Genomic DNA, 1,146,664 nt, shown 5'->3' on the forward strand with positions numbered 1-1,146,664 from the left:
ACAGGACTCTCTACTGTCCGGGTGGAGCCTGCTTCAGATCCTCGGTCTCCCTCTCTCTGCCCCTACCTCTTATGCGTGCTCTCTTGCTCTCTTTCTCTAAAAATCAAATAAACATTAAAAAAAAAGAGCTCATATGATTTGTTCAGTGAAGTGGATGCCTCAATCACTGGAGATTATGGAGGATATACCCTAAGTGAGAAATATATTCCCTAACATTATCTTTGCCATTATGAATACCCCAACCCATCCAGAAGACACACATACAACAAGAGCATATTGATAGCCCATACTAAGTAGCAGCTGAATGAAGGCCAGCTGCAGATGTTCAGAGTCCAGAGGGAGGAGGTCGGAGGCTACTGGAAATAAAAATAGCTTTTCCAGGATTATGGGTCTGACTGATCAGACATTGCAGGCTCTTGCAATGAAGACTAGAAGTCTCCCCACCAATGTCTATTCATAATTTGAGTCATCTTAAATATATTGTAGTGGGTGAAGGAATGCAAAAACTGTAAAATGGGGTTTGTCGGGTAGCTGGGAAGAACCATCTTGGGCTCTCCATTACCCCCAACTGTTTAATTTACAGCCCCTGTTTACCCACCACAAGCTCTCTGATTCAGGAGCAGACTGTCACCATGATACAGGGACATCAGGATGGCTAAATGACTGCCATAAAATAGATACAATAATACAAAAGAGTTGTAAGTTAGATTTAAGCTTGTTTTCTGGCAGATGGAATAGATTAAGTTGACTGTCCAGATGGGTCAAACTTTATAAAATATTTGTGGAAAAGACACTTAAAGGTTTGTACTTGTCCTTGACAAGTCAAGTTCCAAATAACCCCCCCTCCCTGCTGCACCCTTTTTTCTTTTGATAAGAATTACCCACCTCCAGGGGTGCCTGGTGGCTCAGTCATTTAAGCATCCAACTTCAGCTCAGGTCATGATCTCACAGGTTTGTGGGTTTGAGCCCCGCATCAGGCTCTGTGCTGACAGCTCAGAGCCTGGAGCCTACTTCAGATTCTGTGTTTCCCTCTCTGCCCCTCCCCTGATGACACCCTCTCTTTCTCTCTCACTCAAAACTAAATTAAAAAACGTTTTTAAAAAAACATTAAATTTTTTTAAAAAAAAAGAATTACCCCCCCTTAAAGTTTGCATATCAAAGAGATGGTTTAGATAAGAGTTCTGGAAGACTCTGGGTACAACATTTATTTATTTATTTTGTGGAGAGTGCAAGCAGGGGTTGGGGGCAGTGAGAGGGGGACAGAGGATGTGAAGCCGGCTCTGCACTGTCAGGCTGACAACAGCAAGCCCGATGTGGGGCTCGAGCTCACAAACCTCAAGATCATGACCTGAGCTAAAGTCGGATGCTCAAACAACTGATCCCCCCAGGTGCCCCTGGGTACAACATTTATATCTCAAAGGCACTAGGCGGGATGGTGGTGGTAAGCAAACTCTTCCTAAGACATTTTACCCTTAAAGCCAGAGTTTTTATAATACTTACAATCCTTTTGAAATAAATAGGGGAAATTTGGGGATTAGTAAAAAAGATTGGTGAACTTCCAGTTGTCTTTGGAAACACACCTCTGGTCCTGCAAAGACTAGATGTGTAACGTAAGGACAGCTGTTCGTGATTCTGCAAAGAATTGGGTTGCCACCTAAATGACATCAAGGACACACACACACACACACACACACACACACACACTCACACTCACCTCTGGTACCATACTTTCATTTCCCTCTGGGTACATTTAGCTTAGGGTTGAAGGCCTAAAGAAATTCCTGTCAGGATTCAGCCAGGAAAAACCGTAAATATTTCTTGTAGTATTAAATAACTTCAGGGCCCCAAGAGTTGTCCTCAAAGAGGGTGCAAAAGATACTCTTGTCCCACGATCTGGAGTCACTCCCAAATAGAGCCAGAGAAAGGACCAACAACCTGCATGTCCCAGGCAGACAGAAAACCAAGTCAAGTCCTTAGGATGTAAAGTGAGACAAACAAGAAGGCAATTGCTATCAGTGAGGAGAAAGAATCAATAACCAATTAGGTTGGATTTGAAAAGGATAGGATGACATGAAATTTTCTTTTCCTCTCTCTCTACCGGGTTCAGAAGGTAATCTATTTACAAAAACTTGCGAGGATCTTCCCCGGATTTAAGAAATTCTTTTGGCCTGTGACCAAGGAGTGAAAGAAAGATACCTGAAAAGGATTGCCTGTAGCCTCAGGTGGCCTTATTTTATTTTTATTTTTTTTTTTAATATATGAAATTTACTGTCAAATTGGTTTCCATACAACACCCAGTGCTCATCCCAAAAGGTGCCCTCCTCAATACCCATCATCCACCCTGCCCTCCCTCCCACCCTGCCCTCCCTCCCACCCCCCATCAACCCTCAGTTTGTTCTCAGTTTTTAACAGTCTCTAATGCTTTGGCTCTCTCCCACTCTAACCTCTTTTTTTTTTTTTTTTTTTTTTTTTCCTTCCCCTCCCCCATGGGTTTCTGTTATGTTTCTCAGGATCCACATAAGAGTGAAACCATATGGTATCTGTCTTTCTCTGTATGGCTTATTTCACTTAGCATCACACTCTCCAGTTCCATCCATGTTGCTACAAAAGGCCATATTTCATTTTTTCTCATTGCCACGTAGTATTCCATTGTGTATATAAACCACAATTTCTTTATCCATTCATCAGTTGATGGACATTTAGGCTCTTTCCATAATTTGGCTATTGTTGAGAGTGCCGCTATAAACATTGGGGTACAGGTGCCCCTATGCATCAGTACTCCTGTATCCCTTGGATAAATTCCTAGCAGTGCTATTGCTGGGTCATAGGGTAGGTCTATTTTTAATTTTCTGAGGAACCTCCACACTGCTTTCCAGAGCGGCTGCACCAATTTGCATTCCCACCAACAGTGCAAGAGGGTTCCTGTTTCTCCACATCCTCTCCAGCATCTATAGTCTCCTGATTTCTTCATTTTGGCCACTCTGACTGGCGTGAGGTGGTATCTGAGTGTGGTTTTGATTTGTATTTCCCTGATAAGGAGCGACGTTGAACATCTTTTCATGTGCCTGTTGGCCATCCGGATGTCTTCTTTAGAGAAGTGTCTATTCATGTTTTCTGCCCATTTCTTCACTGGGTTATTTGTTTTTCGGGTGTGGAGTTTGATGAGCTCTTTATAGATTTTGGATACTAGCCCTTTGTCCGATGTGTCATTTGCAAATATCTTTTCCCATTCCGTTGGTTGCCTTTTAGTTTTGTTGGTTGTTTCCTTTGCTGTGCAGAAGCTTTTTATCTTCATAAGGTCCCAGTAATTCACTTTTGCTTTTAATTCCCTTGCCTTTGGGGATGTGTCAAGTAAGACATTGCTACGGCTGAGGTCACAGAGGTCTTTTCCTGCTTTCTCCTCTAAGGTTTTGATGGTTTCCTGTCTCACATTCAGGTCCTTTATCCATTTTGAGTTTATTTTTGTGAATGGTGTGAGAAAGTGGTCTAGTTTCAACCTTCTGCATGTTGCTGTCCAGTTCTCCCAGCACCATTTGTTAAAGAGACTGTCTTTTTTCCATTGGATGTTCTTTCCTGCTTTGTCAAAGATGAGTTGGCCATACGTTTGTGGGTCTAGTTCTGGGGTTTCTATTCTATTCCATTGGTCTATGTGTCTGTTTTTATGCCAATACCATGCTGTCTTGATGATGACAGCTTTGTAGTAGAGGCTAAAGTCTGGGATTGTGATGCCTCCTGCTTTGGTCTTCTTCTTCAAAATTACTTTGGCTATTCGGGGCCTTTTGTGGTTCCATATGAATTTTAGGATTGCTTGTTCTAGTTTCGAGAAGAATGCTGGTGCAATTTTGATTGGGATTGCATTGAATGTGTAGATAGCTTTGGGTAGTATTGACATTTTGACAATATTTATTCTTCCAATCCATGAGCAGGGAATGTCTTTCCATTTCTTTATATCTTCTTCAATTATCTGCATAAGCTTTCTATAGTTTTCAGCATACAGATCTTTTACATCTTTGGTTAGATTTATTCCTAGGTATTTTATGCTTCTTGGTGCAATTGTGAATGGGATCAGTTTCTTCATTTGTCTTTCTGTTGCTTCATTGTTAGTGTATAAGAATGCAACTGATTTCTGCACGTTGATTTTGTATCCTGCAACTTTGCTGAATTCATGTATCAGTTCTAGCAGACTTTTGGTGGAGTCTATCGGATTTTCCATGTATAATATCATGTCATCTGCAAAAAGCGAAAGCTTGACTTCATCTTTGCCAATTTTGATGCCTTTGATTTCCTTTTGTTGTCTGATTGCTGATGCTAGAACTTCCAGCACTATATTAAACAGCAGCGGTGACAGTGGGCATCCCTGTCGTGTTCCTGATCTCAGGGAAAAAGCTCTCAGTTTTTCCCCGTTGAGGATGATGTTAGCTGTGGGCTTTTCATAAATGGCCTTTATGATCTTTAAGTATGTTCCTTCTATCCCGACTTTCTCAAGGGTTTTTATTAAGAAAGGGTGCTGGATTTTGTCAAAGGCCTTTTCTGCATCGATTGACAGGATCATATGGTTCTTCTCTTTTTTTTTGTTAATGTGATGTATCACGTTGATCGATTTGCGAATGTTGAACCAGCCCTGCATCCCAGGAATGAATCCCACTTGATCATGGTGAATAATTCTTTTTATATGCTGTTGAATTCGATTTGCTAGTATCTTATTAAGAATTTTTGCATCCATATTCATCAGGGATATTGGCCTGTAGTTCTCTTTTTTTACTGGGTCTCTGTCTGGTTTAGGAATCAAAGTAATACTGGCTTCATAGAATGAGTCTGGAAGTTTTCCTTCCCTTTCTATTTCTTGGAATAGCTTGAGAAGGATAGGTATTATCTCTGCTTTAAATGTCTGGTAGAACTCCCCTGGGAAGCCATCTGGTCCTGGACTCTTATTTGTTGGGAGATTTTTGATAACCGATTCAATTTCTTCGCTGGTTATGGGTCTGTTCAAGCTTTCTATTTCCTCCTGATTGAGTTTTGGAAGAGTGTGGGTGTTTAGAAATTTGTCCATTTCTTCCAGGTTGTCCAATTTGCTGGCATATAATTTTTCATAGTATTCCCTGATAATTGTTTGTATCTCTGAGGGATTGGTTGTAATCATTCCATTTTCATTCATGATTTTATCTATTTGGGTCATCTCCCTTTTCTTTTTGAGAAGCCTGGCTAGAGGTTTGTCAATTTTGTTTATTTTTTCAAAAAACCAACTCTTGGTTTCGTTGATCTGCTCTACAGTTTTTTTAGATTCTATATTGTTTATTTCTGCTCTGATCTTTATTATTTCTCTTCTTCTGCTGGGTTTAGGCTGCCTTTGCTGTTCTGCTTCTATTTCCTTTAGGTGTGCTGTTAGGTTTTGTATTTGGGATTTTTCTTGTTTCTTGAGATAGGCCTGGATTGCAATGTATTTTCCTCTCAGGACTGCCTTCGCTGCATCCCAAAGCGTTTGGATTGTTGTATTTTCATTTTCGTTTGTTTCCATATATGTTTTAATTTCTTCTCTAATTGCCTGGTTGACCCACTCATTCGTTAGTAGGGTGTTCTTTAACCTCCATGCTTTCGGAGGTTTTCCAGACTTTTTCCTGTGGTTGATTTCAAGCTTCATAGCATTGTGGTCTGAAAGTATGCATGGTATAATTTCAATTCTTGTAAACTTATGAAGGGCTGTTTTGTGACCCAGTATATGATCTATCTTGGAGAATGTTCCATGTGCACTCGAGAAGAAAGTATATTCTGTTGCTTTGGGATGCAGAGTTCTAAATATATCTGTCAAGTCCATCTGATCCAATGTATCATTCAGGGCCCTTGTTTCTTTATTGACTGTGTGTCTAGATGATCTATCCATTTCTGTAAGTGGGGTGTTAAAGTCCCCTGCAATGACCACATTCTTATCAATAAGGTTGCTTATGTTTATGAGTAATTGTTTTATATATCTGGGGGCTCGGGTATTTGGCGCATAGACATTTATAATAGTTAGCTCTTCCTGGTGGATAGACCCTGTGATTATTATATAATGCCCTTCTTCATCTCTTGTTACGGCCTTTAATTTAAAGTCTAGTTTGTCTGATATAAGTATGGCTACTCCAGCTTTCTTTTGGCTTCCAGGAGCATGATAAATAGTTCTCCATCCCCTCACTCTCAATCTAAAGGTGTCCTCAGATCTAAAATGAGTCTCTTGTAGACAGCAAATAGATGGGTCTTGTTTTTTTATCCATTCTGATACCCTATGTCTTTTGGTTGGCGCATTTAATCCATTTACATTCAGTGTTATTATAGAAAGATATGGGTTTAGAGTCATTGTGATGTCTGTATGTTTTATGCTTGTAGTGATGTCTCTGGTACTTTGTCTCACAGGATCCCCCTTAGGATCTCTTGTAGGGCTGGTTTCGTGGTGACAAATTCCTTCAGTTTTTGTTTGTTTGGGAAGACCTTTATCTCTCCTTCTATTCTAAATGACAGACTTGCTGGATAAAGGATTCTCGGCTGCATATTTTTTCTGTTTAGCACACTGTAGATATCGTGCCAAGCCTTTCTGGCCTGCCAAGTTTCAAAGGAGAGATCAGTCACGAGTCTTATAGGTCTCCCTTTATATGTGAGGGCACGTTTATCCCTTGCTGCTTTCAGAATTTTCTCTTTATCCTTGTATTTTGCCAGTTTCACTATGATATGTCGTGCAGAAGATCGATTCAAGTTACGTCTGAAGGGAGTTCTCTGTGCCTCTTGGATTTCAATGCCTTTTTCCTTCCCCAGTTCAGGGAAGTTCTCAGCTATAATTTGTTCAAGTACCCCTTCAGCACCCTTCCCTCTCTCTTCCTCCTCTGGGATACCAATTATGCGTATATTATTTTTTTTTAGTGTATCACTTAGTTCTCTAATTTTCCCCTCATACTCCTGGATTTTTTTATCTCTCTTTCTTTCAGCTTCCTCTTTCTCCATAACTTTATCTTCTAGTTCACCTATTCTCTCCTCTGCCTCTTCAAGCCGAGCCATCGTGGATTCCATTTTGTTTTGCAATTCGTTTAAAGCGTTTTTCAACTCCTCGTGACTGTTCCTTAGTCCCTCGATCTTTGTGGCAAGAGATTCTCTGCTGTCCTGTATACTGTTTTCAAGCCCAGCGATTAATTTTATGACTATTATTCTAAATTCACTTTCTGTTATATTATTTAAATCCTTTTTGATCAGTTCATTAGCTGTTGTTATTTCCTGGAGATTCTTCTGAGGGGAATTCTTCCGTTTGGTCATTTTGGAGAGTCCCTGGCGTGGTGAGGACCTGCAGTGCACTTCCCCTGTGCTGTGGTGTATAACTGGAGTTAGTGGGCGGGGCCGCAGTCCGACCCGATGTCTGCCCCCAGCCCACTGCTGGGGCCACAGTCAGACTGGTGTGTGCCTTCTCTTCCCCTCTCCTAGGGGCGGGATTCACTGTGGGGTGGCGTGTCCCGTCTGGGCTACTTGCACACTGCCAGGCTTGTGTTGCTGGGGATCTGGCGTATTAGCTGGGGTGGGTAGGCAAGGTGCACGGGGGCTGGAGGGGCAGGCTTAGCTCGCTTCTCCTTAGGTGATCCACTTCAGGAGGGGCCCTGTGGCAGCGGGAGGGAGTCAGATCCGCTGCCAGAGGTTTGGCTCCGCAGAAGCACAGAGTTGGGTGTTTGTGCGGAGCGAGCAAGTTCCCTGGCAGGAACTGGTTCCCTTTGGGATTTTGGCTGGGGGATGGGCGGGGGAGATGACGCTGGCGCCTTTGTTCCCCGCCAAGCTGAGCTCTGCCGTCCGGGGGCTCAGCAGCTCTCCCTCCCTTTGTCCTCCAGCCTTCCCGCTTTCCGCGCAGAGCTGTTAACTTATGACCTCCCAGACGCTAAGTCGCGCTTGCTGTCGGAACACAGTCTGTCCGGCCCTCCGCTTTTGCCAGCCAGACTCGGGGGCTCTGCTTGGCCGGCGAGCCGCCCCTCCGCCCCGGCTCCCTCCCGCCAGTCCGTGGAGCGCGCACCGCCTCGCCGCCCTTCCTACCCTCTTCCGTGGGCCTCTAGTCTGCGCTTGACTCCGGAGACTCCCTTCTGCTAATCCTCTGGCGGTTTTCTGGGTTCTTTAGGCAGGTGTAGGTGGAATCTAAGTGATCGGCAGGACGCGCTGTGAGCCCCGCGTCCTCCTACGCCGCCATCTTCCGGAACCCCAGGTGGCCTTATTTTAAAAGGTAATGGTTTTAATAAGTGTCTTCAAGTAGAAAGGCAATTCAGAGGATTACTAGAATGAGCACTCCAGTAAAGGATAGAAGGGAGCAGGGAGGAATTATATCAGTCTTATATGTCAGTCTCATAGGCCCCACTTCTTGGTACCTTTCCTCTCCTTAATTTGTCATCATCCTTTTGCAAGGAATCTCTCAATGAAGCTATTTTGGATATTTGAAACCTCCTGGAGGCTTCTGTATGCAATTAGTTCCCATTGTGTTTAACTTGGGAACGCTTGCTTTCAAGTACACAAATGATCTTATCTAATTGGACCAGTCCCCATCATGGTCATTATAATTGTAGGTTGATTTAGTAAGACATTGCCATTTCACTAGATATTTGCAACTCCTGAGACTATAGTTCTTAGAAAATGGGCAAGTGTGCCCGAAGGTGGCAGGCTCACCTCTCTGGATTTAAAGAATCCCACTTCTTTTGGCTAGGCCTTTTGTTTTCTCTGAGCCACACTAATAATCTGAGAAGTGTGGAAAGAACTGAACCCGCAAGCCCCAGGAACGAGGGCTGAAGACCGATTCCAAACAAATGGAGAACTTGCAAGTGCCACCAGCAATTTCTGACTTGGAATATGGGAATCTGGAGATGAAACCTAAGGCCTGGGGTTCTTTTTTGGCTTCTGAGACACCACTTAGCTATTGCCTTTGTTACACAAAACAAGGCAGAAAAACCTGTGCGCCTTAACTTACCAGCAGTAACCTAGAGATGTTACTGCATCCTGGCCACCAAGATGGTTCTGTAGGTACTGCCACTAATTCCCATAGGACCTGGCATTGGACTTCCTTTACATTTTTAAAAATATGTATTTATTTTGAGAGAGAGACAGAGAGAGATCAAAGGGGGGAGAGTCAGGGAGAGAGGGAGGGAAAATCCCAAACAGGCTCCACACTCAGCATAAGCCCTACTGAAGGCTTGATCTCACAACTGTGAGATCATGACCTGAGCCAAAATCAAGAGTCAGACACTTCACTGACTGACTGAGCCACCCAGGCGCCCAAGAAAGGATTGGACTTCCAAAGTCTCCTGTATCCATTTGCTAGGGCAACCATACAAAGTAGCACAGACTGGGGAGCTTACATACCAGAAACTGATTTTCTTATACTTCTAGAGACTGGAAGACTGACATCGATGTGTCGGCAGGCAAGGCCAGTGATTTCTGAGGCCTTTCTCCTTGGTTTGTAAATGGCATTCTTCTCCCTTGTCTTCACCTGGTGGTGATGGTGTGTGTCTGTGTGTGTGTGTGTGTGTGTGTGTGTGTGTGTGTGTGTGTGTCCTAATTTCCTTCTATAAGGACATGTATCAGATTGGATTAGGCCCCACTCTCATGACCTCATTTTAACTTTATTACCTCTTTACCGACCCTCTCTCCAAACACAGTTGTCAGTGATTCCTCTTGCTCAATTATAGACCCCAGCAATTAAAACCATAAATGGACAAGACCTCTTAACTCACGCTCTAACTAAAACCTATTGTGCTTATTTCTTACAATTTTTTTTGAGAGAGAGAGTGTGTGTGCAAGCTATGTGTCAACAGGGGAGGGGCAGAGGGCGAGAGAGAGAGAGAGAGAGAGAGAGAAAGAGAAAGAGAGACAGAGAAAGAGAGGGAGAGAGAATCTTAAGCAGGTTCCACACCCAGCTTGGAGCCCCCACACCCAAGGAGGGGCTGGATCTCATGACCGAGAGATCATATCTGAGCCGAAATCAAGAGTCGGACACAACAGACTGAGCCATGCAGGCATCCCCTTATAGCACTTTCTTGAGGCATTGACAAAGATGTTTTACAATGACCAGATTATTCCAGCCATAATTCCCAATGACCAGATTATTCCAGGCCATAAAAGCCCTGATAGTAATGGAATGCTTAGAGGATCACATTCCATCCCCTTCCCTGCCCATAATCAGGCACTGAACACATACTGCCCCTCACTCATGATCATGTGCTCCCTACCTGCTGTCTTGCATGTATCCCTGAAACCTCTTCCTATCAAACTTTAGGTGTCCATCTTATAGGTGAAGAGGTTGGTTGTTAAGGCTTGAGCCTTCCACCTCCCCCTGCTGCTAATACCCAAAATAAATTTCTCCTTTTTTTTTTTTTAAAGTAATCTCTACACCCAGTGTGGGGCTTGAACTCACAACCCTGAGATCAAGAGTTGCATGCTTTACCGACTGAGCCAGCCAGGTGTCCCAAATTCTTCTTTTCTCTTTTCCAAACCCTCATCTTCAGAGCTACAGGCTTCTCTTGCAATGAGTTTATCTGAGTTGTGTTAGGCAACAGTGTTGGAAAACCCAGCCAGGAGCTGAACTGTGCTTTTTTTTTTTTTTTTTTTTTTGTCCAGCCCCCGTGGGATTCTCCAGGACGGAGTAGTTGGCCAAGGGTTCCCCCTTTTGTTTCCTGAGTTAGTGGCTATGGTCAATGGATAGGTAACTGGAGAGGCTGCTTTTAGACAACAGGCTTCAGCAACGGAAACTTGATCAAGGCAAAAAGGCCCACAGCAACCACCAGGCTGAATACACACAGGCCCATCAGGGGACCCAACTCAAAATATCCATAGGCCTTAACTGACCAATGGGTTACTTACAACCAGGTACAGTTACCACAAAAGGTAAAATCCCATACATTCTCATACTTTCTCACCTTCTCCCTTTAAATACAGCCCCCCCACTGACCCACTGCCTCATTGCAGACTCTCCTCTGCTGTCCTGCCCACCACTCCCTTGTGTTATATTCGATAAACTTCTATCACCTTTGTTCTGCCTGTGGTGAACTCTCACCTCCTGCATCACCTGTCCCCACCCGCATTCAGGGGCCCTATCCCATCTGAGAGATGCCGTAGTAACACAGTCACATTCTGAGGCATTAAGGGTTAAGATTTTGACATGAACTGGGGGCAATGCAATTCAGCCCATAACACCCCCTTTGGAAGACAAAAACTTATACTCTTCCACTACTTATCCAAACCCTCTAGTGGCTTCCATTGTGCTTAGAATAAAATTTAAAATGCTGGCTCTGATTTAGAAATTCCTATATGCTTCACTTTTGCCAATTTCTCCACTTGGCTCACACCCAATCCCTCTCTTTTCTGTTTTCAGATACATTTAGCTCCTACCTCAGGTCATTTGCATTGGATACCTCTCTGCTTTGAACCTTACTATTCATTCAATTAGGAAACAGTTTTTGGGCAATGCCCTGTGACAAGCACCACTCCAGAAGAAGGGTCTTTCAAAATGGGCAATATGCGCCTTGAGGTGCATTCCAAGGAAGACATTCCAAGGGGCCTGTGGACCTGTATACATCAAGGAAATCCATCTAAAGATCTTGAATTTTCATATTGTCTTTCCTAAAACTGATTTGCCTACAAATTCAGTTACCCAACTTTTTTTTGTATACTCTCCTGTCCACAAGAAAAGGCATAATACCTCTCCCATTGCTCTTGGTGTAAAATAACAGGAGCTGAACAGGGCACACTTCCAGAATGTATTTCTCCTGAAGGCAAAGCCTTAAGCACCAAGCAAAAGATGCTCCATTAAAAGATAGCCCTTACTTTCTGCTTTATATTGAAGGTGGAGATCTGTTCATCCATTTGTCAATCCACCAACTCATCCCTCCATGAGTTCATCTTCCCCTCTTAGAATTTAGAAACAAGATGTCATGAGAACACGTATTCACTTTTATTTGGTTTAAAAGAAAATAGGGGTGGCTGGGTGGCTCAGTCGGTTGAGCATCCAACTTCAGCTCAGGTCATGATCTACATTCTGTGGATTCGAGTCCCACATTGGGTTCTGCACTGACAGCACAAAGCCTGCTTCAGATCCTGTCTCCCTCTCTCTCTGCCCCCATGCTCTTTCTCTCTCTCTCTCTCTCTCTCAAAAATAAATAAACATTTAAAAATGCTTTTAAAAAATAAAAGTAAAGGTAAACTTTTAAGTTAAAAACATTAAGTAAATATTGATGAGGGATTGTGAGGCAGGCTGAGGGCAAAACACAAGCTAGCACACCACCCCCCCCCCCCCCAGGTGGGACATGTGTGATATTCCCTGAACACTTTGGCTACCCCAAAACAAGAAAGGACAAAAAACAAATGGTTAAACTGATAAGTCTCCACCAGTTTACCAGAAAAAGGCAATCCCATCAACAGCCTCCAGTCCAGGAACTCCCTACTGTCTCAATGTTAATGCCTTGCTTGAGGGAAAAAAACAACCATAGCTTGACAATAGCCTAGGCTTCCAGTAAGTCTTGGGCATGTGAAATCTCTTTGGAAACTCCCTCTTGACTTTATCTCCCCTCTAGACTTTATCTCCCCTGACTCCATAAAATGCTCACCCCCCACAACCCCAGTGCAGTTCTTTCTGCCCGCGGGTTCTGTCCCTGTGGTTTAATAAAATCCTTTATGCACCAAAGACGTCTTCAAGAATTCTTTCTTGGCCATTGGCTCCACAAACCCCCCATCGCCCCAGAACTTCACCTGATATGATTTGAATTATTTGATTTGACAGAGGACTGGCTTTGCCAATTAATATGGTAACATTCTGGACGGGCTAAATATGCAGCTCTACAGGTTTGATGACAATACATTGAGAACACTTATACAGGAAACATCATGCCAGAAAATACGCCATTACCACTATTGAAAGTTGTGACAGGAGCACCTGGATGGTTCAGTTGGTAAGGCATGTGACTCTTGATCTTGGCGTTGTGAGTTCAAACCCTATGTTGGGTGCAGAGATTACTTTCTTAAAAAGAAAATAAAGTGTGACAAGCGTTTTCAGATGTCAACTTTAAAAAATCTTTATTGGAGGGGAACCTGGGTGGCTCAGTCAGTTGAGCATCCAACTTCGGCTCAGGTCATGATCTCACGGTTTGTGAGTTCGAGCCCCGTGTCAGGCTCTGTGCTGACAGCTCAGTGCCTGAAGCCTGCTTTGGATTCTATGTCTCCTTCTCTCTCTGCCCCTCTCCTGCTCACACTATGTCTCTCTCTCCAAAATAAATAAACATTAAAATTTTTTTTAATCTTTATTGGAGAATGAATTTTTAAACACCTTTTATGAGACACAGAAGCAAAAAGTTTAGAGACTGCTGCTCTAAATACTGGGGCCATAGGGAAGAATGAACATTCCCATTCACGTCCCTGTCCTCTCAGCATTTAAGTCCCAGGTTAGCTGTTTAAAATTTTAACTCAAATGAGAGGTCTTTCCTGCCCTGAGTAACTCTATCACATTATCTTTGCTTAAAAAAAAAAAAAAAAAAAAACAAGCCACAGGCCCCAAATGGTGTCACTTAGGACAAATCACCAAACCAGAGCTAAATACCTAACCTAATTGCACTTTCAACTTCTAGCAGAAATATATTCTTAACTGCTTAAAAATGTTCTGGTCAGAACCAATAAGGTAATCAATCTGTCACATGGGTCCTCTCCATCTCCCAAAGGCAGATGATGTAACCCACCTACTAAGACCCTTTCATCTCCAAAGGAAGGTGACCTCACCCCAAATAATCATTTTTCCTGTTTATGACTTCTTTGTCCTATATTTAAAAACTTTTCTTTTTCTGTAGCCCTTTGGATCTCTCCTTCATTTTAGATGGGACCTGTCTCATTCGTGCATCACTTAATAAAGTCAATTAGATCTTCAGACTTTCTTGAATTTTGTCTTTTAACACCTTCCTGGCAATTAAAACTATCTGAGGGTATTTACTTTTTTGTCTAGCATATCTCTTGAGGACCTTGTCTTATTTCCAGCTTGTGTTCTAGTGCCTGGAATAGTGTCCCCCATGTTAAAGTGCAAAATAAATACTTGTTGAATAAATGAATGGATTGTGTTCATTATGTTCCCATTTCACAGAAGGGAAAACTGATGCCCTTGAGAGACAGAGGAACGTGTCTTTCTCTAAATTAATCGAAGCACAGAGCAGCTCTTGCCCAGGTCCTCTCAATTTCTCTGCCCCTGCACTAACATAGGAATCCAAAGGCAACAGCCAGCATTTCTCCGCTTGTTGTTCCCGCAGTGTCGCCTGCATCCCACCAGGTGGCAGCAGAGGTGGCGGCACACAGTCAACAGCAAAGCGTGGCGCGGGAAGGAGGGTTTCCGCTTCCGGGAGGAACTGTTCGTTTCCGCTTCCGGCCACTTGGAGTGATTGTAGCTGACGGGAGGATGGAAGGTTTGGTGGCTCAGTGCTCCGCGAGACTGCTGCAGCAGGTAGGACCACATAGGACTAGTAGAAAGGCCTGGAGGGGAAGGACTAGCTCCTGCCCGAACAGCGTCGGGACAGCGGCGGTGATGCGGGACCACTCTGGTCCCCTCAGACGTGGGCAAGGGTGTCCGGACATCCGGGCCTGTGCTAGATCCGAAGCAAACACCTTCCCAGAGATGTTTCTCGGGCGCGGGAGAGGAAGAACCCATCTTCTAAGGCCCTTATGACAGTGGCCTCCCGAACCAGCACCTCCGGTGTAGAGGTCCTTGCCCTCTCCTAGAGCCCCCCAAACCAGCGTCTTTGGTGTGCTGGAGCTTAGCGTGTTCAGTACAAGTGCTCCTACTTTCCCACTGTGCCCCTCCTTTCCCTCACACACACGTGCTCTCTCGGGATGCGGGGTGGGGGGAGGGTCAGGCAGAGGGGGTAAGTGGAATAAGAGCAGCAGCCCTTGATCCTGGTTCGCAACTCAGCCGCCGTTCTCTCTATGATACTGAGCGAGAGGATTCCTAAAATGCCCAAAGAGTGGTTAATTTGGTCTCAGCCTTCGGTATTCCTGGGGGAAAAACAGTTACAGCTTATAAAAGTGAAAGTAAGATATTTCCATAACCTTTTATGCTCAGGTAGGGAAGGGTAGTAAGAAAGTGGTTTAAGTACTTTCATCAGATCTCAGGAACTGTTTTATGCTAAACCAGCGATCACAGAATACAAGTTCGTGGAGCAAAATGTCAGGTTCTTTCTGGTTCTGAGCCATGTATTCTTTGTCAATGTGGGGGTATAAGTACCTTACCTTTGGGTTGGTATAAAGAATTATACAGATGATTTGTTTGTTTGTTTTAGACAGAGAGTGCGAGTGGGGCAGAGAATTTTTTTTGATGTTTATTTTTGAGAGAGTGGGAGAAAGTGGGGGAAGGGCAAAGAGAGGGAGACAGAATCTGAAGCAGGCTCTGAGCTACCATATCAGCGAAGAGCCCAATGTGGGGCTTGAACTCATGAACCGTGAGATCATAACCTGAGCCAGAGTCCCACACTCAACCAACTGAGCTACCCAGGCACCTGGAGAGAATCTTCAGCAGGCCCAGTGCAGCGCCCTGCGCAGAGCTCCATCCCACAAACCTGGGATGAGGACCTCAGCCAGAGTCAAGAGTCAGATGCTTAACCAACTGAGACACCCAGGTGCCCCAGAGATAGTTTCTGAAAAATGTTTAGCTCAGTGCATGAAACATAGTATATGCTCATTATGGCAATTTGTTTTGCTGTAGTTATCTTCTGGTAAACATTATCACATTTCAGGTAAGGAATCTCCTCCTTAGTAATTCTGTTAGGTTGGAAGCTTTATTTATTTCCTTCTGAATTTGCATGTTTTTAGGTTTAGGTATTAGAGTAAAAAGCCTGATCTAGGACATAAGACAAGGGAAATTAAGGGAAAAATTAGGAAGTTACTTTGTCTAAGAAAGGACAGAAGGCAGACACTGGAGCTATTTTAAATGTGACAAAAAGTTTATTTTTAAAGGAGCCCTAAAGTCCTAAGATTTGGGAATAAAGTCAATTTGGCCACCCTTGAACTTAACTGGTACTGTCACTAAATCAGAGTGGTTTATTGAGACCAAAGACACAGACAGGATGTAAGACTTATCCCATTATATGCTTAACACTCCTGTTCCTCTTCTCCAACATACACACTTGATTCTTTCATATACAGGATAATGTGCTAATGTAATCAAAAGCATCAAGGAGGAAAAATCACAACTTATCAAAGGGAAGGCCCTTCATTCCCATCACCTCTACCATGCCCTGCTGAAGAGAGGAAAAGAAATAAGTTTAGGGACAGTCCATCACATTATGGATGTCATCAATCATACTGGACTGAATGAACTGCCTTTTCCTTCATAGGAAAAAGAGATTAAGTCTCTGACTGCTGAAATTGATCGGTTAAAAAACTGTGGCGGTTTAGAAGCTTCTCCAAATTTGGAGCAGTTGCGAGAAGAAAATTTAAAATTAAAGTATCGACTAAATATCCTTCGAAGGGTAAGTATTCTGGGTTGTTTTTCATTCTACGGTTTGAGTTATTATACCTTTAAAAAAAAAACTATTATCAAAGATTCAGAAAGTATGCCATGAGGAATTTGGAGATGTGAGGAAAGAAATCCTGTCTTTTTCCCTGCATTAGACCAGTTAGGACTAAGTTGTTGGTGCAAGTAATGAAGAAGTTGGTGTAGCCTTGTCCTTCCAGGGCCTCTGAAATGTTTCATCCTAAATATTTGGCCAGCTTGACATAGGCTTTGAGCAGAGTTGAGACATTTTTTAAACAATTTATGGTGTTACCTTTTTAAAAAAATCATCTTTTTAAATAATTCTCTATCAAAAGAAAATATAGAATATATCCATAGTCCTTCTCTGCCCTAAGTTGGTTGTTTTACAATTTTATTTTTATATTTTACAGTGCCATATTTGGTTTCTTTCCACTGATCTAGTAGTGTTTCTCAGTTTTGTCAAAAAACTGAGCTTGCTTTAGTTGAGGTTTAAATTTCTTGGCCTGACTCTCAGGTCTGCTGATGACACATCCTGGAGGATGATCTCACCACTATAATTGTTCTCCTGTGTGTGTATACTATTCCAGCCAGACTACACTGGCATTAGATTCTTTTCATTTATCTTAGACTCTGCCCACCTGACTCCTATGAAGTGTTTTTATCACCGGCTTGTGATCTGTTCTGCTTGAAATCACTTTGCTTGGAGTCTTCTCAGATCATGTTTCTTTTCCATGAAGTCTTTCCCCCAGATACTTCACCTTTCTAATTACCTCATTCATTCTGATGTGTACTCATTTCTGTATTCATTTCAATTCAAAAGTATTAAATGTCTAATATGTGGCAGAAGATATGAGGAAAAACATACAAAAGAAGTAAAGTCTATTCCTTTTTTTTTTTTTTTTTTTAAGATTTTATTTTTAATCTCTACACCCAACATGGAGCTCAAACTTACAACCTGGAGATCAGGAGTCACATGCTCCACCAACTGAGCAAGCCAGGCACCCCAAGTACAGTGTATTCTAATACACATTTCCATCATGCACATTAACTCTAATGTGTAAATAATAGAATGCTCTCAGTGTAATGGGAGGAAGGGCACATTAGTTCTTTCGCAAATACTTTACCCTACTAAGTAATGGCAACTGAACACAAGGTACACAAAGAAAAGAAAAGAACAAGCCATAGATGAATAAAGTACTGTGTGGACACCCATGCACCTTACCTTCTTTCCCTGGGTCACTTTGGTCACATGCTCTGACTTAGAAACACTGCATGGTTGTCCTATTAACGTTTTTCAGCATGTCCCAGATATGAGAGCATTGCAAAGTGTCTGTTACCTTCTCAGGACATCTGAAGGCTTCTTAAAATACTTGGGAACATTTTGTATGATGATTTGATATTTTCATTCTTTTCTTACAGAGTCTTCAAGCAGAAAGAACCAGACCAACTAAAAATATGATTAACATCAATAGCCGACTGCAAGAGGTCTTTGGTTGCGCCATTAAGGCTGCATATCCAGATCTGGAAAATCCTCCTCTGATAGTGACACCAAGTCAACAGCCCAAGTTTGGGGACTATCAGTGTAATAGTGCCATGGGTATCTCACAGGTGATTGTGTTATTACAAAGCATTCTTGGTGATTTGATTTTCTTAAGCATTAATTGGCATCATTATTATTTACATAAATAATAGCAAATTATATTCTCAGTGAAAAGAACATTTTCCACAGTTCAGAAAAACTTGAGAATAGGGGAAGTATGTTTTTAATTTTAAAACCACAAATTTGAATATTCAGTTAAATTTTATGTGTAGTTTCAATATTTAAGGCTAGTAGTTGATACTCTTGCATTGGTACTTCCTTCCTGTTGTGTCCAGGATTGCTGTGTGTTACTAATGAGTGTTGAAAGGTGAAGGATTAAAAGTTATATTCACCAACCAGTGTTCCCATCAAATAATTTGATGCAGCTCTGGTGTCTTTGAGATGGGCTTACATATTTCATTTTCAGTTAGAGGAATTCCCTATTTTTAATAGCTGTATTGTCTGATGTATTTGTGGTTAATTGCCCCTGGTTTGAGACTTTTTGTTTTCCTTTCTTTGTTAAGTAGGAAGGGTTTTTAAAATCCAGATTTTTTTTTCTAAATAATTTTTATATGTCTACATTGGGGTTAAGTTTATAAGGGTACTATTTTATTTTCCAGGTTTGATTATTGCACACTTTCCTGATTTGAAAATTCAAAATGTAAATATCCTGGAAACAGGCATCATAACTAAAGACTTTGTTATGTCTTCATAAAAGAGTTCTAGATGTCTGTGGCAGCTCATTTTGAAATGGAGATCATGTGGTTTGGGCACTTTTGTATTCCTCTTGGCACTATTGATGGCTTGATGCTTTAATCTGTCTGTGTTCAAGATTATATACAAGTCATTGGACTTCTTTGCTTCTGCCTTTTGATGGGTCTTAATGTCATGCATCTCATGCTTTATCAGTTGTGTATTTCTGAGTAAATTTCTGGAACTTGTGTAATGAATCATTTTATATTGTGTTATAGATGCTCAAAACCAAGGAACAGAAAGTTAATCCAAGAGAAATTGCCGAAAACATTACCAAACACCTCCCAGACAATGAATGTGTTGAAAAAGTTGAAATTGCTGGTCCTGGTATGACAGTGTTACCCTTCTTAAGTGGTTGTACTGATGTTGGGTCTTTTTTGAAATAAAGAACCATTTTAAACCTAATAAAGTGGTAAGAACACCTTGGACTGAGAGTTAGGAAACTGATGTTTTAGTCTCGACTTAGCTGCTGGATCTTGGATGAGTTATTTTACCTCCCTGTGACTTAGTGTTTCATTAGCAAAAAGGAGATGGATAATGGCAGATAAGTCTGGGACGAAAGGGCCCTCAATTTTCTGTTAATAGATGAACAAATCATGTACTGAGAATAAAGGGGCCCAGGAGTAAGTAGGAAGCTTTCAGGAGAGTGGTAATGTTTGAAATAGATACTGAAACAGGGAGCTTCCAAGAGGGCCTCAGGTGGTGTTGGAATTCTTAAAAGAGTTTTGCCAGAGCCAGATCAGCACTTTGGAGCCAGCATAAATGAAATTGACACAGTCTTTGGGAGTGAACAATCATTCAAGACAGGAAAACGATCTGATTTTTTTTTTTTTCTCTCTTACCGTTCATTAGGTTTTATTAATGTCCACTTAAGGAAGGACTATGTATCACAACAGTTAACCAATCTCCTGGTGAATGGGGTTCAACTACCTCCCCTTGGAGAGAATAAAAAGGTATATATAGTTTTCAGTTGATATGTTAATACGTTAAAGTGAATGCGAAGTGCTGTGACCAGCTTCCACTTTTTCTATTGAGATTTAATCATTAATATTTGAGATTATGAACATAATGGAAATAGCCTTTCTCCTGGGTCTTGTTTATTATGTGGTTTTTCTTTTCACGTTATTCCACAAGGCATTTGGGGTAGCCAGCTGAGGTTTGGCTGAAATAAGGGATGGATTATCTATATAAATAAATTTTATTCCTTTTCAATTAAAAATGGACAAGTAGATTCACCAGATAACCTAACACCCTTGAGTTACAACCCAAGCTACTATTTATGTCTGAGTTTACAATTAAATGTTATTAATAAATGTTAGAATAAAATGTCTTGTACCCCTTTAAAATTTTTAATTGAAGTATTTGTCATGATGTGAAAATTTAAGATGTATGAGGTATTACTTTGATACACGTATGTGTTTTAACGTAATTGCCTTTGTATCTGTATTTATCACATTACATAATAATAGTACAATATTATTGTCTAAGAAATCTATTTTATTGTCTGTTTCAGGTTATAGTTGATTTCTCCTCTCCCAACATAGCTAAAGAGATGCATGTAGGCCATCTCAGGTCAACTATCATAGGAGAGAGTATGTCCCGCCTCTTTGAATTTGCAGGATATGATGTGCTAAGGTATGAAAAATGTTGCTTGAGAAAGAATCTTTGACTAAATGACTGATTTATAAGTGTGATTCTTTTTTTTTCTTTTCTTTTTTTTTAAATTTATTTTGAGAGAAAGAGAACCAGGAGGGGAGGGGCAGAGAGAGAATCCCAAGCAGGCTCCATGTTTTTAGCATAGAGCCCAATACAGGGCTTATTCCCACCAACTGTGAGATCGTGACCTGAGCCAGTATCAAGAGTTGGACGCTTAACCAACTGAACCACCCAGGCGCCCCAGTTCTGCTTCTAATCACCCAGTGGCCTTTTTAAATAAATTGTGTCTTGGGACCCTCTGAACGGATAACTTTTAGACTCTGGGAGTGGAACCAAGGAAAAAGTTCCCCCATTCATTCCACCTCCTCCTCTTGATCTTCTTGAGTACCTCCTGTGTCCAAGGGGTTATAGTCTAGTAGGGGGAGAGGTAGGCAAGAAAGAGATCCTGGGCCTGTGGGCCATGGTAAGAAATTAGGATTTTATTAAGTATATAATGGGAAGCTCTTGAGAGTCATAATTAGGAGAGCAGTGTAATCCAAATAAAGATTAGTCTGACTTCTGTGAAGAAGCTAGGCAAAGAAGGCAGAAATGTAGGTTAAAAAACTATTTAAAAAAAATTTTTTTTAATAATGGTTATTTGTTTTTGAGAGAGACAGAGTGTGAGTGGGGGAGGGGCAGAGAGAAAGGGAGACAGAATCGGGAACAGGCTCCAGGCTCTGAGCTGTCAGCACAGAGCCTGGCGCAGGGCTTGAACTCACAAACCACGAGATCATGACCTGAACCAAAGTCAGACGCTTAACCAACTGAGCCACCCAGGCGCCCCAGAAGACTATTTTTATAATCCATTTATGAGATTATCTGGTGATTTGAGATTAGTGAAAAACAGTGAGGGATGTAAAATGGTTGGATTGACACATTTTGAAGAATTTTGTCCACTGACATTTGAGAACCACCAATCTAAATTACACTAAGATAATTGGTTGAGAAATTAAATGTTCACAAAATTGTAATGATCAGCAGTTGGCTCACCTGTCTGTGTCTCAGTTAATTACACAACGGATCATAATCCATCAGTAGGGACTTCATTTACCAAATCCTAGAGGCCTGCTATGTGCAGCCTCCCCTGGAGCTTGCAGACCAGTTGAGACAACTGAGTAAACAAGATGTTGCTAAATGTGATGTACTGGCACTTCAATGGTAGTGGTTCCTAATGGAATATAGTTTGTCTAATTTAAGCATGGTTTTCATTTTCAAATGATTTTGTATTCTGACTGATACTAGGTTAAACCATGTGGGAGACTGGGGGACCCAGTTTGGCATGCTCATCGCTCACCTTCAAGATAAATTTCCAGATTACCTAACAATTTCACCTCCAATTGGGGATCTACAAGCCTTTTATAAGGTTAGATATCATTTATTGTTAAAATATTTGCATGTTTACCATTAATAATAATTACTTTTCTTTAGGGAGTTCAGAACAGTATTTGAAGCTACCGTGGGGTTAAAAGTAAACTCCCTGCCCCTTCACACACCATCTTTGCTTTTTGAATCAGTGTATGTTAAAAATTGAATTCTTGGAGCACCTGGGTGGCTCAGTCCGTTGGGCGTCTGACTTCGGCTCAAGTCACGTTCTCACAGTTCATGGTTTGAGCCCTGCGTCAGGCTCTGTGCTGACAGCTCAGAGCCTGGAGCCTGCTTCGGATTCTGTGTCCCCCTGTCTCTGGCCCTCCCCAACCCATGGTCTGTCTCACTCTGTCTCAAAAATAAACATTAAAAAAAAATTTTTTTTTTTTAAAGTTGAATTCAACCACATAACCCACATTACCCTGCCTTTTTCTTAATGTTTATTTTTGAGAGAGTGTGCGTGCATGCGCACAGGCAGAGGAAAGGCAGAGAGTGAAGGAGACAGAATCCCAAGCAAGCTCTGTGCTGTCAGTGCAGAGCCCGATGTGGGACTTAAACTCAAACTGTGAGGTCATGACCTGAGCTGAGATCAAGAGTCAGACACGTAACCAACTGAGCCCCCCAAGCACCCCAGTATTTGAAGTTTTCTTGATGCTTTTCTCAATTTGGTATGTTGAAAATGTTAAAGTGTAGGTAAAAATAGTTTTTAGAAGACAATTAGGTTTTTATTAACCATAATTTTAAATTAATCACTGTAGTCAACTTTCTTTGACTTTGTGATGTCCATATACAGACATTTATTACACCATTTGTGAATGTAATACAATTTTTGTATTAATGTTTAGCATTTCACTATCAGCTCTTTTGTGTTACTATATGGTTTGGCTGCACATTGTTTTGTTGGATTGATGTGCTAAAGTTTATGTTAATCCCCATTGTTGGGGTGTTTTTGGAGTACCTTTATCCATTCAGTAAACAACTTTTGAACATGGAAGTTTTTTCTCTTTTTAAAATTATTTTCTTACGATAGACAACTTCCCAAGAACAGGATTACTATGACAAAAAATAAACATTAAAAGTAAAACCAAAATATTGGTGTGTTTTTGTTTTGTTTTATAGGATGTGTCTCAGTATTTTCTAATGAAAAAATTGAAAACAAAATATTTACCGATGTGAGACTGGTAAATTACATAACTAATGTTATAATCTATTGGAATTTTGTGTTCTGAGTATAATGAGGCTAAATTCAAAAGGCATAGTAAAAGAAAAGCCATATATAGTCAGGCTTTGTTAAAACACATAGGCATGTATTTGCAAAGAAATGTCTAGAGTTATGCACCAAAGCATTATCCCTGGTTAGGTTGGGGTGGGATAGACAATTTTTTTTTTTTTTAATAGTAAATGTGTTTCTTTCAAAATAGAAATAGAACTATGACAGCAATTTTATTTTTAATTACAAAAAAAGTAATTACTCATTCAGAACCACATCCAGGATGGAAAATGGAGCACAGAAAATTCAGCCCACCTGTTAGCTATTCTTTATTACTCTTAAACCATTGCTGTGAAGAATGATTTTATGACTTGGAAAAGTGGAGGTAGCACTGTGGTGAGAATTTTGTATTTTCAAGAAAAATTATTTCAAAGAAATAATAGGGCTCTTTGGCACATTGATTTGTAACTGTACTGTTGGCTGTTGAGAGAGAGCATCTGTTCTGTTTGTGTCCTGGTGTTGTAAATTTTCACTTCCTCGCTTTTGGTGTTTTTGTTTTAGAAACACTCTGTATCTAGAAATACAAAGCTGGCTCTTTTAACATTACTTTTTTTTTTTTTTTTTTTTTTAAACATAGGAATCCAAGAAAAGATTTGATACCGAGGAGGAATTTAAGAAGCGAGCATACCAATGTGTAGTTCTGCTCCAGAGTAAAAATCCAGATATTATAAAAGCTTGGAAGCTTATCTGTGATGTCTCCCGCCAAGGTGAATTCTCAGCTTGTTCATTTCATCCAAAAGATATATTGTATATAGTTTTCTTGAGTCTTTTACTCAATTGACCTTTAATGACGTGTTAAACTTTCAAAGACTGCCAAATGGATTTTTTTCTTCAAATATTTTCTGACACTGAAACAGCTATTAAGAAAGTATATTAAGATAGGCAACTGCAGATTTTAACTTTCTTAGGAGAAAAAATTAATTGGGAAAACTTCGCAAACAATTTCAGGTTTTCAAGCTTGACAAAGTAATTCTAAGGTCACTTTGAAGAATATACGGATGAGAATAGCCAATAAAAGAATGGTAGTGATAGCTATTTTCCAGCACTAGTTTGTAAAATGTTTTATAATGCTGCCATAGGTAGTATTTGCATCACTGATGCATGGCTAGACAGATAGGTAAATGGAACAATTTAGGAAAAACTATAAGAAAATTCAGTAAATATTAGATCTCCAAAGAGGAAAGTTCTTTTTCTTTGCATTTACATTTTATAAAGGTAGAGTTTTAAAAGTTACACAAGAAGTACATGTTTCTTGCAGAACAAAATGTGGGCAAGGAAAAAGAAAATAAAAATTATAGTTCCACCGACTATTATTTTGATGAGTGTCTTTCCATATTCTTTCCACGTTTTCAAAATGGCAGTATATATATAATGTTCTATATCATACATTTTTAATGTGATTAAATTTAACCTTCCAGATGTTGTAGTTAAATAATATATTTTAATGTTAAATGCATGTCTCCTGTTTGTTTAAATTCTTAGACATTTTATTTGGTGAAATTTTTTTCCTAGAGTTTAATAAAATCTATGATGCATTGGACATCTCTTTAATAGAGAGGGGGGAGTCCTTCTATCAAGATAGGATGAATGATATTGTAAAGGAATTCGAAGATAGAGGTAGGCACTTTACTTTTTTTTAACTTCATTATGGAAATTTTCAAATAGGTCAAAGTGGACACAACATTCTCTTTTTCAATCAATAGCTTTTTTTTCAGTCTGCACATTATGTTTGTTTAATATATATCTTACATTCTGTATAGCCAAAGGGCCTCCCACCCTCCATTTTTCTCTTTTGTTATTGAAGAAACTGGGCCATTTGTCTAAGAGAATTTCCCATATAATATTTAACAGTTCCTGCATCTATATCTTCTAAAGAGGCTTGATTAAATTGTTTGTTTGTTTGTTTGTTTCTTTTAAGTTTATTTATTTTGTGAGAGAGAGAGAGAGAGGGAATCCCAAGCAGGCTCTGCACTGTCAGTGCGGATATGGGCCCAAACTCCCAAAACACAAGAACATGTCCAAAACCAAGAGTCGACGCTTAGCCAACTGAGCCAATCAAGGCGCCCCATGGCTTGATTAAATTCTGGTTTAGGTTTTCTTTTTTTGTTTTTTGTTTTTTTGTTTTGTTTATTTGCAAGCATTCCAATAATGTCAGGTTGGCTCTCTTTAGGTTAAGATGGATTAGTGGGCTCAGGTGTTGTCAGCCTGATCTAGCCACAGATTTCCCTGTTAGCCTCTTACCTGTTGTTTTTAGCAGCTATTTTGATGCATTACTTCATTACAGGTTGAAAAATGGTAGTATTCTGTTGTTCCTTCTCTGTTACCTTGAATTCTCCTTTGTAGAATGATGCCTCATAATTATTTTGGTTATCCCGAAGTACAGTTCAAGATAAGCAGTGTAAATGCTTGATTCTTTTTAATTATCAATTTCAGAATAATAAATTAGTTTCTTAGCATGTTCCAGATACAACTGAGTTGTTTTTAGCATTATTATAAATGGGGTTTATTCCATTCTACATTTTGAAATCATTTGCCTTTATTATACTTTTTAATAATCACTGTCTCATTTTTTGGCTAATGGTAGCTTCCTCAAATTGGCTTGCCTATTTTTCGTCTTTTTCTTGAGCCCTACGGTCTCTCTAGTCTTTGCTAGTTTACTTGCTTTTAGGTACACAACATTCTAGGATTATTGTACATTTCCTGCCTTAGGTCTAGAATCAGCTGACCTCGTATCTCCAAGAAAGCCTGGCTCCTTGAGTGGGAAATGGTATTTATTAATCACAATCTGTGGCCTAGGGATTATACTTTTAAGGTAATAAAATTTTAGGGACGTTTTTAGGAGCCAAATGTAGTGTGAATCCAGAAAACTGCCAGGTATCTCACCTCTGCCCTGAGGAAATCATGTGCTGCCCAGACAATAGCTATTTTCCCGGACTCCTAGTAGGTCATAAAAAATAAAATGTGATTTCTTGAGCTCTCTGGTAAATATCTTATAATGGCTCATCCTTTATATTCCTTCAGGGTTCTTTTAACATTATTAATGAAGATTTCTTTCCTAGGATTTGTGCAAGTGGATGATGGCAGAAAGATTGTGTTTGTCCCAGGATGTTCTGTACCATTAACCATAGTAAAATCAGATGGAGGTTACACTTATGATACATCTGACCTGGCTGCTATTAAACAAAGACTATTTGAGGAAAAAGCAGATATGATTATCTATGTAGTGGACAGTGGACAAGTGAGTTTGCAGATTTGTTTATGTTCTTACATGGTCTGATTGGAACTGAGACAGTATGGCGAGGTTTGTGGCATTTAGCACATAGAAGTCTTCCAAAGACTAAAGATCAGAACTTTGCTGTAACAGAGAAAAAACCGGGTTTGGATTTGACCACATCAGGATATATTTCCCAGCTTTTCTGCTTTTCTCCATCAACTGGTGATTACTTTCCTGGACATCAGTGACCATTCCTATCTGAAAGGGGGTTGTGAGACCTAAAATATAACTGAAATTTTTGCACAATGAACCTATTATTAATTCAGCCACTTGAAAAGCCTTTGAACATAGAAAGTGTAACAGTCCTGCTCTACCTGTTTCTCATATATTGGGAATAAAGATGACCTTATTTATAATTATAATTATGCTTGCCTTCTAAGATTTGTGAGATTTAAACTTTACAAATCTTTATCACTACATACAGAGCTTTAAGTCACTTTTTTGTTATTAGAAAGTTTAGCAGATAACTGTCTATTTGTTTCTTTGTAGTCTGTGCACTTCCAGACAATATTTGGTGCTGCTCAAATGATTGGTTGGTATGACCCTAAAGTAACTCGAGTGTTTCATGCTGGATTTGGTGTGGTGCTGGGTGAAGACAAGTAAGTCTGGAAAGTCTGAGTATTAATAACATACACAACCCCCAGATTTATTTGCAAAAGGCTGTGTTTCATTAGATATTAAATTAGAATTAAAGTGCATAATTTTTCTCAGTCTGCAGATGCTGCCAGCTGAGCTTTTTTGTACTTATGTCTTATCACTAATAGAGAATGTAGCCTTTTAGGGAGATTTGTAAAGAGTTAAATGAAAACCACACTAGATTTAACAGATTTTAAGAGGGTTTCCATTTGCACAGATCTAAATTGTAAAGTCGATCACAGTACTTCCTCAGATTTCAAGAAAATACTCAACAGTATATTTCAAGCATTTTGTAATTGTCTTTTTCTTTCAAACACCTAGTCAATAGGTATATGTTTATTGAGATTCCAATTGAGTTTTAAAATTGAGCTTTCATTTTTATGTTTATCTCAAAAATAATAAGTTTGAGACCTACATGTTAATATTCATACATCCAGTTTTTGTTTTCCAGTCTTTTCCCCACATTCTATACAATGTTTATGAAATAAAAGATAAATACAAGCAAATATAGATAATAATCACCAACTCAAAGGCATAAAATTTTTTAGCATCTTGTATTCAGTAGTATCTTAGGGTCACTAAGCTATTTAACATCATGTCTTTTAAAATCTGTGACATTTTAGCCACCTGGGTGGCTCAGTCAGTTAAACGTCCCAACTTCACCTCAGGTCATGATCTTGCGGTTCGTGGGTTCGAGCCCCGCATCAGGCTCTGTGCTGACAGCTCAGAGCCTGGAGCCTGCTTCAGATTCCATGTCTCCCTCTCTCTGCCCCTTACCCGCTCACACTCTTTCTCTCTCAAAAATAAACAAACATTAAAAAATAAAAAAATTGTTTTAAAAATCTGTGGCATTTTAGATTTAGTGATCCAGCCCAAATGTGGTAATGCTTTTAAAATCCACATGAAGTAGCTCAAGATGCTTGGCTAGCCAATGTACAAAAGCCTTAATGAAGTTTACAACAATCAGGCTAGATGTGTGAAGGTATTTTAGCTAGAGTACGTGGAAATCATCACTTTTTAAATTTTTTTAATGTTTTATTTTTGAGAGGGAGCATGAGCAGAGAGGGGCAGAGAGAGAGAGAGAGGAGACTTAGAATCTGATGCAGACTCTGAGCTGTCAGCACAGAGACAGATGTGGGGCTCAAACTCATGAACCATGAGATGACCCAAACTGAAGTCATATGTTCATTGATTGAGCCAGCCAGGACCCCCAGCATCAAACATTTTTAAATTATAATTTAAATTACACTCTTGTATAGAGCTGCACTTTTTTGGAATCAAAAGACAATAGGTCCTCATTTTGGTGTCGTGGTCCTAAAAAAGTGCTTGAAAATCAGCCGATGAGTTGAGTATTGCTTATAGTATCTTAGTTTATTAACTGTTGGTTTTTTGGACTTGTATTTATTTATTTTTTATTTTTATTTTTTAAATGTTTTTATTTATTTTTGACACAGAGAGAGACAGCATGAGCAGGGGAGGGGTAGAGAAAGAGGGAGACACAGAATCTGAAGCAGGCTCCAGGCTCTGAGCTGTCAGCACAGAGCCCGACGCGGGGCTCAAACTCACAGACTGTGAGATCATGACCCGAGCTGAAGTCGGATGCTTAACCGGCTGAGCCACCCAGGCGCCCCTGGACTGATATTTAGGTGATTTTTCTTACAGTTGGGTGAAATTATCAAATTTACTTTTATACCTATATTTCTCACAAGTACTCATATTTTGGCAATTAACTTGATCACATAATGGCTAAGAGGTTTTTTCCATGATTTTTTTGTTGTTTCATATTTGTGCACTCTCACCATTATGTAATTATGGCATCCTGCACCATTAAAGAGAAAAATAATTTTAATGATAGTTAACCAGTGGCAGCGTACCATATTTTAAATATTTACATTGAAATGCTCACAGATTCTGCCATCTGCTTTTTAGTGGAATTTTCTGTTTTAAAGCTTTTTGCAATAGTTTGTCCTTTTATTTAAACATCTTCCTCTTATTTTTTGGACACTTGTTTATTGAGCACATATGAATGGCATTGTCTGGATGCTCCAGTGTGTACACAAAGATAATAGAATGTGGACTTTTCCCTAAGGAGCCTGTCTTGTGAAGCAGAGCAGTTCCCTGGGAAGACTGTTAAACTATACATGCCAGCCCCACTAGGGAAGTTATTGACTTACTACGTACTAAAGTAGGTATTAGGCATTTTTTAAAAACTCTTGATATTCAGGTATGGATTCCTTCTATTAGAACCACTAGTCTGAGCAGTAAACCAGCACCAAAAAAATGCAGAAAAATTCAAGGCAGATGTATATAGGCAGTAAAGGAAAAGACCAGTTATTGTAGAGATGTTATAGGAAGTCCTCCCTTAGCATTTTGGCATCTCTTTTGATGGCTATCATTTCATCAGACAGAAGATTTGGAAGTTGCTGAATAGTCAAGCAGTAGGGGATGGCATAAGGAAAGCCACAGAAGTATTTAATGTATTTGTAGGGTAGTAAGTTTTAATACTATAATCAAGAAGAAGATCCTTTCTAAGGTAATGCTGAAAATACAACTTTAATGGGAAATACCATGATTATTTTGGTAGGCTTTGTGTTGACTAGAAAAGCATGCTTCATTTGTACCATTTCTGCATTTGAAGAATTTTTTTAATGATTTTATTTTTGATAATGTGGAGTTCAGACAACCCCAAGATCAAGAGTCGCATGTTCAACTGAATGAGCCAGCCAAGGTGATCACAAAGAATTTTTATTTTTATTTAATGTTTATTTATTTTTGAGAGAGCACGAGCAGGGGAGGAGCAGAGAGAGAGGAAGAGAGAGAATCCCAAGCAGGCTCCCCACTGTCAGCATGGAGTCCAACATAGGCCTTGAGCCCATGAACTGTGAGATCATGATCTGAGCCAAAGTCAGATGCTCAGTCAGCTGAGCCAGCCAGGCACCCTACCCAAAGAATTTTTTAAAAAGAGAAAATTAGAGGTGCCTGGCTGGCTCAGTTGGTGGAGCATACAACTCTTGATCTCAGAGTCATGAGTTTGAGCCCCACATTAGATATGAAGATAACTTAATAAAAAAGAAAATTATATACTCAGTGTTGTACAAACTTCTGTTTAATAGGTATAATCCAATTTTTGTTGAAGTAAGCCCAACGTGGGGCTTGAACTCATGACCTGAGATCAAGTCCCATGCTCTACCAACTGAGCCAGCCAATTGTCCCAGTAAAATCCAGTTTTTGTGAAATGCTTTTAATAGTACCATTGCCCAGGACAGTGTCTGTCAAAGCTTTTGTCACATTCTCAGGGATTCTGATTTCAGTGGTATGAATGGAGCCCTGACATCCTGTGTTTAAGCTCTTCAGCTGATTTGTACATCCAGAGTTGGTCGCTACTCAACAGGTTGGGGTTATTATCTAGAGAAATAAAAATGAGATTCCAATTAAGAATTTGCTCAGAAATGAACTACTGGGACCTCATCAAAATAAAAAGCTTCTGCACAGCAAAGGAAACAGTCAGCAAAACTAAAAGGCAAGCAACGGAATGGGAGAAGATATTTGCAAATGACATATCAGATAAAGGGTTAGTATCCAAAATCTATAAAGAACTTATCAAACTCAACACCTAAAAAACAAATAATCCAGTGAAGAAATGGGCAAAAGACATCAATAAGACATTTCTCCAAAGAAGACATCCAGATGGCCAACTGATACATGAAAAAAAATGCTCAATATCACTCATCATCCGGGAAATACAAACCAAAACCACAATAAGATACCACCTCACACCTCTCAGAATGGCTAACATTAACAACTCAGGCAACAACAGATGTTGGCAGGGATGCGGAGAAAGAGGATCTCTTTTGCATTGTTGGTGGGAACGCAAGCTGGTGCAGCCACTCTGGAAAACAGTATGGAGGTTCCTCAAAAAATAAAAATAGAGCTACCCTATGACCCAGCAATTGCACTACTAGGTATTTATCTAAAGGGCATAGGAGTGCTGTTTCAAAGGGACGCATGCACCCCAATGTTTATAGCAGCTCTCTCGACAATAGCCAAAGTATGGAAAGAGTCCAAATGTCTATTGATGGATGAATGGATAAAGATGTGGTGTGTGTGTATATGTGTATATATATATGTGTGTATATATATATATACACACACATACACAATGGAATATTACTCAGCAATCAAAAGGAATGAGATCTTGCCATTTGCAACTGGATGGAACTAGAGGGTATTATGCTAAGTGAAATTAGAGAAGAAAAATATATGACTTCACTCATGAGGACTTTAAGAGACAAAACAGATGAACATAAGGGAAGGGAAGCAAAAATAATACAAAAACAGGGAGGGGGACAAAAACATAAGAGACTCAAATACGGAGAACAGAGGGTTACTGGAGGGGTTGTGGGAGGGTGAGCTAAATGGGTAAGGGGCATTAAGGAATCTCCTGGAATCATTGTTGCATTATATGCTAATTAACTGATATAAATTTTAAAAATAAATAAAAGTTAAAAAAATAAAAGAATTTGCTTAGTTCCCAGACAGTTCTAGAATCAAACATGTATCTTATTAATTTTTCTGAGAAGGCAAAATAACTAAGCCAAATTTGATGTTGAGGAAAATGAACAAATGTCTTCTCTATTTCCCTTTTAGGGAATGTATTATAGGTCAACATGTAGAGAATGCTATGGGGAGCCTAAAGCATAGAATGCTTTGATTTGAGGACTATAAGATGAAAGATAATTGAAAGTACCACTCTTTCTTTCAGCATTCTCCCTGGTTGCCAGGTGGAATGAGACATTGTCAAAACGTCATTTTCAAAGATTTCTAAGCTGTAAATTCTGTTTCAAAATCTACTTAATTGGGACTCTTACATTTTTTTAGGAAGAAGTTTAAAACACGTTCAGGTGAAACAGTGCGTCTCATAGACCTTCTAGAAGAAGGACTAAAACGATCCATGGACAAATTGAAGGAAAAAGAAAGAGACAAGGTAATCTAAAGCCTTGTTTGCATATTGTGTACCATGTGCTGTGTTGTGATTTTTAAATTTTTTTTTGAGAGAGAACTGGGGAGGTTTAGAAAATCCACGTAAGCTTATATTACTCAGATTTTATTGCACAGTAAGTTTGTTTCATTATTGAGTTTGAAAATACAGTTCTTGGCTACTACAAAAGGCTATGACCTTTTCCTGCTGTTACTGTGGTGTAGTATCTCTGCTTCTTGGCATTTCTCCTGTCACAACTTTGAATGAATGATTGGAAAATATTGCAAACTAAAGGGTTAGATTCTGCAGCCTACATTAGGAAGGTCAAGGATTGAGATTCAAAGGGTCTTGTGTCTTTTACTCTTCAGTAAGTCAAGTGATATAAGGGAATGGATGGAACTACTATAAACAGAAGAGTACAATTACAGAAGAAGTAGAATAAGATGTTAGTCCTGGCCTAGGCAGGATGTAGATGTACCATTACTGCATTGTAAGGTTAGGGTTGGCTTTGCCTAACTTTATTAAAAATTGCCAGAGAGAGTATTGTAACCATTATATACTCCCACCACTAATATTTGATTGTTCCAGTTGCCCCATATCTTTACCAACACTTGATTTGTCAGTCTTTTATCCTTTCTGTTGAATTCAGTGGCATCTCACTGTGGTTAATATTTGCATTTCCCTGATGAGTAGTAATGTTGATTGCCTTTTTTAATGCTTATTGACTATTTATATATCTTTCATGAGGGGTCTTTTCAAGTCCTTTACCCATTGTTTGTTGTATTTATATCTATTCACATATTTACTCTTTCCTGTGCACTTCTTCCTTGAGGATCTCCTTTTAATACTTTTTTTGTAGTGCAAGTTTGCCGGTGATGAATTCTGTTGGCATTTGTCTGAGAACATCTTTATATTGCCTGTAGTTTTGAACGATCTGTTTTTTTAAATGTTCATTTTTGGAAGAGAGTGTGAGTTGGGGAGGGGCAGAGAGAGGGGGAGACAGAGGATCTGAAGCTGACTCTGCACTGCCAACAGAGAGCCCGATGAGGGACTTGAACTCACAAACTGAGATTGTGACCTGAGCCGAAGTCAGCCGCTTAACCACTGAGCCACCCAGGCACCCCTGAACAGTATTTTGATTGAGTGTAGAATTGTAGTCCCATAGCTCTTTCAGCATTTTATTTTATTTATTTTATTTTATTTTAATTTTTTTTTAATGTTTATTTATTTTTGAGACAGAGAGAGAGCATGAATGGGGGAGGGGCAGAGAGAGAGGGAGACACAGAATCTGAAGCAGGCTCCAGGCTCTGAGCCATCAGCCCCGAGCCTGACGCGGGGCTCGAACTCACGAACCGCGAGATCGTGACCTGAGCTGAAGTCGGACGCTCAACCGACTGAGCCACCCAGGCGCCCCTCTTTCAGCATTTTAAAGGTGGCATTCCATTGTCTTTTAGCTTCTTTAGTTTCTTTTCAATATCACTTGTCTCATTGCTCCTTTGAAGATAATGTATCTTTTTTTCAGACTACTTTTACTGTTTTTTTTAGGCTTTGTTTTGGTACTTAGACTAAATAAATGCCTAAGTATGGTTTGAGGGTTTTTGCAGGTGAGGCGTGTGGAGTGTACTTATCCTGCTTGGGAGGTGCTGAGCTTCCTAAATCTGTAGGTTGTGTTCTTTCATCAGTTTAGAATTTTCAGCCCTATCTCTGAAATTACTTCATCTTTGCTCCATTCTGTACTCCCCAGAATTCTAAGTACTTATATAATATGTTAGAATTTTTGACTGTGTGTCCTACATGTCTCTTACACCTGCTTTTTAAAAACTATTTAAGTAATCACCCCCAGTGTGGAGCTCAGACTTCAAACTCCAAGATCAAGAGTCATATGCTTTACTGACTGAGCCAGCCAGGTGCCCCTCTGCTTTTTCTTCCCCATGCTTTTTTTCCCTCTGCTTCATTTTGCATCTTTCCTACATTGTTTTGCCCCTTTCGTCTAATTTTTTGAGTATTTCGATTGTAGTTTTCTTTAAGGTTTTCATTTTTTTTTAATTTTAATAATGTATTTTATTTAACCCAACATATCTAAAATATTACCAACATACAATCTACCTCTACTTATTTTAGACTATTTCCATTTTTTTTTTTTTTATTTTTTAAAATTTACATCCAAATTAGCATATAGTGAAACAATGATTTCAGGAGTAGATTCCTTAATGCCCCTTACCCATTTAGCCCATCCCCCCCTCCCACAACCCCTCCAGTAACCCTCAGTTTGTTCTCCATATTTATGAGTCTCTTCTGTTTTGTCCCCCTCCCTGTTTTTATATTATTTTTATTTCCCTTCCCTTATGTTCATCTGTTTTGTCTCTTAAAGTCCTCATATGAGTGAAGTCGTATGATTTTTGTCTTTCTTTGACTAATTTCACTTAGCATAATACCCTCCAGTTCCATCCACGTAGTTGCAAATGGCAAGATTTCATTCTTTTTGATTGCCGAGTAATACTCCGTGTGTGTGTGTGTGTGTGTGTGTGTGTGTGTGTGTGTGTGTGTGTGTATACATACCACATCTTCTTTATCCATTCATCCATTGATGGACATTTGGGCTCCTTCCGTGCTTTGGCTATTGTTCATAGTGCTTCTATAAACATTGGAGGGCATGTGTCCCTTCAGCACAGCATACCTGTATCCCTTGGATAAATACCTAGTAGTGCAGTTGCTAGGTCATAGGGCAGTTCTATTTTTAGTTTTTTGAGGAACCTCCATACTGTTTTCCAGAGTGGCTGCACCAGCTTGCATTCCCATTTTAGCTTTTCATTTTTGAAATAATATTAGGCATATAAAAATTACAAAATAGTACAAAGAATTGCTGTGTTAGCTTCCCCAAATAACAATACTTTATGTATCCATAATATAATTATGGAATCAGGATACTAACTAGTGATATAACACTAGTTAATAGTCTACAGATTATTTAAATTTACCGTTTGTCTCATGCATGTTGTTTTTCTAGTCTGGGGTCCAGTTCGGGATCACCTATTATAGTTGGTTGTCATGTCTTTTTAATGTCTTCATTTTTATTTATTACTTTTTTTCAAATTTATTTTAGAGAGGGAGGGTGTGAGCAGGGGAGAGGGGCAGAAGGAGAGAAAGAGAATCCCAAGCAGGCTCCACACCCAGCATGGAGCCTGACACGGGGCTGGATCCCACGACCCTGGGATCATGACCTGAGCCCAACTCAAGAGTCAGATGCTTAACCAAGCCACCCAGGTGCTCCTGTAATTAGTATTTTTAAATATCTTTTTATTTTAAGCAGTTCCAGATTTTAAAGTTGCTTTGTCTTTTTTGTTTCTGTTGTCTTGTCGGTCCTCTTCCCACCCATTGGTTTTCAATCATATCAACTGGCTTTTTTATTAAGCTGCCTTCCCGCGCCCCCCCCCCCCCCCCCCAAACTGGATACTGGATGTTGTGAATGCAAAATTATAAAGGTTTTGGATAATGTCATCTTCCTCCAACAACCAATTAAGTTTTTTTCTGGCAGATTGCATACCAGCTGGTGATCTTAATTCTGTCGGTCTTGGTCTGGAGCTTTGTTAGGGTTGAATGAAGCATTTCAGTTTTATCTTTACTATTAGGGTACGGTTCTTTTTGGTAAAATATGGCCCTTCTAGTTTCACCAGGTAATTCACTAGTGCCCTTCTCCCTTGCTCCTTATGGGACTCCCCAGCCTCACACAGCTGCTGAAATCTCTGCTCAGTTCTTCACCTACCAGTTTGCTCTTTCCTGCTGGGTTTTTTGGGGGTCCTGCCTTGTTAATGCCAGCCATTGGATAGTTTGAAAGAAGGTGTTTTTCACTCCTCTGTGTTATCTTGGTGATTTTCTCCTCACTCTTTTGGAAGACCCAAACTCTGAATTCCCTCTTCTTACCCCAGTAAGACCACTTCTTTCTGCTTGGCTTTTGTTCCCTTCTGTCACTACCACATGGTGATTTAGACAGTGCCCTAGGGGAAAAGGTCAGGTAAATGTGGGACTTAACTTCCTGTGTTTTCCTTCTCCCAAAAATTATATATAGCCCCTCAAACTTTGCTTATATTGATGTTCTCTAGTGACTTCATATAGTTGCTTCCTATGATTTATCCAACTTTTTTTTTTTTTTATTTTTTTTTAACGTTTATTTATTTTTGAGACAGAGAGAGACAGAGCATGAACGGGGGAGGGTCAGAGAGAGGGAGACACAGAATCTGAAATAGGCTTCAGGCTCTGAGCTGTCAGCACAGAGCCCGACGCGGGGCTCGAACTCACGGACCGTGAGATCATGACCTGAGCCGAAGTCGGCCACTTAACTGACTGAGCCACCCAGGCGCCCCATATCCAACTTTTAAATAGTTGCTTTTGGTAGAAGGGTTAGTCTACTATAGACAACTCCATTGTGTCTAGAAAAGAACCTTAATCACTTGTGGCCTAATAGTGCTTTAGAATGCATGGCTAAATATTAACAATACAATAATGCACGAGTTCTTCCTCCTACTCCTGACACCCTGTTTTTTTAATTCCAGTGTAATTAACATACAGTGTTACATTAGTTTCTGGCATATAGCCTAGTGACTCAGCAGTTACTCAGTGCTCATCAGGATAAGTGTACTCTTAATCCCCTTCACCTGTTTCACCCATCTCCCTACCCACCTCCCCTCTGGTAATCACCAGTTTGTTCTGTATATTTAAGGGTCTGTTTTTTTGTCTTCTTTTTCTCTGATCATTTGTTTCTCAAATCCTATGAGTGAAATTACATACTATTTGTCTTTCTCTGACTTGTTTCACTTAGCGTTATTCCCTCTAGATCCATCCATGTTATTTCATTCTTTTCAATGGCTGAGTAATTCCATTATCTATATATGCCATATCTTATTTATCCATTCTATTGTGACACCCTGTTTTAATTTCAATTAATTTCCCGACCCTAAGTTTTTTTCTAGTTTGCTATGTTACTTTATTTTCTATAAGCTACTTCAGAATCTTTATGGAATGAAGTGGATATAAACTAAATATTGGTGCTTTCTATTTCGTATCTACTGAATACATTGGGGGGAAAGTATTCAAGCAGACACTTCATATTTTGTAAATCTCATAGAAAAACATTTTGTTATGCAGAGCTGATGAGTTATATTTTCATTATTCCCTTTATAGATTGGCCCATGTTTCCTCAGTGTCGATATTTATTAAAGTTTACTTTTTCTGCCTTAGCACCAGGACAAAGGCAACGTTCAGTAAGCTATGAAGTTTTTGTTTGTTTGTTTTCCAAAAGGTCTTAACTGCAGAGGAATTAAAGGCTGCTCAGACATCCGTTGCTTATGGTTGTATCAAATATGCAGATCTTTCTCATAACCGGTTGAATGACTACATATTCTCCTTTGACAAAATGTTGGATGACAGAGGAAACACAGCTGCTTACTTGTTGTATGCCTTCACTAGAATCCGGTATTTGTACAACATTGTTCTATTTTGAATCAGTTGATAGGATTTTTAATTTACATCAGTCATTTCTTATTACATATTTCTGAGTGGAGAAGGATGTGCCTAACAAAAGAAAATGATGGCTGTTTCCTGATTTTTCAGGTCTATTGCACGTCTGGCCAATATTGATGAAGAGATGCTCCAGAAAGCAGCTCAAGAGACCAAGATCATTTTGGACCATGAAAAGGAATGGAAACTAGGCCGGTGTATTTTACGATTCCCTGAGATTCTCCAGAAGATTTTAGATGACTTACTTCTTCACACTCTTTGTGATTATATCTATGAGCTGGCAACTACTTTCACAGAATTCTATGATAGCTGCTATTGTGTGGAAAAGGATCGACAAACTGGTAAGTGTGTATTAAGTGGTCATATTGGGGACGGGGCACTAGCAAGGCATTTATTTGAATTGGGTGTGGATGGATGGTTTTCAACTTGTTTTATTTATGGAACACCCCCTCCCCCCCCCCCACCCCTCCTAGATTTTCTTCCCAACTATACACTGGTCGTTGTCATATATAACAGACAAAATTCAACTAGATCTAATAAAAGCATAAATGGAATTCTCATTCCACACAAAGTAGTTTTCCCCACCCTCAGGCACATGCATGGAACCAACCATAGAACTCCAAAGAAAACAATTGGAAGACCAGTAGGAATAGGACATTTCCAATGAAAGCAATGTTACCGAGGGTCCCAGAATGAGTCTTTGGGAGTTTTTGACAATGGAAACTGCCTTTGGGAGAAAAGTGGTATCTTTTCTTACCTTAGGCTTTCTGCTAGCTTCTATTACAGTTACTGAAGTAGACTGAAGTAATTTGTTACAGGGCAAGTAGGTGTTTTTGAGAGTCATGCCTGAGAATTGAAATTTCATTAGGAAAAATAATCTCACCATTATCCTGAAATTAAAGTTTATAGTTATTTCAAACTATGAAGCCTCAGATAAAACTCTGAAAGAATTTTAGAAGAAAGATAAAATTTATCATTCTAATCATTGTAGAACTTGTATCCCCTTATCAGAAACAGATTTCTTGAACAGAAACATCTTTCTTGAATTGTCTATATTTTAACCTTGGATTGTCTGTATTTTAATCTTGGATTGTCTGTATTTTAATGTGAAGGTAATTCTAGTTAAAGTCCCAAAACATGGATTAGGCTATTCACCTTTCAGTAAAATACAGAAGTAATACAGATTCTCTAGTAATGGTTTTCAAGAAGACAAATTAATCTTTTTTTTTTTTCTTTCTATTTTCTCAGGACAAGTGTTGAAAGTAAACATGTGGCGTATGCTGCTGTGTGAAGCAGTAGCTGCTGTTATGGCCAAGGCATTCGATATCCTGGGAATAAAACCTGTCCAAAGAATGTAATCCTTCTTAGGTTTGAACACTGTGTGTTTTTACCAGAAATAGCCATTTAACACTGTTTGCTTTTTTACAATCATGGGGATACAAAAATAAGTAAAGGAAATTTGTCAGCTGTCTACATAACTTGTGCTTTTTTTCTAACAACTGGGCCTCTGAAAAGAAAAACATAACTTTCATAAATACGTTTATTTCTGCTGACCATTAAACCAAAATTACTTAGTGGGGCCATGGAGAAGAGGGTTTATTGTGTGGCTTAGGGAGTGTTTATTGGTTTGGCTGGGATGTGTTTTCATTCATTTTAATTTGATAAGCAGTCCCATTTATTGAGCTCTACTATAATCCCCAGGAACTAAATTTACACACCTTTATTGCCCCATTTATTATTTATTCTGTTGTTTTGTCGTAACATTTTCCCTGTTTAGCAAGTGACAAAACTGAGGCTTCACAGAAATAAGTATCTTCCCCTGTATTGCTCAGGAAGAAAACCAAGATTCATATCTATGTGTGTCTGACTCCTAAATTTAACTTCTTTTCTGTTTTAGTAAAAGATGACATTGGCAATATAACAAACCTGGATTCAGGGAAAGGTCAGGAAACTTAACAGCCTGGTATTTTTTCAGAAGCTTACTCTTCACATCTTGTTAGTTATGTGCCAATTATAGTCGCAAAGGAAGCTGGAAAACTTGAATATCTAAGCAAAGGAGAACACTTGCCATGATTTCCTTAAATGAGTCAAGATTCATCTCCTAGTCATGTTGTATTGTTTCACTTCAAGAAATTGGAGTTGTAAAAAGATAAGGTGGAGATTTCTCCCGGCACTAAGGGTAGTCAGGGAAGGTGCGTGGGGGAGGGGGGTAGTAATAGTGATTATTGGGTCAGCAGTTAATGTAATTTGCCAGCACAAAGATTAGATTAAAATTCATGTAAAGAACTTAACGTAATATTTGGGAAAACAAATGCTTAATGAACATGAACTGTACCATGCTGTTTCCAAAGGTCTCCAAAGGAAACCAAGAGATGATTTTAATGAGTTATAACAATAACTACAATTTACAAACAAATGGGTATGTAAAAGTTTGAGGTGTTCACATTAGATCACTACTATTTCCTCTAGCAAACATGGAAGCTAAACAGTTTCCTCTTAGCCTGGTATCTGCAAAGAGAAAAACTACTGTAGTATTGAGTCCATTGGTTAGAAGATCCAGGAGTTTTATGGGTGCAAAACAGGATTTAGTGAGATAGGAGGAACTAATGAAAGACTGGGGAATGTGTTAAATTAACCAGAGGTCATGATTAGTTCATATCCTGGCAAGTCAGTTTTCTGCTTCCTGAGATAGTAACTATGTGGTTATTTCATCTTGAAAACATTGTCTTACCAGAAATTATAAATATCATTAGGTGATAGATAATATCAGAAACTTCTCCTGGGGCACCTAGGTGAGTCAGGTCATGCATGATCTCACGGCTCTTGAGTGAGCATAGAGCCCTGCTTCAGACCCTCTGTCACCCCCTCTCTCTGCCCCTTCCTGGCTCTTGCTCACCCTCTCTCAAAAATAAACATTAAAAAATTTTTTAAAAACAGTAAGAAACTTATTTAGAAAATAATAGAGCTCTGATTAGCTTGTTTTTAATATGCTGGTCTTTGGGAGAAAATGGGACTATCAGGAAACAAAGCTAAAATTCCCAGTGGGGAGATGGGTTTGCGGAGGGAGAGAATGGACTACTGGCAGACCAGACCTCTGGATGAGGGAAGGTATGAGGCAGCCCTGTGTCAGAGCATTGAAAAGAACGTGACGTCTGCAGTTTGTTGGATATACTATCCTATATAGTTCTTTAAATCTTTCATATCCAGACTTCTGCGAAATTGGTGGAGTAAGGAACTTGAAAAGTATGCCTTCACTAAAAGGAATGTAAAGCTGGCAAAAAAAAAAAAGAAGAAAAAACTTTTTCAGAACGCCAGGAACTATCTAGAGGCTTACAGTAGCCAGGGCAACACAATCAAGAAGAGAAAGCTGAATCTTGATAAGGACAGCTTTGTGGCATTTTAACTTACCCTGGTCTCCTCCCCCTCTTCCTAGCTTAGCAGTGGCCTTGAAGAGAACAGTCACATTCCCTGTAAGTATATCAGTACCACAGTGAGTATAATAGAACTAATTTGTACCCAAAAAAAAGCAAACATTTGTTTCTTTGTTTTGAACTGTCCGGCTTGGAGTACCATTTTAAAGGATTTGCCTTTGTCTTACCTAACTCAGAACTCTCTGGTATGGAGATAGTTACCTAAGGGCATTTTTCAAGAACATTTACAGGTGAATATATTAGTTGTTGCTGGCTCAGGGAATAGTTAGCAGTTGGGAAAACAATAGATTAACCAAAGAGCTTGCTAAGAGGCTGAGGAATGAGATGCTTTGGTGAGTAAGAAGTTTGAAAGGCTCTGACATATTCCTGGGTGTCTAGAAAGCCATGCACCTGCCCAGGGCTGTGCACATGCTCAGCAAAAATTTTAAAAAGTCCATCTCTAGCTTATTTTAAGGCTTTGTGCAAGCGGGATTAACTACGAAGGCAGAGTTGTGAACTTCCTGGTTGAGTGTTGAAGGTTGTACCAGTATGCACAGAGCCCATCTGCAAGACTGGGAGATATTTTAGATTACAAGCTTTTAAGGAAACCTCTGTCCAATCACTAGCTAACCTTAAGCTAATAGAACAGAGATTTCAGTGGCTACACACAACAAAGAATACACACTTTACAAAATAAGAAAAGTTAACAAGCATCACTAACAAACCCTGGGGTGGGAACGGGAGTACCTGATTACAGGGTTGCCACATTAAAATATCCAAAATGTCCAGTATTCAACAACAAAAATGTTACAGGGCATATAAAGAAACAAGAAAATATGGCCCATACCTAAGGAAATAATAGAAATAGTCCCACAGGAAACCCTGACATTAGACATAAGGATGATTCAATCAACTGTGAAATATCTTTAGGGAGCTAAAGGAAACCATAAGAATATCTCCCCAAATAGAGAATAGGAATGAAGGGATAGAAATTATAAAAAGAAGCCAAGTAGAATTGTGGAGCTGAAAAGCATAACTGGAATGAAAGATTCAGTAGAGGAGCTCAACAGAGTTGAGCAGACAGAAGGAAGAACCAGTGAACTTGAAGATAAACCAACTGAAAAAGAATGAACAGAGCCTAAGAGGCGTATGGGACACCATCAAGAAGACCAATATATGTATAATGAGAGTTCCAGATGAGAGAAAGGCAGAAGGTATTTGAGGAAATAATAGCTAAAAACTTCTTAAATTTGATGAAAAACACAAATCTACACATACCAGTTCAGTGAACTCTAGGATAAACTCAGACCTATTCTTAGACACATGATCAAACAGTTTAAAGACACAGACAAATAGAGAATCTTGAGAACAAGAGGATCTACTCGTGTGCAGGGGATCAAATGTGATAGGATAGGATGTGATAGGGTATCAAATACCATGAGAACCAGAAGACAATGGAATGACATATTTGAAGAGGTGAAAGAAAAAAACCCTGTTAACCAAGACTTCAATGTCTGGAAAAACTACAAAAATGAAGTTATACAATGGAACATTATTTAGCCACAAAAAATGAAATCTTGCCATTTGCAATGACATGGTTGGAACTAGAGAGTATAATGCTAAGTGAAATAAGTCACGAATACACAAATACCACGTGATTTCACTTGTGGAATTTAAGAAACAAGAAAAGTAAAAGAGACAAACCAAGAAACAGACCCAGCTGTAGAGAGCAAACTGATGGTTATCAGAGGGGAGGTAGGTAGGGGAATGGGTTAAATAGGTAATGGAGACTAAAGGCACATGTCTTGATGAGCACTGGGTGATGTAAGGAAGTATTGGATCACTATATTGTACACCTGAAACAAATACACTATGTTAACTATACTGGAATTTAAAATAATTTTATAAACAGTCCCTCCCAAATGAAGATGAAAATGGCATTCTCAAAAACTGAGTTTGTCACTAGTAGACAGACATTCCCTACAATATAATAGTAGATAGTAATGCAAATCCACACAAGTAATGAATGCCAGTAAAGGTAGCTATATAGATAAGTATAAACGGCAATACTTATGTATTTTTTGTCTGTAACATTTTTTTCTTATTTAGAAGACAACTGAATAACTAAATCTGTTCATGGGCACATAATGTATAAAGGTTTGACAAAAAGTTGGAGGCAGACATAGCGAAGATTTTTTACACTATTGATAGTAAATTGTTACATTAATTAAATCATAAAGAATGAAATCTTGCCATTTGCAGCAGCAGGGATGAACCTCAAGGGCATGATGCTAAGTGAAATAAGTCAGAGAAAGACAAATACCATGTGGTCTCCCATACGTGTGGGATCAAAACAAAAGCAAACAAAAACCCTCATACAGAGAACAGATTGGTGGTTGCCAGAGACGAGTGGAGGATGGGAGAAATGGGTGAAGGGAGTCAAGAGGTAAATAGAAAAAATAAATATGGTGCATTATTGAACAACACCAGCAAATAACTTACTGTTATCTAGTAATTTGTGATCAAAAACAAAACTCATTAAAACCCCAAATTGGATGTAAACTGTTTATAAACTAAACCATGGCAACAAAGCCACACTCCAAATTCTGAAGGTTATCTGCTAGATAATATACAATCTATACCTAGATGGAATACTCCACAATTCAGCAAATATTATCTATAACCCTAAATGTGACAGTTTAGAAGGTGGAGGTGGGGGAGAAGCCTATTCCCATCAAAAAAGATTTTTCATGTGTCCCTACTCTGAAGTGTTTCTCTATCTCAGTAGCTGGAATTAGATGGGTCATATGGCGATTTCTAGCTGAAATCTGAAGAGAAAGCAACATTTAGCTGGGCATATTGCCCTTCCCTCCCTGGGCAGAGGGGAGGAATGAGGTTCTCATAGTAATAAAGAGGGGGAAACATTGGGCAGACAGTCAACAGAGTTTTTCACATAAAATTTTTTCTCAAAGAAACAAACTGGCATAAGCACTAAGGAAACAGTCCAGTTGTAGAGATTGCAGATTGAGTTGATTCATTATGGTATCATTTGGATATGGTTGTTTCCATGTTTTTTCTGCTCTTAGCATTGACATCAGTCTCAAGCTGATAGCAAGATGGCTGCCACAATTTCAGGTGTTTTGCATTTCTATATATTTGCAATAAACAATACAAAATGAAATTGAGAAAATAATTCCATTTATAATAGCATCAAAAAGAATAAAATACTTAGGAATACACTTAGCCAACAAGTATAAGACTTGTGCACTAAAAACTACAAAACAGTGTTGAAAGAAAAGAAAACCTCAATAATGAAATGACATTCTGTGTTCATGGATTGGAGGACTTAACATTGTTAAGATGGCAATACTCCCCAAATTAATCTACAAACTATACCTTTCAGTAGAATCCTACCTGGCTTTGCAGAACAAACTGATTCTAAAATTCATATGGAATTGCAAGAGACCCCAATTAGAGAATATCTAAAAAAGAACAAAGTGGAAAGATTCAAAATTCCCAATTTCAAAACAATAGAAAGTGATAGTAATCAAAACAGTATGGAACTGGCATTTTTTTTTTAAGTTTACTTATTTTGAGAGAGCACAAATGGGGGAGGGGAAGAGAGAGGGATAGAGAGAGAATCCCAAGCAAGGGTTCTGGAACTGGTATTAAGGATAGAGATTGGGATGCCTGGGTGGCTCAGTCAATTGAATGTCTGACTCTTGATTTCTGCTCAGGTCATGATCCCAGTGTTTTGGGATTGAGCCCTGCATTGGGCTCCACGCTGAGCATGGAGACTACTTGAGATTCTCTCTCTCCCCCGTCCCTCTCCCCTGCTCACTCACTCACTCTCTCTCTAAAATAAAAATAAATTAAAAAGGATAGGCAGAGTAATGGAATAGAATTGAGAGTCCAGAAATAAACCCATAACTGATTTTCAATAAGGGTACCAACATTACTCAACAAAGTAAAGAGTAGTCTTTTCAACAAATGGTGCTGGAATGACTAGATATCCACACGCAAAGGAGTGAATTTGGACCCCTACTACATACTATATGCCAAAATTGACAAAATGGATCCAAGACCCAAATGTAAGAGATAAAACTATAAAATTTGGAAGGAAATATAGGTGTCAATCTTCATGACCTAGGATTAGGCAATTGTTTATTAAATTTGACAGCCAAAAGCACAAACAAAAATAAATTGCACTTCATCAAAATTAAGAACTATTATACATCAAAGGAACACTATCAAGCCGGTCAAAAGACAAGCCACATAATGGGAGAAAATATTTGCAAATCATAAATCTGATTAGTGAATTGTCCAGAATATATAAATATCTCTTACGCTATATGTTCTCTTATAGGATATATAAAGAACTCAACAAAAATACAAACAACCCAATTTTAAAATGAGCAAAAAACTCTGCAGAGACATTTTTCCAAAGAAGGTATATAATGACCAATAAATACATGAACAGATATTCAACATCATTAGCCATTAGGCAAATACAAATCAAAACCACAACGTGTTACCCCTTTACAACCACTGGTATGTCAATAAAAATGCCAGAAATACTAATGAGGTTGTGGAGAAATTAGAACCCTTATACACAGCTGGTGGGAATGTCAAATGGTGCAGCTGCTGTGGAAAACAGTCTGGTTAAACAGTCTGGAAAAGAGTTCCTTGAGTGGTCAGACACAGAGCTACCACTTGACCCTTCAATAACAGTCCTAGATATACCCAAGAGAATCACTTGAGAACTTGTATACAGTGTTAATAGCATTATACATAAAAGATAAAAGTAGAAATAACCCAAATTTCCATCAATTGATGAAGGAATAAGCAAAAGTTGGTAATCCATACAATGAAATACTATTTGCCCATAAAAAGGAATGAAGTACTGATACACACTGCAACATAGATAAACTTTGAAAACATACTAAGTGAAAGAAACCAGACATAAATTGCAGGATTCCATGTATATGAAATATCCAGAATAGGCAAATCCAAAAGTGTATTAGTGGTTTCCAGGGGCTAGAATTAAAGGGGAATAGGAAGTGACTGCTTAATGGACATAGAGTTTATAATTTATAGGACAATAAAAATGTTTTGAAACTATGTAGTGGTGATGGTTGCATAATACTGTGAATGTACTAAAAACCAATAGATTTTATACTTTTAAATGGTTAAATTGAGAAATTCTGTGTTATGTGATTTTGTTTCAGTTTAAAAATCTTCTACGTTTTGATGGTTTTTTCATCTGATATTCAATCAGTTGGTGAAAGAAGTTTGTTAAACTTTCCCACTGTTTTTAAAAAGATTTGTCTATTTCTTCTTTTAATTTGGTCAAATTCTGCCTTGTATATGTTAACATTATATTATTTGATCTATAACAACTTAGAACAACTTTGAAGTCAATTCTTATTATTTGTGGTAGTTATGTTCTATAAAGTTGTTGTAAACACTGAACTAGTGAATAGTTAGCCATTACTCCTTGGAAAAATAACAGGATTAGATTCCTAGAGCCTCTGGCCACATTTTCATTAACTGATCAGTACATAACTTTATGTGTGTTTCTGTTTAAAGACATAATTTAAGTTGATTCATTAACATTGAACTCACAGGCAACAGCCCTATATAACTCACACTTGAACAAAACTTATGTAACACACATTTTCTCTGTAAGGCACATCACAACCTTCTTGCACTTAGGAACACCTAAGCACTATGGTTGGGGACCATTTTAAACAGTGAAATTACCATCAAAAAGCACAATAATGTGAAAATGTGACACTAAATAGGCCATGAAAAGGACAAATGTTTGAGGCCTAAAACAAGATGGCAGAACATTGCCTTGTAATTCAGCTGGGAACGTGTTCTTTGGATGACCCAAATCTCTCACTACTCTGAGCACATCCATGAATGACTGAAAAAGCTCTTCACTCTTCAGGTATCAGTTTTAGGATTACAAATAAATGTTATTGTGATGGCAGATTCACAAATATGGAATCCAAGATAAGGAGGACTGTATCTTGCTGGTGACTTGATTTTCTATCCTTTTGTTATGTCCCTTTGGACTATATTATCTCTGGTGAACCTGTGTAGTTCTAAAATTCCTATACACACACACAGGCACTCACTGCTTATAAAAAGCGAATTGAAAATGCTGAAAAACTCAGCAGCTCAGAGTTTCTGTCCTATGAAGCAAACACTCCTTTTATGGTGGTTAGGCCCCCATATTCTAAATGTATTAATTTCCTATCACTGTTGTAATAAATTACTACTAACTGGATGGCTTAAGATAATAAGAATTTATCCCTTCACAATTATGGAGGCCAGAAGTCCAAAATCAGTATCATTGGGACAGAATCAAGACATCAGGGCTATACTTTCTCCAGAAGCTCTGGGAGAAATTTTGTTCCTTGCGTCTTCCAGCTTCTGGCCGCTGCCAGCATTCTTTGACTTGTGGCCACATCTGTACAATCTCTGTCTCTGTCAAATCACCTTTCCTTTTGTGGGTGAAAGCTCCCATTGCCTTTCTCTGATAAAGTTATATGTGACTGCCTTTAGAGCCTACACAGATAATTCAGGACAATCTCTCCATCTCAAGATCCTTACTTATATCTGCAGAGACCCTTTTTCCATTTAATATTTGCAGTTTCCAGGAATTAGGTGTCTTTTAGGAACATTTTTCAGCCTACCACACCTAATCCTGTCTGTCTATGTGCTCTGTGGGCAAGAAGGCCATCGAACTTTCAAGCTTTCTCCCTGACAGTTCACAATCCAGCTGAGCCTGAGAGGCTGCATCCATTTCTGAGGCAGAGTAACCACACACTTCAGGGGTTATAGCAGGGACCAGGAGCCAAGAAACTGGTCCATTTCCCGCTCTACTGTGTAACCTTTGGCAAAGGGTCCAAACTCACAAAGCTTTGGTTTTCTTATTTCTAAAATGGGTGTAGTGGTATCTGCTCTCCTTCGCCGGGAGATCCCAGAGCTGCTGCAGATAGACTTAACTGCAACCCCCTCTTTAGTAAAAGGCAGTCTACAGGAAGGATGTTGCCTCATTTAACTGTTTTGGATGAATCTACTTAGGCATGGCAAACAAACATGAACAGAGCACACACACTAGCCGTACCAGGCTCCCGACTGGGCCCCAGGAAAACTCTACCTCAGACATTAAGGAGCTCTCAGCTGACATGGGGCAGCACGCCATGAGTAAAGGGTACCAGAGAGCCCTAGTGTGGGAAGCCTCAATTATATCTCAAATATTCAGATCCACTTGTTACCTTTATAAGGAATGTTTTCAAACTTCTGTAAGTGCTTTTGAAAACCAGCATGGATACAAATAGGTTAAAATAGTGAGCTGAATTATTTGAAAAGGTCTAAGGCTCCAATGGTGAGGTCTAGGGTGTGGCTGAAGGACTCTCTGCCAACCCACTTCCTTTGGAATAGATCAGAGCAAGAAGAATTCTTCACTTTAGAAAGGAATAAAAAGCCTCCAGCATGGTGGTATAAAGTGGGACAGAGCAGGAAGAGGCTGCATCCTTGGAGATTGCAGGCTTGAAGAGTGATATATAGGACAAAGTCTATACAGTTAACCTGGCAGAGAACAAAAAGCAACCAGAAACAAACATTTCCATAATTTTCATAAAAATTGAGTTGTTTCTAGTTTGGCAAGGAAAGGAGGTTTAATGCGTAAGGAAGGCCATCTAGGATTGCTCCCTGTATTCTTTAAGGGAAAGGGAAGGGCAAGTCCCATCCTCAGGTAATTCTTAACTGAACATAGAGCTTAGATGTGCAATAGGGGCCTCAGTGCACTGAAAGGCCACTGTGCCACAAAGAATGCCAGGCTGAGTCTACTGTTGGTGCCTGAGACAGGAGTCCAGAAATCCCATGTAAGTGTGTTTTGCAGACTGGATCCAGAGGGGGTAGAGCCTGTTGTAGACCACTCTCTGGGAGACTTCTGCTTTGTTAGGATCACCACCCTTTGCCACATTCCTTAGGTAGGAAGGAATGGTGACAATAATGTAGTTTTTCCCTTCACTCCAATTGGCTCTTTCAACATTGTTCCTACCTTCCCCAGTAAGCACTAGTTGTAATTATAAAACTAATTTTAATAGAATTAGTTCTTTAAGTAAAAGAAACTAGGTTTGTTAAGATCCATGGAATATATAACACTAAGAGTAAGCCCAAATGTAAACTATGGATTTTGGTTGATAATGTTGTATCAGTGTAAGTTCACTGATGGGAACAATGTACACTCTGGCACAGGATGTTGTGGGGGAGCCTGTGCGTGTGTGAGGTCAGGGTTATACGGGAATTCTGTACTTTGTACTCAAATATGCTGTGAACCTAAATCTACTCTAAAAATAGTCTATTTAAATTAAAAGGTGGCGAGATTGTGTAAAGGCTCTCTGCTAACCTTGACCTTCTTGAGCTTCTAGACCAGCATACTTCCCTTGCTTTGTTTTATATAAAGAATTTGCCAAATATCAAGGGCAAATTCAGTAGAGAGTTGAAGTCAACTATTCAATAAACTCCTAATTTTAAAAAGTGAGTTCTTTTTTCAAAATAAGTATTAGCTCATGATTAGAAAAGCAGGATCTGAGCATTGTATCCTAGTTGAACCTTATGTATTTCCTCTCTAGACCACTCCCTTAGACAGTGTATTACAGAAGAAGAAATGCAACCTTTTCTGAAGCTAGAATATTAAGTTTTTATTATTGTCCTTTTTACATTTTCTTTGTTTCTAAAGATACTCGAATACTTTTATAAAGAGAGCCTTTTTTATTTTTTAGGTTTATTTATTTATTTACATAGAGAGTGAGCAGGGGGAGAGGCACAGAGAGAGGGTAAGAGAGAATTCCAAGCAGGCTCTGCACTGTCAGCATGGAGCCCAATGTGGGGCTTGAACTCAGGAACTGTGAGATCATGACCTGACCTGAAACCAAGAGTCATATGCTAAACCAACTGAGCCAGGCAGGTGCCCCAGAGTCTTTTTTTTTTTTTTTTTTTTTTTGATGTTTATTTATTTATTTTGAGAGAGAGAGAGAGAGAGAGAGAGCTGGAGAAAGAGAGAGAGGAAGACAGAGAGTCCCAAGCGGGCTCTGCACTAGTAGTGGGACTCAGTCTCACAAACCATGAGATCATGACTCAGCCAAAATCAAGAGTCAAGAGGCTTACCTGACTGAGCCACCCAGATGCCCCATACTCAAATTGTTTTAATCAAAATTCAGTTCAGATGTAATATTATAGTTATTCTTTTAAACAACAATGTTTTTTCCCTTGCCACAAAACTAATTTTAGAGACTATAGATGAACAAGAAAAAGAGAACAAAAGTTACCAATAATTCTATTCTATTTATAAACGTTGTATGTTGTTTGTTCTGTGTGCAAACATGCATATATTTACATTTATAATTGAAAAGAGTCATATTTTAACCATTTTGTTTTCAGTTAATATAGCATGGGTATTGTTCCATGGCTTTGCATGTTCTTCCAAAACATCAATTTTAGCTGAATTTTTATTCCATTTTATGGATATACTACAATTTATGTTAATCCTTTCTTGTTGAGCACAGAGCTTATTTCCTAACTTCTGCTTTTTCAGATAAGAATGCAGTGAAGATTCTCGGAGCTAAATTTTTGCACATATCCATGATGATCTTCTAACACATAGCAAAGAAGTGGAATTGTTGATTCAGAGGATGCACTCATATTATAGGATTCAGCACATATTACCAAATGGCTCCCAGAGTGAGGGTACCATGTCACAGTGTCAGCAACAATGCATGAAAATTACATGTCTCTGTACCTTGTCAGTACTGGCCATTGAATTTGACAGATTTGGTAATGCAAGGTTAGTAGAAAAATTAATAAGCTTAAAATCATGCCCTAACTCTTTGTTAAAGTACAGGAGAAGTACATATTCTTTCTCTGAAGAAGTTTACAGGATATGGGCTGGGTTTTTACACAGTTCAAACACTTACTGCCCTGCTGTTTGGCTCTGGAAGAGTTACTTAATTTCTCCTTGCCTTAACCTTGCCTACCAACTATGAAGATGGTGAGTTTATGGACTAAACTGTGTCCCCTCCTCCCTCCCGAATTGATATGTTGAAGCCTAACCCTCAATGTGACTGTATTTGGAGATGGGGCATTTAAGGAGGTGATTAGGGTTAAATGAAGTCATAAGAATGGGGTCCTAATTTGATAGGACTGGTGTCCTTATAAGAAGAGGAAGAGACACCAGAGATATTTCTCTTTCTCCCACATCACACATGCATAGAGGAAAGGCCATGTAAAGACACATTAAGAAGGCAGCTACCCATAAGCCGAGGAGCGAATTCTCATCAGGAACCAACTCTTCTGGTATCTTGATCTTGGACTTTTGAGTCTCTAGAATGGTGAGAAAATAAATCTCTGGTTTTTAAGCCACCCACAGTCTGTGGTATTTTGTTGTGGCTGCCCTAGCAGACTAATACAATGGGGATGTGGCCATGTAGGACTGCAATTAAGAGCAGAATGTATAAAGTTGGATATGGTTTAAAATTTTTTTTAATGTTTATTTATTTTTTACAGAGAGAGATAGACAGAGTGCAAGCAGGGCAGGAGCAGAGACAGAGAGGGAGACACAGATCCAAAACAGGTTCCAGGCTCTGAGCTGTCAGCACAGAGCCCAACACAGGGCTTGAACTCATGAGCGGTGAGATCATGACCTGAGCCAAAGTTGGATGCCCAACCAACTGAGCCACCCAGGCACCACTGGATATGGTTTTAAACCCTGGTTCCACTAGTTATTAGCTGTGTGACTCTGGACATGTTAAATAATTTGTGTATCTAGTTGAGGAGGACAAATGAGTATATATGTATGTGAGTGTGTGTGTGTGTATTCTTATTTACTCTTTCCAACTAGACAGAATTATAGAATTATATATTATACATAATAGCTAACAATTATATGGTAGTGTCTATCATTTTTGATAGTCATATATACATATATATCATCTATATACTATAAGCACAGTGTTAAAATATATATTTTTGTATCAACCCCAAACACTAGCATATATGTGTGTGTGTGTGTGTGAGAGGGAGAGAGAGAGAGAGAGAGTGAGTGTATGTGTGTGTGTGTGTGTGTATGTATATTTGCAAAATTTTGATGGCTCAGTCTGTTAAGCATCCAACTCCTGATTTCAGCTCAGGTCATGATTTCACGGTTTGTCTGATCAAGCCCTGCATCGGGCTCTGCACTGACAGCACAAAGCCTGCTTGAGATTCTCTCTTTCCCTCTCTCTCTGCCTCTTCCCTGCTCATGCACCTGTGCACTCTTTCTCTCTCAAAATATACATATAATATATATATATATAAATATATATATGTAGTGTTACAAAATGGTAGTCAACTACCATTGCTTCTACTACCACCACCACCATCACCACCACCAGTAATAATAACTGAGATAGCTCTTGGTAGACACTCAACAAATGTTAGTTACTGCTTACAAGCTATGTACCTTGGCTTGGGAAAGTCACTTCCTCTCTCAGTCATTAGCTTCCCCATCTGTTAATGGAAGCAATAATACCTTCTCTCCAAGGTTCCTGTGAGGATTATAGGAGATGAAACATTTAGCTCAGTACTAGGAACGTAGGAGGAATTTTTCTTCTCTTAGGAATGCTTTAGAAAGTGATGTCAGAAAAATAATGTGTAAGGGGGCACCTGGGTGGCTCATTTGGTTAAGCGTCCAGTTCTTGATTTCAGCTTAGGTCATGATCTCATGGTTCATGGGTTTAAGCCCCACGTTGGGCTTAAAGAATGTATAGGGATGCCTGGCTGGCTCAGTTGGAAGAATGTGCAACTCTTAATTTGGGGGTTGTGGGTTTGAGCCCCATGTTGGGAGTAGAGATTACTAAAAATAAATAAATAACTTTAAAAAGGTATTTAGAAAAGTAATGTTTAATGCCTGACAAATTAGCAACCCAAAGAGTTTGTTTTGTGAAGAACACTAAAGTCAGGGTTGAATCAGTGAGACTTGGTCAAATTAAGTCTTTATTCTTGTCAAGAGTCTTTCCCCTTTCCCTTGGAAAAATAATCCTTTTAATTCCTTTGGGCTGATGTTCAGTTGCCTGTCACTGGGTTTGCATGACTGAATGCAAAAATCATAAGAAGGCTGAAGCACCAATCTAGGAGGAAACTGAAATAAGAATAAGGACTGGATAGGAAAGAAAGAAGTTCTTTCTTCCTATGATTTTGCTTAGTAAATACCTATTTGCTTCTTAAGAGATGTCAAGCATAATTAAATAAAAATGTGTCCATATCTAGCAGTAAAGAAATTCTGCCAACATCATAAGACCCTCTGTACCTGCTCTGGCTTAATAGCTTTAGTAAGAACTACTCATTCAAGCACCTACTGTTAGACTCTATACTCCTTATAACCTGATTATTCCATTGAAGACACAGTTGACAACTCAAAGAGCCAGGCTGGGGACCCATGTCTCTTAGCTTTAAAGGGTATGTTTTTCCTCCTCCACTTTCTCTTTCTCTCCTCTTTTTCCTCTACTACTTCTCAGATTCCTTCCTTTTCCTTCTAGTCTATCCAGATTTCAGGCCTACCTGTGCCCACATACCAGGAGTATCACCTATCCCTGTAGCTTCAAGATCATCTGTTCCCATGACCCTGTATCTGGTGGACTGAGAGGAATGCCAGCTACCCTTTCTTTGTAAGGCACAGAGCCCTGAGTAGGACACCAAGATGCACAGGGGCCTGGGAGCTGAGGACCTCTGAGAACTCTGAGTTACTGAAGACAATGCAGGCATTTCAGTGAAAAGGTCTCAGCCTTTCCAGGATGAATAAAGAATTTATTGGAGGTGCTGGTTTTAAAAATAGCATGTTTTGGGACGCCTGGGTGGCTCGGTTGGGCATCTAACTTCGGCTCAGGTCATGATCTCATGGTTCACGAGTTCGAGTCCTATGTCGGGCTCTGTGCTGACAGCTCAGAGCCTGGAGCCTGATTCAGATTCTGTGTCCCCCTCGCTTTCTGCCCCTCCCCTGCTCACACTCTCTCTCTCTCTCTCTCTCTCTCTCTCTCTCAATCAAAAATAAACATTTTTTTAAAATTTTTAATAAAAAAATAAAAATAGCATGTTTTGACTGAGCATGGGTGGCTCAGTCAGTAAAGTGTCTGACTTTGGCTCAGGTCATGATCTCACGGTTTGTGACTTCAGACCCCACGTCAGGTTCTGTTGTGGACAGCTTGGAGCCTGGAGCCTGCTTTGGATTCTGTGTCTCCCTCTGTTTGACCCTCCCCTGCTTGTACTCTGTCTCTCTCAAAAATAAATTAAAAAAAAAGAAACATTAAAAAAATAGCATGTTTGGAGAACTTGAATATTTTTAACAATAACAATTTCATATTGTGACCAAGGGAACTGAATAAATGAGTTCAATTAAGGTACTATGTGAGGGCAGTATCACTGCATTTCAACATACCTGTGTTCTAAATGTTAAAATTTTATCTTTGACAAATGAGCCAGGAATACTTAATGGGGAAAAGATAATCTCTTCAATAAATCATATTGAGAAATCTGGATATTCACATGAAAAAGAATGAAACTGGACTCCTGTATTACACCACTCACAAAAATTAACTGGAAATGGATTAGAGACTTAAACGTAAGACCTGAAACCATAAAATTCCTAAAAGAAAACATAGGGGGAAAGTTCCTTGTCATTGGTCTTGGCAATGACTTTTTAGATATGACACCAAAAGCACAGGCAACAAAGGCAAAAATAAACAAGTAAGACCACATCAAACTAAAAAACTTGTGTACAGCAAAGAAACAATCAACAAAATGAAAAGACAGCCTACACAATGGGAGAAAATATTTGCAAGCCATATATCTGATAAGGGGTTAATGTCTAAAGTGTGTAAGTAACTCATATAACTCAATAGCAAAAAGAAAATAAAAACAAAAAATCTGAGCAAATAATAACCCAATTTAAAAATGGACAAAAGATCTGAACAGGCATTTTTCCAAAGAAGTCATACAGATGGCCATGACAGCATCACTAATTATCAGGAAAATGCAAAACAAAACCAAAATGAGTAATCACCTCACACCTGTTGTAATGGCTATTACCAAAAAGACAAGAAGTAGCAAGTGTTGGTGGGGATGCGGAGAAAAGGAAACACTTGTTCACTGTTGTGGGAATGTAAATTGGTGTAGCCACTGTGGACAAAAGCATGGAGATTCCTCAAAAAATTAAAAATAGGGCTAATATAATATATATACTCTATATATACTGTATAAACCAACAATTCTACTTCTGGATATATACCTGAAGGAATGAAATCACTCTCTCAAAGAGATCTGCACCTCCATATTTATTGCAGCATTGTTTGCAATAGCCAAGATATGGAAACAATGTAAATGTCCACTGCTGGGTAAATAGACAAATAAATTGTGGTATATATTTACAATGAAAAGTTATTCAGTCATAAAAAAGAAGGAAATTCTGCCATTTATGATAATATGGTGAAACTAGAGATCCTATGCTAAGCGAAATAATTCAGACAAAGAAAGACAAATGCTACATGACCTCACTTAGGTGAAATCTATGTGGATTCACTATGTGGAATCTAAAAAAACAAAACTCCTAGAAACAGAATAGATTGGTGGTAGCCAGGGAGAGAAAATGAGTGAAGGTGGTCAGAGGGTGCCAACTTCCAATTATAAGATGAGTAAGTACTGGGGATGTAATATATACCATGGCGATTACAGTAAATAATACCGTATACTTGAAAGTTGCTGTGGAACCAGAAAAGAACCTGAATAGCTAAAGCAATCTTGAAAAAGAAAACCAAAGCAGGAGGCATTACAATCCCAGACTTTAAGATGTATTACAAAGCTATAATCATCAAGACAGTATGGTACTGGCACAAGAACAAACACTCAGATCAATGGAACAGAATAGAGAACCCAGAAATGGACCCACAAACATATGGCCAACTAATCTTTGACAAAGCAGGAAAGAATGTCCAATGGAATAAAGACAGTCTCTTCAGCAAGTGGTGCTGGAAAAACTGGACAGCGACATGCAGAAGAATGAACCTGGACCACTTTCTTACACTGTACACAAAAATAAACTCAAAATGGATGAAAGACCTCAATGTAAGACAGGAAGCCATCAAAATCCTCGAGGAGAAAGCAGGCAAAAACCTCTTTGCTCTTGCCTGCAGCAACTCTTACTCAACATATCTCCAGAGGCAAGGGAAACAAAAGCAAAAATGAACTACTGGGACCTCATCTGCACAGCAAAGGAAACAATCAGCAAAACTAAAAGGCAAGCAGCGGAATGGGAGAAGATATTTGCAAATGACATATCAGATAAAGGGTTAGTATCCAAAATCTATAAAGAACTTCTCAAACTCAACACCCAAGAAATGAACAATCCAGTGAAGAAATGGGCAAAAGACAAGAATAGACACTTCTCCAAGGAAGACATCCAGATGGCCAACTGACACATGAAAAAATGCTCAACATCACTCATCATTCTGGAAATACAAATCAAAACCACAATGAGATACCACCTCACACCTGTCAGAACGGCTAACATTAACCACTCAGGCAACAACAGATGTTGGCAGGGATGCAGAGAAAGAGGATCTCTTTTGTGCTGCTGGTGGGAATGCAAACTGGTGCAGCCACTCTGGAAAACAGTATGGAGGTTCCTCAAAAAACTAAAAATAGAACTACCCTATAACCCAGCAATTGCACTACTAGGTATTTATCCAAGGGATATGGGTGTGCTATTTTGAAGGGATGCATGCACCCCAATGTTTATAGCAGCACTATCAACAATAGCCAAAGTATGGAAAGAGCCCAAATGTCCATCGACGGATGAGTGGATAAAGAAAATGTGGTATATATATATATGGAGTTATACTCAGCACACAATGGAGTATTATTCAGCCATCAAAAGGAGTGAAATCTTGCCATTTGCAACTATGTAGATGGAACTAGAGCTAAGTAGATGTAGAGCTAAGTGAAATTAGTCAGAGAAAGACAAAACTCATATGACTTCACTCATATGAATACTTTAAGATAGAAAAAAGATGAACATAGGGAAAGGAAGCAAAAATAATATAAAAACAGGGAGGGGGACAAAAACATAAGAGACTTTTAAATATGGAGAACAAACAGAGGCTTACTGGAGGGTTTTTTTTGGGGGGGTGGGCTAAATGGGTAAGGGGCACTAAGGAATCTACTCCTGAAATCATTGTTGCACTATATGCTAACTAACTTGGATGTAAATTTAAAAAAATAAATAAAATTGTTAAGGGAGTAGATATTAAAAGTTCTTATCACATACAAAAAAAAATGTAACTAGGGGGCACCTGGGTGGCTCAGTCTGTTAAGCATGTGACTCTTGGCTTTGGTTCAGGTCATTCATGCTATCACAATTTCATGAGTTGGAACACCGAGCTGGGCAGAAGCACAGAGCCTGCTTGGGATTCTCTCTCCCTCTCTCTTGCCCCTCCTCTACTGTGATCTCTCTGTCTCTCTTAAAATAAATAAACAACAACAACAACAACAACAACAACAACAAAAGGAATGATGTAAGGTGATAGATGTATTAAATAACCTTATTGTGGTAATCATTTCATAATACATACATATATCAAATCATGTTGTATACCTTAAACTTCCACAATGTTTTATGTCAGTTATATCTCAGTAAATCTGGGGAAAAATCATTAAAACTCATTAAACTCACTTTTTATCATCTGACATCAGGGAGAACTTCCAAAGGCAAACTGGAATCATCAAGGAATCAGTAGTACAGGAGGTGTCAACTTTAGTCTAATTATTTCTTTCTGGAAGTCTTGAATTTCTCCATCTCCCTAGAAATTCTTAAAGAGCAGAGAAGCCAAAATGAAGTTAAAAATCATTGACAAAGAAACTAAACTGTAGTCAGAGTTACTCTGGGTTAACAAGGAATTGTGGGGTTGCTTATGTTTTCTGTCAGGCTCTGATTTGGCCCCAATGACAAAGAATTCCTAGAGAAATGAGGGAATCCATACAGGCAAGAATGAAACCACACACAGGTCATTTAGAGTTGACTGGTGTCAAAGAGGAGCCATGAGAGCAACTGAAGTTCAAAAGTGTTTTAATTTTTATGGCTATATTTGTGGTTTCCCTACTAGCTATCAAATTCTTAGAAAGCAGAGCAAACTAATAGTCCAAATGGGGTCTCAGAGAAATTATTCTTAATATATTGAGGTAAATGATGAGTCATCTGCAGCCTTGATTTTTTTCCTCCATTGAACAATTAATTCTTATGGAGAATTTAAACGAGGGCATGATGTGATTTAATGCAATTTTTTGTTAATTTTCCCTGTCATTCTTTGATTTTCCTTCATGGCCAGTATCGGCTCAAGTGGCCAGCATTAACTGTCCTAGAAAATTGGTTAAATAATGTTTGGTTGGATCATAGAAATTTTATTGAGGTTAATGAAAGTACATGTGGTTGGCCAGTTGAGGTAAAACATTTTTGCTTTGTTTTGTTGTTTGGTGCTTTGAGTTTCCAATTGGCCAAGAGTTTCATGAAATAAATTTATAAAATTCTTGTAAAGGTAAAATGTAATGGATTGATGAAAGCTCAATTAGACCCACTGTATTTTTGTGGGGATGTTAGGTAATTTGTAAAAATATGTAGATTGTAGGATTTGTAATATGGACAAGCCAGCTAACCTCTGAATCTCAATTTCCTATTCTGAAAAAAAGAGGAATTACTTATGATTTCTAAGATTTCTTCTAGAAAGAAAACCTTTGGAAAAGTAGTTCCTTATTTCTAGACTGAATTGTGTCTCTCCAAAATTCAGATGTTGAAGCTCTCAATGTCTATATTGAGAATAAGGAAGTAAATAAGATTAATTAAGGTCCTAGGGTATGACACTAATAGGATTAATGTCTTTATAAGAAGAGACACCAGAGAGCTCACTCTCTCTCTTTCTCTCCATCAGGTGAGGACACAGAGAGAAGCCATCTACAGGCCAGAGAGAGCTTTCACCAGAAACCCAACATGCTTGCATTCTGAGCTTGGACTTCCAGTCTCCAGAGCTGTGAAAAAATAAATTTTTGTTTCTTTGGAGAACCCTGACTAATATACCCACCAAAGCTTTCTAAGCATTAACTGAGCCCCAGTCACTAATTTTATAGAGGGAAATAGAGAGTCTGATCCACCCTAGACATAAAGTGCCACAACTAGTGATGGAATGGCCAAATGTTAATGGAATCCCATTTAAGGAACGTGAGCTGTTCTCTAAGGCCCAGAGACTAGGAAAGGAGAGACAGTTCTCTTTTTCTGCTTTAGTTAACAAGCTATATTAGATATGTGCCACAAATTTGATTATGATTCTAGGTTTCAGTCATGTGTTAGTAAAAAGGTAATATATTTTCCCTCAATGAGTAAATTTAAATATATGCACATTGAACAGTAAATTTCATTTGTGATGTTTGTGTTGGATACACTGATCCAGGTGTGCTAGCCTGGCATTATGCAATAGATACTTATGGCAAAAAACATTTACTGTTCACTGATTATCTCACTCCTGTTTCCAGGCTGCCTTCCAATTAGACAAGGCATGTAACTAGTTCCAGTCAATGAGTTGTAAGTAGAAATGACTATATCAAACCCTAGGCCAACACACAGAAAAAGGAATGTGAGCTCTCTATGCACTCTTTTCCCTAGTGGTAATAATGGAAGCCCTCTTGTTTCTCATATTACAGCCACAAGATGTTGATACTTGAGCCCTTCAGTAACTATGTGGAGCATAACTCCAATGGACCTTCAATGGACATGAAAAGTAGGCAAGAAGTATACATAGTTATATTAATCCATTGAGATTTGAAGGTTACATTGCTGCACCATAGCTCACCCCATCTTGATTAGATACAGCTGTGACTCACTGGGGATGGAGATACAAATCCCTGGAGTCACCTTTGGAAGTGAACCAAGGTTTTTAGAAACCAGGTTGGAGAAGCCATTTCATGCAGGACTGTTTAAATACTAATGATACCGGGGATGAGGTTACACAGCTTCCAGCTGGTTTTACCTAAATCACTGCTGGTCATCCTCAAGCAATTTTCTAGAATGGTGTATGAGAGAAATATAGCAAAGTTTCTTATATATCTTTTTAAGTCTGTGAGTAAGACTGGTGTACTCCATGTTAACTATTAAGGCCCAGTCACAGATATAATTATGAACATCACTATAGGCCATATTTTATGGAATAACAAGTCAATTGTAAATAAATTTTAACTGGCTATATTTGTTCTTATTCTCTGTCAGAGAAAATTGTCTGGGTCATAATGCCAAATTAGCACTTGAAGAAATATCTTGAGTAGATAGGACCCACCGTGAATAAACCTTTGGGAATGAGACAGATTTCAATGTTATCAGTGGCCCCAGATGAAAAGTTTAATGGAAGAGCGTTTTGACACCTTAGGATGCCAATACCTGGTATAAATCCTTGCTTTGGTAGCATTCTGGAGTCATGCACAGGATAGGTGGAACATGTCCAACCGGACTGAAAGTCTTGCTGGCTGATGGGTGCCCCCAGGCTGTAGCATCTCAACAGACAGGCTGTAAGAAATGGATATGCCAGGTAGGAACCAAAGCCAGGAGACAGAAAAGTTCTCTGGGAGTCATCAAACACTGCTCTGGGTAAGGATGCTTCTGGTTAAAAGCAAGATTTGAAAACTTGGTTTTTATCAGTTCCAAAGCTGCCACCAGCAATGAGGCAGTGGGAAGAGGCCTGAGAAAGCTGCTGAGGTTTGCATACCATAAGGGAGGGTGGTTCTGGAACTCTAAGCCACAATCTTGTTGAAAATGACAGCAGTAATGTGATGAGACTGATGGAGGATGAGGGTGGGGAAAAGATACCTGGAGAAATTGTCACTTGTAGAGTGTGGTAGAGGCTGCTTCAAGCCCTGGCATGAAATCTAGTGAGTAGGGTGGGCCTTACCACCAGTGAGGTAGCCCACTGCTATTGCCAGTTTACAGTAGTTACTCCCAAAACTCTAAATTCATGAAGATGTTGCTCATTAGATTTAGAATTTTAAATCACTAGCCACCCCTCTCAGTGGATTCCATTTAATGGATCACATGGGAATGCATGACATTCTTGAGAATGTCAGTTCTGAAATGAACGGCAAGTACACTAGAAAGTCTACCTCAGTCCATTTAAAACAGAGGCTAGGAATAGAGACCTGGGAGATACTTGTTTGTATTGTGGTAAAGGAGCATTAATAACAGCATAACAGAAAGTGATAAGACAAAGTTCAGAATAAGTCAGTTGATATGCCCTCAAAAGCTTATACCTGGAATATTGTACAGAATTATCTAAACTGTCTTAGGTAAAAGTTGGACAGATTGTTGGTGTTGGATATGGATCCTCTACAGTGGTCTGGAGGTATAATGGAGAGGGTTCATTGTGAAGGATTGTGCTCTAGTACCCTGAATAAAAGCAAAGAAGGAATAAACTTCTCAAATACAATTGCATAGTTGCATGATACTGTGTACTAGAGTAAAAAATATTGATGATAGTTTGGTACTGCTAAGTTGAGTAACTTTATTACAGAGAGTGCTGATGCAATTATAGTAGGACTTTCTTTCCTGAGGTAATAAGCTTTATGAGCTCATGCACATTTTCTAAGTTACAAAGTTCTGGTTGTACAGGAGATGTAGTAGCCAAGTGAAGCGGGCACTGTTGGCGCCTTACCCAATATCCCCTAGGCCCAGCTCTGAGTTCATCTGCAGCTGTGGTAAACAGTTTCTACCATGATAGCAGCTCCCCACCCAAGCGCCTGCCTCTCTGTCTGATGGCTCTCTGCAGCATCATAGGAGTTTGCTTAACCACACACAGGAGCAACTCAAAAGGCAGGGGAGTTAATTCCCCAGAAACAACTCCCAACAATAGTGAAAGGGAGAATGGTGAATTAATGCCCTAGCTTCCCAGCCTGCAGTAGAACAATTATGAGATGCCCTCCACACAATTTCTCAGAGATTGCTCAACACAACTGAGCCCTCATCTCCCACTGCAGTAATCTGCTAATTAATGTGTCCTGTCTTAGCCTTTCTATCTTCCTGTCTCATTTTCCCATCCCCTATATGTGATTCCTGGGATTACCTCTTAAAAAAACACCTGAAAAAAAAAAACAAAAACCTGGATCCATGTTCTTGCCTCAGGGTCTGTCCTCCAGAGAAATAGAACCAACAGTATAGACAGATTGATCTATATCTGTACCTAGATCTATATCCACATCTACATCTATATATAGATATTACAAAGAAGTGGTTCACACAATTAGAGAGACTGACACATTCAAAATCTGCAGAGCTAATGTGGGAGTTCAAATCTGAAGGCAGGCAGGCTGCTATAAAACCAGGAAGAGTCAATATGCCAGTTCAAAGGCTGTCAGGCAAGAGAATTCTCTCTTACTCTGGGATGGGTGAGCCTTTTATTCTATTTGGGCCTCTAATGGATTGAATGAGTCCCATTCACATTATGAAGGGCACATTGTTCTATGTAGTTAGGCTACTGGTTTAAATGTTAATTTCATCCCCAAACACCCTCACAGAAACACCAGAATAAGTTTGACCAAACATCTGGGCATTCCATGGTCCAGTCAAATTTATCCATAAAATAAACCATTATAAGGTCTGATTTGGGGGAAATCTTACCAAGGCAGCAAGCATAGCTCATCATTTTGGAGAACACTCCTCAATTTATAATGATAACGAAGCCTCTAAGGAGAATGTTTTGTAACAATCATCCACCTCAGGAACTGTACATTGCACTCTTTGACTGCTTGTCCACATTCCAACACATAAACTTATGGCCCCTATTAAGGAGGCACTCTAGCCCTCTGAGAAAACCAGACCTGGTGTTGCTGTCCATGAATTTGAAAGAGAAAGAGTCCAGGATGAAATAAAAGCTTTATTTGGCATGTGCACATTCAGTACACCCTGCCTGACATTTGCCCCGATCTTCAGGTACGTTTTGTCTTTCTCTGGAGCAGGCACTTAATTCCACTAATAGGGAGGTCCACGGGTTGCTTATTTCACCTACCCACACCACCCTTATCCTGCCCTTGGACAAGTCCCAAGTAGGTCCTCGGTTGGCGTCGCTGTCCGTGGTGCTGACTGAAAGTTCAGGCCTTCACGTTACACCTGTTTTCTACTCTTTGTGATGCCCACCGTGTTTTGGTTTTGTTTTTAATGCTCAAAATGATGATGCAGACTGAACGAGTGGATTTTTGAAGAATAAACTATAATTCAGGAATAAACATGAGATTTTTCCTGCTTGAGGTGTGTTACAGGATTTAGGGCTTGGGTTTTTGTGTCCCCATTCACATTGAAGAAACAATTTCTTGCTGCCCCATAATCCCAGAATGAGTTCTGGGATTTAGTGCAGTTGATGGAAAAGAGCAGAGTTAAAGAGAGAGAAACCAGGGCTGCAGCTTGTAGATTATTAACCATTAAAGAGGAGTCAATCTCTGGCTTGGAATTTTCCCCTTTCTGACCTACATACATTCCATCAGAAAGTCCTATGACTTCTGTCTTCTAAATATTTCTCTTGGATTAGTTTACTTCATCTGACCTCTGCAACTTCTTTGACAACAATGATCATTATCACAACCGCCATTACCACCCTCACTCTAGCAGTTCTAATTAGTATCATTGGTAATTGTTGGGATCATCCCTTTAGGATAAAATTTTTAAAGTAGAATAAGTCAAAGTATAGATATATTGTTTAAGTGTACCAATTTGCATTCTCATAAACGTTGTATAAGTGTGCAAGAGCCATTTTTACAAGGGTGGCAAAAACTCTAAGAGGCATTTACTTAAAAAATTAGTGCATTTATTGTATGTAAACTATATGTCAATAAAAAGACTAAAAGAAATACAAGAAAGAAAGAAAGAAAGAAAGAAAGAAAGAAAGAAAGAAAAGAAAAGAAAAGAAAAGAAAAGAAAAGAAAAGAAAAGAAAAGAAAGGCTAACAGAGTACTTATCATGTGCCATGTCTGGGATAAGTGTATGTAGCACTTTAAAAAAACTTTTGAGGGCGCTTGCGTGGCTCAGTCAGTTAAGCGGCCAACTTTTGATCTCAGCTCAGGTCTTGATCTCAAGTGCCGAACCTGAGATCACGAATTCACCACCCAAGTCGGGGTTTTATTAAGCCCAGCGTTGGGCTCCAAGTTGGGCGAGAAGCCTACTTAAAAATCAATCAATCAAACTTTTGAGATAGGTTCTGTTTTACAGGTGGGATGTTGAGACTCAGTTCCAGAAACTTGTCAAGTTGAAACAAGAATCTCAGAGAGGGTCAGGGAAGCTTCCTGAGACCACACAGCAAGTGGCACAGCAAGAACTAAAGCCGATGCTGTCTTCTTCACCTCTCGCAGCGGAGAGGCTTCCTTCCCTGCACCCCAGGAGAAGTGCAAAGGGTGTCTGAAAGAGCAGGAGACGAGCAAGGAGGAAGGGGAAGATTTATAAGGCAGCAGGCTGCAGCTGCAAGAGGGTTAGGAAGGGGGGCTTCCGGGGCTGCAGGGTCGCCAAAGCGGGTGTGATGCAATCACGCCAGCCCCTGCGTCAAAGGGCGGCTCCAAGGATGGGGGGACTGCGGTAGAGCTGTTCCCGACTGCCGCACACCTTGCCCCGGCCTCCCACTGTGGCCAGCCTACCTAGCCAGCAACCGCTGCTAGCAATCTTTGTCCCACGCCAGGACCACCATCCAGAACCACCGGTGACCCCTGACAACGGCTCCAAGCCACTGGTAACCCCTAACAACCACCGCCAGTTATCTGCGACACCTTACAATCCCTGCTAGCCACCCGGGGGCCCGGGGAGCGCCATGAAGTCTGCCTCAAGTTCCCGCGGCGGTGGGTCCGGTGGGCGTGGTGGTGGCGGCTGGGGTGGTGGCTGGGGCGGGGGTCGAGGCGGAGGAGGCAAAGGAGGAGGAGGGGATGGCGGCCCCGGAGGCAAAGGCGGTTTCGGGGCGCGGTCGCGTGGCTTCGGGGGCGGAGGCCGGGGGCGGGGGCGCGGAGGCGGGGACAGCAGGGACCGTGGTGGCAGCGGGCAGCGGCGTGGCGGCGTGGCCAGGAGCAAAAACCGCCGGCGGAAGGGCGCCAATGCCGTGACGGTGGAGCCACACAGGCATGAGGGTGTCTTCATCTACCGCGGAGCGGAGGACGCGCTGGTAACGCTGAATATGGTGCCGGGCCACTCGGTGTACGGCGAACGGCGCATCACAGTGACTGAGGGCGGCGTGAAGCAGGAATACCGCACATGGAACCCCTTCCGCTCCAAGCTGGCAGCCGCAATCCTGGGCGGGGTCGACCAGATCCACATCAAGCCCAAGTCCAAAGTGCTGTACCTGGGTGCTGCCTCGGGGACCACGGTGTCTCACGTCTCTGACATCATCGGCCCCGATGGCCTTGTGTATGCGGTTGAGTTCTCCCACCGCGCTGGCCGCGATCTGGTTAATGTGGCCAAGCAGCGAACCAACATCATCCCAGTTCTCGAAGATGCCCGGCACCCACTCAAGTACCGCATGCTCATAGGAATGGTGGATGTGATCTTTGCCGATGTGGCCCAGCCTGACCAGTCCCGCATAGTGGCTCTGAATGCCCACACCTTCCTGCGCAACGGGGGCCACTTCCTTATTTCCATTAAGGCCAATTGCATTGACTCCACTGCATCTGCTGAGGCGGTGTTTGCTTCAGAGGTGAGGAAGTTGCAGCAGGAGAACTTAAAGCCTCAAGAGCAACTGACCCTGGAGCCCTATGAGAGGGACCACGCTGTAGTCGTCGGGGTCTACCGGCCCCTTCCCAAGGGCAGCAGCAAGTAGCACTCAGCAAGGGCTGTCCTTGAGATCTCCCCAAGACTGTGCTGTGTTCAGTATATGTGTTTTCTTTGTGTGTTGTTTTTCTTTCTTCTATTAAATGGTCTAAAGAAACAGTACCCAGGTGTATCAGGAGGTCAGACGGTTTTGCTGCAGTAACAATCAATCCCCAAATCCCCAAAAAGCTGAAGTAGCTCTTGATAGGAACCCATCAAGGGACAGCATGGGAGCTGTGCTTACTCTAATCACCTAGGGCCCTGCAGGCCCCTCAGCTTCTCTTCACACATGCTTTCTCATCACAGGGGCAGGGAGTAGAGAGCTGGGGAATTGCTATTAAGCCTGTAAAGTCCTCATTGGAATTGAGGGGGCACTTCGGTTTACATTGGCAAAGTTACACAATCAAGCCTTACTCCAGGGAGTGGCACTGGATATTGATGGAAAATAGTATAGTGTAACACACTTAATTTGTCTGACTCGAAGCCAAAGTTCCAGTACAATATATATTTAGTACTTTACTCCTCAACTAAGACCATTTGCATTCCCTATAGGGTTCATTAACTCATCATACCAGCTCTGAGATGGCTTTGTTAAACATTTTCCTTTTGCATGGAAAACAACAGAGCTTCTGAAGGTACATTAGTTGCCCAAGTTTGTATAACTAGTTAGGAGATAGAATCTAAATCCTAATGTTTGGGCTCTAAATTCACTGCTATTTCCTCTATGCCAGTGGGATCTTAACTCTCCTCTGCATGGCCCACACTGGACAGATCGCAAGTCCCAACATGTGGACACACACAGAACGGAGTTCTGTGGTTTCATTGTATTCTTTCTTCCACTTCCCTGTGTTACCTTTAGATTTCAAAAGAGCAAAACAGGGCAGGGAGGTAGGAGATGGATCTACTTCACAGAGTGTTCCTACTGCGAGGCATAATATGCCCAAAGTGGTATCAACAAGTGTCTGAGAAACAACCATATAAAGGACTTCAGAAAGTACCTGTCTCTGAAAGCCATTTCCTACAGATCTTGAGTTGCTGGACTCATTACATTCAATTCTGGCTCTCTAAACTAGCCCAAAGGGAGTGGGAGAATAAGCAATCCCAGGAGAGCTGGGAATGTTCCAAAACCAGTCCTTTAAAAGACATTTTATTTATTCATTTACTCATACATTAAAGAAAATCCCCATTGCCAATTGCCAAGGTCATTGATATTGAGTCTGGGAATTATTACTCAGGAATGCATTATTAGGAGAATGGTTCTGCCTTCCTAAAGATGTGCTGGGGCAGAGACTGAAGTTAGTCTGCATTTTCTGAGAGGATATTTCCTGAACAAAATGAGATAAATTAGATTTTTAAAAAGGCATCCATCCATCCCTCCTCGCCTCCCTTCATTCCCCCACCACATGCACACCAAAGCTATACTGCAAGCCAAGAGCTACAGTTCAGATTTGTTGTCCGGAGTGACACAGGTGAAATAGGGTGAATGGAATAAATGTCTACAAAAACCCAACTAGTCATTTCCAAAAAAGAATGTGAAATCTTCATTACAATCCTGAAAGGCAAGGATTGTTTTTCCCATTTAGTGAGAAAACTACAGTTCAGAGAGATGACATGGCTTGCTTAAGTTCTTCCCATAGGGCTTTCAGCCATAAATCAAATACACAGGAACCTGACTCAGAAATCTGTAGCCCTTCCATGGAAATCTATGCTGGCTCTTTTGCTTTGAAAAGCCCTCTTTTCAGTCCTAGGCTTATCAATTTGATGCTGGGATGAACCCCTGAGGCTGGGGATAGACTTGCAAGAAACTTCCAGAGCATTACAGGATCCAGCCTCTGTCAAAGTGAGCTCAGCCTCAAGAAGATACACTTGGTTCTTCTTTACAGGGTGTCTGTTCCCCAGGGTGGGAGACAGAACAAGGAAAACTCAGCCTCTTTCCTTGGCAGGAGAACCCTCACATGCATACACAGGGACAATTTATACTTCATGTCTGAACCTGCTTGAGATGAGACTATCAATGGAGAAATGGCATGAAAACAGCCTCCTAAAGATTGTCTCTGAGTTGCAGATGCGTTCCTGGGCCAATGGAACAACATGGTAAGTACCAAGAGAAATATGGGAATTAGAACTAAGGGAAAATAGGAAGGAAGCTAGAACCTGATTTGGAGAATAAAGGCAGGGAAAAGTATGGGACTATAACTCCAGGGGGCAGTGAGGCCCAGGAAATGGGCAGCAGTGAATGCTCAGGGTCACCTGAGATGCTCAGGGCCAAGAATGTTTGAGTTCCCAGAAGGTATTAAACTGTGATTTCTAGGTGTCTTAGACTGCTTGGGCCATCATTGCAAAATACCACAGTCTGGATGCCTAATTTTCTCACGTGTCTGGTGGCTGGAAGTCCAAGGGCAGGGTGCCAGCACAGTTGGTTTCCAGTGACCCTCTCCCCTTCACTTGTTGATGGCTGCCATCTCCCTGTGTCCTTACATGGCCTTTCTCTGTATGCATGGTAGGGGGCAGAAGGGGAGAGGAGAAGGGGATAGGGAAAGCTATCTTTTGTGTCTCTTCCTCTTTTTTTTTTCAATTTTTAATGTTTTATTTATTTTTGAGAGAGACAGAGACAGAATGCAAGCAGGGGAGGGGCAGAGAGAGAGAGAGAGAGAAAGAGAGAGAGAGAGAGAGAGAGAGACAAAGAATCTGAAGCAGGTTCTGAGCTGTCAGCATACAGCCTGACACGGGGCTTGAACCCACAAACCATGAGATCATGACCTGAGCCAAAGTCGGACTCTCAACCTACTGAGCCACCCAGGTGCCCCTCTTCCTTTTCTTATAAGGACACCAGTCCTATCAAATTAGGGCCCCACCTTAATGACCTCATTTAACCTTAATTACCTCTTAAAGGCCCCATCTCCAAATACAGTCACATTGAGGGTTAAGGCTTCAACACTTGAATTTAGAGGAACACAGCTCAGCCTATAACACTAGGGAGGGACAGGAATCTTCAGCTAAAATGCCTCTCTTACTGGCTTGTGAAGATTGACTGAGGAAACCCACGTGCAATGCGAAATACCTGCACAGAGCTCTGCATGTTGTTCCTCCCTCCCAGCTTTCCTCTTATTGGCAATATAAGATGACAAGTTAGCTGAGAATTAGGAATTAGCATAAAAGCCAAAGGTTGCATTGGAATAGGGGTTGGCAAACTTAGTAGGGTTTCAGTTGGGCCCGATATTCAAGCTGAAAGCTGGATAGAAGTTGTTGCTGAGTTTCAGAGAATCAACGGCCTAGCAAGAGCCACAGCAGAGCCTGGCCCAAGCATTTAGTGCATGGCCTCCTGCAGTCACCTCTGCAGCAGGTGCATGAAGGTAAAAAGCTGATACTTGAGGATCAGGAGTGATGATCTCTGTGCCAAAGTAAGTCAGCACAAGCTGGTGCGGGGGAGCGGAGAACACACAGATCCAATTTCACCTACCCTCATCATCACCATGATGTCTGTCAGCCTCCCCCTGCCCAGATGCCTTCTGGGATAAAGGGAGGAAGAATAGAGAGGGTGAAGACCTGTGAGAACGGACCTTTATCCAAAAAAGACTGTTTTAAACTGGAAGAAACCAACTTCCTTTAAATTGGCAGTTTCCTCCTGAGCTGCAATCCTACTACAAAGCAAGATGCACATCTGAGCTGCAGTGAGTATGTTTGGATTCTGCTTCACTCGTATTTTTCAAGCACTTATGAGGTCTCAGGCATGGAGCTAAGCATTATTTGATTTTAAAAATATTATTTTACATCTCATTATGAGAAAAAATGTACCAGAAAAATACTGAAATGTAAATGTTCAGCTTAATGAATTGCTATAAAATGAACAGTGCTGTTGGAGCTACTTCTAATATTTGTGTGGTCTGGATAAAGAGAATATATGAAAGCCCCTGCCTGGCCCATGGCCTGCCCTTCCTCTTTCCACCCCTCATCTCCTGCATACCCTGAAAGGCCTCATGCACATGTCTGTAGTATCCCAGCCTTCAAATCCAAGTTCTGTCCCCATGCCCTTTAAATAGCCTTCTTTAAGGCACTCTATGGGACTAGAGTTGCAAACTGGAAGTGTTATCTCCCAGGAGAACTGGCCTGGGGAATACAATAGAAGCAGGTCCAGGCTGCCCAGGCTGGGTTCTGGTGTCTGATCCACGATCTAGAAGATGGGGACATGGGCTCCTGGGGTGCATGGCACTTGTTTCCTATGGCCTCCTTGCCCTGTGGGACAAGGTGCTGACAGAGGAAGGCCAGAGCAAAGTCCTGTAAAGTATGGGGCCCAGAGAAGGTGTTCTCATTGCTTATGTCTTAGAGTGGCCCCTTTGTCTCTCTACCCACACAAATGTCAACATTCCTTCTTAAGGAGGCAAATCTAACTCTTTGAAGTAGTCTTCCAGGCCTTTGGGCCCAGAGGAAATCCCTCTTCTGAAAGCTCTTGATTCATGTTCTGAGACAATATCTAACTATGCACATACTATGTGTCAGGTGCTTCAAGACAACTTGTTTAACTTAACCACCCCCTTGGAGGCAAGGGTTATTGCCCCCATATGACAGATCAGGAAACTGAGGCTCAGGAAAGTGATATGAATCACCCAATGTGGTTTGGTTAGAAAGTGGGAGATCTGGGATGTTCTAGAACAGGATTATGTTGTTTCTTTAAGTTAGTGAAATTAAAATCAAATACTCTAGGGAAAGACTTGGCTTCGGTGTTTTATTTTTTTAATCAGTCCCCCAGGTGATTCTAATGTGCACCTAGGGCTGATACCCACTATTTAAAATCCCATACCATTCTTGTCTTTGATTGGGAAAGGCAAATTTAGGACAGTATTTTGAATAACTGAAAGACAAACTGAACTTTTCTCCAGTACCTGCTGGTACTTGGGGCCTCTATGACAGGCCAGGATATTCCCTAAGATTCCAAAGATGAGGAGGATTAAAGTGTATGCTTGAAAACAAAGTTAGCGATGTTGCTGTCCATTTCGGCCCTGAGGGCTGCATGCAGATCATGTTTGTCAAAAGTTCAGCTGAGCTGGGAGAGCACTGAGCTGTCAGGTGTCAGAATTAAGTTTTAATTACTGCCATGGAATGAGCAAGAACCTAAAACTAGAGAAAGTGCTGACTCCCCTATTCCATCCGCCCTGCTTGAGGGTCAGGGAGATAAGAGCTCCATGATGGGGGTGGGCAGTCATCTCACACTTTCCAGCATCTGGAACAAAAGGCTTCAGCAATTTTACGGACCCTAAGGTAGGTGGTGGCGGGGATGATGGGAAAGGCTAGGACTGGAGAAGTTCTGAGTACTAAGTCAGAGAGGGGAAAAGCGTCTTCAATTTTTCCTGCTGCCTCCAGAAGGTGGCAGAGGTGCCTGAAGGAGATCTCTAAGGCTTCAGATAGAGACCTATATATGGAGGGGACGGGGTAGAAGTGTAAATTTACCTGCCGGGGGCCCAGAGTCCTTCAGAGACCTCATGTGCAGGCTGTGCACCAAATCTGGCATGGAGAGGCGGCTTCCCCCTGTGCACCCCCCGGCACCCTATCTGCCGAGTAAAGCCTTTGTGATCACCTCTGATCAGACATGAGAGATTACACATCTATATTTAATCAGGGGCCAGACTCTGTGATGTTTATTTCCTTATCCAGACTCTAAGTAGTACTCAATACTTAAGTTGTCTTGTATGGGCTTTTCTGGCTCTTGAGCAAAAACATTTATAGATTTCTTTCCAAAATGTTGCCTTTGCATTTTCCTTCTATTTCTCATGCTTGCCATTCCCACTCCCTGGTGGCCACCAAGTCTCCAATCAGATATGGCTCTATGTCCACTGTCCATTAAACACTTTTCCACCTACTGCCTCCAGCCAAACCTCTGCCTGGAGGACCTGGTTGCCTGAAAACATCACACAAGAATTCTGAATTCTGGGGAGCCTCTGATTTATAGCTGGTCAGTCAGAAGCACAGGTAATAACCAGGGCTTACTGTTGGCATCTGACGTTGGGAGTGTGGAATCTTGGGGGACTGAGCCCTCAGCCTGTGGGATCTGAGGCTATCTCCAGGTAGGGAATGTCAGAGTTCAGTTGAATTGTAGGACAGCTAGATGGTGTTGGAGAATTGGTGGTGGTATGGGGGGAAAATTGTCTCCACATTTTGGAATTGGGGCACAGAACCGACTTAGGAGGTGGGGACTTTGAAAAGTGATTAGGTCATGAAGGCAGAGTCCTCTCCAATGGGATCCGTGCCTTACAAAAGAGGCCCCCAGAGGAACCTGGGTGGCTCAGTCGGTTGAGCATCTGACTTCGGCTCAGGTTATGATCTCCCGGTTTGTGAGTTCGAGCCCCGCGTTTGGCTCTATGTTGACATCTCAGAGCCTGGAGCCTGCTTCGGATTCTGTGTCTCCCTCTCTCTCTGCCCCTCCTGCACTCATGCTCTGTCTCTCTCTCTCTCTCTCTCAATAACATAATAAGTGTTAAAAAAATTTAAAAAAAAGAGGCCCCAACAGGTCTCTTCCCCTTCTGCCACATGAGGGCACAGCAAGAAGCTGGCACTGTACAAGCTGGAAGAGCACCTTTACCAGAATCCAACCATGCTGGCTCCCTGACCTCAGACTTCAGACTCCAGCACTGCGAGGAGTAGGTTCCTGTTGTCTATAAACTACCTTGTCTGTGGTGTTTTGTTACAGTAGCCTAAATGACTAAAACGGCATCTGGCATTCAAAGCCCTCCAGGGGCCAACTTCTGACAACTTCAATCTTGTTTCATACTGCTTTGAACTTTGTTTCAGAACCTCTAAATTGCCTGTATGGCCTTGTGTTTCATACTTGTGGGCCTTGCTCATGATCATTTCTTCCTGTAGTTTCTTCTCCACATCCCCTATTTGACTTACTCCTTCCTCATGCTTTCAAGACTTGGCTCAGACATGTCCTGTAGGTAGTCTTCCCTGTCCCCTCTTCCCATGTCTCCTGTTTCTTCTATCTGTCCTCTCCTCTGCTTAGGCTAGAATAGGGGCTCCCGGGTGGCTCCATTGGTTAAATGATTGACTCTTGATTTCGGCTCAGGCCATGATCTCATGGGTCTTGAGTTTGAGCCCTTCATCGGGCTCTGTGCTGACAGCGCAGAACCTGCTTGGGATTCTCTCTCTCTCCCTCTCTTTCTGCCCTTCCTGTGTCTTTCTCTCTCTCAAATAAATAACTTAAAAAAAAATGCTAGAATAACCCTGTTGTTCTGCATTTCTTTTGGTCAGAGAACTTACTACATCTTGTTAAAATTGTTGTTTATGGTAAAAAAAAAAAATTCTGGCTACATGCAGCAGCCATTGTGTGTGGCAGAGTGCTCTATCTCTGCCAAACAAGAAGGCTTTCAGAAACACTGGACAAAAAAAGCTGAGGGGGAAACCAGAAGTTGTTTTTATGGAAAACAGTATCTTTCTCTTCTCCATGCTGAGCTTGGAGACTGCTTGAGATTCTTTCCTTCTCCGCCTCCCTCTCTTTCTCTCCTCCTCTGCCCCTCCCCTACTTGTGCAACCTTTCTTTCTCTCTCTCAAAAAAAAAAGGTAGATCCAGCCCCCATGAACCCCATGAAGGCCCCCAACACTCTGATCCACCATCTTTTACCACTCCTTCAACTCCCTGCTTCCTTACCTGGCTAAGATCTCATGGTCCACTATAGTTACTTCCTTGCTGAATTCCTTGTCCAATTCTTTCCTGAACCCATCTGTTTCTTGGAGTACATGATCAAATGGAAACAAAGCTGCCAATATATGCTACTAACACTCTTTTTCGACTTCTCTTAAGGCCCCAAGTTCACTGGCACATTTCCTACCTTCCAAGTTATCAGGTGACCAAAGCTTCACTTCTTCATAACATGAATCACCATCCTTTTGTCCCTTCATAGTGGTTTCTTCATCACCTGCCACTGGCCCCTAAACCAGTGCCACGTATTTTAGGTTTTTGGTATTCAGTGGCATTCCTATTTGATCCAATTTCTGTATCAGTTGGGATAGATATATCAAATGGATCATGCTATGGTAACCAATGCCCAAGTCTATGCCTAAATGAACAGTTTATTTTCTCCCTTACACCACAGCACCTTCATTATTTGGTGGGTGAATGAGGAGACAGGACCTCTGTTAATTTTCATCACTTAGAGATCAAGCTGTCAGAGCAGCCACTATCTTGAATGCTGCTGGTTGTCAAACTAAAGGGAAAAGATGATTCTGAAAGCTCTCAGGTGATTAAGTGATCTAGCTGAGAAGTAGTGCATATCATTTCCAATCACAATTCACTCAACAAGTTGGCCAGGACTAGTCATATGAACGTATCCAATCAAAAAGGAGCTGGGAAGTACAATCCCACTATGTGTCTGAAAGATGAAATAGTAAAAATTTCTGCTGAACAACATTAATGAGAGCCACAAGAAGGTACAATTATTAGCCTCATCTTGCATGTGGTGAAGTACACAGAGTTGAGAAATCTGCCTGACATCATGTGTCTAGTAAGTCAGAGCAGGATTAAACCCATGCTCCAAAATACTAGCTTTTAACCAGTACTCTATACTGCCTCTCAAGTCATCAGCAAATACCTAGCTTTTATCTTCTTGTTATCATCATGTAATAACATCACATAATTTAATTGTGATGCGCTCAGAGAATGTGGTCTTATTTTTTGAAATTTATTGAGACTTACTCTATGGTCTTGTATATGATCAATGTTTACAAATGTTCTATGTATGCTTGAAAAGAATGTGTATTCTTTTACAGCTGGATGCATAATTCAGTGTGTGGCCTTACTGATTTTTTGTTTACCTGAGCTGTCAATGATTGAAAGAGGTGTTGAAATGTCCAACTGTGATGGCGGTTTTATGCCTTAACATTTCATCAATTTTAGCTTTATTTTGTGGATATTTTATTGGTTGCATATATATATTTAATAGTTATGTCTTCTGATTAGTAATGATTATGTAATGGCCCTATTCCTAATGATGGCCTTTGTCTTCACGTTTATTTTCTTGCCTGAATATCACTGCATAAGCTTTTTGTAAATGTTTGCCTGATCTATTAATGATTACCTGATATGTTTTTATTGTATTTATTTCAAAATTGAAGTACAGTTGACATACAATATCATATTAATTTCAGGTATACAGCATAATGACTCTCTTTCTCTCTACATACATAAATACACACACACATTACAAAATGCTCACCATCATAAGTGTAGTTGCTATATGTCACCATACAAATTTGTTAAAATATTGACTATATTCCCTATGCCATGCTTTATATTACTATGACTTATTTTTTTAATTTTTTATTTTTTAAAATTTACATCCAGATTAGTTAGCATATAGTGAAACAATGATTTCATTGTTCCTTAATGCCCCTTACCCATTTAGCCCATCACCCCTCCCACAACCCCTCCGTAACCCTCAGTTTGTTCTCCATATGAGTGTCTTCTGTTTTGTCCCCCTCCCTGTTTTTATATTCTTTTTGTTTCCCTTCCCCTATGTTCATCTGTTTTGTCTCTTAAAGTCCTCATATGAGTGAAGTCATATGATTTTTGTCTTTCACTGACTAATTTCACTTAGCTTAATACCCTCCAGTTCCATCCACGTAGTTGCAAATAGCAAGATTTCATTCTTTTTGATTGCCAAGTAATACTCCATTGTGTGTACATATACACCACATCTTCTTTATCCATTCATCCATCGAGGGACATTTGGGTTCTTTCCATACTTTGGCTATTGTTGGTAGTGCTGCTATAAACATTGGGGTGCATATGTCTCTTCAAAACAGCACACCTGTATCCCATGGATAAATGCCTAGCAGTGCAATTGCTGGGTCATAGGGTAGTTCTATTTTTAGTTTTTGTGGAACCTCCATACTGTTTTCCAGAGTGGCTGCACCAGCTTGCATTCCCACCAACAATGCAAAAGCGATCCTCTTTCTCCGCATCCTCGCCAGCATCTGTTGTTGCCTGAGTGGTTAATGTTAGCCATTCTGACAGGTGTGAGGTGCTATCTCATTGTGGTTTTGATTCGTATGTACCTGATGATGAGTGATGTTGAGCATTTTTTCATGTATCAGTTGACCATCTGGATGTCTTCCTTGGAGAAGTGTCTATTCATGTCTTTTGCCGATTTCTTCACTGGATTATTTGTTTTTTGGGTGTTGAGTTTGAGAAGTTCTTTATAGATTTTGGATACTAACCCTTTATCTGATATGTCATTTGCAAATATCTTCTCCCATTCTGCTGCTTGCCTTTTAGTTTTGCTGATTGTTTCCTTTGCTGTGCAGAAGCTTTTTATTTTGATGAGGTCCCAGTAGTTCATTTTTTGCTTTTGTTTCCCTTGCCTCTGGAGACGTGTTGAGTAAGAAGTTGCTGCAGGCAAGAGCAAAGAGGTTTTTGCCTGCTTTCTCCTTGAGGATTTTGATGGATTCCTGTCTTACATTGAGGTCTTTCATCCATTTTGAGTTTATTTTTGTGTATGGTGTAAGAAAGTGGTCCAGGTTCATTCTTCTGCATGTCGCTGTCCAGTTTTCCCAGCACCACTTGCTGAAGAGACTGTCTTTATTCCATTGGATATTCTTTCCTGCTTTGTCAAAGATTAGTTGGCCATACGTTTGTGGGTCCATTTTTGGGTTCTCTATTCTGTTCCATTGATCTGAGTGTCTGTTCTTGTGCCATATGACTTATTTTATAACAGGAATTTTGTACTTCTAATTTCCCTTCACTTATTTTGCCTATTTCCCCATTCACCTCCCCCTAACAACTACAGTTTCTTCTTTAAATTTATGAGTCTGTTTCTGTTTTGTCCATTCATTTGTTTTGCTTTTTATATTCCACATATAAGTGAAATCATACAGTATTTGTCTTTCTTTGTATGAGTTTTCTCACTTAACATGATGCCCTCTGGGTCCATCCATATCATTGTAAATGGCAAGATTTCATTCTTTTTTGTGGCTGAATATTCAGTTGTATGTATATGCATATACATATATATACATATCACATATGTGTGATATATATATCACATGTGTGTGATATATATATCTTAATCTGTTTATCAATTGATGGACACTTGGGCTGCTTTCATATCTTTGGTATTGTAAATAATGCTGCTATAAACAGGGGTTCATGTATCCCTTTGAATTAGTGTTCTTGTATTCCTTGAATAAATACCCAGTAGTCTGATTTCTGGATCATAAGGTAGTTATATTTTTAACTTTTAAAGAACCTCCATACTGTTTACTACAGTGGCCGTACCAGTTTGCATTCCCACCAACTGTGCAAGAGGGTTCCTTTTTCTCCACATCCTTGCCAACACCTGTTGTTTCTTTTTTTTTTTTTAAGTTTATTTATTTAAAAAGAGAGCGTGAGTAGGGGAGAGGCATAGAGAGAGGAAGAATCCCAAGCAAACTCTGTCCTGTCAGTGCAGAACCCAACACCAGACTCAATCCCACAAACTGTGCGATCATGACCTCAACTGAAATCAACAGTTGGATGCTTAACTGACTGAGCCACGTTGGTGCCCCAACACCTGTTGTTTCTTGTGTTGTTCATTTTAGCCATTCTGACAGGTGTGAGGTAGTATCTCATTGTAATTTTTGATTTGCATTTCCCTTCTGATAAGTGATGATGAGCATCTTTTCATGTTGCCATCTGGTATCTGTTGACCATCTGTTTCTTCGGAGAAATGTCTGTTTATGTCTTCTGCCCATTTTTAAACTGGATTATTTGGTTTTTTTGGTGTGAGTTGTATAAGCTCTTTATGTATGTTGGATATTAACCCCTTTTCAGATAGAGCATTTTCAAATATCTTCTCCCATTCAGTAAGTTGCCTTTTAGTTGATTTTTTCCTTCATTATGCAGAAGCTTTCCATTTTGATGTAGTCTCAATAGTTCATTTTTGCTTTTATTTCCCTTGCCTCAAGAGTCTTATCTAGAAGGCGGTTGCTATGGCCAATGTCAAAGAAGTTACTGCCTGTGTTCTCTTTTAGGATTTTTATAGGTTCAGGTCTCACATTTAGGTCTTTAATCAGTTTTGAATTAATTTTTTTGTGGTATAAGAAAGTGGTCCAGTTTCATCCCCTCACTTTCAATCTGCAGATGTCTTTAGGTATAAAATGAGTCTCCTGTAGGTAGTATGTAGATGAGTCTTTTTTTTTAATTCATTCTGATACCCTATGTCTTTTGATTGGAGCATTTAGTCCATCTACATTCAGAATGATTATTGAAAGATATGAATTTAGTGCAGTTGTGTTACCTGTAAAGTTTCTGGTGATGTTCTTTGTTCCTTTCTAGTCTTTATTGCTTTGAGTCCTTTTTTCCCCACTCAAAGGATCCCCTTAATATTTCTTGCAAGGCTGGTTAGTGGTCACGTTTTTGTTTGTCTGGGAAATTCTTTCTCTCTCCTTCTATTCTGAATGACCACCATGCTGGATAAAGAATTCTTGGCTGTCGCTCTGGAAAGCAGTGTGGAGGTTCCTCAGAAAATTAAAAATAGACCTACCCTATGACCCAGCAATAGCACTGCTAGGAATTTATCCAAGGGATACAGGAGTACTGATGCATAGGGGCACCTGTACCCCAATGTTTATAGCGGCACTCTCAACAATAGCCAAATTATGGAAAGAGCCTAAATGTCCATCAACTGATGAATGGATAAAGAAATTGTGGTTTATATACACAATGGAATACTACGTGGCAATGAGAAAAAATGAAATATGGCCTTTTGTAGCAACATGGATGGAACTGGAGAGTGTGATGCTAAGTGAAATAAGCCATACAGAGAAAGACAGATACCATATGGTTTCACTCTTATGTGGATCCTGAGAAACATAACAGAAACCCATGGGGGAGGGGAAGGAAAAAAAAAAAAAAAAAAAAAAAAAAAGAGGTTAGAGTGGGAGAGAGCCAAAGCATTAGAGACTGTTAAAAACTGAGAACAAACTGAGGGTTGATGGGGGGTGGGAGGGAGGGCAGGGTGGGAGGGAGGGCAGGGTGGGTGATGGGTATTGAGGAGGGCACCTTTTGGGATGAGCACTGGGTGTTGTATGGAAACCAATTTGACAGTAAATTTCATATATTAAAAAATAAAATAAAAAAAAATAATTAAAAAAAAAAAAAAGAGGAACCAAAACAGTAAAAAAAAAAAATGCCCAAAGTGGTTAAGGTTGTGAAAGGGAGTATTGTTTTGTTTTGCTTCTTTGATTTACAGAAATAAAGAATAAGTAAAATATCAAAAAAAAAAAAAAAAAAAAAAGAATTCTTGGCTGCATATTTTTCCCATCCCACACATTGAATATGTCCTGACATTCCTTTCTGGCTTTCTAAGTTTCTGTGGACAGATCTGCATTGAACTTGATCTGCCCTCCCTTGTAAATTAGGGAATTTTTTCCACCTTGCTGCTTTCAGGATTCTTTCCTTGTCTGTGTATTTTGTGAATTTGACTATGATATGCCTCGGCGATGGCCAGCCTTTGCTGAATTTAATGGGAGTTCTCTGTGCTTCTTGGATTTTGATATCTGGGTCCTTCCCCAGAGGGGAACTAGAGAAGTTCCCCTGAACTAGAGAAGTTTTCAGCTGCAATTAACTCAAATAAACCTTCTGCCCTTTTTTTTTCTCTTCATCTTCTGGGGGTTCCTATCATACAAATGTTATTCCATTTTAATAAGTTGCTGAGTTTCCTAAGTCTACCTTCATGATCCATTACCTTTGTTTCCCTCTTCTTTTCAGCTTCATTATTTTCCATAATTTTATTTTCTGTATCACTGATTCATTCCTCTGCTCTGTCCATCCTCATTGTTATGACAGCCTTTTGAGTTTACATCTTGTTAATAGCATTTTAAATTTCACCTTGACTAGATTTTAGTTCTTTCATCTCTGCAGTAAGGGAGTCTCTAGAGTCTTCTATGCCTTTTACAAGTTCAGCTAGTATTCTTATAATTGTTTTAAATTCTAGTTCAGACATTTTACTTATATCTGTATTGATTAAATCTCTGGCCCTCATTTCTTCTTCTTTTTTTTTTCTTTTGGGGTGAATTCCTCTGTTTTGTCATTTTGGAGGTTAAAAAAAAAAGAAAAAAGAAAAAGAAAAAAATTTTTAATTAAATGAAGATAGATTCTACGTATGTTTTGGTATTCTTGTTAAGAGAAGCTTGACAGAAAAAGGTAGAAAGAAACATAAAAAAATTTAAAAATAATAAAAAATGAAATGAAATTAAAAAATAAAGTAATTAAAAAGTTGCTCTTTCTGTATCCAGAAACAAAAACAAAGGCAAAAATAAACAAAGCAAACAAACAAAACCCAAAGGAAGTTAGATCCTATTTCCCATAGAGCTGAAGCTTTACAGCACTCTGTGATCAGTAGACTTGGTGTGGGTGAGGGGGGGTTTGTGCTGCTCTTTCTGGGGGAGGGTTCTGCTGCTGTGATGCTCAGGTGGATTTGCCCTAGTGGAGATGCCTTTGCAGGGCACAGGGGGGCGGGGCTTGGGTTAGTGGATCTCTTCTCCATTTGGTGGCACTGTTTAGCTTGCTGAGGTGGATCAGGTTGGTGGGCATGGGGTAAATATGGTTTACCACTCTGGAGAGAGCTGGGAGATACATGCCCACCCTTCTTCGGGATGCCCTTACATACGTGCAGTTACCCCTTCTGTGTCCCCTGCTTTTGTCAGATTCCCACTTTCCCCCTGTTTGTGTCCCAGCTGTCTGCCTTCCAGGCAGCACTGCCCTTCTAGGTTTTAGGGGGCACAACTGTGTTTTAAAACCCCACACTTCAGAGACCCCTGCAGCTTGGACCTGTGCTGATCCTCTGGGCATGGGTCTTGCCATGCCATGACTGGTACTGGCTTGTCCCAGAAAATGGTTGCGTGACTGCACAGTGGCAGCCCCTTTGAATTTATGTATGGTAAGTTGCAACACACAGCCACCACCAGGGATTGCTGCCCTCAGGGGTCTTTGTTCCTATATTAGTAAAGCGAGGCAGCTCTATGGTGTCTGCTGGGTCTTTTGCTCACAGAGAGGCTGTATCACCTTTACAAAATGCATGCCAAGCTGGGGAACCACTTCTCCCTGTGAAACACAGGAGACACCCAGACCAGGCTCTGCCTGCTCCCTGGGCTCTCCCCTGCCTCCTCAGGGCATGACCAGGGCTGACCCCCCAAACTTCAGACTCTGCTCTCAGCTGTTAAAAAACTGGTGGTATTGTAACCCTCTCTTTTTTCCTAGTCAGTGGTTTTGGAGAACAGTTTTTTTTGTGCAGTCCCTTTTGTGTGTTTTCACTTTCCTCCCCCTTCCCCCACTCTTTCCTTCTCTTTTTCCTCCTCTCTTGCTACTCCTCCACAATCAGGGCTCCCTCTCCTGGGCAGTGCCTGAGCTCTTTTCTCCCACGAATCAACTTTCCGCAGTTCCTCCCTTCCAGAGGTCATATTTTGTTGTTGTTGTTTGTAGATGAGCAGCTTTGTTCTCTAAGACTTCTGATCAATTTCTTGCATCTTCAGAATGATTTGATATTTATCTAGCTGTGTTTGAGGGAGGAAGCAAGCTTAGGGTTGCCCTACTCCTCCACCATCTTCCCTGAGCTCTAGCAAAGTGGTCCAGTTTCATTCATTTGCATGTTGCTGTCCGGATATTCCAACACCATTTATTGAAGAGACATTCTTTTTCCCGTTGGGTATTCTTTCCTGCTTTATCAAAGATTAATTGAGCATGTAATAGTGGGTTTATTTTTGGGCTTTCTATTCTGTTCCATTGATCCATGTGTCTATTTTTGTGCCAGTACCATACTGTTTTGGTTACTACAGCTTGGTAATATAACTTGAAGTCTGTAATTGTGATGCTTCCAGCTTTGCTTTTCTTTTTCAAGATTGCTGATTGGTTATTCAGGGTCTTTTGTGGCTCCATACAAACTTTAGGACTGTTCGTTCTAGTTCTGTGAAAAGTATGTTGGTATTTTGATGGGGATTGCATTAAGTGTGTAGATTGCTTTAGGTAATATAAACATTTTAACATTATTTGTTCTTCTAATCCATGAGCATAGAATGTCCTTCCATTTCTTTGTGTTATCTTTAATTTCTTTCATCAGTGTTTTATAGTTTCCAGGTACAAGTCTTTCACCTCCTTGGTTAGGTTTATTCCTAGGTATCTTATTATTTTGGTTGCAATTGTAAATAGGATTGTTTCTTAATTTATCTTTCAGCTGCTTCATTGTTGGTGTATAAAAATGCAGCAGATTTCTGTAAATTGATTTTGTATCATGTGACAACTGAGTTTGTTTATAAGTTCTAGCAGGTTTTTTTTTTTTTTTTTGGTGAAGTCTTTGGGGTTTTCTATATAGAGTATTATATCATCTGCAAAGAGTGAAAGTTTTACTTCTTTACCACTTTGGATGCCTTTTTATTTCTTTTTGTTTTCTGACTGTTGTGGCTATGACTTCAAGTACTTTATTAAATAAAAGTGCTATGAATGTGCATCCTTTTCTTATTCCTGATCTTTGAAGAAGAGATTTCAGTTTTTCATTATTGAATATGGAATTAGCTGTGGGTTTGTCATAGTTAGCCTTATTATGTTGAGATATGTTCCTTCTACACCCACTTTACTGAGAATTTTTATCATAAATGGAAGTTTAATTTTGTCAAATGCTTTTTGCATCTATTGAGATGACCATATGATTTTCATCTTTCATTTTTTTAATGTGGTGTATCACGATTGACTTGTGGATATTGAACCATTTTTGCATCTTTAGAATAAATCCCACTTTATTATGGTGATAATCCTTTTAATGTATTATTGAATTTGATCTGCTAATATTTTGTTGATAACATCTACATATATGCTCCTCAGGGACATTGGTCTGTAATTTTCTTTTTTTGTAATGTCTTTGTCTGGTTTTGGTATCAGGCTAATGCTGATGTTGTGGAATAAATTTGGACTTGTTCCTTTCCTCTTCAATTTATTGGAATAGTTTGAGAAGGATAGGTATTAACTTTTCTTTAAAAGTTTGATAGAATTCACCTTTGAAACTGTCTGATCCTAGACTTTGTTGGTAGTTTTAAAATTAGTGATTCAGTTTCATTACTAATAATCTGTTTTTTCAGATTTTCTATTTCTTCTTGATTCAGTCTTGAAGATTGTGTTTCTAGGAATTTATCCATTTCTTCCAGGTTGTCCAATTTGTTGGCACATAATTTTTCTTAGTACTCTCTCGTAATCTTTTGTATTTCTGTGGTGTCAGTTGTAATTTCTTTCATTTGTGATTCTGAGTCCTTTCTATTTTTTTAAAGATAAATCTGGCTAAAAGTTTTCCAATTTTGTTTATATTTTCAAAGAACCAGCTCTGAGTTTCATTGATTTTTCTATTGTTTTTGATGTCTCTATTTCATTTATTTCCACTCTGGTCTTTATTTCTTTTTCTATTAAATTTGGATGTTGTTCTTCTTTTTCTAGTTCTTTAGGTGTGAGATGGTTTATTTGGGATTTTTCTTGTTTCTTGAAGTAGACCTGTATAGATTTCCTCCTTAGAACTCCTTTTGCTGTGTCCCAAAGATCTTGGGACATCGTTTTTCCATTTTCATTTGTCTCAGGGTATTTTCTTAAATTTTCTCTTTGATTCTTCATTGACTTTGGTTGTTTAATAGCATGTTGTTTAGCCTCCATGTGTTTATGTTTCCAGTTTTTTTCTTGGAATTAATTTCTGGTTTAATACTATTGTGGTCAGAAAATATCCTTGATATATGTTTTAATCTTCTTAAATTTATTGAGAGTTATTTTGTGGCCTAACATGTTATCTGCTCTAGATTATATTGCATGTACACTTGAGAAAAATGTGTATTCTGTTTGGGGATGTAATGTTTTTGTTTATGTATGTGTGTGTGTGTTGTAATATACATGTAATCTGTTGAGTCCATCTGGTCTAATATGTCCTTCAAAGATACTTTCCTTATTGATTTTCTGTCTGGATAATCTATCCTTTGATGTACATGGAGTGGAGTCCCCTATTATTATTATCATACTATTTCTCCCATATGTTTCTTACTGTGAGATTTTATGTATTTAGGTGCTCCAATGTTGGGTGCACAGATATTTACAGTGTTCATGTTCTCCTGTTGGACTTATCCGTTTATTATTAGGTAATGCCCTTTGTTTCTTGTTATAGTCTTTGTTTTAAAGTCTATTTTGTCTGATATAACTAATGGTACCATAGTGTTCTTGTTTTGTGTTTTTTTTTTTTATTTCTATTTTCATGGAATATCTTTTACCATCCATTCAGTTTCAGTATGTATGTAACATTAGGTCTGACATGAGTCTCTTGTAGGCAGTATATAGATGGATCTTTTTGTCCATTCAATTACCCTATGTCTTTTTTTTACAAAATTTTTGATGTTTATTATTTATTTTTGACAGGGAGAGAGACAGAGTGTGAGTAGGGAAGGGGCAGAAAGAGAGAGGTAGACACAGAATCAGAAGAAGGCTCTAGGCTCTGAGCTGTCAGCACAGAGCCCGACGCAGGGCTTGAACTCACAAACTGCTAGATCATGACCTGAGATGAAGTCGGATACTTAATCCGACTGAGTCACCCAGTCTCCCCTACTTACCCTATGTCTTTTGACTGGACCTTTTTATTCCATTTACATTTAAAGTAAGTATTGGTAGATATTTACTTATTGCCATTTTGGTTTCTGGTTCTTTCTGTAATTCTCTGATCCTTTCTTCTCTTGCTCTCTTCCCTTGTGATCTGTTGACTTTCTCTAGTGTTATGCTTGGATTTCTTTCTTTTTGTTTTTTGTGCATCTACCTGAAGTTTTTGGTTTGGTTACTTTGAGGTTCATACATAACACCCCATGTGTATAGCAGTCTATTTTAAGTTGATGGTCACTTAACTTTGAACACATTCTAAATTATTTTTTCTTTGTCTCTGGAATTCTTCATCTCTCCTTCAATTCTGAATGATCACCTTACTATGTAGAATATTCTTCATTGTAGGTTTTTTTCATTTCAGCACTTTATTTATATATATACATAATATGCCATTCCCTTTTGGCCTGAAAAATGTCTGCTGAAAACTCAGTTGATGGTCCTATGGGTATTCCCATGTATGTTACATTTCTTTTCTCTTGTTGCTTTTAAGATTCTCTATGTTTACTTTTTGACATTTTAATTACTGTGTCTTAGTAACCCTCTTTGGGTTTATCTTGTTGGGCTCTCTGTGCTTTCTGGATCTGGATGTCTGTTTCCTTCCCCAGGTTAGAGAAGTTTTTAGCTATTATTTCTTTAAATAAACTTCCTGCCCCTTTCTCTCTTTCTCTTCTAGGACATCTATAATGTGAATGTTAGTACACCTGATGTTTTGCTAAAGGGCTCTTAGCCTATCATCATTTTAAAAAAAATTCTAGGGGAGCCTATGTAGCTCAGTTGGTTAAGCGTCCGACTTTGGCTCAGGTCATGATCTCACAGTTCATTGAGTTTAAACCTTGTGTCAGTTTCTATGCTGACAGCTCGGAGCCTGGAGCCTGCTTTGGATCCTGTGTCTCCCTTTCTGCCTCTCTCCCGCTCATGCTCTCTCTCCATCTCAAAAATAATCATTTAAAAAATTTTTAAATTTCCTTTTGCTGTTCAGCTTGGATGATTTCTACTACCTAATCTTCCAGAACACTGATCCATTCTCATTCTCTAATCTGTTTATTCCCTCTAGGGTATTTTTCATTTCCATTATTGTATTCTTCAGCTTGGTTTTTATATTTTCTATCTCTTTGTTGAAGTTCTGAGTTTTATTCTTCAAATTCACTGACCATCTTTATGACCACCACTATGAACTCTCAGATGGGTAGATTATTTCCATTGTTTCTTTTTCAAAGATTTTGTCTTATTTCATTTAAAATATACTCCTTTGTCTCCTCATTTTGTCTGATTCTGTGTTTCTATGTATTAGTAGGTCAACTTCATCTCCTGAAGGTAGTGGTCTTATGTGTGGGCCTTTGGTTCCCAGAAGTACAATTTCTGGTTACCAGAACCAGGTGCTCCTGCGGTGTCCCCTGTGTGGGCTTTGTGTATCCTCCTGTTATGATTGGGAGGTGACTGCTGTGGGGGTGCTGGCTGAGGGGACTGGCAACGACTGTTATATGCATGTTGGTGGGCAGGTTGGTTGTCTCCCTTCCTCCTGAGGACAGGAGTTGCTTTGGAGGGCTGCTGATTCCAAAGAAGTCTGCCTATTAGGTGTAGTATGGCAGGAACTGCTTTGGAAGGACACCTGTCTGGGTTGGCTCATTGGGTGTGGTAGGTCCACAAGGGACACCAGGCTGAGTGGTACTAGCAATGTAGCTAGCTGGAGAGTGTCAGAACTGTTGCCCACAAGCATAGATCCAGCTGGACTGAAAAAGGTCAAGAAAAATGGTGCCCAACAGCACTTCTATTCCCAGAGTTCTTACAAATCCCTGCCCCTCTGGCATATACCTTAAAATTAGTCAATAGCTCTCCTACACTCATGGCCCAGGTGCTTTTCAAACTGCTGTCTCTGTTCTATGCCTCAGAGTGAATGAGATTGTGTATGGGACCTTTAAAAGCAGGATTTTGGTAACCTTATATAGCCCTGGGCTCTCCTGTAGTTAAACCCAACTGATTTTCAAAGCCCCTGGAGCTAAGCCCTGCCAATTTTCAAAATCAGGTCGTCCCAGTGTAGATCTCCAGAGCAGCGGATCCCCAATTTGGGGCTTGAACCCCTCACTCCTGAGGAAGGACCCCTGAACCTATGGTATTCATTTATGGGTTGCTGCCAGGCACTTCCCCAACTTTTTTGGCTTTTGGCCGTCTTGTGTTTAGTGAGACTGTGTATGAACCCCCCCCCCCCCCACCCCCCGCAAGAGAGGAATCTATTTCCTATAGCACTTTGGGATCCCTAGACATCAGCTCTTTTGCTTTTTAAGCCAGATGTTATGGGAGCTTGTCTCTCTGGTACAGATCCCAGGGGCTGGAGTACCTGATAGGGGGCACAAATCCTTCACGTCTAGAAGTATCTGTGGTGAGATCCTTCCCTATTGTGTTGCTGCATTGGGAATGGGTTTTTTTGTAAAATGGTGTCTTGACCTCTCTCACACTTTAGTCAACATTCTATTTTATAAAAAGCTTATGGATGTTTCTCCCTTTAAACCCAAATTACTTCTTCAATTGGCAAATTTATACTTAATTTTATTGTGTTTATGAAGATATTTACCTTTTCTGATTTTTCTTGTGTACTTATAGTTGTTCTAATTTTTCTATTTTGATTGTTCTATCTTACTTGGATGTTATCACCTAATTATTTTTAAATTTATTTGAATAACATTCTGTTCCTATATGCTACCTGCCCAACAGGAAGAGGGTTAAAACAACAACAGTGGAATGGGCTGAGAAAAACTAGTTTAGTTTCGGTTCTGCTAATAATCAGCTGTGTGACCTGGCACAGTACAGTTGACTTTTCTGAGCTTTGTAATTCCCTGTAAAATCCTAGGTTTGATTCGGCAGTCCGTGAGCGCCCAAACTTGACTGGTCACTGGCTACTGGTGTGTGAGAGATACCAGGGCACCTCTAATTTGAAGTTTACTCTTAGATGAAATGTTTAATATTTTACCCAGTGTCATTAAGACTCTCATCTGTGAATAACTAACTGTACTTTCTAATGATGGGAAGAAGGTGGGGAAAAACTAACAATTACTTCTTACATGACAGATAAGACACTTTCTGTACAATTGTTTATTGAACGCCTTCTCTGTGCCAACTACTCAGGATAAAGGTAAGACTTTGCCAAGTCTTTGTTCTCAGAGTTTACATTCTACTATAGGTAATTTCAGCTACAACTTTAATCAGTGAAAACGTGGGAGTACAATATATAAAATGAAATAATAAAAACATACACATAGGAAACAACTTAGAGAATTTATTTGGAAAGTAGGAAATAAAAAGTATGATTTTAACATTTATTTAGAATATGAAGAAAACTAGAAAAAGTTAAACTACAGAAAAGAAGGCAGAAAGTACTGAAGTTGGCCTAATTGCCAGCCAATATAAACAAGCAAAACCTAAGCTTCCTTCATGCAAATAAGGATTAAGGAGAAGAGTACAAGAATGTTTATAGAACAGGCCACAACAAATATTTTAAAATTTACATAAGAAAATGTACATAAATGAAAAAATAAATTAGACGATTTACAAGCAATGTTTTATAGGTTACAATAGGCTATAACTTAGTTTATTATGAATAAAATTTGTAGCACATCATACATTTTTACATCACAGATTCATTGTTAGAAGAATTCCAACATGACAAAGCTCAGACCTGACAAGAACGATGTGACAGAATAAGGCAACTTAAACTGAAATGGCTTGTGTAAGTAAAATTCAAACATACAAACATCTAGATAGGATTTGGTCAATCACTGGGCAGAAGTAAGACAAGTGCCATTCAACTTATTTAAAAAGCTGAACTCTCAATGTAGTTCAAATAAAAAGCTCAAATAAAGACATGATAAAACTGTCTTAATATGACTTATATCCTAATTCCATTAATTATATTTGGGATCAAGAGACTAAGATATTGATGTTAGATGTATAAAGTTACCCTTTGCTTCTAAATGTTGTAAACTAAAAAGGGCCCCTCAGGAAAAAAGTGGTAAATTTCAAAATGGCTTGGTTATCTGTAATCACTACTGACTGTGACAGGTATGATGTCCATGATTCAGAGATACAATGTAAAGCCAAAATTATCTCAAACTATTTGCATTACTTATATATGCTTTACAAATTATGTAAAAATTGAAATGTTCTTTGAAAGCTATTGAAACTGTAAGTACTGCAACGAATGAAAGATGTTAAGAAATAGCAAAAAAACCCAAAAAAACAAAAAAACAAAAAACCCCCAAAAACAAAACCAGCAATATCTCAGAATTGAAATTTAGTTGCATATTTTATATAATTCAAAACCTTGAATTTTAACTTCTTTCACTCCTTTGAAAAATACATTCCACCTTAGTTCTTTTAAACACAGAATTAGTGGCTGCTGCAGCAAAATGACTAACAATACAAAAGAAAAATATTCTCTTCACTATACAAAAAGCCAGAATGTAAAGATTTCTAGATTTTTTTTAAGGGGGGGAAAATTCCCCTCAAACACATCATTCAGCACGAACTCATGTACTTGAAGTCCCAGATCAACTCACTGCTACATTATTTTGTCACACACATGTACAATTTGATTATCCTCAGATAATTCTAAGGATAAAAGTGTTTTAGGCCTTCATCATATTGGATGTAGATGACTAGAATACATGACATTTCAACTCACCTGGAGGTAATTAAAACGGTTTTATACATTTTGCTACAAACTGTGTTTGACAAAAGCAGTAAGTAATTCTTGGAGGGGTTAATCTCACATCTGTTCCCACTCACAATGACCAGAAAGAAAGAACTTGAAGACAATGGCCACTGAAGAATCTCAAATATATCTAATATTCATACATACATGAATTTAGTGGGATGTTTCTTTTTGTACAACGGAAAAGTTCTAATAATGTCCACATAATTTTAGAGTTAACTCAATAAAAATTTCTGATACTTCCACAGATTAAAGCACACACATACACAGTTTTAATATACAGATATAAAACCTCTTATATTACTTTAAGATAGATCTACTTGGCCATTACAGGCAATAACATAACATTATGAGAGAAACCTAATATCATTCTATTGGTTTGGTGAGAATCCAGAATCTAGTACCTATCAACATATACAAATCAAATTAACTCCAAAACATTGACACCAAATATCTAAACATAATGAGTTTAGTCTCCAAATGCTGCCATGAATGGAGCAACCAACTGTCTTTCAGGATCTTGATGATAACAGTGTCCTTTCCCATTGTAACAAATCAATTTCCTCATTTTACAATGAAAGAAAATAATATTCAAAGAATTTAGAAGAGTGGCTGGCACTATTTCCAATGTAATACCAAATCGTGATCCCCACATCCACTGAATACACAAGAGATAACACAAGCAATAGAGACTGCTTTTAGAAGACATCTGAACTTTTTAGAAGTGGAAATTACTCAGAACTTAGATATGGTCAAAAAGCTGGGGTAATTTACTTTTCAAGCCACCATTATTTTTATCAGGCTATTAAAAATACCTTAAAGGAAGAAAAAAATTACTTCTTTTGGTCTTTGCTGATTATTACTAGGCTCAGTAGAAAATATAAGACAACTACTGTCTCAGATATTGAAAATAGGCAGTAATACAGATAAAGCACATTATTTTTTGAGGTTATCTGACAATATAAACAAAGTTGGCTGAATTCCTTCAGTATTAGAATAAAACACACTAAAATAAACTTACTAGGAAAACAGGACATCAATGATATTTCTTGGCAAATCATCTTAAATAAGGTCAAAGAGTATTACAAAAAGGCAATATATTTCTAATATTTTGTTTATACATACCACAAACCAGTAAGTTAAATGCAAAATAATGCACACTCATTTTTTCTGGTGATTAGCCTTTAACAGTTTTTACATGGCTTTAAATAAGAAAGGATTTCTAAACTACATTCTCAAATGCAATAGACTAAAAAGCATAAAGTGCTCAACAGAAAAAAAAAAAAGATACACCAAACAAAATATAAAATTTTTGCATATAACAAGCAAAGTGGTTATAAAGGATATCTGGGAACTATTACCTTGCTAATAAGCTTTCCACCCAAGAATGCAACCTTAGAAATCAAGGCAAGACTGCTCTCAAAGGTAAGAGTCCCATAGGACATAGAGGAAAACCTTTCCCTTCAGCTGCATCATTTTTCTTATAGAAACGGACTTTCAGGAACTGGTACTTAGAATACAGTAATCACATTTGCATGTAAAAGTAAAAACTCAGGAATTTTACAGAGTCTAATATTTGGCAAAGGAATCTGAACCTTTTGAAAGACTATCAATTGCCGTGTATATGTTATTGGCAATGGCCATTTATTTAAACTAAGAGCCCACCTATTTAAATTAGAGCAGCCGAACAAGGAATAAATACCCCTGTTGACAGTCAAGCAAGTCTAATACTAGTTCTATGGAGAAACTGGTTATAGAACTGAAGGCCATTAGTTCTAAGAGTCTCTAGTTAAAAGGCAATCTTTTTTGGGGGGAGAAGGGGGTTGGTGGTGGAAAGTTCTAGACCTTGTGTTCTTTACCAAGCCCCCAAACAAACTGATAGTGCTCTTTGCATCTGAAAATATTATCAGTTTTTAAGAATGAAAATTAAATCCAAAAGTTATAAAGAAAATTCTCTCATGTATATACAACTCAATGAAAAATTAAAAGGGTCTCTTTTTTGTCCTTTAAAATTGTCTTCTCTAAATTCAAGTAGATGAGGTTGGGGGTGGGAAGGGGATTTAAGTCACTGGAATCCTCAAATTTGCTTCAGTGAAGGAAATAGACATTTTGGAGACTGTTGAGACCAGTCAGGATGGGTCTTGAGCAACTTTATCCAGTGTATCACTGGAAAAATGATACACAGTATGATGAAATGGCAGGATCCAATGTAAGCTATTTTTTGGAACAGTCAGAAATACAGCTTGTCTTTGTAAAATAAACTAGCCCAAACAAGGTACTTCTTAATCTGTATTTTTTTAAAAAGTTCCATATTTTTCCCATAAAAAATAACATTTCCCATATCCCCTTCTCAAGTATTCTTTTAAAAGCCCTTATCCATAAAATTTTCATGGATACTTGATAGTGGTCATTTTTAAGAGCTGGTTCTGGAACTGAACTGTCTAGTACAGTAGCTACTACTCAAATGTGGCTACTGAGAACCTGGAATGTGGTTAGCCTAAACTGACATGTGCTATTAAGTGTAAATACACACTGGTTTTGAAGGCAAAGTAAAAAAAAAAAAAAAAAAAAAAGAAAAGAAAAGGTACAGTATCTCCTAAATAACATTTTATATTGATTATACGTTGAAATAGTAACATACCAGATATACTGGGTCAAGAAGAAATATATAATCAAAATGATTTTCACCGGTTTCTTTTTACTTTTTAAATATGCCTGCTAGAAAATATAAAATTACATACTGCTCACACTTTATGTTCTTAAACAGTATAGCCTAGTAGAAATAGAGCTCTGAGGCATTATGCTGTTTGGGCTTAGAACCAAACCTATTTACCACTGTATGCTTACAAAGAATTTCATGAGATTATGTTTAAAAAAACATAATCTTGGCAGTCTTGATCACAACTCTGTGTTCATTCTTATTACTCAAGTAATTCTTGACTGTACATGAGAATGGCCAAGAGCAACAGTGCTGAAATGGTTGTTCACTTTATATGCATTTTAATAGGAAATTTCAGTTTCAAAGGACACAAAGTATGAACCACATTCTCAGATTAACCAGAACATTGATCAAATTAACTTACATGGACCCTGACCATTCCATTTTCTTTTCTTTCTTTTTTAAGTTTTTATTTATTTCGAGAGAGAGAGAGAGAGAGAATGTGAGTGGTGGAGAGGCAGAGAGAAAATCCCAAGCAGGCTCTATGCTAGCAGTGCATAGCCTGACACAGGGTTCAAAATCACAAACTGTGAGAACATGACCTGAGCTGAAACCAAGAGTCAGACACTCAATCGACTAAGCCAGCAAGGCGCCCCTCCATTTCTTTCTTAAACACAGTCCTAAATCTACAGCTGGTAAGGTAGTTTGCCACAAGATACAACGTGAAATTATCATTTAAAAATAAAAACTTTTTGTACAAATGTCCAAATCACAAAATTTTAAAATAAACTGAACATGTAGCTTTTTGTAGTGACAGAAAGATCTAACCACAACAACGGAAACAGTAAAGTCACAGATGTTTAGTCACTGTCGGGTTTCAGAGTGGCTTACTGACCGAACATGAATGCCAAGTTCCAAATATTCTAAATCCAAAACATTACCTTGCATGCTTTTTCCTCTAAGTATTCACTCCTATTGTTCATATGTTCATCTCTTTAGATAAATAAAAATGAATTTTAAATATTTGAGCACAAAATTTGAAAACTATAAGGAGAAATGTCCAGCACCTCTACTGCAAATTGTTCTTTATGGAGCAAAATTATGTTCTATAAAAACATACTAATACTTCTTTCTTCCTGTAATATACACAATTTTTAAACTCTTCCAAGTACATCCAGATTTACTGGTAATTTAAGGAGGTGAATATTTTCTCCAAGTCTACTTTGTAAACCATTAAGTAATGGTCTTGAATATTTGCTGAACTACAGGACCTCCAAAATGTTGCTGCCAAAGTAAAAATCTGAAAAGATTTGTAACATTATAAAAAATGACTTCAACAAAGAGAACAAATTCCAAGGCAAAAGGACTTACAAATTTTGAAACTATAATGCCTCTATTACCAAAATGGTAAAACACTGATCTTTTTAGAATTCTGTAATACTGCCTCAGACTCCTACAGCTTCAAAACCATTCATATTTCAGATTTCCATCACATCTGTTTAGAATAAATATGATTTGGTTGCTGTTCATAATAGATTAAAGTCTGTAGTTTTGATGGTCAGACCTAATTAAACAGAAATGACTCAGTTTGGGCCCAAGATAAATGTGGTACAGAAAGATCACAGACTTTTATCAATGCACGCAAAACATATTCTACTAGAAGAGTCCTGGGACTTCATTAAATGGACTTTCAAATAAGTAATTGAGCCTCCAATTAAAAAATATGAAACATTTTAAAATAATTTTCTAGGATTCATTTTAAAATTCAGGCTAAGATTTAACAATAGTATTTTAATTAAATTATACCATTTGAAAAAGCTTGTATGTCTGGGAAAAGATCACATAAACGTGCTTTTTTGGCCGGGGGAAATGCTGACAAAACTACAATAATGAAAAATTAATATTGCCTTAACATTTCTAAAATCACATAAAAATGATCATCTTTGATAGCCATTTCAATAAGTTTGATACAGAGTATGTTACTGTCCACTTACTAGTAACCAAAACACATAGAACACACTTATTCAGATTCAATTATTTTCAGGAGCTAAACATTTCTGAGACTTTAAGATTTGTGTTTGAGCATACAGTACTGCAATGTTGGCTACATAAAATAAATAGAAAATCTTCTCAGAGGAAGCTCAAGAATCAGAGGCTGTATTGCATTTAAGGATTTAACACTGGTTATATACAGAAGGGAAAGCATTTCAATTAGAAATACTTCACATGTTACCAAGCTCTCTTTTAATATGGCAACTTTCAGCAGCTTACCATTCTGACATTTAAAAATCAACAGCAGTAGTGCTACTCTGTTATCCTTTGGTTCCCAGTAATGATGCCTCTGGTTTTCAGTTCCTCTTGGATGACATTTATTAGCAGAGAGAAACCGGATGCTTTTTAGCTGAAATTTGGCAGCCCAAGAAGTGCACCAACTGCTCCAAAGTATCCCTGTATAATTTAAAAACAATTATTAATGCAGTCTAGCTTTTAAATTAGCATACAATATTCATTATTAGGAACAGATATTTATTATAATCTATTTAAGAACATCTATTTGGAAATCTACCAATCTGTGTTATCAGTTAATATCTGAAAATATGAAATACGTGCTTTTGAGAGAGAGAGAGCGAGCGCGCACAGGGAAAGAACAGAGACAGAGAATTTTAAGCAGGCTCCATGCCCCCAACTGGGGCTTGATCTCATGACAGTGAGATCATGATCTGAGCCATAATCAAGAGGCAGATGCTTAACCAACTGAGCCACCCAGGTACCCCTGAAATACCTATTTTTAAAGTATTGCTCTTAGACATTAAAAAGCTTCTAAGGTTATTGCTGCAACTCTGTACCCCTCTTGCCCCTTTTCCTCAAACACAATTCCTTTTGTTCATGTGTCATCCTCACAGCATACAGCATGCCATGCGGAGCCTGCACAGCAGGACACCATTCTCAACTACAGGGTAAGAGTAGGGACAATGAAACAGACACTTATAAGGGAAAACTCTGAATATGTGTTATTAAAATTATTAATATGTCCACTTGACCAGAAACAAAATAATTCAAGGTTAATTTACTTAACCCAAAATATTACATGAACTGATATTTTCAGATCAGAATAAATGGATGTAGTGAAAGAATAGGAAAAAAATCTTGAATAAACTCCAAAATTTTAACAGTGGTCACCTCTGGAGGTGGAAGTGAGGTTGTGATGGGAGGATTAAGAATTTTAAAAATTTTCACTGCTAAATTATATATTTTTGTGTTGTTCACATTTAATATTTCAAGGGAGGAAAAAAAAACAAAAAACAATTTAACAAAACAAATCCACTAAGTACACAAGCAATCCCAATATTTAAGGAGTTAATAAGATCTAATACTGCTCTCTCTTGGTCAGACGAAGTGGGAAACTCCCTCTTAATGGGGCGCCTGCATTAATGGGCCATGTAACCTTTATGGGGGTTATAGTAACCCCTATCTCCCCAATTCAAACTGAAGTGTGGGACTCAATATAGTATTTAGTAAATCGCAGTTTTATACTTCTAAGTACACAGCAAGAAGCAATATAAAACTTGCATATAAAAAAGCATACTATTGAAATTCACAAAACATAATTTTCCTATCATACCTCATGTTCTAGAAACAATGCTTTCAGTTGACCTTTTGACCAATAATCCAGTGCATATGCCAAAAGTTTCATTGAGAGAGTATTGACACGTAAAAAGTTTCCGACAAAGACAACTCTGTTTATTTTCTAAAAGAAAAGAACAAATAAAATGACCTGAAATAAGAGCTATCAAGTACATTTTATAATACAGTAGGGTTTAGAAAATCTCCACTTAAAAATATAATTAGCCACTACCTTTTTTTAGTGTCTATTACATTCCTGGTACATATACCTCCATAATCCTGAATATATAAAATTTAGTTCAGGATATATCACTACATATTTGTCACAATCCATAGAATATATACCAAGAGTAAGCCAAAATGTAAACTATGGGCTTTGGGTGATAGTGGAGTTCAAGAGTATATGTGGGAACTCTGTATTTTCCACTCAATTTTGTTGTGAACTTAAAACTTGTCTAAAAAATACAATCTATTTTAAAAAAGAAAAGTTCTCGAAAGACCTAGTAAATGATTTTAGATGAGACTTGTTTTTGAAAATGGCCAATAAATAACCTATTAAGAAAGTAATTTGGAGAAATATTATTGAGATTAAAGGAGAGAAACCAAGGAAGAGTATTTTAAATGTGTTTAGAATTAAAACACTGTAAACTTGAGGCTTCCAGCATCTCCGGCCCTGCCTAACCCATCAAGTTACTCTCTGCTAAGATGCAACTCACTAATTTAGTTCCCTAGATACCTTGAAGGAAATCTTAGATGGAGGAACTAGTGTTTCAATCTCCAAAATGCTTTTCTATTCTCACAATATATTGACTTCTGAGTATACATTTTTGCACACTGAGTTTGGATAGTGTAAGCTATGGCCTTAATTACTATTAAGTGGCCAGTGAAAATCTAGATAGATCTACAGGGCTAAGAAAAAAGGTCCCAGAATATTGTCTGCCCCCAAAAGTGAAATATTCCCCAAACCTGGGTTAAAACACCTGTTAGTGGCTCTTTCCACCAACTTACTAAACTGTTATTGAGACACTTAGAACTCTGGATTTTAACACAGAATAATATGCATGATTATCTTACCTCCTCTAAATATTTATCCAAGGGTCACATTTTCAATAAAGCCTTCCTTTAACAAGCAAACTACGCAGCAATCTGTCTTCTGCCATTCTCTTTATCTTGTTTGGTTTTCTTTTTGTAAAAAGTAGCATTTATTACCTAACATATACTAAAAAATTTACTCTATCACTAGAATAGATGGAAGCTCCACAAAGTCAGGGGTCTTTGTTTTTTTCACTAATATATCCCTAGTGCCTAGAAAAATACCTGGTACAAGGTACTCCACAATGAATAAATGAATGAACAAATGAAGGATTCCCTCAGAAAGCAAAATTTCCAATTCACTTAAAGTATTTGATTATTTACAAAAATTAAATGGGCAAATACATCTATTACATGAAGGCAGAACTGTGTATTTACTCTCCTTCATATAAAAATAACCCAATAGTGAGGCAAATCTACGAGGTAAATCTATGCTTTTCATAAGTACGTATCATTCAAATTGCATGTGAAGAACAAGTCTCAATGCCTTCATAGCCCTGTACAATGCTGCTTGATCCATATGCAACAAGGCAGCACTGTAAAGAAGCCAAAGGCAATAAGAAAACTTCCAAGCACTTTGCTAATCAAATGCAACATTAACAGCAAAAAAAAAACCAACCAAAAAAACCCAAAAAACAAAACCAAACCCTCTTTCAGTAGTTACCTCAAAAATGTCCTATGTTTGAAAAAAGAATTTTCTATCTTCAAGAGATTTAGGTGGTATATTTGTGGAAAAGCTTCTAGACAAATTTGAAATATAAATATCTATTTGTCCTCCTTCCAATTTGAATTATCTGCTATTTTCTTTACAAATAACAATAAGTGGGTACACATGATATTTAGTTAATGAGCCTTGGGATTTAACAGAGATGAGTAACCTCAATCCTAGAGACCTCCTTAAGGAACATAAAGAAGCCCTGCTGTACATAAATAAAATTTCAATCCACATTCTCCATACAGTTAATTTTTTTACCTCATTAACAGCACACATTCGTGCCACAGACCCAATGTTATTGGTGATAGTAACTAAAGTTGCTCTTGCTAGATCTTCTTTACTAACAGATTCTCGCTTCTCCTTATAAATCATATTCCCAAAACTGCAAAGAAATGAAAGACAAAATCAGTTCTGCTGATAATCAACATTTTTGGGAATTTATCTTACAGATAAATGTGGTATGTACAAAATAATGCATGTTAACAAGGTTACTGACTGACCCATGAACTATACACAGCAAAATACTGGAAACCACCAAAACATCCAACAAACTTTGATAAACCCACACAATAAAATACCAAGAAGCTGTTAATAAGCGGGGGGGGGGAGAGGGAGAGGAAAAGGGAAGGGGGAGAAAAGGTGAGAAAGAGAGAGAAATGAAGGTAGGGTGGGAGGCCAGCAGATAGACTAGGATATCTTGCCTACTGAAGAGTATATACAGTATGCTGTATAGTAGTATACAAATATTACCTTTTGAAAGTTACCTTCTAAATAAGGGGAGGATAAGGATATGTATTTACATTTGCATCAAGAAAAACTGAAAGGATGCACAAGAATAAAAATGGTTTCCTATAGGGTATATACCTGGGAGACTTCTTAATGTGTATCTAATTTTTAAACTACATGAATGTTCAAAACTTGGAACCTAAACTGGGTTAAGAGTAAGTAAGCCTCCTTACAACTTCCTAATATATATTGCTTTCTAAAAACTAAATAAGCAACTTTCATTACAACATAAATATTAAAGTTACCTAGATGCTACCGCCCAACCTGGCAGACGAAATCTTTCATAATCTCCTCCGTAAATATCACGGACCAGCTTGTCGGCTTGGGTGCTGTCACCTTTGGATGCCATTTCAAGAGCCTCTTCAAAACTTTCACAGCCAGTCAACAGACAGCATAAACCCAGAAAGGTACCTCCACCAAGGCTAAAGAAAATAAAACTGGGTAAGTTACATTTATACACTGTATTCTTCTTCCAGAGTAAAAATAAGAGTATTCATATATTCAACAAACACGAAGAAAGAACATATTGCTAATGCCAAGTGCTGAAATATCAACATAATGAAGGTAAGAAAAATGCCTAGCAAAACTAAATTTGTCAGATGAAATAAACCACAGGGAAAGATAATCACTTGGTGGAAGCATCATGAGGATGGAAGAGATATTTTATATCTTCTATCATCTTTACCAATTCCTTACACTTTGTAATTGCCAAAAAATAAATGCTTTTATGTGTGTGAAAAAGCAGTTTAAATGTTAAAAATTGCTATATGAATTAAAAGGAGAAAATTTGTAACTCTAAATGGTTTCCAGGAAATGATTTAGTGAAAGATCTATTTACTTGGTCTGACAAGGCTGAAATCAATTCACTGTGATACATAAGCATTTAACGTGACCCAGAAATGAATATGGTGAGAAAATTTTTGTCAGTCTGGTCAATATGTTAATGCCAGAAATTTACTTGTTCTGTTATTCTTTTGGATATGCTGATAAAATGAAATGTCTCTCTAACCCCTAAAATCAAAACCTTTGTTCCTCAGTTTCACCTCAATTTCTAACAGACTCTATTCCTGGTCACTGCTGGAATTTAGTTAACCAGACTTAATTTCTTTTAGAATTGACTGCAGTAGGTAATACTTCCCTGTAATTCTCTGGCATAGAGCATCACAATAGAGGTAGATTTTTAGCTACCATAGAGATAAAATACTAATTTAAGGATCACTTAGGGGCGCCTGGCTGGCTCAGTCAGTAGAACATGTGACCCTCAGAGTTGTGAGTCTGAGCTCCATGAGGGGGGCAGTTTAGTTAAAATGAACAAAAATATTAAGTATCACTTTAGTAAGAGCACTACTTTAAAATGGAAATGAGTATTTTTCATAAACCCCAAAATCTTTCTTCCTCAAGTATATATCAGAATCATAAGGACAATTTAAAAATTTCATTTCACAATACTTCAGGCATTATAGAAAACACTATGGGATATTTGGAACATTAATGTTATTCCATAAAGAGCTTATGTTCAATTCATCCTATAAGAATTATCATAATGTTGTCTAACACAACACTTAAATATGAATCTAATCCAATCAGCATGCAAGCTAACCAGTGTCAAGCATTAGGCTTAAATATATCTATAAAATAGTGAAAGGAGAGAAGAATGCTTTGGAAAATAAAAAAGTCACTGGAATCATTCCAGATAAAAATTCCCTCTTACAATTGTGGAAAGTTTAGTGCCAACTGTTGCTAAGCAAATATAAATAATGATTTCAGTTTGAGTCTTTACACACATACCTTATGAAACAAAATTATCTGTAACACTTTAACTTCTACTTACACATCTACCTTTTTTTTCATAAATACATGTTAAAGGCTGGCATTAATATGAGTTCACAACTTCTGTGTATAAAACAACATGAATGCTGCAATAAGAACAAAAAGGTTACTACCTTGTCCCGGTTACTCGTTTATAGTTGTCTTTGGAATGGACTGCTAAAATACTGACTCCTGAACCAATGTTCACTATCAGCAGTGGATAGGGATCATCCAAGTTAAAAGGCATCTTTTGGCATCGCTCAGGTTCTGAGGCATTAGCAAAATAATAGCACTCTGCTTGTCCATTGAAACTGACAGAATCTATATACAGCAAGCCCTTTACAAGGCAGTCAAGTTCATCCAGTTTGTGCAGGTGGAGGTTTCCAATCTGTAAAAAACAAAAACAAAAACCACACAAAAACACCAAAAAAGTTGTACAAAGTGAACAAGGGACAGTATTAAAAATATTTGACTCAAATGCACTGTATAATTTTCACATACTTTATAAAACTTCAAAATCATCTATACATTTCCACTTGTTTTGTGTCAATATCTCTTAGTCCTATGATTCTTGGTGATGGTGGTATTACCTCTGGAGGTATTTGTGGGGATTATTTCAGTTTTCACAAAGAGAGGAGAAAAGAACCAAACTAACATTTAATGGGCAGGGACTTGTGATGTCAGATGAGTGGGGCAGTTGTGCAAATGAGTGGGGCACAACTCCAGTGAGTGGGGCAGTTGTGCAAAACAAAGAAATATCCCATTCCTGCTCTATCTTTCACTGTTCTGACAGACATTTTTGTAGGTAGCAGTATGAAAATTTGTTTATAATTATCCATGCCTGTGTAAACATAAAGTATTCTTTATATGGTTTTAATATATATACACTAAATTTGCTAGGAATGCAACCATTATATAAACTGAGGGAATACTGGACTTCCATATCAATCTGTTACCATTTGTGGCTTTAGAATTTACGGTGAATTTATATCTAAGTGCCAGCATCTAACTATTTCATTATGCCCCTTTTATGTGATCCTACTAGAGAAATCTACCAATATATAAATAACTTCATTTCCTGTCTCTATATTATACTTTGAGTACTAGTTTGAAATTATTAAACTCATTTCAGGTTAGTAAAGAATGTTATAAAGTATTTGTAATAAAATCTCAGCTTAGAGATCACTTCCTCTGGGAAGCTTTCGTTCTCCAGAACTTGTTAGGTACCACACTACTCTGGTGTTCCCGTGGCACTGTTTTTCACAGCAATAGCATTAATTATCAGACACGGTACTTTTACTTTTAAATCATTTGTGTGGTCTAGACTACTACATTCTTTCGGGGCTAAGACTGTGTCTTATTTCCAGCTGAGCTGTGTCTAGCATAATACCTGACATATACTACATGCTCAATTATTAGCTTAATAAATGATGGAGCATCAACAGGAAAGTTATTACAGAACTTCATCACTAGAAAATATTGATAGTGGCCAGGTGAAATGAAAGCTGGCATCAAGGACACTGCTTTTGGTAAGAATACTAAACATCAAATATCTCATGTCCAAGCAAACTGGTCTCAAATTCATGAAATTTATGTTCAAATTATTCAATAAATTGAAAACAAATCAGTATTATCCATCAAAATAAAAGAATTAAAAAAAATTTAGATTTTTAAACTATCCCAAAGTTTAAGGGGCTTATGTTATATGAGCCATGTAAGTGATCACTTATGTTCTATTAAGACTTTCCCTATATAAATTTAAGAAATTAAACGGTCCACTTGCATATTTTCACAGAAAACAAATTTCAGTAGCCCCAAATGCCAACTTTCTAATCTTTACTCTAATGGAAAGAACTAGAAGCTTGGCAAACCCCCACTAGCACATAAATCAATGCTTACATTTGCCATTTCCAAATGGCACTCTTTGAGACAAGACCATGGTAATGTTGACAGATAAAATCAGGAAAAGGAGGTAATAGGGACTTTCATTCGGATGTCTACTAGTCAAAAGACACTGGCTTCAGCTGTTTTTCTTTGGGGGAGGGGGATGGCCCTAGGAGAGAGGGCTATATGAGTAATAACAAAGAGCAATGCAAACACAGGACAATAATAGTGAAAATAATTCAAACCCCACTTATATCTGGCTTTGTACACTACCTAATTCACTGAAATTTCTTCTTATTGTAGCTTTGTAACAGTCCCTAAACCTAGCAGGTTTTACCAAACATTATGTACAATAAGGCCAAATCTGGGTGATTTTTTACTCAGTCTATAAAGGTGTTTAAGTGCCCCAAAAGAAGGGTGCCTAGGTTGCTCAGTTGGTTAAATGTCTTACTCTTGATTTTGGCTCAGGTCATGGTCTCAAGGTTATGAGATGGAGCCCCATGTTGGGCTCTACATTGAGAGTGGAGCCTGCTTGAGACTGTCTCCCTCTGCCCCCTCCCACCCCACCCCCCACCGCCAAAAACATGTCCCAGATGAAAAGCTTGTCATGAATATAAACTTCCTCTGTATCCAAGCAGGGGCAACTAATCTAAGAAACATGTAAGATGGAAGGAAACCTAGACTCATGTTTTAAAAATTAAAGAGAATGGGTATCAATGTTTGGCTTTAAGTAACAGATACCTACTGTGCGGAAATCTTCTTCAAACTTGTAAGCACCACCTCCTGTAGCACATAGCACCGTGTGTAATGTTGAGAAGTTTTTATCTCTTCCCATTTGGATAAAAGTAGGCAGGTCATGGGTTGGAAATCTGATAAAGTGCAAGTTCCCTCTTCGGCCAAAAAGTGTTAAATCCTTCAGTTCAAGGTGTACATCCCGAATACCAGTGGATCCATATGCTACATTAGAAGTCAAATATTTCCGGATACTTTTTAAGCTCTCAACCTCTTCTTGTTCTTCCTCTGCTGTGATATCAATAGGTTCAAAATAGGAGAGCTTTACTAGAGTCCCCCCAATGTCCATGCCAAACCATGGGAAAGCTGTGGATTAAAAAAAGTAATAACTTTATCTACACTGGTTTTAGAAACACAAATTAGTTAGAAACTAGTTAATTAGCCACAAATTTCGCTTACTCTGAATCATGCAGTCAGTAATATTTTGGGGGTAAGATGTATCTTCTATGTGCAACTCAACTTTTTCCATTTGAAGCATTACTTTGTGTATTTTCTAAAACTCTGTAACATAGGATGCTTAGAGCTGGTCCAGGGCCTTTTAATTCCTGGTCAGGTAGGCATTCCTTTTCATTTATTAAATACTTATCATATGCCGCAGGGGATCAGGAAAAATTTGGAACAATTCTGTTTTAATAAATAGGTCACCACCTAGGACTTGATGATGTTTCTAGTAACATTGTAACATAGTAAAATTGGCCTATAATTACTTCAAGTAACCCAAGGTAAAAGTACCTCCTTAAAAAGAAATCTTATTCTTTCTCATTAAGCATTAGGTTTCTTTGGTACATCTGGTTAATAAAATTAGCTGTTAATAATATTGAAGATAAGTCTACCTGGGGCATATGTGGGCAGCCAGTTCTATCATTTGGGTAGATAAGTTGGGACTTGGTGCTCTTTCACTAACTGGACTATATGACTTTAGAAGAGCCATTAACTTCTCTGAATCCAAGTTTCTTTAAGGTTTCTATTCTCTGGGATCTTAAACAAGATGATACTCAAAATAATTTAATACTTAAATACATACATTACAAAATGCCTCAGAATAAAATATATAACAGGTTTTTATGTAGAAGTTGTCAAAGACGACTAGTTCCCTCTAAAATTCTGTTTCTTAAATATTAGTGTTTTTGTTATGTGTGACTATTAGAAACCAGGAACATACAATTCAGCAAGATAGGATTCTATATATTTCTCCATTACAGAATTTTACATTTACTGAAATTAATATTAAATATGAGGAAGTGTAATTCTTTTCCTGGAGAAAGAGCTCACTTTTCTTTCTTTCCTTTTCTTTCTTTCTAGCCTGTTTTTGTATTGGAAACCCAAGTTGCAGATACAGGTCTATAATAAAGACAATCTTAAAATAGAAACTTCTTTAAAAAAATAGTAAAATGATATAAGACCATAATCTGGGTGGCAGTAAGACCCCAAAGAGGCATTATGCTTTTATGCCTATGTTTTTATAAATAACTAAGATGTAGTAAAAGAAACAGGCTAAAGTTTCTCAATTTTTCAATCCCTACTAGGAAGTAGCAATACTAACAGCTACAAAGGAGATATTCACAGCAACTGTTGGTCTTAAAAGAAAACAATACAGAGTAGCTTTACTGATCCAATAAATCAGAGATGCCTTCAAAATTTTCCCAAACTGTTGAACAGATATGCAGTTAGGACACTTTTCAATGTATATTAGATAAAACATAGGAATGCTTCTGATATTATATAACCAAAATGATTTATTTGATTGATACTTGATTCTAGATTTCATGGGGGTGGGTGTGCAAATCATTGCTGATATGTAAAGTATATTTTGGGATAGAAAAGTTTCTACAAGGTGAGTTTTATTGAGCTAAAAACTTTTATTTTCCAAAGTTCAAAATACTTTAAAAATTGTTTAAGTTTATAGTTTTTCTTTCTATGCCTTTGTCAGGTGTCAAAATATACAAATAAAAATGTTACTTCCACGCAAACTATTAACGCTGAAACATTACCAAGTTCAAAGTTCATTTTATTTTTATTTTTAGTCAGAAGTCCCTGCCTACTCCCAGGCTTATAAATAAGTGAACACTGCCATTCTTGAAAGAAAAAAAAAAAAACAAAACCAATTAACACTTATGTGAAGAACTTTTAATTCTTACATGAAACCATAATTTTTAAAAGAATCTTACTTACTGCCTAGGAAGATATCTTAAGTTTACAGATAAAAATACTGGGGAGGAAGAAACTTTCTACTTTTCTAAACCTGTGTGGTTAGCACTAAGGTTTTTGACCCCAAAGGGCAATGGCCAATTCCAAAACACGGAACTGTGGAGTAGGCAACAGAAAGGCTCACAGAATGAAATCCTGTTTGTGAATGAAACAGGATTGGGTGCAAGAAAGTGTTAACTAGTTCTTTCTCAGAGACAGAAAATGACTGTTTAGGTGTAATTATCATTAAAATGATAAAGAAAAACAAAAACCTTTCACTTCTTTTAAAAGGCTTTTCTTGATCTATTTGCATGAAACAACCAAACTTGTCCTATCTGAAAAGGAAAACTCCACACAGAAAGTAAAAAACATTTGTAAACAAAGCTGTTTTATTATTACAGTATACCAAATCCCTCATTTCTTTTAAATTACATTAATTGCTGAAGAATATAAAATACGTATGACCTAACAACCATCAACAACGACAAACTTATGAAACAGAGTACTACCATTCAATTTTATCTTTTTTAAGTAGGCTTCAAGCCCAGCACGGAGCCGAGGGAGATCAAGACATGAGCTGAGGTCAAAAGTCAGAAGCTTAGCTAACTGAGCTTTCCAGGCACACCTACCATTCAATTTTAAATCTTTGTGTAGCCACTTTTGTACACTAAAGAAACAGAAGGTTCTTCCAAATACCTCAGATTAAGTTGGAAGAACTATGTAATTTCTTTAAGGGTTATTGCCTAGAGGTAGGCTTTTAAAATTATGAATGCAAAAAGCTCAAGATTCATCTCACATCTAGCCTAGAAGATGTCTGTTCTTAAAGGAAGGGTAACTAGATTGTAAATGATGAGTTTCTCACTCATCATCATGTGCAATCTAGATCATAACATGTTCCCTCTATTTCTTAGTAAATCTCATTTATGGTAATTCTCTTCTTAAAATCAGGAAGGTAGATACTGAAAGAGAACTCAGCCTTGCCACTGACAAAAAAAAAAAAACAACACAAAAACTGGTAACAGCCACCTTTGGTATTAGTGAGCCTTTCAACTCAGCAGAATTCTGGAATTCATTTCCTTATGTGGGCAGGTGGGGAGGACCACATTCAAAAAGTATGGAGAAGGCAATAAGAACACAGAAAACACAAGTTCTTCTTCTTCTTCTTCTTCTTTTTTTTTTTTTAAGATTTTATTTTTTAAGTAATCTCTACACCTAACATGGGGTTGGAACTCACAACCCAGAGATCAAGAACTGCATGCTCTAACAACTGATCCAGCCAGGCGTGCACCACAGAAAACACAAATCCTTAATTATGACCCACTCCCTATCATTTAGTAAGTGGTCAAATAACCGATCTTTACATTGTTCAGTACATAAAAAAAAAAAAAACAACAAAAAAAACCCCCATTTTCTCACTGACCAAAATAGGAGGGGAAAGGATCATGGAGCTCAAACTTTATTTGCAATGAAAGCATGAAGCAAATATAAGGTTATTAAGTACAACCACAGGTCCACTAATAGCTTATGAGGTAATAAAAACATCAGTTTTCTAAAAAGTCAGGCAAGTATCTATACCTATAGCTTTGTTGCTTTTAGCCAAGGGATAGGTTAAAAGTAGGTCACCAGTGCATGAGCAGCCTACTTACTGCATATAAGCTAAATATTTTTTTATTCTTTGAGAATTAAACTCTCCACTGCCAAGGTAAAAAAAGAAAATGAACCAAAACACACATTTAAAAAACAAAGCACACACTCCATAAATACAAATACGTACTTTGATGATGGCAAATATGCATTGCCTTCCCCAGACTTTCCTAGAATCTCCTGTGATTTACTTGGACTTCAAAAAAATAATAGTTCCTAGTCTATTTCTCAGCCGAGCCTAAAAGAGCTGCCATTAGTTCCCTGCAAGTAACAAAAATATCCAGGACTACCATAAGCATAAAGTGCTACCAAGAATTATCTTCCTTACCAGGGTGGATCATGAATGAAGAAACCTGCATGTCCAGTCACCTTTGGAAATGATTAAACAGCAGGAGATACCTAGCCACAGGGCAAACTGTTAATTTCTAATAAGTTGTGTTATGTGAGTTTGGTGTCTTGCTAGGCATTGTAAAGGGGTGGGGGAGAAGCATTATCAAACCATTTAATTGCTATTGGCCCCATGCAGATTTCAGCCCAAAGGGATCCTATGCCAAATTAGGATTTAATTATTCTTTAGCAGAAAGAGAAACCAAATGATGAAAATGTTCAAGACATTATTTTAAGAAACAAAATTCTAAAATGGGCATGTGCACTGGTAAACTCCAAGTATGCTTCAACTTCTTGGATAAAAAAGACATTTTGCTCTTCCCAATAATCACTCCAAATAAAAATGCTAGTGTTTCAAAATAGACTAAGAAAATAATCACCTTCACACCTTCAGTGTCACAATTCCTTAGAAAAGCATCACGTAAGATTTTTTTTCCTTTGGTAAATTAGGTACATCTAAGGGAATGTTAGAAACTATCATATTAAATTGTACCTTATTATCTACTGGAAGTGATAATTGTTAAACAATGATTCAATTTACAAACAGGCCAAACTACACATATATGCCATATACTTCTCTTTGGTCTTGACAAAAGCTTCAGGTTGGGTTAGCAAAGCAGAGATTCAAAAACCTTTATCTCATCAAATTAAAAAAATTTATCTTTTACTGTCCCCTTGTTAATCAGGCTTCATGTCACAAAGGTAAGCAAAACAAAGACTGAATATATCTTAAGATATCAGTCCAGGTCAGTCCAGGTAGAGAGGAACCCGTGATTGGCTTTTTAACATCTAATACTTAAGCAGTGTGAAAAACATAAGGCAAAGCAAGCCAACATTGTCATTTTTCAGGTTTTCATAGAAAACTAGAAAAATTTTCACTAGAAAAATTTGTCATGAGGTTCATGTTTGACTTCATCCTTCCCTTGGAGTTGAATTAACGCTAACCTTATACAACTAGAGGACGAAACGGATTCTTTTTCTCACTTTCTGGTTAAATACATGCATTTGGTTTCTAACCCTGTAATATATTAGTGTTGTATCTAAAAGCAATGTTTTCTAACCCTTAGGTGAATGTAAGAGTGTGAAGCTAAAGCCACTTGTTTAATGCTGCAAAGCACGTAAAAAGTGCCTTACACATAGGAAGTGCTCACTTAGTTTATAATTATAAAAAAAAAAACCCTATACAAGTACTCAAAAACAACACAAATACATCTTTCCCTAATCGGAGTGGTTTGAAACGTCAGAAATGACACTTTCTGGTTCTATATATTTATAGCTCATAATTGAAATACTTCCCCCACACAAAAACAAGATGTTCTTTACTTTCCCAGTGAAGAACTGAGGAAGCAGCAAAGTCACCTTTTACATATAAGAAACGGGAAATGTCACTTTAGACTTCTAAATCCGATTAACTGACTAGTGTTTCAGCATGACTCCTTCAACACTGTGCCCTAAGCAGTAATAAGCAACTTCTAAAAAACAGGTGCTCCTTTCTCAACTTAGTTTATTTTATAAACCTTTACGTATTATCTTTGCTGAAGCACCTTTGACAGAGGCAGCATTCATACCTGATTACAAGTGTGCCCAAATCTAACAAATCACATCAGCATCATGGCAAAAAGAAAATACCCTAAGAGTTAGAATATGAGCTTGTCAAAGTTCAACTCATTTTACCAAATGGAACTTCTAAGACAAGCAGGGAAAATGTATGTGTTAAAGGAACATGTCCAAGTGTTCGACGTTACTGCATCTGTTCAAGGTTAGTTTAATTCAGCAAATGTAAAGAAAATTAAAACTGGTTCTCTATTAACTGTCATTTAAACCTTCCCATCACTATTCTATAGACCCCTTGAGTAAGTACTCTTTAAAGATCACAAGAAATCATCGTTAAAATACACATTTTCTTCAGCAGGCAGATAAAATCACCACGTCAGAAAGGTTTGTGTTTAAGTATTTAGACTAAACTATGCCCTGTGGGTGCAGAAAAAAGAACACTGGACTAGGAGTTCACTTAGGGCCCTGAGCCTCATTAGCAGAGTTGGTTGGCATAGCCTTGGAAAAGTTACTCTGGGGCTAAATAAATTCAATTTCCTCACCAGTAACATTAAGAATGAATTATCTCACGTTTAAATAACAATCCATAGTTTTCAGAGTGCTGCAGTAAGTTGCCTCTCCCTTGAGGTAACAAGAACCCTGATGGGCCAGAAGGGAAGGTGTCAGTGCTCCGTTTTATCACTTGAGACACTAAAAACTGTGAACTATCAACACAACTCTAAGAAATAAGCATGCATCCCCACATTCCTAGTTGCTCTGGGAGAATGTACTTAGTATGAAATCACAATGAATGACTAAATAAGCTATTTACAGGAGTAAAGGTTTTTAAAAGGCTAAAAATAAAAGGAAGCAAATGAAAGTTGATACGCTCGTTTAAAACATGGGAAAGAATGTTTCATTAAAAAGTTCGCACATATATACTGGCGTAGAAAAATCTGAGTATTCACCAAAATATTAATAGTGGTTAGCCCTGAGCGGCGGGAATACCTATGATTTTCATCCTTTTATGTCTCTTTTTCCAAGCAAACACGATCTAGCTGTTATTCTAAACAAAAACAAGCCAAAGCAATTACCCGCTGGTAGGTTACAGGCGTGTTTTAAAAAGGCTTTAATTGTAACAGCAGTGACAACTCCCAGGAACACACCAGGATTTCAAGGACACATGCTGGAAGCTCAGAAATCAGTAAAAAAAAAAAAAAAAAAAAAAGGGGGGGGGGGCGGTAAATGCCCCTGCGCAAATGACACCCATTTTCAACCTCACTTCAGAGCCAGCTGGGGGAGCGGACTGATAGCTCCCGTCTGGTCTGGCAAAACCCGAATCAAAAATTCCCCCAAGTGCCTTCCAGATCTCGAGAAGGAAGTGGGAGGAAAGGGCCAGGAGGCGGCAGGCGTTCGTCACGCGCTCACAGGGGAATGAAGAGCGAGCCTCGACCCCGATGCTGAAATGGTCCTTCCGCCCCCCCCCCCCCCCCCCATCCCGTGCCGGGCGCCTGCGAGGGCCGACGGGCCGGGAACAACGCCGCTCCGCTAAGGCGCTTCTACACGGGGCCCAAAGTGCTCTCCCAACCCGGGGGGCCCAAGACCCCATCTTACAGGGTTTCTTGGCATCCTTGATCTTCATGGCGTCTGCCTAAGGAACCAAAGGCAGCCTCGGGTCCGGAGCACGGGGGGTAGTGGAGTCGACTCCGGAGGTGTCTCGGCCGCGCGGGAAGGCCCGGCCGGTTCCTCCCCTCAGGCCGGGCGGGGCGGGCCTGGGGCGGGGCGGCGGCGCCTAAGGCGAGGCCCGGCCCAGGGGGCGGCCTCCCCACCCCCTCGAGGGTGTGCCGGGACCGAGCGAGCTGGGGAAGGCCTCCGGCCTCGCCGCTCCGGGGCCCCCCCGCAGCCGCTCCAAACAAAAGGCCCCGGTCCCCCGAGCCGCCGCCGCCGCCGCCGCACTGAGAAATAGCCCGCCCAGGCCGAGCGCCCACGTGACGCCAGCCCCTCCTCTCTCCGCCGGCTGCTGGGGATGGTAGTTCTCTGGGTCGCGATGCCCCGGTCTCTGGCTGCAGCTTTCCAGTCGGACTACGAAGCCCAGGCTGCATCGCAGTCCCTCCTCTGAGGCCCCTCCGCTTCCGGGGGTCGCCTCAGCGTGGTCCCAGAGAGAAGGGGCGGGGCCTTAATCACGCCAGCGAGGAGGCGACCAATGGTGGCTGAGTTGGGCGGGCTGCGGAAGTCTGGGGCTCAGGCTTCACCCCGCGGCTGGAAAAGAAGGGGAAGGGTACTATGTCTGTGCAGGTACTGTCATGGCTGTTCTGTAAGTCGCAGCCTTCCCCTGGAGGTAGAAAACCTGGTCATTGGGCGGTGGAAAGCACTAAACACAGGGCTGTAGAGCCGCTCTTTAGGCAGACCGTTGAATGCATTTGTAAATTAAAGTCATTCACAACGGGACCCTCTGGCTTAAGAGACACCTCAAATGTTATGGGGTTGGAATACTAATAATAGCAATAAAAATAATAATATTTATGGAATGCGTACCATGTCCTAGGCACTCTGCTAAGCACTTTTTGTGGAATTATTTAGTTCGATTGAGCAACCTTGTAAACTGCCTACAATTATTTTATTATCTACCATTTTGAAGATGGGGTGGGACCTGAGGAGTTAAATAAATTGGGAAACACGTGCTCTTTGCCACAGTTCCGTGGTCCCTTCAGGGGCCCTGCAGTCCAGCTTCCTCTTTCCAAAGGGGGAAATTTCCAGAGAAGAAAATTAGATTTTCCAGTTCTCACAGCAAAGCCAGAGACCCCTTTCTCAATGCCCCCTATTTCCTGAGTCTTCTAGCTGGAACAGGAAGGGATGGCATTGAGCATCTTTTCCTGGCCTCCCCTCCACCTCTGTCCGCCAGTAAGCTGACCAGGAATTCAGTGACTTTGGCAACAGATGGTCTGAGAGTTGGCAATGGATGATTGAGCTTTATTGCCCCTCTCTTATGGAGGATGAGACAAGGATCGTAAATATGGACAGGAAGGGACACAAACTACCAGGGAGCAAGTACTGAGAGCTTACTTTTAAAATTTTAATTTAGGGGTGCCTGGGTGGCTCAGTTGGTTGAGCATCCCACTCTCGATTTCAGCTCAGGTCATGTTCCCTGGGTCCTGGAATCAGGCCCTCGTGTCGCTTTGCTATGGAGCCTGCTTATGATTCTCTCTCTCTCTCTGTCTCTCCCCGCCCCCCCCCCCACTCGTGCCTTTTCTCTCTCTCAAATAAGAATAAATACATTAATTAATTTAATTTAATTTAATTTAAATGTAATCCTCACAACCACCCTTTGAAATATAATGATTAAGAACTGCAGACTTGAATGTACATCTTGGTCCTATACCTTGGCAATAAATTTGGGCAAATTACTTCATCTGTCTGAGTCTCATTGGAAATAATGATGTCTATGTTCCTTGGGGTTGGATTAGATGAGGGTTAGATGAAAGAAGGGATATAAAGTAGTTAACTCACTGCCTGTCATATGGGTAGTGATCTGTAAGCGATGACTACATCTATGATTGCTGTTGTTATCCTTATTGTAAAGAAGAAAGATTATCTACACTGTTTGCCTAAAGTAATTATTTGGGATTGGACTTCAAGTTGGTACTTTGTGGTTCCTTATTTTTTGTTTTTTTGACCCCAGTTTTCACATTTGTCGTTTAGAAATATAATTTTATTTATATTTTTTATAGAAACATTTTTCTGAGCTCCCCGATATCTGACCTGATCTCTGAACCATGAGTGGTAGACTTAACCTTCTTTTCCTCTTTTTTTCCCTCTTGTCATTCCATCCCATATGGAGCTGTAGATATTCTTAAATGGTCCTGTTTGCCCACAATTTTATTGGGTGAGAATCATGATTTCTGATCAGACATGGCTTCAAAGAGTGTTCAGTATCTAATATGATTCACCCGCTGGTTTTGTAAAAACGTACATACCCTGTTCTCTACCAGCATATATCTTTCAGTTATTTCCTGCTTTTTTTTGACAGCATCAGCTTGGGAGTCAGAAGGGAAGTGATATGTGTGTCTTGTGATAGGCTGGCCAAGGACCAAGAGGAAGGAGAGCTAAAATGAGAAGCCATAAGAATTTGGGTGAGTTTTGGACACAAGCTTTTGCTAGTTTCCGTGGCCACAGAGACGAGTGTACATGTGGATGACTTAGTTCAATTTAGCTAAGTTAGGCTTACACTGGTGATACTGTGTCCCAGAAAACTACTGAACTTTGAACAGTGAGAATTCTAGTCTCAGCTCAGCCATGGAATTTCTTCTTCTTTTTAAAAAAAAATTTTTTTAACATTTATTCATTTTTTGAGAGAGAAAGAGACACAGCATTAGTGGGGGAGGGGCAGAGAGAGAGGGAGACATAGAATCTGATTTTTTAACGATTATTCATTTTTTGAGAGAGAAAGAGACAAAGCATGAGTGGGGGAGGGGCAGAGAGAGAGGGAGACATAGAATCTGATGCAAGCTCCAGGCTCTGAACTAACAGCACAGAGCCCAACGTGTGGCTCGAACTCACGGACTGTGAGATCATGACCTGAGCCGAAGTCGGATGATCAACCAACTGAGCCACCCAAGCACCCCGATCAGCCACTGAATTTCAGTATGGTCCTGGGAAAGTCCTGTTTCCTCTCTAGGTTTCAGATTACCCATCTTTAAAATGAAACAATTGAGGTTTCTTCTGTCTCTGATTTTTGAGGTTCACTAAAATATGTCTCTTTTTCAGGAACATTATGAGATGTGTTCAACTGCATTTTCCTTTAAGTTTTGTTCCAGTGGTATTGAAACTGACAGGTTATCCTGCTTCGGTTTTTGGCCAGAAACTTTCTTCTGCATCCCCTATTGACTATCAGCCCCATCCCTCCCTCCAGTACTGTTTGGTTAACTGCATTTTCTCTCTTCTCTATCATGTCGTAAAAACCCCTCCCAGCAGGGTGAGTGTGAGAGTTGGGGAGAGTATCTAAAGGGGCCAAGAGACTGTGTTCCTGTTTCAATATTTATAGCTTATCACACACAATAAATTCACCCTATCTTGCAGAGGAATAGAGGAGAATGGACACATCCTCATTTTGCTTTTGCTGAGTGTGTGTCAATGGAGATAGGTGGTAGATCATACCTAATGATGCTGATGAGGTCTCCTGGCATAAAGTAAACACACACACATACACCTTGGCTTCAAAGCCCAGACCAAGCTTGTAACAGTGGATTCTATCTCTAATTAGATGGTCAAGAACATGCTCCAGTCAGACCTTGGCTCCACAAACTCAAACCAGCATCTCACTGTGGGAGGGCATCATTACTATAAGCATCACCATCATGACAATGGAAACACAATTTTATCCAGCAAATGTTAACTGAGATTTAACTATGTTCTAGGCACTGGAATACATGCTAGGAGAAGAGAGAAGTGAAAAAGAGAGAAATAATAATCAAGTTAACAAATCAGTGAACAAGAATAGGCTGTGGTGAGTGATGTGAAGGAAATCAGGTGGATGTGTGAGGGCAGAGAAGGAGGGCTCTATTTTAGTTTGGATGGTCAGGGAAGGCTTCTCCAAGGAGGTAGTGTATGAACTGGAATCCTTGCAGATTTCTGGGGAAGACAGAGGTGTGACTGGCACTGGAGGTAGGTTTGGCTTGAGGAACAGAGCAGAGTATGGGCAGTAAAGAGTAAAGTGGAGTAAAGTGATTGGAGGTACAGTTGGAGAGGTGAGCATGCTGGACCTTGAGGACCCCTGGAAATTTTCAAGTGGGAGATTGACATGATCTGTGATTTTAGAAAGCCACTCTGGCTACAATGTGGAGAATGGATAGATTGGAGAGGTTCCATGACTTGGAAATGGAAAGGCTCCTCCCTCGCCCTCCTGGCCCACATGCAAGCAGTCAACATGTCTAAGGGGCTCCAGGAACACTCTGGGAAGTGTGTGAGAACTTGAATCAGTGTGGTGGCAGCAGAGAGGGAGAGAAGTTCTGGGATGAGAACTTCATTTAACAACTGCTTACTGAGCTCCTATAGTGTGCCAGTTAACATTCTAGGTTTTGGGGGTATGGTTAAGAACAGGACAAAGTCCTGCCCTCCTGGAGTCTACATTTCAAAGGGGACCTAGATAGTAAACAAGTAGACTCTTGTCTCATTGGTTAACCATAATATTTTAGAAAGTATAAATGCTATGAAGATAAAGTGGGACAGAGATCAGGAGTGATAGGGCTGTTTGAGATACAGAGCTAGTGAAGTGGATTAGGGGAAGGAAAGGGAGGTAAGAGGACAGGTTTTAGGGTGTGGTAGTGTCACTTGCCAAGGAGCATGGGGAATAAGTAAATGGGAAGTCAAGGGTTCTGCCTTGGCCTTGTTGGTCCTCCAGGACCTTCCTCTCCTGAAATTGGGGATGCAGTCCATGTTTTGTCATAGTGGTCAGCATGTTTGAACACTTGGTGGTTTGTATCATAGAGGCTCCCAGCTGGGGTGTCACATACCTCTGCCCTGCCCGGGGATGAGTTCCCTTGGACATTCCTTGTGGGGACAGGGAAGATCCTCTGGAGCTCCACTCGGACCACTGAGCCCTGCTTTCTGGCACTTTAACCTAACAAGTCCAGATATGATCTCATCATCCTCCTCCCCCTCTTCTCCTGCCTTCTCACTTTCCTAAAGGCCCTGTCTCAGCTGGTGGTGCCAGCATCCACCCACTTGCCAACACAGAAATCTGGGAGTCATCCTGGACTCTTCTCGCCCCTTCCCAGCCCACATCTGACCAGTCACTAAGTCCTCTCGCTGCTGTCTTCATGTCTGTTACTTCTATCCAACCTCACCACTCTCATCTGAGCACCAGCGTCCACATCTCCCATGTCTACTCTTAAAGGCTCTTTCTGCCTCTTGACTGGCTTTTTTCCATCTACCTTCCTTACTGATGCCAGAGTGAGTTTTCTCAAAAGCGAACTGGACCGTACCATTTCCAGGGCTTAGAACCATGGCTCTCCCCCAGTGTTGTCTTCAGGATGAAATCCAGCCCCTTAGCCTGAGATATAAGACACATTATGATTGGCTGGTGTAAACTTCTTTAGCTGCTTCCCTTGTATTTGTGCACCCTCATTATATATGCTTTGATAAGATAAAAGCTGCTTCTAGCAAATGGAGTACATTGTACTGCCTGATGCTCTCACCCCTTTTGCATGTGGAAGACTCTCTTCTTGAGTTCCCATTGAGCACCTATTCATACTTTAAAACCCAGCCCAGAAATCCCCACCTCCTCTGGAAAGACTTCTTTTCCTTCATGCTACTTCTGGTCCCAGCACAAGCTTCTCCTTGCCATTCTTTGCATAGTAATATAATGATGCCTTTACTTACCAAATGAACTCTTTCAAGTCTAGGACCGTGACTTATTCTTTTTGGTATCCCCAAGCTTAGCATGGGGGCTAACCCAGAATAGTGGCTCACAAATAAATAAATTGGATGAGTTTGGGTCCAAGACCTTCAAATGCAACCTGGAAACTCTCAGCCTTCTAGAAACTTCTAAGAACCAGTAAGTATTGGCAACGAAGGCAGTTTAGCAGGAGTGAATCATTGTCCTTTATGGGGTTAATACTGAAGAGAGTATGACCTGGGAGCCATCCTGTACTTCCTAACATTGTGTTTAATCAAGGGCACCTCTAATTACAGCTGGGCCTCTTCCTGGGCCTAGGACACCTGTAAGACTGTATTTATCAAGGCTTTGACCAGGTTAGAGTAGAGTTTAATGGTAAAAGCTAGGCATCACAATTAGGCAGAATTAGGTTTTGATCTTTGGTTGGTTGTGCAACTTTGGAGTGGTAATTTTACTTCTTTATGTCTTGGTCTCCTCATCTATAAAATGAGGATAAAAAAGGCTCCCGTGCCTTTGTAAAGATGAAATGACTTCCTGCATCTGAAGTGCTTAACATAGTACCTATCATATGGGAGCAAAAGTGTGGCCTTACTGGGAACTATTAGAGAAACAAAGCATTCATGCTTATATTTGAGCCTCAGTGTAAATGTCCCTTCTTCTCTTACTAGCGCACTCAAGCTGACTGCATTAGGGTGTCTGTTGACCTTGTAAAACGTGAGTACTTTGTTCATAGCATTCATCATGAGACTATTTATGTCACATTTAGTCTGATGTCCTCATTCAGCTTAGAAAGCTCCTAGAAGGCAAGGACTCTGGTCTTTAATCCTCAACTCTTAACACAGTTACTGGCCCATAGAAAGCTCTCACTGACTATTTGAATGAATGTAAAAGCCTTCCCTACTGGCATGCTATGTTGGCATGGGGTATTTGTGTGTGTGTGTGTGTGTGTGTAGGGGGTGTTATTTGGTGAGATTAGCATGGTAGAAAGCCCATACTGATGGAGAATGGGGGCAGACTCTGGTTAGCAAGCTCTGTACCAATGAAACAAGACACTAAGAGCACATAAGGACAGGCCCTTCATCATAGGATTTTTAAGGCTGTCACTGCCTTAGGCTATGAGGCCAGTGTGTATGATAAGAATAGTTTGCATAGTTGTACTTTGGAAATCAGGGCTCTGACAGAGTTTAACCAACTACCCGTTAAGAATAGCTAGCTTGTAGGAACTTAGAACCTTAAGAACATTCCAAAACTGGGAATAATCCACAAAAAATTATTTTTTTACTTACTTTGAAAAGCAGGATTAAGAAAACCCCACCCACCTTTTCACTATTCTCTGTATCTACAAGACAAATTATCAGACCCTTCCTGTGCACAAGCCCACAGATGGGAGGATAAAGGAGTCAGGAACAAACCGTGTGCTTCACACAAAGTCACTGCACGAGGGATAAGGAAGAGTGAAGAGTATAATGTGGTGGCCAGGCTAGATGCCATTCAAACTGTGGCCCGCGGGGCAGTGCTGACCCCTGCCTGGGATTAGCTCCCAGTGGGGTAGGGAGCTTGCAGCAAAATGTACATCAATTGCCTCACTGACTGACACACTGTTTTTAGTTCAGTTGGTACTCTTTTCCTAGCAAGATATACTCCATGAAGGTGGCATTTCACTGTTTTACATGTTGACCCAGTTTGTCACTATCTTAGGCTTGGACCAGTAACAAGTAGTTCACAGGCCTAGAGCATGGACTTTGAAGTCGGTCAGACTTGGCTGTACTACTTAAGCAAGTCCTCTAAGTTGTCTGAGCTTTAGATTCCAAATCTGGAAAATGGAGATTTATTCTTGACCAACAACATTTTGAGCACATACTAGATTCTAGGAACTATTCTGCAAGCTGAGGCTATTGCAGTGACCTTGGCTGATAGGATTCCTGCTTTCAAGGGGCCTGCAGATAAAGAAGTGAGATAATTCCAGTTTACAATACATGCTATGAGAAAGTCAACTAACTCTTTAATGTGTAAAAGATTGGTTGATTAGGGAATGGTTGACTTCCATTTAAGTGTGAGAAGGAGCCAGTCAAGCAAAGAACTTAAGGATGAGTGTTCCAGGCAGAGAGAAGAGTATGTGCAAAGGCTCTGAGGCACATTGGTGAAACAAGATGACTAGTGTCTGGAGTGGAGTAAAGGAGGTGAGGTGAGAGAGAATCCAGTTCATGCAGGTCTAGTAGAACACAGAGAAGGGTTTGGATTCCAGTCTTAAAGCAATGCAAAACCATTGGAGGGTTTTAAACCGGATTATAAAGTTTCTTGGAAACCATGTTAAAGAGTTTGGACTTAATCCAAAGCACAACAGAGACCCATCAAAGATTTAAAAGCAGGGGAGTGTCAGGATTAGAACTAGGTTTTAGAAAGTTTACTCAGGCCTGGTAAAGGTAAGGTGGTGGCTTAGGTGGGGCTCAGGCGAAGATTCCAGCAGTGGGAATGAATAAATAAGTGTTAAGATTGATTGGATTAACATCATTAATTAGACCACAAGTTTCCTTATGTCATGAGCCTTACCAACTCTTGCTTTGGATGTTTTATAGCATAAACAGATTTTTGTCAAAGTCAATTTTTAATTAATATCCAATTAGTTGAATTGACTAGCTAACAGAAAAACAGCTTAACTTCTCCATTTACTCTACAGAAGCTGAGTCCTTAAGCACAAGGCTGATCTTGTCCATGCTGTGGATGTCTGTCCTTTTATCTTGTTCATTTCTCGTTTGTTTACATTGATGCTTAAGGCTAGAAGGTGAGTTGGTTTTCAGTAGCAACTGAACTGGAGCCATTTTCATCTGGAACCACATAAATGCTTAAGCCCTGTTTGGAATGTCTGCTTCCACAGTCATCCAGCCACAGAGCCCATGGCACAAGGCAAGCTGGTAGGTACTTGGCCAGCCTGCTTAATAGAATTGTCAATGCTCCCACGTGAGAAAAGACGTATTCATTACCAGAGGCTTTGCTAGCCAACACTGGCTCAACCAATATCAAGTAACAGTGATGAGAAATGTTTATGGAATAGCTACTATGTACCAGGTACTGGGCTAAGGATTTACATTTATCCTCTGATTTTAAACCTCACAACAATCTTAAACAACAGATGTTCTCAATTAACTCCATTTGATTAATTTGTTAATTTTTAAATGTGTGGGGTTTTTATTATTTATTTATTTATTTATTTTTACTTTCATTTTTTAAAATTTACATCCAAGTTAGTTAGCATATAGTGCAATAATGATTTCAGGAGTAGAATCCAGTGATTCTTCCCATACATATAACATCCAGTGCTCATCCCAACAAGTGTCCCCCTAATGCCCTTGCCAATTTAGCTCATCCCTCCACCCACACCTCCTCCAGTAACCCTCAGTTCTCTATATTTAAGATTCTTTTATGGTTTGTCCCCCTCCCTGTTTTTTATATTATTTTTGCTTCTCTTCCCATCTGTTCATCTGTTTTGTATCTTAAATTCCACATGTGAGTGAAGTCATATGGTATTTGTCTTTCTCTGACTAATTTTGCTTAACATAATACACTCTGGTTCCATCCACGTTGTTACAAATGGCAAGATTTCATTCTTTTTCATCACCAAGTAGTATTCCGTTGTGTGTGTGTGTGTGTGTGTGTGTGTGTGTGTGTGTGTGTGTGTATACACCACATCTTCTTTATCCATTCATCCATCAATGGACATTTGGGCTCTTTCCATACTTTGGCTATTGTTGATAGCACTGCTTTAGCATTGGGGTGCATGTGTCCCTTTAAAATAGCACACCTGTATCTTTTGTATAAATACGTAGTAGTGCAATTGCTGGGTCATATGGAAGTTCTATTTTTAATTTTTTGAGGAACCTCCATACTGTTTTCCAGAGTGGTTGCACTGGTTTGCATGCCACCAACAATGCAAAAGAGATCCTCTTTCTGCGCATCCTCGCCAGCATCTGTCATTGTCTGAGCTGTTAATTTGAGCCATTCTGACAGGTGTGAGGTGGTATCTTATTGTGGCTTTGATTTGTATGTACCTGATGATGGGTCATGTTGAGCATTTTTTCATGTGTCTGTTAGCCATCTGGATGTGTTCTTTGGAAAAGTGTCTTTTCATGTCTTTTGCCCATTTCTTCACTGGATTGTTTTTTGGGGTGTTAAGTTTGATAAGTTCTTTGTAGATTTTGGATACCAGCCCTTTATTTGATATGTCATTTGCAAATATTTTCTCCCATTCTATTGGTTGCCTTTTAGTTTTGCTGATTGTTTCCTTCACCATGCAGAAGATTTTTATCTTGATGAGGTCTCAGTAGTTCATTTTTGCTTTTGTTTCCCTTGCCTCTGGAGACGTGTTGAGTAAGAAGTTTCTGCCTGAGTAAGAGGTTTTTGCCTGCTTACTCCTCTAGGGTTTTGATGGTTTCCTGTCTTATGTTTAGGTCTTTCATCCATTTTGAGTTTATTTTTGTGTATGGTGTAAGAAAGTGGTCCAGGTTCATTCTTCTGCATGTTGCTGTCCAGGTTTTCCAACACCATTCACTGAAGAGATTGTCTTTATTCCATTGGATATTCTTTCCTTCTTTGTCAAAGATTAGTAGGCCATACGTTTGTGAGTCCATTTCTGGGTTCTCTATTCTGCTCCATTGATCTAAGTGTCTGTTTTTATGCCAGTACCATACTGTCTTGATGATTATAGCTTTGTGATACAGCTTGAAGTCCAGGATTGTGATGCCTCCTGCTTTGGTTTTCTTTTTCTGGATTGCTTTGGCTATTCAGGGTCTTTACTGGTTCCATACAAATTTTAAGATTGTTTGTTCTAGCTCTGTGAAGAATGCTGGTGTAATTTTGATAGGGATTGCATTGAATATGTAGATTGCTTTGGGTAGTATTGACACTTTAACAGTATTTATTCTTCCAATCCATGAGCATGGAATATTTTTCCGTTTTTTTGTGTGTCTTCTTCAGTTTCTTTCATAAGCGCTCTATAGTTTTTAGTGTATAGGTTTTTCACCTCTTTGATTAGGTTTATTCCGAGGTATTTTATGGGTTTTGGTGCAATTATAAATGGGATCGATTCCTTGATTTCCCTTTCTGCTGCTTCATTTTTGGTGTATAGAGATGCAACCAATATCTGTGAATTGATTTTGTATTCTGTGACTTTGCTGAATTCATGAATAAGTTCTAAGAGGTTTTTTGGTGGAATCTTTTGGGTTTTCCATATACAGTATCATGTCATCTGTGACGAGTGAAAGTTTGACCTCCTCCTTGCCAATTTGGATGACTTTTATCCCTTTGTGTTGTCTGATTGCTGAGGCCAGGACTACCAATCCGCTGTTGAATAACAGTGGAGAGAGTGGACATCCCTGTCGTGTTCCTGACATATGTTCCTGAAACTGAGAGCTTTCCCCATTGAGTATGATATTAGTGGTGGGTCTTTCATATATGGCTTTTATGATCTTGAGGTATGATCCTTCTATCCCTACTTTCTTGAGGATTTTTATCAAGAAAGGATGCTTTATTTTGTCAAGTGCTTTCTCTGCATCTATTGAGAAGATCATGTGGTTCTTGTCCTTTCTTTTATTAATGTAATATATTGCATTGATTGATTTGTGGATATTGAACCAGCCTTGCATCCCAGGTATAAATCCCACTTGATCATGGTGAATAATTCTTTTCAATTTTTTTTTAATGTTTATTTATTTTTGAGAGACAGAGAAAATGAGTGAGTGGGGGAGAGACAGAAGAGAAGGAGACACAGAATCTGAAGCAGGCTCCAGGCTCTGGGCTGTCAGCACAGAGCCCAGTGCAGGGCTCAAACTCACAAACTGCAAGATCGTGACGTAAGCCAAAGTCAGACACTTAACCGACTGAGCTACCCCAGTGCCCCTGTTATTTCTTTTAATGCATTGTTGGATCCCATTGGCTAGTATCTTGTTGACAATTCTTGTATCCATCTTCATGAGGGAAATTGGTCTATAGTTCTATTTTTTTTAGTGGAGTCTTTGTGTGGTTTTGGGATCAAGGTAATTCTCATAGAATGGGTTTGGAAATTTTCTTCTATTTCTATTTTTTGGAACAGCTTTAAAAGAATTGGAGTTAACTCTTCTTTGAATGTTTGGTAGAATTCCCCTGGAAAGTCATCTGACCCTGAACTCTTGTTTTTTGGGAGGTTTTTGATTACTAATTCAATTTCTTTACTGGTTATGGGTCTGTTCAAATTTTCTATATCTTCCTGTTTCAGTTTTGGTAGTTTATATGTTTCTATGAATTTGTCCATTTTTTACAAATTGCCCAATTTATTAGCATATAATTGCTCATAATATTCTCTTAGTGTTTTTATTTCTGCAGTGTTGTTTGTGACCTCTCCTCGTTCATTTATTATTTTATTTATGTGGGTCTTTTCCTTTTTCTTTTTGATCAAACCAGCTAGGGGCTTATCAATTTTGTTAATTCTTTCAAAGAACCAGCTCCTAGTTTCATTGATTTGTTTTTTTGGTTTTTTTTTTACTTTGATAGCATTGATTTCCACTCCAATCTTTATTATTTCCTGTCTTCTGCTGGTTTGGGGTTTTATTTGCTGTTCTTTTGCCAGCTGTTTAAGGTGTAAGGTAAGGTTGTGTATCTGAGGCCTTTCTTCCTTTTTAAGGAAGGCTGTATTGACACATTAAATGTGTGGGTTTTTTTAAAAAAGATTTTATGTTTTTTCATTTGAGAGAAAAAGAGTGTGAGTGGGGGAGGGGCAGAGAGAGAGAAAGTGAGAGAAAGAATCCCAATCAGGCTCCTTACTGTCAACCCAGAGTGTGACATGGGGCTTTAACTCACAAACCATGAGATCATGACCCGAGCCAAAACCAAGAGTTAGATGCTTAACTAATTGAGCCACCCAGGTGTCCCTAAAAGATTTTATTTTTAAATAATCTCTATACCTAACATGAGGCTCGAACTTAAACCTCGACATCAAGAGTTGCATGTTCCATCAACTAAGCCAGCCAGGTGTCCCTTAACTCCATTAAAAACATTTTTTTAAAAATGTTTATTTATATATTTTGAGAGAAAGAGCACACCCACATAAAGTGGGGGAGGGGCAGAGATAAGGGGAGAGAGAGAGAATCCCAAGCAGGCTGCTTCTGTCAGCACAGAGCCTGACCTGGGGCTCAGTCTCATAGTGCATGAGCCTGTGGCACAGTTCATCATGACCTGATCCAAAATCAAGAGTTGGATGCTTAACCGACTGAGCCATCCAGGTACCCTCCACTTTACTCCATTTTAAAGAGAAAGAAACTGGCAATCAGAGAGGCTAAGTAACTTATCAAATGTCATACAACTAATAGGATGCTGACCAGGATTTGTACCTAGTTCTCTTTGATCCCAAAGTCTTGTGTCATTTTAATAGTAATATTTTAATAGTAACTTTTAATTCATTTTATATGTTAGTGATTCTTTATTAAGGTTTTGTATATATATATTAAGGTTATTGTTTTAATTCAAGCAATTTAAGATTACATAAAGTAACTACAGCAAATATTTGTCCTGGTTATCTATTGCTGTGTAAAAAATCACTCCAAAGCTTAGTGACTTTAAAGAAACAGCAATAATTTAATTATCTCTCATGGTTCTGAGGTCTGCCTGGGTTTAGCTAATACTATCTCACTCACTGTCTTCTGTGCAGTTACAGTTGGTTATTGGCTGGGGCTGGCTGGAATCTTCTTAAAGCTTTCTTACTCCCGTGTGGCTATAGACTGGGACCTTAGTGGGGCTGTCTGCTGGAACACAATCCCTTGGCCTCTCCCTGTGGCCTGGACTCCTTACAGCATGATGGGTGGGATCCAAAAGCAAGAATTTCAAGAAAGAGGAAATAGAAGCTGCTCATTTCTTAAGGACTGGGCGAGAAACTGGCACAGTACCACTTCTCCTGTTTTCTGTTGATCAAGCAGTCATTGAGAGAAAGAGACCATTCTTCCATAGTAGGAATGTCAAAAAGTTGCAAGGTCAGATTTTCAAACTATCACAGTCTGCCTCTGATCACAAATTACGTTCTTCCTTCACTCAAAAGGCAGTTGGCCCATCCCAAGACTCTCCCAAACAGTTAATGGCATCATGGACAGACATGAAGTCCAGAATCTCATCTTCTCTATTACTTCCAGGTGTAGATGAGGTACCTTGAGTGTTGATCCTTAGTTACAGCTTTTCAAGAATGCTTTGAGTATCTTTGAACTAAAAAAGACAGGTTATTCATCTTCCACACCCAATGTACAATATTGGAATCGGCATCGGAAAACTGTAGCAAGCATTATAGTTTCCTTGGTTAGGACCAATTCTCTGTAGTGATCTCTGCAGCTCTTCCTCCCATGCTCTTGGTTCTACCTTCTGAATTTAACCTTCCTTTTCCATGGAACATAAACTGTGTTTTCCTGGAGTAGTTTCTGAACCTGCTTCCTGCCCGTAGAAGTTCTGGAATACAAAGCCCTTTTTTTCCACCTTACACTATCTCCTCCTTTTTAGTTCAACCTCATTCTAATACGTACCTATTTTTTTTTTTTAACGTTTATTTATTTTTGAGACAGAGAGAGACAGAGCATGAATGGGGGAGGGTCAGAGAGAGGGAGACACAGAATCTGAAACAGGCTCCAGGCTCTGAGCTGTCAGCCCAGAGCCCGACGCGGGGCTCGAACTCACGGACCGTGAGATCATGACCTGAGCTGAAGTCGGCCGCTTAACCGACTGAGCCACCCAGGCGCCCCAGTTCAACCTCATTCTAAAAAAATGTTGAGTTTTTAAATGATTCTTCCTGGAGTTCCTTCCATTGGGGAAAAAGCCATGACCACAAATCCCTTTGGCTTACATAAGTCCTTTCTATTTTGGGGGCCTTTTTAGGAAATCCTGTTGTTTAATTAAGACAGCCAGGCACAGTCTAAAGTTTTTTAGAAGGATTTTGTCTGTTTGAATTGGTCTATGAAGTACCTTCTGAAACCTTTCTGAGTGCCTAACAAAAGATGCTGTACCCACCCTTTGCTGAAAGTCATTTCAATTTGAGAAAAGTTTGCCCTCTGGAGAGGTTGGGCATGAGAAGTTGTTTTATTTTCAAACTCAGAAAACCCTGGCACTTTTTACGTAGCATCTAAATTTTGCTCAAACCAAAAAAGTTTCTTCTTTTAGATGCTCTCTCTCCTTTGCATTGTACTGTAATCAGGTTGGCCAGATGATCATATTCATTATGGAACAATTCCTTCTTTTCCACATTACAGCAGATGACAGTGTCACCAAACCTTCCACCAGCTACAAGTGTCCCCTTTCCTCCAGCTTTCAGTAGCATTTTCCTCACTTTCGTTTAAGTCATCATCAAGACCCTTTAGACTTTCACTAACATACTCTCCAAGGCCCTTCTAGTTCTGCCTGCTGGTCAAACACAAGGGTAATTATGATATTGTGATGTTTAGTAAGAAATATATATTTGGTCTTCAAACTTTGGAACTGGGAGCAGAATTATAATTTGAGACACTTTTAAGTTTTTGTTGTAGCAGCAACCCACTTTCTATACCAAAATCTGTTTCTGGTACCTGCTGGATAATAAACGTCCCAAAACATAGTTGCTGAAAACAACAATCATTTTTACAGTTCATGGTCCTCAGGCTTGAAGGTGCTAATTTAGCCATTCTTGCTCAGAGTGTGTCGTGAAGTTGCAATTGTCTGGCTGGGGCCAGGGGCATCTTGAAGGTTAGCCCAGGCTATGCCGATCTCATCCCTCCTCAGGGAATGTATAATAACTGGGATATGGATAGACTAAGCTACTTAACTAAGGAGAGCCAAGCTGAAAGGCCATGGGGACTTTCAGAGTCAAAATGTTGCTGAGGCTGGTACATAGGACCATCTGCAAGATGGCTACACAGTGCAAGTCTTCTGTTGGAAAAGAAAACCAAGATGTAGACATTATAGAGAACATGAGGCACTCTGATTCCTGGTGGCTTTCCAAGCCTTTAGTCCTGGCGATGCTTTGTTTCCATAATACCTTTGCATTTTTCCATAAACTTCCATTTTTACTTGTGCTGGCCTAGGGAGATTTCTGACTCTGACATGCAACATATTGACTTGACAGGAACCCTAGAGGGATATCGTGAGGATCTTCATTATTCTAAGGAGTGGTGGGAAGAAACAATCATGTACTTTAGGTCCACTGACTCAGATACTTATTAATTCAAAGAAGTCTTTATTATATTTCCATTAAGTATAAATTCTGCTAGGCACTAGGTATGAGGAAGTAAACAAGGTTGCCAAGGTCCCCGTCCTCATGGAGCTCACAGTTTAGTGAGAACCACCCAGAGTCAGGTTCAAATTCCTCCTGTGAAGTTGCTAACTGTGCCAGTTACTAACTGGGTGAAGTCCGCATTCTATTTTTTTCATCTGGGAAATGGGCATCACTTTGTGGACTTGGTGTAGAGACTAAATGACATATATGTATGTGCAGGTATATGTGTATATCATTTGGTACATGGAAGGCCCTTAAATATTTGAGTTTATTTTTCCTTGTCCTGTTTTCTTAAATCAGAGTTGACATTTTGGACTGGATGAGACTTTGTTGTGGAAGGCTTCCCTGTGCACGGTAGGATGTTTAGCAATATCCCTGGCCTCTACCCACAAGATGATGGTAGCACTCCCTCTGACCCCAAGTGTGATAACCAAAAATGTTTCCACATATTGCGAGAAGGGCCAGGGGGATACAGATTAGGTGGGCAAGTTTGCTGCCAATTGCAAACCATTTCTTCAGATAAAAGGCAGACATTTATGCCTAAAGCTATGTCCACCTCTGAATTTGATTTCCCAATCCACCTGACTCCTCTTCCCTGTTTTGTTTTTGTTTTTGCTTCAAAAGTAAATGTCACCAGGAGGAAAGTAGATAACAATGCCAATTTTGTAGTGCTGGCTGGCATTGAAGAAAGGAAAATCTACATAGCCCCCTCCCTCCTTCCTTCTCTGAGGCCAAGCCCAGTTTTGCTGTTTAGTTACCTCCAGGGATTTCAGCATTAACCAGGTCTGTTGATCTACCTTGGCAGGAAAAATAACAGGCTTGGCCAGATCTGATAGCATAGAGAAATTGGAGCCTTTCCCTAGCACTGTTCACACGGGCCCCATCTAGGGGTTGAGGGTCATAGCTTTGGTGGCTTAGAGCTGGAATACACTTGTCACTGCCTGAGGGAGAGGGAAAGGGTTCTGTTTCCAGGGGTTAACACAGAATTTCACAGTAGGGGGCCATGTCTGATTTGCATAGAAGCTAAATTTGCATGGCAAGAATATTTTTGATCTATAGACTGTGTTATAGAACTATAGTATCTTAGTTTTCTAAAAGGCCCTTATTTACCCTTTACCTAAGTTTGGGAAAAAGTCAGTTGTTCATTTTAAATATTATGGTGCTGATAATAATGATTTTGTTTGGAGTGAGAGCTTGCTTTTGGTACGGTACTGTTAGAGCCTATGGGTAGGACTGGTGTGGCTCTCTGACCCTCTGTCTTGCCACTTTTTGTCTTGTTCATTTACTGGCCTTCTGCTGTTCCTGAAAACCAGGCTCCTTTAGGGCCTTTGCACTTGATGTTCCCTTTTCCTAGAACATGCCCTGTCTTTTTTGGCTCGGTCTGCCGTAGCAAAATGCCATAACAGACTGGGTGGCTTAAACAACACAAACTTATTTCTCATGGTTCTGGAGGCTAGAAGTCCAAAGTGAAGGTGCTGACAAGGTAAGTTCATTCCTGAGGCCTCCTCTCTTGGCTTATACATGGCCTTCATTTCCCTGTGTGCTCACATGGTCTTTCCTAGATGCACGTGCAGAAACTGATGGGAAGAGTAGGCTCTCCGATGTCTCCTCTGTAAGGACACTAACTCTGTTGGATCAGAGCCCCATCCTTATGACTTCATTTAACCTTAGCGGCCCCATCTCCAAATACAGCCACACTGAGGGGTAGGGCTTTACCATTGAGTTTGGCGGGGTGGGGGGCAGGGGAAAACAAATGTTCAGTCCATAACACTCCCTGTTAGGTCTAAATTGGTTTAGTTCTTGGCTATCTACAACACATGTTCCCCCCACCCCACCCTTTTTTTTCTGTCACTCATTATTCTTCTCTGCTTTGTTTTTCTTCCTGCCCTTAACACTGCTTAAAATTATTATATGTTAAACAAGTTGTGTTTGTTTATTTTCTGTCCCTACTTTTTGGATTAGTTAAGGATTAAATGATCTAGCTTAAATAAAGTATTCATTTAACAAATGTTTATTGAATGCCTACAGCATGCAAAGCACCGGACGAGGTTCTAAGGTTGAGTGAACCTTAGAGTGAAGAAAAGTTGAGTGAAGAAAAGTTCACACACTCCCTGCCCTCATATTGCTTATAGTCTTGTAGGAGCATTCATTGAATACTTACGAGGTTAGGGTTAGGGTTAGGGGTTAGGGGTTAGGGTTTGAGTTAGGGTATGGTGCTGAGAATTTAACTTATATTATTTAATTTGATCTTTGTAAAACTTATATGGCATAGGTCCTATTGTTGCATTAATTTTATGATGGGGACCACTAAGGTGGTCTTTCAGGGCCATTCACCTAGTTGGAGCGAAGTCTTGACAGTCTGATGCCATAGATCTTGCTCTTGACCACCATGCTAAACTGCATATGGAAGGCACAGTACAGGACAGAGCACATTTGAGTGGATGAATAAATATGCTTATATGTCTGCAACCTCGTTGTCAAAAAGCATTTGATACTGATTATTCTCATAAACCATCAGAATAACTCATAGGTACACTGTACTATAAACAAGTCTGGATATAAAAATCTACATGCACAAAATTGACATTCTGCGGCATTATCAAGAATATTATAAAAATCACTGCTGTGGGGTTCCTTTCCTTTAATGTGTGTGATAGAAAACATAATAGGGGCTTTGGAGGCAAACAGGCCTAGATTCAAATCCTTGCTTTGTCATTTACTGCCCTTGGAATCTTGGGCAGTTTCTGAGACTCAGTTTTCTCAGCTGCGAAATGGTGATGATAATACCCAGTTCATAAAATTTTAAAATATCCCCGCAAATAGAGGATACTTAATTAATGGTAGGTAGCTTTTATTATATTATTTTCACAGTGTATTTATTTTATTTTATTTTTTAAACGTTTATTCTTTTTTTAAGAGACAGAGAGAGACAGTGCGCGAGAGAGGGGGAGACGCAGATCCTAAGCAGTCTCCAGGCTCTGAGCTGTCAGCACAGAGCCCAACTTGGTGCTAGAACTCAAACCATGAGATCATGACCTGAGTGGAAGTCGGATGCTTAACCGACTGAGCCACCCAGGCGCCCCTCACAGTACATTTAAACTATAATTTGATATTTAAAAAATTACCAACCTGTACAGAATCATGTATGTTATGTAAAGTGAGGCCTACCTGGAAGAGTGACTTGTGTAACCTGATCACTTGGAAGGAGCTATTTCTCCATCAGTTCCCCTGAGTGCCTCAAGATAATCCCACTAGTCCTGGGTTGTCTTTCCCCTGGAAGGAGTGTCTTTGGGATTGGTAGTCTTCTCAGGTTCTGGGAGGCCAAAGGAATCCAGGTCCCTTAGTATACCATGTGTCTTTCTCTCTGCCTCTGGATTCAACAGGAAGGAGTCTGGGTCTGTGTTAGTGGGTTGGATAAAGAAGAAATGAAAAGAGGGGAAAAAGGAAAAAAATTGAACATGAGTCCAAGTCACAGTTCCCATTGGAGGCCCAGAAACCATCTTTCTCCCTTGGGCAGGACAGAAAGAATTAGAATCTTGCCATCACGGGGCTTGTCAGACCACATGGTGTCATGCTTTTGGCTGTGGGTGTTTGGAAGGCATCTGTGGGTTGTGCCTGCTGAATATTCATTCTCATGTCTTATAAAAGTAACTTGACTTTTTTTTTTTCCTTTGGGAAACTAACCTTCTCCCACTCTTATCCCTGTTCCAGGTCCAGGTAAGCCTCTAGGTAAGCCTAGCAATTAGCATGTTCCATTCCTCTGGCCACAGTGATTGGTTCAAGGTTGGCAATACAATCCAAAGCTGGACCAGTGAGGCTCAACCTTAGTGCTTTTATTGGCCTTCTTTCCCCTCAGGGATGCTAAGCTCTGGGGATGTAAGCCTGCTTCTTCTGCTTCAACCCTCTAGAGAGAGCTTACCGCAGAGTGGAGTACACAAGGCAAGAGACTCCATGCTCATATATCATTCCAGTTCCTCCATCTTGTCAGCTTCCATTTTCAGTTACTTGAGCCAATAAATGCAGTTCTTCCAGTTTCTTTGTTTTTTTAATCAGGTTGATTTTACTTTTTGACACTTGGAATCAAGAGAGTCTGCCTTTATGGAACTGGAGTGAGTGGACAAGGCAGCCAAGATGTGAGGGGGGTTGGGAAACCATATCCTATAGAAGTCATAGGGAGACCAGCAGTGTTTACCCCTGTGTGAGGGGCTGTTGCTGGTTGGGGCTGTTGCTTGTCTTTTCTAGTTTGTGCTCTCAGGAGTAGAGCTAGACCAAAGAGAAGTAGTTACAAAGGAATAGATGGTAAGTATGTTCTTTCCAATGGTGATTACTGGAGAAAATAGGTGGAAATTTCCAGTGTGGGAGTGAGCATCCCATCACTAGAGCTGTCTGATTCCAGGAGGCCATACTAACCCTCCTGGGAAGGCTAGCTGACTAGTGAAGGGGAGACATATTTAGACTTACTTTGAGCCCCCTTTCTATTTTGGGACTTTCTGATTAGATGCAAATTGTTTGTAAATATCATTAAGCCTGCAATATGTATAAATAAGCCAATATTTCACTAACAAGATGTGCTTTTGTAAGGACTGTGTCTTGCTCACCTCTCTAGCTCCAGTACTAGCATAGGGCAGACAGAGGATAAGTAATCTGGTGATGAAAAGCAGATGCCCTGCAGTCTAATCCTGAGTCTGCCACTTGTTTGATGAGTGATCTTGGGCAAGTGACCCTATGCCAGTGAGGTTGTATCCTGTTTCTAACATGGGGATCCTATTACCTGCTGGCTAGAGTTGACCTGTGGATTGGCCACAAGGCATGGTAAGCACTTGTCTGATAGCTGTTATTATTAGGTGCTCAACCCCTGCCTGTGGAGTAAATGAACAAAGGTGCTGGGGGAATCCCAGAGATAACCCTGTCTACTGGTTTTAGAGAGGAACTCAGGGTTAGTTTGGGAGGAAGAGAAAGTGTGACAGTTGAGGAGAACTCAGTTCTGCTCTTGCTGACAGGACACAATGGCTATTTCTTACTGCTCCCATGTTTTTTGGCGGAATTCTATTTTCTTCTTTTCTGGATAAATTGCCATGTATCTTATGTTAGGTTTTCTAATAGCTGGGTGGGAGAAGGATAGGGATCCTGTTCAAGTGATTTATGGGGGGCAGTGCTCTCAGGAGATGGGGAGTGAGCAGGACTGGTTACATAATTTTTTAGGTCCAGATACTAACATATATTTAGTATGAGCCTAGGTAGCTCAGTCGGTTGAGCATCTGACTCTTGATTTTGACTCAAGTCATGTTCCCCAGGGTCATGGGATTAAGCCCCACGTCAAGCTCCATGCTGAGCATGTATCCTGCTTAAGATTCTGTCTTTCTCTCCCTCTGCCCCTCTCCACTGCTTGTGCACACTCTCTCAAAAAAAAAAAAAAAAAAAAAAAAAACAAAACAGAGAGATAATAACATATAAAACCTTTTTCTTCTTTCTACCATTTTTATTCAACTTGCCATGGTATTTTTATTTGCTATTTAATGTGGTTTTAAGTAAAGGAAAATGAAAAATTTTAACTATTAGCATGAATTTTACCATTTATCTTCATTTTGTGCAATGCCAGTTTGAAAGGCAAATATCACCAAAATTACGTTAATTTGTATTTCTGTGGTTCATCCCCAGAAGGTGCCTCGTCAGAAGACACAAACACAAGCCAGACCCAGGAAGATTGGAAGGGAGGGTGTGCAAGGCAGAAAGATACACCAGCACCTGCCATGATGCATCTTGGCTGAGAAATTTGAGCCAGGAACCTCCCCTTCCCACAGGCTACCCACTGCAGCCCACAGTGGAAGGAGACCCTAAGCTTATTTCAACCTCCATTCTGGGACATACAGTTACCTGCATGGGGGATAGGTGAGAGGCTTGTTCTTGCCACAATGCTTGCCAAATGTGCCATGGCATTGCCAACCAGAAGAAGGGACAGCTACCATTTTGCCCAACCCCACTTTTCCTAATGTCTGCACTCAGGCCCCTGCCAAGGGCAGAGGGCTTTTACCATCACTGGACAGGGCAGGGAGGGAGAGGTGGGGGAGAATGAAGGGTGTTAGGAAGTAGAGGAGGCAGAGAGGTGCTGGGAAGTGGCACTACCTGTGAACCAAGACTCCAAGTCTCTGTTCATCTTTACTGTCTTAATTTAATAGGACTTCCCCTACAAAGCAGATTCAAAGATAAAATTATTAAGAAGTTCAAGATGGCAAGTGCAGAGCATTAAACTCCAAGCAAGAGGCCCTTCTGAGCATTGGACCCTGTGTGATTGCCTTGATCTTATACTTGTGAGTATCTCTGATCTCATTCTGTGCTCCTTCCATTCTTGATCTCTTCTGATTGTGTATACCCTAGTTAACTATCTTAATTTGCTCCCAACATTACTATATTCGATGAACCAGCTATCTAGATGCCTGCAGGTCCAGGAGCCCTGGCCACTATTCCACCCTTGTTGCCTTTTATGGTAATTGTACCCATCTTGTGTCATATGGTTGAGTGCTTCCATTTGTCTTTGCTATTCTGGAATTTCACTTTTTTATTTTTCCTGGGGAACACAGTTCTGTTGCAGCATCTCCTATAAAGGACAGCCATGATGGAGCTTCTTGGGGTACTGTTGCCAAACTCACTCATACTTTCTTATCTCATTGGTAAAGGGGGAGTCCTCCAGGACTTCCCAAGGAGCATGGTTGGCTGGTGGGTTTTCCTGTCTCATATGGTAGACCCATTCTAGCATGCCCACTTCTCTGAGCTCATCAGACCTCCCCTCTAGTTTGCAATGGCAGCTGTGGCATCTCTGCATTGTTCAGTTTGGCTCATTGCTTTTCCTCGTCTTTCAAGAGCCTCCCACCAGCATATTAGAACCAACCCCTCGGGCCATCCTGTGGCACTGGAGAGAGGACCCCTTCACATCAACAAACTACCTTATCGAGCTTATATCTTACCTGCTTTGATCTATCACCCTTGGAATCCTCCACAGACATTCTCCCTCAGTTTGGTTTATGCACATTGGCCAGATCTGATATATAATCCCTTTCTTTCCTCAGTAGGCCTAGCATTTTCTGAGTTGGTCCATGCTAAGGTTTTACCCCCATGATCAGTCTGGTGGCCAGGAGTGGAGGTGGGACAAATCTATAGGAGGGAAGATATTGTTTTATAAAGCACCTGACTCATTTTTAAGCAAGGTAGAGTGTTTATCTTCCAGTAAGGGAACAGGGACACTTCAGCAGGTCCACAGGATTCAGGACTCTCTTGGTTTATCTCTACAGATAGCCTCTCCCAAGGATCAGTGTCCCCTCTTTCCCTGTCAGGGCCTTGTCTTTGGTGTAAAGGGATGCACTTGGCATTCTTTGAAGTTCTGCCATTCTTACAGTGCAGTCCTGTGCCTGCTCTTCAGCTCTGGTAGCCCGCAAGCTGTGGGAGGTAAGTATCTCTTTAAATTATTGCCAAATAGGCCCTCTGGAATTGTTTATCAATGAATCTGTCATCTTCTTTCTTCAACACATTGGAAGAACTTAGCAAGAACCACCTAATCCATGGTCTGTTTGGTTAGCATTTGCCCCAGACCTTTCAGATGCCAGAGGGACTGTACTATCTGGTGTTCCCTTCAACTTCACCACTGCCTCTTCTTTGTAGGTGGAAGTCTTAGCAATGGCATTGCTGTGGCATGCATTTTGTTTCTTAGGACTCTTTCTGGTACCCACTGTTTTGGACTGGTTTCCTTACAAGCAGAACCTGAGATGGGGTTTATTGTTTAAACAATTTTTTCATCTCAAAAATAAATAAACATTAAAAAAAATTAAAAAAAAAAAAGGGGGTGCCTGGGTGGCTCAGTCGGTTAAGCGTCTGACTTCGGCTCAGGTCATGATCTCACAGTTCGTGGGTTCGAGCCCCGCATCGGGCTCTGTGCTGACAGTTCAGAGCCTGGAGCCTGCTTCGGATTCTGTGTCTCCCTCTCTCTCTGCCCCTCCCCAGCTCACACTCTGTCGTCTCTCCCTCTCTCAAAAATAAATAAACATTAAAAAAATAATAATAATAATTAAAAAATAATAATAATTTTTTGAGGGAGCAAAAAAGGTAGAGGGGAATGAGGAAGCAAGACAAGGTGACAAAAAGCTAAGTAAGAATATGGTCTCAATAGGAGTCCTATTGTGGCCTGATGTCCCCAGGGCATTCTGGAGCCCTCACAGGATCATAGAGTTGACCCCACCCTGGCAACCTGTCTGTTACATCCTCCCCTGTCAGTCCTTGGCCTCTTCTTTGATCAAGGAGCAGAGTCTGTTGTTGTTTTCAGAAAACTGTCTCAGGGGAATCAGATCCTCAGCCTCAGGAGAGAGAAGATCGAAGTTTGGCCTTTGGCCCAATTTCTTTGGAAAACAGTTTCAGGCTTGAAGATATTTTAATTCATTGTAATGCTTGATATTGTCTCTACTGGGATGGCTTTTGGCACAGGGACAATGAAGAGACCTGGCAAAGTGTGACCATGGAGCCGGGTTTGCTTTCTGGGATCTCATAGTTGGATAATGATGGACACAACAGGAATCCTGTTACAAAGGACTTTGTCTTTGTCTCCCCTTGGTTCCTAGTATGTTCACTCCATGTTCGCTAATTACGAACTGAGTTAGAGAATCAATATGAAGAACTTGGGGTATAAGAATTGATTTCCTTTTTTTCAACCAGATGTTATGAGTGGGCAAGAGAGGGAAGGATGACAGGGAAGGAGGAGGGTGTGGTGGTTCAGAGCCTGCTCCCAGGAGTCACATGGACCTGGGTTGGAGTCCCAGCAATGACTCTTCATAGCATCATGGCCTCAAGCATGTGGCTTCAGTTCTCTGAGCCTCACTTTTCCTCTTCAAGGATGATACCTGCTTTTACTTCATGGTGCCAACATAAGGCTTAAATGAGATCCTGCATGAAATAGATTGAGCACTGGGCATCTAGTGACTGCCTAGTAAGTATCAACTATTAATGATGGTGGAGTGTTTTCTGAACCTTTTTGGGCAGTGCACATTCTAGAGGTGGCATGATAGTGTGGAAAATGCCAGATCTTTGAAATCTGAGAGAATTCGCTCCCATTTCTAAATCTGCCACTTCCTAGCTCTGTGACTGTGGGCAATTTGCTTTCCCTCTCTGATCTGCCAAGAAGGAGTAAAATACCTGCACTGCAGAATTTTGGTGGAAAAAGCATACAGCCCAGGTTATGGTTCACTCAGAACTTACTCAGTTCTCTTTCTTCTTTTCATTTTACAACAAAGAATGTTTAGCCCGTACGTTTATTTTCTCACATGTGGCTTGCGGCCAAAGTTGGCAGTTAGATTTTTAACATTTCTCAAGGATAAGAGGGTAAGGCACAGAATGGGTGAAAGCATTAATTAAACGCTGGCTTTGGAAGGCAAAATGCTACAGCATTCCAAAAGGAAACTAAGTATTAATTGGAACAGAAATATTCAGGATCAAATAAGCAAAGACAACAAGCTCTGAGATGCTATTTTAACTGCAGGAGATGGAACCAAGCTTTAGGAGTGTCTGCTTGTCTTAACCCTTAATTAGGATGATGATGGAAGGGAAGAGACTGATGGCAGTTGGTATTCATTGGGTCCTTACTCTTTTCTAGGTGTGGTGCTAAGCACTTGACATGCCATATTTCTTTTAATCTTTCTAATAACTCTGAGGGAGATATCATTATCCCCATTTTACAGATAAGGAAACTTCCAAGGTCATTGGCTAGTAAGAGGCACACTAGTATTAGAATCAAAGCCTGAGTGTGGAGCCCCAGGTGGTAAAGCCTCACCCCAGTGTATCACATGGACTTCCTCCCACGGACCAGCACTTTGAGGAAATATTCTGTTCCCTTACCATTTTTATAAAAAGGGGTTTTCCTAGCAGCTAAAATGCTCTTTTAAGGGCGATAAGTTTGAAACAATCTTTCATATTGCTTATAGGTTTGTTTTTAATGATTGGAGAAATGCTTATTTCCGATGGTTAATAAACTAAGCATGAAAATATTTACAATAGTAAAATCTGAATGTCAAGAAGAAAAAAAAGGGGCTCAGAAAAAAAATGTTTAATAGTGTTATCTCTGGTTATTTGAAAGGATTACCTCTTCCCCCTACCTCAAGTTTTTATTTAAATTCCATTTAGTTACATACAGTGTATGGAAGGATTACTTCTTTACATTATTTTTACTTTAATTTTACTTCTTTTTCTTCTTCCAAGGTTTCTGCAATCTTTATTTATTATGTTGATAATCAGAGGGAACAAGGATAAACATTGGGAAAAATTATGTTGTATGTTGTTAGTGATCAGAGATCTACAATTGTGTAGAAAATAAACACTTGTAGAACCAAACCATGCAGATTGGGGGGGAAGGGGCAGAATCCATCAGAAACTTTTCTTGTCTGTTAACATAGGCTAAATTCATTTGGAACAACAAATTTGCCCCACCAAGAGTGACTGACATACCTTCAGATCCAATGTATCAGTCTAATGGGTGCAGCATGAGCACAGTGTGACCACCAGCTGTGAATATCCAGGGCTGGGACACCAAGATGGGACACTGATGAGTGGGGACGGTCTGTGAGAACATGTTTTTATATGGATGAGGTGCCTGGGAGAATGGCAGACTTCACACCACCAGCTAGTTTTCTGTATGGCCTCAGGAAGTCTCGCATTAGAGATCTTTAAAACAAAACAAAACAAAGCGAAACAAAGCGAAACAAAAAACAAAACTCTGTTAGCCTTCACTTAAAATTTTGAGCTCTAAATACTATCATTAAAAAACAAGATACATCATTTAAACATTTCCAATGTACCAAACACTGTCCTAAATACTAGGATGTAATAGTGACTAGGATGAGGTTTCAGTTCTTTTTTCCTTTTTTTTTTTAAGATTTTATTTTTAAGTAATCTCTACACACAACATGGGGCTCGAAAAGCCCCAAGATCAAGAGTCGCATGCTCCACTGACTGAGGTGGAGCCTCAGGCACCCGGGTTTCAGTTCTCATAAAGCTTACATTCTACTTCTACATGAGTTTTTAAGTCAATAGGCAGAGTTTGTATTATTCTGTATAAATACTGTTCTTTGTTCAGCCAAAAGTTATGCTCTGATACTTTTTTGTTTCTTGTTTTTTATACAACTGTTTTTTTTCTAGTTGATGCGGTCCTTCAGTATTTGTCATTTGCTTAGTTTTCAAGGTACTTATTGCTCTTTATTCCCATTGCTACTAAAATCTGTTAAATGCCTATCAATAATATTTCTAAATGTTCAGAGACATCAGGTACTTCATTCAATACTTTGTTTCTCCTCTCCCCTCTCCCCCTACCAGAGACATCTCTTCTGCTTCCTTACATCTTTCTTCTCTCATCTGGACAGCTGATTCTTGCCCACACTTGTGGGTTGGGCCCTCTGTTTCCTGGATTCGGCATCTTCCCTTGTGTTACTGTGTTCCTTATATATTCTTCACTACCTCCATAAGAAAGATTGCTTGGGAGATCTTGCATAACTGATTATGTAGCTGGGCTTCCCTCATACTTGGTTCATAGTTTATCTTTGTACATAAATGTTGACTGAAAATGATTTTCCATCAGAATTTTGAAGCTTATTGAAAAATCTGGTGCAATTACAACTTTCTTTGCTTTGTAGGTGAATATTGTTTTTTTCCTCTCTGGATTCTTTTAGGGTTTTCTCCTTATTTCAGCACAGTGACATTTCTCAATGATGGATTAAATTTATTTTTCTGGGTGCTTGGTGGGATTTTTCAATCTGAAAACTCATGTCTGTCCATTTGGGAGGTTTAATTTCTAGCAAAAGCTCTGTTAACTGACTTCTACTTAATTGCATTACTAGATTAACCCACACTATCCATTCTGCCTGAAAAATATATTGATAGATGCTTACAGCATTCTAAATGCTCATACATAGGAGTAAATAAAACCCCTAGTTTTTATTTCCATCAGTTGACTTGTGTGCTAATTACCACTATCAGTCAGTTGCATTTGTTCCCAAACCTGCTTATGCCAGTTGCACTTGTTATTAGAATTATATAAATTAGTTAAAAATTGTACCTACCAATGAACTTAATATGAAAAGAGAATTGTTACCAGGAAAACCAGGTTGAAAACTTTGGGAAAAAATAGATGAAGTCAATTTGCTTAAGTAAAAGACTGGGAAGGGGTGCCTGGGTGGCTCAGTCCGTTAAGCGGCTGACTTCAGCTCAGGTCATGATCTCGTGGTCCATGGGTTCGAGCCCCGCGTCGGCTACTTAACCGACTGAGCCACCCAGCACAGCTGAGCTGTCAGCACAGAGCCTGGAGCCTGTTTCAGATTCTGTGTTGCCCTCTCTCTGACCGTCCCCTGTTCATGCTCTGTCTCTCCCTGTCTCAAAAATAAATAAAACATTAAAAAAAAAAGTAAAAGACTGGGAAAATACAAACTCTAGAATAATTCAGCACTCAGATTGCTTTGACAGTGGCTTTAAGTTCTTGTTCTTTTTTTTTTTTTAAGTTTATTTATTTTGAGAGAGAGAGAGATTGAGAAATTGTAGAGGAGGGGCAGAGAGAGGGGGGGAGAGAGAGAATCACAAGAAGGCTCCGTGCTGTCAGTGCAGAGCCCACCTCGGGGCTCAAACTCATGAACCATGAGATCATGACCTGAGCCTAAATCAAGAGTCAGACACTTAACTGACTGAGCCACCCAGACACCCCAGTTATTGCTCTTCTTTAAAGAAATTGAAATCGGAAGTTTTAGACAATGCATTCTAGGAAATGCATTGGAAATGGCTTAAAGATCCAGTTAGCAGACCGATACTCAAAGAAAAATCCTTGGCCTGAATGAAAAGATTGGTGAATGAGTGCATATTTATGTTTAAAGCAAAAATAAAATGGCTAAAAACTTACTTTAAAGTGTAGAGACCTGACAGTTGTCACTTAATCAAATGATAAAGTTGACATCACCAATACTGGATCAAACTGTACCTCCTGATAGGATGCACTGAGAAGGGATACCATGTCCCTGCAGTGGTATTTTGCCAAAAATATAAAATGCCAATCTCTTCATAAGGAAACACAAGATAAACACAAGTTGGGGGATGTTCTACAAAATAACTGGCCTGAACAATTCAAACACGTCAAAGTCAAGAAAGACAATAAAAGGCTGAGTAAAGGTGATCAAAGAGACCTAAGAACTAGATGTGTGGCTCTGGATTGGGTTCCAAACAGGCAAAACGTTAAGATGTTTTTAGGACAGGGCACCTGGGTGGCTCAGTCCTTAGGCATCGACTTCAGCTCAGGTCATGATCTCATGGTTTGTGAGTTTGAGCCCCACATCCAGCTCTCTGCTGTCGGCACAGAGCCTGCTTTGGATCCTCTATCCCCTGCCCCTCTCTCCCCTCCCTGGCTCACACTCTCTCTCAAAAATAAATACACATTTTTTTTTTTAAGATGTTTTTAGGACAATTGATAAAATTTGAAAATGGACTATAGATCTATAGATTAGATAATAGTATGGTATCAATATTAAATTTCCTGATTTTGATAACCGTACATGATTGTGTAAGATGATGTCCTTATTAGAAAATATACTCTGAGATATGTAGGGATAAAGGGCCATGATGTCTCCAACATACGTACTTTCAAATAGTTCAGAAAAAATGACATGAAAAAAATACAGAGAGAATTATGAAGACAAAGCAAATGGGGCTAAATATAAATAACTGATAAATCTGGGTAAAGGGTATGCAGTTCTTTGTATTGTTCATGCAAATTTTCTCTAAGATTGTAATGATATAAAAATACAAAGTTACAAAAATATATACAGTAAAAAATAGACATTTATTTTGATAATCTATTATAATTACTTCTATAATCAAATTTCCTTGTAATTGGCCAATCCTGGAGCTTCCCAGGCAAGAACAGAGTATGGTGTCACCAGGTTGGTGTTTCAGGGTCATGGGTTGAATGTGGAAGAGCGGAGAGCATTGAGGCTGGAGAGAGGCAGAAGGCAGATGGTGAAGATGTGCTTTACAGCTTAAAGGACTTGAACTTTGGGAAACTGGTGAAGGACTGTTAAGGAGAGAGTTCTGTGAACCCATTTATATTTTAGAACGGTCACTCTAGCTGCTGGTATGCACTGTGAATAGAAGAGGAAAGGGGAAGATGCAAGACTGAGGCTACTTTAGTTACTTAAAAGGGGAGTAACCAGATTTTATATTACGTTTGTGGCAGTAAGGATGGACACAAATGGAGGGATTCAAGACCACTTTAGAGGTGGAATCATCAAATGGGAGAACTGACCAAAGTCACAGGGAGTGGGAACAGTACAAGTTGACTCAAGTTACCTTCTTTAGGTGACTAAGTAGATGGTGATAATATTAACCTGGCAGGGACTTTAATGCAAGAAACGGAGGAGGAGTGGAGTGAGAGGGTAGAGCAAGATGATGAGTTACATTAGATCATGATGAATTTAAGCCTCAATGGGAATCAGATAGATAGACGTATGGCTATGTGCAATCACCTCCCCCTCAGTTCATAGCACACAAAAAACATGTATCTTGAATTGGTCAAGTATGAAAACTCTGGCAGATTGCTTTCCAGTTTAGCTGTTCTGTTATTCTCTCCCATCAGCAGTGCAAGAGGATTGGTTGGTGTTTTCCCATATCCTTGCCAACACTTGGTATTTCCTGACTTTTTAATTTTTACTAATTTGATGGGATATCTAATGACAGTTTGTAATTCGCTTTTTACTAGTAAATTTAGGCTTTTTCTTAACTTTTTCTTTTTTTAAAACTTTTTTTTCACGTTTATTTTTTTTGAGAGGGAGAGAGCTCTTGTGGGGGGGGCGGGGAAGAGGCAGAGAGAGAGAGAGAGGGAGAGAGAGAATCCCAAGTAGGCTCTGTGCTGACAGCACATGAAGTGGGATACCATCTCACAGACCATGAGATCACGACCTGAGCAGAAACCAAAAATTTTGAAACGCTTAACCCACTGAGCCACCCAGGAGCTCCTAGGCCTTTATCCTTTTCTTTTTTTGCTTATTAGCCACTCAAGTTTCCTCCTCGGTAAATTTAAGTGTATATCATTTGCTCATTCTTCTACTGGGTTTCCAGTTCTTTTCTTGTTGATTTTGAAGGAATTTTTAAGTGTTGTAGATATTAATCTCTTACCAACTTTAAATATTGCAGGTATCTTTTCCCAATTTTTCATCTGTATTTTGTTTATGAAATCTCTAATTAAAAAAATTTTTTTAAATATTTATTTATTTTTGAGAGAGAGAGAGAGAGAGACAGAGCACGAATGGGGGAGGGGCAGAGAGAGAGGGAGACACAGAATCTGAAGCAGGCTCCAGGCTCTGAACTGTCAGCACAGAGCCCAACATGGCCTCAAACCCAAGAACCGTGAGATCATAACCTGAGCTGAGGTTAGATGCTCAGGTGCCACCCAGGTGCCCCTGAAATCTCTAATTTTGGTGTAGTCAAATGTAATATTTTCCTCTGTGTAATGTCTGCTTTTAGAGTGTTAACAGGTTCTTTCTCACAGGTCACACAGATAGGAGTTTCTATTAACTTTATAATTTTACTTTTTATATTTATGCCTTTACTTTTTTGTAATTCACCATTGTGTATGGTCTGAAGTAGAGATCCAACTTTATTTTTCACATATGGTAAACTGGTTTTCCCAACATCATCTCCAAGAAAATCCATCCATGTCCATTTATTATTATCTAACAAATTGCTATGTATACCTGGGTCTATTTCTGAGCTCTTAATTCTGTCCATTGGTTTATTTGCTCCTTTATATCAATGCATTGATGACTTATTGCGGTTTAAAATATGCCTTAACAACTAGTAATGTGGATAGTCTTTCTTGGTTCTTCTTTTTCAAAATTTGCTTAGCTGTTTGTAGACATAAATTCTACCAGTAACTTATAAGAAATATATTTGATATAGATATTTCAAAAATAGAATCTAATAGTCTCTTGAGCAGTGAGTTTACTTTTGTTGAAACTAAGATTCATATTATATATGAATTATTCTTATTTTATGTTTACTACACTTTATATTTTATTCTTTTTTTTCTTTTCCTTCCTTTCATTAAATTGAATTTTGTTCTGTTGGCTTGAAATACATGCATTCTATTTTTATTTTATTTTTTTAAATTTTTTTTTTAACGTTTATTTATTTTTGAGACAGAGAGAGACAGAGCATGAATGGGGGAGGGTCAGAGAGAGAGGGAGACACAGAATCTGAAACAGGCTCCAGGCTCTGAGCTGTCAGCACAGAGCCCGACGCGGGGCTCGAACTCACGGACCGCGAGATCATGACTTGAGCCGATGTCGGACGCTTAACCGACTGAGCCACCCAGGTGCCCCATGCATTCTATTTTTAATGAATTAAGATAAATATTTGTAGTTATCCTCCCTAATAATGTCTTAAACATAATACTGTCACTATTTTCCTCCTGAACAAGACAAAAATATTAGCATGTTTTCACATCCCTTATTTTTTCTCTTTTGTCTCCACTCGACAACTCTTTTCTCTTTTGTCTCCACTCTTTTGTCTCTAGACTTTGTCTAGAATTTTCATTTTGAATTGTTAGAGATTGCTATGGTCAATTTTATGTGTCAACTTAGCCAGACTTCAGTACCCAGATATTTGGTCAAAAGCCAGTCTAAATGTTTCTGTGAAGGCATTTTTTACAGGTTAGCATTTAAATCAATAAGCTTTGAGTAAAGCAGATTAGACTATATAGTGTGGGTGTGTCTCATCCAATCAGCTGAATGCCTTAGGAGAAAAATGTCAGAGGTCCTCTGAAGGAGAGGGAATTCTGCCTCTAGACTACCTTCAGACTTGAGCCCAAACATTATCTCTTCCCTCAGTCTCCAGCCTGCTGGCCTTCCCTGCAGAGTTTGGACTTGGCAGCCCCTGACAACTGCAGGAGCCAATTTCTTAAACAAAAAATTGCTCTCTCCCTCTTTCTGTCTCTCCAAACACATCCTATTGTTGTTCCTCAGAGAACCCTGACTAACATAGGGATATACTTAGATTTTTTCTTCAATCATTCTCGAGAATGGTGTAACCTTGAATCTAGAATTGAGATTTAGGATTCATTCTCTTAAATCTGACTGGCTGGGTTTGAATCCTGTCTGAATCACTTACTGCATGATTTTTTGAAATTTTTAATTGAAATATTATATGCATATACAAAGGCAAACATATAATTAAGGTACAGCTCAATGAATTTTCAGAAAATGAACACACTGGTGTAACTAGCGAAATAAAAAACCAAAACATTACTAACACTCAAATTTTCCTTATGCCTATCACCAATCACTCCTCATACCCTTACTAAGGTAAATCACAATTCTTACTTCTAAAAGAGTAAATATTTTTTTATTTACTCTTTTTTGTCCTATCAATTTTTGCATTTTATATACAAGGAATCATACAGCATGTATGTTTTTGTATCTAATTATGCTTACCCCTTTTTTTGGTATGATTAATTTCGGTGGCTGTATGTAATTGTAGTCTGATCATTGTTGTGTAGTATCTTGCATAGTGTTTCATGATATGACATACTACAATTTATTGATTGATTTTACTTTTTATGAGCATTTGGTATTTTCCAGTTTTCTGTTCGTTTGTTTGTTTTTCCTATTATGAATAGAATTACTGTAAACATTCTAGTGCATGGCTTTTGGTGAGCAGAGGTAGGCATTCCTGTTGAGTATATCACTGGGGGTGGAACTGCTGGTTCGTCAGGTATGTATAGTTCAGCTTTGGTCAATACTGGTAACCAAATCTCCAAAGTAGGTGTGTCAGTTTAGACCCCCATCACCAATGTCACCCGCACATGATATTTTTCTGTTTCTTTTTGTCCTGGTTCTGGTTGGTTTGTATTACCTTGTGGTTTTTTGCATTTTCCTAATGACTAGCAGAGCTGAGTACCTTTTATCAGACATTTGGTTATCTTCTTTTGCAAAGAGATCTTTTGTACCTTTTCCTAAGATGTTGTTGGCCTTGTTCTAGTTTATTAGGGTGGAAGATTAAGTTATTGATTGAAGTCTTTCCTCTTTTCTGATATAGGTATTTGAAGGTATGCATTTCCCTCTAAGCATTGTTTTAGCTACCTCCCATAATTTTTTAAAAATATTTTTAACACATTAATTTTTGAGAGAGAGAGACAGAGACAGAGACAGAGCACAAGCAGGGGAGGGGCAGAGAGAGAAGGAGACACAGAATCTGAAGCAGGCTCAAGCTCCAGGCTCTGAGCTGTCAGCACAGAGCCCAACACAGGACTTGAACCCATGAACTATAAGATCATGATCTGAGCGAAAGTTGGATGCTTAACCGACTGAGCCACCCAGGCACCCCTACCACATCCCATACATTTTGACATTATGGTTGTGTTTTCATTCAGTTCAAGATGGTTTTTAATTTCTCTTGGGAATTCTTCTTTGACCCACGGATTATTTAGAGATATGTTGTTTAATTTCCAGATATTTGAGCAATTCTGAGATTTCTTTCTGCTAATAATTTCTAACTTAATTCCATTGTGGTTGGAGAACACACTTTGTATAATTTCAGTCCTGTTACATTTATTAAGACTTGTTTTATGGATTAGCATATGCATCAGATTTTTTTTTTTTTAATTTTTTTTAACGTTTATTTATTTTTGAGACAGAGAGAGACAGAGCATGAATGAGGGAGGAGCAGAGAGAGAGGGAGACACAGAATCAGAAGCAGGCTCCAGGCTCTGAGCCATCAGCCCAGAGCCTGACGCGGGGCTCGAACTCACGGACCGTGAGATCGTGACCTGAGCCGAAGTTGGACGCTTAACCGACTGAGCCACCCAGGTGCCCCTGCATCAGATTTTATTTGACTTTCAGAAGCTTTTAGCCCAGCTCATTTAGCCTCCTGCCCTCCTGCTTTGGAGTCCACAAACCTGTGGTCAGGAAAATCAAGTGTGTCTGAAGGCTCCTCATTTCTGTTTTTTCCACTCTAGCCACCAGCAATAGAAGAAAGCTTTGATGGTTTCCCTTTCCCCCAGTAGTGGCTGTCTGCCTGGGCCAAGTCCCAGTCCTCCACCCATGTCCCGATGTGGCAAATGCCACCAGGGGAGTGTATCAGCTGCTGATCTGATAGCTCTCCAGTGAACTGTTCTCTCCTCTGTGGAGTGTTTAGTCCTTTCAGTCCTTATTCCAAAGTCCTTGACATCTGGAAAATGTGATTTTTTTTTTTTTTTTTTTTTGGGTAATCTGTCTAGGTTTTAATAGTTGTTAGTGTCAGGGTTGGCCTGTTTCAACCTCCTACATTCTACCCAGAAGTGGAAGTTGTTTTTCCTATTTTAGATAACAGCATACTTTGCTATGCTGTTTACTCACCTTCATTTTACATATAGCTTGTAGCATTCATATAGATTTGTTTCTCCTCTCTTTCTTCTCCTCCTCCTCCTCCTCCTTTTCCTCCTCTTCCTCTTATTCCTCCTCCTCCTTTTTTGAGAGAGAGAGAGCAAGAGCAAGAGCAAGAGAGCGTACGAGTAGGGAAGGAGCAGAGAGAGAATCCAAAGCAGACTCCATGTTGTCAGCACAGAGCCAAATGTGGGGTTTGATATTGCAAACTATGAGATCATGACCTGAGCTGACATTAAGAGTCGGATGCTTCACTGACTGAGTCACCCAGGTGCCCCTTGTTTCTCTTCTTGCTGGAATACTAACTACAAAAGAATTTTCAAAGAATATTTCCAAAGAGAATATTGTTTTGAGTGATAAAACTGGCACTTTTTATATAGATTAAAATTCTGAGGGGTTCCTGGCTGGCTCAGTTGGAAGAACATGTGATTCTTGATCATAGGGTTGTGAGTTTGAGCCTCATGCTGGGTGTGGAGATTACTAAAATAAATAGGTGGATGGATGGATGGATGGATGGACGGATGGACGGATGGACAGACAGACATAAACTTAAAAAATCCAGTTTTGATGCTCTTTTCCTTTAAAACTTTTGAAAATACTGCTTTTCTTCATAATAGTATTATTCATAATAGTCCCAAATTAGAAAACAACCTAAATGTCTATCAACAGTAGTACAGATAAATAAACTTTTCCTATATTTCTACAATACAGCAATGTTTCTAACTGGAAACGATGTTGCCTCCCAGGAGACATTTGGCAATGTCTGGAGATATTTTTTTGGTTCTCATAACTTGTTGGGAGAGGGAAGAGGATTGCTATTGGCATCTACTGGGTGGAGACTGAGGACGCTGCTAAATATCTTGCATTGCATAGGACAGTCATCCCATAAAAGAATTATCTGGCCCAAAATATAAGCACTGCTGAGGTTGAGAAACTCTGCTCTATTATCAGTGAGAATAGATGAACAATTGCTACATGGATGCAAACACATAACTCCCATAAACATATGTTGAGCTAAAGAAGCCAGATACAAATTAGTATATACAGTGTGCATATATTTATGTAAAATTCAAAAATAGAAAAAAACTAATTCATGGTGTTAGCAGTTAGGATGGAGTTGTCTGTGGGGTACAAATGGTGACTGGTAAGGGCCAATTAAAAGAGCCTTTTAATATGAGGGTTAGTTACACAGATGTATTCACATTGTGAAAATCAAGCTGTGCTTTATAAATGGTGAGATACAAATATATAATTATTTACATATATAATTATACATTATGTGATATATAAATTTTATATATGTATATGTATATATACATACTTACATTGGAATAAATGTTTTTCAGAATTCCATTGTCTGCTTTTAAGAGATGATCTGTTCTTCCTCTTTGGAAGCATTTTCTCTTTGTTTTTGATATCCTAAGCTATCATTTTAACATGACTAAGAGTGGGTTTATTTATACATATCTGTTTGTCACTCTACGAGATGTTTTTTGTAAATTTTTTAATGTTTATTTATTTTTGAGAGAGAGACAGAGTGTGAGCAGGGGAGGGGCAGAGAGAGAGGGAGACACAGAATCCAAAGAAGGCTCCAGGCTCTGAGCTGTCAGCACAGAGCCCAACGTGGGGCCCAAACTCACGAACCATAAGATCATGACCTGAGCCAAAGTTGGACACTTAGCTGACTGAGCTACCCAGCCACCCCACTGTGAGATCTTTTAATCTAAAGTCTATTCTTTCTTTCTAATCTTGGGAAAAAATTTTAGTTATTGTTTCTTCAAATATTTTCTTACCTATGCTTATTTTTTACCCCTTCTGGGATTTTTATTATCTAAATGCTGACAGGTCTGCTTCTCTCTTCCATATATGTCTCGTAGCTTCTCTTCTATAGTTTATGATTTTTTCATCTCTTCCCAGTTATTCCTCTGGATGATTGTCTTGACTGGAATTTCCAGTCTCACTAATTCATTCTTCAAGTTTATTCAGGCCACTGAATGGGTAGGAACAACCGTTGAGTGGTCTTGAGCTATTTTCCCATAAAGGCAAACAAAATGGAAATAAGGTTGACAGGAAATAAACAGTTTCTTAAAAAAAAAAAAGAAGTAAAAATAAATAAAATAAGTTTCTGCATTCTGTTATTCAACTAATCTATAAAGTTCCTTTTTAAAAAAAACAGCATTGGTTTTTAATTTAATATTTTAATATTTAATTGATATTAAAACAGTTAATATTTTGCAAACCAGCTTTGCTAATTTTTTTTAATTATTTTTCAACATGAGTATTTGTTCTTGAGTCATTTTACAAGCTCTTCTATATTTTTGAAGATATTTGTTGTGCTTATTTGAATTGTCTGTTCTGGCCCTTCAGCTGGGCTTTATCTGATATTCATTGGCTACCCTTTTGACTTTCTTTTGTGGTGTTGCTCACCTTGGTTATTCTAATTTGTGATCACACACACCAGCTTTCCCCTTGGGGGCTCATCGCCTTGGTTGGGAATGTGTGTCCAGGCGGAGGGCTGAAAGGATTGGCCCCTGTTGTGTTCTGCAAAGTTTTAAGAATGTGAGTATGTGTGCTCGGGTGTACACCTCAAGATGAGTGCCCTGGCCTTCCAGCCTGGAACTAACCACTGCTTCTTTCCCTGTCCCTGAGGAGCCTGGCCGTACTTACCCTTGGGCACTGCTCTTTCCAAGAGCTGTCTTCTTTGGCTGACATCCCCTTGTCCTCAGGCTGTGGGGCAGGGAGGAGTGTCCTGAGCCAGGCCATTTGGGTGCACCTGCTGTTCTCGGTTCACAGCCCAGCCAGTGCCCTGCTGCTGCTCTGTCTCCAGGCACTGGCTGGCAGGCAGTCCTACCCTCAGCCCCCATGGAAATGCAGGAAAGAGCAGCTCTAAGGCCCTCTTCAGAATCTGTCACCTGGTTGGCACTTGGGTGTCCTCCTATTCCCTACGCTACTGTTTTCCATCTCCATTGGGACCCAACCATCTTCTGGCTTTCCAGAGGGATTCCTCACAGTTTTGACAGGACCTCAGACTCATCCAGCTCCTTATCACTTTCATTTTTCCTCCAGGGTCGGACTGTGGTGAGGGAGCCAGCAGCCCTTTGTTAGTTTATCATGTTGCTGGAAACCAGAAACAGCAGTGAGAATGGACTTTAAAAGCAGCCTCTTGAAGACTCTTAAATATGGAGAACAAACAGAGGGTTACTGGAGGGGTTGTGGGAGGGGGGCGGGCTAAATGGGGAAGGGGCATTAAGGAATCTACTCCTGAAGTCATTGTTGCACTATATGCTAACTAATTTGAATGTAAATTTAAAAAATAAAATTAAAAAAAAAAAACAGCCTCTTGATAACCATGTGACCTCAGGCTAGTTATTTAAGTTTGGACATCTGTGAAATATGGCTGATAATGGGTTGCTTCAGAGGGTTATTGTGGGTTGGCACAGCACTGGCACATAGTATCAGTTAATCATATGAGCTATTGTTATTATGACAGGGTGTAGGCCATCATCAGTGGGGAGCTGAGGCTGGTGGTTAGAATTGTGGATTTGAATGTCACATCCCTGTGGTAATGAAGAGTGAGGAATTAATATGATGTAGGGAGGGGTCCTGACATTTAGGGGTTAGTGGACAAAGAAAGAAAAGGAGAGGGAGAGGGAGGATGTATCTCAGGAAGAGATAGGGCCACAGAGCCAGGGGAAAGGAAAGTCTCAAGAAAAGGAAGGGGGTCATCTGCAGAACCAGAGGCTCTGGAGAAAACAAATTTTTGTTTTTAATTTTTTTTTTTAGCAGTCAGATACTCCTTGGTGAATTTAGATTAGTTTTAGTGGAGAGGAGGGGACAGAAGCCAGATTATAGCCAGTTGGGAAAGAAAGAGGAAGTAAAGAAGTAGAGACATGTATAGACCTTTCTTCCCAAATATTTGGCTGTGAAAAGAAGGAAAGAGATTAAGGCGATGGCTGGGAGAAGTGTCCAGTCAGAAGAAACACAAGTGGGTTTGTTTCATGTAGGTAGAGAGCCAACTCCATCTCTCCCATCTCTTTCCCCTTCCTTCTTCCCTTCTCCTTCACCCCTTTCCTCTTCCTTCCTCTAGTTCTCTTCTCTAAGCTTAACTTTGGATCATTCTGCAAATGAAGCACGTGACTAGGAAGCTCTGGGAGAGAGTGCAGCCAACTTGAGGAAGGCAGGGTGAACGGGGAACCGCACTTGCCCTGAGGAGCAGAGCAATGGGGTCCCAAGCCCAGGTGTGCCTTGGATCCTTGCCCGTTGTTGCAGGTGGGGAGAAGCCGTATCAGTGTAGGTAGGTTTGCGATGGGGAGAAATGGGGTAGGGGAGGAAAGTAATCAGGGTTTCTGCCAATGTATTTAGTTTGGTTTATTAAGAACCTCAGGAGTCTTGAAATGGGCATCTTCATCTTTCCCAGAGACGGGTAATATTCTCTTCTCACAGAGCTCTGCACAAGACTGGGATAAAGTGATGTGTGTGGAAGGCCCTTGTGAGCTGTGAGCTGTGCATTGCTGGCAGAGGAAAGGCATTCACTGAAAATATCTAATTTTGCCTGGTTATTGGCTCAGATGATGCCAGGACTCAATTACACAGTGATGACCCCTGGGGGGATGCAGGCACAGGGTCCATGGTGTGACCCATCCTTTTTGGAGTCATTTTAAGTATCAGCAGACTATTATGAGGTTCCCCCTGATTACTTAGATATGAGGGAATCAGACTGCCTCCTACAGTCCAATACTGAAATGAACACACATTGAAGTGCAGCTGGAGGGCCTGCATAGATCCCAGCCTCAAAACCTTTCACACCCACCAGATGTCTTCACAGGTTGACGCGTGACAGGTATTTTGGGCCCAGATGCTATTTGTGGAGATAACATCTCTACCACTTGGGTCTCAGATTCTGTTTTCAGCTACTTGTTGTATTTGTGTGTGTATGGGAGATGCGTGTGTGTGTGTGTGTATGCATCTGTGCAGATGTGCACATGTATTTAGGGGGTGAGATCTATCCGCTATATGCAGAAGTGCCAAAAAGAAGGAATGGTAGGTGGAGGGTGTACAGCATTCTTGATCTTCTAATATTCTGATTGAAAATACCCATAAAGCTGAGAACAAAAGGCATTAAGAGCCCTCGATTTCTAAAGGGAGGAGCTAGACCAGTTATGCAGAACATGCCAAATGGGGATCAAAAAATCTGGTTCCATTGCTGCTTTGGGAGTATAAAGAGGCATGTAAATGATGGAGAGAGAGTGACCAAGAGCAGGAATCCCTGCCCACACATACCTCAAAGGAAGGGCAGGAGGCTCCCTGAGAACCACTGAGAGAATGTGGTATCACCTTGAGTTCAGAGGGCAATCTGGAACAGATGCCTATTCCTTCCTAAAACTGAAAGCAAGAGGTCGTCTAGGGGCGCCTGGGTGGCTCAGTTGATTAAGCATCTGACTCTTGATTTTGGCTCAGGTCATAATCTTGTGGTTTGTGAGTTCAAGCCCCGCACTGGGCTGCGCGCTGATAGCATGGAGCCTGCTTGGGATTCTGTCTCTCCGTCTCTCTCTGCCCCTTCCCTGCTCTCTCTCTCTCTCTCAAAATAAATAAACTTAAAGAAAAAAGAGGTTGGCTAGAGCCTGCCTGAGGAATCAGAGCTACCATGGGTGTGTGGTGGGCTTCCAGCAAGGACCCTGAAAAGGAAACCCAAAGGATACTGTCCTTGGGATTGGGTCTCAGGGCACAAGACAGAGACAGCAGTGATTAGGTTGGCTGGTGTGTGTGTGTGTGAGTGTGTGTGTGTGTGCATGTACACATGCATGCTTGTGTGTGAACTGGAAATTTATTCTCCCTAGGCACTGTTGGGAGATACTCATTATGCTCAGTTTCTCATTCAGAGAGGTGCATCTTGCAGTGGCCTCAACGCTTCCCACTAGAATCGTCTTCTGCCTCCAGAATTCTCTGGAGGTGACTAGACTAGAAGGAAACCTGGTTCTTCAGAGCCTAGGCATTTCAGCAGCTTCTCCTTGTCTTGCAATCCTCATATAGAAATAGAGGCAGGGTTGTTGGGCCTGTCTGGGCCTGGTAGCCAGGGATATGGCCCTTCCTGACCTCCACTCTCCTCAAAGCTCCAGACGTCCTACTCTTGCTCACCAGTTTTCTAACCTGCTATCCCAGGCTAGAGAAATGAGGTAACACAGCTGCCACCAGTGCTGCCCAGTGCTGAGTGCAGGAGCTGTGAGGTCGGGGCTGCCAGCAGAAGTGCTGGCCCAGCTGAAACAAGGACCAAAGAGTGGGAAGGGTCACCATGTACCACACTTTGGACAGAGAGTGTGAAGTCCCAGTACTACACAGAGAGGGCTGCTTCCTCGAGATTTCTCAGCCCTCTTTGGAAGCTCTCAAAGAGCCCAGGAGTGCTGGCACATGCTATGACTCGGGCTCCCCTTCTGTAGCCTGCATCTCAGATCGAGTGGGACACACTCACATTATTAGGCCTTTTGTTCAGAAAGTGTTGCACCTTTCATCAGCCTACAGGATTCTAAGCCTGGCTTTATCACTTAACAGTTGTGCGACTCTGCTTACATGTGTGGGTGTCACTTCCCCTCTCTGAGCCTCGCTTTCTTCATCCTTGATCAGATCTATTCTAAACGGTTGCTGGAGGAATAAAATGAGATAACACACATAAAGTGACTTGCATAATGTCTGGGAAAGAGTAGGACATACAAATTGCTTTCTTTCCTCATCAGCTTTACCTGAAGCCTGGTCCCTAATGTGGTAGGGTCCCTTCCCTAAGGAAAGAAAAAACAAAAGACCTCAAGGTAATCTATGTGCATATGTGACAACATCCCTCATGACCTTGTAACAACGTGAGACCACTTAATCAGACTGCATGTTTGTATGTGTTACCATATATGGGAGACAAAGAAGAAAATATATAAAAAACCATGCCATGTGGCATTCAGGGCTCAGTTCTTCGGGTATGAAGCCAACTGAGTGGTGCCGGCAGGAATAAAGTTGCTTCCTGGAAAGAAAAGCTTTGGTGTCATGACTCTGTGTGAGAATCCTGCTACATTACTTGGGGGCTCGTCCAGGATTTGGAGACAGTGCATTTCCACCTCCTTTGCTGCAGGAGATATGAATCCCGGAGGGCCGGGAGAGGCAGCCTTACCTGGAGCCAGCAGATGGCTTGATCCACAGGAGACTAGCCCTCCCAGTACCAGGGTGAGGACCCTGTGTGCGCCAATGGAACCCATAAGGCCCAGGAATCAGCTCAGGGAGCGCTGCCCATCAGACTGGTAAGAACCAGGGTTCATTTTGGCAGGCCTGCCCCTAAGAGGCAGAAGGGGAGCCTGATCACCTCCCAGAGTTGCCCTAGTAGTTCCACAAGGGATGAGGAACAAAGCCGCAACTCTAAGGCACTGAATGTAGGGAGATAGATGGGTTGGAGTTGCTGTGTGACTGTGTGTGGGGACTTGTCTCTCATTCATTTCCTGGGTCAATGACTATGATAATTAGAGCCAACTGTCTTTGGATAGTCTACCTAAGAATGGGGACTTTAAGGACTATTCCCAAATAGCTGCTGAAACACTCTTCATTTTGGGGAAATTCCCTGTCTTCTCTCAACTGACATTGACTGCCTAATTCCACTAATGGAAAACAAAACAAAACAAAAGAAACCTGGAGTCTGCTCCTCTGTCTGATCTGACAAGATTTAAAACTGGGAATTCTTTCTCTGCCTTTTGCTGGCACCTGGCCTCTTCTGCTTTCCCTCCCCCCCACCCCCCATTCTGCACCACCTGGGGGGCAGCCTGCATAACTGCTCTTTAATGCCTCAGACACCATCAGCTCCTCCTCCCACCCTAGAGGCCTTGGAGCAAAGACCACCCATTTCAGATTTCCCCACCAGTGCTCTAGGTAAAAATTAATCATGGGGAGGGGGGCCTGGGTGGCTCAGTCGGTTGGGTGTCCGACTTCAGCCCAGGTCACGATCTTGTGGTCCATGAGTTTGAGCCCCGCGTTGGGCTCTGGGCTGATGGCTCGGAGCCTGGAGCCTGCTTTGGATTCTGTGTCTCCCTCTCTCTCTGCCCCTCCCCCGTTCATGCTCTGTCTCTCTCCATCTCAAAAATAAATAAACGTTAAAAAAAAAAATTAAAAAAAAAAATTAACCATGGGGAGCAAATTGTCTTAAATGGATCCAAGTAAAATGTATTCAGTGTTTAAGCTAATTTAAGTTTGTTGGTATGAAACAGACAATGTTTATCAACAACAACAAAAACTTTTATTCAACAACAACAACAACAAAAACTTTTATTCTACCTAGATTTGCTGAAGGTCAAATATGCCTATGTTATCTCTGTTCAAATTTGTTAGCAAAAGGAGGACTTAAAGTAATGGTTAACTTCGTCTGTCTCATAGTTTTCATGGGTAATTGTTAAGATAGCTTTCAAAGTCTTTGGTAAACTAAAATGTTAAAGTTTAAATTGGGATTAAATTCATTGGAGATCTAACAAGATAAGAGGCTAAAGCACTAATTACTAGATGTAGGTGTGTGCTTTTGACTTGTTGCAGAGAAACTAAAGATATTTGGACCTGTTGGAAAACATGCTTTGTGCTTAATTGATTCATAAGTTTGCTGTCTAAAAAATTCTGATGTAACAGTTCACAATTGGTTACTACTTAGTTTTCACTGGAGACTAAGGTTTGTAAGAGTTAAAAATCTGCCAAATATAGTTAAGACTAATGAAAATAAGAAAAGCAACTCTGCATGTAAAAGAGTAGATACATAAATATATATATATAAGAAATGATAATGCATTTTTTGTTAAAGTTAAAAAAGAGTAATTTTGTCCTAAATGAGACTGGTTGTTTATATATATATATATATATATATATATATATATATATATATATATATATATATAAAGGCTTAGGTCAAAATCTAAAAGCAAAGTTATAAAAGGTTTGTAAAGAAAAATCTTAAAAAAATTTTTATATATGGTCAGGAGATCTAAGGTTATGCTAAATTAGCCACTATCTTACAGACACAAAATAAAACCCCGGTGGCCTTCCTGGAAAGGTTAAGGGAGGCTCTCATTAAATATATGGCTATCTCCCCTAACACCCTTGAGGCTGAGACGATTCCAAAAGACAAATTTGTCATTCAGTCGGCCCCGGATATTTAGAGAAAACTGCAAAAACTGGCTGTTGGTCCAGAAGTGACCCTGGAGGAGCTCTTACAAGCTGCCAATTGGGTAATTACAACCAAGATCAAGAAGAGAATTTAAAAAAAAAAAAAAAAAAGCAAGAAACAAAAAACAAAAAAACAGAAAAAGAGGCCTAAAAAAAAAAAATCTGAGGCCTTAGTTGTAGCCTTACATAATATGTCAGACCGGACTTCCGAGGTTCCTGGCACCAAGTGCCATCTGTATGGCCGTTCAGAGCACTAAAAGTAAGAAGGTCCTCAGAGAGGACAACCAAAATGAAAACCCCTTAAGCCATGCCCCTTATGTGGAGACAATCACTGGGGATCTGAATGCCCTTGGGGACATCTGTCTGTGAGGGCTCAGATTACCAGTGTCCCTGGAAGGGACTGACCGGGCCTGGGGCTCTTCATGGTGGCTCCCCTAAACCAACTATCTATCAGAAACCCAGAGCCTCAGGCAACTCTAACTATAGAAGGAAAACTGGTTGATTTCCTTCTCTTTTTTTTTTTTTAAGTTTTAATGTTTATTTTTGAGAGAGAGAGAGACAGACAGACAGAACAGACAGTGGGGGGCGGGGCAGAGAGAGAGATGGAGACACAGAATCTGAAGCAGGCTCCAGGCTCTGAGCTGTCAACACAGAGCCCAGCGAGGGTCTTGAACTCAGAAACCGCAAGATCATGACCTGAGCTGAAGTCGGACACTCAACCTATTGAGCCACCCAGGCACCCCAGTTGATTTCCTTCTTGACACCAGAGCTACATTTTCTGTCCTCCTTTACACTCCAGGCCAACTATCCAAACTCAGCATGACGATTAGAGGCATCTCCAGAAAACTTATAACTAAATTTTTCTCTCAGCTCCTGGGATACATATGGGAAAAACTAATTTTTTTCTCATTCTTTCTTGATAATACCAGAGAGCCTTACTCCCTTGCTGGGAAGGGACATTATAACTAAATTAGAGACTATAGTACTACTAACTCCAGAACAAATAAACAATTGTGTAAGTTTTTGGGAATTACTGGATTTTGTAGGCTGTAAATACCAGGGTTCAGGAAAATATTTTGCCTGTTATATCAATTATTAAAGGAGACTCAGTCCCACCTATCCCCCGCCCCCCCCCCCCCCCCCCCACACACACACATATAAATAAACTAGGGTCTGTCTCCTAGACACTGTCTCCAGCCCTTGGAATGGTTACAAACAGAGCAGGGCAATTACTATTACCAAGCTCACAAAGCTAAAAGATCATTAAAACACAGCATCAGGCCTTTCATTTAGGGGGGGACAAAACTTATCAAATGGCCCAAAGGATATTTACTGGAAAAAATTTGTCAAGGACAGTTCTACAAGTAGTATCAGCCTGTGAAGTATGTCTTAGAAACAATCCTCTCAACCACAAACTTGCTCTCCCAGGCAGTCAAGAAACTGGAGGCCATCCAGGAAAGACTGACAATTAGGTTTCCCTCCTATGCCAAGGTCAAAGGAATTCCAACATCTGTTGGTATGGATTGATACTTCTACTAATCGAGTAAAGGCCTTCCCCTACAAGACAGAAACGGCACAAAAAGTAATAACAGTTCTGCTCTATAAAATAATACCTAGGTTTGGCTTACCTAAAGATTTGCAAATTAATAATGGTAAATGGCTACCTTAACTCTTTCTCTAGTAGAACTCCTGGCTCTTGAAAAAGTTTTACACCTCAAAATAAAGCAAACTGCCTGCTTATACTCAGCAAAACTCTAAATAACACCTCACAGGTATTAGATGCTTAAAATTTTTTTTTTTTAAATTAAGTTAGGGCCAAACTCTTGGCAATAGAGCCACCATTGATTACTTACTGTTCCTCCTCCTCCATCACCTGGGTTATGAGAGGTTCCCTGACACATGTTGTTTACAAAGTCAGGGTCTCTCCTAGATTGTTTGACAGGTTTGGGAACTGGGGACATTATCTTAAATGCCATCTTGTTGGTCAATATAATCTTTACTTTGTGTCTTTCTCCTTGTGTCTGCTAATGTTTATGCCACCTCATGCCTGCCAGCCTTCCTGTAGAACCATACTGTGGGCCACTTGACCGACCCTTGGGTAGACTCAAACTGCTGTACCTCTATATCGTCCCTTATCAGCTTGAAGAAGCCAGAACAGTCGTAATCCCTGTACCCTAATGGGAGTTAGGGGCCCTATTCCAGGGGGAGAAATGAATAGGGAAAGGGTTAACATTAGGCAGGGAGAGATAGGAACCTTCAGGGAGGCAGCTGCAAGTGGGATGCTAAAGAACAGATGGGGTTCTCTCTTTATAAAATCCTTTATGGGCACCCTCCCCCCCATTATTAAGGGCCTAAGGGAGTATCTAAATGAGATAGGCAATAAGACAACAGATGTGGGCCCTTGGCTTTTACCCTAACCACCTTATGCCCCTGGGTCAGGGAGCAATTACCTGTGAGTCTGACCACAGACACTCACCCCTTTAAACCAGGGGATGCAATATAAATAAAGGAATGAAATGTCCAACCCCTGAAACCCCATTGGAGGGGCCTGTTCACTGTCATTTTGGCCACCCCTACTGCAGTTTAGCCGAAGTGGGTCCCTGGATTCATTACATCAGAGTGAAGCTAGCATCTCGAAACTGGGAGTGCATTCCTGATCCATCAACACCATGTAAGCTGACCATACCGAAGAAGCAATCTGCAACTCCAGAGTCTCTGGAAGACTGCAGGCCTGCTTTAGTCATTCCAGAAGCTGACTAATCTTCATGTGGCAGAAGCTTGAAGAATCGACAGTCCGGCAAAACAAAAGACAGTCCTTGTTCTCTATATCTGTTTCCTTACTGTGATGCACTGTCACACCTTGTTTCTCACTATTATGATTCTTGCTCTGCTCTTTGCCATAGGATTGGCTGAGGCTGCCCAGGCCTGCTAGAAAAGTGGTGAGAGGTTTCTGTGAGCACTCACCTTCCTTTTGTGGATAGGATACTTCGTTGGTACCAACATGGGGAAACAATGGCCATAAGAGATTAGAAAATTAGATCCCCACAAATTTTCTAGTAAAACAAAATACCCCAGTCCTACTACTGGGGTTTGGGTTCTCAAAAGCTCAATTATTGGGAAAAACTGTCTTGTCTGGTGGGGTAAAAGTTCATCATCATCTCTATTAAAAACTTAACATGCCTAGGCCAAAGATTTTATAACTGAACTGCTCAGAAAACCCAATGGTGGGGGACCCCAAATTACCTTGAGCCAGGTCCCTACCCCTTTTCTAACTTCTCTCATCTCTGAGAGGCCTGGGACAATGTCAACACAGCCATGAAATGGTGGGCCCCAGGTGGACTATACTAGATATGTGGAAGGACAGCCTATATGGTACTTCCCTCAGTCTGGTCAGGGTCATATGTGCTGGAAACCATTCGTCCATCTTTCTTCCTGCTCCCACTTGCCAGAGGGAAACATTTCGGAGTCCAAATGTATGGGAACAGGGAGACTTAAAGGAAACAGTGTGCCTTACAAATTGGCAATTAAAAAGACGATAAATGGCCTCCCAAGCGTATAATCCAATACTATGGCCCTGCCACCTGGGCAGAGGATGGGTCCTGGGGCTACCACACTCCCATTTACATGCTAAACCACATAATCAGACTACAAGCAGTTATAAAAATTATAACTGCCAATAAAACTGCCAGAGCTCTTAACTTACTAGCCAAGCAGCAAACCAAAATGTGCAATACTATCTATGAAAATCTCTTGGCCTTATATTATCTGCTTACTTCTGGAAAAAAAAAAAAAAAGGTTTATAAAAAGTTTAACCTAAGCAACTGCTGTTTTCAGATAAAGGGGGGAAAAAGTCATAAAAGAGATCACAAATCAAATAAAAAGGATTGTTCATGTCCCCATCCAGACCTGGAACAGTTGAAACCTGGGGAGTTATTTGGAGGATGGTTTTCAACTTTTGGGGGATTCAAACTCTCATAAAATTATCCTCCTAATTCTGGGAGGTTGCTTAATCCTCCCTTGCTTGGCTCCCTTGGTCTGTCTCCAGTCTCATTGAGGCCATGATTTAAAAAAAAAGGATGGCCATTCATGTAATTATGTTACAGAAATATAAACCTCTAAACCAAGATGATGCTCTTTGATCCAAAATAGAGGGGTCCGAGCATCAATGGGGTAGGGTCCCCTCTCTAAGGAAAGGAAAAAAAAACAACAACAAAAAACCATTCAAGGTAACCTGGCTATGTGCGTACGTGACAACATCCCTCATGACCTTATAACATGAGACCATTTAATCAGACTGCATGTTTGTGTGTTAACATACATGGAAGACAAAGAAGTAGAAAATATATAAAAAACTACACCATGTGGCATTTGGGGCTCAGTTCTTCGGTACAAACCCAACAGAGTGGTGCCGGCAGGAATAAAGTTGCTTCCTGCAAAGAAAAGCCTCGGTGTCACGACTATGCACGAGAACCCTACTACACTAATAGTGCACATAGGGCGAGCATTGCTTGCTGGGAAGAGGGAGGGCAGGTTCTGTCCACACCCTTGTATGCTGGCTGTAATGGTGGGGAGACTGGGCCTGTTCCTCTTAGCCACCCACTCCCTGGGGGGATGCCACCTGCAGGACAGGGCGGGAAGGAGGTCAACTCTGTGAACACTGGGGCCAGGTGATGCAGGGTGAGAGGTCTGTGCAGAGTGCAGACAAAACTCCACAACCTGAAAGAAAGACCCAGTTCAACAATGCTCTTTTCAAGTGCCCATCCTCAAACCTAACGGGCCTTCACCTGGCCCTGCAGCTCCAGTCTCACACCTTGAACCCACCTTCCACCTTACACCAGAGGGCACTTCCTGAAACGCTAGCTCATTTGCATCCCTCCTCTTCTCAAAATCCTCAGTGGCTCCCTCGTGGTTAAATCTGTGCTTTTCAAATAATGAAAAAAGGACCTTTAGTGAGTTCTGAAATCAATTTAGTGAATTGCAATCAGCATTAAAAAAATTGAACGGATTAAATGTAAGCCTCAGTCATATATAAGTATTGTTTTGTGAAACATTTATTTCAGATTATTTTAAATGTAAGCATTTACATTTAAATGGTAGCTCCTCTTGGGAGCTGAGTATAATCTGAACCTCTCAGCCTCCATGCTTGAAGGACAGGGAGGACCAAAGAAATGCAGGCTTTTCCAGGTGGGTAGGTGGCACTTTTAACAAGCAAAGGGATCTTATATAACGAGGCTTCTCTTGGGCAGCTGCAAGATGAATGGACCCCCATATCCACCCCTTAAATCTTAAAAGCATATAGAGAGGACTTAACTGGGCTCAGTCACATGTACGGTACAGATGTTATCAACTGTCTCACCATCTTAAGGCTATGCCCTAGGAGCAGCCTCCAGGAGGGAAAAAGCAAGTGGAACCCACATTCCCAGGGCAGGGGAGCAGGTGAGGAGCCTCCAAGTGCCCAGGTCCAGCTCATGGGCCAACTGGCAGTCATATCTTTTTGATGACATTCCCCAACAGCTATAACATATTCAGTGAAGTGCACAAGTATTGAGTGTGCAGCTTGATGGATTTTTATATGTGCATACTCTCATTTAGCCACCACCTAGACCAAGGCATAAAACACATCTGGTATTTCAGAAGGCTCCCTCATGCCCCTTCCCAATCCAAACTAACCCCCCTCACTCCCTGAGAGTTCATCACTGTTCTGACTGATATAATCATCAATTAGTTTTGCTGGTTCTTGAACTGAATGGGGTTTTGGGGGTTGGCTTCTTTTAGCTCAGTATGTCTGAGATACATTCGTGATGTTGTGTGTAGCAGTAGTTTGTCTGCTTTCATTATTCTGTTGTGTGAATGCACCACAATTTCATTATCCATTTCTTCTGTTGATGGACATTTGGGTTGTTTCCACTTTTTGGCTATTATGAACAAAGCTCCTGGGAATAATCTTATACCTGTCTTTTCATTTCTACTCATTTCTTTTAGCCATGCTAATCGGAGTAAAATTTGTGAGCCTCGGGGTAGATGTATGATAACTATTAAAACTTCCAGGCATTTTTTTAAATGTTTATTTTTTTTTTGAGAGGGAGAGAGACAGATCGTGATTGGGGAGGGGCAGAGAGAGAGAGAGGGAGACACAGAATCCGAAGCAGGCTCCAGGCTCTGTACTCCCAGCACAAAGGCCGATGCAGGGCTCGAACTCACAAACCGTGAGATCATGACCTGAGCCAAAGTTGGATGCTCAGCCTACTGAGCCACCCAGGAGCCCCTAAAACTTCCATTTTTTTAGAATAGTTACATTTGAGATTTATACGTGCATATGTTCACATACACATACAATGTCTATTGCTATGGTTCAGGTGGCCATGTAAAATGATTTTATTATTGTGGATCTTGGTATAACATACACACACATACACAATACACACAATGAAAGCCACTCATTAGAGGAGAAAGTCAAATTCCTTAGCATGGCTCACAAAGCAGGACCCAACCCGCTTCTGTCTCTACTGCCTCAACTCCCACCGTCTCTTCAAGGTCTTGGCTTGCCTTAAAAATCTTCTTCCTCTTTTTTGGTTGTGGACTCCTACTTTTCCCTGAATATTCATTTCAAATGAATAGCTTTTTTAAGAAGACTTCCCTGATCACCCCTTTCTCCTCTCCCTTTTTGCCCCTTTAGAACCCGTGCATCCCTCTATCACAATGCTTAGTGCCTTGTATTCTGTCTCCTACTGAATTATTTCCTTATACGCGAGCTCTTTGAGGGAAAACTGTGACCCACCTTTAGCCTCTAGGGTAAACATTTGTTCTTTACCTTCCACCTCCATCATCCATTTTTTTAGTGACAGCCCCTAGTATTAATCCAGGGAATTACCATTCCTGCTCTCAGTCCTGGTAGCTCACTTGTGGTCCCATTCATTGAGGTGCTTGTGACCACAGTCTGGGCCCTCATCATATCCAATATCCTTAGCCATAGAGCTCAGTTGCCTAGTTGGTTGGAAAGGACTTTGGGAGTCTTGGACCCCATTGTCTACGTTTTCTCCATCCCCAGTCGCCCTGTGGTCTATAGCCCATTATATACTGGGCGTTGTACTAAGTGCTTTACATTTACAACTTTATTTAATTTTCACAGCAGCTCTATGAGCTGAAGGTACTATTATCATCGCCATTTACATATGAGAACTCTGGGTCAAAAAGGTTAGATAGCACTTACCTAGTATACTTCCAGGACTGGGCCTTAGAGTAAAAATTCAGGGCTGCCTTTGTATCAATGATAAAACATTCAACTTTAACTCTATTGAGAGCAGATGCTTACAGAAAATAATTTTCACGTGTAAGTAGGTTTTTCACAGGTGTTGCAGAGGTGACCCACTTTTCTCTAAGCATTTTAAAGATGTCATCCCATTGTCATCTGGCCTCCATCATTTCTGATAAGTAGTAAGCTGTATTTCTATTTGTTCTTGTGTTTATTTCATTTGTCTATATGTATTTTTTTCCTTCTGGATATATTAAAGACTTTCTCCTTATCTTTAGTCATTATTAATGTGATTATGATGTGCCTACGCATGGTTTTGTGTGGATGTGGGTGTGTATTTATCATGGTCGTGGTTTTCTGAATTTCTTAAATCTGTAGATTGCAGTTTCTTCTATTGAATTTGCAAAATTTTCAGCCATTATTGCTTGCTATATTTGTTTTCTTCCTAGTTTTCTGTTTTTGTTCTGGGATTCCAATGACACAGATGTCAGATTATTTAATGTTTCTTATTGAGACTCTGTTCATGTTTGAAAAATATTTCTTTATTTTGTAGTTGTTTGGATAATTTCTGCTGATGTGTCTTTACTTTTACCTCTACTTTTAAAGTGTTCAGTATTTAGTATGCTGTTATCTAGTGTTTTTTTTTTTTTTAATTTCAAATATTGTATTTTTTGTTTGTGAGGTTTCATTTGTCTTTTTAGAATTTTCTTATCTATCTTGAAATTCACCAGCTCTTTAGCTGTTACATTCATCTTTTCCTATAAAATATACGTTTAAAATGTTTATTTTGAGAGAGCGTGTGAGCAGGGGAGGGAGCAGAGAGAGAGAGAGAGAGAGAGAGAGAATCCTAAGCAGGCTTCGTGCTAAGCATGGTAACACTATGCTGAGTGAGTGAAATGGCTCTAAGAATAGAAGACTGTCTTTCGATTCTGTGGTCTTTCTCTGAAAAGTATTAAGTTTTGTCCTAGTGAATGATTCAGTTGCTAACAGATCACCTTAATCCTGTGGAAGTGTAGTTTCAGCCTTTATTAGAGTTGTCCCTTCCAGTTCTATCCTATTCCTAGGGTGTAGACCTTAGTCCTAGGATGTGGTCCTTACTCTTAACCTATGGGTAATTTACAGTCTCACCCTATGTATGAACTGTAAGCAGTCAGACAGGTATTGGAGGAGAATCAGCACACAGATTTTAGGGAAACTCTTCTGTGCTTCCATCATTTGCTGGATTTCATGCCTCAATTTCCAGTCACTCAAGCCCTCTGCACATTGTAAAAAAGGGATGTGCCTTTAGGGGAATATCTCACTCAATGTGTTTCCTTTATTTCAAGGATTGGATCCCTTTAGGTTCCGCCTGCTTTGGCTGCCGTCTAGTGCCTTAAGGCAATTGTTTTTTAAAAAATTTTATCCGGAGTATATAAAAGTTATGTGGGAGGGTTAGTTTTATACAGGCTATTCTGTTCTTACCAGAACCAGAATCTTTTCCTCACTTTTCTTTCTGCTAATCTCAACATGAGTGAATATGGAAGAACTAAGAAGTCAGGGAAGCAATGACACAAAGCGCTGAGGTACACTCAACAGGGCTAATAGGAAACGGGCTGTATGATATAATGATTAAGAGCATAGACTGTGGAGACAATCTTGGGTTTAATCTCAACCCTGCCACTTATCATCTGTATGAGATTACACAAAATGCTCCACTGATTGGGTCCCTATATTCTTACCTGCAAAATCAGAATGATAGTGTTGTTTTCATAGTTTTTGAGGGAGTGAGGGCACCATATCTGGCATATAATCATAACCAAAGGTGGTCACTACTGTTAAGAGAACAATGTGTTCTTTCACAGAGGGCTTGAAAGAGAGGGGACAAAGCTAGAGGAATCTCTCTTCCAGACAGTACGTGGATGACTTCTATTGGGGCTTTTCAGACTAGAAGTCTATGCCTCCAACTGTAGACATTCACAGTTGTTTGGAAATAAGCAAAGTCCCAAACATTAGAACATTTTTGCATTCCAGGTAAAGCTATCAAGACTGGGGAGGGGGGGTCTGAAATAAATCTATCAAGAATTTTAAAGGGAAATTTAAAGAGATGATGGAGTTAAACAAGAAGCTGGTGGAAATGCATATCAAGGGCAGAGGCTAGGAGATGATGCCTTCCCCCAAACCCTATTCCAATATAGGTCTTTTTCCTGAGCACTCCAACCAGCATAAAGTAGTCTTTTTTTTTCTTAATTTTTAAAATGTCTATTATACATTTTTAAAAGAGAGAGAGAGAGCACAAGCAGAGGAAGGCAGAGAGAGAGACACACAGAATGTGAAGCAGGCTTCAGGCTCTGAGCTGTCAGCACAGAGCCCAATGCGGGGCTTGAACTCACAAACAATGAGATCATGACCTGAGCTGAAGTCGGATGCTTAACTGACTGAGCCACCCAGGCCCTCCAAGCATAAAGTAGTCTTAATGACCAAATCCAAGTATGTCTGGGAAGATTTTTTTATTGATGTAAAATTAACAGAAAATTCCCAATTAAACCATTTTAAAGTGTATAAGTCAATGATTTCCCATACATTTATGATGTTATACAACCTTCATCAGTGTCTAATTCCAGAACATTTTCATCACCCCAGAAGGAAAACCCATTCCTGTTAATAGTCTGCATTCCCTCTTCCTCTCAGCCCCTGCCAACCACCAGTCTACTTTCTGTTTCTATGAATTCATCTCCCTGGACATTTCATGTAAATGGAATCATACAATATGTGACTCCTTGTGTTTGGCTTCTTTCACTTGGCATAATGTCTTCAAGTTTCGCCCATTGCCGGGAATTTTTTAGACATTCATTTTTGAATAAACTCCTTTGTCTCTCGACTTTTTCAAGTTAACTCCATGAGGGTTTCCTGTAGGGAACAGGGAACCTTGAAGTGTAGCAGGTTCTCGACAGAGGCTTTTCTTTCCAGGAAGCAACTTTATTTGTGCCGGCACTGTTCAGTTGGGTTCGTACCTAAAAAACTGAGCCCCGAACGCCATGTGGCCTAGGTTTTTAAATTTATTTTCTACTTCTTTGTCTCCCATATATGGTAACACACTGATTAAGTGGTCTCATGTTACAAGGTCATGACGGATGTTGTCACATAAGCTTATAGCCAGGTTACCTTGAGGGTTTTTTTTTTTTTTTTTTTTTTTTTGGTTTTGTTTTTTGTTTTTCTTTCTTTCTTTAGGGAGGGGACCCTACCACAGTGGGGCACATTGACCCATTGCCAAGTTTCTGTTTCTACACCCCATTGACAGTGCTTTGAGGCTCTTCTGTAGGAGTACCTAATTCAGTTTTTCTTCCTGAAAGTCCTTTCATCTTGACTACAGTCAAAAGATTGATGTCTTTCTAAGGCACCTGGTTAAATGCTACAAGGTAGTGTTGTGTAGGAGGAAGTAGGTGTGTTTTAAAGTCAAATTGGATTTGAATTCCACCTCAGAGACTGCATATAGGTTTGGGGAATCCCAGAGTAGAGAAGACCTGTGTCCATTTAGGAGGCAGAGCCCGGGAAAAGGGCACATCCCTAGGGATATTGCATATGCCATAACATGCTGCAAAAGGAAGTAGAGTAGAAATAGCTGCTGGTCACCATGACTGAGTCAGCCTTGAAGAGTTCCCAAACCTCTGTGCAGTGGGGGAGCAATGAAACGACTCTTCTGTGTGGCTAAGAGTAGAAAGCAAGTAGGTGAACAGTCTTAGCTCCACCTAACTTCTTATACTGGCAAATTCCCAGACATTCGTGGGGAACAGACAGGTGGCATAGAGAAGTGGCATAGAGAACCTGCAAACTTGGAGGAGACCTGCCAGACAGATTGAACAAAAGTAGTCAGGACAGTTGTCCAGAGGTCCAGAGTATGGGCACATTTTGGCACCTCACAGGAATACATGAAGACAGCAACGGCCAGATGCTAAACCGAGATTAAGTTTTTGCAAGTGAGATAAAGTTTTTGCAGTGCTACAGGATGGGGGCTCAAAACAGCAATTCCGTTCAATTTAGAGAAGGCAGTGTGCATTTTAGGCACTTCTGAGTAGGGAAGCAGAGAATCCTAAACTTAAAAAAAAAAAAAAAAATTCCCCCCCCATTGCGTGTCTTTCCGCTTAATTTCATTTTAAGCTCCTGAAATAGGTAGGGTCCCTCCTCTTTCTCTTTCAAAACATTACCTATTAGAGAAAAGAGCCTGTGATTGAGCTGAAGCATTGAAGAGGCAGAACCTTTTAGCTTTAAGGGGCTGACCAGCTGGCTCAGGGCAGTTTCTCAGCTGAAGCTTCTGGGGAAACTGCAGCAGGCACTCAGCTAGCAGCTTTGTCCTGGAAAGGGAGGGGTTAACTTAGACTTGGCCCCTGGCTGTTCTTGAGGCTAGCTCTTCTCAGCTGCAGGGCTTCCTTCCTCCTCCTCCTCCTCCCACCCTTCTACCCTTCCTCTTTTAATGTTTTTTAAAATTGAGGTGAAATTCACAAAACAGAAATGTAACCATTTACAAGTAAACAACTCAGTGTCCTTTAGTACATTCACACTGTTGTGCAACTGTCACCTCTATCTAGTTCCAAAACATTTTCATCATCCTCAAAAGGGACTCCCCAACTCAAGAAGTCACTCCCCATGCCTCCTCCCAAAAGACACTGGCAACCACCAATCTGCTTCTGGTCTGTTTGAATTTACCTATTCTGCACATTTCGTACAAATGAAATCACGCAATATGTGACCTTTCGTGTCTGGCTTCTTTCCTTATCCCTCTGGTAACTTTCAGTCCTATCTCTTCTCCCTGAAGATTTGGGGCCCACCCAAGAAATCCCCCAGGCATTTCCAAACTCTATTTTCCAGGATTTAGGCCAGAGAAAGGAAAGAAGGTCAGAGGGCAGGGGTGGGCGGTGGGAATGAAATTAGGTTAGGAAAAAAGCCACCAGCAATTTCTGATCAGGTCCCAGCCGCTGAATTTGTTTTGGAGGCCAATTATCTCGGGGCACTTAGGGTTTAAGTACCATGGCTGGGGCTTCTAAGCCATGCCACGTGTGAGACAGGCTTGCCCTGGCTTCTGACTTGAAACAGATGCTCTGTGCCCTTGAAGGCAAGTTGGGTTTTGGAAAAAATGCAGCCCTATTGAAACTGTGGTGTGGCTGGATTTTCACCAAGCTGTATTTATAATCAGACAGAAAAACATGGGGAAACAGCTACGGTTCAAGTTGCTCCTTAACATTCCACGTGGCTGCACCTGGCCATAAGAACCACGGATGCCATGGAGACGCACATCATAAACTTGTGGGCCAGGTCCGTCACTTCTCTGATTAATATTATGGTGGAGTTTTGAAACTTTAAGTGGAGGAAATTGTAGAGGAGGAAATGGGAGGTGGTGGTTTCTCTCTTTGTGTCTGGTAAGAGAGCTGGCTGGTGGCTGGTTCTGTGGTTTCTCTCTCTGGCTTCAATGGTTTTTCTGTGGAGTGAGATGCCTACTTCTGTTTCCTAGGAGGGGAAGATATGGGTTGAAATTATAGACCATGTTTTGAGTAGACTCCCTCTGGTTGTCTTCATGTAGGATGGGCTTATTTATCTTGACCTATGAAGGGCTGTCCACTTATGAAAATCATAGTGCCCATGCCTCTCCTCCCTCCAACATCTGTTACACATGTGAAGCTGTATGGCCATGGGTTAGTCATTTCCCTTTAAAAAACTTCAGGTTTCTCAGCTGTAAATCAATGTATTAGATTGTGTAGTGGGTTGAATAGTGTCTCCCATCAAATTCATCATATCTACCCAGAACTTTAGAATGTGACTGTATTTGGAATTGGAGTCATTGCAGATGTAACTAAGGTAAGGATTGACATGAGATCCTACTGGATAGGATGGGTCCTAAATCCAAAGGAGAGTCTCCTTATTATGTAGTTGGGGTGCACCTGGCAGTGGGGGTCCCAAACAGACCAGGTTCGGCCAGTTGCCGCTGACAAAATCCAAAAGAGAGAGGCGAATGGTGGGGAAACAAAGATTTATTTCAGTGAGGTCGACACCAGGAAGACAGTCTCCAAAGTGCTGAAAATGTTTCTAGGCTTATGTAAGGAAATTGTGGGACAAAGGTCCGTGGGTACATGCAGGCGGGCAGTACAGGTCAGGTCCATTGTTGTCTTGGGGTCATCACTGGCTGGGCCTTGCTGGCTCAGGAGGGTTCCTACTGCATGATGGGGTAGTATCTGTTCCCTCATGACATGCTTTGCCCACAGGGCTCTTTTGCCTGAGTTAAGACATGAGCTGCAAATAACTTAATCAATTAGAAAGTTTGAGGTCAAAATGAAGGTAGTTGAAGGCCTCTTTCACTAAGATACAGAAAAGGGCATACAGCCACACAGGAAAGGCCTTGTGAAGGTGAGGTAGGCAGAGATTGGAGGGATAAGTCTGCAGGCCAAGGCATATCAAGGATTGCCAGCAAGCACCAGAAGTTAGGTGAGAGGCAGGGAATTTCTCTCAGCCTCCAGTAGGAATCCGTTTTTCTGACACCTTTATTTTGCACTTCTGGCCTCTTGAAGTGTGGAGAGAATAGATTTCTGTTGTTTTAAGTGAGTATGTGGTACTTTGTTATGGTAGTCCTAGGAAATTGATACAGATTGGGTACTGTTTCTAGGATTAATCCATATCTTCATGGTGTTTGTAGTTTTTACAAAGTGTAGGCACATAATTTTTTTCTCATGGTAAATGTTTTGCCGGGTGTGATACTGTGATTTACGGTAAGAATTACACATTTGGTTTTCTTGTTCCTGGCACAAAGCTCCTAAAACCTTTGAAATTCCCTGTAGTGAAAGCCATAAAGGTGGTTTTTGTTATGCTAATGAGGCGACTTTCAGAGAGCTTGGAAGGATGAGGTCTGGTTGCCTGTGGAGCCAATCAAGTGATTAGAGGGTTGGAACTTTCTGTTTCACCACCTGACCCTCCACAGAGAGGAGAGGGGCTGGAGATTGAGTTCAATTACCAAAGGCCAATGACGTAATCAGTCACACCTAAGTGATGAGGCCACCATAAAAACCCAGAAGGCCTGGGTTTGGAGTGCGTCTGGGTTGGTTGAACGCATGGAGATTTGGAGAGAGTGGTATATTCGGAGGAAGCATGGTGATTCCATGTCCTTTCCCATACCTTGCCCTCAGCATCTCTTCCATCTGGTTGTTCCTGAGCTACACCCTTTCATAGTAAACTGATATTCTAGTAAGTAAAACGTATTTCTGAGTTCTGTGAGCCACTATAGCAAACTTATTGAGCTTGAGGAGGAGGTCGTTAGAACTTTCAGTCGATAGCCTATTGGTAACAACCTGGACTTAAAAGTAGCTTTAGAAAACAGTGGTTGGGGGGCAGTCTTGGAGGACTGAACTCTTGTGGAATCTGATGCTATTGCAGGGTAGAGTCACAACTGACTTGGACACACAGCTGATGTCCAAGACTTTTTGGTGTATGTGGGCAAATCCCCCTCTTCCCACATTGGAAATTGGGTTAATGAAGAACGTATTAACCAGGTAACTTTTCTGGGCTTCGGGTAGCTTTTACCAACCCATTCCCCTGTTTGCAGGTGCTCAGAAAGATGACCTATTTACTGAAGTGACCTAGCAAGTCAGTGGTGGCCCTCGGGCTCCAGTTTGTGTGCTTTTCTCTAGTGCAGTAGTCCCCCTCAGCTGAAAAGTTCTGAGTCCACGAGAATGAATGTGGAAATGCCTCTCATAGGCCTAAGCTGAAAGCTCTTTGGGGGAAGGACCAGCCTTACCAGCTACACCTGGGTTACTATGGCTGAGGCCTGCCAGTGAGACTCAGGACTCAGCTTCCAGGGACTCACAGCTTCCTTGGACTCATGGCTTCCTCCTATCTTCAGAAACACTTCCTGCAGTCCCTTCCCCCACCCCTGGTAAATAGAGATCTCTGTTCTTTAGGCCAAAGGTGGGATAGCATGGTGGAGTGAAAAAGCATAGCAGGCCCAGGTTTGAATCCCAGCTCTGCAGTTTATTATCTGTGGAACCCCTGGGTAATGACCTCACTTCTCCAAGATTCAGGTTCTTCAGCTACGACACGGAGATAACAATCCCTACCATGTAGAGTTTTTGTGAGAATTGGGGATAAATGTGTAAAACCTCTGGCCCACAGCCGCCGCTCTATAAAAACTGTTCCCATTATTTCCTCCTAATAGTTGCATTGGCTTTACTCCAACACTTACACAAGGTCTGGTTTCAGTCTTGGATTAATTAGCTCTGCAGCTTTCCTTAATCCCATGAGCTCCAGCATCTTGCACAAGACCCCCTGTATGTGGGAAGGCATCCAACAAGAGACATTTACCAAGGGCGTGCAAATCATGGTGTAATAGTGGAAAGGACATGGGCATTGTTCTTAGTCAAACCTGATTCAAATCACCCCCCTCCCACTTCCTACGTGTGGGATTCAAGTCTTGCTCATTCATTGGTGAAGTGGGGAGAACAGAACCTGCAGGCAGCATTGCTTGGGGCTTACACAAAAGGATGTGTATAAATGTGTGATAAAGGGCATGTGCTGCCTGAATGTCAGTTTTGTCACCTCATTCTGTGAATCTACCTTCTCACCTGTGACTAGGCAATCTTCAAACACTGCTCCTACAGCCTATTAGCTGCCATCACAAGGAGACGAAAGATGAGGTCATTTTCAAAACAAGGTCACTGGAGAAGTGGTCAGCCTGAGCCTCCCTCTTCAGCTAATTATATTTTATTCTAGGACTCGGAGCAGGGGTCAGTGGCTGTTCTGTCACCACCACCCCCACTCCAGTGTAAGGAAAGATGGATTTTTAGGCTGCATTTTTAAATTTAATTTTTAAGTCTACATGAAAATAGCACCCTGAGTCCAATGATGAAACTTAGAGACGTTCAAAAATCTTAGTAAGAAACTTCATGTTATTTTTTAGCTTCTAAATGTTGGCCTCTGCCATATATTTGCCTGGTGAGCTGGAATTCACAAAGTGGATTCCTAACCTTAGCTTATCACATCGATATTTTATCATATTTGTTATTGAGGTAATTGACATATAGCATTACATAAGTTTTAGATGTACAACATAATGATTTGATATTTGCATATACTGCAAAATGATCACCCCAACAAGTCTAGTTAACAGCTATCACCATACACGGTTAACACACTTTTTCTTGTAATAAGAGTTATTTAAGAATTAGCAACTTTCAGTATTATTTTCAACTTCAGATAAACAATGCAGTCCTATAGTCGCCGTGCTGTGCAATGCATTCCTAGATTTATTTATTTTATAACTGAAAATTTGTTCCTTTTGACCACCTTCTCCCTTTTCACCCACCCCCATCTCAGTAGCCTAAAAATGTATCTTATCCTACCTTGGAGGGGGGATGGTGGTGACAGGATAGCTGCTAATCCCTGCTCTGAACCACCAGTCTGTTCCCTAGTTCGGTTTTTTTCCTTAGATTCTACATGTATGACCATATGTTATTTATCTTTTCTGTCTGCTTCTTTCAGTTAGCATAATGCCCACAAGGTCTATATGTGTTGTTGCAATGGTGAGATTGCCTTCTTTTTAATGGCCATATAATATTCCATTGTGTGTGTATATACATATATATACATATACACACAAAGGAATATTATATATTTATAATAGTAATTACTAATTACTAGTCATTATATTAGTAATTATATATTAATGATACTCTTTTTCACGTGTTCTTTATCCATTCATCCATTGATTGACGTTTACGTTATTTCTGTGTCTTGACTATTACAAGTCATGCTGCAGTGACCATGGGATAGTGCATATATCTCTTTAATATAGTGTTTTTATTTTGTTTTGATAAATCCCCGGAAGCAGAATTGCTGGATCTTAGGGGAGTTCTACTTTTAATTTTTTTTTTATTAAAAATTTAAAAAAGTTTATTTGAGAGAGAGTGAGAGCAGGGGAGAGGCAGAGAGAGAGAGGGAGAGAGAGAATTCCAAGCAGGCTCTGCATTGCCAGTGCAGAGCCTGATGCAGGGCTCAAACCTATGAACCATGAGTTCACGACCTGAGCTGAAACTAAGAGTCTGAGGCTTAACTGACCAAGCCACCCAGGTGTCTCTTTCTAATTTTTTGAGGCACCCCCATTTTGTTTTCCATAGTGGTCGCACCAATTTATATTCTCACCAATGGCACACAAGGGTCCCTTTTTTTCCACATCCTAACACTTGTTATTTCTTGTCTTTTTGATAATAGCCATTCTGACTGGTATGAGGGGATACCTTGTGGTTTTAATTTGCAGTTCCCGGATGATTAGTGATGTTGAGCATCTTTTTATGAGCCTGTTGGCCATCTGTATGTTGTCTTTGGGTAAATGTTTATTCATATCCTCTGCCCATTTTTATGAGCCTGTTGGCCATCTGTATGTTGTCTTTGGAAAAATGTTCAGATCCTCTGACCATTTTTTTTTTTTTTTAGTATATATTTTTTTAACGTTTATTTATTTTTGAGACAGAGACAGAGCATGAATGGGGGAGGGTCAGAGAGAGAGGGAGACGCAGAATCTGAAACAGGCTCCAGGCTCTGAGCAGTCAGCACAGAGCCTGACGCGGGGCTTGAACTCACGAACCGCGAGATCATGACCTGAGCCGAAGTCGGACGCTCAACCGACTGAGCCACCCAGGCGCCCCATCCTCTGACCATTTTTTAATCAGATTGTTTTATTACTGTTGAGTTGTTGTGAGTTCTTTATATATTTTGGATATTAACCCCATATATATGTGACTTACAAATATTTTCCCTCATTCAGCAGGTTGCCTTTTCACTTTATTGATGATTTCCCTTGCTGTGCAGAAGTGTTTTGATGTAGTCTCCCTTGTTTTTTTGTTTGTTGTTGCTGCTGCCTTTGATTCGGGTGTCAAATCCAAAAAATGATTAAGATCAACATCAAGGCATTTATAATCCATGTTTTCTTCTAGTTTTATGGTATCCTGTTTTACATTCAAGTCTTTAATCCATTTAGAGCTAATTTTTGTGTGTGGCATAGAATAGTAATCTAGTTTCATTCTTTTGCATGTCCAGTTTTCCCAACACCATTTATTAAAGAGATTGTCCTTTCCCCATTGTATACTTTTAGCTCCTTTGCTAAAATTGACCATATATGCCTGCATTTCTTTCTGGGCTCTCAATTCTGTTCCATTGACCTTTGTTTTTAATGCTAATCTCATTGTTTTGATTACTATAACTTTATAATAGTTTGAAATCAGGAAGTGTGATGCCTCCAGCTCTGTGCTTAAGATTGCTTTGGCTATTTGGGGTCTTTTGTGGTTTATGCCAATTTTAGGACTCTTCTATTTCTGTGAAAAATGCCATTGGAATTTGGATAGAGCTTGCATTGAATGTGTGGATTGCTTTGGATACTATGGACATTTTAAGAATATTCTTCCAATCTAAAAGTATGGAATATCTTTCCACTCCTTTGTGTCTTCAGTTTCTTTAATCAGTGTCTTATAGTTTTGAGTGTACAGACTTTCACTTCCTTGGTTAAATTTATTCCTACATATTATTTTTGATATAGTTGTAAACAAGATTATTTCTCTTTCTAATAGTTCATTTTTAGTGTGTACAAACACAACTGATTTTTGTATGTTCATTTTGTATCTTGAAACTTTACTGAATTTATTGATTGGATCTTTCTTTCTTTCTTTTTGGTGGAGTCTTCAGGGTTTCCTACATATGATGTCACTTGCAAAGTGACAGTTTTATTTCTTCCTTTCCAATTTGGAGGGCTTTTTTTTTTTTTTTCTTGCCTAATTGCTCTAGCTAAGATTTCTAGTATTGTGCTGAACTAAAGGGGAGAGTGAACATCTTTGTTTTGTTCCTGATCTTGGAAGAAAACCTCTCAGCTTTTCAGCTTTGAGTATGATGTTAATTGTAGATATGTATGTGATGTTTATTATGTTGAGATATGTTACCTTTATACCCACTTTGTTGGGAGTTTTATCATAAATGGACATTAAATGTTGTCAAATGCTTTTTCTGCATCTATTGAGATGATCATATGATTTTCATCCTTCATTTTGTTAATGTGGATAATCACATCAATTGATAAGAGATTGAGCCAAGCTTTTATCTCTGGCATAAATCCCACTTGATTATAATGATCCTCCCGTCCCTCCCGTCCCTCCCGTCCCTCCCGTCCCTCCCGTCCCTCCCGTCCCTCCCGTCCCTCCCGTCCCTCCAAGTTGAGATATAACTGGGGCACCTGGGTGGCTCAGTCAGTTAAGCGTCCGACTTCGGCTCAGGTCATGATCTCGCGGTCCGTGAGTTCGAGCCCCGTGTTGGGCTCTGTGCTGACAGCTCAGAGCCTGGAGCCTGTTTCAGATTCTGTGTCTCCCTCTCTCTGACCCTCCCCTGTTCATGCTCTGTCTCTCTCTGTCTCAAAAATAAATAAACGTTAAAAAAAAATTGAGATATAATTGATAATAGCACTATATAACTTTAAGGTGTACAGAACAATGATTTGACTTACGTATATTGTAAAATGATCATCACTGAAAGCTTAGTTAAAATCCATTATCTTGTAAAGACTTACAATCATGAACATTATTTTTCCTTGTGATGAAAATCCTTAGGATTTATACTTTCGTAAATACCATAGAGCTATGTTAACTATAATCATCAGGTTGTACATTACCTTCCTAATATTTATCTTAGAATGGAGTTTGTACCTTTTGACAGCCTTTATCCAATCCCCCATCCACCCACCTGCTGCCTCTGGTAAACACAAATATGATCTTTTTTTGTAAATTTGATTTGTTTTTAGTATGAAACAATATTCAATTATCCACTTAATCAAAGTAACAATAAAAGATATCAAAGACAAATGCATCAGACCATATTTCTATGAGCAAAATTTAGCTTTTTTAGAATATTAAGACTTTTTTTTTTTTTTTTTTTGTAAAGTAAATCAAAGACCTGATAAACACAGGTAATTATTTTGGGAAAATACAGAATCCTTGTTTTCTGGGCAGATAATGTTAAAGATAAAAATATTTATAATATCTTACTAAAACCAGATCAATAGTTAAAAAAAAAAAAACTTTAAAAAATTTAATCCTAATTTGGTTAACATAGTGTTCTATTAGCTTCAGGTGTACAATAATGATTCAGCAATTCCATGTATTACTCACTGCTTATTGTGATAAGTGTACTCTTAATTTCCTTCACCTGTTTCATCCATTACACATCCCACCGCCCGTCCTCCACACCTCCCTTCTGATGATCATCTGTTTGTTCTCTGTGGTTAAGAGTCTCTCTCTCTTTCTCTTTTTTTTCTTCTTTATTTTGTTTTTTATTCTACATATGAGTGAAGTCATATGGTATTTGTCTTTCTCTGGCTTATTTCACTTAGCATAATACTCTAGATCTATTCGTGTTGTTGCAAATGGCAGAATTTCATTCTTTATGGTTGAATGATATTCTATTGTATGTATATACCAAATCTTATCCATTCATTTGTCTGTGGATACTTGGACTGCTTTGATAATTTGGCTATTGTAAATGATGCTGCCATAAATATAGGGATGCATATATCCCTTCAAAATAGTGTTTTTTTGTTGGTATTCTTTGGTTAAGTACCCATTAGTGCAATGACTGGATCATATTGTAATTCTATTTTTAATTTTTTGAAGAACCTCCGTACTATCTTCTACAGTGGCTGTGCCAGTTTGCTTTCCCACCAACAGTGTACAAGGGTTCCTTTTTCTCCACATTCTCACCAACATTTGTTTCTTGTGTTTTTGACTTTAGCCATTCTGACAGATGTGAGGTGATATCTCATTGTGGTTTTGATTTGCATTTTCCTGATGATAAATCATGTTGACCATCTTTTCATATGTCTGTTGGCCATATGTGTCTTCTTTGGAGAAATGTCTGTTCATGTCTTCTGCCCATTTTTAAAAAGTAATGATTCTTTTTTTTTTTTTTTTTTTTTTTTTTAATTTGAGAGACGGGGGAGTGTGTGAGCAGGGGAGAGGGGCCCAGGGAGAGAGGGAATCTTAAGCCGGCTCAACACTCAGTGCAGAGCCTGCTGTGGGGTTTGATTCTATTACTTGGGGTCATGACCTGAGCTGAAATCAAAGTGGACAATCAATCAACTGAGCCACCCAGGATCTCCCTGCCCTCTTTTAAATTGGATCATTTGTTTTTTGCTTTTGAATTGTATAAGTTCTGTATATATTTTGGATACCAACCCTTTGGTTGTCATTAGCAAATATCCTCTAATGTCAGATATGTCATTAGCAAATATCCTCTCCCATTCAGTATGTTATCTTTTAGTTTTATTGATTCCTTTGCTGTTCAGAAGCTTTTTATTCTGATGTAGTACCAATAGTTCATTTTTGTTTTTGTTTCTTTGCCTCAGGAGACCTATCTAGAGAGGTGTCATTATGTCCAGGGTCAGAGAAATTACTGCCTATGCTGTCTTCTAGGATTTCTATGGTTTCAGGTATCACATTTAGATCCTTCAGCCATTTTGAATTTTATTTTTGTATATCATGTAAGAAAGTGGTTGACTTTCATTCTTTTCAATGTAGCTGTCCAGTTTCTCCAACACCATTTGTTACGGAGAAACTTTTTCCCATTGTGTATTCTTTTCTGCTTTGTCAAAGATTAATTGACCATATAATTGTGGATTTATTTCTAAGCTTTCTATCCTATTCCACTGATCTATGTGTTTATTTTTGTGCCAGTACCATACCGTTTTGATTAGTACAGCTATGTAATATAACTTGAAATACGGAGTTCTGATACCTCCAGCTTTGTTTTTCTTTTCCAAGATTGCTTTGGCTACTTGGGGTCTTTTGTGGTTCTATACAAATTTTAGGATTGTTTGTTTTAGTTCTGTGAAAAATGCTGTTGGTATTTTCACAGGGATTACATTAAATGTGTAGATCGCTTTGGGTAGTATAGACATTGTAACATTATTCTTCCAGGGTGCCTGGGTGGCTCAGTCAGTTAAGCATCTGACTTTGCCTCAAGTCATGGCAGTTTGTGAGTTTGAGCCCCATGTCTGGCTCTGTGCTGACAGCTCAGAGCTCGGAGCCTGCTTCAGATTCTGTGTCTCCCTCTCTCTCTCTACCCCTCCCCTGCTTGCACTCTGTTTCTCAAAAATAAATAAATGTTTAAAAAAATTTGTTTTTTAATTTGAAAAAGAAACCGTATTCTTCCAATCCATGAGCACGGAATGTCTTTCCATTTCTTTGTGTCATGTTCATCAATGAATATCAATTGATATTCCATCAATGTTTTATAGTTTTAAGAGTATAGGTCTTTGACTTCCTTGGTTAAGTTTATTCCTAAGTATTTTATTATTTTTGGTGCAATTGTAAGTGGGATTTTTTTCTTAATTTCTCTTTCTGCTGCTTCATTATTAGTGTATAGAAATGCCACAGATTTCTGTACATTGATTTTGTATCCTGAGAATTTACTTAATTCATTCATCAGTTCTGCCAGTTTTTTGCTGCTAGTTTTTTGCTTTAGGGCTTTCTATATAGGATGTCATGTCCTCTGCAAATAATGAAAGTTTTACTTATTTACCAATTTGGAAGCCTTTTACTGTTTGATTACTATAACTAGGACTTCCAGTATGATGTTGATTAAAAGTCTGTTCAAATTTTCTGTCTCTCTCCCTGATTCAGTTTTGGTAGGTTTTTGTTTCTAAGAATTTATCCATTTCTTGTAGGTTGTTCAATTTGTTGACATATAATTTTATATAGTATTCTCTTATTATCTTTTGTATTTTTGTGCTATTGGTGGCTATTTATCCATTTCTGATTTTGTTTATTTGGGTTTTTTTTTGTTTTTTTTTTTTTTTTTTTTATGTTTCTGGCTAGCGGTTTATCAATTTTGTTGATCTTTTCAAAGAACCAGCTCCTGATTTCATTGATCTATTTTATTTTTCAGTTTCTGTATCCTTTATTTCTGCTCTAATGTTTCTTATTTCTTTCCTTTTTGCTGGTTTTGGGTTTTATTCTCTTTTTTTTTTTTTTTTTTTCCAAGCTCCTTGAGATATAGTTAGATTTTTTGACATTTTTCTTGCTTCTGAAGTTAGGCCTATATTGCTATAAATTTCCCTCCTAGAACTGCTTTTGCTGCATTCCAAAGATTTTGGACCATTGTATTTTTTATTTTCATTGGTCTCCATATATTTTTTGATGTCTTTGGTTTCTTGGTTGACCCATTCGTTGTTCAGTAGCATGTTACTTAAACTTCATGTATTTGTGCTCTTTCCAGATTTTTTTCTGATGGTTGATTTCAAGTCTTACTGCATTGTGGTCAGAAAATATGCATGGTATGACTTTGATTTTTTGAATTTGTTGAGACTTGTTTTGTAGCCTGTTATGTGATTTATTCTGGAGAATGTACATGTGCACTTGCAAATAATGTGTATTCTGCCATTTTAGTGTGGAATGTTCTGAACATAACTATGAAATCCAGCTGGTCCAATGTGTCATTGAAAGCCACTGCTTCCTTGTAGATACATTGTGCCTTGTTTTTTTTATCTGCCTGTATTGTTTCTGTTGTGATATCTTTTGGTATCCATATGCTTTGACTTCATTTTCTTTTGTGTAATTACCACAGGTTTTCTTCTCTTGTGGTTACCATGAGGCTTACAGAAAATCTTAAAACTATAACTCCAACTTTAAACTTATAACTTCAATAGAATTCCTAAACTTTATGCTTTTTACTTCTCTCCCTCACATTTTAGACTTGATATTAGAATTTACATATTTCTCATATTGTGTAACTAATATAGTTTAATGTAGTTATGGATATTTTTACTACATCTGTTAAACTTCTAAGTTAGACTTGTAAATTATGCCCCACCATTACTGTATTATAGAATCTAACTTTGAGTATATATTTACCATTACCAATAAACTTTACACTCCTTTCTTAGGGTTTTACCTTTCATTTCTGGTCAGAGAACTACTTTTAGCACTTCTTCTAGGGCAGATCTTGTCATAAATTCCCTCAGCTTCTGTTTGTTTGGGAAAGTCTTTATCTCATTTATTTCTGAAGGATAGCTTTGGTGGGTATAGAATTCTTGGTTCACAACTTTTTTTCAATATTTTCAATATATCATCCCATTCTTTTTTGGATTGCAACATTTTTGTTAGGAATCTGCTTATAGTGTTATAAAGTTCCTTTTATCTAATTTCTCTTTTGCTGCTTTTAAAATTCTTTGTTTTTGACTTTTGACTGATTTTGATTAATTATAATGAATCTTGGTTTAGCCCTATTTGGATTCAACCTACTTGAGATTTTTTTGGGCCTCATGGATCTGGATGTTCACTCCCTCAGGTTTAAGCAATTTTCAGTCACTATTGCTTTTATTTTCTTTATTTTTTTTATTTTTAATTTTTTAAATGTTTATTTTTGAGAGGGAGAGACAAAATGCAAGCAGGGGAGGGGCCGAGAGAGAGGAATACACCACAGAGTCAGAAGCAGGCTCCAGGCTCCGAGCTGTCAGCACAAAGCCCAATGTAGCGTTCAACTCATGAACTGTGAGATCATGACCTGAACCAAAGTGGGAAGTTTAACCAATGGAGCCACCCAGGTGCCCCAATTATTACTTTTAAATATACTTTATGTCCCTTTCTTTCTTTTTCTCCTGGTATTCCCATAATATGGATTTTATTTATTTTGATTATGTCCCATAAATCCCATAGGCTTTCATCACTCTTTTTCTTTCTTTTTTTTCTTTCTTACCCTTTCGTCACTCTTTCATTCTTACCTACTGACTGGATAATGTCAAATATTTTTTTCTTCTAGATCATGGATTCTTCTCTGTGTTCAGTTCTGAGCTTTTGAAGCTCTCTATTGAATTCTACATTTCAGTCATTGTATTTTTCAGCTTAAGAATTTATCTTTCGTTCTTTTATTTTGTTTTCTATTTCTTGAACTACTCGTTTTTATTCACACACAGTTTTCCTAATTTCATTTGGTTGTGTGTTCTTGTAGTTCACTAGACTTTTTTTTTTTTTGGTAGACTTCTTTAAGTGAACTATTCTGAATTATCTGATAGTTCATACATTTCTATTTAGGGTTAGTTATTGGAGCTTTACTAGTTTCCTTTGATGGCTTCATGTTTGTTAGAGTTTTCTAGGCTCTTTGATTTCTTCTATTGGTATATGTATATTTTTTTAAAATTTAAATTCAAGATAGATAACTTATAGTGTAGTCTCGGCTTCAGGAGTAGAACCCAGTGATTCATCTCTTATATACAACACCCAGTGCTTATCCTGAAAAGTGCCCTCCTTAATACCCATCACACATTTAACCCATCTCCCGCACCTCTAGGAACCCTCAGTTTGTTCTCTGTGTTTAAGTCTCTTATGGTTTGCCTCCCTCTATTTTTATCTTATTTTTCCTTCCCTTCTCCTATGTTCATCTGTTGAGTTTCTCAAATTCCACATATGAGTGAAATCATAGGATATCAGTCTTTCTCTGACTGATTTTGCTTAGCATAATATTATCTAGTTCCATCCACGTTGTTGCAAATGGCAAGATTTCATTCTTTTTCATCACTGAGTAGTATCCTATTGTGTGTATGTATGTATATATATGTACACACCACATCTTCTTTATGCATTAGTCAATGGACATTTGGACTCTTTACATAATTTGGCTATTGTTGATAGTGCTGCTATAAACATTGGGGTGCATGTGCTTCTTTGAAACACCTGTATCCCTTAGATAAACATCTGGTAGTGCAATTGCTGGGTCATAGGGTAGTTCTATTTTTTAATTTTTTGAGGAAGCTCCATACTATTTTCCAGAGTGGCCACACAAGTTTGAATTCCCACCAACAGTGCAAAAGGGTTCCTCTTCACATCAGTGTCAACATCGGTTGTTGCCGGAGTTGTTAATTTTAGCCAGGTATGAGGTGGTGTGTCATTGTGATTTTAATTTGTATTTCCCTGATGAGTGATGTTGAGTATCTTTTCATGTACACTTCTTTTTAAAGACTTTATTTTAAAGTAATTTCTATACCCATTGTGGGGCTTGAACTCACAATCCTAAAATCAATAATCACACATTCCACCATCCGAGCCAGCCATGAACCCTGGTATGTGCACATCTGAGTAGGTAGTCTCCATTTCCAGATTTTACAGGTTTGTTTTGGCAGAGACCCTTTTTCACCAGTCAGATATGTTTGGGTTTCTGGACATGTCTGCTGGTAATGTCTTTGGATATGTGAGGCTTTCAGTCAGGGTCTGTTTTTGGGCAAGGCCACTGCCCAAGCTCAAAAGTCAGGGGGTGGGTGTGTTGTTGGTTGAGAACAGTTGGCTAGCATTGCTGTCTTGTTTCCCTGCCTAAGTGAGACTGTAGGATGTTAATCTGCTGTTGACTGGGTTCTCTACTCAGGCTTAATAGATGGTTGGGATGGGGTAATATACTCAGTAGTGGTTGGGGCTATGAATTTGCTTCTCTGCCCTGCTGGGGCAGTAGGATGGGTCTGAGGGCCTGCATGGCTTATTTTGGGGGGACCCAAATCAGACAAGACTGTGCACTGAATTGCTTGATCAGACAGAGCCCCTGGTTTGCTTAGCAGACAGTGAAAGCCATGGGCTATGTTCTGTGTTCAAAGCCTCTGTAAACAGTGCTGTTGGGTGGGCTATGTAGTTTCCTGTGTATGTGGGTTAGGTTCTCTGTTCAGGTTGCTGTATTCAGCAAATAATGGGGCTACAGATTAGTTTCCCTGCCCACACACAGCAAGAAAACTAGTTTCAAGCTTGGAAAGACTCTTTATGGTCTTGACTCTAGGCAAGCTGCACCCTAATTTCCCTGGCCTAACTAGGCCACTGGCTTTGCTCTAGAGACCATTAGTCCTGCCTGGTAGACTCCCTGCTTCAGCATTGCTGGGCTACATGGCTTTCCAGGTGTTCTGGTCAGTCTTTCTGTTTGGGTGGGTCTGGAAGCTTCACTCAGCTGTGGACAGGGCTATGACTTAGCTACCCTGCTTTGGCAGGTTGGGAGGGCCAGATCCAAGAAGTTTTCAAGGAGATCCATATGTCAAGCTTTGTGGTTGGGAGGGATTAGGAGCTATACTCAAATAGTGGGCAAGGTTTTGAATTAGCTCACCTATCTTGTCTGAGCAGGATAGGTGGCTTCAAGTCCAGCAAAGCCCTTTCTGCTTGAGCATGGCCAGGAGCTACACTTAGTAGCAGGTGGGGATATGACTTTACTCCTCTGCCTGCAGGGGCTTGCAGGGGTGGGGATTGGTGGGGCCAGTATATGAGGCTGCATGGCTCTTCATTTAAGGTGCCAAGTCAGGAGGACCTGTGCTCTGCTGAGGTGCCTGATCAGACTTTGCTACTGTCCTGGCTTTTCCGATCAGCAAAGGTGCTGGTTGGGACATCTGTTTGCGCACTGCAGGTGGGAAATTGGTCTGCAAGCATTTGAGTGCTGTTGTTGCAAGCCCCTTCCACTTTCTTCTTCACAATCAGGTTACCAGTGGTTAGTGCTTGCAAATTCCCCTGAAATCCCCATGGTGTGAGACTAAAATGGGAGTTCCCAAGAAGCAGACTACAATGTTAAGGGAGCTAGATCTTTATGCTGTGTTCCCTTTTCCTACTGGAGGAATTGTAGGCTCTGGGGAGACCTCTTAATGGATGTTGCAGTGGCCTGGGGAAGTGGCAATGCAGTCAACATGTAACCACTTTTCCTACCCTTCTAATGCTGTCTTGGTTTCTGTGGTGGAGGAAGATGCATTAGCTTCACCCCCATGTTTTACATGGTGTCTCAGTAGTATCTTGTTCATGAATAGTTGTTGGTTGATTTTCTTGTGATGAGGAGTGAAGTCAGGAATGACCTATGTCTCTACATTGATGACATTCTTGTATGATCCTTTTAATGTATATGTGAATTTGGTTTGCTACTATTTTATTAAGGATTTTTGTATGTTCATCTAAAATAATGGCCTATAATTTTCTTATAGTGTTCTTGTCTGGTTTCAGTATCGGGGTAATGCTGGCTTTGTAAAATGAGTTTGGAAGTGTTCCATTCTCTTCTAGTTTTTAGGAAGAATTTGAGGAAGATTGCTGCTGTTTTTTAAATGTTTGGTAGAATTTACCAGTGAAATTATTTTGTCCTGGACTTTTGTCTGTTGGGATGTTTTTGATTACTGATTCAATCTCTTTATTAGTAATTCTTGGTCTGTTCAAATTTTATATTATTTCTTCTTGATGCACTCTTTTGTAGGCTGTATGTTTCCAGGAATTTAACCATTTCTTTTTTAGGTTGCTCAATTTGTTGGCTTATGATCGTTCATAGTAGCTAGACTCTTATGATCCTTTGTATTTCCGTGGTGTCAGTTGTAATGTGCCCACTTTCATTTCTCATTTCTCATTTCATTTCTCATTTCATTTTGAGTCCACTCTTTTTCTCTTGGTGAATCTAGCTAAAGGTAGCCTATTTTGTTGATCTTTTTTTTTAAAAACCAGCTCTTAGTTTAATATATTCTGTTGTTTTAGTTTTTGTATCATTTATTTTTGCTCTGGACTTATTTTCTGTTTTCTATTATCAGGTTTGATTTATTCTTTTTTTTTTTTTTTTCTAGTTCTCTGTGGTGGAAAGTTAGATTGTTTGAGATCTAGTTTTTAAAATTTTAATTTTTAATTTTTAAATTTGCATACAAGTTAGCATATAGTACAACAATGATTTCAGGAGTAGATTCCTTAATGCCCCTTACCCATTTAGCCCATCCCCCCTCCCACAACCCCTCCAGCAACCCTCTATTTGTTCTCTATATTTGAGTCTTTTATGTTTTGTCCCTTCCCTTATGTTCATCTGTTTTGTCTCTTAAAGTCCTCATATGAGTGAAGTCATATGATATTTTTCTTTTCTAATTTTACTTAGCATAATACCCTCTAGTTCCATCCACATAGTTGCAAATGGCAAGATTTCATTCTTTTTGCTTGCTGAGTAATACTCCAGTGTGTGTGTGTGTGTGTGTGTGTGTGTGTGTGTTTTGTATACATATGTATATATACACACAAACGCGTGCGATGCGCCCCACACACATGCGCATGTATACACATATATACACATATATACACACACACGCACATACACGTGCACCCGCACGCAGGCGCGCACACGCACGCAGGCCCACATGTAGACACGCACATAATGCGTACCACGCGCATGTGCATATACACATGTACACATGTACGTACACATGTACACATACACACACGTACACTAGGTATATAATATATATATTACACATATATTATATATTTTTATACACACACACACACACACACACACACACCACATCTTCTTTATCCATTCATCCATCGATGGACATTTGGGCTCTTTCCATACTTTGGTTCTTGTTGATAGCGCACTATACACATTGGGGTGCATTTGTCCCTTTGAAACAGCACTCCTGTGCCCTTTAGATAAATACCTAGTAGTGCAATTGCTGGGTCATAGGGTAGCTCTATTTTTATTTTTTGAGGAATCTCCATACTGTTTTCCAGAGTGGCTGCACCAGCTTGCATTCCCACCAACAATGCAACAGAGATTCTCTTTCTCCGCATCCTCGCCGGCATCTGTTGTTGCCCGAGTTGTTAATGTGAGCCATTCTGACAGGTGTGAGGTGGTATCTCATTGTGGTTTTGATTTTGTATGTACCTGATGATGAGTGATGTTGAGCATTTTCCATGTGTCGGTTGGCTATCTGGATGTCTTCCTTGGAAAAGTGTCTATTCATGTCTTTTGCTCATTTCTTCACTGGATTATTTGTTTTTTGGGTGTTTATTTTGATAAGTTCTTTATAGATTTTGGATATTAGTCCTTTATCTGATATGTCATTTGCAAATATCTTCTCCCATTCCGTTGGCTGCCCTTTAGTTTTGCTGATTGTTTCCTTTGCTGTGCAGAAGTTTTATTTTGATGAGGTCCCAATAGCTCAATTTTGTTTTTGTTTCCCTTGCCTCTGGAGATGTGTTAAGAAGTTTCTGCCTGAGTAAGAGGTTTTTGCCTTCTTTCTCCTCTAGGATTTTGATGGTTTCCTGTCTTATGTTCAGGTCTTTTGTCCATTTTGAGTTTATTTTTGTGTATGGAGTAAGAAAGTGGTCCAGGTTCATTCCTCTGCAAGTTGCTGTCCAGTTTTCCCAACACCATTCACTGAAGAGACTGTCTTCATTCCATTGGATATTTTTTCCTGCTTTGCCAAAGATTAGTTGGCCATACGTTTGTGGGTCCATTTCTGGGGTTCTCTATTCTGTTCCATTGATCTGAGTGTCTGTTTTTGTGCCAGTACCATACTGTCTTGATTAAATTTTTGTAATACATCTTAAAGAGTGGGATTGTAATGCTTCCAGCTTTGGTTTTCTCTTTCAAGATTGCTTTGGCTATTCGAGGTCTTTTCTGGTTCCATACAAATTTTAAGATTGTTCTAGCTCTGTGAAGAATGCTGGTGTTATTTTATTAGGCATTATGCTGAATGTGTAGATAGCTTTGGGTAGTATTGACATTTTTAACGATATTCCTCCCATCCAGGAGCATGGAATATCTTTCCATTTTTTGTGTGTGTCATCGTCAATTTCTTTCATGAGTTTTTATAGTTTTCAGTGTGTAGATTTTTCATCTCTTTGGTTAGATTTATTCCTAGGTATTTTATGGTTTTGGGTGCAATTGTAAATGGGATCGATTCCTTAATTTCTCTTCTGTTTCATTATTGGTGTATAGGAATGCAACCGGTATTTGTGCATTGATTTTATATCTTGTGACTTTGCTGTATTCATGGATGAGTTCTAGCAGTTTTTTGGTGGAATCTTTTGGGTTTTCCATATAAAGTATCATGTCATCTGCGAAGAGTGAAAGTTTGACCTACTCCTGGCCAATTTGGTTGCATTTTATTCCTTTTGTGTTGTCTGATTGCTGAGGCTAGGACTTCCGATACTATGTAAAATAACAGTGGTGAGAGTAGACATCCCTCTTGTGTTCCTGACCTTAGGGGAAAGCTCTCACTTTTTCCCCATTGAGGATGATATTAGTGGTGGGTCTTTCATATGTGGCTTTTATGATCTTGAGGTATGATCCTTCTATCCCTACTTTCTTGAGGGTTTTTATCGAGAAAGGATGCTGTGTTTTGTCAAATGCTTTCTCTGCATCTATTGAGAGGCTCATGTGGTTCTTAATCCTTTCTTTTATTGATGTGATGTATCACATTGATTGTTTTTCAGACATTGAACCAGACCTGTATCCCAGGTCTAAATCCCACTGGTCATGGTGAATAATTCTTTTAATGTATTGTTGGATCCAGTTAGCTAGTATCTTGTTGAAGATTTTTGTATCCATGTTCATCAGGGAAATTGGTCTGTAGTTCTCCTTTTTATTGGGGTCTTTGTCTGGTTTTGGAATCAAGGTAATGCTGGCTTCATAGAATGAGTTTGGGAGTTTTCCTTCCATTTATATTTTTTGGAACAGCTTCAAGAGAATAGGTGTTAACTCTTCCTTAAATGTTTGATAGAATTCCCCTGGAAAGTCATCTGGCCCTGGACTCCTGTATTTTTGGGAGATTTTTGATTACTAATTCAATTTCTTTACTGGTTATGGGTCTGTTCAAATTTTCTATTTCTTCCTGTTAATTTTGGGTACTTTATGTTTCTAGGAATTTGCCCATTTTATTGGTGTAGCGTTGCTCATAATATTCTCTTATTGTTTGTATTTCTGCTGTGTTGGTTGTGATCTCTGCTCTTTCATTCTTGATTTTATTTATTTGGGTCATTTCCTTTTTCTTTTTGATCAAACTGGCTAGTGGTTTATCAGTTTTGTTAATTCTTTCAGAGAACCAGCTTCTGGTTTCATTGATATGTTCTACTGTTTTTTTTGTTTGTTTTTGGGGTGGGTTGTTTTTTTTTGTTTTTTTTTTTTTTTTGTTTTTGATAGCATTGATTTATGTTCTAACCTTTATTATTTCTGCCTTCTTCTCGTTTTAGGTTTTATCTGCTGTTCTTTTGCCATCTCCTTAAGGCATAAGGTTAGGTTGTGTATCTGAAATCTTTCTTCCTTCTTCAGGAAAGCCTGGATTGCTATATACTTCCCTCTTATGAGTGTCTTTGCTGTGTCCCAGAGGTTTTGGGCTGTGGTGTTATCATTTTCATTGGCTTCCATGTACTTCTTAATTTCTTCTTTAACTTCTTGGTTAGCTCATTCATTCTTTAGTAGGATGTTCTTTAGTTTCTAAGTATTTGTTATCTTTCCAAATTTTTTCTTGTGGTTCATAGCACTGTGGTCTGAAAACATGCATGGTATGATCTCTATCTTTTTGTACTTGTTGAGGGCTGATTTGTGTCCCAGTATGTGATCTAATCTGGAGAAGGTTCCATGTGCATTGAAGAAGAATGTGTATTCCACTGCTTTAGGATGAAATGTTCTGTGTATATCTGTTAAGTTTATCCAGTCCAATGTGTCATTCAAAGCCATTGTTTCCTTGTTGATTTTCTGTTTAGAAGATCTGTCCATTGCTGTAAGTGGGGTGTTCAAGTCCCCTACTATTATAGTAGTATTATCAATGAGTTTATATTTGTGATTAACTGATTTATAAATTTGGGTGTATCACATTTGGAGCATAAATGTTTACAATTGTTAAATCTTCTTGGTGGATAGACCCCTTAATTATGACATAATGCCCTTATTAATCTCTTGTTACAGTCTTTATTTTAAAATCTGGATTGTCTGATATAAGTATGGCTGCTATGGCTTTCTTTTGGTAATCATTAGCCAGATAGATGGTTCTCCATCCCCTTTTCAATCTGAAGGTGTCTTTAGGTCTAAAATGGGTCTCTTGTAAACAGCATATAGATAGATCTTGTTTTTTTTATCCATTCTGTTACTCTTTTGATTGGAGTGTTTAGTCCATTGACATTTAGAGTGAGTACTGAAAGCTATGAATTTATTGCCATTATGTTGCCTGTAGAGTTGGAGTTTCTGGTGGTGTTGTCTGGTCCTTTCTAGTCTTTGTTGCTTTTGGTCTTTTTGTTTTTATTTCTGTTTTGTTTTTTTTTTCCTCCCCTCAGAGAGTCCCCCTTAAAATTTCTTGTAGGGCTGGTTTGGTAGTCACAAAATCCTTTAATTTAATTTTTGTCTATCTCAGAAACTTTATATCTCTCTTTCTGTTTTGAATGACAGCCTTGCTGGATAAAGAATTCTCGGCTGTATATTTTCCCAATTCAGAACATTGAATATATTTTGCCACTCCTTTCTGGCCTGCCAAGTTTTTGTGGATAGGTATGCTGCAAACATGATTTGTCTTCCCTTGTAGGCTAAGGACTTTTTTCCTTTGCGGCTTTTATGATTCTTTCCTTGCCTGAGTGTTTCATGAATTTGACTATGATACGCCTTATTGATGGTTGTTTTTTGTTGAATCTAATGGAAGTTCTTTGTGCTTCCTGGATTTTGATGACTGTGTCTTTCCCCAGGTTAGGAAAGTTTCCCACCATGATTTGCTCACATAAACCTTCTACCCCTTTTTTTCTCTTTTCATCTTGTGGGATCCCTGTGATTCTGATGTCATTCCTTTTTAATGAGTCACTGAATTCTCTAATTCTTATATCATTCTCTTTTTGCCTTAGTCTCCCTCTTTGTTTTTTTCCTGTTTCATTGTTCTCCATAAGTTTTTCCTCTATATTGCTGATTTGCTGCTCTGCCTTATCCGTCTTTGCTGCTGTGGCATCCAATCAAGACTGTAGCTCAACTATAGCATTTCTTATTTCACCCTGATTAGCTTTTACTTCTTTTATCTCCGCAGAAAGGGATTGTAATCTATTTTTAATCCCAGCTAGTATTCTTATTATCATTATTCTAAATTCTGGTTAAAACATCTTGCTTGTATCTGTGTTAAGTCCCTGGCTGTCATTTATTCCTGTTCTTTCTTTTGGGGTGAATCCCTTCATTTTTGTCATTTTGAAGGAAGAAAAGGAATTAATAAAGTTAAAAAAAAGTTAAACAAAAACAACACAAAAAATCAAATAAAGGATGCTAGATCCTAGGTGTGTTTTGGTCTGGTTGTTGAAAGAAACTTGATAGATTAGAGAAAAAAGGGCAAGATAAGAAAAGGAAAAAAGGAAAACGTTTGAAAATTTGAAAAAATGAGTAGAATAAAATAGAATAAATGAAATGGAAATAAAATAGAATATAAAAAATTTACAAACAATAAAAAATATAGTAGATAAAAATTTTTAATAAAAATGGAAAATAAAAATTTTTTCTCTTTCTGTATTCAAGAATAAGAAAAGAAAAAAACAGATGGACCAGCAAACAGAGTCAAATATGATTGAAATTACATCTGGTTTCCCCTTCATAGTCAAACTATGAAGCACTTTATAGTCCATAAACTAAGCAGGCAGAGAGACTTGTGTTCCTCAAGATCGCGGTTGACCCAGTTGGGTGGGACTTAGTGTAACAGCTCCGTTCTCCAGTAGGTGGCGCTGCTTAACTTACTGGGGTGGATTGTTGTGGTGCCTGTAGGCATGTATGCTTATGTGCCGGAGGTTTGAAAATTGTCAACCAGCTACCCAGTCTCTAGTATGGACTCTATGCTCTTCCCGACAGGCAATTAATCACCCCTCCTTTGTCTCCAGCTTCCATCCACTCCCCTCTTCTACACTGTAACCAAGCCCTCAGGCTGCCAGGGGGCACCTCCCTCCTGATTTTTATCTCAGATGAGGCTGCGTTTCCCAACACCTCACTTCTGAGGGACTGTGACCTGTTCTGACCCTCTGGGGGAGGGTCTTACTGAGAAATGGCCAGGTGCGGGCCCGCCCCCAGGAACATTTGGGAGACTGTGCTGCTGCTGATGCCCAGAGACTGTGGCCAGGCACCATCCTGCCCCAGAAAATGTTCATGTGATTGTGTAGCAGCAGTGTTTCAGGGACTACGGCAAATCACAACACTCATCTGGTGCCAGGCTTCACCCTTAATGTCCTCACTCCAACACCAGTGAATGTGGCCATTCTCTGGGGTCCACTGGGACTTTTGCCTTTGGGAGGCTGCACTGCCTCTACCAAATGTCTTCCCAGCAGGGGAACCGCCTCTCCCCATGTGGCTCGAGGACCTCTCGGATCTCACACTTTGCTTTCAGGGATTTGTTCTTCCTACCAGAGCGCTGCCAGGTATTGAGCTGTGGAGTTCCAGGTTCTGCACTTCCCCTGTTTATAGAGTCTTCGTGGAATTTAAACCCTCTCCTTTCTCCTCCTTTCTCCCTTTTTTGTTCAGCCCCTGCCTTGTGGCTGTTTCCACTCTTACTTTTTCTCTCTAGCTGGTTTTGGGGGGAGGTGCTGCTTTTCCTGTACTTTCCCCCATCTCCCTCCTCTCTCCGCAAGCAAAATCCACTCCTTGCGCTCTGTGGCTTCTCTCTCTCCCAGTTCATGGTGTTGCGTTCCTGCCGAGTTCTGTGGTTCAGGTTGTGCAGATTGTTGTGTTAATCCTCAAATCAGTTTTCTAGGTGTGCAAGATGGTTTAGTGTTGATCTGGCTGCAAGTCAGAGATGAGAGATGCAAAAAAGACTTCCATCTTGTTTCACCATCATGGCCCCTCCCCCTCTTGTTTCTTAATGTAGACATTTATTGTCATGAGCTTCCCTCTTAGAACTGCTTTTGCTGCATCCCTAAGTCTTGGCATGTTGTATTTCTAATTTCATTTGTTTGAAGGTCTTCTATTTTCTCCATTGATTGTATAATGTGGCCTGTGGGTTGTTCAGTGGCATGTTGCTTAATGTCCACATTTGTGAATTTTCTAATTTTCTTCTTGTAATTGATTTCTAGTTTTGTACCATTGTGGTTAGAAAAGATGGTTGATATGCTTTCAGTATTTTAAACTTATTAAGACTTGATTTGTGGCCTAAACTGTGACCTGTCCTGAAGAATGTTTCATAAGTCCTTTAGTAGAATGTATAGTCTGTTGCTTTTGGATGGAATATTCTGTATATGTCTGTCAGATCCATCTAGTCTAATGTGTGATTTAAGGCCAATGTTATTGATTTTTCTCTCTGGATGATCCATCCATTGATGAAGGTGAAGTATTAAATCCCCCAACCATTATTGTATTGCTGACTTTTTATCCCACTAAGTCTGTTAATGTTCACCTTATATGTTTAAATCTCCTGTGTTTTGTGCAGAATATTTATAAATGTTCTACCTTGTCTGATTTACCCTTTTCATTATATGTAATGACCTTCTTTGTGTCTTATTACAATCTTTGCATTAAAGTCTAATTTGTCTGATAAAAGTGTAGCTACTCTAACCCTTGGTTTTCATTTGTACGGAATATCTTTTTCTATTCCCTGCACTGTGTGTGTGCTCTGTATAGATAGACAGAGTGGCTTAATGAATAAAAAAAATTCTTTTGATCAGATAATTTAGTCCATTTATATGTAAAGTAATTATTGATGCCTATTGGCATTTTTGTTTTCTGGCTGTTGTGTAGTTCCTTTCTTCTCTTGCTCCCTTCCTTTGTGATTTGATGATTTTCTATAGTGTTATACTTAGATTCCTTTATTTTGTCTGTCTACTATAGGTTTTGCTTTGTGGTTACCATGGGATTTATATAAAGTGATTTATAATCTAAACTGAAAAATTTTGAATGTATTCTAAAGTTGTACATTTTTACTCCCCCTGCTCCCATCTTTATCACTTTGATATCACAATTTACATTTTTTATCTTGGGTATCCATTAATTATTGTAGTTATAGGTTTTCTATTACTTTTGTCTTTTAACCTTCATGCTGGGTTTATAAGTGATTGACCCACCATCTTTACAACATCACATTATTTGGAATTCCATATATTTATCCTTCCCATGAAATTTATACTTTCATATGTTTTCTTGTAGCTAATTAGTACCCTTTCATTCCCACTTGGAGAATCTCTTTAACATTTTTTGTAAAGTCAGTCTAGTGATAATGAATTCCTTTTAGCTTTTGCTTGTCTGGAAAACTTTATTTCTCCAATTTTGAAGAACAACTTTGCCAGGTAGAATATTCTCGGTTGGCAGATTGTTACTTTCAGCACTGATAGAACTGCAAATGTAAGCCCTGCTGTCCACCAGAGTCAGGTGATCGAGGATCATCCCCTGGGTGGTAGCCACAAAAAAAACAGGGCACCAGACATGTGCACCAGCTCCTTTCTGGGAGACAATGGTGGTCTGGAGCACCTGCCCTCCAATGTCTCTGTAGAAGGACTATAGTCAGCCCTTAGATGTGTGTTTAATTAGAAGCTTGCCCTTGAGACTAAAGCTATGAAGATAAGCTAATTGGTCTCTTTCATAGAAAGATTGGGAGCCTCAGTCTATTGCCTCCCACTGTGCCCTAGTGTGTAGCCAGTTAAGAACTCTTTCTCCATTTGTTACAGTCCTGTGGGACCCATGAGTGAAAGCCCCACTGGCCAGCAGAGTCAGGTGATCAAGTTGTTCCCTGGGCAATAGCCGCAGAACTGGGGTACCAGATGGGTGCATAAACTCCTTTCCAGTAGATACTGGTGACTTGGAGGCAAGCAGAGGGAGAGTGCAAAGATGGTACTTACTGGCCTCTGTCTTTGGAGAATATATTAGTAGGTCCCTTACATGTGTTAAATCAGATGTCTGCCCTTCAGGCTGATGCTTTAACATAAGTCTCTTACACAGAAAAACTGGTCACTTTTCTGCCTCTGTGCTGGGCTCTGGGGTGGGTGGGTCTACAGGCATGAGCCCTTTAAGAACTATTTCTTAGTTTGCTATAGCTTCGTGGGTCTTGTAGATGTGAGCCCTGATGCTTTTCAAAGCTAGATGTTTTGGGGACTCACCCCTCAAGTGCAGGTCTTCAAAATTGGGGTGCCAGATGTGGATTTCAAACCCTTCACGCCTCAGTGAGAAGCTCAAGGTTGTTACTTTCCTCCTGATTGTGGGTCTCTGTGCCAAGGGGTAGAATTTATGGTAAGATTGTGTCTCAGCCTCTTCTACTTGTTTGGATATGGGTTTTTTTCATGTTCACCTAATGTGAAGGAGTGGGTCAAGTAATTTTTGGGTTTCTCTCAGTGGAAATTGTTCCGTATGTAGTTGTAGATTTATTATGTCTGTGGGAAGAGATGAGTTCAGGATCCTTCTGTGTTGCCATCTTGAACTGGAAACTTGTCATAGTTTCTAACTAATTCCTTGTGAGTAATTATTATCTGCAATTTTTGCCCACCTAGCATCTATTACTTCTTTTCTTTGGGGGAAACACCTGTCCTCACCTTCAACTACTTGTTTTTGGCTCCAGGCATGATCATGTGATACAGGCTTGGCCAATCAAGAAGTCTTATTGTTTTGCCCATAATGTCTGGTTCAGTGATGGACATTTACCTGAATCCAGGCCAGTCAGTGGCAGTGACTTTGCTGAGATGTCTCTTGGGATTATTGGAAAAGAGAAGCCCTTTTCTTCTCGACTTGAAATTAGTAGTTTGTACTGCTTTCATTGTGCAGTGGTTGAGAGTCACTTTGCCTACTCTCTAGGGAGACCTTCATGGGAATGAAGCCAATACAGAAGAAAGCCAAGCATGCATGAGAGACCGGAGCCCTTATGAGATTGTATTGAGCTCCAGGATACATACATCTCTGTCTGATTCAGTGAGAATGATCTTAGATTTTCCAATGACATGAGCCTACATATTCCTTTTGTGGCTTAAGTTAATTTGAATTGCTTTTTGCCACTTGTAATCTACAGAGCCTTGATTATGTCAAGTATTGCCATCTTTGTTTTTTTAGGACAAACTGAATCTCACACTGATACTGCTAAAATCAAACAGCAAGATAGGGGAGAAGATGTGGAGCTTTCTAGGGCCATGAGCTGGAGTTGGACAGAGGTCTGCTCTTATCACCTAGACCCTACTCCAATCTCTGCTCTCAAGGATTGCCTCTCCTCCTCTCTTCCTGCAAATGTGGATATTTACAGGGTCCATTTATAGAGCTCTGGTTGGACGGAGAGCCTGTCCTATCCCTGTAGCAATTTATAAGATTACTCTGAGTGAGCAAGGTTACTCTGACAACCAGTTAATCCTATCATCCTTACTGGGAGTTGGCCCAACATCCCCTGCCCCATCTTGAAGTTGGGCTGCTTAAGCCTTTTGACCCACACTTTCTTTGCTCACCTTTGACATTCCACAGACATATCCATGGTCCTCATGTCTTTATTTGATAACCTTTGCTGTTCTTCCTGCTGGGACTCAGCTGAGGAATAGAGTTCCAAGAAATAGAAAAAACATTTTTATTAATCCTATTCATTTTTCTGCCTATAGCAGGTCCAAAGGTGCATGTCCCCTGCTCTGCCATATTTTATGTGTCACCTAAGCATAATAAATCCATAATCCACTGTTCACCCATTTGCAGTGACTGAGTGGTAAGGACAGAGTGGCAAAGGAAGGATGATGGTGGTACCTCATTGCCAGGAATGTTTTGGTCCCACATCAATAACTGTGTTTTAAATACGAGTATACATCACTAGCTTGCTATGTATTCTCACCAACAGACCATGTTCCCCTGAGGAGGCCTATTTGTTACCTATTTAGCATTTTTGCCCCTTTCTTCCCCCCCCCCTTTTTTTTTACCCCCTTCTTCCTTTGTAAACAATTCCATTCAGGTGTTACAGGAAGGAGCTGATTAGTCCAAGCCAGAGTTTCTCAGTCTTAAGACTGTTGATATGTTGGCAGGATAATTCTTTGTTATGGAGGCCATTCTGGGCATCATAGGGTGTTTAGTGGCACCTGTGGCCTCCCACTAGATGCTAGTAGCTCCCCTGTCCTAGTCCTACAATATAAAATGTCTCTAGACATTACCAAATGTCTCCTTGGGGGCAATATCTCTCTCAGTTGAGAAGCTCTGCAATTGACACAAAAGGGAAATATGACAGATCAGTAGAACTATAGGTCCCAAACCTGGGAGGAGGGGCTGTTTTGTCTAAGCTTGGAGAGTGGAAGCTGTAGGTTCCTGGCCAGCAGCTTCTTCTGGCAGAGATGCCCAGGCAGCCTGACATAATATGTGTCAGCACAAAATCTCCCCGCTTTCATTTCAGATTCTTTCAAGCCGAAAGCTTTGAAGCTAATATCAAGGGCATCTTGGTAGACACTCAGGGCCTCCAGACTGTATGGCCCTGCTTGCTATGGCCCAGGAACAACAGGCCTGGGTCTTTTCCTATATTTGGTGCATCTGCTGCCCACCAGCGTCTTGCTTCCTAATTATGTTTTTCATGGAGATATAGGTCTATCTTCTAGGGAAGCAGAAATGGTCCTCAGTCAGTTGGTAGTGGCCTCTAGATCCATGACATTCTTTATTTAGAAAGGCCATTGGCTCCCAAGGTTGTCCCAGGGCTGGGAGGCTGAAGGGTGAGTTCTGTCTCCACCCTCACCCCTGAAAGCCCTCTCATAGTGCTGTCTCACTCATGTCATCACCTCTGGCCTACTAAGATGCTCAAGCTCTCTACCTCCCTTGGATACACCTGTGTGAGGGCAGATTATCTAGTGAGCACTATGGGGTCAGGCTTCCTCCTTCCATTTCTTGGTACTTCATCCACCCCCTGTCTCAATTTGTCACAGAGGCTTTCCTTGACTTCACTGTGGAAAGTACCCACCAGTACATCTCTACTTTTTAATATTATCTGATATTATCTTTACTTATTTGTTGATTGACACTCAGTTAAGCTCCAGGAGAACAAGGACTTTGTCTTGATCATCTTTTGTGTAGTCTTCAGTGCCTAGACCAGTACTGGGCACATAGATGTTCAGAAAATGCTTGAGAAAGAATGAATAAAGGAGGGGATTTAATTAGGCATTGGAGTGCCCAGGACAAATCTTCCTCCACATCTTAATAAGTGTTCTCTGCACTGGAGTGGCATCTTTCCCCATGACCCTTGGCAGTCTGTGACCATACAAATCACATGCCCTGCAGACTTTAAGCCATGTGTTGGGCCTTCTCTCCCATGTCTCTTGGGAACTCTGGATCTCTTTTTCCCCACTTCATGCTTCAAGAAACCAACTGTTTTCACTAACTCCACACCAGACTTGCCCAAACCCCATGAATTACAGTAATCTTTGCCCCAGGGAGTGAAGGTCAGCAGTAAAAATAAAACACACACCAGGGAGTAGGGCTGAACTTCTGGTATTCACAAGAGCATCTGAAGGCTCTCCTGTGACTCATCCATTTATTTTAATGACATCAGAATATGACAGTCTGTTGCATAAAAAATGTACATTATTTATCCCATAGCGGTGAAGTGGCACTATAGCATTGTTTTTAAAAACATCTTAAAAAATTTTCCTCTTAGAATCTATTGTTGGGTTAGAGAAATAAGCTTTGCCAAATGCCCAATTCTGTCTTTGCTTCTCTGGTAGCTGGCATCTTTCACCAACTTTCCCCAAGCATTTCCTTTGGCACTAATCCAGACTAGAATATATGGGTAAGTGTCACCAAACCATGCCATGCCCCAGCTTCCCAGACATCTGAGTGCACTGTCTGGGAAGGGTTTGGGGGGGGGGGTACTTTCCTGGCCACCTAGAAGGTATTACAGGGTCTTTCTCAAATTTCAGTCTTCCTGGATGCCCATGGTGGAGTAGCAAGAAGAATGATGGCCTGGGTAGACACCAGGGTCTCTTCTTGTTTCTGGTGTTAACTTGTTCGATGACCTTGGTCTCTGGTTTAGACCTTCCATTTCTCTGATTCTCAGGTTTATCACTCATCAGGGATTCCCTCAGGTTCCTTCAGCTTTAATACTGAGACCCTGTGAATTTTGAGGGGCAAGCCCATTTATGCTAGGGGCTTCTTACAGCAAAGTCAATGGGTGGCTGCTTGGCCTTAGGGTTCAAAGTAGCTTTGTATATGGTGGAAGGCAAGGTTAGCTCCAGCCCCATCCTGGCCACTCCTGGGTTCCTAAGGGTCATTCTGGGGGATTACCTCTCATTCTCTGGCTTTAGGTAATCTCTTTCCCCTTCCTTGCCCCCTCTTCCTTGTCCTCTTTCTGAAGTGTCAGACTCCGGTTCCTTTCTGAAATTGAAAAGGCAAAGCCATCTTCTACATGGAGCCTGTTGGCATGTGAATAGCAGCAACAACAATGGTAATAACATCTTACATTAAAGGTTTTTAGTTTACACTTTACAAATAACTTTTAAATACATCATTTCATCAGCCATTTTAGGATCTCTTGGTTGAGTCAAAGGGATTCTCCCTTTTCCTTTGCCTGATTCCTGCTCAGGGCGAAACAGAGCCTAACCCCCCTTTTCACATGTGTACGTATCCACACACAAACACTGAACCATACTTTTAAGCATGCAAATTACCTCACTAAATGTTTCTTGCCCTCTGGGACTTTGTTTCTAGAATTTGGCCATTGAAATAAGAGTTTTAATCTCTATTTGTTAGAAAAACTTCCTTTTGGGGACAATTTTCTTAATGATATTGTTTAGGCATTTAATAAAGTCAGGGTTTCCAAAACTAAGGGGAAGACTCAAAATCCCCTCAAGCTACACTAAGAACCTGGTCCTTTGTGGCTGACTGCTGCTGGATTCAGGATTGGGCCCGGGGCATGATTGACAGAGGCAGGACTTGGGTTCATTGGGGGAGCCAGAGGGAAAGCTTGCAGCCTGGTGAGTCCTCCCGGAGAAGTCAGTGACCCTGGGGTGGGCTCTCAAGATGGCAGGCTGAGTGGGCTTTATGTCATGTGGAGAGAGGCCAGCTAGGAGTATTGGTGGTAGAATAAGCCTAGGGTTTACCTGCCTGGGTGGGGTGGGCTGGCAGAGCATGAGGGATAGGGAGGGGTGTTGGGCAGATCTCAGGACAGAACTTTTGAGCTACCGCGAAGACTCTGGGGACCCACCTGGAAATCAGCATTGTTTAGCCACAAGAAACTGAACAACTGGGAGCCCCCAAGCCGTTCTGGGTGGTGGAGCCCTGTCTCTCCCAAGCCTGTCTTGACTTTGCCCCCAGTTCTCTTCCTAAAACACAGCATGTCTTACCTTCCCCCTGCTCAAAAACCCGGCTGGGTCCCTGCATTCTAGCTCGCCACACGTGGCTCTTAGTGGTTGAACCTCTGCCTTTACATCTTCCCCACTGACTCCTATTCCCCAGTGAGCATCCCACCCTCCTGCTCCCCCCCCCCCCCCCCCCGACCTCTGACTGTTCCCGACATACCGGGTCTTTTCCTGTTTCACTGCTTTTTAACAGGCTATGCCCTGGGCGATTAACTCCCTTTCTCAACCCCCTGGCAAACTCCTATTCATCCTTAAAGATCCAGAATTGGAGACTTCCAACTCTGGACATCCACTTCCCTTGTTCATATTGCCATCAGGGAACTCCTATAATAAAGCAGTTGTCCCATGATTGTTTTTGCCCTGGATTGTAGGATTCTTAAAGGCAGATGTTTCTTTCCCGTGAGGAGTAAGTTCTGGAGTTAGGCTACCTGGGCCTAAATACTGGCTCTACAGTTTATTAGGTGCCTGCTCTTGTGAAAGTTCCTGAACTTCTCTGTGCCTCAACTTATTCAACTGGAAAATGGGTTAGTAATGTCTTTGCAGGGTTGTTTTGAAAATTAAATGAATATTATATACATATACACACATATACCTATATATGTGTGTGTGTGTGTATATATATAATATAGAATGGTATCTGATGTATAATGTAGTAAATACTAAGTGAATCTATTACTATTTGAAACAAATCCATCATGAGGTACACTAAGTACCTGGAATATAATCTAAGTATGCATATTTTTAAGTAAGTTCTTCCATTTAATTTCTCCCTCTCTTCCTTCCTTCCCTCCCTCCCCCCCCCTTCTCTCTTCCTCCTTCCCTCCTTATTTGCCACTTGCCTTGTGCTCTTCCATCTTTTCTTTTTCCCTCCTGATTTTTGGAGCCTTTGGCCCACTGTTGGTACTCACAGAACCACTAGGCTCCTCTGAGGACACTCAGTGCTGGAAGGTCCTTTGAGCCCCACACTCTCCTCCCTGACACTTCTGCAAGGGAGGCTCCCAGGGGAAAGGAGGGATGAGTGAGAGATGGGCAGCTGAGCCCTGGAGCCCTCTGCACTAGACTGAGTAGGGAGAGAGGCCAGGGCAAGTCTCCATCAGGAGGTATGCCTTTGCTCTCCTAGAACTCTGTTTAGAAACTTGGGATACTGGGGGAACAGAACAAGGAATGGACATGAGCAGGAAAAATAGCAGTAGAGAATATCTACTTTCTTCTCCTGGTAGGGCTTGTCTCATGAACTTAAACTACCTGAATTTCTCCTGTTTACACCATTCTGGAGAAGGAATCTAGAACTTTTGAGTCTGGCTCTTCTACTTATCAGATATGTGGCTTAAGACAAGACACAGAGTTTGAGAGAGGCTTTGGTTTCCTTGTCTGTGAAATGGGGCTAAATGGCTTTACCCTTCTCATATGGATAAAATATGGTGCGGTATGGATATGTGTTGGGAAGTGTTGCAGATGGGCAAGGACTTGTCATCAATATGACGGTGGTCTGGAGGATCTGGTGGCAGAGGCTTGTGCTTCCCATAGGAAGATCCCCCAAGAACTTTCCAGAGTCGGACTTGTACCCAGGCTGTGGGCAGGCTGGGCTCCTGGCTGCCTGCTCTCCCAGTACTGCATTCTAATGTGAAATTCGTGGGACGTTGGAGGGAAGAGGACGGTGCACAACTTTCCAAAGGAAGGACCAGTGGTTGGGGCCTGAGGAGACGGCATAATCCCTTCTTCCCTTGACTCACCTGGAGAGGGTCAGGAAAAGAGGCGGTGTTTTAAAATTTGGCAAAACAGGCTCAGATGAAGGCTGTGGCAGAGTTTCGGATAGCCCTGTGGTGGAAGCCAGGGCCAGCCTGGAGGGAGAAGAGGGCCCAGACCCCGCTGGTGGCCTGGGGCAGATGGGGGCGGCAACCGCGAGTCTGATGTGGCCGGGGTACAAAAGCTTGTCCTGGAAGGATGGGCCTCAGCAAACAGGACTTAAAAGCTGGGTGCTTTTAGGGAAGAGAAAACAGTCATTAAAGATAAGAAGAAACAAAGAAAAATCTTTTCCTTCTCTTCCTCTTATCATTCCTTTTCCTGAGCTCAGTAAGCAGGTCTTGGTATCTCTGCTGCCATGATACTGTTTCATCACATTAAAAACTTCCTTCTTCCTCGGACAGGCTATCACTTCTTTATTCTTATCCTTTTGTTTTAAAACATTTTTATTAGTCTTATTTTTCTTAAAATTTTTAACAGCGGTTTATAAAAACACGACAAATACACAACACAAGACTTGGTAAAAATAACTCACTATATGGTACATATACTCAGACGGTGTGATATATTTATATAATAAAAGATGAAAATAGTCACTTTCCATAATAAAAATAAGTTCTATTTTTTGTTTATTTTACAATATACTTAATATTCTCTTCTTCTGCTTCCTCTCCAGCATCCACTTCTTCACCTCGAGTCTCGAGGGGGTCCCACGTGGCTGTCGCAGCCCCACGAAGCTGAAGTCTGAGAGGTGGGGGGGCAGAGGGCCTTAGGAACATGCGCGGCAGCCACACTCCAAGTGTCTCTCCACCTCTTCCACAAACGAGGAGCCGTCTGTGCACTGGAAGACGTATTTCCGCCGCTTGCTGCGGGTGGGCCGGCAGCACTGCAGCCCACAGCCCCCACGACACTCCATCACGGGCACTTTGGAGGCTGTGGCGCAAGACGCATAGCCTTTCTGGCGGCGGATCACCTCTCGGACTACCTCCCCCAGGCACAGGCTCTCTGCAGAGGGTAGAAAAGGTAAGGTCAGGGCATTGGTGGCATCGACGACAGGCCAGGGCCAGTTCCTGGGTAGGCTGTTTGAGGTGTAAAGACCATTTGAACGTCTTCACTCATCCCTCTGTCTCCCACCTGTTAGCTGCCCAATGATTCCACAACTATGAAGGCCTTTCCTGGGCCAGGCTCTCTACTGGATTTATGACTAAGCCCTGAGGATCTAATGGTGACAAAAACAAGCCCCATCCTTTCCTTCAAGGAACTCCAAGACCAAACTCGATGTGGCAAAGTAGTAGATGGTGGGCTAACTCCTGTGCCTCAGTTTTGATGTGCCACCTAGACTTAGAAACTGAGCTAAATGTCACCATTAAAAACCCCAGGAGATTAAATATTGGGATTTCTGGCTTCACAGAAAACCAGGAAGTGTCTGGTTTGCCCCAGTCCCCACTGGTGCAGCATCTAGGTCTGTTCACTTCAGCGATGACCGAATAAGTAATGATAAACAGAGGTGGATGCTCTATAGGAACAGAACGTGGCAAACAGCCTGCTGCAGCCCAGGGATGTGGCTCTGGAAAGTGCTGCTGGAGGTGAGATCTGCTTGGATTTTCATCTTCTGACTGCACTGTCCCTACGACATTGGGAGGAGGGCTGCAGCAAGGCACTGAGGAAGACCGTACTGAGCTTAGAGTTTGGCTTTGGCCATCAGCCAGACCCTCACTATCCCTGAGCCTGTCTCCTTGTCTGGAAATGGTGATATATTTCCCTGTCCTTCCTATGCCTCACAGCTTATGAGCCTCAGAGGAGACTGTGAGTGAGTAAGGGCTTTATGCATTTTAATGAATTTTGTTAAGCTTGATATAATTCTTCTAAATTATGAGATTGTTACAAGATAACGAGTGTACGAGTGTATGAATGTGGTTGGCGAGAGACCACATGTGGCAACATGTTAATTGGGCAATCTGGTGAAGGGAAGGTGGGAGCTCTTCATATTCTGGCAATTTTTCTGTAAATCATGTTTCAAAATATTTAATAAAAATTATAAAAACATCAGTTTTGGTTGAATAGTATTTCAACTAGATATAAATGTGAGCGTCCCTTAGAGACAAGGTGGTCTGCCTAGGAATCCAGTGGCAGGGAGGAAGACTTCAGTTTCCACGCAGGAAAATAACCCCCTGTGGGGAGGTGGATTTGAATTCTAATACAATCTAGTCTTAATTTTCCTGTTTACTTCAATATTAGCACACTACAGGGGTGCCTGGGTGGCTCAGTTGTTTAACCATCCAACTTTGGCTCAGGTCATCATCTCACGATTGGTGGGTTTGAGCCTACCTCAGGCTCTGTGCTGAAAGCTCAGGGCTTGGGGCCTGCTTCGGATTCTGTGTGTCCCTCTCTCTCTGCCCCTCCCCCACTTGCATTCTGTTTCTCCCTCTTTTTTTTTTTTTAAGTTTTTTTTTTTTTAACGTTTATTTATTTTTGAGACAGAGAGAGATAGAGCATGAACGGGGGAGGGTCACAGAGAGAGGGAGGCACAGAATCTGAAACAGGCTCCAGGCTCTGAGCAGTCAGCACAGAGCCCGACGCGGGGCTCGAACTCACATACCGCGAGATCATGACCTGAGCCAAAGTCGGACGCTTAACCGACTGAGCCACCCAGGTGCCCCTGTTTCTCCCTCTTAAACATTAAAAAAAAATTTTAAATGCACTACAGGGGCTGGGGGAGGGGAAGAGAGTAAGGAGGGTTTGAACTGCTGTGTTGGGGGGCTAATTTGTTACAGAGCAATAGACAACTGCTGCAGCAATGTAGGATATTGCCCCCATTTTCAAAATGAAAGAACAGAGGCTTTTCTAGAAAGCAGCTGACAAAGGTCATGCAGCCTCCAGGTGGCACAGCCAGAATTCAAACTTCAGTCTGGCTCTGGGGTCCAGTTCTGACCCCTGCACCCTTCTCAGGTTCCCCCTCCTGGGCACAAAGTAGACCCACCTTGCTCGCAGTGCTCCCCACTAAAGCCAGACTGGCACAGACAGTAGGGCTCCCCTCGATCTGAGATGTGGCACTGCCCCTGGTGACACTTGAAGGCCAAGCAGGCGTTGGTGGAGTCGTTCTTGTGGTCACACGTGGGCCCCCCGTAGCCCTCTGCACACTTGCACACATACGAGGTCCCGGTTGCCACACATTTCCCATGGCTGCAACTGTTGGCAGAGGAGAGAATGAGAAGGGGCAGAGACGGTGCTGCTGGAGGCTTTCTCTGTCCAGCCCAGCCAGGGACCAGGCTCTGACCAGCAGGCCCAGAGCTGTGGAACCTTAGGTCTTCTCCATCCCATGGTCTGTCCTCTGCTAGCCCAGCGGCTGAGCAGCAGTCTTGTCTTACTCTGCCACAGCTGGAGGCTCACATCACCCAAACTCCACTGCCAGCTGTGACCATGAGGCTGGCTTGCTGTTCTCTAGGCATTAGAACTCACATATCCAAGCGGCAAGTCACAGCTCAGAACATTTTAATTGCCATATCTTAACTGATAGCAATGGAACTATTACCAACACCATCATCAACGGTGCCAGGCATGGGACTAAGTGCTGTATACCTGGCATCATTCTTATTTTCTACAATCACCTCTCTTCTGCTGCTTCTATGTAGAAGACAGTCTTATCCACATCTCCTAGATGGAGAAGTTGAGGCTGAAATTCACCCTCATTCCACTTGCCAAGCCAAATGCTCATGGGGCTGCATCTGCCCAGAGTCATGTAGGTATGTGCTGTGGCTCTGGACAGGTTCTAAAGGGTCACTTGCCAGAGACTGGTGTTCTCAGCAAGGTCCTCACACACCGAGGTCTCTAAGTGGGACCTGCTGTTTGGCTGTGTAAGCTCCTGACCTCTTAAGCAGGACCTGTGGACAGTCTGACAATTCCTCCAGCTTTTATCGGTGCCGCTTCTTGGGTGGGGAAGGGGTGGGGGGAGGGACTGAATCCAGGCAGGGAGTCTAGGCTCTCAGGACACTGACCTGTGGCCCAGGCAGGGGTCGCGGGCCTCCTGGTCGCACAGCGGGCCGGTCCAGCCCGAGTGGCACTCGCACACCACGCTGTCCTTCTCCACGGAGCGACACAGGCCGTGCTTGCACACAGTGCAGGACTTGCAGCCTGGTGAGACCCCCAGGGACTGCGGTGGGAGGGCCTTGAAGTCTTGCAACTCGTTGTTGATGCGCACCTCGTGGATGCAGCCATGGAAGCCGCCCAGCGGCCGGTCCGTGCCCTGGCGCAGGGCTGAGAGGCCCGTAGAGGTGGGGATGCCTGGGGGAGGGGCGCCAGCACAGCCGCCTGAAGACCCTCCCTTGCCCACCAGCCCAGACTTCCCCTCAGAGCAAGGAGGAGGTCTCTACATGCTCACAGTTAAGTGCTCACAGCTCTGGGCCTCCGATGTTCAGATGGAGGGAATGGACCCAAAACCTGGGACCTTGTCCACAGAAGGACTTGTGTCCTTTTTCCTACACTTTGACTCTTAAAAATGTGAATTTGTTGCCAACCTTTTAAATATAGAAAATTTCTAAAATCTCTATTTTGGGCTTGTCTAGAAAAAAAGATGAGCTGGCTAGTCACAGGGCCACAACTAGCTGGATGGAGGAGGCCCACCCTCTAGGCAGGGAAGGGATGGTGCCTCCCATTCCTCTACTGTTCCCACCAGGTCCTCCTGTCCCCATCCCTTGTCCTAGCCCTGCACAGCACCAGGCTGGAGAGCTAGAGTTTGGGAGAGAAGGGGTTTGGGCAAGCAGCCTTGATCTGTGGAACCTTGGGGGTCTTCACAGGGGGACAAACTGTGTCCCTTCTGGGACTGCCCTTGACTGAAGGCTTTCCCTGGACCCCTGGCACCTGGACTGGCTGTTAATACAGATTCCTGGGCTCCTTGGCAGGGATGTCTTGGGAATCTCTGTGCTGAACAAGCTGCTCTGGTGACTTTTTTTTTTTTTTTTTGCACATAACCCTTTGACATCTACAGGTCCTGGGCTGCACTTCAGGTCTAGGCTCTGCCAGACAGGTGGCTACTTCTTTTTGGCCTTTATATGACTTTAATCTCAAACATGTTCTACATGCATCACCTGAGCCTCCCAGTGTCTGACATGGTGGCAGAACAGAGGGAACATGACCCCTGCAGATCATGGGGCTTGGACTCTGTCTCTATTTCCTCCCTCCCCATTCCATCTTTGCCTCTTCCCACCATCATTCCTGAACCACTTGTGCTTCCCAGAAGGAGCCCTGTCTTCTCTCCTCTCCTCCTCCCCATGATCTGGCTTACTTGCCACTTCCTCCAAGAAGCCTTATGTCATTTGTTTTGGCAGTGGATGCTGAGAGCAGGGGAACCCCAGCCAGTGGGCCTGGGTGTGGGTACCTGAGCATAGGTGGGGGGTGTAGGTGGTGGGGATGGGAGGGGAGAAAAGCCTTACCTCCGAGGTAGAGGGGGCTGTTGATGCCTACTGCCGGCTGCTTCTGGAGCTTTCCCAGGCTCTTCGGGGCTCCTTTATCCACCACCAAGTTCAGGGTCTGATTTAGCATCACCAGCTCCACACTGTGAAACTGTCCGTCATTCACTGTCTCCACACTGGGCAAGAGAAAAGGGGTGAGAATCAGAGGGTTTGCTTTATGCTTTCTGTAGCCAGGCCCTGGGCTGTGAACGTGGCCAGCATTTGAACTTGGCCAACCATGAAGCACAAGTGGTTCATGGTTATCATTATTGGTTTGCATTCCTTTCCAGTGTTTTACAGAGGTAAGCAAACTCCATCCTCCGACCACCTTCTCAATTTTTGCTCTACTGCATGCCACTGGAACCATTATTTCATTAAATTTTTCTTCAGTTGCTCCATTTCCCCCTTAAACACCAGTAAGGATATAATAAGGCCAACATTCTGGGAAGGAATACTGTCCACGAAAAGACTATTTCAGTATGATGTATATATTTTTCCTAGTACATATGAAAAGAGTGATCTCTCAGTTAAAATGTCACCAGTGTCTTCGTCCCACCTAAATTCGTCTCATGCACCATCAGAAGTATGCACGCCATATTTGGATTAATATTACCACACAACACTGCTTCACGTGTTTACAGAATTATAGAAACGAGGAAACAGAAATTCAGGGAGGTTAAATAATGTTCCTAAGTCCCCACAACTAATAAGCCATAGGCTAGGGATGTACACTGAGGTGCATCTAGCATCAAAGCCCACATGCATGCCCGTTTCCCATCGCCTCCCTCAGTACCAGCAGGCAGTCACCAAGGGCTTATGAGACACAAGAGCTAGGTACAGGGCTAAATGGTTCTCTGCTATTATTTGAGCCTCACCATCATTCTATGAAGTGGTGTCAGATATCCCATTTCACAGCTAAGATGACTGAGGCCCAGAGAGGTTAAGGGGTTTGTCTGAGGTCATCCAGCTAGTATGTTCCAGAGACAGAATTCATAGGCAAAACATTTGACTCCATAAAGTTCTGCTCTTTCCACTACTTGATCCTCGGCTGGGCCTGGGAGAGAGAAGTGAGCGCAGGTGATAGGTATTGGGGGATATGGTACTCCTTCCCTGAAAATGGCTCTCTGAGAAGGACGCTGAACTCTGTCTTAACCATTCAAATGTGGGTGGTGAATATGGAGGCTCCTTCTCCCCTTGAGTTCTCCCTGGCAAATCCCCAGTAAGTTGGATCCAACAAGAGGATCCTATGCCAGAGATGGCACCGATTACCTGGGAGGCAGGGACAGCTTCAACGACTGACCTGGAGTTAGAAATCTCAGCCAAGAGGTGAGAGAAATGCTTGGGAGAAGAGAGGATAAATTGGGGTGGGGTGGAGAAAGCATGGAGTCTGTCCTAGCCCCTTTTTCAGTGGGTGTGGCCACTCAGCGAGTGTGGCCACTCAGAAACAGAACCCCTCTGGGTTTCCGGTCTTCTCATCTGTAAAAGGGGGAGAACAACCTGACAGAATTACTGCAATGATCAAATCAGAGGAGGTACTTGAAAGTCCTTTCAAGACTTTGTAATTTACACTGTAAATTATTGAGAAAATGTGACCCATTATCACTAGTGTCAGAGTATTAACGACGATAAGAACCGACCATTGCCTGCAAACCTCCTGACTCCTGCTCTTGTGCTGATCTCTGGGAGAAAGTGCTGGTAGAAGGGGGCATGCAGGAGCCCAAGACCTTCCCAAACCCATCATGAACTTTCTTACTCTCCCATCTACCTATCATCCAACCATCATCTATCCTTCCAATCACTTGTCTCTCATCCATCCACCTACTCGCCCACCGAGACCAGTGGCAAACAGTACAGACATGTACCATCACGAGCCCACATTTCCTTAGCCTTTCCTTTAAATCAAACCACCAACATAGTAGTGTCAGGTCAGGTCAAGAAATAGGGCAGTGGGGGGTGGAGTGATAGCTAAGAGTCCATTGGAGGATGTCATTTGTGATGGGGAGCCAAGAAGCCATAGAAGATGGAGCTGTTCTATTTCAGTAGCTTCCAGCTACTCTAAGTAGTGAGCTGAGGATAAGGCAGAGACCTGTGTTCCTGCAGATGAGTTGATGATGGTGTCAGTGGGGGAATGAGGGCTGGTGTGCAGAGACCACAAACTCTGACCTTGAGCCCTAACACAGTTTTTTAAACATACATGCAAGAACATGCAGCTGTATCCCTAAACCATTTGGTAAATTGATGCTGTCCTGAAAGAGCTCCCCTTCCCCTGAAGTGTGTAACTAATGCTGAGCAGCCACCTGTTAGAGAGGAGTTGTAGAGAGGCTGCAGCTCTGGGTGGGTGGTCTTGGCATTCCCTTCCAATATTAAAATTCAGGGAGTCTGAGGCAGCCGCTATCCCATTATAAACACCCACAGACACAGTGAGCAAACACATACCACTAACCCCTTCCTGGCCACTTGCTCCAAGTCTGTTCCTTTTTTCCTTCCTGCACTCCATGCGCTGGTCCAGGCCCTGGTGCTCCTCCATGGAGGGTCCCAGCCTGGAGACAGTGGTTTGGCAGGAGCCGCAGGAGCAGAGAGGACTGTGAGACCACCCTTCCTGCCCCCAGTTAAGTGCTAGGCTCCTCAGTGCCCTAGCCACTTGGCTGTGTGGAGAGCCTCTCTTGATTCCCATAAGGCAGGTCCCTTCCTCCAGCTATACCCTTCAGCTAGTTCGTGCTCAGGAGTTGGAGAGATCTGGTATCACACTGGGTCCTCCAGCTGAGGGACTCTTGGCAAGCCCACTTACATGCTATGGGGTTGGTGATGATGTTGACCTGAGTTCTGATTGACAACACAGGGCCCCTGACACCTGGCAAGCACTCAAAGGTGGAATGATGATTTCTTCCACCCTGATCCTAGGCTTGGAGGAGCTGGGTGTGGCAGGAGAGACGAAGTTGGGGAGCAGGTTACTGGACCTGGAGGAACTCTTCTACTGATTCTCAACCTTCCAGATGCCCAGGCCTTTGGGTTTCTGTCTGCTTCCACTGGCTCATAACCATCTCTGAGGAAGGCACTCATGAGAGCCACATTTTACAGAGAGGGAACCTAAGTAACTTGACCAAGGCCACATTGCTAGAAGTGGCGGAACTGAGGTTCAAAGTCAGTATGGATTCCAAATCTAAACCTCCCATAACCCACGCCAGTAGGTGCTCATGGGTTGACAGGTTGCCTTCCTGGCACATCTTTATTAGGGTCTCCTGGAAATGATGCTAAAGCCAATGGTTTTCACACTGTAGGTCCCTGGAGGGGACTGCAGGCTGTGATTTCTCACCGCCATCTAACAAATCAGGATGGCTCCATTTCTACCTACTTCCCCGCCTCCCCCCACCTTTTAAATCTTGGCCTTTGAAGTATATAACGAGAAAAATGACTCTGCTGCTATAAGAAAAAAGATTGGGGTAAAAAAACAAAACAAAACAAAAAACTCCAACCCAAACCACCTGCTGTTAACTCTAAAAGAAATGATCCCACTGTGGTTCCAAGCCTCCTAATTTGTCTCCTGGAGAGAGATTTGGGGATTACAGGGAAGACTCAGTGGGGCTCTGAGAGTCTTTCCCAGTATGCACTGGGCCACATGAACCAGCATCCAGTGGGAGGTAGAGAGCACTGGAGGTGTCAGAGCTAGCTGGGTGGCTTCTGTGTGGGATCGGCATGAGGACATGTGGAGTTCTATTCTGCTTTTAATATCAACAGTGGGAGTATGTTGGGTGCTACAGGACTATGCACTGTGCTACTCTGTGCTAAGCACTTGACCTGCATTCTCTCATTTAACCCTAACAAGCCCCTAAACGAGACATACAATTTTTTTGCCATTTTAGAGATAAGAGGCCTAAGGCTTGGAGACTTAAGGTGTCCAGCTCAAAGACTTAAAGTGGAAGTGGTGGAGGCAGACTGAAACGCAAGCTCCTAAACCAGGGACTGTACTTCCCCGGGGAGTGAACGGTTGGTGGGCCATTCCTCCAGGTGCTGTTGGGCCTGCTCACCTGGGTGCTGAGTTGTGGCCACTAGGTGGCAATAGAGCCTCGCAGGATCAAATAGTCCCTGGGATTTCAGTTAAGCCGAAGTCAGAGACTTCAAAGTCAGAGACTTCAAAGACTGCAGGGCAGCAACTCCCCAACTCCTGGACCACCATGGCCCCAACTCTCTCTTGCTCTGGCCTTCATGCCCCAGCACAGTGGGAACATGGGTTCTGGTGGGAGCCTGACCTGGGTTTGAATCTCAGCTCCGCCATTTACTGGTTTGTGTGCTTTAGGGCCAAAAACTTCACCTGAGCATCATGTTTCTCATCCCTAGAACAGGAGTGATGACGCTTACCCTAGGGCTTGTGGTGAGGAGCAAGTGAGACAAAGACCTTGGCAATGGATGGGACTATGGTAAATAAGACTCAGGGAGCATGTGTGATGGTCCAAAGAGAGCTCTCTTGTGGTGTTTGGCCAACCTTTGAACATTGAGCTATTTCACATAGAAACCCCGAGTTTCTAGTGCTCCTTGATGATCTGCATTCCCACGGGGCAGCATCTCCTGGGGCAGAGGTCAGCTGTCCCTTCGGACAAGGCCTGTGCTCCCCAGGCTACCACACTCTTCACACTCCCACGGAGACCTCAGTCCGCTTTCCCCAGGTTCGTTCCCTTACTTGGCCCCTTGGCCTCTCTGGTAGGAAATAGTGCCTGAAGTTCCTCTGACAAGTCTCAGAACTACAGAACAGTGCAGCCTGTTCCCATTCTGGGGCAGGCAGGCAGGGGCAAAGACAGGCTTTTCTGTGTATTTGCCCTGGAACCTGGGGTCAGACCTTGAAGCGCCAGCACTCCCCTGTGGCTATAGTTAGGCAGATGAATCAAACCAGGCTCCCACATAGAGGAGGCTCAGAATCCTGCTGCTCCAGACCTGTGGTTCCCTGCTGGGGGGCACCGGTGGTTCATTCTCACTCTGGGGCTGTCCATGGGGCCTCAGTGGGCAGAATTTTGCAAGCTGCCAACTCCCCTGATTATTACCTTTGGTTTGGCACCCTGGCCCTGAGGCTAAGGAGGCCTTCCTAGGTGGCCAGGGGTCACCACAGTGATCCTGTGCCCTCTATTAACCCCAGTCCCACACAGTATGGCTTCTGTGCATACTGATGGGCCTCCCCCAGCCCAGTGCCTTCTGGAAAGGCAACCTGTGGAAATGCTTGTCAGCCACCGCTGAAGCCTCAGCTCAACATTACCACTTCCTCCAGGGAGCCTTCCCTAGTCCTCCAAGCAGAAATGTCTGCTCCCATAGCATGCACCCGTATCTTCTGCAAGACCTATTTTATTCTGCCCATGTGACTATCGCTTGTTTACACACCTGCCTTCTTCCCTGGACTGTGTTTTGCTTAACTCTGGGTCCCCCACACTTAGTCCAGGATCTGGTCCATGCAAGGTGCCTGGGAGAGGTTTGCTGAGTGAAAGAGTGCACAACTGGGGCAAAGCCAGTGCTGCCACACAGAAGACTGGAAGAAACCCATTTTAAATAATGGGATTTCTGGAGACTTGGGCCCTTCGGGATTGTGAGCTGAAGGGCACTAAGAGTCTGTCACTAGGCTTCGCCTGTGGGCATGGGCATACTTCACTGGGTTCCTCCTGTGGATAAAAGGAAGAGCCTGGGGTCTCCCCAGGGCCCCCTATTAACCCTCAGCCGACTGACCCCCTGACAAGGAGAGAGAGTAGTTCTATAGGGGAAAGTAGTTCTCTGGGTTCCTATTTCACAACCTGGTTCAGACAGCAGAAAAGCATTCCAACATTCTTACCAACAACATCACGCTTTTACCAACCCCCCCTCCCCCCAGCAGCTAACATCAGTGTGAGGGAAGGGCTAGGCTCTGCTGGGATGGGCTCTGGACAGGGCTCTGGACAGAGCTCTGGACAGAACCCAGCCCCCTCCCCAAGCCTGGCTGCCACCTTCTGTCCTTGACATGCTCATGTAAAGGTTCAATTTGCCAAGCACTTTCTCATCTGCCAACCCTCAATATCCAAACGCCCCCCCCCCCCCCACCCATCCTGCCCTCCTCTTGCAAAAGTATGTCCTGTTATCCACAGTACACAGGGAAGGAGACTGAGGCAAGAGGTCGAATACCTTGTTCAAACCTGGATGTGTCTGATACCACAGGCTGTGTGACAGGCTGCCCCAGGCCCTGCACCCAGGCTCTCTGTCCACTTGGCCCATGACCAGCGGCTCCAGAAACACAGATGTTGGGAGGCCCTGACTCCAGGGAACTCGTGAAGCCACTGGTGACAGCTCCTTCTCCTGGCATCTATTGTACCCAACTGTCCTAGCCTGGTCAGTGATCCCTCCACCCACCCCTGCTGTGAACCTCTGCTCTGGTCGAACCCCCTGTGTTGTCCCCTAGGCTTGCCAGTGATGTCCCCTCAGCCTGCTTGCCCACCTGTTCTGCTCATATAAATTCTCCCTCTCATCAAGACCTAGCATAAATGGTTCCTTCTCCAGGAAGGTTTCCTGCGTGAGCTGACAGTTCTCAGGCTCGTGCAAAGAATCACCTGGAAGCTCCCTGAAACAGATGGCTGGGCCCTACCCCAGTGCTTCTGTCAGTAGGTGTGGGGTGGGGTCTGAAAATGTGCCCATCTCACAAGTTCCTGGGTGCGTTGCTGCTGCAGCCCTGGCACCACACTTTGAGAACCACTGGTTTAAACCAATGGTTCTCGACTGGGTTTGTAGGTGCTGTTTTGGGGGTTTTCATGAGAGGAAGTGTGAAGGAAGAAGCTTGGCTCTCTCCAGCCCCTGCAGGACAGTTTTGCTTCTGTGTATTTAATATTCTTGAGTTCAATAGAAAAGTTTTGATTGAATAAATGATTTAGTCTGAAAACTGCTGCTCTTCCCCAATCCTAACCAATGTGCTCCTGCTTGCAGAGGGGAAAGGCTGGCCTTGGGATGCGGGCCCTTCTCACGCATGGTGCTCTCCCCCCAAGGAATGGCTCTCCTGCCTCGGGCAGTTTTATGTGATTTTTAGGTGTAACACAAACATTTCTCATCTCAATGGTTATTTTTATAATTATTACAAAATATTTATGACTAAAATGATTTTTTGTGTTTAGTACTTATTCCGCTGAGAAGTAGAAACAAATCTAACGTTGAGCTAGCATATCTGTGATTTCACAGACGATATTCCTTGAGATGAAGCTCAGGGTAGAGAGTGAGCACATTTAAAGGCCATGTAAGGTAACCTGCTAAGTAACAGTATAGCTGACATACCATATTTTTACAAGCTTTTTGTAAAAATCAGGGCGATTGTTGGAAAGACTGAAGTTTAGGAAAAACCATCCTTCAGAACAGTTTGAAAGTCACTTAAGGAATAGTCCTGCTCCCTCGGTGCTCTGGAATTTCTTCCCCTTGAGTTGCATGCTAATCTCCCCCTGTTTTCTTTCTTAAACTAATAAAAGATGAGGATGACATTTTGAAAAGGGCACCTCATTAAGCAGCCTCATCCCCATTGGCACACACAGCTCTGCACGGTAGCCAGCTGGCCATTTATCTTATGGTAATGAGGTGTCATCTCCCTGTGGGGTCAGCCTTCATCTCCTGCCTCTTCCTCCAGCACCGCCCCTCTCCCTCCCACCAGCCACTCTGAGTGTGTGTGCTTGGAGGGCAGCAGGGAGAAGAGGCATCAGAGTGGCCCTGGCATCTTCTCTCAGGGCAGGAAGCAGGAGGGAAGACGCAGGACCTGTGAGCATTGGCGGGAGGGGCTGTGGTCCTTACCTGTACACTGTGGTTGGTGGGGAGCTCAGACTGTCATAGACGAGCCTCACGTGGCCCTGGTACAGCTCCAGCGCGAGGGGGTCATTGTCTCCCTTGTACAGAAGGATGCCGTTGTCCTTGTCAGTGGCCACCTGGAGAGGCATGTGGGTTAGGGCTCCCCTGAGGACTAGCCTCCCAACCCCCCCTCACAGAGACCTCTTCCGGGAGGCATCTGAATGGACCCCAGATCTGAGTTCATTTCCCTATTTTTTCCTTTGTCTGGTCTGGAAATTGCTAGAGGGCATATACTTCTACTCCAGCAAATGCTGATGGTGCAATTCAATTCAATAACTATTTAATGAGCACTCACTGTGAGCCACTTTGTTTATGTATACACTTATAAGATAAATATAACACACACTATTTTAGTGTGTGTGTGTGTGTGTGTGTGTGTGTGTGTGTGTGTGTGTGTGTGAGGAACCCCAAGCTCTACTCTAGCCTCTCCCACCGGCATACAATGTAATCCCACTCAAATCCTTGCCCCTCTCAAGGCCTCCGTCTCTCTGTATAATCTCAATCATAAACAAAATGCTAACAATTACCGTTTCATTCGGTGTTTACTATGAACTAGGCGCTGTGTTAAGAGTCATCTGGGGAATTTTAAAAAAAAATCATTGTCTAGGCTTCACCCCAAACCAACTACATATGACTCTCAAGGTCGGGGAGGGGGCAGGCAAAGACAATTTTAGGCATTCTCCAGATGATTCTAATGTGTTGCCAAGGCCGAGAGACACTGGTTTCAGAAGTTGCTGCCCAGAGGGCACACCCCGCTGCAGGGCTGGGGTTGTCTGACTAGCCTGTCCACTCCCATCGCCCAGCACAAGTGCAGCTTAAAGGAATGGATGTGGAGCAGGTGGTCTGATGGACCCTCTGGATGTCTGGGGCACAGGTGCTGCTCTGGTTAGCTGGGACCCAACATTCAGGTCCCTGGGTGGGTGGGATGCAGGGAGGAAGGCAGGAGGGCAATGAGGAGGACCCAGGAGGGGCTGACACACCCAGAGCTTCCTTCGTGTGTGTGTGTGTGTGTGTGTGTGTGTGTGTGTGTTCAGGGTCAACCCTCATCTCAGACGCCTGCCCACTGGACTGGAGGCTCCACAAGGTGAGGCAGTTTGAGCTTTCTGTGCATTTCTGCAGCCCCAGTACCTGCAATGGTGCCTGGCATGCAGAGGCATGCAACAGATCTGTGTTGAACAAGTATTTTCACCATAAGCTTAAAGCTAGAGTGTCCATGAGCAGAAGGAGAGCAGGGCCATAGTTAGTGCCATGTGGCAGGGGCCACTCACTGGGCTGCATCCTCTAGCTGTGTCTCTGGGGTCTTCCTCCCCAGAATGCCTAGGGGCCAGAGCCTGCTCTTTCTCAGCCATATACCATCCTTGCTCCACCCTTCCCAGTTGCATTTGGGTCACCCAGAAATGCATTTTGGAATAAATTTGCTCAGGTCCACAGGTAAGGAACCTGAAAGAAGTTAGCTGGAAAAGAATTTGGTTCCTACTAAGTGGTTTTTCATTCCCTGAAAAAGGCCCTGCTTGTTTGTGCCTCTGGGCCTTTGTACATGCTGATGTCTCAGGCTAGATGGCATCCCCTCTTCATCCTGCTCTGCCAGCCCCTCATTCTTCTATCCTTCTCCAGGCAAACTCCTACTCATCCTTGAGATCTCAGTTTAGTTACCACTGCCTCTGGGGAGCCTATCCTATTCTTTTCAGCGGGCGAGGGAGCTCTGTCCCACCTATGTGCTCCCACAACACCCAGAGTTACCACTGGTCCCTCTGCTTGTCAATTTCCCCTGGGCAAGGGGCTCTGTCTTGTCCATCACTGAATCCCCATTGTTAGCACAGTGTCTGACATATAATATTTGAGTGAATATTTTCTAGATAAATGAATGGAAAAGGCTGCACGTGGGGACTGCTATTAGCAGTGAAAGCCAGTCAAGAGTTGTCTGTAGAACAACAGCTGTTCTCAGAACAACTGGAGCTTGGGGGGCACATAGGGGCGGGGCGCACCTGCAGGGAGATGTTGGCCTGGGGCCGGACCTTGGCGGAGGCTAGTTCCACGTAGGAGTCTTTGCCCACAAAGTTGACAGTGATGAGTTTCTCGCACCTCGGGCCGGCGAAGCCTGGGGGGCAGCGACAGGTCGGCTCCTGCTGTACCACGATGCACTGGGCCCCGTTCTGGCACTCATACTGGTCACAGGGACTGGTCTGAAGCAGGACCATGGGTGGGGGGTGCTCACAGAGGAGCCCGCTGTGGGGAGGGGAGAGGAGGGACGGAGGAGGGATGAGGAAAGAACAGTGTGGGGAGACAATCATAGTTATTTGGGCCAAAGAGCCACCAGCAGAGAGAGGGAAGAAAGATGGTAACTGGGACTTGTTCCAGTCCTACCACCAACTGGGGCAAGCCTTTTCCTTCTCTAAGACCCAGTTTCCCCATTTTTAAAATAATAGGGTTGCATGAGAGTGCTGGCCCCCAAGTTTCAGTGTCATCAGAAACATCTGGATGAATTTGTTAAAAGCCCAGATTCTCATCCATCCATAGATGAGTGGATACACAAAATGTGGCACATGCATACGATGGGATATTATTCAGCCTTAAAAAGGGAGGACATTCTGACACCTGTTACGACATGGATGAACCCTGAGGACATTATGCCAAGTGAAATAAAGCAGTCACAAAAACACAAATACTGTGTGGCTCCACTTTTATGAGGCACTTAGAGCGGTCAAATTTATAGGGTCAGAAAGTAGAATGGTGGCTGCCAGGGGCCATAGGGAGGGGGAATGGGGAGTTAGTGTTTAATGGAGACAGAGTTTCAGTTTTGCAAGATTAAAAAAGTTCTGGAGATGGATGGTGGTATTGGCTGCACAATAATGGAAGTGCACTTAATGCCTCTGAACCGTACATGGAAAAATGGTTAAGATGGTAAATCTCATGTTATGTATATCTTACCACAATTTGAAAACATTAAAAAAAAAGTGCAGATTTCTAGCCCCTTCTTTCCGCCCCCATTCTAATTTAGTAGCTCTGGGGTGGGCCTCAGGAATTTATATGTTCCCAAGCCTCAACATGGTCTCAATCAGGCTTTGGAAAAACTGGCCTTTGCAGAGTGGTTCCTTCTCAGAGTCCATGACCAAGGCTCATTTGCATAGTTGGATTTATGTCATGCAGCAAGTACTGATGTACATGGAATTGTCCCCAGGCCGCCCCCTCCCCCGCCACTTCAGGTCTGGTCCTTGCCTCCCCCTCCAGTGCCCCCTACACCCTTCCCTTCCAGGCAGTGTAGGTGTGAGGGCTGAAACCCAGTTTCTCCTTGTATATACCCCATGGACCTCTCCTGACCCCCTGGCCAGTGCTTCCCATCCCCTCCTTCTCTTCTGGCTTCAGTGATTCCAGTGACTAACCCCAAGCTCTCCTATTTGCCTCCATTTTTTACCATTAGGGCACAAGGTTTTTGTTCTCCAGCCTAAAAATAAGATTCCTGCCAGTGTGGCCATGTGGCTACCCCTATCCTGTAAGCTGAGCTCCAAGATGGTAGCATCTTCCATTAGAAGGAATCATGCCCAAGCTTGACATTTTGTGAGCTGGACCCTAAGTCCAACTTCCACATGGGTGCCCTGGATGGCTCTTCTGTCTATAACACGGGGTTGACAACATCTGGTCTTTGACAAGGAAGGACTGACCTTCCAAGGAAACTCAGGAGGCCCAGGGCTAGGGCTACCTGGGCATGGGTGAGCCTGCCTTAGCTCACCAGTCCCCAGCCTGCAGGCCCCTTCCCGAGGGGCCCCTCCACCATACCTGAAGCCCTGGGGGCAGATGCATGTGTAGCTGTTGACTGCATCCACGCACTGGGCCCCGTGGCGGCACCTATGGTTCACGCAGTCATCATTGTCCACCTCGCAGAGCTTCCCGCTGTAGCCAGGGGGACAGTCACACCTGGAACACAGCAGAGCAAGGCTGTCCATGTGCCAGGCTGGCTTCTAGGTGGCCCTGTGTCGTCTCTGTCTACCCATGTTCCTAAGTCCCTCTCAACTCTTGAGGACTCCCCAAAACCTGGCCCACAGTTGGTTTCACTGGCCATCCATGGGCTCTGGGTCCCTGCAAGTTGACGTTTGCTTGCTTCATGTGGTGACTCCTGTTTTCAGGAGTGGGTGGTGGGGCTGCTGATGTGCTGCTCCTCAGGGAAGAGGATGGGAGCTGCAGCACCCTCTCTCTGCCCCCACCGGCCCTGCTGGCCCAGGTGCACACCTGAGAGGTGCACCTCACGTGGGGACTCCCTGAGCATGAGCCCGGAATACGCATTCCTGGGCTCCTCCACCTGGGTGACACTGTGCCAAAGTTCCAGCAAGAAACAGACCTGAAGGCACCGTGTTACCTATGGGCACAGGTGGACACAAACACTTCCTGGCTCTTCTGCCTCCTGCAGGCTGGAGCCTGCGCACCTCTCTGGGCCCACCCACTGAATTCTACTGGCCAGAATAGAAATAATAACTACAGCAGAGGCAGAGGAGGAAGGTGGGACAGGTGGCCAAGATGGAGAGGGATGAAGACCTCTGAATACACATGGGACAGAGAGGAGACTGACAGGGGAGGCATCGGGACAAAGGGATGGTCCTCCCTCCCCCCTCTCCTTGCTCCTCCCCCGCCTTGCTCCTCTCCCTGCAGTTGTGGATAGAGTGGAATCATAAGTGGATCCTGGCATTGCTGGGGTTGGTTGGCAGAGCATAGTTTGTGCTGTGGATTCATGGCTAGGTAGACACTTGGGGGGTGGGGTATCCCTGGAGAAGGACAAGTTCTAGAATCAGAGGACTTACTGAGCCTGCATTCAGAACTGATACCTGCTAAGATCTGACCTGTTCACCTTTACTTATTTTTTTTAATGTTTACTTTTTTTTTTTGAAAGAGAGAGAGAAAGAGAGACAGTACAAGCGGGGGGGGGGGGGGGGGGCGCAGAGAGAGAGGGAGACACAGAATCCGAAGCAGGCTCCAGGCTCTGAGCTGTCAGCAAGCTCAGAGCAAGCATGGGGCTTGAACTCATGAACCGCGAGATTGTGACCTGAGTTGAGGTCGGACGCTTAACCGACTGAGCCACCCAGGCGCCCCTCACCTTTACTTATTTGAAGGGTAAATTTGAAATACGTGACCTACTGCTGCACCAGAAGGTGTGAACTTTCATGTCAGAGCCCACACTCCACCCTAGTCTTTTTTTTATTTATTTATTTATTTATTTATTTATTTATTTATTAACGTTTATTTATTTTTGAGACAGAGAGAGACAGAGCATGAACGGGGCAGGGTCAGAGAGAGAGGGAGACAGAGAATCTGAAACAGGCTCCAGGCTCTGAGCCATCAGCACAGAGCCCGACGCGGGGCTGGAACTCACGGACCATGAGATCATGACCTGAGCCGAAGTCAGACGCTCAACCGACTGAGCCACCCAGGCGCCCCTCCACCCTAGTCTTTTAAAGAAACAGATTGGGGGCACCTGGGTGACTCAGTCGGTTAAGCGTCCAACTTCGGCTTAGGTCATGATCTCGCAGTTTGAGAGCTGGAGCCCCGCATCAGGCTCCGTGCTGATAGCTCAGAGCCTGGAGCCTGCTTCAGATTCTGTGTCTCCTTCTCCCTCTCTCGCTGCTCCCCTGCTCACGCTCTCTGATTTTCAACAATAAATAAACATTAAAAAAAATTAAAGAAACAGATTGGGCAAGGCTTTGTCAGGGCATGTGGTCAATACACTCTGCTAGTGGTAAGCCTGGCCCCTGTAGGCATTTGTCTTTGTGTCTCCTGAATTCTAGGTACCTGCAGAGCAACTCAAGCCTTATGAGCCTCTCCAAGGCAACAATTGCCGCTCAATGCTTGCAGGGTAAAATCTAGCCTGTTAGGCATGGAGTCAAGGTGGCTGAGGAGGTCTTCATGAGGAATCAGGGAAGACCTGGTTCCTCGCAGACACAGATATGCAGAAGGAGCAATGGAGGTGTGGAGACTGTCAATGCTATAGCCCTCTTCACACCCTTGCTTTTCAAACAAAGCCCCTGGGCATTCTGTGAACTTACAGCTTCTGATCTGGGAGTTTGGGTGGGGTCTGGGAATTAGCACTCCCAACAAGCTGCCCTGTGATGCTGCTGGTTCCTGCACCTCCCTCCCAAAGCAAGGATCTACCCTACATTTCTTCATCTGCTAAAGAGAAGCGTCTGCTGGTACAACCTGCCTTCCCTGGTGTTCTCAAATGTTTTCCCCTTACCTTTCCTCGAAAGTATAAGGCTTATACGATTTTGTTATATATATGACCTATTGATTCTGGACAAGGGGGTGTAACCAAGTGATGTGCTTGGTTCCAGGACTTTGGGAGTCTCCAGAGTCAGGTCGGGATTGGCTTGCAGCCCCAGCTGTTTCTGTGTGTGCGTGCACAGGGAGCTTGCTTCACCTCGCCGTGCCTCAGCCCCTATCCAGAAAGCAGACCGCTGTTTCTACAGCCTAAGATTGTGGAGCATTACAGGAGATAGGCCCGTGTGCCTGACACAGAGTAAGTCTTCAGTGCATGTTAATCATCGTGATCTGTGTTTTTGTCATTGTCACTTTCAGTGTTCATGGGAGTGTTCTTCATTATTGTCAGGGTTTTGGTATATTATGATTTCAGTGTTTATATCATGGATAGTTATACAGTTTTATGTTATGTCGCGTTGCAGCCTCATTAAAACATACATAAGGAAATCTTCAAGGATAAACATCTTCAAACTTGGGCAAAGGTTGCACCAACTGACTGTCTCTTGTTACTGTCCCTGCAGCCTGCCTTGGGATGTAGGTGATGAGAGGGGAGGGGAGACGAGGGGGATAAAATCAGGAAATGTTTCATTGGGAGAAGGAATTTTTTTACCTAAATGTATTTTAATAAAACAAAATTCACATTATTGAGCTGGCCTGTAGACCTCTTCAGGATTCTAGGAGACACTGTGCATAAATACATTCTCTCAAGAATATGAAAGCAAGACTGGTTTCCTTCTACATTCTATATTCTTTCTATTCTGTATCCTTTTCTGTATTCCCCTAGAACTCAAGTAGAGTGAGGTTTCTAGGGAGAAGTACCAGAGGATCATGATCTCTGGCCCTGCTTATGTCTCTGGTCCCAAGCTCCTCGCACCCCGACCCCAGACCTATACCCTGGACCACTTCTGACCAGTTTTCATGCTCACTGTGCTCTGTCAGGCCAGCATCCTCTGAGCTTGAACAATGTCACTGATCACCTTTCCAGCTATGGATACTCTACCACTTCTTCACAGCTCAGATGCCTGGTCACTATTGTTGCCCCTCGTAGGCACGCCCAAAGCATGCTGCTGGTCAGTGCAGCCTGCTGTGCTTTGGGTTCAAGTTTGTGTTCCATGCATCTCTTCTCCCCCTCTTCGCCTCTTCCTTCAGTTAAAGAGCAGCCCTGAGTTGAAGTCAAATCTGGGAGTGGGAAAATGGGGTTGGGAGGCATCCCTCACCCTTACTTATACTCTAGTAGCTCAACTGCCTAAGAGCCCACCTAACCCCTCTCAGAGGGGACCAGGGCAGATAAGGGAGATTTGAATGATGGTTCATGCATGGAAACACTGAAGTTTCCTTTGTTCTCAGCAAAACCAGAGCCCCTAACATGCCTCTTGCATTTTCCCTGGTGATGAACTCCAGACTTGAGATGTCAAAATAGGAAAGGAAAACACCAGACAAGACATGCTCATGTCCCCCTCTCACCTGCACCTACTCTAGATTCTTCTCCCACTGGTGGGGCCCTCCCTCCCTTTCTCAGCTCATTCAAATCTCACCCATCCTTTGATGTTAATGTCACAGCTCACCTTCTAAAGTATGTGGAGGGCTTCTCTTTGCTTCAGCAGGTTCTTCCCTCCCCTCCTCAACACCCCGGCAGCACTCAGAGCCAGAGTTGAGGGCTCCAGAAATTTCTAAACATTTGTTTTGTGTCAAATCCCACCCCCCCCCCCCCGCCACCCCCAAGTCCATGTCAAGGGCCTTGAAAGGGAGGGAATCAAAAACCTCTTATAGTACCCACTACACTCACCACAATGAGAATTTGAGGACTGAAGCGTTGGCTCACCAGGGGACAACAACTAGGACCCATCATTCTTAGATTCTAGGATCCCAAGAGTTCTCAAGTTCAAGTCTTAGAGATTTATGAATCTAAGAGTCCTAAGATTCTGTGACTTTATGATGTCATTAGTCTCAGGCTTTCTAAAATCCTTGTTTTCCATAAAGTGCTAAGTTTTGCAGTATAGCATCACAGTCTCAAAAACCCCGGAATCTGGGAACTCTCTGCCTTATGACTGAAAGCTAGACAGACTCAAACTGATGACAGATCCTGGAGACATTTTAGACCCAGACCATGAGCTTCATTCCTCAGAGGCTGAAGAGGCTACTGGATGAAATGCTGGTCAGGATTCTCATTAAAGACTTCTCAGCATAGGCATCGAGCTTCAGACCCACATCCCTCATCTTTAGGGTGACTCTGTAGAGTCACTTCAGGTATCTTTGCTGAAGGCTCATCTGGGGTTTCCCCAGCTGCTCTGGTCTTTGCCTGCTCCCCCAAACTCTCTGGTGCTAGAAGCTTCCACCCACCCTTCAGTGTTGGACTGAGCCTGTTGGAGATGAGGGGAAGCAACTGTGTGTGCAAAGCAGCTTTGGGAGAGTGTTTAGGGGAGACTATTTTGGCTCCCTGGGATGTCCCTACTGATATCAGAAAATCCCAGGACTCAAGGGTCTCAGGGTTTTCTCTAGAAGAGGCAATGGCACATGCTTTCATGAAGGAGAATGGAGGGAAGAAGTAGGAGTGATTTCACAGGGCCCAGGAGTGATTTCCCAGGGGTGTTGTTTGAGTCTCAGGCTCTGGAACTGGTGCCTTCTCCTGAGGCAAATTCTTTTTCCACCCTTAGAATTGTTCCTAGAATCCCCTAGCTGCTACAGGCTCTGCTGCTTACCACAGAGACAGCTCCACAAATGGCTATGGCTGCTGAACTGAGTCAGTGCTCACTCTCCCCGACCCCCTAACATACACAGATGCATAAACTGGCAAACCTGCTGGAGCCACAGAGGGCACAACACTGGGAAGGATGCACACAAGGAAGGTGACCAACTAACCTTTGGACTCAGCTTCATCAGTGGGATTGTTCTACCATATTAGCTCTGGAAAGGAAAGCTATGCTGGTGTGTGGGGGTAGGGGCAGAAGTGGGGAGAGTAGGAAGGAGAGGTATAAAGGAAAGAGGGATATCTTTATTTCTATGTATCTATCAACACACAGAGAGAGATAGAGACTTACAAAGAGAGATAATCACAAAGAGACAGAGGCACGTGCATAGAGACAGTGATACAGAGAATTAGACTATGACTAGCCAGAGACACAGAGAAGCACATGGTAATGTACAAGTAATAGAGAGATCGGGAGAGGGAAGGAGGAGAATGGAAAGGGACCAATTTGAGGCAGAGTCCTCAGGAGCCTGTGCTGCTGGGGACACAAAGCCAAGCCTCACCTGAATCCTTTGTCCAGGGAGATGCACTTGGCCTCATGCTGACAGAGGTTCATCCCAGGCACGCAGTGGTCAATCACCTCGTCGCACAGCTCACCTGGTGGGGGTGGGTAGAAAGCTCAGGCATCTGGGAGGACCTGGGGGATACCCTGACTAGAAGGTCAGGTCCAACCAGCCCCCTGTCGGGAGGTCATGGATCTCAGGCACCCTGGATTTGCTCTCTCGATGTATCCTTTCTGCTGTACCTCTTTTTCAGTCTCCCTAGTGGTAACAATGGGAAGGTTCTGGGATTTTCCCTGGGCACTGTCATAGCACCATCATTGGGTTGTTTCACCTGACCATTAAGGGGCTGCTGCAGCTAAAACTGTAGGACATCAGCCCCTGACTTTGGGCTGTGTTTAGTTGTTTTTTTCATTCCCCATCAATTTACTAAGCACCTCTTGTGTCGTAGACACTGTGATGGGTACTAGGGACACAACAGTGACCAGGTCTTGTCTTCCCCCTAGCCTAGTGGGGGAGATCTATAAATCAGTAGGTGACTGCAACATAGAGATGTGTGACCACAGGGATAAACTCTGTGGAAGCCCAGAGGCTTCCTGGAGGAATGGACATGGCTTAGCAGCACAGTGCACCTGCTGTAGATAAGTAAGCACCCTGGATTTTCTCAAAGAAGAAAATATGAAAGGAATTTAATGTTTAGGTCTCTGAATACACTCCCTTTGAAATTCATCGTGCCAAGAAATGAAGAACGGGTCGTATATATCCAGGGAGGTCCTTGCATGTCCAAGCTCCCCAAAGCTCACGCCATCGGAGATGTGTTTTGGGAATGTGGAGGGAAGTGAGACAGGATGGCAGGGGTGAGGGCAGTGGCAGATGCACCCCTGAGCTTTGGGTTCCCTTAAATTCCACCTGGCCAGGTGGACAGTGATATAAAGGAGGAAAGCTTCACCCACGGAATTCCTCTCAGAGGTTGGGGTGGGAATAGGGGCAGAGAAGGCTGCAGGGACAGGGCAGAGGAAGGTCCTGAGGGTGGCTGGGGAGGAGATGAATGACATCCACAGCCCCAGAGTCTGTTCTCTGCTGTGGTGGGGACAAGCCCACCCCAACCCTGTCCTCATTTTGCCAGCCTCTCAAGACCACAGAGGGCACTGTGTTCTTTATAAGCCTTTTCCTCTTCCTTACTTCCTGGAGACACCCAGAGAGGCACACAGGTGTTTGTGTGGGACTGGCAACGTTTTCTGGGACAGAGAAAACCATGACAACCCATTCTTGGGCAGAGGTGCACTTCAGTCACCTGCAGACACAGGCTAGGCTATTCCACTGGGGCAGGAAACCACCTCAACAAGTGTGTCCTCAGTCCCCCTTCCACTGCCCATTTGCCCCAAAGCCTATTTTGATTCCCTTTGTCTTCTTTTTTTAACTGCTGGGGTTTTTACTGTCTCTCTTCTGGCAGTGAGCAGATTCTTCCGGACCAATGATTTGGCCCTACATGACCCCTCCTCTCATCTTAGGTAGACCAGATGCCCTTTGTGGCCGGAGGGTATACTTTAGACTTCTTGGTATCCCTGTTAGTTAATTCAGTGCTCTGTATACAGTAGGAGCATAATAAGTGTTGCCTCTTGCTACTTTAACTCTTGGCTACAACTCTTCTCTGCAAAGATGGAAGATATAAGGGGTAAGGGAAGTAGACCTTCAGCAGATTTCCCTGCACTTTCCCCAAGCGTAAAGCCTTCTCTGGGACCCCAAGAGGCGAGGAGTAAGCAGAGCAGGTGGTTTTCTCAGTTGGTCTTGGCACGCTCCACCACAGTCCCAAGAATGTGCTTGGGGAATACCTGGCTAATGGGCTTGAGGTCTGTGTCAGCCACAGGACCCTGAGGAGCAATGGGGGCTAGCTGGCTTCCTTCTCTGTAGGCTTCTAATCAGCATCTGTATATCCCATCCCCTACCTCACTCTTGACATCATGCCAGGTGCCAGCAGGGTAGGGTGTGGCAGTCCCTGGGTTGCATGGTCCTTATTTTCATCCTCACCTTAGGTTGGTATTTCCTAAAATATGTTTCTTGCAACACAGGATGTCCGGGGTTGGGAAGGAGTTTGGGGGTAGGGTAGGAGGGAAGTTCTGACTTAAAATAAATTTGAAACTTACTGGGTTAAAAGAAGTTAAATAGCATTGTTTCAAACAGGAATTGTGAAAACCTCTAATAGGCTCATTTGTATCACGTGGAAGAGAGCTAGTATTACATACAGCGTTTCCCCAACTTTTTGTTTATGGAGGCTTTTCCTCAAAGAACTCATGGAATTCCATTTTGGGATATGCCACTTTAGGTGGATCCTATAACAAAGGAGGTTGTGCTTGCACCACTGAGGTGCATTTTGCTTCATAATCTAGTGGTATATTTAACTGTCCTCATTAGGAGCTGTTAATATAGGAAATAAAGGTGTTGTGTTTTGGGGGTGGGTGGGTAGGATGATTATCCTGAGGAATAACCTGTGGGGAGCCTTCTTTTATTCCCCAGCTGGGTTAGGTTCATCCTCTGTGACCCCACGACCCCCCAGGCTTCCAGGTGTTATAGTCTCGTTCTACTGAATACATGTCTCCCTCTACTTGACAATGAGCCTTCTGATCAGAGGGGACTTTGTCTTGGTCATTTTTGTGTCTCCAGTTCCTAGCTGGAAAGTGTCTGGAAAGTAAATTTCTAGAGAAAGCAGACTAGAACTGAATGCAGATTAAATGTAATGCAAGCCCCTCTCACTAGCTTCAATCGCCACTGGGTCTCCAGTTCCCGGAGGAGGGGAAGGCTAATGGAATGGACAGCAAACTTGCCCTGGGAACCTGTCTCAAAGTAGGGAGGAGCCAGAGACGTGCAGGGTTGGGGTAGGTGGTGAGGGTGGACAAGCAAACAGAGAGGGCCTCTGGGAAGCCCGTCATGGCACAGCACCAGGTTTTGGGGATTCACATCTCTGTCCACAGGGGAGTGGGTGCAGGCCCTGAAAACTAAGATAACAGCATTCCTTAGTGCATGACACCTGGCCCGCCACCATGCACAGGCACCAGGGGACCTTACCCGTGTAGTTAGGAGGGCAGACGCACACGTAGTTGTTGACCCCGTCCACACAGGTGGCATTGTTCTCACAGTCGTTGTCCTCGCAATCATCTGGATTGATCTCACACCGCTGCCCCTCAAAGCCCAGAGGGCAGGAGCAGCTTTGGGGGTGTGTGGGGTGGGGAAGAAGGGGAGCCAGGGGGTAAGGAGTGTTGGGTGGGGTTGGAGTGGCAGAAAAGAATGTTGGGGGGATATAATTAGTCAGGTTTCTCTCTGGATGGAGGTCCGAGGCAGCACTCTGGATACTTGAAGCCTTGGGGTCCTGAGCAGGAAGACCCTCAGGAGCCCGAGAGGTCATTTCATCTAGACCCCTATCTCTGGGCAGAATTCCATCTCCCCTGGCCGAGGATGGCTGCGTTAGCTCTGGGGAGTTCTCACCAGCAATGCCCCCTCACCATCCCCCCAGCTGGAAGTGCTTTCCCCGGGATAGACTTTAAATTCCTCCAGCTGTCTTCCTTCCCCTCTTCTCCAGGGAGTGGTTTGTAGACAAAGGGATAAAGGGCATAACAAACACCCCCCTTTGAGCGACTTCCTACTCCAGGAAAGCCTCTCTACCTTGAACAGGAATAGGACAAAGTGGCCAAGATCAGGATCTGCAGCCGAGTTTCTTGGGAATGAAGTCTGAGTCTGCCACTAGGTATTCGATCTTAGGAAAATTAGTTAAATTCTGTGTCTCAGTTTCCACATCTATGGACTAGGGTAATATCATTTACCTCCAGGTTGGTTGTGGGGAATAAAAGAAGATTATATAAGTAAAAGGTTTAGGAGGAGACCTAGTACATAGAAAAGACTCAGAATGTGTTAGCTTCAGTTCTAGATGACTTCCACACTCAGCCTCCTTAACCTTTCTCAGACATGCCTTTGTTCCCTCCAGCTTCTTCCGGATAAGGGGATGGGGTGGGAGGATCTGGAGAGCTACAGCTCTTAGATATAAACCTCAAACTTCCCTGCATCCTCTGCCCAACCCTGGCCACACCCCAGGATTAGGCCTGCAAACTAAGTCAGGATAGATAAAGCTGAGCAGATGAGAAGGGGCCAGGGGAGTTTAGGAAGGGGCACGCGGGAGACAAATACTGACTAAATGAGCTGCAGGCACTTACTTACTCCCTCTGTGGCCCAGCCCCCTGGTCAGGGATTTACACCCCATTCACGAACATACGTTCCAGCTTTGGGCCCAGAATTCCAGGCCTCTCTGTTTTACAGATTCCTCCGATTTGGGATTTAGCTATAAAACTAAACTAATAGGAAGTGGATTTCTGGAATCTTACTTAACCTCCTTTCCTCTACAACCTGAAAACCATGTCACATTTTCTTTTCTTTTTTTTTTTTTTAATTTTTAAATTTATTTTGAGAGAAAGAACAAGCAGGGGAGGGGCAGAAAGAGTGGGGGACAGAGGATCAAAGCAGGCTCTGTGCTGACAGCAGAGAGCCCAATTCAGGGCTTGAACTAAGGAACCATGAGGTCATGCGCTGAGCCAAAGTTGGGCACTTAACTGACTGAGCCACCCAGGTGCTCACCGTGTCATGTTTTCTACAAAAGGTTCTTCGGTCTGAGCTCTTGGGGTGGAGCAAAATGATGTATTTCTTTTTTCTAGGAGGGACCCTGGAAGTTCAGGAAAAGCGATTTCTTCAGAGCTGGACGGACAGTAGGTTTTTAAGGTTCTGTAACCATAGTGTTGCCTATTTTCCTGAAAGGAGTTACTCTGGCTGTCCCCAAAGTCTTAGGGTTGCATGAAAGTGGGATGCAGATGGCTCTTAGGGGTTGGGTTGCTCATGGAGTAGACAGAGGGAGGGAAGGAGACTAAAGTCTCCTCTGCCCTCCCTGGAAACCTTGGCTGGGGGTTGTCAAGGAAACTCCAGGGGCACCCAGTGAGCTGTGGGGCCGTCTTAGTCTCCTGCCCGGCCAGTTCTGCCAGTCTTTGCTCTTTTTGTGATCAGATAATACATCAAGATGAGCAAAGCATCTGATGAAGAGGTAGGTGAAACTTCTAAAATTATTACTCACAAGGCATGTTATGGGTTGAATTGTGTCCCCTCAAAAAGGTATCTGGAAGTCTTAACCCCCAGCACCTCAGAATGTGACCTTATTTGGAAATAAGGTCCTTGCAGATGTCATTTCTGATGAGGTTATACTGGAGTAGGGTGGGCCCCAGATCTATTGCCATCCTTGTCAGATGGCCATGTGGAGACAGAGACACAGGGTGAATACCACATGAGGATGAAGGCTGCAGTGAGGAAGGCCCGAGATCACTAGCCACCACCAGAAGCTAGGAAGGGGCAAGGAAGGATCTTCCCCTACAGGTTTGAAAGCCAGTGTGGTTCTGCTGACACCCTGAGTTTGGACTTCTGGCTTCTAGAAATGTGAGGGAATACATTTCTGTTGGTCCAAGCCGCCCTGGTGCGCTGCTTGGTTATGGCAGCCCCAGCAAACGGACACAGGAGGGAAAAAGGGAGCAAAGCTTCCCTGACAGGTGTCCCTCCCTTTGCCAACCTATCAGGTGCTAACCTAGTGAGGGGGAGTGCTCCTGCCCCTTGGCAGGCCCACACAAACTATGCTTTCCCCAGCATGTGGGCCTCATTGCTTTAATCCTCTACCCCATTTCCCTAATCCTGTAGATCTGGGCCCTTTTCCTCGAAAATTAAATTCTAAAAGTATTTCCAGTTCATTCAAATCTCAACAACGGAAGGTAGAAACCAGGAAAGATCCTTCTGCTCCCCTGCAGTTCCAGAGATGAAGAGAGATACCCCACAAAGAGACAGAGAGGGGGGCACATGCAGAGGGGGACAGGGAGGGGAGAGACAGTCGCCTGCAGGGGGCACTCCTCACTCTTGCAGACCTCCATCTTTGGGCAGGGTGGGCAGAGCCAGGCTTTTACCCTGGAGGTGTGTTTCTTGGCTGGGGCCATGTGGCCACCTCTGTGAAATTGCTGTGTGGTTTCTCCTTACCCCTGCTCCCAGTGAGAAGGTGGGAGTGGGTGGTTTGGCCGACTCCAGGCAGGAAAGCAAACCTGGCCTTGAATTTATTTCACTTTTTAAGAGCCAGAGTTTGATGGGGCTGGCTTGGCAGGTGGACACGGGGGCAGGCTGGGCTCTGTCGGAAGAACTAGGGCCCAGAACCTGATTTCTTTCACAGATGGCACAGCAGCCCCTCCTTCCCCCCACCCAGAGTGCCTTTGCTACTTGTTTGCAACCTGTGCTTAAGACATCCACACACAGCTCTGCACTGGGTGCCCCTGCTTTACTGCCTGACCCACTCGCTCACTGGGGTGCTAAAGGAACGAGTTTCCACAGGTCTGTTTTTGCCAGGGCCACGGGCCGGCAAGCTGGGCACATGAAAACAGCTGGGAAGGGTGGGAAGCAGGAAGGGAGCCTGAGGTTTGGCAGAGGCCTCAAAAGTCCACCTAATTGACAGGGATGGGGAAAACTTAAGTGGCTTCTATCCCTTTTTCTTCCTGAGCTCTGAATTCCTGGGAGGAAAGCAGTGGGGTTGGAAGATCCAGGAATGTGTCAGGATATGTGACCTAGAGCAAGTAAATCTCTGTGCCTCAGTTTCCTCATCTGTTAAGTGGGGATAGTACCAGCTCGCAGTGGGTAGGCTCATTGTGAGCATTTAAATTAGAGGTTGCACGGCTAGTTCGTGCCTGGCACATGATGAACATGTAGTCAATATCACCTATGATCATTGTTTTTAGCACACAGGAAACAGAGGTGGAATTGCCATGCTGCCGGGGCGGGGGGGCTTGGGCCATCATGCCATCCTTCTCTGACTTGTGCCAGCAGCTTTAGCCTCCCTTGGTATCCTCCTGGCTCTGGAGACAGACTCTCTGAATTCCCCATAGGAACGCTCACTAACTGTGTCACTGTGGGCAAAGGATAGCTCCTGTTGGTGCCTCAATCTTCTTATTTGTATAGTAGGGATCACAGTAGCTCCCTTACAGGGTGGGAAGAGCCTTGAGATGATATGCATAACAGACTTGGCACAGTGTGGGCACACAGTAGGCCCTCAGTGAACAGCTGTGCATCAGCCTGCCCCAGTGGTCTGCCTATAAAGCCCCCTGAGGGAGGGAAGGCCCAAGGGTGAGCTGTTACCTGAACCCATCCTTGTGGCTTTCACTCAGGTGGCAGGTGCCTCCGTGCTGACAGGGGTTCTGGATGCAGGTGTTGATGGGCATAGCGCAGTCTTTGCCCTGAGGAGCAGGAAAGGGAGAAGCACCTGGTTAGGGAGGCTTTCAGTGGCTGACTTGACCAGGAGGCCCCCTGGAGTTCCCAGCGTCCTTTGGGATGAGGCCGGGCAGAAGGCCTCTCTGTGGCCTCTGCTGTGTGGCTTGGAGGACGCCAAAGGGGGCCCTTGCTTTTGGCCGTTCCACACTGAGAGAAGGTTGAGAACTCAGGAGTTCAGGCCCCAGCTTCCCTACTTCCTGGAATTCACATCCTTTTCTTTATCCTGAACTGCAGGGCAAGAGCATGGGCTTTGGGTACAGGGAAACCTGGTTTCATATTCCAGCTTCATCTCTTCCTGGTTGGCTGGCCATGACCTCATCTAAGCCTTTTAACTCTCAGCCTACCTCACAGAGCTACCTAGCAGAGGACACGGTACTCTTAGCTGCACTGAGGCCTCAATATAATCCACAACTTGAGTAGGGAGGGCTGGGGCTGAAGTGTGGCCAGAGGACCTTGCCCCTATAGGGTGACAATTCCACAGAAATCTACCTTTAATTGGTCTGGAAGTGGGCCCAGGTGTTGGTATTTAGAGTTCTGCAGGCGATTCTAATGTTAGGCCAGATTGAGGACCTCTGGGACAGGCAATTTTGTGTGGGGTGGCATTCCTCTGGAGCAGGCCCCTCTGGAGGGACGTTTCAGCTGAGGAGTCGACTGCAGTAGGTGGGGAGGAGCATGCCAGGCAGAAGGACAGTGAAGATGAAGGCACTGAGGAGGGAGGCCAAGGCAGAGGCTGTGGACATTAAGACCGGGGAGCAGCCTGCTGGCCCTCTGGCTCTAACTACCCCCTCCCCTGGGACCGACACACCAGCGCTACACCCAAGTCTTGGCAAGCAGTCCCTTAGAGGACCTGCGGGGTCTGGGGAGGCATCCGTTGTATTTGTTTCTGGGCTGTGGACTTGGTGTGGGCACCATGCCAGGCGGGGGTGATCACGGGAGCCCTCCCACTGCCATACCACCTGCTCGCCATCTGCTTGAGAAAATCCTCTTCCCGCCTCTGCTGCTGCCAGTGCCTGTGACGGAGTGGGGCTGGGCTCCCTGGCTCGAAGGTCGCTGCCAACGGGGCCTACGACTCTCCCTACTGTCTCCAACCCTGAAGCCCTTGCAGTATCCAGCAGCCAGGAGGCATGGCCACATCTGTCTTGACTCCCTTCATGCCCCCTCACAGCTAACAGCCAGTTTTCTTGAGGGGGAGTAGGAGAATGCAGTTTGATGTGGGATCTGGGCTTATCCTAAACCAGAACAACACAGGATCCCTTACACAAAGTCATTGCGTGCAACGGAAACTGCAATACTCATTCTCAATTTATTGAGAACATTTTCCATTCCAGGCCTCACGCTAAGTGTTTTATATTCACAATCACATATAATGTTCACAACAACCCTATGCGATCGGTAGGATTGTTATTACTGCCCTTTTCAGATTGGGAAGGCAGACTTGGAAAGTGAGCTAATATGTCCAAGATTGCACAGCAGTTAAGTGGAATAGGCAGCAGCTGAACCCAGGCATCCAGTCCAGAGCCAGCACTGGGAACCCCTCTGCTGGGTCACTGATGCTGCCCTCTCAAAACATGGGCTCCAGGGGTAGCACATTGGAGCACACACTCCAGTCTGGCTGCTGTGTGCCTTGGGGAAACTACCAGTTCTCTCTGAGCCTTGTTTTTATCATCTGTAAAATGGGAATAATACCTACCCTATGGAATGAATATTAGAAATCACACATATATAAAGCACAAGGCATGTATGGTAGCAACCTAAATAAGAGCTATTTGGATGATGATGAGGAGGATTACTACAGGGGTCTGAGGCAGGGCTGAATGTGGGAGCTCAAAAGACTTTTTTTCAGGCATTTGGTTGGTACCGAATTGTTCAGGAGTTTTTGTGTGTGTTAGATGGATGAGCCACGAAGATCAGGACAAGAGAACTTGATCAAGTCAAGGCAGGGCCTCCCTGGCCCCTGCCTGGGCCAGCCTCTTTGCTCTGGGGGAACTCTTGAGTATCAGGGACTGCAGCTGGGATCTTCCCCTGGGGGTGGGGTTGGTGATGTCTACTCGGGTCACTTATACTGAGCTCAGAAACCAGGAGGCAGACCGTAGCTCTTGATGATGTGCTAAATGGGCCTGGAGGTAAGGATTTCTGTCACTTACATGTCCTTGAGAAATAATCACCATTCTCAAACCTGGTTAATTAGCTCAATTCAACTCTCTTCAGCCTCATTTTGCTAAAATCTACTAGATTTATGATGTTCCTTGGTCCCCACTGCTGTGTGTGTGTGTATGGGAGAGAGAGAAATAGAGAAAGAGAGAGAAATAGAGAGGGAGGGAAGGTGGGAGACAGGGACATGGCTGGGGCTTCTGGCTTCTTTTAAAGGAGCCGAGGAGTAGCTGTCCCTATTGGAAACCTCTTTCTGAGACAGCCAGGAGGGCTGCTCCAGGACCTTGCTACTCAGAGTGTGGTCCTCAGGCTAGTAGCTCCAGCGTTCCCTGAGAGCTTGTTAGAAAGGTACAAACTTGGGCCTGACCTCAGATCTAATGGATCAGAAGCTGCATTTACTAAGACCTCCAGGTAGTTCTCACACACAGTACAGCGTGAGAAGCACTGCGTGTAGACGCTGAGCATGCACACGTGAAGCTAAATGGCTGAAAAAGAACGAGCCCAAACATACATCTTATTTCCCCCAACGCAAAACAGCTGTAAAACAGGTCTCTCTGTGAAGTGCCTACTGAATCCTGGCACCAAGGCGGGCGAAGCACAAACATGACACTCGGAATCCTTCTAGGAGCTCTGCAGGTGAGTGTGATGCTTCATATCTCCAGGTGGGGAGTGAGGCTCTGAGGGACCTGGTCCCTAGTGGAGCACTGAGTGTGGGGACTTTCCTGTGAGAGAGGAGGGCTCTGGGTTTAGTTTGTGTGCTTCCCTAGGTGTGGGAGCTCGGGTAAGTTATCTGATCTTTTTGAACCTCAGTTTCCTTATCTGCCCAAAGAGGTTAACAGACCTTATTTCAGAAGGTGACTGAGGGTGCTAAATGAGGTAATGTGCTCAAATTGCTTCACAAAAGCCTGCCATTATAGATGACCAGTAGCTGCCACCAAACACTGAACAGTGGGGGTCATGCTGTTTTGGATAATATTGTGGCTTCCCAAGGTCACTCAGCTAGTCAATGGAAACGCTGCGGTATCTGGAAATAAATGGAGAAATGCCAGAACTTTGAACTTGGTTTTGTGGGTGTCTGGTGATTATTGTCAACTTAGCAACTCACCCAGAACTTACTACCTCAGTCACTCTGCCTGGGTGGGCTCCAATCCAGGAAGAGGGGAAAGCCAGGGAATAAATGCAGAGCAGGGGGTATGATGCAACCCAGGGTTAAAGGTTAAAGGACCTCTTCGTTTCTACCTGCTGCATGTTGAGATTGAACCTGATATGGGGAGGAGAGGAGGAGCTGTCTCAGGCCATACAGTCAGGTAGGGACAAGCTCCACAGTGTTCTTTCCATTCTGCTTGGTGTTCTTTCCACCAGCATAAACTACTTTCCCTATTCTGGAGACTTAGGTCCCAAATGGCTAGGGACCCTGCATTCATGGTGCTTCTCAATGGACTGTGAATACAATGGTCAAAAACATGGGTTCTGGAATCCATTGGTTCTGAGCTCTGAATCCCAACTCCCTCACCTACTATCTCAGTTTCCTAAACTGGAAAATTAAAGTCATTTTAGGACCTGTCTCCTTAGGCTTTGATGAGGAGAATGCAGGATAATGCTTGTACCTTGTTTAGTACATTGTCAGTATGTAATAGGCACTCAGTAAATGCTGGCTGCTCATATTCCTTCACCATCATCACCATCATCACCATCACATACCATCACCACCATTATCATCCTCCTCCTTAAGGTACTCCAGGCCTGCATGAGCCCGACAGCTTCGTAAAGGTCAAAATCTCAGTTCAGATTCTTCTGCTAGACCTTCAGAATCTTATGAGCAAAGTCTGAACAAGTGGCCTTATCTTTCAAATAGGGATGATCCCGCCCACCTCAAAGGTTAATTATACAACTCAGAGAAGGGAATAAATGCCAATGTCCAGCTGAGTGCCTGATCCACAGTCGACGCATAGGTATGGTATTGGGGATGTTATAAATGCACATATCACCGTTCCAGGAGAGCAACTGATGATCTCTGGCAATTCACAGTGTCATGGACTGAGAATCCCTAGTGAGACCAGCAGCATACTGCCTGTTAATGGCGGCCCATCCACATCCTGGTATCAGGACCAGCATGCAAGGGTAAAGAGAGACGTAGCAATGTGCCAGTGTACAGAGTGCATACTGAACAGCTGTCCTAGGTGCCTTGCATATGTTATTGCACATTTGATTCTCACAGCACCCCCGTGAGATAGGCCCTGGTTTGTCCACGGGAAGGCTGAGGCAAAGCCACTGGCCATCACCACATAGCTAGTAAACAGCAAAGCTGGAGTTCACATGTGCCCTCTGTATAATTCCACAGCCTGAGTTTTCTCCACTGAATTAATACAAGTGGGTTTGAGGAGCTAGGCCTCCTGAGTATGGTATCTTCACTTCTACACTTCCCCTGCAATGTCTGTGCGTGTGCACATGTAGGATGCATGGATCTGGGGTGGCTGCCTGGGGCAAGGCCGTCTGGCTGGCTGGCTGGCTGCAAAGGGAATCCTTGGGCTCTCCTGTGGCAGGCCTATAGGTGGCACTGTGACACTATCTGCTGGAGGCACAGCTACAGCTGAAAAACCACCAGGGAGCCCTGTTCCCCAGAGTGATTCTGCCCCTCAAGCTTGTCACTACACATGCAAGTCCCCTTGGGGACAGGAGACCAGTGATCCAGCTCCCTCTCGCTCTGCCTGTACTAGGCATGTGCAGTAGATGGGCTTTGGGGTGGTGTTGGAATGCTTGGCTTGCCCACTGTATGCAGATGGGTGCCTTGGCGAGGCTGGAAGCTGGGAAGGTCCTGGGGAAGAGTGAACCACTGTTTTGTTGACCCCAGCGAGCCACGGCGGAGGGCTTGGCTATCCAGGAGTAAAGGTGGGGACTTTGGAATCATATAGCTCTTGGTCTTACCCCAACCCTACTGCTTATGAGCTTTGAGACACTGAGTCAAGCCTTTTCAACAATCTGAGGCCCAGTTTCCACATCTATAAATGGGAAGTAATGAGCCTTCCTCATAAGGGGTGTTTAAAAAGAAAAGGTGAATAGGATGTCAAGCAGATTGTTGGCCATGTAGTCCATACTCTATAGATGTTAGTAGGGACTTAGGATAGATAGTGTTGGGTGAGAAGAAAGGAAGAAAAGTTGCTTTGGAATTAGCCTGGATTTCTGGGGAGGACACCCAGGAGAACGAGGGTCTCCATCCCCTTCCTGGCTGACCTGAGCCTGTCAACAGTGCATTAGCTTGGCAGCTCCCAGGCCTTTCAATCCCTCATCCCTGTCCCTTCTCAAACTGGAACCCACTTTCAGCACTGGCCCTCCTGAGGCAGAGTTAGGGAGGGGATGGGGAGAGTCTGGAAATCCCCTTGAAAGGAAGCCAGGATAGTAAGTTCAAGGGATGCCTCTACTTGGAAGCATTTTCACTCTCTGAGACTTATTTCCTCACGTTTAACAAGGAAAATATAAATATTACATTTCCTCCTTAGAGTGTCACTGCCAAGATGGGGTTCTCTGTGTTTTGCATGAGTGTGACACGACTGGGCAGCCCCCACCAGTAGAATAGCAGTGTTACTGGCAAGTGCCAAGTGCCACTCTGGAGTGACCTGTGAAATGCAGTTCTCCAGGCTGCCCTTGGAGAAGGGAGGGTCAGCAGGGCACAGTGCCCTCCTTGGGCCGTGAATGGTGGGGGCGGGGCTTCCTATCTTACCTTGTAGCCATAGGGGCAGGTGCAGTGGTAGAGCTCCACAGGATCCTGGCTGCACGTCCCATTGTTCTTGCACGGGTCTGAGAGGCAGGCATTGCACTTGGCCACAATGTTGATGTCCACTGGCCCTGGACAGCAAAACCAGGATGTTGGTAGCAGGTCACTGTCACCCCTCCCTCCCTGTCCCTCCTCTCTGGCCCCTTCCTCAGCCAGCTGCCGGCCCCTCTCCATCTCTACACACAGAGGGTGGCTCCCCAGCCAGCACCATCCAGTCTAGCTGAGTCCCATTAATGCAGCCATTGTCCAGTGAGGAAAAAATCACAGTGGGACATCATTCAGAAGCACTTCTGCAGTCAAATAAATTACTGTAATTAGCCTGATCCGATTTTGGAGCTAATCTATAAACAATACACCATAATTAGAAACCCCTTGTGTATCTTTTCATGTTCGGGGAGCTCTGGTCCCAGGCTCCATTTGGACCTCCCACTCCTCTGCCCCTAAACACCCCTCCCCATGGAATAGTCTATGCTAGGCTAAGGAAGGCAGGGTGCCTGGGCCAAAGACACACATAGGAAGTCCCTCTTGTGGAACCCTTGACTGGCAGGAGGAAGTAAGAAGTGGCCCCAAAAGACACAGCAATGATATTGTTGACAGATGGTAAACTGTGCTCAGGCACACTGTACATCTATGACAGTTTTGACAATGTTCTGTTCTCTTCAGCTACAAAGGCTGGAGGGGTGGAGGTCATGGTCCTTGAACAGAGCTTTGGAGATTGGGTTGAGAATGACCTCAGGGCAAGTCTGACCGTTTGTGGGTCGGGTGAACAGAAAGGATGGCCTAAGAATCTGTACAAGCTGGCTTAACCCTGGCTTCCATTAGAACAGGGATACTATCTGTCCTGTTTGCCAGGGGCTGAAGGGATTCCCAGGACACAGGACTTTCAGTGATAAAACCAGGAAGGCCCCAGCCAAACTGGGATGAATTGGTCACCTTACAGAGGAAACAGCGAAGGTGCTTTTAAATATCTTCAACACGGCCAGGCTGTACCCCACACCGATTTAATCAAAACTTGGAGTGTTGGGCCAGGGAACCAGTAAAAAGCTCTGCAGGTGATTCCAAAATGTGCAGCTAGGATTGAGAAACATTGTTTTAGACTGATCTGGGCCTCTTTAGCATCAATCAAGTGAGATGACTTGGAAGCAGGAGGAGAAAATGAAAAATTATCTTAAAGCCAAAAGAATGTTTTCCTGCTTTAAGCAGAAATGTGAGACACAGGAAGTTTATAGGGTAATAAAAGTATATATATAAATCAAAATAAACTCAAGGCTCTAAGAGATGGGCACAGGACACTACCAGACAAATGTATGACATAAATGGAAAGTAAATTTTTGAAAAAAAATGCAGTTTCCCCAATAAGCAAAGACACAAAATAGGAGACATACTTTTTTAAACCTATCTAATTAGCAATGAGATGAAATGAGATAAAATAATGTAAGAGTCTGGTGAAAAATGCACTCAAATGGTGCTTACTGGGAGCATAAAGTGGTTTATAACCCTCTTTTAGACACCAAATGGCAGGGCGATATGTGTAAAGACCTTAAAAATGATCACATACTTTGGCTCAGTAGTTTCTGTTCTCTGAATCTTATCTAAGGAATAATTTTCAATAGAGAAAGACCTTTATGCATCAGTGGTAAGAAAACAACTGGAAATACCCAGTGAAGACTAAAGGTTCAGGGCCAGGAACTGGCTAAAGACGTTATGGTGGAATTATTAAAGCCTGGTGGTCACAAGTAGGTACAGGGGAATCAGAAAGACCTGGAATCATCCTAACTGTGGACTTGAGAAGTCCCTTAACCTCAGTAAGCCTCAGCTTTCTCATTCTTAAGAATAAGGGTGATACTGAAGTCTAACCCAGAGAGGGTTGGGGAACTGAATAAATACTTGGAAAGTGAGAATTAAATGAAATAACACACAAAAAAGTGCTTAAAATGATGTCCAGCACATAAAAACCCAGTAGCAGTTTGTTGTCGTCAGTTAAAATCTCATGTACCTAAAGCTTGCTGTAGTAAAAATGGGAAAAGGCTTAGGCTTTTTTTTTTTTTTTTTTTTTTTTTAATTTTTTTTTCAACGTTTTTTATTTATTTTTGGGACAGAGAGAGACAGAGCATGAACGGGGGAGGGGCAGAGAGATAGGGAGACACAGAATCGGAAACAGGCTCCAGGCTCCGAGCCATCAGCCCAGAGCCTGACGCGGGGCTCGAACTCACGGACCGTGAGATCGTGACCTGGCTGAAGTCGGACGCTTAACCGACTGTGCCACCCAGGCGCCCCAAGGCTTAGGCTTTAAGAATGTTGGGTGCAAAAAATGCAAGTTAAAGATTTTTCTCTGTGCAAAATGATATAGAGAATGAAGTCAGAGAGGAGCATGTAGGGACGCCAGCAGAGAAACTTGGAGGAGATAACAGCACCTGAGTCTCTCTGTGCAGCTCATGGAAGAGACAGGGCAGTGGTTTAGAAGTCACGTCTGTTGAGACACCCAGCTCTGGTGGGCTGTTGGAGACAGAGCAGACCCCTCGAGAGGTGGGGGGAGAGTCAGCATGTACCTTTGCACTGGAATCGGTGGGTGGGGGTGGTGAGCAGGAGTCTGTCAGCCATGGACTCAGGGCTACTGCAGCGGGCGATGCCAGGCTCCTTGTACCCTGCCTTCACCCACTCTGACAGCCAGCGCAGATTGCAGTCACAGTGGAGTGGATTGGTTCCCAGCGCCCTAGGAGGCAGAGCAGGAAGTCAGGGCCCCCCTTGCCCAGCTTGGCCCATAGGCTCCATACTCTTGGCCCTCTGGAGAAACAGAATTTTCAGACTCTGACTAGATTGGGGGTATCTGACATGAGGACCAGCAGAGAAGGAGTTTCCATTGGGGCAAAGTCAGTGACTCCAGACTGTATTTCCAGTCCCTCCAGATGTTTCCACCCTGCTTAACCCCCTCCCACTTCTGAAAAAAATGTTTTGCTCTCATGTACTCCGGTAAAATTTAATCCTCAACTCAATCCAATCCTAGCCCCTCTCAGATGCTTCTGGACCTTTGGCCATCTGATTATCTGGCTCCCTTGCCCTACTGAAGGGTCCACTGAAGGATGCACTCTTCAGAGAAGGCTTTGATACACAGCAACCTAGGGAGAAGCTTCAGGCCACAGAAAGGGTTCAGAGCACTCCACCCCTAAATATGCTGCTTTGGCATATTGATTATTTCAAGCTAAAGGTACTTGAAAAATGGCAGGTGCAGAAGGGGCTCTCTGACCTCCCTGTCTCTACCTAAAAGCAAGTCAGAAAGTTTCCTGTGAGAAAGATGCCCTCCCTGCACCAAGAAGGGAAAAATATTCTTATCACTAGAGACTGGGAATGAATACTAAAATGGATCAGGCCAAACCAACCTGCTCAAATAACCTTGACCTTCCAGTGGTCCCTCTCCATATATTTCCTAGTCACTGCTGCACAATTGCTGCCCTAGCCCAAGGCCCTTTGTCTTGTTACATCCCTACAATTTATCATTCCTTGTATAAAAAAGTATACAAGTTTTGGGGTCCAATGGCTTCTTTGGGTCTTCATTTTCCATTTGAACACTCCCACATACACATAAAAACATTAAATATATTTATATCCTTTTCTTCGGTTGCTCTGTCTTATGTCAGTCTAATTCTTAGACCAGCCACAGAAACTAAGGGGGTAGAAGCAAGTTTTTCCTCCAGCTACACCACTTAGCTTTAAAAAAGCACAGCTGGGGGACGGCATGGGCTGATGCAGACCTCTCAACAGTGGTGTCCAGAGAGAAAATACAAGGATTTTTGCTTATTTTAAAAATCGTATCATTTAGAATTTCTATTTTTTGGATGTTTTATAAGGTGTATGCATAATGTATCAGTATCACAATATATGCATGCAATCTGAAAACAATCAAATATACATAGAGCTGTATACATATAGACTCAGAAATGTTCCTGGCAAAGGTTTGTAACACCTAATTTTTACAGACCTCGGTTTCCCCTGTGTGCAATGGGGACAGAATCCCTGATGCAGAGTGGCAGAGAATATGTGCTTTGGAGCCAAGGCAGACCTGGGTTGGAACCAGGGCTCTGCTGCTTACTAGCTGTGTGACCCTTGGACCAATTCTTTGGTTCTTCTCCATTTAAGCTTCACTGTGTAAGAAGGGGATAAAAATGCTTTATTGCTATAAGAAGTAAATGAGATAATTCATCTAAAGTGTTTATCACACAGTAAGAGTTTTATGTTAGTTCTTCTTATTAAACATTTACATTGTTTACATAATTGATGATGCCTTTGAAGGCATCTGAAGTAGAGAACACACAACGTGCACAACGTGGGCACATTTTCATGGAACATACCCTATGCATACGGAAAGAATGAATACTGAAATGTTAGCAGTCACAGCATCATCTCTGGCACTCTAATGATATTGCATTTTGAATGGATCCACACCAGGCAGAAATATGGCTACTTACAGATGGGAAAGAGATGTCAGGTCACTGAAGGAGCCTTCGGGAACGCTGGAAATGTCGTTGCCATGGAGGGTTCTGAAGCAGAAACACAGGTCATAGGTTAACCCCCCAGTAACAGTTCTGAATTCAGTACATTCTTGGGGTCCCAGGCTGGCCCAGATGCCTTTCAGCTGTGCTCAGAGCCCCAAAGCTCACAGTGGGGGGTGTGTCCTCCTTCTCGGCAGGTGTGTGAATGTTTCCATGCCCAGCTCAGCAGTGGGGATATTGGGGGTAGAGGGTGTGGGAAAGAAGAGGATGGGTTTTTGAATCTGACAGGCCTGGGATGGAATCAGAAACCAGCCCCTGTTAACTGTGGAACATTAGGTAAGTTAACTTTACTCTTCCGAGCCTCCGTTTTTGCACCTGAAGCATGGAGAGAGATACCCAACGGAGGCATCTGAGAGAGAATGTGAAGAACTGGCTGAGACTGTATGTTTTAGAACCAGGCTGCTTGCGTTCAAATCCTGACTCTGCCACTTACAAGCTGTGTGACTGTGGCCAAAGTTATTTACCTGCCTGTGCCTCAGTTTCCTATTGTAAAACGGGAATAAAAGTAAAAAGATTTGTCATGGAAGGTGGTTGTGGGTGCATTAATCCATATAAAGTCTGGCATTTTCTACGCGCTGAATGACCAACCATTATCAATATTTGTGAAAGGATCTCAAAGAATGTCTGGCCCAGCCAGATCAATAAATTAGTTCCCTTCATATTCACCTAGAGAGATTCTGGGAAGATTGAGAAATGTTATCAATCCCAGCTTAGGTGATAGATGGGGAGAGCACTCAGGTCCTGGGAAGACTGCCTGGGGCTGGACCCTCATCTTTATGGGGAAGGGTTTGGGCCACACACGTATGTATCTGGCACTGTGTGCATCTGAGGGCATTTTCTGACTGCGTGTCCAAGGGGCCAGGCAACCTACTTGGTATTAATTATACCTCTCTCCACCCTGTGGTATAGGGGCCAGGAGCTATTCTTACTTGCAAAGTGGTGGCATATACTGCCCTTCCAATAAATGCCTGGAGAATAGGTCCACAAGAAAAATACCAAATGAACACTGCTCCGGTGCTCAAGTAACAATGCTAGTAAATCCACAATTCATGGATTATACCCTCCTTTGAAGGATTAAGCCTCAACTGCATACAAAAATATCCCCACACCGATGACTCACTTTGGGTCTGAGCTGTGAAATGCAAGGTAGGTGAAATTCATAGACACTCAAAGCCTTCTTTAGTGACTACTGCTCACTGTCCCCTGTGCTGTGAAGGAACCCTAGTAAAACAAAGGGGTGATTAGAGTTGACTGGGGAAGTGTAAACAGGATAATAACTAATGAATCTGTCCTTTTGTTTTCCTTTTGGCTGATGTTAGCCTGCCCTGGGTTTTGAGCTGAAATACAGACAGGAGCTTAATTACATGTAACACAGACTGAGTGCTGGAGCCAACACATGGGTGGATTCCTGACACCCATTCTCAGGGGCCCTGGTTCAGTGGGTCTGGGGTGGGGCCTGAGACGCTGCATTTCTGACCAGCTCCCAGGTGATGCTGATGCTCTTGGTCCTCCAGACCACATTTAGCTGTCCCAGGCTGTCATCCTCATCACCTCAAGCTCCTTGCCCTTCTCGCTCCCCAGGACAGCAGGAAGAAGGTAACCAGTCCTCTAGAGAGTGTTGGAGGTAGCTTCTCACCGGCCTGCGTAAGAAGGAGCTAGAAGTACTTCCTAACACTTATCAGTATCATTTAGTCTCGAATGCATGTGGTTATTTATGAATCACACCGGCTCCTGCCTGCTATTAGCTTGGATGACTTCATGGCTGCTTGCTGTTTGGCAAATGCACCCGGCCCTGTTGTTAATCATTTCTGAATGAGGCCTGGGCCCCTGGAGAGGCACGAAGCCCTAATTTAAAAACACCAAATGACCCAAAGGCAGCTTTGGCGCTGTGACTCCTGTAAGTCACGCTCCCATTTATTACGAGCTGAGCCGCTGAGATCTCCATAAACTGCAGAGTAACTGGAGCTGTAATTTACTGGGACAACGAGAAAAGAAATCTGCCTACACTGCAGGTTCTCTCTCCTGGTTTGCCCCCAAAGAAAGACTCTTGTGTGTCCAACCACCATCCTAAAGGATGCCAGGGAAGTGGGACAAAGGTTCCCTCCCAGGAAGCACTCCCTCCTCCCTCCCCCACCACTGCTTTTCCTCCCCTTTCCCCTTACACCTCATGGGGCTGGTGATGGCAAGCAATTTCCAACTCAGAATGACCCATCTTCAAGCGCCTGGGACTCCTTTTCCCTGCTGACTCTTAATAGGTGTTAAAGCAAACTTGGGAATGTTGGGATGTGGATGAGGGCATCATTTAGAGCAACATGAAGGCAGAACCATCTCATGTTAATTCTGGGTTGCCTGAACCTTGGGTCTCTGGATCCCCAGGTGCTCACAGAATGTGCATATTGCACAGGCGTTCCAGTGTGTATGATAGATGGCAGGGAAGATCCTCATCCCAGATGTGGGCTGGGGTGGGTGAAGTCTCTTTTCAGCGGGCTAGGTCACTCCTAAGGGTTAAATGACCCTGGATGAGACCTCCTGGGTGTGAGTCATTGCCGGCTGTGTGATTATCTGATTCAACAGACTCAATCTTTCTGTACCTTAGTTTTTTCATCTCTAAAATGGGAGTTCTCAGGGTCCACTTGCAGTAGATATCTTTTTAGGAATGTGGATTAATTGGCACCAATCTGTCTTCTGTAACAGTTCCTCCCTTTTCCAAGGGGGACTCACCCCTCCCTCCCCTCAGTCCAACTGGTTTGGTCTCAGGGGCAGAACCATGGCCCAGGTCAGCCCAATCAGTCACTGAGATTGGTTTGAGGCTGAGCAGGTGACCTAAGTGGGCCAGTGAGATATTTCTGGGACTTTCTCTGGAACTATTAGGACAGAGGCAGTTTTGAAAGGCAGAAAGAGGCACATTTCTGATACCACTGGAAGTCCCTGCACCCAGCCCTAGAACGTAATATCTACTACTGAAGTTTTCAGTAATATGCTTTGATAAATTCTCTTCATGCCTAATGTGGTTTGAGCTGATTTTCCTATCCTTCAGCCAGGAAGGGATCTAACGTACCGCTTCATAAGCTAGTTGTGAAGCTTAAAAGACACAATGCAAGTGGTTCAGATGGCGCAGGGCTACATGCAGGGCCTGTACTTGATGCAGACTCCTTCACGTGAGCTGCGGCCATGGCTAAGGTCACCATGACTCCTCCCTCTAGGTTCTGGGATGTGTTCTGGGACTAGTCCTCTCAAAGCCTTCCCCACACACAGAGGGGAAGCCTGAAGCTATGCAGCGTGTATGTCCTGTGACAGACTCCAGGACTGGAGAAGAGGAACACTGGGTTTCGGCAGAGTGACCCCGTGCCTGTCACCTTTCCTGTTCAGGTGTCTTTCCACCACATTCCTTAATTCTCATCAGAGGCGTCTCTGGGCCACATCCTTCTAATCCTCAAAAAAGTCTGAAATGGGTGGCAACGAAAAGAGATAATCTCTGGTGGGAAGGATGGAATGTGGTGGAAAGAGCACTGGGCTAGGAGCTGGAAACCAGGGTCCAGCCCTGCGTCTGCTCCCACCTTGTGGCATGTCTGCAGCACAGCTTCCTGCTCCCATTCCCAGAAGCCACATCCAGCCACACCTGTAGCTCCTTGTGGTCCCTGTGCACATGCCCTTCCTGACTTCAGGGACTCTGTCTAGGGAATTTATATTCTCCCTGCCTAGAATATTCTCCACTCCCATCACACAGGTAACTCTCCCTGGCTGCGCAGACTCAGCCTTGGGAGTACAAGCTCAGGGCAGTGATTCTAAGAGCCAACAGTCTTGGGCTCAAATCCCAACTTTACTCTGTAGTGGTTACATCCCTTTGGCAAAGTGACTCAACCTTGCTGAGCCTCTGTTTCCACGTCTGGGGAATAGGGCTAATAGTGGTACATTCTTCATAGGGTTGATATGAAAAGTGGATATGATATGATAATGTAACTAAAGTATGTAGCCCAGTATGTAGTACATGGTCAAGGTTTAATATATGTCAGTGGTGATTACCATCTTTGTCTCAGAAAGCCTTTTTGAGGGCCCACACTGGGTCCCATGGCTCTCCCACAGGTATGGCCATATGTGGCAGTAGCTTATATACTTGTCTGTTTCCTCTTCTAGACTGTGAGCTCTCTGAGGACAAGAACTTGTTTCATTATTTTCCTGTCTAGTGTTTAGCATTGAACCCACAATTGGCATTTAGAAAATAAGTGAATGATTGTGGGCAAGTCACTAAACCTTTTTGAGTATGTCTCCTTACCTTATAAATGTAAGGTTGGATAGGATAATTTCTAACACTCACTTCCCATTTCTAAAATTCACAATTAATTCTATTTTTTGGTAGCACCAAAGGGCCAAACCGGGACCAGGGTTTAAGTCCCTAAGGAATCACCTTTTGGCTCACCATAATTGTCTAATGTTCAACAGCTGGTCAAAAATGGAGTGGGATTATCTGGGAAGGGAGTAAGCTCATGGTATCTAAACATAATCAAGCAAAGGGCAATGGAGCCCTTTGTAGGGATGCTGTAAGGAGGATCCATGCGATCGGTAGAGCAGGGAGAGATGAACAGCCCCATATACATAAATAGTAAGCACAATCTTACTTCAGGGATGAGGGGCTAAAAATACTGAGGATGATGAATGATAATCCCACCCCACATCTCTTGAGCACACACTGAAATAGCCCTCCCACAGCTAACTGATTCCAGGTGGCCCTCCTGTGGCTGGGGCTGGGGAGTGACAATTGGGACCACACACGCACAAGGCATGTGGCTCGGTGTGGGGCAACGATCAGGGAACACACAGATCCCTGAAAAGAAGAACTAGAATGTCCCTGAGAATGTTCCCTTCTAGCTCTTTTTAGATTAAGAGCAAACTGGGAAATCTCACATACTTTCACCCAATGTTTTGTACTCAGGGGTCCCTGATAATCCTCCTGTCTCAGAAATGTATTCATACATATCTACTCACCAACACACACACTCACTCACTCACTCACTCACTCACTCACTCACTATTAAATGTCAGGTCTTTCTAGAATACTTTTTGGCCTTTGTCTATGGCTAAACCTGATACTCATTCTCTTCCCCCATCCCAAACTGCCTGCATCCCTGACCTCTGGTCATTTCTGAAATTTTCACTAAAATAATGAAACCCTTTAGAATTGAGAAAAGAATACACGAATGCTCAAACGCAGTTGTAGATACTGATTCAAAAAAACCTACCTTTCCCCCCTAACCCTCTAAATTGTGACTATCCTACTATATTCAGTCATCTTTAACTTTGCCTTCTTTTATTACATAAATAACTTCACATTAGCAGTTAGCTATCAATGATTTTTTTAAAAGTTTCCTATGTTCCTTTAGAACTTCATAATTATAAATGTATGCAAGTTATAATTATAACGTAAAAAATTAGGTTTACTTTTCCACATAAGGCCATGTGGTCAACACTTCCCCACACTGCTATCTAGTTTTCGTCTTTACCTCTTTTAATAATTGCCTTTCACTGACTGGCTGCATTATGCTTTCCTTAAGCATTTCCCCACTGTGGCACTTGTAGGTAATATTTAAAATGGAGGTTAAAAATAACAGAGCAACCAATATTTTAGCACAGAGAATCTTTCCCTCATATCGGATTATTCTTAGGCATAAATTCCTAGATGTGCAATTACTGGGAGAAAGGATACAAATATCATAAAAGAAACGTACTCCATAAACATTTTTATTTTTCCTGAATTGGCCTTTATGCAGAAAATAGTTGCTCCCCACTGAAGTAGGTGGGTGGAATGAGGGCCTCTAAGACCCCTTTTTATCTCTAAGAGCCCATGATTCTAAAATGATGATGCTAAAAGCCTACTAATTCTTAATTCAAGAAGCAAGCACAAGCACATGGTATGTTGAGGTGTGCTCCTGGTGGACTAATGACAGTGATCTGGAACACGGCGGACAAGGTGCCTAGGAAGCAGAAAACCTGGTGGTGTTCATGCCAACACCATGGGAGACCAGAAAAATGGACAGGCGAGCATTCTCCACCGTCCTCCCTTTTCCGTGCTGAGCTGCCCCGCCAGATCCTCTCTAACCACAAGCATATACACACGGGTCCCAGGCCCAGCCCCGGGTAGCAAACCCATGCACAGAACCAAAAGACCAGGATGGGAGACAAGGTGGGACTAAGGGAGGATGGTGGGAAGTGGGAGGGGGGAGCAGGTCCAGCCTCAGCCCCGGCCAATGAGACAAGCCCATCTCCCGTTGTGTTCAACTGGAAACAGGGAAATGGTTCTGCTGATGTTTCCATTCTCAAACTCCCCAGAGAAGGTGGATAATAAATAAGTGACAATAACAGATTGCACACTGTCAGCGCGGGCACTTCTTTGCCTCCAGAGAATTGATTTTTAATAACAGCGCAGATGACATGTGGCGGGAGTTGTCGCTGACACCAGTGTTTTGTGGGCTTCGATAAATCACACCAGCCTGGAGGCTCTGAAATGGACAGGCTCATTGGGTGCTGTTTGCTGGTTGCTTCTGGGTCCTGAGAAGGGTCCAGGGCTCTGAGTCAGGAGGCTGGATTCTGCAAGCTCCTGACTGCTGGATTTTGGGCCAGTTACAACCTGGACCTCAGTTTTCCCATCTTTAAAATAGGCCTAGTCCCCTCAGTCTTACAGCACTGTTGCAAAGGGTTATATGAGGCAACGGCCACAGAAAGTGGCATTTCTGTTCTCATGGGAATATCATCCAGAGAATCCTCCTTTCCCGACAAAATGTTCAAGATGAGAAGGCACAAAAATCAGGCAACAACAGGACCAAGGGTTGGGGGTGGCAGTGAGGTGCCATTCCTGCTCTTGCAAGGTAATAACAAATAACAGTAATAACAAACAAATATTTATAAAGTGCTTACTGTGGGCCAGAGCTACGCTAAATGCTTTATATACAGCATCTCATTTAATCATTATAAGACCTTGTGAGGTAATTACCATCTGGATTTTATTGAAGACACACAGCTAGGGAGGGGCAGAGCCATGATTGAAAAGCAGGTAGACTTCATGGTCATCGTGCCTTTGCTGGGGCTCATCTGCCTCAGTGGGCTGTCCTCTACCTTGTGTAGGACAGGGTGAGGCAGGTGTCATAAGGTGATGGGGAGGCAGTTGTGGAGGCTGCAGACTATATAGTCTGGTCTAAAGGGGCAGGGCTGCTCAGCCATGCAAGAATGTAGATGGGAGCCCTGGAATGACCAGGTCTCTCCATTTTCTAAGAGAGAATAGAAATTAGGATTTTGTATGAGAAGCCTCCTGATATTTAACTGTTGGCAACTTATTAAAACTTTTTTTTTTTTTTAATTTTAGAGAGACAGCAGGAGTGGCAGAGAGAGGCACAGGGATAGAGAGAGAGAATCTCAAGCAGGCCTCAAGCTTAGCACAGAACCCAGTGCAGGGCTCTATGCAGGGCTTGATCCACAACCCCGGGATCACAACCTGACCTGAAATCAAGAGACGGATGCTCAACTCACAGAGCCACCAGGTGCCCCCAAACTGCTTGTTTGAAAAGATACTCTATGAGCCAACTAACTCTACAATTGCTAAGTAATAGCTGTGAGCTGAGCCAGGTCTTTGGGCTTCTAGTTTGTGACCTCTGATAGATGCGTTTGGTTTCCTTGCAGAGTTTCACAGTGTTTACCCTGCCGCTCTAAAGTCAGAGGGACCAACAGTGGAATGATCATCAAGATAGTGGCCATAAGCCACACACTGTGCTCTACTAGGGTGCAGAATACAGTTGCATATGCTAATCCTCACTAGGGAGGTGCTAGTGATCTCACTGGGCACAGAAAGAAGTAGAAACTCAGAGTGGTTTGTGATTTGATCCAGGTCCACAAGTGGTAGCAGCTGGCTCTCTGCCCTCCCCCCTCCGCCCCACCCCACTGAGCCAGTAGGAGTGCCGGGTTGGGGAAGTGTGTGTGGGAACTGTGCTGAGTATCGCCTGCTATTACATGGTGAAGCAGAAGCCGAACTCAGGGCTCTGGGTACTCACAGCACTCGGAGAGACCGCAGCCCGTTGAAGGCGTGGATGGGGATGCACCGCAGCCGGTTGTAGCTCAGGATCCTGTGGACAAAGACACACGGCCATTCCTATTCTCACATACATATGGGCGTACGGTCCACACTGTGGACCGCTCAAAGCAAATGATTTATTTATCTTCCCAATTTTAATATTTTGACAAAAAGCCTCCCAACAATAAAGGGAAGGGGGACACCCTCCCCCACTCTAGGACATTCACTGGCTTCTGGCTTCGTTTTCCCAGCTTCCTCTCATCTTCCACAGCAGGCTGGCTTCCTAACCAGCTTTGCCATCACCTCCCTCTGTTGTCAAATGGTCAGTGCTCACAATGTGCAGAGCTAATAGGAAATAAATGGATCTGAGCAAAATATAATTGTGTAGGGAAACCCTCCACTGGGAAAGAAAATTCACAAATCACAGAAGGTAAGCTAAAGAGGGCCTTCTTCAGAAGTAATTAGGTCTTAGTTCCTCTCTAACTGCCCAGACAGTAGAGTTCTGACCTACTTTACTTTCCTTCTGCTGGTTAAGGTCTGCTCTACATGGGGGCAGCCATAGCCCAGAGGATCACTAGAGCAGAGAACGTACGCCTGAGGGGCCAGGGAGAAAGGATGGCCCCAGGCCACTGACTGCCAGGCCCATACTGAACACAGTGCCCCATTGTACTCACAGGGTTGACAGGTGAGACATGTTACTGAAGGTGTAATTAGTCAGCACACCAATGCTGTTGTTGCTCAGGTCACTAGGACAAATAGAAGAGTAACACTTTACTGTTAGTGGCAACTTTCATACATTTGTGCATGCTACCTATCTATCTATCTATCTATCTACCCATCCATCCATCCACTCACCAATCTACTCACCTACCCACCCATTCATCCAAATGTTCATTTTTTCATTCAAGATTTCTTCAATCGCTCATTCAAGCATTTGTTGGTCATCCATCCATCCATCCATCCATCCATCCATCCATCCACCTATTCAACCATTCAATCACAAGTTTATCTGTCCATTTCCTTCTTCCAGCAAAACATAACACATAAGATCTCTCCTTATGCCAGTGCCATTTCCTCCCAGGTCAATCCTTCCTTTCACTGTTCCTCCCTCTCTTCTGGCATTCATTCATTCCATCTTATCAGATTCTCTCTTAGGGGGAATGAGATTGGTAGGGGTATAGTCTTCTGCCAATTACAACCTCCAGCTTCTCTTCAGGGATAAATATCCTAAGCAGTGGTTTCCAATAGTAGCTGCACATCAGAATCACCTGCAGAATGTTTACAGCCTCTGAGGCCTGGGTTCCATGTCCAGATATTCTGGCTTGTAAATCAGGTATTCTGATTTAATTGCTTGAGGGTGGTTTTGAGCATCAGTATTAAAAAAAAAAAACAAAAAAACAAAAAAACAAAACAGACTAATCAGCTGAGGTTCAGAGCCATTGCTCTAGAGAAGGGGTTCCCAGCTCGGGGCACTTTTGCTTCCCCAGTGACATGTGGCAATGTCTGGAGACATTTTTGGTTGTTCCTACTGGCGGAGGGGTGCTGCTGGTGTCTAGTGGGTAGGGGCCCCAGGTTGCTGCAAAATATCCCACAATGCCCACCACAGCCCCACAACCAAGAATGATCTGGCTCTAAATGCCCACAGGGCTGAAGCTGAGAGATCTCATCCAGAGGCTGGTTTGGGGGATATTTAGGAAGCGAGGCTGAACGAGGTGACAGGTGGCTTTCTTCCACCTTTCTTCAGCAGCCCCATTTTTCCAAGGGAAACAGTGTTTCGTTGTGAAAGAACTCTCAATTCCCCCCTGTGGACCAGCTCCCCACCCCCTAATCAGCCAGGGTGATCTTCCAATGGCCACTCGCCCAAGGAATTACTTTGTATTCTCACGGGTCCCACTTTGGCAAGGCAGCGAGGCGGTCAAGGGACAAAGCTTACAGACCACCCGGTTTCCTGGGCCTCATCCATGCCCCACATTTCCTCATTCGGGAGTTTTCCTGGATCTTGGCAGACTTGCAGCCAGTGGCAGTAACCACCCAAAGGAACCTCAATTTCAACCATCTACCTGGAACATTTTCTGGGCAACTAGAGGAGGAAGAAAAAAACGCCCCTTTAAGCTTTTGGCAAACCTCAGTGCAGCCACAGCTTGCAAGAAATTGGAGACTGAGGAGGCTTGGGATTTAACTGGGGCACCAGAAAGTCAGAGGCTGTCCCACCTCTCTCTATGCCAAGGAGGAAGTTGATGTGGATGGACAGTCAGTGATGCCAGGCTCTGGGTATTTCTTTGTGTAGCTCTCACTGGTAAGACCTGGCCCATCAGGCCGGCTCACTCCTCCCAGCTGCCTCTCTCTGCTCCACCCGGGGAGAAAGTGCAGGAATGTGGTGAAGCCTGCAGATCATCCTCCCTGACCCTCCATGTCAGTTTCCTGAGCTCCCCCAGGCAAGAAAATTACTTGTCCCACCCGATGCCGGGCTCCTTACATAAGTGTCAGGTGTGGGAGGGCGGACAGCTCCCTGGGCACGGCTGTTAAGTGGTTTCCTTCCAGGTACCTGAAAGAGAGGGGCAGAGTGACGCTTGGCCAAGAGACACTGCACAATTTGTCATTTCTCAGAGTCACCTCCCCCGGGCTAGGCTGGGCCTCTGTTTTACTCTCTCAGCTTCTTTTCTCCCCTACATCAAAACACATACTACGTTTGTCATTTATATTTATATGCGTGATTATTCAACTAATGACATTTTCTCCCACTGGACTGCTAAACTCCATTGATGGCAGGGCTGTTGTCTAAAATTGCCCAGTGCTGGATCCCCCAAGAGTACGTACAGAGCTGGCACACAGTAGATGTCAAATAAATATTTGTTAAATAAATAAAGCACTCACTCTGTACCCAGCCCTCACAATTCTCTTGGATTCACAATTGAGGAAACAGAATTTCAGAGATGTTAAAACACTTGCCCAAGGTCACACAGTGAGTGAGTGGCTGAGCTAGGACTCAAACCCAGGTCCCTCTGACTATAATCTTACCACAGTTCCATATGGCCTCTACTTAGCTACTGGAGGGCATGGGATTCCTGAGCCATGATTCACGCTAAGAACTCTAATTCATTGTTTTGTTCTCTAGTGTGCCTCTGAAAGCTGAGGAAAGGGGGTACGTTCCTGGAGCACTGTGCTAAGGTTCCCAGTGGGATGACTGCCTGTGAGAGGGTACAGGGGTTCAGACTGGGGACGTACCAACAGATGGAGACTCCTCCTGGACAGGCAAAGGCTGAACCTAGACCTGTCTGGACTTCAGGGTCCTGCACTGACCTGCTCACCTAGGAAGAGGCCACCTCTTTGGACACTTGAGTGAGCTTGAGAACAAGAGAAGGAAGTCTCGTTTTAATCATGAATTACAAAAGTTATCACTACCTTTAGGGGGTGACATGGGCCAATTTATTTATTCCCATCCTTGCTGGAAACCCCTTCACCTGGGCTTCTTATTGCTTTTGGGTCAACATTACAAAACCTTTAAGATGGCTTACAACACTGCCTCTGGTCTCCTGGGTGAAACTTTCTTGACATAAGCCTCCCATAGCTTCCTCTTGGAGTGGTCAACACCCAGCGGTGATGTCCACCGGTGCAGGGTTTGCCTTAAACTCCAAGAGAGCAGACTCTCAGTCTCTATCTCTAGCCCAGTGCTTCTTAAACGTTAACATATGTACACATCACCTGGGATCTGGCTAAAAAGCAGATCCTAATCTGGTAGGTCTGTGTCAGTTCGGAGAGTCTGTATTTCTAACAGGCTCCTGGGTGATGGTGGGAACTGCCAGTCTGCAGGCTGCATTTTGAATAATGAGGTGCTAGCACATTACCTGGCATCCAGTAGACCCACCGCCAAATGACTGAATGGGATGAAATGGGTTAAAACAGGATATGAGTCAGTTTGTCAATGACCAAACCAGGCTTAGCTTTGAGGGTAAGTTGGAATGGTTATTACTGTAAATTAAGGCCAAGCAACTTTATTTCCAGGGCTGGTCCCTGGGAATCCTCAGGGCTCTGAATACCGGGCAGGCCTGCATATGGTCTTAGGTTGCCGTGGCATGTTGGATTAATGTCCTTTTGGTCCTTAATCCCTTGCTGTATACTCATTATGTGCCAAGAACTATGCTAGATTGGGGGGGTGGGGAGGGCGGAGGGTAGATACAAAGATGAACCAGACCGCATTTTTGCCTTCGGGGAGTTTGATCATCTGGCCTAAAATTCAGCCACATACACTTAGATCATGCCCTCGGGCAGAGGAGCTGAAACGTATTCACTGATGCATTCAGTTATTCAGGCAGAAATATTTATTGGGCAACTGCAGTGTGCCAGGTAGTGTATATAGTGGTGAAGAAGACAGGAGTGATGCCTACTTTCGGGCATTTAAAAATCTAATGTGGAGGGGGAGGGAGAGGGGAAGAGGCAGGGGGTCAGAAGGAGAGGACACACACAGAAAGCCACATAAATGACGAACTGTGATGTGCACTTTGAAGGAAAGGAGCAAGGTGCTAGGATACGGAATGCCCAGGGACTTAGTGCAGAAAGATGTAGCTGAGGGGGATGTTCAGGATGACAGGAGCAGGGGAAGGGGGGTGCCGTCTGGCAAGAGTGAGGCCTGTGGAGGGCCCTGAGCTCTGGGGCTGTTGAGGCAGGGAAAGAAGGCCAGGGAGGTCAGTCTGGCGGGCAAAGGGAGATGGGTGGATCACACTGAAGCCTTGGAGGTGGGCTCATTCCAAGTGCAACAAGTGACTTCAGACAGGTGCAGGGTGCTGGTATTGCAGAGAGCTTACCCTGCACTCACCCTTCTGCTGTGCCCTGAGGGACAGGATGTAGGACATTCACATTCCGTTTGAACACTGGCCCTGTGCCTCAACAGTGGTGGCCAGGGGCAGGCCTGTGAAGGAGACCTTCCAGCTTTCTCTGCTGGGCAGCGAGGTTCTGTGGAGATGGCAGGATTCTGGCATGTGTGCAGGCTGATGGAGTGGGGCGGGGGGAGGGGCAAGCCATGCTGGGCCACTGCCTGCAGGAAGTGTTTTGTGGATAGTGTGGCATGGAGGGAGGGAGGGAGGGAGGGAGGCAGGAGCTGGATGAGTGAACAGGCCCAGTGGGGAGGTACTGGTCCAGGGAGCATCTCTGCTGGAGGGAGGCTAATTAACCACGAGGGAGCCACTTGAAGGGGTCTGGCCTCAGGCTGGCAGTGATGGCTCACCCTCTCCCATGCTGCTTATTCTTTCATTCTTGTTTGTTTGCTACGACTACTTAGCAAACTTGAGGCATCTAAGATGAAACCCAGAATAAGACACCAAAACCCCAAGTCTCCCTGCTGGGATATTTACAGAAGGTCCTGTGACAAGCATATCTGAAGCATGTTACCTAACCTCACAGACAACATGGTGACAAGGAAAATAATGAAACAGAAACAACAGGTGCATACCTCAGTGCGATGAGACAGACTCTGGTTTGTTACCTCATCTAATTCTCTAAACAGGGGGCCATATTTTGCTGGGTGTTTTGTGATTTTTGTCGACAAGAACACTGAGGCTCAGAGAGGGGAGTAGTGAGTCCAGGAGGCAGGGCTGAGCAGCCCAAGAAGTCAAACACATGCTATTTCCTCTCTCCACCTGGAGCTCTTTATTTTGACGTTTGGCCATCTCTGTCCTGACAGGATATGTTCTACCACGTGATGAGCAGGGATTCGGGCTAGGTTTGTTTCCTGTTGCATCACCAGACCATACTGTAGAGCTTAGCGAATAGTAGGACCTCAGATATTAAAAATTTTTTTTAATGTTTTATTTTTGAGAGAGAGAGAGCGTGTGCACAAGTGGAGGAGGGGCAGAGACAGGGAGACACAGAAATGGAAGCAGGCTCTAGGCTGTGAGTTGTCAGCACACAACCCGACACGGGGCTCAAACCACAAACTGTGAGATCATGACCTGAGCCAAAGTCTGGTGCTTAACTGAGTCACCCAGGTGCCCCAGGACCTCAAATATTTGAATGAATGAATTAATGAATGAATGCAGAGAAGGGCTGTTCATAGGACCCTGGATTAAACAAAAACCTGCAGTGGTTTCAAAGAATGCCCTGGGTCTGGCCCACGTCCACCCGTAAGGCAGGCCATGCTCTATAGATGCGTGTATTTGCTCAACAATTGAATGAAAGCATAGAAAGACCACTGGAATTCAGGGATTCGAACAGTGTCCTCATCTGAGATGGGGAGGTTCAGGGGGCCTTGGAGGATGAGCGGTATGTCACAGATGCTTCTGGAGCCTCTGGGACTGCTGTGCCAGTTCCCCAGATTCCAACCTGGCTTGACTGATGTTCTGCAAATGCTGACTGGATCAACCTTGTTCCCTGCTTAAAATCGTTCCTGGCTTCTACTGCTTGCCAGCGAAGGACTACCCAAATCCTGCCCAAATCCTGCCAAGCTGTCTGTGGTCTGCCCTGGATCAGTCAGTGTTCTCTAGAGAAACAGACCAATTGGACACACACACACACACACACACACACACACACACACACGACCCACATATAAATACATATACAGAGGGAGAGAGAATTTATTTTAAGGAAGAGCCAGCAGGCTGGAAACTCAAGTAGGATTTCTGCGTTACAGTCTTGAGGCAGAATTCCCCCTTCTACAGAAAACTCCAGTTTTTCGTTCTTAAGGCCTTCGATTGATTATATGAGGCCTACCTCCACATTATCCTGGGTAATCTCCTTTACTTAACTGCATCTATAAAATACCTTCAGGGCAACATGTAGGTAGTGTTTGCCCAAAAAGCTGGGACCACAGCCCAGGTGGGTTGACCCATGAAATTAACCATCCCCGTCCCTGCCTCCCTCTCCTGTTCACCCCCACAGCAAACTCTCTCTTGCTTGGCCTCAGCCCTCCCTGAATGCCTCATACTCCTTTTGGGCAGCCGGTCTCAGCACACATATGTCCCTCCCCTTCCTCCTTGCCTAGTTCACTCCTACGGTGGCTCAGAACTCAGCTCGAGCACCGCCTCTGACACCATCTCCCACATCCCCTGGGGACGTGACAGGCTGCTCAATCCAAGCTTTCAGCGTGTTTTCTTCACAGCATTCCACCCCCATGTGACATCCAAGTGTGGTTCCGTGATTAGTGGGGCAGGACTGTGTCTGCTTTGCTCACTACAGCAGCCCAGTGCACAGGCTGATAGCAGTAGATATTCAGGAAACACCATCTGTATGCTGCAAACCCCAGAAGTCCCCAGGTGGAGCTGTGTGTGCCACTGCAGGGCTGAATGGGACCCGTGTGGCAGCCGCTTTAAGTGCACAATGTCCCTGGCAACCTGGTGTTGCAGCCCAGAAGACGTGGAATGAAAAGGCTTCACTTCACAAATACAGATGTGGCTGTGTGGGAAAACTCTCTTTGTGCAAAGCCCTTCATGAAGACTCTGAACTCCAAAGCTGCCTGTAGCCTGCAGCCCAGGCCCCAGAGGGACCCTTTCAGAAAACTGCACTCTTGCCCTCCAGCCTCAGAACTATCAGAGCATCTCTAGCAGGTCAACCTTTGCGTTGATCTGCATTTAAATGCTCTGTTTCAGCCCCAGCATGAGCACATGAGGAAGTGTCTGCCTCACACGAAAATCCACACAGAGCTCCCCATCTCTGTTAGCAGCTTTGTGGTGCTGTTAAGTGCCCCAGGGACTTTCAAACCTGCTGAATGGTAAAGGAGACTGGCAGCCACCTTCCAGGAGCCCCCACCATGGCCAGGGTTTCCACCAGGGGCCTGGAATGATGGTTGTAGCTCTGGAGTCAGGCAGCCGCCCAGGCTTGTATCCTAGCTCCACTAACAGCTGTGTGACCTTGGGCAAGTCACTTAACCTCTCTGAGCTTGCATTTCACCTGCAAAAGGAGGCTCATCATCATCACCACCTTGAAGTGATTTTGAGGATTCAATGAGTCTCAGTGGAAAGCCCTCGAAGCACTGCTTGGCACAGTAGTGTTTAACGTGCTTTGAATACACGCACGCGCGCGCACGCACACACACACACACACACACCCTTCCATCCAATAATACATATGAATATTAGAAAACAGATGATTCCCTTGCTGTCTATTCTCTATTCTTCTCCCAGAGTAATATTTCTAAAATGCAAATTGGACCACAGCACTTTCCTGCTTACAATTCTTCCTCAGCGTCTGTATTTCTCCGGGGATGAGGAGTCAGCCCTCACCACAGCCCGACAAAAACTGCACATCCCTCCTTGACTTTTCAGTGAACACCAGTGTCTTTTCCATTCTGTTTGCTCCATCTCACAGTCTGCGTGGTTTCCCGACTTTAGGATCTTTCCACCTTCGGGTCTTCACAGAACATTTTCTTTCTTTTTACTGTTTTCCATGTCCCACCCCCACCCGCTTCCCCTGGGAAACACTATTCTATCTGAAATGCCTAATTTACTGATTAGCTTTCTTATTGTCTTTCTCCCCCATTGTAAGTTTCTGACATCAGGGGGGCTTATCTGTCACATTAGCTGCTGTGCTCCCAGCTCCTATGACATTATCTGGCACAATAAACTCAGCGAACACCTGACTGAATGAAGAGGGCTCCTGCAGCTTGTGGTCTGTGCTCCAGCCTCCCCTCGTCCCTCCCACAGATGGCCATGACTGCCTGATAGCCTAGAAGTGTCCTCTACTGAAGCCATCTGCTGAGGTCTTCTCTGGGCCAAGGCTTGTGCCAGGACTCCTAAGTGCTGATGTGCCCAGAGCCAGCTGCCCTCCAGCTGGCTGCAGGCAATTTCTGTCCCTCTCCCCGGGCCAAAGAAAGGCAAGAATACAGTCAGTGCCGGGCAGTTTCTCTAGAAAGTGCTCTTGGGAGCCTGCCTGGTGAGTGGGGGTGGGGGGTGGCAAGTGTGCAAAGAAAGCAGCAGCTGGCATTGCTAGAGAAGATCCAGCTGTCAGGACCCACCTAGCCAGAACCATTGACAGGTACCTACGGCATCATGGCAGGGGTGCCGTTTTTGCCTTCTCCCCGCTTATGGGCAGATGGCAGGTTCCAAAGAGACCATGACTGTCTACTGCAAATCACCGACGAGCCAGGCCACCGGCCAGAGCACACAGGGACCCAGGCCTCTGCCAAAGGAAGAAAGTAGTTGAGTTGCTAAAGGATGGGCCTTGGGGTCAGACAGCCCTGGGCTCGAGCCTAATGCTCTGCTGCTCCTTGGCAGTGTGATCTTAAGAAATCATTCAACCTTCCCAAGCCTCGGTTACTTCATGTGCAAAATGGGATTATCAATGCCTACTTTACAGGATTGCTGGGAGGACTAAACGAGATCACATAGGAGAAAAATCTAGCATAGCACCTGGCACCCAGTAAATGCTCTGGGAGTGCTGGCTGTGGTGGACTGCACTCACACAGGACACCTTCCCTTGCTTTCCTAAAGGCCAGCGTGGGCAGAACTTCCTAGATTCTTCCCTATCCCAGAGCACATACTCTCCATGCCACTCCTTTGTGCTTGTCACCTCCTGCATTGCTCTGCCCCTTCTCTGGCATGCACCTCCATTGCCCTAGACTTGAGATGAGGAGAAAGCTTCATCTGAGCTGCCTGCTGTACCCCAAAGCCCCATCCTGATGGTCTGGAACTAACCAGTGCAGGGCCAGGTCCCACCGTCTCCATCAAGCAATGCATTCTTATCATCACCTCCTGCCACACTCAATCTCACAGAGCTGTGTCTCAGCCTGTGCTCTGCTGGTCAAGCCCCAAACCCTTTCAAGTCTCCTATCAGTGCTGTGTGTGTGTGTGTGTGTGTGTGTGCGCGCATGTGCATGCACACACTGCCAGCCTGATGTCCTCAGACTCTGCATCCCAGCAGAAATCCCTTCTTCCAACAGCGGTGCCTGGGGGACACATGTCATCCTTCCCTCTCCTGTCCTTGGGATATCAGTGGTGGGACAACAAATCCATGCTCACGGCCCTGAGACCAAAATCAGTTTCAAAATTTCCTCCATTCTCAAAATGGAGCCTGACATGGGGCTCGATCCCAGGACCCTGGGATCATGACCTGAGTTGAAATCAAGAGTTGGATGCTCAACCGACTAAGCCACCCAGGTGCCCTTGTAGGCTTGGTTTTGAATCAGGAACTTAGCAGATGTCTCTGTATTGTTTGCCTGCTAGTGTGTGAATTACCCGAGTGGTTCTTAAAGTGTTGTCTACTGGCCACTGGGGGTCCTTTAGACTTTTTCAGGGCTCTCTGAGGCTGGAACTACTTTTGTGATAAGATTAAAACATTTTTTTCCATTTTCACTGTGTGAGTAAAATTGCTGGCACCTCAGTAGGAATCAAGGCCATGGCACCATATGATATCAGTGGTCATTATGTTCTTCCCCCTCAAGCACATGACGGTAAGGGGAAAAAAAAAGCCAGTTTCACTGAAGAATGCCCTCCATGAAGCAGTAAAAAAACTATTAATTGCATTAAATATCAACGCTTGAGCATACATCTTTTTTTTAATATTCTGTGTGGCAAAATGGGAGGCATGCACAAAGCTTTTCTGCTTTGGTTGTCTTAAGAAAAAGGTCTGGTGTCACTGACTTACAAGCTGAATTAGCCTTTTTTTCCCCCCCATAAAACACCATTGTTACTTAAAAGAATGACTAGCAAACAGGTTTTTCAGGGATAGGTATTTAGTAAGTAATTTCTCAAAAGTGAACAGAGTGAATCTGTCACTTCAAGGAAAACAATGAACTAGTACTTATTGGCAATGATAAAAATTCAAGCTTGCTTCCAAGTGAAAATTAAAATTTTAGAAAACCCATAACGGCTACATTGAGCAGCATCCCTTTACTGAAAGACTTTTCTGCTGAGATTTCTGGTGATGCATGTTAATGGCTATGACATTTTGGATCCGACATTTTCGATACGGTATAATGCAATGTGTCAGCATCCGAAGATCTGTGTAACTCTGTGAACCAGTATTTACTAAAGGACCAGGGCACAGTGTTACAAGATCATGCACGGGGGCAGGGAAAGCTCCATTCAAAGCACAAGATAGACCCATGGGTTGTAACAGAGTATAAAAAGTTCATTGATAAACTTTTAGGTTCCACACAGCAACTAGCCTGTAACACCATGCAGTTTTGGCATATTATCAAAGAAGAATCTCCACAATTATTTGGAATGGATATTAAAATTCTCCCTTTTTCAACTATGTGTCTATGTGAAGCTGGATTTTCTTCTCGTGCTTGACCCAAAACCCTGTCACAACAGAGTGAGTGCTGAAGTAGGAAATGAACATCCAGTTGCCTTCAACTACATTTCTAAAAATGTCACTCTTCTCAGTTAAATGTCTTTTGGTTTGGTTTTCATAGAAGTATGCTTTTTTTTTTAATACAAACATATAATGTGTAAATTTTTATTTCTAAATGGATTAATAAACACATGTTTAAAAATATTTCTCAGTAGTAGTTTCCAATGTGCTATCAATAGATTTAAGCACGTGAACAAAGGTTCGATGAGAGTCCTCACTGCTTTTGAAAAACATAAAGGGGTCCTGAGACCCCAAAGATGAAGAGCTTCTGGGGTAGGGGGCTAGAGAAGGGGGTTGGGGTCAGACCAAAGTGCCTTCTGATCGTGACTCGGCTGCTTACCAGGGGTGAGGCTTGGGGGGGTGACTTAGTTCTCACCAGTGAGGTGAGTCAGGGGTACTGAGTGAGGGCCTAGCTCGGTGACAGCTTGAATGAGCAAAGGGGAGAGCTACAGGTCTCGGGCAGCCCTCCTCCCAAGGAGAGAGAAGGGCCAGGGGGTTGCAGACGGCTGGCAGGAGAACTGACTTCCCTCTGGTTCTCATTGCCTTGCTCACTAGTGCCTACACTGAACTCCCACACCCTGCCCTTTGGAGAAATGCTACGAAGCTTTTTTTGTTTTTGTTTTTTTCTTCTCAATGAATTAACCTTAATTTTGTTTTGTAAGTTGGCAGCTCTGCCTGAGACCACGGATGATGCCTGAGGGAGCTGGAAAGCCAGCACTGGATCCAAACACTGCATCTAGTCCTTGAAAGCAGAGGCCTCCAAGCCACTGTTTTCTGGGCCTGGCAGCTTTCACTTTCTCTGGCATCAATTTTCCTGCCTTCCCCTCCCTGGACACTCCTCCTCCCCTCCCTCCCCTCCCCTCCCTCTGGGCTCAGAGGTGAGGGCTGCCGTCCTTGGTGCGCTTTGGAAACCAGTGTGGCCAAGGGAAGCACCATCATTTCCAAAGCAGGAAATCAGGTTTCCCCAAGCTCTGAAGTTTACTTATAATTACAGCCAATTATCTTTGTTATTTCAATCTCTATGTCATGAACTCTGGGGAAAAGCCTCTGTGGGCCTGTTTTCATGGCATTTTCTTCTCTTTAGCACATGTCACTTGGCATTCAACTGACCCAAGAAGGAGGCAAGGACCTGGGTCATTTTCGGCAGCCCCCACCCATCGGCACTGCTGGCTGAGGAAAGGGCTCGGAGCTCACTGCACTGAGTGGCGTTGCTCATGCAGACCTCCAGCAGCACAGCCAGGGCCCAAACGCGGGGCTGTTGTGGACTTCTTAGTGACCGCCAAGACTTCCTTCCTTCCCTGGGATCAGCAGGCCTGGTTGCAACCTCCCTGGGTGTCAGGAGATGGGGGAGCCACAACTCACACCCAGGAACCGACCCGCTCTTCACAGACGGCGCCCTACTCAGCTTCCTCCCCAGCAAGCACGGGCAGTGCCAGACACACACTCCCTGCTGGTGTCTGGGATCCAGGGAGAGAGTACGAGCCTGAGATGTGAGTGGGTGATGGCGTGTGAGTGTGTCTTCTCACTCAGGCAGCCTGGGTCCCGTCACATGTCACCCAGCTCTGCTTGCCCCAACCTGCAGCAACTGCCGTGGGGCGTGTGGGGCACCCCCTCCCCTGCTCATTACCTTCTCCTCACCCTGTAGGTTTCAGCTCCGGCTTAATCTCCCCAGAGAAGCTTTCTCTGATCTCCACACCCAAGTGACGCCTCTCTAGTTTCGGGCGTCACTACCTTGTTCCTCTCTTGGAGCACTTTTCAAGGTTGTCATCTCACATGTGCTGCTGAGATGATGGAACAAATGTCCACCTTCCCCAGTGAACCATGGGCCCCACATGGGTGGGGGTCACACCTGTTTTGCTCACCAGTGGCTCCCCGGTGTGAGCAGAGCACCCGACACACCAGGCACTCAATAAACGCACGCTGAGTGAATGAACGAACGCACGCAACAGTGAGTGTGGCTTGTGCTGGCTGTGCTCACCTGCTGTGGCCGGGCTGCTTCTGCACACTCGAGAGAGGCCTCCCTGCCCAGGGACTGGCTGAGCTTTCCGGGGGGCAGAAATGCAGTTTTTTGCACCATAGGAAGAGCCCTTCAGGAAGGGAATGATCTGTCTTTTTTATTTAAGTGGGAGCTTCTGGGGCAGGAACAACCCTGAGGAATTAGTGTCAGGAGCTTGGGCTCTGGAGTCAGATGGCTCCTGGCTGGAGCATGAACAGGATACAGAACTAAGATGACGTCTGTAACATGAGTAGCTTTAAGGTGGAAAAGGATCATATTGGTGGAAGAGCTCAGTAAGCCATAGTGCCAGCTGGGCAGTGTTTTTACGATGATCCTGTGCCATTTCTGGTGTCAGACTGAGAGACTGCTGGGGAATCTAGAAGGTGGAGTCAGAGCAGGGGGCCTGGGGTGATCTAGAAGACAAGACAGGAACCCTCCCGCTTGCATTCTGGAGGGCTAGGTTCTGGTCACCTGCCAGGCAGAGGCACTGGGGAGGAGTTACTCCTGTTCTCAAGTCCACGCTGCTGCCCGACCCACCCTTGGCCGAGGCCCTGCTGCCATCTTGCTGGGACCCCCTCAAAGAGGGGCATCCCAGGCAGTCTTGCTTGAGACACTGGGGACAGAGCTGCTGGTGGGGGGATCTAAGGGTGTTCAGCGGGGGGTGGCAGTACTCACAGTTCAGTCACGTCCTTGGGGATGCCTCTGGGTAGGGTGTGTAGCCCCCTGTCGCTGCACCGCACCACTGTCTCCACGCAGGTGCACTGCTCTGGGCAGAGTGGGCCCAGCTGGCAGCTACTCTCGTCATTGCCTGTGGAGAGCCCCAGAGTGAGCAGGGCGGGAGACAAACCTCTCTGCAGAGGCAGGTGAGCAAGGCCAGGCACCAGGCACCGCGCCATCTTCAGGGAAGGGAAGCCCTCCATTTTGAGCCAGAACCAGGAACAAGGAGCCTGCTGGTCTCACCCAGGGTTAAAGGGAAAAGAATGTGTGCTTGGGTCGGGGAATAGGGTCACCTGTCTTCTACCACATTCAACATAAAATTAAGGCTCAAAAAAACCCCCCAACAAACAAACCAAACCAAAACTTGACCAACCAGAGTATTAGGCAGGAAAGAGGTCATGGTTAACTGAATCAGGAATAATTCAACCTTACTGAAGGAGAGGTCTGGGGGAGGGGGAGAGCCTGGTCTCCTTCCTTCCTCTTTCTCCTCCCTTTCTCACTCCTTCCACTGCCATAATCCCTCTGGAGTGGTAAATGTGTCCCCAGCCCCCATTATACCTTAACCTCAGTTAATCTACAAACCTGTTAATTTGTCTCCAGATAACCTATAGTTGACCCAAGTACTGGCTTGAATTTATGCAAATATGCCCTTTGGAATCCTGACACTCAAAGCCTTGGATCTCCAGGTATTCATAACTCCCTAGCCAGTGACAGAAAATTTCCAGGAGCCCATGTTGAAGTCTGATACTCGGAGCCTCATCACGATGCAGACAGGAAAACTGAGGGCCTGGGCTCCCAGGCACAGCTGTGTAGGTTACATACTGCACAAGGGTGCCTCATCATTGAAGGGGCATTAATCTCACTGACATGATAGATTAGGATATTGAGTACAACAGCGTTCTCATAGATAGTCATAAGTCATCTTGTTTTAACAAAATCAGTGTATTACAACACATTTCTGATTGACAGAAGTAAAATGTCTTTAGAAAGAGGCTCCTTTTCTTAATCTGTAAGAAGGAGCCATATGGCTAGCAGCAGACCTGCAGAGGCCTTCAGAGCCACAGATGCATGCCTGAGGGCAAGTGAGATCTCAGGGGGTCCTGACCTTCAGTCCCCTGCTGCACCTCCCCTCTCTGGTGTCTTTCTTGCCTTCCCTGTCCCTGCCCCTCCTCCACCCCGCCCCCAGCCTTCTCACCTTCACAGGTGAAGTCCTGGATGGCCACATCCTGGATGGGTATCTCCTTGAGGAAGAAAGGCTTTTGGCACCGGGGGTTCCCGCTTACGATCCGCCTCTTCCTCAGCCACTTGCCCAGCCAGGCCAGGTGGCAGTTGCAGTTGAAGGGGTTGGACAGGAGGTTTCTGAGAGGAAAGAAGGGCTCTCTTTGAGTGGTCAGCACCCCCACCCCCCACCCCCATGGGAGTGGGACTTGGGATCCAGGTCTGCAAGCCTGGGGCCCAGCTCTCCAGGCAGGCCGGCTCTGGGTTCTGATAAAGGAGGAAGGAGATCTGGGGAAGGAAGTGCAAACTCTCTTCTAAGATCCAGATGCAGTCTTTGCAAGGGCCTTGTTCCGGACCTCCACACACAGACGCGACCTCGGTCTCCTGACACGCCCTCCCTTCCTCCCTGGGCTCGGGCTGCTGGCTGTCTTCAATCCCTCGGCAGGATTCTCTTACACTTAGCACCTCCACACTGCTGCCCCCTCTCCTGGCATAAATCTCTCTGTGTTGGCCTGGCTTCATTCCTGGCTCAGACGGCCCCTCCCCTAAAAGGAAATGAGGAGTGCTGCCTGTCCCAGTCTTCTCCCCCAGTTGTCTGGTGCCTGCACAGAACCCACAGGCAATGTTTGCCTCCCTCCTTAGACTCTCAGCTCTCCCAGGTGGGGGTCAGCCCTGTCTGTCTGCCCGATGTCTCCAGGATCCAGTATGGCACCAGCACGGCCTCTTTACGGGTACCTATGGAATGCAGTGAGTGGATTGGTGGAGGAATCGGGGAGGGCAGCTGTCAGGCTGTGAGTGTCGCCCAGAGGACTGCAACCGGGCTAAGCAATTCATAAAGCTGTTCTCCCATGCAGATTTGTCACAGCAGCCCAGGGGAGGAGGCAACATTATTCTCATTTCACACATGAGGAAAATAAAGCTTAGGGAGGTGACACAAGAGGCCAGACAGCCCTGAGTGGCTGTGGTCTGACAGGACAATTAAGAGCTTGGGAGTCAGACGTCCCGGGTTTGAATCCTGGCGCTGATGTTCAGCAGCTGCGCAAAGTCAGGCAAGTTTCCTCTCATGTCGAAGCTGGTTTCCTTAATGCTTTGTGACTCTACCTCTCTTGACATCTTTTGTGTCTTTGGATTCCCAGTTTGGAGGCAAACAGGAGGAGTAAAAAGAAGGCTAAAATAAACCAACCTGCTGGTGCTAGTTCCTAACCCACAGTCCCCGGTCTGGCTGTCACTCATTCATTCAATGCATCGGTTTATTCGCCAGTTATATAATGGGCATTTACTTAGTGCCAGGCACAGATAGAGACACTGAGGATATAGCAGTGCACAGAAGAGCTGCACATCCCTGTCCTGGAACCTACATTCCAGCTGATGGGAGGCAGACAGTGCACAACCAACAACACAAAGGTCAGTTGTAATAGTATATTAGGAATGGTCAGTGCTACGGAAAAGGTTAAGGAGAGCAGGGCTGAGGAACTGGGGGTGATGGCACAGGAGGAGAGTGGGGCGAGGCGATGGACACTTAAGCAAAGAATGGATGGTGGGGAGGGAGGCCAGGGGAAGGCCGTTTCAGGTAGCGGGAGTGGGTCCGGGGTGCGGTGGGTGGGTGGGGGCAGTAGGGAGGCTGGTGGGGCTGGCCTGGAGGGAGCTTTGGAGGGACTGGATGGCGTGGGCTTTTTAGGACCCCTACAATTTGGCTTTTATTCCCAGTGAGGCAGGTGTATGGGAACATAACAATGGGCAGCAATACAAATGCAGCAAAAGCCTTTCTCTTCTGACTTCCAGAGTCACTGGGGAAGGAAAGAGTGAATGGACCAGCACCTGAGGTTAAAGGAGCCACATAGAAGTACTAGGAACAACCATAAAGGCTAACGTGTTCAGGCCCCTGCTGTGTGTTTTATAAATATTAGTAGATTTGATCCTCATAACAATCCTACCAGACAGATTTTACCGAAGGAACAACTGAAACACTGAGAGGTGAAGTAACTTTTCTAAGGTCACGTAGCTAATAGGAGGTAAAGCCAGGATTTGAACCCAGGAGCTTTGGCTCTAGAGCCCATCACTTTATCATTATTCTAAACAGCCCCTTTTACCAATATAGTAAAAGTGCTCCTGGGCAGGAGTACTCATTAGGTGTCCTGAGAGCTAGAGTCTAATTCTGGTTCTGGTATACATTTAAGCAGCCAGAGGCATCATTTAAAAATCCCTGTCAGGTCATGTCACTGGCCTGCTTAAAACCTTCCGTGGCTTCCTGACATGCATTGGATGAAGATAAGAGTAGTCCATGGCAGGCCTGTAGCCTGGTCTCCCAGAGAGAGCAGGGCAGGGGCAGAGAGAGAGAATCCCAGGCAGGCTCCACGCTGCTAGCACAGAGCCTGACATGAGGCTCAAACTCACGAGCCATGAAATCATGATCTGAGCTGAAACCGAGTTGTACGCTTAACCAACTGAGCCACCCAGGCGCCCCATATCTCACCCTCTCTTACTCTGTGCTCTGGACCATGTTGGACTTTTCTCAGTCTTGTACATTTGCTCTGTAGCAACCTACCACAGGGCCTTTGCACGCGTTCTTTCCATGGAAGGAAAGCACTTTCCATGGAAGCACTTCCCACTTTCTTGAACAAGTTAACTCCTACCCACCTTCCAGAACATAGCTCCAGTGTTCCTTGACAAAGCCTGTGGTGGGTTTTCATATCACTGTGGACCTCCCTTCTGTGTCAATTTACTATTCTGTGAGCTCCAGGAAGGAGGGACCATGTCTGTGAATCCTTAGCACCTAGACGGTGCCTGGCACATGGAGGGAGCCTAGCAAATGGTTATTAAGTTGAAAGATGGGTAAATAACCTTGGCCAAAGATAGTAGGGAGCTGCCAGGGCAGAGGTCTGCAGGAGAGGGGCCCAGGGTCAGTGTGCAGTGGGCACAGGGGGACTTACATGGTGGATAGGGAGACAAGTGTGGTGAAGGCTCCAGGGGTGATGGTGGTGATCCGATTGTCATAGAGGGACAGCAGCCTCACTGAACTCAGGCCAGCAAAGGTGTCATTGCTGACACAGTTGATCAGGTTACTCCTCAGCATCCTGCAAGAAGAGGGGTGGAGATGAGGGGAGCACAGGCATTATCTTCTCCTCCCCACCACAGAGCCACCACCACACAATGTGTGTGTGTGTGTGTGTGTGTAGGTGGGATGCCAACTCCAAGCCCAGACTAGTCATGTTGCTGAGGTTTGTTCTGTGATAGTAGGGTCTGGGTCCCCACCGGGGCTACATGTATGTAAATGTGTACGTACATTCTTGCCTGTGCTTGCTTTGTGTTCAGTGAAACTTGGTGTCAAGATGTGGCTGTGGACATCAGCTTGAGTGTGTGTGTGTGCCTGTATGTACATGCTTATTTGTGTATGTGCTTATGTGCATACTGTGTGTGTATCATTGTTATGCATATGTGTGTATGTGTTATGTGGGTAAACGTGCATGTGCCTCTATCAGCATGTTTCCAGTACGAATCTATATATGTGTACAGCTTAGGGCAAGTATCTTTCAGTGTGTGTGTGTTGAGGGTGCTAAGTTCTTTCCCATCAAGGGTTGGGAAATGTATAGCGCCTCTCTGGCTCTAGGAAGAAAGGCACTCAACAGGTCAGGACAGACCCGGGCCCAGGAGCTGCCCGGCAGCCTTTGTAATCCGCCTCTGATGCCCTTGCCCTCCCATCCCCTTCTGGGACTTGGCCCAGGCCCTGGGCACTCACAAGGTCTTGAGGCTGCTGAGGCCGCGGAACATGCGCCCATGCACCGTTTCCAGCTGGTTCCCAGTCAGCATCAGCTCCTGCACGTTTGCCGCTCCATCAAAGGCACCCTCTCTCACCTCCTTGATCTTATTGTTGCTCAGGTTTCTAGAAGGAGGGGACAGAGTGGGGCAGGGTGCAGGAAGGGAATCGTCAGCTCTGCAGCCAGTAGGGACTCTCAGGCACCTCTGGATGGTGGGGCTTCCTGAGGTTTGGTCTTCAGCACCTGCGGCCATGGAGCAGGGACCCCAATCCACACAGGTGGGGTTGCTGTATGAAATGGGCCGTGCGGAACTTAAAGTCTTTTCAGGGTGTTCCTCTTCCCTGGGGATGAGCAGATTTAAAATGGTGCTTCTAAAACTGATTTTCTCCCTTCAACAGAAGCTCTAGCCAAGCGGTGCTTCTCAAGTGGGGGGCAGGACAAAAACACAAAATGTGCCCTCAGTGGGGGTGGGACATCTGCAGAACTTCCAGCTCTACAGTTGAGATCCTCGAAGTAAATGTCCTCGATGTAAATAGATACCTTCTGGTTACTACTTTTTCAGCATTGATTGTGTATTAGGTTCCGTGTGAGGGGTTAGGACCACGGAATCACATCGAATCCTTAAAATAATGGCTCTCAGAGGAATATTAATGTATATTATCATTGTCTCACTTTATGGATGAGGGAACTGAAGTTCAGAGAATTTATTAAGTAACTTGCCCAAAGTCACGCGCTGATAGAAAAGAGATTGGGTCCCCGCTTTCTGGTGCATAAAAAGTCCTCCAGGGAGCTGCCTCTTTCTCGAGTGAATGTTCCTTTGGTGATATGGATACTCACACCCATCCTTACTGCTTTGCAGAATTCAGAGCTTGGGGTATTGGATTTTCTTACAGTCCTAGCAACCTTGGTCCTATCAAGTCTTGGGACTGCCCCTTCTGAGTCTGCCCCTGAGCTCTGAAAGATGGTCTTTCCCTCAGATGTCTAATCACCACATGCCAGGCCTCATGAGAGATCCTGCAGGGCCGCTGGTGCTGGGAGTCCCTCCGGGCTCTTCCTGGCAGGGGGTCTCCATGGACCACCCAAAATGGTCAGGCCTGAAATGCATTCAGGGCAGGATGGATGGAGTGGAAAGTGATGGTGTTTACACAAACTGGGGGAAGAATCCAGTCTCTGGAGCAAATGCCTGACACAGGGAATAGTGTTTTGTGAACAGTGACATCTGCAGGTGCAGAAGAAGCCTACTAACCCACTAAGCACACTGATGTGGTTGGGACCGAGGGCTCACCGGAAATGAACAAGCTGGCGCATTTTACGGCTGGGAAAACTGAGGCCCAGACAGGTGAGGATGTGGCTCCAGGTCCCGGAGTAGCACCCTGAGCTCCTGGTACTTGTGTTTCTCTCCTGCACCAGTCTCATGCAGCTCTGGGCTCACCCATGGCATCCCCAGGGGATGAAGCCTCCCTCATCAGCTGGCTCTGAGCAAGTGATGGAACTGGGCACCCGTGGGCTTGACGCCAGCCCCTTGCCTTCTTTCCAGGCAGGGACTGGTCCTGCAAGGCATGGCAGTACTCACACCTGTGCACAGGTGCGGAAGAAACAGCTGGTACTCTGACTGCTCCCTTGGTGCTCCTGTCATAGCCCTGCTCTCCTCCCACTTTCTGCCCTGCCTGGGAACCAGGAGCAATACTCCTCAGCATCCTTCCCCCAAGGTCTGAGAGAGCTGGGAGACTCTAACTGGATTTCTGCTCTGTACCCTTGACTGGCTCTCCTTAAATTCAGCCTGTTTTCTTATAAATCCTGGTAGTCCTGGTCCAGGATAACCCAGGAATGGAGGTAATGCACTGGGGAGACTGCAAATTACCCCCAAATTAGACATGGGAGGAGAGATAAAGGCTCTCCCAGCAGCTATAACTCATCTGAATGCCAGAGGAGCGGGAGTTTGCTCCAGAGAGTTAGGTTCCTTGGGGAATTAAAGTACACAGGACGGGCAATGAAGATGAGTTAAAGCAGCCATGAAGGGGGAGGGCTCCCATTTCCTGACATCTGTTTCTTTAAATGAACAAAATTAACATCACATTACTGTAAGGTTTGTGAATTGGATTTCCTCAGGCTGGGAGAAGGGAAAACATAAGGAGAGCACAAAAGGAGGGGATAGAATTTTCCAGAAGACCAGGCTGCTGTTGTCTCTCCATTCATCAAAGCACTGCTCAAACCTATAGGCAGCTTGAGGCAAGCACTCCATACACAAAACAAGGACATCAGGGTTTTGTAGGAACTCTGTCTTACTCTCAGATCAGGATCTTCCTGAAGACACCCCAGATCCCAGGAACCCCAAGATGTAAAACCAGGACCACTCAGGAGGCCTCTCTCCATTTTTGTCTCCACCAATGGACCTGAAGGAATATGGCTACATCATGGCTTTGACTCTGACGTGGATGGGATATTACACTTGAAAGGGTCCAGCCTTGGACACTATGCAGACTTGGGGTCTGTTCAGAGGGGCAGAGGCAGGACAGCCCCAGTGAGCCTGTACCTTTCAGACCTTCTTCTCATCTTTCCAAGAAACACTGAGGCCCCTGTAGGCTGGGGTTTGTCTAGCTACCCCTGGGAAGCCTGAGTCTGAGAAGGCAAGCCCAGGCCTCTTCTAGCCCATGGTTCGTAAGACAGTGCATAAACTCTGGCAACAGGCCAAGCGTCTGTAATCCTGTTTAAAGCCCAGTCCCAGACGAAAACTTAGTGGGGAGAGAGCTATGTGGATTTTTCTAGAAACTGAGGATACTGGGTCATAATGAAAGAGCACTCTGGCACACTGTCAGGTCAGGGAGGTCCTATCCACCTTTTTATGAACCTCTCCCTCCCCCTGAGGTAGAAATTCTATTTCAAGCTGGGGTCACAAGCTCAAATGTCCCCAGGGCCCAGGATGGTGACTTAAAGTAGAAAGCAAGTCCAGTGGGGACAGCACAGGCCACAAGCCCAGCGACCAGGAAAGCACAGGCCCTATTTAAGGGGGAGGCTGTCCCTCACTTCAACTCCACTGGAGCCATTTGGGAATGCAGGCCATGTTTTGCCAGATCTTCTGACTTTCCAAAAGATGCCAGAAATTTGGATTTTTGTGTGAACGATCCTGATTTTTAAAAGTGGGCAACTAATTCTTATTAAAAACACAACTAGTGCCAACAAATCCACCTGTGTATACCTGATTTAGGCTAGAGGGCTGCTGGGCATTAGCCTGTGGCTGAGATTCTCCTTCACAATAAGGACTGACATAGAAGTCTGCCTGAGGACTGTAGTCCATGTGACTTCCTTCATTTGAAGAGTCACTTTGAATTATCACAGTACTAATAAACCTTTTGGGTAATGGCTTATACATTTTTTTTTTTCTTTTTGGTATACTTAGTACATGTGATACTCATGGAGATCTCATGATTCTAACAGGACAGGTAAAAGCACAGAGCTTCAGACAGAGTTTGGAAAGGCACACACCATGGAGCTTAAACACCTGATTTTATGTTCCTTCTCCTTGGCCCCTGTGCCCTGTCAGGGTCAGGTTGAGAGTGTAACCCCACAGTCCTTAGGGAAGCTTAGCCGACTTGGGCACAGGGCACTGCTGGCTTTAACCTTACTCTGATCCAGTTGAGAGCCACAACCTCTACGGGGATATAGGGATGGTGATGGGTCCCAGTTTAAGGGCCTTAACAAAAAGAGTTGCCGTCACGTTATTTTAAATAACTGGTTGTAGCTGGTGGTCTTTGGGACCAGATCTGTTCCATGGGTCATTTGCTTGGTTGGCTAGCACTATGCATATGCATTTATGCACACATACATGTGCACACATGCATTTACTGCCTTCAGAGATGCATGCATTCCCCACTGTTACCACTGCTGGTGTTGCAGCTTCAGTTTTTGTTTTTGTTTTTAAATGTTTATTTGAAAGAGAGCACTAGCACGGGTGGGGGGAGGGGCAGAGAGAGAGAGGGAGATAGAATCCCAGGCTGGATCTGCATTGTCAGCATAGAACCAGACACAGGGCTCAATCTCACGGGCTTGATCTCATGAACCAGGAGATCATGACCCGAGCTGAAATCAAGTGTTGGATGCTCAACTGACTGAGCCACCCAGATGCCCTTGCTGCTTGAGTTTTAACCTTGGATAAGGTGCCTTCTATGTTTCAGCTTCCTTATTTGTAAAAGGAAACAATCTCAAAGCTTTTTTGGTTCTCTTGGTGGGAGTTAAATGGATTAGTATCAGTACAGTCTGGGGCAGAGTACAGTGTTTAGTAACCATTAATGGCTAGCTATTATTATTGTTATTATTAACACTGCCCTGTACCCAGCTCCTTTCCACATTTGTGCTACTTCCTGGGTCCTGAAAGTATTTGAATTTGCAACTCCTGTTTTATTTATTTTATTTTATTTTATTTTATTTATTTGAGAGAGACAAAGACAGTGTGAGCGGGGGAGAGGCAGAGAGAGGGAGAGACAGAATCCTAAATAGGCTCTGTGCTGACAGCAGGGCCCAAACCCACAAACCCCCGAGATCATGACCCGAGCCAAAAACACAAGTCAAATGCTTAACCGACTGAGCCACCCAGGCATCCCTATTTATTTTTAAAAAATGTTTATTTATCTATTTTTAGAGAGAGTGAATATCAGTGGGGGAGGGGCAAAGGGGGAGAGAATACCAAGCAGGAATTCTCAGCTCTCGCTGAGCATGGGGTTCAATCTCACGAACCCTGGGAGCATGACTTGAGCTGAAATCAAGAGATGGCCCCTTAGCCGACTGAGCCACCCAGGCGCTCCCATACTTATTTCTGATCCTCATCATAACTTACAAGGAAGGCGGATTTATTCCTATTATGTAAATAATATAACTAAGGCTCAGCAAGGCTAAGGACACTCCTAGGGTCACACAGCAGGAGAGGGACAGAGCTGAACTCAGAAGAAACATAGGTCTGTTCTTTCCCCACACATGGATTTCTGGCTGCTGAAGGGATTATCTGGCAACCCTGACCTTCATTCCAGCAAGGTAAATACTGGGACAAGCCAAGCAACCGGTGCCTCCTTGGGCGAGAACTGGGTCTGTGTTTTGCCACAGTCCCCACCACTCTCTTGTTGCTTGGATGTGGATGCTGGGAGTTGGTTGCCACTTATCATTGTGTTTGTGCTATTGTTTTCTTGGTACACAGAAATGGTTCTCTGTTCTCCCATCCCTGTTACAAATGGGAAGATGAAAGATAGACTCAAAGTGCATGAACTCCACTGAACATGGTGTGTGTGGGGGTAATATTGCTTTATGGAAGCAAATACTACTTGATCCTGTTTACTGTGCAGATATGTACTTGGCCAGCCTTACTCATTTTGATACCTGCCTTATCTCCATATACATGGAAGTTTCTGTTTTGAGGTTTAAAAAAGCACACCTTTCTCAAGTTTGAATTCAAAAGGGCATTTCCTTGCAGGTGATGGGTGATGTCTATGCTTGGCCTCTGAAGCTTAACACACAGGCAGCCACAATCCTCACCAGGACCCACATGTGTCCCTCTCTCATCTGTCCCTTCAGAGTGCTGCTGCTCCCAGTTACAGAGCAGTTGACAGGCCATGGGCAAGGTGGTGGCCGTGGGCAGGGAGGGAAGGAGGAGGGTACTGCACGGGGCAGGGGAAGGTCTTTCTCCTCTTTGCCTGCAGGGGACTGATGGGGGGGGGAAGACTGAAGAACAAGACAAAAATTAAGGGTTACAGTCAGTTCCCATTATTCATGGTGGCTATATTCTATAAAGTCACCGGGGAAAAATGAATTAGGGAATGCTGAACCATTGCTCCTAGAGGACATACAGGGTTAGGTTCCTGTGAGTCTCTGGTCACAACATTTTCATCAGCTGATCAATACATAACATTGTCTGATATGTGTTTCTGCTTAAAGACACCTTATTTTAATATACACTGTTGATTTATTTACATTGTACTCACAGCCTACAGCCCTATAACTCATGTCTGAACAAAGCTATGTAACACACATTTTCTCCATAAGGCACATCACAGCCTTCTTGTGCTTAGGAAGGCTAGATAGCCCTTCAGCACTATGGAAAGATCTAAAACTAGGGCCCTTTAAATAGCAAAATCACTGACAAAAAGCGTAAACATGCGAAAGGATGTGGCACCAAATATGCTGTGAAAAGGACACCTATTTACAGTCTGAGAGCTGCAACGAGAAATCAGAGCATGCGTGGCCATTTTTGATTTCAGCTGAGAACATACGTGTAGGAGGCTCAAAGTTTTTTGCTGTTCCGTCCATGTCTACAAATGAGTATGAAAGCACTGTATTGATTTTGAGATTACAAATAAGTTTCAGTGAGTAAGCCAATTAGCAAATATGGGATTTGTGAGTAATGAGGCTTAATTGTATTTCCTTTGTTCCACAGGCAAACCCAACTCTGGGGCCAGGAGATGTGGACTCTGGGGTGAGAGGCCAAGGAGAAGGGAGTTAGATGGTAGAGAGTCCCCATGGGTGCTGGTTCCTCTGCTAGGGCACGTGGGAAGGGAGGATGAAGGGAAGCGAGCCCACCTGCACACTAGTGCGATGACAGATGAACCCACGTATGAGTGCCAGCTCTGACATTTATTGGCTGTGTGGTCTCAGACAAGTCATAAAACCTCTTTGAGCCCTGACAGCCTCCTCAGCCACACAAAGAGGAGTGTGAAGCAGCAGCAGGCAGGTATATAAGGACTTCATGAGATGATGTGCATGAGGCAGGGAATGTGGCCCCTGGCCCAGGACAAATACTCCCTTAGCTCAGCCACATTATTCTTGTCTGGCCCAAACTCCCAGGCAGGGAGAGGGTTATGAGGACAGGCAGCCATGGCATTGGAGAAGCCAGCGTAAGCACATGGACCCTTTGCCTGAGGTCAGGCTCCACTCAGGCCCGGGGACACCGAGACTGCAGCTCAACATACAAGACATCTGGCATTTCTGCTCCAAGGTCTGATGCAGAAGCCTCTAGAGGCCATCTAAAAACAGACCTTTCACCTGTCACCTTGTAAAAAGTATGAAGTGATGTGCATCCTAGACCTCTGAGTTCCATTGCTGGACCTTACCTGAGTCCCTCTTAACACTCCTTGGGGTAGGTGTTGGGTGTGGGGGATCAGGATGAACAGAGGGGACCTGGAGACTTCGGGATGCTGTAGAATGCATGATCTGCAGAATAACTGACAATGTAAAAACAGTGAAGTTTCATTTTGGTCTGTCTCTGTATGGCTATGCCTTCCTGTCCTACTTCTAAATACATGTCCAGTGTGGGGTCAGGAGGAGGCTGAGAAGGGCTGGAGCAGAGGTGAGGGGGCCACCAATGCCTTGGCACATGGCTCTAGTCTGCAGGACAGACCCTGGCCAGGGCCTGGAGGCTGCTGCTAAGTTCCCGAGGCTGACTTACATTTTCCGCAGGCTGGGCAACTTCTTGAAGATCCCAGTGGCCTCTAGGACAGATATGTCATTGTCATTCAGTCGCCTGCATGGGAAATAAGCAGACAAGGTAGTGGGGTAGCTGAGGATGGGGCGCCTCCTTTGCTGCCCTCCATGGGACCCTCCCACAGCTCCCCCATGGCTTGAGCTGAATTGCCACCAGGACCTCACACTCAGCTGAGGTCAGCAGAGCTGGGGAAAGTCAGAGAGAAGGAGGGGCCGAAAGGTGCTGCCTCACTGTGTGCCCCTGGGATGTGTAAAGTCAAAGATAACCCTCACACTAACAACACTAATAATGAAGACCACCATCATTTATGCCGGGTTTGCCCGTGCCATGCATGGTTCAATATGAATTCTGTGCTTTGCATTCTCTTACTTGATCCTCTTAACCCCCTTAGGAGGTAGGCACCATCACTTCTATTTTATAGCTAAGAATCAGACGCTCAGACCTGAGAAGCAACATGCTTGATGTGAGGAAACTCGAGGAAGACCAGACTCAGACCCAGGTGTGATGGTTCCACACATGCTGTGCCCTCACCCCGACCATGCTGTAGCTTTTTAGCTCTTCCATTTGTGGACCAACCAACACATCCTTTTATTAGCATGGATAATTGGAGGCTCAGATAGATCTAATCATTTTAGTGTTTTCTCGCTTTTGACAATTACTTACAGCCATCTTTCTATTATATTGTAAGCTTAGTAAGGACCTGGGGGGACCATCTGCTTTGTTCATTGTGGAGGCTGATGGGCCTAGCACAGTGCCTGGCTCACGGAGGGTGTTCAGAAAATATTTGTATAATGAATGGACTGTCTTTATGTTTGAGGAAGCTATTCCTGGGGAGCGGGGAGGGGATGCCTAGGTGTCTATCCTGTGCCAAGGATGCAGAGGACAGCCACGGAGTGCCCATGTGACTGAGCCGGGAGGGGGCTGCCTCCAGAGGACCCTGCTTGGGCTGGCTCAGGGTGATGGGGTGTGGGGACATGTAGGGAGTTCCAGACCAGGTAGTACTTACAGATCAGTGACGTATTCAGGGAGGTGGCTTGGGATGCGGGCCAGCTTCTGGTTGGAGCAGTCCACAATGGTGCCCTCACAGCGGCACTTCTCGGGGCACACAAGGTCCATGAAGCACTCGCTGCTGAACCTGCTGCGGTAATCCTCTGAGCCTAGGCGGGGCCAAAGAGGGGGGCGTCAGGACCACCGGGGCTCCCGGCCCAGCTGAGGTTGTTGGCAGGGGGATGGGGAGGCACATGGGGGTGGTGGTGGGGAGGGCCCAGTGACAGCATTGCCTTCATGCGTGGCCACCTTGCTGGTGCCCTCTCTACCCCAGATCCCCACTTTCCATTTAGTCTTTGTCATTCATGATTTCAGTCCTCTGGGAAACCAGGCTCAAGCTCTGTGGGCTCTTAAGCTTTGGTGGGTCACGGACCTTTTTGAGAAGCTGATGCAAACTTATGTTCTCCTCAGAGAAATGCTCTTAGGTGCATGTGTGCAGAATTTGTCCTATAATTTGGGGTGGAGAGTACTTAGTCCATGATGCCCATCATCTGTGGACTGTCTAAATGTCCATGAAAAGTCCAAATGAAGAGATTCTGATGGGGTTTTGATGAGGGCTGTCAGGGCGAGGATGAGGTAAGAGAGGGGGGTTCACACTCAGTTATCTTCAAGCAAGTAAGGAAACAATAAAGGAGGCCCAGCATATGGTGGTCAATGACTGTTGACACTAGACTTCAGCATTGAAAACAATAACGAGGGTTGGGGACCTTGGGATTTGAAGCCCACTGCCCTAACGCTCGGGAATTTGGCTCAGAGTTGCCTGATGATCCTCTTTAAAAACACAGTAGTAATAAATTAACATTTAAAAACTGTCAAGACAAGCACAGCTCTTGTGAGGGTCCGAATGATTTGCCCGATCTTTTGAGAATAAGCTCTGTTCAACCACAGTGAAAGGCCAGTTCTTAGCTGGAACTAAGATTTATTTTTTTGACATTGACTTTCTCCTGAGGTCACACAGTAATGGCAACAGTATCAATAAGTGATGTCTCACAAGATGTCCAGGGGTATTGCTTTATTGATTAGAAATACTCCCTTGCTTGGTACCTGGGCAAACTTCGTGAGACCAGCAATCACAGCGGAGGTGACTGGGGAAACCCTGGCTCTCCTACCAGCCACCAGCTAGTTGGCAGGGGCCAACGTTTCATTAGCACCATGCTAGGTACAAAACGTGGGCTTGGTCCATGTTTGCCCGAGGTGTAAACAGGATGTGCCGTTAGCACATCAGTTGTCCTGTAAGTATTTCTGAAAGTGTTTCAGAGAACATGGACATCACTGGAGTGCTTAACTGGTTGAGACAGACCTTGGTGATCTTATCTGCATTAGGGGCAACGTGGGGCACTAGCAGCTCAGAAGTTTTAGCAGTAGTGGGTTTGTCCAGGCTCTGGCACTCACTAGCCTCAGTCTGTCCACATGTAAAATGGGAATCTAGTATTTGCCCCTATCTCACAGGGGTGGTCATGAAAATGCAAGGAAGAGCGAGGCAGTGAAGAGTCTCTGGGGAAGGGTAAAGAATCGTATAAATATTTATGATTCTACTACAATTGTTTTCAAGAACTTAGTGGAATATTTGGCATATCAGAGGCCATTAAAATATCAGTGTAGCTAGTGATAATAGCTGACATTTATGGAGCACAGACCATGAACGAGGCACTATTCATCAAACTTCAAATGGGCTCACCCATTTGATCCCTGCAACACTCTCGAGATCATTGTGACTCCATTTTATAGAAGAGAAAACTGAGGCTCTCAGGTCAATTGATATATGACAGAGGGATGAACCCAGTCAGGCTGAAGCCAAGGCTTGTGTGATTAATACTATGGTTTCCTGCAGATGTGCATTTTGACAAAACCTTTATTCCAGTCCTTCTAGAACTGATCATAGAGTCCAACTTGGCAGAGGTAGATTGATTGGCATTTTCCTGCAGAGGGCTATGGGAGGCAGGAAGCAGACATCTTCCATGCTCTTGGTTTCTTCCCCCTCACCTTATCAACCTATGCCAATTCCTGACTGGGAATGAAGTCTCTGATTCTGAAGTGTCTTCTACTTAAGACAGAGGATCAGAGGCCTGGACCTTTCCCTCTGCTCCCTCCTTGTCCCCCTCCTTCATCCCACCCTTCCACTCCCAGGCTTGTGTGAGCACAATCTGTGCACGTATCCCCGCAGTTATTTGGGCTGCTTCCTAATCCAATGCATTATGCAAATCTCTTGCCCTTGGCTTGCCAGCATCCCTCCCACTGAATAACTCTGACCTGGGCCATCTTCCTCCAGACACATCAGCATGCTGTGTCCTGGATGAATTTCATCTTGCAAACCCCGCTAAATGACAATCTTCTCTTGCTCCCTGCCAGTGGTTCTACGTGGTGACGGCGTGAAGGGGCATTTTGGACATATGCATATATTTTTCTTTCAGAAGGTGTCTACAATGGAATCCCTGCAAAGTGGAGGAACCCTGGGCACTGATCAAATGCCTCTGAAAGACAGGAGGGAGCACAGTGTGCTGCTCTTCAACACGATGAGCTTGAAGATGTACCCTGGCTGGGCTGTGGCCGGGGACTGCCGCCGATTAAATGCGTTTTCGTTTTAATCAAGGTGAGAGCGTCTGTAGTTAGCAGGAATCGCTCTCTGTAGTATAGTTAGATTATAACTGGTGGACCTCTGCGATGGAACCGCTGACCCATTTTAATGAAATGATTTTGCAATTAGATTCAATGGACTAATATGTTCTTTCCAGCATCCCCCCCTGCTGTTTTTGTTATTGCCCTGGTTTGTAGTAATGAGGGGGTCAGAGTGTGATATTTTATTTGAGTGGCAGCCAGAAATGTTAATAACGGCGTTTGCACGTAACCCAAAGAGTTCCTTCCCCAGTCAGAGCCAGCCTGAAATGCCACCCCATCACTTCATATTTCATTACCGAAACTACCCTGGGTTTCTCGGAGCCATTTGTTATGCCTAATGCTCATAACTACCCAAAAGTATTTTTAACTTTTCCAGAGCTTTAAAAGTCAATTTCAATCTCAATGCATATTTGTCACTGCCAGAAATACTTAGGAGGAGGGGAGTAACTGAAGAGGCCGCTGCTTCTTCTCTTTGGGGAGAGTTCAGACAGCAGAGATCTCGGAGGACTTGAAGAAGGACCATAAAACAAAACCCCGGCTGAAATGGGTCATGGGAGAGCTGATGTCATCTGGCATTTCGCCTGCTCCTGCCCCTGTAGCCCTCCTCCCTCTACGCGGGCAGCTCAGAACAACGACACTTGGTACATGATCACAGAGAGCTTTAATAGACCAGGGGATGGAAATCCATAGCAATGCGATTTTATTACGAATCCCTGCCCTGTGGCCACTTCCCAGGACAGCATGTATTTAACATCTGGATGGTCATGGGATTGGGGCAGGTAGGGAGCCACAGCTCCCACTCTGTGGATGGGCTTGGCTGCAGAGGCCAGTGCTGGGCCCAGGATGGCTGCTGTCCTTAGTGGTCTGGATTTGTGTCATTCTTTGGGCAACCAGTTTGTTGAATGAAAGTCACAGATTCACTGTTATCTGATGACCATGGCCCTGCCAATGCACGTGTGTCCAGAGCTCTCCTCTTCTACCTCCAATATCCCTAACGTGGGTGGGATGAAAGGAGGAAAAGAGCAGAAAGAGGAATTGGGGGGGGGAGGGGGGAGATTGTCAGCTTGAAGAGAGAGCCACGTGGACAAGCAAAGGGTCGTAAGTAAGAAATAGAATCAAGAGAACATTGCCAGGCACACAGTTATCCACTCATGGGCAAAGGCTAGGGGACTAGATACCAGTGACTAGAAAATGTCAACTGTTTTACCAGGAGTTTGGTGATCAGTTGGGCAGACAGCTGTCCTCGTAAGCTATCCCCATCACAGTCTATTATGAATGCAGCCATCTGCCTGAAACCAGAGGGAAATGCCCATGGCCTGCAGCTGGGCACTGCCTGGTCCCAAGCCTGCTGCTGCAGAACCAGGGAGGTGCCCGTGAAGGTGCCATTGTGGACCAGAGGCCTGGCCCCTATCATGGTGGGGGCAGTGCCAAGGCACTCAGGATGCCCCCTCTGTTCAGGATAGGGGACTGCTCCAGGCTCAGGGATTTGTTGTGTACCAAATGGATCTTGGTATATCCATGCTGGAGGGAGGAGCCATTCAAACAGCACTGCTTGCTCACGTGCTTACTCAACTTTTTTTCCATTAACAGAAGCAAGCTTGAGGGGGAGTGTTAAAATGTTTTTCAACTCCCTATCGATTCAAGTCAATCTTATCATTCTTTTTCATTTTCTAATTCAAGGCTATGAGACTGTCCGTAGCTAGGAAGGGTGAGTATTATAGTTGGAAAGAGCAGCCATCTGAGCCTGGGCAAGTTAGTTAACCTCTCTGACTTGATATCCTCATCTGTGAAATGGGACTTATAAGGTTGTTGTAAAAATTAAAACAAGGTAATGATCGAAATAGTTCAGCACCTGACCTAGAGTAAGCACTCAGTAAATGGAAAAGCATCCAGAAAGGCCAACAGGACTCTGTTACTCAGCAACGGCTTGGCCCTGGCTCTGAGGGGTGACCTGAGGGAGAGGAGACAGTCAAGTCACATGTTACCATGAGAGGCCAGAGCTGGCTTCCAGGCCTATGCCAGGATTTGGTTCCCAGCATGGCTTTCTCTCATCTGGGGTGGGACACAGACTTCATGGCATGAACCAAAACCACAATCTTCTAGTTACACTGAGCCTAGGATTTACTTAAGAAACAAACAGAATGGGGGTTGCCAAGATCCCTCTCTTGATTATCAGAGATAGCAGATCTCTGCACAGCCCTCATGTGGCACTGGACTAGCTCCACGTGAGGAGCCCAGCTCTTGGGCCACATGTTCACTGTTCCCGGAAGGTCAAGGCAACAGCCTGGACTTTAGGCTACATGGGGACCAGGGCCAATGTACTCATGAGGAGTGGGGGTTGGGTCCAGGAGGAGGTGCGAGTTAAATCCAAAGTCTCAGACTCATGCCACTCTCACTAATTCTCATGCTCACATTTATCCCCGATGCTTCTGGTAAAGATAGAGGAGAGGGAGTAGGTCACAAAGCAGTATGACCTTTGGGTTAGCTACCGCTTGGGAAGATGACCTTGCACTGGGACTTTTCCATGAAATGATGGGGCACAGGCCTTGGGTGTACCTGTTCTCTTTGAACAGAAGAAAAACAGTGGTTTCTGAGCTTCAGCCTAGCTACTTTACCCCTTGGCCGGCACCCAGAGTAGCCTGGGGGAGGGGGTGATGACTCCATCTGGGGCAGGAGATGTGGTTCTAGATCTTAGCTTGTCCCCAGTGTGCTCCTCCAAACCCATTTCAGCCCGAATCCGCTACCTGGAGGTGGAGGTCTCTGCGGATCCTCCGAGGCTCCCGCCCCCCGCCCTCCGTGAGGCTAGACCAGGAGAGGTGGGTCTGGCAGATGGCGGGCTGCGGTGCTCCAGAGCAGAGAAGAGGTGTCCGGCGGTGGTGGCGGTGGCGGCGGGCCATGCTGCAGGAGAGCGCGGAGCTTTCCGCGGTGCTTGACAGAACCATGTTCCGTTTCCATCGTTCCACCACATGGTTAGATCAAGCACAAAGGAAAGCCCCGCGGCGACTGGTCAGAATCAAGGTCAGGAAGCAGCGTCAGAGAGAGGACAGGAGCGCTCAGAGGAAGCAGCGTGGAGAAGCGGAAGCCGGAGCAGGCCCCCACGGAGCGTGATTAGTACCAGGAGCAGGGTTCCACAGGAACACTTCTGAAGACAGGAGCCCCACCGCCCTTGGACCCCGCCCTGGGGCAGTCACAGGGGAAAGGGAGGAGATCGGGCGGGAGACTACTGGACACCCCTGCTCAGGAGAATCAGGGCACGATGGGTTATGGCCGCAGATGTCTCCGGTCATATCATGGGCCTGAACAGAACCTCTAAATCCCGCTCGATCGTACCACTGATCTGCCAAGACATCACACTTAGCAGAAGCAGCTTCTGCACACTCTGCATCCTGGGGCCCATCCCCACAGCACAGTGGATCCATAACAGTCTGTCCCCCCAGCCCCTTGCATGAAGAGACAAGCCACAACTCCCAGTGGCCTAACGAAGCTGGAAAGCTTTTCTTTAGGAAAAGCCCCTTTCATATTCCATACCTCAGAAATCTCCTCAGTATCCTTCAAGGACCCCCAGAAACCCTCTGGCTGACAGACATTCATTCCAGATGACTCAACATGTAATGGAGAAGGCGGGGAGGGGGGTATGGTATCAAAAGAAAATACACGTCCCTAGCCAAGGAGAAAGATGGGAAAGCCAATGGGGCCCTGCGTTTGGGACTGGGAAACCTACAGTCACAACTGTCTGAGAACAGTGACCAGTTCCCATCACGATGAGTAGTCTCTTTCAGACTAAGAGAAGGAAGGAAAGGGGGAAGACACCAGATTCTAGGGTCCTTCCTGATTGCATATTTCCTCCATGGTTGTGAATCATGGCAGTGGGTGGAGGGACCAACAACCAAACTTTCTGGGTGCCATGGGCCCAGGTGAGGGCATCCAGACTCCATGTCCCTATCTGCAATAGATCAGCGACAGTTTTTATGAACTTCCTTCCAAGCCACTGGGAGGAGATATGTACTTCTTGAACAGACCAGAAGTCAGGGCCAGGTGACTGGGATCCTCCCTGCTCTTGGCCTCTGACAAGAGGAACGGAGTCACTGTTCCCCTACAATGTGTTTTTGGGGCGAGATGGTCACAGCATCTTGACAGTGCATAGGTTATCTGCAATGGTTGACCACTGAGTGAAGGTCACTCCACAGCCCCAGATCTGACCTCTTTCAAAGCCCTCCCATCTGACCAGCTAGAGTGGCCGTTGTATTCTAGTCTCAACTCTGCTCTGATGTCTGGACATGCAGGGCTCTGTAACACCCTGGTTGTTGGGATTTCACATTCAAGTTGGATCAGGGCCTTGGTACCAGAGCAGGAAAAATCCATGCCTTTTGTGCCCCTGACCCCAAGCCTTTAACCCTTCTCCTTGATTTCCCTCAACGACAACAAAAAGGAGGGACAAGAGAGAAAATCTTCGCAGCACATTGAATGTCCTGGGTTTCAGATCTCATCTTGAAAATCCTACTCTATAACCTCAGACAATACTTTCCTGCTGTGTAGGCCTCAATTTCTTCATTTCTAGCAGGGACTGTGTGAATTCTGAGTTCTCTAAAACTCTGTGATGCCCTGAGCAGTATCTTGCTATTGGCCATCTTTTCTCATATTGTGTCATCACCCTCTGTACTTTTCACCATGAATTTCTTCTTGCCAACAGATCGCTACACACAAAGGAAGGAGGTGTGATGGAAGATATCTTCCAACTGCCAAGTGCTCCCCTGAGGATGGGCTCGGGGTCCCAGGCAGCCAGACGGCAGCTTTTCAGGGGGACTTAATCTGATGGTCAGATTACCCCAGCTGGCAGCATTCACCTCTAACCAGATACTGCTGCCCAGGGCGGCGGATGCAGCTGATAGAGGCAGACACAGGGCAGCTGGGAACCAGACGCCCTGCCTAAGGAGGGGCTTTATGCATTGCAGGAGCAGCCCTCAAATTGGCTTCTAATTACATCAGCTGTCTTTGCAATGGGGGTGCTTTTAGGGGAAAGTAAAATGCAGAGTTATTATCTGTCAACTCCAGTACGCATCACCTGACCCTCCTTCTGGAGCTTCCTGGAAACACAAAGTTTTAGACCTATGGCTTCTGTATCCCCTAAAGCCAAGGCAGGCCTGGGCCCCAGTGTCTGTCAAATCCAAGGCCTTTGATACTCACCAGTAGGTCTCTCTACCTCTCTTCTCTGCAGCTACATGAAATAATAGCACATAGAATGCTATCTGTCAGGCATCAGCTCTGACGTTCCCTACCTTTACAGGAATAATCTGCTTAGTATTGATTTAAAAAAAAATCTTTTAGACAGGGTCAATCCAAGAACCCTGTGCTTCTGTTTCTTTTTAAAATTTCCAAGCACTCCTGCCCTCCGTAGGAAAAGCAGCCAGGATCTCTCCCATGCAAAAGTAGGCAGGTAGTGGCACAGCACGAGAACTATGTGTTACTGTCCCCTAGGTCAGCTTGCTATTTTCTTTCTCCTACTTCATTCCATCTGTACCCTCATCCTGCCACCCCTAGTCCCAGCCCACAGTCATTCCTAGGCACCTGCCAAGATTTTGTCTCTGGGAGATGCCATCCTCAGACCCTGGGCCGATCCCCTTCCTGTTTTGTGTGGCCCCATGGTCTTGGCATCAACACGAATCCTTGAGATCCTGACAGGTCCCCTATGAGCCTGAGGGGTTGGGGCTGGGAGATGGCACTCTGCCTTCCCCTGCTTCTTATCGCCCCCTCTTCTGGGGCACAACTGCTTGTTACAGCTAATTAAGTCAGCTCCCCCCACCCCCAGACTTGGATAGGAACAGAGGGGACAGAGGGAAGAAGAGGTGTGCATTATGAGAAAGGCCCTGAGGAAGGATGGTTGTGCCTCAGGTGACACTCCAGGGCTGGGAGAGGGTTTCCCTCCCAGAGATGCTGCTGGCCCAAGAAGGAACTTAAGGAAAGAGTTTTGGGGAGTGGGGATAGGACCATAGACTAGGAAGAGAGTCATCCAAACAGTTGGACTGTTTTCCCAATGCTCCTTCTCTCCTACATGCTGCGTGGTGTTGAGGAGTGAGCCAGACCTGGGGGCTGCCTCCACTGTTTGCTTGCTGTGACCATGGGGTGCCCTTTACCTCTGAGTCCCTGGCTCCCTCAGCTGCAGAATGAGGACTCCTCCGGGTGATCTCACAGGACTAGTGGAAGAACCAAGTCAAACTAGATGCACTCAGCACAGAGTTCATCACAAGTAAGAAACTGACATTGTTATTCTGAGGCAGACAAATTGGGACCAACGCCTCATTTTGCCACAAAGTCCCTGTGGTATCTCCAAGCCCTCTCGAGGTATTAGGTTCTATTGAAGAAGACAAAATAGCTAAAGTTTATCACTCTGGAGACGTGGACTAAAGGATTTGACTTAGAGGCCAAGAACAACATGAAAGGAGCAGAAGTCTGTCTGCTGGTCTTCTCCCAGCGACCAGTGACCATGCTGTCATTCTCCCTGGGAGAAGTCGCTTACATAAGATGCTCTTGGGCAGGGGAGAAGAAAGGCTCTTGCTGACACACAGATTGTGATGGTTGGCACCAACCCATCTCAGCACATTATACTATCAATCTCTCACCATTGGGAGCACAAGGCAGTGTGGTGATTTTTTTCCAGGAGCAAATGGCACAAATACTTGCCATTTTTAACTGCCTGTTTATCTAGCTATCAGGTCAAGGACAGTTACTTCTCTTTTCAAGATGACCCGAGAACCCCTCTGGCATTCACCCCCAGTGTCTTTCCTGGGTGCAGTAGGGAGGAAGGATTCCAGAAAGAGCTTGGAAACTGGAAAGTGAGGCTTTGCTTTCCTAGAGAGCACAACTCTTTGCTGTTTTCTCCATGAACAGACTATACCAGTCTAGGGTGGAGGAGACAGCTAGCTAAAATGTCTGTGAAGTCTGTAACAAATTGTGGTCTGAGGGCTGTACCAAAGGCGATCTTAGAGGGGATGGGAGCCTCCCAACATTACATGCTGCTTGCAGCCTGGCCTGGGACACATTTCTTTCCCTATCTGCCACTTGGGGAGCATGCTTTGGAGACTCAAAGAAAATAAATCGCAGCCTCTAAAAGGCACGTGTGTAAAGGCTGCCCCTCCCCTAGCTTCCACCTGACCCTGGAGATAGGCTGCCACCTGGGTTCTGTCTCTCCTGAAATTGTGCACCACCCCCCGCCCCACCCCATGCTTTTATTGTGTGTGTGTGTTTTATTTTAAATCCATAAGGTAATTGGTTTTCTGCAGGACTAACTGAATTTCCCCAATTTAATTTGCAAAGATGCTCCCTAGGAGCCATTACAGCGCTCGCTGTCCTCCAGATTGGATTACTGGCCTCTCTGGGGCTGCAGTACTGAGTCAGAAGGTGGGGCCCAGCCCCGTAACCTGATTACCTGAGCAGCGGAACTTCTTGCTCTTGATCTGGCTGATGCGTTTGTTGGCCAGCCGGCGCGGGCTGCTGCAGCGGGCCCCGCTCGTCTCGATGGGGTTGTCCTGCAGGTAATCGGCCAGCCACTTCAAGTGGCAGTCGCACACAAATGGGTTTTGGGCTAAGTGGCTGCGAGAGGGATGAGAATTGATCAGGAGTGACCCGGGGTGCCACTCTCCACCGCCACCGTGCCTGGCGCTGGGCCCCTCCTCATCGGGCAGAACGCAGAGTGGGTGGGGCCTGAGGCCTGCTATGTGCCAGAGAGGGTCACAGGTGCGGCTGGCATCAGCTGGTGTCATCTCCTTGCTCTCCTGACCTGGGGCAGGACCCACCACTCACCTCGATTCTGACCCACACCAGCTGTGATGGGCAAAGTCACAGGCTCAGGGTTTGTGCTTACAGTAGCCTGGATTTTATTTCTCTAAGCTCAGCAACGCCAGGCACATAAAGCAGCTGGCAGGGTGACTGGCACATGGTGGGTGTTCCACATACAGCAGTGGGTATTGCTGTTACCCTCATCATCACCAGGGCAGCACCGTGGGTCTGGCTCTGCCCGGCTTATAAGAAAACTCCACAGGGCCAGCACAGTGCTCAGCGCATGGTCAGTGTTCAACACGCAGCAGCTGTTCTCAGCTCTTTATCGGCGCCTGTCTCTGGCTAGGGGCAGTAAGTGCCAGGTGACTTAGAAGGCATCCAGAAGCCCCAGGTTCATGGTCAGGCCTGGGATGGGCTGAGATCTGTCCTCAGGTGTTATTTATCTAACGGAGTTATTTATGATCCTCTGCAGTGAGGAAGTGCTTCCTGAAGGGAAGGTGAAAAATTCCGAGTGCCTGTAGCAGAGGCTTGATTTTGCAGGGTGGTGCGGGGTGTTGGTGGGGAGGATCGGGCTATTAGCAGAGATGGGGCCTGCTCAGAGTACAGTGGTTAAGCGAGCAGGGGAGCCTGTTCGAATCCTGCTTCTTACTAGCTGTGCAACTTTGAGTAAGTTACTTAACCTCTCTGCGCCTTGGTTTGCTCACCTAGAAATGAGGGATCCTCACAACACCTACCTCACAGGGTTGCTGTGAGATCTAAAGGTTTGAACACGGGGAAAGTGCTCAGCGAAGTGTCGAGCACTGGGTGGGTGCTCAGTACAGGTGAGGTTACAGCCATTCTCACCGCAGTCTCCAGACATGCTCTGGGACATGCTCACCTAGCCTTCGTTTTGGGGGCTGTCTGTGCCTGGGTGTTTGGGGTCACTGGCTGCCTGCGCGTGTGCTGGCATTTGAGGGGGCATACTCACAGGGTCTGGATGGCCTGCAGAGGGGCAAAGAGTCCCTTGCTGATGGTCTGCAGCTTGTTGTCATACAGGGAGAGCAGATTGAGGTTCTGCAGGTCCTGAAACGTGTTCACTCGCAGGCAGTTGATCTTGTTGGCATTGAGGAGGCTGCAAGCACAAGAGAGGCCAGTGACTCACTGATCCTGGGAGTCACCCACGGAGCAAGGGCTGCACATGCAGGAGACAGGCTTCAGAGCTCTCCTCCAGAGACAGCCTAATGCTCTCCTGAGAGCCATGGGCCCCTGCCACTAGTGTGTGTGTGTGTGGGGGGGGGGGGGCGAGGGGGTTCTTGCATTCCCGCGGCCACCAAAACTCCAAACATGTCCAGGCACTTGTACACCAGCTACCGAGGATACTGGGCCACATACTGAAATCCCCCGCAGCCTTCCCTGGTACCCAGGCCCTCAGAGCAAGCCTGGAAATGGCAGCACACATGCTTGACTTTCTGCTTTAGAACACAGAGCTTCCAGGAATGGGGGGAAAAAAATTCATTTGGCACAACTGCTTCAAAGCTTTAGTTGACTGACGAAGGGCAATTTTGATTCAGAAGTCTTCTTGAGTTCTGTGAAATCACTGATCCCATTGGAAATGTGATGGAAGTTATAGGTCATCCAATCCTCCCGGGAAAAGATACATCCACCGGCAAGCATGGGTGTGTGCACATACACATTCTCTCTCTCTGACACACATGCACGTGCTCCCACACACGCAACATGGATGGAGCCCCTTGTGACCCAAGTTCTACCCCTTGCCCCTCCTCCATGCATCCCTGCTCACTACACTTCGTTCCTCAAACGCCCCCATAAGCATTTTGGCCCAGGTCCTTTGAACACGTTCTTTACCACCTTTCATAAGGTGGTTCCTTCTCCTCCCCCACATATCAGCTTAATGTCACCTCCTTAGAAAGGCCTGCCCTGATCCCCTCACCTACAGCAAGACCCCCAGCCCCCCATGACTGTCTCTCCTAGCTCCAGTTTATTTTTTTCGTAGTACTTCTCTCCATTTGTGATCACAGGGTGTTTGTCCTTGTTTACCACTGGCCTCCCACCTATGATGACTGTAAGCCCTGATGTCACAGATGACATCACTTTCATTCCCTTTATTCTTGGTGCTCAGCAACAAGCATTTATTACGAAATATACCCAACCCTGTACACAACTCCAGGGGACCACACTCTAAGGTGGCACCTGTCTTCCCTGGTTTTAGATCTGAATACCCTTCCCTCCACCAAAAAAAAAAAAAAAAAAAAAATAGCATCAAAAGAAGCTGCCTTTTGGGTGAAACTCTGGTCCAGCGTAGGTGATGCCATGAGGGTTATAGAAGAGTTCTCCAGCATGGGGCTGGCAAGTCAAGCGAATCTGAGTCCTGAGAATTTCCTTTATGATCCTAGACCAACTGTTTGTACCCTCTTAACTAGTATAAAATCATTTCTCATTCCCTCGTCAATAAACGTAGGGGAGAGGAAAACTAGACGAACCAATAAAAATGTTAAATTTTTAACATTTCTCTTTCAAGGCTGGCTCAGAGCTTCTCTCGTGGAGAGTGGCCCAGGAGACTCATAACGGGCTGGCCTCCACAGGCTCTGATGCCAGAGTCTAGGGGACTTGAGTTGGTGATGGGGGGTTGCCCCTGGGAGCTCAGCCTTCTATAGCACCTCTCCCTTGCTGGAGGCCCGTCCTCCCAGTGGGGCCCCTGCAGCCTGCGTGCAGGCAGGCAGCTGTGGCAGTGACAAGTACAAGAGCTGCGTGTTTAATCTGGCTAATAATGGGCAGGCTCCCAAGGGTTCACACAGATGTCCTCCTGCCTTGCAGTAGAGAAAAGCTAGAATACTCTTGTTGTTTTCCAAAGTGCTTTCCTGACATCCAATTGTTCTCACGGTAACCTAGGCAGATGGGTACAGCCAGCCTCCCAAGTTTAGGTGACAGAACTGAGTCTGAGAATGTGGTGGCTTGGTCAAGGTTGCATGTGTTTCCAGGGAACATGCTGGAGGTAGTTACGAGAACTGATGTCTCTGGAGGGTGCACTTTTTTCTTTATGAACACCTTATATACCCCACCCATCTGTCTATCCCCCGGTGGCATTCCCCCCCAAGAATGTCCTGTGCTTTATAGATTGCATTTTAGTCAAGGTCAATCCATTCTGGGGACATTCCAAGGAGGACACCAAGGAGCAAAGAAACAGGGAGAAAAGCCGGAGGGACCCAGCAGGGCTAAGCACCCATGGGGCAGGAATGGACCCTTCACACACGGGTGTTTGGTGTGCTTGTTTACAAAGGAAAATAAAGTGTATGGTAAATGATTTATTCCAAACCTTGATATTCAGGGCCTTAAGAGGGGATCCCTTTGCTAGGAAATACTGAACAATTCAGTAAAGAGACCAAGTCAGAGGTACCAATCTGATGCCCTGAAGAAAGAATCTTCCCTGCAATATATTGTGACATCCCACATGCTCTGTTCATTCACCCTCCCAGTGTTTTAAAATTGGGAAATTTCTCTCCCTCTCCCTCCCTCCCTCCCCCCCCCCCTCTCTCTCTCTCTCTCACACACACACACACACACACACACACACACACGCCAGATTTCTATTTCCTCTTGAAAAAAAATTTCAGAAATTCTAGCAACATGGAGTCCACTGGAGGCAGCTATGGGGTGGCTGTCCCCTTTCGATAGGACCCATGCTCCCTGTTTGCCACAGTCCTCACTCTTCCCTAGCGATGCCTTTCACCAGCTTCTTCGCCTGTCTTGCCTGAGTGGGCACTCATACCTGAGACCCTAGTGCAGATTAAAGAGCCCAGCTGCAGTTCTGGGGAACGCTAGACCCTGGACAAAGAGGGAACCCCCAGGGAGAAAGCAGTGGTGACTCTGACCTGCCTTGAAAGGGTAGCCAATCTGCATGCTCCTGGGGGCAACCCTCCTCACTCATCAGAACTACTGAGGCTTCTTTTTCTGATCCAAATGCTTTTCCTTGTTCCCTACTTCTAGATGTCTTAGCATGGGGTGTTATCTCAAAGATGGAAGGCATCAAAACACCCCAGGCTGGCGGAATTACTAGGCAAAGACAGCATGAGGTGCAGAGTGCATGAAGCAGGGAGCAAGCGGAAATACAAAAGGGCACAGTCTCTTGGTCACTCCCTCCCTCCCAGGATGCTTGGCTCCCTAAGGCAAGACACGTAGGTGCAGGGAGAGATAAAATTAAGCTGCTTATCCCGATTTAGATGCTGAGGACAGCCTCACTGATCCCTAGCACCGGCAAGATCTAACAGCCCGTCCTTCTGTCCTCTCTCCTTTGGGAGGAAGGCTGGCAGCTACTCAACTCCATCTGTCTTCCACGAAAGGATCCCTGAGCTACCTGGTACATGGACAAGAGTTGGAGGGGAATTGAAAAAAACATGCTGTGGAGCAAACAGAGAGTAAACAACTATTTGTAATGGGGTTCAGCATTTCCATAAGAACTCCTGAAGACAGGCCTTCTGTCTCTTTCCCTGGAGAGATCGATTTTCCCTCTTTTTCTCCTCAAGGCTGCTGGGTCTGTCCTATTTCATCTCCCTTTGAGGAACAACAGCAGTGCAGCTGCTGAAATGATACTAATAACACAGTGACATCTCTAGGGACCATGGCTCTGTGCAGCCCCGTGCCAAGCGTTTTCCAAAGCACTTTCCACGCAGTATTTTATTTCAGCCTCACAGCAGCACTAAGATTGTCCTCATTTTGCTGGTGTGGAAACTGAGGGTCCGAGTGGTGGCAGATTTGACCAAGCAGTAAGTGAAACATACCAGCCTGACTCCAGACCTCAGCTTTTATCCACCACAGAGAATCCATACTCTTTCTTCCATGCCCAGTGAAGCATGTTCCTGGTCTCTGGGAGTGGTTATTTTTGCTAGTTTTGGAAGCACCTGGGCATGGAATGCACCAGGTGGGCAGAGGTCTGGTTGGGTCAGGAAGACTGCTCACCGTTTGGTTGTCTGGAGCGATCAGGAATCCTGCCAACTCTTAGGAAGGACTTGGCACCAAGTTGTTGGAGATGGGATGCTTTTTGGGATGCTCACCAAACTGCCATTGGCACAAAGTGGAAGGTTCTTCACTGAGGGGCTCACACACACACACGAAGCAGCATTTCAACCTTCAGCGATCATTAACCACATGCTGACTTGGGAGCAGTATGCGTGGCTCCTCTGAATTCTCACTCTACCCTGGGCAGATCAGGGGACAGTGATGAAGCAGAGACAGCAGCAACCCTCATGCAAGATGAGATGCTCCAGGTTGCCTCATTTGAAAGGCTGCCTGGTATTCAAAGCCAAAACTTTGACATCCCAACTAGACCTTCAGCTTGATCTCTTGTTGGATCCAGTGAGTTGGGGGTTGAGGGCATCTTGTGCTCATAAATATTTCCCCCAGAAGCAAATCCAGCCATCTTTTGGGGCCACCTACTCCCAGACCCACCTCCCAAAGAACCTCTTTTGAAGGTTTTATAAGCAAAAGGAGAGAGAAGGGCTGAGATGGACAGGCCAGATGAACAGCAGGACCACACGACGTAACATGTAACAAGCATGTTGTATGATCAAACACCCACCAACCACCTTACAAACACTAACCCACTGAATGTCCCCACTAGAGAGTAAGTGTTATCTCCATCGGACAGATGACACAGAAAACTGTTGGGACGCAGAAAACTTAAGTACCGGTGACCAAAGTTGCACAGTAGTAAGTGGCAGTTTGAGAAGTGGACCCATGTTATCTTAGCACAAAGGCTTTGCTCCCACCCATTATACCACCCTGATGCCCATTAATGGACCTTGGGAATCACCCAATGCTGATGGGAGGAGATGGCAGTATGTTTTCTGTGGCTACTCCCATTAAGCTAGTGACGATTCTACAACATAACAAAACAAAAAACCACGCTCCCTTCAGAGGGGATTAAGGAGAATGGCACATCCAGCAGCAGTGCACAGACATCACCTTCTATATTTACTTCCAAGTGTCAGCCCTACGAGGCCTTCTCCCAACCCCTCTTCCATGAGCACGTGCAGCTTCCACATATGTTCCATGTCAAGAGGTATTAGCACTCAGTCCACTGACTAACCAACATAACGATGCTGCTAAGAGATAATCCTTTCCAGAACCATTGCCTTCAGAAAAGGCCAGGCAGGAAATAAGCCACAGAGAACCACAGAGCTGGAGCTTGTAGAGGGGCCAGTGAAATACCCTGGGTCTGGGCTAAGGAGGGCTCTTGTGACTCAAGTCCTCCTGCTCGGGGACCCGGCCTGCCCCGGCCAGAAAGGTCCCAGATTCTCTCAACACAGGAGCAAATGGCAGCTTCCTTCCTCCAAGGTCCAGGAGATAGAGAAGAACCACAGGAGGGAGATGAGGTCCACCCTCGTCAGTGAAAAGGCCCTACCACACCCACTTTCTCTAAAGAGGCCAACAGGGCAGAAGGCCACTGAGACCCCATTTTTAGCTACTGTCCTTGCCCACATCTCCTCCTCAGTGAAGATTCCCACAGAGCTCACAGGCCTTCGCTGCACGGTTCGGAAAACACAAACATTGGGAGTCAGCTTTAATGATAAATTGCATTAAAATCACCTTGGCAACTCTAGCAATTCACGTGTTGATTCAGTGGCCCAGCGCTAACATTCTGGGTGGTATTTATACTCTCCACACCTGCCCGTGGGTCTGTGGAAGACAGCAGTTACATTGCCCCTCCTACTTGAGTGGTATTTGTCTGGAAATGCCAAAAGCATATTCTAAACTCCAGAGTACAAGGTTTGCTCAGAAAACTGGTGCCAAGAGAGAGCGTAGTGACCCCCTTCCTGGAAATTAGTCAAGTCCTTGCAGGAAAGACCATGAGATGGAAAGCTGGCCCAGGCTCCTGCCAAGGGGGCAGGTGCTTGGGGGAGCCTCCTTTTCCTAACACAAGGCTGGGGAGTCAGTTTGTTTTATAAATACTCAGATGTAGATACGGAGGAGGAGAAAGACGGTACCAATAACTGTCTGGCATTTTTTCTATTGCTCCTCCTCAGAAAAAGGTCTCTCCCTGTGAGTATTTACCACCATTATGCATTGGCATAAACTATTCGTGAGGATACCAATCTGGGGAGGCATCTTGGACCCCTGATTAAGCTGCAGGACACAGAGTCAAACCTCTCTCATTAATGTCTTCCTCTTTTTTCTTTTTTTTAAATTTCTCCAGAATTAACCCTCTGTCATCCTGAACTTTTAAAAAAGATTTTTTAATGTATTTATTTTTGAGAGAGAGAGAAAGAGAGAGAGAGGTGGAGGAGCAGAGAGAGAGGGAGACACAGAATCCCAAGCAGGCTCCAGGCTCTGAGCTGTCAGCACAGAGCCCAACGTGGGGCTCGAACCCACAAGCCGTGAGATCATGACCTGAACCAAAGTCAGACGCTTAACTGACTGAGCCACCCAGGTGCTCCTGACTTTTTTTTACACATTAATTTTAATAAGACCTACTCTCTTGCCTTAGCACAGATACTATGCTCTCATCATTACCATATGGTATGGGGGATTTACTTTGACATTCAGGAAACTACTGAGGCCAGACATGGGGAGAAGCCTGGTGATACCTGGTGCCACGAGGTCAAGAAACCCTAACGCTGCCCAGTCTTGCTCTGGGCCACGTCAGGCTCAACACTCAGGAGAGGAAACAGGAGGAACCATCCCAGGCCCAACTAGGGACAAAGAAGACTCTTCCATTCCCTCCCAATAATGGCTGCACTGCTGGTCACAGGCTGTGGGTTGTCATGGTGATTCCTAATGCACGGGAAACTGCAAATGTAGCAATGCCATTGGATGGCCTGTCTGAAAAACAGGACCTCCCTGGAGTCCATGGACAGAGGAGAACTGTAGGAACAGGGTACAAGCAGAGGGAAGTGGAGATTCTGAGAGACTGGACACGGCAGCTATCACCTGCTATTGGGGGATCAAAGGCCTCCCCTAGTGTGACCTGGCTTGCTCCTTCCCTCCCTCAACAGCTACCAGGGTGGTCATTTGCCTTCTGGTTACCAACTGGTCCTTTAAGAGGGGTGAATCATTCACTCAATGGCCATGCATGGGATGACTCCAGATTTTACATCTCCCTGAAGGCCTCCCTTGGGAAGCCCAGGGCGCACAAGGAAGAGAAGAAGCCCTCCCTCAAAAGTGCATCACAAAGTAAGTCTGCTTCCACTGCTGGGGAGTTCTCACCATCTGCCCTCAACCCAGTCTTTACAGACGGGCAGCTCCTTCATGCCCTCTCACAGGGGTTAGTGGGATGACAAGGGGCCAGAGGAAGTCCCAGGGAGACAGCGGCCTGTGATGGATACTGAGGCATAACGAAAGGAACCGGAAACAGTCGGTTCAGCAGTACCTCCTCCTTGGCACGAGCCTGTGAGGAACTCTTGCTCTGTGGATCACAGAACTAGTTCTGCAGATCTGCCTGTGACAGGGCCTGAAGCAGAAGTCTCTTGCACGGACTCTAGAATTAGCCTGCCTGGGTGCCAACGCTCCGTCACTTACACGCTGAAAGACAATGGCCATGTTACTTAACCTTTCTATGCCTCAGTTTCCCCATCTGTAAAATGGGACTTTTCACAATACCTTCCTCTTAGCACTGTTGCGTAGACCAGAGAAGCATACAAGCACATAACATTGCTTTGGCACGGGTTCTGGAGCATATTAAGTAATTAGCAGCAGTAGTAATACTCGCGAAACAGCTGGTGAGGAAAAGTGAGCTACAGGGGTGGAGTTTTGCTCACTGCCCTGTAATTGGCATGTTGCTTGGCAGACTCCAAGATTCTCAAAGGGTCTTGTCTGCCTTCCAAGAAAATCAAACAACAGGTGCCTGGGTCGTCTTAACTTATTCCAGCCCAAAGGCATTCTGGTTTGGGTTCAGACCTCTTGGAGCAGGCTTAACATTGACCGTGCCCAGCATTTACGTGAAAGCTTCTACCTCAAAGGACCGCCTGCCCTACTCGGGCCACTTTCCTACGCATCTGCCATGCAATCAATGAGCACTAAATGAATGCTCTTTATTTCCTGGGGGAGCTGGGACAGCACACCTTGCAGCTGCCCGTCAGAGGGGAAAGTGATGGCTCTAGAGACGCACTGATGGCTTTTCCTGTTTTGGGAGAGGTCGACCTCTGAGCTAAAGTTTCTGGTGAGGAAAGGGACGGGCACAGCCAGGAGAAGGGTCAGTTCTCTGGTAATCCAGCTGCTCCCATCCCTGGACCTGGGAGCATGTGACATATCTTGTCCTAACCTTACATTCTGAGACATCTTCACATGGGATATTTCAGTTCTCAGCACATTAGGAGGGAGTGTCTAACATACTTCTTGTCCAAATGGGTGTGGGACTCGCTTCCCAGCACTCTGTTTTAAGGAGGGATGGGCATACAGACCACCACGCACACCCCCAAAGATAAATAAGGACTGTTACTAATGACCAATGAATGTGTGTTTATACCATGAATGTCTGCAGGAACGGAACCTGTTTAGGATTAATTACATACTAGTTATTTTGAAACCTTTGAAGATTTTGAGAATAGCCTTTTCTGAGTTTCCCCAGAAGCCATTACTGAGCTTTAGTATAAGAAAGAACTGCCTAACTTTCTAAGTACACAATGATGACTTATCACAGACACCATCAGCAAGAACAGATAGAAACATTTGTCACAGAGGGCGTGGGAGGGGTTTCTGCACTAGCTGGGTAGGAGACTGTGCTTGGAGCCCTGACGTTCCTTTGACCTCTAAAATTCTGGAACTTAAACAAAAGGAGGTGACTCTTTGGAGGCTGATACCCAGAGGACAGGGCATTGGGTTTAGGGGGTCAGTCCCAGGACTTTTAAGTGTTTCCATGTAGCCCATTTTTGGTGGCCTCCAAGAAACTCTGAAGCCTGAGATATTCTATTCTCAGTGTTGACCATCTGCTGCAATAAGCATCTCAAGAACGGGACCCAGGAGGACTGAGTACATGCAGGGCCTGGGAAAATCTGGCAGGATGACTGGAAAATGTGGAACAATGGGACAAGGGAGAGCAGGCAGGACAACAACTACAATGTACCCCCTTTACTACCGACAACACCGTGAGTTGTGCCAGAGAGGAAATATCCGAGATCGCTTCACGTGGCAGAGACAGCTTGGCTTTGTGATGCACCAATAATTTGAGAAACAGGGAGAGAGAAATAAACACGAACCTCTTACAAAAAGCCTTGGAGTCAAAGGAGAGGAAATTACCCAGACTACCAGGGTATTCTAATCAGAGCCTTCTTATCAGAGTGTCTCCAGTCTAACAAGGAGAAATCCAATCTACAGCGGGCTGAACGCTAAATTAGATCTAATCAGGACCTGCTTTCCAACAGCTCAGCGGCAGGTCAAAGCCCAATGACGGCTGCAGTTGCTGCTTCTTTCTGGAGAGCAAGCTTGCCTGAGTTGTGTCAACTCCTGGTCACGCGCAAGGCAGGGATGCTTTGTCTTTACTCCTAGTTTACTCCCAGCTATTCCATTCCATCTGCTCAAAATTTTGGTGAGATTAAACTAGAGTTCCTGGCCCATGCAAATCCTGTGAGTTCTATTAATATCGTCACTGCTGTCTGCTCCAAGCTGGGAGACATTTCCTTTTTTAAAAAATATGCAACCCCCCCAGAAATAAACTCCCCCCAAACCCATGCATTTATTGAATCTTTGCAACATGCCATGTGCTCTGCTAGGCACTTTGATGCATGCTAGATTTCTCCTTAATGCATGCAATGACATTTTTCTGTCTACACTAGACACGCAGATTGTAAAAGGATACTCACCCCAGCCCAGTGCAACACAACCACCCCCAAATCTACCTCAACGCCAATGCTACTGTTACTCTTCTTTCAAGGGATTAATAGCTACAGTTAACTAGCCTTATGGAGGTGGTTATGATTTACAGTTTCTTTGCTACAAGCAAAGAATACCATCTGTGAAACACCCAGCTCCCTGCAGAGCCCTGGTGGGTCACTGTAACAAATAGCTTTAAAGGCTCACCCAAGGGCTGGGACCTCTGAACTCAAAGATGCCCACACAGAGATTCACAGAGTGAGACAGACGTGGAGATGGAGGTGAGAGGAGATACAGAGAAGAAAAGACACAAAAGAATCTTTTTTCTCTTGCTCTCAGCTTCATTGAAACAAACCTGACTGCTGCTTGTAGAAGGACATGCTGCCTGGAAACTAGCTGGGCATGATTTACATGACTGCATTGTCTTAGGAGAACCGTCCAGGCCTGAGTCTTACAGGACATGGGAAGGGAAGGGAGTAAAGATGTGAGAAGGTAAAGGCTGAGGACAAATCTCATTTCCTCTTTCTTGAAGAGTCTCTGGGAGTCACCGGGCCTTCCTCTCTCTATTTTTGTGCCTGGCCTCCCACCCACCCGGAGACCCAGCTTGCCTACCTGGTCTGCAAATTCCTGCTGCAGCTTTGTTTAACTGCACACAGGAAGTCCGGAGGCCCTGGGCCCCTTCCTCACTGCCTGTGATTTGGGAGATAGTTTTACAAAGACACACACGCTCACTCACTCATCTTTACTCAGATATACACCTCTATTCGAAGGCTGAGAGCCTTCTGAGGCACAGGGCCATGTAAACTCTTCTCCAGTTTCCACACCTATTTTGCTGTGTGATTGAGGGTAAGGCGTTTACCTCTCTGAGACCTGGCATTCTCCAGTGTTCCCAGGATACTCAAGATCAATTCCTCATACTCCTAGGAATTGTGATGGTCACCGAGCAGGATGTGTATGTGCGCACATGTACTCCAATGCCCACGGCACATGTGCGTAGATCCCACGGCTACCTAATCACAAACTACAGATAACTCTCCCCCATCATAGAATCTTAAAATATATGACAAGCTAAATTCCTTTCCTTGCCTTTCCACATCAGAGTTCAATTATCTTCTTCAAACATTTAAAGCTCAAATGACCAGAATGAAATAAATGCAAATAAATAATCCTAGAGCTTAAAATTTGAGGCAACAAGTCTTCCTTTAAATTAAATAAACTCTGGGGTGCCTGGGTGGCTCAGTCCGTTGAGCATCCAACTTCGGCTCAGGTCATGATCTCACGGTTCGTGAGTTTGAGCCCTGCGTTAGGCTCTGTGCTGACAGCTTAGGGCCTGGAGCCTGCTTCGGATTCTGTGTCCCCCTCTCTCTCTGCCCCACCCCTGCTTGTGCTCTGTCTCTACCTGTCTTTCAAAAATTGAATAAACATTAACAAAAATTTTAATAAATAGTTAAATAAACTCTTACCCCCTCAGCTATATCTTACCCAGATAGAATCATATTGGTGACTGATTATGTTCTTCTATAATTATTTCACCATCCCACCCCCAACCCTTCTTCAAGGTCACATGTCTATCAGCAGCTGTTTCAGCTTTATCGGAATAAGGTGTGAATGTTTTAGTTCCCTAAATTCCTAGCATGCTCCTGCAAGATGCTTCCCCTTGTAGGATTCCATTCAGCCTTAATTTCTAGCCTCCAGACCTATGGTTAGTGACTCATGCCCCGTCCAGGTTCCTGAGCTGTAATGTATCATGTAGGTTTGTTCATATTGACCTTGGTCTCCCTCTGCCAACTCCCTGGCTGTCCTTCCATCAAAAAGAGGTGGTGGAAGTGTGGGGTGGACAGCTCAGAATCCCCCCCCCCCCCCCACCGCTTTTGGTGTGTGTAAAGTCAAAAGAACTGAACTGAGCATGGCTCAAAGTCTGCAGGTGAAGAGCCTGTAGACATTCCTAGAGACATACATAGTGACAATATGCCTACTCACAGCAGCTGTAGGGATACCAGCCCATCAAACAGTCCCTTGGCAATCTCGGTGATCTTGTTTCCATACAGCACCCTAGAAAAGAGAAGACAGCAGTCTCTGTGATGTGAGGCCACTGAAGCCCACTCAAGTGAGAGGCCATCACCTCTGCCAACTCCCGTAGGTGGGTGGGGCTTCTCAGAGCATCTCCTTCCCTGGCCAGCCTTACCCTTCCTCCTTACCAGTGAGACAGCAGGCAAGTGCCACAGGGGCTGCAGAGACAGGCTGTCTGGGAGGCAAGGAGAAATCAGCTCCATCCTGTTTCATTACTGGGCAGCCCAGGTTAATAAATAATCCACAATAGGGCACAGCAGCCCCCTTGTAGTGTCTCCCTGAGCTGCTAATATGACTCACACCTCGGCAATAAATAAGATGTGTAGGAAGCTGGCCGGCCCTGTGTCTTCTTGTCTTCAATGGATATTGATCAGGCTGAGCCCAGCCTACAGAACGTTTCCTTTTAATATCCCGTTGTATCCTAGGAATTCCTGAGCTGAGTTCTTTAATCATCCCTCTAGGCAGGGCTTTGAGTTTTGGGGGTCCTATCCAGATGGCACAGGGACCACAGAGTCAAAGACTGGCTCACAGGAAAAACTGGAGAGCAAGGAATTGTTACCTCAGAGCAAAGGCCCCCACACTCCAGCCCCTTTTCCTAGTCTTTGAGCTCTAGGAACCAAGAAACTCTGAATTATTTTACTCTCCTCTCTAGTAGGTGTACAGGTCCCTCATACTGCGCCTCCTATTGGTGGGCTGGGCTTTGGTGACTTGGGAGTGCTTGGGGAAGAATTCTACTGTCTGCTTCTCCAGCCCAGCGCCCAGGGGGTCCTGTTGGCCATCCATGTAGGTGCTAAAGACACTGCTGGCCGCCCTCTGCTCTCATCCACGGCACAGACTGCTTCTCCTGGGCCCAGCCTCCTCTGAGATGGAGAGAACTGATTTGGGAGGGTTGGTTTTTTTTTTCCCCCCTTCAATTCCTTCTTGGGCCCTGAAGTATCCTGAATGAATGCAATATTCAATTCCCACTCAGACCGCAAATTCAGGCTGTTATATGTCTTTGAGGAGACAAAATATTAGGGTGGGGAAATAGGAAATGGGAATGCTAAACCAAACCCCCTATTGTCCAGACACCACCAGGAAAAAGCGTGAGTGTCTCACTCAGCCTGCGGGTGGGTTTCATTAATGTTTCAACAAATTAATGAGTAAATAAAAGTCAGCATGATGGCTCAGGCTCAATTTGTAATTCATATGAATGTCCCCCTGCTCACTGTGCCAAATGTAGTAGTGTCCCTGTCTGCTTGTCTTGGCTGATGTCAGAAATTGTGGTGCAGCAGTAGCTGGTGGGGCGGAGGGGCCAGGGACTGGGTCAGGGGATCCTCACATGACCCATCAGACCTCCCTATGGGACAGCTCTAACCTCGTGGGTCCAAACCACCCTCCGGCAGACTGAAGAGGGCTGTGGGTCTACTGTGGAGCAATCTGGGTGTAGACCCACCTGGCTTTCCCCCAAAATCTTTCCTTGACTGCCTTCTTCACACCTTTCATATCTGAGCACAAACATCTCATCCTTGGGAAGTTTCTCCAGAATATTTTAATGTTTTTCACCACCTGTCACTTTATTTTTATTTCCTCATTACTTTTCATTATGTCATGTTCTACTACTCATGTATTTCTTTATTTTAAACATTTTCTGTGCCCCTACCTCTCAGCTCACTTGAACATAGGCTCCATGCATGTGGCGATATTATGTGGCTTGCTCATGGCAGGGTCCCTAGAGCTGAGAGCTGAACAGGGTTCAGCACAGTATTTGTTGAAAGAATAAATGAATGAGTACAGGCAAGGCTTTCCTGCCCTTTAGCTTGGCCCCTGGTGAGTTTGGATTGGGTATGTTTGTGTTCCAAGCTCCATGAGACCGAGGGTCTTGTCCGTCCAGTTCACTGCCACATTCTCCATGCCTGTAAGACGATGCAGTACCTAGCAGGCATACTTGGAAGGATGAATGCATATGTTAGAGGTCAGGGGGCACTTCACTTAATGCCCCAGTGTGTACTTTGGAACTGGCTAGTGGGATGCCATTTCACGTATGACAAACAGATTCTGAATTTTGTTTCCTGTAGGACCAGAAGCATCTCACTGTCCTCGGATTGTTCCCAAGTCCCAGCAGAGGGAAACTAGATAAGGGGAATAGGAGGGTGGGGGCAGGGACAGGATCTTGGCAGCACACAGCCACTCTCCCTGCTCCTCTGTGATCTTCGGCATAATACGCAGACACTAATCTCATATACAATCCTGTCTTTGATATCCCAGCCAGATGTTCTGTTCGATAAATGAAACTAATTTACTCTGCAAGCACCCGGCAACAGCTGAATCAAGACACTTCCCTGTCCTCAGCCCCTTCCCAGTGGGATGGGGCCAGGTGGGGACAAATGTGGATCTTGTTACCTGCCCACTCATAAATTAAGCAAACAGGTTACAGAGAGAAGGAAGCATTGACAGCTTGCTTCTGAGCGTCCTCACTCTTACTCAGTGGGCAGGTCACCAAATGATATAAATAATATCAACTGAGGATGCTTTTCTTGTATCTTACTGTATACTTTTTCTTTCACATTATCTCGAGAGGCAGCATAGCATTGGGGATTGAGAGCATGGGTCCTGGAGTCATACTGCTTGGGATCCAATCCTGCATCTCCCAGTTGTGGATTTCAGATAATTGCATTCATTCAACACGCTTTAGCTTTGTGCAATTATCATGTGCCAGGTACTGTTTGAGGTGCCAGAGATTCAGCCAGGATCCAAACAGATAAAAGTCCCTGTCTGTGTGGGGCTTAGATCACCCGATTCCTTCTACTGTAAAAGAAGGAAGTGGATAGAGTCTATGTATTAGGTTGTTATGAGGATTAAAATTGCAAGACTCCTAGAACAGTATCTGGCACACAGTAAGTGCTTAATAAGTGCTGCCAATTATTGTAATCGTGGTCACCATTGAATATGTGGTAGGCAGAAAAGGTATCACTATCCTTGTTTTGTCTGTGAGGAAAATACACAGTAGGCTCAAGTCACATTACCCATGCCACATGGTGAGCCACAGGACAAAGCCCCATGCCTTCTTGCCCCTGTGGGTCTCTGAGTCTTTGGTGGATGAGGCTGTGGTTCCATCCAGTAGGCTGCCCTAGGGTTGCAAAACCCAAGAAAAGAAGCCTTTACAGGATGGCAAGTGTGCTTTCTCAGAACAAAGGCCATGATGTTGGTTTGGAGAAAAAGCCTGAAAATCAGGGGAAGAAAATTAGCTCCTCCCTTGACAAGGTCACATAGTTGGGAGAAATGGGCACGTTGGTAATAAACATACATTACCATTCTGTCCTTCCATCTCCCTAGAGAGCGCTGTTGAGGCACGCAGGGCAGGAGGGGGACGTGCGGGTAGAGCTGAAGATGCATTTGAATTAGAAGCCAATAGCTAGGAAGGCTGCTGGGCACTTAATCAATAAAAATAATGCATTTGGGTTGTAGAAATATTCCCTAAGATCAATTTCCCCTGAAGAAATATTTGTTTCTTTTACCAGGTTGCCACAAGTGTGTAAGGGAACATAAAGCCTTGATAAACACCTCCTGAAAAATATGGACACATTCCCCCCCGCCCCGCCCACCACTCCCCCATGACTCTGCTCCCCACTTACAGTGACGTGAGTGATTTCAGACCCTGGAAGGCATCTGGAGCAATGTCCGATATCTGATTCTTGCTGATGTCTCTAAAAAACATTAATGGGAGAGTCTGAGAACATAGCTCAAAGGTGTGATACGACCATTCTTAAGTGTGAGTCAACCATTTCAGATATTGAAAATGGTGAGAATTAATCAATTTATGTATTCATCGTACAAGAGAAGGGGCTTAAAGACCATTCAGTTCAACTGTCTCTTCATAAAATATGCCACATGTTTTCACTCTTCTTGGCTTTCAAAGAACACCCACCCACGGCACCCTGACTTTGACATATGGCTTTGCACATGTGAGCCCTCACTTTGTAGGGAAGACTGCACTCAGTCACATTAGGGCCTTGTCGCATTACCAAGCAATTATAGCATAAATGAAGCAGAAGCCTGCCTCACCCAAACACAGGCCAGGGTTCTTGCAAGCATCATCTTCTTGTCTCATGCCTCAGCCAATGCTTATTTTTTCCCCCAAATAGTCCTGAGTCATTTCACCTCCCCAGTGACCTTTCCTTCCTGACCTGAAAAGAGGTTTTGAGCAGGGACTTAAGTCTCTGTCTGGTTCAGGGCATCCTTCAGGTCGTGTGACGTAAGCACATCACGCGATTCTCACGGGATGCCTCTGAGATGTGGATTTGTCACTGGAGTGCTCCTCAGAAAGGCACAAGCCTGGGGAGTGATGCCTAGGGCTTTGGGGTAACGTGGATGAGAGGGACGCTGTGTAATAGAAGGCAGCTCCTCTGGCTGGCAGGGCTGGCGCAGAGGAATCTCCCTGACCCGGCTCCTCCCCAAAGCCCAGAGGCTGTCCCCTTTCCCGCATCCCAGTGACTTGTGAGCACCCGGCCCTCAGTTCTGAGGGGGGAGACGTTCTGAGCCATTAGCTCAGAGGCGGCCTCTGGGCTCCTGTCACTGGAAGGTGAGATGCTCCAATTTCCAGAGACAACGTACCTCTCCAGTTCTTTTCCTTTAACAAAATAAATCAATGGATCTTTGCTTTTGTTCAGAAGAGAGAGAGCTGAGGTCTTGGAGGGTCAATGAGGAGGAGATAAGGGGATACGGAGAAGAAAGCACATCTAAGCAGATCCTTAAGCAACTGCCTCTAGTGAGGCCAGACACCCCAGCCCCCAGCCTCTTAAGCATCCTCCCCCTGTCTGTTTCTCCCCTCCTTCTAAAGCGTTGCGCAACCACTTTTCCTAGGCCTCTGCTCTCTTCCCTCCCTGCTTCTGAAGCCGGTAAGTTGAAAGATATTTCACAGGTTAAGGCTTCTTAGGCACAGCTGTCGAGCTTATCCCTTTAGCTGGCAAGATCGCCTCTTACAAATCCACAGATTGTGCTCACAAACTCGTCAGTTTACACCAGGCTTTTCTTCAGCGCTCCACTTTTGTAGAAGGGTCTTAACAAGCAAATGCCCTGGATTATCCTAATCTTGCTCGCCCTTGGCCTGCCTGCCTAGCAAGGCATTCCAGGCAGGCGTGCGGGGTCTGTGCTCAGATCAGACTAGTGAGCAAGCCTGGGTTTTTTATTTTGTTTTCCTGATCACGGGACGTCTCTTCAAGCTACTAAGACCCCCCAGTATGCAAGAGGAAGTTCTGGGACGTGGGGTGGAGGGAAAGCCCTCTGCTTTAGCCTTGTCAGGGCAAAGTGGTATTCAGTCCACAGCTAGCCTTTTGGATGCACTCCTCTCTGCAGCACAGGAGGGATGTCTTGTGGTTTTGGAGATGATGGGGAGTAGAACTGGACAAGTGATAGTTTAGCTGGGAACTGCTCCTGGAGGGTCACTTCATCTTAGTTCTTAATACTGCAGGAAGGAAACAGCAACCCTCTGAGGGCAAGGACCCAGAGCCAGAGGGGACTTGACATGGCTATTCAGGTAGAGGGCTGGCATCTCAAGTCTCCCCTCACTTCACAAAGATGGATGCAAAAGGTAGTGGCACTGGACAGAAGGCAGGCTGGGAAAGGCTTCTGCCGCCTACCAGTCTCCATGCTTGACCCCTCCCGGTCCATAGCAGGTGGCCCTGAGCTGACTCCAGGCATCTGGGTCACTATAGATCAGTGGTTTTCAAAGTGCACCCACAGGGAGTCTGCTTTGGCTAGCCTGGGGAAGGGAGCTAAAAAGTCTGCATAGGTAACACATCTCTATGTGATTCCCATGCACGTGATCCCTGGGTCATACTTTAGGCCACAGCATTTTATGGCCTGGTTGGTCTCTGACCCACCCCAGTCCCCTGGGGCTTACAAACTCGATGGACAAGAGGCAGCAGACTTTCTAGACTCTTCGGAGCCAAGGTGGCAAATTCCATGTGGGCAAGGCTCAAGTGGGGAGGTGCTGGCACCTGTGGATTCTACTCTACCTCAGAGCATGGAGACGAAAGAACACGCCCTTCCAGCCACACCACACAGCTCTGGTCCCCATGTGTCAGTGCCATCAGTTAACCAACCCTGTCAACTGAGGGCTTCTCTCTAGTGCCCTCTGTTCTCTTCTCAAATGGCTCTACCTTGATACTAGTTTTTACCTGGAAGTATTTTTTTCTACTAAGCTGGACACGAGAAATAGGGACAAAGTCATTCATTCCAGGGGCTTGTTGTTGTTGTTGTTATTATTAAAGAGAGGAGGAGCGTGTGGTTCATTCATAGTTGAGGGGAAACTTCTGTTAGAGAGAGAGAGACTGGTTCATGTACACCTATGAGGAATTCACACTTAGGGTTTTAAAACCCATTCTGACCAGGGGCCCTACTTCTCCCAAGCCGTCATACTTCCATCTTGATTTGTGAGGTTCTGTTAGCTGGAAAAATCTGTAAGTGGTCTCTTTTCCCTACCGCCATCCCTTTGGGGGGGGGCAGGTAAGGGGGCATCATAATAAATATCAGTAACATCAGAAGTGATCAAAAATTAAATTCACTTCCCAGGTCGTGACTGAGAAGGTCTTATGAATTTTGAATGCACAGATCATGGCAACTCCAATGGGATGAAGAAAGGACAGTAAAACATAGCCAAGCTCTAAATTACCTGGACCTCACAAAAAATTAGAGCAGTAACTTAAATCATGCAAGAGATATAGGTTGGGGCAGTGACTGAACTTGTCATTTTTCACTGAAATTACTATCTGGCTGCATAATCAAGTTAGGCTTTAAAAATGAATTGGGGGGGGGTATGGAGTGAGCTGGGGAAGCAGGGAGACCAGGAGATTAATGGCCTAAGGTTTTAAATATTAAGGACTATATTTATACAGCTCCTCCAGCAAGAATGCTGCCAAGGGGAGGGGAAAAGTATGTGCTCAGGGCTGGCTCATTAGGTTGGTTTCCACTTCTGGAATTGTACCAGGAGAAAATCTTGTTTGGTTTGGATTTCCAGGGAGATGGGAAGTTGCCTTCCCAAGATCTGAGGGTAAAGCCAACCCATGCCACTGTTTCTTGGGGATGTTTATTTTTAACATAAAAGGAGTCAGCAGACACTTAACCTCTTCAATGTAGGCCCTTCTACTCAAGGGAAACCGATGAATCAGCCTTCAGTGGAAGGGAACAAGATCGAGCCTGTGCATATTTCTACCTGTTCTCTTTTTCCTCCGTGGGAGGCCAGAGACAGTAAGTAACTGGGATAAGAGCAGCATTTTGATTACTGGACTGTAAGAAATGATTTCTCAGCTCAGAAAAGGGAAAGGAATCTCCCTCCCAGATTCTAAATATCCAAGCTGGCAATGGCTGGGCCATTTCCGAATCCTACTGGTGTCCTCTCGGAGTGCCCTGCTCTGCATGACTCACAGAGTCGTGCTCAGGGCAGTCATGGGGCTGGGGAAGGCGGTGATGATGACATCACCACAATGGCGGGGATGAGGACCATGGTACAGGATGCTGTCAGTGGAGCCGTGAGAGGGAAGGAATGGCAGCACTGGCGTAACCAGGGACTGATAGGTTGTAGTAGCAGTGGTAGCAGTGATACCGGATGCAGCGGTAATGGGGGTGGTGGGGATAATCACAGGCAAGTCATACGTGGTTGGAGAATAAGGAAGGGCCCAAGGCTTCTTATCTCACTTAGAAAGAACAGAAAGTCCTTGTCATGGTCTAAAGGGTCACAGGATCTGGCCTCTACCTTCCCACCTCTCCAACACAAGCCCTGCCTCTGTCCCCCTCCCTGCTCTGCAACCCATCCATGCATGCTCCCCAGGGCCTTTCAGTTGCTCTCTCTCAAGAGCTCCTCATTCCCACCCTTCATTTGGATCACCTGTACAGAGAGGCTTTCGTGGGCCCGCCCTTTGTTTCACTTTCTAGTACTTAGCAATTTCTGATATTTGTCTCTTTTCTGTGTTCGCCCACTCAAATGTGTGAGCTCCATGACAGCAGACTTTATTTTAGAGCATGCTCTATCCACAGACCCTGCAATTCCTTGCAGGTGGTGGATACTCTTTGTTAGGTGAATGTGTGCACAGTTGTAGGCATGTACCACAGCCAACATGTTAGGGTGCTGGAGATTGATACAAGGCCATTGCCATCTCATTTTTACTGAAGTTCCTACTTCAGGTCCACATCATGAAAGCCAGAGGACAATAAACATGGTAGTATGGGCTTTTTTAGGCCAATGCAGCTGCACCTCTCACCTAGATAATTTTACTTCGCTCTAGTTGGAGAGGCCCTCAGCTCTGAGGTGTCTACATCACTACACCTCACCATCTGAAAGCAACACTCCTGAACGTTACCTCGCAATCTCAGGAAAGCATTCCAGGCCCAACACTGAGCTCTCCATGAGGAATGTGATGTGGGCTGTCATCTGCGCAGGTCGCCTACTACATAGGGCATATTACCCCCCAAACTGAAAACATCTGGTTCATTCCTCCCCAGGGGAAACTCACATTCGCTTCAGTTTCTTGTACTGGGTGAAGGCTCCAGCAGGGATGGATTTGATGGAGTTCTGTTCCAGGCGTCTGGGAAACAGAGCAGAGAAGAGTCAGTTAACCATCCACCTGTCAACAGGCGGTTGCTGAGGGCCTTGGGGGACAGGACGGCCCCTCCCATCATGTGGCACCCGATACTGGTCGCAGGACACTGGGCAAACTTCTGCAGGATTTTGGTTCTTGCTTATTCTAAGTGGTCTTTGAAGGCAGATGTCTTCTTCACAAAAGCTGTGGGAAGTAACTGGCATGCTGAAAAAGTCAAAGGGATAAAGAGAAGAAAAAGAGGTGGCCTATGGGCCAGCAATGCCCATCTGCCCTGGAAGCATGTCACCATTCTGTCAAAAACTCAACCACTGGGGAGCCTGGGTGGCTCAGTCGGTTAAGTGTCTGACTTCAGCTCAGGTCATGATCTCGAGGTCCGTGAGTTGGAGCCCCGCATCGGGCTCTGTGCTGACAGCTCAGAGCCTGGAGCCTGTTTCAGATTCTATGTCTCCCTCTCTTTCTGGCCCTCCCCCGTTCATGCTCTGTCTCTGTCTCAAAAATAAATAAACGTTAAAAAAAAAATTAAAAAAAAATCTCAACCACACTGCCACTGGGGTATTGTACAGGCAGAAATGACAATGGCTGACTTCATTCCTAGCTTTTTTTAAAATTAAGGTATAACTGACATATAATATTAGTTTCAGGAATACGACATACAATAAATAACATTTGATTATTTGTTTCTGGGTTTTTCAATGGGCTGTTCTAATATGCTGGAGAAATGGCCTTCAAGTCTTTAGGCTCCTAGCCTGCCATTCATCAAATTGACTCCGACACCCTGAGGACCCTAGGGGCCCCGACCGGACCACTCCCCTGGGATGCTGCTAGAATCTGTGGCTTTACTATGTTACAGACTTTCCTGAAGACCTTCCTCTCTTGTAACTCTGCAATGACAAAAGATGTCATAGGCCCCAGGCCCAGGGCCGAGAACTTTCTTGAAGAGAAGTGAGTAAGCATCTCTATTCTCTCGCCTCTCAGGTGACTGCCTGTTACTAAGAACAGGTGTGGTGGGAAACAGGCCTGAGTAGGAGGCAGGGCCCTCTATTAGAGGTGATGAGTGATGCCCTCAGGCCTCGGCTGAGGACTCAGCATCTCCTTCTCGTCCATCTCCCTTGTCTCCAAGGCACGGGTCTTTTCATCACCTTCTCATTTGCCACGGATGTTCCCTAACCTCTCAGCTGGGAAGACACAAAAAAAGGTGTGCGCGGGGGCGGGGGGTGGGGGGAGCAGAAGGAACAGACGGGTGGAAGTGGCTCCCTCAGAGGCTACATCCAGTGGCTGCACATTTCTGGCTGGGATGAACCCATTCATCTTGAAGAGTAATCCCCGCTGCAGAGTCGGGGAGACAGTCGTATTAATTTGTGCCTCTGCGATCTCATCTTCATTGGGGGAAGAGAGTATTTGTTACTGGAACCGCTAATGGAGCAGTTTGCCAGCAATTTTCCCATTTCAAACAACATCTCAGCTGCTAATGTGGAATGGTTTGTCAGGCCTACCCATAACACAGACAAATCACTCTCTAGGCCAAAGGAAGGGTGGGTGGGGGAGAGAGAAAGAGGAAAGGCGGGTGGGAGGAGAGAGGGAGCATCAGGACAGATCATTCTTGGCTGCTAGATGAATAGAGTCTACAAATGAGACTGCCACGGTCTATTAAGAAAGCCTTTGTGGCCTGCTGGAGGGGGTGGGGAGCGTGTTCTGCTGGGCACATGGGCACAGGCTGGCCAGACAGGGGCCTGGCTGGTTCTTGGTAAGGCACAAGAGCGCGCCACAAGGTCTCAGAGACTGTGGGCTACCCGATACAGCCAGCCGCAGAGGCAGCAGGGAAACTCCAAGGACATTCTTGTTCTCCAGCTGAGCAGAGTTCAGCAGGGATTTCTCAGCCCAGGCAACAGCTCCATGGGTCTCTGGGGCTGTCAGTCAGGTGGAAAATGCTCTCCAGGAATCCTGTGATTCACCTGCCACTTTGGCAAGGGATTGCGGCTGGATGATGCCTCTGGGGAGAGCCACTGTCTGTAACGATGGTAACCCCCTCCGTTTTTGCAAGAGGACCCACTGCTTCCAGCTGCACGCCAAGAACCTAGGCAAGTCAGGCCAGCCAGTGGTGTGCGGTCGGCCGGCTGTCAGTGCAATTCATAACCAATTAACCTCCATTTTAGTGAGGGGTGTAAGATTCAAGGGAGGGATGAATCCATGAGCAGTATGTGGTACCTGTCCCTGAGGAATTTAATCATCTGGGGATAGAGACAGCCCAAGATGGTCCACCACAGAACCAAATTCTATTGCTATTATAACAAACAGGAAGAGCTATCATTTATGAGGCCAAGTTGATTTATGTCTATTATCTCTTTTAATCCTTACATGTATGAGGCAAGCTATGTTGGCCTCATTTGGTGGATGAGGAAAATAAAACCTACAGGGATCAAATAGCCCATCCAGAGTGACAGAGCTAGCAAGAGGCAGAACTGACACCTGTTTCTACACATCGGACATACTGCCTTTCTTTCTGAAAACAGAGAAATTGAGGCCTAGAGGCTAAAGTGGCCTCCCCAAAGTCACAGAAGAGTTTAGGAGGTTATGACCCCAATGCTGATTCTGAGACATCATGCAGCCTCTGTGTAAGTGGGTATTTTGTCTTGCCATTTGCAACGCCGTGGACAGAACTAGAGTGGATTATGCTAAGCGAAGTTAGAGAAAGACAAGTATTGTATGACCTCACTCATATGTGGAATTTAAGATACAAAACAGATGAACATAAGGGAAGGGAAGCAAAAATAATATAAAAACAGGGAGGGGGACAAACCATAAGAGACTCTTAAAATATAGAGAACAAAATGAGGGTTGCTGGGGGTGGGGGTTGTGGGTGGGGGATGGGCTAAATGGGCAAGGGGCATTAAGGAGGACACTTGTTGGGATGAGCACTGGGTGTTATTATGTAGGGGATGAAGTCATTGGCTTCTGCTCCTGAAATCATTATTGCACTATATGCTAACTTACTTGGATGTAAATTTTAAAAAATAAATAAACTTAAAATAAAATTTCATAAGGGAATAAAAAAAAGATGTAGGCATTTTGTAAAAAGGCTGTAGGAGTTGAGGGAGATGCAATACAGATGCGAATACATACAAATATGCAAACAGAGTACAAAGGTGTGGTTTTGAGCAAAGAACTTCAATCTTAGCAGGGACGGCTCTGTGCATCCTGTACCCATCAGACTAGTACACTCTGGGGATGGTATTTGTCTCTGAAGTCTCTCTGCTTCTTATGCTGCTGTGGGTCCTGGCTAGATACCCGATCCCTTATGGAGTGCCAAGGCCATGCCATGATGTGGGTTAACCTCGCTCCAGGGGGGATCAGAGTTTGTCTGGGGTGGTACAGTTGTGAATAGTCAGTGTCCTTCGAATGTGAGGTAAAGGCAAGGGAAGGGGTAATAACAATAGTAAGAGCTATGAGGTGTCAGGTGCTTTGTAAGTCAGGCATTAGGCTAAGAGTTTTACATGGCTTGTTTATCTTAATATTTACACCACGGTGAGGCAGGTCCTATTCATCGTTACCATCCCTGCTTTAAACGTGAGAAAATGGAGGCTCAGAGATGTTAAGTCTCTTGTCCAAATTCACAAAGTCAGGAAGAGCTACAGCTGGAAGGAAATGCAGGCAAGTTTATTCAATTCGAAAACCTGAGCCCGCAGTCACTAAGCTTTGTTGAATCCCATTTGTAGCTGAGGCATCTCCATTTTTAGTTGCCGGCAGCTCATCCTCAGAGAAATGGCCCCTTTGTGAAGGGAGTAAGACTACAGTGCCTGTGCACACACAAACTTTCTATGTAGCATACAGCCCCTGGTAGGTTTTACATAGCCTGGAACAAGCATGCAAAGATCCATACTCCCAGTGACAAGAATTCAGTGTGAAGAACAAAAAGAAGCATTAGCATCAGCAAAAAACTGTCACATTTAGAGAGGTGTCTGAAGCCAACAGCTGTTTTAGGTCTCTCTTAAATGGCACATGTGTCTTTCTTTGTCTGGCAAACATTCTTCAGGCTGCAAACTGATTTAATAGAACTAGCATAAAAACAAACATACAAATCAAACATCTGAACATCTTCCGGCACCAGTAAAAACAATGGGAACATCTGATGGGGATTTCAGCCGTTTGCGCTCTGTATTGATTTGCCCTAGTTTCTCGGTGCTTCAATGATCTGTCATTTGCAAACATGCGACTGAACACAATATATTTCTTGCAATGCATAAGTCAACATGATGCCAGAGAGACTGGCAGGGGCATGGCTAGTGCGAGGGCATGGCTACAAGTCACCTGATAAAGACTTCCTGGAGCTGGGTTGGAATATTGGTAGTGGTGTGGCTGAGGTGGCAATAACGATGAACATCTACCATTTATCGAGGGCTTTTTCTATGTCAGACACTGTGCTCTTTGCATACTGGCTCATTTTATTCCTTCAGCAAAACTACAAAGCAAGTGTTACTAATAATATAGTAACAACGAAGTTGAGGGATGCAGGCATATGTGACACGAGCCCGCTCCTAACCTACTCTGCAGAATACCTGGCACTGCCTGCAGAAAGCAGAGAGAGAGAGCCAGATTTGCTCTTCTTACTATTTGCACATGCCCACATGCCTCCACCACAGAATTTGTTTTTTTATCATCTTAGAAAACAATGAATGAAAAACAATATGGGAACTTGAGACCAAACCATTCTATCATGTTGTCCATGCGACACATGCATAGGCTTTTCTTTTTAGATTTCATTCAGTGCCTTCCAAACATCGTGCTAATTTTCTGTGCAATTGTGTTATTTAATCTTCATGGAAAATCTCTAGTAGGTCTGATGAGCCCCATTTTGCAAGGGTCGGGGGGGGGGGTCGGTGGGCAGTGGCGGACCAAGTGAAGCAGGAGATGTTAAGAAAGATGCGCAAAGTAAGAGGCGAAACTGAGACTCAAACCCTGAACTATTTATCCTAAGGCTCTGTTCTTCATTATTCTCTATGCTTCAGCGGCTTCCCCTTTAGACTACTGCCCCAATCCACCCCATCTCCCTCCTTCCACGTGGCAATCCCTCAGAAACCTGGTGCTCTCAGAACATTTAAGAATCCTGATTGTTGACGGCTTCCAGAATCCTCCAGTCCTTTTGTTCTTTTGACTGTTTTTTTTTTTTTTTTATTGGTTTGTTTTTTAGTTCTCTCCTTTTAATATGCCCTGGTGACCTGTGTCATGGGAAAATACTTGCTTTTGTTAAGCAGATAAACCACTATTTGTCCACCCCAGATAAACAACAGGGGTGAGGTGAGACTAGGTGGAGAGTGGGGCTACCGTTCCTCTCCCCCAGATGCTTTCACTTATGACTTGACATTCAGTGCATCCACACAGCCCTTCTCCATCACCTGAATCTATGTGCTACCGCAGAGGGCATGAGACACACTGGATGGCACTATGTGGGGGTGTAGAGCAAACTGGAAGAAGATGGGCAGTGATTAAGATGGGGCTCTAGGCACAGATGGTCCCTCTGGAGGCTTGAGGACTCAGGGGTGAAGACAGAAGACCACAGAAGAGAGGAAGGTGTGAGCCTCTGGCTCTTCCCAGAATCTATCCCTGCTGGAGGCTGGAGCTGGTTCAGAGAATCAACAGGGAGCAGCAAGAATGGTGATGGTGGGAGCTCAGTTTCGAGGAAAATCTGCAGGGAACTGTCTCACTGTGGGTTCTCTGGAAGCAAGCTATTTTTAGAGGAATTGGCTCTGCTATGCGGGGAGACCAGCAGACACTCCTCTGAGCTGCGTTGGCTTTGAAAAACATTCTAAAAGAGTTTGCCAGATTGCTTTGCATGAGAGATAGTCCTTCCTCCCCCCAAATGTTGGCGAGTGCAGAACCCCTCCTAAGGTGTTAACGCATCACCACTGGCTAAGGATGGCCCATGGGGTCTGAAGAACCTGATATGGTGCCAAGCATCCCTAAGGAGAAAGGGGAAGTCTGGATTGTATGGGTGGCCATGGACACGAGTCAAAATTCTTGATGGGAAAAAGGAAAAGTCACATTCAGATGTCTTTGGGATGATAAATCAGACACTTCTATTCATCCGGGGGGGTGTATTGCAGTTTCCACTCTCTGTCTCATCTTTCAACCTCCCCCACCTGCTGGTCTTCTCTCCCTAAGAGGCTGCGTTTCAGCTGCTTTCAAGACTTTCAGACCAACACACAAGTCCCCAGCCACAGGTTTTGTTGCCTTGAGGAACAAGCAGGTTTCTTCCTCAAAGGTCTCTCTTACATGTCACTTCTGCCTGTAGCCTCCTAACCACAGAGTCTTGCTTCGTCTGCTTTAATGTCTCAGCTTCATTTCATCACAGAGGAGAAGGAGGTGAGCACAGCAAGAGAAATCCTGGGCAATCTGTCTGGTGGGCCGTGGGAGCTCCACAAGCAGGGGCGGCCTTATTTCCATGTCTGCATACATTTGCATGATGATGAGCTACCGCCAGGCTCAATTCATAATGCAAGTGGCTAGCCCGGTTCTTGAACCTCTTCTGTCAACCATCACCCTTAAAGTCCTGACTTAGTTCTATGGAAGGATCTCCAAATGCAGGTAGCTTCAGCTCCTATGATATGGTTTCCAACCTTTCTCACGGAGCCTAATAAAATGGTAGTAGCAGCAGCAACAATAGCAACACAAGTACTAGCAGTAGTAAAATAATAACAATCACGGCCAGCAGAGTATATCCTATGTGTCAGATACAACGCCAAGCATTTGACAGCATACATTTCATTTAACTTTTGCAAGAGCTGTTCAGAAGGTACAGTTGGCCTGTGAATGTTTCAGTTGAGGAAAATAAGACACAGAAAAGTTATTTGTCCAGACTCAAAAGGCATGGCCAGAGCTAGTATGTGGGTCTCCCTGAATCCATAATCTACCCTCAATGGCTGCTGTTTGTGGCTGTTTTTAGAAGCACTGTAGCTAGGTTGGTCATTCCCAGACTTTTAGATTTCACAGGCTAGGTGGTTATAGACCTTTTATTTTGCCAATGAAAGTGCTCTGTGTGTTATATATAATGTATATTATATAGAGACATACATTTATACACGTGTTAATTAAGCACATATTTAGCACATACATGTGCATGCACACCCAAACATATATATTCTGCCTCTAGTGGCCATCATTTTATAAGATGAAGGGCATTTTTAAAAATATAATTTATTGTCAAATTGGTTTCCATACAACACCCAGTGCTCATCCCAACAAGTGATGAAGGGTATTTTTAATAACAGCAATAGAATAAGGAAGTTCAAGAATTTAAAATAAAGTTTCCTTTAAATGGAATATTTTTGCTCATCAGAAAAAAATCACATTGTTCTTGTTTTTCTCACTTTACCTCACATTGGGAAAAACATTCCAGTAATCAGACAGCCTTTCAGAAATCACTGAATCAAACTATTCTAGTTTGTTAATGTCCCTTTAAAAATTTGATGTCCAGGTATGAGCCCAACAGTCCAAGTATGGCTTGGCCTGCATGGGTCCCACCTCCAATGTACAATTTCTGTCTGCAATTCCTCTCTCCTAGACACCTAAGCTGTGTGCCTGTGAGGCCCAAGTTGGAGGTATAATGATGTGGAGGAGAGGAGGGTGAGTCGGGGGTTGGTGCGGGTCAATGGTTATAGCTTATCTACTAGACTGGCCTCTTTCATCATGCTGTGGTTTGAGACCTGGTCAAGGAAAGATCTATAGCTGCCAAAGACAGAAGATGAAACCTGGCAGATGGAGGGAGAAGGGAATGAAGTGGGGCAGAAAAAGTGGGAATCTGAAAGGAGATGAATGTGGGCAGGAATTCCATCTTGCACATCTGTTTGAGACAGTCAATGTCCTACCCTGTCATGGATGGAGAGGGAAGGTGGAGGGGCTCTTACAACAAGGAAGGAAGAGCTGACTGGGTGAAGAAAGATGGCACTGGGAAGTGACATGGGAAGACCATGGGTGGGGAGAGAAGGGAGAAAATGAATGAGGGGAGGAGTATAAACACAGGGGGGAAATGGTATGGAAAGGGGAGAGAGTAAGGCCAGGAACAAAAGGAAATGGGAGAAGAAGAGAAGCAAGGGGGTGAGCAGGAGAGGCATGAGGTTGAAGCGAGTTCATGAAGGAAGGGATCTTCAAGTCTAGAGCAACAGACTGTGAGGAGCAAAGAGAAAACAGCAAAACGTGAACAAATTAACTGCTGGTTCTTGACGAAAGGAAGACTGAAGGGTGAGCGAAGAGGGATGGAGGCTACAGAAGGTGTGGCTGTCAGGCCAAAAGGAGGCTCTGCTGACGAGCTCCTGCCTACAGGAAGAGGTAGAGGCATGAGTTGTGTCTACTGGGGCTGGGAAGACAGTTTTAAAGGGAATCAGGGAAAAGTTGACAAAACCAATGAAAGAAGAAATGAAGCCTCCACTGTTGTAAATCCTATGTTTCTTCTCATCTCAATCAGGGTGAAACAGAGTCCTTAAAATGCCCCCATGATTTGGCCCTTCATTGCCCCTCTACTTTTATCCCTTAATTCTGCCCCTTATGTTTGCTTCACACTAGCCACACTGGCCTTCTGGTATAGCAGGCACTCTCCTCCCTCTGGGCCTTTGCACATGCTGTGCCCTCTACCTGCAACACTCTTCCTCCACGTATCCACTTGCTTTTTTTCCCCTTAACTGACTTCAAGTCTTTTCCTTGCTTTATTTTTCTCCACAGAAGCTACCCCCTTCTATCATATCATATAATTTACATTGCTTTGTTTACTGTTTCTTACCTCCCCGCACCCCACCAGAATGTAAGCACCATAAAGGCAGAAATTTTATCTTTTATTCACTGATGTTCCTGGAGCACAGAACTATGACTAGAACATAGGGGGCTAACAACAGACATGTGTTGAATGAATGTGTGAATGGCTGAAAGAGTTAATGGGCCATCTATTGGAATGCATCAGGAACAGAAGGGATGCAAAGGAGGAGGAAGAGGGAGAGAAGGAGCAGATGAGCAGAGGGGCTAGGGAAACGCGTGTCTTATTTGAAGGGATTTTATCTAATGATATTTTGACTATGAAGATTCTATCTAAGCATGTTTTTAATAAAGCCACCTAAAGGTGAAGGTAAAAAATGAAAACATTTGTGGTCATGTAGAGAGTGATCTTGAGGTTGGTGTTGACTGACCCCTCTACTTGACCCAGAATGAGAAACTGGCCATTTTCTAATGTATAAGGCAAGAGTGGACAAGATTGAACTATACGGTCAAGAAATTTCTAGTGGTATTGTGGACATCTGTGCACACACACAGACATACACAATCTTTGTACCTACAGTTCTAATCTAGAGGACAACGATCTGATTTGAAATGATTAACAGTTCACTCTTGCTCAGATAATGGTAGCTATGAAATGAATTCATCATTCATGTACTTTCTGCCAATACTACCACCAGTGCATAGAGCATTTGCCCACGTGCCAAGGACCCTATTAAGGGCTTCCATGCAGTATTTCATTCTGTTTCCACGATGACCCATTGACAATACTGTAATTATCACATTGTTATAGATGAGAGAAGTAGAGATGAAAAAGAGTGATTATTTTGCCCAAAGTCACACAGCTAGTAAATGGTAGAGCTAGGATATAATCACAGGGTGACTCCAGGGAAGGGACTAGCAAGCTTTTATTGTAAAGGGCCAGATAGCACATATATCAGGCTTGGTGGGCTAAGTCACAACTACTCAATACTGCCTTACGAGGACAGCCATGGACAATCCGTATGCAAATAGCTCTGGGTGTGTTCCAATAAAACTTTACTTATAGAAATAAATGGTGGACATATTTGGACCACTGAGAAGTTTGCTGACTGAGCTCTGGAATCTATGCTCTTGACAACTGAGGTATCACACCTGGGAAAGCCTGGACAGTTAGCAAAGGGATCTCTGAGTGTTTTTTAATAGTTAGCGGTAACAGGCCCACGCGCCACCAGACTACTGAGGGATTGGCTGAGGCAGAGAGATAAACTCACCAGGGACAGAGGGTAGCAGATGGGGCACTTACATTTCGACGATGCCCTCTGGCAAGTTGGCAGGGATCTCCGTCAAGCCCTTCCCTCGACAGTCCACGACGTTATTGCTGCATGTGCAGGCCGAGGGACAGGAGATGGAGTTGGCATTGCAGGACGGAGGTTCTGAGTGGGGTCCTGGAGGTCCAGAACACATGGTCAATCATGACAGTGTCAGGAGCCACTGGAGCTTTTGTGCCCCTTAACCAGCTTCCAAGGAAGCAGCACCTGATAAAATACCTGAAAAATTTTCACCAGCTGACATCTCCTCTCATCTGGGAGACATGGCTGCAACTGGCTAAATATTTAGCCAAGAGGAGAGATTCTGACCTTGACCTGTTTCTGGATTGTTCTACTGGCTCTGTCATCACATCATCCTCGTCTTTCAGAGAAAGGGTTGCTCTCAGAGTCAGTCCCACATGAAAATATGCCACCAGAATGCAAAAAAAGGCACACTGGGACTATTTGCTCAGGGTGCCCAATGTCTGAACACCTACGATTTTTGGCTTTTATTTGGGGATTGGATGCTAGGTATAGGCACACTTTCATTCTTTTCTCTAGAGTTTTGAACACACTCTAAAACCAAGTTGGGGTAGGGGAAGCTGTCAGAATTTCATTATTTGGGGCATTGATGTTCTCAAAGTGTCTATAGTCATCAGCAGTGACATCATCCAAAGCATTTTCAAGCAATTTTTATGTCCAGAGAACATGCAAATAAAACCTATCTTATTAGAAAAAAGGCAAATAAGTTATTACGTATTTTGGAGTCAGCTTTTAATTTTGTTTGAGGTGAGAACCTGTGTGAATTTAAAGCAAAGTGGTAAAAACCCAAGTAAATGGCATCTAAAGAACTTCTTTAGAAAACCACACAAAGATAAAGATATATATTAGCAAACTAACCCAGGATTCAAAGAGTCACAAGAAGTACATTCAAATGTTTTAAACACATAAAAGTTTTCATGCTATCACTACTTCTTCAAAGTAAGGTAAGAATCTCAGACCTGTGGTTTTTTTTCTAAATGTGGACATTTTGTGGTCCCAAAGGTAAACTCGACCCCAGAGCCTCCTCAGGACCTCTCCACTGCCTGCAAGATCTAGCCAGCAGGGATTACCTGATGTCTTTCCAGATGCCCATCCCCAGAGCGGAGGACCACAGGCTCAGACCAACTCTGCCGATCTCTCACTGCCTGGACATGGGATTCTGACTGGGAGCCCTTGGACAGAGATTCAATATGAAACCTGAAAATGTCTGCAGGGAAACACTGACTTTGGTTTGGCCCCTGTTCACTGGAGAAGCTGAGTCTGGGAAGTCAGAAGGGTCCAGCCAAAGTGGATGCATCAGAGAACCAAGGGGGCCTGGGCAAATGCTTGTTTGGACATTGAGACTCAAAGTGGAGGATCCCCCTCTTCACGCTCAACAGTCCCTGTGCCTGGGGACGGTCCTTCTGCAAGGGCTCAAATGGATGCTGAAGGCTCGTTTTGGAACATTTACCTTGCCAGAAAGTGCCGACTCAGTAATCAAAGATTACTTCTCTTGGCCTCACCATCTCCTTCTCTCTCTTTTTCTCCCTTTCTGTCTCTGTCTCTGTCATACACACACACACCTACAGACACACATACACACATACACACATACCCCAAATTAAAAATATCCTCCCTTCTGGGACGTTTGAGAAAATATTCATGTTTAGGGCATAGGGACTTCAAACTCTTCAGTGTTACTCACATTAGCAGATCTCATGGAGACCATGAAAAATGCCAGAGTGATGATGAATTTCACTAAAATCCCCAACCGGAACATTCTCTGGGAGAGGTGATACAAGCTTTGTTCCAAACTGGGGAAGTTTTCCATTTCTAAGGAAATGGCAACCCCAGAGAACCAGCTTATAAGAGCCTCAGATCAGGAATGAGAGTGTTGTGGCTCAGAGAGTGGGGTCTGGAGTCCTACTGCCTCAATTTGAATCTTGGCTCTGTCATTTCATCCCTATATCCCCATGCCTCAATTTTCCCCATCTGTAAAATGGGAAGAAATAACAATACTTATTTCACAGCATGGTTTTGTTGTGAAGGCAAAGAAAGTTAATGCATATAAAGTATTTAGAAGAATGCATGGCACAGAGTCAGAGCTTAGTTGCTGTTATTACTGTTAATGAGTCTACCTCTGCCACGAATTGCCTGCAAATCATAATATCCCTCTGAGCTCTTTTGTTACCATCTCAGTGAATAAGAAATTTGGACTGCATGACTTCTGAAGTCCTTTTTGGACTGAAAAGATCAATTACTCCTGGTCTTCAGAAGAATCGAAGCAGAGAAGGAGTAAAACACCCAACAGCACCTGTCCATCCTGGCTCTGCTTCTTTTCAGGGGGCCAAGAGGATATACAGTGTGAAGAGCTCCCACCCTCTTCCCACATGTGAGAGAGGCTGGGAGTGGTATGGCTTCAGATGTCAGGGCTTTTGAAGTGCCTATGCCGCTCCCCAAAGAAAACTGCCAGGCTTGGCCCTCCGCATCAAGGGGCTAGGGTGCCTAACAAAGCCAGGGAGAATCGCCACACCACAGGCACCTTCCTGTTTGGGAAATGTCAGGGATTCCGTGGAAGGATTAAGTCTGTGCTCCTCCTGTATTTCCATCCATTGAGGCAGACAGTAATTGGATGGCTGTCCTTCTTCTGATTTGTCAAATTGTTACTTGGTTGGGGTGTGTCAGGAAGGGAGAGGGGGAGAAAGACATTACAGTCAGGGCTTCTACAGGCAACAGGAAGTTCTGAAATGGGAGTTTTTTCAAAAATGCCCCTTTGACTTCTGTGCTAGAATTAATTCTGTTTAAACCAGCCCCAGGTTGTAGCCTTGAATCCCTCTGGGAATGAGCTGGGTCTTTCACAGGGTGGCTCTTATTCTGTAGGGAGTATGTGCTACATTTCAAGGGATGTTGTCAAGGTAAAAAAAGCCTTTGAAAAAGATTCCATAACCAGGTCACTAACAACACCTTTAATTACGCAGAGAGTAACAAAGGTAATTATAGCCTCTGTCAGCATCCCGGGCTGGTGGCTCCCCAGCTAGGCATTCACACGTGGTGAGGGTGTTATCCTCTTGTTGAAACAAAACACTTCAGGTTTAAGATGGGGTTGAAAGATAGGTTCATTTTCCCCGGAAACATTCCCCTCTGCTCCATGCCCAATGGACCGAGTGCATTTCCCTTTGAACCTCTGAGTGCTATGGTGGCAGAAGTCCCTCCCCTTTGCTTTTTGTCTTTGGATAGACTGAGACTAACATGTAAATTCAACAAGGGCAGTGGTCTTTTCTGTCTTATTCCCTGTTATGTCCCCAATGCCTAAAGCAGGGCCAAAGCACAAAACCCTGTAAACATACCTTGGGTCAGCGGAAGGATGAATAGATGAATGGAATTGGTCTAGAAGGCTGGCAGAGTGGGGGCTGAATGTCACCAAGCTATGGGGGCGAGTAATCCTTCTAGAAGGGCCTTAAGGGGAGACCCCTGAGCTCTGAGTGCCCTGGGCTCTGGTTGCTAGGACCAGCCATAGTGTGTGTGGGGGTGGGTGGGTAGGGAACGAAGCGGTTATGGGTGGATGGGACTTTCATGCCTGAAGCTCATGTCTTTCTACCACAGCTCAGTGCTGGCAAAGGCCATCTGCTACTCTGCTGAGGCTCCTGCAGAGCCCTGCTCACCTGCACAGCTCAGGGTGTCCTAGGCACTCGTCTTAGCTCTGTCTGCAAACCCCTTCCTCTCAGCCTTTCCTGTCCACACATATTGAGAGTGAAGGGGGTGGTGCAGGTGACAGAGAATTTCCAAGGGGGGCAAAGTGAGGAAAAACCCATGGTTCTACCCAGGAAATTCTCTGAGCACTGTACAAGCTGAGAAGCAGATGAATGGGAATAGAGTGTTTTGATCGAGGTGGAAAGTCTCCACACATGTTTGAGGGGAGAGGACTATGTGGGCTTGTGCCTACATGAACATGTGTGTTCCTGTTGTATAACACGTGCTCACAGGGCTCGTGAATACTCATTATCCCCAAGCAAGCTTGCCTGCTGGTACCATCTCCTTCTTTTCCTGGCACAGAAAGCAGCTTAAATCAGAGTGTAGTGATGCACTAGCACACAGAACCCCTGTAATCCATGTTCTGAGATGTTTTGTGAGGAACTTGAAGTGGATGTGGACTTGCTCTTTGTTTTTAAATGGGTGCCCAAGCCATCTGCCCTTGGAACTCTTCCTGTGGGACAAAATGTTGCTACACTGAGGTGGAAGCTAGTTCTCATCCAGAACAGGGAGACGAGGATATGGGCCAAGTACCTGTCTCCCCTCTCGGGGCCTGTCTCCCCTTTCCGGAATCACCACTTCAGCTCAGGAATTTCACTTTGGAGCCAGAGCCACCTCCGTGTCACCCAAAGAGGACACTGGGATGTCCAGCCTTCTGATGTCCCCTGACTCCCACTCCCAGGACTGTGGCCTGATGTCTTGAGGGAGGGCAGGGCAGAGCACAGGGCAACTGAGGTGCTGATCCTCCCCTCCCTGATTATCAGGCTGCTGTCCCCTCAGATGGGGGGGGGGGTGCTCAATGAGCACAAGGGCAGGGCAGGAATGTGTCCCCGGCCAGACCTGTCATGGCAAAGTGTCTGTGATGGCTGGCACGAACAGCGATCACGTCATCGTGTCTCTGGTGACTGCATGACACCCCCTCCAGTCTGAGAGACAAGGAGGAGGAGCAATGACCAGGGACACTGGCTCCTGCCAGGGTGCCTCCTCAACTCTGTTCTTCTATTTGGCATCACGCTGGAAGTGGAAAGTCCTAACTGGTGTGTCCAATTAAAGGGGGAAAAGCTCATTGAACTTCAGACCTAGAAAGGGCCGTGGAGCTGATGAGGAAACAGACATCTTGGAGGGAGAGAACTTGCCCAGGGACACAATGGTGGCCCAACTAAGAATGATGTCATTGTCATAACAGCAGCTAACGCTTATGGAATGTTTCCCAAGTGCTAGATGCTGCACCAAGGGCTTTGCATGTGTGAGCTCATTTGGTTCTCATAAAACCATGACGTACGTTCTTTTATTATTATTATTTCCATTATACTGATGAGGAAAGGGAAGAACAGGGAGTCAAGCAAACTGGTCAAGATCATGGAACTAGTGAACCACACATTCTAAATTCTGGTTCAGTGTTCTTTGTACCATCTCCTTTGCCAAGAAGATACCCCAAATGCCTCTCTTTATTGCCATGACTTTGAAAGCCATCAGAGCCTGGGAATCTCAGGAGGTAGGAAGAAGAGCCTCAGGGGCCAAGACACAGATTGTGTAAGCTACAGTGGAGATAGCAGGGCACTCTTGTTAGAGCTGTGTTTATTTCTTTCCGTCTTTAAAGGGAATCCCACCCAGCAGAGTGCACAGAACCAAAAAATCCAATGGCCTTGTGAGCATGTGGAAATAAATTAATTCCAGCATTCAAATTAAGCATCCCTGTTGGCCTCTGGCCTTTCAAAAGCCAACAACAGACTGCAATGACAATGGGGTTTGAGCAATTATGATGAGAATATAAATGAACGTGATTTAAATACCAGAGGCATGATAATTTTAGGAATGGCTAAATAAACCTAATAATCTCATTCTTGCAATGTCCAATTATGGTGTTTTAATTAAAACCTCCTAAGGAGATGGGCGGCTAGTCATGGCTTACCTTAATTATCTTTATACTTAGTAACTAGTCCCAAATTAAAAAAAAAAGGGGGGGGGGTGGTGGTGAAAATTTCTTGTTTCCAGGGTTATATGCCGATTTAATTTTTAGTAATAAATGAGGAAGTGTTTCTTGAGAGGCTTTTAGGAGCAAGCATTGTTCCAGGCATTGGGGCAACCTTAAAAACGTGACCCCTTAGTACTAGAAGACAAGATCGATCTTCATGAAAGGGTATCTCACACTCAAAGGCTATGGGAAGATAAGTGTAAAATAGGTGGACAAGCCAGTGGATAGAAAGATGTTTAAAGGAAAGAGATAACTGACTCAGGAGGTCAAATATTTAACTAATACCCTTGAATTACGAATTGTGACTGGAAGAAACTTTTTCAGATTAAGGTAACCAGAAAATTGACACACGGAAAATAAATCCTGGAGTTTAAACCCCAGCATAAACCCTTTAGGTAAGGATGGGCAAAAACCCAAAACTTGCAACTCACATGAGTCAAGTAGTGGCCATAGTAGAACCTCTTCTGTGGTCTACTATCATGAACTCGATAAAGTCCCCGTCTGGTACAGGCAACAAGTGGGGACCACAGATCCTTCTAGTCATAGGGCCCTAACCTTCCTCTCTAAAACAAGAAAAGTTAACGGAAATTTTTGCAGCAGTGGCTGAAGGAAACAAAGAAGTCTAGCTGCATACTGTACAAAAACAGTAATAAAAACTAAAATAAAGATATAGTCTCCCACCCTTTGAAAAATTCTCAGGTGCCTCTCTAGAGGAAGAAAATAAATACCTTTGATTGGCGGGGTACGGGTGACAGAGGAGATGAATTCTGTCAAAGTGTGCTGCTAGCAAATTTCTGGGTTAGCTGGAGTGATAAGGAGCCTGCAGCCAAGGCTTTTGGGGAGAAGAGGATGGGCTCCAGCCGGCTGGATTTAATTCACAGGGAGATAGCAGGGACTTGGGCAGCCAGGGCCCTCACAGGCTGAGCGAGATAAAACTCTTTCCTGTCTCTGGAGTCATGTGTTTGGTGAATTTTTTGATATGGTTTAAGGGCCCCAGGAGGTTTTCTGATGCTTCCCTGACAGGGGCCACTGGTGATGAAACTACATGCAGGGATGGCTTAATTGGTACCCCATGCCTTTTTTTTTTTCCTGAGCAGATGACCTCTCCTTTTACAGAGATGTTCTTACTCCTGCCTTTCTTGACTGAAACCCTCCTCCTGTGAGTCATTTGGGGGAGAGCTGGAACGAGGAACACTGACAATTTTGCAGTGTACGACCAATGTGATCCATACAAAACTGCCTCACGAGGATACCCTGTGGACTCTGCCATGGGTAGAGCCTGCACATGGTGGGGTGTGTGGGAAGGATAGTCAGTGCGTGAAAACAGCTGTCCTCTTCCACCTCCCAAGTGTGGAGTCTCGCTCCACATGGCTTCCTCTGGCATCCCTTTAACATGGCCTCACAAACCACCTTTAACAGTTATTAAAGGAGTAGTACCTTCTGGAGGGGGTGCTACTCCTGCACCCCACTAATGATGATAGTTCCCCATTCGTCAGAGATATTCAGTTTGGCCAAGCATTATATCTGACTTAGATCTTTACAGAAAGCAACGCTGCACAGCATTCTGTCCCTAACCCATGAGAGCCTGGAAAGCATCGAAGAATCCCTCCCACAAAGGGGTTCCACTGTCGCTCTCTTGAATTTCTACTACTGGTGAGGCAGGGTGTAGATTAATAGCACAGTCATGTCTGGAGTCCGTGGACCTGATTCCTGTGTCCTCAGAAGACACCTGGCTTAGTACTGAAAAGTGTGAGGGATTATCACAAGCCACAGGCTTAAATGACATAAACAGAGGAGGTGATAGGGATGCTTCTATGTTAAGTATTAACCTGCCCGCTAGATCCAGCCTTTTCCAGGCAGGAGATTTGGGGTACGAGCACTTCTGGGACCTAGGAGCTTCAGCCTTCCTCCCTGGGGTTTGGATCCTAACTGCTGTTGGGGAAGCAATGTCTCGCCTCTCCTTTGACGGGAAGGTGCTTTTCTGACGAAGTCGTATTTGTGTTCGTGCAGAGCATTAAGCCCGGCACCCACCTATAATGTGTGTTTTAACATTCTGTCTAATTAGTTTTTCTCACTAGCTCTTGGATGACTCCTGCACTCTATAATTATTTCTTTCACTGGCACTTATGCCGATATTGTACTCTTTGCCTAATAATTACTGTAATTATAGTCACTATATGTGAGGTTGGTGCCTGTGTGATAAACGGTTTTATTATATGTGTTTGACGGGAAGTGATTTCTAAGTGGGCGTCTATAGGAAATTATTAAGGTACTGCTCTGAGACATGTTAAAATGTTTTTGGATAATAAATAACTTGATGAAGTAGTAACATGACAAGAGAGAATGGCAGGGAGCGAGATGAAGTTGAATTAATAAAAAAAAAAGTCTTCCATATTGCAAATGCAGCCTAAGAGCAGAAGGGGGCCAGTCTACACTGCTGACTGGTTTGAGCCCTCCCTGCAGCACACATGGAGCTTAGGTGATCTTCAATACTGAAAACACAACAGTCAAGAAATGTGAGGACTGTAGCCCCAACCAGTGTTGAGCAATCTGTCCTTTTTCCTGTAGGCTGACTCCCAACATCAGCTTTCAGAGGCCACTGAGCCCCAGTTCCAGGACTGGGTTCCTGGAAATCAGGAATGCTTCTGTGGAAAACTCCTGAACTCAGTACTTCCTGTTTTTGAGGAAATTCAGGGATTTCCCAGAAAGAGGGAGTCGGTGGGAATGGAGGGTGTCAATGAAAAGTAAAAACAAAAAAGCAAGCGTGAAAATGAGGACTCGGTTAAAAGCCACTACATCAACTGAGAAGATTTTTCTCAGGTCAGTCAGGCATCTCCCATCCCTGGAGATCTGCGCTGTGTTCAGTTATGTCTGTGCACAGTTCTGTTTTCTATACTACGCAGGCGATCTGTGCTTCTATTATACTTCAATTACCCACAGATCAAACTCTTATGTTTGCTCAGCACATTTTGTGGACCCACTAAACTATAATAATTAAGCTCCACTTATTAGCTCTTACCAAGTGCTATGTATTATGCTAAGTGCTTCATATGCATTATTTCATTTAATCCTCCCACCCATCCCTTGAGTTATGTACTATGATTTTCCCATTTTGCAAACATATGGGAACTTGCCAAAGTCACACACTACTAAGGGGCAGATCTAGGGTTTCCAGCCAAGCAGGCTGACCCTACCGCCTCCATTAACTTGTCTTTCAATTTCTATGACAATCAGACGACAGGCACATGTTTAGGAAATGCTAAACAATGTACTTAACACTTGTTAAGTTTCTTAGCATCAATGGATGATGAAGCTTAACAGAAAGTGATTCATTACTTCCTTGAGCATTTTCCTTTACCAGATGACAAGAGCTGCTTTTTCAGAAGCCTCTGAGGCACCCCAGAGCCCAAGTGACTATAGAGTGCTGAGGAACCCAGGAGAGTGCACACCAAGCTCTGGGCTAAGTGTGGGTTCATGCCCAGGGTGATGTCAGGGAGAGCTCAGGGGTGGGTGAGTCACAGTACAGAGGGGAGGAGGGTGGGACAGCCTCACCTGGGCATATATACTCCTTTTTCTGCACATCTGCCACATTGAAGCCCCTCAGGTGCACGGGAGCCATACAGAGTGTGAACTGGCCAATTGTCCGTCGCTGTCGCAGCCAATCTGAGAGCCAGGCCAGGTGGCAGTCACAGTACAGGTGGTTGGAGTGGAGGCGCCTAGGAGAGGGAGGGACTGAGGTAAGATGCTGTCACAGAGTGAAGTGAACAGAGTAGGCCAAACCTTCTGTGCCCCTTTGCCCAGTGTAATAACCCTCCGGAGCCCAGGGAAGCATTTCCCGCTGTACAAGTGAGTTACCATGGGAGCCTCAGCCCTTTTATTGCCAAACCACAAATGACTTGTTATCTTCACATGCAGGCCACATCCAACTGATACCTCCAGGGTTCTGAACAATTCCCCATTTCTTAATAGTAATTCCACCCTTTTCTTTCCCACTCAAGAAAGTCTCAACATGTAGGAGGAGGAGAGTGACATTATTAAAGCAATGCTTCAGATTTGAGTCAAATTTTCAAAGGGGTGACTGACTTGCAAATTTTAGTACTGTAGTTAGCCTGGGTTCCAGATAGCTTCAAACAGCTTCTCAATCTCAATGCTTCAGTCTATGGTGGCACTGTGGCCAAAACCTGCCGTTGCCTTCACTTTCTCCTTCATCTCCTCCCTAAGGTGAATGAACCCCTACATGGAAAGCTGGAGGGCTTGTGTGCAGTAGCCCAGTGAGCAAAGCATGAAGGCAAGGGTCCTATACCTTCTTTCCACCCACCCCCATTCAAATAAAGGGCTGTCCATTCCAAACCCTTGCAGCCCACAGCAGTGTCTCCACCTTGCCCTCCTCTCCTTCCCAAGTTAAATTCTACCAGGTGTATTTGCTATTCTGGCTTAGGTGCCCCTGTTAAGACCCCCTAACCAGTTCCAGGACTCTTTGGCTTTTCCTCCTGTAGTAGCTGTGATTCCAGATCAATTTCTCACCTCTGTGTGATTAAGATTTCCTAGAGGGATCTGTATGTTCTACTTCTGAAAGGAATCCCATATGGTTAAATGACTTGAATTTACTTTCCACCAACTGAGGGGCAAACTAAGGATATGTAGGGGCTTGTACAGGTTTTTCCTCAAGGCTTCTCTATCAGGGTCTTCCTATTAGCACATACCCCCCAACCCTAGGTCATTAGAAGTGGTGGTAGGAAAGTTTTAGTTACATCAGCTTATCATACACTTGGGTTTCTGATGCAGATTTCAAATGCCCAATCCTGGACATGCTAATCAGCCAGCGATATCTTGGGACTTTCAAGTGCTCTGTGTCAAGTTGGTTAATATTGAGTGGCAGCCTGAAGCAGTGGCTTGGGCTATCTCCATGCCTGAGATGGAGAACGCTGAAGGGCTCTTGACCACACTTGACTGAGTATAAAGTCAGCATTGCTGAACACCGGCCAAGTGCAGCTAACTTGAGGGGCGTGCCGGCCAAGCATTCCTGCCATTGCACAGGTGCAAACCTTGGGCAGGCCAGGGCCACTAGGGGCCTTGACAGCCTCAGGGGGTCCCAAGATCCCATCATATCTGCCGACTAAATGAACCTATATCCCATGTAGAATGCAATTATTTTTTCTGCTGAAAAACAATTTGAAATGGTGTTTATGATTTTGTTTCAAAATGATGAATTTTGATGTTGTAATGTTCTTTTGGATTTCAGAGCCAATACTTTAAGGTTGAACACATTTTCATAGGTTCCTAGGCCTAAGATGCTATGTCTGTAATGGGCTCCAAGAAATTCTCCCCTTTGAGTTTCAAAGCCCAGACTCCTATGCTGCCTTCTCTTCGTGTGGCACTTCAGAAAGAAGTGTTGTAGGCGGGAAGGGGGAGGGGAGGCAAAATCCTAAACTAGGGGAAGAACATGAGGGAGAGGAGGGAATTTCTCTTGTATACTGGGCCTTGGGAAATTTCAGCATGAGTGAAAATGATTTGTTTCCTGATCTATCAGTGAGTTGTAGAGACAGACAGATACATAGACACACACACACACACACACACACACACAGAGAGAGAGAGAGAGAGAGAGAGAGATAGACAGGAGGGAGAGAAAGTAAGAAGAGAGGCAGGGGGGCAGAGAGAGAAGGAGGCATGGAGTGTTGGTTCTATGGCTAGGAATAGACCACTGGGTATAAAGGCTGCCTAGGAGAACAGCAAAGGTGGGTTGGTTCTTAGGGACAAGGTGAAGAGAGGTAGGCTCCAATGGTAGCACAGGCTGAGGCGTTGGGGCTCTTTCATGTGCCAGGAGAATCAGAGCCTTCTGATGAGAGTCTGGCTTCTATGAGGAAAGGCAGTTGCCTTCTTTGGCAGTGAGGTATGGAAGCTGAGGAAACGGGATTCCCATGAAGCACTGAGCATGGGCCCACAAGGCAGATCAATGTCAACTAATTCCCCATCAGTTCCCATCGGGGGTAAGACATCAATGGAATGACAAAAATGAGGGTTAAGTAAGTCAGATCCTTAGCTGATTAATTTCTGGGATAATGAAAATGTCGAAGATTTCCTTTTGGAAAATTACATTAGGATGGCTCTTTTTCAATCCCTGCTGGCTGGCCCCAAGCTACTTCTCTTCCTAACCTTGCTACAGATGGTTCCTAACCGTTTGTCCACCTTTGTAGGAATTTTTCCCCTTCCACGTGGGACCATGGAAAAGAGGTGACCAGAACTGACTCAGAAGGTACCTGAAGGCTCTTGTCAAAAGCCCAAGACAATGGAAGGGCTCAGATCCCCACTCTTGGAATTTTACCCACCAGAAGCGCTGGCAGAGTTGAACTGGGCAGATTCTTCCAAAGTGCAGCTTTTCCTATCATGTTTGGGAGATCGAATTGAGCAGTATGATCCCAAATAGTAACATTGAAAGAAAAGTAATCACATTTATCATGAAACATGAGCCTGGACACTGCCAGGAGTATTCCTAATCCCCTTGATTGAGACAGAAAATTATTTTAATTACTTCCCATAATTCTGGTGAGTTGGGATAGCAATGACCTGGGGGAAGGTGGCCTCCAGTGGCCCTTCTCTCCTTCCTCGCCTCACCTGGAACACACCCTTCTGCCTTAGTTTCTGGCAAATGGAATGAGCTCTGGCTCTGATGCCAAATTGCCCAAATCTGACATTGCCTCTCTGCTTTCCTACTCTGACTTTGGGCAGGGATTTAACTCTGGGCCTCAATGCTCTGATCTGTAAAATGGGGATATTATCGGTGCCCCCTTTCCAGGGCTGTTGTAAGGACTGAAAGAATTCATGAGACAAGCTTGGCATAAGGCCCTGCAAACCATGAGCCACCACAGTGACGTCTGTGGTCATTACTGTCATGAGGATGCTAGGTCCACACTTCTGTCTCCTCCCAAGCCATGGCCCTCCCCTGTACAAGGCTACCATTTCTAACTTAGACACCAAGGCATCAAGGCGCCTAGGTGGTTCCCGCATGTTCTGCAGTCTTTTGCCGCTGGAAACACCATATTCCATGTTGGCCAAACCACCTTCACAAAAGATAAGGTGAATGAATCCTAATGCCAATTTGTAAAAGGTGCCTTTTAGCCACAGGCGCTAAATTAAATTTCCAGCAAATCCTTTTAGAGAGGGTCACTGTTCATTTTCTATAAAATGTGGCTTTCTGAATTAAATATAAAAGCTTTCCTTTAGAAATCCCATTTATGACTTCCTTCCTCTCTCCTCTTCCCCCATCTCCCCTCACTAGTCTCCCCCCACCCCCACCTTAATTACAGCAAAGGGGGATTAGTCAGCGCAAGTCTCTGGGGAGTTCTGTACAGAGCCGTCTCTGAAATCAAACTAAAGAGAAAGTGGCAGCAGGCACGGAGCAAAGAGAACAGATGAGATTGACTGATTGATCTGAACTCATCAGATGAGTGTTCAGGACCACAGGCAAGGATGACAACAGAAACGAGGAGAAGAAACTCTTCTGCCCTCCTTTCCCACCCGACGCAGCCGAATAAAGCACCTGAGATCCAGACCTAGCTACCCCCGGCCCCCATCCCGTGGACCTGGCCCAGCTTCTGTTATTGCTACTCTTAGACTGACAACAAGAGGGACTGAAATCACAGAAGAGTACCATGGGAGCTGGACTCTGGCTTTCTGTAGGCGAGGGCCATTTTTCTTCTATTCAACCAACCTGTCTGGGGAAATGCAGGCCCTGTACCTGGACACTCACTTTCAGCTTCTTGGCCAGGAGCCCTCGGCTCACTCTCCTGAGGCTCATTTGTGGCATGCTGTGGACTTTGAAGAGGTCTTTGAAGACCCCATGGTTTCTCCTTAAAACTCCATGACTACACCATCCCATTTTAAAGCGGAAGCAAAAGGGTAGATTTTCTTGGTTGAATTATGCTATCACACGAGGGATCGGAGGGAGAGACGGGGAGCAATGATGAACACCGGGCTCAGATTCTTCTTCATAATAACTAGCATTTGTTGAGTGCACACCATGACCGGGCCCTTTTACATGCTAGTGCACTTCATTCTCACAACAACTGTGAGACAAGCATTTAATTCACTGTCCCTGCAGGGCGGAGAGACAAAGAAACTTGCCCAAAGTGGCAGAGCTCACCTTTAAACTCGGGTCTGCTTCAGGTTCTCTGTACTGTCTCCTTACACAGTGCCTTCACTGGCTTCTGCTTCATTCTCCACCCCCAAGATAAGGTCACTTTCTCACTAATGCAGGGGTTCTCAAACCTTATGAGCATCAAAAGCTCCTGGAGGGCTTGTTAAAACCCAAAGGCTGGACCCACTCCCAGAGATTCTGATTCCATGGGTCTACAGTTCCAGGTGATGCTGGTGCTGCTGGTCCAAGGACCTAATTTTGGGAACAACTGTTCTAAGGATTTTTAAATCTCTGTGGATACCATGTTGTTCAGGAGCCATCGATTAGCTGGCTGCTTGGTACTTCTAGTCCAGATTTCTGGATAGAGCAGTTATAACAGTAACAGTCAGTACCATTTATTGTCCACTCCTCAGGCACTGCACATACCTCATCATCTCATCTGATCCTCACCACCGCCCCCATTTATAGAGGAGAGAACAGAGGTCCCAGAGCTCACAAAGGGTGCAGCAGGAATTGCAGCCCTTTGCCTTGGCCTTAAATGTATTTAGCTGAAAACTCTTGGGGGCTGGCTCTCTTCTATTACTGTAATACAAACACCAATGAGGTTCCACCAAGACAACCATCAATATGAACCTCTGGTGGAAAGGTGAATGGAGTCCATTTGCAGAGTAACTCACAAAAGGGTTTCTGGCTGAGAGGAGAAAAGAACTTCCCAGGTAATAAGCAACTGCTCTTGGTATGGGGTGTTATGGGGGGATCTGCTTTCTGACTACACAGAAAAGGAAGGCTTGAGCCTACCCCCAAATTAAAGGTAAAGAATCAAGGGGCACCTGGGTGGCGCAGTCGGTTAAGCGTCCGACTTCAGCCAGGTCACGATCTCGCGGTCCGTGAGTTCGAGCCCCGCGTCAGGCTCTGGGCTGATGGCTCGGAGCCTGGAGCCTGTTTCCGATTCTGTGTCTCCCTCTCTCTCTGCCCCTCCCCCGTTCATGCTCTGTCTCTCTCTGTCCCAAAAATAAATGAAAAACGTTGAAAAAAAAAATTAAAAAAAAAAAAAAAAAAAAGAATCAAGTTCCTGCATTCTAATATCAGAATACCATCAAGGGAGCAGGGGAGAGCGTGTTGGGTGTGGGCTGGGAGGATGGGGAGAAGCAGGGACTAGGACTCCTTCTCCTCCACTGGACATAGCGGGAAAACATAACCACAGCACTATGATGGAACTGCCAATGGTACACGACATTAGCTAAAAAAATAGTAAGTCATTATGTCCCAGTTCTATATGTTTTGTGACACTAATAGACTTTCCATCAGGGTGAAGAACACAAGGACGAATCCCCACGTCCTAAGGCAAAGAGAAATGAATCTGTCCACTGTGGAATGGGGGTTCAGAGCCGTGGATGGGACTGTCACACTTCCCCCTCTTCTGTTGCTCCCCAACACCTCTTAGTTAACAGTAGAGAAAGGCAGTGTTTCCTCCAGGACCTATCTGCAGAGCAAGCACAATAGGTTTTACTAGCAGCTCAGGGTGCAGCATGTAGGGCTGAGTGAGGCCGGTAGTGCGTGGGGGCAGAAGCAGCGATCTTTACTTACAGTGTTCGAATCTTCGGCATGTGGTTGAAGCTAGTGACCAGGATGCGGCTGATGTTGTTGTTGTTGAGTGTGCTGTGAAGGTAGAGGAAAAGGGAAATGGTTAACAAGGAAGTAACATGGGTGGGGGGGGGGAGGCAGCACCAAGATGCTTCTAGAAGGTGGCAGGAGGAACAGGTGTGACTGCCAGAAGAATCATAAGTCAACAGCTATGGAGCAGCTGGAGATAAGAGGTCTGATCTCCAGATGATAAGAGGATCCCTGATTCCTTTCTTTTTTTTTTTTTTAATTTTTAATGTTTATTTATTTTTGAGAGAGAGAGACAGAACACGAGCAGGGGAGGGGCAGAGAGAGAGGGAGACACAGATCCAAAGCAAGCTCCAGGCTCTGAGCTGTCAGCACAGAGCCCGATGCAGGGCTCAAACTCACGAACTGTAAGATCATGACCTGAGCCAGTCAGATGCTTAATCAGGCACCCTCCCCCCCCCCCCCCGTTCCTTTTTTCAGGTGGCTCTTTCCTCCCCTCTGTTGTCATTGCCATACTTATGGACCTACCCATCTGGAGCCATAGTATCACTTCCTGAAATTCTACTATGTGCTGAGTGCCTCATTATGGCATCACTAATTCACACAACCACAGTGCCAGTTACATACGAGTGTCCTCATTTTAGAAAGAAGAAAACATATACATATCATCTTTTTAGTAACACACGTACCTACCAGGTGGGCGTTATCTTTGTGCTATAGATGGGGAAGCTGAGCAACGAAGGGGTTTTCCCAAGGACCCCTAGCTGCTAAGCGTGAGAGATGGAATGTGAATCTAGCACTATCTTGCTCCAATTTCCCTGCTCTGTCCATTGTACATGCTGCCTAATACAGGGTCTATGTGGACAGTTCATTGTTAGTGTTTTCTCAGTAGCTCACCTCGTCTTACTCTGCCATAGGCCCGCACTGGCCCAGAAAGAAGCCTTTCTTTGGAAACTAAGCAGACTCCTTTTGTCCTTGGTTCTTGGTAAACACATTGCCTTTCTCTTAAAATGACCTCCAACGTTTTCTGTCCTGTGCCTTACTATATAGCCCCATGACTTGGTCCATACGTGTTTCAAATTGAGTCATATATATCCTAGTTGTGTGATCTTAGGCAAATTATCAGCATCTCTTATCCACAGGTTATTCATTGGCAGGAGGCAGGTAATGGTACCTCACAGGTTGGTAAAAGGCTTAGTGTGCAGTATATACTCAGTAAACGGAGGCTACCAGTTTACTGATGTTGGTGGAGAGAATGTAGTCCTGTCCTGGTCATTCTTGTTTCCCCCTACCTGGACCTCCATGGAAGCAAAAATACAGCTGCATTCAGCACAGTGGCCCCCAAACCCACTGCACCCTAGGGGCCTGTGTAGATTCCTTCTTCCCCCACCCCAGGCCACAGGAGGATTCCAGTGATCACACCCCCTTGCCCCAGGCTATCCCTCAATTCCCTAGGGCCTTATTAGCATTTGTTTGGCTCTTGGGCCAGAAGGAAATCTATTTACCTCAAGACACAGAACCTAGTACTTTTCCCTCCCCCCTTCCCATATTTCCCATGTGTCCAGTACTATTTTAGGCACATGGTAAAGAGCAAGGAGTAGACCACATTTGTGTTGCCTGCTTCTGCCTCCTCCATACTTTACCAACGCTCCAGTGCAGACACTTGGCATTTTATGAAGTTGAACCTAAGTAGTTGTTTTGTTTCATGTGGCCTAACTTTTCTGTGAAGTGTGCTAACCCATCCTGTCTCCACACACCCAGGAACCTTCTGAATATCTTATCTGACAAGGCTGAAGAATCCATCACTCCACTTCCTTGGTAGGAAGCTTCCTGGAAGTAGGGACTATGCCTCACTCCAGTCCTCCATAGGATTAGGAATGCCTCTGGGGCAGAAATCATGGCCTTTGTTTCCCTTTCTATCTGTCCCACAGTTCTAGGCTCCACTCTTGGGGCAATACCTAGTTATTAGGATCATTGACTCACTACCAGACTTTTTCTTTCAAAGGTAAAAAGCAAGAAGCCTTTGCAGAAAAGAGGCTTCCTTCCAACCATGCCCAGCCATTCACATCAGGTTGAGTTCACAGCCAGCCCTAATTTAGCTGAATACACAGTGCAGTTATATGCAGGGCTCGACTCTAACTGCATCCGGCAGTAGTCCGGCAGCAATGACTTATTAATGTATTACTACACTGATATTTAAATGTGAGCTGTAATGAGGGCTATAAAACATTTACGATAATAGCAATTATTCCAGAACCAAAATGACTAAACACAGTATTCAGACTTTCATGATTTGCTGCATGTGACTGGCCAGCCCAGGAATGTCAGAGGGCTGGTCACCTCTTGGATGCTGATCTCCATTGCAGTTACAGTTTTTGTTTCCCTAATAAACACAGATTTATTTGATCTCCAGTCTTGGTGGCCTTTACCCATGTATGGAGCACAGTGCTCTATCTGGTTCTCGCATCCCTAAGTAGCTGGCCTTCAATGGAAGTGGTGTGGTCATAACCCCAACATGATGGGCAGGGCTGGGGGAGCATGCGCCTGGAAGGCAGAGACCTGGTTCAGATTCTGGCTCTGCCACTTATAGCCTGTGCAACCATGAGGAAGTTTTCTTAATCTCATTAGGTTTCCTCCTTTGTAACACAGAGATAATAATAGCACCAATCTCACAGAGCTTTAGTGGCAATTAAATAAGATGATACTAATAATTGCCAACATGGACTGAGAGCTAATGTATGCCAGGCAGGAACTGAATTGAGGGTTCTGCATGTACCATCTCAGTTAATTGCTCCAAACAGCCTATGAGGAAGGCATTTTTGTTATCACCTCTGTTTCATGGATGAAGCAAGTGGTAGGACCAGGATATGAATCCAAACTAGCCTGATTCCAGGAATGATGCCTGGATTTGTTGCTTACTGCTAGGATAACAGATTACTAAAGTTTAGTGGCGTAAACACAAATTTATTCTCTCACAGTCTGGAGGTCAGAAGTCTAACAGGGGTTCGTGGGACCATGTTTCTTCTGGAGGCATCAGGAGGAGAATGTTTCAATGTCCTTTGCTACTTGTAGAGACCACCCACATTCTTTGGCCTGTGCTTCCCTTCCTTGCAGTACTCTGAGCTTCTGCTTCTGTGGCCACATCTCCCACTGTTCACTGTGATCCGTTCCTGTTATGAGGACCCTTGGGAGGACATTCAGAGCCCAAGTGATAATCCAGGATAACCTGCCCATCACAGGATCCTTAGTCACATCTCCCTAATCCCTTTTGCCATATAAGGTAACATTTCTAAACTCCTGGGATGAGGACAAGGACATTTTTTGGAGAGAGGGGCATTACCCAGCTGACTACCACACCCTGAAACAAGGCATGGGAAGTGCACTTGTTACACACAGCCAGGCTCACATGCAATGCTCAGTAATGATCAGCTGTTATTTTAGCTTGGGTTTGTTAGTATTTTATAGTTTACAGTATGCTTTCACATTCCTGTCATTTGATGCTTGTAGAACCCTGAGGTTGGGATTCTTACCCTTACTCTATAGATGAGCAATTTTAAGCTATGAGAGGGACACCCAGGGTAGCACATCAGCTCCTGGAGGGTTCAGGAATTACTGTTCTCTTTTACACCACAGTTTCTCCCAGCTTGCCCACTGCCTCCTGTTTTCAGGGCAAGCTTATTACCCCACCATAGACATTCTCTGTCGTGTCTACCCTGGCACCCAAAGTTAGAAAGAACTGCACAAGTGTCTCCTGTTCTGTAAACTTCCTTGAAAATTAACTAACAGGAAAATAAATGTTTGGGTCTGACAATGCCCCCCATGCCTACTGCATGGCTGGCCCAAACTAGGCTATGGTGACCTCATCCCTTGTCTTTCCCACTTCCATCTCTTGGAGGGGTTCTGCCATTTCCATAGTCTAGTCTCAACCTCACTGCTCTGCTCCTTTGGACAGATTTTGAGAAAATACACTTTATCCCCAGTCACCCAGGTTGGAGGCTACTCCCAAATGAATGCTCTCAATTCAGCATTTTCCATCAGGTGTCAAGATCAAGCCAGGCTCAGATCAATTCTGTAAGACTTCAGAACTATTCTGGTCTCCCCCCTTTGCACTGTCAGAGCTCCTGAATGGGCATTTGAGTCTAAACTAGAAATAAAGCCATTCCCTTCCCAATGCCCATGAGATCTAAAGACAGTCTGTCTACCTCCCATTTCTCTTTTATAAAACCCATTACCCCATTATACTATGTTTATATTGAGAATAAGTGTGGCCAGTATACTGAGTAGTCGCTCTTCTATTTTGTCATAATCAGAACATAAATGTTTAATGAAAAAGGATCATTCTCCCTATTAAAATGATCCATGTGGACAATGCTAGTTTTAACAATGGATCCCATTCTCTCTCAGTTGTGAGCACCAGGAGGAGGGCTTTAAACTTTTCTCCCCCAGGGCACTAAGGGATTAGTGAACTTATTGTTGCTCCTGTAGAGCCCAACTAGAACCCTGCTACCCTGAAAAAATGTGCTTGTGTTCCTCAGCTAAATACCAGGGCACTGTGGCAAGACAAGGGCTCCCAGTAATGAAGAATGCGTGGGAAGCTGTGCACGTACTGGGATTGACGAACTACTGCCCACAGGTCAAACACCATCCAATACCGAATGTTTTTTGTAAATAAAGTTTTACCCACCTGTTTATGTATTGTCTATGGCTGCTTCCGTGTCACAACAGCCGAGGAGACACAACAGAGACCACAGGGCACAAAGCCTAAAATATTAACATCTGCCTTTTTATAGAAAATGTTTGCCGACCCTTGGCTGCTCTAGAACTGGGAAATTCCAGTCCTGCCTTTGTCAGTAATTAACTGTGACCTGCTGGCAAGTGGCATAACTGCTCTGTAAGAAGAGGGGATTAGGTCAGAGACTGTCAAAACACTGGTAGGAAAGCCCAAGTAGCAACCGGGAGGGCTGGGAATCTAAAGCCGGTGGTCTAACTCTAGAATCCACACATATCTGGCCTGCACCACGGTCCCACCTGGAAAATGGCTCCCACTGCATCCAGAAGCTACAATGCTGTGATGAAATCGGAGCCAAGGAGAAGGCCCTGTTCAAGGGACAGGGCAGGTGTACCCAGATTGGGTTGGGTGTGGGATGAAAACTTGGGTAGTGGTTCTCCAAGTGTGGTCCTCAGACCTGCAGCATCACCTGGGAACTTGCTAGAGATGCATATCTTCAGGCCCTACCTAGGACCACTGAATCAGAAGCTCTGGGGGAGAGGGGGGTCGCAGCCATGTGCGTTTTAAGAAACCCTCCAGAGGATTCTCATGCAAGCTCAAGTTTGAAAACCATTGAGCTAGAGGCATAGCTAAGAATAGAGCCTTTACCTAAGTGTAGAGGACAGAATATAGGCTATCTTCTTGCTGACTCTGGGACTTGAAAGCCTCTTTTGTGGAGGGCATGGTGCTTTCCTGCTTAGAAAGAGGCCCAGACTCTGAAACAGTACACAGTCCTCCATGGAGGTAGCTGTAATCACCCTGGGAAAGCTCCAACTTGGCATCTGCCCCTGGCTCCCTACTGTTCTCTGCTGAGTGCTGGAGTGTGGCTTTCCTTCACATCCCTCAAGATAGCCATCTTTGATCTGGAGGAGCTAAGTCCAGATGTAGCCACACCACCCTGGCAACCTTAATAAGGCTGACATTTCCCTCTGTCTCCTCCGATTAGGCCATCGCTTTATCACTCTGTGCTTTCTTGGCTCTGGGTGTAATCTGAGTGTTGTGTGTCCATAACACTATGTAATTGGCTCTAATGCAGCAATATTATCTGTGAGCATGTATCACATAATTACAAAACCAGGCATCCACAATAAGTGCCACTGCAGTTTCCCAGTATGCCAACCTTCCTGGGATACTCTTTGAGCCCCTCCTATTCCCCTTTGGGAATCCAAACTCCTTGGGCTAGATAAATCCTCTTGGAAGGCTGGCCTGTTTCCCTTGTCTCAAGGCAGGTTAATTGTTCCTTAAGTCTAGGTTCCCTCCTTAATAACCCCCAGGAAGGAGACTCTTGGTGAGTCACTGGCAGCCATGGCAGCAGAATATCTTTTTAAAGTGAGCTTGGAGATGCCCTGACTTGTACTTACAGACACCAGGGTCCCAATGGCCAGCACTCTAGGCCCTGAAGATACCACTTCTCCAACAGTGCTTATATTGAATTTACAGGGGCAAACACAAACCAAAGTAGGCAGCATCATTTTCTGAAGAGCAGCTGAGTGCAAACAGTGTGGCTAGACCCTGTAGGAAATATCTAAACTGCTGGCATGGGGAATGAAAAGCACAGAGGGATTCTGGCAGCACGTGGACCTCAAAGGGAGGGACTGAAAGCTCACTTCTCCCTCTCCCTTTTGCTGGCTCGGACAGGGAGGGAGGAATGAAATTGAGGATGCTTTAGGTGCCTGCTTTCTTCTCTGGTTTACATGTCAAAGCAGGACTAGCCTGTCCTGGTCTTTCTTAGTGGCTGCTGATTGGACAGCCATCATGGCACCAGGAATCAAGGCCTATTGCTGATGACCAGGCCCTTCCACATCCTTCTCAGTCCTGGGAATGTGAATGCTGCTGGCTGGCTCAGCCCACTAGGATGTGTGTAGGTGGTGTCTCTTTGTGAACTTGGCTGCAGGAGAACACATGCCAAATGCCCACTAAGTTTGAGAGAGGCAACCCCAAGCCTTTCCCCCAGCCCAGAATCGCTCCCCAACTGATTGACTCAGTCATTTCTGGTTGAAGCTTCTCTGCATGTCCCCCTCCCATCCAGGTTGAACTTGCCTTTCTCACCCAGCTGTGCACTGTTCTGCTTTGGCTGGAGGCTCTAGGAAACTCCAGAAATCAGGAAGAATGTATAATGACACGCCCTTTGAGAAAACCTAAACTGAATATTATAGGTTCTTCCACAAACTCTGCCTTCTAATGAGTGAGACTAGTAAAGAATGCTGCTTTGGGTGTGAGCTTGCCAAGAGCTTCCAGTAAAGATGTCAGTAATAGCAATAACAATACTATTAAGTATTTGCTATGTGCTGGCACCAATCCTCAGGTAGTCATTTCCATTTTGGAGCCTAAGAAATGAACTCACTTAGAGATGAACTTACTTAGAGATGAACTCTTCAAAGAGTTGAACTTAGAGATCGAACTCTGCCCTGATCACAGCTAGTAAGTTGTGGAGCCAATGTTCAAATACAGGCAAAAGGGACACCAGGGCCCTATATTTTTAACTGTTACACAAAACTGCCTCTTACAGGATCGTCTAACAGATGCTGGCTGTCCAATTTCCATGTCTTTCCTAAGGCAGAGATGAGTCCTATAGGCTAGTGCTGGTCTCAGCCCTCACAGACTTCCATGTGGCAGTGACTGTGGAGTTTGCCTCACTGCCAAGGCTGCTCAAAGACAACAGCATTACCTGACCCTCCTCTTGTCCTCAGAACAGAGAGCCCAGCATGGAGAGCGAGGGCAGTGGTAGAGCCTACACAGAAGAGAGAGAAATTGGGTCTTAAAGCCTTCTGAGGTCAAGGTTTGGCTAACAAGTCTAATCGCTGCCAGAAGCCACCTTTACTGTTGGATGGGTGGACTGGAATTTTTAAGCATACCCCCGCAGAACTAAGAGTACAGGTCTGCTTCTTAAGCAAAGCTCATCTTTTGGCTATTTGCAGCAGGTAGTGAGTCTCTGAGGGCAGATGGGGCAGGAGGGATGAAGGGAGAGAGGAGAAAGGATGGTGGGAAGCCACTTCTCACATCACCTGCTCTCCGGGACTATCCTGGGTGCCGCCAATTACTGATTTCCTTGATCTCCCTGCGGACCGTTTAAATTAAAGCTCATAACCATTGTGTGGGCATATAATGAAAACAACTGATGCTGCACTGATTAGTCCATTACTCTCAACTGTTAGAAAACATAATGATCTCACAAGGGGCCTTATTCACTGACGTATAGCAGGCGAGCTCTCATTTGACACCTCAAATTAGCAGCCAAAGCAATAACAGCTGGGGTTTTTGTCTCAATATTTGTACCCGACTCTAAAGTGATTTGGCACCGGGTGAGCGTTATTTTTAAACACAGAGCTCTCACCGCCAAGTAACATTTTAAATGGTCTCCAGGTGTCATGTAAAACCTACAGAAATAAATAAAAACAATCAGCTGCCAATTTGAGCCTTTGATGGTACGGATTCCTTAACAAAAGGGCTTGTCTTTGGTTCTTCCTTCATTATATATTCATATTGTGACAGGAAGAAACTCATCTCCTTCTACCCGGCAGAGCTTCAGTGTTAAAAGGAGGAAAGAAAAGATGCCTCCAAAATAAATGTAAAAAGTGGAAGATCAAAAGGGAAACATGGATCTTCAAATTGTGCCAATCATCAGTCAGATGGCTGGTAGTGCAGGCATTCCTGATGCTCCAGTGTTTTACATCCCTTAATTCTGAAGATCTCCTTACCCAGTTTTTTTGAGATCATCACAGACACTGCCTAGTGGTGATTCAGAAGCATTCAACTGTCTCCCAATGACCGATTTAATTGTAAAATGTACTTAAACGACAACATGAATGAGGTGGCCTCTGCCGATCCTGTTTCATTATCCATAAGCTGGGAATCTGGACTATCAATCTTGTCTACTACATTATTTAGAAATCAGGAAGTTGCCAGTGTGCCAAGATGTCTGCAATGGACTGAGAATGGAAGAACGGCCTCCAACTTACATAACCGAACAGGTGAGTTTGCAGGCGAGAGGGGGAGAAATGGACAATTTCCCCCTCAGCTGCATTTCAGCCTGTAAGAGGGGAAGAACGGGAAGTCTTGGAATGCCCACTGATGTGTGCACAGTGAGAGGGCAGAGAACACGCCAGTGTTGCACCCTGTTGTATAGGCAGGGCCCAGCCCAGAGTCTGGCACACAGGACAACTCAATAAATATTTACTGCATGGATGGATGAGTTTTAGAATGTGAAGGGTCATGCTTTTGGCATCTTTTCATAAAAATAAATTTCTGCTCTGAACAGCCGCCTGGGATGATCCAGGAGTAAACTCAGTTGCCTGCAGGAGCCAGGCTTTTACATCTGAGTAAGTGGGTTGTATGGAGTCTGCAACAAACCCACCTCTGCCACATGGGATGGTCACTTCTTGTTTCAAAGGCTTGTCGCTATGCTGGAATGTGGGTGCAAGTGCTGCCACTTATTCCTTTTTTTTTTTTTTTTTTCAAGAGAAAGCCAGACATCTAGAATTCTTATATGAAGTCTCCTGGTTTTTTAATATTGGTGAATAGATCATCTTAGGCAACAAAAGTCACAAATGAGACATACCTTGGATTTGGATTACAGATGCCAGCTTTTAGTCTCTGAACCAAAAAGATCAATTTAACAATCTGAATCAAATATATATATATATATATGTGTGTGTATATATATATGTACACACACACACACACATATATATGTATGTGTATGTATATATATATGTGTGTGTATATACACACACACATATATATACATACACACACATATTTAACACATACATATCACATATCAAATATACATATCACATATATAACATACTTTGATATATATGTGTGTGTGTGTGTGTATATATATATATATATATATATATATATATATAATCCAAAGTATTTGGGGGCACCTGGGTAGCTCAGTCGGGTAAGTGTCTAACTCTTGACTTTGGCTCAGGTCATGATCTCACGGTTCATGGGGTCATCGAGCCACATGCTGGGCTCTGCGATGACAGTGTGGAGCCTGCTTGGGATTCTCTCCCTCCCTCCCTCTCTGCCCCTTCCCCTGCTCACACTCAGGCTTCTCTTTCTTAAGATAAATAAAAATTAAAAACTTAAAAAAAATAAGTATTTTAATAGTGAGACGTAGTTAACGCCTTCCTTCTGTACTGCATCTCTGGGAGGACAGCCACTGGGAATCTACTATTTAAATGAACTATCTTAAATGATAGAAAATTATTCAAGGTTCCCTCCCCCCATCTCCCGTCCCACTATGATTATCTGGAGACAAAGAGCCCTGAGGAAGTTTCTGTTTCTAAGGGTAAGACTGTGTCCCACCAGGCAAGTGTGCCCTTGCCAGCTTCCCACACACCATGCATCAGTCCTGTGGCTAAACCTGTAAGTTGTTTCTTGTGAACAGTTTGGAACTAAGCTACAGTGTGCACGAGGCTCTGTTTCTCAGTGGAGATGCTGGCAAGGTCTGGGTTCACCCTGTGATGTTTGCAAGGAAAGGGCTCTCTTGGGGAGCTAGGCACAGTTTACTTGGGCTATTTGGGCTCAAAGAGGGGCAGGGACCCCTGTGCTCACTCATCAGGCCTCTGGTCACCACTGGTAGCCAGGATCAACGATGTAGTATTCAATCTCTTCCCAGATTGCCTTCCTAACAGATAGCAACCTGGTGGACACTGGGGTGGTCAACACCCCAGCAGTGCCTGCAGGACTAGAAGGCCCTAGAAAGGGAGGGTGTTGGTCCCCATACTGAACGTACACTGTTCTCTCTGGAAAAATGCTAGAGTTTAAGAGATGATGGGCTGGACAGAGCATAGAGGCTGGCTTCACTAGTCTTTGCTTCCCTTTTGCTAATACAGGGGAAAGGTAGACGGTAATACAGAGCACTAGACAAAGAGCCAACAGACTTGTTTCCCAGCTTGTTCTTCTATGAAGTTTTTCCATGGCTATGTGTAACTCACTCAACCTTCTGGGTGTTTCTTTCTTTTAAGACAAATTGTAGGACTGGTTGATCTCCAGGGTCTTTCCAACTACAGTTACACTCTCTGATTCCCACTGGGCTGGTGCTGGCTCTAAAATGGCAATTTTGGAATGGGAACTGTTTTCCAGACAGCAGTGGAAGAGGTTGTGGATGTCCAGATCTGTATAAAGATAGGACGTCTGGCCCGACTCTGAAAGTCACAACTAACCCCCACTGCATTTGAAAAGTTATGCAGGGTCAGCTCTTTTTCTTTTTCTCTTTATGGAAATAAAGCTTCGGCTTCTGTTGGGTTAATGGGCTGGCTTCCCCAACTAGCTGCCGCATATCTAGCTTATGTATGGAGAAGGGACGGGTCCAGACATGGGAGTGATTTTCCTACCCAGTTGACTTTGTGGAAGTGATTTGCAAGGCTGAAAGAAGTGTATAATTGGGATCAGGAAACTAATTTTCACAGAGAGAGATTTCACTTTGGGGGGAGACCGTTTTAATAATCATACTCCTGGGTTTCAATGAAAATGGGTCTTTTGCAGGCACAAGATCCAAATGGTTAAATTCAGATAGAGAAAGGACAGAGTGGAGGGTGAGGGGAGTGGCAGATATCTTAAAGTATTTAGTTTCAGAAAATACACTGTTTAAATGTGCTTCTTAATGAATGTGAAATGGCTCCAGTGGTTTGGAACAAAGCAAATAGGAAAGCAGGCCCCGTGGGAGCGATGGAGATGTGTAGAGGGCAATCCCTGTCCAAATGGGGTACTCGGCACTCAGCTTTAAACCTGTGCTGTCCAATAAGGTAGCCATGAGCTAAAGGTAGTGATTTCAATTTAAATCAATTAGAATTAAATAAAAGTTCAGTTCCTCAGTTGTACTAGCCACATTTCAAGTGCTCAAGAGTCATACTGTGGTTAGTGGCTGTCACATTGGATAACACGCATAAGTATTTCTTGCATCACACAAAGTCCTACTGGACAGTGCGGCTCTAGACAATCAGAGACAAAAGCATGCCCAGGGTTGCCACAGCTTCCAGATATTCTGGGAAAGTTGAATTTAGACACTTACAAATAAGTGTCTTATTTATAATAAATAATTACCTGAGTTTTACACACTGGCAACTAATTCTAATTTTTTAAAACACCATAAAGACTAAAACAATTAAAAAAAATCAAATTCCACAGCTGAAGTTTTCAATCAACTATTAATCAATAGTTGGGGTGCTCTGATTTAGTTATAAATCAAGATGGAATGGGCACGCTAGAGCTTCTGTGAGTCCGAAGAATACAAACATGACACTGGAGAAACAGAATCAGATTCCTTCCACCCTCCCTCCTCCTCATCCCTTGCTCCTGAGTGGTTTTGCATACAGCAAATGGAAGCTCAGAGAAAGGGAGGATGTTCTGATTCTCCCTGGTACTGCATCGCCATGTCTTCCCCATGCCATCCTCTCCTCCATAAAGCCAGCTAACAGGAAGGGGTCAATATCCTGCTTGAGTTCCTAGGACTTGGCTTTCAGGACACAGTTCTTGCAGAGTAATGGGCTCTTGGCCATAGGTGAGCCAAACCATCCGATATTCTGCATCCTGGATGAAAGTGGCAGCTCCAGCCAAGAGGCAGGTTAGGCTTCTCAAGGCATCATGGTTCTTGGCCGGGAGACCCTTGAGAGCCACGAGATGAGAACTGAACAAAGGGCAAGATACTCACTGAAAGTGCTCACACACTGGTCACCAAAGTCATTGCTGGCTGCTGGGGGATAGAGATAAGGCAGAGGCTGACCATTGGCATAGGAGCACATTTGCAAATCAGTGTAGAAGCTGTATTTTAGAAGTGAACTGACCCCACTGGCCTCTGCATCTTGTCCCAGAGAAAAAACCTCTCTGTTATCTTTCTGTTTTCAAAGATGCAGGGCTATTTTTCTAGTTTGTTTTAGGTGGGATAAAGAAAACCAAAAGGCTGCTCTCAAATCTAGTTTGTCAAGACAGAATTTCAGCCCAGGGTCCTGGTGGCTGGAGTCTGTGGCTCCCTCGAGCAGCAAGACTTCCAACACCCGATTCCACCCAAGTGGTGCTCATAGAAGCTGAAAATGGTACTCCTACCAATTTACAGATCCTCTGTGATCAAGAACAAATAGTTCAGTGACCTTCACCACATCCTCTTAACCCAGGAATGTACACCAACACATTTTCTTTTCAGAGACTAAACTAGCCTTTAGTTAACAGAAACATGAAATCAAATGGAAACCACTAGAATACCTTCCCCCACCTGGATTCTAGCTACTTGAATTGTTCAAGGGCTGCTTATTTAAATGGAAAAAATTATCCTGTATTTCAGAGAAAATTTCACTTTTTCCTTAAGCTGATGTTCTCAAAACCAAGCTAGTCATTTTAAGAACATGACTATGATTGAGCCTTGAGTTTGGGTGACTACAAAGGAGGGGGGTGTGTTGTGTGGCCCACGTGAGCATTTATAGAAAACCCAGTTCCTTTCCTAGTATTCTGGGAGCTGAACAGAAGTTACTGGTGCCCTCCACAAAGTACAATTTTAATTCTGATTACCTGAACAAATCACAATTTGTAGCACAGTACCAAAAAAAAAAAATCATATTCTGTAGGTATTTTAAGACTTTCATTAGGCAATGACAGTTCTATATTCAAAGGTATGTCATGACTAAATACCCTGATTCAAAATTCAGTTGAAACAAATGTTTCCAGCTCCCAGAGAAACCCAGGTGAAACACTTTGTAAATAAACGAAAACAAGTCTTGTCTGTTAGAAACACCAATTTTCACTACGGCTCTAATTTTTTCATTGGTAATAAAAAAAAATTGCCATTGCTGGAGGAATGAAAAGCCAAAGACACTGTTTTGTTCAATATTTAAAATAATTCTGGGACAACCACAACCTTAGTTCTGAGTAGGACCGAGACATAACATAGACATAATAGGGTGGAATAGGCTTCAATTCAGTTAATTTCCACTCGATTTGGGTTCTCTGTCTTTAAATGACTACCTACTATGTTCCAGGTTCGTGTAAAGTTCTGGAGATAAGGCAGTGAAACAGTATAGGTGTATCCTTCAACCTTGGCTGTGACGAGCGTCTGGTTGGCTGTGTGCTATTTGCTAGACAGACACCTATGGTATCTCCTTTAATCCACATAGTAGCCTAAGGGGTTGGTATTACTGCTACTATTTTTTCAGTGAGTAAAGGAACCCCAAACCACCCAGTTTGGTGAAGCCGGCCTGGAGGCCAGTCCTATGGGAGGACTCTAACACCCCCAAGGTCAAATGTGGCCTCATGCCTCCAGGTCTGGGGCAGTTTTGTAGAACTGGATGTAAGTCTGATTAAGCTGAGGTCATAGGTATAGATCTGAGTGCCCTATGGGTCAACTTTTCAAAAGGAAAAACTATCATTCCTGAATCACTGTGGGCATTTACAGTAGCCTGTAATCTTACTAATGCATATAATTGTTTCTCTGGTATGGGTGCTGCAGAATGCACTTTTTAATTTTAATTTTTTGTAGCAGAGCAGGGAAGTGCAGGGGCTGGATTTGCTACTTGAAGAGCAGTCCCGTGTACTTGCCAGTGTTACTCTGGACAAGCCGTGCAGCTTCTCTAAGCCTCAGTTTCCTCATGAGAAAAACGAGATCAAGAGGTTCTACCTTGTAAGGTTGTGGTGAGGATTTACATAAAATGCTGCATCCTAATATCATAGCACTTGGAAGACAGCGGACACTAAGAACTAGAGGCCGTAACAGTAATTATAATATCTATAGTGACTATACTAATAATTGTTATAATATCATTGTATTATATATTGTTAATTATTATTTGTTAATCAGAGCATCTAGTTCTACATTCAGAGGAAGCTCAGTTGAAGTGGAGGATAGACCTCCACTTGTATACAGCTCTGGGTTTTCTTTACCAGGCTAACAGTGTCTATGAAAGTCCTTACACCCAATGCCCTGCACCCTTCAGCCAGGACAACAACCCCATGCTAGAGAAGTGAGCGCACCCTGACATGGGTATCAGGATTGCCAATTTCTTGTCACTGCTTTCTTCTTATACCAGCAAAGGACTTTGTTCTCTATTCTTCTGTGTCTACAAGTGGGACTTGGGGTCACAAGCCATGTCGTACCTGCCCAGATGTGGCAGAACTAAAACTACCCTGAAAGTCTGGCCAATTTCCACACACCACTGCTTGAATCTCAAGTCTTGAATCTCTCTTCTCTAAATGTGGGCTAAGCAAGAGCTCAGTACATGGGATGACAAAGGGGTCTAGGGAGCATGAAATTGGGTGGGGGGTGTTCATCTCTTATTTCTCATCAATTGCATAAATACAATGACCACTGCTTTAAAGTCAAAGGGAATTTGGAAGCTAGTTCAACTTTTGAGAAGACCTTCCCAGAAGATGAGAAATGAGAGATTCCTGCTTGCTTCTGTAGTGTCCCTGCTCGGTTTGGGACTTCTGGGCTCCATATCACTTAGCTCTGCTTGTACATGTCCACTCAACAATTCTGGTAAGCTCTGGCCCATAGTGTTTGGTCCGCCAGAGACTCTTCTTCTAAAGCTTTATTGTCTCTGGCATTTGGTGCCATGCTGGCACATAGTGTGTCCTTGCATCTTGGATGGATTAAAGCACGGGCCACCTGGGCTGGTGGGGAACTGAAATGAATGGAGGTCGATGGGAAGGTGGAGTCTATACATCCCATCTAGGGAGGGAACGTGCTCTTTAGCCACAACTGATTGTATTGTCACATTGGCAGCCCAGGGTTGCCAATGCTTTTGGCTTGCCAGAAATCCAAAGCTGGAAATCTATACTTTTATGAAGAATTTTGTAATTTTAAAATACAAAATGCTGATTTCAATGAAAAACTACTCAACGGGATTTTAAAAACTCATCTGTGGCTGCAATATAGTCTGTGATCTATCTAGTTTGCAACCTCTGGTTTTAAGAGAGCTGAAAGCAGAATCATTCCTTGATTCTGTCATGTACTAAAGTTTGCCCCCTAGCCCCAATCTCCTAAATAACAGCAAACACTTAATAATGGTTTTGAAAGGACAGCTATGCTTAGGATCCCTGATCTTACTGAGGGTTTGTTTTTTTTTTTTTTTTTTCTGAATAGCCTAGTTGCATGGAGGTGTCCAATGTGGAAAAAGAACATAGGATCAGGGGTCTGCAGACCCAGATTGTCGACCCTTTGCTGCCACTAACTTGCTGTTTTCCCTCGGCAAATGTCCTAGCCAGAGCTTGGACAAGGGTAAGGGAAGCGGGGTTCCCGGGCCAAACGTTATGTGGCCTGGTCCTCGCTCTCACCTGCACTCAATCTTTCTGTGCCTTATCTCAAAATAAAAGGTCATTCTGGAGACAACTAAGATCCTTCCTGGCCCCGCCTACAATAATTTCGCTGAATTTCAAAAACTGGCAAGTGACATAAATGGAGCGAGCCCTTCCAAACAGCACACATTAGTTATCTGCAGATGTGCTGGACCTGCATACAATTTAGCTGTTACCAGGGGTTTATCAAGGGCAGGCTACTCACTGGGATGTATGAGCATTTTCGGGCTGTGCTCCTGACATCTTTGGTTTGGCATTTTTTGGCAGCACATCTACTAAACTTCTGATTTGCTGCATAAAGTCGGGAGACAATGTCTGAAAATCTTTTTTCCTCTCCCACAGTACTATTGAAAAAAGTTACTTTATTAAGTAGGTTTTTTCATTTTGTTTCCTTTTTCCATATGCTTAATTTTTTTTTTTTCATTAAACAGATTTCTGACCCAGGATGGCATGTTGGGCAGGGAGGTGACTGGTATTACTGGCGAAATGCCTGGCTGTCCTCAACCTGGCAGTCAGGGAAACCCACGGCTCAGGGTACCGCAACAAATGATTCCTGACCACACAGAGTCAGAAATGCAGTCTTGGCATATTCGACGGTAGTGTAAACACAACCAGAAAGAAACGGACTAAGTGAATCGCCAAATGTATAGAACAGGTGGAAATGAAAGGCCAGTGATTTGGGTAACAGAAGGTGTCTGAGTCGTAGAAACTCTCAGTTAAGGACCTTACAGCCATACAGAAAGCTGGGGCTGTATCGTGGGAAGGTCTGAAGAATGGCGCCAACAAACCACTGAGTGTCAAAGTCAAATGGTGATGTCCAGAAGTGAGAATAAATCACACCTGGGACCAGAATGTGAGTCGGTGAGAAAGTGGGATTATTTTCTTTCCCTGGCAAGTCTGATTTACCTTCAACTTTGTGGGGACCCATTCACTGGGTTAAAAAAAAAAAAATGACAATTTCACAAGCATGTGGGAGGCTCCAAACTCTCTGATAGCTCGCCTAGCCTGGCTCTGGGGTCCGGTTCACATCACTGAGTGCCACATGTTGGCCATGCTTCAGAGAGCCAACACCATGAGGGCCTTGGCCACACAGATCAGTAAAGCAGCTTGGTAGAATGGTTAATCACACAGGCTCTGCTGCTTACTAGTTAAGCAGTTACTTGACTTCTATGAGATGGGTCCTTTGCAGAAGGAGGGAGATGACAATGGCAGCTTCATGGAGGGTTGTGAGGATGCAGACAGGCAAGGTATGTAAAAGCACGGTTGGGCACGGATAACTGCACAACAAATGCTACAAAGGCAGTATCATGTGCACCATGATTCTTCTTTGGTGGCACTGGAGCCTTGAGAAATTTCACTCACGCTGTGTTTTTTTGTTTGTTTGTTTGTTTTTCCTTAGCCCCTTTTCTGGTTACCTGTAAAGGGGAGAAGGGTGGTGGCTCTTTTCCTTTGTTCACCATATTCTCTGCTAGACCTCCCCCAGGGGTATGAGCCAAAAATGAGGATCAAGAGAGCAGGTGTCACAGTCTTTTCCAGCCTTGTGCCCATTCCTCTCTTCTTACCGCCAGTGTTCCTCCCAGGCTCACCTCCTAAGTTCCCATTCAGAGTATCCTGTGAGACCAACCCCAGCCTGGATGGGAAGAAGTTTTACAGCATTTTCATCCACAGAAAGGATGAAATAACAGGGGGATCCCTTGTGAAATATTTCCACTAGTTGACATCCACAAACTTTCCTTAAGTTAATTTTGAGAGAGCTTTCCATGGAATAATCATGGGCCTTTCCTTGTTTTTGCCTAATGTCAGAGAGAAAATACACCTGAAGTTACTCTATTTTGTCTTCTTAATCTGCAGACTTTTAAAGCTTTTGATACTTAAAGATGAGTTTTCTGGGGATAAGGTGTTTTGAACCTCTCTCTCTCAAAAACTTATTAAGTTAATATATGATGCCTTCACTTAGTTCCTATTTATTATTTCATTGTCAAGGTTCTTTATGATAGCTAAGTTGTGATTATGGAGAAGTATTATAAAATGTCAATGTGCAAATGAGATTTGGAAGGTCTGGGGGTGGGGAGAGGAGATTCTTTAAATGGAGATGTCGGCTCCAGCCAATTTCAGAATGGCTCACCATTAAGATAGATGGTTCCAAAGCCGTGTGCCTCTGCTGGAAATTAAAAACCCATGGAATAAATGATTATGATTAATTTTAAGTACTTAGCCATGTGAAGCCAAATCAGAGCGTCTTTAAAACAAAGCTATTGATCTGGCTTTGTTTGGAATTGAGGAGATAAACTAATCAGGTCCTGTGGGCTCTTTGCAATAATAGAGAAGGAGAACTACTCCCCCCCTCCCCCACCAGAGGCTTTTAAGCTTCAAGTTTGAGAAACCTGGTGTACCAACCTGCTATAATATACCAATGTTTTAAAAATAGCAAAGCACTGGCATAGAGAGGAGCAGTTCTGTTCTGTCCCAGACGGGGTTTGATGGGGGTGCATGATGGAGAGTTAGGGCAGTGGATGGGACGACATTCAGAAAGCCACTTCTATGTGTACAAAAGCTGACTCTTTTTAAAGTTGAGGAAACAGACTCAGAGAAGTTGAGCCATTTGGCCTGAGTCCCACTGCACCCAGGACCCCATACCCAGGGTATCTGACTGTCCAGCCCTATCCTCTGCCCCAGACAGGTCTCCCATTGAGACGAGGCATCACCACTCCCAGTGCAGAGAACTACATGCAGGCTGTCAGGTCATCACAGCTGTTTCATGGCAGCTGGTGATTTCCATTTCCTGGTCTCTTCCCAAGGAATTTTCTCATCCTTCCCAAGAAAAGGGTGAAACGCTCCTAGCAGCCCTCTCCCGAAATGCTTTTTTTGCAGGCTGGGAAAACTGCGCCTACCCTTCTCAGCCTCAGCCTCTTGATAAGAGAAGTCCTAAGTCACTAAATTGGGCTGGCACCCTCTCCCTAGCAGACCTGCATTTGTTGCCGGTTCCGGGGTCAGAGTTTGGGTGAGAAGCCATCATCCGTCTTAGGACTGACAACCTGACCTCCCTGGCTGTGGGTCCTGCCGTTTCTGTCCCAGGAATTCGCGGCTTTCGTCAGATTTCCGGCACCTTGCAGCATCAGCATCCCCTTTGATTTCCCGTGATTCCTCTTGGAATCACCTTCCTCTCACACAACGTGGAGAGGCTTTCTCCAACCCGTGCCTACTGTCTGCAGGGGCCAGGTGGAAAGGAAGGTAGGAGGAGGACCTTCCTTCACGTATAAAGGGATGTTTTTACATATTCACTCATTCATTTGTTCAACATTTATTCATTCTTCTGGAAGTCAGAGATCTGTAACCTGGCGACTATGTAATTTTTGATTTTCAGGGGGATGCTCAACAAATCCTACCCTATCATTCACTGGACAGAACTGTACCATCAGAATTATTTTTAGAACCAAGCAGTGACAGAGCTTGGAAAAGGGAAGTCGCCTGCAAGATATAGCAACAAACCCTCTATTTTCCAAACGGGAAAACTGAGATCCCAAGTGCAGAAGGGACTTGCCCAAGGTCACACAGCTAATTAGGGGCTGAGTCGGGACTGAACCACACATCTCTTGACACAAGTTCTACTAGGCTTTACTGCCTTCCTTTCCGGGCTTTTCCAAATCAGGGACAGCTAGAAGTGTCGCTCTGGGGACAACAATCAAAATGTTTTCTTACACATTCAACTTTAGTTTGAATGACCCCAAGATGATTCCTAGCTGAGTTCCACCCTCCCCCCACCCCCATCCCCACTGACTCCCCGGAAATCAGGTTGGACCCACTTGAAAATCTGGGCACACAAAGGCACCTACAATTTTTTTTTTTCTAGACAAGCTATATAGGGTGGGATTCCACCTCTTCTCATCTTGCTCCCACCCTGCCACTTTAAGGTTACTGCTTAAAGTTTGGATTTAAACCCGAGATGAGATCCCAGGAGCAATGGCAATGACCAGATTTCACCAGGCTGTTTGGCATTCCCCCCTGCCCCCCGCCCCCAGCCCTGTGCCAAGGTCCCTTTGTGATTCTGGGTGATTCCTACTGACCCCTTGGTCTTACCCCTCTCTCATCTCCCAGACCTGTAACCTGTCTCTTCCCATGCCCACACTCAAACACACTCTCCCTGAATGCTCTGGCAGGCGCTGGGGGGCTATTCCAGCCCATCTGTTCCACCCAGCAACAAATACCGCGGAGCACCGGGGGAGAAAGGACTCAATTGAGACTTAATTAGCAGGAACCCCAGTTTGTGGGAGGTGAGAAATCACACTTTGCTGCCTGCGAACACTTTGGCCAAGGTGAGCCAGAGGGATCTCCCGGTTCCCAATTTTAATAGCACTGCAGCAGAAGACACAGAAAGGCATCCACACGGACCCCCCTGCACACACACTCCCCCTCTTTCCTCCTCACACGGACAACACACACACGCACACGCACACAAGGCAGCGGTCGCAAAATCAACTCACAGGATCTCCAAATCGCGCAGCGCTCGGAAGGCTCCATCTTCAATGCAGCTGATGTGGTTGTTGTCCAGTTGCCTGTGGAAAAGCAAGGGGAGGGCATGAAGGCTGAGTGGGGGCAGCGCCGAGGAGCCGGGCGGCCCGGGCCGGGCGTCCCCGGCCACCCTAGCGCCTGTCCCTCCACCCCTGGCAGGCTCTGCTCGTCCCCGCCAGGAGCTCGCGCAGAGCCAGCTTGTCTGCCACGCTGCTCCGTCTCTGCTCTCTGACTGTCTGAGAGAACTACACAGACGAGCGCACCAAAGGCTGTCAGGTCTCAGTAAATATTAATTGCGCTTTTTTTTTTTTTTTTTTTTTTTTAGGCAGAAGGGAGTAATTTCATTACATTAGGGCATCCAATCCATTACGAGCTCTTACCGTCATGTCACTGAAACAATTTCATTAAGCTAAAGGCCTGTAAATCATTGGAGGTCACTGCTCTGCCCTCCGCGACCTCCCAGAATGCTTTTTTCCCTCTCTCCCTCTCCCTCGTCTCCCTTTACTGGAAGTTGCAGTCTTCTGCTCTGACACAGTGCTAAATCTCAAGGCTTTATCTGCCCAAGAGCAGCGAGGGTGCATGGGGAATATACCAATTCCAAATTAGACTCAACTAATCTAATTTTATAGTCTTTTTATTATTCTAAGCACCAAATGTCTGTGGTGGTTTGATGCCTCCGTGCTTTGTTATGGGGCCCATCTGGTAGGTCATTCTATTGAAGCATTTTCTGACTAAATACAGATTCCCTCAAACTGCACCAACCACCATCAACATTAAAGAAATCCATTGATGGAAGCATTCCTGATGGGGGAAAAAAAGGAATATTGTTATTGCCTTGAAGATGTACCACTTAAATTTAAATTGGGGAGAATTAAATGCACCTATTTCAGGATTCCTTTTTTTAAATTTTCCTTTCCATCTTATGAGCATGAAAATAATGTCTTTTAAAAGGATGTCTTGACTAGTATACATTCTAGTTGGCAATTGAGGTATTTTAGTTGAAGGATAACAAATATACACCATTATCTCTAAATCAAAATAGATCTGATGTGTAAGTCAAGACCACATTCCAACTCAAATATCATGTTATATATCAGTAATTTGTTTGCTAAAAGACAGGATATAGAAAATGTGTATTAGCACCAGATTCTCTATTGCATTTTGTGTATAGAACATACCACGGTCTTTGGGGGGGAATGGCCTAAAGAAGTATGGCTGTACTAAGAAAACTCGCTTACAGACTTTTTTTTTTTCTTTTGTCTTAGAAAAAATCAGCCCCTCTCAGGTGGAGGGATTGCCTGATGTTGGAATTTTCACTTATGACTTGTACTCATTTATCCCAACAACTCCATGCAAAAGATGTATCAATGATAACACTCGGTAACCCTCACAGAGGGTTTTATATTCTGCAGCAGGAAGGAGGATTTAAAATACTTTTCTCATCGAGAAACCAGATAGATACAGGATTCTGTACGTGCACATGGATGAAACACATACAATTAGACTGATGTCGTGTGTCACAACAGATGGGCTCTGTCACGATATTACAGGGAATGGAATCATCCCAATAAATGCTCACGATATGAGACTTAGACATTTAGGCCTTAAAAATAAACAGGAAATGGGTATCTCATGAAGCAGAAGCACTCTTTAGGTCGGCAACTTCTACATCGAGTGTTCAGAGTTCTCGCTGATGCCCACTCATGTGAAATCTCGGTGTTCTTGCTACCCGGAATTCTTCCGGAGTTTTTCTTCACATGAGTTTGCTGGATATCCTTTCCAAAGATTTCCCGTAAGTACTGAGGCTGCTGATTCCCTGAAAAGGTTCTATTAAGGCAGCCTAGTACTGCTGCCCAGTTTCTAGATTTATCATCAGTTTAAGGGTCGATGAATCAACAACCCCCGCCCCATACCAAGGCCACCAAACCTTACCAAGCAGAAATACAGTGGAGTTGGCTTTTGGCTCCAAGAAATTGTTCAATAAATATGCTGAATTCGGCAAAAATGGCCGCATCCTCCTAAATAGAAAAGTTTCTAAATCATCACATTGAGAAGTCTAGGAGAGTGTCGTAGAGATGGCAGTTTGTCGTGCATCTATCTGCTTTGGGGCAGACATTTCAGAAAGAGGTCCTTGCTTTTAGAATGTTATTTATTTGTTGGATCTGTCAGGTGTGTTCTATTCCTTTTCTTTTTGAGCACCAGAAACCAAACAGGATGCTCTAAGTATACAGAATGTTATATGGAAAGAATGCAATCTACAGGGGAGAAGAGAAACTCCTAGAAAAAAAAAAAAAGGAGGGGCGCCTGGGCTGCTCAGTCAGTTAAGTGTCCAGCTCTTGGTTTCGTCTCAGGTCATGATCTCATGGTTCTGAGTTTGAGCCCTGAGTCAGGCTCAGAGCTGCTGGTGGGGAGCCTGCTTGGGATTCTATCTCCCTCTCTCTCTGCCCCTCCCTGCCTCTCTCTCTCTCTCTCAAATAAGTAAAAAACTTCAAAAAAAAAAAAAAAAAGAAAGAAGGGAAAGAATTAAGTGGTGGAAAGAGATTAAAAAGGGTGAGGGAAAGGACACGTGCGAAAGATGAAAATCAAAACCCACTAGTCACGTCCCATTGGAGCCTGGCCACCAAGGGTACTGGCACAGTGGGGACAGAGTCTTAGGTGGGGCTTGGTCGCTGTGAGGCTGAAAGCAGAGAGGTGTCACAAATGATCAGTGTGCCATGATGTTTAAACAGGTTCAGTGGGTGTCACAAGTTGGCACCTAGTCGTTTATTAGTAATGGGGAAAACCGAGCTTTAATATCAGAAGCATCTCTGTACGTGTATTTTTATAGACTGGTTTAGAATGTATGAAATGTATCAAAATTTCAAATATTTATGCAGAAGTGTGCTCTTCTGGAAAACATTTATTATAACCAAGCTTGTGTCCTTTCACTCTACTCACAGATAAACAGTCTCCCAGCCTCAGTTGTCAGTCGTTCCCCATCTGCATTGTTCATCAGGGAAGTTTACAGGGGTACAAGACCTAGGAGGGTCACGTCAAGCAAACGAAAACCTGAGAATTACTTCACTGTCCAGCTATAATATCTTTATGGCACCGAGTATCAGAGTGCTCATAAAAAGGTCATTAATTGTCTGTAATCAATCCTGGTATTTCATGCAAATAGCTCCTAAAGCAAAGTAAATACACGCTTGGTTCAGATAAGGGTTCTTTTTCTTTCAAAATTACATCTCAGACATGCAAAAGTTAGTCCTGAAGCATGGAGTAGGGAGTACAAAATAAACGCAAGCCCAGCATTTCTTTGCAGGTGTTAGGAGTGGAGCACGACTAAACACACAGAGAATCTGCCAGAGCTAAGGCCAAAGCCTTTGACTTAGCTAGCAGTTTGTTTCTGGGGGTTGATGGAGGCTGCTGAACTGTGTTCTAAGCTCTCAGGTCAAAGGTCCAATTCATGGCTTTGAAAGGACTCCTTCAAAGATCCTCTCAATAACAAAGCAAAAAGCCCATTGCTCACTCCCTACTCCATTACTCAGGAGGCTTATATGTGCAAAAGGAACTTTAGAAAGGGGAGCACAGAGAACTCGGCAGTCTTAGGATGCCTGATGGCGCTCTATTTTTCCCATGGCGGCAAGAGGTATATACTGCACTGTTACTGAATCCAATTTTACCATACAAAACAGCCTGCCCTGGTGCCTAGCACAGTGCCAGGGACTTCCCAGCTGGTCACGCGTGGTTGCAGGGGTAAGTCCTTGTCCTGAAGTACAGCAGGGCTAGGCTCAGACTACATCGTGGGAGATGCTAAGCCATGAGCTCCACAGTCCTGGCTGCGGCCCTATGGCCCTATTAACAGGGGGTAATGGTGGAGCATTCCCTCTACGACCACACTGGGAGCTTTCTGCCACACAGACCTCCCCTGAGGGAGCATCTGGGGAGAAGGTTGGAATAACGTGAATTTCTGTGGGCCCAGCGTGAAGATGAGGAGCGGGAAGGCAGCAGATGGGGGAAAGCTGGGCTGGTTTTTGGAAGCAACTTTCATTGTCATCTACTTTATACAGAAAACTCAATTTGATTTACACTTTTCTGCCTGTGACTAAGCCTGGAAGCCCCAAAACGTTCACAATATTAAATTAACTGCTCTAATTTCCCTGGGCAGCTCAGATTTCAGCAAACAATGTGTGCTAAAATGATACCAGAGTCCATTTAGAAAGGACTCCTCTGACAAGAACTAAACGCAGACTCCCTGAGAGGAGCTTTCTGACTACTGTATTTTTATACTCTGAGAATATAAACAAGTCAGAAGGGAAAGCCAGCGTGAGTGAGGACCTAAAATAATCTTCACCCACAGCAGACAGGGAGATAGTGCTTTTGTAAGAATTCCCATTCATAAGCATAACATTATCACGATTCATCTCTTTCAATCACAGTTTCAAATTTCACAATTGAGGCAGGACAGAAATATTTTTGCACTTCAAAAACTTAAAGAAGCAGATCTAAATCCTTTTAAAAGGGTTTAAAAAAACTGATTACAATATTAAGAGCAATGTACCTATCTCCTAACCACCACCACCATCCTACAACAAGAACAAAGGCAGAAAGAAAATCTCATGATTTCCCTGATGCATTTGAGTCCCCATGAGGAAGAAATACCTCGAAGACAGAAATCTCCAGAAACAGGCTTTGGATATCTGGAAGAAAAGTAGAATTCTCAACTAGTCATCTAGATACAAGGTCTACATACCAAGGCACATCCATCCAGATGTTTCCTTTTCATCCAGATGTTCTGGGCGACCCCAGCATCTCCGCCCTTGGATGGTTAAACTTAGCTTAAGGGCACTGTTGCTCCGGCCCCCAATCCAGCCGCAGTGTTTGCTCCAGGACTGCAGCTGCCGTCACTGCAGCCCTCACGTTAAATGGGAGAAGTAGCTAAGGTTCAGCGCTCTTTGGAATTAAACGGTTTGCTAATTTCCGAGCAAAACTATCTCCATAAAATGCGCACAGTAAGTAGAAGGACTTCTGCATGAAATTCACAAGAGAAATTCAAAGCAAGCCTATGGTCTCAGAATCCAACAATTAATTAACCCATAAGAGCAACTGAGTGTTCGTAGATGTTCATACTGTATTAGGTGCCTAGGATACAAAATAAAGTGTACGACATCCTTTGAAAATATTTGGGAGAAGCGACACATGCAGTTTTCACATCTTGACTATCTTAAAAGATTTAAGAGGATTCTAAAAACCAATTCAAATTTATTTTTGATGAAAAATATGTGTTCCTACTCATACGTACTGGGAGTGTACTCAAAGTGTTGCAACTATTAAAAAGAAAGAGAGATACAAACAAAAAACCCCCAGGGAATCCCTGCTTTCTTAAAACAAGCCAGAAGACAAAACATGAAGTAGCCCTGACATGCTGTTTCTTTTCTTCTCATTATCCGATTGTCCTTTAAGCAGAAAACAAGAAATCTAGTAGCGCTTCAGAAGGGCTTTTTTTTTTGTTTTTTTGTTTTTTTAATGACAGTTTAAGATTCTAAAAAAAATCATTACTGAAGAACAATTTGTCTGCTGCTGGCTGGGGTCTTCAAAAGAAAAAAAAAGCTCAAGGTTATTTTAACTGGCAAAGGGGAAAAAATATGTTCAAAGGAAAGCATACACTCCATATAATTGAGTACTGGCCACACTTTGTAGGCAAATCAAACACTTGATCTAAGCCACAGTCTGCTAATGAATTGTCACTACTTCTCATCATTAAGGAGCTACTGTAATTCCACATTAAAATGACATCTCAAATGAACAAAAAGAGGTGAATCTATTATTTTGCACATTTGGTACACTTGTCCACCAGACCCAAGAACACATGCATATTGATATGTTTACCGATCCATGCATTATTTATGTATCCACAAAGGTTCCTGTCTACAGATGACAACTTTATGTCTATTTTTCTTACATAATTATTACATGTAATATCTCCTTATTGTATGCATATAAATGCAAATGCATATTGTAAAATGGGTAAAGTGACTGCTGACCTCTGAAATTTAATGTGCCCATCTCCAGTCATATTTACAGATATATTTAGATAATTAAGTGATTGTTAGTATTCTAAAGATTTTAACCAACCACACTTACTCTGTAAAGGACAGAATTCTAGGTTAATTAAGCTCTCTGATCAGAACATCCTGCTTAGAACTTACTTAAAAATTGAAGCAGAATCTATTTCAACAAGCATCCTTATGCACACTTTGCCACATGCCTAGCATAATACCTTTTATTAAGTATGTATCATATTGCTGTTCAACACATGCAACTTCTCAGCAGGAGAATAACTGCATCCACTCCAGTACATGCTCCTGAAACCAAGCTCTGCAATAATGCAAACACAGATGATGGATTAGCACCAAAGAGGCACGCCAGACCTTGGAGAATAAAGGGGTGTTTTACACATCACTGGGAAATATCAATAACTCCACTTCTGTGTTTACATAGTTTCCGGTTTGTTGGGGATTTGGCAAATGAATTTGTGCTGAAAAATGCAGGGGGAAAATCCCTGCAAACCAATTTAGCATGAAGGATAGTTGCTAGGAAGAAGCTGAGCTCTCATTTAATTTGGACGAGTATCCATTTGAAACCAATTTCTAGCATTTCTAGATAAATAAAACAACAACAAAAACAACCAACCGACCAAACAAAAGCAGATCAAACAAAAACACACTATATTCACGTGGAGGAGAGTTTCATTCACTTAGTGGCCACTCTTAGACCACGGGATCAAGGAAGTTTGGTGTTTGTTGCAGAATGTGCTCTCCTGTTTTGAGGGTGATCTCAAATCCGTCCTTTTTTTGTGTCCCTTTCTTGTGATACTAGGAACAAAGTGCTTTTATACCTAGGATGTCCAGCTTGCCAAGGTGTGTCTGGAACTTTCTCATTTTAGCACTGAAACTTCTGACACCCATCCTGGGGAACTCATCCATCCCAGCAAACTGTGGTGGTCATTCCCCGGTTGTATCCCTGGGGCTGACTCCACTGGAAACAGATTTATTCTCTGCACATCAATGACATCAACTCAAGGCTCCTCACTGCATCTCCTGTAAAATGGGCTGTCCCTTTACAAACACACCTATACCCACAGCGGGGCTGGTGGGAGCCCTGAAAGTTGCTGAGAGGTCCTAGTGTGCATTCTTAATTTTCCTCACTGGGAATTAAAATGCCTTTGTAAGAAGCACCCATGTTTTTCTTGGCCTCCTTGCTGATGTCATGAATACTCAGAGGCCAAACAAATAAAAAAGGTTGTCTCCATAGCAATTGGGGCAGGTTTGTGGTTTCCCTAGTTACACTCTGGAGTGATAACCATCTGGGGTTCCTCCCTGGTGGAAGAGAAAGGGAGTGAGAAACTAGAAAGATGAAAAGTACTTTTGTTAACAGGCTTGAAAGTTACTGTCCACCTCTCTGGTTTTTTATTTCTGTTTTCAAGTCAATCAGCATAAACTGTTGGGAATTTTTAAATTTTTTCACGCCCACAGGGGTTTCAGAAATTTTCCCATTGGACTCTAGAGAAACTATTCCAGCCATGTGAATATGAGCAACACACGGCAGCCAGAGCCGAGTACTTCTTCCTGGACCGAAACAGCTTCAGGCATAAGAGCCCAGGCGGGATGCTGGGTTCCATTCAAATACAGGATGTAAGCAGCTCTACTCTGGGTTGGTCCAGGATTTCTCCCTGACAGTCCGTCAAGGCCATATCAAGGAAGCACAGAAATGGCCTTCTCAGACCTCCAAAGACCTTTGTCTCCCTTTAGGAGAATCACATGAATCTCTCATGTAGAACTTTAAAACGTTCTGAATTTACTCATATTTCCAACCCATATGAAGTAACTTTTTGGAAGGTCTCAACATTTGCTATCCTTTTTTTTTTTAATAAAATAGAAGACTGGGGTGCCCATAAATTTCTAGCTGATGAATGAAGTGACTCACACCTGTCTCAGTGGACCTGGAGGGCAGAGCACAGAGCCTAAGATTATTCTTGAGTTTTAAGGTTTTGGACTTGCTCTGGACCTACTTGTCATTCCTCTCTTCTTTACTATTGTTCCCTTTTGGAATGGGAATGTTGGTCCTAGGCCTGTCCCACCATTGCATTCTAGAAGCACATGTTTGATTTCCCAGGTTCCTAACTAGAGAGGAATTTGCTCCAAGTGAGTTATACCTTGAGCCTCGATTTAGATGAGACTTCGGATTTCAGATTTTTAAGTTGATGCTGGAATGAGGTTGAGTCTATTAGGATGGAATGAAACATATTTTCCTTGTGAGAAGATATGCATTTTGGGGGGCCAGGGGTAGAATGCTATAGATTGAATGTGTCTTCCCCCCTCCCAAGATTTATATGTTGAAAACTCTCCTCTAAAGTGGTTATTAGGAAATGGGGCAGAGCCCTCATGAATGAGACTAGTATCCTTACAAAAGGGCCCTGAAAAGATTCCTTGCCCCCTCTGCCACGTGATGTCACAGCAAAAAGACTGCCGGCCCTCTGGGAAGCAGGCCCTCAGCAGACACAGAATCTGCTGGCACCCTGATCTTGGACTGTTTATAAACCACCCCGTTTATGTACAGCACTCATGTTCCCACGTCTGTTTCTTCATTTGTAAAATGGAGGGAATAACATTTAGCCCAAAAGGAAGTTTTGAGTATGAAAGTAATGAAATGTATGCGCTCTGAAAATGTCTTTGTGGCATTAGTTTTCTTTCCTTTGAAATAAATAATAGTAAATACAGGAATTCATCTTATATAATCTCTAAAGTCTCCTTCAGATCTGAAGTTACGTGGCCTGAGGTCAATTTCTTATGAGATTCTTAAGAAAAAGTTCCTGTTCATCTTATTCAGATCCTTCTGTGCTTTGAGCCTATCCCTTTATCCCCTCTTCTTCTGTCCCAAACCAAAGAATCTATTATTTGAGATATTCAATATATTTTTTTCTGGACTGAGGGCAGCAGTTCAGACTCATATGCTTTTTTGTACTTCTCTAGCTGATAGGAGATTGAAATATGAGAAGCCATCAAAAGCCTACATGAAAGAAAATACAAATTTTTCTCTTACTGGGAGAATGTCGTCAACATGGGCCCATACTTACAATTCCCATAGGTGAGAACCTTTAGGGAGAGTGATTACAAAATTGAGCCCCATTCCTTGGTGGCCATTTTAAATCAATATTCAGTCAAGTTACCTGCTGAGCACCAAAAATAGCCAAAAGCCACACTACTGTCTATAATTTTTTTAAGATTTTATTTTTAGGCATTCTCTACATAACACGGGGCTCAAACTCATAACCTTGAGATCAAGAGTCAATGCTCCACTGACTGAGCCAGCCAGGCACCCAGTGATGTATAATTTCTTAATCTTGACACTCTTTCATCTGGACATGAGCCTTTAATGACTCCTCATGGCCTACAAGTTATAACAATAACACAAGCACAATCATAACTGCACATAGCACCTAGTCACCATTTATTGAGCTGGGCATCTTCAATGTCTTATCTCTGCTGGGTCTAAAAACATCATGATCCATGTTTTACAGAAAAAGCAAGTGAGACATTGAGAGTTCAGTCTTAGCTTGGCCTTGAACCCAGGTCTGCCCATGCTCATAATGATAATGATACAGGTGGTGCTGTTTCTCTGTACACAGCTCAGACTCCTCAGCATGGCACCACTCCACCCACTCTGCAGGCAATATGTGAGTGTACCAAGTGCTTGCATGGTTCCATGCCTCATCGTGCTGGTCCTTCCTGCCTCCTCTGTTTGGGGAATCCCTTCTCATCCATCAAGGCCCTCCTCAGAGGCTACATCCTCTGGGAAACCTTCCTGTGCAAACTCAGCGAAGTGAACTCTCTCCAAACCTCCTGACCCTTTGGTCATCCTTCCATTAAAACACTTATTTCACAGTAGTAGGGCTAATTGTAAACACACGAGGAAACCAAAGTTCAGAGAGGTTATATAGCATCTTCAAGGTAACTCAGCTAATACATCAGAGAGTCAGAGTCAAACCTGTCTTCCTGATCCAGGGGACTCAGGGCTTACCCTCCATTGCCATCCTTCTCTTTGCCTTCCAAAGTGCAAAGATAGGGGGCATGTATTAGGACCATGTGGACTTAACTCATTTATATTCAGTTGGGAAGAGGCTAGTGAGAAGAGTGAAGGTTTGGTCTTGGCATATGTCACTGGAATCCAGTTACTTTCATTGGCCTGCAAGCATTCTTACCCAGAAGATGGTATGTAAGGGCAGTAATTCAATGGTTTCCCCTCACTGTCCCCTGTGTGTCTCTCAATTAGATTCCCTGGAAGTCCCATGCCATTTAACTGGGGGAAGCAGACTGATTTGGGTTCCAGTTGCTGAGGATAACGGGCAGGCACCTACAGCTTAAGGAGATGCTATAATTTCAAGCTGCCTATTGGGACCTGGGAGGTGGCCTCTGACCACGAGGGGACAGCTTAGTGCTTTCTTGAGCAAGGTTGAGGCACATTCAAGGAAATGGCTCTCTTTGCTCCAGGCAACTGGCAAATTGCACAGATTTTAATCAATCTTTCCTGGACATGGCCTTCCCCAGTGGTGACACAGGCTTGTCTTCTAAAGTTGTACAACCTGAAACAACTGAGCAGTACTAACCAGGTCATGTACTGGGATGTGCAGGGTCAGTGGCCATTAGTGAGGTGTCATTCAAAGGTGTCTTTGTGGCAGCAGAAGCCAATTAAAATATGTCTTGTAAGCTCACTGTAATGGGACATCAAGGTCCCTGTAATTAACTGCTGAAAAAGGGGGCACCAAAACTCAGCAACATGGGCAGTGCTGATAACCACATTCAATCCAGCTAATGCACCAAACTGAAATACTCTAGGAAAAGGCTGGCTTCTTTTTTCATTACCATTACTTTTAATGAATAATGAGTGCCTGGACTCACTGGCAATGGGAGAGCAGGGCAAGGTCTGTTTTGCTCACAGCTGCACCTGCCCCATAGTGCCTGGCACACAGGAAGTACATGGTACACAACCCTGGGGGTGTTACGACAAGCTACCACTTTATACCCACTAGGATGGCTAGAATCAAAAAGCTAGAAAGTGATGTGTTGAAACAGGGAGGCTTTCACGGTGATAGTGGGAATGTAAAATGGTGCAGCCTGGAACAGTTTGGTAGTTCCTCAAAAGTTAATCATAGAGTTATCTGATGGCCCAGCAATTCTACTCCTAGGTGTGTGCCCCAAAGAACTAAAAACTTGCTGAAGCAAAAACCTGTATAAAAATTTTCATAGAAGTGCAGTTTGCAATAGCCAAAAGGCAGAAACAACCCAAATGTTCATCAGAAGATGAACAGGTAAGCAAATTGTGACATATCCATACAATGGAATATTATTCAGTCATAAAAAAAAGAATGGGACCCTGATGCATGCTGCAATACACATGGAGAAAGTATGAAAACATTATACTAAGTGAAAGGGCCAGACATAAATGCACACATATTATGTGACTCTATGTGAAATAATCAGAACAGGTAATCTACAGAAACAGAAAAACAGATTGGTATGTGGCAGGAACTGGGGATAAGAGGGGTGTGGGGAGTAACTGCTTAATGGGTATGGGTTTTCCTTTTGGGAGGATGAAAATGGTTTAGATAAAAATGATGGCTGCACAACACTGTGAATGTACTAAATGCCACTGAATTGTGTATACTTTAAAATGTTGAATTCTGTTATGTGAATTGCACCCCCCACCAAAGAGGGGCTTGCTCTTCCTGTGGCAGGGAGGAGCTTTAAGAGAGCATCACACTGTGACGATAATTTTCTTGTGACATCATCACAAAGGCAAGGAAGCCCAGGGCCAGAGCTCATACTAGGTACCATCAGGAGGCAAACCAATTCCACCTCACGTGGAAAGAAGGATCTTGGCATCTGAAGAACAAAGAGAAGGAAGGAAAGAAACATGGGGAGACTTAATCCACCTACTTTTGGGGATTATTTATAGCAAATTTAAAAACTCTCTTAGCTGGCTTTGGGGACACTACCTGTCACTTTGCACTCAGCAAAACAAAACAAAAAAAATAAAAACAACAAGAAGAAAACAGTTTAAGCAAAGAGAATGAGGATGGCAAACTTGATGCAAGGGGGAGAGATCATTTGCTCAATTCCCAAGTCAAATATAAAATGTTGTGGGATTGGCCACTAGTTTGTATTGTCCACACCACTGCACCCTCTTCTCCACTGGTACCCAGCACAGATAACTCAGTAGGCTGCATTGAGTTTCTTTCTTCCCATTCCTCAGATTGGTTCTTTAGTGCCCCTAAGAAGGCTAGCAAGGAGGCCATGATCTTCTCCTTGGCGCAGAAAGAGAAGTGTCTCTGACCAGAAGTTCTTCTCTGCTGGAGCCTCTGGGAGCCCCGGGCAAGGCTCCTGGGGAAAGAGAGGAGGATGAAGGCTGGGTAGAAATGGGGAGTCTTCTTCATTTTCCCTACTCTTCCCTCTCTAACTTGGACTCTGGAGCAGCCACATGGTCTTGGGGAGCTGAATGAAACTAAACAAGCTGGAATGGAAGAAAGAGGCCAGAAAAACAGAGGACAGAAAGGGCTAGAAGCCAGAGGGACCCCACTGAAACAGTTCCCACCCGGGTGCATGGTGAGGCCCAGTTCTATCAACAAGCTTCCACGTCAGGATTGAAGGTTTCTGGTTTTCCACTGTGGTTACTGCCACTTGGTCATGTCAAACCTGAAATCAGCTTCTAATTCCTCCCTGATTCCAGGAATGGGAAATGAGAGCATGGCTTACACTTCAGAACTGAGGATAAGAAGTACCGTGCTAGGGGAAAAAGGAAAAAGAATGATTTTCTTTTACTCATTTGCCAGCAGTACAGTTTTATCTAAGATGGTATGGTTGAGTGGGAAAAAATAAAGGTTGCTTGGGAATCAAATGACAAAGATCTTTGACCTTGCTGGGTTGTGGCCTAACTTCTCTGGGCTAAAATTTCCCTATCAGTAGAACAAAGCTGTGAAATAGATGATTTCTGTGCACCCCTCCAGAGCTGATATTCAGGGCTGCAGAATTTTAATCCAGCCCCTGAAGTCCTCACATGAGAATTTTCTCATTTTGTTGTTACAGGTACTATCTGAGGAGTTGATTTTATTTTTAATGCAGCATGTTGAGAATGCAAATATGAGTTTCCTCTGCCTGGAGCAGTTAGGACGGGGGCCCTGGAGGTCTGAACAGGTTAGAAAAAAAAATACAAGAATGAACAAAAAGTGGTATTAACTTCTGCCAAAATGCTCCACGGGAAACCCACTGAGCTCAGAAGGCCACAACAGTGCCTAACTAACGGGTTGAGATTCACGTAGCATTTCTTAGTTAGAAAAAGACCTGCTCTTTCAAGCTTTTGCATGTTTACGGGGTTAGAAATAAGGGATCAGGCTGCTGTGGCTCCTTCTACCTCATCTCTGTGAAACGTCTCTTCTTCCTGGTCAGAAACGGCATCTTTTCCCATCCTGTTAGTCCCAGAGGCAACTTTTGAAAAGCTTTCACTAATTTTTCTGAGTGGCCTCAGAAAGCTAAGGCTAGAGTCCCCCCATGAAATTGGGGACTGGCAAAGTGAGAGTGTAGAAGTGGGAACACAGTGTGTGAAGGCAGAAGAGGACAAGGCCATCCTGGTGACACCCTCCAGTTGAGTGATTCACTGATAAGTCCCTGGGAGGCCCCAGGGCAGACAAGCCATCTAGGACCTTCCTGGATTTGCCCCTAAAGCACATTAGAAATGGGACCCCTCTCCCCTCCTGAAAGGATCTTTGGACTCACATTGCTCTTTCTGGTAACTTCACCCTATTTTATATCCTGCCTAAAGGCCAGTTCTCTTACAACCCTTGCTTTGGGAAAAGCAGGGTCCTTTGAAGCTGGACCTGAAAGGGAAAATGCTCATTCCTAGGTCAAAAGTGCTGTTTTCTCAACTGTCCCAACTCCCCCTAGATAGTGTCCTGGCCTTTGTCCACAAATTGCCGCAAAGAAACTCCCTTACTTATGGGGTGCCCAGGACCTATCTTTGTTCCCTCAGCTGCTGTTGGCTTTCTGAAGCTTGTGCCTGATGGATACAAATGGATAAGCTCGTGTCTTTTTACATTTCCCTGAGCTCTCTCATTCTATTTTTTTTTCCCTTAAAAAATTCCTTTTCAAATTCACCAGCCAAGGTTTCAATTTTCCATCCTAGGTTCCACACTCACTCTTTGGGTACTCACACCCTGGGACGAAGCTCAGCATAGGACACAACACATTTACATCCCAATACGCTTCAGCCCCTTTGCCCCTGGCTGGACTGGGTGCAGCAGGGTCGCGTGTGAAATGTGGAAGGCGGTCACCGCTGCTACAGGTCTTCTCTGAACAGAGGGCACGTGTGGCTTGGGGTGGGGTGAACCCAACAGTCCTTCCACAGTGAGCGATGTCACCTCACAGGACTTCAAAACAGAAAAGTCAGAACCCATCGGATCAGAGGAAAGGGTTGGATAATCAGAGCTAAGGTTTCCTTTGTCTGTGATGGATAGCCACTTTGGAACTATTTCCCGTCCTGATTTTTCCTTTGGTCAGCACTGCAGTGGAAGCAGGGGTGGAGGGATGGGGTCTCCTTCGGTCATGATGTTCTATGCGAACCCCTCCAAGAAGAGCGCAGCACCAGAATTGTGTCTGTACAAAAGGTTTGCATTAACTGTAATGAAGCAAATGACAAAATCAATAAAGCGGGAATTGCGTGGCTGTCATAAAGATGATGTAAATCCAGGGTTCACGATGGTTATGAAGCTATTTAGAATTGTAATTAAAACCAGCACCATTTTTTTCAAGATAAAAGCCCCTTTGACAACCATAAATGCAAGCTACAGGAAATTTTCAACAAATATATTCAAAATTAATGTATGGCACAAAGATGGCATAAATTAACTGAGGATAATCCATAAGCCCAGGCTTCAGAATCTAAGAGCACCGAGTAAAGAGATTTCGATTTTGCGTTTGGTTTTCAAGCAATGTGGTTTTCAATTTTAATCAAGTTAAAGCTTGACAGAGCACTTAGAGACTCTGAATGAATGGCATATTTCTGACAACTACTTTTCAATGAGACTGAAAATGCTGTCTCTGTATTTGCCCAACTTGAGATCTGACGGCATTTGCTATTTTATGCATCCCACATATTTCAGAAAAGAATCTGTGTGTGTGTGTAGGAGAAGATGACCTTTTTGTTTTATTCGGGAGTGGGGGCAGGAGGAGGTGGGGGAGAAAGGGAATGGGATCGCCAAGACTTTCAGTCCTAATGAGCTCTCTTCCTTCGAGTTATTTTCTGCACCTTGATAGCAAACTGTAACATTATTTCTCGGGCAACATCTACCTGCCTACTGTTCCATCCCCCTAACTTCAGAGCATCACTGTTTGCTTCTAGGTCATTAACAATATCACCTACTATGACCGGCCCTCCACCCTGCCAAAGGAGATTCCAGCTCTCTGGGTGAGGACAACCATAGAATCGTAGAATTTCGTATTGGAAGCAATCTTAGATACCATCCAGTCCAAGTCCATCATTTTTAAAGAAAAGGACAGACAGGATCAGAGAGAAATAATTGTTTTAAATCCTAAGATAACTTTCAGAATAGCCAGGGCTTGATCACAAACTCCTTAGGTCACACTACTTGGGACGAGAAGAGTGATATAAGATACACGAATGAAAAAAATAAGACAGTGAATGATGATCAAATTGTATTGTCAAGTCTGAAGGCCCCTAGAATCCAGGGATGCTTGATCCTTTCAATCCAAGGCCCTTTCAAATCCAGGGCTTCAAGTATGATGAGGAGGTGGGGGGCTAAAAAGGATTGGAGTCCCAGGGACTTAGGGGTATAGCCATCATAGTTTTTTTTTTTTTTTTTTTTTTTTTTTTTGCATTTTATGATTGTTTGACATCTGGGTGGGGGGGTGGGGAATCTTGCTGACTGAGGAGAGACGGTCTCTCCCAGAGCTAGTTAATTCCTGAAGGTAGTAAACAACTTGTCGGGGAGCCTGTTTTTCATACACAAACCACCTGATCCTGAGTCCACCCCTGCAACAGCTGCCTTTCTCTGTCTCTGTCTCTTTCTCTCTCTCACATACCAGGCCAATATCCCCTTGTCTTAATCACCCAGGGCTAGGCAGCAGACCACTAGGGACAGCCCCCATACCCCAAGGCACACTGGAATGATTCGAACTAGGCATACTAAGGTGTTTACCCTGTCTTGACTTGCCTTTCCCAAGCAAACCTCAATCGAGCCTCAGGCCTCTGCTTCCCCTCTGCTCCTGCTTCTGCCTCCTGATTCTGGTGCTTCCCTATGTGGCTCTCCCTGCATGGTGCGCCTCTCATTTCTAGGATGGCTCTGAGTAACAATGAACTATTTTCCCAGTGGCACTGAACCTCCCTGTGTTATCACTCACCCACCTTTACAAACCAAGATCCAGGCAGAGGTCAAAGGGACCCAGGTTTTGGTCACAACTCCTGCTCATTGTCTGAATGGTTCTGGACAAGTTAAATCATCACCTCTTAAAAAAGGAGACGTGTAGACTGCGTTTTCAAGTCCTTTCTAGCTTGGCTAAGTCTAGGAGTCTAAGTAGAGCCACTTGAATTTCAGGTCCTCAATTCAACAGGCAGAGAGGCTGGCTGCAGTAGAGGAATTGCGTGCTAGCCAAACCACTTTTTATAAAAGCACAGCTCATACTTGTCTAGTGGTAAAATGGGCAAAGAAAGGAATTCATTTTAGGAAATCTAATTGCATTAAGGAGCTGATTCCAGAAAAGGCATTTGGATTAATAGTCTACTGAGAAGGCTCGTCTTCTGTGATGAACAATCCAGCAGAGAAAATTTGCACATTCACAACTCAATTATACTGGTTGACAGCAGGTTCCCCCAACTGCACATGGGCCATCTTAATTGCTAGGAAGGTGCAAATGCTATGAAGGAATTTCAGAGCGGAGCCAAAAGAAAGTTGAGTGCCAGTGCTCATTCTAAAATGGCCCAAGACACATGAAGAGGACCCGGAAAGGCTTGACTCAACCATTTAACCTCTGAGACACACAGTAAGGAAGCCCCTCAAAATTCAAAGAAGAAGTCCTTAGCTTGGGGCCCTTGGGATTTTTGTGTACAGGGCAGAGATGAGCCCTTTTAAACAGTAGCAGCTGGTTATTGACAGTGAGAACATCACTTAATGGGCTATGGATGAGAGATGTAACTAGTGGAGACTGGCCTTCTCTCTGGAGGACACAATGGGACCATTTCTAAAGTAGAGTTCGAGTTCAGAATCTTGGCTTTGTGGTCTATATATTTTCCCTTTAGCTGAAAAACAGGCCTAGGGCTGACTCGGGACCAAAGGAATCCCCTGGGCTATTTAAAATAAGGCATGAGCAGTAAAAGGCAGATAAAAGGGAATGTGGGCAGGGATATTCTGCTTAAGGAAATTTCAGGAAAACCCCTTGTGTTTCAACCCCAGTGAAATGTGCTGGAGTCTAGGGCAGAAGATTCCAGAAACTGGTCACAGTTAATTAAGGTTTTACTGCCTGGCAGTGTCTTCTTGCTCTATGGTTCTGGGGTGAATCTCCCTTGCTCAGCCCTCTCCTCTTCCCCATTCATTTCTCTCTTGTCTATAACTCCTAAAGATCATCTAAGTTGGGTTTTATCTTCTTCATTCATGTGGTTTAGATAGCAGTGCAGGCTGGGAGTGAAGGAGAAAAACGCTGTACAGAAGACCCCCATGCCATGAGACCAGAGTGTTCACAAACCCAAATTAAATGCAGGCTGTTCACAACACCATACCATCTGGTTTGCCTGACAATTGAATAATGACTCAATATTTGTATCTTCCCAATGAATCAATACATTGGTTCCTTTCAGTGACCACACAGAGCCAGAAGCACACTTCAAACTTGGGTGTGGAATCTTTTTTTAGAAGGAATCAAGCAAACATTTGCAGGTTTGTGAGCTGAATATGCTTAACTAGACAAAAGCGATATTCAGCGAGTGATCTAATTGACATTTTACTTGGGCAAGAGAACTGGGGCCGGCCCAACGGCGGGCAAATTCATTTTCCAAAGGTCATGGGGTTGGCTGCTGGTGATTCGTTGTTGAAAGATATCTCAGGGCTGGTCAAGGCCACAATCAGAGATGCCTATGGAATACAAATAATTCCCCTCATTCAAAACTGGCAGCCAGAACTGTGGGTCAATGTGGTTGTACTTATGCAAATGGTAATGATCATAGTTTCCAGTTACGGGGGGTCAACTGACAGAGACAGGTGGCATGGGGCATGGCTGGCTCATAGTCTTGTGAGTTCTTGCTCAGAAAAGCACTCTCTATTATCTATGTCATACCACGGAATCAAGTGAAATGGGAGAGCTCCCATTCTTTGGGCTGAGATCAGATGGATTTAACCCACAATTTTTTAAATATGTAAATATATTCACATTATGAAGAAAAGGTCAAAGGGCATCAAAAAGTCTAGAGTGAAATGTAATACCCTTCCTGCCCTAACCCTCCTGTTCTGGAACTTAGCTTCCCCGGCAGCAACTATTAGAGTTTCCCATAAATGTATCCACAAATACCTCACATATAGAAGAGCATATGAGAACAAATACAAGCATATGGTTTTAAAAGCACAAATGACAAAAACCGTACTGACCTTCCTGCATCTTGTTTTCTCATTTATCAGCTTTGGATGCTGTTCTGTATCATATACAAAGATCAATCTCATTGCTTGTAACTACTCTGTAACAGTCCAGTGAATGACATACCATGATTCATTTAACTAGTGGCCTACTGATGGGCTTTTAGGTGGCTTCCAAGACATCTTCGTTGCAAATGACGCCTACCTATACATCATTTGGGGACTTGTGCAAGTTTATCTTTAAAGCAAATTCATCAGAGTTAAAAGGATAGATTGAGAGGTATGCATATTTTCATGTTTGATAGCGGCTGCCAGATTGCTCGTTAAGGGGGTTATACTGGTGACACTCCCTCTGTCAGTGTAAAATATTGCTCAACATCCTTGCCAGTTCAGTGCCCCATGAATTCTTAGCAAGCACTCAAGAATCTCTCTAATCACATCTAAATCTCATAGGGAGCAGTTGGATGTACCACCCTGGAATCAAGACAGCCATGGTTTAAATATATTAAGGTTTGCTTTCCCAACTTATGTCACCTTTCTAAAACAACAGGATATGGTGTATATACTACTCTGGTATTTCTTCTGATTGCTGTTAAGTAATGTATGTTCACTGTAGAAATATTGGTAAATAGATAAGGTAAAAAAATAAATAAATAAAACAAACTCCCTCTTAGGTATTTACCCAAGAGAAATGAAAATGTAAGTGTAAGGTCATAGCAACTTTATTCATAATAATCCAAATTTGGAAACAACCTAAATGCCCATCAAGAGGAGAATGGATAAACATATTGTAGTCTATCCGCACCACGGAGTACTATTCAGCAATCAAAAAGAACAGATTGGGGGCACCTGGGTGGCTCAGTCGGTTAAGTGTCCGACTTTGGCTCAGGTCACGATCTCGCGGTCCGTGAGTTCGAGCCCCACGTCGGGCTCTGTGCTGACTGCTCAGAGCCTGGAGCCTGTTTCAGATACTGTGTCTCCCTCTCTCTCTGACCCTCCCCTGTTCATGCTCTGTCTCTCTCTGTCTCAAAAATAAATAAACGTTAAAAAAAAAAAAATTAAAAAAAAAGAACAGATTGCCAATAGATAATACAACGTAAGATGAATTTCAAAATATTATACTAAGTGAGAGAAGCTAGTTACACAAGGCAACACACTGTATGAGACCAGTTATGTGAACGTTCAGCTCCTCAATGTTAGTAGCTGAAAGCAGGTTGGTGTCTGCCAGGGTCGACGTGTGGGTAAGGGGGAGTGGGGGCTGCCTGTATACAGACACAAAGCACATTTTGGGGGATGGTTACAGGACTATATCCTTGTCAAAATGCATTGAACTGTATAGCTAAAATGAATGCATTTTAATGTAGTAAATTATACCTCGATAAAATTGACTAAAAATTTAAAATCACCTAAATGCCTACCGTTTACAGATAACCATTGTTGGCATCTTGGTTTATATCATTCAGACTTTACTTCTCATGTGAACATGCACATACATAAAACTGTATTCATACTTCTAAATGTACCTTTCATTACACTTCTTAAAAAAAATGAGAACATATGGTTTGGTAACCTAATTTTACAAGAAGTCTTAATGATATATTAACTAGATTCTTTACTAGCTTAATTCCTTATCTCAAGCTGTTTTTTCTTTCCTAACAGCAATAGTAGTGGGTTTCACCTTCCCACCACCCACCATAGGTAAAAAATCATCCTCATGGAGTAACCAAGTTTGAGGAAGCATGATGAGTTTTGACATCTTTTTTTTTTTTAGATGCCCTTTTCCTTCTCCCTACAAGATGTGTGCATTATATCGGCCTCAGGCAGATGGCAAACCTCTCACAGCCCAGCCGCCGGGGTCACAGTTTACTGGTGCAGTGTAGTCAGCATAAACTTAAAACTGGCCAGACTCATCCCTCAGCTTGTATGGCACTCACAGGGAGAAGCCCAGAAAGGCTCCAAAGAAAGCCAGAGGTCCTCCACTCTACACTGTTTTGGGGAGACAAAGGCCTCAAAGTAACTGAAAGGAGGCTTTGTTCTCTGGGTTCCATCCTGATGAGGCCCTCCCAGTTCTCCAATACATTGTCGGGACAGGGCACCTCCTCCACTGACAACATTCCAAGGGGTTGACAAATTAAGAGCAACAAAGGCCAGGGCATTAGACACAAAGGAGTCAATGGGAGCCACAACCAGTGCCTCTCACAGACATCTCCCAAGCAAGGCTGGATCCCCACCCTTTATGCTCCAGGCCCCTAGTTCTTATTTTAATTCTGGACTGATTTCATACTATTGTTTTAAGAATAGTTAGTTGTTTGAGTCAGATTGATTTAGGTTCAAATTTCAGCTCTGCTGTGTGATTTCTGCATACTGCTGAACCTTGCTGAGTGTAAATTTCATCTTGAAAAGAGGAATAATCCCACCTACCTCGCTGGGCTGTTACAACAATTCCATGAGATAATAACTCATATTTGAAGTGCTCACTATGTGTGGGTTCTACAGGCACTGCCTTTAGTCTCCATGGAAAAAAAAAAAGTCTCGGAGAAATTAGCAACTTGCTTAAGATCAGTGGGGAAGGCTGGGACTCAGACCCAGATTTCTCTCATGTCACTGCCAAGTTCTTATCCAGCATGCCATGGTTCTTAAACCTTATAGAATCAGCCCTGAGTGGGCTAAAATGCAGATTCTAGGGACTTGACCAGAAATAAAGATGCATTTAGTCATTAACAGGGCTCAGGAATCTGCATTCTTTTTTTTTTTTTTTTTTTAAATTTTTTTTTTTTTCAACGTTTTTTATTTATTTTTGGGACAGAGAGAGACAGAGCATGAACGGGGGAGGGGCAGAGAGAGAGGGAGACACAGAATCGGAAACAGGCTCCAGGCTCCGAGCCATCAGCCCAGAGCCTGACGCGGGGCTCGAACTCACGGACCGCGAGATCGTGACCTGGCTGAAGTCGGATGCTTAACCAACTGCGCCACCCAGGCGCCCCAGGAATCTGCATTCTTAATGAGGTCCAGATCTGGAAGCAGGGGGTCATCATGTCACATTTGGGAGACATTACACATGGCCATAATGAAGCAAGGCAATGATTACTTTACAATTATGATTTTAAAAAACAAACGGAGAGAAATTATGGGGGTTGGCTAGGGAGAGGGGAAGGAGGCGGGGCTACAGGACTCATGGGCCCTGAGAGGACAGGCGATCAATGACAGCGTTGAGATGATGCTGGTGCCAGTGGAGGCACACAGATGGATCTGCATGTGTTGAGTAAACAGTCTATCCAAATAAATAACCCAGAGTCAAGCTAAAGAATGTGTCAGTCCCTCGAGGTTTGGAAGCTTTGGGATGCTTCAGTGAAGATGACCACTGGGGTGTGACTTTGAAAGAAGCATGGCAAAGTCACTCACTTCAGGAATGGGCCAGTGCCATACTCTGATGCAGCAAAACCCAATTCCTGGCAGGGCATTCGGCCTGAAAACACTATGGATTGTGGTCAGAAGGAAAGTTCAAGTCCAGGGACAGTGCTCTGCTCAGAATGATTAGCAGTGATCTGTGTGATGTGGTTACAGGACTACTGTTCTCAAATTTATCCCTCTCTAGCCATACTGACTGCCACTATCAGAGTCACTCTCTCAGGGCCTTTGGAAACTGGTGGACTTTAACTGGCTTAAGGAATTATGGCACTGTGGCCTGCCAACACATTAGCAAGGATCAAATTATTGACACATGGGGCTTTGGGACAAACCACTAGAACCTTCCATTCACTCCACTCCTGTAGCAGGCTCTCTCCTCAGGGAGTGGGAGGCACCAGATATCTGAGGTTGAATCTGACCCACAGGTGGTGTTATTTAGCCTGCACAGTGTGGACATTCAGTATTTAAAAGAGTTTTGCATTAGATGCCAGCATCTCGAAATCAGATGATTTTACACAGAAGTCTAAATTTCTTGCTTCTTTTAGGAAAATGAAAAAAAAAATTGTTAAAGGTGGGCCTATATGCATGTGCTGGAGCACTCACTCTCCAGTTAGCCATAGTGCCTACGACTTCCGGTTACTTCTTCAATAGTGCTCAGGCTGTGTCCATCAACATACTCCTGGTATGTGAGCTTACAATCCCCTACTGAAGGGCTTGTCTTCAAGATACAGGAACAGAGAGAATGCCCAAGACAACCAACCCAGTCCCCAAACCCCTCCATCTCCTCCAACCCTTCATGCCAATAGGCCAGCTGTGGGATTATCTCTCCTCGCATCAGTGAAGGTGAAGAAGAAGAACGTGGGGAAATGGGGTGCGGAATACTAATATTTACTGAGGATCTACTCTGTGCCAAGCTCTACCTTCGGACCTTTCCACTTGTCTTCTCATTTAACTTTTACGAGAAAATGTATGGCTTGGTTAAGGGTTTATTATCTTCATTTTTACTGAAAAGGAAATGAAGGCTCAGGGAACAGAAGTAGCATACGTAAGGAGCAAAGCACAAACTGCCAACCCCTGGAGACTGGAGATCCCGCTAAGGGAAGAGGTGGATCGGTGACTCTTCCTTAGAGATGGCCGTAAACAACCATGAGATTCTCAGAAGCCTGCAAGACCGGGGAAGCAGGCCTGCAGGGGACAGGAGAGCACACTGTTTCGAAGAGGGAAGCTTCAGTCTACTGTTTGCCATGCAGGACTCAGCGTCCAATATTAACACATCTGATTTTTCTAAAGAAGCTGGAAATCCAGATTTCTCCAGCAAAATGTATGGATCTTTGAAATTCCACAAAGAAGAAACAAAACCTGTCTGGAAGTGGGATGTGTTTAATTGGTTTTGATTTTCATTAAATTCTTTCTAAGTGTTGGTAGCCCTGCATAGCGGTTACAGGTGCTAGATTTACACTCTCTGGGTTCACGTCCCAGTTCTGCCACTTATTAGCATATGACCCTGCGATTTATCACTTTCTCTGTGCCTCAGTTTTACCATCCGTAAACTGGGGATAATAATCATAAGGTTGTCATGGGCATTAAGTGAGATAATAGGTAGAAATTAATCAGATTAAGGGTTCTTTAAGAACTTATTAGTTACTAAGAACAATGAGTGTCTGTTTGAAGCTACTACCCCTTTCTTGAACCAGCCTCTGTTTATTCTGTGAAGGAGTGGAGAGTAGATAGAAGCATTTCAGTTAAGTCACAGGCTTTAGAGGGATCTCAGCACATATACCTCATTGCTGAGCCCAAGAAATGGTATTCCTTCAGAAAGCAGAAAAAGAAGTGCAAACTTCCATAATAAAATGCTAATTAGCTATAAAATCTCAGAACTGCTGCTGGGCCGTGTGCTGTATAAACCAAATCTTATCTACTGGATACTTATTTGTCTGGCTAGGTAGTTTTCCTGGCAGACACAGTACCTGAGAGCTGATCACTGGCATTTATAAGTCATTTAGCTTTGGGCACTTGCACCTGCGGGCTGGTTATAGAGACGGCTTTAAAGAAGATTGTTAACAATGGCAAATAATGGCTGTCATTCTAAATGGACACATTGTAACACACTGTCCCCTTACAGAGCTGAACGATGGTGGCGGACACAGAACTGCTCTGCTCTCACGTGGCAAGCGCTGTGCATGTGGATTTGTCAGTTCTGATACTACAAGGCACTCTGAAACACCAGCTCCAATAACACACCCGTAATCATCAGTGTGTGAGTGTTGAGGCTGACTTCTCAGGCTCTGAAAACCACCATTCTCACCCGCTGCACAAAGGACTTCTTTATTTATCTAGCAAATGTTTCCTGAGCGCTGTGGCTGACCAAGTCTTCTGTCCTCCAAGTCCTTAAAGAATCCTTTTTCCTGAAGCAGCCATTTCCCTGACATGCAAACCAGTCTAACTGGTGCAGCAAGTAGGAAGAGAGGCTGTGTAGGAAAGCTGGTTGAACTCAGACCTGCTGCAGAAATCTGTAACCAGTCACAAGGATGCCCCAAAGATTTCAGAGACCTTCAGCCCCGTTCCAGAAAATCTCTCCCAGTCAACATCCAACATTACCTTTTCTTTTTCTCTGAAGGTGAGCCTATCCCAGACCCTCAACCTGGGTAACCAGTTTCCAGACACTGACATATGGTATTATTCTGATCTTCTTTTCTGCTGGTCTCCACCAGACCCTGGCTTCTTGACTCTGCTGCTGAGTTTTGTCTCAAATGACACAACCTAGCTCCTCTCTGATGGATGATGGTCTGAAAGAATCATTACACTTTACAATCTGAACCTACCTGAAAGATCATCTATCCAGTCCAGTGATTTTTCAAGTTTTTTTAAAGTAGGTCTCTTGGCTATACAAAATCTCATGTGGAACACCAAAGTCTAAAAGGGAGAATTTAAAACTTTATCATTATTAAAAATAACTTTTTAGGGGTGCCTTGGTGGTTCAGTCGGTTGAACATCCAACCCTTGATTTCCACTGAGGTCATGACCTCACAGTTCGTGAGACTGAGCCCTGCATTGGGCTCTACGCTGACAGCAGGGATCCTGCTTGGGATTCTTTTTCCCTCTCTCTTTTCCCCTTCCCATTTCAAGTGTATGCATGCTCTCTCTGTCTCTCTCTCTGTCTCAAAATAAAGAAATAAACTTAAAAAAATATTAAAAATTTTTTTAATGTTTATTTATTCTTGAGAGAGAGAGAGAGAGAGAGAGAGAGAGAGAGAATATGAATATGAATATGAGTGGGGGACAGGCAGAGCAAGATAGAGACAGAATCCGAAGCAGGCTCCAAGCTCTGAGCTGTCAGCACAGAGCCCAATGCAGGGTTCAAACCCACAAACCATGGGATCATGACCTGAAGTCGGACGCTTAAGCAACTGAGCCACCCAGGCGGTGCCCCTTAAAGAACATATTTTAAGAGTAACTTTTTATTTGTAGGCTCTTGTCTCAGACTACACACTGAAATCCACTGATCACAACACACCAATTACTTATTTTAACAGATGAAGAAGCCAAGACCAAGAGGTTAAGTAGCAGCCTAAGGGTAGTATCAGTACTGGTTTCCCATTGTTGCCATAACAAATTATCACAGATTTAGAGGCTTAATATATGCATATAATTTCTTAGCATTGTGAAGGTCAGAAGTTCTAGGTCAGTTTCACCGGGCTAACATCAAAATGTAAGTAGGACTGTGTTCCTTCCGGGGGTTCTAGGGGAGAATCTGCTTCCTTGTCTTTTCCAGGAGTGGTTCTGTCCTCATTTGCTGCATCACATGGTCTTTCTCCCTCTGCTTTCAGTATGTGTCTTCCTTCTCATAAAGACCCTTCTGATGATATTAGGCCCACTTGAATAATTCAGGATAGTCTATCCATCTCAAGATCCTTCATTTAATCACATCTGCAAAGTCCCTTTTGCCATGGAGGGTACATAGTAACATATTCCAGGATTAGGGTGTGGCCACCTCTGGGGAGCCATTACTAGCCCATCACAAGTAGGCAGCAGTTAACAGGAAAGCTGTGACTGAGACCAGAACCCCTGGGCTCTTTTGGTACTTTCTGTGTCTTGATGGGTACAGGAAGAGGGATCAGGGTGGGGAAGGTACACCTCTTTTTCTCTGACCCATTTTGTAACTTGCCTATTACAAGCCATAGACCAGAACAGGACAGCCCCACTGGAAGGAAGAAGAGAAGGCGTGATGAAGTTAACTATTTTTAAGAGTCTGAAGCAGAACACTGGAAGTCTACGCTTTTTCTTCAGGCAAGTATTTTGTCTAGGAGGAGAAGATAGTTCATCAGAGGTGTTGGTCTGATTCAAATAGAATCTCAGAGATGAGATAAAGGAGCAATAATTATTATTAATCTTCATAACAACACTATGATGAGGGTACTATTTCCACTTAACATAATGGGAAACCAAGACTAAGAAAGTTACATATTTTGCTTAAGATCACATAGGTGGTAAGAGCCAGGGCTCATTTGACTCCAGGAAGTCTCACTTGGAAACCTAAGAATTCAACCATTATTGAAACACCCTCAGAGTTCATGTGGTGTCTATACAGAACATGAAGCCTGGGCAGGTCTTTTGAATTACAGGTCTTCTGTGAAGGAGAGCTGTCCGGAGGCAATTCTAATGCTCATACCTCAGGCTATGGGTGGGGAAGTTGGGACTGGTCCTGGCTTTCTTGCTGATTTTCTCTATGGCACTTAAACTTGCAGGGTGTCACTTACCCTCTCTCAAAGAAGGAAAAAAAAAAAAGACTTGTGCTGTTTGGGTCTGAATAAATATTGGCAATAGCTGTGGGGAATAGCCATTGGGAAAGGCTGTGAAAAATGAAGCGATTTCCTTGTATATTTAAAAGCTCACACTCTGGGGCTTGAGAGAATGGAGGGAGGGATAAATGGGGGAGCACAGAGAATTTTTAGGGCAGTGAAACTATTCTGCACCTTACTACAAAGGTGGAAATGTATCATTATACATTTGCCAAAACCCACGTCCCACACCAGGAGTGAACCCTACTATAAACTACAGATCTTAGTCAAGTATATCAATATTGGTTCAGCAATTGTAACAAATGCACTACATTAGTGCAAGATGTTAACGGGAAAAACTATGTGTGGGGGTAGGAGGTATAGAGACTATGCACTTTCTGCCTAATTCTTCTGTAAACCTAAAATTGCTCTTAAAAGAATTAAGTCTATTAATTAAAAAATGAACTCACACTTTCAGACATTCTTGCTGGTTTTCTCAGAAATTCTTTCCCAGTGGTGACCATCACAGCTTATTCCTACCCAGGGTCTTGGCTGGTGCTGGAAGCCAGAAATGCTTTCACAACATTCCCCACTGATCTGTCCCTGCTGTTTTCCTACAAGACATCACTCCATGCTCACCAAATCTCAGAGCTCTTCCTGACTTAACCTCTCAGAACAGCAATGATGCATCCTGAGATCCTGTCCCAGCCTTGCCACCGACCAGCTCTGCTGCTTTGGGAGAATTCCTGCATTTCTTTGAGCCTCAACTTCCTCATCTATACCTAGAGGCTAATAAACTTTTCCCTAATGATCTGGCAGGACTGTTGTGGTAATTAAATAAGATAATACCTATGAAGGCTTTGGGCAAATGATAAAGCATTATTATTCATACAGGTAAGGGACATACTTGCCCTGTTTAACTCCTCACTAGTATTTTCCCATTTTATAGGTGAGGAGACTGAAGCTCAGAAAGGTTAAGTAACTTGCCCAAAGCCACACAGGTCATAAGCAGCAAAGCTGTAATAATAATAATAATAATAATAATAAACAATAAATTAATCAAGCCTGATTCCAAAACTCATACTTTCCATTTATACCTTATATTCATACTTTTCAAAACACTACATTGACTCCAATGAGACAAAGAGTCAGAACATCAATAGTTACTAGAGTCTCAAAGTGTAATCTTTACTGTAAATACTCGTCTTGACTCTTCTGATCACACCCTTTCATTTCTTTTTAGAGCTAAAAATCTCCAGGCAAAAGCTCAGCCCGATGGTGAATTTCTCATAAGACCACTAAGCCCTACTCTGAGGAGCCCAGAATCACTATGCCTTTTGCCAGTGTGCAGGAAAGATGAGATTCTATTTTACATGCTTGTTTAAACCCTTTATTTCCTGTGGATTTAATGCTCGGGGCAGGGAGGGTTACATATCTGGGGTGAGTTAAAAAAGAATATTATCCACAAATGAAAATACTCCAGATAGTAAATTTCAGTGCTGGAGTCAGAATAGCAGGCTCCATTATCCTGAGGGGGAAAAAAAACATGAGGGTTTCTCTGGGTTGGTTCTTGGTGCTTTGCTTTAATTTTTCTTTGTTCCCAGATGTAATCATGCTCTTTCATTCAGGGTTTTAGTAATTCTTCAAGTGCTGGAGTCTTTTTGTTCTGAAAGTCATCCACTTATTCATTTCCATTGTTTGAGCACCTATCATAGGTGCCGGGCACAGGACTGACTCTTGCAAACAAACAGACGGTGAACAAGACAGACTTGACCTCTCTGTCTACATAGCTTCAGGCCATTGGAGGAGAAAGACAACTGAGCAGACAGTTATAACTTAGAGTGAGCATAAGAAATATGCAAAGCCCAATAGAGGACGGCTAACACAGACTATAAAGCTGTGTGATCTTGCCAGGAAGGGATTCTACTTGTCACTTACACAATTGCCAATTCCAGGTATACTTCCAGGACGGGGCACTTACCACCACCACCTCCTTGCCTTTGAACAACCCAGTAACATATCTTTTCCAGACTAATGGGATCTAATTCACCAGTGTCTTCTACTATTTTTCTCATTTCAGTGGATTTACTTTAATAAATCAACTGGTATTTATTGAGCACTTGCATTGCTGGCCATGGAACAGATAAGAAGGAGTGCTCTAGGGAAGAATTTATATATGTTTCCCTCCCTCTGAAGATGAAATCTGTCAAGAACAGGGACAATGTCTTACTCATCTTTTTGTTTCTAGGAGCTGCTTCAGGTCTGGTAAAGGTATGGGCTCAATGAATGTTGGAAGGAAGAATGGAAAGATGGAAAAGCAGACAGAAGGCAGGAGGGAAGAAACGAAGGGAAGAAATGAAGGGAAGGAAGAAAGGGAGGTGGGCTGACCATGACCCTCCCCCACTTTTTTGAGTAGGTTCCATGCCCAGCGCAGAGCCCAACACAGGGCTTGAACTCATGACCCTGAGATCAAGACCCGAGCTGAGATCAAGAGTTGGACACTTAACCAAATGAGCCACCCAGGAACCCCTGATCCCTTTTTAAAGACAGCTTATTTGGGTAGCACTTAGCAGACTGGGGTCCAGTCCAACTTCCTCCATCAGCACTTCTGAACCTGACATACTCAGAGCCACGAATGCAAAGGAGGAAAGGCTGGAAAACGGGCTGTACCTTGGGGAGGTGATAGAGCAGTATCAGTGTGCCCCCTTGTGAGCAGATTTCCCAACCCACCTTCCAAAGGCAGCATGGCTTTCCTCACAAGAGGCAGGCACTACTCCTGGGTACAAGTTGGCAGAGATGCCTTGTGTTGAAAGCCGCCTCTGCCTCTGGCCTGCTAGGCCCTGGTGACACACTCAATTCACCCACCCAGTCAGTCCCTGCAGGTCTCTGAAGTTTGCTGCTCCCTCTTTGGGTTCACTGAGCCCAGCTTCAGGGCCCTGTCATCTCTTAATAACTGCACAAGTATCCCCACAGGTGACTGGACTTGAGTCTCCCCTTGGCAGTCTGTCCTCCCCACTGTCACCGGCATGATCTTTCTTAAATTAAAATCTGATCTTGCCATTCCCTTATTATAAGCCCTTCCATGGATCTCATGCTATGGATCATGACATTCGAAGTCCTCCCTACCTCAGGCCCCAACTCCCTGCCTCACTAACCTCATCTCTCTCCACTGCCTCCGTTGCTCGTTTTCCAGCCGTCAATCTCTGACAAGCCTCAACTCTTTCACACACCTTTGTGCCTTTGCACAGGTGGGTGATTTTTTTTACATGCGGTTCCCCTTCTGTCTGCAAAGTCCTTCCCTTGCATGAACTCCTACTCATCCTTCAAGACCCAACTCATGTCACTTCCTGAGTGAAGCCAGAATCAGGCCTGTCTGGGTGCTTTCCCACCTCTTCATCCTTACCTCCAATGGAGTCTTGGCCCATGTTCTGCAACTGCTCATTTACTAGTCTGTCCCCTCATCCGACTGAGTTGTTGGAGTACAAGAATGGTATCTCGTTATTTTATAATATTATTTTCATATTAAATGTTATAATGATCATGTATGATTTCCTATATGTAATAGGTCAACTGCAAATACTTGAGAAATGAATGAACAAACATTGATTTGATGCATTTTAGTCGACCTTACTCTCTGCCACAAACCGCTGAAGCACTGGGGATTCCATGGTGATAGAGGCAGCAGGGTCCCTGCCTACACATGTTCATTCTGTGTGACATACAGAGACAGGTTGACAAATAAATGAACAAGATAATTTCAGAGGGCAATAAGTACCCTGGAGAAATATAACTGGGTAATGGGATAGAGAGGAGGGACAGTGGGGGCTGGGGGAGCTGCTTTGGGTGGGTCAGTGAAGGCTACTTTGAGGAGGTGATGTTCAAGCTGAGACCTATAGGATCTGAAGGAACTGACCCTACAGAGGTCCAAGGGCTTGGCGTCCCATGTAGGGAAGGAGCTTGGGTTGTTCAAGGGATGAAACGGAGCACAGGAAGCATGATGTGGGTGAGGGAGGGCCCAGCCATGTAGAGCCTTGCAGGGTATGACCAGGAGCGTGAACTCTGTTCCAGGCACAATGACAGAATGAATGGTCACCGAGATTCGCAGACAGGGATGCTACCAGCGGATGGGTGCTTCATGTCCCTCCACACACCTCCCTCACCCTCACACAAGATTACTGGCTGCTCACCGGGCGGGCGGAGACAGCCCTCATTAATCTCAGGAAGCAGGAGGGCAGACTCGGGCAGTGCGGCAACCCAGACTAACTAGAGAACACAAAGGCCGCCTGCCCAGCTTTGTTTTGAAACCGTCAATTCCAAATTCCACTAGCTGGCAGAGACAGGGCTTATTGATTTTCCCTTCTGGAATGCATGTCCTACAGAGTCCTCGCAAATAGAAACTGAAAAACAGAGGAAAACACAACGGCTGAGAAAGATAGGGCAAGGGGACGTTTTTTTTTTTTAAAAAAAAAAAACAACAATCTGTACTGGATTTTGTCTTTTTCTTCTTATGCTTTGTTGGATTGTGGCTTGTCATCTCTGTTTTTTCCCAATTCTTCCTTTTTCCCTATCTCTGTGTTTTCCTGATTATCTCTCTCCCTCACTATGCCTTTGTCCCGTAACCTGTTATGGCATGTGCATACGGGAGGCAGTTGCTAACGGGAGGCAGTTGCTACTGCTGTGTTAAATGCTGCTCTATCTACAGGTCGGTCTCTCTGAGAGTTCTTTCTCCAGATCGGTTTGTCCAGCTGACTGCTTCTCTTTAAATATACCGCCTCTCCCTCTTCCAGACAGGCAACAGAGTGGAACCATCCCATAAAACCAGCTTTTAGTAATTGCATAGAGTGGTATCCCCAGCTAATTACCTTGTCTCCCTTCTCTTGAGGAGCAGGAAGCAATTAGGGATTTCCTTCCACTGCCTGGCTGGGTCTGGGGCAGGATGCCAAGTCCCTTTAGCACCCATTCCCACTGGGTTCAAACACCACCTGTGTCCTGCCCTCTGGCTCTGATAAAAGCTGCACACCTGCCTCTTTGCCTTCATCTTCTAGCAGCCTCTTTGGTTACTTTTCCTTTCTTCCTGTTGCTAGCATGGCTGAGGGGAGAGGAATCTGGGTAGACAGAAAGGTCTATGGACAGTGTCTAAAACCTGGTTGGGTCTGTTACTAAGGATAGGGTAGGTGGGGAGGCCTAGGCCCAACTGTTGTCTGCTGACTTTTGCCAAATGACACACTGATCAAAACTTAATCTTGTCATCTGGAAAATGGATGTATCACAGTTTCTTCCTTCTTGAAGGGTAATGTCAGGACAAGCAAAGAAAATCCATGTCAAAACTACAGAATTATAAAAAAAAAAAAAGTAGATAATCCTCGACTTTCTCTTCTCTCTCTTTTTTAAATGTTTATTTATTTTTGAAGGAGAGAGAAACAGAGTGTGAGACAAGGGAGGAGCAGAGAGAAAGGGAGGCACAGAATCCAAAGTGGGCTCGAGGCGCTGAGCTGTCAGCCCAGAGTCCGACACAGGGCTCAAACTCACAAACCGTGAGATCATGACCTGAACCGAAGTTGGATGCTTAACTGACTGAACCTCCTAGGCACCCCCTTTCTATTATTAACATATGGTATCATGGTTAGGCCCAATTACTGTCACTTTGTAGCCTGATATTCCAGTAATTTATCTTCTATTCCTATGTTACTTAAGGAATAGAACAGTGTTATATTCCCTGAGCTCACACAAGGCAGTAGAGAAGGCTGGGGACGGGGGTATGGGAGGGGGTTCTCAAACAGACTGATGACAGGGATGTACATTCCTGAGATTTAAAATTTGTCACAAGAGAGACTATCTACATGTGGGTAATTGAGGTCTGGTAGGAGGAGGAGTGTTTCCTTAATAGGTTTTATACAAACTTAATTTCTGCAAAGCATCTTCTATTTTACATGTACCAATGCATATTTAAATGTATAACTTCAATTATCACCTCTAGGCAGATGCTTTCCCTCCTTGAACTTGCTCTTCAGCTCAGCTCCTATATCTCCAATTACCCACATGATATTTTCTCTTAAGGCTGTAAGATTATTTCACCTATATCCCTCTTATTAAAACCATGGAAGATGGGGACTGTAGACATGGTTGTGGCTCAAAGACCAAAGTCATTTCACCAGCAGGGTCAAGAGGATGGGATGTCAGGCTCACCAATTTCCAAGCACACAGAAGATGCTCCATCCACACAGCCCGTGGAAGGACTTGACATCACTTCACAGCCAACTTATGATCTTCATGTCTGGCTCTTCCTCCTGGCCTTTCAGTCTTCGTGGACTGGAAGCTCTAAGAATCTCACAGATCTCTGTATCTTACTTCCTATGGCTTCCCCCAGAGTTGGCATTTAGTAGGTTCAAAAAACATTTTGATGGCTGCAACGATGAATGACTATGGAGCTTTGCCATCATTCCTTGTATCATCTGAGCTTGAAACTCATCATTTTCTAGTTTTTTTCCCCCAGCCACTAATACCTCACTGATTGCCCATTTCTGTTGACTTGGCCCCTATTGGCATCTTTGGTTCCTCCTTCACTTCTGACTGCTCTCTTTTACAAGCATGAGCCCTGACCCCTTACATTGGACTCAGCCTCATCTCCTGCCCCCAGCCTTTCCTTTTTCCACCTCTTCCCATCCTAGGCTGCTCTTCCACAATAAATATTTTCATCATGACTTTTCCTGTGTTGGAAGCCATCTACATTCTCAGTACCTACATCTAAAATCCATATACCTTTCAGGCAAGGCTTGCCAACTCTTCCTGATCTTATCACCTGTTGTTCTGCCTCACAATCCCGCACCTCCACAAGATGGCTCTGCCTGTGTCCTTGAAATACACCTTATACAGGTTTACCTCTGTATTTGCACATACTATTTGCCTTGTTGACTTTGTGAATTCCAATCATCATTTAGGCCCAGGTAAAGTCTTTACAATTATAATAGCAACAAAGAAATGCAGCAGTAACAGTAGCTAGAACTTTATGTCCCATGTGCCAAGCATAGTACTAAGTTATTCATACTCATTATTTTGTTAACTTTCACAAAAACCTTAGGAGGTTAAGTACAATTCTTATCCTCATCCTACAGTGAGGAAATCTAGGCTCAGAAGCATCAAGTAATATGCCTGAGTTCATAGACTCAGTATGCACAATAACTGAAAATCAGACCTAGATCTATCAGGTTGCCAAAGCTATGTTTCTAACCTTTAGGCTAGACTCCCTAAAGCCATTTTTCTTCTCCGAGCTCTCAAGCCTTTACTATGCATCATGGCCATTCATTTGCCAATTTTCTTTTTCTTTTTTTTTAAATTTTAATTTTTTTATTAAAATATTTTAAAACATTCATTCATTTTTTGAGAGACAGAGAGAGACAGAGCACGAGCGGTGGGGGTGGAGGGTGCAGAGAGAGAGGGAGACACAGAATCCAAAGCAGGTTCAAGGGTTTGAGCTGCCAGCACAGAGCCCAATGCAGGGCTTGAACCCACCAACTGTGAGATCATGACCTGTGCCAAAGTCAGACGTTTAACCAAATAAGCTACCCAGGTACCCTTTTAATTTTTATTTTAGAGAGAGAGCAAGCATGCACAAGTAGGGGGAGAGTGGCACAGGAAAGAAAGAGAATCTCAAGAAGGCTCCAACTCAGTTCAGAGCCCGACTCAGGGTTCATTCAATTCCACGACTGAGATCATGGCCTGAGCTGAAATCAAGAGTTGGATGCTTAACTGACGGAGCCACCCAGGTGCCTCTCCCCCCATTTGCCAATTTTCATGTGGAATGTTAAATCACTAAAAACTCTCTTGTACACATGTGTTTCTTCTCCCTAGTTTTACCATAAGCCACCTGAGAATATAAATTATACTTTTGGGTCTTATAGGTTCTGCCCAATAAATGTATCCTGATGAAATTGATTAGAAGTATAAAGTAATCAACACCCCCCCCCCCCACACACACACTTAGTTCTGTTGGCTAATTCATCCTTTGAGCAGTGGGTTTATTTGCCCCTCCTCTCGCCCCAGGACCACACGCTGACACTGGGTAGAAATAAAAGAGAAGATCAGAGCTGAGTTCAGGCCTTCGAGTAACAAATATATGCATGGCCTGGAGAAGGAGGGTCTGACAGTAGTTCCTGAGTGATTCAGGAATCTGTGTCTGCAGAATCTTGAATCTTTGAGCTCCTGAGGCCTTTGTGAAGTTAGACATATTACAGGAAAACAACAACAACCCCCAGATTCAACAACTATCGTGGACCACTATGAGATTTAATCACTTTCTTGAGAACCAAAAATGAAGTTGGTAATTACACAGCCCTGCTTACACATCACTGCAATGTTTTTGTTGTTGTTGTTGTTAACTGGCCCATTTAAAATCAGAGCCATGAGACAGAACAGATATACCACTTTACATATGTAAAATGTTAATCTGGGGTTCAACCATCATGAACCTTATTGAACTTGAGTTAGTCACTGCCCTTTCCTGGTCCTCAATTTTCTCACTGTTGACTTGTGGGGTTTTAGAGGATCTCTAAGTTCCTCTCTTGCCTTGCCTTTCTGGGATGCTAATTAGCACAACCTCTTAATTTTGGTTTATATGTACAATGTTGAGTCACATTCTCCATGGCTTTGTCTGCTCCACCCTGCTCTCTCCTGCTTCTGGGCAAATGCCCCCAGATGAAGCAGTGGGAAGTTTCCTATGTGGGATCCCCTTGCAAAGTCCTCTCTGCCCTAGGCTTCCTTCACCTTGAGATGCCTCTGCCCTCTTGTGTACTTTGCATGTTAAACACCAAAGGCTTTCCTGTAAGTTCTCAGGGACAGGGGAAGCAGGTAGCCTGTATCTGGAAGCCATCATCAGCATCCCAGGACACTAATATCCCTGCAGTCCTTATAAGGAAAGCTGATAGCTAAAGTAGTTAGTTTTAAAGAAACCTCCTCCAAGACTTCTCAAGTTGAATGTGAGCCTGCGTAGGAGGCCAGTGGACAGAAATGCCTGCCCAGACAAACCATCTCCCAACACATGCTCTAAACGCATGAACACAGTGGTATGGGTGGAAAACTTGAAAGGCACACTCCTTGTGAAAGTAATGGTCCAGGATTCACTGTTAAACAGCAAACAGTGGAGACCAGACAAAAAATGGCAAGGGTTATTTGGCAGGTTAAAAAAATGTAGTGATGGAATAGTTCTGCACTGACTCTATCAATGGGCACAAGAATCTGCACGTGATAAAATTACACAGAACTGCATGTGCATGTACACACACAAATGAGTGTGTGTTATACTCTGAAATCTGAAGAGTAAGGTCTGTGGATTGTACCGATGTCAGTTTCCTGGTTTTGAGATCATACTGTTATGTAAGATGTTACCATTGGGAGGAAACTGGGGTAAAAGGGCACATGGACCTATCTAGTATTTTTGAAACTTCCTGTGAATCAATAATTACTTCAAAATAAAACTAAAAACACCCCCCAAAACCAAGCACCTAGTGCGGTGAGTGGATCTGGCTATGTCTCCCCACCAGCCTGGGACACAAGTGCCAATGCCCTCTCCAATATCTTATTAGTAACAGCCACCCCTTTACCATCAGGATCATGGTCATGATCATCAAGGCTCCCACTTATGGAACACTTACTATGTACTAAGCACACTTTCTCATTGGCATCAACACCCCCACCAGAATATCATCCCCATTTTGCAGAAGATCATGACCCTGGGAAGAGCTGAGTAGAGCCCCAGGCCATAGAGTTACTGTAGGCCAAGCTCTGACCCAGGTCCGGGACTCTAGTGCTCACACTTGGGGCTGAAAAACCAGAGAGGAACAGGATTCTGTGGAGCTGTTGTGCACTTGATGCATGTTCCCTGGAAACCACTCAGGCACATCCCTCAATCTGTCTCAAAGGCGTCTGCACCAAGGCAGCACATAGCACAGTGACACCACCTTCCTGTCCCGTCCCTCACCCCTGTTCTGGCCAGAAAGCCACATCCGTAGAGAAGCAAAAAAAAAAAAAAAAAAAAAACAAACCAAAAAAAAACCAAACCAAAAAAACATCACTTACAAGTTCTTCACGTTGGTGATGCCACGGAATGCCTTCCTCGGGATCCCTAGGATCTGGTTTTCGCTCAGATCTCTAAACAAGAAGAGAAGAGGCACATGCATTAACGACCAAGGCCCGGCTTTATCTGCATCTCATTATGACAACAAAACCTCTCACAGGCTGCCTCTGCGGTCAGGAGTGTTGGAGGCACTGTTTAGTCTCAGGCCCCAGGCTGCTATGAGCCTTCACATTGTTCCTCTAGTGATGGCCTTTGCTGAAATGGTTACCAGGCGGGAGCAGCTCGCCTCCAGGGCGGGCTCTGTGGGTGGTCTCGCACCTCCAGGCCACGAGCCAAGACGCTGGGTTATTTGTTGCACACAGACCGCACCCAATTCTGTTTTGCCACCTCCCAGAGAGACCCCTGGCCCCCCTTCCCCAGGCCGTCCCTCCCCCACTTCAGGGTCAACAGCACTCAGTCTTCCATCTCTCAGGGACTCTCTGCCTTTGTCATTTGGGATTGGAAGGGAACCTGGCAACCCTGATTTTCTGATGGGGGATGACCATCTCTGTTTATTCTAGAGACCCAGACACCCTGGGGGCCTCCTAGATCAGCTAAGTGACAGCCATGGTGAATTCAAATTGCATTTGCACAAACCTGTCCAAAATGGGGGTCCCATGGGCACCCCATCTAGCATTAAGGGTGCTAATGTGTTGCTTTGAGGAGGAAAGGTAAGGGACAAAGTGTCAGGTCTTGAAGCTGGCTCAAACCCGGGTCTCGTACCAGGGTCCTCTTTAAGAATCCCCAAAGCCTCAGTTTCCTTTCCTAAGACCTATGCAGCTTTTTTTCCTTTTTGCTTCCCCCTTTTCCCCCTAAACAAACACATACACTTGTTTTCATTCATACCCCAAGCTTGCTTGGGATTTCAGTGAGTAATCAGTCATAACTGCGTGTCTCTACACACATGCACACAAACATATACATACATATCAATCATACAGACATGTATCTATAGATACAGATATATATCTCAATTATTTTAAAAATAACACAAAAACTTTTAGATATTAAGGTACAAAATCATCTACCCAGACCATAACCACTGTTACCAATTAGCAGCAATACGTATAAATTTCACAATATGATCTCATAGTATATAGTCAGTCATAAACTCTTTTTTCACTTATTATATTGAGAACATCTGTTCATGTCATTAACAGTACATGTATGCCAACATTTTTAATCACTGTATATCATCCAATTGTATAGAGGGCTATGTGATCCCACATTGTTGGGTATTTGCCATTTAAGGAAACATGAGGATGGGTTTTCCTCCCCAGACATTTTTGGGACAATTGTTCGGCCACTTCCTTGGTATAAAGTCCCATAAGGAGCATGTGCTGGGTCACAGGGTAAACGTCTTTAACTGCTGAGTCGTCCTAGAGGGAGATTGTACCAATGGACACTCCTACACTTAGGTTTCCACGGGAACCTAATCAAAAGCTAAAAAGGATTCCAAATAAAGAGAGGTCAGACAACCATCCTTCGCTGAAACTTAGGCCATCTAAATTAACATTTTGTGAAGGGGCAGGAGGAAAAACAGAAAGCAGAAGAGAGGCATCACTTTCCTGCTCTCACCTGCTGAGAGGAGCTACCACACTCTGAGTGGGTGACTGGAGTTTCAGACACTTGGGGATTGTCTGGGGCCACTGTTAAGCCCCAACGCAAGGCTCAGAGTTGGGGTAGGGTGCAGATATAACTACCAGTGGCTTCTGGGGCTGAATAACAGGGTATTCCCCATCTCAAATCCAGTTTCCTCTGTCTGCAACGGTGTAAATAAATTTAGATGCACAAGGAGCCCCATTGCAGGCTCCCCCCGCCAGGCCTGATTCAATGAGCAGGGCTCCAGCCTGGAGTCGGGGCACCGAACAAAGCCTATGGTGACAGCAGAGGTCAGGCAGGTTCACCAAGGTCACTCCTCTGCTCTCCATCAGACTCCAGGGGAAGGGGGTGCAGGTCCTGTCATCTGACTAATGCAATTTCCACCAGGCATCTGGGCTGTACTCAAGGCTCCAGCAACCACAATGGGTCTAGTCTTTTCTGCCAGGTGAAGGCTGGTCTCCAGGACAGTGAGCCCCTGCCCACTAACCTCCCAGGCTTGGCCGCTATCTTCAGCCACTCTGGGAAACAGCTCAGGCCGCTGTGCCGGCCAAGGGGGAATGATCAAAATCAGGGGCAGGGGAAGCAAACAGGAGAGAGGTTTGGACTGTCAGCTCTAACCATGTCTGGAAGCCAGGTGAAGGGGCACCTATTCCCGTAATGCATTAACCCTTTGAGTTTAATGTAGCCTTTGAGTTTAATGAGTTGACATGTAGCCTCAAACATCCTGAAGAAATAACAATTGTATAAAGGTTCCAACTTGCCATATGGTGGGCTGAAAAGAGGAGAGCAGCATTTTAGCTGAAAAATCTGGCCCACCTCCTGAGAGACGTTCCACAAAAGCCATCGCACAGGCAAAACCCTGCAACTGCACGGGGCAGCCTCTCGGGTTTCTGGTCACTACTTTCTTGCTGGAAATACACCCAGTCTTGCTCCCAGTTTAAGGGACCCCATTTAAAAGCACAGCTTTCTTTCCACCTCCTTGCCATGGCTTTCCTCCTGCTGTAACTGAGGAAAACAGTGGATTGTAGGGAATTTATCTGTTCCCCATGACAATCTGCTTGTAAATTTTATTAATTTTATTTTCCATTGAGCCTCTGTTCTCCAGCTAACAATACCACTGCCATCCATCTGCAGGATTGTATATTGATTTCATAAATACCTCCAGTGGGCTGACAAACTGACAGCTCTAATGGTGTTACTGATGGGGCGTGGAGGAGGGTTCAGGGCTGGGTGCTTCATTTTCGGTAACTGTCCCTTCACAATTATCTTGGGGCCTTTGTGAGGGCTCCTAATAGCGTGTTTATCTCAGCGTGATGCCAGAGCATGGAGCTATTGCTAAGCACCACCCATGAGAGCCACAAGAGCCACCATTTTCAGCTGACACTTAAGTAAAAATAACAAAATCTATCCGTAGTGCCCAAGAGCCTAGTTCCGGCCAATTGCTTGCTGGGGGTTTAGTGCCTTGCCCTTCCTGAGGGAAAATGTTCAGAAATAACCAGGGAAAGGGAACTTTTTTAAAAAAAACATTAGATATAAGGTATGAGGCTGGAGCACAGTGAGAGGGTAAGGGGCGTGTGCTGAATTTTTCTGGGGGAAATAAAGGAAGATGGCTGGTGGGAAAGGTTTTCTTGGTTGGCAGTAGGGCTATGGATTGGGATGCCTTTTTAAATAATTAGGACTCTGAAAGAAAGGAGGACTGCATTAGCTAAAGTGCATTTTCCTGCTTCCGGAAAATGATTAACCGAGGGATTATTCCATCCAAAAACACAAGACCAAAGAGGACTTATTAAGGAGACAGTAAGTCAAATAGGAGTTGGCAAGCACCAATATATCCCCCTTCCAGCCAGCACCCCCCTTTTTTAATTTACTAAAATGCTTTGGACACAGATTAACTTTCTTCGCAAATTTATTATTGCTTCATCTACCTTGAAACGGGAACTGCAGACACTTTGATAAATGGATTGAAAGGTTGTCTAGTTCCAGTGGAGCTTTGAAATGCTTCCCAGTGCTCTCTCTGCAATGTCAGGCAGGCTTTGTTCTCAGAGCAACAGTGAATGACAGTCCCTACCTTCACCCCCACCCCTGCCCACCCCATGTTTACCAGGGAAGATGGCAAGGCGAGAAGCAGGAAAACAGTTTCCTCTGCTCAGTGGGGACAATGCACTGGTCTCAGTCACATTCACGCTACCTGGAAGTCTTGTCTGTGTTAAATGGCAGTTTGTGGGAGGTGAAATTTGTTCCTAGATATCAACCTTGAATTATTCTGAATGTACCAGAAGGGGTTCAGAAGCTCCCCCAACCTTGGTGAATTCTTGTTTCTGAAGTGGGGAGGGCCACTTATTAGCGGTATGATCATGCAAGGTACTGAAATGCTCTATGCCTCCGTTTCCCCATCTTTAGGGCAGGGGCTTTACTGACTTCCTAGGTTAATCATGGGGATGAAAGGAATTGATATATATGCACCTTGCAAATCACCTGGAATCCTGTAGGCATTCAACGAATGGCTGCATTTATTTCTTGGATTTTCTGCCCAGTTAGCCCTGAATTTTACATTGCCGAAAACATCCTTTATCATCCTCTTCAGGATATATGCCTACAACTATGCAAAGAATAAAACACATAAATGCTAACTAATATTCTTTCCATAAAATCTGAGCGAGGGATCGAAGTTTCCCTCATCTATCATCTAAACAGGAGTATCTCTATTTGATTCTAGAGTCTTTTGAATGAAAGAGGAGAGCTTGATTCAGGAGAGAAGGTCTGTCTCAGTTTGGGCTCTCAAAGAAGTTGACACTTAGCCAAGTGATGGATTCACACTTGCATCCTGGGAGAGACTAGTAAAGGATGCAGGAAGCAGGATGAACAAGGGAAATAATTATAGGTCAGTTAGGTAAAGTCCTGGCCTTGTCTCTAACCAAGGGATCTGGGTCATTGTAGCCCTGCATCAGACAGTCCTTGGTTAGGGATCACCCAAGAGAAATACAAATTGCTGGGCTTTGCCTGCTCTCCATAAGGCTGAACATGGTGACTCCAAGACTCAACGACAGATTGCTGAGGAGGTTCCCAGTCATGACCTTTATCAGCAAAATCTAAAGAAGCAGGAGATGGGAGCCAGAGTCAGTAAAGGGACCCAAGGGATCCATCTCAAAGCATTCATAAGAAGGCTTCAAGGACAGTTCTCCTGATTCAGGAAGTTCTCAGAAGATTAAAAAAAAAAAAAAAAAGATCACTCATGAAAGATGACATATCCAGGACCAAAGATCAGGAGGCCACAGGGAGAAGCTTAGTGACCAAAGGAAATTAGAACAATGCAATCTGATGCCTTCTTTGTCTACTTTCCCAGACCTTGCACTGAGACCAACAGGCACTTTTTTAGTAACTTAAAAAAGAAAAAAACAAAAACAAAAACAAAAAAACTACCAACCCTTGATTAGCCAAAGTAAATGAGGGGATGATCTAAAAGCATTTCTATTTGGAACCGTTATTGGATTTGAGATCAGGGAAGTGGATTACTATTCTGATTCTCTTTGGCCTGAGTATGTATTAAAATTACTTTCCCACTCACTGCCTAATAGGAGGAAACCTGCCCACTGATGCAGTAGGTATCAATCAAAACTCATTTAGGGATTTAAAACATTTCTGATGGATAATCCGTGAGTCTAAAAGTTCTTGTACTCGCAATTGCTGCCTTCTTATACAAGGCCTGCTCCCCCTAGCCCCAACTCCTATAGTAACTGTGACATTATCACTCTTGCTCTCAGAACAGAAGAGAAAGATGTTGTTTTGCTTACCTTATTTTATACAGTGGGAGGGAGGGACAAACATGCAGGAAAAATTATTCCCTGGGGATTCTACAGTGTGAACTTTGGGGAGGATTTATCTTAAAAGGTAAATCTCTTCTGCAGGCAATTTATCTTAATAAGCAAGATTGTATGTCTTCAGTTGGGTCACTGTCAAAACCAGGTGAGCCCCAAGCATATGTCTCAGCTGAGAAGTCCTGGTACCTCTGGCTGGGTGTCTAGTCAATGGTATCCTTTGTCCAAGAGAGATTATGATGGAAAAACTGAACCATATCCTGAAAGAACTTCCACCTGCCTCAGGGATCCAGAGGATCAAAGTATCAATGGGGGACAGAAAACCAAAACATGACCAAAAACTTATTTTCCACTGCTCCAATTAGTTTCTAAATATTTCATCACACCAGTTTATGTGCTTGTTTCCTTGATGTTAAAAAGTCACTGAATGAAAGAGATCAATCAGTAAGAGCTCCTTTCATTCTGCCTTCTCCAACAATCTCATTAGAAAAGTCCTAATCATACCATTCAGATGTCTACGATTGGCAGATTAAATGTCAGCTCAGACTCTTCACGCAACAAGAAAATAAATTTAGCACCTACTGTATGCTATTCTATGTCACATGTTGAGGCACAGACGCAAACGGAACCAAGTTTCTGTTCTCCTGGAGCTTGTATTCTCTTCGGCCCCCGATACAAATAAACAGACCTTTTCATACAAATGACTGGAAAATAAATACCTAGACATCCCCAAAAGTAAGAGCTGCAGTTTCACTGTTTTTTCCTTTTCAACAAGAAGACATCCTATGTCTAAAGTTACACTGAGGATTATTGCTAACCAGCAAGGAAAATAATTCACAGCTTTGTTTTACCTATTCAAGGCTCAAAATCTTTTTAGTTTTGGGATGGCAGTACAGGGGAAGGGGAAGGGAAAGATGCCAATCGAATCACTGGGACTTGCAGGGATCCAGTCTTGTTTCCTCAAGTACTTTGATTCTGTCTTTCAAAGTGGACAGTCTGATAAAAATCATGACAGTTTGAAGATGTTATTAAGAGTTGGCATGGCACGGGGCAGCTGTTCTTGCAGTGGGGCTCATGGTCTACCTAATCAGAACTTACTGATGATGCTTCAAAAAAAAATACAGATCCCTGGTTTCAAAATAATTTAGATAGGATAATGGTATTGTGGGTTATGTTTCCCTTCATTTAGATCTTTGTCTTTGAGAGATACATACTGAAATAATTAAGGATTAAGTGATGATATCTGGATTTTGCTTCGAAATAATGTAGAAGAGGGGGAAGTAGGTGGAGGTATAGATGGACTAAGATTGGCCATGAATGGATACTTATTGAAGAGCTGAGTGCTGGGTGCAAAGGAAGTTCATTTATAATTTGTGCTTGACTTTTATGTATGTGTGAAATTTTCCATAATAAAAAAACATTAATGCAGATTTCTGGGACCCATCCGAGATCTACTGAATCAGAAACCCTGGGGATAGGCTTTAGAGTGTAAACTTTGAACAAGTTTGAGAATGTGGGTAGGATGATTTGTGCATGGGGTTAGGTGGCAAGTTCACACCCCAGCTGTGCTACTTAATGGGCTGTGTCTTTAAGAGCATCAATCAATTCTGAGCCTCAACTTGTGCTTCTGTGAAATCCAGATAAGCATCAAGAGTAATAAAAAATCAAGTGCTTCTTCTATACTTGAATGCAGTATAGAAAGGCAAATCAGTATCTTCATTTTTTTAGCAGAAAGCTAACAAATATAGCATCCTACTACCTTAAGCGTCTAGGGGAAATTTTGGGTCCAAGATGCAAAGGTCTCCTGTGTCTCAGGTGTGAGCCTGTTGGATTTGGGCAAAATGCTTACAGGACACTAGTGTCACAGGAGAAGGCTGAAGGGGAACAGGGTGACAATATCTAATCCACACTTGACAAAGCCACCCAGGGGCCCAGTTGGAAGCTGAACTAGCAGAGGGAAAGAGTCCATGGATGCTTAAAACTTCCCCCAGGACCCCAGCAATTCAGGAAGAGGAAACCAAGCATTTTGTCCCGGGCCTCTCCTAAACGTGCAGGGAAGACTCTGTCGATTGGGATTAGCACATTCTGGTGGGGCCTCACAGACAAATATTTTCCCAGGTTTCTAGGAGGGTTGCAGTAGAGGGGAGAGAGCACTGGAGGGCAGGTAGGTAATGAGCAGCCAGGCCCTGAGGCAGATCTCAAGCTGTGACCATTCCAAAGCAGATGAAGGCCTGGTGTTTGAGCACCATGGAGCTAAGTATCACTTAGACAGGGACTGAGGGCTGAATGTAAGGTTAGGGTTATTGGTTTGCTCTACGATTAGTCACTAATGTACATCCTTCCTGTCTCTTTATGAGCAGATATTCTAAAAATCACAAATTCAAATGCATTAGGATCATGCAGGTTAAAGGAAATGAGCAAAACAGGCTGACTGTGGACACAAAGGAAGTGAGGGGTGAAATGGGGGATGCAGGGCCCACCCCAATGAATTTTTCCCAATTAAAAACAAATATCCCTCTGTGCTAGTCAACAGGACACTTCATCCCAGGGCCTGAAGGGTACAGAGGCCAGCACCCCCCCAGAAAGGATCTGCTAATTCTAGGACAGCATTCCTCCACAGAAATATAACATGAGACACCCAAGCAATTTAATTTGTTCCATTAGCTGCATTAAAAACAGTAAAAAGAAACAGGTGAAATGAATTCAGTAAAGTATTATACTTAACCAAATATATCCAAAAATATTATTACAACATGTAATAAATATAAAAATATATTAAAGAGATACTTTACATTATTTTTTATACTGCATCTTCAGAATCTGGTGTATATTTTACATACATGTCAAGTCAGACCAGCCACATTTCAAGTGCTCAATAACTACACATGGCTAGCACCTATTACATTGGACAGTGAAGCTCTAGAATAAGGCTAGGAGCTGGATGTTGTACTTCTGCACCCACTCTCTGCCAAGAGAGGAAAAGAGTATTAAATGTTGGAACCAATCTAAAGGAGCACAATGTGGACCTCCTTGGGGATGGGGGGTGGGTATACAATAGGAAATGTGAAAGGGAACCATTCAAGATAGAAACCTTTAGATTTAAGGAAGCAAACCTTGGCTTGAAATCTCCCAGTCATTCAGCCATCCCTCCTATGAGCAGAGAACCTCCTTCCAGCCATTAGGATTTAATTTGCATCTTTCTGAACCAACACCCCTCCAGGGCTGGCAGGGTTAACCAATGCTTCCAGTCCAAACAGAAGCTTCCTTAATTTAATTATCATATGTAATGCCAACTAAGGCTCTTTGTGTTCATGAGACAGCTTTATAACTGACCATCTCCAGCAAATGGTACAGAGGCTGAGCTGCTCAACAGCTCACTAATTCCTAGAATTATCACAATTTAGCGACAAGGTAGTTACATTAGACAGGTATGAGGAGCTCTCAACAGTCCAATTGTGCCTTCTGTTCTGGTCCAGACATCCCTGCTTAACTAACTGGTTCAGGAAACATCATTAGGATTCTCACTATCATCATCTGACTCCAGCTTGTGTGTCCATTGCCATGTACCATTCAGGAGGTATAACTGAGATTTTGGTGTTTTTACATCGTAGGCAGAAATCTGATGTTGAAAATCATTAGAGTCTAAGGATCTAATTATATACCTGAGATAGTCCTCTGCCAATTTTGAGGCCCAATGAAATGTTTTGATTTAATTTACCAATCCTGGTGTGAGTATGTGGTGTAGGGTATCCACCTGGTTCAAAAGCATGGGACCAGGGTTTTCTTTTTCCCTTGTCTGAAGCTATGTGTCTGCCCAGTAGAGTTGGGGAAAGGGAGCCCATTTCTTTGCATTCCATCCTCCTCCTGGCTGACATACTGTTCCCACCCCCTCCTTTCCCTCCGTCCCTCTCCCTTGGCATCCCTCTGAGGCTTTCATCCCTAATTTGATTGTCGTAGCTGACACTGTCAATCTGAAACCCAGTAGCACGTCTAATGCTGGCTGGACAAGGGGAGTGCACGGGGAGCAGAGGGGGAGGCAAATTCATCTTGAGAATAGCTTTATGTAAATCGATCTTCTGGCCGAAAGCTGGAGCCAAGCATTTGCTGATTAATTGGAGAAGCGTCCTTGTTCCCGTGTCTTCTTCAGAGAGATGGCCCAAATTGAGTCCTCTCCTCTTCACAAAGACATTCCCATGCCAAAAAGCTTTTGCAATTAGGAGATGAAACCTTGTGAGCGAGGGGGAGGCAGAGGGGTTGGGGGAGTGTTTGTGGAATTGTTCTGAAATGAAGTATGTGCATTTGGGCTGCTTCATGATTAATTGCTGACCTGGGCACCTTCATTTGCCTCCCAGATGGTGGTCTGGTAGCCTAGGTTCTGAGGCATAATATCCCATAGGTGAAGATCTGCTTGTACAATTAGCAAAAATTACAGGGGGGTGGAAAGTATACTTTCTGACATGTTCTTTCGGTGGATTCGAAATTTATATTTTCAGTTACCACTTGGGCCCATTCCTGTTAGCATCAGGAAGGAGGGAGTATCTGTGACTGACTCAATCTCTTTTCCAAGTACCTCTTACTGCCTTTGAAAAAGAAAGCTCTAACAAAATGCTGGATCATCCACACTGGTGGTTCTTTAACTCAGTGACTATTCCAGGGCACTGCTAAATCTGACCTTACCAAAAAGCTAAAGGCAGATTAGGGATTTAGGCACAGGTAAAAGTGAGTTTTGACCTAGACAGATTGCTCATTTGCTAATCTATGTCCAGTTTATATGGAAACATGGTCGTTTCTGCTGGCTTCTTCGTAAATTACTAGTTTTGTGTGGTCAGAAACTTTTGCTGAGCAAAGGCCCTGACATACAGCTGAAAAACATTTTTGTTGAATGGATTAAAAGTAAGTGAAAATGATTTCATGCTATTGCATATGGCTCATGGATGATCGAGAATAAATCTCAAGATATAGGGATTTCCCCCCACCCAAGTCTAGTTTGTCCCTTTAGATTATAAAGAGCTCTCCCCCTGTTGCCCCTACCCTTCTATCTCTGCCTCTCGGTGGAGTACTGTGCTTGAGGAGTAATGTCACTAGAAAAGGCTTGCATGCTAAAGAGCCACAGATAAAGCCTTTAACTGAAAAGGGTTTAGTGAGCTAAACTGAAGTATGGGAATGAGCAGTTACCTGGGGAGGGAGGCTAAGCAGACAAATAATTTGGTTTTTTGGAACAGAGTTTAAACCTGGTCTCAGAGGGTACAACAGATTTGGAAAATGGATTCCATCTAGAAAAGGGCTGTGTGCCGACAAGAACATGTCTCCAAGAACATCTTCTCCTCCTCCTCCCTGCCATTTCTAAATTCTGGAACTCACTGAGACTAGGAGAATACAGATAATGAAACTCTGGGTGCAAAAGGAGACACTTTTTTCCCCCCCAGGAGACACTTTTAGCATCAAGCTAAGGAGATGTTAGAAAGGCATGGAAAGTTTAGATTATCTGTGTGATAATTTGCTCTGTGATCACTCTCCTTTCTGCCAAAGGGTCTAAAAGCTGTGGATTAAAAAGTCCAGTTGGGGAAGGTGGGAAGCAGAGAGGCAGCCCAAAGGGCTAAGGCCCTGTAGTCTGGGAGCAGGTGAAGCCATTTCCTGATTTCTATCCCCTGTAACCTTAAGTGCTCAGGTTGGCCATGAAGAACACTCCTCTGGGTACCCTGCGTGTGCCTGACCCCAAGACTAATGTTTGTGGACTGAGCAACCCCTCCTTCCTCCACTGGGGAATATGCCACTGAGGTCCCTCTTCTGCCGTCCATTCTATTTCACTGAAGAAACATGAGCTCCCAGGAGCAGGGGAGGGGAGGGATAACATATGCCTTGGGCTGTAGCTGCCTTGTGGCTGGGGTCTGGAATGCAGAGCTGAGGCTCAAGAAAATGGGGCTTGTATATGCCTGTTCTTTCTTGTAACTTTTCAGAACCCCATTAAATAAGTGAAACCTCAGGGATGAAGGTGAGATGCTATCCTGAGGCCATCTGCTGATAAAATCAATGCGGCTTCAGAAAGGCTCAAAATTATCTTCTCCCCAAGCAGGAAAGCAATTCAGCAAGAGCTTCATATCCTGAGTTGCAAGGCCAGCCTCTCAAAGCCCAGTGTTGGATGAAGCATATAGCGGCAAAAGCTATTAAGCTATGTTAATACTATAGAACATTTCTCCTTGTGACCCCCTGCACTATTTATTGTTCCATTCAAAACAATTACAGTTATTGCTAATAACTCACACCTGTGGGTGTCCTGGTATCGACTAAAGCAGGATAGATGCTGTTTTCTTGCTTATTTATGTAAAAATGGATGCAGTTCAATAGGTTTACACCAAGCTTGAAGTTAACACTAATGCTTAATCCCAGACCTGCTTCTGGCCATTTAGCTTGAAAGGCAGTGGACAAGGGGTGCGTGCCGGGAGAACCCAGTGAACTGCACAGATGAGAGTAATCGGTGTTGAATGTGCGCTTGCTGCTACTAGTCTTATGCCCAGTACAACAAACTCGCTTGTCCCAAAGAGGGAAGGACCTCCACAGCAGGAGGTGGGGGCACAGAGGGACAGAAGGGCCACTCCTTCTGAAACAGCTCCCTTGCCTCTCTGAGACTGTTCATTAACTATAGCCTGAGCCACACTCTGCCTGGTAACTCAAGTCCCCTTCTTTCACACCTGACCCCACAGGTCCTGCATATGCTCAAGACTCCTGGACACAGTGAAGCACAGTGCTGGAAACATGGCTTGGGGGCCTGGAAGATCTTGGTGTGAGTTCAGACTTGGCCTCCTGCCAGCTATGTGACTTTGTATGAGTAGTTTATTACCCTGTCTGGGCCTCAGTTTTCTCATCTGCAAAACAGGGACAATGAAAATACTTAGGTCAGGGAATTATTATAAAATGGCTAATGACTTTAGAGCTGTCTGTATGTTACCTGGCTGATAATAAGCACTTTAAATAAAAACCAATTATTATGAGTGCTTGTAACTGTTCAAGTGTGCATTCATACACTATGGCTAGAAGAGAAAATCCCCACAAATTCCTTGTCCCAGAGAATATTACAGAGGAACTCAAACTGTAAAGCAGCAACTCCCAGTCAAATTTAATACCAAAGAAAGCAATACTTGGGTTCTACTCAGCCTGCTGTGCCTCAAAGGTTCTCTGGGCCCTGCAGGGAGGCCCGACCTCACGGAATCTACCAGACTGTCCTTGGATGGATGCTCAAGATGGGCATAGAGTTAAAAGCTCCACAGCTCTCTGTATATGCCCTAGGAAGCTGGCTGGAACTTCGGACTGAACAGCAACTGCTGTGCAGGGAAGCCAGCAGGAGGCGCCACAAAGAAGAAGGACAAGAAGGAGGCCTGGAGGCAGCTGGTGGGACTACTGGTATGACAGCAGGGTTTAGACAGGGGAGTGGCCTCAACCCAACACAGACTCTGGGGCTGAGAGCAGGATGGTGACCACTCATCTCTGTACACACTCAGGACAAGTCAAGGCAGCCTTCCACCTTCCAAAGGAAGCTGGGGAACAGTGAGCTTACCTTGGGTGCAGAGCCATGCAGGAAACAGCCAGAAGAGGAGAGGCTGAGATCACTCAAGATGGAAGGTGAGTTGAATTTGCTACTAAAGCAAATTCCCTGGCTGTCTTTCCTACTCTGTGAAAACTGTCCTAGGGCTTACGTTTCAAAGAAAGGTCCTCATTAATAAGGTGACTACAGTGCACCCATGGAGTTAGGTGCTATGGGTCAGAGCTAAGAAAATGAAAAGACACAGTCTGGGGAAGAGGACAAAGGGGGACAGCAAGTATGACGTCACCTCTTAGGGAATGAAAGTCACCTCAGCAAACAGACCTGGCTGTATGAGGCAAGACACATCGGGTCTCTGTTCTCTTTCCTATTCCCAAACCCATCCTGGAGGCTGCTCAAGGAGTGAGAGGAAGTAAGCAGAAAGTCACTCTCTGAGTGCTGGTGTGGAGGGGCTGAGTCTGTGATCTGTAAAGTCAGCTGTGGATGGGTGGGAGAACCCAAGCAGAGAGGGACAGAGATAGATGAGAGAGAGAGAGAGAGAGAGAGAGAGAGAGAGATGGAGACAGAGGGACGGAGAGAGAGAGCATGAGCAATGGAGAAAGAGAGAGGGAAAAATGGGCAGAGACACAAAAACAAAGAGGAAGAGAGTCTGACACAGTGAAACAGAGAATAAAACTAGAGAAAACAAAGAAAAGCAAAAGTCAAAGAGAAACACACATGCACAGAGTTATTTCCCAGAAGTGACCATGAAAGGCAGAGACACACAGAGAAAGAAGCACAAATGTGAGACAAGGGAAACAGGGTGGAGACAGGTTCACACACACAAAAGAGACACACAGAAAGAGCCGGGTTGAGAGGACAAGGGGCAGAGGAAAGCAAGAGGCAAAGATCAGGTGGAACCTGGCCAGGGGGTTGTGATGCTGGCCCACAGAGATTCCTCTGCAAAGGATCCATCGTGTTTGGGCTTTCTCAGGATGAGGGCACCAAGAAGGGGAGGGGATCTAAGGCCTCTCTCACATCTGAATTAGGAGACTGCTCTGGAGACCAGGAAGTGCCATCCTCACTGTCTGGACCCTGCACTGAGCTCAGGCCTCCACCCCCTCCCAAACCTTGTCTGGGAGACCAGCCCCGCACAAGGAGGGGAGCTACCCAGGGCAAGGTCTCCTAGAGCTCCCATCTCTAACAAACTGCCCCAGTCCCTGCCTCCCTCAGCTCCAGAAGGCAGGCACTAGAGGTTCTGCCAGAGGAAACTTGTGAAGGTTTCAAACTTTTTACATTACAAAGCGAGTTTTTAAAAGCTCCATAAAATTTCAAGGCACATACTTAATGTTCAAATGGCAGAATATATCGATCCCTGCCCATCCTCTAGTATCTTAAGTTTACCCAGAGGACCATTTTATTTAATTAACTTGGTGCTTTATTAATATAAATATTCTCCTATTGATCATAAGAGGGCCTGACAGGCACTCAAGCTGGGTATACATCACCTTCCCTCTGAGCAGCGCCACTTAGAGGAGTAGTTGGCTCAGAATCAAGAAGAGTGGCAGGAAGTGGTCCCCTGGGATGTCAGGCACTGATGAATCTATAGCATTTTTTATGGAGGGAGATTTTTTTTTTTTTAAAGTTCCAGCTCCTTGATTCTCTTAAAGCAGAAAGCATATGGAAATGAGATATGAAAATGGTCTTGGCTTACACGTATCAATTAAGCATGTCAATACTTTAATTAAATCACCCAACCTAATGAGATTTATACCAATGAATATGTTTTATAGTTATAATAGCTTTTCTGGCTACTGTTCAAAATGTCAAATAAATTGTAAAAAGAGGATTAAAAAAAGACAAAATTGACGTTCTGAACTGAAGCCAGTTTTTTTCTCCCGTCTTTTCTTTCCCCTTTATTCATGTGATTTTGGATGATATATATAAAGTAATGGACCCTATAATGAATTGGTTTTTTAAGAGTCGTTTTCATTTTTCAATTCTAATCCTTCTTATCAACTTTTCTAAGCTTCACACCATTGAACCTGCGAACACCCTCACTTTCTTCTGGTCCTCTGAAGCTTGCTTTTTCAGTCGTCTGTAGCTGGACCTCCTTGGTACACCCGCAGAGAGGAAAGCATACCCTCTGCCTTGACAAACAAAACCCCAAACAGGGCATAGGGTTAAAAGGCATGATTACTGAGAAGGCTATTACCAGAACATCAAAACATCTGGGTAAAAGTATTCTTAATCTCCTATGTAAAAGCTAGGCTAAAAGCCTATTTTCTCTAACTAAATAATGTGGCAAAAGCAAGCCAAGATTCTTGCTTCTCTCTTCTTATGCTTGTTTGGCTTCAGCTTTCTTAATCAATTTATTTCTGTATATAACTGTAGTCTATGTCCCCAAAGATAGAAAACAAAGAGGCCTTCTAGACAAGCGCGCGCGCACACACACACACACACACACACACACACACACACACACACAGAGTGAAGGCGAGACACTTGAATGATAGGAGGCATTTGTACTGCTGTAGTGGATTCCTCCAGATAAGTCCCAGGCAGAACGAGCAAAGCTGTATGTTTTACAATGGAGGTTCGGAGTTACTATCGAAAACTGTAATTGCGAAAAAAAAAAAAAAAAAAAGAAAGAAAAGAAAAAATATAAATTATTCTGGAGCACTGATTCAAAATACACAAGTCCTAAAACCTAAGCCAGGCCATCGGTTGGAACGCTGCCCTCAATAAAGGAGAATGACAAGAAGGAGGAAGTGGGTACCCCTCAAACGTTCGTGCTCCCTGATTCCTCTGAGGCTCTGGTGTAGGAGGGCTGTATCTGTGGCCTCTCACCCTTTCACAGCCAATGCCCTGCCAGTTCCTAGGGAGGGCAGCAAGAGCCAGCCGGTCCTCCTCATTTGATTCCCTTTGCTGACATGAGCTGGCCAACTTAGGGAAAAGAACCAAACACCCCAACCATTATTGGATATTATTATTCAGAATAAAGCCTCTTTGCTCAGAATGAGCAATGTTGATTCCCAACAAATTTTAGAGCTATAAGATTGAAGCTTCTTGATTTACAGATGGCAAACTGGAGCCCCAAGAGAGAAAGGGCCTGCCCAATGTCACAGAGCCTGGGGCAAGAACGCAGGACCCAGATTCTGTGGAGAAGGCTTCTGCCTTCCACATGTGTTGTTTCTGTTTAATATGAAAAGGGAAGGATGTCAGGGAGGTCTGGATGCAGTAGCTGTCATTTCCCTGGTTGCCAGGGAGCACCTGGCTGATCTGGCTAACTGGGCAGGTGCCCTCTCCCCTCTGTTATCTCTCTGCAACATCTGAACAGCGTTCCTAATGCTCTACCTGCCTCTTTCTAGATTCATCCACCTGCCAAACATTTATTGAGCAGCTATTACATACTAGGCACAGGGGATAGGTGATGAACAGGATCTTCGTTCACAGAGTTCATAGAATTATAGGGAAGACAAACACAAGCAAACAATTGTACAGATGGACATTTATAATTCAGCTAGATACTATGAAGAAGTAGAAGATGCTTACATGATAGGAACGTGTATAATAAGAGTGCTCAATCCATACTAGGCAGCCAGGGGAAGTGAAATTCAAATGGATGAGCAGGAATCATGCAAAGGAAACAGTGCAGTGGTTCTCAAAGTGCAGTCTCCGGACCGACAGCATTAGTATCATCTGGAAACTATTACAAATGCAAATTCTCGAATGCAATCCTAGACATACTAAAATAGAAACTCTAGGGGTATGGAAAAGCCACTTGGGTGCTTTAGGAGAAATTTAAAAACAGACACAAAAGTAGAGAGAACAGTATAATAAACATTAACTTGAACAATTATCAATATTTTGCAAATTTTATTTCTTCTTTCCCCACCCCCTCCTTCCATGTACACACTGTTTTTTCTTTCTGGAGTAATTTCAAAGCAAATCTCAGACATCAACTCATTTTACACATACACGTGTGTGTGTGTGTGTGTGTGTGTGTGTGTGTGTGTGTGTATTCCAGTATGCAATTCTAATCAGTAAGGACTTTAAGTTTAACCATCAGGCATTATTACACATAACAAAATTAACAGTCCATAGTTGAGATCTAAACAAAGTCCCAGGAGTACATCTCAGCCACCTGAGTTTTAAACAAGCCTTCAGATGATGCTGGCCCATGCCCGTGGTTGAGGACCACTGGTGTAGAGCATGCTGGGAGGGGGATGGTGTGGCTTGAGAAGCTGACCAAGGACAGTGGCCAGAATGGGGTGAGAGCAGGGTGTGGCGTAGTGGAAACTGGTGGGGAGGAGAGGAGGTGCTGGCAGATGGGATCAGGTTTGGACAGGGGTCTCAGGACAAGAGCCACTGAGAGTACTAAGCAGGGAGGGGACAGCTCTTCATGAATGCTGGTGAGACTTTCAAAACTAAACCAGCAGACCAACAGGAATAGGTCTTCTTTATGCTCTTGCGTTAAAAAATAACTGATACTTTAACGAATTCACATTTACATGTGGATTTTCACTTAAGAAGCCACAGACACTCTGTCACCCTGAGCCTCTTCCTCACTCAGCTCTGCAGGGAGGAACACGCCCCAAGTCTACACACATGGAAGGGAGGGGTGGCAGATGCAAGGATAAAGAACTCAAAAGCAGCTGGGCTCCCTGCGGGGGGGCGGGGTGTGAACCTGGTGCCCCAGGAACCCCAGCATCCTTTGGCATTTTCTGATGGGTTATAAATCTATCTCACCTCAGCACTTCATTAGAGGGGGATGCTGGGTCCTGTCCTCCAGACCAGAGGGCCAAGGCTTTGCCGCATAACCCCAATGTCACAGAAAGCTAGGGCAGGATCCTCGAATCCCTTGCTTTATTCTAGCTTCCCAAGCAAAAAGGTGGCACTTGTGGGGGGCATAGAATAAACGACTTGGGGGTCAAAGGGCATTTGGGTCATCCCTGCTGTGTGGGCATGCCTGGGGCATGTCACTCTCTTGCTGGTCCTCAAGGTCCCCACCCACCTCTCTCCCCTCTTCACCTCTTGTCATTGCCCTTGACCCCACCTCTACTATCTAACCCTCCCTACTCTCTGTGAATATCAGAGTCACGGTGGTGCCTTCCAGCATGCCTTAAGCTAGTTCAGTGGGTTTTAAACTGCTATTTACATGCAGAATTGTTTTGTCCAATGGATGATTTCCGTAGTGCCCTGAAGTACAAAATAGCTCACACTGGATCTTCTCTGACTGAGGTGGTGAGGTGATGGGGAGCTAGGCTTTGTTGCACCCCCAATAACCCAGGGTGCTTTGACAGGTTTTGAGCATTACCAACTGCTTCCAAGCTGAGGCACGAGGATCAAAGCCTTGTCGGAGAACTCAGGAGAGAGGGCTACCACCAAGGCCCCATCACGCCTGCTTCCAGAACTCTGTCCCTCGCGCTCCATTTCCAGAAGCGTACAAACGTTCAGAGCGGGAAGACTGTACTCCATGAAGACTCAAAGTCTGACCTCATCTACTTGCTTCCAGTTGACTGACTTGGGGGCTACATGTTCTAGGTAAGAAAAAAAAAATGCATTTCACTTCCCTCCAGGCCTGTCCTGCTAGGCTTGCTTAGAGGAGGAGATTAGTGAGAAGCTGAATAGGGAAGGGAAAAAAACCCCAAATTGCCTGATGCTCCATTTCTGCTAATCAGTCTGTGTATATTCACAGCAGTGAATCAGAGCTCCCCTCAGAGAGGAAAGCTATGAAACTTTAAACATTCTGACCCTTACTTCCCCTGGGGGGCTAATCCAGCAAACTTTACTTTAGAAATAGTAATCGTGATAAAAACACTTTGCACATGCTTAACTAGCCCTTATCTGTTGCTAGTATTCTTTCAAGCATTTTGGCATAGGTTTCAATTTCTCTTTCCTATCAGGAGAATGCAGGAAAAACTCCCAGACATCTCTGCAAAATGCTAATTCCAGCTCTGGGGGCAGGCATAATGGCAGGAGGGTGAATTGCTATGGAGATAATACATTCAGATAGACACATGTGCATAATTAGAAGAACCCATAGTGAAAGGGGTCACATCTCTGATCTCTGGGAAAGGGCAGTTCCTTGGTGCCATAGTTTTGGTAGCACAAGGGTGCCCTGGGCTGGCACAGAAGTTCTAGATAATCCTGGGGTCCCTCAGTGTTCTAATCTCACAACCTTCTTTAAAAAGAAGAGATTTCCAAACTCTGCTCCCCAACAGGGATGTAGCCACAGAGAACCAGGAGATACTTGGGAGTCCTAGCTTATGTCTACACTTAGACTTATGTCTGAGTGCACCTAGCTTATGTCTGCACTTAGTGCAGAGAGATGAACATTTACTTGATAAGGACCTACTATGTGTCTACTTCCACTTCCAAAATGCTGAGACAAATACCACTGTTCTAATCGTACATGTTAAGGAGACCACAGGACAAGTACTGGGCAACTTGCCCAGGGGCACAAGGCAAGGAGAGGTTGGGATTGAACATGTCTGACTCCAGAGCCTTGTCCTGCCCTTGTGAAACTCCAACAGTTACTTGGAGGGGCCTGGTTAATCCCATCCGTCTCGTGCCCCCACTTCTTCTTGTATCACAGTTAGAAAGGAGGACAGACTTTGGTACCCATGAACATGGAGATGAGGTCTAGACCTTTTGACTCGGAAAGAAGATGGCATTTTCCTGGTTTAATATTGCAAAATATTCTGGAGTTAAATACTATTTTATTTCAACATCTTTCATTTATTGGGGTCACACTGAAGCTTAGCATTTGTGATGAGGTGATGGGGATAGAACAGAATTTGAAGAGACACTCTCCTTTGAAAAGATTAAAAAAATTTTTTTAACATTTATTTATTTTTGAGAGACAGAACATGAGCAGAGCGGGGCAGAGAGAGAAGGAGACAGAATCTGAAGCAGTCTCTAAGCTCCGAGCTGTCAGCACAGAGCCCAACACGGGACTCTAATTCACAAATCGCGATATCATGACCTAGACCAAAGTTAGACGCTTAACCAACTGAGCCACCCAGGCACCCCATCTTTTGAAAAGATTTTAACTGACATCCCACATCACGTAGCATAAACTTGCATATGGAAGTTAGTTTCTTGGTAAGTTCTGGGCTGAGGCTTTGAGTGTTAGGCAGCAAAGCATTCAGAGGGGATTGGAGCTAAAGAAATATAAGGTCCTGTGAGAGAGGACTGAGTGGGCATACTGGAAACAGCAAGCCCGGAACCCTAACTACCAGCAAGTCCTAATTTCTGCCCCACATCGCTCAGAGTCTGCAGAAATGGGGTAGACAGTGTGTTTTCTTGTAAGGAAAATATCACATTCTCCTCCCCACCTTCCCTCTGTATTTTACTGTTCAAGAAAGAAAAGAATGAAAAAAAAATATCTTAACACAGCACACCATGCTATTACACTTAAAAATACAGAAAGGATTAAAACTGCCAGACCACATTAAAACTAATGACTGGTTTGGTGTGCACCCCTCGTTGCCGTGGCGTTGTCCATTGTCTCCAGCAATAAAGAAACATCACAGGCAATTTATTGGGAGTTATTCTCAAATGAATTGCATTTGCTGAGAAGAGCACATTTAGCATTTGGTGATTCATATGTGGGAAACATTATTGCTTTGGAAAAGAGCCTTAGAATAAGTGAGATTTAGAGCCCATGAGGATAAAAAAACAGAGTTTAATTAAAAAAAAAGCATCCATTCATTATGTATCTGTGTGTGATTATAGGTTTGGATGCAAATCCAACATTCAGAAAAGTTCTGCCTAGATCCCAAACGGTTCTCTCTCCAGTGAGGAGTGGGATTGGGAGATAAGAATTAAGGGGAATAATCTACATTTTTTTCAATAATAAAATAGAGGAAAAGAAAAAATACATGGCCCAAACCATATACTTTATAATTTTGGTATTTCTGTATTGTAATGTTTATAGTAAAGTACTCATAGATTATTTATGCATACTTGAAAGTTAACATTAAAGTGAGTGATTATACATTCAGAGCCCCCTTTTACTGTCCCTGGGATCAAGGGAGGGATTTTTTTTATACTTTCTCAGCAACTATTTTAAGTCTCTGTGCTCCAAGCGGCTGATGCCAGGCTCTCTGTTCTGCCGAGCCCCATGTCCTGGCAGAACCACGGCTGTGAGGAGGGCAGTCTGGTGCTAGGACCTCATACCCAATGGGGGAATCACTGGAACACAACTGACCACTGTCCTTTTCCTCATCTCTGTTGCTGGTTTATCAGGGTGCAAATTTACCCACAGCTTTTCCACTTGTCTGAGTGTACATGCAACATTCTTCCTTCGGGTAATTTTTCTCTTGTGTAACAGAAAAGATATCCTGAATATTTTGCTAATCAGAAGGCCAGTTATCCAGCAGTGTTCAAGTACGATCATGTAAATGCAAAGGCCAGGAAAGCAGTGTGCAAAAACATTAGTTACCATCGATGGAGAGTTCTGGGTTACAACGAAATGAGTGACCTTTCTTTCTTTCTTTACTGATTATCGGTCATGTCCAATTTTGCTTTACAGACTTCAGTGATGGTATTATATGTGAAACAAAAAAACTTATTATTTCCTTAGAGTAATACACACACAAGAAAGACACTTTTGAAAATATAGGAAGGTAGAAGCAATTATCTATAATCCTCCTTCTCAACCACTGAAACCATTTTGCTTATTTCTTTCAGTCTTTTATGGATACATCTGTGTGTGTGTGTGTGTGTGTGTGTGTGTATGCTTGCAAATAAATTTATAAATAAATATACATGTTGAGAGGGGGTGGGGAGAGGGAGGGAGGGGGGAAGAGAAGGAGAAAGGTTTGGCTTTACGCTGTTCTTTTTTCACTTAACATCACATCACAACCTGAGTGGCCATATATAGAAGTGAGAAGAAAACTTTTCATTGTATACTTCTGGAATCTTTTGAATTTTGAACCATTTGAATGCACTGCCTATTTTGAAAGTAGATTAGCATATAATTTCTTGGGGCACCTGTGCGGCTCAGTCAGTTAAGTGTCTGACTCTTGATTTCAGCTCAGATCATGATTTCACAGTTCGTGAGTTTAAGCCCTGCATTGGGCTCTGTGCTGTCAGCACAGAGCCTGCTTGGGATTCTCTCTCTCCTTTCTCTGCCCCCTCCCCTGCTCGCTCGCAAAAAAAAAAAAAAAAAAAATTAAAATATATATATTTCTTACTGTAGTAAGCACTTCTGTATTATCACATTTCATAGTCATTTTTTGAGTGGCTGTGCTAAATTCCTTGTGAATGTGCTGGAAGGAATAGTGACCATGTCAGTCACATCAGTGACGGTCAAGTCACCTCTTCCTTCTGGCCTTCTCACTCTTGCCCAAACTCTCTTCCTAATCTGCCTATGTTGCATGCAGCCCACGGCTTGGTCTGCGGAGGGCTGAGGGCAGTTTTCCAGCAAAGCTGATGTCACTTTATGGGAATGAATCCTGCTGTCAAGAAGCATGAGTGGTGGAGAGGGCAGGAGACTAAGAAGAGGCTGAATTAACAGCATCTCCAAATCCCAGACCTTTCATGGACCACACTACTAAACCAAGAAGGGACACAGTGCTATTGATGGATTGCTCCTAAGGTGGCTCCAGAGAGTTCTTCCTCTTATGACAAGGGATTGTGGAACACCCACAATCAGAGTAACAAACCGTGCAAGGAAACAGGATAAAAAAGTCATTGAGAAGACCAGCAAACATGGCTTATTACAGATTTTTCTTGGCCTGAAATAATACAAAACAGCAAACCAGGTAATAAAGTTCACCGCAATTCTTCCAAACCTGATTACCCTATTTCATAAAGAATGATAAAGGTGTTCATTCAACCTCTGTTTCAACCAAAATTGCTTCCCATGTAAGACCCGTGGAGGAACTGCAGTTATTTCTTATATAGAGGCACACATTTCACGAACCCTGTGTATGAGACTCCTCAGTCATGCTCACAACACCCACCTAACCCCTACCTTGACTTGCAACTTCTCTTACAGATTGGAAGTGTCATGGGAACCACATCAGGGTACACACCCAGTTCTTGCATTTTCTCCCAATATGTCGAAGGGCTTTTCTATGCACACCTGTATATACACACAGATGTCTGTCCTCCAGCCATACATCCATCATGTCCGTGTGTATGTGTGAATAAATAGCACCTTAGATAGCAAGGGATAATCCCTGACTTGTTCTCCCACAGAGGACCAATATTTAGGGCATCATTTTACTTCTTGTGGATTCCTCCTTTGCCTACAGATGATGCAAACTGGTGTTTGATTTGAACTGCATGTTCTTAAAAATAAAACTGAGCCAACATTTTAAAATTGGAACATTTATATGAACATCTGAATTTGTGGCTACTCTTGAAAACTCCAAATATCCATCAAGTTAGGCCCTCTCTTCCATGGCATAAAGCTAGTGGCAGCAGCCCTCTCTGGAAGGTGCAGGCAGTTTTTGAGTTTGGTTTTGTCCACAGAAGTCCCTGTTGCCTCCTAACATTAAGGTCCCTGTGTCCACTGCCATTTGTCATTGGACTTACATTGTTGTTTTTCTCATCATAGAAAAATAATTTTATTATGTCCGCCTGCTTCACTCAATTACTTTCCTTGAAGGCATTTGAGTTGTAATCCCTGGCCTAGAGTTCTGAGAATATGGCCTGAAGATTTATTTAGGCATTATAAAAAGTAAGAGACACAAAAAACCCAAAACAACGCCTTTAGCTTTCCTTTGCATCATGGCAGTTCCCCTAACTCACTCTTTCTTGCATCAGAACCGGGTTTCTCGGGCACCTGGGTGGCTCAGTCGATTGAGTATCCAACTCTTGATTTCGGTTCAGGTCATGTTCTCATGGTTTGTGGGTTCGAGCCCCAGAGTAGGCTCTGTGCTGGGCATGCAGCCTGCTTGGGATTCTCTCTCACTCCCTTTCTCTTTGTCCCTCCCCCACTCTTGCTCTCTTAAAAATAAATAAATATCAAATAAAAAAAAAACAAACAAACAGGTTTCTGGTCTGGGTTTGAGTGCATTCCAAGGGACTGCAGCTCATAGTCCACTGAGCCAAGACTCCAGACCTGCCTACTTAGACTTGGCCATACTCTCCAGTTGTACCCCAAAAGAAGTCCCACTTCCCCCTTTGTGCTACGTGCTTTAAACCCATTAACTTAATTTGTTACAAATGTGTGGCATTTACTTTCTTGTTAAACATGGACAGATAGGTCCATAGTTTCAAAGTTGAGAGAAGCACATAATCAAGTGATTTTGTGCAGAACCAAACCATCTGGGTTGAAAACAAGCTTCTTAAAATAATTGTTTTCTCCCCTTGATGGTGGATCACAGAGTATTTGGCTCTTTGGCTGATTTGGTCTAGCTATATAGATGAGGTCTGTTTACTTACACGGTAATGAGACGAAAGGTTCAATGTAACTTACTCTCCTGTCATAGGAAAATCAACTTCAAGACTAAAACATCTAAATGAGCAGAATTTCCATTACATTAGCTTGCTCCGGTTGTTTAAAGAAAATTTTTTATCCACAAAGACACACAAACGCACACATTTATATAACCACCTATGCATATCCGTATGCTTACACACATGCATATTTGGCCATGCATTGATGATGGATTAAACCATCCCATGACAGTTGCAAAGTTAAATGGTAATAACAAGTGGGTCTGTACACTTGATCAAAATGACCTCTGCAAATAGAACCTCTTATAAAATGCAGTTTATGCTTTGTCTCCTTAAGAAGGGCATCTGGAGCCCCGCCTGGGAGACTGTGGAGGGAAGTCACAGCCCCCATCCTTCCTTTGTAAAGAAAACACCAATGAAAATCCTAGACTCTGGGAAACAGAGAATACAGCCTAATGTTTTGCACCAGGTACAAAAGCAAAAAAAGCTGTGTTTAAAATCAAGCGGTTTCTCCATTGGTTTGATGAAAGCCAGCCTCCTCTCTCTGCCCTAACTCCCATCTCAGACTGCCTTCCCAAGACAAATAGTGCGCAGTAATTAAATACCAAATGATTAAAAACACTTGTGAGGGAATAATTATTACGTACGTAGCAGATATATGTACGTTAGACCGCAGTGCGTACGTTTTGAATAATTTATGGGGTATCTGAGCTGAAGTAGCTGTCCTGTTAGGTTCTCCCGTTTCTGTACAATCTCCAAATGCTGGTGTAATGTAACTAGTGCACGTGGGAGAACAGCTGCACTGTGGATTTAAACTTATTTTCTCTAACTTACCATTAGCTCCCAATGAGTATGCTTTTAATAAAGAGTCTGATTAAAAATGGGGTTTTGCAAAATGTAAATTAAATGCAGGGCTTAGGAAATTCTTTCTTGAAACACTCTCACCACACCAAGTCTTGTTAGCATAATGAAAACATATCCATGTACTCTAGCAATAAGAAGTGGCCATCATTTAGCCATCCTCTGATTGCCTTTCTAAATAATTCCAGCCTGATTTCAGAACAAGGGAGATTTATGTTAGATGGCACATTTGTCGTCAGGATTAGAGCGATCAAAGCGGCAGTTCAGAGCTGTAGCCGATTCAGATTCACGTCTGAATCACTTTTTGGAGAAACCTTTTTCTTCATTGTGTCTTAGCCCTCTTGCCACACTTATCTTAGACAGTCTTTTTATTTTTAAATTTTTTTTTTAATGTTTATTTATTTTTGGGAGAGAAAGAGAGACGGAGCATGAGTGGTGGAGGGGCAGAGAGAGGGAGACACAGAATCTGAAGCAGGCTCCAGGCTCCGAGCTGTCAGCACAGAGCCCCATGTGGGGCTCAAACTCACGAACCTTGAGATCATGCCTGAGCTGAAGTCGGATGCTTAACCATCCACGCCACCCGGGTGCCCTGTCTTAGACAGTGTTTTTATTTTTGAGGGAGAGGGCACATGAGCAGGGGAGGGGCCAAGAGAGAGGGAGGCCAAGGATCTGAAGCAGGCTCAATGCTGACAGCACAGACACTGATGTGGGGCTCGAACCCACAAACCATGAGATCATGACTTCAGCCCATATTGGACGCTGACCTGAGCCAAAGTTGAATGCTTGCTTAACTGACTGAGCCATCCTGGTGCCCCTATACGGTCTTAGGGAGGATTTTCTATAACAGTGTTTTGAAACTGCCCCCAAACCTAGCCTGTGTAAAAACCAAGGCTGGCTGTGCCAGACTACCCTCAACTTTTCCAACTGATCTTCATTTGCACAACCACACCCCCCTTTATCAAGTACTTAAGATGTCCCAGTTTTTTCACTTTCTCCCCATTTAACAGACAAGAAAACCAGAGATCTGAGAGGTCAGGGAAGCCTCCCACAGTACAGCCAGGAAGGCAGTAGAGTGAGGAATTGGAGCCAGACCCTCAGGCTTTGAGTCGTCTTTACCACATGCTTCCTCTCACTTCCCCCTTTTTTGAGCCCCCCTCTTTTCCTCCATGTCCACGTGCCCCACCAGAAGTTGGGGTGTGTGTCCCACATGGACTGACCACTGAATGTACATCAGACCCTTCCATTCCTCTAATGACTCTAGGATAGAGTTTCCACACTTTACAACTGAAGGAACTGTATATACTTTACAACTGTTTATATACTTTACAATATTTGCTTATAGCTCCTCAACAAGTGACCAAGTTGGGCTGTAAACTCGTGTCCCACCAAACCAAAGCCCTTGAACCTTCTGAATGGCCCCCCCCCTCACACTCCATCATCCTCAGCTCTACTGCTCTTGTCCTACCCACCCTGTCCCCAGACTTTCCTCCCACTTCTCTGTGCCTATCCAGCCTGGATGCACCTATTACTGAACATTTGGCTTTGGGATTCCACCCAGACCTGCCCTATCTCCTGATAACAGATTCTCTTCTGTATTCTGAAGCACCAACAGCCTAGAAGCCAAGATGAGCGTTTCATTCCAGACTGGATGCCCTTGTTTGAATCACTTTAGGTCCATCAGTCTTTTCTCCCTAATTTGACAGCAAGCTCCTTACCACTTGCCAATACCTCCCCTGCTGCATCTTGCTCGGTGTATATCTATGGTTGCTGCTGGTTTGAGAAACACGACTACCCTTCTGACCAGAAGACCAGATTTAAAGAACGGCACCCACTGGTTTTCCCCTAACCCAGCTGCTTGAGTTGAATACTCAAACTTGTTTATAAACTTAATATTTTTTTAAATGTTTTTATTTTTAAAAGAGAGAGCGTGCATGTGCAAGCAGGGGAGGGGCAGAGAGAGAGGGAGACACAGAATCCGAAGCAGGTTCCAGGCTCTAAGCTGTCAGCACAGAGCCCCACACGGGGCTAAAACCCACGAACTGTGAGATCATGACCTGAGCCAAAGTCGGATGCATAACTGCCTGAGCCACCCAGGCGCCCCTATAAATTTAATATTTAAAAAATTAATACATGTCCATAAAAAATCCATAAGGATACAAAATGGAGAGTAAAACCAATTATTTTTTGCCTTCACTCTGACCTCTAGTCTCTACCTATGAAGATTTTAATACTTTCTTGTGTATCTTTCTTGAAAATGTCTTTCTACATATACTGGCATTTATACATATTATTTAAAATAAGCACAAATAAGAAAATAATATACACACTATTCTACATTTTCCTTTTTTAATTTAATGGTACCTTTTAAACTTCACTGTACCTCACCCATATCTGCACATGCAGGTCTAGCTAACTCTTTTAAATGACCACGTGCTATTCCTTTATATATGGATGTGCCATAAACTATTAACTGGTCCTCTAGTGAAGGCAGCTTCCAGTTCTCTGTGAGGACAGTGAACTTCAAGGCGCACACATCTTGGAATATTTTGTGAATATATCTGTTAGAAAAATTCCTAGCAGTGCAATTGCTGGGTCTTAAAGGGTATATGCACTTAAAATTTTGATAAATATTGCCCAAGGGGTCTCCAAAGAGGTTGTACTAATCCTATTTATTTTGAGTAGTTCACATAGACTCCACAGGTCATGGTCCCCAAGGAGGGCTAATGCTGTGGGCAGCATCAGAGTCTGCCCAGGATTTGGGAAAATTTAATCACAGTCAGAGAGAACCACAGTAGCAGCAGTATTAAGCTGTCATCTGCATGCAGACAACACAGAGCACACACCGAATGGGCGCCTTCCTCTAGCTGCTGTACTGTTACTTAGGCTTTCTGGGAACAGCCTCCTGGTTACAGAGTATGAACCCAGTGGTCCCTCCTGGGAGGGAGGAAACCTGGCTTCTAGTTCCTCCGCCCCTCACCGTGCTGTTTAACCCTCAGCCAGGCTTTTCTCTCTGTACTTTAATTTCTTTATTCATGACATCAGGTGGACTCAGGGTCACACAACGAATTACAGGGATGAGGCAGAGAACCTAACTCGGGGGCAGGGTGCAGATGGCCTGTGTGAGGACTGAGTTTCCCCTCCAGATGGCTCCGGGGGGCCAGGGTGGAGGGTGGGGGTTGGGGCGTGGTGAACATGTGAGCCCTCTGTTGCTTGAGCTCCCAGTTTCCCATGGGAATTCAGAACTACAGACTTAAAAGAATTTTTTTTTAATGTTTATTCATTTTTGACAGAGACAGAACGTGAGTTGGGGAGGGGCAGAGAGAGAGAGAGGGAGATACAGAATATGAAGCAGGCTCCAGGCTCTGAACTGTCAGCACAGAGCCCAACGTGGGGCTCGAACCCACAGACTGCGAGATCATGACCTGAGCCGAAGTCAGTCACCTAACCAACTGAGCCACCCAGGAGCCCCAGAACTACAGATTTTAAAGCAAAATTTCTAGATTTCTTTTTCTGGATTTTTAGGTGCTGGGAACGAATTTAAAAATGTAAAATCCTACTTGATATTTAATATACAAAAATCCCTACGTACACAGTACTACTCAAGAAGAGAAATAAAAAAAATTCACTTGTCACCACTCTACAACTCTTTATTCTGAAAACTGGTAAAGAGAAGGCATCAAGCACCTTATCTGGTCTCTCCTGTAGGAACTGTGTTTCACAGTAACCAAATGGTCTAGGTTTTGAGTTTTTCTTTACATGTAAATTATAACTAACAGACCTAAACAGATGGTAGAAAAAGTCATTTTGCAACCTAACCTCCAATTAAATAATTAATTCAGGCAACAGTCACCAATGAATGTTAAATCATTAAGTTAAAGGCAGATTCAGGGCGCCCAATACTTGGTCACAGCTTATTGCTGGTAATGAGGGTGGAAAAGCATCTTTTCAAGAAAGGGATCAGACAGTAACCACCTAACTCCTTGATTAATCTTAGCAAGGAGACAAAGATTAGGGGCATCCTGAGGTGGTACTTTGAAGTACAGTGTCACTCGTGGAGGCTTCTTAGGGAAAAATTGAAACCTGAATCTAAGCAAGCCTAATTAACCAGCTGTTAGAAAACTAGGGCTAGAGGAAGAAGTTAAACTGTAGCATACAGGAGCTATCAAAAAAGTATCCCAAAGATGGGGCATACCTCAGGACCTGGTTTCTTCAATAAGTCAAGGGCAAGAGAAAAACAGAGGAAGAAACTCTTCCAGATTAAAAGCAGAGGGTGATCTTTTAGACCAGTGCTATCCAATAGAAACATAATATGGGCCACAAATGCCAGCCCCTATAGAATCTTAGATTTTCTAGTAGCCACGTTAGAAAAGTAAAAAGAAACACCTGAAATATATTTAATATATTTTATTATATCCACGACATCCAAAAATATTATAATCTCAGCACAGAATCAATATAAAATTGTTAATGAGCCATTTGACATTTGCTTTTGGTGCTGTCCTCGAAATCTGGTATGTTTTGTACACTTCTAGCATGTCTTAATTTGGACTAGCCACATTTTAAGTGTTTGTAAGCCAGAGGCTACTTGTGGTCAGAGGCTATTGTAGGGAACAGCATAGTTCTAGACCTAAAAAGGAATAACAGCTAAATGCAACAGGCATACCGTTTGGTTTGTAATCTGAACAAACCCGTTGCTAAAAAAAATATTTTTAGAATAATGGGGGACTTGTAATATGGCCTGGATATTGGATGATACTAAGGAATTATTCATTTTTTAAAAGCATGATAATGGTGTTATAGTTGTGGAAGAGCATATTTTTACTTTTTAATGAGGCAAACTAAAATATTTGGGAATAAAAAGTGTCACAATGTCCATAATTTACTTTAAAATACTTTGGCAAAACAACAGCAGCAACCCCACCAGTAGCAAAATATTCACAACGGTTATCTTTGTCTCTTTCAGATGGAAAATTTTAGGATGCCAGCTGCATATCTGCATTTGAATTCCAGGGCTCTGGGAAAGGAGAAGCAGATACAGCAAACAATAAACTCACTCTAATAGGACTTTTCTCCTCTCTTCTGGGAGGAAGGTCCAGGAGGACCCGCAGCCAGGGGGAGGCTGTCTGGAAGGCCTGCAGGACAGAGCCTTAGCTGAGGCAGAAGGACCCGGGGAAGTCAGATCTAGCTGAGCGTGGAGTTGGAGGGGGGGTCGGGGGGGGCCTCCAGGCGCCAAGCCTGTCACTTACCGGACTCCCGTCTCCGGGCAGGACGCATCCAGCACTGTCCTTCATTAGCACTAATGGAATTTCAAGGTCAATGACCAGTCATAAACATCAGCCCTAAATTAAGTGTATCTGAGGCTCCTTGCCCAGAGGATTTTTTTCTTTTTTCTTAAAAGCCAAGTTGCTTGGGAGATAGGGGAGTGTCAAAAATACGGTTAACCTTTCAAGATGAAAAAATTATCAATTCTATTGATTTAGATCATAACTCGCTTCCACTTAACTCATCAAAAAGGACTGTCAATTTTAGAAATAATGTATTTCTCAGTCTTATGTGGAGTTTTTCACCTGCCCCTCTACCCAACTCTTTCTCCAGGCAACTTTTTTCTCAAGTCCACTGGGCACACCTCCTACAAGAGATTGACTGGGATCTGGCTAGTTTGCTGACAACACCAAAATGCCACACACCTCACCTGTGGTGTTTTGTATTCTTGATAGTGGCCTCTCTGCCTGTCATTTCTCCCTGTCTCCTTCCAAACAGCTGGGAATATCCCTGCGATCCTTGTCATACAACATGACTAATATGTTCAGCTTCAGAGGTACAAAGGAGACAGAAATAAATGAAGGGAGTGCTAAATAGGAGTTTTTCTATCCCTCCAGTGGGATGATGAGTAACTAGGAACAGACGGCCCCCAGCATTATTGCTTAATCATCATCAGGTTGAGGGCCTGAAAGACTAAAAAACAATCTGAAATCAACACCCTATCTAAGGTCAAATGTAGAGTGAGCTTAGGTTCCAGGGTCAGAGTCAACAGCAATTTCTAGCTAAGTCGTAGTGTTCTCACACCTTGAGATTTACAAGCCAGATTTTAACAGCTCCAACCCCTCCTGCTTAGCTCTGTCTTGTGCCTCGCTCGTGCCTTGGCTGTATACATCAGCTTGCTTCCTTGCCTACTTCCCAATCTGTGTGTGGCACGGCGGGAAACGAAAGGACTGGTTCCTGACATAAATCATAGTCAAAGCCCCCTATTTGTTTCTTATTGATATTCCATGCTGAAGAATCCCAACCAGAACTCCAAACAAGGCACCTCTGGCCACAGACACTAATGACAGGTTTTTGCAAGATACTGTCTGTATTGAAGAAAGATGGCCATAGCCCTTCCACCATGCCCCTGTGGCTCCCTGCCAGCCTTCTCTCTAAATCCTGGGGTCTGTTGTAATGTCTCCTGCTTCCCATCAAAAGAAGAAAAATCTGGTATTGCTTTTATGTCCATTTTATCTCTAGAAGCATACCCTCCAATATGGAAGGTTTTGGTGTGTGAAAATCTAATTCCTCTTGAGAGACGCCAAGGAAACCTTTGTGATGTTATTGTGTAATTTTTCTCCCCCAGGCTGAAAGGGTTAGCTTTATCAAGCTAATACAATCTTTTCTCCCAAGACAGACTAACTCTGACTTTAAACAATCTGTGAATAAATAGCTCAGCCTTCCCCCAAGTCTCTTTCCATTCATCTCAGCTGAGGAATGAGGGAATATGGATTATCATTTTGATTACAAATATATTTCTATCTAGAGGAAGATCTACAAAGGGCTAAAGTCACCTCTATAAATTTAAAGTCTCCAGTTAGCCTTGAAGAGTTAAGCTCCCCCCCCTTTTTTAAACATCCTGGTGCTTCAAAGATGTTATATTAGATAGATGTCACGTTGATATAATAAACAGCAATGCCAAATCTACTGAATTAAAGGAAAAGAGAACCACATGCTGAGATTTTCAGATGAAATCAGGTAATGACAGGGAAGAAAAATGAAGCCGCATTTAAAAACGGCTTGAGAGTCCAAAATTCAAGGTGTGGAGAGACTCATAGCAGGAGAAATCTCAACTGTGCACTGTATTCATCTTACATATATATGCATTTCTGCCTAGTGTTCCGACTTGGGTAAAAGCAAAAGAAAATGAGATTTAAAGGGTCCCTGGGGCTAGGAATACTTTGGTAAAGGAAGTTCGTATGTCAGTTGTCACTGAGGCCCCAGCCATGTTGTCAATGGCTGCAGTGAGGTGAGGGCTTTTAGAAGATATTTTATAAGAGGTTTGTGAACCCGATTTGCGTTTCCAACAACTTCCTTGCACTTGCCATTAATTATAGTCAGGTGGAAGAACTGAGCTCTCAGCGGTGTGGATCCATGGACAGACGTGTGGCGTGGCTACAGCTTCCCCAAGCATTGATGCGGCAATGCTGCATTGGGCCTGGACAGGGGGTGGTTCTTCCTAAAGCTCTTTGGAAAAGAAGACGTCACAGCCTCAGTGATGCATCCAAGGTTATATAGGGACGGCAAAACTCTACTTTTGTCTAGCTCAAAGAACCCTGGCTTTAATTTGTGCCCATTTCATTTTTTTCTTAAAAATGTTCTGCCCCAGCCATTCCACTTCTAGAGATTTATCCTATATACTCAGAGTAATGTACAAAGATAGATGCATAAGGATGTTTACTACAATACTGTCTCAATGATGCTAGAAACAACTTAAATCTCTATCAGTGATTGCCTGGTTAATGTTAAACTAAATTCTAGTGCATCTTGACAGGAGAATACCAAGCAGTTTTTTCAAAGAGAATTCTGTTCAGACATGGAAATGTTGCCATGATATGTTGTTAAGTGAAATAGCAAACTTGCAAACAATATATAATCTGATTCCATTTGAATAGGATAGAAACTTTCTGGAAAGATACTCAAGCTTTTAATAATGGCTATCTCTGTAGAGAGGAACTTTTATATCGTAAGATTAGGTAATACCTGATTTTTATAAAAATAATACTGTTCTTTGTTTTCTGAAAGTGCCTTACTTAATAAAGATAAGTTGAACAACATGCTAGGCTTTTCTTTTCCAGGTTAAATACCACCAAGTGCCTTAACTTTTCAACAATAAATTATATTTTGGATTCTATATATTATTGTTTAAAGTCACTTCCGGGGCGCCTGGGTGGCTCAGTCGGTTAAGTGTCCGACTTCAGCTCAGGTCACGATCTCGCGGTCCGCAAGTTCAAGCCCTGCGTCCGGCTCTGGGCTGATGGCTCAGAGCCTGGAGCTTGCTTCCAATTCTGTGTCTCCCTCTCTCTCTGCCCCTCCCCCGTTCATGCTGTGTCTCTCCCTGTCTCAAAAATAAATAAACGTTAAAAAAAAAATTAAAAAAAAAGTCACTTCCTCATTGATAAAAAGTGGGAACATAAAAGCCAAGAACTTTTTCCCATGCCATGTTTTGGTGATCTACTCTCAATATGATATTACTTAATATGCTTTCTTCTATTCAAGGACTTCACTTTGAGAAAAGTCAATGTTCATAATCAGTAGTACACACTAAATGATTTAGAACGGATAAAATCAAATGGGGGTTTTAGCTGTTACTACATGGAAGTGACTGTCATTTCTTTCCAGCATGAATCTATAGAACCCAGTTTCTGGAATAGCAAACTCTCTGTAACAATGACCTTGATTCTAGAAGATAAACAGCTTTGGGATGTCTAGTTCCATTTGGACAGAATTCTAGAAGAGGAAAATAAAAGGCTACAAAGTAAGGAAGTCAAACCTGCCTTCGGGGAAGATAAACATGCTGACTGGATGCATTTGGCTTCTTTTTGGGAGTGAAAGGTTTCAGCAACCTGGAGCCCCCACAGCTGTGGAGACCCTGCTTCTATGAACTTCCCCTCTCCACGATGCTGCACAACAGCTTCATACACCCAGCCGATTTTGCAGAGAGCAAGCATAACAACTTAACTAGAGCCTGGGAGGATAATCTCAGAATGAATTATTCACCAGTGAGACAATTGTGGCTGCACAGAGGGAATACAGATGCCCCCTGTGGGGCTACATCTCACCAACTTCCTTATTCAGTTTTAATGCGCTTTCCAGCCCTCATGAGTGGAGAGTGTGGGCATTCAGGGGGTTTCCACGTTGCTTCCCAAACCGCTGCCTTCTTTCTCCCTCCTCCAGGACAAGCTTACTTCTCTACGAGGGGTGTGTGTGTGTGTGTGTGTGTGTGTGTGTGTGTGTGTGGTCTCTTCCCTTAAAACCTCTTTTGTGTAAGTCAGTTTCTCAGTCTCTCTCTCTTTTCCTGGCTTAAACAGAGTTTCTCTCCCTATATATTTTTTTAAATAGGAATCACAGACACCCCACACTCAGCCTTCCGTGCTGCACTCACTGATCTACTAGTTACAAAGCATTGCACATTGCATCACTCACTCATCTACAGTTCATGGAATACCTGCAATCTTCTCACCAGGACACCTGGCTATGCCCTGTCAGTGGGGGAGTAGCTTAGCACAATGACTGAACACAGAGGCTCTGGAACTGGACTGCTGGAATTTGATCCCAGGTCTCAGATTTAAAACTCGATTTCCGCCCCCCTCAAAATCTGTGCATTTAGATACCATCTGTCATGTGACACGTGGAGGGCAAATGATAGAAAACCTCAAAGGGGATATTTCCCTGCATGTGATCATGCACAGAAAACAGCTTTCCTTTTTCTTCTTCTCTTCTCAGTCTTCCTGAAAATGCTAGCAACAGCACACTCTTCATGTTCCCAAACACCCTATTTCCTCCACCCCAGAGGTGCTCACTGGGGCTCATCTATTCACCTCACGTGCAAGATGAAGAGGGCAATTTTATGTAGTAAAGATATATGGGACAAGCCAACCTCAAGTTCACGTCCGTTAAAGCATTTCTCTGTTGGCAACATTTTTACAAGCCTCTCACAGCTATATGCTTAATTAAAATAAAAGGGTGATATACATCATTGCACCAAGTCCTTGCTGATGTAGAGGAAGGAGGGGGGGGGAATGAGTGCATTAGTTTTCCTTTATTAAAAGAGTTATTTCAGCATGACATCTCAAATAAAGACTAGCCATTAGCAAAATTAAAAATTAGGTGAAGTTGATTTTGGGAACTGCACACCATTAGTGCCCTACTCTCGTCTCCAGCTGCATCTTCTTCCGTCCCTGCTCCAAGCTGCTTCCCCACCCCCACTCTTGATCTGCAAGTTCCCCAAACTGATTAGCATAATGATGGAATGACAAGCAGAGGGACAACAGTTTATAACTCTGCCTGATGTTTACATTAAATAGGAAAAAAGTTGGTCAATCTTTACTGAGCACATACTATGTGTCAGACACTATTCTAAGTATTTTATCCATAAAAGCTTGTTTATTTATTTTTTAAAATGTTTTATTTATGTTGAGACAGAGTGTGAGCAGGGGAGGAGGACAGAGAGACAAGGGGCTAGAGGATCCAAAGCAGGCTCTCTGCTGACAGCAGTGAGTCTGATTCGGGGCTCTAACTCATAAACCATGAGATTATGGCTTGAGCTGAAGTTGGATACTCAACTGACTGAGCCACCCAGGTGCCCTTTGCTTAATTATTTAACCCCCCCCCCCCAAATTATTTAACCCCCTTTGGGAGTGTGGGAGAAGGAAAGTAATATTTACTGAACATCTGTCATATTCTTTTTTTTTTTTTTTTTTTTTTTCCTGTATCAATTTTGGGCTTTTTTTTTTTTTTTTAATATATGAAATTTACTGTCAAATTGGTTTCCATACAACACCCAGTGCTCATCCCAAAAGATGCCCTCCTCAATACCCATCACCCACCCTGCCCTCCCTCCCATGAACATCTGTCATATTCTAAATGGATTCTGTGAGTTTTCTTTGTTAGTATTCATAGCAATATGCTAATACTCATATTAATAAAGTTAACTCCATTTTACAGATGAGCAAACTAAGGATTTCGGAAGTTAAGCAACTGGCCCCATTCTGTAGTGTTACTGTGTCAAGGAGCAAGGTTTCAAAGGGAGGTCTTGGTCTTTGCAAAGAAGATCAATCCTACTAGGCACAATAAGTGGAGTGTGTGAACCAATATGAATTCAAATCTGCAGAGGTGGGAATGTGCACCATGGGAATGTGCTCGGACCAAGACCAAGAGGTTTGGAAGGGGAAGAGTGAGAGACCAAGGTCACAGAGAGGGGGTGGTTGCAATTGCAGATGGTGGAGCTGAGATGACAGCTCATGTACTTAATTAGGAAAGAGCAGGACTCATAGGAGAGAAGGAGTCAAGGATGATTCCATCCTGGAGTCTTGATGACTGGGACAATGATAGAGAGCCCATAAGCAGAAACAGAAGGAGGGGATTGAGAATGTTTTGGGGGAAAGGGTTTAACAGATCGTTAGATGGAAGAAACAAGGAAGGGTAAAACAAACTGATACTCAGAACATTCTATTGGCCAGAGGCCTGGGCATCAGTCTTGATGCTTCCCTCTCCTTGATTCTTGTACCCATCCAATCACCAGGCTCTATCATTTACACTTCCAAGTGTCTGGGCAATCCACTTGTCTATCCACTGGCCATATTCTCACCTGAGCCATCACCATCTCTTCTGGGGCTACTCCAAAGCCTCTGTTCCCCGCAATCAGCTCTCCTCCCTGGAGCCAGAGAGCTCTTTCACAAACATAAACATCATTAGGTAACTTCCTTATAGCTTTTAAAGGCTTCTCAGTGTCCTTAGACTAGGCCAGGTGTCAGCAAACTATGGCCTATGGGCCAAATCCAGCCTGCTGCCTGAAACAAGGCTTTCTGGAACTCAGCCTCTTGTTTATGTATTGTCTGTGGCTGCTTCTGTGCCACAATAGCACAGTTGAATAGTTATGATAGAGATTGGCCCTTTACAGAAAACACTGGTCAACCATGGATAAGAGTCCTTAAACTGGTCCACAAGACCCTGCCTGATTGGACCTCTGCCTAATTCTCCAGTCTCCCTTCGTGTCACTGATCCCCTTGTTCTTGGCACTTCAGCCATTCTGGCCAACTTCCAGCTGTTCACAGGGGCCACAGAAAGGGATTAAGTGGCCATGTATTGGCAAGAGTATCCTAACTCTAGGCCTTTAGGATGAAGGGCATCCCTAGCTCCCGTCTTTGTCTGGCTTCCCTTCCTTTGTCCTGCTTCTCGCCTGTCGACAGGGGTCTAGTACCCTCCACACCTCTCCCTCCTTCATCCTCAAATCCCCCTTTTAGCATAGGAGCCCAAATCAACCACTGCACCTCTTTTCAACTCAAGCCAGTGTAATGAATACAGGAACATTTGAGTTTTGAGTCTTTAGTCTAAATGAGAAAGTCTTTTCCTTTTTAAAAAAAACCTTCTCAAGATCAGTGAGCAGGTGGGAGGATTTGGCAGAGTGGAGGGAAAAGGTAGAGAAAGCCCTTCCTCATATCCCTGAGGTTCCATCGTAGAGGAAAGCAGTGGTATCTTCCACCGAGGAGATCACCCCCAATATCAGAGCCAGAGACAATCAGTATTGATTGAACATCTTCTAGGAGTCAAGAACAGTGTGAGGAATGTTTGCTTGTTATTTTGTGCTGTGCTCCTAAACCATGTAAATGAGCCTGGGATTCGTTACAGGTTAATAGGAGCTACTCTAGAGAGTTTGAACAAGACGACCAACAATTTTTATAAGCATCTATCGATATTGTAGCAAATGGGATTAAATGCTTACTAACTTGTCGGATGGCTCCAGGGAGCAATACTGCAGAACTGGCCAGCCAAGAGAGCTATTACAGTGCACAAGCTGGGGAAGCAGGAGGCAACTGCCCCAAGAGCCGGTTCCAGAGTCAGACCATCTAGCTGCCAGAGGGGGATTTTAAAAGCTATATCCAGAACAGTTGGCTCTGTATCCACACCAGCAAGAGGGATCCCTGGCAGGACTCGTCTCTTCCCAGTAAACTTAGTTCTGGATTCTAGTTTTGTACAAGCGTATCAGGTGGCAGATATTAAATCACCCCAGAGCTGCAGTAGGGTCTGGGAGCTTCCATCTTTAGCTTTCCTGTCTCTACATTATAGAAAAGTACACAAGGAAGATGTTGGAATGAACATGGAACGAGGCAATATGTAGAATGCATAAAGGGGGGGGGATTGCTATTTCCCTGATTTTATAGAAGCAGAAACCAAGGTTCTGAAGGTGATGTGCTTGGTTTCAAAGTCCAGGTTTGTCAATTCTAAGCTTGTTTGTTCTAATACAAAGAGAATGTCATTTGTTATATTTAAAAACAGTAACCAAGTGAAGTCTAGGTCCTCTTACTGCCCCAAATGACACATTTCAGAGCTCAGCTAGCTGCTAGAAAACGGATTAGAAGTCAGCTGACAGGGTTGGCTGTAAACCCAGGTGGGATCTCCACTGGCTTTTCCAGCAACTCACTATTCAGGAAGTGATTTGCACAGACTACATTCCATCCACCAGGTCACTCAATGACAACAGTGCTTTTGTTTGGGAGCAGTGACTCAGGAATCAGGATCATCATAAAACGGAAACCCATAGCTCCCCAAAACACAAGAAGACTGAGTCCATCCACCCACCCAACTCAGCCTATGAGGTCCTGAGAAGAAGCTCATCTCTCTGAGAGAACATAGATCTCTGATTTGGGAGATGAGGTTTTCAGGCATAAGCAGACACAAACAGTTATTCACTTGGTCATAACAATTGCCTTGGTGCTACTTCTGAACAGTTCTCCACTGGGCCATCACAGCACCAACCCTGGGAGCCCCACTTTGTGCTTCTACCCTTCAATTCGTCTTTCCTACTGCCAGACGTATATTTCTACAATCTGATCTATGTTAATGCCCTGCTCAAGAGCCTTTCAGCTTTTCATTGCTATGTCATAAAGTCCATTCAACAACAAAAATGCCCAATTAAAAAACAGACAAAGGACTTGAACAGATTTTTCTCTAAAGAAGATATACTAATAGCACATGGAAAGATGCTCAGCATCGCTAATCATTAGGGAAATGAAAAGCAAAACCATGATGAGATACCACACTATCTCTGTTTTAGGATGACTACAATTTTAAAAAGAATTCCTAATAAGTTTTAGAGGGGATATGGAGAAACTGGAACCCCTGTGCACTGTTGGTAGGAATGTAAACTGGTGTAGCTGCTGTGGAAAATGGTATGGCAATTCCCCAAAAAGTTAAAAATGGAATTAACATATGATCCAGCAATTCTACTTCTGGGTATATAACCCAAAGAACTGAAATCAGGGTCATGAAGAAATGTTGTACACTCATGTTCACAGGAACATGTTTTACAGGTCAGAGGATGGAAAGAACACAAGGGTCCATTGCAGGATGAATGGATCAACAAAATCCTGGTATGTACATAGACTGTTATTGGGCCCTTAAAAGGCCCTTTGCTTAAAAGGAAAAACTTCGGACACATGCTACAACACTGATGAACCTTGAGACAATATTATGCTAAGTGAAATAAGCCAGTCACAAAAAAGCCCCCAACACTGTATAATCCCACTTATATGAAGTACCTAGAGTAGTCAAGTTCACAGAGGCAGAAATCAGAGTGGTGGTTGCCAGGGTCTGAGGGTGGTGGGGACATAGGGAGTTGTTATCTAATGGGTATAGAGATTCAGTTTTGCAAGATGAAAAGAGTTCTGGAGATTGCTGGCAGAACAATGTAAATGTCCTCAATAATACTGAACTGCATACTTAAAAATGGTTAAGACGTGATGTTATGTATGTTATACCACAATTTAAAACTCTTAAAACCTTTTACTTTTTCCAATGGCTAGTGGCTTCTTATCATTTATGTTTCAGCTTTACCTTTGAGAGAAACCTTCTCCGACCAATGCCCCATAGAAGGGCCCCTCCTTATTCTGTAGCTCATTTCCTTTGTGGCACTTATTGAAACTTGCATTTGCATCATGTATTTCCTTGACTGTTAGGACTTAGTCTATCTTGCCTGCAAGAATGTAAGCTTTGTGACAATAGGGACACCGTTAACCACAGTACTGTTCACCAACCATTAACTGGAGTACTTGGCACGTTCAGCACCCAGTCAAATGTCATTCCTCTCTGAAGCCCTTCTCATTTACCTAGTGGAATGGATCCCTCCTGTATCTGGTTTGCTTGGCACTTTCTTCAACTGCTGGCACATCACCTATCACATCGTGTTATAGTTAGCGTGGATGTGGCTGTTTCTCACACTGGATGGAAAGCTTCAAGCCAGGGATGATACATTATTAAGTGTGACACTTCCAGGACCCAGTAGAGTGCTTGGCGTGTAATAGGTACTCAATAAAGGTTTGTTTAATGTAGCATTTTCCAAACTTTTCTCATTTTTTTCCCCACTTGCAAGATTTTGGTCATATTTATTTACACTTCCTTTTAAGTTGGCTCACATTTAAAAAATTATTTAAAGAGGAAAAACAGTAATATCAGTAAAATCAAGAGTTTAATGTGTGAGTTATATTTCTCTCTATTATCCATTAAATTAACAATGAATTTTTGAAAGTTTTCCCATGTATCTTTATATTGTGTTAACTATCACTCTTTGAGAAACACAGGTGTAAAGAATTAGCCCCTGGCTTCTATGCCACTCTGGTGTCCCTCCAGATCTCTGGCAAGGACTGGATTTTTGGACCACGCCTAGGGAAGATGGCAGCAGCAGCTGCTGTGTAAATCATATGTGCCCACTGGTCCTCCCTCTGCTTAGAAACCTGGCCTCTGGGCCACTTCTTGCTCCTTGATGGGTGCTCACAACTTTTACAAGGAGGAAATGCCAAACATAATTTAAAAATCTCTAGCTTTTGCCATGACATTCTCCTTTAGAGGATTTCTTATTTATTTTTTAACATTTAAACAGTCAGGAGTGAATCTAATTAATATTTTAGGTACTACTTTACTTAAAATAGAACTTTTAGAACCAAAACACTTTCACACCCGTTCTCCTGTTTTCTCTTCATAATATCTCTGGAAGGAAGTTGGGAAATGGGCACTATTTTATAGATGGAGAGAGTAATAACCCTGGCTAAGGTCATCAAAGTACCTCTGCCCAAAAGTCCCTGGACTGGTGATACATGCCTGTGATCCTTAACATGACTCTCTCCATCAGGTTATATGTTATTGGCCTGGGCCCAATGACAAAAAATAAATTATTCATTAAAAATACTGAGTAATAACAATGATAATATAATAGCTAATATTTGGCAAGTGCTTATATTGCCAGACATTGTTCTAAGAACTTAGTCAATTCTCACAACAATCCTATCTTAGGTACTATTATTCTGTCCATTTCATAGATATGGAAACCAAGGCTAATAGAGGATAGGTTATCTGTTCCAGATGATACCAGCAAGCGATTCCCAGCCCCATCCAATGTCCTATAATAATATTAAGCATTATTACTATTGTTGCTGTTATGATGATAATAGCTAACCTTTATTGAGGGCTTACTACATGCGAAATACTGTGTTAAACATTTTATGAGATTTAAGTCATTAAATAATCACAACAATCCTATGAGTAGGTGTTATCAGAACCTTCATTTTACAAATGAGGAAACTGAGGCACAGAGTGCTTAACCAGCCCATTCCAAGCTGTGTGGGCAAGCAGATAGTGGGAAAGGCAGGACCACAGATAGGCATGCTCTGAAACCAGGATTGGTACGGGTGAGGGAAGAGCAGAGTGGGAAAATTCTGTCCAACTGGAAGACCTCCTGGGATTAAACCTCCCTCAGTTACTCCGGAGGGACAGCTGTGTCTCCTGACTGGCAGCTTATTTATCTGAAGCCTCCCCGAGGAGTCTGTTCATGCATGGGCAGACAAGGTCTGGCTCCCATGAGGGAGGGAAGTGCCTGGGAAGACTGTCCGATGGCTCACACGGGTGCCTGGGTAGAATACCAACTGTTGGGAAGTGGCTGAGGCTGGCAGGAGAGGCGGATGCCTCCTTACAGTTAGGATCTGGTCTGGTTTATTCCTCAGGGTGCCCTAAGGACCACAGTCACCTTTGGGCCTGGTACCTAAATGTAACTCAGCCAGGCAAGGAGGACACATGGCAAGTCCAGGGACCTGTAGGACAAGTCACCCTCAGGGGACAGAAACAAGGGCTCAGGCAGCGTGATGCAGGGGGGAAGCTACCACCCACATCTCTGGGCAGAGGTGAGAGCACAGATTCCTGGGTACGCCCCCAGATGAAACAGCACTTATGGGGGTGAGGACTGGGTATTTCAGAGTCCACGCTCAGCTTTGAGAGCCCATGGCTGCATCTTTGCCTAAAGAAAAGATGGCTCTGAAGTGGGGAGGACCGTCCGCTGTAGGCAGGGCCATCGGTGTAGAGGGGATCACACCCTTTTCAGCTTTCCCCCACACAGGCCTGCCAGGGATATATATAGGCCTATAAGTAAGCAAACAATAAAACAGGCAGACACACTTGGGGCTCTGAGGTCAAGGGATCTGGTTTCCAATATGCACCCTGCCACTTCTAGCCTGGTGACTCTGGGCCAGTTACTCACACCTCCCACAGCCGCAGCTTCCTGTCTCCACAGGGGAGACAACCGTTCCCATGGGGCTCCAGGTGCCAGCGCTGTAAGGAGACAGCACGGACAGAGCGGAGCGTGGCGTCCGGCACACAGTCAGTACTCAGCAAGTACAAGGCCTCAGCACTGTTACCACTACTAATGGGATTAGTAAGGGACTCCGGGGGACTCTCCTCCCCAGCTCATGTCTGCAAACAGAACCCTGGGAAAGAGTTCGCAGCTGACACCTACAGCTTAGTTCATGGAGGTAGTGGAACTCCAGTTCTGGAAATTCTCACACCAGGAGCCCCCAGAGGCCTGATCCACCTGGCACGGAGTCTCTTGTCCTGTTTCACGGTGCCTCGTGCCGTGAGTGATGTGCCTCCTGGTCAATAACCCATGTGCTTTGTGCCTGGGGAAAATGGAACAGCCTATTTCTGGGGATAAATGCTTCAGAGCTGCTGCCTCCTTCTGCAAATACAGCCTCCTGCTCTGACTGGTGATAGCCAGCCCAGGCCCGCTGCCCTCCATGCCCCTGTCACAGAAAGTCCGGGAGTCCCTCACAAATAGTCTTACTAGTATTGTCCATGATCTGGTGGGGAGGAAACATGGGCACAGATCAAATTCCCTAGGCAAGTAAGAGCAACAGACACCAAAAATGTGTCCACCCCCCACCCCCCAAAAAGAAAGACTGCATTCCTTGGGGTGCCTGAGTGGCTCAGTCAGTTAAGCATCCAACTTCAGCTCAGGTCATGATCTCGCAGTTTGCGAGTTCAAGCCCCGCATCGGGCTCTGTACTGACAGCTCAGAGCCTGGAGCCTGTTTTGGGTTCTGTGTCTCCCTCTCTCTGCTCCTCCCCCGCTCATGCTCGCACTCTCTCTCTCCTTCTCTCAGAAATAAACTTTTTTTTTTTTTTTAAAGAGAAAGACTGCATTCCATTTCACCTTCTCATATGCTACACATGGAGTTTAGACTGCCCCTTACCTGGCAATGGCCTTTCAGGAAAAAAAAAAATCAGATGGAGTTGAAAAACAAATGACTGATTGACTGACTTGTTCATCCACCCCACAAATATTACTGTGCATCTTTTATGTGCCAAACATGTGAGGATCTGAGGATACAGGGATAAGCAAAATAAACAGTCCCTGGCATCACTGAGCTTAAGGCTGAAATGAAAGAGAGAGACCTTGATCCCATCTGCCCCTCCACAAAAATTCAAGTCATAAGTTGAGAGTTTTGATAAAAGTTCTCTGGGAAGGAAAGGCATAGTGTGTCTGAGAGCATGTAATGCAGGGTGAGACCTGGGCTGGGTGGGGCCAGGTGGTACTGGGTGATCGGGGCTTCAGTAGCCCTACCTCTATGTTTTGCTGAGGGTCAGCAAACAAAGCAGCGATGTATGGCCAGAAGGTTCGTGGCACCAGTGTATGTCAGCACATGCTTCTGTACAAGGAGAACGGCCCAGGACATGCTGGCCTGAGATGACTCCTGAGGGCTCCCCTTTCAAAGTCTGGCTCAATACCTTCCGGGACATGTTTTCACCACGTACCCAAGCACTGGGCCAGACTTTAAAATGTTTTTGACAGTTCTACTCTGAGGCACAGACCTGGGCAGGGCGGGGAGGGTGTAGGGAGGGGCAGAATCCTGCCTTTTTAGGAGATCCACCTGTTTGCTTGGCCTGTAGCCATCACAGTGTTCCCAGTGATATGGTGATGATTTCAAATATGGTAGAATTGGGACTACATTTTACCGCTGAGAACCACAGACGACGACGAAGGGGAAGCTGCCTGCTGCAGGGGAGCCTGGCTGCCATATGCCTGGAGCTCCTTGGCAGGTGGCAGGACCTGTTGGGACCGTTTCTCCCAATTCAGCTCCAAATCACAACTCCCTACTCCATTCCTGACACTTTTCTTTTTCGTAGAAGGCACCATAACTTTTCAAGCTATTCTTCCAGACTAGATAAGAAGAGCAGGAAGGGAATGAGTAGAAAAAAACATACACATATGAGTTTCTTCTCTATAAGTCCTCTCTCTTCCTGGGCCCCTCCTTTTATAAGGAGACAGAACAGTAGTTCCTGGCAGGCCACCCACCCCCCACTTTTGGGTGGCAAAATTCCTCCTCCTGTTTGCAGACAAAGCCCTAGTGTATTCATCTCAATCAATCAACATGTGGCTGAGGGACACCCTGGGGGGGCATCATAGTCAGTCACCAATAAACCTGGAGGGAAAAGCACTGGGGTCAGATCCCAGCTCCTTCACATCCCAGCTGTGTGACTGGGGCCAGTTTGTACCCTGTCTCCATACCTGTAAAATGGGGGAGCCTGGGGACCCTCCCAGGTCTGCTTGTAGTAAAGCCATACACTTCTGAACCAGCCCCACACATATAAAGACTTTGGCAGCTCAGAGCATGATTTGGGTAGCACTCACTAGAGTTGAACTCTGTGCAACATGCATAACCATAGGTAGAAGCCTCCCATAGCAAGAGCTGTGGCAGCTGTTGTTACAAGATCCTAGCCTTTGGCAGCTGACACCATAAGGGAGCCTTCCATATGAATACCACCACCAAGCCTACCAGGCAAAGTGGGAAGACTGCCAGCTTAGAAAGATGACAACACTCACCATCAATGGATACAGAGAATCCTGCAGGATAGGAGGGGAAAACAGCATAAGCAAAGACTCCGAGATAGCCAAGGGGTTGTGAAACAGAACAGCTGGGCTGAAGTGGAGGGTATCGAATAATCACTGGCACATTAGAAAGGACTTTGCAGTTGGCCAAGTGTTTCTGACCAGCGTCTCTGCTAATTCTTGTAATTGGTAGAGGAAGCAAAGATCGTGGTTCCTTTTTTAGGGATGAGCACATTGAGGCTCTAAAGGGCAGGGTGCCTTCCCCTAGAGAGCACCATTAGTAAGCGAATGAGTCTGGACTTGGGCCAGGGCCTCTGACTCCAAAGCATGGGTGTGGGTAAAGAGAGAGAAAAAGGACTGGGATCATCTGGGGCCAGACCCAGGTCATCAAAGGCCCAACAGGAGAGTTTGGATTTCATGGGAGAAGCAATGGGGAGGGAAGGAAGGTCTTGCAGCAGAAGGGGGTCATGAGAACAGGGATGTTTTAAGAGGATGAACCTGGCTGGGGCAAGTCGAATGACACACGGAGCGGTGAGGGACAAGGAGGAAGTCATCATTATCTGGCCCGTGTTTATGGGGTGTGGTGTGGAGAAGGTGCCTCTTGTCCATCTTCTCCCTTTCTGGCTGGGAGCTCATGTTCCGCTGTACCAGGCAGCAGTGGCTCTGGAGTCCGACAAATATGTGACTTGCAGTACTCCGAGGGCATGATGGGCTTGATTTGCCTCCCAGAAGCCTACCAGAACTTTGGTTTGGTCCTCTTCTAAAGAGATCCGCTTGCCAAAGTGGCCAAGCCCTGCTGGCAGATGGCACAGCAATAATCACTCGCTAGGGGTTCCCAAAGGGGCAATTAACCTACAGGAAGCTCCTGATTAAGGAATGAAGCTAGAGAGCTGACAGACTACTGATTTTGAGGCACCCAAGCCTGGTTTCCCTTCCCGCTTGTTGGGATTCTACCTTAAATAGCCAGTCTTTAGATGATCCACTTCCGGATTCACTTTTTTTTTTTGCATACAGCAAAATTACAGGAGAGAAGTAGCCCATTCTCTCATATATTCATTCCACTCGTAATTATTGAAGAAACAGAGGTCAGTGTGACAGCGTCTGCCTTCAGCAGAGGTCAGGCTGATACCACGTTGTGATAACCGCAAAGGCATGAGGCTACCAGAGCCACAGAAGATGACAGGGAGGCTTCCTGCAGGGAATGACATTCAAGCTCAGTCCCGAAAGGAGAGTGAAGCAAGCCTCTGAGACAGGGCAAGAGTGGTTTAGGAGGGCAGAGAGCTTGTGCAAAGGGAGAGGCAAGAGAGCCTGTTTTGGGAATGAACACAACAATAAACGTCTAACTACTTTTGAGTACTTATTGTGGTCCAGGCCCTAGGCTAATGCCTTATGCACGTTTTTTCACAGATCTGCAAATACAAAACAACAAGAATAACCTTACAAGGTAAGTCTTGCTGTCATTTTGCAGATGAAAAATTACCTCAGAGAGGGTAGATAATTGGTCCCGGTTTACCTGTTAAATGTAATAGAGTCAGGATTCAGTTGCAGGTCTTCTTCCTGAAACCAGAGCCACCTCCCTGTGCATGGAGGGCCTCTCTGGCCACACCTCCTCCAGGAAGCCTTTCCTGACTTCATCAGTCTACAAGGATGATTGTTCTTTCTCTGGTTAGCACTAGATTCCCTCTTATCTCCACAACCAGACAGGACCTTCCTCAAGGTTGGGGGTGCAGCTTCTACTCTGTTGTTGTGGCAGGTTTGTTCATTCCTTTGTTCTAATTCTCCCATAGCACCTTAAGAATTATCTGTTGATTGACCATTCTTTTGTTCCAGTGCCATACTGATGAAACGATCTTTTTAAATGGAAAAGCCTGTTGGGTCTACACATGTCTCTAACTCCCGGCCAAAAGGGAAGTTTGAGAGCATTTCAGCTTTCATGGTGTTTTCTAAATAGAGATGTATAGGGTTATGATGAAAAGCAAGGAAAGAGAGCTTCAGCACATTCTGTTCTGAGCTCCCAGGGCCCTGGAGAAATTCAGAGAAATCCCATCACAGCCCTCACAGACCCTGTGGTGTGGTTTCTTTGAGAATCATCCTTTATATTTGTGTCTGATTTTTGTTTAAAGATTATTTCCAAGATGGCAAACATTAAAGAAGCAAATCTGTTTATATTTGGCAACTAAAAAAAACATATCAGACTGAAAGCAAATTTCAAACAATGAACTGAACCTGGCCTAGCAAATAAAGGCTCTGGAATCTCATAGTTATAATTAGTTTTCCCCACACAATTAGGGATGCTTAGCCTAGGGAGGACCACATGGATGCGAAGTTAGTGAAACGGAACAAAGAGATTCTCAAGAAATTTGCCCCTTGGCACTAAGGTATTTGGATCCCATTACTTGTGGATGAGAAATCAACAATCATTAGGCCAAGACCAAAGATGGGGCCAGCTCATTCCCATGCCCCTCCTGGACCACAGCTTTTCCACTCAAAGCAAGTGGTTAGAGACCTCCCAAACCACAGGTCTCTACCCTGAAAGAGTAAATGTCCACAGAAGGGAGGAAATTAACTTCATGAACAGCCTAGACCATGCCAGGATAACAAGCACACACCTTTCCATGTCATTTGACTTCTTGTAATGCCCTGTTCGTAGCCCAGGTGATATGCTGATGCTGATCCTTAATGGATGCAAGGTGGGTGGTCAGCAAAAGGAGGGGGCTTTGTAATCAGTAGGTCATTTAGTTAATCATCCTATAATTATTGAGCACCTACTAGGTCTTGTCCTGTGCTAGGAACTGGGGCCACAGTGGTAAAGATGAAAAGGTAATCCCTATTCTCCTGGAGCTTCCCATTTGGAGGTGGTACCTAGAGGTTAAACAACTGCACAAGTGGCTCTTTAGGCTCTTTAATTATAACTGGGCTTGGTGTTATGGAAGAGAGTTGATCATACACAGAGGTATATATGGGGTTAAGGGTGCAGTCAGAGAAGTCTTCCTGGAGGAGCAGTGGTTTAAAGAATGAGTAGGACTAAACCAGGTAGAGTCAGGGGACTGAGGAAACTTCAAATGAGGCCTTGGGGTAGGAAGGAATCCAACACAATGGAGGGACATGGAGAAGGCCAGTGTGTCTGGAGGACAGGGGCTGAGGCAGAGTGTGGTGATGACACTGGGTCATCACCTGAAGCCAGGCAGGGTCCCTATAGGTCATGTGGGAGGATTTTCATTTCTACCCTAAGAGAATAGGGAAAATCGTGAAAGTGTTTTAAGCAGGCCAGTGAGGGGATCAGACATGTATTTTGGAAGAGACACTGATTTTACAGAGAAGGAGTTGAACAGGGAGAAACATGCATGAGGAGAGACCATTTAGGAGGTAGCAGTCCAGGCAAAAAGTGGTGGCAGTCTGGCCTCGGGTGGAAGCAGTGGGAAAAGATGAAGTGGGTCGATGACATGTTTCGGAAGTATAATCAACTAGACTGATGAGGTGGGGGTGGGGAAAGGATGGGGTGGTTTCCAACATGGCACCAGCCTGAACAGCTGATGGGAGCTTCTGGTGTTCTCTGGGCCTGGGACACTGGAAGCTACTGGAGTTGAGGAGGAAGATCACAGACATAGGTGAGGACCCTGGATTGGCTGCTCCCTAGCTGTAGGACCTTGGGTGAGTCACGTAGCCCTTCTTGCACCTTAGTTCCCTTTTCTGATTCATAGATGTCAATGGCTATCTTGTATTTTTTAAGAAGTAAAATAAAGTATGGTGTCTAACACAGTGCCCAGTAAATAAGACTAATAAATTACGGTAGTGATAATCATCATTAGTAATTTTTCCCAGCGCAAGCCATCAGATCCACACTAAAACTCCTAAAATATCTTGGCTGGAACTTCTGACTTCCAGAATGCAAGTATACAATATGGTCATTATCCTAGGGGGTCCATTCACAAGGTAGACACTGTACATCTGTAGAGTTAGTACATTTTCCTCCCCAGAATATGGCCATAAAATCCTTGTCCTAACAAACCAGTACATCATAACAATTTTCTGAAATGTAGGAGTCAACTACTTGGAGGAAGGGTGAACTTCTTCTAATTCATACAATTTGCTGCAATTCTGTCCATGTGAGAGAACATGAAGTGTGTGCTGGCTAAACACTAGACTAAAAAGCATCTAAAAACTCCTATTGGCTTTTACTGCTATAACAGATGGAATCTACCACCTAACTCTTATAGAGAATGTTTTGTTCCAGTACAAGACCTTATAGTGTGAGAGAAAGGGGCATTTAAACAGGAAATGGGTGAGAAATGCACATAAGTGCTTAGCACATTGTCTTGTACCTAGTGACAAATACATGGTGGCACGATTGTGATGTTGCTAATGAAGATATTGTGTGTTCTAGAATAAACCTTGATATCTGAACATAATTTATAAGAACCCTTTCAGAGCACTTATTAAATATCTTAAATTTAAATGCCAGGGCTTTAAATTCAATAATTTAATAAATTTAATTTTTAATCCCCTCTATTCTATTTTACCCACTTTTCTACATAATAATTGTAGCAGAGGCCAATCTATCCCCATTGATAAAACAGAGATACTTGCTCAGAATGGAAGACGTGAGGGGCACCTTGGTGGCTCAGTTGGTTAAGCATCTGACTCTTGATTTAGGCTCAGGTCATGATCTCATGGTTCCTGAGATTGAGCCCTGTGTGCCTGCTTGGGATTCTCTCTCTCTCCCTCTCTCTCTGCTCCTCCCCCACTTGTGTGTGGGCACGCGCATTCTCTCTCAATAAATAAATAAACATTTAAAAGAAAACAAACTAAACTGGAAGACAAGACACACTTCTAGATCAACTACAGGACAAGGACATGAAAAAGGTCCTCGCTGGGTATATGAAACCCTGTAGATGACACAGGAATGAACACTGAGGGGCAGGCATGCAAAGAACCAGAAATACAGAATAAAGGAGAACCCAAGGCAGGCAAAGCAGCAGCAAGCCAGATGGAGGCACCTGGGCCTAAAAGAGTCCAGTGCTGTTGCCGGTGAAGGCTGGGATTGATGAGTGGGGGTCTTCAGGTGTTACTGCTGTGCTTGGGCACATGGGCGACCACTGTCACATGGCCTCTGATTTACTATGTTAAAATAGGTAACAGACAAGAGCACAAATGTGTACCTGGCTCAGGAATTTCAGTTAGAGCTGTGGTCTACTGAGTATAGTATATCCTAGGAATACACCAAAACTCGTGGATTCTCATACTTCAGAAATTTGGAATTTGTGCTAATTAAGAAAGGCTTGAGATGATTCATGTATGTTCTATGAAGGAAGGCTTGGCTAACCAATTTACAAAAGCAGACAAGATAGAGGGAGACTTATGCGGACAAAAAAAACCCCAACATTCAAAGCACACTGGACAGTTTCAAGTGTTCTCTTGTAAAGTAAGCTGCCAGCATCTCCACTCTCTTTCACTTAAGGAGATTTTATATATCCGTATATCTGTATCTACATCTATATAAATAAAATTTAGTGAAATGGATCTTTTTTCCATAAGTGTTCTATAATCAGGACGTTTTACAGAAGCACATTATCTACTTTTATGTAAGGCACTCTGGTATACGAAACGGAAAGTAACATTTAAGACCATGTTTTAATGCTATTAGTATTATTGCTCCTATATTAATCATCATAATAACAGCTACCATTTATTAAGCACTTTCCATGTGCTTGGCACTCTTTTAGAGATGTTTCATACATTACTTAATTTAATCCCATTATCCTATTTTTACAAATGAGCAAACTGAGATTCAGGGCTAAAATAGCCATGGTTACCCAGGTATGAAGTAGCAGAGATGGAATATATACTGGATTGGACTAACTCTGGGGCCTATGTCCTCAGCAGATGGGAATACAGTGGGGGAGGATAAAAGCTAAATAAAACTGTCAGGCAATAAATGATAAGTGTCAAATGAGATGCGGGTGATAAACGCTAACAGAGGGTAATAGCCCTTGGTAAGTGCCATTGGCTGGTTTGGTAATAACAGGTTTGTTCTGTTCAAGTCTTCATCTTGAAGAAGTATGCTGTTGCCCAGGGCTTAAGAACAAGGAGACTTAAATGATGGAATGTTTCTGGATGGTGCTTCTATAGGTTCACTCATATTGAATGCCAGTGTCACTGGTCCTTCATGCAGAGTGGTGATTCCAGAGAAAGTAGGTGATTTCCCACTGTTGTAAATCAACAGTTAAGGAGGACCACATCCTTGAATATATTTACCACTCTTTACATTCAAATACCATCACTGATAGCAAAGAAGGAGAAAAAAAAGAAAAACCTCAGAATCTCTTAGACATATAAAGTTATAAAGTATTTTTATCATCTCTGTTAAAAAAAAAAAAAAAAAAAGTGGAGTCTTCGGATTCTTTTACAGCCTGGTCTATTTTGCAAACACCATCATGTTAAAGGTATCAAAAAGACGAGGGTGATTTAGTTCCAATCTGGAGATGTGAAATAAACTACGAGGCAGGTTGCATTAAATCAATCCTGAAATGAATCTTCCAGATATCAAATCTGGGCTTTTCAGGACAGTTTTATTTGCTAATAAGCCTAATAAATTGAAAGCTGCCAGTGTTGTCATGAGACATGCACCCTGAAAAGTATAGATGAGGAAATACAGGTTTTGCAGCAAACAGACATGGCAAAGGATGGGCTTGTGAAGAGGAGCGTATACACTGCTTTGGTGAAGCTCTGGCTGGTTTGCCCTTATCTCCAGATGGAACCACTCAGGATCCCCCAGGGACTATTGTCGTTCCTGAGTGAGTTACAGGAGCAAGCGAAACACAAGACTTTCCTACGGAAAGCAAACAGGCCCACAGGGCTTGAACAATTAAAACCTAGTCAGTTTTAACTTTTAGAAATCCTTGAAAAATGATCTTCTTGTTTTGGCCTGTAGTTTGTCTGCTTATTTCTCATTATTTTGGTTTGAGGCCTTTTGAATCACCAGGAATTCATCTACAATCTGATTTTCTTCCATTTTTTTCCTACCCACTCCCCCCCACCCCCAAGTTTAGGATTGATGCCTTTCTCATCTCCCATCTCTACCCAATTTTCTAACGAATTCTAACCAGTTAGTGACTGAAATCAAAGACATGGGGCTCATTCATTTCTTGGTAGGAAGAACAGGGAGGAGAATTCAAACTCTGGCTCCACACACTACCTAGGTTAGGTCATTTCATCCTTCTGAGACTTGCTTTTCTCAGCTGTCTAATAGGAATAAGAAGTGCTAGTCCACTGGGCTGTTTTTTACCATTAAATTGGATATTCTTTGTTGAGTGCTTACATAGTACCTGGCACATAGTAAGTGCTCAATAAACAACAGCTGATATTGTTTCAACATTGTACCTAAGTGCTGACGAACAGTGGAGAATGCAGTTCTCCTGTTGATTTGGGGTTCAAGGCTTGTTCCTAAGTGGAGAAACTGAAATCCTGTCTCTGATTTGCCTCTTTCAGGTAAATGAGTGAGAAATTTCAAATATTCACATTCCTACTGTCACCTATCCAGAAACAGGGATTATAGAAATGTAACAGAATCTGGAATTGGATAAATTGGAAGGTCAAGTGCCGCGTCTACTGGAGTGGGTTACTGAACCCCTCTGAACATAACCTTCCTCATGTGTACAAAGGTAAGAATAAAAATATCTTGTGTTTGTCAGGGTCAGATAAGATTATCTGTAGGAAAAGAGCCTGCAAGCTGCTAAGCTTCGGGCCTATTGGTAAAGTTTTCTTTTGGCATCTAGCACTGGACCTAGTACACAGCAAGCAATGAACTGAGCTTTCCCTCTAGTCACCGTTATCTCTAACATTTTCAGTGTAAGTAGTTGGTGTGCATGTGCTAGGGGTGGAGGAGTGAGTAGGGCTAGTCTCCAGAGGCACCACATGACTCAGGCGGGGCCAATGCAAATAGTACATCCCCTGGCAGCAGTGATTGGCTCAGAGGTGGTCACATGACCAAACCAGATCCAATCAGAATAAGTTCCAGAACTTTTACAGGAACTATGGGGGGGGGGGGCAGGACAAAGCAAAAAACCAAAACGCTTCTTTTTCTGCCAAACTCCATGCTGAAGGGGTAATTTGGAAATGCTGGGAGCTACCACAGAAAAAGTCCCAATGATGTTATTGAACCACTAGGTCCAGCCGTGTCTGAAGCCCTTAAATCTTGAGTTTTATGAGCCAATAACTTTCCTTTTTTTTTTTTTTGCATCATTTTGAACTTGGGTTGTATTATTTGCAAATGAGAATCCTGACTATGTACTTCAACAGTCTATATTGGTTTTGCTTATTTGCTTGTTATTTAACCTTGATCTATAAGCTAGATGGGCTTAGGGAATAAAAATTTGTACAACATATTGTTTTCATGTGTATTTCCTTTTGGGGAGAGGGGATATATAGAATTACTGGTCTGCAGCAATCTAGATTTCTGCTTTATGCACAAACTTTCTTTTCTGGCACACTAACTTCTGCACTAATTTTTACTGTAATTGTACTCTGAATATATTTACTACCTAAATCTAAAGGCTTTTAATTATTTACATTCTCTTTAACCTTCCCTGGGCATCTCCAATTGCTTATCATGAAACGAGGCCATAAAGATGATATCAGACATAAAGAGGCTGATGGGCTGGTCTGATGGAGGCTCTCAAGGCCTCTGGAGTTCTCTGGGGTCACCAAAGTCTAGGATCGAGGTGGTAAATAGATGCCATCTTGCTAGCCAACTCGTGACTTCTGAGATGTGTTGTAAGCGCAAGTCCAGGCTAAGTAGAGAAGTGTGTGATGATCCATAGGAAGCATCCACAGTGGGCCTAGGAGGAGGAAGCGGAGCACTGCTGATCCACATTTGTTGGGGGTCTCCTATTGACCTACCTAGAGTTTTAAATCTCACCAGTTCATCCAGAAGGGTATGGAACCTTCAACAGCTAAGTCATGCTAAGTGAAATTATAAGAGATTGGTAATTTGTATCTTTCCACTGACCTTTACATCTATGTGTCAAAACTCAGGATCTTCAAGGGCTTGGGCATTTATTCTAGGAAGATGAAGTGATGATTAATTGCCCTAAAGGAAGACAGACTTTAGGGAATGTATCAGAAGAAGGGTTTGGGGTGACCCCCAAAGAATAGTTCCACGATGTTTTCTGCATACAAAATTTTCTTGAGCTCAGAAGAAAGAGAAAGTTTTTAAGCAATTACATTGAGCTGTTCGAAACTGATAGCTGCTGTAATTCTCATGGGAAATAGAGGAAGAAAACTGGACTCAATCAACTTGGCTAATCCAAATATTCCATTGCCATTAGCTGAACACATACTATGTGTTTAAAATAGATATAAAGGGGCACCTGGGTGGCTCATTTGATTAAGCGCCTGACTTTGGCTCAGGCCATGATCTCATGGTTCATGAGTTTGAGCCCCGCATCGGGCTCTGTGCTGACAGCTAGGAGCCTGGAGCCTGCTTCAGATTCTGTGTCTCCCTCTCTCTCTGCTCCTCCCTTGCTCGCATTCTCTCTCTCTCTCAAAAATAAAAGAAACATTAGAAAAAAAATAGATATATAAACTGAGTTCCCATGTGTTTGTGCAATGCTAGGCTAGGAACAGCAGATCTGAGTTGTAATCTCAGTCCTTGGACTATCGAGCTGGATGACCACAGATTAACCTCTCAGAGTCTCAGTTTCATTATACGTAAAATCATTATAATAATGCCTATTTATCCAAAAGTACTGCTGTGTGGGTCAAATGAGAAACGTGCAAGTGCTCTGCACCACTTTGAAGCATTATGCAAATGTAAGGTATCATATAGGCACATTCTCTCCATGTGCCCATATACACATAGTTTATGAATAATATATAAGCTCTGTGTGGCTCAGACCCATTTAGCTCAATAATCTCACCTCCATGCTCATATAAAACATTGGGGACAAACATCTTGGATTAGTGCTTTGACAATAACTCTAATGGTATTGAAGAATGCTGTTGAAAAAAGGAAAACAAACAGAAAACTGCTGACCGTTGTTTTAAGCCACAAACTCTATCTGAACAAAACTCCTTGGCAAATCCCTAAACAGTAATTCAATAAACAAAGCCATTCACTTGGTTTTACCCCCAAAGTCCTTGGTGGCTCAGCAGCACACATTCTGAAGGTTCACTTTGTTATGCACAGTCCCCATCCTAGGACTAATCTTTTTATAATGAACTTAATCCAGTTAGAACTCCCTAGAATGGCCACATGTCAAAGTAATTGGATAACGGCCTGAGATTTTGTAATTATTCCTACTCTGCAAGCAGAGCTGGTTTGAGTCGCCCCCCCCCCCCCCCATCACTGACAACTCTTCCCAGTGATAAAGTGGATGCCAAGGGGGAGAGAGTCGCATGAGCTCTGTGTTGGGAGGCAAGGGTGTTAGCAAGAGAGAAGTGGGAGAGAGGGAAAGCCGAGAGGGGCAGGGGCGGAGAGTCAGCTGCTCCTGGTAGACTATCTGTCTCTCTTTAATAGGCTGCTCCTTGTAATACAGAAACACAGACTTCGCAAGGCGTAGGTGTCTCTGCACCATGGGGAAGAACAATTAACCGAGTTGAGCAAATGGTTTTGAACAATTTTGTAGCTGCTCAGGCATGGTTTCCCTCCTCTTTTTCCAATTTACCTTCCCCCCACGAAAGCATGCCATGCTCGCCTCTGCTCTCTCCGTTACCTTTCAGACACCAAGATGTAAAGCTTCTTTGGGGGCTCAAAATACTCTGAAAGAGGAAGTTCGGGTTGAGTCAGTGATTGTGAAACTAGGACATCAAAAGGGCTCCCTAAACACAGAGAATTCAAATGCACAATAAAACAAAAGGGCACCTTCCATCTCCTAGTTTTTCTTTGTCTATGGGTAGAAGTCGTTAGCAAATCTGGACTGGCCATTCCCCAGCTATTTTGTATGGGAAAATGATGGTTCTTCAATATCACATGGGTCTCTCACTTGTATCCTTCAGTTACCTTGAACTGAGAGTGGTGGTCTCACTTAATTGACCCATTTCAACACTTAGAGGAAGATGCTGGTGAAGCAGGAGTGTCAGAACCCCAACTGGGACAACTCTATGCTACTGGAGGAAAGGATGGTGAAGGAGGAAAGAAATGGCCCTCCACGGGTGAACCTCTCTCCAGCTCTGATCCTAGGAATGCTGCTTAACTTGTGCAAAGTGAATGGGACCCTGGTGAAACTGGCAACTTCCATAAACAGAGCGAGACCTTGGTAGTAAAACCAGCCTATGCCACCCAAAGCCACACCACACTGATTCTTATCAGAGAGTTGTTTCAGTACTTTACAGCATGAAATCTCATTCCAGGGAAGAAAATCGGCAGATCATCATGGGTTTCTTGATTGGATTGCATTATTAGGACTGGGTAGAGGCTGACACATTCTGGCCTGGCTGCACCTCAGAGGGTCTATGCTCTTCTTGCTCATCACCATGGGAGACCCTGCCTGGAACTCTCTGCACATGCTTTGCTTTTAGTGTGTCCTGAGTCTGCTTTCAGTTATTCCAAACATGTCAGCAGCGATACAGAAAAGAAGTCCTTTGACTGCTTTAGGGGTAAACTCCTGTGCTTTCTCTCAACACGTAGATCAAAACACATGCATATGTGGCTCTGTGAAGAGGCAGCTAGGTTTTTAGGGAAACTCAAAACCAAGAAAAAAGAGGGTACTCGGCTATTAGGCCTGGGCCAAATCTCCTGATTTGTTCTAATCTCTGAGCTAGTGCTGATTTTCATGATTGGATCAGACACAAAACTGTCCTCCCAGGCTAAGGGTTGGAAGGTTTTGGTGTACTCTTTCTAAATCCCTTGCTATAACAGCTGTCCTCTACGTAGAAGTTTTGCGTGCGTTATGCCCATTTACTTCTTACAATGATGCTATGAGGGAGTTCCATTTAATGCAGGTGAGGAAACAGAGGCTCTGAGAGATGAGACAATTTCCCCAAAGTCACTGGACTGTTGACAGTGACGCTGGGATTTGGACTCATGTCCATGTTCTTAACCAACCACGCTGGCTTGGAAACCTCTCTCGCTGCTTCTGACTCGGTGACCACGGACAGGCCTGAGAGCCTTGGTGGGGGTGGGGCTCAGCTGCCCAGTTCTCTTAGCCATCAAAGCCTCTCTGTACTGAACATTCTGTCCTGCCTCAGGACCCGCGATTGGCGTCGCCCACAGCTGCTATCACGGGCAGCACCATCCAGTTGGGGGACACTGAACCCCACTCTCCCAAAAGCCTGCAAATAGGCCTGGCCCTGCCCTTTCCTACTGGGTCTTCTCCAGCCCTAAGGGTCAGGCACTGCCCTGGAGGGTTTTCCATGGTCCCATAAAGTGCTCCCCAGCATTGCTTACATAGCACAACAGTGACATCCAGGGGAGAGGCTGGGTGATGGCAGGGACTGCCAGGCTCCAGCATCTCTGCAGGTTTCAGGCTGACTTGCAGACACACAAGACCCTGAATCATCAGGGGCTGGGCATCTGGGGCTTGTCAGTCAGCAACCCTACCCCCCTGCAGCTTGCTGGGGGTCCTTCTACACAGACTGCATGGCTTCCCCCTGGCCTGGTCCTCACTCCCACACTCCTCCAGCCTTTGGCTCAGTGACCAGCATTTAGGGAAGGTGGCTCTCATCTGACCTAACTGAATAGAAAGCAGGTTTCCCCACTCCCTAAACACATCTCTATTCGTGAAATCTTGTCAGCACCACCTGATGATACAGCAGCTGTTTCTAGAACTAAACATGAGCTCAGTCCTTCCCTCAAAGAGAAAAGTTTCACAAGCAAATGGCAAGTGGGCTGGGTGTCCTATTATTACTATTATGTCCCTCACTACTGTCTTATTCATATTCATCGGGCTGTTCCCGTTGTTTTGAGCTGCACTATAAAGAGTATAAAGGTTGTCTATGGAAGCAAGGAACATATACCACACAGAGAATTAGACCTGAACACACACGCATACATACACAGAAATATGCAAGCATTTAAACATCTAAACAGACACCAGGGGGAAGACAAGCTGAAAGGCTGAAAGAAAGGCAATGAGAGAGAAAACAGACCCCTGCCTCTGCCGGGACCATTTTCTGGGGGAGCATTTGGGCTGGTGTCATCCCATCACCTGTCCATGGCCTGTAGGTTTCATCTCCGCAGACTGTGCTCCTGGATGTTCCCTGGATCCCTCAGGAGCTGCGGGAGCAGCTGCTGTCTGCAACCTGGGCTGCAGGACTTTGCTCCCTCGGGCCCCTGCTCGCTCCTTATTTTGGCCAGGAGGTGGCAGCGCAGAGATGCTGTATAAGACTGAAGCCCAAAGAGGTGGTATAAAAGGAAAACCAGACTGGGATGCCCTGATCATCTATACCCTGCATCCCTGCCCAGGGAAGGAGCAGGGACACTGCCTGTCCAGGCAGTACAACTCCAGGGCTGCCAGCATAGCCATCGGGGGGCCAGTTTCTCTGCACAGTTTGTTGAGTTTCGTGAAATCCTTCTTGAAGCACGTGTCCCGTAGCCAGGGCCTGAGGCAGGGTGAGGACCCAAGGCCTGAGCAATAGGGAAGGGGCCTGAAAGGTAGTTTGCATCATCTTGAAGGAAAAGTAGGAGAGGAGAGGAAACTGCTGCCCGGGGAAGGGTGTGGAGGGACACATTCCTCCTTTTGTCCTCTCCCCAGCCTAGATGGTGCACCCGAGCAGGAAGCCTGCCTGGGCCAGAGCCTTACACATTGTCTGGCATGTAGAAGGTGCTCAAACACTATGTGACTTGCAGTCATGATGCTGAGGTGAGCTGTCTTCTGGGTCTAGAGGAGAGAGAGAGTAGGAAGGGCTCAGTTTGGAGTAGGTGGGATTTAGGTACAAATCAAGTTCAGATCTGGGATCTGTGGAGAACAGAAAGCAGTTTTCTCTCCACTTCTGAGAGAAATGATCATGAGAATTGGTGACACTTTTCAGGTTTAGATAGTAAAGTGTCCCTTGAGATTTTTCAAAAAAGGAGACTCTAGTAGAAAAGGTAGATTGATTTGCTACAAGATGCAGGGCTGACACCTTCCTTTTTTGGGGCCCCATTAGCAGATACTTTTTTCCTGCCTGTTCTTGCTCTAGAAACAAAATCTAATGTGAGCCTAATACATAAAACATGTGAGTGAAGGGAGTCTGGTTGAACATGGACAAATTAGAGCCCTGTTCTTTGGACTCCCCACTGGTTGTCATTCTTACCCCAGGGTAGCCTCAAAGGTGTTTTGTGAAAACCCCAAGCTCTGCTGACATTGGTTGGGAAACCACTGGTAGGGACTCAAGACCCCCAGAATTTGGTCTTGGCTGGTCACCTGCTGGGACATGTTTGGGCCCACTTCCTGAGCTCTCAAAGGAGGCATGTGGACCAGATTAGCAGCTCCCACACCTGGCTGTTCTTCAGACTCCTTGGTAGAATTTGTAAACACAGATAACCATCCCCACCCCACATCTCCAAGATCAGCACTTCCTGGGGTAACACCTAAGCATCTGTATTTTTCAAAAGGATTTTTGGAGATTCTGATGCCTGGGACTGGAAGCCCCTGGACAGGAAGCTGACCTGTGATATTCTCTTCACTGGCAGGAGTTCCAAGGCTCTGCAGCCTTGCTTCTAACTCTCAATAAACCTGACTGGGTTTGGGTAAGCTAAGTTTCCCTCCCAACGTGTCCCCAGAGCATAGGCCACAGAAAATCCAGGCAGTTATGGGGATCATTTGGCATATGCAAACACTTTAAGAGAAATGCCACAGAGAGAAAGCATCAGGTCATCATTGGAGGCTCATATCTGTAGAATGTCCCCCACACATGGGGGACTGTGAAACCCCAGTCCCTAAAACACATCACAGGGATGTTCTTGTTACAGCCAGCCCATACTCCAGAGAAGGTTCCCTTTCAGAACCCTCCAAAAGTAAGTGCCATGGCTATACACACATGAAGCCAAAAATGGCTGGCTGAATTGGGTTTAAAAAAAAAAACAACAGCAGAATGCCCATAGTAGAGGGGGATCTTTGCTGGAATGGCAAACAGAAGTCAGTGTAAGACAAAGTCACAGCTAGTTAAAATTGCCCTTAAAAAGCCCTTAAATCACCCATGAAGCACAACATTGGATGACTCTGAGTATCTAGCTCAGTACAGTAATATGTAATTGTTCAGAACTCCTTGAAGAGCCAGAAGGGTAATATCTTAGGCTTTGTTGGTCACATAGTGTCTGTCACAACTATGCAATAGTTCTGCTTTTGTAGCAAAAAAGCAGCCAAAGATAAATAAATGAGCATGGCTGTGTTCCAATAAAACTTTATTTACAAAAACAGGCAGTGGGTCAAACTTGGCCCTCTAGCCAATTTCCCAGGCCATACTTTGTCACTTTTAGTTACAGAATATGATAAAGGACCTGTTTTACAAAAATCAGGTCTGAAAACACTACTACACAAGGATGTGGGGGATGACAGTAAGAAACAGATGCATGTTTTCTATCTCACAGTCTCCCTGGGCATACATTGACCAGAATGGCAGATGAAATTGCCCAATATTTGGATGATTTATCTGCCTCCGGCTGTTCAACACAGAGTTGATTTCCATAAGGTGACTATTGCCCTTTGCAACCCAGTATATAAATATAAAAACCACCAAGCTTGCTTATCTTTTTCCTAATTTCATGGAGGTATGCTGTATCCTATAGGTTTAGACTGGCATATCTAAACCATGGGTGGCAGGAAGGGAAAATATTGTAAAAGTTTGGTTCTATCCCTTATCGCAAGAGATGGCCATCACCAAGAAAAAAATCGGCCCCAGGACAGAAGATTAGGTAGGGACAGCTACTGGTATGAGAGATAAGAGCTCTGGGTTTCCTCACTGCCAAGTTTCAGCAAGATAATATCATTTTAAAACAAAAATTATTAAAAATTTTTAAAAAAATAATAGTCAATGTGTAAAAGTTCTCATGAAAGCCTTACAGATACCTGGTCTAGTGTTTAAGGCAGAGTGACTTAAGCTGACACTGGTTAAAGAAATTGATTACCAGCTATAAACAACGCTTACTATTAAGAAAAGTATCACTACTAAGTAAAACAACGCTTACTATTAAGAAAAAAAAAATCAAAAAAAGCGATTGTAAGGAGCTGCACCATTTGATAGCAAAGCCCAAGACATGAGGTACAGTTTACTCCTTATAGAAGGGAACCCTCTTTATAATAAGGGTTCCTACTGACCAATAGCGTGACCCCTGGCCTGACAGATCACTCCTTCTCTCTACTCTTACAAAACCATCTCATGGAGAGACACCTCTGCTAAAGAAAGATGCAGAGGCACGAGTAAACAGGCCCACGAAGAAGTGCTTAGGTGCACGAGGCTTCTATGGATGTGTGAAATACACCACACAGCCCTGAGAAGCCCAGTTGGAAGATCGCAGTGTATCACCTGCAACTCAGCCTTCCGGGTTCAGCACCAGGAGATCCACCTTGCCACTCTGCTCAAACTGGTCTTGAATTTCCTGGTGTTTCTCGGGGAGGTGGAGGCAGTGCCAAAGAGTTGGGAAATAGATTTAATGAGAAATATTCCCCCAAATTTCCCAAGTGCTCTGGGTTATAAATGAGGCCATGAATCATGGGGCTGCCTGTAATATTTTATAAGCGGTGTTGGAAAACCGCCTCTAATAAACTTGGGGGAAGATGGATCACCTTTCTGCAAAAGCAAAAAAGGATGGTGGAGGCATAAATATATGCAAAGACCAGATTTTGACCCATCTCTGGTTAAGAAGCAAGGCCTCACTTCTCCTTCCTTCTGGCATTGCCAACCCTCCAGCTGTAAGGGCTTTATTACTGGAGCTCGGCCCACGTTTACATTTCAGGCTGATTGTTAGCACCGACAACACATCTGGCATTACTTCCCCCAAGTGGCTGCATGCCCCCCTGGCTCCCTCAGCCCAGAAGTCCTTGCAAATATTTCCCCTGCAGTCTTGGGTGTCTGAAGGTGAACTATGTGGGGAGCAGGAGAAAGGCCAAGAGAAGGAAGAAGAAGGAGAGAAAGGAGAGTAGAAAGAAGGATGGGAAGAAGAGGGTGGGGAAGAAGAGGGTGGGGAAGAAGAGGGTGGGGAAGAAGAGGGTGGGGAAGAAGAGGGTGGGGAAGAAGAGGGTGGGGAAGAAGAGGAAGAGAAGAGAGGGGAGGAAGGAGGGGGGAGGAGGAAGAGGAACTCCCCAAAACAGGAGAGAATGGAAGAGTAGAACAAAAATGAGACCAAAAGGAAAATGAAAAGATTACGAAGAAGGAAGAATAGACAAGGGAAAATAAGAAAAGGAAAACGAGAGAAGGTCAAATCCACTGGAGAACACTATTCCTTCCCATAACAATCAGATCCAGTTGGAGGATTCTTTGCTCTGATATCTTCTCCACAGATTTAGGAATAATCCACATGGAGGTTTCTCCTCCCACTACCATGACTGTGAGTAGATGAGTATACCTTCACTCGTTCATTTAGCATGCAGTTCTGAGGATTTGCAGCAACAGCAAGTGCTTAGAGGGGCTGCCTTCTGGAAAGGGCCCAGGAGTATCTTTGCAACTGTTATCACCCCAGCTACTCTCCAAGGAGTCTGCAGGTTAGTGTGAAAGGGAGAAAAGTGAGAAAAGTGAGATTAGCTTTTCTTCCTGGGCCCATGTCTACACACAACAGGTCAGAAACAACCTCAGCTGCTTCTCATCTACAAAATGAAGGGTTGCGACAATTAAATGAGATAATTAGTGCGAAGCACTAGGCAGGTCTCCAGGCACATGCAAGCACTTCATAGCTTGTTTCCACTGACACAGGGCGCAGAGCCCACATATAGATGTTCACTCTAACCTGGTTGCAGGAATCTAGGTGGTGAATGCATATTTACTTGCAAGCTCTCTTCTGGGCTCCATAATTGACTCTCAGCCCAGGGAATTGGGGCAACAGAATCAAACATTTACTGTGCACAAAGAGCCCTCATACATAAATATTTATTTGCCCTTCAAAATGTTTTTCTGCCGCCAGCGCCCGGGAACTGAAAAGCTGCTATATTTAAGCATCCGAGTTGACGGCTTCCAGAATGCAGCCATAATGGGCCCCCAAATAGGTTTTTCCTGTAGAGCTGGGAGCTAAGAAAATTTTACTTCAAAGGTGTCATTTCTGCTCTGGGGAAACAGGTGTCACTCCAGAGCCCAGCAATTCACTGAAAATTGTCTTATTCTAGGTGATCAAACACAGGAAGGAGGAGGTAGGATGTTTTTGGTGACAGCTTCTCTGAAGGAGGTGGCTTTGGGAAGGTTAGTCAGCCTCTTGGGCCCTCCCTACTCATCAATAAACTGGGAATAATTGTTCCAGCTTTGCTGGGTGTGGAGAAACACAGATAATGGACACAAAGTGAGAGAACTGTGTCTGGCACATACAAGGTTCTCTCTGTAAATGTTACAATTGTTCATTAGAAATACTGGCTGTTTTGGTTGGGGGCTGGGGAGGAAAAAGTCCTCCTTTAGAGTAAAAGAGGCTCCGTGAGAGTAAAGGCATCTCTCATGGCTTCAAGGATCCCTGTCTTACAGTTTTCAGCTGGCTGATGCTTCAAGACGTAGGGTACCAGAAATAATTATTCTATTGGCTAATTGAGCTATTACTACCAGGTGGGCATTATCACCTCCACTTTACAGATGAGAAAACCAAGGTCTGCAGGTAGGATATAACAGGTAAGGCAGGAGAGCGAAGAGGCCAGAAGGAAAGCAATTGTTTGGTAAAATGCAAAGTAAAGAGATTACCTAAAGAGCACAGTTGTTCTAGTTGACTATTGCCATGAGAGAATGTGCGCGAGGGTGGCCAGGTCTTCCCATTTTCAAGCAAAACAAAAACTGTATATTTAATGGTCACAAAAAGAAGAAAAACCCTACCTGCACCTCTGTGTTGGATGTGACCCAAAGCCCAAAGCCCTAACCCCATCTCCCGCTGTTGCCTTCAATGACTTCAGAATGTCTCTGGGCATTCTACAGGAAGGCCTGTTGGTTGGCCACATTTCTCTGACCACCTAGTGGCCCTCCTGGCCTTCTCTGTGGTGGGGGGGGGGGGGGGCAGCTTACCAGGTGTTTCCTATTTAATTTTGATGTGCAGGTTTTAACAAGAGCAATTTATAAGTTTGACATTGTCAGTGGTGGTCTGAATGGCTTCTCAAGCTAATACAAAGCCTGCCAGAACCCATTAGCAAATCACTTGGGTAGTGTGGCGTTTTGAAAAGAAAATTATTTTTCTATTTTTGCAGGTTAGACAGCAGTACTCCCTGGAGGTTCCCCCAAGAGGGACTCTGTATGGCTGCTTTCTCAGAGTTGAGAATACTAATGGTCAGGACTAAACTGCTTCCTGCTCTCCCGCCCGTATCTCCCCCTTCCAGCCAACAGATTCCAGCCTGTTCGTTAGTTCAGGTTGCTGGTTTAGTGAGCTCCTGCCCTGGGTCAGGACACTCTGAAGACCAAGAGATGGGAAGGCTGGAGCTCAAAATCCTTGGCTCTGATTACACCCTGGAAGACACGCTTCTGTATCGGCCATATGGCCAGGTGCTCAAGCTGCTGCCTGTAAGGGGCAGGCTTGGGAGACAGGTCACTGTTGGACCCACTTCCAAACCTCTGGGCTTTGGGCCACTGCTGAAAGGTTTAGGGTAAGAGAGGGGATTTTAAGGACTGTGTGATGCAGTGAGGGAGGGAGAGGAGACCTAAATGAGTACCAGCAGGGAAGAGAGCTCGAAAGACGAGTCTGTGTAAGTTCGGTTTTGTGACATGCGAGGGAGCCTTCCCTCCTGCCCCTGATAGCCACCCTCCAACCCGCCCCCGCCCCCCCCCCCAATTAATTCTGTAGGACCATGTCCATTAGTGGCTAAGATTTCAGGTTTGGAGAGGTGAATCCCCCTGAGTTTGGTCTTACTTTGCTCAAGAAATAGGAGGAAAGACCAGCCAACAAAACATTTGGGTTCTGTCCATGCCAGCAAAACAGAGGGGGCAGTGATCTGCTGGTCTAGTGCAACACAGATCCTGGATGCAAGCACACCATGCACAAGGGAAACTCATTTGGGATTTAAAGGGGGGAAACACACACACAAATGGTGCCTGTCCAACTAGAAATCAAACAATCTCTTCCTAGAGAGAAATTCCTTCCTGCCTATTTCAAACATAAAGGCTGTTTATCATGCACTCCACGAATACCAATATTTGAAGTAACATCAGAACAAAACTCTTCTTCAGAAACAATCCACCATATGCCAAAAGACCTAAAAAGCCATTAGGGTCTCTGAGAAGTCAGAGTGTAAGAAAGTCAGCTGAAGATGTTCTCTGTATGTTAGATAAGAACAACTTGGAGAAACTGGTGTACGTTTATGTAGACGATAGTAAGACGGATGCCAAGACATTTGAAGAAATATTAAGGTTCACTAAAAAACAAACAAAAAAAACCATCGAATTACCTTTGACCTGCTGTGAGAAATTTCAATCAACTGATCCACGAAGAAACAGAGGAAGCCCGTCTTTGAGGTAGCTGGGTTTTGAAAATATTGCTGATACCTACAAGGTCGAAGGCTTAATTTTACTTCATCCCAGGTCTGTATACTCTCTTCAGTGTAAGGCAGATATTTTTGTTAATTCTGGCACCTGTTAAAGCACATTACTGTTGGGACTGGCCACGAGGACGTTGTGGCTGTGCGTCTTACAGACCTGGCGTCTCCAACATCAGTACAAATACGCCACCCAGGGGAATCTTGTTAGCATGCAGATTCTGATTCAGGAAGTCTGGACCAGAGCCTGGGCTGCTTTTCAGGTTTAAAAAGCTCCCAGGTGATACCAATTCTGTTGGTTCCCTGGGCCCACTTTGAGTAGCCAAGGCCTAGCAATGGTTGCCCAACCTGACTGTGCCCCAGAATCACAGCTGATTTAATGGTACCTGTTTCTGGGCCCCACTCCAGAGGCTCTGATATATATATATATACGCATATATATATATACGTATATACATGTATATATATATATATATATATATATATATATACACATATATATATACGTATATACGTATATATATATACATATATATATATACATATATATATATACATATATATATACACACATATACGTATATATATATACATATATATATATATTTTTTTAGGTGTGTATGTTTTAACAAGCTTCCCAGATGATTCTGTTGCACCCTCTGCTGTGTATATGTGGAAGTGGAGAGGGATCAAGGTGCCATGGATTCTAGTCCTGGTTACTCGCTGTGTAACCTTATATCAGTCCCTAAACCACACTGAGTCTCAAGCACTGTAGTGGGGGTTTGATATAAATAGCAGTTTGGTTATCTAAACACTGTTAGTTCCTTTCTATTTTTATTATTTTTTTAAAGTTTATTTATTTGGGGCATCTGGGTGGCTCAGGTTAAGCGTCTGACTTCGCCTCAAGTCATGATCTCACACTTTGTGGGTTCGAGCCCCACATCGGGCTCTGTGCTGACAGTATGGAGCCTGGAGCCTGCTTCGGATTGTGTCTCCCTCTCTTTCTGCTCTTCCCCTGCTCACACTCTGTCTCTGTCTCTCTCTCTCTCTCAAAAATAAATAAACATTAAAAAAAATTTTTTTAAGTCTATTTATTAATTTATTTTGTGAGAGAGAGAGAGAACAAGAGGGATAAAAGCAGAGAGAGAGAGAGAGAGAGAGAGGGAGAGAGAGAGAGAATCCCATGCAGGCTCCCCACTGTTAGCGCAGAGTCTGATGCGGGGCTGGAATTCACAAATGGTGAGATCATGACCTGAGCTGAAATCAAGAGTCTGACCCTGGGGCGCCTGGGTGGCTCAGTCTCAGGGTAAGCGTCCGACTTCGGCTCAGGTCAAGATCTCAGGGTTTGTGAGTTCCAGTCCTGTGTCGGGCTCTGGGCTGGCAGCTTGGAGCCTGGAGCCTGCTTCAGATTCTGTGTCTCCCTCTCTGCCTGCCCCTCCCCCGCCCTTTCTCTCTCAAAAATGAATAAACATTAAAAAAAAATGAGTCTGACCCTTAACCGACTGAGTCACCTAGGCACCCCTTTTTATTTTTTTTTATGTTTATTTATTTTGAGAGAGAGGTGGAGGTGGGGCAGAGAGAGAATGGGAAAGAGAGAGTGAGACAGAGAAACCCAAGCAGGCTCCGAGTTGTCAGCACAGAGCCCGACACTGGGCTCGATCTCATGAACCGTAAGGTTATGACCCGAGCCAAAACCAAGAGTCAGATGCTTAACTGACTGAGCCACCCAGGTGCCCTGGTTTTTATGTTAATTCCAATACAGTTAACATACAGTGTTATATTAGTTTCAGGTGTACAATATAGTGATTCAACAATTCTATACATCACCCTGTACTCATCACAAATGGACTCCTTAATCCCCATTACCTATTTCACTACCCACCCCCACTTCCCTTCTGATAGCCATCCATTTGTTCTTTGTAGTTAAAAATCTGTTTGATTTGTCTTTCTCTTATTTTTCCCTTTGTTTTATTTCTTAAATTCCACATGTGAGTGAAATCATATGGTATTTGTCTTCCTTTTAGCATCATACTCTAGCTCCATCCATGTCTTTGCAAATGGCAAGGTTTCATTATTTTTTTATGGCTGAATAATATTCCACTGGGGATGCACCATGCGCACATGCATACACACACACACACACACACACACACACACACACACACACACACCTTCTTTATTCATCAATTGATGGACCCTTGGGCTACTCTTGTATCTTGGCTATTGTAAATAATGCTGCCATAAACATAGGGGTACGTGTATCCCTTTGTATCAGTGTTTTTGTATTCTTTGTTTTTTTAAATTTATTTTTATTATTTATTTATTTATTTTTTTTTAATTTTTTTAACGTTTTATTTATTTTTGAGACAGGGAGAGATAGAGTGTGAACGGGGAGGGTCAGAGAAAGGGAGACACAGAATCTGAAACAGGCTCCAGGCTCTGAGCTGTCAGCACACAGCACGACGCGGGGCTCGAACTCACAGACCACAAGATCATGACCTGAGCCAAAGTCGGCCACTTAACTGACTGAGCCACCCAGGCGCCCCTGTATTCTTTGGGTAAACACCCAGTAGTGTGATTGCTGGATCATAGGGTAGTTCTATTTTTAACTTTTTGAGGCATCCAGATACTGTTTCCCACAGTGGCTATATCGGTTTGTATCCCCACCAACAGTGCATGAAGTTTCCTTTTTCTCCCCACCCTCACCAACACCTGTTGTTTCCCGTGTTGTTGATTTTAGCCATTCTGACAAGTGTGCGGTGATACCTCATTGTACTTTCAATTTGCATTTCCCTGATAATTGATGATGAGAATTTTTTCATGTGTCTGTTGGCCATCTGTATGTCTTCTTTGGAGAAATGTCTATTCATGTCTTCTGCCCATTTTTTAATTGGATTCTTTGTGTTTTGGGTGTTGAGTTTTATGAGTTCCTTATATATTTTGGATACTAAGCCTTTACCGGCCATGTCATTGGCAAATATCCTCCTCCATTTCGTAGGTTGTCTTTCAGTTTTGCTGATTGTTTCCTTTGCTATGCAGAGGCTTTTTATTTTGATGTAGTCCCAATAGTTTGTTTTTGCTTTTGTTTCCCTTGCCTCAGGACACATATCTAGAAAGAAGTTGCTATGGCCACAGCACTTTACAGTTTCAAGATATATTCATGTTCTGCCACCATTACATGAGAATTAATAACATGCCAGGGATGGTCCTTAGGATTTTACATGCATTCTCGCTTTTATTCCTCATGAACCCCCATGGGATAGACAGGCATTATCATCCCCATTTTACAGAGAAAGAAACTGAAGCCCCCTAAAATTAAATAAGGTGCTCATTGTAAACTAACTAGCAAGTGGGAAGCTGGGATTCAATGCCAGAACTCTCTGCCTGCACAGTCTGTGCCTGTAACCACCGTGTACACACCCACTTTTCATCTACAACCCATGACAATTCCTTGAATTAGGGAGGATTTTTTCCTCAGGAAAGAGAAGGGGAGGGAGTTGGAGTGCAGAGAGATTAAACGGTTGCCTGCAGGGGGCAACTGGACCACACGTGTTGATGAGAGAGGGTGAAGTGGTGAACCGGCATTCTCTCCTCCACATTCCCCACTCCACTCCAAGTTAACTTAACACTTCAGACTCTCCTTCCTGCCTGTGGTTTTCTGACTGAAATTGTACCTTGAGTGGTGCCTCTCTTGGTTTACAAGAAGTCAAGAATAATAATGTGTGCAGAACATGGCCTCACGCTCCTGTCCGTGGCAGACATTGCTAATCCATCACAACTCTTTTCATGAGGCTGATGTGGCTTCACCACTCTGCCTTGCAGACGACTCCAGGCAGGCATAGCCAATTGATTCAGGTTGAGATTTGAAAAGAAAGTGGCTGCCTTTCAGCATTAAGCCTTACTGGCACTGTGGCAAAATAGGAATAACACTAGAAATAGAAATAGATCTGGAAGCCTGAGTTCTAATCCTGGCTCCTATACTACCTTGCTTGTGACCTCATACAGGTTATGTTTCATCCTAGGCCTTAGTTTACCCATCCATAAAAGAAGGAGTTGGCCTAGGCCCTAGGGAATCTAAAGCCTCTCCCAAAAATAACATCCAATGTCCTGGCAGGTAGGTATTCAAAGCCAGGTGGAGCTCATCAGGGGAAAGAAAGCTTCTGTCTGTGTTAATATGACTGCACAATCAAACATGTATAAGAAAATCCCCCCTGCACATGTGAGAACCACCCTGCAGAGGCCACTATTCCACACTGTCTTTGACTTTGTGGGATAAAGTGTCTGTAAGTAGAAGAAAAAGCAAACACGATATCGTTTGTTCAAATTATGAGTGACAACCTGGCAGAGGCCTCACCTCCCAGGCTGTCTGGAGCAGGTGATCTCTCTGGAATGGAACGCAAGGTGGGGGCCAAGAATCTGTTCTAGTGATGTGGGCAGAGGGCTTTGGAGCCTTGAGGACATGGCTGCTTAGTTCTGCGCCCCCAGGCCCCTAGCTCTGACTTCTCTGTGCTTGGCAGTCAGCTTGGAGATGTTTCTTCTCTGTTAAGTTCAGACATGCAGGACCGCAGTTGTGGCTTCCAGTGAACATCAAGATGTCTGGCATTAGTGAGAACAATGCCACCCAGATAATAACAACAAGGGATGTTATTGAGTACTCTCATTGTGCTAGGCACTATTATATACGCTTGCACCCTTGCAACGTTCCTATGAGGCAGGAACTATTATCCTTATGTCAGAGGTAAGGGAACTAAGGCATGGAGAGGTTAAGCAACTTGCCCAAGGTGACACACTAGTAGAAGGCCAACCCAGGACTCAATCCTGCACAATGAGACTGAGAGACCTACATTTTGGCCACATATATCAATTTCCTAACATGGCTTCTGGCTCTAGGGAGAATCAGGGACTCTGTTGCACATTTTCTACACACTTGTTTAAGTGACTATCTTCCCTGCTGGATTACAAATGCTAGAAGGGCAGGGGCCATGCCTTACTTATTCACTACTGTACCTATGTTGTCTAGCAAATGCATGCACATTGTAGGTGTGCATTAATCTCTGGTCAATGCTTGCATAATCAGATGAGTGTGTAAAATCCAGAAGACAAGAGTTAAGCAGTAATGCCTCCTCCCTAGAAGTATAAGCTTTCTGAAAAGAAAGAAGTCAAGCATATTTGTTCAATTCCCACTATATGCCAGATACTGTGCTTAATGTTTTACATGATTGGTTTCTTTAATCATCATAAAAACCAAAAGAAGTACGATTTCATACTTTCTTTACATATGGGGGAAACTGAGGCTCTGGGATCCTCACATATCTTGTCCAAGATCACGTACATTTAAATGGTAGAGCTGGGATTCAAACTCATGGCCAACTGGCTCTAAAGTATCATGAACATTCCCTGACAATGTGTTCTACCAAAAATAGATTCTTGGCCTAGATGGTTTGGTTTGGGATAAAAGAAAGAGGCACAACATAGTAAAATGTAGATAACATAAAATTAAGTAAAGGTCAAGATTTGTGGATTTAAAGCTTGGCATAGCTTTACTAATTTAGTTATGTAGTCATAGGTAAGGTTATCTCATGTCTGGGAACTCTTTCCAGCATCTGCAAAATGATGAGGCTCAAGCAGATAATTCTTCCCTATTCTGATGGTCTGTGACTCAATGGAAGAGACAGAGCCCAGAGCAGGGTCAGGAGACATAGCAGTTGGTCTTGCTAGAGCTGGGAGAAGGTGCTTTCTCTTTGGCCAACTGGAGGTGGTGGTGAAGAGGACAGTAGTGAGAAGGTAGATATGATACCCTTAGGTGTTTTTTTTTTTTCTAATTTTCCCCATTCTGCCTGAATCTTATGAAACCACAAAGTCCTTAAGTTATCCAAATGTTCATTAGCTCAGTGGGAACTGAAGGGTTACTTCTTCAGTGTTCCAGAAAATGTTAAGATTCTGGCACAGAGCTGGCCACACAAAGCCAGGTTAAGACTACTGGAGAGAAAATACTGGGGTCCAGCAAGGATTTGTAGTCACAGACCCAGAGAATATTAAAGTCAGATCGCTAGAGCAGTAGGATGTGTGGAATGGGAGTTCAGAGAGATGTTTACTTGGCCTATATGGTACTTTAATAATGTAACTTAAGCTAAAACTCCAAATTTCCAGATTTTATTGGGGGAAAAAAGGAAGATATGAAAACCATGGTCCTGTATTCTCATCTAGTAAATATTGGATGGAGCTAACTTGAGTAAGAATCTAAGTAGTACAAAAACAAAACTAAAAAACCAACCAAACAAAAAAACCCAAGCTAAATGCCTGAAAAGTCCAGAAATAGATCAGAAGGCAAGGCTGGTTAGAGATAGAGCTCAATAAGGTCATAGAGGACCCAATTTCTTTCTACTTCCTCCATTCTTCCTTCTAAGATGCTGACTTCATCAAAAGGCTGGCTCCCCTCATGGGGGCAAAATGGCCATTGTGGTCCTAGACATTACAATTTCATTCTGTATCACTGAGAAGCAATCAGACTTTATGTGCCTCAGAATATCCAGCAAAGATCAGAGCTTTGGGTTAATCAAGTCACCTTGAACTAATACTTACGGCTTTATATATTGTGCTGTGGTTTGGTTTAAACCTGGATTACCTGAAACAATAATGATAGCATGGGTGTACAGAATTCTTCTGATTAGTTTATACCAGTGGGGAGCATAACAACTGGCTTGGAGGGGTTCCATCCTAAGCACATTGCTGCTACCCAATTGGGGAGGGGGAGGATTGAGGTTGAAGAGACAGTCTCATTATCCACCAGATTCTGCCATCCTGCCCTCTTGGTGGACACATGCCCATTGCACCATGCTCTCCACCACTCCCTATTGTCTGACACCAGGCTTATATTAGCCATACCTCCCAGGTATTAAACAATAAACGCGTCATGCCTCCCTTTCCCCAATTAAGTAAAATAACATGTATGCATATAGAAACATACAAAAGGCAGCTGTTGAGTCAGAATCATTTTACAGATGGGGGAGTTAAGACCTGGGACATATTCCACACTTGCAAGTCAGGGCAGGAACAGTTAGTTCCAACAACCATGGCTGAGCCAATGATAGCACCCAGGGTGTCTTACACTATCCACATGGACCTGAATGACTTATGGTACACTTAGAGGGCACAAATCACTCAAGGTTTAACCTTCAGTCCATGTACAGATGGCAAGTGATGGAAGAACCAAGTCAATTCAGTTTTGATGAGTCCAAGCAGTCTTTAACATATGCCTGGCTGGGGGAATCCCTGTTTGAGAGGTAAAATCTACGGCTTTTTCTGCTGAGACAGGTCTGACCTAACGCAAGTGGGATATAAACTCACATATTGGTTAATAACAGTGTCCCAAATTCTTGTTGCTAAATAGCTCCAGGAGGTCCCAGTTTGAATGTGTGTGTTAACTGAGCTGTGCTGCATATGAACCCAGGAACACAACAAGGTGGGGTGTTCGACAGTTGAATCAACAAAGTTACAAACCAATGTATAATGCATATAGAACAGGTAAGTTTTAAGGATGAAATTCGGTCAGGAAAGGTGGGCACAGGGGGCACCCTTAGAGTGGAAAGGGTCACTGCACCTAGTTGGAGGAGGACATTGAGACTGAAGAGAGGGAATCCAAAAGGAACGGAGAAGAGATGCTGGAGCTTTATTAATTTGCTGAAGGTTAACCTAGCTTTAGGGAAAAAAGGGCAATGCACTCAGGAAGGATCATGCTCTATGAACGAGGGCAGGCAGCAAGACTTTATGTAAGAATTGGTGTCTCAAGTACTGACAATTTGGGCTGTAAATATGGCTGGTAATGTAATGAGCCCTTGACCTTGAAACACTTTATCTCCTCACCTGTATAATGAGGAGTCAGTGGATAATCTCTACAATCACCTTTCACTCAAAAAATCTTTATTTCCAGAAAGGGTTGTCATTCTTTCCCTCTACCCCTTCCCCATTCAGTGCTGAAATACCCAGTCAGGGACCAATGCATCTTTGATTAGATGACAGCCCAGGCAGAGGGGAAACCCCAAAGATACTCAGGTGCCCACTATAGAAAGGAATAGCCAGGACATTCACTTATTCATTAAAAAAAATGTCTTTGGTTTCAGCCATGTACCAGACACTGTTTTCATACCAGATACAGTGCAATGAGGAATACAAACAGAACAAAACAAAAAAATGGAACCAACACAACCAAAACCTATACACAGACTCTGCCCTGTCTCTTGTCCCAGGACTGATGAGGAGGGTGGGGGTGGGAGGTAAAAACCAAGATTAATCAAAGACTAATCAATATTAGTCAAATAATACAAGTACATGTAAATCTATAGTAGCAACAAGTGCTTTGAAAGAGAAATACAGGGTGCTTTAGGAGTTTAGAGAAGAGAAACTAGACCTAAGTAGGAGGCCAGATGCTGGACTTGAGAACAAAATGAAGAGGTAACATGGACTAGAACTTCCCATGCATGTGCAAAGGCTCTGTGGCAGAAAGAAATAGGATGGATTGGTAGAATTAATAAAAAGTTTGATGTGGTTGGAAAACAGCACAAGATGAATCCAGAGAAGAAAGAACCTGAGGTCCTCACCACTGGGATATTTTGTGTCATGTTAGGAACTTTTGTCTTTATCTTAAGAGCAATAGGACACCGATTTAAGGCATGCGTACATATGTGTGTGTGTCTGCATATACATGTGTGAGAGCGACAGAAAGAGACTGAGGCACACAGAGAGAGACAAGACAGAAGGAGAGAAAGAGTTGGTCAAAGCTGTGCTTTGAAAAGATCAGTCTGGGTATTGTATGGAGCGTGGATGGGGAAGGCCAGGAATGTGTGACAAGGCCACAGAGCCCTGTGATTCCCCTGGATACCTCCACTGCACAGGACTGTGGCGTTTCCACATTTTCTACTGGGCAGAACTATGGATTCTGATGTTCTAGAATCCCTGGCTGCCCCACCTGCTTTATTCCTGCCCCACCGGGGATCTCTGGACAGTTGGAGCACCCATAAGGAGTTTCAATATTCCAAAGGGTTCAGGACATCTCTCTCTAGTGGCTGGCCACACTGAGATACAGTTTCCAGGTGTAGAAAGCACCAGCATTCTGCTCTCCACACAGGACCGGACAATGAAATTCTGCCTTGGCAATCAAACAACAACATCCTCTCTCCCTCTCCCTCTCCCTCTCTCTCTCTCTCTCTCTCTCTCTCTCTCTCACACACACACACATACACACACACACACACACATTGATACCCTGCATATCTGTCAGAAACCTTTTCCCTGGACAAATGATGATTTATGGGAGGCTGTTCTATTTCCCGCCTCTCTCTTGCTCTATTTTAGGAGAATATATCCAGACCATGTGTTTTTGCTTAGCCTGACACATTCCAAGCAAGCTTTCTGTATTCCATGTGCTGGTGAAAGGTCCTCCCTTAAGAAGTAGAAGGGAAAAAAGCAAAAGCAAAAGTGAACCCAACCCCCATCTTCCCTGGGTGGCTAGAGGAGAGGTCATTATCCACACACTGGAAGTGCTGAGGAATCCCCCAGGACAGCTTGGGCCACCCCTTTCGTGGTCAGATTCTGGGGCACACCAACAGACTCTCCATGTTTCACAGGAGTGCCCCACTTGAAGCACAGTGAAGGTGGGGAGGGATGAAAGTTGGCCCCACTCCTAGGAGCCTCTGAACATGCAGTTCTCACTCCTGAAACCCCCTACTTCACCATGCAGATCACACACCTCCTTGAGGACTCGGCTTGAAGGACACCTTTGCGGAGCCACCTTTCCTTCCCAGACTACCCCACCCAAAGCCAGTCTCCCTGTCACTGCATAGCTCAGTGCCCAGCTTCTATCTTTTATAGAAATAATTGCACATTGCAACCATATTCACTTCCTTACTAATTTTCACTTCTTTCCTTCATTTGGCTAGGGGTTGGCCAACTATGGTCCACAAGTCAAATCTGATCCATTGCCTGTTTTTGTAAATGAAGTTGCTGTTGGGACACAATCATTTATGCTAATTTCTTCACAGACTGTCTGAGGCTGCTTTGCAATACACGGCAGTTGAGTTGTTGTGACAGAGACCATAGGGCCTTCCAAGCCTCAGACAGTTACTCCCTGGTCCATTACAGAACAAGTTTAGTGACCCCTGTATTAGACAGTAAACTCCATGAGGGCAGGAACTAGGCCTGTCTTGTTTATCCGGTTATTACTGGTTTCTAGCTCAGAGTCTGGCTCCTAATAGGCACTTGATAAGCATTTGTCAAAAGACACACCCTCAAAAATGCTACGTTGGGATTGCTGAGTCAATGGCCAAGGGCTAATGTTCATTTTCAAGCTTCAGGCTTTGTTGTTGGTGGTTGCTTTGTTTAGGGCTCGCCTTATACTTAGTTTGGGGTTAAAAACCAGGAGAAGATACTTTAGTTCCATAAATTAGTGCCTTTAAAAAAGAACAAAAAGTAAAGTTTCAAGAGGTGGGGGGAACCCTAATCCTCAAACTGGATTTTAAAAGACCAACAAAGCCATAAATATTAACAATTCTGATTTATGAGGCCACAGAGGGTTGTCCCTAGTTACAATAGCAAGCTCAAAGAAGGCGGCCTGAATGGAGAGAAATGCAAGAGGGTTGGTAAAAGAAAAAAAAAAATTATTAGCTTGATTTTTCTCCAAGTGGGCCAAGACTTTCTGCTGATAAAAGGTGAGCATTTGTGCAAATCTTAATTTAATAAAGCATTTGGGAAAACACTTTTGTAGCACAGTCAAGATTTTTAAAATCGCCTAGTCTTGGGAAAACACTAGGAACAATTTAACTGGACTCCGTGATGGAATACTTTGAAAGTTATAATTTGATCAGAGACATCAATGTGGGTTTATGTAAGGGAGACTTTAGTACCTAACCTGTTATAAATAAGTTTCCTGGATAAATTACTACCCTGGGAGATAAGAGAGAGGCAGATATTGACATGCATTTACAGAAAGCCTGGAGCACAGTTTCACATATTATCGGCCAGTAAGACGTATGAAGGGAGGTTAGGAGGCTGTGGAATACATACTGCCAAAAAAACCCCCCAAAAACCTCATTTCATATTTTAAGCTGAACAAAAGGTAAGAAGTCAGGTGAACTGAGTGAACTTTACTGTTTATAAACAAAGCAAAAACTGGAAAAAGATATAGTCCAGTTGAGTATGCTCAACCCTTGAGACTTCTGGTCACCTAGTGGTATTTATTTCAAATCTTTTGGCCCAAATGTGGTAATGGAGGCAAAGATGTAACATAAACCAGGCTGGGCATTGAAGAAAGAGCAGTCAACCTACGTTAGCAGCTGAGCCACCTGCAGATCAGCCAAGAGGGACCCCTTTACCATAAGGCATGTCTGCTCTTTATTATTTGCACACACCACAAAGCACAATTTCTGACATCTAGTAGGGCCCTTAATACATTTCTGTTGAAGAAGGCCTAAATGCTAGATATCACTGATGTGTCCCCCAAACATCTGGAGATCATAACCAGGCCCAGAGCCAGGACTGGGGTGAGGCTAGTGAAGGCACACAGGACACCATTTAAGGAGGTGCTCAGTTGCAGGTGCAATCCTGCATGTACACATGTCTCAGAGTGAGTGCCTCCTCAAATGGTTCACCCTGGGCACCGTGCTTGTCTTCTCCTGGTCTAGGCTCTGACAAGGACTTTTTGTTCTCAGAACAATTGAGCCCGAATGGCTGACTCTCCAAGAGAAGAAATGGAGGTTTCCTCCATTTAGAATTTTGTGAAAGAGAAACATTTTAAGATGATAAAGTATCTATTGAAGACAAAATGGGAAGAACAAAATTAGGGCATTAGTTGTATTCTCAAACATTGAGGAGATAAGTAACACATTAATTAGGTGTGAGAATTTGTTTACTTCAATAAGGAAAGATAGTAAAACTTCAAGTAAAGCTGGAACAGGAAGATGAAGTTTCTGAGCAGTATACCCCAGAAGCAAACTTTAATAGGGCTTTTCCTCTTGTGAGGAAGTTCTAATATGAACTTGAGACAGCTATAAGATACTAAGATACTTTGTCCATTCTCATCAGTCCCAATATGTATATAATTGTGACTCTCACTGCATTTTGACCAATATTAAATTAGTTCAGGGAAATAAGTTCTGCCTATTCAAGCTTGGAGCCCTTATGACATATCTCCTGTTGGTCATCCAAAAGGAACTTCATGCTAAGAGCACTTTGACACACCAGTGTTACAAGCTGATATTATACGGCAACTCTGAGTACAGACCGAATTCTTCCCTTATCACTTGTCAGCACTTACACCTAAAAAGTTCACTGTCTTTCTGAAGGCAAACCTTCTGTTTGTTTCTGAGTTGGTGCTTATAGTTTCTAGGTGAATAGCTCAATAACCCCAACTGAAATGTGCAGTGATGTGTCTACCTTCCCAACCATGAACTCGTCCACTCTGTCACCTTACCCTGTTGAGGAAACAATATCTGCCTTCGAAGTCCTCCAGTGACAACATCTTAGAACTGAGCATCTCAACAAAGAAAAATAAGCAATAGCATATGGTTCTCCTAACTGAGGCGGGCCAGGGTTTCGGTGCTCATAATGTGCAGAAGTGCCTGAAGAGATGCTATATTGATTGTGAGATACAATTGTGAATTTTATTACCTTCTGGGAAAAAATAGGAAACATAAAAGCAAGAGTTTTGTGCCAGATGTAAGAACTAAACGCTACGGTTATCTGATTAGCATTAGAGACATGTGCTTTGAATGTGAAACACTTGTAAGTCTCCCCAGGTGAGCTCTCGATCTTATCTGAGCCATTTATGTCAGACTTTTATATGCCTACTCTTCTCAAATGGGACGCAGATGAAGTCCAATCTTTTGCTTAGAGGAGCCTGAGGAGAGCACTGGATTTTTTTTTTTTTTTAATTTTAAAGTTGGAGTGGTTTTTATAACAGAGAGTCAAATTGTTGGGCCCTTCATTGGCATCACCAGGAAGAGGAGTAAGAGAAGGCCATTCTGTGTGCCACCATGTTTTCCCTGTTACCAGTGTCACCTCTTTAAACTGTCAACTCTGATGGCAAAAGCTGTCTCTTGCGTCTACATATTAAACTGACAGAGAGAACCCCCTAGTCACCACCATTGTGCATATGTTAAATGTCTTCCTCTATATGTGGCTTGTTTCCCCCAAATCCATCTCTGAGGGCTCTAAATGTCCTCAACGCCTGAACCTTTTCGGCCTAAAGAGCGCTGTGGGGGTTCAAGGAGGAGTTAGGTCAGGATGTTCCCTACAGCCTCGCAAACTTAACAGCATTAACACATTTTTAAAAAACGATACCTTATGAAAATGAGGATAGGGAGAGACAGATGCTCTCACTTCCGGAAGGAATAAAACCTGGTAATACCTTTTGATTGGGCAACTTGGTAATACATCTCAGTACTCTTACTATGTGTATAACCTGTTGTTTAGCAACTTTACTTATAAGGAAATAGTATGACAAAAGCACACAAAATTATATAGACAAGACTGGTCATTGGAGCACTTTTGAAGATGGAAAAAACTGAAAACCACCTAAACTTCCCAACCGTAGGAGCTGAATAGTATGGCCTATCATTATAGTGGAAAACCAATAGCCATTTAAAAGGAAGAAGATTGTTGATAGACAAGTGCTCTCTCGATACAGTTTAAGTGAAAAGGGAGGTTTCCAAAGATCTGCTTGGTGTAACCCAATGCTATAAATAGAAATGTGCACATGTGTGCACATGTATGTGTGTGTGTGTACGTGTGTGTGTGTGTGTGTGTGTGTGTGTGTGTGTACATGTATGGGGAAAGAAGATCTGGGGGGAAATTGCATCGAAATATGAATAGTGATTTTTTTTCTAGGTGAGGTAGGAGTAAATAATTTTTATTTTTTGGCTTCTCTGCATCATGTGATGCAGATATCATGTGATATAATACTTATGTAACAACTCTTAAAAACTGTTGCATTCCTCTGGAACCCCTGTCTCAAGTCTTTGAGGGGTTTTCATTACCTCAGTTGCACCTGTCCCTCTCACGGCTCTACAACCACGATATCTGATGTGGTCAGCCTGCCTCTGCAGAAAGGATAGCATGTGGTTTCCCACTTTTCTTCCTGCCATGGCAAAGCTGGCAGAAAAGATGAGGTCTGTGCTCTCAGACACTCTCCCTCCTGCCGACATCGCGTGCTTGCTCTGGATTCTCTTCCCAAGCCCTGCTCACCTGCTCTGGCAGGTGTTCAAATTCCTTCCTCACTGCACTCCCTGGGCCTTGGAAAAGAGAGTGGGTTTTTAAGATTCCTCACCACACTCCTCCCTGAACATAAAGAATTATTTATTTCTGCCCTCCTGTTAAACATGGCATTCTTGTCTCAGAGCTGATCTCCTCCTCTGCTTGCCCAGGTCAGCGGGACTGGGGGTATTGCTCATCGCCATCGTTATCAGCAAGCCTACCCGTTCTCGGCTTCCCCCAATCTGTGCCCTGCTCAACTGTTATTCTTCCTGTGTCTCCAAGGGCAACAGGTAAATCTTCTCATTTACCTCTCCCTGTTCTCCTGGAATTTCAAACTCTTCTCTCCCCAAATATGGCTGAGATGGAAGCTCCTGTCTCCACATGTGCACAACGGCAGAATCCCATCTCTGGGATGCCATCGACCTGGCAGATGCCATCTCCACTGCCATCATTGTCAACAGCATCACTGTAACCTTTGGAAGCTGTCTTTGTAGTGGGCTCTGTGAGCGCATTACAAAGGGAATCCTTCTGCAGATCTAACTGTATATACTTTTGCAGTACTTGTCTTTAAGGAGCAAAAAAATCTCGGGGGGCTGGGTGGCTCAGTCGGTTCAGCGTCTGACTCTGGATTTTGACTCAGGTCATGATCTCACGGTTCATGAGTTCAAGCCCCCCATCGGGCTCTGTGCTGACAGTGTGGACCCTGCTTGGGATTCTCTCTCTCCCTCTCTCTGCTCCTCTCCTGCTAGCTGTCTCTAAGTAAATACATAAAGAAAAAAAGTAGCAATAAATCTCAGTGGGAGATAGGATATAAACCTTAACTTGCTCATCCATAGAAATCTGCTTCTTACCTCACCTGTCAACCACAACTACTCTTCTGAAGTTAGAGTCAGTTCTCGTGTTTACCAAATCTATCTCCTACTTCATAGTTTCTTGGCTACATTCCACTGTAGGTCTTTGCCCTACTGACCACAGTCTCCTACATGAAACTCAGGGAAATTTCAAGACTCTGACTCAGACTGACTTAGGTCTGTCATAGTTCTGACTCTTTCTAGCTGTGTGACCTTGGGCAAATCACTTTATATCTCTGATCTTCATCTGTAAAATGGTGACAATAATGTCTACTATGCACTGATGTTTTCAGAAGCAGAAGAAAACCCAGTTGGGAGTTTGACTGAAGCATTGCATTCCCTGTCTACAGAACTTTGGCTCAAAAAAAAATATCCAGTGCATTTTTTATGAGACACCAAACTTATAATAATCATAATAATTAATCATTTTTGATGCAGAGTCATTTTCATCTTAACCGGCAGAGAGGAACAAAGTCATTTGAGAAGTAAAAGGAAAGAACTGTTGTTGTAGTTGGTGTTTTGGTTTATCTTACCCCCTGAGCTGATTCTTCTGTTTTGTCTTTAAACAGACACAGTGGAAGCAGTTAAATGGGCTCAACCTGAATGCAGACAAACAGGGAGTCAATTTTAGGTAGTGAGGAATAAATCACACGGAGGTTTTCAGCTTTGCTTTTAATCTTCAGGTGACATGTTGTGCCTTGAGCTGCTTACTGCCCAGGCACCAGCGTGCCACCAGACACGGACATCTCTAACCTGTGCAATCCCTGGCCACAGGCAGTCCACTGTTGGCTTCGACATTACCCCAAATTGTGGGGCTCTGTTTGTTTTTGATTTTCTCCTGTTCAGGGAAACAGCAGCAGGAAGAAGCTCCCTCCCTCTCTCAGGTCGTTCTGAAAACAGCCATCAAGCTATCAGCAAGAAAAGCCACCGGATGGGGCTGCTCTGCTCAATCTGCCTGATAAACTCAAACATATCTAGATGATTTTCTGACAGGTGAGGAGTTGACAGCTAGATAAATGGGAATGAGACGCCCTAAATTTGTCAGTTACAGGTGCAGTTCTGTGAACTTGCCTTCCTTCCCTGCGGTTGCCCTGGTTCCTAGGCAAGAGAATGCACACCTGGGGTTTTCTTTAGGGTCCTTGAGACAACATTTCTTCTGGTGACGTGGGGTTAGTTCCCATCCTAATTCTTCCTTGCCATCCTTTCCTTTAAAATCAAGACCAAACAAAACCAAATACACGCTCTCTATAGTAAACTGGGTAAGAAAACCCAGAAATAGACTCTCTGCAGGAGTCCAGCACTTAAGCTGCTGTCTGCCCACAAATTACATCACATAAAGCTGTTGTGGCAAGTTATTGCATTTGTGTGTGTGTGTGTGGGGGAGGTGCTATCTCAAACTCCCTCCCCCCCCTCACTTATTCTTTTCTAGTTTCCTACTCCCACCCCTAAAGCAGAAGTACCCTTTATTTGTAACACTTAAGAGCCTGGATTGTCACCACTTCACCACTTCCTCACTATGTGCCCATAGGCAGGTTATATAATCTCTCCAGGCCTCAGTCTCCTTATCTGTGAAATGGGGAGTTGCTTATTTATCAACTATTAAGTGCTTATTTTGTGCCAGGCATCACATCTGTGGAGAAGAACCATAGCCAAAAAAGCCCCTTGCATTAAAAGGGCTTGGCTGCTGGCAGGTAATTATAGGACCCACATCCTTTATTTGTTCATCCAACCAATAATTACCAAATATTTTCTATAGGCCAGACACAGCTCTAGGTGTTAGTGATCAATGGTTAAGAAACGCAATGTTCCCGCTCTTATGGAGTCTAAGTTTGTATCGAAATCACATGGGACCTATATGACATAAAGCAAAGGCTTGCTCTGTATGGTGGCCATGGCTATCATCATCATCTTCATTATCATCACATGTGAATCACCTGAGGTGACAGATCAGTTGTCTCTAGGGTGGTCTGGTCACAAGGCTCTCCTGCTCCATGCCTGCATTAGACGTCTGCGAAGGTAGGTGCATCTAGTGTGAGAGGGGTTTGAGCTGACCAGGGCAGTGGAGGTTCTGCTGTATTGCAGGGACCAGAGAGACATTTTCTCAGTTCTCCCTTTTCAATGAAGTTGTACCTAATGTGTGCTAAAACAGATGGGAGCTTTGCTTTTCCTAGACAGTCCTGACCCTTCCCACACCTAACCAGGGAACACAGACTTCATAACTGTACCTCATGGTCAAATTTAAACGTTAGCAACCATATTTCCTGCCTTCCAGGATATCTGCTTTCAGTTACCAAGTACTGGATTTTATTTTTTTATTAGAAGTGTTCAATAAATATCTGTAGAAACAAATGCACGGGAGAGATAGGTGTTCACATGTTCACAGCAGATAAGCAGAAGACCAGGGCATCCCAGAGCCCTCTGCTGTATAGAAATGTCTGCTTTGGGGTTCCATTCTCTTTGGGGTGCCTCCAAAGAGCACCCCTTCATTTCCATTCACCCTTTATCTCTCTCAAGCACCTGCGAAGTACAAGGCACTGTTGTAGGTGCCAGGACTATCTTGGGGAAAGAGAGAATTGAATCTCTCCTTCTGGACTTAACGTTGTAGTTGGGGACATAGGGAACAAATAAGACTACTTGTAAATAAACTGCAAAAATAACTGCAGGTTTAGTAAATGTTGCATAGGAAATCATCGTAGCCATGGGACAGCAAATATTTGGAGGAGGCTGCATTAGATGGGATGCCAACAGGTCTCTCTGAAGAGGTGGCGATTTCTGAGCTAAGATCTGGAGAATGAAAAGGACCACGTGGGGAAGAAGACCTGGAAGGGCATTCCAGGCAGAGAGGAAGCATGGCTGCCTCGCCATGGACTGGGGGGAAGAGTGAGCAAGAGGAAGAGAATGGTACAGGATGAGATTGGACAGGGAAGGTGGAGCCGGGCTGTGCAGGACCTGGAGAGACCGGAGGGCGGGGGGACGTTTGATCCAACCTGGCTTGCTGATGGATTGGCTGGGAATCAAAGTGGGAAAAGAAATCTGAGTGTAAAGAATGACTCCTAGGTTTCTGTCTGGAGTACCTGAGTGGATTATGGTGGACCCATTTCCGAGGGCAATATTGGTAAAGACGCTCTAGATCTTACGCTTGAATCTCAGTTTCCCCATGTGTTAACTGACTACCTTCTGATAAGGTAGTCTCTGAACCCCCCTCTACGCCTCTAAAAGTGGTGTACTAGCACCTACTTTTAGGGATGTTGCAGGCAGTAAGCGAGAGGACCTTTGTGTGGCACCTGGTGTGGCGACTAATCATGAGGGTTCCGTGACTGTTGGCTCCCTTTCTTTCTCTTCCCTTTGCTGTCTTCTGTACGCTCATATACCTGTCTCTGCCTGTTTTCACTCAGTGTTTGCTAGTGCCCCGCACTCGGTGTGAGCAGTGTGCAACATCTCTCCCACACTTCAGGGCAGCTGTTGTCACTCTGCTCTCTCCTTCCATTTGCGGGATCAAATGCATTCTTTCCCAAGTCCTTTCTTCCCCCCAGGCTGTGCCACAAATATCCCCCACATGGACTTTTACGTTCCCTTCCCCTCTGTAGGTGTAATTTCCTGGTGCAAGCAGAGATAAGAAGTGTTTGGCTGAGCCAAAATGCTGGCAGTGACTGGGGCATGCTCCCCTCAGATGACCTTTGAAATTCTTTCCAACTTAAGGATGCTAAGCTTGAGCTTAACACTGATTCTGAGTATTGTCTTTGCAGATCCCAAAGGGATAAGGGGACGCAGACAGGTTCCTTCGGTCTTGTTTCCATGTCTGCCATGAATAGGATGACAATTTTCTGACTGTTGGCTTCTGACTCCTTCCTGGTCAGAAATGAAATCATCTGGAAGTAACTTTCCCCGCCCCCTGTTCTTCATAAAAAAAAAATGTCTAAACAGCTTTATCAGGACATAATGCATATACTTTTAATTTATCCATTTAAAGCAAGTGATTGTGCAACCATCAGTGTGGCCAATGTGTATACTTTTCATCTGCTCCAAAAGAAATTCTGTATCTTTTAACTATCACCCCATCTCCCATCTCTGCCCTACCCGCAGCCCTAAGCAACTACTAGTCTACTTTTTGTCTCTACAGATATCTCCATTCTGCATTACCATATGAATGGAATCATATACTATGTGGTATTTTCTGACTGGCTTCTTCACTTAGCATGTTTCAAGATGCACACGTGGTAGCATATACCCATACTTCATTACTTTATATATTATGGCTGAATAATAGTCTGTTGCATGAATACACCTTATTTTTGTTTATCCATGTGTCCATTCCTGACACTTGGACTGTTTCCACTTTTGGGGTATTATGAATGCTGCTATGAACATTTGTGTACAACATGTCTGGACATGTCTTCATTTCTTTTTAGAAATAACTTTTTAGGGGCGCCTGGGTGGCTCAGTCGGTTAAGCGGCCGACTTCGGCTCAGGTCATGATCTCGCGGTCCGTGAGTTCGAGCCCTGCGTCGGGCTCTGTGCTGACAGCTCAGAGCCTGGAGCCTATTTCAGATTCTGTGTCTCCCTCTCTCTGACCCTCCCCTGTTCATGCTCTGTCTCTCCCTGTCTCAAAAATAAATAAAACGTTAAAAAAATTTAAAAAAAAAAAGAAATAACTTTTTAAAACTTTTTTTAAAATAAGTTTTCCCACCAGTAGGATGGTAATGACCATTATTATAGCAAATAACATACTGTGTTGTTAGTTGGTGTCAGGAAGTGTGTTGATTTTATCTCATTGAATCCACATACAACTGGCCTGAGATACGTACTATTATTACCCCTAGTTTACAGATGTGGAATCTGAGGCTTACAGAAACTAAATAACATAAAAGGAAAGAGAAACTCCTAGATACTTTCCATGATTGATTTTCCTAAGAGAACCAAACATGAAAGATATAGTTATATTGAGCCTGAACATTTTTTCTTCCAAAGGTTCATATTTCTGATGATACTAGTCACCCCCTTCCAATTTTATGTTCATTCTTCAGAAAAGAAGTAAAATTCACCTTCATAGTTTTTCATCCAAAACCACCTCCTTGTCCTCTAATGACTTCAATACAGAAAAATAATACCACAAGGCCGTCTGGGTGGCTCAGTCGGTTAAGCATCCGACTCTTGATTTTGGTTCAGATCATGATCTCAGGGTCATGAGAATGAGCCCTGAATCTGGTTCCGTGCTGAGTATGGAGCCTGCTTGGGATTCTCTCTCTACCTTTTCCCTGCTTGCAGGCATACTTTCTCTAAAAGAAAAAAAAGAAAAATAATGCTGCAAAGACTATATAAACACACCCATTAATAGACACAGATTTTAGGCTTGTCCCATAACCCTGATGGTCGTTTCTACATAGAGTTATATGTAAAGAAGTTAGGCCACACAGATGGTTAAAAAGGGATTTTAATATTTATTTGAACCTCTTAAATTACACTTACCTGGAAGAGGACTTTTCAGACACCTTCCTGATCTCCATGTGTCATACTCATACTTCATGGATGCTGTGCACACTCCTACTTGCTAACACACCCCTATCGCTCAATCAACCCTGCCATTTTACCAACTCTTGTCCATTTTCCAGACTTTACATCACAAGACATTCAGGAACTAGACTGGTAAAGACAGGACCCTCTCTCGGAGGGTGGGAGTTGGGGAGGCAGCAAGGAATGGCAGGGCAGAGAAGAATAGGGGTAGGAATGAGAAGGAGGGAACTATTACATAAATTACACTTTATTTTTATAATGCATACATTTTCACTTTAGTTTTTCATTAGTAGGAGTGAGAAGATTTTGACTTGTTCAAGGAGTCCTACCCTAGCTAATTTGACCAATAGTTTACCAAGGTAAAGAGATACATAAATTGTATCGGGCACACGAACAGCAGAATAGTAGAATGAACAACTTCTCTAGCTTTGACTAGAATGCAAATGGCTGGCATTACATAAGTAGCAGATCCTCATTATTCACAGATTTCATCCTTGCAAATTCGCTTACTTGCTAAAATTTATTTATAACCCCCAAATCAATACTCATAGTATTGCTTTTGCAGTCATTTGTGGACATGCACAGAGAGTTAAAAAATTTGAGCTGCCTCATATACAGGTTCCCAGCTGAGGTCAACCCAGGTGATGCTCTGCCTTCTTGTATCAGACATGGCCCAGGGGTGGAGAGCCTGACAGCGAGGCAGTGTAGTGCAAGGAGATGCATCTCTAAGGCCAGTTGGATGGGGTTTAATTCCAACTCTGGTATCGGTTAGTGGGGTAGCCTTGGGCAAACTTGGGCCCCTTACCCACCTACTCTGCCCTGAGCTCTGGGCCTGAGAGACTAAGACTTGGCTTGGTCTTCTACCTGTAAACATGACTCTGGCCTCTCCTCTGAGATGGGGAAAGGACTGGGAGTTCCCTTCTAGAAATCCTACTCATTTGCTGGGACTTCCTCCGTGGCCTCAGGGGGCTGGCCTCCTGCCATTCTCTTTCCCACGGCTGGCCACACATCCCCGGGACCTTCTCAGATGTGTGCTCCATTTAGGTAGAAAAGTCACCACAAGGGAGAAGCAGACCCTACTTTCACCAGAAATGCAGGTAAACATAGCAAGGGACTTCCTGGAAAAAGGACTTCTGCATACCTGACAGATGACGCTTGCCAGACCCTCGTCAGCCTACACAGGAGCCAGTGAAATGGGTGCAAGACTCATCTCACTTGCTGAGGAAGCCCTGTGCTCATCCGGTTTCTCCAGAGCCTGGAATAGAAGCTAAAACTGGGCTCTTCCTAGGCGGCTATCGTTCTGAAGTCCTACTTCTAAACTACATCAGTTTATGAATCATCTGGCTGATCTCAGATGTGTCGTTCTGACATGTACCATGTCACTTCAGCCAGGAAAACCAACCCCTTTTCCTCTATCTGTTATCATCATTCCCCACCCCCAACCCAACATACACAAACACACAGAACACTGGTATAGGATGCCCACTAAGGGAAGACTGAGGGGATGCAGGGAGGTTTAATTTTAAGCATCTCTGTTCTTAAAACTTTTAGCTACCTTTCTCTGCAAGGCTCTACTTCCTGAATTCTTCCCTGGATTCTCTCCTTTGCTTTCCTCTCTCAAAAGCGTCCTCTGGATACCTGACCTTTGCCCCACTTTCTCCCACTTTATCAGGCAGGACAGTTCAATTCTGCCAAATTCCCTACTCCAGATAGAAGTCCTACTTTTGGAATGTGTCCAGACCTAGCTGTGCACCCCTGCTCGGGGTCCCACTCATCCTCACTCTCTCAGGCAGAAGGCAACAGGGCACAGATTAACTTCTACAACTGGTGCTACTACTTCTTTAAGAGCCACAGCAGCTAGGGTTGATTTTTAATTTCCAGCAACAATAAATATTTCTCCATAAACCACAAACTTCACCCTACCCTGGCCTAGAGACTTGACGGCCAACAACCAAGAACGATGTCAAACATTGTGGGTACCACATTCCAGCTGTGACTCTAAGTACTCTTCCTTCATACACATTTACTCCTCACGTGCCTTATGAGGTAGGTGTGCCTTACCTCCTTTTGCAGGAAGGGGAGCTGAAACTCAGGGAGATTACATAACCTGCCCAAGATGGCAGGACTGAGGCCTTCCGCTCAGAACTCATCTTTTTGACTCTTCTGTTATGCTCTTTTGTTAACTGATTCCACTGTCCTCAACATGGCTGCAGAAATGAGCATCCTGGGAAATTGAGGTCCCGGAATTTCCAGGTAAGTGAAGAAGAGGTACTGGGGCCACATATGCTGTCCACACCACTGCCTAGTTATTGCTAGAGAGCTTGTCCAACCTCAGAGAATGTGGCATTCCATGCTAACCAATCATTTTAAATTCCTGCAATAAATGAAAAAATAAACACACGGCTAAGGATATAATTCAGCTAACCTCACTCCCAAATGAGACTGATTCCAGATAGAAAGCAGATTTTCATATTTACTGTATGTGACAGCTGTAGGAATTAAATGAATCATCTGTCTGTCTCGATCGCCTTGCTCCTCCTGTGCTGTACGTATCTATCCCTGGGGTTGTCTGTCTTCCCATTCCAGAAAGACAGATCAGTGTAGTTTCAATTATTAATTCCATGTTTGGATCACAGTAACACCAGTTCCAGTTCAGTGCCCTGCAGTTCCTATTGATTTAAGTGATGAATTATCTACACTGCAATGTATTATTAACTTTATTTTGTCTCTTATTCCTTCCGCATTCATGCATCAAAATAATAAAGCACCATTCATGGGCTAAAAGGACTCGTTTCCCTTCTCACATTTCCCATAAGGCAAAGCCAAGGCACACCAGGGAGGTAATTACACCAAGCTGGGGGTGGGGGGGCTGGATATTTATTTTGCCTATGAATTATTTATCTCAGCTCTGAATTTGAGGGAGGGGGTTGGGACGGGGATCTTGAGTGGTGGCAGGGATCTGAATGGGGAACAAAGGGGCCCAGGAGGAAAGTTAATGAAGACAAGTGAAGAGTAGAACCCTGGAGATGCAAAAGAAATAAGATAACCTCAACTCAGAAGGTCAAGTTCTGGACATCTCTCTCTACCCTTTGTGATGCCAGCAGGAGGATGGGTGTGGGTGTATGATGGCAGTACAGTGAAGGGAATGGGGCAAGAGAAGAGAGCATCATCAGTGTTTCTTGTGAGGTGTTTACACTGCTCTACTCTGTGTGCTCCATGGCAAGACCTACTAAGTGAGGTCATATCCTAGTGAGACATGGAATGGCAGAAGTATGGCTGAAATTAGTTGGTTTTGGCTGCCCGTCATCACCTTCATCTTCTTTGGATAAAGAAGAGGCACACTGTCCAATTACCTATTGAAGCACTGTCTTTTCCTGCATACAATCTGGTAGGGCTGTTACTCAAGATGCCCTACCTTTCCCTGGCCAAACGCATGACCCAAGCTGGGCCCATGAGATTCTCTCCCTACCAAATGGCATTTGAATTACAGGCAAAGGAACCAAAAAATCTGAATGTAGTTGGCATGTATTCATTAGCAGTGATGCCTGGGTATAACTGTCAAGTGATCACTGCTCTTAAGATCCTCTGAAGATGATCAGTGCCTGTCTTCGCAAGCTCTGTTTTTCAACCTTCTCTTTGATTTGAGATGCCCCACCCCCATATGGTTTCAAAAATCCTTTTTCATTTGGATTTGGTTGTGTTTTGTTACTTTCAACCAGAGACTCTGCCTGAGCTGTTAAGGGACTTGACTTTATCTGGAAGTCACTGAGCCCTGAGAGATGGGAAAGGTGGAGAGGGAAGTGACAGAGATCTTGTCCACGTCTCTAACCCCAGTCAAGCAACAGCCACACAGACGGGGAGAGCAGGGCAGGAAGGAAAGTGAAAGAATCCTTCTGTTCTTTTTCTTCCAATTCTTGTTCCAACTAAACCCAACCTCCCAGCCTCCAGGATTCCTGTCGGAGCGACTCCCAAGTCAGAGAGCCTGGAGAAACACCCCATCTGGCAACCCCACCTGAAGGGAAGACCTCAGCATGGGTTGCCGGGGGGTCAAGCCTCCACCTATGAGCAAAACCCCAGGAGAAAAGGAGAGGCACCCAAAGACCTCCCAGCTTGAAAGGGACAAAGAGCATGCTACATGTGTAAAATTTCCATGTGTAGACAATTGGAGGATTACCTGGGTCTCATTTGTAATTCTACTAAAACTCAGAGACTTTGTGGGAGGATGCCTGCCTCACCTAAGGCCACTCCCGTCTTGTGACTCACAGCTCAAGAGGCAGTCTTGGTATGAAACAGATGTCAGGACTGTTTTACTGGACCTTCTTTCTATTTGCCCCTGTCGCTCATTGATTCAGAAGAGCCTTCGGCTTTCCTTTCCTTTCTTCTTCTCTTCTCCCCACCTTCCCCCATTTGAAGGACACAGAGCTGAACATCTCACAGGTAGAGTCTGATCCTCCCAGTCATCCCAGTTCCTTACAAGAAGTAGAGAATGACCAGTGATGCCAGAGAAATGAGTTCTTTCTCTTTCCTGTACTTCACCAAATAAGGAGAAGAGGAGCCGAAAACCACTGTGATTAGATTATGTGGAAGAGGGTCAAAGATTAAAAATCCACTGCCTCTCATTATTAGAGGAGGGATGACAGATTCAGACCAGAGCACAAAAGAAAATACATTATTTCAAAACAGGATATGAAACCCAGTCCCAGGCGATTAGTCTCTGTTAAGTAAATTTACTATCTAATCTTTTAACTGTCTCCCGAAATTGCCGGTCCAAAGCTCCCTCCCTCCTTAGTTGGAAGGTCAACCTTGGGCGTGCTGTCATGTGCCCCGACTTCGTCAGCACGCTAATGGAACCAGTGTTCATCTCAGAGGGTGGGGGGCTGTGGGGGCTGGAGTGGAGGGGCCTGGAAGCAAAATACACCTCATAATAAAAACAGGATGTGAGTGCCACAGACCAGCCCAAATGGAGGGAGGACAGGGATGTAGGACAGGGGAAACTGTCCCGGCTTTGGTTTCAGAGCCAGACCCATCATCCTCGAGACTTCTTGAACATCACTTGGGGCTCCTCCTGAGGAGACTCTGCTTTTTCCACTTAGCCCCAAGAGGCCCACATGCCAAGGAATCCCATGCTCCCAGATTGTTCTCAAACCAGACCGACCTTCAAAGCTTTGATTTTAAATGAATGCTGCATTGCAGGCCAAATACCACAGGCCTGTTTTGGGGCCCAGAGAGGACAAGATGTGCACTTGGAGGCCAGACGGGCTCACAGCACCATCCAAGCAATGAGAAAACAAAGAGAAAGCAGGACACAGTGAAATAGAGGGTCTGTTTCTCAATATCTTTCTTGGCTTGGGTGCCACTTGTCAACGTGGAGTACATGAATCAGAGAAGTAGGGAACATCAGACTGAAGGTAACTCCTTCCTTTTTCTATTTACCACAAGGAACTCTTTCCCCGCCCCCCCCCCTCTCTGCTTCGCTATTTTCTCATCATCTGTTTAGTCTAAAATGCTGAACTGCTGCACAAAGAAAGTTCTCTCCAAGAATGAGTTTTCCAGAAAAAAGCTCTTCAGACAAGGGCGGTGTGTGCAACACTCTCCACAGCCTGGAGAATGGGGCATGTGTTTTTAACAGGAGGGGCTGGAGCAGACTTGGACTCCCTGAAGGATTCTCAAGGTGCTCTGTTTGTGTGATTTATCCCTTCTTGAAAATCCAAACATACAAATGTGCCTGCTGTAAAAGCAAGGGCAGACGTGGGGACTCAAGTCCCAAACAAAGCAAACTGCATACCACTCACCTTCCCGGGGGGCTTTCTCCATTTTATCCTTTGTCGGTTTCAACCAAAGCACATCAAAGTGAAGTGCATGTATTTCTGCTGGGCATCAGTGGGTATCATTTCTCTCTCTCTCTCTCCTGAGCCCTCAGCAAGCTGCACAAAGAACCCTGGGTGAGCAGGACCTGGGCAAAAACGGCCTCCTCTCAGCTCCTGGGATTTCAGAACCTGACATCACTGCCTTGCTCATCAAGTGAGCAAAACCACACAACTTGGAGGTTCCATGCTTGTAGAGAATGGGGCACCATCCTCAGAAGACTCAAACCCCAAACACTTTTTATCTAGTAACCATTTGTTCACATGAGGTTTTATTCACATTCTAGAAGGGCTAGACCAGCTCTGCATGCCTTCCAAATTCCAACCCACACACCCTTCTCTCCTCCTAGAATGTACTAAGGAGCAATGCCTGAGTTTGAGCCTTGTGTAAAAACTGATGGAGATGGCAGACAGAGTCCTCACTCGTACACCATCTGACCAAGGGGAAGGCCACTTTCTAGGTGGGGAACTGTGCTCAAGGCTTAAAATGCATGAGTTTGTCTGAACCTCAAAACAGTCCTGTGAAGTCAATGTTTATACTTCCATCCCTACGTTATACTGAAGTTCAGACAATGTTAGTCCTTAGCAAAGGTCACCCAGCTTGGTAAGTGGCAGAGTGAGAATTAGGACCAAAGCCCTCTCCACGGTCTAAGGTCTTGTCTTTCCATATTGATGTGAGTAATATGGCAGGACTTCGGGAAGGTCCCATGCCCTTTGATCCACTGCCTACAAAGCTACAGACTTCATCTATGGAAATAATTGTGAAGGCAGACAAAGATGTATGTTCACCACTGATAGCAGAAATTTGGGAGAAAAATATGGCATTGGCTAAATAAAATATTATACCCATAGAATACTATGTAGTCATTAAATGACTAAGATAGATAGTCTTCTAATGACATGAGAGTTTTTACAATGTAATGTCAAGTGAAAAAAAAATGAATGTGTAACCAAATGTCCATCCACAAACTAAAGGATACATCCATTCTGGTATAGCCTTGCAATAGGGTACCGTGACTCCATGGAAAATAATGAGTTGTTCTCTCTCTCTCTCTCTCTCTCTCTCTCTCTTTCTCTCTCTCTCTCTATCTGAATGAGTTCTGTACAAGTACTGAAATCCTTAGAAGGATTTCTTCTTTTTGCTAACCAGTATTTTTTCCCTCAAAACATATTATTTTTCTTAATAAGAAAAAAAAGTATTAAAAACAATTTCAACACTCAGGTGTAGGCATTAGTTTTAGAAACTGTCTCAATAATATGGTTTTGTCATTATGTGTGTGATGATGATACCACACATTAGCAAGTTGCTTTTGTTTATCAACATACATGTACTTTGAATCACACATTGGTTTATATATCGGTATGTACTTGGCACCCTGTGGGGTGCAGGCTAACAGCGATTTGACAGTACAAGTCACATTTTGGTAACGGAAGATCTGAGGGAGGTTGGAGTCAGATCTGAATAGACAGAGGAGAAGACAAAAACCTGGTAAGGCTGGGAAGCGTCGGGGAAAGAGGTACGGGGATTATTCCCTCCTCATAAACAGCTGTGCCAATGCATGTGGTGGGTGTTCCATACGTAGACCCTCCCCATGCCCATAAAAATAAAACAAATAAAGCCTTAGGTGATAGGGCCAGCAGAGCCAAGAGCAGGCCTAATCAGCTGGCAATGTGCCCAGCCAACACTCGCTGATTTTAATTATTACTGATGGAATTGAAAGGTTACCTAATTCCCTAGGGCACTGCTGCCCCTACCCCACCCACCCATTACGAGAATAGCCATAAGTTTTCATTTCTTCTCTGATCAAGAGCTCTATGCCTGAATTCTAAAGATACATCATCTGCTCTCATATTCCTCTGATAAATGGTTTGAATCAATATCAGAAGCATTATTCCTAGAGCCCTGGATTACTCTATCAAAAGACTCTGGTTTCCCAAGAAGCTTCTGGGACCCTGGTTATTTAGGGGCACGGAAGGTTAGAGCTGAGAGTGGGGTCCTACTAACTCTCAAGGGATCGCTGCCAGTCCACAAATTGTTGACTACTGGCCCCTGAAGACATAAATACAGAAGCTGAAAGTAAGTAATTTAGAAAACTTTATAACCATTTCACATTGCCACATCCTAGTGATCTTAATCATCACCTCCACACATCTTTTCCATGACCAATGTGCAGTGTTGTAATTGTTTCCTGTTTTTCTGATTATATTTTTTGAAGTGTCATTCTATGCCTGTTTTATCTAAAAATCAAATATTTGGGCCTCTATTTTGTATGTCTTTTTATTTTATTTTTTTGAGGCAGGGGGAGGGGCAGAGAGAGAGGAGGGCAGAGGATCTGAAGTGGGCTCTGTGCTGATAGCAGCGAGCCTGACATGGAGCTTAAACCCACAAACCATAAGATCACTATCTGAGCTGAAGTTGGAAACTCAACCAACTGAGCCACCCAGGTGCCCCCATTTTGTATGTCTTTTTAATGTCATTTTTCTAGTAGGTCATTTTAATTATATTTTACAAATACATTAATCTGTGGTTTGGAGAATATTTTTTTAAAAAATTGTTTAATGTTTATTTTTGAGAGGGGTGGGGGGGAGAGAGAGACAGAGCATGAGCAGGGAAGGGGCAGAGAGAGAGGGAGATACAGAATCTAAAGCAGGTTCCAGGGTCTGAGCTGTCAGCACAGAGCCTGATGCAGGGCTTGAACCCACAAACTGTGAAATCATGACCTGAGCCGAAGTTGGACACTTAACCGACTGAGCCATCCGGGCGCCCCGAGAATTATTTTTTTTATTAAAGGAAAAAATCCACCTCCATAGATAGTTTCAGAAGTAACCAAGTAGGTATGAGCTTTGTCTTCTCAGATTTTTTTTAATGGAGATAATTAAGAATTGAACAGAGCCGGCATTTGGGGTACAGCTTTATCTTTGAGTAGATCCCCAGCTGGGTGGTGGATGGAAGGATCATCAGGGTCTTCTAAGACTCTTTTTTGGACTAAGCTGATGAGCAGGCTAATGGAATAAGACAATTCTGGAGCATAACATCCTTATTTTGTTCCGAGGGACTCCCACTGTTAATCTCCTTATTTCATACATCGTCATTATCCTCACTGCACCCTGCTTTCTTGAAATTTCACTCAAATTTTCTGGTCTATGCAGCTGTGCTCAGCAACATTGAAGTTTTCTTTAAAACAACCTCGGCTACAAGAAAATGTATATAGAAAATGGGGGAGGTTAAGATACTGCCCACAGCTTTAACCTACTAGCTTTGTTTCCTTTGTGAAAGAATAATCATGCATTTTCAGCCATGCCATGTAAGCTATTGAACGATCGAAACTGGAAGGTGAGAAGCAGTCACACTGCTGTCCTGAAGGCCTGGGTGAACTGAGGCCCCTGTCTCAAGTGACATTTCCACTTGTACTCGAGATGAATTTGAACGTCAAAAGGCTAAGTCAGACTTCCTGGTAGCTACTGGCTCCAGAAAACTCCGTGATCAAAACATCACTCTCTGTACAATAAAGTGCTCCTCACTACATAGGGATCTTACAAGTCTCATCCCCCAGGTAAACTCCCCAAGACTATCTAAAGCCAGGGATTTCCCTGTCTGGTGCCAATTTATCTTTTCACATAAATCAATAGTAGGTTAGTGCTGTGATTTTCTCCACCTAAGCCCTGCAATCCCTTCCCCAGGATGGAAGCAAATATCTTCTTCATCAGAATATTATAAATCCTAAGTGGGGCTTTGATGTTGCTTCCTTCCTCTGAAGCTAAAATTCTTTTTGGGAGGTGGCACAGGGTGGTGGAGAAGGGGCAAGGTCTGAGGTCTGTTCCCTGTTCTACCACCTTTCAGCTGTGGGCCCTGAGGGAAATCACCTCACCTCTCTGTGCCTCAAGCTTCCTCATCTGCAAAATGGGGGGAACTGACTCCTAGACTTACTGTGAAAATTAAATTATGAAGTACTTACAACAGTGCCTGGCACATAGTAAATATTAGCTGGCATTATTATTTACTTATTTAAGAGGATATGAGCTATTTCTAAAAGGTTTTTTGAGGTACGTGATATAGACAGACAAATCACAGAAAATGTCTCCTTTGTCAAAAGAACCAGACCCCTCAAATTTGAGTCTTGGATGGAAACTCCATGAGGATATCATTACCATGTTCAAAGGAGGCCAAGGAAGAAAGGAGAAGGAAAAGAGGGAAAGAGAAATGGAGAGTCTGATAGGAAAAAGAATGGATGACAGGAGGGCAGACATTGTAAAATACACTTGTGACAAACCAGACTGTGAAACTGACTACCATAAAATTAAGAACCATAATGATAGAACAGAAAACTCCCAGGGAAGGAGGAAAACAAAAACCAAGTGAATTTAAAAAGCCAGCGAACATGAGCAGGAGCAAGAACTCAGTGTAGGGACCGGCTGGGGTTGTCTGTGTCTCATGCAGAACTCCTCAAATTGCATCCCCCTATTTAACAGGGGAACTGGTTATTCAATCTGAATTTCCTAAATGAGAACCAGCTACCCCATCTGAATTGCCCAAATTCAATTAAGTCACCTGGCATGCTTCCTGTCAACACTCTCTCTCTCTCAGCTGGCTTCGTCTTTTAACTGTTCTGGCTTCTGATCATCAAGCTAGGGCAGCCACACTGTCTATATAAAGCCAACAACAGAAGAACGCTCTTTTTCTAGTCCCTGTGGAATACCAAGGTTAGACTATATGGGGTCTAATGACCTCTCGTTGGGAAAATGTCAGGGTAACTCTCAAACCCCTTGCTTGCCCTACTGTTCCAAGAGGAAGGGCCCCATTTACAATGTTCTCTACTCCTTAATGGACTGTTCCGGAATTTAGAGGGAAGTAACTGGAATATGAGGCTGATTTTCAGTTAAGCACAGATGAAATGTGAGTTACAGGGGAAATTTACACATAATAGAAGAATATCTCAAACCTCAGCGGACTTAGCAACCCAGGGTGCTTATTAAACAGGCAGATTCCTGTTCTCCCACCGACCCCCATTCTGAATCATGATGTCTCTTATAGGATCAATTCTGTACTTTCAAGTACCCAGATTATTCTAATGATACACTTTGAGACATGACCTAGAAACATCACATATGAGAGAAACAACAGAAGGAATGTTATAAGAAGCTGCAAAGGAGTTAGCTAAAATTTTCAAGTCATTGCATAGAATTATAGTGGCTTGCCCCTTAAGTGCCTTCCCTACCAGACAAGATTTCTTTTTTTAAAAATAATACTTGAAATATTATTTTTAATTTGAGAGAGAGTGATCGCTTCTCAGCCTTTTGGCTAAGATCAAGTGTGAGAGAGAGTGAGTGGCGGAAAGGGGCAGAGGGAAAGAGAATATTTTTAAAAAAATTTTTTTTTCAACATTTTTTATTTATTTTTGGGACAGAGAGAGACAGAGCATGAACGGGGGAGGTGCAGAGAGAGAGGGAGACACAGAATCTGAAACAGGCTCCAGGCTCCGAGCCATCAGCCCAGAGCCTGACGCGGGGCTCGAACTCACGGACCGCGAGATCGTGACCTGGCTGAAGTCAGACGCTTAACCGACTGCACAACCCAGGCGCCCCAGGGAAAGAGAATCTTAAGCAGACTCCACACGTAGCACAGAGCCTGACACAGGGCTTGATATCATGACCTGGGGTCACGACTTGAGCTGAAATCAAGAGTCAGATGTTCAACCGACTGAGCCACTCAGGCTACCAGATGAAATTTCTTAAGGCCAGGGATTTTTGGTGCTGCACCTATAGCCAGCCACCTGGGCAGGACTTCAATTCAGAAGGGGGACCAAACTGCAGCCTGAGTACACTTGAATTCTTTCAATAGAAGTCAGGACCCAGTTCCATCTATGGCTGTCATAGGAGCTGAGCCAGGTATATGCCATCCTGCTCCAAGGTCACTCTGCCCATTTTTTTTTTTTTTTTTTTTTTTTTGGATTCTGCAAGGTCTTAGGGAGCAGAAAGAGATTACGTTTCAGCAATCTCTGCTTTGCGGTTCATCAGCGAGTCATCAGAAGAACAAAGTAGCGGCTTTGGTTCAGCAGAAGGAGTCTATCCCAAACTAAAGGGCAAGGCAAAGAGGGGGAACATGTGTTGACTGATGCCTTATCTCCCCAGCATTTCTCTCCCTGGTTTTTATTGCAACAGCCCCCATCTTCCTTTGTGCAGCCAGCCTTCTCTATGTGTCGGTTCCTGTGCTTGGGTGGGCAGAGCATGTGGCCCGGGGCTGAGCCATAGCTTCTCATTCCTCTGTCCCCAGCTGCACCCAACGGGAGGAGGGTGTGTTTGCAGAAATGCTGGAACAGAGAAAAAGGCAGGTATTATTCTCCACTCAATCTGAGCCTAGAAGATGTGAGGTCTGGAGCTGTGGTGGTCCCCTTACCACAGCGAGGGGAGCACCTGTCTGCAAATGGAGGCAATGCAGAGAAAACTAGTGGGGGGGGGGGGAGAGAGAGAGAGAGAGAGAGAGAGAGAGAGAGAGAGAGAGAGAGGCAGGAATTGGGGATATGGTGGTTGTATCCAGATCCTTGATTAAAACATCCTAGGGGTGCTTTTCAGATCCATGATACAGTCACTCTTTTTTTTTAATAAGGTAAATTTGGGTTGGCTTTTCCTAAAACTTTGTAACTGAAAGATACCTAACCAATGTAGTAGGGCTTTTTAAGTGAACTATCCAGGGGCACTTGGGTGGCTCAGTTGGCTAAGCGACCGACTTTGGCTCAGGTCATGATCTCACGGTTCATGAATTTAAGCCCCGCGTTGGGCTCTGTGCTGACAGCTCTGAGCCTGCTTTGGATTCTGTCTCCCTCTCTCTCTGCCCCTCCCCCTCTCATGCTCTGCCTCTACCAAAAATAAACAAACATTAGAAAAGGTTTTTTTTTTTTTTTTTTTTTTTTTTTAAATGAGCTGTCCAGCCTCACAAAGAACATACTACATTCGGATTCTTCATACACCATGCTGACACCGAGTCTTCCCATAGGCACATACATTCAGTTTCATCCTGTGACTCATACTCTCCTGTGGTCCTTTTCACATCTCTTCTTACGGTTAATTCTCATAATTTGCCCTCCCATGGTGCTAGCTGCTAGGTAGGTAAATACCATGATGTAGGGTAAACACAGTGATCCCCATATTATAGGTAGGAAAACTGAGGCTCAGAGAGGTGAATTGCTTGGGGTCGACTGATAAGTGCAGGTGTCACACCATGCACTTCCCAGTGGTATGAATAAGGACAAGTCAACCCTGCTACTGTGAGGTCCTCCTCTCCCCTAGGTGGTACAAAGGCAGCTCTCCACCCACACCAGTAGGTGGAGGGAGAGGGCTCCCAGCACATTCACCAGCCAGAACACAGGCAGCCGGGCCCTTGTTTCGGTTCCTAGACCCTCGCCCATCTGCCCCGCGTGAACCCTTCTCTGCTGCTGCCTGGCTTCGACTCTTCCACACATGCTGTGAGCACTGCCCTCCATGTCTGCACTGGTTTTGTTCTCCTCCACCAGTAAACACGTGGAGGTTTTAGTGCAGGCTCTGAGTCAGAAGGACCTGGGTGCAAGCCGTGACTCTCATTTATCCTCCTTATGACTATGGGTAAGTGACAACCTCTCCGAGGCTCAGTTTCCTCACCTACGAAACGGGGTTCATAATAAATCAGATCTCACGGAGCTCTTGCAAATTAATGAAATATGTTCAAAACGCTTAGCATGGGTCTCACGCTAGCAAATATCGGTGATAGAAGCTAACATTTATGGCGCTGGGGGTCTGTCAGCACATCATTTAATGGTCACTAAGCAGTAGATAACGGTGCTCACCTGACTCCTACCCTTCTTCCAATGGCTGCTCCATCTTGCCTTCTGCCTAACCCGTAATTCTGACAACTCTAGTTCTCTCCCTGTACTCTGGATCCCACTGCATTTGACATCAGAGCCACCCCCTGCCTTGCATCCAACCTTCAGGTCCCCCAGGTGAGTCTCTCCCATATATTCAGGATGGCCCAACTCTTCCACCCAGACTCTGTGCTGTGCTGTTTCTGTTCATGCTAATCTCACCCTCTGTCCAGACAAGTGGTTGAGGCCATGAGTTTTAGGGCCAGGCTCTCCTGCTTTCAAGCACTAGCTCTTTGTTTTGTCACCTTAAAAAAGTGACAATCCCTGGCTTTGTTTCCTCATCTGTAAAATGGTGATGATAACACCTACCTCTCAGGATGATGGGAGCGCTCTCAGAGAAACTGCATGGAATGTGCTAGGCATAGTTGTTTCTCGTATGCACATAATATGCTCTACCCTTGTTAATCTCATTACAGCCTTAGTTGCACAGAACTTAGCTTGCTGCCTCCTAGGAGTTGGGAGCTGAATTGATTCTAACCCAGGGGCACTGCCTTCTCTGTGGTTAGTTGCATTGTCCCACATTCCCCTATGGCCACAAGGTGGCAGCCTATCCATTGTAGAGGAAGCTTCCATTCCCAGAACAAGAAGATGAAATGATTTCTTATGGAATATAGAGATGACTTTTCTTTTTCCTTTAATGGTGTTGGAGTGGGGGCAGGGGTGAACTCAGAATCCTCATAAGCTCTTGTTTCCATTGTCTGTGAGTTTTTTATCGGTACACAACAGCCCAAATAGGCACAGCTAAAGCAGATTACACAAGTCACCAGCACTTCAAGGCACTCTCTTTTGGCATCCTTTTGGGTTAGCACCCACCCCCCTTCCTCCATTAGCCATGCTCCACCAGAAAGCCTGTTGGGTTTAGAAATCCCCTCTAGGCTGGGCTTCCCCAACCCATATCTACCATAACACGTCAGGGAGGCTGATGTGGGGCCCCTAAGTGAACCTGAGGTGACTGATTTTTGTCCAGAACTTTCTTGATTTAAAATATTTTTAAGTTTATTTATTTCTGAGAGACAGAGATAGTGCAAGTGGGGAGGGGCAGAGAGAGAGGGGTACAGAGGGTCCGAAGCAGGCTCTGTGCTGACAGCAGAGATTCTGATGCAGGGCTCGAACGCATGAACCATGAGATCATGACCTGAGCTGAAGTTGGATGCTTAACCGACCGAGCCACCCAGGTGCCCTAAGAACTTTCCTGGTTTTAGAGCTGAAAGTCCTGGGTCCTGGGAATTCCCTCAGTCCCTGGCAGACCGGGGTGGTTGGTCATTCTAGGACATTTCTCTGCCACATTGCTCTTCTCACTTGACCACGTGGTTTTCTTTTCCTTCACAGTGACATGGGCATACAATTTGCCAAAGCCCTAGAATTCTATAATTGTATATTTGGAAGGGATCATAGACAACATCCAGTTTTCCCAGCATGGGAAACACAGCTCTTTCCATGGGCTTCCCGTCCACTTGGAGCCACAGGATACAGAAGGAGGGGTGTCTGGCTTCCTGGCCACTCTCTCAGAATAACTTCTGGAAAACAGCAACTCAGAGCAGGATACACCCAGGGAGACTGAAAGATCTAACTTACAGCAAACTTCACACCACATGCTCAGGGATATTATTAATGCGTCCCTCAACTGGCACACATCATACAAGGGTAATAAGGGCTGGGATTTAAATTTACTGGATGGCACACCTGCCCAGACCTCACTTTGGTATGGTGGGGTAGGTTGGAGGAGGATTAACTAGGAGATTCCCCCAAAGGCCAGCAGGGCACGAACTGAGCCGTGCAAGCCTACCTGCATTTTGCTTCCAGAGCAAAGAATGTACTAGCTTTCTCCTGTTATCTCTTTGGTACTTCCCCATCTCAGCTGTGCCAGCCGTCTGCCCTCCTTGTTCACTTCAGAAAGCAAAATTTTCTGGATATATTTTCATTAACCAATCTGGCTGTAGCCAACCTCTGCCCTCAATGTTATCAGACATTTATTATCTCCACAGTCCCAGCCCTGGCACTACCGAATGGATTTGCTCAGAGACACACCCCTGAATTCAAGTTTTTTATTAGAAAGCTAAACTGGGGCGCCTGGGTGGCTCAGTCGGTTAAGCGTCCGACTTCAACTCAGGTCACGATCTCGCGGTCCGTGAGTTTGAGCCCCGTGTCGGGCTCTGGGCTGACAGCTCAGAGCCTGGAGCCTGCTTCCGATTCTGTGTCTTCCTCTCTCTCTGCCCCTCCCCCATTCATGCTCTGTCTCTCTCTGTCTCAAAAATAAATAAACGTTAAAAAAAATTAAAAAAAAAAAAGAAAGGTAAACTGAATGCAGGGAAGCTTTGCAAAACAAGAGGGAAAGAATGCTTCTCTTCCAAAGTCATGAAAACCAGGTGAATCCATTAATAACTGAATACGGTAAGCATACATCTTCAAGAAGGGACTTTTTTTGTTTGTTAAAAATTCTCACAAAACAGAATTCTTACTAGTAACAAAACATTGAGAAATTGGTTTCTCAAAACAAACTCTGCAGGAAATGGGAGTATCTACATGCAGAAGGAACGAACCAAGTGATTCTTCCACAAAATAGGACTCAAACCCGGGTTCGGCTACTTGAAAGGAATCTACGAAGAACACAGTAAAGACTAGCAAATCTCCTGTGGGATTTGCCACTCTTGTCTTGCTCCTCAGGGTTTGCAAGGAGAGCCCGACTGGGGGAAGGCCCAGGACAAGTCACAGCTAACCACTCTGCACCTAATATAATTCCAAAAGTTCTCTGTGGGAGAACAGCTGAACCCTAAAAGATTTAGGCAAATCTGAATTGTAACCAACACCCACAAGAATGGAAAAGGCAGACACACACTAATGTGAAACAGTGTGGGCAAAAGCCCTGGAAAAGGAAGCAGAGTCACTGCCCCCACAGCTCTACAGAAATGGGAGGGCAGGAGAGAGTGAGTTGAGAAACAGGTCATCAGCTTCGAGAGATCTGGGTTTTACTCCCTGGGCAGCCAGAAACTGGTGGTGGGATCCTGAACACGTTATTCACCTGAGGTTCGATTTCTTTCTCCTTTAAAGCGATGGGGTCAGGCTGAGTGTCCTCGGAGGTCCCTTTTATTTCTAACAATTCTGCGAATAGGTATGTAGCTGGCACAAAACGGTTTAGAGGTTAAGCTGAGGAGACAAGAAAGTCCAGACCCATTCCATAAAAATTCCACAGCAGCCTCTCCTGCTATTTATTTGGGTTCAGAACAGGGTCTTGAGTTCCTTGTGCTCAGACCAAGTTGGCAGATCCTAAAGCAACTTTCCCCAAAAGATGTGAAGGGGGTGAGCTCTGAGGACAGCCCAATGGAGGCAGGAGATCTCGGGATGTGTGTGTGGCGGGGGGATGTCCGTCTTCTGCCCTTGGTAACTGTACTGGCAGGTGGGTGGGGGATGGGGGTGGTGAGCTGGGGATAGGACAGGTTGAGAAAGTCCTACCCCAGCTTCCAAATGCTCAGGCAGGGAAAACCTTTGTTTTCATGCTACGTGTTTTTTGTTTTGTTTTAAGTGATTCAAATCCTGTGAAGTCCTGTTAATTCTACTTCGCTTCCTTTTTTTCTTAAATATTTTTAAATTTACTATTATTTTTTTAATGTTTATTTATTTTTGAGAGAGAGAGAGACAGAGCATGAGTTGGGGAGGGAGACACAGAATCCAAAGCAGGCTTCAGGCTCTGAGCTGTCAGCACAGAGCCCGACGCGGGGCTCCAATTCACAAACTGTGAGATCATGACCTGAGCTGAAGTCAGATGCTTAACTGACTGAGCCACTCAGGCGCCCCTCTTAAATTTTTTAAAGTTTATTTATTTCGAAAGAAAGAGTGAGTGGGGGAGGGGAAGGGGTGGGGAGAAAATCCCAAGCAGGTTCTGCACCATCAGCACAGAGCCCAACTCAGGGCTCGAACTCACAAACTGAGATCATGACCTGAGCTGAAATCAAGAGTTGGTTGTTTAACTGACTGAGCCACACAGGCGCCCCTGCTTCACTTTCATAGCTAGGACTTTATCTTTCACTATATACCTTTGACCATCACCTCACAGCCTTAAAGAGTGTGATTTTTATTAAATTTGATGAGAATCAAAACACTGAAAACAATTTCGTTCCTGTCCCAGCCAAGAGCTGTCAACAGCACAGCTCTCTAAGGAGACACAAAGGGACCAGGGTGCGGGGCCCATGGGGAGATTGATGCTCTCCGGTGGATCAGTGCTTATGTCCCTCTCCTGACTACCGGTTCAGTTTGGGGAACAGAGGTTTTAGGGGAAAAAAGCAAGCACTTAAGTTCTCCTTGGTGAATACCATACCTGAGAGCTAGCATTAATAATGATACCTATCATTATTCATTGTGTGGTAAGTGCCAGGCCCTGTGCTAAACACTTATCTTCATTACATCCTTTCATTCATCCTGGCTGCCTTGTGATATAGACATTACCATCTCATCTTCCAAAGGGGAAAGTGAGGCTCAGAGAGGTCAAGGAATTGATCCAAAATCACACAGGAAGCAATGACATTGCTGAGATCTTTTTTTTTTTTTATCACAAAAGGGATGCCCTTATTAGATACTACATTAGGGTGCTGGCTTCCCAACAAGCATGGCTAAATTAGTGATATCTAACACTCACACAAGTGGCTACTATGTGTCAAGGGCTGAGCTGTGCGTTCCACACAGACTGTCTCCTTTCAGCCTTCCAAAAAGCCTTAGAAAGCAGTTCTGTTCTTGTGTCCACATGAGAGGTGAGGAACCCGAGGCTGGGAGGGCTCAACAGGAGGAAGTGGTCAGTTGGGATCTGAAGTACTCCCAGGTTCCTGGTCTCACCAGCAAGTGCATGGCCTCACCCTGCCACCTGCCTGGAAGCCTGTGGGCCTGCAGCCCCCCTCTCAGGAAGGACACTACACCCTGGGTGTGGAGGAGGATCACAGGCATCATAAATCATGCTGTCCATCTTGGCTTTTTTTCCTCCAGCAGGACTGAGGGAATGCTGGCCTGGGAAAACCCAGTGCTATGGTGGTCTGTCCTGAGAGCCTGGAAGAGGCTTGCCATTCTCTCCTGGTTTTGCCTGGGACCCTGTGAAGATCCTTTTTAGTCTTTCTAGCAGGCAAATTGTTTTCAAGGGCCCGCCCCTGAAACCTGAGAGGAGAAAGCCCCTTTCTCAGAGTGGCCATCCCTGCTTTTCCTTTATGGGACAAAGCCAGCCCAGACTCCTGCCTGCCTCTTCCCCCCACACCCCCCATAGACACTGGTTTGCAATTCCCATCTGCCTCTGACCCAGGAGCCTGGGAGTGGGGGGTGGGGACAGCTCTGTGCAGAAGCTTTCAGGGCCTGAGGGGCCCCCTGGTTGGCAGGCCCTCATTTTTTATTTAAAAGCAAAGCAAACAGCAATATAAAAGGGCCCATATAAGAACTCAGTGTGCAAGTAGGACCTGCCTCAGGCAAATTTTTCTAATTTTCCTGAAAACGTGCGTTTTACCTTTTGGCCCAAAGCCATTGCATTTGCCTCTGGACTCACCCCACACCCCCACCCCCTTCCCCTCTCCTGGGCCACCATTCAGTGGTTGAAAAGTTGCCCCTTACAGAAAAGACAGTGACCCTCTGCATTTGCGTCACTTTGTGGAGACTGCTGAAGATTTCTCACGTTTGCTCACTCTCTGGCTAGAGTCCGTGGAAGTTTCTCACAGACAGTGCAAGGCAACCCCATGAGTTAGGAGCAGGGGGGCTTGAGGACACATATAAGGACCCTCAACTACACCCAGAAGATTATGACGCTTCAGAATCCTGTAAAACTCTACTGAAGTTTACTTTCACTTTATGCCAGGGCTAATTTGCCTAGATTTGTCAATGGTTTTTATTTATTTATTTTCTATGGATATAATTATAGCTTGAATCCTGTGAAGAGAACCTCGAAATCAGCCAGTGGTCTTCAAGCTGTTTTTAAAAGCAGAGGAACCTTCTGTCAGTGAAGCAGCATCCAGAACCATGACATAAAAGACAGATGAAAGCAGAAGTTCTGGAGGAGGAAGGCCTGGAGCCTTGCCCGCTGGGCTTCCCAAGTTCCCTCCCCTTTCTTCCAGACTTTCTGCCTCAGTCTGAGACACAGTCCATGGAACTTCAAGGTTCTGAAGGATACAGTTTGAGAAACACTGCTCTCTATGCGTGAATACTCCTCAGAACATATTTTCTAGTAGGTGCCTCCCAGGATTGCTGAACATAGGGAACTGCGGTCTCCTATGCCAGTGTCAATAGCATTTCCGTTTCGTGGGGGTTGATACAGTGCCCTCCTTGTACTCGAAAGTGCCAGTGGGTATTAGCAAAGGCCCTTTACATGTGGAATAATGACCACCAGAGCTTGGTGTGAGCTTCAAAGAGTTCCCTTTGTTGGAAAGGGTGACAGGGTGCAGGATTTACCCTCGAGCCTCTCAAGGAGGGTCAGCCTCTGGGACTTCAGTAGGTGGGTGTTTGGAGGCCAGGAAACCCACGCAGTTCTGTCAGGCCCCAAATGAAAACGGCCCTTATGTACTCACTCTAAGCCTCAGGTCTGACATTTTGAGATTTATCTTGCTTCTCAAACTGAAAATACACATTTCCCCTCCATCTCCAAAGGGACTGAGGAAACCTGAGATGTCAGTCAAGTGCAAGAATGGCCGGGTCCTTAGGAAGTTTCTGACAAGCTGCTGTGACAGAGCAGGACTCAGGGCTCTGTGCTCTGGCCCAGGCTCCTGGGGTTGGTGAAAGAGCTGTGATATGTTAGCCTTCACTTATATAAGCCCTGTGCATGGTGTTCTACCTGCGAGATGCTGCCCTTGCTTTCTCAGGGACCTTTCCTGTAATCCTTCTGAAGCAGGCAGGACAGATAATAGCCTATTGTACAGATATCAAGGCTGAGGCAGTGTGAGCGGAAGGTCAAAGAATCCCCCAGGTGGGCACTCTCCCTCTATTAGCTCATCGTGCCCTCAGGCCCTGCTCTGTTTTAGTCCTCCAACTGTTCTCTATTTTAAGTGACTACATGCTTCTCCAAGATTCATGGAAAGGGTTTTGTTTGCTCATATGTTTTTTAAGTAATGAGGAAAAAATATCCTGAATCAGTGATGAAAGGCAGAAAATGAGAATAAGAAAAAGTGACCACTGGCATGGGAAGCCATCACCTCGCTCCTGGGCAGTGCCCACCTTCTCTGCTGCATCCTGCCTTTTCCCCATTCTAGGAGAGCCCTTGGAGTCCTCTTGATGCCATATTATAAATAAAACAAAAGCAAAACATAACATTTGCAAAATGTAGGGTTCTAGCGGCAGCTGACTGAGGGCTTCTAGAATCAGCTAGGATTGTATGGCATCTGGGGATGTGGACGGGCAATCAGAGACTGGGGTTCTTGTTTTGACTTTGCCCCTAAAAGTCTCACTGTGTAGCCTTGAGAGAAGATGAAGGAGAAGAAAATGACTTTACCAGGAAGACACCCTTGTCCGACAGGCACTGGAGTGGGAGGCTGTGTGGGATCCTTGGAAGGCTCCAGAGCCCCATGGAATATAAAGAACAAGCAGGGGAAGTGTGTCCTTTGGTGCTGGGCAGGGTGTGATGGTCAGCTGCTGTGGCTGGTTAAGACTCTCTCTCAGGGCTTTCTGGCACACACAGACAATCAAAAGTCATCTTCTGGGTTTGTACAGAAAAACAGCCCCAACTTTTACACGGTCCTTGACCTTTATTTTCCACACGTTCTCACCTGAGATTTGTTCACACTCCAACAATGGTGACAGGCACATCCCAGAATTCAGTTATCTGTCCATCTTGGTGTCCTCCCATGCCCAACAAAATTATTTATCTATATGTCCACCTTGGCCTCCAAGATTAACAGTCCTTCTGTCCCGTGGTCAAAATGGGGATGAAGAGAATAATAATAGTAAGTGCTATTAAGATCCACCATGCATCAGGCTTCCTACTTTGCACAAATTGTCTTATTTAATGCTTATAAGAAGTCTATAAAGTTAGGACCTATCATTACCCCCATTTATACAGAGGGGAACAGAGGCCACAACAATCTGGTATCCTGCCTCAAATTACACAGTTGGTAGGGGTTAGAGGCAAGATTCAATCCAATCTCACTTAAGAGCCCATCTCCTGTGTACCCCCCTCAACTGCAGTGTGGATGCTATGCCTCAGGATATTCACGATGCAACCAAGCAAACTGACACCGTGTGAGAGCACATAGGGCTTTCTTTCACACACAGCAGAAAAAGGTTCACGAATGAGCTGTTTAGGGCTGGGCTACAAATGGGGGCATGTAGACAGAGCAAGGAAAAAAGTAGCTACTTTGATCATCCAACAGGATGGACACTCAAAGTCACTGATTCTGCTATCAAATTAATTATACAATTTAAAAATATACTCCCCCCATTCTTAACTGTGATACCTTACTCATTGTTTGCACAGCTAACACTAAATACTAAAGCTAATACTAAACTTAGTTTGTCTTCCTCGGGTCTCAATGACAAAGTGATGAAAGAAAATTATTGGAATTGTGTTAGGGGATAAAGAAGAAGAAGAAGAAGAAAAAACCTTGGCTAATCTGTCAGAAAATTGAGAATCATCAGTGTCAAGAAGTCTCTTCCCCCGAGAGCGCCCACTTGACACATTTGCAAAATAGATTATTCTCATTAGTCAGATGGAAATGGTTCCAATGGATTGGGAACTTGTGGTCTCCAATGGAGGCTTCCTTTGCTACCCCTACTTCCTGCCCCCTTTTGTGGCATAATTGCTTGCATGGCAAACCAGCATCAAGCTGGCACCTGTCAACTCTGCACACAGCCCAACTCCCAGATAGCAAAGCCAAAACACACTGGACATCTGATCCTGCATTCTTGTACACAGCTTGAGAACTATGCTTGACTTCCCAGAGAAAGACTGCTATTGAATCCAATTCCCTCAGCATTATCCTTTCTGGCTACTGCTGACCAACCACGAGCACTGCACCCCTCCCCGCTCCCCAACCCTCACACTCTCAAACGTTCAACTGGTGACTGCCAAGATCATTAGCAGACACAAAAGTACTCAGCACAGTGCCAGGCACAGAGCAGGCATGGCACAAAGCTCACCAAAGCTCAGCATGGCTGGGGGCAGCTGGGAGAGTGGGTGTCACTAGACTTCTGTTCTGGGGAAGCTCTTCCCTGCAAGAGAGGCCATTGCCCTTTCAGATGGAGGAGCAAATACAGAGGTCCCGGGTCTGCAAGCAGAGCCCTTCCAGAACTGTCCTCCTCCCTAGGCTGAAGTCAACATGGGGACATCTGAGCTGCAAATATCCTTTCCCATTTCACACCACAGGGACACAAAATGGTTCCATTTTAAGTGGATGAAAGATGGGAAGAGGGAGGCCTGGAGCTAAAGTTTCATTTTTAACAGACACAATACAGTATTCTCTCATAGGTACTTATACCCCCAAATTTATGCAAGAGAAATAATCTGTGACTTCTAGGCTTGCTTAGTTATACCTGGGGCTTCAGCTACAATGTCAAACCCCTTCACGATGCTACTGTTTGGTTTCTCTCTCTTTTATTTTTAATTAAAATTGTTTTTTCAGTGTTTATCTATTTTACCTTGAGAGACAGAGACAGAGACAGAGAGAGAGAGGGAGGGAGGGAGGGAGTCAGGGAGAGAGAGAATCCCAAGCAGGCTCTACACTATCAATGCAGAGCCCGACATGGGGCTTGAGCCCATGAAACTGTAAAATTATGACCTGAGCCAAGATCCAGAGTAGGACATTCCACCCACTGGGCCACCCAGGTGCCCCCACTGTTTCGTTTCTTAAAGACAGTGAATTCAAAACCCCGTAAGAAACTCTGTCCACTCTGACCCTAAACAATGTTTGGCTTATGGGAATTGACCTGATGAAAGTTATTACAACAGGTTCTTAAATGGTGAAGTCACTCTGGGCTGGTCAGTGACTTGGCTTCAGGCTAGTCCATCCAGTACCCAGGCAGGGTGGTAGGAAGTAGGACTCCTGACAGTAAGGGGTCCCAGCCACCTATGTTTTTATGGCCTCCACCAGGACACAGTATGAGACTAAGGCCTGCCTCGTGAAGGGCACCCTGAGCTGGGGAGGAGCTGATGAAGAGTAGAATCTGGCTCATGGTCTGACCAGGTTTCAGAAGCTTTAAGCTACTGTAGGACTATCAGGTGACTGCTGTGTCAATAGGTCATCCTTACAGCTGTGAGGCAAGGTAACAGCAAGCCCCTCCCAGGAAATCATGGCGGGAAGGAGGGACTGATTGCCTCATTGGCAAAGATTCCTCAGTGTCTTTGCTGTCCTCTATTTCTATCCTAGTGAGACTTAGCTTTCTGCCCCATACATGAGGGGATTGGACAATGCCAGCCCCATCCCAGAGTGACATCTGCATGCCCCAGGACATAGGGCCTGGAAGCTAGTCCCCTGAGAGTTCACATCACCATCTGGCAAAAGCTGTGCTCGGTGCCCCTGGTGTGCTACTCCTCAAGAGTGGGGAGGCTTGGAGAGGGACACCTTTCCGCCGAGAACCATGGTTGAATCTGAGGTGAGTGACGTTGTTTTAGGATCAAATCTGAGTTCTGCTGGTTTTCTTACCCCTTCTCTCCTTTTAGAAGGATAGAATGAAATGATTTTTCTGCACCTCCTGGAAACAGTTGGCATCGAGTCCCACTGGGGAAGGATGGGACTGAAGGGAGAGTGGCATCAAAAAAAGGTGGGAAGTGGCTTCTTTCCCGAAAACTAGAAAGGAATTAGAGAAGGAAAGACGCACCGGGCCCAAAGATTTGGGAGAGCCTTCACTCCTTGTTGTGCCCCAGGGAGGGGGAAAGACCCCAAGAATCACACCTCTTGGCCCATCTGGAAGCCAAAATTGCCAAAAATTCCCCTTCCCAGCAAAACTCAGAAAAATTAGAGCTGCTATGCTCCAAGGGCCCTCAGTGGTCCAGCGCAACAGTGGGGGAGCAGTGCTAGCCATCTGTGGTGTCTCAGCACATGCAAACTCCTAACTGTACTGGATGGGATGCTGGAAGACAGAACGGGGGAGATCCAGATAGTGACTGACATGGAATTTCCAACTTAAAGGTCTCAATGGTCAAAATCAGGTTTGTGGGAATGGTATTTCTTGCACATCCGAGTTTTTCCTGGGCACTTCACACCCACTTATAACCCTTGTTTGGCCTTGTCTTTGGTGTCTATTGAATGACCAGGGGCTCTGTTCTTCACATAATCACTTTTCCCTGAATTTGGGACCAATTTCCAATCTCTCTCTCCCTCTTTACTGTTCATATTCAAAACCAGGTGGAAGCTCTCAGTAATAAATTCTAGGAATCACCTGGGACATAGGGATGGTTCCTGGTTTCACAGTTACAAGAAGGAAAGTCATTCAGATTGTCTCTAGAATAAAATGTCACTGGAAAATGTATCTTAAGAATAAAATACTCTGTCATGGCTTAAAGTGACACATCCCTTCATCCCTTCCTTGATGCATTTTAGCTTTAGAAAGTACAACAAATTCTAAAATGCCTTCAAACGGATCTGTCTTCTATGCAAGATCGTAGACATCTTAGTTAATCATTCAAATAAGCTTACTTTCCTGGTTCTAATGTTTTACACCAAAATTTGATACCACCTCATGTACTAGTGGACTCTGAAGCTTGAAGCTAAGAAACAGCCACTGGACAGTACGAGGTTGGGTATACAGCATGGTTCCCACAGTGGGGTCGCTGGACCAGCATCCTCAGCACCAGCTGGAAACCTGTTAGAAATGCAGATTCTTGGGCTCCACCCCAGACCTATGGAATCAGAAACTCTGCGAGGTGTGGGCCAGCAACCTTGCTTTAATGAGTCCTTTGGGGGATGCTGGGTAAACTTCCGAGTATAAGAACCTCTGGTGAGGGGGTTCAAGACACTGAGCTCTGGAGTCAGACAGACCTGGTTTGAATCCAGACCTTCAGGCACCAGGCTGTTCACCAAGCACCAGGCTGTGCTGCTGGTTACACCGCTCTCAGCCTGGTTCTCTGATCTGGTCAACATACTAATAATTCCTATCTCATAGGGTTGTCAGATCAAGTGAGTGCGGGTATTTGGGAGTACTCTGTGAAAAGTAATCACAACCCCCAACCCTTCCAAATTTGAGACTAATGTGAATCAACCAGATAGAAAACGTTGGCTTTACTGTTCCTAAAGGTCTTCAGATAAAAGATGTGACTCGGGTGTGTGGCCACCACTGACCACTAGACTTCTTAGTTGCCTCCTAGAACTTTGGACAACGTGTCTGGCAGCAGGGTTGGAGGGTGGGATATGCAGAGGTGCCATGTTTAACATGAATCACAGGCTCCCACTGACAAACCCCAGGAGGATAGATACATCCACAGGCCTCACAAAGGCAGTCCTGGCCCCACACTAAGGGCAGGCCGGGCCCTACAGTGTCAGGTGCAGAGCTGGTGCCCATCTGCGTGCTGGCAGATCTATACAAAAAGGAGTCTCCTGGCTCAAATGGTGCTCTTAACCTCAAAGATTTTGTAGCTTAGGACTTGTATTAGGGATAAGTGAGTGAAGGAGAGGAGAAGACAGCCTGAAGGACCTTCATAGTTTTTCCTCTTGGGGCCTGGATGCTCCTGCCCCTCTATGGAAATAGGGGAAGTGGAGGTAAAGCATTTCCCATGATTTACAAAAATCAGTGCTCAGTAAATGCTGTGGCTGTTACTAAGAAGTTATACAGTATTTCCAGATGGCTATGTGGAGAAAAAAGGTAACACTGAATGCTTCCTGTCAGGCAGGTATAGCAACAGTAAACACGTGAAGAATTGAGTATGGGCCAGGTGTGTATTAATCAATGTATTACGTCATTAATTCTTATACCTCTGTGGGTAGGTGTAATATTATTCACTTCAGTTCTACACATGAGGAAATTGAGCCACAAGATGCTCAGCCAGTAGCCAAGGTGTTACATAGTCAGTGAGTAAGGGTCCAAGTTCAAGACTAGGTGGTCACCCTACAGGGCCTGTGTCCCTAGCCACTGTGCTGTGCTGGCTGGGGCGACACTGGGAATTCTGAAACATGTGTGCCTTGCCTTATAAAAATTAGTTAAGAACACACAGCATTGTGACCCTTTCCAGAACTGGAAAGTTCTTTCAGCTACATTAATCCTGAAATCTACAATTCAGAATTACACAAAGAGAAACACAATAAAGAAATCACAGAAAATGCTCAACAATCTAAAAACACCAGTGACAATAAAAAACGTTTAGGTAAGAATGAATAACAGAGACTTTATGGTATTAGAAGTCAAAGCATGAGATGAATTATATAATACAGAGTCGAACATTATTGGCCTGGTTCAACCTCACTAAAGAATGGTCAGAAATTACCTTTATACAAACATAGTCACCAAAAGAAAGACACACACTTGCCAGTTATAAAAACCCTCTAAGAATTCATTAAACATCTGATTAATATTAATCTACTGTTTAATAATAACAGTCATGAGAAACAATTTTTTAAGTCAGTCTTTATTTTATCCTAGATGCTCATTATTGGAGGCTTTAGTTCCACACCTCTCTTGAGTAACTTTTCCTGCTAATCCGTCTTTTGAGTTGTTTCTGAAACCTTTTTTAGTGGACTTTACACAGAGCAGGGTGCCCGAGTCTACTGTGATCTTATTTATCAGTAAACTTGTGATACATCAGAGGAACATTAAAAATCCCATTCAATTGAAAAAGTGTTTTTCTGCACATACACAGTACTTCTCACACTTCAAATCACTTTCACGTTTATCCAAATGCTTTGTCAGTCACCACTTTTTAGAAGGTTCTCATATCTAGCACCTCCTTCATCGTTAGTGTTTTGAACCTATATCTTCTCTGTCTAATCCTGAGAAAACAAAAAGTTCTCAAACTACCCCATGTATCATTTGCAGCCACTCCCCCTACTAAATCACTTCAAATTAACCTTCTGCTTGGAATGAAGGGGGAGGCCCTCTACCTTTTGAGTTTGGCTTTAAGGATAAAAAACATGTAGATAAAAATGCAAGATGACTGCAAGAGGTACATGACCATTCACTGCTCATGTCTCTATGTTTTTCCTCCTCAAGTGTTTACAATGGAGCATTTCAACTTGTTATAAGCAGGAATGACTGAGTGAAATAGACTGGAAACAGACCAATTTCATCTTTCTGTCAGCGTCTCATGACAGGCCAAAGATAAACCTCATAAACTGTGAAAAATGAACAAATCTTGGTTTTGATAACCTAAGCTGGGACGAGGACCAAGGAGTTAATATCTCTGGAACCCAGGAGTTTATCTCACTTGTTTTTCAATGATTAATCCCAAACTTATCCTGTTTCGTCAACAAGCTCAACAAGCCAAAAGGGAAGGTTTAGACTCCTGGCTGTGGCTCCTCTCCATGTCTAGGCTTACTGGTGCCAAACAGAGGAATTAACCAAAAGTCTCCCCCTTTTTTTTTCTGACATGCAAAATCGCCAGGCAGCGATATTTCAGAGAAGGAAAACACTGGTGGGAACCACAGATTTCTAGGGGGTGGGGTGGCTCAAGAGAAAACAAGAAGCACAGGTTATGGAGGTAATTACATGGCAAAAGCAACAGGGCAGAAATAAATACGGACTTTCAGGAGTTGGGGAGGACAGTGAAAAGAATGGTCTGGCTGGAGAAGAGTTTCCAGAGCAGGAAATAGTGGGGCTAACATCAGATAGAAGGCTGGATTTGCGAACCCAGTTAGAGGATATGGGACATAATGTAGTGGCCACAGGGAGCCATCGTGTGTTCTGGAAGAGCACAGCCTTCTGTTCTGAATGTGTATTAGAATGCAGGGTGGCATGCAGGCAGCTGGTGGGAGAAACTAAAATCGGGGTCTAATTGAGAAACATCTCCACAACTGGGACAAGAGGTTGTTAGGGCTAGAATCTTCCATGTTTTTCTTCTTGGATCAAAGTATTTCCCAATTCACCAAAAGTGAATTTTACTATGGAGGTACAGAACTTGTACCGCTATTTACTTATTTTATCCTTATCCGTGAATAACTTGACTATTGGGTTTACTTAACATAATCTGTTATATCTGTAAAATCATAAATGTGACATATTAGTTTTTTAACCCACATGAAAACAAGTACACAGATAGTAAAATAAATTTTTCTGACATGTACTTAACATCATCTCAGACTATCAGTGAAAGTTGCCTTAGTTCATAGGTTCTTAAGCTTGCTGGGGTCACAGACTGCTCTTCTTACCCACTAAAATCTAGATTCTTTTCCCAGAAAACTGAGTGTATGTCTATGTGTACATACGATTCTGTATGCCCTTTCAAGTCACTGTCCCTTGTGTTAAAACCTTTTGACTTATCTGGAGCTTGCAAAACGTGAACCTTATCTTCTCAGCAGGCCAGGTCACTTGATAAATCTTCCCAAAGCTCACTGTGGCTTTGGGGAAGCCTTTTCAAGAGCCTGCAACTCCTCTGGGGAAGTCAGATTCCTCTCAGCTTCTAGAATGTTCTGAGGTGAAACCCATTCCTAATGGCTCCCCAGACACCCTTGCTCTTTTCAGAAACTCCCACTGAACAACTGCCACAGGAAACTCTTTCTATGGTATTGGTTGGCATGGGCCAGAGTGGGTGAGGGCATGCACATAACCCCTTCAGGGCAGAACATAGATGTGGCCTGGCTAGCCCCAGGGAAGTGAGCTGTGCAGTCTTGTCCATTCTTCCAGCCTGTTGCTGAGAGAGGCGTTTGGTCTCACCCATGGCCTATGATTGCTCTGTCAAATCAATTCAAGAGACTATAAAGATATAAGAGCTGAACAGCACCAGCAGGGGACTTTTTTTTTTTTTTTAAGGCTCCCTGCCAGATAAAACAAGAATAAATATGAAATGGCTTCATATTCCAAGCATGAACTAATGTTGGGGTTGTGGCTGATACGTAAAGAACAGCTAAACAGGCTTTGACACCGTGACTCTGGAGAGGGCAACGTTCTCACTGGAAGTGGGGGTGTGGGGATTTATCGGGGCTGTTGGGGAGTGAGCTGTCTGGAAGAGGTTCCTCCCTCATAAAAAACCCAGGCCCCTACTGACCGATTCTCACATTAGGAAAACATTGGTAAATCATCAGCATAATCCAAGAATTATTCCCTTCCTCTGCTCTGAGCACAGAGGCCCTTCTCTTCTTATCTGTTTCTAATTTTCTTCATGGGTGCTGTTCCTAGTCCATTAATTGAAAGGATTTTTGGCTAGAAGCCCATTATCCGCCTGGGGAAAAAAAAAACCCCACAAAATTGGAGGGGCTGATACTCTGCGTGTCAAAGGGAAATAAAAGTGGATGGGAATAGTTCCTTTGGAATCCCTGTTGGGTTAGGTTTGGAGCCCTGAGGCACAGGTAGGGAGAGACGGCTGCCTGGACATCTTCCCCTAGCCAGGGAGTATGGTAAATCACTAGCTTTCACAATGTCCTCCAGAGAAAATAAGATCATTACAAGACTTTTAAGATCAACCATAATAGACTCCCTACAATTTGTTTTTCTTCTGCTGCTTTTACTAACCCTTCTGGGCCTTCCTCCAATGCTGAGTCTGACATCGCTCAGCAAGACAGGGAGGTAAGAGAAGGGGCTCTGGGGTTGGTCAACTGCCCTGAGTTAAAATACTGCCTCTACACCTTCCTAACTCTGTGGTTTTGGATATGGGGGTTAACCTACTCTGAGCTCCGGTTACTGTGAAATAGAAACTGAGTAACTGCACTATAGAATAGCTATGAAAAGTCAGTGAGATGATACACGTGAAATGTGTCAGAGGGTTCCTGGCACATGGCAGGCTCTCAATTAATGGCAGGTATCATCATCATCACCAACACCATCACAATCTTCCCTGATGACCTGTTGAGCAAGACAGAGGCATTAAGTTCAACTCAACTCAAGGCCATTTAGAATGGATTTGCAAATGGCACTTGTGATAGTACCAGTACTTACATCCCTACTGTCATTTTTCAGCTGGACAATCAAGAAACAGGAAAAAAAAAAAAAAAACAAATGCAGCTGCAGCTATAACATTCATTCATTCATTTATCCAATCAGTCATTCATTTAATAAATATTTATTGACCCACTATGTTCTAGACACTTTTCTAGATTGGCAGATATAGCTATAAGCAGGGAAGACATGATCCTTGTCCTTCTGGAGAGCACAATCATCTCCGCTGTGGGGGTGGGGGAGGGGGAGGGTGGGGCTGAAACACAACCTTAGCAGACAGTGCAAGATGCCTTAAAGGCCATCTGAAATTATTACTTAAGGCTCATGCTGCAAACAAATGGCAGGGTACAGAAATCATCAGGGCCACAGGAACTTAGGGGCTATATTTTCTCCAAATGCCCACAGAAAATCCAATAGGTATTTGCTGACACACCTCCTCAGTACCAGGCACTGTGCTGGGCCCAGGGATGCCATGGGATTAGGGTGTATAATCTAAGTGAAGGGGAAGAGAAGATAGATAAGAAAACAATCATCTTAGCAAATGGCAATGCCTGATCCCCAAAGCATCTGCTACATCACTGTATTTCAGGGATTTATACCAAACTATCCACCATCTTTTGAAGCAGGGTATAAGCTAAACCTTAAACCAACTTTGCATGCCCTAATCATTTATTTCATTTACACAATACTCTTAAAAAGAAGGAAAGCAAAGATTACCTTCCCTACCTAAGAGATGAGACAACAGTTAGACAGCTAGTAGTAGATGCGGATTGTATTCTACTATCCATATGGTTGGTTCCCCTGTCCCTTAACAGCATGATTCCCCACAGGATCCATTAGGAATCTGCCCCTCCCCTCCTCCTCTCTTCACTAGCTCCTAACCTCCCACATTAGCACATAAGTTGTGGTCTGGGACTAAGAGGGTCTTGTTTTTTAAACAGTTAAATCTTTCATTGCAGACCAATTAAAATTTAAAGACTCTCTCTCCCACCCCTCTCCCCCCTGCTCGCACACTTTCTCTCTCTCTCTCTCTCTCTCTCTCTCTCTCTCTCTCTCTCACACACACACACACACACACACACACACACACACACACTCCCACTTCTCTGAGCACAAAAAGCCGATGACAGCCTGGTGTTTACTATTAGAAACAGGATCTGAAAACCCAATGAGAGAAACCCAGCCCTACACCTCTACTTGTTTTCTTTCCTGCACAAAGTTTCATAGATAAGAGATTGCTCTACCAGCAACCATGAGTGCCACCCACCCAAGCCAACTAGAGAACAAAGCCAACCCTCTTGGCCTTCTCAGCTGTCACACCCTGGCAAAGGATGAGGAGGCAGCATGGTGCCCAGGCAGTGGCCTGGGTACTGGGGGAGTCACAGAACTCCTGTCACACAGCTCTGCTCATTTACTCCCCAGCAGTCACCTGCACACCCGCAGGCCTCAGAATGTGGATGTTCCACTATTCTATCATCCTGGCTCCCTGGCAAATTCAGGGGACCTGCCCTGACCATCAAGGCAAAGTATTTTTGCCCAGCCAAAGTATTATATGTACTCTTTGACTCAGAAATAATAGACTTTAACATGAGATTAAGGTAGAGAGGGCCTGGGAGTCTCTACATAGGGGTGTAAATGTGTTTAAATTACACCTGTGCATGTGTGTGTGTACTTAAAAGTGTATATTTTGGGGTGCACAGTCTACGTGTGTTTGCCTACATACACTGCAGTCTGCCGGCTTGACTGAATACCTATCCACTGGCTTTGCTACAATTTTAACTCTCCTGGCTTTCTTAAAGTAGAAAGAACTTCTCAATAGCTTTTCTTCCTAAGATTTATCAGAGCTTAAGATGGTCTCTTCCCAATGCAGTTATACTGTACATATACCAGTACATGCCCCCACTTTGCCTTTAGAGATCTTGGGTTTTCCATGAATTCTCTAGCTAGAACACTCAGAGACAATGATATCATCTCTGGGTGTTAATCTGGATGTTAATCTTCCCCACTAAACTCCCTTCTTCTCTGTTGCCTTAATGGGGTACTGAACAGTGACCTCTGCAAAGCAGCCAGTCTGCCAGGAGGTTCTGGGGCTTCATGGAGCCCAGTCTTCAGAGAACTGCCACTTGCTTTCAGTATTCCCAGGTGAAAGAGGTCATTCTGCTGCCATGTTGGGCATATGCCCCCAGCTCTGTTTCCTGGTGAAGTGATGATAACTCTTCTTTTTTAAGTTAGTTAGTTAGTTAGTTAGTTAGTTTGTTTAGAGAGAGACATGTGGGGGAGGGGCAGAGAGAAGGAGAGACAGAATCCCAATCAGGCTTTGCACCATCAGCACAGAGCCAATGCAGGGCTCGAACCCACGAACCATGAGATCATGACCTGAGCTGAGATACAGAGTCTGACGCTTAACCGATTGTGCCATGGAGGTGCCCCAAAGTGATGATAACTTTATCTTTCTCCAGGGTGAAGTCCACACAAGAAAAGATAGAGATTAAGAAGCAAAAAAGATTAATTGTTTGTGATGGAAAGAAATAATCTCTGGCAGGATGTGAGGTAGAAAAACTCTGGGTCTCATGGAGAAGAAGGTCTCTAGACTCTTACGAAACAAGGCAAATGATTTCTGTGGTGACTCATCTTTGGGTCAGCACATCATCTGTGGCAACAGAGCTGTGAGGTTGTGAGGGGGAGCATGCATAGCATGGCACCTGCTTTCCTCAGCCATGCAGAGGAGTACAGAGCCTTGAAGGAAAGACCACAGTCACAGCTAGAGGTGGCATTTGGCAGGAGCCACAGAAACCCATAGAGTTTGTGGTCCTGGCCAGGTCCACCTTTTACCGAGGAAGAGGGGCTCCCAACCCAACTGCTGACTTCCCTTGCAGTCTGAACAAACCACTTGAACTTGCCATCCCTTTTTTCAAAAGGGAAATCTTTCAGGTCTTATTTTGCCTCAAAGATAAATTATTCCAAAAGCACTAATAGCAAACATTCACTATGCCCTAATTATCTGTCAAATACAGCAAGCACCTTCACATGTTTTTGCACATGACCCTCGTACCACCTCATGGTGAAGGTCCGTATGTGCTATTATTTGCATTTTACCAATGTGGAAACTGAGGTTCAGAGATGAGCTAACTTGTTTGAGGTCACACTGCTGGTAAGTGGGTGAGCTGGGATTTGAGCTAAGGCAGCTTGATTTTTCTGCACCCAAAGTCACATTTCAGCATGAGCAAAAATTACTGCTCATTTTAGAAGAATCCAGGAAATGTAAATCAGGAGAGAGGGGTCGCCTTGGAACACAAAGCAAAAGGACCTCAGAAGGTATCAAAGCAGAAAATCGTCTTCCTCCTCTTGAAACTTCCATTCTACAGCATGTACTCCCCTCCAACTTTGGAAACCCACAGCCTGCTAATTCACTTTCCAGATCCCATGTAGCTGTGTCTCTGGGCGATCATAACTTGATGGAGTCAGCTGACAAGGTCTGCAAGACTCTTGGAAAGGTATCATTAATTCGAAATGATGCCAAGTGTCACCTGGGGAGTCCATTTGCAAACACTCTCCTCCTTTCTTGCCAAAGAGCAAGTGTTCCTGTAGCTACCAGCTCCTTTCCACATCACCTTTCTGTGCCAGGCTCCTCCAGCCTGTTGGGGCTGATGCTCCTCTTCCAGCTGTCTATGCTGATGAAGAACAAACCAACAGTAACCCACAGAGGTAATACTGGGTCTGCTGTTGTCATCAAAAGCAGCCAGCTTTCCCGAAAGTTGCTTAGCATCTGATAGTGTGCATCCCAACATCCCACAAAGTAGCTCTAAGCCAGTAAACAAGTTCAACCTACATTGAGCACTCACTTTGGATCAGATAGCGTACATGATACAGTGCCTGTCCCTCCCCCAAATTATAAATGTACTGCAGGAAAAGACTACTGGAGAAATGCTACAACATAAGGGTAATTAAATACATGCTAAATGAGTGAGCACCATTTAAATTATGGCTGGAACACATTTTGAACCATTAATTTGTATCTATTTTTCATCTATTTTTCTCCTTTCCTGTCTTCTCTCCTTAAGCAAGTAGCCAATCAGCCTTGCCTTCATTGCCTCAGAGATGGTCCATTGCAGAGAGAAAGAAGAAGTTACTGGCAAGGCTCCCTGGCTTTGGTATTCCAAAAGCTGATGCCCAGAGTTGAACCAATATGGTTTGTGGAGAACAAAGGGGCAAAAGAAGAACTGGATGGAGGAAGAGGCAAAGTGAACTGGAGAAAGTCAAAGTAGAGATTTCTCCCAGAACAGAAAAAAATACCCTGGGGCTAGGGGCAGAATGAGAGCATAAGACACCAAGAGAGACACAGACAGAGAGACAGAGAGACTGAGGCTTAGACTGCTGGGTGCTTAGGCAAAGAGGACTCTACCTCATGATTCTTGTCTCAATAAGACTTCCACAAGGCAGTAGCTATGTTGTATGTCTAGGCAAATACAGGCAAATTGTTTTTCTGCAAAAATAATTCTCAGGTCTCCAGTGTGCCCACAGAGAGCAGCCAGTCCCAGTGTTGCCATATGGAGGAGGTAAGGGGAAACACGGAGGTAACTTGTTTGGTTTCTGCCTTACTTTGACTCTGTACAAATCCCTAGAACAATGGCCCAGACAGGGTGGAACCCAAGCAATTCTACCACAATTTCCTGGTGGCCTGGACGGATGGGGTGAAGTTGCCAGAAACAATCTAGGATGCCCTGCCCTGGGTGTCCTGTGTTTTTATTCACTAAGTCTGGCAACCCTACATTGGGCTTGAAGTAGAAACTAAGATGACAAAAATGATGTGGACAAAAATTCTTATCTGAGTTTGCAGAACTGAAATGGTGCACTGTGATTTATACTCATTTACATATAACACCTTTTATTTTTAGGGCACATTATAGTTTATAAGGTTCCTTCACATATACTGTACCATTTGACCTTCCCAATAACCTGGGGAGATGAGAAATGTGGGTCTGATTTTCCCAGAAAAAGATAACAGGGATCAGGGAAGCTAAGTCTGCCAAAGACTTGCTAAGTCCACATGGGCCAAGGCTATAACCCAAACTGGCTTTCAGCTCCCATGATGCTCTGCTCTGGGACCCTGCACTGCCCCCGAGTCCCAGCCTGGCCCAGGCTCCAGCATTCCAGACATGACAGCACTCCATTCAGTTCCAAAATGCCTCTCACAGGCTTCTGTGAAGCATGAAGTTTCAGAGGTGTCCGATTCCAGATGATCTCTCTCTGGTTTGCAGAAGGGCCAGAGCTAGAAAATGGTTTTACTTGGTGAGGTGTCCATAGTGAAGTCTCTGTCATCTGTGGGTTCCAGGATGACAAGACTTGTAACAGGTCTAGCTACTAATCCTTTGGGCTCATCATATTCCAGGTCAGGTGACAACTGCCTACAAATAAGATGGCTTGATTCCCCTGGGACTCAGCAAGGATGGTGTGGATGGGGATTTCTGGGGAAGAAAGTTGAGCAGAGCAGGAGGCCTGACTTCGGGATGCTTTGCAGAGCCTGAGAGCAGCGGGAGGAATGCTCTGTCCAGCAGCTCAAGACAGCTGCTGCCTGGGGGGAGGGGCCACTCTGTCAGAGCGCAGGGTTTTACACATCCTAAAATCTTTACTTATGGATGTCAGGTCAAAGGGAAGGGAAAAAAACTCAACCAGACTTGAAAAGTTACCTGGTTCTGCTGTCGGCAAATGGGCCGCAGCTGTTTTTGCCATTACAAAAGCTGGTGCTTTTTTTTTTTTTTTTTTTTAAGTATGTTGTAGGAAATAAAGAATATGATCCTGGAGAAGCCCCATGTATACCACTGCCCACTTTGATTAAAATTTCATTTTTCACTCTATACAGAGGATTTCAATGGCAGGAAAATGTTTTTCTTTGCTTTGCTTTTTTTTTCTTTAAGTGCTAGAAGACAAGAACCAGTTTTATTGCCATTTTTTATTCTTTATACTTTGATATGTTATACATATTATTTATTGCCCACTAAATAGTTAATACCAACAATGATAACTCCTCCTTATTGGTGGAAGTCACTTCTGGGGTGTGAGAAAGGGCATCTTACAGATTGGGGAATGAGACACGGGTTCTGACGATCACCACAGTATTCATTACCAACGACTATTTTGTAACATTTCCAAAGCACAATGACATGAAGCTCTGCAGACCTGTGATGACTGTATCTGAGAATTTCTTTCAAACATCTCATCCACTGGCTTGGAGCAAGTCCTCTAAGGAGCCAGCTCCAAGGAGCTGGGGCCATTCTCGTGCCAGCATCAGGACTCCTGGTCCATGTATCTGGCAGGAGTGATGCACTCAGAGTATGGTGCCTGTTCTGACCAGTCCGGTTCACCTGATCCGATGAAAGGTCAGCAGGTCTAAGCTCTGCGCCAGGATTCCAAGGATTCCAAGTTCCCTTCCTCCACCCCAGGCCAGTGACTTGTAAACGTGGAGGCTCTGCTAAGCACTGGGATTTTATTAAGGGCCTTGTTAAAATTTACTAGAGTCAAATAAAGAAAAGATCCAGCCTTGGAAATCATTCTCCATCCATGTCTCTCCTTCTCCCTGCTTCCCACCCCCACCCCTGATCCTACTTATTCATCCATTAAGCAACTAACTACTGAGTGAATCCGGGAAAGTTACCCGTATCACATAGCTTTAGAAATCACCTCAGAAAACGCCTTTAGGAAGGTAGGGTCACCTCTTTCCATTTGTCTTACTCTGGCAGGTCTGGCGCCTAAGCCAACAGGCAGTGAAACACTATGGTGAAGGATAGAGAGGTACAGACTCTTAAATCAGGCCTGAGTTAAATCCTGGCCATTGAATCCGACTGGGATGACTTTGGGCAAGTTACTTAACCTCTGGGAGTCTCACTTTCTGCATCTATAAAATGAGATGAGTACTATGACCTACTGTGTCAAATATTGAGACGGTTAAGGAAAGTAATGCGTGTCCACTGCCTACCCCAGTGTTGAGCACACAGCAGGTGCCAAAAATGTGAGCTATCAACAGGGGTCCCGTCCTCCCCCCCCGGGGTCCCGTCCTCCCCCCCCCACCCCCCCCATCCCCCCCGCAAGGCTGCATTGCTCTATCTTGTGTTTAAGAGAATTTTTGCCAGCTACATGGGGAACTAAGGAGAGGAAAAGCCATGTTCATGCTGCTGGATTCACAACTTGTCCCATCCTTCTGTGATGTCATAATTCGAGCAGCAGCCCACAAATCTGAACACTAACCAGCCCTGTAACTGGTCCCCACCTCCCACACACTTTTCATCACCCACTTGCACACAACATCTGGGGACTCTATTTCCACCCTACTATCCTGTGAGCTCACTGCCCAGATTCCGTGTCCAGCGATACTCAGAGAGCCGGTATCCTCAGGAGGTAAGCATACCAGGGCCTCCAGGATCCAAGGCAGGAAGCCCTCTTCCAGGAGAAACTGAAATTTTGCAAAATGGGATACAGGCAGGGGCATCTCTTTAAAACTGAAATCCCTGTGCTCTGGGGGACCTGAACACAGGTTTCATTTTTCAAAGGGCCAACATGTCGCCAAGATTGGGTTACTCTGTGTTCAGCGGCTGCTTGACCCCTCCCTAAGCCCATACTGAGGCAAAGACCCACCTAGAATTGAACCCGGGCTATACAGGCAGTTCAGGGCAGTCAGGGCCTGAAGCAGTTCCTGGGTTGATGGACATTTTTTGAGCAAGACTGACTCCTTCTACTCATTCAGGTCTCTGCCCAAGTGTCCACCCCTCAGAGAGTCCTCCCCAGACCTCCAAATATAAAGTCCCATGCATCCTGTCTCCTCTGCACGTTTTCCTTTTCTATGACTTCATGCCACTTATTCCAAAGCATCTCACGTATGTATTTGCTTACCTGCGCTTGCCTGCTGCCCCTAGACTGTCAGATCCCTGGGAAGAGAAGCTCTACCTGTCTTGTTCATGCTACGGGCCCAGCATGTGCTAGTTTTTGCACTGAGGAGATAAGGGAAAAGAACAAAAGACTTATAAGATGCCACACAAAAATCTAGACTCATGCTTGCCATTGGGGCTTAGAGTACAGAGAATGTTCTTTTTAGAAAGGAAGGAAGGAAGGACAGTAATGTTCTTTTACTTTTGATGTTCTAAAGATTTACCACACACACACGAACTGACTATAGTCTCTGACATCGTACACAAGGCCTGAGAAACTCAAGGTCGTTTTCTCTGGAAGTATGGCTGGCCATTATATATTACACATGGTCTCTCTCTCATACTCTCTCTTGCTGTATCTAGTGAATTTGCTGAGCCCAAATTGCTGAGGGCCTGGATATCTAAGGACATGGAGTGGTAAGTCAGTATAAATTTGGTGAGAGCCAAGAAATCTGAAGTATTGGTGGGGGCGGGAGGCTGGGGAGATGGGGTCTGGAAGAGAAAGAACAGGAACAGTCGCGGCTTTGCGAAGTCTAAAACAGGTCAACAAAAAGGGGCAGGTCGAGACTCATGTCAAGCTAGCTTCCCTCACGTAGCCACAAATGCTTCCCTTTGCTTCTCTGAGCTGGCAACAGCTTTCTCTGTACATGGGGCTGCAGGGAAGGATGGGGAACAGGGCAGAGAAGGGGAAGCCTTGTTCACAGGAGGATTAAGAAGCAACCTCACAAGGCTGCAATGACTTTGTAGGCTACAGAACAAAACTGCCAAAAGGGCAAAAAGTAAAACCTAGTTATTGAGGGGGGCCGCACATCCATGCAAAAATAAACTGCACACCACCTAACCAAATGAGAACAAAGCAACACCCTTGACAGATAGATTTGGCCCAGTGCAGATTTTCTATATATTATGAAAGAATAAAACAGGAGCAGCTCTGGCCACCCTCCTTGTCATGGCAACTACCACTACCTGCCCCTTCTTAGCAGCTGTTCTTATGAGCAGGATGGAATGCTCCTGCTATAAGGGCAGGTTCAGGGCATGTTTCCTGGTGACCCAGAATCCAGTGGGAGAACTCCTGCAGGTGTGCATTTAAAGGCTGTGGGTACATCTGCAAAAGAATGCTGGAATTCTGAGTTTCAGGAGCCAGTGAGCAATGGGGTCCCAGAAGCCAGAGTCTGGCAATATGCATGTTCACACACACACACACACACACACACACACACACACACACAGGCAAGAATGGTTTCTGCTAGGATTGTCCAAAAGTGATACATAATCCATAGCTGTGTAACTTTGTGTAATAACCTGTCTAGAGCCTTCAAACCTTTTTGATAAAATTAAGAAATTGGAATAGGTACCCTCTAAGGATTTTTCAGTTTAAAAATTTTAGACTTCTATGCAAACATTACTTTCTATGCTCTTTTGTTTTTCTCTCCCCTGCTCTTTCTGTTTCATCTTCTGCCTTTCTTCTTTTCTTCCTCTTGGCCAAGTGCCCTTCATTTGCCTCACAGGGGCCAGTGACCCCCAGCAGCCAACCAGGAAAGCCAGCAAATCAGCAACTGTTTTCACAAGGTTTGGAGTAGCTGATGTCCCATGGTTATGGTTCAACTATCCAGCTCCTAGGCTCTAAGACAAATCCCCAAGTCTCTTATTAAGCATTAAATAAGACATACCAGCCAGTCAGCAAAAGAGAGTCTCCTGACTGAGTCCTGGTGGTATGGAACAATAAATACAGTCACTGCACCAAGAAGCTTAGTCTAATACAGAAACAGGTGCGCCCAAATGGCAACATTTCTGCTGCAGAAATCAAGACAGGCTCATGGGGGAAATCTAGCAACTAAGGCATCATGCTGACTGTGGGAGAAGTGACTTTTGGGGATCCAGAAAGCCTTCCTAGGAGAGGGCATGATAATGTTCAAGGTTAGCAAAACATAATATCCTCATTCTTCATTAAGTGCATCTACTCCTATAAATTGAGAAATCACATCATTTGGGATGGACCCATCCATTAAACATACATAGTATGTGTAGTTATCATTTGTTGAGTGCTATCTGCTATGAACTGCACTAAACTCCTCATACACACCTCATTCAGTCCATAATAAAACAGGAGATTGATGTCAGCACAGTGTTAAGAGCATGTTGCTAGTCACACAGATTCTGGCTTTCTCTATACCTCCATTTTTTCATCTGTGAAATGGGACAAAGAATAGTATATACCACATAGGGTTAGTATGATTTTTCAATTAAATATTATATAAAGCACTTAATACAATGTTAAGAATGTAGTAAATGCTCCATAAACATTACTTATTGTTGATGGAATCATTTTTCCATATATACCTACTAATGTCTAGAGAGTGTAAGTGAGCTCTCTGAGGTCACATGGCTTGCATGTCACCACACTCTGTCATCCCTTGTGATGTAAACTATCACTGCTTGATGGCAACTTCTTTAAATTTTCCAGTAAACTCTGCACCTTCTGGAACTAGACCTGCAATCTACCTTTAAAAGTCATTGTGGATCTGCAGGTCAATTAATCTTGCCTTGGAAAAGTCATGCAAATATATGGCATATACAGTAGGGCCTTAATTAGAGTTAGAGGTGCCTGTAGTCTTTACCTTGAGGTCAGTAGATCAGGTGCTTCATGATCATCTGTGATTTCTCTTTGCCCACCCCTCCCCCCCATTCCAGACTCTTCTGGAACATTCCCTTTTGTTCTTCCCTAATGACCCAGCTCACCCCAGGCACTGCGGGTCCCCAACACAGAAAAGTCAAGGAGTGAGCCAAGAAGAGCTATGGCATGAAATGGGGCTGGAAAGGCATAGACCCAGCAATGCTGGAGGCTCTCACAAAAAGCTTTTAAGGAAAGGAAAGCAGCTACCTTGGGGGGCGTTCATAACACTTATGCCAGTCCTCGCTTGCAGCATGGTGGAAAGGGCGGGCCAAACTACATATCATCTGCAGCCAGCTCCTCAGAGTCCACTGAATGCTTCCCATAAGCCTCTATATGGCAACGGGGCCAAATTTCCTGGTTGACCTCAAAGGCATGTACTACAGCAGTAACTAGGAAGCATGGAAGAAGTGGCATAGATAATTGGTCCTAGGAGGCAGTCCTAGAAGAATTTCGTCTATAAGGAAAAGAAGAAAGTAAGAGAAAGAAAAGCCTAAGGAATGCCTTAGTGTCTTCAAGCAGCTCCCAAGTTTTATTTCGTTTATTTGCTTATATGGGGAGAAGTCAGAGAAACAATCTGGAGCCAATGAGGATCAAAGAAAGGAAAAAGGGCTTAAGCTGGAGAAAAATTCCAGTCGGACAAAACAAAGCTCTTTTTGAATGCAAGGCTGATAAGATTGCTAGGTTTCACTGTTGAGTGAGGTTATGGTTCTAAATCTCCAAAAAGCAATTCAAAAGCAAACAAACAAACCAAAACTCCCCAAACCCTCCCTCTCCTCCCCAGTCCTTTATGTCTCCCACTTACACCATTTGTCCCAGTATTACCAGCATCATTTATACCATCTGTATTAGAATTACCTGGAAAACTTATATAAATACAAGTTCTCAGGCCTCACCTCAGTCACTATTGAGTCAGAATCTCTGGGAGATGGGTGCACCATAAACCACAATTTGACAAGCTCCCAAGGTGATTCCTATTTACATGGAAATCAGGGAGTGAACCAAGGCAAGGTGCCTTCCACCTTGAATTTTCTGAGTGTATGCATTTTATCAAAGTCATCAGAGGGCTGCTACAAAGGGCACTAAAATAAAAATGAAAGGTGCCTTTCCCAGGGAGATGGGGTTGCTCAGTGCTAGAGTACCACCCTGACCCCAGGGCACAGCCAAGCTGATGAGCTGAAGATACAGGTTCAGTCGGTAACCCTTGATTACAGACAGACAGCTGACAGGGGGCTGCCAGGCCTCGTCCTGGAGGGATGGGGTGGGAAACGTCACTTAAGGGCAAATTCCTGTGCCTAGAAATCAGATCTGAGTGCAGCACTCCCATCCTCTACTAGAGAAAGAAACCTTACAGTGATTTATCTTTCTCCCTCTTCTTATCTCTGAGTTAGGCGCTGAACTGTGCAAACACACATATTGATTTGCTCTTCGCTCCTGGGCGCAGGGCAGTCTTCTTGCCAAGGGACTGAAAACATCTCCACCCATTCTGAGGTGTGTGACTGCTGATCCAGGGGAAAGGGGAGGGCTCGAAGGCACTTATGTTTCTTTTTTTTATGTGTTTGTTTGTTTTGTTTTTTTGGCCTACACAGTGTTTTTGTTTTGTTTTTAACTTGTCTTTTTTTTTTCTTTTTAAGTATAATTAACATACAGTATTATAGAAGGCAGTTTTCTTTTTCCTTCTATTGCAACTACATCTTTGCAACATGAACACACAGGCTGGCATAAGGGACTCCTTTTCCTGGGCACTCTTGTGGTGACTTCCTCAAGGTTGCAGAGAGCGAATTTTTGCCTCTCTCTGCTGGGTGTCCACTGGCACCCAGCCTTGATGCCTAGCCTCTGCTGATTCTCCCAGGCCGATTTGCCTCCTCCTACTCTGGGCTGCTGGGTGATAGGAGGGGAAGTGCTGGCCAGGGTTGTTTCACAGAACTTTGAGCTGCATCATGGAGAGGGAAAGGGAAGGGATACTGTGTTAAGAATCAGAATCACCCAACTGTGTCAACTCATTCCCTACGACTGTGACTCTCTCACCAGTGCAAACACTGGTGCTTCTCAGATCTGGGAGCCGCCATTTTTCAGAGGAGGGGATGCAAGTGGTGGACTGCCTAAATGAAACAACATTGCCTGCCAGTCACAGTCTCATTGGAAGTCTTGATTCTATTCCTTGCTTCACAACCAATTGTGGGTTGTGGCATATGCAATTTGTCGCTAATTACTGTCCCAAGCTAATTCAGTTAAAAAAATTAAACTAGAAAGACCTGTAGGATCACTCCCACTCCCATACATTCCGATAGCTTCCTTGAAGGAAAAGGGGATTAGGTTTATCTAGATTAGTGAATTTGTCTATGCCTTGCATCTTATTTCCTATGTACTCAGAAGGCCCATAGTTATGTCATAACTGTTACATCCATGAGAATCAGAAAAACTAATGGCTTAGCAGTTTTCAGCAAATTGTGATCACCTACCACCTCTACCGTTTGCTTAAAACAAGCTGGAGAGCATGCCAAAAATGCAGATTCCTGGGCCCTGTCCCAAAATACTGAGGGTGGAATCCTGAAATCTACATTTTAAATAAATGTTCTTTTCATACCTATCATGCCTTTCCTTCGAAGCATAGCTGAAAATATTCCACTTTTATAAAGGACTAATTAAATAAGTCCCCCGACACCTCCTATAGCCTCATAATCCATTTGCTTTTGCTGCCTCCAGCGTCCACAGAAAATACACATACTTTTTTTCAGTTCTTTGTAAATAGTCTAAAATATTCCTGTTCTGTGTTTTGTTTAGGAATACACATGTTCCCTGGTCCAGAAAAGAGACTGGCAGGCTATAGTCCTTAGGCCAAATCTGGCCCACTGCCTATTTGTGTAATAAAGTTTTATTGGAACACAGTCATGCCATTTTGTCCACATATTGTCTATGGCTACTTTTATACTGCAATGCAGAAGTGGACAGTATGGCCTGTAAAGCTGAAAATATTTCCTATTTGGCTTTTTGCATATAAAGGATTCTATGGCTTAGAAGGGTGGAAGAGAATGGTTAGTTGTTGGACAAATCCATTTCTTTGTCTTCCTGGCACGTATCTAGACTACATTTCCTAGCCTCCTTTGCAGTTAGGCCTGATCATGTAACTGAGTTCTGGCCAAGGAAATGAGGAAAGGAATTGAGACTGGCCTGGACTGTTAAATCTCCCTGACTTGATCCTCCTAGCTGCAGACAAGCCTAGCCTTGAACCTAGGTGTCATCCTATTGGAGGTTCCAGAGATTCATGAAGGAGTTTGGGTCTCTCTTAGTCATTACTTGGGACCAAGCCACTCATGCATGGAAAACGCATTTTGGGCTTTATGTAAGAGAAATAAATCTCAATCAATTTGGGTCATTATACATTATATTGAATTCACTTGCTAGAGCAGCCCAATTAATTCAATTTAAACACAGAGTTCTCTCCATAGGTAAAAGAATTAAGGAGGGAGGTCCTTTGCATTTTCAAATGCAGGATGGGAAATAATGGGTTGCTACCTGTTTACAGGGAAAGAGAAGGTTAGAGAAGACAGGGCAGTGGTTGTGGGAACTGTTTGGCCTGAGGGCTAGTGTCACATCCTGTAATGCCAGCATAATGAGTTTGTTCTCCCCATTGATGACAGGTAGAAGCCCTGTCATTCACAGTGCTCGAGGAAGAGACTGGTCCCTTTCTCCAAGAAATAAGTACCTTCAGGGGAGATGGAAAAGTCTAGCATCCAGGTTAATATCTTGTAGAAAGCCACAAAGTGCAGGGGAAAGAGTTCTGATAAGGTGTGGCAGACTTGGCTTTCAGATCTTTCCTGAAAGAATTAGCTGTGTACCTTAAGGTAAGTCACCACCCCTTTGAAGGCATGACTTCCTCATCAAAACAAGTCTACATCTTTAAAATGTCAGAACCATACTGGATTTCAAATATAAGCTAGCTCAGTGGTTTCCAAAGCAAGTTCCAAGAATCCCTGTGATCCTTCAGAGGTCTCTCAGTATCTTCTATAAGGTTTAAGGGATAGGCAATGGGTAGATTCTGGGCTTCCCACTGACTGAACCAGTATGGCATGGCTTTTTATTTATTTATGGGGGGATAGTATTTTAAAGCGATAACTGATATGTTCCACACCACACCCACCAATACCCATACACTTTCTTGTACCCAAGCACACAGGATATATTCTACCTTTGCCTTAGGGATGGATTGTCCTATACAACATAGAGAACAAAGAAATTAACTCGTGGCTTTTAAGTTTGAAAAATCTAGACCTGTGCTGTGCAACAGGACAGCCACTAGCCACATGTGGTTATGTGAATTTACGTCAATTAAAATTAAACGTTCAGTTCATTGGTCATACCAGTCACATGTAGCTGTGGCTACCATAATGAACATTTCCATCATAATAGAGAATTCGGTTGGACAGTGCTGATCTAAGCACTAAGTACTTGGGGTATACTGGATTAGTCAGAATTAGTAAATTCTCTGATCCAAAGATTTCTCCAGTTGGGAAAAATATTGAAAAGGATTGTGAAGGGAGTTGAGACACAGATGGGCACATGGTAGAGACCCCTTTCTTAACCTTTCTCTGCCAAGCAGCAGGACTGGACGTGGATGGGATGAAGAATGATAGAAGCTGAGGTCTGAGGAGACCAACTGTGCCAGGTGGAGCCAAGTGAGGGGACAAAGCCTCTCAGAATTACCTTTGCTCTGTCCTGGTGCGGGGGCATTAGAGAAGAATGGATTCATGGTGGCAATTAGCAGTCTTGAAGGGGAGAGAGTCTTTGAGAGTTTCCCAGAGCTTCTGAGGGGCAAGGAAGTAGAAGAATAATTTCCTGTGCTGGGCAGAATTGCAGGGAAGAAGGAAGGTGGATGTAAAGAGGGGGTTGTCTTATTGGGTGCCCAGGTAGACAGACTTAAATGCTCTGAACTAGATGCCCATCACCTCCTTCTTTATGTGGACACCATTTAAACACCCAGGAGCATGGACACAGCCCCAGCAGTGTGTGAGGTTTAGCTTTTGTGGAAAGTGGGAATGAGTGAGAAATTGTTATATAAACTGATGTTTGCAGACTGCGTTTATATACACTATGTATTTCTTATATTTTCCTTGTACAAACACAATCCTGCCACTGAAAATAATGAAAGGTTGATCAGTTCTACGAGTCAGAGATTAATGTTTCTTGCAGCTAAGGGTATCCTATTGGACAAAATGTGTCTGGGGTAACAGGAAGATGCAGGAAGTGGTTTCAGACCTGTCACTGTTTTAGATGAAACATAGGGTGTGTAAAGGAGACAAAATTCTCTGGCACATGCCCTAACTCCCCTCCCGAAGGGAACAAGAGCCATGACAAGTAAACAATAGAGTATGTGCTCTGTGCTTAAACACAAAAACTCACCAAGAGGAAACACACCCCATCCAAGCTTAAAGCTCTGCCTTGCTCCACAAGAAAATGAGCAAACGATGAACAGGTAGTAAGCAAAAATGTGCTTCTTAGTGAAAGCACTGTAGCGTTTGTACTTCTAGAGACGCCCAGTCTAAAATGATGTTCCCTGGGTGCCTGAGTGGCTCAGTCAGTTGGTGTCCGACTTTGGCTCAGGTCATGATCTCACGGTTCTTGAGTTTGAGCCCTGTGTCGGGCTCTGTGCTGACAGCTTGGAGCCTGGAGCCTGCTTCAGATTCTGTGTCTCCCTCTCGCTCTCTGTGCCCCTCCCCCACTCACACTCTGTGTGTGTGTGTGTGTGTGTGTGTGTGTGTGTGTGTGTGTGTGTGTCTCAGTAATAAAAAAAATTTAAAAACATTTTTTAAATGATATTCTCTGGCTATATGAAGGGGCCCATGAAAATGAAAGCTCTGACTTCCATTATCTGAGCATACTCTCTGTGAGTTCCTGAAAACTTCCTAATCAATTTATTTATTGTCATACCAGCCACATTTTTATCACTCTGGATGGCCATCTTATGGTGAGGAGTTGCATGAGTGTCCAGATACACACAGGCATATAATGCAAGCACACCAAAGAAGGTCCTGAGAACCAAAGAAGGCTTTAGTGTGAGTTCTTCCATGAGGTCCACATGTTGGCATCTACAGCAGTGAGTCTCTTGGCAGAGATGGACTTGGGGTTTCATTTCCTCCATTATTATAAGAAAATGGTTTGTTCTTTGTAAAAAAAAAAAAGGTGTTATATTAGGGTTCTATTAAAAACTGGAGGCAGTGGAATTTTCATTTAAAGAAGAATGATTATGGGGCACCTGGGTGGCTCAGTCGGTTAAGTGTCCCACTTCAGCTCAGGTCATGATCTTGCAGTCTGTGAGTTTGAGCCCTGTGTCAGGCTCTGACAGCTCAGTACCTGGAGCCTACTTTGGATTCTGTGTTTCCCTCTCTCTTTACCCCTCCCACATTCATGCTCTGTCTCTCTCTCTCTCAAAAATAAAACATTAAAAACACTTTTTAAAAAGAAGAATGACTATAAGACTAAAGGTTTTCACAGGTCCTTAGTATTCTTTAGGGACAGCTCTAGACCTCTGGGTTGGAGGCCATTGGCAGTGACAAGAAGCTATGGTAAATTCTCCAAAGCCTTCTAGGAAACTAGGGGGCTTCTAAGCTCACTGGGAGATCTCCTCTCTCTCTCTGTCTCCTCCTCCTCATTCCTACCTTCTGTTCTCTTTCCATCCTACTCCTAGCTACCTTCTCCCACGGATGTCTCCTAGAATCTTCACCCTGCCTCCTGTGCCCCAAACTCTTGGGCTCCCCCACCATATTAAAAGCCTTCTCTGCAAGGTGCTAGCAGAGATAGAAAAGTTGGGTGAGTGTGTCAGTGTGTGTGTAAGGGAGCCAGAGGTTGTGTTTTCACCTGTGCTTCACCCATCTCCTCAGACAGAGGGGAGCAGATATACAAGGGGCAGGTGCATTTTCTGAAAGGGACCAAGGACTGAATACAGGGAAAGGGAAAGAACTGTTTTTTCTCCCCAGTGGAAACATTTATATCCTGAATTTGGAGAATTAGATTCTGCCAGAAGGTCACATTGGGTGCGTCCTGAGCTATGGGCCTCATGAGTGCTATTTTATTTATCCTCAAAACCAGCTGGGACATAGGCATAATTATTCTTCTTTTATGAATAACCAACGGGAGGATCAGAAAGGTGAAGAACATGACCAATCATCCAGCTGGTAAGCCTCTGAGCCAGGAACTTAATCCGGAAAGCAACACTAAGGTCTAGCAACTGGGAAACTCCAGGACGGCCAGTCCACCCAGGGAGGAAGAGGAGAGCCATTGAAGGGGCTATGATAACAGCTTGTGCTTAATAAGCACTTATCTCATGTGCCTTATCTCGTGAGCAGCAAGACTGGGATTTGGCTGAGATCCTAGAGTTTGAGAACTACATTGCCCCAGTGTGAGCTGTGGGCAGACACATATTCTCTAACTTCAGGAGGCAAACCTTCCCAGTACGGAGAGGAACCTGTCTATCACAAACCTCTCCCTGGGCAGTGGGAGCAGATAGGCTTTTCCTGCCAGAAGTTGCCAGAAGGGCTGCAAGGCTTTAAGGTTGACTAAGCCATAATCCTACTCTAGATCATGCTGCTGCTTCCGTTTCCTGAGCAACAGCACGGAACTGGGAGAACATACGTGCTATTAGATTTGGACAGGGAGGCGAGCAGCAGTGTTTGTCACTGGGAACGGAGTGTGACACAAACAGCCTGGGCTCCGTGCCTTGCCCAAGCTGTCACACGCACCCCATCCTCCAGAAGCAAACTGATAGCAACCCAGAATACACCACCCCCTACTTGTCTTTAAAGAAGAGTAGCAGAGGAATGGGGGCAGAGAAGAGACAAAATGAGAACACACAAACCCAAGACATAGGGGCAGCTTCAAAAAATTCCTACCTAGGCATATAGAGTTCTCACAGGGCCATGGGATCAGAGGCCAACTGCGACTCCTGAAGTCTCCAGACACATCCAAGTCTCACTGAATTAGAAGATAATCAGTAAACTCAATTCTTCTCATTAGGATATGGCTCTTCATTACTGTGGCTGGTGCTTTTGCAGAGAAGAGGTCTGAATGGAAGTGTGAGTCAGGGCAAAAAGTGCTGCAAGTTTCAGAATGCAATCCATCCTTTTACTGAGCCCAAGTCAGAGAAGGATGTGAAGAAGGCACTTTTCCAGACACAGTTTTGAAATCAGTCAGAAAGTTAAGAGAATTTCAAAAATTATCTTGGATCCATCTGGAATCTTAAAGAAACTATCACTCACAGAAGAACAGGAGTGAATTCAGATAGTTCCAGCCCCGTAATGGAAGCAGCAACTTGGGCTCCTAAGTGCCTGGATCATTCTGGAAGGTCATACTTACTGCATGTCTCCTCCAAGCACTTCTGCCCTGTGGTGGATTCTGTAGATGTGATGTACCAGAGACCAAACCACATGGGTCCAGAGAAAAGTAGAGAGACTCAAATTTCCCTGGAACAGATGGTAAATTCTTCACTTTTTTCTTCTCTTTGATTTTGTTTTCTCGTGAGTTCCTTCTGCAGGCTGCACTATGGGGAATCCAGGAATACCTGCTAGAGACCAGGCATGCAGGAAACCTGGACATTTCTGTGGCAAAGAACCCAAGAGATGCTGACACCAACTTTCTTCTTGACAGAGAGGGAAGCACACAGCTCTGGGGGCCTTCTAGAGTCACGGTATGCAAATAATTCAACAAATGGCTTAACAGCAATGCTGTCAGAAAAAGAATTTCCAATTCTATCACCATGGTGACAGCTCATCAAAGAAAAAAAACCTAAATCTAAAAACTGCCTTCTTTGGCTGACGAAAAATAATAAATAGGGCTCCCAGGCTTGTACCTTATATTAACTCTCATTGCCACCCTGAATTCTCCCCCAGCTCCACCCTCATACCTGGCCAGGTCTTCATACAGTTACAGCCACCTGATTCCCCATGATGCTCTTGAGCCCAGGAACTTAAAAGACGAGTGATTCATTCCCCAAACTCCCAAACCTCCAGCCTGCCTCCTCTTCCCATGCTCTTCCTGGCATTTATTAACCCCTGACCCCGGGTTTATTGGCTGTCCATTGCAATTTCACAGACAGGGTATTTCTGGAAGTGGCTACAAGCCCCAGGTTGCGTCTACTCCAGGGATGGAGTATTCACAGGAGAGAAGGCTAGTATGTCCGGAGGGACTGAGTCAGAAATGGCACTTGTGACTTCCTTCTGTTCTAAGGGCTATGCCACAGCCAAATTTTTATATTAAAAACTGGATCGTATAAGTCTCCAAGGCATCCTGAAACAGACAGCATATATATTTTGCCATTTCGAGAACTGTGATCCAAGCAACTGCTGAGGGAGTGACGTTTTCAAGAAGTGGGGCCAAGAGCAGTGATGGAAATACAGAAGCAGCAAGCTGTAGGTGTAGGGAGGCTTGCTGCATCTTGTAGGGACAAGCAAATACTAGGAAGCACCCAGTCGATTGACTGCAGATTACTGCATTCTTACCTGGCCACACATTGGAACACTGCAAGATTATGACATACAAACAACTGAAGATCTAGGCTTATTGATGTGGAGAGATGTCCACAATATGTTGTTAGCAAAAAAATCATGCTACAAAACAACGTATATAGTGTAATCCTATTTAAAATTTTTTTAAAAAAGTTTATTTATTATTGAGAGACAGAGGGACACAGAGTGTGAGCAGGGGAGGGGTACAGAGAGGGGGAGACACAGAATCTGAAGCAGGGTCCAGGCTCTGAGCTGTCAGCACAGAGCCCGACGTGGGGCTCGAACTCACAAACTGTGAGATCATGACCTGAGCCGAAGTCGGTCGCCTAACCAACTGAGCCACCCAGGCACCCCTAGTGTAATCCTATTTAAGGTATGTTTTTATGTGCCTATACACATAAAAGAGTAGAAGGCTGTATAGCAAAATGTTAATCACTGTTACCTCTTGTGGTTTCTCCTTTTTATCTTTCTAAAATTTTGGTGCCTAAAGCAATATTTTATGTGGTGATTTTATATTAATATTATATCAAAAAATCCATAAAACTCTAAAGTAGCGTTAAGAGTGACTTTTCGGGGTGCCTGGGTGGCTCAGTCGGTTAAACACCCAACTTTGGCTCAGGTCATGATCTCGCAGTTCCTGAGTTTAAGCCCTGCATCAGGCTCTGTGCTGACAGCTCAGATCCTGAAGCCTGCTTCAGATTTGGTGTCTCCTCTCTCTGCCCCTCCCCAGCTCACACTCTATCTCTGTCTGTCTCAAAAATAAATAAACATTAAAAAAAGTGACTTTTCAAGGATAAAAGATAGGGATCAGGTCTCTACTCTACCAGGAACTCTGGTGGGAAGTAAATTAAAGGAACCACATGGTCGCTGCCCTCACAGGGCTTGAAGTCTAAACAAGGTGATACATGAAATAATCACTAGGTCCCAGATCTTCAGGAGTAAATGAGCAAAACATTCAATGATGGTGGATCATGTTCTCACATGTAGATAGACACAGGTGGTTAAGTGGACAAGATTATCTAGATTCCCATCCCAGATGGATGTGACATTGATCAAGTTGTTTATCTGCATGGAGACCTAGTTTTCCCATCTAAAAGTGGGGTAACAGCAGAAGACCCACCTCAGAAGACTGCTGTGCTGTTTAGATGAGGTAAAGACAGAACACAGTGCCGACAGGGACATTCAGGAAATACCAACTATTACCATTACCATTCATTACCATTCTCACCAAGGGCTCTGTGAAAGCAGGTATGGGCACAGCACAGACACAAGGAAGACAGCCCTTTGGCATAATATCACCTGATGCTGACAATCCTCTACCTTCTGCGAAAGATCCTTCCTTTAGCTTAAGTGCTTGAAGAAGTTTTAAACAAAATGGCACTCATTTTCCCAGGAACAGGGAAGCCTGGCCCACGCCTCCCTGGCACAGCGCAGTATTCATTGTAGTGCTTAATCTGTTGGTGACTTAATCTGTTGATGAAGCCAATCAATGGCTCCCTCCATCCCCAAGCAAATGAATTGCTCCCCTCCAATCGAAAGGCACCTTTAATCTGATTCCTTTTCACTCAACTCTCTACCATGACCCACGTGTCATTTCATTCCTTCTTTCCCCTCCTGCAAGTAATCAGCCTGGTCCAATTTGCTTGTATAAACAGGAGGCCTAGGTGGGGGGATGTCACTTGGCTATGGCAGTTCTGCTTTTTATACATCCCCCTGCCTTGTTTCCTGAGACCTTTCAATAGAGCCAGACTTGGAGGAGAGTTATATTAAACAGTTTGACTCCAAACCTAAACAGCCCCTGAAGCATTAGTGGTTCAAAGATCTCCTGGTGCATTTATGAAAAGCCATTGATCTGGGAAGAGGTGTTAGTGGACTTGAAATGCACTAAGAAAACTCCTTTGCTGGCAGGAGGCAGAGTGGTTTTCATTAAGGATCTGCCCTTTATCTTGTCACATCACTGACCTGCCCAAGCCGAGATGGGTATTTCCCCTTGCCTTGAGAGGAGGCTGCCTCTGGTTAGAAGTCGTGATAAGAAAGCATTCATTTTTAAGACAGACACAAAGGACAGAAGTGACTTGCTTTGCGAGTGTGAACCCCAAATCTCCTTTATATTCTAACTTTCGTGATCACTTCTGATGCATAAAAGCCTTGAGAACACCATGTGTCATTCCCCGATGTTTGGTTCTCAGGACTAGGAAAATTGGGGGCAAGATGCAAATCCTTGGACTTCAGAGCTTCAGGAACTTGAAATACCACCTAGTACAGGGTCCCTTCTTAACCCGGAGGACCATTTATCAGTCTCAGGACAATGTAAATTGCCTTAAATCTCCCTTCTGCTGCGTACTACTAGGTGACCTGAGATGCATTCCTTCCTGTTGCTGCCATGATTTTCTCATCTAGAAACTGGGCCTGATGCCCTCACAGGGTTGTTGCGAGGATTAAATATGGTAATACATGTAAAGTGCTTTGCACAGTGTCTGGCATAAAGTTGACACTTGATAAATGCCAGCTATTATTATTGCTTGCTATTACTATACTATTATTTATGCAGCTTAAAAATTGTAAGCAACACTTTGCATGTCATGCATATGTGCATTTTCCCGGAATAGGTCTATACACTTAATTTTCATTTTCTCCTAAAGGGGAAGGACCACTAATCTAGCTAGACTTTCTCCTTTAATTGATGAGTAAAATCATGCCCAGAGGTTTAGAGTGTTCTTTCCAGACAGATGCAAAGCCAGAACCAGAACCCCCAAATCTGTTGATTCACTGTCCAGTGCTTTGCAAAGTTCTGAAGGCATTAGCGAAGGGAGCCCAAACCTTACCCAGTGGTGCACAGAAGAAGTGATCTATGAATAAATGTGGAACAGGACTGAACACATATTGGCAAGGTTAAGGCAGAGGGGATGTTCAGGGGTCTGGAGGTGTGATGGCTGTGGAGATGCCAAAAAACTCTTGACAACAGTAATCCACAGGAGAGGCAGTGGGCAAACCAGAGTGAAGGGGGGAGCAGGTGGAGGCCACCAGCCAGAACTTTCTCCAGTTACAGACTTTTATGCATTTCCCATGCATAAAAAAGCACATTTATCCTACAGGCTTTACAACATGCAAGATAATATGCATATTTGACTTAGGAAATAAATAGTTTTCGAGTTCTGAATGATTGTACCTCCATTTCCCAGGAAATGCAGCCCCAGGATTTTGAGGTTTGCATTGTTCTTCCTTTGACCAGGTTCTTCAAAATGCTTTCGTTTTCCCTAGTTCAGTGGTTCTTAAGTGTGTCTTTAGACCACCACCATCAGTATTCCCAGGAAACTTGTGGGAAATGCAAGTTTGGGGGACCTCCTTAGAACAACTGAAGCAGAAAGTCTGGGGGTAGGTCCCAGGAATGTGCTTCAAAAGGGTCTCCAGGTGGCTCTGAAGCACACTCAACTCTGAGAACCACTTATTTAGGCCATCGGTGTGGCAGAGAAACATAACAAGGAAAGAGGGCTTTAAAAAATCTTCCAGAAATTTGAGACCCTGGAATACACTTTTTTTTTTTTTTTTTTTTTTTTGGTATGGAATAAACTGAAACTAGATTAGTAACCTAGTTCCTCTTGTATTTTGCAAACAAGAGATCTTGGAGGGAAGTGGAAAATAAATTTCAAGGCCTTTCATCTCAGTTACCATGACATGTTCATTTAGCATTGTGTGGGGAGGAAGGGAGAGAGGGAAGGAGGGGCAGCGGTTAGGCTTGTAGAGGAGAATACACAATTCCAATGGAATCCACTGTAATTTAGGGGCAATTAGCGTCTGCACATTCTCTATCCATGAGGCTCCATTAATCCAGTTAATCCTTATCTTCCAATCAAAAACAAACATCCTTGAGTGTGCTTGGGATCCTTTTAACACATTCTGCCCACCTGGATGCTGTCCTCTGCCTTGTAATCCAGAGCTTTTAGGAGCCACTTCAGCTTCTGGGAAGGGGGGACGACTCACCGTCTTGGCTGGGTCCTGCCAGCTCCTTGGAAATAAGCCCTCTCCCAGGCTGCTCCCTCGCCCGAAGCACACGTTCTCTGGCTAGACCTGGCCTCTCCCTGTCATTACGCAAGTCGCTCTTGGTACTCCCTTGCTATTCTGGGCAGCCTTCCCTGACAACTTCTTGACTTCTCCTTGCCTAAGCAATGCAAGAGCTTGGATAATACTAATGCCTTGCATTGCTAAGACGCTCTGCTGTTTCCAGCGGCCTTTCTTATTTGCTTCACGGGATCCTCCAAACTACTGTAATATCATTACCCCTCTCCGCTTTCCCACCCACTTTGGCCCCCTGCAATTTACAGATGGGGGTCATAGAAGCTTCCAGGGGTTACATAACCTATCAAATTCCCACAGATAGCAACTGGATGACAAGGTAGGTTCAAACTCAGGTCTCCTGATTCGCAGGCGAAGACCTTCCTGCTATAGAACACTGTTTCTTTCTGACTACCCACCTAAACCCATAACATTAATGAATAATGCATTTGTGCTTTCACTGTGTTTATGTCTTTGGGACGCCTTTGTATCTGTGAAAATAAGTGTGTCTTCATTTAAAAGCCTTTATAGAGAAGACATCATATCTGTGTAACTCAGGCTCAAATAATAATATAAAGTGCTCCTACCTATTCAAAATATTTTCATTTTCTCTTATTTTGTCTACAAAACAATCCAACAAGTAGGATAAGCAGTATTATATCTATTATAATGGTAAGGAAACTAAAAGTTGGCCAATAAAAGCAACTTCCTGGCTCAGCAATAGAAAGTGGTATCATTGGGAACAAAATACAGACTTTTAACATCTGGTGCTGTATTTATCTACTAGATGCATGGTTTTAAAATTGTGTTCTGAAAACTGCAGGGTTCTTATATGCCACCTTGGGAACTCCTAGGGGAGCCATGGAAGGGTGGGGCTGGCAGCGCTCTGGGTCTCCTACCCTGGGTTTAACTAGAATGTTCTCTCCCTTAAAAAGCAGCTTGGAAGCTGCTGGCAAGTTGTCATTTCCTATATGGAGTACCCAGCTAGTAGTACTTGTCAGGTATAGACAGTGGCTTCAGGATAGTACAGTTGCAGGCGGCCCTGATCAGTCCTGAGGATCTTATAAACACTTCTGACCTCCCAGCTTGCTGTCAGTATGGGAGGTGAAAACTGTGCCCTGTCCTCAGAGGGGGTAAGCTACCCCACAGCCTTTTCATATTCTGTTCATCAATTCAACAAAATTTGTTAGGCAACTACCATGTACTAAGTTCCGTGCTAGAGTATGGAACTAGAATAATAGAAAACCAGTATGAAGATGACTGATGCCCTGCCCTCATGCAGCTTCACACCAATAAATAATTCCAAATCATAATAAGGAATAGGAAGGAAAGATCTGCCTGCTGTACGAAAGAGTAAGGGTGGGGGAGGGGGTCTCATCCACTTAGGAGGTCAGAGAATTCCACTTTGTGGAGACAATACTGAAGCGAGGCTTTCTCGGCAGGGTAGAGAGGGAGAGGGAGACCATTTCTGCTGCACAAAACAAAATATTGTCTAGATATGAAGCAACAAGAGTGTGGCCTGTTTGAGGGATATCAAGGACATGAGCTGGCCCAGAGTGCCAGGAGATGGGAGACGGGTCAGGTGGTGCAGGGCTTAGAATTTATGCAAAGCAAAATGGATAGCTATTGCAGATATTTAAGTAAGGAGTGTTATGATGGATTGACATGTTTCCAAAGATGATTTTGGCTACTGTCTGGAAAAAAAAAATGGGGTTGGTCAAGGGTATAAAGCGAAGAGACTTTTAGGAGCCTCATTAGGGTGGTTTTGTATATATGTGACTTAACTGGCCCAATTAATTTCTAATACTGGAAGTAACACTGGATGCTCTTGAGAGTGGAGCCAGTTATCAGAAAGGAAATCCACGGTCACACAGAGATGCCCTTGGGAGATTTTATAATTTAACGTGGAAGGGAGAGAGCAGGCAACATGGACAAGACTTTAGAAGAACAAGAGTGGTAAAAATGAGAAGTTCTACCTTAGATTTGGATGACAAGGTCCCAGCCCTGCACTATTACATCTTATTTGTAATGTGAGACAGGCCATTTAACCAAGCCCTTAGGCCTCATTTTCCTCAGCTGTGATGAGGGTCCAATAGCCCAACCACAGCAAGTTATCAGGCAATCCGATTACATAATGTAAGTGCAAGTACTTTGTAAATGGTAAGGCATTCTTAAAATACAGGATGCCATTATCATTAACCATGTCAGTATATACACAGTAATTATAATTATAGTTCTGAGTAAATATGGAATAACATTTTTATCTCCAATTGCATCCCCAAAGTAAGTTACTAGCCACCAAGGAATTTGTGTTCTTAGATGGGTTCAGAGTTTCATTATATTCCACCATAAATCTACCTTTAATTTTTCAAATGATAAAGTTGTACAATTACTCAATTTTATTCTTTAGAATTATCATATTTTCTCAAAATTATGACTATAGCCATACTTGCTTCATACTATATCTCCCAAACCTTAGTCATTTATGTTTTAAAGTCATACTTTTAAACCATAAATGCATAAAGATACTTGGTATTTTATTTAAATTGAATTTATATATATTCCCTTCCACTTTTAGCTTTAATGAATTTAAATCTCAAGAATATCACTTGTGAAATATTGATTCCTAATTCACATTAAAATAGTTGGAAGGCTATCAACATACAAATAATCTGAACTATCAGGATCTCACATAACATCAGCAGTAAACACTATACTTGGGAAATAATAGCTTGTACCATTCATATTTCAGGGACTTTTTTTCAGTATCAAAATTAATAGGGCCTTTTGCTAGCCTAGGGGTTCTTAACGTTAGAATCACCTGGAGAGTTTTTAAAACTCTTGATGCCCAGCTGGACCCCAGATCAAGTAAACAAAAATCTTCAGGCATGGGACCCTCAGTATACTACCAAGTTCCCTGGGATGATTCTCATTAGGGCCCAGGTTGAGAACTGACCTAGATTCTTGGGTGCCTTCCAGGGCTGCCTGGGCCTCCTAGGACTGTCCAGATATTGAGGACAGACATGGGGAAAATCTGGCAGCAGTGGAGTCAATCACTGTTTTTGTCTCATTCAGAAGGGACTAACCATCTGGATAAAAACAGTAGCAGTGCTACTACTAATAGGCAATATTCACTGAAAGCTAAGTTTACATCAGTTACTCCTCCAAGTAGTTTATGAGAATTACTTCATTAGTATTCATAGGAATGCTGCAAAGGGGGCACCATAATAATCTGCTTCTGAGATGAGGGATCTGAAGCCCAGAGTGGTGTAGGGACTTGGCCAAGGTCACACAGTAGAAGTGACAGACCTGGAATGGAGGACCCTTGAAAGCAAGCCCAAGTCTCCATCCTTTATTCATGGCTTGCTACTTAAAACAGACATCTTAGGGCCTGGAATCCTGTTCTATGAACCAGAATCTCCTATCTCTGTGCCTTCTTTAAAAAGTTACTTGTTTGTTTATTTTGAGAGAGACAGAAAGAGAATGCAAGCGGGAGAAAGGCACAGGGAGAGGGGGACAGAGGACCTGAAGCAGACTCTGTGCTGACAGCAGAGAGCCTGATGTTGGGCTCCAACTCATGAACCGTGTGATCATGACCTGAGCTGAAGTCCAACGCTTAACTGACTGAGCCACCCAGGTGCCCCTCTGTACCTTTTTATTAGACTCCTTTCCCTATCCCTAATTTGGCAGATGAGTACATTATATTGGCATGCAAATAAAGGCCTGTAGAAGCTGCAGTATTTCCCAGGTCCTATAACCAACTCCACGTGTGGTCTTGGGAGAGTCCCCTAACTTCTCTTGGATGCGCTTTTTCTCATTTGAGTTGCAACAATGAACTCTGCCTCACAGCCATTAACGTTGGAAGAGGAGGCATCCAAAGTGTTGGGTCCCCACTGCTCCTTGCCCTGGAGAAAGCTGCATGGGGAGGGAAGGATGGTTTCCAGCAGCCCAGAAGTCACTTTTCTCCTTTGTAGGATCCAGTTTCCCCCAACAGACTTCAGTCTGAATAAACAAAACTAGATTAACACACCTAGGGGATCTTTGAGTCCAGTCTGAGTTTTTAGCATCCAGCTACAGGGAGGTGAGAAGAGTCTGTTGTTTTCTAAAAGAGAGATGAAGAAACCACCCTCCAATTATGCAGCAGATTCTGCCTCACAGTTGAATAAAGGGCATGAAATCGGATGTTTTCAAGCTCAAAATAAAGCAGTGGAAAATCCACCTCCCTTCTCCCTCCATAAAGAACATCTAACACATTGCGTTTAATTTCCGAATAGGGCAATGTTCTTTTTAAGGGAAATGTTAAGCAGGGATTAAAGACACGATGGGCTGTGTAACTCTATCCTCAGCCCTTTCATTGTTAATAGTATTTTTTTTGGCGGCGTCTGTGCAGAGATGTGGGAAAAACCAAAGTCTTATGTAAATGAGAAGTGACACACTGATAAACCAAGCGCCAGACCTGAGGTCTTAATTACACAGGAGTCTAGATGTCAGAGTGAATGCAGCTTATTGACGTTCAGAGATTTCACTCAGTATTAAGTTGGACGACCTTCTTCCGGGAGCAGAAAGCAAAGTGCAGGTTTCTCATTACTCAGGGCCACGTTCGCAAATGGCAAAGGGCTACGTTCATGCCTGGGCACTTTTCTGGATAGAATACGTCCCTGAACTCTGACACCCCCACTTGCTTGCAGTGGCACAAGGAAAGCAAGGTGTTTGCAGGTGTTTCCAGCTGTGGAGTAAACTGCTGGTAATTGACAATGGTTCTTAAAAGCAAAGGTCTCCAATGGCGTCCCCCCCCACACACACACAATAGCCTACCCTCCCCCCATTTGGCATCATTTGTGGCATCTGACACACTGTCAGAGGCATGATTTCAACAGCTAATACTCCTGTGAGGTATATGAAAGCATTAGTAGCTACTTTTTAAGGCTGGGAAGCCTGCAAGGTCAATAATTAACAAGCATTTGTGTTACTGAACAGGACACTTGGGGGACATAGCTCACACAAGGCGTTGCTGGTGGACTGGAGTCAAGGGAGGTTTATATCTCCTGGCTGGGGGCTCTTTTCATTAGCTTGACATTGTGGCCATTATCCTAGGGGGTACAGGCTGTGTTTTTAAAAGGGGCTTGGGCAGAACCTAACAGTTCTCAGTGGGTGTTAGGGTCTTTGCCTTGGAACAGAAAAACAATACATCCTTTCCTTCCACCCGTACTAATTAAAGTGTCAGGATGGAGCCCCAACACTGATTTGACACATGACATGACGTCCCTTGTAATCTGACGTGTCTTAGGCTAACATCAAAGCGCCGTCAAGGAAAATGAAGCGGGATACTTAGAGTGTGCCCGTTGTAGGCTGACATATAACTCCATCCAGCTTCATTCACAGGCCCTCGCTCACCAGGAGATTAACCCGTCAGGCTGTCGAGTGAGAAGGGACGGAGCAGACCCTGACAGGAGGCCCGCAATGCAGGGGAAATCAAAACAAATCCACCTGCTCAGGGAAGACTTTTTCGACACCTCGTCCCCCTACGGACATCTGTGGCAAGTGTCATCCCGACCACTGGTGTGGCACTGGATCATTTATGACTGCCTCATGACATTGTTTTTCACTGTTGTCTTTGTATTGTTGTTTGAGGACTTTGTGTAATGGTCTTTTCTCACTCCACAAATAAAATGCAGCACCTGACAGGCAGGGAGCAGCTTGAGCACGTGTCTGTTCTAGCAAACTCCTCTGGTGACTCCACGAAGGGCTGGCTGGTTTTCTTTTTGTTTTAGTTTTCAATCTGGCATGCACCAGTACTTTTGGAGAATACGATCAAAATGAAGGATCACAAGGATGAACACGGGTACGGATGTCTTAGCAGTGTCAAAGTATGATGTGTCTAAATGTTTACTCTCAATTTCCTTCTCTGTCCCAGACGAGTAACATACAGTTCGTCAACCGGCACCAATCTGCATGCTACACTTTGAGTAGCACCATGGCAAAACATTGGGGTGCCTGGAACAACGTGGAACCTAAGATATCTCCTCAATATGTACCTGTTGATTGAAGATATATGTGCTGTACATATAATATATATATATATATATATATATATATATATATATATATACACACACACACACACATTATGTCTATATGTGATGCATTCACATCAAACATAGCTGTAGGCGCATACATTCAATTAAATTATGTTTTATACCATACATGTAATTAGAAGATAGGGTTGCAAAACGGACACCTATACCTAGGAGGAATGGTGCAAACTAGCTAGCAAGTTAGCACCAAGAACCACTCGATCAAAAGGCACGCAAGGAAAGGGAATAATGACTGAGCTATGTCTACCCAGAACTGTGTGCCATGCTTGAATTCTCCCAAGTTCTCGGTGGGTCATCCTCATATTTTACCCAAGGGGCAGTGATGCTCACTGAAGGTAAGTCATTCACCAAGGTCACACATCTATTTAGGGGTGAAAATGGGATTCAAATGTAGTTCGGACTCCACACAGCCCATGTTCCTTCTGCTGCACCACATGAATTTGGTGATGTCATGGGTAGCTATGTCTTAGTCACATCACAGAGAGCACTAAGAGGATGGGTGTGTTCTTACCACCACTTCCAAGAAAGGATGGCTGTAAAAAAATCACCAGTGGGCTGGCCGAGGTAGGTTTCCAGGGAAAGCAAGCCTAGTAATGAGCTTCTAGGAAGTTTGTTCCTTAAGAGAAAGGCATAGAGAAGGGATGGCCCCTTTGCTTGCTGGACTGAAGCATCAGGACATGATGGCTGGGATGTCCTATAGCCATCTAAGACCCAATTTGAGGATGGTGTCAACACACTGAGGAAGGCAGAGCACCAAGAGAGCCACAGAGAAGCAGAGCAGGAGCCCTAACATCCTGCACCTGGGGTATCTCCCACCTAAAGACTTCCGTCATGTGAAATACAGATGTCCCCTGCGAACCAAAAGCTCACTTTTGTAAGCTGAAGTGGAATAAAGCAAAGAGGAAGACACCATTTTGTAAAAGTGAAAATCCTCTTTGGATTTTGTTTCTTTAGCAAAAGCAGGTATAAACGTAGGTCTTCCGTAAAAGTGATGTGGCATAAGGCGAACTTCCAGAGAAAAGGGAAACTTGTGCACGTTCCCTTACTAAAACTAATTTGAGTGGGGACTGCTCTGTTACTTGCACCCAAAGACACCCTGCCTGATACAACCTCCTTACATGATAATATCACTGGGCTTCGCTGCCACTTTTAATTCAAGCCAATGTTTGATTCATAATCTCAGACGAAAATGTGAAGGAAACTATCATCTAGTTTATGGTGGCAACACACATTTTTCAAATCACCCTTTGAAATGAAATTTAGATGCCTTGAAGGGACCATAAGAGTTTAACTTGGAAATAAAAAAAAAAAAAGAAAAAAGAAATGAAAGAAAACTCACAGTATGTGACGTAATTCCTACTGACTACATGCAGGGTTTGGTCCAACTTTCGGGACACAGAACCTCATGGCATGTGCAATCACAGCCCGTCAGCTCTGTTTAGGAATTCCCCTGCTCCTCCTTGCGTGTTTACACAACTTTAATACTTTCCTATATTGGCTCAGTAAAAGCATTTTTCTATTGAGATGGCACTGTTCATCTGTATTTATCCCACAGCGAGAAGCCTGAGCTATCTTAACAGTCCATTTTGGTAACTGTAAAGCTGATAAATTGTGTATAAACAGCTCAAATATTTCTCAGAAAATAAAACTGGAAAGAAGAGGATTTTGCTTCAACCACTGAAGACAGTCTTGCATATTTAGAGATTAAGGCTGAGGTGTGGGTTTCTTCTTTCAGCTAAACCCTCATCCCCCCTGCCCTTGACAACTTAATTTCCTGTCCTCTTTGGGAGACAGACGGATGAATATTTAGTGTAGAACATGATTGTGATTAAGCTTCCAAATGTATCTTCATCTGGATTCCAGCTGGTATGGCATCTCAATTACTCCTCTATCCCCCTACGGAACCGTCTTATTGATGTAGTAAGCTTTGCATGATGGCACTGGATTAAAAATCTCCCAGGACTCTCAAAAACTTCTGACCTCAATCAATTATCCCTTAATAAAGGGGGGAAAAAGAGGTCTTGTGCATACATTATGACCTGAAGAATCCCACCAATAGGCATCCTACCTTTGCTGCTTAGTTACTATCCTCAGAGGATGGAAATCTTTCTTACAGCTGGCTCCTTTCTCCTACTCCCCACCTCTGCAAAGGATGGTGCATTAATGTGAGGCTCCTAAACTGATGGAGATGGTGATTAACAGATGTACTGTCAATACAACATGAAAAAGGGTACAAAACCTTCAGCTGCCCACAGTTTCTTTACTGGACCAATATTCCAATATTTGTCACTCTTCCCATGATTCCTGGTACCATTATGCCCAAACTAAATTACAGAAGTACTGCATCATTCTTAGAATCAATTCTAAATATCTTGGCTATGTACATATTATTTTTTAGTATCATTTCTTTTGAGAAGAAGCCCCAACTAATTTACATGGCACTTCCATTCATTTACTCATTTATTCATTCATTCAACATTTACTGAGCTGGGTGTAGGCTGTGTGCCCAGCACTAGGCATGATCTTCAAACAATACAGACATAGAATAAGTTCCTTGTTCTTAGGGAACACAGAATATTGGGGGTGACAGACATGCACACGGGTAATAACAACTGAGTGTGAGCAATGCTAGAAGGAACCAAGTACCAGATACTGTGGAGATACATAGGAGTGATGTCTACCTCAGACTCAGGAGGATACACAGGGAAGGCTTTTTTTTTTTTTTTTTTCCTTATTCATTACACTTGCAGTGGCCTCAGCACTTAGATCAAGTCTTCTAAACTACAGAACTACTATGGGCCTACCCTCCCTCCCTTCCTACTTTCCTTCCTTCTTAGGCATGCTTCAATTCTTGCGCTTACAAGTTGGTGAAATATGACATATTTATAAAATGTTGGGAAAGAAAGGCAGGCAAAAAGATAGTTTCTATTTTTTTCATGCCATGAATATATATTACTTGATGAATGGCTATGGATGATTAAATGCTATACCTAATGTTGCAGACAGTATGGCTGCTGTAGGACTTCAGAGAATGGGGGCAATCTGTGTGGAGTAGAGTATTTGGAAGATACTTCGAAAATGAGGAGGCGGAGCTTGCTTTCTAAAATAGGCTAACAATAAAGTAAGTGCTTTTTACATCTATTAGATGAGACCCTCATTTCCAGCAACCAGACTTATGAGGACATAACCTCTTAGGAACCCAAGGGGCTGCTAAAGAGTGTTAAGAATCCTTCTGGGATGAAAAGGAAAAAGTAAGCAATGGATCTCATCCCTTATTCAAATCTTGCAGTTCTAAAGAAGGCACTTTTCTCCAAGAGGGAAGCTTGCCTCTCCCACTTGCCTTTTTGATTCAATGGCTGTGTGTACATTGCTGGTACATGGCATATACAAGAAAAATGGAAGATGGAGGAAGAATATTTGGTAGCAAAGTGAGATAGACCAGTTTACAGGGCCTACTGGAGAATTTTCAAACTCCAGAATCATTCTTCCAGACAGTGACCAAGGACAAAATAGAGCCCCTCAAATACCTTCATATGCAGATGCTTAAAACAAATCACATTATATATTAAAAAAATCCTCAGAAACTAGGAGAGGCTGGAATGGTAGCCCAAAGCACTATGAACTCATGAAAAATTAATTCAGTCCTCAAAGTCAGCACCAGTAAGGACTGTTTCACATAACAAAAGGTTCTCAGTCACATTAATAAAAACACTGCTTTGGAGTTACCGATTAATTTCAAAGGCGCCACTCTCTGTGTTAGAAGTTATCAAAGACAGATGTGCTAAAAGGGTCCTCTCTATCAATCGGGTGCCCATCTGCTCTCCCAGGGTTGTAATTGAGATCCTTATTATGGTTTGAGCACTTTGCTTTCATTTTAACCAAAACATCTTTGTAAGATCTCCCTTAAAAGCCCAATGGAGAATGAGATTAGTGAAACTGGTCTTCTTCTCCCAGGAGCCAGTACCTCCTTCAGTCCATAGACCCTGGGCTCTCACACACAGTCTGCTTACATCGAGGGTGGGGTGGGATGTTTGTTTGCCACACCAGCATTTGACAACATGAGAATCATGGTGATATTTTTTCAATCAGAGGCAGGAGATTTAATACCAAATCCTGGTATTAAAAAAATAAAATGTATATAAACCTGATAAAACCCAAAGTGATTCATCCATGTACAAAGGAGGACTCACCATAGTGTGCCTTAAAAATCAGTTTCCTAATCTAGTTAATATGTTTCATTGTCCACGAAACAAAAATAAAAAGGTGTTTACTTGTACCATTTCTGGAATACACCTATTATTTAAAGGTACTGCTATTAAAGGCTTCCTTCTACTCAGTGTCTTGATACTTATGTGACTGTCTCTGGGCTGACACTTTACATAAGTAATCTCATTTACTTCTCAAAACAGCCCTGTAACCTATATATCGGAATCTCCTTTTATACTAGAGAAAAGTGACTTGCCCAAGGTCATACAGCCAGAGCAGACCCGGGATTGAAACTAAAGTCTGTTTTGCTTTGCTTTTCACTATCCTGATAGGAATCAGACTGAAATAAAACACCATTAACATGGGCTGGTTGACACACATGACTACTTAAGTTTACTAGAAAAGTTTGAGTTATAAAATATGCACAGATTACCTATGAGTATACACAATGAGTTGGTGATTTTCCTGGTTGCTGGAGATCCTTCAGGACTTACTTTAATGATAAGAACAATTTATAAGTCATAACCCCAACACATAGAGGTAACAGGAACACACAACTAAATTCCATGAAAATACTCTGTTCCCTGAAGTTGGTTTAGGGTAACTTGATAATATGCATATTAAATTCTCTTTTGAAGACACTTTACACTGGCTACGTTTGAGCTGGTGTTATGTTCAAACACAAAGTCTTGAATAGTAAGCCTTGATATGATTATGCTTAGCTTTTAGTTTCTTCCAAACCAAAGCTGTGTATTTCATTAACCCTTTGGTTTAGAAACAAAGAGAAGCATGTGAAAACAATGCGTTCCTTCTTTCCTCCCTCTACGTGCCCAGAGAGGAAAAGGTGGCTGATTTAATGAGGAGTAGCTATCTCTGGTTTATCAAATTCAGGTCTTAAAATTAGCAAAGGACAGGAATAAAAGAGAGCTTGGTCTTTGGAAGGCATGTGTACTGGGGGCTCAAGATTGGGATTATGCGGATTCTGGCCAGGTTAACGTTAAGAATGATGTAACTATGAGAGATACAACACACTGTAAGTTGTCCATCATCTTTCTTTTTGTTCTAGGAAAAATTCTGGATCTTTGATAGGATAGCTATGGGTAGAGAGAAGTAGAAAAAGCTTAGAATGACCAAATTAGCATGCATAAGAAAAGACACCACTTCATACCCAGTAGGCAGTAGAGTGGCTACACTTAAAGAAAAAAAGGACAATAATAAACTTTGAAAAAGATGTGGAGACAGTGGAACTCTCATACATTGTTGGTATGAATATGAATGACAAGCCACTGTAGAAGACAGTTTTGAAGTTCCTCAAAAAGTTAAACACAGAATTAACATATACGGCCTAGTAATTCCTGAGTACATACCCATGACAGTTAAAAACATACACCCACACAAAAACTTACACATGAATGTTCATTGGCAGCATTATCATATAGCCAAAAGGTAGAAACCATGCAAATGCCCATCAGCTGATTGCTGGATAAACAAAACACAATCTACCCAAATAATGGAATATTACCCAGCCATAAAAGAGAAACGCAGTACTGTTACATGTTTACAGATGAATGAATCTTGCCAACATTACGCTAGGCAAAAGAAGTTAGACATAAAAGGGTACACAGTGCATGATTCCATTTATGTGGAATGTCCAGAAAAGGCAAATCCATAGGGACAAAAAGTAGATTAGTGGTTGCCAGGGCTGCTGCGAGGGAGGGAAAGAGACTGCTAATGTATAGCAGGTTGTTTTTAGGGGTGATGGAAATGCTATGGGATTAGATAGTGGTCACAGTTATACAATAGTGCAAATATACCAAAAATTGAATTATATATTTTAAGATGGTGAATATTATGTTCTTTGAATTATATCTCAAGGGGAAAAACAGGGCAAAGGTTTTCTGGAAAAAGAAGGGCCCCCAACAGTGGTGCTTTACCGTCTTTCAATTCAGTGGGGCTGAAGAACCAGCTCTGTGTTCTGGACTTTCCAGAAAAGGAGACTAGTTACTGCTGCATTTTTGGAACATCACAATGGCACTAAGTATAGGCTTCCTTAGCTCTGTACCATGTTTATCTTCTCTGGAGAGTCAGTCCCTGTCCATCGCAGCATGGGGAGGACCCCTCCACGGTTCAGAGCTGCTCTCAGGCAAGGCAGCCGCAGAGATGCTGGGTCACGCTAAGGTCTCAGGGCAGCACTGGTTTACAGTGTCCTCCTCCATGTGAGGGGTTTGAAGCAGCTGCAGCTGAATGCGATGGTCAGGTTCTCCCTGAGGAAGAGCCCCTGAGGGCAGTGCATTTTATTTCCAAGAATTTCAAGTATTCGGCCGCAGTGGGTGTTGGTAACTTTAAGGCAACAGATTTGGGTTTCAGACTATTTCTGACAGCAGCAAAAGATGAGAATGTATTCCTATGTGCCTTGTCATGCTAAGTAGACCTATATTTGAGATGGGGGTCGGGAGCCAGGTAGTCTCCGGAGAAGGGGACTCCTGTAGGCTGGAGCCAGTGGAGCTGTACAATTGCTGAGGACCTGAAATGTGGATGCTGGGCACAGCAACACCTGATACTTCCCCACTGCCTGGACTTTCCCTCACCCCTAGGAAAGGCCTCTTGATTGCCACCTGACAGGCAGCAAAAGAGAACGTCCATTAATATACCTTCTAAGACTTTCTCCAAATACGGTCTATGTAGAATAAAATGGGCTGAGAAGAAGTATCTACTTCCTAGAAGAACTGATTTTCCAAGACCTGGGCACACCTCTCCACACCTTCAAGAACATTGCCTAGCACACAGTAGGTACTCAGTGGCCTATATCCACTGAATGAAGGAGTATTTACTGAATAAAGGAGTACTTACTGATTGAAGGAGTGAATGAATGAATGGAGTGAATGAAGTGTATTCATTAAACATTTACTATGTGCTAGGTATTTACTGTTTTAAATTCATTATCATATTGTAAAGGCACAGAAGTATTAAGTGATTTGCCTAAAGTAACACAACTTGTAAATAGTAGATACAGTATTCAGGATCCAGACAATAGCAAGCCAGGTCTTAACTTCCTATAGGAAGCATTTTCTGCTTCACCAGGGTGAGGGGCCCATATTCTGTGATCCCATAGCACCCTACAATTGCCCCCACCTTAGCATCTATAAACCAGATCGTAAGTTTATGCTCACTTTTCTTTCATCTCCCCCACTATACTATGAGCTCCTAGATGCAGGGATTGACTGTGTTTGTTCCTGGCTGTATCCCAAGGGACACAAATACAGTACTTAGTATGTCACTCAATGCAGACATACTGAATTAACGAATGAACATAACTTGAGAGGGAGCTGTATAGCCTGAACAGAGAAGGCAGAATATGGGAAGAGTTTGATGGGCAAAGGAAAGCAGTAGAAAGTAGTACGTGGAGGGAGAGCCCTTCCCCCACTAAGGTGTCCTGTTTGTGCGCTTAGCTACAGGTAAAGGTATTGCCTAGAGGGACTGTAACTAGCCAGGGATCTCAAAGCAAATTAGGGGGCACCAGGGTCTGGCAGTGGAACATCTGTACAGCACATTGTGAGCGCCAGATGAAAGGCATGCATAGAAAAGCAAAGATCACAGCACCATTTTTGCAGAAATGAAACATTCCTAAATTAATACAAGAAGGGAGGTGAGGCTCCCAGAATCCGATACACTGCAGAAGATACTGGTTCCCTTTGACACTGCTTTAAAGTAACTAGGTAAGTAAGTAAAAATAAGGCACACCAGAGAGAAATACTCTTTTGTATATTTGAAAGTTCTCCAGACCCACAATCTCCCGGGTATACTTTGGGCAGAGCAGGAGTGAGAGGTGGACTGCACATTTAAGAAAGCATGAAGAAAGCCATGAGAGGGCTGGGAATCACCTTCTTCTCCCTCTTTACCAAAAATCCATTCTTGTGAGCACCGGAATCTGTCCAGCAGAAAACAACAGTGCCCCCCAGCCTCTCGGGAAGGGAGGCTCATTCTTATCTTTCCATCTCTCTCCATCACTAAGCCCTGTTCTTGCAAGTATTATGAGCCCCATGTGTGCAAAATTAAAAACAAAAGTGATTTCTTCTTAGAGATAATTCGCCGGCCCCCCTCCTCTTCTCCATCCTTCTTCAACCCTCTGGCCCCCTCTCCAGGCCTAAACCCCTACTTAGCAGCTGGGTGCCTGTCCCTGACTGCCAAAAACACCATTTGCTTTCTATATTCCGGGCTTTGCCACAGGGGGTCTACCCCAGCCACAGTCAAGACACATTCATGCTGACATTATTTTTACTGGCAACTTCACTTCTTTAAGGAGGATTCTAGTTCTATTTGTAGACTGCAAAACAAAAACAAAAGCAAAAACAAAAAAACCTTCTCTACCTGGATGTCCTGCAGGCATCTCAGACTCAACATGTCCAAAACTGCACTCATGATGACTCCCTGGCCACCACCTCAAGCCACTTCTTCATCCTCATACTGGTTGACAATGCTCCCCAACCACCCTATTGCTTTAGCTGAAACCCTCAGATTCATTTTCCCCTATACCCCTCTCCCCCTTTTCAAATATGTCTCGAGGCCCTATGGGTTTTACAACCGAAATATCATTTGAATACAACCCCTTACCTCATCTTGGATATCTTCTGTCCTAACACCACTGGCAACCATCTTTATTGGGGTCTCTTGCCTCTAGCATCCTCCAAAGGTCTCCACAGTATGGCTCTGAATTGCCTTTCCATTTAGTCTTATGACCATCATCTTCCATGATAGTTCCTTCAATCCATTTGGTCTGACCACGTTCCCCCGGATTTGTTGTCTCTCTCTGCATATGTTGTGAGTTTTCCTGCTTCTAGGTCTTCCCATACAATGCTGTCTCCTTCTGTGTGGGGATACTTACTATCTGCCCCCATTCCACGGTTGCTATTTCCCCTGTGCTATAGCAAATGTGGGGTGGTTCCGTGAAGGTCCTCAGCCCATTCTGCCACAAGCATTGTGTTGTCACATGTTGTCACATGCTGTAAGTGACCAGTGACTTGAGAGCAGGGCCAACTTATAGTCAGCTTAGCACAATGTCTAGTAAGTGGTTTTGTAAGGAAGAAAGGAAAGAAGGAAACAAAATGGAACAAAAGTCAAATTCACTGCTCTTAACATCTGCATATTGCCTCCAAAATTCATTTTTGTTTTTTCAATGACCCTTGAATGAAACTCAAGCCAGAAAGGAGAAGCTGAGAGGACTCAAAGCACAGACTTTTTGCAGCAGACAAGGTTTGAATATTCACACTCTGTCCATGGTGGTCTCTCAGACAGCTCCCTTAACCTCTCAAAGCCTCAGTTTCCTTATTCTTAAACAGAATCATCAGCTGGTTTATGGATTGCCTTAACCTTTGACCAACATGATAAGGTACAAAACGTTTCCATAACAGAACCAGGCATTTGGTAAGCATTCAATGAATGACAATTTTTATTATTTGTCTGTATTACGGTCCTTAGTGATCTTTTACTGACTACAGCTCTTCAAGCTGTAAAATTCTCTGCTCTGGTGAAGCTGGTAGTCCAGCTGGGGTGACAGATGAGGTGAGACAATGAAAAGGAGAGGGATTTTCTTACCCAAACTTATCAGAATTCAAACATCACCACAGATATGGTTGTTTGAAGCAAGAGTTATTTAGCTTGCCTACAGACTTCCTCCAGTGTTGCTGCCAAGGACTCAAAATTGTTTGTACTTTTGAGTCTTTGAGTATAAAAAGCAAAGTCAGATCCAAGTTCTGAGTTCCAGATCCAAATAACAGTAATGCACGTTAAATGCCATAACATTTTTGCTTCAGACGATAATAGCCATTTTCAGTTGTTATAGTGACCGCCTCTACCTCATCTCTGCAGGTGGTATGGGATTCCTCTGGAAGGAATAACAATCTGGAAAGGGAAACCCAGCTCCCTTGCCCCATTGGTTCAGCTGCTCAGAAAAAAATCCTCCACTTAATTAACATACTGTTCTTAAAATGTGGAGTTCCAGATTAGACTGAGAAAAGAACAGGCCAGAGCTTGGGGCCCTTGGGAGTCAAAGGACATTGTGACCAGCATAGAGCTAGACCTTCAATGGATGACTGAAAACCCAGCTTCAACAGAGATGACAGTCAGGCAGGTGTCTTATGAAGCCAACTGCCTGTCAGGAGCCAGTGGGGACACTATGGCAGGTGAAGTCATTTTACGTGTTTATCAACATCTTCATCACAGAAACTTTCTCAAGGTATAGGCAAGTGTTTGGCAAATGTTTGGAAAAAATATATTGGCCCCAATATACAAAAAAGCATGAAATCAAATATAAGAAGCAAAATTATACAAAGTGCTTTAAATGGAAGCATCAGAAGTACTTGCTTCCCTCTAGGACGTCTGGTCTAGGGCTCTGGACTCCTTGCAGGAAGTTAGGAAATTTCTCACTGTCTGAAGATTTATTGTAGTGGTAAAAGGAAGTGACATTAAGACCCAGAAACTGGCATTTGGGGTTGACAAATGATAGCCAACACACTTTAATCTGTTAGACACAACCTACATTCGGAAATGGGTGAACAAGAAACAAAATCAAAGTGTTCTGCAGCTCCCAGGGTGGGTTTGTGGTATTGTTTTTATTTGTTGTTGTTGGTTCCATTTTGGTCAAGAAATACTGCCACAATTGTTTCATCTGCACCAGGGAGGTAGCAGCCTACAAAGTCAGACTTGGACACTGGTTTCCCAGCATAGTCGAACCATTTATTCTTTCTTGGCTGTCTCCCTTCCTCCCCATTTCTCCTTCGAGTAAATGACATGGCTCCAGAATGACAGAAAAAAAGAAGGGGTGTGTCAGGAGAGTATTTTCTCCAGTCAGTAGAGTGAAGTTAACATAGTGGCTGACCTGGGTTTGCTGGACCATGCTACTTGCTGTCAAGGGTTCTTGTGCCATTCTTCTCGCTGATTGCCCAACCCAACTGAGCGAGGGGCACTCAAGAGTTAGGGATGCAAGGCTAGGTCTTCTTACGTACAAATCCTCAGTCCACCACTTCTTTCTTCAGAGTCAACACTGAGCATTGTCAGTTATCCTACATTCTTTGTCCAAAACAAAATCTCATCTCGTTTTTCTCTAATCTCACCTTATCTAATCTATCCATCCGCCTGTCCATCTCTCCATCCAATAATCATTCTCTCTACCCAGCTTTCTGAGCACAAAGTTGGTCTACATTTCTTTGAAATTATTGGGTCTGTGCCCAGAGAATTCATTCATTCAACAAATCTCCATTCAGTATCTGTGACATGCCAAGCACTGTGCTAGGCTATTGGAATGCAGTGATCAGCCAGACCAACACTGTGTCTGCTCTAATGAAATTTATAGTCAAATAAAATGCCAATCAATGTGAGGATTTGCCTAACCACTGCCCCCCTTTGAACTGGATACTCTGAGGCCCATAATGGCACCTTTTTTTTTTTTTTTTTTGCAACCATATAATACTGTTCATATTGAGCTTGCTGCCAACTGTTAACACTCAGATTTCCTTTCTGACAAGAAGGAATACACATGGAGGGAAGCGGATGCCACAGGTATCATGGCCAGATCACACCCACCCCTTCTAGAAGCTTCCATGTACCTGGCACATAATAGGCAGAAATACATGTTGAATGAATTTGTTGGCTTTACTTATTTTATGTTTCATATTTGGGTTCAACATCATTCCAGCCCTCTGATATCTTTATAGAGCCTGATTCGTTATCTAACATAACCTCTCTCTTATTTGCTTTTTGTTTTTAATCTGAGAATATCACTAGAAAACCATCAAGATCTCCATCTAAAAGATGGAAAACAGAGACCTGACTGTACCAGAAAATTCGTGCCAACTTATGAACTTGTCAGAAGTAATCAAGAGTAGATTTTGTGGGTCCTTAAGAACTCGAAAGGAAAAGGAAATCAAAATCCAAGGGATCAATTTAGATTCATAAAAAATAGAAAAGAAGGAAAAGGAAAGCCAACAGAATTAACACTAGTTTGATTCAAAAATAAATTGCCATTTTTTGTTTTTTATTTCTAGCCTTTTTTTTTTTTTTTTTCCTGCACAAGACACTGTGGGACTGTATATAAAAGAGTAAATCAGAGCTGTGGGTGCCGAATCTCAATTCTCTATTTAAGTTTCCTCTTGCCCAGGAGTGACTCCAAGAAGGAAATGAATTCTCAGTGGGGGACCCTGTAGTTGATTAGCTTTTACCTTCCAGAGGAGATGTCAATCATGTTAATTGGAATCAATAGACAGCTGTTCAGGGGCCCAGGATAATTAAGCAAGTCATAAAGGGTAGAATTAGAGTTCCCTTTAAAAATTAAAAGGGATCCCACTGTTTGCTAACATTTTAAGCCACTTTGGCTACCTAAGAGCTATTCTGATTTAAACTCACTGATCAAAGAGAGGCCAACTTTTGTGTGGGGGAAGGAGAGCATATGCTTATCCGGTGGGAAAAGAGGCAAATCCAGGCTTCAGAAGTGAACTTCCACTGCATTCCAAGGGGAATCTAAATTTGTTGGTTTTGAGCTGAAGAGCCAGGTTATTCTACAGAACTGGAGAGACACACAGAGAGAGACACAGAGAGAGAGAGGGAAGGAGGTAGAGACAAAGAGAGGGAGCATGCATACTAGCCTTCTGGGTTCTTGTCCATTTCAAGCTTGCACACTCTGGTGTCCCCTGACAAACCTACAGAATCCATACTCTGTGACTCAAGTCTCCCTGGAGAGCAGCACAGAGAAAACTTCACAGGAGCAGAAGGAAAGAAGACATATTGACAGCAAGTTACAATAACCGGACATCCCCAGCCCCCTTCAAAAAGATGCTCCCCCTGCCAGAGAACTTCTTCACAGAAATGCATGTGCATTTTTATGCCCCCTTTAAAACTTGAAAGGGAGCTCACATACCACCACCAACCTTCCCCCCCCTTATCCCCCCACACACATTTGCTTAAAGACAGAGAGGGCTCCTTCACCCACATGGCAACATGAAAAGAAAATGAAATTCTGTCCCAGGGCTTGTGATTTTTTTCTTCCTTTTCCTGAGTCAATGAATGCCAGATGTTCTCAACAAAACGTCTTCATATCTTCAGGACAGCCTGCAAGAATACTATTTATTATTGCTCAGAGGTCAAGAGGCCATAATAGATTTATAAGAAGGCTGTGGTCACTCTTTGTGTATCTTATACTTAGGTGATATATGTGGCAAGAGTCGCAGACAGCTCTTCTTTCTACATAATTTACTTCTTCAGGGCCAATTAGCTGGGTCAGATTAAGAGCAGAGGTGGTTTCCCGGCCTTAGGCAACAGAAAGTTTGTCAAGGATAGCTAAGCCATACAAGACTTTCCAAGTGTCAGAAGAATAAGAGGGAGGGAAAATGTCCAGAAGAATGCAGAGTGTGAAGGCCAGTAAGCCCTTCTGTCAACAATCTGTGTAATGTGGTAGGTCACAGCCTCTTTGGCCTTGACCCGGTAATGTCTCAGTCCCAATAAGCCATCACACTGTTGAGGTCTTCCAAGATTGAACCGGGTTCTAAGTAGAAGGAAGGTAGATTTCATTCCACACCATCCAAGCTTCCTCTCAGACCACTGCTGAAATACTGCATCATCGTCTCTGTCTGGTGTCTACAGATTCAATCAGCCTTTTCACGGGGATCACCTACCTACCTCTGCCCCACTCTATTTCAAAGCATAGATGGCTGTTGCACAGAACCACCACCTCCAGGTATACATGCTAAAAGGCACCAATGCCCATGGGAATGCGGGTTGTGTTTGGTTTGGACATCAAAGAGGCTTGGCAATAGGCGCCGGATGAACCATGTCAGAACAAGATCCTGTATGACTGGGGCCGAAGCAAAAGGTGCTACCCCTGTAGAGTCTGCTGTTTCCTGTGCATGTGAATGCTCTTCTCAAGTAAGCTCTGGGCTAAGAGTTGGCTTCTCTTCCCTAAAGTTTCCCAACCAAACAAGACACTATTGATTTCGGCTTGGGTCCCGAATGAATGAAGGGTCAATAGATTAGACTGGGAAAACAGGCTTCTGCCTTTCCTCCAGAAGGAATACTCAGGTTGTGTATGTGGCTCTAGTTTTTAAGAAACCAACTGAATTCAGTAATTTGATTTCCATTTTAGCTACTGGTCTGAATTTTGAGAAAGGTAACATTCCCTCTTGCTTTACTCATGCAGTTACCTTCTTTTTTATTTTTTCCACTTCTTCCTCTCTAGGGATGTCCTTTAGGCTACTAAGATTACATTGGATAATGGGCTAAATATCTGAAGAAGAAAAACAGGGATCATGTGTTCTAAACCCTGTCTGATACAGTCTATATTATAATGAATGGCTCCACACTCCACCTGATCACGTAAACCAAAAACGTGGGAATCTTTCTAGGTAGCCACCTCTCCTTCTAACTTTCATATTCATTTAGCTTCCAAGACTTAATTGAATCCATTTCTATTCCACTCTGGAATTTTCCCCTTCTTCCATTTACTCACTGTTTTGGGTTAAATTATGTCCCCCCAAAAGATATACTGAAATCCAAACTCCCGTGCTATGTATCAACTGTCTGTGCTCTTCCACAAAAATCATATGTTGAAACCTAATGCCCAATGTGATGGTATCAGGAAGTGAGGCCTTTGGGAGGCGCTTAGGCCATGAGGGTGGAACCCACATGAATGGGATTAGCGCTCTTATAAAAGAGGCCCCTCAGAACTCCCTTGCCCTTTTTCCACCATGGAGGATACAACGAAAAGTCAGCAGTCTGAAATCTGGAGGAGGGTTCTCACCAGACACTGAATATGCCAGTGCTTTGATCTTGGATTTCTGAGCATTTGGAACTGTTAGAAATAAATTTCTGTTGTTTTTTTTGTTTTTGTTTTTGTCTTTAGATTTATTCTCTTAAACATATTTTATTTAGGATAATTTGACGAGTTTATATTTTCTTTTTTTAATTTATTTTCAGTTTTTATTTTTTATTTTTTATATGAGGACTTTAAGAGACAAAACAGATGATTGTAAGTAATGGAAGGGAAACAAAAATTTCTGTTGTTTATAAGCCTCCCAGTTTGTGGGATTTTGGTAAAGCAGCCTGAAAGGATTAAGACACCCCAGTTCTATAGAATGTGTTCTTGCTTTGAAATGGGGTCTTTGAGAGAGAATCGAGATGAGGTTATTAGTGTGGACCTCAGTCCAACATGATTGGTGTTCTTGTGTAAGAGGAGGGAAATGCCATACAGAGATAAGGACACACAAAGGAAGATAGCCATGTAAGGACAGAGACACAGATTGGGGTGATGTTGCCATAAGCCAAAGGACACCTGGGGCCATCAGAAGTTGGGAGAGCTAGGGAAGGACCCTCTCCTAGAGACTTCAGAGGGAACATGACCCACCAACACCTTGACTTTGGACCTTTGTCCTCCAAAAATGTGAGAGAATATATTTCTGTTTTAAGCTTCCCAGTTTGTGGTCATTTGTTACAGCAGCCTTAGGAAACTGTTACACTCCCTGAATCCAGGCCCACAGGGTCTCTCAAGATTTAATATTTTCTTCCTCTGAAAGACACATCCTCTCTGCTGGGGCTAAAGTGATTTTCTTAAAAGTTTCTAGTTTCAAGATCAAGTCCAAACTCTTTAATGTTATAAAGGTCCTTCTTAATCTGACCCCTAACTGCCTCCCTAGTTCCTGCTTCTCCTTCATGAGCATCATTTACTTTAGCCATATGGAGGGACATCTTATATTTGCTTATTCTCTGTTTAGAATGCTTCCACCCCTTGTTTGCCTAACTCCCACACATCCTCCAAGGTATATCTCAAGGTTTATTTCCTTCTGAAATCTCTTCTTTGAAAGCTCTCATCTAGGAGTCCATTTTCTGAGAACATGATGCACATCTTTGTTATATATGTCATCATACTGAACAAATATCATGGAGTTTTCCAGATCTTGATTTCTTTGAGGTCACAGACTACTCCTTGGCCCCAGTGGCTGGCATACAGATTGGAAAATAGTAGGGAATTGGTGAATGTTTGTTGAGCAAATAAATTTCAAAAAATGAATGACTGGAGTTCTGATAAACTTCAATATGGTAGTTTCTCAATTGGTAAAGGTAGGGGGAGAAAGGAATCAGTCCAGTCAATCAAGATTCCCAAGGATGCCAACCATAAGCCAAATAGCACTCCAGGTACTGGACAGAAAAACTCTGCTTTCTGGAACCTTCCACTGTAGGCAGATGAATAACTGACTCCAATACATTTTCAGATAAAAATATGTGCTAAAAGAAATAAAACAGCGTAACTTGTTTTGCCTTGAAGGGGAAATAATACTGGAAATCAGACTCGAATAATGTGCCAAATCAAAAGCTGGTCATTTGAACAGAGGTTGACCAAAGGCCCAAAGGACATCCTGGCTTGTTCAAGTCAGAACCAGAAGACCAGAAGAAGCTTCAGCTTAGGGAGGGTGCTGGGCATAAGTATGAGAAGAAGTCAGAGAAGTAGGCAGTGGTCAAAACATGTAGAACTTTATTGGCCATGGTACAAAACTGGGATTTTATTCTAGATACAATGGGCTACCAGTGGAAGTGTGCTTGAGCAGGACATGATCAGACCTTGGTTCTCAAAAGACTGTCCTGGCTTCTCCACAGATAATGGATTGCACAGGGCAGAGTAGAGTCAAGGAGGCTCGTTAGGCAGCTTTCATAAAATTCTAGGTAGGAGATGTAGAGGGCTTGGAGGAGACAGTGGAGCTGTAGGGACCTTGGAGGAGACAAAGATGTCCCATTTTTTCTTCTTGTGTAAGAGTACTGCGCAGAACTCCAGCACCTTTGTTGTGTGCAGAGGGAGCCTCACTTCCTCCTAAACCCAGGGGATAAGGAGACAGCTCTGACTTGACTCAGGGGCCTTGTGGATTCTTGGTTTCCCAGCCAGAAGAAACGGAATCCAAAAGATTCCTCAATTATTATGCCAGTTTTTATTCCTTCTGAAATCCATTAAATATATATGCTTATACATACTTACATATCCATGTGCTGCCATCCCAAACCACCTTTCGAGAGACCCAGGGATAACTGATTTGTCTTTTTAATGTGTGTTAAGTTGAGTGATTTCGACATCACATTGCCATCAATACAGGGGTTTGTCTTACAAATTATTAAGTGCTTACAACAGATCATTGGCCACCTCCCAGACATTGATAGCTGGCAATCTCTTAAAAAAAAAAAAAAAAAAAAGATTAAATGAAGCTCACAGTGACTTCAGCATTAACTGCTGGCTTCCAGGATTTGTGCCTATTTGAGGCAGAATTCCTGCCGTTCTTATGGTTGCTGATTCAATGGTTTCCACTTTATAATCACTTTAAGGGACAGGGGAGCAGACTGGTGGAGCTAATGGTGCCCCGTGGCTGACTTCACAGCCTCACGGAGGAGAAGGGTGCCCTACCAGAGGAAGTGGTGCAGTGTCACAGAAGGGGGGTCAACCCAGAGTCAAAACAACCACGTGCTCTTCCCAGCTGTGCCAACAACAAGCTGTGTGACCCTGGCAGGTCTCTTAACTTCTCAGAGCCTCAGTTTTCTCAAGTGGAAAATAGGAAAATGTTATCTACCATACCTGTCTTCATTACGACAAAAGCAAGCATGTTATAAGTGAAATGGTGTTGATATTTTAAAAATAGTTTCTGATCTATTTCCCATTTTCTAGTAAACAAGAAGCCACATTGAGGTTTCATATTCCAGGGAAGAAAACAACAGCTATCACCTACAACCCAGGGAAGGTGAGAAGGAGGATATGGTATAGTAGTGAGCTTCCTTCAATCAGGAAAAGAAAAGAACGTTCTTTTGGACAAGATGGGAGAACTTCAAAGGGGCCAAGTCTTGAGGGTACTCAGCAAAGTTCACCGAGCTGAGGCCCAGAGGACAGGTCAACAACAATTACCTGAGCTAGACTGGGGAGAGGCTAAGTTCAGTGGGGCCCTACCCTGTCTTCCCTTTTCCAGGAGGAGATTGCCTTGCCAAGTGCCCTGGCACCAGCATGGGCAGCTAGTGAAGCCTGGAAATGATATTCTGGGCTTAGGCATAAATAGAGTTTTGAGAGTGGAAAAGTGAAGAGTGCCCATGAGCTCCTTGTGGGGGATGGGGGGTGGAAGGTGGCTGAGGGAACTGGTGGGCCTATTATGAGGTTATCATGTGAAGGGTAAAAGGATTGCTTAGCAGAAGCAGAGGGAGGAATACACCTGGGGGCTGGAAGGAAAACATGTCTGAACCACAGAGAAGATGCAGGAGGTAGGTGGGTCCCAGCTTCCGCAGTGGGTGGGACAGGTCATCAAGACTCCCCACTGTGTGAAGAGAAGAGACCACAAGTTTCATCACCGTGGACTCCAGCAGTGGATGTTGGATGATTAGGATGGAGCCAGTGCATGGAACCAAGGATCTTGTGTCCACCCCTGCCATTAGAAGAACTTAAGTTTCTCTTTAAGCCCACAAGAAACTATTTAAGCAAAAAGATATGGCTTCTCTTTTCATTGGAATGGTTGGGGATTTCTCCCTCCCCTTTCAGCAGGATGAGAGCTTGAGATCACAATCAGATTGGCTACAGAACATAAGTTACCTGGTTGCTTGCCTCTCTGTGTAACAAATCAAAAGATCAGCTCCATTCCATGAGGTATAAAGAGTGGAATTTCCTTCAGTGTCAAATGAGATGAGTATTATTGCAGATGTAGGGACTTCCCTGTTCGTACATGAAAAGTCTATTCCTCATACTGCTTCTCAAACATTCTGCCTGTCAAAAGAGCTGTCTCTCAAATGGCTTCTTCCCGAGCCTGTGACATCCACTCTATTAATGTGATGGGGCCAAATGTGAGTGCATATGTACTCACAGCCTTCGTTCCCAGCAGCACTCACATGCAGACCTTTTTGTTGCCTGCTTGCTTTTATTGGAGTTCTGGCCAGGGGCACAGACCTGGGGAAGCCAGGTAGGTGAGCCTGAGTCACGTGGGAAGGCAGAGTTAGGAAGAAATTAGATCTGAAAGGTAAGAAAAGCAGGTCAAGGAGGCCAGAACAGCTCAGGCTACATTTGGAAGAACATTTGGGGGGAACTGGGGAGTAGGCGGCAGCTGCCTGACATGTGAGATATGGAGAGAATTCACAGAAATTCTGTTGTGTGACATGAATGCAATTCTGTGCTGTAACTTTGGAGAAAGTGTTTTAAGATTGAGATCTTGGGCATTCTTTTGGGATGCTGGTCTGTGATTCTGTTTGAAGGTTTCACTATGCTGGACAGGCTATGGAGCAACTTGGCTTTCTCTGGATTGCAACAATGTATGAGTCTGTTCCCTACTCTGGTGACACACCACACCTCTTGACCTCGGTGAGGGAGCCCTCCTCTATCTCTCATTCCTTCTATGAGATTCAGACAGTAGGCTGAACTCAGAGGAGAGAGTAGGACGACCTCAGGTTCAGAAAGTGCATCTCCCCAGGGAAAAGGACTCTCTGCTGCTCCAGAAGGTCGGGGAAGGAAGAGCTTCCAGAATATTCCATGCCAGGAGCCGCCATTTCAGGTCCCTTTGGCACAGACCAAACACTGTGAGGATGCTGCAATGCAGAGTGAGGAACACAGATGCTGGAGAGTTTTCCACAAGAGAAATCTTGTGAGAAATCTTGAATAAGAGGGTTCATTTTAAAGCACAAGCCCCGAGAGCACTTGCTTTTGTCTCACTGATCACAAGCTCACGGCATCCTTTACCTTCTTGGTAGGGAACTCACTGTCAGAATCCTCCTGGCAAACAGAGAGCTGCCATTTCTCCAGTTCTAGAGGACCACAGAGATTCTTTGAAGGACACAATATAATAAAAGCCCCTTTCCTGCTTCCTAGGAGCAGAGTCAGGTAGCTCCCCCTTCATACCTACTTGACAACAGGGATAACAATAGCAACATTTGTTAAGCACTTACTACCTGACAGTCACTGGACCTGGCATTTCAAAAGCCAGGCATTTCATTATCCATTTAATCTTACAGCAAGCCTGCAGGGTGGCATTTGATGGAGATGCCAGGTCATATTATTTAAGTGGCACTGCCAGGAAGTAGAAGGGTAGGGATTTGAACCCGGTGCAGTCCGTCCCAAAGCTGTTCACTCTGATCCCCTACTACACTGTGGATGTCTCAAATGGGCAGTCCCTGGGCCTCTTTCAGCCCACAGACATGCCTAGTATGCACAGCACATTAAAAACAATTTTTTAAATAAGTTGCCAGTATTTTAAAGATGGGAGATTTCACCTTTAAAAATCCAAATTTCTAGCTTGACTTAAAACACAATTCAGAGACCTGAGTATACCAGTCATGCATTACCACAGGGCCCAAGAGGTGAGAGCTGGCAGCATTTGGCTGGCTTCTGTCCCTTAGGTGACCTGCCCAGCCCGCAGGTGTGTGAGTTTCTCTAGTTTTGCGTATGGCCTTATGTCACAACCACCTTGGGTATAACTGCAGCCTGAGCATCCTGGATCAGGACTCTGTGTGTCTCCTGCTCTCTTCTGCACCACATGATGCAGCTCTGTCTCCTGCTCCTTGGTGTGGTTCTAGTCTGTGGTTGACCAGAAGCCCCACTGCGTGCAGAGAAGAGCCTCCAAAGACACAATGAAAGTAGTGCTCACCAGGCTGTGCGAGGCACTGATCCTGGCTGGGTCTGACCCACGGGGCCTGGGCTAAAAATCCGGACAGCTGTCCAAGTGCCACTGGGACCCTCCACCTGCCTACTTATGATGAACTGCTTGTGTCCCTTAGATGGGAATTGCAGTGGTGCCCAAATGGACTGTGGGGTCACAGACACCTGAGCTCAAGTCTTGCACAGTCATTTCCTAACCTATGTCCTTGAACAAATTTGTAACCTCTCTACACCCCAGTTTCTTCATCTGCAAATGGGATAGTAGCAGAATCTACCTCACTGGGATGCTGTGAATATTCAATGAGAGAATTCCTGAGCACAGTGTCTAGAATAAATATTCAATAAACAGAAACAACTCTTATTTTCCCGTTGTTTCCTTCCTAGATGACTTAGAGGGATTTTCAGTTCAACCCAGGGAGGAGAATGCTCCGATGGGGTGGATGCTGTGTGTGGCTTCAGTGGCGTCTTTGCAGGACTCTGTCAGCAGTTTGGTCCACAAGGCCAAGGAGAGAAAGGCTCTGAATTGATGCTGCCCATATGCTGTACGTGTAATTGGATGGTGACTGGCGACATGTGTTGAACTGAACACCAGTCTGCTTGCCCTCAGGTCTCCAACCATTCTGTGTAATTCTCCCCTCACCCATAACTTAGAGGCCCACTTACCTACCATTTGGCTCCCTACTGTCCACCCTATAGCCCTGGCTACAGAGAATATCCTGTTAAGCACACATGTGAGGTCAGATGGAGAGACACTCCTATGTAGCATTTGGTTCCCTGTCCCATCTCCACCTGACCTTACTACAGAGCTCTAATGGAGTCCCAGATAGAGGCTGGGAAGGCCAAGGCTGGCTTCATTTCTGTTCCATCAGTCACTGACAATGGAACAAGAAACCCTGAGTGTGTGGACTAGGAAGACTTGAAAGCAAGAATCAATGAGATGCTGCCAGACCTTCCTGGGAAGATGCTGGAACATCATTCGTCTATGGATCATGACTTATGCCCCAAGAAACACCCTCCCTTCTCTCCAGCTGCAGACCAGTGTCATGGTGATAGAATCCTTCTCCACCTCCACCCTTCACCCTCTGGGGTCAGGAAGGTGCCCAGGGAGGCTGAGTCTATCCTTCTACTTTGGGGACAGTTAGAATCTAGATCACCCCAGAAAAAACTCCAGACAGTTCATTTGACAGACATTTGCCAGTCATCCTTTTTGGCTGAATTCTTATTGCTGGAATATAAACCCAGCCAATTCATTCAGCACTCTCTAAAGCTTTAGGAACCATATTACTACTCACTGAGTCTATACAGATATCTAGGGAAACACTTTGGTAACTGCCTCATCCTTTTCCTTACCTTCATGGTATAGACAAGCACTCACATCTTCCAGTCCCCACCTTGATCCTATACCATTTGGCCTCTACTCTCTCTCTGATTTTATCTGCCTTTACTCCCCCTCCCCTACTCACTGTGTCCTCACCACACTTATCTCCTTTCTACCCCTTGTCAAGTCCATCCCCTTCTTCTTGTCCTTGCCCCCAGTCATAATTCTGTCATCCGACTGTGTTTTCTAATTATTTTTTACTTTTTGAAATTATTTCATTTACTCATGTGTTTGGTTCTTACAGTCTGTCTCTTCCAAAGATATTGTAAATTCCATGAGAGCAGAGGCCCTGTCTGTGAATTTTTGCCACCTATGAGTCCCCTTGACAGAGTCAGGCCCCATAAGGTGTTATTGTTGCACTCATTTTACCATTAATGTGCCCTTCCTGCCTTACCCTTATAGAGAAGTTCTCAACATAGCCAGAGGGAGAAAGACCTTCAGCTATGAATGTGAAGGACCAGAAAGATTAACAAGACCTTCATAAAGAGTCTGTGTGCGTGCATGTGTATAAACCTCTTTAAAATCAAGCCTTTGCTAAGATGTTCCTTTACATTTCAGAATGGAAATATTACTTGCACAAACTGTTGTTTCCTTTTAAAAAGCAGGTGTTGGATTATCTCCCAAGCTTGATGCTTGGATAGGTTAGCACACTGGCTGCTGCAGATACCTAGAGGAGGGGGCTTTGGAATTCTCAGGGCTGATAAAGCCCCAGAGCCAGCTGAGCATGGAGGGCCACAACTTGGCATAGTGCCAGATGTGGGGCCTTAACTGTCAATTGTGTATTCTCCAAGGTCACTTAGTTTAATCTCCTTTTAGAGGACTGCTCTCCAGCATCCCATGAGCTCCATCTCTGGGAGGAGGGGCTGTGGATTTCTTTTGTACCAGGGGCAGATGATACCCCTTAGGATTTTTTCTAGCGTATGTCTCTGCCCCTTCAGTCCTTCCATGTTCCTTCAATTCTCTTGTGGCTGATTGAAGGAGTAGAGACAGACTCGTCAGAACTAGGCTCCCAAACGGTGCCACATTCCAGCTGGCTTCTGGATGCTCTCGCCTGGTCTTTACACCCTGCTGGTGACAACTAGTTCCACAATCCATTCCACCTGTGGCCACAATTGACTTCCTCTCATGTGTGAGAAAGAGGGAGATCCAAGTGAAAGTTTTATGTGTGTGATGTGGACATCATAAATCAGGACGCTGGCAGTATTTAAATCTGTGAAATGCAAAGGGAATTTAAATAACAAGCCAGCCACGCAGGCAGGTGGCCCCTGAAGCTCCGGAATGTTCATCTCACGCTAACAGCTTGCACATTTATATTACGGTACCAGAAGCAGTGAGCAGGAGTGGAAGGTGTTAACAACTACTGCAAAATATTTCTTTAAGGATACATTTCCTCCATTTCCTCTCAACATAAATTCTGACAACACAAATGCAGCATTTATCCATGAAATCATGTATCTGGGAGGACTGCTTTTAATTTATGGAATGATTTAAAAATCAGCCCCTTAATCTATACCGGGAGTAGTTGGTTAATGTGATGTAATTAGCAGGGTAAATTATTTTCATAAGGAAAGGGTTTAAGGCATAAAACCAGCCCATTACAAAGGAACACCTTTCCATTCTGGTTGGTGTCAAGAAGAAAAAAAAAAAAAGGATTCTGTTGCTTTCCTTTAAAAAGATAAGCAGATGCACTTTCTTGGATTATTAAAGGTCAAACTTAACTCTTATAACTCACCTGTGACTTCCTGGTAGGACCCTAACCGAAGTGGGAAGGGAAGGCAGGGGGACAGAACACAATCATTGCCCGCTGGAATATTTCTTGGCTCTGGGCCACTGCCTCTGGATTCTTTGGGTGGTTGAAATAGAAAACTTGTCTTCTTTGTTTTAGTCCAATAATAGCAATGGTGATCACATTAGTGAATGCCCACTATGTGTGAGGCCCTATAATATGCAAGTATTTTTGGACACATGACCTTATTTTCCACTTACAAAAACCCAGCAAATGTACTCTGCTTTTTTCTTTTCTTCTTCTTTTTTTTTTTTTTTTTTTACAGAGACAGAAACTGAGGCCAGAGAAGTAAAATGACTTATTTCTAGTTATAGAGCTAGAAAGTGATAGTCAAGATTTGAACCTAGATCCTCTGCTGCCAAATCTAATGTACTTTTTATGCAATGCTACCTGTATTCTGAGCGTTACTGCTACCTGAATGCAGGTATAAGGGTGGGCAGTCTCTTCCCTCTGTGAATATAGTCTGTCTTGTGAGGCTGGATTTCCTTCAATACTAACTCAGTTCTAGGAGTACTGTCTATATTCTAGGGGTTTGCTATAGATGAATCCTTTTGGACATTTTCATATAGACTCACAGAATGTTATAGCTATAAGGGACCCAGTTCAAACTCTTCATTTTAAAGATGGTGACATAAAAGCCTCAGAGGCTCTTCCTGGTAGTTTTGAAACTCAAGCCCAGACTAATTGCTCATCTTGACACTATGAGTTTTGACGTTTTGCTCCTACTATTTAATTTTATTCTCAAAACATCTTCTTTGAAGAAGGTGTGGAAATTATTACTATTGTCCTTGAAGAAATGGAAGCCTGGAGGAGCAAAATTCACATGGTTACAAGTTGTATATGGTACCGGTGGAGAGGTTCAAAGCTGGAATTATCAGTATTACCTAAAATTCTCAAAGAGGATCCCTTAGACAGTTTTACATGTTCATAAGAAGTAAAATTAATGTCCCTCTCAAACCAGCTTCAAACACAGTCAAATCTCCTCTTTGACTACTAGGTAAACATTCAGCATCATTTACACAACTGATACTGTTTATAGTGTATCATAAAGGGTGCTAGAATTAAAAAAAATGGCAAAACAAATTCTCTCTACTTCAACCCAAATGAATAATGTGAAAACCATCACACAGAGCAGGGCCCAAGGTTCATGACAGAGTCCTCATAAATCCATTACCTTCCACTTGGGTGGTTCCTCTGAAGTGCTTGTCAAGTTGGGCCAATGTCCTGGTATCCTCAGAAGTTCTAAGACTGTGTCCCTTGGGAACGAATTGGAGGCGCTGACCACCAAAGCAATTCTCTTTTTAGCTTGGCCTTTGACCTGGCCACATCAGGCATCCCACTCATCGCTGGGGCATTTGGAGGCCAAGTAGCCCCCTAACCTCCAAGATGTCCTTGGGTCCTGGGAATACTTCTATTCCCATGGTATTGTGGGTCAGGATGAAGGTGGGATATCTGCAAATCCCCCAAGAGGGGCCATTCCATGGGATCTGGAAAACTTCTTTCTAACACAGCATGTACCTCTCCCTGCTTGTGCTATCAGCAAAGAGGGAAGGAGGGTGAGGGCAGCCCTAATAGTTACATCAAAGCTACCCATTAAAATTAAAAAAAAAAAAAAAACTACTCGAAAGTGACATGTTTCAGGGCACCTGGGTGGCTCAGTTGGTTGAGCATCCAACTTTGGCTCAGGTCATGATCTCACAGCTCGTGAGTTCAAGCCCTGCATTGGGCTCTGTGCTGACAGCTCAGAGCCTGGAGACTGCTTCGGGTTCTGAGTGTTTCTCTCTCTGCCCCTAACCCACTTGCATTCTGTATCTGTCTCTCTCAAAAATAAACAAACATTAAAAAAATTTTTTTAAAAAGTGACATGTTTCAACAGAAAATCGGACCTCATTCTGCACAGTCATTTAAATGATAATAACAGTGTTTTTCATGACTGCCATCTTTGTGCTAGGCACTGTGTTTTATAAGGTTTAGCACATTTGCTTCCAAAGAAAACTGTGAGATAAATGCCATCATCCCATTTGACAAATGAGGAAACAGGCTCAGAGGGGTGAAGTGACCTTGGCCCAAGTTCACAAAGCAAGTAAATGGCAGAGGCAGGCTGGACTAAGACGTGGTATAACTATAATAATACAATATCACCTGGCAATAGCATTTACAAATATCTTTGGGTGGTTTGTAATTTGGTGCATATACTTTCCTGGACTTGACTACAGTGGTATCATATTTTCCCAATCCCAAACCCAGAGTTGATCCTATCCTGGCCTTAAGCATGAAGTGATATAGCCAGTGAGTTACTTTACTTTTTGGTAAATTAGGACACTCTGAATCCCTTAAATGGTAATTATACCAAAATTAACATCATAACACAGAATAGGTAAAGGATAGGAAGAAGCAATCCACAAAATAAATTCAAATAGCCAACACATGCGTGAAAAAAAGTTCAATCTGACTTGTATGGAAGGACAAAAGCTTAAATTAAATCAACCACCATTCTCTGTGCCTTGGAACTTAGAAAAGAATATTAATCATAAAAATGATAATTCTCCATGTTGGAGAACATTAGCAAAACCATAAAAAATTCTCCACTCCCTTTGACTGGATCTAAAATTTTTACCCAAGGAAGAAATCATGGTAGTGTTCAAATATATTTCTAAAAGGATATTAATAGCAGAGCTGCTTATAATAATATAAGTCTTAAAAATAGTTCAAATGTCCAACAATAGTCACAGATTACTAAATTATGATATATCTATGTAATGACATACTTTACAGATCTTAAACAATAATTTTTATAGAAGATGATTTAATGACATGGGAAAATGGTCATGATATATTGCTAAGGCAACAACATGATGCCATTTCTGAAAAAAAAAAAGTAGAGATAAATATACGCTTTGTAAAAGGCAAGAACAAACATGCAATATTAATAGTACAAGAACTAGTGATCATTATTCTGTCCCTCCTAGGAGCTTTCAAAATTTTCCACAATGACTATGTCTTTGTTTAATATATATGAAGAATGAAAACTAATTACCCCACATAGGCCAGGGGGCTCCCTACCGCACATACAGGGACAATTCATTCATGTCTACACTTCTCAGGTAGAAGAGCTGGCAGGCAGCGGGAGGAGGCCTTGAGTTTTAATTCTCAGCCCCATGGCCAATATGGCGGCTGAGCCTCACAGTAGCCATTTGCAAGCTCACACACCTCTATCTGGTTGGGCCTCCCAACTTACATCCTAACTAGAGTCCTGGGGAAATATTCCAGTTGGGTTAAGTTTGTTAGGGGCCTCTGATGTCAGAGGAATGTGGTGGAGGGTGTTTTGAGCAGCACTCCATAAAACACAAAGACATGGCTCTGAGAGACCGCGCTCTCTGTCCCCTGCACATTCCTGTGTCTGCAGGCTTCCTGCCTCCAACACAAAACAGTGGCTCTGTTGTGCACTGCATAGAAAAAGAGATAGGCTTAGGCCAGCTCATGTGAACACACAGGGCAGAAAACCGGGCTGGAACACTTGAGGAAAATTATTTAGTTATGATCATTATTAGCCGCTTTTAATCACAATAATGAACTAATACAGCAGTACTTACGCTTGGGAAAGTCAAAGAGGATCCATTAAAAATCTAATTAAAAGCCAGTCCTTAAGAAGAATCATGGCTTATTTATCTCTCTATTAGGTAATATAAACTAGTGAACTGTGCAGCTTGGAAATTTTCCACCAGTCAAGCTGGTAAGGAATATTCCCTGTTCGGCTGTAAAAGTACAATAAATCCTACTTTAAGGGAACTCTCACTATGTTTTAAGAAGAGAGACAATGAGGGAGGAAAAAAGCAAGGGAGAGAGGAAAAAAATGTCAATAACAAGGTTTCTTCATTTATATCTTGCCATTTTCCAATGAAGTCCCATATGTATATTTTCATAGAAAAAAGTACAAAGAGTAGTCTATTGGTAGTAGACTTTGGAAAACAGAATATGGTTAATAATTAATTATGATGGGCCCAGAACTGAGCTAGGTGCTGAGGTAAAGAGACTAAAGTAAAAGGAAACTAAGGTAAGGCACCAAGATGCAGCCTCAGGTAAAGTCAGAAGGCAGTGTTGAGCACCAGATGGACCTATATAAAGCTGACTGTGAGTTATACTCTGAGCTTCCCAGTGGCCAAAGTAAAGGGAGATACAAACGTTCAAAACATAGCAATCTCCTCTACAGAAATAAAGTCCTTTCTGACAACCAAAAGCTGGAAGGAATTTCTTCTGGGAGTTTCAAAATAACAATGTCCCAACAATACCCTTTGAAAGGCTATTGTCCTGGCAAGTTTCAAGACTGCTTCTTAGGATGCCCCTTGTGCAGCAAACGCAAGTCTCTAAAGGTCTAAAGCAATTAGGTCCAGGCAGCTAGGTGTCTGATGAGACAGGCAAGTGAGGGGACTGTGTCAGAGCACAACTAGCACACGCATGTCCATACAGCGTGTCCATACATACACTCACAGCCCACCCAGCTGGAGAAGAGTTACCATAGTGCTTCTCCCCTGTTACTAGGGGGAAAGTCCTATGAAACATGCAAATTTTAAAAGTTTCAAAAAAAGAGTGCACAATCCTTTCTTTATGATCCCATAGAGAAAGGTTACCTTCTAACATCCAGTAGCTCAGGGCCAATTCAGTCTCAATTAATAAGTTTGCTGGGTTTGTTTTTAGCGTCTACAACATACAGGAGAAATAAGTGGACAGCATAAACTCTGCTACAATGGAGTAGAAGGCACAGATAGGAAACAGCAAGAAGAGCAGCGACCTTTCGACTGACTAGCCAGACCCAAATATGCTTTATGTAAATTACATCAAGGAATCCTCACAACAACCCTTAGAAAGAATTATAACCACCGCCCCTGATTGACAGAGGAGGTGCATATCAGGAGGCATGGAAATCCTTAGTGTCAGACACTGGAGATGAATGCAAGCCCAATTCCAGAGGCCACCTATCACAGCCGGGGACATATAACAAGGAGCAGAAGAGTCACATACGGCTGGCAGGTGAGGCACATGAAGTGGAAATACCATGGAGGGTCCCAGACAGCTCTAGGCAGATTTGCCATTAGAATCACTTTAGGACCAGAGTCAGAAGACTGAGCAGCGATGTTGAAGGTGTATTCAGTCCTCATCTGTTCTATTGGTGGCTTGCAGCACTGACTGTGTACCAGGTGCTATGCAATTCACTGCAGAGAGAGGGCCCCTGCCCTGGGTCCCTGAGGAACTCCGACTTGTAGGAGTGGTCCCAGAAGGCTTGGTTGCCTGGGAGAAGATGTCCAACTTCCACTTCGCATACTCGGTGAGTAGTTAAGATGATTACAGGTGGAGGTAATATAGCATACAAATGTGTAAGAGAGCATGGGCTATCCGGGGTTTGGCAAGAGTCAAGGGAGGCAGACAGAGTGAAAGGGAAAAAAATATGTGAAGAGTGTGTAACACAGGAGAACAGAGAAGCAAATAGGGACGTGTCCAGTCCAGAGAAAAATTTGGGCTTTATTCTGAGAGCAGTGGGAAATTCTGAAAGATTTCAAGCAGGATTAAGTCAAGGTCAGATGGGGGTCTTAGAAAGGTCCCTCCACCTGCATATGGAGGAGACACAGAAAGGTGGGATGAAGACAGGGTAGCTGTAACAGGCTAGGCAGAAGGTTACGGGATGTGAAAAAGGGCAGTGGGAAAAGAAAAGGAAGGGAAAAGAGATGAGGGTAAGATGAAAATTGAAGCAGATTCCACGCTGAAGATGGTAGGTAAGGCAGAGGGGATAGGAGGCTCTAGGGGGTTTCCACACAGTGGTACTGTGGGCTTGCAGTATTCAGACACTATGTGCAGGAGGGCACTGGATGTCTCTGTGTTTCAGGGAACATCCCAGGAAAGAGATTTCCCTTGGAGAGGCTGCTGTCTGTTTCTGCGACCCTGTCGGAATGTGTAACTCTGCTTCTGGCCCAGAAGAAGAGAAACTTTGATCACTGTACGTTCTGTATGAGGTACATTGTCAGGCTGTCTCCCGCCACTGACCATATGTTGCAAGGAGGACTAAAATTTGAGGTTTCGGCTAAAACTCTCGCCAGGGAAAAGCAAAAGGTAAACTTGAACTAATTGCTCCGTTGGTTGAGATGACCTTTAGAAACAAGTCTGAACTTTTGTCAGCGTGTTATCGGTATTTCCATCAGGAAGTATTTCAACCAGCTAATGTTTGCCAACTGGGAAGACCAAGTATTTGGTTCAGCATCAGGGTTTCTGTGCTAATCTGACCTTCTGAGGTATTTAAAGATGCAAAGGCCAGATTCATCACCTGAGTTCCCAATGCCATCGCCTGAATGCCATTGTGTTATGTCCACCAACATGTGCCTGGACTTTCTCCATATCTTTTCCTCCAAAGAAAAAGAAAAAAAAAAAAGCCTGATGTCCCCACTTTCAAACTGTCCTTACATATTTTTTAGGATACCATGCTGCTGAGCCACCCATCATCAACCTGCTTCCATAAGAGGAAGCATGTTTAGCAATTAGACACTTGGGCTTTGTAGCCAGCACACGGGGTTTGAATCCTGGCTAGTTGTGTGTCCTTGTGCAAGCTATTTAACCTCCATAAGCCTCAGTTCTCCATCTGTAAAGTGCTACTTCTAAGAGCACTTAGGTAAGTGTTACAGGTAAGGTAATTGTGAGGCTGATATGAAATGGGTCTTGAGATGGTGCTTATTATCAGTGATGTCACATGGGTAGTTCTTGATATACATGGCCATCATGGTCAAAAAGTCTTTAGTACACTTAATCTCTCAGAAGGTGTATGTTCATTTCAGCACCGATGGGGAGCCCATGTAGCTGACACAAAACCAGGGATTATGCTCGTTTTCTTCTTCCTTAAAAGCAGAAACAACAGATATAATCATTCTTGCACAATCTAATACCTCCAGCTATATTTCACTGCTCTGTGAAGTAGCAGCAGGAGAAACCCAGAGTTTAATTAAACTCTTCTTTTGTGTAACATAAGGAAGGAGAAGGAGCCTTTGCTAGAAAGGTAGTCCATAAGACACTGATTACTGGGTAGAGGGCATGCAGAGTGACAAATGGCTATCCTAGAAAAGGGAATCAGAGGAGGGATTGTTCTCATTCTAGACATATTCTGTAGGCTTCAGTCCTCTGATAAATCCCCATGCCTTTAGAATACTCGGTGCTCTCCATTTTCCCCTAACATGAGCCTCCAGGTTAGAAGGGGTTTCTACAGTATCCCTGTGACTGGGAATCATGGCCGGGGGTGAGCTAGACTCCAGGGTTGCCACTGGAATGGAAATTGCCTGCCTTGTCTCTTTCCACCGCACGGGCTATGTGTTCTTGAGTTACCACTACGACTGACTTGGCCTCCTGCTCAGGAAATAGCTATTCTTGCCTTCTCCATTCTGGTGTGAGCTAGTGGAATGGTGGATGGGGCAGGCAGAGGAGGGGTGTTGGGTCACTGTGTTTAGAGGAAAAAGGGGGAAATGACAGGTGCAGGGCTCTCAGAATGTCACAGGGAAATGCTAGAAGGTAACAAAAGCTCCCTTTGATGTTTCTTGTATCTAAGTTGGCTTGAGTTGGGACTAGAACAATAGCTCACTTTTGATCCCCAAAGAGCAAAAAAAGAGTCATTTATTAACAGGTATGAGAATTACTACCTCCAGATTCCAGAAACTGGTGAGAGGGAGAGGAAGATGGCCCCCACGTGGAAGTACTGGATCAAGATAGAGGGGACTTGCTGTAGTATGGAGGTGTGGTGGTGGCGGGGGTGCAGACAACTGGGCATGTGCCAGAAAACAGCAGATAATAACGATAAACATGAAGAATAAGAGGGGCACCTGGGTGGCTCAGTCGGTTAAGCGTCCGACTTCGGCTCAGGTCATGATCTCATGGTCTGTGAGTTCGAGCCCCATGTTGGGCTCTGTGTTGATGGCTCAGAGCCTGGAGCCTGCTTCGAATTCTGTGTTTCCCTCTCTCTCTGCCCCTCCCCTGCTCATGCTCTGTCTGTCTCTCTCTCTCTCTCAAAAATAAATAAACGTTAAAAAATTTTTTTAATTAAAAAAATGCAGAATAAGAGCATTATTGAGTGCTGTCATTTGGCTGCTCCATGCTAACTGTTCTTTAACCTTTACAGCAACCTCGGCTGTCTGAGTCTGGTCCCAAGGCTCTCAAGGACAATGTTCTCCTATCTCCTGCACTGATGTGTCTCCACACAAGGTGTGTTGGCACTGGACTAGGAGACAAGACACCTGAGTCTCTACTTACTGCTGTGTGACTTTAACTCCGATAAGCCTCCTGAACCCCAGGTGTCTCCCTCATCTATCACATGAGGTATATAAATATCTGCTAGCCCTTCCTCAAGGGGTTGAAAGGAGCAAATGACTTAAGGCATGTATGGCTCTGTATAAAATCAACTCTTCCATTATTCACATCAGGTCTCTTCAGCTCTAAGGGGACTGTGATGAAAGGTGAGTACAAATGAAGAGGTGACTTATTATTCAGAGCTCAAGACTCTCAGGTGGATCAAGCAGAGAAACCACGCTAGGTCTAGCCTGTCTGTAGAAGTGTTATCCTGATGTAGCCCTCCAGGGAGAGGGTTAGGGATGTTTCTAGACTCCAGCTGGGCAGGGGTCAGCACAGAGCAGTGGGAGTCCAGCCAGGGAAGATAAAACTCATGCCAGATCACCTATGAGGCTGGGTCACTGGCCAGAATAATGTCTTAAGCAACACTGTGCCCTACCCCAGTGTGAGTGTCTGGATGCTCTTCCTGTTGCCTCTGGCCATTCTCAGCCTCCAACATCTTCCCTCTTGCTTCTCCGCAGGGCTCACTGCAAGCAGCCCAAACTGCTCTAGCGAAGGGACCTGCCTCTTGCTAAAACACTGCCAACCCCCACGGCAGACCCCAGCATACCTCCAACACAGTGGTGGCTCCAGGTGGCCAGAGGGCTCATCCAGTAATTACAGCACATTCATTTACTATTTATTCGTAAATGCTCATGCAGTGCAGGGGGCATGTAAACAGTGGAAATTTATCCTCAGACCTGATCCTTCACATCCTATTAAGCTTTTATTCTAAAGCTCCTTTTCTTACACTGCAGCCTCCCCTCCCCCAGCCTCTCAGGTCCCTTGCCTTCCCCTTGGGAGCTGTATCTCCTAGTTCTCCTGTACTTCCAGAAGCACCAGCACGTCAAAAGGGGTGGGGGGCTGAGGCCTGTATACATGATGGTCACAACCATGCCCAAGCCCATCCTTCTTCCAACACTTGAGGAATTCTCCTTATTTTGAGTCTCGCTGGGAGGTAAAGCCCCCTTCTACAAGAGAACCAGACAATGGGCAGATATTTGCTTCCTGGACCCCTTTGCAGTAATTATAGGGATATGTCATCGAGGCTCTGCTGATCAGACAGAGGTCATCCACAAGTGAATGAGGAGTGTGTTCCTTGAAGAAACGGGGATTTGGAAGATTCATTTTCAGAGGTTGGGCAAGATGGAGTTCTGGGGTAGCAGTGGCTGGAGTGGGCAGTGGTACGTACCACCCACATCCACAGCCCAGTGTGGGCAGCAGTTGGGTAAGAGTGTCGCACTCAAGGGTGATCTGGGGTGTTGTTCCTGTCTGGGTGGTTTCCAGGTCTCATTTCCCATCTCTCTGGGAAATTCTGTAGGCCACCCAATATCATTTTTAATGAGCTCCTTTTCTACTCAAATCAGCTAAGTCTGATTTTATAGCTTGAGACTAGGAATTCTGAGTAATACACCAAATGACACAAATAATAACAGTAACAGTAATACTACTACTAATAGCTAGCATCTATTGAGTATTTCCACATTCCAGACATTGTCTCAAAGGTTTTTTTCTTTATATAATAACTCATTTACTCCTAAAACATACCCTCAAAAGTACGTATGATCAGTAATCCAATTTTACAGTTGAGGAAGTAGAATGTCGGAGAGATAAGTAACTTTGCTGAGGTCTTCAGGGTCACCCTGTCCTCTACTACCTCCTAAGGAGTTTGGCTGAAGTATGGAATTCTGAATTAAAGTCATTATGCTTGGGGCTGCTGACTCTGGCTCTTCTTGGTTTGGAACTGAGGTGAGCCTTCTTTAAGGGGGAACATTAACACTGTCGAGTGTTCCCTGTGGTGAGGCTGAAAATTCTTCCAGAGGCACCAGACTGAGGCCTTTTCCCTTAGTCTTGTTACAAACCACGAGAGTGAGGGCCCAATGTGGGATGGGTCCCCAGAGTTCTACTCTGGTTACGCATCAGATATTGGTCTAGGCCCTGGGAGCACTCAGGTGAGCTAACAAGATAATTTCCATGGTCCTACCGAGACTTCAGAGGCTCCAGACACACAGACACACTGAAAGTAAAATAGAAATGTCACATTCTAATAAGTACTCTGCAGAAAGCAAGCTAGGACAAGGCAGGAGAGAAGTGATGGTTAGCAGTGTGTGTGTGTGTGTGTGTGGGGGGGGGTTCTGGTTGGGGAACTGGATGCTCAGAGAAGGTCTCCAAGGGGACAGGGAGGTGTGACATTCAAGCTGGAGTTCTAACTCAGGGCTTCTCACACTTGCACGTGAATGGAATCCTCTGGGGATCTTGTTACAAATGCAGATTCTGATTCAGAAGGTCTGAGTGGGGCCTAAGACTTTGTGTTTCTGACAACCTCCCAAGTGATACTGATGCTGCTGGTCCCTGCACCACACTTAGTAGCAAAGCTCTAAATGCCAATGAAGGCAGAGCCTGCCTCACTTTTGGGGGGTGGGGGTGGGGTTGCTTTAGACCTGCATGTGGAATGAGAATGGCCAAGGCAGGGAAGAGTCAATGGGAAGGCAGATGAGGACCAGCTTGGCTGGTCCAAGCAGACCAATCTGCTTTGGTCCAAAGCAGATTAGCATGGCTAAAGAAAGTGCTAGATGAGATCCAAGAGGCAGAAAAGAGCCAGATCATGTAGGGCTTTGCATGAAGGGCAATGGGAACTCTGAAGAGAGTACTGTCATTGATAATTTTTTCCTCCATTGTTCTGTCTGTATATAAGAAGCCGAGTCTGCCCTGTGCTTCTGCCTGGACTATTCTGGGCAAACACGAAGCTCAGGCAACCCTTCACAGAACTGAGGGGGTTCTGCAAAGAAAGCATTCATATAGCCCACTCTACACAGCTAAAATTTAAGCAAACAACTTTCCTTGCTTTGGAGTTTGGGAAGGGAGAATTTCTTAACAAAATGTGTTCAGCCTCACAAAATTTTAGGACACAGCTGGTATTATTTCCCAGGATTTAAACATACATACATAAGCAGCACCAAAAACACACCAACAGGGAAAATTCCAGGTCCTCACTCACCCCTGATGCAGAGACCTTATTCCTCAAGTATGTGATTATTGTAGTTCGTTCAAGAAAAATAACATAAAAATCCTGGCATCAGCCGATCCCTTCCTCCCTCCCTCTCCTAGCCAAATCACAGTTACTTCAGATTTCCTCGTGGAATGAGAAAAGATGATTAAAATGTTAAACCAACCAACATCTCAAAGTGTCCGGTCCAAAATCAGAACAAAGAGAAGACAACCAATCATTTCCAGGTGACGAATCATGACCTGACCATAAGTAGAGCCTCTTAGTGACGTGTTATGCTTATATCTGACTCTCTTCCTTTTTGTTTTTTAAGTTTACTTATTTATTTTTGAGAGAGAGAGTGCACAGCTCAAGTGAGTGTGCATGGTGGGAGGAGCAAAAAGAGAGAGGGGAGAGCGAGAATCCCAAGCAGGTTCCCAGCTGTCAGTGCAGAGCCCAACGCGGGGCTTGAACTCACAAACCATGAGATCATGACCTGAATCCAAATGGAGTTGGAAGCTTAACTGATTGAGCCACCAGGCACCCCCCAACTCTCCTTCTTGACCATTGGCCTTCTGCGATGGGTTTCGTGCATTATGAAACCACTCCCTGTGTGAGAACAGCTCGATCTGCAGAGCTCTCAGCCTAATTAATCCAATCATGGGATGGTGATTAAGAGGTCAACAGTGACATTTCCAGAGAACACTCTCTGTCTTCCCAGCAGCTAGCTTATCCCCATGGTGTCTCTGGACCCAGAGAGCTCTGGGGACCCATGTTGGGTCCTCACTCTCACAGTGTGTATCAAGGGAAAAGGCCACAGTCTAGTCCCTCTGGAAGAAGTTTCAGCTTCACTGCAGAGAACACTTGATAGTGTAAATGTGCACCTTTAAAGAAGGCTCACCTTGGTTCCAAACCCAGAGGAGCCAGTCAGCAGCCCAAGCATGAGGACTTTTTTCAACTTTGTTAAGATATAATGGATGAATAAAATTGTCAGCTGTTTAAGGTGTACAATGTGATGATTTGATAAACACACTTGAGAAAAGACTCCTCCATCCAGTTAATCAACACCCCCATACCCTCACATATGTATCTTTTTTCTTTCAATAGAAATTTCTCGAGTGAAAGAGTCAACTAGTCAATTACCTACCATAAGATGCAATCTTCCCTCCCTCTCTCTGGATGGATCCATTGCTCTATCCATTTAGTCTCTGTGGGCTTTCCTACAACAAATCCCCATCAGAGTGGCAAAGGGAAAGGCACAGGCATCTTCAGGTAGGAAGGTGACTCTACCCTGCTCTTTGAGAATCTGCAGTGTGGTGAGAGATATCCCAGGAAGGTTGCTGAACAAAGTGGAGTCCCCTTGTGCTCTGGCTAAGAGTTCCCTGCAGAAGGCCCACCAACAAGGTCAGGACCCTCAGGGAAGTTTTCATTCAAAAGAGAACAGACCTGGCACTGGTCCTGGTGCTGGGTTGGTTTGACCTTGGCCACAGGGAGTTGCAAGGGGATTACAGGAAAGAAGATAAATTGAATTTCTCCAATAGTTTATGAAGAGTGTTATTCAAAGGTCAAGGGGATTGGGAGTCTTTTTCAGACTTCAGAGAGATCAAAGAGAGCATATATTAGGGCTAGGGTTTGTTTAGGAGGCTGTGATTATTACATAGGGCTGGCAAATGACGGACATGCCGTAAGTTATCAGCTGGACAAAGGACTATGCAAGTCCCACAGCAGAAGAAGGTATCACCACAGATTCCCCTTCACCTCGCTTCCTGCCTTCTTCTACCAGCTTTGCGTTCTCTTTCTCCTTCCTCCTTCCTTTCCTACATTCTCCTTTTTATTCCCCTACCCCTCTCTCTAGCTTACTAAAACTCTCTTTTATAGAACACACACAGAAAAATAAAATAGTCAAAATCAGGTTTTTCCTGCTCTTACTTACTCTAAGCGAAGAGAGAGGGCAGAAGAAATTTGTCTTGAGAGGTTAACAGAAATAGGGAACATATTATAACTCAATGCCTGGAAGAAATTCTAGTCTTTGGAAATTCTAGAATAAATTAGAGAATGTTGCAATTAACAACATTTCCCAAGACTATTCTTTTTGACTTCAGACTGTAGAAAAGTTAATCAGAATCTAGTTCAGGACTTCATATATACTCAAAGAAATAATATTGAATGGATGGGTCTTGGGAAACCTATCTAAGTCCTTAGAGGATAATAAAAAATATGCTCTCACCCAAAAGCAAGGTGCACATGTACACATATGAAGAAATGTACAGCGAAAAGTCCATTGTGGATTAGCTAGTGATGAGCTTAGGTATTCTTTTCTACATTTTCCAAAAGTTTCAGGTTGAGTGCCTTCCTTAATTATTAATTATTAATAATGAAATTATCATAAAAATATTAAAAGTTATTTAAAACAAATAACAGTACTTCCCAGGTGTATTTTTCTTGGGCCATGTCTCTTTGTCCACACAGTTGCTGGGACAACTGATAATCACGGCCTCCAGCTCAGGTAGGATCTATGTGCAAGGTGCAGAATGCCAGGAAACCTCACTGAACTTTCTAGGAGCATAGTCTGGGGTCCTCCCTTCATTTTGCTTCCTCCATAGGAACTGCAACCTGTGCATACATAACCCACTCCTGACCACAACTGTCCACTGCTTCGCTCGAATCACCTCAGGTTTAAAAATACAGGGTTCAACAATAGGTGGTGTCCAAGTCAAGGACTTCTCAGGTCCAAGGCCAACCCATACTGGCCAGAAGCAGCAGGAACTGGCTGTATTTTGAAGCAAAAGATCCAAACCTCTCCTCTTCTCTCCTTTTGCTTCCCGTTTCATATTTCCCTTCTTTCTATTTTCTTTGCTTCTCTTTTCCTCTCCCCCCTCAGATTTCATAGCATTTTGTACCTACTGCACCCAAGGACCTCTGGGGGCTGCCTCCACAAATGTGTTTCTCCTAAGATACACACTACTAGTAAAGTGAATGTTTTTACTCCCATCTTTCAGATGAGAAGCCTGAGACTCAGATCAGTCAAATGGCCAAGCTTTCAGAAACCACAGACCTAGTGTGCGATAAAAGGCAGGCCTCCTCCAAACCTGGAGCCCTCCCTGCTTCAGCCTGCTGTCCTTTTCCTTCCTTCCTTATTCTCTGAGGTCCCCTTCCTATCACTTTCCTTTCTTTACCCTTCCTCTTTCCCTAACAGCAGCAAAAAGAAGCAGGCAAAGGGCTTTCACACACAGCATCTCCACAGGTAGCTGCAACTCAGCAAGGCGGCAGCCTGCATTCTCTCAGATAGGCATTGAACACTAATGGTGTGGCATGGCACATATTGCACTAGACTTTCTGAGTGAAATGAGTAAAAAAAAAAAGAAAGATCCATTCCTTGCCCTCAAGTTGCTTATGGTCTAGTGGATTCTCTCATTACCATTTCTGTTCAAAAGATAAAGATACTGAGGCTTGGAAGAATTAATTAGCCTCAATGTCATAGTTCAAACCCAAAATCCTTCTTCTTGGCTCCAGATTTCTCTCTTTTTATTATTTTTTTTAATTTTTAACATTTATTTATTTTTGAGACAGAGAGAGACAGAGCATGAACAGGGAAGGGGCAGAGAGAGAGAGGGAGACACAGAATCCGAAGCAGGCTCCGGGATCCGAGATGTCAGCACAGAGCCCGACGTGGGGCTCGAATTCACGGACCGCGAGATCGTGACCTGAGCCGAAGTCGGACGCTTAACCGACCAAGCCACCCAGGCGCCCCCAGATTTCTCTCTTTTTAAAAAAAAATTTTTTTTTGAGTTCATTTATTTATTTTGAGAGAGAGAGAGAAAGAGAGAGAGTGAGCACAAGCAGTGGAGGGACACAGAGAGAAGGAAAGAGAGAGAATCCCAAGCAGGCTCTGTACTGAGAGTGTAGAGCTTGATGGGGGACTTGAACTCATGAACTATATAACTCCTGAACCATGAGATCATGACCTGAGCCGAAACCCAAGAGTTGGACGCTTAACCGACTGAGCCACCCAGGAGAGCCCCTCAGCTCCAGATTTCAAGCTTAATTGCATGGGATTCTGGGAATATCAGAAAAAGCACAGCTTCCAGAATCAGCCTTTATTTTTGACACTCTAAACAGGAAAGAAAAGGGAAGGAGAGTGGTGGTGGTGGGGGGTGATGGGGAAAGAAAAGCAGGTCCTTGTCCCTCATGCTGCTGATAACAGGCAATGACTCGCTGATGCATTCCCTCCTTTTCCATGAGGGAGAGCACATACTTCACAGCACCCAAGACTGTCAGGCTAGGGTTCACCCAGGTGGATGTATAAACCAGAGAAGTAAAGGGTGAGGCCTCTTGGCACCTGACTCCTTTCAGCGTCTCTGTTTTCAGCTCTCACAGCCTCCAGCTAAACAAAGAAGCTTTGCTTCTTATCCTTAGTCCCTGACAGAATTTCAATTCTTTCAGCTGGAAAAAAAGCTCCCACTGACCAGAGAGAGTAGAGTCAGAGACAGGATCGCAAACTTTGAAGTCCTAGGCGATTATGTTAATGATGATGAAGAAGATGATGATGATGATGTTGATGGCACAGAATGTTTATGGAGTGTTTATGTGCCAAACACCCTGCTAAGTGCTTTTACATACTATCTCATTTAACCCCCAATAAAATAATGCTGTGACATACGCATACCTATCACTATGATCCTTATAAAGACAGAGTCTCAGGCTGGAAGACATGACATAACTTGCCTAAGATCCCGTTAGAAGGTGATAGAGCTAGACTTGATCCCGGACAGTCCAGCTCCAAAACCACACAGGCACCACTGTGTCATTCTGGCAAAAGCTATAAAGCGCATACACAGTTCGCCCTCAGTAAATATTAGTTTCCTCTTCTATTTTTAAAACTCTCCTGGGGAAGTTATTTTCACAAACCTCCCAGCTCTCTGATCCGTTCGCAACTCTCCATTCTGCCATACAGCCAACTCTGTGGCCAGGTGGGGAGACCTTGTTAGTGTCTAACTCCCATCCCTCATGCTGCAGATGAGCCCTCGGAGGCCTCAGCTGGCTGCCACTGAATGTCACCTTCGTGCTGGAGGCTTTCCCTGTGAAGCCCAGATTCCCTGGTGATTTGTAAGCACATTAACATTTAAGAACCACTGCTCCAGAGAGCATTTGTGCTTGGCTTCTCTGAACAACGATTTATCATATTTCACGGTTTTAAAGAAAAAAAAAAAGCAAAACCATAAAAAGCCAGGCACACTGGAGGAGCTGACAGGATAGCCTCTGACCTGTGGCTTAGGATGGGAAATACACAGACAGTTCGAAGGCTGTGCCTGCTTCCTCCCACCCCCCTGGCTCCCCTCCCCCCCTGGCTGTGAGGACTTGTAAATGGCCTGGGGGAAGAGAGGGAAGACAGGAGAGGTCTCAGCACACATCACAAAGGGTCTGGGCCAGGCCTCAGCCAGGTGCCTGCCACTTACAAGAAAGAATTTTCTCAGGTTGAACTCTACCTCTTGCTCTGGGGACCTCCAGGAGGGGTTGACGGCTTTTTTTTTCTTTTTTCACTAAACAAGGGTAAGGGGTACGAAGCAGGGTGGGAAGGAGACCAGGAGGGGGAGGAGAGGAAGCGGGTTTCAGGCAGTGCCGGCAGGGGGCCAGCTGGGCCTCAGACTCCTAGCCTGGGCCAAATAGAGCCAGAGAGACCCACAGGTTCATAACTCATCTTAATGAAGGGCCTCTGTAAACCTGCCATGCCCTCGGGTTTCATTCAGCAGGAAGCTCCTGGCCATTCTCCTGACACGGGTCTCCAATTGTTCAAGTGCTAAGGGGCTCTTTCCTCTGGCGGGGAGGGGTTATGGCATGTTTTGGAGTGATTGGATGCTTCAGAACCTTCTCCCATCAGGGTCTCCAAGGAGAGGGGATACTGAACTTAGGAGTCTGCTCTGGGAAGGTCCCAGAAAGTTACTGGAAGCATCTGTTAGCTAGTGGGAGGTCTGAGTAGTGGGCAGCAGTGGTGGTAGTAAGAGGCTGGCTAGAATGAGTTATGTTTAAGGCAGCTAATGACATCCCAGACTTCTAAAAAAATTCATTCTAAGTCGGACCCTGCACTATGCTCTTTTGCATACACTGTCTCACTCCTCACAATGACATGCGGTATCAGCACAGCTTTTCAGTTGAGAAAATGGACAGCTAGAGAACTGGAGAGCCAGCATCTGAACCTAGGTCAGTGGGTCTCCAGACCCCACACTGTAAGGTTCAGGGAGTACTGTACAAGGTAAGGTGTATTTGTTTTCCCTTTTAACACGAACAACTCTTTATAAGATTCCTGTTATTAACACATTTTGCAAATGACGAAGATAGAACTCAGAGAGGCATAGGGATTTGCACAGAGTAACACAGTAAAATGTCCTTAGATAGAATGTGACAACCTCTGGCCATTCCAGCAAACTGGTCCATGAGTGGAAAACATGCTAAACAAGCCACAGCTTTCTGTGGGTGGTTGAAAACGTTCAATCTTTTCTAGCTTCTTCCCTCTTCCCCCCCTATATTCCTAAGGAAGCTCACAGATAGATATCAAAGATATAGGGCTCATATTTTATCCTCTGATTTCTTTTTAATCTACAGAGCTTCTGGTTTGAGTTTTTGACAAAGATTTCGTCAAGATAATGTTGGAGTAATTATCACTTTTTTAATACTGTCTGCCTTGCCTATTTCCAAAAGAGTAATGAGGCAGTTTATTTAAAAAAGTAACACATAAGCCTCCTTCGTCCACCACACTGGAAACTCCTCGAAGCTGGATGTTTGTCTACTGGCTCTCTATATTCTGCTCTTCCCACCCCAGTGCCCAGGAATTTGGGAAGTATCTGTGTGCGTGTGTACTGTGTGTGTAAAATCACGTGGCAGAATGGGAGAAGACTGCACCAGAGCTAAGAGTTACCACAGTTTGCCACTGAATCAGTCCAGAGGTTCCCAGAGAAAAGTGGAGAGATGACAGATCTGAAAGTGATGTTATTTAACACTCTTTTTCCATGAGACCCACTATCCTTTGCCTCTGCCTGGTATCTTCATCAGCAACCATATGCAACTTCATGCTCCATTCAGCTAAGTTTATCCCTGCTTCCTCCTTGCCTCAATAACACCACTCACCCAGTCACTGAGTCATTGGTAGGGGTGTTCCTGCAGTCCAATACAGGGTAAATTCTCAATTTGAACTTATCCATTTTTTCTTACAGCTTGAAAGCAAATGCAGTGATCTCAGAATCAAATTACCTAATGTTTATTGAATGACTACCACATGTGACATAAGTTGGCCAAGATAAGAATTTGGTTCTCTTGGTTGCCAGTGAGATGCACTCTGTGAGTACTATCTGGGAACCAACTGGCCACCCCAGAGGGGGAAGAGGACACGCAAAGGCTCCAAACCAAACTAACCTCATCATTACCTCTACTTCTGTATTTGTTACGTGCATCTGCATTTACCTATCAAATGCCTATGGCAATCTGGATACATGTGTGAATATACATATATGGACAGAAGGACCTATATCTGTTCCTTTAACAGACAGATTCCTATGAAAAGACTCGGGGTTAACTGGGCCATTAAAGCTTGACTGACCTACCTCCCCATCCCCTCCAAAGCACACATACCTGAAAATGAAATGGGAGAAGAAAAGAGATCACCACCAATCTATGAATGAGAACTTTCAGCAAATGGGAAATGGTGTTGAGTGCCATCATATGCCTTAGTTAAATTTAACACAATCCCATACTGATGAGACCAGGGGCTGCAAATTGGCAAACAGGAAATTGTCCTTGCGATCTCTTGCTCTTCAAAGGGGAGCCTCTCCAGTGTTTGTCAGTTCAGAGTTTAATTAGCCATCTCTATGCACTCAATCTGGGCTCAGCAGGGAAGACCAAACACTGTCAGGGCTGGAATCGGCCATCACAGGCCTCTGGGAAGCACACAGTATTGCCCAGAGCTCTGTCCACCAGGAAGCAGGCATGCCAGCTGCCCTCCAGGAATTCTTCCTTCCCCTTCCCAAGTTTTAATGCCCAGGGGAACACCTGGAATTTTTCTAGCCTGCCTGGCAATTAATGAGGTAAAGCTCATTATGGGCTATCAAAAATACCCACCTTGGAGCAGAACTGTCCCTCCTGGTTAACTCTGCTTGCCTCACTTAACACACCCCTTTTCTTACATTCACTGCATCTCACTCCCTTGGGATTTTACTCTCTTCAAGGACACTCTCCACCTTACTGGTCTGAACATGCTCATGCTTGGCGTTTGTTTTCCAAAAGTGTGCTCATTTGCGTACTAGAATCAAAGAAAAGAATCCCAGAATCCTCAACTCTTTTTCATTTCAGGTGTGTGTGTGTGTGTGTGTGTGTGTGTGTGTGTGTGTGTAGGAGTCAAGAGTATTAGTAACTCCTTTATGGTATAGCACCAGAGCCTGCAAGCTGCAGCCCAGTCCACCCCTCGCACATGCCTTGGTGGTACCCTCTAACACTCCTCAGGTGAAACAGAAAATTGAAGTTGTGGCATACATTTTAAACCTGTGACATTTCACACACACAAATTAGATTTCCAGTTTATTCTGAAACAAACAAGCAAAACAAACAAACAAAAATGAATCAGAAGCAGTTGGCAAGCTGGGTCCACAAGCCTGCCTGATAAACATTGTTTGGAGCTGAGTGGAGCACCCCTCTTAGGTTGGGGAGACACTGCATTTGGTTGTGTCTGCTGAGGGGGCCCAGACGGGATGAAATCAAAGCTGGTCTAGTTGGCTTCCATGGGGAGAAAGGGGCCCCTTTTCCTAATTCACACAAAGCCTCACTATGGGCCAGAGGAGCTCAGTTCCTTCCACTGGCCACCTGACCGACTTTACCTATTCATGTTACCTGCTTTTCCCAGTAGGAGGGTCTAATCCCTGCTACAGACAACAACACCTTACAGCTATAAACTTTTTACAAGTTCAACAGCACCAACACATAGATTAGATTTTTACCCAGCCTTCAGAGAAAATTCTTACTGGGTTGCTATCCAAGTCCAGTCTTTTCTAGACCCCAGTTTTCTTGCTTTCTTAAACTCAGCATCCCCAACCCCCTCTGCTCAGGCTTACTTGCTTCCCTGGGCCCTGGAAAAACAGAAAACCTGACTCTCAGAGCCACAGCAGGACGGCTGGAAACACATGGGGCTTATTACACCACCGAGTTATAAAGAATGAGAATGGCTGGTCCACTTTCCTTGTGGAGCGGCCTGCTGTCTCTGAGGCTGTCAGCAGCCTTGGCCTTCTGCTTTTAAGACATCTTCTAACCCAATGAGCAGACCTGGGCAGTAAAATGCAAATCATTCCGGCAGTCAATTAATCCCACTGAAATTGCTTCAACTAACACAGCAGTAAAAGAGGGGGCGGGGGGAAGAGTTTTTCTCTCTGGCCTCTCTCTACTCAGAGATAACCTGCAAAACTTAAAGAGCTGTTAATTGTCCAGATCCACCCGATTCCCCAAATCCAGGCCACATGCATGGCTGTTTAAGCCTTAATGAAAATTAATGAAATGGAAACAAGAAGGAGGTGACTGCTGTGAATCAGAATGGCCTGGTGTCAATACCCAAACCAAACACAGCCAGCCCCAGCGCAGCAAGGCAGATCGGTCTTAAAGGGACAAGCAAGTGGTATGCGATGCTCACCCCAGTCCTAATACCGATCCATCCTCTCCCTAGTTTCTGGACTAATGAAAGAGCTGATGAAAATTCCTTCTGTGATTTTCATGGCCGGATAGACAGTGTGGCCAAGCCATGCACAGAAACGACACGGGTGTTGCCAGGCAGCACCATTTAGCCTTCTTGAAAAGCTAGCTGGTCCAATGTTGGCATCTTTGATCTACAGCAGACTTGGCCACCACACACTAGCCTGAAGCCCAGGGAGTCAGCACCAACCTTTATTCCACACGGGTACTCCCGAACTTTCTCAGAGACCTTGATTCACGCAGTCAGCTTCCTGAGCAAAACATGTCAACCCACCTCTAAAGCCAGTGACGTTTCCACTCCCAGCCACGGGGTGTCCTTCAGAAGCTCTAGCATTCTGTATAATCGATTTTTATTTTCCTGTGAGAATGGTCAAGGCCAAGAAGCACAAACACTTAAAAAAAAAAAAAGCTTAGAGGTTACACAGGCCAACCACCCCATTTTACACATGAACAAAACATAAATGACTTGCAGGAGAACAAACAGCTCAGATCAGGACCCGGGAGTCCAAAGTCATGATTTTGAGTTCTAAAAGTTGCCCCAGTCCCTGGGCATGTCCTCTTTTATTCTCCCACCACCTATTCTTCCCAGACCACTTACAAGTGGGGACTTCCCTGGCTTCTAAGAAGGTGGGGCAATGGAGGCAGGGGGGCAGGGGTGCCCCCAGATGCCAACACTGATGCCCCTCTACATGACTCTTCCCCAGGTTCTCTAAAGTAGGAAACAAAGGACAATGGCTTTAGGTAAGGTGGGAACTCAGCAACTCTACCTCCTACAGTTGGGGGCGGGCTGGGTAGAGCCGTCCGACTGTCTGGCATTGGTGAGTGAGAACAACCTGTCTGCCTTCCTAAGCTGTTCTCATCTTAGCCAGGTGGTATCTGGTGCTTCAGAAGTTTCAGAAGCCACAATATGGGTTACAGAGGGTCTAGAAGGGCGTTTGCAACATGCTGAGATCCGCAGGCCCCATACTCCCTGTCAAAAAACTGCCCCAGTTTTTTCTTACAAGAAGCTGTTGCCACCATCACAACAGCAACATTAACAACGACAGAAGCAATGGGCATTGGCACAGCCATCCCAGAAAGAATCACAGCATAAAACCAGCATTTCTGAACCAGGGATTTATAACGGGCCCCAGGAGTGAACACGAGCAGAGAGAGGGATGTAGTGTGGAGGGAGTAAGGATTACACCCCAAATAAGACATGGGGCAGGTATCCACTGAAGAATCAGACTGAGCACTGGTTGCTAAACATGTCTGTGCATAAAAAAGTCCAGGGGGCTTTGACAAATACAGATTCAGGCCCTTCTTCAGAAATACTGCATCTGAGTCTCTAGAGGTGGGGCCAGAGAACCTGTGTTTTGAGCAAATGTGCCTAGGATTCTGATGCGACCAGCTCTGGACTTGTGGCCTGCATGTAAGTGCTAAGGAAACTTAAGGACCCCTGTCCAGTCACAGCTGGAGTCTTCTTCATCCTTCATTCTGGCTATCCATCATTGAGTTCAAGGGCTTCTTTGAGGATGGCAGGCCCCTCTGTGGCTGTAAATTTCTAGAAACTTCTTCCTGGTGTCTGGATCCTGCAGTTCTCTCTCATGGCCTCTGAGCATGTGCTACCTCACTTCTTGAGAAGTACAATGGCTGCTCATGGCAACCCACGGCAGGGTTGGGAGTGGGGTTCCATCTGTTCCTGATCGCCTATGGCCCAGCTAAGACCTTCCTTAGGTGGCTTCTAGCCTAGACTATATTTTCTGCTCCCAAAAAAACCTACCATTTGACTGCTTTCCCCAAACCCCAATCCCACAAGAGCCTGCCTGTCCAACCTGCTTTCTGCCTATCCATTCCACCCCTCCTATACTAGGGTGGAAGCCCTGTACTAAGGCTGCTGGTACTAGTCACACTGACCTTCTTTCAGACCCCTGAGAGCTCCCTCCTACATCAGGACTTTTGCATATGACTCATCCTGTCTTTGGAGTGCTTCTGCTGAGTTACCTCCTAGCTCAGGTCTCAATGCTCAGCTCAAACATCACTCCTCAGGGAGCCCTAATAACACTTTATGTTGGACTGATGTCCCCTCACTGCATTTTCTAAAGCCATCCTACTTTCCCTTCATACACTGACCCTTGTTTGTCATCATACAGGTATGTGGGTGGTGAATTGATTGATGTCTGCCTCTTCCATCTGACTGAGGGTTCCAAAGAGGCAAGGGCTGCCTGCCCTGCTCACCATTAGCCCTTGGCACACCAGTCCTCCTCCACCCTCTCCTAAATGATTTATCCTCCAAATGGACTTGGTGTTGGTCAAGGGCCTACCAGGAGAACTGAAGCCACTGTAAGTATGTTCTACAGAAGGAATTTAATGCAGGCGAACTGGCTATGCAGGTGAGAGCAGAGCCGAGAGCCTAACAGAGGACGCTGAGCTATCCCACAGATAAGCAATAAGAAGCTATTCCCACTCTTATGTTGGAGAAACACAGGTGAGCAGACAATGTGACCAGAGTCCAGGGACCCAAATGGCAGGAGAGGCAACCATGAAGGAGACACAGTGACACAGTCACTACCAGAGGAGTAGTTAGGGAAACAAGAAGGAAAAGAGTACCTTGGCTTCTCTCTCCCAGCCCCCTCTCCTCATGTCTCTTGTGAATGGCTCTGTCTGGTAGGACTCAGGAGCCAGCTGACACAGGAGCACAGGAACCACAGCCTGCAGGAGATGGCCCCCAGAGGCATAGAACAGAGCAGGGAAGGGTGGGGAATGGGTCTGAAGGCAAACAACCCTAAGCAGACCAGCAGTCCTTAATTCCTCTAGGAAGCTTTTCTTGCCCCAAGCCCAAGATGAAAAATGGTCCCCTGAAGATACACTCACTTCCTTTGAATATTACCTTATGGGACAGTCTTACTTTACACCCCCAAAGATGTTAAGGATCTTGAGAGAAGGAGCTTGTCTTGGATTTTCTCAACAGGCCCTAAGAGCCATTACATGTATCCTTACAAGAGAGAGGCAGAGGGAGACAGACACACAGAGGAAAGGCAACGTGAAGACAAGACCAGAGTGATGCAGCCACAGGCCAAGGATGGCTGGGAGCCACCAGGAGCTGGAAGAGGCTGGAAACCAATTCTCTTCTCCCTCTGGAGAGGGAGGGAAGCCCTGTTGATCTCAGACTTCTGGTCTCCAGGACTGTGAGAGAATATTTTTCTGTTGTTTTAAGCTACAAATTCATGGCAATTTGTTATAGCAGCTTCAGGAAGCTAATACCATGCCCCTCTATTATGCTCCCATCAGCATCCCTGCTCACCTCCGTGGTCCACTGCACCTCTGCATCCACGTAGCCTATTCCATTGTCTGATCTGTCCTCATAGACTGACCTCCCTGAGGGACTATGTCTTGGGTAGTTCTTTCCCCCGTGCTCACCATAGTGTCTGGCATGTAATGGATGACCAAAAAAATGTTAGTAAATTGAATTTGGGTTTTAAGCCACACCTGATCTTTGACCTCTTCCTTTGGACAGTATTGCCCAAATGAAGAGGTTAATTTCTAGCCCTCTAGTTACATTCTACATTGCAGGCCTTTCTATTCTGTCATTCAGCCTCCATGGCCCAAGGCCCTGCAAGGGACACTCTGCTTTAGGTGGCAGAAAGCAAAATCTCCCAGTGGCAGCTGTGGTCCCAGTCATCCTACCTATGTCCAAACCACAGTGCCTGAAAGTGATGGTGAGCTATGCAGGAAGCAAGCACCCCTCCATCCAGCCTTTCTCTTGAGTCATCCAACTCACAGCCACAGGCCAGGTCAAAGTTTCTCCGGAGTCCCCCGTGTTAACAAGCTAGAAGCCCAAGAGCACAGTGTCGTACAGCATTTTCCTGAGTAGTTAATTAACAAGGGGATAAGCTACCTTGACGATCACTGAAGCAAGCAGCCTCACCATGCAGATGTCAAGAGGGACAGGATTAGTTTCCAGGGAGACAATAGGGAAATGACAAGGAGGGCAGGCTTGCCGGGACCTGTGACTCTCTCAGTGCTGTTCCTTGCCTAGCTCTCCTTCTGCCACAATGCCGAGCAGAAGTGTGCAGAGCCTCATGGCAGGGCTGGACTGGCCTGATAATTAGTTATTACTCAGTGCTGTGGGCGGATTTAGAGTCTGCTCACAGATGGCGTGAGCTGGGCTGAGGGCCTTCTGGAAATCACACCATCCAGGCTGACAGCCCAGGGAGGTAACATGTCCCAGTGAAATCACCGAGTGGCCCAGAAAAATGTCTCAGAGGTGGGCAGTGCTGATCACGTTATGGGTTCCGGTTGACCCACAGCAGGTAGGAGATGAGCTGTGGCAGCTGCTATAGACTGAGGATGGTGAGCAGGGACCCACGCAGGGTGGCAGCATTTCTAGGAAAGGGAAGTTGAGCCATGGTGGACATATGCCATTTTATTTTATTTACTCCTATTCTATTCTACTCTACTGCACTCCACTTTTTTTTTTTTTTTTTCTACACAAAATCTCAGTGCAGGGTGTAGTCTGCCTTCCTCTCTAGAAGTCAGAATAGCCAGATCACTTTCCCAGCTTCCTTTGTGGCAAGGGTGCAGGCATGTGACCCCGGCTCAGATGCTCAGATGCACCTGCCTGGGATGGTGTCAGTTGGCATGCAGAATTCTTGCAGCGGGGCGGGGCAGCACAGCCCACTTCTGGGGTGCCAGATAGGACCATCTCTATCTGGGACTAGTGTCCAGTGCTGGCAGTAGCTGTGGCGTCTCCGTCCTGGCCTTCGTGGTGCTGGTGCACCCTTGTTCACACCCTTATCCTGAGCACAGCTCTGCAGATCTCTAGCAATTTTGAGACCTGATTTGTTTCCTATAAATGAAGTTGCTGTTTACCTCAGCCAGTGTGGATTTCTATTCCTTAGGACTATTAAGCTTGACCAATCCAGAGTGTTGACTGGTTTATTTCTAAGGAGTTGGAGGAAGTTTGCTGTGTTTTATCTGGAGGAGAGCTCTGGAAAATGATTTTCAATTTTTTTTTTTGTTCTGTCAGAGCATAATAAGTTGGATATATTTGTCAGGCCTCTATGAGGTACAAGTGACAGAAACTGATTTAAGAACAATGGGAATTTATTTATAACTGTACAGTATGGGGGTTAACAGGATCCAGGTACAGCTGGATCTGTGAGGTAAGTAATGTCAAGAATTTAACTCTCTTGCTTTCCTCTTTCCTGGCTTCACTCTTAAGCAGGTTCTGTTCACTTAATGGTCTCTGGCTCCTCCAGGTTTGTAGCCCATAGCTAACCAACTACAGTAGGAGAAAGAAAAAGGCTTCTTTTTCCTCAAAGTCCAGCAAAATCCTGGAAGTACAATTGGGCACATTCAGGTCACCTGTCCACTCTAACCTATGGTCAGGGTTGAGTGGGGTGAGGGCCAGAAGCTGACTAACCCAGACCTGGATTATACTGTGGGTTAAGTCAGTCATTCAGTTAAATGTTCTGACATTTTGCTGAACACCCTGACCCTGCTACCCTTCCTACTTCCCCAATTTATGGGAAGAAGGTTCTACAATAGAGTAACTCATGTTTTTAATTTTTTAAAATTATTCTACAGTACTTAACGTATGATTTGTAGAATTTAGTTGCTTTTTCCACTGGTTGTGTCAGATATAAGACAGGCTATTGATTATAAAACGATGGTCCATTTGTTTCTTACCCTCTCAAAAAAAAATTACATTGCTCTGTAAGTAAAGTGACCTTATCATAAGGATAGCCTTAAATCAGCTTTAATTAACTTGTAAGTAGGTAAAACTCTATTATTATGTAAAACAAAATATTTATAATAAGAGTAATTACTACCACTTACTACCATATCTGATGTTTATTAAGAGTGCACTATGTTTCCAGCACTGTTCTAAGCTCTTCCTATCTATGAACTCAAACCACAGTCTTAATATATGACAAAGGAGACATCATTACTAATCCCATTTTTCAAATGATGAAACTGAGGAATGGAAATGAAAAGAACCTGGCCCCAAATCATGGAGCTAATGAATGCTGGCACCAGAGTGTGAGCCCAGTAAGTCTGCATTCTATATTCTTAACCACTATGTTATCCTGTCTCCGTTCAATAATTTAACTTATTGTTCAAAAGAACCCAGGTGTGCCTGGGTTACTTGGATGAGTGCCCAACTCTTGATTTCAGCTCAGGTCATGGTCTCACAGTATCATGGGTTTAAGCCCTGTGTCAGGCTCTGTGCTGATGGCATGTAGCCTGCTTGGGATTCTCTCTCTTCCTCTCTATGCCCCTCCCCTGCTCCTGCTCTGTGTCTCTCAAAATAAAGTTTAAAAAATTAAAAAAAAAAGAGCCCAATGACATAGGCATTATTTCTGTTTTAAAGATGAGGATACTAAGGCTTATGATGTTACACTGTTTGTCCAAGATCATAGATGTAATAAGGCCTTTGGGCCAGAATTCAAAGCCTCTGCTCTTAACCACCTCCCGACATACGGCAAATCCCCAAGGGAGAAAACATAGTGTTGATACCCTAAGGTGTAAAATCACTGCTTTAGAACAGAGACAGGCAAACTATGGTTCATGGGCCAAATCTGTAAGTTTTATGTGAACACAGCCATCTCTATTCATCTATATACTATCTACAGCTACTTTTATGTCACAGCAGCAGAGCTGAGCAGCCGTGACAGAGACCCCCTGTTCTGCAAATCCTAAAGTATTTACGATTTGACTCTTTACAGAAACAGCTTGCCAACCAGTTCCTGCCTGGAGATGACCCGGGATGGCTCATGTCTCACTAGTTGCACCTTATACCACAGGGACCACTGTGGATTGACGAGGGGCAGCAAAAAATGACTGCTTCCCTAGTATCTAATGGCACAAAGTTTGACAATCATCTCTGTAGCCTTGAAACTTTATTTCCTTGCCCTACTTCCTATTTCTACCAAATGCTCATAGCCAGGGCCTACCCTCATTTCAAACGAGAGCCCCAAATCTGGCCCCTTACTCAGTTTCTTCTTGTTTATTGTATAATTGCTCCTCATCCCAGGAAGCACATTTAAGGTGTCCTCCAACTGGGTGATTTCCTTATGTTAAAAATATCAATGCAGAGTCATCTTGCCCCAAACCACATCTGACTGGAACTTTTACGTGTTACAGCACCTGTTTTAGAAACAGGCATTTTTTTTTTCTCCTAATGCTAAAAACCAAACCTAACTATCCAACTATCCCGTTGTTTTACGAAGCCCTGAGAAGCAGAGTGAATTATGTTTTCTTTCCCCTAGAACATAGTCTGAGGGAATTAAAAAAAAAAAATAAAAGGGAGGAATTGAGAAGAGTAAGCTCCCATCCCCGAGTCTGGAGGGCCAGGTGGACCCCAGGGCTCTGTCCAGTCTCACTGTAAGTATCTGTGACCTTCCAGCCTGCTGCCTCTCTGGAGTGGTCCATGGTGGCATTAGGTGTAATGCCTTAATTCTCCTTTCTGACCTTTACTGTGATAAATGACTTCCTTTCATGCTAATTGTCTGCCTCCCCTCCCTGAGCCTCACCTTCTGCCATTCAGTGACCTGCCACACTGGTCACTGTCCTCATTGCCCACTGACATCAGTGCCTCCCTGCCTCCCTGCCACTGTTTTGCTCTTGTAGTCCTTCTCCTTCTGCTTGGCCTCATGTTCTTCCCTCATCATTCCACCTATCAGAATCACACCCATCCCTCAATGTTCTGCCCAAGTGTCTTTCATTTTACATACACTGTTCTTTCAATACATTTTAATTAAACAAGAAATACATGAATGCATTCTCCTGGTCATAATATGAAAGCATTATGGAGAGGGTTAAAGTCTCTATTGACAAAAACCCCAAGCTCCGTTCTTCCTCAAAGGCGAGTGTTATCTATTTGTTGCATATTTTTCCAGTGTCCTTTCTAAGCATCTGCATATTTACATATGAACTAGTAGAAAATATACAATATGTTTGGCATGTTTTACACAAATGAAAACATCCTTGCTTTTTTTTGCTCAGCAATCCCTACTGGAGACTTTTCCACATTACTCAATATAGATAAAATTCATTCTTTTTATCTGCCACAGTATGAGCACAGCACTCCTCCTCTGGTTGACATTTAGATTGGTCTCAGCTATTTGAGAGTAAAATAATGATGTTACAAACATCCTTGTCTGTGCCTCCTTGTGTACTTGTGAGTACAGGGTAATCTCCAGGGTAGATTATTGTTTTCTGACTGTTTATATAGCAGGGGTTGGCAAATGTTTTTCTGTAAAGCCTCAGGTAGTAAATATTTTAGGCTCTGCAGGCCATACAGTTCTTATCATAACTGCTCAAGTCTGTGCTTGTGGTTTAAAAGCAGACACAGGCTATATGTACATGACTGGGTGTGGCTGTGTTCTAATAAAACTGTATTTATAAAAACAGCCATTGGGCAGGATTTGGCCCACAGGTCATAGTTTGCTATCCCTTGGTTTAGAGCATACCTTCAAACTAGAACACTGGCATCTTATGGGTATTTCTAGGTTACGATACCATAGCACCGATGATTACTAAATTCCTGAGCCCCTTAGATGCAGTATGCCCACTACTACATACTTTGCCCACATTATCTCATTTAATCCATTGAATATTCCTATGAAGTAGCAGAATTGAAGCTCAGTAAATTAAATAATTCTTCAAGGTCACATAGCTAGCTGGTAATTGGTAGAGCTGGCATTATCCAGGTAGCATGTCTCTTTTTTTTTTTTTTTTTTTTTTTAATTACTAAACCACAATGTCTTCCTTCTACTAAGGGGAGAAGAGGTAGAATGCAGATGGGTTAAAACTTAGCTAGTCAGTAATTTAAGTCCCAAATGGTTCTTACAACTGCGAATCTGATGGTTCTACTGGACTGTCTTCCCAGGAATATCCACACACATTTTGCCTATAATTTCAGGTCATTCAGAGAGCCCTCAAGTGCCACCCATGAGCCTTAGGTTAAGATTCACTATAGTAGCACTCAATGTGGCTGGGCATCTACCCAATGCTGAAACACTACAACCTGCCTGCTCTACCAGCAGTGTTCACCTTACCCTGCCTATAGCACTGAGACACTGTAGCTCTTAGCTCCCCTCTTTGGATAGAGATCCTCAGATCCTCACTTTTCTTCCCGCCTTGGTCCAGGAAGTTTGAGAAGGGACATTAAAACTAGCTTCCCACAAAAGGATGACAAGGGAATGGATGGATGACTAGGTGAATGAAAGGGGGAACAGAGGGATGGGAGGGAAGAAAAGGGGGAATGGGGAGGAGAGAGAGGGAGGGACGGAAGGAGGAAGGGAGGTCAAGAGAAGGGAATACAAGAATACTACTGTTAAAGGTATATGCGCTTTTACAATTGTGTTTAGCCATGTGCTGTGACCTCTTAGGGACAGTTTGGGGACTATCAAGGGCAGATTACCAGGGAGACGTTTATTCTGCAAGAAGAGCAGTTATGGATAACGTGAGCTTAGCAGCCATGGGCAGTTTCAGCCACAGGTGGTTTAGGGGGAATAGCCAGGTGAAGTGGCAGTACCAGGAGTGCTGCCAACTTGACACTGGTGTTCTGCAGCTTGCTCTGGAGCCCCAGAGCTTCCCAAGTGCTGCCCCTCATCTGCCCTTTGTTAGGTTCAAACTCAACTCCCAGGCACAACTTGGAGGATCAAGTGTATTTTCCACTCCATCTCATGCCAACTGGAAAGCCAAGGCCTGCCAAGGCCCGAGTTTTAAAAATATAAGTGGGGAACTCCCAAGGGGCCTGAATCAGGGACCATTCTAAATGTTCTCCTCCTTTTTAATGTTTTAATATACTTGACAAGTGCTTATTCCCAGTTTGGGGAAAACCCGTCAGAAGGGATGCCCAGAGCAAAGGAAAACTCTGACTCTGGGCAGGCTGCCCATGCCTTCTTGATGGTTATCACTGGGCCCAGCTTGGTTTTATTTCTTTTGGAGAGCTGACATCTTCTCACACGTGGGGTTTCATGGCTCGGAGACCAGTATTCGGTCACAAATTACTCAAGGAAGAACTCTCCTTTCCAAGGAGCAGACTGACCAAGTGTCTTTCCTTCTACAAAAAGAACCTCATCTTTTTCAATGTGGGCATCCCCTGCCCACACCAGGCCCATGCACATACACCTCTCCACATGCAACTAACAATTAAGCACAAACTTAGGCACATTTTTGGCCTGAGTGTGAATCCATTCCTAGCAGATGCAGAGGTTTTCTTTACTGAGCCCAGAGATTCAGGGGAGGCTATTTAGATGACATTAAGACAGAATCTGAACAAATGCTGGTAGGCACAGAGGATCCCATCTATTGATAGATTCACCATCTACCATTCCACACATCACATGAGTCTAGTTCTGGATATTTCCAGCTCCAATAATTCCAGAAAGAGAGATGTTGCATATAATTTGGTAGACATAAAATAGCTCAGCAAATAAACACAACAGCAAGGGTGGATGAAGCTGATGTGCCCTCCTACAAATGCATCAAACGATGTAAGTTACATGTGGATGGCTTTTGACAAAGATGTCATTTGAAATCTTAGACTTCTACCTTGCGGCACACGGTCACTACAATGGAGCAATTGTTCAGCCACAGAAACAGGATTCGCATTTTCCCAGCCTGTTTGTACTTTTCCCTCCCAAAGGGGCATTTCTTGAGAAGTCAGAGGAATTCTGCTGATTACATCTCCAGCACGGCCGCATTCCAGGGGGGTAGGAGGGTCACACACCTGGGCAGGCAAGAGGAGGCCAGAGCACTGAGCTCAGAGGTCAGATCTCGGGTGTCTGCCCACCCCACCCCCCACCACCACAAAAGCTCAGGAGCTCAGGCCTGTTCCCCATGGCCTGGTGAAGGTTTCAAAAACCCACTCCCTCTGTTTGACCTTTTCCAGAGATGGTCTGAACACTAAGCAAGCATCTTCCCTGGTCCACGCCTTCTCCCTAGACTTCTGCCATCTCTTTGGACTGCCCTTCCTAGTTTTTGGGATCTCTGATCAGTGTGGAATATGCCTCTCAGGTTATGATTTGTGTTTTCACAAAACAGTTGATTCACAGGCACAGCAGCCCCCAAAGACAGTGCCCTTGACATATCAGGCTGGTGGGAAGGATTCAGGGTACTGTTGGGCCTTGTTTTTATCCTCATGCTTGTATGTGACAGTTAATTTTGTGCCATGGGTGCCCAAATTAAACACTACATCTAGGGGTGTCTATGAGGGTGTTCCAGGTAAGATTAACATTTAGATCTATGGACTCAGGGAAGTAGACGGCCCTCCCTAGCTAGTGTGGGTGGGCTTCATCCAATCTGTTAAGGGCCTGGATAGAACAAAAGGCAGAGGAAGAAGGAATTTACCCCTTTTATCCTGCCTCACTGATTGAGTTGGAACATCTCAGCTCATCTCCCCCTGCTCTTGGACTGGAATTTATACCATCGGCTCCTTGGTTCTGAGACCTTTGGCATCAGAGTGAGTTACGATTGGCTTCCTTGGGTCTCCAGTTTACAAACGGCAGATTGTAGGGCTTCTCAGCCTCTGTAGTTGCAAAAGCGAATTCCTTACACTAAATCTCCATCCACCTGCCTATCATCTCCTTTTGGCTGTTCTCTGGAAAGGCCTGACTAATACACACATATGACTTGTTCATCAGCTATTCAATCATTCATCATTTCTTAATCCAATCAATTCTTTCTTCCAGGCTGCCTCCTCCTCCTCTCTCCCATTCATATGTACCTTCTAGACACTAGTAATACAATATAATAAAAAAAAATAACAACAACAACTGACATGATGGCCACCTACTGTGTGCCCTCCATAGTGCTGAATACTTTCTAGACATCATGCCATCTTATCCTCATAATAACTTTTTGATCAGGTATGATTATTGGCTCTATTTCACAAATATGAAAACATCCTCTAAGTGGGTCATACGGCTACTGACCTAACTGTAACAGTGGCCTGCCACATAACCTTGGTCTCAGCCTCAGTGGCTCATGGTACAGTGAACAAGGTGTCCAGGTAATACTAACCTAAGGTGAGTGCTGAAGGCAAGTGGGACTTTTGCCAGCTGGTAGAGAGAGGTCCAGTCCCACTTACTGGGTTTACTTAAACAAAGGCCAACTGACCTTGAGCCAGAGAGCAGCTTCTTCCCCAGGGAGATGTCAGAGAAGCAACTGGCCTTGAGCTCGGAGGGCCTTGCTCTGCCTCACCTCCAATGTATCTAATCACCCTGTCAAGCCCTCCTCTGGTTCCTTGAGTGCTCAGGATTCAGTGATAACAGAGTAGAAGCAGGGAGGTGCAGGCCTGCAGCAGAGCTGGGCAGAGTGTGGGATCCAGTTCAAAACAAGGAAAGCCAAGGAAGAGTGGCACTGCAGGATTCCCCTGGGCCCGAGGAGACAATGTTACAGCCACCAGCTGGATGCGGAAGACGGGACAGCAAAATGCTCTGGATTTAACAGCTGGGTTCAGTCCTGGAGCAATTATGGAAGCTTTGTGAACTTGGGTCAAGATCTTCAAAGTAGACAAACTTCAGTCTACCTATTAGTTAAATAGGGATTATGAACTGCACCTTCATAGGGTTATTTCAGCCACAAAGGGAAGAGTGCCAAGAAAGTGCTCTGTAAATGAAAGCAGGCAAGATGTTCTAAAATGCAAGAGGGTCCATGCTCTCACCTAGGCAGAGGGCAGAAATTGGTCACTCAACACATGATGTGTGAGATCCCTTTCAATGTTGGATCATTTCTTTAGACACCGAGGGAAAACAGGGATACAAAGACACCAAGAACATGATCTACAACCTTCATCATGATGACCTGTACCAGAACTTCCATCATAAGCCTGCGATGGGGGGAGAGGCCAGAGCAGATACTGACTCATTCCATCTTCTAGTGAACTTGTGGCTAATTCTAGGTGCTTCCATCTTTACCAAAGGGCTAGGGGTGCTTCAAGGTTTAGGATCAGGCTGACTCATTAGGATTCTCTCCATGGTTACTGATGATAAGCTGACACAGGGAAACACCATTTATCAACAATATCTGCTGGCAAGAAAATGCTAGTTGCTGCCTCTCCAAATGTCCTCCTGATGTTTAAACAAACAGCCCACTGTGGGAGCCTAAGTAAAAGTTGACAATCAGAGTCCTAATCCCAAGGGACTCATCCTGGCTAACTGGTTTTGAGTTCTGTTTGTTTTTATAAAGGAAAAGTTAATGTCGAGCATTCAGTCTCACCCTGAGTCCCATGGATGTCTGAAAATAGTGTTTTCATTTTGATAGTCTTAGGGAACAAAGGAAAACTGGTCATCATTCTCCAAGAAGAAAGCCGTAAATGTGAACATCAGGGGGCAGAGACCTTTGTCTCTTTGTCCCGAAGAACAGCCTATAAACATCCCCCTAAAGGTCATTACTGAGCTCTTGAATGGTCCCTCTTCATAGGATACGACCTGGGCAAAATCATGAATAAGTGACATTTGTTTTTAATGCCGTACTACCTTCTGCACCTCCTACTACGGAAACCCCCTCCTGGAGAAGGTCCCTGAACTTATTCACAATGAAGAGTGATAGAGATTAAGTTCTTATCCCATATATAATATGACAGGGATACAAGCTTTAACTACTAGAATGGAAATCTTAGACTTTCAGACATCTTCCATGGCAACTCCTTGGTCATCTTATCTACAGCTTTTCCTCCCAACTCGTTCTCCATAATGTAGCTAGAGAGATCTTCCTAAAATGGAAATATATCTGTTATTTCTCTACTAAAAATCCTTAATGGTCTTGAATCATTTTCAAGAAAAATGATCCTGATGATTCTTCTTTTCCCTATCTCTCTGGCCTCAACATCTAAGTGCCACCATATGCTCCAGCTATGGCAAAATGTTCTTTAAATCTATTCTGCTTCTCTTACCACAGGGTCTTTGCACATGCCATTCCCTCTTCTTAGAGCTATTTTTTTATCTTCTTCCTCAGTTATCTAAATGTCTATGCAACCTTTACGACTCAATTCAAGGATTCCTCACTTTCCAGGGGCCTTCCTCAACATCTCCTATATCCCAGACTGTATAACCCCAGAGAACTTGGCCTTTCATCTGATCTACCCCTTACCATTCAGCACTTCAGTTTTCCACTCAAATGTCTGTTCTCTAAGACAATGAGCTCCTTAAGTTATGTCTAATTCACCATGCCACCTACCAGTGCTATTGACTATATGAATGAATCTTGTATTCTAGAGGGCAATCAACTTTCCCAGTATCCCTCAAAATTTTTCTCTATTCCCTATGTAGAGCTGGCTATAAAAAGGAGTATATATGTCTAGGTCTGGGTGAGAACTGGGGATCACGTGTCCTAATGGGAATAAGCTGAAATCACTTTCAGCCAATTTGAGACTACTGCTACTATACCTTATGATTTTTCAAAGAAACTGGATATGTGGATTATTTTTAACATGAAAACATGTAGACAATCATGCATACATGTGCGCGCGCACACACACACACACATACACATTACTGAGGGCCAAGTGTGGTCCTTAGGTCATGTATTAGGGTTCTCAGAGAAGCAGAACCAATAGGAGATACATATTATGTGTGTGTATGTGTGTATACATACACATATATGTATATATATCCTGTTATATATACATGTTACATATAGAATATATTATATACTCCATATATAATAAGCGTGTGGTTATATGCATACAGATACACATATAAAGAAAGATTTATTATATGGAGACTGACAAGTCCAAATCTATACAGCTGATGTCCCTTACATAAAACAGACAGATCAGTTTGAGTTCAAAGGCCACTAGGCTGCTATAGAACCAGGAGGAGTTGATGTCCTAGTTCAAAGGCTGTCAGGCAGGAGAATGGTTTCTTAGTTGGGAGAGGTCAGCCTTTTTGTTCTATTCAGGCCTTCAACTGATTGGATGAGGCCCACCCACACCACAGAGAGCTTTATTTGGTCTAGCGATTCAAATGTTAATCTCATCCAGAAACACCCTTACAGAAACACCCAGGTTAATGTTTGACCAAATATCTGGGCATCCCATGGCCCTGTCAAGTTGACATATTTAACTTACTATCACAGGTTACTTCTGTTCCAAATCAATAGATTTCAAACTTGTTTTATCCTTCAGGAAACCCCCTTTTTCTTCAAACTGAATCTTTCCTACAACTCTAATATGATAATAACCATGGTAATACAAATAAACAGTAGTAGTAGTAGTAACATTTTTGAGTGATTATTACATCCAGGTCCCATTCTTGGTGTGTTACATACACTGGCTCATTGAATCTCCATAGAAATCCTGTTAAATACGTACTATTATTCTACTCCCATTTCTCAGAGGTGGAAATTGGGGACAAAGAAGAGGTAAGATAACATATTCAGTCACACAGCTTACAAATAGTGAGGACTGTGTTTGACCACAAGGAGTAGGGTTTCTCCTCAGCACGTTACATAAAACAGACAAATCAAGCCTATTTTCTTGGAAGTGGACATGTGGCCCCTTCCTCCTAGCAGTGTCCCTGGATTGTAGCCTCTGAGGAAGGGTTTGAGAAGCCATGGCTCAAGTGATCCTCAAAGTCTGTGAGGGAAACCAAGCAGAGGATATGGGAGCCTGTGGTCCCTAGCAAAAGAAAGGTCAATTCTGCCTGGCTGCTAGTCTCCTAAGTCTTCCCTTGGGCTGAAGCCAGCAGTGTACGTGGGGAGTGAGACCCTTTCCTACTCTGGGCCAGTCCTTTTCTATTCACAAAATGCGGGGATTAAATTACATACCTCAGAGCCCCTTCCCCATGGTCCCCATGCTGTGACTGGGAGATGGAAGGGTCTGCCCGTTTTCTAGGCCCAGATGGAACATGTGCAGCTCTCCATACCGGAGCTTTCTGAAAGCAGGCCCATACCTCTGGCCAGGGCAGGCCTGCACGGCCCAGGGCCAGCCACACTGCCAGAAGCCCTTGCTCCCAGCCCTTGTCTCTCCTCAGCAGGAAGGGCAGTGAGACCAAGGGAAGAAAGAGCCATGGTTGGCCCCGTGTCCCACCCCTGCCACCAGAGAGGACTTGCCACTTTCTGCTCTGTGTTGGGGTTTCCTCAAGACCGGTCTGTGAACTCCAGAGTCACTCGTTAGCAGGGCTGGCTACAACTTGTCAGGGATCCTGTTACTCCCGAATCCAGTTCCAAAAACAATATGGGGCCTGATATATTAGCCCTAATTAAATTGGCCCACAACATGCTTTTCACTTAATTCACCTATTTTTCTTCTTGCCTCTCCTTCTCCGGGCTCTTCCTCTCAAAGCTCAATTTGGAAATACCCCCACATTTGATCCAAAGATGGGTCCCCTGCCAAGAAATGAGCCAGTGAAACCATGCCAGCAAGGAGCCAAAAGCCGTGGAATCACCTGCCTTTTGTGCATTTTTACATCTAAGCCTCAATTAGGGGACATGCCAAACAGCAAGTGCATGAGAAATAAATATGCCCGTGCAGAAACACCAGGACAGAGGAAGCGCACGCTCGACTCAATCACATTTTCCAATTTCCCTTTGTATACTTTTCCTGACATCTTTGCATAGGGTAATTCTAATGAAGTTTTCACCTGTCAAAATGAAAAGGCTTTTAAAACTAACAGCCGATTTCACACAGGGGCCCTATTTAATCTTAAATCAAAGACCCATTGAACACAATGAGGAACTGAGCATCCACAAATGGATCTGGGGGTCAGCTTTCTCACAGTAACTGAGCATGTGCATTCATTCCACCTTGGGCCACGCTTGAAGCCTCCTCACCTTCTCCTGGTCATGAGCTTTGGTGAGTTTTCTCAAATTTTGGAGGAGGGAGCGTGGGGGGAACTTAGGGAACCAACCACCCCTTGTTTGGTCTCTTGGCAACAAGGGAGCCGTTTGGGAGCTAGGCAAGGATATCACACCCTGGGGGTCACAAATTAGCAGCTCCAAGGAAACTTCCCAGGGGAGAAAAGGAAGAAAACCACAGAGGATTCCCAGTTTTCAGGAGCGGGGCTAACCTGGCCTGCATGCTGTGTCTGCCCTTCTGATGTGTGCCCTTCTTGACTGGGTGCGACATTTTGAAAGCAGCATGTACAACATTTTAATGTCAAGAGAAGAATTAGTGTCTCAGAAAAGCCTCAAGTATGATCACATGTAATTGTTTTATAGATGCTGGCACAGGTTCAGGGAAGAATGGGTTTTTAATACCAAATCTTTCCATTTCTCTTTGTTTCCCTGTGATTTGTGGGCTCTATGAATGGCAGGTTTCTGGCAGATGCACAATTTCGATTTCCCCTTTGTTTTCTCACGCTCATAGAGTTCAAGGTTGCCCCCCCCCCCGCCCCCATGCATCACAAATAGTGTTTAATGGGGTCAGGGGCGGTTTTCTCCCCCACTGGAGACACATCGTTTGGTTAAACCACACATAAATTTTACCTCTCTTCAAAGAAACATTAACAATTCTAATGCACGTATATGCACGTGCTCACAGACTGAGAAGGCTTTTCTTTTTCCTTTTAAACCAGGGAAATACCCAAGGTACAACTTCTTGTCCCTTCTTCATCCTCATGGAGAAGCAGCTCATAGGCCAAGGAGCGGACGAGGGCCATACTCCACAACACTGTCCCCTGGCCCTCCGAAGGCGTGCTGAGTGTTACCAAGGTTTGAGGACACCTTCTGGGTAGAGGGCAGCCTTGGGAGGCATCAGGCTTATGAAGGTCAGACTTGTCTACCAGTTAATGCCCCTCAAGATCATCTTTGGATAAATCAACAGGTTCCAGAGCAGAGGGAAGTAGAAGGAACAGGATTCAGGGACCAGGGTCAGCAGCCTTGAGTTGGTATCAGGATTCAGAGGCCAAGCATCCTTTTCAATCAGATGCCTTTCAGAAAAAATCTCTCTGGCTGCTGCATGGAGGGTAGGTCACAGAGTGATCGGTGTTGGGGCTGCTGCAATAGTATGAGTGAGTGATGACGGAAGTCTAGGCCAAGGGTGTGAAAGAAAAGGAGAGAGGGAAGAACTCCGAGAGTCTGTCAAATAGACACTTCCTCTGTACAACCAATGCAAAGTGGGTCATGTTGATCTGAGCTTTCTGACACAATCGTTCCAATGTTACAACTGTTGCTTCAACATGCAAAATACGGTTTTAAAAATTACCGATATTCAGTGTGGCTGTCGTATCCTGGACCTTTTACTATTTCTGATCCTCTTCTCATTCTCTGCCTCAGTCCTGAGCTTCCCCATCTCTGAGGCTGTTGCACATGTCCCGTCACCCCCTCCCTGTCTCCCTGTGGCACATCAAGGCATCGTAATACACACTGACAATTTACTGGCTTGATTTCTAGGTCATGTCAAAATGACCCTGTGTCAAGATGGCCAGGTCTAACTACCACCCACTCCTGTGCTGAACTTCAGAAGACGCGAAGGTCCTTCAGTGTTTATAGATAAGCCCTCCAAAGAGAGAGCTGGAGAGACAGTAATCGCCTGCAGAAAGCAGCCTCCAGAACCTTTAGCCAAACCCAGCTTCCCTGGGCATTCCAAGGTCACGCGCTTGTTGGGATGAGCTGCAGGAGGAGAGCAGGGGAGATGCTGCCAAAAGTGTCAGAGGAGGCAGCACCTGTCGGCCCCCTCGTCCAGGGCAGCCCGCCCTGTGCAGGAAATGGTCCCTGCTGGGTGTCCTTGCAGCCACTCCAGCCAGGCCTTAGTTTGCTTCTAATTAGTGCTGAGCAGGGCACACAGTCCTGCCTCCTCATGACTGCCCATATGGCTGGACCCTGCTCCTTGCTGCTCATGGACAAGACGAGTGGGTTTGTCTGTCTCCCTTTCCCTTTTTCACAGATGAGTCTTTGCAGCTTGCTGTCCTCCCAGTGCAACCTTGCACTCCCAAACCCGAAGGTGTAGAAAACCAAGCTTCTCTCTCCCCTTTTACAGATGCGCATGTGCTTATTGGTTTCATTTTCCTAAGAGCTGCGGCCTGCATACTTCCCTGGTGCTAAGAGTTGTATTATTCATCTTACATTCCAAATATATGTGGGTTTGATATTTCTGAAGGCTTGAAAAAAAAGGTTATTATTCTAAGTTGTGTGCCTTAAATATGGTAAAGGGATTGGTTGGATTTCTATGTGGTGATAACCTCTCCCAAGGGGTGACAGCCCCAGGGAGGAAGCATGGCAGGGCTCTTCAGAATGATAAATGGGAGGCCTTGGCATGTCGGGATCACAGGGAGCCTGGGAATGAGACAAGCTTAGGGCCTTTGCACTCTCTCTGTTTGGGTCTAGCTGTCTGACTTCAGATTGAGCAAGAACAACCACCTGGCCTTCTTCCCTCCAGCCCAACTAAACTTTCTCCCAGTCTACAGCCTTTGCCCACATTATATCCTCTGCCTGGATTACTGTTCTAACTGCCTCTCCTTGTGCCCTTGGCTTAGTTGACTTTTCTTCTTCCTAATTTCGGGTCAAGAACCTGTGAGGCAGGGGTGCCTTTCCCGTCCTTGCTGACCAGCTCTAATGCTGTCCCATGGGCTCTCTTATCACCACGTTCTGGTCACTCTTAACATTTATTACAGGTGGAATCAGATGCCTTTTCCATTTATGCGTGTGATACTTCAATCTATACCTGTCTCCCCCATTAGGCTGTAAGCTTGCTAAGGGCGAGCACTCTGCCTGTTTTCAGCCTAGGGCACTGATTAGGCACTCAATGAACACCCCTGGGATAAGCAAGAGATCAAAAATTCTCCAGATGGAGGGCAAGGATCAGGTGCTCTCAGTCTCAGACAGCAAGTTGCAGTGGAAGAGAAGGGTCTTCAAGTCCAGGTGACCTGGGTTCAAGTCCTGGCCTGGACACTTGGATGCTTATATTTCCACATTTAAGAGCAGGTTTTTGGCAGACTCAGAGGCAGTTGGCACAGCACACTCTAAGGACCAGCAGAAAAACAGACCCAGGGGAAGCATCCTACCACTGGTCTGAAGTCCAGAGGGGTTTTTCAGAGATATCTCTTCAAGGCTGGGAAGAAGCAGGGCTGGAAAAATGGTAGGGGCAGAGAAAGGGCATAAGGCCACAGAGGGTTGGCTCAAATATTGTAAGAGTGAGCAATGACAGCTTCACCTGCTAGTAATGATTGGGGGCATAATAACCCATGAGGTCTCTGGGATGGTTAAACCAATGGCTGGGCCAAAGACCCCGCCTAATGCTTTTAGAGGATGCAGCAGCTCTCCATAAGGAAGGTCCTCTACTCGTCAGGCTGTTGAATGGAAGATTCCCCAAGACCATGCCAGTGAAAGTAATCTCCCCCTCCCCTGCATACTTCAGCTACTCTGAATGGAGAAGCTCCAGGAAGGTAGATGGTTGGTCTGTCTTGTTCTCCACTGTGTTCTCAGCACCAAGGATGGTGCCTGCTACACAGTGGGTCCTCCATCAAGCCTACGTGAGTAAAAGAGGGAATAGTTGGTGTCCTCACACAATTTCCTCTCAGGCTTCTGTGGTGGACAGGCCCTAGAGTGACCCCTGATGACTCTATACCAACTGGTGTTCATGCCTTTGTGTGATCTCTCCCCTTGAGTGAGGCAAGGACCTGTGACTTGCTTCTAACCAACAGAATATGGGAAAGGTAATGGAATGTAACTCCTCAACTCAGTTAAGTAACATAGCAAAGGAGGTAAGATGAGCCTCCCACGATTGCTTTATGTATATGGAAAGAGTGATGGGCTGTCATTCCTGTGACTCCCTGCAGTTACACCAGACTCTGTTTTTAGTGGACTGGAGAGAGGTTCTCCTTGCTGGTGTGATGAAACAAGGCATGTTGGGGAGGCCCCCATGGCAGAGAAGTGTGGGAGGCCTCTAGAACATGAGGGCAGCCTCCAGCCAATGGCCAGCAAAAAGCAGGCATTCATACAGTCGCAAAGGAATGAATTCTTCCAACAACCTGAAGGATCTTGGAAAGGATTCTTCCCTAGTCAGACCTCTAGATGAAATGAAGTCCAGCCAGCAGCTTGACTATAGTACTGTGAGACCCTGCATGGAGGCTCTATCCAAACTGTGTCCAGACTCCTGACCACATGAACATGAGACAGTAAATGTATGCTGTTTATAAATCTCTAAGTTTGTAGTAAGTTGTTACACAACAATGGAAAAGCAACAAAGCCTCCAGGCCTTAATCATGGCCTTCCTCCATCTGCAAAGGTGGGACTAAGGGCACTCACGAGACTAAGTTTCAACATCATCCCTTCTAGGAAACCTTCCCTATTCTTACTCTGTTCCCATTCTAGAAGTCCCTCATCTGTGCCTCCCCCAATGCTACCTATGTTTGCTCTATAATAACTTTTGACACTATATTGTCATTTTCTGTTTGCACATTGATTGCACTCACTAGGCCCTGAGCTCCTCAGGGGCAAGGGTCCTGACTGTCTTTCCATTTTCTTTCCTCCGTTCTTCTTACCTTTGACAGATGGTTTTGGAGTGCTCACAGTGGGCTGGGCAGTATGCTAGTTGCTAGGATACAAAGGCAAACAACAGCAGCAGCATAAAGATCCTGTTCTTATCTCATGGACCTAATGACAAAGGACTCATCTCTCAGAGCATTATGGCTGTGGATAAATGTCAGAGAAATGCTCTAAGCCACTAATGGGTGATGTGACCTAGCGAGTGAGAAAAGGATAGTTATGATGATCTATGAAGGATGAGTAAGAGTTGAACCCACAGATGTGAGGTGAACAAAGGCTCAGGAAGAGGGATGGTTTAAACACAGGCCCTGTCTAGGAAGGATGCATGGCAAGTTTGAATACCAGAAGGAAAGCCAGCGAGGCAGCAACAGAGAGAGTACAGGTACATGGGGTATGAGCAAGTGGCAAGGTCCCCCAAGGGGCAGCAGCACATCACAGATGATAGTAAAGTTCAGCCTTTACCCACAGAGTGTGCATTGGAGGGCTTCGAACATGAGAATGACATATTCCAATGACGCTGAGAAATGATTAATCTGAGACATGGACAGTGGGTTGTGGAATAAGGGTTTGAGGATGGGATGAGGTGCAGTGCAAAAATGGCTGGGGGAAACAAGTTAGGAAGCTATTGCCATAGTTCAGGAAGAGATAATGTAGCTTGGGGCTATGGGTTGAATTGTGTCCCCCGAAAAGTTGATATTCTAGCCCGCAGCGCCTGTGAAAGTAGCCTTACTTGGAAATAGCCTTAATGGGAAATGGCCTTCCTGGATCCATCAAATAAGGATGAGGTCATTAGGATGGGTCCAAATCCAACATGACTATCCAAAAGAGAGGACTTGGACATAGAGATAGACATGCATACAGGGAAGGTGATGTGAAGACACAGAAGAATGCCATCTCCAAGCCAAGGATGCTTGAGGCTATCAGAAGCTAGAAGAGGCATGTACAGACTCTCCTTCGCAGCCCCTATAAGAAACTAACCCTGCTGACACAGTGATCCTGGACATCTAGCCTCCAGCTGTGAAACAATAAAGGCCTGTTATTTTAAGTCACCCAACATGCGGAATTTTGTTAGGGCAGCCACGGCAAACTAACGCACTTGGCTTAGGTCAGGAGTCAGCAAACTTCTTTAAAGGGTGTGATATAAATATTTTTGGCTTGAGGGACCATAATATCCCTGTCATCATTACTCAACTAAGCTGTCATAATGTGAAAGCAGCCATAGACAATAGGTAAACAAAGGGTGTTACTGTGTGCCAATGACCCTTGATGCCCCAAAACAGCCAACAGGTGGGGCTGGTCCACGGGCCATAGCTTTTGGACTCTGGGTCTAGGCGATGGTGGTGCGGATTAAAAGAAGCAGATGGTATGTGAGATACCCAGGTCTGCATCTTGGGTCACTCTCACATCTAACTCATGCTGGGCACTAGCCAGGTGCTCAGTAAACGTTGAACTTGTGACCTGAACTTACACTGGACAAACAGGTCATTTCAGCCCAGGCAAAATGAGGGGGTTTGATAGATGGCTTCAAACATATCTTTTAGCTCAACATTCTGGTGTCTGCTGACAGGGGAGGGACTGTGTTTTGGGTTCGTGTTTAGTGTGGCTTTTTACAAAGTAGATGCCCTGGCCTGAAGGCTTAGTGGGGGTGGGAGAGGCATAGGGTCTGTACATAGTGGCTTCCTTTGTCCAGACACAAGGCACACTGAAAGCCTTGCTCACGGACCGCGTCCTGATGCTGGTGATAATGGTGGTGACAGTGAGTGACTGCCTGCCTGAAGGTTCCTGTAGTGGGTGGGAAGTGCTTAGCTCTGGAGTCAGAAACCCTGGATCTGCTGCTTATTAGCTGCCTGACCCGGGAAAATTACTAAATTAAGCTCTCTGAGTCTCTCTTTTCTCACTCATTTGAGGAGAAAGCACAGTGCTGGGTATTTCGCAGAACTTCCTGACATTTTAGTTTCTGCCCTTTCCTGCAAGAGGCTCTGAGGCCAGCAGGGCTGAAAGCCTGCTCTGCATTCACTAAGTGTGTGACCTTGGGTGAGTTACTTTACTTCAGTATCCCCATCTATAGAATGGGAATATGGTGGCTGAACCCAATCTTTTTTGGTTACCCCCAAGGGTTCTCTTCCACCCTCAGCCCATCTCTGAGCCCTGGGGAGGCTGAGTCACTGGAAGACATCACCAGCTTCCCGGGCGTGCCCTCTGATTCCAGCTGGGTACAGCCAGAGGGGTCATGGGCAGGAGGACAGGGATCTGGGTATTTATCTACTGGTTCCACTCTGCTGGGCTGTGGTTTGCAAGTGCTGAGTTCCTCTACCTAAAGCCCCACCTTCTGTTCAGTGGCCCTTCTCCCATGGCTACTGTTCCCACCTCATTCTGGTAACTGCTCCCTCCTCTACCCCTCAGGTTTCTGGGTGGATGTAGCTTCCCATGGTTGCTCTTCCCTCTGTGCTTAACCATCACTCATTGGCACCTAGGACTCATTTACATTTTGCAAATAGCCCCTTCCTTAAGCCCTCTTTTAAATTTTTTAATCTTTATTTTTGAGAGGGAGAGAGCCCACATGCAAGCGGGGGAGGGGCAGAGAGAGAGGGAGACACAGAATCTGAATCAGACTCCAGGCTCTGAGCTGTCAGCACAGAGCCCAATATGGGGCTCGAACTCACAGACCACAAGCTCACGACCTGGAGCCGAAGTCGGAGGCTTAACTGACTGCACCACCTAGGTGCCCCTAAGCCCTCTTTTAAAATGATTCTTCATTGTGGTAAAATACATGTAGCATAAAACTTACCATTTGAATAGTTTTTAACCCTACAGATTAGAAGCATGAGATACATTCACCTTGTTCGGCTACCATCACCACTACCCTTCTCCAGAGCTCTTTTCCTCCTACAAAACAGAAACTCTGTATCCACAGTAAGACCTCCTTCCCCCTCCCTCCAGCCCCTGGTAACAACCATTCTACTTTCTGTCTCATCCATGTTGTATTATATGGTACGTACTAGAATTTCCTTCCTTAAAAAGGCTGAGTAATATTCTATGTACGTTCATGCTGCATTCTGCTTATCCATTCATCTGTCGGTGAACACTTAGGTTGCTTCTGCCTTTTGGCTAATGAGAATAATACTGTTATGAACATGTCGTACAGATATCCTTAAACCCTCTCTAATTGGTCCTCTGAGGGTTCCACTGGGTTTCTAGCAAGACCCTCACTGATATATAGTATGTGTGTGTAGTTTCATCATGTCATGTTGAGTAATTTAGTTAATACGTGTAAAGCACTTAACGCGAGTGCTCAATTAATGCCTGCTGTTTGTTACCGGGAAGGTTTCTCTGTGGGGCAGAGACTAGAGTGCCGTGCCTGTTCATTTTCAGCACCAGCAAACTATCTTCTCTAGCTGAGTTAGGCTGGGACCATATGACTACATTCTTTCTTGAGAGTGGAATGTGACTGGAGTGAGGCGCCCCCCTTCTAAGCCTGGTCCATCGAAACCTCTGACATCCAATCCTTTGTGCCTTCTCTCTGTGTGGGCTAGACATCCACCTTGCAGGATGACCCTGGATGCCATGTGTTAAGTAAGGGTGGCAGTGCTGCCATCAGCCAGGGTCCCTTGATGTGTGGAGCAGAGGTAGGTGCTAGAATTATCACCCACATTTCACAGATGATAAAATCAGGCGATTTGGTAACTTGTCGAGCAGGTGGCAGAGCCTAGATTTGAAATAAAGCAAGCGGTCTGGCTCCAGGCTCCACACTCCTAAACACTGCTGTACATACTCTCTCAAACTGAGGAACAAGTTTTCACGATTAGATTTTCCTTTTCCAGGACGGCCCTCAGACACAGTCTAAACTCAGGGTTGCTGCCGTGGGAGTCCATGGAGCTAACCAGCGCACCAAGGTGTGGTGCCAAGGTGCCCTGGCTGTCCAACTGATGGCATTTCATCCCCCACTGGTACAGGCAGCAGAAGGCCATGGGGGGGGGGGGTGCAGGAGGAACACTGATCAGTGCTTGCAGCAGCTTCCTGGGCTACCTCTGTCCTGCTCTTCCATGTTCGGTTTTTTCTCTTAGAGCCTGTGGCATGGTCCAACCATGAGGAAAGTAGACTGAAGAGAGAGGGGTACTCTTAGCTCCATGGCAGCAAAGCCAGGATTACCTACTGACATTACAGCTGGCAGCCTCCGGCTGCTGGCACCCTTTTAAAGAGAGCATGATGGCAATTTTCCAGCTAAGTTCTCCCAATTAGGCAGTTAGAGAAACATTATCCACCTCAGGATAAAGCTGATGAAAAGGAGGGGGCAGGGACGAAGAGGAGGGGTGCTAATATGTCTGCACTAGCCCTCACAGCCGCCCAGAGCACAACGTCCCAGGGGTGCTCAGTGTTCACTGAGAAGCATCTGCGGGGTCGGATGAGCTGCCTGGGGGGCACACAGGTGACCTGTCTGCCATGGCCACTTGAAGGTGACCATCTTTCTAAGATCCCCAAATTCTGCCGGCTCTGGTCAGATAGGGTGGGCAAAGGGTGGCAGAAGAAGAGAATTACGTCAATTCAGAGTCTGATGAGGCTTCCCTCACCCACCCCAATGTGACTCAATGTAGGGACTAGGGAAACTAAGCCCCCCCGCCCCCTGCCCCGACCCCTTGCAAGGAAAGCCTTGCAAGGAAAGAAATCACGACACAGGTCATGATTCCTGACTGCTAACCCCAGCCATTCTCAGGATTCCATAGCTTATTCACTAACCAAGCCTTTCCTAAGCACAGACATCTTATACTCATCATCATATTCAGTTCTCACAACAACCTGGGACATGGGGACTCCTCTTCTTCCCGATTTACACACGAGGAAACTGAGATTTAGTCAAACTTACAGAAGTAGACCAGGGGTTCCACATGCAGACCAAGCCATGTGTCCAACTCCTCAGAAAGGCCCGGGGTCCTAGGACCAGAAGTCTATTCATCAACACACATCTACTTAACGATAATGAGAATGATACCAATAGTGCCTTGAGCACCATGCTAAGTGCCTAACCCAGAATAGCTAATTTAATCCTTACAACTATTTCCGTCAAATGAGTCATCACTCCTTACTTTGCAAACCTGGAGACTCTGGACCGGAGAGATTAAGGGACTGGGCCAGGGCCGTGCACTATGGTGGGATTCAAGGCTTAGTGCTCCTGACTCAGGCTGGTGCTCCAGACCTCCGTGTCAGTCCACCTCTGCTTTGGACAAGGCCCATCTAGCAGAGCAGGCTCAATGGGCTCTGCAGAGAGGTGGAGGGTGGTCCCTGCACTTGGGGCAGGTATTCTACAAAGTGGTGAAAAATACGTTCCCAGTTTACAAGTGTTAAAGGAGCTTGCAGTGAGGGAGAAGGGGAGGGAGAGAGAGAGAGGAGAGAGACCCTGGGGATAGAGCTGTCGCAGATGCTTGTGAGGAATGAGGATCTGAATGGAGCATTACTGCAGGAAGTCCAGACAAAGGAGGCCCTTCTGAGCAGAGATGTGGTAAGGCAGGTGTCTGAGGGACCACGAGCTCTCTGGTATGGTACACACACAGAGGCAGCACAGGGCATGATGCCATAAATACGGGCTGACACCACACCGTGCAGGGATTTGGATGTCACATACCAAGTTCAGATTTTACCTTTGTGAAATAGGGAACTATTGAATGTTTGGGGGCAACGTGCCAAGATACCTCTCCAGGATGAATGGCCTGGTTATGGTATTTGGGATGGATTTGTAGAGGGAAAGACTAGGAGTCCAAAGACATCGATAATGGAATGAAGGGGGGAGTTATGAATGCCATACTGGCAGAACACGGTGGCTAACCGGAAAAATATAGGAAACCAGGCCTGTTATTATCATCACTGATAAGACGACAGTTTGCGTACAGGATCTTTCTGCTAATTATATTTCCTTTGGCCACAAATGCTTCCACAAAAGGTTGAGGTCGGAGGGAGAACCAGCTAATCAAGCCTGCATTACGAGAAGAAGCTCCAACTGCTTGGCACTGGCACTCGAGGAGAGGCTTCAGGCATCAAACACCTACCGTCCTCTGATTCCTTCACAATTGTGGCCTCGTTGTTTATGGGGAGTCTAACAAAAAGCAAGGGATTGCTGATTAGCTGAAGTTTCCCTTGGCCGGGATCAAAGTAAATCTTTCAGATTTATACAACCCTTCAGGAAGGGCTGCAACTGTATGCTTCCTTCATTCCCACGACATTGGGATGGGCTGGGGGACCCTCAACCAGGGACATACAGCAAATCAGAAGCTGTCCTGGGCCCAGAAGAAACATGGCTTGCTAGGAATGGCTTAAGGGGGACAGTCCTTCTCAGTTATTTGGGGACAGTGTGGAACGGGAAGGCACCAATAAATATGTGTGCCTGTACTATTCCACCATTAAAAATGAAGAAAATACCACTTTACAAACTGCTAGGATACGTAAGCTCACAATGGACTTACGGTCTGTAAAAAGTACTGCTCTGTGACCAGCATGAGTGAGCTGGGAGAGCCAAACCAGAAGTGAGTGAGCAGAGATCTCACGAAATTACTTCCTGGATGTAGATACTCATCACTGGGCCATTCATGGCAATTACCCTGGACGCTCTCCCCCCCAACCTCCCTCCTCTCCCCCTCACCTCTTGCCAGCCCAATTTTGCCAGTAATTTTGCAAGCCGTGGATATGTTTCATTGGGACTGGGCTCAAGTCTGCCAGAAAAAGCAAATTCAGGCCAGCAATAGTGGAATTTGAACATGATGGCAGAGCCAAGCTGCTGCCAACCAGAACGTCACCTCAAGTTTGCTGTAGGGAAGAGGAAGGCAGGATTTCTAAGCACTCGTGGGTGGTATTAGCCAATTCCTGTTTATTTAAAACATCTTATGCAACCCACAGTCAAGGGTTCCCATTCCCTGGAAATATCTGACAAATACTATTCCATGGCACCCAGAGGTCTCTATTCTCAACAGAAGAACTCTCTTGTCTGCCTATGCAAGGTGAGCTCTGAACATTGCCAGTGAAGTCAGAAATAGATGTAATAGATTTGAAAACTTAGAGTTTTTCTCTTTCAGCCATTTAAATAGCACCTGAGAACCCTCCAGAGTGTTTCTTAAGCATGAGTTGACATAACAAGGAAATGGCACTCTGACATGGGCCCAGAACAGTGGCCGTAGCTCTTTGATTCTACGATACATGCTTTCCACTTGGACCTTGGGAAAATTTTAACACAAGAATAAATACAATCATCTATGTGGAGTACTTTTACATGGTGCCTGATACATGGTAAGTGCTCATAAATGGTAATTTAGAAACTGAGACCACTGAAACTGATTTTTTTTGTGAATTTGTGAATATTTGTGAAACATGTACCTTTCTGATGTGTATATATGACAGTGTCTTTATTTTCCCAGGAATTCATGTTAGATAGGTTGTGTGTCACATGAGGTCTTAAATGGAAGACTTGCATGTATTGGTGGAAAAGTCTTTGGCAGATGGCGCTAAGACCACGCACTAGCCTGCTCTGAGTTTGCCTCCCTAGTGACAGTGCCTGGAGCTGTTTCTGGCCTGGAGGTTTCATCCAGTCTTTCAGTGCCCCACCTTTGATAGGGCAGATGTGAGCACGAAATGGAAAGAAGATTTGGAGTTAGTAGTTTCACTAACTGTTCTTCTTGAAACCCTAGGCAGAGCCAGACCAAGTCGAGGCTTTCTTTTTCTTTTAAAGTGTATTTATTTATTTTGAGAGAGAGAGAGAGAGAGAGAGAGAGAGAATCCGAAGCAGGCAGGCTCTGTACTGTCAGAGCAGAGACTAACGTGAGGCTCAATCTCACTAACTGTGAAATCATGACCTGCGCCAAAATCAAGAGTTGGATCCTTAACCAACTGAGCCACCCAGGCACCCAAGGCCAAGCTTTTAACCCAGGAGAACAGGGTCAAGGAGTAGACCTCAGTCTGCACTTTAAGCTTAAGGTGCAAGAGTAGTCACCCAAGTGGTCAGCTCTGGATCTCCAGAGAAACGATGACCCAGGAATTTGGATGGTATATAGTTCTGAGGGATTTAGGACCTTGGCCATCAATAGGAGATGAAACTGAACATTTGTTAAAAGGGGTAATTGTGTCATTTGGCACCTGTAGGAACCTGTTTATACACTAGTCTGCCACTCTGATGGTGACTCACTTTGAGAGTAGGGAACACTCTAGCCGTCTTTTCACCTGAATGGCATTTATGACATTCTGTGGTTTGTTTCTGCCCCCTCAGGATATATACTCCATGGTTCTAAAGTCCCAGAAAACAGACTGGAGTCTCATGAATTTTTTAAACAATTTCAGTGGTCTCAGTTTTTAAATTACCATTTACGAGCACTTACCATGTATCAGGCACCATGTAAAAGTACTCCACATAGATGATTATATTTACTCTTGTGTTAAAATATTCCCAAGGTCCAATGACCTGTTAGTGCTGACGCTTATATTTGAACTTAAGTCTGTCTAGATCCCAAACCCATTCTACTGAACTACGACATTTGGACTGCCTCTGCAGCTACTAAAAGCATCCAAGTTGATACATATGGAAGTCAAAGACCCTGGCTCACCCACAGCAAAGGTCTTGGAGTTCCACCAGAACAGACTTCTCCAGCTTGCCTTGCAGTTGACCCCTGGAAACTATCCAAAACTAAGTCTCCCACAGGCACATTCCTGATATGGGCACAGGTGGCTCTCCCGGGAAATAGCGCCCACTGTAGAATGAGTTTCCGATCTTCATGATGGTTTGATAAAGGCACCTCCAATAGGCACAAAAGCTGGTTATGCTGTTAATGACTAAAAACTGTTATCATCCTGATTAATGCTGCCATTGTTTAGAACAATGATTAACTCAGAAAGAAGGACCCAGGGGGAAAGAAATAGTGACTAATCAATCTCAAAGGAATTTCCAGGTGATGTTTATTTCATGAGAAGTGGAGGGAACCAAAATCGCAATCATTCTTTGGTGTTGACAGGTGAGCAGCAGTACATCCAGAATGCATCCATGTCCCATTTCAGGTACACGGTCAGCAAGTACTCATGCAGGGGCAGCAGGAAAGGGATGGGGGAGTTTGTCTTCGGCAGGCCACCCAACCACGGTACGCTGCCTCTGTGTGCCTCTCCTGTCTTCCCTCCAATCTTAACATCCACTTTCTCAAGAGCCAGTCTTCACCTGAGTTGCTAATTAAGTAATTTCCTTGTTCATCTGACTTGGATGGTTTTCTTGCAACACTGCCAAGTGGAATGGCTCTTAATTATGTCAACTCATGAAACCACACCAAAGGCAACCTTATCAGAACACTAATTTGTCATATTATTTAAAGAAAGGAAAAAAAAATCAGCTAACTGATGGGAGGCCAATAAAAGCCCTTTTATTATAAAGCTCTTCATCGCTCATCAGCTTCCAAAACCAGCCTTGATTCTGGCTATTAAAACTACTCCATGGGCAGAACAGAACCAAGAAGAATATCTCCTTAAGTAGGAATGTAAAGAGAGTCCTACCTTTCTTCCCATTTAAAATTGGACTTAACTTGATCTTTCAAGAAACACAGTCAGTTGATCACAGATACAATGTCAGAGTGCTTGGCTTGGGGGTGATGGTATAAGACATAAATAAGAGAAGCAACAGAGACCTGATTTTCTAGCCTTGCCCATCTTCCTCAGAGAGTTGCTCTGGGAACACATGCTTTGGAGAAATCCTTTCTAAGAGAAGTGATTTCTGTCTAGTGCCATCCATCAGAATTCACTTCCAGCCCAGGAGGAAGAAAGAAGGTGATGTGATAACAGAAACAGAGAGTGAGATTTAAATGCTATGCTGATGTTTTGAAAATTGAGGGGGTACCATGAGCCAAGGAATGCAGGTGGCCTCTAGAATCTGCAAAAGGCAAGGAAGTAGATTCTCCCCTAGAGCCTCCAGAAGGAGTGTGGCCCTGCCAACATCTTGATTTCGGCCCCGTGAAATACATTTCAGACTTCTGACCTCCAGAACTGTAAGATAATAAATTTGTGTTGCTGTATGCCACTAAATTTGTAGTAATTTGTTACAGCTGTACTAAGAAACTAACACAGCATGTGATCTAAGACTTCTGCTACCTTGCACACGTACCTGCTCTGTGTCCATCCACCCTCACTGTTGCATCTATCTGCCCTTAGCTTCTCACTGGTTTTTTATTTACCACAGTCTTGGTTTACCTGCTTCTGACCCAACACCCACATCCCAGAAGCTGGATAGCCTCTTTTTCCCTGTTTTTGTGCTGCCTGGTCTGCTCATAGTGTGTGTGTGTGTGTGTGTGTGTGTTTTAATTGAAGTATAATTGGCATTCACTATCCTATTAGTTTTAGGCATACATCATAGTAATTTGATATTTTTATACATCACAAAATGATCTCCACAATGAGTCTAGTTACCAAAGTTATTACAATATTATTGACTATATTCCCTAAGTCGTACATTACAACCTCAAGACCTACTTGTTTTAGAAATAGATAAGAGGAATGACGAGGTACAACCCTCCAGTTATAAAATAAGTAAACGATAAACGTAGTGTTTTTTGTCTCAAGATTCATATAGGATCCTCTCTTATAATCCTAGCTTCGATTCCTTGGGAATTTGCCATGAGATCTCTAATGTCTCATAACTATTTACTATATATAGAAATACTGTATTTCCCCCCATTTAGCAACAAGGAGGCTGAAGTTAGAGAACTATTAACACAGCTACTAACTGGTAAGGCCAGGATTGCAGTCCAGATGCCAAACTCCACATCTGTGTTCTCAAGGACTCTTCAGCATGGCCATTCTTGAACCACCCCTATGGGAAACTCCAGGAGCTGTGGCCCAGGACCTTATCTCTGAACTCCAATGGCTCAGAATTAACTTTAGGAGTTTCAATACCTACACCTTTCTGGTGAGTGCTGAAACTGACTTAATCTCTACCTAAGTGCATTCAAGAGAGAGCAAGACTAAATCCAAGTTCTAGAGTATCATACTTTATATAGTTTTAGATTTATCAACCACAGTGATGCAAAAGATGCCCCCCATGGGCTTGTGTCTATTGTGTCTGGGCCTCAAACACCTGATTTTTCCATAGAGAGACTCTCCCATGACCCCTGATGGCCTGTCTACCTCAACTACTGACTGACACCAAGGCTGTCCTATCCTGTTGATGTTTAGTGTTCAGAACTGAAGGGGCTTGGTTTTCATAATCAACCACTAATCAAGGGATCACTCATCTTGATATTCCTTGCTGCTCTGTATTTACTTTTGGAAGCCATTCTATGAAGTGAACACAATCTCATCATTAACATTTTTGAAGACCCCACTGTCAGTAAAAATTGGAAGCATTTATTCTGCAAAGAGAGGGAAAACCAATCAACATTCCTTTCTGGTTTGAAAGCTTTTCCTCTAGTTGCAAACTGGAGATAACATCAAGGACAATGACGAATTTGAGTCACCCAGGAGCTGTTGTAATTCCAATTCTGTGCATTTCCCTCTACCCTACCTTACCTGACATGCCAATTCTAGCTATTCCTCAGAGAATTCTAGAGCTGTTCGTAAGCCACCCTACAAGCAATCCCTCTGCTTACCAAATGGTAGCTCTTTTTACCATCCCCAAAATGTTGGGGGTGACTTTTTTTTCTTTTCACCGAGCTGAGAGTGGGGAGTTGACCAGCTTGGCCCCAGACTGTCCTGAGATAATGCTGCTTCTAAATTCCGCCCCACTAGGGCCTATGTTTAGGTGCTCCCCGATAGGAGGGCATTCCGAAATAGAACTCAAAGTGAAGGCTGTCACAGGATCATTGGGAGCACAATCAGATGTTATTACACACTTAGACTACACAAGCCAAGGTCTCAGACCACACTCTCAAGGGAAGAACCCGGAATAACTATTTGGTTGTTCATAAAACTGTCATTATTCCAACCCTGAAATTAAAACAAGGCCTCCCCCATCTCTGGGGTCAGGGATACTATTTCTGGAATGAGCTTGCCTTGAGCATGTGTATCAAAGCCCAGCATCCTCTTAGCTCGTCACACTTTTCTCTGACTTGAGGAAAGAACCCTAGGAGCCATTTGGTTCCATTATTTCATGCTTGCTGGATATTTCATGCTAACTATATGCTCTCTATGTTAAGCTAGCTCAGTTTCCTCAACATAACAAAGGCGAGGCTACACAAACAAATAGATTAGAAGATGATGAAAGAATTTGCATCTCCCACTCCCCAGCAGAGCCACATGGTCATGGTCCCTTTATTTCACGCTGCTGGTGACACCATCACTATCTCCTGGAACAGTGAACGCTGACTACATCCCTACGACACTGGGTGTTTACCTGAGCTTTTATTGGTTAATGTCTGTTACTGACAAATTTAAAGTGACATATTCATGCTCCTCCCCCAACCCATTCTGACCCCTAAGAAATATGGATTTAAGCACATAAAAGCATAGTCATAAGGCCCAAAGAAAACTGGTCCTTCTGAAGAACTCTTGAACTTTACCCCTCCAGGAAGCAATTTCCAAACTCTCAATCTGTGTATTAAGATTCCTGACACATTTAGAGTGAGGAATAATTACCCCTTTATAAAACAATATGGTGATTAAATGGAATGGCCAAAATTATTAACATGAACACACACACACACACACACACACACACACGCAGGGCTGCTCCAAGAAATCCAGTGTCACTCTATGAATTAGAAAAAGGCATCCCTTCTGCACAGATAAATTAGAAAAAGGCTTCCTTTTCTCTGGGAAGACATAGTCCAGGGATAGTTTGACAATTAAATCAAGTGACAGATTTGAGACCCCACTAACCCCTTCTAAGCCAGTGCTGGTGCAGTGCTCAACCTACCCCACTGTACAGCGACCCTGGAGAAAAATATACATGGATATGGACTATGGATATAGGTAGAGGTTGTTAGACATAGTGATCATATGTCATCAAGGGAAATAAAAAAATCTGGAAAACAGAAAAAACTGAAAGAAAAAATAACCACCAGAAAAAATACCACCTTGAGAAATTATGACTATTTAAATCTTTGGCATGTTTGCTTTCCATTCTTCTTTTTCAAAGACATATTGAAAAAAGAGAGAATAGAGATTACTAATATGGTAATGTTCTGTACCTATTGTTTTATGGCCTTTGCTTTTTGCCTATTACATCCTGCACATCCTTACACAGGAGCTAAGATCTCCAGCATCGCTTGCAACAGCCATGCAGCATCCTCTTGAACTGTAATGCATTTGGCCAAGCCTGTGGTTGGAACTTCAGGTTAACTAGGTCTCTAAATTCCTGTCTTAGCCACCTGCTTGCCATGAAAAGCCATCTGTCTGGAAACAGAAGCAAAGGGAATACCAAGCCTCCCAGTTGGGATGGAGCCATGACTGATTAACAGCACAGGGTGGGGAAAAACCCTTCTTTGGGAGAATATATCCAGGGCAAGCAAAGTCCTCGTAGCCTGCTCCTGACTTGCAGTGGAGGTTTATCTTGCCTCCCACTGGTCACTCTGCTTCCATCACTAGGCACATTCCTGGCTTCCATGTTTGCTGAGCCAGATGCCATTGTTGGAATCCACTGACAAGTGACAGCTGGCTGAAACTAAGACAGCTTGTTCTGCACCCTCTCCCTGCACAATATCTCCCCCACCATGACTTTTTTCCCCAAAGCCCAGAGAGGATGGATGAGAACATGACTTCCATTTGTGCCTGAGTATGAACTAATACCTGCCAACAAACGCATTCCTTCCATACCTGTCCATCAGCTTGAGAGGAACAAGGCTTGGGAACAGGGGCTTACATTTCCTGAGCAAAATTCTTAATTTTTCCTCAGGTAGAGATGAAACCAGCTTGCCAAGAGATGAAATGCGCTTCTAGCCTGAATGTTGGAAAAGCATCGACTGGTGTCCCAGAGTTGACACTCCTTAGGGACTTCATTTTGGTTAACTTGCTCTTTAGTTCATCTCATGACAACACATTTGCATTGGAGCCCACAGAGAGAAGGGGCCCCATGGCCCCATAAACCATAGGAAGACTGATACAGCCTGATTCCAGCTCTCCTATGGCAAAAATTGACCTCAAAAGACCCTGTAGGAATATCCTCCCATGCAAGATCTATGATAGATTTTTATTTAAAACCTTTTCTTTTAACACTCATCCACTTTGGATATTCTATTTATGTTCTGAAGTGACAGGTACCCTGACCAATTAAAAATCAAATGTATACAAAAAAGAAGAGAGAGATGGAGAGAATGGGAGAGAGAAAGAGAAATGGGAAAGAGAGAAAGAGATGCGAGACCTCACCCAGGGAACATCAGGATGTTGCGAGAGATAAAATATTTAAAGTATTTAGAGGTAAAGGTAAAATATCTGCAGAGACGATTTCCTAACAACACAAAAAGCTAGCATAAGAGAAACAACTATAATTCAGAGCCAAGAGACTTTAGTGGTGACATCATAAAGAGCACGGCCTGGGCTGGGCTGACTCTCAAATGACATCATGGTTGACACTGGGCACTGCCTTTCACAAGCACTCCATGGCAGCTTTGCTCACAGACACAGGCTCTGCTCTCTTGACACAGTGATATCAACTACCGAGGCACCAGGGGGCATGGGACAAAGCTGGAGAGGCACAAACCTGCCCATGTGTCTCCGGCTTTCCTGTAATGAAGCTGGGGAGGCAGGCCCTGATGAGTCAGAGTTCCTAAGTGACAGAAGGAGAGAGCACTTGCCAGAGGTTGGCCACAGATAAGGACCGCCTCAAGCACTGTCCTTGGTTGCCCAGATTCTCCCCCCGCCAACTTAACCAAATGACCCCATGATCCATTAGTCACTCTTTACTGACATCCACTGGGAGTCATCAGGACTTCATGATCCACATAATTACAATGAAAAGTCTACACTGATTTCAATGATTCAAGTGACTTAGACAAAATGTTCCCCAGACAACTGACCACGGCTTCATCATCAGAGAGCTGGTCTGAGAGTTACTCCTGTAGACTTCAGTTACTGGCTGCCAAGACGCAGACATTTGTTTCTCCAATCCTTTTGGGAAGCCACTTCAAGATGGCACTCTCCCACCCAGTCAAAATCACAAAAAGGAAAAAGTCAAGTGAAGACCCTTTGTGTGAGGTTAAGATGACCAATGAGGAAGATCTAAAGGGTAGAGCCATAAAACCAGGGACTTTACTCAGAGAACAGTAAAGTAGGTACCGCCTGCAAAACCAGTGAAGAAACCCTCCAGACTTCACTTTCAGTTGTTATGAGAAATCCAGGTGTATTTCAATTGTCAAAAGGAGGCAGCAACAGCAAGGCCCCAGCATCAGCCTTTCAATGAAAATGGTTTATCCACCATAAACAAAATACTTTAGTTTGGTCTCCTGGGCTCAGATCAAATGCCCCTCAAATTGAACATGGGATGGCCATCTTTCTCTAAAATCAAAACAGTTCAGGTTCAGGAAGTAGATAGTAGGCATCAAGCCTCTGGTAAAGAGAGATGCTTTCAAAAGGGTTTATCTAACTCTCTTCTCAACCAAATCAGGGTCTTCCAGCGCCAGATGCTGCTTCTGACACAAGAGCAGGGGGGCTCTGGTTTTGCTACGCTTATCCTTAGCATCTGATAGCCTGACACAGACACTGACTGATGAAGGAATTAAAGAATCAGAACTTTAGTTATTATGAACAAGTCAAAGTTTGTTGAAGTCTAGAGAGCAAGCTGTGACATAGGACAAAGTTAGGAAAGGTAGCACCATTACTTGGCTGCCATAGAGCTCTAATGAGCTGAATTGCCCCTCTACTTCAAAATGTATCAGAAGCCTTAAAAATGTTTATAATCTTTGACCCAGTAGTCCCACTTCTGGGACTCTATTTTATGGAGTTAATTGAATATATAAGGAAAGGACATGCTCTACTTTCAAAAACATTTCTCTCAGTATCAAAAATTAACCAAATGTATCATAGAATGATCAAGTGAATTAAAGGTTATTTAAATATAAAACTATTATGTATTTATTTATAGTTACTTGAAACAAGTAAATTGCTTATGATCATATCGTAAGAAAAATATTTTTAAAGTATGTTACATAATACGTCCTGAGAACAAAACGTATGGAAGGAAACAAGCAAAATACCAACAGTAATTGTCTTCCAGGAAGTGGATCACAGATAGTCATTTTTAGATTTTATTTTCCAAAAATTTTCTAAAAATTTTGCATTGAACATTCACTTTATAATGTGGTGGAAGTAAACAAGTTATATACATACAAGTTATATATATACACATATATACGTATATATATATATATACATACACGCATATATGTATATACACACATATATGCACATCTATATATATACTTATGTATATACACACATATATATATATATACATATATAAATATAAATTCAAGATAAAATAAACTTAAAATATATATACTTACATATATAAATTTAAAATGGAAACTGTCCCAAACACTGCCCTTCTAAGAAAGTAGGTGGCTATTTAGTGGGCTTTAAAAATTGACCCTTTCTGGGCTCTCCCATCCTGAGCCTAATAATAATTTTAATCAATAATTTTTTTTTTTTTTTTTTTTTTTTTATTTTTGGGACAGAGAGAGACAGAGCATGAACGGGGGAGGGGCAGAGAGAGAGGGAGACACAGAATCAGAAACAGGCTCCAGGCTCCGAGCCATCAGCCCAGAGCCTGATGCGGGGCTCGAACTCACGGACCGCGAGATCGTGACCTGGCTGAAGTCGGACGCTTAACCGACTGCGCCACCCAGGCGCCCCAATAATTTATACATTGTTTCAAAGAGTTCTGATCCCTCCATGTTGCTGCCAACATGGACAGTGGGCTTGGAAAATGTAATAATCAAATTCCTTCTGGTGACAGTATCACAGAACCCAGACAGTGGAAACTCCTTCTCATCCCTTTGTGACTGAAGGTCTTTTATTGGGAGTCATCAGAAGTAAGCACACACTTATGAGAGATACAGATATTCATAAAAAAAGGCAGAGCTGGGGGAGATGCAATCATGTCACATTGAGGTTCCATGATACTTAGAAATGGAACAGGACCTTGAGGGGCAGGAGGTTAAAATCCCCTGGTAAGCCACTGAAACCTATCATCAGCCATAGATGGCCAGCATCCAGCCCCTCTACCCTCACTCAAGACACTGGGTCACTCCATTGTCTCCCTGCATCTTTGCACCAGGAGAGCATCAGGCAGCAGGGTCGACAAGATGTCCCTTTCTGATGTGCTGAAGTGGCAACTTCCCTTTACTGCCAGGGCCCACAAAACTAATTCTCAGGTGAGTTGGTTACAGCCCCTTAACCTCTTGATACTGCCTTAATTGGACCTTGTAATGAACTCAACTAAACGCCTCAGTACACTGATTGTGAAGGTCATGAAAAACAAGGAAAGACTGAGAAGCTGTCAGAGACCAAAGGGTGCCAGGCAGACAATGAGAACTAAATGCAATGGGGTGACCTGGACACAATTCTGAAATAGGGAGGACATTAATGGAAAAATTGGTGACAACCAAACAAAGTCTAGAGTTTAATTAATGGTAATACAGAAATGTCAGTTTCATAGTTTTGGCAAACATATCACGGTAATATGTTAATAATGAGGGAAACTGGATGAGGGGTATGTAGGCATTCTCTGTACTGTCTTTGAGACTTTTCTGTAAATCTAAAATTACTTCCAAATTAACAGTTTGCTAAAAAAAGGAACCAGGGCCTCCAAAGAGAATGAAGATGAGGAATGGTAATTGTAGGTTCACCAGAAATCTGGGTGAAATGCTAGAAAGACGGTTGGAATTACAGAAAAAAGATCTGATTCAAAACTCCCTGCTCTTTTCAATGAGAACTTGAGTGAGTCACTTAACATCAGAGAACTTTAGTTTTCTCATCTGTGAAATATGAGTAGTAACATGTGTGGGGCAGGCTTGCTTCAAGTATCCTATGAAGTACTCATCAGGAGGGAGGGATTTAGTTCATTACCTGCTGTAGTTCCCGTGCCTATAACAGTGCCTGGCACAAATTAGCTACCTGACAAATGATCGTTATATGAGTGAATATATGAACAAAGTTCAAAATGGTAATCTTACTTCAATTTATTGTTCTATTAATAGCAATATTAAAACCTTACCAACCCTATTGAAAATAATTTGAAACATAAGGGGAGGTAAACGCACTTGGGTATATGCAAATGAAACACCACAAAGCAATTAAAATAAAGTAGGTTGAGATGTTTCACTACAACCAGAGCTTGACATAATGTTGAATAAAATATGTTAAATAGTTACACAACAGTACATGTGATACCATTTATGCAAAATGCCTGAGAATACATAAAAGGTTGCCATATACAGATTCTAGGTACTTATTTGCATGGTGAAAAGTATCAAGAAACGTGGACCAGAAAGGTTCCTTAGATGTGTCGTAGTGGTCATTGCAGGGCAAGAGCAGAGTGACTGAGATGGACCACTTTTCAGCCGTTTTGAGGTATACTAGCAGAGAGACTCTGGCTTCCGAACAGTGCGACCACTGACAATTCCAAGAATGAAGTTAGCAGGCCTGTTAACCACATTGATTATCTGCTACTATATTACTTAGTTGCTAAAGAGCACACAAAGAAACACAAATTAAAACAGCATAATTTAGGAAAACCTGCTGTGAGAGTACTGGTTTAATTGCATGCTTGCAATTGGTTGGCATAATGGTTCTCGAGGTGGGGTTCCTTGACCAGCAGCACCAACATCACTTGGGAACTTTATAAAAGTGCAAAGTCGGGGCACTTGAGTGGCTGAGTCAGTTAAGTGTCCGACTCTTGATCTCCATTCAGGCTGAGTTCCTGAGATCAAGCCCTAGGTTGGGCTCTGTGCCAACAGCACAGAGCCTGCTTGGGATTCTCTCTCCCTCTCTCTCTGTCCTTCCCCCGTTTGCTCACGTGCTCTTTCATTCTCTCTTTCTCTCTCTCCTAAGATAAATAAACTTTAAAACATGCAAATTTGGGGTGTCTGGGTGGCTCAGTCAGTTGTTGAGCGTCTGACTTTGACTCTGGTCATGATCTCACGGTTCGTGGGTTCGAGCCCTGTGCTGACAGCTCTGAGCCTGGAGCCTGCTTCAGATTCTGTGTCTCCCTCTCTCTCTGCCCCTTCCCCACTCGTGCTCTGTCTCTTTTTCAAAAATAAATAAACTTAAAATGTTTTTTTTTTAAATGCAATTCACAGGTTCCACCCCAGACCTTCTGAACTTTAGGGGTAGGGCTGAGCAACGGGTGTTTTAATAAACCCTGTTGGTGATTCTGAAGCTTGCTCCAGATGAGAACCACTGGATTAGCAGGGTGGGCCGAGAAGGGATCCTGACCTGCTTAGCCAAAACTAAGCCCTTTTATCTCTGACTTATTTCTTCATTTCTTAAAATACTGATCAGGTCCAAATGATCTCCCAATTCCTTTTCAATTCTCCAAGTTTATGACCATAAACTGACTTAAACTATTTTTTTTAAAGAAAGGTTATTTATTGTTTTTTTCTCTGTAGTTTTTTTTTAATATGAAATTTATAAACGATTTTAAGTTTAACTTTTCATCAGACTTTTTCACCTTGGAGAATATAAGGCCAGAGACCATTATCTGTACTTCTTACTATCTTCTCCATTGGCTGACTGTGGCTTAGCTACCCCTAATCCATCCATTACCTCGCTCTCCCTTGCCTTCCTTTACTACTGAGACTGTAAAGCTGAAACGCACTCTCCACTTCCCTTGTGGTAGGTACACCCGTATGAAATAGATCCCCCTAGGATATGTGAGCGAAAGGGTTGAGCTTTCTAAATATAAAACACAGTCTGGAGGGAAGGAGGTCTTACATAGGCATCAGTCCTGTGTAGCAGCCTTCTTGCAAACATGAGGGTCACACGGGAAGGGTGGAGGATCAGGAAGACTTTGATGTCATTCTGGGACAAGAAGTAGAGAGAGAACTGAGGGCTACAGTGAGCAGGTGGAATTACTGAGGACAGGATGCCTAAAAGGAGTAAGTTTTGAGCAAGTATGTAAAGTGAGAACAAGCCTCGCAGAAAGGAAAAAGAAGGCATGCCAAACCTGTATTTATACAAGAAACTTTATTATATCCATTAAAACATGGGTTTGATGTGCTGGTTATACATATTTTAATGCACACTAAAATGAATACATAACTATTAAAATTTATACACACATACACACACACACATATATATTGGCTCATGTGCCACCAAAAATCATCTCGTGAACCAACAGAAGGTTGCCTGGCACTCACAGGGAGCGCTGGATTATGCAAATTCATGGCCAGAGGGTTTGCAGCTTTAGGTCTGAAATAGCAAAATGTAAGCTGGAAAGATCCAAATCTAAGCTTGCTTGAACTTAGCAGGAACCAGTACTTCTCAGAGAGCACATTTCTGTACCAAGTGGAAGGTCTTCATGTCTATTGTCTGTATTTCCCTAAGGTACACCACATATCTTAGCTAACCCCAAGTACACAAGGAAATATAATGAACACAAAGAATGCCTTGGGAAGGCTCTGTGATCTCTAAACCCCTAGGACACTTATTTTTACCCTTAACAAGACTGCGTGTTCATTTTAATGTGCATGTGCTATATGTTGAGATTTAGAGTCCTATAGCAAGGCTCATTTTTTTATAAAATGCCTTATGGGGTTCTGGTAGCTTTCTCTTGCAAGACATTTCTTCTTTCTTGTTCTGGTCTCACAACTCCCCCCCCCCCCCTTTCAACTACCTCCCACCAGCAGAGAGGCACAGTGTTTCCTCTTTGTGGAAAGGCCATTACAGAGACACCAGCCTAGAGGACAGACCAACAGGAGGTGCTGATCTGTGTCTCCCTCCTTTTCCTGCCCTTATCCCAGCAGAGATGTTGCATTTCTGTCCATAGGCAGGAGCTTTCTGTCCTTTCTCATGTCATTCCCCAGCCCTCCCCCTCCAGCCCTCGGCCCATCTCTGCAGGCAGGGCCAGTACCAAGCTTGACGTGGCTTTATGGTATTCATAAATGGCACCATCTGAAGGGCACGCTGCAGCCTTGGTCCAGCTTCTTGAACCATGAGCCCACTTTTGTCACCCCCCATCCCCACCCCATGGATGCAAAGACTGGAGCCTGTCTGTCTACCACCCACAGCTGCTGAACTGCGTCATCCATGCACAGGGCCACAGGAGTCAGCTTGCCAGCAGTCTCCATGGAGAAGGGCAGAGGTCACAAGAGAAGCCACTGAGAGACATGCCAACGTAGCAGAGGATATGCTGCAGGTTGACAGGGATCACTTTCCTTTCTCAACGTGGAAGAAAAAAAAATAAAATCTTTATAGTAGGAGCTAGATCAAGGGGGAGGGAGAGGCAGAATGGGAGGATGAGAATGACATCTGTGTCAACTGTTTATTTTGGTGATTGTCTGCTAGTTGCAGGCAACATGGCTGAGCAAAGCTGTCATGGAAACACGATTTCGTTGCAGATGACAAGTTGGCATAAAGACAATGTAGGTGGAAAAGAGGTACGGGAAACAAAACTACCTGTCACGCAGGTGGAGGGAGGAAGAAAATCTACTCTCACACACTTGCCCGTAACTAAATGTCAGATGTACACAATGCAGTAAAATAATTAGCATGGCATAATTACTGTTCAGATGGAGCCTGTGTATATGCCAAACAAATTGCTGTACTAGAGCACAAGCTGTTAAAACAAATTGAGTTACTTAATTTTTACATGTAGCAGCCTGTTTTATCATTTCCTAAGATGCCAACGTTTCATTAATAGTGCAGTCTTTTTAAGTGTGCATAGATCTGGGCCACTACAAAGGCAGACCCACTGGCCTCCTTCTAGAGACTTTGCAGACAAAAATCGACAGATCTCTCCTTCTTTCCACACTTGCCCCATCCAATCTCTTCTCCACATGGCAGCCAAGGGAATATTTTAAAGCCATAAGTCAGATCATGTCACATACGTGATTTAAGATCTTTCAACGCTCCCAGTGACCTCAGAATAAGATCCAAAGGCCAAAAGCGCTCCTATGCCTCCTCCTGACTGCCTAGGGACACTGAGCTCCAGCCACACTGTCTTTCCTTCAGTTCAGGTTCAATTCCTCTTCTACCCGAGGTCTTCACATTGGACACTTCCCTTGCTCAGCACACTCCTCTGCCACTCCTCTGGCTCCTGTTCTCCTCCATCCCCCACCCCTCCGTAACTGTCTCTTCCACAGGACTGGACCTAGCTTTCGTAGCCACAGGGAGAGCTTTCCGACCACCCTACAAAAAGGAGTCCCTACCCCTCCCTGACCCCAGCTGGTCTCCACTAAAGCTCCCGGCTTCCTTTCCCATAGTTGATCACATTTCATGCTATAATTTTATATGCCAATTTGTTCTTTTAACTGTTCAATGTGTACCACCCCTATGAGACTCTAAGCATCTGGGGGATACAGATCACATGTGTTTTGCTCACTACTATGTATCCACCTTAGGCAGTTCCTGGCATGTAGTAACTGCTCAATAAACCTAGGTGATTATATCCAGCCTTGGGTGTCATTTCCCTCACTGTGCACCTGTTTTCTCTTCTACAAAGTGAGAGTGTATACTGGATCATTGCTCTCTCCACCTGTGGGTGGTTATCTACTTCTGGATTCATGAGACCAATTCAGTGGTTGTCAAAGACTAACACTCACAGAAACATGAAATCGCATAGAAATGACCAGAAACATGGAAACAATGCTTACTCTCACCACCAGTGAAACCAGAAGGGTAAGTACCATTTCATGATATTCTTTTTTTGGCACCTATATATTTGCATGCATTTGTTCACTTGGTTGTGATGTCAAGGATATGTGTGTATTCCTGTGGGCCACAGACAAAAAACATCAACAAGTTTTACAAACATGGGACGCTGGGAAAGGCCTGGACTACAGAAGCTCCAAGACCTTGAAGCTGGCTCCCAGCCTTGGCCTTCCAGGATCTTTCTCCCCACTCCCCCTTCACCCCTAGGGCAAGCTGGGAAGATCTGTCTAAATGGGACAGCATTCTTTGACCCCGGAGACCAAGAAGAGACTTTAGACTTGGTCCCCAGGAAGGCATGTCTCAGTCAGTCCTGCCTTTATCACCTTTATTTAACAGAGAGGTCAGAATGCCAGATAGGCAGAACTAGGAATAATCTCTCTCCATTTCACTACTGTATGGAGAGGAGCCAGGCTGGACACCACAGTCAGAGGCCAGGGCTGGGAGGAGGGGGGCCCCTTCCCCAGAGTCTTCCTCCAAAGTGGCAGACCACTCAGGAGGAAATGCTGATTAGGGACTGTTAGAAAAGCAGCATGAGATGGAAATATCCATGGTGAACCCAAAGACTCCAAATAAAAGGGAGCCAGTGGGCACTGCCTCTTGTACTGGCTTGCCACTTTCCCAACATCCCTCCAAACCCATGCTGCCATATCCTGGACACGCCTTACACTTCCTTCCACCACCTGCCACCAAGGCAGGGCTTCCTGACACTGAGGTGGGGCATTTTGCAACAGAGGCAGGGCTGCTTCTCACTCCTAGGCTGCTGGAAAATCAAGTGAGCACTTTCATTCCTAAGGTGGCAGGAGAGAGCAGTCCCATCATGTGGTCAGACTGGACCATGTGTCAACAATGCAATTTGACCACCTTGGAGGTTAAACCTGGTGACCCCTGGACCTTCCTTTCAACTCTGAAAAACAAGCCTAACCCATAGGTAGGGGCCTGGGCTCAGCTTTCCCATATGGAGAATGGGCCAGCATGTTTTTCTGGCTACAGGGAGATTGTGTGTGTGTGTGTGTGTGTGTGTGTGTGTGTGTGTGTGTGTACATGTATAGGTGTGTGTATACACATACATGAATACATATGTGTGAGTGTATGTGTGTGTGTATAATGTGTATTATGTATAACTGCTGACCCATTATAGCCCAGGGCTCAACCCTGGGGATCCAGAACCCACTTTTTTGCTTTAGACTTCTGGACCTCAGGTCTTAATCACCTTCATTGACTCTTCCCCAGGAAGCTTCACCAAAGGACATGATTATTCATGAGTTTCCTGGCTCCTGGCTTCTTGATAGCTTTTCTTATTAGGTCTACAGAATATTACTCAGATTCAGGTGATGGGGTTTTTCAAAAGCACAGGAGCCTATTTTACCCTATGGATGGGGATGGGGTAGGAACTTAATGGGACAAATAAATGCACAAATAAATTCAAATGTACATCACCCCCTTCTCTCTCTCAATCTCTCTCTCTCTCTCTCTCTCTCTCTCTCTCTCTCTCTCACACACACACACACACACACACACACAGCAAACACACAGCCTGCTTTGAGGCAGGAGAACGGTATCTATTTCTGGCAAGCTCCCCGAGGAGGCCTCAGGGGACTGGTAACTCACTCCCCTCCCCTTCTTTGAGCCATCCAAGTCTCTCCTCTCATTAGCCCACCCTGGATCTCAGACCACCCTCTCTGCTTAGCTCCTGGACAGGATACCCCCCTGCCAGGGGCTTTTCCTGGCTTAGTCCCCCATACCTATGTTCCCCAAACAGCCTCTAGGTAAGGTGGCTGTGACTTTAGTAGCCCAGGAAATGGTAGCTCTAATTACCATTAACCCTGCCTCACCTGACACCACCAAGCACTATAAGGTCCCTCACATTCTTACCTTTCTCCCATCCAGAAAGCCAGGCTGACCCACCCACCTGATTTGCCCAGGAGTGACGGGGTTCCCAGGATGCAGAGTTTTCAGCGTCAAAACTGGGAAAGTCCTGAGCAAAGAAGGATGATTTGGTCATACTCTAGAACCCTAAAGTCTGGTCTTGCCCCCTTGGGCTCCTCTGATGACCTTTCTCCAGGCCTCCTGAGCACATGTCTTATCTATCTCTGGTTTACCAATTCCTACTTGGCCCACAGCAGGGACACTGGAGTTAACAGGAGAGGGAATACAAGTCATGCCAGACCAAAGGCTTGGAGACAGATGCCTAGGTTTGATTTCTGGCTCTACACAGCTATAGACCAATTACATGAACACTCTAGACCTCAGTTTACTGATATGAAAAATGGGGCTATTAATTGTACTGACCAGTAGATGGTCGGCAAGCTGTTGGGTGTTCCACCCAGTTCCCTTTTTCCTGGTTGGTACACTGGTCCCCCAGCTGGGGTTTGGCTGCTAATAGCATAAAGCTGCCCTTGGAATACAGGAGTCACTCCCGAAATGCATAGGAAGTGATGCCACACACCCTCCTGGGAAGTGTGACCTATAGCCAGTGACTGATTGACACCAGAGAACAGAAGCCCAGCCGCCTTGCCTCAAGTGAGAACAGATCTGTGGTGCCATTCACATGCCAGCGCTCCCTGTGGGGTCAGGCAGAGACTGGATTTTTCCTGCAGCCACATCTCTGCTTGGCTTCCTCCCCCATCCTATCCCGCTTCCCTCACTTTCTCAACAAATCACTTGTCCAAGAATCCCTGGCTCAGGCTCTGCTCCTAGAGAGCATGAGCTGAGACACCTGCTTCATAGAACTGCTGGAAAGACTAAAGGAGAGACTGTGATAAAGTGCTTATCCTGTCAGAGCCTGCACATAGTAAGTTCCCGTACTCTAGCTGTTCTGTGCTGACCTGTATGAGTTAGTCTTGTCCCATGGTACCACAAGTCTTGTCTCCCCCTGCCTCCCTGTGGCACCTCAGTTGCTAACACCCCCATGCATGACACAGGTGCACGGGCATATCCTAGGTGTACCAAATGCTGGGTACCCCAAGCTGTTATGCAACCCCTGACTCACAACTTCTATTCTAGAATGGAAATGTCCCTATAACCTTGTTACAGAGGATATTGTTCTGAGTTTTGAAGTAACCACCTGCAAGCCCCAGGAGTAGGAGAAATAGCAGATTTCTTACATTGATCACAGTTGAGAATGGCTGCCTACATCTAGGCCCCACTATCCCAGGCCTTCCAGGAGGCCTGGGTCCTCTTTCAATGTGCTTCCTAAAGAGATCATAGACAGAAGGTTCCTCCTCTCATCTTCCACTGGCAAGCCCTGTCCCAAGTTCAGGGACAAGTTTTCTCCTTGGTGCTGGTGGTTTCTCTGTGGATGCCACTTCCCAGGGCTGTGAGGGCACCAGCCTTTGATAAGGAACATTTAGATTAAAACCCCAAAGTTGTAAGGAGCCAATCCTGCTCTAGGAGAGACAGAAAAACTAGAGAAGGAATAAAGGTTTCAGTCCTTGCCCTCCAGAAACTTAGGGCAGGCAAAAGGACACAAGAATCATCAGACATTTACTGAAAAAGAAAAACAATGATTACCAAGATCCAACCTTTACTGAGCACTTACTATGCATGGGGTGTTTTGCTAACTGCTTTGCATAGGTGATATTAGTTAATCCTCATAGCTCTTCTATCATCCTCCCTGTCACTTCCCAGAGGGATATAGGAGACTGTGGGAGAGCAAGGAGCTTGCCCAGTGTGTGTGTCTAGACAAAGGGAGCAGGAGTCATCCCAGGCAGACTGCTTCTGGCCCACATTCGCCTCTACTAAGCTCCACCCCTCCTAACACTAGCCTGACCCCCAGGGGCTTTCAGTGGAGTGGCTGAAATAACTGTGAGTTTAAGGAACAGAATTCTAGCAGAGGCGGGGGGAGTGAGGTACACGGGGAAACAGTAAATGATGGGGACAACATGAGGCACTGACAACATCATACAGTGCCAAGTTGTGAGATGGAAGTGTTCATGAGAAAAGTAGGGGCTCCTTTTCCATGCCTCTTGTCAGCAGCTAGGGACCCCTCCACCCCTGCCAGAAAACAAAGAATGCTACAAGAGAAGGCAATCTATCTGCCGGCTTCCCAGGGACCCACTCTGTGCCAAATACCCTCCCGAGCAAATATTGATATATTAACCACAGCTCAAACACTGCGAATGCAGCGAGCATGCCTCAGCAGGGAGGGGGAGCCTGGCCCCCTGCCACCTCCCCCGTGGCCCTCATCAGAGCCAGAAACAGGATCTCCTTCCTGGTGGGGGGGTCTGCAAGGCTCTTGAACCAGGGCTGGCTCAGGAACAAGAGTCCAGGGGATGTTAAGACCTGCCACCCTCATGACAGGCAAGTGGACGGGCAGGCTGGGGATGGAGCCATGTCTGTGCATAAAGAGCTCCAGGGACTCCCATCACTTTCTTCTGCAGGCTTCAGGGATATGTAAATTAGGCCAGGAACAGGGACCCAGGGAACAAGGAGCTCAAGAGATGTAATAATGATGCCAACAGTCAAAGTGGAGACCCAGCACTGAGTTCTGCTCAGTTATGGGTGATGGAGATCTTAGTTATATTTATGTATATGGCTCATAGATAGTAATAAAAACCAGAAACCCATTTTGCCTTTTTTCCCCTTGTTATTTTTTCTGTCACTAAAGAAAAGACTGGAACTTAGTTTCTTAGATTTGAAAGGGAAGTATCTTCATTGATCAGATCAGAAAATGCCAGAGCTGGACGGGACACAAGATACCACTTCATCCACTCTCTCCTTTTAATGATGACGAAACCAAGACCCAGGCAGGTGAGCTGATTTGCCCAAGGTCCTAAGCAGTAAAGCCAAGCCCAGAAGAGGGCCCAGGCTTCTGTTTTCTGCAGTAGTAAACCCTGCATACAACACTTGCCTCCCCAAGCTCAAATATCAACTGCCAGTTTCTAGGGGAGGCCGCTGTGTCTACAGAAACAGTATAGGACGCAGGGCAAGAGGAGTGGGGCATACATGGACCTCTAGGCATGCCAGGAAGCCCTGTGTGAAGGAAGTCAGCTATGCCCAGCTGGTATAGAGTGAGGATGTCAGATATGCAGGGGGCAATCCTAGAAGCCCAGTCGTACTAACTGCAAATTGCTGCCTGGAGCATTGTGTCAAGAGTGGTTCGGAGGCACCTTCCAGGCTCTACGAGATGGTGTCTTGTGATCTATTTGTGATGTCTACCATGGGCACAGGGGGAGAGTCTCAACAAACAGGCCAATTACTTGCCATGCCTTCCTGAGTGTATAAGGGTAATGATGATACTTGCGGTTGTTTTCTCTTTGTCAAGAAACCCTTCCAGGTCCCTCCAAGGAGAGAAAGTGGAGCATGCGATGCAGAATGGCAAGTATATAACAGGCACTTAATAAATATATATTTATTGGAAGAAAACCCAGAAGGGAGGGAGGATGCAGGCAGGACACCCCCCTCATCCCCTGGAGCTTCACTGCCTTGAAAAATCCCATTTTCACACCTGGGCTTATTTGCCCTCGTCAAGGCTGCTGCAGAAAGACCTGAAACATTGTTCTGCCTGCCAGTGGCCAAATTGACTCAGAAACTTCTGGAGCCCTGGGAGGTCTTGGGTAAGAAATTCATAGCCGTTCACTTCGCAGAGACCTTGAAGTTGCCCATCTTTCCTTCCAAGAGCAAACCTTCACACAGAGGCCCACCTGCACCTGGGGCTGCAGCAACCACAAAGACCAGGAGAAGAGAAGGAAGGCTAGGGTGAGGGGCAATCAGGAGAGCGATGTGGGGCTGTTCTTCCAGCGTTCAGGAAAGATACTGGTTAAAAGAGGGAAGAGGGATGGTGCCAGTTGGAAGAGTCACACAAGCCAAAGGGTAAGGCCAACCACGTCCCTCCCCCACCTCAGAAAATCAGCAGTTCCCACTGCCTTCTAAGTCAAGTATAAAAACCTTTGATCTGACAGCAGGAGACCCTATCCTTGAATCCAGTCTCCCCTGTGTCATCTTCATGCTCCTGACAGATTAATCCTCATGCAATACCAAAACAACCTCAACTGCCCCCTTGAGCATGAATTTGACTCATGGTTTTTTCGTTCCTTTTTGCTTTTTGGTCAGAATCTGATCTATCCTTCAAGATTCAGCTCCATGCCACCTGCTCCAAGAAGCCTTCACTATTCCCTGGGTTGTGCTCTCTCGCTCAATCTCTCTCTTCCTCCCTTCCCCCCCCACCCCACACACACTCTTACACACACACACACACATTCTTATACTCATACACACAGTAAAATAGAAACATATCTGAGTCTACCCCAATTTCATCCCCCAAATCACAGAATTGGACGTGAAGACATATTGCCTGCGATACACAAACAAAAAACACAAGTAACTAAAAAGAAAAAAAAAAAAAAACCCACTGCCACAAAGCTGATTTTAGGTTCTTAAATTCCTCCACTCTAACCCGCCCTGCTTTGGAAAAGGTTTTGTCCAGGCCACAGAGACCTTTAAAAAAATTAATAAAGTTAGGTCATGAGTGTGCATAATTCTGCGGTGAATGCCCATCCATTGCATATTCACTGTGGATATAAACTAAAACTTAACCAGTTAACTTTATTTATACTCTGGATGGAGCCTTCTCTTTTAATAAAACAGAATCCGTTAAGGATTATAAACAAACAGTGTTTTATGAACTAAAACTGCAGTGCACTAGTCACTCAAGGGCAAAAACTGGGCTCTGGGAGGCTCAGCCAGCTATAAATAAAGATAAGGCCCTGCCAGGCATGGGCTTGGGCAGAGTAATTGCTGACTCCATAATCAGCTTCTCCCCTCCTCCTTCAGGCCCACAAATCACTTGGGCGTTGGGTCACTGCCCACTGGATTCAGCCCAGAGACAGAGAGAAATGGCAAAGCAGTTCATTAGCTCTCAGACAGAGTATAAACTGGGACTCATGAAATGTCTAGGTCCCAACACCCTCATCCTCTCAGCCCACATAACCAGACTGGTCAGGGCAGGAGTGTCAGTAGGTTGCGACCGTGCTACACTGTGGACATGGGCCCTCATCAAGGGCTGTCTCTGCTAAACTGCCCCACCCTCTCTGGGACACTTTGTTCCCATCCCCCAATACCCACCCCTCAACCCAACCATATGGTTGGGGGCTGCCAGTCACCCACCTTGGATCCAGGGGCCACAGTGACTGCTCCGAGTGTGAGGTACATATCCAAGGAGAGAGTGAGAGCCCACGTTCGGGCTTGTTCATACTATAGCCGCATCCCTTTCCAGGTTGCTTACTCGATGGAAGAACACGTCTTTGGAGCTACCAGAGACCACATTTCTTGCTACACGAAGAAAGCCAATTCACAGTGAAAATGCTCTATGATACCCTGCAGTCCATCCTTCCTTCCTTCCTTCCTTCCTTCCTTCCTTCCTTCCTTCCTTCCTCCCTCCCTCTCCTTCCTTCCTTCCTTCTTTCCTTCCTTCCTTCCTCCCTCCCTCCCTCTCCTTCCTTCCTTCTTTCCTTCCTTCTTTCCTTCCTTCTTTCCTTCCTTCTTTCCTTCCTTCCTTCCTTCCTTCCTTCCTTCCTTCCTTCCTTCCTTCCTTCTTTCCAAGAGCAAACTTTCACACAGAGGTCCACCTCCACAAAGGTCCACCCCCACCTTCCACAAAAAACAGGAAGGAGGAAAGGGAAGGGAAGGGATGCACATCAGTGTACATTTGTCCAGACCCACAGAATGTACACTATCAAGACTGAACTCTAACATAAACTATGGGATTGGGGTGATTGTGATGTATCAGTATCGGCACATCGGTTGTAACAAATGTCCACTCTGGTGACAGATGTTGATCGTGGGGGAGGCTGTGCATGTGTAGGGGCAGGGGCTTGTGGGAAGTTTCTGTACCTGCCTCTCACTTTTGCTCTAAAACCAAAACTGCTCTAAAAAAAATAAAAAGTCTTTAAACAAAAAGAAAGCCTACTTGCCCAAGGCAGAATGAAACTGAGATGCAGAAAGAAGCAGAGAGGAAAAGAAGATGAGTCCTAATGACTAGGGGGTCCTCATTTTTGTGTAAGTTAAGTCCCTGCTCGTTATCCCAAAGAGTCCTCATTAACCCTACTTTCAATAACTGTATCATTTATTGAGCACCCACTAGGTAGCAAACATCGCAATAAGCCATTGGGTGCTAATAATGTTAAGACTATTGTTACTTTTATTGAGGGCCTGAAGTTTGTCAAAGGCTTTCCAGGACCGTTGCATCTAATCCAAACACCACCAGTGAAGATGTTCTCACCTTCATTTAGCGGATGTAGAAATTGAGGCTTAAAGTTAAGTACCTTTTCCAAGGTTCTATGGCTACTGATTAGTATAGCCAGGATATAAACTCAATGGCACTGAAGCCCATGCCCCCATCCTAACCCCCATACTATCTTGCTGCAGTGTGATTGCAATTTTATTTGCATAAAAAATGTGTGTGTATGTGTGTGTGTGTGTGTGTGTGTGTGTGTGTGTGTGTGTGTGAGAGAGAGAGAGAGAGAGACAGAGACAGAGACAGAGAGAGGGAGGGAGAGAGAGAGACAGAGAGAAAGAGAGATGGGTCGAGGGGGAAGGCTCATGACAGGCAGGATCACATGGGTCCATGGTGAAAATGGGGCAACAATACAGAAATACCAAAGGAGAAGGTCCTATTATGTCACCTGGCTCACATTACATAGTGACATTAAGCTGAGGCCTTAACTCTCTATCCACTTCAAAGGAATAGGCTGGTACATGGCAGGAGCTTAATAAATACTGTTGCACAGATAACACAATCATATAGCTATTCTCTCACTTTATCCTCTCTGGTGTAGACAAGAGAAGGCAATACCATTTTTATTTCAATGGGAAAAGTGAGGCCCATTAAGCTACCCAGCTTCTTCCCTTTATCTTGTGACACCCATCCCCCTTTACCTCTGTGCCGCACTTCACTGACTTGTATTTTCTCTTCTTTGGAAGTGTCACACTCACTCTTATCTTGGGAGCCCTTATACCCGCTCTTCCCTGGGCTTGGAATACTCCCTCCCTCCCACATGACCTGGCTAACTGAGTTCCACTCCCTCAGTGCAGAAGTATTTTCTTGGGGTCATCTTCTGTGACCACTCTGATGTCTCCAGTTTCTGCTCCCATAGCCCCCCTTTGTCTCATGGCAGGAGAACAAACTGAGGGCTGCTGGAAGGGAGGTGGGTGGGGGATGGGCTAAATAGGTGACAGGCATTAAGGAAGGTGCTTGTTGGGATGAGCACTGGGTGTTATATGGAAGTGATGAATCACTGGGTTCTAGTCCTGAAACCAATACTACACTGTATGTTCAGTAACCAGAATTTAAATAAATAAATAAAAAAATCCTCCTTCTAATGATGTATATGGGTTATCATCTCATTAACATTCAGCTGGCCTCTGTGACTATAAACTCTTGAAGGCATGGAACATGCTTGTTGCACTCACCATTTCATCCCAAGAGTCTAGCATGGTGTCTATGATGCTCTCAGCAAACGTTTGATGAGTGATGAATGAAGAAATGGATGTGTGTCCAGAATGATCCTGAAATAAAAAGTACTCCTAACATGTAAAAATCCTAAAAAGGGGTTTGGTCTCTTTGGGAAGCCAGGCCCCCCACTCAAGACCTCAGGTCACTGACCTTGGCCCAGGCCTTCTAGTCGACTTTTATGGCAGGAGAAGGCCCACTGGGCCAATATCTCAAAATCAAAGATCTATAAGATAGTTAAGTCTCATACCCTCAAAAAGATGGGCTTGTTCTACACCCGACCCTGTAACAGCAGAGGCAGTTGTGAAATGAGAAAAGAAAAACCGTAAAGAAGTGTCAGCTGCCTGGGACATAAGATCCTTCTCTCTTTCCTTCTGTAATCTGCCAGGGAACACCTTTTACATCCAGCTGATTATGTTTAACCATGGGCTTTTTGTCCTCGCCTTATAATTACGGCCTTTTAAAACCCAGTCACAAAATTAATTGCCCCTTAATGAAGCAGGGTAGCAATTAAGGGCAGCGAACCTTGTGAGGAGGGAGAAACACACATTTGTTTGAGGTGTAGCGTCAGGAGCCCGACTTTTGAGGCATCGTCATTATGGTTGTAAATATTTCCCAAGGCTGTGTGACACCTTCTCAGACCCCGTCGGAACTGCCAGGCTCTGGAGAAATCTGTTGTTCCTTCAGAGTTAATTAGAGTCCCATTTGGAGCTTCCTGCCTCCTGGACTGGAGAGGAAATACAATTTATTATTGCTCAATGCACACTAGGTCCACTGAGGACAAGAGGCCTTCCTAGAAAAGCCACTGCACTGCATGTCAGCATCTCCCCCATCAATGCTGCTCATAAGGTACAAACGTGAATGTGCAGATGTTAGAGAAGCTCAAAGCCACAGGCAGAGCCCCCGTGCATGGACCTCCACCGGCTGAGGCTCTGTGTGTCAAAAGAACCATACCTATGCTATTAGCCTTGTGGTAGGGCAGCCAAAAAGAAGTTGGTCACACCAAGTGGCCAGACCACATTGGTTGGTCTCCCTGTCACCCTTTAGCAGCGCTAACGACCTCACATGGCTGAGAAACAGCGAGATAAGTGAACCTGCATAGTCATAGTCTGTCCCTGCCATTTTCTAGGCTCTGGGATGATGCTCATGTCTCAAAGCTGGAGATGACAATGACAACACCACCAGCACCACCACCAACAGAAACAGTAGTAGCTAACACATACTGAGGACCTACTACGTGTCAAGCACTTTAGTTCAATTACAACAATCCCACCAGGAATGCGTCACTCCATTTTATAGTGCAGAGAAAACTGAGGTGGCACAGAGAAACTGAGTCACTCTTTCACTGACACAGAGCTCCACGGCAGGACCAGAACACAAACCTGGGCACTTGCTCCTAACCACAAAGCATATTCCCTCTCAAGCAGAGGCTGGTGCTGTAAAATAGCAGTGATGCGGTGGCTGGTCCATGACCCTGCTAACTGAGGGCAGTTTCCATCTTTCTGGCAAGGGGACTGACTGCCCTTGTGGAGCCCAGTGCCATCCTCCGCCCCCACCAGGACTCTGCCAGCTGCAGGGATTTAATCACTTCATTTTCTCTGGTTCTGGTTTGATGACGATGGCTTCAAGTTCAAGGCCCTCTATGAGCCAGCTGTCCCCAGCCATCCTCCTGCCCTTCACACATCCTCCTCTGCCACCTGCTCGGATCATCCCAGCTCCTCCTGCCTCCTCGGCTACCTGCAAAACTTTCTCCAGCCGGGATGTTCTTCCTGCCTCTCTCTACATTTGTAGGTCCTTCCAAACCCAACTGGTGCACCCCTCCATGTCTTACGACACCTCTGCCAAACTCAGCTCACTGAGACCCCTTCTTCCTTGAAACCTCCTGACCCGGAGTTTTTCAGGCCTTACTTGGCACATAAGTTTGCCAAGCCGGTATATGCATGTGTTTTAATTCATGACACCATTTATTATCCTTTCATGCAACAAAATCCCTGAGCTGCCGCTTACTAGCTGTGTGACCTTTGGCAAGGTGCTTCACTTCTTTGTGCCTTAGTTTCCCAGATTGCTGAATGGAGATAACGAGTGTGCCTGCCTCATAGAGGTGTTTGAAGTTAATGCAGGGAAACTACTTAGCCTAGTGTCTGGCTCACAGTTAAGTGCCCCATAAATGTCCATTGTTACTCCCTATCACAGAGAATTATAGCTCCTTGAGGATGGAACCATGTCTGATGCTCATGTGCAAGTATGACTGGTGAGTACGGATCTACTTGTGGACTATTCTGGGAGTGCTTAGCTCGCTACACCTTCCTTTCTAACTGCTTTGGAGGTGCCAGACTGGGAGTGTGGAGAGACCTGGAGCCTCCTGCTTCTCAGTGATGGGTGTCTGGTCCAGCCTGCCCCAGATCCAGTGTCCCTGGGCCTTGGATGTCTAAGAACTGGAGTCTCCTTGTTGCTGACTCACCATATACTCCAGGCCAGGCAAACAGAGCTATGTGCCTTTCCCTCTGCTTCCGTGTCCCCCTGGCCCTTCAGAGGGCTGGCACTCTGCTTTCCTGAAGCCAAAGGAAGCCCCTATACTTGTTTGTTTAATTTTTTTAAAAATGCTTTTATTTCATTTTTGAGAGGTAGAGAGAAAGAGAGAGAGAGAGACAGAGAGACACAGCACGAGTGGGGGAGGGGCAGAGAGAGAGGGAGACACAGAACCCCAAGCAGACTCCAGGCTCTGACCTGTCAGCACAGAGACAGACACAGGGCTTGAACTCACAAACTGCGAGAGCATGACCTGAGCTGAAGTCGGAGACGTAACCAACTGAGCCACCCAGGCGTCCCAAGGAGGCCCCCATACTTCTTAGAGAAAGATCCTAAGCTGATATATCCTGTTTTTGCAAGTCAGAGAGAAAGAGAAAGAGATGTGGGTTAGTAGTTTTGTAAGCCAACCGCCATATCTTCTTGCTCCCAGATTCCAATCTATGCTCCTCTTTCCACACAGCTTCAAGCTCCAGGGACTTCCAAAGACTCCCAAGCCTTGGTCACTGGGGCTAAGGCTTCAAGGTCAGAATCATTCAGGAATCTTTTGACGTTGCTGGAAAACCCCAATGAGTTTTGAACACTGAAGACAGCTCCCAACAGCCACTGGGACTGTATTTGGCCTATTTCACTTTGCAAGATGCTCCAGCTACACCCATGCATGCGCTTCCTCTCCGCTTGGCTTTTTAAAAGGCCTCGTCCGACTTCAGCCAGGTCACGATCTCGCGGTCCGTGAGTTCGAGCCCCGCGTCAGGCTCTGGGCTGATGGCTCGGAGCCTGGAGCCTGTTTCCGATTCTGTGTCCCCCTCTCTCTCTGACCCTCCCCCGTTCATGCTCTGTCTCTCTCTGTCCCAAAAATAAATAAAAAACGTTGAAAAAAAAAAAAAAAAATTTAAAAGGCCAGAGAGGAAATAAAAATGAATGATGACGGAATGTCCACATGGGTAGAAAAACAGAATAGCCTGAAGGCTCCAGGGCAGGAACTGACACAATGTAATTAACTATTCGGAATAAACATGTTTGGTGCCGCCAGCAGGGCTGTTTGTTTGCCTGCACAAAATAATGCTCTTAATAAGTCTAAGATTAAACCTTCTGGAGATTCATTAAATGCAACACCTTGACTTGAAATGTTAGGAATGGCCAGGAAGGCACAATATTTTCTTTGCACATTGCTCAGTGGCTGTTGTCGTCTTGCATAAACAGTTCCCGGCCTCTGTTATGTGTTGTATAAAAGTTGTCACTAATTGTGATTTGGCATTGGTGCTGTGTAAAATGCTTATTTCTTGAATAGTTGAATAAACACATAACAAGGAAATAGGATGGATCAAATTTAAACCGTGATGGCCGAAGAGCTGACACATGTCATTATATCATGAAGTTGCTCTCCAAGGCAGACCAGTGATGTTTGTGACTAACAGTGTCATTTAAAAGAATCAAAGTGAGCATAATATCTGCCATTTATTACAAAGCTACCACATCCCAGATCAATATGGGACTCACTATACATCTACTATACACAGAAGTCCTTCTTTTTTAATTTTTTTAATGTTTATTTTTGAAAGAGACAGAGTACAAGCGGGGGAGGGGCAGAGAGCAAGGGAGGCACAGAATCCAAAGCAGGCTCCAGGCTCCAAGCTGTCATCACAGAGCCCAATGTGAGGCTCGAACTTACAAATCGTGAGATCATGACCTGAGCTGATGTCAGATGCCTAACCAACTGAACCACCCAGGCAAAGAAGTCCTTTAAAGGAATATAATTAGTCCCATTTTATTTTACTTTTTTAAGTAATCTCTACACCCGACGTGGGGCTCGAACTCACAACACCTAGATCAAAAGCCATACGGTCTACCGACTGAGCCAGCCAGATGTCCCTCATCAGTCCCATTTTAAAGAGCAGAAAACTGAGGCTCAGAAAGGTTACATGATCTCAAAAGCTACCCAGCTTGTAATGGAAGAAGCTGGGATTTGAAGCTAGATCTAACTCTGAAATCTATGATCACCAGCCACCTAGCCTCCTAAAACAGAAGAAAGACAACCTGGGAAATTCTAATCACACACTAATTGCATGACTAATTAAAAGGAAATGATACTCACAGATTTTATTTGATTGCTTATAGATAGGCGTTTTGTACTCAATGATTGTTTAGGGGTAAAATCATTGTAAATGGTCTTGTTAGAAAAAGATATGGCCTACAACTTCACAAAGGAATACAACACGGGCTTTTTTTCATCATGTAGCAAGAATCCTTTATTAATTCCAGCTCCAAAATCCTGTTCCCATCATCTGAACTGCAGTCTGGCTCTTCCCTAGGAGGGTTCTGCTATTACTGACTTGACTCTTCAGCCTATCAGTAGGAGACCCAGACCCCAGAGACCCCTGGGGCACCCTCTAGTGGCTATCAGGACAAATCCACAGAATCAAGACACTGGGAGCTTCCACAAATCAAGGAGACATTCAACATTTGTGTGTGTGTGTGTGCGCGCTCCTGTGAAAGCAAAGAGGGGCAAGTTACCAGATACTGTACAACCTGAGGGATCAAGCACATGAATAATATAGAATAATTTTTTAAATCTGAGATTTTTAAAATCTCTTTTTGCAATGGTATCCCAAAGTAGGAAGGTCTAGGGGTACTCCCTTAATAATTAAATTAAACTCACTTTTGAATGTGATGTTGGAATGATCACTGTTAGGTGGCCCCACATCAACCGGAATCTGAGCTGCAGGCATGATGGGTACAACTGGTCACTGGATGGCTACAGCAGGCTGGATAGGAGCTCCTACTTTTGTTGACCTTGCTGCATGCCAGGGAAAATGCAAAGTGCTTTAACTGTATATTCCATTTAATCCACATTTTATCATTGCTGTTTCACACCTGAGGAGACTGAGGCTCTGAGAGATAAAGTATCTCACCCAGGATCATGCAGCCAGTGGGTAGGATTCCAGCCCTGGCAGCTACAGGCCAAAACCAGGTTCTTCTCCATTATATTTTGATGTGCAATTGGATACTGTAAATATTCCTTATACAGGCAACAAATAAATAATTGATTTCTGTTTTATAAAGCCTTCTGCAAATTAGCAAGGGCTTTTCTGATGTTTCCTTCCATATCCTGTTGTATTCAAGACCTCAAAGTTAATTACTATACCAGACACTCCATAGCAGAGATAAACATCAGGGCCCCTTATCCTGTGTGTCTGCCATTATGATCTGGCCCAGGCGAGGCCCACCAATAGCTAATGAGGTTAAATATAAAGTAAGATAGAGATAAAGCCATGAGGCTATGCAGGTTCTCAGGGACAAGCAAATGACACTTGGGTTAAACAAAGGTCTAAATAAGGAAGGGTAAATGGTCTCTGTCCCAGTGTGGGATCAAGGAATAATTTCCCATCCTACTTTGTGCGCACGAGCGCATGCACACACACACACACCACATCTCTCTCATACACACATGTGTGATCATGCACAAACATACACCACTTCTGTCATACACACAGGTGTGAGCATACACACATATCACATACATGTACTTCTCTCAATCTCACACACACACACACACACACACACACACACACCTATCTCACATAGGAATTTAAGAATTTCAGGTGGAGTAGTCACTCTGGAACTTCTTTGCCTTATGGAGACACCAGAATGTAGAGGGTAAGAAGGCTGGCCTGGGAATCAGAAGAATGTGGCGTTGGGAAGAGGCAATTTGAACTCATGACAGAGGTGCTGGAAATATCTACTGAAAACAAGTCCCCAGAAACTTGAGGAAAGGAAAACTTAAACTCCCCTTTCCCTAGAAAAGAGAGCCCCTAAACATTTTGCTCCTGGACTTCTGGATGAGAGAAGAAACACTAGCAACATTAACTTGGGACTTGGAAGCTGGGTGGCAGGCCAGGAACTGGGGCTGGGAGAAAGAGGTCAGTGAAAGGGACACTTGAGATCAATGTTTTGAACGAAAGCAGCTATCACCCCTGTTTCAACTGAGCCTGGGCTCCTGGCCTGGCTGGGGCCCCCTCTCTCAGCACAGCGGTGGCCATTTATTAAGTGCACCATCAGCAGACTGAGAGTGTACTTCCGTCTGCCCTACATGACCCTGTTTCCCTCTTTATTGTGATCAAAACTCCTGACCTCACTTCTGAGACTTCCCTGAGTTCCAGCCAGTGCCATCAGATGTAAGGGGTTCTAATGGAAGGTGTGGCACTCCAAAGAGTGAAATAACTTTAAAAGTTAGTCTGGAATAACAGCTCTAGCAGTTGAAAAACCAATGCTGGGTAACCCCCTGTTGGGGACCCAGATGAGCCCCCTCTGGAGATTACAGTGTGTAGTGTCTGAGGAACTTTGTCAGTATGGGCAGAAGAAGGGCTGGCTGGGATTCCACTTGCCATCTGTGTCACACTTCCTGGGAACTTTAGTCAGATGACAGGGTCATTTGCTACTAACTTCCAGGACCATGATCAAGAGCAAACCAGAGAGCCCAGGGTAAGGTGCTCAGGCCTGATCCTTCTGGCCTCTAGAGGGTTTGCCTTCCTAACAGGGTATGTGGGTTCAGGGCTCAGTGGTCAGGAAAAGGGTAAGACAGAGGCAGAAGAGCCAAGTGATATAATAGCATGGATTTTGGTGATGCCTAAGTCTGGGTTCAAATCCTGCTCCAGGCTCTTATAAGATAAGTGACTTGGTTCATTCGCTCTGTGCCTTAGTTTCTCTATCGATAAAATGGAGATAATCACAGCACCTATCCCAAGGTGTTGTTTGGAGAGCAAAGAAGATAAAGCATGTACCACACTTACTGCAAGATGAGATCTCAATACTTTCTACCATTATTATTATTATTATTATTATTATTATTATTATTATTAAAAGGTTAGCAGACAACAGTTCCCATAGCTAGGTGACACTGGACCATGGGAGGCCAGGGAAAATGGCACAAAGAGTACCAGGTCTGAGGTGGGGACCTTTGGCTGGAACGCCTGCTCTGTGTCTTACAGTACAATCCCAGCACACACACATTTAAACTGGGAAAATTCAACTTCATGCATTTGTCATGGAGGAGAAGAGAGAGAAAGTCACTTACTGAACTGTTGGCCACCGCACTGCTCAGAAGGCAAATGCCCCCACTGAGCATGCACAAAGGACTCAAAGCTGCCCCTCACTCAGTCTCAGCTTCTACATGCTTCTCCTGTGTGTGTATCTCAGCAGGCTGAGCACAAAGAAATTCTTTTCTTTTTTCCCCCCATAAAACATGACTTCTAAATGCAAGGCAACTATAGCGCCAGTAGTCCATGGAAGAGATTGATCTCATCCAACTATGGCAAACTTGGCCAGGCACCGTTTTCAGAGGGCGATTTGTGTGATTTTTCAGAGTAACTTTGACTATATATAATCTTTTGCTTTATGTGCTGAATGTAGGGGCTGAGAGTCTCCAGGCAGGGTCTCCTGTAGAGCTGTGTGGACATGTGGTGTGATCCTCGAGACCCTCATGAGAAAAGTGGGGGCAGTAGCCTGTGTATCCAGTGCTGTCACTGGTATAAAATCTGCCCATGTGTTCTATAAACCACATTTACAAATATAGGGAATAATTATTTCCTTCCCTGACACTGTTGGTGTCCCAGTCTCAGGCTAAAGAGAGGGGGAGGGGTGGCTCTGATGACAGCCAACCAACCTCTGCATGTCACATTCCCAGAGCATTACAACAGACACGCCTACCCCAATCCCAGGCGAGCAGCCCAGGGGCTCCCCCCAAATTAAGTATTAGCCTGATTTATCTATGAGCCATTCTCAGCTTCATGGTCTCCAGAAGGGTAGCACTTTCCCTTTTTCAGGTTAAAAGCATTCTAAAAATACCTTCAGAAGGCGCTGAGGTCCCCACAGCCTTCCCTGCTCTGATTTCAATCCAGTTCATATCTCCTATGGCGTGTGTCTGGATAAGACATCACTTTCGCTGATGTGGGCCAGGTTTCAGAATTCACAGCTGAGTACTGACAAGCTGCCTCAAACCAAGTTACATGGCCTACCCCTCACTCCATTTAGGCCCAGGAGGAGCGCAGGAGGACCAGGGCGAATTTCCAGTATCGGGCAAATGGACAATGATTTTTATCTCCCTGAACAACCGCTGAAGTCCAGAAACTTCATTTCCAACTTCCAGACTTTACAAAGCAATGGAAATTATATTGCGCAGTTTACAGGTCCCTTTGTAGAATTCCCATTCTCTCAACAAATATTACATGCTGTCTACTGTGGCAGCAGACAGTGTTTTATTTGAGTGAGCAGCTAGGTGGTATTGCAACACCCAAGTCTGCTGTTTTCCTATCTCCACTAACAGACTGTCAGACAACATTCAGATACTTGGCATTTTTTTGGAAACGCCCAGGCCTGGGTTTTCTCTTTGGCTCCAGGACAGGCGGTGTGTCAGGCAGAGCTCGCTTGCATTCTACCGGGGGGGGGGGGGGGGGGGTATGTCTTGAATCAATACTAGGAGTTAATTATCATTTGGGCTGAGAGGACTTTGGGATCTCTGCCTCACATACTGGGATTCTCCATCATCAATATGGCTTTGACTCTGGTTCTAACCGTGACCTTTCAGATCAGATCTTGCCTTCAGTCTCCACTTTGGACTCTGGTTCTGGTTATAGGTTCCAGACATTTTCTTCTGGCCTGAGGTCCACTGAAATTAACTAGGTGGCACAGGAGTCTCTTCACGTGTGGGTCCTGCCTCTGAACCCTACCCACCCAGCTGAGACCTGATGCTCCCAGTCCTTCCAGATCTCTGGGTAACACAGACTCCTGACTTCATCCTTTGTTCTGCTTGAATTACTCCTAATTGCACCTCCCCATGCTGACAGCTCCTTGGCATTACCTGAGCCATACCTTCCACTTCCTGGGTTCTTCCTGTTGTCATCACCTACACTATGCCCCTTCTGCTTCTTCCTCAGGTTCCAGGTCCAGCCTCTGCCTGCCTGTCTCATCTCAATGCCAGGAACTGGACCATGCCCAAGCCTGTTCTGAAAGAGGATGCATAGTCTCTGGGGTTAGATTATTGACTTCAAATCCCAGCCCCAGAGCTTCATTGGCTGTACAATCATGGACACATTCCTCAATCACTCTGTGCCTCACTTTCCTCATTGTAAAGTCAACATAGCCTCATGGAGTTGTTGTGGGAATTAAATCTGATAATGAATAGAAAGAATAGTATGATACTTGGTAACTTTTAAGTACACATTAAATATTAGCTATTATACTAATTATGTGGTGTCAACACTTGGGAATTCTAAAATTTATTACGAAGTCTGAAGCAAACTGAGAATGAGAATCAGAGAAAATGAACATGACTGGTTAGAACATTTCTTTGGAATGTATAAGTGCACCAAGGCTTTTCCAAATTCACCTTCAAAGCAACCTCAGACCAAGTCCTTTGGGGGGTCTATCTCATGGCAAAAAGAATGCTTTACTTAGGAACATTATCAGAGGAAGTCGTCTAAAACTCAGCTCTAAGGATAAGATAGGATGAGAAAGACATTTTGGCCTACTAGGCCTCAACTAGGACCTGGTTAAAGGAACTACAATTTACACATGTGGTGGCAGTTTTTGGTAACCCAGTGTCCGTGGCTGGTGTTTGAGTCTTTGAACCCTGTGTCTGTGAGTCAGATAAGAACTAATTTACAAAGCACATCCACAGTTTTGCCTCAACAAAAGGACAATTCACTCAGGTTCTCCCTATCGGTGCGGTCAGCTCTCGGAGGCTGCATTCCTACTCAGACAAAGCAAGACTGTTCCAACCGCTGTCAACACCTCGGTGTCTGCAACTGATAGCAATCAGAGCCTTTCTCCTGGCCCAAGTCACGTTTACATAAAGCAACATCATGAACAATTTGGATCTGAAATTAACTTATTGAAAACCTCAATGCCCCAGAAGCTGCTAAGGTAGAAACCTTTTGTCTTAGGTTAAAATCAAATCATTGAAGCAAAATGGCCCCTAAATGAGAATTTTCATTTCTAATGTGGATACAGGGCTATAACTGAGAGACCTTGTAATTTATTAGCCCATAGAAGCTTCAAGAAATGTCAAGCTTATTATAAGCTACCTAGTTCATTCATCTGATTGCTAACTAAAAACCAACAATTCTCATCCTGGATCATTCCACCCTGACGGGAGTAGGAAATCAACATAATGGTAAAGGGAAAGCCTTGAAAAAATGGTTTCCTCCAAGACGGATGTCTTGCAGAAAGCTGTAACACATATGCATGTGTGTGTGAGCGCACACACACACAAGGCCAAGCAACATCCCATTTAATGACCCTTATGACCCAAACTGAGGATGTCCTGATTGATTCCCACCCCCAGTGGCTACTATAACAAATGTTCTGTTCAGCCAGTCAAGTCTTCTTGCTCCAGCAGCCTGGTCCTGGGATCGGCAGGAGGAGAAGCATTCCCAGGCTGTGGAGGCTTGAAGGCCCATCTCTGCCCCTCCTTTGCCCTGTCTTGGCCTTTTTTCTCCCACTGAGGGCAGCTTTTTATCAAGAGTTCAATAGAGAGAATCTTCTATCTCACTTCTTATGGGCACCAAGCAGAATCTTTAAAAGAAAATCACAGGGGATTTAAAGGTAGATTTATATATGAACAAACCATGGCCCAAATCATCAAAGGTCTACTCTGTCAGAACCACTGAGATACCTGATAAAATGGTTGAAAAGTCCATTTACAGGACATCCTCTTCTGGGAAGATGGAATAGATACAGACACTTTTCCTTATTCTTTCCACTGGGTTTAATTTAAAGCCCTGGACATGACATAAAACAAGTATCAGAAGACTCTAAGAGATGGATAGAAGAAGGTAGTCTGGCCAGGCACTTGGAACCCAAGAAATAGGATTGTGGTGAGTTCTCTGGGTTATCTTTCTGCTTCATGTATCCCATACCTAGTGCTAGTGAAGCCAGCAGCCCCAGCATGCCAATGGGCACAAACAAATAAAGCCTGCTTTCCTAGTCTAAGGAGTAGAAAAGAGGCAGCCTACCAAACAGGAAACTTCCAGATGATAATGACTTTACTCCAACCAAACACACTGAAAAATCTGTAGCCATCACCTCCTCCAGCACTGGCTGAGTGGGGAAGCTAGACCTCTACCCTCATCAGCCTCATTACTACCCCAAGTCCTTGTTCAGATAAGGGCATGTTATCCTTGCTGAGTAGTAAAGAAATTCTTCTCCATAATATTAGTGGAGACCATGGGGGGAGTTTGGTCTTCTAGATTTACCTGGTGGTAGGTAACATGGTGGCTTTCCCCAACGAAATAACCATTGAAGTAGTATCAGAGGAGTCTCAAGGAAAGTCAGTACTTTTACCAATACCCAGTGGTAATGAGGCCACTTCTACACCCTCTACCCTTGTGGTGTTGGTAAGGCCATGTGGGAAGCAGTAATAGGATATTCTTGCCTTCCCAGCTAGATAGCATCAACAGAAGTTTAGTGGGGAGCTAAGATTCCCAGTCCCACCCAGCTGTAACACAGAGCCCTTTCTTCCAGGTATCACTGGAGTCCAAGTGGTGAATCAGCATTCCTACCCCCACCTGGCAGTAATAAGGCCATGCCAACTCCTCCCCCACCAGAGCAATGTCAGGAGCCAAGCAAATGTCAGCTAAAGCAAAAGATTTAAATAAGATCCAGAGTCCCATTACGTACCCAAATTATTCAATTTTAATTGAAAATCACCTGTCACACCAAGAACAAGAAAAATAACAACTTAAATGAGAAAAGACAATAAAAAATGCCAATATTAGCATGGATTTTAAAGCAGCCACAGGAGAAATGCTTCCATGAGCAACAAAGAAGATATCTGGTACAAATGAAAAACTGGAAGTTCTCAGCAAGGAAGTGAAGATAAAAGAAGAAGAGCCAAATGGAAATTTTAGGACTGAAAAATAAACTGATCAAAATGATAAATTCAGTGGATGGGCTCCACTGCAAAATGGAGGGAACAGAGGAAAGAACTGATAAGCTCGAGGATAAAACAATAGAAATGACCCAATCTCAACAACAGAGAGAAAACAGACTGAAAAGAAATGGACATAGCCTTAAAGACCTAACATGTTATTGGAGACCCAGAAGGAAAGAAAGATGGAAGAGCTGAAAAAGTTCTTCAGGAAATAATGGCTGAAAACTTCCCAAATTTGGAAAAAGGCATAAATCCACATATTCAAAAATGTGAGCAGACTCAACCAGGGTATACAAAACAAAAATCTATGCCAAGACACATATGTCAAACTTCTGAAAACTAAAGACAAAAGAAAAAATCTTGAAAGCAGTGAGAGAGAAACAACCCCTTACCTATTAGAGAAAAAATAATGTAAATAACAGCAAATTTCTCATCAGAAACCATTTAGTAAATGGTTAGTAAATAAATTTTAGTAAATAAAGTTTAGTAAATAAAACTAAGAATTTGTCACTAGCAGATATAGCCTACAAAGAAAGAATGGTTAAAGGAAATTCTCAAAACAGAAAGAAAATGAACATTAAAAAAAGAGAAAGAACAATTGGAAGAGTAAAAAAAAAATATGGGTAATTTTATTTCCTTTTCTTTTAAGTTTTCTAAATTATGTTTGGTGGTTGAAGCAAAAACTATAACACTGTCTGTTGTGCTTCTCAGTGTATTCGGAAGAAATATTTAAAACAATTATTATAAATTGGGGATGATAAAGGGATATAAATGGAGGTTAGGAAGATTTCTACACTTCACTCAAACTGGTAAATTGTCAACACCAGTAGAATGTGATAAATTAAGTATATATAATGTAATACCTAGATGAACAACTAAAAATGCTATACAAAAAAGAGACATTCAGAACACTACAGATGAATCAAAATGGAATTCTAAAAAAATGTTCATGTAACCCACCATAAGGCAAGAAAAAGAAAACAAAAGAAAAAAAAAAAGAACAGAAAACAGAAAATAAAATGGCAGACTTAAGAAGCCAATAATTACAATAAATTGCATTAAATGTAAATAACCCAAATACACCAATTTAAAGACAGAGATTGATGGGTTAAAATAAAAGATGTATGACCCAAGTATATGCTAATACAACGTAAGCAAAATTGTTATTTGGCTAGTTCCCTTAAAAGGCAACTGGCACAGGGTACCTGCGTGGCTCAGTTGGTTAAGTGTCCAACTTTGGCTCAGGTCACGATCTCGTAGTCCATGAGTTTGAACCCTGCATTAGGTCCGTGCTGACAGCTCAGAGTCTGGAGCCTGCTTTGGATTCTGTGTCTCCTTCTCTCTCTGCCCCTCCCCCACTCGTTCTCTGTCTCTCAAAAAAAAAATAAACATTAAAAAATTTTTTAAAAAAAGGCAACTGGCACATGTCCTTTCTTCTTCTTGAATTTTCCTCCATTCTGTCTCTTAGAAGTTATAGGTGATGGCTGTCTTTCCAACTTAGACTGTCAGGGTAAGGCCACAACATAGGGAAAATGGAAGTAAAAGCTAAAGCAACCTGACTCTTTGAATACTTGTTACAGCAGAGCTGCTACACCAACTCTGGACTTATCCAAGGATTGTTAGTTCTGAGGAAAATAAATCTCTATCTTGTTTAAACCCTGTTACTATGGGATTTTTCTATTTCTTGCAGTTAAACCCAACGCTCACTAATATCAAAGAGTTATTCTTACTGAGAGCTACTACGGGTCTATCACTATACCAAGTCCTTCAAAGAGATTATTTTAATGAACTGAAGAGGAAAGAACTATTTTCCTCATTTGATAATGATTAGGAAACTACTGCTCAGAAAAGTTAAGTGACTTGCCCAAGGTCACACATTTCATCTGCCCAGTACAAACATAAGAAGTCTAACTGCAGGGCCTGGGATGTTAATCTAAACAGTGTACTGTAAAACCAAGTAAAATCCCTTTTATTTATTTTTATTTTTATTTTTTTGTAAAATCCCCTTTAAAAAGAGGCTTGTACCATTCCCTGTGGCTGAAAGGCTTCTTTCACAGTCACACGGGACCATGTGAGTCCAGAGAAGGCTTTTATTTGTCAGACATTTCTAAAGAGTTGGCTAATACATTTATCCACGGGATACAGGTGTGCTGTTTCGAAGGGACACATGCACCCCAGGTTTATAGCAGCACTATCGACAATAGCCAAAATATGGAAAGAGCCCAAATGTCCATCGATGGATGAATGGATAAAGAAGATGTATATATATACACGTATATATATATATATATATATATATATATATATATATATATGTATACACACACACACATACATACAATAGACTATTACTCGGCAATCAAAAAGAATGAAATCTTGCCATTTGCAACTACATGGATGGAATTGGAGGGTATTATGCTAAGTGAAATTAGTCAGTCAGAGAAAGACAAAAATCATATGACTTCACTCATATGAGGACTTTAAGAGACAAAACAGATGAACATAAGGGAAGGGAAACAAAAATAATATAAAAACAGGGAGGGGGACAAAACAGAAGAGACTCATAAATATGGAGAACAAACTCAGGGTTACTGGAGGGGTTGTGGGAGGAGGGATGGGCTAAATGGGTAGGGGGCCCTAAGGAATCTACTCCTGAAATCATTGTTTCACTATATGCTAACTAATTTGGATGTAAATTTAAAAAAAAATTAAAAATAAAATTAAAAAAAGAGTTAGCTAATATTCTTGCTAAATCTATTATCCTTTTGGACATAATCAATCAATTAATGAATCAGCCTCTTCATTCATTCAACAAGCATTTATAAAGGCTTCATGGTACTGGGCCTTGAGATAAGCTAGAAGAATGAATTAGGTGACCTGATCCTGTTCCCATAGGTGTCCCCATTTATAGCCTGGGCACTGAGCTTGTTTACTCTGAAAGTGGAATTTTCCACATCTCATTGCTCAGCTCCAAGCCTAACATGTCAAACAAGCAGACTATGGGGGTTCACTGGTGCCATCCATTCTCCCAGAAGCCCTGCTGTCCCAACCCCCCTACACTTTGAGGCATCTAGGTCAAGTTTTCCCTTTAATGTCCCCAACATGGCAATGGGAGACTCTGACGTCTCACCTTGCTGACAGAAGAAGAAAGGGCAGAGATGCTTCAGAGAGGGTGGTCAAAAAGCTTTGAGATCATGCCAAGCCCCAGCAGCATGGCTTGGTCTTTCCTCTATGTTCCCTGGAATGAAAAGTGGATTTTTCTAGCTTCCTTCTCACTCCCACGTCCCCACCCAGCTCTCGGCTCCTGGCAGTGCCAGCATTCACATTCAGGGATAACAGTCAAAATCGCCTCCTTCTTCTCTGACAATAAAATACAGCAATCATTTGGCATCTCAGTGTGCCCCAGTCTCCTGACCCCTGGCTGGGTCCCAGAGGATTTGTGGTCGGCTGCTAATCAGAGCCCTGGCCATAGCCATTTCCCATGACATAGCTGGAATTCTCCCACTGCCTGCTCTCTGGAGTCAGCTACCCGGCCAGGCTGAAACTATTTGCTCCCCTCCCACTCTGTCCATCACTGCCCCTTCCTTAGGCTGCGCCTCTGCACCCGCCTGCTGACCAGAATCCTGAGGCCCTCAGCAGGGGAGCTGCAAACCTCTCTCTGCTTTTATTACTGACCCGCAACCCACCTCCTACACTCCTTCAGCCCACAAGGCTTCTTTCAAGCACCCTCCTTCTGAGCAATGATAAACTTTGGTGCCAGAGAAGTTTAAAGAGAAACAGCCACTCCCTACCAAACATATTGGTATCAGAAGCGAGGTCAAGCATGTGATTTTCAAGCTGTGGTCATAAAACAGTTGTCTTTTCTTTGTCATTTCTGGTTAATATGCCTATGAACTAGAAAACCAGTCTCTCTGCCCTTTTGGAGAGCCTGTTCTTAGCCTACCTGGGAATGGGAAAGAAGTGTGCCAACGATGGACCAGGTATGGTGCATTGTGTAGTGCTGAGCATATGGACTCAAGCTAGTCCGCCTGGGTTGTAACCCAGCTCCACAGACTTACCTAGGGGAGTTTGGGCAAGTCACAGAACTTCTCTTGGCCTCATTCATCTCTCTGAACAATGAAGAAAGTAAGAGGATCACCTCCTAAGCTCATTATAGCTATTACATGAGTTCATATTTATAAAGGATAGCAAGAGCTATGTCCATGTTTGGTTAAAAAAAAAATAAAAAACAACAACTATATATATGTATACTTTATACATGGACATGTGTGTATATACATACATATATATATGTATATACACATACATATATATATGTGTATATATATATGATATTCAGTTCATTTTCACAATGGCTTGATGAGGTTATTAGAGAAACTCTTTAGAGAAAAGTCTACTGCATCCCTGAGTTATAGAAACTTGTCTGTGGTCAGACAGTAAGTGGCAAACCTGGGATTTGAACTTGGGTTAAACTTCCCACTGTGACAATGGTTCTCAAAGTGAGGTCCCAGACCACCTAGGAACTTGGTAGAAATGCAAATTCCTCAGCCCCACCCAGACTTACTGAGTCAGGAATTCTGGGGTGGGTTCAGTGATATCTTAATCAGCTCTTCAGGAGGGTGTGATGCGGGATGCGGAAAGGTTGAGATGCCCTATCACCACCTTCCCCTCACAGCAAGAGAAGAAGCTTCCTTTCTTCCTGTCTCCTGGTAATTGGTACAAAGTGAACAGAACACATACCTTTCAAAAATACACAGAAACACAGGTCTTCTGGGTGCAAGGTGCTGTGCTAGATGCCATGGGGACACAAAGAAATGTGAGCTTCCTGCCTGTGGAGAGTATTCCCTGATTATCAAGCCCAGACAAGCATGTGCACAGAGTTATCCAACAGCGCAGACCACGCTAGGAGTCAAAAGCATCAGTGTTCAGAGGTTGGGAGGTCAAAGAGAGCTGGTGCCAACTCTGGTCTCCATGTTCACAAGCTGGGACTTTAATGAAGTCATGTGACCTCATGGGGCCGGCTTCTCTCCCTGACTCCTGGGGCTGCTTTAAGGATGAAATGAAATTAGGTCAACCACCTTTCATGGTGGCTGGCACAGGGTATAGGGCTTGATTATTAAATGGCTGGGGTCATCATTAAGATTTGTCACCAGATGATACAGATTACATTGCCAAATCATGACAGAAAGGTAAGATGGGGTAAAGAGATGGCTGCTGAGAGAGGAAGGCTTACAGAGAAAGGAACTTGAACTTGTTTTCAACGTAGGGTGAAAATCTCAGCAAATGGGCATAAGGGGAAAGAAGAAAATGGTACCATTGATTATTTAAATGTGTTTTTTAATTTTTAAAAAATTTTTAAATGTTTATTTTTGAGAGAGAGAGAGACAGAGTATGAGCAGATAAGGGGCAGAGAGAGAGGGAGACACAGAATCTGAAGTAGGTTCCAGGCTCCAAAGCTATCATCACAGAGTCCAATGCGGGGCTCAAACTCATGGAACACAAGATCATGACTTGAACCTAAGTCAGATGCTTAACCGGCTAAACCACCCAGGCACCCCTGGTACCATTGATTAAAGAAGGAAATTAAAAAGCATGCCAGGCTAACAGTTAGTAGGCCAAAGCAGTCTGATCTACATGACTTTCACCTTGAGAATGCAGAATCAAGATCTCGTAGTGTGTTAGACACAGCTGGATACAGGCTCTCTAAGCCACTCTCTGTTAATTCACCAGGTGTTCAGGAAAAGGGATGTGGATATTCCTATAGCTATTCCGCTTTCTCTGGACATTCTTTGGAGGAATATCCAAAATATAACTCATGTGCTGGGAAAAATATTTGAAAAAAATTTAAGTTTTGATTCTGTCCCATGTATTTCCTCCTTGTTCTGGAGTCCTAAAACCTCAACGGCATGAGCTATTAGCCCAGAGCAAGGGCAAAAGACCTGGAAACTTTGGTTTACCTTTTTGCCTAGGGCGTATCAGGAAATACTAAAGATGTCCAAGAACAATCCCCAGGACAATGGAAGGATGTGACACGGTCACTCTTGTCCTCTTCCAATCTTATGACTTTCAGGCTAGTTTTCCTGTAAAACTTACCAAGACACATTTCTCAGACTTTTGTCCTGTTAGTTCCTTTGGGGCCTGGGCAGAAATGGTGCTTGCTGGCCCCGCAGAGACCAGCTCTGGCGGAGGGCAGAGTCCAACTGGAAGATTATGGAGACGGGCACTGGGCCCATCTCACGATGAGCTCTAAGAGCACCCAGTGACTTATGTTCTGGAGAGATTTTAGCAAGTCAAGATGTTTTGGCTGCTCCTTTTCCAAGCCAGGGTTAAACAACCCAAGACATCTCAACATGACCACATATTTGAAAGTCTAGCCTATTGTTTTAGAATTTCCCTTGAAGGCCCTCTAAACACCACTCTCAGACTCCCCACCAAGACCAGTAACTGTAAGTCAATGGGAGGGAAGATGCGATCGGAAATATTTCTGGCTAATTCAATTCCCTTAGAGGAATGTTTACTTCCAAAGATCCCACTCTAGAAAGCAGTGGCGGGGTGGGAGGGGTAGGGGGAGGGCTCAGGACCATAGCATCTTCTCCTGAAGAAGCAGTGGAGTCTGTGGTTCCCTTTTACTTTATTGTTGTAGTAAAAATTATCTTTGCGGTTTCAGGGTGTGCTTCCATTCTGGGTGGGATGGTAAAGGGAGTGATTTGTCTGCCACATTACTCAGCCCCAAAGTATATGTCACTAGGGGCAAACTTGGCTTCTGCATTTTCCCATTTTCTCCGGACAGTTCTCTCATCTCTTGTGAGTCAGCCTTTTCCTGGGCTGAACCCAGCCAAACCCTCCAGGCCCTGGCTCTGCTAGATAAAGAACAGTTGTTTGGGTGGGGGGGCAGTGACCCATGCCCCTTTCTGCTGGTATGTGGAGCTATTGTTCTCTGGGCCCACGGTTGCTTTGAATTCTGACATTCTTAAGATCAGGATTAGCAGATGTGTGCCTGCCTCACTGGGCTGCTTTCCACTTCACTTCAACTGCAAGCCTACCACAGGCCCTGTCCCCTGGATTCCCATGCATGGCTGGCCATCCCAAGGTGGCACCAGGGAGAAAGATGGGGGCAGGCACACTACATGAGCTACCCTAGATGTGCTGCCACAGGATGCCAGGGGTTCCCCCCAGGCCACTCAATGCTGTGCCTCTCTGAGGCAGCCACGGCCCTAGCCCCACTTGGTTTTCTCACCTGTCAGATAGCAGTGATAACTCAGGTCCTACTGGACTCCGGGAAGGATTAAGAGAAGTGACGGACACATAAGCATGAAGGAACTACAGAGCACCTGGCTCTAGAGAGGCTACTCAGGAGACACTAGATCCCCTTTGTGGGGAAGCGCCTGCCTTTCCTACCCCAGGCGGCTGTGGGAAGTAATGCAGGCTATGAGAAAGTATGAAGAATCTCCAAAGGGCTCCATGCGTGAGGAAACATGAGCACAATCCCTGAATGTGTGATGAGTCTCAACTTGTGCCCAGGCCAACCTGAAAGAGGGGTCGTGTTGTATGCTCCCAACAAATCAGAAAGCGGTTTCTGCAGCCTTCCTTTCTGCCTATTTTGAAAATGACTTTTCAGAAAGCCAGAAACAAAAGGTACAGCAGCAACTTCAGTGATTAATCTGATAAATTATAAGAATAGCCAACATTTATTGAGCACATACTACACATCAGACACTGTTTTAAGTGCTTTACACTTATGGCAATCGTATTTCATCCACATAACCCCATGCATGCACACGTGCATGTATGCATGCATTCATTCGATAGTGTTCTTCCCCAGATACCCACGTTGTTCTTTGTCTCACCTTCTTCAGGTCACTGCTCAAATGTCACCTTTGTACTGTGGGCTTCTGTGGCTACCTCACCTAAAATTCACCTTGCCACCTGCAATCATCTCTGTGTAACTGTTCTTAGCATGTACCACTATCCAACACACTAGTTGTTTTACTTATTAACTTTGTTTATGATATGCACTTCTTACTAGAACATAAGCTCCCTGGGGACAGGCATTTTGCTCTATTTCTTTTTTTTTTTTAATGTTTATTTATTTTTGACAGAGAGAGAGAGAGAGAGAGAGAGCGCGCACAAGTGGGGTAAGGAACAGAGGAAGAGGGAGACACAGAATCTGAAGCAGGCTCCAGGCTCTGAGCTGTCAGCACAGAGCCCAATGCAGGGCTTGAACCCATGAACTGTGAGATCATGACCTGAAACAAAGTCAGATGCTTAACTGACTGAGCCACCCAGGTGCCTCCATTTTGCTCTATTTCATTCCCAGCTGTGTCCCCAGCAACTGGAACAGAATGGTCTAGCTCAGAGTGGGTACTCAACAGACATTTGTTGACTGAATGAAACCTACAGGGTCAGTAGTATTAGCATCATTATGTCTATCTTGCAGATAAAGAAACTGAGGCTTGGTAAGGTTAAATAACTAATCCAAGGTCACACAGTAAAGATCAAAGCCAGGATTCAAATTCAGAAACCACACACTATATTCTTTCACTTTTCTGTCTCAGGTCAGGGTCTGTTCCTTATTTTTTATTCTTCCTCCTCCTTCTCCTCTTCTGGGATCACTGCTTTTGTTTCTGGCCTTCTTTTGCATAGAGACCAATGACACCCCTCCCCCTCCAAAGGACTCATTCATCCCCAGATACAGACTCATTTGCTGACACGTGTTCTTAATGAGAAAACTGCTGCCCGGTAAATGATTCACTCAGTGTGTTCATGCTCAGATGCTTCATTTAGCTGCGGACATATCAAGGTACACGATAGTGGTGTTATTGTTGGCAGGGTGACGGGAATCTTCCTGAGCAACAGGGCAGAAGTAAAGGTGGCAGAAACAGCCTGGGTCCCAGAGCCATACACGTCAGTCTGATTCCTAGTGAGACCTTGTTATAACAGAGCTGTGATATCTTTGTCAAGTCAGTTCACCTCTCCTGGCACCCATCTCCTCACTGATAGAGAAACACTCCCTTGCATTTTGGTTAGGCTAATCCAGTAAGCACTTAACAGAGGGCTGGGGAATTGGTGGGTGCCTCCCCGCCAATATCAACTTCCCTAATGCTACAGGTCTCATCTTTTCCAGTTTCTGGTTTATTCCAGCAATAGTACTGAAAGTACAGGTAGGAGAAACTCAGGAAAGATAGAAATGAGGAAAATGATCCTTCCTGTCTACAAAAGTCCATAAGAATCTGGAACATTCTCCAAAGTGACATTCCCACCTCCCTTCCCCTACTCTTGCATTAGTAACAATGATGTTGGCCAACATGAACTGAATGCTTACTGAGTTCCAGGTCCTGTTCTAGGCACTTATATACATTAACTCATTTCATCCCCACAGCAATCCTGTGAGCTAGGAACTATTATCATACCCATTTAACAGATGACAACATTGAGACCCCAAGAGATGAAATAATCTTCCTGAGATAAGGACCACAGGATTCAAGCCCAGATTGGCTGAATTTGGGCACTTCTGCTCACCCCACCTGCCTCCTCACAGGCAGGAGGAGGTGGGAGGGGAGGAGGGACAGGGAGTGCGTGAACTCTGGAAAGTGCTTTGACCTGGGGGAAGGGGAGCACACAGCTCTTTTGGAGCACTACTGGAGAACTTCCTAATATCTCCAAAGTGAGGTTTTGGATTTTAATGCTCTGTTGAGGTTCCTGGCAATGAAGATGGGCATTAATGAGGGAATTTCCTGCGGGAGCTCCTCTTCATCCTTTTCAAGCATTTCTCTTGTACCTTAGGTCAACAGAACCAGAGTCCCACACAGTCTCCTGGGCCATTCATTCTGAGCAAGGGTCAGCCCCTTTCTATAACCTCATGGTAATGAAAACAGTTTCTAGACAGTAGGCTACATGTCTTGCAAAACTGTGATTTAGCACTTATTTCCAAAATTGTTTGCTCAAATCATTTTTAATTAGGTAAAAAATAACTTTAGAAAATAATAAGTATTCTGCCATCTTGTTTTCTATTGTTGCAGGACTATAGATTCTCAGAGCCCTGGGACTGCTCAATAATCTGGTAAGTTCTATGCCTTAGAGCCTTTTGACAGGGTAACATGTGCTCCATGGAGTCAGATGATAAAAATAGCATACATTTACTGGGACAGTGTTAATTAAATGCTGTGCACTGTGCTAGAAGCTTTACATGTATCATCTCATTTAAATTTTACACAGCTCAATGAGGTAGGTGTTAGTATCACTACTTCAAAACAAAATAAAGCAAAATTGAATCTCTGGGAAATGAAGTAACTTGGCAAGGACCCCAAAGTGTCAAAGTCAGAATTCAAACCTATGTCTGTCTGGATTTCACAGTCTTGAACCACTCGTTGTACAGAATCTTCTTCGAGCTCTCAACTATAAGGAATGCTCCTAACGGCTGATGGCTGATGTCTGATGTCTGACCTGCCTGTATCCTTCAGTAGAGACCACAGGAAATGGTGACAGGATGTGGCCACTGGCCAGAGACCCTGCCGGGATAGCTCTGTGACTCTCCTCCCTCCACCATGGTAGTGGGAATTTTTCTTAAGAGTCATTCATTTAAGATACATTCCAAATCCGTGATCCTGGAGCACTGACAGCCCAGGAGAGGTTTCCTCTTCCAACTCATTTTGGGGTGTTTCTTTTTTAAGTTTATGTATTTATTTTTGAGAGAGAGAGTGAGCACCCACAAGTGGGGGAGAGGCAGAGTGAAGGAGAAACAGAATCCTAAGCAGGCTCTGTGCAGTCAGGGCAGAGCCTGATGTGGGCTCGAACTCACCAACTGTAATATCATGACCTGAGTCGAGATCAAGAGTCAGAGGCTTAACCGACTGTGCCACCCAGGTGCCCCTCACATTGGGGTGTTGTTAAGGGTTAATAGAACCCCAGCTGCCTTCAGTTCTCGGGCACAAGTTCCTCATCTGTAAAATGGGGAGTCTGACCCTCATTGGGGGTAACTGTACCTAGAGAATGTGCTGCCACTCTGGTACTGACTCCTGGGCAACCAGGCGTAATAGATCTCAGGGTGCCTGCCCGAGTTTGGATGGGCCCCAGAATCCTTTTCAACGTATTACCCTGCATGCCATTTATCTAATCACAGTTGGCATTCAAGATGTAATCTATTTGCCATGCCTAAACGAGAAGATCTCAAAGGACCCTTCCAGATGAATATATCATTTTATGGTATGTCTACACACGAAGTGTATGAAAACACACATTTTTTCTGGAATAAATAATGGAATCAGCTTTCAATGACATAACTTGGGAAAATAAATTAGCTGGCTTCCCCCAAACCTTTCCATGTAAAAACGTCCTGAGTCCAGGAACTTAGAGATGTCAAATGAGAGAGAATGGAAGTTTTCACGGTACAGAAAATTAGAGAGGGGATCCCTGGCACGGGAAGTCTCTCTTACCACAGAGAATTGCTGCTCGGTTCAGGTAGTAATTAGCGCACCCCAAATCACTTGCCGGCAACAACATAAGTAAGACCTGGAGACAGAGAGGCCTGAACTTGAGAGAAGCAGCATTACCGCAAAAACAGGGCCCTGACCCAGGGACTCTGAGATGAAGTGAAGCAATTGTTTCAATTAAAAACAGACGTTCCCATTTCTCTAAACACCCTATTTGCAAAGCCCTACCAGGCAGAGGACCTCCAAGGCCTGATCTTGACCATGTGATGCCACTAGTGGCTGCATGGACCAGCCACACAGACTGAGTCCAGCCCTCCCCCCAGGGGACAGCTCTGTAACATGGGGCAGGGAGCTCAGGTGTGCCTTTCCTGGGACAGGGAATGGTGTGTACAGGTGGAGTACTTCCTAGGGGGATGCCCTGAGGGGGGATCCTCTCTGTGCTTGCATGATTGCACCCAGAGTGGGAGATCTGATCTTGCCGGACTGGAGGTGGCAGATTCCTCAGACTCCCACATTTGAGAGGCTCTCATGCTGGACTTCAGAGGGCCAAAAGAGCATTGAGGACGTCAACTTTGCTGGGCACCCTATTCTATGGGATGGAGATCATGAGGTCTGCCCTACCCACTGCTCAAGAGTGAAAGGACTGTGGAAACCATCAAAGAAACGCCCAGCAGGGTCTTCCACAATTTCCAAATCCAGCAAAGGAGTGTGAAATCCTGCTAGGGACCTGCTTTTCATTTAGGGGAATGGAGAAGTGGCCTGATGGCCATCCCCCTTCAAAGATCTCTGCCATCACTGCCCGATCAGTGGCCCTCGCTTTGTCGGCCTCAGGTGCCTCCTCTGTACAATGCTGCTAGAGAAGAAAGGTGGTCTTGTACCCAGATTTTAAAGACTACAAGGGTTAGGAAAATAAATGAGCAAGGCCCATGTGGGGCAGTGACAGTGATGGGATTTTAGCAATTTGGAGAAAGCATGCTCCTCAAAAGGGGCTCCCAAGACTTGGCTCTGAGGACTGCTGTTACATGGGAATCGGGGCCCTGTATTGCTGCCAGAGCTCCTGATTTGCTGGGAGGAACAAGCAATCTGGATTTTTATATGAACTCTCAATTTTTAAATGTAGTCCATTTTTTTTTTTTAATTATGCAGGCCAAACACAATAGATCTGTGGGCAGGATTCCATCTGTGGGACTGCCATTTTGCAAGCTCTTTAAATGAAAGGGTGGCTGCCAGAAGAACAAAGGTGATTTTTCCAAATCTTTGACTTTAGCCACTCAGGTGTCTGAATTAAACAGACAAGTAAATTAACCAGCCTGTGTGTGCAGTCTCCTCCAGAAGACAACATGTTTGTCAACCATGCAGGTGGGAGAAAAAGACAGAAATGGAGGGAAGACCCTGTTTAATAACACCAAAGATGAACAGCAGTCCATTAAAACAGTGCAAACGATATCATCAGAAGTGTGATCAAAGTGGTTCTGGAGATCACAGTGAGGAATCTGGGGGACCAATGTGGGATGAGATTCCCACAAGGTCTTCATTGAATGGGGGGGGGTGTTGAGGCTTGTGGACAAGATAAAAGTAACTGACATTTACTGAACACCAAGCAGTCTACTAAACGCTTTATAAGGAATACTTCATTTAATGTTTGCAATAATCTTCCAACTTAGAATGCTTACTCTTAAGAACCACATGGCACCATCTCTAGCCTTGGATAGGTCTTGGAAGAGAAGGTAGGGCATCCCAGGCAGGAGAAATGGGCATGAACAAAAGCGTGGGGAGTAGTAATTGGTCAAACAAGTGCATGGGCAGAAGGGGAGGGGGAGGTACGGGCATGTGTTGAAGGTTTCCTTTGTGCTTATGTGCTTTGTGCAAGAGTCTGACACCAAGATTCCAGAGGTGACAGCAGCCCTGAGGTGGTGTAGCCCTCCCCTGATCTGAAGCCTCAGGAAAGAGAAAAAGTATCTGAGAGCAATTCAGTATTTCCTCTGGGAGCTCCATGGTGATCAATCCAGGCTGGTGATTCTGAGGCTCCACTTAATTGCCATTCTCCCCACGGAAGGTACATGGATCAGACTACAGTCCTGAGGGACAGGGTGGCCCAGCAGGAAAGGACCCTAGGCTAGAATGTAGCCCACCCTGTAAATGCATAAATATTAATAGCTTTGGGGAATGTGCTGAATATTTGCAGGCATCCCATCTCATAGGATTCAGCTGGGAAGAACTCACTCCACCTCTGGAGGGAGATTGGGCGGGCTGGGGTAAGGATAGTGGATTCAGACAGGGATCTGGGTTCCCACAACCCACTCAGAATCCTCAGCAGGCCACAGATATTCTCTTCCTTTGAGGCAAGAGGAATTCTGCAAAGATAGAGTCAAAGGGGAAATGTTGAGGGTGGTAGGCCCCGGAGAGAGAGAAAGAGAGGACCAGGAAGTTTAGACAAGTGGCACAGAGGGAAAAGAACACCTTTCCTCTAGCAAATCAGGGGAAGCTTTGAGAAAGAGGTGGGATGTTAAGAAAGCCTCTGAAATGCTTCTGGACCTCAGTGGAAGGAAGTGCCTGAAGAGGGACCTTAGCACCGTATCAGAACCAACAATGAGAAGGCTCTCCAGGGCCACAGTGAGATTGCAATTAAATGGTGCCTTAGAATCACCAACCTGCTTTGATCACCATGGCATTCCCAGAGGAAATACTGAATTGCCCTCAGTATTTTTTTCAGGCTCTATGGATTAACCTAATTTATAAAAAAGTTTTAACTAACCTCATATCATCTCAATACCAGTCCTATAAACCTCAAGACCCACCAAATGCACCATGAAAACAGATTCCACAGTCAAAAATTGGGAACTAATTGCGTCCTTGTTTTCACCTCTTGGAAATTCACAATGCGTATTGACGAAATAAAGTTTCAAATAAGTCATGCAATCATGAAGCCTTCCGTATTTCCTTTAAAACATTTCCCAAACTGGTTTGACCAGGACACTTTTTTTTTTTCTTTTTCTTTTGCTGAAGATCTATTAAGACAGAACACATCTGGAAAATGCATATGTAGACATTTAAGAGCGATGTTCAAATCCTCCACCTCAAATACCTCTGAGGTAATTAGTTCTACAAAATCAACATCTGCTCTATGGCACTACTTCCCATTTGTTATGAACTGAATGTTTGTGTCCTACCATCACCTCTAATGTGATGGTATTTGGAGGTGAGGCCTTTGGGAGGTAACTAAGATTAGATGAGGTCATGAAGGTAGGGTCTTCATGTTGGGATTAGTGCCCTTCTAAGAGACCAGAGAGTTCTCTTCTCTTGTTCTCGTTCTCTCTCTCTCTCTCTCTCTCTCTCTCTCTCTCCACCCCCGCCCTCCCTCCATCCCTCCCCCCCTCTCTTCCCCTCCCCACCCCATCTCTTGGTCTCTCTCCTTCCATGTAAGGATACTTCAAGAAGATGGCCATCTGCAAACCAGGAAAAGAGCTCTCACCCCAAGTCAACCATACTGGCACCTTGATCTCAAACCTCCAGTCTCCAGAACTGTGAGAAATAAATATCTATCGTTTATAAGTCACCCAGTCTTTGGTATTTTGTTGTAACAGTCTGAGCTAAGGCATCATTTACTCAGTTTTTCCAATAAAAATATTTTAGCACTGTACTAAACCTTGATAACAAAAAAAAAAACAAACAAAAAAAAAAAAAACAATTCCCCACTCACAAGTGGCTTAGAGTTAGGTAGAAGGTCAGGCAAAGCATCAGTCTCAAGAGTAGGGATGGTTGATCCTCAGATAATAGTTCGCCCAGGAGGCTAGGGCCAGAGGAACTCTTTCTAATACATAAAACCAGTGACATCAGGGAGGACTTCCTGGAGGAGGTGAAATGATAGCTGAGTTTTAAAGAGTGACATTTAATTAGACAATACGATGTGAGAAGAGCCTTCTAGATATGAATAAGAAGGCACAGAGATGCAGAGAAAATAAAACCTGGTGAACTTCTGAACTGCAAAAGGCAGTTTTGAAATGGCAGGATTAGAAGAAGTGAGCGAGGGCATGGCAGGAATGAAAGGGGGAGAGGGAGGCAGAGGAGAGATCTAGACTTGCATCAAGTCTCCTCTGTTCTCCTAAAGTCCTGCCAAGCTCCAAGAATGCTGTCTCTTAGCTCTGGAAACAAGGCCATGGCCTTCCCAAGTTGCCTCCCTTCTTCCCATGATTTCCCCAGCCTTAGGAATTCAAATGTTCACTGTTCCTCCAGCAGCCTTGATGTCTTCCCAATCCTATTAAGTGTGCTTCTTTAGCTCCCTTTGTGTGAGTCCTGGCAAGAGCTGCAGATGTGCCTTCCCTATTTTAGGGAAGACGAGGAATGAAATAACAAGGCTCTCTCGACATGGCTGCTGACTTGAACAGGCCTAATGTTCTGCATATGAGGTGACTATGACCCTTGGAATCATAGTCAGAACCCCACCTGGTTGAGGCATGTTTGTTCTCAGCTCTGTCTGCCTAGAATCAATCCAACTTCCTTCCAGCAACAGAAGGTGGGCATGTGACCCAGACTGGGCTGATTATAGGCTCAGGCTCTGGCCAGGGTGACTGGTCCAGAGACCAAAGCTGTAAGGATATAGTGCCAGTCTGCTAGGGCTCTATCACAGGGGAGCACCCGAATGAATGGAGCTGCCAGGCAGAGAGCTGCAGAGATGACATCTGGAGAGTCACAAAGACCCAGTGGGCTCTAGGCCTAGAACCTTGGGATCTTTAACACCAGTCCCATCTCATGGCTTTGTGTTGTCATTGTTGATGCTTGTTAGTTTTTCCTTATTCTACTTTGCTTCAGGTTTCTATCAGTGGTAATCTTGAGACAGTCCTAAAAATCCCAGTTTCTTTAAGCTGGAAGTGGTCACACCCCAAGAAGCTATACACAGACCCTGTAATAATTTCTAGAAATTCTCTGGAGACAGTTGGGATATCATGAGAATGGCAGAGGGCACAAAGACAGTACCTCTCCTTCTCAGAGTGAAGACATGACCTGATGTGTAGTGTATAATGAGCTCCAGGGTTGGAAAGATATGGGTTCTGATCTTGTTTCCATCTCTCCTTAACTGTAAGACCATAAGTGCTTTAAACTTCTTCCCTCCACATCAAATGGACATAAAATGTTCCACCTCACAGGGATGGAAGGAAAAAATGAAAATTCCAGAGAAGAACTTGCCCAGCATGTAGTACAACACAAAACAATGTTAATTCTCTTGTGTGTCAAGATATCCTACTGAAGGCAACCCATCAGTACTCACAATCCATGCCAGTTCCAGGAGAAGAGAGGACTGAACCAAGAGCCTTTGTGGCTTGATCAAAAGACAAGTAACAGCAAGGCCTCATCTGTCCCATCTGCCTATTTTCAAATTGCTCTTTGCTTTCTATCTCCCAGAGCAGCAGCTCAGCAAGGATGAATGAACTGTAAAAACGTCTTCCTCTAAAACACAACTTCCCTTGACATGCATGCAATACACAAACCTTTTGCTTCATTCACATGTGGTGGAATGTTCTCTCCCCCACACCCCTGGCACAGTCCATAAATGCATATCCATTTATACATGGGTAAATATATGTCCATCTCCACAGAAAATGCCTTAAAGGGAGAGGCTGGGTCTGTGTATCCCACTCCCTGCGGAGCTCGGCAGAATATCATGGATAATGACGGTAGTGATGGAAAAGCTTGGATTTGTGTTTTATCAGGCACAGGAAGAGGGAAGAAAGTGGAGAGGAACCTGCTTAGCTCTTATGAGTCAGACAGCAGGTTTAGGCTGAAAATATACCATCACCTTTGGTTGTCTCCACGCCCCTGGCTGTTACATACATTCAAACATTGGACACTGAGGTTCTAAGGAGCAAAATTATGTATCCACATGGCTGAGCTACTCTATGGCATTTGGCTCTGTGTGTGTGGCTTTCGCACCTCCCACCCCTGGTGTGTGGAACGGTTAAGGTGTCAGGCAGATTCGGTTCTCAGCTCCACCATTTATACATTAGCTTGAGCAGATTTTTTATAATCTCTGAGTTTCATTTCCTCTCTGATAAAATGGAACAGTTACACCCACCTCACAGGATGATTATGAGGATTAAGTGAGCTCTTGAAGATTACAGGGTTTAGAACAATGTCTGGTGCTTTGTAAGCACCCAACAAATCGTAGCTGCTGCTCCACGGTTGTGTTATTTACTATCATTTCCACTGTGCCCTCCTGTCTTCCTAGGTGCAGCGCCCAAAGACTGCTTTGCCAGGAGTTTTAGGTCACGTTTTCAACCAGAGATGTCTATACCTGCAGCAGGCACGCTGCTGATGCCTGCAGGCCTGTGGACACCCCACCCTTCTCACACTCACAGCAGAAGTTTGGGGCATCAGAGTCTGCCTCCACGCTGCTCCAAAGCCTAGAGCACTGCTTCCAAAGGGTGCCAAGAGCCAAGGCTAGCTTTCAGCCCTGGCTGCAGCACAGCTGGTGGCATTCACCTCCCCCAGAAGGAGGCCATATGGACCAGGCTCTTTCTTCAGCAACCGGCATTGCATGGGCAACACAGGCCATGAAATAAACTTTTATCACCCAGGCTTTCTTCTTTTTGGGTTTTCTCTTGCTGCCTGACAAGTGGCTGTTGTGTTTCATGATAAGGTACTCTTACAACTGCTCCACCATCTACCCCACTGCAAGGGTGGACTGAAGAAAGCAAGAGCCCCCTCATTTCTCCTCTAGCTTTGGTGTTCCTTGTGACTTGGCGGCTCATGTGACCCCTTTCAGTAGCCCTTCTGCCTAGATACATCCTCTCCCACTGCCGAGGCCTCTGTCCTTCTTTACCTTGGGAAGAAGTGAGGTTTAGCTGAAAGGGCACAGAATTTGGAGCTGTCAGACAGTGAAGGCATGAATCCCAGTTCTGCAATTTCCTCACTGAAGGACTTGGGCAAAACACCTCACTTTTCAGGGTCTCCGTTTTCTCCTCTGTCAACTGGGCTCACGATCCCTACCAAACCACACAATTGTTGAGAAGGGTCAATGAATAGTTTCAGAAGTCCTACAAAGCAAGATAACCGTTCTAGTTCCCTTCAAATTTCCTTGCCATGGGACTGAACTGTCTGAAGTAAAGTTAAGGGGAGTCATCCAATTTAATCCCTCCATCTCCATATAAAATATTCGAAGGTTCTTCTGGTAGAGCAAGGCTCAGCAAACTTTCTATAGAGCCATATTGTAAATAATTTTGGCTTTGGGGGCCATACAGTCTCTGCCACAACCATGCAACTCTGCCACTATAGCACAGATAGGGTCACAGACACTATGTAAATAAATGGGTGTGGCTGTGTTCCAATAAAACTTTATTTACTACAGCAGGTGGCAGTGGGCTGCACAGGCAAGAAGGTTGTAGATTGCCCACCCGGGCCTTAGATGTTTAAAGAGTTTGGAGCTGAGGAAGAGTGTCCCCCTTGCCAAGCGAACCAGTGGGCCAAGATCCTCTTTCTGCCAACACCCCCTCAGAAACCCACCCATCAGAAATGCAGAACCCTTGCCAACTGCTGAAATTCTCTCTGCCTTTGAGAAACTGGAAGTTTAGATTTATGCACGTGGCAATTTGTTTCACATAATTCTGTCAGTAATTACACCGACTTCCACCAGCAGCCATTAGGTAAATGATTTGGCCCTTTCCCCTGAGTAATATTTTCCCCCACTGAAATAAATGGAGGGTGCACTTCTCTCCCATAAGTTAAGCATATTATTTGCCTCATCACACAAGGCAAATGCGGTAGCTCCGAGCTATTAGTCTATCACTGCAGCGATCAGACGGCCAGGAGCCAGAAATAATTTACAAGAGGGAAGTAAACAGGGCCCCAGATAAATAAATAAGAGGCCGGGGCTGGTCTGGGGCCTGAAAAGATTAAGTAATGAGACTATCTAGCAAGAGATTTAGTGCTAAGTGAGCTAGGACCAGAGCAGTCTCCCATGGAGGAATCAAATTATATCATTGGAAAGAGATATTATTGAAGGCCCTCATGCTGAGCTGGGAAATCAGCACTGCTTGGGAGGGGAGGGCTGCCATCATTAGCATAGCAATTTGGGACTCCACACTGAAGTCTAGCTAATTAGCTCCAGGTAAATGGGTTATTTATGACAGGTAAGCAGGGTGCAGTGCCCTTGCCCACTAGGAAAACCTGGTGAGTTCCTCAGTGTCTGCTGGGTTATAAGTAACAGGCTGGGGTCTTTTTTCTTAAATGCACAGGCTCCTTATAAAGAATGTGTCCTTACAGAAGTAAGGAAGAGGGAAAGAAGAGGAAAGAAAATGCTGCTCAGGCTGATACCAAGCTGCCTTCAGCTTCTGAATTTCTAAAATTCCTACGGGGTGGAAATTCAAATATACCAGGCTTGTTGTCCCTGGGAAGCCTGCAGGCTCCGAGAAGCAGTCTCCATCACCCTGCTTCCAGAAGACTTCCTCTTCTCGTCCATTCTTCCAACACCAGGGTGGAAATCCTAGGGAGTTAGCCTCTATTCATGCCTTCTGATTGCCTATTTTGGTGCTTTTTTCCTTGGAATGGCTCTCATGTGGGGTTTGACCTTTCAATTTCCTTCCTCAGATATGTCATGACATAACTACTAGAAAGTAGTCATAATGCTTCCATAGAACCTCCAACAATCCTATCATAGACAAGAATCACTAATCCTTACTTATCCAGCAGATCTATTACCAGTATTACATCTTCCAAAGAAATATCCTTTTCTATTAAGGTAACTGCTACGTAGCCTGACCTCTCAGGCATCAATACTTGATTCCTTATAAGCCAATGATCCTTCTTCCATGGTTTCTCTTCTCTGTCACCTAATGAAAAATCATGGCCAAGGTAAAGAATGTATCTTCCAGCTGGGTCCACAGCACCAGACCAAAAATCTGAGGGCTGGGGTTTGTGCATTCCCTACTACTCGGTGCCTCAGGTCCTCCAGCTATAAAATAGGGGCATTGGTCTAGAAGTTCCAGAAGGGTTCAACTCTGGTAATCTATGAAGATGATGCTTCTTACCTCCTGGGGGGTTACTGTACAGACAAGAACTCACAATGAGCTTGGCACAGATTGAAGAGAGACACGTGTGACCAAAAATTATTCCATTTACCTTGGAAGGAATGAGAAAAAGACAAAAACGAACCTGAAATACATGCCATCCCAAATATTCCTATTCTCTTTCTTTCCTTTCCTTTGTCCTCCACCGAGTCCCCATCTTTACTACCTCTGCTCCACGTTTGCTTTCTGGTCTTCCTCCCTCTCTTCCTTATTCCAGGTTTTCTTCCTTTATTCCATTCTATAGTCCCTTTTCCCCCAATTTATCTAGTAAGTCTGCCTTCACTGAAAAGATACTCCTCTTTTCCCCATGACGTGAAATCAAAGCTGGTGACTGGGCCAAGCTGTTCAGAACAGCAGCATCCCTCACGATCACAGAAGCAGGACAGACAGTCCACATTCTACAGTGCAGTATGGAGGGTAGACCCATTACTGAAGGCTGGTATCCGCACAGAAGGGAGAAATGGTGGATAGGAGCAGGAGACAGGATGGGAGCAAAGATGAATAAAGGGCAATTGGTATTGCAGCTTTATACAACACCAGCCAGACACTCAGAGAGGGTTAGTTTGGAAAACATTAATAATTTGATGTTCCAGTATGACTCTGGTTCAATTGTTTTAGAAGACAGGGTTCACTTCAGGTTTGGACTAATTCACCAGATGTCTTTCAAACAATCTCTGGTTTAGATCTCAGATCAAGAAAAGAATAATTTGGAGGTTTAGGTCAGTGTTCAGTAAATTAGTGTAATCTATTCTTTTTTTTTTTCTTCCAGACTAAGGCTTGGTTTTTGTTTGATCCCCCACAAGTTTTCTTTCTCCTTTTTTGTAAAGCCTTCACTGAGCTGAGGCTCCCAATAGCTACACAATCCCTTTCAATGCCCATTAGAAGTAAAAAATCAATGAGGCCAGGAGATGAAGCAAACACAGTTTATCTTTTCATTTCATTGTATCACAGAATATTATTCCCAGGCCTTTGAAACAAGCATCAAAAAATAGCATTCCCTCCCCAGCTCTCGGTCTCAGGCACTGGCTCACATCTGCCAGCAGAGGATCTCGCATAGGCTGTTTCTCTCTCTTTGGTGGGAGTATGAAATCCACCTGCTGGCTCTTGAAGTCAGCTCCCCTGCATGCAGCATGGCCCCACCTGTGTGTGGATGGGCTCATCCTACGAAGGCCCTCTCAAAACTCCAGGGCAGGAACCTTCTGTTTTTTAAAGCCAAGTCATTTTTCTTGCCAAAAGTAAAGTAGAGATCAGAAACTGAGGAAGAAAATCTGGTGTGTTACCTCACTTTTGAGTGTGCATGTGTGCATGTATGCATTGTATGTGCACATGTGCTATTAAATAGTGATTTGGGGCTTTTTCAGGGCAATGATTTGGAAGACAAGGTGCATTTGACTATACAGTGAGGGAAAAAAAGTAGATTTTGGAAAGATCAAGTTCCTTCTCTCATTCACTCATTTACAGAACATTTATCGAGTGCCCAGTATGTGCTAGATGCAGTATTAGGCAATTATAGAGTCAATAAGACAAAACCTTTACTCTTAAGAAGCTTACATTCTAATAGGGAATGGGAGAGCAGAAAATAAACAACTAAACAAATAAATGAGCAAAAGAATTTCAGGTAGTGGTAAGTACCATGAAGAAAACAGGATCATGTTACGTACAATGACCAGCAAGGAAGACACAATGCTATAGGTATCAGAAAAGGGCTCTCTGAGAAAGTGATGTTTGAGCTAGGATATGCATTTCAAGAAGGACTTACCCAGGCCAACATCTAGAGTCAGAAAGTCCCAGGCAGAAGTAATAGCAAGTCCAAGACCCTGAGTTGAGAAAGATAGGGGAGATTTGGGGCAACAGGAAGAAGGCATGTAAAGCTGCCATGGTGGAAGTGGGGACAGTGGCCTAGGATGGCACCAGGAAGAGTGGCAGAGGTTAGACTGTGTAAGATAGGAGCTTGTGTTTTTTCTTAGAACAACAGAAAGTCATTGGAAGGCTTGATTGTGGAATGAGGAGATCTGATTTTTGTCTTAAAACGATCTGGGCATCTGTTGGATGGACCTTGGATAATGAAGGAACATAAGTAAAAGCAGGAAGATGTAGTGAGGAGGTCCCTGAGGTCATCTAATCAAGAAAGGATGATGGCTTGTATTAGGGTGACAGCAGCAGAGACAGAAGGTGGTGGACAAACTGGTAAAGATAGAGCTGACGAATTTTACCCAATCTCCTCATCGTCCTGTCAATGACTCTACACTTGGGGAGAGACTTGTGAGTAGAGTAGTCTCTGGGCTACCCGTCTTCCCCTGCTACTGCTTTCCTGGCCTCATTAGGCCTAATGATCTCCCATCTTTCACTCTCATTTAAATAAAGGAAGTGCTATGCAGAACAGGATCTGCAGAAAACACCATTAGTGACAGAAGCCATAACAATTATTCCCTAAGATAATTTTGCCCAATGACTGAACCCTTGGGAACTGGTGGTTGACAATCCTCTGTTCTGTGTTGTAAAATGGGATGAAAGCCCTGGAAGGTCTCGGGTAGAGAAGCCTGACCATGCACGTCTCTTCCAGGGAAGACAGAAGCTCTCTCTGGAGACTGGAAAACATTTACACTAATAATTTACTGTCTCTGACACAGATCTGCCACTACCATCTTTATGCACCTAAAACACCAATTATGAGCCAAGGAGAAAAAGCATCTTTCCCCTCCACCACCAGTGCTGCCTTTCTGACCCCTGATATCTTTTCACAGTGTTGCTCAACAATGTGAGCTAATTTAAAAGTCAGTATCTTGTACTAAAGTGAAATTATATCTGTGCTTAGATGTAACAGCCTGGAAGGGAGCTTCATTTATCTGTCTAGGATTCTGCTATAGAGAGAATGTTTTATGTGTATGTGTGGGTGGTATGTTATGTATATGCTCAAGTACTTTGGGAAAGAGAAAGGACAGAGTAGGAGATGTGGAGACACAGGAAGGAGATGATTAAGGCCATGATATTAATAAAATGGATGATCTAGCATTTCTTTCTATACCTATCACTGATTCCCATGCAAAACATTCTAAAAAATTATTGAAGTTAGATCTCTCTGAGCATCTTGACACACATACATCTTAGAATCTCATACATCTAAAATTAAATGAAATTGAGATGGAGGGGATTAGTCCTTGGTTACCCTTTAGCCCTCTTAGAGATGTAATTTTTTTTCCCTTAGAGCATTTTGACCTCCAAAAGTTGAGATGTTTTCACTAGGAGATATGTTGGCATGATTCTATGTATATTTTGATCAAAAGCTGACTCACTCATGAGAAATTCTCATCCAGAGTCCTAGACAGACCAATGAGAGGCCAAACCATCAGTTTAATAGCTAACTACTCCATTCAGCCAACCATGGTAAGTTTTTGGCTATACAACAGGCAGCCCCAATCAAGATGAGGCCAGACTTCCAAATAGGCTTCATCACCATAAGCAAAGTGAGTAGAATTAAAGAAGGAAGGATGGGAAGAAAGAAACATCATGAATAAAAGATCAAAATATTTTTCTAAACCATGAACCAAAACTCAGGTCCAGCACACCACATTCAGGCAAGGAGCACAAAATTTACTTAAACTTCTCCATTTTCCCTCCCCCTCCCCCTCCCCCTCCCCCTGCTGCTGCTGCTGCTGCTGCTGCTGCTGCTGCTGCTGCTGCTGCTTCTTCTTCTTCTTCTTCTTCTTCTTCTTCTTCTTCTTCTTCTTCTTCTTAACTTAAAACAGATTTTACTTATTTATTATTTTTTATGGAAGTATAATTGACATATAGCATTATAATAGTTTCAGGTGTACAACATAACCATTTGACACCTGTATACAATGCAAAATGACCACCACAGTGGGCCTAGCTTCCTTGCCACCATAAAGTTATAAAATATGCAATACCACATTGTTGATTATAGTCACCATGTTGTACATTACATCTCCATGGGTTATTTATTTCATGATCGGAATTCTGTACCTCTTGACCCTCTTCTCCCTTTTCACCCGTCCCCTAATCTCCTCTCCCCTATGGCAACCACCACTCTGTTTTTTGCATCTATGTGGTTGGTTTTGTTTGTTCATTTGTTTTGCTTTTCACATTCCACATGTAAGTGAGAGCATACAGTATTTTTCTGTGACTTATTTCACCAAACATAATGCCCTCGAGGCCAATCCATGTTGTCCCAAATGGCAAGGTTTCATTCTCTTTTTTAATGGCTGAGTAGTATTCTAATATATATAAACACCACATCTTCTTTATCCATTCATGCATCAGTAGACCCTTTGGTGTTTCCATATCTCAGCTACTATGACTAACACTGCTGTAAACATAGGGGTGCAGATATCTTTTCAAATTAGTGCTTTTGTTTTTTTTCCAAATAAATACCCAGAGGTGGAGTTGCTAGATCATATGGTAGTTCTATTTTTATATTTTTGAGGCACCTCCATACTGTTTTCCACAATGGCTGCATCAATTTAAATTCCCACAAAATTATGGAAAGAGTCTAAATGTCCATCAACTGATGAATGGATAAAGAAATTGTGGTTTATATACACAATGGAATACTACTTGGCAATGAGAAAGAATGAAATGTGGTCTTTTGTAGCAATGTGGATGGAACTGGAGAGTGTTATGCTAAGTGAAATAAGTCATACAGACAAAGGCAGATACCATATGTTTTCACTTTTACATGGATCCTGAGAAACTTAACAGAAGACCATGGGGGAGGGAAAGGAAAAAAAAAAAAGTTAGAGAGGGAGGGAGCCAAACCATAAGAAACTCTTAAAAACTGAGAATAAACTGAGGGTTGATGGGGGGTGGGAGGGAGGGCGGGGTGGGTGATGGGCATTGAGGAGGGCACCTGTTGGGATGAGAACTGGGTGTTGTTTGGAAACCAATTTGACAAGAAATTTCACATTAAAAAAATTAAAAAATAGGGGCGCCTGGGTGGCTCAGTCGGTTAAACGTCCGACTTCAGCTCAGGTCACGATCTCGCGGTCCGTGAGTTCAAGCCCCGCGTCGGGCTCTGGGCTGATGGCTCAGAGCCTGGAGCTTGCTTCCGATTCTGTGTCTCCCTCTCTCTCTGCCCCCCCCCCCCCCCCGTTCATGCTGTGTCTCTCTCTGCCTCAAAAATAAATAAATGTTAAAATTTAAAAAAAAAAAATTAAAAAATAAAAATAAATAAATTCCCACCAACAATGCATGAGGGTTCCCTTTTCTCCACATCCTCACCAACACTTGTTATTTCTTGTCTTTATTGTAATGGCCATTCTCACATTATGAGATGATACCTCATTGTGGTTTTGATATACATTTCCCTGGTGGTTAGTGATGTTGAACATCTTTCCATGTGCCTGTTGGCCATCTGTATGTCTTTTAAAAAAATGTCTATTTAGATCCTCTGCCCATTTATTATTCAGACTGTTTTTTGTTATTGAGTTGTGTGCTTTTTTAAAAATATATTTTGGATATTAACCCCTTATAAGATCTATGATTTACAAATATTTTCTCCCATTTAGTTTTATTTTTAATTTTGTTGATGGTTTCCTTCACTGTGTGTTTTAGTTTGATGTAGTCCCATTTGTTTATTTTTGCTTTAATTGCCATTACCTTTGGAGTCAGATCCAAAAACATGTCTCCAAGAATGATGTCAAGAAGTTTACCACTTATGATTTCTTCTAGGAGTTTTATGATATCTGATCTTATATTTAAGTTTTTAATCCACTGTGAATTAATTTTTGTATATGGTATAAGATGATGGTCCAGTTTCATTCTTTTGCATATGGCTGTTCAGTTATCCCAATAACATTTATTGAAGACACTGTCCTTTCCCCATTGTATACTCCTGCCTCCTTTGTCATAAATTAATTGACCATATATGAATGGGTATCTGGGCTCTCTATTCTGTTCCATTGATCTATGTGTCTGTTGTTTTTTTTTTCCCCAATACCATACAGTTTTCAATACTATAGCTTTGTAATATAGACTGAAATCAGGGAGCACAGGAATGCCTCCAGATTTGTTCTTTCTCAAGATTGCTTTGGTTATTCAGAATATTTTGTGGTTCCATACAAATTTTAGGGCTGTTTGTTCTATTTCTGTGAAAAAATGCCATTGGGATTTTGATAGGGGTTGCACTGAATCTGTAAATTGCTTTCGGTGATATGGACATTTTAACAATATAATTCTTCCACACCATAACCAAGAAATACCTTTTCACTTATTTGTGCCCTCTCTAATTTCTTTCACTAATGTCTTGTACCTTTCAGTGTACAGGTCTTTCACCTCCTTGGTTAAATTTATTCCTAGGCATTTTATTTTTTTAATTCAATTATAAATGGGACAGTTTTCTTAATGTCTCTTTCAGGTAGTTTTTGTTAGTGTATTAAAATGCAAAAAAATTTTGTATATTGACTTTGTACCCTGAAACTTTACTGAATTTATTAGTTCTAACAATTTTAGTGGTGATGTTAGGGTTTACTATATATGATGTCATGGCATCCACAAATAGTGTCAGTTTTACTTCTTCCTTTCTGTTTTCAATGACTTTTATTTCTTTTACTTCCTAACTGCTCTGGCTAGGACTTCCAATATTATGTTGAATAAAAGTGGCAAGAGCAGGTATCCTGTCTTGTTCCTGATCTTAGAGGAAAAGCTTTCAGATTTGCCCATTGAGTATGATGTTAGCTGTGGGTATGTCATAAACAGCCTTTGTTATGTTGAGGTGCATTCTCTATATACCTGCTTTGTTGAGAGTTTTTACCATAAATCGATGGTGAATTTCGTCAAATGCTTTTTCTATATCCACTGAGATAATCATATGATTTTTATCCTTCACTTTGTTGATGTGGTATATCACATTAATTGACCTGTGAATATTAGCCATCCCTGCATCCTTGGAATAAATCTCCACTGGAATAAATCTCCACTTGATTATGGTGTATGATCCTGTCAATGAATTATCTAATTTGGCTTGGTAATATTTTGTTGAGGATTTTTGCATCTATATCCATTGGGGATATATTCCTGTAATTTTCCTTTTTTTGTGGTTTTCTTGTCTGGTTTTGGTATCAGGGTAATGCTGTCTGTGTAAAATGAGTTTGAAAGGATTTCCTCCTCTTCAGTTTTTTGGAAGACTTTGAGATATATAGGTATAAAATCTTTGTATGGTAGAACTTACCAGTGAAGCATAAACTTTTATTTGTTGGGAGGTTTTTGATTACTGATTCAGTCTCCTTGCTAGTAATCAGTCTACTCAGATCTTCTTTCTTCATGAATTGATTGTGAAGTATTGTATGTTTCTAGGAATTTATCTATTCCTTCTAGGTTGTTTAATTTGTTGGCAAATAATTATTAATAGCAGTCTCTTATGACCCTTTATATTTCTGTGGTATCAGTTGTAATATATCTTCTTTCATTTCTGATTTCATTTATTTGAACCCTATCACTTTATTTCTTAGTGAGTCTAGCTAAAGCTTTATCAATTTATTTACCTTTTCAATCAGCTCTTCATTTCATTGATTCTATTGTCATTTTAGTGTCCATTTTATTAATTTCTGCTCTGAGCTTCATTACTTCCCTCCTTCTACTAACTTTGGCCTTCATTTGTTCCTCTTTTTTCTAGTCTCTTAAGGTTTAAAGCTAGATTGTTAATTTGAGATTTTTCTTTTTTCTTGAAGTAGGCCTGTACTGCTATGAACCTCCCTCTTAGAACTGCTTTTGCTGCATCTAGATTTTGGTATGTTGCATTCCCATTTTCATTTGTCTCAAGGTATTTTTGAATTTCTCCTTCGATTTTTTTTCATTAACCCATTGGTTGTTCAGTAAAGTATTGTTTAACCTCCACATAATTGTGATTTTTTTCAGTTTTCTCTTTTGTGATTCATTTCCAGTTTCATATTATTGTGGTCTGAAAGGATACCTGATATGATTCCAATTTTCTTAAATTTATTGAGACTTGTTTTGTGGCCTAACCTATGATCTATCCTGGAGAACTTCTATGTGCACTGGAGAAGAATGTGCACTCTGCTCCATTTGGGTGAAATGTTCTGTATATACCTATTAAGCCCAACTGATTTAATGTGTTAAGGCTGATGTTTCCTTATTGATTTTACATCTATGTGATCTATCCATTGATTTAAGTAGGTACTAAAATCCCCTGCTATTATTATATTACTATTGATTTATGTTTAGGTCTGTTAATACTTACTTTCTATGTATTAGGTTCTCCTAGGTTGGTTCATAAATATTTACAAATGTCATTTCTTCTTGCTGGATTAACTCCTTCATCATTACGTAATGCCCATTTTTTCTTCAACTACAGTCTTTGTTTTAAAGCCTATTTTGTGATATAAGTATAGTTACCCCAGTTTTCTTTTGGTTTCCACTTGCACAAACATCTTTTTTTTTTTCCATGCCTTACATTTAGTCTGTAGGTGTCCTTATTTCAGAGTTGAGTCTTTTCCAGGCAGCATATATTGGGTCGTATGTATGTATGTATGTATGTATATCCATTCAGCTACTCTATGTCTTTTGATTGGAGAATTTAGTCCATTTATATTTAAGGTAATTATAGATAGGTATGTACTTATTGCCATTTTGTTCACTGTTTACTGGCGGTTTTGTAGTTCCTCTCTGTTCTTTTATCCTATTGCTTTCTTCCCTTGTGGCTTGATGCCATTTTTTAGTGTTATTTTCCAACTCCATTCTCATTATCTTCTGTGTATCTGTATACACACACACACACACATACACACATACACACATATGTATGTATGTGTGTACGTATGTATGTATGTGTGTATGTATGTATATATAGGATATAGATATACAGACATACAGATGTAGATATTCTAAGTTGATAGAAAGTTAAGTTTAAATGCATTCTAGAACTACATTTTTACTCTTCTCTCCTACATTTTATGTTTTGATGTCATATTTTACATATTTTTATTTTGTGTTATCTCTTAACTAATTTTTAATAGTTAGTTTTACTACCTTGTCTTTTACTCTTCATGGTAGCTTTATAAGTGATTTGTCCACTACATTTACTATATATTTACTTTTACCAGTGAGAATTTTTGCTTTCATAATTTTTCTTGTTAATAATTAGTGTCCTTTCTTTTTGGCTTAAAAAGAAGTCCCTTTAACATTTCTTGTAAGTCTGGCTTATTAGTGGTGAATTCCTTTAGTTTTTGCTTGTTTGAAAAATTCTTCTCTCCTTTTATATGGTAACCTCACTGGGTTAAGTATTCTTGTTGGAAGTTTCAGTACTTTGAATATATCATGCCCCTCCCTTATGGCCTGCAAAATCTCTGCTAAAAACTCAACTGATAGCCTTAAATTTTTTTTAAATGTTTTTATTTATTTTTGAAAGAGAGAATGAGACAGAGACAGAGAATGAACAGAGAGGTAGAGGTGCAGAAAGAGAGGGAGACACAGAATCTGAAGTAGGCTCCAGGCTCTGAGCTGTCAGCACAGAGCCTGATGCAGGGCTCGAACCCATGAACCATGAGATCGTGACCTGAGCTGAAGTCAGGCACTTAGCCAACAGAGCCATGCAGGTGCCCCAAACTCAATTGATAGTCTTATGGGGATTCCCTTGTATGTAAAACATTGTTTTTTCCTTGCTGTTTTTAATATTTTTTCTTTATCTTTACCTTTTGACACCTGAATTATAAGGTGCCTTGGTGTGGGTCCCTTTGATTTCCCTTATTAGGGAGTTTCTGGGATTCCTGCATCTGGATGTCTGTTTCTTTCCCCAGGTTAGTAAAGTTTCCAGCCATTATTTCTTCAAATAAGTTTTAGGTCCCTTTATCTCTCTCCTCTTCCTGGAACTCCCTATTATGTGAATGTTGATCTATTTGATTTGTGCCATAGGTGCTTTAAGCTATCTTCACTTTTTAAAATTCCTTTTTCTTTTTGCTGCTCTGGGTAAGTTCCACTGCTCTGTCTTCAGGTCACTGATTTATTCTATTGCTTCATCTGGTCTGCTGTTGAACCCCTCAGTGTATTTTTCAGTTCAGTTACTATAGTCTTCAACTCTGTGACTTCTGTTTGGTATTTTCTTATATTTTCTATCTCTTCCTTAAAATTCTCTCTGTGTTCATCCATTCTTGTCCTGAGATTGGTGAGCATCTTTTGCTTTTCTTTTCTTTTCTTCCTCTATTTCTTTTTGTGAGCATCTTTATGACCATATTTTGAACTCTTCATCAAGTAAATTACCTATCTCCATTTCATTAAGAATGTTTCCTGGAGTTTTATCTTGTTCTTTCATGTGGAACATATTCTTCTGTTGCCTTGTTTTGCTTGACTCTCTGTGGTTTTTTTCTGTGTATTAGGCAAAGCAGATACCTCTCCTAATTTTAAGAAGTGGTCACAGGAAGCCTGGAGGTAAATTTCAGTCTGATGTCTGTGCAATGCCCTGGGTGTCATAGCCTTATAAGAACTAACTCTTCTATTATCTCAGTTCTGTGGGGCCCAGAAATGCAAGTACACCTGGCTTCAAAGCCAAGCATTCAAGGGGCATTCCCTGTGTGGAATGTGCACACCTGCTAACTTTGAGGTTATAGGAGAGTGCCAGACTGTAATGAGCCTGCCAAGTGAGTTTTGCAAGGTGGGGTCATGGCAGAGAAGTGGCCTAGGGCAAGAGGTCCCCCAGGTTTGGCAAAGTAGGGCTGTGGGGGCATGCTAGGCTGGGATGAGCCCACTTACTGGGTTTGGCAGGGCTGCAGGACAGCACGGGGGGTGGGACAAGGTAGCAAGGTGGAGGGAGAATACAAAAATGGTGCCTTCCCATGTGTCTGTTCCTGGAGAGAGTTCCAACAGACCTCTACTCCTCTGGCAGACCCTTTAAGCTTAGCCAGTGAATTTCCTTCACATATAGTCTAGGTGCTTTTCAGCTTGCTGCTTTTGAGCTGGGTCCTGGGGTGAGTGAATCTGTGTGAGCCCTTTAAGAGTTGAGTCTCAGTATCCTACAGCCCTTTAGGTCTCCTGGACATAAGCCCCATTGGTTTTTAAAGCCATATATTTTGGAGGCTCATTTCTCCAGCCCAGGTCCCAATGGCTGGGGTGCCTAATGTGGGGTTTGAACCCCTTGCTCCTTATGGATACAATCTATATTTATAGGACCCCTCCCAGTAGTGGGTTACTCCTAACTAGGGGTGGGGCTTTTGGCAAGACCATATCTCTCTCTTTCCTAATCATCTCTATGTGGCCTTTTTATCCTTTGTTGTGGAGGAGCTGTTCAGCTAGTTTTCAGGTCTTTTTCATAGAGGATTGTTCTATATGTAGCTATATATTTGGCATGTCTATGGAAGGAGGTGAGTTCAGGATCTTCCTATGCTTCCTTCTTGAACTGTCCCCTCAAACTTCTCCATTTTTTATTTGGCTTAGACAGTACTGTGTTAGCACAGTTTTGTTGTTAATAAGGCATAAACATTTTCATTACAATCTTCAATCTCCAGGACTTTGTAAATGGACTGAAAACCTTACAAGTGAAGATTAATGTTCAACATATACGATACTGAGCCCACAGGAAAGATAAAAGAAAGTCAAAGTTACAGACGTCTTTTATTATTTTTTTTTGATAATTTGAAATTATGCTAGAATTTGGGCATCAAATTAAAACACTATTTGTCCCCTGGAAAGATTCCCAAATGTTGGTTGGAAATGAGGGATAATTAGGCTCTCAGAAATGTTTCTGTTGATGCTGAACGTGATTCAAGAACAAATAATTCACGATTATTAGATGTGGGTACATTTGCATCATTCAGGCAATTGAAGAACGTGTGTTTGGGGTCTGCCCACCTCAAAAGACTTATATTTTTCTATATATAATGTGATATTTCCCAGAAATTTTCAATTCCCTTGACAGTTTTTAACTCCAGATAAGGGGAACAAGGATCCCCGGGTGTGCACATAGGCTGGCCTCTGGTTCTCATTCTCAATAATGGGCTAAGTTGCCACTGAGAGCACAGTCTTTATGTGAGCACCCTTGGTGCTGGCCACACAGACCCGCTGAGGCTAGCTGACTCTACCACATGCCACAAGGTGCTGAGAGCAGCACATGGTGTTGTACAGAGAGGTTCCAACTCTGCAGGTGGGTCCCAGCCAAGGAAGTCTGAGAAGAAGCCAGGTGGCAAGAAGCCCATCCTCACACCCTCTGGGCTCAGATTAGACATGTCTGCATTCTATACTCAGCATCCCAACAACCAGCACATTGCAGACACACACACACACACACACACACACACACAGTAGGTGTTTAATGAATGTTTTAGTTGTCCCTGGTCACATAGTTCTCTTCCTAGGAACTGGGCAGGAATGTCCCCAACAGGGAATGGACTATGTGCCAGGTATCAGCTGGGTGTTTGTTTTATTTTTCCACCTTCTCAACTCACTGTTTTCACATACAGCACAGAGAACACACCGACATATGAAGGCTTCCGGCTGTATGTGCAAGGAGCTGAGCTCTTCTTGCTGTGAGCTGTTTAATGCACCATCAGAACTAAAATTCAAGAGGTTTTCTGAAGCCCTTATACATATAACCTTTTCTTTCGACATTCTCCCCTTTTTTGTAGCAATTCAGCTGGCCCCAGGGTTTCACCATCATCACCAGTGTCCAGTGTCGGTCTGACCTTCAAGGGTTACTTTCCTCACCGTGATCCATGGCATGACTATAGAATAGTTAACCCTTTGCACACATCTTCAGAAAGCCACCTTGGAACCCCCACCAGGTAGACCAACAAAACCTCTTACCTTCAAACCAAAGAAAATACTAAATCCATGAAATCACTTAAGCCATCCTTCCAAAGAAAGGGAGAATCAAAATGTTTTATGCAGCAACCTATAAGAAACTCATTTTGTGGGATGTTTCACATTCCAGCCTATGGTTTATTCCCCCATATATCCCTGCCAGTAATATCAACCAGATGTGGCAAAGAAGTCTGTGCAGAATTGTAAAAATTACAAGCATATTCTGTAATTCCAAAGCATTGTAAAGTCACAGCTTGGTTTTCTTTCTTTCTGGAAAAAAAAAAAACAAAAAACTTTTCAAGCTGGTAGAATGTTCTCAGTATAAGTATTACCTGATCACTTTAGAAAGTTCTTCTGTTGGCCCAAAGGGCCAAAGAGTTTTAAAATATAAAACCCAACTCTAACTTTGATACATTGTAGGGAATTTAGAAAGTTCTACTCGCACACATGCATTTGAGTCTATAAATTTTCTGTTTTAATATTTCAAGTGTTAATACTTTAGATCTCAGATATGAGCACATGCTCACAGAGGCTCATATAAGCATAAAAGTACAAAATACTGAACCTTGAAACCTTCAGAGATCCATGATTGTTTTTCCTCTCTCTTCTTTAAGGTGTGTTTCAGCACAGGGGCACATGATAAGGTAGAAAACAACCCACAGAACTGGAGGTCAGAAAAGCCTGGGTTTATTCCTGGTGACTTAGTTAAACTCTTAAGCCTCAGTTTTATCATCTGTACAGTAGGCATAAAAATATCTACACTTCAGGAAGACTAAAGAAGACTGTAAGACGCATAAGGTGCCTAGTACACAGTAGGTGCTCAAGAAATGTTTGGTTGTTTGCCTGCTCCCCAATCTATAAAATAATAGGGTTTGTAATAGATCAGCATTTCTCAAAGTATACCCGTGGGTGACATACACCAAAGGTGTAGGTTGCCTATTTATAAGGTCAGAATCCTGGGTCCATTCCAGATCTCATGAACTAGATGTTTTGGTCACACAGACTGGGAATCAGCATTTTAACCAGCACCTCAAGAGATTTTTTTTTTCCATGTGCTAAGCTTGAGAAGCAGTGGAACTTAGATCCTTGCTCACCAAATGTGGTCCTAGGCCAGGAGCATCACCTGGAAGTTTGTTATAAACAGACTCCTAGGTCCTACCTCAGAACTACAGAACCAGAATTCACATTTTAATAAGATTCCCAGGTGTTCAGATGCTCAAAGAAGTTTGAGAAATTCTGGCCTGGATAACTTTAATTCCTACCTCTAAAATTCTATCATTTAAGAGTCTACAGGACAATTCAAAGTATTAGCCTTGTAATCAACTCTGTGGATAGACAACAGACTTGTGTTCAGCTGGATAAAGCCTCAGTGGAGGAGAAAAGAAACCTTCCATGCCTTCTTTCCTGGCTCTAGGTTAAAGCACGAGCAAATCACGTAAAACAGAAATCCCAAGAGTGCCACGGCACCCACTGTAATCCATTATCTGTCCACATGCAGATTAAAGCTAACCTGTCCTCAAGCACATGATGAAACCGCAGGGGACAGAGCATGGCATAACACAAACAGAAGGCTGAGGCCTCACTGCAGTGTTCAGGGGGTGGGGGAATGGAGAGGGAGTGGGGATGGAGCTCCAGTTTGCAGGGAGATTTTCCATGAGCTTTTAGTGGCTGTGCCCCTGGAAAAAATGACCCCACGTCTGCAACGGTGAGGCTGGCCCGTCCCTGGCCTCTGAGGGCTAGGCCGGCACAGGGGGAGCGGGTCTCTGGGATGCAGCTCCTGGCAGGCAGGCGGTTCTGAACCCCCCACCATCCTGATGGATTGGTTTCCCCATCGCCCTATTATCATTTCACCACATCAGATAACAACTCTGCTAGAAAACTGAGTAGTATGGTTTTTGTTTTCTCCACTGGTGTTTCACTTTTATAGTATTGTTTCACATTGATATAGAGTTTTATGGTGACACATATTGCATGTAGTTATGTTTTCAAGTTTAGTGTAGAACTGGAAGACTAAAGGTGGCTGGCTACAAAAGGATCTACGAACTGCAAAAGGTACTACCTAGAGTTATGGGGCCCCAGTCACTCAACAGGTCTCGGCCCACTGAGGGCTTCAAAGACATAAAGGAACAAACATTAACTGAGCTTCTACTAAGTGCCCAGCACATTAACTAGTTATTAACTTCTCATAAGTACAGTAAGGAATGTAAGCTCTGGAGTCAGGCAAGTTTGGGTTTGAATTTTGGCTCTGCCAGTTACTGGCTCTGTGACCTTGGGAAAGCTGTCCAAATCTTTAGGACTCTGTTTCTTCATCTCTAAAAAGGAAATATTACAGTATCTCACCTCCTAGACCTGAGATGTAGAAGGAGGATTCACATAGAAGCAGGTCACAAAGCACCCGATGTAATATGCACTTGGGAACTATTGTGGACTGCTATGTCCCCCTAAAATTGAAGCCCTTGGACCCATTCCTTCAGCATGTGACTGTATTTAGAGATCAGGTCTTTATAGAGGTGATTAAGTTAAAACACACCCATAAGGGAGGAGCCCTAAACCAGTATGCCTGGTTTCCTTATGAGAAGAGGAAGAAACACCAGGGCTGAGCATGAAGAGAGGGACAACCGCACGTAGAGGCACAGGAAGATGCTGGCTCTAAGACAAGGAGAGAGGCCTCAGAAAACCAACCCTGCCAGCACCCTGATCTCAAACTTCCAGGATCCAAACTATGAGAAAACAAATTTCTGCTGTTTAAGCCATCCCATCTGAGATACTTTGTTATGGCAGCCCAAGCAAACAAAGACAGGAGCTGTGGCTGTGACCTCTGTTGCACAGTGAATCAACCCGAAGCGGAGAAAGTTGAAGTCACTTGCTCAGGGTCACCAGAGGGTAGGACCCCAACCCAGGTGTGTACGGCTCCAAAGGCCACATTCTTTACTCTAGCACTGGGCTGCCTCAAAGAGGCACTGGACCACCTTGCTGAATGCAACTTTCTGTGTGTGGGGGAGTACATGGCACTTACACACAAGGCAGTGACAAGACAGGACGATGGAGAAAAGGAAGGAGAGGTACAAGCAAGCAGAGAGGAGAGTTCAGAGGAGGTCTCCCTCATTGGAAGGAAGTTCCCTGGAAACTGAGGTTTTACAGCCTTTACTTCTGGGAAGGACGGTGCTCCACCACGACAACAGCCCCAGTGACTTGGGGCTAGTTGGCTGGCCACACTTCAGAGTGTTTTCAGCGGCCTGAGGGATTAACCTTCCAAGTCTCTTGCAACTCCGCAGATGCGAGTGAGGGCCAGGGGGTTTAACCCCAGTGGCATGTTTTTAAAGCTGTCAAATACCTCGTAGAACTGAGTGGAGAATAATTGGAGGCCTCTGTGCTGCTGCTATCAAGCTGCTTATTCAGCGACAGGTTGAAAACCACTACCAAACACTGAATGGGCTTTTTGGACATGAATCCAGAACAGAGGGGCCAACAGGACCCGCTCATCCTCATATGGCAAAGTCCAACTCTTAAAAACCGGCTGTGAACCATTGTGACCCTCATCTCCTTAAAGCTCTCTAATGAGTAGAATGCAGAGGACATTCAATCACTGTTTTCACCTTGTCTTCTGCTCCTTCTAAGGATTTCTGGTAACATTAACCCTTTAACCTCCAAAAAACCAGAAATCCTTCACTCCCTCTCCCATGGGTAGGTGAAAGAGAAAGCTGGAAGGGGACACAAAAAAGGAGAAACTAATAACCTATAGACCATGTAACAGACCATGCTCTGTGCCATCCTGTCTGGATGAGACAACTGAGGCCCAGAGAGGGAAAGTAACATGTCTTAGGCCACAGAGCTTGTGGGTGGTGGAGGACCAGTCTGAACACCAGGATCTTCCCACTTCAAGGGCACCGCCGCCTCATCTTCATCTCTCTCGGAGCCTGAACCCTGTCAGGTGCTGAAGTGTTGACACCACCGATGCCAGAGCCATAGCATATGCACTGCTCGCCTCAGTCAGCCAGCATAGTCGACCACAGACATCTTTCATTGAGCACTTGCTATGTGCTACAGTCAATGCTGAAGGCTGTCCATGGGCCACTTCCATCTATCCTCATAACAATGTAGAGAAGTAGGTTCTCTTGTTTATTGTACTGATGATGAACCTGAGACCTGGGAAAGTTAAGTGACTTGTCCACGAGCTCACAGCCCCTTAAGCCCTCCACTCTACTGCCACCTCCTATGCCCAGCTCTGAGTCAGGAGTGGTAGGGAACTTAGGAGGAGCAGAAACATAATCCCGACACTTGAGAACCTTCTGATCTATGTCAGGATGGGGGGAAGCTAATATTTATTTTATTGAGTGCCCAAGGCATGGCAGAGACCTTGCTGGCCCTTTACTGACCACAGTGATGTTACCTAATCTTCAGGGCACTCCCAAGCTCTAGGATTCTCTGTCCTGTTCTCTGTGTGCTTGAAAACAGGAAGAGGACAGATACACCATTAATATACATATGGATCAATGAATTACTGGTGCTGGATCTGAGGGTGGATGGGGGTAGAGTGGTCAGCAAGGCCTGACAGAAGCACTTGGACATATGACAGGTCCATTATCAATCCTTTTTATCACCATTTTAGGTCTCCACAATAGCTAGCTTGGCATAGTAGAAAACTGAAGGACTCTGCAGTGACACAGACACACATCTGAGTCCCAGTTCCATTGTATCCTGGTTGTACAGCAATGGGGTAAGTTAGATAACCCCTCTCAGCCTCAGAAGTAGATGTGATAATGATTCTCTCTATAGGATTAGTGTAAAGGTTAAGTCTGAGCATTGAGGCAAAGTCCCCAGGGTAGTGCTACTTCTTAGAAATGTGGGCTATATGAGTAAGTAATTTAAACTCTGAGTTTTAGTTGCCTCTACTATAAAATGGGAGGAATGAGGCAGGTTGCTGCCTATAGTAGAAAAACGGCACAGACTCCAGAGTCAGATTACCCAAATGTGAACTCTGGTTCTGTCACTAAGTAGTTGTAGGATATCAGGCAAGTTCTTAACTTCTTTAAGCCTAAGTTTCACATCTATAGAATAATGTTAGTCATAGTATCACCCCACAGGGCTGTAAGGAGTATCAAATGAATTATACCTCAAGTGCTCAGAACAGTATCTGCCAGCCAATGGGTTTGCAATTGTTATTACGTTGAAGTGTTTCTGAGGACCCAATGCATTCAGTTAAAGCACAGCAGACTGACCAAAGTCATTGCTCAATGAATTTGTAGACATCTGTTGTTTTCAAGTTTGGCATCATTTCCCCCATCTTTGGGTAACAGAATTTTTCTTTCTTTTGGGAAACCCATTCCCAAGCCCTGCAAACTCTCATCCCCAAACAAGTGGGATGAACCCACTTCTAAAACTTGACTGGTCAGAGGACACCACCTCACTGGCAATAGCGATGGGCTCAGACATGGACATGTCACCAAGCTAAGCAATCTACCACTGGTTCTTTTCTGAAGGACTGTTGACTCCACCCGGATTGCCAGATTAGTACCCTGGGTCTTCTGCTTTTGCTCACCATCACGTGCGCTGCTACAAAAGATGTAAGGAGTGACATGAAGTCCCAATAACTTCACCAAGCCCCTGGATCCAGTTGTTCCTGAAGCTGTCCATAACTGTCCCTGAACTTTCCAGGCATATAAACCAGTATCTTTCCTCTTTGGATTAAACTAATTTTAGTCACATTTCTGTCACTTAGTGGTTAGTAGTGTTATTATAATAGCAGGTTTCCAACAAATATTATTTCCCTTTCCCATCACTCCTCCAAACATCTTATTACACATCCATAGCCTTAACAAAAGGTATTCTTTGGATAAATAGTGAGTATTAAGCAGTTTTTGTCTACAGATCTAATAAGAAAGGAAAAGGCGTGTCCAGAATTGCTACTTATCCCACATGGCATGCTACGGAGTAGACAGCCACACAGTACCCACATTTAGCATTCCCTGGAAAATGGTTCACTGTGTCTATTGAGATGCAACACTCCTTTACAGAGCTAGTGACATATGTATACACACCCATGATTGCACATTTATTGATTTCTAATTTGTACCCTGCAAAATAAGACAAAGACACAATAGGGCCATTAAGAAAAATCAAAGATCAAGCCCAGAGAGAAAAAAGAGATTGCTGATTATAGCCAAAACCTGAGTTAATATAGTTGCTTAAATAATAAAAAAAAAATTATATTTAGCTCTAAGCTTTTTGGCAGCCATTCAGAATGTGTCATGATGAGGCATACCGAGAAGTGGGCATCCTTCATGTCTGTACCTGAAAACCCAGCAGAGGCCAGGTTGGAACAAGCACAGAGGAAGAGCTTACTGAATAAATGAATGAGGGAATGAATGAATGAAGGATAAAAGAACCAAAGCTCCCTAAGGGTACTGTTTATAATACTTAGGCCTATATCCTTCACTTATTCATCTATCCATTCACTGAGTGCTTATGTGTGCCCACTTCTGTGCCTGGCTAGGACCTGGAGCAGGACAGATAACAGACTGAGTCAAATGTCATGCCTGCCTTCCCAGCTGCAGCTCTCTGGCTTGAAGCAAAAGCTCAGAGTCATCCACCTCAGTGCCCATAGCAACTGCCAGTGTCTTCGTGCATCCGGAAGAAAGAGATCAGAGAGCAAAGCTGAGGAAATGGGAAGTGCGGGAGTAACACTAGTTATCTTGGTAATTACACTCACACCGCACTGTAAACCCTAGAAAACAAATGCACACACACTATGATCTCATCTGATACTCACAGCTCCTTGGCGAGGAAGATAAAAGGGAAGAGGAGTGTCAGCCTTATACTGATGGGGATATTCAGGCACAGAAGGGAAAATGACTCCCCCAACCTCTCTCAGAAAGTGACAGGATACCACCCTGGGGGTTCCCATGCCCTAGGCTGCCTGCCTGGGCCTGGCCCCCAGCATCTCAGAGACCTGTTATCACTGCCTGAAATTCCTCCTCTGCCTGCATCAAAAGCAGCCTCGCACAAAATGGGCATCATCTGACGGGAGCGGCTATGAGGCCATGTTCCATGAGCAAGAACCAGCCCACTTGACACCCTGCAACAAGTGGAACACTCAGACCCCACCTGCTCAAAGCTTTCCAGCAGCCCCAGCCCCACAGACACCTTCTGTTTGCTTAGAATGTGATGCTGAGATTCCAGATGAAGAGCTTAGAGTCAGCATTATTTAGGAGCAGGTTGAAAAGGCACAATGTGGTGCTGGGTGGAAAGACAGCTATTAGGTGAGCATGTAAGGAAAGAACTACAGAGGAAGAGGAAATTAAAAACCAGGTTGTTTCCCCATATGCCCATTTAGTATTGTTTATCCAGCTCAGCTAGACGCTCAGGCTGCTGAACATCACTTTAGCCATCCTCATGCCCATCAAGATGGATTCAATGTGGAAGGGCGAAAAGGGGGGCATACTCTTCCCCACAAATAGCAAAGTCAGCCAGGTGGACCAAGCCAGAGAAATGCAGTACACAGCACGAGAAGACCTTGACAAGGTACAGGTGTGTCCTAGAGAAGGCAAACAACGCTGCTGTACCACTTAAACACCAGCCAACCCTTGTGGTTCCTGTTCCAACAAAGTGTCCTTTAAAATACATTTATGTATATAGTCTCTTTCTGTGTATGCACACACAGATATAGATATAGATACAGACTCCTAATTCAGAACTCATTCTTAAGCACACACACTGACATGTGTTTTGTATTTCTCAATGTATCCTGGAGCCTACATGCATTGTTTGACTGCATAAATAGGTATTAAACACAGCCACTGGGAATGTAAATGGTGGCCACAAGTTTGGAGCCTCCCCAGTAATGTTACAGTTCCCACCCAGGCTGTAAATCTCACTGCTTGGCTACTAAGCAGCCAGACACTGTCACTCCATTCAGAAAATCAAGGCTTGGGCCAACCCAGTTCACCCCATGAGCTACACGAGTCACTGCCAGTATGACTTATAGGCTCAGAATCATAGAGCCATTCACTGTCAATTAATTAACACTTGCCTAATACCCACAATATGCCAACCGCAATCTCCATTCTGACGTGCATCTCAAGTTCCTTGAACCTCCAAACTCTCATACTGAATAAATGCACAGAAACATCTCCAATCTTCCCCCTGCATTATGTCTTGGACCATTCCAGAAGATAAAGCAAAATTTAAGATGTTTCTTCCTTTTCCCACAAAATCATAGATCTCCAGACCCAGGGTTCTCAGACTGGCGGAGGTAGGAAGCAGGCAAAGGGCTGGAGTTGTTCTGGTCTGCAGGATGGTGAGGTTAAAGTGTTCAGTCCAATACAATGCCCTCTGAGACCACTGGTGTCTCCTTTGAGTAAACCTACCTCAAATCCCATCCCCAGGGCATTTCCCTGAGGTGAGGTCAGACCATGTTAAATGGCAGTGTGTCCTTCTTTGCAAAGAAGAGATCTACTACCACAAGCCACCAGCCCTCATTGGCCACTTAAGCCACTGATATCTGAAGAATGGGAGCAAAAGTCGGGTGTGGAGGGGAGTGTAGGGGCACGCCATATTGAAGCCCAGCTCCTAGTCTCCATACATATGGCCTAACTACCAAGCTCTGCATGGTACTAGGCTCCACTCACAAAGGCAACCACAATATCCATATCACCAAAGCCAGGCAGGACACCAGGTAGAGAACATAATTCGGCTCTACTTACAGTCTGGTGAGCTTTGGTGTACTCTGGAAAAGCAATTCCGGAAGGACCTGGAGCTTATTCTTGTTCAGGCGCCTAGAGATAAAGAACAGAATGAAAGGGTATCAGGAGACATTAAATGGATTAAGAGTATTCACAGATACTCACTTCAATCAATCAACAGGTATTAAGAGACTTTCTAGATATTTCAACATGGGATGCACAGCATGTTAAGGCATATTCTGTTTTGCAAGGCTTGCAGTCAAGTTGGAGATATAAAGCAAAGGTCAGTCAAAGGCAAGAACACAGCATGTGTGCTGTCCCTTCCCCATCAAGAGCCTAGGACAGACATCACTAATTGATCACACCATTCTTTCCCACAGATTCCAGACAAGGCTTTTGAAATTTTCCGGCCATGTGCTCCAGGTAGCAATTGCCAAGCGATGAAACTGATATGCAAAATGGGTCCCTAAAAAGAAATAAAATACCAGAGAGAGTATTTCATCCTAGATAGTGGTGGTGGTTGCAGTAGGGAGATAGCAGTTACTATGGAAACAGAAGAGGCCATGGGTTGAGGGGCCAAATGGAATCCCTGCCAGCCTGGAGTGGGGCTGTATTATAACTTTCATGGGCCCTTGGCACTTTTGCCTTTGCATGCCCCTAACTCTATATAAAAAATTAATATCACATTTTATAACTATGTTGGTATAAAAATATATTAATATTATATATTATAACATTCACTTTGACCTGAAAGGCTTTTTTTTTCCTTCTAATTTTAAAAGAAATGAAAACATTTTCATGGGCCTCTGAAAGTATTGTTGGCCCTGAGCACTGTCCCCGCTGTGCCTAATGGAGCAGTCAGCTTTGGGTCAAAAACCACAGTCTGGGCAAGCCATGTGGCTGGAGGTAAACTCCTCCCAGAAGGGATGCCCCACATTGGATGGCAGCAACAGAGCCAATCTCATGCTCTCCTGAGAATGGTCAATGCTAATGCCAACAGTGAAGAAGTCCACATGAGTTTTCAAGGGACACCAAGCCCTTACTGTGGCCTCCAAGAAGGCTGTTCTCTGGGGAGGAGGAGGCCAAGAGGGAGACCCTCATCCCTGCCCAGTCCCATGACTCTCTGTCCTAGCATCTTTACACAGCCTCATCAGTGAGTGCCCAAACCAGTGTCTCCAAACCTGTCCCCAGAATCCTCAGAATCTCCTGCAGCAAAAGAACAGTTTATAGCCTGGTTGAAATTTTTGCTTGGAGTGACCTGCCCATTTCGTTACCTGGGACAACCATACTATCCTATCTTAGAGTTAAGCAAGCTGAAGAAAAGATAAGATGAGCTTCTTCCCTGCTTCTGCCCAAAGCCCACACTCTCTCCACCACGCCAAGCAGACATGCTTCCCTGGGGGGATTTTGCTATTTTCCCCCTTTTGTCCCAGGTTGATGGCCAAAAATTTCTAAGAGACAGGGGACAAGCAGGAGGTCAGAAAGGGCAAAGCATGTGAGAGAGGAGCTTTGAAGACCCCAGAATAAGGCTCCTGTCAGAAGTGTGCTGCTCAGCCCTGAAGGGGCTCACGGTGTGTGTGGGCAGGTGTGGTCCAGTGATGCTGTTTGTGGGCCTCCTGACTGCAAGGAGACCAGACAAGAGGCTGAGAAGTTGGATGGATAAGCTCAAGTTCCCAGCGACACTCCAAAAGCAGCATGACTCCCACACTAGTGCTCTTCTGTAATGTTTTATTAATTGTGGTAAAAAACAAAAACATGAAATTTTCCATCTTAACCATTTTCAAGTGTACAGTTCAGTGGTGTTAAGTATATTCATAATGTTGTGCAGATCTCCAGAACTTTTTCATCTCACAAAACTGAAACACTATCACCATTGAACAACTCCCCACCCCAGTCCCTGATAGCCGGCACTCTACTTTCTGTTTCCATGAGTGTGACCAGTGTTTGCTTTTTCTTTTTTTAATTTTTAAATGTTTATTTATTTTTGAGAGAGAGAGAGAGAGAGAGAGAGAGAGAGAAACAGAGCATGAGAGGTGGGGGGGTGGTGTTCAGAGAGAGAAGGAGACACACAATCCAAAGTAGGCTCCAGGCTCTGAGCTGACAGTACAGAGCCCAATGTGGGGCTTGAACTCACGAATCACGAGATCATGACCTGAGCCAAAGATGGACATTTAACTGAGCCACCCAGGCGCCCCAATGTTTATTTATTTTTGGTAGAGAGAGACAGAGCACAAGCAGGGGAGGGACAGAGAGAGGGAGACACAGAATCTGAAGCAAGCTCCAGGCTCTGAGCTGTCAGCACCGGGCCTAACGCAAGGCTTGAATTCACGAACTGTGAGATCATGACCTGAGCCGAAGTCAGACGCTTAACCAACTGAGCCACCCAGGTGCCCTGTGACCAGTGATCACTCCCAGTATCCACTGTTCATGTTCCTGTCACTAAAATGGAAATACAGGAGGAGCCCAGGGGAGAGAAGGGTAATGGGTAATCTAGTTGCTCTTCAGAGAAGCTCCCATAAGTTTGTGATATGTCCTTTGATGTCATATGGGAGCACTGATCCCAGAGAAGGTGCGGTGATATGACTTTGGCCAAAGCTGGGTTCAGGTCTAACTATGTCTTGATCTCCCTGTGGGACTTTTGGGTAGTTACCTGGTCTGCTGAACCTCAGTGTTCCATCTTCAAAATAACCCTATACATTGGGTTACAGAAATTCTTAATGACACAGTGTGTGCCCAAGTGTCTAGCACTGCAATAAGAGCATGGAGATAATAATAAAAATGATGCAGCCCTAACTGCACATCAGATTCTATGCTACATGCTGGATGGGCACGATCACAGGCAGGAGAGCTTGGAAGCAGGCATCATTACTACCCACATCTCATAGATGAGGATGCTGATGCCTGGAGAGGATGAGTACGTTCCACAAGGCCACAGTGTTAGGAAGTGGTAGGGTCAGCATCTGAACCCAGGCAGTCTGCCTCCAGCGCCCAAGTTCTGAACCACTAACCTCTCAAAGCCTTGTAATAACTGACAGTTCCCTTCCTCTTTTCCTTTCTTCTTTCTCCTCCCCCCTTTCCTTCCTTTCATTCAGGGTTACCACCTCCTCAGCCCCAGCTCAGACAACCATCCATCCTGAATACATTTCCCTCCCTGAAAAGAACTCTCTTGGAGGTCCCTAAGGCCAGAATTGGGTCTCTATGTGTCTGTCTGGAACCACCCTCTATTGTCACAGCTGCACAGAGCCGGGTGACGGTTATATTCAGACGACCAACACTTCAGTCTAGGCAAAAATCCTAAAATTCAGCCCACTGAGGCCTGCAGTGGGTAGGGTGTTTAGTGTGCTAAAAGCCCTAAACCAGAGTTGAAGCTAAAAATAAAACCAGCTTGGCTCCAAAGCTCCAGGAAGGGAAGGAATCATTTTTCAGTATTTGTGGCTGGACAAAAATAAAAACACAACCAAACTGAGCCAATTGTGCTCTGCCTGCTGCTTCATAAACCCTGATGAGGCTTCCAGGGCAGCTGGACCCGGCTTGTTCTCCCAGAGCCTCTGGGTTTTTCCGCTTCAGCTTGGGCGGGCCTCATGCTGGTTCTCCCTATCACAAGGAGTCTGATGCTCCATTTCATTTCCAGTTCATTCCAGGGTTTATTCACGTTTACTTAGCAAACTGAGCCAGCTGAAAGGTCTTCCTTGAAGGGCTGATGGAGGCTCCAAGCTGCATAAAGTGCATTTCCCACGTGGCTGCTGTAGAGCAGCTCCTGAGCAGGAAAATGAATAGTACACAATGTGCCGTTCTCCTGGTAGAGGAACAGGGAAGCACTGGGCTGCAGACAGGGGCTGTGGCCATGATGCCCTCCATCCCTCATGTCATCCACTGCTCTGTCACCCTGTATCCAGAGGTGAAACTCTCCTACTGTGGTTCAAGCTGAAAACAGATCCATCAGGCCTAGATGAAAAGGACCAAATGGGACTCATATGAGGGCAGACCTGAGGGGATTGACACCAACCATAGGCCAGGTCAGTGATAAGATAAAGCCCTCCTGGCTATCCCCTGTCCCTCGGAGATCAGCACTCTTTTTCAGCTTTACCTGCTAGAACAATGGGCAGCATCAATGTCAAAAGCCCACAGGCTGTGAGTTGCAAGGTCATACTGCTTTTCAGCCTGAACCATGAAGCACTGCAGTACTGCTGATCACCTTTCTGGAGGTACCTGGGTGTAAGATCTGATTCGAGATTTTGCCACTTTTTTTGTTGAATTTGTCCATTCATCTATCCCTTCAATCATCCATCTACCCACCTTTCCATCCAACCCCCATCCATTCATCTCGTCAGTCCTTTCTAAGTAGGAATGTATGAAGATGAGTAAGAATATTCCCTTCCAAATATCGATGCTAGTGGAGAAGACAGGAAAACAAAGGTATCATGGGAGTACAGAGGAGGGCCAGCTAACCCAGACCTGGTAAAGGAGGGCTTCCAAAAGGAAGTGGCTGGAATTTACTTTTGAAGCAGGAGTACAACTCTTTAAGAGACAGGGACGAAGAGTTCTACACTTTTGTATGTCTACGGAGGGCCACGACACCAAGGGGCCCCTGGGAAGTAGGCTGCACCGCTGGATTCCAGAGAGGACATGAGAAGCAGAAGTAATGAAGCTGCAGAGCCAGGCAGAGGTCTTACAGCAAGGGCCCTCATGGGTAATGATAAAGGATCTGGGTTCGGTTGTTTCCTGGGAGTAATGGGAAGCCACAGGAGAGGGGTAAGCAAGGGAATGATCACCTGGCTTGGGTTTTGGAAAGTCCTCTTGAATAGCAGTAAATCTCGTTTGGCAGAGTGAAAAAGGAAGCAAGGAGACTAATTATGAGGGCTCTTGCATAATCCACATGACTGTGTGAGGACCTGGTTAAGGATGAGAATGGTATTAGAGTGTAGGAGATGCATGTGAGGCATCATTGACAGTCCAAAGGAGTTCCAGGGGTGGAGGTGTTAAAACGGGCCCCCAGGGCTCCTGCTAAGTGGGTAACTGATCAGCTGAGATTACCAATCACTGCCAAAAGGAACAGAGAAGGGAGACAGCATGCAGAACGCGCTGTGTTCAGATTCAAGATTTCTATGCTACTGGGATCTCTCAAATATGTTCTGACAACTAGTATCAGTAGCTAGTAATAACAGTAAAGCCATGACTTGGACACTGTACTAAGCACTTTACATGAACTATCCCACCATGAAGCACTGGGCTTCCCATTACCCACGGAAATGCTTTGAGGCTAGTACTCTCAGTAGCCCCATAATAAGGAAACAGAAGCCTAAAATGGTTAAAGCACTTGCCCAAAGACCAACTTGACCAAAATGATGGTGACAGGATTTGAGCCCAGGCACCTGATGTGAAGTCTGTGCTCCTGGCTGCCACGGATAATGATAGTATTTAGCTTAGCTCTTCATTATAGACTGTCTTATCACCTAATGTATGAGTATCATCTTCCCAGGAAACTCTAAAGGTCCTCAAGTGTAGAATATGCATCTAATGTCTCCCTGCGATCCCAACTTTAGCCCACAAAGCCCCAGGCATGCAAGCGGGTGGTGCTTCAGGAAGGGTCTGTTGAGTTTCATGAATAAATCATAAGGGAGGAACGGCAAATTTGGGGAGCCTCAAAGATCAATGGCCTTCCTGGGCTAGGTGACAGAAGTCATCCTGTTTGGAGGTGAATAAAACTCCCAGAGGGCCCACCTGTCTGTCTGCATTCTCCAGAAACTTCTTGCAGACTCACCTGCCTCACTGATAGTCAGGCAAGGTAAGAACTATGGGGGCTCACTCAGTACTTCCCCCCACCCCCCGGGGGAAGGACAGTGCAAGAGGCCTCCAGGCCAGAAGCATGTATGTCAGCAAGCCAGGGCAAGGCTTGCCAAGTCCTTTCCTTTCTTCAGGGAACAGTGGCCTGTCCAGCTGCCCAGCTACGGCCTGAAGGAGGGAAAAAGTCAGTGTGCTAACTCCCAAAGGTCACTGGGATTGCTTACTTTAGTAATGAAATCAATTGGTTCCTCAGCCCCAGGCACTTTGCTAGGCAGCCTGGATGCTCTCCAGGTCTACTGGTACTTTCAGAAGCATCAACATGTCTAAGCAACAGGGCTAAAGTGGCTTTGTTATTCAGAGCAGAAGCTCCAAGCCTCCCCCAGTGGATAGATGGAGAGGCCCATGGAGCTGGGGCTCCAGGCAAGCCCAGAAGAAGGGCAGCACCAAACTCAGAGGTGGCACCATCATCCATGAGGATATACGGGTGTCACTATACATCAGGGGAACTCTGTGAGCATAAGAGAAAAAACTTGAACTTTGGCAAGGGAAAAAAGCAGACAGCCCTGATTTGGGGTTATTTCTACAGTTGCTCCCTATAAAAACAATGGCCTCTTATTTTTTTGGTTTCCTTACTGGTCAAACAAATCAAATTCAGGCTTTTTTCCTGTTATGCAAATTTCATAATGCAAACTGGATGTAACCTGATCAGTTCAGTAAGAAAACTGATTTGTGATGTTGTTGGTTTACATCATTGTCATGTCAGAAATGGTTCCCATATGTGTGGAAAGAAAGCCTATTTGCCTCAGCACCCATGGCCTCTTTTCGCTGGGTGACTGACTCTTCTTTGCCAGTGGGATTTCCATTTTTAATCTTTCTTTCTCTCCTTTTTCTTTTTTTTCTTTTGCTAGCAGCTTTCTTGAGATCTAACGGGGCTTCCTTTTAAAAGCACTTCTAGTCCAAACCACGATTTATTTTGATGGTTCTGAATGAAGCAAGTTGACCTGAGTCTCATCTTCCACAGAATTCAGCATTTGCTCATTGACATTTAAGTTGGCTTAGGCCAATTTTGAAAATCTGTTATTTTTAGTTTGTAACTTCAAAACGTCCTTAATAGCAATTAAAAATCTTTATTTTTGACATTTCTGTGGGAGAAATAACTTTGTTTTCATCATCTAAAATTCTTGCCCCTAAGCAGTTTTTTTTTCCTCACTGAAGTTGCTTGAGAGAACCCATTTTAAAAATAACTTAAAGTGTATTTTAGGAACACAATTATTATGTAATAGCAAAACACGTACCTCACGAGGTACCTGAGAGGGAGGAAGGGTTTAACAACTGCAAAGGTCCCCGTAGTGCTTCTCAAAGAGTCAATAAATGATGGCAGTTGCAGCAACTGTTCTTATCAGCATCACCATCCCTAGATGCCCCAGGACCCAGAAATATAGATTTACTTCTCCATAGATGACTGTGTTGGTCAGCAAGGCTATTAGCATAACAAATGAGTTCCTAAATCCCACTGGGTTAACACACTAAACACAGACTCTACACTCTCATAAAGGACTTGCTCCATCTTGCCAGATGACAGAGGGAACATGTGGCCTCCAAGGCCACAGCGCTAGGGAAGAGAGGAAACAAGGAGCCAGCAGCTCCCAGCTTTCTCCACCTAGTGTGACTCCTATCACTTCTGCACTCAGTCTACTGGCCAGAACTAACGGCACAGCATGAACAGAACTGTAAAGGAAGGTGGGAAATCTACAGGGATCTTGGATATTTGGTAAGAACTATGGTAATAGCCAGCTGTCTTTACATTAAAGCAACAATGATGATCTCTTTGTTTTTGCTGTTCCTTCCTTTTTTTCTATTAAGACAGGGCACTTATGCTGTACTAAGGACAGTGTGAGATGTTTTATATGTACTATCTCACTTCACTCTTAGAGTGACTCTTGAAGTAAACATTGTTACTGTCATTATTTTACATAAGGAAGCTGAGGCAACAGAGAGATTATGTAATTTGTCCAAAGTCACACAGCTGATAAGTAAGGTTTAGAAAGAGGTCTCTCTGATACCAAAGGCTGTCTTTGAATCCATTCACCATTCTGCTTCCGAGTAACACTTTCGTGCTGGTTGACCAGCAGGCCTTATAACAATCCCAAGACGGAGGTCAGCAATAGAGAGCATCTGTCCGTTTTATAGCGAGACAAACTGAGTCAAAGCAGACTAGGAAGCTGAGCCTGTGCTCTCTTGGTCTTACTGTCCAAGGCTTATATAATGATCATTTCCCTCTGGTTTCAGAAGGCTCTGAGGGTCCCAGAATCACTGTCCCCAGGGCAGGAGGGAAATCCAGAGCCATTTCTAAAGGACATTTATTCTCGTTCCCCTTTCAGATGTAAAGGATCTGTCCATTCAGAACTTCCCTGCCTGCCCTTGTACGTGACTTTGTACTGGGGTTTATGTACTGTTCTAGGGAGCTCTGGGGCTTGCCCAACATCTCACCTTGCTGGGATCCAACTCAGGATGCTAGCAGGAAAAGAAAACAAGCACAAAGACTCCCAAACAACCCGTTTTGAACTTCCCCGCACCTCACATTGGACCAATTTTCCTCCAATTACACGGTTGTCAGAAAGAAAGCAGAGCACATCAGTGGCCTGAGCCTGCCTTGTCTCTGACCCCTATGCCCAAATACCCCTCCCTCCAGAAAACTTTGATTTCAGGAGGGGAGAGGGGGTGGAGAGAAAGAAGGGCAAGAGTCCTGTGTGTGTGCAGCTATAGCAGAATACCACTGACTCTACAGAGAATGAGCCAAAAGGCACTGAGAGCCCTCTTGTTCCGGGGTGGCTAACCCATGACACCTAAGTCACCATGCCTAGAACAATTCAGGGAACCCCAGAGACTGTGACCAACATGCTGCTTTATCTAGGACTAAATTCACAAGCAGGGGTCTCTGGGAATTTCCCAGTGGATTGTACATGGAACCACCTTAGTACACCAAGGCTCAGACTCCAGGAAAACATGTCTAGGATGGGAGAAAACACACATTTGTGCATGCATGTCAATGCACATACATACACATGTGCATCCAACATACACTGCAGACATGCTGAGCATGCCACAGGGCCATGTATATCCCTCAGAGCTGACCAGATCCATTTCAGCCAGCCAGACTACTTGACGATGGCCAAAGCTTGGATCTGCACAGTGATGTCCTCATTCTGAAAGGTCAGGCAGCTCCCCAGACTCAAGAATCATGACTCATCCCCTCTGAGATACTCCAGCCTTGCATCCTCTCCTGCCTCAGGGTTTTTGCACACATTCTTCCCTTCCCTGGGAATTCTTTTTACCCTGTGACCAGGATGGCAGCCGTGGAGATGTTAATAGAAATGTTTTGAAGGTGGAGCAGACAGGATTTGTCAATGCATTGCAGTGAAGCTGGAGAGACAGGGTGATGAAAGTTGACACTGAGGCTTGGCCTGTGCATCTAAAACTGTGGAACTACTGCTACTAGAGAAGGGAGAGGAGGGTGGACAGAGGAAGTCTGGGAACCAGATTCAGATATATTAAATTTGATATGCCTATAAATACCCAAGTGTAGATACCTGGTAGGCAGTTGGATACGCAAACCTGGGCTTCAGGAATAAGACCATGATAGAGATGTAGATGATACTTAAATGCATGAACCACTGAGGCACCTGGGTGGCTCAGATGGCTAAGCGTCTGACTCTTGGTTACAGCCCAGGTCATGATCTCATGGTTTGCGAGATCAAGCCCCACTTTGGGCTCTGTGCTCACAGTGCAGAGCCTGCTTGAGATTCTCTCTCTCCCTCTCTCTGCCCCTCCCATGCTCACGTTCTCTCCCAAAATAAATATTCAAAAATAAATAAATAAATGCACTAACCACAGCCCCACCATGGGAAATGAAGAAAGGGGAAGAGGAATAAGGACAGTCATGGGCTGTGCCATCCACTGGAGATCAGAGGGAGCAGGAAATAGCCACCAGTGTGGTAGAAGAAGAATCAAGAGAGGGTGGAATAGTGGAAGCCAACTGAGGGGAGAGAGTTCCAAGGCGGGGTGGGATTGCTGCTGAGAGGTATAGAAAGATGAGGATGACATTGGCTCTAGCAACATGCAGCTCAATGGTGATGTGGAAAAAGCAGCTTTGTGTAGAGGTAGGAATTGACTATTATCTGGAGTGGCTCAAGAAAAAGTGGGAGGAGAAAATCAAGGGGAAACACTGATTTTGAGGGGGCTTGCTATAAAGGGGGAGAGAAACGGGCTGGTAGCTGGTAGGGAACATGGGGTCAAGAAAGGCTTTTTGTTTTTAGTTTTTAGGATGGGGGAGAATTGCAACATTTTTATATGCTGATGAGAATGATCTGGAAAACAGGGTAAAGTAAGCAGGGGATTGAGGGGGAAATTTTTAGACCAAGGCTCCTGAATAGGTGACAGGGAAAATTCCAATGCACAAGTGATGGCAATGGCCCTTGACAGGGCGGAAGACAGGTCACCTGTGGCAACTGCAGGAGAGGCAGAGGTTAGGGGACAGAGGTATGGCAGATACAGTTATGGGAGTCTATGGAAGGTCTCCTCTGACTACTCCTGTTTTCTCACTGAAAAAGGAAGCTGGATCATCAGCAGAGACTGAGGAGGGGAAGGAGGTGTTGAGTGACTGAGGAGAGGAGATAAGAAACCATTGTTCAGGAAAGAGCAGGAGAGTGAATTGATCAGGAAAGGCTGAGGCTGGTGGGACAGCAGCCAGTGAGGTTAGTGATCCTGAGTTGTGACATCTGCCTACATAAGCATGTGTCTGTTCTCCAGACACATCCAAGCTGCCTGGGTGAGGGCATGCAAACAACTGAAATTGAATTCAGCCTAAGCTGGGGTTTTTCCAGGAACTACAATGTTGGAAAAGATAGACAAGGGAGTTGAAGGAGTAAGGGGGGAGAGGTTGTTACAGTTCGAATGTTTGTGTCTCCCCTGCCCCCAACACATTCATATTCTAGGATCCTACCCCCCAGTGGGATGATTTAGGTTATGGGGCCTTGGGAGGCTGATGAGGACCTGAGAGCAAAGCCTTAATGAATGGGATTAATACCTTTGTAAAACAGGTTCCAGAGAGATCTATTGCCCTCTCCATCAGGTGAGGACACAGCAAGAAGTCAGCCCAGCAGAGGGCCCTCCACAGTACATAACCATGCTGGCATCCTGATCTTGGACTTGCAGCCTCCAGACTGTGAGAAATATGTCTGTTGCTTTATGCTACCCAGTCTGTGGTCTTTTGTTGTAGCAGTCCAAATGGAATAAGACTGAGGTCATTAGGTGGGTGAGGGACAGTGACAAGATGACAGAGCCTATAAGGGCCAAGAACTCATGGACAGGGTATGGGCTTTGGGAAGCTGGGTGATGGTCCTAGCTCTATCCCCAAGAGCTGCAGGTCTGTGTAAACCACAGTACCCTGATTTTCTACATCAACAGAATCAGTGGGTTACTGAGATGATTCCTAAGATCCCTATACAACTCTCCTTCTTCTGAAAGATGGGTAGGATACCTGGATTCTACATCCACCTCTAGAGTCCTTTGGGTTTAACTTCTCTTTCTCTTGGCTTCTTCACATGAAAAATGGGAATAATGATACCTATTAGATTATCCACAAAAATAAGAGGTGCCATGAGAAAAGAGGGATTTTTTTGGCCAATTTTGTTCATTGCAACTCAGAACTTAGTCTAGCAAGCAATAGTGCTCAACAAATATTTGCTGTTTCGCTATTTGGTTGATTGGTTGGTTGATTGGTTTGTTGGTTGGTTGGTTGGTTGGTTGGTTGGTTGGTTAAATGAAATGAATGGGTGAGTGAGTGAATACCCACTTCACCTATTCCACAAAATTACTGGGGAACAAATGAGACAGAGATGGTAAACTTTGTAAGAAGTCTGCCGTGCTGTACGTTGCTATGCAATGATGCCCAAGCACCCCTGTGCTGCCCATTTCACTCTGGTTATTAAAACCAGAGTATCTTGTTAGGGACCTGCTGGAGTACTGCAACCAGATTACTGGAGAGTTGCAATCATAATAGCAGAGACTAAAACCCTGAGTCACAGTCCCGGAAGGAGGGTCCTAAGAGTACGGAGCACTGGGCACATGCCATCTGATTTATACAGTGGGCTGAGGGGGAAGCAAGGACAGTTTCAGAATCGAGGAAAGCCAGAGGGAGGGTGAAGGTCCCTTATACCACATGGGGCATTAGAGTGGGGCCTCTATATCAGCAGAATGAGGGGTGCTAAAGAGAAAAGGTAGAAGGCCCCCAAAGGCTAACTCTCTCTTATCTGTCTGGGAATGAATATAGGAGAGCCATGTTGGGGGGCAGAGGAGAAGGATTGAGAATTCCCCAGAAGTCAGTATTGCTCTGTAAAAGCACACTCCATCAAGACATTAAGCATGCCTCAAGCAGCCTATAGTTAATGTTAAGTTATTTCTACTAGGATTTAAGAGAAAAATACTTTAGGCAGCTATGGGAGTACCCCCCTCCCCACTTAAAATCCCCCAAACAATGCAGCAAAGCTGGTTCTAAATAGGATGGCATGAGCACAGCCCATCACAGACTTCACATGTTCTCTCTGGCTTATTCTCAGCCCGTCATCTGGGTCTCCAACCCCTTTGACCCACAGGTAGGAAAATGACAGATGCAAATCGAAGGAGAAATACTCTAGCTGGTGGATGTCACGGGGGCGCCTACGACTCAGCACAAATCCTCTGGAAGTGTACTGTTTAAAATGGTCCTGTTTGAACCCATTGGCCTTTGCTTTTGGTTTAAGAAAGCTCAAAGTAAAAAAAAAAGAGAGAGAGAAAGGAAAAAAGAGTCCTGACAGCAAAATCATTCAAACATTCCTAGCTTGTGAATGACAAATTTCCCTTTCGTTTCTGTTATAAACACTCTCGCTCTGCAAGATTTGTTAATGACGGTGCGCTTTCCTGGGTGTTTATCTAGGTATCTAGATATATGTCTATACATCAAGCAACAAAAAAGATCTCTGAGGCTTTCTCAGGCATGAGCCAAGGAATGCAGAGTAATTATCTGTGACCAATTCTCATCTATAACTAATTAGAATTTTACTTTCTCATAGCATTTCCTTCCTGGTCCAGGTCCAAGGTTTTTTTCTTCTTCTTTTTTTTTTCTTTTTTCCTAGAAAAGGAAGATACCTGGACACATTTATAACTGTGAGGTGGAAAGGGAATGGGGAAAGTGGAAAGGGGGCATTTTTCAGATTGCATTATTGCTTTAATCTGATTGAATCTTCTTTGGTTTTTTCTTTCTGTGAATGCTTTTCCAGCATGGGAATGGTTTCTCAACCCTCTGGCTGTTGCATTTGAACCAAAGTCTGCAGAATAGTTTAAGAGCCCCTGCTCACCTCTCTCACTCCCACCTCAGGCGAGCAGTTCCCCATCCCAACCACAGCTTTGAGATCCCTTCCAAACTTGTTGGCGTCTCAAACTGAATCCCAGATGTTCACTTAGCAAGAAATAAATGAATGGCCCAAGCTGTGGACTGAATCAGTGATCCTCACAAATAGATTCCAGGTGTGTTGGCATCTGGATTGCTATCTTTTTCTCTGTTTTACATACACGCACACACACACGCATGTGTATGCGTGCGCGCACGCGCGCACACACACACACACACACACACACACACACACACACCAGTTCTATCCTGAAAAAGAATTCGACACCATCTCCAGATGTAGAAAGGACAGGACTAGTTACCTAACACGAATTACATCTTTTCAATCATGGACAAAGGCAAAGGGCTCCAAACATATCCCCCTTGCCTTCGATAATCAAAAGCATAATACATTTGATGTTCAAAATCGGGTTAGGCCTGAAGGTGCTTAGAATTGCTGAACTATCTTAATTGGCATCAATTTTCATTGCCCATCTTAGCCACTTCCTGCATTTCCTATGAAACTCCCCTTATTGCAAATTTAACAAGCACCTACCATGGGCCTACCTGGGACAAGCAATATAGGGAAGGAAAAAAGAGAGAAGGCAAGATCTCTGCCTTAATGAACATAGAGTCCTGCTGAAACAGCCAAGTTCAAGTGACTTAATTCATAAATTGAGAAATTTAATGTTTACTCAGTGCCTATTCCTTTTTATTTTTACTCATTTTTTGGATGCTTCCCTTTTTTCAATTCAAGTATAATTAACACACAGTGTTAGCTACAGGTGTACAATATAGTGATTCAACAACTCTATTCATTTTTCAGTGTTCCAAAAATAATTGTACTCAATCCCCCTTTACCTATTTCACTCATTCCCCCACCTCCCCTCTGGCAACAGCCAGTTTATTCTCTATATTTAAGAGGCTGGGGTTTTTTTGTCTCTTTTTTTTCCCCTTTGTTTGGTTCCTTAAATCCCACATGAATGGAATCATATAGAATTTGTCTTTCTCTGATTTATTTCACTTAGCATTGTTCCCTTTAGATTCATCTAAATCTTGCAAATGGCAAGATTTCATTCCTTTTACGGCTGAATAATATTCCATTGTGTCTATATGTATATGTAAATGTAATTGTAACTGTATTTCTATATACCTATATCTATATCTATACCTATATCATCACATCTTCTTAGTGCCTATTCTATGTCATGCTCTGGCACACAAAATCCAGCGAGATCCTCTCCTTAAAGAGCTTACAGTCTAGTAGGGAAGGAAGATAAGTTCACTGATGACCACAGGCAAATGTGCTGTATGCTGATGGAGAAGGAAATCTAGGAAGCTGTGGGAGAAGTCTTTACAGCTTCTTGGAGGAGGCGATATTTGATTAGCATCTGGAAAGAGAAGGAGGAAAGGACTGAAAAACAGTTGGGGCGCCTGGGTGGCTCAGTCGGTTGAGCGGCCGACTTCGGCTCAGGTCATGATCTCGCGGTCCGTGAGTTTGAGCCCCGTGTCGGGCTCTGTGCTGACAGCTCGGAGCCTGGAGCCTGTTTCCGATTCTGTGTCTCCCTCTCTCTGACCCTCCCCCATTCATGCTCTGTCTCTCTCTGTCTCAAAAATCAATAAACGTTAAAAAAAATTAAAAAAAAGAAAAAGAAAAAGAAAAACAGAAAAAGGCCAGAGAGAGTACCTGGTCAAAAGACCTGTGATAGGACACTATAGAGCCAGCATCTGTTTCAAAGTGCAAGAGTGAAGGATGAGGATCTCCTGTGGGTGGGTGGACTAAGACTTGGCAGATATAGTCATGTGAGGCAAGGCGCACTTGTGAGCTGAGCTGGTAAGACAAACACACATGAAGCAATGAGAGAAGCATGAGCTGGAACCCTGGGTGATGGGCACAGACTGGAAGGGAAGTGGGGAGAGAGAGCCAACCAGGGACTAGGGACTTGTGGATGGGGCAAGTCTTCAAGGACAGATAGAGAGAAAGGGGGAGGGAGGGTCTTCCAAGCTCAGAGGGCAGTATGAACAAAGCTAGGGGCAAATGCTTTTCCACAACAGGTGCAGAGACAGGCAACCATCATGGTCCCAGCAGTAGAAATACATAGGGATGAGACAGAAGAGTAGATGGATGGGGATAAGGCCCTAGGGCTGGTGGGAGGCCTGTGGGTCCCCAAGATGCAGTCATCAGACTTCTAAGTGATTTCAGACAGTAAATGAGTAAGTATGTTTATTTTAATCAGCACAGATTTTTATGTTTTTAGAATAATGTGCAACTCTCTTATGGTAGTTATTACTTAAGATGAAGCTAAGGAAGGGGTGCCTGGGTGGCTCAGTCCGTTAAATGTCCAACTTCAGCTCTGGTCACGATCTCGCAGTCTGTGAGTTCGAGCCCCACGTCGGGCTCTGGGCTGATGGCTCAGAGCCTGGAGCCTGCTTCCGATTCTGTGTCTCCCTCTCTCTCTGCCCCTCCCCCGTTCACGCTCTGTCTCTCTCTGTCTCAAAAATAAATTAAAAAAAGTTAAAAAAAATTTTTTTAAAAATCTGTTTTAAAAAGATGAAGCAAAGGGGAAAAAAAGTAAGTTGACTTAAAGTCAAGTGAAAGAAAATATTAACTAATAACAGTTCAGGTGTTACACAGGTTGACCAAAACCATGAAGGGCATACAGAAATGACTCGCATTGGGGGAAATTTGTGTTGCTAAATGGTCACTCAAGTTTCATGACCAGGCTTGACGTGAAGAAAGGAACACTGTAGGAAGAAGACTCAGGCAGGGCATGCAGGATGTTTTATCGGGGAGAAGCAAGAGCTGATGGGGGAGAAAATGAAGGTGATCATTGTGTAAGTCAAACATGACCAGAGTGAAAACTGGCTGACAAACAGGAAGATGACAAGGCAAAACGTGATGACAGAAGATGAGGATAATTGGAATACAGACAGAACATGGTAGATAGGGTTTACCCTACCATGGTAGATGGGTTCTAATTCTTCCCTCCTTCTCTGCTATAGAATCATATACCTAAGACTTGGACCATGTGTCTTTGCAGTGTTTCCCATGAAAGGGGGCAGTGTATATCTCCTTGCACTGCTGGTGCCAGACTTGGACATGTACCTTGATTTGGCGAATAGAAGGTTGGCGGGTGTGATGTGAGCAGAAGCTTTAAATGCGCTTCTCTGACTTGGCTGGATCTCATCTCTTCTTCCACGTGCTTGAGAAAAATAGGCCTCTGGTAGTCATGAGCCAGAGGAGAATAAGAAATCACATGAAGGATACTAAACCTAGTCTACAGCCTGAACCCAAGCCCTGCTGAGCCTAGCTGAAGTCAGCTGATATCAGCTAAACTCAGCCAACTTATGACCCATAAGCAAGGAAAACAGGCACTTATTTTTATAAGACACTGAGATTCTGAGATTGTTTGGATAAAAAGGGAAATTGACTAATATGGAGGAGGCGGGGGAGGAGGAGGAGTTGCCTTCAGATTTGCAGTAGTCTCCTGACTGGTCCCCCTGCTTCTACCATTGCCCACCTACATCCTATTCACCTCTAGCAGCTAGAAAGATCCTTTCAAAATACACATTAATCAAGTCATTCCTTTGTTCAGAATCCTCTAGTGGCTCCCATCTAACTCAGTGAAAGTCGATGGTCTTGCAATGGGTCACATGTGTCCACATGATCTGTCTACCTCCCTCCCCCTTTACCTCTCAAACTTCAGCTCCTTCCACTCTCCCACATTCTCATGCTGCTCTAGCTACACAGCCTCCCTGCCTCTCCTGGGACACATCAGGGTCTTCCCATCCTCAGGACATCCCCTTGCTGTCCTCTTCCTAGAAAACACTTCCTTCAGATACACAAAGAGCTAACATCTTCATCTCATCTCAAGCAGTACAATAAATGACATGGCCTGCTCTGAAAAGAATCCAACTTGACTTCTCATGAGCATCCCATAGGCATGTCCAATGTGGATATTGCATCTCCCTCGACCCCAAACTTGCTCTTGCCCACATGATCCCCATCTGAGGGAGTGATCCTTTCTCGTACTTCACTCCTTTTCACTTGACACTCCCCATGTGCCACAAATCACTATGTGCTGTGAGCTTTGCCTCTTAAGCATGTCTTCAAACCATGCTTTTCTTGTACTTCCACTGCCTCTTTCATACTTCAGGCTACCAGGGGCTCCCCCTGCCAGCCTTCTTGCCTCTATTCTTGTTCCTCACCCTCCCACCCAACTCTCTTTTTTAACATTTTTTTAAGTATTTATTTTTGAGAGAGAAACAGAATGTGAATGGGGGAGGGGCAGACAGAGAGGAAGACACAAAATCCAAGCAGGCTCCAGGCTCCGAGCTGTCAGCACAGAGCCCAATGCAGGGCTCGAACTCATAAACCGTGAGATCATGATCTGAGCTGAAGTCGGACACTCAACCAACTGAGCCACCCAGGCGCCCCCCTCCCACCCAACTCTTAAAGTGATTCTACATATTCCAGGTGAATTTATCTCCTTATGAGACTGATTATGTTGTTCCCGTGCTGAACATTCCTCAATAGCTCCTCACTGCTCTCCAAAAATATTAAAATATCTTCATCCTACCTGGGAAGCTTGGTGTCATCTGTCCCTTCTCACTCCAGCTGTGATGAATTTCATTTAGCTCCTGAATATACCCTGCTCTCCCTCATCTCTGGGCTTCCGCAGATAGATTCCCTCTATCTGGAATTCTTTTCCTTTCTCCTCTACTTCAGTAATTCCAATTCAGCCTCCGGATCTCAACTGAGAAGGTATCTCTTCTAGGAATCCTATCTGACCCTCCTCTACTCCTACAGTCCTCTGAAATTATTTCACTATACTGAAACTTCCCATTGGCTGGCTTCTTTCATTGGAGAGTGAGTGCTGTACTAAAAGATCTCTCGACACCAAGGTCTGTATATGTTTTCTGTAAAGAGCCAGGTAGCAATTACCTTAGGCTTTTCAGGCTTTACACTACCTGTCACAGCCACTCAATTCTGCCAATGTAGCATAAAAGCAGCCATCAACAACACATCCATGAATGGGCATGGCTGTGTTCCAGTAAAACTTTATTTACAAAAACAGGCAGTGGGCTGGATTTGGCCTGAAGGCTATGCTTTGCCAAACCCTGTTCTAGACTGACACTGTATCCCTAGGACTAGAAGAATTCCTTATACACCCAAGGGGATCCATAAAGATTTCTTGAATAAAGAAGGAAAGATTGAATGAAGGATATATGAGTAAATGAATGATATGTTTTATTAATTTTTTAATTTAAATCTTATTATTTTGAGAGAGAGAGAGAGAGAGAGAGAGAGAGAGAGAGAGAGAGAGATCATGAGCAAGGGAGGGGCAGGGAGAGAGAGAGACAGACAGAATCCCAAGCAGGCTCCACACTGTCAGCATGGAGCCCAATGATGGGCTCAGACTCATGAACCATGAGATCATGACTTGAGCCAAAACCAAGAGTCAGACACTTAACCCACTGAGCCACCCAGGTGCCCCAATGAATGCTGTTTTAAAGGCCAAGCTGACCTAGTTTGAAAAATATCTTTCCTAGAATTAAACTTGTATTTTAGGACCTGTCCCTTTTCTTATTCCCTCATGTTTGAAACTCTGTCATGAAATAATATTTGTTGAGTGTCACCCTTTTAAACACTTGACAACGATGAATCTATTACATCCTCAAAATAACCCTATGAGCTATGAACGATTTTGTCTTCAGTTTATGCAGGAAGAAACCTCAGAGAGGTTCCTCAAAGCTAGAGGTCTGCCTTGCCTTCAGCAGAGCCCTCCTTCTCTAGAGACCCTTGCTCAGTGCCAGTGATCCAGACCTTCACTGGGCTTCCTCCCCCACTGTCTTTGTGGTGGGCCTGAAGCCTTGCCTCCCCCTGGCCTGCTGTGCCTATGTGCCATGCACCCAGTTTGAGGTCACACGTTCCTAATTTGGATCACCTGCCTGCCTAACCCTCTAAATGCCTCACCCACAATCTCTGGGTCTGATACTGCTGGCCTTTTCCCCAGGGGTTTGGCACTACTCTGGGCCCTACTGACCCTTTGAGCTCCATTCTCTCACTTTTCCCCTCTCTCGTCTCGATTCTGTCCTCCAAGGAAGTTCTAATACCAGCATGCCCTATTTCAAAGTCCAGGGCACAAACGACTGCATCTAGAACTTGAAAAGTGTGAGAAAAATCCAAGAGATGAAAACTGCTCTGATAGAAGCAGTAGCAAGCTCAGCGGTCTTCCTACGGAGATTCGGCCAATTACCAAAAACACTTCCTTTGGCTGAAAAGCTCACCACTGAATCAGACTTGAGGAAGAACACGCTGTAATGTTAAACCCCAAAGGGCCGCTCTTTGCTCCGAGGCCCTGATTTCATCTGTAATTCCTCGATGTTTATCAGAAGTATGTTCCCTGCGAGGATTTAAGGGCTCCCAACAAAAGCAGATCCCTCATTGAGAAGCTAGAGGCAGCACTTTCAGCCTGAATTTGTCCTCTCCCCCCTTTCCAGACATGGGTCTCTGCCTCTCACCCTGAACTCAGCAGCCCCTGGCAACTCACGGCACTGGTTTGAATCTAACTTATGAACCGATGGGTATCACCATGGCAGGATGTGAGGCTGAGATGTTAATTGCTCATTAGCCATCTGTGCGAGCTGCGCCTCAGCTAAAAGACAAGAGAAAGAATGTGGGCTGCCGATACCTGGGAGTCCAGCTACCGACACACGTGGAAACTATCCAGGGGGACCTCAGGTTCAATCTGCAGCTTGGCCACATATTTATTTCTCACTAAAATAACATCTGGCTTTCATTTTTTGGTGACAACTCGTTTGGACAAGACCTTGAGTAGGTTAAAAAAAAAATTAGACTTTCCACCCTTCCCCCAGCCTTGGGGAACTAAACTTTGTTTAAGCTCTTTTGTGAGCCAAGGGTGTGAATAAGAAGTTGGTGTGGGGACTGCAAGCTGGGGTGTAAACAAGGAGTTATTTGTTTCTTCTTATTAGAAGATGATGACTTTGTAGAGTTCACACACTCCCAACTTGTAGGCAAGGCAGAGTTCCTGGGGAGAATATATAGCAAATTATGTATAGGTCTCAGAAGTCTACAGCTCAATTACTGGGCAATCTGAAGGTTCAACTCTGTGTCCAAGGCTTTTGGGACCCCAGTGTAGGATGACTGGGTTTGGAGAGCATGTTTGAGTTGTGCATTGACCCAGGAGAACATGAAAGAATACCACAAACACTCTGTTGTTTCCACCAAGAGCTAGTAGCCCTGGCTGCTATAGGCTGGGATTCCTGAGGTTCTTTGCCACAATACAAGCTCTGTGAGGTCAAGGACACTATTGCTTTTGCTCTTGACCACATCCTCAACACCTAGCAGAGCATCTGCTTGTAGTAAGTACTCACACGTTTGTCCAATAATGAACAAATGGTACAAAATACAGGTTCCCTTGTGATTCCAGCCCCTGCCTATGGCCACATCTCCTCCAAACAACACCTGGAATAATTTCCCACAATACTAAGAGGTGGGAGGTTGCAGGCTGCCAGCCATATATATAGTAAAGAAAGTTCTCTGAGACAAAAACCAAGATTCCTTAGTGATTGGAGCCACCACAGCAGAGATGGATTAGGAGGCTCCTGTTTCCTGGCTCTCCAGCTGGGGCATTTCTGAGGAGGAAATGGGTGAGGTTGCATAGTTAGTGAGGCCCTGGCTTCACACATCCGAATTTGAAATTTAATTCCATGCCTACTGTGTGCAAAGCATGGTGCTAAGTACTTTGGAGATTTCAAATAAGAGGAAAGGAGGGAGATGGTGTTTGCTCTTGGACTCTCAGAAATCATCTCATAGGACATGTTCTTTTCCACCACAGACCATTTGTACATGCTGCTTGCTTATCTGCATGCATGCCCTTCATGCTTCCTAACCTTCTTTTGAGAAGCTTCAGATCTTTGCTCAATCATTACTACCTCAGGAAATCATTACTTTCCCTGACTACCACCCCGCCCATACTAAGTCAGATGTCCTAGTATGCCTTTGTGCAACCATGCATTCCTTCTGCAGAGTACTTAGTACAACTGTAACCTTCCATTGTTTTGTGTGTGTGTGTGTGTGTGTGTGTGTGTGATTATTTAACAGCTTTTTCCCACTACCTGCATTGTTCAATACAGTGTCCACTAGCCATGTGACTAGTTTAATTAAAATTAATTGGGGCACCTGGGTGCCTCAATCTGTTAAGCATCTGACTCTTGATTTCAGCTCAGGTCATGATCTCACAGTTCATGGAATCGGGCCCCACACCAGCTCCATGTGGACAGTGCGGAGCCTGCTTGGGATTCTCTCCCTCCCTTTCTTTCTGTCCCCCCCCCCCCAAATAAATACACTTAAAAATTTAATTAAAGGCCACCTGGATGGATGTCACTTAAGAGACCAACTCTTTTTTTTATATTAAATATAATTTATTGTCAAATTGGTTTCCATACAACACCCAGGGGGAGGAGAAGAGGGAGGGAGGCAAACCATGAGAGATTCTTAAATACTGAGACCAACTCTTGATATTGGCTCAGGTTGTGAGCTCACCGTCATGAGATTGAGCCCTGCAGTGGGCTCTATGCTGAGTGAAGCCTGCTTGGGATTCTCTCTTCCTCTCTCTCTGCCCCTCTCCTGCTTGTGCTCGCTCTCTCTCTCTCGCTCTCTCAAAATAAATAAATTCAGTCCCTCAGCTACATTAGTCACATTTTAAGTGCTCAATAGCCACATGCGGCTAATGGCTATCATATTGGACAATGCAGAGACAATGCAGAGAACATTCTATTGGACAGTGCTGTGCTAGACTGTACACTCTGTGAAAAGAGGTATCATGACAGTTATTAGCTCCATTATATACCTCCACAGGTAGCACAGTACCTACCATGCAGTGAATGTCCGTGAAATATTTGCTAATGAGTGAAAAGCCAGGGAGGCAGACTCAAAAACTAGAACACAAGAAAGCATGATTCCATACTACATGGGAGACAGAGTACAAGAGAATCACAGGACAGAGAGCTGTTCTTACACAGGTGAGATTGAAGGCTTAGTGGAGAAGGTGCCATTTGTGTTGGGCTTTGAAGAGTAGGTGGGAGTTTGAGAGTGGAGAAGAGGTAAGATACCATCACAACAAAGGAAAGTAGTATTTGAGTAGGATCATGGAATCGGGAAAAAGTGTGCCATACCTGGGAAAGAACAACGCTTTATCTTGGGTGATACATGGGTGCTTGGAATGAAAGTTTTGGAATGGCATGCCGAGGAACATAGATTTCATTCACATGCAATTTCAGGTAAGATATTGTCCATCTACTATATGCCAGTGTTAACTGCTACATACATGACCTTGTTTGATATCTGCAGCATCCCAGTTGGGTAGGTACTGTAACAATCCCCATTTACAGATGAGAAAACTGAGGTTCATATGGGCCATATAGATTCATAGGAGTTGAATTACCCAATAAAAGTCACATGGCTAGCAAGTAGCAATAATGTGATTACTGACATGAAACTCCACACAGGTAGGGAGTATACCTGTATCACTAGCCATTGTAATCACCAGTACCTCACATAGTGCTGGAACATACTGGAGGTCTAATAGGTAGCTGGTGAATGAACAAGTGGCCAAATGTGTTTGATCGTGGTGCCTCTAGCTGTAGTGGAGATGGACAGAAAGGATAGAGGCAGTATTGCATAGGGTTAAGAGTGAGAGGGTTGGGTTGGATGCTCAGCGTTCAGTCCTGGGGCCAAAACTTACTTTCCGGGTGACCTGGAGTGACTGGGTATCTTAACTCTTGTGTATATCATCAGACCAATGGCAATAATTGATAATGCCTTTGCTAGATAGTGATAGAGCTCAGTGAAGTAGATAATGCACATACTGGCTATCTAATAAATACCAGCTTCTTTTATCAGGAGGTGATCAGGGCCTTGTCCCTTTCTCTAGGTTTTGGAAGGCAGAGATGTCAGAGATATTCTGCGGGCTGAATTATTTTGAGATTTGACAACTGAAGGAAGGCTGGGGTTAAGGAAGGATTCAAACTCCTGAAAATATTTGAGCCTGGGGGGAATGAAAGGGTGAATGAGACGATGATCAGAGACGGGGGGAGCACAAGAGAAAGAGGTCTGGGTAAAAAATTAAGGTCATGGTAGCCTCCCCTAGGTCTCAAATCCAGAAACCCAGCTGAGACTAGAAAAAAAGAAACATTCAGGGGCACAGAAGGCCCTCAGTCAGTCAAGTAGGATGCATTATTAGACCTTTTAAGGGCAGAGCAATGGTCTCAACAAGTACCTTTGCCAAAGACTCTAAGAGTGTATTGTTTATTGCGTCACTTGTGGAGAGCCCTTTATGACATCATTTTCACCATGAGGAGGTGAGCTGATAGCTTTCAGGAAACTGTGTGTGAGGTCAACCCTTAGACCCAGCCAAAAAGATAACATGTCAGGTCAAGGCTATGTGACTTCCTGGTTTGGTGCCATGTCACTCAAAGCATGGTCTAGGGACCAACAGGTCAGCCTGTAAGAAATGCGGTTTCTTAGGTCATGCCTGGGATCTGCTAAACCAACTCTGCCTGTTAGCCATATCTCCAGGTGACTTGTTGAACATTAAGGTCTGAGAGTTTAGAGCTCTATAGACAGGCTGCATAAATTTTGGTTCTGCACTTACAACATCTGTGACCTAGGCAAGTGATTTAACATCTCCAAGCTTCCATTTTTTTCATCTAGGCAGAGGAAAAAACAATCAAGCTGACTCATCGGGTAGTTCTGAGGCTTGCCCCAAACCATGCATATGGAAGTGGTTAACACAAGCTTATAACTGGTAAATGCCCAATTAATGCCAGCAATGGTTATTAAAAACCCAGTGTCCAAGACAGGGGGCAGAATGATGGTCCAACTGACCACTCTCTTCAGGTAACAAGATGGTCTCAAAGGAATGAAACAGTAAAACTATGATTAAGCTACCACCAACCCAGCCACCCTCCCCAGATACATTTATTTATCACTCCAAATGTTTGAAAGGCTCCACCCTGCAGAGTACTTGAACCAGATCTGGTCCATCTTCTTGGACTTACAGTTCAAGACAGACAAGATTAGGCTGAGTGCCAACTTAAACATTGGAATGGGCCCTGAATCCCTCCCCTGATTAGATCAGCTAACACACCCGGGCCTCCAGAGGACACATTCGCAGAGGACCGATGCAGATACAAATTGGGTCAACCTCAGGCCCAGCCCAGCAGTGGTTTATAGCCAAAAGGAAGAGAAAGGCCATAGGATTGGACTGACCCACCTTTGTTACAGACAGTGCTATCAACTGACAAAGGAAGCAGAACAAGCTTCCAGATTAACAGCAGCAACACCTAACCTCTTTTGAGTGCTCACAGGCAGTGTTCTAAGGGTTTTGTAGGTTTTAACTAATTGAATCCTCTCAACAACCCTATAAGGTCCAGACCGTTATTTATCTTATATCATTTTACAGATGATAAAACCAAGGCTTGGAGAACTTAAGTTACTTATTATATGATTCATCACCCCACTAGTAAGTGGCAGAACTAGGATTCTGGCAGGGTGCCCAATGCCCCTTGCACCTCATCTGTGCCTTAACTGACCATTGCTCTCCTGCCATCTGTCCATGTGGCCGGGACATCCTGTGTTGCCCACAAAAGGCAAGGGTGGGCTGACTGAGGCATGCAACAAGGAGCTCGCCCCATCTTGGGAGGGATGGATTCCACACCACGCCTGAGGGAGGGCTTCTCATCTTACTCAGCCTCAGCTACAAGCAAGTGGTGACACTTTCTGGGATGCCTATTCCTATCCCAAGGAATAGCAACATGGAAATTCAAAAGATGAAATCACAGAAGCAGTTTATCACACTAAGTACAAAGACAGGCATCTGTCAACAAAGGCACATGATTATAGGTGAGCATTCATTGAGTGGCTCCTTCCCTGCTGCTCTCAGAAGTCTTTTGAGACCCCGAGTTGTCAAGAAGTCTCTGGTTGCAGAGACTCAATGTCTCTGTGTGTGTGCGGAGACAGATGCAGACGCAAGCATGGAGGCTGTGATTTCTCCTCCGTGCTGTCTCTTCACCGCCTACACACCACGCACCAGGTGGCCAATGCGAGTGAGTATGGGGCTCTTGTCCCAGCCCCCAATTCTCCAGTAGTGTCTCCTGGCTCCCCTCCTCCTCTGTGACAGTGAGACACAGCCTCACTCCCCGCCTCTGGTCCTGCTGCACTCATGGCTTTCCCATTCAGCCCCTGCCAGTCCTTGGGACCCCATGCTGCTCTGCACACCACAGTGCCCAGTGGGCCAAGTGCCCCCATGTGGCCCCCGCAGGCAGAGAAAAGATACTAAAATCAACCCACTTGCAAACAGGCCCTCTTCATTCACAAACGGGCAGATGAATCCTAGTCAACTGCAAGAGAAGTCTTAATTTGGAATTAAAAGAAAAAAAAAAATCTAAATCCAAGCCCAGAGACCGTACAACCCAGAATGAATAGTAATATAAACTGTGTTTTCTTGAGTGATTTTGATGTGTCAAGGTAGGGTCAATTGTCTCAACTCTCCCATTCTGGTGGGTGACGTTGACAATTGGGGAGGCTATGCACGTACAGGGGAAGGAGGCATATGGCAAATCTCTGTACCTTCCCCTCAATTTTATTGTGAACCTAAAACTGCTCTAAAAAAATAGTCTTAATAATTTTTTAAAATCTAAAGAATAATTTTCAAATAGTTCAAAAAAAACAAACAAACAAACAAACAAACAAACAGGGGAGCCTGGGTGGCTCAGTTAAGCATCAGACTTTGGCTCGGATCATAATCTCACAGTTTATGGGTTTGAGTCCTGCCTCAGGCTATCAGCATAGAGCCTGGAGTCTGCTATGAGTTCTGTGTCTTCCCCTCTCCCGCTCCCCATCTGCCACTCATGCTCTGTCTCTGTCTCTCAAAAATAAACATTAAAAAAAAATTAAAAAACAACAACAACCTTGGATCCATGGTAGGCCCTGGGCATATGTTTTTTTGGCTATGGGACCTTCTGGCTTCCTTCAACCACACCAAGTAAATGATTATCTTCTCTATCTATGGATAGAGTTCTGATTGGTGTAGAAAATCACACATATATACATAAATACATATGTACACACACACGCTTAAGTATCTATAAGAATAATTTTTTTCATTTTTTTAATGTTTTTTTTTTTTTTTTGAGAGAGAATGAGACAGAGTGTGGGCAAGGGAGGGGCAGAGAGAGAGGACACACACACACAGAATCTGAAGCAGGCTCCAGGCTCCGAGCTGTCAGCACAGAGCCTGACACAGGGTTCGAACTCATGAACTGTGAGATCATGACTTGAGTCAAAGTCAGAAGCCTACCCGGCTGAGCCACCCAGATGACCTTGTATAAGAATAATTTCTGGAAATATACAAAACAAAAACAAAAAACAAGACAACGGCTACATTTGGGAAGGGGAACCAGGTATCAGGTAAAGCAGGGACACTTTCTTTTATATACTTTTAGTCCTTAATAGTTTGTACCATGAATACGTAGTATCTGCTAATTTCAATTTCAAAACCAGCCAATAATAACAATAAAAAGTATATGGAATTAGTGAGAAATACAATCATTTCATGTGTCCACTCTAAACTGGTTCTTCAAACCAACTCCTTTCCGACAAAGCACACTAGACACATGTCAACAATGAAAAACACACTTCAAGACAAACATACAGCATCCACTTCAATCCTGACACCAACAGTGGCTCCTCTTTTGTACCAGACCCTTCCAGTGTGTGACCCGGAACATGGCCTCTACTTCCAGCTCCCACTCTTTGTATTAATCAACTGATCTGTCTTCTTAGGACAAAGGACTCTGCCCATGATAGGCCCTCAGGGTTCTCCTTAGTGTGGGGTGTCTTGTGTTGACTCCTGAGATCCCAAACCTAGAGGGATTCTCCCAGGCACTGTGAGGAGTCAGGACTCCAGAATTCACTTCTTCTATCAGGCAAAGATGGCTTTATGCTAGTTTTTGATTTCCCCATGTAATCAAACTTAAGCTCTTTTGGAACTCTAAGTGTAAATGTGAACTTATATACATATCAAGTTTCAAAATCCCAACTTACACAGATAGAAGAAAATCTCACGCCTAACTCAGAACAAACACGGCTCAGAAAATTAGTGCTTCCCCTCCAGCTCAGGCTGTTTTGTTTACGCACTACTTCTTCCCATTCAACAGGCTGTCATTATGTGAGCGCCAATAAACCGGGCGGAATCGTGGACACAATATATCACTGTTCAGTGCAGCCAGAATTGGAACATAAAGACCACTTAACTCAGAACAAAATCAGAGAGCCCACAAATTAGTCACTGCAGAGATGCCAAGACGATATTAGTCTATTCACTGCACTCAACAGTATTACACATCTGAATGGGTTTAAGGCTCCTCAGAGGGGTGTGTGGTGGGGTTTATACATTGCTTCTGTTGCAGGGGATGGGATGTCACTAGCTGTGGCACATCAGACCAGCAGTCCCCATGCCTCAAGACATCCTTTTCCCTCTGTCTCTCCTCTGACCTTGGGCCATCTAGCTTGTGGTGCTGTATCCGCCTTTCATCATGTCTCCAGCATCTCCCTTCCAATGCAAATGCTTGGAATGGGATGTGCAAAGCTTAATGGGAAGCTCATTTCTCTCTACCATGTCTCCTCCACATCAGGATAGTCAAGATGGCAGGAAGTGGTCTACATCTCAATGTTACTGCTGTGTGGATGATGGGAAGTACACAAGGACATGTGTGAGCAATTTCATTAAAATCCATCATGGCTTGGCTGTGCAGTGAGCCATGCAAGCTAATGACCAGGTATCGTCAAATACTCAAAGGCCCTTGGCTTACCTTCCTGAATAATAAACTGACTTGCTTCCTTGGAGATGTGTGCTTCAGTACATCTAGGATAGTGGCTTTTGATATTCTAATAAATCACCAACTACCTTGTTATCACTTCTAGGTATCATCTATATTATTACTTAATGTATTCCTAAGTTAACTCACCTTTTTTATTTTCCTTAAATGCCTGCTTTACTCTCATTCATAGTGAAATCACCCACAGGGCCATGCATTTGAAGAGCTATTTATCTAATACACATCACAAAAAAATCATAAAAATGAAAATGTTATGTCTCTTACACCTTGGCACTCTTACAAGGCAAATCATGACTCAGAAGTCAATAGACTCCATTTTGTCTTGAACTCTATCTCCCATCATCACTAGCAAGGGATTTTTCACACAGTAAGTGCTCAATATAAATTCGCTCATTTGAATTGATCTCAGGTGCCATTTAACCAAACTCTACTTCTCAGGATTGTGGTGAAAAAAAAAAAAAAGATATTCCACGATCTAAGCAAATTATTTCCCTGATTTCCACGCCTTGAGATTTGGAAACTGCTCAAAAAACATCATCGCCCTGAACTTCTTGGTTCAATTAGAAGGGTCTAAGGAAACAGACAAAGTTATGCCATAACTTATTCTTAGCAAAACAGAAAGCAGAGCTTGCAAAAAAAAGACACAGAACTCTGCTTTAAGTGTCTTTAGGAGGAAGAATGTCTGCAGATGCAGACCTTTCATGCAGAGTTGGTACACGGATGGTAATCCACATGGGTGGGTACAGTGCTTTAGCCACTGTCAGCAGACATAAGCATCAAGGGCCATGGTGAAATGCCCCAGTCCACGCTTGATCAAAGCTTGTTCTTAACCAAAATGGTCAAGGCATGGACATTTCATTCAACAAGGACACAAAACTGAATGGGGAAGGTCTGCTTCTCACTGGAGAAACCAGACTATGCATGCAAAATTTCATGCCACAGTTCAAAGGGGCATTGTGACCTAATAAATTGAGTTGCATGGGTAATTAAATGCAACTATAAATTCAGTCAGAGGCTCTCCCAACCTCCCCCTAACCCCCTGCCCCTGGTGCTTTTCCCTCAGCTGAAACACATGTGAAAGTGGAGAAAGTTCCAGGGAAGCTTGGTGCCTCTTTTGGTTGCATCTGACATGCCATGTGCCAGGATAAAGGATTCTTCTGGAAATGACTTGCTGCTGAAACTGTGACCCCAGGAACACCAAGCTAGAATATCTACTGAAGGCCTCAGAGTGGGGCTTCATGGACCTCCAGGTAAAGATCAACAGTGATTGTATCTGCAGCCAGCCAGAGCTGGGAACATTTCCTTTTGCTGGCTGGTTGCAACACCTAATCTCACCAGAGAAGCTCTGTCAGAAAGTGAATAATTCATGTGCTTGCTCTTCCTCTGTGGGGTTTAGCAACGTAGGTGTCCTGACAAGTCAAACAACAGTGACAGAGATGTGTCTTTAGGGATTAGTGAAAATCGGACTCCTACCTGCTGGGATTTAGCTCTTCTCAGCCCCTATCCTGCAACCTGTGTGCTCTCAGGGTCACAAAATAAAAAGGCAGAGCCTTGGTTTAGAAAGCATCACACAGGGAATAGCATACATAGCCTCTCTTTTATTTCTTCAGCTTTTTAAGACAGACCTTTGGAGATAAAAAAAGATTTTGAAATTCCAAAATGATGTACAAAATGGTTCCTTGTCAAATAAATCAACCAAGAAAAATAAAACCAGCAAAGAGATTTCTTTTTTTCAAAGGCTGACTCAGAGATCTGATTCTGTAGCAAGGCCTGCGCATGTCTCCCAGACCATCTGCAGAGATATCTCGGAGGGAAGGGAGGAGGCTGCAGGGAATGGGAAGGGCTGAGAGAGGAGTCCTCCACCTTTGGTGGAGGAAGCCCCTTCAGAGTCTATTTACAAGGCGCACAAAACAAGCAGGCTTTTGATTTGTAACCACATCTTGTCCTTACTACTTAGATCTTAAGGAGATGCACAGGATGGGACAATGGCAATGTCATCTGCTCTGGAGGCAGGGAGAGCTGCTTTCAAATCTTGCCTCCATTTCTCACAGCATTGAGACTTTGGCCAAATTATTTAACCTCTCTGGACCCTCTCTGTTTCCTTACTGGTAAATGGGAGGCTAATAGTAAGTACTCCCTAACATTACGGTAAGGATTAAATAATGAATGAATGCCAGATCCATAACAGGAGATCACTACAGAAATTAGATGGTATAGAGAAAATTACTATGATACGACATTGCTCAGCTTACTGACATACTATAATTACTTGACCAGGCCCCAAATGGATCACCCAGTTTTTAAATAAAATGTAGATTCCAACAAGTAATTACATAACATTCAAAATGTATACATTTTCTTTTACATACATACCTATTTCAATAAAAAATATTTGCTATACAGAATGGTCAAAGAAATATGCTGCTGAGCATTTACCAAATATTCCCAGAATACCTACTATGTGCCAGGTCTTCTCTCACAACCACAGGAGAGGTGAAGGTAGAGGTGTTCCACAAATGGGTTCCTCCCTGGGATCAGTGTAGGGCTTCACAAAATAATGAGTATAACAAGAAGGTACCCCAAAGGAAGTTCTGCTGGTAGTTCTCATTATGGGTGGGGCGGAGGAGAGCCCAGCAGAGCCTCTCTAACTGGAAATGGAAGGGAAGCGGTGAGGGGTAACCATAGTGTGGCTACATCTGTATGTGTGTTCTTCCTAGGTTTCCAAAGCAAGGACTCACCAGTGATGTTACTCACACACATGACAAATGTTAACAAATTCAGGGTGTGGCTAGGCACACCTGAATGTTAGGTGCTAGCATTGCTGTGCTGAGCACTGACACATTTGTCTCAGGGGGCTTACAGTCTCGTGAGGGAGACAAACATCAATTGAGCATCACTAAGGAATGTTTCAATACAGACTGAGATGAACAAAAGGTCAGGGTCCTGTAAGAATGTGTGAGAGAAGAACTGAGCAGGCTGGAGGGGCACAGAAAGGGAAGGGACCTGAGGAAGGGACCCTGTTGCTAAGAGCCAAAGGATGACTGGTGGTTCATAGCTGAGGAGGGGGCGAAGGAAGATGGGACAAGGGATTGAAGTGGATTTTAAGAGCCAAAGGAAGACTGCGAAAAATTTTAAGCACTACATGTATTTGAGAAACTCACTCTGGCTTACTCTAGAGTGAAGAACACTTTCTCTGCAGCCAGAATGGAAGCAGACAGGTAAGAGAGGAGAACTGTGGTCCTTCAAATAAGAGCTGATGATGACATGGGTGAGTTCAGCAGTGGTGGGGATGAAGATGAGAGGAGAAACGAGAGGCCATTGTTGGACGCAGCCCCCACCATCTCCCTGTCACTCTGCAATCCTCTCCAGGCCCTGCCACCCCCTAGGAATATCAACATGGATGTGAAATCCCCACCCTCATGTCTGCTAACCACTCATCATTGAGCAATGGGAGCTCCAGAGGTATAGAGCTAGGTAAATCTGAGAACTCTTAAGGGGTAGAAGGAGGACTAGAGAGTGGGGCTGAATGTTTGCACCTCTGTGGGGGACAACCTCTTTCTAGACATGCATTTGGGAGACAGGATGGACTCCTCCTCAGCCCTTGTCTTCTCCCTGCTCCTTCCCCACTCCTGGGGTGGAAAGAAAGTGGCTTTATAACCACTTCCCACCTATTTGGTGCCTAACACAAAACCAAAGACCCATAGAGACCAAAGCACTTGGCTTTGGTCTAAACTTAGGTTGCAGCCTCCGGTCTCTGCTTTGTGGGGCTGAAAACAAGTGATTTAACTTCCTGGAGACTCAGTGACCTCATCTGTAAAACGCTGACAATAACCTCTGCCTTGGAAGATAGCTCAGAGAATGCAGTGAGCCAGTATTTGTACAGAACCATGCACTGTGTCTGACTAAGAAGGTGTTTAATAAATGCCAGTACTTATTCACTATTCTAAGGGCAAGGTAAAGGCCAAAATCACAAACACATCTGTTATCCTCAGTCCCTTTTCTCACTCTGTCACAAACTCTAAAGGTAGTAATGGTAGGTCTCAGGATGCTCAAAGACTCAAGATCATCTTCAATTTTGCTACGATCCAGGCCTGGAATCTCTCTGATATCTTACAATGTGGATGTTGGAAGAGTTATTTTAACATTCTGAGCCCAGGGGATGCTTCAGTGAGATAGATGCTAAGGCTGGAGGAGTGCCAGTGACTTTACTGAACTTTCCACATCTGTGGACTCTCCATCCTTCAGTCCTGTCAAAATAGCCCTCACCCTACAGGAGGTGAGGACCAGCTGGGAAAAGGATGGCTCCCAGGCAATAGCAGGTCTACAAGATCATGGGTGAATGGGAGGCATGGAGGCCACTGAGGAGATGAGTGTTGCTGGGTACAGATGATTGGGGTGTCCAACCCAGGGTGGGCATTAGCATATACTTGAGCATTCATGAGTGAGGGAACAGCTGAACAGACCATCCCCACATTTACATTTGTTTCCATTTTGAGGAGAGATTTTCTTTTATATACTAAACACCACTTAAATCTGATCATGATGATGTTGTAATTAATAGTTAATATGTATTCACCACTTACTTTGTTTTGTGTCAGGTGCTTTGCTAGACCCAAAACATGCATTATTTCATTCAATTCTCTCAACAACTCTGGGGTAGGTAATTCTATTACCCCTTTGTACAGATGAGAGATTAAGGTACTTGCCTAAGGCTGTGCCGCTGGCCAGTGGAGAACCTGAGATTCCCAGGGAGGTAGCCTGAGGACACAGCCTGTGCTCTTAATCACTGAGCTAATCTCCTATGAGAATCAGTGTTTTAGCAGTACAATTTGGGTAGCGCTCTACAATCTTGTACAAAGGGCTGCAGCCCTAACTTTATTTCACATGACCCCATAAAAACAAATATCAGAATACATGCCCAGGTTCCAAACAGAGGGTTGATGGCATACTGTTCTAGAAATGGCCACAATTGCCCTACTTAATCAATTATATGTGGTATATTTATACACTGTATGGTACAAAGTTCTCTAGTGTATACCTATATCAAATACATAAAGCAGTACAAAAACCAATCACATACATTTAATCACGTTTTATTTACTTTGGTGCTCCTGGGAGAAGCTTAGCTGTGCTGAGGGAAGGCTGGGGACTTTGAGGAAACAGGTGGAAGGATCCTGGGAGAAGGTCTGAGGCCACAAGCCAAAAAAGGCCCCCAAGAGAGGGGAGTTGCCATTTAAGATAGATTTCCTAACTGACAGAAGAGAACATGCTCTGAAAACATGAAAGCTGTCAGAGAATGAAATTACTGGGTGACAGGGAGTGAGGACTGCCAGACAGAAATTCTCCAGGTAATGACATGGGTACAGATGACAGGGGCCTCTAACTGTGTGAATCACTATAAGCAAAGGTGTCCTGGAAACTTTTTTTTTTTTTTAAGTCTCTCTACAGCATTCACATCTCAGACAAAAATTGTGTGACAACATATATTTAATGTGTGTTTGTTTTGTGTTTTTTGGTCTCTGGATCCCTAAAAACAAAGTTAGCACACTCAAAACGTAAATTTTATTTTAAAGTGTGTTTCTTTATTTTTTAAAGAGAGGGAGGGAGCAAGAGAGAGAGAGAGAGAGAGGAGGGGGGAGAGAGAGAGAATGAGCAGGAGGGGCAGAGACAGAGAGGAGAGAGAGAGAATCCAAGCAGGCTCCACACTGTCAGCACAAAGCCAGACACAGGGCTCAAACTCACGAACCATGAGATCATGACCTGAGCTGCAACCAAGAGTCAAATCCTTAACTGACTGAGCCACCCAGGCACCTTCAAAACACAAATTTAAAGAGAAAAGAAAAAAGAAAGAAAGCATCTTGGAATATTGTTTTTCATTTTACTACTCCAAAGCTCCTAGGGATCTTCCTGGTTTGAACCTCAATTATGGAAATTCTCATTTGTATTCCATGATTTATTTAAAACCCTGTCTTTCCAAGAGAATAAAATCCAGGTTTTGAAGCACCTCTCAAAACAATTTATTCTTCTCCACTGACTAACTGCTTTGGCCAGCAATCGTAAATTTACAGTACTTTATGCCAAAGCAAAACACTCTAATAACTTAATCAAACATTGAAAATCCAGCTCACAGTCATATAACACACAGAAGCAGTGCTCTCAGCTCTCTTGTTAAAGGTCAATTACCATTTTCATTCCAAACCTCCACGTCTTGGAGAAGCCCAACACACACACACACACACACATGTGCACAGACACACACACACATGTGCACACACACACACACTCACCCCAGAGAGGCAGAGCGAGAGAGACACAAGCATTTTGAGATTGAAACTTTGGCTGACATATTCCCAGACTTAGAGCGCTCTACTTGTTATACTTTGAAATTAGAAGACCAATCTTTCAGATAGATCTCTACTTCCCACAAAATAGTATAATATAAAGAAAGAGAATAAAACAAATGAACCAAAAAGTATTAATTCTTTTGATCTTCAAGGCATTCAGGGGAAGAAGTGGGTACAATCTAACCCGGCTATGTTGCTGTGCCCCCACATGATGACAGAAATAATCATGACAATTTGCTTTGTTTTGTCTGCCTTTTTAGAGTACTTTAGCAGATACATATTTTCTGACAACAGCCTTACTCTTATCAGACAGAAAATACTATTAAGCTCATTTTCCATATGAGAAAACATGCTTTGATGATTTTTAATGGGAAAATAAGAACAGGAAGCCAAGTTGGCACGTATTTAGCACGGGGTCTTTGGCCTAAGAGCTGGAAACAAAGCAATGCATAAAAATATAGTTATTTGGCTCATTTGGTCAAATAAACTGCTCTTTTTATTTATCCATCACTCTTAGCCCATGACGGATGATGAAGAAGAAGAGGAGGATCTGCAAGGATGACTCAATACACTGAATGACAATTGTGCCAATCGCTGTGTGAATGAAGCCCTTCACATGGGTCATCTCGTGAGCGCCTCATGAAGTGGTCTAGTGGAATCACAATACATGTGCCTGTAATTTATGGGTGAACCCAAGTACAGGCACTCAGCAAAGATTAAAAGACAATAAGAAATACAAGGTACAGCAGGTCCTACCAACATTCTTCTCAATGAACCTGTGCCCCCAAATGACTCGGATGAGAGACAAGAATCTGCCCCTCCCTCAATCTCAGTCCTCCTGTGCCACTCACCCTGAGCATTTTGCTGATGGGGATTCCAGTGGTCAATAGTGCTTTTCAGTATAAAACAGTCCCTACATGTCTTGTTCATGGGAGACAGAACTGTCAAGAATTTTGAATATTTTCCATTTTTAATCTTTCATGCCAACTTTAGAAATGGGTTTCTATTTAAAAGGCAATGCTACTCAACAATGATTATCCCCATTTCACAGATGGAGCTTGGAACTATTGAGAAACTTGCCTGAGGACACATGGCTAGTAAGGGAAATGGAAAGACTTACCCCAGTTCAAATCCAGGTCTACCCTAACTTTGAGTCCACATTCTTAATCTTTAAATCACTAGACTAAATATCTATCACACACTCACTCTATCAAAATTGGCAGATCTAAGGGCCCGTGGAAACTTTTAGAGACTGGCCCTTGCTATTCTTGTTTCTATTCCAAATGACCCCAGATCATATAATCCTTTGCCGATGTGGTGGTCACGAGTTGTACTCCTTGATAGTCAAGACTCAGTTCAAGCAATGCCTCCTGGGTAAAGTTTTCCCTGGCCTCACTGGTAGAGATGGCCATTCCTCTGTACTCTTGAGGGTTCACTATTTGCCGTGTTGAAAGGTTTGTGATTACACGTTTGCCTTCCTAAATAGACTGTAAGCAACTTGATGGCATGGGTTCCACTGTATTCTTCTCAAAAACTCTTGAACTGACATAGTACCTGGTGCCATAGCAGATGCTTAACAGATGTTTGTTAATCTGGAATTGTCTGCAGATGGGTGAGCTGCTGTAGGGTGGAGTGGGAGAGGAAGTCGCTGGAAAAAAGTCTGAAAATGCTGGTCTTAAGGAATCTCCAGGAACACATAATCAGTCTTTTTTTTCCCCCCAGAGACTGCAGTGAAATGCTTACAAGCATTTACTACGAACCAGACCCTGTTCTAAATTCTTCTCATGTATGCTATTTAGTTTTACCAGCAACCCTATGAGGTAGATATACAGATGTTTTATAGATAAGGCAACTGAGGCTAGGAGAGGCTCATTAATTTGTCCAAGGTCAAACAGCATGTAAGTGTGGGCCATGATGTCAGAGCCCACATTCCTTACTACTTTGCTACACTTCCTACATATTCACTTAAATTTCCTGCCATCACTAAGCTTATAATCCTGAGTCTTGTCCTCTAGGGAGATGGCCCCAACGCCCATTATACGAAGTTATAGTTATGGTTATGGTTATGGTTATGGTTATAAGGTATAGTTGAAGATTTTAGGTTTGAGTCTTCCAACAACCTCCTCCTCATCTGTCTTGGTCCTTCAATGCAACCAGAGAGGAAAGGGCTTGGTGGGAGAGAATCAAGCAGGCTGGTCTATGATCGCAGGCCTCCAGGCGTGATGGTGAACACAGTCTCCAGTTTTTATTTTTCCCCTAACATTTCCCTAGTCTTAAGGCATACCCTTCACACTGTTTTGCAATTCTTAAGGAACCAATGGAGAATATATTCCAAGATAGAAGTTTTTTTTCTTAAGGGAATAAAAACATAAACCAATCAAAAATCTGTCAACAGTGGTGTTTCTGGTGTTGGCAGCTTATACACCCACACAGGCACTGGGTTTTTTTTCATGGACGTAGAGTAATTTAAGTGTAGACACCGCAGGCGATAAAATTGCACAAAGAAAACCCTGTCCATAATTCTGAGTTAGTAACAATGGTCAGTGTTTGATGTTGATACAAATGAGGCCAAAGGAAGAAAAAGCCACATTCATGGGCTGTTTGAATGTCTGGCCTCTAAATGATTGGCTCAAGGAACATAACACAATCTTAGTTCTGGTGGGACAAGCAGACTTCTATCCTACCAGAAACAAAATAAATCTTGCAATAATTTAAAAATATATATTTGCCACACATATGCATTTAAATATATAATCTAATTATTGACTTCACATCTAATTAAAGAGTAAATGGGAACTCTGGCTTAGGGCTAAGAACACCATTGTGTTCTGCTCTTTGGAAAAACTGAGCTAACACCAAGGCAACTCAACCCCTCAAATACTGCATGCTGCATTAACATTTCATAGAAGTCAAATTCCTCTCTAGCCTGTTTCCTTGTCTGTAAAATGAGGAAACTGGATAATACAACATCATAATCTCCTCCAAATTCCTGTGTTATGTTTTCTTTTCCTAGCACCTAAATTCAGAATAGTCCTGGATTTAAATCTCAGCGTGGCAAGTTACCTTAATTTTAGAGCTTCAGGGTTTTTTCTCCATGAAAAGTACATGATAATTAAAAAAGATTTAAATTTTAATAAAAAATGCGCCTGGGTGGCGCAGTCGGTTAAGTGTCCGACTCTTGATCTCGGCTCCAGTCATGATCTCACAGTTTGTGAGTTTGAGCCCCACATCAGGCTCTGCGCTGACAGCGTGGAGCCTACTTGGGATTCTGTCTCTCCTCTCTGCCCCTCCCCAGCATGTGTGCTCTCTCTCTCACTCAAAATAAATAAACTTTAAAAAATTTACAAAAAAATTAAAAATGTTCAAGTGTAAAGAAAAAATATGTATTTTGAACCTTGTATGCCCACCAATTAGATTCCACAATTATTTTCCTTTTGCTGTATTTGTTTTACTCTGAACCATGTAAGGTAAATTATGGAAATCAGGATGTTTGATTTCTGCATGCATCTCAAAACCTTAAGAGGCTTTCCCAGATAACTAGAGTACCATTATCACATTTAGCAAAATTAATAAACGATTCCCTGACATTGTGTTCGTGATATCTAATCCATGTTCAGATTTCTCCATTTGTCTCAAAATTTTATTTTATATATTCGTTTCTTCAAACCAGGCTTCAATTAAGAGCAAGGCACTGAATTTGGTTGTTATATTTGTCTCTAAGGTCTCCTTTTAAAATAATTGTTTTGAAGTAAAACATATACATAGAAAAATAAACAAATGTAAATTTTGTGGCTAGAAGCACTTTCACCTAGTGGAACAGATCCACAAAACCTCTACTCAGATCTAGAAACAGATGATGACACACCCCAGAAACCCTCGAATGCTCTCTTCCATTTATAGCCCTCCAATGATAAACACTACCTTGACTTTTAATAACATAAATTAGTTTTGCCTATTTTGAAGATTATATAAATGGAATCAGGTAATATATATTCTTTTATGTCTGGCTTTTGTCACTCATTCTGTTTCTGAGATTTGTCGTGTTGTTACATATTGCAGTCGTTTTGTGTTGGTGTAACTTTTCATTTTCCATCAGTCTATTCCATTATATGAATATACCACAATCTATCTTTTCTCATGGTGATGATCGTTTGGCCTGTTTCCAATTTGGGGTTATTATGGATAGTGCTCCTATGAACATTCTTGTGTATATCTTTTTATGGGATGTATAGCCAAGAATGGAATTGCTGGGTCACGGGGTATGTGTATGTTCAGCTCTAGCTGATACTGCCAAAGAGTTTTTCAGAGTAATTGCTTTAGTTTTTTTCCTCAGAAATTTGTATTATAAATGTGATAGAAAGACTTTGACGTCTGTATCTATCGCTTTGTATTTAATCCTCTTAATCTCTGTACTAACTTCTTATTGATTGAAAAAACTACTCTTTTCCATTTTTCATTTCTCTTAAGACATCATCCATTACATTTATATGCCCTTGAATTATACCTAGATTAATATGTATGTATATATTTTTGGTGTAAAACAATAACCACATTTATTTTGCTTATGAATCTGTTGTTCAAGTAGGGATTGGCACAGTCAACTTTTTAAAAAAAATAACCTTTTTATAGAATAGATTTATATGTACATAAAGTTGGGAAGATAGCACAGAGCAATCTCATATATCCCCTGCCCAGTTTCCTCTATCATTAATGTCTTACATTAGTACCTTTGCCACAATTAATGAGCCAATATTGATACATTATTATGAACTAAAGTCAATATTTTATTTCGATTCCCTTAGTTTTTACCTGTATGGTTTTTTTTTCCCCTTTTTTCGGATACTATCAAGGATGTCACATTATAGTTAGTCATCATGTCTCCTTATGTTCCTTTTAGCTCTGACAGCTTCACTGACTTTTCTTGTTTTTGATGACTTTGACAGTTTTGAGGACTGTTGAGATGTTTTTAAGAATGTCCCTCAACTGGAATTTTTCTGATGTTTTTCTCATTAGAATGTAGGTAGGGGTTTTTGAGCTGGAGATCACAGATGTAAACTGCTATTTTCATTACATCATATCAAAGGTACATACTATCAACATGACTTACCACTTTGGACATTGGTCTTGATCATCTGGCTGAGATAGTAGTGTGTGTCACATTTCTCCACTGTGAAATTACTATGCTCTGCCATTTTTCATACAGTACTCTTTTGAAGGAAGTCACTGTGCAAAGCCTCCATTTAAGGAGTGGAGAGTTATGCTCCTCCTCCTTAAGAACAGAAAATCTACATAAATCATTTAGAATTCTCCTGAATGGGAGATTTCTCCTCTCCCCATTCATTTATTTATTCAATCATTTACTTATGTCAGTATGGACTCATGAATATTTTACACTTTGGTTATAACCCAATACTGATTTGCTTCTTTGTTGCTGAAATGGTTTCAGCTTTGGCAGTTAGCTCTTTTGGTTTGCTTCTATGTTCTTTTCATATATCCCCTAATTGTGGGTTTTGTCTTGTTTTGTTTTGAGCACTTCCTTTCTGGTACAACCTATCTCATACCAAGTCCTAGAATCAACCCATTTCTCCAAGAGTCTTAGTTCCCTTTCATTGGACAATGGTATTAGAAACCAAGATCAGGACACTAGGTATGCTCACTGCTGCTGTGGTGTCACTGCCTCTAGGCTCTCCTGCTAAGAGAACAAGGACGTATCTGCTTGTGTACAAGCCTATGTATATTTACATATCAATATATTTCTTTTTTTTATATCTATATATTTCTATATATATCCATCTATATTAAGTGAACATATCTTTATCAGACTAAACATTTTTTCATACTGATGTCTCCAACTCTTATCCATTGCCACAAAGATCATTATGGTTTTCTTCATTGCTTGTCTGTAACCATGCATTTCAGCAATGAGAAACCTGTCTCTACCATCCACCATCCATTGTTCAATTCCAATACACATGTACAGCGATTTCAGAGTAACCCATACTCCTGTGGGAAATTTTATCAACCACAGTACAGTTCATGTGTGTGGTTCCCTCTGCTCATTTTCAAATCCATTTAGGTCAGCAACTTTCCCCATTACCTTTAAGAGGTTGATTCATACATTCATCATCACAGTCTGTATTCCATGTTGGGATCCTCCAATTTTCTAAATGATTTTTAGAAATGTTCATACATTAAGGTTCACTCTCTGTGCTATAAAATTCTATGGGCTTTCATCAATGCAAATGTCATATATTCACTATTTTAGTATCATACTGCATAATTTCACCACCCTAAGCCCCTCCTTTCCCATGGTTTCACCTATTCAACCCTCCATCCCCTCTTCTCTGCACCCCTAAACACTGAACTGAACTGTAAGATATGACTATATTTAGCTTTGTAAGAAACTGCTAAATTGTCTTCCATAGTGGCTACAGTATTTTGCATTCCCACAAGCAATAAATGAGAGTCCCTAGTACCCTACCTTCTCACCACCAATTAGTATTACCAGTTTTTAGTATTTTAGCCATTATAATTAAGGGGGGGGAGTGATATTTCATTGTTGTTTAATTTGCATTACCCTAAAAAAGTGGTATCAAGAATTTTACATATGCTTACTTGCCATCTGCATATATTTGATGCAGTACTTGTTCAAATCTTTTGCCCATTTCTTTCTCTTTGTGGGGGTAGAAGTGCTTTCTTATTGTTAAATTTTTGAAAGTTCTTTGTATATATTGTATGCAAGTCAGATATGCATTTTGCAAAAATTTTTTCCCCGTCTGTGACTGGTCTTTCCATTCCCCTAACAGTGTTCTTTGTGGAACATAAGTTTTTAATTTTAATAAAGTTCAATTGATCAAGTTTTTTTCTTCTTTTATAGATCATGCTTTTGTTGTTATGTCAAGAAACATATCCCTAAACCCAACGTCATGTACATTTTTTCTCTTGTCTCTCCTAGAAGTCTAGTAGTTTTACATTTTACATTCAGGTCTATGATCCACTTTGAATTGAATTCTGTGTAAGATATAAGGTTTATATCTAGGTTCAATTATCTACATATGAACATCTAATTGTCCCAGTATCATTTGTTGAAAAGACTATTTCTCCATTGAGTTGTCTTTGCACTTTTGTTAAAAGCCAGTTGACCATATTTGAATGAGTCTATTTCTGTCTTTTTTATTCTGTTCTGCTAATTCATATGTCTATTACTTCATCAATACCATGCTGTCTTGATTACTATAGCTTTACAATAGGTCTTGAAATGGATAGTGTGATTCTCCAAGTTCATTCTTCTTCTTCAGAGTTGACAGCATTTATTTTTAAATTAGTTCTTTTATTTCAAAATCATTCCCTGCGTTCTTTATCCTTCCTTTCAAATCCTATTTTTCTCTAATCATCTAAATTCTGAGTTTTTTTAATTCAAATTTATGTTGTAGTTTTATAGTTTGTAAGACTTTAAATTTGTGTAGCTGGTTTTGAACTATTCTATTATAGTTTTCATCTGTTTTATGGGTACCACTTTCTTGCATGTTTTCATTGTTTCTAGAAAGGTTATTATACTTCTTACTTTTTTAATTTTTCTTATGAAAAAGCACTTTGTATGAGCTTCAACCATAATCTTTTTGGTTATTTCTTAAATGAAAGAAATTCCTGTAGTTTTATGAGGAAGGGGTGGGAATTGATAGCTTTTTTAGCTTCAAGAGTCTAGAGTTCATTCTTGCTTTGCTTTTTTTTTTTATTCTTTTTTTTTTTTTTTTTTTTTTTTTGCACAAAATAATGAAAACCACGGCCTTGTATTTTCTGAGATCTAACTCTTCTGGTGATTTCTAACACTTTCACGAAGAAGTTCTCTTTTCATTTCTACTATTGTTCCTGTTCTGATCAACTACTCTCAGGTTACTTATTAATTACTTATTAATGCTAGCCCTTTCTTCGAAAAAAAGCCCTGTTTTCGTTAAAGAATTTATAGGGCCCAGAATACTCCAACTACTATATAAGTCATTATCACATCATGGTTCCTCTGTATTACCATGAAGTGCATCTAATCCAGCTCCCCTCCATTTTTGGCAGCCTTTTTCAGGCTGGCCACTATGTTTTCCAATGACTACATATTAGTCATTTAAGTGATCTCCTGCTCCCAGAGTCATAAGAATTTCAATTGGCTTGCCTCTGCTTTGTCCTACACAGATGAGATAACACAATGGTTTTGTAAACATCGATTGTTTTTCCCTGTCTACTTTTATCAGGGGTGCCAGAGTTTACTAAGATACTTTGTAAACTAGTTTTATTGTAGATGTGTGTGTCTTTGGCTTTGCTATCCTAGTTGTTTCGCATTTTTTTATATAGGAGAGGGATATTTAAATATTAAACCAACCTTGTATTCCTTGAATAATTCAAGCTTGGTTGTTAATATATCTTTTTCGTGTACCACTAAATTCTCTTTGCTAATATGTTGTTAGGAAATTCATATAAATATTAATAAAATATGTTGATTTATATTTTTTCCTGAAATGTTTTTGCTGGATTTTGCCATAAAAATTATACTGTCCAAATGACAAATGTCCATTCTTTTTATACAATAATTTTATGTTGATATTATTTATTCCTTAAAACTTTGGTAGAATTCACTAGTTAAGCCATCTGAGTGTAAATGGATTTGGGTGGGGTGTTTCAGTTGAAGATTTAATTTCTTTAATACAGGACTATATAGATTTTCTATCCCTTCTTGCTTCAGTTTTTAATTTCACTTAATCTTTAAAATCATTGAACTAAAGTTGTTCAAAATTTCTTCTTGGGGCATCTGGGTGGCTCAGTTGACTGATCATCCAGCTTTTGACCTTGGCTCAGGTCATGATCCCAGGGTTGTGGGATCTAGTCCTGTGCTGGGCTCCTGCTGAGCATAGAGCCTGCTTGGGGTTCTCTCTCTCCCTCTCTCTCTGCCCCTCCCCTGCTTACGTGCTCTCTCTCTCTCTCTCCCAAAATAAATTAACTTTAAAAAAACTACTCTTTTATCATTTTAATCTGTAAAATTCATACAAATGTCCTCCTTTTTATCTTTCATACTGGCAATTGGAAAGACTACTTCTTTCTTTTTGTATTCCTTTGTTCTGTTTTATTTTTGTTTTGAGAGAGAAAGAGAGAGAGCTGGGGGTAGGGGCAGAGGAGAGAGAGGGAATCTTAAGCAGACTCCATGCTCAGCATGGACCCTACACAGTGCTTGATCCCACGACCCTGGGATAATGACCTGAGCCAAACTCAAGAGTTGGATGTTTAACCAACTGAGACACCCAGGTGCCCCTCTTTTTTGTTTTATGATCAGTCTTGTTAGTTTTTATAATTTTATTGTTGTAAGAATGAAAGTTCGGCTTTTCAGAGTTTTAAAATATATATATATATATATATATATATATATATATATATATATATATTTATATTTATATTTATATTTCATATACTTCTGCTTTTACTGACTTCCCTTCTTCTATTGTTTTGTTCTTTCTCTAGCTTCTTAAGATGGGTTCTTTCATCAAGATTTTATCCTTACTTCATTTTAAGTATATGATAGCATATATCATAACTTGAATAATATAGCTTAAAGACTATACACTATCTTCTAAGCATGGCTTTGGCTATAATCCATTGTGTGATATACAGTGTGTTTATTAACATTCAGAAAATATACCTTCCAGTTTCCATGTGATAGTTTAAGATTTTATTTAGAAGTATAATACTCAATTTCCAAATATATCGAACTTTCCAGTTATTGTTTTCTTATTGACTTCTTAAAAATTTCTGCTGCTGTAGTCAGAGAAAATATCCCATATGATTTCAACCCTTTGATATTTGTTGAGACCTGATTGTAGACCAGTGCTTGATAAAAGTTTCATATGCACCTGAAAAAAAATGTTTATTCTACATTTTTTGGTTGCAGTGTTCTCTACATATGATTTGGGTCAGATCTGCAAAGTTTGTCATATTATTCCACAGTGTTATGAATAATACTTCATATTGTTACCAATATCATAATAATCCATGTTGTTACTAATAACTGTATCTGTTTATCCCACTAATTACAATAACAGTATCTTAACTATGAATATAAACTTACCTATCCTTTTAATTATGTCAATATTTGCTTTGTGTATTTTTAGGCTATGTTTTTAGACACATACAAATACAGATTCTATTTTTCTGGTGTATTTACTCCTTTATCATTATGAAATAGCCTTCTTCATCTCCAACAGCGTTACTTTTTTAAAAGTCTATTTTATGTAGTATTAACAGAATCACACCAACCTTCTTTTGGTTCATATTTTCATGGTATCTTTTCCATCCTTTTACTCTCAATTTGTCTCTATCTTCATGCTTAATGTTTGTCTTTGTATAAAGCATATAATTATTGTTTGTTATTTTATCTACTCTGCCTTTCAAATGGAGGAGTAACCTGTTTACATACAAAATAATTGTGATATTTCTGTGTTTAAGATCATCCTCTATTTGTTTTCTCTTTGTTTTATTTGTCCTATGTTCCTTTCTCTTTCCTTTTATCCCTGATTTGAATGAATCATATTTCTCTTTGTGTCATTCTATGTCCTTTCTTCCTCTACTAGGCTATTATATTTTTTAAACCATTCTTTCTAGAAGCTATCCTACAGATTGCAACATGCATCCTTGATTTGATAAAGCAATAAACATTAGTGATATTATCACTTCCTGGTTAATTCAAAGATCTTAGAACACTTATACTCTATTGACCCTTCCAACTTTCTGCTACTGTTTATATCTTAAGCTTCTTTTAATCTGCAACTGCCAACTCCCATGTCTTTCATGACATTGATTTTTGAAGAGACCAAGGCAGTTGTCTTGTAGAATGTCCCACCTACGGGATTTGTTTATGCTTTTTGGTTTCATTTAACTCGGTCCTCTACCCTATCCTCTTTTGGGAAACCAAAAGTGAGATGTAGCTAAATTAGATGTAGGGAAGACATATTTAGCAATACAACTTTAAAGGCAATGCTCTGAATTTTATATTGTCATGTCAGGGACACAGTCATTCTAACCTCATAATATTGTATAGATTAAATGAGATGGCATACGTCAAGTGTCTGTGATGCTACCTGACACATAGTAAATAAAGAGCACAGTTTCTCACCCTAAGCACTGTTAATATTTTAGATCAGATAATTTTCTGTTGTGGGAACTGTCCTGTGCATTGTAGGATGTTTAGCAGCATTCCTGACCTCCACCCATTTTATACCAGTAGCATCCTCCAGTCGTGACCACCAAAAATGTCTCCAGACATTGCCCAGTATTCTCTGGGTGGGGATGGGGAGTGGGGGGGATTGGTCCCAGTTCAGAACCACTGGTAAGGAACAAAAACCCAAGTATTTGATAAGTATTCCACAAGCACTAACCATCATGCCTTGTGCAAAGCTCTGAGATTAAGACCTAATGAAACAGGATTTCTGACTTCAAAATATTTATGGTTTTGGGGAGGAACAATCAGGCAAATAGAGAATTAACACATGGTATGATCAGTGCTGTCATAAGGACAATCATTGCTGTATGTGAGGAGAAGCACCTTACTCAGTCTACAGCAGAGGCCTTTCATGGAAGAATGAAGAACTCAGATTTGAGACGTGAGGGACAGAATTCTCTCTCCTTCCTCATTAAGGCTCAAGAGATCGAACCAATAAAGACCATTCATAATGAAAATCAGTACTTCAGAAATGAATTATCAAAACCCATAACATTTCTAGGCTGTATTTCAAAGTGTGACAAAGATGAATCTACCACAAAATATGGAGACACAGGTAAGGGAAGCCAGGAGTGAGAGCTACAGACGGCACAATCAGCCGTCTACTTCTTTAGCTGTTAACAACAAATATGTTACATTTTCCCATTCTATAGCTCTCATCTGTCTGGGAGCAGACTGGAAAACCAACACCAGAATAACACATCAGGATAATGTCACATACACCCTCCCCCTCACTGACACCGGGAAACCCTAACTAAAGGGGCCCATCTAACTGTGCACACTGAGCCAGCTACCTCTACTTCCATTCTCCTTCTTGCCCAACCATTTCTTTAGATCACTTGCACTATAAGTCAGAGACTGGTTAGCTTTTCACTAACCCCATTTCCTCTATTTCCTGGGCATATAGCTTGATTACCTTTCCTAGCCTCTCCTGCAGATTACTGTGGCCACATGAACAATTTCTAATCCAAGGTATATAATGGTGAAAGTGATATATACTCTTTCTAGGTCTTGCCCATGAAAACCTTCCACGTGCAACCCTTCATGCTGTTTTCCAGTGGCTTGATTCAGACACACATTGGTACCTTGGAAGCCAAGGTTTAATGATAGCGGAGCTGAAGAGTAAAAGGAGCCTGTGTCCCCAACTCTCCCCTTAAAGGGGAGAGGCCCAGAAACCAAGAACACCCTTACTGGGTTTGATATGAATAAGAGGTAAACTTCCACTGTGTTAAGCTGTGAGATTTGAGGGTTTATCTAGTACAGCAGCTAGCATTAGCTTCTTAATACACCAAAGTAGAGAAACAGCCAGGTTTACCCTGCGATTGTAATCCCTTTCAGTCCCCCAGACATGCACAGTATTTCAGCTGTGTTCACCATGCCAAAGAAAAGTGCCTTTTGCCAGCATATTTCACTGATATTCCCTGGAGTTAAGTGCGTATGTGAGAGGCCATTTGCAGGGCCACTGCTAAAGATCACACTTCATCTAATGTCCGAGCACAGAAGTATGAAAGGGTGTAGGACTTTGATGTCAGACAGATGTGGCTTTGAATTTTGTCTGCCCCCCACCCTTGACATTTCTTTGGCTTCACCTCCCTGAGCCTTTGTTTCTTCATCTGCAAAATGAGGGTAGTAACACCTCACAGGAATTTTATGGGGGTAAAATAACAGATAGCACATAAAACATCAGCATAGTTCCCAGCATGTCTAAGGCACTCAATTAGTTCCCTCCCAACAATCATGAAATGAATAAATTAGGAGTTTGCTTACCCTTCTAATCAGAAGACTAAGCAAGAGGTGGCCTTTTCACAAAGGACTGTACAGGGGCGCCCGGATGGCTCAGTTGGCTCAGTGTGCGACTCTTGATTTTGGCTCAGGTCATGATCTTACAGTTCATGAGTTTGAGCCCCACATCGGGCTCTTTGCTGGCAATGCGGAGCCTGCTTAGGATTCTCTCTCTCCTCCTCTCTGTCCCTCCCCCACTCATGTTCCCCCCACCCTCTCAAAATCAATAAACATTAACATAAAACACAAGGGACTATATATTTTACTCTTCCATAGAAATGTTTAATATCTCATACAAAGGAACCAGGTTCAATAAATACTTTTATTTTTCCATTGGTCTAAATAAGGAGAAGAATTTAAAGTTTAAGAAACTTAAAAATATAAATGTAAACAGAGGCAGAATTCATTATTTTTAGAACTCTTTTCCTTTATAAAAAAATAAATGTCACATTTTTTAAATGTTTATTTATTTTTGAGAGAGACAAAGACAGAGCATGAGCAGGGGAAGGGCAGAGAAAGAGAGGGAGACACAGAATCTGAGCAGGCTCTGGGCTCTGAGCCATCAGCACAGAGTCCAACACGGGGCTCAAACTCATGAACCAAAAGATCATGACCTGAACCAAAGTTGGACACTTAACCGACTGAGCCACCCAGGTGCCTCACATTTTTAAACCAACAACAGAACATATGCTGACCTATGACCTACAAGGAGAGCAATAAATGGGACGGTTCACACAAAAGAGGAGCAGTAAAGGGTTTTGCTGGATAATAGCTGTGTTGCCCCAGATGCAATGACTCCAAGGGAAAAGATGGCGGATCACAAAGCTAACGTGGTGGTGGCAGGCCCTCCACCTCACCCAACCCCATCTCTGTAGACGAGATTTGGCAACAGGTAAATCGAACAGGATCCTTCTAGGGAGGATGATGGAGCAGGGAGCTGTTGCAGCCCTATTCCCCAATTGCAGGAGAAAGAGGCTGAAATGTCAGGCCAACCAGGATGTGGAGGGAAACGGGGAAGAGAGCCGCCCACCAGCATGACTAAGTGCTCCTGGGGACAATCCCCACTTAGAGCGCAGGAAGCAAATCTCCAGATGTTATGAGCTGCCAGATGTGATTAACTGAGGAAAGGTGAAGCTGCCCACTTAACCATCTGAGCAGCACCCCATCAAAGTGACCCAAGAGTTTTCTGCAAAGGCATTAATCACCAAAATAAATGGAGGCTCCATCCATCTCCATCCCCACCCCTCTTCATCTCTCCCTCTGATAGTCAGAACAGCAACCTATTTTTAAACCCTGGCACCACATTCTCTCCTGGAAACATGTGGGCTCCCTGACACAGGCTGATGCTCAGAGGAGATACAGGCACACCAGCAGTACTGCCCACTCTCCCATCCTTCTCCCGTGAGGGGCAGAGGGGGTTCGGGGAGGAGAGGGCCTGATGAGGGAGCCTGCTACCCATGCAGGGGAATAGAGCGTATCTGACACTGGCCTCCATGGCAGGGATAACCGGCTTCTGGCTTCCTTCCTCTGCAAAAGGGAAGGCTGAGGCTTGGTCCAGAAGGACCCCCATGTACAGATACCAATAGCAACGGCTCAAGCCTGGGAAGAAGAAAAACAAAGCCCAGATGCCAAATCTAGCATCTTTTGAAGAGAAAGACTTTAAAAAAATAAAATAAAGCAAAAGAGTTTAAAAGGATCTCCATGTCTCTTTAACATGCATCTGATGTGCTTTAAATAAAATAGCAAACATTTTATTAAACATTGGAGACTTTTTTTTGGCAAGGTCGCAATGAAGTCAATTTACAAAAAAAAAAAAAAAAAAAAGACTTTTCAAGAAAGGAGGTTGTATTATACTTACAATCGTTCCAGCTGCTTCAGATCCTGGAAGGCGCCTCTCTCGATGACGCTGACCTGGTTGTCTTCCAGATGCCTAGAACCACAGAGACAGCAGTGGTCAAGGACAAGCGGTCTAAGGGGTCTCCATGCTAGGCATCAGGCCCAGCCGGCATGGTCACTCAGCCCCTCCCACAACACTCTGCCCTGCCCCCCGCCCCCCAGCTGGGATCAGTCTGGTGGGACAAGATAATTCACATGCCAGCTTGGTGTCACGGTAACCAGGGTTTCGCCGCCTGCACACTTCTACCTGACAGATTGGTTTCCATGCCTCTATTTTAAGAATGTTCTCAGCAAATGTCCCCCCAAGCACTGCAGGATGTTGCACAGAAAAGGAAGAGGTAAAAGCAGCTTCTTATGAAAACCACACATATATTCAGCATCTCTTCCCTTGGAGCTCCCTCCTCTAAGGATTCAAAAATACTTCATTAAAAAGGGCCTTCTCTGTGCACTGTCTCTGGGTCACCTAGCAGGAAGGGTGACCCTATTGTTGGACAACTGCCCATGCCAGGAACTCTGCTTGTCCAGGGCCTGGCTGTTCCCAACATCTGGGTGATGGTTTTAAAAGCTAGTCCAGCCACGAACTCTGCTGACCTCCAAAGTCCTCCACTAATTAAGAGAGGTTGATTCCTGCATACGCCATATCCTAAGAATTGAGTATACAATGAAACATTTGTTTTCCTAATTAAAAAAAAATGGCAGCCTAAAATGGATTAGCTGAACAGTAGGGAAGGGAAATATGGAGGCTGCACAGTTTCCATCTAGGACTAACCCTGGTCACTGAATGAGACTTAGGAGGATGCATCTGTGATTGGAGGATGTTTGTTTGGAAGGTAGAGTCTAGGGTTCCTCTGGATTAGGCAGGAGGAGGGGTGCCCTGAAGCACCTGAAGGAAAATCAGAAGGACAGAAGGAAACTTTAGGGAAGGTTTGGCCTTCATTTCAAAACAACTGCATCTATGCTAGCCCACCACCTCCAAGGCATTTTATAACCCCTGTACTTCTTGGGCTTAACACTTGGGTCTTTGCATTTATTTTTAAGTCCATCTTTCCCACTATGTGTAAGGACTAAGAACGTGAGAACTTTTTTTTTTTTTTATTTTTTTATTTTTGAGAGAGAGACAGAGCGTGAGCAGGGGAGGGGCAGAGAGAAAGGGAGACACAGAATCCGAAGCAGGCTCCAGGCTCTGGGCTGTAAGCACAGAGCCCAACACAGGGCTCGAACCCACAGACTGTGAGATCATGACCTGAGCTGAAGTCGCATGCTTAACCGACTGAGCCACCCAGGCGGCCCAAGAAGGTGAGAACTTCTGCTCGTCATCATATTCCTAGCCCTAACACAGTTGCCTAGCACAACAGCCACCTAATAAAGGCTTTTGACAAATGAAAAGCTAAAGAAGACTTTGGGCTGCATAACATATTGATTTTATATCAAGGAAAAGTCTAGTCTAGGATGCATGAGGTGTCTGAGACTATCAGAATGATAAGGGTATTTTGTTTGGGTTCAATGACATTCTACATTTTTGTGAGTTTTTTTTTTTTTTTAAATAATTAAAAATCACTATCACATCACATCACATCACATCACATCACATCACATCACATCACAAAAGAAACTCCTTTTGAAAAATCAGCTCCTGCATTTCCAAATACCAACAATTGGCGGGAACTGAGTATGGGGTCAGGCAAGGCACACAGGTTCCTCAGTCTTCCACCGTCCTCACCTACTTCAGTCTGTACATTCATGTTACTCTGTCTCTGGAGGCTGGCCCTCCTTACTTAACAGATATGGACACCATGGAGCAGGGAGGCTAAGAGACTCACCCAAGGAAAAATTATTTGTATACTGGGTAGACTCCCTAACTCCCAGTCTGGTGTGCTTGCCAAATCTGGTGTAAAATCCCTTTCCTGCTTTCTTACCGGCTGATGGTGTGACATTGGGCTATCTAGTCAACCTCTCAGGGACTCTGTTTCATTTGTAAAATTAAAATAAATAAATAAATAAATAAATAAATAAATAAATAAATAAATAAAACATCACATAAGTCCTTGTCTGAATAAAAATGGAACCGAGTGTATAAATTATCTAGCCCAGGATCTGGAGTACAATTAGAGGCTTAATAAATGTTCTTTTTCTTCCCTTCTCTCCCTCTCCATTTTGCCATATGGCAAGGAGTGCCTTGGAATGCTAACAGACTCACACTAGCACATCTTGCTAACCAGGGAGCTAGTTCAATATTAGTGGCTGGGGGTTTGTTTAGCTGGGTTTTTACTATCAATCAATCCATCACAGAGCTTGTTGTGATTACTTCCCAATAATAACAAGGAGCAACACGATGGGGACCGAGTGTCATATTCTCACCGGGTTTCTGAAGGAGTTTAACTCCAACCTCCTATGATGAATCTTTTAGTTCTGCTTCTTTCAGAAAGGGGGGTAAAAAAAATGCAAATATATCTTTGTTAGATATCTTCCTCTTCTCCACTTTGCTCAGGCTCTGGGAATCTAACTTTTATCACTTCAAGAAGCTTCTCTGACTTCGGCTTCCAGTTGGGTTTAGCCAATGGAAGTCACCAGCAAGAGATGAGAGGGCAGGACAAAAGTGAGACTGAGGGATTTATTGCCACCTCCTTCCCTGCCAAGTCATTTCAGGTTGATTGTGTCCCTCTACCTAAGACCATAGGTCCAATTATCAGGTAGCTCCTACCTTTGTAGGCTTAGATAACCACTTCCTCCCACTGCTCCTTGAGGCCCAGAGGGCTGCTGGGGCTCTTTGTTGTCACTATACCCAGGAAACTGCACCATGTCTCCTTGGTTTCTCTTAACTTTGCCCACACTTTGGTAAATAATTCTTTATTTAGCTCTGAGTGCCATCTTTTTCCTGCTGGCATCCTGACTGGTAAGGTAGCTAGGGTTCCTTTCTAGATCTAATTCCTAGATCTATCAGAGTCCAGCCTAGTACCTGACTTTTAGAGGCTCAATGAATAATCAACATTTGATGAATCAATGAATCAGTGAATGCAGACGTTGTGAACCTTCCATCCAGAATTCTAGGCTGGGATGCAGTTCAGGAGAATGTGCTAATGCCACTGATATCACTCTCATTTTACTGACCAGATGCAGGAGGTCAGGGATCCAGGAAAGGCTGGAAGACCAGAAGGCTGCCCATGGTTTGAGTCTGTTCTGAGTTAAAGACACACAGACTGTGTTCATTTTCAGCTCTTTTGGCACTGTTATTTTTTTAGTTTTAACACTGGATCAGAATCGGAAATCGCCCCTTGTGATGATGGCTGGGTGGATTTTAACTCTTTTATTAACCCCATTTGGGGTAAAGCTGGTTCCCACATTGTGGGCATAGCAGAGTTCTTGCAACAGACTACTAAGAAAGGGAATATAATTGATACCACCAGAAGAGATCCTTCCTTACTCCCACTCTGTGGGACAAAGGATTGTTATGGGCAATTCTTATATCTTCTTGAATGTACTTTATTTGGGGAAAATTGCCTTTCGATGAGACCAAAGTTCCCTAATCTCCATTTTATCTGTTTTTGCCCATTCACCTGCACTGTATTAACAGTTCTGCATGGAAATAGGTGGCAAACTCAAATTATTCAGGACTATTGAGTCTTTTCTGGCTTCACTATAAATTGTAAATAAGAAACAGATATAGGGAATGTGCTAAGGTGTGATGAAAGCTTTTCAAAAAAGATAGTTGTCTAGGTTACTCAGCTGAAAAGAATAGAGTGAGGGAAAATATGGTTTAAATGTCTGGGTATTTTACTGGTGTTAGAAAGCATTTCAGCTATCCCACCTAGCAGATTCTTTCACAGTAATAAAGGGCCACTTGAATGGAATTGTCTTTGAGTTGATAAGGAAGGTAATGAAACACAGTATATTAACAGTGTCTATAAAGCAGGGGAGGGGCAGTGTTTTGGCATTGGTTATCAAAATAAGAAGAACGTGCCAATTAAACAAAAGATAAACTGGAGTCAAAGAAATGCTGTAGACCATACAGAAGATATTAATACGATCTTTTGTGATTATTTTAAACTTTCTTATTTGTAGAGAGCAGATATGGAAATTGGAATTTTTATTAGTCTTCTGATGTAATGGTAACAAAATCAAAGGGTTTTCTTTGCTAACTTGGTTAGAAAATGAAACATTAGGCAAAATTTCTGACTTATATAAAAGGAAATCTCTAACAGATACAGGGGGCAGAAATGGAAACAGAAGTTACATGTTTGTTCTTTAAGCTGTCAAATGACCTGGAATCAGGAGTTTACTACCTCTATTTCTTCAATAAAATTACCCTGAAACTGAGCCATAGAATTCCCTCAACCTGTCCCAGTCTCAGTTCTGACCCACATACATCTTGTGAGAGCTGCTGGTCATTTCACAGACATGTGACTCCTCAGGACAAAAGAAAGACTGGGCAGAGGGTGGAGTCTCCCCCTTCTGCCCTCCACCTTCTCTCCCCATCCCCCACCACTCCCACCCAGAGGATGGTGAGAGGAGCGCGAACATGTCACAGACTGGAGAACACATCAAGGGGAAAACATCTGTTATCTGGAGGCCTGACATTCAGATCCTAGTGCCCCCACACACTGGTGTTCAGGGAAACTCACATAAGCAACTTACTTGCACATCAGGGCTGCATTTACAAAATGGGTAGGCTGTTTCTTCTTGGTTTTCTAAAATTTCTATAATGTAAATGGACAGCAGCTCTGCACAGAGGTCAGAAAGAACATGTTCAGGGTTCTGATTTCTCTTCCACATGGTTACCTGCCATGTGAAGCTGGGACAACTAAACCAACTATGCCCCTTATTTCTCCTGGGCAGAGAGGAGTTAATAACCACATAACACAGAGCTTGGTCTGTGAAAGGTACCATATATACATTGGTTGTCATCACCATCATTACTACTATCTACTTCTCTTTTCTAAATTTTTTTTTAAATTAAAAAAATTGTTTTAATGTTTATTTTTGAGACAGAGAGAGACAGACAGAGCATGAATGGGGGCAGAGGCACAGAGAGAGGGAGACAGAATCCGAAACAGGCTCCAGGCTCTGGGCTGTCAGCTCAGAGCACAACATGGGGCTCAAACTCAACGACCGTGAGATCGTGACCTGAGTGGAAGTTGGACGCTCAACCGACTGAGCCATCCAGGCACCCCAGTACTATCTACTTCTCAATCAGGAAAACAACGTAGCACAAGTAATATTCCACAGGTTGCAGTGAGAATAAATAGACTACATGAAAATGTTAAAACCATAAAGCATTAAATGCACAATTATAAGAGTCAGAAGAACTTATGCCCCCCAAATTCATATGTTGATGTCCTAACCTCCAGGCTATCATAATGTGACCTTATTTGGAGATAAGGTCCTCACTGAGGTAATTCAGGTGAAATTGTAAATAAGTTGAAATTGTGGTTATTAGAGTGGGCTCTAATCTGACTGGTGTCCTTATAAAAACAGAAAATGTAAACCAGAGACCTGCATAGAAGGAAGAAAATGTGAGAGACTCAGCAAGAAGACAATTATCTAGAAACCAGGGATTCCCAAGGCCACCAGAAGCTAGAAGGGGGGCCTAGATCAGATCCCCACCCTCTCTCAGCCCTCAAAAGGAAACCAAACCCGCTGACACCTTGGTTTTGGATTTCAGGCCTCAGAAACTGTGAGGTGATAAGTTTTATTGTTTAAGCCACCCAGTGTGTGGTACTTTGTTACAGCAGCCTTAGCAAACTAGTATACTAGCCATTCCTCATCTTACACACAAGAAAACTGAAGCCCACAGAGGTACAGTGATTCACCTAAGATCCCATGGGCAGTTAATTCTGATGCAGGACCAGACCCTGGTGCTTCCTGTCCCTACCACAAAATTCATTGTATTACAAAGGGCTATTGGTAAAAAGGAGGTGGCTTCAGATACCAAGACTTTAGCCGCTGCTTCTAGTAGACATTTGCCATCCACAATTCCATAACACAACAAACACCAAGGCAGTGGCCAGATTGCCCAAACGGTGCTCCAGGTCTGGAGCCACACTTATGGGTCAAAATCAACCTCTGAATAAAGTAGGAAAGAGGCTCCAATTGCTCCTCTCCTATACCTCTAAATGTCCAAGACTTGCCAATAGACAAGCCTTTAGGCACATTCTTACCACTGACAGATTTAGGGATGGGTTAAAGTGTTCAATATTTAGCAAGGAAACCTGATATCCTTGCTCCCCTTTTGCACCAATACCCGTCCCAGATTTTGCTACCTGTCTATACAGCTGTGGGTGTATAACAAGGGCTCTGACCCTGTCTGACTCTCCCCCTCCCTCCTCTCCTCCTCTCCATTAGGCAACAGCATAAATAACTTTTGTTCTGATTGCTCTTTTAATGCACAGGCTGGAGAAGAAATTATAATCTCTATGGAAGAGTAGCATGGTCAGTCAACCTGACATTGCTGTCATCCTAGAAGCTGGGCCTTTTGATTTATTTGTGAATAGCCCTCTGTTTTCCCTGTCACTGGAATTGACTTCTTCCATCGGTCTAGCCTAGCCAGCAGCATGGAGACACAGAATGAGATACCTGTGAAAACCTGGGTACACTAATGAAGTGCTTTCTGCTGCAGAATGGTAAGTCCTGTCACCTAGTGCATACGGTGTGATGTCAGGGCAGCAGAACATTTTCACAAGGCCTAAGAGTTGAAAATGAAATGCACTGGAGAGCCATGCGTTACTTACAAGACCCGGAGGTTCTTGAGTCCAGCGAAGTCCATCTTGGTAATCCTGGTAATATTATTTCTGTCCAGGTCACTGCAATGGAGAGCAGATCTAGGTCAGATTTTTGCAGGTTACGTTTATGGTCTATTCAACCCAGACAGTCTTGAAGGAATGCTGCTTGTCAAGGAAAAGGTAATTCCAATGATTAATGTCATCCCCTGAGCATGCCCAACCAACTTAAGGATACTGTATGGAATAAGCCATCCATTATATATGTAGTAGAGCCCTGTTATATTTAGCTTCCTGGCTTCTGTTGCCCCTTCTTTGGGTAACAACTTTTCTTTGGAAGTCCCCTCCCCCAACTCTCAGATCATGTCACATAAGTGAGGCTTGCCCCTCTTCCCAGCTCCAGGCTAGGCTTATAAGCATCTTCACTCCCTCTGACCACAGGAATTGTTTCAGAAATGCGTACATGACTCAAATTTCTAACAGCTCTCTCCCCACTAGGTTTCCAAGCTGTTCAGCACTGCCAAAAGCCAACTTGCCACTATGAAGAGAGAGTTTTCCAGAGTCAAAAGATAAAGAGAGACTGATTCCTGGTGCTATCTTATGAGTATCTGGACCTACCCATGCTGAAGCCAAATACTTCTGTATTTCAAAATCACACGAGCCCGTCTATCCCATATCCCTATTATCTTTAAACAGTTTGAGTTGAATTTTCTACGACTTGAAAACAAAAGAATCTCGACTGACTTTGGTACCTACCTAGGTAACTATTTATTTTCCAGCTAGTTTGTAAAGTCCCTGAGGACAAAGATAATATCTCATTTAACTCCATACCCCAATATAGAAAGTATGTGCCTGGCAGAGAGTGGAGGTAATTTTACTAATCTCATACATTAGGTAAAGGCAGCTACATGGATTGCTCCTGCAAAAATGGTCCCAAAGAGAAGAACTTGCCATGGAAGAACTGAAAGCATCATGGTGATATTTGTGTTGGCGAAAAAGGGTACCATGGGTATTAGGACACCAGGGTTAGAGAAAACCAAAGTCAAAAATGAACCTATGAACAAGTTATATATATATATATATATAAATTACATATATTATATATATAATAATATATATATATTACATATTATATATTATATATATATTATATATATAATATATATATATATTATATGTTTACTAAAATTATCTAAGAAGATTAGATGCAAAAATAAATAAACAAGTAAGACCAGGAATAATATGTTACAATTTTTAATAATAGATACTGAGTGATTAATTCCTATCTACTATGCCTTTTTGAGAAACTTTTCAGGTTTTGGCCACACTGTAGTTTCAACAAGGTATTTGTTTTGTTTTGTTTTGTTTTCAAGATTTTTTAAAAATATTTTATTTACTTTTGAAAGAGAAAGAGATGGAGACAGAGCGTGAGTGGGGGAGGGGCAGAGACTGAGGGAGACATAGAATCCAAAGCAGGCTCCAGGCTCTGAGCTATAAGCACAGAGCCCAATGTGGGGCTCAAACTCATGACCGTGAGATCATGAACTGAGCCAAAGTCAGACACCTGACTGACGGAACCACCCAGGCACCCCTCAACAAGGTATTTGTAAAATGACTTTGCTCCTTCCTGAACATTCAGGAACTAAGAGGCCATTTTCCCCATGACAGATCCCCACGCACACGCTCACTATTTCTTTGGTTTACCTATCCAGGTCCTAAAGTTGCCATCCATCAGTCATGCCTCAGAGGGACTTGGGAGCTCTACAGCTGCATAAAGGGAATGGAGACACAATCTTCAGATTCTCATACTTGGTATGAGGAGGGATTATTCTCCTGGTATTGAAAATAATATCAAAAATAAAAATCAAGTGAGTCCTTGGGTAACCTCACCTGGGAACCACCTCCCTTCCTCATCCAGTTTTCCACTACCAAAAATAGCAACCAAGTTGTTTCTTAGCCAGCCTGTGATGGAGTGAGGCAGTATACAGTCTTTTCAGATGTAGTGGAGTGCTGGTAAAAGGAAGAGCAAGAATTACACAGGAAAATGAAGAAAGTTGCTCGTGTGAGGGTTAGAAACGAGCACATAGACAGGAATCTCATGCTTTTCCTCACTCTAAGTATTCTTCTCACCTCCAGTCTCAGTTGGGACTGATGTTTGGGGACACTGAAAATTGCAGATATGACAATGCATCTCAGGGTTTAATTACCAGGACACAGCATGATATCTTAGCAGCTTGTGCTGGTGGCTATCGCACCAATATTTTCAATTAATATTTATTATGTGAAGGGGCACATAGTGTGCTCTGCTGAAACATTGAGGATTTCAGCAGGGACGGGTCATAGGGTTGCCCCAGGCCCATAGTCCATGTTTGGGAGGCGGAGCTTCAGAAGCAAGCAGCCCTGAGTTTGACTCCCTGCCCTGCCACCTAGTGAGTGACCTACCGGTAGTTCACTTCATCTCTGAGGCTCAGCTATTCCATCCACAGAATGAGGGTAATCACCTCAACCTCCAGAGCTTTTAGGAAGGTCAAATGAGATGATACGTATGCACTGCTTATCCCAGTGCTTATCTGGCACTTGTTAAAGACTCAATCGTGGCAGCTACTGCTACTGTAATTAGTTGAATTGCATCCCTCTTACCTGTACCCCCCCACTTCCACTCTGAAATTTCAGTGCACCAAGAGCTGCTGCCTGCAGCACCTCAAACTCTGTGCCTACAGATGAATCCTGGGATCCCCAAGAGACTATCTTCCTACAGATGAAAGAGGGGTGCATTTTGTGACCAATAAGTGGTAGGATGGCACTACCAGCAGGCCCCTCACGCTGCCTCTCTCTCACATTTCTATGACACCTATTTCCATATCCTTCTGACTGCCAGGGAGGAGGTCAGGGAACACGTTCATGGGCTTTGAAGTGGCACAGGTCAGGGTTCAAATCTCTTCCCCATCCCCCCCACTCCCAGCTGGGTGAGTTTCAGTATTTTACTTAACTTCGCTGAGCCTCCATGCTCTATTTCAGCCCCTCCTACTTGCAACCTTCGAATGGCAAGAAACACAAACTAGACTGCCAGCATGCTTGGCTGAACATAAGAATTCATTAAATGGACACTGAGAAGAGGCTGCAGTACCTCATGTGCCCATCGCTCCCCCAGCACCCCCCCCCCCCCCCCGTCCCAGTCCAGGCTGCTCTGGAACTTTAGCCAGATTTCTTAGCCTTCAGCTTTGGCCTCTGAGGGAATTAGTATATCTTAGCCTACCTAGCATGAGTTCCAAACCAGCTGCAAGCCTGCTCATGAGATGGGAAGCCACTATGGTTCTAGATGAGGGGTAGGGACTTGGGGTGGCAGGAAAACATGTCTGCAAGTTGTTTCTTTGACAAACCTGCCATGGACATGTACAGTCTGTGTCCCTCTCCCTTGAACCTGAGCGGGCCTCATGACTGCTTAGACAAGCCTGGGGTAGGAATGATGTGGAATTTCTGAAACTGGCTTAAAAGAGGTAAGAAGTGACTGCCTGGCTCTCTTTCAGAGCACTTGCATGAGAGTCCTCAGCTGTCACGTTGGAAGACCAGAAGACCTAGAGTCGCCACTGGTTAAGGCCACATAAGAAGACCAGAAAGAGAATACAGAGAGAGACAGAGAGGTGCTGAAGGAGCCCTGGTGGTTCCACCCTGGCTGTTTGATTCTTTCCAGCCTGGAGGTCAGGCACGTAAGTGCAAACACCTTTGAGATTTTAGCTCCAGCCACCATCTGGGTAGGACTTATGAGAAATCCTGAGCCAGATCACCTAGCTGAAGTACACTTGAATTCCTGCCCACAGACACTATGAGGAAGAAAACTAAAGTGAGTCCTGTGTCTTAAGCCATTAAGTTCTGAAATGAGTCATTTGGCACAATACAGATATGGAAGAGAAAGGAAGAGAAAGACATTTTCTGAATATTTAATTTACCATTAACAATGGAATGCCCTTCAGATAACTCTCAAAGGCATGTCCTTTCTGCCCCTGACTGCCACTCTTGAGATCCTCAGTCCTGTCATATGGTCAAGGATGGATCACAAGGGGCCAAAGATACCCTGTCATCCTAGGAATGAAGTGAGAATTGGCCCTCCTCTCTGGTTCTCAGGAGTAAAGACTGTGTAATTAAGGTTGTCCATCCCACCAAGTGGGCCTTAGGACACCATGAGAATCACCCTGGTGTATTATTAGTAATCACAATAGTGGGTACCATTCATTGAACAGAGCCTGGCAAGCTGTCCACCGAACCATTTTCCCTGTCTGGTACACACAGATAGTGTACATTTGTCAGCTTCTCTGGCAGGTAGGTGCAACCATGTGACTGAGTTCTCACTATTACGTGGGCAGAGGCAATATGTGCTGCCTTCAGGCCTGACCCATAACACTTCTTGCTCAGTCCTCCATGCTCTTTCTCTTCCTTCATCTTGGGCTGAATTCAGTAAATCCAGTGGAGGACTCCAAGACTGGCAGACAGAAAGAACCTGAGTCCCTGAATGACTTCACAGAATAGAGACCCTCCCTCCCCTGTCTCTCCATTTACCCACATAAAACTCATTCAATAAATAATAATTCACATTCATAATACACATTCAATAAATAATTCTTAAGCCTCTGAAATTTGGGGCCTATTCGTTATAGCAGTCTACATGGACAAATGCAGTATCTTTGAGTCAGGAACTTTCCATCTTTTTTTTTTTTCCTTTTTCTTTGCAACAGTTTCTGAAACATAAGTGTTACGATCTTCCTTCAAGATAAAAATACTGAAGATACGAATTAACAAAAGCTGATGTTTTGGGGCCCAAACTCTGCACCAGACACTGTGCTAAAAACTGTATGTTCATTCTCTCTTATCCCAGACAGCAATCATATGTGGTAGGTACTATTATTACCCCATTTTTCACATGAGGAAGCTGAAGCATCCTCTCTTCCAACACCAGTCTAGCTTAGATTTTACCAACAGAGCAACTTGCCATGAGGTCACACAACCAGTAAGGGGCAAAGGCTAGGATGTGAATTTGGGCTCTCTGAATGCAGAAGACAAGTGTTTTTTGTGTTTTTGTTTTGTTTTGTTTTGTTTTGTTTTAAATCACATCATGCTGTCCATCTACATCTAGAGTCTAAGCATTTTCTACTGCATCAGGTGAACTTCTGGCAGGAAGAAAAATGAATGAATGAATAAATGAATAAATAAATAGAACAGAGCAGTACAGAGTAGAATTTCCCATCCCATATTGAAGAAAGCAAAGGGCACTCCTGGTGGTTTGGCTGCTCCCCTCTCCAGCCAACAGAGCCCATTTCCTCTTCTGTCTTCCAGTGAGGTCTGGGCCAGTGGGAGTGCTGAGCCCCTCTGCAAACTCCAGGGGGGAGTGCTATCTTGCTGTTTTTGCCCATGTCTGGTTTCTGCCATGATGCTCATCATCTACCATACTGCCTCCATAAACAGGCATCACCATGGTAATCTCCAGCATTATTTTCCCCCATCCCAATCAGTGAATCACAAACCAATGCTATGAGTCGCAGCTTTGTGGTATTTTCACATCTGCTTGACACCTTGGGTGGGGTAGGGAGGGCAAGGAATTCAGAACAACACTGGAAAAAATGAAACAAAAATGTTCTAGGGCAGACTACTGTCCCTAACTTGGCATATGTATATTCACATCCTTCTTTTGATTCATTCTGCGGCATTCCAGCAAAACATTCTTTTTGCCATGGCACATCTGGGAAGAGGAAGCAGTAAAAACAACCTCCAGTAAAATAGCATAGTGTGGAGAAAAGGGCTTCAACACCAAACCCAGAAGATGTAGATTTGAGTCCCCTCTTCCTTCTTAGCTGTGTGACTTTGGGAACATCACTTAAATCTGTTGAACCCCAGTTGTTGGTATTGTTGTTGAGACTTTTATAAAATATGACCAAGAACACCAGCTCTAAGGCTCAAGAGATAAACTGTGTGAGGAAACACTTTCTAAACAGCATTTGGGGTGGTTAATTTTTCACTCACAGCCAACAACTTGTTGGAAGAGGATGCAGAGGTAGAAGTTAGGACTGGTGTCAAAAAAAGATGTTTCTGTGTGATGGTACAATGTACAGAGTTAGAGAACATACCATCAGTTCAGATAAGACCATCTGCCCCTGCACAACAAGTATCTACAGAGTGCTGCTTTCTGGGTTTCAGGAAAGAAGATCTCAGTATAAGGTGAACTTGGAAGGGTTACCTCACAGTGAATTAATTCCCTCTTACAGGAGTATATAAGCAGAGATTAGTAGTTAACTCACGCCAGACATGATGTACTGTGATGGGTAGGAAACTGGACAACATAACGTATAAAGTCTTAATAATTTTGTGATCTATAACTCTTGTGTTTTGGGGGCCCAGAACCAAGTGGCCTTAAAAAATATGGCTTAGACTTTGCCCTCAGCTTAGAGTCTCGTTGAGGAGATGAACTGAGACTTGCAAGCTACTTAGAGAACAATGTAAGAATATGCAAAATTTAGATGTTAAGAGATGTGGTTTCGATTCCATGGAGAGTGAACAATCAAAGATTTGAGACTGCTGTGAGAACAGGAGCTCAGAAGACCTGGAGCAGATGGGAAGCAAGTGCATTGTGATGGGGTGGTGACAGCAAGGGCCATGATAGGAATCACAGAGAAGTGGAGTGTCTGAGGACAAGGAAAACAAGCTTCTGAACAAGCCTTCAGACGGTGTGATGCATTCACATTCCAGATCCCAAAGCCGAATCTGGGGATTAGGAAAGTGGTAAGGGGTGGGGGGGGGGCAGAATTAAGATGTCTTGTGGTCCAGCCTGACCCCTTGTTTACACTAGCAAAGAACAGGTTCCAACCAAACCAGAATAACTTAGTGGAGGGGCTCTAACCTCAGTTTCAATTATTCACTCTCTACCCTGGGAAACTAACCTGATTGGACCACATTACAGGGCTGGCTCTTGTGTCTTATTTCGCTTTGAGTTGAGCAGCAGATAGAGGAAGGGAACAGAGTGAGGACAGTGTATTTATTCTCCTGCTTCCCTCCCTGAGAGGTCATCCAGGTTAGCTACTGTCTCCACCAAATGTCACGGTTCCTCTTCATGACTGACCTCTTCCTGGTTCCAGAACATTTTGCCTCCTCTCATCTCTTCTGGCTCAGGGGCGGTAACAGCCCTACTGCTTCTAGTCCTGGTTCCCTGAGCCACACCCAGTTTCTGAAATAGTCCCTTTATAAATCAACCTTTCTGGAATAATTCTAATTTGAGTTTTTCTACCGGTTTTCTTTTTCTGACTGATATGATACATCATTCATTCATTCATTCAATAAACTGTCTTAACCCTTAAGTTTCAGCTACTATATTAAATGTTGAGATGCAGGTGTAAACAAGACTGGTATGGTCTCTGACCTTAAGCAACTCAGAGTTTAGTAGGAAAAATGGAAAGGATCAATTACCACAGGCTGTGCTAAACAGTCTACACTAAGTGTTGATTAACTCTGTCTGTAAAGGGCCAGATAGTAAATAATTTAGGTTTTTCCAGCCATATTTATTATCACAACTATTCAACTCAGTTGTGTAGCATGAAAGCAGCCATAGACAATACACAAACTAATGGGTATGGCTGTGCTCCAGTAAAACTTTATTTACAAAACAGGCTGAAGGCCAGGTTTGGTCTGGAAGCTACAGTTTACAGACTCCTGTTCTATACTGTGCCAGAGGTATAAACAAAAGCTTATGGGAGAGTATAGAAAAATCATGTTTTAAGGTTCAGGAAGAGCTTCCAGGAAAAGGTGATGTTTTAATCGAGACTTCAAGGATGAGTTGGCCATGGCCAGGTTGGCTGGCATAGGACTATGTGAGAGGGAGGAAAAGGATTCTAGGTAAAGGAAAGAGCACGTATAAAAGCCTAGAGGCATTACCTGAGGATAACTGCAAGCAGATTTGTTGGGCTGTTAAAGCATGTTACAGGAGAAAGCAGGACATTCCTTCTCTCCATCTTTCCTTCCTTCTTCCCTCCATTTGTTCCTTCCTTCCTTCCTCCATCCCTCGATCCCTCTTTCTGTCCTTCCCTTCATCCTTCTTTTATTCCTACAATAGGCCTTTATTACACACCTACTTTGGACCTGGTACTGTACTTATGACTAGGGACAGTGTGTTGAACAACAACAAAAATAGTTCCCTTCTGGGAACTTTATTCTCTTAGTAATCATGGCAGATAGACTATAGGGTAGGTTACATGATCCCTGTCTCCTAGTACCCGTATGTAATCCCTTCTCCTTGAGCAAAGCAGGACCTACTTATTTGCTTCTCACCAATATAACACGGCAAAGTGACAGGATGTCACTTCTGTGATTATATTACATACAAGTATAATGCCCATCTTGCTAGAGGACCTTTACTCTTATTACCTGTGATCAGCAAGTGGCCATATTAGGGAGGCCCATATGACAAGGAACTATAAGGGAAGTCCCCACAAAAGAACCAAGGAGGAACTGAGGACAACCACCAAGAGTCTGAAGTCTTCAGTCTAACAGACTGCAATTCTGCTAACAACATAAAGAGCTTAGAAGTGGTTCCATCCCAGTTCAGCCTTCAGATGAGACCACATTCCCCAACTAACAGCTTTGTGAGATCTTGAAGCAGAAGCCTCTGGTGAACTGTAAGGTGATAAACAGGAGTTGTTTCAAGCGACCAAGTCTGTGGTAAGACTGTTACACAGCAACAGAAAACTAACACAGGGGGCCACAGGCAACCATGAATAAACGACAGAACTACAGGTTACAAAAAATAAATATCCGAAAATCATTTCAGGGTGAGGCTAAGAGAATGAAAGTAAGCATGAGAGGAAGTGAAGGCTCTAGCAAGGGTGGTGGGAGGGGCCTCTCTTTGGTAGAGACATTTGGTCTGAGACCTGAAGGGAAAGGAGGAGCCAGGTGAAGGGAGAGGCTGAAGGGAGATATTTCCAAATACAGGAACAGAATCACAACGGCCCTGAGTAGAGCAAGCATTTGGAGGGTCTAAGCAACAGAAAGGTCAGGTGACTGGAGCAGAATGGGAGTGACTGGAGCAGATACCAAATGGGGTCACAGAGGCAGGGGGCACCCAGGCTGTGGAGCATCCATGGGGCAGCCTGCATGCTTTCAGCACTCAGAACCACAGAAGAGGTCAAGCAGGGAAGCAACTGGTTTAACAGCCCTCGGCTCTTTCCCCTGACATTAAACCTACCCCCACAACCAGATTTGTGTCCCCAAGATGCCAATGTCTCTCACAGTGCAGCAGCACTGCAGCCAGGTGGGCATCATGGCTATCCTCAGCCTGTCACGTTTAATTCTTTCTTCTTTCAGTCCACAAACCTTTACTGAACATCTTACAGATCTGGGACTCTGTGAGGCACTCTATCAACACATACGTCCCTGCTATCTGCTGGCCTCGAAAGCCCTCAACATCCTTTCTCCCTCCAAATCCTACCACTATGTCTACTCAAAAGATATGTTGAAGTCCTAACTGCCAATACCTGTAAATGTGACCTTATCTGGAAATAGGGTCTTTGCAGATGGAGTTAGTTTCAAATGAAGCCATTAGGGTGGCCCCAATCCAATATGCCTAGAGTCTTCACAAGACAACAGGACAAACACAGGGAGGACAGGAACAAACACCAGAGGCAGGAGCTGGAGTGAGGCAGCCGCAGGTCAGTGGATGCCAAGGACCACCAAGGACCAGAAGCTAGGAACAGGCAAGGAAGGATCCCCCCGCTATACACTTCAGAGTGAGCACGGCCATACCGATTCCTTGATTTTGGACTCTTAGCCCCCAGAAGTGTGACAGAATGTGTTTCTGTTGATTTAAGCCACTCAGTTTGTGGTACTTTGGTTTGGCCACCTCGGGAAACATATGGCTTCTCTTCAGGCTTTGCAAGGCCCCCCCAAGCCTCTTCTCTGCAGCTTTCCCAGCCTCTCCATCCCACACTGACTCTCCCTTCTCTGAACTTCTGAACTTCTGCATCATTTAGCCTCTGCACAATCCATTTTGGCCTTTCATCACATTTCCTTCCACCTCGTGTGTGCTGCCTGTTTCCTGTGTGTTTGTCTCGTCTCCCAAAGGACTGTGATGCTCTGTGGGAGCCAAAACCACATATCACACTCCCCTCACTTCCTCCCAGACACCTTGGATGAAGTGAGGTCCCTTGGAGACACTCAGAGAAATGTACACTAGTGTTCTCTGGATGCTGGGGTGAAGAGTTTTGTTGTTTTTTTTCTTAAATATTTTACATTTTGCTTCTTAGGACTGCCAATGTTTTCTGCAATAAATATGTATTACTCACGCACCCTTCCCTCTCTCCCCCGCAAAATGTTGGAAAAAGTGGCCTGGCTGAAATAGGACTTTTCTCATGGCTAAAGTGACCAGCAGAGCTAAAGCCATCTAAGACCTGGAAATCTGGCCAAAGGAAGATGTACTTTGATAAGCCCAAGGGCAGTTCTTAGAATCTGCTCAGATGGCCCTATGCTTATATGTGTCTTTCTTTCTTTGCTTTCTCTCCCCAGCCATCCATTCATCTTTCATGATAGAGGAGAGGAAACAGTATGTGTTCAAGAACCATCAAATCACCACCCCACTAGGTCATACGTGGCCACATTTCACTGTGGATCACCCTCACAGAGCTTCCCCTTCATGCTACCCGCCCCCCCCCCCAACCTGTACAACAGAGACATTACTGATTTATTTTCTGACTTTTTCACTTCATCCTCATCAGTTACATAACTACATACAAGTTTAAAAACACATACACGCATTCGGGAGAGAAATGACTGAATTTGATTTAAAAAACTGGCTTCACACTACCTCAGTTGTTTGGGAACTAAGCCTCCCTGGGCTGAATTTCTGACTTGGCAACACTCTCGCATATATAATTTTACACCTGCAGAAGTTTGCAGCCAGTGCTATACAGACAGCTACCTGCAGGGAGGAGAGGAGCCAGAGAGAGGGGCAACCTGGATGGTTGGATGTGGGGGTGGTGAGGGCCTTACAAGGAGGACGGGCAAGCATGGGTCTCTGCTCTTCCTCTCCCTGCAGCAGAAGGGCTCCCGGCTGGCCCCTGTCTTGCTCTGTTCAGCTTCATGCTCCAGCAGGAAAGGGCATACAGGGGGCATATCTAGCTCTTTGCTGGAGGCAGTAGAGTAGAACTTGTAAACTGGTAGCCCATGGGCCAATTCTGGCCTGCAGACATGTTTAGTCTGGCCCTTGATATACTTTTAACATTTATTAATTAATTGCCAATTTGGAAGCATTTCACATACAAATCTGGAATTCTAGATTGTCTCCAAAAAATCAGGTGATCTGACCCACTGGGCTCTCATGGCCACCGGAAACTATAGCTAAGAGGCAAGTGCCCATTTTGGATAAGGTATGGACTCTCATTCATCTGCTTCCTCACTTATGCCACCTGCTTGGCCCTTACAGGCACTGCAGTTTGAGATCCTTCTCCCTGCTCCAGAGCATAATGCTTAAGGAAGCAGGCACTAGAATCAGACAGCCTGGGCTCAAATTTTACCAGACAGTGGTAATGATTTTAGGCAAACTCATCCCTAAGTTTCTGTTTTCTCATCTGTAAAATGGGTATAATAACAGTACCTATTTCCTAGGATGTTGTGAGGATTAAATGAGATGAGAAAGTGATTTAGCACAGGACCGGTCATCTAGTAAATACCCAATATGTAAACATTGTCATTAATTTGTTGATTATTATTCGTACAAAACATGAGCAAAGGAAGATGGAGAATAGGTTAGTGAGACCTCAGTGCTGAACTAAACTCAAAGGCACGCATACTCCAATCCACAGCTCTCTTCCCAGATCTTCCTAGTCCACTCAAGCACACCCTTCAATAAAACATCCAGAGGGATTATCTCTCCCTTCATGACACACCCCAGGGCATCCCAGTCCTGACTCTCAGAAACAAACAAAAGAATAAATCCTTCCCCAATTCTTCCTACAATGACATATGACAATTTCTTTCTTTCTGAGCAGTAACCTCCAGGTAATGACTACATGTCCAGAAATCTCAAACCTTCCAAATTCTTCCCAGAAGGCCCATTCTTAAAACCCCTCTCTACCCTATAGAGGAGGGCATCTGTGAAAGGCTCCACAAATCGCTGGAAATTATGAAACAGAAATCTCAGAAGAGATTGGGATCAGCCTTTGAAAATGTGGCAAGAAATGTAAGGCACATGATATGGCAGGAACAATGCTATGTGTTCACCAAACAATTCTGTTTTCCTCCTAGGTAAACAGCAAGATTAAATTTCTGGGCACCCCTTATATCTAGGTGGGACCACCTGACTGATTTCTGATTGAAGAAATGTGGATGAAAGTGATACAAGCCATTTCCAGGCAAGGCTATAAAACATCCTTCACATTATACTCTCTTCCCTTCTCTTGTCTTCTTTGACATGTGTAGGCCATGTCTCAAAAATGATAGTGTCCTGTGATGGAAGGAACCTGGGTTCCTGAGTGACAAGATGGTCACAGCCTACTACCAAGACCAACTACACTAGACTCTGATATAAGAAAGTAATACAATATTATTGTGTTTTGCCACTGCTAATCTGGATTTGTTTCTGCAACATAGTCTTGTCCGTACTGACTGATACACATGGGAGTTTGGCAGAGTGGGAAAGAAAGGCCTAAGAAGCTAAGTATCCATGATTTTTCTCTGTGCTCTGTTTCTAACCCATAGCATGATTTTGGAAAAGCTACCTGCCCCCAACCTTTGAAAGGAGGAAAATAAACTGGTTGATCCCCAGGGTCAGAATCTCACTGACCCTGAATTCTCACCCATGAAAATTCTCACAGGCTTTGGACTCCATTAACACACATTACCTTAAATTATGTTTTTAAGAAGGCCACCTAAGTTCTAGTCAACAGAGGTAGGAAAGCTGCAGCCAGCCCACATTAGAGTCTAAATAAATATTTGTGGAGTAATTATTATGCAAGAGCCAATGTGTGCTGGGTGTTGACCATGTACTAAGCACTATTCTAAGTACTTCACATTCAGTGCCTCTTGTAATCCTTACAACCAGCCTTCAAGGCTGGTGCTATTATTAGTCCCATTTTATGAATGAACAAATGGAGGCACAGGGAGATTATGACCCTTATCTATGATCACAAGCTGGTAAGTACACCAAGGGCATTTATATTCAGACAGTTAGATGTCAGTGCCTGAGAACTTAGCAATCAATCAACTTGCAAAAAATAGAGTCCTGAGGGGTGAAAGGCAAAATGAAATGGTCTGATCAGAGAGTTTCCTTAACATACCCACAATTTTAGCTAAACCAGTAAACTCCAACTTTGTGGGAGTTGGGGCTGTATCTTACTTATGTTTGAATCTCCAGGGTCCTGCACAATGTCTGACATATAAAAAGCACAAATAAACATTTGTTGAATGGCTGAGTGATCTGAACCTAGCTCTTTATTGACATTTTTAACTGAGTTACATTTGTCTTTCATTGACAATGACTTGAGATCCAAATTCAGTATCAGTATTTCACTTGTACCAGTAAATCTGATCACCAGTTAGAACTAGAGTGATCATATAATTTCTCATCCAAACTTGAATGCTTTCGTGAATCAAAGGAGATGCCATTAATGATTATTTCAGGCAAAGAGGCAGAAATTAGGACTGTTCTAAGCAATTCAGCACAAGTGGTCATCCTAGCTACAGTCACAAAAACCCACAACAGAGGTGAGTGACAAAGGAAGTACTCCCAAGGGGCCTGACTGTTCACAATGTCCTTGTTCTTAAGGAATGTCCCTTCTTGTCCACTTGGGCGGCAAACACTTCAAAGCTTATACCATTTGGAGGACATGTCATGGTTAAGTGTCATTCTCCAAATGATGCACATCTCCTAACCCAACAGCCATAGAGCACACACACTATTAACTTTTAATATAGGTGCAGTAATCACTTTAAGAAAACAGGAAGGAGCAGCCCCAGGAATGCAATGATTGCTACAGGAATATAAACATGGATTGCATTGGAACAGACTACATACTTTGTATAAACACTAATAAAGTGAGTTCAGGCTGAGCTGTGACTTTAAAGGAAATTCTTCCCCATAAACATGTCCTGCCATGCCCTAATAACTCTTTAATTTGATGCACATTTGGGAAGGATGATGCGAAGTAATCACAGAATAATGTTAAGGTCTGTTGCGAAGGAGGAGGGGGTGGAATGTGATGCAACTTGGAGCTAACACCATCTACCAGAGAGTTGGCTCCATTGCTCATTTCACACATGGAGGGAATTTGCCGAGTGACATGCAGGAAATCAGAGACAGGTCTTTGCAGGTTCAGCACAAGAAGATTCTGGGTGTCATCTGATGGTTCCATTAGAGGACTCTTGGCCAGTCCATTTCTGGCCTGCTTTCTCTTGCTGGAGACAGCAAAAGTGGCTTCTACTTGTATGTGGACTCTCTACTTCCTAGAACAAGGCTCTTCAAATCTCAACTAGACTATAAGCTCCTTGAGAGCAGAGAATACTTCTCACCTATCTGGAATCACCCATCAGGCTGACATGGCCCCGTACCCCTGCAAGAAAGCAGAACGGCACAGAGCTGAAGCTGTACCATCGGGGATCACGACACAGTATAACTGTGTGGTTGGGGCAAGCAGCTCTGCTCATGTGAGGATGGGGTTAATAGCACCTACTGAACCTTAGCAGGCTTTCAAGATGATAAAATATTCAAGATAAAGGGCCTGATAAATTAAAAGAGTTGTACAAATGTTGGAAAGTATAACTGCTGGAAAGCATAATAATAATAATAAACAATAATAATAATAGTTTGGCATGTGTTGATTTATCACTATGTGTCAGGTACTGTTCATCTCCTTTGAGTTCCCACAGAAATTCTAAGAGGTGGGTACTATTATTGGCCCTGTTTTACAGAAAACTGAGCTCCCTAGAGGTTATGCAACATCCCCCAGTTGGCACATCTAAGTATTATCCACGAAGTAATGATTTTGGAAGGCAGGCTAGATTGTCAGGGCTCCCTGCTCTCTGCTCTCCTACATCACAAGGAATTGAAGGAATTAAACGAATTATATCTGTCTACTTTACCATGAACAACCAGAGGGCAAGGGTTGTGTGGGAGTCTCCTGTACATCTCCAGGATCCAGCAAAGAATGGGAAAATTAAGGCTTTTGGATCAAATGACTAGCTCCTCCCTCACCCAGCCACTCTTACTTGTGTACCAACTCTTGGCATCCATAACCAAAAGCATCATTGTGCTTCTCTGCTCTCAGCAAGACAAGAGGCCTCAGCCTTGTGCCCTGGCTGCCTTGAAATGTAGCCCAAAGAGCTCATCTATCTAGGCAGGTTCTCCATACCACCCACTGCCCCCCCGCCCCCATACCCCACATACACACCAGGCTCATCTCAAGTCTCCCATTTGTAATGCCTTCTCCCATGGACCAAAATGAATGTAGCTAACAGGAAGCTTGGCTGAGGAATAAGGACCTTCTTTAATAGTGTGCTAAAGAAGAAGAGCTAGAAAGGAAGAGGATACCTTTATAGTACACCAGCGGGGCAGTGATGGACCCACCAACCCCAGTCAGGTGGGAGCCACTTTCCTGCATCTGGCACCAATAAAATGCCTAGGGACAAGAGCTAGGTTGGGAGAGAGAAGGGCTCATCTGATTCTCCAACCAGTCCTGCATGTCCAGACCCAAAGAGGCAAATATCCCTTTCATCATTCATGAAACCATATCTTGCTTATTATGACAATTTTTAAAACTTCTCTGATGATTCCTTTGAGAATCCAATTTGTTTCCTTTGTAAAGAGGAAACAATTCTCTTCTCAGTTTGGGAGGTGGGGGACATTCCATTTATCTTCAGGGGAAAATCTGTTTCCTATTACGAATCACATTCTGTAGGTCTATTTGCGAAGAATAAATCTCTACACTTCATGCAGAAAAAAAAAAAAATTCTCTTTTCGCTGTTCTACAAAAATCCCTGAAGGGAGGCTCCTGCCGTCTTCTAGCAATTGTGACAAAGACTGGATTTCCATCCCTTGCTTTGAGTAAAGGGAACTTTTTACTCATTTTCCGAAAATCAGTATCCCAGAATCATCTAGTATACCTCAGAGAGCCTACTATGCAGTAATTCGTTCAATCAGCATTTATGGGTGGAAACTGAGGGTCAGGATCAAGAGAGATCCTGGGAAGCCATGGATTAAAATAAATACATAACCTTCCAAATCCCTGTACTCTGGGATGGAGGTCAGCAAGCTATGGCCCACAGGCCAAATCAAGCCCACTGCCTGTTTTTGTATGGCCCATGAACTAAGAATGGCTTCTATATTTTTAAATGGTTGAAAAATCAAAAGAAGAATAATATTTCACGACACATAAAAATATATGAAATTCAAATTTCAGTACCCATAAATACAGTTTTTCTGGAACACAGCCACACTCATCTGTTTATAGACTGTCTGTGGCTGCTTTCGTGCTACACGGGCAGAGTTGAGTAGCTGCTATTGAGACTGGTACCAAGGGCCTAAATATGTACTTTACAGAGAATTTTTGCTGACCCCTGATCTAGGAGCTTACAAAGTCTGGCAGGTTTGAAAACAAGGAAATATCAGTGTTATAACTGAATGTGTCTCCCCCAAATTCTTCTGTTAAAGTCCTAATCCCCAGTGTGATGATGTTTGGAGGGGGTGCCTTGGAAGGTAATTATGTTTAGATGAGGTCGTGAGAGTAGAGCCCCATGAGGAGATGAGTGCCCTTATAAGAAGAGGAAGAGACATCAGACCACTCTCTTCCACATGTGAGGAAGAGAGAAGGCAGCCATACCCAAGCCAGGAAGACAGCTTTCACCAGAACTCAATCGTGTTTGTACCCCGATTTCAGATTTTCAGCCTCCACAACTATGGGAAATAAAAGTCTGTTGTTTAAGCCATCCTGTCTATGGCATTTTGTTATAGCATCCTGAGCTAAGACAGGCAGCATTCACAATAACCAGAAGAATAAAAACCACAATATTAACATGGAGGGTGATGCATAATGCTTAAGTATGGGCACCAGGGTTGGACTGAAGCTTATTCTGCACCGTGGCTGACTTAGTATCATGATGCAGGGAGTTATTTAAATTCTCTGTGCCTCCATTTCTCTATCTGTAAAATGAAGACAATCGCAATGTCCTCTTCATGGGTTGAGAATTAATCTAGTGTATGCATATCAAGAGGACAGGACAATGCCCAGCCCATAAACGCTCAACATCCCTTTACTCTTATTATCACCACTCCTGCTGCTTGCACAACTTCAGGAGATGCTGTTCAAGAGCATACAGTGAGAATGGCACCCCTGAAGGACATAATGTGCATAGTTACCCAGGAGTTCAGCAATATGGTGGCTCTGATTACAGCTAATATTACAATGATGCCTGCACAGAGTTTTGAAGAAAGAGGGGAGCAGACACACCATTCCAAATGGAGTGGGTGGTTGCCATGTATTTTTATTGCCATGTCATTCACTTTTCCATTATGAAAAGAGACTCAAGAAGACAGTATTAAATGAACTGTGGGGGACTCCAGCCCAGACCCCCAACTTCTATGCCTGTCTTTCGCTCTGCCCACAGTCTCTGCCCAGTCATTCCAGGGTGGGTCTCCAATGCCCACTCCTACGATTACACCTTGCTCCTGGTCCCCCAAACTCTCAGGCTGTGGACTATTTTAAGCCCAAATTAAAGACTCCTCTTTCCTGAATGGTTGCAATTTCAGTCTGTGGTTTGTTCACTCTGACGTGGCTTGGGGCCATGGTGTTGGTGTGTGGGGCACTGCAAAGGGGTAAATTGTTTTAGGAAGGAGGCAAGGGGCTTTGCAGAAACCATTTCACTGCAGCACACTCACTGTGGAAAATACAAGCACATGGATGAACAAATAAAAAGAGAACAACAGTGGGAGAGTCCCATATATCTGGAGAACAATGCTAAAAATAGCACCATGTCAGAAGCGAGCAAGCACTAGAAGCTATGTAGTGCTTCAAACCCCAGAGAAAGGGACTTGCCATTCAAATTCCATAAACACAAGTGACTTGTTTCTTCACAAGCCTCTTGCTGGAAGGACCTTTGAGGCTCTGACCTTTGAAGGCCTCGTGATCCACAGAAACCTTGCCATTGACCCTAGTACTGCAGAGTAGAGCTCAGGAAACTGAGACCACAGGAAAAGCCTCTGGGGCTTCCCCCTGGGAAATCTGGGTCCATAGTTCAGTGATGGATAAATGAACACAGTGCTGGGTAAGGTAGGCAGGTGAGGAAGAAGGAGACCAGAAGGAAACTGGGTGGGAGCAGGACAGAAATCTACCAAGCTCTCCTAAGTCTAAGTTGAAGGAAACATGGGTAAGTGTGCTCAGGATCCCTCTCTGTTCCTTCCTCTGTCCTTTGCTTCTCATGTTCCTAAGGGAACATAAAGGGAGAGTGAGGGCAGAGTCGTTGCAATTTCTTCCCTATCATGTTTGCAGTCTCATTAGATGTTTCCACCAGACCAATTCCTGATTCCTGATTCCTGGTCAATTCCTGATTTGGCCAGTTGCATTCTGGAAGCTTTCACAGATGCTCAATGTAGACTCCCTAAGCAGCAACTGTGGGTGCAGCTGGCCCCAAAAGACAACACCTCCAGAATCATGAGTCCATTCTGGAATTTAGGTTTCTAGACCTGCACATAGACATGAGGGAGCCTGCAATCTTTTGGCTGAGTACTCCCCACCCTAAGTGGCTAGAAGTGGGTGTCACATTGGCTCCCCACCATTGAATCCCACTGTACAGACCCTGTTTTGTTTGCTTGGAAAACAAGGGTTTTTAAATAATGAGTTTTTGCTGAGCGTGTGGTCCCCCGTTCACATATGCCCTTATGAGCCCCCATCATTCCCTATGTCTTCACAGGCAGCCCAATTCACCCATTTATATTATCTATCTGGCTCAAGTACGTGATTGGATTTGATTCCAGACTTTATCCTGACTAAATGCTTTCCCACTAGTGTAACCAAGTCTCAGGAACTAGTCCTTGCTCCAGGGCCCAGCACAGTGCCTGCCTTACCTAATACAACCACTCAGACAACAGTGGGTGATTTGTATGTACTAACGTGATTGTGTCTCTCACACACAGCTTCTGAGAGGATATGACAAGAGAGAAGAGAAGGGAAGAATTACTCACCCAACCATCTCTCTGGGATACTTGATGCTACAGGTCCACTGAACCACACCCCAAATGCCCAGGGACAAATTGGTGGAGATGGCTGTAGGTGAGCCAAGTCTTGGCTCCAATAAAATTGAGAACAGCTGGCACTTCTGAATACCCTAGTCCCTGGGGGCCTGGGCTGAGTGCACACTGGTAACCGCTAGCCCTTTCCCCCTTTTCTTCTTGTCATGCTTAATTACACCAGGATTATGCTGAGTCAAGCAACCTGTTAGGGTGGGGGCCCAGGCATGACCTTTCCCATTGCTCTCAGCCAGCTCCTGGGTCTCAAGTAGCCGTGTGCATTTCCACTGAGAAACCTAAGAATAAGCTCAGCACTGATGTGCGTGATGCCAAATACTAAGCCCCACACCTCAGCCCCTGGGAGGACGGCCCCTTCTGATTTGAGAGTGAACAAAAGGGCCTTGCAAAAGCCACACCACCTGCATTCAGCCTTGAAACAGAGCCTCCTTGGCCACGGAATGTGGCAACCAACAGTCAGCTAAAGGCAGCCATGGGAGACAGAGGCAGGCCTGCTCAGCACTCTCAAGTACCCTCTGGCTTTGCCAGGGTTTTACCCAAGGCTTGACTTCTAGTTCCTGTACCCTTATTCTAGCGTCAGAGAGGATCACTCTGTGCCACTCCAGGAGCGCATAGCCCTGCACTTCTCTACACACATGTGCACTCATATTCACATACATGCACAACCTTCTACAAATGCTCAAGAGAAATTTATGCCACCAAGTGCTCTAGATCAGGGTTCCCATTCTTGGATGCACAGTAGAATCACCAAGGGATCTATACAAAACTTGCTGCCCAGGCCACACTGAGAACAATGAAATCAGAATCTCCAGGGGTAGGTATCAGTCATCAATATTATTTTAAAGCCCCCCAGGTGATTCCAATGTGTAGCTAATGTTAAGAATCATTGCCCTGGGTAAACCAAAAACCCTGGAAAATTCCATCCTCCAAACTACACTTTGAGGCTGAGCTCCCAAGCTGGAACTGTGCTCAAGATATGAGGGAAACCTGAGGTTTTTGGTCACAAAGCCACAGAGATTGAGGATATTCATTCAACAGGCACTACTGAGCACCAACTATATACTGGGACCTCTTCTAGGTATCTAGAGATTGTCTCAAGAGCTATACGTGCAGAGTTCAAGTGGCTTGTAAATTCGGTCTTAGCGAGGCTGGTCTCTGAATCAACCAACCGACCAACTGACATTTACCTAACACCCAGTGTGTGCAAGGCTGGCTCTGTAAAAGATGCTATGAAATATCAGGTGAAATTCCTTTTTTTTTTTTAAGAAGGTGAAATTTCTGACCCCCAGGAGTTTAAATCCTACATGGCAAAGCCTATTTGCACATGGAGAAATAAAAACATGGTATATGAAGGAGAAATGAATATGTGATCAAACAATTCAAAATGACAAAGACACATCAAGCATCTACTTTGTGCCAGGTACTGTAATGCAAGGAGAACAACAAAGATAGGATCCTTGTCCTCAAAGAGCTTGGATTAGAACAGTGGTTCCCAAAGTGGGGTCACCCAGCCAGGAGCATCAGCATCACCTGGGAACCTATTATTCGAAATGCACATTCTTCAGCCTCATTCCAACCTCCTAGATCAGAACTTCTGGAGGTGAGGCCCATCAGTCTGTGTTTAAACATGCCCATGGGATATCTGAGTGGCTCAGTCGGTTGAGCGTCTGACTTTGGCTCAGGTCATGATGTCGCGGTTCATGAGTTCGAGCCCCGTATCGGGCTCTGTGCTCACAGCTCAGAGCCTGGAGCCTGCTTCAAGTTCTGTTTCTCCCTCTCTCTGCCCTTCCCTCACTCATGCTCTGTTTCTCTCTCTCCCTCTCTCTCTTTCTCTCTCTCTCAAAAATAAATATATGTTAAAAAATTATTTTTAAACAAGCCCAGGTGATTCTGATGCCTCCTCAAGTTTAGGAACCAATAGTTTAGAGAACTAGTTAATGCTACAGGCATTGAGAAAGGGAAGAAAGTTCCTCGGATCAAGGGTTGATGAAAGGATTTGACTCCTGGCTCTGACACACTTCTTGGAACCTTAAGCAACTACTTTAGCCTCCTTATGGCCTCTATTTTGTCAACTGTAAAGTAGTAATAAGCAGTAAGCGGTAATGAGGTCTACCATGTAGAGTTGTATTATGAGTACCTGGGTAATGTGTAAAAGTCACCACAACAGTGCCTGGGGTCTAGTAAGTACTCCATAAGTGATCTCCAGCACTAATAGTCATGGTCCAAAGGAGCTGTTGAGCAAATGAATGTTGACAGAGTGAATGAAAGAATGAACTAATTAATTAATGCATGATTGATGGGGACTGGATTTGGCAAGCCTGGAAAGGCAACAAAGAATGGGGACTTCATTCTTGGGCAAATGGGGAGATTTTCAAGATGAGACACAGGCTTCTAAGACTGAGTGGTCATAACACATGATAGATCTTGAGACTGGCATCTTCCTGGGTCAGCTTGCAAAGCAATCTCAAGGAAGGTTTTCCCGCCATAGCAGCCATGTGTTGCTTATGCACTGGGGCTCTGGAGTCAAACTATCTGGGCTCAAGTGCTTACTAGTTGGGTGGTCTCAGATGAGTCACTTAACCTCATTAAGCCTCAGTTTTGTCTTCTGAAAAATGGGTATAATAATAGGACCAACATATAGAGTTGTGAGAATTGAACACGATAACTTGCATAAAGCAATCAGCTTGGTGCTTTAAATATAGCGAGCCATCTCTAAAGGTTAGCTCTTTGTATCACGGCATGCAGCTGGATGCTACCCTGACCTCTACTAAATTACGACTGGCTGGGATTTTTCCAGCAGACCAGCATCACTATGCTTGAGTGCCAGATCCAAACAACACAAAATAGCTGTTGGGTTTCTTCACACCAGCAGTAGCTGCCAAGTACTGGACAGATGCTTACTTGCAGGTTGTATGCAGGTACTTCTCATGAATAGGGGCTGTACAGTGAACCCTAAGACCTAACTACCACTGTGCCCATTTTGCAGATAAGGAAACTGAAGTTTAGTGACTCATCACAGTTTTACAACTATCGAGTGTCAAAACCTGGATTCGAATGCAGCCCTAATTCCAAACCCCACGGTCTTTCTACTGTCATGAAATCAGCTCCGGACTTCCTCCACAGGCTGCCTAAGAATCTTTCCAAATGGGGTCTACCCCCCGAGTAGTGTCAGAGGGCCAGACTCTCTCATGGTGACACTGTGTCACACAAAACATAAGAAGGGAATACAGCTCCCAACTCTGAGTCTGAAAGGAAGTCACAGGTGGGCTGACAGCAGGATGGTGGACACTGCAGGAGATCAGGCTCTTGGATTCTAAGACGGACCCCCACTTGCTAATAATGATTAAATGTGTGTATCAGTCAAGAGGGAAAGGGTGTTGGAGGGGAGGAGAAGAAGTGACTTTCTTTCCCACCCAAAATGGTTATCTAAGCCTCTGTGCACAGAAGGAGCACAACTAAATGTAACACAAAACTCACACCAGCTTTTAGAAACCATTTTCTTCGAAACGAAGCTTTTGGCCCATGAGACAACGCAGCAAGATGAATCCCTCTCATCTCTTCCCAGTCTATTTCCTTAAATGCCAAATTGTGGTCTGTCTTCTTCCCCTTAGATAGTGGATAGCATTCTGCCAACAGCCAAGGAGATGTGTAGACCCACAACGCCTCTTCCTGAGGATTTGAACGATGTCATGAATAAATGGAGAGAAGTATGGTTGGCCTCTCGTCTGCCCTTGAGAGCTTCGAACAAAGATTCCTGGAGTCTAACACCAACACGGATTCCAACCTTTTACCCATTTTGGTTCCACTGGCCCAGAAAGCTGTCTGAATGCTCCCAACCAGAACAAAGAGGACACTGCTTGGGTGCTTTCTGAGTTTTTGTAACAATCACTAACACTTTGCTCTCCCTCAAATCTTATATTTACCTGCAATGGGCCATGTTACCTCCGGCTGACCCCACCTGCCAAAAATATTACTGCATTTTCATATTTATTGTCTTTGTGTTCCACAGTTGCCATGGTAGTAAAATTTACACTCAACAGCCTCACTGCCATTTTCAACTACAAATGGAATTAGTCTGTTCCCAGTTTGGTTCAGCAAAAAAAGGAATATGCATGCACTATATACCAGGCCCTGTGCTAGGTGTAAGGCCTGGGTGCTGAGATGAATAAGAGATGTCTGTAAGATTTTGCTCTTTTACAGAGAAGACTTTTTGCTTCTCTTGTGATGAGATTATTTTTTTATCATCTTTTGGTAAAATATATGTAACATAAAATTTACAACTGTAACTATTTTTAAGTACATAGCTCAGTAGCATTAAGAACATTCCCAATATTACGCAACCGCAGTCACTATCTATTTCCAAATCTTTTTCATCACCCCAAACAGAAACTCTATACCTATTAAGCATTAACTTCCTATTCCCCACCCTACCCCCAGCCCCTGATAACCTGTAATCTACATTCTATCTCCATGAATTCGCCTATTCTATATGTCATTTAAGTGACATCATGCAACATTGGTCCTTCTGTGTCTAGCTTATTTTGCTTAACATAATGTTTTCAAGGCTCATCCTTGTTGTGTGTCAGAACTCCATTCCTTGTTAAGGCTGAATAATATTCTATTGTGTGCATACACCACATTTTGCTTATTCATTCATCTGTTGATGGACACCTGGATTGTTCCTACCTTTTGGCTAGTGAATAATGCCACAGTGAATAGTGGCATAAGTATCTGTTAGAGTCCTCGCTTTCGATTCTTTGGAGTGTAACCTTGGTAGTGGAGCTGCAGGATCATATGGTAATTCTATGTTTAACTTTCTGAGGAACCGCCATACTGCTTTTCACAGAAACCGTTTTATTTTTATGCTTTTCACAGAAACCATTTTACATTGTATTTTAATTTCTCCACATTCTCACCAACACTTGTTACTTGCTGGGTTTTTGGTCTTTGTTTTGTTGTTTTGACTACAGCCATTGTGGTAGGTGTGATGTGTGGTTGTTTTTCGGAAGAGCAAACTGAGGAGATAAGAAATGGCTTGGTCATCAGAGCATCACAGGTGCATATGGGTGTACTGAGTACAGCTTTGCCAAATGAACGAATGGATAGTATGTTGGTACCTGATGTCCTATACAACTCTTCCCTGAGTCTCCTGTTTACAGGATTTGAAACTTGCACAAGGAAGCACAGCTCCACAAAAGAGACCCAAGCAGCAACTGAGATGACAAGTAGCTCAGGGCTTTAATTCACGGACCATCTGCACCATCTTTCTGCTTTTGCTTTCACACTTAGGAATCAGTAAAACTTACTGCTTTGGAATCAAGGAAGCCCACTTGGTAGTTCCTCAAAATTAAAGAAGACTATAAGCTATAGAGCATGGTGGCTAAGAAACCAAAGTTACGGGTCAAACAGATGGGCCTGAATTTCAGCTCTACTGTTTGTCACATGTATGACCATGGACAAACTATTCATCCCTTCTGTGCCTCAGTCAGGCCCTAATCCTAGTCTTGTGAGGATTAAATGAAACAATAAGAAACATTTAGTACAGTGCCTGACACAATGTAATGTCCCCATGAAAGTAAGCTCTTATTGTTACTCTAGGGTTACTGCACAGACCCAACCCTCCTTCCACACCCTGCTTCAGCTACTTCCTCTAGTCTCCAAGACCCCTGGGAAAGCAGAAGAGCTCTGGGATGAGGGCGGACTCATCACTTAGTCTCCTAATGATCTTCCAGGCTGACTGGAAGGACTCAGAATACCCATCCAGAGTCACAGCCAGGATTTGAGATGAGGACTCAGTCTTATTTCTCATTTTGGTAAAGAGAGTGGTGCCATCACCATATGGTTCTCCTGCAAGGATACAAAGCCCATACCCCAAGGGATCAGAGAGAACTTTCATTAAAACCCACAGAGAGGACTCCAGTTGGGTAGAGTTTCCAAAGACAAGGCTCACTAACAAAAATTCAGTAACTATAGCAAGGGGCTTTACCACAAGGACCCAAGGGGAAACAGAGAAGGAACGAGCCTAGGCGGGGTGGTATTTCATGCAGGCAGCACCATAATTCTTAAGTGAGTGGAAGGCAACACATTCAGTTTGGCTGACAGGAAGCTTTATATTAGACTGAAGCATATTGAAAATATCAAAGTCCATGGAATGAAAAACAGTCCCTGGGCCCAATACTTTACCTATAACTTACAAGTTTTCTTGGACACGGAGACCCTCAAACCAAAAGCCAAACCACTGGGGGTGAAAGGACTATTACATATCAGGACTCTGCAGGTGTGTAGGGAGCCATGGCTGTGACTGGAAACAAGCAAAACAAACAAACAAACAAACAAAAAATAATGGATCCTATTTTCTGGGCACTGTGCTAGGTACTCTCCACACATGGTCTGACTGATACAGTATAGCAGCATCAGTGGGGATGCTGGCCCCACTTTATGGAGGAAGAAACCAAGGTTCAAAGTTGGGAATTCACTGAAGGTGAGAGACGGAAAAATTTCTGTGACTTACGTATCATATATTAGGATGAACTCTATGAAATTACTACTATTAAACATTTCCTGCTAACAAAAAAGGCAATCTCATAGGTTTCCACCTAATATAACACATTATATATTAATTACTTATATGCTAATTATCTTATACACAATAAATTGTATCATACATAAATTCCCTATTTTATTGATTATATAATGTCACCTACACATTATACAATATGTAAAGGAGGCTGAATGCTTAGTGGTTGAGAAGGTGGATTCTTAGACTGCATAGGAAACCTGGCTCTGCTGCTGACCAGCTGTGGACGCTGAGTAAATAATGTATCCTCTCAGTGCCTTTGTTCTTCATCTATAAATTGAGCTAATAATAGTACCCCCCTCATAGGACTGTCATAGAGTAAGAAAACACAGCAACATGCTGGAACAGTGCCTGGCACATGTTACTTAGAAGCAGTCAGTGCTCATGCTTTTGTTCACTAATTCTTTGCAACAACTCTTGGCAATGGCCAGTGCTACCTTGGTTTCACAGTAAGAAGCCCAAGACTCAGAGATTTGCCCAGGATTATACACCAGGTCTTTCTGAGTCTCAAGCCTTGCTGTTCCTTCGAAGCTGCCAGCTTCCCCTGGTGGCCTCTCTGAGCTCTCACTGCCACTTGGTGAAAGAAGAGGTTGAGCCAGCTGATTCTGTGGTTCCTTCCAGCATCCTTATGCAAGGGGGGTATATCAAAGCAGCAGCAGCAGAAATAACAGAATCAAATGCCTTCAGTTCCACTGAACACAGCATCCTTAGCCATGTGGCCAGAAGCATTCCATATTTAGAGTTCCAATTTTTTTTTCTTTTTCAGCTATTTCTTTCCAGAGTCCTCAGTACATTTCCTAATTAATCACTCCCACTTAATTTCCTAAAGCAATCACAGCCTCCCCACAGGCAAGCAGCCTCATCTTAGGCAGAAGCACACACACCAGCTGGCCCCTCAGCTACGTGGGAGTGTGTGAGCAGCCCTTGGACACAGACCAAAGAGTGGCACAGACATAGGGGAAACGCAGCTTGGGAGCTACACTCAGAAGACACTCTTCCTATGCTGGTGACATGTGGTTTCCTGGTGAGCAAAAGGGCAATGAGATTTGGTTCTCCAAGGAAACCCTAAACTGCCGAAGATCTGGCTGGGGCATCCTGGGATGCAGGGAGGCTCTCCCAGCAGCTACTCTGTGATGTCGGGAACGGGTATGCTTGCTGGCAAGGTCGGGGCTCGGGTTTCTCTCCCAGCTTACTTGTTGTGTGAATTTGGACAAGAGCTTTCCTTTGGCTGAGCCTCTGTTTTCCCATCTTTAAAATGGGAACTGAGGCTCCCAGGTGACTCAGTCGGTTCAGGGTCCAACTCTCGATTTTGGCTCAGGTCATGAGCTCACATTTCATGGGTTTGTGCCCCACATCCAGTTCTGCGCTGATAGCACAGGGCCTGCTTGGGATTCTCTCTCCCTCTCTCAAAATAAATAAATAAACTTTAAAATTGGAACAGTAATATATGCAACACAGGGTAGGTATAAGGAAGGAGCAACAACCTAGAGGAGCCAGGCGCGCGACATCAACGAGGGAAGCAAAAGAAAAATAACATGATGCCAAATGGCATCTGACACACAGTTGGGAGTCCCAGCCAGGAGTGGTGGGGACTGCAGTGCAAAGGAGACGTGCCTCATCTAAAATCCAGACAATTACTACCACTGAGCCAATCTGACCCCCTACTGCCAAATTTACCTTGAAAACTTATTTATTGAGAGAGTGAGAGAGCATACTGCGTGTGGGGGAGGGGCACAGAGAGAGAAAGAGAGAGAGAATCCCAAGTAGGCTCTGTACTTTCAGTGCAGAGCCCAACGTGGGGCACAAACCCACGAACCATGAGGTCATGACCAGAGCCAAAATCGAGAGTTAGACACTTAAGTGACCGAACCACCCAGGTACCCCCAAATTTACCAATTTCTTAAAAAGAAGCTGGACGTAGATTTTTATATGAATTCACTCAATCTTAAAATGTTGGCAAGAAACGGACATTCAAAAGAAAAATAACAACTCTATGAGCCAATACCATGTGAGCCAAGTACAACACACTGGAAGGCTGAATTTGGCCTACTGGCCACTGGTTTGCAAGCTCTGTCAATGTAACTATTAATTGAGACAATATAATATATAAAGCACTTAGCCATGCACATAACACATAATAAACACTCAATAAATGGTAGCCGGTGGTTATTATGATTACTATTAACTTTTCTGGAACTCAGAACCCCCATCTGTAACAATGGATGTAGGGATTCCTGATAGCTGTCTGGCTCCCTGGGATTTGAGGGCACTAAGGAGGTTAACCACTGTGCACCCACAACATTTATGCTGCTTTGTTTACTTAAACCCATTTCGCTGAGACTGGAAGTGAAGACTTGGCAGTGTCTGGCGACACCTTTTGGATGTCAGACAGGAGAGGGGCTTGCTTATACTGGAATCTGTGGGTAGAGGTCAGGGATGCTGCTAAATATCTTAAAACGAACAGTACAGCTCCCCACAACCAAAAAAAAAAAAAAAAATCCATCCCCAAATGTCAATAGTTCCTAGGTAGAGAAGCCCTGGGCTAAGATAGGAGTTTCCCTTGGTACCCTCTCTATAGAAAGCCCTTCATAAAGATAGAGGTTTGGACAGGTTCCTACATGGTAAGATGTGGGAGAGGCTGTGGGGTAGGGGAAGAGGGGAGATAGGAGAACCGATATCTATAATTATCTTTTCTGAGAGGCTCAAGGCCCTGCTTTCACTCTGCTTCCTATAGAATCTTTTCATCAGTGTCTTAACAACAGTCACATCAACAGATTTCCTAAAAAATTCTGTTGAAGTTGCACCCATCAGAAAATGTGCTCTCAGGAAACCGAGGACTTGAGTGATGAACTGTCTGAGCCAAAGCCACTCAGCAAGTTACAGGGAAGACGTGGGAGAGAATCCTCATGGGTCCTGGTCCAGGTCCCTTGGGGAGACATCACTCTATTTTGCTGTTGCCATGGTAATTATAAATCAATTTCATCTCTCATTAAAGCAGTTACTCCATAGAACGTTCTCACAAAACACTGTTGAACTCGTCCTAGTTATTCCCCAGATGTGCCAGTAGTCACATTTTTGTATATTCTATAATTCTGGATACATCTACGATTGGCCTTCACCTCAAATGGTATAAATAAGCAGGGTTATATTGCACCGTGCTTGTCATGCATGGCGATGACTGTTCCAAACAAAGAAAATTGTACTAGAAGCAAAGGCAAGCGATTCTGGCTCACCTTAAGAAAGGAAAGGAAAGGAGAATGACTTTTATCAATCCCTCCACTGTGCTTATCATCATTTAATCTCCTCTATAATTTGAAGAATTTCTTTAGGTCAATTTTCTCCAACGCTGCTGCACATCAGAAATACCTGGGAGCATTATAAAATCACAACACCCAGGAAAGCACCCCAAAAATCATTCAAGAGAATCTCTGGGGATGGGACCCAGGCACCAGTAATTTTAAAATCTCCCCAGGTGATTTCCATGCACAGCCAAGTTTGAGAATCAAGGTTTCAGGACTCATTATCCCTGTTTTGCAATGACATTGACATCCTAAGAGAAGAATGAACTTGCCTCAGGGTACCCAGCTGGTGAATGGTAAAACTGTGATTCAGACCTGGGTCTGCCTTTCTCCAAACGCCAGTCATAATCTTTCTCATTATGCCACTTTCTCCTCCACAAGTTTGTTGTCTGTTGCTTTCTCAGTTAGCGTTATCTGGTGGCAAGTTTATAAGCTTGAGCAAAAGGGAATTCACTAGAAGGCTATCAGGAACTTCTGGATTCAATGGGAATCTGAAGAACAGGTCTGGGGAAAAGAAAAGCAGGCATGTCTGGCCATTTTGCAGAAGTGCTTAGATGAAATGGCAAGCCATCATGTCCAATCTCTTCATCCCTTTGGTCAAGATTCCATTTCCAGGCAGGAAGCACCCAAAGGACTTGACTTGGGGCATGAGCTCATCCCCTGACTAGAGGAGGGCAAGGCCCCTGGTGACAAACCCAGTCAACTGCATCCTGTGGGCGCAGAAGATGATACTTGGCTAGGAAGGAAAGCCGAGTTCTTGGCAGCCAAATACATCACATGTCTACCGCAATGGACTGATGCAGGACTTGGAAAAGTGAGACCTAAGTCTCACAGGTACACTATGATCCTCAAGTAGAACTCAGCAAAAGGCCAGAAGATGGTGTAATCACAATCACTAAAACAGAATCATTCCGAAGAAATATGCCACCTGGTGAGGTGGCCATGAATAACCTCAAAATCGTCTGCAAAATACATTGTGTTCATATTGTGTCTGTGTATTTTTCTAAAGACAAAGACAATTTATCAGATTCTCTAGACTCGTTTTTAAAAAAAGGCTAAGGCTAGGGCTTTGGGGAGGGATCTTCAGGAAGAAAGGGAGGAGCTCCTAGTCAATGGTTCCTAATAGAGCCTCAGGTCCTAGGAACCACCTGGAGAAATGACTGAGTGTCCTTCTTGGCACCACACAGACCAGACTGGTATAGTTTGACACATCTGAGCTAGGAAAACAATGCTTTTTAAAAAGACAACAACAAAAACAGACACAAAGAGCTCACATGTTGCCTGTAGTTACACAGTAGTAAAGAACACGGACCCACAGAGGGCGCCTGGGTGGCTCAGTCGGTTAAACCTCGGACTCTTGATTTTGGCTCAGGTCATAATCTCACAGTTCGTGTGATGGAGCCCCTTGTGGGGAGCCTACTTAGGATTCTCTCTCTCCCTCTCTCTCTGCCCCTCCCCAACTCATGCATGTACTTATGTGCTCTGGCTCTCTCTCTCCCTCAAAATAAATAAACTTAAAAAAAAAATAAGAAGACAGGCTCAAAGAGGAAAGGACACATGTGGATATCTGAGCAAAAAGGGTTATAACTGGAGGAAGCCAGGAGGCACTCTCGGGTCAAAAGTCAACAGGGACAATTAAAACTCAATTGCACCTGTGTTCAAATAGAATACTGTCCCAAGCAGCTGGCCTGCACCTGTGAGCTCCTTGCTGAAGGGCCAATTCTCCACCCATGAATGTATCTTCCCAGATCTAGGCATTAACAGGCCCTACCAAGCAAGGACTTAAGAAATGAAGCTATTATGAGATATGAGCATTAAATAAATAATTGTTCGATGCATAAATTCATAAATGAATCAGTGTACAAACAAAAGAACAGCAATTTTAACTGTGGCTACTCAACAGGTACTCTTATAGGCCTTACAGGTATTAAGTCCCTGCTATGTGTTAGGGACTGAGCTGGAAGCTTTACATGATGTATTAATCTTCCTTACAATAAACCTAGACATAATATACTATTATACCCATTTTGCCCTCCAAGAAAAGAAAGCAATGGGATTTGAAACCACCCTGTCACCTTAAGCATCTATGTGCTTGCCACAGTGCCACAACGCCTCACAATGCTCATTAGCATCAAATATGTGTTGGCCATTTTGCACATATTATCCCTAATTCTTACAACAATCCTTGAGATAGGTATAACGTCTCCATTTGAGCGGGGAGTGAGAAAACTGAGTCTAGAAAGACAAGTGATTTGCCACAGGGCACATTTTTTTAATTCATTTTTTTAACCAAACTCTCTTTGGCTTTAATGATCAGGGTCTTTCCACTAAACCTCCTGCCTATCTAAGTCAATTTGATTTTTTTAAATGTGTTCACTTAGCTCTACGTTCATAAGTGTTGTACTAAACCTCTGTAGAGAAATGTATAGCTTCTGCCTTCAAGAAGCTTCTTATCTAGTTAAGAGATTATATACACAGTACAGAAAGTAACAATGATAATTGTATGGCTACAGAGGTCTTAAAACATGGCCACAAATTCTTTGGGACTTCTCTTTGACAGGTGGTCCTTAACTTGAATGCAAGCTAACTAGTGCTGCTTAGAACAATAAAATACAACAGAAGGGGCACTTTGCTGCTTCTAAGGCTAGTTCCTAAAAAGTCATGCAACCTCTGGATTGTTTACTGGCACATTGTTCTTGGAGCTCTGAGTCTCCATGTAAGAAGTTAGAACACTTCATGGCCACCATGTGGCAAACAAGCCCAAGCCACACAGAGAAGTCACATGGAGGGACTCTGGTCAACGATCCCAGCCTAAGGCCAACCTTCCTTCAAGTCAGCCCAGCCTGTCTGCCAGATGTGTAAGAGAACAGCCTGAAGATGATTCTAACACCCGGCGGTTCAAATCTCCCCTAGTCATTCTCACATTCTTTAGCTGATGCCTCAGACATCAGGAAGTAGAGACAAACCATCCCTCTGAGCCATGTCCCAAATCCTGACTCAAAGAAGCATGGAGAAACAACCAATGAAACGGTTGTTGCTTTCCAACCCTAAGTTTTGGGATGATTTGTTAAGCAGAAATAGGTAATCAGAAAAATGACTTTCTGAGTGGTTATTTAAGGTTAAACACTGCCCTCTAAGCTTGAAATGTATTACCTCATTTGAACCTTCCAGCAACCCAATGAAGCAGGTTACTATCAAAGAACATGCCCAAGATTACCTACCTAGCTATGGCATTTAAGCCCGGTCACACTAACTCCAGTATCAATACTTTAAACAGCTTTCTATAGAGGAAGGGAAATTATGTCTGTGCATAAAGTGTACAAAGCCCAAAGCCAATCGGTTTTAAGGAACCCCAACTGCTATTTTTGAACCTAAACATCTTTTTCTTTCCTAATTTCAGAAGGCTAACTGTGGAGCTGAGCTAATTATTTGAGCCTTAATCAAGGACCAGCCACTCCCCGAAGCAGCTGTCCTGGCCATTCTATTGCCTCTAGAAAGTCCCTTGGGTTGGATGGATGCTGGCTCAGGTCTAAACCTCAAATCCCAGCCCCCAGAAGTGAGGACGCATGGGGCTGAAAAGATCCTTGGAGATCATCCAGCCTGCTCCCTTCATCCCCTTTAAAGACCAGGAAACTGAGGCCCAGAGAGGTCAAGTGACTTGTCCGAGGTCACACGGTGGGTCAGAGGCACAGCCAGGTCTCCAAATTCCCATGCAAGCATTCTTTCCACTACACCATGCTGCAGTTGCTAAAAATTCCCCAGAGCTGCCTCCGTCGGCTCTCCTCTTGACAAAGCTGTTTTCCCCCCACACACAACTACACACAGTCACATTTGGCAAGAGGTGCTATCAGCCCCGCTCTGCTCGTGAAATGCTGTTTTGCAACGGGGCCTCTTTGTTCGTTAGCAACACAGACAAAGAAAACTGTAGTGCAGTCTTCTCAGAAGAAGATGTTTCTTGTTTTAAAGACGGCAAGAGAGCTTCCTGGCTGAATATGGCTTGAATCAGCATGCAGCTCCAGTCGGGAAAGAACGCAGAGGAGATTTAGGTCTTTGCAAAATTTCTAGAACATACAAGGAGGACACAGGGCAGGAGGAAGCTTATGGGAAATGTTTCAGAAAGTATTAAAATGTATGCGTAAACAGAGTAAACAGAACAGACTGGTTACCATCTTGTAGTAAGAAGTAATTAGAAGGCGGGGGGCACTAGACTCATTAAAAACTCCCATGAAGTAGTTGGCCTTCCCATTTTGGATTCCCACTCCAGTCCTGGTTCCCCGCGTCCCTTCCCTTGCAGTTTTCCTACCTGAGGGCTTCCCTTTCTAGACTCTACACAAGCTTAGGTACTTGCTTGTACCTGGTGCTTAGGGTCTTGGGACTGCAATCCCAAGTCACCCATTTTGTGCCTCTCCCCTCTAGCTCCACATTATCCCTTTCATTTACTTATTTATTTTTGTACTAGATTTGGTCCCTCTTCTCTCTCCCTAGCTTCTCAGATTGGCAGAGGCTTCCTAAGGCTGAGAGATCTTTATTCAGGACTAATGCTGTGAGCAAGGCTGAAATGAAAGGAGGCAAGCTTCTCAGAAGGGAAGCTCCCACCACAAAGATGACATCCCCTCCCACGATTTTTCTGAGACACTTCTCTGTCCAGGTGGGCCAGATCAGTGGGGAAGGGGCAGACCAGATGATCTCCAAACATGCCTCAAAAGCCTAAAAATCTCTTGGCTAAGGAAGGAAATGAGAGGGAGAGGGACAGAACCGAGTTCCATGGCAGAAATTCAGGACTTTCAAGTTGGCAGCAGATGGAAAGAAAACTGCCAACTTGTAGTAGGAGGAAAGGCGGTGCACACATTTCTTAGGGCTATTGCAAGCCACGGGTCTTCTACTCCACAGGACCAGGTAAAAGCTGCTTGAGAACCACCCTCCTATACACATACACATCACTGGTTTCCAGGCACAGGATGAGCTCTCCAACAAGAAACTGGGCCAAATCTAAGTTCTCAGACCCTTCCCTCCAAAGCTTAGTCTTGCTCATGGCCCACTGCACTCCCAGGAAAACTTGCCCAAAGAGCACATTTCAGTCCAAAGCCCCCTCTTTCATTTTCCCCTGAGAAAATTCCTACCTGCTTGTTAAACCTGAGAGAGAATAAGTGAAATAACACCACAGGGGAACAACGTCCAGTGGTCTGGTTACAGCTGCAAGCGTCCGGGAAGGGAAGCTGGCCGCCCAGAGGAGGCCCTGTATCTCCTCATAGCCTCAAATGCTGCTGTGCTGTGTGTCAGTGTTTATGAAATGCTTCTCAAATAAGGTCAGTGTTCTACACAGAGTTAGGGCTCTAATAAAATGCAGAACTTGTGCTGTTTTCCAGCTAGCTGCAGAGGCATACTTGAATGCTTTCTCGGATACAATTGTTCTCAGATTAATATTTTCCCCATGAGTTTTTTTAATTCCACTTGTACTATTTTTTTTATGATGTGTGAGTTTTTCTGCATATTTGTACCCACTAAAAGGGATGAGTGAGACTCACTTTCATCAGTGGTTCCTGAAGGCTTGGTGTCCCGCCTACCTCATTGTTCTAGCATTTCCCCTGCCATCCTATGAATCTCCTCTCTGAACCTAGCATGGTGGCCTTTGCCTTGTCAGTCATTTTGTGGGAAGCAACGGCCCAGACTACATCATATTATTTTGAGCTGTCCTAGTTATGAGGACATTTTGCTTGCTTTATGCATCACCATTCCTGGCACATAGTAGGCACTCAATAAATAGTTCCTTTAAACAACTTCATCCTTCATACAGCCCCTTATGGGGTTCTACTTTTTTGGAAACTGCCACTTATTCATTACTCTGTTAGACAAAAAGTCCTCTAAGCTCCACCTGGTTGGGCTGCTGACTTGGCTAGTGGGGCGCTTTCTTTGCTTTTGTAAACAATGCACCTTAGTAAGTGAAAAGGAACCCCCAACAAGAGCGTGAAGGCATGGGTGACTTGGAACTCACTGCATTTCCTCTTCTGAAAATTCACACTGATCATCTTTCAAATACAGGATTTAGTGGTTAAAATCAGATATCGTGGGTGGACTCATTAAGGTATTCGCAGAGCACTAAATTTAGGAGGTATCTGCAGACATCTGATCTCATATAAACCTTGCATCAGCCCCAGGAGAGAAGAGTTAGTCCTACCATTCTAAAGGCTACAGATGAGGCACCTAAGACTCAGAAAGATGCTCCTACAAAGTCCCACAGTTAAAAGAAAAAGGGGAGGGGCATGGAAACCAGGATTCTGCCTGGGTCTTTTTACTCATTTTTTTAAAATATTTATTTATTGGGGGGAGAGAGAGAGCGCATGTACACACAATTGGGGGGGAGGGGCAGAGAGAGAAAAAGACAGAGAATCCCATGCAGGCTTTGCACTGACCAATGGGGGGCTCGAACCAATGAAACTGATATCTGAAATCCAGGGTCAGGTGCTTAACCGACCAAGCTACCCAGGCACCCTCTTTTTACTCATTTTAAGTTATATCAAATTGGACTCCCTACTGGTTTCACATTAATACCAGTTAGAAACCCCATATATAAAACACTTCTCTAACTACATTCTAGGGCTGGGCAGAGATGCGGAGAAGAAAGAATATCAGCAAAGTACTAGATAGTCCAGAAACTTCTGTAACACATTTATGAACAGGACATCTCTTCAATGAAATCACCATTGCTGGGCTTTTCAATACAGAAAAACATGCTCTACCCTCTGTTGGGGTTGCAGATAACTTGGGAGCATGTTGCAAGCAATTTATCATTCACAGAGTCCAGCCCTGGAACATCTCTATATTTCATCTCCACATTTCACGCTAGACATCATAAAAGGCTTTTCAGGTGGCCATGAAGATGAAGTCTGAGGTTGTTTCCAGGACATAAGCACAAGTTGGAGTCTCGAGTCTCCAGTCTCCAAGGAAGGTCCAGGCCACAAAGATGCTCCTGTAATCCAATCTCAGGACCTGAGGCTTAGAGAATGAATGTCTGAATTCAGCGCCAAGGCTATGGAGAGCTACATGGAAGGCAGGGGAAGGTGAGGAGGCAAGAAGCCAAGCTGGAAGGGTCAAGGCAAGGGCCAGGAGCAGCTCAAGCTCAAGGAGAGATGCAGAAAATACACAAGTCCATGGTTAAGCCCACACACAACTCAGGTCAGAAGAGGACCGTGAACTCCACAGCCAGAGTCAAGGCATACACTAATAATTCTGGAGTGCAGGGGAGCAAGGAGTGGGTATGCCAGGTAGCAGACAGGAACTAGGGAGGCCGAAAAACTCAAGAGGGAGTCAAGGTGGGTGGTTAAATGTGCTGGCTGACTTTCAGGAACCACAATTCACAGTACTGCCAAAGTGCAGAATGAATCAGGGGTCGAGAACCCAGACTGGTGTTTCGGACAAGAGGAGTCTGAGGCCACACAAGCAGTGATAAGGTTGTGAAGAGTGAAGTCATCTTCACTCCAGCCAGGATGCATCTTATACTTGTCCTGTTCTATCAGGACCTGATCTCAGGGTGGGGGAGCCCAGAGATCATGGCTGAGAGAAGGCAAGTGGTACCTCTAACTGGAGAGAAAGGCAGTCCCTACAAAAATTTAAACAGATCCTTGTGGGGGAAGAATACTGGTCAAGAAGCCTCATCAGGACCCTTCTTGGAGGGTTTATCCCCTAAAATCCAAAATAAAAATAATAATTAGCCACATAACCACGGTGATACTTTTCCTAAGACCTGACTATCTCTAAACACCCTTGTTAGATGAAACTTCCTCAAGTATAGCTCCTATCATTTTAACTTCATTTATTTACTTACTTATTTATGAGAGAGAGAGAGAGAGAGACAGCGAGAGAGAGAGAGCATGCAGGGGAGGGGCAGAGAGAGAGGAAGACACAGAATCTGAAGCAAGCTCCAGGCTCTGGACTGTCAGCACAGAGCCCAACACAGGGCTTGAACCCACAGACTGCAAGATCATGACCTGAGCTGAAGTCGGACGCTTAACTGACTGAGACACCCAGACCCCACCTTTGCTCCTATCATTTTAAAATGGGTGCAGGCTCTCTTTCGTTCCAGGTAACGATGAACTTCTGCAAATCTCTACCATGTTTCCATTAATACCTCCGGGAACACTATTCATCCTTCAAGCTCCAATTTGAATGCCGCCTACTTCCCCAAACTGGACATGATGGCTGTACCACCAGAGGTCCAGAACACAGCACTGCCATTCCTCTCGGGGTGCCTTGCTTCAAACAGGTGCTCCCTGTTTCAACTGGGACTCACTTTTTTCCTCCTTCTTTCCTTCTTCTTCTTACTTGAGAATTGGTTTTGGAAGACAAGAAAGGGGGCCGACTTCAAAGGCTTGCTGAAGACTGGCATGATCAGCGGGTGGGGCACGGAGCTGAGACCAGCCTGCGTGAATGAGCTCTGACTCTACTGCTCCAACCTGGGGAAGTCACTTTGCCTCTCTTAGCTTCCTTATTTGTAAAATGAGGACAGGATGAGCTTCTGTTTTGCATGACTGTTAGATTAAGTGAGAGCAAGTGTGTAAAGTGGGAGAGCTGTGCCAGGCACAAAGAGGGGCTCAATAAACAGCAGCTGGTGCGGTGGCAGTGACTGTCATTGTCATTATCATTATTATTGTTTAGCAATTTGGGGAAAGCATGTGCACCTCTATGCTTCATCCTCCAACACATTCATTCTCAGCACTACTCAAGCGAATGTGCTCTGTGCTAAAGAATGTGCTCTGTGCTAAAAGATGCTAAAGGAAATCACTTTAGAAGAGTGAGGCTTTTCAGCTGGGCTCTACTACTGACAGAAGAGCCCCATTTCTCAGGCTACAATGCTTTACAGGAGAGAATAACACACACACACACACACACACACACACACACACACGCGCCACATCTATGCTGGTAGGGCTTCTGGCATCAGACTACTAGAACAAGGATGAAGCTAAAATCACAATGGAAAGTGCTATGAGAAACCAACAGTTCAGAAAATACTCAACAAACAGAGGAATTAAGCATTAATAGGAAATCATTCCAGAGAAAATATGAACAACAGAACCCCAGGGAAAGAAGATGCTACAGGCCAATAAGACCTCAAAATTTCCCAGCCAGAAAGAACCGGACAATATATTTACATGATCCACATCCCGGCCATAGAAAGACTTCAAGAGAGCAGAGAAGACTGTGCTGATTATATTGACAACCTGGATAAAGATCCACAGGGCAAGCTCCTCACTGCAGAGGGAGTGGGGGGAGGAGTCACAACACACTAGATGGGAGAATCAAAATAGAAAATGTTGCTGAAAAGCTGATGAAATTAAACTATTTGCCAAAATTTAATTAGGATAATGCAAAGTGTTGCGCTTAGACTCCAAAAAGCCAACTGCACAAATCTGGGATGGGGAAAATAGGATCAACAGCAGGGAAGGCTGGAAGACATGGGGGAGGCAGGGAATAGCCTGGTAGAAATGAGCCAACCTAGGGGTGTGCCTGTCTAAACTGAAAATGTCCCTTTAGGATGTCAACAGAAGTCAAGGTAGCAAGGCAGTGGAAGGACTCAATCAAACTAATACAAGCAAAGAACAGTGAAACGTATTTAGAGGAAGACAACTGGGAATGGGGAGGGGGCCTGTCTCAAAGTCTAACACATACAGAACCGCTGAGGTAATTATAAAAATGTATGGAAGAGAGAGAAGACTTAGATAAGTGGGTAGTGAGAAACACAACGGCAATAAAATTTTTGAAATCCTACCATTTGGAAGAAGGATTATACTTGCTCTGTGTAACAACAGTCAGTGGGAGATAAGCTCAACCCCCAGGCAAAGAAAATTTTCAGGTTAAAACTGTTTTCTAAAATGGAATTAATTGCTTTAGAAAGAACTGAGTTCTTCACCACTAGATGTAACCAAGCAAAGGAGAATGACTGCTCTCTCCAAAATTATGCTGGTGGAAGATCAAGCTGCCTGTGAACTTGGACTAGAGGAGCCCTTTCAACCCTAACAATCTGTATTGTTTCAAATCAGGCTTTATCTGGAGCTCTGGAAGGACTATAGTTGGTAAGAATTATGATGATAACAATAACAGCCACACTTATGAAGGCTGCACTATGATCTAGGCAGTCTATGCGAGTAAATTCAGTACTCATAGCACCCTATGAAGGCGGGGGGGGGGGGGGAAGCGGTATTTTTATTATTCCCATTCTACAAGTGAGAAAACTGAGGTCACTCAGCTGGTAAATGGAGAAACCAGGAGCGGACCCTATCTGGCTCTGAAGTCTATACCTTTACCTAAAGATCCTTACTTTTCTCACCTCCCTCTCCCCTCACTATTGAGGACTTTTAATCACACACTCTTGAGGAATTTTTCCCAGAGAATGGCGTATCAAATATAGTGCTGGCGACAGAACTATGAAGACCACAGTGAGTGGGAAGAAAGTACAGCCTTTGGCAGACCAGCAATAGCACTACTTACAAAACATAATCCAGGTCTGCAGAACAGAGAAGCAGAAGATTCCCACTGTGAGCTCTTCCTACCTGGGCAAGACTGATTTAAATTTAAGGCTGGAGAATGACAAATAATGAAGAGCTTTGAAAACTCAACACCGTGCACCATAGCAGGGCACCTTTTGCATCTATCCTATCTGGAATTAGTGATGGTCCACAACAGCTTTCTGGAAAAGCCTCCCATGACTTGTTTTGTTTTGTTTCCTTTTCAGCAGTTCTAAAAAGGGTTAACACCACCTTACATAATGAGGGTGGAGCATACTAGTAAATACAGCTGTTTCAAGTAAAAGCAGTAACAGAGGCAGACATGGGAAGTCAGTAAAAGGTATTTAGGGAAAGACAGAAGGAATGAGCACTGAAAAAAAAAGTCAGGGCCAAAAATTCCCCATGAAAATCTAACCCCCCAAAATAAATAAATAAAATGCATTCCTTATTTAAATATACCACAAAGCAGCACGCCCATGGAAAAGATATAAACCACTTCAACTGTAATCCCCTTTTTATGGAACGGAGGCCAACCTGGGCTTAACTGGAGAGGAAGGGGGAGGGGGACCAGGCACGAGCTTGCTGGGCACAGCCTACGTGCTGGCGAAGACCTTGCCTCCATGGGGTACATTTAGAGTGGGCATCTCAAGCTTTCCAGCTGGATGGCGCCTGAGATGAAGCCATAGAAATAATGGCCATGGTCACTACCATCAATGGCTGATGGAGGCCTAAGTGCTAGGTACTGTGTTAAGCACTTCCTGTCCATTATTTCATTTGATTCCCCAAGAGGAACATTTACTATGCATACTTTCCAAGTAAGGAGAGGTAGCTGGAGAATTGAAGTGCCAAGCACTGTGCTGAGTGTATGATGTGATCTGTCTCGGGCCACATTCACAACATGCACACAGGGGGCCAGAGTGATCGTCATCCCTGTAGTACAGTTGTGGAAATACAGTACAAAGGGAGTAAACAGACTGCAGCCCAGAGAAGTGGAGTAACCCACCCAGGGTGCAACAGCAAAGATGTAACAGAGCCAGAATTCAAACCAGAGCCTTCTGCCTCCAGAACCGACACCCTGAACTAATAGGCACAGGGTTCTGAAACCTTGCCACGGCCCATGTAGTCCACTTAGTCGGTGGAAAAGACTCCATGGCTCTCAGATCTACCATTCTCACTTTCCAGGGGAGGACGAACTCAGTGACAACAAACAGAACCAGAGAGAAACAAAATAACTGTTAAAATGCAAAGAAAATGCAGAAATATACAAGACCCAGATGATCCGCGAAAGCAAAACTTAATAATGATCCTACAAATACATCAATTAATACAAGAAGAGCAGCAATCAAAAACCACAGAGAGCGCAGGATGATGCTGATGAGTTCCTGATTAGAAAGGCCTACAGTTTAAGTGTTCGGGATTTCTAGCTCTTCTCAGGGGCATGTGCACAGTAGGAGTTTTGCAAGGTTGCTAAGCAATGCCTGGCAACCAGACTCCAGAGTTGTGTCACTCATTAGGAGTCCTTGCTAACTCTAGTAAGGCAATAATTTTAGTTCATGAAAGCTAAATTTCAGGAACCCTTAATAACTCATGTAATAGGTTACTAGTAAGTTGCCCTTGGCCATACATAAAAAATGCAAAGCTCTAATTGCCCATCTTTCACGTGCAAGAACTAAAGAAAAACTTGTATTTTTGAGATGCATTCATTTAGTCAACACATACTGGTTGAAAAACTACTATGTGCCAGGCACTGTTCTAGGCACAGGGGAAGAGGCCCATACAAGGAAAACTATTAGGACTACACTAGAATTCTGCTTTCAGGAAAATAAGCCCCGAAAGGTAGAGCAATCTGTTCAGCTGCACAGTACACTGGAGGCAGGTGCACTTAACTGCTCGTGTCCAACCCACAGGTTCACCAGGAGAGCACTGTGTTCAGAGAGGCCCCAGGATTCACCAAACTGCCCCTAGTCCTCTGGGCTGGCCCTGAGGCTAAGAATACCAGGATGCAGGGCCTGGCCACAGAGCATCTTGGAAAGCCTCCCACTTGACCTGGAGACCTCTGTGGTCAAGTGAGGGAAAGCCTGTGACACGGTGTTGGTTTTTATTGGACCCAACCACCGGCGAAGCTTGCCATCATCTGGAGTGACGGAGAAAATTAAGTTACCACATTCTCACGTTTCAGCCTTTCGCCCGTTTTCCTTCGCAAACAGGAAATGTTTATTTAAATACAGCAGTCTCCATTATGTTCCGGAGCCAAGTGAAAAACCAAAGATGTCCACTCTTGCCCCACTCTGCTGTTTGGGCCACCACCTCGCCGTGGGTGAGAAGTAGGCCTCTGCCTGCCTTTAGGCAGCACAGAGAGAAGGGGCCCCTCGTGAGAGTTCATTTTCATCTGTCTCCTCTTCTTCCAGGCTGAGATTGTGGTTGCAGAAGAATTACATCTGTGGGCTCCTTTTGTACTCAGAGGGGTAAATGCGACATCTGTTTACTCTGTGCTCCATGGTAAATGTTTTGTTTCAGGCACCACCATTCACTTCCTCTCCTCTTGTCCTCTATCTTTGCTGCACGGATAATAAATTACACTGAATTCTCCCCTGCGTTTATTTAGCTTTCTTGTGGGTGTCACCTCCTCATTGAGGGAAAAAGATTGTTGGTAGTTTATAAACGACATAGAGTTTCTCTTTCTGTGCAATGTGCTGACATTATGGAGAAGAAGCTGGAACACAGACACCCCCCCCCAACTCTGATACCAGCTTAATTATGAACAATATAATAGACCCCATTTCAGGCCTGAAGCAAAGTCCAAATGGTGACCACATTATCCCCTGGCAGATTTTCCTTAAGGGGTAGCATGAGCAAATGAGGCCTCAGAACTCAAAAACCCCCAGAAAACCAACCACACACACTCCTCAGGAAAGCCTCTCTGGGAGGTAAAGTAGCAGGAATGCAGAAGGCAGAAATGCTTCTTCTTTGTTATAAAACAGAACAGAAACATTTGAGATCAGAAAACTGGATTTTAGGAAGGTCCCGAGCATATGATGCTGATGCTGACAAAACATATGCCCCATGAAGAAATGAGTCCTGGAAAGTTTAGAAGACTCACTAAAGGAAGTTCCCTTTGCTCGGTCCTTTGCTTACATTCCTTAAGCTGAATTGCCAGTTTTCTTCTGTATATGCAATGATTTTATATACAGTTACTGGAATGCAGTAGGGGTTCAAGTAATGTTTGTTGAATGAATGAAGAGAGGGATGAATGAGAAATTCCTCCCTAAAGAAATCCTTTCCATAGCTTTGAAATGCCAAACATCACCCCCCCCCCCACACACACACACACTGGACCCGAGAGTTTGCAGAATTCAAATGTTACAGCTGGGCTGACCAAAAGAGGGTGAGAGGTGGTGAAGGACTGTTGGTCGGCTGCTCCTAGCCCCGCAGCACTCTTTGCCCAGCTTTCTTCTAAAGGCTGCCCCCTCTCCCAGGGAGGAAGGAGAACAGAATGAGGAGCTAGACTGGGTAGCCGTGTCACCCAATGCACCCCAGCCGAAGAGGCACCAGTGACCGGAGACTATTCCAAAGTACAGCCCACTCTGCCAAGGTCTGCGAATGACCGTGACTGCAGCAGGGCCCCATGTGAACGCCCAGGACTCAGTCTCCACCCAGTTTCTCCAGTTGTAGAGCAGATGGACAGCCCCAAGCTGCCTGGGTCTCTTGGGGAAGGTAGGTGGGTGGCATATTGGCTGCTGTGCTGTGCTTGCAGCTTTTGAAGACTTCCTCCATGACAGCATGAGAAGGGCTCACTCCCCCTGGCTTCCCAAATATGCACCATGTTTTTTTACAATGGAGGAGAGGGAGTCTCAAAACTCCCAACAGGAGAGCTAATGTCAAAGCAAACTGAATGTTTGCAGGGTATACCTGAAACAGTAGCAAGAGCACCCTATTCGAAGACCCAAGCCCAGCCAGAACCCTCCCAAGACTGTCTGTTTACAGACTTTGGCCCACACTGACTCTTGTTCCAAAGATGGCTAGCACAGTGGTAGCTACCCCAAAATACCACTAAAACAAAATTGTAACTGGTACGGTAAACTATAATGTCTGAATTAAGCTGCGGAAATGTAGATTGTGGCCCCTTTATTGCCATTAACTTGTTGTATTACCTTGGGCAAGTTGTTTCACATTTCTGAACCTTTTCTACATGTGTTAACGAAGGTTCAGCTCCAACCCTCTAGAATTTCACGACCACACAGAATAATCAATGCACTTGAAAAAAAGATGTTTTGAGCCACAGGAAAGCTCCAGGGAAAAGGAGGGTAGTACCTTTGAGTCTCTGCCCAGGGACACATAGAGTTTGAGGAAGAGAGTGGGGTGACAGGACGTGATCAAGAGGAATAACACACCCCAGGACAATCCACTTAGTCTCATGCCACTCTCTCTCTGCCAGCCTAAAGTCAAGAAGGCAGAATGGAATACCCACGCACCTACCCCTAAGACACGTGGGGAAGGGAGACACAAGGAGAGCAAGACGTGGAGAAGTCTATTACACTGGAGCAAACCCTCACCCACTTCTGGGCTGTGTTCCCAGGCCGATTCCAACCCCCTCCACCATTTCTCCCTCCTTCCGTACTCCCCAACTGCGGGCTGGGAAGAGCCCACCCTCGGAGTCCAAGTTTTGAGTTTGGTCCGAGGATCAAAATGATAAATGTTTCCAAAACGTTGACATATGAAAAGTAAATATTTGGTTGCACAATTGGGGTTAAAACGAGGGTCAATCCACCCCACTCTCCAAACGCCTCTCCTCTCGCTGCCAAACCCTGGATCCGAGGCTGAGTGCGGTTTGTAAGATTATAGCGCTCGGTCTCATTTAAAGGGCTGTCAGCATTTCCATTCTCCGGCCCGTTTGGGGAGGCATTTATAACCGAGCCATAAAAAATTCACCCGGGCTGCAACTTGGCATCTCTGAGACTGCACTCCAGGCAGGGCGGGTTTTGCAAGCACCCACTCTGAATTCGTTTGGTTCCTCAGAAGTTAGACCTTCACACACACACCCAACTTCGCTCGCAAGGGCAGCCGGAAAGTGGCCCATTCTGATCTCCAAGCTGGTCACAGTCTCGGCCCTCTCCCCTCTCCGTGCCCTGACGCCCCATCACCCTTCAGCTTTCTCCTTCGCCTCCCTTCTTTCATGAGCGCAGACCCCATGCTCTCACCCTAAGACCTCGCTGGCTGCAGTGTTGTCTACTCCCTTCGCTTCCTGCCAGCGTTCTGCTGGAAGCTGTCACCGGGCCCTACGTCTGGAGCCTTCACCCCTGGAGAAGCACTGCTCTTTGCCCATCCCGGTGGGCTTCAAGACCTCTCTCTAGACGTGCCCAACGCCAGAGACCCCAACTCAGAGAAGGAAAGATCCGACCCAGGAGAGGGTGACAGCAGAGACTGCATCCAGTGTGGCCAAAGGGAAAGGAAAGATCTAGTGCCTGGGGCCCCACTATGGACCCAGGTGGGTGGCCCGGGTTGGGCGGGGGCGGAGGTACTCACAGGCGCTCGGCGTTGCGGGGTATGCCCCGGGGAACCGCCCGCAGGCCCAGCCCGTGGCAGTCCACGCTGGCGGCGGAGCAGGTACACTTGGTGGGGCAGGCGGCGGCTGGGGGCCCGCTCAGGACGCTCGCCAGCGCAAAGGCCAGCGCCAGGCGGGCGCGCACGGCGGCGCCGGCCCCTGTCCGCCCGGTGGCCATGGTGTGCATGGGCCCGCGCCTGGAGGAGGCTGCCTCGGCGGGGCAAGACGCGTGGAGCCTGGGGAAGCGCGCGCGGAGCCCGAGCGGCCTGGGGAGCCGGCGGCGGAGTTGGCGCGGAGGAGGAGCGAGCTCGGCGCTCAGGCGCACGGGGCGCGGGCGGAGCGGGGCGCGCCGGGCGGCGGCGGCGGCGGCGGCGGCAGCAGCAGCTCCATCCGCGGGGCCGGCGCTGCCCCGCTGCGCATCGCTCGGAGTGCCCAGGTGCCGAGCGCCTCCTGGCCCCGGTGGCCCGCAGCCCAGTGCGTGGGCCGGGTCGGGGACCTGAGGACGAGCGCACTGGGGCACGGCGCCTGGGGAGGTCCGGCTTGAGTCTGAGCTCGGGAGCGCGGCAGCGGCGGCTGGGGCACGGGGCAGCCGGGTGAGCTGGCCGGCGCTCGCTCTCTCCATTCACTGAGCAGGGCAGACACCGGAGACGCGGGGCCCACCCCTCCCGCCCCCCCAAAACCGCCAGCTCCGCCTCCCATTGGCTGAGCCGCGCGTCATGTCGACTAAGTTGGGAACTTTGCTGGAGCAACTGAGAGCGTGGAGGGGAGGAGGCAGGAGATGAGGGAAGGAAAGGGGCTTCGCCAGGAGGGCCCCAGAATTGAGATCCATTAACTTTTAAGGAGCTAAGGATTGTTCTCGCTGGTGGCACTTTTCCTTTATTCTGACACTGAGCTAGGCACTCTGCTCCTAGTCTTTCCTTCCATTCCAACAGCGTCCCGCAAGGGGGCATCTGAGTACCGTGTTTTATAGATGAAATAAAGCTCAGAGAAGTCAAGTGACTTGCCCAAGGCCACACAGCTGCTAGGTACCCCAAACCGCAGCACTCACATTCACTCATATTTTACATCACAGCCGATAGGAGCTTCGTCCTTACCTCATCTACAAAGATCCTCAAAGATCCTACCTCACCTTGGCAAAGATCCTACCTCATCTCGGCAAAGATCCCCAAGTTCTTCCTAAAGGACCTATTGTATTGATACTAACACACTTCACAGTCACATGTGTCACATAAAATGGTTGTCCGTGTTGTTTAGGTTGCTGCTGTCAACCCCTACTCAGAGACCTGTCCTGCTCTGCCTAGACCCAGTGCCAGCTGTGCTGCTCAAAGCAGTGATGGCAGGGACTTGGATTGACAATGCCTGTTCATAGTCAGCTTCTGCTTCCTGACTGGATGACTCTGGGCCAATCACATCACCTCTGAGCCTTGGTTTCCTCAAAGCAAGGGGCCACAGCTCTGTCTGGGAACACCTCACTGGGATGTTTCGAGCATCAAAGAAGAGAAAGTGTTTTTGCAAAACAGTCATTCGCATGTGAGGCATCCCTTCAGCCCCCAGAGCCTTCATTCTTCCATAGCGCTCTAAATTGGCCAGGTCTGAGCTTTTCCAGATGCTGGTGGGGAGGGGCGCGTGTGTTACAGGCTCCATAAATACTTGTAGGAATGATTTTGTTTGTTTGTTTGGAGGGAGAGGGCAGGAACTGTAGGAAACATTGCCCAGACTTCCTTGAAGTCTGCTCATACTGGCAAAGTCTAAATAAGCCCTGACCATGCGTGTGCACGTGTGCACACGTGTGCACACACACTTGTGCACACACATGCTTACACTCAGGCTCACACACACACATCCATCTACACATTCACACTCAAATACACACGTGTATATGCATACTCTCACACCACACACAATCACGCATACCACAATTACAATTATGAATGCTATTCTAATTCCTTCTACCTCATTTTCCTTCAAGGAAATTTTCAACGACTTGGCCATATCCTGTGAATATATAGTAGAGGTACAGCTTTTATTTTATTCTATTTAGCATGTTTTCAGACTCATAGCTGCAGGCATCCAACTGCACATACATGTATAGTCGCACACACTTCAGCCCCTCCATCATTCATAAACACATTAGGTGTAATTTACTGCTGTTATTCTTGGGAGCAGCTTTCTACACGAAGCTGTTGTCATCGCCCTCTGGTGGCCATAGGTGGTCTATGCTCTGGTCCATAGAGTGACTTCAGCTTCTAAGAACTCTAAACATCCTTTCCTCTGAAACTTTCCTCCAAACCTTGAACCAATTTAGTACCAGGACTGAGGCAGATGAGAGAACTGGGCAAAAGCCCAAGGGCACAAAAGCGTCTCAGACTGTCTGGAGGAGAAAAGAGTAGAGTTTTCTTTGTTTTCCCAAGTCCACGCTAGAGCATGTTTTGCAATCCCTTTAGGCTGGGCCTGGGTCTGAGCTCTGAGCACAGTACGATGGGCGGGGGCAAAGGGGGGGCAGGGACTGTGTTTTCCATTTAAGCTGATGGGGGATTTCATGAGTCTGACTAGATCTTTAAGTGACTTCATAGGCATTCAAGCGTGCTTGCTTTTCCTTGGGAGAACACTTTAGAACAGAGCCTGGGAGTCCAGCATCCCTGAGGAAGGGACAAGTGGGAAAAACAGGAGGTACACAGGACACCAGCCATACAGAATCAGGGAGTGTAAGTGGAACAATCTTAGCTACCACCTAATCCAAAATCTCTGCATGTGTGTTCTGACGACTACTAGTTCTACATGTTTCTTCAAGAATGTTGGTGGGGGGTGATCTTGGGCAAAAACAGGGTGAGAAATGCTCACTTTCACCTCTCTTGGAGATCTGCATCTCCGATGAGCATATTTATGACCCTGAGAAGTCTTGTAGTAAGGAAACTGGTTTAAGGTTTTTTGAACCCAGTTTCCCAGTTTACATGTAAACTTAAAATTCTTTTGAATATTTTGGAGACCACCCAATATCAATCAGCCCCTGTATTCAATAACACACAAACTGAGTCTCAGAGAGGGAAGGGCACTGGTACAAGTTTATCAAGCTAATTAGTGAAAGAACCAGAGCCAAGACCCAGGGCTCCCAGTGCCTAGAATTAGGCTCTATCCACTTTCCCCCACTAATTCTGAGGCATCTTTAGAATATGTCAGCCTCTACATGGAAGCATTACTCTTCCCAGAGGAGCATGAATAAGATGAGTAAGTCCTTCAGAGGTCAGTTTGTTGGGTAGGACTTTTTATGTTTAACTGCCAGAGATGGCTTTTACACTCTGTGGTGTGATTTTCAGATTCCACATAAGCCTCTGGGGCAAACTTTTGGATTCTTCCCTTTGGTTTTCTAGAGGCTTCTCAAAAGCAAACTGCCTACCAAGAAACCCACCTCAAATTTTCTCCTCTACCTCTTTTCTGTCTCTCAGGAAAAGGCACCACCATTTACATGGCCACTATAATTAGTTGAGGTTTTCTGGTTGCAACAATAGAAAATAACTGATTGAAGTAAAAAAGTAATACTTTTAAAGAAAGTCTTTGGGTAGCATACAAAATTAAGGGGGAAGAAACTAAAGAAGGAAGCTTTAAAAAAAACACAAATCAAGGCTGGATCTAGGATCAAGCCCAAGCCCAAGGTATCCAAATTCCCAAGAGGGAAAGACTGGCCTGGCTTAGGTCATGTAATCGTCCTCTTAGTCAAAGAAGACAAGAATGTGTGGATAACGGTTCCATGGAAACTATACTCAGTTGGGCAGGTAAGCAGCTGTGCTCTCAAAGAAAAACTGGGGAGCTGTTAGGTGAAAAAAGCAGGGGGATGACGAGAAGCCAAACAGCACCAAAGCATCTTGACTCTGCTTCCCACCGCAGCCTTTCAGTTCCTGAGTCCCATTAATTCTTCCTCATGATTATCACTTGATCTGCCCCTCTTCATCTTTGGATCTCCTGCTATTGTTCAGATCCTGGCTTCATGCATGGCCAATGCTCATACCGCTCCCCCCACCTCACCAAGTCTCTGTCTGGTTTCCTCCACCAATTCAGCCTTAGCCGTGATGATCAAGGGGTTTTTCTAAAATGCACACCTGACAATGCAATCCTGAACTTTGATTTATACCTCTATACCTCATCTCCCCCCACTCTCCCATCTCTCAACATCCCTCCAGAGCATTCTTCCTGGCTCTTTCCTATCTGACTAGCCCAGAGTCAGCTGAGCTGTCCACTCCTCCAGGAAACCTTGCTGGTCCAATCTGTTGGATTCTCAAAGTCAGTGAACCTGTGTAATCCATTAAGGCAACATTTATTATAAAAAATTTCAAACATACAGAAGTATCTAATTCATTTTTGCATACTTGATGCCTAGAGGTACAAATACCTCTGTGATGGTTGACGAAGGACTAATTAACAAATATTTGAATGATCCACCCAATCAGCTAGCTTATTTGACATTATTTCGCTGCAGTTTTACTTATTTTGATCAGTGTTACTCGACCTTTTGGGGGAGGATGATGAGACTATATTCTTCTAGAATCTCTGAGTGGGTTTTTTTTTTAACTATACACATTCCCTGCCCCACACCTCCATTCTGGTATGTTTGCTCCTATCTCATTGAAACTTAGCATTTGTGCTAGTCATTCTCCAGTGAATTTTCCAGATCGCTCTGCCCACTGACACCCCATTATCTTCACCGGAAAGCTGACCTCTATGGACTGTATCACCCGTATTCTCTTGGGTCTGCCAATGTAGGGAACTAGCCCAGAGATCTGGAGGAAAAACCAGGGCTTCCTCCATAAGGACAGCAGTTTGGCAGCGGCTGCCTTCCTTTACTGAAGGTCATAGTTCATGTTCTCCAGCCCTGGCCTCCAGCTGCCATTCCCATCCCCTTTTCTCTTTAGAGGGTAGGAATAGGAATGGCTTCCCACTATTCCTAAACCTTAGGGACTCCTCATCTCTTATTGATTCCTTAACCCTGCCTCACTTTTCTAAATAGTCCCTTTACTAACCCTTCTTCAAATGACTCTTTCAGGTTGTGTTGTCTGTTTCCTATCTGAGGCCCTGAAACTGAAACACTACCTCACTGAGCCATCAAGGCAGCTCTCTGAGGAGTATGTGAATGGGGAGGGGGAGGGAAAGAGGATGAAAACTTTAATTTGAGATTAAGACTGTGATTCCTATTAAATCTTCCTGGGAGAGGGAAGAATTCACATATGTGAATTTCAGGTCACTTCTGGAGCACAGGATTAAGGAAAGGTACTATCAGCTGGACCTGGAAGGTTATTTTTTTTTTCTCTGCAAATGATTCTTTTTCTCGCCCTTGAGAAAGAAAGAATAGTAAAGGTTTACTGCCAGTTAAACTATTGACCTTCTCCAAAGGGCAGGATCTACTCTGACTAGGTAAATGTTTGATGAATGAATACATAATTTTAAAATAAATAACTTATCCTGGAGAAGAAGATAGAATAGAACCTTCCAAAATCCAGATCCCTCTGTAGTGGACAACTCTTACTTGATCTTCCACTCCAACTATGTGATTATAACTTAGAACTTTCTTGTTCTTACAGATCTCGCCTCGTCAAGACAGTGATTTTCTAGGGGTGAGCACATGACTGAGATAAGCCAATCTGGGTCTTCCCTGAATTTTTTCCAACTGGAACTGGAGGAAGAGATTCAGTCCCTCTGTGGTTGTAAAGCTTGAGCATGTGAGGAACTAAAATTAGTAGCCATATTTTCAGCTGTGTGGCCGAGCTGGTATTTGACCCATTTTCTGGAAGTATAAGAGGCATTCTAGCTTAATTTAGCAATTAACAGCGATTTACTGAGAACTTTATATATGCCTAGAAGACACAGCCCACAGCTGCCAATAATCCAATTAGGAAGATAAGATTAAGATACATGAAAGAAGATAAAAGATATGGTATATGATTAAATGCTAATTAATGTGAGTCAGGTAGTAAGTGCTACAAAAATTCTAAAAAGGGAGAAATCACTTCAAGCTGGATTGGAAGTGCTGAGGAATGCCATTTGGCTTTGGAAGGATATATAGAATTGATGATCTCAATGGGAGGAAAAGGGTCTTCATCTTGAGGAAAGCAAAGACAAGGAGACAGAAATAGAATGGTATATGAGTGTGAGGAAAGGGATTTGGGAATGTGGAATATAGGAGAATTTAGGGCAGATTTCTATTGGTCTGAGAGAAAATTTGAGTAAAAGCTTTGATGCCTGATTTCCCCTTAGATGTGGGTCAGCCACCTTGCTTTAGAAGCTAGAGGGCTCTGTGCAGAGACAATGACTCTGATCTTCAGAGATTATATGGATTGGAATCCCCAGAAAGGAACCATAAATGTGCCCCAGATCGACTCTGCCCTAGTCTGAAAGAACAGCAAATGAATTGGGGAGCTCTTATTTCTCCAAACTGGTGCATCAAGATAGTGACTCAGCCAGATGTGAGGTCAGGCTCCTAGTTCTCAGTGCCAGAGTGCTGACCTGAGAAGCCTAGCAGACAGGTGAGTGCAATCATGGGTCTGTCCAAACTGTGCAATGAAGATTTGTCTCATATTTGAGCAGATCAAGAATTGTCACTGGGGAAATGGCTCTCCAATTTGAGGAGTATTAATCACCTAATTAACCAGAACACCTGCTCATAAAACTCATCCCACCCAGGGAACCAAATTAAACAAAGCATGAAGATGTGCCACACAGACTTGGCGGTGGCATCTGCATTCTTGGCTGGCTTCCTTGGGCACTGGGGCTCACAAAACTCTCCAGCCAGCTGTTGGGACTGAAAGAAACTTTAGAATACCACCCTTGTTTAGCAAGCAGTAATTAGTGCCAACTCAAAGAAACTCCTCTTGCAACTTACCTGGCATCATTGATGCCCCTGATATGCTGGGTACTGTTCTGAGTGTTTCATGTATATAAACTCTCTAATCTTGATAACAACCAAATGAAGTCCCCTATTGTGGCAGAGGCTAGCTTGATGCTCACAGATACAGTTCTTTCTTGGAACACGGGAAGACTATATTTCCCAGCCTCCTTTGCAGTTAAGTTGGGGCCATATGCTTCATTTTGACCAATGGAGCTTATGCAGAAGTGATGCATATCACTCCCGGACATGGCCTTTGAAACCCCTATAATCAGGCAGGTCTTCTGTCTTTGCCTGTTGGCTAGACAAATAGAGGGGATCCACTGAAGAATCACAGGGTCCTAAGAGGATGGTGGAGCCACAGAAAGGAAGACACTGGAATCTTTGAATCAACACATAGAAGGCAATGACCATACAGTCTTTAACAGAATAACCTAAGCCCCCCGACTAAGATTTGGAGGTTGTTTATCATAGTCATTGGCATTACTTGCCCAGGATGATATACCAATGCAATCTTGAAATTATATTTTCTCCAAATCACACAAGACGAATCTTAGGGAAAGCTGTTATCTATGTGGTATAATTTCAGAAACAACAGGAAATTCTCCCCTTCCCAAAATAAATACCTTTTCCTATTGGTCAATTAATGAAATGCTTTTAAATAGTAGCCCTAATTATCTGCCTTTTATTTATTATTTATTGATTCCACATGTGTTTACTGTATACTTTTTGGGTGAAGGTCACATTATAGTGAAGGCAAAGTAAAACATGATTGCTACTCATGGAGTCTTGTTTGGGCAATAGATATAAAACAATCAATTAAGCAAGAGAATAAATATATGAATAAAAATTATAAAGTGTTGGGAAGAGAATCAACACGGTGATATGATAAAGACTAATTGAGGCTGGAAAGGTCTCAGAAAAATGGCCATAGAAGGAGATTCAAAAGACAAGAAGAATCTGGCTATGATATAATAAGGTATGGAGAAGGGTGCCTGGGTGGTTCAGTCAGTTAAGTGTCCGACCTTGGCTCAGGTCATGATCTCTCAGTTTGTGAGTTCGAGCCCCGTGTTGGGCTCTGTGCTGACAGTTCAGAGCCTGGAGCCTGCTTCGGATTCTGTGTCTCCTTCTCTCTCTGCCCCTCCCATGCTCATGCTCTGTCTCTCAATAATAAATAAACATTAAAAAAATTTTTTTTAAATAATAAGGTATGTAGTGGGATAGGTCACTACTCCAAGAGACAAAATGGCACATGCAAAAGCCCTGGTATGAGTGGGCTAGTTGGAGAAACATAAGAAAGGGCTCTGTAGATGGATCCTAGAACGTGAGGGAGACCCCTTCTGAGAAGGTCAGAATTATTTCTTCTTCACCACTGTACTAAGCCTAGTCTATGTGAAGTACTACCATGAGTGGTAATACCACTATCATTTGGTGTAATACTATCATTTGTGTGTATGAAGAGAAGTCTAATGTTTTGGACTAATCTGACCTGATGCAGAGTCAATTGCAATTCCAGGGATATTTGTAGATAAAGGGACTGACAAAAGGCATGTTAATTAGGGGATTTGTAGCAAAGCTATTTTGTATAGGCAGCATCATATTTTCTTTTTTCCCACAGCTTTTAAGTTTTCAGTATGGCTAGGGGATAAGGGGTGGAGTTGATGAAAACCACTAGAGTAGGAGGTTAAGGACCTTCTAACCCACTCTTGGAACTACCACCTTAATGAGTGATTACTCAGTCTTGGGTGAGGAGTGTGAATTTCTGTAAAATATTTTATTTCCCAAGTTTAGCTAATGGTATCACGATCTACCCAGATGGCCAAGCCAAAAACCTAAACATCATCTTTAACTTTCCCCTTTTAATCCTCTAATTCACCCTATCCATCAGTTCACCAAGACCAAGACCTGTTGACTCCTCAACTTCAAACACTGTGAGATCCTACTCCAAATGTTCCTTCTCCTTGGATTTGTTCTGGCCATAAAGGCCTCTCACCCAGGCCCTTCAACCCACTTACTTCACTGCTCACCACCTCCAGTCACATTCCAGATACTTAGAGGCATTTCCATTACTTACAAAGTAGTCTAAAGTATGTACATGGTAAAGAAGGGTCTTTGTCAATCAACCTTGTCTCTGCCTTTGTCTCTTGCTTCTTTTTTTTCACAAATCCTTCCCACCTTAAGCTGAGCCATAGAGAATTAAAATTTCCTGAATGCGTTGGGGCACCTGGGTGGCTCAGTTGGTTAAACGTCTGACTTTGGCTTAGGGCACGATCTTGTGGTTTGTGAGTTCGAGCCCCGTGTCGGGCTCTGTGCTGACAGCTTGGAGCCTGGAGACTGCTTCAGATTCTGTGTCTCCCCGTCTCTCAGCTCCTCCCATGCTCATGCTCATGCTCTGTCTCTCAATAATAAATAAACATTAAAAATAATTTCCTGAAAGTGTTGATGTGTTTTCCATCTGTCAAGTTACCTCATGTTCTTCACACTTTATGCAATGCCCTGGCCCACCTCCTCTGGTGAAACTGTCCTGGTCTTTTGCCATGCAGCTCAAGCCTCTCCACCTCTGTGAAGCATTTTATACTTTCCTCCATTAATACCCTCCTTATATTAGAGATTTTTTCATTTGATTTGTGGCTGTAGAAATCTCTATTCTATACTCCTTACACTAATATAATTATCTATTTATGAATAATACTCCTGCCCAACTAGATTGTAGGTCTCTTGACAGATGGAATGTAATTGATTGAACTTCTTGAGAGAGCTGTCTGTCCTCACTGTGTCTGATTCCTCTCTTATTCTTTCTTCAGTACACCCCTTTCAGAATTTCTCCCCAACAGTGAAATTGTTGTTTTCAAAGACCTCTCCATTTTTCTAACTAATTAAGCCAAAAGTCTTAGTCATCCTTAATTTCTCCGTTCTTTTCATACACAACATCCCAGTAATCAGCAATTCCTATATTTTTTCTTCAAGTCCAGAATTCAATCATTTTGTTTCATGTCTACCATTACAACAAATGACTGTCACTTCTCATCTGGATCCTAGCAGTCATCTCCTAACTCCTTGCCTCTACTACCCCCCACCTTCTATAGCCAACCTTTAACTCAGCAGCCCCACATTATTGAAATATACATCTGATCATGTAATTCTTATGATCCAAAGCTTCCTATAGAGACTTCTGCTTCTAGCTGTAGGGAATAACAAAAACTAGGTTCACCTTTCTACCTGAAGCCTGTAGAAAAGTGGACACAAATATATATTAAAAAGATGATTTTCAAACGTTGGAAAATAGGAGGTATACGACTGCTCCCTGAAATGTGAAACAAATGAGGTAAAGTTGTACAATTATGCCACCTTACTTCCAAGAGATAATTTCTAGGCTGAAGTCCAGGGATGCGAACTCAGCATTCTAAGTTGAGGAGACAGAGACTGGAAAGACAACTGTGTCTAGACTTGTAACACTGTGTACCTAAGAGGTGGGTACTGAACAGAAGAGAATTCTAGAATCTATTGAGATGTTCCTTTGAGTCTTTCACTGAGTATTTGTGAGAGAAAAATACAGGAGGCTGAGGAAAGAACCACCTGACAGGAATAGGCTGAATCATTCCCACAGTTCACACAATACTGGGAATAGTTAGTGTTTCCACCAGCCACGGTGAAAGACCCTCATAATAACATAAGGCATTGAATAGAAACCTCAGAAGAGTATTGCTTTTGCAGTGGAGCTAAAGATATCTTGGACCCACCTTAAGAAAAGCTTAAAAACAAGTTGCAAAAGGCTCCAACTGATTTTTTGTAACTTAACTGTGACAAGAACATAGTCCCACACTGTTTAAAGATATACAAGAGCACCAAACAATGTAAATTTCATATGACTGCCATCCAGTCAAAAATCACCAGCAATGCAAACAAGCCTGAAAATATGCCTTATGAAAAAAGAAAAAAAAAAAAAAAGAAGAAAAGAAAACCAGTACAGACACATAAATGGTAGTAATGATGTAGTTAATAGACAAGGATATTAAAACAGCTATTATAAACATAATTTGTATATTTAGGAAGTAGAAAAAAATGGAAGATATAAAAAGAAGCAAATGGAATTTCTAGAAATGCAAAATAGAATATTTAACATGTAAACGCACTGGATGGTATTGGCAGCAGGTAAAATTCACCAAAATGTCTTGTGCCCAAAATTTATTTATAAAAAAAGAAAACTCTTACAACTCCATAATTAAAAGACAAATAGCCAAATTAAAAATAAACCAAAGACTTGAAGAGACACTTCTTCAAAGAAGGTAGATGAAGAGATATAAATAACAAGTAGACACATGGAAAGATGCTCAAAATCAATCATAAGAGAAATGCAAACTAAAATCGCAATGAGATACCACTATATAGCCACTAGAATGGCCACCATTAAAAAGATTGGAATTACTAAGCCTTGAAAAGGACATAGAGAAACTGGAGCCCCCATTCAGTGCTAATAGGAATAAAAATGGTACAACTTTGGATAGTAGCTTGGCAGTTTCTTAAAAGTTAAATACACACTTATCATATGACCTAGTAATTTTGCTTCTAAATGCCTACCAAAGAGAAAGGGAAATATATGTCTACACAGTCTTATATAGCAATATTACTCATAATAGCTCAAAACTGGAAACCATCCATATGTCTATCATTGATGATGGGATAAAAACTAAAACTAAAAATGATACATCCATATGATGGAATATTACTCCCCAATTAAAAAGAGTGAAGTGGCTGGGTATCTCAGTCAGTTAAGCATCTGACCCTTGGTTTTGGCTCAGGTCATGATCGCAACAGTGGTGGGATTGAGCCCTATCAGGCTCTGTGCTGGCATGGGGCCTACTTGGGATTCTCTCTCTCTCCCTCTTTCTCTTCCTCTCCCTCTCACCCATATGTGAGTGCTGTATCTCTCTCTCTGTCAAAATAAATAAATAGATGTTTAAAAAAGGAACAAACTCCTGATACATGCAATGATGTGGATACAGCTCACGCAGCTCAGAAGCATAATGTTAATTGTAATAAGGCAGATACAAATACAAGACTACATATTGTGTGAATCAATTTAATTAAATATGAAGAAAAGGAAAGCTATAGGTATAGAAAGCAGATCAGTGGTTTCCTAGAACTGGGGATGGGGTAGGGTGGGCAGTGGAAATTAACTGCTAACAGGTATAAGAGAACTTTTGGGGTCAATGGAATTGTTCTAAGATTGGATTTTGGTGATAGTCAGTCAATTATATAAGTTTACTAAAACTCAAAAAGTCAACTGAACTTAAAAAATTTATTGTATTTAAATTATACCTCAATAAATCTGCTAAAAGACAATTGTTTAAAGTAAAATAACAACAATGTATCAATGAGTTTATAATATATGCAAAAATAAAGGATATGAAAATAATAGCAAAAAGGACAGGAGGAAAGTAGCCGAAGTATACTCTTGTAAGATTACTCCACTATAGGGAACATGGTATAATATTATTAGAGAGTAGAAGACAAACTATGAAAATTTGAAATATGTGTTGTAAACAATATTTTAGGGAAACTATCAAAAAGTAAAGCAAAAACATATAGCAAAACGGCAGAAGAAATAAAATAAAATGATGAAAAATTCTCACTATTATCTAAAGTAAGAAAATAGGAAAAAAGGCAAGAAAGAACAGTTAGGGGGTGACTGGATGGCTCAGTTGGTTAAGCTTCCAACTTCACAGTTTGTGGGTTCCAGCCCCCCCACCGGGCTCTGTGCTGACAGCTCACAGCCTGGAGCCTGCTTCAGATTCTGCGTCTCCCTCTCTCACTACTCCTCCCCTGCTCATGCTCGCTTGCGCTCTCTCTCTCTCTCTCTGAAAAATAAATAAACATTAAAAAAATTAAAGAACAGAGGGGACAAATATTAAACAAATAGCAAGATGGCAGACTTAAACCCATGTGGTAGTAATTTCATCAGATATAAATGGTCTAAACAATTCAGTTTAAAGCCAGCGACTTATGGGGTTTGTTTAAACAAAGCAAGACCCAACTGAATGATATCTATAATAAATCCTCTTTAAATATAAAGACTCGGGGCACCTGGGTGGCTCAGTCACTTGAGCGTCCGACTTCGGCTCAGGTCATGATCTCGCAGTTTGTGTGTTCAAGCCAGGCACAGCCCCGTTGTGCTGACAGCTTGGAGCCTGGAGCCTGCTTCGGATTCTGTGTCTCCTTCTATCTCTGCCCCTCCCCCACTTGTGCTCTCTCTCTGTCTCTCAAAAATAAATAAATGTAAATAAAAAATAAATAAATAAATAAATAAATAGACTCAAAGATGGTGACAATAACAGGATGGAAAAGAATGCAGCATGAAAACACTACTCAAAGAAAGCTAGAGTAGCTATATTATTATTAGACAAGGTAGAATTTAAATAAGCATTGCTTCCCCAGATAAAGAGGAGATGTTTTATAATGATAAAGGGGTCAGTTCACCAAGAGAACATAACAATCCTAAATGTGGATGTACCCAACAAGAGAGCTTCAAAACACATAAAAACAAAACCTAGTAGGCCTAAAAAAAAAGAATAGCCCAATGCATAATTATGCTGTGGCTATCAACACTCTTATCTCAGTAATTGCTACAAGTGGACAAGAAATCACTAAAGACATATGAAAATTAAAAAAAAAAAAAACAAAAAAACCAAAACACTAGTAACCAAGTAAGACTCATTGACATTTAGAGAACTCTCCACCCAACAACAGCAGAATATACATTATTTTCTTTTTTTTTTTTTTTTTTTTTTTTTATTTTTTATTTTTGGGACAGAGAGAGACAGAGCATGAACGGGGGAGGGGCAGAGAGAGAGGGAGACACAGAATCGGAAACAGGCTCCAGGCTCCGAGCCATCGGCCCAGAGCCTGACGCGGGGCTCGAACTCACGGACCGCGAGATCGTGACCTGGCTGAAGTCGGAGGCTTAACCGACTGCGCCACCCAGGCGCCCCGAATATACATTATTTTCAAATCCACTTGGAACATTCACTATGATAAACCATAGTCTAGACTATAAAATAAGGTTCAATAATTTTTAAAGGATTCAAATTGTAAAAAAAAAATATTATCTGACTACATTAGAACTAAAATTGAAATCAAAGACACACAAAAATCATTTAAAATGTTGAAAATTAAACATCACTCTTGTAAATAAACCATGGTCAAAGAAGAAATCACAAGAGAAATTAGAAAATATTTTTAATTTAATGAAAATGAAAATACAACATGTGAACATTTGTGGAATGAAGCTAAAGCAGTGTCTAAAGGGAATGTTTTGGTATTAGATAAGAAGGAAGGATGAAAATCAATAACCTAATTTTCTACTTTAAGAAACTAGATGAAGAAGAGCATGTCAAACACAAAGTAAAGAGGAGGAAAGAATAATGAAGAGCAGAAATCACTAAAAGTGAAACAGAGATGCAATGGAGAAAACCGATGAAATCAAAATTTGTGCTTTGAAAAGACAAATAAAATTGAAAATCTCTAGAAAGATTAATCATAAAAAAGAGAAGACATAAATGATTAATATCAGGAATGAAACAGGAGACATTTCTACAAAGCCAACTAACATTAAAGGAAGAATAATAGAATATTATGAAAAGCTTTATGCCAAACATTTGATAATTTAGATGGAATGGACAAATTTCTTGAAAGACACAAACTACAAAAGCTCAAGAAGAAATAACCAAACCAACCCTATATCTATTAAACTTTGAATTCATAGTTTGAAAACCTTCCCACAAAAAAAAACCAGGTTATAGTCTCCCTGGCAAAAATGACCAATTTTACACAAAGTCATCAAGAAAATAGAAGAGAACACTTTCCAACTTGTTAATGAGGTCAGAATTACCATGATACCAAAACTAGACAAAGACATTATAAAAAATAAAAATTATATACCAATGCCCATCATAAATATTTAAAAATTTAACAAAATACTAGAAAATGGAATTCAGTATTTAATAAGATAATACATCATGACCAACTGAAGTTTACCTCAAGTATGAAAAGTTGGTTCAGTGCTTGAAAATTAATCTGTGTCATTTATTACATTAACAGAGTATAAAAAAGAAAAAGCATATGATCATCTAGATAGATGGAGAAAAAGCATTTGACAAAATTTCACATGTATTCATGACAAAATTCTCAGAAATTAGGAAAGAGGAAACTTCCTTAGCCTGATAAGGGGCATCTAGAAAAAAAACTAGTTAGCTAAGATGAAAATGAATGTGTTCCTCCTAAAATTAGGAACAAGGGAAGAATGTCTGATTGACCACTCATTTTCAACACTATGTTGGGGATCCTAGCCAATGCAGTAATATGAAAAAATGTAAAAAGGCATGCAGATGTGAAAGGAAGGCATAAACTTACATTTATATAAATGACAACATGATTGTCTACATAAGAAATCCTAAAGAATCTGCTTATAAGTGAGTTTAGTAAGGTTGCAGGATATATGGTCAATATATGAAAATCAATTGTTTCATCAGATACTGGCAAAGAATAACTGGAAACTGAAATTACAAAAACAGTACTATTTATAATAGCATTAAAAAACATGAAATACTTAGAGGCAAAACTAACTAAATATGTACAGGATTTAAATGCTGAAAATGACAAAATATTGATTAGTGAAATCAAGAGGAAGTTATCTATGGATAGCTATACCTGTGCTCATGGATTGGAAAATTCAACATTGTTAGGATATCAATTCTCTTCAAATTGATCTATTCATTCAAAGCAATCCCAATCAAAATCTCAGCATGACTTTTTTTTGTAGAAATTTATAGGTTAATTCTAAAATTTATATAGAAAAACAAAGGAGCTAAAATAGCTAAATAGGTAATTTTGAATACAAAGAATAAAGTTGGAGGATTCAAATAACCTGATCTGAAGATTTACTATAAGGATATAATAATCAAGACAGTGTGGTATTAGATAAAAGAGAGACACAGAGATCAAGGGAATAGAATCAAGAGTTCAGAAATAGACCCACATATATATATATAGTCACTGATCTTCAACCAAAGTGCCAAGATAATTCAACAGACAAAAGATCATCTTTTCAGCAATGGGTACTGGAGCAATTGGCTATCTATATGCTAAATAAGGAAATAACCTTGATCTTTTCCTGCACTATGTACAAAATTAACTTGAAATGGTCTATATCTAAATGTCAGTGTTAAATGTATAAAAACTTCTAGAAGATGACATAGGATAAAATCCTTTTGAGCTTGAATTAGGCAAAGAGTTCTTAGATAATATACTTAAAGCACAGACCACAACAGAAAGAAAATAAGTTGAACTTAATCAAAATTAAAAACATCTCTTCTTTGAAAGATATGGTGACATAAATAAAAAAGATAAGCAACATATCTCATAATGGGTTCATGCCCAGAATATATAAAGCACCTCTCAAAATTCAGTAAGACAAGAAAGCAAAAACTGGGTAAAAGCTTTACTACAGAAGACATAGAGATGACAAACTCATGAAAAGAAACACATCATTAGTTACTGAGGAAATGAAAATTAAAATCATATTGAGATATCACCACATACCCATAAGAATAGCTAAAACTGAAAAGTGCTATTGAGAATAGGACATCTGGAAGCCTTATACACATTATTCATGGGAATGCAAAAGGTAAGGTCTTTGGCACTTTCTAGTAAAGTAATGCATTCATCACTTACTATGTGACCCAGAAATCCCACCCCTCATATTTTAACCAAGAAAATTGAAAACCTATATCCACAAAAGATCTGTATGTAAATGTTTATGGAAACTTTATGTATAATAAACAATAGAAGCAACTCAAATGCTCATCTACTGCTAAATGGATAACTAATTTGTGGTACGTTAATGTAATAGAATATAATTTAGAAATAAAAAATAAAGCATCAATACAGGCAAAAAAAAAAATAGGTGACTCTCAAAAAAGCACTATGCCAGAGAAAGAAGGTACAAAACTTACATACTTTATGATTATATTTGTATGATATTTTGAAAAGGCAAAAAACAGATCAGAAACCAGGTCACTGATTACTAGGTGAGGGGAGATAATTGACTACAAATGGTCACAAATAAACTTTTCTTAGTAATAGAAATGGTCTCTAACATAATAATGGTTTGGGTTACAGGACTATGCACATTTGTCAAAACTCACTGCACTACACTCTTAAAAAGGGAATATTTTATTGTCTATAAATATCTCAATAAACCTGATCCCCCAAAATTACATGTAAGCCTCAGTTTCTTCATTTATACATTTGTAGCCACTGTTATGATTTTTTTAATGATCCTTTTCCATGGAAATATCATTCTGGTTCTGATTTCTAAGTCAATGCTCTGATTACTATTTGCCATTTTGTGTCATTGAAATAAAATTAAAATATACTTATGACAAGCATCTTTCACTATGCTTCATATGTACTAGTAAATTGTGCAATACTTAAATGAGCATGATATTTAATAAAAGAGGAAGTGAAAGTCAATCTTTTCAGGGTCCAAGCAGATATGCTAGACTCCAAACTGTAGTGGGAACATTTTGCTTTTAGAATTCACACCCTGACCTCTTTTCTTAGTTTGCATTGGAATGTTGACTGGGTTGAAGGAAGAATTTCTCAGAAATGTTTGTATTTATTTCTCATGGCCTAGGAGGTATCAGAGTTCTGACATACAGCAGTACAACATGTAAATGCATCTTCATAGCTGACATAATTATGCTCAGAGTAATGAATCCATTTTGTGTTTTCCTCCATTTCCTCTGGAGGTGGGGGTATTCCTTCATTTGGCCTCAGAACTCTGCCTGTGTTTATGTCCTATTACAACTCTAACAGGAATTCTTGTTGCTTGACCTTTGTGTCTACTGCCTTCACAGATTTTCTCCCCCAACCATCCTGGTGTATCCCATTGTATGGGCCCAATTTCTAGTCATTCATTGTAACTGGAGACAGACTCCTTAAACCTACCCATAGTTAAATTTTCTATACCAGACCTATCTTCAAACTGCACCACCATGATCATTATTTTGCTTTTTAATAAAAATTATAACAATTACAATAATTATAATAATATGTCAATCATTACCATTCATTGGTAATTTGGCTCAGGAAAATACTAAACACCTATAATTCCCCCTCAGAACAACATGTGACATAGGTAATGTCCCTATTTTACAATCAGGAATTGAGGCACAGAGCATCCCAATGGCATTTCCTGGGCCACACAGCCTGTGACTTGAAGATCTGGGCTCCAGCACCTATGTTTGTTGTCCAAAACCTATATTCTTCCCTGGGTGAGAAGGATCAAGAGTTCACCCTGCCTATCAGCAAGAACATGTTGGCCCAGGGGTAAATTTAGGCCAAACTTTTGAAAAGAGAAAAAGAAATGAGACTTCCAAAAAAAAAAAAAAAAAAAAAAAAAACAAAACTTGGCAAAACTTTCCTTTTAAGCCATTGACAACCTTTAGATCTCCTCTTTTATTATAACAGAGCCAATCTCCAGAGAGCTGCTTTTCCTTGATTGCTGGTAGGCAAATCATGGGGGCGAGTTGGTAATTATGCACCCATATGACCACTTCCTTATATTCAACCCATGGCAGACATCACTAATCAATCACAGCAACCTTCCACAGAGTTCCTAAGTGGCTTTCCAATCATTCCTGTTATTCTGCTGAGGAAGCTTCCATCAACTGATTTTCAATAGTAGAGAAGAATCATTTTCCATCCCTGTCTTAGCTGAGCTTGTTTGGCTTGTGTATTGATTCTTCCCTTCTACAGGTGAAAGCACAGACAGAGGTGGCAGATGAATTGCAAAGGTGTCATCTAGTGACCGACCAGTCTGCTTTGGAATCTCTCTTCTGAGAGACCATATACACAGAAAGCTACAGCTGCTCTTAAGATTTGTCAGCCCCAAAACACTGAGGCAGCACCTTCAGTGGCCACAATTTTATGCATCTAGTTGTACACTTATAACGCAAAAAGGTAGGCAATAATTTAACTGTACCTGAGAAGGATAAAATCTAGAGCAGCTGTTCTCAACCCAGGCCACACACTAGACATCCTGGAAAAACTTTAAACTATATGTATTCCCAAACACCATTGTAGCTAATTTCACATCTAGATATACATCGTAAAGAATTTGACAATTCCACACTTAGTGTAAAAAGATGCTAATATAGCATTGCTCACAAATGTAAATTATTAGGAGAACCTAAATGTCTACCAAAATAATGGTTAAATAAATTGTGATTATATATACAGTGAAAAATATGCAGCTGTTTGAATCAATGAGAGTATTGTGTATCAACATAAATATACAACACAATTCAGTAAAAAATGAAGTTCAAAAATGACACGTGAAGAATTATGCCATATATATATAAAGCTTAACACAAGCAAATTTAATACTAAATTTTCTTTATTGACACATTTATATGAATGAAGTCATTAGAAGATCAGTAGAAATGTAAACACTAAATTCTGGATAGTAGTGACTTACGGTGAAGAAGGGAGGGCAATGGAATAAGAATTTTCAACTCTACCTGCGATATTTTATTTCTTTGGAAAATTATAAACCAAATATAGCGAAATATTAAGATCTAGTAAAGATGATGAGGCAGTTAAAGAATGTTTGTTTATATTAATTTCCAACTTTTACATATGCTAAAGTATTTCAACATAAAATCACTTTTCTGCCATTAAGATAATCTAATGAGAGGTATGAAAAATCATTAGCACACTGCTCTATAATTGGTAGTAGATAATTAGTGATTAAATGGTAGGTACCTTTATTATAAACTCACCAATTATTCTTAAATATGCTCAAATACATTCATAATAATAAATTTTAATAACATATTTGAAGCAATTTAAGTGTCCAATAATGAACTGTTGTATAAAATACAGTCATTCACATGAATGTACAGATGAAAAATATGCAACCAGTGAGACAATGGCTTTGAAGATTAACATTACAGAAAATGTTTAATATATAATATTAAAGAAACAATGTGTAATGTATATGTGATATCTAATTAGGAGTAGATTGGAATACACACTGACATAAATAAAAGCATAACACTAGAGAAGTGGTAGAATTATGGGTGATTTATCTTTTTTCCTCTCTCTGCAATTTTTTGTTCCAATTTCCTTAGATTTAAAAAATTCAGATATCAAATGGAGTTCATACTTTTCTAGGTAGCATCTAAAGAAAAAAGTGCTACATGATTCATCTTCTCCAAACTGAGAGCCTGAGAGCAAGAAGCAGATACAGACAGTAGATTTGATGATGATAACTGTAAGTTTTTGAACATTGGATTTTGATATATTATTGTGCAATTCATGAATTCTTATCTCCAATATAACTGAGGCTCAAAGATATATGTGATTTTCACATCCTCTCTGTTCTCAAACCACCAAAAGAGTCTCTCTCCTTTTCTCTGTCCTGTTTTTCCCCTTTTCACTTCCTTCTTCTCCACTTCCGTAGTCTCTGTGTCTGAACTTGCTTCCTACATCATTGAGAAAACTGAAGCAACCACAAGAGAATTTCTACTTCTATAGATCCCACCACCACATCTAGCCACCTGCTACAATTTCCATCCAAAGATTTCTCTTTGCCTTCTCACCTGTGTGTGAAACATCCACGTTCCCATCTAAAGCTAAGCCCCTCCACCTGTGCACCAGATCCTAACCCCTCTCTTCTATGATCATTCTAGCAATTCTCCTCTTTCTTCTATATAATTAAGTTTTTCTACCAGGCCTTTCCCTCAGCACAAAACATGTTTTGCCTCCCATTAAAAAAGAAAATCTCTTTGACCCCACTTCAACATCCAGCACCAACTTTGCTCCAATTTGAAAGGAAGTTTTCTATTGCCACCAGTTGCCACCAGTGTTGCTCCTCCAACACTCCACTAAAAACCCCTTGCCAAGGTCAACAATGACCTCCATGTGTTTCTGAATCCATGGTCAATTCTAAGTCTTCAGTCATCGTTTTGATCTATTTCACAGAGTTAATTATTCTCTTAATACATTTTTTTTCATTACACTTAGCTGCTTTTCCTCCTTCCTTGCTGAATAGTCTCCTTCAGTGTTCTCTGCTTTGTCTTCTCCCCAACCTATTCATGTTCACAGGCTTCAGAACTCAGTCCTTGCATCTCTTCTTTTTCTTTACAAATTCCCTCAGTGATCTTATCTGATTTCAAGACTTTAAACACTATCTCTATACTTATGGCTCTCAAATGTGTATTTTTATCCTAGATTCTAGATTTGAATATCCAACTGTCTATTCAACATTTCTACTTGGATGCTTAATGGAAATCTCAAACTTAGCAAATTCAGAACTGAATTTTTGGTGTTTCCTCTCAAACTTTCTGTTTATTGCCTTCCCCATCTCAGTGGATGGCAACTTCATCCTTCCAGGCTCTCAGTCCAAAAACTTTATAATCATCCCTGATTCCTTTCCTTTTCTCGCCCCATATCTAATATATAAGAAAATCCTGTCAGTTTAATTTTCAAAATACATTCAGATTCTGGCTAATTCTCACCACTTCCATGACCCTTCTCAAGCCATGATCACATTTTTTCTTTGGGTACTGCAATAGTCCCTTAATTGGGCTGTTTCTATCATTGCTGTCCAAAATACCTCAAGGACACCCCAATTCACTCAAAGCCAAAGTCCTTGTAATGTCTTAAATTCTACATAGTCGGACACATACCCCCATTATATCCGTGACCTCCTTCCTTATTATTCCCTGCTTTGTTTATTCCACTCCAGCCCCACTGACTTCCTTCCTGTTTGTTGAATATGCCAGACACTGTTAAACCTTGCTTTGCTCCACATTTTCCCTTAGCCTAGAGCAAACTTCCTGTATATATCCCCTTGTCTCACCCTTTCCCCTTTCATGTCTTTGCTCATATATGACTATTCAATGAGTCCTATGCTGACCATGTTATTTAATATAGCCATCTACTTCCATTCCCTCCTACCTATTCTCAGGACTCCTCCTTGCCCTGCCTTATTTTTTTTTTCCTTTTTTTGCCAAGAACTTACCTTTTTTTTTTTCGGTATAAGTCACTCATTTTTTCATGTTTATTATTTATTGACTACCTCCTGTGATAGAATATGAGCTTCCTGAGGGAAGGACCCTCTACTTTGTTTAGTGATATAACCCAGGATTAAGAACAGAGCCTGGAATGTAGTAGATATTCAAAATAGTATCACTGAATGAATAAACTAATAAGCAAATTGCCTAATTTCACATGGTAGGTTAAAGAGGTGGGTCTGTCTGACTCCAAGCTTTTCCATTCAACCCATGCTAGCTAATATAAGTTATTCATATGCTTGGGGAAAACCATTTATTGAAGTAAAATTTTAAAAAGCATGTTGTGAGCAAAGGCAGCCTAAACCCAGCAGAAGAAGAGAAATAATAAAGATCAGAGCAGAAATAAACAATATAGAATCTAAAAAAACTGTAGAGCAGATCAACGAAACCAAGAGTTGGTTTTTTGAAAAAATAAACAAAATTGACAAACCTCTAGCCAGGCTTCTCAAAAAGAAAAGGGAGATGACCCAAATAGATAAAATCATGAATGAAAATGGAATGATTACAACCAATCCCTCAGAGATACAAACAATTATCAGGGAATACTATGAAAAATTATATGCCAGCAAATTGGACAACCTGGAAGAAATGGACAAATTTCTAAACACCCACACTCTTCCAAAACTCAATCAGGAGGAAATAGAAAGCTTGAACAGACCCATAACCAGCAAAGAAATTGAATCGGTTATCAAAAATCTCCCAACAAATAAGAGTCCAGGACCAGATGGCTTCCCAGGGGAGTTCTACCAGACATTTAAAGCAGAGATAATACCTATCCTTCTCAAGCTATTCCAAGAAATAGAAAGGGAAGGAAAACTTCCAGACTCATTCTATGAAGCCAGTATTACTTTGATTCCTAAACCAGACAGAGACCCAGTAAAAAAAGAGAACTACAGGCCAATATCCCTGATGAATATGGATGCAAAAATTCTTAATAAGATACTAGCAAATCGAATTCAACAGCATATAAAAAGAATTATTCACCATGATCAAGTGGGATTCATTCCTGGGATGCAGGGCTGGTTCAACATTCGCAAATCGATCAACGTGATACATCACATTAACAAAAAAAAAGAGAAGAACCATATGATCCTGTCAATCGATGCAGAAAAGGCCTTTGACAAAATCCAGCACCCTTTCTTAATAAAAACCCTTGAGAAAGTCGGGATAGAAGGAACATACTTAAAGATCATAAAGGCCATTTATGAAAAGCCCACAGCTAACATCATCCTCAACGGGGAAAAACTGAGAGCTTTTTCCCTGAGATCAGGAACACGACAGGGATGCCCACTGTCACCGCTGCTGTTTAATATAGTGCTGGAAGTTCTAGCATCAGCAATCAGACAACAAAAGGAAATCAAAGGCATCAAAATTGGCAAAGATGAAGTCAAGCTTTCGCTTTTTGCAGATGACATGATATTATACATGGAAAATCCGATAGACTCCACCAAAAGTCTGCTAGAACTGATACATGAATTCAGCAAAGTTGCAGGATACAAAATCAATGTGCAGAAATCAGTTGCATTCTTATACACTAACAATGAAGCAACAGAAAGACAAATGAAGAAACTGATCCCATTCACAATTGCACCAAGAAGCATAAAATACCTAGGAATAAATCTAACCAAAGATGTAAAAGATCTGTATGCTGAAAACTATAGAAAGCTTATGCAGGTAATTGAAGAAGATATAAAGAAATGGAAAGACATTCCCTGCTCATGGATTGGAAGAATAAATATTGTCAAAATGTCAATACTACCCAAAGCTATCTACACATTCAATGCAATCCCTATCAAAATTGCACCAGCATTCTTCTCGAAACTAGAACAAGCAATCCTAAAATTCATATGGAACCACAAAAGGCCCCGAATAGCCAAAGTAATTTTGAAGAAGAAGACCAAAGCAGGAGGCATCACAATCCCAGACTTTAGCCTCTACTACAAAGCTGTCATCATCAAGACAGCATGGTATTGGCATAAAAACAGACACATAGACCAATGGAATAGAATAGAAACCCCAGAACTAGACCCACAAACGTATGGCCAACTCATCTTTGACAAAGCAGGAAAGAACATCCAATGGAAAAAAGACAGTCTCTTTAACAAATGGTGCTGGGAGAACTGGACAGCAACATGCAGAAGGTTGAAACTAGACCACTTTCTCACACCATTCACAAAAATAAACTCAAAATGGATAAAGGACCTGAATGTGAGACAGGAAACCATCAAAACCTTAGAGGAGAAAGCAGGAAAAGACCTCTCTGACCTCAGCCGTAGCAATCTCTTACTCGGCACATCCCCAAAGGCAAGGGAATTAAAAGCAAAAGTGAATTACTGGGACCTTATGAAGATAAAAAGCTTCTGCACAGCAAAGGAAACAACCAACAAAACTAAAAGGCAACCAACGGAATGGGAAAAGATATTTGCAAATGACACATCGGACAAAGGGCTAGTATCCAAAATCTATAAAGAGCTCATCAAACTCCACACCCGAAAAACAAATAACCCAGTGAAGAAATGGGCAGAAAACATGAATAGACACTTCTCTAAAGAAGACATCCGGATGGCCAACAGGCACATGAAAAGATGTTCAACGTCGCTCCTTATCAGGGAAATACAAATCAAAACCACACTCAGATACCACCTCACGCCAGTCAGAGTGGCCAAAATGAACAAATCAGGAGACTATAGATGCTGGAGAGGATGTGGAGAAACAGGAACCCTCTTGCACTGTTGGTGGGAATGCAAATTGGTGCAGCCGCTCTGGAAAGCAGTGTGGAGGTTCCTCAGAAAATTAAAAATAGACCTACCCTATGACCCAGCAATAGCACTGCTAGGAATTTATCCAAGGGATACAGGAGTACTGATGCATAGGGGCACCTGTACCCCAATGTTTATAGCGGCACTCTCAACAATAGCCAAATTATGGAAAGAGCCTAAATGTCCATCAACTGATGAATGGATAAAGAAATTGTGGTTTATATACACAATGGAATACTACGTGGCAATGAGAAAAAATGAAATATGGTCTTTTGTAGCAACATGGATGGAACTGGAGAGTGTGATGCTAAGTGAAATAAGCCATACAGAGAAAGACAGATACCATATGGTTTCACTCTTATGTGGATCCTGAGAAACATAACAGAAACCCATGGGGGAGGGGAAGGAAAAAAAAAAAAAAAAAAGAGGTTAGAGTGGGAGAGAGCCAAAGCATAAGAGACTGTTAAAAACTGAGAACAAACTGAGGGTTGATGGGGGGTGGGAGGGAGGGCAGGGTGGGAGGGAGGGCAGGGTGGGTGATGGGTATTGAGGAGGGCACCTTTTGGGATGAGCACTGGGTGTTGTATGGAAACCAATTTGACAGTAAATTTCATATATTAAAAAATAAAAAAAAAAAAAAGCATGTTGTGTTTCTGTATGTTAACTAAAATTTAAATAAATAAAAAAAGTCAAAAGATCATTTGAGACCTCTGCTCTCCTCCCAAATGTGCCTTGAGGAAGTCTCCTACCATCTTTAATTCTGGGTTTAGGCTTCATGATTCTGAAGGTAGATCCTTGTAGCTACATCACATATGTAGGAAGGAACATATTATACTATACTGACCATTTATCTCTGAACTATAGGTATGTGAGAATGGTTGTCCATGAGGTGGGGTGTAAGCCATAAAATATCTTATGGTGACTGGAATGAGAGATCGCCTTTCCAATCTTAGACCCATGAGACACTAAACTTTAGTGAGAAAAGCCTTGAACTCAATAAAGAAAGCATGCTAGTCCCTTATAGTGCAGACTTTGAATCAATCAGACTTGGATTAGAGACCCAGCCTTTCCATTTTCTGGCTGTGTGACCTAAGAAAAATGACTTAATAAATAAGAGTTTCATTTTCCTTATCTATGAAAAAGGATTCTGGCATTATCTATTACATTGGACAGCTATAAAAGATGAATTCTCTGATATAGGCAAAACTTAGTACAGTAACACTTACATGGTACACTCAATAGATGTTGGGGTGCTGGTTTATACTGTTAGTATTTGGCATTTGTTATAGTGTGATGTTAGTTGTAGAGTTTTGTAGATGTATTGTTACTAAAATGTAAGATGTATTGTTACTGAATGCTTCCTCAAGAATAAAGTGAAGATATCTACTCTCATGAATTCTATTCAACATCATATTAGAGGTACTAGCCAGTTCCAGAAAGCAAGAAAAAAAGCTTTTACATTAAAAAATTAGAAACAAAACTGTCTACATTCACCAATAACATGATTGCTATATAGAAAATCTCAATCTCCAAAAATCTACCAATAGTAACATGTTATAGGATAGAGGATTCAAAAATAATTTTTTCTATTAGAAAAATAGCAATGAAAAATTAGAATTTCAAACAGCAGTGTAATTTATAATATTACCAAAAATAATGAAGTAAGTAGATGTACACCTAATAAAATTTGTACAAGACCTGTATGCTAAAGTTACAAAATATTGAAGAAACAATTTTAAACAATTTTAAAGACTTAAAATAAATACATCAGAATTATAGATGGATAAACACAATATTCTACAGATGTAAATCTGTATATAGATTTAAGATAACCAACATTCTGGTAGAAATTGACAAATTGCATCTAAAATTTATTTGTAAAGGCAAAAAAAAACTAGGATAGTCAAAATAATTAGAAAAAGAACAAAGTTGGAGACTTATACCACCTGATTTCAGAACTCAGTGTCAAGCTATAGTATTTAAGACAGCGTGGTATTGGTGAAAAAGTAGACATATAGATTGATAGTATAGAGACAGTGTCCAGAAAAAGATCCATACATATATACACAATAGATTTTAACAAAGGCACAAAGGTAATTCAGTAGAAAATGATGCTCTTTTCAACAATTTTTGATGGAATAATTGGACATCTCCATGAAAGAAAACAAAATAAAAAACAAAAGCCCTCCACCCATATCATTGACAACAATGAATTTAAAGTGGATCTAGGGGCGCCTGGGTGGCTCAGTGGGTTGAGCGTCCAACTTCGGCTCAGGTCATTATCTCGCGGTCTGTGAGTTCAAGCCCCGCATTGGGCTGTGTGCTGACAGCTCAGAGCCTGGAGCCTGTTTCGGATTCTGTGTCTCCCTCTCTCTCTGACCTTCCCCCATTCATGCTCTGTCTCTGTCTCAAGATAAATAAACGTTTAAAAAAAAATTTTTTTTTTAAAAAGTGGATATAAACCTAAAGGTAAAGTATAAAATTCTTAGAAAGAAAACCAAGGAAAAATTCTTTGTGATCTTAGATTAGGCAAATATTTCTTAGATATGACATCACATCAAGAGCATCATGTATTTAAAAAATCACAAATTAGTCTTCATTTAAATTAAAAACTTCTGTTCTTCAAAACACAGTTAAAACAATCAAAAGAGAAAACCAACAACCAACTAAATTGGGCAAAGATTTGAACACTTAACCAAACTGTATACCAGTGATAAATGATAAATGAGCACATGAAAGGATACAAATTAAAATGGCAATGAAATATCACTACACACATATTAGAAGAAAAAATGGATACTACAAAGTTCTAGTGAGGGTCTAGAGAAAGCAAAATTCTCATATATTGCTAGTAGGAATGCAAAACAGTACAGACACATTAGAAAACCATCAGTTTCTTCATATAGTTGAACATGCATTTGGAGGTACTTAACCCCCAAAACGGAAACATATTTACACAAAACTTTGTATGCATATATGTATAGTAATTTTATTCACAAACTTTATTGTCTGGAAACAACACAAATGCCTTTCTACTTGGTGAATAGGTAAATAAACTATAGTACATGTATTCAATGGAATACTATGCAGCAATAAAAAACGAATCGATACACACAACACCTTAGATAAATCTCAAATGAATTATATTGAGTGAAATCAGTCTTTCTCACTAACTTCTGTATGATTCAATTTATATGATATCCTGGAAAATGAAAATTACAGGGACAGAAAATAGATCAGTGGTTGCCATGGACTGAATGGGAGAAGGGGTTGATCAGCATGGGGCATGAGGGAATTTGTGTGTGTGTGATGGAACCATTCTATATCTTGATAACATTAGAGATTACATAACTGTATGCATTTGTCAAACCTCATAGAACCATACACTAAAAAGAGAATTTTGCCTTATGGAAACTATATTTAATACACCTAGGTTTAAAAAAAATCTAGGCTGACTGCTCTGTTTCTGCCTCTGAACTTTGAAATTATTATTGCACTGTTTTTATCCTGTATTGTTGTTAACGGTATTTCTTGGCTTAACTACAATATATCAAGGTATGTATTTATTTTCATTTTTATTTATCCTGCTTTTCAGATCTGAGGACTTATATCTTTTATTAGGCCTGGAAAATTTTTAGCATTATCTCTTTGAATGTTTCCTCTCCTATTCTCTCTACTCTCTCCTTATGTAGCATCTATTATAGATAAATTTGATCTTTCTCATTCCTACATTCCTTTCTACATTTTCCATCTTTTTATCATCTACTTGCATTCTAGAGAATTTCTTCAGGTATATTTCTCAATTTTCAATTTTCACCTTGGTTGTGTCTGATGTTTTCTAACCAATCCCTTGCCTTTTAAAAGTTAAACTAGTTATTGAAATAAAGAATACATACAAAAATATGCAAAATATGCATAAATCATAAATGTCAGCCCAATTTCCACAAACCAAACACACTGTGAGACCACCACCCAGATCAAGAAATTGAGTGTTGCCAGCGCCCAGTAAAACCCCTTTGCACCCTTTTTTCAGTCACTAGACCCCTGCCAAGGCAACCACAATTCTGATTATAACGCAATAGAATAGTTTTGCTAGTCTTATGCTTAATATAAATGGAATTTTCAACCTTAACTCTTGACTTCTTTTATGCAACTTTATGTTTGTGAGAGCCATCATACCCACTGTATGTAGCATTCGAATTTTCTCATTGTGGTTTAGTATTCCATTGTATTAAGATATTACACATGATCCATTGTACATTTATGTAAATATGGGTAGTTTCTCATTTGAGGTAACTATGAATAAGGCTGTATGAACAGTCTTGTACATGTTTTTTTTTTTTTAAATATATGTATCTCTGCATTCCCATTGGGTATATATCTAGGAGTAGAATTACTGAGCCATAGGATACATCAGTTTTCTTTTGACGTTGTGACAAACTGTCATAAACATAGTGGCCTAAAACAAAAATTTAATAATGTACAGTTCTGTAGATCATAAGTCCAACATGAATCTCACTGGGCTAAGGTCAAGGTTTTAGAAGGGCGGCCTTTCTTCCTGGAGGTTCTAGGAGATAAACTGTTTCCTTACCTTTTCCAGCTTCTAGAGGCCACCAGCTTTCCCTGGCTTGTGTCTGCCTTCCTCCCAGTAACTTTGATGTGAATACTTCTTGTTTTACCCATTGTCTCTTCTCATACCTTCTTCCATCTTTAAGGACTCTTGTGATTACATTGGGAACATCCCATTAATCTATTTTAAGATGAGGTGATTTGCAACCTTAATTCCATCTGCAAACTTGATTCCTCTTTGCCAGGTAATCTAACACAGGTTCTGGAGATTAGGACATGGACATCTTCAGGGATCCAGTATTCTGTCTGCTACAGAGAATATGCATATTTTCAGTTTCAGTTTACTATGTAATAGTTTTCTGAAGTGGCTCTATCAATTTACACTTCTATAGCAGTAGAGGAAAGTTCCAGTTGTTTGATATCTTTGCCAATACTTATTTTTTCATTTTATTCATTTCGATGATATTGGATTGGTAACTTACTGAAGTTTTAATTTGTATTTCCCTAGTTACCAATGATACTGAATATCTTTTTCAGTGCTAACTGGCTTTTGGAAAGCTTTCTTTCTGAAATGCCTCTTTGAGTCCTTCACCCATTTTTCTATTGGGTTTATGTCTTTGTTATTAATCTGTGGGAGTTACTTTGATATTATGGATAGCAATCCTTGATCAGATGTATGTACTATAAATATCTTCTCACATCCTATGTCTTGCCTTTTCACTTTCATAGTGGTATGTTTTGACAAACAATTTCTTACTTCTAACACAGTCCAACTGTCTTTTATTGTTAGTATTTTATGGTTATTCTACTTAAGAAATCTTTGCCTAAAAATATTTCCTGTTTTCATGTAGAAACTTTATTTTTATATTTAGATGTATAACACACCTGGAATTTTTTATAATGCAAGGTATAAATCAAAATGTTTCCTCATATAGGTATCCAATTAATGAAAAATTAAATTATTTAAAAGAAACCTCACTTCCTACTACATTTCAGTTTCATCTTTGTCATAAAATGAGTAAACATATATGTGTGTGTCTTCTACTGACTTTTCAATTTCAAATGTAATGCTTTTCCTTTTTTAAAAGGCCCGTTGATGCTTTGGATTCTGGGTCTCCCTCTCTCTCTACCCTCCTTCACTCATGCTCTTTCTCTGTCTCAAAAATAAACAAACAAAAAAAAATTTTTAAGGCCTGTTGATTTTGTCTTTAAATAGTTTAAAAAAGTTTCCCAATAGTACCTATATCTCTGTAAATGGCAATTCAAATATTTAAAATGTACTTTTTAATATAGTCTCTATCATATAGTTCCATTATTTCAGACTTTCAGGGCATTAATTCTCATTTTGTTATATCTGCAGTTCTCCTCACAGTGGATTGCCTCCCAGCGTAGTTTTCTTTTTTGTATGTGATCTGTTTTTCAATGAGCATTGTGTGTGTGTATGTGTGTGTGTGTGTGTGTGTGTGTGTGCATTTATGTATAAGAGTCACATGCAATATGAGTTTTAGCTTGACACATGAAAGTTTATTTTTCTCTCATGGAAAGTCTGCAGCTCCTTCTAAGCAGTGATCTGGCAATCCAGCTGTTTCCATCTAGTGGCTAAACTATCTCAAGGTGGAGCTGCCACTGTCATTGAGGAATGAAAAGGAAGGGCAGGAGATCTTATGCCTTCTCTTCTATGATTCAATCCAGAAGTAACCCATGTCACTTCCACTTACAATCCATTGCTTAGAAATAGTTGCATGGTCCTGACAAACCATAAGTGGCCAGAAAATTGTTGGGGAAGTGTTTCTACTTTTAAATCACTGAATACTCTTTTTCCCTCTTCCTCCCAGTTGTAGAACACATTCAAGCCCTCCCCTCCCCCAAGGGAAGCTACCCAAAGGTCTATCCAGTCCTTTCATCCAAACTCCCTCAGATCTGGGCATGGTTCCTCTTTGCCTTAAGGTTGATACACCAAAAAGACAAATTCTGCCCCTCTCCCCAACACTGTGGTAGAATACCAGCAGGATAATTTCAGTGAACACATCCATTCAGAAATGGGAGAAAGGAAGATGCAGAGCAGTCTTTGGTCGATAGCCATTCTAAAATGGCACTGGGCAGATATTGAGAAGGCCCACTTCAATAGGGATAGGAACTTCTTGATTATTATTTAGTTTCTTTAGGAATGTTCTACAATATCAGCTTCTTGGAAGGCTCATTCTCCAGTTAGTAGTGTCTCCTGACTCTCCCTCATGATGGACTACATTCTAGGTTGTGTATTTTTTAATTTTTGTTTGTGAGCTGATTATCAGTAGGGATTTATGTGTGCATAACTATGGTAGGTCAATCTTGTGTACCCCAAATTGTGGAAGTATTTCTATCATGTGCTTTCAGGGATTCATCAGTCCAATATTGCCTTTTTTTTTTTCTAAACAATTTCTCAGGTGGAGATTTGTATGTCATCCAAGCTGTGTAAATTTAGGCTCATACTTGTCCAGCACCAAGCCCAGGGTATGATTTCTCATGGGAAATTTCTAACCTCTCTGAGTCATAGAGGATTCAGTTAAAACTTTTCTTACCCCTTCCCAACTCTCTTCCCCAGAGGTGATTCATATTTGGAGATGGCTTATATCTTTCCCATTCATGTATTTATACTTTGGGTTGTTTAAAACTACTGTACACTATTGATCTGTGGTTTAAAGTTTATACCAATGGCATCATGTTGTGGTTATGCACTGCAACTTGTTTTCTTTTTTTTTTTTTAAACTTTTTTTAATGTTTATTTATTTTTGAGACAGAGAGAGACAGAGCATGAATGGGGGAGGGGCAGAGAGAGAGGGAGACACAGAACCAGAAGCAAGCTCCAGGCTCTGAGCCATCAGCCCAGAGCCCGACGCGGGGCTCGAACTCATGGACCTCGAGATCGTGACCTGAGCTGAAGTCGGACGCTTAACCGGCTGAGCCACCCAGGCGCCCCATCAACTTGTTTTCTTGTAGTAAACATATTTTGAAGATTTAAATATGCTGATCAATACAGATCAGGCTCATTCATTTTAATTGCTGTGTAGTATTCCATTACCAAAAAAACCTCAAAAACTCAACATTTTATGATTTTTCTATTATTGTAAGTATAGGTTGTTTCTAGTTCTTCACTGTTACAACTTACTGATGCATGAATATTCTTTGCACACATTTGTGGAAGTTTATTTGGGCTATATGCTTGTTTTGCAATTATTGGATCATAGGATTTGGAAATCTTTAACTTTATTAAGTATTGACAAATGACCATCCTAAGTGGTTGTGCTAATTTATAGCCATAAACATTTTGATAGAGAATATAATCTTGACTTTCCTTTTTATTTTAATGTTTATTATTGAGATATAGAAGAGACAGAGTGCGAGTGGGGGAGGGGCAGAGAGAAAGTGAGACACAGAATCTGAAGCGGGCTCCAGGCCCTGAGCTGTCAGCACAGAGCCCAACGCTGGGCTCGAACCCATGAACCATGAGATCATGGCAGGAGCCAAAGTCAGACGCTTAACTGACCAAGCCACGCAGATACCCCTCTTTCTTTTATTTTTTTAAAAAAACATTTCAAAATGTTTATTCATTTTTGAGATACAGAGAAAGAGAGAGCACTGGTGGGGGAGAGGCAGAGAAAGAGGGAGACACAGAATCTGAAGCAGGTTCCAGGCTCTGAGCTGTCAGCAGAGAGCCGGATGCTGGGCTAACCCACAAACTGTGAGATCATGACCTGAGCCAAAGTCGGATGCTCAAATGACTGAGCTACCCAGGTGTTCCAATCTTGAGTTCAATATCCAAGTCAAAACTTGGTTTTGTTAGACCTTTTACTTTTTTTTCCATCTGATATAAAATATTCTCTCATTATGGTTTCAATTTGTAGTTACAAGATTACTATGAGGTTGAGATTTTTTTCCCATGATAATGGTTTTTCAGGTTTCTTCTGTGAATTATCCATTTTTATATTTTGAGTTAATCTTTCCTTTATTGATTTATGAAGAAGCTTTGTAATTTCTGGATATAATTGTAAGTGAATTGTAAGTATTTTCTTCTAGTTTGTGGCTTGTAAAACTTCCTTAGAGTCTGAAGAAAACCTTACTTGGTTGAGATTTCTGTAGTCTCTATTTGCTAAAATGTATCATTTCTGCTTTACCATTTGCTACAGTGTGGTGTGGACACCATAGGAGTAGGTGACATTTCCATGTTCCTCTGGGACCCATGTAGACACTGCTCTTGAAGCTGGGTTGATTTTCCTTACTGACTTATGTCTTTAGGACTCTTGACTGTCAGTAGGTTTCAGCGTTCACTGGTCACCCTAGACCTCCAGAAGCCACTTCACCTGACACCATCAGAATGAAAGCTAAAAAGACTGGAGATCTAAAATGTCACAATTTCAGCGACAAATGACATGCTGCCAGGGAAAGATTTCCTACATGCCTTTCACAGACTGTAAATGGTACCTAGGTCAGTATCCCTGAATGGGAAACTTTACATTTCACATAGAAAACTTACCAGCTATCAAAACCATTGTACAAGGTTTCTACTGCAACTTGTAAGGTTTAATTTTGAGAGAGCATCTCAGAAGCAGGCAAACAAATTATATTACAGTCACCCCACATATGAGCTATCTCTTGGTTGGTGAGCCTTACCTGTGCACCCCCAGGCAAAAACTGCCTTCTCTTGAAACCTCATTCTCTCTATACAAAAATTAGGAAAAAGGATTTGGTATCTAACATGTCATCATTTTTTTTTCCTCTGACCCAAAATATACCCCTTTTTGTCCCATGCAATGTCTACCACTGGTTTAGTTGTGAATCTCAAACTTTGACTACCAAGTACTCTCACGAAGAGTCTCCATAAGATCTGCGACATAGCTCTAAGATACAATAAATTGCAAAGCATTTATAAAGGCACATGGGTGGCTCTGTCTGTTGAGCATCTGACTTCGGCTCAGGTCATGATCTCACAGCTTGTGAGTTCAAGCCCCGCATCCGGCTCTATGCTGACAGCTCAGAGCCTGAAGCCTGCTTCGGATTCTGTGTCTCCCTGTGACTCATGCCTCTCCCCTGCTTTCTCTCTGTCTCTCTGTCTCTCTCTCAAAAATAATAAACATATAAAATAAAATAAAATAAAAAATAAAATAAAATAAAATAAAATAAAATGCAAAGTACTTATAAATTCTCATTATTTATCCTAAATTTTTATGTGAATTTTTTAGTCTACCCCACATTATATCTGGATTTATTTTAATGAAAACATGATGCATTTAAAATTTAATTTTTAAGTAAATTGAAGCTGCAGAAAAAAATACTATGTTTATCCTATGACGTTGAACAGCCCAAGTTCATGTGTAAAAACACCCATGGGAGCTATGGTTAATGGAGCAAAGGCTTTCTCTAGCCATATATTTCACTACTGGCCAAACATATGTAGGACCATTCAGTCATATGGTCTATTTGTTGTCCTTTGAACTTACTACTCTATTTCTTACCTAAAGATTTTTATTGATGTCATTTTTCTATCCAGAGTATTTATCCTCCTGTTAATTTTTCTGAGAACTTGAAGACACTGCTTCTCTGGTAAGATTTCTCATGCTCACAGAGCTCATTCTTTCTGTGCTCACAGCATTTGATCTTTTGCTGTGAACCCAGAGCTCACTGTCTTATATTGTTGTTTCCTGTATTGTACACATTTATCACTAACTGGACTACAAGCTCCTCAAGGAAAGATCCATGTCTCAGAACTCTTTTTCTTGGACTTCATTAGGACAATCATCTCCAGCAGAAATATCTACTTTTTTTTTAAACATTCTGTAAGTATTTTTAGGCCAAGATGAGATTACCCTCATAAAAAAGAAGAAAAAGAAGGAAAGGGAGAGAAGAATTGTTTTAGTCCATTTGGCTGCTATAACGAAATAACACAGAATGGGCAGATTATAAAAAGAAAATTTATTTCCCACCGTTTTGGAGGCTGGGAAGTCCAAGATCAAATCACTTGCATGGTCACACTCTTGTGAGGTCTCTCTTCTTCCTGGTTCATAGATATCACATTCTCCCTGTGTTCTCACACATTGGAAGGGGTGAGAGAGCTCTGTGGAGTCTTTTTTATAACAGCATTAACCCCATTCTTGAGGGCTTTACCCTTACGACCCTATCACCTCCCAAAGCTCCTACTTCCAAATACCATCACACTGGCCACTAGGATTTCAACAACTGAATTTTGAAGATACATAAACATTCAAATTACAGCAAGAATCTAACATTGATTGAGTGCTAACTATTTGTATGCACTGTACAAACGACATTAACACACATCACACTCAGTCTTTATAACATCGCCGTGACATAGATATCATTTTTATCCACATTTTACACATAAGAATAGTGAAGCTCTGAGAGGTTAAATAACTGTCCAAAGACCACACCACTGGAATGAGACAGCTGGAATGCTGGCCCCTAATTCCCTAGCACTGGATCTTAAATTCTTAATCATTAAAGGGACAGAGAAACAGGAGTTTAGGTCAGACCAGTTTAACACGGGGGTGGGGGGGACTGGTGCAATACAAAATATTACCTGTGGTTAAAAGTAGGAGGCTGCATTCTTTCTCATAGACAGAACTACTATTTTCCAGTCCTTTTTAATAGAAAGGATTGTCCTAATGTGGTCCAAGAGAGACAAAGAGGTCTGAGGCATGCCTAAAAAAGGAGGATGCAGTCCAGTTAGGAATACATGTGTACAACATAGGATCCAATGATATAAGATGGTGTTCTGAGCTCAAATGGGCATCACTGAACAGCAAAAAGGCCCAAGGGAAGACAGTTAGACGGCCAGAAGAAAGGGCACTGAGAACTCGAATTCCCCTGGAACCTACTTCTTTTCTTTCTGCTGACCCCTTATGGAAACCAAACTCTCATTCAACCTGTCAGTCTGATACCACGCCTGGCCACAGCAGTCATGCCTACTCAGCGTTCCCACAGATGGATATCATTTTCCAGAATGGAGTGCGGAAAATGATATTTTTCTTTTGCCATGATAACATCCCCACAATTAAGGGGGAAAACAGCCAGGGACTGATATTTTACAAGGTCACGCTTCATTTTCCCTGGTTTGATACAGCCCAGGGAGGAGGGTTTGGTTTCTAAGAAGCCAGAAGATAGTCTGGGGATGACTACCTAGGAGAGTCTGTGCCCCCGGCGTTTGATAGGTCTTCTGCAGTTTCCTTAAGTGGGAGAATACAAAATTGTGCAGAGAAATGGTTTAACATGCAGCCAGTCGGGGAGGATTTGTCAGATCAATAAAGGCCAATTCTGAGTGTTCCCTGCTGGGCTTCCTAACGCCCTGGGACACTCAGCTAAACTATCTATTAAGACTATTTTCCCAAGTCATTTGTGTTAGATTATAGGCTATAAACTGCTTATTGTTGCCTGTCCGCCATAAATATAAAGCAATCATTTTTAATGCAAGCAGCTGTTGGGCTGGCTTCTCCAAGATGCTTTGCCCAGGGACTCACATTCTGCTGTTTTCTTCTTCATCAAGTGCATTTCTGATTGTTTTTCTGCTCTGCTGCATACCACACATGTGGTGGTGGTAGGGGTATAAATTTTCCTTGCAGAGCTTTGTTTGGACACATGGTTTCTAAAAATATCCAAAAGGAATTGGAGGTGCAGAGGGGCAATTTAACTTATATGCAATCTGGTGACTCAAGTCCTTAACACAGTGTCTAATTTCTTAAAATGACCTTGGAAGCACCAAATCATTTTTTTTTTATCCTCCAGTGATAAGATTTGGGATTTTGGATTATACATATTGATTAACAATTTCTGCAATGTACTAGGGTACCATGTTACATGTTGAGGATATAAAAGTAAGCCAAAATTGACACGGTGCCCACTCCTTAACTCTGCCTCACCCCCAGCTTTATTGAGGTATAATTGAGAAATAAAATTGTACGATATTTAAAGTGTACAATGTGATGATTTGATAAACATACACATTGTGAAAGGATTCCCCCCCAGTGAGTTAATTAACACATCCAACACCTCACATATTTCTTAGCAAATTTCAATTATATGATATAATGTTATCAACCAAAGTAACCATATTATACATTAGATCTTCAGACCTTATTCATCTTATAGCTCAAATTTTTACCCTTTTACCAGCTCTCCCTATTTCCTCCACTTCCCAGCCCCTGGTAACTACTTCTCTATTTTCTGCTTCTGTGAGTTCAATCCCTTCCTTCTTATAGTCTAGTAGAAGAGACAAACTGATCAAACAAATGCAACAATTGTGATACAAGTATGAAGGAAATCTAAAGAACTAATATAATGCACAATCTAGTGATTTATGGAGATTTTTGGAAGAAAGCAACATTTGAGCTGAGGGTAAGTGGAGTTAACTCTGCAAGGGAAGAAGGATAATGAGGATAGGATTTCCAGGAAGACATAAAGGCACATCCAAAAGCTGAGAGGTGGGAATGAGCATTTTAAGAACTGAGTTAGGGTCAGGTACCAGATACAAAGAAGGAGACAAACAGCACAGTGGGGCTGCAGAAGCAGGCAGGGTCTAGATCTGGCAGGGCTGTGGGTGTCTTGTGAAGAGGAGCTTGAGCTCCACCCTGAGACCAATAGGAAGTCATTGGTGGATGTAGCCCTTACAGCCTCAGGAGGAAACTGCTGGTTTCCTTGAATCATACTTGAGGTTAAATGTTGGGGTAATTTACAGAAGGAATTCTTTTCATGGGGATGGGGGGAGTTAAAGGAACTAAGGAGGGATGTTGAGGCACCCAAGAAAAGCAACACTGAGAAGCTGTTTTTACCTCTAGGCCTGTAGAGGCAAGGGGAGGAACAGTGAGAGCTGGAGCCAGGAAAGTGAGCTGCCCTGCAGAAGCTGTGGTCATGAAATGTCACAGATAATGACAGAACTGCAGCATTCCACTGGGATTAAATATTTCAAACTCTCCTGCCTTGTGTTCTCCAGTCTCCTGCTGGATCCTTCAATGCCTGAACCTAAATATAAGCCAGAAAGCCAAAGGAATCCATTGAGGCCAACACCCTTCTCACCCCCAACTAGGTACAAAGAAGGGAGGTACATATATATTAATACCCTTTTACAAATGAGCCAACTGAGACTCAAACAGGTTAGACAAATTGTCCAAGATCCACAGCTGTTAAGTAGAAAATCCCATACTCAAACCCAGGTCTCCCTGCCTCTAAACATCTATGGTCTTAACCACTACTCCATACTGGCTCTCACCTACTTGGCACAGCATAATGCTAGGCCTTCTTGTTTGGGGTGTTGGAGTTGGGAAGGAGAGTCTGAGGCATCAAAGAGTAGGAGGTGGTAAACAGTCAAAGATGGCAACAATCAATCCCTTCCCTTCCTGCGTGTGTACATGATACTCTTCACATCTAGAGAAGTTGTCTAATTTCCCTCTTCATTAATCTGAGCTGGCCTCAGTGACTTTATTTTAACCATCTGAAATCTGGGATTTCTGAGGCTAGGTCACAAAAAGATTTGCAGCTTGCTTTTCCATATGTTCCCTCTTAGAAGCCAGATGCCCTGCTGTAAGAAACCCAAGCCACATGGAGAAGCCACATGGAGATGTTCCAGGTGCAACTTCAGCTGAGTTCTAAGCCAAGAGCCAACAGTAAGTGCAACCCATACAAGTGAGCTGTCTTGGACATCCAGGGCAGTCGAGCCTTCAGATGACTACAGCCTTCAACTGCCATCTGATTATAACCACATGTAAGATGTCCAAGCAAGAACCACCTGGATGAGCCAGGCCAACTCAAGAACTGTGAGAGATACTAACAAATTGCTTTAAGCTGCTAATTTAGGGGTGATTTGTTATGCATTTATGGATAGTCAGAATATTGGGTAATGTTTCTGACTTCATGGAAACATTTAGACAAATGGAACATAAGCATACCACACACATTCCCTCTCCCACATAACTGTTAATAAGGAGCCTCTTTCTTGGAATCTTTCCCTCCTCTGCACAAATCCGGACCCCACTAATTCTTGAGCCCAGTCTCCTTGTTAGTCTATAAAACCTTTCCTTCCTGTGAATGCCTCAGGGTACAAATGAAATCCAGTGAAGATGGGGAGTACCTTAGATCAAAGCTCTCTGCCTTCCCTTCCCTCCCAACTTCTGGCCATGCATGTTCTCCACCAGTATGGGGTGAGGATGCGGAACGGACTGTAGATGCTGCAAGACTCAGATGAGAAGAAGGTAAGCCAAGGTTGAAGCAAAGGGAGATGTGGGCCTTGCAGGAAAGCTTTTATCCTAGAAAGGAAAGAAAACACCCATAATCTATCCTAGCCCAGGACTAGAGCTAATCCTGGGTCTAGCAGGGTTTCTCAAACTCAGCACTACTTACATTTTAGACCAGAAAATTCTTTGTTGTGGGGCTGTCCCAAACATTATAGGATATTTAGCAGCATCTCTGGCCTCTACCCACTAGATGCCAGTAGCACTTATCCGCCACTTGTGACAACCACAAAAAAAGTCTCCATACTTTGCCAAATGTTTTGCAGGTGGTAAGAATGGCAAAAGTGAAAAGCACTGCCACCTCCCTTATTTCTCTGAAGACTTTCCCTCTCAGATGGTGAGAAAAACCTGTGACTTTCTACCACAACTATACTTCACCCTTCCAGCTACATGACCAAAACCAAATCCCTTCATCTAGCTCCAGCAGGCTCCCCTCTCCCCAGTCTTCCTCTGGCCAGATGGCACCCAGGCTCTCCAGGGGGCATTTCATAGAAATGACACAGTGTTTCAGGCTGAGTCCATTCTATACCCCAGGATTAGGATGATACAGGCCAGATTCATGGGTGAGCCATTAGGCAGCTGTCCAGAGCACCAGTCAATAGGGGCCACCAAAATGCTACTGGCATAAAACTAGAGTAGGGAGCCAGTCAATTCAGGTCTCCATACATGACTGCTGACAAAACTCATGAGACATGAATGGATTTGGCTGCAATTAAACACTCCCTATTGCTGCCAGTCTCTCTCTGTTGATATTTTTTTATGGCAAATACATGAAATTTACATGGTGTGTATAAGGTCTCACTACTAACTTTGAGACTGGCCTTCTGGGAGTTCCCTGTAACAGTCCAGCCTGCTTAAATTCTGAAACTGAAAAATTCATGATGCTGTATGTGCTCTTTCCTGGGGATGATTTATTAGAATGTCTACATTTAAAGAGTTTACTATGCCTCTCAATAAATTGTCTAGTTCAGAAAATCACATGTAATATGTACATGGAAAATATACCTTTATTTTGAATGTAAAAAGCATTTACTTTTATTATTTTTCCCATTCCTATTAAATATTGAATAGAAATGTAAAGAATAGACAAAATCATGTAAAAAGGACCGAAGTTACTCATCTGACATGCCCAACGTCTCAGTATGGACTGGATGCACACATAGTGCTTGGAGTGAAGGGGCAGAAAATTGCACTGGAAACCTTTCTTTCTACTCCTATTTGTTTCCATTTAAATCAGATCAAAGTGAATCTTCAAAGTAACTTTAATAATGTAAAAACAAGAAACAGTCTGAAATATAAGTCAGGACATGAGGAAGAACAGATCACGTGTTTGACCTTAGGGTTTTGAGGAAGATTGGGTGCTAACTGCATGTATAAGAGTCTAAGATCTTTTCCAGCTCCATTAGGTAGATCCAACCCCTCTTGTTCAAATTAATACTTCCTTGATGCACTGTCCAACCACTCTCTTCTGTACCCCAAGCAAGGAAATGCTCATCAGTTGTTGGGGTTGAAGAAGCCTCCCTGCTGCATGCTTCCTGTATGCAATCTCAAGGTCACAAATCTGTTACACCTCATCCTGCAAGAAGCAGAAGCCAAGATGGAATTAGACATGCAAGCAGTCTACTGGAAAATGTCTGTGAGAGAAACAGAGGTGGAGTCAGAGAAGACAAGGAGAGCTGTCAGACCATAGAACAGGGCTGACCCTGTGAAGGCAAGAGGGAAAGAAGGACAGAGTGCTGGGTTAGCAGTCTCAGACTGCAGCACAGTGCTAGGAAATTTTTGGCTAGGTTGATAGAGAGCCCTAGTACCAATTTATCTAGCATCTCACAGGCATGGGCCTGCCTTAGAACCCCCCTTGTGCTCAATCATTGGCTGAGAGTATCCCAAGGGAAGCAAAGCCTCAGAGCAGATGGCATGGATTTGGAGCACAGCATCTAGGGATATTTATTAAATATGGTCCCCATGACACAGCAGGAATTCTAAGTGGTGCATTTTTAAGGCCACCATAGCTATGGAAGCCTTAGTGTAGCAGAAGGCGATGGATGAATAGGACAATAGAGGAAGGAAGAGGGATACCGCCAGGTAAGGGAGGCCAAGACTGATTTGGCCCAGTTCTGCTCAAAACTCAACTCATACTTCAAATGAAGGTTTGGACTATTTAGAGGTTTCTGACTCCTGAGATCTAGACCAGTACCAAAATCCACCAAATTAGCTAGTGTGTACTAGCTTGGAAAGCAAGCAGCATTGACCATATTTTACCTAAAAATGTAATTCAGGTTTCAAACAACCAATTTTGAAGTTGACTTTTGGTTGCAGACATACCAACACAGGGGATTATCAACAAGAGAGTAATTTTGCTTACAATGATACAACCATTATCAGAGAATATCCAAGAGTAGGATAAGATATCTGCCTTTACACAACTGATATTGTTACATAGCTGAAAAAATGCAATTAATTATTTTAGAAATATTGATTAAATGTCTATGTGTTGTCAGGAATTGTCCCAGGTGCTAGAAAAATAGGTAGACATATTTGGAGCTATTCAAGAATGAAGAACTAAGAAAATGCAGGGAGACATTATAGGGAGATAGATTTAAATTTGTAATATGAATTGCACCAAGAATCATAAAATACCTAGGAATAAACCTGACCAAAGATGTAAAAGATCTGTATGCTGAAAACTATAGAAAGCTTATGAAGGAAATTTAAGAAGATATAAAGAAATGGAAAAACATTCTGTGCTCATGGATTGAAAGAATAAATATTGTTAAAATGTCAATACTACCCAAAGCTATCTACACATTCAATGCAATCCCAATCAAAATTGCACCAGCATTCTTCTTGAAGCTAGAACAAGCAATCCTAAAATTTGTATGGAACCACAAAAGGCCCCGAATAGCCAAAGTAATTTTGAAGAAGAAGACCAAAGCAGGAGGCATCACAATCCCAGACTTTAGCCTCTACTACAAAGCTGTAATCATCAAGACAGCAAGGTATTGGCACAAAAACAGACGCATAGACCAACGGAATAGAATAGAAACCCCAGAACTAGACCCACAAAAGTATGGCCAACTAACCTTTGACAAAGCAGGAAAGAATATCCAATGGAAAAAAGACAGTCTCATTAACAAATGGTGCTGGGAGAACTAGAAAGCAACATGCAGAAGGATGAAACTAGACCACTTACACCATTCACAAAAACAAACTCAAAATGGATAAAGGACCTAAATGTGAGACAGGAAACCATCAAAACCCTGGAGGAGACATCAGGGAAAAACCCTTCTGACCTCAGCCACAGCAATTTCTTACTTGGCACATCCCCGAAGGCAAGGGAATTAAAAGCAAAAATGAACTATTGGGACCTCATGAAGATAAAAAGCTTCTACACAGCAAAGGAAACAATGAACAAAACTAAAAGGCAACCAACGGAATGGGAAAAGATATTTGCAAATGACATATTGGACAAAGGGCTAGTATCCAAAATCTATAAAGAGCTCACCAAACTCCACACCCGAAAAACAAATAATCCAGTGAAGAAATGGGCAGAAGACATGAATAGACACTTCTCTAAAGAAGACATCCAGATGGCCAACAGGCACGTGAAAAGATGCTCAACGTCACTCCTCATCAGGGAAATACAAATCAAAACCACACTCAGATATCACCTCATGCCAGTCAGAGTGGCTAAAATGAACAAAACAGGAGACTATAGATGCTAGAGAGGATGTGGAGAAACGGGAACCTTCTTGCACTGTTGGTGGGAATGCAAACTGGTGCAGCCGCTCTGGAAAACAGTTCGTCAAAAAATTTGGAGGTTCCTCAAAAAATTAAAAATATACCTACCCTATGACCCAGCAGTAGCACTGCTAGGAATTTACCTAAGGGATACAGAAGTACTGAGGCATAGGGGCACTTGTACCCCAATGTTTATAGCAGCACTCTCAACAATAGTAAATTATGGAAAGAGCCTAAATGTCCATCAACTGATGAATGAATAAAGAAATTGTGGTTTATATACACAATGGAATACTACATGGCAATGAGAAAGAATGAAATATGGCCTTTTGTAGCAGCATGGATGGAACTGGAGAGTGTTATGCTAAGTGAAATAAGTCATACAGAGAAGGACAGACTCCATATGTTTTCACTCTTATGTGGATCCTGAGAAACTTAACAGAAGACCATAAGGGAGGGGAAGAAAAAAAATGGTTAGAGAGGGAGGGAGCCAAAACATAAGAAACTCCTAAAAACTGAGAACAAACTGAGGGTTTATGGGGGGGTGGGAGGGAGGGGTGGGTAGGTGATGGGTATTGAGGGCACCTGTTGGGATGAGCACTGGGTGTCGTATGGAAACCAATTTGACAATAATAAATTTCATAATAAAAAAATAAATTTGTAATACGAAAGGATAACTTAAAACTTTTCAATAATTCTGTTATATGTCATCTTCCATTGTGCTTCCCAGCCCTTTGTTCATATAGCTATTGTCTCACTGATCACACTGTATTCTAGTTAGTTATGTATGGATTTCTTTCCCCCTGAGAGTTTTCAAAATCTCCAAGGACTGGGGCCATATATATTAATTCATAATTAAATAAATAACTCAACACTCATATATTTACTCAACAAAGGTTTTTTGAGTGCTTTGTGCCTACTGTTGGTACCTGGGGAGTCCAAGATAAATAAGATACAATGCTTATCCTTCAGAAGCTCATGTAAACTAGAGAGAAAGATGAGGAGACATTAATATAGTTCTGAATGGTGTGTGCTATAGTGGAGGCATTTACTGAGAAAAGAAGGAGCATCAGGACAGGGTGTCAGTGAAGGAATTCCTCATAAAATTGATGATTCTTCAGCTGCATCATGACAGATAAGTAGTAGTTATCCAGGATTTTATCCCTAGTTTCCAGCACAAAACAAGCCCTCAATTCAGTTCTGCAAAATGAATGAATGAATGAATGAATGAACAAATGATAAATAAACAGAGTGTAACTGAGAGTATTTTCTCCTGATCAGCATGCATTGCCCTCCTTCCTGGTAATAGCACCTGACCCCTGGCTCCAGAAGTGGGCCCATGACCCCAGCCTTGGTAATCAAATAATGAACAGCCCTGGCCAGTGACTGGTTCAGGAGACTGGACATGGTTGAACTTGGTACAGTGAGACAAATATCAGGACCTGTTTGAGCAGTCGGAGGATAGAATCTCTCTTCCTCAGTCTGGGGCATCTGGGGGTGTCTTGGTGAAGAGAAGTCTTCTAAGGGTGAATTTCCATACAGGAAGCAGGACTAAGAGGAAGAAAGAGAGAAATTGGTAACATTGTTTTAGCTCCTGGATCCAAAAATACAAGAAGTAGGTCTATTCCTTAACTGTTCTTTGGGTGATCTTTAAATTACCTTTTCTGGCGGCTATGCGTGGGGTGGGATTTAAGCCAGTTTTAATTGGCTCTTCTATTACTTGTGGCAAAACGTGTGTTGGCTAAGGGAGATAAATAGCTATCCACAGTATAAGTTGCTTCACAGAGGATTGAGTTGCCCATTTCCAGAATGGTTCATATAAAATTAAGTCTATCAGAAAAGGAAATGCTGTATCACTGGAGAACCCTAAATCCTTTTTTAGCCTTGTTGATTGAGGATAGGTTTGTGTCCATTTACCTGAGGAAGATAGTGTGAAGAAAAAGAAAGGAAGGAAGGAAGGAAGGAAGGAAGGAAGGAAGGAAGGAAGAAATGGACAGAGGAAGGGAAACAGGAAAGGAGGGAGCGAGGGAGGGAAGGAGGAAGGAAGGAGGGAAGGAAGAAAGACATGAGTGGGGAAGAGACTGCACTATAACATCACCAGATTGCTCATCATTTCAGAATTACTACCTACTTCTTGTGAATGACAAACCAGAAAGAACTAACCCACCAAAAGTTTTGTTAAAAAGAATTAACAAATGTGCACGTTGGTTGAAAGAAAGAGATGTGGCCACTGAGGCATAGCAGCTGAGAAAGATATTTTTCTTTTTCTTCTTTCCCCTAAGTGCACCATCTAAAGGAGGAATTACTATCAAATGCAAACATCCTCACCACAGTGACAACCTTGGCAGGGACCAGAGGAGAAAGTGCCCACTGGCCCCGTTCCCGGGGGTTTGAGTCAAGAGGCCAGGAATCTGTGTAGCACATCTGGGGCAGGAGAGCAGACGTCTAATGGGGCAAAGCCTAGAACCAGAGAAGGTGCATTTTATGAAACGGAAATACAAATAAATAGCTGACACCAGAAGACAGAGTGTCTCCTGACTGTTTAGAAACCGCTGGCCTCTGGTTCTATTTATAAAGATGACATGTTCCACAGAACCAGTTTTCCCTGTTACTAATCGAGGCCAAAGCATCAACATATTCCAGGCACATGTGGGAAGGGATGAGATGTGGGTTCAGGGCTCTGACCTTCTTTAATGAATTCATTCTGCATCTGGGGTCAGGACGCATGCAGAGTGTTTGTACTTTTTACTCTCAGTAACTGGGGGAGACAGAGATGCATAGTCTTCCTCTAGATTTCTAGCTCTTCTCACCTTCCTGTCAGTTTCCTCTTTCTTCTTTCTTGCCTCCCTGCCACCCTTACCTCCTCCTCATTCTCTCCTAGCAGAAAGAACACTCCTAGCTTGTTAAGAGGCATAGATTCTGGTCCAGGCTTTGCCAACAACTGGCTATTCAATTTCAGGCACTTATTTAATCTCTCTGGACTCCAGTTTTCCCATCTGCAAAATGGGCTTAGATAAGTGTTTACCTAATTCATGTTTTCCAAAATATGAAGAATGGGGCTGTGTAAGTGGATATTGAAGATCCTGAGACATATTTCAGTAAAGAACCATATTCAACTTTGTTTTGCCAAGCATGGCTCAAATTCATTTGAGAACAAAATCTCTTTTTTAAAAAATAACATGTAGCTACATCTCACTATTCTATGGTTTATTGGTTGAACTGCTGTTTTTGCCTAATAGTTGGATTGATTCTCTAAACCTTCTTTTTACCATCCTTCTATTTAGAGTGGTTAGGGACAAAAACTGTACTTCTCAGACCTCCTGAAGTGTGAGTTTTGCATTTGGATTACACTCTACCAATAAGATGAACTCACTCATGTGAGATGGGGAAGACATTTTCATTTCTTTCCCAATCCTGACGGATACACTGACCTAGATGATCTATAAAAGTCTACTTCGGGGCACCTGGGTGGCTCAGTCAGTTGAGCATCCGACTTCGGCTCAGGTCATGATCTCACAGTTTGTGAGTTCAAGCCCCACGTCGGGCTCTGTGCTGACAGCTCAGAGCCTGGAGCCTGCTTCAGATTCTGTGTCTTCCTCCCTCTGCCCTTTCCCTGCTCATGCTCTCTGTCTTTCAACAATGAATAAAGTTTTAAAAAAAATAAAAATAAAAATAAAAGTCTACTTCAACTCTTTGGGATTTTTATGTTTTCTCTCTTGGCCATACCTTTTCTTAGGCAAAAAGCTCATTTACATATCGTGAATCTAGTTCATTTATTTTCTTCTGGATTTTAATAAATCGCAAGAAATAGATGGAGGACAAATCAAGAAAGAATAAATGCTAGCTGGGATCATCTTGCTCTGAAGTTTCCATCATCTTCTACAGCTCATTTCTGATTTCGTGGGACATAGTTCATCTTGGGGTCTTGTAGCAATTCCAAAAAGACAGAGACTTGCTAAAAACTTGTAACTGTAACCATGGTGCCCCATGGATCCTTAGGCCACTGTTACGAGGCTGTATTAAGCTGGGCACACAGACTATTTCTCTCAGCATCCCCTATTAATCTTGTAGGGATGATTGTATTCCTCATCACATTCCAGGAGCACTTTTGTATTGTTTTTGAGAGAGAGAAAGAGAGAGAGAGAGAGAGAGAGAGCAGAGGGAGAGAAAGAATTTCAAGCAGGCTCCATGCCCAGCACCGAGTCCAACGTAAGGCTAGATCTCATGACCGTGAGATCATGACCTGATCTGAAATCAAGAGTTGGACGCTTAACTGACTGAGCCACCCAGGAACCCCTCCAGTAATGTCTTAAATGCTGCCACACTTAAAGAAGACAGCTCTAGGAGGGCACAGATCTAGCTCTGGCTCCCTGATGACTTAGTAAGCAACCTTGGTCAGGACAAATAACTACTGTGTCTCTTAGATTTTCTGGATCTAAAATCAATGAAGCAGGCTTTTCCTAGTTGCAAGTACTTTAGACAAATAGGGGACCCTGTATGTAGTATAAGGAGTTTTAAAATTGAGCTTTTCAGGTGGGTGTCGGAATCGAACCTACTCCTGACTCTTGACTCCATGAAGGTTAAACATTGGAAGTTGGACTCATCAAAACATGAGATGAAGGGAATTTCTTGGTGGTTGGTCTTTTGGCAAAATTGTAAAATGGTCAAAATTTGTCTTTTTCTCCTTCCGAATGACAAAAATTCAGTTTTCTAGCTTTCAGCACCAAAAAACTTTCCCTATTTTCCTCTGCCTCCTAGAATTGTCCTGTGTTTTAGATTTGTCCTTTTCAGAGCAAGGAAAAATAGTAAGCTCATTTATCCTGAGGCTGTGGTTTTAACTGTGGCTTCTCATCAGTCCTGGATATCTTCAGAGAGCAAAGATGTCAGGGTCCTACAGCTAGAAACCCAACAGTTGGTCTTGGATGGGGCCCAAGTATTGGGCTAAAACTTCCATGGGATGAGAACCACCAGGGTATTGTTACCTAAAAGCACCTCTTCAAAGAAAATCATGGAAAAAGTTCCAGGGATCAACTAATCTTGTCCTACTCCTACTCAGAATTTCCATAAAGCAGATTACTGCCATTCACTTTTACTTACAAGCTTCAAGCTAACCAGACTGGAAGTACAGTTCTTGCCATAAATAAGAAGCTCAAAAAATCTTGAAGTAATGCCAAGGTTAGTTCAATATGAAGTTTATATCTAGTAGCTGGTACCTTGTTCTGGAAATTCTGTGCCCATTCTGCCTCCTGGCTTGATTGTACTCAATTATCCCACCCTTAAATACCTCCCAGAATCTGGTTTACATCCTCTGCCTTGTGTCCTGTCCCTCATGTAATTCTTCAATACTAACCTGATGACAAACACATGGGCTTTGAGTTAGACCTTGTTCAAGTCTTGACCCCACCATTCTGTAATCAGAATTCCTTGGGACAATTATTTGGAGACTTGGTTTCTTCATCTGCAGAGTAAGGGTGATTTTACCTATTCTATCCCAGTTCAGAGTTTGACACATAGTAAATATTCAACAATTGTGAGGTCCCTTTCCTCTCAAATCTCACTGTTTACCTTGTACTTATTTCTACCTATTATTTATATGACCCATAACCCCAATGGTTTTTAAAGGTAGGATTTCAAGTATCAGTAGGAAGATATTTCAGGCACAGCAAGAGCTTTGTGTTGCAATTGAAATTATAGCCTACTGGTCCCCAGTAACTCTATCTTAGCTCCCACCATAAGGGGTCTGTCCTAGGCATTCAGGGCAGTGATGAGATGAAAGAAACTAATGGATGCAATGGGAGGAGTGAACTGAAGAAACCCTTGATAGTCACTAGTGGGAAGCTGAAAAATAAACCCAGAGAAGACCTGGAAAGGGCAGACCACCAGATGTCTAGCTAGGAAGCAGAAATCCTGGCTGGAGTCTGTTTCAAACCACAAAATATGAATTTGGGGAAGAAAGCATTAAAAACAATAAATTACCAAATTTAAGATTCAACTGCCTCAAACTGTAACAACTTAGGCACTTGTAAAAGAGAAATATTCCAGATGGCAAAGTGGAAGGATGAATTATAGAGAAGGAAGTGGCTAATATCCTGTGCAAGACTTTGAAGCAATACAAAGAGCTTTCCTTGAAGGAACAGGCTAGGGGAGCCTGGTGTTTCTAGGAAACAGAAATGGGGTGCCATTAGATTATGGTCAGCTGGCCCCACTGGCCAGTCCTGGGTGCTCAGGGCTCAGGGCTCAGGTTTGTTTCAAATTGCCTTCTGTCTTCTAGGAGATTCTGTAACAAATGGCCCTGGTGCCTTAGGAGGGCATCTGGAATGACCACTTAAAACGGACAGGACTTTGAATTGACATAGTCCATCTGGCCTCGCTACTTAATTCAGGATCCCATGGGCCTAGGTATGATTTCAACATCACTTTTCATCTTCTATCTCCTTTTATACAAGGTCACTCCAACCCTGGAACCAAGGAGATTGAATCTGAACAGGTAAACTGAAAACAGGTGAAGGACTCTGATTGCATCCTGGTCAAAGGGGCTTCTCAAAATGTAGTCCTCAGACTGCATAATCTGACTACATGATACCTCAGCACCACCTGGGAGATTATTAGAAATGCAGCACCCCAGTTGGTCTGTGGTGAGCCATAGACACTGACTGGCCTTTGTTCCACAGGATGGGGTTTGTTAAAAGTGTCAAGAATAAGGCTTATTTCAAGAGATACCAAATGAAATTTAGAAACAGATGAGAGGGTAAAATGATTACTATGCTTGGAAACACTTGGTAATTCAGGATAAAAATAAGTACAACACATCTAAATAGAGGATGATAGTTCATGCATATCATTTGTCAGATTGCTTATGCCTGTAGAGAAGGAGATATGATAGTTTGTGTAGCTTTGCTCTTGAGCTCCCAAAGTGTGAAGGTTGGCCTGACAAATTATGTTGCAGCATATTGTACCAGCCTGCTGCTGGCCTGCAGTCTTCTTAACTCATTTGGTATGGACAAGACCTATGAAGGCCAAATGGAGGTGACTAGAGATGAATACAATGTGGAAAGCACTGATGGTCAACCTGGTACCTTCAGCTGCTATTTGGATACAGGGCTTGCCAGAACTACTACTAGAAATAAAGTTTATGGGGCCCTCAAGGGAGCTGTGGATGGAGGCTTGTCTATCCTTCACAGTTCAAACAATTCCCTGGTATAGTTCAGAAAGCAAGGAATTCAATGTAGAAGTATACTGGAAGAACATCCTGGGTCAGAAAGTTGCAGATTATATGCACTACCTAGTGGGAAAAGATGAAGATTCTTACAAGAAACAATTCTCTCATTACATAAGGAACAACATAACTCCAGACATGATGGGGGTGTTTAAGAAAGCTCACACTGCTATATGAGAGAATCCAGTTTATAAGAAGAAGCCTAAGAAATAAGTTAAGAAGAAGAGGTGAAACCGTCCCCCCAAATGTCTCTTGTCCAGAAGAAAGATTAGGTAGTTCAGAAGGCAAGATTCCTTAGAGCTTAGGAGCAGGCTGCTGAGAGCTAATAAACCAAACCACAATTTTCTATGAAGATTTTTCAGATAAAGACAATAATAAACGTATTCACCAGGCAGCTAAAAAAGGGGGGGAATGCAGCACCCCAAGTCTATCAAATCAAAACCTGCAATTTAACATGATCTGTGGGTGTTTCATACATATGCTAAGGTTTAAGAAACACTATACTACTAGATTATATATGCAAAGGAGGAATATAGGCCCACAAAGATATTTGTATGCATAAGAAAGGACACAGTCCATGTCCAATCATTTCAATAATACTGCACCTCATGGAGTCTACAAGTTCCTAATATCACTGCCAAGGCATTTTTCTCAATACGACTAATAAAGGCCTTTTGGTCTGAAATTGGGTCCATAAGTAAAGGGGCATCCAGTCCTCAATCTCAGTCTCAGTTATTTTACTGTTTCTCCTCTTGTCATGCAGCAATCCATACCAACTGAAGGAAAGTCATAACATACAGGAAGCTGCATAAAACCCTCTACTGGTTTGCTATCACACTCACAATAGTTCAGATTCCTTATTGTGGTCTCACAGGGCCCTTCATTCTCTGGCACCTGAGTACTTTTCAGAGTTTATTTCTTGCCCTCTCTAACGCTGTTCCAGCCATTCTTGCCCTTTTCTTTTTGGAACACACCAAGTTCATTCCAAGCTCTGAACATTTCCAGTCATTCCTTCCTCTGTGGGAATGCACTTTCTTCCCTTATGTCTTACCATGAGTCCTAATCATGTAGGTCTCAGCACACACACAAAAAAATGCTTTCCTAGAAAGACCAACACTGCTACTCTATCTGAAATTCCTACCCCAACTATTCTAGCTGTATCAGATTATTCTGTGTGGTTTTCTTCATTGAATTTAATGTTACCTGGTATTCTAGTGTTTATATTTACTGATTTACTTCTCCCCTGCCACATATAATAGAAACTTTAGAAAAGGAGATTCCTCTTCCTGACTGCTGTATCCCCAGTGCTTAGAACAATGCCTGACAAAGTATTTTTTCAATGAATGTTTCCTAAATGTGAGTGAATGATAGCAGTAAGGTGAAACTACTGGCTTCTCAGTTATCTGTGCATTCCTACTTTCTGTGCTCTAATCACCCCAATTATGCCCGCAGATAACTCAGAAGGGCTTAGATGGCAGAGCCTGAGTCAATGATGCTTTAGGTCTGACCCACAGGATTGAGACAGGTCACACTGTGGTCACTTCAGGGCTGTGTAGTGACTGTATTCAATTCAATACAGTTTTATAAACCTTTGTTCATGCACAAGGCACTGAGGAATAAAGGCAAAATATAAATATAAGGCCAAAGGTATTCCAGGAAGGCAAAATGGAATTTACAAAGGTATAAAAGCAAGAAAGGGGGTTGGGAGAACTGTAAGTAGTTTGGTGATACCAGGATGCAAAGTGCACTGTTTGGGCAGGCAGAAGGAAATAAGGCTGGGGAAGGAAACAGAGAGCTTGTAATAATACATCTCCTTGAGATGCTAGACCTACTTTATGTTTGAGGTCAGATGCAAATATCTCAAATTCTTTTTAGTCCAAAAGAGCCAGCAGTGAATTTAGCTGAGAGCATGTTGTAACCTCTAGCCCTCCTCTGTGCTCCCTTTGGGCACCATGAGCACCATACCCAGCAATCTCAAAAGCCCTCACATGCTGGACCCATTAGGCACTGCATACTCCTCTGTCTGAGTCATTTCCCCCTCTGCCAATGGTGACAAACCCAGAGGAATTCTCCATTAATTGAATCTGAGATGACTCACTCTAAACCAGGGACTTGAAACTTGAAAATCTCAGCAGCAATACCTTGGCAGTAAGACTCTTGGTTTCAGTTGTCCAGCTTATTGTCTGGAGAGCCAGTGGGTGTGACAGGATAGAGTAGAGGGTATCTGGGTGGGGGGTGGGCTTTGGAGCAGGAACTCTGGGTTTTCTCAGACAGCTGGAAAGACAACAGCACCCACTATATGTCATTGCTTGTTTAAATTCCAGCTGGTTGCCAAAGGCTAAAAAATGATATTCAAACACACTTTGTTTGGCACACCTATTTTGTTTACAGTATTTGATGCAGTATTTAAAAATAAAGAGCTTTTGGGGCACCTGGGTGGCTCAGTCAGTTAAGCGTCCAACTTTGGTTCAGGTCATGATTTCAAGGTCCATGAATTCAAGCCCCATGTCGGGCTCTGCGCTGACAGCTCAGAGCCTGAAGCCTGCTTTGGATTCTGTGTCTCCCTCTCTCTCTGTCCCTCCCCCACTCACACTCTGTTTCTCTCTCTTCCTCAAAAATAAATGAACATTAAAAAAAATTTTTAATAAAAAAAGAGCTTTCATGTTAAATTCTGTATTTCTGAATTCTCTCAAAGATTTAAAAGACCTGGCAATAACCTACTCCAGAATGGATGCCCTTTATATAGTCTGTGTGCTCCCAAAGTTTCCATGGTCTAGACCCCAACTTTTACATTCTGGTGCTCCTACACTTATACTCAGAATGCTTCATTGGTTTATTGTCCCTTATGGCCCCTGTAGGATTTGAGTTTGCAACCCCTATTCTGAAGCCATCATCAAGAGGACAAACTCTGATGATATTTTCAGTAATAGAAAAGGACCTCAAAGTATTATCTCTCTGGAAAATTTCACCTACTCAGTGCTAAAAAATTTATTAGAAAGTAATATAATAAAAGGGCATGAAAATGACCAATCTCTACCCTCTACATCTTCTCTCCTGGAAGAACACGTTACTTATATTTGAGGCTGGGGTTTAGTTTCTTTATTGTCTTTTGTTCCTCATCATAATTGCATCATGGTATATATTTAACTATTGCCAAATAAATAGGTAAGGAATGAAATGACATTGCTGCTCTAGGTCTTATGCATCTGGTACCCTCCCCCAGGAGACCTGACACCAGGATATGACATGTTTTCTTCTTTTCTCCATCTATTCCTGTTTTAATAGTCTCCTTCCTCCCATATGTAGTCATCTGGCTATTCTTTTCTTTTTTTAATGTTTATTTATTTTTGAGACAGAGCATGAGTGGGGGAAGGGCAGAGAGAGAGGGAGACACAGAATCTGAAGCAGGCTCCAGGCTCTGAGCTGTCAGCACAAAGCCCGACTCAGGACTCAAACCTATTCAAACCTCAAACTGTGATGGACATTTAACTGACTGAGCCACCCACGTGCCCCTCATCAGCCTATTCTTCTAAGAAGCATCCATGACTTCCCCAAATTAGAAATATTAGTTTTCTTTTCTCTATTCAAAATTGGTACTTATTTATTATGTAACTTCCTCAGTTTTATTTCCTTTATGGGAAAAGCAATATATACTTCATAAGATACATACATTATGTCTAGATGTGGTGAAAATAACCATTGCAAACACGAATATATCACTTACTATATGTCAGGAACCCTTCCAAGTGCTTTGTATATGTTGATTTATTTAATCTTCACAACATTGCTGTAAAGTAGGTACTGATATTATAATCCCCATTTTACAGATGAAGAAGCTGAAGCAAAAAAAAAAGTTAAGTAACTTGCTCAAAGTCACCAGCTAATAGGTGCTGGAGATTGGCTTCAAATCTCAGAAGCTGGACCCAGTGTGTATGGCCCTAACTACTAAATAATACTGCCTCTCTTCTGAAGTGAGGTCTATATTATATGACCACATCCTTTGTGTTCAAGATTGAAAATTACCCTTTATTATCCATTCTTATCAGTGCTATTTTACATTGTTAGTTACACACAGCCAGGTTGAATCCCACTTGCTTTTAAAGCTCTTTAACTGGCTGAAGAGAAAGGTGGGAAGAAAAGTCTCAAATAACATACATATAACTAGAGGTGGGATCCACAGTCCTTCGTTCTTTTGCCTTATTTAGGCAGGAAATTCTTCAGGCACAGAACACTTTTGAAAAATAGCTTTATCAGCAGATCCTTCCTGAGAGTTCTTTGTCATCCAGAAGTACCATACATCCAGCCTAGATGCAAAACATCCCTGAGGTCAAGCAAAGACTTGGAACTATAAGAATGCAAATGGCATTGGTTTTCCATTTCATCATTTTCAGATATGGATCTGTTTCCCAATCTTATCTGTATACTTTGTTACAGACTCTCTTATATTTGTCCTTAGTTTCTTCATTTGTGAAATGAAAGATTGGAAAAGACCATGAATGGCAAACAGATTTGCTTTTGTATGCCATATCCAATTGATTAGTTGTATTTGCCTTGGAGAACTGCAAGCCATAAGCCTGCAGTATATGAAGTACAGAAGTATATGTCAGCATATTTTCCAAGAATTTGCTTCCCTGGATTAGATGACTCCCCAGGATCCTGCCCAATTTTATGCTCATGTGAAAATAGCTACAAAGGGAAAAGGGAATAACAAAGCAGGGGATATGAATAAGATTTTTTAAAAAGGACTATGAGGAAAAAGAGTATGTCTGTATAATTACGATTTATACTGGAAGCAGTGAAGAGCAGGATTGATATTGCAGAAAATCCAATCAGTAATATGGTAGACAAATATAAAAGTCATGTAGAAAAAAAGAACAAAGTGAGGAGTCAGGCAAGAAGGAGTTGAGTGTCATTATAAAAAGGCAATGTCAGGGATATTTGTGGTGATGGAACTATTCTGTGTCTTGACTATGGAGGTGGAAAATGGGCCAACACATGTAACAACATTACATATAACTAAGTATGCACACACACACACACACACACACACACACACACACACACACACGGATGAGTACAAGTAAAACTGGGGAAATCTGAATAAGATTGGTAGGTTGTAGAAATGTCAATATCCTGTCTGTGATGCTTTATTATATTTTTGAAAGATATTACCCTGGAAGAAAACTGAACAAAGGGTATATGGGATCTTTATATATTATTTCTTACACCTGTATGTGAATCTACAATGATCTCAAAGTAATGTTAATTCACACACACACACACACACACACACACACCCCAAAACTATAAAGACATTTAGAGAGAATTAGAGATAAGAGAATAGAGAACCAATACACAGACAAATAGTGTTATAAAATGGAACTAAAATCAATGATCAAAGGTAAAAACAGATGAAAATGTTTCTCTGCTGAAAAATGCCAATATTAATGGATTTAAAGGACTCCTCAAAATCTAGGCCTAATGAGAGAAAATAAATTTATTCTTAAACACATTGTGACATACTTTCTATATTATGAGGCTTGCAGCCAAAAATGACAGCCAGATGAAGTAGCTAGGAGCCAGGAGCTTGTGAACAGCCCTGGGTGCCACAGTGGGAATTCATAAGCCAGGGGCATTAATAAGCCCCTGCCCCATGATTTGATTTAGGGATTCTATTCCCCTTTAAAACCATGTACTCGTGCCAAACCTGAAAATGCTACTGAATCACAGATGCTGCATGAGGAACATTTGCACTGAGAAAGATTAGATAGCTCCCTACCATTCAGAAGGATTTCCTACCATTCATAAATGATTTCTTGAAAAACATAAAGGCAACTTTTACAGTAATTATTTAGACATGGACCTAGACACAAAGCAAATTCAATCATTCCTATACTTGCTCCCAGAAACATTTCTTTAACCTTAATGCCATGTGTTCAGTTATGGATGTTTATGGACACGTGGCAGGCAGAAGGTACTACAAATGTACAAAAATCGGGCATGACCCCAACCTCCAAACAGCCTCTTAGACATAAGCATGTAGTAACAACAATAAAGGCTGTGATTTATTAAGTGTTATCTGCAGTCCAGATACTGCACAAGTGTTTTGTATATGATAATTTAATGATCTCAATAATTCCATTGAAGGCAGAATTGAGATTTTACTTCATGTTAGTGTGACCCAATGACTGTAATATTCTCTATGCTCACTGCCCACCATTTGCAAGATGAGGGTCAAATCACAAAGCTACCATGACATCTTCTGTGAACATGTACAGATTCATCATTTATTCATCAATACATATGTATTTGCATCATCCATGTACCAGGGTTTATGCTAGGTCCTGGGACACAATAATGAGAAAAACAGACAGGAATCCATCCCCAAGGAGCTTCAAGTCTAATAGGAGAAACTGGTATTATTCAAATGATCAAATTAATATGTAACTATATGTATTCATGGCAAGGGCTACAAAGAAAAGGATACACATTGCTTTGAGAGCATATAAGGAACCAATTTGACTTAATCAGAAAATTAGAGAAAGTTTTTCCAAAGAAGTGACTCTTTTAAAGAAATCAGAAGAAGGATTAAGAGTTATCTGGTTGAAGAATGTTAAGGAAGACACTCCAAGAAGAGGAAACAGCAAGGGAAAATTCCGGGGGGGCGGGGGGGGGAGGCATAGAAATAAGATGGACTAAAACAAACAAACAAACATAAATAAATAAATATAAAAGAAAAGAAAAGAAAAGAAAAGAAAAGAAAAGAAAAGAAAAGAAAAACAGAGGACCACTGTAGAGAGAGTGAAAGAAGAAGAGTGGTGCAAGATGAGGATAGAAACTTAACAAGTGCCAGGACATACCAAATCTCATGGTCCACATAAGGAGTTTAGTCTTCATCCTAAGAGCAAGAAGAAGCTGTTGGAAGGGTTTTAAAAAGGGAGTGGTTAGGGACATGATGAGTTGTGAATTTTCAATTATGTTTTTCTTTTTCTGTAGCCAAAGCTGTTAGTGTGAATTTCTAAGTTACAGTCTGTCTTAATAATGCTTATTATGACATCAAATGACAAAATATTATCTTCCTAACTAGAGGGGAGACACCATGAAGGCTAGGATTATTTCTTAAACTATATTTTATTGGATTTAAGATATCTAAATAAGATGTGTGTTTACTGTTGTATTCCACTAATAAGGAGAAAATGCTGCCAATTAGACTTCCCATTGATTATAAATAGCATCTCTATTCCAAAGATTTTAAAAACATGAAATAATGCACATCTTTAACTAATGGAATATTATACTTCCTTTGACTCTCTTACAGTGCCTAACATAATACTGAGTTGGTCAAAAGTGGAATGGGAAGAGTGTTGCCCTTCAAATGAGGAAACTGAGTTTGTAACTGGTTCTGCCATGCACCTGAACAAAAATGACTTTTTGGGTCCCACTCCACTTTTCTATAGTATGGACCACATGAGTACTGAGGTTCCTCCCAGATCTACATTTTCTTTGTGCAACAGCTGCCTGTCAACAGCTATAGGGAGAGGACTTTGAGGCTTTTCTCTGCTAGACAGAGTACCTTTCAGGGAGGTACAGGACCCCCTACACTTCTCCACGTGGAAGACAATAAGGAATGTGTCTGAAAGACATGCAGCCCTGAATTAGAGATAGAAAACTGGACTCAAGAAATCTAGTGACCAAGGGAAGTTTCTGTAGGCCTCATGTTAACCAGAAGATGGGAGCAGAGCATGGGCTATGTTATGGTTTGAACTGTGTTTCTGTCCAAACGGTATTGAAGTCCTAACCCCTAGTAACTATGGATGTGACCTTATTTAGAAATCATGGGTCTTTGCAGATGGTCAAATTAATATAAGGTCATTAGGGTGGGCCATAATCCAATATGACTGTGTCCTTATGAAAGGGGAAATTTGGACACAGAGACAGACATATACAGAAGGAGGAAATGTGAAGTCCCAGGGAGAATACCATCTGTAAGCCAAGGAATGCCTGAGGCCATCAGAAGCTAGGAGAGGCATGAAACAAATTCTCCCTCACAGAACTTAGAAGGTACCAACCCTGCTAACACCTTGGTTTTGGACTTCTAGCCTCTGAATTTTGTTTAAGCAGCCCCAGAAAATTATTAGAGGCTGTTTCCCAGAAGACCTATATTGCTACAGTGATTCAGGGTCTTTTACTTTCCACCCTCCTCTGCTTTTGATAAAGTAGCAGACTATCACAGACCAGGGATCAAAAATACATGATTGTTAAGAGAGTACAGTTTGCCCTCAACACTCTCTCACATCTGCTTTCTACACCTGACAATTCCTTCTCATGCCTCTGGCCTCAGGTATCAGCACCCCACTCTGCTTTCTCATAGCCAAGAATACCTTCCAGTGCCCTCCTCAGCCCTGTGTTACTCTTTCAACCTTAATTCCATTCTGCATCCTCCCCTCTCACTGGCCTTCATCTCATGTGTGTGTAAAATTAGTATTTAGCACTGGAAAGATACTGGGAATTTTGTAGCACAGGTGGTAAATCTTATAGGTGTCTGACATAGAATTTTCTGATAGGTGAAACACGTGTCAGTATGCAAGGTGCAATACTTCCAGGAGCCATTCTGGTGAGCTGAGAAGACACTTAAATTTTGGTTTGATGGTTAAGACAATGTGGGTCTTCCTCAATACAAAATCTTCTGTCTCCTACATTGGCTTTTCTTTTCACTTTGAATTAAAAGTAGTCTATTTGTAGGCTGAAAGCCTCTGGAGGAACCCAATCCCAGTCACATCCATTAATAGGACCCCACCCATTAAGGCTTCATAAATTGATGCCCCTCCAAGGCCAAGACTCTACTCTAACATGGCCTCTTTCCCCAGATCCACAGGGTTGGAAGGTTGATCTAGAAGACAGTTAAGGCCCCTGGCAGCTGTAAGACTAAATGATCCTAGGATTTCATTCTTGTTATATAATCTCTGCTCATAGCCCCATGTCCTCTAGAGTCACTTTCTCTTCTAATTTCCAAAGCTTTCTCATTTCATACCTGCCTCTGAAGTATGCCTGGAAATAGGTACAATATTGAAATTCAAATTTTGTGCAATAACCAGTTTGAAAAAATAATTATAAATATAAGTATAGCTTTCATTTATTGAGAGCTCACTGTGTGCCTGAGTTGATGTTAAGTGTTCTATAAGCACTTTTTTTTAACCCTTGATACAAGCCTAAGTATGAATAGGAATCCAACTTTATAATAAAGACTGAGGCTCACAGATTTAAAAACTTTTCTAAGATCAGATAGGAAGAAGTAGAAATGGTATTCAAACCTAGGTAGAGCCAGGAGGCCATGCTCTTAATCACTTTGCTATGCATTTGTTTATGGTTTAGGAAAATCTCCTTCCACCAGGGAACTTGAATCAGTTCTGAAACGTATGGAAGAATTATCTGAATGCAGACTTTTAACCTCAGAGACTATCTTAGAAATTTTGTCCTTCAGGGGAGCCTGGGTGGCTCAGTCAGTTAAGTGTCCGACTTTGGCTCAGGTCATGATCTCACAGTCAGTGAGTTCAAGCTCCATGTCAGGCTCTGTGCAGACAGCTCAGAGCCTGGAGCCTGCTTCAGATTCTGTCTCCCTCTCTCCCCCGCTAGCACTCTGTCTCTCTCAAAAATAAAATAAGAACATTAAAAAAAATTTTAAAAAGAAAGAGATTTTGTCTTTCTCTTCACAACTGAAGAAATCTGAGGACTTCATGGTCAAAACACTTGCTGGTGGATAAACATCTACAGACAAAACTCTGCATTAAATTCAGATTTTTAGTCTCCTAGGCCATGATATAAGACAGGAGGAGAAACTTGTCCTAATCCTTATATTACTGGTTCCCAAACTTGAATAAGCATCAGAATTACCTTGTAGGACAGTTAAAACACAGATCCAAGGTCTTGATGGAGACATGACAATTTTCAATTCACTTGCATTTCAATGTTCATGCAATGCTCTAGGAACTACCTTCTGAAAACTCAGTCTTTAAACCCAGAGGATGCTGTAATATTAGGTGAGTTGGCCTCTTACTCTGGTCATTGGGTAAGAACTGGGCCTTAATACAGTGGTTCTTAGCCTTGGCTGCACATTGAAATCATCTGGGAGATTTAAAAACCCACCAGGGTCTGAATTAATTGGTCTGAGGTATGGGTAGATCATTAAGTGTTTTACAAGCTCCTGACATGATTCTTATGTGCAGTCATTGTTGAGTACCCCTGTCTTAACACTTCCAACTCTCTGATTGTGGGTAAGTTATACAAACTCTTAGTGCTTCAGTTTTCTCATCTACATAATGAGAATAATAATGGTAGTTATAATTTTTGTGAGTACTAAATGACTTAATAAATTTAAAATATTTGGAAATAGGAGTGGCATTTAGTAAATGTTATATAAATGTTGGCTGTAATTGGCATCACCATTGTAGTTGTAATTAGTGTCTTCTCTCCTTTTTTTTCTGTGTCTTCTGATTTTTATGAACTGTTTTACATATGCACAAGACTTTACGTTTTTTCTAATGACCTATATATTAAAGCCATCAAAATTAAGTAGGGCCAAATGGCCTACATTTCCCTCTCCCCTGGTAAAAAGCAACCACTCTGTTCTTATAGTCATCACTGTTTAGTAGAAAAAGAACTTTCCATTCTTGAAAGTGAGAGTCTTATTCCAGGACTTTCAATTCTATTCCATTGAGTTATATGTCTATCATTATGCCAGTATGACATTGTTTTGATTAGCATAGATATGTACTGCTTTTTTTAAAATTTTTAAATTGTATTTAATTCCAAGTTAGTTAACATATACTGTAATAATGATTTCAGGAAGAATTTAGTGATCCATCACTTACATATAACACCCAGTGCTTCCTCATCCCAACAAGTGCTCTCCTTAATGCCCATCACCCATTTAGCCCATCCCCCCCACCCAACACCCCTCCAGCAACTCTCAGTTTGTTCTCTGTATTTAAGAATCTCTTATGGTTTGCCTCCCTCTCTGTTTTTATCTTACTTTTCTTTCTCTTCCCCAATATTCATCTGTTTTCTTTCTTAAATTCCACATGAATGAAATCATATATTTATCTTTTTCTGACTTATTTCGCTTAGCATTGTACAAAATTTTAAAATCAGAAAGCATGAGTCCTCCAACATTGTTCTTTTTCAAAACTGTTTTGGCCATGCTTATTCCCTTGTACTTCTATATGAGCTTGTTAATTTCTGAAAAGATGCAAACTGGGATCTGAATAGTAATTACATTGAATCTGTCAATCATTTGGGGACATACTGTTATCGTAACAATATTAAGCCTCTGATTCATGAACATGACATTTCTTTCCATTCATTCAGTTCTTTAGTTTCTTTCATCAATGTTTTATGGTTTTCAGATTGTAAGTTTTTTATCTTTATTTAAAAATTTTTAATGTTTATTTATTTTTTAAGAGAGAGAGAGAGACAGAGCATGAGGGAGGGAGGGGCAGAAACAGAGGGAGACACAGAATCGGAAACAGGCTCCAGGCTCTGAGCTGTCAGCACAGAGCACAACGCAGAGCTCAAACCTACGGACCCTGAGATCACAATCTGAGCCAAAGTTGGACACTTAGCTGACTAAGCCACCCAGGGGCCCCTAGATTATAAGTTTTGTAGTATTTTGTTAAATCAGTTGTTAAGTGTGTTATTTTTTGGATTCCATTTATTATTTTTTAAGTGTTTATTTTTGAGAGAAAGAGAACGTGAGCAAACAGGAGCGGGGCACAGAGAAGACAGAGGATCCAAAGTGGCTCTGTGCTGACATCTGAGAGCCTGATGTGGGGCTCAAACTCACAAACTGTGAGATCATGACCTGAGCTGAAGTCAGACACTTAACTGACTGAGCCACCCAGGCACCCCTCTATTATTCTTTTTGATACTAATATAAATACAATTGTTTTCTTAATTTCGTTTTCAGATTGTTCATTGCTAATGTATAGAAATGCAATTGATTTTTGTATATTGATCTTATGTCTTGAACCTTTAGTGAACTTATTTATTATTCTAATAGTTTTTTAGTGGATTCTTTAGGATTTCCTGCATAGAAGGTCATATCATCTATAAATAGAGATTGTTCTATTTCTTCCTTTAAAACTTAAATGTCTTTTTAAACTTAAATATTTCTTATTTTAAAATTTAAATTAAATGTCTATTTAATTTTCTTGTCTAATTGTGCTGGTTAGAACTTCTAGCAGAATGTTAAATAAACAGCAAAAGCAGGCATCCTAGTCTTGTTCTTGATCTTAGAGTGAAAGCATTGAGTCTTTCGCAATGAAGTATCGTATTTATTGGGGTTTTTTTTGTAGACAACCTTTATTAAGTTGAGAAAGTCCCTTTATATTTCTAGTTTGGTAAGTTTGTGTGTGTGTGTGTGTGTGTGTGTGTGTTTATGAAGGGGTGTTGATTTTGTCAAATGCTTTTTCTCATCTATTGAAAGGATCATGTGGGTTATATCCTTTATTGATAGTGTATATTACATTGATATTCAGATGTCAATTCCTGGGTATGTCAAGCTATTATTAAAAAAGCAACCAACTTTTTGTTATGTTGTTATAAATTTCAAACACATAAAAAGTAGAGAGAATAATATAGTGAACCCTCAGTGTCAATTATTATCTACTCCAGGACCAATTTGATTCATCTATACTCCTTGCTTAGCTCTGCCACATTCTAATAATTTTGAGGGAAATCCAAAAAAATATATTTTTCATCTGTTACTATTTGTGTATGTATCTCAAAGGGTGTAAGACTATTTAAAAATAGTCATAATATCATCATAATTAAAATAATTCCTTAATATAATAAAATGTCCAGTGAAAAAATTTCTTTAGTTAAAAAATCTGACTCAAGATCAAAATCAGGTCTATATATTAAAATTGATTCATGTGTCCCTTAACTCTCATTTAACTTTTTGGGTCACCTTTCCACCTCTTCCCATCTCTTTTTTTGCATGAAAAAAGTAAGATAATTTAGTAATGCTTGCCACTGTCTAGGTTTTACCAGTTTTATCCCCATGGTAGAGTTTAACATGCTCCTCTAACCCTATATTTCCTGTAAACTGTTAGTTAGATTTAGAGACTTGATCAGACCCAAGGTTGATTTTCTAGCAGTGATTCACCATAAGTAATGCTGTCCAATTTTACCTAGGAGACACATAATATTTGATTGTTTACTTTTTGTTTTGTTAGCAGCTATCACTATTTACTGCCTAGATTCATACTTTCATTAAGGCTTTCAAAGTAGTTATAGTCTAATTCTCCCTCTGTTCGTAAGTAACATGTTCATTCCATACAAGATTAAAGGGTGTTTGAGGGGGTGGACTGGAATTTATTGGAAGAATTTTTGGGGTATTTCCAGGAACCAAGGCTTCTTGAAGAGTTTTCAGAGTCTCAAAAACCATTAGGCAATAGGGAACTTCTCTCTCTTACCTCCCCAGGCTTGCCTCCATTCCTCTCAACTTAACTTGTTTAGCTTTTTCATAGCCAAATATGGTTGCCCCATACTTCCTGCATTTACATTTCCCCAGCCAAACAACATGCAGAGATATTGTGCAAGGATGTTTCAATGTCAGATCCCCTAGATGATATATTCTGATTAGTCCAGTTTGGACCCACTAGTTATGACTATTAGGACAGTATGGCAAAGTCACACAGTTCAAATATGTCCACCTGTGGATCAGGTGAGGGAGAGTTCTTAGAGAAGAAGTGCATGGTTTTTTTTTTTTCCTTCCAAAATTGTATTTAAATTCTAGCTAGTTAATATAGAGTGCAATATTGGTTTCAGGAGTAGAATTCAGTGATTCATCAATTACATACAACACCCAGTGCTCATTGTAATAAGTGCCCTCCTTAATATCCATCATATATCTGGCCCATCCCCCAATCACCTCCCTCCATCAACCCTCAGTTTGTTCTCTACCTTTAAGAGCCTCTCATCACTTATTTCCCTTTCTCTTCCCCCTCCTTTTCCATATGTTTTGTTTCTTAAATTCCACATATGAGTGAAATCATGTGGTATGTGTTTTTCTCTGAATGACTTATTTTGCTTAGCATAATTCACTCTAGCTCCATCCACATCATTGTAAATGGCAAGAAGTATATGTTTGGACAGATCTTCCAAAATAATGGTTATTGGTATCTCCTCCTTCCATGTCAATCCATGGCTTCAAACCACCATTTTTATATATTGATGAATTTCTTTCTCCTCCCTTTTTTAAATGAGCTTCAGATTCTTATATAAAACTTGCAACTGAAATATCTCCTTAGAAATCCTGTAGACCCGGGGCGCCTGGGTGGCTCAGTCGGTTGAGCGTCCGACTTCAGCTCAGGTCACGATCTCACGGTCCGTGAGTTCGAGCCCCGCGTCGGGCTCTGGGCTGATGGCTCAGAGCCTGGAGCCTGCTTCTGATTCTGTGTCTCCCTCTCTCTGACCCTCCCCCGTTCATGCTCTGTCTCTCTCTGTCTCAAAAATAAATAAACGTTAAAAAAAAAAAAAAAAAAAAAAAAAGAAATCCTGTAGACCCAAATCTTAACATGTCAAAGACTGAATTCATCATCTGACCACCCAAAACTTGATCCTCCTGCTTCATACCCTATCTCAATGAAAGGAATCATAATCAATGCATTGAGCCATATAGGAAATGTGAGAATTAACCCAGACTCTTCACTGTATTATTATCCCTTTCTTCCCATGTCGTCCCTCTTAACACCCAAGGATGCAAATTATACATCCTTTAATATCATTTGCATTTGTTCCTTCTACTTGACTCCCACTAATGGCCACTGCTCTAGTCAATAGCCATAGTTTCTAATCTGATTACTCCCATAGTCTCCTAACTAGACTTTCTGGGTTTCAAAATGGTTCTTTTCCCATTTACTCTCTACACATCTCATAAAAGACATCTTCCAAAAGCATAGCTTTAATCATTTTATTATGCTGATTAAATTCCTTCAGTAGGCCACCACAGCTTTTAGGATAAGATTTAGCAACAAAAATTCTTCATCATCTGGCTCCTGACCACTCCTCCAACTTTGCCCCCATCACTTCTTCACAGTCAATGTATTGTCTAGTCATCCAGAAGCATTTTCAGTTTCCCAGATTTGACAGGTTATTTCATGCTTTTCTACTTGCTTCCCCTGACCTGTTTTCACTCTCTGGTATACCTTACCTCTGTTAACATTTTCATCCAACTAATAGCTAGTGTCTCTTCAAAACTCAACTAAGAAGTTCAATTTTCATCGTCTGTGAGAAACTTCCTAGAAGACACATTTGGCTTGATTTTTTATCTCCAACATTTAGCCCAGTGCCCAGTATAGAGTAAGTGTTAGATACATGTTTATAATATAAATAAATTACAAACCTACAGATTTTGGGCAAAACTGCCTGGGCTGGTTGCAGCTCCATCTTCTCACATTGTGGGCAATAACTACCCCCTGCTTTTCAGTCAACACAAGTTTTCCCCCAGACTCTTCTGATGGTTCCCTCAGCTCAGTGTATCTCAGTTCATGGACCACAGGCTGAGAGGAGTGAACCAGACAGCTCTGACAGTCAGCACTGCTTCTGGGTACCAATGCAGACAGAAGGAGCCCAAAAAGCACAGGAAAGTATAAACAGATTCTTGAAATCTCCAAGGAACACAATCAATGCTTCCTTGCTTGATCAGGGAAAATTCAAAAATGAAGGACTGATCTTTTGGAGTCTAGAATTACAGTCCTTACTATGAGGTCTTTGCTGATACTTGCAATTCACACTGTTCACTTTCTTGATCATCTAGGATAATTCTCTATTTCTGTTATTCAGTTTAGTTTAGTTTTAGTTTTAGTTTTAGTTTTAGTTTCAATTTTAGTTTGGGAGACAGAGTGCACACGTGCAAGCAGGGGAGGGGCAGAGAGAGAAAATCTGAAGCAGGCTCCACACTGTCCACAACTGAGCCTTGTACAGGGCTCGATCTCATGAACTGAACCATGAGATCAGGACCAGAGCCGAAATCAAGAGTCTGATGCTTAACCGACTGAGCCACCCCAGAGCCCTTCTGTTATTCATTTTAATACCTGACTACGTTTTGTGTAACTCCACAGTTACATGTAAGCAGTTTGTAGAAAACACACACACATACACACACACACGCACACACGCACGCACGCACATACAATAACATAGCATATTTCTCAATGTCAGAAGTACCAGAAACCTGGAGAAGGATAAATAGTCAGATTTTTTCTGAGAAAGAAGGGATGATTCTAGAATTTATAAACTCCTTATTGTGTCTAAAGTAAACAAGTAGCAACAATAATTATTGAAAGGTGATTTGTGAGTATACAAAAGGTGAATCTGTAATCATCAAGAGGCTACTTGCATTCACAAAGGATAAATTATGCTAAATGAACCTAACTGTCTTTTCTAACTGGTAAACTAAATTATAACAACAATTCATATTAATCTGGGACTTTAAAATACAAAGCACTTTAAACAGGTAATTCTCAGTGAAGTACCATAGCATTATGGAAAGATAATATATTTTTAAGCAAAACAGATATGAGTTTGAATATTGGTGATACCTTTCTTCTCTGAGCCTCTTTTCTTCATCTGCATGTTTAAAACATATACAATAATAAAAGATGATCTGTTTCCCGATCCAGTTACTGAAATAAACAATATCTTCATTTCATGGAGAACTTATTCTAATTATTACCATTCTTAATTTTCTCAGTAAGCAGTGCAAAATGTAATAGTGTTATCTTTTTTAGCATATGAGAACATCCAGGGTAAATTTAAGTGATTTTTCATATGACACCCAACAAGTATGTTAAAGAACAAAGATATGAATCCTGTTCTTGGCTATATGCTTTCCCCTATGCCATGGAGGAGGGAGATAACTTCATTTCTTCATTTCTTAAGCACAGATTATATGAAATGATAAAGAACTAAGAACTGAATGATATTACAGTATGGAGAGTTTATAGCATTTAATTGACCAGACCTCCATAATGTTGATCAAAATTCACCTGGTTGGGGATGGGGTACACTCTTTCACCCCATAGAGCTCCGGAGTGGCCTATCTTCTTCAAGAGTTTAATTAACTTAAATAAAGGGAATTCTGATTAAATATGAAAACAGAGAGTGCAACAAGTGGGCAATATGCTGGACATCAAAATCCAAACTCATTTTAAAATAAATAGATAAGAATAGTGAGTCAAAATATTGAAACCAATTTAACCAGAGATCAAGAAAAAAAAATCCCATATTTATGATTTAAAAAATTAAACATGCTCACTTCAACAGCACATATACTGATATTGGAATGATACAGAGAAGGTTAATGTGGCCCCTGTGCAATCATGACACACAAATTTGTGAAGTGTTCCAATTTTTTTTTATTATACGTCACGAGTAGAGAATTGGGGATACATGGTTTAACAGCAGAAAATATGAAAACAATTCTATGATTTAAGTTGATTACAAGCTCAATATGAATCAATAATTTGGCATATCTTTCACTTAAACTTGGCTCCATTCAAAAAAAAAATTCAGCATCATACACAATGAAGATGATGGTCTCAAAGTGTTCTGGGCTGATCAATCTTCACCTGGAATTTCACATTTAAATCTAAACATCAGGAGTGCCTGGGTGGCTCAGTTGGTTGGGCGACCAACTTCAGCTCAGGTCATGATCTCATGGTCGTGAGTTCAAGCCCCGCGTCAGGCTATGTGCTGACAGTTCAGAGGCTGGATCCTGCTTCAGATTCTGTGTCTCCCTCTCTCTCTGCCCCTCCCCCACTCATGCTCTATCCTATCTCTCAGAAAAAAATAAACGTTAAAAAAAATCTAAACATCATATTTTGAAAAGAACCTTGACAAACCAAAGGCCATCTGGGAAACATTCCCAGGATAGTGAAAAGCTCAAAATCTTATGCAAGAAATGCCTTGGAGATACTGGGGAAGTCTATACCAGAGGAAAGAAAACATGTGGGAAACATAATGAAAGGTCCAACTAGAAGAAAGATTTGACTTAGTCTTTCTAGATCCAAATAGTGGACCACAGACCATGCAAGGGAGACATCTCTCAGGGCAAAGTGATGGAAGTGAATGACAATGAAACCTACTGTTTACCAAGCACAAAGCTAATATGTACCTTATATACTTTATTTCTCACAAACCCCTTTAAGTAACAAGCACTGCTACCTCTATTTACAGATTTAAAAAAAAAATCCAAGCTGAAAAAATTAAAATTACATGCCCAAGGTCCTAAAACTATTAAGTTCTTAATCAGGGATGAATCCTGACAACCTTATGATGTAGGTACAATTTCAGTTACAAAAAAACCTGAATTACCAAATTTGCTAAAGGTCAAAGGTAATTAAATGGTGGAACTGGCTTAATAAACACTTAAGTTGTACCAGGACCTGGGCAATACATTTTACAAGCATACTTTATTTTAATACCACAATGGCTTGTGATGGGTTTTGCTATTCCCTTTTACAGATAAGGACACTGAGGCATAGATAGATAAAGCAAACTTGCTCAAGATCATAAATGACTGAGATAGGATTAAGACCCAGGTCTATGTGGCTTAACCACTGTGCTATGCTGGCTCTCCCAAAGCAGCAGAAAGAATTATCTACCAACTATAGCTCTCTAAAAATGCTACAAGAGGTGGCCAGGTCTTCATCACTGAAGTAGTCCAAGTGGAAGCTGGTGGGCACTGTGTGAGGGTAGAACTGTGATGAGAAGTCTGGGAACTCCAAGCTACTATGATTTTGTCAAATACGTTTTTTGGATTCATTCTTCACAGGACGTGCTAAGTACCAAATAGGTGCTTGGTAAGTATCTGTTGATTTGCATGGAATAGAAGTCCTCTCTCTAGAAGGGAACCCCTTGGTGCACTGCTGTGGGAGTTGTGGCTTTGCAAGTGAACTTTCTAGCTATTTGTGTCAAGGCTGAATTAGAGGGAGGCGGGCTTCCCAGCACAGCTAGCAATTAGAGTCCAACCCACAAATTCATGCACTGGACTGGCTGCTTGCGTGGGAAGGAGAAGGAAGGAGGCACTTTCAAGGGGAAGCAGAATAAAGTAGAGGCAGCCGTGGGCAGTAGCCCTGCAAGCTGTGGCCACAAGAACAGCCTGGACAGCTGGCCTCGGTCTTGATTTGGATTAAGATGTTTATTCTGCTCTGCCTCCCAGGCTTCTCCCTTCCTGCCCCAAAGGCTATCCACTTGAGTGTCTGAAAAGGTGATTAATTAGACACAGACTCTCAGGACCCGCCAAGAAATGTTCTCAGACTAAGATTCACACTGGGGGTGAAAGATACCCTCCCAGTGGTACTACATAGAAACTCCCTCCCTCACTCACTCCTATAGTTTGAAGGTCATGATCCATGAAAAGATCTGAATTAAATGCATGCCACGCTGAGCTTTTGCCTGAGCACAGATTTAACTGGCACTGTGAAATGGTAATGTAACCCAAATCTTGACTGGGGCTTCCCTGGAAGCAAATTTTCTCAGAGGAACATGCATAGATTGCACATTTGGTTTTTAGAGAGAACAAGTCCTTCTGCTCAATGCCCACCCCGCTGGTCGGTCAGAAATACCTAATCATCACTTCCTTGGGTTAAAGCAATGGTTCTCAAACATTTTGATCTCAAATCTCATTTATACTCTTAAAAATAATACGGGCGTATGGGTGGCTCAGTCGGTTAAGTGTCCCAAGTCTTGATTTAGGCTCAGGTCGTGATCTCACAGTTTGTTAGTTCGAGCCCTGAGTGGGGCTTTGCGCTGCCAGTGCAGAGCCTGCTTGGGATTCTCTCTCTCTTCCTCTCTCTGGCCCTCCCCCTGCTATCTCTGTCTCTCAAAATAAATAAATAAATTTTTTAAAAAGTTTAAAAAAAGAATAATATAGGCTCCCAAAGAGCTTTTGTTTATGTGATTTAGACCTCTCAATATTTATCACATTGAAAATTAAAACTGAGAAAAATTTTAAACTTCATGAATTCTTTTTAAAATAACAATACACTATCCTAAGTTAACACAATATTTTTCTGAAAAATAAATATATTTTACAAAACAAAAATATTTGGTTGAGAAGACTGTCGCTGTTTTACATTTTTGAAAATCTCTTTAATGTCTGGCTTAATGGAAGGCAGCTGGATTCTAAGATCTGCTTCTGCTTTCAATCTGTTGTGATATGTTATTTGGGATGAAGGTTATGAAGAAAATCCCACTTCACACAGTATGTAATTAAGCAAGGGAGGAGTATTGCAATAGCCTTTTTAGATAACTGTGGTGATTTTATTTTTTTTTTATCACATCAAAACAGGTTAGTTGTGGTATGGAATCTGACCCCATATCAATGAACTTGACATACTCTATTACATTAAAATCTATTGATTTGTCCTGCACTTTGAATAGATCTTTTACCAATGCATGGTTTTGTAATATTATTCATTAATCATTTGGGAAATATTGATTCACTGAGGTATACAGATCTGCTAAATGTTGGTACATTTCATTATACAATATAAAAAAATCTCACATCTCTTAATAACACCACTGATCTTATCAGAAAAAATCTTTAAGTATTGGAAACTTGTCAAGCTCATGGCAGCAGGTAAAAATTTTTTTAATCCTAATTTTCACTTTGAAAGCTCAAATTTTATCATTGAAATCAGATATTGTCAGTTATTTTCCTTGAAGTGACAGACTCACTTTGTTCATTTTTGAGAAAACATCTGCCAAGATACTCAAGTCTGAATAACCAGTTTGTCTGTCAGTCAGTTTTTCAAAAAAAAAAGATGGTGTTCCATGGCAAAAAGTGACTGGTTTAATTCACAGCTCAAAAAATCTCACAAGTGCTTTTTCTTGAGAATTTGGTATGTCTCAAAACTGTTTTATGTATGCTTCCCATTTTGTCACAGGAAATATTAAAAATATGTATACTCAAGGGTTGGGATTTTAATAAAAGTACTAATACAGCTTCATCACAAATATTCTTAAGAAAACTGCCTTTTTGTCTTTCCCATGAGTGTGTGGTGTTGAAGAATGCAATGATACTTGAGTATCCTGCCTTGATTTGCTCTAAAGTGGCATCAGTTATGTCCACAGTTGCTTCTGTACCATCAGTGCAAATGTTAACTCTGTGAGAATGCCCGATAACATCTTAGTATTATTATGAAAATAGTTGTGATTTTGTAGACCTCCTGAAAGGTTCTTAAGGACCCCAGAGGCCCATGGAGTGCACTTTGAGAACTTTTGGGATAAAGTGTTGAAAGACCTTATTAAAATGCAAGTGTCATCTGGGAAGGATGAGCGAAAAAATAAACTCTTGTCAGTCACTGTCAGGTTTGTGTGGAGGCAGGAGAGTTCAGTAAGTATGGCCTTCAACTTCAGGAGTCAGATAAATCTGGGATAGAATACGAGGTTCCACACTTTTCAGCTAACTCATGTAATTTTTAAGTCTTTTCATCTGTAAATGGAAATAATAATCCAAAATCCTTTAAATTTGCTTTAAGGATATAAGTAAGTACCTAATGCATAGTGCACACTCAATGTTAACTGGTCTTATAGTTTATGTTCTTACAAACTAGAAAGAATGAGATTTAAAAATGGCTAAGTTCTTTATTTAAACTTTTTAAATGTTTATTTATTTTGAGAGAAAGAGAGAGAGAGAGAGAGAGAGAGAGAGAGAGAGAGAATATGAGTGGGGGAAGCACAGATAGAGAGACACAGAATCCAAAGCAGGCTTCAGGCTTTGAGCTGTCAGCACAGAGCCCAATGTGGGGCTTAAAACCATGAACTTCGAGTTCATGACCTGAGCTGAAGTCAGATGCTTAACCGACTGAGCCACCCAGGCATCCCAAAAATGGCTAAGTTCTTAATGGGCATAGGGAACAGGAAGCTACCTGAGAGCCACAGGGTTGGAAATTCCTAAGTATTAACTAAGATTAGCCATCTAGGGGGTACATGGAAAAGAGGTGAAGAAGGGACTAAAGACAGGCTTTACTTTTTCATTCATCTATTCAAAAAATATATGATGATAATCTACAGCATGCCAGGCTCCAATCTTGTACTAAGAAAAGCCACAAAGAAATGACAACAACTGGTGCAGTGGTCAGGATGTGGATTTCATGTCAGGAGACCCGGCTTTTGGTCCCAATTTTGTACTAGCTGTGTCACCTAGGGCATGCCCTTTAAATCCTCTCAAATTTGGTTTTCCTATTTACAAAATGGGAAAGATAATGAATGCTTCCTTGTGATGTTTCAAAGAATAAATGTTAAAATGTGGTTAAAGCAGTCTTTAAATATTTTAGTGCCTGTGGTGCTTAAAGTGACTCACCTTTTTAAGCTTTTGAAAAGCAGTATTATGTAGATGAAGGAGTCCCTATATCCTTGATTTCTTTGACTCTAACTTAGAATAATAACACTTGCCTACTTTTGAGGCATCTTGGCATACACAGTGTCAATATAGTTTGTGTGCGGTACATGTAGGTGTTCAATAAATGGCAGCTATTATTTATTATTTCACAGTGAGATGGATAGATTTGCCATGGAAGCTGACACATAACAATCCAAGAAAATAAATGGCAGAGAAAAAAATTTAGCATGTTGCTGAATAAAAAAAAATACTCCAGCAAGCATGTAATATTGATAGAATGAAAGGTCTGATTGTCATGGAGAGACTCATTCTGTGACCAAACCACGGTGAGGGCATCTTCTTGTCTTCCTACCTCTATTCTCAAGATCTAACCTCCAACTTTTAAGCAGTGTTGGAAGCAAGGGACATATACAAATGATGTATTATTCCAGCCTGAGCAGATGATTAGGCAGAATCTAAAGAGTGGAGTTTGGGGGAAACAAAGGAATTGAAAGGATTAAGAAAGCGTAGGAGCAGACAGATGAAATAGTACCCAAGAAGGGATGTTAGGTGTCTCTACTGACATTAGCAATGGTGCATAGAGCATCTTAGAAGGCCACAGCTAATAACCCAGGCTTTTTTTTATGAGCTGAAAGATGACAAGAATAACATAGAGAAGTATTCTCTACTCTCTACCTCATAATAAAATAGATATAAGATAGGGAATACCACCAAACTCAAAGACTGAACATTCTCCTAGATTTCTCATGAGAGTTTAACAAGCTAGCGGTTAATCTGTGTGGTTGTGAGCTTTATTTTATGATATTTTAAAATAAATATTTATGTAGTATTTACTAAGTGCCAGGAACAATTATAAGTACTCCACACGTATTGATTATTTTAATCCAAATAAATTAGACTGCCCATTTTATAGATAGAGGAACTAGGCAAAGTAATTTGCCTAAAGTAATCCATTAGTAAAGAGTACATTCTCTGAATCTAAAGAATCTAATCTGCTAAAGAATCAAGCTCCAGAGTTCAGGCTTCTAGTCATACAGCTCTACCATTATAAAGGGAGTAAAGTGAGACTTCAATTATTTTGATTCTGTTGATAGTACTCAGCAATGATGTGATGATGATAAAAAAGAGGAAGGTACCCATTGTCGAGGTAATCTTCACACTACAAGGTAAGATCTGCAGACTGGAAACAATATGATGCGTCTTCCTCCTTAGGGTGAAAAGTAGTATATTTAAACTCCCAGTTTAACCTGCTGAGGGATCATCTTAAATCTCCATGAGGGCAGTTCAGTGGAATAGGAAAGTGAGAGAGCTTACTAATGTCTCCTTCTACCTAAGCCTTGTCCTTAATTCTTCATCCTTCTCCCAAACTCCCTGCAGATCTTAACAAAGCTTTCAAAGTTACCCCGAGGGATGAATGGAGCCTCAACCGTTAGGAACCATTCATCTACTTGAAAAGAAATAGCAGGAGGATGGCAGGAAGAGAGACATTGATTTCATTTCCTCAGAAGCTGCTCAGCATGAAATGAATTTTTGGAGGAGATCTGAAACTAGTGTTCAAATGATCCCACATAACCAAATAGGCTCTAGAAACCCCCTTTATCATATTTGCCTCTCAGAGTGTTCCTTGTCCAAGAGTACTATCCAAGAAGTGATGTGGGCTCTCCGTCTGACTCTAGTTAGTCAGGTGCTGAAGCTGCCTGCTCACCTGAACTATCCAGTGGGCTTAAAATGGGAGAAACAGCCTATGACGATCATCTCAACTTGAACCAGGCACCTTCCAACCAAGTTAGAATAGCTTCTCAATCTTGAATACAAGTTAGAATCACTTAGAATACATTTTAAAAATATACCCAGAGCCCACATTCTATCAGAGTCCAATTCAATCAGACTCCCTGAAGAGGCAGCCTGCATATCATTATTTTATGAAAGTTCTCCACGAGCTTATGATGCTAAGGTTGACTATAACTGCTAGGGACATTTAAAATCTCTTCTGCACAGCCAGCATGATTCTAGTGGCTTCCTGGTCTCCATGGAAAGTTTCTTAGTAGAAGAGGAAGAGTTATCCCAGTGGCTTTGGAGTTCTGGGTTCTAATTTTATTTCAAAGAGTTACTGATACTGTACAATTTGAGGCAGCATTAAGCAGCACAGCAGAGATAAATTAGATGTAGGGTCCACTTTGAAGTGAGAGAGGCCTAGGGTTGAGTCCAAGTGCTTCCAATCACTAGCTGAATGATATCACATCTATATTTATTCATCTGTAGAATGGGTATATTAATGCTTCCTTGCAGGGGAGTGAGATTTGAGATTGCAAATTCTATAAGTAAACCATTTAGTACAAAGTTGGGCATATGGTAGCTATTATAATAAGGACTTTAGAATCTCTCACATATACTCCCCCACTGCAACCCACTATCAAGCCAAACTAGGCCTGTGAGGGCTGAGATTTCTAAGAAGGGTTTTGGGGTAGGTAGAGCCATATCTGAGAGGCCTTGTAGAACATTGTAATTATTGTGAACATTATGCTAATTTATGCAGAATAGGGATAGTCCAATTTATACTTTGAGAAGGCCACTCTGGCTGCTGTGTGAAGATCAGGTTGGAGATGGATAAGAACAGAAGCAAGGAAACTGGTTAGGAGGCTATTGTAGTAGCTCTGGTGAAAGATACTAGAGGTTTAGAGTAATGAAGTGGTAAGAGGGATGAGGAGACATAATCTAATGAGATAAGCTTTGAAAGGAGCAGGAAGAAGGCTTGTGTATCCATTGGACTGGAGGGTAAGAGAGGAGAGAAAGTTCAGTGTGTCTCCCAGGTTTCTGATTTGAAGCCCAAGGTGGATTATGGGCCCATTTATCAAGACGGAGGACAGTTGGAGAAGGATTTTGGAGGACAACTGAAAGTTGTGTTTTGGTCATGTGAACTTTAAGATTCATATGAGTCATTTAAGTTGAAAAAACATATAGATGGCTAAGTATATAGATGTGAAGTTCCAAAGAGAAGAGTGGACAGGTAATATATATTGGAGAATCATTTTCATAAAAGTGGTGTGATTTTGTGAGAATGGCTAAGATCACCTAGGTGAGAATATAAAGTGAAAGTAGAAGAAAAGGAAACAAACATAGAATGGATTCCTAAAGAATACTAAAAGAAGGCTGCTTTGTTGTCTACTAGAGTATACATTCCTTGAGACCAGGAATATGTCTTATTCACTCCTGGGTTCCTCGTGCCTGATACACATTAGGCCCTTAGTAAATACTGTATGAGTCAATAAGCAAATCAATGAAGTAGGTGATGTCCCAAGAACGGTCTCTGATTCTGATATTCCAGACTGTGAGCGTGTATGTGTTTTCTGTGTAAGTTTTAGAAAGTGAGCTCAGCCCTTGAAGAAATATGAGGCCTCTTTTTTTTTTTTTTTTTTTTTGAGGACTCTTAATTGTCCAGAGAATTCTTATCACTGTAACTCTATGGTTTCCACTGTCTTTTGCCTGAGGAAGCTATTTGATGTTCAGTCCCCCACACAAACAGGTATTTAAGGCATTAAGAACAAAAATGGTTTAGCTTAATTACATGCTTTCAACCCATTGGCTCTGTTTAATAAGGTTCATCTCCTGAGACACTTTAATAAAGATGCAAAATAATCCTCTCAGAAAGGGACTGACATTTCCACAGAGACCAAGATGGGGCCAGTTCATCTCTGATAGCTGTCACCCCTGCATCTCCCTGGTAACCTCTTCATGGCCCCTCTGAGCCAATGCCTCTCTCCTCTTTAAAATTCAGTGAACTCTCCCATTACTTCTTGTGCAGCTCTGTCTCCCACAAGGGAAAGACAAAAAAGCAATTCCTCTTCCAGGCTCCTTTTAAAAAATCAACTAGCCACCTGGTTTAGATGTGCCAATAATGGTATGTAAAAGACCCAAAAGGAGGCTGTTGAGACACCCTGCATAAAAATTAAAACTAAAAAGAGAAATGTTCTACCTGATCTCTGTTCTCCCATCTCTCAGGGTAGGAGGGGTGGGAGAACAGTGCAGAGAGCCAAGCTAGGCTGAGTCGACAGCTCACTCTCCTGCTCCTTAGCTGTGTCCCCTTGAGCACACTATTTTACCTCTCTAAACCTTAGCTCCTCATCTATAAAATGGGGAGAATAAAGTTACGTATAGTCTAGGGTTTTAGTGAGGAAGAAATGAGATAATAGATATAATGCATTTAGCACAGCACCTGGCTCAAAGTAGGTACTTAGGAAATACACACAACTGTACCTGAAAGAATCCCAAGTTCCTCTGTCCTTCAAACCACCACTTATGAATAGAACTTCAACTTAGCATTCTAGGGAACTCCAAAACTGTCTACAGACATGATAACTGGTGGACCAAAATTGGGGCTTTCCCAAGTTGTTATTTATCATTCTGGATCTCTCTGATTGCTTTCTTATGCTTTAAAAAGTCCAAGTCACATCTTGACATCCAGAAGCAATCAAATGTAGATTTAAAAGTATGCATGTGACATTAATATAACTTTCCCCAGATACATAGTGATAAGAAAACATGTCCATCACTCAGAATGGGAGTCATGTGCCTAGGGTGTCCTGTCTGCATCCCATTCGTAGTGCAGAATATTTGCTGGAGTAACAACTAAGGATTCTACTGGTGCATGCATATGTAAATTAAATCTCTAGCTGGCTGAAATACCTTGAGGGAGAAGAAATAACAGACACCATGTTATTCATGTCTGGCATTTATATTACATGTAGGCCCTATCTAGGCACAATTCTGGAACTCTATCAGGTGCAGTTTTTACATTATTGAAGGTATTTTCTCAGACCTCTTGTGTCCCATCTGGGAGCTCTATTCCAGGAGAGATATTAAGAAGCAAAGCTTGTTCAATGAGCACATCTAGGAGACAGAAGAAGGGTTATTAAGCAGGAGCCCTTTTAGGAAGATACTCTTGTTGTTTAGGAAAATATTTTGATAAATAGCTTTCGTATGGAAGACTCTATGGGCATACCTTGAAAGGAGAGAGCACTGCATAAGTAATAAACAGAAATTTGAATATTGTTAGAAAAAAAAAGAGTAGGAAATGGGGAGAGAATGAAGAGAGGGGAATGAGGGCAATATGCTAAAAGACATAATCCAAGGAAAAAGGGGGCAAATAATAAATTTCCACTGGCATAATGAATAAGAGATTTAAAGAATTATATCATCAAATCGTGTTTAACAGTGGAAATTGCCTCTATCATCACTATCAGTAAATTCTCTCATGCACCCAAGTATGACACGTGTGTGGTTTTAAGGGTTCAAGAGGATGAGCTTATGTCAAGATCATGATTGGGTAGAGAGTTGAGAAAATCCAAGACAAAGAAATGAGTAAGACAGTTCTATGGAACCAGAAATTCAAAGCCAGAGATTACCTTAAGAATATAAATTCCCAGGAATTCACAGAAACCTTGGGTTGGGCCCTGGATTTCCCACAGGATGTGGGATATAAGGTTCTAGCCAATTTTATTTAAATCTCAAAGGAAAGACTGTCCTGAATTGACATCTGGTTTATATGAGGAGTGATGGAAGTTATTGGACATATAGGCCTGGAATGGAAGATACCGAGTGGATCTATGAACTGTAGTGCAGTATCTCAGGCAAAATAAAATAAAATTTAAAACAAACAAGCAAATTTATTCCATGCACTGCTGGAGGGGAGAACCAGAGCTAATGCCCTACGTTTATTGATCATTCGCCTTAACATAAAAAAAAAAGAGAGAGAGAGAATTTTCTAAGAATAAGAATTTTTCAACAATCGAGCGATTGGCTTATAAAAATGGTGAATTAGTTGCCTTTTCTCTTTGGAGGTTCCCTAAAAAAGGATTCCTTTAATGAGTCAGATTGGATTTGATGTCTTCTAACGTCCTTTAACTCTAACATTTGTGTGCTTACATTTTAACAAATACTTATTGGGTACAAATAATGTACCTGGCACTGTGTTAGGTAGGCACTGAGATACTATAATGATACAAATAACCCACCCAAGCGAAAAGTAGTTCAGTGGAGTCTATAATTCTATGACATGTCTCTGTCTATGTAGGCAACTAACAATACTGAGTACCTACCACAAGCCAGGTATATTACATAATTACCTTATCCAATCATCCTATCAACACTAATTACTATTTACCATTTTGGAGATGTAAACTATAAAGTCAGAAAGGTTAACAAGAAGTTATTCAATATGTGACTTTGGATGATCACACTTTATTTGCTTCCATTTCTTCATGGATATAATAATAACATTCAATGCTTAGAGTTCTTGTGATGAGTATAGCAAGCTAAAACATGTAAAGTGCTAACTTTAAAAAAAAGTAAGGGGGTTGCCTGAGTGGCTCAATCAGTTAAGTGTTTGACTTGCGATTTTTGGCTCAGGTCATGATCGCTCGGTTTGTGAGATTGAGACCTGTGTTAGATTGAGCCCTCTGCACTGACAGCACAGAGCCTGCTTGGGATTCTCTCTCTGCCCCTCCCCTGCTCTCTCTCTCTCTCCCTCAAAATAAATAAATAAATAAACTTTAAAAATATACAAACAGAAAACCATTTAAAGTGCTTAGTAATTCAGTGATTACAGTAATAGCTGTATTACTGTCATTATTTCATAGCTTTCAGTAATGGGTCTGAGTGGAACACAGGATTGCTACTTTAAGAAAGCCTTAGACTCAGATAAATGGGGCAAGAGAGTTCAGTGTCCTTTTATTTCTCCTGACCGAGAAACCAAAAGCCGTTAGAGCCCTTGGATAAGGAAGGAGACACATCTGAATCTCCAAACTGATATCATCTCATTTCAAGTGTCACTAAACTCAGCAGTCACTCCTGCCAATGAAGAATTTTCAGCAGAAATACATCACAGGAGGAAACTAAATTACTCTATAGGCTTCATGACCTTTTGTTCATTCCATATTTTAAGAAATTAATGCATTTTCTTGTCTCTCCTACCTACCATGTAATCTTACAGAGTGTTAAGTAGATGAAGACTAGAAAGGCCAAAGGAGCTTATTTTCCAGCAAGATAGTGAATAAAACGCAAACAAGATAAAAAATACTAACCAATGTCCCTTCCATAATCAATGGACAATTGGTTGAAATGTTTAAGAAGCAAGAGTGTATTCTAACTATTCTTTAATGATTTCTGCCCATCCATTTCTGATTATCTTAGCTACAAGGTTAATCTTGGACTGGAAAAATATTCTTTGCATTCACATATTTTGAAATTCTCAATAATTTGCCAATTATATGACTATTTTCCCTCCTGCCGGAGAGAGTTAATAGTTGTTGCATAGGTGTAACAATTAGTAAGACATTGTTCTTGCCAATGACAGAAGGACAATAATAGCTATTTTAAAAAGAGAGTTCATTATGTGTGAAACAGTTTGCTTAATATTTTATCAACGTATCATTTGGGCCTCACAGCCATACCATAATATCAGTATTTATGAATTCTTCATACACTTGAAAAAATAAAGTCTTGAGTATTGGTGGATTAGGTAGCTCAAGCTGATATTCTTGCTGAAGGCAATTTTAAAAATTTTGGAAGAAACATGTAAACCATCTTCCTCTAAAAGCATTAAAGAGGAATCAAGTTAGAGAGTGGAATTACTAAGCAAAGATATGGAGTAAAACAAACATCAGGAAAAGGGAGACTACATTTGGTTCCACTTTATCCCAGAGGACATTTACTAATATTACTAATATATATTTTATATATATCATATATATACTAATTACTAACAGTATATATACTAATTACTTAATTACTAATACTAATTAATAATAGTATATGTAATATATACTATATATATATAGTATATATAATATATATACTATATATATCATATATACTAATGCAGTAGAAGTAGAGAAGAGGCTGAGCAATACTTTTCACAGCATCATACAGGTTTAGGGAAATAAAAGTTGAAATCCCAGGATTGCCAGACTTAGGGGTCCTAAGAAAACATGCTACATTAAGGACTAGAACCTGGAAGAACTAATGCAGAAATCACAGTCATATGAAATAATTTTAATTCATCTGGATGGCCAAGAAAAATTTCAAGCCCTGAAATTGGATTCAGATGATCCTATGATGCTAGTGACCCCAGGTATCTACAAAAAGCAAATGAGAACGCTGTCTTGACAAAGATAGGAACAGAATAGCCATAAAATTATTTTCAAAAATTAATTTTCATACACAATAGCCAGTATACAATGATAACCAGACTAATAGGAGACCAGACAACATAAAAGGAAACTAGTAAAAATAACTTAAATAGATAAATGCTCCAAATAGTGGAAATTCTAGGCATAAGTTATGAAAAGAATTAGCTTACTATTCTTACCTATATAAAAGTTGAACTTAGTATATTCAGCAAAGAACTAGAAATTATTAAATCTAGCTTTGCAGATTTAGAAAATAACTAGAAATTCTAGAATTAAAAAAGGAACACATTGGTTGGATTCAGTAGTTTATTAAATAGATATAAAGAAAATAAGACTAGAAGAGAGGTCAGAATAAATTATTCAGGAAGTATCACAGGGAGAAAAATGTATATAAAAACAGAGTAGAGTAAGTAGGATCCCAAAGGATACAATGAGGAGGTCTAACATACCTGTAACTGGAGAACAGGAAGGAGAAAAGAGAAGATGGAAGAAGGGATGATGACTGGGAATGGCCCAACATTGATGAAAGTACTGATCTACCGATTTGAGGTAACCTAATAAATAACAAGCATAACATAAAAATATACCTACACCTAAAAATATCATATAGAATTTTTTTAAAGAAAATATTCTTTAAAGTAGCTAAAGGAAAATGCAGTTACCCTTCAAAGGAGTAACAATGAGAGTGACAGCTGACTTTCCACATCAGCAGGGAAAGCCAGCAGAGAGTGGAATGACAGCATTTTATTTGCTTTAAAAAAACAATTGACAGCAAAAAATATTCTTCAATAATAAAGATGAGAGATGGTTGTTTTTTAGTCTCTCTGAATCACCCCATAAAAATATTCAGAGCAACTAAGATTGAAAAAGAGACCAAGAATAATATCTATAAGAGAAATAGAGATTAAGGTATCTCCACCTATCCAAACATACATGATTTAGATGAATCATTGGACAGCAGCTACTGGACATTAATACTGTCAGCATGTATATGAATGGCAGCAGAGGGAAGCAACAGGGCATTTACTGTCCTGAAATAAGAACTACAAAATCCTTGACAGTTATTCTCTGAAAAGCATTAAGAGTCCAAACTGAGACTGAGGAGCCAAAACTGGGAGGGATTTTTTTTTTTTACATTGCAATTTACAATTGAGGGCAAGGGATCTGTAGGAAGGTGTGAATGGCTGAAGCAGCCAGGGCCTTACCAATTCTCAAAACTAACCACTCAAGTTTCCTTTCAGCATAAAACCCTCCACTGTAGGAAAAGGGCTAGAAAAAGAGTTAAAAATTGAGTAAGGCAGGGTTAATAGGGGCAAAGAAAAGAAAAGAGCCAGATAAAAGTGGAGAAGGGGGAAAATGCCAGGAGGTCTCATAAAATATGATGCCATATTTTTAAACACTTTACAAAAATAATAGAAGGACAAATTCTTGAGTAGCAAAGCTAGAAAAACTATTCACCCTCATTTCTGGAAGTCCAATAACACTAACTTTATGTGTAAAAAAAAAAAAAAAAAGAAACTGAAAAGACCTTTGTGCATTACCCATTGGAAGATATGATGAGAAAAAAGAAAATGAGGAGCATAATAACATCCCACAGACATGGAAACTACCCCAGAAATAAAGATAAAGATTTTAACCCACACCTAAAGATTGCAAAGTTATATATCAAACCAAGCTAAAAGAGATTAAGAAAGTTGACAAAGATATAAAAAGATAATATACATCAGAAATTTAAAAACTCAGAAATGAAGTGATGGAATTTAGGAAAGAAAGAGAAAGAAAAGGAAAACAAATGTATTTCAGAAATGAAGATTAAACTAGAAGTAGCATAGGAATAAACAAAATAAATTATGACTTGGAAAGTGAAATGGAAAGAATAAAAAACTGAAATGAAGAGACTGAAATTAACTGAGAGACAATACAAGATAAAGAAGGTAGGCAAAGATCTCTGAATGCATAGTTGAAGTCTCTAAAAAATAAAGCAATGGAGAAAATATTGAATTACAATAAAAGAAAAATTTGTGGAATTTGAAAAGAAATGACATGAAAGTACATATTGAAACGATTCATCTCTTGGCTGGGAAAATCAAACCAGAACAACCGACACCAAACACATTCTAGAAAAAAAACAGCAGAACTTTATAGAAATGGAAAAAAAAAATCTTTTGGCTATCCAGACGAAATTACCAAGTCGCTTATAAGAAAAAAAATCCTATAGTTATCTGATTTTTTTAATAGCTATACATTATGCCAGAGGACAATGATGTAACATGTTTAAAATTCCTATGTAGGGAAATGTGGGCTGATCATTTAGTCATTCACACTGTATTTTAAGAATAAAGGCCCAAACAAACCATGAACATTAGGACTATTATTCTCATTAGCACGTGTGGAAGAAAGTATTAGATGAAAGGCTTCAGACAACCAAAGTGAGTTTTCTAACATAATGTGAGAGTTATTGACATAATATAATTATACTTGATGGATAACCGCTCTCATCAGGAAAAAAAAAAAAAAAGTAATCAGTATCATGTGCCTCCTGATGAAAGGATTCAATAGCATATCTGAATAGTCTTGCCAAATGAATATGCATGCAATAAATCCATTAACTACTAAGTTGTGAGAAATAGAGGCAGAGAGGGGCATGTTAAGCAACCCTCCAGGGATGCTATCAGCAAAACTAAGTTTATGGAGAAATTCTACAGGACAAATCATGATAGCTTCAAAAATTAAAATGCAATAAAAAAGAAGACATGAAGAGAAACTATAGGTGAAAATAATTTAAAATATTATTAAGAAGTTACCATGTATATAGATTTTATTAGAATTCCAATTCAAACAAACTGGAAAAAAAAAGATTAAATACAGTCATTTTCAGACCATGAAAAGTGATAGAATTCACTGCCAGTGGATCTGCACTATAGGAAATACTAAATACTAAAGGGTGCTCTTAAGACAGAAGGAAAGTGAGGTGCAGGAAGGAACAAGGAGCAATTAAAATGTTCAATATGGGAAATAATCTGAATGAAATGACTAAGCAAAGTAAAATTAACAAAGGTGATACAAAAATCAACTGCATTTCTAAATTCAAGTGGCAGTTTGAAAATAAATTTTATGAACAGAAACCATTCATAATAGATTCAAAATATTAGATTCCTAGGAATTAATCTAACAAAATCTGTGAAAAACTTCCTACTAGAGTATAATAGAATATAATGATAAAATTTTAAAAGTCCTAAACAGACAGATATATCTTGATTGTAAAGTAGAAGACTCATTATTGCAAAGTATTCAATACTCTCCAGATTGATTCTGCTTTCAAATCAATCCCAAATTTTTTTCTGTGGAATTTTGCAATATGATTTCAAAATAGAAATGTCAACATATAAGAATAGCAAAGACAATTTAAATAGAGAAAACAAGGTGGGGAGACTTGCTGTACTAGATATCAAGACTTATTATAAAGTTATAATAATTAAAACAATATTTTATTAGTATTAGTTTAGACAAATAGATCAATAATGCACAATAGAAGCACATCTACACAATAAAGGGACATTTGATTTATCCTAAAATGTCACTGTAGAGAAGTAAGGTAAGGATGGTCTTTTTAATAAACAGTGCTGGGATAATTATGTATGCACATGGGAAAAAAAATAAATTTGACTACTATCTTAACACCATAAACAACAACAACAAAAAAGAAAACAATTCTAGGTGGATTACAGACTTAAATATGAAAAGGAAACAATAACATTTTAGATTATAATAGAGAAGACTATCTTTATGACTTTAGTTTGAGACAAAAGTTCCTAACTATGATGTAAAAAGCATGACATTGATCAATTTGACTACATTCAAATTAAGATCTTCATATCTTCAAAATGTATTAGTAAGCAAATAAAAAGGCATACCACAGAGTGTGAATAGATAGTAGCAAAACATATAACCCCAAAGGGGCTCATATTCAGAAGATATAAAGAATTCTTATAAGTTGATAAAATTATTATGGACAATCCAGCAGAAAAACAGGCAAAGAAAGAAAAGTTTTAATAAAAGGAAAATGGAGCAAAGACCCTAACAGGTCCTTCAGAAGGGAGAAAATCCAATAATTCATAAGCATAAATAAAGGTACAAAATCTATCAATAATCAAGAAAAGGAAACTTAAAACCAAAATAAAATATTATCACGCACCTAGTCTAATGGCTGAAACTTCAAAGGATGGATAATATCGAGTGTTGGTAAGGATGGAAAGTAATGGGATTCTCATACACTGATAGAATTATAATTTGGTACACTTTGGAAATACTTTTGTATTTCTACTAAATTTGAAGATAAAGGTAGAGTGTTTGCTTCGGCAGCACATATACTAAAATTGAAGATAAAGGTAGAAAGAGAATCAAACCAAGGAGGAAATCATGTTCAGCCCAATTAGTGCAGCAAGCTTCACAGAAGTTATGTAACTTGTCATAAATCCAAAAGACCCTGGATCTTTAGATTCTAAAATCTTTCAGGTCTAGATATATGTGGTCATCCTGACCTAGAAGGCCAGATATGGTGCCAGTGCTGTACCTGGTAATCAGGAGACACAGCCTCTCCAGCCCTCTCTGGAATAGAGAGGTCTAATTTCTGGAACAAGATGCCTGAGGAACAACCATGTCAGACCTGAGTGCCCAAGTTCTTCACAGACAGGAAATCATAGCTGCTAGAAGTCAACTTTGAAGGATTCACAGTCACAAAATTGTTCTCATTAAACAACAGCTTAATGAGTTTAATGAATGAGCCCATAAGGATTAAATTTTTCTGCAATGTGCAGATGGGCTCAAAGAGCAAGAAAAAAACACATGCAAATAACCATCTCTAGAGAATTGATCAAATTCTGTGGGACTAGAGGGAGGAGACTGGGAACATCATTCCATCTAAAAACAAATCTGCATGTCCCTATCCCAGCTCTCTTTCCATCCCCCACTCTCAGCCTGAAACCCCGCCTCCCCCCCACCCCCCAAACTTCATGTTTCTTCACAGGAGCCTGAGCCTTCTGCATCTTCCATCTGGCACACAGAGAAGTGACTCACAGCAATAAATACCAAGAAGAAAGAAGCCCTTCATGAATAAAAGAGGAGTGAGACTGCCATGAAGCACACAACTCGCCTTCCTACAAAGCAAATAAATAAAGCAATGCCAACAACTTAAGAGTGATGTGCCTCCATTCCACACTCCATCATGTGCCCTGGTTGGTGTCTTCACTGCATCTAACAGCATGACAAGGCAGTCACTCACTAGGTCCTGTCTCTCAGGGCAGGCAGAGACTTGGTGTAACTTTTGGAAACTTCCTTGTTGGGTCCCAACACTGGTACAGTTGGCCTAGCTCCTGTGAAAAAAAACACTATCTGGAAGTTGCACAATGCAGCTGGGTTGGAGGGTTCCATCTTGATTTTCTTATAGTCATTAGATCTCTGGGCACTTCTGGGTCTGTTAATCTCCTGAGCAGCCTCTACAGTTCTTTTCAAATTATAGAGCACTTAAGAAAGAACAGTTCTAACAGATTTTCTGACGGGTCGTGCTGACATGACCTAGACTCGGTGCCCTCTCTCAGGAAGCCGACTAGCTGGAGAAAGTCCACATTAATACATGAATGCCATCTTGAGACATCAGTATTACAATGGAGGAAGATTAAAAGGTACTAGGGAATGGATAAATTCTACCTGGGAGAGTAAGGAAGTTCCTAGAAGAGACAGCATCTAAATTGGATTTGGGATGGAACTGGAGAGTGTTGTGCTAAGTGAGATAAGTCATACAGAGAAAGACAGATACCATATGTTTTCACTCTTATGTGGATCCTGAGAAACTTAACAGAAGACCATGGGGGAGGGGAAGGAAAAAAAAGTTAGAGAGGGAGAGAGCCAAACCATAAGAGACTCTTAAAAACTGAGAATAAACTGAAGGTTGATGGGGGGTGGGAGGGAGGGCAGGGTGGGTGATGGGCATTGAGGAGGGCACCTGTTGGGATGACCACTGCGTGTTGTATGGAAACCAATCTGACAATAAATTTCATATTAAAAATAATTAATATTAATTAATATTAAAGATTCTGAAAAGGAAAAAAAATAAATTGGATTTTGAAGGATGATTTGGTATCTACAAAGAACACAGGGGAAGGGCCAACCAGACAGAGGCATAGAATATGTGAAGACATGGAGTACTAATATTAATCCTAATACTAATCCCAATTCCAATTTGCATTGCTAATCCTAATATTCCATTTATTGAGGATTACTAGGAGTGAGGTGCTGTACCAAGGTCTTTGTTTTATTTAAATCCTATAAAAGCCTTACAAAGTAGAAATTATTATTATCATCCCTATTTACAGATAAGGATGTGTGATTAGAGAATTCATATTGCTGGTACTTGAAGGAAACTACTTAGTGAAGTATATGTTTGGCCACTAAATTATCCTGTCCTTTGGGATGTAGGCAGCCCAGTCAAGAATGGAGTTAAAATTCATAAGAAAGATAATCCAAAATTGTAGAGTCTTTCTGCCTCTTATAGGACACCAAAGATATTAGAAGAGAGAGATGTGTGAATGGCTCTTTAAAATTTTTTAATGTTGATTTATTTTTGAGAGAACGCAAGCAGGGGAGGGGCAGAGAGAGAGAGGGAGACACAGAATCCAAAGCAGGCTCCAGGCTGTGAGCTGTCAGCACAGAGCCCAACACAGGGCTCAAACTCAAGAACCGTGAGATCATGACCTGAGCTCATGTTGGACACTTAATCAACTGAGCCACCCAGGCGTCTCGTGAATGCTTTAAATGGGCATGGGTACTTGTGAAGAAATTCTTCCTTAGAGGAAAGAACCAAATACATTTGTGTAAAATCATACTGGGCATGGATAGAGCAAGCAAAGATAGGTTTATGCAGTCCTAGAAAACTAGACCTCATAGGATCAGATCAGTGGCAGCTAAAATGCTACTTTACAAATCAGACAGGAATCTTCTTTAGCTTTTGTATACAACTAAGAATAACTCCAAGAATGATTTTGGTAAGCTCCTAGATAAAAAGAAGTATGTTTGGGATATAGAGCTGGCATCAAGAACATCAATTTCTACCTGGGCCCCAGGTAGCCTGGTCCTTGACGACCTGTCCCATGATGACAGCCATGAAAAAATGAGACTGGGAAAGGTAGGCTTCCGAGAATTCTAGAGGATAAGGTGTGTCTTCGGTTTAGGATATTTATGTACACTTATTTTTTAATACTTAATAGCTAAAACAGTAACGGTAATAATACTAGCCATCGCTTACTGGAAGCTGACAACATACTGAACACAGCCTGCCATGCTCACTGACACTCCCGCCAATCGTATGGGGTTGTTTTACAAGGTCCAGCAGTCAATATAGGTGGAGGAAAGGGGCTCAAGCCCTGGCTCCTAGACTCCAAATCCTACTCTCTTCACCTCAGTGTTAAGGGAAAGTGTGAAAACAGAAAGTGTGTCCTGGAGATAATCAACAGCCTTGGCCTGCAGGGATTCCAGGAAGCTGAGTTGGGAGCAAACAGAGACTTTACACAGTTGCTAACCACATCTGTCACTTTGTGGGTGTCGGCACAGAGAGCATTTACTCTGCAGTCCATGGGGGAATTTGAATGGAATTCCTCATAGGATTCCCACCCCGTCTCCAAAGCAATAAGTCTTGGAACAATAAGACACTCTCCAGAGTGCTCTGCATGTCCAAGATCTTACAATGGCATAAGTGGATTTAATCACACAAAGGTCACATTTGACTACAGCAGAGAGATGCTCACAAGTTTGTCATTAGGCAGGAAGCAGCCAGATTTGCTCATGAAACTCTGTTCTTTGTAACAAAGGATGGCAAAAAGAGAGGATCCATTTCTGGATTCCTAATAGAGACACATTGACTTAACCCCTGGGGATGTTTTGAAGGAAGGGGAGCTTGGTTCTTCTGGTTCAGTCCCTGAGTCCATCTCTAGAAGGGAAAGATGTGAAGACAAAGCCAAGTGGATCTCAGAGGAGACTCTGACTCCCCTGGACCTTGCATTAGGATGAACAGAAGCTCTCCTCTCCGTGGTAAGCTCCTGCTGCCCCCAAAGGTTGTAGAAACAAGTTGTGACCCCAGAGGTCCCCTGATAGAATCTCTTGAACCTCCGTGGTCCTGGTTAGGGACCCTTCCTCTGCACACCCAGAGTTACCCATAGCAAACATAGCAGGTTTATATGAATCAGCAGCTCAGGACATTAGTCAAACTGCTTGAGTTCAAATCCCAACTCTGCCATTTACTGTTACCATGGACAAGTTACTTAGTAAGTCTGTGCTTCAGGTTCCTCATCTGTAAAATAGAGATGATAAAACTATGCACCTTGTAGGCTTGGATGAGGATTAAATGATATAGTACATGTAAAGTGCTTACATCAATATCTGGCACATTCAACACCCAATAAGTATGAGCTACCATTATTCTTATCATTTGTTATGGTCACCTTATATTTACACACCAATTTTTCCCATTGATCTGTGAACATCTTCAGTATAGGGTATCACCATCTAGTATAGAACCTAGCATATGACAGACACTCAACGAAGTTTGTTGAATTAAAGAGCATCTCATTCATTCATTCTTACTGAAAAATAATACTAAATTTATTCAAAAAGTGCCTGAGGAATAGAAGTATGATAGCAACCCAGGGCATGATACATTCCCCTTCTCTCCCCCATCATATGGGGACCAGACTGGGGAGGAAACCTTCATTTTAAAACATCAGGAAAGTCACACCATTGCCACCTATGGTCAACCCAGATGGAGGTTTTGATTTTAGAAGACTTTCTTCTTCTTTCTTTCTTTCTTTTTTTTTTTTAATTCAAGTTAGTTAACATATAGTATAGCATTGATTTCAGGAGTACTGATGAATCACTTACATATAATAACCAGTGCTCATCCCAACAAGTGCCCTCCTTAATGCTCATCACCCATTTAGCCCATCCTCCCACCCACAGATGACTATTTTTGTATAATGCTCCCAGTATTCTTACCTTGTTCCATAAAATAGAAACTCCTCATTTTTCCAAAATACTTGAAAGACAACAGGTTCTTCTGCTTTTAAGTCCCTCTCTGCCCCGTGCCAATCAGGAAGGAATGGTTTGACTCATGAAATAGAAAACAGAGCAAAACTTGCAGAGGCTCATCCCTTTCTGGTTTGGCTCCCTGGGACCTGCCCACAGAACATGAGTGTTCCTTGCTTTCCTACAGTCCCATGGAATGTAAACTCACCTGAGCAGGGCTTCTCCTCCATACATATGGGTGGGCATATAATTAATTTCAGGTGGAAAGGGAGAAGTCCATTCTCCGGGGAGGTCATCATATTGATGCCAAGCTTACTGTGGACACCCGATTGGCATAGCGCACTGCAGCGCAGAACTCCTGGGCTCAAGCTATCCTTCTGCCGCAGCCTCCCAAGTAGCTGGGACTACAGGCATGTGCCACCGCGCCCAGGGAGAAGTCTATTCTCAATAGGCAATAAAAGTAAAATCTTGATTCCTCTCTGCCTTCTATATCTGTTTCCCCAAGAGGTTCCAAAGTCGTGTGTCAGGGGGTGGGGCACTGAAAACTGACTTCTCTAAAACAACATAGCACGTCTACCATTCAGTAATCCAAAGGTAATAGTTAGAGAAAGGTGAGGAATTATGAAGCTACTAATGTAAGAAAAGTCAAATTTGAAGATAGATCTCCTTTGAAAAGTAATTAGTGATATAGTATACAAAAATCAATCTTCTAACACTGACATTTATACAAGGGTTATTCCATCAATTAGGACCCCAGGGGCACACTCATTTAATAAGGTTTATTTACAAAGAAACTAACTGCAAACTTGTGGGTGAAATGTAGAAAAGTACCACCAAGTCACTTCCTTCTTACCTTCCATTCCTTTTCTTTCCCACAATTTGGGACATAGCTGGTGGATGATGCTAGAAAATGTGGCTTTGTCTACTTACTCCTTTAATAGATACAGCTAGGTCTGCAGAGAAGATTCCTAATTTATTAACACCACAATCTGTATGGCCAGGGATGACCAGCCTGTCCAAAAAGAGCAAGGCCTCTGTGAGTAGCATAAGGAGGCAGAAAGAGAAGGAAGACTATACCTGGGGCCTGATGTTGCTAACTCACCCACTAGCATCAGGTGGCCCAGTGAATGCTGTTTATTCTATCAATCGAATTACTAGCACTTCTTTGGGAAGGATAGAATATATAAGTGGAGATGGGAAGAAGGATGCAGTTTTCTCCCTTCCAGACTTAGGCAGAATTGTGGAGGGAAAGGACAGAAAATCAACTTCCCTATACAAAGGACTTTTCTCAATTTAGGCTGTCCCAAACAAACCTATGCCATTTATGAATGACCTAATCTTGAAAAGATCATTCACTGAAGTTAAAACTGACCCTGGGTTGTGTATAGGTGAGGTATGATGTGTCTACACATTAAATGCACTTACTCAGTCAATGAACATAGCTTGAGAGAGAACCCTGATGGAGACAGCCAAGTCATAATTTCCTGTATTCACAGGAACACATAATAGAGACCATGGAAAAAGACAGAAAAAAGAATTCCCAGCCCTATCATTACAGTGGTATACAGCTCAGAGATACTCCCCTGCCCACATAGGAGAAAATGTCTACCCATCCCAGATGTGTCACTTCATTTAAACCTAAAAGATCTCTGGGAAAATAACACCACAATTAAACTTGAAAACTCCTCAAGGTCCTGGTAGGAAGTTCTTCCAGTTGTCCTATCTCTCCCCCACCCTCATTACAGTTGGAATCCATTTTATTTCTTTAGGTCATATGACAGACTTTGTTAAGTCATTCCTTAGCTTTTATTTCTGTCACTAGGTAACCACAATCAGCAGGATTTCTTCATATCCTGCCTGTCAATAATTAATCAACCTCTCTTGAGAGCTCTAAAGATCTCTGATAAGGTTAAGTGATGATATCCAGAGTCAATCTTGTCTAATAATCAGGTCTAATGTTTGCCTAACCTCCTTCTCATGATGAGAAGCTGTTCCTGCTGAAGTGTGTACATCTGAATTAGTTTTCACATTAAAAAAATCTATAGACCTATTTTATATGATTAGTTCAGCTATCCTACCTGTGACCTACTTATTTGTTGGACCATTCAAGACTATAACCATGCTGGGCCTTCCAATCTCATGACTAATTGTAAGAGATGTTCAGACCACTTACATGGAGGCTTGTGGCATTTTAGTTTTTATAGACATACTGAATCATTGCCACACATTTAGGCATCAGCATCACAATTTTAAAATGACACAGTACATTTGATACAGAAGATGAGTCTCTGAAAAGCCAGGAATATGCAGAATTTTTGTAAACCAGAATTAACTTTCCATATGTATTGTCAACTACATTTTAACAATCCTCAATTTCTGATTCAATATGCCAGTCTTGGGTTTATCTCTAAACTCCCACCCCATCCCATCCCTAGACAATTTTTGGATGACAACAACAACAACAACAACAACAACAACAACAAAAATCCAAGCTTTAAGGAACTAGTGATGGCCTCTATTTAAGAGATTACTTTAATAAAGAACAATTTAAACATAAAAATGAAAATTTGAATCTCCTATTACAGTGATTCCCATACTTTGGGATTTTACTGGGTTGTAAAATGGACCAAAGTTAAAAACAGAATTACCATATGACTCTACTACTCCACTACTAAGTATTTCCCCCAAAGAAAACAAAAGCATTAGTTTGAAAATATATATTCATCCCTGTATTTAGAGCAGCATTACAATAGCTAAGATATGGAAGCAACCCAAAGGTCTGTCAATATATGAATGGATAAGGAAGATGTGGTATATATGTAATGGAATATTATTCAGCCATAAAAAAGAATTGTATCTTGCCATTTGCAACAAAAGGGATGGATCTAGAATGTATAATGCTAAGTGAAATAGGTCAGTCAGATAAAGAAAAATATCATATGATTTCACTCATATGTGGGATTTAAGGAACAAAACAAGCAAAGAAAAAAAGATACAAGTAAAAAAAAACCAGACCCTTACATGTAGAAAACAAACTGGTGGTTGCCTAGAGAAGAGGTGGGTGGAGGATGGGTGAAATAAATGAAGGAGATTGAGTACATTTAATATCATGAGCACTGAGAAATGTACAGAATTGTTGATATTGTACACCTGAAAATAATATAATACTGTATATAAATTATACTGGAATTAAAAAAAATTATACAAAATTTAAAAAGTAAATAAATATAAATTTAAGACAAAATGGCCCAAAGTATTTTAGGAATTGACAAGACTGTCAACACTTTAGTTTACCAAGTAATGACATTATAAAAAGTTTTTAAATGAATACCATTTAGAATCACCATTACTTATTACAGGAGGGACATTTGAACACCAAAATGCAAAAAGGCCATAAACTAGCAAAGAATTAACAACAGTTGGCAGTGATGTACTGATTTTAAAATAGATTTTTTTACATCAAATTTTATTTATGTATTTATTTTTTATTTTGTTTTTTTATTCAAGTATAATTAACATACAGTGTTATATTAGATTGGAGTATATAGTACAATACAATGATTCTTTAAACACCTTTTAAATATTGAAGAATTGCAGGATATGTTCTAAATTTGTGGTGTTATTTTGCATGTTATTTTTGGTACAAGTTTGGTCAAGTTAGAAATGTACATTCACCAGGAGAACACAAATTAAAGTTCAAACATTCATTTTTTAAAAAATTTATCATGGACTTTATTTAAAATCCAGGTTGACTTAAGCATGTGCACACAAATGGAAACAATATAACTAATACCATTTCTTTCAGTAAAGACTGTGGTAGATTGAATTGTATCACCCAAAGAAATATGCTGAAGTCTCAACTCCTAGAACCTGAGAATATGATTTTTTTTTTGAAATAGTTCTGTAGATGCAATCAAGTTATGATGAGGTAATAATGGCTTACAGTGGGCCCTAGTCCAGGGATTGGTATCTTTATGAGAAGAAGGAGAGCATCACAGATACAGAGACACACACAGAAGGAAGATGGCCATGTGAAGATGGAGGCAAACCAAGAAATGCCAAGGATTGCCAGGAACCAGCAGAGGCTAGGAAGAGGCAAGGAAGGATTCCCCCCTCAGGAGCTTCAGAGGGAGGTTGGCCCTGTCAACACCTTAATTTTGGACTTTTGGCCTCCAGAACTGTGAGACAATAAATTTCTGTTATTTTAAACTACCCAGTTTGTGGTATTTTGTTACAGCAGCCCTAGGAAAACTAATACAGAGCCTATTGTGGGTAAAGTGAAAGAAGCCAAGGAAAAATATCTCCTCTCCTCCTTGTTTTTGGCTCTGCTGTCTTGCTACATGGCCAAAGAAAGGGCAGGGGAGGTGACAGAGGATCTGCACATCAGAGGCTATAGAAAAATATGCCCCATTCAGCAGTTGCTCATTTGAGGGCTGTGGTTCTCAGGGCCTTTGCCACTCACAAGAATAGTCAAAAATTTATGTAAAAGTATGGCCACACATTCTGTCCCAGATCAGCATTGGTCATCATAGTTTTCCCAATTGATAAAAAAAATGTTTAAAGCAACTATGACAAAGTAGCAAGAACATTGTGCTTTTGTACATTCTCATTTTCATATAATAGGTTTTCTTGGAGCAAGGTTAAATCTTGAGCTGAAGCATCCATTGCCCACAAAGTCTCTTCTAGAAGCTGAAGTCCAAATGGCCAAGTCTGAGGAGAAAGCTCTGGGGTCTTTGGCCTTCTGAGTGAAGAATTATCTTCCTCTGCTTCTCTAGCTAACCCAGAATTTCCTGTAGGGCCCAGCTGTCCCCAGTGGAGATGGGGCAAGTGTCTCTAGGGGAACAACTGTCCAGGCCACTCACAGCACTTAAACAAACCTATGAGAGCAGCTCAAACCAAACACAAGAGTCCCCATCTGTGTTTGCCCTCCACCACTCTTGTTTGCAAGCCTAGGGAGGGCAATGTCTTCCCAATGGCTCCTGGGTTATGGAATGTATTTAAATGCCTTGTTCAAAATCCTCATCCACCCCTCTCAAATTTGACAATTGTTTAAGCATTATTGCTTGAATGGATGCAGATGTTCAGCTCATCTCATGTTGGGAGGAGTGTTTCTTTAGAAGAAAAGGGGAAATTGTCTTTTTTCTTCTTTCTTTTTCTTTCCTTTTTTTTCCAGACACATATTTTATCTTTATGTTTGTATCAAGGATTGCCAAGAGATGCATCTGGTCCCCAAATCAAGAATCTCACACTCCTCCTCCCAACTCACAGCTTTCCAAGCGCCTTTCTTTGTGATCTCTGCCCAAATAAGCTGTAGGCAGAGCTCACTGGACAGATGACCCACGCCTCGTGGAAAAAAAGAATCACTTTCTCATCAATGCTAGGAAGCCTGGCACCTATGGCATTTTTCATTTTGCTCCCCACCCCCACCTTTTACTTTTTTTGTGAAATTCATTTTCTGATTAATATTTTCAGCAGCTAGAGCAAATGCCAGTTTAATTAAATTTCCACACCATCCCCCCTTTATCCAATTAGTGGGTTCACTGGCTCCTCAACAACCTTCAGCGTCTGCATTTTCAGTGAATGCTCAGTTGCTTCTGGCCTCGCCAAAAAAATCTGTTACATATTAAGTTATAATAAGATATAGGCAATTATAGTAGCAGCAGGACAAATAGATTTGTATGGTTCATTACAAGGGATTTCTGGAGCATACCTATTGTAAATAACCAGTTTCTGGGTCAAAGCATATTTTCAAGAGAGGGGGGAAAGCAAGGGAAAGGGAGGGGAAGAGGCCATTATCAGTTTTTATAAGAAAATTCTGGATATAAGGAAATCCTACCACTTCAGTAGCTCTCTGTTATTTAGATGAGCAAAGTTTCAACATGTGAACCACAAACAGAAGTGAAAGATAAAAGGACTTTACATAGAGAAGTGGTGGGACCTGTTTTTCATTTTTAGAAAGAAAGAGTAATACCATTGTCATGGCTTTGGAACAGACTGAATAAGCAAGGGGAATGAACTAACACCGGAGGAGCATCTGACATGTGACCAGCCATGTGCTACACACTTGCCAGACATTATCTCATTTAAAACTCATGACAACCATGAGAAATATCAGGTTGAGACACTAAACTGACAATTTCACAGAGTTCACCCTAACAGCTATTGTTTTACAAAGGAGAAAAGTGAGGCTTAAGAACTGATAACTGTTCAAATTCACTCAAGGTCTGTCTGGCTATTTCCATGATACCATACCAGGCAGAGAGGTCCAGCGTCAACACATCAACAAAGTGGAAGAGTCTTTCTGCCTTCATAGTTTTAGAAATACCAGAGAAGTCCCTCTCTTAAATTAATTAATATATTAGATGATGATCATCACTCAATATACACTAGGTTATGCTTGAAATTTAGCAGGTTTTGATAATAGATTAAAGGAATGGAATTCCTCTGGAAGGGGGAGAAAAGGATTTCCACGATGGGAGTGAAAACATGTCTAAAGGAATGGTAAAATAGTAGATCAGTTGAATTCACAATTTTGTCCAAGTAGACCTTAAAGCTGATTGACTCTAAAGCCACAGCTCTGCCTCGAGGACTTAAAAATATATCAAATTGGGAACTGTAGTATCTTCTTCTAACTATATTTAAGAAAAACACTATTTCCTAAGAGCTGTACCTGGAAAGAACCTTGACAAATCTTGCTCCTCCTGTCACCCAATTCATTCCTAAACCATAAACATTGTTGTTTTTATCTTAAAATCTTCAAGGAAGGTTGTTCTCCAGCACTCTTCTATATTCCATATGGAGAACTATTTTTTAACCAATACCGCTCTGCAGAATCCATTTTATGATTCCCAGGATAAATTCAAGGCATTTTGCCTAATTCTTCAGCCCAGAGTGGAAAGTGGGGTTGAAAAATCCCATATAAGTAAATACTCCATGAGTTTATATAGGCTGAAGTCACTGAGCCCAGAATATTATTGAAATCCCCAGAGAGCCTACAGCAGCACGTGAAAATGGCTTTAAAGAGATGTGCCAAGATGCTGACTTCTTTCTCTTTGAGAAGCATGGGTAAATATGGGAGATTCAGAGCCAATGCTGGTCACCAGGATAGGTAGAGAATTGAGCTAAGCAAAACTTGCATACCAACTTAAGAGTGAGGGTCCAACCACAGAGTAGAAACCTGGTTGTGAGGAAAGTGAGTAGTATTTTCTGTCTGAATGGGGTTAGGTGGCATAAACATAGGCCCACCTGCTATCATTTTTGCTCTGTGTATTTACTTTTGCTGGTCCCTTAGTTGCTTGTTCCTCCCAGGGAGGCATCAGGGTACACTGGGAATGCTAGATTTGGAGTCTTGGGAAATGAGTTTGATCTGTCTCTGCCTTTATGTACTTAGGGAATTTGTAATCAATATGCTTCTGAAGTCACTATTTCCTCATCTGTAAAAGGAGGGGTCTAGAATTCATGACCACATCTTCTATTCAAGAACTAAAACACAACAAAGGCCAAAGTTAAATGCTATGATTTATAGAGGCCATCATAATAGATTTATATGGCAGAATTCAAGAGCTGCAAACTGTATGTCAGACATAAGACAGAGGCTCTCTGGACTCTTGGTCCCTTTAGAGTTATTAAAAGCTAATTATCAAATCCTATGAGCAAGCGAAAAGCAAAAACAATTTGTATGAGATGTATCTTCTAGAGTGATTGTCCTACCCATAACCCTAATGAGAAGGCAAACCCGGGTTGCTATGTTAACACCACTGGGCCCCACACAAAGCTGGCTACCACTGATAGGACAGGAATTAAACAAGAAATCCATAGGCTGTCCAGAGAAACTTCGGACAGAGTGCTCTATCAAGAACTTGGAATTTGTCAATATCACAAATCATCAGGGAAATGAAAATAAAAACAACAATGAGATAACACCCCACACCAGTCACAGTGGCTAGAATCAAAAAGACAAGAAATAACAAGTGTTGGTGAGGATATGGAGAAAAGGAAAACCTCATGCACTGTTGGTGAGAACGTAAATTTGTAAAATTACTGTGGAAAACAGTATAGAGGGTCCTCAAAAAACTAAAAATAGAAATACCATATGATTCAGTAACTCTACTACTGCGTATTTACACAAAGAAAATGAAAAAAATTCAAAAAGATATATGCAAACTTATGTTTACAGCAGCATTATTTAATGTTTATTTTTGAGAGAGAGAGAAGAAGAAGAAGAAGAAGAAGAAGAAGAAGAAGGAGGAGGAGGAGGAGGAGGAGGAGGAGGAGGAGGAGGAGGAGGAGGAGAGGCAGAAACATAGGGAGACACAGAATCTGAAGCAAGCTCCAGGCTCCAAGCTGTCAGCACAGAGCCCAACGTGGGGCTCAAACCCATGAACCATGAGATCATGACCTCAGCCAAAGTTGGATGCTCAACCAACTGAGCAAAACCTGGGCACCCCACTGCAGCGTATTTATATTAGCCAAGGTATGGAAGGAACCTAAGTGTCCACTAACAGATGAATTGATATAAAAGATGTGATAAATGTATGTGTGGGATATGGGATGTAGTGGGATGGGAGAAATAGGTGAAAGGGATTAAGAGGTACAAACTTCCAATTACAAAATAAATAAGTCATGGGAATGAAATGTACAGCCTAGGGAATATAATCAATAATACTATAATAATGTTGTATGGTGACAGATGGTGACTACACTTACTGCAGTAAACACTGAGTAATGTTTGGAATTGTCAAATCACTATGTTGTACACCTGAAACTTACATAACATTGTATGTCAACTATACTTTAATAATAAAAAACATATATACAAAAATGTGTTGGGACCAATAAAGCACAATACAAAACCATTATAAAAAAATTTGGAATTTGTGAACTAGGTGATTAAACCAGTGAGAGCGGGGATAGGAACTTGAAAGAATGTCTTGAAAAAAGTCTAGAAAAGCAGAGCAGCAGTTGGGAGGGATTACATGCAAACCAAAGTTATGAGGGAGCAGAAACTATGGGTAAGCAAATAAATGGTCCTATGGTAACTGGTCTTCAAAAATGGCCTTCCCAGTCAACCCCAATACCAACTTGATATTCATGTTCTGTTGTAGTCTTTTTCCCCTTGAATTTGGCATGACCCTGCAACCTGTCACACATGGTGAAAGTGATAGAACATGGTTTCCAAGGATAGACCACAAGAAGCCTTGAAGCTTCCACCTACATCTCTTGGAATGCTGGGTCTTGGGATGGTGTCTCTTAGAAAACCCAGATGCCATGCAAAGAGAAATCCAAGCCACATAGGGAGGCCACATGTAGTTCTTCCAGTCAATAGCCTCAGCTGAACTGCCAGCAGCAGCAGCCAGAATCAAGTGCAGACCATGTGAGAGAGACATTTTGGAAGTCTAGCCCAGTTGAGCCTTTAGATCACTCTATTTCCAGCTGCCATCTGACTGCAACCACAAAATAACTCAGGTCAGAACTGTAGAGTGTAGTCAGCTCACAGAACCAGGAAAGATAATGATTATTGTTATTTTAAGTCACTAAGTTTCAGAGTGGATTGGGCAGCAATAGATAACCAGAGCAGTTCCACAGAAAAGGATGAAGATGGACACAGAGAAGTAGTTTCCAAGAGAAGTGTCAGTTCCCAGGACTTCTGTGGTGTCCAAGACTTCTAGCCCTTAGCAGAGCCACATCTATCTTCAAAATACCACTTATTTGAAGAAGCTTAAGATCTCTTTTCTTTAAAAATCTAATCAATCAATCAAACAAACTACAACTAGAAAGAGACTGAAGTAAATACCTGGTAATAGTGGAGGACAGGGGTTTCCAGAAGCTAGTCCATGGATAAATACTTGAAATAATAGGGTCTTCACAACTCTGTAATGTAATTAGAAATATAAACACAATGTAGGAGTTTTTGTTCATGAACCTAAATTAAGTCAATGAAGGCAAGTAGATGCACTCAGAGTCTGAAATGGGAAGTAGGATGGTATCAAATCCCCCACCTCCCAAGCATTCATCACCAAATTCCCAGTTATCAAGAGTTGGCAACATTCGTACCTCTCTCCTTCACTCTCCTCCATCTCTCTGCTTCTCCCCACAAGCCCCAGAGCTGAAAAGGTTAGGAGTTGCTTTTATCTCCCTTTCTCGATCAACATGCACTTCCCTTAGGGAAAGGTGGTTGCAGACCTCCCACTCCCTCTATGTCCTGCCCTTCTTCTACCCCAGACTCATGGCTAAGCACCAAGGCAGATAGTATAAAATGGACCATCGGAAGTACAAACATTTGGGAAAAGGGGGAGGGTATATAGCTTTTATCAGACTCAATAAAGCAACCCTCAATATAAGACAGGTGGGGAAATCTATTATTTCCCAATGCCCTTGGCTTGCTCTAAACTCAGCTTCTTAACCTGTATTTGAGTAAAAATAAGTAAATAGATAAAATCTTTTCAACAAGATGCCCTTTCCTCTCTAGCCCCTCCAGTGCCTTATATGGTGTAAATTATCATAACTCAGATAGTTTAATGACTGCTGCTATGAGCCACATTACTCTTCTACGTGATGAAAGGAAAGTCCTTCCACAGGCTCCACCTTAACCCAAGGTTATAGTGGGTGAGAAAGGACCAGGGCACATGACATTCCCTACCAGCCTTCTCCTTAGGTAGGAGATCAAAGACTGGGCAGAGAGCCCAGTGATCCTAATTTGCATTGTGAAAGTCACCTGTCCAGCTTTTCTCTAGACGCAAAAAGATCAAAGCTGGGAAAGTAGCTGGGGGCAGGGAGGAAATAAAATATTGATTTAATGAGATGCATGATAATTCTCCTCCATCCACCTTTTCAGTAATGCAAGTGGGGCCAGGAAGTGACAGTTATTCACGCTCCTTCCATGAGCTCACATTATGGCTCCCATTTGCCCTGCCAGATGGGTCCCATACAGCTTTGTCCAGAAAAGGAAAAACAGGAGGGAAAGGAAGATTGAGAAATATGGTAGAATCAGACAGCTTCCCAAGAACCCCTACCACCTCTACAGAGATGTTCTGTAAGGAGGTAGGTTTTGAATTCTTTCAGTCTCAGTTCAAAACTAATTATATGCAGAAGCTCAAAATCTAAAACAGATAAAAGAGCATCTGCCGTCCTTAAAAAGAGGTGAGGAGGGAGGATGTACTCTGGAGCCCCATCTCCCCTCCCTGGTCACTGAAGAAGCCACACAGGACAAAGGGAATATGTTCCAACTTCGGGCATTTCTATTGCTGAAATGCTCTGAAGTTCACCATACTTGAGCTCGGCTGTAATGAAATAGGGTGGGGCTAGGGTGTAGCTGAGAGTAAGAAGGGATGTCAAGCTTGGTGGCAAGCTGAGATATTACAGCAACATATAAAACTTATGGAATGAACATATTTTCTGTCTGGGAAGGCAACGGGGGCAGGAGACATATTGATTGTAAGGTCCTTGGGGACTTCTCCATCTGAAACTCCTGCTGAAGATGACGTCACTAACCCTCATCAGAGGCCAGGCCCCAGGGAGCTGTGGCTCACCACAGAAGCAGCTCCAGTTTCTGGGTAAGAGAAGCCAAGGCCTCTTTGGCCCTAGCTGCAAGAGTGTGGGCGGGTGAGGGAAGATTTAAGGATTAAGTGGTGAAAATGTTAAGTGAACATGGGCTCCTTATTCACTGTCTGGATCTTAAAAATCTTTCAGCTTCTTTTACTGCAATACCCAAGAAGAACAGCTTATGTATTCGGTTCTCATATTTCTAAAAGTATTATAAAAGTTGTTTAAAAAAGAAATCTGGCCCCTCTCCCCATGACAGGTACCCTTGGTGCAATTTGCAATCTAGTCTCCCCACTTGCTTCAATATCCCATCCTTTCATATATTTGTCTTACACATGCAAATTGCATCTCTTCCGAGATGGCCCTTTCTTCTTCTCTATGGCAAATACAGACACCAAGAGCAAGCATTTTTGGAGTTCTGGGATTAAATTCTGACACTCTTCTACTTACTGTTTATGTGACATTGGGCAAGTCATTGAAACTCTCTGAGCCTCTGCTTCTCTATTTATGAAATAGGATAAGGATTGAAAGAGATAACAGATATGCAGCTAGCTCTCTGTCAAGCATATAGCACATGCTTATGGAGGGTTGCTATTCCCCTGAGAAGCTCCAGTGACTGCGGTTCACTTCTTCTCAAGCAAGGCTCGGCATTATTGACAGAAAGTTGCTACTATATTGCAGCAAAACTTACTTCTGCCAGCACATGCAGAGAAAACTTATTTCCACAAGCGCATGCTGAGGAATGAGTGCTGCCACTTCAAGTCAAGGTAAATGCTTTGTGTGGGTCACACTATAGAGGCGACATAGATGATCCACTGTCCCAGGGTGCCTGAATCCCCTCTGATGGAGTCATAATAGAGCCAGGAGGATGAAATTCACTTCTTCTGGGCTCCGCGTGGATCTAAGTAGAGGAAGAGAAAGTCTCCAAAGATCTCCTCTGTCCCTGCCTCTGGATCCAAAAAAGTCCTATCTCCACTAATGCAGCAGCCCAGTGATTTCAAGCCTGGTTATTCTTAACACTTTTCATCTAGGTTCAAATATCCTTTCTTTGCAAGAACCCACCCAATGCATCTTGAGTTCTGAACGCAAAGCAGTTTTCTTGGATGGTAGAATCTCACATAGGAGGATGGGGGAAAAGAGCTCTTGAAAGATAATGAAAATTGTCTGTAATTCAGACATGTTACAATTTATACTTGCAGGGGCCTCAGGATGACAGAGTAGAATAGTCCAGTGGGCAGAAAAGGGAAGGTAAGGGAAGTGGAGTCTGTAACATTTAGCGCATCTGCGTCCAAACTCAAGTTCAGCCGGCAGAAGAGCTGGAACCTCCATGGTATGAAGTCAGACAAAGAAAGAGATTTAATATGAGATGGCTCTGCACATATTTCTTAATCAGAGGAATTTTCTTGACTACTGCTACTGACGGCCTCCTACTGGATTGCAGCTCCACCCTCAAAACACCTGGTCCACACAAAGACACCATTCATTCATTCACAAATATTTATTGCAAGTCTAGAATCGTCTAGGCACTATTCCAAGTCCTGGAGATACAGTTGGAAAACAGACAATTCCTGCCTTCGGGAGCTTACTTTCTAGTGAGGCATTCTTTGCATAATATCATAATGAGATTCAAGGTCAGGATTCACAAACCCAATGACTCTAGAAGCTGAATGGGTAGCAGCCATGAACACAGTGATTTAGTTATAAGATTAAAGAGAGTGGTGGGGACTCTAGAGACAGCAGATCTCATACTCCGTCTAAAGGAGGAAGCTGCTATTTGGATCCAGACAATTGTTTCCACACAATTCAGGTTCATTGCTTTCAGACCTGGTTTATCAGTAGAAGCCAGAAACAGAGATTTCTATGAGAATTTCCAATTTTTAAAACCCAGAAAAAATAAAACTAAATTTATCTGATGGCTAGGTCCTATCTGAAAAAGATCTACTTATGATTCCTGCTCTTGATGTCCAGTGGAGACGGTTGGGAATGGAGAAGCAGAGTTAATCAACTATAAATCCTGGAGTCAGATAGGATTTAAACCAACCAAAGATATGGTTGCAAACTAGCTTCACCATTGACCACTAACGTGTAATAAGGTTACTTTTTAAAAGCAGATTAGTTAAGCTCCTAAATTTTAATCTCACTCTATGTAAAACAGGAATAAAATCATAGAAACATTGCATTGAGCAATAAATAAGAGGTGTGTAGCACCCACACCTGGTACATAGTGAGAGCACAGTAAATGTTAATTGTTATAACTGTTGAGGTCCTGGCAGGAAAAAGATGTACATTTAAAGATATTAACTGAAGGAATTTAATTGTTCTATTTATAGAGGCATATACAAGGTTTGTGGAAAATGCATAACTAGTACCATTTAGATAAATAGGAGAAAAGATAATTCATCATATACAACAGATCCTTAGGACATGAAGGCTTAATTCTCATGATGAACCCCATTTTTAAAAAAAAAAAAAACCTAAGTTTTAGTGCCTTTTAAAAACAAAGGTTTAGGAACATATTATGCTAAGTGATATCAGTCAGAGAAAGACAGATACCATATGTTTTCACTCATAGGTGGATCTTGAGAAACTTAACAGAAGACCATAGGGGAGAGGAATGGAGGAAAAAAAAGTTACAGAGAGGGAGGGAGGCAAACCATACTCACTTGGATACTGAGAACAGACTGAGTGTTGATGGGGGTGAGGGAGAGGGGAAAGTGGGTGATGGGCATTGAGGAGGGCACTTGTTGGGATGACCACTGGGTGTTGTATGGGAACCAATTTGTCAATAAGTTATATTAACAAAAAAACAAACAAACAAAGGTTTATTTCTCATTCATGCAAAGTATCTAATGACGGTTGGCTGGGAATTTTGCACCACATCTCCTCCTTCAGAAACTGAGGCAGATAGTGCCTTCACCATCCAGAATGTCTCTGGTTGCTGTGACAGGGGGAAAAACAGTGATTTTCACACCGCCTCATAAACTTCCACCTAGAAATGACACATGTCAATTCCACTTGCATTTCAGTGACCAAACCAAGCTACAGTCACTTCTAACTTTAAGGCAGCAGGGAAGTGCCATTTGACATGCCTGGAAGGAGGAGAAGGAAAATATTTGCGAGCAGGCCTAGTGACTACCATACAACATTAGCAAGAGGTAGGTGAGATGGACATTCACTGGCACCTTGATAGCAGTGTAAATTGACACAGATTATCTAGAAAGCAAATTGAAAATGTGTGCTAAGGGTCTAAAGGGAAGTTCATTCTCCTCTTCAAGTAACCTTCCCTTAGTAGAAGTAGAAACCCAGGCAAAGATTATGAATAAATGTGTGTGTTGAAGTGCTATATATACAAACAAACAAACAAACAAACAAACAAAAACAACTAGAATGTCCAATAGCAGGACAATAGTTAAATAAATCAAAATATACCCATATTATGGAAAAGTCTGTAGTGTTCCAAAATGTTGTTTTTGAAGAGTGTTTAGTGACATGGGAAAATGCTCACAACAAGTAAAAGTTAAGTGAAGACTAGAATATTATACTGTACAAATTAACATGAAAACAAAGTACTAAGAAGAGAGGCAAAGGAAATAAGTATTAATGATGGTGGTCTCTAGACAAATGTTATTTTCTTTGTTTATCTGTATTTATTTATCTATACAGATAAGTATTTTTTTTCATAATCAGGAAAAAATATTATTAAAAACATATGTAAGGTTATTCATTACAGCAATTTTTATAACTGCAGAAATTGAAAACATCTAAACTCCATCATAGGAAGTTGGTTAAATGAATTATAGTTCAGTTAAATAATAGATTATGATAAAACACTTAAAAATTAAGATCTATTTCATCTGCTATGGTACATTTGTTACACTACATTAAGGAAAAAAAGCAAGGTGAATAAAACATACAGTATACTTCCATTTGCATAAACATGCACACACAAGCACACATTTCTGAAAAGATTGTATAAAAAATTGTAAAAGTGGTTTCCTTTGGGTGGGGAAAGCTAGGAGAGCAGAGAGCTGTGGGGAAAGGAAAATTTCAACTCTTAATCCTTTACCTTATTTGATTTTTAAAAAATTGTGTGTGCTTTATCTTGAGTTATAGTATATAAGCAAATAATAAACAAATAAATAAATCAGATCCTGGCTCTGGCAGACACAACATAACTACCGGTCACCTTCCCTGCCCTTTTGCTGTCTTTAGAACATTTCACTAAATGCCTCAGTCCTAGGCTGGGTCATTGTTATGGCTTAACAAGGTTTAGGGATTAAGAATGATTTCATTGATCTGCCTGCCATTCTGCGCGTAAATAACAAACGGTTCCCCAAGGAGGCTGGACTCAGGCACAGGGAACAGGAGCCATCCTTTCACCTAGGCTACAGGCATCTGGCACCCTTGCCAGGGTCCCATGTGCCAAAAAGACAAAGGTCTCGATTTGGCTGATATTGAACACTTCCTACCAACAGTTGACATCTTAAGCCCAGGCCTTTGTGGCTGCTTAGGGCCATTTAATTCTTGCGAGTTACTTCTATCCATGGATACTGAGCTGAACCAATCACTGTAAACAATCTCAGGGGCAACTTTTCTGAAGAAAGAAAGGCTCTAATGCTGATGCAGGAAACTTACTCTCAGCTTCCCAGAGCAAGGCATTTCTAATGCTAGGTCCCAGTACAAGTTTGGTAAGAGAACAGTCAAATGTAGAAGAGAGTTTACTCTCAACCATTATTCTGAAACTGGGCTCTATTGTTCTCTGGGTTTCTGCCACACAAGCCTTCTTTCAGTACCTCCAACAGCATATGTTCCATCCTTCCCATCTTTGCTGGGCATGGTCTATGACAAATGTTCTGATTCACACAGCAAATCCCCTATCTAGGCACCAGGGATATAGTAGTGAACAGAACTGAAGAACCATCTCTACTCTTGTGGAGTTTATGCTCAGACAGACACACACAAATAATAAACAAAATTCAAAAAGCAAAATAGACAGTATGACACAAGTTCTACGGAGTTAGATAAAGCAGGATATGGGTAGGGAGACCCAGAGGGAGACCTTACTCCACAGGTGAAGCTCGAGTGAAGATCTGAAGGCAACAAGGGAGGGAGCCATGTGGATATCAGGGGAAACAAGCTTCACGAAAAGTGGCTGAGTTCTACCCCTAGTTCAAAAGGTAAAAGATAGCTAAGATGTAGCAATAATATTTTAAAATTTCTCCAATGAAATGCTTTAAAATTTATTTCCAAGATCTGAGCAGTTATAAGAAATAATTTAAATGTCCAACAGTGGCTATATTGTAGTATGATCATGAAATGGATTATGATCTAGTCCTTAACAACTATGGATTTATAAAGAATATTTAATAAGGTGGTAAAACACACTTGAACTAAAATGTCAAGTGAAAAAAGTAGAATGCAAAATTATATTCTAGTTTGTCTTGTTCACTGTGATAAATTAGTTTAGCAGCCCAAAAAGTGCTGATATATTGTAGATACATAATAAGCACTAGTAAATATCTATTGATTAAATTAATTGTTCAGTTTAGCTATGGTGGGGAAAACCTAGAAGATACATCAAATTATTAATGGTGGTTGGCCCTCAGTGATGGAATTCTTCATAATTTTCTGTGGCTTCCAAGTTTTCTACATTGAGAACAAGTATTACTTATTTTTTAAAAACAGGATTTAAACACACAGTATTGCATCTGAACCCTTCTGCCGTGGACACATTTGGCTGCATTTGCCATGACTTTAGTGGCCACATTAATGGCCGTAGATTTCTTCACCAAGCCTGAAGTTTGTACTATCAGGAACCTTCCTGGGGGGCATTATCAAAGAATTTCCAACATCAAATGTGTATTTGAGGGCCAGAAAATGTGTTATTCTTTTTATATTAGGTGTTCTCGGTTTTGGCTTCACATTGGAATCACCTGGAAGCTGTACTGCACACCAACTAAATTATATTTTTGGAGGTGGGACCAAAGTATCAGTATTTTTAAAGCTCTGCAGAGGATTCCAACATGCACCAGAGTTGACAACAACTGTCTTATGTATGTCTTATTTTGTTTTCTGAATAAGTATTTCAATCCCCAATGCATATATGAGGAACTGAGGTTCATAGAGGTGAAGGTCAGTTTGCCCAAGGGCATATGTTAGGAAAAAGGAGAGCAGATGATTTAACTGCAGAGCTGATGGAAATCACTTGGCCTGATATTTTTGCTTAAGGTAGCCAAAATGCAGAGAGGAAACTGGAAGGACTTACTCCAATGCATAGGCTAGTCCTTTTGAATAAGTACCAAAAGTGAGGTTTCTATGCCCTGCTTGGGACTCTTTCCAACTACTCATCGCTGCTGAGACAGGGAGGATAACAGAGCGCACGGCGCGCGCACGCAGACACACACACACACACACACACACACACACACACGCACGCACGCACGCACACATAAAACTGTGCTGTGTCTGTGATTTCCACCTCTGCCTCTGGTATCATATGAATTCCAGGTCTGGTTCTATCTAGTCCCACCAGCATGAGACAGGAGCTTCCCTCTCATGCTAAGACATGGCCTCTAGGAGTGCAGAGTCCATTCAAGGATGCTAAGAATCCTGGGCCATTAAATGAGGGCTGTCTGCATGGGGTGGTTGTATGGGGTTCTTAAGCCCAGAAAATCATTTCCTGGTTATTGGGGACCATCCAGCCAATGGTTGGTCATCCTCACTGATTGTGACAAAGAGAAATGGGTGCTATTTTAGCTGTCACCTGGCTCCTTCTGATAAATGGAGTCTGCTGTGTTTATCAGTCTTACATTGTTGAGTCTCCTTCCTTTTTTCTCAACCCAATGACTTTTTTCTAGTCAAAAGGTGGGGCAACTATTTTGCAGGTATCCATTAGAATGCTCCTTCTGTTTCATATTTTGGAAATTGATAGCATGGGCTTATGGCCTTTGTATCTTGATTCTGTAGTGGGTGACTCATGCCTTGTATCAGAAACAGGGTGGAGTGGGGACAGGCCTTTAGGGTCATACTCATCTTATCCTGTTGACTGAAGGTACAACGCAAACATGGAGAGGAAATCAAAATGACTGATAAAGCAATGCCTTCCTGTGACAAAAACAATAGGCCAAGCACCTCAATGTAGGCTTTAAAATGCTTCATTTGCCCCTGAATCAATGTATGTGAAACTGAACTGGGTATTATTAATATTACTGCAGCCATTATCTTGGCTTCAGGCTACCTACATTAAAGCTGAAAAGACATCTCCTGGCCAGAAGCCTGGCCCTCTAACAATTGATTTCCTTTTCAGGCAGTCCAAAAAGTTCTCTTAGAGGGCTGCATAAACCACCATGCACTCTGACCGGATAGAACACATGGCATAAATATAAAAGGTCACCTTGGACTCGGTAGAGTTGGTGAATGCCAATGAGCTGGAGCTCCCTGAAACCCCAGCTTATACAAAGCTGGGTGCTAACTTTGCCTTCAGGCCTAGGCCTCTGCCTTTGCTGCCCATGCTGACCTTAATAGAAAGGGTTTGTCCCACTGAGGGACCTCTTCAGGATTGCTCACACAGGAACTGATCCATCCAAGGTACTCAACCTGCTAAAAGCTCTGGCTAGGCTCTTTTGCAAGCTAGCTTTTTTTCTTCTTTTTTTTTTCTTCATATCATTATTTACAGATTGGGTTTTCCCCTCCATGACATGAGGAAAAATAATAACAGGGAGACTCATGAAATTGCAGAATCACGGAACACAGTTCTATGTGCCCTTTCTACAGGCACACCCTCTCAGCTACATGCAGGAGCCTAATTCTTATTATTCCGTGGGTGTTTTGCCCAGAAGTGAGCTTCAAAGAAATAGGAACATAAAGATCCACATGTCAACAGGTCTACAGAAGACCCTGAGAATCTCATCGGAATGGGAGACCCAGCACTCCCTAATATTAACTTCTCTGTCTCAGTCCCATTGCACTGGTCTAAGTCAGTTGAAAATTTTGTCTTCTACTAAAATACACACCTTATTGGGAAAGGTTCTGCTTCTGGTTACGTATCAACATCTCTTCAGGAGTCTGTAGTGTGCACAGGGACTTCCTGCACTCAAATCCATGTTCCAGCACTTAGTAATCAGGTGAACTTGGGCCTGTTCTTGAATTTCCCTCAGGCCTTGGTGCACCCATCAGTAAAATGGAGGTTACATAATATCTAGGGATATTTAGCTATCCTTAAAGCTCTATTTTATTCCCTAAAAGTAGGGTTGATCAAGAAAGTCATGTGGGCAGAATGGGACACTTCTGGGGAAAAGAGATCGAGAAGAGGTGGAAAGGGACATGGAAAAAAGAAAGCTGTGGGCACTGGAATAGAAGTACCATTTCTAAGTTGTGTTTCTAGTCTCTCTTGCAGACATGTGCACAAAACCAGGTAGAGATGGTGACATAGAGATTGGGGCCCCAGCATGAGTGGGATATATAGCACTGACAGGATGTGAAGGGACGCGTGAGTGGCAAATAACACCACTTTACAGTTTTGAGGGGTTAAATTTACATTAAAATTATAGTTATAATGAATTATTCTGTAGAAAATCTAAAAGAGCAAAAAGAGAAAAAATTTAAATCAATATTTCTACTATCCACTGACCATTTTGATGTATTTCATTCCAATATTTTTTCATGCAGAACTTATATAACTAATATGCATTTGTCCTACTTTACATCCAATTTTAACACAATATTGAGATCATATTTCAAACTACTTTTTCCCTACTTACTACAGCTTGAGCACTTTCCTCTTATTAAATATGGCTTTTAATAGCTACATTATATTCTATCATATGGGTTCATTTATCCAATTCACTATAAACATTTAGGCTATTTCTATTTTTGTTATTATAAATCATACAGAAAAGAACATCTATACACATAAATCTTTACATGCATGTCTAGTAACTTCAGGGTAAATTCATAGAAGTGGAATTAACAGATGAAGAGTTACATTCATTTTGAAGTACCTCGATACATACTGCCCTCTTTCTTGCTGTGCACACACAGGAATGACAGTTATAATTCAATCACCCTTTCTTCCTCCCTCCACTTTCTTCCTTTGGCTACATATTTGTCATCCTTGTATACTCAGTTCAAGCATCACCTTTCCCAGGAAGCCTTTCCCAACCCTTCCAGACTTGTTTAGATGCCCCTATTCTATACTTTTATAGCCCTAGGTCTTCACTCTATAGCATATTAGATTGCACTCGCTAATTTACCTGTATGTCTATCTGGCTAGATTAGAAACACATTAGGGTAGAGTAATTTCTATAATCCTGGCACCTGGGATATAACAGATGTTCAATAGGTTGGTCTGAGTCAATGCAAAGCAAGCACTTGAGTAGGCTGGTGCTCTGCAGGGGTATATGTGGCACACTTCTCTGCTTACATAGGCCTCCTCCATCGTAACCTCTTTAGGTAATGCACTCCAGGTAATGTGCTCTATTGACCTCCAGGTCAATGAAAATGCTGACTCAGGGATTATTATACCTCCTGTGGAAGGCTGACCTACATACAAGATCAAGGGAAAATAACTTATAAGGCTTGTCTAAAAGAAGCCAAGGCTCTTAAAAATCATGATCTTTGGTCTGGAAAACAGGGCCCTGAACAGGACACAGAAGGCAATTAAGAGGATCACAGATTCTTAAATATGAAAGGAAATTATGAGACTACTTTGGATTACAGCTCAATGTATCAACGCCTAGAGAAGTATGGATAATAAGCCTTATACCATACATTTTTCTAAGGATTGAAAGAACAACAAATGTTGAGTCCTCATAAATATCTGGTATGTAATATTTGCTCAATAAATTTATGAATTAACTAATTCAGTCTTTTATTCAGCCAATACTTACTGACTATCTTAAATGCATTATGACTGAATTGTGTCCTCTCAAAATCTGTATCAGTTGAACCCCCTGTATTTGGAAATATGGGCATTAAGGAGGTAATAAGGTTAAATGGGGGCATATGGGTAGAGACCGATTCTTACAGGACTTGTGTGCTTGTAAGAAGAGGAAGAGACACCAGAGCACTCTCTCTCTGCACACACTGAGGAAGGCCCTGTGAGGATGGAGCAAGAAGTTGGCCATCTATAAGCCAAGAAGAGAGGCCTCACAAAAATCAACCCTGACAATACCTTGGTCTTAGAATTCTAGCCTCCAGAACTTTGAGAAAACTAATTCTGTTTAAGCCACCCAGTCTGTGGTATCTTGCTATGGCAGCCCAAGCTGACTAATAAATGTGCCATGGTCTGACAGCTAATATGTGGTAGTGCTCAGCCCCAGTGTAACTTGTGCTAGGAAACCGTAAAAAGACCCCTGAGATAAAATGCAACATTATCCTTTTGATCAGTAAGGGGTCTCTGTTTTCTCATTATTCAAGGATGCTTCCCTGCTCCCAATTAGAAAGACATCCATTCATTACATTCTATAAATTGCCACCTCTTCAAGACTGACACACAGTTCTATGACCTCTACAGAAAGGTTATAAGAGGCAGCTTGCTGTTCCAGAAAGAGTGAGCACTTTTTTTTTTTTTTTTTTTTTTTTTTTTTTTATTTTTGGGACAGAGAGAGACAGAGCATGAACGGGGGAGGGGCAGAGAGAGAGGGAGACACAGAATCGGAAACAGGCTCCAGGCTCCGAGCCATCAGCCCAGAGCCTGACGCGGGGCTCGAACTCACGGACCGCGAGATCGTGACCTGGCTGAAGTCGGACGCTTAACCGACTGCGCCACCCAGGCGCCCCAAGAGTGAGCACTTTTGAGTCACAAAGACGCAAGTCTGAACCTCAAATCTGTCACTTAACTAGATCTGGGACTGTGGAAAAGTAACTTCACCTCTCTGAGTCTTAGTTTCCTCATTTGCAGAATGGGTTACATTGTGGCAAACAGAATAATAGCGCCCCCAATATGTCCATATTCTAATCCCCAGAACCTGTGGCGTATGTTACCCTATGTGGCAAAAGAAACTTTGCAAATGTCATTAAGAATAAGGACCTTGAGATGCAGAGATTATCCTGCCTTATCGGGGGGGGGGGGGGGGGGGGGGTGGGTGGGTAGGAATCTAATCATATGAATTCTTAAAGGTGGAGCATCTTTCCTGGTTGTTGTTGGATGCAGTGTGGCAATGGAAGTGTGCCAGAGAGATAGCGGCATGAGAAGAATTTGGCCTAATGTTGCTGGCTTTGAAGATGGAGGAATGGGTCACACGCCAAGGAACGCACGTCATCTCTAAAAACTAGAAAAGACAAGGGAACAGATTCTCCCTAGAGCTTCTAAAAAAGAATGCATCTCTGTTGACACCTTGATTTTAGCCCAGCAACACGCATGTTGCACTTCTGACCTACAGAACTTAATTTGTGTTGTTTTAGCCACTAAGTATGTGGTTCTTAGTAACAGCCACTGTATGAAGCTCATACTATTTTATACAATTGTTACAACTTTTAAAAGAGAATATATGCTTGTCACTTCAGAGACCCACTATGCAGACTCATTCACAGTCCTTTGAGGGAGGACAGATCATTATTGAAAAAAAGTGCTGTTTATATTTAAATGTCTCATCATAAGGGAAGTGAAAAAATCAATAAACAAGAGTCCCTTAACCACAGGTGATGAATGTGTGGTTGCATCCGTTCTCCACCCATCTTTTTGCAGCATTTGATTGAATCAGCAACAGCTAGCTGGCACAAGCTCTTCTTCCTACGGCCAACCAAAGGCCTGGCTGACAGTCCCAAGCAGAGCCTACCTTCTGATCTGATAACACATCTTCTCCCTCCACCCCACTGAAGGCAGTCTCATAATGGACTTTTTTAGCTTTATGCTGAGGCATGCCCATGAACCAATCACAGTCTGGGGTTCAAATTTTGTTGTTGCCATTTCCTGGTTGTGTGACCTTGGGCAAGCACCACATCTCTTTGAGCCCTAGATTTCTCTTTTGTACTTTGTGTTCTTAAAAATGTTTATTTATTTATTTTCAGAGAGAGAGTGTGAGCACAAGTCGGGGAGGGACAGAAAAAGAGGGAGAGAAAGAGAATCCCAAGCAGGCTCCACACTGTCAGTGCAGAATCTGACACAGGGCTCAATCTCACAAGCCTCAAGATCATGACCTGAGCCAAAATGAAGAGTCAGAGTCAGAGGCTTAGCCAACTGAGGCTTAACTAACCCCAGCACCACAGATTTCTCTTCTGATAATAAAGGGTAAGTTCTACTTTATACGGTTGGTCAGAGCAGGAAAAGAGATATTTGCAAATTGCTTAATATAGTGCCTGCTACATAGAAGTTGCTTATAAATGCATTAATTTATCCAAAAATATAAAAGGAACACTAAAAAATAAATATATATGCATATAAATGCATCAGAAATGTATGCTACATGCATAAACGTAAATATATTGTTATATATGCCTATATAAATATAAATATATATAATTACAAACACACATGCCCCAAATAAGACTTAGGGCTTGTCCTCAAATCTTCCACAGTCCAGTAGAGACAGAACAGGTAAAATAGGCAATGATAAGATAATGTAATAAGTGCTAAAGTACCAGGAGTACCAGGTACCAGGTACCAGGTAAGGTACTAGGAGGTAGTATCTGGTACTATGGGTTTAAAGAGGAGAGGCAACTAATCCAGCTCATGTGATCAGAGAAGACTTCTGGGTGAAGTCACTTCTAAAATTAATCCTTCAGGATTAACACTAATTGGGTAGGTAAAAGATAGAGGAATTGCAAATTATATGCAGGTTGGTAGCAAGTACAAGACCTAATGCAAGGGAGAACACACCAAAAAATGAAGAAATGAACATAATTTAATATTACAGAGTTGGAAAGGAAAGGAAGTGTAGAGAAACTGCTTATTGACAGAACTGTTATGTGTGGGTGTGACTATTATTACCAGGTGTACCAAACAAAAGATATCTGCATTAGTATCCAGCCCATTTCTCTCCCCAGCCTACTAAGGAAAATTCTGGTTGCCACTCGCCTCTGTCCTGAAACTTAATGGGAAGACTGAGGTAATTAATGAAGTAGAGAAGGGCTGAAACAGGGAGAGAATAATTTGCCACAAGAAATGAGAACCTAAGAGGAGAGAAAGATTGGTGAGGAGGAGCAGAAGTCCTCCAGCCTTAGTGTTCCCTTAAACAACTGTAGTAAAGCTTTAAATTAGTTTCAATTTTTCCAACTATTACTTATTTGAATTTGATTTCATGCCAAAAGCAGGCTTTCTAGGGCCTGGTTTTATACAGCTGACACATACATGAATACATCTGAACCTTTTCCAGACAGACTATTTTATTTATTGTTCCTTTGAAATACCTGTCTCTAACCCTTATGCCATTTGTCCTGCTTGGAATGCGTTCTGTACTTCTCTAAATCCTTCCCATTCTTTAAGGCCTAACTTATACTCCATGTACTCCCTCAAAGCTGTCCCAGCACAGAGAAATGCCCCTTAAATTACTTTAATGTCTTTGTTGTCTGAATTGAAGACTTTAGTACTTATTGTCCAAAAACTCTTCACAAAACTTCAAAGAAAAATATACAAGAAAATGCATCACTCCTTAAGACCATTGTCCTAAAGGAACAATTACACAAATCCCTTCCAATCCTTAATTATGAGTATAGATAATCAATGATATTATAACTATGCTAGGAATTTTGATTTCATCAGTTTTTAAAAAGTAAGCCTCTATTATTTTTTTAAGTTTTTAGTTCCAATTATTTAACATACAGCGTTATCTTAGTATCAGGAGTACAATGTAGTGATTTAACGCTTTCATACATCACTCTGGGCTCATCACAAGTGCTCCCTTAATTCCCATCACCTATTTCACCCAGCCCCCAACCCCCCTCCTCCCCTCTGGTAACCATCAGTTCTCTATAATTGAGGGTCTGTTTCTTGATTTTGCTCTCTCTTATTTTTTTTCCTCTTTGCTTGTTTGTTTTGTTTCTTAAATTCCACACATGACTGAAATTATATGGCATTTGTCTTTCTCTGACTGACTTATTTTTCTTAGCATAATACTCTCTAGCTCCATCCATGTTGTTGCAAATGGCAAGATTTCATTCTTTATGGCTGAGTGATATTCCATTATATATGTACCACAACTTCTTTATCTATTCATTAACTGATGGACACTTGGTATTGTGGTTATTGTAAATGGTGTTTCTATAAACACAGGGGTGCATGTATCCCTTTGAATTAATGTTCTTGAATTCTTTGGGTAAATACTTAGTAGTGTGACTACTGGATCACAGGGTAGGTTCTATTTTTAACTTTTTGAAGAACCTTTGTACTGTTGTTCACCATCTCTGTACCAGTTTGCATTCCCACCAATAATGAAGCAGAAGAAAGAGAAATTAAGAAAACAATCCCATTTTTAATTGCATCCAAAATAATAAGATACCTAAGAATAAACCTAACCAAAGAGGTGAAAGACTTATACTCTGAAAACTAAAACACTGATGAAAGAAACTGAAGATGACACAAAGAAATCAAAAGACAAAACATCATGGAGGTATATATACAATATACAATTGTGTGTGTATATATGTATGTATGTATGTATGGAATGGAATATTACTCAGCCATAAAAAGGAATGAAATCTTGCCATTTGCAACAACATGGATAAAGCTAGAGAGTATTATGCTAAGCAAAGTAAGTCAGTCAGAGAAAGACAAATACCATATAATTTCACTCATGTGTGGAATTTAAGAAACAAAACAAATGAGCAAAGAAAAAAATGAGAGAGAGGCAAACCAAGAAAGAGACTCTTAACTATAGAGAACAAACTGACAGTTACCAGAAGAGAGATGAGTTGGGGATGGATTAAACAGGTGATGGGGATTAAAGAGTACACCTGCTGTGATGAGTCCAGGATGATGTATGGAAGTGTTGAATCACTATATTGTATACCTGAAACTAACACTACACCTTATGTTAACTAACTGGAATTTGAATAAAAACTTAAAGAAATGGAAATACATTCCATGCTCATAAATCAGAAGAACAAACATTATTAAAATGTCTATACTACCCAAAACAATCTACACAGTTAATGCAATCCTTATCAAAATACCAGCAACAGTTTTCACTGAACTAGGACAAGGAATGCTAAAATTTGTATAGAACCATAAAGACCCTGAATATCCAAAGCAATCTTGAAAAAGAAAAGCAAAGTTTGAGGCATCACAATTCTGGATTTCAAATTATATTACAAAGTTGTAGTGATCAAAACAGTATGGTACTGGCACAAAAACAGACACATAGATCAATGGAGCAGAATAGAAAATCCAGAAATAAATCCACAATTATATGGTCAATTAATCTTCAACAAAGCAGTAAAGAATATCCAATGGGAAAAAGAATGTCTCTTCAACAAATGGCATTGGGAAAACTGGACAGCAACATGCAAGAGAAAGAAACTGAACCACTTTCTTACACCATAGACAAAAATAAATTAAAAATTCTCAATGTGAGACCTGAAACCATAAAAAGACTGGAAGAGAAAACAGGCAGTAACTTCTTTGACATCAGCCATAGCAACTTCTTTCTAGGTATGTGTTCTGAGGCAAGGGAAACAAAAGCAAAAATAAACTATTGGGACTACATCAAAAAAAAAAAAAAAAAAAGCCTCTCACAGCAAAGGAAACAATCAACAAAACTAAAAGGCAACCTACAGAATGGGAGAAGACATTTGCAAATGATATATCTGATAAAGGGTTAGTATCCAAAATATATAAAGAACTTACACAACTCAACACCCAAAAACCAAATAATCCAATTAAAAAATGGGCAGAAGACATGAACAGACATTTCTCCAAAGAAGACATCCAGATGGCCAACAGGTCCATGAAAAGATGCTCATCATCACTTATCATCAGGGAAACACAAGTCAAAACTACAATAAGATATCACCTTATTCCTGTCAGAATGGCTAAAATCAACAACAGAAGAAACAACAGGTGTCGGCAAGGATGTGGGAAAAAGGAATACTTATGTACTGTTGGTGAAAAAGCAAATTGACTTTATCTTTTAACTTTCTACCTTACAATGTTAGTGACATTTTTATGTCTAGAGTGCATGCCCTGTCTACCTTTCTAGCTTTTATATAGCATGGTATCCTATAAGGTTGTAATCTTAAATTTGTGGTAGCTCTAGAGCAGTGTCTCAAATAGAGAAGATGCTCAATAAATGTTAAGTCCTCCCTTGAACAGTTAAAAGTTCCCTAGAGAAGGGATGTATCATGTTTTTTTTTGTCTTTAAAATCTCAACAACTTAACAAAGGTCACAAACTCAAACATCTCTAGGAACCAAGCAGGTCTTGTTAATTAATAAAACAGGCTGGGTATAGGGTGATTTGGACAGGTTTAGTACACTGCAGTGGTTTTACAGCTTGTTTAAGAGCCAATTGTTATACTGTGAGGACTTCTGTGGGCCAGTTTAAACAAAGCTTTAATAACTTACCACTACATAAATTATATTAGAAAACAAAGGTAATAAATACTAAAAACTCATCACTTCCTAACTATTTTAATGTGTTGCCTTAGCTATGTTTCTGAGGTTGTGTCTATTGTACTAGTATGATGGAAATGCCATAGTGTGTGTTCCTGTGCATCTCTTTCCAGTCCTCACCCAGTGATGTCAAGTTGGTCGGTTGAAATTGGCTATGGTAGGAGTTTGGACATTAAGGAAATTGGCTAACGCTACAAATCAGTGTTTGGCCTATTGTTTTGTTGATTTTCTACTGAAGAGAGTGATGACAAAAATGTCATTAATGATGATAAAAGTAAAACTGTATTACGTTTCAGTCATTACATGATGAGTAGCATAAAAAATCGAGGCAATAGTTTTCTAGTATTCAGAACCTAGTTTGTGATTCAGTAAAGAAGTCACTTGTGTTATTGAAGAACCAGTGAAGTTCTTTAATGCTAGGTAAAATACAGGATGTCTAGTTAAGTTAATTTATTTATTTTAGTAATCCCTATACCCAACATGGAGCTCAGACTCACAACCCTGAGGTCAAGAGTTGCATGCTTTTCCATCTAAGCCAGCCAGGCAGCCTAGTCAAATTTAAATTTAAACTGACACAAATATTTGTAGCCTAAGTATGTCTCAACTATTGTTCAGAACATACTTATACTATTTTTTGCTTATCTGAAACTTAAAGTTAACTGAGCCTTCTGTATTTTTATTTGTCAAATCTGGCAATCTTAGACATATATCTTCATTGTTGCAATTTTATCTTACGTGTTAACAGAAAAAATATCAACAAACATTCACGTTGGAAATGTACTTGTCAGTTGCAGTTGGCTATGGATAAAAGAGTTTGATGAAAGGTATAGAATAATCCTGTGAGAATCAATTGGCTTTATGAAATTTACAATGAAGAATATTGTATATTTTATTATTATTTACAAATTTTATGCTACACATCCTTTTTATCAGTAATGTATGTGTGTGTGTATACATATATACCCATATACACACATTTTATTATTTTTTGGAGAACTGGTCATTAAACATTCATCAACAAACAACTGGGACATTGAGATGGTAATCAACCATCACTTGAGAATGCATAAAATTCTATGCATATAAACACTATCCTTCTAAACAAAACTTCTTCACTCTACCCTCTTCCCACTGCCATTTTTGCTGTGTCAGACCTATGACAGGTCAAGGTCAGGGCCCACTTGAATAATAACAGTAGAGTTCACAGTTTTGAGAAATCAATCATCTCCAAAGCGTATAAACACAAGCAAAGAAATAGGTTCTCTCCCTGTATAAAGGCTAAGTTTAAAAAAAAATGAAGAAGGAAGATCTTTCTTCCCTAACCCTCCACTCTTTTTGTGAGCCCCATCCCAATTATCTGAACTGTTACACACCATGTCCATCTCTACCTGACTACCCATTTAAGCTAAGAAGGCATCTCTGGGTGCCATCGGGCTCTGACATATGGAACTTACAACCACAAGTCAATAGCATTTCCATTCTTGCCAGAGTGGTGTTCATATTGGGAAGACTGATGCAGCTGGCAAGCCTGAGTAGTTATGCTCCTGCTGCTATTCTCTCTGACCAGAGGCCACCCGGATCTTGCTTAGGCAGTTCTGGAGCCCAAGAGGCCTCTGGAATGCAGAATTCCTCTGAATCAATACAGTTAAACACAAAGTGCAGGAAGCATGTCCATGAGGAGATATCATTAGACTCTCTCATTCCCAAAGAGGCAAATTGGTGAGGGCAGAAAGGAAGATAAACTGGGCTTCCAATCCAGGTGCCTGGAGAGAGGCAGGGGGTCCAAAGAGACCATGTTTTTCCATCACAAAGCTTAGCTCAGCTCCTGATTGATTCTCTTGCCATACATTTGCTTTGTGTTAGCAATAAGAAAGTATCAACAAACTTCAGAGCAATAAATATTCTGTTACTTATTTTATGTGTGGTAGTGTTTCTGTCCAGAATGAGAAAACACACACTAGAAAAAACAACAACAATCTCTGGGGGTGTTAATACTACAATTACCCCCAGTTATATATTCCCAACTCCAAATCTATGCCTTAGGCCAGCATTTCCCAAAGTGGGCTCAGTCAGATGTTTATGTATATTTTATAGAAAGAAGGGGAAAGGGTTCCATGGTCAAATAAGTTTGTGATATTGCAGGCTTAAAGTTTTAATTTTTGTTTTCCTGCTGGACTTCTCAGACCTTTAATATGTTGATGTACTTTCGGAATCTATTCGCTAGAGTAAAGTTCACTACATTTTCCAAATTTATTTGAATCAAGAACCCCCGTTTCATGGAGTATCTTGAGGAAGAAGTGTTCTGTAGAGGAGACCTTACAAAACTCTTAGGGTCCCACTATTTTCAACACCATCTCATTAACCAACAATAGATTGACATTCACATTTCCATGACTGTTCATCTACTCTCTTCTCTCATCTTCAACTATTAAAGGATTTCTCTTCCTTCAAGCCTCTTCAGGTGCTCTCAGAGCCTCTGTCATAATTCCCTCCTCTCCTTTCTTTGCTCAAACAAGACTTGCTGGATACCAACATCACCATCATTATCATAAGCCCCTGAAAGGCAGTGGGGCTTGGTGGGGAAAGCCTGGACTAGAAGCCACACGGCCTGGAGCCAAGTTCCAGCCCTGAATCACCTTAATCAGGGTACTTTACCTTTTAAAAGTTTAGTTTCCTTTTACGTAAAACAGGAATAATATTTTTTGTCACAAATTCATGATGATAATCTCATGAAAGGGTTTCATGAAAGTACTTTATTATCCTAAAATGAAACTGGAAAACTATTATTAACCTTATATTCCTAAATTCCTCTGATCATAAAATCACCTAGGATACTTATTAAAAAGAGAGATTTGTCTGAAAAGTCTGTTTCCATGGGTGGGACCTGGAATCTGTGATTTTAACAAGCGTCCCAGGTGATTTTTACCATTAGAAGAATTTATAAGGTTCTGAATTATCTGAAAGAAATGAGGAACGAATGATGAATTTAACAGCAAGAACTACAGAAAAGTGTGAGATATTTGGTTGGGGGCAAGGTCAAGGAAGAAAACTCTACAGGGCTCCTCCTATTTATTACACCAGGTAAGCATGTGAATAACCCTTCACTGGGCAAAGCTAGGCTGGGCATTTAACCTTTGGAGTACATACTCCAAAAAATATATTATTAAATATCCCACTATTAAATATCAAAAATTATCCTGGTTACTTATTTATTTGAATCTTAAATCTTTTTTAAAATATCAATTATAACCTTGTGGACCATCATAATAGATCATAATTCAAGAAATCAATCTCACTACATTTTTAATCAAGGATTTGCTCAGCATAAGAGAAGGGGCAAAACACATGGGTGCACATGTGCGTGTGTGCACCCCCCCACACACACACACCTGCCACATCTGCCACTTATAACTCTTTATATAATTGTTGAAGTGCTCACAACTCACACACAAAGAAATGATCCCATCTCTGAAATGATCTCTGTGTGTGTATTCTTTATGCTGCTGGCATGAAGGATCTGGGATTACTTAGAGATTTTATTTCTTGTGGAGAAGAGAATAAAAACAATATTGGCTTTATTAAAAATAAACTAAATACCCTAAACAAAAACTCATTATTTCTAGAAAATCCCCTCTCGTATCCAACCATCAAGGGAGACTCTACTACAACTGATTTCTTGAAAAATTCTAAATCAAAGACGGGAAAATCTTGTAGCCATTAGACTGCAATCTCTATGAATCACCAATTTGTTTTTCATGACTTTTTCTGCATTCCTTCTCTATTCTGTAGTTTATTTTGTTCAATGTTTTCAGCAACTGCTTTGCCAAGCCTCAAAGTGTAGAAGCCATCTAAGAAGGGAGTGTGCTTCCCACTCTAAGATCTGCTTGTCCAAGGAACAGAGCAGGCATCTCTGACTTCTCTCCCATCCCATTCTCTCCCTGTGTGGTTACAGGCATAGGAAGAAAACAACCAGACTTAAATACTCACGGAATAAGGCCTTAAACAATTGAGGATGCCATGAGCAAATTCTGAGCAACAGAATGCTTTCTTTCCTATTACTCAGAGTATATTTACAGAGACTGAGGCCTTTAAGAAAAAGGAACAGCAGTTGTAACCAGTTGGCTGTGGCCATATTGTGGCTTAGTGCAGTAAATAATTTACTTTAACTCAGCTCCAGCTTACTGAGTCTCTCGCTTCTCTACCCCTATACACAAACAATTCACTTCTCATTTACAAATATTACACATCTGTATGTGTAACCACACTCTGTCTTGTTAAATAGATATTTATTTCTCTTTCCGCCCAACATGAGGAACTGGTTTTGAAGTTAACCAGATCAGCCTCTTTCACTGTACTAAGTAGACTGGTATTTCTGGATCAATCTTGGTGGTGACAGCAGGGTGGATATCTGATTTATTCATTCAGCCATCCATTTATTATCCATTCATCCATTTATTGAGTAAATATTATTAAGTGTCTATTCTGCAGTGCACAGGTATTGGGGTAGGCACTGGTATTGGGAGTACAATATGAATTAAACACACGGAGTCTGTGCTCTGATGGAAATGTATGGTATAATGGAAGAGACAAACATTAAACAAATGATAACACATGTTTTAAAATTTTAGTTTTAATGAGGACTGTAAGAAGAAGTAAAAGGAACTATGAAAAATTTTTAAAAAGGGAACTAAGGACCACATATTTTATTATTCCATTTACAAGTAATGTCTAGAACAGGCAAATCTGGAGAGAAAAAGTACATTAGTGGTTGCCTAGACTGGAGGTAGTACTTGGAGAGTTTGAGGATGATGGCTAACAGGAGTGTGCTATTTTCTAGGTAATAAAAATGTTCTAAAATTGATTGTGGTTATGGATGCACAACTCTGTGTATAGACTCAAAGCCTTGAATCCCTCTTTCTCCATTCACCGATACTTGCTTTGGAGCTAGATTTATTTTCAGGGACTATGTCCACCTGCAGCTATTGGGTGTGTATTCTACCAGCCTAGCAACCCAAAGATAGTGAGGGCATTTATCTTGTAGCTCCAGCCAAAGTCACAGGCAGGGCTTACCTTGTCTGACTTCATAGCATGTACCTCCTTGCATCATTCATTGGTCAGGGGAACATGATGCCAGGGTGAGGAAGTAGAGTCAGTTCTACCAGAACTTCATGCTCTGAGGATGAAGGAAGAGATGGATGGTCTGTTACCAAATGTAGAGAGGTTAGGCAGGCAAAGGCAGCAGCTGCCTACTCAGAACAATCAGTTGCCTCAAGCAAACTTGGAATAAGTGTTTCATTTTGAGGGACCACAACCCTTCAGGATATAGACACACATTTCAACTGCTGCATGTAGGCTGCAATTGCTGAATCATTCAAAGTGTCACACAGAGAACCTGTAAAGTTTGCAACTCTTAATGGGTTCTTTCAGTTAGTTGAATAAATAAATAAATAAATAAATAAATAAATAAATAAATAAATAAAATCTGATACACACATACATACATACATGCATACAATTCCCTAGCTATGGGATAAGATTAAAAAAACAGTTAATATATTTGTAAACTGGGTTATGTAGATATGTTTAATTCACATAAATAATTCTTATTTGCAGTGTGGGTTTGGGTGTTTTTTGGTGGGAGGTGATGAGGTTGGAATTTTCATTTGGTTTGGTTCCTATGAGTTTATATCAGCTTCTGTGCATACTGAGGTTCCCAGTGGTATGTAATGAAAAGCAGTGAAGTAATATACATCTTGGGATATTTCCGCCGACAAATTTAGAGGAATTATAGGTAACACATTTATCTGCTAATTACTACCATGTGAAATTTGCTTTGCTAGTGGGAAATGTAATCACACAATGATGGCAAATGCATAGCCAGCATGTCTCACTACCTTCTCACACGCAAACATCATGAATTGGTCAAGGCTCTCTTTCCCATTGTTTTTTTTTTGTTTGTTTGTTTGTTCATTTGTTTTAGTTTATTTAGTAATTTTAAAAGAGAGTGTGTGTGAGTGAGGGAGGGGAAGAGAGAGAGGGAGAGAGAGAATCCCAAGCAGGCTCTCCACTGTCAGTGCAGAGCCCAACACAGGGCTCAATATCAAGAACCATGAGATCATGACCTGAGCTGAAATCAAGAATGGGATGAGTAACCAACTGAGGCACTCAGGTGCCCCTCTCTTTCCCGTTATTAAACAATGTGACCTCAGAATTCTCCTCAACACAATGCTTCAAGAAAACACCACCAATCAAATGTAGTTAGAAACCAGGATGAGCTATGTGAGTTTGGAAGAGTTATTCAAGCTTTAGTTAACTTGCTTATACATATGAAATGCACTTGTGCTTGATAAAAGGTAGTTATGGTGATGATGAAAAATATGACTGTCTTTAGTTTATTTGTAAACAGAACTGCTTCCAAAGTTTTTCTCCATAGGTTTTCTCCATAGTGGTGAGGAGGTCAGCATAAGTGATTCCTTTTTTGGTTTATTTCAGGCTCTCTCAGCGTATTAGAAAGGGGATTCCCAGTGACTAGAATGTTTGATTTCATAAATGGTCAAGATGAGACCATCCAGATAAAAAACTGCACATTATATAAGAAGCTATGGAGGGAGATATTGTCCATTCTGTCCCACAGTGACTCATGTGATAAATGCCTAAGTTTGGTTCCAGGAAAAAGTTTGTCTCTAAAGAAAAATGTGTATGCTTTCCATCGTCAGAAAACCAAAACTAAAGAACCCAAGATGTTTCCACTTTGCCTTCACTGCCAGGAAGCTTGTGCCAAAAATATATTAGCCCAAGTGTTAGAATTAGCCCAAATCAGGTGCCTAAAGACATCAACTCCTTTTGAGTCCTTCGGATATTCCCAGTTTTCATTTTCCTTAAATGGTTTATTTTATACTGAAAGAATCTTCAAGCTTATTTAATCCCACTGGAAGAAGTGGATCACCTGACCTTTTAAGGTCCATTTTGACTATAAAATTCCATGAAATCTTTAATCTAAAATCCAATTATTAGAGCAAAAATGACTAGTTCTAAACAAGACTTATGGCCTCTTGCATCTAAATAAACGGGAGAGAGATTATTTAAAATGTATTTAAAATGTATTAGGAACCCACTGTAGGTTAGGCATTCTACATCTGCAACAGGTGTTCTTGATGTTCTCACTAGCCTGTGGATACAAATATGGCCATGTTGCCATGTATAACCACGTTTGTACCTCAGTGCCCTCCACCATCCCCTGCATGGCAGCAAGGCTTCAGAATTCCCCCAAATAATTTTTGGGACCCACTACTAGTGTCTCATGAATATTCCATGTTTTCAGGATACTGCTGTTATGAATATAGGGTGTTGGCTTTGTTGGGCAGCTGAGCATGACCCCATTCCAGCCCACTCCAGCTGCTCCCCTGGGAGGCTCTACTGTACCTCGGGCGGTATCTTCTGGAAAAATCCAAACCTGAAAACCACCTGGAATGCCAATATGTTACTATATATCCCCTTCCTCTTGTTCTGCTCCATAAAGTAATGAGAAACCATCTTCCTATCTTTTCTAGTGGAAGAAAAATAAATATAGTATGTGTGAAATCATCCAGGATAAGAGTATCAAGGGAGAATTGTTTTCAGAAACAAATGTTGAAGAGCTTCATTCAACTCAAGCTAGCCTAGAGGAAAGAAAAGGAGACTGACAAGGAGGAGCCAGAAAGGTAGGAATAAAATGCTAGAGCGATGGTGATGGAGGCCACCAGGAGAAGAACGTGTTTCACAAAGGAGAAGCAACCGCTGCTATGTGTGTTATCACATAGACTCCTGAGACAGATATTATCATTCCTATTTTAGAGATGAAGAATATAAACTGAGACAGGTTAATTTTACATTTTCCCAAGACCACAGCACTAGTGTCAGAGCTAAAACTCAAAGCCAAGTCTGCTCTACAATTGCCATGACACAAAGCCAAGTCTGCTCTACAATTGCCATGACACGCCCGTGAGAAAGAGATTACAGAACACACCTTTCCTGTTTCTTTAACTTTGTTAATATCTCTTTCCTGAACCTACGATAGAACATCTCTGTTATAGTGCTTCCAAAATCAACTTCTCAACCTGACAAATGCCAAGGATAGCAACTAGTAGCTTAAAAATCAGACTGCCATCCTCTTATCTGAGCCATAGTAGCAAGAAAAGAAGGACTCACATGCAGATTAGAAACTGAGATCAATCTTGGAGGGTTTTGTTTTTGGTGTTGTTATTTTCTATGGGTATTGTAATAAATGCAAAAATGCTTCATATAAATTATAAAGCATACATATATATGTAATTTATAAATTAAAATTATATACATATATGATTATTAGCTTTATTAGAGAATAAGAAATGAACGGATCTTTGGAGATTTTGTGTTTGCTAATACTAGCTACAAGCCAATATCAAAACATAAAAGTGAGATTGATAAAATCTTTAATTCTTTGTCTTCACTGAGAGAAGACTGTCTCCATATATATCATCTGTGTGACTGATCATCTGAAGGTTGGGTAGATTAAAGAGGTTAGAAATACTCTAAAAGTAATAGGATGAATTTTTTTTGTGTGAGAGGAAAAGCATATTATATGAATATTGGATGGGGTTCCGACCTTCTGGCACTGCAGCATCCTCGACTCCTAGGCAAGGGCCAACAGTATCTCCAAGCTCCTAGGTATGTGCCTGGAGGAGATCTTGCCAGGCTGGGTGCTCCAGCCTTCCCTGATCCATCATGAGGAGTCATGTACTGAGGCATCCCACTCCACCAGAAAATTTTATTTCTATGGAATCACATAATTTTAGAAACTGAAAACACCCTGAAGACCTAGCCAGTGTTTGTAATATTTATTTTTAAAATATGGAACCCTTTGTGTATATAATAAATATAACAAGTTCAAAAACTATTATCTTGACATTTGACATCTTAATCCTTCTTAGGGAGGAAACTATCATTATTTGGAAAATACCTTGATAAACATACTTGGGATATGACATCAGCAAGAGCCAAGACCTCAGAGGAGAAAGAAGACAAACTATTCTGGGTGAAAATAGAGAAGGGTCATAGGCAAATTTTTAGCTGTTATTCCTGAATGGGAAAAGGAGAGGTCAGTGAGGAGAGAAAAGAATGCAGGAGTGAAAGGAACTAGAAATTAAAATAACAATAACCTTATTTTATATATAGAATTGAATAGAATATAATATAATAGAGATATTATCTATCTATCTATCTATCTATCTATCTATCATCTATCTATCTATGTATCTATCTATCATCTTTCCATCCATCCACCTCCCTCCCTCTCTCTCTCTCTCTCACACACACATATCTCGCCTTGTTCTAATCATTTTTCTTATATTAACTCATTTCATCCCCATACCAATCTTGTGAGTAGATATTATTGTAGTTCTCATTTTAAAAGTTACTCTGAAGAACAGAAAGGCTAAACAACTTAACCAGATCCTACAAGTAGCAAACATGAAGCAGAAAGGAAGCAGACGAAATGGCATCTTAAAAACACTCAAGTCTGCTATTTGACATGAAGTTAATTTGGCTTGCTGCAAAATAAAACTTCTGCTTTCCCTAACTTTGCCCCCACCTCTACCAAAAATGTCTGTTGTAAAGTCTACAAACACTTGGGTGCCTGAGATACTTACTTATGGAATGCAAAGAAATGGCCAAGTGCCATGTTTGGGCACAGTACCACTTCAAGGGGTGGTGTGGTAGCCTGGGAGATAGAGGAAGCCATGAAAATATACACCCCACTTCCAGGACTTCTCAGAATTTTGGGCAGGGTACTGAACTTTGAAATTGATGGATTTTAGGCAATACAACTTGGATCACAGGTGGCAAAGAAGACCCAAATGACAACTGGGAACACAGGTGGAAACAGCACTTCACTGACTGAAATTAGGTGGGGGGCAGTGCCCTGCAGATCCAGCCTCTCTCTTCCCCAACTGCAGGTTGTAAATCACCACACAGACCATCAGACTGCATAGATATAGGACTTTTCTCTTATTTATGAACAAATTGAGAAGACACATACCCTAGATTTTGTTTAGTTTTTCCCTGATCAGTGTTTTTAAAAACGAAATCATCAATATTTAACATGAGGGAATTTTGCATTTAAAAATTTTTTTTCAATATTTACTTTTGAGAGAGAAAGAGACAGAACACGAGCAGAGAGAGAGAGAGGTGGACACAGAATCCGAAGTAGGCTCCAGGCTCTGAGCTGTTAGCACAGAATGGGGCTAAAACCCACGAACCATGAAATCATGATCTGAGCCGAAGTTGGACACTTAACCAACTGAGCCACGCAGGCGCCCCTGGAAACTTTGCATCTTAAAGGTCAAGATTTCCTGCTTGTCTTGAAAATAGAGGAACCTGTGCTGTCTTCCAGAACAAAGAGAGTTAACCAGAGGTGGGGCTCACCAACTACTGTACATTTCCAGAATGGACATGGTGCCCACCCTGAGTGCTTCATTCTTTTGCTACCTGATCAAGTACTGAATCTGAAGCTCCTGATATAGTACTAAGACAGCAGATTTAGTGTTAATGCAGACCTGAACTTAAACCTATGACTTCCCTTTTCAGAGCTTTACTGTATCATAGAGATCAGACTCCAGCACCCAAGTTTTTCTTGCCAGTGTATTCTGGTGTTTAGCACAGTGTTTAACACATCAGAAGAACTCAATACCTATTTCTCAGCTCATGGATAAAAGCTCATGGTGGCCAATGAGCAGAAGGAAGTATACCCCCATTTCTCCTCCTACCACTAAAACCATCACCAAAGAGCTTCACAGACAGGGCAAGTGTCCCTCCTGACTTTTCCTCTTTAGAAACAATCTTCCAAATGAAACTACTTTATTAAGGCCTAAAACTCCCCACCTAGGGAAGAAATGCACCATCTATTCTTAAGTACGAACTCTTCCAGTCAGTTCTCAGGGGTTATGCTTCTCAAACTGGGGACGTGAAGAAGATAGGACAACCCAAACCAAAATCAGGGACGTGGACATCTCAGAGGGTCTTCAAAAAATGGGAGGGGTTCAAGGAATCAGACACTAAGTCATCATGATAAACCCCAGAACCCAAGGCACAGCCCTGTGCAGTTTTTCTGTTGGCTGGATGGTATTCTAAGCCTTAATTATTATTCTGTTTTATACTTGCAGCCTCAGAGTCTTGCTATTAAAGTGTTTTCAAATGTTTGGGAAGTCAGTCGTGTTCAAGTTTATCTTCTTACTGTTTGGTTGACAGAAACTATTTGTAAACGGAGCACCCTGCCAGTTACCAGCATTTATTTGCAGTTATATCACAAATGTTTTTGAAACTTGTGTTTATCTATAATTTGACACATCAAGAGGACTTTTGCTCTTGGCCTGAGCTCCTGCCAAAGCAAATGGTTATGTGTTAAAGTTGCTTTCATCAGGGCTTCACAGACCTAATGGCTGACTCTCACATCTCCCTCACATCAGGGTTACCCAAACTGATGTTAAGAAAGCAATTGAACACATATGTGACAAGTTGGAGGGCCCAAGTAAGAGGGAAGGGGTGGGGTTGGGGGCTAGCTCCACTTGGAGTAATGTTTTAAATAAAGGGCTGTTTTCAGAGAAGCTGGCTCTGACATCCACAAAGGCAATTTGGCAGAGGACTTACTCTCTCATCCACCTCTTTACTGATTACGATGATTGCTCTTTGCTCTGTTGCTAAACTCAGAGAATGATATGTCGGCACCCGGAGGCATCTGTTTCACTCGGCTTGCTTACCCACCATTTCACTTAAGCCTTGGGAAATCCTATCTTGGCCAATTTGTGGAGAAAACCTCTCTGTTGGAAAGATGAATGCTTTTGGTGATGGATTTTGAAAATCATAGTACTTCATAGCTGGAAAGAGACCCTCAGAGATGATCTAGTCCAAACCCCAGCTTATCTAATACATGTATTCATTCAACAAATATTTGCCAAGCTCCTTCTACATGCCAGACACCATTCAACATGATGGAGACATACTGGGAACAAAGCAGACAAGGCTCCTCTTTTATGGAGCAAGTAAACAAATAGCATAATTTCAGGGCCTGTTAGTTTCTATGAAGAAGACAAAAAAAAAAAAAAAACAAAAAACAAAAAACCCGAGATAATGTGATAAAGAAGTGGTTCTTTCAATAGAAAGACCCTGAGAGGAAGCAACAGTATTGGACCTGAGATGAAGTAATAAAAAACTAGTCAAGCAAAGATCTTTGGGAAGGCAAAGAGGAAAGAGCAAGTGCAAAGGCTTTGAGATAGAATAAGACTCCCGTGCTGGAGAACAGAAAGCTGGCCATGAAACTGTAGTTTACAGGGTAAAGCTAGAGAAGAGCAGGGACCAGGTCACACAGGGCCCTGGGATAATAAGGAGGCAACAATTAAGAAACTAGTTGACTTAATATCTGATACAGCATGCGTAAGCACAGGTCTCCACTCCTACTCAGAACTTTTTTACCTAGCACTTGTTGTCCCTAAAACAAAAGCCACCATCCTTTCTCTCATTATATTTCCCACCAGATTTGCGTTCTGGGAGGCACAAGATATAGAAAAATATGTCTTGGCACAACACAAAGAGATTAATCCAGGAATATGTCACTCTCATAATGAAAATCACTCTATTAAAATGATGTCTCAGCCTGAGTTGTTTTGTATTATTTTTTTCTCCATGGGCTTTTCAATAAATTTCATCCCCTCTGATCCAGGTTAGCAGAAGAAAATCTCTATATTGAGCATTTCCCAAAATTCACCTATTTGTGAATCACTTTCAGAGTTTATGCCATATATGTGTCCCAGCTACTATTTTTATTTCATGTTTTCACTTAAACTTATCTATTATTTCATACTTCTTTCTACCTGTTCTAATTGATATCATCCATATAATTGTGAGTTTGGTATGCTAGCTAGTTTTTGTTTTCCTACACATAAACTAAATATAATATTAAGGTTTAAAAGTTCCAATTTTTATACCACCTAAAATCATACCCTATGGGTAAATTTTTTTTAGGGAAAAAAACCCACTTCCTAAGTTGAATAGGGGCATGCTGTCTCAGAAGGTTAGCAATATAAGCAATTCTCTTTCTGTTTCTCTTTTATTTTTGTTCCTGACATAAACTTTTATGCCAACTTTCAATTGCTGCTCTGATCTCAATGATAGAATATGCAGAATCTCCAGAATGCCCTTTCTTTTTTTTAAAGCTTAGGATTCCCAAGTGAAAATAAATAGTACAACCATTGATTCTTTTCAATTCTCTTTGAAAATACTGTCTATAAGTGGCTTCTGTAGGGGAATAAGGGAGAAGAGAAGACAGAGATCCCTTCTGGAAAGCCACCATCAAGTGTCAGAGGCATGTGCACACCATGGACCAGGGCAACAAACCATATCCACAGGCAATATTTGTTAAAATGATGTACATAAAAAATTTTTTATTAAAATATTTCCTGAATCTTAATTTTTTAAAATATTTACGTAAGTAAAGAGGACAGTATAATACCCACATACCCATCACCTACTTTCAAGCATTACCAGCTCATGGCCAACCTTGTTTCCTCTATACTCACACCCATTTCTCCCTTCCCAGTGGATTATCATGAGGCAAGTCACAGACATTGCTTCATTTCATCTGTAAATATTTCAGTATGTGTCTTTAAGAGGAGTTTGATTTTGACTGTAATCATGATACCAGTTTCACACCTAATAAAATTAATAACTATTTAAAATAATAAAATAGCTAGTGTTCAAAATGTAATTTTTTACAGTCATTTTGTTCAAATTAGGATCCATACAAAATCCACACAGTCTATTTGACAGGTATATTTCATAAGTCATTTAAAATTGATAACACCTCCCTCCCCCTCCTTTTTTTCATTTTTGAAAGAAAACAGATCATTGTCCTAAAATGTTTCCCACATTCCAGATCTTTTCTGATTACATCCTTGGAGTGTGTGTAACATATGCCTCTGTTCTCTAATTGTCCTACAAATTGGTGTTTAATTCTAGAGCTGTTCTATCCAAAACAGCAGCCACTAGCTGCTGCTTTTTAAGCACTTGAAATGTGGCTAGTCTGAATGGAGATGTTCTCTTAATAAAAAATACATACCAGACTTGGTGCAGAAAAGTAACATATCTCATTAATAATGTTTATGACTAAATGTTGAAATAATAGCACTTTGTTTATATTGGGTTTAACAAAATATGCAGTTGATTCTTGAATAACACAGGGGGTAGGTGAGCTGACCCACTAATGGTCAAAAATTCATGTATAACTTTTGGCTTGCCCCAAACTTGGCTATTAATAGCCTAATGTTGACCAGAAGCCTTACCGAAAACACAAACCATTGACTAACACATATTTTCTAGTTATATGTATTCTGTATCATATTTTTATAATAAAGTAAGCTAGAGAAAAGAAAATGTTATTAAGAAAATCATGAGGAAGAGAAGATATATTTAGAGTACTGTACTGTAAAAATCTGTGTAAAGTGGCCCACACAGTTCAAACTTGTGTTATTCAAGGGTCAACTGTATCATTAAAATTAATTTTTATCTACTTTTTTAATTTTTTTAACATGGCTATTAGAAAATTTGGAATTACATATGTGGCTCACATATTTCACATAGCCAGTGCTATACTAGAGGCTTGGTCAGGTTGAGAGTTGATGCTTTGGTGAGAATATTTCATACCCTACTACATGAGGGGACATAGAACAACTAGTTATCTCTCTTTGTTTCAGGTAAGATTGATCAGTGTTATCAGCCTGACCCATCCAGTCTAAAATTACCTAGCAGCCTCTCACATAACAGCTTAAGCAACAATTAATAATTAATGTCTTAATCAGAGTTTCTCAGCCTCAGCACTATTGGCATTTTGGACCATATAATTCTTTGTTGTGGGAGCTGTTCTGTGCATTGTAGGAGGTTTAGCAACATCCCAGTCTCTACCTACTAGATTCCAGTAGTAGCACCTCTTCTGCCTTCAACTGTGGCAAAAAAAAAAAAAAAAAAAAAAAAAAAAAAAAAAAAGTGTAGACATTGCCAAATGTGCCCTGCAGGGCAAAACCACTTCTCCTACCACACCCACCCCCAATTTGAGAATCACTGGTTACAAATTTAACCTCTTCAGTGAAGTCTTCCCTAAAGCCATATTCCTACAACCAAGAATTTAAAGCTTCAACTTTGTACTTCCCTAGTGTCCTGTGGCTCTCTATTAGCATTTATTGCATTATTTCATAATTGTTCAGGTATGTTTCCCTCCCTAGAATGTGAGCTCCTCAAGAGCAGGCTCCACATCTTTGCATTCCTACCACCTGAAAGAATACCTGAATGTGGGGCTCAGTGAATGAAATGTCAAATAAGGGCAAGAAGCAAGAACTTCTAGGTTTCCTGATGCCATTAAGAGGAAAAACATGACTACTCATCTGGCTCCTCAGGAACCATTTCTAAAGTTTGTTTATAAGAAGGCCCTTGTGTAAAATGTACTGTTTTTGAGAAGTCTGGAGTCAAATATGTCACTCATTATACCTGAGAATTTATTTATTTGTTCAAGGAACATACATTGAGCATTAACTATTGGACAAACACTTTTCTCAAAATGAGATATACAGTGAAGAACAAGACAGAGATGGTCCTCCCCAAGGAAGCTATATCCTGTGGTAGAGGGATGAGGCTAGAGTGTCAATAAGCAAATACACAAATAAATACATATATAAACAAGATTGGGGATTATAAGTGTATAAGGACAAATTTTAAATATGATGTGATAAAATGTATGGAAGGAGAAGCAATTACTTTATATAGAGAAAAAACAAAATGGAGAAAGCCAGGGGCAAAGCAGGAAAGGACATTCCAGGCAGAAGGAAGAGCAAAAACCAGGACTGCAGTAGAAACTACATGTATTCAAAGAACAGATTATAGGTCAGGGTGACTAGCATATACTCAGAAAGAAACACGTGGAACAAGACAGTTCAGAAGCGTGGGCAAGACAGTGTAGACCATGGCCAAACTTTGGACTTTATCCTAAGAATGAAGAGAGCTATTGAGCAGCTTAAAAGATGTATTCAGAATAATATTAATTATATTAAAAAATAATAGCCTTATTAAACTATAATCCATATACCACAAAATTCATCCTTTTTAAAGTGTACAATTTAGTAGTCTTAGTATGTTCACAGAGTTGTACAACCATTACCATTACCTAATTTTAGAACATTTTAATTATTTCAGAAAGAAACTCCATACCAGTTAGTATTCACTCCCCATTCTCTCCTACTCCCAGACCCTGGCAACTACTGATCACTTTCTCTGTGGATTTGCCTATTTTGGATATTTCCTATAAATGGAATCATCTGATGTGTGGCCTTTTGTGTCTGGTTTCTTTCACTTAGCATAGTTTTCAGAGTTTATCCATTTTGCAGCATGTATCAGTACATTCCTTCTATGGTTGGATAATATTGCATTGTATGGATAGAATTTTTTATTTACCCGTTCATCTGTTGATGAACATTCTGGTTGTTTCTACTTTTTGGCTGTAGAAATATGCTATTATAAACATTTGTATAAAAGTTTGTGTGGAAATTTTTTTAGATTTATCTTGGGCATATGACTAAAAGTGGAAATATTGAGTAATATGAGTGACTCTATGTTAAACTTTTCAAGGAATTGCCAAACCATTTTCCAAAATGGCTATACCATTTTACAATCCCATTGGCAATATATGATGATCCAATTTCTCCACATCCTCACCAACACTTGTTATTATCTGCCTTGTTTAATTTTTAATTTTAGCCATCTTAGTGGGTATGGAGTGGTATCTCATTGTGATTTTGATTTACATGTCCATAATGACTAATGATGTTGAGCATCTTCTATGTGTTTATTGGCCATTTTTACATGCTCTTTGAAGAAATCTTCAAATAATTTGCCCATTTTTAATTGGGTGACTTTTTATTTTTCATTTTGAAGAATCTTTATATTTTCTAGATACAATCCTCTATCAGATATATTATTTGCAAATATTTTCTCCCATTCTGGGGGTTGTCTTTTAGTTTTCTTAATGATGTCTTTTGAAGCACAAAGGCTTTATTTTTTATGAAGTCCAATTTACCTATTTTTAAATTTTGTTCCTTGTGCTTTTGTTGCAATAGCTAATAAGGCTTTGTCTAACCCAAGGTCAAAAAGATTTACTCTTATATTTTCTGTTTTTAAGAGTTTGATAGATTTGGCTCTTACATTTAGGTCTATGTTCCATTTGAATTAACTTTTGTGTGTGGTATGAGGAATCCCACTTCATCTTTTGAATGCCCCAATACCATTTATCAAAAAGATTATTCTTTTCCCATTGAATGATCTTAGCACCCTTGTCAAAAATCATTTGATAAAAAACATGAGAGTATATTTATGGATTTGCAATTCCCTTCCCTTATCTATATGTCTATCCTATGATAGTGCTCCACAGTCTAGATTACTGTAGATTTTTGGTAAATTTTGAAATTGAGAAGTGTGAGTCCTCCAATTTTGTTCTTCTCTTTTAGGGTTCTTTTGAATATTGTTGTTCTCTTGCACTTGCACAAGAATTTTAGATTTAGCATGTCAATATTTGAAAAGAAGCCAACTGGAATTTTGATAGAGATAGTGTTGAATCTGTAGATCAATTTGGAAAGTATTGCCATCTTAAGTCTTATAAACCATGAATACAGCATGATTTTTCATTTATTTATGTCTTCTTTAATTTCTTTCAAAAATGTTTTGTATTTTTCAGTGTGCATATCTTGTACTTCTTTTGTTAAGATGACGCTTAATGTACTTTATTCTGTTTGAGGCACTGCAAATGGGATTTTTAAATTTCATTTTAGATTGTTCATTAGTAGTTTACAGAAATACAACTGATTTTTATATATTGATCTTATACCTGTAATCTTGCTGAACTCTTTTCTTAATTCCAATAGCATAAGGATGTGTGTGTGTATGTGTGTGTGTGTGTGTGTGTGTGTCTTTTTTTTTTAATTGCCCAGACTAGAATCTCTAAAACAGTGCTGAATGTAAGTGGAAAGAGTAGACCATCTTTCTGTTATGCCTGACCCTAGGGATAAGGTTTTAAGTCTTTCATCATTAAATATGATGTTAGAAATGTGTATTTTATAGAAGTCCTTTATCAGGCTGAGGAAGTTGCCTTCAATTACTACTTTGTTAGGTATTTTTATCATGTGTACTATTTTGTCAATGCCTTTTTTGAGTCAAAGGTATTGTTACATTTCTGTTATTTATTCTGTTAATATGATATATTACATTAATTTCTTTTTATATGTTAAGCCAAATTTTCATTCTTAAGATAAATCACACTTGGTCATAGTGTATAATAGTTTAAATATGTTGCTGGATTCAGTCTGATGGTATGTTGTTGAGCAGTTTTTGCATTTATATTCATAAGGTATATTACTCTGTGGTTTTCTTGTAATGTCTTTGTCTGGTTTTGGAATCAGAATAATACTGGCTTCATAGAATACATAAGAAAGTGTTCCTGCTTCTTCTCCTTTTTGGGAGAATTTGCAAATGATTAGTATTCTTTTTAGACATATGGTAGAATTCAATAGCAAAATCATCCATGCCTGAGCTTTTCTTTGTGAAAAAAAAAACAAAACACATTTTATTAGTAATCCATTCCACTTACTTACTGTAGGCCTATTCAAATTGTCTATTTCTTTTTAAGTCAGTTTTAGTAGTTTGTGTCTTTCTATGATTTTTTTTATTTCATTTCATACAATTGTTCACACTATTCTCTTATACTACTTTTTTATATCTGTAAGTTCAGTAGTGGTGCCTCCTATTTTCTTTCCTGAATTAAATAATTTGAGTCCTTTTTTTTTTTTTTCTTGATCAGTTTGGCTAAAAGTCTGTCAATTTTATTGATCTTTTGAAAGAACCAACTTTCGGCTTTATGAGTTTTCTTTATTGTTTTTCTAATTATTAACTTCAACTCTCATCTTAATTATAGTTTTCCTTCTCATAGCTTTGGTTTTAGTTTGCTCTTCTTTCTTCTAGTTTCTTAAAGTGGCAGTTTAGGCTCTTGATTTAAGATCTTCTTTAATATAAAAAGTTAAAGGTAAAATTTTCCTCTAAGTACTGCTTTTTACTACATACCATAGTTTTGGTATTCTGTGTTTTTATTTCATTCATCTCAAATAATTTTCTAATATTCCTTGTGACTTATTCTCTGATCCACTGGTTATTTAGGAGCACAGTGTATAATTTCCACATATTTGTGAAATCCTCAAATCTACTTTTGTTAATGATTTCTAATTTCATTCCATTGTGGTCAGAGAACATAATTTGTATGTTTTCAATCCTTTTAAAATTTTTTTACTTCTTTTATGGCCTAAAATATGTTCTACCCTGTGATTAAGAAGATGATCTATTCTACTCTTGTTGGGTAGTGTTCTGTAGATATCTGTTAGATCTAGTTGGTTTATAGTGTTGTTCAATTTTTGTATATCTATTTGATTTTCTATATAGTTGTTCTATCTATTAATGTAGATATTGAAATCTCCAACTCTTATTGTTGAATTATCTTTTTCTCTTTATAATTGTCTGTTTTCATGTATTTTCAGCTCCATTGTTAGGTGTATATGTTTATAATTTTTACATTTTCTCCCTTATGGATTGACACTTACACCATTACAAAATCCTCTTTGTCTCTAGTGATACTTTTTGTCTTAAAGTCTATTTTGTCTTGTTTTAATATAATCCTTTCCCTCAGTTCTCTTTGGTTATCGTTTGCATGATATCTCTTTTCATTTTTTTATTATTTTGTATGTATTTTATGTTTAAATGTGTCTCTTTTAGATAGTATACAGTTGTATTTTTAAAAAATCCATTTTGTCAATCTCTGCCTCTTAATTAGTGTTTAGTCCATTTACAGTTAATATAATTACTGATAAGCTGGGATTTACATTTGCCATTTTGCTCTTTGTTTACTATACGTTTTATGTTCATTTTGTTCCTCTAGTCCTCCATTATTGCCTTCTTTTGTGTTAAATACATATTTACTGCATATCATTTTAATTTCATTGTCATATATAAACATGATGTTATGTATTTATTATTATGTATAATATATAGTATCATTTTATTTATTTATTTATTTATTTAAGTTAGTCTTAGTGGTTGCCGTAGCATCTTAACCTAAAACAAATTAGAGTAATACCGACTTATTTTCAATATCATACAAAAAAATTCCTCCAATAAAGCTTCATTTCTTTCCCTTTATTCATGCTTTTATGGTCATAAAAATTACACATTTATACATGTATTAGCTTTGATATACATTACAAACTTTATATCTTTGTGTGAATTCAAGTAACTCTCTAGTGTCCTTTTATTTCAGCCTAAAGGACACCTTTTAGCAGTTCTTGTAGGTCATATCTGCTAATAACAAATTCTCTGTTTTTATTATCTGAAAATTATCTAACTTCTCTTCATTATTGAAGGATAATTTTCTGGTTATAGAATTCCTAGTTCACAGTCTTTTCTTTTGACACTTCGAATATGTCATCCCACTGCTTTCTGGCCTCCGTAGGAGGTTCTGAACAGAAATCAGTTTTAATTATTATTGAAGATCATTTGTACATGGTGAGTTCTTTTTCTATTACTTCGTTCAAGATTTTCTCTTTGCCTTTCAATAGTTTGGTTATAATATAGTTAGGTACATATCCCTGAGTTTTTTCTACTTGGATTCATTGAGCATCTTGAATATGTAGATTCATGGTTTTCACCAAATTTGAAAAATTTTTTGCAACTGTTGCTTCAGATACTATTTCTTCCCTTTCTCCTTCTCCTCTCCTTCTAGGATTCCATTTTGTGTATGTTTGTAGGCTTGATATTTCCCATAGGTTTCTGAGGCTCTGTTCTTTTTTCTTCATTCTTTTTCCTTTCTGTTCCTCAAACTAGTTAATGTCACAAATGATCGATCTTCAGTTTTGATGATTCTTTCTTCTCCTAGCTCAAGTGTGCTTTTAAGCTCCTCTAGTGGATTTTTCATTTGTTATTGTATCTTTCAACTCCAGAATATTTATTTTTAAAAATAATTTATATCTCTTATTGATATTCTCCATTTAGAAAATATCATTTTCACACTTCATTTTTACATGGTTTCCTTTATTTTATTTATTTATTTCTTTGAACTTATTCATAGCAGCTGATTTAAAGTATTTAGCCAATTAGCCCAATGTCTGGGATTCCTCATGGAAGTTTGTATTAACTTCTTTTTTCCTTGTTTTTGGGCCGTACTTTCCATTTCTTTGCATTCATCATTTCTTTTGTTGAAAAAGGAACAATTTCAATAATACATCTAACAACTCTAAAAATCAAATCCATCCCCCTTCCAGAGTTTGTCATTATTGCTATTTGTTTAGTAGCTTTCCAGGACTAGTTCTATAAAGTCTTTATTCTTTATTGTGTAGAGCTGCTGAAGTCTCTGCTTGGTTAACTTAGTGTTCAACTAATGATTTGACAGATATTTACTTAAATGTCTTGAGTCAATGTATTTCTCAGCCTTTATCAAGAGGTTTTCTGTGTTTATTGGGGGCATGATTTCAACACTCCAACAGGCAGCTGACAATTCTGCCTTAATTTTCACTTTCTGATTGTACATGTCCTCAAGATCAGCCAGAGGTGTGATTAACATCTCCTCAGAGGTGTGATTCAGGTCTTCTAATGTCTTTTCTGGGTATGTGCACTGCCCTGCATATATGCAGGTCCTTCTAGATTCCCAGGAATATGTCTCAGGTTTTCAAATTCTTTCATGGACATCTCATTCCCCAATTTTTCGCTTCATGTATTTTCAGCTCCTAACCATGTTAGGTGTATATGTTTATAATTTTTACATTTTATTCCTTATGGATTGATAAGTTTTTTGTCTGAAAGTTTCTTGTTAGCCTCAACGGATATTTCCACCACAGGCAACTCTCATGTTAAACAATTGCCACTGATTTTTTTAATGTTTATTTATTATTGAGAGAGAGAGAGAGACTGAGAGAGAGAGAAATAGTGACAGAGAGAGTGGGGAAGGGGCAGAGAGAGAGGGAGACAGAGGATCAGGATCTGAAATGGGCTCTGTGCTTACAGCAGACAGCCCAATGTGGGCCTGGGACTCACAAACCACGAGATCATAACCTGAGCCGAAATTGGACACTTAAACAACTGAGCCACCCAGGCGCCCTGTCACTGTTTTTGACAAATTTCCTAGGGATAGGGTTGTTCAAAGAGAGCAGATCTTTGCATCAGCCAAATAAAGACAAGCCCTAAGACTGGAGATTTTTACACTTTTTGACATTTTTTTTAAGTCAGGTTTATTGTGACTTACATACAATGAAATCGACCTTTTTAAGTACATAGATTGGTGAGTTTTGGCAATGCCTATACTCATATAACCAATGTCACAATCAAGATATAGAACATTTCCATCACCCCCCAAAAAGTTTCCCTTTTCCCCTTTGCAGAGTTAATCCCCTCCCTAGACATTGGAAAATACTGTTTCTTTCTTTCTTTCTTTCTTTCTTTCTTTCTTTCTTTCTTTCTTTCTAGTTTTGCCTTTTCTATAATGTCATATACAGGAAATCATACAGTAAGTAGCCTTTTGTTGGATGTACATTTAAAAAAAATGTTTATTTATTTTTGAGAGAGAGAGAAGGAGAGAGAGGCAGAGAATCTCAAGCAGGCCCTGTGCTGTCAGCACAGAGCCCAATGTGGGACTCAAACTCATGAACAGTGAGTTCATGACCTGAGTCAAAATCAATGGTCAGCCACTTGACCAACTGAGCCACACAGGTGCCCCTGGATGTACATTTTTAAAAAATGCATCCCTGCTGCCTTGTGGAGAATGAATTAGAGAAAGTCAAGACAGGAATCAGTAAGAATCATTAAAAAGCTATTTCCTAGTCCAGGTGCAAGATGGTGGGAACTGAAAAACAATATAAGAGTGGAGATAGAGAATGAACTCAAAGTAATAGGGGATTAGGGCCATGGAAACACCAAAGATGACTCATAATTATCTGTGTGGTTGTGGCCTTTCCTGAGTTGGGGATACTACCGGTAGAGAAAAATATCAAAAGTTCTAATTTAATCACATTGGAAACATTTTGGGTTAAGAAAAAAATCATGCTTCCTATAGCACACTAATGAAACTTATGTACTTTATTATTTTTTTAATGTTTATTTTTGAGAGAGAAAGAGAGGATGAGAGATGGAGCGGCAGAGAGAGAGGGAGACACAGAATCTGAAGCAGGCTCCAGGCTCTGGGCTGTCAGCACAGAGCCTGATGCAGGGCTTGAACCCATGAACTGAGAGATCATGACCTGAGCTGAAGTCGGATGCTTAACCGACTAAGCCACCCAGGTGCCCCAAAACTTACGTACTTTAACATGTAAACCCATTCACCCTTTCTCATGATGCTCAGAGTTCCCCACACAAAACCCATTTCTATAGGCATTCAAGAAAATGCCACTATCAGGCAGCTCTACCATGAACTCTATATCTGCAGGCAGAGTCCTAAGTAGAGCTTTCATCTTCTCCCCGTGTACCGACAAGCCAAACAGGAGACACTTTGCCTTGCCAGTCTTCCACTTAAAACAACCTAATTAGATTGTCTTCTAGCTTTGATCAGAGAAGGTCTTTGGAAAGTTTAATGGGTCAGAATGGACTTGATGGCCAGACAAAAACCAGCATGCCAAAAATAAAGCATTAACCAAAGCCAAGAAAACTGTTGGCTGAGACACGAGGTGGTATGGGGCTCTAGGTATTTCAAACAGCCGGGTTTGATGGAAGCAATTAGGAACAGCAGTAATTGCCTGTCAGGCAACATTGCCATTTGCTGAGGACAGAGTTGATACATTTAGACACAAAGGCTGCTGGGCCTCTGTTGTAGCCTTTCACTTTTGGAGATTGTCTTCTGGTTTCCATTACAATGAAGCTCAAGCTGCCGACCCCATTAAAATGTCAAGGTGGGAAGGAAAGGAGGTCTTGAATTAAGTCTTTCAAGGCTATTGCTATGGTTGGTTTTATTTATGAAGTAAGGTTCCTGTACACACTTATTTTACCCTTTCTTACTCTTAAGTGATGAAATAACCAAGTCCGTTAGCACCTTCACCAGGGAGCTCAAAAGCCAACGTTTGTTCTCTCCATCAGGAGGCTATTGTCAGGCCATACTCCACCATCTGCTATACTTCCTCATACCTGGAAGAATGAGTTCAGGTGCTCCAGAAGGACTTTTTTTTAACAAGTCCCTTGACTAGTGACTCTTAGACCTTCATAGTGTTTTAAATACCTACTTACATAACTAGAAATGTGGCAATTTGGAATTCCCCTTTTTCTCTTTGTTCAGAAATGCCCCATCACAAAGTTGTTCTTGCATCAGATTATCTGATCCTGAATTCAGAGTCAAGGAAAAAAAGAAGGGTGCCCATCCCCAGGGCTAGAGAGGATTGTGATAATGCATGTATCGTGTCTAAAGGAGAATATAAGTTTGCCAGTAAGGAAACAGGTTATTGAGCTCCCTAGAGAATAGCAAAACAATCCAGGCACATTCACAAGCAGTATAAGAATTGCCAATTTTTAAAAAAAAATTTTTCAATGTTTATTCATTTTTGAGAGACAGAGAGAGACAGAGCATGAGCAGGGATGAGGGAGAAAGGGAGACACAGAATCTGGAGCAGGCTCCAGGCTCTTGAGCTCTCAGCACAGAGCCTGACATGGGGTTCAAACTCATGAAGTGTGAGATCATGACCTTAGCTGAAGTCGGACACCTAACTGAATGAGCCACCCAGGTGCCCCAGCACTGCCAATATTAAAGTCAGTCCTTACTTTGGAGGATATAATGAAAATAAACCAAAACAGAAATGCTGATCTGGAAGTCCTGGCACTTGGGTGTCATCATATTATTTGTCTTTAACAAGCTGTATACCCTAAAGCATGATTTTAATTTTGTTTTATTTAGAGCTGTATGCATAGGGACTGGAAGAGTACCTGACACACTGCAGACTCTTGACAAATACTTCCTGATTGAACTCTCTAAACTTCAAAATACTGGTCAGAAAATGGGGATTGTATTAGTTTCCTAAGACTTTCATAACAAAGTACCACAAACTAGGTGGTTTAAAGTGACAGAAATTTATTTTGTCACATTTGTGGAGTATGGATCCAATGTCAGGGTATCAATCCTCTGAAATCTGTAGGGAAGAATCCTTCCTTACCTCTTCCTTTTATGGTGGTGGCTGTCAATCCTTGGCACTCCTTGGCTTAGAGCTCCATCACTGCAACCTCTGCCTCTGTTGTCACATGGTGTTCTCTCTGTGTGTTTGTTTCTCCTCTTCTTATTGGTACACCAGTCCTACTGGGTTAGGGGTCCACCTATTCCTTAACTACATCTGCAACACGCTATTTCTTTCTTTTTTTAAATAATTTTTTAAAGATAATTTTTATTTATCTTGAGAGATAGAGAGTAAGCAGGGGAGAGGCAGGGAGAGAGGGAGACAGAATCCCAAGCAGGCTCCATGATGTCAGTGCAGAGCCTGATGAGGGGTTCAAACTCATGAACCATAAGATCATGACCTGAGCCAAAATCAAGAGTCGGACACTTAACTGACTGAGCCACCAAGGCACCCCTGCAATACACTATTTCCTTTTTTTTTTAACTTTTTTTTTTAACATTTATTTATTTTAGAGAGACAGAGCATGAACAGGGGAGGGGCAGAGAGAGAAAGACGGAGACACTGAATCCGAAACAGGCTCCAGGCTCTGAGCTGTTTGTTAGCACAGAGCCCGACGCAGGGCTTGAACTCACCAACTGTGAGACCATGACCTGAGCCAAAGTTGGACGCTCAACCGACTGAGCCACCCAGGCACCTCTGCAATATACTATTTCTAAATAAGTTTGCATTCTGAGGTCCTGGGGGCTAGGATTTCAACATATCTTTTTGGGAGACACAATTCAGCTTGGAACAGGGATAATTCCACCTCTCTAATCCATCTCATCACTTGTTATGAGGACTCAGTAAGCCAATGTCTTTAGACATAATGTCTTCATGGAAAAAGACTTTTGAAATGATATATTAATATTCACATGCCTGGAAGAGTTTCTCCCCTTTACTATTTGCTGTGAAGAGATAGTAATATTTCATAAAACATGAATTGTCAACATTAATACTTACTAGGACTTTATAATGTATAAATCCAAATTATATACGTTATCCCACTTTAGCCTGTGAAATGGACAGGGCAAGAGATACCATCCTTATTCTAGAGGTGGAAAAACAGAGTGAAATATTAAATGACACAATCAAAGTAACACAGCCTAACAACAGAGTCCCTGGCACTAGATCTCAGGCTGTCAGCCTCTTGGTTATGACGCTTTCTAGGTCACCATGATGCTGAAATGACAGTTTCTCCTTGGAGCTTTCATTTTCTCATCATCTAGTGGCCTGTTTCAGAGACCAGAGTTCATCTGCTGATCCACTAAGACTGGCTACTGCTATGAAACCTTTGTTCAGTTGTATCTAACTCCCTGAATTGTGGTGCTGGAAATGAAAGCTGGAATAAGAGAGAAGGGGGCAGTAGGGGCACCTGGGTGGCTAAGTCAATTAAGCATCGACTTCAGCTCAGGTCATGATCTTGTGGTCCATGAGTTCGAGCCCCACGTTGGGTTCTGTGCTGACAGCCCAGAGTCTAGAGCCTGCTTCAAATTCTGTGTCTCCCTCTCTCCCCACCTCTCCCCAACTCACACTCTGTCTCTCAAAAATGAATGTTAAAAAAAAATTTTTAAAAGGATGAAGGCAAGAAGTAATTATAATGAGTAGGTGAACTCACAACTCAGCCAACAACACATAAATTAAGTGTGGTGCATAGGATAATTAGCAGTCATTTAGTGCAAGAAAATTACTACCAGCTGTTCAAAACCCAAGACTCAGGGGCTGGTCTGTAAATGGTTATCTGAACAAGTAGGCAGACAGCTTCAAAATGAGGCTGTTCCTCAGGGCCTAAAGGCTATGTTTTATTGTCCAGAGATGGCATTGCCTTGAGATGAAGCCATTATGCTCATTAATTGCTGATACACAAATTTCTTGTCTTGATCAAAAGCTCCCAGAGAACAGTGGGTCATGAATCTGTGGGTAATCAGACCTACAAAGAGGTAAACAGGAATTTCAGAGTCCTGAAACCACAAAAACTGCTCTTAGTATGGATCTGCCACTTTCCTCTCAGTGGCTCAGTCAACAAATACAGTCCTATCCATTATCAATGCCCATTTCCTCATTGAATCTTCTTGCCTACCTCTAAATATATTAGCTGAAGCACTATTCCAAAAAAGTCTGATATCTTTCTTCAATTTAGCACCCAAATATAGCTGAGTTACCTTGGAACATTCAGAACAACAACAACAAAAACATAGGCAGAGAATGTATAAGATGACCCTGGAATGTCTTATCACACCTGAAAGCAGGGACACCATCAAAGACAATGGTAGTCAAGTCAGAAGGTCAAGAATTAGCTCAAAATGGCTTCCATTGACTAAAACAAGGCAAGTCAAGCACTGACATGAATAACATACCAAGGAAGGAAAAAACTTCAAATACATATATTTTTTAATGTTTTATTTATTTTTTTGAGAGAGAGAGCATAAGCAGGGGAAGGGCATAGAGAGAGGGGGACAGAGGATCTGAAGCAGGCTCTGCACTGACAGGCCGACAGCAGTGAGCCTGATGTGGGGCTTGAACTCACAAACTGCAAGATCATGGCTTGAACTCACAAACTGCAAGATCATGGCCTGAGCTGAAGTCAGACGCTCAACTGACTGAGCCACCCAGGTGCCCCCAAAAACTTCAAATGTATTAAAATCCATGAGTTCATAAGATACTAAAAACAATACTCAATGTCTTCTCTGGAGCTTGCTACAGTACCACATTACTCAGAAACTGGTAAAGGAAAGAATTAAGCAGTTGGCCTGATTTCCTGTAGGACCTGTACCTCAGATAAGGGTTGATGAAGAAAAGTTTTTTCTTTATATAAGGGTTCCCAATAATAAATGAAGGAAAAATGCTATTATTCTTTTGCAAACCCCCAACTAACTAATGGATTTAGGTAAAGATCAATGATAGCAACTAACACAAAAAGAGACACTGTGTTCTTCCTGATAAAAGGACACATCACTACCTATAAAAGATCCTTGTAAAAATTCATGTCAGATGAAGCTGCTATATCTAACTACCAAGTTACAGAAATGCAAAAACTGAGAAGCATGTTAAATGATACTATGGATATGCAATCAGAAAAATACAGGATGTGGGAAATTCCACAGGACAAATTATTTGGTTTCTTCAACAAATAAATTATAAGCAGGAAAAAATGAAGAAAGGAAACTGTGATCAACTGACATGTTGGCCTCCATTATTTACCCTTTTCTACATCCATACCCATGGCATGGCTTCACTGTGGAAGAAGTGTACTTTACTGCCCTTGACATGGGCCTGGCAATGAAAGTTGCTCGAAAAATAGAATGGAGCAGAACTGACTGCAAAACTCTGAGCTAACGCCTTAGGAGACCTCTTGGGTTTTCACTCACCATGTTCTATTCTGTCCTTGTCTTAGGAAGAACTTCCTTTGGGTTGCTGTTGATCCTTTAGCTTGAATGATAAGAATATCAGTGGCAATAACAATGGATTGAAGATGGGAAGCTACAACCATGGTATTCTAGACAAGATGTACAACCTCAAGAAAGGGAGAGCATCATCCCCACCCCAACTCACCCCCATGATCTGCCACCACCACCACAATCGTAACTACATTCAAATTTCCTGACTTCTCTGCAGATGCAGACCAGAGGCAGTTGATTTAAGAATAAAATAAAAAAGAGTGAAGTATTTAATTCAAATCCATTATAAATTAATTTTACTTCTCAATCCTTAGTAGCTTGAGGACCAAAGACAGAAACCTACATTAACTGGCCACTGTGACAGAATACTTTACTCTAATGGCAGAAAAAAACCAGAATGTGTTATCACCATCACCACATTAAAATATTTATGTGGGATGTTTCTGAGTAAAGAACCGAGCATGCAAATGGACAGAGATGAATGCTCCTTACACGCAGCTGTGCTGCAAGAAAAATGACTGCTTTTCTAACTTGATCCCTAATTCAGATTCCTAGTCTGGACTCCTTCCCTATCATCAACTTTGTAGGACCTTGGTATCCAAATGTTGGGATTTGAGGGGTAGCAATTAAATACACTTTCAACAAAAAGGCAGAAGATATGGTCAGTTGAATCCTTTAACTTATTTAAAGGGCAGCATTTACTGTGGAAGGTTTGTGGCCTGGAGCAAGGCAATAAACATGTAAAAGTATTTGCTGCTGTAGGTCTTCACTTTCTAACCAGAAAAGCTACAAACAAACAAATAACTGGAGAAACTCTAAAAGAACAAGGCCATACTCAGCCTTCAGCATAATTTATAAGCTCAAATCATCAACCCAAGAGCCCCCAGAATAACTTCATTTAGCTGTAATCCCCAAAGCTGCAAGTATATGATGATCTTTCCCATCTCAGGAACTTTAGAGCTTATAAACTATGAAAAGTCATAATTTCCAAAAATGGCCACAGCAATATTTCTGGTTCCACATGCTCTTCCAGAAGCTTGTAGAATCTATTTTCCCTTCTCTTGAAACTGGGGAAATCTTTGTAACTAATCTGATGAACACAGTGCAGTAGAAATGATACTGTGTGACTTCTGAGGCTAAATTATAAAAGGCTATCTTTCTCAAGATGTTTGAGCTTGGAACCCAGTCACCATGCTATGAGGAAGCCCAATCAAGCCCATGTGAGAAGACTGTCTCACGGGGCCCACAAGGAGAGTAACTGAGGTCATAAGCCAACAACCAGTACCAACCACTAAAAATGTGAGTAAATAAACCTTCAGATGATTGATTCCAGCCTCCAGCCTACAAGTCTTCCAGTTGAGACCCCATACATCCTGGAGCAGAGCAAACTGTCCCTTTTCTGCCCTATCTGAATTCCCAACCCACTGAATCTATAAGAAAGTAGAGAGTTAGTACTCTGAATCTCAAGAATCTCAAGGGCCAAGATCTCCAGTGCTCTGAAACCCTTCTGCTGGTTTCCCATCATAGTCATTTTGGCCTCAACAATCTGTTAATAAAATGACCAGAGGAGTTAGCCCTGGTTGAAAGAAGACTGCAGTTGATTTTTCAAGGATTCTGAGGTCATGCTTGGTAAGTGAGATGTTGCCTCTTTAGAAGAAAGTACTTAAGGGAACATAAAGTGGGACAGTCAAGACTACAGTGGCAGCAGGAAATCAGGGTCACATGGCATAAAAAAAGCCTCCTTTAAAAAAAAAGGACACACAACAGTGGAATTAAAGAGAACAGAGTAAAATGAACAACACATCCACTTGAGATACATCCATAAGTAATATAATAAAGTGTTTAAAATTCAAACCACTATAGGTTTGGATCCCCAAGAAGAGTAAAAAAACTAAAAAATAAGTTGTTTTCCTTAAGGACATTATGTGCCCCAAACTTCCATTTATATTAAGTAAATTTAACTTTACAAAAACTCTGTGAGGTTATTTACCTTTCTATCACCTTTTACTTTTTTTAGTTTTTACTATTATAAAAGACTTACAGTTTCTTCATGAATTTTTTCTTAAATTTAGAAGTCTTAGAGTAAAAATGAAGGTTCCCCTTTATTTCCTTATCTAACTAATTTATTCATCCCATTTCAAAAGTACCTAACATAATATCTCAAAAGTACCTACTGGAATACTATACTTCATAGATGTACCACTGATGTTCCACATCTTTCAAGAGCTTTTTCTATGTGTGTGTATATTCATACATACGTGTGTGTGTGTGTGTGCGTGTGTATACACCCATTTAAAGAACATAAATGAGATCAGATAATTTTGTATCATGCATTTGCTTTTGCATTTAATAATATGTTGTGGATAGTTCTTCTATATCCAGCATATACAATTCTATCTCATTGCTTTTTAAAAAGTTTTAGGTATCTCTACGATAAAGATACACATATGACTTATGTAGCTTTCCCTAATTGATGGACCTAAAGTTATTACATACATCAGTACAACAGGTCTCTTTACACATACATTGTCGGACACATGTAGGAATTCTTCCATGACACTGATTCCTAAAAGTATGATTTCTGGGTCAAGAGCAGTGAATTTTAAATTTTGTGTTATCCTAATTTTTAAGATAAGGAAACATATTGAGAGAGGTTAAGAAGTTTATCCTAGGTCACATAATTGGAGACCGACAGAGCCAAGATTTAAACCCAAGATATCTGATTCCAAGTCCTATGTGTTTTCCATGATGTCATGCTATCCAGGAAGAGCCAGAGCTGAACTACAGCCAATGCCCATTAGATTGAGGACAATATTTTCTTAAATCCTTGCCCATTCCTCAGGAAACAAGAAGGAAAAACAGAGTCTTAATCATTCCCTACATAACTTTTAAGTGAAGTGACTCACTTTGTATTGTCAGGGTATACTAACTGGTATACCAAACATCCCCCTCCTGCACAAATCTCAGTGGAAAACACAATAAAATTTTATTTATTATTGGTGTCACAGTTCAAAAGAGAATGGTGGTAGAGAGGTGATCTGCTCCTCACAGTCATTCAGAGACCACGATGTCTTCACATTGTTACCTCAGGTTCTCAAGTGTTGAGAAGGGCATGGACAAACTACCCATCTCTTAACTATCTTGACCTGGAGGTGTCACATGACTTCTACTATCACTTCTGGCAGAATTCAGTTATACGTCTGAACAAAACTATAAGGAAAGTCGAGCCATGTGACTAAGAGGAAAAGAAAACATGGTTTTGATGAACACATAGCATTGTCTCTACCATAGTAAGGATTTGGAACACATAGTGAACATTGTGATAGTAAATTTTAAGTTAACTTGATGTGCCATGGGGTACCTATATACATTGCTTCTGGGTGTATCTGTAAGGGCGTTTCTGGATGACATCAGCATTTGAATCCATGAATTCAGTAAAGTATTTTGGCTTCTCCATTGTGGGTAGGCATCATCTAATCTCTTGAGGGCCTGAATGTCACAAAAAGTGGAGGAAGGAGAAATTTGCCCATTTTTTTCTCCCTGCCTCACTAATTGAGCTGGGCCATCATTTTGCCCCTGTCCTTGGAATGGGATTTACACCTTTAGCTCCCCTGGTTCTTATGGCTTCAGACCCAGACTGGAATTACACCACTGACTTTCTGGGTCTCCAGCCTGCAGAAGGCAGACTGTGGGACTTCTTAACCTCTGTAATTGTGTAAGACAATTTTTCATAATATTTTTCTGTCACTCTCTTTGCCTTTCTCTGTCTCTCCCTCCCTCTCTCCCTCCTCTCTCTCTCTCTCTCTCTCTCTCTCCACACACACACACACACACACACACACACACACACACATACACACATATGCATACATATGTAGAGAGATAGATATTGATATATGGAGATAGATATCCTATTTGTTCTGTTCCCTGGAGAAGCTCAATTAATATAAACATTTATTCAGCAATTACTACATGTCAATGTTCTAAGAATGCTAGTGAATGATCTCATTTAATCCCACATCAACTCTGAGTTACTAACAATTCCTTTTTTCACATTTTACAGATGAGAAAACTGAGGAACAGAGATTAAACTATTTTCCCAAGTTCACATAGCTAGTAAGTGGTAGAGCATGAATTCAAACACAGTGTCCCAATAAAGCTGCCATACTCCCCAGAACTTCTTTAGGTGACCTTTTAGATCTCAAATCCTCTCATCTTGGGAACAACAACAACAACAAACATCACTTCTTGTGTTACAAAGACAGTTTTAAATTCAACCTTTTCATGTTAATATATTTGCATTTTCTCCATATATGTTCTTATTGCATCCTGGCCTAATTAATCATCGTTTTGTGTTTCCCATTATTCTTTGTGGTTCCCTGTCTATAAAGAGAACCTTCAAGTCTTGCCTTAAGTGGAAGGCTGGGGGAGAAAAGGAAGAATCTTGTTCCTGTTTGAATCAAGTGTTTACTTAATCCCATAGCTGAATTATAAATGGATTTTTTTTTTAAGACTAAAGAGAGAATGAAATTGTTTTAATGAATGACTTAGAAGGGACAGGGCCAAACTCTGACCAGGGCTCCAAATGTATAGGAGTGCATCCACCTTTTTTTTTTCATATGTTTGTGTTTTTCTTTCATACTGTGTTGAAAGTAACAAGGAGGAGGAGGAAAAAGGCAGAAGTAGAAGGGGAGGTGGAGATGATGAAGGAGGAGAGAGGGGTGAAGGTAAAGGAGGAGGAAGAAGCAGCTTCAAGCATATTGTCCTAGTCTTTGAAGATACTGAAGATAAGGTTCATGTTTGTTATATCTGGGTAAAAAGCAAATCTGATACTCATCTGGTAGTCTCAGCTAAGGCAGTACTGAAAAATAGTTACTAAAAATGCTGACTTGCAAACTGGTTAGTAAATGTCAATTGCTTCCAACCCCCTGAATGTTCTACTATCATATCAGGTGCTTGGTCCACCCCCTATGATCCACACTTCCACACTACCCAGCAACAAATGGGTGTCTCCTAACACTGCAGGGGTCTCTCCAAACCTGATCCATTACCAGGGTGGCATTGCTCAATCTTTCTGTCCTATAGGTCATTAAATATTTTGACCATCACCCCCAAGGCAGAAATTTCTATTCTGCAGCCTATAATGGGGTTGCTATTATCCAAACCATTCCTTGTTGATGAGTTCAGGGCAAGCTGCCCCAAAAGATGTCATTTTGGTATATTGATAATTTAGAAATTAAAGTTACTTAAGAAAGAGCCAGTGCAAAAAGGACATTCTGGCCCTCCTTTGTCCCCCCTGGAAACAGGAAATGAATCTCCCATATGAAAGTTACCCTCCCTGTACCAGGAGTTAAAGAGGCATCGTTATCACAGAGATGGAATTCAGAGCCAAGAAAGTTTTAAACCTTGTTACTTCTTCACTATCTCAGGCCTAGACTTCTTAGGTCTTGTTCATTCTTCATAATTTCATTGTTTATTTGTCTAAAGGTATGAAAGCTGCCTGTTTTGGTCACTTCTTTAAGTCTGATATTTTTTATGAGCTCTTGTATAGACAAAATTAAATTATTTTTCCTTCTGTTAATCTGTCTTATCTCAATTTAATTATTAGGCCAGCCAAGGAAGGAAAGAAAGGAAAAGTTTTCCTCCCCTAAATTGCTTTGTTCACCCCTAGCTGTCTCTGGCTGAGCATCTGATAGTCTGAGAACACCAGACACCAGGCCAGTTTGGATGTTACCAGCAACTTGCCTTTGGCCACCACTCAAGACAAACAAAGCTAGTGGGAAGATGTACCATCTCTGAGCTGGGGAAGAAAAAGATGGAAAGCCTGAGAGAATATGGAATGGGGTAGGATCTGTAAAGTTCTCAGGGTGAGAATAAAATCCAGAAGCCTTCTTTTCACATAATAGAAATTCCTAGAATGATTCCATTTGGGTTCTATACAGTTTCCATGATGTCACGCAGATTGTAAAACTCTTTCATATATGTGATCTCATCTGATCTTCATGACAAATATTTTGGTTTTCAGGGCAGAAGTGATAATTCCAGTTTCACAGAAAAGAAGACGTAAGTCCAGAGAAGAGATGTGACTTGCTAAGGTTCGGAAGGTAGAATTTGAACTGTGGCATGTAGATGCCAAGTCCAGCCCTCCACAGTGCCTTGTTACTAACAAGCAGGCACTGTCAGAAGTTCCCAAGAAGAGTGATCAAGTTGGGTATGACATCAATTAAAATCCCTACATTTTTACAGCATGTCACTCATTGAATTTATTTTGCTTTCACTCTTTGATGTGTCCTTCACAATAATCATGTGAGGACATCAGACAACATACCATCGCCTATATTTTAAAATGAAGAAATGGGGTCCCAATGACATTCAGTGATTGACAAGGTCACATACATGGTGGGTGAGAGCAGAGCCAGGCTGGGGAGCCAATGTTCTGAATGCCTGTGCAATACTTGTCACTGCCCTGTACATCTACTGCCACACATAAATCTCACATCTTTCCAAAGAAAAGAGACACTTTGAGTAAGAAGATGCTGAGTCATTATCAGCTGATTCTCCATCATCATGAGGAGAGCAGGAATGCAGATGATCTACAACATGAAATAAACCAAAAAGAATTTATCACTTGAGAATATTTTCTTAGGTAGGAAATATACCTTTTCCATCATATTTCATTCTGCTTACAATAAAAAGAAAGGAGGCTGAAAAGAAATGAATATTTACTACTTCTGTGACATTATCTCATTTAGCCATCATAACAACTATTATGCAAGCATAACATTACCCACTTCATATAAATGAGGAAACAGGTCCTGAGACATTACATAAACTGCTCAGTCTTACAAGAAGGAATTTGCTCGGGGCGCCTGGGTGGCTCAGTCGGTTGAGCATCCGACTTCAGCTCAGGTCATGATCTCAAGGTCCGTGAGTTCTAGCCCCGCGTCGGGCTCCATGCTGTCAGTTCAGAGCCTGGAGCCTACTTCAGATTCTGCGTCTTCCTCTCTCTCTGCCCCTCCCCTGCTCACGCTCTGTCTCTCTATATCAAAAAACGAATAAACGTTAAAATTAAAAAAAAAAAAAAGAAGGAATTTGCTTTCCTACATGCTCATGAACTTTGTAAGGAGGTGCCCCTTTCACAAGGTAAAGTTTTTCCATTTGGAAGGAAAAGTATGAATTCTGGTTCCATCTCTCAGAATCTGTGTGATCTGCAGCCAGTTATTAATTTATTCTCTGACATTCAGTTTCCTCATTTCTAAAATGCAGATAATATACCCCCCTTCTTAAGAAGGATATGAAGATTAATATCAATAGCTAACATTTGTTGAGCATTTACTGTTCTACACCTTTTTTATTATCTCACTGCCCCAAACATCTCTGTGCAACTGGGTACTACTTTTTAGTCACATTCTCCAGGTGAGAAATTTGAAGCTGATAGCATTTAAGTGATACATCCAAATTAACAGCTTAGAAGGGTCAGTATTTGAAGTCAAGGTGTCTGACTCCACAGTCCATGCACATAATAGGAGATCAATAAACAGTGCCTATTTCATCATCATAAGGGATAGTAGCTGAAGAGAACCTTGGATGGGCAAGTCACTGGGATCAACCCACAAAGCAGCTTAAATTACCCACCTAAAGTGTACAAATGGGTGAAAGGCAATGAGTCCTCCATAGACACAGAGGTAATGCAAGCACTGACAGGCTTTAAATGGTGTGATGGAGGCCTCGGGGAGAAAGAAACCATCCACTCCACCTTCTAGGTCACACAAGGGTCCTACACAATCCGTGGGAAGTTTGGGGCTCTCATGCCATTTGTCTCTTCTCTAGCCTTGGATGGGAGAACGACATTTGTACACACACACACACACACACACACACACAATTTCCACAATTTTTCTTCCATCGCTCTTTCATATACTTTGCAAACACTTTCTTCAGCATCTGGCAAGCTGTTTGTTTCTCATCCTCCCACTCAGCTGAATGCCAGTTGTCCCACCATCCCAACCCAGCCTCTCATAATGGTTTCAGTTTCCAAGAGACAGCTTGACTCAAAATGTCATCTAGTCCTATGCCAGGGAGAGGACTAGGACTTGTCTAGCAGGGAGGGACAGAAAAGATGATGGCCAGAATCCTCCTCACAGGAGAACTCTAGGAACATGAGCATCTGAAAGGTGTTTCTGCCTAGAGGTGGGCCTATGACCTCTGAAAATTACCGGCCTATCAGGGACTATCTCATTGGGCATTAGGGGCCTTCAGTATTAGCCTCTGGCCTCAACCTGCCTTAAAAGTTAAACATATGGAACAGATCATACATTCCATGTCACTTCTCTGAGTCTTCTTTTTCCTCACTTAGTGATACATCATAACTATTCCACTTTGTCCTAAATTTTACTCATATTTTAGCAAGAAACCCTATACACCCAAGAGGGACACATTCAAAATCTGAGAGTTCTCTGACTTACCTTTCTTTGATTCAGCCTCTATTGACTGTCAAGTTTGCCTGTAATGTATTTGCAATAATACTGTGGAAATGTCTATGCTATGACTCTTTCACTGGTAACAGACCTTGGCCCCAACCAGGGCCACTGAGGTAGACTGGTGCCCAGGATGACCAATCATAGCTTCTCATCACCTGTGCACATGATCCAAGCCAGCCGATCAGAAAACTTTCTCTGAATTTTCTAAACCGAAGAAACCAAAGATTTCTTATTTGGTTGGCATACTTTAAGGATACGAGCTAAGCACTTCCTGGCATAGTTCCAGACCACCGAAGAGAGCTTCTCAGAGAAAATGGAAAGATAATAAGATAACAACTTCTGTAGCATTTCCTGGTTCTCTACTTCCTGGTGTGTGTGTATATATATATATATATATATATATATATATATATATATGTATATGTATATACATATATATATGTTGTATATATATATATATATGTATATGTATATATATATATATATATATATATATATATATATATATATATATACATATACATATATATATATATATATATGTTGTATAAGCCAGGCTGTTTTGGTCCTTTGACTAAAATAATTGCCAAGGTTTGAAATGTGGTGGGGTAGGGAAAGGAGCTGATAAGCCATCTAGTCACCCAAAGCTTGTAATAGTATAGTAGCCAAAGATGAACAGACTTTTGGAGTTTATATCTTAGGACCATGTGTTGTTAAGTTACTTGGAAAAAAAAACAGTTCAAAATGGCTAAAAAAAAGTAAAGGAAATTTATTGACCTATGCAGCTAAAAAGTCCAGAAGTGGTTCTCACAAATAGACAGCCATGCTCAATCTAACAGCTCAAGCACTGTCCCCAACAGTTCAGACCCTTTACATCACTTTTTTTTTTTTTTTTTTGCCTTCTATGGTTCAGTCATATCCTTGTGCTCCATTCAGAAACCAAGAAAATCCTCATAAGGGAGGTTGACTCCTGCCTCAATTGTGTCAGTGCAGCCATATTTAGTTGTAAAATCAATCTAAAATGTTCAAATATGATCCAAATGGGAACTGTTTGTTTATTTTTATAAAATAATTTCTAAGTTATGTATCTGTGTGTGTACGTATAAGCATGAAAATGCATGAAAGGGTACATAACAGGTCATTAAAATTGTTTATGTGGGGTGGAGAGGCAGAAACCAAGAAAGGAGACAGAAAGACTGGGGGGAAAGTGTTCTTCATAATAACAGTATTTACATCATGTATTAGTTTAAAATGCTTTTACAGTTTCGAGAAGCCACCCACATTCCTTGGCTGGAAGCTCCTTTTTCTATCTTCAAAGGCAGCAATGACTGGTCTAATGTTTCTTACATCATATCACTTTGACAGTAACTTTTCTGTGTCTGACTTTCATGTTGAAAATCCTTATGACCTTATTGGGCCATCAGAATAATCCAGCATAATTTCTCTACTTTAAGGTCAGCTGATTAGCAACCTTAATTCCACCTGCTACCTACCTTCATTGCCTTGGCCACTTAATGTAACATAGTCATAGGTCCTGGGGATCAGGACATGAACATCTGCGAGAACTTGCCTACCACAAATTATGATCCCATTCGTGCAAAATGTGGATGCATACACACAAACACACACACGTGTGTGTGTATATATTATGACAAATGGAAGATGGTCATCAAATGACAGTGGTTATCACAAGCAGTAAAATTCAGTTCTTTACCTTTTCCCTCAAAATTCTACATAGAGTTTTATCTTTTTGAGTATTTATGTCTATGTATGGAATAAAAGCAACAAAGCTAGTTTCATTGGTGAAAATGATTACTTTTACTCTGATGTGTGATCTGAATACCCTCAAATATCAGAAGTACTGGGCCCTGGATGGGGAGCTTCAGCCTCAGAGAAACTTTGGTCCTACCGAATCCCACCTCCACCAAACCTCCCTCTTCCACACACAATGGGAAATATTGACCCAAGTCAATAGACTTCCATCTGCTAAAAATTTAATTAGAGAGAATCAAAGCCAAGCAAAATATGCAGACTGATGGATACACAGAAAAGTACTTTGCAGTGACTCTGCATGGAGCTGGGGAGGGTGGGGAGAGAATGAAGGCAACTTGGAGGGTCTTGGAATACATATCCCAAAGGAAGTCACTTGCCCCTCCTTTCCCCAGAACCCACTCCAAAATGTCTACTCATTTTCATCATCTTCCAGCTGTCTCTTTCCACATCTTGGTCACTTTCATGCACATCCCTTTCAACTTCCCCATTTCCTGGTTCCAGAGTGTTGGCACACCAGCCATCCAAAGGCATCCTCCCCCAGTTAATCCCTGCTCTCTAGAAAGCAATCTGTAACATCACCATCCCCCAAATCATGAGGTATTTATTAGGTGTTTAGTGAAACATATGATGCTGTGGTCAAAATTTGGAAAGACAGAGTAAAAACAAACTTATACCAGGGCACTTAACATGCCAAAGTACACTGCAATGCACTGCAATACTCTAGGAGGTGGCTATAAGAGCAATAAATCTACCTGAATGTGGAATCATGTTATCAAAGGGTAACTGGGAAATTAGTCCTCCATATTTTGGAAAAAGTGTTAAAAACCTCTGTGTGATGGTAGGGTAGGTTAAAAATAAACTAATCTTGGAGCCTGAAAGAAGTTAGAGACCATCTAGTCCAACTTTACCTTAAAACTGCATAAAGGAACAGAGAGGGCAAGTGATTTGCCTGAAGATACAGAGCTAGTTAATGGCAAAGATAGGAATCTCTTCATAGTGGCCATCTCCTGCCTACTATTTTAAATCATCTCAAGTTATTTATATCACACATATAAAGGAAGCACACCCATGTGGAAGATCTGTAGAAGATTACAAATTAAGCTGGATATTTTAAACCTTATCTAAGTTGGTATATTGGCTTTGCTACCTCTTAAAGGCATTTCAGTTATCATGGTAAAGATGACTTAGGTTGTTTGGGTTTATGATGGCATTGAAACAGTGTAAGGCCCCTGAAAAGTTTTTTGTTTAACATTCCACCAAGAAAATCAATTCCATATATGGCAATATGGAAAAATGATTATAGGATTTTTAAAACTGAATTATTAAGATTTAATTGATGTACAATAAACTATACATAATTAATAAACTACCCATTTATAGTTTGATAAGTTTTGATGTATGTAAGCTTTACCCATGATACTCTCATCACAATCAAAAGAGCATAAGTGTATCTATCACCCCCACATATTTCCTTATGCCCCACAGTAATCCTGCCTTCTCAGGCTCTGACCCCTCATTCCCAGCAAGCACTGATCTGCTTTCTATCATTATGGATTAGTTTGCATTTTCAGGAGTTTTTTGTAAAAGGAAATATACAAGGTATTTTGGTTTTGGTCTGGCTTCTTTTGCTCAGCATAATTATTCTGAAATATATTAGATTGTTTCCAGCATCAATAGTTTATTCCCCTTTATTGCTAAGTAGTATTCCTTTGTAAATATATACCACAATTTGTTTATCCATTCACCTGTTGATAGACTTTTGGGTTATTTCCAGTTTTGAGCTCTTACAAACAAAGCTACTGTGAATATTCATGTACAGGACTTGATATGGACATATGTTTTCTGTTATCTTGAGTAAAAACCTAGGAACAGAATGGTTGGATAATATGCTATGTGCATGTTTAATTTTTTAAGAACATGCCAAACTTTTTTTCTTAAGCGATTGTTATCATTCCACATTCTCAACAGGAGTATATGACAGTTCCTGTTCCTCCACACCTTCACCAACACTTGATAAGGGTTAGTCATTAATTTCAGAAATTCTAATAAGTATTTAGTGGTATATAATTTTGTGTTTAATTTGTATCTCTTCAGTGACTAATAATATTATTTTTGTGTGTGTGCTTGTCATTGGATATATTCTTTGATAAAATGTCATTTCAAATGTACATGTATTTTTAAATTGCATTGATGTTTTATTATTATGGAGTTATAAGGTTGTCTATATATTCTGAATGCAAGTAGTTTATCAAGATATGTTTTGCAAATATTTTCTACTAGTTGTGCATTGTCTTTTCATTCTCTTAGCAGTGTCTTTCAAAAAGCAGAAGTTTTTATGTTGGTGAAATATTTATCAAGTTGTAGTTTTCTTTTTTTATAATGTCTTTGTCGTACTTTGGAATCAGGATAATATTGGTACCAAATAACGAGTAGGAAAGTATTTCCCTCTCTTTTCTTTCTTAGAAGAGTTTTTGTAGAATTGGTGTTATTTCTTCCTGAATTGTTAGGTAGAATTCACCAGTGAAGCCAACCATGTCTAAATAGCTTCTTTATGGAAAAATTTTTAATTACAAATTCAGTTTCTTAAATAGGCGATTCAGGTCATCTACTTCTTCTTGAATGAGCTTTGGTAGTTTATGTCTTTCAAGGACATTTGTCCAATTTATCTAAGTTGTTCAGTTAATAGGCATAAAGTTGTTCATGATATCCCTTTATTATTCTTTTAATATATTCTTTTAATATTCTTTTAATATCTATAGTGAACATCTGTAGTGATGTTACCTCAATGGTTCCTGATATTGGTAATTTTTGTGCTCTTCTTAGCAGTTTGGCTACACCTTATCGAATTCAATGATATCAAAGAATCAACTTTTATTTGATTGATTTTCTCCATTATTTTTTGTTTTATATTTCATTGATTTCGGCTTTAATCTTTATTAGTGCCTTTCTATCCTTAGTTTGGCTTTAATTTGTTCTTCCTTTTTGTTTGTTATGGAAGAAGCTGAATGCATTGATTGACACCTTTTTTTTTTTTTCATTTTCTAATGCAGTCATTTGCTGCTGTATGTTTTCTCATTACTACCTTAGTAACATCCCACAAATGCTGATATGCTATGTTTTCATTTTCATTCAGTTCAAAATAACTTTCTAATTTCTTTTTTATTTATTCTTTGTCTCATAGGTTATTTAGAAGAGTTAGTTTCTAATTATTTGGGGGTTTTCTATTTCTCTCTGTGGCTGATTTCTAATTCAATTTCACTGTGATCAGAGAATATACTGTTATGACTTGAGTCCTTTACAATTTATTGCAACTTGTTTCATGGCCTAGAATATGGTCTATCTTGGTACATATTCTGTGTGCATTTTAAAGGAATGTGCATTTTGCTGTTGTTGAATCAAGTGTTCTCTAAATGTCAGTTAGAACAAGTTGGTTGAGAAAAAATATGCAGCCAAGAATCCTTTAGCCAGCAAGTCTGTCATTCAGAATAGAAGGAGAGATAAAGGTTTTCCCCCCCCCAAAAAAACTGAAGGAATTAATCTCCACTAAACCAGCCCTACAAGAGATCCTCAGGGGGACTCTGTGAGTGAAATGTTGTAAGGACCACAAAGTACCAGAGACATCACTATAAGCATGAAACCTACAGACATCACAATGACTCTAAACCCATATATTTCAACAAAAACATTGAATGTAAATGGACTAAATGCTCCAACCAAAAGACATAGGGTATCAGAATGGATAAACAAATGAGACCCATATATTTGCTGTCTACAAGAGACTCATTTTAGACCTGAGGACACCTTCAGATTGAAAGTGAGGGGATGGAGTACTATCCACCATGCAACTAAAAGTCAAAAGAAGGCTGGAGTAGCCATAGTTATATCAGACAAACTAGACTTTAAATTAAAGCCTTTAACAAGAGATGAAGAAGAGTATTATATAAAAATTATAGGGTCTATCCATCAGGAAGAGCTAACAATTATAAATGTCTATGTGCCAAATATGGGAGCTCCCAAATATATAAAACAATCACAAACATAAGCAACCTTATTGATAAGAATATGGTAATTTCAGGAGACTTTAATACCACACTTACAACAATGGATAGATCATCTAGACACAGAATCAATAAAGAAACAAGGGCCCTGAATGATACATTGGATCAGACGGACTTGACAGATATATTTAGAACTCTGCATCCCAAAGCAACAGAATATACTTTCTTCTCGAGTGCACATGGAACATTCTCCAAGATAGATCACATACTGGGTCACGAAACAGCCCTTAATAAGTGTAAAAGAACTGAGATCATACCATACACACTTTCAGACCACAATGCTATGAAACTTGAAATCAACCACAGGAAAAAGTCTGGAAAACCTCCAAAAGCATGGAGGTTAAAGAACACCCGACTAAAGAATGAATTGGTCAACCAGGCAATTAGAGAAGAAATTAAAAAATATATGGAAACAAATGAAAATGAAAATACAACAATTTAAATGCTTTGGGATGCAGTGAAGGCAGTCCTGAGAGGAAAATACATTGCAATCCAGGCCTATCTCAAGAAAGAAGAAAAATCCCAAATACAAAGTCTAACAGCACACCTAAAGGAAATAGAAGCAGAACAGCAAAGACACCTGAAACCCAGCAGAAGAAGAGAAATAATAAACGTCAGAGCAGAAATAAACAATACAGAACCAAAAAAACAAAAAAAGCAAAACAAAAAAAACAAAAAAAACAAAACTGTAGAGGAGATCAATGAAACCAAGAGTTGGTTTTTTGAAAAAATAAACAAAATTAATAAACCTCTAGCCAGACTTCTCAAAAAGAAAAGGGAGATGACCCAAATAGATAAAATCATGAATGAAAATGGAATTATTACAACCAATCCCTCAGAAATACAAGCAATTATCAGGAATACTATGAAAATGATATGCCAACAAACTGGACAACCTGGAAGAAATGGACAAATTCCTAAGCACCCACACACTTCCAAAACTCAAACAGGAAGAAATAGAAAATTTGAAAGACCATAATCAGTGTAGAAATTGAATCAGTTATAAAAAATATCCCAACAAATAAGAGTCCAGGACCAGATGGCTTCCCTGGGGAATTCTACCAGACATTTAAAGCAGAAATAATACCTATCCTTCTCAAGCTGTTCCAAAAAATAGAAAGGGAAGGAAAACTTCGAGACTCATTCTATGAAGCCAGCATTACTTTGATTCCCAAACCAGACAGAGACCCAGCAAAAACAGAGAACTACAGGCCAATATCCCTGATGAATAGGGATGCAAAAATTCTAAACAAGATACTAGCAAATTGAATTCAACAGCATATAAAAAGAATTATTCACCGTGATCAAGTGGGATTCATTCCTGGGCTGCAGGACTGGCTCAATATTCGCAAATCAATCAGTGTGATACATGATATTAATAAAAGAAAAGATAAGAACCATATGATGCTGTCAATCGCAGAAAAAGCATTTGACAAAATTCAGCATCCTTTCTTAATAAAAACCCTGGAGAAAGTTGGGATAGAAGGAACATACTTAAACATCATAAAAGCCACTTATGAAAATCCCACAGCTAATATCATCCTTAATGGGGAAAAACTGAGAACTTTCCCCCTGAGGTCAGGAACACAACAGGGATGTCTACTCTCACTGCTGTTGTTTAGCATAGTGTTAGAAGTTCTAGCATCAGCAATCAGACGACAAAAGGAAATCAAAGGCATCAAAACTGGCAAAGATGAAGTCAATCTTTCACTTTTTGCAGATGACATGATACTATACATGGAAACCCCAACAGACTCCACAAAAAGTCTGCTAGAACTGATACATGAATTCAGCAAAGTCACAGGATACAAAATTAATGTAGAGAAATCAGTTGCATTTTTATACACCAATAATGAAGCAACAGAAAGAGAAATCAAGAAATCAATTCCATTTACAATTGCACCCAGAACCATAAGATACCTAGGAATAAACCTAACCAAAGATGTAAAAGATCTGTATGCTGAAAACTATAGAAAGCTTATGAAGGAAACTGAAGAAGATATAAAGAAATGGAAAAACATTCCATGCTCATGGATTGGAAGAATAAATATTGTTAAAATGTCAATACTACCCAAAGCTATCTACACATTCAATGCAATCCCAATCAAAATTGCACCATCATTCTTCTCGAAGCTAGAACAAGCAATCTTAAAATTTGTGTGGAACCACAAAAGACCCCAAATAGCCAAAGTAATTGAAGAAGACCAAAGCAGGAGGCATCACAATCCCAGACTTTAGCCTCTACTACAAAGCTGTAATCATCAAGACAGCATGGTATTTGCACAAAACAGACACATAGACCAATGGAATAGAACAGAGACCCCAGAACTGGACCCACAAAAGTATGGCCAACTAATATTTGACAAAGCAGGAAAGAATATCCAATGGAAAAAAGACAGTCTCTTTAACAAATGGTGCTGGGACAACTGGACAGCAACATGCAGAAGATTGAAACTAGACCACTTTCTCACACCATTCACAAAAATAAACTCAAAATGGATAAAGGACCTGAATGTGAGACAGGAAACCATCAAAACCCTAGAGGAGAAGGCAGGAAAAAACCTCTCTGACCTCAGCCACAGCAATCTTTTACCTGACACATCTCCAAAGGCAAGGGAATTAAAAGCAAAAATGAACTATTAGGACCTTATGAAGATAAAAAGCTTCTGCACTACAAAGGAGATAATCAACAAAACTAAAAGGCAACCAACGGAATGGGAAAAGATATTTACAAATGACATATCGGACAAAGGGCTAGTATCCAAAATCTATAAAGAGCTCACCAAACTCCACACCCGAAAAACAAATAATCCAGTGAAGAAATGGGCAGAAGACATGAATAGACACTTCTCTAAAGAAGACATCCAGATGGCCAACAGGCACATGAAAAATGCTCAACGTCACTCCTCATCAGGGAAATACAAATCAAAACCACACTCAGATATCACCACACGCCAGTCAGAGTGGCTAAAATGAACAAATCAGGAGATTACAGATGCTGGAGAGGATGTGGAGAAACGGGAACACTCTCGCACTGTTGGTGGGAATGCAAACTGGTGCAGCCGCTCTGGAAAACAGTGTGGAGGTTCCTTAAAAAATTAAAAATAGACCTACCCTATGACTCAGCAATAGCACTGCTAGGAATTTACCCAAGGGATACAGGAGTGCTGATGCATAGGGGCACTTGTACCCCAATGTTTATAGCAGCACTTTCAACAATAGCCAAATTATGAAAAGAGCCTAAATGTCCCTCAACCGATGAATGGATAAAGAAGTTGTGGTTTATATATACAATGGAATACTACTTGGCAATGAGAAAGAATGAAATATGGCCTTTTGTAGCAACGTGAATGGAAGTGGAGAGTGTTATGCTAAGCGAAATAAGTCATAGAGAGAAAGACAGATACCATATGTTTTCACTCTTATGTGGATCCTGAGAAACTTAACAGAAGACCATGGGGAAGGGGGAAAAAAAAGTTAGAGAGGGAGGGAGGCAAACCATAAGAGACCCTTAAAGACTGAGAATAAACTGAGAGTTGATGGGGGGGTGGGAGGGAGGGGAAAGTGGGTGATGGGCACTGAGGAGGGCACCTGTTGGGATGAGCACTGGGTGTTGTATGGAAACCAATTTGACAATAAATTTTATATTTAACAACAACAACAACAACAACAACAACAACAACAAAGAACAAGTTGGTTGCTAGGATTGTTCAAGTCTACTACATACTTGCTGACTTTCTGTTTGCTTGTTCTACAATACTGAGAAGGAGTTATTTCTCTGAGTATAATGGGATGATTTTCTATTTCTCTTTATAGTTCTTTTGGGTTTGCCTCATGTATTTTAAAGCTCTGTTATTAGGAGCATATACATTTAGGATGTTATATCCTCTCAACAAATTGAACCCTTTATCATCGTGAAATGACCTTTTAATCTTTGGTAAAATTATTTGCTCTGAATGACACTTTGTCTGAGATTAATATGGCAACTTAGACTTCCTTTTGAATAGTGTTGGCACAGGATATCTTTCCCATCTTTTTACCACTAATCTATTTTTTTGTCTTTATATAATATATTTATTGTAGACAACACCAAGTTGTTTTTTACTGAATCTGAAAGTCCCAGACTTTAAATAGGGTGTTTAAAAAATTTACATTTAATGTGATTATTGATTGGTTAGTCTAAGTCTATCATCTTGCTAGTTGTTTTATAGGTCTCCTTTGTTCTTTGTTCTTCTTTCCCTCTTTTTCTGAGTTATTTTGCATTAAGTATTTTTTATTATTTCATTTTATCTTTATTGGCTTATTAGTTATAACTCTTTTCTTATTTTATTGGTTGCTTTAAGGTTGTAATATACAGGAGCACCTGGGTGGCTCAGTTGGTTAAGCATCCAACTTCAGCTCAGGTCATAATCTCGTGATTTGTGAGTTTGAGCTCCAAGCCAGGCTCTGCTGACAGCTCAGAGCTTGGAGCCTGCTTCAGATTCTGTTTCTTCCTCTCTCTCTGCCCCTCCCCCACTTGTGCACGCTCTCTCTCTCTCTCTCTCTCTCTCTGTCTCTCAAAAATAAAAATACACGTTTTTAAAAAAGTTTTTAATATACAGCTATAACATTAAAATCTAGCTTCAAGTGATAGTATAATACTTCATACATAAAACCTTGTAATAAATACTACACTTCATTTCTGTCCTTTCAGGCCTTTTGCTATTTTTGTCATACATTTTACCTATACCTATACCTATACCTATACCTATATCTATATCTATACCTATACCTATATCTATACCTATACCTATACCTATGTAATTAATCCCCGAATATATTGGTAGTCATTGTCTAAACAATTTTCTCTTAGAGACCATTACTTAATATGAAAAAAATTATATTCATGTACATATAATTACCACATCTAGGGCTCTTCATGCCTTTGTGTAGAAATTTTTATCTGTTACATTTTAATTCTGTCCAAAGGATTTTCTTTAACATGTCTTTAACATTTCTTGTAGTGCAGTAATTCTGATCATGAATTCCTTCAGTTTTTACATGTCTGAAAATGTCTTTATTTAATCTTTAGTTTGAAAGTTATTTTCACTGGATATATAATTATGACTTTATTTTTTCTTTCAGTACTTAGAGATGTTCCACCATCCTCCTGCTTAAATTGTTTCTAATAAGAAATCTGCTATCATCCACATCTTCGTTTCTCTGTATATAGTGTGCTTTTCTTTCCTTTAGCTGTTTTTAGTATTTTATCACTATTTTTGAACAATTTCATTATTATGTGCCATGATGTAGTTTGTTTGTTTTGTTTGTGGGTTGTTTTGTTTTTTTGGTGTGTTTCATTTTGGATCATTTCTATTGCTATGTATTCAAGTGCATCAGTATTTTCTTCTGCAATGTGTAATTGGATATTAATCCCCTCCAGGGTATTTTTATCCTAGACTTTGTAGTTTCATCTCTAAAAGTTTGAGTTGGCTCTTTTTTCTATCTTCCATGACTCTAATATATTCATACCCCTAGTTTTGTGAATATAGAGGATACAATTATAACAATGTTTAATATCTTTGTCTACTGTTATCATTTATTTTATTAATTTTTAAGTTATGTTTTTAAGTGAAGTATAGTTGACATACTATGTTAGTTTCAGGTATACAGCATGGTGATGCAACAATTCTATGCATTATGCAATGCTCACTTTATCTGTTTTATTTTTGGAGCAGTTTCAATTAAATGTAATTTTGGTTGAATACAAGACATTGTGATTTTTACATTGTTGGCTGTTGGTTATTTTTATATTCCTATTACTTATATTACTTGGAGAGAGTTTGGTCCTTTTGGTCTTGGTTATAAGTTTTGTTAGGTGAATTTACTCTAGGGCTAATTTTACCATACTACTAATGGAAAATCCATTTGAGTACTTTCCCTTACATGTAATTAAGGATCTAGCTAGTAAAAACAAACACTAACCCTGGTCTTGTATATAGGAGCCCTAGATTATCTCTTTATCAATCTCAGGTGATTGTTTCCTTGGTTTTGAATAGTTTCCTCATATGCATGCACTAGTACTCATCTGAATATTAGAGAAACACCATCCTCAGATCTCTGAAGTTCTCTTTCTGTGCAGTTCTCTCCCTCCTATATCCTGTCCTGTGAACCCTAGCTGTCTTGGTCTCCCCAGAGTCTCTACTCTCTCTCTCTCTCTCTTCAGCTCATGGAGTCCACCAGGCAATATCAGGGTTCCCTCTGTGCTGTAGCCTGGAAACTCTCTCAAGGCAGTAAGCTGGGGCAATTTTAGGGCTTACCTCATGTTTTCCTAATCTCACATGAATCACTATCCTTTGTTACTCAATGTCCAGTATTTTGAAAATTCTTGTTGTATAATATTTCTGTTTTGTTGTTGGTGGTGGTGGTGGGTTGTTTGTTTTTTTTTTTTTTTTTTCAGGTGGGAGAATGAATCTGATCACGTTTGCTCTATATTAAGTGAATGTGGAAGTCCCTGGTTATAACACTTTGATGAGACTGTGTTTCCTTAGTTTTTCATGGGCTTTAGTTCTGTTCACTCTTTAAAACACGGTGTTTTTCCATCCATTTGTTCTTCACCTTCATCACTCTCTCTGGGGTATCTCATCCCAAAGTTTCAAGTAAACCCATGTGTTAATGAATCCTAAATTCATCCTAAATTTCCATCATAATCTGAGTCCATACTCGTAAATTCTAGTTCTATCTAGCCAACAATTTACTGGTCATCTTTTGCTAGATGTCCCACAAGCTGCTTGAACTCAACATATACAAAATAAACAGCCCCTTCTACATGTTCCCACAAACACTTATGTAAATCTCTCTGTCGTATTCATCACACTATTTACAGCTAGTTGTTTGTATTTCTCTCTCCTTAAATTGTTAGTAGAGATTATGTTTTCATCATTGCTGTTTTTCCGACACTTAGCACAGTTCCTAACAGTAGATATCTTCTCAATAAGTATGTTCAGTTAAATTGAATTCCACATATAAGGGGATCTTCAGAGACAGGGGAGACAAACAGTCTAAGCTAAAAGCTATTACACTGAACAGGAGCTGGTCTTTCTCTCTGAAGGATGGATTGAGAAGCAGAGCCAGTCTGGGGCACTGACTGGCTTTCCATTTCAGGCCACTGTGAAGTATATACCTGGGGATAAGCAAAGGATGGAAAATTAAGTGGAAAGAATGGAAGGGAGCCAAATTTCTGGGCTCCTAAATGCTAAACATTGCCTCTTAGAACTGTGTCCAAATTAACCACTCCTATTGCTCCCTTCTGTTCTGAATGTGCTTACACTAAATTCATTATGCATTGCTTTTTGAAGTGTTCTTGAGTCATTTTATGTGAAGATGTTTCATTTCACCAATTATATTATAAATTCTAACTAGACATAACACTACCTATTTTCTCAGTAAGTTTGGGAGAGCTTAGGAGCAAAGACCATGTCTCTTTATCAGACTACGTGCATCCTAAGGTTAGGAGCATGCCTTCCCCCCCACCCCCATCCAGGGAAAGTTAATACACAAAAATAATGACTATATAAGGAGTAGAGATGCAAGGCTGGCTTGGTGTCTACAGTCCATATCTGATCATAAGGCTCATTTTTACCACAGTTTCCCTATCTATACAACAACCATGCTTCAATCATATTGAGGACCTGGGATGTTTCACATTGGCAAGTCAACATCAGCTTTGCCTAAAGCTTGTTTATCAAAGAAATATTGACCCAGCTTCTCTGATGCAGACTCCCTGGCAGAGCATGTTGGTTTGTCTTTGGAGAAAGTGTCAGCATGCTCTGCCTCTGTTCAAACTGGCTGTTTAGAGCTAGAGTCAACAGGGGATTTGGAGAGCAGGCCAGGCAGGAGTGAAGGCTTCTTCCAGCAAGTCAATTATTAGAAGGCTTTTCAAACATCTTCTGGTGCCTAGGTCTGATTCCTCTCAGAGATGGGGCTGGGATGGGTCAGCTCTCTAAATTCCCAAACCCAGTGTTATAGAGAGTATGAAGTAATTAGACCTGCCTTAAAGACTATTGTTATAAAGAACAGTCCAACTCCTCAGCAACCACACTATACTCACATCCTGTTCTAATAAAGTTTAATAAAAATTTCCATACTGGAGATGCAAGGCCAAAAGAGACTTAAAATAAAGATTAAAATATGATGTTTAATAAATTAAAACAATGATGGGATATCATTATTCATACCAATTGACAATTTTTTTTAACTGAAAATATCCAGTGTTAGCAAAGGTGTGAAGAAATGGTAGTTCTCTTATACTCTTGGTGGAAGTATACATTGAGACACCATTTTAAAAGGGCACTTGGGGATAATATATCAAAATTTATTTTGCCGTTCAACTCAACAATTCCCATTCTAACTATCTATCCTTGAGAACTACATTCACGTGTGCACAAAGATACACACCAGGGGATGATCAACTCAGCACTGTTTTTAATATCAAAAAGTTAGAAGCAATCTAAATCTGTTTTTTTTATATCTTTAAGTTCATTCATATATTTTGAGAGGGAGGGAGGGAGGGAGGGAGGGAGAGAGAGAGAGAGAATGAACACAAGGTGAGAAGGGGTAGAGAGAGAGGGAGAGATTCCCAAGCAGGCTCCGTGCTGTCAGCATGGAGCCTAATGTGAGGTTCGATCTCACCAACCATGAGATGATGACCTGAGCTGGAATCAAGAGTTAGATGCTGAATTGATTGAGCCACCCAGGTGCCCCTAAATCTCTGGTAATAAGGGTAAGAAAAAGTTATTCCATATACCCATATTATAAAATACTATACCACAGGTGTGCCTGGGTATATCAGTTGTTCAAGCGTCTGACTCTTGATTTCAGCTCAGGTCATGATCTCATGGTTCATGGGATAGAGTCCCAAGTCAGGCTTAGCACTGGGCATAGAACCTTCTTAGGATTTTCTGCTATGCTCACTCGATCTCTCTCTCTCTCTCTCCACCCCTCCCTCCCTCCCTCTCAAAAATAAGTAAACATTTAAATAATAAAATAAAATAAAATAAAATAAAATAAAATAAAATAAAATAAAATAAAATAAAATAAAACAAAATAAAATATTATACCACAACTCAAAAGATAAAGAAGTCTTTGGTATTATAACAATCTTTGAGAGATACTGTTAAATGACAAAAACTATTATAAGACAATATGGATAGATAATCAAGTTCATGCAAAAAATAAAAGAACCTTGGGACTCTGTTTATAAAGCACATTTCTATACGGCAGCACATCAAACCATTTACAGTAGTTAATGTTGGAACTCTGAGAAAGTGAATGAATAGGGAATAGTGAAAAATAGGAATGTAAAGAGACAGTTTTAAATTTAATTCTATGCTTGTTTTGAAAAGTTAATAAAAGGAAACAACGTTAAGAAAAACCTCATTCCCATGTGATATTCTTGAAGAGATGGGAGTTTAGGTCTTTCTCAGGAGTGCTTTTCAATTCTGGCTATAAGGTAGAATCACTTGGGGAATAGAAAAAAAAAAAAATGGTGTGAATTCAAGTTCTGTAGGAAGCAGAGCCTGAGGCAAAGATTAAAATGCTTGACACTTTATTTGGGTGGTGCAAGCCCAGGACAAAGAAGGTGAAGAGATAAGGGAAGTGGGCAAAGAAAGATGCAAAGTAATGTTATGTAGTTTTCCTTTGATGGCCAGCACTCATCAGGACCTCTCCAGAAATGCAAGGAACAGTGACACATCTGAACAGTCCACAGAAGAGAGAAAGAGGGAAGAGGTTTATCTGCCAATTCCCTCTCTATTGCTCATTACTCAAGGTTCACCTCACAGCAAGCTGCTTCCTGGGCATCATTTAGCCCATGGCTACTCTCAGGAAATCAAATTCCATGTCATGGGGTATAGCATTTTATCCAAATCTACATAAAAAGAGAGATGACTTTTAGCAGCTAACATCAACATTTGGTTCTTGAGATTCTTGCTGCTTGGAGTTTGAGCTCCAGCCAGCTCAGGAGAGGTGGGAGTTAAGGAGTAGTGTGTCTGCATGTGGGGGTGGGGGTGGGATGGGGGGGGTGGTGGTTAAGCAAGGGTCTAGCAAAGGAGAAACAGTGAAAATGATCAGAGAGGCAAGAAGATCCTTTAGAAAGATGGAAGAGATGAAGGAAAGCTAACAAGGTGCATAAAGCACATGTCCTTTGTAATTCTGACCCTACCTCACTCCTGATTAAGAATGTCTGTGAACTTGCATTATTTTTAAGGTTACTGGATTATTTAAATGTTCAGCCAGCACTGAAAAACACTACCCCAAAGCATCCATCACAACAAACCAAGAGGAGTAAATTTCATATCGTGGTACCCTATTTTTTCCTTTCAACTAAAAAATGGCGGAGCTACCTAGAAGGACACCTTAGAAAGCCATTACACCTCAGAAGCTTATGTTACTTCAGAGTAGATTCTGGAAGGTGTAAACACTTCATGACCTTGACTTCCTGTCAGACAAAAGGCAACAGAAATTCTTCATGCAAAACAATGAAATTTACCATTAGGTTACATTTAAACAGCGATTTTGCAAAAGGTAGAAACAGCAGGTTCCTCAGTCAGGCTAAGTAGGTTTTGTTTGAAAAAAAAAAAAAAAAAAATCAGTTCACTGCCTTGGATTTGCGGGGCACATCCTTCCTCAAAACGAACAATGTCATGTTTTATTTTTTCCACATAAATTGTGTTCTAACCATGTGTATCCGGATGAAACCAAAACATGAATAAAGTGATTTCTTGGGCTTTTCCTAGATATGTACTTCCACAAATTTCCAGTTTCTACATTTGTACTCTATTGGATGCTGCTTTATATATGGATAAAGAGCAAGAAATTGTTCTGAAAAGAAGTTAAATGTAGCCATCAAATGTGACTTTCTTAGATGGCCTAATGTCATTTGGATGCCTTTGCTCTTTACTCCATTTCCCCACTCCAAGCTGCCCCTTTACCAGTTCAGAAATTATAGTAAAAAATATCACAAGTGATGATGAAATTGGAGTCTACCAAGAATAAGATATATAAGCAGTACCCTGTGAGATACAGCACTTATGTATACTACTTCTATCTGGTCATAGTTTCTCCATCAAAAATGAGGTGGTAAGCCTTGATGATGTCTTCAGTCCTTCCAACTCTGAGATTTTACATTTCTAAATTCTTGAACAATTTCCCCTATACAACTTTCAATATACATACTTGGCTCTGAATTCTGCCTACAAAATTCCCAAAGACTAAATGGACAAGACAAATATCTCAAAATAAAATAACCAAAATTCCTATTTAAAACGGGCTTGTAGATTGGGTGCAGTATATGCTGCAAAACAATGTAGAAAGATGTAGAACCCACCTCTTGGAACTTGCAATTCATTCTGTTGTCAGCAGAGATAGAGAAAAAAGTGATAATGACAACAGAACCCACATGTTGAGAAAATGTATGCCAAATAAATTTTTTACAGTATGTTATAGTTTGGGGAATTTGAAGATTATATTTGTTGATGGGATAATTATGAGCTAAATATGGATGACTTTTTTTTAATAAAGATTTAATTTTTAAGTAATCTCTCTACTCAGTATGGGGCTCAAACTCACAATCCTGAGATCAAGAATTGCATGCTCCACTGACTGAGCCAACCAGGCGTCCTATGGATGAATTTTTTAAATGACAAATAATAATGAGGACCCACTTCTTTATGTGTAAAATATCCCCTTCAGTCTCTGTCTATACATATCAGCTAAAGATCTTGATAGCTGCAACTCAGATTCATGGAGTGCAAGGAAGCCTTTTTATAGAATATGCATATGATGACCATGTATTCCCACAATGTCTATTTCACATTCTCATTGGAACCTGTGTTTCTAATTTTTAGTAATTAAAAAATACTTAAAAAATTATTTAATGTCTATCATTCCCAATGGGTTATGAGAATCATGGGGATGAAGGCAGAGGTTCTAATTTACCTCTGATTTCTCTGCAAATAGCACAGTTAACCCAAAAGTATCTGTTCATGCTGGTGTGAATAAATCAATGAATGGATAATAACTACTTCCTAGAAGAAGAGTTGAGGTGACTCACCATATATGGGACCATTTTAAGAAGGACATTGGATCAAGAACCATGTAATGGTGGAGAAGGGAAATTTAATTCCACCAGAACGCTTACCTAAAGCTATTTATCACTATTAAACACAAAATTTTACCTCTGGGATTTCTGGTAATTAAGACATAAAAAGTAAACATCATCATGAGAATATAAAAGACACATGCTGTTCTGTGTTTAAAGGGAAGAACATGACATTAAGATTCTTTTTATAGGTATCTTAAGGAATATTGATCAACACACCTCCATCATGGAACCTGAACTCGGAACACATCAGTTACTCGGGTATCTGACAGGAAGCCTGCCTTGGCACATGTTTTTCTCAGGTCATTTGTGTTTGGCAAGCAGTTCTTTGGCCTCTTAAAGGCTCTATTCAATGTGAATTGTTCTGATCCACTGCTTTTTGGTTGGGAATAGTCTTGAGGACACTGAAATTAAATAAGTGCATTTCTGATAAAAATGAAACAAGATGATTTTAAGGTTTTGAGTCAAGCGGGAGGGGGGGGCGGAATGTCATAATTTCTCATGGCACATCCCTGAAAACCAATGCCCATTTCCAAATGTTTCACAAATGGCAATAACTATGAAGAGGCTCATCTATAACTAGTATCACTCCAATTCTCAAGAGCCCTAATGTCCAGATCTTCATCCAGGACAGTTTAAAATCTGTGAATAAAATGGGACTCTGCTTTGATGAATTCTTTAATACAGTTTTAGGCAGATTCACGGATGGGAGAATAACATGTCTGTGTTTTAGCACAGTGACTGGTGCCACACAGAAAAAACTCAATATTATTACTACATGTGTAATTTTTAAAAATCACTTCAGTAACTATGGGACATGAGGATTATTTGTTTCCATCCTACAGATAAAGAAACTCAGACACATACAGATTAAGCAAATTTTCCAGGGTCATAGAACCAGTAAGTGGCACATTAGGTACTTAAACCCAACTTTTAGAGACTACAAAATCCAGGCTCTTTTCTATAGTATTACTCCAAGGAATACAAGGTCTATTGCTCTTGAAATCCCAGAGTACCTGGCACGAATTACTTGGAAGATGAAAAATACTGCTCTTGACTATGAAGCATAGTTAACTCTTTAACAAATGACTAATTTCCCAAGCACATTTAGTAGCACTGGAAACAATGGAACCACCTGGTGATGTTAACCAGGCCTTCACTCAGAAGGATCTACTGATATGTATCAGTAAGAATTATTTTTGTTGCAAGTAACATAAATCCCAACTAAAAGTAACTTCAGCAATAAAGAGGGTATGTATTATCTCACAAAATAAGATGCCCAGTGGTAGCTAACTCAGAGTTGCAGTTAGTTACTTCAGCATCTCAGCAGTATCATTAGGGTTGGTCCCTTGCCATCTTCAGCATGCCTTCAAAATGGTCCTCACTTTCATATGTTGAATGCCTGTAAGTTTTAAGCAGTTCTAAATGTTTTACAAGCATTTTGACATAGCTGGTCCTCTCGAAACTCCTATGAGATGGATATTGTTTTACTGAGATAGAGAGTCTTCATGGACATAAGATAGCTGCAAAAAGCCAAATATTAAAGCAGATAAAAGCACAATCAGTAATAAATGGAATGGGTATTGTTACTGTCTACCATGTACCTCTTCCAAAAAGCCACTGAGCAGACTTTCTCTAAGGTTCCATGCTCAAACTAATCACCAGCAAGAGGAATGAAAATTATTACAATTATCTTAAGCAAATCATGATTCACACAAGCTTCTCCAGAGTGGAGGCCCCCCATTTCTTCAAGAACATGGCCACAAACACCAGAACAAAAGCTGGGCTCTGATGCTATAGCTAACTTCTCCATCTCCAGCTATAAAAGGAACACCCATAGACACATTCAAGCAAGGTTGATAGGTTTCTCAAAAAAGCAAGGTGGGCAGGCTGGAGATATTTAAAGGAATTGCTAATTCCCTTGGTAGATACTGGAAGTGTTCTGTTAGATCAATTGTAGAAATACTAAAGAAAGCTAGGAACAGAGCTGAGACAAACAAACAAAACAGCATTGGCTCTTGCAGAAGACAGAGCTAAGGTCTGAGTTTCACAAGTATAGCACGGTTTAAAATAATACCATTTGGAGTTTACAGACATGGGGAAAAAAAGCCCCAGTGTGATTGTAAAGAGTGCTGCAAAACAGAAAACATTCCTGGTGGGCTACATCATGCTGTATTCAGTAGAATTTACTGCATATCCCCCACTACATGCCTCCAGCCATGGCAGAAATCCTTCAAACTTTGCTAAAATGCATGTGTGTTATTGTGTAGCAGCTAAAAACATGTGTGTCTTCAGATGTAGGGTGTGTGTGTTATGTGTGCATATGTGAAGAAATTTCCCCAATTTCTGTTATGGACTGAATTGTATCCCCTCAAAAGTGTATATGTTCAAGTCCTAACCCCCAATACCTCAGAATGTGACTGTATCTGGAAATAGGCCTTTAAAGAGGTAATTAAGGTAAAATGAGGTCATATGAGTAGGCCTTAACCTAACAGGATTGGTATTCTAAGAGAGGATTAGGACACAGACGCACAGACTGAGGAAAGCCCATGTGAACAAAAGGGAGAAGACATCCATCTACAAGCCAAGGAGAGAAACCTCACAATGAAATCAACCTTGCTGATACCATGATCTCAGACTAGCTTCCAGAACTGTGAGAAAATAAATTTCCATTGCCTTCTGAAATGCTTCTTACAGGAAAGGTTGGCCTTCTACAAATGGCTGGTTCTTCCTCATTTCCTTTCTCCTGAATGTATTGCAGAATGAAAGATAATGTGGTTGAGCACTGCCTATTGAAGAGTTAGCATCTTGACTAAATCAGATCAAATCTGCAGCCAATTGGGTCCACTGTGCAAAAATTAATCATTTAGATAACCCTAAAATGTGACCCAGACAATTGTTTTCTCCCTAAACTCTGGCTATTGAATCCATGAAAGCATTTTGGTCATCAACATGAACACACAATTTACCTTCTCTTCCTCCAAAAAAATTAGATTTCATAAGAGAAATGAGAGGTGAGGTGGGAGTAGTTTATACTAATTATCCTACAGAGAAAATCTTAAAACTGGCCTTTAGACGTTTTCATACTCCCTCAAATATTTTCCTTAGAATTGACAACTTTGGAAGTCTTCTCTCTTTTCTTTTTCCAACAACATTCACCCTAAAGGCTTACCCCCTCTAGATGCTCACAGGAAAGCCAAATCCCAAATTTCTTCTCCAATCCATCCAGCAGCAAAACCTCTTTCCTCTCAAAACCTGGATGCCAGATGATAACACCTAGCCTCTGAAAACCCCAAAGTGAATTTATGAGTGCATTTTCTCAACAAAAGCCAAATTTCATTGTAAGAAGTTCTGATACCAGCTGTGGAGAAAATAAAATTATTTTCCTGTTTTTGTAAGAAAAATAAAATAGAAAGTAAATAAGGAAAAAGTAGTTGCAAATAAGAATCTTAGATCTTCTAATTTTCTTTTGTCCTATGAGACAGACCAGTGTTTTGTGCCCTAAATAAATGGACAAATTTACCAGCCTAGAAAAACTAGAGTATGGAAAGTCACATTCCTCTGCCTGAGTGAAGGTCTGCTAATCCTATACCCAGAATAAAAACATCGCTGTTTTCCTTTTGAATTGTCGTTAACTTGCATCACACAAACACACACACACACACACACACACACACACACACACACACACACACACACACACATATTATATTCAGAAATGTTTTAGCGCTGACTTCTCAGCAGGGTAAGTGCCTCAATTTCCTGCAAATCATTGTCAAGTGTCTAGACAGGAGAAGTGGAAGCAAAGATAAGAGATCCTGAATTTCAACAGAGGGGCCATCAAGCTAAATCCAACTCAGCTGTGTTTTTTCACTTGGCAACAAGCGATAACCCTCTGATAGCCACATATCTTTCACATTGCCTTTGACTTTTGATAAAGGAAGAGGAAAGTGGGAAACAATGATGAGCCTTAATGATAAACACCCCTGGCTGTGCTTGTGCCTTGGCCTTTTTAAGTTAACTGAGCCCCAAAGGAATCCCAAGCCCTATAGGCCTATCTAATATCTGAAGAGGTTTATGAGCATTTGAAGCTACAGATTAAGATGAACAATATACTTTAAAGGGTTTGTGACTTGTTTAGCACCTTAATTTTAAATACACATCTAAGTCAACCAAACATGCTTTGTAGAAATTCCTGGTTTCAATACCTTTTCTGAGAGTTTTATAGTCTCTTAATCTTTAAGAATTGAATGAGACCTCAGAGGCCCCATCAGCAGTAGCCTATATACACACACTAAATCCACTATGGGAATACCTGGGATTGGTAGCAATGTTTCTTTCCTTACAAACGTTCAGAGAATGCCTTCTTTGAGAAGCTAATCTCTTACTGTGCAAGAAGACTTGAACATGTCATACATGATCCATTTCTCATTCCCTCCTGCATCCATCAACCCTTTTTTGAGTCCCTTGTTGAATAGGGTAGGGATTAAATGGGTAGGTAGTAGAGTCAGGCTGCCTACTTTAGAACCCTGACTCTACTACTCACTAGCTGTATAAATATGAGCAAGTTATTTAACCTCTTGTGCCTCATGTCCATATCTGTAAAATGGGGATAATGATAAGACTTACCTCTCAGGATTGCTGTGAGAGTTAGAGAGCTACAAATGAAAAGCCAGGGTTTGACACACAATGAGGGTTTAATGTTTTAAAGTCAGAAGAGGAAAAGATAGGTGAAAAGAATGTTTTTATAAATGAGGGTAAAGAAGAGAAAGCCATCAACTAATTGAGAATTAAGAAATCAAAAAGAGAAAGACAAATGTCATATGAGCTCACTTATATGTGGAATATAAATAAATGAAAATAAAACCAATACAAACAAAAAATCCAAGCTCATAGATACAGAGAGCAGAATGGAGATTTCCAGAGGTGGGGAATGGAGGGTAGGAGAGATGGGTGAAGAGAGTCGAAAGGTACAGACTTCTAGTTATAAAATAAATAAGTCATGGGGTGGAGTGTACCACATAGTGACTATGTGGTAATAATACTGAATTGCATATTTTAAAGTTGCTAGAACACAGATCTTAAAAGTTCTCACTACAAGAAAAAAAATGTTTTCCAACTATGTAAGGTGACAGAAGTTAACTACACTTATTGTGGTGATCATTAACAAATGTTAATCATGTTATATACCTGAAACAAATATCAGGTTACATATCAATTAAAAAAAAAAACATATATCTTTAAATTTTTTGAACAGAATTAAGAAACCAGACAACACAGTGGTGTATAACTGGATTCCTAGCTCTTGTCTAGACATAATGATGAGCTTCAACAATAACTTATAAGACAGTGCTGACTTAGATTAAACTCAGAACAGTTAAATAGTTTGGCTTCAAGGACTGTAGGAGTTCAAAGAAGAGAGAGATCACTGTGGGCTGAAGGGGACAGAGAAGACTCTATGAAGGAGGCATGGGCTCTTGTCCTGGGCTGCACTGAACAAGTAGGATGTAGATGAGAAGACAGATAGGAGGTTATTGAGAGAAAAGCATCAAAAGCAGGGAGATGGGGACTATTGCGACATCTGGACTAGTCTTCAGTGATCAGCCCAGGAAGGAGGCTTGACATCACCCTTATTTTCTGACCTACAGCTTAAAAGTAGACCTCTGCACAAGCCTCAGGCTGCCTCTGGGCTCATCCTTTCAGTGGATCTTATACACCCTCCACCAGTTCAGCTTTCTTTCAACACTGCTGACCTCTTGTCTCTCCCCTGTTCCTAAGCCTTCAGTGTCTCCCCCATCCTTAAGCCCATCCCACTATCTTCAGGGTAAAACCAAGCTCCTTAGCCCAATATGTGATGCTCTTCGCAATCTGACAATGAACTGCATTCAGTTATGTCCCAGAATACCTTTGTCCTCCTTTTTCTCACAGTTCTTCCAGCTAGGCTTTTTGTTCCGGCTTCAATCAGTCCAAACTCTAATACAGAATTACCTCCATTCTCCTCTTAACCATCTAATTCATCATTGTATCTGTGGACAATATATTTGTGAACTTCCTTGCTCTTTTCCAATTTTCTAATTCTTTTATTGTTTGCTAACTTTCCAATCTCTTTCCTAACTTCTCTAACTCACCACATTCTCTCTCTTTTGAGAGAGAAGACATCTGTTCCACTCACCAAGCAAGTAAATTTGTAGTATTTCTTAGCGAGATTTTTGTATTGTTATTTCATTTGGTGGAAGTTTGACTATTTTTTAAAATGATGTCTTAGTTTTTAATCTGAATTACAAATTCCTCAAGACCAGGGGTTGTATCTGATTCTTCTTCTTGCAAGCAGAGTAGTTGATTAATTAATTATAAGGGATGACAGGAACAAGGAATATCAACTTATAAAACTAATTTAAACAACCCAAACAACCCAAGCGTAAGAAAAAGTTGGATTTCAAGGTCCATAGGTGATAGATCAGGCTCCCTGTAAGATAGACCATGAGAACTCTAAGGGTTTTTATCATTATTTTGTTTTCAATTTTACTTTTGCTATTGTTCCAGATTCTGAGATTTTAATTCAGGAAGTCATTGCTCTTAGATCAACAACACCTCTGGGGCATGAGGGGCAAGAGGTAAGGATGAAGATTGGGTAGAGGAAGAAGTAAGAGGCTGAATGTGCTATACTTAACAATAGTCTTCAGTCAATGTTGTAGGGATCTCTGGTGCTGAAATGCCCCTTAAATTGTCCCAATTGTAGCAAAAGAGCCAGGTATTTGCATGTTCACTAAGACCATTCCTTGGATGTAGTTTATTCCTAAGGATAAAGAATAACATTAGGCAAGGCAACCGGTTTTGGCAGTTCCTGGAAAGGGATGCAGCTGTAAGCTGTCAGGAGTCAACAGTACTAGCAACTGGTAGAGTAAGTGCCTTGGGCAGAATCTGGTGGTATACCACACTATCTGCTACAGTTGGGTAACATGACAATATGATCTCTTGGCCTTCTTGGCTAAACCTCTATGCTTGGCACTCAGCTAGCTCCACCCATTCTCTGGCTATGATGTTTTACCTGCCTGACCTGACTTAAAACATGTTCATTGTAGATCAAAATTTTAATTCATCACAAGTTCTTCCTTCTTTGCAGTTTCTTGTTTCATTTATCAGAAACAAATTATCAAAAACTACTTATCAGCTGAACTAGCAATTGGTCAGTATTCAAATCTCTCAAATCAGATAAGTAGTTGTTCAGTCAGGTGATTCCTAGAATCTCAAGTGAAGATTCAGTCTTTGTGGGATCCCATCTGAGATAAGACTAGAGAAGTAGCCTTGGGGTTTCAGTGCTTCCCAGAAACACCAGCTGACCAAACACTTGAAAGTGTCACAGAGCAGACAATAGGGTAGAGCTGTTTTAATGCAAGGAAAGGAAAACTAACTTAAAGAGTAACAAAGAGTAACTTAACAAGAGTAACTAATATGCTGATTCATGACCACCTTGAAGAGATACAGGTTCCACCTGGGTGGTCTCTCCAACAATTCCACCACTTCTCGTCTTTAGATCTTTTGTTATTGATGATGATGATAATGATGATTTGAGAAATTTAACAAATACAGACAAATACCAAACATAATAAAACAAGCATTTAGATGTCCTCTTCCTAGAATTCACTCTCATTCACTTTTTGCCATATTTTCTTCTGTGTTTTTTTTAATAAAAAATATAGGTATAATTCAAATCACCTCTGTTTTCCTTTCCAAAAGTAAAGAGGATCATGATTTTGATGTGCATCTTTCCAGTTTATTTTTTTTATTTCTAAATGAATATGTTAGTATACATGAGAATACAAAATATTGTAACATGTGGTTTTTAAGTTGATATAAGTGTATACTATATTGTACTTTAACTTTTCTTCATTAACTATTTTTGAGAATTTTTCCATATTGCTATATATTGATTTAGTTCATTTTTAACTGCTTATAATTGTCCATCAGGGAACTATATTACATTTTATTTTTTTATTCTCCTACTGATGAACATTAAAGTGGCTTCCAAGATTCTCCTTTTTGTGCATTTCCCCCCTGACTTTCCTGACAGTTCAAAATGAATGAAATATCTTTTTTTTTCTATCTGAGATTGACCAGGCTTCCAGAGAAGAATTCCCACTGTATCTTTGTTGTTTGCCCCTCTGCCTCAGCCCTGACACATACCAGGTGCTGATTTTTAGAATTCCCATTGTTTTCTGAGTGGTTCTTGTCAAAGATTTAACTCCTTAGACAGACTTTGGGAACAGATTTTGGAAGTGACAAATATGGGCAAAACATGGGCAAAATATTGGGCCTTAAAATAAAAACTGGAGCTACTTCTGGATTTATCCCAAGAAAATAATTCAAAGAAGGAAAAAAAAATCTATGTGAAGATTTTTACTTAGAACTATTTTGTAATGGGGAAAATGAGAAATAACCAAAAATGGGGAGTCAACAATGGGGAGTTCTTATACAAATCATGATATATCAACTCAATAAAATATTATTCATTCCTTTACAATGATGATTCTGAAAAGTCTGTAGTAGGTGGAAATATACAAAATCTTCTATCTGGCTCAAAACAGATGAATATGAGCAATTTCATCTAATCCAAACTTAAGAGTAACAGAGGAAAACAAATGATGGTGTAACATTAGGTGAAAATCTTAAGAAGCAAAATTACATCTACAGGAAGTGAAAGTATATCTGCATTTGGACAAGAACTTAAAGAAGTACAGCAAAATTACAAACAGTTATAGTAAAGGAGAGTGGGAGAGAACTAAAACTTATTAAATGTACATGTCCAGGACCTTATAAACATTATTATTTTAACACACACACACACACACACACACACACACACACACACACACACAGCTTTTATTATTCGCACTTATAGATGAAGAAACTGCAATTCTAGTGGTTAAGTTTGTTTCGTGTCATAAATCAATAGAGTGGCAGAGCTAGAATTTGCATCCAGTCCTTCTTGATTTCAAAGTCTGTATTCTTCTCATGTCCTTCTCTGGTTAGATGAAAATACCATCTTCTATTCATAGCTCTCAAGATATTACTTGTGTAATAAACAGAAATTCAAATTAAAAATTTCTCAAGAAGGAGAAGATACAGAAGATGGGTCACTAAACACCTTTTCCTGTTCCTGTCTGGTCCAGACTGACAGGGCACCTACTAGAAGGGCTCTTTGATTTTCTAAGCTTGCCCTTAGGGTTCCTAGTGTAGAACAAAAGACTGCAGGGAAGAGGGTGACAGTCAACAGATAGAGACAATTGGATTGGGACTGGGATGAGCCATGTATTGCCTAAGGCCACTTGATTAAAGCTCTTGAACAAAGAGAACTTAGATATCATATGAAGCTTTTGAGAGCAAGCTGAAAATCGTTTGTGGGTGTTGTGGATGTTCTCAGGGAGAAGCCTCCAAGTTCCAGCCTGAGTCAATGAACAGAGGAACACAGGGAGGGGAGTCAGGACTTCTGGGTTCCTTGGTCCAGTTCCTAAGCACATGTGTATCCTTGGGCGAGTCGCCGAGGTTCTCAGTTTTCTCGTCTGCAACACGAACGAGCTTGCCTCTTCCAGCACTAAGTGTTTCCCTGGCTCTTTCTTCCACACAGAAAGAATTCTACAGTCTGCTAAATGGGAGAAATCATGTGTCAGATGTCTGAGTATTAAATGAAGTGCTTATTCTTCTTACTTTTAGTCTTTCAGAAAAGGGGGTACTTTCACCAACACTTCTACTCTTCTCTCTACCCACTAATATGATCACTCCCTTCCTGCCCAGTAAATTTGGAAGGCCATGTCCTGGCTCTAGTCCATGGAGATACTCTGCCACAAAAGTGGGAAACAGGCTCTGTCCACTCTCACTTCATCCCACCTGCCAGCAAGGGGGCCAAATTGTACTTTGTGCTCCTGCTGTTAGGCAGAAAGCATGCTAGGTCAGGCTGTAGATCTGCCTCCAAGAGAAGACTTGGAGACTCAGTCCCCTCCTCAGCTCTCTATCCTGCCAGTTACCAGGTACAGCCTTTCAGGTAACTGGCTAGCTAAATGTCAGTCATGCAGACCCCAGAGAGGGTACCAAAGTTTACATTTGGGGCATAGGGAAGAGGAAGTAGTGGGAAGAACCATTATTATTTCAAGGCCAATCTGTATATTTCAGCACAGAGTGCCAGCAGCCCCAAATCTGGAATTCACAAAACTGATCCTAGAATTTGGTCTTCCCCAATCTCATTATATCTGTCTGCCACTGGTAAAACAAAACAAAACAAAACAAAAACAACAAAAAGCAACAACAGAAAATGAATGGATAATTAGCATCCTCAAACCTCGAATACAGAACCAAAATCTGGAAGAAATACTAGTCCAAAATCAAGTATAACCTCCTTCTCAAACTGTTATTATAATTATGAGAGAACGAGAATGAGAAAGGGGTCAGAAGACAGAGGGAAAAAAAAAGTACACTGCAGAACTGAAATAACATTCTGCAACTGTGCTTTCTGAGAGACAGAGCTGAGTTAAAATAAAAATGCTGAATTCTAGACTCCAGGATCTAAGGGGAAAGAGAGATATTGGTGAGTAAGCCAAAGCCTGGCCAGAGATGTGTCCTGGTTCCTGGGGCACCATCACACATGTAAACAGGATAGAGGTAAGACATGTAACTCTGTTTACAGGACCGCATTGGGAAGTTGGGGAGAAGGCTGAATAGGTGTACTGTCTTCCACCCCAGAGTGCCTGGAATCAAATGCCACCATCACCACCTTTAGGATACATGACCATAGGCAAAGATAAACTATGCACACTCTCAACTTTCCTAACTATAGAACAGGTATCATAATAGCCCCCCAGTAGGGTTGTTGGAATATTTAATGAGAAAATCCCATGTAAAGTACTAGTGTAGCCAGTGGTCTGAAAAACGATGGGCTTCCCTCCTAACACATAGATTCAGAAAGGACCAGTGCTACATTTGCTATTGGCTGATCACTGCCTAACAGTGTCTCATAAAATATTTATTGCCATTATTGACACTTGTGATACTGGAGAAGAGACTGAAGAAACATTTGTACCCTCTTCGTTCTCCCTAGAAAGAGAGATTCTCTCATTTGAAGCCAGATAAATACATTTTTGAGGGTGAGCGTAGGTCTTTCCCATCTAAAGATTCCATTTTCTCCTGCAGTGTCAGCAACTATCACTGTATAGAAAGATGGGAACTAAATAACCTCCAACAACCTGGCTGGAGTCTTGGTCTGATTCTTGCTCCTTCAGACAGATTCAGCAAGACAGTAGCATGCCCTGATTGGATTGATATGATTTGATTAACTTGATTTCATTTGATTAGATTTTTAAATTCTTTTTGAATTTTCATTCCAAGTTCCCCAAAATTCAAAAGAGAGAGAACAACCCACATGGTAGGAGACAATCTTCAATGTCAGAATAAGTGCCCTTCCCTCACTTGTTTGGTAGTAGCTAGAGAGAAAGGGACCTCTGTTGGAGTAAAGACTAAAGAAAGAGATGCTTTGTCCAATTCAGATTAACTTGTTTTTTGAGAATAAAATTTATACACTTTCTTATAGGCAGACTAAACAGTTGGAAATGAGGGTTTTTGGGTCCTGGAATCCTGCCAATTATGAGGAAAACTAAATTCCATTCATGGTAGACCAAAGCTAGTAGCCTAACTGAGTTCCTAGTATCACTTAGGATCTGGATTCTGTGTAGACTAGATAGACTTTTTTCCCATTCATTAGTTCATTATCTTGTAGCCCCTGAGTTGCCACAATCAAACAACATCTTTGGCGGCCAGGTGACCAGGCTGATGTAGCATCAGGAGCATCTTAGATGACTAACAGACGTTCAGTCAAGTTTAAACATTGAGATTGTCTGTCTAGACAGCTATTCAAACCTCTTCACATCTCCCATGAGTCCTGCCCTGACTCTCCCTCTCTCCAGCTGTGGAGATGACTGACAGTTTGGAAGCTTAGAGACATATACTTTCTAAACATGGGTTCTTAAAGTGAGAAAATAGAACTTAATGGGAACTGTAGAACTCCATTAGGGAGCGTTCATAAATGAGGAAACTTGTTCCAAAAAAAAAAAAACAAAAAAAACAAAACCAGTCTGTGGCATATTAAGACCTTGAGCTCAGGTTTTTGGACTCGAAGGCCAGTGTTTCTACTAGAAGATATAGATATTGAGAAATATATTCCCTCTTTCTCCACATTTAACAGAGTATTGATCATCTGTGAAAATGGGATTTACTAAGCCATCTTCTGCACCTGCTGGTGGGCATTACAGGCACTTTGGAAGTTCCCATCCTTTGGAAGTCCACACTTCTGAGATTTCAACAATCATCCAGGAGGCAATTGGTCTCAATCATATGAAAATAAATTCTGTAATAGTTTTCTAGGGCTACTGAAATGAAATAAACAAGATGGTTTAAACAATAGATATTTATTGCCTTGTAGTTCTGGAGGCTAGCAGTTTAAAATCAAGTTGTTAGCGGGGTAGGGTTCATTCTTTCTGAGGGCTGTGAGGGAAGAATCTGTTCTAGGCCTTTTTGCTTGATTTATAGATAGTTTTCTTCTCTATATATCTTTTCACATTGTCTTCCCTCTTTGCATGCCTGTATTTGTATCCAAAATTCCCCATTTTATAAGGATGCTAGCCATACTGGATTAGGGCTCACACTTAGTAAAAGAACCTACCTCTAAATAAGGTCATATTCTAAGGTACCAGGGGTTAGGACTTCAACATACTAATTTGGGGGGGAACAACTGAACCCATACAAAACTCAAAATCAGTGTTTCCCAAATTTTAGCCATGTGTGTATATATTATCATCATATATCTGCTACATTCATATACCCTGTATATGAGTATTTACTATTTAAAAATCACTTTGTTGTACTAACATAGATTTACTGTAAAAGGTGATTTTCTCTCATATAAATAATAATCTAATGTTTTTCTAATATATATTAACATTAACATTAAAACACAAAGTATTAAAAATATTAATTAATATATTAATTTATTTTAATATTAATGTTAATTAATTTTTATTTCAAATACTTTTTATTAATGTTAATTAAAATTAATGTAATTTTAATGTTAGTTAATATTAAAATAATAAACATTAAAAATAAAAATACCACATAACATTATCTCATGTACTACCACTGGTATGAATAACCACCTTTTGAGAAACACAAATCCAAATGGCTCATAAATGTGCAGGTTTGTACATATTCCATGTGATATGGGGTTTTATAGGTTTTTATTGAATGAGGCAAATCCCATTTAGGGGGTAGTCCTTACATTTCCAATTGCTCTAAAGCATCTCATCAGTCTTACAGAAATAGTCCACCTAACTTTCTGTATGGTAGGGTCACAAAAAGATTTTAAAATGGGAAAGCAGGATGGGGAGGGATATACTCTTCACTTTTCTTCTCTTTAGGAATTTGCTCAACTGCTGCAAGTGACACATAGAGCTATGGAATAATTTTGAAGAGATAAACTAAGGTGGGGTCAGATACCTTCAATTCTGCAGCTCATTCACTAAATGTTTTCTGAATTAGTTATTAAACCTCCTTCAATGAAAGGCTTGGAGTGGAATAAGTTGATTTTAAGGGTAATAGTGGTAAATACATCATCCTCACAGTTCTCCCAGCTCACCTCCAAGACATCAGACCACTGGACAAATCCTCTAGAACAGGAGGGACAATTTTGACCCAGGGGGCTTTCACAGCAGGCACAACCAATTTTCCATGGACCTCTTTACTACTGGGCCCTTAAGGACCTAAAAATCCTTTTCAACACAACATTCCAGGAAGCCACTACCAACTTATCAGCATTGCATACAGACAGAAAACCAACAGGTCAGCTCCTATCTGGTAGTAGAGGTTGCTTTCCCTGACCTCTAGAAAGGCCCAATCCTATAAGAAGCCTAGGAAAAGCTCTTCCCTGCCCTATTCTCCCTTTCCCTCTACTCCCTTCTCACACCTGACTTCTTACCCTCCCAATCAGCCAAAACACACCTCTCCAAAGAGACTTTCCATAGAGACCTTACTTAGCTCTCTAAATAAATGCCTAAATGCCTCCCATTATTTTCTATCTCAGATATTACTTTGATTCCCTCATATCATTTACATGACTTACAATTTCTATTTGCTTATGTGCTTATTTTTTTAACAGTCTTTCCCACTTGAATTTAAGCTCCTTGAAAGTAAGTGTTGCATTGGTCTTGGTCACCACTCTATCACCAGCATACACTATGCACTCAATAAATATTTGTTGAAAGGAAAATATAAAGAAAAGGATAAGAAAATAAAACAAAACAAAGGAAGGAAACAGGAGAGAAAAGAAAAAAGGGGAGAATGGAGGAAAGTTGAGGAAAGGGGAGTGAAGGCAGGGAGGGGAGGGGAGGGGAGCAGAGACAGGGCCTTTCCCCTAGGCCACCAACAACTGGTCACAACATGGAGATGCATAGTGATTGGTCAGCAGTTTATTTGGGAGTGAGGTATTCCTCTGGGTGTGTCATAAAATGGAGCATTTTTCCTCTGTTCAGAATCTTGCCTCCCAAATAAGAATGTCCCTTTCTCAGAAGCCTTAGGGGTGGGGAAGGAGTGGGAGACTGCGGCCCCCCACTCTACCTGTTTCTGGTCCTTCTCCATGACAAAGAGTGATTTATCTTTTTGGTGAGGTGATCAGACTCTGGCATTCACTGTCTGCAAGTCTTTATGGGCAGGGTAATGATTTTAAGCCAATGTTTGCCTGGAGCCCAATCTCTGTGTCTCTCTTTCAGGCCTCTGGTGTCAGGAGGGTATGAGGTTGGCCATGTCTGTCTGCATGGCAGGCTGGAGGAGAGTGCTATGCAGAAACACTTTCTCCGTGTTCATCCTAAGGTCTAGACTTGGAGGTAAAGAACAGGATGCCCACTAGGCCCTCCGAAGTCACATTCTTCTACCAGCTTTGCCAATTATGTTATGGATATTGTGAGGTCCATCTAACTTGGGTGTCTATTTCTTAAAAGGCTTAGAACTCAAAGGGGGTGAAGAGTGAGTTTTATTTCCCCCTCGCAAAACCCAGTAGGTAAAGAGAAAGGTATTTCATGTTACCAGCTCTACTCTGCAATGCTAGAAACCCAGCTGATAGAACATGCAGGCCTTTTTGGCAGGCCAACAAAATGTTCCAACACCACTCTTCTGGCATTAGGCTTCCTCCTCAGACTCTTCCTAAACTTGTGATGAGAGCCCTAGGACACCCTGTATATCAGAAACATCACAACAAACATAGAGAGGAAAGTCCTGGGGGAATGGGTGAGGTCATTTCAGAGAAAGCCTGGCTCACCATAAGACAGCTTTATGGATAAGCACCATTAAGATGGATGTCAGGCCCTCTTGCAAGATGTCCCCATCAGATATTGAGAATATTAACATGAAAGTGGAATATTCCCAGAGTGATTTGCTGCAGCACTTCATGGGATGTGGGAGTCTTGTTTATAGTTGTTAGGAATTTGCAAATGCTCTTAGATATGGAGGCTGCCAGCATCTGCAAGGATGTACTTTGTGCTGTTTGTATGTCAGGGTTAGCTTTTATGGTTTAAGATGTGAGATAATTTTCAAAATACATAAGTTAGAGAGACTGAGGACATTTTATAGAGTGAAGAAAAAGATTTGAAAAAAAATGAGAGAGAGAAATAGATATGTTATTTTTTAAGGATCTACATTAATTTGTGTCATTAGGTGGCCATGACAAAGGAAATTCTTCCCCTCTGAAACAGCTCAGCCCATGACCCATCTCACGCATTAGTCTTCCCTGATCATCACAGAAAGTGACGTAGCTTCCCTGACCTCTTATGCATCTGGGGCTTAGAGCCTGTTCCATTCCACTGGACTTTCCTTCTACAGTTTAGGGTGGTTAGTCTCCCCAATTAACTGTCATTGCATTTATGTCTTACACACATTAGTATTACCACATTATCTAGCATTTTGTCCTAGAGACATTAGAAGGAGAACATAGTTCATTTTTTTTATTGGTACATCCCATATGCTAAGAAGAGGTCACATTCATGAATTTAACACTTTCAGTGTACATGCAATTGGCCAGGAATTATTCTGGGATTTGAAGCTACCCTGATATTGAGGTTGCTGAGAATAATACAAATACCACTAACATTTATAATGGTTATAATAGCTAATAGTTACTGAGTATTTACAATATGCCAGGTAGCATCAAAAGCACTTCATATATATTATCTCATTTAATCCCCATAGAGACTTCCTATTAGGTGGTTACTACTATTAAGCTTATTTTTTGAATGAGAATACTGAGGCTTAGAGAGAATAACTGCAACACAGTCAGTCCCTGCACTTGAGTAGATCAGCACCTGGTAGGGTGTCAGACTGTGGAAGGATGATGATGATGATGATGTTCATAATATTAATATTAGTAGCAATTTAAATTGCTTTAAGAAAAAAACTAGAAGATCATACATAAGACAGAAGATGTGCCAACTGTATGAGTGGTGTGGTGTGTGTGTGTGCGCATTTAGGGGGTGTGTACATGTAGGGGGTGTGGGGTGTGGGTGTATGAGTGTGTGAGGGGTATGGGTGTATGGGTGTGTGTAGGGAGTGTGGGGTGTGTTGTGTGTGCATGTGTGTGAGGAGGGGTAGTGTGTGTGTTTGTGTGTGTGGTGCGTATGGGGATGGGTGTGAGTGTGTGTGCATTTGTGGGGGGGTGTGCACACGTAGGAGGGGTGTGGGGTGCATGTGGATGTGTGTGTGGGAGTGTGTGAGGGGTATGGGGTGTGGGTGTATGGGTGTGTGTAGGGAGTATGGAGGTGTGTGTATGAGGAGGGGTGGTGTGTGTTTGTGTTTGTGTATGTGTGTGAGGAGGTGTGGGGTGTGGGAGGGGGCAGGGTGTGGGTGTGGTGTTAATAAGGCATCTCAATCAGAGGAACCAGTGCTTCTTTTCCTCATAAATTGAATGAGTGTGATCCAGACATATTGATGAATGTTTAACAACAAGATTTCCAGGTGTATTTCTGATGAATGTTGGTTGATATTTCACTTGTGTTAATGAGTAAGGTGAAAATGAGATAAATAATGAGAACATGTCAAAATTTCATTCATTTGTGAAGGATGTGAATAACTTTGTTGTTGTTGAATCATGTAACAGTTTTCAAACATTGGAAGAACATTTCCTTAATTTTTTTCCACTATTCACAAATGTGAATACTATGTATACAATGCACTCTTAAATTAATCTGCAGTAACATTTTCCCTAACACTTTCTTATGTTTAGACCAGGGGCTAGCCAACTACAGACCACTGGCTCCTGTTTTTGTAAATCTCATTAGCTGACTGTTTTTGACCCATTTTAAAAGGATTATAGGGGCACCCGGGTGGCTCAGTTAGTTGAGCATCCAACTTCAGCTCAAGTCATGATCTCACAATTCATGAGTTTGAGCCCCATATTGTGTTCTGCACTGATAGTATGAAGCCTGCTTGGGATTCTCTCTCTCCCCCCATCTTTCTCTGACCCTCCCCTACTTACACTTTCTCCCTCTCTCTCAAAATAAATAAATAAACTTAAAAAATGTTTTTAAAAAGGATTATAAAGAAGGAGGAAGAGTGCTGGGGGGAGGAAGAAGGGGGTAGGAAAGCAACTGAATGTGCTCAGCAAAGCCTAAAATATTTACTTGGTGGATCTTATGGAAAAAATTGGCCAACTCTTGGTCTACATAATCAACAAAACAATCAATCAAGCCTTGATTTGGTAGCACTGCTGATTTCTATAGTGTAAATCTTCCCTCTATGGCTGATTTCAAGCTAACAATACAGCACAGAGTTGAGAGGAAATGTAGAGTCACACACCATTATACAGTATTTCCACCACATGGAAATGATAGATATAATTTCAAGAGCATAATCACAAGGTCTAGTAAAATAATTAGAAAGTGTTGAGTTTTGAGTACTTATTACCTTTAAAATATAATTTTATTACATTGTAAAAGTACAGATTGCATTTTTAATAATGGCTGTTCTTAACTGCCTCGCAAAATTCATAAAATTTTAACAATTGCCTCTTACAAAACAAAACGAGCTGGCCACGGTGTGATCACAGAAGCAGTTGGTTGCCCTTGATGTTAATGTTGATGTTACAATAACCCATGTTTCCTGTAAAGCAGACAAGTCTAGCTGGTACAACATGTTAAGAACATCCTTTAAGAGGTTTTTCATTATAGCCTATTTAAAATTGTGAATATTTTAAAAAATCTAAATATCCACAGGTAAAAAAAATAGATAAATAAAACATTATATATTTGTATTATGGAATATTTGTATTATGGAATTCATATTATGCCACAATGGTAATGCATCAAAAGTAGATAGATCTCAAAAAAAAAAAAAAATAGTGAAAGGAAGTTTCATAAAAATGTGTACAGATGATGCAATTTACATTGATTTAAAAAACAAAAAACCAAACCTAAAAAATGTATATATATATATACGTATATGTATACATATATATATGTATATACATATGTATATGTATACGTATATATGTATATACATATGTATATGTATACGTATATATGTGTGTGTGTATATATATATATATATATATCAAGTATGGTAAATGTATAAAAATAAGCAGCAGGGAGGCTCCTGCGTGGCTCATTGGTTAAGCGTCTGACTCTTGATCTCAGCTTAGGTCATGATCTCACAGTTTGTGAGGTCAAGCTCCATGTTGGGCTCTGCACTGACAACTTGGCCTGCCTGGGGTTCTCTCTTTCCCTCTCTCTGCCCTGTGAGTACATGCACGCTCTCTCTCTCTCTGTCTCTCAAAATAAAGAAATATACTTTTAAAAATGCAGGGGAAGGATGCTCCTAATTTGTATTATCAGTTGTCTCTGAACAGTTCAGAAGAGCAAGAGAACAGTGGGACAGAATGTGTAAGCAAAGAGAACTTCAATTTGATCTATTTATAATGGTTTGTTCCTTTTTAAAAAAAAATTAGCAAGTAGAACAAATGTTGGAATTATTAATATTATATTGTAGGAATAAGAGTGCTTATTATATTATCTGATTAAAAAATTATACAAACATAATTTTAAAAAAACCCTTCTAAATGCAATTTAGAAGACTTAAAACTATCACTTTAGGGGCACCTGGGTGGCTCAGTCAGTTAAGCATCTGACTTAGCCTCAGGCCATGATCTCACAGTTCGTGAGTTTGAGCCTCGCATTTTGACAGCTCAAAGCCTTGAGCCTGCTTCAAGTTCTGTCTCCCTCTCTCTCTGCCCCTCCATCGCTCATGCTCTGTCTGTCTCTGTCTCTGTCTCTCTCTCAAAAATAACAACATTAAAAAAAATTTAAACTATCACTTTAGGTCCTGTGTTATCCAGTGTACATGCAAAAAGAGTTTCTCTTCCATCTCACAAGATCTAAGCAAGATGAGGACACAAATATGTTCCCTGCTGACAGAGCATAAGGCAGGCCTTGTTTTCAACTGATGGCAGCCTGCACATTTTGCAGATGTCATTTTATTGTAACCAATATGAAAATATTTTCATTGGAGTGTCTGGTTTTACAGGTTGGGTTCTGAATAATGATAGCTCACCAACCAGTTGTGGGCCAAAGTATAGCAAACACTCAGACCTCTCATGGCCAGTCTTAGAGGAGAAACCCTGTCTTTCCTCACACAGGTTTCCCCCTGACTTTGCAAAGTCCAGAAAGTACAAACCCAGTGGTGCTTACTCATCATGCTCCAAGATACAGACCTGCTTGCTCTCACCTGCAAACTCACATTGAGGCTGACGTCTCCCTGTCACTGCCAAAAAGATACCTGTTTGCCAAAGATGCCTCAGTTGGAGCTGGAAGACTGGTTGGAATCCTAGCCCTTCTGGAAATACATACCCCAACAGGGTTATAAGCTTGGAATGTCTCCATGCCCTACTTACTGCTGCTGTATGCACCAAAGCCAGAGCCCAACTCAACATTCAAGGAAATTCCAGCAGTACAAAGAAATATGACTGGGGCTGAGTGTCCTGGTAACTTCGCTAATGTGGCAACTATTGCAAATTAATGATACAAGGTGATAGTGGTGGTCTAATTCTGGTCTGTTTAGATTCATGGCCACCATTTTTGTTCTAGGACTGTGGCTTGACACCTAGATGCATAAATTGGGACAAGTTTTAGTGTGCCTGCAACTCTGCAGACCCTTTTAACCACCAGCCCACAGGCACCATCTCATTCTACCACAAAAATGATGTGATTTCTGAGTATAATCCTGCCCCATGGACTTGACAAACACCAACTTCACTCCCTCATCCACATCCAGATGGATTGTGATTCTTCTGGGTGTCTGGGAGGAAAAGTTTCAAAGGCTTCCCTTCCAAAGGTGCCTAAGATCTAAATGCAAATTACCCATGCTTTTCTCTAAACTTCCAAGCTCCAACAAGAGTTCTTGTAAAACAAATACTAAAATATTGAAAGGTATCAGCTCTAGAATAAGGGCTTTATTTGCATTTTGTCATTTAGTCCTCACAACCACCCTAGGAAATTTGAATTCTTCACTGGCCTCATTTTACAGAGAGGGTGAATGCAGGCCTGAGTGGTTCAATTACTTCCCCAAAACCACACTCTTGGTAAGTGGCAGAGTCAAGACTCAAATTCAAAAGGGCTAATGTCCAACATAAGCTGCCTCACTCACCCTTTCATGCTATTGCTCTGATCCTTCATTCCCTGTGTCTGCACCCTTTCTTGGTTGCACTGTTACATCACTGGGCCATTTTCAGTATCCCACCTCCAGCTGGAGGGAAATTTTTTTTTATTCTCAAAGTATTATAAAATAGTTTTTATACACAAAGGAATATACATAAAGTATTGTAAGTTATGAAGCAGAATAGCAAAGCTAGAACATTACCAATATCTGTGTGCTCCTGTCCAATCCTGTCCCTGTCCTTCTCTTCACTCCCCAAAGTAACCATTATTGAGTTTTAGACTGATTCTTTCTAAAAACTCTTTCATGGATGTGTTCCTAAATAATAGTTTCATTTTGTCTTTTTAATGAACTTTATAAGAATAGTATACCTTATGTCATCTTTTTGACTTTTTTCACTGTATTATTGCATCAATATGTAGATGGATGTTAGCAGAGATTGACTGGTCTGAGAATATGAAGAATCACTGAGGACGTGGACCCACCTCAACTGCTTGAGTAGTGTAAATTAGTGTAAACACTTTAGAAAACAACTGGACACTATTTCGTAAGACTAAACAATTGCATTTACTATTTCCCATCGATTCCTCTCTTGGGCTGATACACCAAACTGCTGTATCCCTGCGCCAGAAGGCACATGTAAGAATGCCCATAGCAGCATTGGTCATAATAGCAAATACTGAAAATCAAGTATTTTTTATCCTGGGGATCATTCCTATACACCTTCTCTGAATAAACTATTTTTGAACTAGGCAACAGATTATTTGCTATAGGATAAGACATGAAAATGCAGTTTTATCTGTCTTATTAGTAGTAAAACAACTTAGATTAGTGCTAGGCTAAAACATGGTTTTTATGATTGCATCATACGTTTAGGCTAAATATTTTAAAAATGCTAATTTTTAACTCTTAGTGAAAGGGCGGGCCTACGCCAGCCGACTCCATCTTGTTCTGTGTCCTTCACCTTGACCACACCTCCTCCCTTTGAGTAACACCCCCCCTCACCTGCCTAACAGGACTCGGACCCTTCCCCAGCCAATCGGCTGAGGCCATAGCCATTACCTCACCAACTGCCCCTAGGCCCCAATAAAACCTTTGTCCTTTTGAAACTCGCTCTCTCTCCCTGGTATCTCACCGCTGCGTCGGTGCAGGTAGGGGATTGAGCTTGAGCTAGCTCGAATAAAGGCTCTTTTGCTTTTACATCGGACTCGGCTCCCTGGCAGTCTTTGGGGATCACGAATTCTGGGCATAACATTAGAAATCAACAAAGTTAAAGTCATAATTTAGTAGCAAAATTCATTTGTCACAGGTTTCAGGGGGTGAGAATGGTGATAGCAGAGGTAGGTTGAGGATAAGTGAAAACCTTATAGATATACCTTGATCACTACACCTACCCCTCCTCCATCTACTGAGCATCAGTTTGTCTCCTGTACAGAGAACCATGTTTTTTGAGTCTGAAAACCTATTAGATTAATTTTTTTGGCACTTGTTACCTATTTAGAAGTATAGAAATTTTGACTTCATATTCAACTTTGAAGGGTCTTTTTTTTTTTTTTTTGGAAGGAAAACAGAGAAATTTGAGGTTTGACCTTTTCCCCTAAATTATTTTGTATATAAAAAAAGAATAATTCATTTCAGATTCTTTAAAAATAAGCCACATATGTGCAGAATTTCAAAATATGCTGCTTCTTTGGAGTAATATGCACCCCATGTTGAGATGCACGTCAGAGATTTACATGTACAAATATATCATGTGTTGAAGTAGAAAAGATTTTCCAACTTACAAAACAAAATATAAAACTCAGTTGTTAGTGAACACCTGGCTCTCACCCTTCCCCAATGCCAGGCTGCCCCTGCAGTCATAGCAAGATGTACCTGCATTTAATCCTGTAATTCCAAAAAAAGGACAGCTAACCCTGTGAAGTGTCAGAGGTTAAGTGACCTGTGCATGATCCCTGGGTAAGTTTCAGGGACGGGAAAAGAATCCACGCCTGAGGAAAATCTTTGTTCCTAGTCAGGCTGTTTCTTGCTTCTCCAGAAGTTTCCATATACAGTTCTCTGAAAAGGAAATACTTTGTTTTTATTTGTTGTTCTGTCTCCATCATTCCTCAAAATACTTTGAAAGGCTTTTGATTTGCCTTTCACATAACATTGTTTGCATTTTCATTAAATTAAATGGAGGTGTGACAGCTCACCAGATAACCCACCATGCAAGAATACATGCAAAAATAAGAATTACCACCCATAAGGCCAGTTTGATCTCCATTTGTCAATAGCTTCCTTCCTGATAACACTGCATACAGCTACTGTAGGGAGCAGGCAGGGCTCCAAGTTCCACAGAGTAGACGAGTCAGCTTCCTGCTGACTGAAGGGAAGCTTCTCACAAACCTGGGGCCCTTCACCTCCTGTCCTCTCTGCCCCCTTCCAAGTATAGCCAGAGACTTAGTAACAGGTTTTTAAGCACCCCACCCCATGAAAAATTGCAAGAGAGTATTTCAGCTCTTTTGTTGTGGAGGATTTGTAAGGGAATGAGAAATTCCGATTGTCCTAAGGAAAAATGTGACATTTACTGCCTACCCTCCAACTCATCATACATCTGTGCAATCACACTCACATGCACACACGCGTGCATGTGCACACACACACACACACACACACACACACACACACACAATGGATTTAAACAGTTCTTCAGGATGTTAAGTGGCAGAACCTAATACCTTTACTGTGGTTTAAGAACCACTCCATTGTAACACTGTCTGCCTGGCTAAAAAGGAAAAACAGTGTTTCTCAGAACAGAAGTCTCCGCCATCACAGTAAAGGTAAGGAGAGGAAACTAGTGCCTTATAGAACTCTTGCAAAATTCGAGATTCAGAGAGATGGTTTGAAGTCAAGGCGATTGGCAATTTACCTCTTACTTAACCAATTTGAATATTCTTTGCTTCCTGATACACTATGGTAAAGAAGATTGTATACTTAATAGTCCATGTCAGGAAGGATACTATGTAACACAAACAGGGCAAAATGGAGAAAAGGTTGAGTGTTCCTGATTGTTCGGAGGAGAAATTCTCCCAACATCCACAAGACTATAGCATGAAGATGCCCAAATGGTCCTAGAAACAAGCTGAGGAGCTTTCTGTCTTGGGAGCTGCCCTGGGCCATAACACAGCACATTCTCCATTACTCAGAATGCATTGTCCCAGATCCAACAGCCTCCTTTTTTTTCCTTGATGCTTCTAATATGCTAGTGAATTAAGCACAAGCAGAAAGGATTCAAAGAGGTCCTTTGTGTGGATGAACAAGGCTGGGGAGAGTAGAAGTCAAAATAAAAATGCAGAGATAGAAATATAATGCCTTAGGCTACAGATGAATACATTTGCAACTATGTGCAGACATGTTTCTCCCAGGAAGCCTTAAGAAAAATTTACTGGTTCAGACTTGAGCTGAAAACTCCATTACCATAGAATGGGGATCTATGTTATTTGTGGTAAAATCTCTGTGGACATGTAGATTCATCCTCAAAGGAAGAATGGTCCCCACAACTCTGGACTTAAAAGTCATATTGATAAACTCATCAGAGACTCTTTCCTTCTCAGTGCTTCAACCCTACATTTGAGGGTGATGATGGTTTCCTCACACAGTTTTTGTGACTAATAATATACCACAGGTGACAGCACTCAAAAAAAAGTGGGGGGGGGGGGGGAAGGGCCATGTAAATGGAACACCCATGAGCTACAGCAGGAGTTTTGAACTCTGACTTCCCAAATATACCTCAGTCAACCAAGAGCAGCTTCCTGATTGTATAGGGTACCCCTGGGACAAAAGTTAGGTAATAGGAGGGCAAGTCTGTTTCTATAGAATGTGCACTAAATGCACATGTTATGGTGGAAACATTTTAGCCCCTACCTCATTTAGTTCCTGTAAAACCCCTGTATGGATAGTTATTATTATCCCTACTTAATAGACAAGGAAAATGAGGCTCATTTTAGAGAAGTTTTGTCAGGTGAAGGAAGATGGAAGTGACTGCCCCTCATTCGTATACAGGGCTACAAATACCAAGTGCTCACTTTTGACACCTATCCTAGATAGAGTGCAGATGTGTGTTCCAATTCTGGTCAATAAGCCCTGAGGGGGATTTGTTAGGGGCTTCTATAAACATTTTACTCCCTAATAAAAGGTATCCAGAAGGTCTGTGCTGATAGTGCAGAGCCTGCTTGGGATTCTCTCTCTCCCTCTCTCTCTGCCTCTCCCATGCTCATGTGTACACACACTCTCTCCCTTTAAAAATAAATGAATAAACATTTTTAAAGAAGGTATGCAGGGGGTGCCTGGGTGGCTTAGTCGGTTAAGCTTCTGGCTCCGGATTTCGGCTCAGGTTATGCATGACCTCATGGTTCATGGGATCAAGCCCTGCATCGGGCTCTGTGCTGACAGAGTGGAGCCTGTTTGGGATTCTCTCTCTCCCTCTCTCTCTCTGCCCCTTCCCCCTGCCCGTCTCTTTCAAAGTAAATAAATAAACATTTTTTAAAAAGGTATGCAGGAGGAAGCATGCCACTTTTCCTCACTACATGTCCTCACTTCTCCATGTGACATCTAGAACTTTTGCAGCCATCCCACAGCCATGACAGCTGGTATTACCAACTCACCAAAGTGGTAGAGGCAAAAAAGAAAAAAAGCTTTTGTGCCAGTCATGATACCATAGCCTTGAGTCACTGAATTAACCAATAGGGAGAGCCGGCTTCTGGATATCCTCATAAAAAATGACTTTGGTGCTCCTTTGTATTTAACCAAAGGAGTTGAAAACATACGTCTACACAAAAACCTGGACAAAGATGTTTATAGCATACTTATTCATAATTGATAAACCTTGAAAGTAACCAAGATGTCCTTCAGTAGGTGAGTGGATAAACAGCAGTACATCCAGGCAATGGGGTATTACTAAGCACCAAAAAGATATGAGCTATCAATCCATAAAAAGACATGGGGGAATTTTAAATGCATATTACTACATGAAAGAAGCCAATGTGAAAAGGCCACTCTGTGATTCCGACTATATGACATTCTGGAAAAGGTGAAACTATGGGAACAGTAAAAAGATCAGTGGTTGTGGATGGCGGTGGGCAGGGAATAGAATAAATGGCAGAGCACAGAGGATTTGTAGGGCAGTGAAAATACTATGTATGATATTTTAGTGCTGGATATATGTCATTATACGTTTGTCCATACCCACAGAATGTCCAAAACCAAGAGTGAACCCTCAGGTAAACTATGGATCTTGTGTGATTACCATGTGTCAATGCAGTTTCATCAGTTGTAACAAATGTCCTGCTCTGGTGTGGGAAGTTGGTAATGGGGGAGGCTGTGTGCGAGGCAACAGGAGGTATATGGGAACTCTCTGTACCTTCCCTTCAGTTTTACTGTGAACCTAAAACTGCTCTAAAAAAATAAAGTCTTGGGGTGCCTGGCGGGCTCAGTCAGTTAGGCGTCCAACTTCAGCTCAGGTCATGATCTCACAGTCTGTGGGTTTGAACCCCATGTTGGGCTCTGTGCTGACAGATCAGAGCCTGGAGCCTGCTTCAGATTTTGTGTCTCCCTCTCTCTCTGCTCCTCCCCCCCACCACTCATGCTTTATCTCTCTCTGTCCTTCAAAAATAAATAAACATTAAGAAAACATTTTTTAAAAAAGTCCTAATTGAAAAAAAAAAAAAAAGAAATACTTTGGGTTAAGGCATTATAGTCAGGTCTTAGTGTTACTGCTTCCAACCCTCCTGATTGGTCTGCCTCCCCATAGCTAATTTGAACAAACAGGGAGGATTAAGCCAAGGACTATAGGCTGCATCAGTCAGAGTCCAGTTAAGAAACAGAAACCACATCGGTGATTTTAAGAGTGAAATATAAAGACTTGTTAGCTAGGTACTAAGCACTGAAAGAGCAAAAAGAGAAGAGTTAAATATGACACAGATACTAACTGCATCTGCCACCCGTAGGGCTGCGGGAACAAAGAAAGATGGGAGGTTGGATTATTACAATGTAGAAGCTTAGAGGAGGATCTCCTAGAACCTGGAACCCCCATGATTACTGTGGGGAAGTCAGAATACTGATACTGATTTCTTGGGTGGGGAGGTCAATGAGGCTAGTTTTGAGAGGACAGGATGGAGAAAACTGCTGCTACTGGAATCAACTGTCCACACTAGGGTGAAGAAGCATTACAGTACTAACACAGATCAGAAGAGGACCAAACAGAAGAACCTTACCCCATAACTCTCCCCAATTCTGAAGTTTCCATCTAGGGCCCACATTGGCAGATCTTAACAGGAAGCTTCTGGCAAAGCATAAACCTGGTTTCAGAGTACCAGTCCCAGCATCACAGAGCAGAGTCTAGGAAGGAGTACTTGAAACTTTGAGAAAATAATTAGCACAAAGCGTGCATTAGCTTCCTGGGGCTGCTATACCAAATTACTACAAACTGGGTAGCTTCAAACAACAGAAACTTATCCTGTCACAGTGTGTACAGGTTAGAAGTCTGAAATCAAGGCATCAGGAGGGCCACACCCTCTCCAAGGATTCTAGAGAGGAATCCTTCCTTGCCTCTTTTAGTTTCTGGTGGTTGCCAGAGATTCTTGGCATTCCTTGGTTGTAGCTGTATCACTCCCTCTGTTTTCCCATAGCCCTCCTCCCTCTCTGCGTCTGTATCTTCACGTGGCCTTCTTATAAGGACACCAGTTATTTGGTTTAGGGCCCCCTCTAATCTAGTATGACCTCTTCTTAACTAATTCTATCTGCAAAGACCCTATTTCCAAATAAGGTCACGTTCTGATTCCAGATAGTCATGAATTTGGCAGTGGGGGTGGGGAGGGGGGTAATATTATTCAACCCAGTACAAATGGTTTAGTTCCTTTATCATAGGATTATAGTCTGGGAGGCTCTCAGGGCTGGAGTGAGATATCAGTTGCTGGATTATCTACCTGAATAAGTACTCCATGATCTAATGGATACAGGGAAGAAAGGCATTTATATTTCTATGAGAACATAAAGCTATTCCTGACTCTGCTCAAAGCTCAAGGTGTTGGCTCTTCCAAATAGGATACGATGATATCCGTATTTTTAAAGACTGAAATTACTAAAAGAAAAATAAATAAATAAAACAGCCAAGAAAGGTTAGCTAAAACAAAACTAGGTACAGTAGAATAAATGAATTCATATTGAGAGTCTGCTGTGTGTTAGATTCTTTGCATAGTATCTCTGTGGTCTGTCTGGGTCACAAGCAATGCCAATCCTACTGTATGTACTAGGTGAGGGGAGTGGACAGCATATGACATGTACCTTCTGGTAACTCTGAAGTGCAGTTCAAACAAAGGACATAGCAGCCATTAATGAAGTGGTTTTAATAGGACAAGGGCTAATGAGCAGGAGATAGTGCATTTAATACATTTAAGTTCTTTTTAAAGGAACTTTTTCTAGACTACCCAGATTCAAATCCCAGCTCTGACTCCCACTACCTGTGTACACATGCTTTAGCCACTCTGTGCCTCAATTTCCAGGTGTTATAAGGATTAAATAAGTTAATATTTATAAAATACTTAGAATAGTGCCTAACATATAAAATAGCGTCTGTGAAATAAAACAGACATGGTAAGTGGTACTAGAGAATTTCTTGTGGTACTACAATGAGACCCCTAAGAACTGTAATTTGTTGCTTATGCCACATTTATTTATTTTTTTTATTTTTATCATATGAGCTTTCCTTTCAGAATTTTTTAGCCAGGACTGTAAAAATACTTGCTGTGTATGTGTGTGTTGTATATGCACACCTGCATATGTGTGTGTAGAGGGCTGTCACAGGGCAGAGCAGGTTACAGGAAAGAGAAGTATAGAGCTGACAGAGATGGGTCAGTCTAGCAGATTTTTGCATCTCCTTTGTCTGACGCCTTGGGGAAATTCATTCACATGGAGTCCATGTAGTTCTGCTGGGATTATCAATTACAGTGTCACTGTATTCCTTGAAGCCTGATACAGACATGCCAAGAGAAAAAAAGGTCTCTCTCTTCCTTTGGATCCTAAGTTATTAAGATCTCAGAAAAGGAGGCTGCTAATTGCCTTTTTTCTCATTATGTGTAAAAAGCCTGGCTGAGAACACCAAAGCCAAGAAATGAGAAAAAGAAAAAGCTCTCTGGATCAGACTGTACCTGAAGCCCTTCTTTGGGTGTCCCAATAACATCATTCACTATTTTTTTGTGTGACTATGCTAATTTGAGCTCTGTTTCTTTCTTATGTTACCAAAAGAACACTATCTAATCCACCTGAATCATCTGGTGAAGATATTTTATTTTTTAAATGAAGGCTTGGGTCAGTAAAAAGTATGGCATTCCTAAGAGATAACCAACACCCAACCCGAGAATCTCTGATCCAAGGTTTCCTCAATATGAACCCAAATTCAGATTTTGGCTTCTTCACACAGGACCTTCTCAGACACTCTGTTTATCATAGAGCTTGCACTCACCCCTGGGCCACTGTGGCATGACTGTCCTGTCCAGTTAAACCCTTCCTCTAGGTCCCTACACCAACATCAGCCCACTTGGAAGTCCAGGAGGGGGCAATAGAGCAATCAGAGCCCCAGTTGACAGACTTGAGGGAAACCCTTCCTAGCCCCTGTACCTCATCAAACTTTACAGGGCACTGAGTTGACTTATGAGAAAGGGTTATTAAAGCATGTAAGAGCTCCTGCTGGAGAGAAAATTATCTGTATAAACAAAGTGTTATTATGGGAATCAGAGAGGCCACATGCGGGAAAGGTCATTAAAAAAAAAAAGAAACCTGGCATATCAATCTCTTCTAAATCACTGAACTCACATGAGAGAAGTTAACTATCTTTATACCTCACAGGTTTCCTTTTGATCATTAGTCCTTACAGCTCAGAAGGGGACATTCTCAGATGCTAAACTGTTGAGTACTTTAAATTAAAGGGAATTTCTAAGACATAAGTTGTGAAGTTGGATTTTTGAAGGAGGGCTCAATTAGAGACTGCCTAGTAATACAGAGCAGGCATTTCAATCCCTGGGGTGTTATTTTCTCTCCTACAAATGAAAGTCTAATTTCTTTCCTTTGCTTCATTTGACAAGATTTGATATTTTCCACTCTTTCTCCTAACGAGGAAAATGCACAACAGTCACACTATATACAGTGGTGAGCTTCACAAAAATGATTTTCAGGCTTTGGGTTAAGAAAACAAATCCCCTTAGTAGATTAGTTTGTACTAAATAAAATTTTGAGCTAGGGCCAGATTCCTCCCATGAAAATCGTATTAGTAAACAGTTTGTTCCATTAAGTGGTTTTACTCAAGTTTGGTTTTCTGAGACAGATTCCTTTGTTCTTAACAAGAAGTTTTGACAGCCCAGCTCAGACTACTGATCTATATTCTTCAAGTGTATGAGCAATATAATGTGCCTTTGATTTCCCTTTTATTCGTTCCTTGGGCCTTTAATTCTGGAGTTTAAAGACAATAATATTACGTCTAAATGATCTCAAAAGTTGTGTTTGGAATGTATAATTAGGTGCAATGAACTGGTGGTATAAAGATATTATGATGGTATTTTAACCAGAGGCTCTAGTACTACCTGAATTCTTGCCCTGAGTATACCACTACTTATTTTATAAAGACTACAAGGGATCTATTAAACAAAGAAGATAAAGTACTGGGGCTTTGACCTCAAATGCCAAAGCAGAATTCAAGGAAGCCAGGAATGAATCTAGAGAGAGCTCCTATATAACAAAATGAAGCAGCTCTGAATGGAATACAAGTCAGTAGAAAGGCTTTTCTGTCTCAACAAAGCCTAACCAGATTTTTAAATTTTGTTTATTTTTAATGTTTATTTACTTTTGAGAGAGAGAGAGAGAGAGAGACAGAAGTGTAAGCGAGAGAGGGGCAGAGAGAGACACAGAATCTGAAGCTGGCTCCAGGCTCTGAGCTATCAGCACAGAGCCCAATATGGGGCTCAAACTCACAGACCGCAAGATCATGACCTGAGCCGAAGTCGGATGCTTAACCAGCTAAGCCACCCAGGTGCCCCAAGCCTAACCAGTTTTAATGCTTATCTCTGCAAATTTTTCAGTACCCAAAGCTTAACTTGGCATTCTTAGGCTCTAGTAGAAAATAAGCACCCAGAGAGATGGCTAGGCCTTCTCCCAATGTAGCAGGACTAAGCCAGTATACCACCCCAGAGGAGAGGAGAAAAAATTCCTAATGATCTGTGTACAGGGACTTTACCTAATGTGGCCAACGGTAGCCATAACTCCCCCTTTTGCAGGTGGAGGGTAGAGATTATAATAAATAAAGGAAGAGTTTAAGAATTCTTCTCCATTCTTAGAAACCAAAATGTGAACATCTTTCATACCTCACCATTGTATATGTTACCATATGTCTACTTGGTTCTTTTAGGAGACCCACTATCTCTATTACATTAGTGCTATCTTTTATATAATGCTAGAAATAATTAGTCATCAAACATAATGTATTTGGACACTCAGTGAACTGAGTAATATGTACTAGAGTCCCCATAGGTACAAAGTACTCCAAATCTATTTAAAAGCATTCATGCTGTGAGCATCTATTATTCTGCTGTCTGGAATATTTTTTTTATCTTTGTTCTGGTAGCTATTCCCCAATTCCCCCCACATTCAGTTCATGTGCTTCCAGTGGAGTCAACTCTACCCTTAATTCAAAAATGGGGTGAATGATCCAGATCTGGCCAAAATGGCATCAGATATCAAATCAAAGATGAGCACATAGACTGACTTAGTCCAATGAGAGTAGACCCTAGAATGTTTTCTGGAAATGCTAGGATAAAGATGCTCACTCTTTTTCACTGGATTTCAACATAGAAGCATGCAGCTCCAAAGGTTGATGAAAGTCAACTTTCAAACACAAGAAAAGAGCTACCAAGAATGGAAATAACACCAAGGCAACATAGCTGAGAAATGTAGAGAGACATACTGAATTCTGGAGTCCTCACCTTTGGTCCCTGGATCAAGCCATATCGGAAGCTGGTTTGTCTGTGAACTGCTTGATCTTTAAGAGTCAATAACTTCTTTTCCATCTATAAACCAGTTTGGTTGAATTTTTCTCTTTTGTAAACTAAAAATCTCCATAAATTATATACATATGCACATTTTGTAAAAATTACCCAGGATAAAATAAAGGATAAAGACAATTCTACAAACTCTTACACTATCAATATAACTTAGATTTAAGATTTTTGAGTACTTACTGTGGGCCAGACACTGTTGTAACTTCATTATATGTTTTAAGTTATTTAATCCTAACAACAAATCCATTATGTAGGTGTTCTTATATTTTCCTCTTTTTATATGAGGAAAGCATAACATAAAGAGATCAAGAAACTCACCCAAGATGACTTAGTAGTAAAGTAGTGCTCAAATACTAACCAGGGCAATCAGATCCCAGAGCTTATGTGCATAACTACTATATTCCATTGCTAGGACCTCTCCAAAAGATACTTTTCAATACTCATCAGCTATAAAACTGTCTTCCTGAGAGATCAGGTTCAACATATGGTGTAAAGATCAAAAGGTAGCCTTAAGGTGAAAAGTAAGAGCCTCAAGTAAGGATATAGCTTAAATCTATAATATAACTGGAGTCCATGGAATAATTTTATGTTAAGAGAATGGCCTTGAACATTAATCTTTTCAGTCATGGGCATAATGACAGGTGTTTTGAGGCCCCTCTTTCTGTTGGATGGGAAGGGAAGAAAGTCAAGACAGACCGCCTCTAACAGAGAGTTCAGCATAAAAGATATAGTCAGAGCCACCCCATAGATGGCAGCTCTAAATCTACCTGGGCAGTTTACTAAAAGCAAGGCAAATGCTGCAGTTCTCAGCCAAAAGGAGACCTGGAATGCTTAACAGGATGTCTAGGCAAAACAAAACAAAACAAAACAAAAAAACATTGTAGGTGGGGAGTGGGGGTGGGCAATGGACAAGGTTTGACAGGCATTGAGTGAAATTCTAGCTCTGCTATTAACTAGATATGTGACCTTGTGTATGTCTTTAACTATTCTGAGCCTGAGTTTCTTCACATATGAGGATCCCTATCTCATGGATGTAGTAAGGATTAAATTGGAAGAGATAATATATGAAAAACACTTAGTATAGCTCCAGAACCATGATAGATACTCAGTAAATGGCAGCCATTTGGTTACTGAGGTTTGGTGGATGCCATATGCCTAGGGCTCATCCTAGTTGGAACCTATGACTTCTAGCCAACTCATTGCATAGCTCATGGCTGGTCGACCCAAGTCTTCCGGCCTTCTGCCTGCCTGAGTTGAGAATAACTTCCATACTGGAAGCAATAGCAGAAGTTCAAGGCCCATAGCTTAGAAGGCTGAGAAGACAGGGCTGAGTTTTTTTTTTCCCCCTGTACCCCCACACAGATGGTAAATCTCACTTACAGGGCCATCTTAGAACAAAATAGGACAATACCAGGCATGGATTCCAGCATCCAGTTTAGTGCCTCCTTCAAAGCACTCTGACCAGACAGACCTCCCTTGAATATTAGTAGAAGAAAGCTCCCAGTGGGAAAATTCCAGGGTTAATATGCAAGAAAGAGTCCTCATTTTAAATGTGGGTGTCATTTTCCTAAAAAACAGCTCTTGAATAATCAAAAACACACCAAAAAACAAACAGTGAATTAGGGCTACACATCAAAAATGCCCCAGACCACTTCTACAATGAAATTAAAGAGACATTTTTAGTCAATTATGATTCTAAGAGAGGGGTTTTATAAAAAATAGAAGCTAGATTTTAAAATCACTTTTTGAGATTCAGTCACATTAGGGAGGAAACATCAAGATATTTCCATTGAAGACGACTTTGTTTTCTCGCTCTGTTGAATAAGAAACCCATTTAAAATGCCAGGCCATTACAACAGAACTGATCCTGTTATGACAAATATCATTGCCCTGGCCAATGGTTCACTCATTGCAAAATGATTTAATAAACATTTCCAGAACCACCAAGAATGGAAAACCTATGAATGCCATTTCCTGTTGAAGTGTCTGGAGCAAGTGTAAGAGGAGAACCATGCAGTGTTTGGGGGTCTCTGTTGTTGAATCTAGTAGAGTGTTTATTCAAAGCACCTCAAGGGAGCATGGCTAGAAATGGATGGGGGAGGAGAAACCAGAATCACGGAGCAGTTAAAACAGTCACCAAGAAAACAACTTCAAATGTTTAAAAAGAAGGGTGAGGCAAGGACAAAATTAGAAGGTGAGTCTTAGCAGATATGAAACTAAAGTGTAAGTGGGAGACAAATGTGAAATCATAACTGGGGCCATGAACTTTGAACACTGGCTTTACGGGGTCAGATAAATAAGTAAAGAGTATAGAGTTGGACATCAACTAAAATCTATATCCAGACATACATTGTTGGGAAAACTTAGCCAATGAAAAAAAGACACAACAATTATTGTATAAAATTATCAAAAAGTATCCTAATATATTGAATTTCTCATAAAAGTAAATATTATTTTTAGTATTTATGCTTATAATATTACTGAATTTTTTTTAGTCATAAAATTGCCATTAACTGACCAAAAAATGGTATAAGTATAAACCAGAGGTTATACTTGGTTATCCGTGGGCTGAGTCCAGTTGTATTTGCCTTGCACAGCATTTTTAAAAATGAACTAGTTCTCACTATGGTGAAACTTCTACAATTCCCCTGGCCTTATACCTAATATTTTCATATGTATGTGATAGTGTGTGTTGGGGGACTTCCTTTCTAAGAACCCTTTGATCTCTCTCCCTGATGGAAGAGATACAGGAGGCTATATCTGACATTTATTACTCCTCATTTCTTAATTGGGTAAAGTTATTCTGTTAACAATCTGAGAACACTATGAGCCCTCAGTTCTGCATACCTAAGGTTTCTTCTGAGGAAAGAGGTAATTAGAAAATACATTTGGCTACAGATATCAGCCTTGTTCTTCAATCAGCTTTATCAGTAATAATGCTGACATCTTGATTTCCATTTGTCTTACTCCTGTGTCATTTCTCAACTGCTAATGAACTCAAGAGAAGAAGGGAGAGGGTGTTATAAATTGGCTTCCACAAACCCCAAGAGGTTGCCACCATCTAAATATTGGGAAATTTCATATAAAGATCAAGGTTTATGACTTTTATTAAAAAATGGAAGGACTGGCAAGACTGGCTCCATATTTGCACCTAGTATCCACTAGCTGAGCTGAGTAATGAATGGCAGCCACCTTTCGATGGGGCATGAATGTTCCAATTTGTCATAGTCTTCAGCACTCCATATTACTTATATTTAGGTATTTAATTTTGTCATTTTGTCCCAACATGTAAGTTTGTATTTCCTACTATAATCACATAAATCTCCTTCTTTAGAATACTGGCTTTTTCTAACTAAGATAATGGAATCCTGATTATTAGATAGAATTATTAGTAATAACTTTTGAAAACCACCGGTGTGGAATATCCTATTATTTGTAAGCCTGATTGCAAAGCTAAGTATTGTGGCCTTATAGTTCCTGATCTTGAACAGCTACAGATCTCTATTATTTCACTCCAGATACTTCCAGTGCCACAATGACGTAGACAAACAACCTTTTTCCTAATTTTAGATGAGACTGCACCTGCCAAGTCAGAAAAATCCTATTGAAGGCCTATAGCAAGGAAAATTCTCCATCTCTAGCTTATATTCTATGTCCAGACAAGATAGGGTTGTGTCTCTTTGGCAAAAGCAAAGTAAAGGATTGGAAAAATTCTTGAATAAGTTCAAGCAAAACATATGTCAAATGACCCAGGTAATTTCCAGAAGAGCCAATGTTTTCTCTGAATTAGAGTACTTGGAGAATTGCCCTAACCACCTGTATGGCTTGGGTCACGGAGATTGAGACTGTGTTTTCACAACTAAAATAACCATAGTTGAACCAGCCATGGAGGCCTATCTCAAAAACAAAAATTTTGCTGCATCACTGTGGATCAAGTTACCTTTAACACAATCAGTTGTGGAGAGAGTAAAACACATTAATTTAGTTGTCCCAAAGCAATTTAATCACATTACACAGATCTAACATTAAACTTATTCCCAGTTTTATTTTATGAAACACCAAAATGACTAGTCAATCAACCAAACTAGCTCAAATGATACCCAGTGCTGGTTTGACACTATTATTTAATTAATTGGCTGCAAGTTTTAAATTCCTTTACACACTCTTATGGTCAGGTGCTACAGGCATCTAATTATTTTTTTCCTGTTTTAGAAACTAACATTCTTCTTCACATATCCTAGTTAGATGACTTCTAAATAGAATTGAATTCCTCCATTGGCTTTTTCTCTATGGGCTCTTGCCTACATCTTTTCTGTTTAAAAATAGTCTCTTTTGGCTTATCTTATGAAAATCTTTGACATTTGTTTTTTGAAAGATGAAGCATCTCCTAACTATCTATTAGTGTTCCATACCTGGAATCCTGGCCACCATGATATCATTCACTTTAGAAAATAAATGTAAAGTAAATATGACTCCAGATTTAAATCCAGGAACTTGAACAGAACAAGTACTACAGACTGGAGTGTTTGGCTTCCTTTCTTGCTGTGAGTCAGAGCCAGGAGGTTCCCATTAAGGTGTACATGAATTGTATTACCCCACACTGAAGTGTGTCCATAACGTAATGCTGTAAGGCAGCCAAGTTCTTCTAACAATCACATGGATCAATATTCAAAACATACCAGTATCTCATTAGATCCTCCATTTGTAAAAAGTTTTACTCAGCAAGCTATAGTTACATAGATATTTTGTTTTAGGGTAGAGCACGCCCCATTTTAAATAAGTTTATTACTTCCATTGTATTAGTGCCTCTCAGGCTGTCACATTCATCTAGAATGAGCTGCCATAATAAAAAGAGATAAATGTACAGAATTATGCACAGAGTGTGCTCTGAAGTAATAGGAGGGGCATCTTCAGGAAAAAAACATTTTTCTACACTCTCATCAGTGTTCAAAACAAGAAGAAAACCCCTCAAACTAAGTCATTTGGCAAGACAAACACTATTTAAGCAACAAAAATTTTCTCTTCAGCTTTGAACCTCTATCTTTCCCTCTTACTCTTCTCCTTTAAAGGAATCCCTGAAGAATTATAGGCAAATATATTTTGAAAGAGTGTTGAGTCCTGAAAGATTTAACAGTTAAGATTAGAAGTTAAGAAAAAAATTAACTGCTAACCCCCCTCCCACATGCCCTCCTTATTCTTCAGAAACCACTTCTTCAAATGATCACTTCTGAAGGCATCTCTCATCATTAGGTCATCTCTCACCCTAGTATGTCACCACCTTCAAAGATAAATGACCTGGTATGAGGACGGCACAGGCTGAAGTTCAAAAGTGCCCATGGAGTGATGGTCCCAGCACTAGAAATGGAAGATTTCTTTCCTTGTCTTTCTAAACCTGGAGTTCTGTGCTGAAAGAACAATGATTACTTCATCATCTACAGAAGTGAGACATAAAGAAGGATGGAGGCTGATAAAAATTAGAGCTAGTAAATATAATCATGTGTTTTCTAGGGGGGAAATGAGACAAATTGAAAAAGAAACTCTGACAATATAAAATGAAGAATTAACACTGGTCTAGTAAACCTCTAAAGAGTGTATTATTGAGAGACATTGAGGAAGGAATAAGATGTTCTCCACTGTCACTGAAAAAAAATAAAATAAAATGGCACTGAAATATATAAAAAGAAATTTATACACTAAGCAAAATCCATGACTAGGCAAGCATCTTCTTCCAAATAGGTCTTTAAAATTGAAATAATATTAAGTAATAATTTCTTGTTATAAACGGGATAATTAATAATAATAATAATGTTCTAAGCAAGGGAGTGACTAAAATTTCTAGCAGAATTTATGCATCAAGTTCCCTGTTTTCCTTCCACTCTCCAACCTATTTCATGAAGTCTGATCACTAACGTGACAACTGGGTCTATCCTTATAATGTTGTTTCTATCAAACGTTGCCATGTATTTTCTTCCTGTTTGTTTATTTCTTCTACCAGATTGAAAGCTCCTGAAGACAAGAACTATTGTCCTATTCAACTTTGTAAGATTGTACTATGGAGATGTGTACTGTGAGAAGTTCAGTTTCTAAAATCAACTTGAAAGGCAAAAATCTTATATGATCAAACCTGTGGAAGCTCTTAGAAAGGGGCAACTTTGAAGCCATGTTTTGTTAAGTTCAACATCAGGTTTCCTTTTGTGTTGGAATAGGCTAGTGTATCATTACATCCTTTATTTGGATGATGCCTTACATTCTAATGTTTTTAGTAGACTTGTGATTAGGTCCCATAGTATTTGAAAAATATAACTAAAATATAAACACTAGAATCTCATTGTTATAAGATGTCTCAACCATAAGAAACACACAAGGATCCGATACTGAATGAGGACAGAGAACATTCATGTCTCTCATCTCTTGTTCAATGTAGTCAGAATCCCATTAAGTAAACAGAAACCATACACGATGTTTCACAAGGTGATTTAATACAGGGGGTCAGTTATACAGCATTTAGAAAGCTGAAAGAGCAAAACCAGTTGCTAAGGCCACCCTGGTATTAGTAGCTCAGGAAACAGCTACCATTCTTTGGGCTGGGAGAGTGAAAGAGAATAAATGCTATTAGCAAAACTTGGGATCTTGGGGGAAGTGTCTCTACAGAGCAGATGGTCAGACCCCCAAGGTGTCACAGCTCAGCTGGTTCCAGGACCTCTGAGGGGGACATCACGTGATTGCTACGTGGACTCTGATAGACAGCTCTAAAAGGAAGAGTGGCACAGTTGTTACTGGTGCTCTGCAGGGGCCACAAGAGAACTGGTGCTAGAAATGCTGGAATAAGTTGAAGTCTGGAGCCCTACTTGAGTGCTACTGCTGGAAGGAAGCTAGCTAGAACCAAAAACAGAAATACTCCTTCTGCTCTCCTATCATGCCTCCAGCAGTATAACCTAACCAGAAGCTAGCCAGCAAAGAAGTCTGGGAAATGTAGTTTGCATGGTCCCAGCTCCAGTGTCACAGAGTGGAGTGTAAAAAGCCTGAGCTTGAGGCTGAGACAGAGTAGGTAAAATTACTATCAGGCATAAACTCACTGAGTGGAATAAAAAGCAGAATTTTCCTTCATTTTCTTTTACCATAGTTGAATCCCTGTAAGTCAAATGTATTCATGATGCCAATTCACTTTTTCTTGGAATCCCATAGTTCATTAGCCCAATATCCTGCTTATAGCATGTGATTAATGTACATATTGAATGGAAAAATGAATGTCTTTTTGGCTTTTTGGTGCTGAGGGAATTTTCTCTGATTATTAACCCAGTTTAACTGCCATTGAGAAGCAAAACTAAAGAAAATATATAAGAACCTAAGGGCAAACTCTGCCATAGTTCACTGACATTGTAAATGTACCTACCCAAACAGTTCAAATGGTTTCTATCCCTGGCTCTATCTCCTAACTATCCACTTCCAATTTGCTATCAAAAATCTCTACTGCAGCCGTACTTGTATAGCTTAAGAGTGACATCCGGTGGCTTATAACTTAATCACTTATTGTAATGCCTCTAGAAATCTAATCAGCTCTCAATTATTAATATGAATAGGAAGGGGCATAATATATAAAACCCTAAACAAAAGATGAAACTTAAAACTGTTAGCTTTATTTTGAGAGATTGCTTAAGTGCATTTGCCTATTAACCGTTTGAAATCTCATATCCAAGTTCATTTGCATTTTTTCTACTATTGAGTTTATGCCTGTCATAATTTTGGTGATGTCTGCCAAGGACACAAACTGATGGGCAGAGAAAGAAACTGGGGTCAGGTAGGGCTGGGAGTATTAGCCATTAACCAGTTCTAGACCTGACTCCCAAGACCAGAAGTTCAGTATTCAGGATCAAAACAGAGTATGGAAAACTCAGCCTACATCCAGATTTGAACTAATACCTAAAGTTGTCTAGTCTGGCACAAGGTTCCAGATAGAGGCAACATCTAGAATTGGGCAGGCTCTTTAAACATGGTCTCAGGGGATCAGGCTTCTCAAGGAGAAGTCTGAGCCAGAAGCTGAGGCTAAGGAGCCTGAGATCAGCAAAAAGTCAGGGCAGCAACCAAAGAACCTCAAGTTTAGGATGGTGCTTCATTCTAAATGACACAATGCAGGAAGTTGAAGGTGATTTTTATGTGTGGTTTGGGAAGTCAATCTCATTCTAGTATAGACAATACCTCAAGAAAAAAAAAACATAGAAACTCTTTATGTGTTTGGAATTCTCCTCTTTCTTTCAATAGAATAGTCAAAGGAACAAATAACTTCATCATAAAATCTCACACTTAAATGAACTAGGAATAGAAATCTTCTCATCTTTGTTTACATGGATCTTAGGCTGAAAAATACTACCAACTCAGGATTTACAAGGACTTGAATATGTTTTCATATTCAAAGGGTTCAGGGAATTCAGGCTGAAGGAATTCAGCCCAGACAAGCTCCTTCTCTATTTAATAATATTTTCCAGAGGCAACCCAGCAAAAACATGTATTAATTCATAAATATACAGAAGTGAGTTAAAAGGAAATCTCAGTGGTAGCTGTAGTTAGAATTATTCAGACACCTCTTTTATTCAGCTTGATTTGGGAGCAGGATACTAATAGTGAGTCATGAATACGATTAGTATAGCTCATGATGTCAATGTACGGTAAGAGACTTGTGGCTTCTTTCCATGTAACCATATCCCACAAAAAAGTAGGATATGATATTTTTCTGACAATGGAGTCTGAAAGGAAGCAGTTCCTACAAAGTGCTTGCCTATCACATCAAAAGGATGAGTAGAGTTAGCCTTTTCTACACAAATGTCCATGTCTTTTTAAAAATATATATATGGAAACTTCAAGGCAGAGCTATGAAAATTCATAAACACCTACAACCTCAAAATGTTCTTTCCTCAGTTGAGAATGCATGGTCGTGATGACAATGAGGATGATAATAATGGTAATCTTACCTTTTACCAGGACACTTTCTCATTCCTGTGGAAAACAGGAGCTCTCAGCAATCAAATGGAAATAGTTTTGAAGTCCAGCCTCAATGATAATATCCTAATTATCAGAGTAAAGGCAATGTCTGAAACTTAAGTAGGTGATGTGCATCTAGCCTTTTTCAATTAATCTGGCCTAACAATGGCTGGTTGGCCAAGAGAGAATATGGTAGATATTTCAATGAAGATAGAAAGTTCTTGATTAGTATTTCCTCTAGTGCAGTTTTTCCAAAAATGCTTTTCTCTAGGACATTAGATTTTAAGAAGAAACAGACAATGTGCCTCAAAGCTAATCAATAAATGCAAGAACATTCACTTACTCCGTCTAGTTTATTGTCCATAGCAAGTCTGTCTCTGTGTCTTAACTTTGGGCATTCTCCTTTCAAAAAGGAGATCAAACAAGATGGAGTAAATCTGGGAAATGCTCCAGAACTCAAAATGCTTTTGAGGCTTACTCTATGTAAAGGTAGAACTGGTGTTAGCAAAAGACAGTATTTTCAGGAGACCACTTGATTCTGTTTACTTCTATCTCCACTGATAGTTTGCTTCTGACTGTGGCTCAATTTACTGTGCAGCTTACTGGCATACTCTCAGTGGAAAAGACCTGTCCTTCTGGCCCCCCAGGCTGGGGAGTTAGGATGGGTGGGGAAGGATTTCAAGCAAGAGACTCAAAAGAATCTGGAAGGAGACTGAAGTCATCTTTCAGGAATTGACTTTAATTCAGTGATAAGACTTTCATATTAATTTTTATCTTCACAGAGGTGAGAAATACCATTACTTAACCAGGCAATGGAGACTTCAAATTAAAAAAAAAAAAATGTATTTGACAGAGGGAGTTGTATGGTATATATAAAAATGAAGGGAGGTTATAACTGAACTTCTCTTAAACACCTGATTTAGGTTTTCTACCATCAGTTTATCCAAGATACAAGAAACAAAATACAATAACAAATATTTATTAAAGTCCTGGTGTAACATAGATTATTTTAAAGTATAAGCAGAAAGAGAATATTTGTCAGGAAAGCAAATACCATTCCACCAACAAGCACAGCCTTCTCTGTATTCTCTAAAAATTCTGTCATCTCTAAAATTCTGCCTTCTCTAAAAATTTTCACAGAATCAGACCCTTATAAAAATGTCCTTTTTTGCTTATTCAAGTGTGGAATGCTCATGTAGTTCCCAGAAAGTAAAGGTTTATGTTAAATATGATTTCATACTCTCTGTATCATATCATCTGCTTACTCTATGGTCAGGGCACTCAAATGTGAAACCTTGTTTGCATTTTCAGTAAATCAAGGCAAAGATATTTGACCATTTGGAAATTCCAGTTTCTAGACTCAGTTAAGGCACCCATCTAAATAAGACACTTAACATAAGTGTGCAACGATATCTATGTTGTGTGTTCCAAATTGTTCAGAAAGTGAATATGTTATAGTGGAGAAGAGAAAGGTAGCAAGATAAGTAGAAATAAAGAGTTAAATTAGAAAACTTAAAGAAAAAGAATAGGCTGATGAGACCTTTTATAAACAAAGAAATGCAGAAAAGATGTTTATATTCCTGTGACCACAAGAATAAGCATAACCAAGAGCACTGTTAGAGTCCAACCAACCAAAAAGACCTGAGGAGGTCCCAATGAAATGGAACTCTGGTCCCCACTCACAATCCCCTGGGCAATTAGACCTCCTCTGCATGCTAATTGCATCATTATGAGACAAGCCAAATGCAAATGAAATAAACAATAATTTGGGGCAGAGCAAGATGTGGACTAGGCAATTTCTCCTGAGAGACAGATTGCAGGAGTTTTGGAGGGTCCATGAATCAAAGGATGAAATCACAGTATAAAAGGATAAACCAGGCTTGAGAACCCAGACATTTCTCAACTCCTGTCATAGATGTACCTGTCATAACTTGCCCTGAATTTGATCTTGGTCATGACCAATAATTAACCAAATGCAATGGGCCTCCTTTTATCTAAACTATCACACCTTAATGTGTGCATGGCTTTTTACCCAGAGAGTACATTTTTTAAGGCTCTATCCTAAAGAAATATTTGTACATGCACACAAAGACATATAAATGAGGATTTTTTCAACTCAACATCACTTACAATATTCTAAAATTGGAAAAACCTAAATGCCCAGGAATAGGGGAGTGCTAAACAAAATTTGATATATTTATACTAGGAGCAGAGTGTAATGGAATAAAGTCTTCAGCACCAAAATGCTTGGGTTCATATCTCAGCTCCACTGTTTACCAGCAATGTGACCTTGGCCAAATTGCTTAACTTTTCAGTGACTCAGTATTCCCCAGTGGTAAGAAAAGAAGACAAGATTTCCTTGTTTATAGGGCTATTGTGAGAAATAAATGTGATACCATTCTAAACAGCCAGAATATTATCTGGCACATAGCAGGTACTTAGTATGTTAGCATGTTTCTTATTTTGAACACACAATTATGCAGCATTTAAAAACAGAATCTAGCTGTAGCTCCTGCCATAGAAAACTCTGCAAAATATACCGTGAGATGAAAAAAGGTTGCAAAACAATAAATAAAGGATGATTCCATTAATTATTTAAGTGTATATAGGCAAAATGCATATGTATGCATATAAATGGAGAAGAAAGTGTGGAAGAACGAGTCAATAGCAACAATTATCTCTAGAAAATGAACTGGACTGAATGGAGAGAGGAACCGAAAGAAGATCACTTTCTTCCTCTTTATATTTTTGCACTTGAGCTTTTTTACAAACATAGATTTCTGTTTTAGTTAAATACTTTTAAAAATACAGTTGACCCCAGAACAACACAGGTTTGAACTGCACAGGTCTACTTACATGTGGACTTTTTCAATAAATATATTGGACATTTTTTTTATATTTGTGACAATTTGAAACAACTTGAAGATGAATCGTGTGCTCTAGAAATAACTGAAAAATTATGAAAAAGTTAGGCTTGTCATGAATACATAAATTATATGTAGGTGCTAATCTATTTTATCACTTGCTACCATAAAATGTATATACAAATCTATTACCAAAAGTTAAAATTTATCAAAACTTACACACACACTTACAGATTGTACATGGAACCACTTGCAATCCAGAGAAATGTAAACAAATGTAAAGATGCAGTACTAAATCATAACTGCATAAAATTAATTGTAGCACACACTACAAAACTGTAATAATTTCATAGTGGTGAGCTCAAGTGCTAGGATTATCAGCTTAAAATGCTATATGATGCTAATCATCTCTGGGCGAGCAGTTCATCTCTCTGGTAAATTGTGTACTGCAGTAAAAAGTGATTTCTCATAGGTCTTGCATATTTTTCACTGTGTTGACTGCAATACCATAAGCTTTGAATAACACCACGGGACCCATATGAAGTGCCATTAGTGATGCTGGAAGTGCTCTCAAGAAGTAGAGAAAAGTCATGACATTACAAGAAAAAGATGAATTGCTTGATATGTAGCATAGATTGAGGTCTGTAGCTGTGGTTGCCTGCCATTTCAAGATAAATGAATCCAGTGTAAGAACATAGTAAAAAAAGAAAAGGAAATGTGTAAAGCTGTCACTGTGGCCACACGAGCAGGTGCAAAAACCTTGCACTTTTTGTGAAATACCTTTTTTATCTTGTATTGAAAATGCAACTTTTACATGAGTGCAGGATTATTATAAGAAAGACATACCTACAGACTCTGATATGATTTGAAAAATAGCAAAATCATTATATGACAACTGTAAGCAAAAAAAAAAAAAAGTAAAGGATCTGAAGTTGGAGAATATGATGTCAACAAAGGATGGTTTGATAATTTTACAGAGGTTTGGCTTAAAAAATGTCAACATAACAAAAGAAGCACCTTCTGCCAATCGAGACTCAGCAGATGAGTTCCCAGATGAAATGCCATGAGAAAATCATTGAGGAAAAAGGACATGTGCATCAGGTTTTTAATGCAGATAAAGGTGTCCTATTTTGGACAAAATGCCACAAAGGAAATTTAATACTAAGGGAAAGAAGTGAGCACCATTATCTAATGCAAGAAGGGATAAATTAATTCTACTGTTTTGTGCAAATGCAGTTGGTTTTATGATCAGGACTATCCTTATCTACCCTTATCTATAAAGTGGTTAACCCCCAAGACTTGAAGGGAAAAGATAAACACAAGCTGCTAGTCTTTGATCGTACAACAAGAAGGCCTGGACAATGAGAACCCTTTTTTTCTGGATTGGTTCTATGAATGTTTTTTTCCATGAAGTCAGGAAGTACTTTGCCAGTAAGGGACTGCTTTTTAAGTTCTTTTTATATTGGACAGTGTTCCTGGCCACTCAGAACTCCATGGCTTCAACATTGAAAGCAATTAAGTGTTCTATTTGCCCCCAAACACAAATTCTCTAATTCAGCCTATAGATCAGGTTATCATAAGGACCTTTAAAGCTGTTTACACATGGTACCTCATGGAAAGAAATGCCAAGCTATGGAAGAGAACCCCGATAGAGAGAATATCATGAAAATCTGGAAGGATTACACCATTAGAGATGCTATCCTTGTTACATAAAAAGCTGTGAAAGCCATTAAAGCCTGAAACAATAAATTCCTGCTAGAGAATACTGTGTCCAGATGTTGTTCATGACTTCACAGCATTCACAACAGAGTCAATCAAGGAAATCATGAAAGAGATTGTGGATATGACAAAAAAGGTGGGAGGTGAAGGGTTTCAAGACATGGATCTTGGAGAAATTCAAGAGCTAATAGACACCACACCAAAGGAATGAACAGAAGACAATTTGATGGAGATGAGTGCTTCTAAACCAGTGCCAGACAATGAGGAAAAGAAGCAGAAGCAGTGCCAGAAAACAAATTGACATTAGACAATCTGGCAGAAGGATTCTGATTATTTAAGACTGCTTTTGACTTCTTTTACAACATAGACCCTTCTATGAAACAGGCACTGAAACTAAAGCAAACGGTGGAAGAATTGGCACTATATAGAAATATTTTTAGAGAAATGATAAAGCAAAAAGTCAGAAATTACAATGTATTTCTGTGAAGTTATAGCCAGTGTGCCTTCTGCTTCTGCCTTCCCTTGCACTTCTTCCACCTTTTCCACCTCTGCCACCACAGACACAGCAAGACCAACCCCTCCTCTTCCTCTGTCCCCTCAGCCTATTCGACGTGAAAATGACAAGGATGAAGACCTTTATGATGATCCACTTTCATTTAGTGAATAGTAGGTAATCATCACACCATGCAGTTAATAAACGTACCTGTTGTGTATCCATGTGTGTGTCTTCATGTGAAAACTAACAACTGTATGGCAAGAACTGCAAGAGACGTTTTTGTGTCATCATCACCACCTAAGTATCATGTAAAACATTGTGTGCAAGACTTGTATGGAAATGGATTTCCTTACATAGGCGTATCCTTACATAGGCGTAAGATGAGTGACATTTAATATAAGATTAATGATTTTTGTGTTTCTTACTGTTTTATAACTTTTCTTTCCAAGAATTATATTACTATACAGTATGCCTGCTCTCTCTCTCTCCCTAATTAGAGAAACTGTGTATCATTACAGGTAAGTGTGTTGTTAGAAAATGTTAGCAATGTTTCCAATACAGTATTATGAATATGACTATAATACTCTATGCAATAGAATTTTTATAACTATTCATTCATTGGTGTGTAGATTAGGCTACCCTTAAGTGATCATATTGATTACACTAGGCTACCATAAAGCAATCATATTGCTGCTTCTTTATTATCAATGCATGAATTACCATACCTATAAATAAACATTTTTCACATTGCTTTTCCAGTTTTGATGTCCAGGGTTACTAATACACAGAACATCTACAGTGTTTTGTATCATACAAGACAATATTGAAACAGATACTGACAGACAATCCATCTTGCAGATGATGTAAATTTAAAGTATCAATAGAGTACCATAAATTTATTTTCTCTACCTTATGACTTTTTTAATAATGTTTTCTTTTCTCTAGCTTACTTTATTGTAACAATACCATATATAATAAATATAACATACAAAATATATGTTAATCGACTGTATATGTCATTGGTAAGGCTTCTGGTCAACAGTAGGCTATTGGTAGTTAAGTTTTGGGGGGGTCGAGGTTATATATGGATTTTCAACTCTGTAGGGGTCAGCATCCCTAACCCCTGCATTGTTCAAGGGTCAACTGTATATACTTCAGAAAATAAAGTAAGAAGACGACCAAGTAAAGATGCAATAAGAATAGTGAAAACAATTCTGAACAAGTGAATGTCTACAGTGTTTTAACATTCTGAGTTTCTAAGGAAAAGGGAAACAGGACTTCTCAGTCTATGGTCATAGGTCTAACACAAGCACAGGACTAAGACATGGCAAGCAATAGCTAGTACCAAAAAACTGAAGGCGGCGCTGATTTTTAGGGCTGTGACTCACACAATCCTTAGATATGGCCCTGGTCTAATATTACTCTGAAAACATTCCAGGGCTTGCTTCGGCAGCACATTTACTAAAACTGGCACAATACAAAGAAAATTAGCATGGCCCCTGCTCAAGGATGACACGCAAATTCTTGAAGTGTCTGTATTTTTAAAGGTAGTAGTAGACCTGTCCACTGAAACTTGGCAGGCCAGAAGGGAGTGGAAGGAAATATTCAATGTGCTGAATGGGAAAAATAGGCAGCCAAGAATCCTTTATCCAGCAAATCTGTCATTCGCAATACAAGGAGAGATAAAGTCTTTCCCAGATAAACAAAAACTTAAGGAGTTCATGGCCATTAAACCAGCCCTGCAAGAGATCCTAAGGGGGACTCTGTGAGTGGAATGTTGCAAAGACTACAAACGTCCAGAGACATCACCACAAGCATCAAACCTAGAGATAACACAATGACACTAAATCTATATCTTACAATAATAATGCTGAATGCCAACGGACTAAATGCTTCAATCAAAAGACACAAGGTATCAGAATGGATAAAAAATAAGATCCATCTATGCTGTCTACAAGAGACCCATTTTAGACCTGAGGACACCTTCAGATTGAAAGTGACGGGATGAACAACCATCTATCATGCTACTGGAAATCAAAAGAAAGCTGGAGTATCCATAGTTATATCAGACAAAGAAGATTTTAAACTAACTGTAACAAGAGAGGAAGTTGGGCATTATATCCTAATTATGGGGTCTATCCATCAAGAAGAGCTAGCAATTATAAATGTTTATGCACCCAATTGGGAACACCCAAATATATACATCATTCACAAACATAAGCAATTTTATTGATAAGAATATCATAATTGCAGGTAACTTTAATACTGCACTTATAGCAGGGGACAGATCATCTAGACAGAAATCAATAACGAAACAATGGCCCTGAATGATAGACTGGACCAGATGGACTTGGCAGATATATTCATCCAAAAGCAGCAGAATACACATTCTTCTCGAGTGCACATGGAACATTCTCCAAGATAGATCATACACTGGCTCACAAAACAGCCCTTAATAAATATAAAAGAATTGAGACCACATAATGCATATTTACAAATCACAATGTTATGAAACTTGAAATCAACTACAGGAAAAAGTTTGGAAAACCTCCAAATGCATGGAGATCAAAAGAACATCCTGGTAAAGAATGAATGGGTCAACCAGGCAATTAAAGAAGAAATAAAAAAAAATATGAAAGAAAATGAAAATGAAAGCATGACAATCCAAAACTTTAGGATGTAGCAAAAGCAGTCCTAAGAGGAATATACATTGCAATCCAGGCCTATTTCAAGAAACAAGAAAAATCCCAAATACAAAATATAACAGCACATCTAAAGGAACTAGGAGCAGAAGAGCAAAGAAACCCTAAGGCCAGCAGAGGAAGAAAAATAATAAAGATTAGAGCATTGGAATGCAAGCTGCTGCAGCCACTCTGGAAAACAGTATGGAGGTTCCTCAAAAAACTAAAAATAGAACTACCCTATGACCCAGCAATTGCACTACTAGGTATTTATCCAAGGGATATAGGTGTGCTGTTTTGAAGGGACACATGCACCCCAATGTTTATAGCAGCACTATCAACAATAGCCAAAGTATGGAAAGAGCCCAAATGTAGATCGATGGATAAATGGATAAAGAAGATGTGGTATATATATACAATGGAGTATTACTTGGCAATCAAAAAGAATGAAATCTTGCCATTTGCAACTACATGGATGGAACTGGAGGGTATTATGCTAAGTGAAATTAGTCAGTCAGAGAAAGACAAATATCATATGACTTCACTCATATGAGGACTTTAAGAGACAAAACAGATGCACATAAGGGAAGGGAAACAAAAATAATATAAAAACAGGGATGGGGATAAAATATAAGAGACTCATAAATATGGAGAACAAACTGAGGGTTACTGAGGGGGTTGTGGGAGGGGGGATGTGCTAAATGGGTAAGGGGCACTAAGGAATCTACTCCTGAAATCATTGTTGCACTATATGCTAACTAATTTGGATATAAATTATAAAAAAAAAAAAAAAAAAAAGATTAGAGAGGAAATAAACAATATAGAATCCAAAAAAAAACCAAAAAACAAAAACCCCACCAATAAAACAGATCAATGAAACAAAGAGCTGGTTTTGAAAAAATAAACAAAGTTGATAAACCCCTAGCCAGACTTCTCAAAAAGAAATGAGAGAGGACCCAAATAGATAAAATCACAAATGAAATAGGATATATCACAACCAACACCACAGAAATACAAACAATTATCAGAGAATACTACAGAAAATTATATGCCAACAAACTGGACCTCAAAGAAATGACAAATTCCTAGACACCCACACACTACCAAAACTCAAATGGGAAGAAATAGAAAATTTGAACAGACCCATAACCAGCAAAGAAATTTAATCAGTTATCAAAAATCTCCCAACGAGGGGCGCCCCGGGTGGCTCAGTCGGTTAAGCGTCCGACTTCAACTCAGGTCACGATCTCGCGGTCTGTGGGTTCAAGCCCCGCATTGGGCTCTGGGCTGATGGCTTGGAGCCTGGAGCCTGTTTCCAATTCTGTGTCTCCCTCTCTCTCTGCCCCTCCCCCGTTCATGCTCTGTCTCTCTCTGTCTCAAAAATAAATAAACGTTAAAAAAAAAAAATTAAAAAAAAAATATCCCAACGAATAAGAGTCTTGGGCCAAATGGCTTCCCAGGGGAATTCTACTGAACATTTAAAGAAGAGCTAATACCTATCTTTCTCAAGCTGTTCCAAAAAATATAAATGGAAAGAAAGTTTCTAGACTCATTCTATGAAGTGAGCATTACCTTGATTCCCAAGCCAGACAGTGACCCCACAAAAAAAGGAGAATTATAGGCCAATATTTCTGATGAACATGGATGCAAAAATTCTCAACAAGATACTAGCAAATCAAATTCAAAAGCATATAAAAAGAATTATTCACCATGATTAATTGGGATTCATTCCTGGGCTGCAGGGCTGGTTCAATATTTGCAAATCATTCAATGTGATACATCACATTAATAAAAGAAAGGATAAGAACCATATGATTCTGTCAATAGATGCAGTAAAAGCATTTGACAAAACACAGCACCCTTTCTTAATAAAAACCCTCAAGAAAGTCAGGATAGAAGGAACATATCTTAACATCATAAAAGCCATATATGAAAAGCCCTCAGCCAGTATCATCCTCAATGGGGAGAAACTGAGAGCTTTTCCCATGAAATCAGGAACACAACAGGGATGTCCACTCTCACCACCATTGTTTAACATGGTGTTGGAAGTCCTAGCATCAGCAATCAGATGACAAAGTGGAATAAAAGGCATCCAAATTGGCAAAGAAGAAGTCAAACTTTCACTTTTTGCAGATAACATGATACTCTACATGGAAAATCTGAAAGAATCTACCAAAAAGCTGCTAGAACTAATACATGAATTCAGCAAAGTCACAGGATACAAAATTAATGTACATAAATCAGTTGCACTTTTATACACCAATAATGAAGCAACAGAAATAGAAATAAAGAAATCAATTCCATTTACAATTGCACCAAGAACCATAAGATACCTAGGAATAATCCTAACCAAAGATGTAAAAGATCTGTATGCTGAAAACTATAGAAACCTTATGAAGGAAATTGAAGAAGACACAAAGAAATGGAGAAACATTCCATGCTTATGGATTGAAAGAACAAATATTGTTAAAATGTTAATACTACCCAAAGCAATCTACACATTCAATGCAATCCCAGTCAAAATTGTACCAGCATTCTTCTCGAAGCTAGAACAAACAATTCTAAAATCTGTTTGGAACCACAAAAGACCCCGAATAGCCAAAGTAATGTTGAAAAAGAAAACCAAAGCAGGAGGCATCACAATCCCAGACTTTAGCCTCTACTACAAAGCTGTAATCATCAAGACAGTATTGTATTCACACAAAAACAGACACATAGAACAATGGAATAGAGACTCCAGAATTGGACCCACAAATGTATGGCCAATTAATCTTTGACAAAGCAGGAAAGAGTATCCAATGGAAAAAAGACAGTCTCTTTAGCAAATGGTGCTGGGAGAACTGGACAGCAACATGCAAAAGAATGAAACTGGACCACTTTCTGACACCATACACAAAAACAAAATGGATAAAAGACCTAAATGTGAGATGGGAAACCATCAAAACCCTAGAGGAGAAGACAGACAACAACCTCTTTGACCTCAGCTGCAGCAATTTCTTGCTCGACACATCTCCAAAGGCAAGGGAAATAAAAGCAAAATTTACTATTTGGGACCTCATGAAGATAAAAGGCTTCTGCACTGCAAAGAAAACAATCAACAAAACTAAAAGGCAATCAATGGAATGGGAAAAGATATTTGCAAATGACATATCAGATAAAAGGTTACTATCTAAAATCTATACAGCACTTACCAAACTCAACACCTGAAAAACAAATAATCCAGTGAAGAAATGGGCAGAAGACATGAATAGACACTTTTTCAAAGAAGACATCCAGATGGTCAACAGGCACATGAAAAGATGCTCAACATTACTCATCATTAGAGAAATACAAATCAAAACACATTGAGATACCTCACACCAGTCAGAGTGGCTAAAATTAACAACTCAGAAAACCATGGATGCTGGCAAGGATGTGGAGAAATGGGAATCCTCTTGCACTGTTGGTGGGAATGCAAACTGGTACAGCCACTCTGGAAAACAGTGTGGAGGTTCCTCAAAAAATCAAAAATAGAACTACCCTATGACTCAGCAATAGCGCTACTGGGAATTTATCCAAAGGATACAGGAGCACTTATGCATAGGGGCACATGTACCCCAATGTTCAACAATAGCCAAATTATGAAAAAAGCCCAAATGTCCATCAACTGATGAACGGATAAAGAAGATGTGGTTTATATATACAATGGAATACTACTTGGTAATGAGAGAATGAAATCCTGCCATTTGCAGCAACATAGATGGAACTGGAGGGTATTATGCTAAGTGAAATAAGTCAGTCAGAGAAGGACAGATATAATTTTTCACTCATATGTGGAACTTGAGAAATTTAACAGACGACCATGGGAAAGGGAAGGGAAAAAATAATAGTTAGAAACAGAGAGGGAGGGAGGCAAACCATAAGAGACTCTTAAATACAGAGAAAAACCTGAGGGTTGATGGAGGTGCAGGGGGAAGGGGAAAATGGGTGATGGGCATCGAGGAGGGCACTTGCTGGAATGAGCACTGGGTGTTGTATATAAGTGATGAATCACAGGAATCTACCCCTAAAATCAAGGGCACACTGTATACATTGTATGTTAACCAACTTGACAATAAATTATATTAAAAAATAAAGAAAATAAACAGAAAAAAACCACCCTCCAAAGGATGTGCTTCTTAGCAGACAGTATCACACAAAGCCAATGTCCCGAACTATACAGCATAGACTTCATTCTCTCTCCACCCCTACTTTAAAGAAAAAAAATAATAACTTATTTGATTATTAACATCTGGAGTTTAAGTCTGACATACCCAGGTGCAGTGTCCCAGAATTCACACTGAACAAAAGCCCCACCCTCTTTGTAACTATTCACTTTTCCCTTCTGCAATGTCATCCTTACAAAAAAGATTGTTTCTGTGGTTTGGGAGTTGTGAGGGGAGATTTCATTGGTCTCTTTAAATGCTTGAGTAGTAAGCTTTGGACTCTCAAATGGTTGGACAGGGAATTCAGTCTCTTCCTTTTCCTAGTGTCATATCTGTATAATCATTTGTAAAATTATCTAGGCTTAGGAATGCAATATGATACTCGCCCATAATGAAATGAAATATACAAAACAGAGTGGTATTTGCCTATCTGCCTGAAATGCCCTAGTATGGTCTTATCATTTGTTTATGGAAGACATTCAATCTGATTGGTCAGTGGCCATGCCTTCTTATTTGTAAATAATTTTGAATACCATAACTGTGAAAAACTAAGACCATGGTTCAATAAATAGTTTCATATGTACTCCAACAAGTTGAGCTAACCACTGTAGATACTGATAGTTTAGTCTACTTCACTGCATGGCAATACTACTAGCTGACAATAGTTCTTGTATTTCATATACCAAGCCAGATAGTCCCCCCAAACATGATGCATTTTTCAAGTGCAGGGATTCAATACACCAGGGAAGTTGATCCCAGATAAAGCCACATAAAGTAAATCAATTTAAAATGGAGACCAAGGGACACCAGGATGGCTCAATTGGTTGAGGGTCTGACTTCAGCTTAGGTCATGATCTCACAGTTCATGAGTTCGAGCCCTGCTTCAGGCTCTCTGCTCACAGCTCAGAGCTTGGATCCTGCTTCAGATTCTGTGTCTCCCTCTCACTCTGTCCCTGTCTCATTTGTGTTCTTTCTCTCTCAAAAATAAAAAAAATAAACATAGATAGATAGATAGATAGATAGATAGATAGATAAATTAAATAGAGACCAAAATTCAGTATCAAATGGGGAGAGAAAAGTGATTCTGGATTTATCTCATAAAATGAAAAGAAAAACACCACTTTTTAATGAATGTACTTCCAGTTTTGTTTTTATAATTTATAAAATTTAAATTATCATAACTATCTTCTAATTATTAGGACAAAAAAATGAATCACATTTTGATAGTTTAGAGAGACAAAATTTCTCTAACAAATGTTTTAGAAACCTAAAACAATACCCATAGTTTCAATACTTACTATGTAAGCATATTTTTATAAAAATTTCTATGACATTTAGCAATTTTTCCAGGAGTATCTCTTAATTCCTTGATAACCAATCATTCTCTTTGGAAATGCTATCAATTTCATCTGTTTTGTTTTCACTTGTTAATTGATCTACTCATTTATCTATGATTTGTGTAGGAATCAAGCAGTTCTCCAAACATCATTGTCATCAATGTCATTAAATCTTGCTGTAGTAGGCAGAATTCTAAGATGGCCCCCAAGATTCCTGCCTGTTGGTGTATTTGTGCTGTGTAATTCTCTCTTTGTGAGTGTGGGTAGGGACTGTAACTATGATGGGATAATCACTCCTGTACATGAGACTCTGTCATAGCAGACAAGAGTGAGATTCTCCTGTTGACCTTGAAGAAGCAGTATGTCTAAAATGCCTATGGAGAGGAACATGTGGCAAAGACCTGAGGGTAGCCTCTAGGAGCTGAGAGTTGTCCCTCTTTCTAGCAAGGAAGAAATTGAGGACTTCAGTCCTATAATCATAAGGAACTGAATCCTACCAACTAGTAAGCTGGAAAAAAGACCCTGAGTCTCAATGAGATCACAGTGCCAGCTATAACATTGTAATTTCAGGCTCATGAGATCCTTGGCAGAGGACCTGGATAACCCATATTAGGACTCCTGTTCCATAGAAACTTTGAGATAATAAATATATGTTGTTTTAAGGTGCTAAGTTTATGGTAATTTCTTATGCAGTGATAGAAAACTAATATGCTTGAATTTTTTTAAATATTTATATTGTTTGGCTAGATGTTTAGAGACTGTCTCAATCAAAAACAGTGGACAATATTGTTGGTCAGATGAATTAGGAAAGATAGATTCTACTGCTAAGAGCAATGAATTTCTGAATGAGGACAGATATTGGGAGGTATTCTGAGTGAGGATAGTGAGGACATACATATGTATGTGTATGGCAGACAGAGAGAGTGAAAAAGAAGACAAATGTGGAAAAATATTTAAAATTGGTATATATTGGTAAAGTATATATAGATTTTTCGTTGTACTGTTCTTTCAAATTTTCTACAGCTCTGAATTTTTTCAAAATAAAAAGGGGAGAAAAGTAGGCAATGAAAAATGATGCATTGTTAACAAGACAAAAAACCACTGATACTGACTTTTCAACGTAAACAATGGAAGTCAGAAGACAATGGAAGCAGATCAGGAAAACACTTGGGAAAAAATCCTATCAATTTTTAATTCAATCTCCAACAAAAAATATTATTAAAAATGAAGGAAAAATAGACATTTTTATATAAACAAACAGTAAAGGGATGGGGAAGGAAAAATGATCCTAGATTGAAGCACAGATACCTGGGAAGTAATGAAGAGCAACATAAATATGTGAATAAATATATGTAAATACTAACTTCATAAACAGTAATAATTTATTATAGAGCTCCTGTAGATTAGTCCACAAACTTAAAATCTCTCATCTGACACTCTGGCAATTCCACAGTCATGACTCAGTGGGAAAAGGACTAAGAAAACTTCTGAGTGTAGGGGCTAAAGGGCTGATGCCTGCATTAGGTAGCTTATATATATAAATGTGATGGGACTCTATTGTTGTCCCTGAGACACATTTGAAAGCAAAATATCACAACTTTCAATTATCTGCTTGCATAGGACACTGTGACAGTACAGACAAAACTATAGGAGACATGAATTATGCATTTAAACTATGAGTTTCAGACTCCTTCTCAGCTAAGTATTTTATCTGGGTTTTAAGTAGAAGATTAAATTATCTTTCATTACTTTCCCTCTGGCATAGGGCAAATAATTAGTCATAGTAATAATAATGATAGCAATAACAGTAAAAACTAGCAGCAGCAAAAAATAAAATAAAATTATATATATACACACACACACACAACTCTTACCCCAAATCAGGAAAAAAGAAAAAAAAAACCTGAAGAATTTACAAATTTGTCCTATTTTGAACATTGAACCAGGGTTAAAGAGGGATATGAAAAATTTAAGCTCAGAGCTCTTGGAATGGAGAGCATTAACAAAGTTTTCTTATTATTACATTTCCCTTCTCTATTACCTTGTTAGTCATGTATTTTTATATTATCTTATTGTGGTTCTCCTAGAAATGACATATTTATCCTTAACATATTTAAGTCTAATATAAGTAAGTACTTTTGCCAATTCCCAAGAAATTCAAGGACGTTAGAACACTCTAAGTCTATTTACCTTCCTCCTCTTGTCTTACTTTCATGCTACCATGGTCAGATATATATCCCATTAGAGATATTTGCCCATTTTCCTATTGGGTTATATTTTTTCTTTATTGGGCTGTGGAATTTAATTTTTAATATTCTAGATATTAGTCCCTTTTTTAGGTTTACATATTATAAATATTCCCTCCCAATCTATGGTTTCTTTTTTTTATATAAAACAGCTTTATGGAGGTATAATTGATATACAATAAACTGCACATATTTAATGTGTACAATTTGATGAGTTTTTAACCTATCCATACACCTATGAAACCGTCACTACAATCAAGATACTGTTTCTGTATGCTTTCTGCCTCTAATTATTTTGCATTTTCTAGAATTTCATATGACAGGAATTATATAATATGTACTCTTTTTGGCCTGGATTTTTTTTACTCCGTATAATCATTTCGAGATTTATCCAGGCTGTTGCCTCATTCCATTTTATCATTTCTCTGAGAGTATCCCATTGTTCGCGCATAACATATTCACATCTTGATAGATATTTGGGTTGCTAATACTTAGTATTAGGTAGTATTTTTAACTTTATCCATTCTAGTGGGTATGAGGTAGTATCTCATTATAATTCACATTCCCGTGATGAATAATGCTATTGAGCACCTTTTGGCCTGCGTTTCAACCCAAGTGTCTGTTTTTATCTTTTGCCCATTTTTAACTGGGTTGTTTGCCTTCATATTATTGAACTGTAAGAGTTCTTTTTATATTCTCACACAACTGCTTTATCATGTAAGTGCATAGTGAATATTTTTTTTTTGCAGTCTATGACTTGTCTTTCAAATATAAAATATAAAAGTAGTTCTTTTTTTTCTTTTTTGGTTGGTTTCTTTTTTTACCCCCTGCACATCTTAGTAGCAGCAAAGCATGTTCTGAGGGTTAGTTGAGTAAATCCTGGAATCTGAGCTCAATTGTTTATGTTATCATTTGAATAAGAATAATTACTCTTCTGTGTTTCAATCAGTGAGTATTTATATAACATCTTCCTGATGTCAAGTAAAATACTGCCTAGAACAGCACAAAAGGCCCTTGGTTCATTGTCATAAAGTTGTTGGCTTTATAATATAAGCCTCTCAAATGCAGAAGGTTGTCATGTTGAAAACCTACAACTGATTTAGAGTTCACAAGTTATCAGCTCTAATTAATAAACTGAGCTCATCGTCCAAATGACAGTTTCAGAGACTATCAGAAAGCAAAGACACTCTTAACTTACTACACTTAACTTCAGGCTGCTACTGATGCTTTTAGCTATAGGAGGCCTATGTGAAAGCAATTTACTTCATACCAGGGTCCTGCAAATTTTCATCTATAACATTACTGATTTCATACCTGGTCCACGCGACTGCCCTTCTAAATTTAGTCAGTGGCCAAAATTTCCCTCCAAGAAGGCAACTATAAGTATTTGTTCTCTGGTATCAATTGCAACAATATGACACTAAGAAGGGAATCAGAAAAGAGAAAGTAAGGCGAGAAGGAAGAACATCGTCCTCCAGATACTGAGTTCTATAAGGCGGAACAAAATGACACTGTGGACTATTAAACAATCCCCAAGGAGAAAAATCCACCTTAATGGGAGGCACAAATCCATTTTTCTGTAATAACATTGGGTCAGGGTAATAATTTGAAGTGTAATATTAACTGGCATGGTTTTCCTGCCTCTAGTTTTCCTTTACTGGCCCTCATTGCCTACAGGGTAGGCAGCTAAGAGCAAGGATGTAAATAATGACAAAAGAAGTGATCTCTGGGTTTCTGAGCTTTAAAAACCACGGGTCTGGCTTAAAGAACAAAGTGAGTTTTTCCTTCTCCACTCCCAACCCTTCTCCCTACATGTACTCTTACAAGACAATTCTCTGAGCTGATAATCTCAGTTAAGGGTAAGACCCCTGATAACTAAATGCAGTTAGTGGGCCCAAATTGGATCACAGATCATTATACAAAGATTATTATTATAAAGGAAAAATGTATAAAGGACCTTGCTGAGATGACTGGAAACTTTTAGATATAGAGCTACATTAGTAATACTAGTAAAGGCATTGTGTCAATATTAAATTCCCAAATGTGACAAGGTAGAAGAATGCCTTAACCTTGGGAGATGCATGATTAACTATTTCAGGGTGAAATGGCATGATGTAAGCAACTCTCTATTGATTCAGGAGAATAAAAAGTGTGCGTGTGTGTATCCCTGTGTGTAGACAGAAAGAGATAAAGCAAATGATACAAAATCTTAACTGGTGTAGCTACATAAAAGGTATACAGTCATTAATTATATTAGTCTTACAACTTTTCTGAAAGTTGAGTTTTTGTTTTTCAGAATTAACACACTTTTTGAGATGGGAGAAAAAAAATCAGAAAAGAGAGCGAAATAGTGAGATGCTGATGGGGGGGCTCTCAGCGAAGGGGCTAATGTTTGTTGCAAAAGGGGAAATGATATAATGTTCAGATAAAATAGAGGAGACTTGTACTGTAGTTCCCAGCCAGATTTCTGGGAGGCAGTGGTCTTGCCTGGAAGAATAAGGAAAAGAGGGCTGCATGGATTGTTGAAGGCCTAGTGACCTTAAGCTAGCCAACCATATTGCCAAGGCAGAATAAACTCTGCATCATTCCAGGTACTTCAGAGGGATTTGTAAATTGTCACGATGCTACCTGCTACTCCAAGAAGAATGATGGAGAAAAAGAAACTCTCAACTTACGAAGTTTAAACCTGAAAAGACTGAATGTACCCACAACTAACTTTATGTTTTATGCCATTCAACAGAATGGGGAATTGACATTAAGATGAGGGTCCATGCTAAAAAAAAAAAAAAAGTATTCTATTTCTTGTACACTTGTGTTTGTCTTGTTGTCTGAGAGTCTATACCCACAACAGCAACATTTTCTCTCTAACAGATATTGCTTGGACATTGGTAACTTATTCCAAACCTTGAACATTGGTAATTTAATCTGTACTGTGTTCCCTAGGATTCTCTGAGGTCAGTATTAATGGACTGGGCCAAGAAGAGAGGAAAGGTGACTTCACATTTATGAATATCAAATATGAGGCCTCAGCTTTTTGCCTTCCAGCAGCCAAACTTCTCTTTTGGGAAGTGCTTCTCTGTTAAAATTACAAACACTTTCAAAATGACAAATACTTTTAAAAAGTAGTGTGTGGAAAGGCTTTCTAAAATGAAAATCCAATGTTGATGATGACACAGTTGTTTCTTTAAGCTCCGGCAAGTCACCTTGAGTACTCACAGAATTTTGGAAGAATTTATACTTAAAATTATCAGCTTAAACTGTGTTTTAAATGTCAGTCCTCTAAAAGAAGTTCAAAAATATTCCTTATAGTCTGTGTCATTAAGCTAGATTTTTACTTGGCAGTGCTCAAGTAAATTGCTCAAGGATTCTTGCAACATTAAGACAACAAACTCTTCTGTGTGGATTTTTTAGTACCTTGGGAATTCAAAGATCAAGTTGCTTAGAGACCCCATGGAATTTGCAGAAAAAGCAAACGCTAATCTTGTCATCTGTAATTAATGTTTTATCTTGCTCTGAAAATTCAGTTTGCTGGCAGATTTAGCTGCTCTTTGGAGCTGAATAATGTTTTTGCTATATCACATCCTACATGACTTTCCATCCCAAGAGTAGGTGGGGTGCTACATGATTTTCTATGGGCTCTTCTCTCTTGGGCCCAGTGTCAACCTCTTGCAGACGCCCAGGTTTCCTTTCCATCAAACTCCCTGCAGGTTTCCTAAGTGAGGCTAATGTTGGCCTGGTTTTCGTGCTTTTTATATTGGGTTCTATACTGGGGAACCAACGTGTATGTATACTTAGAGAATAGGATCAGTTGAAGATTGTGAAAATATCTGTTTAACATATTATGCAATGAAATATGAAAATATCTGTATAATTCTGGCACAATCTAAAAAATATATATTTTCCCCAGTAACCCAGACCCTTGGCCACTCAGGCTAAAGCAAGTTATATAAAGCTAACCAACCTATATGCATACACACACAGACACAGACACACAGACACGCACACACACACACACACACACACACACACGAATTTTATCATGACTAAGACATATGCTAGTTGCAACTGCTCCTGTATATTTCTACTTATTTATACTGTAACTCTTCAGGCTAAGATACACAAGTACTTGGCTAACATACAAATCAATACCCTCACCAAAACTAAAAAGAGAGAATTCATCTTCCATCTCACCCTTAAAAGAAAATTTATTAACTTCACTAAATAGCCAAAGTAGCTACAGCATCACAGTCACTCTCTCCTTCTCTCAACAATAATTTATTAAACTCCTGCTCTTTGGCCTTGCATCTTCACTGAGGATGCCACAGTGAACAAGACTGAGCGGGTCCTGCTGCTTCTGATATAACATGCTAGTGTGGGGAGAGATACAGAGAACAAGGAAAAGAATTCATAACATAATGGTCAGATGATAATAAGAGCCTAGAAGAAACTAAGGTGGAGTTATATCTTGGAGTAGCTGTAAGGCTGCCTCAGACTGAAGAATTAGGGAATGTTCCCTTGGAGGTGATTTTGGAGCTGAGAGCTTATAAGTGTTTAGGATACAACTGTGTCTTCTGATTTTGTGGGGCTATTTTATAGCTTGGCCATGAGAAAAAGACCTTATTGGTACACATTCAAATGCAGTTTTATAATAAATATCTTGTGGATGGGGCTCTATAGTATACTCTCAGTGTCAACCTTCTTCCTTTATAAGCTTCATTCTAAAATGATATTATACCACTGGAATCCACTTTGGAAATGTAAGTGGCAAGTCCAGACTCATTAGCTGTGAGTGATACAGAAATCCCAAAAAGACATTCTAGCAGAGGCTGAGCTGGCCTTTGAGAAAAAAATAATGAGTTCATTGCTGTGCCGGCTGCCATAAGCTTGCACATCTCAGCCTCTATCAGTGACCAAAATCATCCAACAAGATGACTCTTGAAGTGCTTATGATGAAGAACACCCACCAATACACCCAGGCAAGCATTCTTCATTCATATCTTCTGTGAATTCATCAGCCAGCAGTTCCCATGCTCAGGGTAAGGAGAAGATGTATTTCTTGTCAGGCAGTCTATCTACTGAAATGTGGCAGGATGCTCATAGTTTATCATCTTGCACTTCATATACCTTGTGACTTATGACTTATAGTAAACAGAAATAGCCACCTGAAGGTGTCACCATACAAAGTTCTAAAAATGTTTATAAAAGAAAAGAACAACTAGTCATATAAACTTGTGCTAGTAATTTACCCTCTTTAAATACTTTTTTTGGTATATAAAAAAGAAGAAATTTAACCAGATGAACTTTATTTCTAAATAAGTTTTAATTTTAGTTCTAATTTTCATACAGTCCTTTAGGACTCTATGGAAATGATTCAAACATTTCTTCACAAGGTAAGATATGAAACATTTTTTAAATGTTTATTTTAAGAGGGGGGAGGGGCAGAGAGAGAGAGAGAGGGAGAGAGAGAATCCCAAGCAGGCTCCATGCTGTCAGCACAGAGTCCAACTGCAGGGCTCAGTGTCACAAACTGTGAGATCATGACCTGAGCCAAAATCAAGAGTTGGACGTTTTACTGACTAAGTCACACGGGTGCCCTTATAACATTCTTAAATGCAATATAAAATAACACCTGAGCATTTTGAATAGACTATCCATTGGGAATATGCTTGCCTTCAAGTTATGAAAGAGTTCATGGTGGCTTAAACAAATAAGGTTTTATTTTTCCCACAGAACAAGAAGTCTGGAGATAAGCTTCAGCTGTCTTAGGTTCAATACTACCACATGTTAGGGTCAGAATATCTTTTGATTTGGCCCTCATATGTAACCTGAAGTTCAAAAAGTGGCTACTACAACTGCAAAAATCATGCCCTCACAACAGGCTAAAAGCTTGAAGAGGAAAGCAGTGCCAGTTAGGTTTGCTCTTCCTACAAGGAAAAGAAAACATTTTGTAGGGGCTTATGAAGCCACCAGCCCCTTTGGTCTCTTCTGTCCCATGGTCAACTCTAGGTCCAAGGATGGCTATGAAAGTGAGTATCCAGCTTCTCCAATCTGCAAAAAGTGGAGATCCCATCAATGGCTATTTGGTCAGCCAAGTAACTGTGTCAATTATAATCATTTCAGTATTATATCTTCATATGCCTACAATCTCCTTAATTACGACTCATAGGATAGTTACATAGGGTTTTATTAAAATATAGATGTATAGCCAACATTAAACTATTGAATAATTGAAATTTAGGAAGGTACTGGCTTGTAGGAAACGTTAGACGAGAAAACCAATACCATTTGAGTCAAAAAGGAATGTCTCAAAACAAATTAAGGCTAAAACTTGGCTGATTTTTATTTTTTTATTTTTAATGTTTATTTATTTATTTTGAGAGTGGGGGGAGGGGCAGAGAGACAGAGAGATGGAGAATGAGAATCCCAAGCAGGCTCCGCATTGTCAGTGCAAAGCCTGATGTGGGGCTCAATCTCACAAACCTTGAGACCATGACCTGAACTGAAATCAAAAGTCGGACGCTTAGCCAACTGAGCCACCAGGTGCCCCAAAAGTTCGCTGATTTTTAAAAAACACCTTTTTAATTGTTAAAAAAAATACAAGCTTACTGTACAAGAATCTCAGATTATAAGGAATTATAAAGAAGAAAGTGGAAGTCACCTACAAGTAATCCCTGATATATCTTGGCATAAACTCTTTCCAATTTTTTCTAAGCATTCCACATATCTTCTTCCTTCCTCCACTCTATTCTTCCAATAATCATGCTAGATTCTCCTGAAATCTACTTTCCTCTACTAAAGACACCCATGCCCCTTTCCATAAACTGGTTGTGTTATATTCCACATGTACAGACTCACACAAGACTGCCTGGGTGTCACCCCTACTCTGCCACTTGGCAGCTGCATAAACTTGGGTAAGTTACTCGACCTCCTTGTGTCTCACTTTCCTCATCTTTAAAATGAGATAATAATACTATCTATACAGAGAATGCTTGTGAAAACTAAATGAGTTAATCCCTATAATGAACTAGTACAGTGGCAAGCAAATAGTAAGTGCTCAATAAATGTCAGCTATTTTTATTTTATGGATATATGTCAACTAATTTCATTAATCTTGGCTAGTAGATATTAGTATTGTTTTAAAATATTTTATTTTATAAATGGCCCATCCATTAATATCCTTGAAAATATATCTTTGAACACATGTCCAATAATTTCCTATGGATACATTCCCTCAAATATAATTGCTGGGCCAAAGGATATCCACACCTAAAATTGACACTTACTTCCAAGCTGCCCCTTAGAAAATTTATTCCAGGTCATGCAGGAGTGCTTCTTTTTGCGTACAAGCCTGGCTATTTTTCCACATTTCCCACACCAGACACTAATTTTTGCCAAACAAGTCAGTGAAAAATCTCATTACTCTTTTCATATGCATTTCTTTCATCAGTAAAAAAGTTTAAAGATTCACAAATATTTTAAGTTATTCATATTCCTCTTTTAAAATGAATTACTTAATTATATTCTTTGAGGCTTAACAGATTATTTTATTATAGTTATTAGTTGGCCTATGTACTCTTTAAATTAAGACCAGAGGCAAGAGTGAGTCCACCCATTTTTCAAACTTTTTTTTTTTACATTATTAAGAATGCTACCAAATTTTTCTCAGGTGGAAAAAAAATACAATCAGGAGAAACTTTCAGCCTTTCTGAGATGTATATCTCAGGAAAACCTATAGAAAACAAATAAAAAAACACAAGAAACAAATGTTGGCAAGGATGTGGAGAAAAAGGAACTGCTTGTGGGAATGGAAACTGGTGCAGCCACTGTAGAAGATAGTATGGAGGTTCCTCAAAAAATTAAAAATAGAACTACCCTATGATCCAGTAACTCCACTACTGCATATTCACCCAAAGAAAATGAAAACACTAATTGGAAGAGACATATGCCCCACTATATTTATTGCGGCATTATTTACAAAAGCCAAAATATGGACACAACCCAAGTGTCCATCAACAGATGAATGGACAAAAAAGATGTGGGTATAGGGAAGGAGCCAAGATGGTGGAACAGCATGGAAGTCTTCTGTGTGTCTCATGTCCATGAAATACAACCAGACCAACACTAAACCATCCTGCACACCTAAAAAACTGATCTGAGGATTAACACAACAATCTGCATACCCTGAACCACAGAATTCAGCAGGTACATGGCATGGAGAGGTGAACATGGGGAGAGAGAAGCCATGGAGGGAGCCGCTTTTGCATGCAGAGAGGGGACAGAGATGGGGGTGGGGGGAGAATACAGGAAAAGCACCCTTCCCCAAAAGCAGCTGGAGAGAAAGTGGAAAATTGGAAACAGCCACAGGGACTGAACTAAAAAGGGAGAAAGGAGAAAGGAGAAAGGAGAGGGTTTAAATTCCATTAAGACTGTAAACAGGGGGAGCACAAAGTCTGAAACCCCGCAGCTCGATAGCTGGCAGGGCTCTGGTGGGAAGAGTGAATCCCCAGGAGCCGAATGGGGCCCGGGAGGTTCTTGGGTCACACAGGGAGAAATGGTTCCACTGCTGAAAGGCCATTTGGTAGACGCTGTGAGGCCACTGGGGCCCAGCAGACCCCAGAGAACAGAGAACAGCCACATTCGCTGGTGCTGGAACAAGGTCATTGGGGGTTAAGCCTGGTGCCAGATGTGTGTTGTGATTTTCCATAATCCCTGAGATGCTGCTGCTACACTGTCTGGCAAACTTTTTCTGGGGCAGGCTGGCACCTGGCCGTAGTCTCTGGGCATCACAGGAGCACGGTCCTGCAAGCATTCCTGGGTGCAGCCAGCACCCAGCCATTGCTCGGTGAGACACTCCACAGAGGCATGGAGCAGGTCAAAGCCGAACTCCCTCAGAAGCGGGGGACTGGGGAAGGCAGCCGCATCTGAGACAAAACTCAGGAGGTAGGTGCTGCCTGGAGCTTGGTTACAGACAGTGTGGAAGTGGGGAGTGGACAGAAGCTGAATACGAAGGACCGGTGAGGATTGCTGATCAGGGAGAAAAGAGTTCCAATACTAGAGACTGGGTAGCTGGGCAACGCCATTTTCACCACTCCCATACATGTGCATATGCACATACAAGCGCCACAACAATCCACCCCAGTAGGCTAGCAGCACCATTTAGTGGAGAACAGAGCCATTACACTAAGCCCCACCCAACTGGGCCATCGTCGCTGTTCAAGAACCCAAGTCTCACCACCAGCTTAGTTTATGGACTATAAAGAGTTTCATAGTTTGACTTCTAGGGGAAAACGAAGTAATTTCAGTCGTATTTCACTGTTTGCCGGCCCAACTCTTCAATTTTCTTTCTCTTATTTTTTCTTTCTTTTTCTCTTTTTCATTACTTTTGTTTTTCTTGAATACAGAAAGAAAAAAATTCATTTTTATTAAAAATATTTTTCTTTAATTTTATTCTACTATATTTTTTACTTTTGTGTAATTTTTTTCAAATTCTATTTTACTTCCATCATTTCATTTTAGTCTACTTCAGTGTATTCATTTTTTCAAATTTTCAAGTGATTTCTTTTTTTTTTCTTTTTTCCCCTCTTTTCTCTAATCTATCAAGCCACTTTCAACACCCAGACCAAAACACACCTAGGATCTAGCATCATTTATTTGATTTTGTGTGTGTGTGTTTTTAATTTTTTAATTTTAATATTTTTTAATTTTAATTTTTACAAAAAAATTAATGTTTATTTATTTTTGAGACAGAGACAGCATGAGTGGAGGAGGTGTGGAGAGAGAGAGGGAGACACAGAATCTGAAGCAGGCTCCAGGCTCTGAGCTGTCAGCACAGAGCCCGACATGGGGCTCAAACCCACGAGCTGTGAGATCGTGACCTGAGCTGAAGTCAGACACCCAATCGAGCCACCCAGGCATCCCTAATTTTATTTTTTTTTAATTTTAATTTTTTCTATCTCATTAATTCCTTTTCACCCTTCAAAATGACAGAATGAAGGAATTCACCCCAAAAGAAGGAGCAGGAAGAAATGACAGCCAGGGACTTAACCAACACAGATACAAGCAAGATGTATGAACCAGAACTTAGAATCACGATAATAAGAATACTGGCTGGAGTCAAAAATAGATTAGAATCCCTTTCTGTGGAGATAAAAGAAGTAAAAGCTAGTCAGGATGAAATAAAAAAATACTATAACTGAGCTGCAATCTTGAATGGATGCCGTGGCAGCAAGGATGAATGAGGCAGAACAGAGAATCAGCAATATAGAGGACAAACTTATGGAGAATAAGAAAGCAGACAAATAGAGGGAGAATAAGACAAAAGAGCATGATTTAAGAATTAGAGAAATCAGTGATTCATTAAAAAGGAAAAACATCAGAATCATAGGGGGTCCCAGAAGAGGAAGAGAAAGAAATGGAGGTAGAAGGGTTATGTGAGCAAATCATAGCAGAAAACTTTCCTAACCTGGGGAAAGACACAGATATCAAAATTCAGGAAGCACAGAGGACTCCCATTAGATTCAACAAGAACTGACCATCAACAAGGCATATCATAGTCAAATTCACAAAATACTAAGGCAAGGAGAGAATCATGAAAGCATCAAGAGGAAGAAAAGTCCTTAACCTACAAGGTAAGACAGATCAGGTTTGCAGCAGACCTATCCACAGAAACTTGGCAGGCCAGAAAGGAGTGGAAGGATATATTCAATGTGCTGAATCAGAAAAATATGCAGCCAAGAATTCTTTATCCAGCAAGGCTGTAATTCAAAATAGAAGGAGAGATAAAAAGTTTCCCAGACAAACACAAATTAAAGGAGTTGGTGACCACTAAACCAGTGCTGAAAGAAATTTTAAGGGGGACTCTGAGGGGAAAAAAGACATACATATATACATACATACATACATACATACATACACACATACATAAATACCAAAAGCAACAAAGATTAGGAAGGGCCAGAGAACACCACCAGAAACTCCAACTCTACAAGCAACATAATGGCAATAAATTTGTATCTTTCAGTACTCACTCTAATCGTCAATGGACTCAATGCTCCAATAAAAAGACACAGAGTAACAGAATGGATAAGAAAACAAGATCCACCTATATGCTGTTTACAAGAGACCCACTTTAGACCTAAAGACACCTTTAGATTGAAAGTAAGGGGATGGAGAACCATCTATCATGCTAATGGTCAACAAAAGAAAGCCAGAGTAGCCATACTTATATCAGACAATCTATACTTTAAAATAAAGACTGTATCAAGAGATGAAGAAGGGCATTATATCATAATTAAGGGGTCTATCCACCAAGAAGACCTAACAATTGCAAACATTTATGTGCCAAATGTGGAAAAACCCAAATATATAAACCAATTAATCACAAACATAAAGAAACTCATTCATAGTAGTACCATAATAGTAGGAGACTTCAACACCCCACTCACAGCAATGGACAGATCATCTAATCAAAAAATCAACAAGGAAACAATGGCTTTGAATGACACACTAGACCAGATGTACTTAATAGATATATTTAGAACACTTCATCCTAAAGCAGCAGAACATACATTCTTCTCCAGTGCACATGGGACGTTCTCCAGAATAGACCACATACTGGGACACAAATCAGCCCTCAGCAAGTACAAAAAGATCAAGATCATACCATGCATATTTTCAGACCACAATGTTAGGAAACTCAAAATCAACCACAATAAAAAATTTGGAAAGGTAACAAATACTTTGAGACTAAAGAACATCCTACTAAAGAATGAATGGGCCAGCCAAGAAGTTAAAGAAGAAATTAAAAAGCATATGGAAGCCAATGAAAATGACAACATCACAACCCAAAACCTCTGGGATGCAGCAAAGGCAGTCATATGAGGAAAGTATATAGCAATCCAGGCCTTCCTAAAGAAGGAAGAAAGATCTCAGATACACAACCTAAACTTATACCTTAAAGAACTGGAAAAAGAACATCAAATAAAACCCCAAACCAGCAGAAGACAGGAAATAATAAAGATTAGAGCAGAAATTAATGCTATCGAAACCAAAAAAAACAGTGAACAGATCAATGAAACCAGAAGCTGGTTTTTTGAAAGAATTAACAAAATTGATAAACCACTAGCTAGCTTGATCAAGAAGAAAAAGGAAAGGACCCAAATAAATAAAATCAGGAATGAAAGAGGAGAGATCACAACCAACACATCAGAAATAAAAACAATAATAAGAGAATATTATGAGCAATTATATGCCAATAAAATGGGCAATCTGGAAGAAATGGACAAATTCCTAGAAACATATACACTACCAAAACTGAAACAGGAATAGAAAATTTGAACAGACCCATAACGAGTAAAGAAATCGAATTACTAATCAAAAATCTCCCAAAAAAGCAAGAGTCCAGGGCCAGATGGCTTTCCAGGGGAATTCTACCAAACATTTAAGGAAGAGTTAGCACCTTGTCTCTTGAAGCTGTTCCAAAAAATAGAATGGAAGGAAAACTCCCCAACGCTATGACACCAGCATTACCTTGATTCCAAAACCAGACAGAGACCCCACTAAAAAGGAGAACTATAGACCAATTTCCCTGATGAACATGGATGCAAAAATCCTCAATAAGATATTAGCCAACCGGATTCAATAATACATTAAAAAAATTATTCACCATGACCAGGTGGGATTTATACCTGGGAGGCAGGGCTGGTTCAATATCTGCAAAACAATTAACATGATTCATCACATCAATAAAAGAAAGGACAAGAACCATATGATTCTCTCAATAGATGCAGAGAAAGCATTTGACAAAATACAGCATCCTTTCTTGATAAAAACCCTCAAGAAAGTAGGGATAGAAGGATCATACCTCAAGATCATAAAAGCCATATGCTAATATCATACTCAATGGGGAAAAACTGAGAGCTTTCCCCCTAAGGTTAGGAACAAGACAGGGATGTCCACTCTCACCATTGTTATTCAACATAGTATTAGAAGTCTTAGCTTCTGCAATCAGACAACACAAAGAAATAAAAGGCATCCAAATTGGCCAGGAGGAGGTCAAACTCTCACTCTTCACAGATGACATGATACTCTATGTGGAAAACCCAAAAGATTCCACCAAAAAACTGCTAGAACTGATTCAGGAATTCAGCAAAGTTGCAGGATATAAAATCAATGTACAGAAATCGGTTGCATTCCTATTCACCAACAATGAAGCAACAGAAAGAGAAATCAAGGCATCAATCCCATTTACAATTGCACCAAAACCATAAAATACCTGGGAATAAATCTAACCAAAGAGGTGAAAAAATCTATACACTGAAAACTATAGAAAGCTTATGAAATAAATTGAAGAAGACACAAAAAAATGGAAAAGATTCCATGCTCCTGGATAGGAAGAACAAATATTGTTAAAATGTTGATATTAGCCAAAGAATTCTACATATTCAACGCAATCCCTATCAAAATAACACCAGCATTCTTCACAGAGCTAGAACAAATAATCACAAAATGTGTATGGAACCAGAAAAGACCCTGAATTAGCCAAAGCAATCTTGAAAAAGAAAACCAAAGCAGGAGGCATCACAATCTCGGACTTCAAGCTATACTACAAAGCTTCAAGACAGTATGGGACTGGCACAAGAACAGACACTCAGTTCAATGGAACCGACTAGAGAACCCAGGAATGGACTCACAAACGTATGGCCAACTAATCTCTGACAAGGCAGGAAAGAATATCCAATGGAATACAGTCTCTTCAGCAAGTGGTGCTGGGAAAACTGGACAGTGACATGCAGAAGAATGAACCTGGACCACTTTCTTACACCATACACAAAAATAAACTCAAAATGGATGAAATACCTAAATGTAAGACAGGAAGCCATCAAAATCCTCAAGGAGAAAGCAGGCAAAAACCTCTTTGATCTTGGCTGCAGCAACTTCTTACTCAACATGTCTCTGGAGGCAAGGGAAACAAAAGCAAAAATGAACTACTGGGACCTCATCACAATAAAAAGCTTCTTCACAGCAAAGGAAACAATCAGCAAAACTAAAAGGCAACTGACAGAATGGAGAAGATATTTGCAAACAACATATCAGATTAAAGGGTTAGTATCCAAAATCTATAAAGAACTTATCAAACTCAACACCCAAAAAGCAAACAATCCAGTGAAGAAATGGGCAAAAGACATGAATAGACACTTCTCCAAAGAAGACATCCAGATGGCCAACTGACACATGAAAAAATGCTCAACATCACTCATCATCAGGGAAATACAAATCAAAACCACAATGAGACACCACCTCATACCTGTCAGAATGGCTAACATTAACAACTCAGGCAACAACAGATGTTGGCAAGGATGCGAAGAAAGAGGATCTCTTTTGTATTGCTGGTGGGAATGCAAGCTGGTGCAGCCACTCTGGAAAACAGTATGGAGGTTCCTCAAAAAACTAAAAATAGAACTACCCTATGACCCAGCAATTGCACTACTAGGTATTTATCCAAGGTATACAGGTGTGCTGTTTCGAAGGGATATATGCACCCCAATGTTTATAGGAGCACTATAAACAATAGCCAAAGCATGGAAAGAGCCCAAATGTCCATCAGTTGATGAACGGATAAAGAAGATGTGATATATATATATGTATATGTATATATACATATATAAATGTATACACACACACACACACACACACACACACACACACACACACACACACACACAATGGAATATTACTCGGCAATGAAAAAGATGGAAATCTTGCCATTTGCAACTATGTGGAGGGTATTATACTAAGCGAAATTAGTCAGAGAAAGACAAATATCATATGACTTCACTCATACGAGGACTTTAAGAGACAAAACAGATGAACATAAGGGAAGGGAAGCAAAAATAATATAAAAACAGGGAGGGGGACAAAATATAAAAGACTCTTAAATATGGAGAACAAACAGAGGGTTACTGGAGGGGTTATGGAAGGGGGATGGGCTAAATGGGTAAGGGGCATTAAGGAATTTACTCCTGAAATCACTGTTGCACTATATGCTAACTAATTTGGATGTAAATTAAAAAAAATAAAATTTAAAAAAAAAAAAAGAAAAGAAATGGTCCCTCCCTGATACAGACAATAAATACCAGAAGATTGATTCAAAAAAAAAAAAAAAAGATGTGGTATATATACAATGGAATATTCCTCAGCCGTAAAAAATAATGGAATCTTGCCAGTTGCAACAACATGGATGGATCTAGAGAGCATAATGCAAAGTGAAATAAATAAGTCAGTGAGAGAAATACAAATACCATATGATTTCACTATATGTGGAATTTAAAAAACAAAACAAAGAAAAAAAGAGTCAAACAAAAAAACCTAGACCTTAAATATAAAGAACACACTGGTAGCTGTCAGAGGAGAGGAGGTAGGGGGATGGGTAAAATAGGTGGACAGGATTAAGAGTACACTTACTGTGATAAGCACCAAGTAATGTATAGAATTGTTGAATCAATTTTAAATTAATTTATTCAAAAGAAAATTAAAATAATTACTGAGAACCTACTATGTGCCAGTCACTGTGCTGGCAATATAAAGTCCCTGTTCTAATAAAGCTTACATTAAAATAAAGGAAGGCAAACAATAACCAAATAAATGTGTATTATTATGCAAGGTGGTAAGTGTTGTTACAAAGAATAAAGCAAAGAGGAAAGAGACTAATAAGTGATATGGGGTGGGTACTACTTTATGTTTATTAATAACACTTTTGATTTATATTTCTTAAAAACAATCAAGTTACTTTAATTTTGAATTACAGGCATTCCAACTTCTCAGTGCACCTGAGTTTGGGGATGGCTCTCTAGTCTTTAGCATGTCCTTGTTTCCATCCAGCTCTACCTATTGCTGGAGAATACTGGACACTATGGAGTATTAGCAAGAGATGGACTCAACGGCCGAAGAGCTGGCCATCTCCATCAATAAGATCTTGAACACACTAGTGTTGACAACAATTAAACAGTGTAAAATATGAACAAATATTTATAGTTTGCACAATACTAATAAATAACCAATTACAATCTTCATGAAATGGACAGCAAAGTCACATGGAAGCATCCAGCTCACTGGACAGTGCAAGCAGCATGGTAAAATGCAGCTGCTGAGGTTCTGTGGGCAGCTGCCAACTTCCTGAGCATTCTGTCATCCAGAGCTTGGTCTAAAAAGCAAGGTCTGGGTAGGAGTGGGACAAATGAGCTAAAAGCTTTGAAGGGCCTTAAAACAGATCTGTTTAAACCAAGCATTGATGAAGAAGCTTTTAGACTCTAAATCTGAAATCCAGCCAGACCCTTACCAACAGTTCCTCCTCATTCACTAGTAGCTGTAACAGCAATCGCAATGGAAGCAAATGCCTAGGAAATAGTCATAAACCGGTTCTTTGGCCATTAGCACTGATAATGCAGCCAGGGGGATTCAGCGTTCACCTAAGGTGACTGGCTCATGAGTCCCTACAATGTAAGTAAACTTTCACGTGCATGTGGGCACATACAAATGTGGATGCACATGCAAGGTGATCTGTGTACATGGGAATTCTTTTCCAGGAAGAAGTTCTATAGACTTCATCAGATTCTCAAAGGAGACGGTGACCCAGTAAAGCTTGGGTCAAGGATCAGCCTCCTGTACCTTAAGTTGAAATATCTAATTCAGCCACGAAAGACTATCTTAGTTAGCATTAATGCCATGGAATTAATGCCACACTAATCCTAGCATGCTGACAATCTCTCTCAGAGTTACAAAACGTCTCAAACCTTGTGAGTTCAGTCTCCTGGACAGGATGGCAAAATAATGTTTATTATGTATGAAGACCTATGTTAGGCACTTTTAAAAACACATCACTGTGTTAGGTATCTATTGCTGCACAGTAAACCACCCCAGACTTAGTAGTGTTATTTACTCATGATTCTGTAAGGTCGGCAACTTGGATTGGGCTCAGGTGGGCAATTTTTGGAGGTTTGGAATCCTACAATATCACGTTTTTCACATTCATTAGTCAAGGCACGTCCCAAGACTGGAAACAGACTCCACTTCCTAACTGGAGGAGACACCAAGTCATATCGCAATTCACATTATACACAGAAGAATCATTGCGGCAATTCTGCAAACAATCTACTATATCTGCATGGTGAAGAATTTATGGTTAAATAATGTCTGACATTTTCTCAAAAAGTCTCAGAAAAAAATTGATGGGGTAGTAATTGAAACAGAAATAGCAAAAAGAGATCATTGTTAAAACTTGATGATGGGCAAATGCAATTATTTACATTAGTCTCCCTAGCATTTCTTTTTGATTTTTTTCTTTGGATTTCCATCTTTCTGCTTACATTGCCCATCTGTTCTTGCATGCTGTCTCTTTTATCCAAGAGAGCCCTTAGCATATTAATCATTGCTGTTTTAAATTCTCAGTCTGATAATTGTAACATCCTGCCATGTCTGGTTCTGATGCTTGCTCTATCTCTTTAAACTGTGTGATATGTTTTGTTTGTTTGTTTGCTTTTTACTTTTGGTATGCCATGTAATTTTTTTCTTGATAGCCAGATATGTTTTGGGGTAAAGGTATTGTTGTAAATAGGTCTTTCATAATGTGGTAGTGGCTGGGGAGAGATACTCTATAGTCCTATGATCAGGTTTCAGTCTTTTAGTGAGCCTATGTCAGGACTGTGAACTTCACAAGTCTTTCTCAGTTTCTTTTCTCCCCTGTTAGGTGGCACAAGGTGGCTGGACCCAGCTGAAATTGGGTATTTCCCTTCCCCAGGTCAGTTAGGCTCTGATGATACCTTGCCAGGTTAGGCTCTGGTTAACTAGCTGCTCCTGATGGCAGGTCTTGTTAAGAAGAGAGTGCTCCAGCATATTTCAAACTTGTTTATTTTCCCCTCCTTTTGCTAGAAGCATGATGGGATTTTTCTCCCATATTTACCATGGGAATCTGGTAAATCTCACAATATTGTTGTGTGTGTGTGGGGGGGGGGTAGTCCCCTTATGCCTGCATCTCCCTGTTGTGTGTTTTTTTTCTTTTTTTCAGAGAGAGAGAGAGAGAGAGAGAGAGAGCAGAGGAAGGGCAGAGGTGGTGGGGAGACACAGAATCCAAAGCAGGCTCCAGGCTCTGAGCCGTAAGAGCTGTCAGTACAGAGCCGGACATGGGGCTTGAACTCACGAGCCGCGAGAACATGACCTGAGCCAAAGTCGGACGCTTAACTGACTGAGCCACCCAGGCACCCCCTCCCTGTTGTTTTTAACTCTGAGACTTGTCTGCATTGAGCCTCCAGCAGTTCGTCAATTATGATTTGGGTTTTCCTACCTGGCACTTGTTCCCCCACTGGTACCTGCTTATAAGTCTCTGTTCCAGGAAGTCATGCCTCCCTGTATTCATCTCTCTGACTCTCCAATCTTGAGGGCAGTGGTATGTCCTGCATCTTCCCCACTTTTACATATCCTAGAAGAGTTATTATTTTTTAAGTTTGTTTGACTTTTACTTGTTAGAACAAGAGAGGCAACTTCCAAGTTCCTTACATGCAGAACCAGGAACCAAGGTCACATTAGTCTCTACTTTTGTGTCTGTTTGCAATATTTTTAATAAAAAGGTTAAAATTAAATTAACATGCTCTCAGTTAATCTTTACAATAATTCTCCTCTCCCCTTTTATTATATGAGGACATTGAGATAGGGAGCAGTCACATGACTGGCCTTTATTAAGGTTACACATTAACTAACAGTGGCTCACTGTTATTTATTACAGATGAACTATGTGCCAGCACCTTTCCAATCATAATGCATATCAGATCTCATTCAATCCTCACAGCACTATGTACTAGTTGGTATTATTGTCTCTATTCTGTGATGAGAAAACAGAAACACCATGAGGATAACAAGGTCACAGAATAAGTTATGAATGCAGGATTTGGATCCAAGAAATGTCACCCAAACCTCCACTCTTAGGCCACTCTCTATAAAGAAGTAAAGTAGAGATTAGAACCAACATTTGTCTGTCTCTGGTGGCAGGACTTACCCATTCCACCAGCTGAAGCTTTCAGAACTAGGTGCTTCCCCAGTCACGTTTATTCCACTGCCTGTCCAAGTTTCTCCCTCCCAAGTTTGCACATTGTGCTGAATATTAATACCTCACACTCACTCAGGGATCTGACTAAATTGCACAACCCATTTTCTACTTGGGAGACTCTTTTATTTTTTTCTGCTAAATAATGTAATCTACCTGTAAGTGTTTCATAAAGTATAAGGCAATACAAAAACTTTACTTATTCTCCAACCTAAGTAGCATTTTAAACCTACAACTTTTTGAAAAGTTATTTTAAAAGACTTTTAAAAGAAGCCAAAACTTGTGTTAAGGTTGCTCTTTGGAATTTTCTTTACTCACATCTGCAACTGTAAATGTGTTTTATTTTATACCTATGTCATTGTAGGGTTAGAAGCAAGAAGACTCATGAGTGAGAGGGAGTTTGACTATAAAAGTTTGTTTCCAGGAATCACTTAAGAAGAACTGCATGGAACAGCCTGAGATTTTTCAATTACTCTTCCTTCTAAACTGAAGTACTCTTTTGTCACTTAGATTCTAAGTACTCTCCTGGCTGTGTGTCAGAGCCTCAGCATTCCCAGCCAGAGCTCATCACTCTGACTCTGAGAAAGAAAATATGAAATTTACTTTGGTAAATTATACTTAGTGGGGAAAACAGGAGGGAGGAAATTTCATGCCTGTGTTATGTGAAGTATCACTAGGCCTTGTCGAAGGGCTCTTTTGTCCAACTCTATAAGCAGAAGCAGTTCCACATCCCAACTATATTAGGAAGGTTTATAGATACAGCTAGCAGATTAGAGGTAAGTGTGTGTGTGTGTGTTAGTGCTGACTTAGATATTAAAAGAGGTTATGATTTATCTGAAAACATAATAAAAATTTAAAAAGGGAACAGTCTTGCTAAGAGCTAACTGCTGATAGAAAAACTTGATGCACTATTTTATTGAGATTCATAATTAAAATAGGTTATCTGGAGTCCTAAAATATCGTCTTGTAAGATGGGTGTGTGTCCCTTCTCATGATAAAGGGAAAGTAAGTAAAATGGTGCTTTTCTAGCAGACAAAAAACACTGGATGTATTTTTCAATACTATTCTCTCAAGCATCCTGCCTTTGCAGAAAGGACATTAAAGGACTGAGGACAGTAATTGTTCAATCAACACCGAGCTATGCAATATTCTCTGATGCTTCATCTTCTTAAGAAATCAAAATTAAAAAGCGTGAGAAAGTAGACTGATCCTTATTTTTAAACTTAGTATTTTCAAAATATATAGAGAGAGGTAGAAGGAAAGGGGAGGGAGAAGGATATATATATATATATATATATATATATATATATATATATATAGAGAGAGAGAGAGAGAGAGAGAGAGAGAGAGGGAGAAGAGAGACAGTGGCAAGTTCCTTACAGACAAGCTCTTTAATCACCCAGATCTCAAACTTAGTGATTACAATAAAACATAAAACAGTCAAATATTTAATAAAAACACAGTCAGAACTTGACCTCTAATACTCATAGGTGCATTGTATATATCAGGTTTCCCAGAAACAGGAGTCATAAAAACAGGTTACTTATAAAGAAGTATTTTCTCTCTCCATCCAAGTAAATTCTTCCCCTGGTAACCATGCAGCTGTTGCAGTAGCCTTTAGATGTTGGGTGCAAATTTCCTTTACATTTCCTAACACTAGACAAAAGTAAATCAAAATCTGAATTTTCCTTAGCTTTCAGAATTTCAAAAAAAAAAAAATTTTTTTTTGACAAGTCCATGCTAGAAGATTGGGCTAAGTCAATTAGCCAGATACTGTAAAGGATCATGATTCAGAGGGTTGGAACTGCTGGATTTTCAATTTTAAAGTCAGCGTTACTCAGCCTGGAATGCACTCTAGGTCACAGCCCTCAGCACATGCCCCTTGCAATCATGGCCACCAGACATTTTTCTTTCACTGTGGGAAAGTGTCAAATCCTTTCTCTTTGTGTGTGCATGTTTGAGTCACAGGAAATGGTCTTTACATCCCATTCATAGGACTGAATGAGGTGTGAGAACATTTTACTTTCATATAAGTGTTTCATGTCTTTATTAAGCTGTATTTGCCTTTGTTTCTTTTATATAACTGTTTTAAAATTCTAACAATTATAAAAATGATATAGATTCATTATGGAAAATTTGGACAAACAGAAAATAACAGGAAAGAAGTAGGGAAGCTATCTAAAATTATGCAAAGACAAATATTGTTAGCATTTCCTATTGTTTGGAAGTCTTTTAAAATTAAACTATGAATTATAAACTTTTTATTATTAAGGGTCATTTTCATATTTTCAAGTAAAGTACCTATGAAATGATTTATAATTTCATCATAAATAATTTTGATAACTATGAAGTGCATAGGTATGACAAAGTTGTAATAATTTTTATTGTAAATAATGTTTATTAGAATAACAATGAAAACTGAGAAATAAACCCGAAACTGTATCTATATAATTAGAGGCAATTAAGCATAAAAGAAATAACACTGGCTTTGGTTAAAGTCAAAAGAGATGGATTTAGGCCCAGCTTTGACACAAATCTATAGCGTGATTAAGAATAAATGGCTTTACTTCTCTTAAATTCAGTTTCATCTGTCAAACAAAGGGGGTGGATTTTATCCCTAAGGTACTTCCTTGTGTTAAGTTGTCTGATACTAGGTGGAGTCAGCAGTTGAACATCTCATTGCCAGATTTTACCTTCACAGGCAATCACTTCTGAACATTCAAATTATTTAGTTCTGTTGTCCATTTATAAATAAGCTTATCCAGATGATCTCTTTAATTCCCATCAATGAAAACACAGCCAAAGAAGAAAATTAACTTAAGAGTTATTCTGTTAGTCATAAATTCATTCACACTTTAAGCAGACTAAATTGACATAGGACAGAAGTGACTTTTAGAGCTACAATACAGTCAAGTTCTTTGCTCAAGCAAAGTATCAGATAATCTCTAACAATATTAAAAAACATTTATATAAGAATCACAGAATCAACTTGAAAGACATTGGAGCAATAATATAATCTAGTCTAGCCTCATATCATAGATGATAAATTCAAATATATATAGGAACCATAAATAAAGGTACAATAAATGTCTCCTTATATCTCACCTATTTCACTGAATAAATAAAACCAATGATTCAGTGACAGGCACTACAGTAAACTGGAAAACATGTGTCCAGAAAAATACAAAGGTGTTGCCATGAGAATGTGGGCACAGCATAACCAAATCTGAATTTTCAAGAGAAGCTGGCAATCCAAATTTCTATGTGCGTGAGCATTTGTGTGTGTGTGTGTGTGTGTGTGTGTGTGTGTGTGTGTGTGTGTGTGTAAATTCTCTGGTTCCTAATTTTGGCTCAAAGGTGTTTTACCCCCCTTTTCCTGCACTATGTGCGCCAAACAGTGGGCCATCAATTTGTAAACCTCCAACTAACATAGAAAAGTTGACTTCCTCCATTTTCTGGAATGCATGCTGCATAGACATGGTACTGAAGCATTCAGGCAAAAAGTGGAAGACCAAGCTAACCATTTGGGTAAGGGAGGACTTAACTTCTATTGCCCTAAAACATGCTCAACATTTAGACTCAAGAAGATCAATTTTAAAACCATTTTCTCCAACTAGGTACATGTCTGCCCACCTATGAAAAAAGTATATGATGATGATTTGATTGTTTTATCCATAGGCAAATTAACATGTGGCTCTTTGGTTTTCAGAGTCAACATACTAAAAAATTAACCCGTTTTAAGTGAACTTGGAAAAAAGCATTACTATCACTGTAAGCAATTTCCTTGAACTCAGTTTGAATAATAATTTTATCTCAAAGCCTCTGATCCTCTAACCTCACCTCCAGCCACAGAAAGGAGCAGCATCACAGAAAGAGAAATTCCACTACTTCATTAATGCACTGAATATTAGAACACTTGCCCCTCCTTCTTATTCCTATAAAAACATCTGCACATGGGCCCAGCTGGCTTGCAAATATGTTCCATGATGCAGGCCAGCTTTCAGCCCCTTCCTATCACCCTCTGTCTTGTCTCCTTTCTGCCAGCGTGCATTTCCCTTTTAAACATCTAACGCTTAGTGAAAAAAATCAATGTTAACAGGTTAAAAGTTAATGTGCTTCACCTGTTTCACCTCCTTCTATTAGTAAACTTGGACCAGAAAATGGGGATTTGACATATTACCCGTTTGCCTATCTCTCCAATAGAGGAAATTATGAGGGGTGCTCAAGAGCTGTTCATCAAAATGTCAGGCTCCGATTCGCTAAAATCATTACAACACCTGCTTTCTGGGAATTATCGTGAAATCTTGCTCCTTTCCCCTTTGTATAAAGCCTGCTATAGGCCAAGAAATATACCTACCCACAGCTTTTATTTACAATTCAAGGCCTATTTGGGATAGTGGGGAGGAAGGAAATTTCAGTAATCAGCTTATGGTGCACAGTCCTTAGAGGATGGGGCTGAAAGGCATCCAGACCACTTGGGAAGCTGCTTGAGATGACGGAGTTCTTACAAGATTGCAGGGGACAATCTAAAGTTTCCATTAGTTCAGACTCAGTAAGCTATGCTCTGAGAACAGTTTCACCTGTAAACTATCTCAACACCAGCTGAAGCAGCAAGCATCTGATATTCAGGTAGATTAGAAGAAATACTTTTTAAAGAAGCAATTCTGAACCATTTAAAAGTCATACAAAAGGCTCAAAATGGCAATCGTATTGAGAGCACGTGAAGAACTTGGGTTCCTGAAACTAAAGCTTATGCTGAAGACTCAGATCTTTACCACTTTCCATGTTCTATTTTCTTGCATAGTGCTCGTGCTTGCCCCCCTGTTAGTCACTCGATGATACCCTAAGCAAAAGGAATGGTGGGTAAATACTTGGCTCGCTGCAGGATTTTAAGCAGCTTTAAAAAAAATTTTTTTTTAACGTTTATTTATTTTTGAGACAGAGAGAGACAGAGCATGAACAGGGGAGGAGCAGAGAGAGAGGGAGACACAGAATCTGAAACAGGCTCCAGGCTCCGAGCTGTCAGCACAGAGCCCGACGTGGGGCTCGAACCCACGGACCGTGAGATCATGACCTGAGCCGAAGTCGGATGCCCAACCGACCAAGCCACCCAGGTGCCCCTTAAGCAGCTTTTAATTCCCAAACTGCTCCTGCCTTTTTATCTACCACCTCTACAGCTAGAAGGGTAAGAGCTAAAAGACAGAGACCATAAACCCTGAAGATTAAAAGGATGAAAGTCTCACTAAATTCAGCTGCTGATTTTCCCAAGCATGAGCCATGTTCTCCCACTACTTAACATGATCAGAAGTAGCAAATAAAAACACAGGACACCAGTTAAACTTGACTTTCTGATAAATAATGTTTTTTTATTATATATCCCAAATATTGCATGAGCATACCTGTACTAAAAATTATTCATTGTGTGGCTGAAATCAAATTTAACTGGCTGTCCTGTATTTTATTGGACAATCCTACCACCAATGGATTCAGGAAAATGGTTGGACTTTACAGTCTAATGAACTGAAGAAAAAATTCATTCAACAAAGCACGTGAACAATAATTTAAAAATGTAGAAAGCTCTTAACTGCCAGAAAAAGACTAAAGGACCCACCTTATCCTACCTCTTTATATAATCAGCTAGCCCAGTGATTCCACCATGGTTGTACATTAGAGTCACCTGCGAAAGAGCCAAACATTTCTGATTCTTATACCAAATGAATAAGAATGGGATTTTTTAAAAACATTTTCTGTGATTCTAATGGGCAGTCAGGTTGAGAACCAGTGAGCTAAAGAGGCAGTAAAGAAAAGCTGGAGTGCAGGAGCGAGTGCATGCCTGTGTTAACCCAGGTTCCCAAACTTTGCTGCACGTTGCATTCTCCCAGGGATCTTTAAAACTTACTGATGCCTGGCACCCACCCCCAGACATTCCAATTTAATTAGTGTTGGGTACAGCCTGAGCATCAGGAGTTGTAAAAGCTCCTCATTAATGTTCTATATTAGGTGTTTCTAATGTAGAACAAAGTTTGGAAACCACTCTTTGAAATGTACATACGTATATCTATTTCTTAGACTGAGAGTAGCACTGCTTATTTTTGTGGTAGTTGGAATGAAATCAGACCTTCCCATCATATTTAAGAATAGACAAGATGTTAGTTTTTTTAACCTATTTTTCCCTTTGACTGGGAGATTTAAATCCTGTGAAAGATATGCTGTTTTCAAGAACTTAACTCTGCCTGTTTATAGGACGCTTATTAATCCCTTTGGCAGGAGTTTTATTGGTAGGAGGATAACAGTCACCAAGACCCTTTCGTAACTCCCTGCCTTCAGTCATATATAATAATAATAATTACATGCCGATGTAATTCATAAGACATACCTATTTTGTTCATAGAGATTTGGGCCTTGCTATATTCAAATGCAGTCAAAAGGTACACTGTATTCCTATGAGTTTTCTTACAAATTGTAAATGCACATCGGTCTATGGAATTGTTACTCTTCCAACATTTAAAAGGTTACTCAGCCCAGAGAGATTATTCAGTACTGATCTGACAGAAAGTGCAAGAGTGTTACTTTTTAGTGCCAAAAGCCAATAGATCCAAATTTCCAAAGAAGCATGCTTTGTGGGAGAAAATGGGCTTTGCCCCAGCTGGTTGGGTAATCTGAGAGCCGAAGGAAGACATGAGTGTCAGAGAGGACACCTGACAAGTTCCAGAACTTCAGCTCAGAGAAGTATTTCACAAGACTGACCAATTTATCAAAAGTAGCCAAGTACTGCCAGCATGTAGTATGTCATAGGGGAGTTGATGGGGTTCATCTGTGATGAAGCCAGGGTCCAAGCATCCTGCCTGATAATGCAGAGGCAAATAAAATGGTAAAGCAATATTTGAAGAAAGGATCATATCCCATATCAAGGCTTCCTAAAGTTTTATCACCCTGGTAGGAAAAAGGGAGTTTTACTATCTGTCTAAGGTATGTAAGACCCACAAAACACTTTCTCATTCCTCATATTTTAAGAAAACTTTGTAAACATAAGATTACCTTTTTAAATATGAATAACTAATACTTCTCATACATTTCTCATTATTATGCTTTTGGGCTATCTTGCTTAGTTGGGCATTCCATAACCAAAAGACTTTAAGAATTACTGCAATTATACACCCTTTTTAATATTTTCTATTTTTGGAAAATTAATAAGACAACATATTTTGTTTTGCATGAAATAGATCAACCTGTCCATGACATGATAAAGTATCAGGAAAACGTGAGTTTTAAAACTTTAAGTTAATCAAGGGTGGATCTTCCTTTAAAATAATTTAATACAAGTCTGCATTTACATAAAAGTGAACATTTCCTTTGGCCAAAAATGCTTTGCTTTACAGGCCTTCCCATAGGGTTATTTTTTACACCAGGTTCCTGAGTATAATTTAAAATGCCTGAATTAAAGAAATTACATCAATATGTAAATTCTCAATGAATAAAAACTGATTCAAGTGAGGGACACATATTATCATAAGTGAACGAAGTGATTAAAATTTCAAAGGTTATCAAATATCCTAAACTACACATTTGGCATACCATCTCTGAGACATTTAATTTGTTTCACAGTTAATACATTTTCTGCATATTTGATTCAGAATTAAGAATACAAGTTACTTAGTTCTCTCCATTTACAGAGTCCTCATGAAAAATTTCATTTTTCATTCATCAAGGAAACTTGACTTTAGCACCTAGCTCTCCCATGCACTATGACCCTTGCCAAGAGAAACCACAGTGAGTAAAACATATAAAGGCCTTTCTAGCCTCAAATAGCTTACAGTTTAGTGAGGCAGGCAGACATAAATGACACAAATTACTGTAAACTATTGTAAGTGTTCCAAAAGGATAAGCCCAGGGTGCTATAAAACTGTACATAAAAGACATGCTCTAGGATAAGGACTCAGAAAAGGGGAACTCTTTTCTGTCCCAGAGGGACTGACATCTTGGCTAAGACAATGCTCTTAATAATAGCTGACATTACTGACATCATGCTAAATGTTTAAAAAGTATTAAACTACACAATGACCTATTGAATTAGCTCCTTTGATTATTTCATTTTGTACTTGAAGAAACTGAGTCTTAGAAAGGCTAAGAAGTTTGTTAAAGGTAACACTGCTACGGAGAAACACAGCCTCCAAATGAACCCAGATGTTGACTCTAGAACATGTACTGTATTCTGAACCATGAGTCATAGGGTCTCTACAGCTGTGGACAGTCTGTGCCAGTCTACAATAACAACATACTTAAACAACAGAGAATTTATTTCTCACAGTTCTGAAGGCTGAGAAGTCTAAGATCAAGGTGCTGGCCCATTCCTTGGTGAGGGCTCTCTTCCTGATTTGTAGATGCCACCTTCTTTCATGGCCTTTCTTCTGTGGGACATGGGGGAGAAAGAGAGACAGAGAGAGAGAGAGAGAGAGAGAGAGAGAGAGAGAGAAAGAGAAACAGAGAGAGAGAAAGAGAGAGAGAGAGAGAGAGAGAGAGAGAAAGATCTCCATGATCTTTCTCTTTCTCTTGTTATAAGGACACTAACCTTATCAGATTAGGGTTCCACGCTCTTGACATTATCCAACTACAATTACCTCCGAAAGCCTATCTCCAAATACAGTCACAGTGGAGGTTGGGGCTTCAACATATGAATTTTAGGGGGAAAATTTCAGTCTGCAGAATAGAATAAGCTAAATAATAGGAGAAGAGTGTTCCAGATGAAGAATAACTATGACCTCACATAACTTAAGAATATAGTTTCATAACAAATACATGTGTTTGCTTAATTTTCTAGCTGAAACTAGCAAGGTAACCATCTCTCCCAACAGAATCTAATTTTTGTAGCAGAAAGACGCTCTTTCAGATAAAATATTTGTAAAGACTGTCACCTAGTGGCAACACGCAGGAGGTAGTTCATGGGCAAGGATTATTGAACAGGTGTACTCAGCTGCTTACTTGGGGACGCCGACTCATCCATTTCTCCTTTTCCTGCGTACACTCCCAAGTTGTTTTTTTCTAGGAATAAGATATATGAAACTAAGTGTTACAACATCAAGACAATCTCCACTTCTTTCCACCAAATTTATGTGCACATGCACACACACACACACACACACACACACACAGAAAAGCAGTGTGACAGTTTCAAGCTCTCAAAGAACAAGACCCTAAGTTTTATCCTGTCTCACTCTGAATCAGACCAAATAAATTAGGGCCAAGAGAACAGTAATTAATATAAATCATAACTAGTGAATATGTTCTATTTTGCGGTGCAGATTTGGGTCACTATACTGGATAAAGAGCCTCAACTAGTTGGGATGCTGACAGAAAATAAAAGAAATATGTAATGGGCACTGAAAGATAGGATATGATAAATAGCAACTACAGTCTTGTGAATAGGTGCAAAAATTAAAACTGGTATTTTTAATTTACATATATATCTTTAACTAGACTGCGAACTATTCTGGGCAAGTAAAAACTATAGCTGATATGACACTTCAGTCTTAATTCTAACTGTCTTGGGTGCTAAAATCACCTGAAGTTAGCTTAACAGAGGCATAATGGTAACATGAAGTGGTGCCAAGAAGGGGATTACATACAAACTATTTTGGGTCCTTATTTTACTGCACTATACACTAGGCCCCTTCATTTAGGATAAGTCTTCCTTCAACCAATGCATTTTTCTCAGAGAAGCCATCTTAGATCCTATCTCTGGATGTTAGCAACTTCCAGTTTTGGCCTCATAGCATCCTAAATGTAAAGTGGGAACATGACAAGTTAATTACTTCACTCAAGCTCAGACTTAAGTATTATTGAGTGTATTGGTTAAAACCCTTCATGTTACAAGTAGCAGAAAACAAAAATTAAGACACTTGAGCAAAGACTAAATAGTTCATGGATATCTCTAGCTTGATGTAAGGCACAAACAAAATTACCTGGACTCTTTTTCAACTTCTCTAATTATTAGCTCTGCTTCTGAGTTTATTCCTAACAGACTTAAGCTTCATAGAACTAGGATAGCAGCTGGCAGCTCTGGGCTACAAAGTTTAGGTACAAAGTGGGTTAACAAAATCCATTTTCCAGAAGTCTCAGTGGATATTCCATTCTGTTTCACTGACTTGGATTCAGTTGCATGCCCATCTTTGAACAAATTACTATAACCAAAGTGATGGGCTACCTTACAACTGAAGGGTAGTATCAATTTTAAACAACCCACATGGTTGAAAATGGAGAGAAAGATGAATTATTAAAGAACAATTGGAATGCTTCAGACAAGAAAAAGAGTATGGAATTGGTTCTGGGAAGCTAACCAATAAATGTCAACAATGGCAGGATGATGCACCTTTGCTCCAAGTGAGGACTGCATCTGTTGAGGAGGAAAAGGAGTATAGCAATAGAGCTTATCAAAAATTGAAGCTGGATACACATAGCAGAGCCAAGGAAGACTGCCACTATCATTATTATTACTATTAAAGAGTCAAATCCACCTGCCTGGTACAGTCATTCATGTAGATAACTAATTAACGCAATAACTGTGACAGTTAAATTTCCTGGTCACTTTTAAAATGGTTCTTTTGTTGTTGTTTGTTGTTGCTGCTATAGTATCTTACTCTTCTCCTGTTCTGTGGATTAAGACAATCACCAAAGTCCTACACACAGCCCTCTCTTCTCTCTCTTAGACTTTTTCTTGATCTCAGCCATTCTCTGGGTTTCAATCACCACAACCTTGAATGTAACTTCTAAAACTTCGTTTCTTGGCCCATCTTATGAATTATGGAGCTTTGTAAATTATCCAGTTTCTATTTGCAAACTGTGTCATAGAGCCTTGGTATTGTTCTTGTTTGTCTAGTGCTCCAAACTAGCTGAGAACTTTACTTAATAATATAAATGAATAAGAAAGTCTAAACCATACTCTCAGTAAGAGTTCATTTTGGTAAATGCCTCTTTCACTAAGTTCTAAATTCCTTGAGGACAAAGACTATTCCCCTATAATACCAAAAGCAAATTTAGTCATTCAGTTAGTTCATGTCAAAATACACACAGCTTTCAGTACGATGCAACACTCTTTCAACACCATTTCTGGTAAACAATCCTCTTATTTCCACTGGAACAGTCATAGTGAAGGAATGATGGCCAGTTCACAATAGCAGTCTCTTCTAGTTTTGAACAGCTATAATATTAAAAATTGTATTGGGAAGGAGGGTTGTTCTTTCCCATCATTTAAATTCCCTGCCTATGCTTGGTGAATCCAAAACCTGTGTGAGGAAGCAAAATCTCATCTCACATTATGTAAACTGAAAATGACAGATAATATGCTTTTTTTTTCTGACCCATGGCATTTAGTGCATGGTCTGTGGACCTCATCTGGGTATGTGCATCTGTATTTGGAACTATGAATCTTAATCAAGTTTTCCAAACAAGCAGGGACCATCTAGAATTATTTCAATTGTGACATCTAGTGTCCAATGGTGGTAGTGGTAACAACTTATCCAGACTGTTCCTAAGGAATGACCATAATTATGAAATAGCTAACTTCTATGATTTTGCTAATGTCCCCTCCCCTTGAATGCACTTCCCCTTAGCTCAGCCATCCTTAATGGCCCTGCTCAAGCGTCACCTGCACTGTGACACATTAAAGGAGCACCCATACAAAATTGACCTCTCCCTTCACACAACTCTTTTAGTGTAAGGTATGTACTATTCACATGGCATTTATATATAGCCCTGCAGTTATTTATGTTTTATTTTTTAGTCCCCTACTGTATTCTGAACATCTTTCAGACAGAGGTAGGGATTATCACATCTCTGAATTCCTTCCACTATGCTTAACACATTGTGGCCACTCAGTTAATAGTTTAAAATATTAAAACCTAGATTTGGAATAAACATTAGTGAAATGTAGGTCTACCTTCTCATGTAACAAAAAAAAAAAAAAAATGAAGTTCAGATCATGGTTGACCTAGGCTAGAATGTTGTCTTACTTATGGAGTTGGGTTGAGAAATCTTTGTTAAATGATAGGGAAAATGGAATTTCATTTACTCAAGAACACGGGAGTGATGACAAATGAACAAGCACCTGGCTCATTCAGACCCAAAGTGCATCTGCTAGGCAACTGGAAGGTATCAGTTGTTGCCAGTCTTCAAACCTATGTCAACCCTTCATTGTCTGGCCTCACTCAGTTAGAACTAGAGGTCCACAGGATACAAAAATGCTGATTCAAAGGGGGCACATGCACCCCAACGTTTACAGCAGCGTTAGCAACAATAGCCAAATTACAGATAGAGCCCAAAAGCCCATCAAATGATGGATGGATAAAGAAGATGTGTGTGTGTGTGTGTGTGTGTGTGTGTGTATACGTACATATATATATATACACACATACATACATATATATACATATATATGTATGTATATATAATGGAATACTATTCAGCGATCAAAAACAATGAAATCTTGCCAAGTGCAACAACATGAATGGAACTAGAGGGTATGCTGCTAAGCGAGGTAAGTCAGAGAAAGATAAATAGCTTATGATTTCACTCATGTGTGGAATTTGAGAAACATAACATAACATAGGGGAAGGGAAGGAAAAATAACATAAAAACAAGAGAGGGAGGCAAACCATAAAAGACTCGTAAATACAGAGAACAACCTGAGGGCTGCTGGAGGGGAGGTGAGTGGGGGGTATGGGTTAAATGGGTGATGGGCATTAAGGAGGGCACCTTTTGGAATGAACACTGGGTGTCACATGTAAGAGATGAATGAATCACTGAGCTCTACTCCTGAAGCCAAGACTACACTGTATGTTAACTAACTTGAATTTAAATAAATAAATTTAAAAAAAGAACTAGAAGTCCTCAAAAGAAACTGAAAGGAGGAAAGCAAGGAGGGTGTAGCACCCTAAGACCTAAAGCCAGACTCAATAAGACTGATCACCTCTGCCATAATACAAGAGAAATGAGGACTAAGCAATAAATTTTGAAAGACAGAACTCACTGGTGACATTGAGAACAGCCATTTTTACTGGACTTGTGGGGACCCAAACCTTAAGTGGGAAAAAAATGTAAGAATAAAAGGTAAGATAATGAAGATAGTCAATATCAATTTTTTTCCCAGGAATTTTGTGATCAAGGGAAGCAAATAGCTGGCTGGAGTCAAGGAAGATTAGAATTATTTTTTGAGATGTAAGTCCTTACAGCATGCTTATTTGCTGCTAAGATCCACCAGGGAAGAAAAACACTGATGATGAAAAAGAGAGGAGCTATGGCCAAGGGCTCAAGTAGGCAAGAAAGATGATCTCAAAGCACATGACCTTTAGAACAATTACTAGGACTCAGAATTGCTCAGTATATTCTGGCTATTGTTAGTTCTGATTGCTTAAATTTTTGAATTATGAATAGACATCACGCTTACAAAACATAAATTCGTTAAACACGTACGCAAGAGCTTGGCCTCTAGCAGCAGACTGCATTAGTTCAAATTCTAGCTCTTCCATTTGACCAATATACCTTTCTTCTTGGGGCTGTTTTCTTTAGAGAAAAGAGAGGGTACTACCTACTTCCTAAGGCTGTTTGTGGACTTAACTGATATAATCCGCATAGAATTTAACACTGTACTGACAAATGTCAATGCCATTATAATGATACCTGTCATCCTGTTCTATAACAGTAACTGTGCTTCTGTCCTTTGATGAGTTTAGGCACTGTCACACTGATTCAGACTCCTGGAACCCTGGGGAGATAAGTGAGGGCATGGCCCTCGGAGCGCAAGCCGGCCAGTCTGCGGTAGGAAGCAGGAGGCTTCTGCACACCACAGATTTTCCCACTGTCTCGCCTTTTAGTGACACTGTCTCTCCCGAAGGTAATGGCGAATAAACAAACAATATGGCAATTCAAAGTGGACGCCGGAAGACACGCAGAAGAACAACTCTGAGTAAAGCCGATCAGCTAAAGAACTACGTCTGCGCCTGCGCAAAGCCCCAGTCTGGCCACGTGCATGTGCGCAGTCGCAGTAGGCGGAGCGGGGCGCTCAATTGGAGGTTCCTGCCACTTTTTCCTTAACGCGCGGCTTGAGGGGAACATCTCGCGATACCTGTGAGTTCTCGCGGGAACAGCATTCAAAAAGCCCTGGCGCTTACCTGAGAACTAGCTGAATGAATGTGTAGACGACTCTGGTCGTGAAGTGGGGTTGCCATCGCGAACCTGGGCGCCGTGAGCCCTCGTCTCGAGCGGCTGGCTGCAGCAGCGGGGGAAAAGGGTGAGGAGAGAGGTAGGGGCAAGGGTCCTGGAGGGAGGTGCGTGTGGAGAGGAGCTGTGGGAGCGGCAAAGGGGAGTGCTCTCTGGGGAGTGGGGGAAAGCAGGGCCTAGGGAAACTTGGGGTCCGGGTCACGGCGGAGGCCTTTAGCAGGAACAACTTCTTCAGCGGAACCCGGAGTTCTTCTCAACCAGGTTCCGAGCCGGTCTCAATCTTCCGTTGGGCCGGGTGGCCACCTCCGGGTGTTCTGCCTCTGTACGGAAGACGGGGTCGCTCGCCTGGGCCTCCGGGTGATAACAAACACCGGGTCCGCTCGGTCCAGTACGGTTGCCGCTAGCCAGTAGTGGCAGTCTAATTGAGAAGTGCTGTAAAATGGAAGATGCAGGCTGAATTTCGAAGACTACACAAAAGGAGGAATGGCCCGTTGATAATTTTTATAAAGATTACATGTTGAAATGATAGTGTTTTTGGATGTATTGGGCTGAATAAAATATTACTAACATGAATTTCACCGTATTTACTTTTTTTAACCTGGCTCCTAGAAAATTAAAAATCGCAGATGTAGCTCGCATTCTATTTCCGTTGGACAGCGCAGCCGCAGACAGCTGCGTGTCAGGTTGTAATTGCTTTTCATCCCTTAGCTGGTGTAATATTCTCAAAAGCCCTGTTAGGTCGATATTGCTGTCTTTACTTTATGGGTGAGCAAAGAAGACCTTAAACTGTCCAAGTTCATGCTGCCAGTGAGTTGTGGAAGTGGAATAAGAGCTAAGGCAGCCCGAATCCCTGAGCTCCCTGCCTCCTGAATGCTTTGTTATGTTTCTGAGAGGTTAAAATGTGGTTAGGAGCACCAGGCTTCGGAGCTGGACCCTCGTTCCCATCTCAGCCACTTACTGATTACCCCGGCCAAGTTACTAAGCCTTTCTGTGTCTCCGTTTGCACATGTGTGAATGGGGGAAATACCTTATACTTCACGGAGTTGTTGAGAGAATTAGATACCATATGCAAAGCACCAAGTACGATGTCTGGCACCTGTTAGCTGTAGTTATTCAACCCTGGCTACCTCTTTGCAGATTTATAGGTTAACTCTTATTCATCCATCAGACCTTTGCCGGAAAGTTACTTCCTCAGCGAAATCTTTCTTGCCCATACTTAACCCTGCTCTGTCCCCACCCCACTTCCCAATTGAGGACAGCACCTCCATGTTACAGCCTGATACATCTCTCCCTCTTGCACTTACCACACTTATAAATCTTTACAGTTCATTTATTTGATTTAATGCCTTTCCACTAACAGACTGTTACATTCAAGAAGGCAGGGATATTGTCTAGTTTTGGGGTCATCATTGTGTCCTCAGTAATAGCATAGTATCTGACACACAGTAAGAATTCTAGCAAGTCTTTGAATGAATGAGAGCTAGTTTTTTGGCTTCCTTGACATTGTTGGCCAGGATGTCTTGGGGCTAGTTCCCCCCCCCTCCTTTTTTTTTTTGTAAATGTCGATTATAATATTTAACTTAGGTCCGTTAAATGAGATAATTCATTTGAAGCACTCTGCCTGGCAAATAGTAGATCCTCACAGAGTATATGTTATTACTAACAATGCAATAATTAGTGCCTAGCCCCATCGCCAGGCTTTGGAAAGGTCTTTTATTTTTAAAGTTTGTTTATTTTGTGTGAGAGAGAGAGGGAGTGTCTGCAAGTGAGCAGGGGAAGGGTATAGGGGGGTTGAGAATCCCAAGCAGGTCCCAAGCTGACAGCACATGGAGCTGTCAAACCCATGAAGCATGAGACCATGACCTGAGCTGAAATCAAGAATCAGACACTCAACCGACTGAGCCATCCAGGCACCCATGGAAAGGTCCTCTATTTTAGAGCAGTAACTGCCAGCCCTGGATAACGTAGGATACCTTTTATTTCCCTCTGTCTTCTAAAATCATATGTCTCCCATTTCATCTTCATTCTTAATGACCTTGCTTCCTGATTCACTGATAAATTGGAGCAGTTAGAAGAGCACTTATGCAGACTTCCACCACTAATCTACCTACTTATCAATGTCTGTACCCATATACTTTGCTTTCCCTTACTTTAGATGAAATATTCATGCTCCTTTCTGAAATCAGTCCCTGTACATTAGACCTCATTGTCTTTTCATCTCTTTAGCAGTTTGCCATGACCTCTCTAGCATCAGTTTTTCTTTTCTCCTGAATCTATCCCATGACGTATACACATGCTGTTATTTTTTCTTAATTTTTTTTTTTTGTTTTTAAAAGACAAACCTATTCCCCTTTCAGCTACTGCCCTGTTTATCTAGTAGTCTCCTTTGCAGCAAAACTACTTGTTTTCCTATTTTCCCACCACTCTCTCCACCCATTTCAGTTGGCTTCCAGGATAACACATGCTCTTGGTTTTCCTCCTACCTCATTGGTCATGCCTAAGTACACTTTACTTCTTCTTTCCACCTCTTAATGCCTCAAACCTTGGTCCTCTTCTTTTTAATTATGCTTGTACTCTGGAGATACCAAGGCTCAAGGATTTATGTTAATAACTCCTAGGTTTATATTACCAGCCCAGATCCTTCTACTAGTATAGCCAACTGGTTACTTGACATATATGATGTCCAAAAGATAAGCCCCTGATTTTTTTTTTAAGTTTATTTATTTTGAGAGAGGGAGGGAGAGAGAGAGAGAGACACTCCTAAGCAGGCTCTGTCACACAGAGCCCGATGAAAGGCTCGAACTCACAAACTGTGAGATCATGACGCTTAACCAGCTGCACCACCCAGACACCCCAAGCCCCCGATTTTTTTTTTTTTTAAACAATTTTTGCTCACAATTTTTGTGGCTTCAACTGATGGCAAATCTGCTCTACTTGTTGCTCAGGCCAGCCTTGGAGATATTTTTGACTTTTCTCTTTTTTATATACCCCACATTTAATTGTTAGAAAATCATGTTGGGTTTATGTCCAAGCTTCATGCAGAATTTGACCATTTCTCCGTACTCCTTATATAACCACTCTCATGTGAGCAATCATCTCACTTGGTCTTTCACTTGCTCCCCTCCAAACTATTCAACATAGCAGCCAAAATGATCCTTTTAAATGTATCAGATCTCTACTCCAGACTTTGTAATGAATCTCAATTTCACCCATAGTAGAAGCCAAAGTCCTCACAATAGCCCAATTAGCCTATTCTCTCCTCTGATCTAAATTCATTCTTGTTCATTCCTTGGGTTTCCTTCCACTTTAATGCTACCCTTCTACCTCTATTCCTTTATCTTTCTGGAAAAAGGTACATGGCTAATTCTCTTACCTTCTGCAAGGCTTTGCTCCTAAGTCCCTTGAGGGCTTTTCCCCCAATGCTTATTTTAGATTTCATCCTACTTACAATACTCCTACCTCTTCTAAGTTCCCTTATCCTGTTCTTTTTTTAATTTTATTTCCACTTTAATGCATTTAATTATTATACTACTTTTGCTTATCTCCTTCCACTGGAAGTTAAGTTTCTTTTTTTTTTTTTTTTTTTTCATTTATATGTATTTCTTTTATTAAGTTAAACCATATAAAGTTGGTATATTTATTTATTTATTTATTTTTTTAATATATGAAATTTACTGTCAAATTGGTTTCCATACAACACCCAGTGCTCATCCCAAAAGGTGCCCTCCTCAATACCCATCACCCACCCTGCCCTCCCTCCCACCCCCCATCAACCCTCAGTTTGTTCTCAGTTTTTAACAGTCTCTAATGCTTTGGCTCTCTCCCACTCTAACCTCTTTTTTTTTTTTTTTTTTTTTTTTTTTTTTCCTTCCCCTCCCCCATGGGTTTCTGTTATGTTTCTCAGGATCCACATAAGAGTGAAACCATATGGTATCTGTCTTTCTCTGTATGGCTTATTTCACTTAGCATCACACTCTCCAGTTCCATCCATGTTGCTACAAAAGGCCATATTTCATTTTTTCTCATTGCCACGTAGTATTCCATTGTGTATATAAACCACAATTTCTTTATCCATTCATCAGTTGATGGACATTTAGGCTCTTTCCATAATTTGGCTATTGTTGAGAGTGCCGCTATAAGCATTGGGGTACAGGTGCCCCTATGCATCAGTACTCCTGTATCCCTTGGATAAATTCCTAGCAGTGCTATTGCTGGGTCATAGGGTAGGTCTATTTTTAATTTTCTGAGGAACCTCCACACTGCTTTCCAGAGCGGCTGCACCAATTTGCATTCCCACCAACAGTGCAAGAGGGTTCCTGTTTCTCCACATCCTCTCCAGCATCTATAGTCTCCTGATTTCTTCATTTTGGCCACTCTGACTGGCGTGAGGTGGTATCTGAGTGTGGTTTTGATTTGTATTTCCCTGATAAGGAGCGACGTTGAACATCTTTTCATGTGCCTGTTGGCCATCCGGATGTCTTCTTTAGAGAAGTGTCTATTCATGTTTTCTGCCCATTTCTTCACTGGGTTATTTGTTTTTCGGGTGTGGAGTTTGATGAGCTCTTTATAGATTTTGGATACTAGCCCTTTGTCCGATGTGTCATTTGCAAATATCTTTTCCCATTCCGTTGGTTGCCTTTTAGTTTTGTTGGTTGTTTCCTTTGCTGTGCAGAAGCTTTTTATCTTCATAAGGTCCCAGTAATTCACTTTTGCTTTTAATTCCCTTGCCTTTGGGGATGTGCCGAGTAAGAGATTGCTACGGCTGAGGTCAGAGAGGTCTTTTCCTGCTTTCTCCTCTAAGGTTTTGATGGTTTCCTGTCTCACATTCAGGTCCTTTATCCATTTTGAGTTTATTTTTGTGAATGGTGTGAGAAAGTGGTCTAGTTTCAACCTTCTGCATGTTGCTGTCCAGTTCTCCCAGCACCATTTGTTAAAGAGACTGTCTTTTTTCCATTGGATGTTCTTTCCTGCTTTGTCAAAGATGAGTTGGCCATACGTTTGTGGGTCTAGTTCTGGGGTTTCTATTCTATTCCATTGGTCTATGTGTCTGTTTTTATGCCAATACCATGCTGTCTTGATGATGACAGCTTTGTAGTAGAGGCTAAAGTCTGGGATTGTGATGCCTCCTGCTTTGGTCTTCTTCTTCAAAATTACTTTGGCTATTCGGGGCCTTTTGTGGTTCCATATGAATTTTAGGATTGCTTGTTCTAGTTTCGAGAAGAATGCTGGTGCAATTTTGATTGGGATTGCATTGAATGTGTAGATAGCTTTGGGTAGTATTGACATTTTGACAATATTTATTCTTCCAATCCATGAGCAGGGAATGTCTTTCCATTTCTTTATATCTTCTTCAATTACCTGCATAAGCTTTCTATAGTTTTCAGCATACAGATCTTTTACATCTTTGGTTAGATTTATTCCTAGGTATTTTATGCTTCTTGGTGCAATTGTGAATGGGATCAGTTTCTTCATTTGTCTTTCTGTTGCTTCATTGTTAGTATATAAGAATGCAACTGATTTCTGCACGTTGATTTTGTATCCTGCAACTTTGCTGAATTCATGTATCAGTTCTAGCAGACTTTTGGTGGAGTCTATCGGATTTTCCATGTATAATATCATGTCATCTGCAAAAAGCGAAAGCTTGACTTCATCTTTGCCAATTTTGATGCCTTTGATTTCCTTTTGTTGTCTGATTGCTGATGCTAGAACTTCCAGCACTATATTAAACAGCAGCGGTGACAGTGGGCATCCCTGTCGTGTTCCTGATCTCAGGGAAAAAGCTCTCAGTTTTTCCCCGTTGAGGATGATGTTAGCTGTGGGCTTTTCATAAATGGCCTTTATGATCTTTAAGTATGTTCCTTCTATCCCGACTTTCTCAAGGGTTTTTATTAAGAAAGGGTGCTGGATTTTGTCAAAGGCCTTTTCTGCATCGATTGACAGGATCATATGGTTCTTCTCTTTTTTTTTGTTAATGTGATGTATCACGTTGATCGATTTGCGAATGTTGAACCAGCCCTGCATCCCAGGAATGAATCCCACTTGATCATGGTGAATAATTCTTTTTATATGCTGTTGAATTCGATTTGCTAGTATCTTATTAAGAATTTTTGCATCCATATTCATCAGGGATATTGGCCTGTAGTTCTCTTTTTTTACTGGGTCTCTGTCTGGTTTAGGAATCAAAGTAATACTGGCTTCATAGAATGAGTCTGGAAGTTTTCCTTCCCTTTCTATTTCTTGGAATAGCTTGAGAAGGATAGGTATTATCTCTGCTTTAAATGTCTGGTAGAACTCCCCTGGGAAGCCATCTGGTCCTGGACTCTTATTTGTTGGGAGATTTTTGATAACCGATTCAATTTCTTCGCTGGTTATGGGTCTGTTCAAGCTTTCTATTTCCTCCTGATTGAGTTTTGGAAGAGTGTGGGTGTTTAGAAATTTGTCCATTTCTTCCAGGTTGTCCAATTTGCTGGCATATAATTTTTCATAGTATTCCCTGATAATTGTTTGTATCTCTGAGGGATTGGTTGTAATCATTCCATTTTCATTCATGATTTTATCTATTTGGGTCATCTCCCTTTTCTTTTTGAGAAGCCTGGCTAGAGGTTTGTCAATTTTGTTTATTTTTTCAAAAAACCAACTCTTGGTTTCGTTGATCTGCTCTACAGTTTTTTTAGATTCTATATTGTTTATTTCTGCTCTGATCTTTATTATTTCTCTTCTTCTGCTGGGTTTAGGCTGCCTTTGCTGTTCTGCTTCTATTTCCTTTAGGTGTGCTGTTAGATTTTGTATTTGGGATTTTTCTTGTTTCTTGAGATAGGCCTGGATTGCAATGTATTTTCCTCTCAGGACTGCCTTCGCTGCATCCCAAAGCGTTTGGATTGTTGTATTTTCATTTTCGTTTGTTTCCATATATGTTTTAATTTCTTCTCTAATTGCCTGGTTGACCCACTCATTCGTTAGTAGGGTGTTCTTTAACCTCCATGCTTTTGGAGGTTTTCCAGACTTTTTCCTGTGGTTGATTTCAAGCTTCATAGCATTGTGGTCTGAAAGTATGCATGGTATAATTTCAATTCTTGTAAACTTATGAAGGGCTGTTTTGTGACCCAGTATATGATCTATCTTGGAGAATGTTCCATGTGCACTCGAGAAGAAAGTATATTCTGTTGCTTTGGGATGCAGAGTTCTAAATATATCTGTCAAGTCCATCTGATCCAATGTATCATTCAGGGCCCTTGTTTCTTTATTGACTGTGTGTCTAGATGATCTATCCATTTCTGTAAGTGGGGTGTTAAAGTCCCCTGCAATGACCACATTCTTATCAATAAGGTTGCTTATGTTTATGAGTAATTGTTTTATATATCTGGGGGCTCGGGTATTTGGCGCATAGACATTTATAATAGTTAGCTCTTCCTGGTGGATAGACCCTGTGATTATTATATAATGCCCTTCTTCATCTCTTGTTACGGCCTTTAATTTAAAGTCTAGTTTGTCTGATATAAGTATGGCTACTCCAGCTTTCTTTTGGCTTCCAGGAGCATGATAAATAGTTCTCCATCCCCTCACTCTCAATCTAAAGGTGTCCTCAGATCTAAAATGAGTCTCTTGTAGACAGCAAATAGATGGGTCTTGTTTTTTTATCCATTCTGATACCCTATGTCTTTTGGTTGGCGCATTTAATCCATTTACATTCAGTGTTATTATAGAAAGATATGGGTTTAGAGTCATTGTGATGTCTGTATGTTTTATGCTTGTAGTGATGTCTCTGGTACTTTGTCTCACAGGATCCCCCTTAGGATCTCTTGTAGGGCTGGTTTCGTGGTGACAAATTCCTTCAGTTTTTGTTTGTTTGGGAAGACCTTTATCTCTCCTTCTATTCTAAATGACAGACTTGCTGGATAAAGGATTCTCGGCTGCATATTTTTTCTGTTTAGCACACTGTAGATATCGTGCCAAGCCTTTCTGGCCTGCCAAGTTTCAAAGGAGAGATCAGTCACGAGTCTTATAGGTCTCCCTTTATATGTGAGGGCACGTTTATCCCTTGCTGCTTTCAGAATTTTCTCTTTATCCTTGTATTTTGCCAGTTTCACTATGATATGTCGTGCAGAAGATCGATTCAAGTTACGTCTGAAGGGAGTTCTCTGTGCCTCTTGGATTTCAATGCCTTTTTCCTTCCCCAGTTCAGGGAAGTTCTCAGCTATAATTTGTTCAAGTACCCCTTCAGCACCCTTCCCTCTCTCTTCCTCCTCTGGGATACCAATTATGCGTATATTATTTTTTTTTAGTGTATCACTTAGTTCTCTAATTTTCCCCTCATACTCCTGGATTTTTTTATCTCTCTTTCTTTCAGCTTCCTCTTTCTCCATAACTTTATCTTCTAGTTCACCTATTCTCTCCTCTGCCTCTTCAAGCCGAGCCATCGTGGATTCCATTTTGTTTTGCAATTCGTTTAAAGCGTTTTTCAACTCCTCGTGACTGTTCCTTAGTCCCTCGATCTTTGTGGCAAGAGATTCTCTGCTGTCCTGTATACTGTTTTCAAGCCCAGCGATTAATTTTATGACTATTATTCTAAATTCACTTTCTGTTATATTATTTAAATCCTTTTTGATCAGTTCATTAGCTGTTGTTATTTCCTGGAGATTCTTCTGAGGGGAATTCTTCCGTTTGGTCATTTTGGAGAGTCCCTGGCGTGGTGAGGACCTGCAGTGCACTTCCCCTGTGCTGTGGTGTATAACTGGAGTTAGTGGGCGGGGCCGCAGTCCGACCCGATGTCTGCCCCCAGCCCACTGCTGGGGCCACAGTCAGACTGGTGTGTGCCTTCTCTTCCCCTCTCCTAGGGGCGGGATTCACTGTGGGGTGGCGTGTCCCGTCTGGGCTACTTGCACACTGCCAGGCTTGTGTTGCTGGGGATCTGGCGTATTAGCTGGGGTGGGTAGGCAAGGTGCACGGGGGCTGGAGGGGCAGGCTTAGCTCGCTTCTCCTTAGGTGATCCACTTCAGGAGGGGCCCTGTGGCAGCGGGAGGGAGTCAGATCCGCTGCCGGAGGTTTGGCTCCGCAGAAGCACAGAGTTGGGTGTTTGCGCGGAGCGAGCAAGTTCCCTGGCAGGAACTGGTTCCCTTTGGGATTTTGGCTGGGGGATGGGCGGGGGAGATGGCGCTGGCGCCTTTGTTCCCCGCCAAGCTGAGCTCTGCCGTCCGGGGGCTCAGCAGCTCTCCCTCCCTTTGTCCTCCAGCCTTCCCGCTTTCCGAGCAGAGCTGTTAACTTATGACCTCCCAGACGCTAAGTCGCGCTTGCTGTCGGAACACAGTCTGTCCGGCCCCTCCGCTTTTGCCAGCCAGACTCGGGGGCTCTGCTTGGCCGGCGAGCCGCCCCTCCGCCCCGGCTCCCTCCCGCCAGTCCGTGGAGCGCGCACCGCCTCGCCGCCCTTCCTACCCTCTTCCGTGGGCCTCTAGTCTGCGCTTGACTCCGGAGACTCCCTTCTGCTAATCCTCTGGCGGTTTTCTGGGTTCTTTAGGCAGGTGTAGGTGGAATCTAAGTGATCGGCAGGACGCGCTGTGAGCCCCGCGTCCTCCTACGCCGCCATCTTCCGGAACCCCCCTGGAAGTTAAGTTTCATGAAAGAAGAGTGCTTTTTCTTTTGGTCCATTTGGATGCTGATGGATCTGAAATGCCCAGAATGGAGCTCAGCACACAGGCTTTAAGAAATATTGTTGGGGGCGCCTCAGTGGCTCAGTTGGTTAAGTGTTCAACCTCGGCTCAGGTCATGATCTCACGGTTTGTGAGTTCAAGCTCCATGTTGGGCTCTGTGCTGACAGCTCAGAGCTTGGAGCCCGATTTGGATTCTGTGTCTCCCTCTCTCTGTGCCCCTCCCCTGCTCATACTCTGTCTCTGTCTCTCTCTCAAAAATAAAACATTAAAAAAATATATTTGGTGAATGAATGACTACATTGACTGGAGAGTGGGGAAACACCTTATTAAAATCCTGTTGCTCTTTGAATGCAAAGCTGAGTTTAAATCTGGTCTGAGAGACTGGGACCAATTTGGAAAGGATCATGAGTAAGGTCCAGTTACAGTGGAATGTTTCTATACACAATGTTTCAGTCATTGATTAGAAATCTAGAATGAGAAATGTTCTTTAGTTACTCTGAACGTGATTCTGTTTTGCATGTCTTCTTATGAATAACTAGGAAAATACTAGGAGCCTGTTGTCAATAAAGCATATTTAATGTGTTCAAGAAGTTAACACTGTTTCAAAAAATTGTGGGCCTGAGAGTCTTTGCCTTACAAACCTTATTCAAAGCTGCCTTCTTACATTTTAAGTTAGCAGTCATGTTACTATAAAGTTTCTTGATTTCTTTCATTGTTCTCTTAACTTGATTACCTGTTTAGTGATGTATGAGACCCATCCAACCTTAGTATTTAAGAAGCTTAGCACACAACTGAACAGTTCCCTGCATTTCTTAGAAACAAGTGTGTTCAGGTTTTGTTTTTGTTTTCCTCTGTGATTTGGTCTCAAATCAGGTAATGGAATTAACAGACCTTTCTTTTAGAACAAGTGAATTTGACCATTTAAAAGTCAGGAATAATATCTTTGATGCTATGTTTTTCTGTATGTCAGTAGTATTAGGGGAAAAGATATATCTATTTTTTTAATTATTGTTATTGTGTGGAGTATTTTGTTTAAGCTTAAGTACTTACACTTCCTCTGTTTACAGTAGACCAGAAGCAAAAAAAAATCATGGAGGCAGATATCATTGCAGATCTTCGATGCAAGCTCAAAGAGGTTGAAGAAGAGCGACTAAAAGCTGCACAATATGGTTTACAACTAGTAGAGAGCCAAAATGAGTTGCAGAATCAGTTGGATAAATGTCGTAATGAAATGATGACCATGACTGAGGTAGGACCCTGGACTCCTCTGTTTATAAGGGTGTGCTTAGTTATTGAAGATTTGTATTGTCTAGAAATTATTAATATTAGTTTGATTCCTTTTTGAAGATTTTAGTTCTAGTTCCTACTCACCCCCATCTCTAATAAAAGGAACTGAAGTAAATGAATTCCTAATATTCTTTCTGACCCTGTGTGTTCTGAATTTGGAAAGTTATTGTTCTCATACTGGATTTTAGATTTTATTTTGTCTGCAGTCTTCCTTGGTGACCTCACTTGTTTCATAGCTTTAGATAATACCTAAATGTCCTATGACACTATACCAGGTCCTTACTTTACCCTTAAAGTCTAGATTTGTATATTCCATTGCCTACTAATAGGCATCTCAAATGTAACAAACAGAATCATTGATTCTCTGCCTGCTAACAAAACATTCTCTTGCAATTTAGCTTACTTAGTAAACGTAAATAATTTAAGCCAAATTTCTAGGAGTTTTATTCAATATCTTTGTGTCCTTTATTTCTCATGTTTAATCCATTAGGAAGATCTAAGAACTTGACCATCCATCTATGTTACTGACCATTCTGATCCAGACCACCATCATCTGTCCCCTAGACTACTGTAGCCTTTTAACCAGGTTGCCTGCTTCCCTCATTGCCTTTCATACCATTCATTCTTCACACAGCAGCCAACTGGCCATTGAAAGAGAATCAAAAGATCATGTTACAGCCCTGCTAAAATCACTCCTATGGGGGCACCTGGGTGGCTCAGTTGGTTGAGCATCTGACTCTTGATTTCGGCTCAGGTCATGATCTCATGGTTTGTGGGATCAAGTGATCAAGTCCTGCGTTGGGCTCTGCACTGACAGTGTGTCATGGAGCCTGTTTGGGATTCTCTCTCTCCCTCCATCTCTGCCCCTGCTCCTGTGTGCACTCTCTCTCAAAAATAAACATTAAACACACACACGTGCCCACCTATGACTTCCGATTATATTTACAACAAAATCTAAACTCCTTACTGGGGTTTGCAGATTTGTATGTGATCTGACTCATGGCAACTACTTTACTCATCTTTAACTACTTTTGACCTCATCTTTAACTATTTTTCCTTGTTCTTAGCTATACTAATCCTGCCTTACAGGCTTTACATGAGCTGTTGCCTTCATCTGCATTGCTCATTCCCTGTCCCAACCCTTGGATTGAGTCCTCAACCTTTACATTTCTGTTTAATGTTACCTCAGCTTGAGAGACCTTCCCTGACTGTTTTGTAAAGTTGCCATCATTCACTGATCCAGCTAATTAAATCAGATTATAAGCTCCATGAGAGAAGGAATTTTGTTTGTCTTGTTCACTGCTGTATCTGTAGTGTCTGGCACACATTTATTGAAAGAATGAATTAATCTGTTTTCCGTTTTATGTAGTAAGTGCTCAGTAATATGGTTAAACTTTGATCTCAATATTTAAGTACAGCAAGTAAAAATAACTTGCTTATTTTTCTCTTATTTAATTTTCTCTTATTTTTAACAGCTTATTGAAGGAGTTTGAACTAATGCTTTTTTTAATCTTTAAACTTCCCTGTCAGAAGCAAAAGCCCTCTTAAATCCTCCTTTTATCTCTGCACTGTATTCATTTGAGAAGTCACTTGTGAACATTTCTCAGATGACTACATTCTGAAAGGTCTAATTTAGTATTTCATTTTTTACCTAGTCCACTATTTTATTTTCAGAGTCATAAGTAGAGCACATCATTATGAAACCAAGTAATTCTCACTAGGAAAGCTGAAGTGCTATAAAATGTTTTGTTTTGTTTTTATTTTTGTTTTTGTTTTCCCTAGCAGAGATTACTTGACATGTTGACATTCCATGAACACCTTTTTTTTCCTTAACAGGGAATAGAAGCAATTACCACATGAGTAGCATGGGTTGAAAGCCTCTGGGTTTTCTTAGGACTGATTAGCTACAAAGTTACTCCATATCTAACATGTGCTGGTTAGGTAGAAAGCAGCAAATAGGTGAAGTAGGAATGAAACAGTTCAAGGTGAGAAGTGCTTATATATGATGGCTTTAAGTTAGTTTTACGTAATTGGATTATAATTGAATCTGTTTTCAGAATTATGAACAAGAAAAATATACTCTTCAGAGAGAAGTTGAGCTTAAGAGTCGAATGTTAGAAAGTTTGAGCTCTGAATGTGAAGCTGTTAAACAACAACAGAAAACACATCTGGAGCAATTAAAAGAACAACTAAGCAGAAGCCACGGACAGGAAGTGAATGAACTAAAAACTAAGGTTTGGATTTCTATGTATGTCAAAACAAAAATATTTCATGCTTATGGAATTACCAATCTGTAAATGTTAGGTGATGATGATTTTCTTGATATTGTCTATTCATAATAGCTGAGATCAAGGGTTCCATCATAATGTTGGAAGTGGGAACACTGAGAAACAAGTTTACCTGAGGGACTTGTATTAATAACATTGTACTAATTGAATACAGTTATTTAATTTTATTAACTGGGTATTTGAATGGAGTTTTAGTTTACTAACCACCATGACCTTTTTTAAAGTGCATAGTATGGCAGTCCCCTTTTAGAAAGACTGGTCTCCTAGTTTTCACTGCAACTAGTGATATACTTTGTAATTCTACAGAAGAAACCAGTAGTTTATTTATTGTAAAATAACATACATTAGAATTGATACTTTCTAGTTTGTTTATTGAAGGTTAACTGATAACATATGATCTGCCTCCTACAACAACTCCTTAAGGAGGATACCATGATTGTCTCCATTTAACAGTTGAGAAAATCAATGTTTAAACAGAGTGAGTAAATTGGACAAAACCACAGAAATCAGTCGAGATTTGAACTGAAGCTGTCTGATTCTAAAGTCCATGTTGCTGTTCTTAGTCCAATGACATGTTATACTGGCTTCATTTCATGCATAAATACAAGTTGTCCATTCTTTTCTGGTACCCCCAACTATCCAGTGCCTTCAGGTTACTTCTAAGGAATCCAGACCTTTATCATGGCTCCTCTTTGTATAGAGTCCCTACTTCCCGGACCCCTCTCTACAAAACCTCTCCTGACTTTTTGCCTATTTTCTCAGAAAACTGTTTTCTAATTTTCATTGTTTCGTGTATCATCCTTTAAGATTTCTATGTATCTGTACCACCTATACTGTTAATTAATTTCTTTGACTCTCTTTTTATGTTTTATTATTTTAAGTAATGATGTCATTGAAATTATATATTTGAGCTGGTTATATTTTTTCCTAAAATGTTGTCAGAAAAACATGACTATCAAAATATGCTTTCATGGTAATAGTTAGAATCATCTTACATTCATTCAGGCAAACAGTAATCCACCTTGTCTGAAACTAATCTAAGTTGAGACACCAATGGCTGATAATGATGCATTCTTCTTCCCCCGCTCCTCGCCACGTTATTTTCATTTTAGCAGTGGCTTTCATTATGTAAACAAAAAAGAATAAAAGAGTAATGTAGGAAATACTCAGAGTCTGAGGCAAAGCCACCTATATAAGAGACGGCTTTTTGGTGGAGCAAAGACTAAATTAGTCAAAAAATATTTTCAGTCTTAATGGATGTTCTCAAGTCACTTGTGCCAAAATTTTCACATTTTATCTGAAATTTTTCACTTCTTTCTCACATATAATCCATCAACAAGTTATAAGAACCTGATCTATAAAACATCCATGTGTGCTGTTACCATTCTAGTCCAGATCACCATCATCTCTCCCCCAGACTACTATTGTAACCTTCTATCCAGGTAGCCTGCCTCCATCGTTGCTATTCATAACATTCACTCTTCACACAGTAGCCAAAATGGCCAAGTCCAGACTTACTTTGGTTACTAATATGGACTATTTGTATGTTTGTAAGACAGAGCCTATCACTATTATAAAAGATGCCTAGCCCTGGCCAAATAGGAAACCCTAATCGTCTCATCATGTAGTAAATTTGGGTCAGTCAGTCACTCCAACATAGATCATTCAGCTAAATTTTTTTTTTTTTTCACATTATGAAAATAGGAAAGGGAAAGTAAGTCAAAGGCTCTTATATTTTGAATAGAAAATATTAGGATATAATCTAAGAAAGTTGATACCCAATTGAAGATAATTCAATATAGATGATAATTGTAACCCTGGACATCAAGCAAAAGTTTTTTGTTGGTAACAGAAATTGTGTAGTGAATACTAGGCATTGTGTTATATGTTTTACCCACCTGATCTCAGTTGAGAGGCTAACAGTAACCCAGGAATGGTTGATACAATCATTTACCAGTTTTACATAGGAGGAATGAAATAGGCTAAATCTAGGCTTTACCTTAAAAATTCATCCTTCTGCTATAAGTTTGTTCCCTTTAAACTATATATTTTCAGTTTTCCAAGATTTAGAACTATATGAAAATGTAATTTGTTTTGTTCAGCTTGACTGTCTTCCAAAATAGTTATACTGCAGTTACCAGAATAATTTGTACTGCAACTGTATATTCTGATGACCTTCAATTACCTTTTGATTTTTTAAGATTTCAATTTTTTTTTTTTTACTTTAGTTAGAAAAACTAAAGGCAGAATTAGACGAAGCTAGGCTTAGTGAAAAGCAGCTGAAGCACAAAGTAGATCATCAGAAGGAACTCCTTTCATGTAAATCAGAGGAAATGAGAATAATGTCTGAGCGTGTACACGAAAGTATGTCTTCAGAGATGCTGGCTCTTCAAATTGAGCTGACTGAAATGGAAAGTATGAAGGTAATATTTATGGCATGTATGTTCTTAGAGTTTTTTTTTTTTCTTGCATATTTTTGTTACATGTTTTTGTTATAATTTTAAGGCTGAAATACTTTTTGGCTTAATTTTGATGTAACTAATTAAAAAATATTTTAGAGAGTTTTTAGGTGGATTACTTCATGCATAGTAAAGCTTTAAATTATGTGATTATGTAAAGCAGACTACCTTCCGATTAATGAAACCTCTGGAAGAATTTAGAGTCGTTAACTGATCCTAGTTTGTGTCTAAAAACCCTATATAAATGTTGGTTTCATGGAAATTGATATGCATATGAATGTAGGTTTTTTTTTTTTATTGTAGGCTGAGGTTAATTAAAAATTAAAGTCTTGACTTCATAGGAGAGAAAGATACCTTTTCATTTTGTTCCCTGCTGAAAAATATAATTTTATTATTTTATGATGCACCTTACAACCTTTGACTAGTTCTTTAGTTTTAGTTTTGAACCACGGCTGATAAACTGAGCAGCTGCTAAATGAAAGATTTAATTGAGGAGAATTTCCTCTTTTTCAATTCCTGTTGAATAGACTACCCTCAAAGAAGAAGTGAATGAATTACAGTATAGACAAGAACAACTAGAACTTCTTAGTACTAATTTAATGCGCCAGGTAGACCGTCTTAAAGAAGAAAAAGAGGAGCGAGAGAAAGAAGCAGTTTCTTACTATAATGCCTTAGAGGTACTGTGATTACGGTAACATTATTTTTTCCAATTTATAATAAGTTGTTTCCCTGCTAACTTAACCCCTATCAGCTAAATTGTTTTCTTTTAAATTTAGAAAGCTCGTGTAGCAAATCAAGATCTTCAGGTGCAATTAGACCAGGCCCTCCAGCAAGCCTTGGACCCCAGTAGTAAAGGCAACTCTTTGTTTGCAGAGGTACTTAACAAATACTCCATTGATTAAATTGGCATTTCACTTAATACAAGAATAATTACACATGTTAATATTTTCTAGGTGGAAGATCGAAGGGCAGCAATGGAACGTCAGTTCATCAGTATGAAAGTCAAGTATCAGTCACTAAAGAAGCAAAATGCATTTAATAGAGAACAGATGCAGAGAATGAAGGTATCGAGTTATCATCATTGGAGGCTTGTTAAACCTATTTTGTATCCATATTACATGCACAAATATATCAAAGAAAGCATCTTTTCATTCAAAGAATGTACTTAGTTATTTCTAGAACTCTATGATTTTAGAAAAAAATATTTTTTTATTTTTTTTAATTGAAATTTTTTTTAATTTTTTTTTTTTTTTTACATTTATTTATTTTTGAGAAACAGAGAAACAGAGCACACGTGGGGAGGGGCAGAGAGAGAAGGAGAATCCAAAGCAGGCTCTAGGCTCTGAGCTGTTAGCACAGAGCCCAATGCGGGGCTAGAACTCACGAACCGTGAGATCATGACCTGAGCCAAAGTTGGACACTCTACCAACTGAGCCACCCAGGCACCCCCAAAAATCTACATTTTAAAATTGACTAAAAGATCTATTGTATTTTATTTAAAAAATTAATTCCTTAGTAAATATTTAGTAGTAATACAGTTAGCATCCATTGATTTTTTTTTTTTTTTAATGGTTGCTCAATAACTTTGCCAGAAATGTATAAATGTTTGTGTAGTAGGGAAAAGAACTTGAAAAGTTTTTATTTCCTGCTGTTGTCCTGGCATCTCTTAGCACAGCCCTAAGGTTCCTACTTCAATGGAAGCTAGCTCTCTCACCATTCTTCAGTTCTCCTGCAAAGGCTTATTAAAGAGTGGGATTTAGATTTCCTTTTCTTGCAGTTCCTCAAGTCAAGCATGTTTTGATTTAAGGAGTTTTTGGTCATTTTAGTCAAACAGGCAGTAACAGAAAAACATGTGGAAGTTATAAAGATTGTAGTATTGTACCCAGCTTTTAGAATCCTGATCCTTAAACTGTTTTGCTTAACTGGTAACTGGAAGTCTCGAAGGGCTTCCTGCCTTTTATTTAGGATGGTGAGGTTTACAAAGAAATATGAAAAGTCATAATTAAACTTTGGTGTTAGATGAACTTGGGATTGAATCCTAGTTCTGTCCATTGTTAGCTATGTGACTTTAGACAAGTATTTTTACTTTTCAGGACATCAGTCACCTCATCTATGAAGTAGATATGATAGAACCTGCCTCTTAAATTGTCCTGGAATTAAATAAAAGTATAGTAAAATGCTTACATGGTGCTTGGCGTAGAAGGAAGTACTGACTTAATAAAGATCTGTGGTTTTTAAGGATTTTGATTGTGCTGCCTGGTTTACTGAGGCTCTCCCCAATCCAGGAATGACACTTTTTGTAAATTTTCTCACATTTGCTTTTTGTTTTCTTTCCATATTTGTTGGGTTACTATTAATCTCCCAGTGTTCCCATGATATTGGGACAACAAGTAGCATTCTGAATCTTCTTAGGCTAAATGTGTCTAGACTCTAGTCTGAAGTGGAACAAAATATGGGTCCTTAAAAATGTTAGAAGTCATCTTTCTGCCTTTGTGACCATAACTGCAACGTAATATCATTGTTTGCTTTCCTCAAACTATATTTAAACTAACTGATACTTTTTAGAACTTCAAAATTTTCTGAAGGCAGAAAGGAATGGTAATTTTAGATTCTAGTTAATTTCCTTTCAGCTGGTATGCAACTCCAGGTTTAGGTGGAGTCATAATTAGGTGCTGCTCTTAAATAAATTTCTTTATATTTGTATTGAAGATTCCCTCAGTGTCCTTAGATGACTTTTACCTTTGCTTTCTATCCTTTTCATTTGTGAATCTCACCTTTATAAATATAAGTAGCTTCATAATTTCTCCCACTTAATACTATTGAGGTTAATCAAAATTTTAGAAAAACCCCAGCAGACCCTTAATGACAGTGGATGTGATGAATAAAGTATAACATTATAGCATTTGAGCAGGTTTATTTACTGGTTAAGTGATGCTTCTGGATCATAGCCATTCATTTCAATATTATGTTTCACAGAAGTACAAATAATTATTATCAGATATTACTCCTAAGTATTCAGATAAGTACTCAGAGTTATATCTATAACTAAACTTATTGATATAAATATTTTCAAATTATTAGATTATTAAATTAGACATAGCTAGTTTTGTTTCCAAACTGAATTCAGGGGGTAATATAGTACAAAATATGCATTATACCAAAAATGTTATTGTTAGAATTTTCCTCTCCCCAACTCAGATCTGTGGGGGGTGGGGGTGGAATTGTAATTTTTTTTTTTCCCCAGTTACAAATTGCGACATTGCTACAAATGAAAGGATCTCAAACTGAGTTTGAGCAACAGGAGCGGCTGCTTGCCATGTTGGAGCAGAAGAACGGTGAAATTAAACACCTCTTAGGTGAAATCAGAAACCTGGAGAAATTTAAGGTATGTGTAACCCCTTCAATAGTGCAGCCAGATTTGGTTTGAATATCTTACATCAGTTGACCCTTGAGTAACACAGGGGTTAGGGATGCCCACCCCTGTGCTGTCAAAACTCTGCATAATTTTTGACTCCCCCAAAACTGTATTAGTAGCTTACTGTTTATTGGAAGCCTTACTGATGACATAAACAGTTGATTGACACATGTTTAGTATGTTATATGTATAATACACCATATTCTTACAATAAAGTAAGTTGGAGAAAATAAAGTGTTATTAAATTATAAGGAAGAAAAAATAACATTTACAGTACTCTACTGTGAAAAATTCACATATGAGTGGACCTATACCACTCAAACCTGTGTTATTCAAAGGACAACTGTATTAACCTAATATGCTATTCATTTTGAGTAATAAGAATTGTTGTTTTCTTTAGAGTTTATATGAAAGTACGGAATCTAGGCAGTCCGTCAACTCTGACACTCCAGAAGATAACACTTACTATACAGATTTACTTCAGATAAAGCTTGACAACTTAAAGTAAGTGTTGGGTGGTTAGAAAGATGGACACACTCTTGACTTGCTTATAATAAGTAGTATTAGTGACTACAAATTTTTGTTTTCACATTGCCAAAAGAAATTCCGGAAAAGCAACAAAAATATATTGGTGGCAGATGAGATATATTGAAGATATAATTAGTGCTGGTTATTGAAGAAAAAATATTTTCAATGAATAATTAAAGATTTTGATTTCTTTGAGTTTAGTTTTTTAGACCGGTAAGTGAAAAGAACTTTAATACGGAAAATGTACTTATACTCTAAATTTTTCAAGATTAATATCACCTAATTTAAAACTTGAAAGTTATTTGTACGTGCATTACTGCGGAAATAATATTTTGCCCCTTTGTCCATTTCCTTTGAAGAATGCATGACTTTTTTTTGTTTGAAAATGCTATTGTTAAAGCTTATTTTGTTTATTGTTTCTTTCTTATCTAAAACCCCCCAAAAATGTATTTTTGTCTAAGAGTTCAAGTATATAGTAAAAGATCTTGCAGTAACAGTATACCTTGTGTGTGTGTGTGTGTGTGTGTGTGTGTGTGTGTGTGTGTATAAAACATGTATGTATATTGTGTGTTATTTTAATATTCCTTGATTCTCCTTTTTGTATTTATATAGCAAAGAAAATGAAAGCACTAAAGGTGAATTGTCCATACAGCGAATGAAAGCATTATTTGAGAGCCAACGGGCTTTGGATATTGAAAGAAAACTTTTTGCAAATGAAAGATGCCTCCAGCTCTCCCAAAGTGAAAATATGAAACTGAGAGCTAAATTAGATGAGTTAAAACTGAAGTATGAACCTGAAGGTATGCATGTCTCATTTATGTTGTCTTTTAAATTATGAGACACCCTGAGAAATCATATCAAGTTTTTTTCTTACTACAGCTTTATGCAAATCCCATTACAAACTAATTTATGTTTATGTATCTGTATCTAATAAAACAGATTTACTCCTACAAAAGATGTAGGAAAATTCTAAGAAAACTGGATACTGGGTATGTATGAATATGATAGGTATTCTGTTGGATATCTGTATATTAGAGCCTTGATAAGGTTTGAAAACCTTAGAGATTTTTCCATTTAAGATTGTGGACACCTTACATAATACCAAAGAGTTTGATTTTGTTGAGGCAACTGATGCTTGGGCTCTGTATTAGTTAATACCATTTATAGAAAACCTAAAAATGGAGACTTAAAAAAGATAGGTATTAATTCTTCCCCTTACAAAAGTCTGGAAGAGACATTCCAGAACTGGTCAGAGTGTCAGGATCTAGGCTTCATTTGCATTGTTCATCAGTATAATCCTTGAGTAGAATTGAGCCACATGACTCCCCTACAAGAAAAGCTGAGAAAGGCAATCTTGATTCTCAGGGGTCATATTCCCAACTACATCTTGGGATTTTTTTTTTTTTTCTAAGTGTAATAGACATATAATATTTTATTAGTTTCAGGGGTATATCATAATGATTCAATATTTATACATAATAAAATGATACCCCCCCATGATAAGTCACCATGCAAAGTTATTACAATATTATTGAGTATATTCTTGGGGGATCTATTATTGAGGAAGACTAGTGGGACAGATATTAGAGGACAACTAGCAAGTCTGATCACTGAGGTAGAAAATAGCCTTAATATATAGGCTTTGCATCTCACATACTAAAAAAGAGTAGTTTTACTGTCTGTTTGTAAATTAAAAAATAAGAGGCCAAAAATAAAACAAAGCCTAATAACGTGATGGTTCTTAAAGCAAAAAAAAAGTGTTGTTACATGTTTAGGTTATAGATTTTCAGCCAGTTTTTGCTCCTATGCTGTTCACATACCTAAGACTGTCATTATTGTTCATGACTCATGTCATTCTCAATAGTAATGGGGAGGTTGTCAGTAATAGTAAGCTTTTTTATAGTTTAAAAAGGCTGCTCTTCTCATCCTTTTTCTCTTTGCTGATTCTAATAGGCTTTCCTACTTAAAAATTACACATGAATTTCAAAGGTCTGCTGAACTGAACACTGCAAACAGAGGAAAGTGTCGTGAATCTAGTTGATTCAGGGAGAATCTAGCTGATGCAAGAGAAAGGGAAGATAATGATATAAAAAGAACAGTGTAGATAGAGCAGGGACACCAACCCCATGTCCACCCATGGTTTCTCCCACCTTCACTAACAATTTTGATTTTGAAAATGAAAAACACATTGGTAAGAGGATAGGAAAAAGATAAAACAATTTAGTGACTGTAAGTAGGCCTGCGAAGGGGGTGGAATGATGTTATGTTAGGCAGTGGGGGTAGAAGGCTATTGCTGTAGTCTGCAGTGAGATGTACTATGGTTTGAACTTGGGAGGTATCCACAGTAGAAGTACTCAGATTTTGAACATACTTTGTGGGTGGGGCTAATAAGCACAAATTGCCATAGAGAATTTGACTTGTTCTTTGCATGTAGTCATTACAACACACAATATTGAGTGGAGTAAGTGTTTTTAATCCCCATTTTACAGACAAAGAAAATAAAGTTCAAGAGGTTAAGTACTTCCTCCAGGTCACCCAGCTACAGAGTACTACTATGAGGATTTGTATCTGGATTCCTTGACTCTTAGCCACTGCATCCTTCCTCACCTCCATGCTGAAGTCTTATAAAGCCCTGTGTAACTTTTATCACAATATCAGAAGAGAACATATAAGTGTTACTTCTGAGAGCCAAATCTTTTGAGTTCCCAAGGAAAATTTATAGCCAGATAACCTTTAAAAGATATAGTTAGTGAAGTCTATGAAAAAGAAAGGATAAAAGACAGAAACAATATATTTCAATAAAGAGATAAGTGGGTTTTAAAAGAATGAAGAAAAGGAAAGGAAAAACCAATATAACTAGTTCTATCTTTTTATGTTTATGGTGTCTTTGTTTTGACTTATTGACTGAATATACTTTTAATGTTTTTATCCTCAGAGAAAATTGAAGTGCCTGTGGCCAAAAAGAGGCGTGAGGTCCTGCCTGTGGATATAACCACCCCTCACAGTGTGTGTGCCAAAAGTGCAGTAGAGGAAGAAGTTTGTAGATTACCACCTCAGAAAGAGGAGGCACAGTGCTGTCCCAGCAATTCAGAAAATAACAACTTGCAGATAGAAAAGACAGTTTCTGTAAATACACCAGAAGTCATTCTGTCTCCTCATAAGAGTCTGCCCATGGATACTCAGCCAAGGAAGGAAAAGAAGTGTGTAAAACTTATAGGAGTTTCAGCAGACTCTGAAGTCTTAAGTGAAAGAAGTGGAAACACCCCGAATTCTCCCAGGTCAGTGGCCTGTTTTCCTCAGGGCAACCAGCAGACCTCTCCATCTCTTCTCTATCGCTGCATGAACTGTGCTATCTGTTTCTTTATCTATTTTCTTAGTATTGCATGTAGTATAATTCCCCAATTTCATCTGCCTACCTTCAACTTTTTTAAAACTTTAAGAAAAACTAAAATGATTACAAAGGGAAAGGACTCCTGAATAAGGGAATTATTTTCGAGAGTTACACTTTGCTATTTCAAGAAACAGAAATACCACAGTCTAGTACATCTCTGAATGTTTTGTTGGTTTCAAGAAATGTATAGTTGGTTATTTTTCCCCTAGTTCAAGAGTGACCATGAAAGAAAAATTAACTTACGTCCTAAAAGGGCTTTCTAGTAGTCTAAGAAATTTCAGCCTTCTAGAAACTGTTAGGTGAAATTTTTTTATGGCTTTTGAAATTGTTTATCCTAAGTCTACAAGAAACAGCTTTGATTTTGACATTTTTAAATATCAAAGGTAATTCATTTTCATTTTTATATCAAAACTTCAAAGCCTCTAGTTTCTACATGTTTGAGTTTGTGACTCAAAGAGGAAGTGTCAAACATGTGTCTATAGGAATTAACATTTTAAGGGCCTTATCTTTAAAACAAATTAAAATAATAGAGATTGGGAGGTAAGAGAAAGTGAGTGAAAGGAAAAGGTAGGTAACAGTGACTGAAGCTAGGATAGAATAAGATACAAGCTCAGGGCAAGTGTAGCAGGACCAAGAGTAGGGAAAAAAGGAATGAGAATGGAGAAGGTAATAAAAAGATGATGAAGGATGTCTGTATGCAATGGAATGATAGATGCATTTAAAATGAGTATCTTTAGACATTTTAAAAATTAAGCATATTGATGTGAAAACAGGTTGGATTGTCTACTTATTAAAAGGAGATCTTTAAGGTGCTACTAGGGCTACATGAGTCTTTGATGGGAAGGTACAGAATAAGACATGTTACTAGTGTGTATTTGAGTTAAGATAGTAAGACATAGCCCACCTTTGTAAAAGGGCTGTTTTGTATGTTTTGCCTGATTTTTTTAGTAAGTCTTCAGTGCTACTGAAGGTACTGTACAGTGAAAGCACCTCAACAATGTGAGCAGCTATTATTATTAAGAGAAGGACTGTTGACCCCTGAGCAACATGGGTTTGAACTGTGCAGGTCCACTTCCATGCGAATTTTTTTTTTCATATATATATATATATATATATATATATATATATATATACCATACATTATTGTAAATGTGTTTTTCTTATGATTTTCTTAACATTTTCATTTCTGTAGATTTACTTTAAGAATGCAGCATTTGATACATATATAAAATATGTGTTAATCACTTGTTTATGTTATGGGTAAGGCTTCCAATCAACAATAGGCTATCAGTAGTTAAGTTTGGGGGGAGTCAGAGGTTATATGAGGATTTTTGACTGCAGGGGTCAGCATTGTTCACAGGTCATCTGTAATTTATTACTCCATTCCTTGAATTTTTATATAGTAACATTATAAGTCTCATAAGGTAAAAGCCTAATATTCTCAAAGAAAAAGTAACTTCAAATAAATTATAAGTCACACACACACACACACACACACACACACACACACACACAGAGTTCCAAGTAGTTTTGAAATGAAGTCAGTAGGTTATGTTTGTATATATGTGATTCATTGTGTAAGTGTGCTTGACCATTGTATATTTCTGGAGGTGCAGTTCCAGAATTAATCAGTGCAGACCTTGCTACCTGTGTTGTCTTCATTTCTTTTTCTGCTCTTTTTTGCTTGATAAAAATTACTTAAGCAAATGTATTTAGCTACTTGTTTGACTCAAATTAAGTAGCACGTTGGAATTTTGTCTGGCTACTGAAACAAAAACAAATAAAATACCACAAAACGTTTGTTTTTGTGTATGTGTGAGTCCATCTGCTAACTCAATATGTTTCCAGCCTTTTGCTCGTTGCATGATTAACTTAGACACACAATACTATGATAATATTACAATAGTAAATATGGGTTTACTGGGGACTTCACTATTGCATGCTTTATAAATTTAACTGATAATCTTGCTATTAAATCTTTATAAACCTCTTAAAATATATCTTCACTGTTTTTTCATAAATGATTATTCTGCTAGTTAAAATTCAATTTAAGTTTTGTGTTTCTTTTATGAGACAAATTGCCATGTGTTCATGCACTTCAGTATTCCATGTTATTTTTATCTTGTGTTTTCCTTTTGTAGGTCATGTTAACATTAAAGTTGTGCTCTAGCATTTAAATTTTTTTGTTAGGTGTGCTTATAGTAGACATCCCATTATATTTTAATTCTTAAATTTAGGCTTTGCCATGACTTTTATCGGCGTTAAAAATATTTCTTTGGACATTTAAAATATTAAGTCTGTTGACGTAAAAAGTCTCTTTTAGAGAGGCAGTTACTTAGTTTTCTTAATGGTATTGGAGTCACCTATAATTTTTCCTCGTATACATACAAACAATTATGTCTCATTAGAGGCCCATTATATGAGAAGATTGTTTCTTCTGTAATTTTTCTTAACCATATTTGAATTCAGAGTGGATGCTTTAATGCCTGTAGGTTAGCTGCTGAATCAAGGCTTCAAACAGAAGTTAAAGAAAGGAAAGAAACTGCAAGCAAATTGGAAAAGGAAACTTGTAAGAAATCACATCCTATTGTATACGTGTCCTCCAAATCAACTCCAGAGACCCAGTGCCCTCAGCAGTAAGGACTTTTCTTTAATGAGAGTAAGGTACCACTTGCCCGAAAGGTTGATTTGGAGCTTTGTTAAGATTGTCTTTATCAGAAGTATACAACCTTGTAGGTTATTTCTTTCTACCTGTTGTGCCAAGACCTGGCATTTTCATGTTCCTCTGACCAAATGTTTAAAATTTGGTTGTGATTCTAAGCAGGAGAGTTCCTTAAATGATGACTCTTCATGGAACTTCTATTAATGACAGTAAATAAACTAATAACTGAAGGAAAGTGTTATTATAAATTATTTGTTGCATTGTATATGGATTTTTTAAGTGTCATTAACACATACCTTCTAAGTCACATATTTGGAAAGAACACAAATCATTAACGATTACATTTTCCTATGTACTTTTTAATGAACTTAGTTTTTCACTATATTATAAAAATAGAAAACTTAGTTTAAAAATATATATTATATTGTAACTGGATTTTATCAGTGTTTAAAGCATCTATGTTTATCTTTGTATTCATGTACATGATTTAAATTTTAAGTCTCAAGCATATGAAAAATATAATTTTGAAACTTAAAACTGCCATAAATGATCCCCTATTTTTTTACTCTGTATAGATAACACATTGTTATCAAAAGGGGATAAAGGAAGTAAAATGAAACTTCAGAAATTCTTAATTCCCTGGTACATATAATTTATATATATATATATATATATATATATATATATATATATATATATACACACACACACACATATATATATAATTTATATAATTATATACATATATAATATATATTTTTAATTCTAAACTTTCCAAATAAAGTCTTTTTTTTTCCTTTAAATGATTATAATCTTGTCTACAACTTAATGTCATATATATACATATACTGTAGGTGGATGTATTTATTTATATATAGAGAGAGAGTTAAGATCTTGGTTTATGTGATTATGAAGCCTGGCAAGTTCAAAATCATCATGATGGGCTAGCAGGCTGGAGACCCAAGGAAGAGCCAGTGTTACAGTTCAAATCCAGAAGCTGTTTGGTGCAGAATTCTCTCTTGCTCTGGGGAGCTCAGTCTTTTGTTCTAAACAGGACTTGAACTAACTGCATACATAGACCGATTCACTTTATGGAATGCAAACTACTTTACTCAAAGTCTGCAGGTTTAAATGTTAACCTAATCCAAAAACACTCTCAAAGAAACATCCAAAATAATGTTTGACCACATATCTAGGCTCCTTAGCCTTGCCAAATTGATACATACCATTAACCATCACAGTCAGTTACTTAAGTTTATTGAAATATATTAGATAGAAGGAACTTGCCTCTCACTTCTAAGAAATTAAATAAACTTTTAATTCTAATTTTCTGAAAAAAGCATACTCTAAACAATTTAGAGGTTTCACATTAAATAATAACTCTTGCAAAAAGAAGTAGCTGAAGGCACCAGGGAATGAAAATTTTAACCTGAGGATAATAAACAAATAATTGACCATATTCATTGCATATTATAAAATATACATTAATTCCTTCCAATATTGAGTTGTTATGTGAAGCTGTGTGCTAGGGGTGCAAAAATAACCCTTTAGAGCTCAGTTTAATAGACCCACATAGATGAGTAGTGGTAGTACTGTTATTACTTGTAATAACAATCATATTTAACATTTGAATAAACCTAATGTCCAGGCATTCTTCTGAGCCCTTTCATGTATTACCACATTTAACCTTCCAACATCCCTGAGAGTTAGATATTTGTACTTACTATCCTCATTTTATAGATGAAGAAAACAAGGTCAGAGAAGTTATTAATCCAAGGGCACAGGTGTTAGTAAGTGATGAAAAGTGTGGTAGAGGTTATTAATAGCAAAGTATACAAAGTACTGTAATAACAGAGAGGGAAACAAGAAACTGCCTGTGGCCTTCCTGTATCTTTGTCATCTTTTACAGTGTCTCAGAGGTTTCCTGAGGCATGGAGAGAATAGCACTACAGGTGGGAGAAATAGCTGTTCAAAGAGTAAAGGCATGAAACAACATTTCTAATCCTATAGACAAACTGAGCAACTGTGATTAAAGGTTGAAGAATAGGGATGAGAAGAGAACCTTATCCACCTACCTTCTGCTTTATCACCCTTAGGTGTTCTGTTGAGTCTTGAGTCTTTTTATTTTTTAAATGTTTATTTATTTTTGAGAGAGAGAGAGACAGCATGAGCGGGGGAGGAACAGAGAGAGAGGGAGACACAGAATCTGAAGCAAGCTCCAGGTTCTGACCTGTCAGCACAGAGCCTGACACGGGGCTTGAACTCACATACCATGAGATCATGACCTAAGTCAAAGTTGGATGCTTAACTGACTGAGCCACCCAGGCGCCCCTTAGTCTTGAATCTTTTAAGAATGTATTTTGAAAACCATTGTAGATGATAGGAAGCAACTGAATAATTGATATAAAAAAGCAATTATTGAATAAACTGATAAGGTTGAATACATTATTGAATTTATTTTTAATAAAAACACTAGAAGCATAATGGAAAATTGGATGTTGCAAAAGATAATATTGAGGCAGGAAAGACTAGTTTGACCATTTGGTTACTCCAAGTAGGAAATACAGATGCAAACTGAGGCAGTGACAGTGGGAATGAAGATTGGCCATTGGATTCAAGATACTGTTTAGAGAAGCAAAATGGTCAAGAGGTTTTGACCAAATAGGATGTGGAACGCTGGTGTAAAGGATACATCTGATATGAATGGATGAGTGGTGGTGTTAACAGAAAATAGGAGTAGGAGATTTTTTAGTTTTGAGGATAGTTTTATTGAAGTACCTATAGGGTGTCCATGTTGGGGGTAAGGGATATGTTTGTTTCTTTATGTAATCAAAACTAATAAATCTGTTCATTAAATCTTTATTTTTGTAAGGAAAATGTAAGACTAACGTAACTATTCTAACAGACATTTATTTTCCTCATCATTATTCAGAAAGTAACCTTGTGGTCAAATGTTTATACTCCTAACCTTGGTTTATTCAGTTTTCACTAATTAGACAAAATGAGCCCTGTATATGAGCTGAGAAAAAAGATGGCAAAAGAATTATGTTTTGTCTCCCCAAGTAAGGTGTTGGTGAAAGGGAACTAATTTTTTTATTGATTTTCTAGGTGTTTTACCTATGTTACGTCTCTTAATACTATGTAGTTTAGCATAATAGTTAATATTGTAGCACTTGTAGAGTATCTAAAGTCTCAACTTCACATAAATGTTAATTAGATGTGGGCAAGTGTATGGCTCTGGGAATAATTTGTTTAGGTAATTTTTTTTAAATATTTTAATTTCTAAAAAAACTTTGTTTTATTTATTTATTTTGAGAGAGAGAGAGAGAGAGAGAGCGTGTGAGCATGAGCAGAGGAGGGACAAAGAGAGGGAGGGAGAGATCCCAAGCAGGCTTTGTACTGTCAGCATGGAGTCTGCTGCAGGGTTCAGACTCATGAACTGTGAGATCATGAGCTGAGCCAAATTCAAGAGTTAGACGCTGAACTAACTGAGCCACCCAGGTGCCCTAATATTTTAATTTTTTAATAATTATGTAAATAAATGGATCCAAAGTAAAATCTACAAAATAACGTGTATTTAAAGAAATCTGTCTTTTGTTCCTGTTTCCTCTTTTTCCCACTAGGAGCCATTTACCTTTTATAGTTTGTTTTTCCTTTTTTTCTTTACATAGGAGGTATAGATACGTAGGTTGGTATAATCTTCATCCTCTTTCTTACATAAAAGTAGCATACAGTGGAATACTAATACCAGAGAAAAACTGTGGACAGGAAATGCCAAAAGCCAATCTCCCCACAAAAATCAGCCAATAAACTTGACAAGGATTATCAGAATTAAATGTATTGGACTCTGGACCCGAAGACTTATAACAACCAGGTGAGCAATTATTCAAGAAAAGACAGCTGAGTCTTGACATTTCAGAAAATTTCTGATGAATCACTTGCTGACCACTAAACTAATGCAGTAGAGACTTCAGTGGCCACATACAACAAACAACACAAAACTTTACAAAATTCGTGCAGAAAAGTCATTTTAAAATTACAGCAACAACTAAAGCAGTGACAATAAACTCTGAGGAGGGGAGAAAATATGATTTCCAGAGTTTTCACATTATAATACTTGAAATGTTCAGTTTTCAGTAAAAAATTTCAAGGCATGCCAAGAAACAAAAAAGTATGGCCTGTATATAGGGGAAGAAAAATAATGAACTATCCATAAGGAAGCCCAGAAATTGGACTCATTAAATAGAAACTTTAAATCAATAATTACAAATATGCTTAAATTGCTAATAGAAACCATGAGAACAATGCCATATAGGGGTTATCAACAAATAATAAAAGGAACTGGAAAGAAACTCTGGAGTTGAAGAGTACAATAATAAATGAGAAACTCACTGGAGAGGTACAACGGCAGATTTGAACAAGTAGAAGAGTTAGTGAACTTGAAGATTGGCTAAGGTGATTTAGCCTAAAGAGTGGAAAGGGAAAGGAATGAAGAGAAATGAACAGGGTATAAGAGATCTGTAGGGCACTATCAAGCATAGCAACATATGTGTAATAGGAATCCTAGAAAGAGAGAATGGTGCAAAAAGTATATTTGAAGAAATCACGGCTACAAATTTTCCAAAATACAAAAGACGGTAATATATAAATGAGCCAAATATGGTCTCTGTGAATTGGCTCCTACTTTATTTGTTTACTACAGGCAGAGACCTATTAGCCCATCAGTGTCAACCTCAAATGTTAACACATCCAGTTATTTAAAAAATAGCCTAAACAAGCAGATTCTTAGTCATTTTGAACTTGCTTCTTTTGTGTACTCTGCAAAACTGACCACATTAGTTGTTGCCTAATAAGAGAGGGCCTTGCAGTTAACAGATCCGAAACTACTGCGGCTTTCCAGAATTCTCTCACTTGGAGACTCCCACCATGTTGCTGAGCAGTATCACCTACATATGTAAGCTGTCTCTTCAGTCCCCTTCTCTGCCAGGAGTTTCCTTGTGCTCCCCTTCTTGATGGTGGGCCCCTCCCCTGTGACCTCTGGATAGTCTCATGTTGTGAGGGACTTTGTCACTCAGAAAACCCTGTCCTAGTGCCACCCAGTAAAACTTACTGTGTGTTAACTCCTTCTCATGGTTATATCACTTTTTTCTCGATCAATCGCCAAATCTCTCAAACACCCTACAAACATGAATTTACATATCCAAGTAGGACATTATATAATGGTAAAAGGATCAGTCCATCAAGAAGATGGGACAATAGTAAATATGCATCTAACAAGAGAGCCCTGAAATACATGAAGCAAAAACTGAAAGAATTGAAGGGAGAAATAGATAATACAATAATAAATGGAGAATAAACTGAGGGTTGATGGGGGGGTGGGAGGGAGGGCAAAGTGGGTGATGGGCATTGAGGAGGTCACCTCTTGGGATGAGCACTGAGTGTTGTGTGGAAACCAATTTGACAATAAATTTCATATTTAAAAAAACACAACTAGAAAAAAAGATAATACAATAATAGTTGGAGATGTTAACACTCACTTTTAATAATAGAATTAATATAGACAAGGAAACAGAAGACTTGAATAAACTCTATACACCAACTAGACGTCACAGAAATATAGAAGACTCCAACAACAGAATACATATACTTCTCAAGTGCACATGGGACATTATAGCATAGACTATATGTTAGACCACAAATCAAATCTGAATAAATTTGAAAAGTAGAACTCACACAGTATTTTCTCTGATCACAGTGAAATGAAAGTAGAAATCAGTAACATAAAGGAAACTGAAAAATTTGTAAATATTTAGAAATAAACCAACACACTCTTAAGCAGCAAGTAGATCAAAAAAGAAATCACTAGGGAAATTTAAAAATACCTTAAGATGAATGAAAACAAAACACACCATAACAAAACTTATTGGGTATAGGAAAGTCAGTACTCACAGGGAAATTTATAGCTGTAAATGCCTACATTAAAAAAAAAAATATCAAATCAAAAAGCAGGACTTTGCAGAGCTGAAAAAGAAAACTAAGCTCAAAGGTAATAGAAAGAAGAAAATTAAGGTTAGAGCAAAGATAAACCAAGAACAGAAAAATAACAGAGAATCAATGAAACCAAAGGTTCATTCTTGAAATGATCAGCAAAATTGACCAACTTTTAGCTAGACTGACCAAGAAAGAATGAGAGAACCTCAAATTCCTAAAGTAAGAAATTAAATTGGAGGCAATACTACTAATCTTACAGAAATAAAAATGATTATGAGAGAATACAATCATGTGCCAACAAATAAGCCATCCTAGATGAAATCATCAAGTTCCTAGAATCAAATTATCAAAACTTATTGAAGAAGAAGTAAATCTAAATAGAGCTATAACAAAAAAGTGAAAGATTGAATCAGTAATCAAAGTCTCAACAGAGAAGCATAAGATCAGATGGCTTCAATAGTAAATGCTAAGAGTTAACATTAATTCTTCTGAAACTATTCCAAAAAATAGGAGATAGCATTTCTTCACTCATTCTATGAAGTATTTTTCTAATGCCAAAAACATCATAAGAAAACTACAGACCAATATACTTATGAATACTATGAATATTATGCTATAATTCACAACAAAATATTAGCAAACCCAATTCAGAAACATTTTAGAAGGATTATGCACTATGACCAATTGAGATTTATCCCAGGAATGAAGAACGAATCAAGATGAAAATCAATGTAATATTACTGTATTTGTTGCCAAGGACCATCATAATAAATTACCACAAGCTGAGTGCCTTAAAACAATAGAAATTGACTGTCTCATAGTTCTGGAGGCTGAAGTCTAAAAGTGTCAGACTGGACATAGATGAGGAAAGAATCAGTGAACATGAAGGTATGTCCATAGAAACATTTAAAACTGAAAAACAAAAATAATGAGAAAGAAAATTTTAAAAACTAGAACAAAATATCCAAGAACTCAGGTTCAGTTAGAAAAGGTGTAAAATGCCTGTAAGAAAATGACTTGAATGAGAAAAAAGAAGTAAAGAAACAGAAGAAAATATTTTAATAATATATTAATAATGGCTGAGAATTTTCCAGAATTAATGACAGATACCAAACTACAGATTGAGGAAGCTCAGAGAGCACCAACCAGTATAAATACAAGAACATCTACAGCTAGAAGTATAATGAACTGCAAAAGAAAAAAAAAAAAAAATAAGATCAAGAAACAAAAAAATCTTGAATGAAAACAGAGGGGGAAAATGTGAATAAAAACCAAACTACCTATACAAAAAATAAAAATATAAACCACATCAGACTTATTTTCAGGAGCCTGAAAGCAAGAGAGTATTGAAAGAAAAAACCTCACCCGCCTAGAATTCTGTACTCCGTGCAATTTTCCCCCAAAGTGAAGGAGAAATACTTTCTCAGAAAAATGAAAATTGAGGGAATCTTACCAGTAGACCTGCTTTGGAAGAAATGTCAAAAGTAGTATTTCAGAGAAAAGGAAAATGATCTGGGTCAAAAACTTGGATATACACAAGGAAGAGCATTAGACAAGGGATAAATGAAGGTAAAATAAAATTTTTTATTTTTCTTTTTTCTTTAAAATTTTTTTTTTACTTTTAATTTTTGAAGGAGAGAGAGCATGAGTGGGGGAGGGTAGAGAGAGAGTGAGAGAATTCAAAGCAGGCTCCAGTCTCCAAGCCATTGGCACAGAGCCCGACGCGAGGCTCAAACTCACGAACCAGAGATCATGACCTGAGCCAGTCAGACGCTTAACCAACTGAGCCACCCAGGCGCCCCCAAATTTTTTATTTTTCTTATTTTTAATTGCTCTAATAGAAAACAGTGAGGCAACAATGAATTGGGTGATTAGAGCTTATAGCCAAGTAAAATGAGTGACAACAATGAACTAAGAAATGGGAGGGAGGAATTGAGAATGCTCTTTCATAAGGTATCTATCTGCATTACCTATAAAGTGGTATATTATTATTTGAAAATGGAATTAGATTAGTTGCACATGTATATTGTAAATTTTAGGTCGACCACTAATGTTTTTTAGAATTGTAATTGATAAGCTAAGAGGAAATAAAATAGAATCATAAAATGCTTAATTAAAACTATAAAAGGTAGAAAAAGTGGAAGACAAAGACAAAAAAGTGGAACAAGGGTGATGAATAGAAGACATTTACAAATATGGTGGATATTCAACTATCATTTTAAATGTTAATGGTCTAAATACACCAATTAAAAGACAGCCTGTCAGAGTACATAAAAATAAAACAAGACCAACTGTATATTATTTAGAATAAACCCACTTTAAAGACAGATTAAAACTAAAGGGATGGAGAAAGATATATTGACACTAATCAAAAGAAAGCTAGAATAGCTATATTAATTTCAGACAAAGCAGACTTTAAGAACAATTATCAGGAATAGACAGTCTTTACATAATGCTGAATGGGTCAGTTTTCCAAGAAGATATGACAATCCTTAATGTATGTGCATCTAATAAGTGTCAAATATATGAAGCAAAAACTGATAGAACTGCAAGGAGAAACAGAAATCCATCATTACATCTTGAAATGAACAGCACCTTTAATGAACTGAATGTAATTGACATTTATAGAACAACAGCAGAATACATTCTTTTAAAGCTTACATGGAACAGTCACCAAGATAGATCACATTTTAGGCTATAAAACATGCTTTCACATATATAAACAAATAGAAATCCTACAAAGTATACTTTCAGACTACAATGGAATTTAACTAAAAATCCGTAACAGAAAGATAGCTGAACAAATTCCCAAATATTTGGAGATTATTCAACACACTTCTAAATAACAAGTAGGTCAAAGAAGAGGTCTCAAGAAAAACTTAAAAATTTTTTGAGTTAAGTGAAAATGAGGGCACCTGGGTGGCTCAGTCAGTTAAGCGTCCAACTTCAGCTCAGGTCATGATCTCTCAGTCAGTGGGTTCAAGCCCCGTGTCGGGCTCTGTGTTGACAGCTCAGAGTCTGGAGCCTGCTTCGGATCCTGTGTCTCCCTCTCTTTGCTCCTCCCTGTTCGTACTCTATCTCTCAAAAATGTTAAAAAAAAATTAAGTGAAAATGAAAACAATTTATCAAAATTATTGGATATAGCAAAAACAGTGGTAAAGGAGGGAAATATGTCACAGAGAATGTGTATGTTAGAACAGAAGAAAGATCTAAATAATCTAAGCTTCAACCTTAGGAAACTAGAAAAAAATTAAATGCAAGGTAAGCAGAAGAAAAATAATAAAAGCTAAAGTCAATAAAATTTAAAACAGGACACTAATACAGAAAATTAGTGAAAGCAAAAGGTAGTTCTTTGGAAAGATACATAAAATTGATAAACCTATAGCCAGACTAAGAAAAAAAAAATTAGAAATGAAAGAGTAGTCATCACTACCAATCCCATGGACATTAAAAAGATAGTAAAGGGATATTATAACAACTCTATGCCCACAAATTGATAACTAGGTGAAATGGATCAGTTCCCTGAAAGACATGATTTACCAAAACCCATATGAGGAGAAATGCATAATTCAAATAGGCCTAAATCTATTAAAGAAAATGAATCAGTAGTAAATAATATTGAAAAACAGAAAGAAGTATACTCAGATGGTGGTACTGGTGAATACCAAATATTTAAGGAAAAAATTATACTAACTCTCTTCAATCTCTTCCACAAAAGAAGCAGAGGGATTGATTACCTCCTGATTCTATGAAGCCAATACCAATACCACCAATTACCACCAATACCAAAACCAGACAAAGACATTATAAAAAATGAACAGACCAATATTTCTTATGAACGTAAATGCAAACATTCTCAAAAAAGTATGAGCAAACTGAATCTAGTAATGTACATAATTATATCGCATAATTATATGCCATGCCCAATGGTATTTATTCCAGCTATGTGAGGATGGTTCAACATTTACAAATCAACTAACCTGTCACATCAATAGACTAAAGAAGAAAAATCTTATGATCATATCAATAGATGCAGAAAAACTATTTGACAAATCCAAAACCTATTCATGATAAAAACTCTCAGCAAACTAGCAACAGAGTAAAACTTGATAAAGAAGATCTGCAAAAACGCTATAGCTAACATCACGCTTAATGGTGAGAAACTAGATGCTTTCCCCCAAAAATGAAGAATAATGGAAAATGTCCCCTCACACCATCCTATTCCACATGTACTAGAAGTTCTAGCTAATGCCATAAGACAAAAGGGAATAAAAGGTGTACAGCTTTGGAAGGAAGAAATAAAACTTTGTTCACAGATGACATTATTGCATATTTAGAAAATCCCAAATAATCAACAACAACAAAAACCCTGTTGGAACTAATAAATGATCACAACAAGATTGTGGGATAAAAGTTAATGTATGAAAGTCAGTTGCTTTCTTACATACCAGCAATAAGGAATTGGAATTTAAAATTTAAAATATAATTCCATTTACATTATCACTCCCCAAAATGAAATGCATGGTCATTAGCAAAATATGTATAAGATATATATGAGGAAAACTATAAAAGTTGGATGAAAGAAATCATAGAAGATATAAATAAATAGTTCATATTTTTTGGTAGGAAAATTCAGTATTATTAAGATGTTGGTTCTTTCCAACTTGATACATAGATTTAATGTAACCTACATCAAGACCCCAGCAAGTTATCTTGTGAATATTGATAAACTGATTATAAGGTTTATATGAAAATGCAGAAGACCAAGAATAGCACAGTATTGAAGAAAAAGAAGAACAAAGTTGGATGGCTGATACTACTGAACTTCAGGACCTAATATATAGGCATAATAATCAAAACAATGTGCTACTGAGGAAAGAGGAGACAAAACTGATCAATGGAACAGAATAGAAAGCCCAGAAATAGATAAACAGAAATAAAGTCAACTGATCTTTGGCAAAGAAACAAAGACAATTCAATGGAGAAAGAATTGTCTTTTCAACAAATGATACTGGGACTTCTGTGGACATCAATATGTACAACAATAATAATAAACCTAAACATAGACCTTACATATTTCAAGAAAATAACTCCATAACAATGGATCATAGATCTAAATGTAAAGTGCAAAGCTATAAAAACTTCTAGAAGGTAACAGGAGAAATTCTAGGTGGCCTTGAGTTTGGTGATGACATTTTAGATGCAACACCAAAAGCATGATTCATGATCCATGAAAATAAAAATGCCCTTCATTAAAATTAAACACTTATGCTCTGCAAGACTCACTTTTAAGAGAATGAAAAGCCAGAGTGGGAAAAAATATTTGCAAACAACATATCTGTTAAAGGTTTTGTACCCAAATATATAAAGAGCTCTTAAAACTCAACAGTAAGAAAACAAACACAAGAGGGGCTCCTGGTTGACTCAGTAGGTAGCACATGAGAGCCTTGATCTCAGGGTTGTGGATTTGAGCCCCATATTGGGTATAGAAATTACTTAAAAATATCTTTTAAAAAATGTTCCCAATATTTGAATGGATATCTCATCAAAGAAAATATACAGATAATGAATAAGTATATGCAAAGATGCTTAACATCATATGTCATTACAAGATTAGAAATTAAAACAACGAGGTACTATGATACTCCTATTTGAATAGCTAAAATCCAGAACAATGAAAAGAGCAAATACTGGTAAGGATATGGAGCAACAGGAGCTCTCATTTTTTGCTCATAGAAATGCAAAATTGTACAGTTACTTTGGAAGACTTTTTGGCAGTTTCTTTCAAATCTAGGTATCCTCTTACCATGGAATCCAGTGATCACACTCCTTGTTACTTAGTCAAATGAACTGAGAACCTATATCCACTTAAATCTGACTTATAAATATTTATAGTAACTTTATTCATATACCTGAACTTGGAAGCAACCAAAATTTCCTTCAATAGGTGAATGGATAAAACAAACTGGGTACATCTAAACAATGGAGTATTATTGGCCGATAAAAGGAAATAAGCTATTGTCACAAAAATATATGGAAGACACTTAAATGCATATTGCTGACAGAAAGAAGTCAGTCTTTTTCAGCTTTACTGAGGTATAATTGACAAAGTTGTATGATATTTAAACTGTACATTGTGATGAGCTGATGTATGTATACATTATGAAAGGATTCCTCCTGTCTAGATAATTAACACATCTATCACATCACATACATATATACATACATACATGAACAGTTAAGTTCTGTTCTCTTAGAAAATTTCAATAATTTGATAACAGTGTTATCAATTACAGTCATCATGTTATATATTAGACCCTCAGACCTTATTCACCTTACAAATGAAAGTTTGTGTTTTTTAGCAACCTCTCCCTAATCCCCATAACTCCCCACCCCTAGGCCCCTGGCTACCATTTTTCTACTCTCCGTTTCTATGGGTTTGCCTTTTTTTTTTTTTTTTTTTTAGATTCTACATATAAGTGATAACATGTAGTATTTGTCTTCCATTCCAATATTTCATTGTGTGTGTATATACATATATATGTATACATGTATATATATGTATACATATACATACACATATACATATACACACATGTTACATCTTTATCGTTCATTCATTGAGGAGCATTTAAGTTGTTTTCATATCTTAACTATTATGAGTAATGCTGCAATGAACATATGAGTGCAGATATATCTGTTATACTGTTTTCATTTTCTTTGAATATATACCCAGCAATAGAATTGCTGGATCAAATGGTAGTTGTATTTTTAATTTTTTGAGGAATTTTAATATTGTTTTCCATAGTAGCTGTACCAATTTACATTTCTGCCAACAATACACAGGGGTTGCCTTTTCTCCACATCCTTGCCAACACTTGTTACTTCTTGTCTTTTTGATTATGGCCATTCTAACAGGTGTGAGGTGGTATTTCATTGTGGTTTTGATTTGCATTTCCCTGATGATTAGTCATGTTGAATATTTTTTCATGTAGCTGATGACCATTTGTATGTTTTCTTTGGAAAAATATCTATTCAGATCGTCTACCCATTTTTAATTTTTTTGTATTGAATTTTTGGGTTCTTTATATATTTTGGATAGTAACCCCTTAACAGATACATATTTTGCAATAATTTCTCCCATTCCACTAGTTGCCTTTTTATTTTGTTGCTGGTTTCTTCTGTGCAGAAGATTTTTAGTTTGATGTCCCACTTGTTGATTTTTTTCATTTGTTGCCTTTTGCTTTTGGTGTTATATATAAAAAATTCATTTCCAAGACTGGTGTGAGGTAGCTTACCCCCTATACTTTCTTCCAGGAGTTTTATGATTTCATATCTTAGGTTTAAGCCTTTATTCCATTTTGAGTTGATTTTTTGTGTGTGGTGTAAGATAGAGTTCCAGCTTCATTCTTTTGCATGTAGCTTTCCAGTTTTCCCAGTATCATTATGAGGAGACAGTCCTTTCCCCATTGTATATTCTTGGCCCTTTTTCTCTAAATTAATTGACCATGTATGTGTGGGTTTACTTCTGGCTTCTCTACTTTCTTCTATTGATCTGTGTGTCTGTTTTTATGTCAGTACCTTACTGGTTTCTTTACTATAGCTTTATAGTGCAGTTTGCAATCAGGGAGCATGATGCCTCAAGTTTTGTTCTTCTTTCTTATGACTGTTTTGGTATTTGGGTTCTGTTGTGCTTCCTTACAAATTTTGTTTGTTTTATTTCTATGAAAAATGCCATTGGAATGTTGATAGGGATTGTGTTGAATCTGTACCTTGCTTTGGGTAGTGTGGACATTTTAACAACATCAATTCCTCCACTCCATGAGTGTGGAATTTCTATTTATTTGTGTCTTCCTCAATTTCTTTCATCAGTGTCTTACAGTTTTCATGTGCGGTTGTTTCACTCCTTGGTTAAATTTATTCCTACACATTTTATTCTTTTTGATGCTATTATAAATGGAGGTGTTTTCTTAATTTATTTTTCTGGTAGTTCATTAAATCATTAAAATCAACAGATTTTTGCATGTTGATTTTGTATCCTGCAACTTTGCTGAATTTGTTGATTAGTTTTAACAAAATTTTAGTGGAGTACTTAACTTTTTCTATATATCATGTCTGCATATAGAGACAATTTTATTTCTTTCTTTCCAATTTGGATACCTTTTATTTTTATTCTCTTGCCTAATTGCTCTGGCTAGGACTTCCAGTACTATGTTGAGTAAAAGTAGTGAGAGTGGGCATCTTTGTCTTATTCCTGATCTTATAGGAAAAGCTTTCAGCCTTTCACTGTTCAGTATGATGTCAGCTGTGGGCTTGTCATATATGGTCTTTATTATGTTAAGATATGTTCTCTACATCTGTTGAGAGTTTTTATCATGAATGGATGTTGAATTTTGTCAAGTGCATTTTTTGCATCGTTGAGATAATCATATGATTTTTATCCTTCTTTTTGTTAGTGGGGTGTATCACAATGACTGTTTTGCAGATTTCAAGTCATCCTTGCATCTCTGCAATAAGTCCCATTAGAAACCTGGTATAATGATCCTTCTAATGCACTGCTGAATTTAGTTTCCTAGTATTTTATTGAGGATTTGTGCATTTATGTTTATCCAGGATATTTACTTATAATTTCTTTTCTTATAGTGACCTGGTCTGATTCTGGTATCAAGGTAATGCTGGCTTTGTAAAAGGAGTTTAGATGTATTTCCTCCTCTCCTATATGTTGCAAGAGTTTGAGAGGCATTGCTATTAATTCTTTTTTAAATTTTTGGTAGAATGCAGCAGTGAAACCATCTAGTCTTAGACTTCTCTCTGTTGGGAGCGTTTTGATTGCTGATTCTATCTCCTTCCTAGTAATTGGTCTGTTCAGATCTTATGTTTTTTTATGATCAGTCTTGGTAGGTTGTATGTTTCAGAAATTTGTTCATTGCATCTAGGTTTTCCAATTTGTTGGTATCTATTTTTCATAGTATTTTCTTATGATAATTTGTATTTCTCTGGTGTTAAGTATAATGTCTTCTTTTTCATTTCTAGTTTTATTTACTTGAATCCTCTTTTTCTTTTTTTCTTGGTAAGAGTAGCTAAAGGTTTGTCGACTTTATCTTTTTAAAAAAACAACTTTTAGTTTTATTGATTTTTTTTTAGTTTCTATATTATTCATTTCTACTATGATCTTTGTCATTTCTACATTTCAACCTTCTACTAACTTTAGCTTTAGTTTGTTCTTCTTTCTCTAGCTCCTTGAGGTGTAAATTTAGGTTGTTATCTATGATCTTTCTTTTTTCTTAATGCAGGCATTTATTGCTATGAAATTCCCTCTTAGAACTAATTTTGCTGAATCCCATAAGTTTTGTATGTTGTATTTACATTTTCATTTGTTTCCAGATTTTTTTTTTATGTCTCTCTTGATTTTTTCCTGGACTCTTTGGTTTTTCAGTAACACATAGTTTAATCTCCATATATTTATGAATTTTCTAGTTTTCTTTTTGTAAACTGATTTTTTTTATCCCATATCATTGTGGTTGGAAACTATTCTGACTTGTTTTGTGATAAAACATATAATCTTTCTGGAGAATATTCCATGTGTACTTCAGAAGGATGTGTACTCTTCTACTGTTTTATAGAATATTCTTTAAATGTCTGTTAAATCTCTCTGGTCTTATATGTATTTTCTGTCTGGATGATCTAACCATTGTTGAAGTGGGATAATGAAACTTTTTACTGTTATTGTATTTCTGTCTATTTCTCCCTTTAAGTCTGTTAATATTTGCTTTCAGTATCTAGGTTCTCTTATGTTGAGTGTGTAATATTTACAAATGTTTTATCTTCTTGTTGGACTGACGTTATATAATGACCTTCATTGTCTCTTTCTTCAGTCTTTGGCTAAAAGTCTATTTTGTCAGATATAAGTATAGCTATCTCTGCTTTCTTTTGGTTTCCATTTGCTTGGACTTTTTTTTTTTTTTTTTTTTTTACATCCCTTCACACTATGTGTGGTCTTAAAGATGAAGTGAGTCTCTTGTGGCAGCATATAAGGGTGTTGCTTTTTTTTTTTTAATTATTTCATGTCTTTTGATTGGATAAGTTAGTCCATTTACATTTAGAATAAGTATTGATAGGTTTAGACTTATTCTTGCCATTTTGTTTTCTGGCTGTGATTAATTCCTTTGGTCTTTTGTTCCTCTCCTGATTTCTTTCTTTATGATTTGATGATTTTCTGTAGTCATATGCTTAGATTCCTTTCTCTTTATCTTTTCTGTGTTACTATAGACTTTTGTTTTGTTATTACCATAAGGCTTACATGTAACATAACAGTCTATTTTAAGTTGATAACAACTTAACTTTTAATGCATACTAATGCTCTACATTTTTATTCTCTCCCTCTCTGCATTTTATGTATTTGAAATCACAACTTACATTTTTAACATGTATATCCATTAACAAATTATTGTAGTTTTATGGTGTTTTTAAATATATAACTTTGTCTTTTAACCTTGATAGTAGAGTTACAAGTGATTTACCCATCACCATTACAACATTAGAATATTCTGAATTAAGTTATGTATTTACCTTTACCAGTGATATTTATACCTACATATATTTTCCTATTACTAATTAGCATCCTTTGGGTTGAGCTTGAAGAACTCTCTTTAACATTTCTTGTAAGGTTAGTCTAGTGATGATGAACTCCTTTAGCTTTTTCTTGTATTGAAACTTCTTTATCTTTCTTCAATTCTGGATTTGATTTTTTTTATTTTTAATTATTTTTGAGAGAGAGATAGAAAGCGAGTAGGGGATGGGAGAGAGAGAAGGAGACAGATGATCCAAAGTGGGCTCCATGCTGACAGCAGAGCCTGTTGAGGGGCTCAAACTCACAAGCTGTGAGATCATGACCTGAGCCAAAGTTGGATGCTCAACCGACTGAGCCACCCAGGTGCCCTGAAGGACACCGATTCTGAAGGACAACTTAGCCAGGTAGTGGAGTGTATCCTTAATTGACATTTTTTTCTTTTTTTCAGCCCTTTCAATATATCATGCTACCCCATTGTGATTTGCAAAGTCTGCTGAAAAATCTGGGGATAGTCTTCAGAGGTTTCTTTTGTATGTAACAAGTTATTTTTCTCTGGCAGTTTTTAAGATTCTCTCCTTGTCTTTAACTTTATGCAATTTAATTATGTTGTGTGTTGGTGTGGGCCTCCATGCATTTATAATTTTGGAATTCTCTGTACTTCCTGGATCTGAATGTCTGTTTCTTTCCCCTTATTGAAGAAGTTTTCATGCATTATTTCTTTGAATAAGCTTTCTGCCCCTTTCTCTCAATCTTCTCTTTCTGGGACCTCTATAAAGTGAATATTGGTCTATTTAATGGTTTCCCATAAGTTTCTTAATCTATCCTCACTCTTTTTCATTCTTTTTTTTTTCTTTTTGCTCCTCTAATTGGATGAATTTCACAACCCTGTCTTTGAGTTTGGTGATCATTTCTTTCACTTGATCTAGTCTACTGTTGAACCTCTCTATTGAATTTTTAATTTCAGTTGTTGTATTCTTCAATTCTGTCACTTCTATTTGGTATTTTCTTATATTTTCTATCTTCCGTTGAAATTTTCACTTATTCATGCATTGTTCTCCTGACTTTGGTGAGCATCTTTATGACTGTTGTTTTGAATTCTTTATCAGGCAAGTCACTTATCTGTTTCATTAAGCTATGTTTGTTTGTTCAGAACATATTTCTCAACTCTATGTTGGTTTCTGTGCATTAGATAAAATAGCCACCATTTCTAGTCTTGACTTTGTGGTCTCACATAAGAGATTAACCTTACTGATTAAGGCAGCTTGGGCTCTTGGTTGTCTCTCAATCCTTTGTAATTGTCCAAGCTACCTTCTTTTTTCTTGCGGCTCCTAGTAATTGAGGGTTTGCCAAGACCTGTCAGTGTCCCAAAGGAGAGGATTGCCACCAGCACCTAGACCCTCAGGCTGCAGCTGAGGAAACATGTAGTTAGGTCCCTTCCATGGAGAAACTAGAAGATGGGCTTTTTTGCCTGCTCCCTCTGCCCTGGAACCAAGTGTATAGCCACAGGTGAGTACTTCTGTGCCTGTTGACACTGTTTGTTTGCTGCAATCCTGTGGGACTCATGAATACAAGCTTCTTTGGCTATCAGAGCCAGACATTCCAGGGGCCCAGCTCTTGTGTGGCAACTGCAAAAGATAGACATGTGTACAAGCTTCTTCCAGGGAGATACTGGTGACAGGGTGAGCTAGAGGGAGAGGGCAGGGAAGGTAGCCACAGACTTAACTGTTCTCTGGAGAGGAACACAGTCAGCTTCTAGATGCATGCTAAATTAAGGGTAACTCTGTATTTTCTACTCTATTTTTATGCAAACTTAAAACACACACAAAACAACAACTTTATTAATTTCAAAAATTGAAACCAGTAATTTCTTACTGAGAATTTCTTTGTAGGTTGGGAAGCAAAAGGAAAAGAAGTAAAAGGGAAAATGTGGGATCTTATAAGATAAAAGAACCATAACATCAAAGGACTCAGAACTCTCCCAAAGCCCCCAAAGTTAAGACCATACTTCTCTGCACTGACAGGAGGGGGCGCTCTCTGACTAGGACCCTTGCAAAAGTCACTGAATTTCCATGACATAAATAGGCAAAAACAGACTAAAACCATGCAAACCAATTATATGAAGGAAGCAGAAAACAAGACCACATTATGAACTGTTGAACCCCCTGCTTCCTGCCCCAAAAGCTCTATGAAGGAGAAGCAAATGATAACACAGCACTCCAAACAGGGAAAACTGATCTAGAACACTCAAAACTATTAGATTTTTAAAAAATTTTTTAAATGTTTATTTATTTTTGAGACAGAGAGAGACAGAGCATGGATGGGGGAGGGTCAGAGAGAAGGAGACACAATCTGAAGCAGGCTCCAGGCTCTGAGCTGTCAGCACAGAGCCCAACATGGGGCTCGAACTCACGGACTGTGAGATCATGACCTGAGCGGAAGTCGGATGCTTAACCGACTGAGCCACCCAGACCCCAAAACTATTAGATTTTTTAAAGAAAGAAAGAAAAATCTCATAAACTCCAGGAAAAAAAATAACTTACAGAGGCAAGAGAATTAGTCAGACATCAGACTTCTCTAAAACAACATTCAGAGAAAGGCATTAATGATTCAGCCTTTAAAACAAAACAAAACAAAACAAAACACCTTAAGGAGAGAAAGGATTTTACTTGTATTAAAGCTATTTTTCAGACATCAAGGCTCTAGGAAAACAGTTTAAACATGGTAAGGTTTAGGAATTTTTGTACCCATGGACCCTTCTTGAGTCTCCAAAGAATAATCATTACAACAAAAGATGACTGGGGAGGGCCATCTGGGTAGCTCAGTTGGTTAGGTATCTGACTCTTGGTTTCAGCTCAGGTCATGATCACTTGGTTTGTGAGATTGCTTCCCTAATTTGTGACCAAAAAAAATTGACACATGGGAAAAGGATGGCCTTTTTGAAGAATAATTCTGGGTCGATTTGTATAATGTATGAAGAAAAAATAAATTTCAATCCCCATCTCCACCTAAAACAAATAAATTTTTAAAAATCTTTGTAAATGTTTTATTCTGTTTCCAGATAGGATATTAAAATTTACATGTTATTTTTAAGACAGTAATATACAGCTAACTAAAATAAAATATACAAGAAGTTTGTGAGACACAAGATATAGATGAGAAAACCTGAAACGTTTTTAACTTAATTTGACCTATTAGGAACATTGGGACTTGTGAAATTGATACTGGCCTTGTATATCAATTACTTTTTTCTGTATCCTAACTGTGAAGGGATGGCCCTTTGAAACAATGTTTTTCCTATCTGGTTACAATGGATTATTTACCCTGAATAATCTGTTATTTATCTTTCCTCTAGATTCTGGTTGTAAAACTTTCTTTCTGGAAAGAAAAAAGGGAAGGGAAGGGAAGGAAGAGGAAGGGAAGGGAAGGGAGAGGAAAGAAGAGGGAGGAAGAGGGAGGAAGGGAGGAAGGAAGGAAGGAAAAAGAAAAAAAGGGAAGACAGAGAGGGAAAAAGAAAGAAAACAAACTTCATTTTGGAGCTATGCCTTAGAAGTGAAGAGAAGAAAGTTGGCTTTAGCTGTTTTAACTGTGCAAGCTGTCCACAAAGTTGGGAAACATAAGATAAACTTGTGTTTAAACTATATATTACTTTACATTTTTAAGTAATATTGTTCCATAAGTTTTCATACAAAATACTATAAAGCAATAGGTCTAATTGCTAACCTGAAAAAAAAAGTATAACAGGGAAAATCATGTTTATTATACATTTTTTTTAGGATTAACAGTTGAACCCTTGTCTTAGAGGTCTTTCACCTGAAAAGGTATCAAAATGATGAAGAAAAATATATTGAGCATATTATTTGACAAAGTAATCAATAACTCTTTAAAAATAAGTTTCTTTCCTGTTTCTTGACTTTGTGGACACCTTGTACAGTAAAACATAATTTTCAGCATTTATTAACACTTTTCTATTTTACCTAAGTAGCAACATGCAAAAAGGCTTAAGATTGTATTGGTATATATTTGGCACCACACTTATTTGATGGCTTTTTTTTTTTCTCTTTGTCTTGCTTATTTACTACGGAAGGAGGATATCAACCATGGCAGTTGTAACAATTACTAAGTCCAGTTCCATAGTGTAGCTTTGGTAGTTAGTTATTTCTGGAAATCCTGTCTCTGTTGCTTCAGCCCCCTCATCAATTCTGTGACCCACTTAATACTCTATAATACATGACTTCCTGCTTAAATTAGTCATAGTAGATTCTGTTCTCTGTAACTAAGCTCCTTTTAGAATAAAACCACTTTAGGTCAACTAGATTCAAATAATAACTTCTTAGGGTGGACTTTGAAAAAGTCACCAGAACAAGAATAATTCTTGGGGTGTACCTGGGTGGCTCAGTTGGTTAAGCGTCCGACTCTCGATTTCAGCTCATGTCACTATCTCACGGTTCGTGAGATTGAGCCCTGCGTTGGGCTCTGCACTGTCAGTGGGACTGTCTCCCTCCCTTGCTCATGCTTGCTTGCTCGCTGTCTCTCACTCTCTCTCAAAAATAAATGAACTTAAAAAATAAAAGAATAATTCTCATGGTATACTTCAATTACTTGAATTGTGTTGTGTTAAAACATTTGAGGGCTTACTATGTATTTGGCACTTGGGATAAAGATATATATGATCGTGAGATATTTCTGCTCTCAAAGTCCTTCCCATGTCAACAATTCTACTCCAGTGGAAACACCAAACCCTTCACTCTACCATTATTCTACTGTCCATCATGAAAGTCTTCATTTTTTTCCTTAGCTAACTTATATTCTATTATCCATAATTAACCCCTCCCTTGATCTCTCCTCTGAATTCCCCTGGAAAGACCTCCAAACTTCAGTTAAACCCAACTTAGTATAACTGAGTGAGCTCTTCCCCTTACTCCAGTGCTTCTCTGCTCTGGTGACACGTTAGAATTTTTGAAAGTCTATTGAACTCTCATCTCAGACCAGTTTAATCAGAATCTGGGGGATAGAGGAGGACCTGAGACATTAGTAAGTTTTAAAAGCTCTCCAGGTGATTCTAATAGCAGCCAGAGTAGAGAATCACAAGCTTATCTGTGCCTAAATAGATGAATGTGGCAGAAGAAATCCAATCATCTTGACTCTCTCACTTTAACCTTTTGACCAGCGGGCACTCATTTTCTGATTCTCCAAGATGACTTTCACTTCTCTTTCTGTACCTTCTTTCCTTCCTTAATTTCAGCTGATGACTTCATACTTTACTGAGAAAATAGTTAACATTCGTTGCATGTTTATATGCTAAATATGAGTGTTCCACATGCTTGCAAGTATTAACTATTTAGTCCTCTCAACTCTCTGAAGTTGATGCTGCAAAACATCTCTATTTTAAAGATGAGGAAACTGAGGGACTAAGTAACACAGCTGGTAATGGAATGAGTTTTCCTTTGAACCTAGTTAGGCTGGCTCTAGAATCCAGCTTTCACCCACCTCTTATTGTATGCTGAAACAACTACCTCTCTGAAAAGAACAACTGTTGTTTCCTTCTATAACCTTTACTTATAAGTCTGGATCTTCACCATGTCTTCTGCCTTCCTTTTAGAATGAGTGACTCTGGATACCCCCATCTAAAGACATGCATCCCATCCCATCTCATATACTCAAGGATTGGTCACCTGTAAGGATTCCCTCTCTCTTAACCATGTTCCCTTTTCCCCCTCATGCCTGGATCATTCTCATCAGGCTACAAACATGCTCTGAAATCAAGTCTTGCATAAGTTCAGGTCTTCCAAGAAGCAGATTCCAAGACAGAAATAGATGTGTAAACAATGTATTGAGACATTTCTCTCAGACACTAGTGAGGGAAAATGGGAAGAAGATTGGGAGAGCTGATCAGATCATGATGCAGATTTGAGCTCTGTGAAGGAGAGGGAAAGGAGGGAGGGAGGAAAGGAAGGAAGGAAGGAAGGAAGGAAGGAAGGAAGGAAGGAAGGGAAGGAGGGACAGATGAAGGTCTTAGGTTGCATTGCAATTCTAAGAAAGTTTTAGCAATGCCAAGGTTGAGTCCTCAGGCCAAAGTTGCTGGTCAGAGAAGTCCTGTGTCATGCAGGAACATACATAGCTTTATCTCTCTGCCACCCCTAGTTACTGCCTTGAGTAGGCCATGGGACATATCGTCGGTATGAATGAGGAGGAAAGGATTTCATAACAGCACCTTAGACCATAGGCAATTATGTTCTTCACAGGAAATTTGAAAGATTCATATTCACTGTCACCACACCTCTCTAAACTTCTTGATTTTATGGTCTCCAGCCAGCTGCTACCCCATTTATCTGTCCTCCATTCTAATAAAACTCTTCAAAAGAGTTGATTATATTCACTGCTTCTATCCTTTTATGTTATATTCCCTCCTTAACTAAATCCAACCAGGATTTGTCTTTCTTCAATAACTGTTTTCTCTCATAGAAACAGACCATTTGGTTGAACATATGGCCACCCAGGTAAAGTGTATATTTCCCAAACTTCTTTGAAGTAGGTGTGGCCACAGGACCAAATCCTGGCCAGAGGAATATGAGCAAAAGTGATGAGTGATACTTCTCAGCCATGCCCTCTTCTATCCCTGTCTCCCTTCCTGTTGGCTGGAATGGGAATGTAGTAATGAGCCATCTTGGATCCTGCACTTAGTGTTTGTAAACCTTAAGGATAGTGGAAGAGCAAGAAAGGAGACTGTACCCCTGATGATTTCACAGAGCTGCAATGCCATAACCAGGACTTTACGTGAAAAAGAGATAGGCTTTTATCTTATTTGAGCTCATTTTATTTTGGATCTCTGACTTTGGTTTCCTACTTTATATATCCATCCACTCCACAGGCAAGTTCTACTGACAGCATCTCTGAAATATATCTTGAATTTGGCTGTTTTGTTGCACCACTTTGGTCCAACCTACCATTATTTTTCCCTGACTGCTTAAACAGCCTCACACTCATCTTGTTCTTCTATTCTTTACCTAGAGGGCTTGTTGTTATTTTTCACAATGAAAATGATTTTAAAAAAAGTTATATCACCTCCTACTTAAAATCCTCCAGTGACATTTGGCAATGCTGTCTATCAAAATACCACCAGCAACACACCTAAAGTGCTTGTAACTGTATGCTGTAGGGAGCCATAGGTGTTACAAGGGACTCTATTTGGGCTTGTGTTGGTGATTTTGGGTAGTGTTGAAGGAAGCAGGGTTAATTCTATTATTAGATGTATTAATAAATCTCACCTAGAAGGATGAAGATTAGAATAAGGCTAAAGCTGAAATTGATTAAAAGAAAAAAAAGCATTAGCCACTCATATTAGCCATAATAGGGACATGTTTGGTCATTTTCTGGTTTATACAATGTTCATATTTTTTCTGTGTTTAGTCATGATTACAGAGTAGTTTTGTTTGTTTTTTTATCCATCATGGCCATAGATCATCTGATGTTAATTTTTTGAGAAATTGTTGATCTTCAGTGGGAACAACACCATAGACTGAGTGCCAGGCCAGCTCCTGATGGTACAGGGCTGCTTGCTTGTCTCTTTCTCCCTTCCCAGTGTTAGATTAAACTTCAAACTTTTTACCATGGCCTTCAAGGCCCTCCATGATCTGGTTCCTACCTAATTTCCAAACTCATTTCCTACCACACAGTCACTGCATTCCCTTAACACTGCCCCCCCCCTTTTTTTTTTTTTTGGTTTTTTTGAATGCTCCAAGTTTGTTCTCCCTTTACGACTTTTATATTTGCAGTTAATTCTCCCTAGAATATTCTTTTCCCAAATATCACTTCTTAAATATTACTTCATCACGGAGTTCTTCCCTGACTCTTCCCTTTTCCAGACCCGCAAGACATTTTTTGTATCATTTCTACGTTTTATTTTCTTTATTAAACCTTATGGTGTACTTGTTGGTTTTCTGCCGTCCCTGCTAGGCTATGAGATCTGTAAGAGCAGGAATTTTGTCTGTGTTGTTCACCAAGGTGTATCCTCAGTGCCTATCATAGTACTTCACATAAGGGACTGTCAACAGATTTTTGTGGAGTAAAGGAACTCTCAACCTCTAGGGATGGGTGGAGGGCAAGTAGGTCAACAATTACAACATGGTGTGCAAGTGTACACTGGACTTCTTGGGGATGAGTCACACCCAAATTGTTGGAGGCTTATTGCCAGAACACAAGAGTTTATGAGGAATCTCTTGTCTCCTGTTAAGCCATATACCTGATCTGGTTTTGATTTCTGCAAGATTGACATTGTTCAAGAGATACTCTTGGCTCTAGCGATTTGCTTTCCTTAGGAACACCTACATTTATACTTTCGAAATGAGAGAACCTGATTGTATTGGTTTGCTATCACCTCATTTCCAGCACACCTACCAAGAGTCATAACTCAAATGTCTATAGGGACTAAGCAGGCACCTGAAGTGACTGAAGTAAACTGGGTTATGGCAACTTAAGGACTCTTTGGACATAGACCTCCATCTAGAACTGTTCTTCACATCTCAAAACCTATACCCCTTCTCCCATGTTTCCTGAAACCTATCCTCTCAGTCTCTCTTGTTTTCCCACTTCTGATAGAATATGAGCTCAAATAGTTTATCATTTTTGTCTTTATTAAGAAAATCAATAATGTAAATCTAATGACAAATGGTGGTGGAGACCTGGCCTCGGTACTGGATGGGGAAAAGAGGGTGCTGAGAACCACGGTTGGTAAGACAATGTGCTCTGGGGACTTTGCTCTGGATGATTTTGGCTTTGTGGAAGTGCAAACCCAAGTTGCTAGATTTTCATATTTATTCCGAGAAAAACTCAAAATCTAGAAGTTTAGGTGAAATCCCTTGATTGTTAGTTCTTGGTAATATTTAATTTTCATTAAACACTGAGAACCAAATGAGCTTATTCAACAAATAGGCCACCTTCCAGATTTGGCACTTGGGCTGTTGGCACTGGAACTCTTGAAAGTAGTTGTCTCTAGATGAGCAACCAGTCGGTGCCAGTCAGACATGAACAGGGAACAGAGTATTGATGTCCCTGTATGCACAATATGAGCCTTGGCAGCTTTGCCCAGAGCTTCTGGACAGAATAGGCAGCTAAGGAGTAAGGATAGCAGTGAGCATGGGCTGCTGTGGGTGCCCAGGAGGGTTGTCTGGCTGTGGCTGGAGGAGGAGCTGGGAGGTGGGGAGGGTGTTACTGAGGAAGTCTTCTCATAACAGGTTAGCCTAGAGACGAAGGGGTGTTATTGTTGGGGGAAAGACAAGAGCATACAGAGATGTGAGAACCTGTGGCACTGTGGGGACACTTCAAATACTACATGTGGTAAGACACTACCTCTGTTCTATGGTGTCGTGTGGTGGAGAGTGACTGTGTGCGTGTGTGTGTGTGGTACAGGGAGGGAGAGGTGGTGGTGGAGGAACGGGCAGTGCAGAGGAAGCAGGAAATGAAGCTGTAAGGAGAGCTAGAATCTGATCATGAGGGGCCTGGATGATGTTCTACTTAGGAGTTTCACTAGTGTCCTAAAGGGTATGGAGGATGCACTGAGGGACATTAACTAGGGCTTTGACATCTTAGCTTTGCAGTTTGGACAGATTCCCAGGCAGCCTGTGGAGTGTTAATTAGCAGTAAGGTTTGAGGCTATTTACATTTAATGAAATAAACTGGATCCTGTTAAGCAGGAAAGCTTCTGATCCTCCCTCATCTCCAACCCCCACTCCCACATTCACTTCTAGAGACTTCACTGTTGCCTTGTGGCAGAATTATTTGAGTGCCTCCTTATCACATAAAATCTTCATGTTTGCAATTGCTGCTTCCTTTAGTGTAGCTAATTACTTTTGAGTATGCTTATCCTTCTTACCTAGAGTCTTTCTTTCTGGTCCTGATAGGGACCTAGGATTTACTCTGGTAAAGGAAAGTTGGGTAGTGTAAGTTTTCACTCCAGATTGTTTGAACTGATCAGAACATGCTCATAGAAGCTATTTGCCATGAGTAACACAAGAAGAGATGATGGTAAAAATATTGAATAATACCCTGGAGGCTGAAGTTCCCAAAGGCAGCCACATGAAAGACACCAGTGGATGGGCCAGAAGACTCCCAGCATTTACCAATTGACATTCCAGTGCTACCTCCCTATCCTGGGTCCAGATGCACTCTGGCTGAGAACTAGGGAGACACACAGGGAAGAGGCCCCACCCCTGTGATCTATAGGGGACAAGCTGGCAGGCACCAGTGACCCCAGTGGTACCCACTGAGGACTTCCCAAGGAAAGGAATAGAAGGAGGCCACTTCAGGGGCTTGGAACAGTGGCTTTTTAGCAACTTAACATGGGAATATTTCAATATTTAATAGTCATTAGAGCCATACTAGTGAAATGTAGCAAAATAGAGACCTAAATCTATGATTCTGAGAAAAATAGACATTAAAAACTTCCCCTTCTGCTGTGCCTTGTGGAAAGACATTTCTACAATTTGCCTAAACATAGTTCCAGATGGATTTCTTTGACCTTCACTTGAAGCTTTGCATGGCACTTTTCTGTGCAATGTCTTGATTTTACAAAGGTAGTAAAATCTCCCACATTACCACAAGCCTGCTTTGTTTATCTTTTCTAGTGTGGTTCAAGACTTTGAGGAGACCACAATTGCTTGGGCAAAGTGTCCTGGAAGTAACGTGATGAAGAGATTGGAAGGAGGCAAGACTTGAGGCAGGGAGCTTGAGTCCAAGTTTCAAATGAGAATCTTGGCAAGGTAGCAGTGTGGAGGAGAGGGCAGATCCAAGAGCTGTTTTTGATATGATCATATGGAGTAAAAGGGAGATTAAGATGAGTCAAGTTTCTGACCTGAGCGAAAGAGAAAGTAATGATACTGCTCATAGGGAGTCATAGTGGTTGGTGGCTATAAAAGGGGTCTCATCCCTCTGGTCTCTGAATACTTATTAGCAAAATGAGATAATAATGGTACCTACTTCATAGGATTACTTTGTGGACTAAATGGAATAATGCACGTAGAATGTTAAATATGGGACTGGCATGCAGTAAGTACTCAATAAATGTTAGCAATTTTTTTCTTCAGGAAACAGCCTTAGAAAAGTTAAGTAATTTGCTTCAAACTACACAGTTAGGTGACTGATAGAGTTGGGATTCTAGCATATCTGTTGGAGTAGTGTCTGGTCACTTTACCTGTTACATAGGATAGAAACCATCAAAAGAGGGACAGGTCCGGGATGTGGCTATGATGATGAGCTTGGTTTTGGAAAAGGAGATGTAAAAGTGGGGTGGGGAGAGGAAGTCCAGGAAGAAGTTGGACACATGGATCTAGACTTCAGGAGGGTCTTGGGCAGAGAATTCCTTGTTCATATCTCAGTCTGTGAAATTATAGTCATGAATAGTGCACCACCTAATTAAACCAGGTTTGTGGCTTTGATAAATAGCCAGAGCGTGTTTAATAAAATTATGTGATCAAGATAATTGTAAATTCTTTAAGTGGTTTTAGTCAGATTTTTACATTTGACCATCAGTCTCACTTGCCAAAATTTTTCATGATGCCATATAATCAGTAACTATAATAAAAAGCCTATATTTCAGAAATACAAAAGCCATATCCTAATCAGTATGATGTTTAAAGATTTCTGTATTAAAAAACACTCCTTTAAGAAGTTAATTAATCTTTGGTCAAGATAACTTCCCCAAAAAAAAAAAAAAAAAAAAAAAAAGATAACTTCCCAAATGTCATCTCTCTGGACTACAAGCAATTTTTCAACTCTTTCAATATGTTAACATTATAAGAAAGAAAGAAAGAAAGAAAGAAAGAAAGAAAGAAAGAAAGAAAGAAAGAAAGAAAGAAAAAAGAAAGAAAGAAAGAGAGAGAGAAAGAGAAAGAAAGAAAGAAAAGAAAGACCCATACTTTAGGTTGTGTCACAAGCTTTAGTCTTCCTCAGATCTCAACCTTATTTACCTTCTGACATTAGCACCTACTCTTATCCCCCCACCAAGTACTTTATCATACTGCTGATGTGGACTTGTCTGTGTATATATCAGAAACCTAAGGTGAAAAAATAGGTGTCTTTTAAAACACCTGGATATGGGTTTATGAAGATGATAGAATTGTGTATGGCAAGAGGTGACTAACTATGGTTCATTGGCGAAATTCTGGCTCACCAGCTGTTTTTATATGGAGCATGAACTAAGAATAGTTTTTATATTTTTAAATAGTTGCAAAGAAATAAGAAGAAGAATATTTCATGATGTGAAAATTATATGAAATGCAAATTTCATTGTCCATAAATGAATAAAGTTTTATTGGAACACAGTCTTGTCCACTCATTTACCTAACATCAATAGGAGCTTTCATGTTATGATGGCAAAGGTGAGAACTTGTGACAAAGATTTATGGTGCTCTCATTGCTTTGCAGTAGTGTTCAGCAACCTACAAATCTCAAGTATGTGGTTATAACTCCACAGTGTTTCAAGTGCCATGTGTATTTCTGTAGAGCAATATTTTATTTTATTTTATTTTATTTTATTTTATTTTATTTTAATGACCAGTACAATAGCCATCATTTCAGAAGGAGAAAGAAAAGAAGGGAAGAGTAGTGGGATCCAAATGTCACGGTGTTAAGACACGGTGGAGTGTGAGTTATTTTGTTATTGAATTAGACAGGAAAGCAGTGTGTTTACTATGCAGTGACACAACTGTGCTAAAAGAATACAGTTATAACAGAGTAAGTATTCATCACAACACTCAACCACAAGAAAGCAATGGCCAGAAAAATTGGAAAATTTAAAACAGAATGTCATCATACCATAATTTCTTCATGAAAATAAAACATGAAAATGAACAACTGATGTGCATTTCTAAGTGGTTCATTTATTATCACACCAGTAAAGACACATCTTACATGTGTCTTTGAAAATGAAGTAGTTTAAGACCATTAGCCTTCTGATAACAGTGGTTGCCCGAAAAGCTGAGGACATTGGGAGCAACATCAATAATCAATTTAAAAACAAGGCAAATGATTCCTAGTGATTTTCTTTGGCTCTTGATAAGTTAAAAGCTGCTGCCAATACAGCTCAGGTGTTATTTGATGAGTTCATGCTGAGTTTGAAGTGAATGATGAATTAGCTTCTATGAATAGTCCATGTAGAAAAACTATAGGCAAAAATATTTTCAAAGAAAATGAGGAAACACTAATTCAGTACAAACTGAAGTGGAATCTGCTAAGATGTGTTACAACTCTTGGTGAAAATATGTGTGGAGCACAGAATGGCTTTTTGGATGAATTTACAATTTACATAGCCTATGCTAATTTATTACAATAGTCATCAGAAGGTACTTTGTAGAAAGTATTTGAATCTATCATGTGTTATTGAACCAATTGTGTCAAAGGTGAATTTCATTAGCTTTTCTGGACTTAACCATTATCTGTTTTTGTGAACTTTTGTCAAAAACAGAAGCTGAATATCCTGACCTGCCTTACCAACTCATACTGCTGATCGCTTAACAGTTATAAGTCCCCTGTGACTTTGAGCTCAGGGTCGAGACTGACATTTTTCTTAAAGAGAACAGTCTTCAATCACTACTGTTGAACACTGGATGGCTTTGGAAATTAGCCGTTTCTTCAGATGTCATAATGATTCTTTTTAAAAACATTTTTTTAATGCTTATTTATTTTTGAGACAGAGAGAGACAGAGCATGAGCAGGGGAGGAGCAGAGAGAGAGGGAGACACAGAATCTGAAGCAGGCTCCAGGCTCCAAGCTGTCAGCACAGAGCCCGATATGGGGCTCGAACTCACAAACCACTAGATCATGACCTGAGCCAAAGTCGGATTCAACCAACTGAGCCACCCAGGTGCCCCTGATGTCATAATGATTCTTAATGGATTCAACCAAAATTTAAAACAAAACAACGATTATATACAGAGTAGTAAAGTCATTTTGATGAAATCACAAGTAATGTCAAGCTGCTTTAAAAACTTCCTATGCTGTCAAAACTTAAAACAAAAAATAAGATTTCCATTACTACACAAATTTTCAGTGAACATATTTTCCCAGCTCAAACTATAGTTCTAACAATGTTTTTCAGACCTCAATACAAGTACAAAAGAAACTTTTAAATTTCAAAATCCATTTATCTGAGCAATTGAGGAGCTTCCATATAACCTTCAACTGGAAGTGATTAATCTGCAATATAATGACATGCTAAAAGGAAAATTTAATAAAATTCTATAGATGCCTTCCAAGCAGTGAAAATGTTTAATAAAATCTTATGCTCATGGATTGATAATCAGTATTTGTCAGTACCTTCCTTTGAGAGTTTTAACCAACTGTGAGACGAAGCCAACTACAAAGTTTAGAGGGCACTCACTCCACACAAGATTACCCTCACTTTCAACACCAGTTGCAAGTTTGGGGTATTTCCCAAACCACCTTCGGAGTCAATAATTCATTAGAAGGACTCACAGAACTTACCGAAAGCTATTATGCTCACTTACCATTTATTACTGGGAAAGGATACAGATTTCATAGTCTAGGGAAGAAGTACATAGAGTAGAATTAGGGCTCTATCACATAGGCATGATTGATTGATTGCCCACAATAGTTGATCAACCTCCAGGTCAACTGATACCATGTGGCCCATATCACATTTTGTCTTTTTGGCATGGTCAGCCCCTTCCCTAAATCACATTTTTAGACTGTTCAGTGTGATCGAAGTTTCCCAAGCAAACCATGACATTCCAAGGGCCTAAGATCACTTCCTAGTAGCTGAGGACAAATATCAGACCTCTTACTGGGTAAGATTAATGCTTCACTACATACCACCTGTGGGAAAAGACATTTTCAAAGATGAAACCTGTAAAATTTTATTACAGATCAGCATTAACATGAATATTTGCAATCTGTTTTGATTAAAGGGAATGCTAATTTTTAACTCCAATGAAGTAAAATGTGATCTTCCCCCATAATTTATTTTTCTCATTATTAGACCTACTCACAAAAGAATATACTCAATTAGTAATATCAAATTTAGAATTTTATCAATAAAAAATGTGGAAATTTGTTTTCCCTCTTGTTATATAAGTACTTACATAATACCCTCGATTTTGCTTATTGGCCTGCAAAGACTGAAATATTTACTATCTGATCCTTTTACAGAAAAAGTCCACCAACCTCTGATGTACAGTCTGATTTGTCATACTGCTGAGATGATTAGTTTTATGAGTTAACTTGGTGAGACTACAGACCTTATTATTCAATCAAGCACCAATCTAGGTGTTGCTGTGGAAGCCTTTTGTAGATGTAACTAACATCTACAATCAGTTGGCTTTAAGTGAAGGAGACTGTCCTCAATAGTCTGAGAAGGCCTGGTCCAATCAGTTGAGAGGCCTTAAATGAGCTTTCCTTGAAAAAGAAGAAATTCCATCTGTGGACAGCAGCTCCTGCCTGAAAATTTTTAGCCTGCACTTCCTGATGGCCTGCCCTATGGATTTGAGATGTGCCAAAGCAGCCCCACATTCACATAAGCCAATTTCTTAATATTTACATTACATTACATTTCTTTATATACTTATCCTACTGGTTCTGTTTCTCTGGTGGAATCCTGACTGATTCAGCTGCTCACTACAAAACATACCACCTAAACTGTGCTGCTAGAAAACCAAAAGGGAAATTATTTTATTTTATTTTTAATGTTTATTTATTTTTGAGAGAGAGAGCACAAGCAGGGGAGGGGCAGAGAGAGATACACACACAGAACTCGAAGCAGGCTCCAGGATCTGAGCTGTCAGCACAGAGCCTAATGTGGGGCTCGAACTCATAAGCGGTGAGAATATGATCTAAGCTGCAGTCAGATGCTTGACCGACTGAGCCACCCAGGTGCCTGAAAAAGGAAATAATTTTATATAAAATGAAATTAATATTTTGCCATAGCTGCCTGTCAGCTGTGATATTATTGCCTAATCTAATTGACTTTTTAAGGCAGAAAGGGTAGTGAGAATTATGAATAAAGAAAATTTGGGAAGACTTTAAAATTTGGGTCAAAGCGACTTTTTTTTAATAAAAAAACTTTTTAAAAATGTTTATTTTTGAGAGAAACACAGAGTGCAAGTGGGGGAGGGGCAGAGAGTGAAGGAGGCACAGAATCTGAAGCAGGCTCCAGGCTGTCAGCACAGAGACCATTGCGGGGGCTCGAACTCAGGGACCCACAAGATCATGACCTGAGCTGAAGTCAGAGGCCTAACAGACTGAGGTATCCAGGCTCCCTTACTTCTTTGTTTCTTGATAGAATCTGTTCCCAGAGCAAAAGTGAGATTTTTCCAAGAAATGTCTTCATTAGCTTACCTCTAGGACTCTTTTTCTGGGGGCCCTGTTGCTGGCTTTCAGAGCACCCTTACCTTCTGGCATTGTTGGTAAATCCCAAGCTTTACAGGAGAGTATTCTAGGCTTTTATCAGATTTTCATATGAGTCCGTGGCACCAACAGGATAAAAACCACAAATGACCTCCTCTGTAGGTATATATTTACCATAATGGGTCATCTGCTGTGTACATTATCTCTTCTAATCCACACAACAATCCTATAAAGTAGGCATATCCCATCTTGTGCTGATAAGCAAAAGAGTGTGAATTTGAATTCACACCAGATACCAAAGCTCCTGCTCCGGAGCCAGGGGAGGGAGTTCGGTTCAATCACTAGGCTCAGTTGTCTGGGAACTTCCTGACCTTGTGGTGGTGGCCTGGGGGGCCCCAAGTACCTGCTTGGCTTCTGCCCACTTGCCTAGCGAAGAGCAGGTTGGAGCGGACCTCCTGGCCTCCTAATGCGCCCCAGCCCAATGGGAGGGAGGAGGAGCGGGCGCCCCGGGGAGAGGAGGGCGGGCCCTGAGAGGGAGTTTGAAAAGAGGAAGGAAGTGGGGCCCGGCGGAGCGCCTAGCCTGGCTGCTTCCCCACAGAACGACGCGAGGCGCCCGCAGCCCCCCTGGCCCAGCCATGGCCCCCTGGCGCAAAACTGACAAGGAGCGGCACGGCGTGGGTAGGTGCGGGCACGGGGTCCCCAGCTGGGGGAAGGGCAGTTGGCCAGAGAACCGCACGCAGAAAGATGCTGCGGGAGGCGGCGGCATGGGCGCGGGCCGGGAGCGCTGACCCAAGGTCTGAGGGCACAGTGGCTTCCTCAGCCTGCTGCGGGGCCAGCTGGGTGAGGAAGAGGAGGCAGAGGGAGAGGAAGGAGGGCACCCCGCCCTGTGGGCTTCGCCTAGCCCGTGCCCTTTCCCGCCCGGCGCGCAGCCCCCTGCCTCTCCCCAGTGCTGGTGCATCCCTTAGAAGCAGTCCAGCCCAGTGCCTGTCAACCTGGCTCTGTGTGCCAGACTCCCAGTGTTTCGATGAGTGGACTCCATTGCCCCATGTAGAGAGTGGGCCTCATAAAGGAGCGCTCGTTCTCTCCCCTGGCCCGGCCTTGCCTGGCCCAGTGACACCCATCTGTCTGCTTCTCCTGCCTGTTCCTTCTGGGTCAGATGACCCCTGATTTGGTAGAAGGTCCAGAGGGCTATACTAGCTTGTGGGGTGGTATTGGAGGGCGGAGTCCTTCACTCAGCCCTGGAGAGCCTATGGGGAGAAAGGCTTCTCTGCCAGGTTATCTGGGGATATCCAAGAAGCCAGCCTCATCAGCTTCAGCCATCTAAGCTCCCAGAAGCCTCTGCCTCAAGCTCAGGGGCGGAAGTGGTAGCTGGGGGAAGGGAGGCTTCAGGTACTGGGACTCATTCTACTAAGTGGCACCCGTGGTGCAACCTCCATAGACTCACTGTGGTTTTCAAACTCAAGTGTGAATTTGAAAACCGCTGTATGGCAGACACCACCCTCAGAGATGAGGATTGAATAGGTCAGAGGTTGGAGGATCCGGGGGGGGGGGGGGGGGCGCTATTACTACGGGTAGTCCCAAGGCCACTGTTGGAGAAATACTGCCCTGGAGAGTTCAACATTTATCTGTTCACTTAATGGGCTCTAGGCACCATGGAGTGTTTTAAGACGAATGGTCCCCATCCAGACAACAAATAATAATCTATACCCTTGAGGGGCTCAGTTTCTTCATCTGTAAAATGGGAAGTTTGAACTAAACCCCAAAAGGACCATGTTTAACCTCAAAGCTTCTCTAACTTTGGCCCCTCCAGCTGGGGGTATTAGGCTGAAATTTTTCTCAAGTTAAGATGGGGACTGTTAAATAGGGCAGACCATTGTAGGTGGAGAGGCCAATGTAGTGTAGGAGATGAAAGCTAGACCCGGAGGGGATATCTGGGAAAGAAGAGAGGTTGGCCTTTCACCTGAAGGGAATGATTATGCTCAGAGTAAGCTGGAGCCACATTTTGGAAGGCTATAAATGTCAGGCTAAGAAGTTGAGACTCTTTCTACTTTGGCAGCGGGGAACCAAAAAGGGCTTCTGAGCAGGGAAGAGGCATGAGCAGATTCATGCTGCAGCCAGTGTGGAGGAAGTTTGGGTGGACAGAAGGGCGAAGGTGCCTGGGCAGCAGACAAGAGACAGTATTGGTGGTCTAGGGTAAGCAGGGCAGTTAATGGGGGAGATTGAGTGATATGGAAGAGTCCCAGCCTCCATCCCAAGGGCTGCAGTGCATTCCTGCTGTGAAGGCCCTGTGTTAAGGTGTGAGGATCATGGGCTCTGGTGCTAGACTGCTTGTTCTTGGATTCCAGCTTCTGACACTTCCCAACCCTGTGACTCAGACAAGTTACTCTCTCCAGGCCTCAGTTTCCTTGTCTGTATGATGGGGATAATAATAATACCTGCTTCCCAGGGTTATTGTAGGATTAAACGAATTCATCCACATAAAGTCCCTAGAATGACAATTGTACAAATCAATCCTCACTAAATGTTATCAATTATTATTCTTAGACTTTGTCCTCTGCATGGAGGTTTAGTTGAGGACATGACATCACAAGATGGGATAGAGTTACAGGATGGAGTGGGGTTCCCACACTCTCTAGAAGAGGAAAATCCCACCTATGTGCTCAGAGATTGGGAACTCTGTTAGGCCCTAAGCTCAGAGGCTTCTTGATCTGATAGTATAGCTGACATTTTTCATGCCTACTTGTGAAAATTCTATTTCATTGGGGAGCCAGAAGGTCTATGACCCTCTAGGGAACCAGAGAGCACTTGGTAGGTGCCTGCTCATCAAAAGAATCTCTTTTCTCTGCAAATGAATGCTGGACTAAGGAAGGTAATCTCCAGCCCTCTTTCTTAGGCCCTGGGTAGATGGAAGGAAAAGGCAAAGTTTAGGTTATGATGAAATGGGGGACTGGAGTCATGGAACAGAAAGAACAGAAACCTACAGTAAGGAGTCTGGATTCTAGTTCCAACACCATCACTATATGCAGACAGATCTATGCTCTCGTTTTCTCATTGCAAGTTAAGTAATTAATATTTTTTGATTTCAAGGTGTTCTTTTATGAAGAGCATTTGAGATAATGAGTATGGGGGCTTTGAAGAAGAAAAGAGAAACATATAAAGGATTAGGGGGTTCTTGAAATATCTCCAGAGTCCCAGCCAGGCCTAAAACACAAGGATAATCTGAGCTTTGCTTTCCTATTTGGTTTCCTTGTCAGGAAACCAAACATTGCTGGTAACATTAGCCAGTCTTTTTCTGCCTTAATTCTCAAGGATTGCTGGTGTCTATTTGTCTTGGGGCTGGCTTTACATGAGGCTCCTTCATCATCAGAACTACTGGCTTCTTGCTCATCTTATTGTCTGGTAGGCAGCCAGTTGACCCTTCATATAGATCTATAGTCAGATTATTTTTCCTTCCTTGGGAAAGGAAGGAAACGTGTGATCATTAGGGTTCCAGAGAGTTCCAGAGGCGGGATACGTGTTTCCAAGAACAAAACAGTGTGACTCTGAAGTAAGAAAAGGCGCAGACTCTGTCCTTGGAGGAGATATATGTAATGTTAGAAGCTGTGGCTGTGAAGTCAGAACTGATTTCAAATATGGGCCTGTTTCCTCATCAATAGAGTGGGGGTAATGATGAATAATGTCAGTCTTGGGGGATTGTTGTGAAGATTGGATGGGGTAATGCAGGAAAAGCATTAGTAATGTGGTTGGCTCAATGAAAGTTAGCTACTAAGGTCAAGGGGGTTACCTAACGGCTCTGGATCCAAGAGAAACACAGAGTAATGCCAGATTCAGGACAGTTATGCCTTCCAAGAGTATAATAGTTTGTGGTTTATAAGACCTATTCTCGTGCAATATCTTTGGCTCCAGAACATTTATGTGAGGCATTATCTTCATGTTATACATCAAGAAATCAAGGCCCAGAGTTCATATAATTTGGAAGCACTTGGGTGTGGCCTTAAATTCAATTGACTTTATAGGCCCTTTGCACCACACTAGGATGGAATCTGGGAAGGGGAACGTCATAGAAAAAGGCAAGATGTTGGAATGTATGTGGCATTTGGATCAAACAATAAATATTCTGCTTTGGTTTTAGTAGATGTTTATAATGGGAAACAAAACAAAACAAAAAACTTTGGAGAGGTAGGTTGCAGCCAGATTGTGAAGGGCTTTGAACACCAACCTTGTAAGTTTGGACTTCGTTCTGTGTACAATGGAAGTTTTGAGCAGGCATGCCACCCGTAAGAATTTAATATAATTAATTGTGAGAAGGGCGGGGATTGGATGTAGGAATACAAGAACAGAAGTAAGTGACCTTTTACCTGTTAACTGCCTGATTAGTTAACCCTGCAAGAGTCTACTTATAATAACATTTCCTTTTCACCTTTACTGTGTTAATCCTCTCTGCCTGAGTCTCAGTGATGAGAGCTTCCTCCTTGAAGGAGAGAAGGGAGAGCAGAAAAGGGAGAGGAGGAAAGAGTATAACAGTATCAGTTAAGAATAAGTGTGACTGGGTGATAGAATGCCTCTAAACAGTGGCTTACCCAAACTAGAAGTTTATTTCTCCCTCAAATAGAAAGCCCAGAAATGGTCCATGAAGAGGGGGTCATGGTCTACTATGCTGCTTCCTCAGCATGAGGCTGCTGCCTCCTGAACTGAGCTGGTTGCTCAAGCTCCAGTTGTCAAGTCCCCCTTCCAGCCAGAAAGAAGGATGAAGGGAAGTAGAAGTACATGACCTTTCTCTTTAAGGACACCTACCTGAGGGCCCACTTAACACTTCCTCTTGTTTCCTATTAGCTAAAGCCTAATCACGTGACTGAGAAGGGAAGCTAGGAAACGTAGTCTGTAATGCAGGCAGCCATGCACCCAGCTGAAAATTAGGAGTGCCATTTCTAAGGAAGAAGGGGAAGAAGGATTTGGGGGATGATATGTCAGTTTGTTTAAGGCAGCCATAAGAAAGTACCACAGACTGGGTGGCTTAAAAAATAGAAATTTGTTTTCTCACAGTTCTGGAGGCTGGAAGTCCAAGGCCAAGGTGCTGGTAGATTGGTTTCTCCTGAGGCATTGGCTTGCAGACACCTGCCGTCTCATGGCTTTGTCCTCACGCATTCATCTCTGTGCACGCTCACCCCTAGTGTCTCTTCCCCTTAGAAGGATGCCAGTTATATGGGATTAGGACTTCACACTAACAGCCTCATTTTTAATTTAATCATGTACTTAAAGAACTGATCCCCAAATATGGTTACATTCTGAGGTCCTGGGGATTAAGGCTTCAACAAACAAATTTGTGGGACTAGGCATGGATAACAGTTGAGTCCAGAAGGGATGACCCATTGTCTGTGGTATGACATTTAGGGACAGGTCAGGCTTTTCAGACAGAGAGTGAGGGGGGGAATTGGTGCGGGGGGCTTCAGTGATGCCTAGAAACCTCTTCTATATGCAGGCTGTCTCTGGTTATGGTTGAGTACTTGCTGGCAGTGTTGGGGAGCATTGGTAGTGCCTTCTAAGGGCTGTTTGGGAGGATCTGTTCTATGCCCCTCCCTAGCTTCTAGTGGTTTGCTGGCAATCTTTGGTGCTCCTTGCCTTGTAGAGGCATCATCCTGATCTCTACTTCCATCTCCATACAGTGTTCTCCCTGTGTATGTGCCTTTCTCCAAATTTTCCTTTTAATAAGGACACCACTCCTTATTGGGTTAGGGCCCACCCTAATGACCTCATTTTCACTTGATTACCTTTGTAAAGACTCTATCCAAATAAGATCACACATTGATGTACTGGGGCATAGGACTCTAACACATCTTTTGTTTGTGGGAGGGGCACAATGCAAACCATACTAGGCTCTGCAAAAGTAGGAAAAGGGTCTTTTTCCATGTCTTGATTGGGGAATATGGATGAATCTGAGACCACCCCCACATACAGGAATGCCTGTGATGCTGTTGCAGTGCAGGACCCTAGACAGAGCTGCTCCATGCCAAAATGGACAGATTTGGAGTGGACAGTGGGTACTTGAATCTTGTGCGGCACAGGCTCTTATTAAAGGAACAAAATCCATTCAGACTGGTTCAATTAAAAGTTGTGCAGTATTTATGTGTATGTGAGGAGGGGGTAGGTATATTTTAAGGATCAGGGGAAATAAAAAAGAAATCCAGGAAACATGAGAGGCAGGTGTCTAGAAGGGTCTGAACTGCGACCACCCTGGAAACCTCTGTCCCCCTTCTTGTGGCAACCCAGCTTCTCTTAACACATCAGCACTATTCTCTTCTCTCTCCTCACCAACTCCTTCTAATTCCATCACTCATTCATAACTTTGATATTCTGATAACATCATAATAGTGGCCCCAACATGCCACCCGCCCCAACTCTGCATGACTTTGCAATTCAAGTGTCTACTGAATCTTTTATCCATATTTATTTGTTCAAAGGTCTGAGAGAGGAGATCTGAATAGATGGACTCACATTTGCCAAGGTAATAATCAAGGAGGAGGGATAGAGAGCATTTTTCACTCATTAACTTGTTCAGTCATTTACTCATTCATTCTTCATTATTTCTTAAATATTTATTGGGAATTTCTTATGTGCCAGGCCCTATGCTAGACAAGGAAATTACTAGAATTAGACCAATATGGTTCCTACAGTGTTGGAGCTTATAGTCTAGTGGGAGAGATAAAAAAAAAAAAAAAAAAGGACTTTGTGGAAAAATCAATAAACATATAATTACATTATATGTGCCAGTGTAAGAAAAGAGTTTGTTCCGTGAATAAGAATATTGGAGAGAAGGGTCTGAGAAGGCCTCTGAGGAACAATGGAGGAAAGAATTCCAAAGGAAACACTTGGAGGGATCTTAGTACATGTATCTTTGCTATGGAGGCCAACTATATCTTGGACTGGTCCCTAGAAATTAGTCTGGTGCAACAAGAACAACAACAACATGTATTGGAAATCTGATTCCATCCTAGCATCAATTCTTAGGTGCCTGGCTTTCCACTGTCTAAAGCATCAGCAATTTTGGATTGTTCAGAAGTGCCTGCTCTTTGAGTCCACTAAAGAGATGGTCCTAATCCCTAGGCTTGTGAGAGCTTCATCAGTTAGTGGCTATCTTGTTCCCAATCATAGTGTTTGTATTTGAATGAACCTTAACAGACTGTTTACTAAGCTCTGCTTCTTCCTGAGATCAACATCCTTATATTGCTGTTGTATGTTGAGGCAGGCAATGTAGTCACCATAATATTATAATTTCTGGATCTTTGGACTTTTGTTTGTTTGCTTGTTTTTTTAAAGCTTACAGGTCTTTAATAGTCAATTACACATGGGTGCCACAGTCTGTGTTCTGTAGCAAATGTCCTGCAAATGGGAAAGGATAATGCTCATCACCATCCAAATCCAGAGGAATCTGGGTAGAGACACTACAAAGGTTCCCTTTAATAGGCACTTTCTCCCATCTTCCTACTTCATTTAATTGATGTGAGTTAAAACACAGTAAGGCTGAGTTTGTAAGCCTCTTAAGTCTTACTTGGTTTTTAGTTCTCTTTGGAGAAAGTCATCTCCTGTGACCTCAATAGGACACTGTCAGCTTCTGCACTAGTTTAAAGCTACAGTCATAGAAGCTGGGGTTGGAAGGGGATATGACTTCATTTCTCACTTTGCCAGACCCCTCTCTAGACATTACTCCAGGGCACTTAGAGTTTTCCTGACAACACATGATCCCATGAATCCAAGCCTAAACTAAGATGGTAGAAGGAGACAGGTAGACACTGTGACTTGCATAGATGCAAGATCCAACACAGATTCTGAATAGAACAGATGTTGAGCAGTCATTTGTTGGACTGGATTGAGTGGTGGCAATGCCAGGGCTGAGACACCATGATCAGCATGTTGGGTTTTGGCAGAGGGACAAACATAGTGCCAGCTGAACCTATAGGATTTGCCAAGGAAGTGGGAATTTGCTGCTTGCCTCACTAGTTGTGTCAGTAGAGAGTTGTCTCAGGAAAGAATGTTCTGGGTAGAATCAACAGTCAATGCAAAGGTCGTGAAGAGGGTACCTCTCTGATGTGTGGGAGGTCCCTGTGGCTGGAGGAGAATAAGCAAGAGGCAGAAGAGTAGGAAATGAATTCTCTGACGGGAGGTTGTATTGAGTAGTGCCTGGCACATGTTGCAATGACTTCAGCTTTTACTCTAAATGGAAGGAGGTGGGACACTGTAGGGGTTTCAGTAGAATTGCAGAATGTTCTGAGTTGTTTGGAAAGGATTATTCTAGATGCTTTATGATGGAGAGAGGGGAATTAAATGAGGAATCAGGAAGGCCAGTCCAGCAACTACTACAATAACCCAGGCAAGAGATGGTGGTGGCCCACACCAGGGAGGCAGCAGTGGAGGAGGTGAGATTCGCTTAGATTCTGGATGTGTGTGTTGTAGGTGGAGAAAATGGGATTTTCCTCATAGATTGGAATTAGGTATGAGAGAAAGAGAGGAATCAGGAGTGACTCCAAGGTTTTTGGTATGAGCAGCAGGGAGAATGGAATTGCATATGAGACTTCCTTACTTAAACTGTTGATCTGAGTTATCCACAGTGTCATAAATACTAACATTGCTCACCTTTTTTCAACATGGTACATTTACAGGGCACTTGTGCTACCACATTTAACCACCCTGTGAGATGGGTACTTTTATCATCCTTTCACAGATAAGGAAATGGAGGAGCAGAGACCTTCAGGGTCTCACTGAAATGCAAACTCTTTCAGGCAGTTTCCTTACACTTCATTCCTGGAGGAACCTCTTCTGTTTTACTGAAGTACTCAGTTTTCATCTTTTAGTTATGTAACAAACTACATGTCACTTCGCCCACTGGATAGCATATTGTCTGAGGGCAGAGCTCTGTTTTGGGGTCAACTTTGAGTCCATCCAGCTATAAGGCACTAGCAAGAACATGCTACATAAGAGAAAGTAATTGTTATTGTAACATGGGACCCCTTAGGAATCCAGTGGACGCTGTAAACTTCCTTTTTGCAAATCTGTACGTGTGCCGTTTTGCATTACAATTTCATCACGGCCCGTCCATGAAAGTGAGTTAAGTAAGAGCCCGGTAAAAGTACTCAGTAACTGTTTAGTAAACCAATACAATAGACACAGCTAAGGCATTCTGCCCAAGGTATAAATTTTTGGTTTTGGGAGCTGTGAAGGAGAAGAAAGCTGTTTTTATTGCCTATTCATATCAATTAAATTCAGTAAGCCTGTGTTAAGTGATGGTCCTAAATTGGGTATTATGCTAAGTGATGGTCCTGAGCTGGTTTTGATAAAATCACAGTCCCTGCCCTCAGGAAACTTACAATTCAGTAGTAATCTCTCTTTCTTCTTTTTGTTCAAGGCAACAAACAACACCATTATTAGTACTAATGTCTCCATTTCACAGGTTGGGCACGGGTGCACCTTTTGCTTCATGCTACCATAGCTCTTCCATCACCTTCATCATATTTCATTGCAGGTTCATGTTGAATTATTTGGCTCTTCCCTAGAATGTAAACTCCATGATATCAAGACAATGACTCTTGCTCTTCTCTGGCACAGAGCAGGTGCTCAATTAGTAATTGTTAATTGGATGGATGGGTGGGTGGGTGGGTGGATGGATGAGCAGGTGGGTAGATAAGTGGGTAGATGCATGAGTGGTAGGGGTGGGGAGGTGATGGGTTATGGGTGGCTTTTCACTATCTGGTGGTCTCATAAGATTCGGATGGACTGAGTTGCCCCGTCTTGCCTTCATCTCCTCAACCCTAACCGTTTCCTGTCAGGAGGCTGGGTTCTATGAGAGCAGTACAGCAATGAATGGAGTATTCTTGAACTCTTCCTCAAACATATGGACCCCTGTAGTTGGCCACTGTCCCCAAACTCAAATAGAGTCACCCTGGGATTTTATTCACATGGTCCAGCTGTCCCTCATTGGGACTATGTCCACATCACACCAAGCCTACCCCCCTTCCTCCCTGCCCTTACCACCTTTATTCTCCACCCACCTCCTCAGGGGCTCTCACTCCATTTCTCCCCCTCGCCCTCCCTCTGCGCCTCCCTCTCCTTCTAGTCTCACCTCCTTCATGGGGCCTCTCTTGATCTCTCTCCTCTGAGACTCCACAGCTGCTGTCCACAGCTTAGCCTTTTATTTTTAAGAGTTTCTTGTTTTTTCTGGGTTAATTTTGTCTCTTCAATTAGATTTTACAAAAGCTCCAGGACAGCAGGAACTATCCCCTCTCTTCTCACTTTTCTAACTTGCAGGATCCAGCAGAGTGTCAGACACTCCCTTCCCTGGAAGTGAGGGGCTGAAGAAATCAACCCTTGGTTTCATCATAAAGCCATTCTTCCAACTCTAGTGTGTGAGTGTGTTAATATAGGAGAGAGTGTGTGTGAGTGTGTGTGTGCACCTACAGCAGCCCTGGAAAGGAGAGTGAATCCCATCATGATGTTTTAGAGTAGTGCTTAACAACTTTGACACTATTGACATTGGGGCCAGATTCTTCTTTGTTATGGGGCTGTTCCGTGCACTGTAGGATGTTTAGCAGCATCCCTGACCTCTATCAGCTAGATGCCGAAGCTCCTTCACTTCATCCTCTTACCCCTCCAGACTGTGACAACTGAAAATGTCTCCAGACATTGACAAATGTTCCATTGGGGGCAAAACTGTCCCTAGTTGAGAATCACTGTCCTTAGTTAGAGAACTCATGGCAATCCCACCTTTCTCTTGTTAGCTGAGCATGTCCCTTTGGCTTACTAAAAATGGAGTACAGGGGCTCCTGGGTGGCTCAGTCGGTTAAGCGTCTGACTTAGGCTCAGGTCATGATCTCGCAGTTTGTGAGTTCGAGCTCCATATCAGGCTCTGTGCTGACATCTTGGAGCCTGGAAGCTGCTTTGCATTCTGTGTCTCCCTCTCTCTCTGCCCCTCCCTTGCTCATGCTCTGTCTCTCTTTGTCTCTCAAAAATAAATAAATGTTAAAAAAAAATTTTTTTTAAACGGAGTACAGTGATAGGCACTTTAGCTTCTTCTTGGCTGTGTCATCCTGGACTATTCACTTGATCTTACACTACCTCAGTCTTCTCATCTGTAAAATGGAGATGACAATGATTGTACCCAAGAATTATGGTGAGGATTAAGTAGGTGACTATGGATAAAGCCCTTGGAATAGTGTTTAGTGCACAGAAAAGCTCAGTGGAGGTTGTAATTCCTCTGTCTTCTCCTGGTCAGTGGAGGATTACTTCCTCCTTGGTTACCTCTGGCTGTGATTCTCAAACCTTATTCAATACCATCACTGGATGTGAGCTCTGGCCTTGCTGCTGGAAGCTTCTGCTGGGTCATGGCAGTTGCCCTCCCTGATGCAACATCAGGATGTTGCCTTGGTGCTGAGCCTGTCAACACCTTGCCCAGAGACTTCAGGCAAAATGCTTGTGCATTTACAATGAGTGTGTTTCACGTGAATTCAAAGTGGGCCTGCCAGTAGGTGAGTACTCCCCTAGGTTAGAGACCCTCCAAAGTCCAGCTCAGGGGCTAGAGAAGTGAACTCAAGGCAATTGTATTATTTTTCTCCATTATTGTTTTTGCTCCTCTTATGTATCTACTTTTCCAAACTCTATTATTAACACTTGGTATTTGCTGAAGCTTTTACTTTCAAACATGTCAGCAAAGAGCAGGGCCCCAGGTGAGGTATAAGTCCACCCTAAAGATCACAGAGCACTTGGCTGCAATCAAATTGGCAGCTAAGCTGAATCAGCATCTCCTGAAGTGATCTTAAGAAATTCATGAAAGAGTTTAACCAGAAGAAGGGGCATACCTGCCCTTCATGTTTGCATCCCTTCAGTTCAACAAGTATTTATTAAAGCTCTGTAAATATTGATTGAATTCTACTGTGGGAACAACACTGGGAATTCAGTGGTCAAAAGGCAGACTCAATCTTCACCCTCACCGAGGCTGGAGAAAACAGGAAATGAACAAGTCTAGTATATACTGTGTGTGTATATATATACATATATGTAAATATATACCTACACACACACACACACACACACACACACACACACACACATACACACACACACTAAATTGTAACATCAGAAATAGGCTGATAAGGGAAGCAAGAACTTTGGACTCGGATCTGGGCTTGAATCCACTTTTTACCACTTTCTAGCTGTGTGGTCATGGGCAAGTTCCTTAATCTCTGAGCTTCTCACATGTTACATGAAGATAATAGCTTGGAGGATTACTGTGAAGATTAAATGCAGTGATACTAGTAGAATGCCAGGGATTTTATCTGTCTTATCTGTCACTATAACCCCAGGACTCAGAACAGTACCTAGCCCACAGTAGGTGCTCAGATGAATATCTTTGCAAAAATCATATATGCTTGGTAGATAATATATGCCCAATAAGTGTTTACCTTTTTTTGGTGGGCAAGCAGTGTGTGCAGTGGTTAGAAAGCAGACTTCTGGATCAGTCAATTGACCTATCTAAGTTATGAGGTGGATAAGTTGTTTACCCTCTTTGTGTCTCAGTTTCCTCATCTATAAATCCAAGAGAAACATGTACTTACCTCCTAACATTGCACAAACTACAGCGACCCCACCCTAGTTGTTTCTGTGCACTGCATGCTATAACAATGGTGTTTACTTTTTATTTCTCTCAATTTGGGTTCCTGATGAACTGTGTATCTAAATATGTTTAAGTGGAATTGGTGGCTAATCAATGGGTTCTACTTCTAGGGTTGTTGAAAGTCTCACCTGTCTCAAAGTAGCTGTTTCCACTGGCTTGCCAACCCACATTTCCAGTATCTGAGTCCTCATTGGGTTTAATGAGCCCAGATGACCTTGGTACTTTAAACATCCCTTTGATCCTCAGCTATAAGTATTTTGGTTTGAGCCGGCTTGTCAGTAACCAACTGCTGCCTTGGTTCTTGGGTATAGTACTTTGATGGAGGAAGAAGTCAAATCCTTCATGCAGATGTGTCCGTATTCTCCAGTGTCTGGAGACCTTATATGAAAGGGGAAGCTAGAATGGGTGTCTCTGGGAATCCTGCCACCCACCACTTTTTCCATCTTCCTTGGGTAGGCATGGCTAGGGTGGGGCAGGCTATGATTTTAGTGGCTTTACTTATTTTTTGTCCTATATCTTCCTCATGTTTTTCTGCCCCTTTCATCCCTCATTCAAAAGTTGACAGTGGTTAGGCCTACAGGGAATAGGGAAAAAGGTGATCTGTTTCTACACTGGTCAGAAGTAACTCAAATGAGGATCATAGATAAGCAATCAAACTTTAGCAAACAGTAGCATTCTTGTTCAAAGTTTCCTGTTAGTCATTTAGAAAATTTAACAGAATAGGGTATTGGTATGCAAAGCCACTTCCTTGTCAGTAATGTCTGATTTTCCCCAAATGGAGTCTTGAGAATAGAGGCCCTTATGCAAACGCAGAAATACATTTTTAAATTAAACAGCAACATCAGTTACTTTCATTTTCATACAATGTGCGTCTTTGGAATGAATACAGACCTTCATGTTGAATACCATGTTTCAAGATCTCTCCAAGACATTTTCTTAAATTGATCAATTTGAACCTTCTAATCCGATGAAGCTGGGCAGAGGGTGAGGAAGGGATTCCTAAGGAAAGATGAAGAGGAAATAGGGAACAAAACAGTCTCACCCCACCCTCCTAATGTCTGATGGACAGACCTTATTTGCTAGTTCCTCAGAGGCCAACTTATTTTGTGGATAGGATTCTTCTGTTAGAAATCTCAGTTGCCTCCATGGCCCTGCCCAGGTCTGTGACAGACATGTTCTCAGCCAAATTTCTGGGGTTGGAGGGAGCAAGGAGTGGGAGGGTCTGAGTTAGAGCACCAGCAAGCTGGAGCAGGTCCAAATGTCAGCAGCCTGTGTGGGGACAGGGTTTGAAATCAGACCAAGTGTAAAGGCAACAGAGAAACATGCTATGTTTATGCAGGAGAAGAGATTCCTGAGTCCCCTGAGGGCCTTCTCAAGGTCTGGTTTTGAACAAAGGATTAATTTTATTCAGTGTTGACCAACAGTGTCATTTGTTGCAAACTGCAGGGAGACAGATTTAAGGTGACCTAAAGAAGAGCTCTGAAGGAGTTCTTCTGGAAAGATTGCTTTAGGAGGTTTTATAATGCTAATAAAGAGAAAAATGATGACCATTTATTGAGGACTTACTATGGCCAGACACCAGTAAATCCTTTGTATTTTAATCTCAGCTGAGCTTCCTAAGAACCCTGCAAATTAGGGACTATCATCTCCTCCGTTCTATGATTGGGGAAAATGAGACTCAGGGGTGTGAAGCTGCTCCAGCAGCCTTCCACTGGCCCTTACAGTGACTTTGGGTGGATTACAAAAATAATACCCCTCCCCTGCCCAGATCACAGGTTGCATACTAACCTCCAATGGGTCACCCCTTGCAGGGCAAACCTGTATAATCACATGCTGGGGCTCTGGGCTTGAGGCCGGAGCCAATAAAGGGCAAAACTAGGCCCAGGAGCCACATCTGCGTGACTCCAGATAGACTCTTGACTCCCAAGTTTTATCGTCTCTCAGGATCGAGATTTTCCGTTACTATGAATACCTACAAACACTGGTTGGTCCCATGGTGAAAGGGCTGATTTGTATAGGTGTTTGGACTAAATAGCCTCTAAGTTTCTTCCTTTTCCCGTAGAGAATGTGGCAAGACTGAAGCGTGAAGCAGGGTCTGGTGAACACCTGAGTACCTGCCATCTAGGTTCTGTGGGTAGGGAACAGGTGCAGAGAATGAATAAGGCACAGGGCTGGGTTAGAGTCCTGGCTCTTACTGCCAACAGGGTAAGGGGAGATTATGGGTGAGCCACTCAAACCTGTACCTCTGTACCTCATTTTCCTCATCTGTAAAATGAGGATAGTAGCTACCTCGTGTAGTAGTTATGAAGACAACACAAAAGGACAATTGAGAATATGCTTCTCTGGGACACAGTGAAACAATATTATAAATGCTTCTTTTTTATGTTTGAGGAGGAATCTGATCTCATTTCTTCTCCAAGGCTCCTTCACTGATATGATTACTGCTTTCACTCCATCCATAAGTTTTGTGAGGTTGTGTTTTCATTTTCATTTGTCTCAAAATATTGTCTAATTTCCCTTGTGAGTTCTTCTTTGATACCTTGTTGCTTAAGAGTATATTGTTTAGGGACACCTGGGTGGCTCAGTTGGTTGTACAGCCAACTCTTGATTTTGGTTCGGGTCATGATCTCACAGTCCTGAGACTGAGCCCTGAGTTGGACTCTGCACTGAGCGAGGAGTCTGCTTGAGATTCTCTCTCCCTCTCCCTCTTCCCCTCTGCTGCTAGTGTGCACACATGGGCTCTCTCTCTCTCTCTCTCTCTCTCTCAAAAAAGAGTATATTGTTTGATTTGCACATAGTTGTAAATTTTCCAGTTTTATTTCTCTTATTCATTTCTAGCTTCATTCCTCTGTCATTGGAAAAGACACTTTGTATGATTTCAGTGTTTGTAATGTATTGAGATGTGTTTTGTGGCCTAACTTATGGGCTTTTCTAGAAAATGTTCCATATGCATTTGAGAAGAAAGTACATTTTGCTGTTGCAGGATGGAGTATTTTGTATATGTCCTTTAGGTCTGGTTATTTACAGTATGGCTCACATATTCTATTTTCTTACTGACTTTATGCTTACATGTTCTGTACATTACTGATAGTGGGACATTGAAGTCTCTGGTTATTATTAGCCTCTGCCTAGTTCTCCTTTTAATTTTGTCAGTGTTTGCTTCATACATTTTGGTGCTGTTATTAGGGACATCTGTTTATAATTGCTATATCTTCTTGGTGTGTTGACCCTTTTGCCAATATATGATACTCTGTCTCTTGAAACACTTTTGACTTAAAGTCTGTTTTGTCTAGTATTACCATACCCACTACAGTGTTTTTTGTTACTATGTGCAAGGAACATTTTTTTCCCCATTCTTTTACTTTGAACCTAACTTGTATTTTTGGATATAAAGTGAGTCTCTTGTAGATAACATACAGCTGGATCATGGTGGGGTGTGTGTGTGTGTGTGTCTGTGTGTGTGTGTGTGTGTGTGTGTGTGTGTGTGTGTGTGTCTGTGTGTGTTTGGTTATTGTTTTATAATCTTTTTATCAATCTCTGCCTTTTGCCAAGACAGTTTTATTCATTTACATTTAATGTAAATACTCATAAGGAAAGTTTTATTTATAACATTTTGCTATTTGTTTTCTAAGTATCTTACATGTTTTTTTGTTCTTCAATTCATTACTACCTTCTTTTGTGTTTAATTGATTTTTTCTAGTTTACTGATTTGATTCCTTTCTCATTTACTTTTCTCTCTGTTTTTTGCTTATTTTCTTAGAGGTTAACCTGGGGTTCACAATTAACATCTTACCATAATAAGAATATATTTTGAGTTAATACCAATTTAGCTTCAATAGTAGACAAAACCTCTGCTTCTGTACAAATCTGTCTCTTCCCTTTTGTTGTTATTGTCACACATTACATTTTTATACATTGTGTATATGTGTGTATTATAGATTTTATAATTATTATTTTATGTATTTGTCTTTCCAGTTGTCTATTAGTGATGGACCTCTGTTTCTGTTTATCTCTTAACTTCTCCTTTATATTTGAAGAATAATTTTTTGAGAGATAGAATTCTTGGTTGATTTTTTTTTTCCTTTTAGCACTTTAAATATGACATCCCACTGCCTTCTAGCCTCTGTGGTTTCTAAAGAGAAATCACTTATTAATTTTATTTAGGAGTCTTTGTACATGATGATTTGCTTCTCTCTTGATGTTTTTAAAATTCTCTGTTTTTCTTTTTTTTTTTTTTTTTTTTTTTGACAGTTTCACCATTATGTCTCAGTGTGGATATCTGTGTTTATTTTGCTCAGATAGCACTGACCTTTTTGGGTCTGTAGATTTATGTCTTCCATCAAATGAAAGTTTCTGGCCATTATTTTTTCAAATATGCTTTCTACTCCTTTATCTCTCTTTCCTCTAATTATGGAATCTCCCATTGTATGAAGTTTGTGTGCTTGATAGTATCCCACAGGTCACTTAGGCACTGTTCATTTTTCTTTATTCTCTTTTCTTTCTACCTCTCAGGCTGGCTGATCTCAACTGACCTACTTTCAAGGTTATTGATTCTTTCTTCTGACTGCTCAAGTCTGCAATTGAGCCTCTCTAACATTTTTTATTGTATTTTTTAGCTACAGGATTTCTATTTTATTAGTTTGTCATTTCTATCTATTTAATAATATTCTCTATATTATGCGACATTATTCTTTTGGTTTTACTTAGTTATTTGCCCATAGTTTTCTTTAGCTAGTTGAGCATAAAGACAATTGATTTAAAGTCTTTTTCTTATAAATCCAATGTATATCGTTTGTGAGGAATTTCTATTAATTTCTTTTTGTTCTTCTGTGAATAGGCCATACTTTCTTGTTTGTTTGTTTGTTTGTTTACATGCCTCATAATTTTGTGTTGAAAATTGAATATCTTGAATATTATAATGTGCTAGCTCAGATGTCAGATTCTCTTCCTTGTCAGGGCTTGTTGTAGCTGCTTAATATAGGATATAATGGTTTGTTTGTTTAATGACTTTTCTAAAGTACTTTTGTGAAGACTGTATTATTTGTTGCAATATGGTCACTCAAATCTCCAAATGCCTGGAGTTGAAAGGAAAAGAAATCTGCTGTTTGCAGCTGGACTCTGTATGTGTGTATTGGGGCATACTTTTAACACAACCAGGCCACTTGCAGCTCTGCCTTAGCCTGCCTGCATTTCCTGACAGCATGGTGCTTGAAGGTCAGTCAGAGTTGAGAGTTTACGGCCTTCTCCATCCTTTATTAGCATGTCCAACCATGTGCATAGCCTTCCAGATCCCCTGGTATATGTGGGTATTGTTCAATCCATATTTATCCATATTGTAGTAACTGTAACTACTTTATTCCTTTCTGTGGCTAAATAATATTCCATTGTATGGATAGACTCTTTTGTTTATACACATGCCAGTGGGGGGAAGACAGAAGAGTGTTAGTTAAGCAGGGGAGTGATATAATCCCATTGCACTGACTATTGCTCTGGCTAATGTGTGGCGATTGGATGGAGGGAGGCAGAGTAAATGTGGAAAGGCCCATGAAATGGCCATTGTTCTGTCTCTCTAATCCCAGTGGTCTCCAAACCAAACAGAAGCTCATTGCTGATAAATCATGTGACCAAACAGGGCAGATAATAGATTGAGCTAAATGAGAGGAATCCTGAGTCCTCCTGGTAGTCTTACCATTGACTTAATTTACTTCTACTCTCCTCATTCCTCCGAAGCATAAATAATAAACAATAATAAAGGACAAGCTCATAGCTCTAATCCTTTGGGGAGCCCACACACAGGTCAAAACAGACAACTACAGTTTCTTAGAACAAGGTCCTCTCTGCTCCGTCTGGCTCTAGAAACCCACACAAAGGACACAGAATACCATTTTCAAGACCACCACCGAGGTGGGGAGTAAGGGTAAGTTAAAATGCCGGAAAGCTTTACCAGGTTTCAGTTGCCTTTTTCTTGATTAAGCATTTTCTTGATGTAAACTTTTGACTATTTTCTAGGGTTCTGATACAGTTGATTCTGACAGCTTTTGTCAGATTTCTCATTACTTCTTTGGAGGGACAGGCACGTGGAGTTCCTTACTCTGCCATTTTTGCTGAAGTCACCTGAAGAAGTAGTTTTTGAATACATTTTGTTTTGTTGACATATGAGGAAACTGAGGACCAGTGGGAGAGGGAGTAAATTGAGTTGCAACAGTTGCTACCCCATGGATGAATCTTGAGGACACTGCTGAGTGAAAGAAGCCAGTCACAAAAGACCATGTATTATATGATTCTATTTGTATGCCGTGCCCAGAATAAACATATCTGTAGAGACAGAAAGTAGATTAGTGGCCACTTGGAGCTGGGGTAACTTTCCGAGGTGATGAGATTGTTCTAGAATTAATCACGGTGATGCCTGCACAACTCTGTGAATAAATTGTTGAATTATATACCTCAGATGGGCAAATTGTATCCCAATAAATCTATTCCCAAATAAATAAATAAAATCCCTCCAGCTTCTCATTCTCTTGGAGTGAAGCTTAAACTCATCACAAGGCTGTGCGGGACCTGGTCCCTACTTCATCAGCCTCATCTTGTATCACCTTTTCCTCTCGTATCTTACTCCATCCACAGAGGTTTCTTTTGATGTTGTCTGAATATGCCAAGTGCCTTCCTTCCTCAGGACCTTTGCACATGCTGTTCCCTCTTCCTGAAATGCCCCTCCCTTAGTGTCCCCACAGCTGAACAGCTCAATTGCTTTGTGTATCAGCTCAGAGAGGCCTTTCCTAAATACCCCAACAAAATGTGATGTGCCCTATAACTCTATACCAGGCTCTATTGTTTCTCTTTCACATGTATCATCTTTTGTAAACTTATATTTATTTCTGTGTTCACCAATAGAGTGAGATCAGTGCCTAGCATGTGCCTGGCACATCATAGCCACTTACTGAATATTCACTGCATGAATGAATGATGACAACATTCTAGGATCATACTGTTCAGCCTCCTGAGAGACTTTCTTTAAATCAACCCACATGCATTGTGTCTTATTCTGTTCTTGAAGACCTACTAAGCTGGTGGTTCCATTTTTAGCCTTTGGAAAGTAGGCTGCAACCCTAACATGGATTAACAATGTGGCCTGGTCTTCACTTAGCAAGTGATGCTGAGCACGGCCTACGCACTGCAATGATATGGCATGAGGTCATGTTCCAAGGGGTTAACGGAGGTTCTGACAGCACAGAGGGGACTCTGGCTACTTCACAGCCAACTACTGCCCCCAGGCACTGATAATGGAAATTGGGAGACAGCACATCCTTGGATGTCAGGCTATTGTCACCAGGAGGGAGTAATTGGGGAGCAGCAAGTACCTCATCATGGTGGTTGAGAATATGGAAGTTAGATACTGATTTTCCTGTCAGTTCCTGGCCTGATGATTTTCACCAGATTATTTAACTTTTCAGCACCTCTGTTTTCCATCTGCAAAATGGGATCACAGTTTATACCTCACAGGGTTGCTGTGAGAAGGGAATGAGAAGATGTGCAGAGCACATGCCTGGTGCACTGTGAGAGGTCAACCTATGGTAGATGATATAAACAGCGTTCTTGTCATGCAGACTGGAGTGCAGAACCTGTGCTGGGAGAGGTCAGGTTTGATCAGTGAGTGAGGGCCTTTAGCAGCCAGGCTGGGGCTGCATTCAGTCCTGTGGTAGGCAGTGGGTTCTGCATTAGTCTTGTTAGCCCATGTAGTCTGCATGGTGTTGGGTAAACTCAAGGCAGGGAAAACAGGGAGGAGCAGTGATTATCAGTATCCAGAAGTCTGACCAGGCTGCCCCTCTCTTCTGTTTCACAGCCATATACAACTTCCAAGGGAGTGGAGCCCTCCAGCTCTCCCTGCAGATTGGTGATGTGGTGCGAATACAGGAGACCTGCGGAGGTGAGTCACTGGCTCAGGTGATCCAGGGATGCCAGGACCCCTAGCTGATGGTGTTGGGATGCCTGCAGCATATACCCAGCACCTCCAGCCCTCTCTTGGAACCTGGAGCTATGTGTGGTCTGTTATGAATTTTGATAATATTAGTAATTTGAATGTACTGAAAATAATGCTTTGTTATTTTAGGAATTTATGCTTAGTAGCAAAGGGCTGACTGTGTGGTTTGATGTTTGTTGTGCTGTCCATTTGCCATAGCCATGGGGCTCTTAGGGCCTATGACACCCACCTTCTTTCTTAGTATCAATACTAATAAGGTTATAAAGGGAAATCAGCACTATTAGGGGTTTGAAGGGCTTAGGAAATTATACCCTTGATTCCAGGAGAACTGATATGCACAACTGTGTGGTATAGGCACTGTGCCTGGTCCAGGGAGCAGTGCTCACACCCTGCACCGAGCTGGGGGCCCTGTCTTGGGCAAAGTGGCATCTCTTTCTTCCCACAGAGGTGCCATTCTCTTGTGAAGCCAAGCGTGTATTGGGCTGTGTTTACCCATGGTGGTGCTGGTGGTCGTAGGGGTACTCTTTAAAACTTGCACAAAAGCTAATGGCCTTGGACCCGTGAGTTAGGCCATTATGAATCAATATATCACCTATGTCACTGATAAAATTGATATTGGGAGTGTGGCTTGGGTGTAATACTAAAGAAACTTGCCAATGTGTCGGCCACTCTGAGCCAGACTCTCCCAGTCGTCACTGGCAGAGCAAGACCTCCACAGTTCTCCCCTTCCCTGGGCCTGCCACTAACCCGAATGTGTGGAGAGCATATGTCCTTCCTGTAGCTGGGCAGAGGAAGAAGAAAGAAGAGGTGAGTGGACTGAGCACCCAGGCCCATCCCTCCCTCCCAGCTAATCCCTCAGGTGATGCTCTCCTGTGCTGTGATGGGAGTGAGGGGTGGGCAGGAAACAGGTGTGCTACTGTGAAGGAGAGCCCCTCCAGGGGAAACAGCCAGCCAGAACAGAGGTGCCTATAGAACTAGCCATCATTGGATGCTTACCACAGTGGGGGCACTGTGCTAAATTCTGGACAATGCTGACATGCTAGTCTAGTTACTCCTCACAGCCACCCACAGGACAGGTCTTATCTCCAGTGCCAGATTAGCTGTATGTAACTTCCAAGGCTGTTCTGCAGATTGGCACACAAGCATACACAGCACACTCACAGATACGCGTACACACACATGCAAACATACACACAAGCATACACACACATGCAAACCAAAAAGCAAACAAGCAGAAAAGCTTTTGTGAGGAGGAAAGAATTTGATATTTGATATTTCAAAACAGCTTTAGCCGGGTCATCATGGGAGAAATGAGAACTTTGTTCACCTTCCTTACATTTGTCTTATCCTTTAGTGTTATTGTTATTTTGGGTTGTATGTGAGGTGAAACGAAGCACTTTTTAGAGTCCAGGCCTCTGAAAATCCCAGTCTGGCCCTGTTAAAACCTTTTACACACAGAGTGAATGGGACAGGGGCAGGAAGGAGAGTATATGGTTCCAACCCCCCTGCCCCCTTCCACACTGCAACCCATCTTTCACAAATCTGGTTCTACCCAGTGGCAGATAAGCAAATTGTAAGTAACCAGCAAGGTCAAAGAATGAAAATATAAACAGATGGCAACTCTCCTCACTGTGTCTCCCATGCTGCTGAATGCTAATCCTGAGAAACAGGTGTGAGGCCTCACGTCTGCAAGTCAGGAAACAAGACTCAGGGAAGAGAAATGACTCGCTGAGGGTCACACAGGAGTGTGGCTGTGTTTCCCTCCCCATGTGTATAAGCCCACAGCCTTTCTTTCACTCCACAGCTACCAAAGCAATGAAAAAACCTGGTCATTATTTGCCACGTCCCACATTTTGAGATTCAGACAAGTATTTTCTGTTTCGTTTTCCTGGAGAACGAGCTTGAGGCCAGTAAACTGACCACATGGGTAGCACACAGTCAGAGCCTTTCATTCCCTTGCCTGGCCTGGTGCCTGACCTTCGGAAAGGTCACACTTGATGACTCAAGCCACCTTTATTTGTCTTTGGGATTAGTGTCCTTGTTGCTAACCTCTTTGGTTCTGGTTTTCCTCTTTTAATTCTATTTTATTAGTTTTATTTTAATGTATCCTGGCAAGAAGCAGCCACATTGCCTTTCTGGAAAGAGCTGGGCATATTAATTTAGCGAGTGATTGCCAGTTCATGAGTACTTTGAAAATGTGTATTCAATGTTCAGAAGTCTGTTAAAATGATTCTATTTATCTGAAGCATTGGTATACAAATTATCAAGACTCATCATGCATGCATCCATATCCATAGGGAGTTTTCAAACTGGAATTTATGGGATCTTAAAGTTTCCCTGAGGGCCTTGGACAGCTAAAGGCTCTGAGATCAGGTTCGGTGTTGTCTGCTTTGCAGATGCGAAGTTCTGCCTATGATTCTGATTGAAAACCTGTTTCTGGCAAACATAAAAAGGTGAAAACCACAGTGTCAGTCAAAAATTAGTCAAGGTGATGTAGTAAAAAGATCTGGGGGTGTGCTCATGAGACCCTCTTATAGAAACCTAATTGAAAAATAAAATCCAGCCAATTGAGAGATGAATCAAAATTTATAAAACAGGAAGTAAAAGGCTGTGATAAAAAGAAATAGTGGTGAGCACTGAGTCTAAATGAATGAATTTATAGAGATTGATATTAAAAGTCACAATATTTATGACTACCAAAAATAATGTTAATGTTAGGGAAATGGACAATGTAAAGAAAAAAAAAACACAGCACATAAAATTGAGCAGTGAGGAGTAGAAGGGAATAGATTAACTTTATGATATTATCCTAACAGAGAGTTGGTCAATATCAGAAATTAAACAGAACAATTAAAAACTTATAACCACGCCAATCTTTTAATGTGTTTCATAACTATTTTTAAGGAGTTTTCAGGATTTTTTTTGTGTAAAGAAGAGAAATTTATTTATTTAATTTTATTTTTAAGTTTTTATTCAAAGTCCAGTTAGTTAACATGCAGAAAAATATTAGTTTCAGGTGTACAATACAGTGATTCAGTACTTTCGTACATCACCCAGTGCTCATCACAAGTGCCCTCCTTAATCCCCACCACCTATTTCACCCATCCCCCTACTCACCTCCCATCTGGTAACCATCAGTTTGTTCTCTATAGTTAAGAGTCTGTTTCTTGGTTTGCTGCCCTCCCTCTTTTTTCCCCTTTGCTCATTTGTTTTGTTTCTTAAATTCCACTCATGAGTGAAATCATATGGTATTTGTCTTTGACTGACTTATTCCGAGTAGCAAAATACTCTCTAGCTCCATCCATGTTGCTGCAAGTAGCAGGATTTCATTCTTTGTTATGGCTGAGTAATCTTCCATTGTATGTATATGCCACATCTTGTTTATCCATTTATGAGTCAATGGATACTGAGCTATTTCCATAATTTGGCTATTGAAGATAATGCTGCTATAAACTTTGGGGTGCATGTATCCCTTTGAATCAGTATTTTCGTATTCTTTGGATAAATACCTAGTAGTACAATTGCTGGGTCATACAGTAGTTCTATTTTTAACTATTTGAGGAGCCTCCATACTGTTTTCCAGAGTGGCTGCACCAGTTTGCATTCCCACCAACAGTGCAAGAGGATTCCCCTAAGAAGAAACATTTAATCAAAGTTTCAACATTTCCTTCAATTTCACTCCATTTCTTTTTCTTTTATTAAATACAAATAAATAAGATTAAGTTTGGTATTTGAGATTTTTATTTGCATAATATCTTTACTATATGCTAATTTTTATGAGAATTTTTGGAAATGATATTTTATCTATTTATCCATCTGTTATTCTGTGTATATAAATATAAATGAGAAGTTGACTAAAATGATGTTAAGAGTATTTTTCTTTTTATGGGTAATGGGATTCAGGATGATTCTTTTAGCTTCTATATTTATACTTTCCTGCTTACTTTAAATTCTTTGTAACAGCCCATATCTATTTTAGACAAAAAAGATAATATAGTCTTTAAGATGTGAAGCACCCATCTCCAGATATTAGTAATGATTAATTCTAGGTGGTAGGAATGTGAGTGGTTGTTAGTTTATTTTTTGTACTTTTCAATGGTTTTTAAATCCTCCCCACAAACAAACAAACAAACAAACAAACAAAAAAGGAGTGGAAAGATCATGAGCTTTTGAATCAGAAAGTTATTCTCTGCTCCACTACCCACTAGTTGAATGGTCTGGGGCAGGTGGGCTTCAGTTTTCTTACCTGTGAAATGGGTTACCATTGTCTGTTCTTAAGGTTGTTATGAGGATAACACGAAAGTAGAGAAGCTGTCTAGCACCATGCTAGACTCTATGTTAGAACACTCTTAGGTGTTTTGTGTTGATTAATTCCATCCTTCCCCCCATTATATACAGCCACATGGAGACTGGGAGGTATATCTGTCTCCAGTATAGCCCAGGGAATCTGGAAGCTGGCTCCTGATTGCCTGGAATAGGTGAGGCCAGCCCTTCCTTGCCTATACTAAATTTAATATTTTGTTCTGTTGAAAATTCAAACAGTTCAGAAGGGTACCCATTGTGGCTAAGCCTTAGATATCCTAATGCTTATTTTTTGGTCCATAGTATATCTCTCAGGCTGCCCTTTTTACCCAGAGGTAGCATAAACATTCTATGTTCTGATTTTAGATGTGGAAAATACATGTGTTTATTGAGCAGTCAAAAGTCCTTATGGGAGGATAAACATAAAAAAAATCAGTGTTATTTTTCCTCATTTACTTCCTTCAGTCATATTTGGTTGACATCTTTCCTGATATTTAATGACATTTCAAAAGAAGATTTCAATCTTATATCCAGTTTAATGCCTCCCCTCCTTCTCCAGCTTAAGCAAGGCTGGGGGTGGGAGGGAGTTTAGGGTGCTTTCTTTCCAAATCTCTGTCTTCCTTGATCAAATAAGCCCAAAGATCAGCCAGTCCCCTGCATGAATAGTCATGTAGCTGGGGTATGAGATGCCAAATGTCCCTAGCTGTGAATCTCCTGGACTCTACCCCTCATGCCTGGATCTGGCTTGTGGGTTGGGGAAGCTATACCAAACGCTCTGAAGGCAGTGACTACCACCTCCAAAGACCCCTGTGTCTCTCTGTCTGTCTCTCTTTCTTTTCTGATGACATACACTATGGTGGGGGATGGTCTTTGGGGAGGAATCCTGCTTGTTTAGACTCTTCTTTCTAAGCCCTTCAGAGGGACTAAATGCCCCCCCTAGAATTATTTGCTTTCTTTCTGGAACAACAGGTCAAGTCTCATTCCATCTACTGATAAATACGCTCGTCTGGGTCATGGGGGCCCGCTCTTAGTGGGAAGAGAATGAAATTTCTGTACAGTAGCTCCCAAGGAACTTTTGAATTTTGTTCACCAGTAAAATGAAACAAAGGGAAGGTATGAGGGAGGAGGCCAACATAGTTTCTTTTGCTTTTTAAGGTAAGGCATATCTTTGGTTGTTTCCTAGAAATGGGACCACACTGTGCATCCCACTCTGAGATTTGCTTTTCTCACTTAAAAATATTTGGAGCTCTTTCTAAGTTGGCATGTGTGCATTACCTCGTTCTTGTTGGGCTGCCAAGAGGTTTGCAAAGAGAATTTTGAATCTACCACTCGCAGAGTAGGGTGGACCCGGAGCCATGTAGCAGCTTCCGTACTAACAACTCCACTGAGAGTGATCAAAGTTCTTTACTGTTAGGGTAAGAGAGGGTCTTGATGAACATTTGACAGGGCATCCTTTTAAAGTGCCACTCTGCAGGGAGATGTCCCTTTGTTTGGGTCTGCTTTAGAGACAGGTCCTGTGAAAGTGAACTTCTCTTCTGAATGAGGGTGAGGCAAAATCATCAGTAAACTTTTATTTTGTTGAATTTGAAGCATGTGTCATTTACTTTGTTGGGACTTCACTGGGAAAAAGTGATGGTATTCAAAATCTGTAGGTTCTCAGGGTGCCCAGGTATCTCAGCCGAGTAAGTGTCTGACTTGTTTTCTGCTCAGGTCATGATCTCACAGTTTGTGAGTTCGAGCCTTGCATTGGGCTCAGCTTGATTCTTTCTTTCTCCCTTTCTCTCTATCCCTCCCTGCCCTCAAAATAAATAAATAAACTTAAAAAAAATCTGTACGTTTTGTAAATAAAATAGAAAATATGCCCTGCCAACTTTCTCTGGTAGTGGTTGTTATTGATGATGATTTTTGATTTTTAAAAGAGAGAATGGTATTTACTAATTTTGAACACTCACCATATGCCAGGCACTGGACAAACTCTGAATTCCTTATCTAACTTCAGCCTTATGAGACAGACACTATTATTATTTCCATTTTACAGATAAGAAAACTGAGGCTCAGAGAAATGTCTAAGATCACACAGACAGTAAGTTGTAGATCTCCATACAAATCTGAGCTTTGCTTCCAGAGAGCACACTCTTAACCACTGATAACTGCTAACTTATATCTGATGTTAATATTATACAGGAAATCAAAATCATACAGGAAAGTAAAATACATTCAAGCAATTGCCACTCAATAAACAAATATTAAAATTTGCAATGTTTACTTCAGACTTCAAGAAATAAAAACTTTAGATGCATTTGAAACCCTCTGTTTATCCCTCCTCTATTCTATTCTTGTCTTTTTGTCCATACTGTAGGTAATATTTATCCTGAAATTGGTGTTTTCCTCCCCTCCAAGGTTTTATACCTTTACTAGATGGTTTACTTCATAATCATATTTTTTTTTTTTTAAATTTTTTTTTTTTAACATTTATTTATTTTTGAGACAGAGAGAGACAGAGCATGAACGGGGGAGGGTCAGAGAGAGAGGGAGACACAGAATCTGAAACGGGCTCCAGGCTCTGAGCAGTCAGCACAGAGCCCGATGCGGGGCTCGAACTCACATACCGCGAGATCGTGACCTGAGCCGAAGTCGGACGCTTAACCAACTGAGCCACCCAGGCGCCCCCATAATCATATTTTAAAAATAGTTTTGTAACACCCTGTGGGGTGCATGTTATTTCCCTCATTTTATAGATGAAAACATTCAGGCTTTAGTGACATGACCAAAAATTATGCTGCTTATAGATAGAGAGAAGACTGGATCTTTAGGCCACCGATTTTTTTTTTAATGTCCTGGAATATTTAAAAAAAATTTTTTTTTAATGCTTTATTTATTTTTGAGACAGAGAGAGAGACAGAGCATGAGCGGGAGAGGGACAGATTCAGAGTGAGCCACAGAATCTGAAGCAGGCTCCAGGATCTGAGCTGTCAGCACAGAGCCCAATGCGGGGCTCGAACCCACGTACTGTGAGATCATGACCTGAGCTGAAGTCGGACGCTCAACCGACTGAGCCACCCAGGCGTCTCTATCCTGGGATATTTTTAATCTCTCCTCAACTTTCTCCCTACTCTCCACAGATGCTAGATGATTAGAGAATTTAGGTACATTTTGTTTTAGTATTTGGGATGTGGGAAGGGAGGACAGTTTGAAGAATTGGTACTTTCTAACTGTCACGAAGAATGGTAAACATTTTCCTTTTCTCATCTTCCCCCAGGATGCACTTTGTGAGTTCCCTATTAAAACAGAAGTGCTTATCTCATGGATGGGGTTGCTATTATTTAATAGGAAAATGTGTTCAGCCTGGGGGCAAGTCCTGGGATATGGCAAGTGCTGTGTGCCTGCTTTTGATCATGGTGTTCATTGTTGTGCATTTTGCTATGGATGCCAACTATTTTTATCTGCCTGGTCAGGTCTTGGAGTACAGCCAGATATAGCTGACAGATGACCAGATTAGGGAGCCGACATCAGGAGTCATGGAAGTCAATGGCCCAGCAGAGGTGGAGATGTCAGAAAAAAGTCCTAAGGAGAGCCCTGATGCACTCAATGCATTATAATTATCTTGCAAGTGGAGGTGGTAATAAGCCCTTCTCATCAAGGATCACAGGATATTTATTTCTGAAAGTACTTAGCCCAGTGTCATGTACATAGTAGGTGAACCATCAGTGTTGATTGAACTTGAATCTTGGAAACAGAACGTGTATGCTGGGTAATAGTCAATAGATTCCTTGCTCAGGAGTGAGCTGAAGTTCTAAGAATCAGAAAAGCTACAAGGCGTCCGTAGGTAACTGAGCCTCAAGGGTCTGAGCAGGCAGAGTTCCTGGACCAGGGATTCAAGGGATCCTGATCATGGAGATCCTGTCATGGAGAAGCAGATGTGCGCATGAGCTCTGGGTAGGGACTTTTGGTCCCTTGATTGTTTTCCTAGTCTCTGGTAGATTTTGGTGGCTTTGGCCATCAAGTAGATTCAGGTCACTACAACTATGAGACCCTTGTCTGTATTTGTGCTCTAAGAGAACTTTTTCTGTATATGTACTCATCACACAGTGGCTAATGTGGCAGAAAAGCATTGAGGGCTGGCTTTGAAGCCATACAGATTTGCCCTTGAACCCTGGCTGTGTGATTTGGCTCAGTACATCAACTGACTTGAATTTCAATTTCTTCATCTATAAAATGGGAATGATGATACTTGGCTCATAGTATTGATATGAGGACTAAATGAGAAAATGCATGTACAACACTTAACATACAGCTTTGCCTATATTAAGCAATCAAAAAATGGTGGCTAGTAATATTCCAAAGATGTTCTTATTTAGTTGGTGGCATGGGGTAGAACTGCAAACAAAGGAGTTGTTATAGTGCACGGCTGTGGAGTGTCATCTCTGTGGAGTCAGATGCTTGGGTTTAAATCTTAGTTACATCACCGACTAGCTGTGTGACCATGAGCAAGCTGCCTAATCATTCTGTGCCTCTCTATTTTCACTTGCAAAACTAAGGCAATAATAGTATCTACTCTATAGGATTATTGTGAAGATTAATTTATAACTTGAAAGAAACAAAACAAAACCTTTACCAGCATTGACGCTATTGCTAATGGTTAATTATTCCCAGTAGTTATGGACAGATTATTAGGAGTGTAAACATAGAATGTGATGCCTCATGATGTTTTCCAGCACTGGAAGTATTCAGCTGGAAAGTAGCTTAGTAGGGATATAGCTTTGGGGATTCAGATATTGAGAGGATGGAAATATTAGGCAACCATCATACTCCTTCCTGCATCAGACAGGAAGCGCAGTGTGATGGCCATGTGCATTCAAATCCTGACATTGTCACTTATTAGCTGTGTAACCCTGGGCAAATTACTTAACTTCTCTCTGCCTCAGGTAGGTCATTCTTTTGTAAAATGGGATAATTATAGTTCCTACCTCATCGCGGTCACGAGGGTTAAGAGACTTCATACATGAAGAGTGCCTAAAACAGTACTTTATTCCAAACCGGAGATTCCTTTTCTCTAACTTTTTTCTTCTCTCCTTCCTTTTCTCCTTCTCTCCTTCCCTTTCTTTCTGTTTCTCAAAATAGGAGCCACTGTGGGCACCTGTTGCTTTGAGTTTTCTTTAGGACCTGACCTTCAAGCTGCCTCATGACTGTGAATGGTGACTTTGCATTTCAACTTGTTTGTTTGGGGGCTTGCATGTATGTCTGTTGAGAACATATTTCGACAACAATCTGTCAGCCCAGTAATGAGGGTTTGCTAATGAGGCTCCTGACAGACGCTTTTTATTTACAAAGATGACAAATGCCACCACTTGGCTGTGCTTGAATTATTCCAAAGGCCAGTGGGCTCATTATAGTCATCAATACTTGCTACACCGAGGCTCATTTTGTTTGAGACTGTGTATAATTTGGATTTCTGTTAATTGAATCATTTTTGAAGTTCTTGCAAAGGGAAGAATCTTTTAAAATTCCTGTCCTTTTACCCATCTCTGAACTTGTCTGTTTTGTAATGACTAACTTTTGCAAATCACATATTAGACACCATTTGCTGCTGTTAAAACTGTGGGTATTATTTTAGTATGTTTGCCAAACTCCCTCAGCCTTTGTACGTCTCTAAGGAAGAGGTTGAAGCATGCATCTGAATTCGGGGCCCAGGCAGGTAATGGGAATAAGTGAGGGGCTGGGTGGAGGCTGGTGAGTTGAGGCACCTGTTCTGTGTGATGAGACCAGCTGCTCCTCGCCGTCAGCCTACTGAGGCCATGGGGAAGCACTAGCCACTGTCACTGGGCCTCCTATTTTTACAAAAGGAGGAAATTCGCATTGTTGTGTGAGATCTCTGTATTTTTAGATGATTTTTGGAGATGTTGGCAATGATTTCAACAGCTTGTTGAAGCCTAGGGCCTTCCAGACTTGGATTTGTGCCTGAGGTCTAAAGCACCTCACAGTAGTTTCTTTGCTACTTAAAAACAAGCAGAACAACAACAAAAACCAGCAATAAGCTTGTAAGAGTAGATAAGAGACCTGTTTGTTTATTTTTCTCTTTGCAGATTGGTATAGGGGATACCTGCTAAAGCACAAAATGTTACAGGTAAGGTCAATTCGTTTTTACTTGAAACAATACTGGATGTCTTTACATGATGCTGCAATCCCTTTGGGCAATTACCAACCTCTGTGGCTCATCAGCACATTTGTCTCATCTCTCCTTTGTGTCCTGCACTTTTCCACCTCTACACCTCGGCACTTGCTGTGTCTCAGCTCCCTTCCACTTAAGGCTAACCTCCGCAGCTCTCGTTCCTTCTGACTTTTTCTGATAGGCCAGTTGCATATGATTTCCCCCTTCCTTGACTCCCCATGGAATTGTACATGTTTTGTTTGAAATTTATCTTCTGCTGCCTTTCTCTAGAGTTGTTTGGGTGCATTCATCATTTCCTCCCCTCACAGAGACAAGTCCAGTCTCTGCCTTTGGGGAGTTCACCTGTTCCAACCCCATGTTATGCCATCATCTCCATGAAAGCGGGCACCTAGGGTGGACGCAGATGCCTCCAGCGGGCACCCTGGTTAATTTATGAAGGAATTTGCAAGTAATTGATAAACTTCTCTTGCTAACTGAGACAAGCTTATGGGGCAAGAAAATAAGACACTTCTTCCCTCCTCTCTGGCATTGCTGTATTGGGAGGCATGATCCCACTCTGCTGTCCAAAGAACAACGAAATAAATCCAGGGAAAAATAGGTCTTATATCAAATAGCCCACATGCAACCAAGGACACTGTTGCTTTAGGACCTGACCTTCTAGCTATTTGTGACTGTGAAGAGTGACTGCTTTCCTGGAATTGGGCAGGAGAGGGGAGAGACAAAGCACCTTGTTTCTCTTAGAGCGAGTCTTTTTTTTTTTTTTTTGTCCTGTCTTGTCCAAAATAGGACTGAAGCATCCTCGGGATTCTAGGGCTATTATGAGATCTAGAACAACTGGTGGAGAACTGGCTAGAAAGAACTAGACCTAAGAGAATGAGTTATTCCTTTAAAGTTGGAGGGTTTTTACCAGTCAATAGCTTTTGGGAAAAACCAAAGGCCTCAGGTCATTTCTGTAAGGATATGTCATTTTATTTTATTTTATCTTATTTTATTCCCAACAGGGCATTTTCCCTAAATCCTTTATCCACATCAAGGAAGTGACAGTGGAGAAAAGAAGGTATTTGTCATTCTTCACCAGACTTGACCCTCCCACAGCTCCCAGGTGCCTCTGTCCTGTCTGCTTTGAAAACCTAACTTGGCAGATGTGAATCAGCTGATCCCTCTTCTTCGTGCCCATGTTTATTTGTGTGTCTCCTTTTCCTCATGAAATGGGAGATCTAATCCAAGTTGATTGCTGTTCAGACCTGATGATGAGGGAGTATTAGGAAGTTGGAGAATCAAACTTTTCACTGGCAGCTGCCTTTGAACTATATTAAAGTAGATTAAGCCTGAATAACGAGCTTGAAGGGCCCACCCTAGTGAAGGAGGACATTAAAAAAGAAGCTCCTTGCATTTGCATAATGTAATTGGTGTGGCTATTGGAGGCGGTTCAGTCTCTTGCCAA

The 1,146,664-nt window shown here is 42.1% G+C and overlaps 7 protein-coding genes, 3 long non-coding RNA genes, 2 other non-coding genes and 1 pseudogene across 45 annotated transcripts in view; 9 read left to right on the forward strand and 4 right to left on the reverse strand.

Annotated features, from left to right (window-relative positions):
• Window positions 1-14,336: 14,336 nt before the first annotated feature.
• RARS1 (arginyl-tRNA synthetase 1) lies at window positions 14,337-39,022 on the forward strand. Its single transcript, XM_060634979.1, has 15 exons — window positions 14,337-14,455; window positions 16,341-16,475; window positions 17,900-18,088; window positions 19,031-19,139; window positions 19,665-19,765; window positions 20,326-20,447; window positions 21,750-21,870; window positions 23,720-23,849; window positions 24,655-24,759; window positions 26,202-26,380; window positions 26,906-27,015; window positions 31,931-32,036; window positions 37,327-37,499; window positions 37,638-37,885; window positions 38,793-39,022. Exons 1-15 carry the CDS (start codon window positions 14,411-14,413, stop codon window positions 38,900-38,902), a joined length of 1,983 nt encoding a protein of 660 aa, XP_060490962.1. The 5' UTR covers window positions 14,337-14,410; the 3' UTR covers window positions 38,903-39,022.
• Window positions 39,023-64,548: 25,526 nt separating this feature from the next.
• On the forward strand, window positions 64,549-66,662 carry FBLL1 (fibrillarin like rRNA 2'-O-methyltransferase 1). The gene has a single exon (XM_060634983.3). The coding sequence runs from the start codon at window positions 64,870-64,872 to the stop codon at window positions 65,863-65,865; it is 996 nt and encodes a 331-aa protein (XP_060490966.1). The 5' UTR covers window positions 64,549-64,869; the 3' UTR covers window positions 65,866-66,662.
• A 21,078-nt stretch (window positions 66,663-87,740) lies between these two features.
• Window positions 87,741-110,278, reverse strand: PANK3 (pantothenate kinase 3). 2 transcript variants are annotated; one of them, XM_060634980.3, is made up of 7 exons: window positions 109,921-110,278; window positions 102,509-102,861; window positions 100,014-100,267; window positions 98,316-98,492; window positions 97,543-97,666; window positions 95,476-95,601; window positions 87,741-94,301 (listed from the first exon to the last, which is right to left on the reverse strand). In XM_060634980.3, exons 1-7 carry the CDS (start codon window positions 109,946-109,948, stop codon window positions 94,251-94,253), a joined length of 1,113 nt encoding a protein of 370 aa, XP_060490963.1. In that variant the 5' UTR covers window positions 109,949-110,278; the 3' UTR covers window positions 87,741-94,250. The 2 variants fall into 2 exon arrangements, with proteins under 2 accessions (XP_060490963.1, XP_060490965.1); XM_060634982.3 differs by lacking the exon at window positions 109,921-110,278 and adding an exon at window positions 102,955-103,498.
• A 156-nt stretch (window positions 110,279-110,434) lies between these two features.
• On the forward strand, window positions 110,435-152,312 carry LOC144616355 (uncharacterized). Of its 18 annotated transcripts, XR_013555512.2 has the most exons (9): window positions 110,435-110,601; window positions 112,334-112,436; window positions 116,368-116,413; window positions 118,377-118,481; window positions 131,607-131,837; window positions 132,125-132,256; window positions 133,235-133,388; window positions 147,831-147,928; window positions 148,436-152,312. XR_013555512.2 is itself a non-coding variant. In XM_078446656.2 (5 exons), the coding sequence occupies exons 1-5, from the start codon at window positions 110,590-110,592 to the stop codon at window positions 148,472-148,474; spliced, it is 435 nt and encodes a 144-aa protein (XP_078302782.1). In that variant the 5' UTR covers window positions 110,435-110,589; the 3' UTR covers window positions 148,475-152,312. The 18 variants fall into 18 exon arrangements, 3 of the variants coding, with proteins under 3 accessions (XP_078302782.1, XP_078302785.1, XP_078302790.1); XR_013555523.2 differs by lacking the exon at window positions 131,607-131,837; XR_013555513.2 differs by lacking the exon at window positions 116,368-116,413.
• A 43,613-nt stretch (window positions 152,313-195,925) lies between these two features.
• On the reverse strand, window positions 195,926-883,086 carry SLIT3 (slit guidance ligand 3). Of its 3 annotated transcripts, none has more exons than XM_078446678.2 (36): window positions 882,924-883,086; window positions 747,314-747,385; window positions 740,551-740,622; window positions 691,199-691,270; window positions 390,502-390,573; window positions 353,550-353,621; window positions 332,982-333,053; window positions 326,810-326,973; window positions 317,508-317,649; window positions 307,382-307,453; window positions 302,507-302,578; window positions 298,803-298,874; window positions 286,990-287,133; window positions 285,673-285,836; window positions 275,593-275,743; window positions 274,551-274,625; window positions 267,106-267,249; window positions 266,300-266,443; window positions 263,347-263,510; window positions 262,110-262,242; window positions 250,632-250,700; window positions 248,830-248,901; window positions 248,136-248,207; window positions 240,016-240,087; window positions 238,102-238,265; window positions 235,499-235,623; window positions 229,498-229,595; window positions 225,370-225,509; window positions 222,310-222,403; window positions 216,595-216,732; window positions 214,806-215,046; window positions 212,767-212,897; window positions 204,979-205,133; window positions 203,545-203,830; window positions 202,530-202,738; window positions 195,926-200,554 (listed from the first exon to the last, which is right to left on the reverse strand). In XM_078446678.2, the coding sequence occupies exons 1-36, from the start codon at window positions 882,959-882,961 to the stop codon at window positions 200,319-200,321; spliced, it is 4,413 nt and encodes a 1,470-aa protein (XP_078302804.2). In that variant the 5' UTR covers window positions 882,962-883,086; the 3' UTR covers window positions 195,926-200,318. The 3 variants fall into 3 exon arrangements, with proteins under 3 accessions (XP_078302804.2, XP_060490967.3, XP_060490968.3); XM_060634984.3 differs by lacking the exon at window positions 882,924-883,086 and adding an exon at window positions 792,464-793,109; XM_060634985.3 differs by lacking the exon at window positions 882,924-883,086 and adding an exon at window positions 770,486-770,526.
• On the forward strand, window positions 514,897-537,689 carry LOC132680977 (uncharacterized). Of its 4 annotated transcripts, XR_009610786.3 has the most exons (5): window positions 515,001-515,202; window positions 515,549-515,678; window positions 516,093-516,146; window positions 526,916-527,080; window positions 537,333-537,689. It is a non-coding gene; the product is annotated as an uncharacterized LOC132680977 (long non-coding RNA). The 4 variants fall into 4 exon arrangements; XR_009610785.3 differs by lacking the exon at window positions 516,093-516,146 and having other exon boundaries at window positions 515,004-515,202; window positions 526,928-527,080; XR_013555543.2 differs by lacking the exons at window positions 515,549-515,678; window positions 516,093-516,146 and having other exon boundaries at window positions 515,011-515,202; window positions 526,928-527,080.
• On the reverse strand, window positions 831,909-850,028 carry LOC144616360 (uncharacterized). 2 transcript variants are annotated; one of them, XR_013555556.2, is made up of 4 exons: window positions 849,910-850,028; window positions 838,162-838,293; window positions 837,276-837,384; window positions 831,909-833,671 (listed from the first exon to the last, which is right to left on the reverse strand). It is a non-coding gene; the product is annotated as an uncharacterized LOC144616360 (long non-coding RNA). The 2 variants fall into 2 exon arrangements; XR_013555557.2 differs by lacking the exon at window positions 838,162-838,293.
• On the forward strand, window positions 842,506-843,452 carry LOC132680976 (large ribosomal subunit protein uL18 pseudogene; annotated as a pseudogene).
• On the forward strand, window positions 860,359-860,465 carry LOC132682538 (U6 spliceosomal RNA). Its single transcript, XR_009611724.1, has one exon. It is a non-coding gene; the product is annotated as a U6 spliceosomal RNA (small nuclear RNA).
• Window positions 883,087-915,876: 32,790 nt separating the features above from the next.
• Window positions 915,877-1,050,355, reverse strand: LOC132680978 (uncharacterized). Its single transcript, XR_009610787.3, has 3 exons — window positions 1,050,294-1,050,355; window positions 1,049,621-1,049,722; window positions 915,877-915,973 (listed from the first exon to the last, which is right to left on the reverse strand). It is a non-coding gene; the product is annotated as an uncharacterized LOC132680978 (long non-coding RNA).
• Window positions 1,013,211-1,013,317, forward strand: LOC132682509 (U6 spliceosomal RNA). The gene has a single exon (XR_009611697.3). It is a non-coding gene; the product is annotated as a U6 spliceosomal RNA (small nuclear RNA).
• Window positions 1,050,356-1,055,384: 5,029 nt separating the features above from the next.
• SPDL1 (spindle apparatus coiled-coil protein 1) lies at window positions 1,055,385-1,081,546 on the forward strand. 6 transcript variants are annotated; one of them, XM_060634998.3, is made up of 12 exons: window positions 1,055,439-1,055,607; window positions 1,066,237-1,066,418; window positions 1,068,514-1,068,690; window positions 1,070,973-1,071,167; window positions 1,071,731-1,071,880; window positions 1,071,980-1,072,078; window positions 1,072,157-1,072,267; window positions 1,074,448-1,074,588; window positions 1,075,019-1,075,122; window positions 1,075,759-1,075,946; window positions 1,078,082-1,078,424; window positions 1,081,030-1,081,546. In XM_060634998.3, exons 2-12 carry the CDS (start codon window positions 1,066,260-1,066,262, stop codon window positions 1,081,175-1,081,177), a joined length of 1,815 nt encoding a protein of 604 aa, XP_060490981.1. In that variant the 5' UTR covers window positions 1,055,439-1,055,607; window positions 1,066,237-1,066,259; the 3' UTR covers window positions 1,081,178-1,081,546. The 6 variants fall into 6 exon arrangements, with proteins under 6 accessions (XP_060490979.1, XP_060490981.1, XP_060490975.1 ...); XM_060634996.3 differs by lacking the exons at window positions 1,055,439-1,055,607; window positions 1,081,030-1,081,546 and adding an exon at window positions 1,055,385-1,055,432 and having other exon boundaries at window positions 1,078,082-1,078,784; XM_060634992.3 differs by lacking the exon at window positions 1,081,030-1,081,546 and having other exon boundaries at window positions 1,078,082-1,078,784.
• A 33,118-nt stretch (window positions 1,081,547-1,114,664) lies between these two features.
• DOCK2 (dedicator of cytokinesis 2) overlaps window positions 1,114,665-1,146,664 on the forward strand; it is a 418,519-nt gene continuing 386,519 nt past the window's right edge. For all 5 annotated transcript variants that reach the window (XR_009610788.3, XM_060634987.3, XM_060634989.3 and 2 more), the window contains exons 1-4: window positions 1,114,665-1,114,791; window positions 1,134,612-1,134,695; window positions 1,145,135-1,145,175; window positions 1,146,222-1,146,277. Coding sequence is in view for 4 of the 5 variants with exons in the window: in XM_060634987.3 (XP_060490970.1) it covers window positions 1,114,749-1,114,791; window positions 1,134,612-1,134,695; window positions 1,145,135-1,145,175; window positions 1,146,222-1,146,277 (224 nt within the window). In the remaining variant the exon portion in view is untranslated. The remainder of the gene's footprint in view (window positions 1,114,792-1,134,611; window positions 1,134,696-1,145,134; window positions 1,145,176-1,146,221; window positions 1,146,278-1,146,664) is intronic.

This window comes from Panthera onca, chromosome A1 (genome assembly GCF_046562875.1).
Source record: "Panthera onca isolate mPanOnc1 chromosome A1, mPanOnc1 haplotype 2, whole genome shotgun sequence".
Classification (NCBI taxonomy): Eukaryota; Metazoa; Chordata; class Mammalia; order Carnivora; family Felidae; genus Panthera; species Panthera onca.

Bases quoted from the DNA above. Each gene is read 5' to 3' on its own strand.
- SPDL1 (XM_060634996.3), top strand. From the start codon at position 1,066,260: ATGGAGGCAGATATCATTGCAGATCTTCGATGCAAGCTCAAAGAGGTT. The intron at 1,068,691-1,070,972 runs GTTTGGATTTCT...TTTTTACTTTAG, and splicing joins TGAATGAACTAAAAACTAAG to TTAGAAAAACTAAAGGCAGA. The intron at 1,072,268-1,074,447 runs GTATCGAGTTAT...TTTTTTCCCCAG, and splicing joins AACAGATGCAGAGAATGAAG to TTACAAATTGCGACATTGCT.
- RARS1 (XM_060634979.1), top strand. From the start codon at position 14,411: ATGGAAGGTTTGGTGGCTCAGTGCTCCGCGAGACTGCTGCAGCAG. The intron at 20,448-21,749 runs GTATGAAAAATG...GACTGATACTAG, and splicing joins GCAGGATATGATGTGCTAAG to GTTAAACCATGTGGGAGACT. The intron at 27,016-31,930 runs GTAAGTCTGGAA...ACATTTTTTTAG, and splicing joins GTGGTGCTGGGTGAAGACAA to GAAGAAGTTTAAAACACGTT.
- FBLL1 (XM_060634983.3), top strand. From the start codon at position 64,870: ATGAAGTCTGCCTCAAGTTCCCGCGGCGGTGGGTCCGGTGGGCGTGGT.
- SLIT3 (XM_060634984.3), bottom strand. From the start codon at position 793,104: ATGGAGAGAGCGAGCGCCGGCCAGCTCACCCGGCTGCCCCGTGCCCCA. The intron at 740,623-747,313 runs GTAAGTAACGCA...CTGTGGTTCTAG, and splicing joins CTCAAGAACCTCCGGGTCTT to GCATCTGGAAGACAACCAGG. The intron at 390,574-691,198 runs GTAAGTAGAGCC...CTTCTTGTTTAG, and splicing joins ACACCAAAGCTCACCAGACT to AGATCTGAGCGAAAACCAGA.
- PANK3 (XM_060634982.3), bottom strand. From the start codon at position 103,033: ATGCTTCAAATGGAAAAAGTTGAGTTGCACATAGAAGATACATCTTAC. The intron at 102,862-102,954 runs GTAAGCGAAATT...TTTAATCCACAG, and splicing joins TACTGACTGCATGATTCAGA to CTTTCCCATGGTTTGGCATG. The intron at 94,302-95,475 runs GTATGATAGGAA...TAAATTATACAG, and splicing joins CATTGTTTCTAGAACATGAG to GGATACTTTGGAGCAGTTGG.
- LOC144616355 (XM_078446656.2), top strand. The intron at 132,257-133,234 runs GTGAGTATCTCT...TTATCTCTACAG, and splicing joins ATTGCCTTGATCTTATACTT to ATAGCCTCTCCCAAGGATCA. The intron at 133,389-147,830 runs GTAAGTATCTCT...CACACACACCAG, and splicing joins TAGCCCGCAAGCTGTGGGAG to CTTTCCCCTTGGGGGCTCAT.